This window comes from Pleurodeles waltl, chromosome 1_2 (assembly GCF_031143425.1).
Source record: "Pleurodeles waltl isolate 20211129_DDA chromosome 1_2, aPleWal1.hap1.20221129, whole genome shotgun sequence".
Taxonomy (NCBI): domain Eukaryota; kingdom Metazoa; phylum Chordata; class Amphibia; order Caudata; family Salamandridae; genus Pleurodeles; species Pleurodeles waltl.
Window position 1 is genome coordinate 705,983,577 of NC_090437.1, and position 962,703 is coordinate 706,946,279.

A 962,703-nucleotide genomic window follows, 5' to 3' on the forward strand; every position below is an offset into this window, starting at 1 on the left:
TCCATGCCACTTCACTGTGCAACTTGCCACTCTACTCCAAGATACACCTTTCCACTCCACACTACTTCTCTCTACACCCCTCCAGTCTAGTCCACTCCACTCTATGCCACCCCACTCTACCTCACTTCACTGTAGGCCACAATACTCTATGCCATTAGATTCTACGATAAAGCACTGTACGACACTTCACTCTATGCCCCTCCACTCAATGCCCTTCCATTCTACTCCACTGCACAACACGCTTCTCTACTGTACAACACAATACTCGACTATACAACACACCACTGCACTCTATGACATAACACTCTGCGACATGTCATTCCACTCTATGGCACTCCCCTTTATGCTACTCCACTCTAAAACACTCTATGAGACGCCACTCCATGTAACAGCACACCACTCTACTCCTATGACACATCATTCCACTCTATGCTATACCAGTCTACTCTACAATATGCCAACCCACTCTATGCCACTCCACTCTATGCTACAAAATGCCTCCCCACTCTATTCCACTCCACTCTACGCCAAGCCATGCTATGCCATGACATGCTGTGACCCAGCACTATGACACACCACTCTATGTGACTCCAATATATGCTACTCCACTCTGCTCCACTCTCTGACACTCTACATCTACATTCTTCCAATCTACAACACTTTACTTCACTCTATGGCACTCCCCTCTACAACACTACTCCACTCAATGCCACTCTACGATACTCTATTCCACTCTATGACACTGTATTCTACTCTAAGACACTCTTTGCAACTTCCTTCATGCCATTACGATGCACTTTACTCCACTGTACTATATGACACACTACTCTACTCCAGCACTCATCTCAACATCACTCTACTCTACACTCCTCTCTGCTACTCCACTCTCCAACACTCTATGCCACTCTACTTTAATACACTCTACGACAATCTACTCCACTCTGTGACACTCTACTGCACAACATTATACTTCACTCCATACCACTCCACTCATCGCTACAACACTCCACTCTACAACACTCTCCTCCACTCTACTCTTTGACATTTCACTCAACTACCCTCCACTCTATGACATTCTGCTCCACTCTACCTACAGTATGCCAGTCCACTCTACAACACTCTACTCCAGTAAATGCCACTGTACGAAACTCAACTCAATGGCATTCCACTAAACGACACTGCACTTGACGACACTCCATACAAATTCAATTAAAAAAGAAAGGTTAAGGATTAGTTATAGTTAGGAAAAATCTATTATTTCTATGCAAAACCAACTTAAACTATAAAAAACATTAGAAATTATATAGTTATAGGTATATCTTTACTTTGTAATTTGTACCACACTCAAAACGTACTATAACTTGTGCACAGCAGTATAGTGTTTTCAATTCACTAGGCACAGTAATTAAACTATAACTCGCTCCTTCCACAAGCACTACCTATACCCTTTCATATTACATCATTTATAGCATGTTAAATGATATAATTCATAAAAGACTCATGACATCCCAAATGACTTCAATTATGAGAACACTGTGCATGGTAGATGGACTAGTTATATTTCATTTACTGCAGCTAGCAAGTTGACAACACTGTGTATGCAAGTGCGTGAGTTATAATAAGTTTTGGGTGAGGTACAAATTATAACGTAAAGGTATAACTATAGCTTTAGAATTTCTACTGTTTGTGTAGTTTAAGTTTGTTGTGTATAGAAATAATAAATTAAGTTTTCTTAACTACGGCTAATCTTAAACCTTTGCTTTTTTCTTTGAAGATGTATGTATATATATACAAGGTCGGCAAAGAAATACTGTAATTGCAGAAATGCTCCCCTTATGGTCCCCATTCCCTACCAGTTTTTACAAATGTTATCTTTGCTTTCCTGCCCATATAGAGCAACTTAGTATGTGAATTCATAATGTGGGAAGTAAATTGTACTGGATAATGCTGGTATATATCTATAAACATATAGATATATATCAGCATTATCCAGTACAATTTACTAGTACTTGCAATTACAGTATTTCTTTGCCGACCTTGTGCAGTACATGAGCACAAAAGATTTGCAATTCAAATTCATCATTAGTGCCCTTTGAAATAATCCATGCATTTTGAAAAAACACATAATCGTGATACTATTTGCATTTTTCAGTACAATATTGAAGGCAGAGTGCGTGTGCTGCATTTGCAAGTAGCGAAGGCATAGATTTAACAAATCATTGGGATGCCTTCGTGGAGTTTACTGAATGTCCCTCTGGGAGTAATCATAGCAAATACTCTTGCACTTACATGTTTTCTCATGTTTTTCTCTCTGGTAAACATCGCAATTTCACTTTCTCGTCATCCCCGAGGGCATATCTTGTTACCATTCCTGCCGTTCCACCATTATATTTAACCGTAAGGAACATGTGAAAACGTTGGCTTTTTTTGACAGTTTTAGCTTTCTTTGCGATTTTATTTTCTTCCGATTGTCAGAAAAAGCAGTTGCAAAGCAAATATAGTTACCTAATTATTAAGCAGCTCATGGAACGCACACCCAGTCCCAATTGGCAGGCTTTGAGTCCCAGACAACTTAATTGCACATGCCATTATTCTTGATAGTATGGTGTCATTTTTAATTGTGTACATTTATAATGAACTCCCTAGCAAGCTCATTTTCTTTTTTAAGCCTCTGGGGTCCCTTTTTAACTCACAAATGTGCTTAACACAAATGCTGTAACTCAAAGAAGGTCTTTAGATTTCTTATTGGACAGCCACGAGTATGCGAGAAAAATCCATTTTCATATGGGGGGCCAGGAGAGATATTACACTAACCACAGAAAAGCACCGCTGCCAAGCATTATCCACCTCACTGTACACAAGCACTGCCCTCTACCCTATCGCATCATCTTCTGGTTACCGCCAACCACCTCTTAGTGACATATATGTTTCAGTCATTCACATACCCTTCTCCAGGACTCAATTTCAGCAAAGGAAAACACGATTCCTAGCACTGGGTTTACTTTCTTTTACTACCACTGCCTCTGCAATTAGGGATAACAAGGGCAGAGCTACAGGTACCAAAGGATAAGCTACTGATACCAACTGATACCCCTAGGCACCTTTTACTGATGTCCACGTTTGCAACTGTGTCACCTTTAGCTATCTGTGGTCAGAAGCCCTAGGGCGAGATTTAAGAAGAGTGGCGCTGCACCCAGTGTAGCTCCACTTTTCTTGCGCCCCTCAGCGCGCCCCTAACGCCACCATGTGTGCGCCGTATCTAGGATACGGCACACCATGGCAGTAGTTAGGGAACTAGCGTTAACATTTTTTACGCTAGTTTGGAGCTTTGCAGGATTAGCTTCAAACATTTTGACGGTAATCCTGCAAAGCCCATTGAGGCCCATTGTAAACAGTGGTGGGCCTCCTTTTACCGCCTGCTCTGAGCAGGCATTAAAAGTGTCGAAAAAAATTATGCAAAGAAATCTCTTACATTTCTTTGTGCCATTTTTTCAGCCCCTTAACGGTGGAATGCCCCCTTTGCATACATTATGCATTAGCATTAAAAAAATGACGCTAATGTGGCACAAGGAGGCACTAGGGGCTCTTAAATCTGCCCCCTATTGTGTACAACACCAATACCTTAAGTCAGCTATGAGTCAGCGCATTGCTTGTCAGTGGTTGGCTTTCTTGTTACTCTCATTCGAAGGCCAGTATTTTTCTTCAGGCATTTGTCCCTTTCCTGGAGCGTAGCTTCTTTACTATCCTTTTGACTGGGTGACTTTTGTTCTTCCACTGCTTACATTTAGGAAACTACTTATATTTCCCTTTGCTTTCAGCGTTGCATGTGTTTACTTGTTCTCTCTCCCATGTGTTCTGCTTCTCCCTCAAAACTCCCTCACCCAGCTCAAGTTTTGCTTACTGCAATTCTCTGTTTCCCTTTCATGTTTTTTTCTTTTGATTAAATTAATCGCCTCCTCTTCCATTACCCCTCTGGTCCTCCCAATTCTATTTTACTTTTGTAGTTGTTTATTTATTTTTTCAGAAGCCTGGCAGCTTCAATTTTCTAAAGGGCAGCTCCTTTCTAGGTAATGTCCCTTCACACACTTTTTATTCGTTAATTTACTGCTCCAATATGGGCATCCACCATCTAGGAATGGTAAATCAAAACTGAAAAAATGGTCCCGGCAGAATCATGATGCATACGTATGTATGTATATGACATCATGCTTGTGCTGGCCATACAGTAAAAAAAATGTCTCTCATCCTCATGACGCATACGTGCACTTGTATGGTCATTTATGCACATGCCATTATGCTGGGGCCAGCCATTTTTTTTTTTTTTTTGCTGATGCAGTTCAGCATTGGCAACAACCCTGTTTTTCTTTTGTCATTGCTGTTTAGAACTGGCAGTAAACACTGGTAAAGTCAAAAAGGTCGCTAACACTTTTCAAAATTGTAAACCTTTTGCCCTTGCAAATCCTTGTGTTAAGTTTGTACCAGGTAACATGTCCACGCCCATGTCATCATCTGGGACAACACAACTTCGGTCTCTTATGCTACGTCTGCACAGAGTTGTTTCCAGAACTTGATACAGCAATCCTGTGAGGAGACAGAAGACATGATGCTGAAGCAGAACTTATACCCTATAAATGGTATCTTTACCTTCCGAGATCCGTGTATGTTAGTGTACCTCATCTAAAAACATATCTCTTTGATATTCTGTACGAGTAAAGAACAAGACAGATGAGGTCATGGTACAGCTGGCATAGCAGTGCAAAGCTAACCTAGTAAATGTATTTTGACACTTAAGTCAAATAGCCAGGGGTCACTTGTGATAATGAATAAAGAAGTGGAAAGTAATTACAATATGAGAGAAACGTTGGGAACTGGCTCAAGTTGAAGTGGTTGGCAGCAAATCAGAGCTGTGCATTTCCCTGCACAAGCTTGTCATTATTCGTGAAGTTATCGCGGCCAGAGATATTCAAATTTAGATTTTTTTATTTTCTCAAATTTGGTGTAATTCCGACCAGTGGTTCCGGCTGTAGCCTTGGTCAAAAGTCCTATGGGAATTTACATGGGAAATGCAACTTTTTTGACCGCCCCCTTTTTCTCAGCTCCCGCTTGACGGATCACCCCGAAACTTTCCATGCACAACACAAATCACTGGGACACTTTAAAAAAAAACATTTTGTGAAGATTCGTCAAATGGTGCCAAAGATACAGGCAAGTCAAAAAACGCATTTTCTATGGAAACATGGTCCTAACTATAACTATCTAGTGGCAACTGCCACTAGGTAATATATGTGCCACTGAAAAAACAAAGGTTACGGGGAGGTTATGCTTAGGCTCTCATTTTACACAAAAAAATAGAAATTCAGTAGTTATGGGTATACTCATGTTAAGAAACTATAACTCGTGGCCTAAAGTTACTTAGAAGCACAAGTTATAATTTCTTCAGATAAGTATAAGTAGAAAGTATAACTATAACTGTTGAATTTCTATGGTTTTGTATATGCAAATCACGAATAACTAACTAGAGCGTCCCTGTAACCTTTGTTTTTTTAAGTGGATTTAAATGTTTTGTTTAACGTAAAGTAATATAGAATTACCATATATTAATACAACCACCGCAGCTGAAGCCCATGCGCGGCAGGGGTTTGCTATGTGAGTGGGTGCATGTATTTTTTTCATTGGCCTACAGAACTGCAGATCCTTTGCAATTTTACACTGGGGATCAGTCTGAGCACTGCGGTTGATCCGCGGATCCATGGATCAGCCAAAAGAATGTATTTGGGAAAATATTTTCCCATAAGGGGTCCTTCAGAGACCCCTCCATGTTTCTATGGAGTCAGGATACCTCTATCCTGACCCCTTATGTTTTTCTTTATTTATAATGTTTTCCCTGGGCTTAGCCAAGAAACAAAATGGTGGCTGCAACTATCCTTTCAGGTTCCTTCCAGCCAATCAGGGCCTTGCTTTTGGGTTTGGATCCCCGGGTACACACAGATTTGCAGAGGATCCGCATCCCTAGATATTTATATTGTTTTCCCTAAATAGCTCAAATCAAATCAAATCAGGATTTATAGAGCGCAACTACTCACCCGTAATGGTCTCAAAGTTCTCAAGGGTCTCAAGGCGCTGACTCTGAAACTCTGAAACTACTGAACAGGTTTACACTAAATTATAAAAAGGGCTCTATCCGCACCAAGAATTATGTTTCTGCAAAATTTGTTGTAATTCTGTGCAGCGGTTCAGGCTGTACCCGTGTCTAAAAATTGCAAAATCTCAATATACATTTCTTGGGGAAAAAGGTGTTTTTGGGACCCTCCCATTTCACGTCCCCTGCTTGACAAATCAATCCAAAACTTTCCAAACATCACCTAAAATGAGTGTCATACTAGTTTTGAAAGTTTTATGAAGATTCGTCACACTGCAGCAAAGTTATTAGCAAAACAAAAAACACTTAGTCTATGGGTAATGTTGGCCCTAACTATAATTACAGCATATGCTGTGGGTGACTGAATGGGCAAGGTTAACTCTGAAGATTTCTGTGGGTCTAGCAGGAGCCGCTTATCTGTTACCAGTGAGAATTTCTTGCTCTCCTGTAAACTGGCATACAAAGAAAAAGTTAAATAATGTGTTTTTTTATATCTTACATACTCCCACAATTCCATTGTTTCATAGCACTGTAACTAATTTGCTCGATCGGTAGCCTTTGATACCGTTGACTATCAAAGGCTTCTTGTAATCCTTGCACACCAGCCCAGTTTGGATTACCTCTTATTATTCAAACTAAAAGCAGTTGGTTAGAATGAGATATTCCTGCTCAGAAGCTGACCACTACATGCAGCGTTTCCCAGGGATCTGCCCTGCCCAAAGCTGATGTCTCTGTGACAGAGGAATCTTATGTGTCAATAAATCAATATACTGATGACACACAACTATAGATAAAAATGAACACCTTCGAAGATGTTAACACCCACAACAATTGCTTCTCTAACATTCACAAACGGACATCTGCCTACATCATAAAATTAAGGCCTAGATTTACAAGTATTGGTGCATCAGTACTGATGCCCCAGATTTCTTGCGCCCACCGCCACCTAACAACACCATGGGTGCGCTGTATTCACAATACAGCGCACCCATGGCGCACGTTAGGCCACTAGTGTAAATATTTTTGACGCTATTGTGATGCTTTGCTCCAATAGTGTCAAAAATGTTGATGCTAGTGGAGCAAAGTGCAAGGAGGCCCATTGATTTCAATAGGTGTGTCCTTTTTAACACCTGCTTTGAGCAGGCGATAAAAATGACGTACAAAATGGACCAATTACATTTTGTAGATTTCATTGTGTAATTTTTGCGGTCCTCCTAATGGTGAAACGCCCCCCTGGCATACATTATGCCTTTGTAAATATGGTGTGGCAATTTTTGCCTCCTTGAGCCACATCAGCGTAAAGAAAATGACGCTAATGTAGCGCAAGGAGGCGCTAGGGCCTTATAAATATGGCCCTAATTCTCAAAAAGACCTTCATGGTAACAAAACTCTCTCAGCTCCTATGATAGTCAGTCCCTGTTACAGCGAGAGAGAGCCGAGACACCAGGTTGCGAGGAAAAAGGGGAAGCAGGTTAAGGGTAGGCAGAGCAAGAAATACTGGAGCATCAGATTCTGAGACACACTAAAACCTGAAAAGGATAGGTAATATCAAGTAAAGTTAAATATTCCATATTAAAGTATTCAGCATATGCTCTGTTATGTTATGCCATCTTGTTATGTCATGTCATGTTATGTTATGACACCAGATTTGTAAAGTGCAACAAGTACCTCGGAAAACGTCCTGAGTAAAACACACCTAAAAGAGACAACGAAAACAAAGCAGATAGACAGCATGGCTATCCCACTGAAATTCAGCTGAACAGATCCTCTTTCTTAAAAAGCCAGGTCTTTGAAGCCTTCCGAAACTTAAGTAAGGAAGTGGCAAGGCGTAGAGGACCTGGTAGCCCATTCCTAGTGCTCTACAGCCGAAAAGGCTTTGCCCCCGGAGCTAGCTCGTTTGAACTTAGGCACAACCGACAGTTGAGCTCCTGAGGACCGTAGGCCGCATAGGCAGCGTGATGGAGAGTAATTGTGGAATTTCTGAACCAAATAATCTTGCTGAGGATGGCTTTAATCGCACAGCAGAGCGACTTGAAAATATCCCTCTTCTTCACTGGAAGCCAATGGAGGGATTTTAGGGCCTCAGCAGTCAAACAAAAACGAGCAAGCTCCAAGGAGCAAACTATTGCTGTATTTTGTAACCTTTGAAGCTTCTTTAGGAGACCCTCATCCAGCCCCACAAAGAGAAAGTTACAATAGTCCAGGTGACTTAATATGGTCGCTGGATTACCACTCAGTCGACCGACTGAAGGAAGAGGAGATAAATTTAGGAGGAAAAAAACACCTTGCTGCATCACATTTTGTTTGGCTCACCATGGAAAGTTCTGCTTCTAGGTAGATCCTCTGATACTTTACCATTTTGGCCTGGTTGTCACAATCGGCCAAGTGCTGGGCCAAAAAGAACAGTGGCAGTGAATCCGAGATTCAACAATATTTCATCCACAATACTTCTGTTTTCTCTGACGTAAATGTGAGCACGTTGGTCTGCAACCGTTCAGACGCTGCTGCCATAGAAAGAAGGAATGGTTTTATTGAGTTTATTTATAATCAGTGAAAAACAGCACTGTTGGGCCACAGGGACCAGATGACCTAAAGGTCGAAACTGAAGACTTGTGACAGGATAGTAAGCAGAAGGAAACACTGAAAAACTAAATACTGGTTAGCAAACCAATCAAATGGTGCAGAATGCGTAACTAAGTATTCCAAGGGAGTGCTTCAAAACAACAAAAGAGTAATGGAAGTGAAGGCCGCATGAACAAGCTGTGTAATAACAGCTGCTGTAAATACTTTCGGCGCATTTCTTAAACAGGAAGTAGTGTGTTTTATGACTAGTCCATCTTTTGTCTCCATTTTAGATTGGTATAGGATCACGTAGCGTTAAAGTATTAGAGATGCTGGAGGCGGCCATGCTGTATTGGGAAATATTTTGAAGTGTGTGTGTGTTCCTGTATGTGTGCTTGTGTGTGTGTTTCCGTGTGTGCCTCCTAAACCAACATCGAAGCCTAGGTCTCCATTTCTTCAAAGCACCTAAAACAGGAAAACCCCACCCCACAAATTGCTAGATACCTCCCTATTCACATATCCTACAACCTACTTAGCTAGGTGTTGAGTAGACAGGACAACTAGTAATCCCTTTAGGTATCCAGGTAAATTATGGCAACTCTACAGCATGTATGACTGCAAGCACAAGCCAGAATGACCATATAACTCTGGTCCTGAGGGACCTCCACTGGCTACCTTCTGAAAACAAAGTAAACTCCCATGTATGAAGCTCAGTGCCTTACAGCTTCAGCTACTAAACTATCTTCATGTTTGCCTTCACATGCCTGGTGGGATTAAATAAATCTAAGGAGCAAGGAGACCTTCGTCTCGAGATCAGGAAATTCAAATAAAGTGCAGCAGCATCTACATCCTTTTCCAGTGCTGCTCCACTATTACAGTAGTGTCTACCTGAAGATGTCAGATTTCAGGAAGCAATTGGACCTTTTCGAAAGCAACTCAAAATAATACTTTTCAACTGGCAGTTTACAGTCTAAACTGCTTGCTCACCCACATTTCTTCAGAATGAAAGTAAAAACACAATTTGTTCCCTAAATTAATTATATCTTTCACTTGTGCCTCTCTTCTTTTCTATTACCGCCCCCATTTCTTTGAAATTGTTGTTGCTTAAATTTTATTTTCATCTCCATTTTTGATCTGCATATCTAAATGTATTTCTGAGACCCTGTCTCTGGCTTAATTGTTCTTTGTAAAGTGCTCTAACCGTGCTAGGGTAAAACAAGCACTATATAAAACCTCAAATAAATAAATAACAGGTTACACTGACGATCTACAACACCACGACTGCTGCTGTGTTATCCGCTTGTTATAAGTCTCAAACCCATGACCTGTTATGGGCAGATGAAAGGACCTTAAGCACATGGCCAAAACACTGAAAGGAATGATAAAAGGAACTTCCTGTCCCACAAAACCAGTGGTGGCCGGTAATTCTACAAGGGAGGGGGCGGACGCCACACACACGCACACATACACACCCATTTGTTCACACACACATGCGCACGCAAACACACATCCATTCACAACACTCATTTACCAAATATTCAAACATACACACATGCATGCACCAAACATTATTTTTTTTAAAGCACACTAAATTGCAGCTCTGCCTTGGGGGTCCCAGAAGGGTTGGGACTCCTGCCTTTCTTCCTTGGTTTACCTTAGGTCAGCCAATGAGGGAAGGCAGCAGCCCCAACCTCGTCACACAGCGAAACTGCTGACCCCACCCCACTCTGTGTTGCTATGTCACTGATTGACACTCGGACCTGGGTGCTTCAGGGCTTAAAGTGAAGTGCCCAGGTCCAAGGCAATGGGTGACACTACCCCTTGTCACTGAGGGGGGGGGCCTTGAGCACCTTTGCTGAGCTAAGGCGGTCATGCCCACAGGAGTTGTGGCATCCTCAGCCCAGCAAAGGTCACTTCAGGCAGCCAGGTGCCTGTGCATTCAGCGCAAGTCTAGGTCCTGGCTGTCTGACCTGATCCAGAAGAGTGTCTACCTGACAAGAGTGTCTGACCTTAGATCAGCCTGACAGGCACTTTTCTTGTGGGGCAAAGGGGAGGGGTGTTGCCCCTCAGACCCTATGGATGGGTTGCGGCTACACAACACCCTAACTGCTATTGTGTTGCCTCTCAGTGCTAACGCCAGGCATTTAACATGTTTATTGTAGGACTGAAGGTCAAACTGCCACACTGCACTGGGAAATGTTCAAAAGCATCAGGAGTTCCTTGACTTTTTAACAGGAAATATTAACACCCAAGAATGTCTTCCATTAATGCGTTGGCCAGTGCAGCACTTATGTGTGGTGTTAAGAATTGATAAGGGCTATATTTATAGCCCTAGTTGTGTCGCTCTTGCACCACGCAACATGGTGCTTCCACGATTCCTAAAGCAGAGTTATGAAGCCACGCAAGGCCATCTTAAGGTTGTCTTCCGTGGCTTCATAAATCTGGAGTAACGCAGTACAGCACAAATCGCTGCATTGGGTTACTCTGCCCTGGGAAGGTGTCCTATGGGCATTGGGTGGGTGTTCCCATGCAACTCCTATGGTTTTGATGCATTCCCAGATTTACAAGATCTTGTAAACCTGGGAATGTGCCAAAATCTTGCACCTTCCTATCAGAGGCGTAAAAAGGAGAAATATTTCTATTTCTCCTAATTTTTTCTTCTTTCTACGTCTGCTGCATTCTGCAGCACATGTAGAAAGAGGATGCACAAAAACTATCCTGCATGCAACGCAAGCACCCTTGCACCACAGTGCAAGGGTGCCTGCATTGGCACTAGCTGAGTCAACTAGGGAGCCAAAAGGCCTCCAGCTGAGGCGAAAGGACAGAAATGCGATGTATTGCCTTAAATATGGCGCATTACTGCAAGGTGACTTGCTGCACAGCCCTGTATGGCTTGGCCATAAGTATGGCCTTAAGTCTTTAGATTCTAATTGTGATTCATTAATCCTTTTATTTTTGAAGTTAACGATAAAGCCTTTGTCTCTTTAGGGTTGGCTATATGTAGGTCACAGGACAGACCTTTATGGGGCACTTGTGTGTGCATGTAATCACTGTTGGTCACGGTTAATGATTTTTATTATTTTGTTTGCCTTTTTAAATGTTTTAATATGTTGCTTAAATGCAGTGTGACAATCTGCAAGCATGAAAGTGGGGTAATCTTACAGGTGTGCATGCCTTGATGTACAAACAAAGTATGATGTGACAAAGCATGAGGTGATATTATAACAGGGGCAAAAGAGCATAGCCCCAATGAAGTTATAAATTGTATCTTCTTTTCTAAATTTCTAGATAATACAGAGGAAAAGGTCTGCAATGGTCTGTATTTGCATGCATGCTTCGTACTTGTATGTGTGAAGATAGCACATCACCTTAAAATATTTCGGTAATACCAAAAAACTGATTGTAGGGATATGATATATCTAGGTCCTGAAGAAAGACTATTGACCCTTAGAGGTACATAAAAGGCTGAAATATGTTGACCCATGGATGTTTCAGGGCATTATGCCCAGATGCATCACTTTATTTTTAACCTTGCCAAAGGACCTCAAATTATATCAGGAGAGTATCCAGAAGACAAATGCAATTTTAATTCCCACTTAAATCCCTCATTCCTACTTAAGTGCTCCGCTAACACATTGCATCAAGCCCACCCACACACACTAGGTGCAGTGGGTGAGGACCCAATAATGAAGCATGCCACATGTGTTACCTGTGGGTGAGGATCCTACAAAAACATCTAAGATACGCCAGGATATCACTAATGATCTTTCAGAGTTGAGGGATCATAGCAAAGAAAATAGTGATTTGATGTAATTTGGGAGGCTGAGGAATCCTTTTCATAGCTTCTCACGCCTCTCAAGTGTGACACAACATTTCACATAGAGAGCATTGCTGCTGAAGTCCACCAGTATCTGGAGCTGAGCTTGGCAATACATAGTCAACCAATTGTTGCTGCCCAATTGATACTATTGTATAGACAACAGATGTTTATACACCTTCCCATCATCCAAGGTGTAAGTAGGACATTCAAATAGGATTGCACAAGTTGTCATAGGTTCAAGACCCAGAGAATGAAAACTCCACAAAGAGGAAGGAAACTCTGAAATGTGTATAAAAACGTTAAGTGTCAGCAAATGCAAAGATACATTAAAGAGTAAAATGCAATACAGAAGGAAATAGTACTTTGGATCTGACTTCATCTCTTCAATAATATAATATAATATCTACATAAATAATATTGATATACAAAAATATGCTTAAAAAATATATTGAGAACACAAATATCACCTTGCATAACATAAAACACAAAATCGTAAAATACTGACTACAAAAATATTGTCGTAAAACACATCTATAAAACCTAAATAGCAAAGTTATGGAAATACTAAATACTAAATATCATGATTACAATAACATTTAAGAAACGTCACCAAACCATGAAAACAAAAATATTGTGAGCCAAAATATCACCAAAACTTTATAAAAATATTTATATGTATTTGTTTAAAGCAATATAAATATACTTATATATTTAAAAGATACATATAAGAATTGTGAAACTAAAATCTATAATGAGCATTTACTATATAAGGTACAAAGATAAGAAAAAATGCTAAACCAACAACCAATGAAATTACATTTAAAAATAGCTAAAAAATAGGAACACTTTCCCAATTAAAAAATAGTATAAAAAGGAAACAAAAATGTGCAACTGACTGCTGCAGAAGAAGCCACTGCTGCTCAAAATCATCACTCTACCCAACTGAAGCTACATTCTAATAGGCTGCCACAATTTCCATAAAGCATCTACATTTACAAAGTAAGACCCAACCACCACCAAACAATGCAAAAAAAAACAGGACACACTATTGGAAAAATATGTTACAAGAAGGATAAAATGCATTTTAAGTGTAATAAAAAGTTAAACTTAACCTCTGAAATTAATAAATAACAAAACGTTTTTGAAATGTATTTATAGCTACAAATATTACAAGCCAGAAAATGAGGGAAACATCAATAACTAAAACATTCCCTTTCTCAACAGTAAAACTAAAAGAAGAAGAATGAAAAGAAGAAGAACCAACTTCCAAATACCACAGAACCAAACCCACCTAAAACAAAGTGTCAAAAATACATATCTTGTTGAACACTTTGGGCCTGATTACAACTTTGGAGGAGGTGTTAATCCGTCCCAAAAGTGACGGTAAAGTGACGGATATACCACCAGCCGTAATACGAGTCCATTATATCCTATGGAACTCGTAATACGGCTGGTGGTATATCTGTCTTATTTGGAACGGATTAACATCTCCTCCAAAGTTGTAATCAGGCCCTTAATATACATAGATAATATATATGCGTACATAATTCTGTAAATATATTCTAATTCTGTAAATATATATATATATATGTATATATATATATATATATATATATATATATATATATATATATATACATATATATATATATATATATATATATATATATATATGTATGTGTATATATATATATGTATATATATATATATATACATATATATATAAATATATATAAATAACTCTGTAATCCACAGTTATGATGTCAGAAACTGCCAAATACATCAAATTCAAAAGGTTAAACCACTATTAAGTTATAGGAGGTACACCTACAGGAAGGAAAGTACTTCTAGTAAGAAGGACTCACTGGAAATGCACTAAATATTATTCAAGTACTTGCTATTGCAGAGCCATTCTCAAGGTAGATATTGCTGAAAGTGTAAGGGAACAAAATCATTCTCCAAACATGACTGAAATTCAAGGTATGAATTCCTACAGGACTTAAGAGTAGTGAGCACAAGCTCACAAGAGCCAACATGAACTGTACTAAAATATTTTCCTCTGAAAGTTTCTAGGAAAGCTCATCTCTCTCCCATACAAAATCAAAAAACACTAATAAATAGAACAAGGTGATTCACTAGAGAAACACTAAGAGCACCCAGGCCCTGTTTCGCCATACTTAGTGTTCGTCAGCCAGGTGTAGCTAGGTTCCAGTGACTCCAGTGACCTGGCTTGGCAGTTTGGGCTGAACTATTCCCATTAGAGAATAGTTAAGACTGATTTGTATATAGCTGGGTCCAAACTGAGGTGCAGTGTTTGCAAAATAATGATGGATTAGGACGCAGCCCTATTAATGACTAGTGACTGAGATTAATTCAAACATTCCATCCATCACTTTTATGTATACTTTAGTGTGTCACTTTTGGTGATTGCAGGGCTATTTCAGCCTATGAGCACCAAAGCAAGCAGGAGAGGTATAGTTGAAAGGAGGAGAATTCCCCTTTCCAATGGTACCTTTCCCAATTGGATACCAAGGAGGGCGATCCCCAACTGGAGTGATCCCCAAGCAGGGAAACACCCCACTAGATATCAGGGATTTCTTTGGGGACCGGGCCTCCAGGTGGGCAGAATACCACAGCAGGGGTTTAAAAAAATATAGGTTAGTGAGTGGCCCCTCAGCCAAGGGTCACCTCCCATTATGGGGTGATTATTTTGGCCAGGGATTTCTTTTTTTAATTATTAATTCAATCGGTGGAGGCTGCCCCCTCACCCCCCCAATTGGCATATGGGGGCAAACCTCCCCATCTGCCCCCAGGGTGGCAGAAAGCCCACTAGACACCAATGATTACTTTTGTTTTTAATTTGTATCAGTGGGGGCTGCCCAGTATGGGGATGGGCAGGCTCCCCAACCCCATCTAGAATCAGGAAACAGTCTTTCTGACCCTAGTGGGGTAGATGGGACCAATTACTCCCATTTCCTCCCTTAGGGGGCAGAAAGCCCACTAGACGCCAGGGATTACTTTTTTGTTTTACTTGTATTGGAGGTGGCTGCCTGGCATGGTCATGGCCCACGAGAATTTGGCTAACTCCCTGTATCATCCCACTTGCAACGGTGATCAGCTGCACTTTTTGGGCTTGGGTAGGCTGCCACCTGGAAAACCCTACCAGACCCAGCCAGTTCTGAAATCTTGACACCTGGTGGAGTCCACTGTGGTGTGCTTCGCATCCATTCCACACCATTATCTTGCCCACAATACCCTGAAAACCACAAAAGTTGACAAAAAACACACATTTTCCACACATTTCCGTGATGGAAACTTTCGGAATCCACAAAATTCCTACTACCCAGCAGGGTCCCACTTCTGCCAATAAAAATGCTGCATCACTTGTGTGGTTTGGCCTAGCGCCATTGACAGGAATGTATCCAACCAATGTCATTATGAGTCTCCAAGCAAGGGCTGCTATTACGCTTGGATTGATATGTTCCTGTCGCTCGCACTAGGCCCAGCCACCCAAGTGAGGTACCATTTTAATCAGAAGATTTAGGAAAATACTTGGTGGAGGGAAGTTTGTGGCTCTGTGCAGATTGCAGAACTTTCCATTACAGAAATAAGAGGAAATAGTGTTTTTTTTAGTGAAAGTTTGAGATTTGTAAGGGATTCTGGGTAACACAACTAGGTGAGAGCCATGCAAGTAACCCCATTCTGAATTCCCCTAAGTTTCGAGTTTTAAAAAATGTACAGGTTTGTTAGGTTCTCCTACGTGCTAGCTGAGCTAGGGCCCAAAAAACCACAGCTACCCACATTGCAAAAAAAAGAGTTCAGCTTTGCGTGGAAAATTGTGATGTATCTATTTTGCGTTTTGGGCCATTTCCTGTCACTGGCAGTAGGCCTACTCACAAAAGTGAGATACCATTTTTATCAGGAGACTTAGGAAAATGCTGGGTGAAAGGAAGTTTTTGACTCTGTGCAGAGTCTAGAACTTTCCGTCACAGAAAGTTTAAGACAAAGTTTGAGGTTTTTAAGAGAATCTGGGTAACACAGCCTGGTGGGAGCCATGCAAGTTATCCCATCCCGGATTTCCCTAAGTGTCTAGTTTTTGCAAATGTACAGTTTTGCTAGGCTTCCTTAGGTGCCAGTTGAGCTAGGGCCCAAAAACCACAGCTACCCACTTTGCAAAAAAACGGGTCAGATTTGCGTGGAAAAAGTTGTTGCAAACATATTGTGTTTTAGGCCATTTCCTTTTGTATGCACTAGGCTTATCCACATAAGTGAGGTACCATTGTTATCAGGACACTTAGGAGAATGTTGGATAGAAGGAAGTGTGTGGCTCTGTACAGATTCCAGAACTTTTCATTACAGAAATGTGAGGAAAGTGTGTTTTTAGTCAAAGTTTGAGGTTTGAAAGGGATTCTGGGTACAACAACATGGGCGTAGCCATACAAGTCACCCCATCCTGGATTCCTCTAGTTGTCTAGTTTCCAAAAATGTACAAGTGTGCTAGGTTTTCCTAGTTGCCAGCTGAGCTAGGGCCCAAAAACGACAGCTACCCAGTTTGCAAAAAACAGGTCCGTTTTGCGTGGAAAAATGTGATGTATCTATGTTGATTTTTCGGCCATTACCTGTTGCGGGCACTAGGTCTACCCAAACAAGTGAGGTACCATTATTATTAGGCGGCTTAGGGAAACTCAGAATAGTAGAACAGGTGTTATTACCAATTGTATCACTCTGCATGTGCACCTTCCAAATGTAAGACAATGAGTAAGTAAAAGTAATTTTGAGAAATACACTCTAATTCACATGCTAGTATGGGTACCCACAAATTACAAAAATGTGCAACTAGCCCCTGCTTCAAAACCCAATATCTTGTGCCCACTTCACAAATGCATAGGTTTCTTTGATACCTGCTTTTCACTATTTGTATTTTACCATGTGTATTGCTTGATACCCAGTACACAATGAAAAACAATTGCAAGGAGCTGCTCGGTTATTGGCTCTGGGTATCATGAGTTCTAGGAAAATCCACAAACCCTATATATTGCCACAACCAGAAGACTCTAGCAGATGCACTGGTATATAGCTTTTGTGAATCAGCCATCGTGATGAGAAGGTACAAATGAAAACGTTGTCACAAATGTCCTACAAATTTCCAATATTTTCTTATTTCAACACTTGGTTTCTTTGGAAAATTTCTCACAGTTATTTGCAGCGGATGGCCCTCCACTTCCTCATGGTAAATACCACAGAGATCATCCACTTGCCCTCACCCACCATACCACAAACTAGCTATAGTAATCGCTGTTATCCTTAAAACTCTCCCCCTTCACCTTCCGCTAGGAGCCTTAAGGCTTTATTTAGAGTTTTGATGGAAGGAAAAATCCCCAGTTTCAGAAGGAAATAATATACAGAGAAAAACCAATGGTTGAATGTCCTTCAACAGTGGAATAATGTTGTGGAAGAAGTGCAGCCGGTTGATTCTAATCTGTAATTATACTTTAATCCATTGGAGGATTTTCAGTTCCCTTCAAACTAAGGGGGTTATTTAGGCCCCTCTTAGTTTTCAATTTGAGAAACAAATGTATGACTTTCATATTATTAAATCATTGATCAGTACATTTCGTTAACGTTGGTGGCCATTCTCCGTGATCACATTTTCAAATGCCTGCATTATTTTCTACGTCGATTATTTAGAATTTATCAATACTCATTAATTATTTTGTTTAATACACCTGCGCTAGCATAAGCACTGGTAAAGTGTTCAGAGTCCTAAAGCCAACAACACGATACAGCAGCAAAACAGGAGGTAAAAGGGAAAAAGTCTGGGGTAAGACCACTCAATGGATGCCAGGTCTAACAATTCCTCTTAATCCTCTTCACCTAGCGCACTTATCAGTTGCCATTTTGCTTACTATTAAAGACTTACCCCCGGTTGATATGTTGCTCTACATTTCCTATATGTAACTATAGCTCTATCACAAAAACATGCATGTAATAAAAGGTAGAGCTGTAACTGGAATTTTTATTTGTGTGTAATCACTGTGTAATGCTACATTTAAGTTCAAATCCACTGATATATTTTGGAGTACGTTGTAGCTGCTCCATAACCTACCACTGCAGGGTTGGACTTCGCTATAGAGCAGTTTGGCAGTGCCCCCTGTGCTAGTCTAACAAATCAATGTATGAGCTGTTTTTTGGGCTGTTTGTGGGACGGTTTTATGGTCTGGTTGATCAGATTATACTGTTGATTTATTTGATATTACAACAAACGTTGCCTGTAGCAAGCAAAAACGCATGCATTCTCCCATACATTGCAAAACCTTTATACAGTCTGTTTTTACATGTTTGAAATTGGCCTGAATTGCAAATATGTGACACTTTTTTAACAATCCGATTCACTCGCAAGGGCTATTTTTAAACTGCTGCCCGGGTCTAATTTCTGTCCCAGTCCGACCCTGCTGGAGACTTAGGTGTAGAAAAGAAATAACTTGGTCATTTATTTGAAATGTAAAAGGAGCCAAGATCATGTACTAAAACACCAAGTATAAACAACAGTACCCATGGCTGATACTCGTGGATGTCATTTAGAGGTAGCCATGGGTCACATCTGCGACCCCCAGCTTACCCCTAGCGACCCCTTGCACTGCCTCTAAGACCTGTGGCATCAAAGGTGGGAAAATCGGTGCCAGGAACACAGGGGCAACTCGTCATTATGGATGATGCTTGGGACTCCACTTCCTTGCTTTCAATCAGTTTTTTTAATTACACTAATAGTGAATATATAATTATTCACTATTAGTGTAATAAAACATACACTACAGTTAGCTGAAATATGACCCTCCTTGGTAGCTGAGGTAAGTAAAAACGCTTTTATATGCATGTTGTGTCCCTACTTGTGGGTGAGTGTGCTGAGAGAGATCACATTTTATTAATATATTAGTGACATAGAAGTTAGCATATGGTGACTAATTAACCTACATTTAAAAAGCGTAACAGAGAAAATAACACAGATATGTAAAATGTGCATGTTTGAATTATGGTGGACCTTGTGGCCGCCATCCGTATTTCACATTACATTTTAACACATGAAAGATATTTGTGCATTTATTTTAAATTAAGCACTAATACGATTTAACGTTGAGTGTTTTATTAAGATGAATATTAGCAATAAAGTATTCAAATGGACTAGAATTAATCGTACCTATAGTGATTTTAATTGATTTTATTAACATGAGTCACATGTGTTCCAAAAAATAAATGCATGTTTCAAACTGTTCTAACATGTTGGAAATAATGTTTGCAATTAAATCATTTGCTTTGCATATTTGATTTAAATTGTAAGGTGCGCAATAGGTTTTATAAATGCAATAAATGTATTAATGCGTATTAAGGCTTTATTAGCTTGATTAGGCCTGAAAGATTTATTTTGCAGCTGTGAAGGAAAATTACTTGCTTATTCTGTTCCTTCTGTCCTGAAATCTTTCCCTAGATTGCTGATGTGATTTTGAATGTCCTATTGTATTGAAGGTGAAGAACATGTTTCAGTATTAACTATGTAACAGTATTTGCTCTAGCTTTCGAACAAGACATGAAATTCGTAGTTTCCTATGTGAAGAATGTTTAGCACATTCTTTGTATCGTGAGAAATTATTTTGAGGTCACAAACAACTAGAAAATTTTATTTGTTGGAACTGTGTGAAATCACTGTAATGACAATGCGCTTTTGCTGAAAAAATCCGGAATAATTGCAAACTTGTTGGTGTCACCAGCAGCCATTCCGTAAGATGAGCCCAACTGAAGGACCAATCGGAGGACCATGGTTGTTTCTAATTAGTGAGGAACTTTGAAACTTTGAGTTAGTCTACTCCTGTCTCAGGTCTACGACATGTCTGTCAAAGTCTGCTGCTGCTGTCATTTTCCACCTCCTGTCCCTCTCAAAGCCTTCGGACATATTTAATCTTTGTACTGAGTTTCTTCTAGTCTTAATTGCCCCATTCGTTCATGCTGTTCAGTACTAATATGCCCAACTAATTCTGAACTGCTGACTTGTCCTATGTGCAGGCCGTGTTCTGCACCATCCTGATGCTGCTGTTCACTGACGTCGGAAGAAGGTGAATGCTCTGCTAACGCGTCCCTTTATGACTAATTTACTCACTTTGGGACTCGTTTTAGGCCAATGAATCTTTTGACCCTAATTGAAGACACCTTAGGACGAGATAACTAATCAGTATGTCAATCAATATGTCAATGACATCATCAAGGTTCACAGTAATACGACAATTCAAATTAGTCAAAGACATTTAAAAAACTCAGAAACCACCATGACCTTGCAGTCATGAATAACCACACCAGTTTAGTACTTTTATATAAAGTTTATTCCCTATTGATTACAATTCTACTAGCAAGTTTATTAGTCTCAAAACCAAGAAACACATTAGCATAGTCACAATTTGGCAACTCTGATGAGATTTCATCAAAGCAAGAATCACAAACATTAGAATATAACACAGCGTCAGCATAGGTTATCCTTAGCAGAGTATCATCATCACGTTATTCAACAAAGCATAGATTTGGTCATTTGTCTATTTGCGTCAGTTTAGTGAACACCTCATCTAACCTCGAATCAGCATTGGCATGTTGGGCTTCATGCAAAACAATTTAGTAACACCAATTTAGAAAACATCTAGCTATGGTCTCTGTCAAAAGAAGCAGTTGGTACCTAGAAAGGAAAGCAGAGAGACAATTACAATTTCATTGTCATATAGTTACCCTCCGTATTGGGTCAGCACTCAGGTTCGGTCTTCATCCTCAGGACATCAGTTGATTCGCCATCTGGAATTCAGCAATCGGGTAAAAGGGGGCACTTCCCTCATAAGGAAGTAAAGTGTAAACGGGCAATATAAGGCAAGGATGGTTTTAAGAACCAAACAGCAAAGTCTCTATGCAGAGTGACAAAGTGTCTGGGTCAAAGCAAATCGCATCAGCATCTCCCTAATTCTCTATCCTATTCTCTCCTGTTCTGATTTACTTCCTTGTGTCAAGGGTTTTTATCCCTTTTTCTGTTGTACAATCCCCTAAAAGCTAATTGGCTGGGGTCAGAACCTCACTATCTCTATCCAATAGTTTTTCAATTACTTCATTGAATTTGTCACACCATAACTATTCTCACGTAGTTTATTGGTCCTTATGATTGACGTCTTCAGTGGGTAGAATGTCGGTATGATTTCATACTCTCTCTTCTTTGCATCTTTGCTCCATTGTCTGTACCGGTTCAGGCGACCTTGTACCTGCGAACAGTCTACACTGTTGCGTTCAGCAATAATGTTTCACTAAGCAAGTCGAATTTCATGGGAACGGATCTACTACAGTTACATTCATCTTCTAGTTTAGAGAAAACAAGAGTTCATGTCCTTCAGCGAGTCAGGACACTGCACGTTAGAAAAAACACATTTAATATGAAAGCCAGGCAGCTAGGCCTCGACTCATGCTAACTAAGGCCTAATGATTTATTAGCAGAACTTTTTAATATAACCTTTTATTATTAGTGCAAAATCATATCCTAACATAACATTTTATAATTATTAGTCAGTTTGATTAGTCATTGTATATATTGGCGGCCACTCCACGTGGGCACTTTTCAAGCGCACGTTTTAGCAAAATACATTAATACGTTTTCTATGCAGCATTATTACACGTTAGTTCATAAACATTTCATATTAATATGAGCTACGCTCTCCCAGTCCCTCCTCTGATGACACTTGTCATCACACAAAACCTTTCTCTTCACAACCTCTCATTTTCTTTAAATTTCGCATCTCAATTTCTTCCTTTCTATGGGACCTTTCCCAAATTTCTTTGAATATTTCTTCTTTTTCTTTTTCTTCTTTTCTTTTATTACGTTTTGCCAAATCTCTTTTAATTCTTTTATAAATTTTGCATGACTACCATAGTCCCAGTAGACAAATCAGGACAATCAATAGACCCCCTAATATTTTTGCAAGAACCCCATTCCAAATACTACTAAACCAGTTCCCTACCTTTGTAATTCCTTTCCCAACTTTTTCCCAAACTCCAGGTTCTTTCAGCTCCTTCAAATCTGCACTATCTCTTGTTAAGTTAGTAAGCATACCTCTAATCTTTTTACTGTTATCTGGAATGAATGCACAACAATGGCGCTCATTAAGCATTTTACAGACTCCGCCACTCTTCGCTAAAAGAATGTCTAAAGCAAGCTGGTTTTGAAGAGTCATAGCTCTTTCCGCAGCAAGTTCAGTATCCATCAGGAGTATAGCCCCTGTGAAGTTTGTCAGCATGTTATCCACAATAGTAGACAACTTTCAAATCTTTATGGAGTTTAAGATAACCCCTACTGAAGGAATTATGGCTCCAAATATGTCACCAACAACAGCAGCCGTTGTCTCTCGCTTTTGTCTAGTATGTTGTAATTCAGATATTTTAGGAATTTGTTTTAAGTCATCAATCTGGTAGATCTTTGGGAAAACTATTCCCAAATAACATGTCCCATACCATCCCTTTGGAAGATGGTAAAAAGCATTAAGCCCACATATATAATAGATCCCAGGGATCGCTGGATTCTGTCCATTTAACATGAATGTCCATTTACTCTGAAACAAAAACACATGCCTGCACTCACTCATTCCCAAAAATAAAGTGTCACGTTCAGATTTCGGCCTGTATATACAAAGCCTTCCTACGTGTAATGCATCTATAGCTAACTTGCCCTGTGTCTTTATAGCAGTGTAAGCATAATCATTTGCAAGCCTTTGTTTTTCGAATCCCTTTTCTAGCCTTTCTTTCAATGCTTTTCTTCTATCATTTGTGTGATCTAAGAAGCTCTTTTCTACAGGTGTTAGTAAGCAGGTTAGATTATTGCGGTGCGCATAAGCTGTTCCAAATGTCAGTGTCGGCTCAAAGAAACCCCTAACTAATTTTATGCTGTGTTCTTTAGCTAGTTTATTTACAGGCACGAAGGAACACACTACATCTAAGTTAGAATAGAAGTATTGAACATGTTCTTGATCATAGAATCTTGTTAACAGCAAACTACAGCTTATCCCGTAGCTTAATGGCAGACTATGATAAGTAACCCCTTCTTGTACAGATGAAGGAATCTTCGTACACACATAGCAATTTTTTGCATCCATTGTGTCAACATACTCATTCAGCAAGCGATAGAAAACGTTAGTAGATAGTTCCCCTTTTGGATTAGTTCCCTCATGCAAGTATTTTGCATCCTGCTCAAACTTCTCCCACGGTATTAGTGTAGCAGTCTCAGGATTTGAAGCATTGTTAGTCACTTTCTTATCCACCAATGGCATTCCCACAATCACACCTATAATTATTATTGCACAAACAATACCCAGAATAGCACTCAACCAACCACACATTCTACCCTTATTACTATTGTAACTCATGATCTGTAAAGAATCAGGTAGCAGAATACAAAGCAAACAATCAACTTGAGGACGATATAAAACCTCTTTTTCTTTCTTTTTTTTTTCTTGTGCAAAGTCTCTCTCTCTCTGCGAGTATTTACAGCGTTTTACTCACTCCAGGACCCCTTTGTCAAATCAGGTTAGCAGCTTGTCAAAATCGTTTTTTCAAAGTCAGTTCAGGTTAACAGTGTCACATCCAGTAATTTATCAGTCTCTTTTCTCAGCTTTTCAGCTTTCAATTTCAATTCCAATTTCAATTTAACACAGTCTCTTCCTAACGTTTAATTCAGGTGCTGTAGTATTGACCTGGAACCTCTTGATCAAAACAGAACGTCAATAATTCTTGTTGCCATTCAGCTTATGTTGCATATGCCCATTCCGGACCTGCATACCTTCTGTTTGCAACTCTTTTTCTTTTGAATTTGCGTTCCCCCTGCAACTCTCCTTCACTGAGATATTCTTTCCTGGTTGTATCAACCTCTTCCTCTATTGTCTCATTAGGGATTACTTTCTCTCTTGCAGCTTGTGGCTCCGGCCAATTATCTCCTTTAAGTGTTTTCTTTCTGTCTGGCCTTTCAGGACGTTGAACAACACCCTCCTCTTGTGCTATTGTGTTTTCTCTTGATGGACCTGCAAGCGGCTCAGGAGGAGTCAGAACATCTCAACTTCCTTCTGCCTCACTGCCTTCACCTTCAGGGTCTGTTATGGGCTCAACTTCAAACCCGTATCCGTCTGCTTCTGGGAGAACCTCTCTTCGTGTCGGTTCCCCTGATGCCCCAGCTGAGATAGGCTCACTGTCACCCCTCTGGATCTCATTTTGAGTGATTAAGCCGTCCTCAGCGGGCTCTCCTTCAGTCTCAGTTCCCCTTTGAATAGTCTCCGGCCCTGAGACTTCCTTTTCTGCAGCTGTTGTTTTGGACACTTCAAGTTCCTCATCAGTCGGACACGTCACCTTCTTTGTGTGACTGGCATGTATCCAATTCGGAAGACTTGCACATTTCACAGCAGTAGTGGTCGTCAGTATCACTTGATACGGCCCCTTCCAACGTGGCTCCAGACACAATTTCCTCACGTGTTTCTTGACAACCACCCAGTCACCGGCTTTCAGGGTGTGACCTGGATCACTTATCAGTGGCAATGTGGTAGCCTCCACCTGGTGAAAAAAAGAGCGGACCACGTCAGCCAGACCCTTGCAGTAGTCCAACACAATATCACCCGTGATATTCACAAGAGCATATGCAGGTACTGCGGGCAATCGCATAGCTCGGCCCATTAGAATTTCGTGGGGAGACAGTCCTGTTTTCTTGTCAGGTGTATTTCTCATTGACATCAGTACTAAGGGTAATGCATCTGGCCACTTCAGATTGGTAGCTGCGCACATTTTTGCCATTCTCGACTTCAAGGTACCATCCATCTGCTCCACTAGTCCTGATGCTTCAGGGCGATAACTACAATGCAACTTCTGCTCAATGTTTAATGAAGCTCACAAGAGCTTAATCACCTCATTGTCTAAGTGTCTGCCCCTATCTGATTCTAAAGAGATCGGGAATCCGAAACGTGGTATTATCTCCCTAAGCAGCAGCTTTGCTACTGTGAGACTGTCATTCCTACGTGTAGGGTAAGCGTCAATCCAGTGGCTAAAAATGCACACAATCACCAACACATACCTCAATCCTCCACACACAGGCATTTCAATGAAGTCCATCTGCATCCTGCTAAATGGACCTCCAGCTCTCCCAATGTGGCTCATATTCACCACAGTCCCTTTTCCTGCATTCATATGCTGACAGATGATGCACCTGTGACAGATAACCTCTGCAGCTTGTCTGAATTTTTGATTGAACCAATCGATTTTGAACAACCTGATCATTGCGTCTCTCCCAACATGGGCTTGGCCATGGTAAAACCTCGCAAACTGTGACAAAAGACTGTTTGGCAAAACCATTTTTCCCTCCTCTGAAACCCATAAGTCATCAGACCTCTGTACACATTGCATTCTCTGCCAGGAGCGTTTCTCCTCTATGCTAGCACATCCCTGCAGTGATTTTAGCTCATCTAATGTGTCAACCACCCTTAATGCAAAGTTTAAGCATGTTTCATTTTCAGTTTCAGGTAACAATTCCCACTGATCTCGAAACGATATACAGTTCAATGCACAAAACCTTGTGACTTGATCTGCATAGCCGTTTCCCATCGACACAAAGTCTTGCGACTTAACATGTGCATTGCATTTCACCACGGCAATTTCAAGAGGTAACTGAATCGCGTGCAACAAATCCTTAATCTTTTCGCCATTTTTCACTGGAGAACCAGAAGATGTCATGAAACCAATCAATCAATCAATCAAGGATTTATAGAGCGCACTAATCACCCGTAGGGGTCTCAAGGCGCTGGGAGGGGGGGGAGCTACTGGTCGTAGAGCCATGTCTTGAGGCATTTCCTGAATGTCAAGAGGTCTTGAGTCTGGCAAAGGTGGAGCAGTAGGGAGTTCCAGGTCTTGGCGGCTAGGTGAGAGAAGGATCTTCCTCCGGCGGTGATGCAGCGGATGGAGGTGAGGCTGGCGGAGCGAAGATTGCGGGTGGGGGTGTGGAAAGTGAGTCTGTCGTTGAGATAGGCTGGGCCTGTGTTTTGGAGGGCCTTGTGTGCATGGATGAGGAGTTTGAAGGTGATCCTCTTTGATACTGGTAGCCAGTGAAGGTCTCTGAGGTGGGGGGAAATGTGGTCACGGCGTGGGATGTCCAGAATGAGGCGGGCGGATGCGTTCTGGATTCTTTGCAGTTTTGTTGGAAGTTTGGTTGTTATTCCTGCATATAAGGTGTTTCCGTAGTCCAATCGGCTGCTGACCAGGGTGTGGGTGACAGTTTTCCTGGTTTCGACGGGAATCCACTTGAAGATTTTGCGGAGCATGCGGAGAGTGTTGTAGCAGGGAGAGGAGATGGCACTGACCTGCTGCGACCATAACTGGCCAAAATCATGTACAAGACACGCCTTGACAACAACTCTTAAAACAGCAAATAACTCTTCACCACCATCAATGAACTAGCCAAACCCAAAGCCAGCAACATAGACCCTTCACACACACAGTCCCTATGTGACGCCCTCTCCAACCACTTCCACCACAAAATCCTGGACATCCACAACAGCTTCATACCACACACACCCACCACACACACCCCTCACTCACCCAACACTACCCCCACTCATGACCCCACCACCACACTCACCACCTGGGCCCCCACCACACACGAAGAAACCAAAAAAACCATGAACTCCATCTGCTCCGGATCCCCCTCCGGACCCCTGCCTACATCGCATCTACAACAAAGCCAGCCCAACCATTGCCCCCATACTCTGCGACATAATCAACTCCTCCCTCGATGACGCCACCTACCCAGACCCCTGGAAGCACGCGGAAATCACCGTTCCTAAAATAAAACCAAAGCTGACCCAAAGAGCCTCTCCAACTATCGCCCCATCTCCCTCCTCCCCTTCCCCGACAAGGTCGCCGAGAAACTCGTCAACACCCGCCTATCCCACTACCTCGAAGAAAACAACACTCTTGACCCCTCACAATCCGGGTTCCACAAGAACCACAGCACGGAAACCGCCCTCATCGCATGCACTGACGACATCAGGACCAAAGTCGACAAAGGCGAGACCGTCGCACTCATCCTTCTAGACCTCTCCGCAGCCTTTGACACTGTCTGCCACCACACACTCCGCACACGCCTCCACAACATAGGAATTCGCCACAAAGCCTTAGACTGGCTCACCTCCTTCCTCACTGACCGGACCCAGAGAGTCCGCCTCCCACCTTTCCACTCCACCACCACCAAGATCATCTGCGGAGTCCTCCAAGGGTCCTCTCCCAGCCCCACACTCTTCAACATTTACATGATCCCCCTAGCCAACATCCTCCGATCACACGGAATCCCTATCCTCTCCTACGCAGATGATACCCAACTCATCCTCTCCCTCACCTGCAACCCCACCACCGCCAAGACCAATCTACACGCAGCTCTCCTCAACACCGCCAACTGGATGACAACTAGCCACCTAAAGCTTAACTCCAACAAAACCGAGATCATCATCTTCGGCCCCAACAAAACCATATGGGACGACTCCTGGTGGCCCACCGCCCTAGGACCCGCACCCACCCCCGCAAACCACGCACGCAACCTGGTCATCATCCTGGACCCCTCCCTCTCCATGACACAGCAAATCAATGCTCTTACCTCCTCCTGCTTCCTCACACTCCGCACTGTAAAAAAATCCTTCAAATGGATTCCCCCAGTGACCAGGAAGACAGTCACCCATGCACTCATCAGCAGCAGACTAGACTACGGTAACGCCCTCTACGCCGGCACCACACTCAAACTCACACGCAAACTCCAGAGAATCCAGAACATAGCCACACGCCTCGTCCGCCACGAAAGAATCTCACCACACCTCAAAACCCTTCACTGGCTCCCCATAAACAAGAGAATTACATTCAAGATCCTCATCCACGCACACAAATCCCTCCACAACACCGGCCCGACATACCTCAACGAAAGAGTGAACTTTCACATTCCCACCCGCAACTTCCGATCAGCCAACCTCGCCCTAGCCACAGTGCCACGCATCCAACGCACCACCACAGGAGGCAGGTCCTTCTCCTACCTCGCCCCAAAAACCTGGAACTCCCTCCCCACCCACCTCTGCAAAACCAAAGACCTCCTGCTCTTCATAAACAACCTCAAAACAGTGACCCTCCTGCCCCCCCCCACCAAGCACCTTGAGACCCTCATGGGTGAGTAGCACGCTATATAATGTTTTTTTGATTGATTGAATGATTGTTGGACATGCAGCATTTCCATCTGCTGCATGGGCTGTAACCCCTGCATCTGCACCATGTTATTCTGGAACTTCTGATTCTGCCCTCTCATTTTTGGACCTCTCACATTCTGAAAGGTACCGACATCATTGCTTTGTTGAACAACACCATCCTGCACCACCATGGGGCATTCCCGCTTCCAATGCCCCACCCCTCCACAGGCGTTACATGGTGACACCTTTTTCATCTCCTGCACATCATTTTGAACCACAACAGTATTCAAGTCTGAACCATGGTTCACAAAACCTCCTTGTCCTCTGCCTCTTGGCTGTGCCTGAAACACTCCATTCCCCTGCGGTTGCTGCTATATCACCTGCTGTACTCCATTTCCCTGCACCCCTGCTTGCACTGCCTTAATATGCATCACCATCACCTTCTCTTTCAACTTTCCCTGCTTCAACTCAATCTCATCACTACAGTATTTCGCATACTGCAACACCTCATCAATCGGCTTTGCTTGCCAACAGATCAAATGATTCTTAATCATCTGGCTAATTTCAGGTCTCAGCCCTTCAACAAACCTGAACACAAGATGATTCATGTCTTTTGGCTCAATGACCTCAGTGCCACTGTAATGTTTAAACGCTTTCAACAATCTCTCATAGTAAACATGAATTGACTCTTTGGCTTCCTGTGATGTTCAATCGATTTTCTGCCAATCAGTCACTTTCGGCAACACTTTCTGCTTCAAAAACTCGATCACTTTATGATAATATTTCATCACCTCTTCAGACAGTGCCCCAGTAACCTTACTCCTTGCTGGCTCCTCTGTCGGCCAATCTACGCCCCTCTTGCACTCAAGCCATAAGTCCAGTGGAACTATAATCTCAAACAGGGTATTCAAGTCCTCCCAGAGACATTTCGCAAGCTTCACAAACCTCTCCGTCTGCTGATACCACTCTATCGGCTTCTCCCTGAACCTGGGTTAGTCATTTGTGAATGACAGGATGTCACCTCTAGACCAGGGTACATGGACTAGCACCCCTCCGCTGTCTCTGTCATTGGTAACATTTTTATTGTCCCCATGTCCGGTGCGGCTTTAGCCTGCTTTGGTTCCGGACCATCACCTTTTTCTTTATCTCTTTTCTTTGCCCATCTGACTTCCCATTTCTCTAAGGCTCCCCAAATTTGAGCACTCTGCAGTATTTATTTGAGGTGTGTTTTCATTCCGGTAGACCTCATGTGCTCGAAATCTTTAGGCTCGAAGTCTAATCTGTAGCTTCTTTTCAAATGTTTAGTACTCTCAATGTCTATGTTGTATTTATCCGCCAGGTTTGCCAACCTCTGATGAACCTTGCTCACTTCTCTAGTTATTTTGGGGCACAGATACCTCAATTCTGCTTCCGTGTATGACTCTAGTCTATTTACCCTCATTGTTCCTTCCACTAGTTCAATGGCTTCTACACCCAGTCTCACAAAATTCAATTATTCTTCCCTTTCTGACCTCTCTGGGGTCACTGTAGTAGTCTGCGGAGTGTTGAGTTTGTCCATCCACTCGTTCAATTGTTGCGCTGTTAAGCCCTGCAACGATATGTTTCCAGACTGCACCATTCGTGTCTGTGTCGTATTTGTACTCATTACCTGTGGGGTTAGCATTCACAACCCTGCTTGCCTCATTGTCTCCAAAGGAACCCCAATTGGACTAAAGTCTAACAAAGACCTAGACCTTTCGACTGTCTGTTCTCCCTGCAGGTGTCCTATGGACCCTCCTTTTATTGCCTCTTGGGTCATTACTCCCTGATCACATACGCCAGGCTTACCTTGCGCATACAGCGGTACTGGTGGACCAACAGTAATTGGCAATGATATAGCAGCTGGTGTCTGACCTGGTCCCAAACCCTGTGGAGCATTAACTCCCATAGCTTGATTCATCATAGGTGCTGTAGCTCCTGACTGCGGTCCTACGACTGAAGTGTAACTCGGAACCAGCTGTTGCTGCGGTTGGGGCACCAATTGCGGAGTTGGCTCAATCTGCACTAACTTTGATCTCGTATATATTGGATCAGGCGGCACCATCAGACTCGTAGTTGTTTCCAATACTGGAACATCAGGATAAATCCTTTGAATCTGTGGTGGCTGCAACTGTATCTGTGTGTCTGGCGCAGTGGGTACACTGACACCATTCTGTATCAAAACTGTATCACTTGTCTGCCCTGTACTTGTGATGTCCTTATTTTGTGCCGGGTCTTCAGAACCCACACTTGTGCTCTGTACGTTATCGTTTATGGCATATGGTGGCCGGCGATCATGTAACAACTGATTAAGAAACTCGTCATCGTCTGAATCATCTGCGTCTGCCCAAGACCTCTGAGTCTCCTTTGGTTTATCAGAACCCTTGTCTGTCTTACAAGTAGCCTTCTTTCCCTGTGTCTCGTCTTCCTGTGTTATTGCCGGGAACATTTTAAGTCTGTCAACTATTCCCCTTCTCCACATCCTGTTCTCATTATCCCATCTAGCCTCAGCTAAAGTCTTCCCTGCTTTCCTCATTCTTCTCTCACATTTCTGCTGTCTCTGTCGTATGGCCATCAATTCCCAGATTGCTAATGCCTCATACTGAGCTGGTCTCGGAGGCGGTTTTTGTACACTTAACATCATTCACAAGTTCTCTAAAATTCTGGTATTAAACGTTCCGTAGTACGGAAACGCTAAACATCCCTCCTTTTCTGTCAATTTGCACCACTGCTTCATCCAAAGACATGGCGCGACTCCCTTCTCTTCCATTACAATATAAGCTGGAGTACCCTCAGGCAGTGTAGGCTCCCCCACACTTGCTCTAATATATACGTCTCCCTTCAAAGCACTCTTTAGAGGCTTGAAAAACTTCATTTTTGCGCCTTTTATTTTGTTTAGAATCTAATCAGGAAGTGACTTTAATTCCCAGAACACTCTTCACCCACCTTCCTAAACCTAATGCCTCTCACGGACAGCTGCCAATCCGTGCGCAACCCCTCTCAGCAACTGACCTATCCCAGCGCGGCGCCACTGACGTCACACTCACACACACTGCAGCTGACAAAGTCTTGCGGCTTGTCCTACTCACACAAAACTAATGCGATATATTGCGAGCACCTTTAACAACAAAACCCAAATTTGCTGGTTTACTACAGGAAGGGTAACACATTTGCTTCAGAACTTTACAGAGATTTCACTTGAAGCCTCGGCCGCTACCCTCTCCTTCTCAGCTCCCGCACTCGCAAGCAGAATTCGACCCGCAAATCCTACTCTCGACTTGTCAGTGGCTTATTCTAGTGCACTTTAGAACTTGCCAAATCTCCATCGAAGGTTTCATTCACACAATTTGACTCAAACTCGACTTGTCAACCACGCCCGATTGACCCACTAAACCGCACAAATTACAACATAAACCCAAGTGTCTCCTACACTTGTCAATATACTCCGGAGTCTTAGACCACGACGGGTCCGTACATCACCAACAACCACGTGGATAATTTTTTAGCACAAAGCGCCACACTCACATGTAGTTCGCCGACTTCCCTACTCTCATACTGCGGAGTACGACCACTCCTACTAAAACAACATTACCTGATCTAAATTCACACAACTTCACAATTCACCTGCAATACGCATAAGCTGAGCAAGCGCAAATTCTACAACACACGCTAAAACGCCGAGAACATACCCAACTCACTTAGGCGAGCTCCGAGATTCCGGGAAAGTCATGGGGAATTTAGAAACGCATAATACCTCCAATTTGATTTATCTCGAAAAACACTTTTAAACAATGGTCCCTCGTCCTAGGGCCCCAAAGGGCCTAATCCGTTGCTCTGCTACCAGAACTGCTAACGCGTCCCTTTATGACTAATTTACTCACTTTGGGACTCGTTTTAGGCCAATGAATCTTTTGACCCTGACTGAAGACACCTTAGGACGAGATAACTAATCAGTATGTCAATCAATATGTCAATGACGTCATCAAGGTTCACAGTAATACGACAATTCAAATTAGTCAAAGACATTTAATAAAACTCAGAAACCACCATGACCTTGCAGTCATGAATAACCACACCAGTTTTGTACTATTATATGAAGTTTATTCCCTATTGATTACAATTCTACTAGCAAGTTTGTTAGTCTCAAAACCAAGAAACACATTAGCATAGTCACAATATGGCAACTCTGATAAGATTTCATCAAAACATGAATCACACACATTAGAATATAGCACGGCGTCAGCATAGGTTATCCTTAGCAGAGTATCATCATCACGTTATTCAACAAAGCATAGATTTGGTCATTTGTCTATTTGCGTCAGTTTAGTGAACACCTCATCTAACCTCAAATCAGCATTAGCATGTTGGGCTTTATGCAAAACAATTTAGTAACACCAAATTAGAAAACATTTAGCTATGGTCTCTGTCAAAAGAAGCAGTTGGTACCTAGAAAGGAAAGCAAACAGACAATTACAATTTCATTGTCATATAGTTACCCTCCGTATTGGGTCAGCACTCAGGTTCGGTCTTCGTCCTCAGGACATCAGTTGATTCGCCATCTGGAATTCAGCAATCGGGTAAAAGGGGGCACTTCCCTCATAAGGAGGTAAAGTGTAAACTGTAAACGGGCTATATAAGACAAGGATGGTTTTAAGAACCAAACAGCAAAGTCTCTATGCAGAGTGACAAAGTGTCTGGGTCATAGCAAATCACATCAGCATTTCCCTAATTCTCTCTCCTATTCTCTCCTGTTCTGATTTACTTCCTTGTGTCAAGGGTTTTTATCCCTTTTTCTGTTGTACAATCCCCTAAAAGCTAATTGGCTGGAGTCAGTACCCCACTATCTATATCCAATAGTTTTTCAATTACTTCATTGAATTTGTCACCCCATAACTATTCTCACGTAGTTCATTGGTCCTTATGATTGACGTCTTCAGTGGGTAGAATGTCCGGTATGATTTCAGACTCTCGTGGTCTTCTTTGCATCTTTAGTCAGTGGCTCCATTGTCTGTACCGGTTCAGGCGACCTTGTACCTGCGAACAGTCTACACTGTTGCGTACAGCAAAAATGTTTCACTAAGCAAGTCGAATTTCATGGGAACGGATCTACTACAGTTACATTCATCTTCTAGTTTGGAGAAAACAAGAGTTCATCTCCTTCAGCAAGTCAGCACACTGCACGTTATGAAAAAACACATTTAATATGAAAGCCAGGCAACTAGGCCTCAAATCATGCTAACTAAGGCCTAATGATTTATTAGCAGAACTTTTGAATATAACCTTTTATTATTAGTGCAAAATCATATCCTAATATAACATTTTACCATTATTAGTCAGTTTCATTAGTGATTGTATATATTGGCGGCCTCTCCCTGTGGGCACCTTTCAAGCGCACGTGTTAGCAAAATACATGAATACGTTTTCTATGCAGCATTGTTACACGTTAGTTCATAAACATTTCATATTAATTTAAACTACGCTCTCCCAGCTCTATCTGATGAAGTATTCCTTTCTGCTATCCTATGAGAAGAGGTCTAACTAAATGCAGTTTCTTGTTTCCTTTTCAGCTTAGATAATAACACCAGAAAATTGTTATAGAGAGTAACCCTAGTTAGATGATTTTTCCAACTTCTTTTTGTCTTATTATTTTTTTGTGTTAGCCTGTTCCTATATTCATGTTAGAAATAAAAATGGCCCAGCACTGAAATTGATTGTTAAAAATTGTGTTTTGATGATTTACTGATGTAAACATCATCTGTTCTGAAATCTGATATTAATGTGCATATTGTGTTGTTGCTAATTTATGTTATTCGTTTGGAGTGTTTAACAGTATTGATGTTTAGTAGGTTAAATTCCTTTAGATGTTTCGGTCAGCCAATGGTTTTCATGTTTGTTTATAACTTAGTCTTGTGCACCATACACCTTACATTGATTTTGGGACTGTAATAAAGCTTTGAAACCTTATTTAGTTTGGAGTTTGATGGTGGCCAAAATTGTTTATGGTTTTATGTCATTGATTTGTCCAAAGATGTAGTCAACATCTATTGCTGAAAATAGTGATGGTGTCTCACCAGAGTGCTTGACGTTTCTGACCCTGAGGTGGGAAGAAGACCTCTGCGAGTGCACCAGCAATTTTGGTAGCAGGGCCACGGTTATGTCTTATGAGGAGAGTCAGAATTAGCCCACATTGTGAGTTGTTTTTGGTGTAGTGTAGGGGATGACACAATTCTAGCATTGTGTTACAAGTGTACAGTCTGTGTGTGAGTAGGGTTTGCGCTTGCAATGCTTTGGCTAATATGCAGTGAAGTGTGCTGTATGAAGTGAGTAGGGATCTTGCGTACTCCAGGTAATTGAGTAGGGAGTTTGCGTACTCCAAATAAGAGAGTGTGGATTTGCTGTACAACAAGTAAATGTTGCACTTTTGCCAAAAATTGCCAATTAGTTGTTGTTTACTGGTCCCACGAGGCCTAAGACTCCAGAGCACTGTACAAGTGTATGGAGACACTTGGTTAATGTATTGTCTGCTGCGAGGTGTTTGTCGACTGAGCGCTGCCGACAATACCAGTAGATTTCCCTCGAGTGTGTGAGTTGTGGGTTGTTATTAGGTGAATCTTGATTGCACAGAGCAAATCTGTATCAATTAGAGTGAGGTTTGCCGGTCAAATCGTACTTGTGTTTGGGAGAAAGCCATAGCTAGAAAAGTAGCTTTTTGTGCGAAAGGCCACAGTTGAGCGTTCTGTACAGCTTTCAAAGCATTTGAGTCCTAACTGTAGTGAGCAGATAGGTTTTGTTTTTTTTGCTTGCAATATTTAGCTTTGAAGTGAGTCACAGCTGCTGAGTGAAGTGAGTGTAATGTCATTTGGTCCGCGATCGGATAGTTTGGTTGGTGATAATAGCAACGCATGTATTGGTGAGCAAGAACTGCTGTGGGTTGAGAACAGCTCGTGAAAGGGGTTGTGGGATTGAAAAATTCATCCTGGTTTCATAGAATTTGTGTTTGTGAATTATATTTGTGTAAAAATGAAATTTTTCAAAGCTTCATGTAGCGCATTGAGAGGAGCTGTTTTTATTCCAATTAGAGAGGGTGACCCTACTCCACCGGTATTTGCAATGAACCCCCTTTTGGAACTAATGCAGAAAGGAGAGGCTGAGCACAGCTGTGCCAGCCATGACCCCCTATAAATTCATTTGGTTCAAACTAGACATATGATAGAGTAGGTCCACTGATTGATGTGACATGACCTCCATGCTCTGCAGGCTCATCTGTATTAGCTCAAGAGCAAGCTGTGAGGGCTCTATGTACACCCAAGCTAATACTAATAATATAGTTTACAAGAATTCACAGCCCAACAATTGACAGAATGGGCAGACAATCTGAATGGATCATCAGTGGCAGGAAATACATCTGAGGAACAGAGGACCTTAGACATGACTATTTTACAGTTGGAATTAAATGAAATGATTGGGGGAGCACTTAAATTGGACAGATTAGATTCTTACAATGAAAATGAGGACAGGTTTATGAGAAATTAACAAATTTAGCTGAGAAATATGAAATTGAGATGAATAAATCCAAACAGCTGAAGAAAAGGTACTGATTACAATTTTGATTTGAGAGACATTGCGAAACATGAGATCACCTGGAATGAAAGTTCATATAAAGGAATTGATTCAGAGCATTCAAACATGGGGAGTATTAGATAATTGGGAAGGCAAAGAAAAAGCCTACTCCATCTTTAAATTATGTGCAACAGGCCGAGGGAGCTATAAAAATGATGCCAATGAGGGAAATTCCAGGAGGGAATCTTGTTCATGTCCCGTAGAGCAAAAGTGACATGCTGTTGTTCACAAATGATTACCCAAAGTTGAGGGAGAAACTAGTAGAATGGTACCAGCAAATGAAGAGGTTTGTCAAGCTTGTGAAATATTTGTGGAAAGATTGGAACACTTTGTTTGAGATCGTGGTTCCAGCATATTTATGGGTTGAGTGTAAACAGAGTGTTCATTGGCCAACACGCGAGCCGCCAAGGGATGCAGCAACAGGTGTACCATCTGAACAGATGATAAAAAACTACTACAAGGTGAGTGAGGTTGTGAAAACTAGAGTTTTCCCTAAAGATATTGATTGGCAAAGGACTGACAGGACATCTCAGGAGACAAAGGAGTCTGTTATGAGTGATTGTTGCAGACATTCAAGCAATACAGTGGCACAGGAATTATTGAACTGAGACACTTGATTCATTTTTGTGTTTAGATTAGTTCAAGGATTGAAGCCTTAAATTAGCAATATTATTCGGAATCATTTGATTTGTTGGCATGGAAAGTCGATTAATGAAGTATTGCATTAAGCAAAATACTGTAGTGACAAAATTGAAGTGAAGCAGAAAAGGTTAAGGGAAAAGGCAATGGTGATGCATATCAAGTCTGGCCAAGCAGCAGGTATGCAGGGATCACAAGGAATGATGAGCGCAGGAGGAATGCGGGGAACACAGCAGCAGGGAAATATGGTGCCTCAGTTCAGAGGTAGAGGTTGTGGAATTTGAATAGATCCGAATGCAAATGTGGCTGATGTTCAAAACTTGAAGAAAATGCTTCCTTGTCATGCGTGCTGCAAAGTAGGACATTGGAAACTGTAGTGTTGATTTAATAATATAAATAATTTGGTGCAAGGTGGTGGTGTTGCGCAGATGGTTGACAACAGTCAGTTTCAAAATCAAAGAGCTCAAAGGTCCTGAAATCAAAACATGAATGTTCGTATTCGAGCAGTACAAGTGCAGGTTCTTTAGGCACAAGTACAATATCCCCAACAGCAAATTCAAGCCCCACAGCAAATGCAGTTACCACAAGCTCCAATGGCACAGCAACAGGTAATGGTTCCTCAGCAGAACATAAACCAAAGAACAAATGTAAATGTAAATCAGTTAATCACACAATTCCCATTGATTGATTTCAGTGATGATAAAGCGAGTGAAAAATATATGAGTGAGAGTTGAGAAGGGGAAGAATGTATATTAGCTGCCTCACTGGAGGTAGATCATTGTGTTCCTTATATGAATGTGAGTGTTATGGGTCATGATGTTTCATTTCTGGTTGACACTGTTATGTTATGTTAAAATTGCTTATATAGCGCCTAAACTGCCCAGAGGCCTCGTAGCACTTAAGCTGCAGCACCAACTTATCACTGTTCCTACTAGCGTATGACTTAAGCTCTGAATAGCCAGGTTTTTAAGGCCTTCCTGAAAGGAATCTCTTGTGCATTTAACCTAATGTTAAGGGGAAGGCTATTCCAGAGTATAGCTCCTTGATATGACAACGACCTTCCTCCCCATCTTGCTTTCTTCACTGTAGGAACTATGACCAGCATGGCTGAGGAGGATCTCTCCATGTTCCACTGTCAGATCTACAGAAGTCCCTAATGTGCCTCTTTCAGGAAGAATAGTTCAGGTTTTAGGAGTAGTAAACCAGCATTTGGTAAACCCTATTTAAGAGTTAATTCCTTCAAAATGGGTGCATTTGAGGATTGCATCAATTTGCAGTCTGCGATTCAAGTCCTGTGAGTCTGTTAGGAAGAGACTTGCTATGTAAATTAAAATGTTCTATTATTTGTACTCATGAAGGGATAGCAATCCAAGGGAAAAGTGATGATGAAACTTCAAGTCAAACTAATGACATGTATCCTCTCGTTACGTTTTTTCCTGCCATGACAGTTAGAGACTTGCCTGTGAATTGCAAGACACAGTAAAGCTGAGAGTTTGGATCTCTCTGGAAATTATATTGGACTCATTCGAAGTGTTGAACCAGTTAAAGTAACTGTAAAGCCAAATACAGTTTTCCCCAGAGTGCCACAATATCACATGACTCCAGAAGTAATTGAAGGTATTACCCCAGCAATTACAGACTTTGTTGAGCAGGGAGTTTTAAAAGAAGTGATGGGCAGCCCATGTAGTTCTCCAATTATGGGACTGAGAAAGCCAAGTAGTAAATACCGCATAGTACAGGATTTGAGAAAGGTGAATTAAATTGTGGTATCCTGTTGTCCCATAGTGCCAAATCCAGCAGTGATTTTGTTCTGAATTCCATGGGCCACATGTAGGTAGCTTTTTGCACATCGCAAAAGATGCACAAACCCAGTTTTGCGATTCGGTAACCTGGTTACCGAATCGCAACACAGGTGTGCGACTCGCAATTAGGAAGGGGTGTTCCCTTCCTAATTGCGACTCGCAGTGCAATGTAGGATTGTTTTGTCATCGCTAGCGCGGTCGCAAAATATTCGCAGTTAGCACCCATTTCAAATGGGTGCTAACCCTTTCGCAAAAGGGAAGGGGTCCCCATGGGACCCCTTCCCCCTTGTGAATGTCACTGAAAACATCTCTGTCTCTGAAAAAATGAAACGAAAAGGTTTCATTTTTTGTTTGTGTAATGCATCTCGTTTTCCTTTAAGGAAAACGGGCTGCATTACAAACAAAAAAAAACTGCTTTATTGAAAAGCAGTCGCAGACATGGTGGTCTGCTGTCCGCAGCAGGTCACCATCCCTGTGAGGGCCGCCATTCTCAAGATGGTCTCAAATTGCAACCCACCTCATGAATATTCATGAGGTGGGCATTTGCGACCCCCTTGCGAATCGCTAACAGTGTCATGGACACTGTTGTGCATAAGGTTTTGCGACTCGCAAATTGCGAGTCACTCTGACTCGCAATTTGCGAGTCGCAAAACCAAACATACAGACATGTGGCCCATGTGAAGCAGAATGATTTTCAGTTATCAACTTGCCACAGGCATTTTTCTCAGTGCCTTTACATGATGATAGTCAATTCCTTTTCTTATTCAGATTCAGCAACCGTGTGCATTAATGGTGTCGTACTCCACAGGGGTTTTCAGAATTGACATCCATTTTTAATCAGATTTTAAAGAAAAACTTAGGGGGTCATTCCGACCCTGGCGGTCATAGACCGCCAGGGCCGGGGACCACGGATGCACCGCCAACAGGCTGGCGGTGCATCCAGGCCAATTCTGACCGCGGCGGTAAAGCCGCGGTCAGAAAAGGGAAACCGGCGGTTTCCCGCCGGTTTTCCCCTGGCCTGAAGAATCCTCCATGGCGGCGCTGCAGGCAGCGCCCGCCATGGGGATTCCGACCCCCTTCCCGCCAGCCTGGTTCTGGCGGTTTTGACTGCCAGAACCTGGCTGGCGGGAACGGGTGTCGTGGGGCCCCTGGGGGCCCCTGCAGTGCCCATGCCACTGGCATGGGCACTGCAGGGGCCCCCTAACAGGGCCCCACAAAGATTTTCAGTGTCTGCACAGCAGACACTGAAAATCGCGACGGGTGCAACTGCACCCGTCGCACCCTTTCCACTCCGCCGGCTCCATTCGGAGCCAGCATCCCCGTGGAAGGGGGTTTCCCGCTGGGCGGGCGGGCGGCCTTCTGGCGGTCGCCCGCCAGCCCAGCGGGAAACTCAGAATGACCGCCGCGGTCTTTTGACCGCGGTACGGTCTTCTGGCGGTTCCCGCTTGGCGGGCGGCGGGATGACCCCCTTAGAGTCTTTGAACATGCCATTTCAGTCTCTCTTAGTGCAATACATTGAAGACCTGATGGTTACGTCCAATATGCAAGAAGCTTGCAGACAAGATACCATAGTGTTATTGAATCATTTGGGTGAAAAGGAACTTAAGGCTTCCCCTACTAAATTACAGTTATGTCAGAAAAAAGTTAAGTATTTGGGTCACCAAACTAAGAAAGGTGCAAGGAAAGTGTACCAAGAGAGAATCGCAGCTATTATGCAAATGAATCCCCCAGTTACACAGAGAGATGTCAGAATGTTTGGGCCACGGTGAGCTACTTTCACCAAAGGATCTCAATTTTTCTAGTAATTTGCAAACCGCTACAGAAGTTTACACACAAAGAAGTTACAGACCCAGTCCCCTTCAATGAAGAATTCATGAAAGCTTTCACTGAGTTGAGAGAGAGTTTGTGCAGAGTTCCAGCCTTGGGAATGCCTGATTATATGAAAAGCTTTTCACTGTTTTGTCATGAGCGTGATGGTTGTGCTCTTTCTGTTTTGACACAGTTGCAACAAACAGACCTGTGGCATATCGGTCCACCAGATTGGATCATGTTGTTGCTGCATTGCCTGGTTGTTTAAAGTCAGTAGCGGCTGATGGTGTAAGCATAGATCAATGCTAAGGCATTGTAATGGGACACCCTTTAACTGTTTATGTCCCACGTTCAGTTGAGGTTCATTTGATCAGAACTAATAATTACCAATAATTCATAACGGGTGGGACCAGTGCCCGTCCCACCCGTTATGAATTATTGATCCTTGGTTCTCCTAATGTGGTTGTCAAGAGGAGTGTTGTGCTAAACCCAGCCACATTATTGCCTGTCAATTTTAAAGATACAAGTGATGCTAACGAAATGTTGCATGACTGCCTTAATGTCTTCTCCCATATTCAGGATACCCCTTTGGAGGAGAATGATCAAGTTGTATTTGTTGATGGCTCCTGTTTAAGAGACAGCAAACATACTCTACAAAGTGGTTATGTAGTGTGCACCATCTCAGGAGTAGTTAAAGCTTCATGGTTTCATGGAGTCATTTCTGCCCAAGTAGCCGACTTGGTTGCTCCTACAAGAGCCTGCTGCATTTCTGAGCATAATATTCAGACAGTCAATACGGATTTGGGCCCTCATTACGAGTTTGGCCGAGCGGATTACTCCATCACAAATGTGACGGATGTCCCGTCCGCCCTATTACAAGTTCCATTATATCCTAAGGAACTTGAAATACGGTGGACGGGATATCCATCACATTTGTGACAGAGTAATCCCCTCCGCCAAACTCATAATGAGGCCCTAGGTGTTGTGCATGACTTCGGGCAGTTACGGTACCAGAGACGTCTTATGATCTCATCAGGCTCACCCATTCAAAATGGTGAAAGAATTCATAGTTTGCTAAATGCTTTGCAGTTGCCTGAGAAGATTGCGGTTGTGAAGTACACACCCCATCAAAAGGCAAAGGATTATATATCGTTGGGCAATGCCTATGCTGACAAAATTGCCAGATATTGTGCACTCCACTGCGTCGCCTTCAACAAAGAGTGTGATGGTAGAAGTGACATTGATGAGACAAATCAAAGTTTCTTGATGTAAGTTGTTGATACCTGGGATGAAATCAATGGGTTGCAGGAAGAGGCAACAGAGGAAGAACACAGAGGTTGGACAAAAGCAGGCTATGTCCAAAGAGTGGAAGATAATGTCTGGATTTCAAATGAAGGAAAAGTTGTCTTGCCAGATTGTTTGTTTAACTCAATGTCTAGATATTACCATGATCAGGCTCATCTCAGCAGAGATGCAATGATTCGCTCATTCAAACAGACATGGTACAATCCCAGATTTAGATTTGCTGCAGAAGCAGTTTGTCACAGATGTGTTACTTGTCAGCAGATGAACATAGGGAAATGTACAGTGGTTAATTTGAGCCAAATAGGCAGATCGGAAGGTCTGCAGAATGAAGCTTGATTTCATTGAGATGCCTGCTTTTAATGGATTGAGGTATGTGTTGGTTGTAGTGTGTGTATTTTCCCACTGGATCGAGGCTTATCCAACATGCAGGAATGACGGCCTTTCTGTAGCTAAGTTGCTCCTCAAGGAACTGATACCAAGGTTCAGGTTCCCGACTTCTTTGGAATCAGATTGAGGAACTTATTGTAATGATGAGATCATAAATGTATTGTGTGTAGCACTGAACATTGAGCAAAAATTACATTGCAGTTACAGACCAGAGGTATCTGGATTGGTGGAACAAATGAATGGAACAATGAAAACTCGATTAGCAAAGGTTTTTGCCTCTACAACGTTGAAAGGGCCTATTGCATTCCCATTAGTCCTGATGAACATGCGTAGAACTCCTGACAGGAAGACAGGACTGTCTCCCCATGAGATTCTTATGGGGCGTGCAATGAGGATAAAAGCAGTACCTGCAAATGCACTTGTGAATGTAACAGATGACTTAGTGCTAGATTATTGCAAAGGTCTGGATGATGAGGTTCGCTGTTTGTCCCATCAGGTTGAAGCAGCAACAGTTCAAACGGCTCAAGAACAGTGTCACAGCTTGAAAGCTTTCAATACAGAAATATGTGAGGAAGACTTGCCAAGGTGGAAAGGACTGTTCAAGTTATTTTGGTCCTGCAATGCTGATGAAGAAGGGGTTCAGCTTGACCAAGCTGTCAGGACTGAACAGGTGGTTGAAGCAGAAATCGTGCAAAGTGGTGAAAGTGTAAGCAGCCTGCATGCAAACAAAAGTGCAGGAGAGGAAAGTCAAAGCCAAACTGACTCCTGCCAGCACAGCTAACTTTGTGAACACAGTTGCACCAGAAAAGAGAACTGTGAAAGGAGATAAATGGCCTGCAACTGCACATGAACTGGTTGCTGATAAGATGTCAACTGATTCCTAAGGTGCGATGCTCCTAATGGACATGGAAATGGTTGCGGTTAGGTCTATGGTTTTGCAGATTTGCCTTGCATTATACATACTTTTAGCAAAGAAAGGCAGAGTCTGCCAAGTTTTAAAGTCACAGCACTGCTGCACTTACATTCCTGATAACAGTAAGCAGATAAGGAGAAACCTATCAAATTTGACGCATCTGAAACATGATTTGAATGACCTAAAACAGACAAATGTTTGGGAGACAAAAGGTGAATGATTCTCAAAGGTAGGATCCTGGTTTGGAGATCTGGGAAATGGATTTGTGAGAATGATCCTGAACACGTTATTGATTGTGACAGTGTGCATAGTTTGTGCACTTGGATTTTACAAGGCATACAATTTCTGTAAAAGACAAAGAGTAAATAATAGACAGAGAAGAAATGGAAAATATGAGAAACAGGAATTACCAGAGTATGAAGAGAATTGACAATTATCGCAAACCAGGATCTATGCGTTATCAAACCACAAGGTTTTGATTTGTCTCATTGTAAATTAGAAAAGTTAATTTGTGACGGCATAGATTGCCATCAGAGGAGGGATTGATAGAGATAACATTTTAGAAATGTAAAATTTGGACTTTTGAATTATGGTGAAGCATGTGGCCACAATTCATATTTGACATCACATTTTAACATGAAAGATAGTTTAGCATTTATAATAAATGAAGTACTGATATGAGTTAACCTTAAGACTGTTTTATTAAGCTGAGTATTAGAATTGAAGTATTGAATGAACATAAATTAATCATACTTAAATTGATTTAATTAGCTTGAGTCATATATGCAGAAAAATAAATGCACGTTTAAAACTGTTCTAATATGTTCAAAATAATGTTTGCAATTAAATAATTTACTTTGCATATTTGATTTAAAGTGTAAGGTGTGCAATAGGTTTAATAAATGTATTAATTGTATTATTGTGTATTAAGGCTTTCTTAGCTTGATTAGGCCTGAAAGATTTATTTTGCAGCAGTAAAGGAAAATGACTTGCTTATTCTGTTCCTTCTGACCTGAATTATTTTTCTAGGTTGCTAGTGTGTTATTGAATGTCCTATTGTATTGAAGGCGAAGAACATGTTTCAGTATTAATTATGTAAACCTATTTGTTCTAGCTGTCCAACAAGACAGGAGATTCGTAGTTTCCCATGCAAAAAATGTTTAGCACATTCTGTGTATCGTGAGAAAGGATTTTGAAGTAACAAACAACAACAAAATTTAATATTTTGTTGAACTGTGTGAAATCATTGCTATGACAATTAGCTTTTGCTGAGAATATCCAGAATAGTTGTGAACTTGATGATGTCACCAGCAGCCATTGGACCCTGGATATTGTGCGTAAGATGAGCCACCTGAAGGACCAATCAGAGGGCCGTAGTTGTTTCCAATTAGTGAGGAATTTTGAAACTTTAAGTTAGTCTACTCCTGCCTTGAGTCTACGACGTGTTTGTCAAAGTCTAATGATGCCTGGCAAAGGCTGCTGCTGTCATTTTCCACCTAATGTGCCTCTCAAAACCTTCTACCATATTTAGTGGTATATTTTCACTTACTTTGCACTGCATTTGCATAATTTTTTATGCAAAAGCGCCGGAAACGTAGCTCCATATTTATATTTTGATGCTAGACCCGTCTAGAACCAAAATTTAGGAGTTAGCATCATTTTTTGGATGCGTCAAACCACCTTGCATCCTTTTACAACAATGATATGCAAAGCAGGTGTTCCCTTCCAAAAAATAACACTAAGCCCCTTGCGCCATGTTTATCTTCCGACGCACAAACGACGCACAGCTAGGAAGGGGACCCAAAAAAAAATGCAAAACCTGATTAGCGTCAAATTTTTTAACACCTGGGTCAGACAAGGCATTAAAATGAGGCCCACACATAGAGTAGCTCTGCTATGTCAATGTCATATGCCATGGCTATGTAAAGAAAGTCACACCTAGGCACAGCCCCCCCTACAACATGGTGTGCAAGCGTCTGGCACACTCCATTTGAAATGCCACCCAAGTGGTGCCAAAATCAACTACATCTCATCTACACATACCTGACACACATGTAGTGTGCACATACATCTGTCTGATGCAATGTGTCGCACACATAGGAATACTAATGTAACTGCAATAAAATAACATGGGGCATAATCATGAGAAATTGTGCCACACCTACTCTCCTGCCACCTCACATGTGCTACTTAGCGCCCCCTAACACCATCATGTCTGTTCAGTAAATTTAAATTGTGCACCATGGTGCAGAGTCAGTGCAAAACTTCAATTATAATGAATGCCATAGTAGGCCCCTGTAGGAGTATAGAGGATATGACTGACCATACATGCACTGTACTAAGTGACGCTTTAGAAAACTAGCTGTTCCCCCTCCCAAAGTCTGCACTGTGCATGTGTGGAAAGTATGGTAGAAAGGAGCCGAAGGAGCCTGGCTTTCAAACGCAATCGGCCATGTTATAACAGTCCATTTTCAAATGTTTAGTATAGAGCGACGTCCGTGAGAGTGGACACTGAGCTGTGACGTGACATGCGGAGACGGAGATGGAGCTGAGACGGAGTTGGCGCATCTCAGCTGACGTGCCCCAGGAGGCTGCCGAAGGGCGGTGCTGACACTGCAACGGCCGCAGAGGCTATCAAGAGGCCGCTGAGAAAGGGGAAGACAAAAAAAGGCAGACAAAGGGGATAAACACTACTGTGGCCTGCAGCTCTCTAACAGGCAGACCGGTTTACGGAGGCCTGAAGGCTTTCTGGGACATAATATCAGACCGCAAGGATACCAGGACACCAGGATGCCAGGTCAGCAGAAGGAAGTAAGGTGGTGGTGGGGGGGCTGGCTGACCCTGTTAGAGGAATGTGGCACCCCCTATAGGAGACAGAAGGCAGCCCCCCCTTGTTGTTGGGTGCAGGAAGGTAGGAGGGGTGCAGTGGGGTGTAGGAGGGGTGGTGCAGCCGCTTTAGCAATTGCCCCCCCCCCCTTTTTTTCATCTTTTTCAGCCTCAGTTTAGCCCCAGCCTCGGTCTCAGCTTGCTATAGCTACAACTAAAGTGTACAGTTTATTACAGTTGCCACAGTTGCTACATTTTGCTACTGTTCTGCTACCTCTACAGCTACTGCTACCCGCCACTATACACTGCTACTGTATACTACTGCTGCCATCACTGCTATTGCTGCCGCCACCACCATCAACACCGTTACCACCAATACCACTGTACATTACTGTCAGAACCTGCCAGAATCCCCGTGTGTAGTGCCTCTTCCTCCTCTTTAGTCTGGTCCCGAAGAGCTACTGAGGCAATAAAATCTGAGGTGGTTGGTAGTCAGAGTGGGGCGTGCATGGCTGGGCATTAGAGCCCAGGGCCTTAGGGTAGAACTGGAGAGGGGCAGAAGCGGCCGGGCTAGGTTTCGGTGCGGCTTGTACCACTCTGTGTGCTCCCCCCTCCGCCGCATGGACCAAGTATGAGCAGCATATATTGTGTGATCACTGCAATCATTGCGATCACTGAAGCCCAGAATCCAAGTCCCTTTTAGCACACTGCAGGCGAATGACAAATTAACGATGAATTAAAGACAAACTGTTTGATACCGGTCAGAAAAGCAACAGAGAATGACGCGGAGAGATAGATGGAATCCTAACGCAAGTCATGATGCATCCCAAAGCAAAAGGATTTGGGTGCAAAGCTCCAGGTGCAGCTGGTCTGTCGACACCGTCTACCCTCAGTGTTCCCACGCTTGCAGGATTTGAACTCTCCTGCTGTACCTTCTATGCACCCTATACCCCATGCACCCCCTGCTGGTGCTAACAGCAAAGCAGCCCGTAGATCCCCCAGGAAGTTTATCACCAGCTTCTATCAGAAGATGGATAAGGCACCACTACTGCTGGATAAGACACCACTACTACAGCAGTCTACTAAACAGATAGAACTAGAGAAAGAGAGACCAGGGGTGCTGAGGGCCGCTTTGGACACAGGCACTAATGACAACGATGCTGGGGGCGGAGAGCCCCATGAATGCCTGGAGAGAGACAGTGAGAGAGACAATGAGAAGAGAGCTGTTAAAAGTGCTAAATTTACCTTGGCTGGATCACTATAGATCGCACTGGGGGACAAGGAGCAAATTTGCTGGAAATGATGTCCTACACTAAAGAAACAACTTAGTGTACTGGGGTCCCCAGTACTGGAGAGGCAGGGGAGTGGACCTAGGGCACTGTCGGGAATAGATGTCTATGATGTTTTATCCAAGTCCCTCCACCACAGCTGCCCTACCAGTGAACTACTGCTATATGGTAGTGAACCCACCGACCGGAGAGATTGGAGTGACTACAATCAAGGAGGAAAAAATGACGACTTAAGTGAAAGTTTCTTGATGTTTCTGGAATATACTCGTCCCGATATACTGTGCAGTGCAGCACCGATCAGAAACGAGACCAGAAACTAGATGGAATCCTGAGAACCATCTAACGCTGAGGTGGCATCTGATGGCAGTTTGGCAGAAGCTGCTTTTGATTTCAAGTTTACAAACAGTAGTTCCTTCCCTAGTGGGGGGCTCTGTTCGACTGACCCCATATACCAGCACCTTTCTCCCTGCCTGCATCAAAGGACCAATCCTCATCCACAGAGTCCCCACAAGGGTTCATAATTTCTGAAGCTATGTTTGCACTCAAAAATGTCTTAGCATCGATTCTTGCATTGCTGGAGAAATTTACATTTCTTGGGGGATTAGAGCACATAGAGTCATTGCTAACCATCATATTACAGGCTCTAGTCCCGGGCGGAGGAACAGACGGAGCAAACCAGGACAATTCCTACCAGCCTCCCTGGTAGGCTAGTCACAGCCAGCCCAACTATCCTCAGGCCACAAGGAGTACTGTGCAGGTGCAAACTGTAGATCTCACTACTGCCCAGCCAAGGAGTTTACCACGGGTTAGTGGGCCTCTGGCTATGGCTTCTTCCTGTGGCGACTCCACCTTTGGCAGTAAAGAAGGTACCGGGAATGCTCAAATAGGGATGGACAGCCCCCTCATAGAACAGCACTAGGTTAACACAGGAGAAAGAGCTATACCAACATCTACGGTACTTCAGGGTCTGACAGTGGGCCCTGGGGAATGTGTAAGGAGGGACGGGGGGCTGCAAAACTAAACCCTAGGCGGAGCAACTGTGATCCCAAGAAGGGATATTAAGAAGGAAGGCAACATTAAGAAAAAGGGAAAGAGAGCTATACCATTCCCAGTGTACTCCCTTAAATGGCTGTTCACTAACCCCAAGGAAGGTGCAGATAGAGGGTCAATTCTACCTGCAAGCCCCATGAATGTGCCAAGGGGGTGAGCGCAGTTACTAGCAACTTGTCTGTCTCTGTGCCTGATAACACTTCTGGGCAGGCCGATGGATGTGGGGGTGAAGCAGCCCCTCCACGATCCGCTCAACCCTTACACTGTGAGACTATACAAAATGAGGGTGATGCTATGGAAGGCGCAGACTGCCAAGTTTATCCCCTAGGGAAGAGGAGGCCTAGGAACAAGAAGAAAGGCTCCATAAAGAGGAAGAGGAAAAGGGTGGTGTCCTGCACTCAGGGGAGGGTGGTAACTCCAACTGAACAGGGTGATCTGCGAATATCTAGTAAACCAAGGGTCCTCCTGGGCTCAAACTCAAACTTGAATCCGGATGCCGCACCATTTTCGACACCCTCAGGAACTAGATGCACAGACAGTATTGATGCTTGCGACTTACATCATGCTGACATTGCCACAACTCCTGGTGTTGTGCCGGCCACAATATATAGCGGACACTGTCTGGAATTTGTTTCCGGATGTGGGTCTAAATCTACCCCTAAATAGGTCACGGTTACTAAGCCTCTTCTTTGCTGTACCCCGAGAGTCCTTTCTTCCAGCGATATGAGATTAGTAAAACTGGGATATAAGTAAGGACAGACCAATTATGACAGGAGGTATGCTCGCCCTGTAGCCTCCCAGGGCGACTTAGACCGCTCCTGCCCTTCAGCTCTGGTTAAATTCGCTCTACCAGGTACAGCCAGCCTAATCCTCAACCATGCAGATTGTTTTCACATAATGGGGGTCGATGTGCAGCCATGTCATAATGTTCACCAAGAGGAACCCAGGGGGGCTGAGCAGTGCAGGACTAGTCCAGACATGTTAAGGACTGGGCGTCCTCTCAGGTATGGACCGATACTATGGCACGATAAGAAGAAAATCGCAGCTAAGGGTAATGGAGTGCGAGAACCACTGACCATCACTACCCACAAGAACTGTAGACAAAATAGGATTCCCAGCCACGGTGAGAGGAATAAAGGGAATACCTGTGAGGATTGGTCATGGGTACCAGCTGTATTGGCTGGGAATTCCGGAGCACCCTCTGGAATAGGTGCAGATTGAACGACAAAGTCACCTTTCCAGAATTTTTCAAACCCCCCCCCCCCAGTATGCCTTTACCCGTGTAATAATTCGAAGGGGGGCTACCTGCAAATCCTGTCCTGGAGTATAGCAGGGTTTGCCAGCAAGGTGAAAGACAATGATTGGGTACAATATGTTAGCCTATTTGACATTTGCGGTTTTTAAGAATCTTGGCTGTTGAAAAAATTTGTATTAATGGGTTCTTGGGGTTTGACATGTTGGCTGCCCGGTCTATGAAGGGATGCCCATCGGGTGGAATTTCAATTTGGGTCTCGTGCAGACTAAACTGTAAAGGAGAGCAAGTAGATGTGCCACTTGCGATGGCTCCCGCTAATATCCAGCATGTGAGACTTTGGGCAGGCAGAGATAAAGGGGGTACGATGGACATCTTGAATGTATGTATTCCACCAGGCTGGTCCCTAGGGGTAAGTGACAAAACAACAAGTGGCAACGAAAGAGATGGGGATATGATACTGGTATGTGGAGATTTTAACACGTCTGCCTGTGACGCCATTAATAGTAGCAAAATCGTGATAGAAGACCGCAGCATGGGGATTCCTGAGACAGCAATGAGCTGCCCACGGTCCACAAAAAAAGCTGAGGCCTTTACTGACCTTATGTTTAGCAATAGCCTCCGCTTTATCAATGACCGTTCCAAGTCGGATGGTGCGGTGAAGGCAAACTTTGACAATGGTAGATCTTTATCGGTTATTGACTATGTTATCATTAATGTGGAAGCTTGGCCAGCTGTCCTCGACATGGCCGTGGTTAGTAGGATGGAAAGCAACCATAATCCACTCGCTCCTAATACGGCCAAATGTCCTAGGGATAGGAAGCATGACAAGGCAGGCATATAGGCTATATGAGAGGGAGATTATCCCGTCCAATTGCAGAAAGAGAATACGGTGGGATGGCGAAAAAAGTACCTGCAGGATCTTCCGCAACTTTAATCCATATTGGTCAACGATGGACAATTTATTATAGATGCTCTGCCCAATGACAGCCCCCCGATCTTAGTGGCATTTGACACAACGATAGGGGAGCTGAGGGCCCTATGGTCTAAACCTGTAACATATAAGCTAGATGACAACAGCAGAAAAAGGCAGATGGGCTGCAAATGCTGGTTTGATAAGGAGTGCATAAGGGCAAAAAGAGAAGTGTTTCTTGCCCTATCCCGGCGCCATGATAGTCCCATCAGTGAAGAGAAATTTATAGCATATAGAAGGGGCTATAAGCATCTACTGGCAACAAAGGAAACAGTTGTACCAAAGTACACTCTGGGCTGAACTTAGAGAAACTACTGTTGACCAAAACCCAAAAAGATTCTGGGCACTGATGGCCAGAATGGAGAAGGAGGAAGTGAATACTGTAGAAATCTGGAACAATTTGGCCACAGCACACAGAATGTATTGTCCAATAATATGACAAGGATGAATATCCCTGATGGTGTGTTGTAGGTTGGAGGAAGTATGAGGTTGAAGAAGAGTCTCTGTCCAATGACAGCCCAGAGATCAATGTGCCATCATAGATATACAGCCAACACGTGTTTCGTCACACAGGTGACTTCATCAAGGCTGGGCCGTCCGGCCAGAGTGGTAGGTAATAATCAGCTGAGTGGGTTAGGTGAAAATGATCTTATTAGATTAGTAGACCTGAGAGTAGTATGCCTTGATGAAGTCACCTGTGTGACGAAACACGTGTTGGCTGTATATCTATGATGGCACATTGATCTCTAATACCCACGAATAAAGGCATCATCTACTAACAAGTCATATTATTGGACAATACATTCTGTGTGCTGTGGCCAAATTGTTCCATTTTTGTCCTTGGGTACTTCGATACCCGATTTTGGTGCCTACTGGGTAGTAGGGCACTGGGCCAGGTTGCACCAGTCTTTGCTTTAACTTATATACCTGTTAAAAATTACTGGTTTCAGGCAGGCGCAAGATCTCTTTTTTATTGCACCCTGTGAAATAGGAATTCTGATCCCAGAAGTAATTAGAGCACTGGGAGCAATGAAGAGGAATAAGGTTCGGGCCCAGGTATGGTGCCGGTGGATCTCTGCTGTGAGGCATCCCTTTATTGGGCTAAAATCCTTACTAAAGTGTTCAACAAGGCTCTTGAGAGGAATACAGTTCCACAGTTCTGGCCCTCTGCCGTCATGGTCCCGATTTATAAGGACGACCGAGGATGCCCTGCCAACTATCGGCCGATCTCTCTGTTAGATGGGCTGAGAAGGTTCTAGGGAAAGTTCTGCTTAATCGCCTCCGGGGGTGGGTCGAAACCCAGGGTGTGATAACAGAAGTGCAAGCGGGCTTTCGTTCCGGCGTTGGAACCATTGACCAGATCATCCCTCTTTACCTGATCGCATTTAAGTTCACAGTAATCAGGAGGTTTGTATTGATCTGAAAGCTGCCTTTAATTCAGTGGATAGGGGCAAATTATGGAAGGCATTGTTAGGCATAAGGGTTGATGCTTCCCTAGTGAAAGCCATAGTAGCACTATATTCAGACAACATGGCTAGAGTGATATACGGGATGAGTGGGATGTGCACAGACCCCTTTCAGGTACAAAAGTGTGTCCTGCAAAGCTGTGTCTTGACACCCCAACTATTTAGCCTCTTTTTAAATGACGTGACCCAGTTCCTCTTAAGGGAGCAGCTAAATGTCCCTCTCGTAGCCGAAAGGAGAGTTCCAATACTATTATTCGGAGATGATGCAGTCCTTATGGAACGCACTGAAAATGCGGCCCGTAGGCTCATTGCCCACTTTGTTAAATGCTACAAGGAGAAACAATTAACTATCAACTTTATGAAGACCATGGGGATGACTTTGCAGCCCCTTCCTAGCGTGCGGAGGAAATTAACGATCAATCATGCCCCAATTGAGGTTACCAAGCACTTCGACTAACTAGGTGTGCGGTTCTTTAGGAACCTGAGCTAGGACTACCAAGTTCGGAAGGCAGTCATAGCCCTTAAACAAGCAGCTGGGGCTATATTGAGATTAAAGCATAAGGCCGGTGGCCGAAGTATTAGTATTACCTGGAGATATATGTTCGGAAAGCAGTGGCTGCAGCACGCTATGGAGCGGAACTCTGGGGATATACTAAAATTAGAGTGCTGCAGGTTACAACAACTTTCTGAGAACCCTATTGGGGTTGGGGCAGGCAACCCCTTTGAAAGCCCTCTTTGCAGAATTAAACTTGATACCGATACTGGAGCTAGCAGCGTTAAGGCCAATACTGTATTGGGTGAGGCTAGTTTGTAACCCTAGGGCGGCGGTGTACCTAAAAAGAGGTAATTGCATATGATGGATCTGGGGGCGCACCTGGGGAGCTCTAGTTAAAAATACTCTGGGGAACCTCCGGTTGGATGACCTAAGGGCGGTCCGCGTAGAGTCAGTAAGAATATGGTGGGCCTGGTAAAAGATCAGTACCAGGAATTCAACAGGATGAGGGTGTATCAGGAACTTAGGCCTGACTCGATCACACATTATTACTTTAATAACGTTCATGAGATAGTCCCCCAGGCATATCTGGATATTTTGTATCCTGAATTGAAGCAGACTCTTTATATAAAATACAGGCTGGGAGTGCTGCCATTAAGAGGTTATTTGGTTTGCACTCGCAGGCTAGCGGCAGGTTTGGAGTTCTACGACTGTACTACTGGAGAGGTGGACAATCTGGCACATTGTACCCTGGCCTGTAAGAAATTTGAGGAGGCAAGGCGCCAGTGGCTCCTACCTCTTTTTAAGTCCAATGGAGCAAATTGTGCCAAAATTGCACTTGCACTTTGTATGAGGCCAGGTAACATGAGCGAGCATAACTTGATTGCTTCATATGTATGGGCCACTTGGCCCCGGTTAAGGGAATTGCCAATTAAACTAGGAATGGCTGATCCATAAAATCCTATAAGACTCAATAGGGCCCCAGGTGCTGGGGGTGAGATGGAATTATGGCTTTGGCTTTCCCCATACTAGCACATGGCCTTCCGTTTCTTCATTGCTGCTAATATAAGAGGCACTTTTCTTCTGTGCCCCCACCCCCCCAGTAAAGGGAAAGCACTGTCAAGAGGCTGCCACTCTCTTAAAATGTGTTGGGGGTGCTACAGTGGTTTATTAATTAATTAATTATTTATAGTAACTGTTCAGGGTTTTACAAGTAATGGACTTACTAGATCAGTGCTGATTGCTGCTAATATGTTTTTAAATCGTGATTATGGTATTATATGAATTTAAGTACATTGCTGTTTGTATTGTTTTATATTATTGTAAGGCTTTTGCTGATACAATTTAATAAATCTAAAAAAAGAAAGTATGGCAGAAAAAAATCCACTTGTGGAAGCTAGGAGATACACCTGTACCAAATGTGATCAACATACTAATATGTGATACACACTCTTGTACACTTAATGACTGCCACAACCATCATCTGCCACTATGGACCACTAAGTGTTGCACTGCATGTGTGGTGCCACATGCTAACATGGACGAGATGCTCTGGCTATGTAGGGCTACTATGGTGTCCCCACATCTGACACCATTGTGCTGCAAGGAGGCGCTAGCTTCCATCTTACAATAGGACACTGCCACAATTGTGGACAACACAAAAGATGTAACATACATGATGAGCATCAATGTTGGAATCATAATGATAATTTACAGGTCCTTGAGTTAATACCCAAGATTTTCATGTACATCAACACAGTCAAATTAAACCATTTCACAAGAGCAGGAACATACACAATACCACACGCATGTCAGAATCACCACTCAAACTACAACTAACTACTGCCATTGTAGATACCTAATCCGTCTCAAGCTTTTACTACAATTTTACATTCTTACCTTTCCAACGGCCACCATGTGTGTGCCGTTTAATACATGTAGGACAACATAGCACAGGGTAGGGGGCTTCAGTTCTGTAATGTGTTGACAACTGTGATGTGCAGCTCAGCCTTTGCCCAACCTTTCTCCTGCCAACATTGCATCAGTTGTACATGTGGGCACATCATGGGAAATTGCATGGCTCCTTGTAATGTATGCTCAGGCCAGGTCTTACACCAGGTACATGATTGTTTATGTACCAAACCTTAGAATAGCAGGTTGGTAGTAAGCAGCCCCCCATCATATGGGCCACAACTTGATTCTATAATGGGTGGTCAGGCCTTGATTTCTCATCAGGGGTGTTGAGGTGATGGATTGCCAGCCCAGCCCTCCCCTTATGCCCAGGGAGACATGAAATCCAGACTTGTAGAGGCATGTGATACTCAACAGTCAGAAGACGCAAATGTTGATCAGGGTCTCTTTTTTTCCTATGAGGTCTGGGCACTTTTGATTAACAATGGATTGTCGTCATCCCACTGACATGTACATGACACTGGGGATGTCTGTTTGGAAATAGACATAGATGAGGATGAAGTCATTGTTGAGGCAGGTGTGTTGGACAGTATGCGTCATTTGCTGTTGCAGTGTACTTTACATTTATGTTCTTACTCCACTGATGCTTGCTTGTCCTCATATTTCAGCAGCCGACATGACTAATGAGGAGTGGCACAATTTCATGCAGACGGCAGAATGGTACCGTCACATTGTACAGGTGGAAGCGGTATACAGCAGGATGGCCCAGCGTTTCCACCAGGAGAAAGCTTCCAGTGAATGGCATGCATTTGCACATTGGGGACCCAGAATGCAGGGAAAAATGACACTGGAACAAGCTCCTCAGTGGTGCAACAACATCTGCTCCACCTGTCACCACACAGGACCAAGTCTTGCCACCCCCAACTGCAGGACCCATACCATTGGACCTTCGTAGGGACATCAAAACATCCTGATTAGATTAGATATGATAAGATGGAGGAGGAACCCTCCAGCAATCATAAAGGTGCTCCTTCCTGCACAACAATAATCTCCCCCTCAACGCTGCCATCCTTGCATTATGGTGCAAGGATTGCGGCATTGGGGCAGGACAGCTATTTTACCACTGGCACAGGGGTGGACACAGGGATGGTCGGAATAGATATGATTTTTGATAAAAACTGTGTTTTGTACATGACAGTGCATGATCTCACCTAATTTTGTACAGAGCCTGCCACCTTCATTTCCACTTTGATCAGGGCCTCTAGCTAGTTTGATGGAAAGATTGCAGCTAATGTACAACTGCACACATGGACCCTCATTACGAGTCTGGCAGTCCTATGAACACCAGACTTGCTGTGCTGATCGGACCACTGCCAACAGCGGCGGCCAAACTAGCATATTAGGACCATGGTGAAAGCCCCAGGTGCAATGGCCTGGCACTGCCAGGTTGCCGGCAGCAAATGGCCTGGCAATACCACTGGTCCTATTAACCCAGGCCAGCACTGCAATCAGCGCTGCCCTCCAGATTATGATCCCGCTTTTCCAACAGCCTTTGCATGGTGGCCCTACCGCCAAGCAAAGTTTTGTGGTACTGGGGCGTGGGGGGCCAGCACCTGGCATGGGCAGTGCAGGGGGCTCCATGGGCCCCCATGGGCAGCCCCTTTGCTCTTTCCACTGCCTAATTTACGGGCAGTGAAAAGCACAGAGTGTGCTGTCACATCCAACACACCCCAACATTGGCGTTGGACCTATTACAATCCAGCGACAATGTTGTGGTGACTTTGCCACATAGCTGGCAAGCGGAAACACGGATTCCACCTGCCGTCCCAACAGGAAAATCGTAATGCCTACCACGGAGGGAAGATCGCACTGGCAGTCTTACAAACACTGGACTTTCCTGGGTGGAATCCGCTGCCCGCCAGTGTCGTAATGGGCACCATAATGTTCAGAGACACGCCATAATTTGCATTTGTTTGATTGTTTCCCCATTCCCATGTGGGTAATATGGTTGTGGCAGTGTTATAGAGGGTTCACCCTGTATGTGTTGTGTTCTACAGGTTGCAAGCTTTAGTGCAGATTTTTCTCTAGTGGCACGCTTCAGATCAGCATCAATATGTGTTGCTCAATACTGCACCAGGTTAGATACACTGGGAAGTGACATGTTTACTGATATACGGGACCTCCCTGCAATTCTCGCTGCGGCTGCACAGATTTGTTCACCATGCACAGACAGGCATTGTAGCAGCATGATGAAGGAGTGCCTGCCTTTAGAGGATGAATTGTATATGTGCTGGGTGGCGTCCCTTCCTGCACATGTGCATGTCATGTTTTCTAAGGTGGCATTTTAATGTGTGCTGCAAGATGCAGCACACATGTGTTCAGGCAATGGCACATGGAAGTAGGGGAGCATTTTGGCAAGAGTTCACCACCATTACCCGACCCCAGGAATGGTACTGACTTCCTAGTCTCAGATGTCTAAGTTGTGTAGTAGAAGAGCTTTGGCAATATGCAAGGGGTGTTGTGATGACACAGCCACAGGCACAGTAATTAGACGTCCCTTCCAGCCAATGTGCTGCAACATGTCGAGTATAGCTCTAGTGATTGGCGTATGTCCAGGTTGTGTATATGTTGGAGTGCATAACACAACCACGGCGTGTGTACATGTGTTGCTTGTCTGGGGATGGGGCATCTTGAATCAGGGCCAATGTGTCCCGATGCAATCCTTTAGCATGCATTGAGTGTGTTCTATGTGCCTCCCCCTTCTGGCACGTGTAAGATTGCAGTTATTTCCCCAATGCAACTCACTCTGCATTTGTAATGGTGGTTGATAGTCTGTGCTGTCCTGTCCTTGGATTCCTGTGACCAGCTCTTCTGGGATGACCGCTGTAACCGTCTCCTCCAGCTCATCCAGGTCCTCCTCTGGTGCAGGACTTCCACCTCCAGTCTGCAGTGCTGCTTTTCTGTTCCTGGCCATTTTCTACTTGGTTCTGCGCTTGCAATCATGGCAGCACTTCTTGCACTCTGTGACAGTTCTCTTGACCTCTGCCACATTGTTGATTTTGTCCACTATTTGCTACCATATACCCTCTCTCTTACCAATTGGCTATTTGGAGGTGACGAAGAGCTGGTGTTGGTGCACCGTAACCTCTCTCACAAGGATGTTATGCTCCTCCTCACTGAACCAACACTTTTGCTTTTTCTTTTACTTCTCCTGGGGCTTCTGTATATCCTCCTGGCTGGTGCTTGGACATATGTGGGTCTCCCTGGGGTCTCTCCTGGCCTGCTGCTTCCATCTTCTCTTGCAATTGCACTCTTTTCTGCTTGTGCATTTTATTTTGATGCTAATGCAGTGTAAATATGGCACTAACCTGTTTGTGACATATTTACGTTCTGCAAAACAGGCTTGCTGCACTTTTGCAGCATTAACATTTTGCCTTACGACAGGGCGTCATTTTTTTTTGCTGACCATTCCTTAGTGCCATTGTGCGTCATTTTATAAATATGACGCACGGATGTCGCTAAGGAACGACGCTGGCTTGTGTTAATAAAAATGACGCAAAACTGCATTAGTGCAGTTTTGCATCAGAAAGTATAAATACGGGCCTTAATCTTTGTATTATGAGTTTCTTCTAGTCTTAATTGCCCCATTTGTTCATGCTGTTCAGTACTAATATGCCCAACTAATTCTGAACTGCTAACTTGTCCTATGTGCGGCCTGTGTTCTGAACCTTCTGGATGCTACTGTCCACTTATGTCGGGAGAGGGTGAACGCTCTATCTGATGAATTATTCTTGTCTGCTGTCCCATGAGGAGAGGTATAACTAAATGTGGTTTCTGGTTTCCGTTTCAGCTGAAATAATTACACGAGCATATTTTCATAGAGAGTAACCCAAGTTAGGTGAGTTTTCCAAATTATTTTTGTCTTATTCTTTTTGCTTTGCCCACATGTTAGCCCGTTTCCACACATGCAAGTCTAAATTCGTTTTAGAAGTAAGGATGGCCCAGCCCTGAAATTGATTGTGTAAAATGTTTAGTTTTACTGATGTTACCATTGTCTGCTTTGAAATCTGATATTAATGTGCATATTGTGTTATTGCTAACTTATGTTATTCTTTTGGAGTGTTTTAACAGTATTGATGTTTAGTAGGTTAAATCTCTTTAGACGTTTCGGTCAGCCTATGGTTGTTATGCATGTTTATAACTTATTCTTGTACACCATATACGTTACATTGATTTTAAGTATTAAAGCTCTGAAACTTAACTTAGTTTAGTGTTAAATTGTTCACGTTGCCCATAATTGTTTATGGTTTCATGTCATTGATTTGTGATTAAACAAATCTGACTACTGCATTCTTTACCAAGTCAAATATCTAGTCGACCTCTATTGGTGAGAATAGTGATGGTGTCTCACCAGAGTGCTTGGGGTATATGAATCCGAGGTGGGAAGAAGACCTCTGCAAGCACACTAGCAGTGCGAATGTAAAATAGACTGTGTGTATGAGTGAATGTGTGTTTGTGTAAGTATGTGTGTGTGTGAGTGAAAGTAAAGATGGAATGTCGCATGATGTAACGTTCATGCGTATACTGTCCAATTATCACTGATTACTGTACGACCGGAGTAAAATCCATCACACGAGTCATGCTTTCAATCCAAAAAATCCCTTAGAGTATGCCATTTAGTCTTCAGTACTCTGAACTATAACTAAAGGGAAACGTTTGACCCTAATAATTTGTAAACATTTTTAAATTACGTTTCCATATGCCCTTTTACTCTGTTCTTTCTGTTGAGCAAATGTGGTAACACAATCTCAATGTAAGATCATTTTGATTTGGGCTTCCGTCTGCAGTGTGGCCCCTAGTGGCAGGGGTGTAGCTTAAGGAGGGGAGTTGTAGTGTTACATCCCCCTTAATAAATATATTTTGTGATGAATAGTTAGGTACAAGTGCTCTCAGTCGTGTACAGTGAGGTGTCTGTCGGATTCAAAAGGAAATCTAAACACACAGACAAAAACGCATGCACACTCTCTCCCTCTCTCTTTTTAAAAAAACTTCAAAATGTTAGTTATTTTACAAAATAATGTGTTTCTCTCAGTTGGGCCCAAATTTAAGAGGGCCTAGCGCCTCCTAGCGCCACATTAGTGTCATTTTTTATAACGCTATGTGGCTCAACAAGGCCAAATTCACTGCGCCATATTTAGAAAGTAGTGCAATGCATTCATTGCACCACTTTGTAACCCCTTATGCCACATTATGCCTGTGCCAGGCATAATGCATGCAAGGGGGGGTGTTTTCTCGTTAGGGGGACCCCAAAAAATGGTGCAGTGGTATCTATGAGATTTCAGTGCGCCATATTAGCGGCTATTTTTAACACCTGCACAGAGCAGGCGTTAAAAGGGAGCACACTGTTATTTATAATGGGCCCCTATGTACCTTGCGGATTAGTGCCAACATTTTTGGCACTAATCCTGCAATGTACTACAATAGCATCAAACATTTTGACACTATTGTCCCTAACCTGCGCCATGGTGCACCGTATGTTTAATATGGTGCACACATGGTGGCGTTAGGAGGGCGCTAATGGGTGCAAGAAAAGGGGCCCTGCCACTTTTTTTAAATTTGACCCTTAGTAGCCCTGCCAACCGCATTCCTCTCCCTTTCCACTGCCTCACCTGCACCATGCTTGTTGTATAATGTATTTTAACATTAGTTGCCAGTGTGATTGCTGGGAAGTCTGAAGTTTACCCTCCACACCGCCCCCACCTGTCCAAATCTTACTTACCAAGCTAACTAAGCCCCAGCCTGGGGGTCCATGATAACGATATCCTGTAAGTCTTCCAAGGTGAACAGAATGACCTTTATGACATGCCTTACTAGCTTGGACATCGCTAGCATCAGAAGGGCTTGGAACACAACCACAGAATAGTTTTTTTGCTGAGTGATTGTTCCCTCCTTAGGCCAAAACAAATCGGTGGGATGTGTCAATCGAGTTTAAAAAACAAAATACTTTTAGAAGGTTTATCAAGTTCTTATTTAGGCAGCACACTATATACTCCAATAATTTTTTTCTTTGAAAAAGTGCAATGAATGGTAAAAATAAAGGCATTTTACTAGTGACAACAGGTTCATGCAGGTTTGTTTCTTTTCGGCTTTTCATTCCTGAAAACCTGTTGAGCATTAGTTTCTCCTCCACAAGCAAGTTTCAACTTGATACCTCTTGAGGTTTACGATATGATTCATAAAATACACAAGATTGATTTTTCAACAGAATGACATGTTGCTGGATGACACACAGATAAGATAAACTTCGAGAAACATTGCATGTTAATGTCTTCATAGATTAGGGAGTGCTACTTGGCTGATGTATTTTTCCAAGCTTTATTATTACCGATGTCGTTTAGTTGCTACATGATTTGTTTTAGACGTCTGCTAATGTGGCCTTAGAAGTAGGTTTGGTCGCTCTTCAGTGACTACTACCATCAGAGACAATGGGGCAGATTTAAGAGCCCCTTGCGCCATAAATTGACACATTAGCGAAAAAAAAATTACGCTAATGTGGCGATATTATGGCAAAAACGTTGCGCCATATTTACAAAGTGGCGCAATGCATGCATTGCTCCATTTTGTAAACCTTTGGCCACATTATGCATGCAAAGGGGGCGTTTCCCCATTAAGGGGACAGAAAAAATGGCACAGTGGAATCTACGAGATTCCACTGTGTCATTTTTTGCAACTACTTTTAACGTCTGCTCAGAGCAGCCAATAAAAGGGGGCACACTATTGGTTACAATGGGCCTCTATGTACTGTTCAGGGTTAGCGCCAAACTTTGGGAGCTAAGCCTGAACAGTACATCAATAGCGTCAAAAACGTTGATGCTATTACCCCTTACCCTGCCCCATGGTTTATGGTATTTTAAATACAGCGCACACATAGTGGCAGTAGGGGGGTGCTAAGGGGCTGGTGTAGCTGATGTAGCGCCACTTTTCTTAAATCTGCCCCAGTATCTTCACAGTGTCCTAAATATTATTTGGTGTTCTAGAGAGCGGCCACATAATTCCTTTGTCTGATTCAAGGCACACTGAAGATCTTCGAGCTCAAAGGCGCACAGCAGAAACAATCACGTGAGTCATAAAAGACAGGTAGGCCCATATTTATACTTCTTTTGTGCCGCATTTGCGCAATTTTTTGACGCAGAAGCGGCGCAAACTTACAAAATACAATTATATTATGTGCCGCTTTTGCATCAAAAAATGACGCAAATGCAGCACAAAAAAAGAATAAATATGTCCATAGTGTCAGCAAACATAGGGAGTGCTGTGCATATCAAATACTGTGAGCATTGTTTCTTTACTGCCTAACACGCTGACAGGCTTCTCCAGCGAGAACCTCGTGAGCTGCTGCTAGCTCTCCAGCAGCCTGTGAGTAGCTGTCCTGTATGCAGTCTGGTCCAACAAATTAGAATCTGAATTAATATACGTATGTATAAATTGAAAAAGTAAATATATTTTCAGAACTCATAAGCTAATGTTTGGCAGAAAATGATTGAATTTCCAAATATACTTAAATCTAATATTGAGTGATAAAATATGTGGCATTGGAGAGATTTTTTATTAACAAAATGACCTTGGCGCTGGGGCCATCACATTACTGTTGGCAATCCTGCCTAATGCAATGAGATGTTGACTGCGGCTACATTTGTTTAGGATGGCTACTACTGCAATGTTGTTTGAAGTGGTCACTATTAATGATATTAGTAGCCCGGGATGATTTTCATTGAAGATAAGTACAATCATTGGAATGGTTAGACACCCAGGCAACATGCTGTGTATTTCACAATCAGTTATTTATAAAAGGTGTTTATATAGTGCAAAATATAGGAATGTGGGCAGCTAAATGCTGTAGGTGTACACCAAAAGAGAGGAATAACATTTTAATAGTTGGTCCCATGAGAAGAATCATTGCAGATTTTTTAAACCAAACCTTTTCCCTTCTCCTCTTTTCAGAGTGACTCCACTTCTTAGCAGAAACTTGAGCCCTTAGACTATGAAAAAAGTAAAAGGTAGATGCTCTCCAGTCGCTCCCATAAAGGTAAAATCTGGTCATTTATAAATGCCAGGGTTAGAAACAGTTTGTAGCCCTCTGCCCTGTCAAAGAGGGTTCTCTCACCACTCTGTCCCTACAGTCCTCTTCCGTTTACTCACTCTAAGTCTAAAAACCTTCTTGAGCCTTCTTGAGCCTTGTAGACATACGGTGGCATCTCTCTGCTGTCTTTCTTCTTCCTTGTGGCAATTGCATGCATACAGAAAGTGGAAGAACTACATTTAAGAGGAGCTAAAGGTACATGCATCGCATCTTTTACCTCATGACTCTTCTCAGCACATTCAAGTTAATCACATGCCTAACTAGGTCCATCGAACCTCTAGCGTGTCCCCTTATAAAGTAAAAGCAAGAAACCAAATAAGGTCAGACGCGCTTACAGAAATGGTAGAAGAGGACGGGTTGCCTCCTTAAGAGCCCATTATACAGCCCAGTACATGGTTTGCCTCCTTAAGAGCCCGTGATAAGTCCTGGTACATGGTTTGCCTCCTTAAGAGCCCACCATAAGGCCCAATGCATGGTTTGCCTCTTTAAGAGCCCATCACAATGCCATTACTCTCTAGAAATTATAGTAGAGTATGGCAGTTAGGCCCTCATTACAACATTGGCGGTAAATGCTGCTTACCGCCGTGCAGAAGACCGCCAACCAACCGCCGCGGCCGTGGAATTCTGTCACAGCTATTACAACCCACAGCTTGGAATCTGCCAAAATCTAGACACCCACACAAGTCCGCCACACCAAAGGTCAGTGATAAACTGTCGATAACAAAACCTCCACTGTTACGCCAAAAGGAATATGCCCACACTATAACGAATCCACGCGGCGGTCTTTCAACCGCGGTAAACCATTGGCGGCACACACCTCCGCGCTCTAAATACATACACATTTTTCAAAACACAACCACATTGGACAATTCCAAATACACACACCTGATACACATACACACACCACTCCCACACACCCAATACAGTATAAAACTCCCACCCACATCACCCACAAACCCTTACTACCAAACATTTAGACGAAGGCCAGAGAGACAGCACAGCAAAAACAACACCAGCATACAGAGGCACACAACACCATCACACATACACATCCACGCACAAAACACCACACACCCCTAAACATCACCCCACACATCACAACACACACCACCTCACACATCACCCACACCACCCCATGGCACCGCAAAGACACCCCAGGTTTTCTGAGGAGGAGCTCAGGGTCATGGTGCAGGAAATCATCTGGATAGAGCCACAGCTATTCGGATCACAGGTGCAGGACACCACCATAGCTAGGAAGATGGAGCTATGGTGCAGAATCGTGGACAGGGTCAATGCAGTGGGACAGCACCCAAGAACACGGGATGACATCAGGAAGAGGTGGAACGACCTACGGGGGAAGGTGCGTTCCGTGGTCTCAAGACACCACATCGCGGTTCAGAGGACTGGCAGCGGACCCCTACCTCCTCCCCAACAACTAACAACATGGGAGGAGCAGGTCTTGGCTATACTGCATCCTGAGGGCCTCGCAGGAGTAGCAGGAGGAATGGACTCTGGTAAGTCAAATCTTAACTATTACATCCCTCACCCTACCTGCATGCTATCACATACCCTCACCCCATCACTCCAACTCCTCACATATGTCCCACTATCACAAACCACACATCCCAACACCAAGCCCTGCATGCAACACCAAAGCATGGACACCCGTCACCAATGCATGGACACTACACATACCCACACAGACCCCTAAACAATTAGCACACAAGGTCCTACACAGGAATGCAAGCACTGGGGTACAGGGTCACCCACCCATTGCACACCATGGCACACACAGATGCAATAATCATGCCTTCACACCCCTGCAGGACCCCTACCCAACGTCACCAGACAGGAGGTTCCAGACATGTCCACTCCACCCACAGAAGAGGCCCACAGTGATGACAGCAGCTCTGTCCAACTGGATCTAGATGACCAGCCCTGGGACCTCGGGACAGTTGGTTCCCTTCACACTGGCACAAGCCACAACAGAGCCTCCCCCCTCTGGAAATACCAGCACAACACCCACCCAGCGGGCCCATACCTCTGTCCCCAGGACACGTCAAGCAGCAGTGTGTCCACCACTACAGGGAACCCAGGCTCACCCACCACCCCAAGAAAAGCAGGGACCTGGGGGCAGTGGTAGTGGGCACACGGTTCAGGGGACAGAGGCCCAGGAACACAGGGGAACTAGGAGGGCTGCTGTGCAACAGGGGGAGGACAGGCCCAGGGATCCCACTCTCCACAAGGCCCACTCCAACATCATGGGAGCCTACCACCATTCCCAGGAGACAATGGCAATGGTACTGGCCATGTTTCAGGAGACCCAGCGGCACCAGGAGGAACAGTATTTGGGGTTCAGGGAGGAACTCAAGTCCATCAATACCACCCTGGGCATCATTGTAGGGGTGCTGAAGGAACTCGTGAACACCAGGAGGGACACTGTGGCACAACAAGGGGCCCCTGACACTAGCCTGGACGATGAACTGCCCACCACCTCCGCCAGCGCTAGTCGACAGGAGGCACCGCCACAGGACCACGACACCAGCACCTCACCCCCTGCAGATGGAGAACCACCCTGCAAGCGATCCATGAGATCCAGGCCAAAGACAGAGAACAATGTCACGACCCCCGCCAAGAAATGAGACCACCCTGATTGTCATCCTTCTGTCCCACTTTGTCACCCTGTCCATCCTTAAACTGCCCCAGCTCCACTTCCTATGCCCCTTTGGACAATGCACCTGTGAGACTAATAGACTGGGCTCTGCCATGGACATTCCTCCACCATCACCCCTGACCATTTTACAACCCCCTCCACTATATAGCACTTAAATAAACACCCTTAAATCACAAAACTATCTGGAGTCAGTCTGTGCTTTCACAAATGTGTATTTGCAATAACTGAGGGAAATAGCAATGTCCATTGTATTGTCAACATACCTATGTCACACAGCACTAGTCCATGAGGAAACATAGCAGAGGTCACACAGTGGGACCCACATCTGTGAAATCGAAAGGGAAAGTGACAAATCAGGGTCCATACACTGGGTGAAAGTGACAGACAGATGAGAGGTAGAACAAGTGTATCAGATGTAGGAGGCAGTGATGTCTTCTTACCTGTATCTCACTGGAAGTATTGATGAATCATGGTGTTTCTGTTGTCGATATCCTCTTCTTCTGCCTCCTCTTCTTCACTGTCCACAGGCTCCACAGCTGCCACAACACCTCCTTCAGGACCATCCTCCTGCAGAAAAGGCACCTGTCGTCGCAAAGCCAAGTTGTGCAGCATACAGCAGGCCACGATGATATGGCACACCTTCTTTGGTGAGTAGAATAGGGAACCACCTGTCATATGGAGGCACCTGAACCTGGCCTTCAGGAGGCCGAAGGTCCTCTCTATAACCCTCCTAGTTCGCCCATGTGCCTCATTGTACCGTTCCTCTGCCCTTGTCCTGGGATTCCTCACTGGGGTCAGTAGCCATGACAGGTTGGGGTAGCCAGAGTCATCTGCAAATGTCGAGGGACAACTGTTAGACACTCTCTAACCCTTAGGGACAACCCCAGACAAATATTCACACTGTATAGGGCCCATGTCCTCACCTAATAGCCACACACGGTGCCTCTGCAGTTGTCCCATCACATAAGGGATGCTGCTATTCCTCAGAATGTAAGCGTCATGCACTGAGCCAGGAAACTTGGCATTCACATGGGAGATGTACTGATCGGCCAAACACACCATCTGCACATTCATCGAATGGTAACTCTTCCGGTTTCTGTACACCTGTTCACTCCTGCGGGGGGACGAAGGCCACATGTGTCCCATCAATGGCACCAATGATGTTGGGATATGTCCCAAAGCATAAAAGTCACCTTTCACTGTAGGAAATCCTCCACCTGAGGGAAAACGATGTAGCTGCGCATGTGTTTCAGCAGGGCAGACAACACTCTGGACAACACGTTGGAGAACATAGGTTGGGACATCCCTGATGCTATGGCCACTGTCATTTGAAAAGACCCACTTGCCAGGAAATGGAGTACTGACAGGACCTGCACTAGAGGGAGGGGGGATACCTATGGGATGGCGGATAGCTGACATCAGGTCTGGCTCCAACTGGGCACACAGTTCATGGATTGTGGCACGGTCAAGTCTGTAGGTGACAATTACATGTCGCTCTTCCATTGTCGACAGGTCCACCAGCGGTCTTTACACTGGAGGATGCCACCATCTCCTCACCTGCCCCAGCGGACGTGCTCTATGGATGAGAACAGCGAGCAGAGGGTCAGCCAACACTGAGGTACGAAAACACAACTTTATTCCACACATTTGTCAATCCGCTATGTGCCTGTCTTAGTGTGTATGCAAGGCCTAGATATGTGTGACACATTTAAAATGAATGCCATGTGGCCCCCTGAAATGGCGGCTGCCTGACCTGTAAGGTGGGACAATGGGATATGAGGTAACTGCGCTGGCGTTGTACACCGTCACGGTAAGCGGTTGAAGACCGCAACACAATCCTGCATTGGTTAACATTGGACCCTACGGGTCCCAGGAGCCAATTATGATGTATGCCAGCGGTGACGGTACGCACTGCCGCAGACGTGACCGCCATTTTCTCTCTGTTCACTCACTTGATACCTGATCTTCGACAGGAGAGGACCTACACTGCAAGTGCTGCTGTGACCTCAGTCTGGAAGCGACAATGGCTACAGTGTCTGGGGAAAGGGCCCCTGCCTTCACTTCGGAGGAGTTGGACAAACTAGTGGATGGGGTCCTCCCCCAGTACACGCTACTCTATGGTCCTCCAGACAAACAGGTGAGTACACTGTGAGCATGCTGTATGGGCAATGCCTGTTTGGAGTGGTGTGGATGGGAAAATAGGGGGGAATGAGGCGTCCATGAAACAACGGTGAGTGTATGTGCGTCAGGGCAAGGGTGGGAACGTGGGCCAATGACAGTGACGGTCCGGACGGTTATATATTCTCCTTTTCCCCTGTACTATTCCTCTAGGTCAGCGCCCACCAGAAGAAGGATATTTTATGTGCCATCGCCAAGGAAGTCCGGACCCTGGGGGTCCACCACAGACAGAGCACCCACTACCGTAAAAGATGGGAGGACATTCGCCGCTGGAGCAAGAAGACGGCGGAGGCCCAGCTGGGGATGGCCTCCCAACGTGGGAGAGGTGCACGTCGCACCATGACCCCCCTGATGTTCCGGATCCTGGCGGTGGCGTATCCGGAGTTGGATGGGCGCTTGAGGGCATCAGAGCAGCCACAAGGGGTTGAGTACACTCTCATTCAGCTGATTCAGCGTGCATGGGAGGTGTCTGGGTGGGGAAGGTGGGCAGTGGGTTACACTAGACCAGGGTGAGTTTTGCAGGCAAGGACCCTTTGTGAGGCAGGCTCAGTGGCACCCCATCCCCACCAGTGGTAAGAGCCATCTACCCCTAGTCAGGCTCCTGTGACTTCCATGTGTGCAGCAATCGGGCATAGGCCTTGTACCCCATGGCCCTGTGATTAATTAGGGAACTCTTAGTGCATGGCGTAGTGCAGAGAGCTGCTGTGTCAGTAGTGTCTGCCAACGGTAGCGGTATTGCATGCACTGAACCTGTCTTTCTACTTTCCTCCCCCCCCCCCCTTTTTGTGGTCTCCCCGTTCTTGTGTGCATTAGCATCATCAGGCGGAGGAGCAGTGCCATCGGAGCAGGAGGGAGCTGCATCCCACAAGGCCCTGGAGGGCGAGACTACGGACTCCGAATTCACCAGTGGGACGGAGGGCGAGGGGAGCTCCACGGCGGGGACAGGAGTTGAGACCAGTGACACCGACTCCTCCTCTGATGGGAGCTCCCTTGCAGTGGCAGGCACGTCTGTGCCCACTGCATCTACAGGTACAGCCGCCACCCCCCCCTACCAGCACCGCCCTCCTGGCAGCCCCTCAGCATGTATCCTGTGGCCGCTCACCCAGGAGGGTGGGCATCTCCTTTGCCCCAGGCACCTCAGGCCCTGCCCCAGTCAGCCCTGCTGCCCTCAGTGAGGAGGCTATTGACCTCCTAAAATCCCTCACTGTTGGGCAGTCTACCATTCTGAATGCCATCCAGGGTGTAGAGAGGCAGTTGCAACAGACAAATGCATACCTGGAGGGCATTCATTCTGGCCAGGCAGCCCAACAGTGAGCATTTCAGCCTCTGGCCTCTGCACTGATGGCAGCCATTGTCCCTGTGTCCAGCCTCCCCCCTCCAACTTCCTCCACCCAGACCCAATCCCCAATACCTCAGCCTATCCCAAGCACACCATCAGACCAGCATGCACACACCTCAACACACAAGGGTGGCACTGGCAAACATAAGCACCTCACATCCCACAGGCACTCACACAAGCATCATTCCCATGCAGACATGCCAACATCCACTGCCTCCACTGTGTCCCCCTCCTCCACGTCTCCCTCCTCCCTCCCTGTCACGTCTCCACTCACACCTGCATGCACTACATCTTCAGCCACTACATCCATCACCAGCACGCCCGTCACCACACACCGCTCACGTGCACTCACCACCCCCACTACCATTCACAAATCCCCTGTGTCCTCTCCCAGTGTGTCTGTGAGCCCTCCTCCCAAAGTACACAAATGCAGTCACACACCCACCCAACAGCCATCCACATCACGACAGCCTCCAGCCAATGCACCTTCACCCAAAGTCAGCAAACGTACACCTCCTACAACCACTACCTCTTCCTCCACTCCCAAACCCCCTCCATCTACCCGTCCCAGTGTGTCTAAAAAACTTTTCCTGTCAAACCTTGACCTCTCCCCTACACCTCCCCTACCCCTTCCGTCCCCTAGGGCCCGCCTGTCCAGGTCCCAACCCAGCACCTCAGCCACCACATCACCGGGATCAGTGGTACCAGCAGTAACTAGCTTCTGGAGTGCGCCAAGCAGCAGAGCAGCCAGTGTGCCAAGAAGCCAGCACAAAGACATTCCCCCACCTCAAAAAGTAAAGAAGTTGGCCACAGCCCGGAGGAAGAAGGCCAAAACACCTGCCACCAAGGGCTCTCCCAGTACTACAGTTGTGAGTGGCAAGACAGCTGCGCCACCATCCAAGGTGGGGAAGGGCCAGAGGAAGAAAGGGAAGTCGCTGCCAACCTGCACCGCGGACAAGACCGCCACTAGCACTGCCACATGCACCGCCGCCGCGGGCACCGCCGCTCAGGACACCACCATCAGCAGCACGCTCATAGAGCCAGCCACCAGCACCGCCGCCCAGGACACCACCACCAGCAGCACGCTCACAGAGCCAGCCACCAGCACCACCACCCAGGACACTGCCGCCAGCAGCACGCTCACTGAGCCAGCCACCAGCACCGGCGCCCAGGACACCGCCGCCAGCAGCACGCTCACTGAGCCACCCACCAGCACCGCTGCCCAATGAGCGCCGCAAGCACCACCGCCACTGAGGCCTCCGCCAGCACCGTCAGCGGCCACGCCACATCCTGTGCCAGTGGCACCACCGCAGACATGGCTGCCATCCCTAGTGGTCAGTCGTACATGGCTGGTGGTCAGTTCCAGTGGCCTGTACAGCTTCCATGTTGGCCCACCGTCAGTGGAGAATGACATCCACTACCTCTGTCCTTGGCAGGATGAAGCACTCTGGGCACAAAGCCCCCTCCAGAACCAGTGGAGAATGGCATCCACTCCCTTTGTCCTTGGCAGGATGAAGCACTCTGGGCACAAAGCCCCCTCCAGAACCAGTGGAGAATGACATCCACTTGAGAGACTGTGGCTTTACACTCCCCAGGATGAAGCAGTGGGCAAACCACCCACTGGAGAGACTTGAGAGACTGTGGCTTTGCACTCCCCAGGATAAAGCAGTGGGCAAACCACCCCCTTGAGACACTTGAGAGACTGTGGCTTTGCACTCCCCAGCATAAAGCAGTGGGCAAACCACCCACTGGAGAGACTTGTGAGACTGTGGCTTTGCACTCCCCAGGATAATGCAGTGGGCAAACCACCCAATTGAGACACTTGAGAGACTGTGGCTTTGCACTCCCCAGGATAAAGCAGTGGGCAAACCCCCCACTGGAGAGACTTGTGAGACTGTGGCTTTGCACTCCCCAGGATAAAGCAGTGGGCAAACCACCCACTGGAGACACTTGTGAGACTGTGGCTTTGCACTCCCCAGGATAATGCAGTGGGCAAACCACCCACTTGAGACACTTGAGAGACTGTGGCTTTGCACTCCCCAGGATAAAGCAGTGGGCAAACCACCCACTGGAGAGACTTGTGAGACTGTGGCTTTGCACTCCCCAGGATACCTCAATAGGCATGGAGCCCCCTCGTAGAGCTGGCGTCGTGCAATCATCCGGCTGAGGTGCCCCCCCCCCTTCCCCCTAAGGTGTCTGTTTTATTTTGATCTGATGCCCCAGCAGTATTCTCTCCGTTTGGATCGGGTATCTTGTGTGGACCTCGCCCATGCATTTTGGGCCCAGTGGTCCGCGGACTATGTAGATGCAGTACATGGACTTGAAATCTTGGTGTACATATTTGTTAATAGTGTATATATATATTTTTGACTAATGGATTTTTACTCATTACAATCGTTCAAATCATTTCCTTTTGTCCTTGCGTTCTTCCTGGGGGGGTTGTGGGGTGTAAATGTAATGTTTCAACATGCATCTGTGTGTATGTTGTTGTGTGTGAGGGTGGGGGTGTTTCATGTTGCATGTGTGTGTGTCACTCTCTTTTCCCTCCCACCTCCCCTGTGTCGTAGGTGCAGTACTCACCGTGGTGGTCGCCGTGTCGGTCGTGCTCCTGGTAGAGGAGCAGGAAGAGAATGGCAGGTAGAATTTGGAGTTCCGGCTCCATGGCGTCCTGGTTCCTCGTGGGGTGTGTAGAGGTGAGCGTTTTCCCTTCCAAGTCCTGTTCCGCTGTGTTTTTGTTCGCGTTGAATCCGCCCTCGGAAAAGTGGCGGATTGGCCTCTCATAATGGTGTGGGCGGTACATTGTCTTCCGCCTGTCTGTTGGCGGTGACCGCCATGCTGTTTGTTTCTGTGGCGGTCAGAGTGTTAAAGTGGCTGTCTATGTTGGCGGTTTCCGCCATGGTCATAAGTACATTTCTTTTTACCGCCGGCCTGTTGGCAGTCTTACCGCCGCTTTAACACCGACCGCCAGGGTTGTAATGAGGGCCTTAGTCTCCTTAAGAACCCAGTATAAAGTCATTTGCAGTTGTTCTCTAGAAATATTAGCAGAGTAGTCTCCTTAAGAGACAATCATAAAGTTTAGAGATAGGTAGAGGAGTAGGATGGTTATGTCCCCTTAAGAGTTCACTGATGAATATAACAGAGCAGAAAGGTTAGTCTTCCTAAGAGCCTATCATAAGATCCTTTTGTTTTCCAGAAATGGCAGTAGAGTAGAAGAGTTTCCACATGGTGATGTTTCAGTAGTAGTCGTCTTAAAGGAAAGGTTACATCTTTGGCTCTCTAGAAATGTTAGCAGGGTAGAGGTGTTGGATGAATAGTTCCGTGAGGAAATCACGTGTAATTCGCAGATTTGGTAAGAGAAATTGGTAAAAGTTAAGATTTTCAGACTCAATGACACAAATTGGAGAGAAAATGTGTCCCTAAGAACCAACTATGACTTTCCCCAAAGCTTGGAGCTTTTCAATGCTTGTTTGAGGATGTTCTCGGCATTCTAGTGACAGTGTGAATGGAATAGGTTTTGCGCTTGCACAGCTTAAGCAAATCGCAGGTGAACCGTGATGTTTGAGAGGGTTTAGGGAGTTTGTGTTCTCCAGATGAGGTTGTTGAAGGAGTTTGCGTACTCCAAATGAAGTTGTGGAAGGAGTTTGCGTACTCCGAAGTGTGAGAGTAGGGAAGTCGTCGATCTTCACGTGTGTGGCGCTTTGTGCTAAAAAATTGTCCACGTGGTTGTTGGTATATGGACCCTACGTGGTCTAAGACTCCAGAGTATATTGAAAAGTGTATGAGACACTTGGTTTATTGGTGTAATTTGTCTGGGTTAATAGGCCAATCGGGCATGGGTGACAAACTCGAGAGTGCCTGTTAAAGTGAGTGAAAGGTTTTCGACTGAGATTTGACGAGTCCTATGTGCACCGGGACACACTCATTAATCAGTTGAGAGTGAAATTTGCGGGTTGAATTTTGCTTGCGAATCAGGGAAACTGAGAAAGAAAGAGTAGCTGCTAGAGTGAAAGGCCATCAGTGAAAAACCAGTAAGGTTTAGGAAGCCATTGTGTTACCCTATCTATAGTAAACAGAGAAATTGGGTTTTTTATTTTGTTTGGTGCTTGCAATAATTTGCATTAGTTTTGCGTGAGTTTGAGTTTAGGAGGACAAGCCATAAGACTTACTCAGCTGCTGTATGTGTGAGTGTAACGTCATTGGAGCCACAATGGGATAGGTCGGTTAGTGAGAATGGTCTTCACGACTGGAAGACAACCGTGAAGCGTCATTGGTTGAGAAGGTTGGCGAAGAGGATTTTGGGATTGAAAGTCACTTCCCGATTTGATTCAGAGGAGCAAAAAATTACTGTAAATTACATTTTTCAAAGCTTTGAAAAGTGCCGAGGGGAGATACGTATATTCCAGCTAGGATAGGAGAAGTTACACCACCAGAAGGCACATCTGCCCATACTGTATTCAAAGAGCAGGGTGCTGCGCCATGTCTTTGGCTGAAACTATGGTGCAAAGTGACAGAAAAAGATGGGAGCTTAGCATTTCCAATGCACTGAACAGTTAATTACAGGATTTTAGAGAATTTGAGGAGAGTACTGTACGATTTGAAACCTCCTCTGAGACAAGCTCAGTTGAAGCATTAGCGATTTGGGAACTATTAGCCAGACAGCAACAGCAACTGAAATGTGAGAGAAGAATGAGGAAAGCTGAGAAGACACTAGCAGAGGCTAGATGGGATAACAATCAGAAACTTTGGAGAACTGAGACTTTACAGGGAATTAAGTTGTTTCCTGCAATTACACAAGAGAATGAGAACGAAGCTAGAAAGAGCATCAGAAAAAGGGATTCTTATTCTTCTAGTGATAAAGAGCAGAAATCCACAAAATGTAGGACGTCTTTGACACATTATAGAGTCAGATGATGATGAATTCATTTTACAGTTATTGAGAAATTGTCCCCCACCATATACAGCGCAAGAGAAAAGTTTAAGCATCAGTGTAGCTCCAACAGCCCAATATCAGTTGAATCGACCCAGAACCAGATACAGGTTAGCCATAGCATTTTGAGTACTTCTGCGATTCAAAGGTCCATGCTGCAGATGTATATTCCAAGAATTTAGCCAGATGTACCTATTGCAGATACTGTAACAAACGTGATAGTGCAGACAGGACAAGTTTACCAGAAGCCAACATTGGTTCAGATAGAGTCTACCCCAAACTTAATGTCCCCGATGCAAGCACAGACAGTTCTAGGATACAATTTGATAACAGTATCCCAGATAGAAATGCCTGCATTGATCAATCAAAATACAGTAATAGTGCACCCACAAGACCCAAATGCCAGACAAAGTCAAGATGCCATGTCAGTACCGGTTACCATAGGTCCAGTCATACAGTTGTTCACCCAGGGAAATAATGAGAACAGAGAGCAGAAAACTCTGAACCCAAGTATCGAAAGGGAGAGATATAATGCAAACGCAAGAATGATAACTCCCATGAGACCAACATTTGATGGAACAGATCTGTTAATTGATTTAAGTCCTTTCAGAACGCCTCCAAATAATGAGGCAAGATCATAAACAGGTCCAAATCAGAGCATGGTGACACCAGAAACCCCATATTTAACATTACAAGTGCCAGGCGTGTGTCACAACAATGTTACATTACAAGGTTTGACAGCTCAGCAGTTAACTGAATCGTTAGAGAGGATAAGTAGTACTCAAGGAGATTCTAGTGGAGGAAGTGCCCTGAATTTAACCAGACTTAAACTAGAGGCAGAAGACCTAGTTGAGGGAACTATGGGGTTGGGCAAGATTGACACGTTCAGAGAAGATGAGTTGTGTTACTTGTGCAAGCTGATTACGAATAAAGCAGGGATTGTACATCGGAAATTGGCAGACCTAGCAGAGAAATATGATGTAAAAACTGAGAAAACAAAGCACTTGAAGAGGAGTTACATGTTAGATTTCGACGCAAAAGATTTTGAAAACATTAGAGTCCCGGTAATGAAAATTCACCTTAGGGAATTGGTCCAGAGCATGCAAATACAGGGAGCATTAGACAGATGGGAAGGCACATGGGTGAAGAAAAGAGACAAGAAGAAAAGGGATTCTGCAAATCTTACTGCAAAAGTGCAGCAAGTCAGGACCCAGTGAAAATCCTACCAATGAGAGAGATTACAGGAGGGAATTTTGTTCATGTCCCTTGAAGCAGAAGTGGCATTCTGTCATTCACAAATGATTATCTCAGATTGAAAGAGAAGCCAGTAGAATGGTACCAGCAGACAGACAGGTTTGTGAAGCTTGCAAAATGTGTACGTGAAGATTTTAATACCCTGTTAGAGATAGTGGTTCCAGCAAATTTGTGGGTTGAGTGCAAAAGGAGTATAGAATGTCCAACAAGAGAACCTCAGAGAGATCCAGCAACAGGTGCACCGTCTCCAGACATAATGAAATATTACTATAAGATGATCAAATTTTTGAAAACGAGAATTTCCCCCAAGAACATCAACTGGCACAGAATAGGCAGAACAGCGCAGGAAATGAAAGCGTTAATACATTCCTACTAAGAGAGATTGTTACAACCATTCAAAAATTACAGTGGAACAGAAACAATTGAGCCAAAAGACATGATTCATTTTGTGTTCAGATGCATGTGATGCTTCATCAGCAGGTCACAGGTCAAAGGTTTAATCAGGGTAATAATACAGTGCATCAATTCCCGTTACACACTGAGGATGGGATAAACGATGATTGGGTGAGTGAGAGTTCAGATGAAGAAGAATGTGTGCTTGCGGCTTCCGTGGAAGAAGATCTGAAAGGTCCATATGTAAAGGGAAAAGTAATGGGTCACAAAGTGTCATTTTTGGATGACACAGGAGCTACACACTCAACAGTAAGAACTGTAGACCTGCCCCTTTTAGGGAAAACAGTCAAGATTATAGGAGTTGTAAATCAGTATTTGACAAATCCCATTACTGAACCAGTTCAGGTGAAAATTGGCAACTTTAAAGGATTACACAAATTCGTAGTTTGTGACTCCAGTTGAGTATCCTTGCTAGGAAGCGACTTGTTATGCAAAACGAGGTGTTTGATTACTTGCTCAAACGATGGAATTGAAATCCAGACAAACAGTGATGATCAAGATGACTTGTCCCCAGAAACAGATGTGAGACAGTGAATGAGGAGTAGAGTACCCATTGCTTAGTTTCTTTCCAGTTTTCACAGTGAGAGATCTTCCTTCTGACTAACAGTTATAATGAGTGTGTGGGATTTTACAGGAAAAGACATTGGTCTAATAAAAGGAGTTGAGCCAGTTAAGGTCTCAGTAAAGCCAAATGCAGATTTTCCCCAAATACCCCAATACCACATGACACAAGAGACAAGTGATGGCATTGCACCCATAATTGCAGAATTTGTAAACCAAGGAGTTTGGAAAGAAGTATTGAGCATTTCATGTAATTCGCCAATAATGGGATTGCGAAAGCCCAGTGGGAAGTTTCGAATTGTTCAGAATTTGGGAAAAATAAATGACATTGTAGTTAAATGTTACCCCATACTGGCAAATCCAGCAGTGAATTTGTTACAGATCCCATGCGATGCTGAATGGTTCACTGTAATAGACCTGTCACAAGCATTCTTTTCTGTATCCCCTCATGAGGATAGTCAATTTCTTTTCTGTTTCAAATTTTTGGATTGAGTCTACTGTTGGTGTAGAATTCCTCAAGGGATTTCAGAGTCACCTTCTATTTTCAACCAGATCTTGAAAAAGAACTAGGAGCCATTGGAAATGACTTTCCAATCGACCTTGGTACAGTACAGTAATGATTTGTTAGTCAAATCAAAGACAAGAGATGCATGCAAGTACAATAGTATTGCCTTACTGAATCATTTTAAAAGTGTCCCCAGCAAAATTACAGTACTGTCAGAAAGAAGTGAAATATTTGGGTCACCTGAATGAGAAAGGGACTAGGAAAATCTCCAGAGCGAGAGTCACAGCCAAATTGCAAATGAATCCCCCAGCAACCCAGAGACATGTCAGAAATTTTTTAGGAATGGTAAACTTCTGTTGTCAGTGGATTCCCCAACTTTTCAGTCATTTCAAAGCCATTGCAGAAGCTGATTCACAAGGAAGTCACTGATTCATTAGAGTTAAATCAAGCATGTATGAAAGCTTTTACTGAGTTGAGAGAAATTCTGTGAAAAGCCTCCGCTTTGGGAATGCCTGATTACACAAAACTCTTCATTTTGTTCTGTCAAGAGCATGATGCATGTTCTTTGTCTGTCGTGACTCAAGTCCATGGTGGTGTAAACCACCCAGTAGCATATTTTTCAGCTACTTTGCACCCAGTTGCAGCAGCTTTACCAGGCTGTCTGCATTCAATAGCAGCAGTTGGTCCGAGCCTCACTCAGAGTGAGAGAATTGTGATGGGACATTCTTTAACAGTCATGGTCCCTCATACCATTGAGGTTTTACTCACCAGAACCAAAATGCAGTACTTCACGAGTGCTAGATTAACTCGTTATGAAACACTAATTTTGGATTCCCCAGATGTGTCACTGAAAAGGTGTACAGTGCTTAACCCAGCAACCTTACTCCCAAATGAGATTATTGAAATTGACAAATTGAAAGAAGTTGAACATGACTGTCTCGAAGTAACTGATTTGTGCACAAAACGGAGACCTGATATTAGAGATACCCGAATGGAAGAAAATGACTAAATTATTTTATCGAGGATTCCCATTTAAGAAACAACATGGGAACACTGAGAGCAGGATATGCTGTGTGCACAATTCCTGGTATACTTAAAGCTTCCTGGCTTCGAGGAGTATATTTGGTAGATATGGCAGAACTGGTAGCCTTTACTAGAGCATGCCATGTTTCTGCACAGCTTAAAGTTCCCATCTATATGGACAGCCAGTATGGATTTGGAATAGTCCATGGTTTTGGCCAGCTGTGGTCACAGAGAGGTTTCTTCCCTTCTTCTGGTTCACCAGTCAGAAACGGGTAGGGAATTAATACGTTGTTACAAGCTATTCAAATGCCTGGGAAGATTGCCGTGGTGAAATGCAGTGCACACCTGAAACCCCAAGATTTTCTGTCAATGGGAAATGTATATGCAGATCAAGTTGCAAGGTTATGTGCATTGAACTTTAAATCGTTCAAAGATAAATGGGAATTGTTATCTGATGATGACAAAATGTTCCCAAGTGATGTCTTGAACGTTGTAGATACCTTGGAAGAGTTGAAAGCATTGCAGGATAATGTTGACAAAGATGAGAAGAAGGGTTGGATTAAGTTAAAATGTGTTCAACATGAAGATGATGTTCGGACTTCAGGGGAGGGGCAAGGAGTCCTGCCAAATAGTTTGTTGACTCAAATTGCTAGATACTATCATGGTCAAGCACATGTTGGGAGGGATGCAATGGTCCGAACGTTTAAACAACACTGGTTCAATCCGAAGTTTAGACAGGTTGCCGAAGCAGTTTGCCATCGTTGCCTCATTTGTCAACAAATGAACGTGGGTAAAGGCACAGTGGTCAATGTGAGCCACATTGGAAGAGCAGGAGGTCCATTTAGGAGGATGCAGTTGGATTTCATTGAGATGCCTGTGTGTGGAGGTTTGAGATGTGTGTTGGTGATTGTTTGTATGTTTAGCCATTGGATTGAAGCTTACCCTACATGAAGAAATGACAGCCTTACAGTAGCAAGGGTACTGCTTCGGGAATTGATACCATGTTTTGGGTATCCGGTCTCTTTAGAATCAGTTAGAGGAAGTCACTTCAACAATGAAGTAATTAAATTATTATGTTCAGCCGTAAACATTGAGCAGAAGTTGCATTGTAGTTACCACCCTGAAGACTCAGCACGTGTGGAGCAGATGAATGGTACCTTAAAATAAAAAATGGAGAAGATGGGTGCCTTCACATATCTGAAATGGCTCAATGCACTGCTGTTAATTCTGATGACAATGAGAAACATACTCAACAGGAAAACAGGACCTTCAACGCATGAGATCCTCATGGGCAGAGCATTGAAGTTGCCAGAGTTTCCTGCCAATGCTCTTGTGAACATGACAGATGATATGGTGTTAGACTGCTACAAAGGTCTGGCTGATATGGTTCGCTCTTTCTCTCATCAGGTGGAAGCCACCACACTCCAACCGTCTCAAGATCAAGGACACAACCTGAGAGCAGGTGATTGGGTTGTGATCAGAAAGCACGTGAGGAAGACAAGTTTGGAGCCTCGGTGGAAGGGTCATCACCAGGTAGTGTTGATCACTACCATAGCTGTGAAGTGTGCTGGAGCTCTGAATTGGATCCACGTTAGCCATACGAGGAGGGTACCGTGTCCTCTGGATAATGAAGAAGAGATGTTGAGAGTACCAACAACGTCCAGACAAACTCAATGATTGGAGACAGGAGAAACAGAGACTGAATCTGAGCAAACTGAAATCGGTTCAGACTCTCCTGTGAGAGATGAAGGAGAAGACCAACAAAAAAGTAAAAATGAACCAACTTCAACTGAGGTAGCAGAAGAGTCTAGTCAGAGGAAGGCTCTCCCAGAAGCAGATGGTCTTGAAAGACAAACAGAGAAAACAACTGACCCTGAGGGGGAAGGCGTTGAGGCAGATCAAAGCCCATGTGATGTGACTCCTCCTGAACCAGTTGCAGGTACGTCAAGAGAAAATCCTGCAGAACAAAAATAAATTACAAGTCTGACACCGAAAAGAGCCTTAACTAAAGGTCCACTGAAAGGAGATAAGTGGCCGGAGTCACAAACAAAGAGAAAAGGAGCAGTAAGAGTGACAACAATCGAGGAAGAAGTAGACACGACAAGGAAAGAAGATTTGAGTGATGGAGATTGAAGTTTGAAAAGAAAGAGAATTACAAGTCGAAATTATGCTGGTCCTGAATGGGCATATGCAGCAACAAGTGAATGGCAGAGTGAATTTTTGTCTTTTTGTTTTGATCAAGACATTCCAGGTCAATATTTTGGCATGTGAAGGGAATCAATGAACTAAACAGTTGTGAACTGTAAACTAAGAAAGGTGCAAGAAAGAGACTATTGAAGTAACTGGAAAATATATTTGATAACCTGATTTGACAAGTTGCTAAATCAGATTTGACAAGTACCTATTTTTGACAAAGGGTCCTGGAAGAAAGACTGAAAGCTGTAAATAACTGCTAAAGAAAATTGGAGATTTTTTGTTTTTGATTTTTGCTGCAAAGTTATTGAATTTTTTTTCCTCAATTCTACTTTCTGATTCTTTACAGATCGTGAGTAGCCCTAGCCAGCAGGGTAGGAAAAACAGGTGCTGCTTATACATGGGTATTGGTTTGGCGATTGTATGCAGGATATTGTGTCTGGTGTTGATTGTGAGTATGACTCTTCTTGAGGCCAGCTATACCGCAGCTTTAGAGACAACTACTACACTCACAGAAGTAGATAAGTTTAGGTTAGATGAGAAATATTTGCACATAGATAATGCACAGGGTGAACTTTCTTCTAATGTTTTCTATTGTGTAATGCGTGAGTATGTTGAGACAATAGATGTGAGAGAATGCTATGTTTGCACGCAGATTCCTTCATCAGTACAGGAAGGAGTTACTTATCATAGCTTGCCGCTTACTTATGGGATAGGTTGTAGTCTGTTACTAACAAGATTCTATAACCAGGAGTACTTTCAGTACTTTTACTCTAACCAGGATGTGGTATTTTTGTATGTCCCTATAATGAAGTACCTGAGTAGAGTAGCAAAGGAAAATAACACAGAGTTAGTGAGAGGGTTCTTTGAACCTTCGTTAACATTTGGTATGGCATCTTTGCACCAGCAATAAAATTGCTCCAGAAATGGATTGAGGCACATTGAAAAATCCTTAGTGGGCAAGTGACTAACAAAATTCCTAAGTTGGAGGTATCCAGAAAAAGCCCTGTTGGCGTGCCCGATGCGGACTCTGAGTTTTCCAAAAGGACAAAGCACACCATTAGTAAACAATTTGCCAAACTGATTAATGTTGATTTGGTGACGGAAATGTAGATACCCATCTACATACTACAGGTATATTGCGATTAAACCTAAGAGAGGTAAACTTATTAAAGGTCGAGATTCCACAGTATATTTTAATTGTATCCCAAACCTTATGAAACACCTTCAGTGTCTTAAACCTTGTGCATCTGAAGTAAACTGTGTCAATCAAGCATGCTGCCTGCGGTGATGCTTTGCTGAAAACCCGGTATTCTAGAAATAGATAGCAGTCATTCACTCCTCCCCATGACAACCCTAAGACGAAGCCCAAAATAAGAGAGAAAGTACAACCACAAGTAAGGAAGAGCCATGCTGCCCTTATCATGAGGAAGCTGCACGTAACAGATAATACAGCGCAGTTTCTTGTACCTGCATATGAATCCCTGCCAACTGGTCTCCACCATTTTCAAGTACTTTTTAGGAAGATGTCACGGTATGGCCTAAAAAAAACCCCAGAATGAATAGTCATTTTAATAAGATTGCAGAGGCCAATCAGACCTAGCTGAAGTTTGTCCCATTTCCGAAATAGTGTCAGTGATTCATAGTATAACCCCACATAATTGTGCTCAATCATACACTCTGTGCATGTGGAAATTCAGACTTCTAGGTAGGTGGCTCCCTTCACATTACAAGGGTTGGACAGGACCAAGGAAGAGATGGTTACAATTGGAGCTTTGGCAGTATTAGTTTATAACCGTATACTGTGACAAAATCGGCTTCCGCAGCCTCCATACCATGTAAAGCCTGAGCAAGAGATGATAAAAAGATGGCAATGTCATCAGCATAAGCCAACTCCTTGATGGTAAACTGATTTAGATGCAAAGGAGGTATAGTGTCCACAGACTTCAATCTCTGGATAAAGGTCTCCAAATATAGTGCAAACAGCAGCGGCGACAGGGGGCAGCCCTGCTGGGTACCCCAGTGGAGCGCTAAGCTATCCAATATCCGTCCCATGCTCACAATTCTAGCAGATAAAGGGGTGTAGAGAGTCTTAACTGCCACAATAAACTTTCATCACAGGCCCATTTTAGACATGTTGCAGTAACACAATAGAGCTTTATTGATTGCCTTTACATTGCCAAGCAGCCCAGCCAACCCGTTTCGTCCATCAAAGGACTTCATCAGGGTTGATATATCCATATAAGTTTAGCGATTGTAGTTTTCATAATATTGAGCTGCCACACAAATAATGACACTGAAGTATTATGTTCTGCTGAAATAGATTCTGTATAGTTGCGAACACGCCACCAAAAGCAGGACGAAACGTGTTGGCTGAGCTGCTTGGCAATGTAAAGACAATCAATAAAACTCCATTGTAATACTACTACATGGCTCCTCATTGGATGAATGGAGGATGAACCAAATTTCTGAGGACTAATATATATTTGTTGATGTTTTGATGAGCATTTGTAACTTTAATTTCTCACAGATATAATTTTTGTATATTCTATAAGCGCTCCACATTATTCCATGGGGTTGTGGTTCAAGAGGACTAGAGTCCAGTCCAGATGCTTAACCCGAGGCTAGCTCCATTAGTACTTTTTTAATCTCAATGTGCATAATCGGGCCCTCTAGCATCTGAGTCTGAGTAGGTGTTAAAGAAGGTTAAGCTTATCCTGCCTAAAAACCCTGCTACAGCTGCTGATGAGGGGGACAATCCTCCCGATAAAGTGCTTTATAAAATTCCAGAAAAATAGACAGGATCGTGAAGGAGCTGCAGAGCACTTGGCCCGAGGAATCACGAATACCAGTGATTGCATTCTTCGATTGCTTGTCCCTAATCTGAAAAAAGAGAACCCGTCCCATCTACTGCTGTTCTCAAAGTAAAGAGCCTATTTTGTGCCATCTCTGATAAGCCATATCCCAAATCCCTTTCTGAAGACACATGCGCGGCGGTAAGTAATTGGTCCAATACTTGTTCTGCCTCCTGAACAGAACATTCAACCAGTTTGTTTGAGTATTGTAGCTCAAGAGTTAGCATAACTTTGTGTGCCTGTTCTGCCTTATGTCTAATCCTTTTCTCCTGATGGATGGTATAGCTAAGAGTCTGGCCATGGATAACCGCTCTCATTTTATCCCACATGATTACTGGAGAAGCTGTGTTTTGATTGTACAACAAGTAATCCTCCAAAGGGGCCGACATAAAATTGAAGTACCACTTTCCTAACAGCAGTTTACGGTCAACCAACCACCTTGACAGAGAAGTAGTACCACCTCTTAAATTTAGTGAGATAAATAAAGACAGAGAGTTGTGATCGGAGATTATATGCGGATTCAGCTTAATAGAAAGCAATGGATCACGGGTGCGGCTGACAAAGATCATGCCAATCCTAAAAGTGCCTAATGTGCCGCAGAATAAAATATAAATCCCTGTATCAGTCCATGTCAAGCACGCCATGCATCAATAAGGGCATGAGACTGCACAACCTCTTTCAAAGATGCTCGAGGTTTTTTCATAGGGGTCGTAGAGAATAAGCCCAAAGTGGTGTCAATGCGTGGGAACAACAGCTACAGCAAAATTATCATAATTCTGCTTTTGCTTTGTCATTTATTCTGACCTTCATCAAACATGCCATGTCCCACCTTCTGCCATCGCTCATTTTGATATCAATTTCAAACATCTTTCCCACTTTTTTTTACCTTAATAACAAACTTGTTTTGCGTTTCCATCTGAAACACTTGATATACACTCATTCTCTCAGCTTAATTTCCCTTTCTGAGAGTTCCCTATTATTGTCATTACTTAATTCCTTCTTGCTCAGTGGTCTCTGTATCCCCCTACATAACTTGAATCTGTTTATGGAATATTTGCAAAGATCGTGGCAAAAATTTAACACTGTTGTGCATTAGAGTCTAAGCACGAAACCTTTCTTTGTTACCCAGAGGCCCATACACCTTTTCTTTGCTGACCTTGACATTTTCCTCAATTAATCCTTATCGGTCCTATTCCTGATTATTTTTTAGATTTTGCAGGGCCACTCAAACTCTCATATTTCCTTCTTAGACATTTTTATATATTGTAATACGCTCTCCAATCTTTCTTCTACCACCATTAATGCTCACAGTTTAGCTCCTGGGCGTGGCACAATGCTAAGGTCGTTTTGTAGCGCCCGGCCATAAACTTCCTTTTAAAAATCAAGTACACTTGATAGCATTCTCACCTTAATCTTATGGGCGTACAGCCATTTTCTGCAAGATTCTTTTATTTATCAACCTATTTGAACTCTTTTGTAAAAATGATGCTGATTGCAGAGCCTGTGTCTGCAAACAATACATTTGATTGGTACTTATCCCCATTGTGTTAGCTATCCCATATCATTAATACCAAGTCTTTCATTTCATTGCACTTCTGACTTTCTTGCACTGTGTTAACTTCTTCTTTCTTCCGGGAAGCCCTGCATTTGAAGAGTACCTTTTTTCTCATCATTTTACACTCTTTGTGGGCCGTTCCCTATTTTTCATTGCATTAACCACTTTTTCAGATGTGTATTTGAGTGCACAAAAACATTTCTTGTGTTTTTAGCAAGTGCCTCTCTGTATCGCCTGTTCCAGTATCATCCCATTTGTAGCACTGAAAGCGTAAACTGCTGATAACAGACATAAGATAAACGTAATAAAAGCTACATCTTTTCATCGCGAAAATTAACTAAGGAATCAAAACGTGCCTGTAATCTCCTTACTGCCTTAATGTAATCACCCGATAAGCCCATGTCTACCTTGCACACCCCAGTGCCTATCGAACTATGATAAAAATGTAACCCTTAATCATTAAGCCCATTCTGCATCACCACAGGCGGAACAGTCCTCATGTGTGATACCTTCCCATAATCTCTCATGTCATACAAGTGTCTCATATGATGAACCTTCACACCTCTACTCATCTCTCATCACTCTCTGGACCAAACTAGATAGTATAGTCAGTAAGATTAACTCACTGTTTGCTAATCTAGAATCCACAAGCATTACAACTTTAAGAACAGAAAGGTCCTCACCTTTCTCATTTCCAGGCTTAAGATGCTGAGCCACAAAAGGCCATCCCTTCCGCAGTAACTGCACAACCTATGTCCAAGGTGAGTGTGCATTGATCTCTGAGTCAAGGATACTGATTCTCCCATGAAGGCTACAATTAAAACAGTGTGAACCACCCACCCCTGAACTCACACAACATCCAAGTCATTAAAGACAACACGAAACCTACATCTCACCAATCTGAGAAATGGGTGAACCACAATAGTCTTATCCTGGTCCACATTACTCCTTCACAAAGCACAACATCTATAAAAACCAACTTGAGAAGTACTCTGCATAACTGCAGATCTATTGCAGACCACTGCACATAGTTAGCTAATGCTATCCAGTCCTACAACACTGACATCCTTATTCGCAGAGACGTGGCTAAAAGACTCTTCTGCTCCTCTGGCCAATTTACTGGTTCCTCACAATAAGTGCTCGAATGCCTTGATTGAGAGGGCTGTTCAAGAGAAGGGTCTCAGTCATACACAGAAAATAAAATCAGTCCAACTCATTGGTTTCAAAGTTCAGAACTATTTCACATTTGAATATAAGGGTTTGGAACTATACGCTGCAGAATACTCTCTTTAAGACATACGTCATCTTCCACCCACCGGCAGCATCCAAAGTTTCAATGAACAACCTATGGTGCTGATCAGTGAACAACCGCTCTTGGCCTCTAGTGCCATTTTTACGGAAGACTTCAACCTCCACCAGAATGACCCAGCGGACCCCTAAGCAACCCAACCGAGCTAAGAACTAAGAATGATTTAACATAATTCTGCACGAGTCCGACCAATGTTAAAGGTTAAATCCTTGACCTTCTGATTGCTAAAAAGGTGTCCAATTGGTTGACTTCATGCTACCTGTCAACTTGTCAGACCACTCCCTCTTTCTATTCTACCTCACCTCTGAAAAAACTGTAACCAAAGGCCAAGTTCATAGACACCAGACATATCAACACCAATGGGCTTGCCTCAAAAATCATGTCACAACTCCAGTCACTACATCAGTACCATGGTCAGTACAATAAATTAATTGTCTGCCTTGAAACTGATCTGAAATGGTAAACAACGTAATTTCCTTGCAATGGTACAATAAGGAATTAAATGAAGGGAGAAATCAGCTTAGGATATAGAAAGAAAGTGGAGATAAAATAGTTCAGCCTTAATCCTGGTTACTCTCTCAATGAAAGGAGAAGATATAGAAAGAACATCTTTGAGTCTAAGGCCTCTTTCGTCAAATCCCAATTAGACCAAGCAAAAATACTGTCCATGGAAACTACTTGAAATTCTTAAACAACAAACTAGCTCTCCTACTAAAGATCAAGTGATGTAGGCTCTTACCTGATAAGGCCCAAAACATCGCTTTATAGATGATATTGGCTCAACTCCTGTACTCCAACTTCCCTACCTGAGACTGTACTGAACTGCAAGTAGAGAGATCCGATTACAGGAAAGGCGCCGATCCTGATAATTGTTGTGTGGTGGTTATAGGGTAGTAGCCATCAACCTTGAATAAATGGCACTAATTATTATCTCCCTTTAAACACTATGGTTTTCCTCCCACTCTCCCTGCCTCTCAGAGGTATCTATGAGAACATCTACCTGTGAGCAGCTGTTGAAAGGTGCGGATATGATGGTTTGGGTTGTGGTTTGTCTCAGCACCTTGATACCCAATATTCAGTTATGTAGCTATCATCACTAATTATTTATGCAGCTATCATCGGGATTCAACCTAGTAACCTTCAGGATGCCATATAATTGTGCTGCGTCACACAATCTTGTGAAAATATGGGATTCACACTTGCGTGAATCACCAGTAATAATCCTGAGTTTTAGTTCTTGTAATGAGCTCTGCACGTGTTATCAAGTTCATGCTATGTAATGTCTTGCATCTCTTATAGCAGGTGAGTTGGCTCACACTACTTTTTAGTAGTAAATAAGGTTTAGGTAAGTACAGTTAGTTCAACAAGATCGCGCATCAAATGTATCCTTTAGCCAGCAGTTTTGGGTTACTGCGTGTGCACCTGATACTTGTTCTTGGTTCTTTTACAGTATTCCAGAGTTCCAAGTAAAACAAAGACGGTTGGCAAGGGCTGTGAAAATCAAGTTCCAGAATTGTCTGGCAGCCTTCCGAAGTCAACAGGCACAGGAATTGGTGAGGATCTCCTTCGTGGGCAAGACACACGAGGCAAAGAGAGGGGTAGATGGTGGGCATAGTTTAAATAGGACCGCACCCATCTGACCATCAGACGTTCACTGAGACGTTAGCTCTAGATGGTTCCATGCATTTTCCATTTCACCAGTGCTAGAAATGGGGTCTCTGGTTGGCAGAAAGTTTGCACTCTGTCCAAGCAGGGACCCTCAATCTAGTCAGGGTAATGGAGATACACACTAAAGATAACCCTTCCTCACCCACTTGGTAGCTTGGCACAAGCAGTCAGGCTTATCTCAAAGGCAATGTGTAAAGTATTTGTACCAACACACATTAATACATGAAAACACTACAAAATAGACACCACACCAGTTTAGAAAAATAGCCAATATTTATCTGAACCAAACAAGACCAAAAGGACAGAAATCCAACATACACAAGTAAAGTTACAGATTTTCAAGTTAAAAAGAGTCTTATTCCATAGAAAACAATGGATGCATTGAGGTTACACAAAGTACCTGGTTTGTGTACACACATGCAAGCGTGCGTCGGAAAAGTCACCGATGCGTCGATTCCTTACTCGCAAGTGAGGCCGTGTGTCGTTTATCTTCGGCCAGGTAGGCGATGCATAGTTTTTATCCACGGCAAGAGAGCGATGCATCAGTTTCTGGACAGGCACCAGGCATGTTGATTTTGACACCTAGCGATGATGCATGCAAATCCAGCCACACGGTGATGAGGATCTGCACTGCGTGGGGTTTGCATCAATTTCAGCAGCCCCAAGTGGGTGTTGCATTGTTTCTCCAGCTACGATACAGGTGATGCATCAATTTCCCAGCCGCAATTCAGGTGGTGCATCGATTTCTCAGCCGCGATGCATGTGGTGCTTCATTTTTACAGCCACGTTGCAGGTGGTGAGTCAATTGTTTCCATGCACGGCTCCTGTGCATAGATTTCAGTCTTGATTCCACCAGCTTAATCTTTTAAGGGCTCAGGGGCTGGATGGGGCATCACTTGGCACCATAGGAGTCTCCGCAAGAGAGTCTAGGTGGTGGCAGAGGAAGTCCTTGGTGGCCCTGAGACTTCAAAACAGGAGGCAAGGTCAGTCCAAGCCCTTGGAGATACTTCACAAGTAGGAATATACCACAAAGTCTAGTCTTCGTCTTTCTTACTCCTCCTCTAGCTCTTCTCCTTGGCAGAGGTTCCTCTATAGTCCAGTAGTAGTCTAACAATCTGAGGGTTTTGGGTCCACTACTTCTACCCCTTTCTGCCTTTGAAGTTGGCAAACTTCAAAGAAAAGTCTCTGTTGTTCACAAGATCCTGCCTTGCCCAGGCCTTGCTCCAGACTCAAACCAGGTGGATTGAGACTGCATTGTATGAGGGCAGGCACAGCCTTTTCAACTGTAAGTGTCAGCTCCTCTACTCCAGCCCAGTTGGCCCATCAGGATATGCAGGTTACACCCAGGCTCCCTCTGTGCCACTGTCTAGTGGAGATCCAGAAACAGCCCAACTGTCAGTCTGACCCAGACAGGGAATACACAAGCAGGCAGAGTCACAGAATGATTTAGGCAAGGAAATGCCTAAAAGTGGCATTTTCAAACTGACAATTTAAAAAACAACTTTACAAACAGATGTATTTCTAAATTGTGAATTTGGTGATCCCAACCTCCTTATCTAGACCTGCTCCAAAGGGAAACTGCACTAAAAAGTTATTGATAGGCAGCCCCCATGTTAACCTATAAGAGAGATAGGCATTGCCACAGTGAAAATTGAATTTGGCAGTATTTCACTCTTAGAACATGTAAAAACACACCAGCACATGTCCCACCTTTCAAATACACTGCACCCTGCCCATGGGGCTATCTAGGGCCTACCTTAGGGGTGCCTTACATATATAAAAAGGGAGGATTTGGGCCTGGCAAGTGAGTACACTTGCCAGGTCAAATTGGCAGTGCACAACTGCACACACAGATACTACAATGGCAGGTCTGAGACATGTTTATAGGGCTACTCATGTGGGTGCCACAATCAGTGCTGCAGGGCCACTAGTAGCATTTGATTTACATGCCCTAGGTACATCTAGTACACTTTACTAAGGACTTACTAGTAAATCAAATATGCCAATCATGAACCAGCCAATTACACATACAATTTACATAGGGAGCACTTGCACGTTAACACTGGTCAGCAGTGGTAAAGTGCCCAGAGTACCAAAACCAGCAAAACCACAGGCCAGCACACAGTCAAAACATGTCAAGCAGAAGCAAAAAAGACAGGGGAGACCACTCCAAGGTTGCCAGGTTTAACAAGCAGATACCAGTCTAACAGTCCAGTCCAAACATAAACATGTAAGCAATAACAATAGACTAAATATAAACATGTGCAATGACAATAACAATGAAACCATGACGTAACATAAATATATAAACAATGGCAATAGCAACAAAACCATGGAGTATCATGTCTGTTCCAAATACCAAAGCAAACTACAAGGCAAGTATGACACTTCAACAGCATGACATCGAATTTAAACACATCTACTGTGTCAATGGCATGGTGTTGGCTGGTGGATTGGGGGGGCCAGATTGATGTTTGGTAGCGGATTGAGATGGTAGGATGGAGCCAACCGTGACAATATGTCAGTAACACATATATGGAAAGATGTGTTGAGCCACCTACAATCTACGAAGATAATAATGTTCAAGCCAATAGTGAAACCAAGACCAGCCTCACATTTTGCAGATCCGATCCCCTCCAAATTGATTAAAAAATATCAATGCACACACCACCCAAAATGGACCCACTTGACTCTTCACTGTCCCAGGTGCAGTTCTGAACTATTTGAAAATTGGATAGGTAACCCTATTCTTGCAGAAGGAAGGAGCTAACCCAGAAGACCTGAACAACTAACGCCCAGTGTCTAATCTCATGTTTCTAGCACCAATCTTGCAAAACTGCATCTAGACTCAACTCAATCAATAGATCTAGATCACAACAACTACACAACCTTTAGCATGGATTCAGAGCAGGCTATAACACTGAAACTGCCATTCAACAAATCATGGATGACTTTGTCTGCCTCCTGGACAATTGCCTTCTCATACTCTTTGACTTATCGGAGGTGTTCAACACTGTGAATCCCAACATCCTATTAACCAATCTGAAAGAGTGAATGGAAATAAAGACAATGTCCTATAACAGTTTTTCTTTGTACCATAATAACCAGTTTCAAAATATCAGACTGAACAGATCCTGATCAATTCTGGCTCCGGTTGTTCAAGATGTTCTACATGGAGGGATCCCTTTCGAAACCCATTTTAACTTGTATATGGAACATTTGACCGCATGCTAAAACACTCAAAGCTCTTCTCCCATCTTTATGCCAACGATTCACAACTGTATCTGAAAATCTTGTCTAAAGAGGACATAATTTTCTAAATCACAGCCTAAAAGTCATGGAGTTTAGGCTGGTTTCACCCTCTGTGCATCTACATCATGTTTTTAATATTTCACCCTTCTTGCCCTAGGACTAGTGGCGACTGGTTAGGGTTGAAAATGGAAGTGTAAACTGAAACCAGGAATTTGCCTGAGTGAGTGCAGCGAACCAACATATTTGTGGAGGGGGGTCTCCCTGCTGTTGAGATTTCCTTTTATTAAAAATGGGGTAAAGGTATGCATTTTCCAGTGCACTTTAATAAAATAAGCAAAAGCAATATTTTTCACAGCCATTTCTAGAGGACCTCTCAAGATATCTGGGAACATTCCTTGTTTGCCAATTAAGCCTGACTTCCTCAAGGGATCTGTGCACCAGGTGAGAGGGTTTAGGGTTCGGATCTCAGCCACGGAAATTGTGTAAAATGTATTCTCTTACATCCACGTGAGCGCCTGTCAGGCTAACACACTGAGGATAAAGGGAGTCGGTCAGATAGGCCAGGGCTACTCAATGTGTTAATGATGTTGCACAAATATTCCAGGGATGCCTATTGTGACATTGTATATGAGAGATAAAAATGGGTCTCAGGTCAGTCCTATGGATTCGAGAGATACTGGAGGGCACCAAACAAGATGGATGCAGATCAGCGGAGCTGCGCTAGTGCTACCTCTTTAAATATAACACCCCTATCGGTGATTATGGGCTCCAGCAATGAAAACTGTAATGCCCGAAGGTGCGAACACCTTATTGCTAGATTTTGAGGCATGTGAGTCCCTTTGCAGTGTTGGCGTACTGGGCCTCTAAGCTGGGCATTAGACAAGCATGACCTGCAATGCTGGACCTACTTACTGATAGCAGGTGGGGCCTGGGAGGCACTGGAGCCCAAGACCCAATGCAGAGGTGCCGGGCCTCCGGAGCAGTGGTGCAGCGAGTGTGCGCATTGCAGAGAACATGGCGGCAGCTCAATAAGAGAAATAACCCAGGGGCGGAGCTGGGGCTGGCGCTAGCACGGCACCACGCAGGAGAATTGAAGCCAAAGCAGAATTACTCTCTGGAGAATACATCGGGACACAGAGTCCCACTGGAGGCCCTCAGAGAAATCGGCCCGTGCTTCAGTAAATGATGGGCTGCAGGCTCCAGCAGGTGGACATTCCTAGTGAATGACGATCTTGAATCAAAAATGGTGAGGAGATTGTCCCTGTCCCCTCAGGGGGGGAAATGTTATAACTTAAAAGCTAAAATACAGATTACAAGGGCGATGAGGTACAGATTCTAAGTAGAGGGAACAAGCTCGTTCCCCTACCAAAGTCTTATAGTCTCAATACAGCCAACTGAATACTGGATGTTCAATACAACAAGTGCCAACTGAGCACTAGTTTGAATAATAATACAAAAGCAGCATCACAAATAACGCCTTAAAGATCGCTTAGCGTGGACTGCTTGTGCTACAGAGATGATGGCTATGACCCTAGCATTGGCATACCCTCAGCTCTGACAATGGAAAGTGGATAATAAGCAATCTCACCTTATCTTTGTGAGACGTAAAGGCTAGAGAACAATGGAGACAAAAGATGCTGGCCCACAGACCATTAATAGGGTGATGGGCAAGGATGCCGACATACAGCCGGATGTGAGACAGGAGTTGAGGGGCAGCCAGTGTTGTTGGAGATGAGAGCTAACCGTGCTGTCATATATATAAAAATAGACTCAGTTACCAAATGTCTTTACATTATGAATGACAGGTTGGATACGCAACAAACATGCCCTGATATGAAAGAGCCCATAATCTCAGACATAGAAAATGAGGTAATTACACAGGTTAAAGCCCTTTTGGGTGTAAAAACATCAGGAGTCGCCTGCATTAATTGGGTCTGTTAGCATGTATGGTTGTACTGCCACTCCGTCTTCCTTCTGCCTTCAAAGGTCTGTTACATTGTAACATCCTCACTTACCTGTCCTGCATAGTTGGTTTGTTGCCCCTGTCCTCCTTTCCCCTTCCCTTCATGATCCTTTGTGCTGCTACTGCCCCTTCCGCCTACCCAGTGTAATGAACTTGTTGACTCTACACCTTCCTTTCCACCCTTAATTATCCAAGTTGTGCCACGGACATGTGCCTCCCCACAGTATTCTAAAGAACAAATAGATTGCTGCTAACATTCTATATTTATTACCAAAGTGCGTCACACCTGACGTCATCTTGATGTAATCAAAACTGTAATTACTAAAGCATTTCCTCTAGAGATTATACAAATGAGAGAGTCTTATTCCCATAGGAATTATGGTTATTGCTCTAAAAAACTTAAATGAGGACACATTTTCTGAGTTCTCAAATAGCAACACAGCACTTTTACATTAGTTGCTATCTTTATGTTTTTTTATCAAGTTGATCAATTGGTTATATGTTACGCTTAGGAGAGAGGATGTGGCTGGGGAACCAGGTTTGAGTTTCAGCGTCAGCTTAACATCCTGTGATTCTGGGCAAATCACTTAGGGCCAGATGTATCATTTTATCAAATAGCAATTACCTAATTGCGAGTTTTAGCTAATCGCAATTAGGTAATCGCTACTGGAATGTATGAAACTCCAGGAGTTCCGTACTGTGATTCGCAAGGGCTCGCAAATGGACCTACCTCATTAATATTCATGAGGTAGGTCGCAATTTGCTAGCCATTGCGAATGGCTACAATCACAGGGATGGTGGCCTGCTGCCTGCTGGGTTCAGCAGACCACCATGTCTGTGATTGCTTTTCAGTAAAGCAATCTTTTTTTTTTTTAAATGCAGCCCGTTTTCCTTAAAGGAAAACAGGATGCGTTTAAAAATGCAAAATGAAAAGTTTTCTTTTCACTTTTTAAATGGGACTACTGCCTGCTCTTAAAAGTGTTTTTGCATGCATTTACAATTTGAAATTGGTGGTAACTGCGATTGTTTTGTGACCGTGAATGTTTTGCGACCGCATTCACGGTCACAAAACAATCATACATACCACTGCGATTCAGTATTAGGAAGGGACAAACTTGACACGCCCCTTACTAATACCGAATCAGTATGTAGTCCCAAATCCAATTTGTGATTCGGTAACAAGTTCCCGAATCGCAAATTGAACTTGTTACATACCAAAATGCATTTTTTAGATCACTAAAATGTTTGATACATCTGGACCTTAATCTCTCCATGCCTTAAACCAAAATGAATGTGTCCTTGTGTAATGTAACAGATGCACATGTTGGAGCAGATATGCTAATGCAAGAATATGCTAATGACTTGCGTATACATACTAATGAAAAGAACAATATTAATAAATGAAATAACGTGTAATGTGCAAAATGTGCCCACGGGGAGTGGTCACCATCTGTGTTAAAAGTACTAAATACTGTGAAATGTTCAAAGTTGTATTAATATATCATAATTAACGATATAACCTATGTTTCATAATGCCATATATTCTTAGCTTAGCCAGAGGCCTAGTCAGCTCTAGGCCTTGTCTGCTTAAACATGGAGACGGGATGAGCTGCCACAGACTGGAACTGGAGAGAAGAACCTTGAACTGTACGGAGTTCAACTATGAGCTCTGCTAAGTGAAAAATGCAAACTTACCAGCGGACAGGAGATGATCAGAACAAATTGATACAATTATGTATAGAATAGGCTAAATGTACTTTCCCAGGACTTGAACAATGGAGCTACAGACTAAGAGCTGGGAGCAACAATTTTGTTACCTGAAGAACCGGATGATGTTCTAATCGACAGAAGAACCAATCATGTTAATGGAACTTGACTCTCAAAATAACGTAGACAAGTGGTAAACAAAAATGATAGGTTAGAGTCATAACCCCTGATAAGGTTGACCAATGGGCAAATTGTGGGGCGGACTGAGAGACCCTAATAAAAAGTCATGATATGAAGGGAAAAATCAGAACAGAGAGGCGAAAGTTGATGACATCAGGAGACGCTGTCCGAAGAGCTGAAAACTTGGGCTTGCTTCTGTGAGCCTGAGCCTTACTGATGACTAATGACCTGGAGACGAAGTCTGACACGTTGCTGATCTATCTTGGATAGGTAGCTATAACCTGACTGACTAATGAATGCTTTTCATTCTAGGTACCAACTGTGCTGTTAAAAACGTTTTCTCCTTTAGATAGATTATCTCCAAACCAATGATTTTTTGACTAAATTGTTTTAGCATGAAGACCCACATGCTGAAGCTAATTCGGAGATAGGTAGTCTGACAAGGGTGACTTAGGGTGACTTAGACTGACTGACGTATATTGCTGAATCATTCGACATATTATAAATTGCTATTTGCTTGTTTAACGTTGATTGCATATTAACAAGTGATGAGAATTTATGGCATATGTTGGTAATAAAGTAAGTTGGTAAATCCTGATATGGTTGAATAAAAGTTTCATGAATAGAGTTGTAACTAATAGGGAATAAACAGAACTAACGTTTATATGAGTCATGGTGGTTTTTCTGACTAGATTAGTTCATGGATATTTGAGTTGATCACTTATTGAATTGTTGAAGTTATCCTTTACTCGTTATACTTGACTCGGACACCCTATGCGATCCAAAAGATTCATCGACCTGTACGCGTCCCCTTGTAAGTTTACTTACTAAGGACAAGGCACGTTACCAGTTTTGGTAGCAGCTTGATGGTTAGTTTCCTTAGGGAACGAGTTAAGTAACAAGTAAAGGTTATGGTAGTAGTTTAAATTTGAGTATAGTTGTTTTGATTTCATGAGGTTTAAATTTGTTTTTTCTGAATCCAAGGGTAGGTCGCTCCCCCTGCCGCTGCAGCTCCTCCAAGTTCCCGAGTTCCTGTGTTCCTGAGACCCACCTAACTGTAAGTACCCCCCTCCTCCCAGCCCCTCGCCCTGCCCCGCGCCACTCACCTTCTCTCCTGCTCCTGCTTCTTTTCCTCCTCTCTGTCTCTTCCTCCTCGCTCCCCCTCTGCAATCTTCTTCTGTGTTCTTCTGTTCTTCTCTTCTGTTCTTCTGTTCTTCCCTTCTGTTCTTCTGTGTTCTTCCGGTCTTCTGTGTTCTTCTTCTCTGTTCTTCTCGGTGCTTCTGTGTTCTTCTTCTCGGTTCTTCTCTGTTCTTCTCTGTTCTTCTCTGTTCTTCTCCTCTTCCGATCTTCTGTTCTTCTGTTCTTCTGTTCTTCTGTCTTCTGTTCTTCTGTCTTCTGCTCTTCCGGTCTTCTGTTCTTCTGTCTTCTGTTCTTCTGTCTTCTGTTCTCCTGTCTTCGGCTCTTCTACCTCCTCCGTCTTCGTCCCCCGAGCCTGCCCTCCTGCTCCTTCCTCATCCCCCTCCCTCACTCGCCTCCCCCTCTCTCACCCCTAGCTAACCCGTTCGCTATCTACCTCCCTCACTCCTCCTATCTTCCTATCTCTCTAGCTCCCTATCTCACTATCTAACTCCCCCACTCTCCACCTCCTCCTACCTACCTATCTGTCTATCTATCTATTTCCCTATCTATCGACTTCTCTATCTATTTTCTCTATCTATTTCTCTATCTCTCCCCCCCTCCCGCCACCCCCTCTACTACCTATCTCCCTATCCTCTCACTCTACCTCTCTCCCTCACCCATCTCTACAACCCCCCCTCCCCTATCTTCACAACCCTACTCCTATCTCTCTCCCTAATCTCCAAACCTCCTAACACTCACCCTCCTCCACCCTAAACCCCCTCCCCCAGCTCCTCTCACTCTACCTGTCCCCCCCCTCCCTCGCGCTTTCCCGCCGCGACCTCCTGCACGCCCCCGCCCCCCAGCTCCCATTCGCCCCCAGCTGACCCCTCCCCCCCCCTCCTACCTCTTATGGCGGCCGCTGCGCGACAGTGGTAGCGACCCTTGACCCAAGGGTAGGTCGCTCCCCCTGCCGCTGCAGCTCCTCCAAGTTCCCGAGTTCCTGTGTTCCTGAGACCCACCTAACTGTAAGTACCCCCCTCCTCCCAGCCCCTCGCCCTGCCCCGCGCCACTCACCTTCTCTCCTGCTCCTGCTTCTTTTCCTCCTCTCTGTCTCTTCCTCCTCGCTCCCCCTCTGCAATCTTCTTCTGTGTTCTTCTGTTCTTCTCTTCTGTTCTTCTGTTCTTCCCTTCTGTTCTTCTGTGTTCTTCCGGTCTTCTGTGTTCTTCTTCTCTGTTCTTCTCGGTGCTTCTGTGTTCTTCTTCTCGGTTCTTCTGTGTTCTTCTGTGTTCTTCTCTGTTCTTCTCTGTTCTTCTCCTCTTCCGATCTTCTGTTCTTCTGTTCTTCTGTTCTTCTGTCTTCTGTTCTTCTGTCTTCTGCTCTTCCGGTCTTCTGTTCTTCTGTCTTCTGTTCTTCTGTCTTCTGTTCTCCTGTCTTCGGCTCTTCTACCTCCTCCGTCTTCGTCCCCCGAGCCTGCCCTCCTGCTCCTTCCTCATCCCCCTCCCTCACTCGCCTCCCCCTCTCTCACCCCTAGCTAACCCGTTCGCTATCTACCTCCCTCACTCCTCCTATCTTCCTATCTCTCTAGCTCCCTATCTCACTATCTAACTCCCCCACTCTCCACCTCCTCCTACCTACCTATCTGTCTATCTATCTATTTCCCTATCTATCGACTTCTCTATCTATTTTCTCTATCTATTTCTCTATCTCTCCCCCCCTCCCGCCACCCCCTCTACTACCTATCTCCCTATCCTCTCACTCTACCTCTCTCCCTCACCCATCTCTACAACCCCCCCTCCCCTATCTTCACAACCCTACTCCTATCTCTCTCCCTAATCTCCAAACCTCCTAACACTCACCCTCCTCCACCCTAAACCCCCTCCCCCAGCTCCTCTCACTCTACCTGTCCCCCCCTCCCTCGCGCTTTCCCGCCGCGACCTCCTGCACGCCCCGCCCCCCAGCTCCCATTCGCCCCCAGCTGACCCCTCCCCCCCCCCTCCTACCTCTTATGGCGGCCGCTGCGCGACAGTGGTAGCGACCCTTGACCCAAGGGTAGGTCGCTCCCCCTGCAGCTCCTCCAAGTTCCCGAGTTCCTGTGTTCCTGAGACCCACCTAACTGTAAGTACCCCCCTCCTCCCAGCCCCTCGCCCTGCCCCGCGCCACTCACCTTCTCTCCTGCTCCTGCTTCTTTTCCTCCTCTCTGTCTCTTCCTCCTCGCTCCCCCTCTGCAATCTTCTTCTGTGTTCTTCTGTTCTTCTCTTCTGTTCTTCTGTTCTTCCCTTCTGTTCTTCTGTGTTCTTCCGGTCTTCTGTGTTCTTCCTCTCTGTTCTTCTCGGTGCTTCTGTGTTCTTCTTCTCGGTTCTTCTGTGTTCTTCTCTGTTCTTCTCTGTTCTTCTCTGTTCTTCTCCTCTTCCGATCTTCTGTTCTTCTGTTCTTCTGTTCTTCTGTCTTCTGTTCTTCTGTCTTCTGCTCTTCCGGTCTTCTGTTCTTCTGTCTTCTGTTCTTCTGTCTTCTGTTCTCCTGTCTTCGGCTCTTCTACCTCCTCCGTCTTCGTCCCCCGAGCCTGCCCTCCTGCTCCTTCCTCATCCCCCTCCCTCACTCGCCTCCCCCTCTCTCACCCCTAGCTAACCCGTTCGCTATCTACCTCCCTCACTCCTCCTATCTTCCTATCTCTCTAGCTCCCTATCTCACTATCTAACTCCCCCACTCTCCACCTCCTCCTACCTACCTATCTGTCTATCTATCTATTTCCCTATCTATCGACTTCTCTATTCATTTTCTCTATCTATTTCTCTATCTCTCCCCCCCTCCCGCCACCCCCTCTACTACCTATCTCCCTATCCTCTCACTCTACCTCTCTCCCTCACCCATCTCTACAACCCCCCCTCCCCTATCTTCACAACCCTACTCCTATCTCTCTCCCTAATCTCCAAACCTCCTAACACTCACCCTCCTCCACCCTAAACCCCCTCCCCCAGCTCCTCTCACTCTACCTGTCCCCCCCTCCCTCGCGCTTTCCCGCCGCGACCTCCTGCACGCCCCCGCCCCCCAGCTCCCATTCGCCCCCAGCTGACCCCTCCCCCCCCTCCTACCTCTTATGGCGCCCGCTGCGCGACTGCGCAGCGGGCGCACGCAGCGGGCACGCCGCTGGCGCGCCGGAGGCGCGCCAGAGGCAAGCCCGTCTGCGCCCGTCCGCGCCTGGCCCGCGCCCAGCGCCACGACCCCTGGTCCCCAGCTCCCCCAAGCCCCGCTGATCCGCTACGACCCCACCACCCTCCACGCCCTCAACCCAGGGCGCTCCAAAACCTGCTTCCTAGCTCACACCAAACGCACCCATGGACCCTTCGCCTGCAACTCCTGCAAAAGCATCTTCCACCACGCAACTACCACGACCACAAGCCCACGAGCCATCAACCACCTCAAGTGCATCCTGATCAACGCTCGTTCCGTCCACAAGCACGCCGTTGAACTTTGGGACCTCCTGGACTCCAAAGCCCCGGACGTCGCCTTCATCACGGAGACATGGATGAACGCCTCCTCTGCTCCAGACATCGCTACCGCCATCCCCGAAGGCTACAAGATCTCCAGAAAAGACCGCACCAACCAAGTAGGAGGAGGTGTCGCCATCATCTTCAAAGACTCCATCAGCGTCACCACCTCCACCGAAGACCCCCCCCTCGCCGCTGAACACCTGCATTTTCAGATTCGCACCGACCCAAGGACCACCCTCAGAGGATCCCTTGTCTACCGTCCTCCCGGACCTCGCGCCTCTTTCAGCGACGCCATCGCCGACTTCATCTCCCCGCACGCCCTCGCCTCACCGGACTACATCCTCCTAGGCGACCTCAACTTCCATCTGGAACAAAACAACGACCCCAACACCACCACCCTGCTCGACAACCTCGCCAACCTCGGCCTCAAACAACTGGTGAACACCGCCACCCACATCGCCGGACACACGCTCGACCCTATCTTCTCCGCCAGCAAACACGTCTTCTTCAGCCACACCTCTGCCCTACACTGGACCGACCACAGCTGCGTCCACTTCACATTCCGACGCGAGACCTCCCACCTCCGCACTCAACCCATCCCTCATCGACAGTGGAACAAGATCCCTGAAGAGCAACTCTTCTCCGCTCTCGCCGCCAACCAACCCACCCTCACCACCGACCCCAACGACGCAGCTCTCAACCTCACAAACTGGATCTCCAACTGCGCTGACAACCTTGCTCCCCTCAAACGCACGCATCGACTGACCAACACCAAAAAACCTCTCTGGTTCTCCGACACCCTCAAAGAATCAAAGAAAACTTGTCGTGCCCTTGAGAAGGCCTGGCGCAAGGACCACACCGCTGACAACATGACCGCCCTCAAGAACGCTACACGAGAACACCACCACCTGATCCGCACTGCCAAAAGGAACTTTTTCACCGACAGACTAGACAAAAACAGCCACAACAGCAGAGAACTCTTCAGCATCGTCAAAGAGTTCTCCAACCCCAGCGCCAGCGCCAACGCCGTCACGCCCTCACAGGATTTGTGCGAATCCCTCGCCACTTTCTTCCATCGCAAGATCAGCGACCTCCACGACAGCTTCGGACACCAGACCCAACCATACACCACTGAACCCGCTTCCCCGGACATCACCCTCAACAACTGGACCCACATCAACACGGAAGAAACCAAATCCATCATGAACTCTATCCACTCCGGCGCCCCTTCGGACCCCTGCCCGCACTTCATCTTTAACAAAGCCGACGACATCATCGCCCCGCACCTCCAGACCGTCATCAACTCTTCTTTTTCTTCTGCTACCTTCCCCGAATGCTGGAAGCACGCTGAAGTCAACGCCCTACTAAAGAAACCTACGGCTGACCCAAGCGACCTGAAAAACTTCCGCCCCATCTCTCTTCTACCTTTCCCAGCCAAGGTAATAGAAAAGACCGTCAACAAACAGCTGACCACCTTCCTGGAAGACAACAACCTGCTCGACCCTTCACAAACCGGATTCCGAACCAACCACAGCACGGAAACCGCCCTCATCTCAGTCACAGACGACATCAGAACCCTGATGGACAACGGTGAAACAGTCGCCCTCATTCTCCTCGACCTCTCGGCTGCCTTTGACACCGTCTGTCACCGCACCCTAATCACCCGCCTACGCTCCACCGGGATCCAAGGCCAGGCCCTGGACTGGATCGCCTCCTTCCTCGCTAACCGCTCCCAAAGAGTTTACCTCCCTCCGTTTCGCTCAGAACCCACCAAGATCATCTGCGGCGTACCTCAAGGCTCATCACTCAGCCCGACACTCTTCAATGTCTACATGAGCCCCCTCGCCGACATCGTACGCAAGCACGACATCATCATCACCTCCTACGCCGACGACACCCAACTTGTACTCTCCCTCACCAAGGACCCCGCCAGCGCCAAGACCAACCTACAAGAGGGTATGAAGGACGTCGCAGATTGGATGAGGCTCAGCCGCCTAAAGCTGAACTCTGAAAAAACGGAAGTCCTCATCCTCGGCAACACCCCGTCCGCCTGGGACGACTCCTGGTGGCCCACGGCCCTCGGCACCGCACCGACCCCCGCAGACCACGCCCGCAACCTCGGCTTCATCTTGGACCCTCTTCTCACCATGACCAAGCAAGTCAACGCCGTGTCCTCCGCCTGCTTCCTCACTCTCCGCATGCTCCGTAAGATCTTCCGCTGGATCCCCGCCGACACCAGAAAAACCGTGACCCACGCCCTCGTCACGAGCCGCCTGGACTACGGCAACACCCTCTACGCCGGGACCACAGCCAAACTCCAAAACCGCCTGCAACGCATCCAAAACGCCTCGGCCCGCCTCAACCTCGACGTACCCCGCAACAGCCACATCTCCGCACACCTGAGACACCTGCATTGGCTCCCAGTCAGCAAAAGGATCACCTTCCGTCTTCTCACCCACGCACACAAAGCCCTCCACAACAAGGGACCGGAATACCTCAACAGACGCCTCAGCTTCTACGTCCCCACCCGCCCCCTCCGCTCCGCTGGCCTCGCACTTGCTGCCGTCCCTCGCACCCGCCGCTCCGCGGCGGGTGGGAGATCTTTCTCCTTCCTGGCGGCCAAGACCTGGAACTCCCTCCCCACCAGCCTCAGGACCACCCAGGACCACTCCGCTTTCCGGAGACTCCTAAAGACTTGGCTGTTCGAGCAGCGATAACCCCCCCTTTCCCCCCTAGCGCCTTGAGACCCGCACGGGTGAGTAGCACGCTTTATAAATGTTAATGATTTGATTTGATTTGATTTGAATTGACAATAGTAGCAAAGATGATGTTCCCTTGAGCCCAGAAATGACTTTCCCAGATACTGGATCCCGTGAGTAAGGTTGGGTATGTTCCTGGCGTATTTGAGATAGTATGAGAGTGATAGAATTGTGCTTGCCTGGGCTTAAGCAGATCGCAGGTGAATTGTGATGTATGTGAGGCAAATAGGGAGTTTGCGTACTCCATTTTAGAGTAAGTAGGAGTGTGCGTACTCCTAAAAGGTGTGTGATTAGGGAAGTCGTCGAACTTCACATGTGTGTAGCGCTTGGTGCTCAAAAATTGTCCACGTGATTGTTGGTGATGTACGGACCCTGTGTGGTTTAAGACTCCGGAGTATATTGACAAGTGTAGGAGACACTTGAGTATATGTTGTAATCTGGCTGGTTTAGTAGGTTGATCGGGCGTGGTCAACAAGTCTCAATGAATGTACGTTGAATAAAGGAAGCTTCAACTGAGATTTGACAAGTCCTATGTGCACCAGGACAGACCCTAAGATCAGTTGAGAGTAAAGTTTGCGGGTCGAATTTTACTTGCGGATGTGGGGGACTGAGGAAGAGGAATAGCTAAGGTCCCAGAGTGCGCTTTCAGTGAAAACCTGTAAGGTCCCTGAAGCGATTGTGTCCCTTTCTGTAGTAAACAAGCAGATTTGTTTTAGTTATTATTTGATGAAAACACTTGCAATCTAAATGCATTAGTCCAATGAATTTGAGTCGAGGAGGGTGAAGCCGCAGGACTTTGTCAGCCGCTGTGTGTTAGTGTGACCGGATTGGCAGCCGTCCGTGAGAGGAAATTGGTTGAGCGAACGGGTGAAGGGAATCTTGGGAGTAAAAGTAATTTCACTTATTGAATTGTAATACATAACCATATTTTCTATGACAAAACTAACCCCCTCATTTTATTCCTTTCTAAATTAAATATTTTAAGTTTTACCAGTTTGATTCAATTAAGATGGCTTCAGGCGTGTCACACTTTCATCATAAAGAAGACCGTTCGTGCTTTCGTTGTTCTTTAAAACACTCCGGGAGGCTGCAGTAGAACTGAAGGGTGCCCCTGTTGGAAGTACATGTTATACATAGAAATTCAGACTTCATTCTCATATGGCTAAGAAAGATAGTGTGAATTTACTGATTATGCTCTCATTTTAGCTTCTGGAGCACCTTCCATAACCTCTATAGGAAAATCATGAGAAAACCTTTTTCTCTCCAACATCATTCATGAAATCCCAGCAGAAGGCTTTTTCACTAGGTAAAATCACCTTAGAGCACAACACAATTCCTAAAATTGGTATGGTACCATCAACAAATGATTTATATTGTAACTGTTATCACCCTCAAAACATGCCATTCAATGCGGTGCTATCTTGTATATTGGTCCCAAGATGGATACCAGTACTTCCTGGTTGAAATGCTGACAGCCAGGAAGATCTCACCATGAGATCTGTGCATAGGCTCCACCCAGATATACACATTTCTTTTAATGTCTTAAAAAACTACTGAATGGATTTACATCAAATAACAAGCATTGGAAATGCAATAGGTCTCACATTTGCTTGAGTTAGAGTTACTGGTGTTGTAAATGACAATGGCTTTTACCCATATGTTATGGAGTGTATGTATGTTGTGAGCAGTGGAATTATGTGGATTTGATTGGAATTGTTAGTTGTGGAATTGTGTGTTGTGGAATGGATTTGTGTAGTGGAATTATGTGGCATGGTCTGCAGTGGAAATATGTGGATATTAATTATGTGGTATTGAGTGTACTGAAATTATGTGGAGTGTGATTGTGTGTAATTATGTGGAATTTTTGTGTTGTGGAGTGGTATGTAGTGGAGTTTACGTAGGTGGTGTGCTGATGAATTTTGTGGCATGATGTAGAATTCTGTGGTACGGCTTGGATGTATGTGGGGGTTGAATTTGCATAGGAGTTCTTTTAGTACTCTTCACTCTAGCCACCTCCTGCATTTTCCAAGTGTCCACAATCACCTAATGAAACCAGCAAAGTTGCTTTTAATATAAAAAATATATATATTTCTGTATAACTGATATTTCTCTGTTCAAAGACCACAAATTCCAGTTCTTTAACTAACCAAATGGTTTACTAAAGCGAAGATAAGTTGCAAGCAAACAGAAAAATCATGCGAGTCAGCAGAACAGTGAGATCCTGTTTATTATTTGCAATTTAAGTTACATGAGCATGTTGAATGCTGAAACTAACGTAATCCCAACCACACTGTTTTTGAATAGCTGCAGAGCACCCTATGCGCTCAGCGCTATAATGACACCAAGAGAGCCCAGGGGTTCGGGGAGAAGCTGATATGGCACTCAAGTTTTTTTTTTTAGGTGCTGTGTGAGTCCGTGTGGTTAAATGGTGTGTAGCTTTTAAATACGGTGGCAGTAAACACAGTGGATATATACCAGTGGGCCTGAGACTCTCAATCTCCAAATAAATTTAAATGTAAAATACATGAGACACAGGTGAATTCGGTAACTGGCTGCAAGACTTATCAGAGGAAATATGTGAGAGTTAATTATTTTAAGAATCCTGATGACAACGGACGGGTTACAATAATGGTGTCACTTCGAAGTAGTGGAGCAACGCTATGGGAAATGCATTGATCAGATGGCAATTTGGGGGTTACGATCTGGATACTATTGGAGAGATTTAAATAGATGAGTGCAATACAATGGATGAATGTATACTGATGAGTTTCGCTACCTGTTCTTACCCCCAACAACCCGTGAGCAGGAGAGGGCGAGGCCACGCTCAGTGGCAGAAAGGATGTGCATCACAAGAGGAGCTAGGGGAGGAGCAGTTCCACATGCATGAAGAGTACGAGAGAGCAGGGCACACAGTAGTGCTTGTGAAAAGCATGGTTATGAAAAATAGTTGCATGAAATCTTTCACCAATCTCTACCATATGGTGAAGTTGTTTGACTTGCTCCTGAGGTTTCTCTCTAGTTACAGGCTGAGTCTGATGTCTCCTTTGCCTTTTCCACTTTTGAACGGAACCACACGCGCACAACCCATTGAGCAGGAAAGGGCGGGGACAAGCTGAGTGGCAGAAGGGACTTGTAGCACAAAAGGAGCTAGGGGAGGAGCAGCGTGGCATGCACAAGAGTCATGGGTCTCCAGCCGCCTTTGCTTTGTCATGAACACACTGAACAGGGGCTGTAATAGCAGAGACAAGGGCGGGGCACAGTAAGTGGCAAAAGGGATGCGCAACACAAGAGGAGGAGCAGCGAGGCAAGAGTCCAAGAGGGTAGGATACACAGTGGCACTCATGAAATGTGCCCTTATGATAAACAGTCACGCTTGCGGAAAGCGCACGTAAATAAATACCAAATTGTTCCCGAACTCTGCCAAAGTAGTACGATGCCGTTCTCCTCTTGATCATGGTGCCATCTGGCAGAGCGCTCTGCTCCTCGGGCACTCATACACAACCATGAGCATAGATGTTTCATCAAGAAGTGCAGGCAGTGTACTCGGTTGCCCAGAAATACGCCGACAGAGATTAGTGGCAATCAGGTGCGCTGCATCATGTTCCGACGCTGTTCTCTGCTTGTTCACGTTGCCATGTGGCAAAGATATGCACACACACCGCTCTACTTGAAGAGGAGGAAACTAATCGAAAAAAGGTGTGCCTGAACCAAACAATAGGCTCTGCAGTGGAAGGCTACTGAGTAGTTAGGCACTGCTCCGTGGGCGGTAACTAAATAGAGAAAGGAGGGACAAGGAGGGGAAACAATCACTAGCAAGCAAGAAATTGTAAAGGACTCTGACATAGATAAATGAAAAGCAATGGGCAGAGTTGAACGCCACAAACCATATACAACAGGTCAGTAAGTGACAGCACAAGCAATCTCTAGGATCAACATAAAAGGCACACTTTCAGGACCAAAGCTAAGTTTCAGCCAAATTTGGTGTAATTCCGTCCAGCAGTTCGGGCTGTAGTCATGTCCAAAAATCCCTATGAAAGTTGCACTGGCAAAAAGCATTTTGGGACCCACCCCCTTTTTCTCAGCCCCGCTTGACGGATCACCCAGAAACTTCCAAGACAGCATCTGAATTGAGTGGGAAACTAGTTTTGAAAACTCTGTAAAGATTCGTCAAACGGTGCCAAAGTTATAGGCAAAACAAAAAAGACTTTTCCTATGGAAACTAGGTCTTAACTATAACTACCTACTAGAAACTGCCAGTAGGTAATATATATATATATATCATTGCTGTGAGGGCTTAGGAGTCTGGTGGAGGACTTGGTCTGTATATAGATATATATGTATCACACCTTCTCATTCAAAAAGAAGTCACGGACACTTGTGGATGCATTTGAAGTCCAATTTAATACTGCAGACGGTAAACTTGCAACGCTTTTCGGCCCTAGCCTTGACACGGTATGAGGCACCGAACATTCTCTTCATTTTTATCATTACCACCGACATTGTAAAAAGTGGAAACCAAAAACTGACACACCATTTACTATCCCTGTGCAATGCTTACAAAGACGGTCGCCATCATAGAATGTAAGACTAATACTAGTGCAATGCCTGATATCCCTGCATCATTTAGTGTAAATGTTAAGGGGGTCATTATGGACACGGCGGTGTTTACTGCCGTGTTCATGCTGGCGGTCATTTCACTGACCGCCAGCCCCCCTGGCACCTCACCGGCCGCATAATGAACATTCTGCTAACCCCGGCGGGCAGAAACGTTGTTTCCGCCTGCCGGCCCAGCAGACTGCATGGTTGGGACATTGCCGGCGGCTCCACATGGAGCCGCCGTCAATGCCTCTGTGTGGCGGGTGCAGCTGCACCCGTCGCGCAGATCACTCCGACCTGCGCAATGGGGCACGGCACAGGGGCCCCTGCACTGCCCATGCCGAGTGCATGGGCAGTGCAGGGGCCCCCAGTGGGGCCCCGGATCACCCCTTCCACCAGCCTTTCGGCTGGTGGCCGAAGGAATAATTTTCTGAGGGGCAGCACTGCTTACAGCGCTGCCCTGTCAGAAAATGATTCCCTCCACAGTCAGGCTGCCTGTCGGCTGCAGCCTGGCGGTGGAGAAGGGCCGCCTATGGTGGCCCTCCCTGTATTGTTTATACAGCGGTTCAGACCGCCATGCCGGTGGCGGTCTTTTCCGCCGTCTCCGGCATGACTGTCTGAACCGCCATGTACATAATGAGGGCCTAAATATTGAGTGTTGTGACCAATTGCGACATTAATATATTGGGCCTGATTACAACTTTGGAGGAGGTGTTAATCCGTCCCAAAAGTGACGGTAAAGTGACGGATATACCACCAGCCGTATTACGAGTCCATTATATCCTATGGAACTCGTAATACGGCTGGTGGTATATCCATCACATTTGGGACGGATTAACACCTCCTCCAAAGTTGTAATCAGGCCCATTGTCTCTTAGCATTCAATAATTTTCTAAATTCATATCTAAACATGTTGACAATATCAGGATATAATGTTGAGGTGTTCACATACTCAATAAACATGGCCCGATAATATATTCCATCGATCAAAGGGCTGTACGTTTAAAGAAATACACACAATTTCCTCCTTTTTAGATTAACCACAACGTTATACCAGGTGGAAATCTAAAACCAAGAGATGTGCAAAACAATTCCTGACATGCTGACAGCAATCACCATCCTAGAATACTATATAAATGGAGTGTTTAGCATACATATATCATCCAAAACGAATATCAAAACATTCATTGTTATGTGTAATCCCACTATAGTTGTATATGTGCATATATTAATATCTCTGGAGAGATTGACTTTATTACGTCTAGCCCAAGTGTGCATAACGCATGTCAATATCTATCTTATTGTACTGCACCTCCAGTTACCTCATCAAGTACCTAAGTGTGTAATCACAATTCCCAATACTTATGTGTAACATAAATTAATACAAGGAGAACATGATAATATTCAATCAAGCCTCAGTATATATCATTGCAGTGAGGGCTGAGGAGTCTATATAGACCAAGGGCCAGATGTATCAAGATTCCAGTTTGTGATTCTCAATAGCGATTTTTAAGAAATCGCTATTTAAGAAATGCAAAAAGCGATGTATCAAAATTGAAAATCACTAATAGCGATTTCTTAAAATTCTCAAATGCAATTTGCGAGATGCAAATACCGAATCTCTAAAAAAAATTGCAATTCGGTATTTGAAAATTGCAAATAGCGAAAATGGCAAACCGGAACAGCCTGATGACATCACAACCAGGAAGTTGACACAGCCCAGCACCAGGGAGTCAGCATTGTGAGCAAGCCAGGACCAAACACCAGCATGGCCAATGCTGGAAATGGGAAGGAGAAGGGAGACAGGAAGAGGAAGCTCAAATTCAGTGAGCAAGAATTGGAGGTGCTCACTGAGGAGGTTGTTAGCAACCATGACAGACTATTTGGCAAGAACTCACTCCAAGTACCTGAGAGTGAGAAGCGGAACTCTGGTCTGACATCCAAACAAAAATCTGCGCAGTGGGTGTTTTGCGCAGCGCTCTGTGGAGGAGCTACACAAGCGATGGTATGACTTGCGTTCCCGTGCCAAAGAGAGGGTGGCCAGCAGGCTAAAAGAGGCAAGGAGCACCGGAGGCGGGCCATCCACCCAGATACTGTCCACCCCCATGGAAGACCTGGTGGAGTCCACACTGCTTCCAGAAGCTGTCAGTGGCGTTACTGACATTGACACCTCAGGGACACCCAGCACCAGCAAAGGTAAGGTCATTAATTATGTGTATCCCCATATGTGCATGCACAAATGCCCCTCAGGAAATAGATATTAGCTTGATGCACAGTGAAAAGTAGTCCATGTCACATCTTACATACAACACAACTATGCCTTATGGGAGTGGTAGTACACAACCCCAAGGTGAATACACCACATAAATAGCAAGATGGTGGTCAGCCGCATAGAGAAACACCACAAACGATTTATAGTGACACAATTTAATTGTACATTTAAAGCCACAATGTGACAAACTGTGAAAAATGCAAAAACTGACATGCTGCAAATTGTCCTTGCAGATGCCCCGGGCCCTGCTGCAGCAGGATCTGAAAATGTGGGGGAACCAGAAACACAGCCACAGTCTGACTCAAATACCAGTGAGTCCTAGAGTATTGCACCTACTAGATGCAGGGCAAGGGTGTTACCACTCCCAGAGAATAACCTGGACTCAGATGAGATGCCAGAAGACGAACCCACACCACCAACAGAGGCTAGTCCCACAGGAAGACAGCAGTCCCTGCGCCAGCGACAGTGACAGTCAACTCCCCTAAGGAGGCACCACGATGCAGGCCCACAGTGCACAGATGAAGGAGAGGGCCCATCAATCTTTGGCGGCCTAGAAGCTTCCATGCTGAAGGTGCAGTGCCTGCAATGCAAACACATGAGGTCACTGCACAGATAGTTTGTGCCTCACAATTACAATATGGAATTACTACATAAGCAGTAGAAGACTCTGATAGAGGGACAGCAAACAGCAGCTGAAAAAACCAAGGAGTTGACACACGCCATTGGGGAATTCTACACTGAGATATGGCAGGAGCACGCCAGCCAGCGCAGGGCCATCACCAATTCTTGGGAAGGTTTGATAGCTTCTGTAGATCCGTCAATCAGCTCGCAAGTTCAACAGCCTAGATAGCACGGCATGCCGTGGCCACACAGGTGGAGATGGCACATTTCAGTTGGGACATGGCACAGGTATTGGTGCAAATAACCAACATACTGGATGCAATGCAAACAGCATTCAGTGCCACAACCAGCAAACTGGGTGTGGGGATAGTGAGGAGTCCTCTAGCCTCAGCAGTCTGACAGTCCCTGTGATTGATCCAAGGTGTCACAGTGCCCAACACAGTACTGCCTGTGAATCTGCTACAAGAGGTGTGTGCGATGAGCACTGAGCACTCAAGTGGAGTGCGTGGACGTAAGAAGTGATCTTGAGGGCTACAGGGGACTACCTAAACATGTAGCAATACAGTTATACTATGATGCTAATAGTGTGGCACTGTTAATCATTCATGTCTGCCTATTGTGCATATGCTATGTCCTATTGACACATTTGTTACCTGAAGTCAAGGTAATAAAGATGCTAACTACAGAAATACATATTATTGGAGTGGAGTTGTCATTACTTACATCAAAAATGGTTGTGCGTGATGTCAGCACATCTTTGCCTACCCTCTGCTCCTGTCTGCTCGTTGAAGGGGTGGTAAGGGATCATCATCCTCATCTGAGTCCAGCTCCGTGAGTTCCACTGGTATGCCCCTGGTGGTTGCTATGTTGCGCAATATAGCACACATGGCCACAATTTTGCATGTCGTCTCTGGGTTGTACTGTAGTGCACCTCCACTCTTATGGATGCACCTGAAGTGGCTCTTCAGCAGCCCGAAAGAGCGCTCCACCACTTTGCAGGTTGCCCTGTGTGCAGCATTGTACCTCCTCTCTGCTGGAGTTGCAGGGCTCAGGTAGGGTGTCAGCATATAAGTGCGCACAGCGTAGGCACTGTCTCCTGACTGCACAGAGAGTAAAATGAGTAATTGTAACATCTGACATCACACTTACATCAATGCAACATTGTAAACTATCAAATTACCTAGTAGATATCCTTCACCAAACTCCCCAGCTAGCAGTCTTGTGTGAATCCCGCTGTGGCAAAAGATGTACGAGTCATGTGTGCTCCCTGGGTATCTGGCCACGAGATCGGTAATGATGTAGGAGGCATTGCATATCACCTGTACGTTTATAGAATTATGTTTTTTACGGTTGCGATACACAAACTCAGTGGCCAATGGTGGACAGATTGCTACATGTGTCCCATCGATGGCACCTAGGACGTGTAGGAACTGTGCTATCTGGTAGTAATTTATTTTAGTTTGTTGTAATGCCTGTGGGGTGTTGAGGAATCTTATGTACAGTTGTATTCTGCTCAGCATGGCATGAAAAATCTAGAGAGGGCACTCTGTGATACCCCTCCAGCTGCTGGTATGACCCCTTGATAGCTCCCTGAGGCTAGTAGGTGCAGCGAACATGATACCTGCACATTTATGGGTATGCTATTGGTCCTGTGTGTTGTGCGCTGCAGCATGGGTTGTAGCTCAGCTATCAGGTCAAGTATCATGGCCGAGCTTAACCTGTACTTCTCATAAATTTCCTCCTCAGTCTGGTCAAAAAGGGTTATGCGCACTCTGAAAATGTGCTCCTGTCTCCTCTTCCATCTCCTCAAACCTGCCAAGATCCTCATTCTCCTCGCCATCAAGTAGAGTGCAGCCGTTGTGGAAGAGCAGCTGAGGCATTCTGGGGCTCTTTATATAGGTTGCACCTGGTTACCATCTGATTTCAATTCATGGTAAATTGCATGTGCAAAAGGCCACTCTGCGAATAATCACAATTTTCAATTTTTTGATGCATCGCATTGCGAATCGTTTTTTGCGTGTCGCAATCAGCGTTTTGCAAATTGCGTCCCGATTTTGCGGATCGCTATCTGCGAATCGCTAACCGATGTCGCAAGTTGCGTCTAGCAATTAGCGTTTCAGTAATTCATGTCGCTATTTGCGAAACGCTGTTTGTGACACGCAAATTCATGTCTCATTCGCAAAAAACGCTATTTTTGTGATTCCTTATTTTCGCACTGCGAATGCCTTTCATACATCGCGAAAGGCATTTTTGCATTCGCAAACGGCTGATTTTTGCACCGTTTACAAATGCAAAAAAGCTTGATACTTCTGGCCCCAAGTTCTCACCAGACTCCTCAGCCCTCACGGCATTGATGCCCTTAATAAGGGTAAGTTCCTGTGTATATTCCAAACTCTATTCTCTCCTCCATCCTTCAAGAAGAAAGTAAATTCCTAAGTTTGTACAACACAAGGGGGAGGGCATTGAGGGCCTTTGCTGAGTTGAGGAGGTCACTCCAACAGGAGCTGTTACATCCTCAGCCCAGCAAAGATCAATTGCGTGCCCAGATCCTGGCTGCCTGACCTGAAATTGAAGAGTGTCTGTCAGGCTGACCTTTGCTCAGCTTGCAGACACTCTTCTTGATGGGCAAAAGTTGAAGGGGCTTGGCCCCTCCACCCCTATGGACAGATCGCAAATGCAGATTATACCACCTCTAAAATTTAACTGTACAACTAAAGCAAACAATCACGCTCCTCATGTTTATGGCTCAGTTTTTATTTGTGAAAGATGGAATGTGGTATGAGTGCCACAACTGTACCAGTGTATAACTGTATATTTTATAAGCACTGAGCTAGCGCTCAGATAATTAGAACATTAATCACACATCTTTGCAGTAATTCTCTCCATTACCAAGTAATGCCACCTCTTTCGTTACTAAATCTTTGATGTGTGTTTGTCACCTTTGTTCCAGCATCGTGCAACAATATTATTCCATCTAAAATTCAAGTGGTCAGCAATTTACACCTTCAGAAATGCAAACTGTGGCATTGTTTTTCATCTCAATGTCATGATGCAATGACTGATTGTCCGTGTGGCAGCGTTGTCCCTGTTGTAGCAGAGCTGAGAGACAGAATGTTTATTCAATATTTCTGAATTGTTGTGAGGTCTGCAAGACATATATTGAACCTTCTCAAAAAGTTGTAGATGACATGAGTTCAGTAATCAACTCAGGTATATGTTGCCCTCACAGTGATATATGCCATTATGATATGACTGCTTTATCCCATATGTTGCACATGTGTATCACTATAAAGAGTTCAAAAGATTCCACACAAGGTTGCTTCTTATTTAAGTCACCCTAACTCTATAGTAGAGGAGGGAAGAAATGCACACCAAACAGAGTAGAATTATATGTACCATAACGAACATGTATTCAATTAAATCCTAGTGCAAACTCAGGCATATCAAATGCAGCCAAAAAGTGTTTCAAAACTTGTTAATCACATTTAGATACCTTTAGTTACAGCTTTTCAAGGCTGAATTCCCATTTAGTCACCTAGCCACACTAATTGTTATTATATAAATATTACAGGTTCAACTTGAGGTCCTTTTTATGGCTGCATTTTGTGGCCTCGAACATGCTAAAAGAAAGACTCAATGACACGTTGATGTTTCATTTTTTTATTAATGTTTTTATGACATTGATTTTTATGAAACATTGCAATGTGTAAACGTAAGAAGTATAGATTGAATTATTATTATTGATGACTACTTGACAAATACTGTTGTAAAGTCCCTAAGGTCTGCCTTCATCATAGCTAGGCCTGACTCCATGTCCTGTCTGTAAGCTAGCACCATTGTTGCCAGACCATATATTTTCTAAGAAACAAGATATTGCCCAGTTCTTTGATCTGTGATCAATGCAAACACTAAGGCGACATTCATCTTGGTCAAGTGTTGATGCCTCCTTAAGTCAAGGATGCATAAAAAATTATGTAGATACTTGATCAAAGGAATGTAGTCTCAACTGACGTCCTTTTCCTCTACATGTCCATAACATCAACGTCATAAATGTACACTTTGATGTCTATAATCTACCACCACATTCCAATCTCTGATAAAGATTTAGGATATAAGGACTGTCATTTGCCCACTTGTTAGAGAGGTCCTTCACACAAATTCTGGTAGAGATGATCTCATCTACTGCCAGCACAATTGAGAATGCTTCTGAAGCCTGCAACTGATATGGCCCCGTCCTGGAGGAAGATCACTTGACTGCTACTACAGTGGGTGTTTTCCCACGCTTCCACCAATAACTACAGTTTTTAGCTGTCCAAAAGGTATGCAGAGTGTCTCTTCTCCTGAAGAAGCTCTAGAATGCAAGTTTCTTTGCTTTTCATGCTCTCAGGGTGTAGAGCATAGAAACAGGCAACAGGGTGTGAGGTTTTAACTAATATTTTTCATGACGTTCTAGCAAAGCTGGAAATAGTTATCATATTCTTGTTGCTTGTAACATGTCTCCTGGTTGTTTTTATAATATTCTTTGTGGTTGTTTTAGCAATCCTGAGAAACAGATTCTTTCTGTAGTAATAAATACCTTTAACATAAAAACATTTCATTCTTCTTAGTACAATGTGTGAGCTAGTATGAATAACAAAATGAGGTTGTTGCTGTTTCCACTGTGCCCCTGATCCCCTAAGGGGACGGTTAGTAATCCAAAAGCAATACTTCTTTGTCAATTACACATTGAAGAGCCTCTTGCAAGTTTACAATGATTTGTCCTTCACACTCAGTGTTGGTGTATTTAACTGAGTTCACTAGTATCAACCATCGGTGGGAGACAACAAAGACAATAGGTCTGCCCCCTTGGCGGAGACCTTTGCACAGAAAAGATATGAGACGTGGAGGACTCAAGCTGTAGGCTGGTGTCTTGCATTTAATAGTACATGAGTAGTACTGTTGTATTAATACTTTGTAGTACCACAAAATACAGCTTGTGAATCGAGCCTGTCAGGGCCAGGCCTCTAGAAAATTTGCATTACAGTGGCACACCCAAATATTTGGTGGATTGGGAAAGGTCCTAACCTCAATGTCTACTGTAGTTAACTGGGATTATTTGCAGATGCGTTCCCATTTTTGCCCCCATTTAGAACCACTAAATTCTGATTTTCAACTCTGACAGTGCACTATGGCCTGATAATCAGACCTCAGTGCCAGTGCTCTTTCCTTAAAAGCAAGGTATGTCTAATTGTTTACAATTGGCACAGGCTTTTAGCATCCCTGTAAGTCCCTAGTAAACGGTACCCCTGGTCCCTAGGCATGGCTACTAAGAGCTCCTGCATAACTTATGCCACCCTAATTGACCCACACACAAATTGCACACATCCTTCCATCACAGACTGTCTGCCAGGGTGAAACCCTGAGCGAAAACACAACATGGCACACTCACTGTGTGCCATGCCAATGTACTGCATACATTATATGTAAGTCCCCCCTGCAGCAGGCTTTAAGAGCCCTAACTCACAGTGTATTATTATACATGTGAGGACATAGCTGCATGAGCCGATATGCCCCTGTAATATCTAGTTCTATTCTTAGACATCCCAAGTGACCAGGCAGCTCTCTTGAAACATGTACTGGACACTGGTCAGCACGAGTGACACAAATACATGAAGGATGCATGGAAAATAGTGGTGTGTGGTATCAAACATATCGTCATAATAAATTCATACTGATGCCTGCATTGGGTTTATTATGACATGCACCCAGATGGCATTTTAGAGGTGCCCTCTGAAACCTACTAGTCCTCTTGCGTGCTGGCTGGCTAGTTTCAACCAGCCTGCCACGACAGATGAGTTTCTGACCCCCTGGAGGGGAGAGTCTCTGCTTTCCAAGGACAGAAACAATGCCTGCTCTGGCAGGAGGTGCTATCACCTCCGCTAACAGGATGGCTATTAAATCTGCATACCAAGGCCAGGGTCTTCAAAGTCCCTGCTGCCTTTGGTATGTGACACCTGCTTCCCGCAGAGCTGGGAAAGGCAACTCCCTGCCCTGAGGCCCATTTGGCACCAAGACAGGGAGGACAATTAGCTATGCAGGAGGCGTGTTGCACTGCCAGGCTGGACACACCTACAGGGTGACCAACCTGAAGTGAACACAAAACTATGAATTCCACCATCTTGTGTGTAGTGGTATTAAGAATTCAGTGACAGGGTGATGCCCACTTCCAAAAGGAAGTGGTTATCTAGGGTGTGTAGTGCCCCCAGGGGTAAGTAACCCATTGGCTACTATCCTTCACTCCCTTTAACACCCCTTCTAGTATTTAGTGGACCCCCGATACCAGGACTAGAGATTTCAATGACCAAAGAGAAGGAGTGGACAAAAAGGAGTTGTGACCCGAGAACAGAGGTGCAACAACTGACTTTGCACCAACCCTGCCAGCCTGTCTGCTGCCCCAGACAATTGTGGAGGAAACAGACTTGTCCTGTCACTGTGCAGACTCCGAGAAACCCGGAGGCCTGCAAGTGCTTTGCCAATCACCAGAGAATCCCCCTTGGGTAGAGGAGCTACTTTCCTGCAGCTGGTATACTCTTCCTGGCGCTCACTCGGACTACCGACAAAGCATTTGCCCAGGAAGAGGTCACCATGCTCCCAATGGTCAGATCTGTTCTCCCTCCAAGTGTGGGGATGCAAGGACTGACTAGAACGCAAAGCACCAACCCCGGGGTTCTGGATTACTTGCAGCAGCCAAGGCTTGTTGTGCCCATTCCGGACACCAATGCTGAGGAAAACCAATCTTCACCTCCAGGGACTTCAGGAACAATGAGACCTGCATCAGAAGTGGCTCAGCTGTCCTGTTTGTCCCTCCTTCTGTGGAACTCAAGATGAGGGTGAGTCCCTGACCGCCACCACCTGACACCTCAAAGTGCCTTTGCACCTGTCCCCCACAGCCCAAGTCCCAGGGAGGTGAATGTGCCCACTGTGTCCTGAGGCCCACAATAGCCAAGCTCACCTTTGGGTCTGGCTGCCTGCAGCTTCTTTCTGCAGGCCTCCTCCAACCAAGAGTGACTCCAGGACACAAAGCCGACTCCAAAAGACACCACTCCACCCGAACACCCGAGCCCTAGGAGAAGTAGACCAATGGTGTCCCTACGCGCCCATGCATCTCAAGATCTCAAAGGTTGAGCCTCCCTCTGGGTTCCCCTTGACTGGTCTCCCAGTCCCTGCTTCCAGCCTCTTTCTAATTGGGCCGATATCCATTTCAGTGAATGGGACACCCGACGCAATAACACACCTCTGCACCCAGATGCCCCAGCGGGCCTTGAAACTTGCCCTACACTCACTTCAACCTCTGGAGAACAGTCCTATAGGTCACTAAGTAGTGCACAAATGCAATGCATGTTTTACCCCATATGATATTATTACCGCTCCAGAAATTGCACTGTTAACGTTTGGACTGTATAGAAATTCATAGCTTGAAAAGTACTTACCTGATTCTGATGATCTTGGTATCCAAATTATTACAAAAATAAGGGTTATTTTTATAAATTGGAGTTGGATTTATTTATTGAGTGTGTGTCTCGCTTACTGGCTCTGTGTGTGCAATACGTGTGTAACACTGTCCTCTATTGAGCCTAATTGCTCACCCACACTACCACAAATGAGAGCTATCAGGATTATTATTTTAACCCCTGGCAGCCAATAAGGGTCGCCCTGGACTGTCTGCATAATGTCCCCTTACATTGGTACACTACATAGATAGCCAGCTTCCTACATCTATAAACCATTGTGTCCCTAAAGAGAAAATTTAAACAGCATGTCATAATATACTCAAAAAGGAAAGACTGGGGTGTGTGGCCTAACCAAGATGGCCAGCGGAACGCACTCCTAAGAGGCTCCTGACCAGGTTGGATTGGTGGCCTGAGGCTGTGCCCGCCTGCAGCCTGGGCCGGATTGGGCTGCTGGGCCCCAGACGTCCCAGAGGGGATCAAGGAGGCCAGGGAGAAGGGAGTGGTGTCCCGCTGAGGGGCTCTGCCGGCCGCCTGCCTGGTTGGGCCACAGGGGCGGCAAGCAGACCCAGCTGCTCCGGGCCTGCACGCAGCGCGGTATAGTTGACGTGCTGGTGCTGGGATGTGGCAGCCTGCAGCCTGGAGCGCAGGGGAGCCTGTCCCCCCGAAGTAATCCTGCAAGCAGACAAGGAGGCATGTTGCTGCGGTCCCGGGGGAGGCCTAGGTGGAGTCTTGGCTGCTTCGTGGGGATCACGGTCAGAATGTGTGGGCCCCAGGGGGTGAATCAGCGGAGGGAGCCCAGCGTGAGAAGCAGAAGTGGGGAGCGATGCCTCCCTGCTAGACGGTGATCTGGAGACAAGCCTGGGCCCGGAACGAGTTCGGAAGGGATCCTAAGGTGGGGCTGTCCAAGGAGGCTGCAGAAGAAGAGTCTCCCCGGCCTGCATGGACTTGAGTGTACTGGAGGTAAGCGTGGGGGAATCCTGGTGCAACGTGGGAGTGGAGACAGTGTATTGTGTTGGGAGACCCTGTGGAGCAGGAGGGCCAGAGGGCAACTTCTCTTGACCTGTGTGGTGGCGGTTAGAGGACTTACAAGGGGGTAGTTTCTTCTATGCAACTCAGACACAGTAGTTTGGCGGTGTCCAACCCCAACAAATCAAACATCTGGTCCGTTCGGTTGAGAAGTGGTACCAACAATGGGGAAGCACAGACAGGCTGGGACACCCCAGGGTAACACTATAGACCACCATTTGCGACAGCAGCAACTCCGTCGCACCAAGTGTTAAGACAGACATCAGATAAAAAAACGGGTGATATCGAGGGAAGCCCTTGAGGGCAGGAAGCTGGATGCTATACAAGGTTCTAGGGAAACATTGGAAGGAAAAATTGAGTCATTAGCGATAGAAGTAAATGCGCATATCTCCGTAAAGCATCCAACAAAGTGCGACTTGCAGAGGGATCCATTGCAGAGCTGCAGTTGGAGATGGCCACTCTTCAGAGACAGGTGGAGGTGGTCCCATCCAAAAACTGAGCCTTGAGGCGCAGATCGAAGATGCGGAGGGTAGATTTTGATGCAATAATGTCTGCCTTCTGGGTTTTTCGGAGGGGGCATCCTCTGAGCAATTCATGGAAAACTAGATGTGATCCACACTGCAGACGAAGGAACTCTTGCCTATGTTTATTATTGGGGGGGCACATCTTGCACTTGTGGCGCTTCAGGCCAGGAGCTCCTCCTCAAGCTATAATATATAGCCTGTATCATGAAATATAAAGATCGTGACTGTGTGTTGAGGCTGCTAGGGATACAAACTCTGGAGACAAGGGGATCCGCTAAGAAGCGCAACGATGACACTGCACAGGTGGTCGGCCCTCCCCAGGCGGTGGATGTACCGAGAACAGCAGTTATTCAGGATGATGGCTCAATGGCGGTCGATTCATCTGGAATGAGTGCTGCGGGGTGACCTATTTGACAGATTTTGGGGAGGTTGTGCCCATGATAACTTTCTGCTTTAAATAACTAAACAAACTTTGAAACTGTCTGTGCTCAGACTAGCGACCGTCAGCATTCTGAATTGATAGCCTTTTGAAACGTAACTGTTGAGTATGCTATTAAAGTCTCCACAAATTCCAACATGGTATATTACCCTGTACGGGGTATGGTTTGAGCCACTTCCACCTGGTGGTAGGTATGGTTGGGAATGTTGGGGTTAGGCTGGGGGTCTGGACAGCATGGGTTATATTGGATTTGCAGCAGATATGTTTGCTGATTTACTGCTCATCCATGGAGGGGGCACCTAGGGAGCACCAGCTGTGGTTTGGAAACAGTTGCTATCATGTTTAAGTTTGTTAATACAATGTAAATGGGATGCTGCCAGTACAGGAGATGGGCGTGGGGGGTTTCCTATTTCCAGAGAACTGATGGGCCATCTGAAGGTAATATCTTAGAATTTTAGAGAGCTAAGACAATATACTAGACAATATAGGGGCCATTTGTTTCTTCGTAGACAGGATGTACAGATTGCTTGCTTGCAAGAAATACATCTAATGGGCGAAGAAATACAAAAATTAGGAAAGAAATGGAGAGGGCAAATGTTTACGTCCACATACTCCTCCTATGCTCAGGGTGTGGCCATATAGGTGGCACCTGGGGATCCATTTAGACCCACTTACAGTGAAGCTGATGTTGAGGGCCGCTACATACTGATACAGGGCATACTAGGTGGGAAACCGGTCAATGATCTTAAACACATATGCCTCAGTCTCCGATGACTGTATGTTCTTTGACAAAATGTTAGATTTGCTGGAAAATGTGGTGGGGGCTCCCCTGATCTGGGCCAGAGATTTTAATTGTGTGTAGGATGGTGATAAGGATTGCTAACCCCCAAGGCAGGGCACAAAACCACTTATGATGAGATCAGTCAGGAGGGTAATGGATTGTCTAGGACTTCTAGATGGTTGGAGGGAGTTGCACCACGAGAAGAGGGAATTCACATGTCATTCGAGGACAAACAATACATATAGCCATTTAGACCAGTTTCTCCTGGGGGGGGATCATTGCCACACAACTCTCTGCAGTTAAGCACTTGAGTCGTCTAGTGCCGGGCCGACTATCGATGAGCCGGCCCAGCAGTACCCCAGGGGCACCATCAAGTACCGCCAAGCATTCAGGAAGCATCTCCGATAGAAGGAGGGGTTTTTAAACCCATATCGGGACATGTTCAGGGAAGGAGACCGTCGGCAGCGACAACACCAGCGGAGACAGCACATCGCGAGGCTGAACAGCGGAGATGTGCAGCGGACACAACAGCGGCGAGCGACGTGCTTTATGAAGCAGCAACGAAGGAGAAGGTGCCAGGACCAGGAGGAGGAACCCGAAGACGGCGGCCCGACCCTCGTCCCAGCGTCCAGGTGGATGAATAGGAGGCAGCAAGGCCAGCATACCGCCACGCTCTAGGGAGAGCGTGGCCCTTCCAGGTATGGTCCGAATATAGGACAAAGGAATAGAAATGGCAGAACAGGCGGGAGGACAGAGTACCCAGACAAGGCTGGTTATTTTTCTTTGGTTAATTTTCTTTATTTTGGAGTGTTGATATTTGGTTTTCCTGTCAAGACCGTTATGAAGTATAATAACAGCTGTGGAGTCACAGTACTGAAAGAAAGTACTATAACTAAAGAAAGCAAAGAGTGATGTCAGACTCTAGTTTTTGTTTTTGTATTTTTGTTGGTTTCTGAGTATAGCGTTTTGTCTGATGTATTAGGGGAATAGGAGGGAAGGAAACCAACCTCCTTGACTAAACCACAGAAAAGAGGAAAATGACAGAAAGGGTAGGAAAACATACCACAGAACGAGGAACAGAGACAGAAAATGACAGAAGAATAGACGTTAGAAGAAAAGAAGACAAGGGAAGCTAGTAAACGAGAAAACACAGTACAGGAACTATAAGAGAAAAAAAACAGTAAGAGGAGAACAGAAATAAAGGAGAGTAAGACAGACCAGGGAAAATAGGGATAATACTTACCTGTCCACCAACAGTTCTTTCTTCTTCTTCCCCCCATGTGCCTCATGAGACATCATCTGGAAGGAAAAGAAGGAAGAAAATGAAGACCCCATGAGCCCTCAAAGAAGAACAAGGAGAGGAAAGGACACATACGACAAAAGAAAGAAAGAACAACACAATAAACTGATAGTAAACAGCAAAATCTAATAAAGAATATATATTTTATAACCACTGGCTGCGATGTCTTCCTTACGGTGGCCCTGTGACACGTTTCCTTTCAGATCACGCACCGGTGTTGTTGACCTTGCAGTGGGGACCCATGCGGGGAGTGCAGCAGACAAGGCAGATGCCCCCGGAATTTCTTGGGGATATTGTAGGTCAGGAGGTATTGACATCCTCATTGTGAGATTATTTAGAGCTGAATTGGGGAACTATTCAAGACAGAGCGGTGGAGCGGGAGGCCCTGAAAGCAGTTATTTGAGGAACATGCATGAGTACTACATGTAGAGTGCAATGACAACTAGAGGCAGAATTTAAGGCATTAGAGAATAAGTTGGTAAAACTGCAGGGAGAGGAGGCCAGCTCTGGCAACATGCATGGGGAATTGTTAAAAACGCACAGGGACATGAACACGAATGAGGTCTGAATAAGACTTCATAAGATCATCCTATGAGCCTATTGTCAGAGGTTGCACAGGGAGGGGGATAAATTGAGAGACCTCCTGGCTTGGATACTGTGAAGGAAGACTGAGCCTGCCCCCATTCTATATATTAAAGATGCTTGGGGGGTGGGGGGTCTAGTAGAGACCAAAATGTGCCTGTCTTTCCCAATCACTTTAGGGTGGTATACACTGTGGGTACCCTTGGTTTGGAATGAGTCCTCAATGATTTTGTGAGAAGGGCTGGTCTTCCCAGGCTGAGTCCCGAGCAGCGATAGGGGCTGGAGGATGATATCTCTTTGGAAGAGATAGAAGAGGCCAGTAAAGCAATGAACAAAGCTAAAGCTCCGGGTGGGGATGGTTTCCCGGTGGAGCTATAGCAGACCTTTAAGGTCACACGGCTGCTTAAGTTACTAGAGGTATTCATGGAAGCGAGGGATAGGGGAACATTACTGGTGTCCATGTGGGAAAGGATAGTATGCCTGATGCTAAAACTGGGGGGAGATGCAAAAACTCCCTCAGCTTACAGACCCCTAACTATGTTAAATTTGGATGTTAAAATCCTGTGCAAGGTCTTGGCCACCAGACTGAGGGGAGTGATACAACTCCTGATCCATGAGGATCAATGTGAGTTTATTTTGGCGCTTATCACTGCCATTAATCTACGGCGAGTTGCACATGTCTTGCATGAGACCTCAGAGACTACTTAGGAGTTTGCCTTGGTGTCACTGGATTTAGAAAAAGGCATTCAACACTGTTGAATTAAGTTACTTGGGGGCAGTTTTGCATCACATGAATTTCGGGCCACAGAGCTGTGCATGGGTGCACCTTCTTTACACAGAGCTCATATTCGAGTAGGAGGCCAGCTGTCTGAGGCATGGACGGTGGGTAGCAAGGATGTCCCCTGTTGCTGCTCCTATTCACCCTGGCAATACAGACTCCTGCAACATTATTGTGCTGTGATATGAACCAATATGGGATACAAATAGGGACTCAATCCCATGTGGTCTCATTATATGCAGATGATGCACTGATTTATCTTAGGTCACCATGGGAGTCGGTACCGGTGCTAATGCAGGTCCTGTCGGTGTTTGGTCATTTTTCAGGACTCAGGATTAATGCCAGAAAGTCCTTGTTGTTTCCCCTGGGGGCACTTAAGGGGAAGCAGGTGGCCCAACTGCCAAAGGTGGGAATGAGATGGGAGTTTAGGGATTTTGATACCTGGGCATATGGATTACTCATACAAAGGAGGCTCACAATCGTTTCAACATAGACAGAGTAGTTGGTGGTCTGGTGAGCTCTGTTGTTTTTTGGAGTAGACTTACTCTATTTGTGATGGGTAGGACAGCGGTTGCAAAAATGGTGTTCCTCCCTCATTGTTTGTATCTGATTCAGAATACTTTATTTCCGCTTGCACCCAGCTTCTTTCGTAGACTGGATGAACTACTGGTCTCATTGATCTCGGCAGAAAGACGTAGAGGAGTTTTCCTTTCCATATTAAAGAAAAATTTGGAAGACTGGGGCTTGGCAGTTCCTGATCTGCAACTCTGTTATTATGCATCACAGATACAATATGCGGCCAAATGGATGGCGGAATCAATTGGGTATGAGGAGAGGCTCTTTCGGGGGGTGCTGGGTGGGGACACACTTCTGCAACTCCTGATGAAAGGGGGCAGATTGACCTAGCCGATCCCATACCTGGTGAAGGTCATGGCCTCTATAAGGGAGCAAGTAGTCAAAAAGATTGTCAGATGAGCGCCCTTTGATAGGGACTTGAAGTTATGGAACTTAGCACCCTTCAGGGCCATCGAGGAATTTATGACCATGAAGCTCTGGTGAGAGGGTGGATGTCTGACAGTTGGGGCTATTTACCCTGGTGAATGTTTCATCTCCTTTCAGGAGGCGCAGAAGACATTTGGGGTGAGCCCAGGGCAATTTTTGCCATATGCCAAACTGGAAAAGGTGATACAGGAAGTTTGGAGTGATTTTCGGGAGGCTCCGCAGGCTTCACAAGTCTTGGGGGGACTCATTAGTTGGGGGTAAGGGCATCATCTGATCTCATTGTTTTACAAGGGACTTAGAGGTGATAGGCCAACCACAGAGGGTGTAGCCCGTAGCGCATGGGAAAGAGATATGGAGGAGGCACTCACTGATGATGAAAGGAAGAGGGCCTCGGAACTGGTTGTGATGCTATTAATTGTGTTTGACCAATGACTTTGTGTTTCACCACTGCGCATATTAGTTGCTCAATGTTCACCAGTAGCACATGATATGTTTTGTTCAGTTTAGCTGCCTATCGGCTTTGGCATGGCATTAGCCATTACATTCTGTATTCAGTTTAGCTGCCTATTGGCTTTGACATGACATTAGACATTACATTTGCGATTTCGGTTAGCTGCCTATTGGCTTTAACGTGGGGTTAGACATTGCAGTTGAGACATTGCAGATGAGCTGTGTTTTTCCAAGCTGTGTTTTTCCACAAGATGGACCAAGCTGTTTTCTTCACACCAGACCTTAGCTGATAAGAGCACGTAGATTTTGTGTTTACCTCGCAATCCAGTCTGAGAGCGAGTGAGCTCAGGAGAATTGGCCACTCTCCAAGTTTCTTCGGCTCTCACACTGAATTTGCTTTTAAGGATGACTCTGGACTACGGTGAGGTAGATTGAATCTGCTTTGACTTCAGACAGGAACTAGACGTCGGTTGCCTGTCTCACGGTTGGGGAGAAAACCTCTTTCTCGCAGTTGACCGGAGTCATCAACTTGCAGACCCCAGAAAGATGAAGCTGAATATAGGCCCTACCGCCTTGCCCATACAGTGATGAATTTTGACTTTTATGCTTTGCTTTGAAGTTATGCTATAATATAATCCCCTATATTTGCTGTGTACATTGCAACTGAGACGTACTTTGATATATTTTGCTTTCATTGCTGCGACTACTTTTGAACGTGTGCTTCCAATCTACTAATTTCGTCTCTCGGGAACCTTGCGGTGGGGAATAAATAACAATAAATGTCTTCTTTAAACTCAGAAGTGCATTCCAGAGAGGTTCTGTAAGCTCGGTTATGAGATAAGAGGGAAAGCAGAACACTGGTGCACACTGTTTCATGCAATAACAGGTTCAAATTATTGCATTTTAATTACTTGCGCTGCACATATATGATACCTCATATATTGAATAAAATACATCCAACCAGGGATGCCCGATGTGGGCATTCTGGAGCACTGGGGGTTGGGTTCTTGCATCCAGCCTGGACATGTGACAGGGTTCAGGCTTTATAGAAGGAAGTAATACCTAAAATAACAGCTGCCATTGGGCTGACTCTCACACACTCCCCGAAAACCAGTTTACTGGGGGTAATAACTAGACCTAAGGGGTGGAAAATATCATATAAGATGGCCCAATTGGTTCTACTATTAGCCAAGAGGAGAGTGGCTATTGGGTGGGTGGGGACTCAAAGTCTCCTCTTGCATCACTGGTTAAAGGATTTGATGGAATAGGGGGCTGTGTAGGAACAACATATGTGGCTGGTGCGCACTGATGAAGGGGCAGAAACTGAAATTTTGGCTTGGGGACAGCTACTTGAGAACTTTGTGGAGGTGGAGGACTCAAGGTCAAACTCTTCGGCAGAAAGGTGGGGTGAGGGAAGGCACAGGATATTATCTGTATACCAATGGAAAAGAACATATGCATTTACCACTCTGTTAGGGCAATGAACGGACTGACTCAGATAGCAGATATAGCCCCTGCATGAATAATGATCCCATTTTATCCCTAAGGATGGCATTGAACATTGGGTGGATATGCCAGTTATCATATAATATTCAAGGCTTGGATGACTTGGCACTTGCTTCTCCTTGTGTGGCGGAATTATCTCACAACACTGTCTAATTGCTTGTACCACTGTATGAGGTTTGTATGTAAAACTAATAAAATAAAGATTATGGAAAAAAAGACTGACTCAAACAGGTAATTTGAGATTAGAAAATGAAAAGTTATTACAAATGTAAAAGTATATTACAGAAATAATAAAATACAGGTGCAGCAGTGAATGAAAACAATTACATAGAAGACATTTGCCATGAAAGCTATCAAATATAGAATAATACAATGATAGACAAAAAAATCTGAGAAATGCTAAGTCTCAAGCGTGTAGCAAAATAAGTAAGAAATCAGACAGCATACCTAGCAAAGGCAAAACAAATCATGACTCACCTCAAATTCAGTGGTGGTTGTATAGCTTTCTTGAACATAAATTATTAACACAGCAGGGTTACCATAGCATGAACATTGCTCCCACAAATCACATTTTCACATTTTAAAATGGCAATTAACCCTATCACTTTGGCTTGATCTACCTACGTAAATATTGATTCACCCCTTCAAACCTAATATCCTCCGAAGTTGTTAAAACAAACGAGTTACATAAACAACAGAGAACCATTGTGAATAAATGCAATACAGTAGCAGGCAGGGAAAACCTTGGAGAATGTACCAAAAGGGTGTTGTCTAGGGAGGTCTTTGAGAACAGTGTCATGCAGAAATAAACAATCCGCAGCTCGCTGCACTTAGTGTCAGGGAAGCAATATAAACGCAGAATGAACATCATGATACAGCATCCATTTTGAAAGAGATGGCTTTGATTCCTAACGTAGGCCTAGATAGCCTAAGTCAGAAGAAATACACTTTAACATGTTATGATTTTGTTTCAATTGCAATATCTCCATGTCAGCATACACCTGTGAATTTAACATGCAGAGCAACTACTATTAATGCACATTTCAGTTTGGACACACAAAAGCTCCCTCAAACCTGGTATGTCTCAACTGTTGAGAGAAAGGACTTGCCTTAGAAGAAGAATAACAGTACTGTTAGAAAATTCCAAGACACACTGCACAGTTTGTGAAATTTAGGTAAGAAGTGGTAGAGGTTCATGCGTGTTTAATCTCCTGTGTAAGTTGACAATATTTCTATGTTATGTTTAAATGACCATAATCAGTAGAAAATACAGCTCAGAGCAACTGGGGCAACCTACATCGTATACTTCCAGAAATCTACAACTCTTTAGTGGTGAAAATCACAGTAAAATTAACGACTTTTCAATCTTCTCATTTACAGGTATCAAAAACCTCTTATTAATGTGAACCTTGAACAAAACAATAAACATCCCTTGTTACAGACGGTAACCACATTGAGAAGTTTGCCTTCAGTACAAGTACTCACAACATTGAGTTAAAAGGAAGGTAAACCCTTGCCCATTTAAGGTCATGGTCATGGGACTACAGTAACAAATGAAAAAAAACATGCGAGTAGATTAGGACCCTCATGTTAAAATATGTGTGTCTCATCAACACCCATACTGGGTCTATGCATTACTATTACTCCTATGTTCTTGGCCTATATGGCGTGGTGTTTAGGTGTGTGCATGATGAAAATTGATACTGCTGTGGTGACTGCTAACAAGTGCCTCAGAGTAACAATGCTCTGCAGGATATAGGATGTTATGAGAGCAAAATATTAAGTTCTGCTCTTGCGAGTTCTAGTGCCTTCAGAAATCTATCAACTACCGCCACTCTTCACCTAAAAAGTTTGCATTAGAAGTGGCGGCAATTCATGGGTTTTCGAAGGTCTTAGAACAGACAGGAGTAAAGCAACAGCCTACCCGCATTCTGCCCATGTAGGAGTTAACCACGCCGAAAATCGTCACATCACTGCCCAGGCAGAGCATTGTTTCTCAAGTGTGTCTCCCTAGTGTGGTATCAGCTTGGCCCATGGCAAAAGTAATTGAAAAGCACATGAATTAAGTAAAAAAAGAGTCAGTCAGTGGATGTAGAAGAACCATGCGGGGAATGGGCTGGATCAGTTCTCCAAGGGCTCCTTTCACTCCCCTCTAATTAAAAATACAATTGCATCAAAATATCCTCTTCTGCAGAAACTATCTGTACCTAAGTGCTGCAGTTTTATAAATCACCACTTGGTGATTTTATCTTTAAAGCCTAACCTGAAAAGCTTCTGAGCCTGTAGACAAGATCCTTTTCTGGGCACTCAGTTCACTATCAGAGTACTTGTTGAGTGCTGCCATGTGTGCTCTGAGCATGGAACAATCTGCAGATGAGGCTGGAGTGCAGGAGAACATAAGTAAGTATTTCCCATGTTTTGGGAAGAGGGGCAAATCCTTAAGTACTTGTCATATATGCAGGATATTTTGAGCACAACACACTCATTTCTTGATGTGTTTCTCCTTTATTTTGTGTTGCTGAGAGGTACAAAGGCTAGTATTAACAATGATTCTTCTCCTTTTCTTTCAGGTACGATGAAGCCAGGGTCACTTGGACTGGATATGCAGCTTGGATGAAAAAGACAAGCCTCTGGTAAGTGGTTTTCTTATGGTTTTCTTTCCTGTTTATCCTTGCAGCTTTCTCTTAAACAGTGCTCTGGTGAATTTAAAGCTTTTATGATCCCATAAGTGATTTTCCTTTTTCCATCTGATTCCCAATAACTCTAAAGTGTAATTTCACTGGGAGCGGCCTTGTCCTTTTATCTGTCTCAGGCAAGAGGTGCTCCTTTAGGAAACCAGTGGAGTGACTTATTCAAATCACACTCAATCATGTGCGCTCAGTGCTCCCCAAAAAGGTCCCTGTTACCGAGTTGTGGAAGCCAAGGATTTTAGAGTGTGCCACTAGAGTGAATCATACAAGAATCCGTGTTGGGTTTTTAAATACCCGTGTGGTGTTATCACTATCCCCTGTTCTACCACCTGCCTCCTCTTCTAGTATTCCCTTCGTAAAATGTCCTCAGGAGGCAAATGCACACCTGGGTAAGCCATGCTCCTCCAGTAGAGTGGTGGGACACTTGACTTCGCCTGTGGCCCCCTGGGTTGTCCGGGTCTTCGGTCCTCCTGTAGTGTCGCTCATCTCATGCTCCAGCACTTGTTTCGGGACAACATCCACAACAGCTTCTCCCTGGCCTGTATCTGCCTCTAGTTCCATCTTCACTACAGCATTGGCGGCTCCCTGGCAACTCAACTCCCTCACTAGCACTGCTGCTTCTTCTGCAGCTCTCTTCTCTTTGCCATTTCAGGTCTCCTCTCCTGCGCAACCACTCGTTGGGCCCCCTCTAACTTCTTCCTCATTCCCATTTGACTCCTGAGTTTAGTCCTCACTGGCTATAATATCTCCCATGTGACAATAAGTTAGACCAGAATCAAAGGGGTCACAACCGCAGAGTGTAAATTGTGGAAAGTCATGCTCTCTCCTCTCACAACAATAAGAATAGGTGTCTGCCCAGGTTGCCCCATCTGACAGCATTTCTTTGGCAGGCTGAAAATAGAGGAGACGTGAGTGAACATCCGGGAAGAAAACACAGGGGAGATACCATGAAATTCCATTTTCCTCTCCTTCATCTGTCCCCTCACCACTGGCTCCCAACTGACAGCATGTAAAATAAATTGAATGTCAGTAACATTTGCCCATGAACATTCCTAGTTACTGTGAGCGCCAAATTCAACCCTAATAAAAGTCCTTAATAAATGAAAGAGAAAAATGTGGTCTTGAACACAGAAGTGCATCCTCTGAGCATTTGCTAGCATTAGTAAGCTTAGTAAAGAAAGTTTCAAATAGAAAGCAATGTATATTTGTGTCAAAAAGCTAATCTCTCCAAGAGATTAGTGTGGTTAACTATCTAGCAGTCAGAAACACAAGCTGTCTCCGTAACCTATATTCTATTTAGATTCCATTTTAATTTAATTGAAATGTGAAAAAGGAGGGTGGAAGAGAAAGTTTAGAAAGAATGCAGTATACAACATGCCTCCTGAGCAGGTTATGGACATTAGATAATTATCTATAGTGAAGTATAATATGTTTAGGGAGAGCACGCGCCAGAGCAAACAAGATGGCCACTCGTTAACGTCGCTCCTGAGCTGCTGAGCAGATTTCTTTTTCGAAGGAGCAGATTATAGACAGCTGATGTTTTTTTCTTTTCAGAAAATGTTGTGAACGCCTGCAGGGAACAGTATAGTGAGTTTTTAAATATTTTTACCTCTGTTTTTTTACAGAGTTTCATTCTTTCAACCTGCTGCTCCCCTCTTCACAGGAATGCGGCCAGCATTTTAAAAGGACAGCCCATTTTTATTCCTCAATTGTTTCTTTGCTGTGTTCTCAACCTATTAACTTCTATTTTAACTAACTGGGGAATTATATGGTTATTTGACACTTTGGATGTCGCCTCTAAGATTAATTTAAGCTATTTATTCTGGGCACTCTCAATTAACTTTGAAGATTTGTCCTTTGAGGTGACCTGTGCAGGACCATTAACCTCAATATTGTATTATACTATTCATAGTATTGCTAAAAGGGAAGCATCACATACTTCAAAAATCTGTGTATCTGTTTTTAATTCTAATGGTTGCAAAGATTCCAGGGGCAACAAAAGAGCTAAAAAGGATCCATCCTCCCCTACTAAGTCTCCATTACCTCTCACATTGGAAGACATTATGGATGAATTAAAGTTAATAAAGCCTTTTGTAATTGAGACGAATATTGTGTTACAATGAATTGAATAAAAAATGGTCACGTCTGGATTCTAGACTTTCTGAGGTAGAACAGAGGATCAGTGATGTACAGGATACTACTGTTAAAGTTGATAATTTGACCAAAGAACTTATATTACTTAAACAACAGACAGAAGATTTGGAAAATCATAGTCGGCGTAAAAACCTTTGCATTTATGGAATTCAGGAAGGCTCAGAAGGCCAAGATCTGATAAAATTTTTGCAAACTCATATCCTAAAGATTGTTGGTTTACAGAATACTATGGTCCTCAACATCCAGCGAGCTCATCATATTGATCCTTCTTCTACATCTAAACCAAGAGGAATTATCGCCCTCTTTATACAATACTCGGATTTAATGACAGTTTGAAATGCCGCCAAACAACGTAAACAAATGTTATAGTCAGGCCAAAAGATTTTCTTTAGTCAAGATGTGTCCACTGCGACAGGTAAAAGAAGAAAAGAATTTCTGGATCTTCGACCAGCTCTAAGATCTATGAATGCTAGATTTGGCCTTATTCACCAGTGTTTCTTTAAGGTAACTTCGAGAACAAAACAACTACTTTTGAGAATCCATCAGATTTGAAGCAACTTATATATATACCCATGAAGGGGAGGCAATGGAACTCACTCAGCAAGACAAAATTAGTTAATGTGGGATTCTTAACTTTTGTATTATTCATTCACAGGTATTGAAATTGCTGAAATGTCAAGTTGAGAAAATCCCCTTTCCAAGCGTGTCTGTATTATTGTATATCTCAACATCACAGTGTTCTTTCCCTTGTTGGTAAGTCACGTTGTCAGTTGTTCATATTGTAATGTACTTATTTCTGTTCTCGTTTCTCTCCTCCCTCTTGCCATCTAATTATTTTAATTCCTCGGTGGTACTGTTGCTGACTGGCCTCAATTTTTTTTTTTGCTCCTCCCTTTCTTCCATGCGAAATATATTTCTTCTTTTCAAGACAATTATGACAAAAGCTCTTTAGCTTTTAGTCATCTTTTTGGTCTTTTATCATGGGGTGCTTTTGTTACCTCCTTACTTTTCTTTCTTTCTTGTACTTTCTTTTTCTTCTGTCTCTCTTTCTTTTTTACCTGATAATGCATTGTTGGCATCAGCAAGCAACCACATATAGATATGTGTTCATAATTTTCCTTTCCACCTCATTCTATGTTTCACATGTTGTCTGTACAGTATTTTGGGATTAGTTATGGTTCTGTTGTCTAACTGTTTCCTATTATTCCATAAATGACCAGTCTCCGTATTATTTCATGAAATGTCAAGGGATTACATAATCCGGTTAAGAAACAAGGAGTGCTCCAACATCTCTCTAAACTAAATTGTCAGGTTGCTCTTGAACAAGAAACACATCTTAAGGAACAGGACTTTAAACGTCTAAATAGAAATTGGGTAGGTCTTGTTTTCGGTTCCTCTGCAGTTCACAACAAGAGTTGGGTAATATTTTGTTCCATAAATCCCTACAAATACAGGTTAAAGAGGAGATTAAAGATGGAATTTACTGACTGCTAAAATTAATTGAGTGCTATTTTCCATCTGCAATGTTTATGGTCCAACTGGTGTAGACCCTCAATTCTGGGTTAAGTTTTCTTCTTTATTACTATCTTGCAATTCAGAAAATCTTGTGGTAGGAGGTGATTGAAACCAATTTTTGGATCCTTTTGTGGATCATCATTCTCAAACTCATTATATCCCTAATGAAATGCAAAAAGCATTTCATCAAGCAATTTTCTCCAGATGTCTAAACGATGTATGGAGAACTGCTAAACCAGATGTATTCAAATTTACGTTTTATTCTTCAATAGATCACACATAATCTAGAATAGATTATATATTTGCTATGCGAAATATTCTGCAATCAATTTCACATGCTGATATTGGGTCTATTCTTGTATCAGATCATGCCCCGTTTATTATAGATTTGAGTTTTCCAGGTAATTCTGCCTTTTCTTAACGCTGGAGGTTTAATAACGATAGTGGCAGACCTTCTACCTGCCATCAAAAGATATGCCAGCACCCTTCTATCCAACACTCCAGCAAACAGTCTTGTTTCCCAGTTATCAGTATCTGTCAGCCACTTAGCAGCAAACTGCAAATGGGCCTCATAATGGTAATGTCTAAGATTGGGTATCGCCAGCCCTCCACATTCAAGTGTACCTTGTAAAACCGACGATGCCACTCTACTATGCTGCCCAGCCCACACCAATGAGATTAAAAGGCTGTCTAACCTACGAAAGAACTGAGGGGACAATGGAGACATAGAATTTTGAACCAAGTAAAGGCACCGCGGCAAAAAGACCATCTTTGCTATCGCTGCTCTACCCATAACAGATAGAGGCAATTTATTCCAAAAGGAGACCGAGCGCTCCAGACCAGCGACCACCCGTTCGACATTATGTGTATTATGCGCAGCCACCGTATGTGTGACCCAAATAACAGAAACTCTCAGTTTCCCATCGGAGGCCGGCCTCGGGTAAGCCAGCCCGGGAGACTCCACGGAGGGAACCCAGGGGGAACAGGAGTGATATTTTCTGAATGACCTTCAGGCCAGACACAACCCCAAACATCTCCATCCTGTGTAACAGCAACGGAACCGAGACACTAGGGTCCCGAAGGTACACCAGCGCATCATCGGCATACAAAGAAACCACGAGTGTAGACTGCCCCACCCCAATCCCCCAAGGGGCAATACTCTCCCAAAGCCATATTGCAAGTGGTTCCACGGCCAAATGTCCAGCGGGACCAAACAATAAGAGAGTCACCTCTGAGCCCAGCAAAGCATCACACAGTGTCATTCTTTAAAGGAAGCTGCTCTCAGTAGCTACCAGTTCACAAGGATGAATGCTCAATAGGCAGAAAATCCGCTCTGCATGGAAGTCAACGAAGGTTCCAAGGTCAGCCCCGCGCTAGTGCCAGCCATCAATTTGTCAGGAGCCACAGCCATTGTTCCATCTTGTTGCATCTCGACCCAAGTAGCAGAAACATCCACCGCTCCTTGATCCATAGATTCTGTCGTCCGCTCTCTCTCACGATTCTGCCAATCAGATCCGTCAGCCCCAGAGACTCGAGTCACCACTCCACGGGCCCCAGTCGGCCTGCTCAATACGCCTTATCCCACATTTCCAGCCATCTCCAAACCTCCTCTGGTTGCTCAACGAAATGGGACCTGCCTCCAGAGAGTACCTTCAAACGCACCAGATACAAAAGCATATATCTGATATTCATTGCGCGGAGCTTCGCCTTCACCTTCAAAAAACTCTTTTGTGAGTTCTGGACCTTGTTGGTGAAATCAGGATAGATGGAAATCTTCCCATTTTCAAACAGCGCTTTGTTTGAGTCACGAGCTGCCCTCAGGACACAGTCCCTGTCCCTGTAATTCAGAAGGCGAGCAATGATGGCCCTTGGAGGCGCACCATGCCGCAACGGCACCCCAAGAGCTCTATGCGCCGTCTGGACCAAAAACACTCTAGAGAGAACTACAGTCTGCAGCACATCCCTAATCCAGTTTTCCACAAAGGCCTCGACCATAGACCCTTCCGAGCGTTTCAGGACACCCAGCAGTCTAAAATTATTTTGCTGTGAGCGTCCTTCAGCGTTCTCCAGCCGTGCCTCCAATCTGCCAACCGTAGAGCCAGCCTGCGCCATTTGCTTTCGTAGAGTTCCCAGCTCTGCCTGTAGCTCCACAATCGAGCCCTCTGCCACCTTAACCTTGTCCGAGATCTTTCTGAGGTCCGCTCTGAGCAGGTTTACCTCAACCGCCACCATTTCAATCTTACCCTCTAGCGCCACTCTCGATCCTTGAATGGCTGCGAGGATTTCTGTTCGCAACGGTTCCTCCACAGGCAGCAACCCGCTCTGTCCGTCATCTGACCCCGCCACACGAGTGACATGCTGCGGCGTGGGCACAGCAGTAGTATATTGTCCCGTGGCATTGCCCTGCGACACATCAGTCTTCCGATGTCGTCCCATCACAGGGCAGTCACCGCACAGCCACCAGCCGTCAGGGAATCCACTTCCAATCCCCTCAATCATGCAGAAACTCCAGGGGGAAGACACACCCCTCACCGGCTCCAGCCGTGCAGCTAGGCTGCAGCCGCGACCCCACGCACCCTGCTGGCACCGTGCTGCGCGAGGCCACGACCACCGCAGCAGCAGTCCGTCCCCCTCCAAAAGCCAACGACGGGGACAACCAGCCGCAGCCAGCACGATATAGGGCATACCCCTCACCTGTGCCGATCCCAGCACCAGGCCGCCGCCGCCACCTCACAGGTAGCCCGCGCCGTCCTGTGCGAGGCTGAAGTCCCCGCACATCCCGTCTCCAATAATTTTCAGCGGTCGGAGACAGGCGGCTGCCACAGGTATCCCTCAGACACCACCAGGAGGGCCAAAACATCCAAGGGCACCTCCGGATCCAGAAAGGATGTCGCCGGGGATTGGGAGCTCACTAGGAGCACGTCCCGCCGGCCATGTTGCCTGGCCACGCCCCTCCCCTCTGTTTTTTTTAAAACTATAAATAGATTATTTAGGAATTTTTTATGAAACAAACGTAAATCTCATATATCTTTAATCAAATTACAAGAACCTAGAGATAATGGAGGTGTCATTTTTTCTGTGCCTTAAAAGATATCACTCTGCTTTTGTTTTGAAACAAATATAGTAGTCCCTCTCTCCCCTTTCAGGAAAAGACCACTATAAGGAGTCAATTGGACCACTTGCAAATTACACCATTTACTTTTAGAGATGTAATTCGGCTTTCATAAACCCCTAAATCCCTTCTCTCTCCAATAATCACTCATTCTATCGCTATTGCCAAGCCATTACTTACTGCCTCTCAATTCCTCATATGAGAAGCTTAAGCAAACTCCTATATGGTACAATAATGATATTAAAGTTCATAATAGAACTCTAGTCTGGAAAGAATGGATGCATAAAAGCACCATAACTCTAGATCATTTTATTTTAGTCAATGGTCACTTGAATTTCAAGATATTTAAAAGACATTTCATATTTCCTCTTACTGCGCTGTGCAGTACCAAACTCTCTATGCTATCCTCTATAAATTATCTCATTCCTTAGATACTCCCCCTTCTACACAGCCTATTTCCCAGCCTCATCATTTTTCCTCACAAGTCCAAGCGTCCAATATATACAGAATCCTTATAAATACCAGTCTTGTGAGACCAAAGTCTAAAATAGAATTAGCATGGGAGCAAGATTTCAAAATTTTCCTAAATCTACATGGAAAAAAAATATGGTCAAAACTCCATACAACATCCTGTTCAGCATCTCCAACCCAAGCATTATTTTATTTTTATAATAGGCTGTACTATGCTCCTATAGATCTTTATAAATTTAAACTCACTACAGACAGCAAGTGTTGGTCGTGCTCTAAAGAAAATAGCCATTATATGCACATGTTTTTTGATTGTCCTTCAGTTCACACCTTTTGGGAACAAGTTTGGAATAAAATTAATCAGATTTTGTCCACCAATGTACCCTTCAGTATATTACATATTTTTTTAGGTAGTATCTCATCTATTTGGCATTCCCAAACCCTGCTTGATAAACTGGTTGATGTACTGATTGCTAGTGCACTGCAAATTATAACTTCTAATTGGAAAGATGCCACAAAAATATCTGTTGTGGCATGGTGGAACCTGTTTTGTTATAATCATAGAATGGATCGAGCAAATGTTAATACTACTCAACTGTTAATTAAAATAGACAAACTATGGCTTCCTCTCACCCCATTTCTTTTGCAGCATAAGACCTTTCATACTACTGTTAATACTGTTTTTGAACGTCCTTAAATGTTATTTTTTATAATTCATGGTTGCTCTCTTGTGAACATGTGATTTTCATTTTACACTGTTTTAACTTTTCTTTTTCTTCTCTCTCTTCTCTTTCTTTCTTTATTAAAACATAAGAAAAATGCTAGTATTTTGTAGTGCAATATTCTATTCCGGTTGCGTATATAAATTGTTTTTATAGGTACAATTACCTTTATGTTTCTTTAGTTCAATATGGATATCTTATTGTACTAATGTATGCTAACTTATTCAATAAAGCATTATTGAACTAAAAATAAAGTATAATACGTGTAGAGGCTATTATCAATGCACAGTTAGATATATCTTTGTTATATGGAATAAAGGTAATAAAACTGGATATGTCCAGTACATGGACACATTTTTCCACTGCATGGAGTATCACAGCCTAAATTTCTTATTTTATTCTGTATATGTGATGCCCTATTTCTTACTAATATATATGCCTAACTAAATTAAAAGCAAGATTATTGCAGTGACAATTAGATAACACGTGTAACATAAAACACATTATTCATCCTGAACCTATTGCATCTCACAGTCTGTTTCCAGGCCCATTCATACCGCTTTTAATTTGGCAATCCAGAGTGATTTATTACTACAAAATGTGATTGTCCTATCACCACCTCTCAAGCTAGGTTTAACTATTTCAATAGCATAAAAGGTAGGGTCTAATTTACAGAACCATTTATAAATACAGGAGGTAGTAATACAAGAGTACTATTTTACGTATTTTTACATGCCTTTGTGAATCACCCTGAAACACTCAACTTACTATTAGTAAATGTGCAAAAAAGGCACAGTCGTATGTAGCTCAGACTTCAACAGCAAGTAGCTTGTAAGCTCCTTGTTGCTCCCCAGCTGCTTGTCAGTAGTTGTCCTTTGTGCAGCTCAGCCTACTAAATTACAGAGTTTTCCTTTGTTGTAGTATATAAACACCAAAATTTAAATAAATGTATATTCAAGTAGAAGATCTCATAAGCTGATGTTTATAGAAAAAGGCTAAATGTCCAAATATACTTAAAGTTGATATTTGAGTGCTAAATATCATGCTGATTAGGGGAGTGATATTGATGACAGCATTGCCTTGGCATTGCAATCATAAATGTTACGTATTACCAAAGCGTTATTATGCCAGATCGACCAACTATTTTTTCCATCACTGCTGGAAACTGTGCTTGGTGCACTGAGACGATCACTACTGGTATTTGGGCACATGGTGGCTACTAAGGTAATACTGTCTGGTGTGTCACTATTACAGCACTAATAATATTAGTAGCTCGGGATGATTTCATCAAACATAAGTTGCTTTTATTAAAGAAAAAGTTGCTGAGCCCTGATGAAGCTGCTCTAATTTTATATGAATATGATTCAAATATTCCCATTTAAATCTTTTTCAGCCAATTCATAAAGGCATGTGAAAGGACTATAACGGTCCCTTTTCTGTACTCTTATATGGCTTTGTGAAAGGCCTCTGTTTGTTTACTTCTCCAGATCTGCCATCAACAAGAATATAGTGTGTGACAATGGAATATTTACTGCCATCATTGTGTATTACATGTATGTGTTCTATTGTATGTTTCTTTCACAAGCATGTGAAGTCCTTGATTGCACATGTAGTTGCCATATTGTACCTAAAGCATTTATAAAATGCACATCTACATATTTCATGCATGCCACATTTAAAAAAGCTAATTAAGTTGTGGGACAGCCAAATACACTTAGGTGTAGGTGAAAAAGGATAGACATGACTCACAGAGTTTCTTAATGTGGCACGAGACACAGCACCACTAATGCCTTACTTGCAATTCCAAAGGGGTTGGTAATAGGAGTTGCCAAAGGAATTACAACATTTGTCCGATCACCACTACTCAGTGCATTTTACCCAAAGACTTCAGCTATGAAAGCGGGCAAGACCTCTTAGTTCAATGCTGGGTATTCTATAAGGAATAACTGTAGAAATCAGGATTGAAATTGTTGATTTTCACATGTATCCTTCATTTCTTATGGGACTTTCAAAATCCCACATGTAATATCCTGCAACTCTGGCCTGTACCCTCAGTAACTCAGTGTATAGGCAGAAATGTTTCCATGTTCTACAACCAGCCACTTGCAATTAGGCTCTCTGGGCCAGATATACGACAATGTTTGCGACTTGCAATTTGAGATTTTTGGCGACTCACAAATTGCGGGTCACAAACACTAATGTACAACTGTGTCTGAGACACTTTGCGATTCCCAATTGGGTCACAAGGGACCTGTCTCATTAATATTCATGAGGCAGGTCGCTATTTGCAACCCATTGGGAATGGCCAGCACTCACAGGGATGGTGGCCGGCTGAGGTCAGCAGACCACCATGTCTATGACTGATTTTTAAATTAAGCTTTTTTTTAAATGCAGCTCTTTTCCTTAAAGGAAAACAGGATGCATTTCAAACAAAAAATAAAAAGTTATCTTTTAATTTTTTAAGAGCAGGAGTGGTTCCTAGGACCACGCCTGCTCTTAAAAAATGTTGGCGTCCCCATTCACATAGGGATTTGCGAATGGGTTACAACCTCCTCCTCAGAGGGAGGACAGGACTGTGATGATGGGCAAGAAATTTGCTAAGTACCATCTACCTAGAGAAGATGTAGAACCCTCAGGAACAGTGGCAGCTGGTACTCATAGCAGGGAGGGGGGGTAGACAGGACACAAATAGATACATAAACATTGACTCACACCCCTGCATTCACACACATGCAAACACAAATATTCATGTTCGCATTCACGCACCAAACACTAAAAACAAAATCACAATTACCTGTGCATCTCTGCCTCAGAGGTCCCAGAATGGTTGGGACTGGTGCCTTCCTTAAGGTCAGCCAATGAGGGAAGGCAGCAGTCCCTCACTTGACACAGAGTGGAAGGGGTCAGTGAGACTGCTAACCCCACCCCACTCTGTGATGAAGTGCCAGTGATTGACACTCAGCCCTGGGCACTTCAGGGCTTAGAACTGAAGCTCCCAGGTCATTGATGCTCCTACTCAACACAAGGGGGATGGCCTCAAGGTGCTTTGCCAAGCTGAAGAGGTTTTGCCCATAGGACTTGTGACTTCTTTAACCTGACAAAGTTCAGCTCAGGAAGCCAGGAGCATGCACATTTAGTGCAAAACAAAGAGTGTCTGTCAGGCTGACCTTTGCTCATGGGGCACATGAGCTCCCTGCACTTTCTGGAAAGACTTTGAATCATTGGTGCACAGTCAGCTTTGTATGCCTTGAGTCTGTGGTCGATGAAAAGACCAATTTTGTTCCTTGGCCAGTATCTCCAAATGTTTAAGCAACCATTCTCTAAGCGTTGGTACAACCTATTTTCTCCAGTGTCCTAATACTACTTGTCTCGCTGTGATGGTGATGATTGTAATCTGTTTTCCTCTGAGAGCCTATGGAACTCCCACCTAGATATTGCAAGCTGAGTAATACTGCCTCGGGCTTCCTTTGTTTGTAACTTCAATGGTCAAATCAGTTTCCTTTAATACTGCTTCCCAGTATTTGGGTAACTTGGAACATGACTACAGCAAGTGCGTTAAGTTGCCTGTGGCTCCACAACCACTCAAGTTTGTGTCAGATCTTGACTTGTCCCAAGTAGCTTATTAGCCTGATGTTCAGTAGCAATGGGTGATGATTTCATGATACCTCTCTCTGATTTTAGCAGTATGTAGAGAGGTGCGTGCTTTATCATAATATTGTTCCCCTTCAAGGGAATGTTTGCTTTGAGCTCCCTGTCTCACCATTTCTGTCTAGGTGTTTTTGCAGAAGAGACATGTGCCTGCAGGAATTTCTAAAGATTTGATTTGATTTGTCAGTCATTCAACACACCTTTTCACTATTTTTGAGTGAGCGAGCATGTAGCACCATGTTTAATTAATGGGTGTAAGACCTAGTGTCAAATCTTTAAGTAGGCAAATCATTCAGTCTCTGGTATGTCATACTGACTCTTGATATCTTCAAAAGCCCTTTTCAGGCAGATGTCATAAAGAGAACTCACAATGACGCACCTGCCAGCTCTGGACGTAAGTCCTGTTTGCCCATAGCTAGAGAATTGTCAGAATTTAAGAAAATGGGACTGAACGGCAAGGGGTATGAGGTCAACCTCAAAGCCATGGCCACTCTATCTCACTCTGCCAATGTTGTTCTGGTGACCAGGCATAACCATCTCCATTCTGAGCATCTCTGCCATGCGACCTGACTTGGAGGGAGGGGGCACAGCTATTCAACAGTCTATGTAATCAGTGCTTGGTGGTCTCCGCCTTCTTTCATCCCACCAGGTAGCACATGTGGACAGTGCAATAAGAGAACAAAATGTGTGGATTGCCTAAGCCCCCTTGGGCAGTTGTCTGAGAAATTATTCTATTAGCCAATCTCAGGGTCCACCCCCGCAAGATTATTGATTAGTGTCTACATTTGTTTCATTTGCTTGAGTAATGTCCCCGGTACTGTTAGCCGTATGGCCTGAAACAAGTACAGTGTTTTAGGTAGTATTTTCCCCTTTACATTAGCCGCCCTGCTCAGCCAGGTCTTGACTTCCATGCCTGTAAGTACTGTTTAATTGCCTGTAGAAGTTGGGAATCATTAATCTAAAATGAAATCACATTCACATTTACATGAACATTTATCATAAAAATATTTTAATATATATTTTTTGTAGTTTAATACACTTTTTAACTTTCTCTATACTTTACCACAGGGAGATATCCACCCCTGTGGCAGAAGCTACTACTTACGTGTGAAATGTTACTAGTAGTAATTATACAATTGTAAATAAGGCTCACCTCCTGGATTCAGGGGGTGGTGACATCTAAGTAAAAACTTTATAGTAAATTTACAATTGTAAATGATGAGTAGTCAAAAGTAGTACATTTATTACAAAGTATAAGAGTAAATCTACACCTGTAGATTTAATCACAGGTAAGATTCACTTTGACGCCTGTGTGTTGCCCAACATATGCATCAGCACGAAGTACATATTGGGTCTAATTCACACATTGAATTTTGTAGTATGTGAAGTGGTAATACAATAGTATTACTTACTAAAAAAAAAGCAATTCACAAACTGACGTGCAGAGATCTCCACTTCAGCTTCTCCTATTGCTTCTGTGGTGGTGTCCGCACACATGGATCTACAGTTAGTGTTATCTTGAGGATTTTACGGGCCGTTGCCATGATATATTATGAGGGGCCCTGTACAGTATAAATAAGATTTATTTTACCCATTTACTGCTAATTCAAGTCTGCATGATGCCAAACAATACTAAATCATATGTTAAACTTTAGCAGGCTCACAAAAAACAGTTCAGATATCAATTGCTAGGACCTCAAAAATCCATAAGATGACACTGGGTAATGAAGCAGTCAGAGATAAATGTTGGATGAGAGAGAGGAGTTTATACAGAGAGTTAGGCCAGACAGAGGTGTAATAGAGAGAAGAATCACTTTCCTAGGGGGCCCTTTGGGGAAGGGGGGGGGAGGGAACTAGGATACTCCTCACTTTGCCTATGCCCTAAAACATTGCTATCTATATTTTAGAAATAATTGTGGGAGAGGCAGGGGGAGTGGCTGGAAAATGGGAAACACTCACACCTACATGAGAAGGGTTTAGGGAGGGGTAAGGGGGGGTTTAGGTACATGCAAAAATAAAACACCTCCCCACTCAAGAATAAGTCCATTGCTATTCACAATCTACACTTTTAAGTTACTACACCCAGAAGGGTCCCAAAGCAGTTGTAAATGTTTAAAGGGTGATAACAAGTTTTAGTTACAATATAAATAATTTATTGCTAATGTGATTTTACTCTGTGAAAAAGCCTTCTGCTGGGATTTCGTGAATCATGTTTGACAGAAAACTGTTTTCTCATGATTCTTCCATGAAGGGTATGGAAGGTGCTCTAGAAGTTAAAATGTGAGGATATTTTCTGTAAATTCACACTATCTTTCTCAGCCATATGAGAATGAGGGCTGATATTCTCAGTGAAAGATGTACTTCCAACAAAAACAACCTGTCAGTTGATTCCACTGTGTTCTACTGCAGCCTCCTAGAGTGTTCTAAGGAACAACTAGAGCGCTAACAGGAATCAAATTAGTAAAACTTAGAACACTTAATTTAGAAAGGAACACAATGAGGGATTTCATTTTGTCAGAGAAAATATGGTTAGTGCTGTAGAAAGAAAAATTAGGGCACGTTTTAAGTGAGTTCTTAATATCGTCCTCTTCTTTTTCATTAAAATCTTCTGATATGTGCACTGAAACATTCACTTTCAACACCAGCAGCAGGCTGCCAGTTAACTACCTGGTGATCAGCAGTTTATTACAGTGTTCTAATGAGCATCTTGAGTGCTAGTGGCACATCTGACTGCCATCTTGATGGAATCAATGTGGAAAACTGAAGGCAATTTCTCCTGAGGATACTGAGGTAATTAAGGAGATTAGGGAGCTTTACAATATAAGTCTCCCAAGATGGCCACCAGAGGACAAAAGAGTCCAAATGTAGCACAAATATAATCTGATTGTAGCCCAAGGATAGCCCAATGACAGAAGTGTGCAAAACACATTTTCATTTTTTTGCAGTTTTATATAGCGCAGCCTTTACCCGTAGGTATTGGAGTGCTTCACATGAGCATCAATTACCTTATACAAGGACATGTTCCTTTTGGGCTTTAGGCATGGGGAGGTTAGGTGTTTTGCCCAAAATCGCAGGATGTCGAGCTGACACCGAAACTCGAACCTGGTTCTCCAGTTGCAAAGTCTGCACATGTGGCCGTAATGCCTCATTCTCTCCCCTAAGTGCAACGCAAAATCAAGTGATCAACTTGCTAAAAAAAAAAAACAAGATAGCAAAAAATGTTTAAGTGCTTTCTTGCTATTTTGAGAACTCAGAAACAAAAGTCCTCCTTTTAGTTTTTTAGAGCACTAACCATAATTTCTATAAGAATAAGACCCTCTCATGTTTATAATTTCTAAAGGAAATGCTTTAGATATTACACTTTTGATTTCATCAAGCTGATGTCAAGCATTCCACACTTTTGTAATAAATGTAGAATGTTAATAATCTAGTTGTTCATTAGAATACTGTGGGGAAGCAGATGTCAGAGGCACAGACTTGGATAATTGAGGGCAGGGAGGAGGGTGCAGAGGCATCAAATTGACCATGCTGGGCAGGCGGGAGGTGCAGTGGCAGCACAACGGTTTATGGAGGGTAGGGGAAAGGGAGGCAGAGGCAACAAAGACTATGATAATTTATCAGACTATTGAGGGCAGAAGGAAGAGACTGTGGCAGTATAACCATGATTCAGGCAGGAGACTCTTGGTGTTTCTAAGCCCAAGAGGGGTTTATTTTATCTGTCTTCTGCCTAAAATATCCTCTTTTTCAATGCAAGCCAAGGGGGATAATCAATTCCACCAGGTTTTGTTTTCAAAATCTCCCTTTTAGTAAGTTCAAAATGTGGCAAGTATGGTACATTGGATCACTGAAGGCAGCCGAAATGGGGTAGAGACATGGACTCGGATAACAGAGGGCAAGAGGGAAATGGGCAGGGGCAACAAACTGACCTTACAGGGCCACAAAGGGCAAGTGGGCTGGCAGTGCAGCTCAACAAACAATTGAAAGCAATAGGGAGCAAACAGGGCCATGCACATGGACACAGAGGGGAAAGAGGCAAGTGCAGCAAGCTGAACATATTGGAAAGATGGGAGGCACAGTTGCAGCATAACAGACTATGAAGGGCAGGAGGGATGGGGGAGGGACACAACAACGGAACAGACAAGGCTGAAGAGAGGGGATAGGGGCCTGCATATGGAAAACGGTGGGCAGGGGGCAAAGGGGCAGGGCTTGAGCAGCAAGTTGCCCATGGAGGGCAGGCGGGATGGGCAATGGAAGCACAATACATCATGAAGGGCAATAGTGAGACTATAATGGCATACCCACAGACAATGGGGGGAAGGTGGAAGGGGATCAGCGGCAGCAAGATGACCACACAGGGAAGGTGGGAGGGGCTCTGGCAGCAAAGAACGCAATGCATGGTAAGCGTGAGGGTTAGTGGCAGCATAACATCTATGGTGGGTGAGAGGAAGGGGCAGGGGCACGCACAAAGAAACATGAAGGACAGAAGGAATGGGTAGGGGGCTGGACACAGGCAATGGAGGGCAGGGGAAGGGACTTCCCAACAGATCACGCCGGGTAGGGAGAAGGAGCAGTTTCAGCACTACAGAACATGGAGGGCAGAAGGGAGTGGCAGCAAAATGCACCATGGAGGACAGGAGGGAGGGGATAGGGGCATGGAACTAGGACAGGTAGGGTGAAGGTAGCAGAGATAGGCGGCAGTCATCAGACCATGCTACGCAGGTGGGACGGGCAGTGGCAGCTCAACAGAACACTCAGAGTGGATAGGAGGAGCAGTGGCAGGTCCATGGAACATGGTGAGCACTACGGAGGGAGCAGGGTCAAGCACACAGACATCAGAGTGCAGGGGGAAGGAGGGTGGGGCAGCAAGCTAAGTACAGAGGCTAAGCAGAAGGGCAATGATGGGGCATAGAATTGGGCAATGTAGGGAAGAAGTGGGCAGGGACATCAAGCAAATGGAGGGCAGTGGCAGCACATCAGACCATGCAGGGCAGGAGGGAGGGGGCTGGTGCATGGACTTGGACAACAGAGAGTAGGGAATAGGTGGAAGTGCAGCAAGCTAACTGTTCAGGGCAGGCTGGAAGGGCAGTGGCAGAACAATAGCAACACAGGGCTGTAATGAAGGAACAGGGGCATGGACTCGGACAATGGATGGCAAGGATGACTGGAAGAAAGGAGCAGCAAGCTTGGGTGGGGGCAGTACAATGCCAGGTCAGACTCTGCGTTCAACTCCCCAGCCCAATCCCCCCCCAACCATGCATTGCGATGAGTATTTTACTTAACATTAAAAAAACCTTAGAAATTCACTGAAAAAAACAAAGTTACAGGAATGTTATAGTTAGGAAATAGAATTAAACAAAACTAAAAAACAAAGGTAACAGTGACCTTATAGTTAGGTTCAGATTCTACACGCACAAAACCATAGAAATTCAGCTGTTATAGTAAGAGTTATTTCAAGTAACTGTAACGCGTGCCCTAAGGTAACTATAACTTGCGGTCTCGCCATGCACTGCTAATTACCCCAGATATTACATCGCTCATGACATCACTGATAAAATTACCGTAACATTTGCAGTGAAATTATTGATGAGAAAACTGTGCATGGTGAGGGCGCGAGTTATAGTTACCTTAGGGCAGGAGTTATAGGTCCTTTTTTTTATTTTTTATTTTATTATTAAGCATTTATAATAACACATCCATTGAATCACATCTGAGAAGCCAGCACTTACATCTTGTATACTGATTAAAGCTTAAGAAATAACAAAGGCATATAACATCGTACAATACATCCATAAAAGGAGTCAGGGCTTCACTAAGTACAGCACAACGTTTCAGTATTCTGAAACCTCCCGACGGGCACAGTGAGAAATGAGAAAACATTACAACAACAGAAGGCTAAGTTCAGAAAGATTAAGAGAGGAAAGGAATCAGAGAAAACGGAGGGGAGTAAAGATAGAAGCGAAAGAGGAAAGATCAGACAAACAATGCAGCCGTCAGATCTCCAGTATAACTGCAGGCTGTGAGGGACAGCATGGAAGGAAAGCATAACTATTTATATTCTCACTGAGAAGCACCTAGCCGTCAGATGGTGCCAAATGCCCGGGACTCCAAGAATGAGGGCAGAAGGGCCCATATGTCTCTCAGCTGGGATCCTTCAGGCATCAGCTCCCAGCGTAACATTAGTTGTTCTTGGCAGAACGAAGCATCTCGCAGCCACTCACGACAGTGTGAAGCTCCGCTACGCCCCCAGCACATCGCAACCCTGCGCTTAGCCAGCAGCAGCAGTCCCACCAGTCTCCCCTGAGCGGAAGGAATCTCCTCCACATAACCCAGAAGGGCAAGTTTGGGGTATGCAGCAGTTTAAGATCAGTCATTGCCTCAATAATCCGCAGCACCTCTGTCCAGTATTCGCACAGAGCAACACAACTCCATGCGAGGTGCAAAAAGTCTGCATCAGGGGCCTTACATCTAGCACAGCACGCATCAGCACGCAGACCCATACTTCGCAATCTACAGGGTGTATAATACAGACGATGTAGGAACTTAAAATGAATAAGGCGCAGTCTGTAGTTAGGGGACAGCTCTCTCATATGCATGCAGCATTTTCGCCACACATCATCAGGAATGGTCTCGCCAATGTCCACCTCCCAGTGCACCTTAGCTTTGAGCTCAGTCTCAGGCGTCTTGCTCTGCATACAAGCATAAAGCTTGGTAATAAGCCTGCATGGGGATTGTGTTTGGTGCATGAGTTCCAGCGCTCGGCACACCAGTGGCATCGCAGGGAAACAGGGGAAGCATGCGCGGAGCATCGCGCCAATTCTAAGTACATATAGTCGGTGCAACGCAGTATCTCGCCCATCGCTAAGCGCCACCTCCAAGGAGATAAACAGCCCATCAGAAAACCAAGAGCCTAAGGTGGTTAAGCTAGACTCACGAAGAAACTCAGGCACACGGGCATCCCCCAACAACTGCATGTCCGCAACATCCAATACCGGCATTGCAGGTGCAAAAGGCTTACGCACATTGGCACGCCGCAACAGAGCAGTCCAAGCCCTTGCCATGCAACTCACAGTGTCAACCCCACGCGGGCTGGGTCTAAACGGGCTCCCAAGCACTCATGGTAATCTATCAGGCCACACAGCGTCACTTTCAGGTGCCAAATGTGGCAGGTATCTTGTAGGGTGCAACCAAAAATGCGCGAAATGTGCCTGCGCATATTGATAATAGAGCTCTAAATCCAGAGCAGCTAAACCTCCCATCTCAAATGGAAGTGTCAGTTTTTCCCACTAAATTCTGGGCTGTCCACCAGCCCAAGCCAGCTTTACCAGTGCAGACCTACGTCGCTGCAGAAAACTCATGGTAAGGACAAGAGGTAGATTGATAAACAGATATAAAAATTTGGGCAGAATGACCAAGTTCGCTATCGCAATGCGACCTGTCAGCAAAAGCGGCAACGAGCGCCACATCTCCACCTTGTCCTCCAGCCATGTAATAGCTTTGCCGTAATTTGCAGACCAAAGTGTTGCAGCGTCCCTGCTCAGCCAGACACCTAAATATTGCACCGGGCCATCAGCCCAGCCAATAGGGTATTCAGAGGGGAACTGCGCTGTAGCCTCAGAGAGAAGCAGCACCACCAACCTTGACCAGTTAATGGTAATACCGGAAAACCATCCAAAGCACAATATTTCATCTAACAGGGCATCAAGCTGACACTGCGGATGGCGGACATATAAAGCGATATCATCCGCATACATGGAAATTAATATTGGACGCTGTTGAAATGCCAGTCCTCTATGGTTGTGGTGTTGCCTCAAGCGAGGCGCCAGCGGCTCCATTGCTATGGCAAAAAGCAACGGAGAGAGTGGGCAGCCCTGGTGAGTGCCCCTAACAATCAAAAAGGGGTCAGAGATAGTCCTGCTTACTCGCAACCGAGCAGAAGGTCGCGAGTACAACAAGCAGATCAGTTGAATAAACCTGACACTCAGTCCCCCTCGAGCCAGCAGAGCAAACATATACGACCACGCCAGGGAGTCAAAGGCCTTGGTGGCATCTAGAAACACCGCCGCTGCACGGTCATCAGGGTCGATCATACTAGATACAGCAAAGTATGTACGGAGATTGTGTAAGGTAGAGTGGCCCGGCACGAAGCCGGATTGATCCGGCAGCACCAGGGTTGAAGCAAAGGCTGTAAACGAGCAGCTATCATCTTCGCCAGAATCTCATTGTCTATATTGATTAAGGAAAGTGGCCGGCATGAATAGCAACTGCTCTGGTCCTTCCCGAAGCTTTGGAGTTATAAGTACTTGAAATATCTCTAACTATAACAGCTAAATTTCTATGGTTTTGTGCGTGTAAAATCTGAACCTAACTATAATGTCCCTGAAACATTAGTTTTTTTAAGGTGAATATGTATATGGGGGGTGTATATCTAGATATGCACAATTAAATCATTACATTCTTCTAATATTGAACCTATAATAAACTTTACAACTTCTGTTAAATACTTATTAGTGTTAAAAATTAACTATATACATAACATTTAATACATTTTCATATGTATTAAATAAAAATACTAATTTTAATGTAGATAGGCTTTCTTAAGGGAAATTATTTTGAAATGAAATCCATATGTTTTAAATAATTAATTAGTTAATGTGCTGAAACATTTCTTTTTATTAATTATAGAATGACAATAAATGTATAAAATTATTTCCCATTAATATTTTATAAAATAAAATAGTTTTAAAGTTTAATTAAATTTAATATTGTTTTCCATACTTTACCATAGAGAGATCTCAGCCCAGTGGTAGAGATCCCCCGCCTGTGTGTGAAAAGGTATGTGTAGTAACTTTACACTTGGAAATCCTGCACTAGGAGACTCCACCGGAGTGGAGACATGTAAGTTTAAACCTAGGAATAACTTTACAATCATAAATGGTGAATAGCAAAACAATGAAAGTTACTCCTAACTGCAGTAGTAGATTTTCATGTGAATAAATCTACAGGTGTAATTTTCCTTTGTGAATGAGGCCAATTAATTTGTTTTTCAGGCTGTAGTCTAAGCCAATACCAACCAAAACAACATTTCTGTCTCGGGTAAAGAAGGAAAAACAGTTCATAGACTACTCACGCCATGCATAAGCTTCAGAGGCCAAAGACAGTTGAGAACTGAAGGCACAGAGTTCTAAGTAAATAGCCTGTTAGAACAGAATACAGAGCTACACGATGACTGGAAGAAAGGTCTGCAAAATAACACATAGCTATTACCTGTAGGTCAAGTGTATGTCACCTAATACAATCCTAGCACAACAGGAAAAGTGGACAGTATGTGCGCAGACCGGTTTCACAACAACAGACCAGTCTCCCAGCTACCCAAAGTCACGTGCCACGAATCTTTGAACCAGGCTATTTTGATAATGTATCTCAAGATGTTTGTGCATTTGTGACAGACACATTACCAAAGTACTCTAAAAGCATCACCCCCTTAGATCCCAAATGTATCAGATTAGATCACAAGTACGGTGGTTGCTGCTGCAGATCAAAGTCATACAACATAATGCCACCCTTCTCATTCTAGTAGGTACAAAGGTGAAACCTGAAGGAGTTTGACGGCATACTCCAGGACTGAAAAATTGTTCAGCTAAGCTTCCACTTACCTAGTGACCCGTAGAATGGGCTGCTATATGCAATGCAAAATGTTCTTTCGGCATGCAGGACTGAGACTACATTGTGGACCCTAAGTGAACATAAATAAACATGGAAGATGATATGGAATAAATTAGTTATTCTTATTAGGCATGCATAAACTGTTAATTCTGGTAAAGAATGGTGAACCTATATATAATCCGAAAGTGGTCTAATATGGGAAAGCGGCACAGTCACCAAATTGGTGCCACACAACAAATAACATCACATCTGGAACTACACATTTAAATTAGCAAGAATCAAAAGGTGACACAGCCATAAACATGGGACTTTTGTTGAACCACACGTAAATAAACGTAAAACAAGACATATGTATGAGTGATGTATAGATGTGGAAATATTGAAAATAGTTTTATTAAACAATTTTAAAAAACACATTACGTAAATACAAAGGACAGTTTTCTGAGATAACATGAATGTGTGAAAGAAGACTAAACTCAACATATTAAAGTACATGGTTCATCAAATGGGACAAGCAAACTAAAATCTGAGCGCAATCACTCTCTGCAGCATGACTGCAGCATAGGCCATTCAAAGGAAAACACGGGTGGTACGAGGAAAACAAGAATGATAGGAGGCAGTGGAGCTAAGCTACATGCAGGACAGGAGGGCTACTGCTACTGTATCACACCAGCAGCCATTGCATTTCATTGTTTTGTATCATTTGTATAGAGCATTATAACACTGATGGGGGTTGCAAAGCCCTCCAATCTGCATTGTGTTCTCGGGCACCCTCCTAGACTGTGTGGATACAAAAGGTGTAGGTTGCAGTTTGACCTATATGGAAGGTGTTGTGGGAGGTGCATTAAATTTAGAGACGTGCTCAAAACCAAGCCTGCAGCCCCACTGCACGCATGACGTGTTGTGGAGAGTGTGAGTAGACAAGGTTGCACAAGCAGATACCGGCTCTTGGGTGGTCTGTATCATACAGCAGGGGCAACCATTAATGTGATATGCTACATGGGTTTATTCAGGGATGGTGCAAGCCCACACCCCGGCAGCACAGATATGCAATTCGATAATGCTATTTAGGGTCCACCACCTTGGTAACACAGGTAGTCAATCAGAGAATACCACACAGGAGTCCACCCAGGAGTGTCTGAAGTCAGGCTATGGAGACATGGTGTAAAAACTGGAGCATAAAATAAGTGGTCCATCCAGGTAGAGAGTAGCAAACATACAACTAGCGATATACACTTTGTATAGTCTCTTCAGGAATGGTAGGGAACAAATTAAAGACATGGGCATTGCACATCAAGTCTAGATATATGGGCTGTGAGATCCACCCAGGAGAGATGCCAGAATAATCCTTTAGGTGGTGTTAATGAACATGAAGAAGGAAAGTACAATCAATGATTCTTTGGAAGGAATGTACTTACATTTCTGAGCAAAAGAGCAATAGTAGGAGAGGCCAAGTAAGCATGTGTGGGTAAACAGATCAGGAATTGTGCCCTTAGTCCTATGGCCTTCTGAGCCCTAACAAGGAAGTTGCAACAGGAAGTCTACCTAAAACTCCCTACCCTTTACCAGGATGCCAGTGCTCAACACCCTGGGAGGAGAGGCTAAGTATGTAGGATGGGAATAGGAGGTAAAGCCAGCAGTAACGATGTGAGGGTTGCTTGAATGTACTCACCATTCATTCACCACCAGGGAGTCTGTGGACAGAAAATGCAGTAAAACACAGATTGCGCTGAGTTGAGAAGTGGGTCGGGAGCAGCAGTGGTGAGAGATGGCAGCACCTGGATGACTTAACACAGTGACCTAAACAAATGGAGGCCCACCTTACTTACCCACAAAGCAGGAATCCGAACAAACAGAAAAAAATGGCACATTGTGGTGGAAATCGGTGAAAATACATACATACAGAGTAATAATTTATAGCTATGTAGGTTATCCGTAATTATAGGCGGTGCAGCAGAATGGATGTTGGTTTTAAGCAAAGTAAAGTATGTATAGGGGCATCCCTTACCAATGACTCAACATTTTGAATGTTTGAGGTGTCTACGTCTCAGTTGATATTAGAGACAATATCAGGACTGAGCATGGCTTTAAGGGTAAATAATGACGAGAACAAAATAAACATGTGAATTAATTGAGGGATGTGACACCTTTCAAACATACTGTGGTAGTGCAAATAAAAAGATAGGCAGTATGCATCATGATATGTTATCAACTTACCAGGACTCTCAACACTATGCGCTAAAACACATACCCTTTCCACCAAAGCACCAACCTCTGAAGGAGGATTACTACTCGTATCAGCGCAAAATCACATTATTCCTGCCTTCTTATCAACAACATAAAATGATAGGTGATGACAGTAATCAAATCGGCTGCTGCCACAATGGCTGCACTGTGGCAATTACAGGATGCTGCAACTGGACCTTTAGTTTCTACTCAGATACCAGGTAGACAGCACATGTCTAGAAGAAGCAGCATACAAGAAAAAGCTAACCTTAACCTTATTCTGTCTGAGGGTGATCCTGACAGTGGAACAGTTGATAGCAGCAAGGCCCTCAAAGCACAAGAAATAAGGGAGAAAGTATTATTCTTCAGGTTTAGGCAAAAGTGGGAAAGGGATCTAATCGTCAGAAGCAGAGCAGAATATGCATGGGCTCAATTGAAATTGCAAAGAAAGGAGCAACGGTTGATTTTTTATATATTCAGCATTGCGTCTTATGACAGACGTAGAATGACTCCATCTTGGATAGATCTAGGCATACCACATGGAAGGAAAACAGGACTTGATTGAAATAGATTTTAGTTCCCTGTTTTCCAAGGAACCACTGTAAGAATGCCAGAAATTCTGTACCAGCCTTCCACATTGAGCGAAATAATACAATGAGAGGATTCTTATGGGTAAACTGTGCATGTATTAGTGGGGGGAATGAGACCTCTGGAGGAATGAGTCAGTGCCAACTGACACCTATCTTCTGAATGAGTCACTGATCCAGCATAAGAGACAGCTATTAAAATGAGTGTGGAGGGTGCAGGTTGCAAGTCCTACAAGACGAAAGAGCAAGTCAGTGGAACAGGGTTAGGACCAACAAAACAGGATGGTGAAAAAGTTGAGTGAGAAGGATACCTGTTTGCGATAGGTTGGGATGATGTGTTTATTTGGAAAATACAGAAACACAAACACACAGCTTCACCCAAGCCTAAAGTACTTTATAGTCAATTAGTTGTTGTAACGTCTAGTTTATGCTGCTATTAATAAGTGGTATATGCTTTGCTTTAAAGATGTTGCTTTATCGGTTCCCCAGAAGCCCACTATATTGTGCATTTTCTCATTTGCTTCTTGGATCCTCACACCGCATAAGTAATTATTTTCATGCAATAGTTAAAGCTCTTATATTGATTATTATGCAACAATATGTATCACATTTATCTACACTGTGATATTATGTTTATGCTTCATGTATTCATGCATTCGTTTAAATGGCAGAGAAGCATAGTGGTTTACGCTTTAATCCCACTTGACATCAGAGGTCATGAGGGTTATTTTTAATTAAAATAAAACTTTTAGATAGTATAAATTCAACACACAACAGGTGGCCATGTTACTCTTGACGTATATCCAGTACATTTCACCTTTATTGTGGGTACTTTAGATATGGTTAAAACACCACTGTTCCGGGTGTGTGAGGAGATACAATGCCTCATCCACCCGTATGACTAAGCCAACATTTTGTTCGACCATTCTAAAAGCCTCTTCGGATCTCTGGCCTTTGTCAGGGCCACTACAATCCCTGCCTAGCAACACACGCATTCCATGTGGTCATATGATACTTAAGGTTCTCACATGTCTGGATAAAAGAGGGCCGAGATGGCTTCAGGATTACGATGCCTCAGTATTCCCACATTTAATTGCAGCAGCCGCGTGTTTAAGAGGAGGGCTCTGGGCATCGGCACCTTTTTATTTACAAATTAGGCACTGTTTGGATCCCTCCAAATTTGTCTTTATTACACCGATTAAAACCCACACAAAGCATCACAGAGTTTCATAGGAGGACTCCTTTTGGCATTCACAATAAGCGGGTGAATATAAATATATTTTTATTTATTAGGGGGCCTCCAATTTTTCTTATTGTTAAACTGAGTACAACCTACACAAAGCTTCCTAAGACAACAGCTCATGGAAAACCTCTTCAACATCTCTGTGTATCGAATTTCCCTTTGCAACCTGTTGGCCACACCATGTTTTCAAGGACATATCAAAAGGGAACTTAAATTAAAAATTGGAGTCTGCTAGAGAATTCCTACTTCCAGAAGAAGCATATATTTGGAGTTCATTTCTAAATATGACCTTGTTCATAACAGGGCTGTTCTCATAAACGTGCCCTTACTAATGTTAGCTCTCTTATCAAAAACTCAAGTCGTTAATTGGGCAAGTTTAAAACAGGGGTGGGGGCATTTGATTGTAAATACTTCCTCCATAAAAAACATGTATTTGTCAAATCTAGTATATTTATCAGATCATCCTTAGCACCAATGCATTATCAAATCAGCTTTGTTCGTCCAAGTCATCCTCCTCAGATAATTCTGGAGGGGAAAATGCATGAGGTCTATGGTTGCTCGGAAATGCATTATAGAAATTGCATTCCCTATATTTGTCCCCTTTTTAGTTGGATCCACTGTATTTCATCATTCGGTCCCTTTGTTGAACACTACAGACGATATAGGCATTGTTGTTCTACCTGGAAGAATCTTGAGTTTCCTAAATCATTAGGTAACTAGTCAATTATGTGCCATTCTAGATCATTCTCCAAATGATTGTTTTCAGTAAATGTCTCATTAGTTTGGTTACTGTTTTCTTACACCTGATGGTACTTTGGAGTTCATTGATTCTTGTATACATTTTGCAGGTGGTCATTCTTATATTTTTCAGATTGCAAGGACAGATGACCACACAGATGGCATTTGAGGAATCACAATTCATATGATGTTTCTACTTCCAACAGACCTCATCCCTAAGTTAAGTTCTTTAAATTTTCTTGCCAGAGGGCAAATAGTGCAGGGCCACATGTGAAATGTCCACTCATAGGCGAAAGATTCCAAGCTGTTCTCAACGTTTTTTCCTGTGGCTTATTTCTATATTGCCTATATTGAGCACTCACAGCTGAAAGAAAACATTTGTTTGGAAAAGTTCAGACAGACTGATGTGACAATTCTTCAGTGTTTATTTATTATCTTTTTCATCTAATTAGAATGTGTACTGAATGTGGTTATACAAATAAAACGGTCAAATTCAGTATTTTCAAAAGATTTGGGTAATTGTTCCCAAGGGTTATGGAAAACCCTTTTCATACCTTGGGTAATCACTTTCCTTGGGTACTTTTTGTCGCTAAGTTTTGCTTTGGTAGATCTGCGTAGGCTTTGTAGTCGGCCTTCTCATTACAGTTTCTTCTTATTCGAAGGAACTGAAATATAGGACAGGTATCACGTAAAGATTTGGGTGGAAACTGTCATATTTTCTCAGGTTGTTCCAATCAGTTGGTTTGTAATAAACTTCACACTTAAGGCAGTTATTCCATAGCTGTACGGGTAGATCCAAGAAGAAGATCCCTGTTTTTCACTAGGTCACCATAAACATCAGGAACCTATCCCCGGTGTTGATCTATTTGTTGCAATTAACAGCTTCAGGCTCATTCCCATTCCATACGATGAAAATATCACTGATGTAGCGTTTCCACATCCTAATGTTTTTGGAGTAAGTGTTCATGTTGTTCAGGATATAGGTTATTTCAAAGTTCAGTATGTATAAACAGACTATGCTTGGAGCGCATGTGGTGCCCATCGAAGTACCATGAATTTGGAGGTAAAATTGATCTTCAAACTTGAAAAAATTCAGTGTGAGAGCCATATGAGCACAATCCAGCACAAAATCCACCGGAGTAATTGAATCCCACTCACTCACTTTCAGAAGGGCTTCTAATACTTCAAGTGATGCTTCTTGCGGGATACTTCTTTAAAGGTCTTCAACGTCAAGTGTGGAATTTATGATGTTAAATCAAATACTATATCTTCCAACAGGGTCAAAGGTGTTAAAGCTGCAGTAAAAACACGGCAGAAACAGCTTTTGCAATGGGAAAACGCTCACCTTAATACACTCCACGAAGAAGGAGGCCACCATGGAGCCCGAACTACAAATACTCCCTGCGCTTGTCTTCCTGCTCCTTTACCATCACCAGCAACGTAGGCGCCGAAGACAACGGTGAGTACTGCACCTACGACATAGGGGAGGGGGAGGCAAAAGTCAGGGGGACACACACGCAACACCCCCACCCCCAACCCGACCCTCACCCACTACAACACACACACCACTGCATTTCCAAACAGCACAGTAACAACCCACAACCCCCCCCGGAAGAATGCAAAGACAATAGGAAATCAGTTCAACCATTGTAATGTATCAAACCACAGTAACCAAATATATACAGATATATATACACATTCCAGAATATATACATTACGATTAGTAGTGCAGGTATGCACATATCAATGTCCGTGCACCACTGGGCCCAAAATGCATGGGCGAGGCCCACACTAGATACCTGTCCACAAACGGAGAGAACACTGCAGGAGCATCAGATAGAAATACAACAGGCCCCTCAGGGGGAAGGGAAGGGGGGCACCTCAGCCGGATTACAGCACCACGCCAGATCCACGAGGGGGCTCCATGCCCATTGATGTATCCTGGGGAGTGCAAAGCCACAGTCTCTCAAGTCTCTACAGTGGGTGGATTGCTCACTGCTTTATCCTGGGGAGTGCAAAGCCACAGTCTCTCAAGTCTCTCCAGTGGGTGGTTTGCCCACTGTACCATCCTGGGGAGTGCAAAGCCACAGTCTCTCAAGTCTCTCCAGTGGGTGGATTGCCCACTGCTTTATCCTGGGGAGTGCAAAGCCAAAGTCTCTCAAGTCTCTCCAGTGGGTGGTTTGGCCACTGTACCATCTTGGCGAGTGAAAAGCCACAGTCTCTCAAGTGGATAACAGTCTCTACTGGTTCTGGAGGGGGACTGGTGCCCAGAGTGCTTCATCCTGTTAAGGATTTGTGTAGTGGATGCTGTTCTCCACTGGTTCTGGAGGGGGACTTGTGCCCAGAGTGCTTCATCCTGTGAAGGACTCAGGTAGTGGATGCTGTACTCCACTGTGGAGGGGGACTGGTGCCCAGAGTGCTTCATCCTGTTAAGGATTTGTGTAGTGGATGCTGTTCTCCACTGGTTCTGGAGGGGGACTGGTGCCCAGAGTGCTTCATCCTGTTAAGGACTCAGGTAGTGGATGCTGTACTCCACTGGTTCTGGAGGGGGACTGGTGCCCGGAGTGCTTCATCCTGTTAAGGATTCGTGTAGTGGATGCTGTTCTCCACTGGTTCTGGAGGGGGACTGGTGCCCAGAGTGCATCACGCTCCCCGTGACGGTCCCAGTTCCGTCACTGTCCCAGCCGCACATGGGCTAATGATGCTTGAGTTGGCGGTGCTTGCCCTGTTCAGCGGTGCTTGCCATGGCGGTCTGTGCCCTGTTCAGTGGTGCTTGCCATGGCGGTCTTTGCCCTGTTCAGCGGTGCTTGCCCTGTTCAGCGGTGCTTGCCATGGTGGTCTTTGCCCTGTTCAGCGGTGCTTGCCATGGTGATCTTTGCCCTGTTCAGCGGTCTTTGCCCTGTTCAGCGGTGCTTGACTTTGCAGTTTTTGACCTGTTCAGCGTTGCTTGCCCTGTTCAGCTGTGCTTGCCATGGCGGTCTTTACCCTGTTCAGCGGTGCTTGACTTTGCAGTTTTTGACCTGTTTAGCGGTGCTTGCCCTGATCAGCGGTGCTTGCCCTGTTCAGCGGTACTTGCCATGGCGGTCTTTGCCCTGTTCAGCGGTGCTTGACTTTGCAGTTTTTGACCTGTTCAGCGGTGCTTGCCTTGTTCAGCGGTGCTTGCCGTGGCGGTCTTTGCCCTGTTCAGCGGTCTTTGCCCTGTTCAGCGGTGCTTGACTTTGCAGTTTTTGACCTGTTCAGCGGTGCTTGCCCTGTTCAGCGGTGATTGACTTTGCAGTTTTTGACCTGTTCAGCGGTGCTTGCCCTGTTCAGCGGTGCTTGCCATGGCGGTCTTTGCCCTGTTCAGCGGTCTTTGACCTGTTCAGCGGTGCTTGACTATGCAGTTTTTGACCTGTTCAGCGGTGCTTGCCCTGTTCAGCGGTGCTTGCCATGGCGGTCTTTGCCCTGTTCAGCGGTCTTTGCCCTGTTCAGCGGTGCTTGACTTTGCAGTTTTTGACCTGTTCAGCGGTGCTTGCCCTGTTCAGCGGTGCTTGCCATGGCGGTCTTTGCCCTGTTCAGCGGTGCTTGCCCTGTTCAGCGGGCCTTGACTTTGCTGTCTCTGACCTGTGCAGCGATATGTGGCATTACGGTCCCTCAGTGCCCAGCGGGGCTGTGGCTGCCGGGGCCCTCCTGGGCACTGACGCTGGCGATGGTCTCCGGACCAGTGACGATAGTGCTGCCCTCCAGGGCACTGACTCTGGCGGTGGTCTCTGGACCAGTGACGATAGTGCTGCCCTCCAGGGCACTGACTCTGGTGGTGGTCTCCGGACCAGTGACGATGGGGCTGGCGGTGGCGTCCTGGCCAGCGGGGAGGATGGCGGCCTTCTCCGCCGTGCTGCTCTTACCAGACTATGGTGACTTCTTCTGCCCCTTCCCCACCTTGGGAGAGTCACAGCTGACTCAACACTACCCCCGGGACACTTGTGAGCGGCTTTGCCGGCAGGAGTCTTCCCCCTCTCCCGTCGGGCACTGTCCAACTTCTGGTGCTTTACAGGGGGTGGACTGGCAGTGCTTTGGCTCCGTGTCACACTGGCTGCCCTGGTGCCCGGTGCACTCCACATACCTCTAACAGGCACAACTGGTACCTGACTTTTTTTGGCTGAGGTGCTAGTATGGGACCTATGAACTGGAGAGGGGGGTGGTGGGACAGAGGTCAAGGTTGCTCAGGAAAGGTTTCTGATGACCACTGGGATGGGTAGCTGGAGGGGGTCTGGGAGTGGAGGAAGTGGAGGTGGTTGTAGGAGGTGTAACTTTAGATGATTTGGGTGCAGGTGCAGGTTCTGGAGGCTGTTGTGAGGTGGATGTATGTTGGGTGTGTGTGTGCCCGCGTTGTGTACTTTGGGAGGGGGCGTCACAGACACACTGGGAGAGGACACAGGGGACATGTAAATGGTAGTGGGGGTGGTGAGTGCAGGTGAGCGGGGTGTGGTGCTGGGTGTTCTGGTGCGAGTCCTAGTGGCTGTAGTGGTAGTGCATGCAGGTGAGAGTGTAGACGACACTGGGAGGGAGGAGGGAGACGACGAGGAGGGGGACACAGTGGAGGCAGTGGATGTTGCTGTGTCTGTATGTGGGTGATGCTTGTGTGAGTGCCTATGTTTGCCTGAGCTGCCCTTGTGTGTTTGACGTGTGTGCAGGCCGGTCTGATGGTGTGCTTGGGATAGGCTGGGGTACAGGGGATTGGATCTGGGTGGAGGAAGTTGGAGGGGGGAGGCTGGACACAGGGACAATGGCTGCCATCAGTGCTGAGGCCAGAGATTGCAGGGTTCGATGATGGGCACCCTGACCAGAATAAATGCCCTCCAGGAATGCATTTGTGTGTTGCAACTCCCTTTCTACACCCTGGATGGCATTCACAATGGTAGACTGCCCAACAGTGAGTGACCTGAGGAGGTCAATGGCCTCCTCACTGAGGGCAGTAGGGGTGACAGGGGCAGGGGCTGAGGTGCCTGGGTCGAAGGTGATGCCCACCATCCTGGATGAGCGGGCACGGAGCGAAGGCTGAGGGGCTGCTGGGAGGGCGGTGCTGGTAGGGGGGTGCTGGCTGTACCTGTAGAAGTGGGGGCCACAGATGGTGCCGCCACCACAATGGAGCTCCCATCAGAGGTCGAGTCCCTGTCGCTGGTTGCTGATCCGGACACTGACGTGAAGCTCCCCTCGCCCTCCGTCCCACTGGTGTATTCTGAGTCCGTGGTGTGGCCCTCCATGGCCATGTGGGATGCAGCCCCCTCGTGCTCCGGTGCCACTGTACCTCCGCCTGATGATGCTGATGCACAAAAGAACAGGGAGAGCACAAAAAGGTGGGGGGGGGAACAGAAGAAAGACCGGTTGAGTGCATGGTTTACCGCTACCATTGGCGGACAATACAGACACAGCAGCCCCCTGCACTACGCCGTACTCTTGGCCTCTACAGATGCAGTTCCTGGGATATGGCCTACATGGCTAAGAGTGTCCTCTGCCCACATAGATGACACAGGGGCATGTATACCTGTACTTGGCACTCTACAGAGGTGGGGTGGAGTGGCACATAGCCTGCATTCCGGAGGGGCCTAGCATACGGAACTCATCCTGGCCTAGGGAAACCCACAGCCCTCCTCCCCCACCCAGACCCCTCCACTGCGCGCAAAGTCAGCAGAATTAGAGTGTACTCACCCCCTTGTGTCTGCTGTGATGCCCTCATGCACCCATCCAACTCAGGGTAGGCCACCGCCAGGATCCGGAACATCAGGGGGGTCATGGTGCGACGGGCACCCCTCCCACGTTGGGAGGCCATCCCCAGCTGAGCCTCCGCCGTCTTCTTGCTCCAGCGGCGAATGTCCTCCCATCTTTTCCGGCAGTGGGTGCTCCGTCTCTGGTGGACCCCCAGGGTCCGGACGTCCTTGGCGATGGCACGCCAAATATCCTTCTTCTGGTGGGCGCTGACCTACATGACATGTACAGGGGAAGAAGAGAAGTCATTAGCAACTGCACCGTCAAAGTGAGTGGCCCACATCCCTGCCCTTGCCATGTGGCACATGCAATCACACTCCTTCATGCTCACAGAACTCTGCCCCCTTCCTACTTACATCCAGCCCTCTCCACCCAGACATAGCCCATACAACTTGCACCCTATATACTCACCTGTTGGTCTGGAGGACCGTAGAGTAGCGTGTACTGGGGGAGGACCCCGTCCACAAGCTTTTCCAACTCCTGTGCAGTGAAGGCAGGGGCCCTTTCCCCAGACGCACATGCCATTGTCTCTTCCAGACCGAGGTCACAGCAGCACTTGCAGTGTAGGTCCTCTCCTGTCGAAGATCAGGTATCGAGTGATTGAACAGATAGAAAATGGCGATCACATCCGCGGGGGTGACGTCCGCGGCGGTGCGTATCATCACCGCCGGCGCACTTCGTCATTTGCTCCTGGGACCCATAGGGTCCAATGTTAACCAATGCAGCATTGCGCCGCGGTCTACGACCGCCTACCGCGATGGTATACAATGCCAGCACTGTTACCTCACATCCAATTGTCCCAGTTTAGAGGTCAGGCATCTGCCATTTCAGGGGCCCACATGGCTTCATTTACAACTGCGTCACACATACCTAGGCCTGGACTCAACACACATACAGGAAGATTTTTGTATTTTGTGTTGTGTTCTGTGTAGCTGTGGGTACATACCTCAGAATTGGTTGACTCTGTGGTCGCTGTTGTCCTTCCTAGGCACCGTCAACTGGGACATGTGAGGAGATGGCGGAATCCTCCGGTGTACCGACCGCTGGTGGACCTGTTGACAATGGAGGAGCGACATTTAATCATCACCTACAGGTTTGACCGTGCCACAATCCAGGAACTGTGTACCCAGTTAGAGCCAGACCTCATGTCACCAATCCGCCATCCCACAGGAATCCCCCCTCAAGTGCAGGTGCTATCAGTGCTCCATTTCCTAGCAAGTGGGTCATTTCAAACAACAGTGGCCATGGCATCAGGGATGTCCCAGTCTATGTTTTCCAACGTGTTGCCCAGAGTGTTGTCTGCCCTGCTGAAACACGTGAGGAGCTACATTGTTTTCCCTTAGGTGGAGGATTTGCCTACAGTTAAAGGTGATTTCTATGCCCTGGGACATATCCCTAACTTCATAGGTGCCATTGATGGGACCCATGTGGCTTTGGTCCCCCCCCACAGGAGTGAACAGGTGTACAGGAACCGGAAGAGTTATCATTCCATGAATGTAAAGATGGTATGTTTGGCAGACCAGTACATCTCGCAGGTAAATGCTATGTTCCCTGGCTCAGTGCATGACGCCTACATCCTGCGGAATAGCAGCATCCCTTATGTGATGGGTCAACTCCAGAGGCACCGTGTGTGGCTATTAGGGGACTCTGGTTACCCCAACCTGTCATGGCTATTGACCCCAGTGAGGAATCCCAGGACCAGGGCACAGGAACGCTACAATGAGGCCCATGGGCAGACTAGGAGGGTGATCGAACGCACCTTCGGCCTCCTGAAGGCCAGGTTCAGGTGCCTCCATATGACAGGTGGTTCCCTATTCTACTCACCAAGGAAGGTGTGCCAGATCATCATCGCCTGCTCTATGCTTCACAATCTTGCTTTGCGACGCCAGGTGCCTTTTCTGCAGGAGGATGGTCCAGATGACGGTGTTGTGGCAGCTGTGGACACTGTGGACAGTGATGAGGAGGAAGCAGAGGAAGAAGACATTGACAACAGGGACTCATACAGCAATATTTCCAGTGACACACAGGTGAGAACAATTTGTTTACTATTACATTTACTTTCACACTTCTACCTCTATCCTGTCTGTCAATTTGAAGTAGTATTTGTTAACTGAGTGGTACATTTCCCTTACGGTTTCACAGGTGTGGTTACCAACGTGTGTCATCTGCTTGCATCCTTCATGGGCTTGTGATGTGTAACATAGGTATGTTGATATTACATTTTCAAACAGATTTTGTCAATGTCAAAGATAATACACATTTTCAAAATCACAGACTGATTCCAGATTGTTTTGTGGTTCAAGGGTGTTTATTGAAGTGCTAATTATTGGAGGATGTGGCAAAATGGTGATGGGTGATGGTGGAGGAATGTCCATGGCAGAGTCCAGTCTATTAGTCTCACAGGTGCATTGCCCATATGGGCATAGGAAGTGGAGCTGGGGCAGTTCCAATCTGGACAGGGTAACAAAGTGGGACGGTGGGATGACAATCAGGGTGGTCTCGTTTCCTGGCGGGGGTCTTGCCATCTTGCTCTGTCCTGTTCCTGGATCTCAGGGACCGCTTGCGGGGTGGTTCTCCGTCTGCAGGGGGTGGGGTGCTGGTGTGGTAGTCCTGTGGCGGGCGTCCTGTCCACTAGTGCCGGCGGAGGTGGTAGGCAGTTCATCGTCCAGGCTAGTGTCAGCGGCCCCTTGGAGTGCCACGGTGTCCCTCATGGTCTTCTGTATGTCCTTCAGCACCCCTACGATGGTGCCCAGGGCGGAGCTGATGGTTCTGAGCTCCTCCCTGAACCCCAAATACTGTTCCTCCTGCATGCGCTGGGTCTCCTGAAACTTGGCCAGGACCGTAGCCATCGTCTCCTGGGAGTGGTGGTATGCTCCCATGATGGAGGAGAGGGCCTCGTGGAGAGTGGGTTCCCCTGGCCTGTCCGCCCCCTGTCGCACAGCAGCCCTCCCAGTTCCCCTGTGTTCCTGTGCCTCCGTCCCCTGGACCGTGTGCCCACTGCCACTGCCCCAGGTCCCTGTTGTTGTTGGGGTGGTGGGTTATCCTGGGTTCCCTGTAGTGGTTGACACACAGCTGATTGACGTGTCCTGGGTACGGAAGTATGGGCCCGCTGGGTGGGTGCTGTGCTGTTGTACCAGAGGGTGGAAGGTCAGTGTTGGCCTGTGCCTGTGCGAGGGGAACCGACTGTCCCGAGGCCCACGATGGTCCGGGCTGGTCATCTGGATCCAGTTGGCCAGAGCTGCTGTCATCACTGTGGGCCTCTTCTGTGGGTGGGGTAGAGATGTCTGGACCCTCCTGTCTGGTGACGTTCCGTAGTGGTCCTGCAGGGGTATAAAAGCATGATTATTGCATCTGTGTGTGTCATGGTGTGTAATGCGTGGGTGAGTGTGTACCCCAGTGCAAGCATTCCTGTGTGGGGGCTTGTGTGATGATGGTTAGGGGGTGTTATGGGTATGTGCAGTGGGCATGCTTTAGTGATGGGTGTCCATGCATTGTTGTGTCATGCAGGGCTTGGTGTTGGGATGGGTGGTTTGTGTTATTAGTACATTAGTGAGGATTTGGAGTGATAGGGGAGGGGATGAGGGTGGGGGGGTGTGATAGCATGCAGGTACGGTGGGGGATATGATAGTTAAGATTTGACTTACCAGTGTCCATTCCTCCACCGACTCCTCCGAGGCCCTCTGAATGCATAATGGTCAAGACCTGCTCCTCCCATGTTGTTAGTTGTGGGGGAGGAGGTGGGGGTCCACCGCCAGTCCGCTGAATCGCGATGTTGTGCCTGGAGACCACGGAACGCACCTTCCCCCGTAGGTCGTTCCACCTCTTCCTGATGTCCTCCCGATTTCTTGGGTGCTATCCCACTGCGTTGACCCTGTCCACGATTCTTCACCCCAGCTCCATCTTCCTAGCTATGGAGGTGTGCTGCACCTGTGATCCAAATAGCTGTGGCTCTACCCGTACGATTTCCTCCACCATAACCCAGAGCTCCTCCTCCGAAAACCTGGGGTGTCTTTGGCGTGCCATGGGGTGGTGTAGGTGATGTGTGGGGTGGTGTATGTGGTGATGAGTGTGGTGATGTGTAGTGGTGTGGGGTGTTTTATGCGTGGATGTTGTGTGGGTGATGGTGTTGTGTGCCTCTGTGTGGTGGGGTTGTCTATTGCTGTGCTCTCTCTCTGTCGCCTTCGTCTCTAATTTTGGGTCGTAGGGGTTTGTGGGTGATGTGGGTGTGTGTTTTATATTGAATTGGGTTTGTGAGAGGGGTGTTTGTATGTGTATCAGGTGTGTGTATTTCGAATTGTCCAATGTGGCGGTGTTTTGGAGATGTGTGTGTATTTTGAGCGCAGCGGTGTGTACCGCCAATGGAATACCGCGGTTGAAAGACCGCCGCGTGGATTCGTGGGTCGTAATAGCATGGCCGTGTTTCTGTTGGCGTGATGGTGGAGGAGTTGTTTTCGCCAGTTTATCACTGACCTTTGGTGTGGCGGACTTGTGTGGGTGTCTGAATTTCGGCGGATTCCGAGATGTGGGTCATAATAGCTGTGGCGGAATTCCACGGCCGCGGCGGTGTATTGGCGGTCTTCTGCACGGCGGTAAGCAGCTTTTACTGCCAATGTTGTAATGACCCCCTATATGTATTATCATATAATAATAATAATAAACACAAGCTTTATTCGGTCAACGTAACCATCAAAGTAACCATAAAACAATTTAAGCTCATAAAAAGGTTAGAATATGGTGGAAATTAAGAGATCATCCAACAATTACAATAAAATATAAAACCTCCCACTTCATGTCCATAACATACTTATTTACAAACGTATTACATTTTTTAAAGAAAACGGATGCATATATGCCAGGCAGCCACAAGGAACTTGCTAACCGCAGAGATTTAAATGGATGAAGTGTCACTTTTCAAAATCCTTAAAGCAGTACGGCATTGTCTTATGCCCAAGTTTCGGCAAATTGTACGAATCCACTTGCGCCAGGGAATGGAATATGCTGGGCAAAGAAACATAAAATGTTCAACAGATTCAGTACTGTCACAACAGGCAGGACATAAGTCAGATGTTAAAGATGATCCCCGACTACCAGTTAAGGACAGCAACGGTAAACACCCAAAACGAGAGCGAGCATACAAACTCTTTCCCAATAAGTCAGGTATAAGATCTAAATAAAGTTCAAACTGGGGATACCCCTTAAAGTCAAGAAATTGATTAGTCAGCCGACCATGTGATGTACAAAGGAGGAGATTATTTCTTACATAGGACCAATAAACGGCTTTCAAAAACGATTTATGTTTTTTCTCTAAATTCTGTGGATTCTCCCAGTAACTTTCAAGCCCCAAAGTATGAAACCATTTTGACACATACCTGAACCATGGGATAGAAACTGCATTTGGTCTTTTTAGGAGGTCAATAAGGGAGTCCCTATATGTAATAAGCTCAGGAGTAGCCCAAATCTTTACCCAAAAGAGTAAGGGTCTCGGAGCTATCAGGTCAGCGATGCAATTAAACCCAAGATCCAGAAAAGCTGGGGTCAGGGGTGTGCCACGAGGGCACGCAAGTAGAGCCCTGGCAAAATTATTTTCGCCCACGGACAGTCCATTGCTATTATGGAACCCCAACACCTCAGCACAATAGGCGGCCACGCCCTGCGCCTTTGCCAAGTAGATCTTGATAGCCAGAGATACGGCTTTTGATACAGAGATTTTATTAAAATGCAGGATAGCGCCCACCCTATGCTGGAGAAACACTGCACTTTTACTAATCTGATCCTCCCATTGTAAATTATTTGAGATCCTCACTCCCAAGTAATCTATTGAGCTAACCTTACTTAAAGGGGTCCCATCTAAAATAATGGTATATCTCCTAATTAATCCTGAACTAAACACCATTAATTTAGTTTTACTAACATTCAGTTCCAGGCCATAGTCTACACAGTATGATTTAAACGTATCAACAAGAATCTGAAGACCGATTGAGGTCTTAGAAATAAGTAGGGAATCGTCTGCAAAGAGTAGTATTGGGATTTTCTGCGCATTTAGGGAGGGGGCATCATTCTGACAGAAAGACAAAATTTGTACCACCTCATTTATAAATAAAGTAAATAAGGTTGGAGCCAAGACACATCCTTGGCAAACCCCCCTCTGGATGGGAATATGATCTGTTAATTCTCCCTGATTACCCCATCTCACCTGAGCATATATATTCTCATGTAACCACTGTAATAGATGGATTATATTGAGAGTACCCATTCTATATACTATATGTATTTTAAACGTAAATTGTTATAACTCTCCATGTGCTTTGAGAATTTGGATTGCTGAATAAGATTAATAGCACTATTTAGTTTTGCATTTTGCACGGATTTATGAGATGCATTCTGATCTGTTGTAGATTATGTATCTGTGTTGTATTTATTCTACTCTTTTTCAGTAAAGTGGTATTGAAAATACATATTCTTTCCACTTATGATAATATTTTGAATCATAGGAATGGAATTTTTGAGTGTTTGCACGCATTTCTTCTAGTACTACCATATATATCCTATAATCATGCTTGGTTGTGCCTTGTTTTTATTTCCATTTTTTTCTTTCTGTTGTCTCTGCTATTTATTCTTATCAAAGTTATTGATCTGGCGACAACCATTTTGGGTTACCTACATATACAGACATTTTGGGTAATGTTTCTATTGGGTATTTGCTTCAAATAGAAGTATATGTGCTCAGGTGGCTATAATCCTAACAGAATGTATTGAATATAGGTGTGTGTAAACATGCAACAATGTGCGTAATTGATTTTGTCTTCATGTTTTTGTTTTAGAGCAACTTTCTGGAAATGTGTCTGGGGCTCTGAGGAAGCGACAGAGATCGCGAAACACATGTCAGTCGTTTCACAGTGTTTTAATAAATTTGAGGACTGCATTAATAAAAAATCCCCCCTCGCACCTCGCTTCTTTTGAATAATACATTTATTGCATACCTGTGGTGGCAGACTGGTATTTTTGAAAAAGAAATAGTGCAGCTCAAATTTGGAGATCTGCCTCATCTGAGTGACCAAATGGGATTAGTCTAACAGTGCACTGAATGGATTCTAGGTACTGTTGTTGCATGTATAATATTTCTGTAGTGGCATTGCTGAGTAAGGTGGTTTAAGATGGTTGGAATGTCAAAGAGACTTTTCAGGGAAGCTACAAATCGGTTGATGGAAGCGTACAGCCAGAAGAAGTACCCGTTTACCACATCGCAATAGAGTGTTGGAATGTTAGGAAGGGTTTTCATTAGTTTATTCAAAGGAAGGTTGCCAGGGGAAAGGAATTGTAACTGTCCACCTTTTATTGTCTCGTTCATCTTACTGTTCTCAAAATAAAGTCATGCTGAACGACTTCTCTGAGGACAGCACATACCGTATATCTTTAGTAAGAGTTACATTTGTCCCCAGCTCTGGACATTTAGGGAACAGCTGTGGAATCTACTTGCATAATGCACATACCCAAGAAAACAGAGATATTGCTAAGTGTAGCCCAAAACATGTCTAAAAGTGGTATTTGTGGTCTATGTGCAGAGTTCCAAGATGCCACCTTTGAATATGAATTAACAAACTGATGCCATCAGGCAAGGTCCGATTTCAACAAAGACACATGAATTATTAAAGGACAAAGAAGAGGGACTTGGAGGTGTTAAAATGTGTCTGGTCTGACACTCATAACATCCTGCTATTGAAAGACAGTGATGGGAAATCCAGAGAGAGATTATTTTTTGGGAGCCGGATTTCAACATTGTCTAACACAGAGAAATTCTTCAAGATGATGAGACCTTGTTTAGACAGGATGGTGTACTTTCTTTCAATTCTAAGAATGAAATATTACTTAATGGAACTTTGGTTGCCTATTGTGCTGGTACTGAGTGAAAGTCTGTGGGGTAATTGTGAAATGTTTGACATGAGTATTGTGGGGTGATAGATGGAGTGGGAAAACACCTGTAGAATTTTCCTGGATGGCGGGAAGAATGATTTTGGTTGCGGTCATTGCCAAGCAGATGATTTCAGCTTGATGGGATGGGGTAAGCTTGGTCACTGTGATGATTAAGCATGAAAGTAAGTCCAGGTGTTAGAGTGGGTCACATTAGGATGAAACATGTATGTGGAGGATATGTGTCTGTGGGTTGCATAGCTCCCTGGGGGGAGCTATGGGGAACGTTTAAGGGTAGTAGGCTTAGGTGATACTTGCTGTTCAGTGAGGACATTTTAGGCAGTAAGGCTTATGCCAGAGGGGTTGTGTTCACTTTGCAGGCCTGTTGTATTAAAACAGCCTTTTGCACTTTAAAATGGTGTTGATTGGTTGACTTTGCTGTCTCGCCTGACAGGAGTGAGGTCAATATCTTCAGCTGTAACAACACTTGGAGGCAGGGATACGTTTTTGTGAGCTGTCTTCTAGCCTTCATCATTTTTTGTGTATTATGTAAGGTATTCTAAGAAGATTTTATTTTCAATTTAGTGGCTAGTGCTTTTTTCTGTCTATTTTAGACTAGCTTCGCTTGTAGTGGGGCACGCCTCACAAGAGGTTTTGCTAAGGTTTGGTGTGGTCATTGTAAAGCAAAATTCTTCCTCTTTCTGTCAGTCGGTAAAACATCTTTATTGTTTAGACATGTCTTTAAAACAAGATACTCACATGCAGTAAAATCCCCCACCCCCGACCAGCCACAGCCCAATTTACAATCATTAAAATAATTTAAAACAGACAGCTCCTGCCCCACATACTTGATCCCCCATAAAAATACAACCTAAAATCACTGAATAGCTCCCTCTTCCCATAACTCAACATAAAATGCAACCTGTATAGTCCAATATTAAGATCCACTGTAATTCTAGGACAAGCTTGCTTTAAAGAAATTTGCTAGTGCACAGGCCATGTCAAAGGACTCCATGTTTGTGAGAAGTGCCAATGCTTCTTTGGATTTGAAAAAGAGCAGCTTTAAAATCAGATGTCATATTTGTCATGCAGGCAGTCGAAAATAAAATGAACATTTTACTCTGTCACCCGCAACCCACAGGAGCAATTGTTTGCAGCGTCAAAAAAATTCACAAAATGCCTCCCTTTTTAAATACCGGATGCTCATTGCCACCCGAAATTTTAATAACAACATACGGTTCTGGGGGTTCGGTTATGGTTATAGGTAAGGATAACACCATGAGTTGTCCCAAGTCTCCAGCATAAAATATGCAGAGGGTTTTCCTGCAACATAATTAAGGTCTGTTGTCCTATATTCTCTCTTGTAGGCCTCTCTCAGTCCCCCTTTTGATAAGTGGGATGCCTCTGTTACTCTAAATTTGGCCACCATACACCTTGTTGTGATTTTCACCTATCTATTTCTAACAAGTGCAGCCCATTTTAATTCGCTTCTTGAGATTTCCAAAGCGCAAAGACTTGACACTTTTTTACTTTATGAAGTCCAGAGCTTGTCCCAGAAGCATAAGGTATCCTTAAAGGATAAGAAATTCCATGCCTGCAAGTTCCCTTCCAAGGTTATCGCAAGGCACATTATGCTTTCGGACAGCCCTAACATCTTTTCAGGCATTTACCCTCACACTTACCCCAACTGGCAACTATATTTAAATTCAGCAATTCTGCACCACATAGGCATTAAGTTAGAACCATAGCATTAAAAGCTGCAAATACTGAGGACAGATATTGACCACCAAATGTGTTTTAAAATGTTACTAGGCCTCCTATAGTAGATATTGCACAAATTTCCTCCAATTCTTTATGTGGGATCCAGTGTAATTCCTTATTAAACAACATCCCTAAATGTTTGAATTAAGTTATCGCCTCCACCACATTGTTGCCTAGCACCCACTTGTATGCTTTTGTTGTTTTCCCAAAAATTATTATTTTTGTTTTCTACAAATTAACCTTTACCTTGTTGGCCACACAATATGAATTGAAACTTTCCAGTTTCCTCTGAAGGCCCACTTAGGTCAGATATAAAATGACCAGGTCATCTGCATAAAGGAGGCACAATTTGTGCCTACACCCCATTTTCGGCAAAAATTATTTTGTGTTATCGAGGGCTTTAGGCAAATCAGCTAAAAAGAAAGAAAACAATGTGGGAGCCAAAACACAACTCTGCTTAAGACCCTTATCCAGTGGAATTCATGTGGAAAGAGTCTTGTTTAAATCCGGTTCTACTTGGGCCCAATTTTGTCGATGCATTTCCTGGAGGATTGCAAGAAAAACAACTGGGGATAGCCATATGACCAAGCTTGTCCCACAGAATAATGTGGTCCACCAAGTCGAAAACTGAACTGAAATCAACAAAACAACAAAAGAGGTGCACTGTTGTTGCCATTGCCTTCTGCCCAAGAACCCACAGACTGAAGCAATGGTCTGTCGTAGAGTGGACAATTTTAAACCCTTTGTGTGCCATCAGGATAAGATTCTCATTCTTGAGCCAATCTTTTAGGAACCCTAAGATCACCTTAGGATACAGTTCAGCTCGAACATAGAGCAGACTCATTAAATGATAATTTTGTGGGTCGTCCAGCTCCTTTTTTTGTGGATCGGCTTAATTATTGCACCCTTTCAACTTAGCAGACTCTATACGTCTTTGTTACAAAAACAAAGACTTTAGAGAAAAAACAAGCCCACCACTAAGGGTTAGATTTTGTAACAGTGGGGGTCCTGCTGCCTTAGTTTCAAGGAGGCTATTAGTTTCAGTAAGGAGCCCTCCGATAAGGACTCCTCCGGCGTAGACCACCTTCCTTTCAGATCTTCCCCTCCAGCCTTATAGATATTACTTAGGTAAGAAACTCAGGCATTTTCTGGGACCACACACCTTAGAGGTTCCCTTTATTTACTACATCCTCTCTGGACTAACTGCCAAAACCTTTTCAGATCCTTGGTCTACTGCTTCTTGCCTGGAGTAAGAAGTACTTGGACCTGTTCTCTATACCCTTGAACCCAAGTTCTCCAAGGCCTTGCTGACTTGCTTCTTGTTCTTCTGAAGTATCAGGGACACAAAAGAGTTCCATCACACCTACTACAGCTCCTGGACCAGTCTTTAACCAGCTCCTGACCCTCAAGAGGCACCCCCCAGTCCTGGGCTCTTGGATGTAGTTCTTGGCTCCTGATATCATGCTTTTGGGATCTTTGTGAATGCAAATGGGATCATTTGCACCAGAACTGCGCCTCTCACACAAAGGGTCAGGGCAAGTGGTTGCAAGTTCATCTCTTAGCACAACAAGGATCGCCACCCACAATCGTGAGGCTCCAGCTAGCCCTTCTGCAACTCCCAGCTGCTCTTCGTGCCCCACCAGCGATGCTCTCTTTGCTTCTGGTGAATGTCTTCCCTGTGAATGGGGCTCTTGCCACTATTCTTGAGAAGGTAAAACTTCAGCAGGACTTACCTAGGACTCTATCTGATCTGAGCTCTATTGAGGTTGTCCTGAACTTTGGATTTACCCCAATCTAGCATAACCTCAAGTGACCTTTTGGCGCTAATGACTTTTGAGCACTATTTTTGGTTTATTCTTTCAAAATTAATATCTCGACTTCTACTGGTTGGATTTTTGTCGTTTTTGTCTTGTTTTGCTCATATAAATAATCTCTATTTTTCTAAGCTGCTGTGGAGTCTTTTGTGGTGTGTTCACTGTGTTACTGTAATGTAACAGGGTTGCCAGGCAGCACGCCAAGGGCGGGGCTGACAACAGAGTGCCCTGGGGGCACTCTAGAGAGATGCGACCGCAGAAGCACGTACGCAAACCCGGATTTGGAGGGTTCAGAAGTGGTGCGCAAGGGGTCAAGCAGGAAGGAGGACATGGAGGAGCGAGAGACGGACGTAAAGGATGCCGAGGAGCGAGAGACAGACGAGGAGTATGTGGAGAAACATGAGATGGGAGAAGAAGGCAAGGAGGAGTGAGGGACAGACAGGGAGGATGCCGAGGAACAAAGGGAAGGGAGGAGTGAAGAGGAGGGGAAGGGGAAGGAAGGAGTACTGATCAGAGACAGTAAAAATAAACAAAGGCAGACTTATTGTGAGAAAAATATCAAGACAGAAAAATAGTTTATACCAAAACTCAAAATGCACTACTATTTTTTTCTTTTTTCTCTGCTGCATTGCACACCGTCACTAGCACCCTCTGCCACTATATTGAACCCTAATCAGGACAATATGTATACCCAACTAGGCACTCTCCTTCACTGATCCTGGGTGTTTTTCTCCCCTTTTCCCATCTCTCCTTATTTTTTCTCCCCTCCCGTCCTACCAGGGCTATAAAAGAAAATACTCAAAACCAAAATAGTTACCTCTTGTCCCTCTGTTCCTTATTTCCACTCCGCACATTCTTCTCAGGGGAACGCTGGTACCGAGTCCGGAGAGTCACCTAAGAAGAAAGAGAAAGCAAGACCATTGAGAAAGAGTCCAAAGAAGAAATCGACTAGAGAGAGAGAGACAGAAGGAGAACAGGAGAAAGAGAGTTAATTTAATTGAAAACAAGAACCACATGAGAAGGAGAAGAAAAATGTAATAAAAGATACCACAATACCCATCTATTTTAAACATTGTCGTTCCGTTTATTTCCTAGCACAAACACTAACAGGACGACCATTGACATACCCACAACATGTAATTTAAGTGTTGCAAAAATACTTTACAAATTGGGCCAGATGTATGACCATTTTGTTTTCCGACACGTTTAGGGTCGCCCTGGGAGCAGAACCAGACCATAATAACAGGGGATTTCAACACCCACTTACTAGGCTCCTCACCACAAGTGAGATAATTAAGGCACAAAAAAGCCAATGGGATATCCCAGCTCCGGGATATATGGCAACAACAAGGAAGGACACTAGGGGCTGACTCTACTTGCAAACTGAAACATCTGGGCCTACGAGCCTTAAACGGCCTCTTCGAAGGTGATTTTCTGCCCACAATGTCCTTTCATTCAACCAGCAGCAACTCCCTGATTGACTACATGTCTCTCTCCCTACTACAACAGGTAGACTCCTTCAACTTGGGGAAAAGAATGGAGAGTGACCATCTGCCCCAGGAGCTGGAACTTTCGCTCAAGGTGCTCATGAATACACCCATTGTAGACCGTTTGGGGTCAATTTACTTACCTGACCTAAGAAGGGTAAAATGGTTGGCAACCAACATAGGATCCTTGGAACAAGAGGTTGAAAAACACTTCAAGCTAGCCGAAAGCAACAGGAACTCTGTGACAAAAACCAGGGAAACATTTACAACCTCCTTCTCCCAACAACACACCTCAAAAGTTACCTCCCACTCAGCTCAAATTCAATCAGGCCCCTTAAAACTACACCAGAATAAGTGTACAAACAGAAAAATAAGAAACCTGAAAAGAGATGCACTGAGAGCAGATCGACAGCACCCTCAAAGTGAAGCTCTCAAATCCGACTTGAGGCATAAGAAAAAAGAGGTAAAAAGGGCAACCTTGTCCAAGAAGAGGGAACTTGCACACAGCTTCTGGGCAAAACTCTTCTGGGACTTAAAGCATCACAATGCAAATGCCTTCTGGTGATCAATCAACTCCCTAATAGATATAGCTCTGCCATACGGTCAAACGTGTGGAAAGATGCTTGGGCCTCATTTCTCACTTTAACACTAATCCCTTAATGGGAACAGACACACAAGGCTTCTCAGGGGCGGGTTGGAGGGAAGTAAAATGCTACTTTGAGCTACCTTACAACACTGTAGAAGAGGAACATACTTTAAACCTGGATTCGATAAAGCTGCAGATCACCAAAGGCAGACCCACAGGCGCACCAGACCCGAATGGAATTCCCCAAGCCATTTACAAGACCAGTCCAACAAAACGGGCAGGGTATCTGGCCTCACTATTCACCAATGCTATCCTAGGCACCTCAATTCCAGCTTCTTGGAAAGGTTCTATTGTTTCACCAATCTTCAAAGGTGGCATTATGTCCAAACGAGAAAATTACAGATTGATATTCGTATTCGACAACAAGTCAAAGTACCATGTGGGCATCCTTCTAGAACGGCTACTGGCCTGGGCTGATACAGGAACAATCGTCCCAATTAATCAGAGGGCTACTCAAAAACAACAGTGGGACCCTAACAAAAATTATGGCCCTTTCTGTGCTACTTAAAGCCTCAAAACCAACTAAATAACTGTTGTACCTTTGCTATATAGATTACAAAGCGGCCTTCAACAGCGTCCCATGAAATCTGTTATGTAGAAAGCTAAAGAACTTGGGACACCACCAATGCTGTTAAGAGCTATTGAAAATGTATATACAGACACCTGGGTCAGAATAAAGCTGGGCAACGGAACAAGCCTTTCCAGACCCATCCCAACATCCCGCGGGCTAAAGCAGGGGTGTATCCTTGCCTCATCACTTTTGAATCTATTTCTGGTGGATCTTTCTATATTTGTGGCTAAGGTAAATTCCCACACCACAAAGCTCAGCACCATCTTACTATTGAACCTGCGGTACACCGATGACTTGGTGCTGATCAGCAGCACAAAGGTGGGAATGCAACGGCTATTAAACACCGCTTATGACTATTCACTAAGTAACTGCCTGACGATCAACACCAAGAAAACTAAAATCATTAACTTCTGTAGAAGAATGTGTGGTAAAATTAGCTGGTTCTTAGACAGTGCAAAGGTTTAAGAAGTCACCAACTACAAATACCTTTGCCTTACGTTTGACAACAAAGTTAACTTCTTACCACACTGGGAAAAGATGAAGAGAAAAGGCTTTGCCCCTGGCTGCAGGGTTCAGGGCTCTTTTCAGGAAACTGAATAGTCTCTGTTACAGCCCCATTCTGGAAACAGCTAGGGCAAAGATAGTTCCCACCTTGGTGAATGGAAGTGAAGCCCTACAAGGGAAAGCTTCGACTACTCTGGACCAAAGTGTTATCAAAATCTAAAGGGAAACATTCCATCTACCAAGATACACCTTGTCAGCCCGATCAGGCTAGAATTTGGCCTCATCAAACAAACAACAGCCGGAAGCGCAGCATTTATCAACATGTGCTATAGATTCCAGTCAGCAGAACAGAACATCATAAATTATAATGTCTGGGTGGAAATGATTAAACCTTACTCAGCAGCTGGAAAATACCCCAAAGACTCGCTTAACCTACTAGGTCTGGCTCAGTTTCTCTAGCACACCACACCCATGCATTGATGATCCTAAATAGCTATGCACAGTTAAACCTGCAACCCTAATTGGACCTGGCCTTAAATCGCAGGAGCAAGGGTACTTTTCTGAAATACTGCCTTGGAGTCCTTACTATCAACGCACATGCAGTCCCTTGGCTAAAGGCAGCAAGAGAAATTCCCTGTAAGCTATATGGCCACTCAAAAGAAGACAGGACTCACGCCTTTTGTATATGCAGCTCAATCATAAATGTGCGGTGTCACTGACTTAGGACTTTTTGGAACCAGGCCAGGGTACGCTCCAGCAGGCTAGCAATCATTTGATGACAAATTCCGAGGAGCCTTGTGTGATCTCCTATATGGTAAAATACTTACAAGATGATCAGGTCCTAAAGAAAGCCCTCTGCTAGTCAGGTCAATCCTCCCAGGCACAATCGATTTTTTGCAAATTGCAAATTACTAGTTCCAGAACAAAACGTACAACACTGTCAACCATACTGTTTGCGATTCGCAAATGGGTCACAAGGGACATGCCTCATCAATATTCATGAGGCAGCTCGCAAATTGTGACCTGAATGGCAACAATCACGGGAATGGTGGCCTGCTGGAGTTAGCAGACCACCATGTCTGTGATTGCTTTTTCAACAAAGCAATTTTTTTAATGCAGCCAGTTTTCCTTGAAGGAAAATGAGATGCATTTAAAAAACAAAAATGAAAATTTACCTTTGAGACCACTGCCTACTCTGAAAAATATCACCACCCACATTGGGGACCCATTCCCATTTGCAAATGGATTACCACCAATTTGAAATTGGTGGTAACTGAGATTGTTTTGTGACTCCATTCACGGTCACAAAACAATCATACATGGACCTGTGAGTCGCAATTAAGAAGGGATGCCTATGTAACGCCCCTTCCTAATTGCGAGTCTCAATGCCTATTTTGCAAGTTGGTAACAGGGAACTGTTAACGCGTCCCTTTATGTCTAATTTACTCACTTTGGGACTCGTTTTAGGCCAATGAATCTTTTGACCCTGTTGAAGACACCTTGGGACGAGATAGCTAATCAGCATGTCAATCAATATGTCAATAACGTCATCAATATTTATTAAAACAATGCAATTCACCTTAGTCAATGACATTTAATGAAACTCAGAAACACCATGACCTTTCAGTCATGAATAACCACACCAGAATAATATGAATTCTGTGGATTTTATTCCCTATTGATTACAATTCTACTAGTAAATTTATTAGTCTCAAAACCAAGAAACACATTAGCATAGTCACAATATGGCAACTCTGATATGATTTAATCAAAGCAAGAATCACAAACATCAGAATATAACACAGCGTCAGCATAAGTTATTCTAGCAGAGTATCATCATCACGTATTCAACAAAGCATAGATTCGGTCATTTGTCTATTTGCGTCAGTTCAATGAACCCGTCTCAACTAACCTCTAATTAGCATTGGCATGTTGGGCTTCATGCAAAACAATTTAGTAACACCAATTTGGAAAAAACATCTAACTATGGTCTCTGTCAAAGAAGCAGTTGGTACCTAGAGAGGAAAAGCAAACAGACAATCACAATTTCATTGTCATATAGTTACCCTCCATTTAGGGTCAGCACTCAGGTTCGGTCTTTGTTCTCAGGACATCAGTTGATTCACCATCAGGAATTCAGCAATCGGGTAAAAGGGGGCACTTCCTTCATTCGAAGGTAAAGTGTAAACGGGCAATCTAAGGGCAAGGATGGTTCTAAGTAAATTATCAAGTCACTAATCAAAATGACAAAGTCTCTGGATCATAGCAAAATGCATCAGCCTCTCCCCTAACTCTCTCCTATCCCTCCTGTTCTAATTTACTTCCTGGTGTCAAGGGTTTTTATTCCCTTTTCGTTGTACATTCCCCTAAAATTTGATTGGACAAGGGGTTGCACCCCACTATCTTTAACCAATTAACTTCACATTAGCTCATCAAATTTGTCACCCCATAACAGTTCTCACGTATTTTATTGGTCCTTATGATTGACATCTTTAGCGGGTGGAATATCCGGTATGATTTCATAGTCTTGTGGTCCTTTGCACATCTTCGGTCAGTGGCTCCATTGTCTGTACCGGTTCAGGCGCCCTTGTACCTATGACTGGTCTACAGTGTTGCATTCAGCTAAAATGTTTCTATAAGCAAGACGAATTTCATGAGAACGGATCTACTACAGTTACATTCAGCTTCTAGTTTAGAGAAAAACAAGAGTTCATGTCCTTCAGCAAGTCAGCACACTGTACGTTAGAAAAACACATTTAATATGAGAGCCAGGCAGCTAGGCCTCGACTCATGCTAACTTAAGGCCTAGTGATTTATTAGCAAAACCTTTACATATACCTATTATTATCAGTGTGAAATCATATCATAACATAATAATTCATGAACATTACTCAGTTTTATTAGTCCCCGTATATATTGGTGGCCACTCCCCGTGGGCACATTTCAAGTGCACGTCTTAGCAAAGTACATTAATACAGTTTCTATGCAGCATTATTACACATTAGTACATAAGCATTTCATGTTAATATAGATTATATAAGCTACGCTCTCTCAATACCAACTCGCAAAATAGGGCTAGTACAGCCAACAAGGCCATTTTGCGATTGTAAAAGGTTGAATTTCGCACATTGCAACCACAAAATAGCTTCATACATCTGGCCCATTGCCTCTGAAGTTAAACTTGACTGCTCTGCTACCAGACGGTGAGCACAGGTTAATTTAGAGTGTGACTTACCCTGACTAGGATTGTGGACCCTACCTGGACAGGGTGTATAACTCTGCCAACTAGAAGCCCAATTTCTAACAGGTGCTTTTAATTACACCAGAGAAGAATAGCACTATACTTGTAATGTAGTAATTTATGGACCACATAGGAATCATACAGATATCACATATGAGGTGCAATAAACAGACAAAGCAATGAATATGTGCTGTGCCCAATGTGAAAAAACACACAGAAGTGAACCAATTACATTTTTATGCACAGGCAACAGATTTCATTATGTGTTTATAAGTGCAGACATATGAGAAGCAATGAAAATGGCACATTCTTTTAAACCAGTGATAATAAGTATGCTTTGGTGTGGACAGCGTCTCAAACTCTTGAGAGATGTTGAGTTCCCTTCAGGAAAAAGACATAACAGGAACACCTAGTTAAAGGGTAGCCACAAGGTTGCGATTTCATCGAGGAACCAGGATGTGTGAGAGTTCCAGTGATACCTAAAATGTGTGCGTTAACCCCTTTGGGAGATGTGGGAGAACAGTGCACCATTCATTGTGGTGACGGTGCACCATTCTTCTACTTCCCATACTTGGGCTAATTCAGCAAGTGGCAGCAAGCATTCTGCACCAGCTTTTTTGCAGCACATGTATTCAAGTCTAAAGGATCGATTTATATCAGGGCAGGGGATGGATGTTGCCCTGACAGATGTGCCACCTGGGAAATGTAGAAGTTTCCTCTGGCCTAGAGGAGATTTCTAACACTGGCAGGAACCACTGTCACAACAGTTTGTGTCAATGCATTGTAAGTGACAGATTGCTCCATCAACATAACGGACTCGTACTACAAACTTACAATATGATTTTTTGTATTTTCAAAAAGAAAATCCCAAAGCAGGATTTTCTTTTTGAAAATAAAAAAAAACATTACCCTCCTCGCCGTGGGAACGTCCTACCATGGCTGGGTCATTGAGCACTTTTCAATTCCCTTTACCTCCAGGTTTTTCCTGACGGGGACAGGCATCGAAAATTGGGGCTGTAAGTCTGCCCATCTAAGTGAGGTGGGCAGACATACCTCCAATGGCCCTTATTCCATTAGAGCGTCATAGGGATTAGAACACAGTGGAGACAGAGATTTTAAATCGGGCAGGTGGATCATAATGTTGGCAGGAAGGGAAGTTTGTTGTTGCAACAGAGTTCCATCTCTGCCAACATTTAAATCAGGCCTTAAGAAAATATCTGTCCTCCTACTAACTGACCCTTGGGTAGAAGCGCACACTATTTACCCACGTTGACACCACTCGGTAGCAAGCACAAACAAGTTGGTAGATTTTATCCATCACATTGAAGGGTACACCAAGAAAGATAAAGTGGAGAGGGGAACTAGTGTGGGAGACAGTGACAAAATGGTATGTAAGGAGTGTATAAAGAAGTTACCCTATATGGGCATGGCCATGTTTTGGGGTCCTGTAGGGGTCCTTACTACCCGATAATGGAATACGACGATACACGATGTCACTCTATAGAGGTTTTATTATGTTTTAGTTGTTAAAATTGTCAAATGTGCTCAGTCCCTGTGCACGTTCTCTCTCTTCTTCTCCCTTCTCTTTCTTCTTCTACCTCTTCTTTTCCTGGTCTTGAGTAATTGTCTTCTTTTCTTCTCTATTCCCTTTCTTCCTCTTTAGGGTGGTCTTTGGGTGGAGGATCTCCCCGTCGTGGGATCGAAGGAACGGGGAGAAAAGAAATTGAAGAGAACGTTAAGTGGCCTTTTCTGTGTTCTTTATACAGCTTACAGGGACGGGGTGTGACGGGATGCACCACTAAATGACTAGAAGAATTGTGCCCAATAATAACGTGAGACAAACAGAACCGTTCTGATGCTGTTTAGAACGCGTTCCAATAGTTCTATTTTTTGGGTGTTCATAGAGTGACTTCTGGTTTCTTGAATCTGGGGTGGAGCCCAGCTGCCCTTATGGTTTACAGCAAACAAGAAAAACGTTCTGTCTCTCCCAGAGATAGAAAACAAATTACCATTTAGTGCACAACCCCTCCACCGCCAATATCCTGAGGGGTTGAGCAAACAGCCACGTACCTGAGTGAACCACATCCATTTACTGGAAACCATTGAGAAGAAGATTTGGAAAGGAGAGTTTATTGATGTGTACAAATTACTCCACAGAGAAATGCAGGCAAAACAGGAATTGAAGGAGAAGGAATGGGAGCTGGTGCATAGGCCTCCGGTTCTGACTCACATAGACACATGGACATCAGCATTTAAAGTTACTCCAGAGTTTATTGTGAGAAACAAGCTGATAGGTTAGTGGCTTTGTTTAAGAACACTGATATAATTAGGAAGGCATACTTGGGGGGGTTAGTGTTGCTATGCTATGGTGAGGAGTCCGAGGTTCGCTTGGGGGGGGGAACTTAGACAAGGCCTGGGTAGAAGTGGAAAGTGAACTTCGGCTTTAATTGATGGCTCTTATCAGACCAACTCTAGTGTTGAAAATGGTCATTATTTTGCTAGTGACTTATTGGCCCTTTCTGGGAAGGGTGAGAAATTGGGGAAGAGGTCTACCAGTTGATGGAAGGAGCCGGCTGAAGCTTTAACAACGGTTTATGCACAAGGGTGATATGCAAATTTAAACATTAGTGCTCCCAAATGTGGCGAAAGGCACCTCATCATACAGGTGGCAGACGTTGGACAGTAGGGCAATCAAAGGGCAGAGGACAGCAACAGAACATGGAGAGGGGCACCTACACCAGTTAATAATGAGATAACTGGCAGACTGGCTCTAATTCTACCTGGACAGGGAAGCTACAGACTTGCTGGAGTGGAAGTTAAGGAGGACTTTAGGCTGAGTATTAGGGATTATGGCAGTGCAAATTTCCAGATAATTTGAGATCTGCGGAAGAGATACCTGAGGTTGTGAGAGAGAGAAGGTGTGCAAGGAGATTCAGGAGTGCATTACAGCAGATTCATTTGACTATTGGCCGCTGCCAGATCTTATAAGTGTCCAAGTGTGGTCGTAAGAAAGTAGCTGGGGAATTCTGGTTATTTTATAAATTTTCGTGGGCTGAAGAGACATCAGTTAACAATTTAATTGCAAGAGAGGGTACCACAGTACATTGTGCTTTGGTAGAAGATGCAATGAGAATTGTTTGCTCGTGCAGGGTTGGAGCAGAAATGGCAAAACACGACATAATCTTAGCATTCAGGTTGCTGGTGCACCCATTGGAATATGAGCTACTGAAAATGCAATTTCAAGGGCAATTTTTGTTGACTATCGGCTGTAACATCGCTTGTTCATTGTTTCAGACCATTTTTTCTTTAGGCTGCCAGCTTCTCCTTTCAGTGTCCTAGGAACTGGATGGGCACCACAGGGCAGAGTAGGAGTCTCTCCAGAGACTCCAGGTGCTGTCAGAAAGAAGTATTTGCTGTCCCTGAGACTTCAAACAACAGGAGGCAAGCTCTAAATCAAGCCCTTGGAGAGTTCTTCTCAAGATGGAAGGCACACAGAGTCCAGTCTTTGCCCTCTCACTCTTGCAGAAGCAGCAACTGCAGGATAGCTCCACAAAGCACAGTCACAGGCAGGGCAGCTCTTCTCATTCAGCTCTTCAGCTCTTCTCCAAGCAGAGGTTCCTCTTGTTTCCAGAAGTGTTTCTGAAGTCTGTGGTTTTGGGTGCCCTTCTTATACCCAATTTCTCCTTTGAAGTAGACCTACTTCACAGTAAAGTCTCTTTTGAATGTGAAATCCTGCCTTGCCCAGGCCAGGCCCCAGACACTCACCAGGGGGTTGGAGACTGCATTGTGTGAGGGCAGGCACAGCCCTTTCAGGTGTGAGTGACCACTCCCCCCTCCCTCCTAGCACAATTGGCTCATCAGGATATGCAGGCTACACCACAGCTCCCTTTGTGTCACTGTCTAGTGTGAAGTGCAACCAGCCCAATCAACTTTACTAAAATATGTATTTATAAATTGTGAGCCCCCAAACTCCACAAGTCCATCCGCTCCCAAAGGGAATCTACACTTTAATCAGATTTAAAGGTAGCCCCCTTGTTAAACTATGAGGAGGACAGGCCTTGCAACAGTGAAAAATTAATTTAGCACTATTTCACTGTCACATTACATTACTATGGCGGTCATTCTTAACGTGGCGGACGGCGGTCGCCGCCCGCCATGCAGTCACCACCAAATGGCCGCTCGCCATTCTGGCTTTCCCGCTGGGCCGGCGGGCGACCGCCAAAAGAGCGCCCGCCGGCCCAGGGGGAAAAGCCCTGCAACAATGAAGCCGGCTCCGAATGGAGCCGGCGGAGTTTCAGGGGTGCGACGGGTGCAGTTGCACCCGTCGCGATTTTCACTGTCTGCTAAGCAGACAGTGAAAATCTTTATGGGGCCCTGTTAGGGGGCCCCTGCACTGCCCATGCCAATGGCATGGGGAGTGCAGGGGCCCCCAGGGGCCCCACAACACCCGTTCCCGCCATCCTGTTCCTGGCGGTAAAAACCGCCAGAAACAGGATGGCGGGAAGGGGGTCGGAAGCGCCGCCATGGAGATTCAGCCCATGCAGGGGAAATCCGGCGGGAAACCGCTGGATCCCCTTTTCTGACCGCGGCTTTACCGCCGTGGTCAGAATGGGCTGGGAAGCACCGGCAGCCTGTTGGCGGTGCTTCCGTGGTCCCTGGCCCTGGCGGTCTTGGACCGCCAGGGTCGGAATGACCCCCTATATGTCCTACCTTAACCATACACTGCACCCTGCCCTTGGGGCTACCTAGGGCCTACCTTAGGGGTGTCTGACATGTAAGAAAAGGGAAGGTTTAGGCCTGGCAAGTGGGTACACTTGCCAAGTCGAATTTACAGTTAAAACTGCACACACAGACACTGCAGTGGCAGGTCTGAGACATGATTACAGAGCTTCTTATGTGGGTGGCACAACCAGTGCTGCGGGCCCACTAGTAGCATTTGATTTACAGGCACTGGCACCTCTAGCGGACTTTACTAGGAACTTAATATTAAACCAAATATGCCAATCATGGATAAACCAATTACATACACATTTTGTAAAGGAACACTTGCACTTTGGCACTGGTTAGCAGTGGTAATGTGCCCAGAGTAACAAAAACAGCAAAATCAGAGCCCAGCACACATCAAAAACCTGGGGAACTGAGGTAAAAAGTCAAGGGAGACCACGCCAAGGATGAAAAGTCTAACAACAGTCTACAACATCAATGCTGCCAACAAATGGAAAAACTCCAGGAATTCAATATTCTGAACTTCTTTCATCCATGTCCTTGGCGATCATTCAAAACACCACATTCCTTCCCAAAACAGACCAAAACGACACACTCCAAAAGCATCCAAGAATATCTGTATCTGCATCCACAATATCTCATCCTCCAGTGACCACATCATCACACAGTTGTGATGGCATAAGAAACATCAGCAGACCTCAGTCATGCAGACAATCTGTCCCAGTAATGCGGAAGAACAGCCCTCACTATCACAAAGCCCAACCTACTACAAAATGTTCTCCCCACCCACACCATGCTGCATGTGATTTTAAATTGCCTGAGCAAGATCTGTACCTTCCTCAACTCCAACCCATGCACCACCACTGCTGTATCCAGGAACTCCAACATCGCCTTAATCATTGCCTGCAGCAATTTAGCTTCCATCACAGTTGTGTCAAGTGGTCTACCTAAAAATGTTAAAACTCTGCTGTGCTGCTCTGTCTTTTTAGGTGCCAAAAGGTCTCCCAAATCATTTCCCATCCTTTCAAAATGTTGTAAAGCCTGTAGACATGACTCAGACCACTGATGGCCCAGGAACAAAAATAACATCCATGTAATAAGTTGCTCTCTCACGACCTGCCCAAGCAGAAAAGCACCACTGCAACATTTAAGGTGGGTAGCCCGCATTGTTGTGGGATTTGCCAAAATTAGCTACAAATTTAACTTCAAAAAGTCGAAAATTGCCTTCCTCAGCGTCATTTTCCTGGGATATGAGCTGTCGAACGAGGGTAAGAGCTTAGCGCCACACTTTTTAGAAAAATGTGCACAGTTGCAACCTCCTAATATGATTAGGAAACTCCAGTCGTTGTTGGGATTTCTAAATTTTGGCAGAACTTACATTCCTGATTATGCTACACGTATAAAACCATTGTACGAGTTGATTCGCCCAGATTTTTCGAGTAGATTTTGGACGATTGAGCATACACATACTCTTCGAGACTTGCAGACTGATCTGCTAGCTGCAAAGCATTTACACACACGGGCCAATAAGACACATCTAGTCATCAGGGTTATAGCTGGGGCCGTTGGGATTACGTATGTCACCTTTAATGAGGGTGAGACGGTCCCGATAGGATACAGGTCTCACTTGTATTCTACTGCAGAACAACGTTTTGCACAAACTGAGAAAATTCTCACTGCTATACAGATGGCTGTGTTTAAAGAACAACCTCTTGCCCAGGGCCAACACATCATTGTCGTTTCACTGATTCCAGCCTTAGAGGCTGTTACAAAAGCGAGTGTTCCTAATGCGAAAGCTTGACACCCGCGATGGATACAATGGGCTACGTCTTTGACAGCCACTGATGTAGATTACATATTTGACCCAAAACTGCAGACACAGGAATTTCTCCAATATGAAATGGAATACACGGTTCCCGCTGGCACGTTGCCTATTGATCAATATCAAGTGGTCATGTACACCGGTGGCTCAGCGCAACCTGCGGTGGAAACTAAACAACAGTATTCTGCTGCATGTGCGGTGGTGAGCAGCTTTATGGAGGTGGAGAAATTCTGCCCCCAACATACTTATACACAGACCTTGGGGGACTGTACGGCACAGTTGGCTGAGCTGAAAGCTCTGTTGTTAGCTTTGGAACATGCGGATCCGGCACAGTTTACACTGCTTGTTTGTGATTCCTATTACTGTGTTCAGTCTTTCAATAAATATTTGCATTACTGGAGGTTGAATGGGTTCAGAGATTCCAAGGGTAACACCATAAAACACAGGTTACTGTGGGGAAGGTTGCAGATCTGAAGGAGACGCTTCCTAAAGTCCATGTTGTACATACACTTGGACACCAGCGCGTTGGAATACACGTTGCTGGAAATACTTTGGATGATGAAGCCGCAAAGTCGGCAGTGGCAGTCGCCACTGTGGCCACAGTAACTCAGTCGAGTTTCAAACCAGACACAGAGATTTTGGCAGCCATAAAAGCTACGGCTGATGGCACGCCATATCCTAAAGGATTTCCGTCTAAATATCATTACTCCATGGGTAGTATGCTGAACGCTGAAGTTAAAATCACAGGCGTTGGTGTACGCGAAATGCCCAATGAAATTGTGCGACCTCAATTATTATCTGCAGCTCATGAGGGGGCGGCATCTGCACATGCTGGTGTGGCTGCCACAATTTCACTCTTACCGGCCCGTTATTGGTGGCCTGGTCTCCATAAAGAGACGAAGCAGTATGTCCTTTGTTGTGACATCTGTCAACAAATTAAAGTTTCCACGGCTAGACGCCCGCAGCAGACGCCCCTTCTAATATCAAATAAACCATTACAGTGTGTGTACTTGGATCATTGTGGTCCGCTGACACCAGATAGTGCATACAAATATATATTGGTGGCTGTAGATTCGTGCTCCAGATTTGTGTGGGTGTGGCCACAGCGCTCGGCTGACGCTCGGACTGTTATTAAAGATTTGCGCATCTTTGTCGATGTATATGCAGTTGCGGCTTTCCATTCAGACCAGGGCCCTGCTTTTGTCTCTAAGGCATTCAGGGACGCCATGGCTTCGTTGGGAGTCCAGCTCCAGTTCTCGTCTCCATTTCATCCCGAGGGAAATTCTGTTGTGGAACGTTTAAATCACGATTTAAAGCAATCCTTAACGGCCAGAGTTATAGGTACGTGTCGTAGTTGGCTAACCCACCTGTATGGAGTACAGAGAGCACTAAATAACTTGCCTAGAAGATCCCTGGGGGGTCGTACTTCATATGAGTGCCTGTTCGGAACACAAATGTTTGTTCCAGATCTAAATGGTCCTGGTGTGGAGGCGGAAACACCGTTTGACATAAATGATCGTGTCACTGTTTTGCAGGATTTACAACAATTCCGTGAAGATAACTCTTCTGCAAATGCTGCCTCCACGGGAATTAAGGGTGAACCAGTAACGCCTACTGGTTGGATTCCCAGAGTTGGGGATCTTGTGAGTGAAAAGGTCGCAGTGAAGAAAGAATTTGGCCCTTCGTATCGAGCGCCAGTCCCTGTACTGGGGATCCACGGCACAAGAACTGTGATTTTGCCGCCATTGCAAGGGGCCAAAGGTAATCGCTTTGTATCCATCGACAATGTCAAGTTACAACATGTGGCCGATTCTGCACAGCAGACCAAGAGGAACGCCCAGTAGTTCCCGAATCCCTCTCACTACTGGGGAAGATGTTCTGCTGCAGGTGATTTGCACCGACGCTGTTTCCTCTCCGAGCTTGGGGAGGGTGGAAGCTGATCTTTCAATTGTTTCACTAACGGCAAATAATTTGGAAACTTTTGATCAACTTGCTGTGACTACTGATGTTGCTGACGGTGTTATCTACAGCGTGCCACGGCGGGAGACACAACCTGCTCCTTTGTTTACGGTGGCACCTTTTGCGAGAACTGCCTCTGGCTGCTTTAATAACAATGATGATGATGTATCGGACTCTTCGTCCTCTTCCACACTAGACCTGGGTCCACGAATGCTGATATGTTGGCTTAAACATACGTATTTTGTTTTTCCTTCAAACTATCTGTGGCTTTTCATGACTATGATGGCTTTTTTCCTGTGGCTAGGGTTGGTTGTTACCTTTTTTCTGGTGATACATGGTCATTTTCTTCCTGAACGATCAGAGATTGAGAAGGTGTTGAAACCACATTTTTCATCTCATATGGTTCGTAGAGACTTGTCCTTTGTGAACATTTCTGCTGTACCTATTCCGGATGGGATTGTGTGGGATAAAGTAATGTTTGATATATATGGTCCCACTGAAATAATTCAAATACCGTATGTTCTAAAGTTATTGATGAATGATAAAGTTATACCAGGCATTGTATCTGATGATTGGGATGTGAAGGCAGTTGATTCCATGTTGACAGAATTGCAGTATTATACTGTCTATGAAAATGAAGATGTTTACCAGTTTAGAGATAATTATGGTGACATGTTTTGTTATACTTATTATGAACACCACTTTATTCATAAAGCCAGTAGCCCTAAATCGATATTTGAGTATATGCAATGGGAACATTGCCCGACTCCTCCGCAAGGGAGTTCTAAAACTTAAAGAAAAGGAAATCCACGCACAGAGGGCCATGCGGGGAAAAGATCGACGCAACTCCCATCTGTGGATGAAGAAACGATGTGCCGCCAGTTCCGCGGCTCAAAATTGACGCTCGTCGGAAACGCAACCAAAGAATCAACGCACGGAGCAGGAGAAATGACGCGCAGCATCGCTGACGGAAACTGGGAGATCGCAACCCGCGCTGCGTGGTTTTTGGATCAGCATGCAGCTGGATTTCTGACACAAGTACCGCTGGGCTTGTAAAAACAACGCAAGGCCTGCCCGGACCCGAGAGTGCTGACTGGATTGACGCATTGCTCTCCTGAGGAGAGAAGGAACAACGCGCCCGACCCGACAAAAGGAGAGATGACGCAAGGTCCCGCTCGTGAGTGGAATCAACGCATCGCAAGCCATTTTTGATGCACACTTGCCCGTGCGGGGTTATTTTTGACACACCAAAGGTACTTTTTCACGCTAGCTGTGTTAGTGTGTGTTTTAAACTACATAAAGACTCTTTTTGGTTTTTAATTGATAACTTGACTTGTGTATTGTGGATTTTTGTCATTTTGGTCTTGTTTTGTTTAGATGAATATTTTCTATTTTTCTAAACCTGTGTTGTGTCATTTTGTAGTGTTTTCATTAAGTTACTCTGTGTGTTGGTACAAATACTTTACACCTAGCACTCTGAAGTTAAGCCTACTGCTCTGCCAAGCTACCAATGGGGTAAGCAGGGGTTAGCTAAGGGTGATTCTATTTTACCCTGACTAGAGTGAGGGTCCTTGCTTGAACAGGGGGTAACCTGACAGTCAACCAAAGACCCCATTTCTAACATTGGTGATCAGCGGTTGGGATTTGGACTTGTATATGTACTTGACATACAGTGATTAAGTGTACACTACTGTTTTGAGTGCAAACCACTACATGACCACATACTACTTGTTTGGTGATCTTTGATTTTTCTCTTTTGCTTGGATTGTCCCCTACATACATTTTTGTGGTACTCTTTGATTGACTTCTGAACTTCATTTGGGAACTTTTCTGCTTTTTGGAACTTTGCATTTTTTTTACTTTTCATCATGTCCCAATCTGGAGATGCATCAGTTAGAGCTACTTTTTACCTGGAGAAATTGGATAGCTATACCAATGCTCAGTTAAAAGAGCTCTGTAAAAGCTTTGACTATCCCATTAAGAGCTAATCCAAGAAGGAGGAACTGCAAAAGGTGCTGAGGGCCTGGGTGACAGCCAAGAGCACTGAAGGGCACACAGAGGGTGAGGAAGATGAGGAGAAGGAAGTGCAGTCCATACACAATGGTATTGTGGGTGTGACTGTTATGTCCAGGGACAGGGTCTCCAGGGCAGGAAGCAGTGTCTCATATAAGGGTCTGACCCCTAAAGAATTGCAGGACAGACAGGCAGAGAGGGAGCACCAGAGGGAGTTGGAGAAAATGAGGATGGCCCTAGAAGAGAAGAAGATTTTGTTGGCTTATGAGCGTAGCTTGAGAGAGCTGGATCAGAGGAGCCAGTCTAGTAGGGATGGTGGCAGCCACATCACAGTGCAGCCTGAAAGGAGGGTGCACATTCCTAAAGATCTTGTGAAGGATTACAAGAGGGAGGATGACATATGCTTGTGGTTCAAGGGGTATGAGTCTGCACTCCACATGAATCTGGTCCCTGGAGCTCATTGGGGTGCGGTCTGTGGCAGAACTTTGGGGTAGTGGGGAGGGATACACTGGCAGCCTTAGGGGATGCTCAGAATCTCACCTACTCTAGCATGAAGGATGCCTTGCTTACAAGGTATGGTCTTACCCATTTGCAGTACAAGGATAAGTTTAGGTCCTACGAGAAGAAGGAATCCCAAACATGGTTGGAATGTGTTGATTTTTATTGCAGGTCACTGGATGGTTGGGTGAAGGGCAGTAAGGTAACTACGTATGAGGGGCTTTACAATCTGATTGCTTGGGAGCACTTGTACTGTTTATGTTTTCCAGAGCTGCGCCAGCACCTGATTGACAGCAAGCTGACTGACCCCAGGAAGCTTGAGCAGGAAGAGGACCGCTGGGAGAGCACCAGGGTCCAGAAGAGGTATGGGGGAGACCACGCCAGAGGTGAGCAGGGTCCCTCTCAGAAGAAAGGGGGGTAACGGTAAACAGGGGGAGTTCTCTAAAGGGCCATAAACTGATTCCCAGGGTAAGGATTCCCAACCCCCCAGTGAGAAGAAGCCATGGTTTTTCCAAAGGGAAGCCAGTGGCAGGTGGTCCCCCACATAAGTGCTATATATGTGACCATGTGGGTCATGTGAGGGGGGACCCCAAATGCCCCAAAAGTAAACCGGCACCCACTGGTGCGCCGTCCCAGGGTTTGGCCAGTGTAGCGCTTGTGGAGGAGTTGGTTTCAGGTGGGTGGAAACCAGCTGAGATGACCCTTGTCTCACTAGGGGACTGTGAGATGGTCCAGAGAACCCTAGTGCCTGAAAACACTAAGAAGTACAGGCAGTGGGTGACCATTAATGGACAGAGGGTGGAGGGTCTGAGAGACACAGGAGCCAGCGTGACTACAGTGAAGAGTCAGCTGGTGTCTGAAGAGCAGATAGATCCCCAGGTACTTCACCAAATAGTTGCAGTGGACAAGTCAGAGCACCTGTGCAGAGTGGCGCAGATTCCCTTTGAATGGGGGGGTCTCAGGTTCCTTGAAGGTAGCTGTGAGTCCAACCATGCCTGTTGTTTGTTTGCTAGGCAATGACCTGGAGGATTCCCCTTGGAAGGAGGTGTTGGGTCTGCCTTGGGTGGGTATGCGTATCCACCCAGTCAATGGCAGCCCGTCAAGGTAATCAAGAGCCTCTGGAGCCTGAAACAGTGGCTCAGTGGACCGCGAAGAAGAGGAAGAGAGAGGGCATGGGACACCGGCCCCAGAAGTTCCCATGGTCCGGGAGGAGGTGGAGCCTGAGGGTGACGTCGCGGAGCCTACAGGGGAACAGGTGGCTGAACTGGGGATGGTCCCTGAGCTGTCGCAGTAGCAGCAGGAAGGGGGGCCCACCAGGGAAGCATTCTGTGCAGCACAGAAGACGTGCCCTACTTTGGAGGGTTTGTGGCAGCAGGCTGCAGACCACGCAGCTGGCAAGGAGCCAGGATCACACCTGATCTATTGAGAGGATGACCTCCTGTATAGCAAGCCTAAGGTTCCTGAGCCTGGGTCAGCCCGTGTGCTGGTGGTACCCCAGTGCTTCAGGCCCTTCCTACTGGGGTTGACTCATGATGTGCCTTTAGCTGGACATTTGGGGCAGGACAAGACCTTTGAGAGGCTTGTCACCCACTTTTACTGGCCCCTAATGTGCAGGTACTCAGATGCACATTGCAAGTCTTGCCAGACTTGTCAGGCAAGTGGCAAGAGTGGGAGGAAATGTAAGGCTCCCCTCCAGCCTTTGCCTGTTGTCAGTACTCCCTTTGAGAGGGTAGGCATTGACATTGTAGGGCCTCTGGATCCCAAGACAGCCACGGGCAACAGGTTTATCCTGGTCTTGGTGGACCATGCCACCCGGTACCCAGAAGCCATTCCTTTGAGATCAATCACTTCCCCTGTGGTGGGTAGTGCTTTGATGGGGGTTTTTACCCGCATGGGGTTCCCCAAGGAAGTGGTATCTGATAGGGGTACCAACTTCATATCCACATATATGAAGTCTTTGTGGAAGGAGTGTGGGGAAACCTACAAGTTCACCACCCCTTACCACCCCCAAAGTAATGGTCTGGTTGAGAGATTCAACTGCATCTTAAAAAGGCATAATCATGGGCCTGTCAGAGCCTTTGAGGCGGAAGTGGGACGTCCTCTTGCCATGCCTTTTATTCGCCTACAGGGAGGTATCTTAAAAGGGACTTGGGGTTAGTCCCTTTGAGCTGATTTATGGCCACCCTGTGAGGGGACCTTTGAGTCTGGTTAAGGAAGCTTTGGAGAAAGCTCCTAGTAAACCCCCCAGGATGTATTCAGTTACATGCTGACTTTGAGAAACCAGACTGCCCGCTTCAGGAGTCTCGCTCAGGAGCACCTGAAAGCAAGCCAGGAGGACATGAAACGCTGGTATGACCAGAATGCCACTCTGGTCGAGTTTCAAACTGGACAAAAAGTGTGGGTGATGGCACCAGTGGAGCCTAGGGCGCTCCAGGATAAGTGGACTGGGCCATTTGAGGTGGTGGAGAGCAAGAGTGAAGTCACCTGCCTGGTTGACTTGCGGTCTCCAAAGAACCCTTTAAGGGCCCTGCATGTCAACCGCCTCAAGCCACACTTTGAGCGGAATGAGCTGTCAATGCTCCTTGCAACAGATGATGGGGCAGAGGAGGAGAGCAAGCCTCTTCCTGACCTCCTGTCTGCAGGAGAAAAAGATGGGTCAGTGGAGGGAGTGATCCTCTCCCCCTCCCTGACTGAGGAGCAGCAAGGTGACTGTTGCCATGTGTTGGGACAGTTTTCCTCACTGTTTTCCCTGTTCCCAGGAGTCACACACTTGTGCACACATGATGTGGACACTGGGGACAGTACATCCATTAAACAGAAGGTTTACAGGGTGACTGACAGGGTCAGGGCATGCATAAAGGATGAGGTATCCAAAATGCTTGCCCTAGGGGTTATTGAGCACTCCAGCAGTCCTTGGGCCAGCCCAGTGGTATTGGTCGCAAAGGCTGCTGCACATGGTGCCACTCCAGAACTTAGGTTCTGTGTGGACTACCGGTGACTCAATGCAGTCAGCAAGAGTGACTCACACCCCATCCCCCGAGCTGATGAGCTCATTGACTGGTTGGGAGCTGCTGTCGGGTGGGCTCTCATTATCCTAAATGAGACTACTGGATTATTAGGTAGCAGGGTTGTTCCTGGCGTGGGGGACTAAGTCTTTACCCACTTGGAAGGACCACTGTCACCTCAAATCCGGTTTTGCTCCGGCTAACTAGCAGTGCCTCATCTCTCCCAAGGGGAAGAGATGATTGGGCAGCCGAGCGCATGACATCTTTGGAACTTCTCAGGGAAGTCGTGGTCACTCAGATCCAAACCAGCTCTCTCATTTACAGTATGATCTCATATACAAATGACAAAGGCAGTTTGAGTTTTATAGATTGTTTTGATAAAACGACTGCATTTTAGATATTAAGGCGTGAGCTGCAATAACCAGAACCATACAACACAGTAGGATTGAAATAGTCACGAGGAGAGTGAAACATAAGAATAACGCTATCATGGTGTTAATGAATTCTACTCTCTCTCAGTTAGTTCTATTTCGAGCATAGCATGTTAAGCTTCTAACTTGCCTTCTAGATTCCCTGGGAAGCCATCAACCCTCATACCTGAGCAAAGGCCTGTGATCTGGTTCAGCATCTGCAACGAGGCAGTCGGCGTCTAGTTGTGGTTCCCTGGTCAGAATCTCCCTCTTGCGTGTATTAGGGCAAGGAAGTGTTTTTATAACTAACATGTCAGTGTGATCACAAAATGTCCCTACGCAAGAATGACAAAGACTAAACTCCTACCACGTCTATCTGCAATGTACCAGACTGTATCCTTGACTGAAGCACAGAGTGAACAAGAATGTGTTATTGAAAACTCCAGTGCTGAAGTAGGCTAAACAGTATGATATAAAAAATAAAACAAGACCGTAGCTGGCTATTTGAAAAATAACAGTACGAAGCTGAATAAAAAGCATTTAAAGCAAAGGGCACAGAGGCTCTATGCTGCGAGCAAAAGAATAAAATACATCCAGGGCAAAGTGCACAAAGGCCTAACGCCTGAATCTAACGCGCGAAGGATACATAAAACTGACCACACTACACTGCCAAGTACCTCAGTACGTTTGGTTTAACATATGGGTACTGGCAGATTAACTTAACTCAGGGGGCCAAGGGGAGGTCAGCATTCTCTACCCCAGATGGACACTTTCAATTTAAAGTGATGGGAACGTAGGTGGAGTGCCATAGAACGTGAAGCGTTTGCTGTGGTCTGGGCATTGAAGAAGCTAAGACCCTACTTGTTTGGGACTCACTTCCGAGTTCAGACCGACCACAGGCCCCACAGATGGTTAATGCAGATGAGGGGTGAGAATCCAAAACTGTTGCGGTGGTCCATTTCCCTACAGGGGATGGACTTTACGGTGGAACACTGTCCTGGTACAGAGCACGCCAATGCTAATGGTCTGTCCTGGTTCTTCCGCCTTAGTGATGATAACTCCCATGAGGTTGGGTAGTTGCTCCCCACTTTCAGCTGGGGGGGGACGTGTTAGACTTTTCATCCTTGGCGTGGTCTCCCTTAACTTTTTGCCTCTGTTCCCCAGGTTGTTGATGTGTGCTGGACTCTGATTTTGCTGTTTTTGTTACTCTGGGCACTTCCACTGCTTACCAGTGCTAAAGTGCAAGTGCCCCTTTACAAAATGTGTATGTAATTGGTTTATCCATGATTGGCATACTTGGTTTACTAGTAGGTACCTAGTAAAGTGCACTAGAGGTGCCAGGGGCTGTAAATCAAATGCTACTAGTGGGTCTGCAGCACTGGTTGTGCCACCCACATAAGTAGCTCTGCAATCATGTCTCAGACCTGCCACTGCAGTGTCTATGTGTGCAGTTTTAACTGTATATTCGACTTGGCAAGTGTACCAACTTGCCAGGCCTAAACCTTCCCTTTTCTTACATGTCAGACACCCCTAAGATAGGCCCTAGGTGGCCCCAAGGACAGGGTGCAGTGTATAGTTAAGGTAGGACATATAGTAATGTGTTTTATATGTGCTGACAGTGAAATATTGCTAAATTTGTTTTTCACTGTTGAGAGATCTGTCCCTCACATAGGTTAATATGGGGGCTACCTTTAAATCCGATTAAAGTGTAGATTCTCTTTGGGAGCGGATGGACATGTGGAGTTTGGGGTCTCTGAGCTCACAATTTAAAAATACATCTTTTAGTAAAGTTGATTTTAAGATTGTGTGTTTGAAAATGCCTTTTAGAAAGTGAGCATTTTCTTGCTTATACCATTTCTGTGACTCTGCCTGTTTGTGAATTCCCTGTCTGGGTCAGTTTGACAGTTGGGCTGGTTACACCTCACACTAGACAGTGACACAAAGGGAGCTGGGGTGTATCCTGCATATCCTGATGAGCCATCTGTGCTAGGAGGGAGAGGAGGAGTGGTCACTCACTCCTGAAAAGGCTGTGCCTGCCCTCATACAACACAGTCTCCAACCCCCTTATGAGTGTCTGAGGCCTGGCCTGGGCAACGCAGGATTTCACATTCAAAAGAGACTTTACTTTGAAGTAGGCCTACTTCAAAGGAGAAATTAGGTATAAGAAGGGCACCCAAAACCACAGACTTCAGAAACACTTCTGGAAACAAGAGGAACCTCTGCCTGGAGACGAGCTGAAGAGCCGAGGAAGAAGAGCTGCCCTGCCTGTGACTGTGATTTGTGGAGCTATCCTGCAGTTGCTGCTTCTTCCAGAGTGAGAGGGCAAAGACTGGACTTTGTGTGCCTTCCATCTTGAGAAGAACTCTCCAAGGACTTGATTTAGAGCTTGCTTCCTGTTGTTTGAAGTCTCAGGAACAGCAAAGACTTCTCCCTGCCAGCACTTGGAGAGACTCCTACTCTGCTCTGTGGTGCCCATCCAGTTCCCAGGACCCTGAAAGGAGAAGCTGGCAGCCTAAAGAAAAGGAAATCCACGCAGAGAGCGCCGTGCGGGGAAAAGATCGGCGTGACCCCGATCTGCGGCTGAAGAAACGATGCGTCGCCAGCTCCGTGGCTGAAAATCAACGCTCGCCAGAAACTCAACCAAAGAATCGACGCACAGAGCAGGAGAAACAATGCGCAGCATTGCTGATGGAGGCTGGGAGATCGCAACCCACGGTGGGTGTTTTTCAGATCATTGTGCAGCTGGATTTCCGACGCAAGTACCACTGGGCATGTAAAAACAAAGCAAGGCCAGCCCAGACCCGAGAGTGCTGGCTGGATTGACGCATCGCTCTCCTGCAGAGAGAAGGAACGGCGTGCCCGACCCGACTTTGTTTAGATAAATATTTCCTATTTTTCTAAACCTGTGTTGTGTCATTTTGTAGTGTTTTCATTAATTTACTCTTTGTGTTGGTACAAATACTTTACACCTAGCACTCTGAAGTTAAGCCTGCTGCTCTGCCACGCTACAAAGGGGGTAAGCATGGGTTAGCTGAGGATGATTCTCTTTTACCCTGACTAGAGTGAGGGTCCTTGCTTAAACAGGGGGTAACCTGACTGTCAACCAAAGACCCCATTTCTAACAACTGTGGTTTTGACTAACAGAAAACTTAATGTGCAATGATGGCAATGGTGGTGGTGGTGCTAGTAAATGGGCAAAGGTTGAAGGATTGATGAAGATGTTATGCCATTTCATTCTAGGATGTTTGCTCTTTGAAATTGTTTTTAGGGCCAGGCACGTTCCTGGTGTGAGCAAAAACATTGCAGATGCTTTGTCTCCTTCACAGTGGCAGAAATTCTGTGGTTTGCACAGTGAGCAGATGAAAAACTGATTGCCGTCGTACATATGGTTGGTGGGTGATTAAGAGAGTTGGGGCTCGTTGAAAATTCAGTTGCTGAGCCTCTACGAAGGCTTATCATCAGGAATGGAGGATCTTTTAATCTCTGGTGCCAGCAGGAGGGGGGCATTATGCAAGGAGCAAAAAGACAGAAATGAGGATGTAGTGCATGTTATATTGAGCTGATTGATAGAAATATGGAGGCTTTGACTATTATGTGTAAAGTGGCAGGGACTGCGTTTAAACGGAAGTGTTCTACAGGTTATGAGCCATCTGATGGTGGGATAGGCTGGAGAGTGGTGGCTAGTTGGGCATAAATGAGGGGTTCATGGTTAAATTGGTCTTTGTAGAGGAACGGTCTGTGAACACGTTGAAGCAATTGTCAGGTTGTGGAGGACACAGAGTACGGAGAGTTTATTTAAACTATACATAATTTGATTATTTCTGGGTCTTTAGGGTATTGGAGCTGTTGGGTTCAGAGAAAAGGCATGTTGAATGAGGAGGTGATGCATGAAGGAGGTTGAGCTATGTCTATGGCTGTGAAGATTGACAATGGATTAAAGATGTCTAAAATATCAGCACAGAAGGCTTTAAAAGAGGTGCAAATTGGTGGGTAGTGTTGGGTTGCTGGCAGTACCAGCTTCGTGCCGGGCCCCCATACAGTTGTTCTGCGGTGCAAGTAAATAAATCACACAGACACACCTTTACTTTACGGCTCGGCTCCTGTCCTGTTGACGCCCAGCCAAGAGTCCTCATGAATCGCTCTGCCTCTCCATTAGCTTGAGGCCATCGCGAGGGATTTTTCTGTGTTGGATCGCATGTGATGCCAGATATGCTGCAAATTCATGACTGGAAAACGGGGGACCATTATCTGTTCTTAACTCTTGTATGATCCCGTGGGTGGCCATTATCTTCTCCAGACAGGGTATTACCTTCTCGGTGACAGTAGATTCCAACAGCTCCACCTCCGGATACTTTGAGAAGTCATCTATTAGTACTAACATGTGCCGTCCATCAGGTAGACTTCCTAAGTCCGCACTGGCTCTCTGCCATGGAGTGGACGGAATGGGTTCCGTGATGATGGGGGGTGGCGGATCCATCGGTCCCACCAATTGGCACACATGACACCTTTGTATGGTCTTCTCCACGCACGCATCTAGGTCTGGAAACCACACTTTGCTTCGTAGCCTAGCCTTGGTTTTCACCATGCCCTGGTGTGCGGCATGGGCCAAATCAACCGTTCTTTGCCTCATACTGTCAGGGATGACAAAGCGGTTTCCTCGCAGTAGGCAGTTTTCTGATGACACCACCAGTTCATGCCTAACTCAGAACAGTGCTTGCAATGTGTCGTTGGCCTCCGCAGTCCTCAAGGACAGGTTTTGTTTCAACAGATGCCATCTTCCATTACTGACGCATGACATTGCCAATTGCAGGACCTCATCTTCTTTTGTGGCGTCCTGAATTTCCTTCAGTGACAAGGGCAGTGGCCGAGATCTCTCCACTACCAGCCTCACATATTCCTCCGTATTCTCTGTTTACTCTTCTTCGAGTGCTGTGACCGGTCTAGCGTGTCGTGATAAATAGTCTGCTGGATTCTGAGTGCCTGGGCGATATATGACGTAGAACTGATATCCCTGTAGCTGAAGGATTCATTTTTCGATTCTTGGGGGAGGCTGTGACGCTGTTTTGCTGAATAACGGTATCAGCGGCTTGTGATCTGTGTATATTACAAATGGGTGACCATAGATGTACAAGTGATAGTGGCGACATGCCCAGTTTACCGCTAGTGCCTCTTTCTCTATGTGTGAATACCGTTGTTCCGTTGCCGTCAAAGCTCTGCTGGCATATGCCAATGGTGCCCACTCGCCATCATTTCCTTTTTGAGACAGCACGGCTCCGAGACCTACGGGGCTAGCATCTACTGACAGTTCTGTTTCTTTTGCAGGGTCGAAGAATACTAAGGTTGTCTCTGCGGACAGCGCCTGTTTCGTGTCCTGAAATGCCATTTTGTGTGTCAGATTCCACTCCCACGGAGTGTGAGTCTTTGTTAGTTCCCGTAATGGTGCAGTGAGGGAAGTCAGATTGGGAATGAATCTCCTGCAGTATGTCACCATTCCCAGGAAGCTACGAACGGGAAGTGCTGACTTTATATCCGCCACCTTCTCTGGATCAGGTCTGACACCCTTCTCTGAGAAATGGTATCCGAAAAATGCAATGTCCTTTCTCAAAATTTCACATTTCTCGCGGTGCAATGTTAGTCCGTTTGCGTGTAATCGTTGGAAATCCGCTTGTAGCCTCTGTAGGTGTGTCTCTACCGTGGAAGCATGCACCAGGATATCATCACTCACACTGATGACTCCCTCTAGGCCAGCCAAAAGGCCTCTTATGGTGTCCTGGAAAACTTCCGCTGCACTGGCAATCCCGAAACTTAGGCGTCGGTATCTCCTCAGTCCCACATGTGTGGAGAAGGTGGTGATTGCTCGAGATTCCGGAGCCAGCATGAGCTGATGATACCCGGCTCTCAGGTCCATTTTTGAGAACCATTTGGATCCGCTGACTTCCGCCACTATGTCATCAACTGTGGGGGTAAGGTGATGTTCTCTCCTGATGGCCACATTTGGAAGGCGCATATATACACATATGCATACCTCCCCTGGTTGCTTTGGTTTTCTGGTGACCACAATAGGCGACACCCAGGGGGTGGGTCCTTCCACCTTTTCAATGATGTCCGCTTCTTCTAGCTTTCTTAACTCAGCCTCAACCTGTGGCCGAAGGTGAAAAGCTATGCGCCTGTGCTTAAGTGCGACCGGTTCTATGGACTTGTCAATGTGTAGCTTTATTTGACGGTCTTTCAGACATCTAATTCCTCGGAACAGATCAGCATACTCTTCTTGCAGACTCTCTAACTCCCCCACATGTATGCTGAATGCAAATGCCACCAATTTCAATTCTTCAGCAGTACGGCAGCTGAGTAACATCCCCGTTCCTATCTTGGTGACATACACTTTGGCTTGCACGGTTATGTCCTCATGAGTGATGTCTGTCACGAAGACTCCTGCCATTGGGAGAGGTTTTGTTGATCCAAAAGCAAACACTTGTACTGTCGTGTGGCGGAGAGGTGGATAATGTGGCATTTGGTCTAGGGCGGATTGCGCCAATATGTTGATTGAAGCCCCCGTGTCAATTAGGGCTGTTACTTGGTGTCCTGCTACTTTCACTTTACATTTAGGGATTTTCTTCCGGCTCCGACTACCTGGTTCGGTGGTGTGAATTATGTACACAGTCCCTTCTGGCTCATCGTCGTCATCCATGTCGGGAATTAGATCTGGTGGTTGGATTGCCTTTGCTCCTTGACTCGTCTTTTGTTTGTCTCCTTTTGCTCTGGAGTTGGAACGGCAGACCTTTGCAAAATGATTACATTTTTGACAGTTTGTACACTGTTTCCCCAAGGCCGGGCACTTGCCTTGATGTGGGAATATTCCTCCACACATGTAACAGGATCGGTGGGCACTGGCCGACTTTGTCTTGCCTTTTCTTCTTGTCGTGATTCCTGAGGCGACGACATTTACCGGTTCTGTTTTGATGGTTTGTGCGAGCGCCGATTCCATATGCGCTGCTCTCACTCTGGACAATTCCTTCGACATGCCCGTAGTCAGCATGTCGGCCATTGTCATACCTGGGATCTGTAGGATGTGTTCTCTTAGTTTTGTCGAGTGGCATCCTTGAATAAATTGCGCTCTTATTTTGTCATCAGGATCCGGCAATGTGCATGTGCTAGCTAGTTCCTTTAATCTTGCATAGTAGGTGTCTACCGACTCATCTGGTTGCTCTCTGGCTTGTCACAGGAGGAATCGCTCCTAGTCAGGATTTGCCATAGGTTCGAAGTACGCCGTTATTGCCTTTTTTAGAGTTCGGTACGTGAATGGGGGTCCTTCTTCCGCCACTGTTTTGCTGATTCTGTGGAGCATCGCTCCCCCCATGTGAAGAAGCATCAGTCTTTGTCAATCCAGGTCCAATGAGACGGCTGCAAAATAGTTCTCTAGATGTTCCACCCATGATTTCCATTTGGCGGCTTGCGCTGATGGTGGCCCCTCCATGACAAAAGGCTCTAATACTGGAAATGTTGCCATATTGTTATTTTCCACTCTTTATTTATTTATTGGATATATATGTGTACCGTTTGTTGTTGTTTTTTTTGTTAGCTTGTGCTATAGCTTGTAATTATCTTTGCTTGAACTGTAATGGGGTTTTTTATTCTCCTTCCTTTGCATTGTCCCTTTGTTTTTTTCTTTGCCCTTATGCTTTCTTTCTTTACTTTTCTTTTTTTGGGCGGGGCCGCCGCTCTCACTCAACCCCCCAGGGGATCCTCTCCTCTGGATGCTGCCGTTGCTTACTGTGCTGGGACCAGCTGTTACTTCCCGGGGCCTCGCGCTCCAAACACGCGGGCCACTCCCTTCTGTTTTCCTCAGAGATGAGGACTTGCCGGCCGATCACCAGGCACCGGTAGGGGGGGGTGACTCTTTCTTCCGGGTCCGCGCCGTCACTTGTGTGAATGCCTTGTTACAGTGCTTGATTTCAGCGCTCCGATACAAGGCTACGATCGCGAGCCTTCATCTCTCGAGCCGCTCGATTGTACATGCGCTTGGCTCTCGGTGCGTGTTGGCGGTGCACACAGCCAGCAGCGAAGTTCAGCACGCAGAGTGGGTCAGCTCAGCCTCGTCGCCAGTTTGTTGGGTTGCCGGCAGTACCAGCTTCGTGCCGGACCCCATACAGTTGTTCTACGGTCCAAGTAAATAAATCACATGGACACACCTTTACTTTACGGCTTGGCTCCTCTCCTGTTGGCGCCCAGCCAACCAGCCCTTTTATTAACATTTCTGACCTCAGGGGCTAAACCAAACGCCCCTCTGTTTGCAGGGTGAACACTCAAACGTGTTGCATCACACGCTGTGAAATGACACCCCTCTCACTTAGTATATCCCTAGGTGCAAACATAACAGGTAGTAAGAGGTGTTTTGTCAGTCAAAGAGTAGATGAATGCCCCCCCCCCCCATGTGTTCAGCAAATTGTTTATTAAGTATGTGCTCTAACACTGAAAAAAACATGTTTTGTAAAATGATAAATTACAGTTCTTGTCTATTTTGGGTATAGTCAGATTAATAAACACCGATTTCAAAGTGTATGGAAAACACTGAGAAAAGAGCACTGAATACCACAAAACGTAAACACTGGAAACAGGACAGTCTACTAAATCATTAAGACAGTGCGCAGCACATAAATTAGAATGTGAAACAAATGATATTTCGGAAAGGCATTTCAGAAAGTGCGGCCGCTTACAAACCATGTACCAAACGGTTCAAGGCAATGTATCTTCATTATCTAGAGAATACCGTGAAATATTAATTACAGACTGTTGTCAAAATCATCTCTCCCCGTGAGAGATCACAGCTCACGATACGACGCTCTTCTCACAAAGATGCTATAACGATAATTATTTAACAGCAACTTAAGTAATTAGGGACGTAACAGGAACATTAATGTGGACGTTCGCGTGGCTCGCGCTGACAGCCCATAAACAAGTGTGTCCTAATGTTGCACTGGGAAAAATAAAGCAGTAAATCAAAATACAGAGTGGGTGTGTGAGACAGCACCTGGGAAAGCGTCCCTTTTTTTATTGTGCCCTCTCTGTGTCATGCCCACACAGTCTCCTCCTACTCTGCCCGTGCTGGGGAAGGAGGGAGAGGCAGCGTTGCCGTGGGTGGGCAGTGCCTCTCTCCGCACACGCCTTGCAGCAGCAGCAGCAAACAGACGGGCGGGGCCCAGCGGCGGCGGCGGCAGCAGCAGCAGGCCGCAATCTCATTGTGTGTGTGTGTCAGGGCTTCCTCCACCCAGCGTCCAGGCGGGAGCGTCCCCGCCCTCCTTCGCTATCTGAAGCCAGCATACAGGCAGCTGCCCGCGAGGAGACAGGGGGCCAGCTGAGGAAGCTGAAGACGCGGCTGAGAAGAAGAAGAGCCTACGAGGGAGGAGGAGGGGGAGCAGCAGCATGGCGGGGCGGCTGGAGCAGGGCAGCTCCCGCCACGGCCACGCAGCCACCAACCTCCTGCTGCTGGGCGCCCTCCAGCTCCTGCACGGGCTCCGACAAACCGGGGCGCAGCAGCAAGGTCAGAGCGCGGGGACAGGGGCGGGAACGCTGTCACTGTGCATGAAGCAACTACAGAGACTGGCTCAACAAAGAGCTTGTTGCCATCCGAGACCGTGCAGGGGTTACGGGGCCCAAAAGTCCGGGAGGGAAGTGAGTGGTATACAGGAATTTGGGGGGTGAGGAATATGCAGCTTTTTTACTCTCGTGGCAGCGGTGCATGCGGAGAGTTGTTGAAGGGAGAGGAGCGCCGCTGTTTTATATGTATGTGAGTGGGTGTGCGCTGGAGTGAAGCTAAAACAACACAGTGAGCTAGGGCACCCACGGATTCCATGGCAGACAACGTCCGCGTGCGCGTGTTTTCCAGCCCATGTGCTTCTTCTGGGCACCCCGTGTGCGCCTGCGTTCTTTGGAGAAGGCAGGAGGCAGAGACAATGGGTGCCCGCCTTTAGGCATTGTTCTACCCCTACTCAGTGTGTCCAACTGCGCACGTTATTGTGCCCCTTTCATAAGGTGTCTAGCACCCCCATTGTCCTTCCTCCGTGTACATGGTGTCCGATTATCTGTGGCATATTCAGTGCTCCTTGCACCATTTTTAAATCTCTGTTTGGAGTGTGCACTACCAGGTTACTTGGTATTAGCTATTTTTTCAGGGTTCAAAGCTGCAAGAAGTCCGGTTACACGTGTTTTTAATGGCTCTTCCTGTGATGTTTTCTAGTGCATATTTTTTGTTACTATTGATGAGCAGGGTGTCCGGGTACCAGCGTTACACCCTACATTGTTTTACTGTAATTTTATACCAACTGTCATTGATGTAGCTACCTCGCATCTCATCATCCACTTTTGCAAAGCACTTAGCCGCCTGTGTCACGTTGTCTTCACCTGTTTGTGTCGTGTTTCCACCTCGCGCAGGACTCGCAGTTGCTTGCTTTGCATTGCCACATGTGAAGTGCCATTTTGCCTGCTTTGTTTTGACTCACTGTAAAGTGACTTCATTACATTCCATCTTGGTACACAGTGACCAGACCCCTCTGTAGTTATTTCGTATGCAGGTGCAGATACCTCTCCACAGTACTTCCTCCTGGTGGTGGAAGCCCTTTTATCTTCGTTATATTGACCAGTATCTGTATTTCTTTTTTTGTGAGGCCTAGCAGTAATCAAGAACTTCTGATTTTAATATTGTTATAATGTACTCGGGCAGCTTCAGCTAGGCGGAAGTTGTGGGTTTCATTACTACAAATAAATGTATATTCTTGCAGTCAGCCGTCTTCGCCTATTGGTCTGCCCACTAGTGCATATAGCTTGGGGCAAAAGGCAGCATTCTGCTTCTTCACAAATAACACTCCCACACATAAAGAAACTTGTTTCAGTGCCAGGAACTACTATAGCGATATGTGCTTTTTGAGGTTTTAGCTAGTTTTTAATTTATGTTGATGATGGCCTGGCAGCTGCCGCACTAATAGAGTTTTACATAAAACAGTGAAATAACCTAAGCATTGACAAACTGAAATAGCTTGCAGCCAACGCCAGCCCTATAGGCCTTGCCAATGCTTGTCTGTTTATGTAGTGTGCTTAACCGCTAGCTCTGTATTCGCTACACAGGGTACTTTTTTGCTTGCTTAGTCAAGTTACATTAGTGTACCAATACCTTCTCTTACATGCTGCTGTTTGCAAGCTTTAAGGGGGCTGTAAACACAAAACGTTCCTTTCACACACAGAAGAAACACCATACATACAGTGGAGTAAACTTAGCACACATATATAAATTAGTACCATTTTGTTTTAGGTGGGAGCTATTACATCCCAATCATTCTTCATATAATATGAACATTCTTAATAAATTCTAGTTTAATTTTTTATCATGGTTGGTTTTATTCATTCTCGCTTACTCTATACAGTTATAAAAACTGGGCCCATCTGATATCAGAATCCTACACTGGTGTTTCACTTTGACGACAAGATCAACAGTAATTCATTTCTAAAGGTGTATGTATAGAGACAAGTGACGTTCATAGTTAGCTAATAATCTCCTTACTGTGGTCTTTGATTCAGCATCATCTCAACTTCAAGACATATGCCTTCCGTTCCAAATTTAAGACATCCTGTATTTCTAGAGTCAGACGTTCATAGTCTCCAATTCAAAGCACCAATCCTCCATTTCAAGTTTTAATCATAGAGTATATATTGTATTGTATTGTAATCGTATTTATATAGCGCTTACTACCCCTGACGAGGCGTCGAAGCACTTTTCGATGAGTAGCACCCTACTCCGGAACCCAACAAGAATTAGTGATGGATTAGTATCATTTAATAATGAGTACAGTTTTAGTATTATTATGAGTTAATTTGAGCCGCGGATATGAGAGTTTGTTAGTTAGATTGACTGGAGTAATGGAGGGGTGGAAGAGGAAAGAAATCCAGAAGTGTTAATTGGAAGTATATCCTTCATTTACTCAATCCAAAGGCTTGGGATGAATAAAGGGGGGCGGAGGGGGGAAGAGTATGTGGAAGGGTTAGGGAGAGCATAGTAGCAGGGTGAGATGAATGCAGGAGAATTTAGTAGGGTTGTGTGGGAGGTCACAGAGGTAGAGTGAGGTTTGGTGAGTTAGATGTGGAGGTAGAGGGAAGAGTTTAGGCAGAGATATTTAGGAGATGAAAGTGGTTGAAGGGATTTGGGATGAGTCAGAGTGAGAATGGAGGATAGTTTGATAGAGACATGACATAAGAGTGATGAAAAATGAGAGCAGAAATTCATAGATATCTAGTATAACAACCCAAAAACCAGGAGCCATGCAATGATCCACAAACATGCCAAGCACAGAAACAACATATACACATACATACACATATATAGATATATATATATATATATTTATACACACACACATGAATACACACACATATGCACATACAATACATAGTTAGAATCATGGGTAAAAAATACTTAGTCAGGTTTAAAAGAGTGTGTGTGTATTTTATTGTTATGACAGTAGCAATACATATTTTCCAAAGAAAACTATAAATAAATAGAAATATACATATAATCTGAAAAAATATTTATCCGCATATGCAGTTCATAGTTGTTTGAAAAAGGTGGTTATGAAGGAAAGAGCCAACTCTTGAGTAGTTTTCTGAAAACAAGAAAGTTATCTGTGGCTCTTATAGTTGGGGGTAATGAATTCCAAATTTTGGCTGCTTGGACGGAGAAGGATGTACCACCTACAGTCTTTTTCTTGTATGGTGGTGTTCTAAGGCGGGGTGCCAGTCTTGAGCGGAGTGTTCTTTGTTGGATGTATTTGGTAATTTTCTTTCTGATAAAAAGCGGTCCTGTTCCATGTATAGCTTTGTGGGTGATACAAAGCAGCTTGAAAGTGCATCTTCTGGCAACGGGTAACCAGTGTAGTGCTCTCAAGGCAGGGGAGATGTGGGCTTGCGGCTTTATATGTAGTAGTAGCCTGGCTGCGGAATTCTGGATACGTTGTAGTTTTTTCATAACAGATAGATGAATAGATACATGATCCATGGTAGAGGCTATTGGCATAATCCAGTTTGGATAATACAAGTGAGATAGTAGCTTGCACCTTGTGTGGAAATCCGAGGTGGGGGAAGATGCGTCGTAAAGTCTTTAAGGTGATGAAGCTTGTGCGTGCTAATTTGTCTACTTGGGTATTCATAGTTAGCTTGGAATCCATGGTGATTCCTAGGTTTTTCACTTCCTTGGATAATTGAGGAGGTGGTCCGAGATCTTCAGGCCAGACGCACAGAGGGTCATAATTTTTCCAGTCACCACATATGAGTATTTCTGTTTTGGAGGTATTTAGTTTGAGATGGCTCCAGGTCATCCACTGATCAACGGCTCTGAGGCAACTGAAGATTTGTGAGTTTTCAATGTTTTTGGGGTCTTCTAATTGAAGGAGTATCTGTGTGTCATCTGCATAGTTGTAGCATGTGAGATGGAAATCATTGATCAGTTCTGGTAAAGATATCCTGTAGATGTTAAAAAGCAAAGGTGAGATGATTGACCCTTGGGGGACCCCTGTTTTTGTGAGGTAGGGTTCGGACGAGAAGGGGGGCGAGTGGATGATATTCGCTCTTTTTTGGAGATAGGAAGTAATCCAGTCGAGAGCAATCCCTTGTATGCCGGCTTCGTGGAGTCTTTGAGTTAGGGTGTCATGGTCAACCGTATCAAAGGCAGCTGAGAGGTCCAAGAGAAGTAGTGCAGCAACTCCATTTCAGTCGACTGTGTTTTTAAGATCGTCCCAGATTGCCATGAGTGTCGATTCAGTGCTTCTTCATGGGCGGAATCCAGTTTTGAAGTTTGAAAGTATAGAATTGTCTTCAATGAATTGTGACATCTGGGCGAATGCTGCTCTTTCTATCAATTTGCTCAGGAAAGGTCCATTTGTGATAGGTCTGTAGTTGTTGGGGTCTTGCGGGTCTAGGTTTGTTTTCTTTAATAATGGTCGTATGTATGCCTTTTTCAGGTCTGTAGGAAAAGTTCCTGAAGTTAAAGAGTTGTTGATGATTCTTCTTACAGGTGTGGCAGCAGAAGTAGATAGCAGGATGTTCTTAAAGATTTGTGGTGGGCAAGGGTCAGAAGGGCAACCAGAAGGTCTGCTTGCTTTGACCAAAACCATAAATTCATCCTGGGATATTTGTTTGAAAGACTGTAGAGGTTGGGATGGTTTATTCTTAAAGGGTATTTTAGTAAAGGGGTTGGTGCTGATGTTTTTCTTCTGTTTTAAATAGGAGTCCAATGTGTCTGCCTTGGTTGTGTAGTGAGTTGCCAATTTGTTTGTGAAATCTTGAGTGGTGGGATGACTTCCTTCCATGCATGTGGGTTTTCGAAATTCATTGTGGATTGAGCATTTAGAATTCGGTCTGAGTAGTATCTTTTTTTAGCTTTTTTAATTGATGATTTGTATATCCTGTTAAGTTTGTGTAGCTGCAGTTTGTCTTGACTGTTGTTTGTTTTGAGCCAGGTCCGCTGCAACTTTCTGATTTGTTGCTTTATCTTTTTAAGTTCTGTGTTTCTCCAAGGTGTTGGTTTTCTTTTGTCATGTTTAGTTTTTCTGAGTGGTATTAGGACATCAAAAGCTTCCTGTAGCCACTCATAAAGTTTTGGTACAGATTTGATTGTATCTAGATCTGTGTTTGCTGTTAGTTGTGTTTCTAAGTGATCCAAATTGAGTTTGCTCCATGGTCGATAGGTGTATGTATGTAAGTGGTTGTGGGGTGTGTTGATTTGTGGAGTTGTCTGTCGGAAAGTTATCAGATGGTGGTCTGACCAGGTGGTTGGTGTGATGCTATGAATAGTAACGAGTTCAGGCTTAGCAAAAATGACATCTAGGATGTGACCAGCGATGTGTGTGGGATTGTGTACAATCTGATGTAGGTTCTATATAGACCCCCTAGCAGCAGACTGATTTGTTTTTTATATGCCTTAAAGTCGCAGTAATGATGATTTAAAGACCACAGTGAGGAGATTATTAGTTGTTGTTTTAGGATGAGCACAGTTTCCATGGCTGTCTTTGCAGGCATGTCCTTGTGTAGTATGTCCTATCCACTCAACAGCATAGCGTCTGTTATGGGTTGTAATGCTTGATTTATCTATTTCTCAGACCAGTCAGAATGAGGAGGTAGAGTTATCTGAGTGGCAGGTTGAACAAGCAGTGGAGTTTGAAACTGCAGATCAGCAATTTTTTAGGTTCATTTTAGTTGACTTAACTTTAGTAATGTAGCTTGTTTTTTAGGTCGCGAGCACCAGAGAGCGCAAGGTATTTGGTTGCGAACGGCATACTGTGGGCTTACCAAGAATATGTAGGACTTGCGGCCCACCCAATTCGTTCCATTGGCTGATCTTACTGTCTTTCATTTTCCTGTTTCTTATTTGTGTCCCAACTTATTGATCTTATGATAGGCCCTCCCATGGAGCATTGCCTCTTTACCATCTCTTGGAGTGGGTGACTTCTGTGCTTCCGCTGTTTGCTTTTAGGGAGCTACTTTTCTCTTCTTCGTTAAGCACTCCATGAGAGTGCATGTATTTACCAGCTATTTCTCCTGTGTGCTTTTATCTTCCCTTCATGTTAATCTCTCTTGCCCATGTGCTTCTCTGACCCCCCCCCCCCCCCCGGCACTTGTGTTGCACTCTTTTCTCTTGGTGCTCTTCCACCCCTAAAAGTCCACGTTCCTCCTTTTCACTCCTATGGCCACTCCCTCGGCCCACCTTGTTGCATCTCCCCCACCCCACAGCCCATTCAACCTTTTTATTATTATTATTGTAAAATATATATATATATATATATATATATATATATATATATATTTTTTAGCTCTTTCATGCTGTCATTTCCTTTACGTATCCATCTTGCATTGGTCCCCAAAGATAGCCAGAATCATTCATTTTGTAGGAGCTTGCATGTGTTTTGAATGTATACACACACCTATAAACTGACAGTGGCTGTGCAGCAATTTTTTAAAATCATGCTGCACATGCAATGCTATTCAGCATGGTTCAAAACATTGGTAAAACCAGTAGGACCTATTAGCTTTGGCAGTGCTTTTTTTACTCTTGGGGATGGTGAGGTTAATGTAGCATGCTGATCTACGGTTGATGTTTATACCTCCTTTGAAAGCGTTGGATTGGTAGATTCATTCATAGAGATTTCAATGGTTCACTTAAGTGTGTGGTAGTTCATGTGTCAGAGAATATGCTGGTGGCTTGGAGAAGAAATCACCCATGTAGGTGAGATGTGTGAATGGCAAGAAAGCGGAGGTCTGGGGCTTGACTGAAGGAGAGTGGATAATCAGTGTGGGAAGAGGAGTGTTGAGGGTTGGGTAGACAGTGATATATGGAGCTTTTCTTGGATTCTTGTGTTCCCGATTAGAGCTGAATAGTGTCATAGATTAGCAAAGGCTAATATGTGTGGACTGCAGTATGATCTTCTCGCTGTCATGTATGATGATGTGCAATTTACAAGATTCTGTTAGTTTCCAGAGACTGAGATTGTCTTTTCATATGTGATGTTGAAACATATGTTTACTTTCAAGAGTTCACAAAAAGCTGCGTTCAATGCCTCAATGTTTTCAGGGAATAAGTAGTTATTTTTTTTATGGAGATTGCAAACTGTAATACTTGTTTCCTGCAAGGCATAATGCGCATGCTCATGGGAAAGATAATTTCCAGGGTATTAAAGTCAGTATTGTCATGCAGTTTTTGGATCTGATCACTTTTTAGGGCCAAGCGCATAAGCACTCAGTCCCTGTTGTAATCTCTTTTTGCGATTTTAATAATGTCACAGCTGTCACTTTCATTGGTTCGTAGGCTTGCCTTTTTAAAATCCACTTGATTTAATTAGTGAAAGGCATGCATACGTCATGCCTTTTCCGGTGTTTAGCCCTCCTCGAGCGCACCAGCCAACTACTGAAAACATACAAGACTCCATGTTTTCAGCCTTGTTTCTGCACTACTTTATCTTTTTATTTTCCATGCAGCACGATCGTGCTGGGTTTCACATAGCTCAAACGTGCTCTTTTTTTTTGGTTGTCAATTTCAGCACGATCGTGCTGGGTTTTACATATCACAATCGCGCTCATTCTTTTCCTTTCATTTTATGTGGCAAGAAAAGTCCGGTTGGGAGTTTACAACGCTAATAGCGCTAACTCGAGCAAATGCGAGACCACTTGCATGCAAATGCTTGATTTGTGATTGCCATGTTGCTCGCGGTTGGGCATACAAGTTTGCCAATATGCCTGTCTTTGACTTAGTGTAGCATTCTGCTACATTTTGAGTAGGATTGCACTAAAGAAATACCACATACATACATGAGAGAGAAACCTTAGGCTGCAAGTATATGTTAGTGGTGTTGGGTGACCCTATTCAAAAAGTTTTTCTCTTTGCAAGTGTCTTTTGTTTCAAAATCATGTTACTCTTGACCAGACCAGTGTCTTTTAATCCTCCCTGAAACTATGTTGTAAAGAGTGTCCTGTGGAGTTGGCTAACTTGCTTTGCAGTGTGGGTAAATCAAATTTAAGGACGCGCTATGGCAAAGCCAGGACTAATGCTCCTTATTTTTTTTTTTTTTTTTTTTTTTTTTAAAAATTCAAAGTACTTCAGCACTGGATGCATTATTCCTTTTTTTTGCCATGCTGTATAGCAGCAATGCTGTATAGCAGCGATGCTGCTATACAGCATGGCTGCAAATCAGTGCCAAAGGCAGCAGTGCCCATGGTGTACAGCATGAACAAAAGGCCATGGCAGAGTCAAGTCACAAAGGCGTGACCTAGTGCTTTGCCAATGTTTGTTAGGTCTTGGCCAAACACCCCTATAATTCTGAGTAAATCAGTTAATCTCCCAATGCGTGAAAAAAAAATATTTGGCAAAAAATCATATGACATAATAAAAGCAATTGTGTCCATGTCTTAGTGAAAATGCATCTGAAAGCAGATAACATCTACTGTCACAATAAAAGCAGATAACATCTGTTTTCACAATAAACATCCATTTCAAAGGAGTAAACTAGCTGCTTTGAATTGTGTGTGGCACAGTAAAACATAGCTATAAATGGCAAGAGGTTCAACAAGAACTACAGGGAAGAAGAAAAATATAGAAGGAGTATCCCAATCACAGTGCTGTCAAAAAAAGGACAGCAATCAAGCTGAAGCAATCAGTACTTGGTCCATGCTTTAGTCGAAAGAAGAGGAAGTCAAGCCAGCACACGCTGGCCATTTAGAAAGAAGCAAATAACAGGGACAACGAAGCCAACAAGTGTTTACCAGTGGGTGGGCTGCAAATCCTTTGTTATATACAATAACTTTTGCAAGCAAGAGTGCATGCACTGTTGCCGGCAAGACCTATACAACAGAGATCACTAGAATCATGGCAGAGATAAAACAATAATGAGACAGTGCTAAGATTGAAATCAACGATGGTGAAGATGGAAAGTAAAATTCTGATAGCTGAAGCCTAGTATAAGCGCAACATTTATTACACTAGGCTATTTAAAACTATATGAGAGTAACAAAGATGGGAGCTTCAAAATTCTCAAATATGGTACACATGCAAGATCTCTAAACATCATACAAAACTGACTTAGGTGGTTCCTGCTTTCAAGACTGTAGATACTTCCTGTAAGAGTTGTACAATGCCACTGGCTAAAAGATACCAAAGAGCAACCTATTTGAGTGAAGTCTGGCATATCAACAACACCGATTGCAAGGGCACAAACGGTGAATAATGGTGGCCTCTGGAAAAGACTAAAACTCTCCAAGGGAACAAAAAAAATCATCCTTAAAAGGCTTCTGATTTGCAGCTAGTCGGTTAGCACATGATTTATGTTTGCTAGTTCAGTTATATTGCTGTGTATATGTAAGACAAGTATAAGCCATTTAGGCATTTCCTTATTTTATTTGATGCATTAACACTCCATTGTACTTGTCAATCCCCACGTTGGTGTAATTCACTGCTTCTTATTAAAAAATCGAAATCCAAATTCATTGAGTAAGTGACTTAATTATTGCTCCAATTTTAAGCTCGCAGGGCTTTAGAGGCACAAGTTCCTTTCGGCCGAGATGTGAACTTTATCTTGTTTTATTTGAAAATAATGAAAGCATTGTCCTCATAAACATGTCAACACGTTTTGGCATTTTCTAGCCTTATTTAAGGCTTCATCAGGCCTGTCCCAGCTACCCTTTATGTTTTGTGGCCTTTCCAGTGTCGAACAGGCATTCATATTATTAACAAATATATATATATATTTTTCTCTGGTATCTAGTGTGCCGGGTTAAACAAAAAAACTCTTGTTTGTCTCTATAGTGCACAGGGAATCACATGCAATGTTTTTTTTTTTTTTGTAAGCTGCAGGTTCTGCTTGTACAATGCGCTCCCACTGCGTATGTGAATTGTGTGGCACCATAAGTAAACTCCAATAGTTAGTTTCTCAACAGACTTGGGGTGCCTCCAGAGGGCAAACAAACACATATCCCGAAGGTGTTTTGTGCATGATTTCCACTCCCATTGGAACTCAGTGGTAGCTACTGGGCAGAAGGACAAAGCATTTTTTTAAGATTAGCAAATTTACTTATCTCTGAACCAGTTCAACAGACTGGACAACTAAGCCACATCATGCAAATATTAAGGACAGTGTTTGTGTCTTAAAGTTAAGGTTGGTGTGTTTTTCTTTTCTTAAAAGCATTAAAATATATTGTGAGTCCCGAGAGATGCCAACATTAACCAGACTCATTGAGACTAATACAGCAAATTAGTGTAGGTTGGTCGATGCATTCATTTTTTTTATCATAACATTTGTACAGTTCCTTTCTGCCCCATAGAGCTGTTCATGGTGGTTAGTAAGTAGCTGCTCTGCTTGTTGTGCATAGCTGAAGTATTGGTTGAGGCATGACCTAGGGGAAATATTTTTATGCGATGCGTGATGCTAGGAGCTTCACTCAAACTTGTCACAGTTGCAGACAGCAGTGTCTTAAGTATGAGGTCAGATGCGGAAAGAGTGGGAGAGAGATAATTGCAGATTACTTACACAAACCTAGTTCAATTTTATCTTGAAGACAAATGAAGTAATATTCAGGTCTTCACTGCTTTCATGAATTGTAGGTAACATCTAGTGATATATATTTTCTGTTGAGCTTATCCCAGAGTCTTTTGTCTACAAAGACAAGCTCCCACCAATGCAGGATTTTTAAAGGAAGGAATTCATGTGGAGAGAAGCCAGTTTTCCTCTGACCACACAATCTGAATTTTGATTGCTAGATAATAGGTCCTTTGATTTAGCTTTGGGGCTGATAGAAGGTCATACATGTTGTCTGTTTAGGTTTAGTATTTGATGGCTGCGGTAGTCTTGATTCCAGTTGGCATGATCAAAACATGATTGGGTGGCACACATAGAGCTAGGGTGTTGTTTAGGTGACACATGAACGAGTTCTGATTAGTAAGGTTTTGAATTTTGACCTGGAGGATTATTATGCATCATGAATATAGTGTGATAAAATAGATGGCTAATGTGTTAAGGAAACATAAAACCCTTAAGCACAATTCTGACTTAGCAGTTGGGGAAAATATACTGGAGCGTTCAGATAACAATAATACCTCCCAATTCATTGCAATACAAATAAATTGATATCTCAAATATCTTTGGTGAAATTTAAGATTGGAAATAAGAACTTCAGTAACATAGCAAATCTCTGTGCCATTGTGGCAGATGTCAGTGCCTGAATTTTGGGAGACACCATTTACATACCTTAAAGTGAACCAAAATAATTAAAGGTCCAAATTGCAAATTTTGTTTGCACATCTATGTGTAGCTTAAAAATATTTGAGGGCCAAAAATGTCTCGATCCTTATTGAATTCACTTGGTAAACATTTCTGTGCACAGGTTGGATGTTCATTTGTTTTCTTATTGAACACATGAAACTAACAATGTAATAAGGTACAGATAGCCAAAAGTCATATATTCCAAAATTGGTGTTAAAGTAGACAGTGTAAAGCAGCATTTTAGTGTGTGCTGAATAGAGCTCAACTCCTCATGCATAAATCTTCAGAATGTTAATGGAACAAGTGTGTCAAGCCCATTAGGGGGTCGGTGATCCCGCACAAAACTGTTCCATTTGACAAGACAGTTGTGCCGCTACTAATTAGACTATTCTGCATTCACTCACATAGAGGTACGGTGGCAATAGTCAAGTAGTATATAAGAGGCCCACTCCAAACCTCATAATCCACATTCAGAGCGTTTCTGATTGGATCAAGCCAGAAAGCATATTAATTTTATCATTGCATCAAAGGCTGGTGGGTTATCAAACCTACAACTCCTTTCCCAAGGATAGCAATTTTCTTCTAATCTTTTGCATTTCCTGCTTCCTCAAGTGTGTAACTTTACTGAGCAATATAAAGCATTTGTATTGCCTCGTCACGGATCAAGACAGTATTCCACATGCTGGGGCTCTGCATTTTATCTCCCTCTTGTTAATCTAAACTACACCAGTGAGCTATCTTCACCTATTGCCATTGTTTGAGGACCTCTTGTGGCTAGCATCAGAACTTTTGATGCCTATGAAACATCATGCTGTTGAAACTGAAGGAACAATATTTTCTTGTCCTTCCCCGTCTCAAAAAGCTTAGATACCAAATCCAAAGACAAGAGTTAGTATCCCTAGCCCTTTTTTAATTTCTCAACTGCGAATTTTAATTGTTTCAACAAATTTGTCATGCAAGTCTGAAACTCTTTAGCTGTGTTTATCACGATTAGATAATCTAGGAGTGATTTTACTTGAAAAACGTTAAATTCCTTTTTGAGCATCCTCAATAGGGTGTAACTCCGAAGACTTGTGTCAAAGACTTTTTTCATCAAAAATATAATCATACTCTTGAACCAGCATGAACAGGCTACTGGTTTGACACTAACATCCTTTTGACCCTAATCTTGTCACCGGGTTTCAGCGCAGAGATTTAAACATTTTAACATTATGCCATTGATAATAAACATATGCATTTTACATCTCTATTTTGTTATCATGTGGCCTATTCAGTACTGATGCCTGTAATTAAGCCAGATCTAAATCAAATTGTTGGTGTTAGCATGAGAGCAGGTTAATTATTCTGGAATCTTGGGCACACCCTGTTAGCAATACAATTATTATTAAGGTCCTGTATTGGGGAATTTTGCAGTTTAATTTCACTCTTCCTTCCCAAATCTTGTGGCTGTTTAACTCAGAGCAGTGGCTGTGTTGTGCACTGTTGTTAGTTTTCCAATTCTAGTACTTACCATGTTATAATTGCTTTCCACAGAGGGGGTTCCGGCTTTTAAAGTTCATGTTATCTGTAGTTCCTTGGTTTCAGTCCGGAAGGCCTCTCACCGTGGTAATTGGATACTGGCATTCAGAGCAATGTCAGTGTTTTGTCAATACTAATTGCCTCTGGGTGGTATTAGGATACATAATTACCAGCTGTCCTTCTTGGAGTTGCTCTAATCCTTGCCAATCGTCACATTTCTGCGACCTTGTACTCTTAAAGGTACATGTCCAGAAGTATTGACCACATGTACCTTGACCAGCCTTCAAATGAAGGGAGTGCATGGGACCCTACCACTGATGAGATATTTACTCCTTAGTTCAGTTTCACTCCAGCCTCCTTTGGCTTCTCTGACCTATACTCTTTTGTGCTACTTCTAAACAAGGCGGAACCAGAGATTCCAGTTCATCTTGGTACTCTCCAGGACCAGTTCATTGGTCTCATGTTCACTCTTGTTTCCCACGCAGAGTACTTGTTTGGTGATGTGAATCTAATCTACCTTGGTCCTTGAAATCCTGGTGTCGTGATTCATGGATTGGGACTACATTTCTATCAATATCAAGTAATTAGGCTGCTTTTTTAATTGGACTTCGCTGTTTGAGGAGATGCAGACTTTTTCCTCCTAGTTTTTTAGTGTCTATTGCTCTGAAAGCTCGCTTTTTGTTTACGTATTTTTTGTTATATATGTATTTAATTTACAGCGTTTGGGTTCTTTTATTGCACAAAATACCCATCTTTCACAGAGAACTGTGAATTCTGGTAAATATTTCGTGATTACCTGTAAGCTGTGGGTGTCCTCCATCATGGCATTTTCCAAACACCCTGTTTTTTTTGTTGTTTTTTTTTGGTGTCCGTGCAACTGGAATTATACAGAAATGTTCTCTTAATTATGTGGCTAAGTTATGTGACATAAAAATATGCAGCACATTCTCAGGCGTATTCTTTTCATCAGTTTGAGCTAACAACTTGTTTGAAATAAGCAAATTATGACATATGATGAAGTAAATCCATAATTATGTGGCTTTCACCATTGCAATGTGCTGTTGATGTAAAGTGCTTACATTGGCCTCTTGGGGTTCTGGTGACACTTACAAACCACTTGGCCATCAACCTTACCAGTCTTTACTACTAGTCGCTATGAACCAATTATTGACTTTCATCTAGTCAAAGTACATGTATCCAAAGATCCTCCAGTGTATCATGTTCTTTGGCCTTATGAATTTGACACCATAGTTGAGCAACTGCTCCAACGTTTGCTTTTCGTAACTAGATTTAGTTGTCCTAAACAGTTAAATGACCCCTGTTTAAATCTCCTTTGGCTCTTAATTATAATATGCTATTCACGTGTGATAAAACTAATTAGCAAAGTCCAAATGCCAGGTAATGTCTTCAACAGGTCGTGATAGCATATCTTTAAACACTTTTTGCAACAATGTTTTCAAAGTTGCGGGTACACAATCCTTTCCTTTGATTAATGGAAAACTGAAATGTTCCACTGATTGAGAGACTGTTTCAGGGTGACAGGTTATTAGAATTGGAAACCAGAGGACTACTGTTTTCTGCTATTATTGTAGAGTTGTAATGACATCTTCAGACATAAAGAGATGTGTTGTCTGCATTTTGCTTCCCACATTTGAGCATCACCTGAAAAGTATCCCAGTTCAGTGCGGGCTATTGACTACTTTAATTTCTAATTTACTTCTATATTTGTATACACTTTTTGTGAAGGTCATTTCTTCTTATTTGCAGACACATCCATGCCACCTTTTAGACGGCAGCATGTTTATTTTTTATGACTTTTACACTTTTAATGCCTATTGTGTACGTCTGCAAAAAAGTTAAAAACCTACAGGCTTGCTAACGCCTGCCCTATTAGTTTTGCCATTGCTTGCTTTTCTTGCTGCTATGTGCACATTCGACAAGTAGTAACCACAGAGCTTAGGTAGAGGATGAGAGAGTGTGTAATAAATGTTCTACAGTTACAACATTCATATACGTTTATTTCACCATAACTGGGCAACGTAAAAGATGCATATTTCTTTGTTTTTCTAGTGGTGGATCGATTGCCCAGTGTAGTGGAGTTGTGGCCAGCAGAAGAGGGCGAGGCAATGCTGCCTGCTCAGGTAAGGCCATTTTCCTTCAGTAATTGTACTTTTAGAGGTGGTTTAACAAAAGCTGCATGCATGTATAGTGCAGAGCCCAGAATATCTTTCGACGTTTGCTTATGTTGTTGAGTAGACAGACTGCTGTCTGGCCAAAGGTAGCATGTGTGGATTCTCGGTTTACAGGGGACTAGGGCCAGATTTACTCAGCAGTTTACACCAGTTTCATTGTTTTCCAGTTTTAAGCTGGGTAAGTGGGTCTGATTTAAAAATGGCTTTGCCCACGTTTTAGAAGGTTTTAAGACCCTTTTTCTTAGTTTAGACGACCCTATGACTGTAGGGCTTGATTTACATTAGATGTTGCTTTACTTAAAGACTTAAGCCTGTCTTAGAAAGAAAAACCCTTTGTAAATCATGCCTCCTTATCTGGTTTAAGGCCCTTGTGATAAAGTGGTCTTACATTTAGAAGACTGCTTAGTAAACCAGACCCATGTATTTTAATGCCCCTTAATATTGTCGTCTTTGAATGCTTGAGTGGACACTTGGAGAGTTTGTAGCAGGTAGTGTCATTCCTGTCCCTTTCACAATGATAACCTCTGGAGCAGTAGAGTATCCTCAATGAAGTAGTGTCCGGTAGCAGAGGTTATCAGGCCATCAGTGGTTAGGGTTAGAGTTTTATAGCTGTGCAAGCACCTGATGGAATAATGGTATCCATGAATACTTGTCCCTTGTACTTATTCGTGCAAGATTGTCTTTCGTATACCTGCACCAAATAACGACAGCGACCTTTGCTAAGACCGACATTGGCTCTGAGATGGCTCGCTGGTCTGTGAATTGTATGTTGTCATCTTCTAGTCCCCCTGGTGCTATCAAATGCATAGGAGAATGCTTCCTTCCCAAATATTGCCCAGATGGAACATAGATACTGGATCAGTTGTACAAAATGTAAGGTTTTGCAATTATGTGCTAACGGATGACTGTTGGGTAGTTGTAAAGATTTTGTGTAAAGTGATTGAAGGATTTCAGTATTTTGTCTTGTGGGCCATATATGGCACACTGTTCCTAGTGTCCTTCTGTATAATAAGAGATTTCACAATAAAGTAGCCTCTCGTATATGTCTTAACAGAGAGAAGCATTGTTATGGAAACAGTCTGCTGCTTGGAAAGCAAGTTTAAAATAAAATATAATGTGCTTATTGTGAGAACACTTTGTCTTTTCACTGGTAAGATTTTATTTCCAGTGTTTTCAGAGAACTACATTACTTGGTTGAATTTTTTTATTTTTTTAAAACATCAAATGATTACCACGAGCTGCAAAGGCAGATGTTATCTTGGCTGTACTATTTTGCATGATAACTTGTAAAGGAGGAAGAACGGTTGACCAACCTCATGTAGACGCCCATCACGCTAGCAATGTTGCTTCATGCACAGATTGTAACAGGACATTGCACGTGTGCTGTGTCAAAATACTGCTCTTAAATAATAATGTACTTTGACAACAGTTCATACAGATGCTTTATATTCCAGTACAGACTAGGAGTGAGTTACCCTTTCCTTAGCAGGCCATCAGCCTGCAGCATCATGCTATCTGGCTAGTGTGTGCTATGTCATATAAAATGTGCCCTGTGCCTGCCAGATGCAAAGAACAACAAAGGTCAGACTCCGGTGGTCATACAACAATATGAAATAACAGATTATAGCAATGCAATTGTTGAGGCTAGACAAGGTATCCAGGCATGAGGTTAGAAGTTAGACTTGGTACAGAAATGAGAACCTCTGACCTGCATAGGAATGTTACCACAAGCCCTCTAAAGCCTCTGTGTTGTTCTGTAGTGTTGGAAGGGAATGGTCAACCTGCGATAAGGGTCCTGCTTACGTTCTTGTCGTTATAAGAAGGAATATATTTTTTTTCTTTTTTGGGGTATCTAGAGGATAGCAGTGAGCCATCCTTCTTTGGAACTAAATGGAAAGGTTATAGTAGTGTTCAGTTTGTACCTCGCTGTGAGGTGTAAACATGAAGATGGACAGTCTTTGGGCCTCATTACGACTTTGGCGCTCCTAAAAGCGGAGCGCCAAGGCTGTGGGAAGGACGCCACCTTTATACTGATGCCCCCGAGCATATTACAGTGTTCTTGCCGGGCTGGGTGGCAACATTGTAATGCGACCAGCGGGAACAGTGCTAGGATATTGGCCACGGCTCCTTTAAGGGAGCCAAGGGCAATATCCTAGCACTCCAGCACCCTCAAAACGACAAAGACAGTGCGCATTCTGCTGGTGATGGGCAGGGTCCACTCCATGAAAAGACTGGTGGAAAGTGGGGTTGTAATCTGCCATGCAGTGCTGAGTTCAGTGCCGCCCTGGCTGGTTACAACTCCGACCAACGTCACCCTGTCGGTAACTATGTTCCTTGCGGGAATGGCGGTCTTCTGGCGGGTCTGCCCTCCAGGGTTGTAATTTGGCAGTGTGACCGCCACAGTTTCGGGGTTCTGACCACCACCGCAAGAGCCTCGTAATAAAGCCCTTTGCCAGTTGGTGGCAAATAATATAACAAAATGAGTATTTCACTTTTTTTCGGTGTTTACTGTTCTTTAAGGTGGTCCATCTCCTTGGCTTCTCCTTTGGGCAGGAAGATAAATCCACACCTCTGGAATGGCTATTACAGTGTAGGCTTATGTGTACAAATACCTCCTGTATCTTCTGCTTATCTATTGACTGTTGCCCTTGATTCTTGCCTGATAATACCTTCATTAGGAACTTGCCTAAATCCTGCAATGTTGTTTTCAAAACACTTGTCCCAGTTTGTTTTTCTAATTAAAGTCAAACTGGTTTGACTACTCCTTGCGTTTGTGAACACTTGTGGTTATTGTATTAGTCCTAATAGTGCCTGTGGATTTATTGTATGAGCTTGTATTTAATAACAGTCTTAATTGGTGGCGGTTATAGGATAACATTTAGTGGTTAGTTACTGAACTGAAGGTAGTCCTCATCGCTGTGAATTACTGTGCTTGCATGTTTTAGGTTAAAAAGTATTTTATTGAGCTACTGCACAGTAATGAAGTCCTTATTATACAATACCAATTAATGTGTTGCCCATTCAAGCCATGACACAACTCTGGTGCATACCAAGTCCAGTGGTAAATGTTACAGGACCCCATCTCCAAGTGTAAAGAGAGAGGGGACTTGTTGGTGGAAGTGAGAAGGAGGAACAGAGAAAAAAAAGGACCCATACCGTTACAGCAAGGAAAAGAGCACATTTTTCTTAACTTGCCCGTCTAGGAGCTAGTGAAGTCACATTATCTTGAAACACATTGTTTATGTGACAGAGCCTTCAAGCACCTGGTCTTGTCGCTCTCTACATCTGGACTTTAGGAAACTTAAACCAGCTTTGGTCTGTGTGAATGAGTCTTACCACCTTTGACCACACGAAGTCTGAATAAGGAACTACAAACGTTTATCTTATAATCTTTAAACCACACAAAGTCTGACTAGAAATCATAGAGAAACAGCATCATTAATTGGCGGAAGCACGAAATATTTTTTTTCTTTTTTATTATCTTGTACATCCTATCTCATCCTGTAGGTTGTCCTGCTTATATCCAGGGAAAATTAAATTTTGCAGTGCCTAATTTTCAGGTTTCTTATTTCCCCTGATGCTTGGACTACAGCTTGGCTTCGTAGTGGGCTGCCTAGCTGCACACAGATGTTGGCAGCACAGAAAATCTTGACTCTGTTTGGCTCTTTGGGTCATTTAGAACAGTATATTTTTTGGGAAATGTAGGAGCAACAGCCTGATGTTCTCATCCTCAGTGATAGGTGGACTACCCGTGACATGTATCCTCAATGCCCTCATGGTGTTTTCTAGGTCTTGGTCTCCCTTTGGAGATGCATTCTTCTGTTCACGTTCTTGGCAAGTCTTGCAATCTTGCACTATAAGTTTGGTGTACAAAGTGTAGTGTTTCTACCTTCTGGTCTGTAGAGTATCACAGCAGCCTTTGTGGATAGTTCTTCATTGTGGATATTCATCGATCTGTGTTGATCATCTTAGCAGTTGAGTCTTTTAGTAAATCCATTAATTTGGCACCACTGTCTGTCAGAGGTGCTACCGATTGATGTCCTCTTATTGTAAGAAGCATCTAGTTGACGCTACACATTCTGTTGTCATGGGCCAAAGAATTCTTGACAGGTTTTTGGGAGTTAGTCCCTTGTTTTCCTTTGGCAACATACCAATGGACTAGACTAGGGTTACTCTGACTTACCCCCTGGAGTGGGCACTGGCTTCCTAGCTCCTCCGGTGGATAGGGATGTTCCACCAGCCAGTACAGTCATGATCATGAATTGAGAATGTCAGACCCAACCTCCCTGTTAAGCTATGTTGCTGTGGTCCAGTTTGGTTCACCTGCTTTCCGTACCTTCTATTGCTTTGCCAGACAGTATCGTGAGTAATCCCCATATACACCAGTTCGCCTCGGGGACCACTGATTGTTCTGAGCCTGGCAGGCCTGCATCTCCCACACCTTGTTCTAAAGAGGTCAGCGCTCCTTAGACCTTTCTCAATCATGGATATTTTCTTTTTTTAAAGAAAACTGTCTCAAAAGATGGGAAATGCAACATATATAATTCATCATGATTCTTGGTCCCAACTAAATCTCCAAAAGAAAGTCATTATGTGCATTCCTCACATCCTACTATTCTTTATCACAGCGAGGAATCCAGGACCTGCTTCCTCACAAGTGAATACCTGACAATTTATACAATTACTTTGTAGTTTCTCAAAATGAAGCTACTATTTTCTACATAATATTATTATATAGACTTTTCCAAAGTGTAATCACTTGTCAATGCCTCATTCAAATCTCTGTATGTCAGTTAACTGTTCTTAATTTATATTAACAACGCATTCATTTTAAATAACTATGCCAAACTCCTCAATTCCTCAGACTGTGACCCAAACATTAAATTACTCCAATTACTTAAAAAACATTCTGAAAAAGTATTTCAAATGATCACCTATACTGCTGTTATTAGGCTTTAGGAAGACTGACATGGGGAATCAGCATTGGTATTTTCAGTATCATTAGGTCATTTTAAGCAGTTGTAACGTAGACATAGATTTAATTGTCCGTCTCTAATTTGGAAAACAGTATTATCATTATCTATGTTACATCCTGCTCAAAAACGTATAACTTTATATCCTAACCAAATGCAATTAAAAATCTCTAAGCTAGAAAACAATTACTACCCATAAAAGTACATGGGTAGTTGCCAAAACACCTTCTTATTTATCGCAACATCATAGATATTGTAGGAGACTCACCAAAACCATTAATTGAGCACATTCTGGTTCCTTGTAGGCAAGATGATAGTAGTCAACAGGATCTGCACATGCTGTCTCTTGTGGCCTCTTGAACCGACTGGTATTGTTTTGTACCCTAAGTGTCCTAGCCCCAACATTTTATTCAACTCTTGTCCGAGTATGTACGTATTGCTACTGTCGTATAAGCCAGTGCATACCTATGCCATTCTCCTCGCCTCAAGGTGGCAGTTGCCCATCGACTCCGGGCCATTATTCAGATGTCTGTCTGGGAGGGGATGGCTTCCGACTGTTGACATAGCTATCCAGCATTTTAGCAACACCAGGACACCTTAGCTATACATTTCGTCTAGTATTTAGACTTCTTGGATCTGGGTACATGCCATAAAGACTTACCATGAGGCCTGATTCCAGCAGCAATACTGCTCAATCATGGGACACTGGCACACCATGTGGTAGAACCCTGCATCATCCACATAGCACCTCAGGCATGCAGAGCAGGCCCCAGTAAATATGCGGGCAATATGCCTTGGTGTCAAGTACATCTAGTTGAGGTAGTTGAACTGAGTGTATATCAGTCTGGTGTTTGGGGACACCAGTTCCACTGCCTCCAGCACCTTCGCTCCATTTGTGTCTGTAATTGCCATATCCAAACACCCTTCCACTTTTCTTGAGGTGTAGTAAGTGCAGGCAGTTGCTGAGCTAATAGTACGGGATAGAGTGCAGTTACCGCCCTACTCTCCATGCCATGAGTCACCAACAGCTTCAGCATGTCTGATATGGTCGGTTCCACTCTCACAGTTGTCCCAGTCTACGTGTCACTGCATAGTTTGTGAAAAAATGCCCAGATCCCTCATTGTAGGACTCACAAATGTGTTGCCATGTTCCGAGTGTACCGTGTTTATAAAAGTCTCCCAAAGTACGTATTCCCGCCTCTGTCCATGGCTTGTTTCCATGTATCAGACCCAACAGCCAAGTCATTGGCACTGCCCAAATTGAACTATCCGGGGCATATAGGAGCGCACGTCCCTTGGGGTGTACATAGCACTGCCAATAATATTTAGCTATTGATACCAAATTATTTAGGTGTTTCTAGTCCTGTCCTTTAAGCATCAACCAATGGAGAACTTCTGTTGCACCTAGGTTACCAAACACCACCTCTTGTTTTTAAAATTCTGAGAGCTGCTAAACCACCTCACAACCCACTGGAGTTGGGCGACCGCATTCTATATGTCGTTATTGGGAAGTCAGCTCAGCCCTCCTTGGTCCATGGGGTTATAGAATGTCTGTAGTACTGTCCCTTTTTCCCCATCCCACATATTGGGCTTGATTTATGCTGTTTGAGGGAGGTGTACCTGCAATGCAGAAAAGGAATACAGCAGGGCAAGCATTTTCTCTATAGCTATGCTGCCCATTGGAGGGAGCTGCAATGTTATCCAGAGCTTACTAGACTGTTTCATTGCTGCCGTTGCCCCTTTCCAGATTATGCTCTATCAAAGCCTTGTCTGTGTAATATACAGTCACCTTCAAATGACTGAAGGGATCAAACCGCCATTCAAGCCTTGGTGTTGGGACCAGACAGCATTCCAACTCAGACTATGGGTGCAAGGGAGAACAAGCAGGACTTAATACAGTTTTCTGTCAGTGCACAATAATCACCAAACACGCCCAATATGTCCATTACAGCCTGTAATGCCTGACGGATTTCACTTAAATAAATCAGGTCGTCATCAGTGTAAACTGAAAAGATTTGCCTTCTCTCTCGAGCAAACACCCACAGGTACCTTCTGACTTCTCTATAAGCATGCCAGTGATTCAGTGGCTATGACAAAGATGAAGGGTAACACGAGACACCCCTGCCTGGTACCCCTGTTTATGGAGAACTGTCTTGAGCTAGTCGGACTTGTGTGCAGTCTTGCTACTGGGTCTGTATATACAATTTGGATCCATCTCTGACAGTACATGCTAACCTCCATTCGCCATCATACTTGCATCAGATACGGCCATCCCAGGGTGTCCAATGCTTTTCCTGTGTTGAGCGAGATTCAAGAAGGTCTTCCTGCTAGGTACAAACCTCTTTTGATCTGGGCGAATCACAGAATGCACAATCTCCAGCAACCTGTTCACAGGCATTTTCCCTAAAATTTTATATTCTAGTTTGATCATTGCTAGCAGCTGATATGAGTGGAAGTCCTTGGATCCCTACCTTGCTTCGGAGGAACTGGTATGAGTGCTTCACTCATTGAGCCCAACTGACACCCCAGGCAACTGGTCTTCTTATGTACATTATGTAGTTTAGTGGCCAGCACTGTCCTGTTTGCACTATAAAACACATCAGCAGTCCATCTATCTCCAGAGTCTTGTTGCGGCCCATCTGGTCGATTGCCATTTCATGCTCCTTTTTGATTAGGGGTACATCCAGCGTGTGGTGTTGCAAAGGATTCAGCCTCAGCATCTCTATATCCTCCTGATTGTCCTGTAGGCTGGCCAGACGACACGTCTTGGTCGTTGTAAAAGTATAATATAGATATATTGATATTTTAGCATTGTAGTTTCTTTAAATGTATATACTTTTTAGGAATGGCTTTCATTTGTTGACGCCAGAGAATGTTCTAAAAATAAAATAAAACTCAAATAAAAAAATGCACATATGCATAGATAGAACGGCCCTTGACCATCCTGCTTCGTCCATTGGTCTTTTCAACTTTCATTGACAGTTTGCTTAGGCCCGCCACAGCACACATTATATGGTGCATTTCATCAGCCCACTTCAGCCACGATCTCTCTTGCACTGAGTGACAGCATTTTGCTTGATCACGTGCAGGTCTGGCTGGAAAGAAGGCACTTCAACACTGGGGTTGGTTAGCCAATACTTTACTTTGGTTGTCCTGGCAGTTCTTTATACTTTTTAAAAAAAGTTATCTTCCTGTTTTTAGGACGTAAGCGCTCAGACGTGTTATCTATATGTGGGATTTTAACCACGCCTACCACATGCCCATCGCTATCACTTATTCATGGGCTTGCCCTTTCAAAATCCTTCATCATCCATGGTAAACGCTTCACGTTTGTCCCTTCTTGGGACAGTTTTGTTACTGCCTTGGCCATCGACCCTGTTACATGGATAATTGTTTGTTTGCTGTTCTGTTTGACTGTGAGCAAACTTTTTTCCTTTTGTGTCTCTCCTTCACGCTCATGGTGGCCATGGCGCTTTGAATTGGCTTGCTTATGTCAACTGTTTTACTTTTCATTTTCAATTTATGTGGCAAGAAAAGACCAGTTAGGAATTTACAGCTCTAACACGAGCAAACGCGAGACCCATTACATTGCAAATGCTTGTTAAAGAATGTCTTGAGGTTACAGTAATTTAAATCCAGTAGTATTCTTTCTTGGTGCTGACAAGAATCATAATTTTCTAGCGCTGTGCTAATAAGGGTTTATCCTCCTGATCTAAGTATACCTGACTTCCAGAAAAAACCTATGTTCCATTAAAATTATATGCAATGGTTATTTTTTTGAAATTGTAAAATTTTTGTGAAGGCTTATATCAGGCACTTCTAGACGTTGCATATTTTTTTTTTTTTTTTGTCCAGTTATTTTATGGTGTATGCTTGCAATAAAAATATTTTAAAAAGTAACCTTAGCACTAGCTTGCTAAGGCCTGACCACTTGGCTTTGCTAATGGATGTTTGTATTTAGGTTCACTTCTAAAATACTACAGAACCTATATTGACGGAAATGTAACTCTGTATTGGGTGAATAAAACAGCTGTGTGCTGGATTTGTTTTGTATGCGTCCTGTAAGTGTTTTTTCTGTATTCTGAATGATTAAGCCTAGAAGCATTTAATCACAAAACCTGAGTGAAAATGCAGATTCTTTGTTTTCTTTTCAGATGTGCGTAGATGGGAATGTGTGGGTCCTGCTTCCTTAAGCATGTGGGCTTAAATTAAGGCATAAGGACATACTGTTACTCTCTCAGTTGTAAACGCTTAAGGGTGTTTGCCTACTTTTGTCTGTGGGTTTACTGATCTGCCGTTAGTAGATTCTGTTCTCGTAGATGAAGTTTGGGCAGTTTTCAACTGCCAGAATAATTCTATATGTCAGTTCCTCCTGTTGAAGTAATGCTAATGATTGCACTGGTAGTAAATTGTCCATAATTCCAGCACTCTCCATTTACTGTATCCTACTGGGAAATCATTATGGGAGAGTAAGAACTCCTATGTCCTTACCCATGTGTATATCTTGTTAGTATGCTCTTTTCTTACTCTTAGAAGTGTAAAGAAGGCTGAAAAGCTTGCAGATCATACATGCTTGTATTTTTTCCATCCCACACAAAGCATTTTTTTTTCTGAGTTCCTGTGTAACTGCTTTGAAGGGCTGAGCGTGTCGTGCTACTGAACTCTGAAATCCATTTGCTGGATTTTACTGTTTGTTGCTTGAGCAGACTTACCACATATCCATGCTGAGCCTGCTTGCTTTCTCTTCTTTGGCAGCTAGATTAGTAGAGATCTAGAGACTTTCTGAAGAGAAAGAATGAGGCTTCAGTACTTCTGCCTGGCCTTCCATCAGTTGTTATATGGATAGAGAAGCGTGAAGTTTACTTTGATGATGCGGTGTGGGCATTGCTAAAGCTACAGACACCATTTCAATTACTTCCTGCAAACATACTGTGCCTCTGCAGTGCAAAGTACTTGCTCAAAAGTATCTTACTCAGCCTTCAATGCCTTTTATCTTTATAGGTTAAACATGGACTCTTCCCTGCTGGCAGAACATCACCTCTGTTAATTCGCTGCTCCCCGGGAGTCTATTTTTTGATAACCAAATTGTATTGAATTTACAGAGCAGGTATCATCCAATGCGATACAATTATTAATAGCAAAGCAACTCTGGGGTACAGTAATATAAAACCATTATCAGACCACAATCTTGTTATGACGGTATCCCATGATAAGCCCACCACTTCCCCCATATTTTATTATGTTTCTGGGGACAGCCACGTGCCTCATATAATCCTTTGCGCCATACTTGCATTGAGGCGGGTGAGGGAGGTTTCCACGGCTGGGCAATGTCTCTTTTAGCTACCATACATGCCACCCCAATTAAAATCCTCTCAGAACATGGTCCCCAAGCACCCCTGGAAGCCCCAGCACTGCAATCTTGAGGCCCACGTCAATCAGGCGGCCAAGAACTGGTGATAATTCACAACCCACCCAGAAGGAACACAACAATGGGCAGTCCTGCACCAAGCAATAGAAATCGGTAGCATGAAGGGCGCAGCGTGCATCATCTGTTGTATACTGTGTGGGGACAGGTAAGTGGCCTGTAGCTAGTTGATCTGGGCCATGCACAGGCTTAAAGAAATCCCCAGCTCCTTGGGTGCGAGGCATGCCTTTCTCCACTCATTGTCACCCAACTTGCACACCCAACTCTCCTACCTCTGTCTGAGGGAGAGGAGCCATCAGAAGCATTGATAATCTAGGACTGATAAATCAATGATGCTGCTCCTTTTCCCAAGCGACCCATGAGGATTTTAGGTTCAAGCAGGCTAAATTCTGGGAGTTGGCATTCTGAGAGGAGAGGCATCTGCAGAGCATGTTGTAACCAAAGGAAATGGTAAATTTTTGTATGGGATAGACTGTAATGGTATCTCAGTTCTTGAAGAGACATCATAAGATCCAACACCCCCTCCCCCCCAAGGGTGAACTTCCCCCAAATATGTAATTCCAATTCGATCCCATTGGGTAAAACCTTCGAGGTTGGACACTTGTTGGAGCCAGGTGCCCCGTCCCCAGGAGTCTCTTAAGAGGACTGTACACCAAGCCTTCCGCAAAATAGTGCCTAAAGCTTCTTGTTCTGGTCTTTCACTCATCCACGCTTGGCTGGCCTGGTCATTTCCCTCCTATGTGGCTACTCACCTAAAAAAACTGCAGTGCAGCATTCACTCCAGTGGGTATCTTAGTGCTAAGATAAATCAAGTGATCCAAATAGCTTTCTCTGGGAGATGTCAAAGCCAAAATGTTAAGATTGAGGAAGAGAAGGAAACAGCCCAAAACATTGCATGGCTTTCCTAAAATTATGTAGATTGCCTTCTTGTCGAAGGTGGCAGGCCACTCTACTTGGTTGATGTAGTAACAGAGAAAGCAAATTACCTTAGGTTTTGAAACTATGTAAATTGCTCTGTTGATAAGGCAGAAAGATTTGAATGTAATATGCTCCTTTACAGGGACCCAGTGCAGTGTGGCCACAGGATGGGAAACGTGACCTTTGAGCCTGAGCCAGCACTTACTTAGCAGCATAGTTCTGAATGAATTGTAGTTCTTGGATCTGATAATCCAGAATGTTAAAATAACCTGAGTTTTAGTAATCTAGATAAGTGGGAATAAACACTTTGAGATTTGTGCTTCCTTATGAGAGATAGAGTTTAAGTGTACGTTGCCAGGAAAAACTGCCTTTACATGGTCTGCCGTAGTCCGAACAGTCCCAGTTTTGATACTCTTGTTTTTTAAAGCATGTAAGAGAAGTGGGTTGTGGTCTCAAAGGAATGGGCCAATAAGGAGGGTTCCAAAGATTGAAGGCTCTGACAGGGCAAATAATTCCCGTCCTCCCCACCCCCTTTCCTTTTAAATGGTTAAAACACATCCATCTCTTCCCTTTTGACTTAATAACTGTACAGCAACAACATTTACATCACCAAAGATGTTTAGAAACGGTTGTCAACTTACAGGAAGAGATCAAAGCCACAAGACTCAGTCAAGTGATCCGAGGGAATCATAAATGCTAAAGAGGAGAGGGTACAACATAGATCCCCGAATAACCTGCAGTTCAGGTTCTATTAGCAAGAACATTAGCAAACTGAGATGTATCCCAGACACCCAGTTCTTCCTGTCTATTTAGCAAACGTTTGTGGCTCACTGTGTGAAAAGCCGCAGATCTGTCTATTATAAATGCGTCTGAAATGTGCAGTGGCGCGGATTGTCCAGTGCCAATACCAACCTGTGGAAACCCAGCTGAGAAAAAATTTAGCAGTTAACTGTTGCAAACTCTTACAAGGGAAGAAAGCTCAATCTGGCAATTTTTACAGTTTAGAGATTCGACTGTACTTTTGCCAGATTGTCAAACTCTGGAGATTTGTTTTTCAACGTAATTACACAAGCCTGCAGTTGGAAAGGTGTACTCTTGACTTCCTTACCACTTAGTCAGTGGCAGTAGCCCTTTTAGGGATAAAAGAATCTAGATTTGCAAACTTCATGCTTACTTTAGTTTACTTCTTGTTTTCTTTGCACCAGCTATTAAGTGCCAGTTTCTTTGTGCCAAATGTTTTGCCTATGAATTACACAGATCCTGTAACACTCTGGACATTGTGGATCAAATATTAATGCCCGGTTAGAGTTTTAAAATAAATATTTGTAGTAGAAAGTTACCAGTCAGACGTTTAGCACTGGGAGGCTAGAAACCATCCACTTAGGCTCAGATACATGTAGTTTAACTCTAACCGGCATAAATAGGAATTTATCAAGGCAGTCAAATGAGGGTCTTGGTGACCGTCCTGCCCACTAGCACATACGTACACCTGCACGGTGCTGCGTGCGAGGTCAAGGTACTTCCAGATGACTCTTTATTGAGGTCTTATAATAGGCTTACCGTTACTGAAGAGCCCAATGTGTTGGAGGTGACCAGCTGTATGTTTTAAAGGTCGACTTAACATTAACATGCAAACATTGCGTATGCTCTTTCCTGTCTTTTAAAATGTCACTGAACAGACCCCCCCCCCCCACATATAGCGATTTGCAAAACAAATTGCAAAAATCTGCACACATTCATTTTGTTTTTAAGCATCAGGATATTGTGATTTTAGCAGAATGGAATGATGTTTGTGAAGCGGACATCAAGACTAAACCTGACTCCCAAGTTCCAAAATGAGCAGCTTTGGCCTGACCACCTCCTCGTGCAACCTTAGTCTGACTTACCCATTTTAGGAGCGGCACGACGAAATAATGATGCATGCTGTTTTGCTAGTGGCTGGCTATAATCTTCTGAATTTTATTTCACTGCTTGGGCGAGTTCTTATTTCACTGCCTGAGTGGGTTTTCTTCTCATTACCCTGGTGAGTTTTCCTGTCACTTCACTGGTGGTTTCTCGAGCTGTCAGGGACTGTGTCAGTTCTCCTGTCACTACTTGGGTAGGTTCTGGTGCCCTCCCCTCTGTAGTTGGTCAGTTTTTGGTTGAGTGGATTCTATCAGTGGGATTGGAATGTCTTTTATTTTTACCGGCTATGTGGGTTCTTCTGTTTGAGTTGGTAAGGTTGTCCTGTCACTGGATGGTGGGGTTATCATGCTTTCTCTGTGCACTTTTGTTGGTAGGGTGGGCCTCCTCCTCTCTTCGTCTTTGGATTCTCTCCTTTACCTTAGACGATGTTCAGTGCATTCAATTAAATTATACATTTACGGGATCTCCATTCAGTAGTTTAGTTCTAGGTTTCTGAACATTTTATATCTGAAGCGGCATATCTGTGACTGCAGCATTTTTCGGACCGTCACAACAACGATGAAAAATTGGATGTTGATCCAGAGCAAGAAAGTGAGGCAGCAGAGAAAAGTACAAAACGGTGCCAAAGGGAGATCTCAAGGATGAAACAGAACCTGCAAGAGTGAGATAGAGACAATAAAAATAGGTCAGGGGAAAAAAGAGGCATGGATTGGAATAAAAATTAGGCCGTCTTGTTATTTGGTAATCCTGGCATACCGCAGCACTGGTGGCAGGAAGAAGACAGTGCATCATGCTCATTCTGTACTGTTAAAAAGGGCTCTAAGACTATTATGTCGTGTGTGTGTGTGTGTGTGTGTGTGTGTGTGTGTGTGTGTGTGTGTGTGTGTGTGTGTGTGTGTGTGTGTGTGTGTGTGTGTGTGTGTGTGTGTGTGTGTGTGTGTGTGTGTGTGTGTGTGTGTGTGTGTGTGTGTGTGTGTGTGTGTGTGTGTGTGTGTGTGTGTGTGTGTGTGTGTGCGTGTTTGTATATATATAGCCGTTTTGATAACATCTATTCTGTTTTTTTTGCATATATCCATGGACTGATAAGTCTTAATTCTGCTTTGAATGTTTTGTTAAAATGTGTCATACACTATCAACAGTAGCCCCCATCCATAATACTTCTGTAGCTAACCCACTATATTGCTTTAGAGATTGGCAGTTTCTCACAGCTATCCAATTGCAGAGGAAACCACTAGTGAATGTAAGACACACATCTTACATTTTGGGTTATAGCTAAATTCATTTTTTGTTATAAAATTATTGATCCATGTTTTTGAAAACTAATGAACACACTGGATTAATAAAAACATATCTGTTTTGCAACAACTTAGATGGTAATGCAGAAACCACATATCAAAAGAAAATGTGAGAGCATTCAGTAAACTAATTTAAACTTCAGACTCTGGTTCATACCACATGACGCACACAATAAAATTAATTACTTACATTTGTGGTGTTTAACAATGTCCGCAAATAAAAGTGAAAGCAGATATAAAAGTACATGCAAGGCCAGTCAAAACTATTTTGACAAAATCTACCAAATCGTCGTCTGGATCGAAAAGTCTATTTGCCGTAGCATACAGTTATTTAAATAAAAGTGCATGCATTTGACTGGGTCAATGTCTTAACCAGGGGAAAATGAACCAAATAAATAAATGTTCTTATATGTATTTGTTGAGCACACTATCACCCGGGATGATATTTTGGCACGTAGTAGGCGACTCTAGACAGACTTAGGCCCCAACACGACTACTCAAAATGCCAGGTCCTCAATGTCTTGTGGACATCAAAAAGTGAGGTGGTGGCTCTCCTGTGTAGCAGCAGGGTGTTCCATGCTTTGAAAGTGTTGTAGGATAAACCTTGACCACTGGATCTAGTTTTGTCGATGTATAGGATGTGTGTAAGTAGGAGTCCAGACAATCAGAGGTGTCTGTAAGGTTTATGAAAGTAGATGTGATTGTTGAGGTATGCAGTTCCTCGAAAGTGCGTGTGAGGAGTCTGAATTGTGCTCTTGTTTATGAGGAGCCATTGGAACTCCCATCAGATGTGGTGTAATATGAGTGCGACATGGAAGTTTGAGAGTGATTCTGGCGCGAAGTTCTGAATTATCTGCAGCCTTATAGTGAGTTTTTTTGTTGACCCCGGCTTAGAGGGTGTTCCCGTAGTCTGACTTGCTTGTGTCAAAGGTGTGTGAGACAATTTTACGGGTGCTGATTGGGAGAGTCTTGAAAATCTTTATAAGCATTATCAGGGTCTGATAACGAAAGGTGATAATGTTAAGTTTGCTGTTAATGTCAATCCAGAGGTTCTTGGCACGGGTGGTGGTGGAGGGGGGATTGGTGTCGGTGCTCGCTCTGTGGGCCATCAGGTGGAGTCCTACAATGAAGTGGTCTTCCTGAAGATCATGTGTTCGGTCTCGTTGGTGTTCAGCCTCAGACACTTGGTCTTCTTCCACTGGGAGATTTCAGGTGTGCTTTGAACTTGATCCAGGTACTGGGCTTCTTGTCTGTGAGGGAGAGAATGAGCTCTATGTTGTTGGCATAGAGGATGTTGTGAGATGAACAGCAAAGTCTTCTGAAGGCATTGTTTTGAAAATCTTTTTAACACACACGGAGGATTAGTCAAAAAGTTCCAATGTAAGCAATCAATTGAAAATCACAATTTTTTTCATATGGGGTCATGCATTCATTCGTTAAACAAGAAGGTCGTAAAGTGTTTCTGAAAAGTGGAACTTGCAGTATTGAAAGCAACTGCTCAACCAAGTCCAAAAAACTGTCTAGAGTACATACTTTATTATTTAGCTAAATTTTAAAGGTTGATGAAGGGGAATAAGTCAACGTTTTGGTCTCCTTATGGGTCGAAACCATGAGACCATCTTCATGACAGAGGAATTTGAATAGGACACTTAAAAAAATAAAAATAAATGTAAAATCCAAAAATAAGAAACAACTGTAAACACTTACAGGAATTGTAAGGATAAGTGCATTGGAGTACACAAACTACAACCTGTGAAGCACTGCAAAATCATATTTGTTGGGCAATTCACATGCATAGTGCAGTCTCTGAAAAAGTGTGGTTGATTCATTATGTACCATGAAAGTGGAAGGTTTGTTACAAAAAGAGGTACATGCAAGAGAGAAACATGCTATACCATATGTCTGAGCAAACCAAAAGTATCAATTGAAGGCACAGATCAGAAAGATTTATCAACTGGACCAGGTATAATTCTAAATCTTTAAGGAAAGATGAAAAAGGAAAAAAACGTAAAAAGACTTGAAACTGCATAAAGCACATTAGTAAAAACGTTTTGTGGGAATGCAGCTTGCTAAGTGAAAATGCAAGAGGCCCTTCTTTTAGGTAGCAAGTCGAGAAGCTTATCAAAATCACCTACAAAATAAATCCGAAATATGTTGGTACCGTCATTTATATAGAGGAATATTGTCTATCAAAAAGCGTGCAGACACGCAGCCTCTTACCATAATGATCACAGTAACTTGACAAATCTGCTATTTGCAAGGTGTGGAAGTGATCTGATTCGCAGTCAGGTGCTGCATTAAAAAAAAATTAGCTGCAGGTCATAACCCAGATGCGGAAAACAGACAGTGAAGATACTGCTCGCCATTTTGAATTGGAGGCAGGTAGTTATTTAAATTGATTCAAAGAGGCATAGCAGAGAGTACATCAGTTTGATACCATCACTAGAGGTTGTATAACAATGAATGCAATAAAGATCTGCTATTCTCTGAAAAAGACTAAAATGACAATTGCGACTTCGTTTATAAATAGGTGCCATGTTAGTTTGAATTTAAGAAGAGTGCCATCTGGGACTAGTGAAATACAATATGAAGGATTCAGCAGTAAATGCACCACATTAGATAATGCAATGCAAAACGTAAAAATAGATGCAGTGAATGAAATGGAAAGCTGTCATTGTGAAAAGAAAATAAAAAGCAAAGAAAAAATGGCATACAGAGTGTATAAAGACAATGAATAGCAGTCATTCTATAGGATAGCAAAAAAGAATAGAGATTCCAACATCATTTGAAAATGCAAGCCATGTTAGTCATGAAAGAAGATTGGTGGACAAAATGTGCACCATCTTAAAGTAATGCAACATGATTTGCATAAGTAAATTGAAAGCTGTCACTGCCTACTCATTAAGTACATGATTCAGTACACGTTGTTTGATTTTCAAATGATTCCTTGTATTAGACATGTTTGACCAATAATTTGTTTGTTCAAAAGATTTTCCAAACAGTTCATTCAGAGGTTATTTTGTTGTTTTTATTGCATACTTATCTCCTGAGTCCTGAGAGAAGATTGAGTTGCCCTATTGTGTTTTACATTGATGTTGTGAGGGAATGATGCTGGCTAAAGGGATCATGTATGTACTGAACAAGGTAGGCTCTGGGAGGATCCTTATGGAATTGTGCAGAGGAGGTTGTGGGAATCTGAGGTGTCCAGTTCCGGGCTGAATGACTGGGTCATTCCAGTCGGGAAGGAGCAGATCAATCTGATTGTGCATCTTTGATTCCGATGTTATGTTGGCTTTGGATGCAGCTAGGTTGGGAGACTGTGTCAAACGCTGTGGGGAGGTCCAAAAGGAGGAGGACCGCTGTGTCTCCTCCACTCAGTCATCTGTCATGGCCATGAGGGCAGTTTCCATGCTGTAGTTGGGTGTGAATCCAATCTGTGTGATGATTTCTAAAAAAAAAAAAAAAAAAAAAAAACAACCTACATCATACCTTTGTCAACTGGCAGGAAAAGACCTAGCCCGTGAAAAATCACTTTTATTCACCCTCCATACAAAAAAGTTGAAGACTACAGGCCCGATTAATGTGTGATTCGGAGATGCGTTTTTTTTTTTACTTGTAATCATTAGCTGATAAAGAAAAGAACTCTGTATCCCGTTTGATCCTCTAAGTAAAAATAACAGGTCAGTAGAGAACTCTTTCATCAAGGGGTCAATTTAGCAGGCATCTGTATTCCTAATTATTTTTTTTCCTTGCGCGGTACACTCAGGGCAACACTTTTCTGGAATGCAGAATAACATATCAACTCTTTTGTAAAACAGTTAGTGAATTTCGATGTTTCCTTAAAATATCCCAGCAGTGGAGTTAAAATATAAAATAAGCTTCTTGGACTGTTTAGGAGAGAATTGCACTTTCTCAAGGTATTCTACGAGTGGAGTTACAACGGTAAAATGGACAGCCCTGTGTCTATCACACTGTAAGGCTGCCTAACATTATTGATCCAGGCATGCTGGATCCATGCCTGATTTTGAGAACAATCATCAACTAAACGTATAGTCCCTAGCTTTATCTTATATGGATATATTCAAATATTCTGACCTACACTGCACATACGATAATCCACACAATTGCAATTAAATTAATAAACTTTAATTAGAAAGAATGCTTTTTAAAATCTTACTCAAAATTTTAATCTAGCTCATTAGAAGTTTCACAAGGCTATTTACGTCTCATATGTAATCGACCATATCATGAACATTTCAAACATGTCGAAATTATTTTTGCTCTGAAATAATCTTTAATAAAGCTCACATTTTGTGTACTTGTGTGTATGGTATTAACTCTTCTCATATTACAATCTATATTAAAGCTCTGCAATCATTGGTCCCAAAAATGAGCTTAATGGTAGTGTTTGTCAGTTCAGCAGATGTTGCGAATACAACATATTTATATATTTACTCCTCTCTAAGACTAAAATAACAGTATGTGGCCAAGGGGTTGTGTTGGCTTTGTCACCTCATTTTAAATTATTTAACCCTTTATTCAGTACAGTACAGGGAGATGCACATATACTTCTAGTGGTTCAAATTTAAAATTCCTTGGTTTAATGTCCGCTTAATCCAAACTTTAAAGATGTTAAAAAGCTAATGTAGTCTTCATGGTTATTTTGTAGATAATCTAATGAAAGGTATCAAACTCTGTTTGAACTAACACATCATTGACCCTTGCATTACCTATATCTACTAACCGTAATTAAACCATAATTGAAGGTTTGATATAACACAGCCCACACTAAAATCAGATTTTGAATGCATACATGTTCTTAGATATTGTTTCTGTCTGGAGTCTGAGCTACACCTAATAGTGCAGGTATCAAGTGCTTAGTGTAAACATGATGCGCCTCGAGTGTCATAAATCAAACTCCAGTTGAGCGTGACTTGTCACCCGTGAGGGTATCCAGGTGCTGGCAGGATCCAGGGTCTCAGTCAAAGAGACAGGTTTTCAGCTTCCTGTGGAACTCCTGTAGAGTAGGGGCGGTCCTGAGGTGCAGGGGGAGGCCATTCCAGGTTTTGGCTGAGAGGTAGAAAAAAGGGCACCCTCCTGCTCTGCTTCCTTTATGTGCTGGGTGTATGGGCCAGTGCAAGGGAAGTGGAGGTGTCTAGAGGGATTGTGGAATCTGAGGCAATAGTTGATATAGGCGGGTCTGGAGTCGTGCAGGGCCTTAAAACATGAGGATGAGGGGCCTGAACTGGCATCACTTCTGAACCAGGAGCCAGTGGAGTTTCTTGAGATGGGGGTGATGTCGGTGCGATGAGGGAGATCCAGGATGAGTCTTGCTGAGGCATTCTAGATGGTCTGTAGTTTTTGAACTAGGTGGGCCTTGATTCCCACAAAGATGGTGTTTCCTTAGTGCACTCAACTAGTGACTAGGGCTTGGGTGATGGTGCGTCTCGCGTTTTGGGGAAGTCACTTGAAAATCTTCTTCAGCATGCTTCTATACACATGAAAGAGGGTCTATTTATGTTATTTCTTTACTTTAGAATTGTTTTAGTTGTAGTGCTGCAAATCCTAGGCTGCTGTTTTAAGAGACACAAGCGTCTATTTGTAAGTAGATGTCAGAAAACCAACCGTTTAAAATCATTCCAAATGTGTAAGAGAATGCCCGACTAAGGGAACTTTTCTTATCTAAGCCTTGCTCACCACTATTTTCCTGGCCTTCCTAGTCATGTAACAAGCATAAAAGTCACAGGAGCAGAAGATAAGTTAAGTTACTTTTGTTGATTTGCAATGTCTGTAGGTCTTCAAAACGCATTTGGAATTTTGATACTAAGGGCCAGATGTAGCAAAGGGTTTTACCCATTCTGTGTCTATGGGAAAATGTGTTCGTACATATGACCCTAAATTGCTTAGTTTCAATGGTGAAAATGCATAATTTGCTGTTCCCACATTTGTAATGACGCATAGTTCGAAGGCTCTGCTATTGTACAGTTTCTGTTGGGAACAATTTGTGTTAGGTTGGGTATTTATTAGAAGCAGACAGTTTTTTTTTTGTGTTTTTTTTTTTGTTCTTTAAATGTGCAACTTTTTGAATAATTTTGAAACCTAATAATTTGTTTACTAATGGTTTAGAAATTGGTTGAGGTGCAAAAAAAATCTTATTGCGATCCTCATGTCATGGTATGGGAATGCCTTCTCAAATACACCACAGGGTCTGCTTTTTGGCATATTGAAGACCACAGGATATCCTCAGCTGAACATTTTTTTGCAGTATGTCTTCCTGTTTTTGTTACGCCTGTACTGATGTTTTTACACAGGCTTACCAATGGGCTGGAGGGCAAGCTTGCTTTCAGGTTGTTAGAATGTATACTCCACATATAGAGTGCTGGGTGCATCCCTAAAATCTCTCTTTATTAACTTGACATGGATCCGTTATGAGAGCGGCATAAGGAAATCTTAATTTCTGCAACAAAAAAAAAAAAATCAACATTCAGACTTTGGAGTCAATAAAGAGAATATTATGTAGTTTTAAAAATATTTATTAGGTATATATTTCTTAATTAGTTTATTAATTCCAAATCTCAAAATACAATAGCACACATAAAGTGTGGCCTGAATCTGTTCCAACTCAGTCGATCCTGTCCTTCAACTCCAGCGTTTCTCTGTCTAATACAGTTCTTAGTCTGGGAAAGTTTAGAATAGAGTGTCGGTCTGTTACATTTCTAAATTCTCTCACGGCTGTTAGTCTCATGTGCTTCTAGTTCTCTAAAGCAAATTATCAACTCTTTAGGACTCAGTAAAAACTACCAGCAGAATGAATAACTCTGTTATGCCTAAAGAAATTAATCTTAATGCTCTTTAACACTATTCTGACACAGTCTGCTCTAAATCACCGAACATTTTCTATCTATGCATATATTCACCTATAGTTCTTAGCTTCAGCAGTGACTGTTGTCTGAATGGGTGGCTCTGGAAGCAGCACTTGGGTGTTCTCGGCTACGGATCACCACTACACCACACCACACCGGCATCTACTAGCATCAGGAAGATGAAGCACCCTCTTACTTTTCCTAGGACACCTTATATAACATTTTGATTCCAACAACATTGTAATATTAAACATAATGTAACAGTGCATCTTCTGATTCAACCAGGGGGTGGTTACTTTCATCTGGTTCCTTGTTCATTTAGTGTATCTGTAAAAGTAAGTTTATGGGTAAGTACCATGGCCACACGATTTTCATCGTTCATGCAATGTTAATGTTGCTACTTCAGCCTTGGTTACTTTTTAATTTGTTGCAGCACATTCCAAAGCAGTTTAGTAAATAGTAAAAGTGTAAGTAATACAGCTTCTATTGTTTAAAAGATAAGTGCTGTATAGGTCAGAAAGAGATTATGAAAGAAACAAAGAAAAAATGTAGCACGTCATGCAGCTTAGGTTAAGTAGAGAAAAGAGCAGGCTTGATTTGTTCAGTAATTAGTTTTTCAGGCCTAGCAGTTAGTTTCTATGTTAATTATTTATGCTTATACATCTTTTTCTTCTATGAAGGACTTATCAATCTCCTCTGTGATGATTTGAAATAATCATATTCCTACTTCAGTTGGTTCTTCAAATTTGTCATATTCTTCTTTTTTCCTTTTCAATTGTTCCAATTATTTTCTTTTATTCTTCACTCACTCTCACACTCATTTCTATACCTTACTTCATTCTTCTCTTTAGTTTTTCAGTTTTTCTTAACTATTCGTTTCATTATTATACAATTAGACAATAGAAGACAATAATAAAGATTATTACTATTATTATGGCGATTAGTATGTAACTAAGGATTCCTTCTCCCGAACCCTTCAACAATGTCCCAAAATCAGAAAAGCTTTTAGAAATGCTTTCAGCTATAGTTGGAGTCTCTAATGGTTCTAAATCTAATTTTAACTCAGTAATATGTTTGACATAGGCCTTTATCTTTTGATTCTCATCAGGGATATAACCACAGCAATTTTCAATTCATAGCATTTTACAGACTCAGCCTTTTGCAGCCAAAGGGATGTCTAAAGCATAATAGTTTTGTATAACCATTGATCTAACAGCAATTAGCTCAGTGTTAGCTATATAGCTCCAGAAGTACTAATAGCCAATCTATCTTTTACAACAATAGCTAATTTCCTTATCTTCTCATCATTCAGTATTACCCCTACAGCAGGTATGACTTCTTCAAATATGCCTTCTGTTAGTTGTGTTCCTTCATTCACACTTCTTGTATGCCTTTTTACTGCAGGTGTCATTGTTAATTCTTCTAAAGAATCGACTTGGTACATTTTTGAAAAAGATTAGTCCTAATGAACATATTCCCTCCCAAAATGTGGGCAGTTTAAAGTAAGCATTTTTCCCACAAACAATTACACTCCAGGTATTATAGGATCGTCTTCTTGTAAGATCTGCCATTCTTCTCCTGATAATTCAAAGGTATGCTCACATTTACTATTTTCTACTAATATCTTACTCTGTAATCTTTTCTTATATACACATATCTTCCCAGTCAGTCTCTCATCCACTCTCAATTTAGGTATGGTTATTTCCTTTCTAAACTCATCTTCTCTCTTCCATACATTCTTTTGTACATGATTTTTGTTATTCTCTGATTTCATATGTTTCTACTTTCTCTCTTCTAACATTTGTATAACATTTTTCTCTTGTCCAGACATTTTAAAGGTTACATTTCTTTCATGTGCGTTCACAGTGTTGATAGGATATTAAGATCTAAAATAATGCCAAGCATTCTTCATGTCTTGTGCCTTTGGGTGTAAATTCATGCCTTTCGTTAAAGGAACTTTAGAAAGTACCACTTCAAAATTTGAATAGTAATATTCAAAATGCTTCACTCTATATCCTTGGTACTCACAAATATTTTCCCTGGGGCCGCACTGTTTGGTCTTTCATGTGACCGAGGGCTGCATTGCTGCCAGCATGGTGGCAGTCGGAGGGCTGGGGGTAGGGTGTGGAGGGGTAGTGGTGACGTGTGTGTAGGGCAAGTGAAGCATATACATCTAGGGTTGAAATGCCCAATGTGAAACCAGAAACTTGGGTATAAATCTCAGCTTCTCCACTTAACCAAATTGTGTGATCCTAGGCAAATGTTTTATTTCACTTTACCTCCTTTTTTTGTTTTTCTTCATCATCACATATAAGAACCTTGAAATATGTCTTCAAGATGTATGCTGTATAAAACCTTCTGTGTCTGATTTAATAAACCATAATGTTGTTCATGTTTTATAGAAACCCAGCCCTCCCAAAGAGTTCACAAAACAATTGACTTGCCTTTTAGTTCACAGTTCACATTGTTGTCAGGGTGTGGGGAATGGAAGGGGATGAAAGTTTCTAAATTCATGTTTGAAAACTATGCCTTTAAAAAATACTTCTCAATGCAGTTATTTAATGTTGTGTACTAAGGCGAAACGGTTCTGCAGGTTAATGAAATGCACTGTTTGAATTTCACACAGATAATACTTTTATATTTTTGCTGCAAGATGTCATTAATAATGAACATGTTTCTAAAGTTAAGAGTTCCAGAACACCCTAGTTACTCTTAACTTTTTGTTAACTTAAATTAGACTCTAAATAAATACTTACCCGTTTATTTTACAATTTATAGTGCCAGTGCTGAGTCGAATGAACAGCAGCACAGTGCTGCTGTTGACCTGGAGGCCGCATGTAAATGTCAGGAGGGCCTCATGCGGCCCCCGTGCCGTACTTTGAGTATCACTGCTCCTATATACTAAGCTTAGCAATATACTACAAGATGTGGCATAGGTTAGTGGGATAAGATGATATGAAACTTGTCCATCTGCTGAACAAGGCATGTGTGCACAAACATAACAATCCTTAACATCTAAAGCCTTAGTGTATTGTACTAATGTTGAGTAAACATTTACTGCATAATCATTTTACACATAGTCTACAAATTAAGCTTTCAGCTTGTCTTTGTGTATTGGAAATTGATGTTGCATTTTGGAATAGGGAATTAGTCTTAAACGTCTCTGGTGTAAAATGTATCACTAAATAAATCACTATGGCTATAAATACTATCAAAATGAGTAATGTCTCTAGCTCTCGTAACAGTACACATTTTCTCTAAAATCAGAACTACAACCAAACTAGATTTGTTGGTTGCAGCAAATGAAGAAAATACATTGAAATAAACTATATATTCCAAGTTCTCTGTTAGTTTTCTTCATTAGACAACCCTTAGTTCTCTTGTTGTTTCTTCTTAATTGTTATCCCTAATTTTATTCTCCTTCATCTCTGGCCTAGGTAATTCTTTTCTTCTCCGTTGAAATTTTTGTATGCAATGTTTTTATTCCTGAATTGTTTTCAGGGAGGTTCATATTGTTCATGCTCTATTCAAGTATGTCAGAAACTGGTACGTTTAGTAACTGTTGTAAATAGTAAGTCCACTGAGGCGAAGAATATCTTCGACCAGGTGCTTGTGTTCTTTTTGATTTTCTTGGTGAGTGCAGTAATCCTTTTGTTTCCCTGGCACCACTTGTGTCTTCTTCCTCTTTGATGTTTGCTAGTGGTGGTATAAATGCGTTTGCACTCAGTCTTTGTTTCTTATTTGTATTTGTTATCAAATCTCAGTCACCTGTTCTTTCATTACTGGACTAGCACCCTCTTCTGGGTCATCAAATTCTTAGTGCATCTGTGATTTCTTCTGCACCTTGGTCTCTGACAATTACGGTTTGGACTTCATATTTATCACACTTTGTGAGATGTCCGGCGATTGGACCACTTCACCTGTCGGAGTTTCTTCACCCCATTTTGCTTGTTGATTCCGACCACTGTTTTCTTCGCATGCAATGTTCGGTGGCACTTACACCAATGTACTCTGCTCTATATCTTCTTCAGGATGTCTTGCCATCTTAATAGGAGAGGTATGAACCCAGTCAGGTACTCTTGCACACTTTACTGGTGTATTTGTGATCAGAACTATCTGTAGCAGGCCTTTCCAACATGGATTTAAACAGGCCTTTCATACGTGTTTCTTAAAATAAACCCCCCAGGGTTTAGATTGTGACACTGTTCTTGACTTGGGTTTTCAGTTGCATCTTCAACCTCTTTCGGGACACAGAATGGACTACATCAGCCAGGCCTTTGCAGTAATTGAGTACCATGTCATCTATTATAATAACAAGTACGTTTACTGGAACTGCAGGCAGTCTCATGGCTCTTCCCATCAACACCACATGGGGAGACAACCCTGTTTTTCGGTCAGGCGTGTTCCACAAACTCATCAGGACTAAGGGCAATGCATTTGGCCAAATGTTTTTTTGTTTATTTTTTGGATGAACCAGTTTTATTGATTTTTGCACACCAGGAACACCACTGCATTACATATATGCAAACAAATACACATTTTATCAATAAAAGTCAAATACACTGCAGTAGGTTACATTTTTCTCTGGACTCTAATCTGGGAAATATTTTAGGGATTTGTCCCAACCATTTTCCCCATACTCGTTCGTGTTTGTGTAGACAGCCCTTGGCCTTGTCTTTTTTTTTTTTTGCCCACCAATCCACCCCTTGCCGTAATTTTGATATGGAGGGGGAGATGTTAGATCTCCATTGGGTTGCACCGTCTTTGTTACCAATAAGGCTGTACCCAGAAAAGTAAGTTCAGCTTGTGTTTCTCCAACTCCCTCCAGGACTCCCAGTAAAATCACTAAGGGGGAATAGTGGTATTTCCCCTCCCAGCACCTCATGAAACTCACACATTATTGCCATCCAATATCACTGAATGTGGGGGCAAGTCCAGGTCATGTGGTAGACATCAGTAAGAGTTCCTGAACATCTGGGACATGCAGGATCTGGGAGGAGTCATTCTCCGTATAACCTAGCTATGAAAGATGTGCTCTGTAAAGGTAGTACGTCTGTATTAGTCACAAACGAGAGGACATAGTTGGGTGCCATCAAGGCATTGTGCCAATCAGTGTCCTCAATGGAACCTATCCATTGTACCCACTGATCTCTAACATGGGTCAGGTGTTTTCAGTGTTTTATAGATTTGGAATACACCACCCCATCCCAGTGCCCTCATGAGAAATTTTGCTTCTAATTAACTGTATTCCGGTAGCGCTTTTATGTGTGCAAGATGTGTATGAAGAGCATGGCAGAGTTGGAGATGTTTGTAGAATTGGGTATGTGATAATTGATATTCTGCGTGAAGGTCTTGAAAGGAGCGCATGTAGGAGCCAGCCCACGCATCCCCTAGCTGGGATATGCCCATCAGATCCCTTTTATCAAACCCTCTGTGTGGCCACTTCCCTCAACCAGGTACCATACCAAAGGGGTGTTTGCTGTGTCAAGGTATGGGCCCAGTGAGTGTGCCTTAAGACCGTTCGCCAAGCTCAGAAGACCATTCTTCTCACTGGGGCCATGTCATTAGGGAGCGGGCAGCCGTATAGTTGGCCCTGGATATGGGGAAAGGAAAGTTGGGTGAGTTAGAGTCTGTAGGCCGTGTCAGACATCCCTTGTTAAACCAGCCATGTAGGACCAGGAGTTGGGAGGCCAGATAGTACAAATAGAAATTAGACATGCCGAATCTACCGTTGTATGGTCCACATTGGTAATGATGGAGCGCTAGAGGAAAGTTGAGGCTGATCTGTTTAGGGCTAGGAACCAGGTATATAGTAAGAGAATGGAAATGTTTTGGAACACATACAAGAAACAGGGCAGGACCATCATTTTATATAGGGCTATGCAGCCCAGAATATTTAGGGGAGTTTCTGCCATCGTGCTAAATCTGCGTTAACCTTCTGTGTCGGGCTTAAGGTTCAGGGACCAAGTGAGGTCAGGTAGGAGCGACACCCAGATGCTCCGGTATTTGAAGCCTAACCAACAAATTGGTAATTCCCTTTGCCAATAAAAGATAAGGTCAGTGGCACCAGAATCGATTCTGCAGGATTCATGCGAAGACCAGATGCACCCACAAAACAGTGAAGGAGATGAAAACATTGGGGCCGCTAATAGCTGGATTTGCCAGGTTTAAAAGGACATTGTCAGTGGAGAGAGCTATAGATCGTCCTACCCATCTTCACATTTCCATCCACAAAAGAGAGGGTCATTTTGTCACCTGCACCAGCAGCTCAATTGCTTAGGTGAACAGGAGGGAGGGGGGGGGGGGGGGGGGGGGTAAGGGGAAGCCCTGATGGGTACCTCAGCAGATGGGGAAGGAGTGCGAGAGGCTGACATTAATTTGAACGCGTGCCGTCCTAATTAAGGATTTGGGCATCGTAATGGTGCTCAGCCGTTTTGGAAGGTCATATAATGTTTTGTAATAGCAGGCGCAGACCTCGGCCACTGCCGTAAGTTTAGTTTGTTACTCACCTCCTGCATCAGTGATTTCGGAGATGATTCTGGAAGCCAGCTGATGGGAAATGAGCCAGTAAAGCACTTTGCTATTTTTATCACCCCAGCCATATATTCGTGCTGTGGAGGCTTGTCACAAATATTTTGCTTCCTCCATAGCTTGGAGGTAAAGTTCTTCCCTTACCAATGAAAGTTGACGAGAGGCTGCCTCCCCTGGACCGAGGGTCAATTCCCCTTCCAAACGGAGTGCCTGAGTTTAAAGCCAGGTGATGCGTTCCGATCGGACCCTTACTTACGATCTTATATAACTCTTGGTGTGTCCACGTGTTACTGCTTTGCTAGCTGCCCAGAGGACACCCACTGACCAGCCGGAGCAGTCATTAATGGCAAAGTATTCATGGGTTTCTCCTGCAGGAGCTGAGTACTTGTTCTGCAGATACCAAGCATTCAGTCGCTGCATGGGTCGCATACCTGGTTCTTGCAAGCCTGTTGTGAGGAAAAGAGTAGCACGGTCGGCTATGCCCCTTGGTTGGATCTCAACCGAGGGACTGTCAACAGTCTTGGGCAGGCATAAGGAAAAGATCTATTGTGGACTGTACATGATGTGCTGCCGAAGTGTATGTGAACTGTATGTTTTGGATGCCTGGTCTGCCATGTGTCGCAATGCCCCAAAAAAGAGTTAAGTTAATCAGAGAGATTGTGAGCTTTGGTCTATCTAGAGGTGTAGGGGTGGGCCAGAAACATCTATATCAGGGTCGAGGACCGTATTGAAGTCACCCCCTATAAGTGTCATACCTTGTGGGAGGTCTGTGAGAACTTTGGAAATGTCAACCAGAAAAGAGCGGAAGGCTGCTGGGGGAGTGTAAATGCTTAAGAGGTTACACATGTGCCCTCCATGTGTGCCTGTGAGGGCTCAAAACTGACCCAGTTTATCTTTCACCACCTGGGTTACTGTCCGATGAAAGGAGTGGCACAGGAGAATGGCCACTCCTCTAGAACCTCGGGTGAAGCCTGCATGATAAACTCTATTGTAGCCCTTGCGTGCTAGAAAGGGGCAACTGTCTCCCAGGAGGAGAGTCTCTTGAAGCAATAAAACGCCAGCTTGATGTCGTTGGGCATATATCAGTACTACTGTACACTTTATTCTGTCCAAGAGCCCATTAACATTCCAGGACAGAAATTTCATCGGTGGGGTCATAGAACTTGGTGAGTGTAGGTAAGCGTGTCAAAGGGAACGTCTCCGCTCCTCCCAAAGGGTCTCTGTCCAGTATGACAGTGGTGTGCATTTGTGATGCTATAATAAAAAATGTGTGTTGTGTGTCCCGATGGGGGTCTGTGCTAATACCTGTGGAGAAACATATCAAGTAAAAAAAGATATATTATTTCAGACCTACAGTGAGGTAAACCAATGAACTCTGACTCGTCCCAATACCACCCCCCCACCCCCCTTATAGAGTCATCTGTCACTCTCATAATACAGATTCAACTCCACGAATTTAGGAAAAACACTAATTGGAGCGTGATGGACCCTTCCACTTACTCGGATCCTATGTAGCCATCAGAGCCTAAGAAGTATTTCCATTGGAGTGTGACTCTCTGTATTCAAGCCTGAAGCAGTGGAAACTGTCATAACGCTGGACTCCGAGATAGGCCTGTGTCACTGTGCACCTCTAGCTGGTGAGAATATGCCCTGTCTTGGAGGGACCCTCGGGCAGAGTCAGTCATATTATTTCCATTCAATCCCTCAGTTGTTGTCGTGGCTCAGGGCGGCCATGGGTTGAGGGTGACCGTGAAGGTGAGGCTGAATGTTGAGAATGTTTCCATCTCTGTGAGCAGGTACGCTGTAGCTGGGGATTGGGTCCTTGGTCGAGGTGACTCTCGACCGTCTGTCAAGGGTGTTGAGGGGAGCCACACTGAAACATGTGAAGTAGCTGTTCTTCTGTGAGGCAGGTCCAGGTCAGCTCTAGTGTTTAGAAGAAATGAAACTTATTATCAATGAAACTTGGCCGGGAATAAGAGACAGTATTGTATTGTACTCCCATCGCTCTGAGTTTCTGTTTAACATCGGTATAAGAATGACGTAGTTGTTGACCTTCTCTTGTATAGTCTGGAAACGGAAGGACCCTGGCTTTCCTTTATCGAAGATCTACCTGAGATCAAACCTCCTGGAGAACAGAGTCTCTGTCGCGGAAATTGAGAAATCAGGCTATCGCTGGTCTGAGTGGGGAGCCTAACCGTGTTTTTGGGGTTCAGGGCCTGGCTCGTTGGCTCCAGTTGGGCACTGTCTCAAATGTTTTGTTGGGAGGGGTCTTGCATTGAAGAGATTCAGGCAGCACTGGGAACTTTCGTTTAACTAAGCGGTTAAGTCGTCACAGGGGAGCGTATGGAGCTGTGGTCTGGTGTCTGTCTGGGATTTCCTGGTAATTACCTGGAGTTGCTGACCAGCATTCTTAACCTAGGATCACAGAGTGGTGTGGGATTGGAGGCCGAACAAGAGCGAGTGGACTGTCTCGAAGGGCACTCATAAGATTGATTTCCTATAGAGTATCGTATCTTCTTGACAGTCATACAGTCGGATGGGGAATTATCAGGGCAACAACAGGAACCAATTGCCTCAAACCTCCGGTGGCAGATTGTCTCTAGGTATAGGGCCTTAAAGAGGGACCTATACTGACTGCAGCCCACTCTGCCCTAACAGAGGGTATCCACGGTCCAAAAGGAGAACCAGGGCTGACCAGCGGAATTTTCAGTAGGGGGGGCCCTGAAGCACAACCGGGCCAATTCCAGCCAGCGGATCACAGACTTCTAGATAGTCAAATCAAATCAAATCATTAACATTTATAAAGCGCGCTACTCACCCGTGCGGGTCTCAAGGCGCTAGGGGGGAAAGGGGGGGTTATCGCTGCTCGAACAGCCAAGTCTTTAGGAGTCTCCGGAAAGCGGAGTGGTCCTGGGTGGTCCTGAGGCTGGTGGGGAGGGAGTTCCAGGTCTTGGCCGCCAGGAAGGAGAAAGATCTCCCACCCGCCGTGGAGCGGCGGGTGCGAGGGACGGCAGCAAGTGCGAGGCCAGCGGAGCGGAGGGGGCGGGTGGGGACGTAGAAGCTGAGGCGTCTGTTGAGGTATTCCGGTCCCTTGTTGTGGAGGGCTTTGTGTGCGTGGGTGAGAAGACGGAAGGTGATCCTTTTGCTGACTGGGAGCCAATGCAGGTGTCTCAGGTGTGCGGAGATGTGGCTGTTGCGGGGTACGTCGAGGATGAGGCGGGCCGAGGCGTTTTGGATGCGTTGCAGGCGGTTTTGGAGTTTGGCGGTGGTCCCGGCGTAGAGGGTATTGCCGTAGTCCAGGCGACTCGTGACAAGGGCGTGGGTCACGGTTTTTCTGGTGTCGGCGGGGATCCAGCGGAAGATCTTGCGGATAGTCAGAAGGTTGCAAGAGTTCTCAGCGGTGTGCCGAGACCCCTTCCTTCACCTGTTAGAATTCAGAGCGTGCCCGGATCGGGTTTCTTTGGGCTCGATGCTTCGTGTCCAGGGTAGCTTCATTCTAGTGTGTCCTTATAGAGGCATGCATGCGGCTCAGAATGTCGGACAAAGCTTCACGACAGGTGGGGTCGGGGAGTGCTCATGGGGCTGGTATGCGCTTCAGGGAAGGCCACATCAGGTGCTTCTTGGGGCCCAGGTGTTCCCCAGCTGGCGCACTAAGGATCGTTGGGTGGATGTCGGTAAAGCCACCAGGGGTCAAGTTCTTTACTGCAGACCGCTCACCGCCATCTTGGTCTGGCAGCAGCACCAGAGTTAGAGGCCAATCAGAGTGCGCCGGACTAAATCCACAGAGTCAGAGCGCTGTAATAGGATGAAAGCATCATTAAATTGCCTGGAATTACTGCTGTGCCGGTTGATGGCTGTGGATTCTTTAGCGGATGACGGAATGCGACCTCCATCTTGATGCTCAAGTCACGCCCCTGCATCTGGCCATTTTAAAGAAGGGGATGCACAGATTTTAGCCAGTCATGATTTGATTGTACCATGGATTTTCTCAATAGTTCCTGAATCTTATGGACAATAACTGCAGTGAAGCTTCTGATCAATTCTTAATGCGGCACATAACATTTTTATAATCTCACTATGGAAGGGAGTACCTCAATCTGATTCCAGAGAAACGGGCATACCATATCTTGGTATCAGCGCTCTAAGCAGTAATTTCGCTACTGTAAGACTGTCATTTCTCCTTGTAGGATAAGCCTCCAACATTCTGGAAAAGATTCAGACAATCACCGCAATGTGAGGTGAGGTGGCATCTCAATGAAAAACCACCTGCATTCTGTTAAAAGGACCTGCAGATTTCCCACATGATTAGTGTAATGTGTTCTTTTCCCCCCACGTTAATTTGCTGACATTCAACACATCTGTTGCAGACTTCTTCTGCGTGGGATCTGAATTTTTTATTTACCAATATTGTTTAAATGTCCTGACCATGGCATTCCTGCCTAAATGTGCCCACCCATGTAAATTTTGTGTTATTGGAAAGAGCAAACTACCTGGCAGTACTGGTTGATCCTCCAATGAAATCCACACACCCCTGTCATCAATTCCACATCCCACTTTTATCCATCCTTTTTTCACTTCACCTGGGGCGTTCTCTTGTCTCAATTCATACCAATATTCTACTGTTTTCAAAATCATAGCAAGTATGCTCCCTTCTTGATTCTAGTCATGAATGAACCATTGTAAGTATATGACGTAGTTGCACAGTAGTGTGCTACTTCATCAGCATACCTGTTACCTGTGGTGACGTAGCTACAGTCACTTCTATGCTTGGGACATTTTGCAACGGCTATTTCCATGGGTTCTTGTAAAGCCTCCAATGGATGGCCATTTCGAATAGGTCATAAATCCTCACTGTGGCCACAATTGCCCATAGTCATGGACAACACCAAACTCACACTGACTGTCTGTAAAGCTTGTTACTCTTACTCCATTTGTTTGTCTGCAGGCTCTGGAAAGAGCAATCAGTTCAGCAACTTGCGCTGACGTATTTCCTTGTAACCATGGTGCTTCATCCACTTCTTGTATTGTGCAGACGGGATATGCTACTCTTGAGCAACCTCGTTTGTTTGTTCTTAAACATGAATTGTCACCAAAAACCACATAATCAGGATTAATAAAAGGCTCATCTTTTATGTCTTGTCTGGGTTTGGTGCATAAGTCATTGACATCAAGGCAATCATGTTTATCGATCAGAACCTCCTTCTTCAGGTACCGACAACAACGTAGTGGCATTTAGAATATTACATTTTTTAACACAACGTTGTTTCCAGGCAAAATTAGTTTTTTTTAAAATATATATTTTGTGAGTCTCTAATTTGTGAGGTGCTGGGTTTTAGTTTTGGTTAGTAACAGCTCAATTGAATGCGGGACCATTACAATCAAAGGAAATTCCATCACAATATTTTCACATTTTTCCAGGCTTGAGCTGACTGCAGCCACTGCTCTTAAACAACCAGGCAATGCTGCTGCAGTGGGATCAAAAGTTACAGAAAAATAGGCAATGGGCCTTTTGTAATTCCTGTGAACTTGAGTCATTACAGAACAAAATGAAATCTTTAGTATAATCTGACATTCCCAATGGAGGTACACAACAAAGACTTTCTCTTAATTCTAGGAACGCTTTCATGCATTCATTGTTCCATGGAATCGGATCAGTTATGTCAATGTGAGTCAGTCTCAACAATGATTTTGCCACCGGGGAAAAGTTGGGTATCCACTGTTGACAGTATCCAACCATCCTGAGAAACATTCTGACCTCCTTTTTGTCATCTTGGGGTGTTATTTTTTTATTTATTTATTTTTTAATAGTATTTCATTGATTTTATAGAAACATACAAAGCTCAACAGGGCCACTTTACTCTGTCTCCCCCTCCATCAGCCAAGTTGCTAAGTTCAGATACCAGAATTGCTGATCCATCCTTTTCATGCTTTATCGAATTGTTTGGGACATCCTCTTCCTTTATATATCTCTTGCGTACAGATTATGTCCATTTCTTGTTTCCAGTCCACCATTCCAGGGGGTCCAGCTGCTCCCCATCTACGTGATCTCTATTTTTTGCTAGTGGTAGCCCTTGGTTTATCAGTGTTCTTTGGTATGAATTGAAATCCATGTATGGCCATATTCTCAGCAGTGCTCTTTGCGCTGACCTCTCCAGTCATATTCCAGTAGTCTCCTCCACGCGCTGATGCACTTCCTCCCAGAATTTAATCAGCTTTGGGCACTTCAACAGTGTGTGTTATCATGTTCCCTTTAGTCCACATTGCCGTAGACATAATGAGTCGGGATCTTTCCTATAGTGTGTAGATGTGTTCTGGTGTAGTAAACTGTGTAATTTTTTTTTTTAACTGTATTACTTTATTTCTGGCTTTAATCATCACTTGTTTGGGTAATTGTAACGCTTCTGCCCATTCAACTTCCTCTGTTTCGCTCACATCTCTCTGCCATTTGTGCCTCAGTGTCTAGTTCTTTCTGGGTATTTTTCATAAGCGTCTGCTTCTTTGTGAGATCAGTTTTGTTGTGAGGGGGTGTCTTTCAGCCTATATTCCAGAAGAAGGAACTCCATGGTCTCATCTTCCTCTGCTATTTGCGCCTTCAGTGCGTGCCTTAATTGAAGATACCTGTATTGTTGAGATGGGTGCATATCATTCTGTTTGGAAGTGGGAGAATGGGGCCATGGGTTAGCGTCCCACATATCAGCCAATGTCCCTGTGCGGGTCCCATTGCCCAAAGACCTCCAGGGTTGTCACTTCTGGCAGTCTAGTTCCCACCATAGAGGTATCCGTCCACCCTTCCATCCCTTAGCTCTATGCAATTGATGCAGTCTTGTGGCTGGAGGGGCAAGTTCCCTTAGTTTCCCTCCATAGAGGATATGTAGGTAGCCTTTTGTCCCCATCACCTCTCTTTCCATCCGGAGTGCAGGGTGTGTCTGTGGTGCAAAATGACCATTTTTTAATTATGGAGAAGTGTGCTGCCTCATAGTATCTGTGCACATTGGGTAGCGCTATCCCTCCCTCGTATGCTGATCTTTGGAGGTGGGAAAGTGCTATTCTCTGTGCTCCACCCTGCTGTAGCAGCATATCTTCCTCTTTGAAGAGTCTATTAGGCCTGTTATGCAGTATGTAGAGGAACCATGGGAATGCCGCCATTTTAAAGACTTCTGCTTTTCCCAGTAGTGAAAATGAGAAGTTCTCCCAGTGTATAATGTCCTTCCCCCAGACTTCGGACCAACAGTGTTATATTTCTGCAAAATGCATGGCAGGGGACGTGGAGATCAGAGGCCTAAGTATTTTAAGTAGGTTCTTTCAATTCTAGGGGGCATAGAGAGATGTAGTTCCGCTTTACAGTTACCCACTGGGTAGATCAAGGATTTATCCCAGTTCATTTTAAGTCCAGTATATTCCCCCTAGATCTCAAATATTTCCCTGATCCTATCAAGGTATTTGTCTGGGTCTGTCAAATATAACAGTTTATCATCAGCATATAATGATATTTGTTCTTCCCACGCTGTACCCCACCTCCAGCCCTCTAACTGTGAATCTCTGCGTATCCATTTGGCTAGCGGCTCCATAACTAAGTTGAAGAACAACGGCGCTGGGCGGACATTCCTGCCACGTCCCCCTCCCTATTGGGAAGACCTGTCACAGCACCCTTTTCACCTTCACCTTCACTCTTGCTCGTGGCTTTGTATAAAACAGCTGGACCCATTTTAAGAATTTGGGGCCAAATCCCATTTTTGCTAAAACTGCGAACATGTATGGCCATTCCACCTAGTCGAATGCTTTGTGGGCATCTAGGGAGGCCACTGCAAGCTGTGTCTACAGTCCCGACGCCATTGCTGGATTGTTATATAGTCTTTGAAGGTTGTAGCATGTGGAGACATGTGGCATAAAGCCATTTTGATCCAGGTGTATCAACTCTGTTATCACCCTTCAAGGTGGTGTGTTAGGCTTTAGCTAAGATCTTCGCCTCTACGTTCAAAATTGACAGTGGTCTATATGAATCACAGTTATCTGCCTGTTTCCCGGACTTCAGGACTGTGAATACTGTTAAGGTAGCTCCCCATCCCTAAGTGCCTTAATATACGTTTTATGCATGGGGCAAATCACACACTCTGCCATACCGCGAAAGACCTCTGCCAGGAGTCTGCTGGAGCCTGTTGTTTTCCCGGGTAGCAATTGTGCTAGTGCCGTGCCTATTTTCTTCTGTCACTTCTTTTCCAGTTTCATGGCCACTGACCTGTCCAATTTCTTGCAAGGACAGTTATTTTCAAAGTCCTGGTGTTCCCCTTTAGAGCTCTCACACGCCCCCCCTGTAGAGGTCCTGCCTATAGTACGCCACTGTTTCTGCTATGCTAACGCATGCATATTGCTGAACTCTTTTAGGGTCGTTCATTTCTGTGATGTGAGACCTTGCAATCTGGGCGGACTCAACCTCACTGTTAAAGGAACAGGAGGGAGTGCGTAAATAAACTTGTTTCTGGAAAGATCGGGATCCAGCTAATCTACTGAAAAAAACTAAAAACACCTAAGCAGACACCTATGAAGAGCAACAAATTTAATGGTGGTGTCTGACTGGTGTAGTTAAAAAGGGGGGTTGGGACACCTCTGTGAGGGCAAGGACTCACAGGGTCACCTAACTAATTACTAGCCAACATGTTTCTGCCCTCAGGAGTGAGCCAATGAAGGTCTCGGGGCATTCGTCAGGGCCTAGGATCCCTACGTCTCACGTTGGAGGAAAATACTCTATGGGGAATTCAAAGAGTGAAAAAATGGAAAATTAATGATCTACCTTACCCAAGGAGTTACCTTGAGGCGGCCTATGGGGGAAAAACCAATAATTAGCACACTGGTGGCACACAGCACTGCAAAACCAACCAATTACACACGTGTCAAGGGGATGCATTCATGCACGAAACACATATGTTCAAAAAGGTAATCTACATGCGTGGAGTGACTGAGTGGGTATATCCACACAAGTGGACAGTCCTATCACTGCAGGGAATTATAGTTCTTACCCTTTTCTTAGAGGCTGTTAGCCTCTGGTATCCAGGAGGGGGAGTGTCCCCTTATAGTCACACACTAAGGGAAAGAGATGAACATACAGACGAAGTGAGGAGAGGAACAGAAGTAGGCAGAATAGATACAGAGGGAGCATTAGGGGGGGAGCAAGTTCCCACTATTGCTGGTAGAAAAATACTGGTTAAAAGAACCCGAAGTGGCTATAGACAATAAACATGAAAAGTAAGATTAAAAGCAATAAGGGCTTATCTGTGCTGCCTGTGATCCGGTATGCCACTCACTACATCAAAGGGGATGCTCGCCGTGCGCCTATTACGTCCTCTCCTTGGACCGCTTGAGACAAGTGGCTGAGGGAGAACGGTCTATTTATGGCTGTAAGATATTCCAGGTGCGCCCTGTTGGCGCGTTAATTGGAATTCAATTGAAGTTAATCACCGCCGCGGGCCTCGTTGCGTTGCTAGCCTTGATATGATTGCTGTAATGACGGGCGCACCGGCATGAATGTGATCGAGTGCTGGGGCGGGCCTCTTAACGTTGATGGCCTCGATGTGCTTAACCGCACCCGCAGGCGCCCCAGCTGAGCCGGGGCGCCGGCATGAATGCGAGCGAGTGCAAGGGTGGAGCCCGAGCCGGAAGATTCCGGCCCGAGCGCCGCCAGCGGAAGCCTCGCGTTTACAGTGGCCGCTGGGAAATGTAGTTCCCAGCGGTCCCGTGGCCCAAAGGGGCAAGAAAGAAAAAAAGAAAAAAGGAGAGGGAAAGGATGAAGAAAAGGAAAGAGGGGGGGGGGGGGGAAGGGAAAAAAGGGGGGGACGGAAGAAAGGGATGAGGGAGAAGAGGGAACAAAACGGACAGGGGGGGGGGGGAAAAGTAGTGAGGGGGATAGAAACAAAGTAGGGGGTAAGAGAACAGAGTGGTCCCGGGGCAAAGTCCCGTAAAGGATCAGGGTAGGGGGTGGGGACAGTACAAAGGGGAGGGGGGGGGGGAAAGAAAAAGATAGAGCAGAAGCGGACGAGTCCGCTTTTGCTCTATCTTTTTCTTTCCCCCCCCCCCCTCCCCTTTTGTACTGTCCCCACCCCCTACCCTGATCCTTTACGGGACTTTGCCCCGGGACCACTCTGTTCTCTTACCCCCTACTTTGTTTCTATCCCCCTCACTACTTTCCCCCCCCCCCTGTCCGTTTTGTTCCCTCTTCTCCCTCCTCCCTTTCTTCCGTCCCCCCCCCTTTTTTTCCCTTCCCCCCCCCCCCCCTCTTTCCTTTTCTTCATCCTTTCCCTCTCCTTTTTTCTTTTTTTCTTTCTTGCCCCTTTGGGCCACGGGACCGCTGGGAACTACATTTCCCAGCGGCCACTGTAAACGCGAGGCTTCCGCTGGCGGCGCTCGGGCCGGAATCTTCCGGCTCGGGCTCCACCCTTGCACTCGCTCGCATTCATGCCGGCGCCCCGGCTCAGCTGGGGCGCCTGCGGGTGCGGTTAAGCACATCGAGGCCATCAACGTTAAGAGGCCCACCCCAGCACTCGATCACATTCATGCCGGCGCCCCGGCTTTGCCGGTGCGCCCGCCATTACGGCAATCATATCGAGGCTAGCAACGCAACGAGGCCCGCGGCGGTGATTAACTTCAATTGAATTCCAATTAACGCGCCAACAGGGCGCACCTGGAATATCTTACAGCCATAAATAGACCGTTCTCCCTCAGCCACTTGTCTCAAGCGGTCCAAGGAGAGGACGTAATAGGCGCACGGCGAGCATCCCCTTTGATGTAGTGAGTGGCATACCGGATCACAGGCAGCACAGATAAGCCCTTATTGCTTTTAATCTTACTTTTCATGTTTATTGTCTATAGCCACTTCGGGTTCTTTTAACCAGTATTTTTCTACCAGCAATAGTGGGAACTTGCTCTCCCCCCCCTAATGCTCCCTCTGTATCTATTCTGCCTACTTCTGTTCCTCTCCTCACTTCGTCTGTATGTTCATCTCTTTCCCTTAGTGTGTGACTATAAGGGGACACTCCCCCTCCTGGATACCAGAGGCTAACAGCCTCTAAGAAAAGGGTAAGAACTATAATTCCCTGCAGTGATAGGACTGTCCACTTGTGTAGATATACCCACTCAGTCACTCCACGCATGTATATTACCTTTTTGAACATATGTGTTTCGTGCATGAATGCATCCACTTGACACGTGTGTAATTGGTTGGTTTTGCAGTGCTGTGTGCCACCAGTGTGCTAATTATTGGTTTTTCCCCCATAGGCCGCCTCAAGGTAACTCCTTGGGTAAGGTAGATCATTCATTTTCCATTTTTTCACTCTTTGAATTCCCCATAGAGTATTTTCCTCCAGCGTGAGACGTAGGGATCCTAGGCCCTGACGAATGCCCCGAGACCTTCATTGGCTCACTCCTGAGGGCAGAAACATGTTGGCTAGTAATTAGTTAGGTGACCCTGTGAGTCCTTGCCCTCACAGAGGTGTCCCAACCCCCCTTTTTAACTACACCAGTCAGACACCACCATTAAATTTGTTGCTCTTCATAGGTGTCTGCTTAGGTGTTTTTAGTTTTTTTCAGTAGATTAGCTGGATCCCGATCTTTCCAGAAACAAGTTTATTTACGCACTCCCTCCTGTTCCTTTAACAGTGAGGTTGAGTCCGCCCAGGTGGCACTGTCCTACCTGGGTGGGTCTAGGTGGTCAAATGATGAAGCATGACACTATATAGTGTGTGAGACCACCTAGTCCGTAAAAGGAAATCCCCTTTTTTCCCACCCCCCATAGTTCCTCTCCGAATATGCACTCGGCAATTTCCAACTGACATTCCACTGACTTTACCCTTCCAAATAGGAATACATACAACCCAGGGCTACGCTAATATCCGCGACGTCCTCTTTTAGAGAACCCCGTACTTTTGTGTGTATTTTGAATTATAGGGAGCTAAGTACGAAGTGTTCCTCCATATTTATCCCCCCTCCTCCCTCTTCCTCTCTCCATGTGTAATGAGACCTTGCAATCTCCCTGTGTGCCAACCATACCAGCAGTTTCCCAGCTTTGTCTCCACTCTCATATATTAGTTGTTTGCCGTTGCTTTATATTCTGCCCTAGCATTCTCTAGCTATCGTTCTACCCCTGCTCCTCCCTTTTGTACATATTAAGTCTCCAAGGTACATATTTGCTTTTCTATTTCGTCACGCTTTTGATTCCTCTCTTTTATCCGCGACTTCACCTGCTATAATTTCTCCCCTTAACGTCGCTATGTACGCTGTCCACTTCCTTGCCCGCATTCTATGTGAAGAAGTTGGGTTTTCATTTTTAGTATCATTTCAATTCTGTCTTTTGACACCTTCCTTGTCCCTTTCTCAATCGTGTCCCAAGTATTGAACTTCTTTTTGACAATATTCTTATTTCTATGTTGAAAGCTTGTGTCCGTTCTCAGCCAGATGATTTAACAGTGCTATTGAATCTTCCTGACAATTTTCCCTCATACTGAATCAAAACTGAACGTTTTGGTATCTTTAGGGGTTCTAGATCTTTCTTTAAAATCTGATTGAAAAGCAATGGACTTTCCATATTCCCCTGTGGGACGCAACACAATGTGATTACCTTCTCTTGGAACTCAAAGGAAAATAAAAACTGGCTTTCCTCATGTAATGAGAACGGAGAAAAATGCATTGCAAAGGTCAATCGCATTGAACCGTTCAGCTGTGCAAGGTATTTGGTAAAACGTGGTGGCAGGATTTGGTACCATGGGACAACATGGGATTATGATTTCACTTATTTTTCTCGAATCTTGCACTAGTCTGTATTTGCCATTTGATGTGCATGATAGGTGAGTTGCATCGACTCCCAATTAGTTATTTTAAGATTCCTTTAGCTAACATCTCATTTATTAGAGGAGTAATAACTGCTACTGTCTGTGGCATCATTGGGTAGGATGGTGTTTTAGGGAATACTTAATCTGTTTTACCTCTACGCTCACTGGTTCAGCTCCTTCTATTACCCAATATCTGATCCTGTAGTGTCCCAAACTTCTGCTCTCACTTTCTCAAATAGTTCCATAGGCAAATGTTTTAGTGTTAGCATAGGAATAAAACTCATCATTTTCTCTCCATCCTGAGTACAGCTGATAGTGCAATTCAATTTACACAATGTCACTTCCTAACAAATTAACAGTACTCGAATTACACTCAACAAACTTGTGTTTTTCTCGGAAAGATCCTATCCTTACAGAGACTGCTTCAGAGATGGGGTTTATAACCAAATTGTTCCCAGCACCTATTGCATGTATTATTTTTCCTGAGAGGGGTAGGTCTGGCACTTCCGCTGATCTTACAGTGGAAATGGTAGCCCCAGTGTCAATTAAAAACACTATGGAGTGGCCATTCACAACACCATCAAAATATGGCCCACTCTGGTCTACAGCTAAGATTGCACCAAGCAAGCAATCTGCCTCCCTTCTCGGGCACAGTCATTGTGACATGCCAAAATTTGGTAGCTCATCTTCATCAAACATTGGGAATTGCATTATCAACTCAGGATTTGGGGTCATGTTTCTAGTCACTCGGGGCAATTGTTTTTTATTAAAATGAGGTACATTTACATTAGGTTGTGTCATACGTGGCTGCGGCAGTGGCATTAACTCATTCTGATTTTTCACTTGGAGTTGCATTTGTCTTGCAGGAACCATTGATAATGAGCTCTGATTTGCTCCCTGAATCAGACTACCTTGATTCTTATCTGGATTAAATTGACATTCCCTCTTCCAGTGGCCAATCTTATTACAAATATGACAGACAGTTGCTTTTTTAATGTTGCTACATCAGCATTTGTATTTATTTCATTTGAAATCCTTCTTCCCCTCCCCATCATCACTTGGTTTCCTGTTTGCATCACCCATTTTATCCCTTGAACTGCTGTCGTACTTTCCACATTCTGAAACCCCCGCTGAGCCAGTTTGGTTTGTGCTAACATACATTCCTCCTTTATTTTTCTCTGTTTCACTTCTTGCTCATTGCTACAATACTGAACATAGTTCAATATCTCATCCAGAGACTGTCTGCCAACAAATAGCATTCTGCTGTATATTATGACAAATCTCAGGTTGCAGACCAAGCACAAAAGTCGTAATAAAGAAACCCATATCTCCTGGATCTAATTGAGACTGCTTTCACTAGTCTCTCATGAAACTCATGCACAGTTTCCTTGATCTCTTGCTGCATTCAGTTCATTTTCAAATAATTCAAATCCTTCGAAGTTATTCTCTTCTTTAGAAACTCATTCACCTCATTATATTTAGTCATCACTATAGGAGATGGCACATTCGTAACAACTTCCCTCTGGAGTTCTGTCGTTGCCTATTGAACAGCTACTTTACATTCAGCCCATAAATCACTCAGCACTACTATGTCAAAGAAAGTATCCAAATCAACCTACAAAACTTTTGACGATTTCACATACCTCTCTGCCTGGGTGTACCATTGCATGGGGTTGTCTCTTAGCTTTTTAGTAAAAGTTAAAAGATCACCTCTGCTCCATGGTACATGTATGTATGTTCCACTCGGAGTCTTTCTTAATGGATAAGCAGTAGTGGTCTCCTCCTTTCCTGTTGCTTCTTAATTTTCTTTTTCTCCTCAGTTAGTTTCCCTTTCTTTTCCAGTTTTTGTGCCCATTTGTTTTTGTATTTTTCCATTGCACTCCATTTGTGGACACATTTGAATAGTTCAGTAAAATGCATCGCAAATCTGGTGTGCACATGTTTTTAATGGATTTGTCACGGAGTTGCACTTTAAAGCTTCTCTGGAGAGGCACATTTTTAGAAATAGCAATATCATATCTGTTTGCCAATTCTATCAACTGGTCATGTACTTGAGCTGCCCTTGTAGTAATTTCTTTACATAAATAGACCAGTTTTTTTTCTTGATATTTTTCAAGATGTTCCAAATCTAAACAGCCTCGTAGATTTTGTTTTCTTTCTCATTCTACTTTTAATTTTTAAATTTCCATTGGTCAATCCCTTGGGGATTCTCCTAATGATTCAGCACTATCCACTTTAGCACTAGTACTTGGTTCTTCAAATTTTTCTGTCCTTCCACACTTTTTCATAACCTCTTGTATCCATCTTCCCTAGTGTCTCCGGGGTGTGAAATTTAATAAAATATCTACTTGTTCCTGGGACAGGTTGCTTCATAAATGTACTTGTCCTGTAACAAAGTCCACGTGTCCCTTTAGTGACATGTAGTGCAGCGACAAACTATGGCAGCATCTCATTATATAAGAGCTGTGATAATAGTCTCTCTGCTTATGCCAGGGCTCATGCTATATTAGAGTTTGAATCCCTTATTTTGCCACCTTTCCACAGATTTAGATACTGAGGCTGTGGGTAGCAGTATGCAATAGTTCCAAGTGTGGAATGCCCTTTTGAGTCTGTGCAAACCTACAGACAAACTTTTAAGGATTTTTACCAGCTATAATTGTTCTCTATACTGAGAAAGCTTGGAAATGTATTTCTGATCGTTGGGGAAAAATGTAATTGGAATGAAAGTTAACTTGTAAATGCTCAGCAGATTTTTTCATGACATACACTTTTGCTTGAGCTAAAATGTAGTTCACAAATATATTATAGGAATACAATTTCCAGGCCTGCTTCTGTAAATGCTTGGTAAATTATGAGTCATAATTCTGCACTAATACAAGGACATATACCATGGGTGCCCTTTTGTGACTTCCTTTTATAATTGGGCCCTAATTAGGTCTGGTGTTAACCAAGACCTTTTGTTCTTATTACAAATAAGTCTCTCTGTCTATTGGCTAGCTTCACTGTGAGTGACAGCATTGTGCTCTTTCACAAGGAGCATATTGGCACACAAAGTAGTTTTGTTCAGTGTCGGGAACTACTGTGACAATGTGTGCTTTTTGAGACCAAAAAGTATTTTTGCTTTTGCCAGTGTTTGTTGTAATAGTGAGGGCCCGGCAGCTCCCACAACAATGAAGTTTTACAAAAATCACGTCAAAACAAGAAACACATTGACAAAACCAAAAGGCTAACGACTGATGTGTACTGCCTTTGACAATGCTTGTTTATTTTCATGTTTCCCACAATCTTGTTGAAACTGGTACACTGATTTTTCCATTAAGAATATATTTTTAGAAAATACAAGCATGTATCGACACATTCTACTAAATGATGCTACAATCAAATGGTACCTAAAATTTCACAGCAGCTTAGCAAAACGTTTTTTTTCCTAATTGCAATTTTTTTATGAAAATTTTGATTTCGAAATCAAAGAATCGTTAATATTGCTTTCAAGCTTCTGCACCTATTTGCATCTAATCAGAGAACATTCTGGGAGCATTATACATAGTCTCATATTGCTCAACTTTGCAAATGTGTCTACACATTTTCATACTAGAACTACTGTCAGTTAAGCTGTCCAAGGTTACAACATTTTCTTACTGCGCGCTCACCCTAATAATAAAGGCTTTGCATTAACGAACCATATTTACAAGTTTGAACAGCAGTAACATATGGGCACAAATGTTACCTTTACTGTAGACAGTGCCATCCCTGATCCGTAATGTGGTATGTTAAACTGAGAGTCAAAGCGTTTGTGCTGCAGGGGATTGGGCCTACTTGTCCCAAGGACAAAATAAACATGAAAATGTGTTGCCCTTAATGCCAAACAATATGTCCCGGGTGTAGAGCGATAGGAATTCCACATCCCTATAAGGTCGAGCGTGTGTTGATAACATTTCCGCCAATAGTTCATCAAGGAGAAAATCAATATGAAAACCTGTTGTCCTTAAAACAATATGCCCTGGCTGTCGAGCTATAGCAATTCCACACCCCAAGTGCCTCCTTAGCCTGTACAGGTGCTGACGTGAAGACAAATTGAGTTCCCTCTCCTAATGTCGTGACATTCTGTGGTGGTGTCCAAATCATAAGCTGTGAATTCTGTGAGGTTAGGACAAATTCATTTACCGAAGTGTCCCCAGGAGGTTGCTGTACTTCAGTAGTGGATGTACCTGGTAAAGGTTCTGTTTGCTGTGACATCTTAGAAGGAGACAACCTTTGTGCAGTTATAATTTGAGCAGGAGGGCTAACAGTAGCTTTTTGTGTTGTGTTGTTGAGTAAGTCTGTGGAATAGTCGATTGAATTAATGACTGATCGAGCCTGTGGTTTCACCGGTAGTTGTGTATTCACAGGCATCCATGTTTACATTTGGTTTGTAAGTGGTCATATTGCAGGATATAAAAGAGCAGTGGCTTCTGTCAAACTTTTCTCAGCATTTTCTCTAAAGGATTTGTCATAATCAGGGATGTGAAATTTAATAAAATATCTACTTGTCCATGGGACAGGTTGCTTCTCAAGTCTACTTGTCCTGTAAAACAAAATCTACTTGTCCCTTTGTCGACAAATTATGGCAGCAATATCATTATGTAAGAGCTCTGATAATAGCCTCTCTGATTATGCCAGGGCTACTACTATAGTAGGGCTTGAATACTTGCCATTTCTATCCCTACTAGAGCAATTCCCTTATTTTGCTACCCTTCCGCAGATCTACATACTGGGGCTGGAGGAAGCAGTAAGCAATAGTTCCATGGCTGGAATGCCTTTCAGTCTGCAAACCTACTAACTAAATAAATGGTACCTAAAATTTCATAACAGCAAAATGTTTGCTACTATGAAATTTTAGGTGACATTTATTTGAAGCGTCATTTAGTAAAATGTGTTGATGCATGTTAGTATTTTTAAAAAAATAATCAGCATTTGCATTTTTTCTGATCATTTTATTTTGAAAGCAAAGAATCATGACTCACAAGGTTCTGCAAACATTTGCATTTAATCAGAGCGCGTTCTGGGAGCATTATACTTAGCCTCATACCGTTAAAATTTTCAACCGTGTTCACTTTTTTTTCCCCCCCCACTAGAAACACTGTTAGTAGTGCAGCGTGACCTTACAGAGCTCACCCTAATAATGAAGGTTTTTCATTAATGAACCAAAAGTTTGAACAGCATTAACATATGGTCACCCATGTTACCTTAACTGCAGACAGTCCCCTTCTCTGTAAACTGGCAGCCAAATGGTCTGTGCTGCAAGGGGTTGGGCCTATTTGTCCCAAGGACAAAATAAACATGAAAATGTGTTGCCCTTGACCCCAAACAATATGTCCCGGGCATAGAGCGATAGGAATTCCACATCTCTGTAAGGTTGAGGGTGTGTTGATAACATTTCCCTCAATAGGTCATCATCTGAATCTCTTTGTTTGCAGTGCTTCCTATTTCTTATTTTCCCCTTTAAACTTCTTTTTAGGTGGTCTATTGTTGTCCCTAGGTCTTTTCTGTTCATCCTTTAATCTTAAAGGAAATAATTTTGCCCCATCAACTATATTTTTTTTCTTCGTCTATGTGCTTGTTGATCCCAAATTGCATCTTCATAAATTTTCACAGCCCCTTTTGTTCTTTTAATGTATTTTCCCTATCGAAATTTAAGGCCATCCTTCAAACTGGGTTGGTCTAACAGGAGGATCTAAGTCAGTCAGTATCTCCCTCAAATGTCTTTATTGCCAAATTAAATATTCCCCATCTTGGAAAACTCACACTACTACCTTCCTTTTCTGTAATTCAGTTCCATTCTCGAAGCCAGGCACATATGTGTAACCCCCTTTCTATCATCATATGATAGCCTGGTGTCCCTTCCGGAGCTTTCATTTCTCCCTCCCTAACTGGCATTACTGTCTCTCCTCTTATTACCCTTCTTACTGCTTTTAAATCTTCACTTTTCCATCTGAATTGGAGTTATATCAGAATCACAAACAGAACGACTTCTTTGACGAACTTCCACCAATCCCAGCGCAAACCTTCACCAATCACCCAGTAACAGCGCAGCACCTCAGTACGTCACAACTCACTCCTTGCAGCAACTACCCCTCCTTTACAATTTTCTCCAACAGCATAACAAAGTAAACAGAAAAATATTTGTCTGCTTTTTATCCAAATCAATAGATAATCTCTCAAAAAGTCATTTTTATCCAAGTGATCTCGCAACCAGCGTGAAATCACCTTATTAGCCACGAGTCACCTTTGCGGATGAAGTTACTCAGTTGCCAATATCAATTAGTATATTCACAAAAAGAACAATTAATTCCCTATCCTGTGTAATTCGATGACGTTTCACAAATTACACTTTCATAGCAGACAAAAACGACTCAATCTATCCCGAGATTTTAGACTCTCTCTGTCAGATGATCTCTTTAAACGCAAAAATGTATTCTAAATTTCATCAACATACAGCCCTATTTATTCTTACATTTACCGCTCAGTTGCTGATACCACATGTGGCCACCTCTATCAGCTGTACCTCGATTTTCTGCTGCAACCTATAGTTCTGACCCTAAGCTTTGTTTTCTATTCTTTAGTCCATCCTGTCCTTCAACTCCAGAGTTTCTTTGTTTAATACAGTTCTTACTATAGGAAAGTTTAGAATAGAGTGTCAGTCTGTTACATTTCCAAATTCTGTCATGGCTATCGGCCTCATGTTTCTATCAGGCTTTCTCTGAAACAAATTATCAACTCTTTAGGACTCAGTACAAACTAGCAGCAGAATCAATAACTCTGTTATACCTAAATAAATTAATCTTAATGCTCTTTATAACACTATTCTGACACACAGTCTACTCTATATCACCTAACACTCTTTCTATCTATGTATGTATTCATCTATAGTTCTTAGCTTCAGCAGCGACTGTGGTCTGAATGGGTGCCGCTGGAAGCAACACTAGGGTCTTCTCATCTTCGGATCAGCATCACACCACACCGGCATCTAGCAGCATCAGGAAAATGAAGCCCCTCCTTACTTTTCCTAGGACACCTTATATAACATTTTGATTGCTACAACATGGTAACATTAAACATAATGTAATAATGCATCTTCTGATTCAACCAGGGGGTGGTTAGTTTCATCCTGTTCCTTGTTCATTTTATGTATCTGTAAGAGGAAGTTCATGGGTGAGTAACATGCCCACACGATTCCCACCATTCGTGCAATGTTAATGTTGCTACTTCAGCCATGTTTACTTTTTATTACGTTGCAGCACATTCCAAAGCAGTTTAGTAAAGAGTGAAAGTGTACGTAATACAGCTTCTGTTTAAAAGATAGATGTTGTTGTATAGGTCAGAAAGAGGTTATGAAAGAAACAGAGAAAAAGATTTTCACAGCGTTATGCAAGTCATGCAGTTTAGATTAAGTAATAAACAGAACAGGCTTTATTTTTATTTCAGTAATGACAGTTTTTCGGGCCTAGCAGTTAGTTTCTACGTTACTTATTCATGTTTTATAAATCTTTTTCTTTTGAAAAGAGTTTAACAGGTTCTAAAACCCTGTTATCTCAAGTAAACTTTAAGTTGAGTATAAACTGGCACATACATATACACAAACACATTCACCCCCCCGAGAAGCACATTGCTATGTCTTCAGGATCATACTATATAAAATAGCATTATCTGTAGACCATTTGCATTCCTGTATGGTTTTGAAGGTGTTTATATTTATTGTAGATCAAATTTGTCCCTAAAGAGTCCAGATAAAGAATTAACTCTTTTGAGAGCCTAAATGCTCCTCTTCCTTTACCTTCTGTTGTAAGGACATTCAGATTCAGTTTGCGGGATCTTAGCACCTAATGTTTCAGTATCAGGTATGGCTAGAAGTAATCTTGAGAATTAAAATTCCAAACCTTGCACTTTATACAGTTAACATTTAGATGGTTGGATGATTGAATTGATACTCCAGAATATTCTGGTAATTGCTGAATTATAATGTTTTTTGTTGTTTTTGGGTAAGCCATAGACCCCGGCACCTGATGTTCTGAGGTTCTCAGATATAGTTACCAACCTGGAAATAATTAACCTATATTTGACTGTACCAAAATTTATGATCGCATCTCCTTTATCATCTGATTTGATAATGAGGTTTTCCCTGTTTCATTTTGAGTTGATAGTTGGTGAACCTAAGAACGCACAGCAAGATTTCAGTGATGTGAAGTGAAACTATGGCTTTCTCTTCAAAAACAGGCTTTATTATAAGACTCCAGGTAAGTTTCCCCCCCACACCCCCCAATGCTGCAGCTTAAACAAATACATAAAATGCAATAACGTAGCATCTCCTTCATCTATGTTTTTGGATATAATAGCCACTCTTAATATGCATATCTTTTTGTGCATGTTTTTTCTACTAATTTTGTTGAAGTACCAAATTAAAACCAGTCCTGGAGGCCTATGCCATCTTTGGAGAACGCTGTTTTCAACCGCTGCAGAACATGCCATAGATGAGGCAGAGACCCTGTAGGTGTCTTTGCCTGCTAGACTGGGATACTGTTCCATGATAGGTTCAGGACCATGAGCCGCTGTTAGAAGGACAAGATGAGAATGGGAGGTGAAGGCACTCAAGGTTACTATCCCCAGAGCACAAAACGTCTTGTATTACATGCTACTTTAAGTCAATGATTGAATATGTGCAGCCTTTCAAGTGAAAATGTAAATGCTGTCCTCGTCTTCTGAGCGAACAAACACAATCTTTTTCAGGGATGGCAGTTTGTCATACAGGCAGATAACTTCAAGTGAGCTGTGTTTCGAGACATACAGAAATATGTCTTGGTAGGGTCAATCTCTCCTACTCTCAAAGAGTAATAGGAGATGCTCCTCTGTAGCATTGTGCAATGGCACTGCTGTTGGGAATATGAATAACTGAAACTGACCAAAGAATCCTGAGATGGGCACCTTGCAAACCAGAGGATGATTCCCCCCGCACCCCCCCTGGAGAACCTTGAATTGGGTGATGACATGCAGAGATGGCAGACCGATACAAATTGGCTGTACGATACGCCATGCCCTGTGAAGCCATGGAAGCCATAAAATTTAGGATTGGAACAACATCGTACCCCATGGAGTCCTCCTTGTGTTGAACACATCAATGTGCCCACTTGATCCATGCTGATCTATACCGTATGGTGGTTCCTTCAGCCTAAGCTGATGCCAATAATCTCTCAGCTTCTTGTGATAAGCCTCGGGACTCTCTATCTCTCCCTGTAACCCTTTAAGCCATCAAAGGTAGACTGCCTTGGAGAGCGAGGGGGTGTGTCTGACTTGTTGGATCCCAAAGGATGTTGGGATCCTGTGGAAGAGAGATTACAGGATCCCAAGAAAGTTACAGAAGTGGAAACTGTGCTTGAGATCTCCAAAATGGAGTGATGACCATCACCTGAGCCCTCTGTCTCCGCATTTGAGTCGTCAACCTGGTCCGGGTCAGAACCACAAATGGCCCCACCCATTCAAGGCCCCCTTGTGGGATAAAACAAGGTCATCTCTGCATTGACTTCCTCCGAAAGGAGAACATGTTCAAAATACTTGAGACCTCTGTGGTCGTGAAATGGCTTGAGTCACTGGGGGGGTCCCTGTAGTGTAAGGGGGCCAGAAAAATCACTTGAATAGATGAGGCCAGAAGCCCTACTATCCTGGCCACCTGGCGATGCGAAATCGATGATCTCAAGACAGTGTTCTGCAATTTCCTGCAGACCTTGGCAGTCTTCGAAGGTGGCAGGCTGAGGGTCTTGTTTACTAAGTCAATGACGAAGCCCATCTTTCTGGATCGTGTGGCAGCATTCAGAAGGGATTTCCTGGTATGATGAAGAAACCTAGGCTTTCCAGGAGGGATATTGAGTATTGTAAATGATTTCTCAGCTGGAGAGGACTTTGATCCGTGAGGAGTAAGTTTTCAAGATAAATAATCAGACAACATCCTCCTGCTCAGAGGTGTTCCACTACCAGTTTTAGAACCTTAGCGAAATACTAAGCGGCTGAGGAAAGCAGGGATGGCAGTTTGTCATACAGGCAGATAACTGAGGAAAGGCCAAAAGGTAGGACCTTAAATTCGTAGATCAAACCGTTACCTTGAAATTGTAGGAAGCTGGAATTAGGTGGAAATCGGGAATAGTCAGGTAAGCGTTCTGCAAATCGAAACGTACCATCCTATTGTCTGGACGGAGCAAGTCACGAAGCCTACGGATTCCGTCCATCTTAAATGGCGGTAAACCAACCAGCTATTGAACTCTCTGATTGATGACTGGTTGATGCCCACCGTTTCTTTTGTCTACTATAAAGAGGTTGCTGAGAAAACCTTGTTGATGTAAAGAGGAGATGCCTATCGCCTACTTGGTTAATAATTCTCGCACCTCCTGGTCCACCAAGGCTCTGTGGTCCTGAGAAAAAACTATTGGCCGATGTCTTGAGGATTGGACCAGGGTATCCGTAGAACTCGATCTAGAAACCCCAGACGATTTGGAGCACCCATGCATCTGAGGTGAGCACCTGCAGTTGGGGAAGAATCGTGCCAACCTCCCCTCTAGGGGAACAGAGGGATCGAAGAGAATACTTACCGGCTTGGGTTCCTTGAATGTGGCCTCAGAGTCATCAGAGAGCCTTGTTCCATGTGGCCTCTTCTCATGGGGAAGAATTTGCCTGTAAAGGCCTGGTCCTGACCTTTTGTGAGATCTTTTCCTCTGATGGGGCCTTGCAAATAGAAGCGGTTGGTTGAGTGCACTCTACCACAATCGGCCCCAGTGAAAAGGTTTGAGTGGAAGACCCATTTGATCGAAGATTGGGACTCATCAAGTGATGTGAATGTGGCGACAAATTTTGACAGTTCCTTGGTAAAGGGATCGCTAAAAAGGCCCCCTTTTGCCATAGCCCCTGTCTCAGTGGAAGCAAGGTCCCCAAGTTTGGGCTCCATGTTAGTAACCAACAACTGTCACCTCTATGCCGAGATCGCGCAGTTGGCATTCCCCCCACCAAAAAAAAAAAAACTGCCCGTTGGGCCCATCCTGAAACACTCTGGAGAAAGTTGGGTTCCTGTTTTGCGAGTTCCAAGATTTTTGTGAGAGGCCTCTCGATGTCCAGTAGTTTATCCTGGCAGGAAATCCAGGAACTATCAGTGTCTTTTTGGGGGGAAATTAAGCAGATCCAGGCAAGTATATACCACTTGTAGGCGGTGTCTCTCCAAGGGTTCAATGGCCGATGCCACAGCTTGCTAGATGGAGGTGTCCACCGCCACGCAGAATTCATCATCAGTAGGAAGGACCAGAATGTTTTCTTCTTCAGCATAGGTGTCCTGCATACTGTTAGGTATCCTTAATGAACTATATAGAGTATATATAATGCTTTCTTTATATTATAATAATAATAATATTTGTTTTAGTTATTTTTATTTTTTTATATGCTACTGCCAGAGGGAGAGGCACAATAAGCTAATGCCTGAGGGAGAGGACGACCCAATGCATAAAAAGGGCAACAAGCACCTAAAATCACATAGACTAGGATATAGCCCCACTCACATAAGTGAGGAGCACCAGAGAAAAGACTTGGATGTAGCCAGGAATCAGTATGGTGCCAAGTCACTACTATGTTATTCTGGGGCCAGCCAGTAATTTCAGAGCCAACTGAGGGTAAATATTGAGTGCTTTGAATATTGAGTCAACTCAGTGTTGATTCACTTTGTTAGCCCTTGGCCTTCACCACAGAAATGTCCCGGGGTAATCCCCTGCGGACAGCCTCCCACGCACTACAGACGGAATGGGCAAGCACCTGAACCTAAGCCCACAGAGGTGAGAGAAATGCACGGTGCACGCTCACTGAAGCGAGAAAAAAAAATCAATAAATACCTGCAGGAGGCTTTGGAGATTTTACTGACCTGGTCGTGGGCACCTGCCGCTGTATTAAATGCTGTGGACCCCCACGGGGGAGTTAGGGCTTCCAGGGTGCAGGACTTTGAGGCACAAGGATGTGCGTCTCGGTTTGAATAAGACACCCATCCCAAGAGTGGGAGGCTGCGTGTTATGTGTGCGTCACCTGGTGGATTGCCCTCCAGGGGTGGCCGAGTCTCACTGCAGTTCCCGCTATTCTCCGGAGACGAAATGAAGCCACGCATTGGAGTGCCAGAGAGTAACGCTCCATGGTGCGTTTGCTGCCAGTAGAGAAAAACAAAAAATAACAATAAATGAATCACAAAGCATTTGAATGTAGAAACACTTCTCTTCACTTGTAGCAGTAAAGAAAGAGGAAGTACAGGCACACAAGCAGGGATATATGGACATTGCTGGAGATAATTCATTAGTTGTTGATTTTTTTTGTAGTTCTTTCCCAGGGAGTTTGGGGAAGGTAGTTTATACTTTGTATGTCACTGGTTATTAAAAACAAAGGAATGTTTGAGCATGATCCTCGCCTCTGGTCCTGACATAGAATTAAGTCCCAGTCCCCAAAATGAAGCCCAGATATAGTCTTCTAACGTCAGATTGTGCAGCTTATGACTCCCCCCTCCCCCTAGATGATTTACTAGATTCTGAGATGTTTACAATAGCAATTCCCTTGTGCTTCAGTAGGTGGCATCGTGTAACTCTGTATCCAATCTGTTCCATCCTGATGTGACATTGGGTGTACTATATTGGTGCAAATTCTGTGTACCAATGTCATTTCCATCCTTTCTGCACCTTTGGACGAGGATCTGGAGCTCCGTTTATACTGTCAGTTTAACAGATTTTTTGCCTCAAAAAATGTCCCAGTGTGCAAGGGCTGCCCCGTCCTAAAATCACCAGATGTCCGCGACGGACATCCAAAATGTCTTTTGCTAGTGTCTCGCTTCAAGCTCAACTCAGTATCCTGCGACTGTTGTGCGATGATGAACCATAATGCTATCTGAAACCGCAAAGCCAAACTTGGCGTTGCGGAACTCTGCAGGAAGTCGAAGAAGACCCAGTCCCAGTCCCGATAACATGGACTTGCTCTCTCAGCTTATTTTTCTAGGCCTTTGGTGATGCCACAATAGCTCCATGAGCATACCTTCTGAATCTCTCTGGAGCGCCTTTGGGCCTTAAAGAATCAAAGTGACCTCCTGTTGGATTACCACCAGCACATCCATCCCTGACTGCGCCCCTTGACCTCAAGGTGGACCGCTTCCTCAAGCTCGGGCTTTGCCAACTCTGGACTGGCGCAGCATCCAATACTACATGTGATGACACGATTCTGAGTCTTGATGCTGGCATCACTGCTGGAAACTGAGCTGATAGCTTTGTCAGACTCTGAGACTCCTCTGAAACCCCTTCCAAGGTCTCAAACAACAAAATGTTTGTTTCATTCGTACCCTGGAACATATCAGCAATTTGGGGATGACATCCCAGAGATGACCTTTATGATGATGACAATCTATTCCTTGACTTACAAGATCCAAGTAGCCTGGATACCTTATGGACAAGGCCTTTCCTTCCCTAGTCCTACAATGGCAGATGAGAGCGTCCGAAGTTTTAGACCTCCTCTTACCCACTACAGACATCAAAACAAATGACCTTATGATGGTCCTTAACCCAGGACAGACCAGTCTAGAACCACCTCTACCCTGTAATTGGGGCCTTTTCTGATGTACAAATGGGCACCTTGGCAAAACCAGGAAACTTGTCCCCCCCCCCCCCCAAAGTCAACAGTCAGGTAGCAGGGTGGCATACGCCTTCTCCTGGAGACCCAGATTTCCTCTTGCAACATTCCACTCTGGAAATCCTAGTAGTGCTGGCGTCCACAAGCAGAATTAATAGAAACATGTTTTTGACCACCCTGATAGAGATTTCAAACACATGGAAATATTCGCCAAACATATGTTTTCCTCTGCTAGCCTTGCCCTTTTGTCAGCTGCTGCATGGTAAAGTACTCGCCCACCTTGTGTGATAGAGGTGTGGACATTTTGCCGGCCATTTCTGAAGTTTTTCGGCCGACGCTACAAGCATTTATGACATGGCCTAGACACAGCAAAGTATTGTATATGATCAGCTCTGAACACTGCTGACAGGGTAGGGTAGTCTGGACCCAGGCCTCGAAAATCATAAAAATTTCAGAACCCTGCAGATCTAGTAACTTGAATAATTTACCCGACTTAACCGTAATCTGTTTCAAACTGTGTGATCATAGGCAAATATTTTGTTTCAGAAAACTGCCTTTTTACTTCATTATCACATATGAAAGCACTTTCAATTACGCAAGATCACTGTTTGTGCTATACAACCCCCCCCCCCCCTTTTTTTTATTTACTAGACTATTATGCTAAACGTTTGCTTCATGTGTAATAAGAATCAGGCCCCCATATAGGGTACGCATGACCCCTGGCTTGTCTTTTAGTTCACTAATACAATTGTCATCAGGGCAATGGCAGGAATGTTTCCCAGTTCATGCTTGAAAATTCACTTGTAGTAAATATATTACTAAAATGTATTGTCATTTAGAGACAGCACATTTTCCATTGAAATGGCCACAAGCTTTCCCACTAACATGCAATTTTTTTAAATCAAACTATATAGTTCATAAACAATGTTTTGAAATAATTGGGTTTCAGCAAAAATATTTAACATTTGCACATCACCAAGAGAAGTGTTCTGATTTATTTTCATCCTATAAAAATCTTCATTTCACCACACACAATTTCATAAATGTGCCTTCATAACTACCGAAATATATTTTGAAATGTTTGTACTGTTCACTTATTAGCTGTTTCAATGCTGTGTTAGAAAAAAGGCCTGACATATATTTCAGCCTTTCATTTCATACTCTTGTCATGCAGTTCACTTTATAAAATCCTATAACTTCACAGTCGGAGAAAGAAAAGTAAATGTAGGAAGACAAACTGACTTTTGACCCCTGTCTCTGAACGCTGAGCAAATGTGACAAGATAAAAACAAGATTTAAAGGCATCTTTATTGCTTATTCACTTTGTGAGTGAACAGAGTACTTATTAATTGTCAATTCGCAGGAACGTGTGAGTAGGCCCTAAAACTAGTGTGTCTTAATGAAATCGCGCTCCTCGTAGCAAGTGGGCGAGTACATTTTTGGAGGCCTGGGACCAATGTGGTGCTTTGGATTAGTTATACTAGCTTCTCCGATGATACCCACAGACTTTAATGAACATGCCCTTTGATGGCTCTAGGTTCTTTGGAGCAAAGGCTGACTCTATCTTGGTAAGATTTAAAGAGACCAAGGCCACGGTCTACTCTCTAGGCCTAGCTATGGCAGTTTGGCAGTGCCAGAATGCTCCCCTGCAATAGCAGGCCTGTCTGTCCTTTTGAGGTAGAGGTAGGGGATCAGGCTGACCGAGTGTCGGACACCACCACCCATCTTACCAGGAGCCTCCATCCTCACCCCACCTGTCTGCAGCTGCATAGAATCACTTAGATCATCTTCGGCACTCACAATTAATTGAACAGTAGGAGCCCTCAACACCTTTCACCTCTCTGTGTGGCGGAATATCACATCTGACCAATAGTTGCTCAAAGTTGTGAAATATGATAACTCCCTTCCCTTCCTGTCTCAACCTCAACTATGACACCTTCTGGAGGACCACCGTTCCATAATCCGAGGAGAAGTTCAGGCTCTCTTGGCGAAAGGAGCCTAAGAGAGGGTGCCAGAATCAGATAACAGGACTGGCTTTAACTCCTTTTATTTCTTGTGCTGAAGAAAGACAGTCATTTGTCCCATCTTCAGTGTTTGCCCTGAAGATGCTTATTTTCACATCTTCGTCATGAAGTCCCACAGACGTTAACTGTGGTTTCAGGAAGGTCAGCAGCACTTTCACTTCTCTGTGCTCCTTTATCGCCTTCCTAGTTCACCTCGGTTTTCATGAATGTGATGGTACTGGTTGCAGCCCATTAAGAAGGTTGGAAATAGCAGTCGTCCCCTGCTTCGACGACAGGCTACCACAGGAGGGCTCGCCTCATGCAGTCATAAGCAAGTTCTGGATAATGGCTGACTTCTTTACTTCATTAGGATTTTCTTAAACATGCAGAAGTCACACCTGACTCCTTCACAGTGGCCTGCCTTTTATAGGAGCCATCTTGGATACAAAGTTTTTCAGGGCCTTTCCTCTGCCTCATCGAGTCCAAGACATTCAGATTATGATCCTGTTGTTTTAACCATTAACTTGAGTATCAGTGAGAGTGGCTCTGAGGTTTCTTGGCCTCTTTGTGTCCTGTATCCTGCTGGTGGACCACGCTCAGTGGCCCATGCAGACTCTGCAGTGGGATCTTATGTGCCAGTGGGCTCAGCAACAAGAGACTGTTCGATTCCATCCAGGTATTGACAGAAACTGCGATAGATCTGCAGTAGTGGCTCCTCAACCTAGTTGGACTGGTGCCACCCCTTCTCCTTACCCCACCCAGAGGTGAGGGTTGAGACAGATGCACCATTTCTGGGTTGATCAGGTCATCTGGGAGATGTGGCAATCTGGGGACTCTTGTATCGCCACCACAACAACCTCCTGGAGTTATGGCTGGGTACAAGTTCTCAAGGACAATATGACCCCTATGTGGTACTTGTAATGGGGACGCCGTTACACAATTCTCGGCAGCAACGATAGTTGCCGGGGCAACCAATAACAACAACACTTGAAAGTACCCCCGGGGCATTTTCCGACGCAATGACCCAGCATCGTCAGAACACTTCTAGGGTTATGATGACGTTGGCGGCCAGGGAGGAGGATTTTACAGCGTGTGAGGAGAAAGAGGTGAGAGCGAGGAGACTGGGGAGGACGTCAAGAAGGAGAGAGACAACTACTAAACAGAAGGCAACATAGAGGAGCATGGAGAGGCACAGAGGCAGAAGACAGAGCAGAACAGCAAAACGAAGGAAGAAAGAGACAGAGGAGCAGGAACAGGAGCGGAGAGGCGACGCGAGGAAGGAAGAGGACGGGGAGAGCAGAGGTGAAGGAAGAGGACCCAGAGAGAGATCAGAGGACGGACGAGATAAGCCTGACAACCGAAAGGCCAGCCACGTTCCTGGAAGGATGTGGCTGCATAAGGTACGGTCCTATTTTCTTACTAGAACTTCCCTTGGAGAAGAGGAGGAGGGAGACTGTTGAGGGAAAACTAACCCCGAAGAAAAATGGTTGGTTAGAGGGGAAAAGGAAGCACGCATTGTCACGAGCACCTGTGCATGCCCGACACGTGTGACACTTGTGTTATCCCTCCTCACGTCCATACTCGCTCCCTTCCCTGGTGTAGCTGTCTTATTATATATTAAAACCACCTACCTGAAACCCGTTTTTCTCCTCTCTTCCTTCCGAGGCACACCGGTCCCAGCAGGAAGCAACTCCAGAGGAGCAGAGACATCACCTGGAGAGGAAAGAAAGAAGACAAAACAAAACAAAAAGGACCTTAATATGTAATAAACACCTTATCCCCAAAACTTACGCAAGAAATAAACATAATATGCAGATAACCCAATCAGAGCCGGTAGTCCATCTATTACGTAAAGCCAGTTTTGCGCTTGCAGTACTGCAACAAACAGGGTGGCGTGCTGTTATGTGCCAGGAGGCTCTATGTATCGGGAAGTGGCGAAATGCGATCTCCGTGATTGCCCAACACCTGACTGGACCTTTAAATTCCAGAGGGGATAAATTCGGCCATCATTGCCTAGCAGATCAAAAATGGCAGCTGCACTTGGAGGTGGTACACAGCATCTTCTGACAATGGGGAGAACTCTGGCTCGATCGGTTTGCCACCGCCGCAGAGGCAAAACCTGTTTGCTTTGTGAGTACTTGTTCTACATCATGCCTCTTTTTGTATACTTTGGAGTCCTTGTGCCACAATCTTGTGTCTGTGGACCCTTGTGTAAACCATAAATAATCTACATTTTAGCAGGACACTGATAAGTATTTAATCTGACTGCAAACCAGGGTTGAGAGGCTTTGGGGTGAAGAGCAAATAACAGCTGTTAACTTCCTGCAGTATGAAGGCACTTAACTCTACTCATATTTGCAGCCACCGGCCCTAGTCACTACTTGTCCCTTTTCTCACTTCAGCCAGCTTAGAAAGCAGGCAAATAAAGCATGCTTCCTGAGCCTTCAACTTGAGCTAGCTAATCTTAGCATTCAGCGGCATCTGTACCTCTGCGCTGCCGTTATGTTCAGTGTAGTTCCTTACAAGTAAAATTAGCCCATTAACGCTATATCACTTTTTTGTTGTTATCTTTTTAGATCTGGTGTTAGCCAAGACCATTCGATTATACTAAAATGATATATATGATTTACTTAAATGTAGGAGCTTTGAGTTATTCTTCCTTCTTCATTTATCTAATGCTGCATTTATTTTAATCGTCTGCCCACTACAGCATGGGGCACTGACTGGCTCAGCCCACTTCACCTGTTGCCTTCACCAATTCCCAACCTCACTGTGAGTGAAGGCATTCTGGAGGCTGTTTCACGTGGAGCCTGTCTGCACATAAATTAGTCTCCTTCGAGTTCCAGGGACGACTATAGTCGTGTGCTTTTTAAAACAAAAACATATTTTTGCATTTAGTCATCTGTTAAAATGGTATAAGGCCCAGCAACTCCCCCAAATGTGACGTTTTTACAAAAATCACGAGAAAACAAACACTCTTGGCAAAGCGAAATGGCTGGCACCTAGCGCCAGACCTATTGCCAATGCTTGTATGTAGTATTTGTTTGATGGGGTGCGGCCTTATTCGTGCGCTCCGAGTTGCTTGCTGTGTGCTGTTGTGCACGTGTTCCAACCAGATCTCACCTGGCACATTTCTGGCGAGCGTTTCTGTAGCCCTGCATCTTCAAGCAAAACGTACTGATCTGCATGGTCTCTTCATGGTATTTGAATAATTTGGATTCTGTGCCGATGTACGTGGCCGAGTGTTAAGTACTTGCATTTTTTTGTATTCTCTTTTTGTGCTAAATATACGCACGTGGCGTTTAATCCAAATGGCCACAAAGCACAAATAGCACAGTCTTGCGAAACTTTGTCTTGTTTGTTCTTCGTTTGGAAATAGCTTTCGTTTATTTTCGTTCACAATTTTTTGATGTTTGACAGTCTGCCAGAACTAAACCAACCCGTCCCTGTGTTGCATGCTGCGGGTGTGGCAGTGTCTGTTGCATAACAAGTTCCCTGGCAGTGCAAACCCTGCCATTTAAGCAGTCGCGTTGCTTCTGTGAGCAGAAACTGCCAGTGACGCGCGGCTCCCGCTGTGCCCCTTGTTGTGTGGCTTCCCGGGGCTACTTAAACCAATCTGGTCGTTACTTAGTGAATTTCATGAAGTTTTGGCTGTGTGAATTGATATAGCAAGAGGAATAGTGGCAATTCACACCTCCCTTCATATGTAGCTTATTCCACCTTGATCAGTGAATGGATTGACTTGGGCAGCGTTAACGAACAGTTATCAGCTAGAAAAATTTAAATACATCTTGAAAATTACATTCCACTACTAGGACCTCAACGCTCTTCTTAGCCTCTAGGTGCTTTTCCCAACTCTTGCTTTTCTTTTGTGTTTTAGTATTTTTGGAATAGTTCCTACTTGCACTCTTCTTTAACATACCCCACATCTTTTTAATTAAACCCCTAGATAAAGCCTAATTTCCTTGTGGCATGGAGGCCAGTTTCTGACAGAAGCCGGCAAGCCTTCGCTCTTTTCTCATCTCCTCAGTGAGAGCATCTCCTTTCTTCACATCCCCGTGGCATCTGCCCTGCATAACTTGGCCTTGGCATAACTTATCTAGACTGTCGCTCCTATCCCCTTCCAGCCACAAAATGCTTATTCTCCTGCAGCTGACACATTGAGGTGAGGCGGTACTAGTACCGGCGGTTTTCCCCTCCACTCACTTTCCCTACTTTATCACTTTCAAAATTCAATTGAATTGAATTCACATTATTCCCCAAGATTTCAAGCTGCTCTCAGTTCATTGTTGTGCTTCGCTAATAACGTACTCATTCTCTGGTGATCTTCGAGAATTCATTCCCTTTGATCCCTGTGCTCCATAGTGCCAAGATGTGGAAACAGACTGGAGAGAACCGAATCAAACAAAAAAGCTGCCTATTTTGCTTTCAGAATATTCGTTTGTGCAGCTATGTATAGTAATCAGTAGTAAACCTAGGTGTAAATTGTTTTCCGAGTGAGGAAGGCATCTCATCATGAGATGCACTGGAACTGTATGTAGAACTCTGCCTCACAGTTGATCTTTTACAAAGTCTCCAATGGTTTTTGTTTGATGTTTTTGTTAAGCAGTGAATTATAATGTTTCATCCTATGGCGTTTTTAGTGTTTCATTTAGTAGAGTTCAGTGCACTTATTCAATGCCAGGGATTCTATTAAGTGTGTTCCTTTCATCTCACACGTGGATATATTTTTTCTAGTCGTCTCTATTCAACAGAGCTACTTGTGTGTCCTGTGCGGCAGGCTAGAAGCATTATATAATTGTAATGCATGGGATTCTGCAACCCCCGTGTACACACCCACCTCTAGTTTCTCTATAGTCAGCAAGTTGTGACGCACCCAGTCACCGATTATAAAGCAATTACGTCAGAACTCAGGAGTACTGATTGATTAGTTTAGTTTTGACATGGCCTTTCTTTCTTCTGCTCTGTTTTTCTAGCTGTACAGACCAGAAGAAAGATTTTTATGGCATCATGTTTATTTTTTGCACTCCTCTGGTAATTATAGAAAAGTTAGACTCTTCCTGCGAATTTCTACTTCACATTAAAAAAAAACAAAAAAAACTAACCTGTACTAAACTGCTTCTGATAACTTTTTTTGCAGCAGATATGTTAAGTGGTGTTTTCCTGTTTTTAGTTTGATAAAAATGAGTAGTGTGTCAGAAATCGGGCGAGTGTGCCAAACTTCAAGTAGATTAATGTTTGTGGGAAAATGAGAGCCTTTTGCCCTTCATTTCACTTTTTTGTTTTGAATAAAAAGTAGTTCTATTTATGTAGAAACCATGTTGAAAGGGAAAGAAGACAAACAGCAAAACCATGTTGGAGGGTGTATTTATGCTTAATACAGGGACCTCTGCGTACGTTTCTTACATAAATCTTACTGAAGCACATTAAATATGCCTGAGCACGGTCTCGTGGAATGGCTTTATTTCGCTTTCATCTTTAACCTTGCCAGGATGCTTACACCTCTTACTTATTCTTTCTGCTCTGTTGCTTAGTGGGGGGCGAGTGGTAGTGCTGCTCTTGTTCCAAGGCCAGGTTTGTAAGGTCCCAGATAGTGGCCTCATTAAGAATTTTCTGCCCGCAGCTTTCACCTTGCAGGTTGATCTGACCACTAAACCGACTATTTGCACCTCTCTTTGCCTTTTATGTGCCAGAGAGAGCATGGTATTGTGATGTATGTCTCGTCAAGGCAACGTTCTGTGGCAAGCAGGCCTAGCATCCTAGCCTTCGGTGTTGCTGACCCTCAGAAGTGACCTCTTTGCATACCTCTCCATTTTCTCTTAAGTGCTGGCAAAAGCCGAGGCCCTGTCTAAACCCTCCCAACATCCGCCATACCGTATTTGTACTTATTTGAAGTAACTCCGTAACAACATTTAGTGAAAACTCGTAAGCAAACATCCCTTTTGAGTAACACTTGTTGGAAAAATGAAGAATATAATGACTAAAAAAAATAAAAAATTATATGGTTTAAGGTTTTATAGTTATACTGCGGATGGTCACCTGTAGAAATCGGTGTGGTCTCAAAGCTCCCTACCTGAAAATACTGATGACTTGGCATTTATTATACAAGTCATCAGTGCCAGACACATTGCTGACATGTTAGACTCCGAGAGCACTGCGCACATTTCCATCGGTTTTAATCGTTGTAATGCAATAAAGGGACAAATGTACCTAACTCCGACTGTGGAGAGGGAGGCATGTTAAGGCCTAATAGGTGTGAGCTTCGAAACAGAATACGCATATTGCAGCAGCATTTCCCAGCAGGGTGATTGAATTAGCCCTAGCACACCTAGACCTCTCAGATCTCACCTGACAGCTTAGAACACCAGGGTGGACTATTTTTAACACGTCCCTGAGAGACTCTCCTAAAACTACCCCAGCAGCTGAAGTTTAATGTATAGTTACGCTTGCATTTCACAGTACGTCCTCACTTACAAATACATCTTTAACTTCTCAGAGGCCTCGAACTTGAAAGATCACTCCGGAATTGGATAGTGTAGCTTTCAAATGCAATGTTACACGTAGAAAAGCAGAAACAAATCAAGGTTGTGAACAGAGTGAGAAAAAGTAATAAGGTTAGTTAAAGGCGCTGAGTAAGATTTGTGAAAACGTCAGTGTTTTAAAGGGGGCACATTGAGAAATTGTTATATTTCTTCCATTTCTGTTTGTATATTTTAGTGCATAGAAATGTGTATGGACCTTTACTGTGCGCAGCCCTGATTTCCAGGTTGAGTTTACCAAACAGCACAAGCTGTCAGGTTGCAAAAGACCTATTGTGGGCGTATCAGATACTTACAAGGGGCCCACCCATTGATTACTATTGTCTGACTTTAGTCAGTCATTTTGATTTTTATTCAGTGACTTTTGTTTGTCTTCCCCCGAAACCCCCCACACCCCACCCTCCCAGCATAGAATTTTTGTCAGGGAACTAGTTTTTTTTCTTCTTTTTGCTTAATCAGTTCATCGGAGTACATGTGCTTCTTTCCCCCTTCTCCTGGTTTGTTTCTCCACCCATGTCTAATTCCCTGCCTCCTCGGCCGCTCCAAAGGGCTTTCCCGCCCACGTGCTTCACTCCCGAGTGTTGCTCCCCCTTGTCTACAGTTTTCTCTTCTCTGGCTGTCAGATTCCTTCTGACAGCGTGTGTTTTGGATACCGAGGCAGCGGTGTATTTTGGATACCGAGGCAGTAGCCGCATTACTCATATACATTTTGGGCTTGTTAGATCGCTGTTTTGTTTGCTTATTGATCTTATTGTGACTCTGTCACAGTTGAAGTTGGTTCACATGGTCAGTGCTGTGACGGGCCGCGGTTATCTCCCTCTTGTGTGCTGCTTCCACCTCTTGGCGATGCTTTACGGCACCGCCAGAAGACATTGGCATAACCAGTAGACCCGAGAGGCGAGTGCCATTTGCTCTGCCAGTGCTTGTTCACTGTGAATTCACCCGGTCATGCACGAATGAGCATCCTTTTCAGCTTGCAAATGTGGCTTTAGGGCTTGTAATTGGAGGCTTGTGCAGGCAGCTGCTGCAGCTCTGGAACTGTTGCTTTCATATGGAAAACATAAAGGCAGCCCCTCGGTTGAAAGCTTTGTCCTCGTCCTCATTTCATGTAAAGGGGGGGATATTTCAGTAAAAATCTGTGTGCAGTACGAAGTAAGACATCGCTTATCGCAGCGGCTGAAACAGAGACGAATCTGAAACAAGCCGAATGATTACAACGTTTCCCATTAACGATAAATGCAAAGCTGGGCGCCGGCTGTTCTCCATATATTTTATTCGGTTATCGCTAGGCCACTAATTTAGCGCTTTCGTTTATACTAAAGCTGGGATTAGAATATGCACTTGAAAATATTGAATGAAAACGTCGCTAGGTACGTTAGGTAGCATTGCCACATTCAGTCTCATTGTGGTCAAAATGTACAGTTTCTGTAAGAACGGCAAACTCCACTTAGGGCCTTACAACTGCGGGCCAAGGTCTTTATTAGGAGGAGAAGTCGTTTACAAAATACACTTACAAAATTTAGGCAAGTTTAAATAAGCTCAGTGCAGCACACGTTTGTTTAATTTGGATTTTTTTGCGAAAATATTGGTATGAATCACATGCATTTATTCTGTACTCCGATCTAGTCTTCAGTTGTGCACACAGACCTGAACAGACATCCGTGGCGTACGCCCTATTCCATTAAATATTAGGTTACCCTGAGGCAATATTACCATTCTGACTAACGTTAAGCAGTGTTTGTAGGCAGTCCTTCTCCGTTTGGTTTCAATCACAATATTACGAAGTGTTGCCATAACAGGCAACAGTTGGCACGGCCCATTGTGCAGCATGCGGTAATACGTTATATGTGATGTTTATTGAAGGCGAGGCCGGATGGCAGATCACACATTGCAAACCATAACACGAAAGCGATGTAGCCGTGACTGAATGCATCAGCTTGGCTTTCACTGCCCAGGACGCTGGGACACCGGTTACCTACACGCCGGGCACCTGTCAAAACATATTGCGTTCAGTAAAATTAGTTATAAAGCAAGATTTGTTAACCGCCAATTCGTAAGGGCGACCGGGAGAAAGCCTCCTCCGTATATTCATCTGTAGTAAAGAAGCGTGATACATCACGCACACACCAACGATACTGTAAGTAAGAGACAGTTTAGGGAAAGGATGTGAGCCCCGCGAACATGCTCCAACATAAAATTACATTACATTCGCACACAAAAAAATATACCACCATTGCAGAGCACTTAAGATTCCATATTCTGTGCCTGAGAATCTCACCCTGTTCACTTTGTTTCTGTGCATTCTGGAATTTGTAGTCCTGCTTTGTCTCGTTATTCAAAACTGGAGTACCACAATCCAGAAAAAAAACTGGATGAACTGCTCACACTTCAGCTTGGTAAACTTGAGAGCTGTAATAAAGGAATTTCTCTTTGACAGTTGATACTTCAAGTTGGCTCTACCTGTGCACTTTAGAGGCAGCAATCCAGTATGGCTTATTTTGCAGTTACACTGCAATAGATGTGTGCGCTCTCCGTATGATTTAACTGGTTAACACGTGATTCCATTGTTACACTTCCCCATACTGTAAGTTCTTTGTAGTATGTTGAGTTATCAACTGTACTCCTTGTTTCAGGTACTGCCCCATCACCCTCTCTAGGGATCAACACATGGATTCCCAAGAAGGAACTGCTGCAATGCCATGCATGGCAAGTGCTGAAGGTCCATTGGCCCAAAAAATATTTTTAGGTTTTCTCCTTTCATAGTGGATGCTACAACTTTCACCATCGTTGCTAATTGAGCCATTTTATCCCATTGGTGATTTACATTTTCGTCTGCTGCGTTTTTGCAGACCCCAGAGGACTGAGCACCTTAGATTAACAAAAACAAAACTGATAAAAGTATACCCTTCACTAAGCGGCTCCTTCTTGTTGAACTTCTTCTTAAACTGCTCTGTTTTGCTTACCATGACAGTAGTATCTCTTTGTCCCAAGCTAGATGATCAGTTTGCAGTACTTTATGCTCTTTGTAGAGAATTTTAGTTCTTTAACATGATATGGTTTTGATATAATCTTGCCTTTGATGAGGGTTACTTTTTATTTTTGATTGTTTTAACAATTACATAAACTATCTTGAGCACAGGTATCTTGAGCACAGGGCTTGTTTTAACAAAAACATTCAAGATGTTTGCAGGTTTGTTGGCAGCATTCACAAATAAGAACATTTACACTAGAGGGTGCCATTTCTTGGACAGGCCGTTTTTCTAGCTGATACGGATATGTTTGCTCAGCAAAGAATATGGTTGGGTAACATGCAAGTTAACATTTTATGTATCTTGTGTGTTGTCATTGTGGCCATAGTTGTACTGTGAAGCAGATACCATGTGTTGCCTGTTCAGAGGGAAGGGTTGAGGATAGAGCTACGAAAATACACCCACTTGCTTACCCCTTCACACCCATTGTTATTAGCAGTAAGAAAACAATTCTGTATTTGTGGGCCTTGCAGCCGAAACCAAATAGTACATTCATCTCTTAACTCCCAAAAGCTAGTTATCGGTAGCTGAGCATAATCTTTTTAAAGCACTTCTGGATAATTTGACCATCTCTCTTTTGTTCCTAGTCAGTTTCGATAATGCAGGTTGCTGTTTCTATTCAGATCTATTTTTGCTTAGTGTTATGCGCATTTTAGGTGTTGAAGCATAATAAAGAACTGCAATAAGCATACTGAGGGTCCTGGTGAAAGTAAACACATAAAGATCTCAGACATGCAAGACACGGTCATGTAGATGCTCTTTTTTTTCCAGGTGTGCATAGATTCCACACTGGCCCTCCTTAATAGCATCCTACGTGCCACAGTACATCACTTCCAGTGCCTGAAGGAATATCCAAGGGGTGAAGAAATAAGATCTCAACCCCGTCCAGATGCTACTCCCCTCCTTTTGATGTTCCTCATCATTTTCAAACCCAGCTGCATCATTTTTAGATCCATCACAAGCAGCACTCCTGCCTATCTGGCTGACAAACTCACCATGTCTGGTGGCTCACGGCACACCTGCAGACAGGACATCATCGGACTGGCAGCAAAGAAGCATTAAAAAAAGAAAAAAACAACGCAACAGGACCTATATGTCTATGCAACCAGGTTCTGGAACAACATCCATGTGTCCACCAGGGCTATCCCAACCGTGTTCAAATTTAAGAAAGAGTTTAAGATGCCCCTCTTCTTCTTCACTATGCAGTAAAAGTACACTTTTGCTCCTAGTAAACAGCTGACTCTCCAATCGCTTGTCAGCTGTATTCTTACCTTTGACCCTCTATAGTGCTTCACTGCAGTTTGACTAGGTTTCCGCCATACAAATAACACATACCTTTATTATGCTGTACTGATAATGATTTTGTCTTATGCCTGGTAGTTGTCCTGGTTGTTTTGGTATCATGGGCCCCTTTATTGCCATGTGACAAACAGTGAGTTAATATAGTTTATTCCGGTGAAAAATGTCATAACACAGACGGTAGAACATACAAAAACAAATGAGGAAAAATTGAAATAAAATTATATCGACAATAATCTAAACCATTACAAGACTATCAATTATTAGTACAACCAATCCCTTTCTTTGACAGCTTTTCTCAGAAAAACAAGTAATGGCAGAACAGACCAGAGGACTATGTAGCATTTGAAGGTCGAGAAATGCTGGCTTCTAAATCTCAACATTGGGATCAAATATTTCTGATGGGATTGACTGACATTTTCTGAAAAACTAAGCATGCATTGATGTTTGTACTAACAAATTAATATAATCTAACAGGGACAATTCATTTAGGAAAAGAACATATAATGAATACAACCCAGTCACATTTTTTTCAGTAACCAGTTGCCATGGGTATTTGTTATGAGTTTTATATATGGTTGCACACCCACCACTTTTTTTTTCTGTCAAATGCAGCCTTACCGAGATTTTCTTTTTGTTAGTTTCTCTTTAGCTGAACTACTAAAGGCAGCTAAAGTTTTCTTGTCGCAAATCTTATCTTCCTCTAAAACTGACCAATGGCGATTAAAAATTCCGCAGATTAATACAAGGTTTAAGTAGTTGAAACCAAGAAAGTTTCAAAAACCTATTTGCGGAAGTCATAAATAGCCTTATGGTTTAGGTCTGTTGATCGATTTGCCGAAATCGATAACCATAATAAGTGGGACTCGTTTTACGTGATCTTTAAAATATCCTAATTCTTGGGGCATGAAAATCTTTGAGTACTTTGAAAGATGCCCAAAAGTCTCCTATAAAATGTATTTTCCTTCACCTAAAGATTTGACCCTAAACATTTGCACCATAGCTAACCGATGAAATACACTTGCCATAATAGATGTTGACCATTGTTTTCAATGGTTTATTTCCCAATATTCTAATAAGACTGATTCCTTCCCCTAGGCTCTGTAGAAACCAAAGCCTACTATAATATATAGTAAATGATCCAACTTGTCTTTAGTGTTGAGGGTGACTTTTAAAAAAGAGAAGGAAGTTACATGTTGTAGTCTGTGGTTAGCAGCATTAGAGGTTCCCGTTTAGATTGTTTTAGGACCCATAGTCAAAATATGTCTTAGAAAAATTAGTTTTCAAGTTCGTAAAAGGAACCCAATTTCCTAGTAATTTCTGTCACCTGTTCACAGGTTTAGTTATTAAAACCACGTATTCTGCATAAACTATAATAGGAATATCAAGTTTACTCATTTTTGGCATGTCCGTCATTATTTGCCTTAAATCGCTCGCAAATTCATGTGCATATCAATTAATTGAAAAGTTGCTAAATGCATACCCTGTTCTTTGAGTGCTTCCAGTTTTGGCCGAATGTGACCCTATCTAGCGAATCAGTTTGAAGGTGATGAAAGAAATCAAGGATGTCATCTCTAGTTTTCTAGATTTCAAAATAGTATAGAAGCGAACAGATTAGGAAAGGAGATCAAAAAGAGATGGTCCAATCCAGCCTCTCCCAGTCTCTGCCCGCTCTCTGATGGCCCTGAACTTGACCCAGGTTTCGCTCGGGTGCATCTTACGCAGCTGGTGTGCCAAGTATTTTTGTAGCACTAGGATTTATGGGAGGGACTTTCTCTCCCTCCTGGAGAACTCTGGGCACTGTAGTTTACATACCCTTACCACCACCAGCAAATATCAAGCAGTGTCTCCCCAGCAGATATTTTAACTTGTTCCAGAGCTCCATTTGAATGCTCAGACGTGCTAGTCTCCACTCTGTCTTCTTCACTGCTTCCTCCTTGTCAGATCTTCTTTAATGCCCTTCCTGTGTATCTGGTCGGCTCACTCTTGGTATCAGACAAAATAGGAGTTTAGAAGCGAATAAGGAGATCATTGGGGTACCCTCCACTCTGAGTCAATAAGAAAAACCTAACTCTCCTATCAACCCACATGTTGGAAATGGCCCTTTTTGCAGGGTTATCCCCAAACTTTTTGCCTTCCTCCTCCTATTTGTTAAGGTCTGTTTTTGCTGATTAATTGTCTCTGCACACTTTTTCCACTGCTAATCAGTGCTAAAGTGCAATTGCTCCCTAAGTACATTGTACTGTTGATTGGATCCACGATTGGCATATCTGATTTACTGGTAAGTCCTTAGTAAAGTGCACTGGAGGTGCCCAGGGCCTGTAAATCCAATGCTACTAGTGGGCCTGCAGCACTGGTTGTTCCACCCACATTAGTAGCCCTGTAATCATGCCTCAGACCTGCCACTGCAGTGTCTGCGTGTACAGTTTTAAACTGCCAATTCGACTTGGCAAGTGTACCCATTTGCCAGGCCTAAACATTCCCTTTTACTACATGCCAGGCACCCTAATGTAGGCCCTAGGTAGCCACAGGGGCAGGGTGCAGTGTATGTTTAAGGTAGGACATATACTAGTGTGCTTTATATGTCCTAACAGTGAAATACTGCCAAACTTGGTTTTCACTGTGCAAGGCCTATCTCTCTCATAGGTTAACATGGGAGCTGCCTTAAATATCCTTAAAGCGCAAAATCCCTTTGACAGCAGATACAAATCTGGAGTTTAGCGTCTCTAAACTCACAATTTAAAAATACATCTTTTAATGAAGTCGGTTTTTAAATTGTCTGTTTGAAAATGCCACTTTTAGAAAGTAGGCATTTTTTTGCTTAAACCATTCTATGACTCTGCCTGTTTTTGGATTGTCTGTCTGGGTTAGTTTGACAGTTAGGCTGTTTTGCACCTCTCTAGACAGTGACACAAAAGGGGGTGGGGTGTAGCCTGCATATCCTGATGAGCCATCTGAGGTAGAGGGAAGAGAGGAGTGGTCGTTCACATCCGAAAGGACTGTGGCTGCCCTCACACAATGCAGTATCCGGCCCTTTGGTGTGCATCTGGGGCCTGGCCTGGAAAAGGAAGGATCTTGCAAACACTTGAGACTTTGCTTTAAAGTTTGACAACTTCAAAGGCAGAACAGGGTATAAGAAGAAGACCCAAAACCCCAGACTTTTAGAATCTTTCTGGAATCAAGAGGAACCTCTGCCAAGGAGAAGAGCTGAAGGGGGAGGACTGTCCCTTTGCTGTGTTGCTTTGCTGGACTGGCCTGCAGTTGCTGCTTCTGCCTGAAAGGAGTGCAAAGGGTGAACTTAGCTATGTGTCCTGCTTGAGAAAGTTCTCCAAGGGCTTAGAGTAGAACTTGCCTCCTGTTGGAAGTCTAAGGGACACCAAAGACTTCAGTTTCCTCGACCTGCAGCACTGGGAACTTTGTGTTCTGTGCTGCACAAGAAGAAAAACCACTGCGCCACCGCCAATGAAGCCGCTGGCCTGCACCGTGAGCTGCAGACGGCTCAGGGAGTCACATTGCGCCGCGACCCTGGTCTCACTGACGCAGTCATCAGACGACTTCACTGAGCCGCTGCTTGCACCGCGACCTGTGGGCCCTGCACTCCGGCATCGCCTGCTCACACCGCAGCCTGGGCCTCCCAGACGACGACGCTCCTGCTGACACTGGCGCCTCACGCAAAAAGAACAGTTAATGGACGGAATGCAGAACAAATCAAACATTCACCCCCAGTCACAGATCTGAGTTTAATCCATCAGTTTTTTTGCTCACCATGCCGTTCCAGTTTGGATCCAGCCATATGCAAATCAGTCTTGACCCTGTTCCCCATGGGAACAGTCCAGCCCGAACTGCCAGACCAGGTCCTCCCTGGACCAGAAACAAGCATCCTGGGACTGTTTTCGGGGTATCACCCCTCTTAAGCCAGGCTAGCTTGAATCTGGTGGCATAGTGAGCATGGGACCCACGTCTGGCCATACCCTTCGCACCTGGGGCAACAAATGCAAAAAGAACAGTTAATGGCTAGAATGCAGAACAAATCAAACATTCACCCCCAGTCACAGATCTGGGTTTAATCCATCAGGTTTTTTTTTTTTTTTTGTGGACACCGCTCGTTAGGAGCATGAAGCACCGCCCCATCCTGCAACGCAGCCCCGGTCCACAGACGCCAGCACCATCGACTCCAGTGTCATCACCAGGCATCCCTGCCTGCACCGTGACCTGTGGACACCGCTTGTGAGGGTCACGAAGCACCATCCTGCAACGCTGGCCTGGGCCGACCGCTGACAGTGCTTCCGCAATGATGCCGCCGCTGCCTGCACCGTGACCTGTGGACACTGCACGTTGCACCACCCCGCTTCACACCGCAGCCCTGGTCTCACCGATGCTGCTGGACGCAGTCACCGAGCCGCTGCCTGCACCATTACCTTTGGGCACCGCACATCGCATTGTCCCTCTTCGCACCGCACCCCTGACGCCATCCACGCCAGCGCTCCTGACTTCATCAGCCCGGAGTTCGATCCACACGCGTGCAACTTCAAGGGCCTGACTCCCTCCCACTCCCCCCCCCCCCCCCCCCCCCCACACACACACACACACTGACTCCAGAACCGACACCGCGAGGATCACGATGCCCTGCAAATCCAAGGTACTGTTTGCAGGTCTTCCCGACACTGTAGGTGGTCCGCGACGCCGTGGCCGGCCTGAACTGTTGGTTTGTTGATCACGATGCTGGGATAGCCCCAGTTGGAGCTATCGACTTCAAGGAACTGTATTTTTATGATAAATCTTACAAAATTCATATTTTGATTACTGTATGTTGGGTTCTTATCGTTTTGGTCTTGTTTTACACAGATAAATATAGCCTATTTTTCTAAAACTGGTGTGGTGTCCTTTTGTAGTGTTTTCACTTATTACTGGGTGTCATGTGCAAATGCTTGACACGTTGCTTCTGAGATAAGCCTGACTGCTCATGCCAAGCTCCCAGGGGGGTGAGTAGGGGTTATCTGAGCAGGTATGTTCCTTATCCTGACTAAAGTGAGGGTCCCTACTTGGACAGGGTGCAAACTCACTCCCATCTAGAGACAAAAAATGCACACTGTACCTAAAGGGTTCCTTGAAAACTTCAGAACTAAAGACCCATCTCCCTATCGTGGGGGCACTCTTAAATGTGGGGGGGTGAAGCCACTTGAAAAAGCAGGTGTACCGTGACAACCCTTGAAAAAAAAAATGGAAAGTAATTCATGTACATGATCACCAGAAATCTGTGAAAGTGCTACCAACTGGCTACTATCATCATTTGCACTTTCGTATATGTGCGGGACAAAGGCTGTTACTCCAAGATCTACCATGGAGAGAGGACGAAGAAGCTATGTTTTTGGAAAAAGCTTGTGCATTTAATACCTGCATCAATGAAAGGAAGGTCCTTTATAAAATGAAAGTTCTCTCTTCACTCTGAGTTATAAATGGCCCAAAATAATAAGTGTCCGAAGGGCTAAAGAACAGGTTTAAATAGATGGGCCTTTGATGCATAATGAAAAACCATTTAACATGCTCAGATCACAGGGTAATGAACGGCTGACATTTTTCATTGCCTAAAAAGAATTTGCAGCAATTTCTTCTGGGCAAGAGGACCAGAAGTTCACCCAACAGTACACTCCACCTAATGAGGAAGGGGGAAACAAAACAAAAAAAAGTGATGAGTACAATATCTATAGCCCAAATCCTGTGACATGTAGATGAGTGTCAAATGGAAGGAGAAAATAGTTTTTAAATTTATAGTTACTGTATTGCCTCCAGGTGAAGGCCTACCAGTGGTCAAAAACGTTCAATCATTGAGTCTTTTTGCAAGTACAGTGAAACACCTACATAGCAAATGATCACACTTAATCAGGGGCCCAATCTGCCAAATAAAGAGAAGCTGAATATGGATTATAACCATGGGTCTAAGAAACTGGTCACATGCTTGACAGAAAAGATGTGCAGGGAAATGAATAGCCACCAAATTGCCATTGGGGGCAAAAAAACAACCAACATGGAAAAGAAACAACCATCCTCCTTTCAGGGCTTTGCTGTAAATGGTCTCCCCTAAACCCATCTAACTGTGAAAACAGAGCTAGATTGGATTGCGCCACTGGGAACAGAAACTGGTCATCTATTAAGTGGTACTATTAAAAGCCAGTATAGCCAATATCATGCAAAGGTACAATCTTGGGAAGAATACACCATAAGATATACAAAGCCATTCATGTAGAAAAAGGCATTCATGAGGAAGACCAGCCCAGTGTAGGGGCCCACACATGAAAGACCTTCAATAGCTAACTAGTGTTAGTACATAAGTTCTGGCTTCCAAAATAAATGAAACCTCAGACTCCATCCCCTGGGAAGGAGAAAGAAACTGCCTAGCAGGAAAGGCAACCAAAACAGCAAATTTGCTTTTCTTCATCAATAGTACCTGCAAGCAACCTCCTTGAATGTCCCACAAGTTCAGCAGCATAAAAAAGGTACCTCATCTGTGGCACCGCATTAGAATGCTCTGTGTCTGGATGTGCACATCAAACAGCAGCAACTGCAGACCTAAAATACTCTACTTTCGTGCTTCCTCTTTCTATGCCTGTGGAATGCTAGCGTGTAGACTAACACAACTCTATATTGGGGTATGCTTTTTACAAAATGGCTGACTGTGTAGAGACACAGTAAATTATTTGTCAGAAGGGCCACCAAAACAGATAATAAATTAAAACCCATCTAATTACTCCAAAGGGGCCGCCCGCTTTATTTGGAAAAAAAAAATATAGAACTGGTCCCAGTGAACAATTTACTATCAGAGGACATGTCTGAAATGAAATGCAATGCAAAACAATGCATACAGTTCTCTATACCCAAAGGTGTCAATGCGCTGTAGGAAGGCTCCCTGAAGCAGTCTAAAATTGCCCCAGAGATGGCTAAGGTATATGAAAGGAGTAAAGTCAAGTTTTCAGGAGTTTTCTTAATACGACAGATGGGTCAGCTTCTGAGATACGGGCAGGCAGAGAATTCCAAAGTTTGTCAGCAGCCACTGAGATGGAGTGTCCTCTCCATCTGGCCTTCTGGAGTCTGGGAACCAACACCTTTTTATTGAATGAGGATCTAATAAGGCCTTCTAGGCGTGTATTAATGGAAGAGAGAACTAAGTTGGCAGGACCCTTGCTGATGCAGGGCTAGAAAAAAACATACAGAGAGCCTTGAAGATAATCCTCTTTCTAACCGTAAGCCAGTGAAGAGAACAAATCTCATCTCTGACTGAGAGGTGGCTAGGGATGTTAAGGATAAGTCGGGCAGCCGCGCTGTGAGCAAATTTAAGTTTATTAAGGAAAGAAGCATTGATGTTGAGGTACAGTGATTTACAGTAGTGAATTGCCTAGGCTGTGGTGCAACTAGGTGCTACAGCATCGCACACAATATAAAAAATAGAACTAATCACAGGGATGCATTTATCTGGGGTTCTCCAAGGCTGTTATCCAAGTGCTACATCATCACACACAGTTGCAGGAAGGTGGGGGGAGAGAAAAAAACATTATGAAAGTGAGTATGAAGGTGGCCAATACAATGCATTGCAATCCCATCAGCCACATTTCTAGAAGGCCTGGACACCGTGAAAAACTAGTTCTGTACCTTATGCCATTCCACCAGATCCTTCAATCTCGTTTCATCAGAATGCTCTGAAAAAGCCCACAAGCTTCTTTTCTTTTAAGAGCCTCTTTTGCTCCCTCAAGTCTTTGGTCTACGTACAAGCACTGTACATCCGAAATCCATAGGCCTGTGGCGCAATTCCTTGTAGTGTTGAACCAATTAGTGGTTAGCCTCCTAGTGAAATTGGATCCGGGTATTCACCTTTTCTGTGATTAGCCCTGGGTAGAACAAACCTCATGGACATTCCAATTCGAGATCACAAAACAGGAATTGTAATTGCTTATTCTATTTTTACACTACATTTGTCAACTTTTAAATGTTACATGTTACATGTTAGGACGGTGACGTAAGTTTACATACACTACAACCTCAGTTGGGATAATGGCCTTTGATTATAGAGCGCCCAAGCAGTGTCTGAATAGGCATGTTTCCCATAGGTGTGCATAAGCTTTTCCCTGAGTTTAGGGGCTCATTGGAAAGCAAATTGGCGATTGGGTAGATTCTGTACCAGGCGCCAGTTTTTTTTGCAAATAATCTGGCGAATTTCAGAAACAGAGGAATCAAATGTCATGAAAACAGTGATGCCCTCAGATTTCTGGTTGGGATGTGTCTCGAGAAGGCCTGATAGACATGTTAAAGAGCTTGCTTTCAGGGTCTGTTGATTACTTGTTTGGGGGTATGCTGTCTGCGTTAGACAACCTCGCGGTGACTAAGATTGTTCAAAAATGTCGGTGTTTTTGAGTATTTCACTCTAACTGAAAAATTGGCCGACATGCAGGTTATCCCTTAAAGCTCTAGGATGATAAGATGCATAATGTAACAAGGAGTTCTTAATAGTAGGTTTCTCGTGAACTGCGGTCATTAAGCAGGAATCGTTGGCAGAAATGTCAAGAACCATATATGTAATGGATTCCTGATAGATGTTTCAAGTGAAATGAAGATGCGGCTCAAGCCTGTTTAGTCACTGCAGGCATTCCAGCAAGTCTTCCTCAGATCCAGACCAGGCACACAGCACATCATCTATATATTGTTTCCAGAGAATCATAGTGGAACAATAAGGATTGGTATTGTTATAAATAAAGTTGGTCTCATACGTGCTGACATTGATGCAAGCCAGGCTAAATGCTAAAGTTGTGCCTACAGAAGTCCTGGACACCGGAAAATATAATTGGTCTTTGAGCTTAACCTGGATTTTTTTTTAGATTCAAAGACCAATTAATTATATTTGCCGGTGTCCTAGACTAGCACTTGGAATAGAGAGCTGTTTAAAAACATCTGAAAGAGATGCCAAAGCAAAAATGTATGTTTTGTTTTTGAGATGCTTTTAGTTGTGTTCGCTTCCCACTACTCAAACAAGCAATGGCAAATTCAATAGCATGTAGTACTAGCTAATGGTTGTTAAAATATTGTTTTCCTGCTTGTCATATTACTGTTCACCTATTAACACCATTGATGTTTTGGCTTCTTTACTTTCCTGTGTTGGAAGGCGGTCATCAGCATCCTGGCAGTTGCAATATATGTGATATAACTTTAACTTGCTAATAGTAATAGCGTTGTAAATGTAAATGTAACCCTTATTTCTATTATTTTTAGGCTGACGAGGAGCAGGATATGGAGGAGCCTCCTCCAGAACTAAGGTAAGAGCTATATTGGGTTTTCAGCTGCTCAGTTTGATATTTGTTGCATTCTTGAGAATCTGTAGGTATCCACTTAGTTTGGCATGCTTTTCTCAGAAGGTGGGGCGGGTTATTTCCCTGTTGAAAGTAAAGAAAGGCATGCTACTCAAAAAGCCTACTTTATCTCCATTGTGGCGAGGTTTTGAATTTTCCCAGATTCTGACTGGTTTGATATCCACTGTGGATGTTGGCCAATATGACTGTTTCACTTTGGTAGCTCCAGGTCTTAACACTCATCTAAGAGATCTAAATTCTATCTGACCACTGTTAATTGTTCCATGCTACTGACTTTTAAAAAGTCCTGCCCAAAGCAGTTGTTTCTGGGCGTTCCACACTCTACTGACCTAAAAAATGCAACTTTAAAAATATTTTCCTTTGGATGGCGCTACATCAGGAATAGTTGTAAAGTAAATCAGATGAAATCCTTGCATCTTCAAAGATTTAAAGGGTAGAAATACCTGGGCATTCATATTTGTTTGTATGTTTCTAATTTCTGCTAGTAGAATTGATAACAGCTACTTAATTCAAAAAATTCATTTTTGAGTGATCTCTCCAGTGAGTCTAAGGGTTCTGGTTCTAAATTGAGCTTTGTGCTGGAAGTTCGAGCTGTCGATAGTCCACATAGCTTAGATTGTATTATTTTTTGTTCCTCATGTAGTTGGCCCCCATATGGTATTTGATTGCCAAGACTGATCTTTCTTTGCTTCTGTTACTCATCCTAATTAGAGTTTCCTACCTATTTGCACCCAATACACCCGCTATTGTGTCATAAAGATGGTTAAACTTACACCTGTGACTGGAATTGGTTTTGTGAACACCTTGTAATGAATCACTGCAGGCTCAAAGTGAGGTAAAATGCTTGAGTTTATTTTCATGGAACATCACCCACGACAAGCAGCGTCCTGTCAGTTCGTATCCCCACAGCAACTGACCATTACTCCTGGAATCCTTGCCCACTGTTACTGCCACCACGCAGACCATTTAAGCCGCAACAATTTCTTATGACAATATCTCAAAGGGAAACATGCTACATTGTACACACAATTCATTCATATACTACGTCATCTTTCCCCTTAACAGAAAAATGACAAAAACCATAGGATAACACTTAAAACATTACAAAATCTTCAAACTTTTCTGGCATTTTTACTTCGTGACCCAGGTGGTCTTCGGTGTCCTGCGGATGGTTCTGTATTAATACTCGCATAACAACATGGAGTTTGCGTTTCCAAGTTGGGTTGCACCCAGTGTACCCAATCAGTCTCTACAATAGAACCATTTTCCCTGTGTATGTCATCTTATTTTAGCGTAAGTTTAACCAGTTGCATCTTGTTCCACCACCCTTTATTCTCAAGAAACACTGCACCTTTGGTGACTTTGTTTATCTTCACAGGTGCTGAGTAAATGGATTCACCCTTTCTGACTTTCATCAGTCTTTTGATTAAAACCCAATCTCCCACTGCAAACTCTTGACTTTTAATATGATGTCTCCTGTCAAAGTCATGTTTCATTTTGATTTGTTTAGCAGCTACAGTGGAAGAAATACCTTTGCGTACTTCATTGTCCACCACTGTGACTGTTTGATCTTTTAACCAACGAGGGGAAAACGACGTATGATCCTTTCTTCCACCCAACAAAGAGAATTGAGTAACACCTGTAGTACACTGTGGTGTAATGTTATAGCACCACACCTTTTGTCTGAGAAATTGTAACACATCAAGACCTGATGCCAAGACAGTCTGCTCACCTTCTTTGATCAGTTTGTTCCTGTCTCAACCAAACCGTTTGAACAAGGGGAGTACAGAGGCACCTGCAAGTATTCGACGTCATGGCTGTTCAAAAAATCTCTCATGTGCTTAGAAGTGAAATGTGTACCGTTATCGGCAACAATACATTTGGGTTCACTTTCTAGAAAAAAATATTGCTCCAAAAATTTCACTGCAGCATCAGTACTGGGTGATTCAACAAAAGTAAACTACATCCATTCAGAGAAATTATCAATCACCAACATCACATATTTCATATGTGAAGAAAGTGGAAAGAATGGTCCAGAAACATCTACTCCTAAATTTTTCCCATGCTGCTTCTGGGAAACAACAGATTGTCAAGGTGACTTGTTGACTTTCCATTTTGTCAGAGAGTAGACATTCTTGACACTTATCAATCATAAAACTAACTTATCTAAGGCAGGCCACTAATCATGCTGCTTGATGCGCATGCTAGTTTTCGTTGCTCCTAGATGACCTAGATGAGCTTTATCTATGATAGGGTCATGCAATTTTGTGGGAGGAACATAATTCTCCTGAAACTTGAGAAAATGTCTGCATTTCAGAAATCAAACACCTTTTTTGAGCCCAGCCCTGTATGATATATTATTTTACTTTGGAGATAACTTTGTCTTCCTCACGCCAATCCTTCTCATTCATAACTGCACAGTATTGATTTAATGGCATCACTCACAGCTACGCATTCAATGTCATCCATAACGGACTCCTCATTTGAACACTCTAGCAGCTTCTTGACTAGCAAGCCACTCAAAAATGTTTACCGCCAGAGATATATTTGACAACTTAAATTAATTCTTGTAATGTTGAAAATACTCTAGTCAGCCTACCCAAAAGATTGTTGCATGAGCCATCACTTAGAATGTGAATTAAAGTATGCAATTCACATTTTTACCCCACACATACATCCTGAATTTTTGTACCGCCCATACACATGCCAGTGCTTCACGTTCAATGGTGCTATACTGTTTCTCACATTGCTTTAGGGATCTAGATGCAAAAACTATAGTTTGCTCTTTACCAGAAACATACCGACTCAAAATAGCCCCTAAACCTTGCATGCTGGCATCTGCTGTGATGACTGAAGTGTTTCATTCTTGGAAAGCATGCAAAGCCGGTGCCATTTCTATGAGATCCTTAATGTTGTTAAATGGTGGTTATTTTTCTTCAGACCACTGACATTTTTGTCCTTTCCTAAGTATCATTCTTAATGGCTCAACGGCACGGGTGTATCCAGGCACAAAACATGCATAATATTGTGCAAGCCACAAGAAGGAGCATAAGTAATCTCTTTCAACAAGTGACTTGGTCTCCTTGATGGCTTTAATCAAGGAGTATTTTGGAATTTATGCCAGAGGCAGCTATTGTATCACCCAGATATTCCAACTCATTTGTTGCAAATTTGCACTTATCATGTCTGATGGTCATGCCTTTCTGTGACAAAATCATTAATAACTTCCTCTAAATACAATTGTGATCTTCTGAACTATTGATAGGCCTTGATCACATTGATAGGCCTGTATTCTCTCTCTCGATTACCGAATAGGCTGTCATCAGCTTTTGAAATATGCTGGAAGCTGATACCAGCCCAAAAGTAATCTCAAACGGCGTGATAAACATTGCCAGTTCTTGACTCTTTGGGCGAAGGAACCTGATGGTGAGCAAATCTTAAATCTATAATTGAAAACCATTGTGCCCACCTACATTGGCTAGTAATTCATGTATTTTAGGTAAAGGATGACAATCCACAGTAATATTAGAATTTGGGGCTCTCAAATCCGCACGTAGCCTGACCTCTCCTGATTTTTTTTTTTTTGTGAGCTACAACTATGAGTGTGACCCATAATGAGGAGTCACATGGCTCAAGTATGCTTGAGAGCACAGATTGTGTAAAGTACTTTTTAACTCCTCCCTGACACTTAATGGGACATGACACACTTTGTGAGCAGCAGATCGAGCTTGTGATTTTAACTTGATACTGTGTTCGAAACATTTCACTGTGCAATCCTCAGCATAAAAAATATCTTTAAATTAATTTGAGGTTGTCAACGGGTGTTCCAATGCTGCAAACTCGTTCTGTGGGGAAGTCTCCTAAGACCACTGGATTTTCTGACCCACATACTAATTATAAACCCATTCTCACAAGATTTTGCCACCCAATTATGTTTTTTCCTCTTACAGCTTCATATATTTTGGTAAACCTTTCTCTTTCAAGACAGAATAGCTTGCTGGTAAAATACCCCACCATTTCAATCTCTTTTCCACCAAAAGACAATAAATAGATTCATGTTGGAAGGAGGTAGTAGCCTATTCGATTTTTTGTAAAACTATGAATTCCTTATATATTGATTGGGGACCCTGAATTAGCCATGACCTGTAAAGGAATACCATCAATATAAGCTTTGCAGTTGGGACCCTTGGCTGTTGTACACACTGAACTGTACTCAGTGGTAAGTAGATTCAGCCTGTACATCCACACTTTCTATAAGCACAGGAGTTTTACCAGTTTTACATACAATTTGAAAAGGACATATTTTTTTTTTACATAATAAACAATGGTTTCCAAAAGCTGGACAACCTGTAGAATTCCTGAAATGGTTTTTGGAACCACACCTATAGCACGTTAAAAACATTTTTTTCATATTCCTATTTCTTTGATTTGGTGTTCACCACATTCACTGTGTCCTACTGACAATCTACCTCAGAATGTACTACGTTAATTAACAGAGGACTTGGCATTAAAGACTTTTGATGAGATTAAAGAACGTTCTATGCTCCATGCCAAATCAATGACCTCTGTAAGTGTAGGATTCCAACAACTTGGTAATATTTCTTGTATTTTCTTGGACGAGCAACTAAAAACGAATTGTTTGCGCATATACATTTCTAAACTTGTGCAAGTTTGCATTCTGGAGATTAGTTGTTGGCATCTATTGATTTTCAAATAGACGCAGCCACTGTGACCATTTTACCTCTGGTTTGACTGGTCGAGCTAAAAATGGAGGTGGTTGTGTAATACGGTGACATGCCATGACTGGTTGTTACCAAAAATTACTAAAAGTCTGCCAGCAATAGTCACAACTTATATTAATGATGTATGTACAATAGAATAGTCGCAATATATATTAATGATACATGTACCTGTATTGAGAATGTGCTGTGGTGAAGATGCCTTGTGGTAATCCAGATCTGAAAATATCCCTTCCCGTTTGAAAATTAATAGCACACGTGTGAACAAAATGTTGTACAGTTGCTCATAATGCTCGAGATGCCAAGTGAGTCTGACCCAAAAATGGCCCTCACGCACGGTGTTACTACGTGACGTGTGTGATGAACTCAGTGACGGTAGGCGGCAAGAGAAGTTTGTGAGTAAAGTGTGCACTTGAGCTATACAGTAACACGAGAGGGCACGGGCACAAAGTACCAAAGTGCCCAAATTTGTCTGTTGCGTTGCCCATGATTACCTTGCCACAAAGCCCCGACCCTCCAGCAGGCAGCAACGATATCCGTGAACACAGATTCTGGCTCCAAGGTGATATATTCGCTGACTCCGGCTCCGAGCAGCATTTACAACTCAACTATGGGTAGGCCAATGAAAATGTAGGTGGGCGATTGAAGAGAGCTCCCACTTGTCACCAAAATGTAGTGAATCCCCGCAGGCACAAAGTAAGGTAAAATGCTTGAGTTTATTTTCATTTAACATCGCCCACGACAAGCAGCGCCCGGTCAGTTCAGATCCCCGCAGCCAACTGTCCATTACTGCTGGAATCCTCGCCCACCGTTCCGGCCTCCGCGCAGACCATTTAAACAACAATTTCTCATAACCGTATCGTAAATGGAAACATTTCACATTATACACACAATTAATTCATGATACACGCCTTTACACTCTTATGCTGTCATGCTTTCTAACAGTACACCAGTTTAGATAGACATGTTCACGACCTTCAGATTAAAAAAAAATACAGTATTCTTTTGAACTTCATTGAGCTACACAGCTGTGCTCTAGAAGTGCTGTCTCTTTTGTGTTAAAATGAGAAGTTTGATATCTCTGCAAACTTAATACCTACTTTATTTGTTGACATTTTGATTTCTGTGGTCCGTCTATCAATTCTTATTCTGCAGGTAATCCCCATTTGAAGTTTAGCCAGGTGGCTGCACAGATGCTTCAGACTAACTGAAGTTATACAGCAGTTGATTAATATCAATTGGTTAGACAGTTACTGTAAATACAGTATGCTGGGTCTTAACGCTTGTCATTGTAAATTTAGTTTCTGCCTAGTGTCCTAAAGTCTGGTATAAGCGCTTTTGCTTTGTTCATATGTTTAAGAAGCTCCTTTCTTTGGCCTAGTCATGTTGTTAAAGTTAATGATTTTTATTTTGCAGGCACATTAGTTTTAAGTGTCCTGATCTTAATATATACATACACAGTCTATAAAACAACAGCTTAAAGTGACGTTACAATTATGTTGAAAATATCAGTTTAAACCCAACCAGTGATGTTCACCAGTTAGAGTTAACTGAAGAAACTATAACTCGCCGCGGACATGCACCATGTTGTCATAATTTGTCATTTCAGTTTTCATAAGTGCTGTTATCAATGGTGTCAAAGACGTGTCATAATTGTTGTAATATGTAAAGTCACAAGCAGTCCATGGCGAGGGCACAAGTTTGTTTCTTGAGTGAACTATAACTGGTAAATGTTAGTGTTTTTTAGCTTAATATGTTATGTTTAACCTCCCATTTTCACCGAACTGTAACATCAGTTTAACCTTTGTATTTTCGGTGTATTTCTAAGGTTTTATTTATAATCTAAAGTAAGATGATATTGCCATTCCTAACTATAGCATCACTTTAATCTTTCTTTTGTTCATTGAATTTCTTTTACACTTACGATTTTATTACAATACGAGTAAGAAACTCTTTTAGAGGGCCACGCAGCATGCAGGGGTTTCTGGGCCCAACCATGGTGGTTGAGGCCTTTTATGCCTGATGTCTTGGGGATTGCCCTACTATGGATCCTGAGCAACTGGGCCAATTACCAGTTCTTCACTTGACTTTGTGGTAGATGTGGTCGAGCAGTGAAGGACTCCCTCTGGGGTAGGGGGGTCGGGGAATGGGGAGGCATGTAGATAACTCAAAGTGCACATAGTACTAACAACAAATCAATGTTTAATACTTACCTTTATTTGAAAAAGAAGTATTTTATTTCTAACACTACACATTCAAAGGAATAATGACATAATGAGCAACAACACAATCCCCTTGAGATCCGGGATCAAGTAGTTGTCAGGCAAATCCCTGTCCCACCCTCTTTCTTATGAGGTTGGGGCTATTCCCTATTTACTGGTGGCTGCATCCAGAGAATACTCAATAACAGGCCATACTCAAGAGTTCCCAGTTGATTCTTTAGGAATTAGTCAATAGTGTCTATGGTGCCGCAGCATCGCCGACAGTGAGTCCTCTTGGGTGCCAAAGGAACAGTAGAGTCTCACTGATTCCAGCTGTATGGACGCGCTTCTGGTTTGTCCCAGGGGTCATAACTGCTCCGCACTGCGAAGATGAGGTAAGTCCTTTTTACCCTCATGCAGAGGAGGGGGTGATTCGATCCTCCAGCTCCTGATTGAAGCTCAGTGAGGGTGCACCGTTTCTGCGGCATTCTTCACGGTTCTCGGGCGAGTCATTCAGGTGCAGATCTTGGTGTTTAGGTTTGACCTGCCGGTCACAGCCGCAATCGTCTGCCTGGGTAATGGCCAGAACTTCTGCCAGCGTTGGTACCGGCTGCCCCTTCTTACATATGGGGTTGCTGTAATACTTCCCAGACCAGGCGCAGACTCATCTGATGCACTCACGCTCACTACGGCGCCCCTCTTGGCATAGATTAAGGAGGATATGTGTCTAAACACTGTCAACAAATAGTTCAACAGTGACCCCCTCTGGCATATGGGGTCACCACAACGAGGCTGTGCAAACCTGGAGGTTCTTGCACAGCACTCACTACATGGCTCATGTCATGGTGGCTCTCTCCTGGCACATGGGGGTTGCCAAGATCGCTCCTGCAAACGGGCAACCACCCAATCAATGCATAGTCATTCCCTCGCACCTCGTTCAGGGAGTCCTCTAGGTAGGTTTTCCCACTGACTCGCTCCCTCCAACACTGGATACACTGGTCTTGGCAACTAGGCAGGCCCTGGTGCTCCAGGGCAGGTGATCTTGGTTTACTGTGGGTGATGTCCGGTCGCCTAGCAGAGAGACTAGCAGGCCTTTGCACCCAGTCCTGGTTACAGGCAAAAGTGTTGCAGAGATTCCCCTTCTCACACAGCCAGTCTAGCTGATTGGCAGATGACAAATTTTGGGTTCTCAAACTACCCTTCTTAGAGTCACCAAATATGATTTAAGGTCTGAGATTTTGAAGTTTTATGTTGGGGGTTCTGCTTTGTTTGAAGCTTAAATGTATCCTTTTCTTCTCTCTTGAAAGGCTGTCTGTCACAGTGGGGAAGACTCCGAAGTTGATAGACCTACAGCACAGTTCATGGGAATAACCAGTGTTCACACTTTGATGTCAGCCCCAAAGATATGTGCATCAAAAGGTTAATCCTGGGGTCCTATCCCTACACTTTGTGGTTCCCTTATTAGCCCCTCCTCTTTCCTTAAATATGTCCAGGCCCCTTCCTTGTGATCTACCGCTGAATCAAAGAGCACCTTTTTGAAGTCTAAGGGGAGAGTCTCTTCCTTCCTTCAGTGTGTGTCATACCCAGCTCATGGGCATACAACAATGCACAAATCTCCGTGCAAAATTATTTTTTGCTAATGGGGGTCTTACAGTAATTTGCTCAGCAACCTCACCGACTTGGATTGTGGTCAGATATGTGATACTCAGAAAATAGTGAAAGAACTGATTGACCCATCTGGGAACAGACGAGCGGGGGACTGGGGAAGGCTAGTGTTGGAATGGAAGAGCCCCAATCTTTTTGATAAAGTTGCTAGGAAATGGGCGCAGGATGAAGGGTTAAAATTGACTAAGGGTATGTGGGAGAAAATGAATGAACTAAATTTTGGAGCATTCAGAGGTGCAAATTGGCAAAGAATGTGGCTCTTTAGTTAATGGCTGCTCTATCGTACTCCACAATCTCTGGCCCAGATCATTCCCAGCTGTCCCAATTATTGCTTCTGTTGTCCAGTGGATGGAAAAGGAAATTGGACTCATGTTATAGGCACTTGCGGGTTTATCCAGGAGTTTTGGGGAGAGGTGTTCCATTCTGTGCAAACAGCAGTGCAAAACGTGGCTATCGGTTTTGGGCTATGACCCTGAGGTAAAGCTCGCAGTTAGATGGGTGAAATTAGTCTTTATCGTTACAGCAGTGGGCAGATGCCACCTATTAAAAAAATTGGCGTACCAGGCAGATTCCAACTATCGACGAATGGTTAAATAAAATTGCACTAATAAGAACTCAGAAATGGAAGTACGCTGCGAGGTCAGTGGGGACTCAAGAGATTCTTCCAAACCTGGGGTAGGATGTTTGAGATAGCTAGGCTAGGCTGTTGTCGGCTGTCAGTTATCTATGCCTAAACTGTGAATAATGAAGTTGTTAATGTCACTGTTTACCTAATGAGATGGAACGGCTTTATTGAATTTATCTTTGGAATTGAAAATGGTGATGTAATGATCATGGGATCTCTTTATAAAAAAACCCCCAAAAAACAACAAAATAAAACAATGCTCAAATCTTTCTGGGGGAATTTCTCTACTCCCCCAGTCTGCACCAGGCAGACTTGGCTTCCCCAGAATGGAAGCTACGGTCCTCCACAGTTGTACCTAGTATACATTAACAGCACACTTATTGTCCAGCGCTGTTACCTCCATGCATTGTGCCATTACAGACACACGCATTAGGCACACACACTCAGTCTGTGCACACTGTTCATTACTGTAACTGTCCCCCACCACACTCTCCACCTGGACCCCCATCACGCACAAAGAAACCGAAAAAAACATGAATTCCATCCGCTCCGGATCCCCCTCCCACCCCTGCCCACATCGCATCTACAAAAAAGCCAGATCAACCATCGCCCCCATACTCTGCAACATAATCAACTCCTCCTTCGACTCCGCCACCTACCCAGAGCCCTGGAAGCATGCGGAAATCCCCGCTCTCCTCAAAAAACCCCAAGCCTCTCCAACTACCGCCCCATCTCCCTCCTCCCTTTCCCCGCCAAGGTTGCCGAGAAACTAGTCAACGCCCTCCTATCCCACTTCCTCGAAGCAAACAACACTCTTGACCCCTCACAATCCGGGTTCTGCAAGAACCACAGCACGGAAACCGCCCTCATCGCATGCACTGACGACATCAGGACCAAAGTCGACAAAGGCGAGACCGTCGCACTCATCCTCCTAGACCTCTCCGCAGCCTTTGACACCGTCTGCCACCACACACTCCTCACACGCCTCCACAACATAGGAATTCGCCTCAAAGCCTTAGACTGGCTCACCTCCTTCCTCACCGACCGGACCCAGAGAGTCCGCCTTCCGCCCTTCCACTCCAACACCACCAAGATCACCTGCGGAGTCCCCCAGGGGTCCTCCCTCAGCCCCACACTCTTCAACATCTACATGATCCCCATAGCCAACATCCTCCGAGCACACGGAATCACTATCCTCTCCTATGCATATGACACCAAACTCATCCTCTCCCTCACCCACAACCCCACCACCGCCAAAACCAACCTACACGCTGCTCTCCTCGACACTACCAACTGGATGATCACTAACCACCTGAAGCTCAACTCCAACAAAACGGAGATGATCCTCTTTGGGCCAAACAATACCACATGGGACGACTCCTGGTGGCCCACCACCCTAGGTCCTGCACCCACCCCCGCAAACCACACACGCAACCTCTGCATCATCCTGGACCCCTCCCTCTCCATGACACAGTAAATCAATGCTCTAACCTCCTCCTGCTTCCACACACTCCGCACTCTTAAAAAACAAAAACAAAAAAAAAATCCTTCAAATGGATTCCCCCAGAGACCAGGAAGACAGTCACCCACGCACTCATCAGCAGCAGACTGGACTACAGTAACGCCCTCTACGCCGGCACCACACTCAAACTCAAACGCAAACTCCAGAGAATCCAGAACACAGCCGCACGCCTCGTCCGTGGCCTCCCCCGCCACAAACAAATCTCACCACACCTCAAATCTCTTCACTGGCTCCCCATAGATAAGAGAATCACATTCAAGATCCTCATCCACGCACACAAATCCCTCCACAACACCGGCCCAACCTACCTCAAGGAAAGAGTGAACTTCCACCTTCCCACACGCAACCTCCGATCAGCCGACCTCGCCCTAGCCGCAGTCCCCCGCATCCAACGCACCCCCACAGGAGGCAGGTCCTTCTCCTACCTCACCCCCAAAACCTGGAACTCCCTCCCCACCAACCTTCGCAAAACCAAAGACCTCCTGCTCTTCAGAAGGAACCTCAAGACATGGTTGTTCGAGCAGTGACCCTCCCTGCACCCCCCCTTTTTTATCTCTCTAATCCCTCTCCCCCTCCAAGCGCCTTGAGACCCTCACGGGTGAGTAGCGCGCTCTACAATTTTTTTTGGATTGATTGATTGTGTATTGTGTGAGGGTGTGCTGACAGCAAACGTACACTATTCCTGCACACCCTTCCTGCACACCCAGAGTCACCATGTGCGTGCTCACAACACTTCACCGTTCATGTATTGGACTTCACACAAGCACACATACACCCAGCACATGCTTCCATGGTGCATGGGTAATACATAAAATGAGACGTAGTGCTGTGCAGTACATGCACTAACCACATATACTGCATAGTACCGATCTATTTCTGTACAGTACCTGTCCCAGGCACACATACATCCGGCGCATTCACTACTTCCGCGTTACGCCGCACTCTGCTTCTACATGATGTAGACCAAGGGTGAGTTGAGCGCACACCAGCGGAACATTTAAAAAGGTAAGTGAGCCTGTATATCTCACTCCAGTGACACAGTAAAAAGGACCAATGCACTACAACTGATCAATACACAGTATGCTGTCACTACCGTGCTTGTGATGCTTAAGTCTTAGTGAAGGCAGTAGCCTTCCACCACTATAAGGGTAACGCTTTGGGCACTCCACTGGATTCAACAAGGCCTCAATCTGTGGGACAGGCCTATGTCATGGCGCACACCCATGATCCTTGTTTAACCATAACAAAAAATATCAGCATTAGGGATCCAGACAGCAGTAAAGTTGGGCACTTAGTGCAGGGGTACACGTCTTTAACCCTGCAGAGGACATTTCTGTCCCAACAGTAACGATGCCAACCTCTGGTGGCCAGACCCTGTACCCAGCCCTGCGACCAGCCAACCCCCTGCAGCAATCCACAGCCTTTGGCCATGCGAGGCGGAGGGTCTAATCAGACAACACCTATTTTTCCCCACTCCCCCTCACCCCATCCCCCCCCCCTTTTTTTTTTAACTTAGGTCGAGCGAGCAAGCTCTCTCGCCTGTTGTAATCTATCTGTAGTCTTTTAACCACACCCACTGCACGCCCATCACTATCACATAAATCCTTTGTTATGGGTGAATGCTTTACGTTTGTCCCTCATGATAGTTTTGTTACGGCTTTGCCCATCGACCCTGTTACATGGATATTTGCACATTTCACAATATGTTTGACTGCGAGGAAACTTCTTTTTCCTTTTGTCTCTCCTTCTTACTCAAGCTCATCGTGGCTGTGGCGCTCTGAATTGGTTCGCTTGTGTCAACTGTTTAACTTTTAATTTTCAATTTACGTGGCAAAAATAGTCCAGTTAGAAATTCACAACACTAATATAATAGCTCTTACTCGAGCAAACATGAGACCCATTAATTTGCAAATGCTTGTTTAGATTATGTTCCCTAACCCACAAGACTCCCAAAGGCATGGGGGTTGGGGAGTGGGTGCTAACCCCCCTCCCCCAAACAAGCTCCAGGTTGGTCAGTGCCCCTACCGTTCCCCCTTAATTTTTCTTTTTTTTTTTTAGGACACTGGGACAGAATCTTGTGTCCTGTATAGGTGGCAGCAACATTTTGCTTCATGTTGCGGCTAACCAATTAGAACATGAGTTCCTGCGTGACTCTTGGGAACAAGTAGGCCAACAGAGAGGGGTAAGGGTCTCCTCAGCCAATCAGATTGCCGCCCTCGAGAGTGCTGCAAACCAAGTGGTGTAAACATACATAATATTTTCCTTTATTTCTGAAAAACGAATCTAGTTTTCTGTCAAATTTGCTTTCATTTGGTTCAGTTGTGTGGGCTGTAGTGCTGTTTAAATATCCCAAGGGAAATTACATGGGGAATTTTTTTTTTTTTTCCCCCTCCTTTTCTTCTCGAATCCCTGCTTGATAGACCCCCCCACACACCCAAAACGTTCAAGGATGGAACTGATGTTGATGAGCCTTTATGTTTAAAAAAAAAAAAAAAAAAACGGCGCCAAAGTTGTTAGCAAACCAAAAAATTCATTTCCTACGCTAACTAGGTCCCAACTATAACTCCAGTGGTTATTTGTCACTGTTTGATATTAATATAAATATATTAATATTCATTCCCTTGAGAATGGTCCGAATGTGGAGCTCATTGCCTAGGCCCAGAGCTTGTCTTAGATTATCTGGAAGCTTGCAGTATTTTTATACCACCTTTATTAGCTCTGAGTAGAGCACTCGAACAGCCAATATCGGCCTGTAATGGTCACTGCAACGTTTTTGTTCATCGTTGCAGCCAGCCAGTCAGATCATTCTTGTACCAATGTACCCATCTGTATCAAATGGCAACGTTTTCTGTGAGAGTTAACAAGGACAATCATGCTTTTACCCCCAACCCCTCTTTCTTGACTCCCACTTGACAGAACAGCACAAAGTCTTCACTCATTCTAGGTGGGTGAACTTTTTGTCTGGAGAGTTTTGAACAGATTTGTCTAATAGCTCCAAAGTTATCCGAGAAGCATAAAACGGTCTTCCTATGGAAATTGTGAGCTAACTAGATCTACATAGTAGCAACGGAAGAGGGAGTAGGGGGGATTAAATTAATACTTCTATTGACTATGATCTTAACTGTTGTGCTTATTCAACTTCTTTGATTGAGACTGCAAAACCTACCTTCTACGTGCACTTCATTCTTGAGCATTATGAAGAGTGTGTGAATGACTTGTCCTGGGCTTCTTCTTGAGATTACCTTAATATATTTAATGTATTTCGTGTGAAAAAGCTTTGAAAAGGAGTAATAACTGCTCTGCATGGAGCATTTAATGCAAAAACATTAGCAGGCATATGGGAAACGAGGAACTCGACTAAAGAGCCACATCTCAGTCTAACACCAATATTAAAAGGGTTCCTTCAGGTTGCGCTTTGAGTTTTCGAGAAACGGTCTTTATTTTGAAGACCACAGGATGAACTGAAAAAACAAAATACCCTTTCAATCACACCACAGACAGCACTGAGTGAGGTTTGTAGCCGTTCATACCCTGCCTTCCCTCCATTCCTTTTCTGTCTTTTTCTTTTTCCTCCTTCCTCTCATTCCTGATGTCCTTTTCCACATTAGTTTCTTTCTGTTTCTTTGCTTGCTCCATCGTTCTTTGTCATTTTATCTGTCCATCCATTCCTCACCGTGCGTACCTCCGCTCCGTCCTTCTTTTGTTCCGTTTATTGCCCCACCCCATAGCTCCACCAATACTATCCTCTTCCAGAATCTCGATCAGCGTCAGAGAGGCTGTAAAATGTAAGTGTTTTGTGTTAATCAGAAGTACTCCGTGACACCCACCACCCTCAAGCTGCTAATGGGTGATGGTCGTTCTTTAGAAAGCACTAAAGCACTTAACGATTAAATATTGTTCAATAAACACAAAAGGAAATGTTTTTATATTTCAGGAGTAAAAAGGTGCTGTACATATCCCGAAGTGATGTGATAGTGCTCAGGTGTGCAGAAGGTCAATTGGAGTGACATGAATGAAGCATTAAATAATCCAAAAGTCGCATTGTTGTCTTTAATTTGTTGTGTGAGCGCTGGGTCTTACGAGGAACCTGCATTGGAGTAAAGGGACAGTCGAAATAAAACGCAATAGAGTTTTCAAACCCTTCAAATAACTCTAAGGCGTCTTCATCAGGTATGTGGTGGTCAAAGACATTTACATGTTTTTGCTTAGGCAGGTTGTCTGAAAAAGCACAATCCCGGGGTTGAAAAAGACCTCCTAGTTGAGAATGAATATAGCACGCTTGAAGAAAATCCTCAATTGTCCCCAGTGACAGTGCCAGAGATGCAGTACACCTTTCTTGGAAGGGAAAGACGGCTCTCTGAAAACAGCCTTTGCCCAATTTTTGTGTCTCCATGCACGTGTTGGATGGTCAGTTGCTTAGGTCTGCCTAGTCACTTGACTGCCTGTAGCTTTTTAGTAAATAAACAAGAAAATGAGCAAAAAAATCATCCTGTTGCTAAGACGACTGTTGCCAGTCGCAGTCCATCTATCCTGATATGTTTTCTTGCTTGTCTCGGACAGGTGGGTTTTGACGAGAGCCTCGTGTGAGATCATGTATACATTTGTTTTTTTATTCAGTGGTTCATTGTAAATCATGTCAATCCTCCAGTTGTGTTTGCTTGGACCTGAACAAGGGTGTCTTTCTCGATCTACGATGGCATAGCTCTTATTTTTTGTACATTAACCTGGATGATGTGGACTTCCGTGGGTGCATATCTGTTGTAGTTTCTCTTTATTTTTTTACCTGATTTGTGCTTCAAAGCAATGTACTTATTGTACTGTTGAGGTAGAGATTGGATCCATTATCTCCTGCAATACTTTCTGCTTGTTGTGTATGACGACACTTTAGTACTTGAGCAAGTAAACATCTCTCCTGTTCAGTACCTGATCGTGGGCTGTCTCTCTTAGAAAACAATTGGTGTTTTGCAGCGCTTGAAATACCGGCGCTGATGTTCTCTTCGTGAGGGCTTGTAATGAGAAGCTTTAAAATGTTGAAACTAGTTACATTTTCCATTTTTTTTTCAGGGGCCTTTACTTCTTTCATACACCTCCCCAAACTATGAAGTGACTTTGTGAGATCCCCTAATTATGACGACAATAGCAATAAGCGGTAGAGTTATTTTCATGGGACTTTTGGGATGTCTCTGGTTTCTTCCCATTTCGATGGTAAGGATGATGCCAACGCTACATCTTCCTTGCCAGCACCGTCTCAAATGCCAGTTTAGAATAACATGCTCTGCTCCTATATGCATTTAATCACGCATCTGCAGTAGGATGCAATGTTTGTTTCAAGCATTGACTGCCCGTAAATCAAGAAGTGAAACTTGGTAACCGCATTTGTGCAGATGAAGAAACTGGCCTGGCTGGCTTGGTCACTTTCAGGGTGCGCGAGTGGTTGGCTAAAAGCAAGAATGTCGCTGGCTGTGTTGCTGGGCTTTGGACGTCACTGCTGTTAGCAGCCTATAATTGACTCTTTTAAATAACCAGTGACCTGCTCCTTGTCACAAATACAGCAGAATTTTTGGCTTTGATAGCTGCTATGCTCTGTGAATGTCTGTTCACAACTACATTCTTGATAGATGTGGGTAAGGCCTGGAAAGATGGAAAAGGCTACATTGACAACTTTTAAATTTATATAAATATTACTTACTGGCAGTCGCCAGTGGGTAATTCTAGTTAGTGCCTCGTTTTCATAGGGAGTTTAGACAGGACTACAGCCCGAACCCTGGACGGAATTTCACCAAATTAGGCCAAAAGCTATCTCTTGTTCCAGAAAGAACCCTTTTTGTGATTTGGTGTGAATCCGTTAAGTGTTTTTTTGAGTAATTAAAGAAAAATCAAAATTGTATATCTAGGGCGGTGGAGTTATAGTGTCTTGAGTTAAGTATAACTATTGAATTTCTACGGTTTTGTATGTAAAATCTGAACCTAACTATAATGCCCCTCTAACCTTTGTTTTTTTTTTTGTGAATTTCTAAGTTGTTTAAATTCTATTTCCTAACTATAATGTCCCTGTAACCTTCCTTATGTTTTTTCAGCGAATATATATATCTCCGCACTTTCTTCCTACCATAAGGAAGAAAGGCACTCCACGGGCATAATAGTTTATCAAGATTTATTTGCACAAGGACACCTTTCAGCCTACCTTCCTTATGGTAGGGAGTAAGTGCGGAGATTAAGGCAAGGTGGCGCGCGCCATTTAACGAGCACCGCTGACGGTCAGGAGCAGGACCGGCACGCCGACACAGTGTTCACACACACACACGTACATATACACACACACACACACACCCCCCCCCCCGCTGTACGTGTCAGTCTATAATGATACAAGAGAATCGCACTTCAGAACAGGGTTCAAAGATGTTTATTAACGGCAATGTGTTTCGATGAAACAATATTCTTCATGGCCAAACATAATGTGTACTATTCCCTTTGAAAATAAGGCACATACAATAGAAACTAAAGACATTGTCATGAAATCCTGCCAGCCCCAACAAGCAGAATGAACTGATTCATTTTGTGACAATCATTACATGCCAGACTTATAAAATTACTAATGAGAAATATTTGAGAAACCTTACAATAATTCAAATTAATCATAAATACCAGAACATAATTGTCATATAATTCTAGCATCACGTTCTGTGTTTATCGCAAACACATGATTTTTCCCATAATGTCATGCAATAATTCCCAAGATTAATGTTTATAGCTTGAACGGCTGACGTCGCCATATGGCTAGTAAATTATAACTGGTGTGAGGCCTATATGGACCAGCTGATACTCTACCCTAAATAAGGTGGAGGTTACATCCCAGCACATCATGACGTAGTGGCCTGCCACTCATATTGCTGATTTGTTGTTTTGTCGGTTGTTTCTATGACAGCAGTACGAGTGACAGGCTAACAGTTTACCTTGAAGTTGTTTTCAGAGAATTTGTACCCTATTTTCTAGGTCTGGCTTGACATCACAACTGTTTCAGATCTTAAGTGATCAACTGGAAAAAACACTTTCATAAGTGCTACTGAAGGAGCAACATAAGTTCCACCCTCATGTTGGTGCCCCCTGAGTACAGCATTTGATTGGGAAGAAGTTGTGTGCTCCACCCAAAAAAAAGAGCTTGTATTGCACGTTTTGACGTTTTGGAAAGCTTATGCTCAGTATAGCAGTACTGGGATAGATGTGATTTTAAGCCAGTAATCAAGGTTATAGACCTGATCTGCATATTTTGAAAAGTTACTATGAAGGCAGTAGGCCTGACAAATTAATTGTGAAAATCATATATTAATGATAATGGCTATTTGAGGGTGGATTGTTAGTACTATGTATTAAAGCCTGCAGAGAGCTAGTTTATCAAGTGAATTCTCAGATTATTGTATTAGGCAAGGGTTTTGGTGTTGCCATATTAGGCAAAGGTTTCGGTCTTGGTCACTTCCTCACAAACCCTGGGTGGGGGAGGGAGTATAAGATTTTACAATGTGATTATCTTTGTTAGGCCTTTACAGAGGGGTTGAATATCGATTTTACAACTATAATTGTGTACATAATTAGTCTCACTGGTTCATTAAGAAAAATTATGTCTCATTCCATGGGTTTGATCTGTATGAGAAGTTATAACAAACCCAGTAGAACTGATTACTGAAAAACATGTGTTAGGTTAAAGGCTAAGTTGTTATACTCTATCCTGGAGACTTTAGGGAGGTATATTATTGCATGAAATCTGTACCGATTACTGGACTATGCAAGGTTTTTGGTGTTGATGACAAACTGAAAAAAGAAGTAAAAAAAAGTGGGATAGATTTCCATCATCATAATTCGTATTAGGCAATCTTAGAAAGGATCCCATATTGTTTTCACATCTCATTTTGCACATATTTGTAATTTGTATTAATTTTGCACATATTTGTAATGTATTACCGTGTACCTTATGGTAGTCTTGTGGTAAATCTTATGCACATTTCAGTTGCTCTGTTTATGGTGACAAGCTAATGATAAAGGTTTTATGCCTGATTGGTTCACTTGTAAAAGTTATTTTAGATGCCATAGGTCTTATTGTTTTATTATGAAATGTTACCATAAAGGAGGTAGGCCTGATTTCTTTATTATCAAACGTATATGTTAAACTCCTTGGACCTTTAATGCTTGGTTTGTTATTGCAGTGTGCTGAAGGCTGCAGATACATATTTAGTTACTTTGTCGGCAATGATTGTGGTGTTGAAAACATCCTTTGACTAACTGTAGGGGTAGACAGTTTTTCTTGGTAAGAATCAGTTTGGAAGACCTGGCAGGTTTAGTTGCCTATCATTGTCTTGCAATCAAAAAATGAATTAAAAAATACATTCACATATACTTAAATATATCCAACAGACAGCCCTCTTCTTCCATTAGTCTTTGAATGTAATTTTCATTGTGCTTCTGTACATGACCGCATACACATAGGGCGGAGGCAGTTCACTTCAGCAATTGGGTGTCTTATCCTGTAAGTGATGGCATTTTCCTATCGCAGGTGCACATCTGCATTAAGGTGGGTGCACTTCAGTGCCAGGAAGGATGGGTCAGTTTTCTTTTTTTATGGGTCACCTTTAGTTTCTTTACTTTTCTTTTTTTTTTTTTTTTTTTTAAATTTCCCCGCTAGCCCAACGTAGAGAGACTACGCCAACAAATCCTGTTGGTTGTAAGCCTTTTAAACCAAGTGATTGAAACAGGAACTCAGTATGGATATTGAAGAAGGCAAAAGGCAGCACAACACTTCATTAAGCCACACAATATATATTGAATAACTGCCTGACATGTCAATCCAACGTTATTTCAGAACTAGAGTACTACAGGAGACGCAATGTATTGAGGACACAGGAGGGTTTAGGGGCAGGAACGGTGTAGAGCCTTCATCAAAAAAATAGGCACTCAGTCAGGCTGGTGACTTATCTTCTTGAAAGAGTCATCAGATTCATAGTAAAAAATGAGGTTCATCAAAGTCTTCTTTTTTCCATGACATTCTCTTTAAGATGCAAACTGAGAGGGCAAGTGCTGTTATGTGAAGGTCGTGAACTCTGAAGGCGACAGGTGGTGCAAGGATGAGAGGCCTGAGCGGTGGGTGCCACCTATTCAGTCGGAGGCACACCTAAAGTGCCTCCCTACGTTATCCACGAGGGAATAAACAATCTACAATGGTTAGGAAAGACTGGCTTGTTTGTGGTAATTCACATGTTTGTGTTGTCTTTTTTTTTATTTTATTTTTTTACTATACCATATGGGTGAAACCTTTAACCATTCACACCCAATATAAAATTTAGCACATATCCCGTAACAAGGGTGCTGTTCTTCCACCGTTGTTGTATAGGTTAGTAAAATGCTGGAAACCTGGGAATGTGATCTCTTGTACGAGCCGTTTAAACCTTCAACAATACCCCTCTCTTACTGGGAGGAGAATGTAAGGATCCTTGCAAGCCAGGGCTTTGACTTAATTTGAGCATCAGACAGTACTTGGTAAGGCTTTCCAGACTTTGGATCCTGTGTGATGTTTATTTCTGTCCCACTTGGGACATGTTTAAAATAATGTACTGTATAAGTGATCTCATTGTGGGATCTAGGTGGATTACCTTCTTCCCCTGGACAATGACCTGCCCTGTCTACCTGGTAACCACCTCAGTAAAAGACAACATCTGCCTCTACCAGAAACTAGCATGCAAATCTTCCTGGCACTATAGAGGTGACAGATCAAATGTATTAATACATTAGTGGCATAGATGTTAGTGTATGGCAACTTACAATCCTTCATTTACAAGCCCAAAAGAGAAACTAACATGGAAATGTAAAATGTGCACGTTTGATGGTGGACAATGTGGCCCCCATTCATATTTGACATCACGTTCTAACATGAAAGATTTTGTGCATTCATATGAGAGTATTATTTTTAGAGAAACAGAGATAAAGAATATTAAGAATAGTAATGAACAATAGTTAATCATACTTATTGAGTTAAATGGAATTTATGAACATGAGTTACATGTGTGCAGAAAAATGCACATGTAAAATTGTTCTAATGTTGTAAATAATGTTTGCAATAAAATAATTTACTTTGCACAGTTGATTCAGTCATAAGGTGCACAATAGGATTTATGTGTTTTAATGTGCATTTCTTTGCTAGACTATACCTGAAGATTCGTTTTTTGCAGCAGTAGATGAAAATTACTTGTTTAGTCTGTTACCTCTGACCTGAATTAATTCCTAAGTTACTGATGTATTAGTGAATGTCATATTGTATTGAAGATCAAGAACATGTTTCAGTGTTTACTAAGTAACAATATTTGTTCTAGCTGTCGAACAAGACAGGAAGCCTTATTTAACTACATGTGAGAATTGTTCAGCTCATCCTATATACCGTGAGAAAGGTTCCCAACAGTTAAAATCAACTAGAAAATGTAATATTTTGGTGGAACTGTATGAATTCATCAAGATGACCAAAAGCTTTCCCTTAGAAAATCCGGAAAAGTTGCAAACTTGAAGGTGTCAGCGGTTACCATTGGATGCTGATTTGTGTGCGTCAGATGAGCTCACCTGGAGGACCAGTCGCAAACGCAGTGAAATTTCTAATTACGGAGAGATATTTGACAGGTTTTTTTTCTTTTTTTTTTTAAGCTAGTCTTGCTTGGAGTCTGCGAGTCTGGCGAAGGCTGCTGCTCCACCTTCTGTTCCTCTCCAAGTCTTCTGCCATATTTAGTCTTTGTTATGAGTTTCCTTTAGTCCTGTATGCCCCATTTGCTGTTCAGTACCAATATACCCAATCATCTCTGAACTGCTGACTTGTCGTACATGCAGCCTATGTTCTGCACTGTCCTGATGTTGCGGTCTACTGATGTTTTGGAAAGGTGAATGCTCTTCTTGATGAAACTTTTCTGTCTGCTGTCCCATGAGAAGAGGTATAATTCATATTGTGGTTTCTTGCTTTCATTTTCAACTTGCATAATTACACTAGTGTATTTTTATAGTGAGTTACCCTAGTTAGATGATTTTTAAAAATTATTTTTGTCTTTCCTTTTTTTTTTTTTTTTTTTTAACCTGCATGTGTTAGCCCGGTCCCACACATGCATGTCCAAATTCGTGTTAGAGAAAATTATGCCCAGCCCTGAAAACTGATTGTTATATTTGAATTTTGATGACTTACTGATGTCTTCATCATCTGTATTGAAATCTGAAGTTAATGTGTTTTCTGTAGTTTCACTCTTTTTTTTTTTTTTTGGAGTCTCTAATGGTACTGATGTTTAGTAGTCTTAATCTCTTTAGACACTTTGGTCAGTCATTGATTTTCATGTATGTCTATAACTTAGTTGTGTGCATCATATATGTTACATTGATTTTGGGATCGTAATAACGTTTTGAAACTTACTCAGTTTGGAGTTTGATTTGGTGGTTAAATTGTTCATGTTGCCTAGAATTGTTTATAGTTTTTATGTTGTTGACTTGTGTTGAACGATTCTGATTACCACACTTCTCACTGAGTCAAAAGATCCAGTCGACTTCTAGTGGTGGGATAAGGTATGGTGTCTTACCAGAGCGCTTGTGATTTCTGACCCCGAGGCCGGAAGAAGATCTGCATGGGCGCTACAGCAGATATGACTAAAACAGCTCTTTTGTACCATTGTTTGGCAAGCCAATCTGGATCCATGCAGAATCTGCCAACGTATCAAGTGCAAGGTGGATATGCGCAATGGACCACCTTGTATCACAGGTACGTGGGCTGATCTTCACTAGACAGTATGGGGACCCTAAAACAATATAACTGTACAACTGGAATTGTGATCAGAAACAGTAATTTCCTAAACCCATCCAACTCCTTGAGATGCCCTGTCCTCTGCAGACCCTGTCCCCAAACCAAGAGGCACCATAGGTGTAGAAGTGGCTAATAAGTGCAAGAAAACTTGAATCGTGAAGTTATCAAGACTAAAGGCATGCACACAGAACTGCATAATCTACACTTCTCTTCCACTTTGTATACAAGAATAGTCGTAAGAATTATATTTCCCTAAAACTGCAAAAATTACAGCAATGGGTGATTTAGACCGAGCAAAGAGTTGTTAGGCTATCTCATATGAAACACTAAAACAAATCTACATTCATTAATATTTTTTAACAATTATCTTTATTAGTTTATAATAAACATACAACAATGCTGCTAATATCATACAACCTGCTGTTCAAAATGCAGGCTGGCGTTAATGTGTGTTAAATATATATCCAGGAATCATCAGACAATTGATACAGTGATTGAAAGAGTCCCCCACAAAGATATAATGGGGGTAAAATGCGTTTTGCATAGGATTTACCATGCATCCGTCTGTGGCGGCCATGATATTCTCTCAATGGGCTCTATATCTTTCTGAATTTAGGTGGACACCCTTTTCCTTCGCATAGAGATAAAATAATCATTCGTCACAAGCATTCCAGGTTCGCTCCCCAGTGTTCCATCAGGGGTAGGTTGCTGATTTCCATTGTTGTGCTGTATTGCTTCTGGGCCACCACTAATCCCAAATTACAGAACATGCGTTGGTGTCTAGTACCTTCTGTGTCTCCCCACGTACCCAGCATACAGCGGTCATTAATATTGGCTCAAATTCAAGTTTAGATGCACTGTACAGACGTTAAGTTACATTTACCTCCTGTTTATTCATTGATCTGTATCACCCTTGGCCCATAAGTTTCACTTCGTCTTTCTTGGGCTGATCTTCCTGCTTTGGCCACATTGATAAACCTCAACTTCTCTTAACAGGTACGCCCCCAGCCTGGCTGCACATTTCTCGTCTTCATCTTGACTCTGCCTCACTTGTGGTCTCACTTCAAGCCATCAGCACACCACATTAGAAATTAGAAGCACACGTTTCCGTACTGCTGTAATTGTTAACGTTTAACACAAAGAAAAATGAAGAGCAATTTGCATTTTTCTCTTTTTGGACCTATCAGCCAATCAGTCAAAGAGAGCTTCCCAAAATATAACTTCATTCTACGGTGTTCTAATTCCAGGGTTTTTTAACAAGATGCGGTGCACTATTTGTCTACATTCTGCATGAGAGGGGTTAGACAAAAAAAACTGTGCAATGCAAAAATCATTGTCATAATTAATTCCAGTTAAAGTCTCCATTTCAATTTTTCCAAGTATTATTTAACCCTTTAATTAATCCCGATGTATTTTGAGTTTACTCATTTTGCATCCATTGAACTCTTGAATTTAAAAACCGTTCAACATATTGAAATTTTCGTACAGCATAAATCCCAGAACTAAGACCACGGAGAAAAGAGGTTACCAAATCGAGAAAATCTACACTGCTTCTGCGCAAATGCTCAAAGCTAATCCATTTAAGCCTTAAGGATGAAGCCCATCATGTTTATATTGATCAAACAATTTTCAGTCGTGTAATATTGCAAATATCAAGCTACAACTCTAAAGTGACTTAGCCCAAAACCAAGTTAGTTCCATTATCGTGGTACTCTTTGACACCTGAATGAGCCTGGCGAAAAAATGATTTCCTGGTATTTCTCTTGCAGAACAGCTAATGCGTTTAATGAAATTTTCTGCAGAAAATCTTGATGTAAGGATTCTCCTGAGGGTAGGTAATGAGCTTTTTCCAGCTCCATGTGCAACCTTAAATTCTTATGTTTCAGACAGACATATCGATCAGTAAGTACTAAAGTGTATGCCCACATTGTCCTTGAGCTCAATAAAAGCTCACTTTTGCCCAGTCTACCAAACAGAAATCGAGCTTGTGCTATCTTGGTGAGGGTTTCGTGACAGTCAGCGCATGATCAGGAAATCTCCATTTTAGTGTGAGCCCAGGTGGACATGTAGCGTGTGCACCATTTGAAAAATGTGCAGTTTTAAAAGTTTGAATCTTACTCTTAGTTCTGTATGTACCTTTCAGTGAGAAATTTAGATGCGGCAAGTGTATCGTCTGTAGATATTTCACTTTTCCTGACTGAATTTAATACAAACTGAATGGTTTGTCGAGATTTTGGGATACAAAACACCAGGTTGCATTGTTTGACAAAGAGAAAGTATTTCTGTTAAACACTGTATAGCCGGATTACTAATAGATGCCAAACCTATTTGGGAAGAGTGGAAACTCCTATTTCAGCCTTGACTTTAACTAATTTCTCCCTTTTTTGGCACACACATTCAAGTGTTGAGTGCTTCATCCCGGGTTCCCCACGGTTTCAAATACACAAATCAATTAATGAAAAGGTGTCTCTTGTTCTACAACTTCACATCCACATTAAAGCGGATTTCATTGATAGTCATCAGCAATGATCTTAGAGGTCCTTTAATTGTAGTAACGTGATGCGTTTCGGGCTGAGCCCCTTCATCTGGGGGGTCTTAATAATATAATTGCACCCTGCTGCATCTGAAAATAAGAAAGTAGGGAAAAACTGCATGTAACAATCCACTTGTAATAAACGCTAGAAAGTTTAGCAAAATGGATAACTATTTATATGGACTAAAGTATCCCTGTGACATGGTGGCAGTTATCAGTGTAAGTACTTTATGGATTATGCAGTGATTAGAATGAGCGCCAACCTTGTTTAAGCATCATTTTGCCCCATGGCTCAAGTGTCCTCCAAAACTTTGTCTGCAAACATAACGTTTCCGAATAACATCCTAGATAGTTGTTGAGGCAGTTGCATAAAGACATGTCACGGGTGTCCCTAAGATCTCTATGATACAACATACCTACATGCGATCTTGTCTGTATACTAGAGGATGCCTTCAGCGTTCGTGCATCATGCAGAAATTACACCCTGCTGCAAAGTGTACCACCTGAAGCAGTTTCCGTACAACAGCCTTGTTGTGACGGGATCAAGAATCACGGGAGAGTCATCTTATTTGAGTAGAAGGGTCATGCCAGGAGTTAGGGGTTGAGTAGTCATGTTGCCATCACGTGCCTTGATGAATCATTGTATGATAATATAACCTATAATGTGCATCAGTTATATGTTGGTTACTCCTTTTACCAAGTGGCAACTTAAGTTAAACGACAACCATGCGAACTGGGTGTCCTTGAACTAGATGCACCGATGATATTGGACAGGGAGAAATGATCAGTGATGAGTAAGAGGGTTAACAAAAGGAAAACATGTAGTCAATGAGCCAACCTGCTCTTGTACAATGGAGGAAAACAGATTAACATATTAATGTTGTATGCCTATGACCTCTCCAACCCTATGTACCAAAAGTGTAAATAATACACATTGATATATATAAAAGAAGAACATGACTAACATTCAGAATACTAATCCGAGAAATGCAGGGCACTTCAATTTGATCACTGAGGCCCTTTGGCTGCGTAGTGAACAGTTTTTTTTTTTTTTTATTTTTTTTTTTTATAATCTAAACGTCTCTCATTGTTGTATCAATGATTACTTTCAAAATTTGATCACTTCCCTATTTTTTCCATGACCTGATATCGTTGTTGGCAAATGATTTAACTAAATTCACGAAAGCATTTGACTGATGATTTCTCCAAATGATTCCTTATATTCACTTTTGTGTCCATACAATCCCTCACCGAGCACATAAAAATCGGCACACGTTGCAGAATTTCTACCTGTGTGACACCTCCATGTGCAAACCCAGCTTTTGAAATCACCTGTGTTTCCATAGGGAAGTTGGCCTAATGTATCAACAGATTTTTGTTGATCATGCTCTTTGTTTCAGTGTGTCATTAATGTACTGTGATTGCCAAAAAGGTCACTGACAGGATACCAGGTAACAGATATTTCAACATTTGAGGGATTCCATCTTTAAGGAGTACATGATTTACGCCAAGGCAGAAAAATCAATACTCTACAAATTTGGCATTCTGTCATAAAATTGTTATTGACATATGCATAGTGCTTTTATCCCGATCTATCCTGTTGCTTGCATTCACTGGGAAGAAGTGCGAGTTGGGATGAGTAACAATCAGTAACGCATCTGTTTAGATTACAATGTGAAGCGAGGGAAGGCGAGTCACTGGGGTCGAGGAGGGTCAATTGTAGGTTTCTGGCCTAGCACACGCAAGAGTCTGCCTGCAGTGGTGTACTTAGTGCATCTTGGAGATGTATTTATGGCCGAACTACGGTTTCTCATTAGTTTATAAATGCTGGGTTTAATAGAAAAAACACTGTTTATTTTATTATTAAACTGGGTTTTATGTACCGTTAAGCATGCTTTAAATGGACAGCCATGCACTTTTGTGAGGTTTTGGGTGAATGAAGGGACCTTTGGCCAGTGAACCTCTTTCCGCTGACAATGCATGCTGCTGACCTATTTTTGAGAGGTGTAGAGGCACAGAGTAGTTAAAAGATACTTTGACTGTTTGACCAAAAGTTGTTAAAACATTTATTTAATGTTTGTTTCTCTTCGAGGGCATACATCTACAGGATAATGAAAAGCGTTTCAGTTGAGTCGGTGAATTTAAGCCCTCCCGCCATACTCACCGGAAACAATCACTAGGACATGCGACTGCACGTCCACAAAATTATGTACTTGCGGACGGAAACCAACAGAGAGACACATACGTGAGAGTGATACCCATAGAGATAGCTGGGTAATCCCAATCAGACAAGAGGAGACATGCTGGGAACACACCCATGTAGTTGACCCTGTGGGACGGGCCTTTCCCATGCAAGTTGTCCGATACATCTGTTCGCCATTTATATACCTTATGTATTATATTTCGGAGGTAGTGGTATGAGGCATGCAAATTACCAAAACTCAGATTTAGATTACCTTTTTGACATCCCAAAGGCAGGAGGTGGATTAAATAATCTGTCTGTGCTTTTATAAGCACATGATACTGTGCTTTATATAACCTCCTATTTGTCAGTTAATCATCTTTTATTTTGTGGCTTTATAAAGTGCTGTGTTACCTTTTTGCTTTCTTCAAATTGCTGCAGAACGTCCTTACCGAGTTCATTTTTCAATAATTTGGTTTGGTTTGCAAGGCTCAAGCATTGCAGTTATAAATGTGTTTTTTCCTCCATTTACAGTGGGCCACCGGAATTATGTGATTCTGTGGCCGCTGCATTTCTTCATAGTTATGGTTTTCCCGCCTAATCCATCATCTGCTGCAAATTGCTCATTTTAAAAAAAAAAAAGTGTTTCTAGCTGAAACGGACCAAAAGTTACTAAAAATGGTGCAACGTGTTTGCACGCAGTAAAAGGCCCTTCGCAAAAATTAACTTAACATCTCTCAGTTGCTTATTTCTCTATTTGATTGCTGAACTGCCAATACCAATGAGGTAAAATCTTTGCCCAGACAGTTTTACCATGTATAATAAAAATTACAAAATAATGAAGTAATACTATCAAAAAATGTACCGTACTATGCTGCATTATTGAGTCAACCCTGACCTAAAATGTGGTGGTCTCATTCCTGGATAATTTCAGAGGCCCAGCATATACTCTCCTTGAGATAATATTTTTTAATTGACAGCTCACTGTTAACTATTTGTCTGTCAGACATAGTATTTGTGTGATGTGTAGCCTTTTCCAAGTCCATTTTTACTTTATTTAGTAGTCTTTTTTCTAGATCGATAAATTTAATGCCTCTTAAATATACACTTTCTTTAATTAGGTGGTGGTCTCTCGTATAGGACATTCACCCAGTATTATCATGTATTGTTGGAAAAGAGTAGATTATGAAGGGCGTGCAAACCAGTAAGTGGCTGTCCAGGCTCTCTTTGTGGCTCGCATATTTGCGTGTTCGGTCACTCCAGCGCTGTGGATTCAGTTGCGTCTTTGCGGCATGCACTTGATGACACTGAAAATAAAAAAAAATGGAGAATATTCATTATTATAGGCTACTTCACATTCAGTGTGTAATGGTGACTTGCTTGGGTTTTCCCGTATTTATATACTTTTTCATTCAGTTGCTCTATCACGTTTGAGAATGTGCATCTAGGTGCCTGGCAGTTTTTTCTTGAATATTCCCATAGAGCCAATAAATTGTATTTCACCATGTGGACCTTTGTTTTCAAGTTTATTCTTTTCCTTAGGGTCACTTTGCTCCTCATTATTAGTTCTGTATGTGTACCACACTGACACTTGGTGTCTTACAATTTTTTAAACAGTAAGTTCTAGGTAAGATGTCACTCTTTGTCCCACATAACATTTTCGTTGTTTTTGGTATGAGCAATTACTGTTTATTGTATCTTTCAAGATGCAACTTTGTTTATTTATAACTTCCTTCACTTTTGTACTTCTAAAGATCCCGCGTAAGTTATATGTGGTTAGGGGGTCCTAATGTCAACAAAACGTGTTTTGGTCTGCCAATAACTGTGCCTATACTTGGAACTTTGAGTGATAAGATCTTTGTCTCTGTAAATATTGATTCCTTCCAGCCAAAAGAGACCCGTGTCATTGCCGCCCTGTTCAACTCACGTCTTCACTTGTCACTTGCACTGTGCTGTTTCATGACTTGTCACAGCCACAACAGTTCTCAATAAAAATGTATATTTATTGGTGATTAATATGAAATACCAATATACATGTTTTACTCCCTGTAAAGTTGTTGACTGTGTTTTTTATAAAGTATATTTTGTTGTTTTTCTCATTTGTTGGGGCCGGGGTGTGCACTTCTCGGCTCCCATAAGTAATGACTACGAAGAAACCACAGCATGTTGTAACAGTATGCACAGCATCCGGAGGCCTCAATGTGAACTGCATATTCCCATTGTAGATGACTACAGTGAGCATTAAGATGCTGTGTGAACGGAGAAAGCCTGCCGCCAGATGTAAACGGGTACACAAAGAGTGCACAAGGCACATAAGTGACATCAGAAAAATACCATGAGACAGCTAGTCTAATCTCTACCGCTGATGGAGACTGGAGTTGTAAGGGTTTTGTCCTTCATGCTCTTAACGTCCATTGGTGAACAGCATTTTGGCCTATTTCTTTGATTGCCTTTTTGTCCATGTTCTGGCTTTACATTTTTTTGCTGTGAATTCATATTCTCTAACCGTTTACAGCAAGCTAGAAGCGGAATAGTCTCTGTAACGATGACACTCACTCTTGTGACACATTGATCGCTAGGACTAGAATTTTGGAGCAGTGGATGAAACCTACTCCAACATTGCTGATCCCCGGCTGCAACCCTCTTTCGGGATTGCTTTTCTTACTGGCATGTGGAAAACAAGATAGACTCGCTCATGGGACTGAGAAAGGGAAAAACGCACCCTCTTATTGGGGCGAGAAGAGCGCCCAGTACTTAAGCATCGAAAACTGGACACTAATGATTCTTCAGAATATTCATCCACAGGGAATAGAATAGTTCTGGTTTTGTGGGTGCCAGATAAAGGGAGTCAAGTTCGATCTGCACTTATCTGATCTATAGTTAGGAAAAGGATGGTTTAGATGAATCTTGCTTTCCTCACATGTTAGAACATTAGAATCCTGGTTGCTGCATTGAAGGCACTGCAGTGGTTCAGGGCTCAAAATGGCTGGTATAAGCCTTCTGCTTCAGCATTCCAACGTTTGCCTTTCGATGTTTCCGTTTTTAATTTGAACATTCCACCCTCAGTGGGTGGAATGTATGAATAGCCTCATAATATGCTGCCGTTGGCTATACCACTTGTAAAAGTCCCTTTTCTGCATTATAGACCCTTGCCTGCAGCAAAGGCCTTTACCATAGGTTAAGGGCCTTTAACAACTGGTATAGCCCTCAGCAGCAGGCTGTAAGGCTATGTTAGCAACTCCTTTGACCATGTGTTTGAGAGACCAATCTGAGCGGAGTTGGAAGAGCAGTATGGGGTGGATCGTTCGTTCAGTTAACGGGAGCGCGCTTGAATTAGAATTGAATACTTCCTTCATCTGTATGTGATCTTATGCACGTGCCAGTCTTTTGCTGAGGCATGACTTCTTCACCAGTTGTTATGCTGATGAGGTACCTCTCTTCGTCACTGCCAGGCCAGGCAGTATACACTTTTGACCTGTGGAATCCTGTGGGTGCATACAAACCACTTGCGCTGAACTCTGGCCGGACACTGATTGTTGTCACAGGTTCTGAAAAAGAGCACAGTCTTTTGGAAGGACGTCCTATTGAATAATTACATTTCTTTAGCTCTAGTTGAATCGATTATGCGCGCTTCAAAGTAAGCTTTGATGGAGGCAGTATAGCTCGGGTCCGTGTGATTAATGGATTCCTCTGCCTCCTGTAATTCTGAGAAATGCGACTCATGCTTTTCATTTCAGTGTCAGAAGTCTGTATGTGTCCTCGCCCGAAGCAGGATTAGAATAGTTTTAGTATGCAGTGTATGTTCACATTTTGTGGATACTTTAGAAAGTACATGGTTTGTTGAAGCCAATTGAATATTACAAAGGCTGCATTCAATTAATTACATCCCAAAGAAAATCTCTGGGTACTGTCTAGGCACAAATAATTATGGTATACACTTGTAAATTATTTATTCAGTGTTCCAAAACTTTGTTACTGTTGTAGTTTTTTTTTTATTAGAGAGATCTGTAGATCAAATCTCCTAATATGCACATTGATCATCAATTCTTACCTTTGACAGTTCAGCCCAGCCCAGTTCAATTCAGCAGTATCTAGCTCTTCTTGAGGTGATCATATGATCATTAAGCGGATACCATTCTGGTCTGTCATCATCCAGTGTCCGGGTGCCTCTTCCTCACACCAAACTGTGTGAATTATGGACTGCTTACTCACTTTCTCTTTGGCAGTGTTGATCATCTCAGATGAATCCTCTGCTACACAACACTAATGCAACTTAGTCTTCTCCAGTTGGAGCTGCAACCTCTACTGCATGGGTAACTGCTACGTGCCCACATTTCAGATGGACGGCTAGAAAGTGAAGTCATGTGAGGGATAGCTATTTGAATGGCTGCATTCCCTCTCTGAACGGTACTGGTAGAATGTTTGTCAGACACTGTCCGTTCCTGCAAAAAGAACCCATGATGGACGGAATGTGGAACAAATCAAACATTCACCCCCAGTCACAGTTCTGGGTCTAATCCGTCAGAGTTTTTGTTTGCCATGCCATTCCATTTTGGATCCAGCCATATGCAAATCAGTCTTGACCCTGCTCCCCATGAGAGCAGTCCAGCCCTAGCTGCCAGGCCAGTTTTGGGGTATCACCACTCATCAGCCAGGCTGGCTTGAATCTGGTGGCGTAGCCAGCACAGGACCCACATCTGGGCATACCCTTCCCACTTAAGGCAACAAATGAAAAATACCAGATGGTTGGAATGCAGAACAAATCAAACATTCACCCGAGTTACAGATCAGTTGAAGAAAACAAGGGATGAAAATAACAGACTTGTACTCTACCAATTGTAACAAAGCCCACAAATCAGCCATTAGAACTACAAAAAGACGCCACTTCACATACTTATTTGAAGGTGACTACCTGTCAGAGGAATGCTGCAAGACTCTAACAGAATTCTGCTATCCATTGTGCCAAAACGCAGAGACTCACAATCTCAAGCCTTCTGTACAAGTTCTCCATGGAGCTGATCTCAAAACTTGAAAAGATAGAGATCTACCCAAAGGACAAAATAGCTAACCCTCCTCCTACGGATGACATCACCATCACAATGATTGACTATACCTATATCTCTCCACCTTCAACATCATCTCTGAAAAACAGTTCTAATATATCACCAGTGCAAGCAGACCATCAGGATAACCTTCAGGCCCAGAACAGCTGCGCTGCAGACACTGGTGGTGTGTCCTCCCAGTCCATTGTAACAGAGCTTACAGTGAGTGAAACTTAGGGAGACTCACTCAAAGCAAAGATCCAAAAACTGGTTGGTTTAGAAGATGAAAACATTTTTAAAAATAAATTGGGGGCTAAATGGGTCAAACATCATTTTTCTATAGGCAGCAAGTGCTACACAAATGTCCTAATATACAACATATTCTACATCAATATATAAAACCAGTTAAAGATATTTAATTTATGCTGATGATAATGCTGCATTGTTGTTTGAAGTACTCATGTTGGTAATTAATAGCCATATATTTCTTCTGCTTTGAATATTGATCATTGTTTCCTCTTCTGATTTGTGATTATTTGAGTAATACTCCTTCATTTTTGGATCAAGCCTACCAGGCGGTGCAAGTCTGGTTGCAAAAGATCTGTTGTGGGTTTGTCACTTAACTCCTTGCTTTTAATTTGATGGCTTGTCTGGTCCCAACTTGTCCTTCTTGTGGCCCACCCAGAGCATAGTCTCTTTACCGTCCTTCTATTTGACTGGCTTGTATCCTTCCACTGTTCACTTTTAGGGAACTACTTTTTTCTTTTTGCTTAAGCACTCCATTAGAAGCATGTGTTCTACAGCTCTCTCCATAGTGTAATTCTCCCCTTCAAGTACTTGCTGCAGCAGTTCATTTAGCTGTCTTCCTTTTGTTGCAAACTCTTCTCTAGTGTGCTGTTGTGTTTGGAACCTGGTGTGTGGAATGCGGGGCTCGTGGTAGAATGACGGAAGGTTGGAATGTTGGGGGAATGACGAGGCGGACGGAGGCGAGAGTTGAGAAGACGGCGGTTGGGGCGGATGTCAGCACTCTTTTGAGGTGGCTCTGTATCGTGAAGAAATAAACGCATAGTGAACACATTCATCGTGTGGAAAATTCTTCGTTTGATCATAACATATTTTGGCGATGAGTGGTACTTGAAGAGCCACCTCGGAACTCACGTTCGGATTTTCTGCCATTTTCGGGCTGGACACTTCACCATCTGTTAGTGTTTCTTCTCCCATTAAGGTGAGATATGTGCTGACGGAGCGATCGTCCTGGTGTCTATATTTTCAGAAATTGGTATGTGCGGCCCCCAACTGAACGCAGCCTGCGCGCGAGTTGAGACCTCAGAAATTGGTTGTGCGGCCCCCCAACTGAATACAGCTTGCGCGCGAGTCGAGATCTCAGTCTGTTCATCGCTGGAATTGCCTCACGTCTCAGTACTTCACGAGCAAGGTGTGCGTGTGCACAATATCTCTGTTGGAGATTTTCCGGATGAGTCTGTTCAAGCGCGTTACATAGTAACCTGGTTAACAAGGGTATTTGTGTGAAGCACACTTTTAAGTGACTACTCCTCTGCGCCTGTACTTGTTTGTTATCTTTGATACCAATTTTTGGTTGGCAGCAAGTTTTATCATTCTCCAATCCAGGCAATTTTTGGGATATTTTTGTACTGAACGCTATGCAATCTGTGGCTGCCCCCCCTCCATTTCTTGACACACCTGGTGAACCACCGGTGTCTTGGCCTCAATGGTTTGATGCGTTTGAAACTTATTTAGGAGCTATTGGAGCATCACGTTTTAGACCAGAGAGGAAAAAATTTCTATTACTACACTCATTGGGTTTTGAAGGACGAGAGACTTTGAAACACCTTCCGGATGTCGAAGTGGTGGATGGAGAGGAACTGGACGAATATCAAGAGACAGTAAAAAAACTTATTTTGAGATTTGATAAACTGCCGAGTATTGTAGTATTACGCCACCAATTTCTTAAGAGAGTTCAGCTACAGAGTGAATCAATTGATGAGTTTGTCAGCGCTCTCCGTAAATTGTGTGCACAATGTCAATTTGGTACATTTCGTGATCAGTTGATAAGAGACCAGCTCATAGGGAATTGTTTTGATAAACACATCCAACAAAGACTTCTTACCATGGGTGATCCGTTGCTTGATGTAATTAAGCAAGCAAAGAGTATTGAACTGGCTCAAGCCTCTCTTAAGGAACTTTCGGCTCAACGCAAGGAAGAAGAGAAACCTTGTATCAATGTTGTTTCTTCTCGAAAGGATCTTAGGACCAGCAATAATCAATTTTTCAAATGTAGCAATATATGTTTTAGATGTGGGAATTTTCCACATCCAAAAGACTCTAAAGGTTGTCCTGCCAAGAATGTGGTGTGTCACAAATGTGGCAGGACAGGACATTTCGCTAGGGTGTGTCAGAATCCTGGAAATAAGAATGCTAAAGTCAGCAGTGTGTGTGATGACAAAGAAATGTCTGTTCAATGTTTGGAGAATGAATTTCGTGACATGATTGTGGTAGTCACAGATGAACAAGTGCTTTCGGGAGATTCTGAGGAGTGTGTGGATCCGTATGTGGATATTCGTGTGGGGGGTAAAACACTCCATCTTCTGGTGGATTCTGGGGCACGCATCACAATGATAACCTCAGACCTGTTTAAGAAAACGTGGGGTACTAGGAAGTTGTTTCCTCCTGACAGAGCACCAGTTTCCTATGAGGGAAGGAAGATTGAGTTGGAGGGTTTCATCGATGATGTGTTGGAGTTTAAGGGGCGCAAAATTTGTGGAAAGGTATATGTGGCGGTCAAGGGTCTTAATATTTTAGGTTGGTTCCACCAAGGTCTTTTTGGTATGGTACTGAGACCAGGTACTTCGGAACAGGTGATGGTAGTTAAAGATCATAGTGATTTTGATTTATCGACTCTTCATAAGATGTTCCCTTGTGTTTTTGAGAAAAAATTAGGGTGTATCAAAGGTTTTAAACATAGTATCAAAATCAAATGTGACGCCATACCCATTAAGCACAAATTAAGAGCAGTACCTTTCAGTTTGAGGGATGACCGGAAGTCAGAAATAGAGAAATTACAAGTGTCGGGTGTAATTGAGCCGATTGAGTCTAGCTTATGGTTATCTCCCATTGTCGTCGCACGCAAACGCAATGGCGAGATGCGTTTGTGTGTTGATTTGAGGAGTCTCAACAAAGAGATTTGGGTCGACTCCTTTCCGCTACCCAGAATCAATGATTTGCTTGAGAAATTGAATGGGGCAGTATGGTTTTCTAAAATTGATTTAGCGTCGGCTTATCACCAAGTTGTCCTTGATGAAGATTCCAGACATCTCACGGCGTTTAACACACCTTTTGGTACTTTTCAATTTCGTAGGATGCCGTTTGGTCTGGCCTCGGCGGCTGCAGTTTTCCAGCGTATCATGTCACATCTCCTTAGAGATATTGACGGGGTCCTGGTATTTCAGGACGATGTTGATTTTTGCCAAACAGCTATTTGAACATGACACTGTGCTTAAGTCTGTTTTACGGATTTTTGAGGAGAATGGGGTGGTGGTTAAAGAGGACAAGTGTGAATTTTGGAAAAAAGAGATTGAATTTTTGGGACATGTGGTTTCTGCGGAAGGGGTGAAGCCGAGACCTGGGTTGGTGGATGCTATTCGAGAGTGTCCTCAGCCAAAGAACAAGGACGAGCTTCGCTCTTTTGTTGGGTTGTGCGAATTTTATTCTAGGTTTATTCCTAATTACGCTCCCAAAATGAAATCTTTATCCAATATGTTGAAGGAAAGGGTTGAATTTATGTGGGATGCGGGGTGTCAGGACACGTTTGATTTGGTAAAATCTGAAATGATTAAGGCTAAGGCATTACGTCCATATGATCCAGCATTGAGGTGTAAAATAATGGTTGACGCTAGTAAGTACGGTTTGGGTGCTGTCCTTGTGCAGGACACTGAATGTGGTGAAGCTATCATCAGTTATGCCTCTAGAGTATTGAGAGAAGCTGAGTTGAACTACTCGGTAATAGAGAAAGAGTTATTGGCTTGTGTCTGGGCGAGTGAAAAGTTTAGGAGTTATATATGGGGCAGAAGGTTTGTCATTGTGACAGATCATAAACCTCTAATTTATATTATTAGTGGAGATAAAACCAACTATACTACACCACGCATCGCCCGTCTAACTACTAAATTGTTACAATATGATGTGGAGGTCAAATTTTTGCCCGGGAAATTCAATGTGAGAGCGGATTTTCTATCTAGGTTTCCTGTAACGACTTTTGATGATTTTGACTCTGAAGATGATAGAGAGGATTGTTTTGTTGCCACTGTGGATCTTCCAGCGTCCAAAGCCTTTAGCAAAGATGATTGGGAAGAGGCTTTTCGGAAGGATCCAGTGTTGGTCCAAGTTAGAGAATTTGTCGTCAATGGTTGGCCGAGAGAAAAGAATGTTGCTTTACCACTACAACCATTTTGTAAAGTTGCGAGTGAAATCTCAATAGAAGATCAGATTCTTTTGAGGGGTGAGAGGTGTATTCCTCCCTATGACATACGTTCGGGTCTGATAGAGTTGGCACATGAAGGACACTTTGGAGCGACTATGACCAAGAGGAGATTGAGGGAAAGTTATTGGTGGCCTTCCATGGATAAAGAGGTGGATGCTGTGGTCAAAAGGTGTGTGGTATGCAATTCTGCGGAAAAGGGTCTGAAAGTACGTACGCCACCTTTGCATCCCATTGAAGTGCCAGAAAGACCGTGGTCTAAGGTGGGAATAGACATGGTTGGGCCGTTTAATTTTCTTCCCCACAACTTACGATATGCTTTTGTTCTTATGGATTATCACAGTAGATGGCCTGAAGTTCGCTTTTGTGCTGTACCTTCAACGTCCAATGCTGTTTTGTTTCTTAAAGAAGTGTTTATGCGTGAGGGATTTCCAGAAACTATTATCTCAGACAATGGGGTACAGTTCGTGAGTTCTGAGATGGAAGATTTCTTAAGACAATCTGGTATTATACATTTGAAGAGTTCTTTATATCACCCCCAAACTAATGGTTTGGTTGAGAGGATGAATAGAGTGGTTGGTGACTGTATAAAATGGGTGAGATGCAATAATTATGACGTTGCTAAGGCTGTGAGCACTATGTTGTGGGTATATCGTTCAACACCTCATTCATTGACTAATATCTCACCGTTTGAGGCACTAAGAGGTCGAAAACCTAATACTGTCCTGTTCCCGTCGTGGTTAGCGAGTAATTTGAAAAACAAAACATCCAGTGGAGGTATGAGTGTGGTTGAGTGGGAAAATGTGAGGTCAGGACAAGACCGCATGAAAAGAAGATTTGATACTATTAAAGCCACCAAATTGTGTATGGTTAATCCTGGAGACTGGGTGCGTATAAAGAAAAGTGTAACTGTTAAAAAAGGTGATGTTTGTTTCAGTAATCCAGTCAGAGTGAGAAAAGTTTATGGGAGTGCAGTTATGGTTGGTGATGGTCGTTGGTGGAATCTATCTAAAGTTGTAAAACTTTCTGAAGATTCAGATTCGGGGGCTTGTAGTGAGCGTGATGACAGTGTGGATGGAGAAAGGAGCTATGGTGGGAATTTTAATTTATATGCCCAAGATTCACATAAAGTGGATTCTCATAAGGCTGTTTCAGATGGATTGGTAGACTTTCCACGCCGATCTTCCCGTGAAAGATTTTTACCATGGAAATTAAGACCTGAGCACTAGTTCTTTCGATTTTGTTGTACCTTTCGTGTTTGTGTGTTTTAGGGAGTATTTTGTTTTTTATTCTCTGTATTTTTTGTTTAAAAAAAAAAAAAAAAAAGGGGAAGATGGTATGTTGTGTTTGGAATGCGGGGCTCGTGGGGGAATGACGGGAGGTTGGAATGTTGGGGGAATGACGAGGCGGACGGAGGGAAGAGTTGAGAAGACGGCGGTTGGGGCGGATGTCAGCACTCTTTTGAGGTGGCTCTGTATCGCGAAGAAATAAACGCATAGTGAACACATTCATTGTGTGGAAAATTCTTCGTTTGATCATAACATGTGCTTTTCCTCTGTTAAACTTCCTGCTTCCTCAACGCTCAGTATTGCTTTCTTGTTCATATTCTCCCCACCCCCATTTTGCTCTCCATCATGTGCTGCTTTTCTTCTAGCCTTTTTGCCCTCCTCATTCGCTCTTGTTTTGGAGGATGGTCAGACAGGAAATTGCTACTCTTCTACTTTAATTTTCATTCTGTGCAACATCTTGCCAGTGTCGTAGAGCATTACCAAAAGGCATTGGCAAAGCCAATAGGATCCAAATGCAAGACCTCTTTTCTTTGTCAAAGCTTGTTATAAATTAAGCTAGCATTCACTTGGTTGTGAAAGTGTACTAGGTGGTCAGTGTTTGCAGTAGGAACATCAAGTGCAGAATATCAGTTAAATATTGCTTTATGAAGTAAGGCTTACCAGTTAATTAGGGTAGAAATCCCCACTTCAGAGGCTGATAGACCTTGGACGTAAGTGAGATTAACCAGGAGCTGCACATCAATCAATCAATCAATTAACTACAGTTCAATTATTAGTTTTTCAGTCAATAATAAGAGTTGGTGTGATTTCAAAAGCTTTATTTATAAGCCTTTTTAATTGCTCAAATCTTTATTGAAATCAGCATAGGATGTCATCAATATAAAATCAATAATTTGTAAATCATAAAATCAGTCAATATCAGAATAAATGCATTAAGTGTGTTCCATAACGGAAAAGTCTAATCTAAATCTCAGGATGGAATTGGGAAGGACGAGAAAAAAGTGTCAGTCAGCACCCTTAAAGAGCTCCAAATAGAGAGGTTAAAACTTAAAGCTTCTGAATCAAATCTCAATCAAAGCAGAACTTTCATAAAGAAAAGTTCATGAAACCCAGTCTCAGAGCAGCAAATATCTGGTTAGGAAAGTGAATGAGCAACGAGGCAGAGTGTCTCTGGCAGACAGGATGTAAGAAAGTGTCTTGTAAAAGTGTCTGAGCCTATTCTAGGAACATGCACTAATATAAAATAATAATGTGTCTAAACATTGGCAACATGTATCATCTTCTTTGTCAGCCAATCAGCAGACGGTGTCTTCATGGGAACTGAAACATTTAGTCATTGCCACCCAGCGGAAGCAATAGTCCACAGACGACAATGTTCAAATGCAACATTTTTATTAAAATTTTGTACTCTTCTTTGAGGCTTATCACCATTGACTGGTTGAAAAAAGATACTTATTGATTTCATATACTGAGTCGTGTGCTTTGAAACATTATGCTGAATTAAGCAAAACATTTTAATAAATTATTATATTCTATGAAAATATGCCTATAGGAGGGTTAAAACGAACTTAATTAGCATTAAATTACCATTTTCATAAAATGTTAGCTTGTTGAAAGGTTAACATTTCACATTCCACAGTCAACTTTACAAAACTGCCATATCAGCTTTTCAGCCCTAGTACATGTAAATGTATCAGCCTACTGCTTTTCACTTGAATTAAGAAATTGCATTTTCGTCCAAAACCTACATGTTCATGCTACATGTAATTGCATTCATTTTTATTATTTTTAAAATGCTCCTTCAGTGCCGACATTCCTTAGCCAGTACAATCTACATCTGAACCAAGCCTCTTTTTTTAACTTCTCATTGGTATTTGTAGGAAGGCAAGTTCCTATGTCTGAAGTCATTAATGCAAGATTTTTTTGTTTCTATCATCTCAATGTTATCTTACTGAAAGTTTCGACCTTGTAAAGAAAGAAAGGCAGCGTTTGCCCCACTGTGAATGGAAATTGGTTATGAAGTGTAAGATATGCTCGTTTGAGCATAAGTATTTGATTTGTCTACAGCTGAATGACCTCCCCCTGATTGAGAAGGATAAAGTTGACAATTGTCTATTGCTTTATTACCATTGTTGTTATTGCAGCTTATTTTGACTCTGACAGATTTTTGTGAGGAGTAGGGGACTGGTTGAAGAGTACTCTTGGGCTGCTCTCTTAGTCTTTCTCCCGTCCCCTCTCGCACAACCACGTCACTGTCCATTACATTTTGACTTGGAAGAAAAGGGTAATTATCTGATGATCCAAAGGGGCTTCCCAATGTCGCCACACGTCATAGACATAGGGCACAAGTACCTGATTACTCGTTTGTCTTTATTATGTTTTGGCAGTAATCCTTGTTGAGTATTAATGTTTGCTGCATTTCTTTTAAAAAGAAAGGGTTCCTTCGATCTAGAAAATATTGTTTCACATGGACAATGCTTGTATGTTAGGAAACCATGAATTCTTCATATTACAATAGGTTAGTGTAAAACAGAAGCAGTTTTTTCTTTCAAAAACAGTTTATACTTAGGAAAGCATAAATTCTTCAGTGTACGCTGGCTGTACATCATTAACACCCAATATCTGATATCCAATAAATTATGACAAATTCCTGAGTTCCGTCCAGGTAGTGGATCCAACCCAATTCCAGTCATACTGAAATACAAATAATGGCAAAGACCGCAGGTCTCACATTTAAAGTGCAAGTGCTTAGCTATTGGCTTTGTCTCAAAGTTTTTATAAAGAATCGAAATGGCCTGCTAATGCATCATGATTATAGCCCCCTTTTTTATGCCATTTTTTAACATTCCCATCTGTATTTATCCATGTTTATTTTTTAGCCATCTTATCAGTATTTGTCCATATTTATTTTGTATTGTAAATGGTATATTTCCACATTCATTTAAATAGTAAACATGCACTCATACTTTGACACCTGTTGTAAGATAACAATACACCCAGCGGTAAATAATAGCATCATACTGTAAATGAATGTTGACATATGCCATTACTTAAGGAAATCTCACCCTATTTGTTTTTTTTTAGCCCCCACTCCAATTTATCTGCTCAGCTGTTAGCTTGGAATTGATGAAAGACAATATGAAAAGTCACTGAAAAGAAGCCACATTTTCAATAGTTTTCCATAAAAAAACAAAATGCAGACAGGAAACACATTGATTTCTGTCTGCATAATAAATAAACTGGGAGTCTTAATCAGGATGCAGGTGCATGTATAAGTGGCAAACCTGGAATGGATTTACTCATTTGAGGGAAAAAAATAATTCTGGATTTTGTATTTGTCATTTTTTTTAAAGTTTAATTTACCGTTCTGAGGTGACAACTGCTGTTTTTAAATGATAAATTAGAAAAAATATATATTCCTGATAGCGTGAGAAAGAAGCACTGTACAGCTACCAGTCCTGTTTAAAAAAAAAAAAAAAAAAAAAAACAATAAAAAAAAAGAAGCATGAAGAAGAGCGTGTGGATCTGAGACGTGAGGAGGAACGAATGGACAGGGAGAGAGCAAAGAAAGACATATCCTTCCGTGGATTGTTTCATAATAAATGGTGCCTTGATGTCAGGAGTTAAATGATAGAAGAAATGCAGTTAGGAACATGATAAAGCATCTATCCTCCAGTGGTGGGACAAAGACAGTAATAGGGAGAAAATCCATAGACTGAAGAGTAGGGAACCGAGGTAGACCAGGAAGCCACCCTTTATGAGCAAGAGCGCTGACCCAAACCCTACCTTATTAATTGTATTGTGGACAATAGATCTTCAGCAAAGGACATATTAAGCTGTCTGTAGGGGAAACCTAGCCACAGTGGTGCAGAAATGTGAGCATAGGCAATGCTCGTTGCTCTAAAGGGTATTTTGGGCCTCATTTCCTATGATATTCTCTTCTGGTGAAGTCTTAGAGATGCTGGAGCTGCTATTGGGGAACTTAATAAAATGCATATATGGATTTCAATTAAAATCTGCTGGACACAATACTCTTAATGCCAAACCAGTGGCCTTGATACTGAAGCAGTTCTGTTCGAAGTGCCTTACTTCTTTTACAGTAAACGTACTCTTTAGGGTATGTACTACAAGTAACTCTTAGCTATATGTGTAGGCTATTCATTGACAGCTCCAAGTGTAACCTAGTTAAGTTTAGACCATACGTTTTACTTTATTTTGGAAACTTTACCCTGTATTCCATTGGCTCTCTGCCATGACACTTATCATTTTGGACCTGTGTGCTATGAAGGGCATACTTCACCATACTGACTCACTTGGTTAGATTCCTGAAATATTTTACTACTTTCTAGGTAGTGACAATGAAGTTGTAGATATGGTCTCACTTTGCATGAAATCATCACATCCAGACACTGTTGTAGTCTAGATTAGGCCTCAAGCTGCACCTCTGCCTGCGAGCCTTGTGGTTTTCGAAGGGCAGCAGTGGTACTCAAGATTTCTGTCCCATTTTGGATTTCAAACCTTGTCTCTGGGAGTGAGTGAAGTTTGTATAATTTGCTTTTGTGCAATTATGTGAAATTTCTGCTTAATTGCGTGAATGCACACCTGTCATTTACTGATATATGTTAGCACAAAATGTGTTCTTGGGTCAATTTTTGACATGCTTCATTTTGTGTTAAAAGAAATTGTAAAACGTTAGCAACCGGCTCTTGCTTCTGCCCTTTTGCTGTATTCCTGGGTGCGTGAGAACAACTTTGGCCTCATCGGCACATAATCACATGATACAGTGTAATTTCAGGAATTTTGCCTAAGTTTTATGTAAAATTCACAACGTTATGCACATTATTATTCCCTGTCTTGAAACTTCATTTAGCATAGTTTGGCTCTTTTCTCATTTCTGACCTAGAAAACAGTTTGGTGCATTGCTCATTTCTCCAGCCTTGCCTTCATGCCAGTCAAGAATCGCCAGCTTTCCAAAGGAGATGTGTCCCCTTTGCAGATTCCTTCTGTATGTGACTTCCACAGGAAACAGTTGACATCTTTCATGTACATCATTCTATGCAGTGCGCCACTGTGGGTACTGGAACGAGATGCCCTTTCTTTCACCAGTGTAGAAAGGTACTCCACAGATCTTCTCAGCGTCCAGTCCTTGACACAGCCCCTTGCTTGTGATTGGATGGCTTGTCCATCTTATCGCCATAATGCTTAATTAATGGTTGTCCTCCCTGCGCTTATTTAGTCCACCCAGAGCATTTCTTCTTCCTCACATTTTAAATTGATGAGTTGTAACCTTCCACTACTGATGGAATTTTGATCTTTCTTTCAGCACTGAAGGTGTCATTGCTTTATTTTATCTCGTCTCTATCCCTGCTGTTAGCGCATCTGACCTTAATAAGTAAACTTATCAGGGGACGCAAATAGGTTGCTGAACCTTTTGACTGCGCTTATGATGTTTCCACCATATATTCAGCATGTGCAGATCAATAATTAATAACAAACAGTAACATTAGTAATCAGTAGGAGTCCGTAATTGTCACACACCATGACCTTGCAATCATAAATAACCACACCTTTGTGTAAAAGTTAGAATATTTATTTTCCTCTATCAACAAAGCTAATGTCACGTAGGTTAATCTCAAAATCAACTGATAAACATACAGAAACAACACTGGCTGACCCCAACAACAAAAGAATCGCAATCTAATCAAAGCTTGAGCTACTAAACATTCTAAAATATCAGTACAAATTAATAGAAAGAATAACTGTGCAAACAATATTACATACATTTAGATTCAGCAAAGAAAAGCCATCAAATGTTACTCCAACTTCATTAGTGAGGACCCCAACTAACACTAGATTACAATAACATATTTTGGGCTTTATGCAAAACAATTTAGTCAGCAGAAATTTGGAACAATATCTAACTATGGCTCTATCACAATAGCGTGGCTTGTACCTAGAAACAAAAGCAAATAGACATAGCAAACAATATCATAGTCAATATACCTATTCTCAGTTTGGATCAGCAAGCTGTGACAGTCTTCGTCCTTTGGACATCAGTCTGGTCAGCAATGCATCAGGATTCAGCATCAAAGTTCAGAAACGGCAAAGTCTTTTAAGCAATAAGGTTAAGTACGTCTCTTCTCAAGACGCCCAAACAAATAATGGCCTTATGGCAAGATAGAAAATGGGCAAATGGTGGCTTTTTCTCAGTGCAGTCCGGCTGTTAGATTTCCTAAAACTACTTCCCAAGTCCCTATTGGTCAAGGGGTCGCATGTTCATACTTTGTCCAGTAAAACTAAAACGCCAAATCTACATTTCTACTAGTACAGTGTTCATATGTCGATGATTGGCTCCTTTCGTACTGTTCTCATCATCCGGCTCGTCAGGTAACAATATTGCAGCTTATACTCCAGTCAGTGTCTTCATTGTATTCTCCTGAGAAAGTCAGTCTTACACACATTACATAAAACAAGGTGGCATTAACAAGTACAGCATCTTCTAGCAAGCAGTTCTCATGAGAAAGAATTTTAGCTATGAGCACACAACGTCCGCACAGTGGAAAATCACAATTTAATTCTCTAAGCAGACATTTTATTAAACGCCTAAGAAATACAGCTTGGCATGAGGCAGTGCAGCTAGGCCAAGACCTCCGCTAAGTTAAAGCCTAGAATTAATAAAGCTAATACATAATACACAACCCTTAATATGACGTATTACTATATTAATCAAACATAAGCTTATCGTTTCATATTATTAAGCCATTAATAAGTACACTTTGTGAACACGTGGTCACACTTTCAAAAGTGTGCATTATTTTCCTCTATATTACATTTTCTACGAAAATTCAGCATTCAAAATACATGAATATTTATTAGTAATTTCATTAATGAGATCAGAGTTAATACCCCTGATTTTTATTGTTATCTCTAGTTTATCTCTTTCAGCTGTACACTGCTAACAGTCTACCTGATTTTTGCCCATTTGTTACCCGCTCGACAATCTCTCCTAACCTTAAGTGGGAGGGGGCCTTATTTTAGGGGCGAGAGCAAAGCGCTCCGTCCCCTGCTGTAATCTCTTTTGCTTCTAACCACGCCCATGTCACGTCAGTCACTTTTATTGGTTCGTGGGCTTGCCTTTTAAAATCCGCTTGCTTTCATTTGTGAAAGGCATGCATACGTCATGCCTTTTCCGGTCTTTAGCCCACCTACACAGCACCGGTAAGCGACTGAAAACATACGAGGCTCGATGCTTTCAGCATGGTTTCCAGACTACTTTATCTTTTTATTTTCCACGCCGCGCAATCTTGCTTGGGTTTACATAGCGCGATTGCCTTGCGTTTTTTTTCTTTTAATTTGTGTGGCAAGAAAAGTCAGGTTAGGAGTTTACAACGCTAATAACTCTAACTCGAGCAAATGCGAGACCCGTTGCATTTCAAATGCTTGTCTTTTTTTGTGCGAGCCCAACAGCTGTACCCATCTAAAATACTGTTTTTGTTAATTCGTTTTTTTTTTCTCCCAAGAGGGCTGCTGTGCATGTGTATATTGGACATCTTTGAATAATTTTTGTTAAAGCTCAACAAAATAATTACAAGATGGCATCCATGCCGTTGTGTCCATACACATCAGGCATGTGAGATAAAAAAAAAAAAAATCAATGTCAAAACCACTAGTTCTCACAGGCGAGACCTATTAACACTGACTTTTTTTGTATGGAGCTGTGGTCTGGGATGCCCTTTGCCCAAATTCCAACTCTTTAGCATCAATATAGCAGTCATATGGGAGAGTTTAATATTCTTTGCACCTAAGCTAATTGATCCTTCCACCTCTTTAATGTTACTGAGTCGGTCCCTACCTCTAAGTCCATTCTTCTTCCCAGTTTGGCAGAAACACCCATTACAATCCGGTCATTACCACACATGACCACTGCCACGATGGCATTACTGATGCATGCCTTTGCCACGCACATACCTTTACCACGCATATGACTTTACCATTCATGCCTTTAAAACGAAATTCGTTGTAAAGTCATATGCGTGGTACGTATTATTTTATTAATTTTGTAAAGGCATGAATGGTAAAGGTGTAACTGTGGTAAACGTATTTCAGGTAAGTACAGCTAAGTATTAAGTGTATAAAGTTTTTTTGATATATATGTAGGTTTTATGGTGGGAATGTTTTTTTGGGTGGTAAGGGCATTTTTAGGTTTTAGCGTGGGTATGGTTTTTGGATTGGTAATGGGTGTTTTTTAGGTTTTAGGGTGGGAATGTTTTTTTGGGTGGTAAGAGCATTTTTAATGAGTTATGGTGAGTATGGGTTTTTTTTGGATAGTAAGGGCATTTTTAGGTTTTAGGGTGGGTATGGGTTTTAGGTGGTCAAGGCATATTTATGATTTAGGATGGGAATTGGTTTTTGGGTGGTAAGGAGTTTTTAGGTTTTAGGGTGGATATGGGTGTTTGGGCGGTAAGGGCATTTTTAGGTTAGGGTGTGTATGGGTTTTTGGGTGGTGAGGGGTTTTTAGGTTTTATGGTGGGTGTGGTTTTTTTTGGGTGGGAAGGGCCTTTTTAAGTTTTAGGGTATGTATGGGGTTTTGGGTGCTAAGGGCATTTTTAGGTTTTAGGGTGGGCATGGGTTTTTGGATGGCAAGGGTTTTTCAGGTTTTAGGGTAGATATGAGTTTTTGGGTGGTGAGGATATTTTTTATTTTTATAAGCAAATTTTTAATAGTTTTGCATAACAACATAAAAAGCAACAGGTCACACCCGCACTTCCTTGACGTAGCACAATACAAGTCCTACGTAATTAACATGAGTACATGATCGACATTAGCCGTATTGGTCAGGGACAGAGCACACAAGGGCTCTGCTGCACCTAAGGCATAGCCGCTGAATGATCTCTCCAGGTTCTTGTCCACTTCCCCCACACTCTGTCATATTTAGCAGGGCACCCTTTTGAATCATATACTAGTTTTTCATGTTGGGTGCACCAGTCCACTCCACATCACCATTTTGCAAGTGCCGGCGCCGTCTCCGCCTTCCAGCCAGCTGCGATGTCTCTCTTTGCTACCAGACATATCACTCCCAAAAAGGCCCATTCCGCTCTACTGGACCCCAACCCCCTCCAGGACTCCCAACAAAAGCGACAGCGGGGCAGCCTCCACCTCCAGCTGCAGGATTCTGGAGATTTCGGTCGCCACTGCTCACCCGTAGGTTGCTATGTGTCGGCAGCTCCACACCACGTGGTAAACGTCTGCATTGGTTCCTGCACAGCGGGACAATCGGCACGGGGTAGGAGACCTGCTTTATGCAACTTGTCGGCCGTGAGGTAGGCTGAATGTAGATAGTAGGTTTGCACCACGCGAAGACGGGTGGTCATAGTCAAGGTTCTTGGGGCCATCAGTGCATCTCTCCAGTCCTCGTTCTCTATGTGACCCATCCATTTTTCCCACCGCTCTCGGAGTCTGCCAAATGTCTGTGTTGTGTTGGTGACCAGGGTACGGTATATTTGCGACACTCCCCCTTTACCCAATCGACCCATCAGAGACTTGGCCTCCATGGGGCTTAACTCGGGGAGGGTCGTGCCAGCCTGGATGTGCACGCTTAGTGCGTGCCTGAGTTGTAGGTATCTATGGAATTGGGTCTTGGCGAGCGAGTACCTCTATTGAAGCTCCTGGAAGGACCGCATGTGGGAGCCCTCCCAGACATCCCCCATAGTGAAATGCCTATAAGGTCCCATTTTTGGAACCTCTCCTGTGCAGAGACCTCTCCCAGCCACGTCCCGTGCCACAGCGGGGTTTGTTGGGTAAGATGGCGCCACCAACCCGTGCCCCCTGTGCCGCCCTCCATCCCATTAGTACCACTCTTGTCACCTCTGGGACTCTACGTGGCAGGGAGTTACCATACAGCATCCCGGGTAGGCCAGGGAAGCCCATCGTCAGAAGTTCTAGTTGATATGCAGGATCTGACCAGCCTCCCTCCAGCCAGTCGTTAATCACCAGCAGGTGCATTGCTAGGTAGTAAAGATAAAGGTTGGACATCCCCAAACCACCTTCATACACATCTCCTTGACAGGTGCAGAACGCCAGCCGGGGCCGGGTATTATACCATAGAAATTGCCACGCTACTGCGTCCATTTCCTTAAACCACCGCTTGGATATGGGGTAGGGGAAGTTCTGGAGCAGGTAGAGGAACCGAGGTAACACCATCATTTTATGAAGTGCTATCCTTCCCAGGGTGTTGAGGGGCAGGGTCTGCCATTTCTGGAGATCGTCTTTGATCTTCTGAGTGAGCGGTGAAACGTTAAGGGACCATGCCAGCTCAGGTAGCAGAGCTACAGTTGTAGTGTGGTCAGTTTTACGTATATTTTGCGCATTAGCTTCAGGCCTTAGGCCTCTGTGCACTTTGCCCTAAATATATTTTATTCATTTGCTAACAGCTTAGAGCCTCTGTGCACTTTGCTCTAAATGCTTTCTATTAGGCTTCGTACTGTTATTTTACAGAATAGCCAGTTCTACGGTGTTGTTTTTTATTCATATCACACTGTTTTGCCTACTTCAGCACTGGAGTTCTTCATAACATATTCACTCTGTGCTTTAGTCAAGGATACAGTCTGGTACATTGCCGATAGACGTGGTAGGAGTCTAGACTTGCCATTCCTGCGTAGGAACATTTTGTGATCTTGATGACATGTTAGTTATAAAATCACTTCCTTGTCCCAATACATGGAAGAGGGAGATTCCGACCAGGGAACCACAACTAGACGCTGACTGCCTCGTTGCAGATGCTGAACCAGATCACAGGCCTTTGCTCAGGTATGAGTGTGTCCGTCTCCCTAGTGATACAGAAAGGCAAGCTGAAAGCTTAACATGCTGTGCTCTAAATAGAACAAGCAGAGGGAGAGTAGAAACGGTTAGGAATTATGATAGCTTTATTTCTATGTTTTACTCTCCTGGTTACTATATCAATCCTACTATGTTGTATTGTTCTGGTTATTGCGGCTCACGCCTTAATATCTAAAATACAGTCGTTTTATTAAAACATTATATAAAACTTATACTGTCTTTGTCATTTGTATATGAGACCATATTGTGAATGAGAGAGTTGGTTTGGATCTGAGTGACCACGACTTCCCTGAGAAGTTCCAAAGATGTCATGCGCTCGGCTGCCCAATCATTTCTTCCCCGTGGGAGAAATGAGGCACTGCTAGTTAGCTGGAGCAACAACCGGATTTAGGGTGACAGAGTTCCTTACACGTGGGTCAGACTCAGTCCCCCACACCGTTATCGATCCTGCTGCCTAGAAATCCAGTAGTCTCATTTAGGATAATGAGAGCCCACGCGACACAGTGGAGAGGGTATTTTTAGGGTGGGTGGACGGTATGAGTTTGTGGGTGGCAAGGTGATTTTTATATATATATATATATATATATATATATATATATATATATATGTATATGTGTATATATATATATGTATATAATTACCACTTTACTTTTTACCACGCATATGCCTTTACAATAAAATTTACATGGTAATGATGCATGCGTTGTACTGGCCGCATTGTAAAGGCATATGTGTGGTAAAGGCATGCATGGTTCCGTCATACATCCCAGTCTGGACCAAAAACTGTAACACTTGATGCATCCACTCCCTTGCCATAACTAAATTCCAGGACTGGTGGCTCATTTGACTAAAGCATCAACTGCAGGGATCTGTGGTTGATACAGTGGTCACAGTTTCGAATCCCAATAGTTCTACTCCACCGTTCATCCTTGATTAAATAATTACCATTCAGTTCGAGGACAATAAATGTTTGTTACCTGCGCACAGTACGTGTGTTATCTATTTATGAGGCAGCTGATTCTAAATCTGGATAGTAAGTCAGATACATCTTTGGAAAAATGTAAAAAAAAATGGCCACTTAATTACAGTACATTAGCTGGTTTTGAAAGGTCTGTTATAGCTTCTCTAAATGTAAGTGGAAATTTTCATGGCTATATCCTGTAGCCTAAGGAGGTGAGGGCAATCAATCCTGCCAAGTGCTTGTAAAACCTCTATTGTCAAGCCATCTGGTCTAGTAATTTTGTCTAAATTTAGACTTTTAATTGCGTAATTTCCTATTGTGTAATATATTCAAATGTTTCTTTATCAGTGTCACTAGTTTTTGCGTTGGCAAGTATTCGAAAATGCATATGTGACTCCTAGATTTAGAGAAATCGTTTATCTTCCTCTTTAGATTTTTTTAAAGAAACGTAAAATATGTATTGATCTGGAAGTGGTAGCACATATCTTTTTGGTCAGAAATATGGCAATAATTCTTTTATCTCCTAGAATATATTGCTTTGCTAAGGGTGCTAATAGATGCTCTGGCTTGTCACCTTACCTATAAAAGCTATTTCTTCCGGGTTTATAGATTTCTACACGTTAGCAGTTTCTCTAAAAAGTTTTTTTTTTCTTTTCTAGTTTTGGAAACATGTTAGTCTTTCAATTATCATCTTTAAGTACATGTTTATTTAACTTGGTAAAAAAAATATATATATATGAATGTAACATTTGAAGGTAAAAATACATGATAGACACTCCTCTTACGGTTCTAAAAAGAGCGTTAACTAAAATATGAATATAGAGGGAATACTATTTTTATGCATTCTCAAGTGTTTCAATTATTTTCAGTATTACTCTAAATTGAGGAACAGAACAATTAGAATACAAATTAGTTCCTTCTGCTTGACTCTCAGCAAAATGGTAGGCAGACCTGTGATGTGGCAAGTGTTACAGGCACTACAACCGGTCTAATGTGTACTGTGTATATTTACACTTGCAAACACTCCCAAAATCTTTCACTTTTTTTTTCCTACCGCCATAGGGAGTTTATAATGCTTTTATGGTAGGACTAAGCTTTAAGGTGACCTTGTTAATGTGCAGAATAGTTTGCTAATTCATGTTACCAATTTTGCATGGTTAAGATCCAGTGAGGGAGTTACTGGTCATCATTCACAATTTCTGATCACATAATCTGCAATAATTGATCAGAGGAAGACCCAGTCCTCCATGCCTCTCTTTCCTGTTTCCCTTTCATGGCCAATAAATGCTCTTCTCCTCAGTGAACCTACAGGCTTTACTTTTCTGCCAAAGCGTCACTCCTCTCTGGCTTTTCACCTACCATGACCAAACCCATGTGTTTATCACCACTGTTGCTTTAGCCTTACCAATATTCTGTTTCTTTTCGATAACTTCCCTTTTTCCTTATGCTGGATCCTCGCCCTATGCAAGTAACCGATTTAGTAATTATACTTGCAAACAATTTGCATGGGCCATCTCCTTGGGTGGATGTGTGTGTCAATTAGAAGCTAAAAATATACATACATCTTCACCCTACTAACCCTTGTTAAGGAATTTGGGTAATCAGAAGTTATAATTATGGTTAGAACCTTGTACATTCTACATTCACGCCTCATTCTACTGTTACAATTGGACTATATGTGGTTATGGTTCTGTTGATGAGCTTGACCATAATTGTAGAACTGTAGATGTTTCAAATTCTTAAATCCTTCTATAAGGTTCCTTAAAGTCCACCCTGTCATGAGATTTGTGAGGTGTTTGTCTTCAAAAAAATAAAAAAATAAAATGTATAACCAACTTAATTGATATTTTGCATAGGTAAAACACATATAGCAAAAAGCCACATATAGCCACCATAGCAAGTACAGTAGCTAAGTCACAGGTTAAACCCCACAACGTAAATCAGCAATACCGGTGTCCACATGTGGGCACACCTAGATGGTGTTAGTGTAGTGTGCCAAGCCCTCCGTCATTCCACCACTTGCTTCATATCCCTATGTGCTTTTGGGGGCATCCCCTGGGCCTCATACACTGGCTTCTCCTGTTGTGCACACCAGGCCACACCCTGGCACCACTGGGTCAGTGAGGGCAGTGTGGGTGACTTTTATCTCCAGGCTGTGTTTCGCTTTGCAACCATAGTGGCCACTCCAACAAGTGTCTAGTCAGCCCATATCCCTTCAAAAATCCCCAGTAGAGCAACTCCAATTCCCAACCTGTGACCCTTGACAGTAGCTAAGTCACTTCAACCTAGAAGCTGGCAATAAAGGGGCATGCCCATATCAGATGGTAGAAGTGTGCTAGGGTGTGGGGACATCAGAAAAATGTGGGGCTTCTCTGGGAAGAATTTGTATCTCAGAGATGAGCAGTCTGCGGCCAGCAAGGGTATAAGATCTAGGTGCACAGGAGTGTGGTTGGCCGCTAAAGTGTGCGTATTTTGTCGCGGTTGAGAATGCCATAGCCTCCATGTGTCGCTAAAAACAATGGTGTCCATCCAGTTGGACAGTTGTCAGGCTCCTGTGAATCTGTGTTTGGAGGGAATACCCATGGAGCCAACGTGGGGATCTAGGACAGTGTTGAAGTTCCCTCCTACCACTGTGGTACCATGTGGGAATGCTAAGATGAGATTTGTTAGCGTTTGGAGAAAGGGCTCAGCAGCTGAATGTGGGGCGTATATGCACAGCAGATTGAGACCTTTCCCCTCCACTCTATCCTCCAGAGTGAGATATCTGCCCTGAATGTCAGGGGTGACTACGATGGGAAAACAGCTTTGAAGGGAGGATGGCTACCCCCACCTGCCGAGCCCACTTAATATGGTCCAACAGCCTGTTAATCTACCAGGAAAAGGACTGGCACTCTGTCAGGGCAGGCATGGTATACTGGGCAAAACCAGTATGAGGGGCACCCAGCGCGCCTAAGGATGCCAGAGGCCTTGGATTTGCTGCGTAGGCAGGTGTGGGCCTTCCATGATGTGTTGTGGCTTGGGGGCATTTGTGGAACAACTAACAAAATCTAAAACGCTCATAATTACACAAAACAAACCCACCAACTACTCCCCACCACATAAGTCTCCCCCAGAAGCATCTGTCACCCATCTAACTATAACATAACCCCTAAACTTCATGCATTTGAGACATTAGGTGATGGTCCTCGTCCTGGAAGGATCCCTGAGCTATTGCACAGTATAAGTTTAGGTCAGTGTCATTTCAAGCATATCTTCCTAGTGGTGTAGACAGTTGGGTAGGCCCGTGGTTGGACTGCAAGGCTTCATTAGCTTTCGGTGAGAACGTTTTCAGCTTATAGAGGGATTAAGTCCCTGAAGGCTGGTGCATACTGTGGGATCAAATGATGCCGAATCTTTCTGTGACACCTGAGGCAGAACATTTGAATGTAGCGTGGTTGTGTCCGATGCCGAGGAAAGCGGCCTGGTCACGCCCTGCCCTCTACCTTTGCAGGAAGAGGTATGGACCACTCATTTTGGGGGAAGCACTGGTCAGTCTTTCTTTGGTGAGGCATTTCTGTAGGTCAGTGTGGTTTAAGTTGGGCATTCTCCTCAGTTATCCAGTCCCAGGAAGCCTCTGGAGTGTTGAAAAAGACGGTCAAAAATCACCTTTAGTTGTGTGGGGAACAGATGCATGTAGGACAAATTCATGGCCTTAAATGTATGCTTGACCTCTGTGTAGGACTTCCTTTTTGTTTTCACCGCTCTGGTATAATCGGGGAGCCCCAACATTTTTGAGTTTTGGTAGTGCAGTTTCCTCGGATTGTTAGACCTCATGAAGGATGGAGTCTCTGTTGAGAAAATTTAAGGTGTGGGTGATCATGGGACTGTGCGTGGCTCCTGGAAGTGGTTTGGTCATTAGAGCTCTGTATGCCTGCTCCACTGTAAACCAAGTTAATAATTTGTCCGCTGTCATCCAGAATTTGAGCAGTGTCTGATCGCCCCCTCTTGCTCTCATCAAGGTTGTATGTCCAAAGGTCAGCTGTTATGTGTGTGGGAGGAGGGGGGCAGAGAAGAAATAAGCGGTCTTGTTGGTCTACGATGGATCCGGACCCACATGGGAGGAATAATTTAAGATTCTTTTAATTTCATCACTTCAGCAACATGGAGTTGTCCATAAATGAATATTTTTAGCAATGTTTCTATCATCATTACTCCTGGGGGGAATATGGTTAGAACAAAACCCAAAATATTTTACTGAGTGAATTGTATATTTTCTTTGAAGATTTATCTAAACCTGTGGTATTTTCTAGATTCCATACTTTATCGCGAGGAGAAGGCAAATTACTTGTATTTCAGGCTCTCCCGCATTTGCACCAAAAAAAGAGCAAAATATATTAGGTATATGAAATGAACTCTTAGTGACATATGGTGATAAACCAAGGAGAAAAAAGCAATGAAGGTGTACATCTTTTAAGCACCAATATATGAATATATTTTTCGTGCCAGCAGCAATCCCCTTCCACGCATCTCCCTTTGATACTGTTAGCAGGCGATACAGATTCGTTTTTTTCTGTTCCAAATATTTTATTGAGATTTTTACAAAATACAAAAAGCAGTGAAAAGATACATACCGTACATATATCAAAGGCTGAACATGATATAAGGATGCTAAATACAATGAATGATGTTAACAATAATCGACTAAACATATAAATGAGAGATTGACCATAAGATATCATATAAGGCCTATAATGAGAGACATATCATGTAGATGTCAACACTACTATAATAATCTAAACATATATTCCAAAATTGCATTTCGTGATGGAAAATATCACAAGGACCTAATGGCAACAACAACAAAAAACATGGATACTGAAAAGGATTTGTATCAGATGAAAACCTAAACAATGGGTTGTTAGATCATCAGGATAAGATCTGCATTACAATAGAAAAGTAGAATTAAAAACTATGAGAGAAAAGGGGGATAATGGAAAGTAATAACCAAGATGGGAAAATAGCAGCTATGACGGGATTTTGTAAGCCAACTTGTGCAAACTGGAGACATGATGAGGGAGGGGCCACTATGCTTTGGACATAAAGGTGTCAAGGGTGTACCAGATCAACTGTGTTCGGACAGGAGACCCAGAGGAAAGTGACAAACTTTTATGTGTACTTCAACGGTAAGTAACCCATGCCCACCAGTGTGAAAGAAGGCAATATTTGGTGATTTCCAATCTAGTGAAAGAACTTTAATTGCCAGCGTCAACAGTAGGTCCAATAATGCCATATCTTAATTAGGTAGATCCAGATTGAGGCTTAGTGCATATAGGCAAAGCAAGAAGAGAGAGACCGAGGAAGAGAAACCCCAAAAACATCAGTGAGTCGATCATGGACCTCAGTCTAATAAGTAGAGAGGTGTTTACATGTCCACAACATATGATTTAGGAGTACTGGTCGCTTTGTTACAGGACCAGCATGGCTCAGATTAAATCCGATTTAGCTTAAACATTCTAGATGGTGTCCAGTATAGGAAATGTGCAGTATAAACATGTGTCTTGGCTACTAAAAAAAGGAATCATTTTATTACTAAGAAATTGGATAGAAATAGATCGCAGACCGATTAGACAGTGGGCAGCCCACAGGTGCTTGACTTACATTGGGAGCAGGGAAGAAACCAAATTCCGAGCACCAGGGAGTCTCAGACACACAATGCTGGCAGCACACTTTAAGCAAATTAGATTTACAAAAGAGCATGTACTCATTCATATGTCAAAGAATACTTGGTCATAACCCTTTGTTAAATGTATAATAAAGAGCGAGTAATGTCTTAACCTAGGAATTCAGGGCTATTGGGTAACTTGTTTTTTAGTGTTTTGCATTTTAATTTGTAACTTGCAAGTTATCTATTGTTAATCATGTGTAATAAAGTATTTTACTGATTTGTATAAAAAGGCATCTCTGTGGACAGGCAGCAGAGAAAAAACTTTGGAGACAGTTTGTGCAGGGCTGAGGTGCAATCTGCAGTATTTTTCTCCCTGTTGCGACAGTTAGAAAATACTGTCTTTGGAACTGCCAAGAGGAGTCTGTATGGTCATCTTCGAGTCATGAGATCGTATTTGTTCACCCCGTAACAATTGCGATCCTCAGAATTCCTTATTGTAGATTGAGCATGATTGAGTCTGAAGTTTAAATCCTTCAAGTCTCTTCTGATACCTGCCACCTCGACTTGAGGAAGACCTGTGTTTGTCTTGGTACTTTGTGCAATGTCATGTACACAGTTAATTTTTTTTCAAGATGGTTGCCATTGTTGTGGAATCCTCAAATGTATTCTTGATAGGGGATTCCAGGAGGGGGAGTTCCCGTTTGGTGTGTTTCAGTTTCCCTATGGAGTTATTAATCCTTGGAATCTTTGGCTTTCGACATGTGTTATTTGAGTGTGACATAGACTACACAGTGCACGTGGCCCTGGAAGTAGGGCAGCAGATGTGGGACCTAAGGTGTCTATCGCTGCAGGGGGGTCCCAGATTGAAGGGCAAACACTGCCATTAACTCTTTGGAGATCAAACCTACAAGCCCAGACACCTCCTCTGATTCCTACCAGCGACCAGTAATCTAACGAGCTCCAAAAAGGAATGAAGTTCCAGAGAGACACATCTCGGATTGGTAACAGTCATAACACATCGCCATCTGAACAGGCCTAACAAGTAGGCTACTACATTGACATTGATGGCCAGGATAAACTGGGCAAGGTGCAGGGAAATCCTGAGTGGGAAGTCCATTAGCTAAATATTGAAAAGAAAAAAAAAAAGCAAAGAGAAATCTGATATCACTGGAAAAGCAGAGCAGAATTTGCACAGTATGCCCATTGTAGATCTGCCATTTTCGTGAAGGAAATATGCAGAAAAGGAGCTAATCTAGTATTTAGAGATGGAGTCATGGACCAGGCACAGCGCCAATAGAATGATCGGGCTGATCGATTGATACAGCCGGAGTACAGGAGGCTTTGTGGCTCCAAAATGCAGGAAGCTCAAGAGCAATGAAATCAGTGGGAGGCGTCCTGCAGGGAGATTCCCCTGACATCCAAGACCACATTATACAAGTATATGCCAGCTCATGGGCCCTCCGTGCAATTCTCAGAGTCTCGGGTAAAGAAACACATGTGTCACCATCTTTGGAGCCACCAGTCTTCCTTTTGGTGATACAGCAAACAAAGCCACACCACGAGCTGCTGGGACATCGCCAGTCCCCCCCCCCCCCCCCCCCCCAGGCACTAGGAAGCACCCACACCACAGATCAGGGTAGAAGCAGCAGCATAGATGGGTGCAGGACGTGCCGGCGTGGTGGTAGCTCCATGGAGCTTACGGAGGAGCCGCCATCAAGCATGTTGCTCAAGCAACATCTCCTCACCCGATTCAGATAATAACAAAAAATGTGAAGTGCAGTATTTGTTTCTTGTGTTTGAAATAGTGCAATGATAGGTAGTGGCATGTGTGGAACTCCCTGACTCATGGGATGCATTGAGCTGCAGGTGATGCCGCAGAACAAAACTTGCACAGGCAGAGTAGGTTGTGCGAGCCACATACATCTGCACCATAGGCTTGGTCTACTTTCATAACTGTTGACTCCCACACTGTTTTTCCCTGTGTTTGTGCCCATAAGGATGTCGTCAGATTGTCTTGGTGAATGAGTTTCTCTTGAGAAAGAGAAAACTAAAGACCACCAATATATAGAGTAACTGTTCCCTGATGGTTTATCCAATCCACCTCCCACCGAATGACTTGCACAAACATTGAATAGCAAACTTACTTCGGAACACACACAAAATTGATCCTGCTGTGAAGAAACCTAGCCATAGCTTCCTTCCGCTTTATATGGTTGGGACCACTATTTGCTGAGAGCCACTACACCAGATCCTACTGTGGTAATCGTGGTCTGCCTGCCAAGTGTGCTGTTAGTTCTGTTCCAGCTTGTAGGAGCTTCGTGTTTTAGTTCACAAACATGTACAAAGCACTGTGTTCTAAGAACATTGTTTTTCTGTCTACAGAAACAGACTTCAGGAGACAAAATATTTTCACTGTAGAGGTAGGGTCGCAAAATAAGAGAAAAGGCCTTCTTCCAGCGCGTTGTGGTACTCGAAACCTAAGGCGGCCCCATTAAGTCGGAAGCCTGTTTTTCTCCCACATCTCTTAAAAAAATAATCTTGCCCACAAGTTTTCTAGCTGTCTATTGGTCGCGGCATACTGAAACTGCATGTTTAGAGGTAGCCAAGTTATTTCGTTTCCCTTATTTAGAATTCCTTATTGCTGTTTCGGGGGAAGGGTGTGGGCAGATGAGGCACGCTCCAAAGAAGGTAAAGTTCAACGTGTAGGTATTAAATCAGCCAGCACAGACCTCAGCCAGCAGACTTTGGCCAGCACCAGCTCCTGGATGAAAACAAAAATAGCGAGAGCGCTGTAGGGAATGCCAGCGTTATACTATCTTTCTTGGAGTATGTGCATTTTTTAAAGCAGCGAAATTACATTTTGCTTGTGTTTTTAATTTTAGATGATTGAGGATACGTGTCTGCTTTTATTTTCCTTGGAATCCGTTCTCGTTGGCTTGTACCCTTCATGCAGTTTTATTTCATTCTCTCTGCAGTCATCGAATCGCCGGTGATGTGATACACTTTTGGTTCCGGGCCAGTTGGCGGACGGAATAACCACTATTTTAGGAAGCTGTTTATTTTTTACTGTTGACCTTTCGTATATTTTCCTTAACGTTTCGGTTCTTTTCCCATTGTTGCGCAAAATGTTCTCTTCACTCGTTGGCCCAATAAGTAAAATTAATTTCTGTATTTGTGCTGCCTGACATTCTTTCATGCCTTGTCACTTTGCTATTTCTGTTCTGTTTTCACGCCTTTCCTAGCATATTATGCCAGGTCAAACTTTAGATTTACTAAATTAGAACAGTGGAAGGTTGAGAGCGCCAATGGAAGACAGTGAAATGGCCCTGGAATGGGTGGTATGAGCCCTCTACTCCATGATTCCAGTGTTCCTTCTCTGCTTCTCCCTTTTTAATTTAGAACATTCTACCCTCATTCTGTGGAATGCTGTAATAGCCTTGGGCTATATTGTTTATTTAAGGCTGTCTTCCTTGTCATAGGCTCGGGGCCTTTAACAACTGGTACAGCCCTGGGCATAACTCCACTTAGTCTGGTCAATTGGGGTCCAGTTTGGCGCTGTAGTGTGTACGGATTTTTTATTTTTTTTACATTTTGGCGTGTAGTGTTGGCAGAATTACTGGTGATACGTTGCACTGGTGTATCAAGAGGAGGCCCGCAGTCAAAAGAGCATAACTTTATCCTTTTGTCACCGTATTACAAAGAATTCTATAATTAGAATGCATCTTTCAATCGAAAAACTTTTATGCAAATCCTTGACACCATGTTCAAAAATGAGTCCATTTTCCTTTTTCCATAGTGTACTAAATTCTCGAGAAGGCCCTAAGGCACGGAGAAGAAAGCCACACTGTCAGAAAATAAGTTAACAATTTGCAAGTGGTTGACTGTACCAATCAAATAAATCACAGCCTTGGGAGATACACAAGACAGTTTATTGAGAAGTTCTTTTTAAACCATAAGGAGCAAGCAGCCGTGAATTCCCCAGATAAATGTGCATTAAACTCGAGCATTACAAAGCAACATTAAGTTATGAACACATTGTTAAAATGCTTTTATTACTCTTTTACCTATTATGTTCCATCAGTAAAATCACATATTACATGGTACAGTAGTGCCATGTACGGTCGATCAGTTGTGAACACAACATAATGGCATTGTCAAATTAATAGAAATCAAGAAAACATGTAATAAGCAAAAAGGAGTACAAATGGTGAAAAACGGATTAAGGGAACAAAACATATTTTTTGAAAAAATAGCAAAAAAAATACCGAAAGTAACTCTAGGGATCTAAATATCATTGTTAATGTGCATTGCCCAAAACTGCCACCGCATTCTGATCTTGCACCAAAAATGAAAACAAGGAACAGTGTCCGCAATCTGTTCTGGCTCACAGAGGCAGTAGGTCAGTAGAAGGGTCTGTTACCTTTCAAGCAGGTCTCCTCAGATGCATTTAATTTTCCTGGTGCTCCCTTGGGCACTCGAGTTGCAATTCCTGTTGATGTTGAGAAAGTCACTCCTAGTTTCTCCTACGGTTCCCAGGTTCTCTTGGAAGCCTCCATCCAGAATTCCCATAGGGTCCATTGTGGTTCACTAGCAACTGGATAAATGTTTCTTCCACATCGGATGGATCCCTTCAGTTTTTGTGTCCTTAAGGCAGACTGACTGCCAGCCAGATGACTATTAGAGGGCACATCTGGCCCCTGGGAGTTAGTGTGAGTAGGAGTCCTTCAGGCTTTTCCCCCGTTAAATCAGGTAGAATTATTATTTCCTAACGTTTTGAAAAATTCTGTGAATTTAGTGGTAAGGGAATCTAACTTTTTTTATCCAGTAAGCAAGACGGTGATTTTGAAAACTCTCTTGTCTCAGTCCTGGCAGAATTCACATCAACTCACACCAAACCTCAACCCCTCTTTTCAACACTTCTGTTTCACCTAATTCTAAACCGTCCCAGAGGCCTATATTCAAAATGGTAGAAGACAGACTCCAATCTCAGGAGCACGGAGTCCAATCTCAGAACCAGACCCTATGATGACTATTAACCCACTCTCATCTAGAAAGAGCTTCTCCTCATGCTATGATCACATTTGAGGACACTTCTATGTAAATGGCTTCAGTTATTTGAGTCCTCTCTTGTGATTTCCATGTGAAAATTAACGCTGTTGCTGCTGTCTTTTGTGATGTGATATCTGTTCCTGTCCACTCCCAAGTGGTTCATCCCAGTTAAGTGGTCACTGTTTGCCCACCAAATAGTCTTTCAACCTGTAGAATTGGCTCTATTTTTCTCTGGTATCCAAAGCCTCATGGCTATTGCAGTGCTAATGACATCTACTGGAGGACACACAGGCCAGCAGAACTTTTGTAATTTTGTTCAGCTTCAGGTAGAACAAAGTGTCGTTTATAAAAGTTTATTTTCAATTACAGATACCAAATAATGCATGAACCAGTTAACTGGATGTTTTTATAAAAAGTGGAAAAGAACTTTTAAGCACGTTTTACCGTTTTCTCAGATTAAATTATAAGAATAGACTTTTATTCTCAATTAGTCCTTGAAAATGCAATTTTAGCTCCAGTGACGAACAGCTTTGGGATTCTGGGTACCCTGGTGACATATCTTCCCTTAATATTTAGCATGTTCCACTTTTATACATAAACTACCTGGCCTTATGGCTTACAGGGTACACTTAGGAGTAACAGCTAATATATATATAAAAGTAGATTGTCCTACATTTTGTTTACTCACACTTGTTACTGTAATGATTTGCCAGCCAGCACACAACAGTGTTCCCTGGAGTCACACCTACATGTGAGTGGTGTGAATGAACACTGCGGTCCACACGTGAGACGTAACATCCAAACCACTGGTGCATTTGATGTGCCAAATTAACATGAAAAGTACTGAGAAGGAGTAGCAGTTTTTTTCCTTAGGTGTTTATGGAAATGGTATTTCCTGGTTTTTCATCGGAGAGCAGTTATTTTTTCATGTAGTTTTATGACCTATGGTACGGGACAGTACTTTGCTGCATGGGGTTCTCCATTGATACACATGCTACATTCATTAATATCTAGGCCGCAGGCTTCAGCAAGGAACATTTAATTTAGTAGTGTATGTTTAATGCCCGTTGCACATGATCAGACTTCCAAAAGCCCCGAATTAAAACTCTGATCCTTTTAGGGCACTTTTGATTCTTTTCCCCATGAAAGAAGGATGGATCTCTGAATGATCCTGTTTTTCTTCAGTGTTGTTTTTCCCGTACGGGACAGTACTTTGCAGCATGAGGATCTCCATTGATTCACATGCTACATTCATTAATATCTAGGCCGCAGGCTTCAGCAAGGAACATTGAACATTTAATTTAGTAGTGTATGTTTAATGCCCTTTGCACATGATCAGACTTCCAAAAGCCCAGAATTAAAACTCTGATCCTTTTAGGGCACTTTTGATTCTTTTCCCCATGAAAGAAGGATGGATCTCTGAATGCTCCTGTTTTTCTTCAGTGTTGTTTTTCCCACCTTGGAAGAAGCTCCTCATAGTTTATGAACGTGCAAAATGTTATTTATTTACAGAGGTACTATTTTATATATATATTTTTTAATTTTCCTTCTGCAATGACACCCATTTCTTCACTGCTGTGGTTTCATATATGTTTGAATCCGAATTTCTCCTACTTCCTGAATGTTTAGTGTACTATAATCTTGATTCTCTGCTTAATGGGCAGATCGATTAGAGTAAATCTCTCACCTTCTTCGCAGCTTTTTGAATTTTTATTATGGAAAAATTAATTTTTCTGCAGAGAATAGGACCATTTTATGTCGCCCTTGGGTTTATTTTAGTTGAACAATTATGTCAAAGACTAATTAGGGATAGCGGCCATGATTGTATGTAGGCAGATAGTTACACTGATTGGGTATATTTTCTTTGTGTCATTACGATGTATGAATGTGTGCTTTGGCTCATTGGAAAGTCAATTATACTCATCAGGGATTATTGCTAATAATATTGCTAATAGCACTGGGCAGCACCAGAGTATCTTGCAAAACAGAGGTTCAGAAAATACAAGGCACTGTGCACGCTTATCGTCTGTTGGATTCCAACCTGAGGTTTGCATGATAGCTTTGTAAGCTGAACATATACTCCAGATATCTATATATAATGCCTGCTTTTAACCCTGCATATAACAGGTTCAATTTCCAGCAAGGCTATATCTGTATTGTTAATCGTTTTGGTGTTAATAAAATATGTATAATTGAGCTGGGTAATGATTGTGGTGTCCACAGTACTATTAGAACATTGAGAGCTCATTGAAGACTTGGCTCAGGGCCAACAATGTCTGGTACAAACCTGATCCACACCCTAATATTTGTCCTTTTGTTTCCCCCATCGTAATTTAAAACATATTACCCCCACTGGATTAAATGTTATTATGGCATTATAGCCCTTCTCTCTCGAGCTCTACTGGTTGTTAAAGGCTTGCACACTTCTTGTAGGCCCTCACCTCTGGCTTGGGCACATAACTTGGGATCCTAAACAATTGATGCAACCCCTTTGCAGTGTGCTGTAATGTTATATTAATGTTTTATGTGATACTGATACACCTCTGCATATCACTCTGTCATTAACACACCCAAATCTCATGCAATATTTCCGTAACCTGATTGTAGGACTTAGTTGGCCATGAGCAGATATACTTTACCTTTAGACTGTTCCCCAGGCATCAGACTGGATCTGGAAACTTTTCCATAGTACCTCTGCGTGCCAGAAGGCGGCTCCTTGCAGCTCCACACCGATGCCGGTCTGTTCCAGAAATTACGTGCAGGGCCTATGTATGTGCCACCCCTGTTAGCTAACGTCAGTTTGTTCTTTTTGCACCACCAGACATTGATCTAGAACTTTCTCTTCTGTCATAAAGACAGTTTAAACTACAAATTTCAAATCAAATTTTCTCAGTATACAATGGATGTGTTGACACAAATATACTCATTAGAAATTATTAATGAATGTGTTTTGATTAATGAAAAGTTCGTAGAGAAATTAATTGTAGAGAAAATAATGTGCACGTTTGAAATTGTGACCACGGGGTGTGGCAGCCACTTATACGAAGTTGTAGTTAAATAACTAAAGATGTATGAAATAATGAAAATGTGAAAGAATAATGTAGTAATATGTCATATTAAGATGTATAATCTATGCTTTGCATTAATTTGTAGCGTTAACTTAGCTGTGGTTAAGGCCTAGTCCTTTCCAGGCCTCACACAAGGAGCTGAAAGTCTAACGCACCGCAGAGAAGCCGATGCATGACCTGTCCTTGAGCAACCCGATGTTAAAGTTGCTTAGCTAGAAATTTTCTGCAATGTACCGACTGACGGGGATGATGAAGTCAAATTGATACAATTATGTGTAAAGAAGGCTAAATGTACTTTCCCAGGACTTGAACAATGAGAGCACTGACTGAAGAGAAACTTGCAACATTTTCGATACCTGAAGAGCCGGATGATGAGGACATCGTGCAGTGGCCCAATCCGTGTACTGTGAAAGAAGAGAAATTAGAACTCATAGATTTGAAAAATTAATATTATAGGTTAGAGTCATATCTGCTAACTGACTGACCAATTAGGAAATAGGGGGATGGACTGAAAAACTCTAATAAAAAGTCATGACAAAAGCTAAAACTTAAGAATGATGCGGCAGATGCGAGGGGAGAATTGATGACGTCAGGAGACATGGTTCGAGATTCTGTTGTTGGGCTCATACTCTTGAGAGCCTGATGCGTTGCTGATCAATTGATAACCTGAAGCCGAAGACTGACTTTGTTGCTGATCCACTTCGTGAATAGGTAGCTATGACAATGTGACTGATTAACTTGTGCCTATTCTTCTAGGTACCAACTGCGCTGTTTTATAGTTGTTCTTCTAGCTAGATGGTTTTCCAGATTTACGTTTCCTAAATTATTTTGCATTAAGTCCCACATGCCAATGCTAATCTGGGTTAGGTAGGGTTCCTATGGGTGACGCTTGCCAGTGACAAATGACTGATGGACTGTTTTGCTGAACTCTGCTATTAATGCCATTGCATTCATCTTTATTTGCTTATGTTGAAGCTTTCAAGCATATGTTTCCTCAAGTTCTGATTAGTTTATGATATTGATGATGACTAATGAACTAATTCTGTGTGGAATTAAATAAAGTTGATTTAACTTGATGACTTAGTATTGTGACTAATAGGGAAAATAAAATTTGTTAAACGCTTTACTGAGTTGTGGTTATTAATGAATTGATGGTTTTAGTTGTATTGATTTAAATGTTATTAATTGGTTACACTGATTATTGATGCCATTAGTCACTGCATAATTAGGATATTCCATGCGATCCAAAAGGTTCATCGGCCTATACACGCTAGCAGATGCCATCTTCTAAAATGATGGAGTTTAGGCCCTCTATGGACTGTTGCAAACACATGCCTGTGAGGGATTCCCACCAGGTGTGCTTGTGATGTCTGGCTGTAGAGACTGCATGTCAATTAATCTAATGGCCATCAGGGAACATGTGGCAAGACTTTACAATGCCAAGCACAAGGAGATGCAGTCGGGACCACTTCATGTCCAAGACTTGCTCTCGTATCCGCTCCTGGAGTTGCTCGAGAGTCCTGTCTTTATCATGCTCGAAATGTTCAGGTAAAATGAACAGATGATGGACGGAATGCTGAACAATGCAAACATTTTCCCCAGTCACAAAGATCTGGATTTTTTGCCCACCATACCACCTCAGTTTGGACCCAGCCATATGCAAATCAGTCCTGACTCTGTTCCTCATGGGCACAGTCCAGCCCAAACTGCAAAGCCAGGTCCTCACTGGACCAGAAACAGGCATCCTGGGAGCGGTTTCGAGGTATCACCCCTCATCAACCAGGCTAGCTTGAATCCAGTGGTGCAGCAAGCACAGGACCCACGTCTGGGCATACCCTTACCACTTAGGGCGACAAAAGCAAAAAGAACAGTATGATGAACAATGCAAACATTTACCCCCAGTTACAAAGATCTGGGTTTAATCCATTGTTTATTTACCCACCACCCCAGTTTGGACCCAGCCACATGCAAATCAGTATTGACCCTGTTCCTCATGGGAACACTACAGACTGAACTGTCAGGTAAGCACAAGAAACTTAGGGAGTGGAAACTGAGTTCCACTCCTCTCATTCCCACTTTCCTGACAAAGCATGTGGGCAGCACAATGATCCCGTTGCTGCGGGATCTGGCATAACCCGGATTTCCTGGGCATTTAACCACGTTGTGCCAGATCAGAATTCTGCTTCATTATGCATTGGCTCCTCGGATCCCTGCAAGCTCCCACGGGTGCTCCTTTTGTCCCCATAGAGCCAAAAGGCTCTCTTTCTGGATTACCGCCACTCAGTTCACCCTCAGGCCAACAGGACCCTTTGAGTCGCTTCTGCCCTCCGCTCCTTTAATGAAGAAGCCCCTTGTGCCCACTATCATGCCAGGCCTGGGTACGTCAACACCAATGCCAGCTTTGCCACCTGAATTGATGGCTCCCATCATCCTTTCTGCTGGTAACTCTGTCAGTCTGACTGCGATTGATGTCGCAACTGAATATGACCAAGGTCTCGGCATTGGCTCTATCTCAATACCATATTCTCTCCCCTCCTTTTTGGGAATGAATTTAGACAATGATGGTGACCAAGATGATGAGTTGCTCAGCCCTATATGGATGATAATTGGTGTGAGGACTTGCAAGACTCTGGTTGGCTGGATACCTCTCCAGAAACAGCCCTTGTCTCTCTTCCAGGACCGGCCACAGAAAAATCAGCCTCCTACACCATGGTTATGCATAGAGTAGCAGAAGTGCTTAACCTCCACCTCCCCACCATGGAGGTGAAAGAGAATGTGCTGATCAAAGTGCTGATCAAAGTTTTGCAGCCTAGCCCGGCTGCTTCTGAACCTCTGCTACCATTCAGTGAGACCTTGACAGATACTCTTCTGGGGGCTTAGACGAAGCCTTGTTTCAGTCCATGGGCAAACTGAGATTGCCAGGCACCGCCATCCTGCTCTAGGCAACCTTGCCTTTTTGTCCCAGCACTCCTCTCCATAGTTTTGTGGTGCAAACTTCAACTAGCCTGACTAACCCCAGCAATTTCCGAACCACTCCCCCGATAGGTAATCCAAAATAGTAGAGATGTTTGAGAAGAGGCTATTCTCCTCAGCCAGCTTTACCCTCAGATCAGTTAATGCTTCCTGTCTACTCTGCCACTACACCAATGCCCTTTGGGACTCTTTGACACAAGCCCTCCCTAGCGTTGGTCAGGAAATGACCTCTAAGAGGCCATTTTGGACGGTTTTGATGTGGCCAGATTCACAGTTCTTTGTGGCTTGCACACCTCCGACTCTGTAAGTCAGGCCTCAAGCACAAGTGTTGCCATTTGCCCCCATGCATAGCTTCAGTCCGCAACATTCTTGGGGGACGTCCAGTCCTTGCTGATGGGCATGCCATTTAATGGGACTCCTTTATTTGAGGAAAAGGCTGAATGCAATTCAGCATTTCAAGGAGAGTAGGGCTACCTTACGCGCTCTCAGCTTCTCTATCCAGCCCTGCCAGCAGCATAAGCAATTCCACCAGTCCTTTGGTGTCTTCGATAGAGGCATTTCCTGTGGTATGCTTATCCCAGCAGGGAACTTAGCAATTTTGCAGTAGAGGCTTTAGTTTCCACCGCACCCATGGCCAAGGTCAGCATGCTGCCCAGTTTATCATTCCCTCCCCCTAGCTGCCCCACCTGCGAAACTCCTTTAGTGTACCCCTGCAGGGTCAAAGCCACCAGTTGGAAGACAGAATCCATCAATTCTATCCAGGTTGGGAAGCGATCACATCAGACAGCAGAGTCCTTCAATTGACCATAAAAGTTAGGCCATGCCCTTTCTCTCAGTCTTGGCTCCATACAAACATTCTGGAACTAAGGGCCATCCGCTTGGTGTTGAAAGACTTCCTGACATCCATCAAAGAGTGGCTAGTGCAGGCGCTCACAGACAGCCACCTCCATGTGGTACAGCAACAAACAGGATGGGGTCTCGGACTCTGTGTTAGGAGGCCTTGTGACTCTGGAAATGGCTGGATCACAAAGGAATTTTACTGGTGGTGAACCACCTGTAAGGATAATTGAATGTCGGGACAGATGAGCTCAGCCATCGGTTACTAGCAGATCATGAATGGCATCTACATTTAAAGTTGACACAAGGCCTTTTCTGCAAATGAGGAGAACCTAGGTTCAGAGTATTTATCATCATCGAGAATGTGCAGTGTCAATTCCCTTGGATGGGACCCGGGACTCTCTTATGCCTTTCCGCTGATACCACTCATGCCCCAAGATCAGGACAGGTCCGGCCCAAGTCATCCTAGTTGCTCTGGACTGGTCATGGAGAGGTTGGTGTCCAGAACTCCTAGGTTTGAGCATCCATCCTCCGATCATGCTGCCTCTTTGGCAGGATCTGCTGTCTAGCAGAATAGTTAGGTTCTCTCTCCTGGCAATTGCAACCTCCACCTTAATATGTGGAGATTGATTGGCAATTGGTCACCTTCGACCTTCCTCCAATGGTGATTGATTTCATCTTGGCCACCAGATGTCTCTCAACATAAACTATGTATTTGCCTGTCATTGCAATACATTTGTGGTTTGGTGGGGCACTCGCCAGATTGCACCCCCTTCCCCTTAAAGGCCAAAAGCTGTCTGATGTCTTATTATTTGTTCTCTCTCCGTCTACTAGCAAGACCTTGCTCTGGGCACAGTTAAAGATTATCTTTCGGCCCTTATAGCCTTGTTATGGTTGTCTAATCAGCCATCTTCATTTAAATCACTTTTTGTGCTGTGTTATTGAAATGGCTGCAACATATGTTCCTCCCTTCTCCTTTTGTGATGCCCCAATGGAACATCAACTTCGTACCTAATTAGCTGATGTGTACTCCATTTGAGCCACTCCACCATTGTCCTTGCTGTTCTTCGCCATCAAAACTGTGTTTCCTGTTACCCTTACCACAGCATGGCTTCAGAGTAAGCTTCACGCTTTGTTAATTCATCCACCTTAAACCACCTTCTACCGGGACAAACATGTCAGCAAAACCATCACCCTGCCAGTGTTGTAGTCTTCATCTCATCCCTCTGAGGTGAGGATCCTTTACTTGGACCTTAAGAGGCTGCTCAGCTTCTACATCGATTGAACCAAGAACCAGCAGGTGAACAGTCAGCTCTTTGTGGAGTTCACCAGAGCAAAACAAGGCAAGGCTACAAAAAAGTATCATCTCGCTTTGGATGGGGCTCTGCATTAAGATCTTCTATGACCTGATAAAGAAGTAACCGTCAAAAGGGCTGTGTGCCCTTTCCACTGGGGCCAAAGCTGCTGCCATGTTGTTAGCACACTAAGTCCATGTCCTCGAAATCTGCCAGATCTCTGTGGTTGTTTCTTCACACGTTCAGGAAGCACTGTTTGGATACCCAAGTCTCCTGAAAAGGGCACTTTGCTTTCCCCGTTGGATACTGCTATGTTATCTTTTCAAAAGGTGCGGAGTCTGCAGCTAGGTGTCTCCATAAGAAGTCACTCACTTTCTGTAACACTCTTTCTGGTTCTCTATATAGCTGCAGATTCTCACCAGCCCTGCCATCCTCCCTGTTCTGTGTTTGGACTCTACCTTTAATAAGATTCCAAGCCTAGGAATCTGCTCGCTGTCTACTTATTTGCTTTTGGGGCTCTGCATCTGGGGACCTGGACAGTTTGAATGCAACTGGTGTGATTGTACTGGAATGGCAACTATAAAGGCCCTGCATGTAATTCCCGGGGTGGAACGCCATTAGTGCAGATGAACACTGCGCCATCTTCCAGCACGCAAAGGTACTATGGAAACTTTTCCTGATACCTGGGAAGTATTCAAAAAGTGAGGAATCTGCAGCTAGATAGTCTCTACCAGAAAGAGGGTACTGAAGATGAGTAATTTGTTCATTAAGCTACATAGCAAGTGTTCATAAAACACAGTTGCAACACTGAATGAACATGTAAATTCATTACCATTTTTTACATTGCTTTTGGTTGAAAAGTGAGTTGTATTTGAAGCGGTTTGCCTGGAACTCTACTGTACTTCAGAAATGTGCAGAGGTGTTCAGGTTCCTTTTCTCTGTTTTGGCCATGGGTTGAATAAAAAGAAAAAATGCTTGCTGCACATGTCAGCGGCCCTTCAAAGCTATCAAGAAGCAGAATCACTTGTCTTGTAAGTGGGTTTTGTTGGTGTAGGGGAGAGACTATAATGTGGTGTAATGTGGTCAGAGACCCTTACATTCTGTATAGCTTACTAATGCTTCAGCTTCTTCCACTGCATTCCACCCACATTTTTCACATACGGCTGATTTTGGAAACTTTGCTATGCTAGCTTGGTCTGTGCCAATATAAACTTCTCTTTGTCTCCTCTGTTTCAAGTCTTGGTCATCACTACAGTACTTGGCATACTTCAGAATCTCAACCACCTGCTTAGACTTTCAACAAATCACATTCTGCTGGATATGCGTGCTAATCTCCGGGTGCAAACCAAGAACGAACTTTGACACACAACTTTTCATAGTTCCCTTTTCAGGATTCTCACTATGCTGTTTAAACTCCTGCAACAGCCTTTCAGAATAGGCATGCACTGGTTCTTTAGCTTCCTGAGTCATTATGTTGATCTTAAGCGAATGGATATCCTTTGCCGGGAACTTTCCCTTCAAAAATGTAATTGTATCTTCATACCTTGTCATCACCATAGGAGACTATGAATGAGTCTATGGATCCCTTAGGGTTTTCATATAAGGATGCTGTATGGCTATTTTACATTCAGCCCATAAATCATTCGGCATCAGTGTCAAAAAAAAAATTTCAAATCAGTCCACAAAACTTTAAAATCTTAACACACTTGTCAACCTGGGAGTACCATTGGGAAATATTCTTTCAATTTTGAAAAATTGTAAATGACACAATCATCTAGACTCCATGGCACATGGGTATACCTTCCATCTGGCACCTATCTCGTAAGGAACATCTGAGCCTCATTTTGGTTTTGGGGTGTTGAAGGGGGCTTCCTATTCACCCATACACTATCTGTTTGCTTCTTTTTCTTATTTTGTTTCTTTGTCCACTTGCTCTCAAACCTGTAAAAACCTCCATTTCTGAATGCATTCAACCAATAGCCCAGCAGCTTTCACAACAATAAAGTTTTGCATAAACCGTGACAAAGCAAGCATTGAGAAGGCAAAAAAGTAGGCAGCCACCAATTGACTTTGCCAGTGCTTGTTGTTTCTGATAGCTCGTCCCTTACCTCTTTCGCTGCTGTCTCATTCAGTATGTGACGACCCTTTCTTTATCCCTTCCTCGACAAAGGGCAGACAAGTGCACTTGGGGCCTTTTATGAGAAGCAGTGTCTTGCCAGACCACTGTTTCCCAATAAAGAAGACTGCCATATGCTTTACAACATTCCAGACTCCCCCTTCACCCTGGCACCCTTAGCACATCCGCACTGCCCCAGAGCTGCCATGCAAGGGTCAACGGGACCTGATACCCCTGGGCCCGAGGGGGACACACCTGGCTGCATCACTGCCTGCTACGCCTCTGAGGTGAACCAGTCATTGATAGCTTTTAAGCTTGGCTGTCTGTGGCAGAGCGCACTGTGGAAATTGTGATTTTTATAATTGTAAAATGCAGCTTTTTCGCTCGAAAATCCTGGGCCACGCCGCTTGTTTCACCAGGACACTTAGTAATTGCTATCTATAGACCCTCATAAATCTGCCTCTAGACATGTTCCCCTCCATATTCTGGAACACCAAGTTAGTATTGCAATAATTGATGAAGGGGATCGGTTTCAAATGGGCGAGGCTTGTTTTACTGCCTCGTTGTCTATCTACAAGCGTGTAGACAAGACCACGCTTTCTATGAAGGAAAGAAAACTCAGCAGGTTGCACGTTGTTGCCAATTTGTCTATTTTATTCCCATGCTGTTTTCAAGATCTATGCTCGCTCGTGTGTTTAGTGAATCATCAACATGGGCTTGCCAACCAGGACCGAGGGCAGGGATGTTCGTTTCCTGGATTGCTTGTTGGGTGGGTAAAGCTCTGTTCTTGGTGAATTCACCATAATTATGTTTTATGTTTTATGTTTTTTATTTTAAAAGTAGCTCTGATAATATTATGATAATCTTTGTTTAGCATGTGACGTTTCATTTCCTTCCAGAACAAGACTGCTTTTATTTTCTCTCCACCAGTCATGTAGACACTTGGAAGTGCTTCGAATATTTAGATACGATCGCATGGCATACTGAAAAGTTAGCTTTACTTGAATTACTTGGCGTTTTTTGTAACTGAAGCTGCAGAGCTGTGGTTGCTTCCCCTGTTGCGTGGAATTTGTGCAAAATTCTTCCTCGTTGAGAACTTGAAGGAACTTCTGTGTGGGTGGGGATATCTGCTTAAAATTGTAGTATCTAACATGGCAAATTTTGCCCATTTTGTTTTTTTGAGTTTTCTGTTTAAATGTATAGTTGATGTGCAGTCTGCAGACTTTTGGATTATTGACACCTGATGTTTGAGTGTTCGCTTTCTATAGGCTTTGTACCAGACCCGAAAGAGCACTCATTTAACAACAGGACACGTTCCTTTCACCTTATTGCTGCAGGGACTAGAAGCTCATGCGCCATGCCTACTCCAAAATTCCTTTTTATGATGTTGGATCTTAGCGATGGTTGAGGGAACACTGCCAGTACCGTAGCTACTCGGAGACATGTATAGTCTAATCTGCTTGATGGTACACACCTTACCCAGTATAGCTATTGTTGCTGAGAGACCTTTTTGTCATCCATGTTAGTAGGCTGCTCTGCGTTTAGACTTGTGGACCATGTCAATGGTGAGACTGGGGCCTGGACAGTCGAATGAAAGAGGATGATTGTGCCTCAATCGCTCCTCTTTCCATGATGTAGCAGAACAAGTGGTGGTAACAGTGGGAGTCTAGTGTGTGCTTCCCACATCCACCCTCAAAGGACACGAGGCGTTAGGAGTGCCAGGAAAACATCGTAGGTGTCCATGATGACATAGGTCACAGCCACAGTGTTCCCAGGTGTGTTTTCTTCTCCGTCCATCATCTGTTGTTTTTGCCTTTGTCGCCCCAAGTGGGAAGGGTATGCCCACACGTGGGTCCCATGCTTGCTATGCCACCAGATTCAAGCTAGCCTGGCTGATGAAGGGTGATACTCTGAAACCAGTCCCAGGATGCTTGTTTCTAGTCCAGGGATGACTTGGTTTGGCAATTTGGGCTGGACTGTTCCCATGGAGAACAGGGTGAGGACTGATTTGCATATGGCTGGGTCCAAACTGGAATGGCATGGCAAGCAAAAAAACGGATGGATTAAACCTAGATCTGTGACTGGAGGTGAGAGTTTGATTTGTCCTGCATTCCGTCCATCATCTGTTGTTTTTGCAGTCTTCTCCGTTTAGACACACTGAACCTTGTGCGTAGTGTCTCTGCACAGCTCTGCCTGTACATCTAGTGTTCTTTTAGAGACTTGTTTGCCCAGAAGACAGCGGTGCTATGCATTTTGAAACCATTGGTGAGAGTGAGAATCACCAGGACGCCTGCACTGAGCTACTTTGAAGCTCAATCTTACCACAGCCCTGGTGGAAAACTGCAGTAAAGAGGCATTGTATTCGTTTATTTTTGTCAAGTACCTGGTATTGGCCTACCAGTCTTCTTTTCAAGTGTCTTGTCACGAGCACGCTTCTTGATATTCTGTAGAACTAAATACGAAACGAAAACGCGGCACTAGGCGCTCAACGCACTGATTGTAATTAAATAGCTCTGCTTTATACCTGGCCTGAGAGTGCTCGCAAATTAGTTTTACTAGTCATTGAGGGAGAATGATCTCTTACAGTGGTTGCAACATTTTGAAGGTGGAGTTGAAGAGGAGCAGGACACATTTCATAAAAACTCAAAACTCTTAGACGAGAGCAGTTGTACAGCACCTAAGTTATTCAACTGTGCACCTTGCTAGTTACATAGCCTCAGGAGTAAACACGGTAGTGCGTGCTGTTGTAGCTTGAAAATTGTTAGCATGTTACAATCCCTCATCAGTGGCAACCTGTATATGATTCGAACTATTATGTTAAGGATCACAGAAGCAGAGAAAAAACTCTGTATTGGTGTTGTCAAGGGCATATTTGTAATGCGCAACCCCCAGGAAATGGTTCCCCTACAATAATTTTGCCAGAAGTATTTGAAGTACACATTAAAACTTTCCTTTCCCAAGTGCTTACATTTCTGAGTAAAACTGAAGGTGTCTATAGTTTGCAGTGCTCAAGTCTAGCGAAAAAGGTAAATCCCGCCCATTCTAAGACATGAATTACATTTCGGTAAACTTCCTGGTGTAATAGAGAACACATTGTAATGCGCTTCTTACCGCCAAGTAAAGTTAAATACTTGCAAATGTGTATGAGGGGTATTCCTGGCTGCAAAATTATTCTTATTGCTCTATCATGGATTACTACAACGCAGAAGCATTACTCTCGATACCAGGAGTTGCATTTATGAACTGTATGTTGTCATTTGTGACCGCTGCTCTAGTGACCCCCAAGGCACTCGGCTTTTGGATGTGACAAGTTTGAATCTCTAGCCCAGCCCGGAGTGTTGGCAACTGCTTCACCCTGGTATGATGATAGGTCCCAGAGTCATGTTGCTGGAGATGTCGGAGCTGCCCCAGGGCGTAGCCACCTGAACTTGCAGTTCTCCTTCTTTTAATGTCAGCAGACCCAAATTTGGATTCACGGACCCAAAGGGACTGTTCTTCGGCTCTTTCTGCATCTGACAAAACCTTGCAGCACTCTTCACTTCGGTTAGAATCTCTGTTGATCCACGAATGAAAAGTGGGGCTTTTATGTGTGTTTTTTTTTTTTTTAAAAGGGGCAATTCTTTTTTCCCCTTAAGTCAACCTGCCCTACCATTTTTTAAAGACATTTTATTTAATAAACTCCTATGTAAAATGTTTATCATTAGCTCTATTTCCATCCAGTAGTCTTATTAAAATAAAAATAATAATCACTTTAGGAACAGTTAAAAACGATGATTCGCAAAATCTCTTTGACAACAAACATGCACACAGTTTGCTGTAGCTCAAATGTGAGATTAACTTCCTCTCTGTACGTGCCTCGACGTTTTGCTATGCAAGGATTTAACTTGAGGATTGAAAGTGGTGTAGTCCCTCGTGAAAGTGCATGCCAGGGTGTGGCTTGCTTGAGTGCTCTTTAAGCTTAAACCTGCTCATAGTACCCGGAAGGCATGCTTCTTGGCCGCACTCACTGGATACAGTGTTCGCACATGTCTTGTGGTCACTGTGTATGGCCCAGGCCTGAAAGCAGCACATTTGTTGACAGAACTAACAGGTTGTGATCTTTGGCTGAACCTTCAGGATACTATACATCCAGAGTGTAGCGTGCTACCTGTTGTCGTGGATGGGTAGCATACTACTCTCAGGGAGCCCAGTGTTGGTAATATAGGTATGCATAATGTTTACACTTTGTACAGCTTACATAGTGGTACTATACTAAGTTTGTGACAATCGAACATGCCATATCCACTACTCGTACTATAGTGTAGACGTATGTACTTGCATTCACGGAATTGCCTTTAGTCAAGTTCTGTTCACAGCACACGAAGACAGAATGGCAGAGTTGAAACGATTGTTACATTTCTATCTCACTCAGGCATAAAATGCAAACATCTTTACACTGAGGTCAGCAGGACCGTTTGCCAGAGATGTGTTTTTTTTGTCTCACACTTTGGCATATGCTTCTGATAGCGCGCCTGACCTTAAGTAAACTTACAAGGGGACGCGAATAGGTCGATGAACCTTTTGACTCACAATTTAGAAGTTCTTACCATAGCTCCAGTACATAATCAATAATCAGTAGATGATAATCAACAATGATTAGTAATTACCAAAATCAATTATCAGTGGAGTCAGTAATTGTTACGCACCATGACCTTTCAGCCATGAATAGCCACACTTTTATTAAAAGTTTAGAATGTTTATTTTCCTATTTTAACAATGCTAAGGTCATGTAAATTAATCTCAAAATCAAATGGAACACATACAGAAACAACACTGGTTGTCCAAAGCGGCGGAAGAAACGCAATCTAATCAAAGCTTGAACTACAGCACATCCTAAAGTTATGGTGCAAATCAATAGCGAAGTCAGCTGCGTCAAATGAAATGAAGTACATGAAGTTTAGCAGAGAAATTCACCAAGCATTAGTCTCTGCCATCGTAAGTCGGGATTCTTAACTAATGTCAGATTAGCATCAGCATATTGGGCTTCATGCAAAACATTTTAGTGACACAAATTTGGAAAAACATCTAAGGCTCTAACAAAATAGCGCAGTTGGTACCTAGAAAGAAAAAAAGCAAATATGCATAATAATTACAATTCAGAATATGCTTATCCTCTGAGTGGATCAGCATAACCGAATCAGTCTTTGTCTTCAGGACATCAGTCTGATCAGCAAGGCATCAGGCGTCATCATCAGAAATGAAAAGGGCAAAGTCATTTAAGCATTAAAGTTAGCACGTTTTGCATAAGAGAGTAGTAACCTCAGTCAGAAAGAATACGGGAAATGGCTGTCTTCTCTCAGAATGAGCATTGTTATATTAAAGTCACCTAAACTATCCCCTAATTCCCTATTGGTCAGTTAATCATATTTTCACACTCTGTCCAATAAAACTAATAGCCCAAATCTATGAATTCTAATATTTCTCCATTCTCATATTGTTGATTGGTTTGTCTTACGATGTCCTCATCGTCCGGCTTGTCAGGTAATAATATTGTTGCAGCTTCTACTCTAGTTAGTATCTTCATTGTTCTTGTCCTGGGGAAAGCCAGTCTCACACACATTACACATAAAATGTTGCATTAGCAGGAACATCATCTTTTAGCAGTTTCTGTTACGGGCACATTTAAATAATACAATAGACATTTCACAGTTTAATTCTCTTGGTCAGCATTTTTATTAAACCCTGAGAAGTAGTGCTTTTACATGACGCCTGGCAAGTAGGCCAAGACACTCGCTAAGTTAAGGCCTACAATTAATAAAGGGAAAGCTAAATTCATAACCCTTAAATATGCCATATTACTGCATTAGTCTAACATATATTCAACATTTCATACTATTTAATCATTGATTAGTACATTTCGTTAACATTGGTGGCCATTCTTTGTGATCACATTTTCAAATGCGTGCACAATTTTTCTATGTTATTACATTTTCTATATAAACTTTATTTCAAAGTACATAAATATTCATTAATCATTTTTATTAAGGCACCTGCGCCAGCACTTCATGGTGAGGCATGGAATCTGTGTCAGAAACACGGCTTCATAAAACCTAGCAGACGGCCATCATCCCTCCATACTTCGAGGGCTGTAGAAAGTTCACATACCATCTACTGCATATATGCCTATGTAATATCTATTTTTTTTATTTATTTTTTATTTATCAGTTCGAGAAATTTTCACCAAACCAACCAAGGATCACGAGTTGCAGTACTCTGTTTTACTTTCCACGTTCGGGTTGGTTCGTATCAGTTTAATGTTTTTTCACTAATCTGTGGAGTCAATCAGCTGAAGGTTTTTGAATAGAAAGTGCACTTTTGTGATGCGCCTTATACATCGCTGACCCATACATTGATCTGTACCAAACTTGTTAAGGCTGAACTTAGCTCAACAAGTTAAGTGGATTAAAAAGAAAAAAAAATATCTGTGTAACACGAGTTGGGTGGAAACAGACCCACCCTACCTCCATAGGCCCCCTGGCATATGGTTGATAAACTTCTGATAAGATTTATTTCCTGGCGACTGTTTTCCGGGAGAACATGGCGGGCTACGCTGAGGCAGTAGCCCGTTAGGACGCTCACCTGCCATTTTCCTGGGAGGCATGGCACAGGACTGGACAGCACTGCGGATGTGCCAGTCGGCGATCGGAGGCACAGGGAGTTTGTTGACTCCATTCGAGGAGGAGGGGGAGGCATCCGGCGGGAGACCCCAGCACTGGGGTCGTGCCGTGCTGGAGCTCCGCCGGGTGCGCCGAGGAGCAGCACGGATTCCCCTCCGGGGGAATCCCGGCAGAATCAGCACAAGCAAGGTTCCTGGGAGGAACTCCCAGGAACCTGGAAGCGCGGTAAGCCCTGGGAAGCAGGCAGCTGGAAAGGAGGCTGTGGAGGCGGTGGAGCCCGTCAGAGGCTCAGTAAGGCAGGGTGGAGGGGGTAGCAGCCCCCCCCCTTTTTCTAATCCATTTCAGGTAGGGGGGCCAGGGCAAAAGGAGGGTGAGAGGGGGAACGAAGACTTTGGAGCACAGGGAAGAGGAGTGTAAATACACTAAATAAAGTTTTAGAACCTGGGAGAAATGCTGTAAGGAGAGGAGGTGAGGGAAGGCAAAAATTTAAAAATAAACTTACGCCCTCACTGAGAGCCTATTTTAGGGTGAGACCGGACGATATTGTACTCATTCTAGGACAGGGGAGAATGGATGAACATACTTCACAGACAAGTGGTAATGGCGGGGGCTCTGGCAAGGGGGTGGAAGATAATACTCTCCCTCCAGTTGGTGACGAGGTTTGTCAAGAGGTGGTGCATGCAGGATCTGAGTCCTCTTCCTCAGTTTAACGAAGTAGTGAGATAATGACCTCTCCACGAGGGGAAGAGGACTCAGTGTTGGTGGATTTTAGTCCCCCTCCCGTCCAAGCCCTGGTCCCTGGTCCAATTCAATAGCCCCTCAATGGAGGCAGTGATTCTCTCCATTTCGGAAGATATAAAAAAGGGCTTCGCCAGCTCTGAGATCAATCAAGGGGAAATCAGAGAGGCCTGTGAGGTACTGGAAAGGAAGTTCGACAGCTTGATGGAGAGGACTCAAGTTCTAGAGGAAACGGTGGGGGGAATGAAGGAGGATTTGAAGCAGCATAAAGAAGAGATTCAGAGCTAAAGGAAAAGGAGCAATCCAGGCTGGAGCAGTTGGAGAACTATTCACGAAAGAACAATATTAGACTTTTGAAGGTCCCGGAAGGAGCGGAAGGGGGAAATTTGAAGTCTTATGTGGTCTCTTTTATTAAGTCTGCATGTGAGTTGGAGGAGAGTAAAGAAGAGATCGAGAAAGATATTCAGAGAGTACATCGAAAACCCTTTTACGAGACGATTGAATAGTAGTAGACCTCGAAGAATTTTGATTAACTTTTTAACTTATGATTTGAAAGAAAAGATTTTGACTAGCGCATTCAAGCAAAAGTCATTAAAAGTTGAAAATGTGACATTTGAGATTAGGTCAGACTTGTCTAAACTTACTATGGATAGGCAGTGGGAGTTGGGGAAGCGTCAGGATGAGTTTAAGAAGTTAGGGGCTTCTGCACAGTTGAAATTCCCTGCGTTTCTCCGAGTTATGTACAGTGATAAAATTTATAATATAAGGGATGTGGGTAGGGCGGATGAATTGTTGGCCGTAATCAGGAGAGAGCAGGCTGACCATATGTGAAGGGGGAGTTTCCCCCGCTTGCACTAAGCCACCCAGGAAGGCAGGGCGTTCTAAAATAGGGCCATGTTGGCCGACAAAGTGGGGGGTTCTCTATGGGAGGGGTGAGGGAGGGAAGGGAAGGTGGGCCACAAGGTGGGGGGCAATTTGGGGGAAATAGGAAAAATGTACCTTATTCACCGAGGCATAGGGGTAGTTCACTGGTTATAAATGGCTAGTATAGGCAAAGGTCAGGGGAAGGGAGGGCTTACCATGCACATGCTTTCTTGGAATATTAATGGTCTGAGGACCAGTGCGAGAAGGAATAAAATTCTACAATATTTAAGAGACTCGCCAGCACAAATTCTTGTCTTACAAGAAACCCATCTGGCGGTAGATGAGTGTAAGAAACTATTTGAGATGCAAGAATGGGTTCAAAGTTGTATCTGCACTAACCATAATTTCCATACGAGAGGGGTGGCTATTTTGGTTAAACATGGCTTGCAAGCTAGGGTAGAACTACTCGAAGTAAGATCGGATCAAGCAGGGCGTTGGGTCTTACTAAGAGCTCAGGTTGGGGGAGATGTTATAGTATTGGTCGGGTATTATGGTCCAAATCGTGATGATATTGAGCCTCTTAATCTGTTGTTCTCCCAGGTAATTGAATTTTCAGATCCGGTCATTTTGATCGGAGATTTTAATGTGGTGCTGGATAATAAACTGGATAGGACGGATACTTGTAGATCCTTAGGAACGCTAAACTCTCAGCAATATCTAAGGAGAATGATGAAAGAGCTAGGCCTGTGTGATATATGGCGTAAGAGGGCTGGGAATGGAAGGGCTTTCTCCTTTATCAATAAGAAATATAGCCACGCTTCACGTATTGACTATTTCTTGGTTGACAGTCGGTTGCTTGAGAGCGTGGATGAGGTACGATATTTACCTTCTCATCTATCAGATCACGCAGCGGTATCGTTGGAGATAACCTTGTCTCGGAGGAGAACGAATAATAGATGGACACTCGAGCGTGCATTACTACTGGAAGAAGAGGTGATATCTCAATTACATAGGGAAACAGAAGTTTTTTTTTTAGTACTAATATAGGCTCTGCATCACCATCGGTGGTATGGGATACTTTCAAGGCCGTCATAAGAGGGAAGATCACGAGCATTGCATGTTATAAGTGTAAGATGTTTAGAAATGGAATAAGCTTTTTAGAACAGGAAATGCTTAAAAAAGCGAAAAATTGGTCAGAAAAGAGGAAACGACTCAGTCAGAGGCAGCTAGGGTGGAAATGGCCGAGTTAAGACAACGAATGAAAAATATTTTACAAGCAAGAATTGTTAAAAGATGGGAGGCAAGCAAACTGGAGCACTTCGAGTATGGTGACAATGCGGGGAAGCTGCTTGCTTGGAAGATTAAATGGGATCAAGTTAGGAACCATATTAAGGAAATCAAATCAGATGAGTCGGGGCGAAAGCGACACGATGTGCAGACATGGAGTATGTATTTCAGGAATTTTTCGCATCATTGTATACTGAAAGTGTAGAGGGGCGAGAAGAATTGGTGGAGGGTTGGTTAGCCCCTGATGTGTTACCGGGAATCACTTTGCAGCAGCAGGAGTTCCTTAATGGCCCTATAACAATGGACGAAGTACGGGCGGTGTTGTCTGGAGGCAAGGATGGGAAAGCCCCGGGTCCTGATGGTATCCCAGTGGAGCTGTATAAAGCACTAGGTGACATAATTATCCCAATCTTGACAGAGTTGTTTGGGAAGATTTTTTCTATGCGAAATAGACATCCCAACAACATGGAATGAGGCGATTATTACGCTGATTCTGAAACCAGAAAAAAAAATGCGACAAAATGCGCATCTTACAGGCCCATTTCGCTATTAAATAGTGATTATAAATTGTTTGCCAAGATATTGGCAGATAGGTTGAATAGAGGAGTTAATAACCTGATACACTCGGACCAGAAGGGTTTCTCAAAGGGAAGATATTTATATGAATTGACATATAATTTGATTGGGGCTATAGATCTGGCAACTTCTTTTGAATCCCCTTTGGGGATCATTACTATTGATGCAGCGAAAGCCTTCGACCAAGTAAGCTGGGGATATTTAAAATCAGTTTTAAAACAAGCTAATTTGGGTGATAATTTTTGTGGGATTGTGAATCGGATATATAGGGCCCCTACAGCAAAAATACTCGTTAATGGAAATCTTACTGGAGACATTATGATAATAAGAGGTACTAGACAGGGATGTCCACTATCCCCCGTATTATTTAATCTATATATCGAGCCATTTGCTAGGAAGATTAGGCAGAATCCGGTGATTACTCCCTTTAGTTGTAAAGGTTGGGAAAAAAAAGTTGCTTTATATGCGGACGATCTCTTGGTGTATCCAGATAATCTATCATCAGCTATCCCCGAGATTTTTAAATTAGCCGAAGGATTCGGTAAGATATCGGGCTATCCGGTAAATGTGGAAAAGACGGAGATTATGGCATGGAATATGGAGTACAGTTCGGTTTATTGTAAGAATGAAATAAGGTATTTGGGTGTCCTGGTGACCCAGGATATCAAGCAGTTAGCAGAGAGGAATCAGCAAAAGCTGTTATTGGAGTGTAAGGGATTATTGCAGGGTTTGGCTCATCTCCCTTTAACAATTATTGGAAGAGTTAATTTGGTAAAAATGTCCATTCTTCCCAAGTGGAATTTTCAGTTTTCCGCTTCCCCACTCCTTATGCAGAAAAAATGTAGAGATAAGATGCAGCAGCTTATAAATGATTTTATATGGAGTTCTAAAGGGGTTAGAATTTCTCGGAAAAAGCTGCGCAGGTGTAAGGAAAAGGGTGGCTTGGCACTACCAGAACTACAGTATTATGCTTGGGCTTTTCTTTTGAAGAATACTAGGATGTTATTTCTCTCTCCAGACTCTACAACAACGCGTCTTATGTTTAAGGCGATGGCCTTCACCATTAAGGGTGCGTCAAGGAATTTTATATTTTAATTTGGTGATCCTAAGTTCTTTAAAAAGGTAAAACAGAAAATTATGCAGGGACTGGCAGAATGTTGGTATCAGCTTAGATTAGCTGCAAAGGTAACATATTATAACTGCAACGCACCTATTTGGGATTCTCCGGGTACACCAGATTGTTTTCAAGATGTTTTGGCTTTACCAATTAAACGGGCAGGGATAGAGTACTGGGGGGATCTTTTTCAGGAGGGGGTCCTCCTTTCTTGGGAAGAGCTGAAGCAACAAACGGGCGGCTACCTGACTAGATGGAAGTTTTTGCAGATAAGGGATTGGGCACAGGGGGTTAAGGGAGGAGTGAGTATGCCTAACGTTTTGGAGATGTCGTTCCGAGCCCCTTGGCAGGTCCCCATAGAGTGGCAGCTTGGTACTGGGGCATCCTAGAAGGGGTGGGTGGTGAGTTTGAACTTCCTACGGTTTTGTGGAGTAATTTGTTCTCTAAAGAGCTAGCTCATATATGGTGGAAGAAATCACTTACTTACTTTTTTGTTTGATACAGTTAAATCGGCCGCTTTGAGGAAGAATCACTTTTATACGATTCATAGAGCTTACATTTCTCCTGAGAAACTGTCTAAAATGAAAGGAGGGGAGGAGGTGAAATGTCCAAAATGCGGCTTAATACGAGCAACTGACATTCATATGTTCTGGGAATGTCCGGATATTTGCCTTTTTTGGGAAAAGGTATGTGAGACTGCTTCGAGTATATTGGAGTGGGATATTGTAGCATCTCTCCCTTTAATAATATTTGGTCAGCCACAGGGTCAGGTGGGGAGGAGTAGAAGAGGTACAACTTTAAAACTTAAATTTTTATTTTATGTAATTTTGTTGGGGAGAAGAGAAATATGTAGAAAATGGATGTAGGCTTCCCCTCCAATATATTCGGAGTGGCTTAACGCTGTGTTTCGTACTGCAGATTTGGATTTAATGTTACGGAAGAGTAATAGGACTGGGGGGAACCTTTGGGCCCCATTACTGGCGTGGAAACATCGATTTAGGTAATGGCAATATGTTGAAAGCATTATGTAATAATAAGCTATTTTTCTTTGTTATTGGTCCAATGATTTTACCCCCGCTCTGAAATCCTCACAGAAATCTTGGTAGATAGAGGATAGTTTGAGAGTTAAGGGCGTCCCCTGGCCTGGACTACTCTATTGATGGTAAAGTCAGAAGGGTTGGTTTAACGGCCACGGTGAATGAGGACAAAAATAAAGATTTGTTTCCTGGCAAAAGACTTGAGTGGTGATGAGGATAATTTCCTCGTGCAGTGTTTAGGACTGGTATTCTTTGTTTTCTTCCCTGTTTATGATGTGCATCACTTCTGCTGACGCACATCGGATGAAGTAGACAATATGTGTTGTGTGGCAGAAATAGAACTACGCCTGCGCTGCTTCTGCAGTACTTTTTTTCCTGGTGCTCTTAAATACTGCTTATGTGTAAAGTATCGGATCTTGACGTCTTTAAAACCTTTAACGCTCCCGGCGGTACATTTGGAAAAAACATCTTATCAAACACATTATTTGGGCCTTTAATATTTTTTTTGTAAGCCGAAGACCGCCAAGCCGTCTTTGGAATTGCATTGGCTCACGCTAGATGGCTGTTTACAACAGGCATTTAGACTCGGAAGCCGCCAGCAGGCCCTCACCCCAACACCGGTCATACACCAACCGACAAGACATTTTAGTTTGATGGAAGAAGTATTTATTTTATATATATACTTTCATTAAAATTCAAATAAACAATGTATGCAAATCATCATATGCAAAATTACTCTATAAAAAAACATTTCACTGCAAAATGAATATATACTGTTATAGATACTTTTTTCCTTTGTAACCATAAATCATTTTTGACAGGATCCCTTCCTGTCCTTAACCTCCTTTGGACCATACAGGGACTGGTCCTTACCTGTATCCCTAGGGGGGGCGGTACCCCTGCTTCCTCTGTTCCTTGCCCCCATGCTCAGGGTTCCGCCTCCGCTCCAAACACCAATCAGCCAAGGGGTGTACCGGGGCGGCCCAGGGCATGAGCCCCTTGACCACCCCAGTGATCTGGGCTCCCTACCCTAATCAGGTGTGTCCATCCGCAGGTTGGCCCAGGACTTCAGGATCCTATCTCTGTTGTTATACCGGGTCCCCACCCTTGGGGTCCCCTCTGTTGCTTCCGGTTACATTTAGTCTCTCTTCTTCCGCCACGAGGGCGACCAGGGCCCCAAAGGTCCTTCGCCCTCCCCACCAGAAAACCAACACTTAGCGAAAAACCACATATCAGCCATGAATTGGTCAGTACCGGCGACGGACAAGTGAACCAAGTCCCTATGAAACATTTCCGGTCCCTTTAATTGTCTATGAGGGATGTTCCACAAACGGCCCGGACCAGGGCATAGTTTTGCCATCTCCGCATTAAGCCTCCGAACTGACACATTGATTTTCCCTGGCTTTATTCCTGAGCCTCATTTTTTCCGCAGCACCATGTGAGACCAAGCGATGGCTGCGTTAGGGAATTGCTTAGCTAGCTTAGTAATTTCCAAAAATATGGCCTCCCTGAGGGCCTTCCGTCCTAAGTGTACCAGGTCGTTGCCTCCAAGGTGAATGATGATGAGGTCCGGGGATTGGAGCCCTGTACATCCACAAGCCAAATCTATCAGCTGCTGAAGCTGTTTAATTCCTTTGCCGCCAACTCTGCACCACCTGAAGGCAACGTCTAAGCTTGCCGCCGGATTCGGTTTACGGAGCTGCTGCAACCGTATGCCGCCCGACGAACGAATGAATGCCCCAGCACCCAAACCACACGAGAAGCCATCTACTGTAATAAAGGAAAAAATGCGTGAGAAATGATGATAATTTTTTTTATATCACAGATGACCACTGATTAGACCAACTCCGGCCTAACGCAACGCTTGTAACAGTTGGATGCCCATCTTCCAATGGCTTTCACCTCTGAGATAGGCAAGCCTTTCTCGGCTGCCAAGGTAGCCACGCCAATCCTGAAAGAATGGGGGGAGTAACCCCAGGGTTTTACGCCCGCTGCCATTAGTGTAATCTTTAGTACCTCTGCAAATTGGTAGCGCGACAGACAGTCCCCATTTGCATGTATGAATAGCGCAGTGGATTTCTCTATAGGGCGCACCTTTAAGTAAGCAGCTAGATTGGCTACAGAACAGATAATTGAGCAATGCGCAGCCCGGAGACCAATTCTCGCCCCCTTGCCTGACTGATCAGTTTTAGACTTAGGCAGCTGTATGGTGGTAAAGTTTTTATCGATTACCACATCAGGCCACTGGAGACCTCCCGCGTGGTCGTTCTTGGAAGTACCTATCATTTCACCAATGCGGAAGGCCCCATAAAAAGCCACTGAAAATGCTGCTGTGAATAAGGTAGCCTCAAAAGGTGACTATGTAACTAAGGTGACTGCGCCCAGCAATTTTTCTAATAATTGAGGGGTTATGGGCCGCCTGGAGTCTGCTCTGGGACCGTCAGTTCTAGACCATCCCACTAGCGCCTGCTTAATCACAAAGGCATTGAGTTTAGAGTCTTGCCCCCTTAGCTTGGCGAAAAAATGGATGGCTGATAAGTTGGCTTTGGCGCAAGACACTGGTTTACCATTGCTCTTTAAATGCTGCAAAAAGGCACAGATTGCTTCGGATGAAAACCAATCTAAGCTGCTCACAGATTTAAAAAACAGTCTATAATGCAAGAAGGCCCTTTCGTATGCCCCCCCCCCACCCTGTTCGTGCCGCCAAAGATGACACTACTAAAGCTGATAGAGCAGGACACCAATCCTCCACAGTGATGTTGGAAACTGTCATCCTCTCCGATGCCTGTGGGTGGAACTTCTGAAAATCATGCATTAATGATCAAGACAAGGCATCAGCCGCATTATTTACCCCTGGAACATGTTTTGCCCGGAATGTGATATTGAGTTTCAAACACTGTAACACCAAATGCTTAAGTAATCTAAGAACCCATCTGCAACTAGCTTTTTGTCTATTGATAGACTCCACGACTGCCATGTTGTCTGACCAAAATACTACAGACTTGTCTTTTAATATGTCGTCCCATACAGATACCACTACAATGATGGGAAATAGCTCTAAAAATGCAATATTTTTGGTGAGACCTAGGTTAACCCATTCTGATGGCCAGTCAGCCCTTCACCAGGCAGAGTCTAGGATAGCCTCGAATCCCACGCTGCCTGCAGCGTCCGTGAATAGGCCGAAGGAGGGGCTATCTAATGGGGGATGAGGCCAGATTACCGCCCCATTGAAGTCTTGTAGGAAAGCATCCCAGACCCTCAAATCTTCCTTTACTTCAGCAGACAGTCTGGTGTGGTGGTGTTTCTCGGTCAATCCCGCCATAGACCTAGCTATGGATCTGGAAAAAGGTCGGGCCACGGGAATGATCCGCAGGGCGAAATTCAGTTGTCCCACCAGGACCTGCAATTGGTGAAGGGTGACTTTATTGTGGGATAGAACAGCTCGGATGGACCCCTTAGAAACCTGAAGCTTATCTGGAGGAAGGCAACACTCCCCTGCTTCAGTGTCCATTTCAGTGCCCAGAAAGGTGATGCACGTGGAGGGGCCTTCTGTTTTATCCTGTGCTATTGGGACCCCAAATTCACTGAACATGGCTGTTAGGGACTGCAGGGCCCATAGGCATTTTTTAGACAGAGGGGGACCCCAAACTAGAAAATCATCCAAAAAATGGATCACATCTCCATGACCGGTACGCCTGGTAAAAATCCACTGTAAGGCCGAGCTAAACTGCTCGAAATAACTGCAGGACACACTGCACCCCATGGGCACACACTTGTCATAAAAATAGTCCCCATTAAATTGGAATCCCAAGAGATGGTAATCTTCCGGGTGGACTGGCAGAAGCCGGAAAGCTGCCTCAATAATTTCTTTTTTTCCTAGCAGCGCACCGCGCCCCAGACCCCTCAGCTTCTCCAGAGCCTGGTCTACGGTAGCATAACGCACTGAACAGAGGACCAGGTCAATAGCTTCATTCACCAAAGCACCTCGAGGACCTGACAGATTATGGATCAACCTGAACTGACCATGATCTTTTTTGGGTACTACCCCTAAGGGGGAACAAACAAAATCATTTGTAGGGGGAGAAGGGAAAGGACCTGCCAGTCTCCCTAGTGTGCATTCTTTCCTAATTTTTCTAGCAACTACACCGGGGTTCCTCACGGCAGACATAAGATTTCTGCAGTGACCTAAAGGGGGGACACGGGTGGCGGGAATTCTAAAGCCCTGAGAAAAACCTTTAATCAGCATTTCAGCTGAAGCTTTAACTGGGTAAACCTTCAACCAAGGGATAAGAGCATCTAAATGAATGGGAGAAGGCAATGAGGAACTAGCCACTGGGCTTACTCCCCTCCTTAACTTTGTCTCTTGATTTCTTAAGGCATTTAAATTGGGGGTGGGAAGGGTGCCTGCAAAATGAACAGGAGTGCCTGAATTTGCACGTCCCTGGGGGGCGGGAGCATACCTTCCTGTTGAAAGCCCAAGAAGAGCCTTTTTTGTCATTTGAATCCTGTGCTCGAAAGGGCTGCTCACTAGGTAATTTGTTATTCATGCACTCCAACCAAACATTTACTTCAGTTTGGTCCCACCCGATCACTGGGTCCTCTACTTTTGCCCACCTGAAATCCCTGTCATATTCTAGCCAAGTGTTCCCCCCCATACATATGGTGGGCTTTTAGTATTTTGTTCGCATAGCATATCAAAGCCATACCAATTTCAGGTTACTTTTCTAGCATGACCGACATAAACACATTAAAACTGAATAACCAATTAGTAATATTCTCTTCAATCTTTGGTTTATTATCAGTAAATGATGAGGCTTTTGAATCTTTATCCTTTGGTTCTACCTCCCTTCTCTTAGCCCTCACTAGGCTGAAAATATCCACAAATTCGCCTTTCCATATGTTTAATTTCAGAAGCCACATGTGAGGCTAACGTCCCTGGCCTAGATAGTAATGTGTGCGAACCCGTCCCTTCAGTCGAAACCGGTGTTTTTGTGGCACTAACACCCTGTTCAATGACCTTATCATGGTCTTTTTCCACTGGCGGATTCTGAGACAGCGAGCCCGGTGCCTGAGGTCGTCACCTGTAACAAAGGAACATTACGCGCTGTCGCCAATGCCTCGACCTGGTGCTTAAGATCTTGCACGGTATTTTTCAATGAGTCACTAGCCCATGGGGTCGTGGGGGGTGGAGTTGAGGTTGGCACAGTAATATTGGCTAATATCTGTGACACTGACAACAAGACTTGGGTTGTTGGGTCTTGTGATGCCCCTGGGAGGGCAATTGCTGCCTGCCCATGGTCTGTGGTTGTGCCCGCCCCTGGTGCCACCCCCTGACTAGTGGGTACTGCTTGGGCGGGTAAATCCTTGGTGGGTGATGCCAATACCGCTAACGAACGCCGTATGTCCGCCAGCATCGCTTCCACCCCCCCACCGGACCCGGGATAGACGTCGCCCTCACTGGGAGAGGCACAGGATTGACCAAAGAAGGTGCATCCGATGCAGGAATAGGGGCCCCCATGGTGACTGAATCAACTATAGGGGGTGGGAGGAAGAGACGGTTTGTGCCGGCCTAAGTTGTTGGACTGCTGCGGCCTGTTTTTTATTTCTCCGTTTGACTGGAGGAAATGCTGCACGTGGGGCTACATGCGTGCGGTGCAGGCGGGGAGGGCCTTCCCCACAATCCTCTCCATCAGAAGGGACAACCTCCCCATCTGAGTCACCGTCCCCCAATTTCGCTAAGACCAATTTCAATAGTTGGGCCAATTCAGGATCGGTGCTCTTCCTCTTACCCACCCTCACCCTATTAGATGCCATAATGCAAAAGACAGGTGAAACAAGGGCCAAGCTGTGGCAAAGAACCTGCTAAAAGTAATCACCCTGAAAGCAAAAAAAATGTGTTAACACAGCACCAACAGTAATCTTGCAATCACAGCATTTAACAGAACTATTCCACTGTTCAACAGCAAGACCGGTTCCTGTAAAGCTCACCGTTTTACTTTGCAGTCTAGCCCCACATTCGCCAGATTAAAATTGCAAAGTTTGTAATACCGTATTAGTCACTTAAAATTGCTTACACTTAATATCAACATGAAATTAACAGACCGATTTCCAAAAAACACCTGCTTTAGTTAATAAAAGTACCACTAATCATAACATGGAACTACAAAATGACATTAAAATTGATTGATGCCAATACGATCGCGCTATGCAGCAGATGACAAAAAGGCAGGGGTTAATACTCCTGAGATGCTGTTTAAATACCTGTTCCTTATCATCTCAAAAGCGAAGGGGGGGGACCCAGCACAGCCAGAATTACTCCTGGAAGCGGAGCCCAGACACCGTGCGCCCACTCACCTAAAATTTAAATCATAAAAGGAAAGGGGGAAACCCCTAGCAGGTGAGAGCGCGCACAGAACTGCAAGCACTCCTAAAAACGGAGCCCCAACACCGTGCGCCCACTCACCTTAATTTAAGCTTAAAGAAGAAATGGGGTGACCCCTAGCAGGTGAGAGCGCGCACAGCCCAACAACACTCCTAAAAAATGGAGCTCAGCCACCGTGCGCACACTCCCCTCCAAACAAGAGCAGAATGCCCAAAAACGTGCGCCTGGATCACCGCTCCTCTGCCCACGACCTGCCGCCTTCCGCCACGGTATGATTCTCGACGAAGTTCCAGGTGCAGGAGTCCACAAAAAGGCCAGACCGTGTTCAGGCACCAGGTGCAAGAGTCAAAGAAAGGCCTGTCCGTGTTCAGGCCGCCGCGCCAGGAAGAAGAAGGCCGTGCCTTCTGCGGGGGGCGCTTTTATGCCCCAAACCGGTCTGGTGCCATCGTAGCCCAAACGATCTTAAAGTGGCGTTACTTCCACTCCTCGCGAGGCGTGCGAGCGGAAGCAGCAGGCCAGCCCGCGCACAACTAGTGCGAGGGTCAGGCGCCCCCGACCCCTAAGGGGCTGCACTCCCCCCATGTTGGGGGGGGTCGCTTTTCCAGACTTAAGCGAGGTAGGTTTTCCGGTGCTGCATCAGTGGTACCACCCTCTGAGTACACAGCCCGGACAGTGGTGCTCTCTCCTAAACTCTGTTTATTTTTTTATAGCAGTTCGTTGAGTATGTAATGATGATGATGATGATGTTTAGCATCTTGGTGTTGAGTGGTTAGGTTTTTACAAGCGTGCAGGTCTTTGTAGGGCAGGGCTGATGCCTTTTCTTCCATAGTCATCACGCAGGCAAAACAAGACCCGTTTATAGTTTCTGAAAGTCTCGCGAGTTCACTGTTAGAGAGGCATAAACAGTTCGATACGCTAGAATACAATCCATAAACACCCCCACTGTAATCAAGCTTTGTTTCAAACCTAGTAGGGCCCGCTCTGGTTGGGACAGGCTGACACTTGGTTGTTATTAAAAGGCGGCATTGCCGATGGCTGCACATCCTTCTTATTGAAGGCCCTTTAAACCCAGGATACCTTTGTGAAGAAAAGACTCGGTCTGGTATGTTGGCCTGCGCTTCATAATGAATGTTTCTGCATGGTGGGGGAATGGTTGTTGTGGCTAACCACAGTCGAACAGGAAATGGTTGGGTGCAGGTTATGATATTCACACAGAGTGCAACTTCAAGTCGCACAGGTTGATGCTTGTCATTCTTCCAGTCTGTAACTTCCCCTTTGCTAAGCAACAGAGGCTGCCCGCATTTTGAACATATTCTTGAGTGGCCTTCATGCTATTTTAGGGTTGAGCCTGCAAGGTCATGCGTTCTGCCAGTCGTCGAGTTCGCATTACATCACCCTCCTATACACAGGAGTACTTATTTTCTGTAGGGTTGTATCTTGTATGTCGAAATAAACTTACTTAGCACCATCCTGTAGCCCCGCCAACTGCTTGCACAGTTTGTGTTTTATTGTGTCCGGCATGTACTTAAATGCATTTTTATCATGGAATGGACAAACCTTTTTCTGTGTCCAGTATCTTAAATACTGTCTCATTCAGATGCTGTTTTCAAGGGTTGGATTGTTTTTGCAGCTAGAGATCACCTTTTGTTGATGAGGCAGCTGTTTAAGGGTGTTTTTCTTTCAGGCAAAAGTAGACTGTTCAGGAGAGTCTTTACCCTTCCATTTCGTAAAAGTTCTTTTGTATACATTTTTACCGTTGGGTGTCCCTTCTCTCTCATTGTTTAGGTCGTTGTATGTAATTATTTAGATCTCTTTAGGTTAACTTTATAATTTTTTGTGCAGTAAACAGAGCGCAAGTCACATTGCTTGGTCCTACTGCTAGAGATGTTGGTTTCTCCGGTTTTCTCTTTCTGCGTGTTGTGAATTATTAGGAAACGATTCCCATTGATTGAAGACCTGACAGCTCTTTTATCTTTCTGTTTGGGTTGAGCTTCCTTAAATTCTTTTGTTAAGAGCAGTAAGCATCTGATTTCATCGTACATGTTAGCCTTTTGGTATCATTCCTTCCAAACTTTTTAAAATTTTTGGCTTGGTGTTCCTCAAGTGTTCATGACAAAGTCGGCTATGGACTCTTGTCTCAGGGCAGTAATGAAGACATTTGTAAGTCTCTCCAAAATCTGGGTAAAGATTTGGCTTTGCTCCTCTCCATCTCTTCAGTTTTCTTGATGCTGATAACGTTCCTCAGATCTCTAGCCTTGCATTTGAGTATTTTATGTTGTGTCTTACCTCTGTGTACTGGAAACATATTAATTTGCCTTTGACATTAGTAGGTCTTTGGGTGTTCCTATTTTTTATCTATTTGGGTCTCCAGGTCTTGAAAGTGGCCTTCTTTGTAGTATTGCTTGATTTCAGACTTGTTCTTTTGTCTCCCTTGGTCTTCAGGTCATTCCACTGGTTGTCTAGTTTTTTAAATCATCCCTCTAGACTTCTGTTGTTTCCGGGTCATCTCTCTTCTCTCTGTGGGTACACTCACATCTATCTATTTATGTCTTGCTCATTTCCCACTCCCCGGGAAGAGCCTGAGCTGTCCTCGACATTGGCTGCCTTCTCTCCTTCTCTCAATTCATTTACTGGTCTTTTTAGAGTTGTATTTGGAGTACCAACTCACTGGAATTGGAATGAGAGTAAGCACTTTGACAATTCTCAGAAGGGGAGCTTACTGAAAAAAGAAATGGTGGGGAGGAAAAGGGAGTATGACGGACAGCACCATAAATCCACTGGAACTAGCCTTCTGAAACGAGGCTTCTTTTCAAGATGAACATTGTCCTACGGATCACCATTTAATATGAATTCTTTAAAAGAGCAGTACTTTATTTTATATGGAATGTCCGTGTATGTTATACTGTGCTTTATTGCTTGCCATATGTATGGTGGTTTAGATATGACTACTACATTTTCAATAATTTTAGAATTGCTTTTTCTCTGCACAAGTTCCAGCCAGGCTGGCCCATTTCCAGGCACCTAATGATATATCTGCATTGTTTTCCTTTACTGCGGTGGCACCACACGACCCTGACCAGTTTTTTTTTTTTTTACATAATTATTTTGCTTGAAACAAATATGAAAAGGTGATTTAATTAAAAGTTGGTATTATATGTTAGAGAGCACTAACCTTGTATTCTGGATCCAGTGGGAGCAATTTACTCTTCCACTCCTCAGCACAAGGTCACCAGTCCACATATATTATGATACTTGAGATAAAGTAGAAGCTTGGAAAAGGGAATGCTAAAAGTGAAAAATTAGACACTGGATATCACCCCACTGCCTAGTCACTCTGCTGAGCTTTGACGTCTGCATTATAGATGTCTAAAATAAACGAAGTGATCCTTAATAATCTGTCATGAATTTGAGCATCTAACTCTCATAGTGATATAGCTTGAAGTTGTATCACTGTAACCAACTCTGTGTTCTTGAAATGAAACTGACTCTCCGAAAAACTAAATTGTAGCAAGGCCTGTGATGACAGAACTGCTTATTAACTTAACGTTCTGATTATATAACCACCACCAACTTCATATGCATGAACTTTCTTATATTTAAGTGGCTTTGGTTCTGATTTGTGGTTGGCGCAACTTGAAAATAACATTCATTAACAATTCTAGTTTCCGAATGTACCACACATATATCACTTACTTAATGTGGTTTTTACCTCAAATGCACGTTACTTACACACCATAATGATGTTCAATACTAGAATTAATCTTTTCCTTCAGAAAGGATTCAAAAAGGCGAGCAGTAATTTCAAAGTCTTTGACTGCTAAAGTCTAAGTTAAAAAACAATTCAAAGTTTAATTTCCTCTTAATTTGATTCCAACAATATTTCTCTGAATAAAGGTTATCTTTCGCCAATTACCCCAAAGAGGATGATTGTTCCTCCAGCAAAGGGGTCTGAAGCGCAGCTCCAGGCTGCATCAGCATAGAGGCTCCATTGCTTAGCAAGGATCTTGTGAAACACAAGGAAAATGTTTGAGAATATAAGATAGCTACTGCCATGATCAACCCTTGAGAGAGTTCAAGGGCCTCTGGCAAACATATATCACCGTCTTTTGGCATCACCTTGTAGACGGTTCATGAGCGCAAAGGTTTCTGCCAGGCAGCGCAGATGCTTTATGCATGCATTTGCCTATCCACCTTTGAAATGTGTTAATTGTGGATGGGTTTGGAGGATACACCATCAATCCCATCGCATAGCCAGCAGTAAGCCCTGCCTTTGAGAATGATTCTTGCCAGATGATTTGACATTGCACAATGTTGTCCTGAATTCACATGAAGTAAATGAATACCCAGTTAGGTTTGGATTTGTTAATCACTCCATGTGTAAGACACGAGCACCCGCAAAGCTGAGAGAAGTATAGCTTATCTTGTTTCTTGACCATAATTCAGTAATAAGAATTCTCAAATTGTCTTTCAGGTTTTGAAAAACCATAATGTCTGTGATCTTAAGGAAAAGTGCTAGAAGCTCAGGATATTTCAGTGCTGCTTCATAAATAAAAAGTAAACTGAGCTGCACAGAGGCTACTATTTACTATCATGACATACCTACCTTTAGCAGACCAGTAATTCCCCTTATTGGTATGTCCTTCATGTCATCAATTCATGTTATGACTACATAAGTTGAAGCATAACCAGATTTAGGAGGCATTATGGAGCTGAAGCAGATTCTATTGCCATTTATTGGGAGGAATATTCATCACATCAATTCCTTTGAAAACACTCCTTCATTGATCTTACGCAAGCATTCCAATGGAACAGAAAGCACAGTGATTTAATAGCAGTGACTAATTACTGGGCAAATCTGGCATTTTTAGCAAGGGAGTGTAGCTGGTATTGCCAGCCTACATGTGTTAGTGGTTTTGCAGACCATAAACAGAGTTGGCTGTGCCTGCCACAGAGTAGAGTTGATATAGCCTGCTAGAGAGTGGAGTTGAAATTGCCTGTACAGAACAGAGTTGGCAGTGATATCCAGTGGTTGGAGCAGGTGTTAGCCGCTAGGCTATTGAGCAGAGTAGATGCTCTTGGCTGCCTGTATTCTTGGGTACATAAGGGGGAGTAGGGTGCAAATTGGAGGTTGGGAAAAGATGTGATCTGGGACTATTGGCGGCCATTGCAAAGTGGTACTACCAGCCTCTGGATGGAGCTCACACTAACCATCACTAGTGTAAGCCTCTAAAATTAGTTTTCAGCTAAAATGTCCTCATTTTACTATACTGTCTCAACTGCTTTCAGTATTATCAACCAGTAAGTTGTTCAAACTCAACTGGTGCTTTTCAGGTGGAATGGTCCCTGTGAAACAAACAAGGCATTTCTCAGCCAGTTTACAACTCTTGATATCCTTTAAGCGGTGTACAGAGCAACCTTTCCAAAATGTTGGATTTGGGAAAGGCAGTCTTCCCCAAAATATTATGTAACCTTTTGAGTGGCAAAGCCCTCAGTTTAAAAATCTCAACCAGTAAGTTAATCTTGGAAAAATACTTTGGCCAGCTAGATCTTTGTTCTCCGCCAAAAGGACTGAGTTAGGTCTGATTCTGGTATGCAGCAGCTTGCAGTTTCAGAAGGCATCCAGTGTTTGTAACTTAGATCTCTCTAATCTACTTTCACCTAAACCCGGTGTATTGCAGCTTATATTTTGCTGTTGATTTTGTGTAGCCTGCTTGTCCAACTTTGAATGTTTTCTTCAGAGACATTCTTTGCTGTTCCTCAGAAAAGCATTGCCCTGCTGAACTGGATTGATTCTGACTATTGATGGAAATGAAAAGAGAAAAAGGTGGCTGAGGGACTTTATCATATGGAGGAGGTGCCCTCACAAAACTGCTGCTTATCTGAGCCAGAGGCCAGCTAGTGGCAGAAGGGGTCTAATTGCCCCTATCTGGAGTGCTGCCAAGGGTGTTATCTCCCAAAGGGGTGATAACTGCAGCCTTCATTGACACCAAAATTTACCTCTGGTGATTTTGACCCAGCACCCTTGATCTAGCGATAAGAGACACCACCTACCATGCCATCGAGCCCAACAATTTAGCATTGTAAATCAAAATAGTGACAGGAACCACTCACAAATTAAGTTCTAGATTGATGACACGTTAAAAAGTTTTATTTGGAAAATTTTTGAATAGGCATTAAAGAATAATGCAGTACAAGCAGTGAAAGCTCAGACAAAGAAAACAATCAGAAATTATTCAGTGTCTCTAAATGTCATGTCCATAAAGACCTCCATCAGCATTTCCAGTAAGAAAAGGAAATCTATCAATCAACAGTTTTGTGAAGAAAACCACACTACCTTCTACAGCAACAGCAATCCTGTGATGTAAAATTTAGTATAAACATTCACAAACCAAGGCTCATACACTAATGTGTTAGCAGGCCTGCATTGTAACTTCCAGCGAAATTGTCCTACAAAAAGTTATTTCAGGGACACGTTGAAAAGTTTCACTCACACTAGAAACTATCTATTTAAAGGAAATATTGTTATGTTATGTTATACTGTGCTCTGCAGAAACTGGGGAGAGAAGTCTTGAGGCGGACATTGATTGGAAGGGGGAGACTGAGCAGGATTAACAATCACTAGAAACTGCACCCATTTCACGGAAATGTGGCGGAACTAAAACTACATTATTAATCACACTTCTAAACATTACCATTAATTTGTTTCAAGTGCAGCATCTTTCATCGGTTACAACTATATTCATCATAAAAGTCGTTATATGCACATATTTTTTACTCAAAATTGCACCTCTCAAAAAAAATTCAATAATTCCAGATAGAGTCCAGTAATTGGGATAGTATTTTTCTTTATGGATAGCAAGGATTGGGCGTAAAGGTCCAAAGAGTTGAAGGTAGCTTTTTATTGACCTTTCTACTTGAAGATTACTGAGAGCATGCTTTACTTGTGTTTTTTGGAGGTTTTATTATCAGAATATCGTTAGCAACATCATCATCTGACAGAAATGACAGGTGATAAATATTGTTTACAAAAATATCATTGAATGGGACAACATGTATGTAAATAATATTTAGAAAACTATTTTTGCCTGATATTTTATTTAAGATAATCTGGTACATAGGGGGGAGTAGGGTGCCTGTGGGGGGCAATAATGAGAGCTAAGTCTTCCTGGGGACTGGTCAGTTAATTCAGCTTCTGTAGTGGCATCCTTCCACACTTAGCAGGTTTCTGCAGTTGCCTGGAGTCTGCAGGGTACTTCAGAATCTTCACAAAAGTCACAAGGTCTGTTGGTGCCTGGAGTGGGGTGATCTGGTTTAGTCATGTTATCCTTGAGAGAATGACCAGTCTCACCTATGTTACCCTGTGCACCGTGACCATCATGCAGTCGTTCATATAGAGTAGGTACATTTTGCCATTGATAGTTTGTTCTAGAGCTATCCTAATCTAGTGGGGATGGGCGTGGTGTGATAACTTTCGGTTATCCCTTAAGAGTTCAGTGATGATGGGGCTATGTAGGAAATGCTTGTTGGTAAAGATATTATGGAAGGGAGCTTTTACCCATTTCCATTGTTTGGTAAAGATAGCATTTTGTTATATGTTTATTGTATTTTATTTTCAATGTTTTAACTTACATCTTGGGGAAAAAAATGCTATTAAGCATACTAGGGAAATGTTCACTGTGCACTTAGATAAGAGAAACTGACAATTTTTTCTTTTTTTTTTTCTTTTTAGCTTTTCTGGACCTAGTGGGAGGGTCCTACATATTCAACCTTCAGTGCTGGATTTTGGAGCACAGTAAGTAGTATTGCTGTAAAATTTGGTTTTAAGTACAGCCCTACTTTATGCATTTAAAGTGTATTTGGTGTGTTGCAAAGTCTTACTCATTCTGCCAATCTCTTCCTAGCAACATGAATCAGTTGTCTGTATTTATTATGTGATAGAGACTTCCACTTGCAGATTCCTTACCTTTGAATTTTCCCTCAGTGGTCCATTTGGATCCAGAGATTCTTTGTTGAGCAGTACTCAAGCGCACCGTTAGGTGGCGTCGATAGACTCTTTGTCCGTTGTTGGTGTCGTGGTCGCTGGATTTGATGTCACGGGTCCTAAATAGGCACTGCCCCTGCGTGCTGACGTCAGTTCCTTTCTATCTGCGCCATCCTACATGCAGATCCAAATATGAGCTACCACACAGTCACTTTTTGATGGGCTTTTTGACTTATGTTGAAGACTTTTTGACAATTTCTGGTGTATCAATGTCACAGAAGAGCGGGTTCAAGCCCTGTGACTCCCGTCATTGGATGATATCCATGACGGATCCACACCTTGTGTGTTTCTGGTGTTTGGAGCGCAACCATGACCTGAAGTTGTGCTCTGAGTGTCGGGCCATAAACCCGAAGGCTTTGAGGGAGTGGTCCTTAAAGCTTCTTGGTCAGCTCTTCGTCTCCCCAAGTTTCCGGGAGCGGGGCCAACCCTGCTCAACTCCGCAAGCTCTATGAGGCCATGCGCCTCATCTTTCGGCAATCGGATCCTGCTGGAGTGCCTTCGGGCCCAGCAGGGTCGGAAGGGGCCCATTTGGGTTTTGCGCAGGCAGCTACGGACATGCCTCTGGAGGGCACTCAGGGATCCATTTCCGGGTCCGCACTGGCATTGGTCTGCCACTGCAACCTTCCCCGATGACTGTGCAGACGTTGATGCTCCCGACGCCGCCCGGGCCCGTGGTAAGCGTTGATGACATACTTACTGCCGATTCCGACTTTGACGGACACCTTGCTTGCTAGGTCAGATCCTGACCCTTAATCTTATGGGTACGAGTATGATGATAGTATGAAGGGGTCGCTGGAACCGTTAGAATACTAGGTTGATGACCCTAAGGACTGGGCTCAGGACCTGGGTGAAGCCAATGGTCTAGATACCGCCCCTGACACTGCTGTGCTTTCTCCCCCTACTGTGGCTACAGAGGAGGGAGTATTGTATTCAGTGGTGGTGAGGAGAGCGGCAGAGGTCTTGGGACTCGAGCTGCCTTTTGTGGCTTTCAGGACCAACCTCCTGACTGAGGTGCTTCAGCCTGGGACTTCCTCTTTAGAACCCCTTCTGCCATTCAGTGAGGCCCTCACTGATATCCTGCTGGAGACCTGGTCTAAACCCAGCAAAGGGGCTCCTGTTAATTGGACAATCGCCCGCCACCATAGGCCTATGCCTAACAACCCAATATTCCTGACCCAACACCCCATCCCTGAGAGCTTGGTTATCCAGGCCTCTACATCCCCAGATGCATTCCCTACCTCACCCCCAGATAGGGAATCAAAAAGACTGGACCATCTTGGGAATAAATTGTTCTCTTCCTCTAGTCTGGCATTGCGGTCCATGAACTACTGCATGCCTTTTGGACCGTTACTCCCATACTTTGTGAAACGGTTGCACAGGTGCTGTGACACAGCCCAGAGGAGGACTGGGTCATTCTCACTCAAACTGATGCTGATCTGTGAGACGCAGCCAAGTTCACAAGATGATGTGGACTGGCTATGACTCACTGGGTAGATTAGTTACATCGGCAGTGGCCTTGAGGCGCCACGGTTGGTTGAGGACATCTGGCTTTTTGGGGAATGTCCAAGCTGTGCTTATGGTCATGACCTTTGATGGCACCTGTCTTTTCAGAGACAAAGCAGACTTGGAGCTCAAGTGCTTTAAGGAGTCTAGGGCTACTGCTCGCTCCTTGAACCTCACGGCTGCCCCTCGCCCTCCCAGTCTGCTTTTCACCCCTTTTATGGCTGTGCATGCTGGCCAGCCTCAGCGTGGCCGGGGGTGTGGGATCCAACATCCTTGTGGATCAGGGAGCCAGCGGTCATCTTAGTCCACCACCCCTCCAACTCCAGCCTCCAATCCTTCCTAGTCTCACGCTTCTCCATCAGGGTCAGTCGGAGGCAGGATTTGCCATCACCTGCCTTGCTGGGAGTCCATCACGTCAGACAGGTGTGTTTTGCAAATTGTCCGAAGAGCCAATTCCCTCCCCTTCGAGACTACCCCTCCATCCATGCCATCAGTGGATGACAGAGGATCACCTGGCACTTCTTCGCGAGGTGGTGATGGCTTTCTTGGCCAAGGAAGCCATAGAAAGGAGTCTTGCACTAGAAGTAGGCTGTGGTTGTTATTCCCGCTACTTTTTGGTGCCCAAAAAGGACAAGTGCCTCTGCCCTATCCTAGACCTCTGGTCCCTTAATCTCTTCCTCAAGAATACGTTTTTCAAAATGCAAATTTTTGCAAAATGCTCACAATGGCTCAGGTCCTATCTGCCCTGGTCCCCGGAGAATGGATGGTAGTGTTGGACTTGCAGGACACATGCTTCCATATTCCCGTTCTGCCTGCCCACAGATGTTACTTTAGGTTCACGAGCATTTTCAGTTTACCATGCTCCCCTTTTGCCTTACCAGGTCTTGGTTGTTCACCAAGGTGATGGCGGTGGTCGCAGCTCATCTGTGCAGATTTGGGGTTTCAGTTTCCCACTCCCACCCTCGATGATTAGCTGTTAAAGGCAGGCTCCTCTGACTGTTGTCTCCCACCTCCAGGCTACGGTGGACCTCCTGCATTTGCTGCGGTTCACTGCAAATATACTGAAGTCACACCTGACTCCCTCTCAGATGCTACCTTTCATTGGAGACACTGGAGTTCGGGCCTATGCTCCAGAGTGGCCAGTCCAGGCTATTCAGGCTGTGATACTGATATTTCAGCCTCAGTCCTGGGTTTCAATGAGAATGACTGAGGCTGCTGGGCCTCATGGCCTCCTGCATCCTGCTGGTGACACATGCCAGATGGCAAATGGGGGCTCTGCAGTGGGACCTGAAATTGCAGTGGGTGCAGCATCAGGAGAATCTCTCTGACGTGGTTCAAATCTCAGAGGGACCTGCACAAGGTCTGCAGTGGTGGCTCTTGAAGCACAATTGGGTCAGAGGCAGATCCTTCTCCGTGTCCCCAACAAGATCTGACAATAGTGACAGACGTGTCACTCGTCGAATGGGGTGAGAGAGGCGGAGATCAAAGGCATCTGGTTTCCAGTGGAGTGCGGGCTCCGTATCGCTCTTTTGGAGCTTATGGCGATCAGGCTAGCATTGAAAGCATTCCTTCCCTCTCTGAAAGGGAAAGTGGTGCAGGTGTTCATGGACAACACCACCACCATGTGGTACTGCAACAAGCATGGCAGGGTGAGATCGTGGATCCTTTGTCAGGAGGCTCTGCACCTCTGCACATGGCTGGAACATCAAGGCATATCCTTGGTGGTTCAACCTCAGGTGGACTCTCTGAACGCCAGAGTTGACAATCTCAGCCATCAATGCCTGGTCAATCACGAATGGCGTCCCCATTTGGAGGTGGTGCATGGTCTCTTTCAGCAGTGTGAAGAGCCTTCGTTAGATCTGTTCGCCTCCACTGAGAACGCAACATGTCAGCTGTTTTGTGTGTTGGACTTTCCAAGGTGGCACTTGCTCGGCTACACTTTTAGTGGAACTCAGGCCTCCTTTATGCCAATACCACTTCTGCCCAGAGTTCTCAAGAAGACCAAGAACAACTGAGCTTAAGTAATTGTTATGGCTCCTGACTGGGCACAAAGAGTCTGGTATCCTGAACTTTTGAGAATGGCCATCAATCCTAAAATCAGACTACCCCTTGAGGAGGGTCCTCTGTCGCAGCAGCAGGGGACTGCTCTCCACCTGAACCTGTCCAGTCTCCGACTTCTTGTATGAAGATTGAGTGGCAGTAGTTGACAGCTTTTGATCTTCTGCACTGTAACATTACCTTGGCAGCCAGGCGTCCCTCCACCAAATGATGTATGCCTGTCGTTGGAACAAATTTGTGGTATGGTGTACAGACAAGTCTGTTGAACCCCTTTGTCCCCCTCTTTCGAAGGTCCTTTTGTTAGATCGAGCATAAGCGTACAGCTTCTTGTATACTTACTTACTTGGGCTTAAAGCCATTTCATTTGCTCCTTTTAATGTCATTCAAAAATCCTACCTTGTTAGTGGTCAGTCATGCCTCCTTGTCGCTCCATTTTCTCTTTGGAGCGGGGACCAACTACTGTATAAATATGCTTTGTCTTGTTTAGCTCTTCTGTACGGGCCTTTTTTTCCCTCTTTGTTGCCTGCTTGGGTTCTGCAAAGCTTCAGTTTTCATTTGCAGAGCATTCTTGCTCTCAGTATAGCTTGGCGTCAAACAAGGCTGTAAATCAGGCTGTTATCTTGGTCACATTTGCTCTGTGTGCCTGCTTGCGGTCCCAACATCGAGAGCGGAGGCCCGCTTGTTTATTTAATTACTTGTATTTATTGCAATCTTGTCTTTCGTTTTTGTCTTTTTTTCAACTGCAGGATTGCACGTTTTAAATTCTTACTTGCGCTTTGTGTTCTTACCTTTTTTTGGACACGTTGGGTATATCTTTGTTATTAAACACGAGTTTTGACTCTGTGTTGAGCATGCCCACATTTTTTAAAAATCTTCATATTCTCCTTTTAGTTACCAAATACTTATGACAAACGCTGCATCCAATATTTATGCTTTTTGTTTCTTTGCACCTACACACTTTTTTCCTGAACTCATCTAAAGTGTGTACTTTATGGCTTTATGTACAAAGACACTTTCTTATTTTTATGTATACTTGGCGTCTAGTTGCATTCTTACTGCTTTTTACACTTGGCGTTTGTGAGCATTTGAACATACGGTTAGAAACTGTATTTACAGTTTGAGTTTGGCCTTGAGTTGCATGTTGCCACTTACTTGCACTTCATTTCAGTTCACGCTATTTATAACTTGTATGTGCTCTCCGTGCGTACCAAGACATGTTCAGGCTTTGTAAGTTGTGCTTATGGATTTTTGTAAGGCACGTGTTTTGCTCTCTGCCGACATGCCACCTTTCACAAATTTTTGGTTGCATTGACATTCACAGTGGTACGGTTGACTGAGATACCTGTTTGCGTCGCCAGTGCCATCTGCATTCTCTGGATGTGGGGGAGCTCCTGTGATCAGCAGCCAGACAGGTAGAATTTAGAAAGGCTACTTCATGTAGACACTGGTATTTTGCCTCTTTAGCACTTAAGTTTTTTTTCTTTAGTCATGTGTAAGTGATCAGTGTGCTTTCCTTTGCATGGTTTCCAGTGCCTTTCAGTTCTTTCATTCAACCCCTGTTTATTCCGCGTCCTTTATTTCGGGTTCTCTGACGCTCCTGTCACCACTTGCTTTAACACCCCCTTTTGTTTTCTCTGTTTATTTCCTTTAACATTAATTCTACATTTAAGTATGCCACAAGGTGGTAAGTATGAATGTACATGGTCCTTTCACAGCTCACAGTTCAGGGTCAGGGCTGGTTCCCTTCTCTGTTTCTCGATGTTAATGGAGACTCGAGAAGGACAACTTCTTGGTGACATTTTGGAATAATAGAAATAGCTATTCACCCATTCCTTTGTTTGCTTGGTCATTTATTGGTCCATTTGTTTGCCTGTCCATCAGTACTCTCCACCCCCACCAACCATGCATCCATCCTCTCTACTTGCAGAGCCGCCCTCCTCCCCCAAGAGTTTTTCTGCTTATGAAGCTAACTAAGCCACTGGAGCAGCGCTCTGCAGTTGTGTTAACAAAGGGAATGACCCTGACACCAACCACAAGAGATGCTAAAATGCAAGCCGAAGACCCTTGAAGGTTTAAAGAAAATTAACTTCCTAGTAAATAACCTGAGCGCTTGTGCCATTTAGGCAAGAACTCCATCGAATGTTGTTTGGTCAAATAACCCCACCACCAGATGTAGCGTTTCTAAGGAGTACCAATTGCTGCACATTTATGATCTATATTTTGGTCACTGCTTCCAGGCTGTTTGCATACAGAAAAATTCGGTTAAGTATTTCTCTCCATTTTAGCCTAATTTAGGTAAATTATGGCACATGTAAACAACAGATAGTGTTTTAGTTTGTTTGGTTCTTCGCAATTCGTATTTTAGCCATTTTTTGGTAATCTGCATACAGAATCTAAGCTTAGCTTGCTACCATAAACTTGTTCCTCTCTAGCCCATCTCCAGCTGGGCTTTGGCTGATCCAGAGTCTTATGCGGGCCTTCTTTGTATCCTTGGGTCGTTATTCCCCGGAGTCAGCCTTTTTCTTGCCCACCTCCTCTCTGCCATGCTGGAGTCATAAGCCGGCTCCTTTCCAGAGAGTTCCTTACATTTCTGGGCACGGGGTCCCACTGTATGTTCCATTCGCACCAGGGCCCCCCTCTGTTCTTTTCTTGGCGCACACTCTTTGCACTTCTCCCTTCACTTGTGCCCATGTTACTCTTAGGGTAGGATGCTTTTTTGCTGCAGATAGAGGAAAAACAGTAAATGGAAGTGCTTTAGTTATATTAACACCAATAGCTCTATCTCTTGCAAATGTGAGACCTATTGCATTGCAAGTGCTTGTTTGTTCTTTCTATACCCCAGCAGGGATCTGCTCTGGGCAACCTTGAGGGTTATTTGTCTGCCATCTTGGCTTTCCTGATATTACTTACCCAGCCCTTTGTTTAAATATCCTATTGTTGGAAGATTCCTGAAGGGTCTTACCAAATGTTTCTTCCTTTGCCGTTCATAATGCCCCAATGGGATTTTAACTTGGTTCTTACTTTCTTGATGTGTGCTCCTTCGAGCCACTTCATACCTGTCCTCTTCGGCTTCTTTCTCTAAAGACAGCCTTCCTGGTCGCCATCACTTCTGCTCGGATAGTGAGTGAACTGCAGTCCCTTTCCTCAAAACCACCTTTCATTTGTACCCATCCTGACAAGGTGGTGCTTCGTAGCAGTTTTTCCTTTTTACCTACAGTGGTCACACCCTTTCATGTAGGCCAATCCATCACCTTGCCTACTTTGTACGTGCCTCCACATCCTTCTAAGAAAGAGGAGAGACTCCATCACCCGGACCCAAAAAGAGCATTGGCCTTCTATCTTTTTGTGGGTTATGCAGGTGAGAAGAAAGGTTGGGCAGTGCAGAAGAAAACCATTTCTAGATGAGTTGTTCTCTGCATTGCAAGGTGCTAAGCATTGACTAAGAAGCAACCCCTGGAGGGTTTGCATGCTCACTCCACTAGAAAACTGCAACCACTGTGTTCGCACCCAGAGTTCTAGTCATTGACATCTGCTAGGCAGCAACGAGGGCGTCATTGCACACGTTAACCTAACACTGCTGTCTAGACTATCAGATCCGAAGGGATGGGTACTTTGCCTGTTCGATCCTCCAAGACTTCCTAGTATGATCTTGGTTTGCAGATCCACCTCCGGAGTTGTTCTTACTTGGTTATCTATTCTAAGGTAAGGAATCTGCAACTGGAAGTCTTTATCAAATGAAAAAGTTACTTACCTTCGGTAATGAATTATCTGGTAGACATATTCTAGTTGCAGGTTCCTTACCAACCCACTCACCCTTCCCATTCTGCCAACTGATTTTTAGGGCTGGGGTTTCATTTTAGGGCCCTATTTCGGGTGCACCAGGGTCAGTTTTCTTCATGGCTCGGCACTTCTGGCGTGGAAATTAGTGAAAAGAAACAGTTGTCAGCATATCTGGCGACCACGACACCAACGACTGGCGCAGAGTCGATTGACGGCACCCAAAGGTGCGCAGGAGTGCTGCTCGAGGAATATCTCTGGATCCAGACTGATGCCTGGGGGAAGAAAATTCAAAGGCAAGGAATCTGCAACTAGAATATGTCTCTACCAGGTAATTTGTTACTGAAGGTAAGTAACTTGTTCTTATTGCTTTTTAACTCGCTGGCTTGTGACAAGTGCTTTGTAGTGCTGGACGTACCGGAGAGACAGTTCTGGGTCTTCAGTCAACTGGTGGATGGGCACACAACTTAATCTCTCAGAGAGATCCCAAGGGATTTTAATCTGGTCACAACAAATACCTGCTTATGCTTGGCAGAGCACCTGCCTAGAGTTAGAAACTATTTATGTTGTAGGAAATGCTCAAAATTGATAATTGCAGACTATTCAGTAGAAAGGGGAGTTATAATCCAGGATGGGGAGAACCTTTGTAGACCTAGTTGCAACAAGAAGAGAAAATGTCAGGATTAATACCTCAGGGCACCCACAACCACATTCCAAGAGACATGCTTTGTTCGGGAATTAGCACATGAAATCTGCATACCTGGTTCCATCTCTTTCCCTTTTTCAGCATTAAGTCTGGTAAGTCAGGCGATCGTTATCAACAGTGACACTCGGTTCCCCAACATAGTACAGGTCAACTCGGTCATCTCATTTTTATTTAATCGTCATTCAAACCACTTTGGAAACTGCCACTCTATCTGGACTTTATTAACAGCCCACCCAGGGTCAGTACAATATCGTAGTTCATACATTAAACGTTCACTTTTATGTGTGGTACGTGATACTATATATAAAGCGCTCAAAAACCTGAAGGTTTTTCGGTACTACTAAATTACCACAAATGTGCATTGATACCATCGAATAAGAAGCTAAGAGGAAGAAATTAGGTATGTGGTTTTTATTTTGAAATAAGAATAAATGGGCAAGTTTAACAAAGCTATTTAGTCACTGACTTACAGTGCTTATATATTATTAAGCGTCATCTAAACAGTGAGTACAGTGAAATTGTACAAGTGTGAACCGTAGTGCTGTACCCAAACATCAGGGAGGTTGCCAAGTGGGTTAAATATCTGCTGTGTGGATCATGAGGAAAACAGTCCTGGTTCTGTGTTCCAATCCTTTTGTCTTGAAGATGTTTACTTTGAAAGGAAGTACAATCAACTCTTGCATACGCTGCCAAGTGAGGCATGGGAGTAACCAAGTCTAATAACATTTACAATTTCCTTAATTTATGATGTGCGATTTTGTGTTATGCTGAAATGCAGAGAGCAAGTTCTACATGTCTACATTGAAAACAACATTGCGCCTCTGGCAAATAATGCCTTGCATCTCAACATTTTGAAAGAAACCACCACTAATCTGCTCTCATTGCAAATGCTTGAAACGGATTGTAGAAATAATCAGTATAAAAATATATTTTTAAGCTGTTAGGGTAGTTTGTTTTTCTTCCACATGTGTGATAATGCAATGACCTTAACTCTGATAGTTCCACAGTTGATCCTGTTACCTTTTTTTGGGGCACTTAAATTGATACTGACTCCCCCTCCTGTCATCTTGACTCCTCACTGGTACCACTTTACCAATCTATTTGCAAAGAATTGGTTACTTGTAGTTTTTGCCCATTCCTCCGTCATGATTTTTTAAGGAAGGAAGTTGTATATTTTTGATGATTTTTATTTTTACATCGCTATTCTTTTTTTATTGTTATCATCTTTGTGAAAATGTCATCGTTCTTTTTAGAGTTTCACTGGTACAAGACTAATATCCTGTTTTTTCAAAAACAATTTTGATGGATCTTTCTAAGCACAAATTAATCACCTCGGGGGTCTCCCCAGGTGCCAGACTGAATCCGGAAAACTTTAGCAGTAGCTCCTGTGAGCCAGCACGTGCCGCCTTAAGCCTCAGTCGTGACTTCCACCATGCCTCTGAACAGGATGACATTGAGCTGCATATGGGCGCTGCCCTTGCATGCTGACCTCAGTTACTTCTTTTATGTACCCTTTAAGGATCCAGAGGGCTGCTCTTACAGTTTCCGGTGCCCGCCAAAGGCCTTTTGAACTTCCCAAAATGTCTTTTCTTGACAGTGTGCAGCGATGACCGTGTGTAAAGACACCTAGTTTCAAAGCTTGTTATGCTTGCTGGAAGCAGATGTCAGTAATGGATCTACACAAAACATGCCTGGTATGCCTTAACATAACTCCAATGTGCTTAGTAGTACACCTAAAATCCATCAGGGAGGAGGAATCCAAACTCATTTGCTGAGCACAAAAAGCATGATCAGTTCTGATCCATGCCCAGACTCGCTCCTTATCCGGATCACCATTTCCGGATAAGACAAAGTTGAGGGACAAATTGATGAAGAAGGAAAAGTAAGGCTCTGTACAGCCCAATAAGCCGCTGAAGTAATCAGACGACTTCTACAAGTTTCCGATCTAACCAGACACCGGATTTCCCATCATCTTTGGACCCAAACCGGAGCTGATACAACCCTTGTTTCATGGGTCATCGTTCAGGCAATTAGAGAAGCTATGCAACAGATATTAAGAAGATTCCTTCATCCTCTGGCAGACCTGTCCCCAGTGGACCAGGTCTGGAAGGCGTTCTAGTTGAATTGCTGCTGGCAGTCCATACTCTGATGTAAAGTGACCCCCGGATGGAGTCTGTCCACTCTACTTCTGGCACTGGGTTTTGCATCCACCTCTGTGCTGCAGGCCTTTCCAGTCCTTATCGATACCAGCAGTGCTGGTTGCAGTTTCTATTCCTACACTGCTTTTAAATGCTTCTTCCACTAGGGTTAGATCACTGTATTTATTTCCAATCACAAAGACTCAACCAGTTGTAGGGGAGTACTCCCTTCCAATTTCGACAACAATACGTAAGGACTAGGGGGGCTATTTTTGAATCTGCCTCTGGTGCAGAGCAAGGTTTCCTACCTGCTCAACATTATGATGAAGAGGAACTGAATAATTAAGACTAGGAAAATCATCTTTCTAAAATATTGCAACCTGTATCTCTTACATCAGAACCTCTTTTGCCATTTAACAATGCTCTGGTTCACCCAGTTGTGTCAGCCTGGTTAAAACCAATTTTTGTGAGGAGGGTGTAACAGTCCATTGCCAGGCACTACAGATTGACTCCTGGTGACCCTATATTTTTGACCCAGCATTCTGATCCAGAGAGCTTTTTTGTACAAGCTTCTATTTGCAAGGTGAATCCAAAGTCATTTCCTATGGTTCCTATTTCAGAGAATCCAGAATAATTGACACTGTGGGCAGGAGCGTGTCTTTCTTACGTCAGTCCCGCACTGCATTACTTGAATACAAACTGCCTGCTGGGTCGCTAAAGTTGCACTCTTCCAAGACATGGCGCATTGAGGGTCATCCTGCCTTAGCCGAAGACCTATCTAACACCTAGGCACAAACAGTCAAAGATGAATAAACAGATTTTGCCTTCTTGCCTGTACACAACAGATTCAGTTGCTTGTCAATGTGTGTTATTGTCATTATCATACAACATGCCTAGATGCACTCCACCTGGTTTTCATGAGACGTCCAGACCTTGTTGATGGACATGCCCTTTGATGGAGTCAGACTTTCAGCTAAGGAAGCCGATGTGGCTCTGGAGAATGAAAAAAAATATATCTGCTATAGTTCTTTTGTTGGGATTGGTACCCTCATCCCATCAGTACCACCAACAGTACAGAAAGTTCTGGGTTTACTTTAGAGGCCTCACCTTTAACGGACAACAGCCCATCTCGCAACCTGCAATGAGTGTTTGTGGCTCCAGAGGCAGTGTCAAAGGTCAAAGACGGCATAAGGCATTTTTCTCTTCCTATTCCTAAGCCCTTTATTTTCTCAGCAGGTGGCAGATAAGACACTGCCATTCCCATTGCAGTCAAGTATTATGGACTTATGGGTTTTCCAAAACGTTTGTTGATTATGCCCTTCCCTTTCTGAACATGTCTTTGACCCTATACAGTTTTCCATTACCTTTTGACTCAGTTTGTATTATTAAAAAAACACATTCATACATACACATATGGATTCCTATTTGCGTCCCTGAATCCTCTGATTTCAGAACCCCCACGCCCTCTCTGTACTTATAGACTTTGGTACTGGTGCCGCCCTTTTATAGCTTCTTTCTACTTGGGAAAATAACCTTAACCTCTTAGCTGCTGGGCCCTTTTTTGGCTATTTGTGGTAGTTCGCGCTTAGGCCTTCATACATTTTTGTCCACATAAGCTATCCACGCCAAATTTGTGTCCTTTTTTTCCAACATCCTAGGGATTCTAAAGGTACCCAGAGTTTGTGGGTTCCCTTGGAGGAGACCAAGAAATTAGGCAAAATACAGCTAACATTTCGTTTTTTTCAAATAAATGGGAAAAAGGGCTGCCGAAGAAGGTTTGTGTTTTTTCCCCTGAAAATGGCACCAACAAAGGGTTTGTGGTGCTAAAATCACCATCTTTTCAGCTTTCAGGAACAGGCAGACTTGAATCAGAAAACCACATTTTTCAACACAATGTTGGCATTTTACTGGGACATACTTCATTTTTACTATTTTGGTGCTTTCAGCCTCCTTCCAGTTAGTGACAGGAATGGGTGTGAAACCAATACTGGATCCCGGAATGCTAAGCATTTCTGAAAAGTAGGCAAAATTCTAAATTCAGCAAGGGGTCATTTGTGTAGATACTACAAGGGTTTCCTACAGAAAATAACAGCTGAAAAAAAAGGCTATTTTCTCCAAGTTTTACTCTGTAACTTTTTCCTGCTATGTCAGATTTTTTTAAACCAATATACCGTTACGTGTGCTGGACTCTTCTGGTTGCAGGGATATATAGGATCATCAAGATCCCTAGGTACGCAGAGCGAATAAATGATCTGCACCTTGCAATGGGTTTTCATTCTATACCGGGTACACAGCAATTAATTTTCTGAAATATAAAGAGTGAAAAATAGGTATCAAGAAAACCTTTTTATTTCCAAAATGGGCAAAAGGTAAGGTGTTGAGAAGCAGTGGTTATTTGCACATCTCTGAATTCCGGGGTGCCTATACTAGCATGTGAATTACAGGGTATTTCTCAAATAGATGTCTTTTTTTAAACACTGTCTTACATTTGAAAGGAAAAATTGTAAAGAAAGAGAAGGGGCAATAACACTTATTGTGTTATTCTGTGTTCCCCCAAGTCTCCCGATAAAAATGGTCCCTTACTTGCATGGGTAGGCCTAATGCTCGCGACAGGAAAGGCAACACAGACACATCACATTTTTACATTGAAATCGGAAGTGTTTTTTACAAAGTGCCTCTAGCTCAGCCGGCACCTAAGGAAACCTACCAAACCAACACATTTTTGAAAACTAGACACCCAGGGGAATCCATGAGGGACTGACTTGTGGGGCTCTCGCCAGGTTCTGTCACCCTGAATCCTTTGCAAACCTCAAAATGTGGCCAAAAAACACTTTTTCCTCACATTTCGGTGACCGAAAGTTCTGGAATCTGAGAGGAGTCACAAATTTCCTTCCACTCAGCGTTCGCCCAAGTCTCCCGATAAAAATTGTACCTCAGTTGTGTGGGTAGGCCTAGCGCCTGCGACAGGAATGCCACAAAACACAATGTGGACACATCACATTTTCCTAAAGAAAACAGAGCTGTTTTTTGCAAAGTGCCTAGCTGTGGATTTTGGCCTCTAGCTCAGCCGGCACCTAGGCAAACCTACCAAACCTGTGCATTTTTTAAAACTAGACACCTAAGGGAATCTAAGATGGGGTGACTTGTGGGGCCCGGACCAGGTTCTGTTACCCAGAATCCTTTGCAAACCTCAATATTTGGGAAAACAACAATTTTTCCTCACACTTCGGTAATAGAAAGTTCTGGAATCTGAGAGGAGCGACAAATTTCCTTCCACCCATCATTCCCCCAAGTCTCCCAATACAAATGGTACCTCACTTGTGTGGGTAGGCCTGGTGCCCGCAACAGGAAGGAATTCTGTGGATCCCAGCATATTCCTGTAGTTTGTGTGACAGAAATGCAAGAAAAATTGTTTTCATTCAACATTTCAGCTTTGCAGGGTATTCTAGGTAAGAAAAATTTGGGGAATCCACACAAGTCACACCTCTGTGGACTCCCCCAGATGTTTAGTTTCCAGAAATGTTTGGATTTAGTATGTTTCCCTATATGGTCGCCGAACCCAGGACCAAAAACACAGGTGCCTGCCTTACAAAACCAGTTTGTTTTGTGATAGATAATTTTGATGTCTCCACAATACGATTTGGGTGGTGGAATTTGGGGCTGAACTAAATTGGGGAGCTCCCAAGAGAGCGCCCTCTCTGTGCTTGCTGCCGTATTCACCTGCTCTCTGGGTTGGGCTAAATCCCTATTGACCCGTCGCAGACTGTGCTTGCGAAGGGACAGCAGGACTGTCCTCATCACCTCCCTCATAATTTACTGGAAGAGGAGTTATCCAATGGGACTCCAACTGAAAAATCACTCCGAGTCTGCGCCATTGTCCTATCCCTCAGATGCTGTCTCAGTCTCTGATCCTATGTCAGAGCTGTCCTCTATAGCCCGAGTGACGGCGTCAGCAGCAGTCATCCATCAAGATGCCATCTCTGCTATTGGCTAAACTATGCTCTAAAACACTAGCCTACATACAGTCACAAAATTGCTGGTGTGTGTGTGATACGTGCAACAGTAGAGGCCACCTTACCTGCGCTTCTTCCCTCAATCAGCACGTTCTTTCAAGACACTCAAACACCTTGTCACATACCATTCGTCACAGTCTTTAGCACCTCCTGCGCCCAGTCCAAAAATCATTATTGGTGCTCCCACTCCCATGTTCTCCTCCTCGGATTCCCTCATTACCACCCAGCAAAAGTGCCCTTCATCTCTCCATATCCGTCCCCCACCCCGCAGATACATTTAATTTGTATTATAGCGCAGGTAATGGCTGACTTTACTAATGTACTCAGCTATTTACATAAAATACAGAGTTGCTCTTTGCAGTAGGCATATAAACCTTCTGCGCTTCTTTATGGCACTGAAACTGCCACTAGACAAAAGTCTGATCCTTTTGTAGCAAAAACATAATCACAAGACTTACTTGACTTTTTTTTATTTCTGCCAAAAAACTGCAGTTGAAATGCGTCAGTTGAAGTATGTGCATTGCTTTGAAGACGCAAGCTGCAACTGCAAGACAACTGGTGGCAAATATATATATATACATGTATATATATATATAATCACTTTTATATGTGAGTCTGGTTTTCCTGGGGGCCGATCGCAGCCCCCAGGGAAACCACACATGCCTTGACAAAAGTGATATCTATATATATATAGATATATCTATAGATATATCCATGTAGATAGATATATAGATAGCCAGGGGCTAAATTGTTTAGAAAAAATTAAATAAAATAAAGAAATTGGCAGGGGGTTGCCCATGGGCAGGGCGACCCTCTATGGGGGCACTACTTTTTTTTTTTTTTTGTAGTTGTAGGGTTTCCCTGGGGGCCATTTTGACCCCCAGGGAAACCCTACAACTACTAAAAAAAAAAAAAAAAAAAACAGTATTGCCCCCATAGGGGGTCGCCCTGCCCATGGGAAACCCCCTAACCCCCTGCCAATTTCTTTATTTTATTTATTTTTTTCTAAACAATTTAGCCCCTGGCTCTCCCAAGGGGACACCTACCTCCAAGTAAAAGAAATATGCACCCCCTCCCCCAAGTGAAATCCCTGGTGTCTAGTGGTGTTTCCTGGCCCTCAATCGAGGGCCAGGAAACACGTTCAGGAAGGCCTCATGTGAAAGGGGGGAGTCTCCCCTTTCATACAAGGCCTTCCCGCATGTGGGGAATGCCATTTGGGGCTGTTTTCCCCATCGGAGCAGGAAGTGACCTTTTGGCCGCTTCCTGCTCCGATGGGGAAAACAGCAATGTGACGTCAGCTCGCCTCACGGTGTGCTGGCATCAGAAAGGGGTGGGCAGGGAAGACACGGAAGAGCTTCCGTGTCTCCCGGGGGTTTAAAAATAAAATCCTCGGTGCGTTTTTTAACCCCCTCCCTGGTGTCGGCCACTGGTCGTGACCCGCACCAGGGAGGTAATGCGGGCGTCGGCGCCTGCACCTAACGGGTTAAGAAACTTTGAGAATCGATTTGTAGAAAACAGCATTCCCTGCCACTACCCCATCCTACTTGGAGGTGGCGCCCTCTGTGGTGCATTGAAGTCAGCCTGCTCAATGACCGAGCAGATTATCAGATGAGAATAGAGTTGCAGTGACTAAGTTGGTGAGTCAGACACTACCATGTGCCAATCCTTGCTCCATTAGTGCCAGAAAAGGGGGAGTATGCCACTCTTGATGAAAGAAGATAGAAGGTGCCTCTCCATGAACTGTTACCTTCTTGCATGTCAGAGCGCTTGCGCTCAGTCATTTATTTGCAGTGAAAAAGGTTACTCAATGTAAGAGGCTTAATATAGATGGTCTTTTAAGCCACCATTGGCAAGCAGAAAGCTTAAGAAGTGTATGGAGTTGGCAGGTTTTTCCTTTCCCGCTAAGCTTGCATTGTCACATTTGGGTTCAAAATGGAATGTGCCTTTCTGCTTTGGAAAAGTCTGTCTCGTTCCAGGTATGTTTGGATATTCATAATGCTCTGTTCAGGTTGGGGAAACTAGGACGTTACAATCTGAAGTGACTTGGTAAGAAACAAATCACAAAGCAACAGGCATAAGAGGACATAAATGCACACTGTGGGGGGATCAGTAAGTTCACTGCCAAAAGAAATATCCTCGGAAAATAGACAGGAAAGCCTCCAGCAGCAGATGATTCCTGAATGGTACAACAGTATGCATTTCTGAGAACCATAGTTTATAATAATTTAGAAATGATGGCACTTGTGAGGAGTGCCCCCCAAAAAATCTTGCCAAGCTTAACCCAATAAAGAACATTTAACAAGTGTATCCATTTTAACATGTAACTGTTTTCCATAAATAAGGCAAACCTTTTTAGATGACTTAGCTATAAATAATTCACTCTGTTTAGGATTTTTGGGAATATATTATGAAATAAATGAAATAGCACTGTAAGTGAGAAATTCACATGAAATCAATAGTTTTCTTCTATGCAGATTGGCTTTCAGTATTGGATAACTGGCACAGTGCAAGAAATTGACTAAGTTTGTTGTTGTGAAGCATTTTCCCCAGAGCTTTCTGTGCTCTGCAGAACATGATCTACAAAACCTGTGTTGAGATTTGAATTGAGGAAAAAAAAAGAAACATTGTGTACGAGGACTGATAAATTCCAGCACCAGTGGTGTGAGTTATGCAGTGTACATATTGCAACAGAGGGGATTCCAGTGTAAGCACTAGAGTTCAAGAGAATATGAAACCAGCATTTGCAAAGCAGTGGGCCTCACGTTTGCTTGAGTTAGATATATTGGCATTGTAAATTCATAACTGGACGCTTCTTGCCACTTAACTTGGTCAACAATGCCTCATAATGTGTTTCTGTTCCTGCCACATACTTCCAGTGGCCCTGTTTATAATTAAAACACTTCCATTTACCTTCTTCCTCTATCTGCAGCCAAAAATGAAATGTTTCCATTTAGCATCCTAATTTAAATCTGCCATGCTAATTCCAGTAGAATACCACTTTCACAACCCACCATCAGAGTAGCTGGGTGGCTAACAGAATTGCCAAAACAAGACAGCCACTGGGAAGTAAAAAGAGAACTAAACTAGAAGGGTCACCCAAACATATCAAGAACGTTCAACCAGTTATAGTGTAATAAGGATGTTAAGTTGGCCTGAATCATGGTCACAATTGCAATATGGAGAGATTAATAAAACATATACAATTATCATGTAAATCCAATAAAAATCTTTATCAGAAATAAATGTTTGGCATTAGACTGTAATGCTCAGAACAGCCCCTAGACGACACAAAAATGAAAATAGCATTTGTAAGAAACATGGTCACGTCATTATATAATTAGCTCCTAGAGGGCATAACCACATGAAAAGAAAACAGCTGAAAGTATTACAGTGTAACCATACATTTAGCCCCTAGAATACATAGTGCATTACACATTTTCAGGGCTAGCAGGCCTACTGTAATGATATTGCAAACAAGACCCTCAAATCACAAACTACTGTCCGCTATAAAACGAAGATTCTAACCATGAGAGAAATTAAAAAGACACTTAATGGAGGGAGGGGTTATTATTTAGGGGTCTCCACTACCCCAGTGTGGGGACCCAAGAATGATCTAGATAAAGAGTAGGTTGTGGTGAACGTTTTGAAGGTGGTCCCATTGTCCTAGGACCACCACAGGCACATTTATGAGCAAAACATTTATGTAAAAGAATGCCCTGCAAAGCATTACGGGATGACTGAGTGCTGCAGATATTGTAGAATGTTGACTGTGATGCTCAGAGCAGCCCCAAGAAGACACCACAGTAAAAATATCATTTGTAAGAAACATGGTCATATAACTATATAATTAGCTCCTAGCAAGCATAACCACATGAAAATGAAATAGCACAAAGTAATGTACTGCAACAAAACAGTTAGCCCCTAGAGGACATAGTGTCTTATACATTTTCAGGCCTAGCAGGCCTACTGTAATACTAAGGCCCTTAAAACACAAACTACTGTAAGCTGTAAAACAAAAAATCCTAGCCATAAGAGAACTGAAAAAGGAACTACATGGTGTGGGGGTTATTATTTTGGGGTCTCCACTAACCTAGTATGTGGGCCCATAGATGACCTAAAGAGAAAAGAGTGTCATGTTGAACGTTTTGGTGGTGCTCCATTGTCCTAGGATCACCACAGGCTGAGATATTGTCAAGACTGTTTTGAAAACGAATGCTTGCAAAGCATTATGGGGCGACTTTTTCTGAGTGCAGTGAATATTGCAGTATTGGCTCTCCTGCTGTGCCGGGAGAGCTGCGTTGTGGATTTCTGAGTTTTTTTAATAAAGCATTTATGATTTATAAGTGTTTTGGGGAAAGCTATGGAGCGGTTAGGGGAGAGACAAAAGAAATGCCTCTGATTAGGTAACAGTGTGAACAATATGACCAGCGCTCCAATACTGCCAATGGATGTTTGCGCTGTGAGGGCCATGGCTGGCATGGAGCACGAAGGGGAGAGACAAAAGAAAAAAAATAGTTCACCCATGCTGAAGTGTATTGGCAATCATGCAATTATCCATGTTACAGGGTCAGTCTGCAAGGCAGTAACAAAGCCGCCCCAAAACGGGAGAAACTTATAGCAATTATCAATGACATCAAGAGATTTTTGAAAGATAACCCCATGAACGAGTGAAAATGATGAGCGTGAGGTGGGCATGGTTAAAAGCCCACAAAGACTTAAAACTGGTGAAAGCGCTTGTGCACTCGACCTAAAAAGGTAATTGATCTTTGCATGTTTCTTCCTTCAGTGAATCAGGCTAAGGTATCACACTGACACTTAGACCTCTGCGGTACATACAAGTACGTTCATTTCACCAGGAACCTAGTTAGTGTCTCTAGATAAGCAAAACTGGCAATAAACCAGTATGATCAAGCAAAGGGCGTGTTAAGTAAAATCTTGCTACGTGAAGTATATATCCAAATCCCTTCTGAGTTATTTTATCAAGCATAAAATTGGTTAAAATCTAGCTACAGTGCTTGTCAAACATGTCTAGGTTGCTTTTATATTTTTAAATTGGATAAAAACTCTAATGGACTTTATATGATGAATGCCTAACTCTGCCACGGAATGATAAATTTTGTTTTTGGGCCTCGTCTAGCTCTATAATGTGCATCAGCGCAGTAAAGAACTGTTTTTGTCTACATATGCAGGCCGCTGCTGCGCAATGAAGAATTATAAATCTGTTTCCCAATATGTCTGCCTACACTGGCACGTCCTGTGAGCTGTTGAAGTACTCAAGTTCTTTGTTGGTACTCAGTTTTTTTTCAGAGACGGGTGTTAAGAAAAGAATGTGTAGTTTTACGTACACGTTAGCTGTAATAATGCATATCTCAACTGCTAGCCATAAATCCCCCTGGTAGATATTGGCAAAGTTGGGGCCAATCATGAAACACTTTATTGTGCAGTTGTCTAATTTAGAATGTGCAATAAATACTAGCGCAGTGAGTGTTGTGGCACTTATTTTATCTGTTCATTATGTGTTGTCTAATCATTTACATTGGTAAGACTGTGTCTACCTTTAATAATAAGAAACAAAGCATGCATACACATTAGGAATCTCCAGAGGTTGGTAGTAGTCCCTGAACACTGTTAGTCTTTGGTGCACTCTGCCTTAGATTTGACTATCATATGGATTATTTGTAAGGATTAATAGTTATTTCTGTAATATACGTTTGTGTGAGGACCATTTTTTGTTTGCTGAAAGTTTGAGCACCATTGACTTAAAACAGATAGGCAATGCTTTTCGCCCGTGTCTGTTTATATTGTGTTACACCATCTGGGGGGAAGTCCCCAAACAGCACTCATTTTTTCTAATTTGTTTACTTTTTTTGAGGAAATTATGGGATTATTGATTAGTTTAATGGTTTTGGTCCACAGTGTGTTGTAAGGCACATTTGTAGGCGTCTTGAAAGGCTTTAAAGATATAGTAGAAGGTGCAGTCTCAAAACAAACAATCATCTGTGTAAAACTAGTAGTACTTGACACAGACACTTATACATGGAAACCACACACTTAATTACGAGATGCTTCCACAGAAAACTTTGTGAAGATCCCCAAGACATCTTTAAAAATCAGATTTCTGAAAATCTTCTCAGGAATGTTGTTTGTGCTCCAAAAGGTATGTTAGCTGGAACATGCTGTTCAAGGCATGTGTGGCTGTAGGTACACATGCTCTGCATACTCCTCCTGCCATCTAGTGTTGTCTGGATGTGTACACGTTTTTTTTCTTCAAAGAAGTCTTTTGAGTAATGAGCTGGAATTACTCCTCCTCTCTGTAAAAGTGCGCATGGGCATCAACCCCATTGTTAGATTATTTTCTTTCCACTATCTGGTTTAGACATGTGTGCCTTTGTTCCGTTGTCTTCTCTGCCGCAGTTAACTTTCAGTTCACTTATCCCATCTTTTCATCTGTCTTGTTTTTCGATCATGTTTTCCATCTGTGTATTGAACCTCGTTTACATCCCCTCATTTACATCCTTTCAACCACGGCCCTCCTAGCGCCTCGCCCTATGGGGACTCCTTCATACCCCATCACACCCTTTTGAGAATGCCAGAGTGGTGATGGAGTGGACGCCTTTCTGTTACTGCCCACATTGCCATGTGAAATATCCCCACACCGACCAACACCTGGTCTGCAACCTGTTTGTCTCCCGAGCACAGGGAAGCATAATGTGACGCCTGTAAATCCTTCCGGTTCAAAAAGACTCTTCAAGACTGTCGATTGCATCTCCTGGAAATGTTATATATAACCATTGATGACGCTCTAAATTTCTTTGCTGGAGTACACACTGAGGAAAAAAGCCACCCTCATTCATTGGCTGTGGTGGAAGAGGCATTTTCTGCTGAGGACAGTGAAGGCTCTGACCTTTACGTCAACCTGGAAATTGAGGACGTGAAGCTAGCTCAGCAAGCTAGGAAGGGGTTTCCCCTATCCCCATACATCGCCCAGATCCCACCAAAAAGTACTCGGCTCCTCTGGATCCACAATCAAGAGGCCCTCTGTCCACCACTTCATTCTGGCTATGGTCAGCACCAAGCAACTGGTTCAGACACTCCGCCCTCTGGCTCAGCACCGAAACCTCCATAGAAGTTGAAGCCTTCTGCATCGAGTACTTCGGCCCTGGACAGTCAGCCTGCACCTACTCGATCATCAATGCCGAGCCAACCATTGCTGTTGACGTCCACTATCTCGATGTAGAGTGGAGCTTTGATGCTGAAGCTGAAATCTAGTTCAGATCAAAGCGGATCTCCAAGTCCGGTTGTGAAACAATGGCGGAGCCGATTTTGCAGACTTCAGGAGCAGCTGAACAGGAGGCAAACACACTTAATCCAGCCTCTCACTGGACACATCCTTGCAAAGGCTTCCACTATGATGCCTCCTCCACCACATAAAAGGGGGCTGACTCTCAAGAGGCTTAAGACATGCCAGTTCCTTCCAAACAGAGGAAAAGAGTTGACAGGGATCCACACCCTCCACCAACACCACCACCTCCTCCACCACCATTCTCACTTTCCCCACCACCTTATGGCGAAGATCTAGTGGACATATCTCCATAAGGGTCCCCTGTCAGACACTGCTGGGTATGGTGGGCTACAGGAAACATTTGTGACACCACCACAAGATGGCACCTGGGATGCATATGATGCTGATTCCTTCCCCCCGTGAATACTCTGCACGCCCTTCTCCTGCTGATAACACCACTTCTTACCAGGAGGTTTTAGCCACAGCTGCCACGTTCCACAATGTGGAACTGCATAGAGAGCCTTTAGAGGAAGACTTCCTCTTTGACACACCTTTCCAGTGCCCAGAGGGCTACACAGTACTTCCCAATGTTGAAAGGCATGTTACAACACACGGTAGATATATTTGTAGACCCTATTGGGGTTAGGGTCAATACACCTGTCATAACACCCAGAGTTGACAAGAAGTACAAGCCCTCCTCATTAGACACTACATATATCAGGGGCGACTTGCCACCAGATTTCCTTGTCATCTCGACTGCCTGCAAGCATGCCAGCTCGCAAACAAGTGGGACTAGCCTGCTTCCTGATAAGGAGAGTAAGAGGATGGTTGCTGAGGGGAAAAAAGTTGCAGCACAGGCTACCAATCATTGGCACATTTCCAACTCTCCGGGCCTTCTAGCGTGCTACGACCGCACCCACTGAGATGAGATGGTGGATCTCCCACAAAATCTCACAGATAAGCACAAAAAACACAGCCAAGAACTGGTTGCAGAGGGAATATTCTAACACCTGTATGCGATGTGCACTAGATGCTGTTGCCACTGAGGCTAGAGGGATTAACAGCAGCATTCTACTTATGTGCCATACATGGCTTAGAATTTATGATTTTAAACAAGAAGTAAAACAGAGTGTATTGAATATGCCCTATGATAAGAAGCATCTCTTTGCACCTCAAATGGACACCATGGTACAGAAAATAAAAGAAAAAGACAGACGGCGAAAGCAATGAGGGACCTTCAGACACCTGCTTCTCATGGCACCTTTTTTCATCCCAGTTATCGTGGGAGCTCAAAAAACTCTTCTCAGATGCCTCTACTTCCTATCAAAGACAGCAAGACCAAAGCACATCCCTGTGAGGCTTCTGTTGTGGTTCCTATAGAGGCAACAATAGTAAAGGAAGAGGTAAGGGTGCTTCCCCACGTGGAGCAGCACCCTCCAGTAAACAGGGACTTCCCTTTCCTGCCCCCTGATCACATACCACCTCTTGTTGGCCGACTAGAGGATTTTCTAACAACATGGCAAGAAATGATATACGACTAGTAGGTGTCAGCCATTATCCAACATAGCTGTTGTGTGGAGCTTTCTTCCACACTTTGCAACATTTCACCTCACTCACAGGGTATTTCTGAAACATCAAACAGTTTTCAAACAAGAAGTTCAAGCTCTTTGTCTCAAAGGAGCTATTGAACCCATCCCTCTACAACACCAGGATTCAGGAGTATACAGTGGTCTCCATCAGAGGATCTAGTGTTAATAACCGCCAAACTCCTCACACTCTGTAATGGAGGAATAACAACAATCGATTGAGGGGGTGACTTTTTCTCGACCCTGTTCCCCAACTCACTGTCATGACGGGCGCATCACTCACGAGATGGAGTGCCCATCTAAAGGATCTCACAATACTAGGTATATGGGACAACAAACACTGGGGTCATCATATCACCCCTGCAAAAAGGGGTGATCATGGTCCCCACAATTATCCCATTTATCACAGGCCATTTGGAGATTGCCACTTCATTACAGCATGCATCTGTTGTCAGAATATCTCCCAGGCATGGACAGTGATTTTGCAGACCTCAGCAGGATGGAGCAACAAGTCGAACGACAACTCCACCCACAAGTCCTCCTCCCATACTTCCTCAGATGGGGGTTCACTCAGACGCTCAGATTGGCTTTTTGCAACTGCAGAAAATGTGAAATGCCCAATTCCCAGACTTAGCCTCCAGAATTCCAAGCCCACTATCCAAAGGAATCGACCTATGGATAATGTTGGTCAGGAATGTGTCCCTACGCTTTTCCTTCTCTTCTCTTCCTTTCCGTTCCTTCCTTTTCTGGTTTGGAAGCTCAGGAAAATAGCTCTCCAATCGATTCTAGTGGCTCCTACTTGGGCTTTTTAACCCCGGTTCACAACACTACTAGATCTCTCTGAAGTTCCCCACAAAAAGCTTCCCAACAGGCCGGACCATGTCACTCAGAACCACAAAAAAAGGCACCCAAATCCCACTACATGTCACAAACGGATGCTTACAGGGTAAATAAAAAATTACTTTTACCTCACTAAAACCATGTGCTGCAAAAATCAATAGCCCAATCCAAACGAATAACTGATTCGCTTAGCAAACTACAAGAAGTCGCAGTTGGCATCAGTAGCTTTCTGAGCCACTGAGAATTATGCAGAGTCATGCACATTTATAATGCCATTACAAGTTGGCAGTCAGTCCTACAGGAAAGGATAGACCAGGTCGATTTCAGATACTACATTGTTGAGCCTCGATTAACTCATTCTCATGCTCAGATCTAAATTTCAGGGTCAAACATTTATGCAGATCACAGTGCAACCCCTCCTTCTCTCTCCATCTCCACCCTACTTGCAATAGACCAGGATACAGTCCTGTGAGTAGTATTAAGAGCGGGAGCCTCCCTCTCTGTTTCCCCAAGGCTAGGCCAACCTACCTTCTTGTAGCTCTTGATAACCACCACGCAGTAGAAATACTATGCTCTAATAGAACATTGGAATGTTGGGAGCTCCATTGGAGACAATGGAGTGCTCTGGGTTTTTGCTGGTTGGTAAAAGCCCAGAGCGTCAACATTCCTGTGTTCTTTGTTCACAGCATCACGGAGTTGATGTCAGATGGGTACTCCTGTTACAGAGTAAAACAACAAGTGTTTTTTTGAAAATATTGAACATCTACCAACCATGCTAATAAAAGCCAACTATCAAAGTATAATAGTTCTACCGCACTCTATAGAGGCCAACAATCAATATAGCCTTAGAACCTGCCGTAGTGGGCCCTACCGGCCATTAAAGGCCTGCTCCAGCGTTAAAGGCCCGAGCCAAAGATGAGGGCCTTTAACAAGAGAACAGGCCCTTAATGGCTGGTAGAGCCCACTATGGGGGTGCTCTAAGGCTATTAGAACATTCTGCCACTAGAGGGAAGAATGTTCTAATAAATAAAACAAAGTCCTCACAGAGCCCGAGGGGAGTGAAATCCCTTTGGACTCCCTGAGGCCTTTGTTCACAGCTGTTGGTGTGAACAAAGAGAACATTGGAATGTTGAAGCTCCAGGCTTTTACCAACCAGTAAAAGCCCAGAGCACTCCGTTGTCTGCAATAGAGATCCCAACATTCCAATGTTCTAATGTATAGTAGTTCTTTCTCACTCTATCGAGGAGAAATCCACCTACCTAACATCTCAAACTGAGTTGTCCACAGTACATTAGAGTAACTCGTTGCTGGTGGCAGTCATATGGTTTGAAATAAGAACTGCTGAATCTGCCTATGGCTGTGACCAGATGTCAAGGTTGGGTGGCCTTGGGGGTGGGTGAGGCAGCCTTGCTAGTCTATCGTTAGTCACTGTCCGTCTAAGGTATCCAAAAGCCAATTGACTGGTACACCACGTTCCTTGTCTATTATTGGCTAGTTCCAATGGGTACCAGTCAATTGGCTTTTGGATACTTTAGACGGGACAGTGACTAACGATAGCCTAGGGAGGGTGTCTTGTGTATTGTCTCCCATTCATGTTATTGTTTTGTTCGTAGACTGTACAGAGGTCCTTTGTGGGTCCTGTTGGGTTTCCTTTATATTATTGTGGTTTTACAGGTTTTTTATTTTTTGTATGGGATTATTTATTAAACATTTTTTGATATTCCTTTATCATTACTGATCATCGGGGTATATGAGTGAATGATGAAAGAATGGTGTTCTGTGTAGTATAAGCTCTCCTTCCAAGGGGAAATATTTTAATATCACTCTTATGGTGCCCTGTCCCCTTGGGTGGATAGATTGTGGGGGGCCCTCTCTCTCCATTTTTTCAGTTTCCGTTTTAGGTAACCACTGCGCTTCTCAGGGGGAGTTAGAGAGTGTGCCACTGTAGTTACACATTCTTCAAGGGAAGCACGCTGTCTTCTCACCTTCTGGCATCTGCTGTGCCGTTGTGTCATAAGACCATAATATCTTAGCATACCCCTAGCATTAATATTAATTTTAACCATACCCACTACTACGACTAATAAAGGGACACCTTTGTGAATAGTGAGGTATTTTCAATCTTTAGATCCCCTGCAGGCTATGTTCAAGTGCTCCAGGAATTCTGCTGAGCCCACCTCAGATTTTAGGGGCTGAAGTGGACCCGAAGATGAAGCATGCCACTATTAGAGTGGTTGAGGGTCAACATGAAGCAAATACATTATTTTCTTCATCGAAGTGAAGCAAGGTAAAGTGGGGTGGGTCCCTGCACCTGGCCCACTGGTATAGTTTGGGCTAGGAATACTCTATGGTTATAGTTCAGGTTTAGGTAGAATACATTCTAACTAAGAGGTTGTAACTGAATACAAAATAAAAATCGTTGCTCCTCAGAGTGAAGTGTATGGTGGCCATACCTCACCTCACTCCTTTGATATTTCTGTGATGAATTGATTATACCTGTGACTCCCATGGAGAGGCTTTGAGCATTGTTTAATTTTATTTCATATACATTTTCATCTTAGCTGCAAAATGCCTATTGTTTGCCTTGCATTTTTAGAATCTGGCATCAGCCAAGACGTTTTGATATTAGTAAAATAATATATACATATCATATACTGTTTTTGAGCCAGCCCTCTTCTCCCATTGATCTGTTATTTTTCCATTCACCTTTTTCTTCTGCTTCCCTACAGCCTACTTCAGCAATTGTGTTTCTTCACTGGGTGACTGTGTTTTGCCCTTTCACGAGGTGCACATAATGTAGTACCTTTCAGTGCAAATGGCTACTGTGGCAGTATGTCATTCTTCAGACTTTAGAAAGAAGCAATGCTTTGTACTAATTGGGGGTTACATATGACTCATTGGGATTATAGGTCCCTAAGCTTTTTCAATGACGTTTGAAGCGCACTTGCGCTATGGGGCCCTTTTCATCATACCAAGACTACCTTGTGACAGATCCTAAATCCCGATTCTACAAATGTATACTATGCATTACCTCCTGCCCCTCTCTCGCCTTCCTTATTAAGCAGTTAGGCCCCTTTGCCTCACCTAGACTCTACCCTTCCCAACTTAAAACGCCCCCTCCTGTTCTTTTTGTCTACGCACGTAGACTTCCCTCTCTTCCTCCTCCACGGCGGGGCCTTTGTTGTTGCTTCGCTGTGGGTTGTGGTTCTCCCGGGGGCGGTATCTCAGCCTGGCGGCCTCATCTCTGGGTCAGCGTGGCTTCCCTGGAGACGCTGCTGTGATGGCGTTGGGTGGTTGTAGGACGGCTGGGGCTGTGCTTCCAGGACGGCACACTTGCTGGGCAGGATGAGTCCTCTGCAGCATGACTTGTGGAGCATGTGGTAGGAACAGGTTTTTGGCCTGTTTTTGTTTCTTTAATTTTTGGGGGGAAGGCGATTGGTGGGTTTCCTGGAAGCTTTTCCAGTGGTGTGTTTCCAGGGCTGTATCCTCTATTTATATGCTGGCCAGTGTGATGTTGGCATTGTGTGGTGCAGTGGTGGGCAAGCGCAGTAGATCCGATCTACCTCTTCTTCATCAGAGAGGGGATGACGTTCCTGTCCCTCAGAAAAGGTCTTAGACCTCCCCCCCTCCCCCCCCCTGAAGTTCTGAAGGAGGAAGTGCACCTCAAGTAGGAGGTGCAGGACATGATTGAAGTGGCAGTGTCTGCGGCCCTTCAGGTGGGTCCTCCAAAGTCTCGGAGGTCATCCAGATTGCAGAAGTCGATGGCGGATGGGGGTTCCTCTACCTCGGATGTGGAAACTCCTACCTCCTCAGGGAGCAAATATGTGTCCCGGGAGGAAATGTGGGACATCCTGGTGCATGTGAGTTAAAACCTGGGATTTCCCTCCTCTCAGCCAGCAGAGACAGAGTCAAACTTGTTTCTCCAGTATGTTACGTCATCTCGCTTTGCTATGCCATTCCAGGGTCCTGTCAAGGATCTAGCATTCTGGGAATGGAAGGATATGGATAAGGTTCAGGTCCTACATTTCCTGCAGAATCTGTATTTGTTAGACGGGGAGGACGCTGTACCTCATTTGATTTGTCTGGTTTCCATGCTGGCTACCTTGATTGGGAAGACGGCGGTCAATCCAGAGGACTGTTCTCCTACCAATGCCACTGATAGGAAGCTAGAGTCAGGCCTTAAGAAGGCTTTTACGGCTGAGAATTTGGCATTGAGGGAGAGTCTTTTTTTCAGTCTTCTGCGCAATCCTTGGTACAGGACTTTGATAAACTGGCGGGGTGGTGCAAGAGGGATCTGAGTGTTATGACTTGTTGGTTGTAATGGAACAGCAGGCTAGGGTGCTGGCGGACATATCCTCTGATATTGTACGCTCTTGTGCTATGGCTTCGGGGGCCTTGATTGGAGCCAGGCGGTCTGTGTGGTTATGGTAGTGGAAGGCTGATCCTCGTGAAAAGATGCCCTTCTGAGAATCCTGTTTGAGGGTCAGGCACTCTTTAAGGATCCATTTCAGGCCATGACCTCCAAGGCATTTAAGGAGCATAAACATGCTTTGACTTATAAAGCCTAGCAGATGGTGAAAGAAAACTTCGAAGTTTTCTCCTAAACATGAGCCTAAGTCTTCTTCCTCTAGAAAACGAAGATTTCAGCCCCGCTTTTCTCCTAAACGTTCTGTTAATGCTCAGAAGGGGGGTCCAAGAAGAGCTCCTCACAATCACTGTTGGAGGAAGGCTGAGCCATTTTCTGTCGGCTTGGCCGAGGGATGTCATGGATCAAAGGGTACTGAACGTTGTGGCAAATGGCTACTCTGTAGAGTTCGACCAAGTTCCTCCAGATACTGGTGTTCGGCCGACTACAGTTCCAGTGGCAGGGGTAAAAGGATCAGCCCCGCTAGATGGGGTCCAAGAGCTGTTGGCCACGGGAGCCATCTCTAGGATTCCTCTGGGGGAAAGTGGGAAAGGGGTTTATTCCATCCTGTTTCTGGTTCAGAAAGTAACTGGGGGTTTTCGCCCAGTGCTGGATCTCAACTGGGTCAGTTCCTGGATCAGGACGGTTTATCTCAGGATGTTGACTCTGCAAGCGATTGTTCCTCCGATTGGTCTGGGCAATTTTGTTGGGGGTCCCTGGATCTGCAAGATGCTTACCTTCACGTCCCTGTCGCAGGGCCCTCTCAGAGATTCCTGAGGTTTGTGATAGGGGACAATCATTTTCAGTTTTGAGTTCTTTCCTTTGGCCTCAAGTCCTTACCCCGGGTGTTCACAAAGGTGCTGGCTCCTCTGATGGCTCTCCTTCATGTTCTTGTATCCTTATTTGGATGATCTTTTGGTGCAGGATCCCAGTGAAGGTCCAGTTAAGGGTTTGTGTGGCAAGAGTTTTGCAGGTCCTCCAAAAGCACAGGGTTTTGATAAATTGGGGAAAGTCTGTAAATTTTGGATCCTTCTCATGACTTGGTTTTCACCAGGGCTCACTTTCTGACACTTCGGGGGTTGGTGACATTGTCAGATAGGCAGTTGCTCTGCCTGCAGGATCAAGTGAGATCTTCAGTGGCTCAGGTTGCTCCCCGGGCGATCCAGTGGTTGTGGATGCAAGGTCACTTGGCTTCAGTGGTATTTCTGGTTCCTTGGTCCAGGTTTCATCTGCATAATCTGGTCAGCTGGATTCTCTCCCATTGGTCTCCAGGGACTCTGTCTTTAGAAGCGGATTCTGATGTCAGCACCCAGCTGCAGGGAATTGCTGTGGTGGCTGGAGAGACAGAGTGCACCTGATGCAGGGGATCGCCCAGTCTCCTCTGGCTCCGGTGACTGTGACAACAGACGCCAGTCTCTCCGGGTGGGGGACGTGGCTAGGGGATGCACAGGTGCAAGGGTTTTGGTCCCTCAAAGAGTCACAGAGGTCCTTCAATTGGAGGGAATTGAAAACTGTTTTTCTGGCACAGGTGCACTTTCAGGTGCTCCTGAAGGTGAAGGCGGTGCTGGTGCAGACAGACAATTTAGTCACCAGGGCGTACATTTACAGACAAGGGGGGACCTGGTCCAGGGCTTTGAATTTGATTGCACAGGACATTTTCTTGTGGGCTCGGGTCTGTTCTCTCGCTTCAGTTCCTATACACTCGGGGAGTGGTCAATTTCAGGGCGGATATTTTGCGTAGGGAAATTCCTTCCTTCAGGAACTTCTCTCTTCTGCCATCGCTGTTCTGTCATCTGGTACAGAGGTGGGTTCGTCCAGTGTTGGACCTGTTTGCTTCCCCGGGGAATGTGAAAGTGGAGAGGTTCTGTTCCCGGTTTGGGTGTCCTCTGGCTTGGGCGTCCTCTGGCTTGGGAGGTGGAGGGGCTGACTTGTCATTGGCCACAGGGTCTCCTCAATGCTTTCCCATTTTTTCACTTGGTCAGGTCTTTCCTGATGTGGAGGAAGAGGGCTGTGTGATTTTGGTAGCTCTTCGTTGGCCTCGGGCAAATTGGTTCCCTTTTCTACAATTGCTGATGACCAAGTTTTTGTGGGTTCTTCTGATCCATCCATCTCCTCTGGTTTTTCTGAGCCTGTCTCTGGTGTCCTTGAGGAGACTGCATTTGATGTCATGGAGGTTGAACAGAGGGATTTGACTGTTCTGGGGGTCCCGGAGCATCTGGCTGTGACTTTACAAGCTTCTAGGAGGTAGTCCACCATGCATTCTTATGCTCGACATTTGAAGGTGTTTTCCTCTTGGTGTTTGCAGAAACAGGTGGCTCCTACGGTGGCCTCTCTGTTTTTGGTTATACAGTTTTAGCAGGATGGGACTGGCATTTGTTTGTCTGTGGCCACCTTGAGGATGCAATGGGCGGCGACTCAGGCTTTGTGGTCCTTGGCAGGACTTGAAGGATGAGGGGGGTTTGATACATAGGTTCTTTCAGGGTCTGTTCAGCTTGTTTCCTAGACCACCTCTCTCTTTTCTTAGTTGGAATCTCCAGTTGTTGTTGGATGTCTTAACTGGTCTGCCTTTTGACTCTGTGGAGGGGGTTGATTTGAAGCTTCCGACTTTCAAAACTTGTTTCTTGGTAACTATTACGTCAGCCAGGCAATTGGGGGAGTTTGGGGCTTTGTCCTGCAAGTTTCCTTTCTGTAAGGTCTTTCCGCATAGAGTTGTTCTTGTTCTGATTCCCTCTTTCATCTCTAAGGTAAAGTCTGCTTTCCATGTGAGCCAAGAGGTGATCCTTCCTGCTTTTTGTCCTGACCCTTCCTCTGAGGAGGAGTGCAGATTGCATTGTCTGGATGTACAACGGACTTTGTTGTGGTACCTGAGGTTTTTGCAGCATTCTGGTAAGGGGACTCTGTCAATTTTGGTCCTGCTGAAAAAAAGGGGAGAAGACTTCTGCCTCCACCTAGAGTCTGTGGACTCGCTGTATGGTGTTGTTGGTTTATGACTTGAAGGGTGTGGTGCCTCCTCAGGGGATTCAGGGAAGGTCCACGCGTGGTATGGCTGCTACGGTGGCTGAATGAATGACTGGGCTTCTGTGGTGGAGATTTGTAAGGCAGCAACTTGGACTGAGTTGGAACGTTTGGATATTGTTTTGGGTCACAGGGTGTTCTTCTCTATGAAGGAATAGAGGTGTTTTCTGTGTCTTTTCTGAAATAATTATTAACGTGTTTGGTTTTTGCATCTCAGTTGTCTGTTTCTGCTTTTACTTGCTATGTCTCATTGGTTGGTAAGGAAGGTGAGGGAGGGATGAGCTGTAATGCACCTATTACTTACCGATCATGGCATTAATTCTAGTCCTACTCCCTCACCTTCCTTACCGTTCCCTCCTGATGCAGTACAACTGAGTTTCTGGTTGGCTGTTTATGTATATGAGTGGGTAGGAGGTGGGGCGTTATAAGTTGGGAGGGGAGGGGTCTAGGTGAGGCAAAGGGGCCTTATTGGTTAATAAGGAGGCCAGTGAATAGGGCTAAGAGTAATGCCTTTATCAATAAGTAATGGACGCGTTTTCATTTTTTACTTTTTTTTAAATTTATTTTATTTTAATAATACTGTCGAGAAACCTGCAAGTCCCACAACATCTTTTTATATTTAAAAAAAAAAAGTTACAAAACATGCATTGACCAGGCTTGCTGCCAGCCCCAGACTGGTTGGCTTTGCTGCTAATGCTCGTTTTAAACGGTGACCTAGAAGCAATTAATTACGCATACTGGATTTTTTTTTTTTTAAAGGTTGATCTTGTTTACTTTGGAAGCAGTTTTTTCTGTATTCGCTTTCTTTAGAAGTCGAGCGATGTTTATTTTGTGAGATTCGTCTGCACTTACTCTCCAGTGGGGCATTACTTCAATGTAAGTTATTATATTTGGATGTTATCTTGCGAGTAAGTAACCGGTCTGGTTTACTGCAAAAAGTCTGAGCAAATTTGGTAAAGGGGACAGTTCTCAACTTACACTTAAAATTTTGGCTGCTCAAACGTACGAGAATGTGTCGGGTTTTGCTGTGGGTAGACTCGATATGACGAACTGGAAATTCTGCATAACTTTCATCAATATGCTGATATTTTACGAACATATTGTGGCGTGTTTGTGAATTAAAGCCCCCATCCTTTCAGTTTCTCACATGCTGCTGCTAAGCAGATGCCACCGATCTTGGTTATTGTTTGACCGTCGTAATTTACAGTAATAACTCGCAGGAAGTTGTGGATGGTTTAATGCCCGTTACTCGGAATCCACCCAGATTCTGATAAATGCACCCTCCTCCCTGGTGGCTGCTAACTCTGAACTGCGGTTGGCTGACAAAAAATAGCTCACGTGTGAAATTATTTTGTAAAGACGCGTCGACTTTTGTGCTTGCAAATGTGCATGCCGCTGCTTCCTGTCAGGGTGCCACCGAGCTCGGTGGTAAGGGAGTGGGGGAAGTAGCTTTAAATTGTCAATTAGTAGACCGTAGCTGAGCGTCTTGTCGCGTGCGCACTTAGTTATTTTGAAGTGGATGCAAGTGTTCGACCGCTTTTTGGTGTACTGAAATCCTGAGCCGCCTGTCAGTGGGACAGCAACAAGTCTTCGTTCTTCAGGAAAACAGCCCTTAGTTGAAATTACATGAGCTCCTATCCAACTGGACGCTAATTTCCACTTGATACCAGAGTGAACCTAAAATGTCTTACACAACTGTCTGAAGGTTGTTTTCTGCGCAAAATTACTTGGCTTTGTTGTAGCCAGAAACTGAAACCTCAAGCGCACATAAACGCGCTATCAAAGGATGCAGTACAAAATAAGACTAATACTGGTGATTGAACTCCTCGTCCCATTGCTCTTGAATTCCCAGGGCTCAATCAGTTATTCTCAGGACAGTGCTGCGCGCCGCAGCCAGACTCGTTGCAGGGAAGGGCGGATTGGGCCACATCACTGCGTTGCCTATTTCAGTTAGCTAGCAAAGTAAGCGAGCAGCAGTTTGAAACCAGTCTGCAAAGCAGTTCACTCCGAAACTCTTACATACCTAGCCCACAGAGGGCCACATGCCATACTGCCCTCTGAGAAGCAGACATCATATTGCTTGAAACTGCAGCCTTCAAGAAAGAAAAAACACCTTTCTCAGGAAATCCATTCAAAATCTGGAGCTCTTTACCCCCTCACTGTCAATACAATGTACCCTCCGAGGCTTCAAGAAGGGAATGAACGGTATAATGCTTCAGTTGCATTCCGCGCGTGAACAGAACACACACATGCATGAACGTTTTAGGAACAATCTCTCACGGTACATACAATTGGAATGTAATCACAGAACTTGGATCATCATATTTAGTAGACATTTGCTTTTGCTGATTTCTTTTGTCTAACTTGTTAAGGTTTCAATGCTGTGACACTGGAGCAATTGACTGCGAATATATGTACATAGGGCTTTCTCACATCTAGATCTCGTTCATATAGATAAACAAACTTGACTCTCACCACATGTACTCTTTCTCCAGCTCTCACTGGTGTTTTCATGACTCCCCACTTGCTCACCCACGGCTTTTTCTTTCTCACACATTCTCGTCGCTTCCTTTCACTTTCTCTCCTCAGCCGGTGATTCACCCTTTCATTCTCGCATCTACTTTCTCACACGAACTTTCTTGTTTCTGTTTCTCTCTCTCTCTCTCGGTCTTTCACTGGCTGTGCACATCTCTTTTCAGTCACGCGGATTCGCACACTTTTTAACTTCCCTCTCCTTTTCTACCTCTGGAGGCGATATTGAGACAGTTAAGGCGCTGAAACTGTGGCAGCTGTTTGATGAACACAAGTTATGTTTTTTGAAAGTCAAGTTCCCTTTCGCACTTTGGACGGCTTGCACGATCCGAAGTTTAAATAGGTGCGCAGATAGTAGGGAGGCTTTGCTGCACCAGAACATACAGCTGGAGGGTCACTGTTCTGAAGCGGAGATGTGTTTTTAAAACCCGTATATTTGCACGCAGCGCCTAGGGGGTTGCCATCACATTGTACAAGCAGATTAATCTCAAAATGGTATACACAGTAAAGATGATGCAAGGAGCATTTACAGCATGTTTAACAGATGTGCCCGATTATTAACATGTTTCTAAGCCTTTTAAAACCACTACTTGAAAATGTGTTTTTCTTCACAGGCAGTTGGGCGTTCCCAGAGCCAAAATGCTGCTTGCATACAACCCTAGCAAGGGCGCAGAAGTCCTCGTGAGTTCGGTGTTCACAGCCTGCAGGCATTTCCACGTGTCTCCCCCTCAGAACAGGGTGAGTGTTCATGTGCTCTTGGAAAATATCCCGCGGCCGACGGCCAGAACATAATACTTGATTTGGTGTGAATATTTTCTGTCCTGCAACTGACGCTTGTGATGCAATCGCTTCTCCTTCGGTGCTGAACAACTAACACTACACACACGCCCTTGCCCCCACCCTCGATTAACTGGCAAAATATTCAACAAAAATAAATTAAGTGCATTAATTCCCCCTCCCCCCCCCCCACCCCACACACACAGCTAAGATTTGACTAAACAGACTACTTTGATCAGGAAGGTACAGTGAAACCTGTTTTAAGCCTCTTTTAATAGCATACGAATTGTGTACCACGTTGTTGGAAGCTAGCCGCTCCAGTTGTAGTTAAATTTAGCTAAGCATCGAGATTAGGACAAGTTCTGGACTAGTTCTCTTCACGGGTATTATATTTCTTTGTTACTTGCACTGCTTGCCTGTACCAAAGGAAATGGCTGAGAGCGATCGCATTAAACACCAACTTATTCCAGTCATGCCAACATTTACTTACCTGGTGATTTTCGTTTCTTTGAGTCCTGATCACAGTTTGAGGCAAGTCATTTATTGCAGATGAGCATTATAGCTTTCCCCAAAGCATTATATTAGAGGTCCAACTTTTGCTTCTTTAGATTCTTAGTGTTGTGTCTTGTCACTAGTACCTCAGCTCAACACAGCCATATGCAGCCTTAGGATCATGTAGGTGCAGGTCTCAGTCTGAAGATGGAACCTGGCAGCACTGAAGCCATCACCACTTCTTCTGTCTTCTTTTGGTCTGGACAGACTGACTCTATGCCAGACGACTGGAAAACATATACGTGCACCACATATTGCATGATATATATGTGGAAAATTAATTTTAGCCATTGTTCGGATCACTTCTTTAAACTAGAAACTGACGAATTCCAGTTCCAGATAAAGCAGCATATCCAACCCATGCACAATAATGACAGATGAAGGAGTTTGGGCAGGTCGATGTGGTTGCATTACATGCATTCATCAGGTGATTACTCCTGGACTACTCAGACAGTATTATGTAGTGGAATGACTCCATTCAACCATGAAAAGACCCAGGCTTGCTCTTCTGCCTTCACGATCACCAGTCTGATCCATCTGTTCAGCTTAGCTGTGGACATACTGAGCCTCCTACGCTACGAGGATTGGATGCCGTAACAAGAGGCATTCAAGTTACATAACTCTCAGTTGTTTAATGTGCATACATGGTTCATTTAGTGAAACTTTCTACAAAGAGGATGGATGAGGAAAAACACAAATAATTAAGTATTGATAACAATTAAAATGTGCCTTAACCTCTAACGAAGGTCTGCCCTAGATGGAGCAAAACGTTATCTGCAAATACAGGAAATATGGAGATGAATCAAAGCAAGCTACACATGTTTTTTCGTTGTGCCAAAGTAAAGGGCACAGAATTTTTTTTTTTAAACTTCATATATTTTAATGTTTCAACAGTAGAGCGTGTCTCCACACAAGTACAATCTTAGCAGTTATTTCAAAAGAAAAGACAAAACCTAGGCAATTATTACAATTTTCCTCCCTACTCCAACTACAATTATCATACACAATCTGTATTTAACTAATGCATTACCAAGTTAGAGTTTCTTTTATGCCATGACTATTTGGTATAGATTATCCTCTGTTCATATTGTTAGGGGGTGGTTGGGCAGTGAAGGGATTATTGATCTCAGTGATTTCCAGGGTGCCCATACCAATTAAGACTTTTGGGGACAGCCTCATCCTTCGTACATCACCTTTTCTGAGCCTATGCACCAGTACAGGACGTCCTTCTGTTGCTTCAGCGTTGGAGGAGTCTTTGCAACCATCAATCCAACCCCATTTCGCCTAGCCACTGCAATACTATCTCACAATTGGATTGGCTATTTGGGGGGGTTGGTTCTTCATGGCAGAGTCCCGTAATGAATAGCTTTACTTTCAGGGCACTTTGTATCCAGAACCTCTAAACGTGGATACCCCATTCTGATAGTGTTTCAGGCGAAGGCAATCCAAAATTGTGCGACTGAATGACCCATTGTGATTACAGCCTCTTTCTCAGATATGTCTGTGGTTTCACTCAGAACCTTGCTATGCAAGCTCTTGTACAATAACCTCTGTGAAGGATCCTTAACTTCCCAAGTCAATACCTTTTATAGCTACCTCTTGGTCCTTGAATTACGGCAGCCAACTCCTCACCACTAAGGTCGCTCCTATCGTTCCCATCTTTTCTCGAGTTTCTTGAGTGGATCTAGAGAGTTGCTAATTATTTTTTGTATGAGTGGTGCTGGTTTCTTAAACAGGGGTTCAGATAAGACGTTATGAGGTGGGGGTGTTGTTTTTTCAGTGTGTCTCTGGAGATGTTAGTGGCTAGGGCATGTCTCACCTGGAGATAATGAAAATAACCTTTCAGGCATTGTGTTTTCATCTTTAAAGTGTTAGGCATTCTTCTTTAATTACTTTAATGGACTTGAGTCCCGCACACACCTTCCGATTTACAGATCCCAGTGATGTCTCACTTCTTGAAAGGCAGTAATGTCCATACTTACTCTAGTTGGTTGCTTTCCCAGGAGCCCCAATTTAATTGATTGACTGTTGGCCATCCATTTACCGCCACTGCAATATATGCAGATAGGTTTCTCATATTCTTTTTATTGTGCAGGATGAATATATATATCCTCGACATCGCATAATATACTTGTCTGTTGTCATTTGTTTGGTTTAGTCAACAATGAGAAAGCCCATTCATTTGCAAACATTTACTGATTTGGGTAGGACAGTAATATGTTTGGAAGAGCAGTACTCCCATCGTACACCCATGTGTAAATCTAGCCTTTTCTATTCATGGTCGCCCATCATTTCATAGTATGGACCTTACAGCTGATGCTACCTTCTTAAATTACCTCCTTTAAGATTTGTTTTGGAGAATTTCGAAGGACATACAAAAACTTGGGTAGTGCAGTCGCTTTGAATAGGGCTGCATGCCTTGAACGTGAAAGTGTTAGCCCCTTCCATGATTAACATTCTCTCTAAATTAGCTCAGGATATTATATAGGTTGTGTTTAAGGATCTCGTGTCACATAAATTCCAGAGTCCTTGACTCCCCTTTGCCTACTTGGGGTGTTTAGCAGTTGCGTTCTTGGGACAGTGGGTAAAGTATTGGTCTTTATCATTCGTACAGAGGTCTGAGTGTTTTCCCAATATGTCCACAATTTGCAGTAATCTATCTAAGGTAATCTCTGGTTGCGTGACCTGCAGTAGGATATAATCCTCCTACAGGGAACTTGTCATCCCATGTGGCATTCTACCCCAGGCTCCTCGCTAATTCATACTCTTAGATCCAACGAGCAAGGGAATTCCAGAGCCGATACAATGGAGACGAGGGCATCCTTGCCCTGTACGCCTTTTCAGTTGAAAGGGTCGGATGTAGTTCCATGGATTTTTGAATTTTGGCAGAGGGTCTTGATTGAGGAGTTTAATCCAGTTCTCTGGTACAAATCCCATCTTTTGGAGTACCTTAAAAATATAGTTTCATACAAGGGAGATGGACACCTTATTAGTGTCCAACAATAAGACTTCTGCGGGTTCCATCACTGCTTCCGTGTTTGCCATCCCCCTATATATTTTCCTGCGGTTTCTAGGGTATTTTTGGAGTCTGTCACTGCTATTATCACATCTTTGAAAGCGGGTTCCGTTTCCGATACAGATTGCATCTCTTTGCTGCATTCTTTTGTGTCTGACCGATTATGGGGCGTATTTGGTCCTTGACTTTTCAGGAATTAATAGCTATCGATCTTATTTTATTTGGTTGTATGGTTTGGCCTTTCCACTGAATGCTGATTTAAAGGACAATGCCTTTGAGCATCCATGGGTTTGATTTCCAGCCTCTCTTACTTCGAGGCTGCGGCTGAGTCATATCGCTGAGGTGGCCCAGTTTGTTTGGGCCACCTAGTGGGCCAGTTCTCACCATGGGTTCTTAATATTATTTTTTCCAGGCAGCACAAGCAGAGTGCCCTGCTCAGCCAACAGCTTCTAACCCGCCACCTCAAGATCTATGTGCGGTTCAGCTTTGATCCTTACCCGCACCATGGGACTTAAATTACTTTTGTCAGGTGTTGGATCTCCAGCCCGCTTCAAACCATAGTGAGCCCCTCACCTCCTGATTCTCTGCTGTCCATGCTGCCTCTGCTGGAAGGCAGCCACAGTGGGACCAATCAGTCGGCTAGCAAGCAGGCTGCCGGCATCCGGGCTGAGCATGCCACACTCATGGCCGGGTGTCTTTTTCTCAAATATCCAGCCTCAATCTGTACCAAATCAGACAATCACCTTGCACGTTCACACGAGCCATGTAATTTAACGTGTTTCTTTCCTATAGCTGTATTTTAGCAGTCTTTTGAGGGGATTTCAGCACTGTGAGCCAAGAAGTCTCGGGGACTAACCCCCTTCTTGTCAAGCACCAAGCAACTCCACACCTCTCAAGAAAGGAAAATGTTGGTAGTCAACATAATGTGATTCACCGGTTAATCTCAGTACAATATGTTAAACTCTGATAGCTGAAAAAAATTATTTTAAGAAGAGCCCTGAAGTGAAGGATTTTCTGTGCTGCCCTACGGGAGTCATCTCTTTGGTCTGCACCCACCATTTTCACCTTTTAGACAAAACATGCAATTTCAGGCACAACGTATAAATCTATAAGGGATTATTTCTTTAATACTACTGTTATGCTTAGCTAAGCAGCGGTTTTCATTTGAACATCCTCAAGAAATAAGTTAGAGTGCCACTGGGAGAGGACAGAATGACAAAGTAATGCGTAGGCAGACGGCCAAGTTCAAAACTTTGAAGTTGAGCAACTACTAGTAGCTCAGCCGTTCTGAAACCTGATCAGTCCTAACACACTAACAACTATCCATTGAAATCTGTGGTGCTAAATCAGTCTAGCAAGAAACCGACCTTTGAAACATATAAAAAATGGACGTGAAGGTACAATCTAGCACAGTAATTTGGAGTAATACTAATGTTTGTTGTGGGTCTCCTAAACCTTGCAAGTCCTACACAGCTTGCCAAGAAGATAAACCTATTGGGACAGCCTCCATCCCTGGACAAGCAACAGTGGATAATTGGCACTATTAACAGAGGAGTAGAAAGTATAGGGAATAGATTGCTTCATTTCAGTTGCTTGGAATCCACTGCTGGTATGAAAGGTAGAACATCATATAATCTGTGTCCCGTTCGGTACTACCAATTATCAGTTCTTGTGCCTATGAACATTTTCGAGGAGCGTGAGAAGGCCATACTCTGAGATGACAGAAATCTGGCTAAGACCCCTAAAACATTTTTCCTGGCCCAAGTATGCAGTACATTTAGGATATGAGGAGATGCATTAATTTTTGTTTCGAAGCTACATCTGCAAATTAATGCCTTTTATGTTCCCTTGATTGATTTCAAACGTTTTCGCCACCATTTGCCTTTGCAAACCAGAATTTGCCATCCTCTTATTGAGGTCATAAACACCTGAAGCCCTTCCATATTACACAAGTTATGAAGGGTTAAGCAGCTTGATATGCTGGTTGGCTTCCAACCTTTTAAAACTGAGCTTCATAGGATGAGCTCAGGAGAAGACAGTTCTAGGAGAATGTCGAGTCTGCAAGTATGGTCTGTTACAGAATTTGATGCTCAAAATCCTTTCAGCCTGCAGACCAAAGGTTGAGAAAGTACTGCAATGGTGTTGTGATGTAGACACCAACACTGAGACTACAGAAGTTAGGAATTACCTCTCCCAAGTGCCTATAGACGCTCTCTGGAGAATGCCTTCTGAAAGTTAAGCATTTCAGCCAAGTTTTGCTATGGCTTTACTGCTTGAGCCTCGTGAAGTATGGCACAACCCTCAACTGAACGTTCGCTGCTAAGACAGTTCTAGATGAGGTTTCTCATACTTTCAAGTGAATCCATATTCCTGCAGCATCATGGTAATCAAGTACGAGGTTCCCTGGAGCAGGACTCCTGCCAGGCCATGGGGCAGCCTGTCAACCAAATACAAATTTAGCTTGACCTTCACTCTAAGTAAAATTGATACGAGCTGTCTGAGCACTTTCAGACGCCCGGTTGAACCTGAAGTTATAATAACATTCAGAACTTGAAACGGGTAGTTATCTTTCTGTGCTGCAAACATGTAATGTTTCTATTGATCAATAATAGGAATTTGCAGAAAATGGTATGTTAAAGTGCCAACACTGGTGGCAGAAGTTCCTAGCTGAAGACCTGGAGCTGTATTACACTAAGTGTGCACTGTCACAGTTTGTGCTAAGCATACCCTTTAACTATGTGTGCCAGGCACAAATAGAGACAGTGCACCCTACTAGTGATGCTGTCTGCTGGCCTTATGGCATCTGCAAGCTTGCAATTCAAAGGAAGGACAGAGATCTCCCTTGCAAACGAGTGCAGTGAGTTACTGCACCTGCCTGCAGAGAGAAGTCTGAGGTTTTCTTGGGATTCCCCTTTGTCCTCGGTGTGTGCGCTGACTGTGTGTTGCCTTTTTGTTGTGCACAGTTAGTGCACCTCCTGACTGCCTCTGCGCGCTTGTCTGTAATACAGCGTGAGCGAAGGGGCAGTGTATTTCCCTAATTGGCATTTGCCACGCTCCATGCAAATGAGGGATGCTCTGTTGAGACATACAGGTGCTATTAGCATTACAAAAGGGGCAACACTAGCGTCTGCGTCCCTGTTTGTAATGCAGCAGTGGTTGAGGGGAGGGACTTGCACAGAAAACTGGCGCATCTGTGCCTTTTGTCCCCAGGAACTGTCTGGAATGTGGTTGCTGGCTGCCTATCTTGTCCCACTTTTAGGTCTGGTACTGATTGAAAGTCAAGCAATACCATTACTCTTTCTCTTCAACTGGACAAACGCACAGTTTTGGGGAAGTTGCAGAATAATTTTTTCATGCACCCACTTTTTCATTGGCTTTAATGAGAAATGCATCAAAATCATTCTCAAGGCAATTCAGTGGTAGCGACGTATGCAAGCAAACCATTCAGCGCTATCTTGATCTCCCAGCTTTCATTCATTGAGTTAAATTAGGTTGATATATGGTAAACAAGCTCTTCTTTAGCTTCACAACTTCTTATAGGCAAGTAACTAGACTTTTTATGCTTTTTCATGGATTTCTCAGAAAGTCCCTCCATATAGTGTATGTTCTAATCTACATTAGTATTTCCTTTTGAGGTAGACAGGTTTTGTTTTGCTTGAATTAGAACAAAAGAAAAAAAAAACTTTAACCCCCTCCTGTCGGTACATGATATTATAATGAAAGAAACCTACAGCAGAATAATGCTTGATTCCTGGAAGCAACAAGGGTCAGACAGTCAGAAGTGGCTCTGGAAGCTTGCCTGGGTAGGACCAGGATGGACAAGTGTAGATGTGGTGTGAGCTGACTAGATCAAAGTATGATATAAATGTTAGAAGAGGTCTTGGAGTTTCAGAGGATTCCGGTTTAGAAGTTCAAACCTGCAGCCAGAGGTCTACACAAAGCAGGTCTTGTTACCCTGAGTATGGGATGATTGTCTGCTTCTATGGTAAAACCCTACTCTGAGCAATTGGGCAGGCTTTCCAAGTGGGATCCAAGAGGAAAAGGGGTGTACACTGTACCATGGTGAAGGATAAGACACTTGAGTCATGAAATGAGCACAGACGCCCTCAAGAGGAAGAATCATAAGTGAACACCTTTGTGACCATCATGCAGTTTATGACACCTGTGTACTTTCTGAGGCATAGGTATGTTATCTGTCCCATCAGCTCCTGTGTGTTTTGTCTCGTCATGCTGACTGCCATAGCAACCCATTTATGTTGCTGTTCCTGATCTGCCTAGGAAAAGTTTTGCTCCGTTTGCAAACAGTCTCCTAAGCTAGCCTCTTTTCCTTTAACTGGCAGTTGCCTACAGATTGTTTTGGGTGGGGATTCGATGCTAAGAAAAATGGCAAGCCCCTCACTCTGGTGGTGGAAGATTCCCATTTAACCATAAAAAGAAGGACTTGTAATGTTGAGACATTACGACCACACTGCAAAAGGTAAATGTGTCTTCCTTGTAGCACTAGCTTTGAAGCTTGTCTGTTTTAGCTATTCATGCAACCCCCTCTCACCTCTGCGGTTAAAAAGATACTGGTAAACGTAATACTCAAACTTACATACTGAGTCATTATGGGGAAATACAGTAGGAAGATGGCATCCTCTTTATGTGACATTGTGAGCTTTAGGTTGACTTAACGAGTCATGTTGACTCTAAATATGGCAAATGCCCTAAAAATTCAGATCAGCAAAATGATTTACCAAACCCGTCCTCTAAATTGCAGGATGGTGAACACCATGTGAATGTAGAATAACCTTAAGATACAAAACTATCTTTAAAGATATCTAACCTTTCTTGTTGCTTTCCTTTCACCGACACAAGTGGCAAATGTTAAAATTCAGTCAAAAAAGCCATATAGGGGAGGTTTACCTAAAGTCTCCTCCGTGCAATCCTTTGATCTCTCCTAGACAGGTGGTTGAATCTTTAAATCTCCCCAGTTGGTCCGAGACACCCACATAGGTTCCAGTGATGTTAGCTCTCCCATGGTGGTTTGTTCTGTCTCTTAGTAGCACCCCTCCCATTCTTCTTACTTTTTTTCTTTTTAGTGCTGGTAACCGTGAGGGTCAAGGTCAAGTCTTAGGCCCTCATTATGAGTTTGGCGGGCGGCGGAGGCCACTCCGTTTCTGCCCGCTGGCCCAGTGGGAAACGGGCCACAATATTGGCACCAGCTCGTAATTGAGCTGGCGGCAATGTTGCGGTGTATCAAGCGTGATGTGGTTGTCAACTGCATGGGCAGTGCAGGGGCCCCTATGGGTCCCTCGGCACCCCGTCTCTGCCAGCCTTTGCATGGCAGTGTAACCGCCATGCATAAGATGGCGGAGAGGGGACTCGTAATCTCCAGGGCAGCGCTGCTTACAGCGCTGCCCTGGCAGATTAAGACCGCCAGCACTGCCAGGCTGTCGACTGGTGGTGCTGGCGGTCAGACTGTGGCAGCTCCAGCATTGTCATAATGCGGAGGCCGGGCTGCTGCTTTGGCGGCGGTCCGACTGCCACTGCGAGTCTGGCGGTCCCAGGACCGCCAGACTCTTAATAAGAGCCTTAGTTTCCTAAACATGTGACTTCTGTCTGGCATTGCAACTAATCCACTCGGTTTCTAAAGCCTTCTGCCTCCTACACTCTGAACGAGGCAAACTAATGTAATGGTTAGAGGCTTAAATTGTATATTTACTGGAAAGTCATCTACTGGAAGCAGCCGGTTACTCTCTTCTACTGGAGGAGGAGGAATGATGACAGTAGAAGTCGCACTTTGGAGCTTGTATTCCGAAGCCACCCGTTGCTCTTCCACTGTAATGCTGAAGGGCATGGGCATTTACATTTTACGGCACCTTACAAGCAATAGTTCTGCCGCATAGATGACGGCCATGCCTGTGATTGAGTTATTAGCTGTGACATGAAAGTGTCATTGTTACAGGTGAGTGACCTGTTTGACTTGACTGTGTTTAATAGCAGGGATGTTGATTGCTTTTGGGCATAACTGTGAGTATAGCAATAGGAGTCTTGCGCTGGAATAGTGCAGCCCCTAAAGGTGGGTAATGTAGGTTTTCAGATTTGGTTGGTAGTTGACGGGCTTCAAAAATAAATAAACATCTGCCATCGTTAGATTAAAATGCAGGACCGGTGCTGATCAAGAGACTACAGACTGTATTTACCAGTGATTGGATAGCTAATTTCCTTTGTGTTTCCGCAGGTGATTCCAGCTAAGGATCACACCTCCTTCAGGATTGTGTTCCTTCCGACTGAGCCAGGCAACATTGAGTGTACCTTATTTATTAATACCTCCTCACACGGCGTTCTTCCATATCGGGTATGGTTCAATTGTATATTTTGAGCAAATAAGTTTTGTAGAAAATGTATAAAGTACTGAATGTGGTGGTAGAACTTACTGATGAATTCGAAGGATCTTGCATCAACATATGTTTGTTATGCATCAAAATAGCATGCAACCCCAAAGTAGGAATTCTGATGTTTTAGTTCTGCCACAGCATACAAAAAACTTTTTTTTCTCTTATGTCGGTTCCCATGAATCTCCACTGAGCAAGGAACTACATTTCTTTTTCGGCTGATGAGCAGCCGTAAAATTGTACACGCTCGTTCTTCCAAATCAGTTACTTTTTCTACTGTATAATCTTTTAAATTCCTTTTACCAAGAACCATGTGTATGTCCCTTTAGTCTGTCTTTTTTGATCTCATAAACTTTTGAAGCCCAGCAGTGAGTTTTATATATTTGTAATGTTCCCTTGCTTATGAATACATCTCAGAGTACCAGCCCCAAACGCTTTTAGTACACGTACCTTTCTAGTCTTCCTCTTAGCTCATGCTTATATTTGATGTTAGTAGCTGTAATTCACATTAGCGACAGCACTCAAAGCGGGCACTGGAGAGAAGCAAATATAAAATATGAAATTTGTTTTAAAACGATCTACTGAGAACCTATTAGCATTATCAAATAGAGAAGTTGTAAACATTCCACCGTTCGAGTACATTCCCTTGCCCAGAACACTGTCTTCTAACATGATTCCCTTCTGTAAGTTAATTACAGTTCGCTCTGTTAAGTCAATATTCCAGTTTTCTTCCTTCAGTTCTACTTGTCAGCATTTTGTGCATTGTTGATAAGTCTGGATTTAAAAAAGTTTGCCCAGCAGTAATTTTAAGGCTTTCTACTGTCTGACAGGTCAGTGTTTGTTGTTCTGTTATTAATTACTGCAACCTTTTCCATAGCTATCACATTCAAAGTGTTGTGCCCCGGGCATGGATAGTGGATAGCACAGTATTATCCCGAAGAATAACAACCATTTGTATGTGTACCTTTTATAGACCTTCTTTTTCTTAATGACCGTGAGTGCAAACAAGAAGTTGCTTCTCAAAACTTTTCAGGCAAGAGTTTTGAGCAGTTGCTGTCCCTCAAGTCTGGTGGCCTTTATAGGTCCACACTCTCCTGCCAGATGTGCTCCCTCAGCATTTGCCTTTATTTATCCGATTTGTGTGTAATGTTACCTACTTCTTCCATACTCAGTGGTTGCCATTGCGAGGCAACTGTTTGGGCACTGTTTTGATCTTTGCTACCTGTGACTTCCTTTTCTGCCCAGCTTGAACAACCTATGACTCAATCCTTTGGTTTCAGGCTAGCTATTATGTGCCGCTTGCTTGGAACAGCTGACTCTCTTCCCTACTGTGTTTCCTTTGTGGGGGTCAAGCATTTGATGCAAGCCTGTGGTCTTGCATTTATCATAATGAGAGCTGTCATAACCAAGCTGTTACATATGTGGCAAAGAGGTTGACTCGGTACCCTATTAGATGTTAGATTTATTATTAATAGTAGAAATTTGAGGTAATTACTAGTGCACAGAAACTTGGTGCAGTTCCAAGCAACTCTTCTACCAGTGGAAATCAAGGAACAGAACTAAATCCTTTATCCCCACGTGGACTTCTCCCTCACTGGTCAACTACAGCAAATGCATGGATGTCCTATGAGTGACAACATCAATTCCTAAATGTCGACAGGAATTTTACCAGAGCAGTTTAAAAAGGCAATTTTCTGCCTTTTGTTTAAATTAATAAAAAAAATCTTTGGATCCTAAAATTAGTCCCATCTTCCTACTACCATATATTTCTAAGCTCTTTGAGTTGAGGGTGGATAACTCATTTTGCAGGACCCCTCTGCCTCTTTTGAGCTCCCCATCCTTTTCCATCATCTTAGCTGTCTTGCAATCAATATGTCCTGTCACATTGTATATTGTATTTTTATCAAATAGAATTCACTCCATCCAACTAGAAAAATGCCATTCTCTGCCTTATCAGCTATTCTTGTGGGCGGGGTGGTACCCTCTGCTTTTTAGTTTATTTGTGAGTTCCCTTATATCTTGACCATAAGCACATCAAATCAAATCTCACCTTGATGCAGATGACACAGGTTATCTGTCCCCTTACTGCAAACACATGCTGTTGTGCCCTCTGCATTAGACACTTTCCTAAGTTGTATAAAAAAAAAAACATACTTCACCCCAGCAAAACTGAGATTATTTCTCTCCAGCAAGATAATCAGATGTGAGTATTGTCTGACAGTGAAGACTGCCCACAACCTAGACAAAACCCTGGACACTAACCCTTATCTAGATCCCCAGATTTCAACTGTTAACTCAATCTTGTCTTTTTAATTTGAAACAACTTAGACCTATTTTCCCGTTTCTTTTATTCTTCCAAAGGTCACTGTGGCTGCTTCTTCATCAAGGCTCACATGGGTTGTGGGAATAGAATGTACCTTGGCTCGCCAAAAAAAGGTCTTGAGCCGCTCCAAATTGCAAAATACTGCAGTCAGAATAGTGTAAAACCAGAAAAGCATTTAACCATATGACTTCCCACTACAAACAACTCCGCTGGTTGCTGTTGAGCAAATTCTTGCAGTTTAAAGCTGCCTGCCTGATGTTCAAAATGTTTTATGGACCCATCCCCTCCTGTTCTATAGTTCAGCCAGTTAACGTCTTAGCATCAAGAGGCTCTCTACAAATGGCCATAAATAAAATAAATATTCTGGCAAAGCACTTATATGAACAGATCATTGAACCATCAAAATTAGTCTATTTCCCCATCACAGAATTTGGGCAACTGTTGCACCACGGGCTAGAAGCTATGCCCTTGGCATGGTGGAACCAAAATAGTGTATCTATATATTTGGGTGTCTTACATCCAGGGGCATATTTAGTGGCACCATGTTCCCATGTATAATCTGGTGACACTGGTGCTTGCAAAAAGAAGTTAGGCAATCCTATCCTGCCTTCTCTTGTTAGTAATGCAATAAGATCCCTTCTTGCATGTCTCAAGCACCAACAGCGTGCCAAAGGCATAGGACAAAATTCAGAATCTGTATTCCCCTTTCAGGTGGCAAGCTATACAAATATGACTAGGTCATTACTTCCTACTCTGTCTGACCTTCTGTAGCTCAGGGGTACATGACCCTAACCATATGTTGTCCCTTAACAGTTATCAGAGTCCAAAGACTAGGTCTTCAAAAGGGGGATGTTAGAGCACTAGTGATTGACTTTCAGTGGACTCCATCAATACAGAGATCACCATTGGTTGTTTCTTGCTCTGGAAGGCTTGTGGAAGATGTCTTGTAGTAATCTGAACACCGTTAGCATCATTCTGAGCATATAAATGATCTGAAGAGGCAGGATCCAGTTGGACCAGGTATTTAATGAGCACCAGTGGAAGTTGTGCTGGTTCATTCGTACGCAGAGGTTTTTGCACATCACCCTTTCTATGGCTGTAGACCTGTTGAACACCTGATCCTACCTTCTTGCAAGATTTTTTTGATAGACAATTTTAATTAGTTTGAAGGCAGTAAGGACAACCAATGAGTACTGACACACCAATCGCGTTACGGCTTCTGTTCAAACACATTTGGCGACAGAACCTTGATCTCGGGCTGCCATACGTAAAAGCAATCCATTAGCACAAAGATAATATATACAAAGGCCCTTCGTAAGGTAATTTAGAATACTTCGCCCAGCCATTTCCCCCAGATCTTATTCTTGCAGGGGCATCCCCGTGCCTCGTAGACTGGCTTCTCCTGTCTAGCACACCAGTTCACTCCCTTCCTCCACTGCAGGAAAGTCGGCGGAGCCGCTGCCATCTAGCTCATTGCAGTGTCTCTCTTGGCTACCATGATGGCAGTTCCCAGGAAGATTCGGTCCATTCTGGTGCCCCGAAGACATTCCATGACCCCTAATAGTACAAGTAAAGGAGACAGCAGGACCTCTTAGCCTAAGAGTTCTGAAAGTTTCTTCAATAAGGTATGCCTATAGCACCGTATAAGAGGGCACAGCCATATCATGTGAAAGAAGTTTGCCGGGGTTGTACTACATTTGGGGCAGGTGGGGTTTGCCAAGAGCCCCACTTGATACAGTCTTGCGGGGGTTAGATATACTCCATGTAGGTAATATGTTTGTATGAGTTGCAGGCGGAAGGATATGGTGATAACTTGTGGTGCCATTAGGGCATCCCTCCGGTCTTCATCCTCTAGTGGTCTGATCCAACCGTTCCATCTCCCCGGCACATGGGCTAGGTCTCCTGGAGTGTTATTGATCAGCATTTGATATAACTGAGACACTACCCTTTCCCCATGAGGAGTTTAGCCTCAAGTGGGCTGTATTCTGGCAGGAAGATAGTGTCAGTAAGGTGTGCCTGAAGTGCATACCGAAGCTGTAAGTATTTATAGAACTGTGAGTGCGCTAGTTGATAACTTGTTTGTAGTCCTGCAAAGGAGCATACATGTGAGCCTTGCCATATATCTCCCAAGTTTGAGATTCCCAGTTGATCCCATTTCTGGAACCCCCTGTAGCGCTGCCGTATTCCTCACTGCTTGCAATATTTATAGGCTTGATGGCCTTTGTTGTTGGTAAAAGTAACCATAAGATTATTATTGGATAAGAAGTAACTTGTTAGTCGTAGCAAAGAAGTTTGAAACTGGTCCACCCATTCTTCCTTTAGCTTTGCAGTGGTGGTCTACTTCCTCAACCTGCTGGTGGAATATCTCTTCTGACTGCTGTGGTTGCAGGTTACAGTAATCACATTCACATCTGAGTCTAATTTGTCCTTCCAGTTTTAATTTGGCTGGACTATAGGGGTGTTTTCCGGAAGTTTTCATTTTTCTTCCCTTTGTTTAGAGCCAACGTGGCTATAGTGAACCCCGCTGCCCTTTTCTAGTCTTTTTTTTGTTTTTGTTTTTTTAGGTCAGATAACTATTGTATTTTTTGAGGTGTCTTTTTAGGTCTGATTACAATTGTCAGATTCTGTTGTTCTCAAGTCTATCAGCTGGAAGGACACCTTAGGAAAAGGACCACCTCCCACAACACATTCCTTCTTGACACCCACATTTAAGGGGTTTGGTTTCAGGGATCAGAGGGCATGGGAATGAGAGCTGAACATGCAAGCTGATCTAAAATTTTGTGACTGTGAGCCACATTTACTAAGATTGGATTCATAAAAAGAGGCTGCAAACTGCAGTATTTTGGTGAATCCTGTTGGATTGTTTGAACCAGCCTCTGTACTAATAGGTCAGTTCACAAAATACTAAATCTGAGTGAAACACAGAATGACCTGTCTAGTGAATATTAATTAGGCAGGTCCCAATTTGCAACTCCCTCGGACAGGAGTGGTGGTTGTAATAAGTTAGTTGAGAAGTTTAATTGGCCTCTGCAAGTGAGAATCACAATCCTTGTCAGGGTGTATCATTAAAGCAACTAAAAACCTGAGCTCAACCACTGTAGCTATAGTACAGACCAGGCAGGCTTATCTTAGACACAATGCGTAATGTATTTATGCACTACTAAAATAGTAATACAAGTGAAATGCAAAACAAAAAAATCCCCAAACAGATTTGAAAAATAGAGTAAAATTCAAGAAACAAAAAACTCAAAATCCAACAAGGAAAATCTTAGATATGAACTTTTAAAGTTTTAAGTAGAACTAGTGCCAGGAAGCAGAAATTGCCAATCATAATCAATTGTCAGAGTAGCCTGGCACTTTGGCACAACTTGATGCTGACCCTAATGGACAGCAGGTCGCATACACCAAACAGGTTTGTCCTGGTGAAAGATTTCACCTTCTGAGTTTAGTCCTTTCAGTCTCAATTCACCACAGGAGGCACACAGAGACAAACAGGGAGATAGACAAAGTCCAGTCCAGGGCAAGTTGCCACTGATCACTTGGCAGTTGCAGCAAAAGCCTCCTGTAGCCATTTGTATCCCTATAGCTTGAACGAACAGGAGGTCAGCCTAATCGCCCTAGGAGTCCGGCTCTATGTCCTGGGTGTAAGAGGGAGAGTAGGCTAGTTCAGGGCTCTTCTCAGGTCTTAGACGGCAGGTTTAGCCTTTTGCTGATCTTTCACATGCCCAGGATTGCTATGAAGTGGGTGCCTGGAGGTACCACATTTGTGCCTGGCACAAGCTAGTGTGTGGAAATGACCCCTGGGGGATGTCCTAACAAATGAGCTAAAGGCTTCCAGGGCTAACCCTACACCCACTTTAGGTATTTTCAAGATGGCTGAAGTCTTCGGCCACTCAATACTTGAGCTTGGAGGGCCAGAGGTGTGTAATGAGCATACAATGGCAATCCTAGCCTCCTCTCACATCTAATACAAGTATACACTGTGATGTCCCTGTACCCAAAACAACCTCGGAGGCAGAAGTCTGGTATAATGAAGCTGAGCGTTTAGCAACCATACAGTAGATATTCACAAATTGTTTTGGCAATTTTTTCCACTTATTGGAGTGCACCCCAAATGTTGTATGTAAAAACCCTAGGAGACCTATCAAGCAGGATTTGACACTGATGTCAAAGGGAATGCTCACATTCCCACCCCGGTGGTCACTATAAACCAGTTCTGGGGCAGCACTCCCCACTGGGATTGGTACCTGGCTGACTAGAAGGGCAAAAGGTGAGGCAGGCCCGAATGTGAGCTACATCTGCCTGTGATTTGGGAGGCCCATTGAAGTGCACCAAGGGTCTCTGTAAAGCCAGGCACAGTTGAATACTTACAGAAAGGCCTCCAGAGCTTTCACGTAGGCAAAAGGTAACTTCTCTTAAGTACCTTTTCTTCAATAGGATTTTCTTCAATTGTTGAAAAGAGTTGGTCCTTGAAATATTTATGTAGCTGTTACCAATCCGAAATTAGCATTATAAAGTGGAATAGTATGTTTCCCTATGGAAGCAGCCAGGCATAGCTACTGGGGAAAGTAGCTTTTATGCTTTTTCTCTGTAAGGACATGTGGACTATTAACATGTCCTACTGTTGAAATACCATGCACCCTACCCTCTGGGTAATAGGGCCTACCTTAGGTGTGACCTTTTAATAAGTAAGGTTTAGACCTGTTATTTTGCCAGATAGAATTTGCAGTGGCAGACCTGCAGTCATGTTTGCATTGTCACAAGAGGGTGGCACAATGAGTGCAGGATCCCACTGGTAACTTAACATATAGGTCCTGGGTACACTATGGGTACCATGTACTAGGGACAAATATGTACGTTAAATATGCCAATGAGAAGTATACTAATTCTACCTTGTCAAAAAGGCAAAGTACCAGCAATTTACCACCGGTTAGCATAGATAAAGTGCTAGTTAAAAAAAGAAATAAATGTCAGCAAAAAGGCCAGAATGATTCATGGTGACCCTGCAGAAAGGACCAATTTTTAACAGTGGTCTGCATGGACAGTAGACCACTATGGTCGTCTGAATTTCAAAACTGTATTTTTTTGTTGTTGTTTTGTTTATCAGCCGACCATAAGAAAGGAAACAGGGCTGAAAGAAGTTTTCAGTTTTGAAAATATCTTCTCCGAGAGTTGGAAATGGTTCCCTGAACCACATCTACTCCCCCAGAAGCTGCCACCTGGATTCACAAAGGGGAAGGGGTCCACAGATGACCCCTTAACCTTTGCAAGCCAGTTACTGCCTCCCTTTAGGAGTCTGTAACGACTCCGTGGTTTGCCATTGGGGTTATGGTCACAAAACATCAGTAGATTAGGGTACAAATCACTATTTGGACAGGTGAAAGAGATGCCCAAAATGCGCTACTTCCAGATAGTGATTAGGAAACAATATTTAAACCCAGTTAACGATTCTGAAAAACTTCCCCAAATCGATAAATGTGTTTTGTAAATAAGAAAAATGTTTTTGTGGGTGCAAACTTTAAATTTAGCAATTTGCAGGGTTTACTAATGCTAAAGCACTTACAACATCTTGCCCTTTTTTACTAGCCAGGTTTTGAAGTTGCTAATATCTGTCTCCAGTGTGTGTTCTCTTATGATTGAGAACGAAAATTAGAGGTCAAGAGATCCATAACGGATTCTTCCATGCATACCCATTTGTAATTTATGTAAATATTTAACGCTGCAGTAAAGGTACCAACTTAAAATCCTAATTAAATGTAAGTAAATTTGTAAATTCTGTCAGAAACTTTCAGCCATGGTCCGGACAAGGATAGATAAAACAAGCATTTACAATGCATCGGGTCTCGCGTTTGCTCGTGTTAGAGCCGATCGCGTTGTAAACTCCTAACCCGACTTTTCACCTATCGGGCAAAAGTGCATTTATGCACGTAACCCGAAAAAGTGAAATCAAGTAGGTAAAGCGCTCGACTTCTGCCAAGCGAGATCGGGCTCGTAAATTAGTTTTAAAAAAAAGTCCACCAGCCGGATGGAAAACAGCGAGCCTCGCATGTTTTCTGTACTTGGTTGCTGCGCTCGAGGAGGGCTAGCCACCGGAAAAGGCATGACCTATGCGTGCCTTCGACTAATGAAAGCAAGCCGATTTAATTAGGGAAGCCCACGAACCAATAAAAAGCACTGACGTGAAGTTGACAGGGCTCGGAGCCCTTTTCTAAATACTAGAGTCTCCCTGCTATACGCATGCGCGAGCGCATGCAAAGCAGGCTCGACCCTAAAAAGGACGTAACATTTGACTTACTTTCTAAACAGGCAGGGCCATGAAGCCTTAATAACTAAGGATAACTTTTTAGCCTCAGTTGTAAAGTGATTTCTAAAGATAATAGCCACCTCCCCTCCTTTGTTATGAGAGCTGTTATCCTTGTATGACATGCCCCTCGGGTACCTGCATATCCAAGGCATAATTGGTCTGACAGCTCTCTGCAATAAAAAATAAATTGGTTGACCAGTATCTGTTAACTGTCTTATATTGAGCATGTATCACTGCAGCCCTTGCGTTAACCAGGCCACGTGCACAAGTAGTGTGCACTATACCAATGTGTACAAGGGTTTGGATGTACAGTTCAGAGAGCTGTTTCAAGACTGAGAGGCAAATGACAACCTTTTATTGTATTCTGCAGTTCTCACTGAGATCTGCCGATAAAATGAATCTCATTAACTAAGTGCCGCGCATCCAACAAACCCATAATCTCTCAAGAGAAACTGGCCTCTATCGAACAACAAGCATTTGCAATGCAACGGGTCTCGCGTTTGCTCATGTTAGAGCTGATAGCGTTGTAAACTCTTAACCCAACTTTTCACCTATCGGCAAAAGTGCATTTATGTACGTAACCCGAAAAAGTGCAATTAACTATGTAAAGCGCTCGACTTCTGCCAAGCGAAATCGTGCTAGTAAATTAGAGAAAAAGTAGTCCACAAGCCGGACAGAAAACAGCGAGCCTCGCATGTTTTCTGTACTTGGTCGCTGCGCTCGAGGAGGGCTACCCACCGGAAAAGGCATGACGTATGCATGCCTTCGACTAATGAAAGCAAGCAGATTTTATTAGGCAAGCCCACGAAACAATGAAAAACACTGACATGACGTCGACAGGGCTCCGAGCCCTTTTCTAAACCCTAAAAAAATCTCGCTGCGATACGCATGCGCGAGCGCATGCAACGCAGGCTCGACCCTAAAAAAGGCATATTCGTTAACATTACACACAACCTAAAGCTGAGTGCATATTACTCATTTTGAGATCATAATTTTTTATAATTTGTATGCTAGAGCAAATAACGTAGATAAACCTTGCTCCAATTATGCATAATGACACCATAGGCCAAAACCTACTGCGCACAGGTGCTGTTCACCTATGTGCCTCTGACACGGACTGCTCGCAGATTTGGTTTCCAGCCTCCCTCCACTTCCTTCCAGTTTCTAATGTCAGAGTGAAGTAGGTAGACACAGAGGAACAGTATTTCTGAGTGTGTAAGGGGTTTTCAGTTCTGGCTTCATTGTCTGACTGGTGTGGAGGGTTTTATGTAAGGTTGCAAGTTTGTGATCTGTTTACATTATACTATTCGTTTGTGGAGTGGGTGTTATGGTTTAGGATTGTAGGTGTTCTGTGTGTATTGGGGTAATAATTGCTAAACCCAAATGCTTGTTGTTTGTTCAGAATACACTTGAGCTGTAGATATAGGTGTCCTATATTAAATCTAGGACACTTGCACAAACTCCCTTGGAGCACGCTCAGATCCATTGTTGTTTACTTGGCAGGTCAGTATGGCCTCTCCTCATAAGAGATTTTTTTACACAAAAGGTCTGGAGGGTTGTTTGGGTGGCAGCACTTGTATTCCGTTCTAAATGACTTACCAGTAATCTACTACAAATGTTAGGGCGGAGCATCTACCACCCAGACTGATAACCTTTCGTTCTAGGCACATGTTTGAAATAGAAGCCTTGTTAATAAAGTGTTGATTTATTTTATCTCCCGGTGTTTTATAGCAGAAAATATGCTGTTGCTAGGGCGCCTTGTCCTTAGTAAGTAAACTTACAAGGGGACGCGTATAGGTCGATGAATCTTTTGGATCGCATAGAGTATCCTAGCTAAGTGGTGACCAGAGAAAAATCAACAATAATCCCAACTAAACATATAACACCAAAAACCTTGTCTAATAAGAAAATACCATCACTCTCAAGAATGTTAGTTCGTTTTATTCTCTATTAGTTACAATTCTAATCAAAACCTTTATTTCAATGAATCCATGGTTAATCAACTTTATTTGCATCAATGAGCAATAATTAATCAAGATATTTTTAATGAGCAAAACAACATCAATCTAGGCTGCCAATTTTTATAACATTTATTAATTCAGCAATGCAAGTCAGTCAGTCAAAGTCACCCTTTAGTCACCCTTGTCAGCCTACCTAACTCCGATTAGCATCAGCATGTGGGACTTCATGCGAAAAACAATTTAGTCAAAAACCAATAATTTAGAAAAATCTAACTAAAAGAGAAATAACATTTCTAAGCAGCGCAATTGGTACCTAAAAGGAAAAAGCACACATTAGTCAGTCAAGTTATAGCCACCTATCCAAGATAGATCAGCAACGAGTCAGTCTTCGTCTCCAGGTCATCAGTCATCAGCAAGGCTCGGGCTCACAGGTAGCAAGCCCAGATATCAGTACCTCGGACAGCGTCTCCTGATGTCATCAACTTTTGCCTCTCCACTCTGATATCTCTTCTCGTGTCATGACTTATTAGGGTCTCTCAGTCCGTCCCACAAATTGCTAATTGGTCAGCCTTATCAGGGATTATGACTCTAACCTATAGTTTTGTTTACCGCTTATTCGCATCAGTTCGAGCATCAAGTTCCATTAATATGATTGGTCCTTCTGTGGATGAGAACATCATCCGGCTCTTCAGGTAACAAAATTGTTGCCCACTGCTCTTAGTCAGTGGTTCCATTGTTCAAGTCCTGGGAAAGTACATTTAGCCTACTCTACACATAATTGTATCAATTTGTTCTGATCGTCTCCTGTCCGCTGGTGAGTTTGCAGAATTTCTAGCAGAGCTCATTTTGAACTCTGTACAGTTCAAGGTCCTTTTCTCCAGTTCCAGTCCTCGGCAGCCCATCGCGTTTCCACGTTTAAGCAAGTAAGGCCCAGCGCCAACCAGGTCTCTAGTTCGGCTAAGTTAAGGATACGAAGCATCATAAAGCATAGGTTATATCATCAGTTATGGCATATTAATGCATAATATTAAAACTTTCACATTATTTAGTACTGTTAACAGAGATGGTGACCACTCCCGTGGGCACAATTTGCACATTACACGTTATTTTCATTTATTAGTTTCAATTATCATTTTTCTTATTAGTATGTATACCCAAATGATTAGAATATTCTCATATTAGCATATCTGCTGCAACACTCTTTCTCTTTTCTGGAGCTGTGACCCCTGTGAATGGGATACTCGACTCCAGATAAACCCTGGTTGATTACATTTCTGCTTTTTGTGGTTGTGCCGCTTAGTTTGTGTCCAAAAATTCCTCTTGCTCTGTCAGGATCCATTGCGTTGCAGCTTACCAACATTGCACTGTTATGTGTTTAGTGATCTGTTAGACTTCACCTACTGCTTTCTTCTGCTTCTCTGGATTTCACCATTTGGATAGACGTTTTGAACCATTACTTGTCTCACTGTCTCCCTTCCCAGCTTTTAAGATAAATGCTCATTTTTGTCAGCCCACAAATTCATTGAAAAGAAAAAGCAGGCTTATCTTTGTGGTTGTCTTTTCTATTTCTTTGCGTTAGCCTCAGTTCACCAGCTGCTAGACTTAATGGACCTTTGATGAATTTAAAAATGTTTTACTTGGAAATAATCCATTACATTCCATACAGTACATCTTGGACAAAACAGCAAGTGTTAGACCAAGGGAAATGTATCTATTGTCTTATTCGTTCGTTTGGTCACTTTGAATCTTAGGTTCCTCAAATGTGATTAACTCCACAGTTGTACATTGTTTAAGTCATTATGCTATGTGGGTCACATGTAGATTTAGTGTAATCAACCCAATGTCAAAATGGCTGACTTTTGAGTGAAGTTCAAGTTATAAAATAACTCTACCATGTTTTATTTCCTATAGGTCTTTGGAGAGGGATCTTCAGAAACCTCTACTGAAGATTCTGAAAAGCTAGTTGGAAATGCACACCTATTGTTCCCACAATTTGAAGATGTTCAGCCTTCACAATCACAGGTACCTATCATGTAGCGAAAAAGTGTATTTTACTTTCCGATCTCACAGTAGTAACAAAATAGTCTATTTACTTAATTTCTTAATGCGTGACCCATACTAACATTTAGAAGTTAGTGGTAATGAAAAGGCATGCAGGGTATGAGCACCAATAGTGGGCCTAAATTGCTCCCTCATTTTGATATGTGCATAATATTTTATGTATTTCCTAAATCAATAGAAATTCAAGCTGAAAGCATTTCTCCTTATTTCATTTTGTTTAGACTCCCCTTGATGCTATGAACATTTTATTAAAAGCGCTTGGAAATCAGATGTGGGCCTAATTTCCAAATCTAAAATGCTGCTGATCCATTTAGCCATAAGATCCTGTGGACATTATTTGCTTGTCTTGATTATCGAGCAGTGTGCTTGACTTTCACCTCAGTCCTTTTATAAAAATGTTCTGTAAAATATTGTACCGCTTCCCCCTGCCCTTACTATACGTAAGTCTTTTTTAAAAGGTAGCGTACAGGGACATGACGAGCATTCCTGATGTTAATTCCAGCATGTTGTTAATTGTAAGTTTTGTACAGTCTGTATCCTTTCTGCTCTTTTCAGTTGTTTACTTCCTCATCATGCTGTGCTACTCAGCCTGTAGTGCCTAATCAAAGTGCACTCTTTGAGCTGTTACTAATGGAGTCATTTTCTTCATTGTGTTACTTCTAAACTTCCGTTCTCCTATTGTTTTGTTGCTCTCCCACCATTGTTCTTGTGGTCCCGTCTGCAGCTGCCATTTTCATAGAAGGAGTCTGCTCGTCCTCACTCTACCACTTTGCCTGGTGTTTTATCTCTCACTTGTTCCCTCAGCAGTTGCACTTCACTCATCCCTCATTCCCCTTTTTTAAAGGTCGAACCTACCAGAGAGTGCAGGCTGTCTGATTGCAAAAGACCTGTTGTGGGCTTGGCAAGTACTTACAGGAGCTTACCAACCACCCACTGCTTACCAACGACAATGTCACTGTCATTTGCTTGCTTTTTATTAGGTGACTTTCCTTGTACCAGCTTGTCCATCTTGTGTTTGTTCTTCCTCTGGAATATAGCCTCATATCTTCTGATGGGGCTAATTTCTCATTCCACTGCTCACTCACAGGGATCTTTTTCTTTTTGGTTAATAAGAGTGCATTTCCCCATGTGGTCCCCCAAAACCCCAGGCTGGAATTAATTTGTCTTGTGTATTTCTCCCCTTATACCTATGTGCCCTATGTTGTTCTCTCCCTTCTGTGCTTCTGGTGGCGATGTCTTTCAGCTTGCATGCCCATTGGAATGACGCAACCAGCACCAGTTGCATCAACACACTTTTTTTTTAAACTTCTTTTTTGTTTCACAATGCTGCACAGTGACTAGGGTTGGGGAGTGAAAGTTGGACCGTATATACTATTTGTAAAAGGCATTGGCAAAGCCAATAGGTGCAAAAGATGAGACCTACTGGCTTTGTCAATGCTTACGTACATCTGTGGTCACCACCGCATGTCCCATATCTACTTATCTCTCCTTGTGAGTGGACTTTCTCCATCTTTCTGTGTGCTCCGCCCACTGGTCTTTCTTTAGGTATAGTGGTAATCTCCCTTAGGAATTGATTTCAGTTTGGACTACACTTCTTGTTCTAACAAGATGTAACCTTCTTAACTCAGTGGACAGCTATAATGGAAAATACATTATCCCTTCTGTTTTTTGCGTGTGTTTTTCGGTTTGATTTCTCCAGTTTGCATCCTCTTTCCTCTCACTACTTTTAAATGCTTACTTTATCTGTTATTAGTGCTCCTTTGTGTGCATTGCATTTCTCTCCTGCTACATTGAGATGTTTTTTTTTTTTTTTTGTCACAATTATGTTAAGATAGTATTTTTTTAACCCTTCGAGAAGTTTACAGTGTCACTTTTTTCCACTCGTTTTTTTCAATTTTGTTGAAGTTAATAGTATTATACTGCTCTCTGTTTACACTACTTTTTTTCGTGGTAACATAAACCAGCCAATGGATAACTATTTTCCACCAACCATATCTTCCACTGCACCATCGATTTATTAGTAAATAGAAAATATTAATTGTACAGAAGTCATGATTTTAATGTAGAAATTCTAAGGCAAAATGGAGTTAGGAATTGCCACCCTTGCATGTGCTTAGTAACATAGAGCAGTTAGCAAAGTTCTACTTTTTTCTGCTTTTACCTTAAGTAGTTTAAAATATTTTCACACTGGACCAACTTAACATGTGTCTCTGATCTTGATACCTGCTGCTTACCCGCAAGCTGTTTGAGGTGTGTGTAAGTTATGCGGTGTGTAAGTCCCTAGAAGCTGAATGTTGTATTGCCGATGCCGTCAGACTTGTAATTGATCCTCCTTGATTCTGTAAACCAAAATATGGCATGAGTCGATAAATGCTAATGATTAGCAAAATACATTATGGATATAGAGATAAGAAATATGAAGATGTAATAGGAACAGACAAGATAAGAAATTTGAAAATACAGTGAGAACAGGGGGACGTGGCTAGCTGTCGAAGGTGGTGGATGCATAGCAGCGAGGCTCCCAGACCTCCATGATCTTCTCTAATCCTCCCTCTAATGGAAGCTATCACTCACACACAGGCCGTGTCACACAGAAGTACCCGATGGGGCTGTCGGTGATGACTGTGATGCTGCTAACAGCTGATTCAAACAGCCTTGAGTGACAATAGGAATTCCTAGCCCCATGACTGCTGGGTCACAGAGCACCTCTGTTATCCTGGAGGTGTGCCTCAACACAGCAGGCCATTTTGGACTGCAGGGATCACGGGACAAGGGAACCTGTGACGTTGGCACCCGTACATTGCTTCCTGGAAGTATGTGGAGTTGGATGCAGCCACTGAGAAGCGTGTGAGCCCAGTGGCCCGCTGTTCACCTCTACTCGAACCTATAAGTGAACCGTCCTCCTAATGGGCCTCCTCCGCCATAAAAACAACCCTGCTGGGCCTGACAGGCCGAGGTTACAGGTGCGCTAGTTTGACTTTTACAGGTGGCCTGACAGCACACATTACTCCTGTAACTCCATACACTTACCCCTGCCAAAAGGGGGCAACTTTCATATAAAGCCCCAGGCATTCGAGAACATATGCTAATGAAAACTAATCAAACCTACCCAGACGTGATAATTGCGCAAACTGCTTCATGGGTCCGACTCCGATGTGAGCACAGACTTGAATTATAGCACCCTTCACTCTGGCAAGACCCTTCCCAGATGGGCTCGTCCTAACACATAAGACACCCCTCTCCCCCCCAGTAAACCACGATAAGGACAGCATTAACAACGCACCCATTGTGAGCCCACTATCAGAGAATTCATCACTGGCTGCATCGCATATCGGAGCCCTGCAATCCGCATGTCCTACTGTAGAGTGGCGCAACAACATTGGGGTTAATTATATAGAGGGAAGGCCTATAACTCTTGCGTGAATTGCATGTTTCATAGTTTTGTGCCATTCATAAGTTTCATACACTAAGTACAGTACCCCGTTGTGGACACTCCACCTCATCACTGTAGCGGAGCGACAAAACCAACAGCTGCCATAATGGGGAGAACAAGATCTAAAAATGGTGGACTCAGCTCCTGTGCCAGCTCCTCTCCCTTGGAGTGCTCTTCGTCCTGCACCCCTGAGATCGGTATTGCCCTCATGGACCAGGCACCCCCTGGATAAACTTGACCTTATTCTCCAGGAGATCAGAGATTGACGCATTGCCACTAAACAAAGGCTAGGTATGGGTCATCATCACAGACATTAATTTGCTCGAAGGTGAACATTGTAAACTGGCTGAAAAAGTTAAAACCAGTGAGTTGACAATTGCCTCCCTGGTACCTGGAAACGTGGACCATGCGGCGCAAATAACGAAATTAACACAACAAGCTGAGCTCCTTCAAGAGTGTGCAGAAGACGCAAAAGGGCGATTCCACAGAAACAACATCCGCATCATGGGTATGCCGGAGGGAACAGAAAGCCCCTATGCGATGCAATATTTTGAAAATTGACTCAAAACACCAGTGGCCTCAGAGGGACTGTAGGACATCTTTGTAGTCGAGAGAGCCCACTGTGTTCCTACCAAAAAAAACAGTTCCCGGAGCACCGCCCAGACCCATAGTAGCCAAAATATTACATTTTAAAAACCGTGATGTGCTTCTAAAAGCAGCCCGCGAGAAGGCACCAATACTCCCGGAAAACTAGAAAGTCTCATAATTTCCTGATTATACTGTGGCTGTACAGCGCCGCGGCTCCTCTTTTCAGGAGGCTAAATGCAATTTACGCAAGGTGGGCCTCTCATATGCTCTCTTATTCGCCCCCAAACTGAGAATACTGCACAATCAACAAGCCCACTTTTTTGACTCTCCGAATGCAGCGCATGAATGGCTAGAACAGAATTTTCCAACAATTCCTGAAGCTGATCACAAGAGGCACACACCCCCAAAACCTCAGTCTTTGTTCCCCTCCATCACTCCCCAAACGGCTAATGACTTCTGACTAACAGATCTGTCAGAACAAACAAGTTGGCAGTGTGAATTTCCATCAGTAGATAAAGATGTCTGTGAATACAGTTGTATATGGTTCCACCCGCCAGAATGGCTGTTAACGAGGGTTGTATGATGGAACAATACATGCACTTACAACGCATGCCTTTACAATGTGGTAAGTACAATGCATGGTCATTACCACGCATGCACTTACCACAAAATGTTTTTACAATGCATGCTTTTACCACGAATGTCTTTACTACGAAAATGTCATAGTAAAGGCATATTCATGGTAAAAACTAGAGGTAAGTGTTTGTGTGTGTGTGTATATATACACACACACACACATTTCCACTCAAAAACCCTACCTACCCTACAAATTACCTTACCACCCCAAGACCCATACCCACCCTAAAAATTAAACACCCCTTACTACACCAAACACCATACTCACCCTAAAACAAAAAAAACCTTACCACCCCAAAACCCATACCTACCCTAAAACCTAAAAATGCCCTTACCACCCCAAAACCCAAACCCACCCTAAAACCTAAACACCCCTTACTACGGCAAACACCATACTCCCCCTAAAACCTAACAAAAAACCTTACCACCCCAAAACCCACACCTACCCTAAAACCTAAAAATGCCCTTACCACTCCAAAACCCAAACCCATCCTAAAACCTAAAAAAGCCCTCACCACACCGAAAACCCATGCCCACCCTAAAAAGCCCTCACCACCTCAAAACCCATACCCACCCTAAAACCTAAAAATTCCCTTACCAACCCAAACCCACCCTAAAACCTAAAAAAGCCCTCACCACCCCAAAACCCATGCCCACCCTAAAAAGCTCTCACCACCTCAAAACCCATACCCACCCTTAAACCTAAAAATGCCATTACCACCCCAAACCCCTTACGCACCCCAAAACCCAAAAATGCCCTTACCAACCCAAAATCCATACCCACCCTAAAACCTAAACACCCCTTACCACCCCATACCCACTCTACAAACTAAACACCCCTTACCACCGCAAAACTTAAAAATGCCCTTATCACCCCAAAACCCATTCCCACCCTAAAAAGCCCTCACCACCCTAAAACCTAAAAATGCCCTTACCACCCTAACACCCAAACCCACCCTAAAACCTAAAAAAAAAAGCCCTCACTACCCCAAAACCCATGCCCACCCTAAAAAGCCCTCACCACCTCAAAACCCATACCCACCCTAAAACCTAAAAATGCCCTTACCACCCCAAACCCACCCTAAAACCTAAAAATGCCCTTACCACCCCAAAACCCATACCCACCCTAAAACCTAAACACCCCTTACCACCCCAACACCCATACCCACCCTAAAGCCTAAACACCCCTTACCACCCCAGATCCCATGCCCACCTTAAAACCAAAAAATGCCCTCATCACCCCAAAACCCATACCCACACTAAAACCTAAACACCCCTCACCACCCCAAAACCTAAAAAATGCCCTTACCACCCCAAAACCCATGCCCACCCCAAAAAGCCCTCACCACCTCAAAACCCATACCCACCCTTAAACCTAAAAATGCCATTACCACCCCAAAACCCAAACCCAACCTAAACACCCCTTACTACCCCAGAACCCATACGACCCTAAAACCTAAAATTGCTCTTACCACCCCAAACCCCATATCCACCCTAAAACCTAAAAAAGCCCTTACCACCCCAAAGCCACCCTAAAACCTAAAAATGCCCATATTTATTTATATATATATATCATTCAACCCACTTAATACTTACCTGTACTTACCTTTAAAACCTTTACCACGCATATACCTTTACCATTCATGCCTTTACAATGAAATTTGTTGTAAAGGCATGCGTGGTATAGGTATATTCGTGGTAAACGCATATGCGTTGAAAATGCATCGTGGTAAATGCATTTCCTTGCATTCACTGTGATGTAAGTGATGTTTCCTGTTAACGAGAGGCTCTGCAGAGATTGTACATTGTAACTATATATATGTGTATATATATATATATATATATCACCAACTATATTTGCCTTGCCACTGTATGTTTTTAGGTGTGACTCCAGAACATTTGTTAACTAGAGGTCTTGGACCCGGGCGGCCCCCACTGTTCCACACTACAGAGTTACCACTATAAAGAAGAATGATGTTAATACAGGCTTCTCATGGACCCACATGTGCGCAGGCAAACGTTTTGGGTTACCAATAATGTTAGTTTGTTACACAGTTTGGTCGAGTGACAAAGCAGAGCTGGACTGAGAATTAGGGAGTTAAGTTTACTCAGTTGTTGCATTCACCTATACTGTCTCATACATATGCTATGCTAGGTTCACAACAGACCTCATCTCACAGATTCTACCTTAAACACTATGGTTACACTTCCAAAATCATTTAATATCCTCACCTGGAATTTGCGGGGGTTGGGTACAAATCACAAACCCCACAGAATACTGGCCCAGTTGCACAGGAGACGCATGCAGATAGTTGATCTACAAGAAACGGATCTCACAGCCGCTGAGGCTCAGAAGTTGAGAAAATGGAGAGGACTGCTCTTTCATATCCCATTCTGCGTATGCTCGGGGAGCGGCGATCTTCTCTGGGCAGTGGTCCCCTTTGCAGCTCAGGACACTCCTATAGATACTCGGGGCGCTATGTTTTTGTAAGGGGAATGCTAGACGTTCCAAAGCGTAATACATCCTCGAGCATACCCCTCTTATTTCACACAATGGATCCCACTCGAGACAATTACCTCTGTTCTGGCTGTTTGTCATTAAGTGCTGACCCGATACAGAATACGAACAACCTATCTTAAGTGGGTTAAACTCCTATACTCAGAACCAACTGCAAGAGCAAAAACGGGATCCTGCATTTCAACCTATAAAATCTTTCAGAGAACCCGCCAAGGTTGTCCCCTTCTCCCCTACTGCTTATACTGGTGATTGAACCCATACGACAGCTGCTGCGTCAAGGGGCTGTGGACTGGGGCATTCCAATAAATGATGTGGTCCAAGCTGCCTCCTTATACGCAGAAGACATGATTCTGTACTTACAGGATTTACGTTCAGACATGACTGAAATAACCAGAACTCTGTCCGAATTCAGACAACTATCTGGCCTCCAATATTGACAAATCTTGTGCTTTTTCTTTCAGGTGCGCGCCAGGTGCGATCGCCACTAGGGTGCAGAACCACATCAATCCAATTTCCGCTACTTGGGGATCCACATGTGTTGTGAGGCACAAGACATACTAGATGGCAAACTCATGATGCAGGGTTAACTGTCTCAAACCTCAAATTCGTTTTTGGACCATTCTCCCTCTTTCAGTAGCCAGCAGATTAGCATTGGCGAAGCTGGTCCTTCTCCCAAGATTACTCTACTCTATAATTTAGTAAATGTACCTATCGTGATTCTGGCCCGAGTGTTTCAAGTGCTGAACACACTACTAATTTAACTGGCATGGGAAGGAGGTCGTCGTAGAGTGAGTCTGCCAAAACTTCATTTACCAGTGATGGGGGGGGGGGGGGGGGGGATTGTGCGGCATGGGCGTACCGGACATTAAAGCGTACTGCTTTGCAAGACAATTGCAATGGCTGGCATACTGGCTCTCTGGTCATAATTTACATGAACGAGGTTTGACAGCAGCCGAGGTTAACAATGTATAATTCCAGATTGCTATGTCCTGGAACCTATGCCCCCTGTTGTGCCCCCTTACTGCTGCATGTGGCATTGATGTATTGGCAAATGGCTCTTTGGTACACAAACTCCCTCTCACCCTGGGTACCCGATCAACACAGCGAGTGTGTGTGTGGGAACAGTAACAAATGGACTGTTTCTGCACTGTTCTTAGATTTCGACTCCATTGCGCATGGGCGTCGACTCCATCTTAGATTGTTTTTTTTCCGCCATCGGGTTCGGACGTGTTCCTTTTCGCTCCGTGTTTCGGGTCGGAAAGTTAGTTAGAATCTCAGAAAAAATCGTCGGTATTGTTTGCGCCCGGCCACGTGCGACTTCAAGGCTGATGGAACGGACCCCATTCCGCTTCTGCCCAAAATGCCATAACAAGTATCCGTATACGGATCAGCATCTGGTCTGTAACTTGTGCTTGTCCCCCGAGCACAAGGAGGAAACTTGTGAAGCCTGTCGAGCGTTTCGATCGAGGAAGACGCTGAGAGACCGAAGAGCCAGGAGACTACAAATGGCGTCCACGCCGACAGGTCAAGAACGTTTCGAAGAGGAAGAAGAAGCTTTCTCCATCCGCGAGTCGGATTCTGAAGAACTCGACGCCGAAGAAACACCCCAAACCGTGAGTAAGACGTCGAAAATCAAGAAGTCCACAAAAGCCCAGGGGACGCCACTGCCAACAGGCCATGGCTTAACCCGAAAACTAGGTGACCGATCCAAGGCACCGAAAAAGGGCATGCTGGTGTCGAAGTCATCCGACTCCGGTCGAGATACCGCCACACAGCAACCTCGGAGCCGAGACGGCGGCTCCGAGAAACTTCGGCACAGAGACAGCGGCACCGAAGAATTTCGCCACTGAGACACCACGCCGAAAACAAAGAAGGTTTCTTCGGAGCCTAAAAAGACTTCCGAAAAGGTTTCGGTTCCGAAACATCCAGCCTCGGAGCCGAAAACTAGTTCCTATACAGAGGAACAAGGATTAACCTCCCAATTACATAGATTTGGAGAGGAGCTTCAAGCTGTAGAGCCTGACTACACGCAAAGAAGGCTTCATATTCATGAGGACACAGGGAAGATAACCACTCTTCCCCCAATCAAAATAAAAAGGAAACTTGCCTTTCAACAAAAGGACAAGCAACCACAGGCAAAAGTGGCAAAGAAAACAACCCCACCACCGTCTCCACCACCATCAATACATGCATCACCAGCAACAACTCCACCACTGATGCACTCACCAGCTCATACTACAATGAGTCAGGATGATCCCGATGCATGGGACCTTTACGATGCTCCAGTGTCTGACAACAGCCCAGACTCCTACCCCACAAAACCGTCACCACCTGAGGACAGTACATCCTACACACAGGTGGTTGCAAGAGCAGCCGAATTTCACAACGTCACCTTACATTCTGAACCAATTGAGGATGACTTTCTGTTTAACACCCTATCCTCCACCCATAGCCAGTACCAAAGCCTTCCCATGCTCCCAGGATTGCTAAGACATTCAAAACAAATATTTCAGGACCCAGTTAAAGGCAGAGCCATAACTCCAAGGGTGGAGAAAAAGTACAAGCCACCGCCAACAGATCCAATCTATATTACAACACAACTAACACCAGACTCAGTAGTTGTTGGGGCAGCTCGTAAGAGAGCCAACTCTCATACCTCAGGAGATGCACCACGTCCAGACAAAGAGAGCCGCAAATTTGATGCTGCGGGAAAAAGGGTTGCAGCACAAGCAGCAAATCAATGGCGTATTGCCAATTCACAAGCACTTTTGGCAAGATACGACAGAGCTCATTGGGATGAAATGCAACATTTCATCGAACACTTACCCAAGGAGTTCCAAAAAAGAGCGCAACAGGTGGTAGAAGAGGGACAAAGTATCTCAAATAATCAGATACGGTCTTCCATGGATGCAGCAGATACAGCTGCAAGGACAATAAACACTGCAATCACGATACGAAGGCACGCATGGCTGCGCACTTCAGGGTTCAAGCCGGAAATCCAACAAGCTGTTCTCAATATGCCATTTAATGAACAGCAATTGTTTGGGCCGGAGGTAGACACTGCCATTGAGAAACTCAAAAAAGACACCGATACAGCCAAAGCCATGGGCGCACTCTACTCCCCGCAGAGCAGAGGCACATTTTGAAAAACACCTTTTAGGGGAGGGTTTCGAGGTCAACCCACAGAAACCACAACCTCACAAACAAGGCCTACTTACCAGGGTCAATATCAGAGGGGAGGTTTTCGGGGGCAATATAGAGGGGGCCAATTCCCAAGAAATCGAGGGAAATTCCAAGGCCCCAAAACTCCTCAAAATAAACAGTGACTCACAAGTCACACAACCCCATCACATAACACCTGTGGGGGGAAGACTAAGCCAATTTTACAAACTTTGGGAGGAACTAACAACAGACACTTGGGTCTTAGCAATTATCCAGCATGGTTATTGCATAGAATTTCTCCAATTCCCTCCAAACGTCCCACCGAAAACACACAATATGTCAAAACAACATATAGATCTTCTAGGACTAGAAGTTCAAGCATTGCTACAAAAGGACGCAATAGAATTAGTACCAAATCTACAAAAAAACACAGGAGTTTACTCACTGTACTTTCTAATACCCAAAAAGGACAAAACTCTGAGACCAATACTAGATCTCAGAACACTAAATACCTACATCAAATCAGACCACTTTCACATGGTCACGTTACAAGACGTAATCCCACTGCTCAAACAGCAAGATTACATGACAACATTAGACCTAAAAGATGCGTATTTCCATATACCAATACATCCTTCACACAGGAAATACCTAAGGTTCGTATTCCAAGAAATACATTACCAATTTAAAGTGTTGCCATTCGGAATAACAACTGCGCCAAGAGTTTTTACAAAATGCCTGGCAGTAGTAGCTGCACATATCAGAAGGCAGCAAATACATGTGTTCCCTTACTTAGACGACTGGTTAATCAAAACCAACACGCTAAGACAGTGTTTACAGCACACAAAATATGTCATACAGACCCTTCACAGGCTAGGTTTCTCCATCAACTACGCGAAGTCACACCTTTTACCGTGTCAAACACAGCAATACTTAGGAGCGACAATCAACACAGCAAAAGGGATTGCCACTCCAAGTCCACAAAGGGTTCAAACATTTCACAAGGTAATACAGGCCATGTATCCAACTCAAAAGATACAAGTCAAAATAGTAATGAAACTCCTAGGCATGATGTCTTCATGCATAGCCATTGTCCCAAACGCAAGATTGCACATGCGGCCCATACAACAGTGCCTAGCATCACAATGGTCACAAGCACAGGGTCAACTTCTAGATCTGGTGTTGATAGACCGCCAAACATACATCTCGCTTCTATGGTGGAACAGTACAAATTTAAACCAAGGGCGGCCTTTCCAAGACCCAGTGCCACAATACGTCATAACGACGGATGCTTCCATGACAGGGTGGGGAGCACACCTCAATCAACACAGCATCCAAGGACAATGGGACATACATCAGAGGCAGTTTCACATAAATCACTTAGAACTGTTAGCAGTATTTCTAGCGCTGAAAGCATTTCAACCCATAATAACCCAAAAATACATTCTTGTCAAAACAGACAACATGACAACAATGTATTATCTAAACAAACAAGGAGGGACACACTCGACACAGTTGTGCCTCCTAACACAAAAAATATGGCATTGGGCGATTCACAACCACATTCGCCTAATAGCGCAGTTTATTCCAGGGATTCAGAACCAGTTGGCAGACAATCTCTCTCGAGATCACCAACAAACCCACGAATGGGAAATTCACCCCCAAATACTAAACAATTACTTTCAAATTTGGGGAACACCTCAAATAGATCTATTTGCAACAAAGGAAAACTCAAAATGCCAAAACTTGGCATCCAGGTACCCACAAGATCAATCCCAAGGCAATGCTCTATGGATGAACTGGTCAGGGATATTTGCGTACTCTTTTCCCCCTCTCCCTCTCCTTCCATATCTAGTAAACAGGTTGAGTCAAAACAAACTCAAACTCATACTAATAGCACCAACATGGGCAAGGCAACCTTGGTACACAACACTACTAGACCTTTCAGTAGTACCTCATGTCAAACTACCCAACAGACCAGATCTGTTAACACAACACAAACAACAGATCAGACATAGCAATTTGGCTCCTGAAATCCTAGAATTCGGGCACTTAGACCTCACACGGGAATGTATGGAGGTCATAAAACAAGCTAGAAAACCTACCACTAGACACTGCTATGCAAATAAGTGGAAAAGATTTGTTTATTACTGCCATAATAATCAAATTCAACCTTTACACGCATCTGCAAAAGAAATAGTAGGATACTTACTACATTTGCAAAAATCTAACCTAGCTTTCTCTTCCATTAAAATACATCTTACAGCAATTTCTGCTTACCTGCAAATTACGCACTCAATTTCATTGTTTAGGATACCAGTCATAAAGGCGTTTATGGAAGGCCTAAAGAGAATTATACCACCAAGAACACCACCAGTTCCTTCATGGAACCTCAACATTGTCCTAACACGACTCATGGGTCCACCTTTTGAGCCCATGCACTCTTGTGAAATGCAATACTTAACGTGGAAAGTTGCATTTTTAATTGCCATCACATCTCTAAGAAGAGTGAGTGAAATTCAAGCATTTACCATTCAAGAACCATTTATTCAAATACACAAAAATAAAGTTGTTCTACGGACCAATCCTAAATTTTTACCAAAAGTAATCTCACCGTTCCACTTAAATCAAACGGTAGAATTACCAGTGTTCTTCCCACAGCCAGATTCGGTAGCCGAAAGAGCACTACATACATTAGACATCAAAAGAGCACTAATGTACTACATTAACAGAACAAAACTAATTCGAAAGACAAAACAACTATTTATCGCCTTTCAAAAACCTCATTCAGGAAATCCAATTTCAAAACAAGGCATTGCTAGATGGATAGTTAAGTGCATTCAAACCTGCTATCTTAAAGCTAAAAGAGAACTGCCTATTACACCAAAGGCACACTCAACCAGAAAGAAAGGTGCTACCATGGCCTTTCTAGGAAATATTCCAATGAGCGAAATATGTAAGGCAACAACATGGTCTACGCCTCATACATTTACCAAGCACTACTGTGTAGATGTGCTAACTGCACAACAAGCAACAGTAGGTCAAGCTGTATTAAGAACATTATTTCAAACTACTTCAACTCCTACAGGCTGAACCACCGCTTTTGGGGAGATAACTGCTTACTAGTCTATGCACAGCATGTGTATCTGCAGCTTACACATGCCATCGAACGGAAAATGTCACTTACCCAGTGTACATCTGTTCGTGGCATTAGTCGCTGCAGATTCACATGCGCCCACCCACCTCCCCGGGAGCCTGTAGCCGTTTAGAAGTAGATCTTAAACATTTGTACATTTGTAAATATATTACTTAAAACTTTATTATGTACATACGCATTCACTCCATTGCATGGGCACTACTACTAGCATACACAACTCCTACCTCACCCTCTGCGGGCAAAACAATCTAAGATGGAGTCGACGCCCATGCGCAATGGAGTCGAAATAGGAGGAGTCCCTCGGTCTCGTGACTCGAAAAAGACTTCTTCGAAGAAAAACAACTTGTAACACTCCGAGCCCAACACCAGATGGCGGACTGTGCACAGCATGTGAATCTGCAGCAACTAATGCCACGAACAGATGTACACTGGGTAAGTGACATTTTCCATATATATATATATATATATATATATATATATATATATATATATCTCTCTCTCTCTCTCGAGATAGGGTCACTGATCTAGCCCTAACTGTAACCCCCCCTTCAAGAGATGACTCAAATTTAATGTTATATTGTTGGGAGGGTTGGTGGGGGGGGGGCAGTGGGAATTGTCAATTAAGGTGCATCATATATTATAAAAATGCTTTGGCCATTAACTCTAGAGCAGAAACCATGCATTGTGATATAATGTAAAAAGGCAGCTCTCCTACTGTTGTAAGATGACTATTACGTTAATAAAATGAAATAACGTTTGTGAATTAAAAAAGATTCAGTGGGAACAGACTGAGCTGCTTCCACCTGATGTTGACATGTCGTACCTAGAAGTAACTTTAAAGGGAGACCTTGCTCTTGTCTGTTATTCTAATCTTGATAGACCCTTCTGTATTGTAAATAGCATAGGTTGGTCTACTTTCATCTCATCTTTGGAAAATAGAAAGGCTTGGAAGAAATGAAAGAAAAATAATAGTTCTATGTTGGCGCCTCCACTCTTCTAGCTGTTTGCTTGTGCACTTCAGACATTAGTTAACTCTTGTATGAGCATCCCGTTAGAACCATGATCACGATCATTTTAGGTGTATTTCCAATTTAAGACTCTGTAGCCAAATAGCAGAACATTTATTTTTCATATGGTGGATGACTAAAAAGGAGGTTTAGAGTGGGTCCCCTCCCTGTAAATGTTTCTTCTGTTGCCTGCTTGTGTGTGTTGGCTTCAGTTTCACTCTAGACAACTCTTGTTTACTTTCCACGTGGAAGGTTCAGACTGGTGGATGTGCCTCTCAAGAGGTACCAAACCAGTTTGTCTTGAATCACAGGAAAGTGCTGTGTAAACACTCCACGTGCCTCCTTAGGCAAGGTTTGTTTGAATGCTTCTTGCCAATGGACTTTACTGCATGATGGATAAAACAATAATTTGGAGAAGTCCTGCTGTTGCTGGGAATACATATACGCTACAAATTGAATTGGCTTCTAAAAACTTTATTTTCAGTTTTGTTTTTATAGAAAAAGTGAATCTGCATTCATAATGCAATTCAAACATAATCTCCACTTTTAAAGTTTCAGGCTCAGCCGGAATATAGATCATTCACAAATGTATTAGCTTAATGGAAAGGTTGGAAAAGACATGCCTTGGAAAGGCGCTTCAATGCCATGCTAACACAAGTTAATTACCAAAGACTATCAATGTCCATGGTCAAATCGTACACTTAGATTTATTATCTGCATGGACTTGCTAGATAATATTAGACATTTTTTCCCTTGTATCAAGTCTTGGTGGACTTGCCTCGCCACGTAAGATATACATCCATAAATTGCAGTCATCTGCTTAGCTAGGTCTGCTGTGTGCTTTTTCACATATGCCTCACTTTGCTTCCCTTCACGACAAAACCTAGCGCGTTTAGACTGTATATACCAGCTGTTTGTACATTCACTACTGTATCTACACACTTCCTGCAAGATGGCAGCAGTAGCTTAGCAAACCCTGTCTTCTGTGGCCTGAATACTTGAACTATATATATTTGACGGTATGAAACCGGCCAAGTAAGCTGGTTTTAATCCTTTACCTGAACTCTACTTACATCCATTTTGCTTATCCAGGTCCTGTTCTCCACCCTTCCGTTGTTTTTTCTCATACATCCTCTTAATTCAGTATTAAGGGAACAACTTCAGAGCTTGTAAAATAACTTTACTGTGACCAATAGGATATTGAATATGACCCAAAGTGATTAATTATTTGAAGAACTAGCGCAAATCTTAGATCGTGTGCACAGCAGATCGATCTGTCTAGTAAATTGCTGCTCCATTTGCTCTTCCAATCACTCCTCTCATCCATGACCCTGCTCGGTGACTTCTAAAAGACCTTTTTAAAGTTGCTTGGTCCCTGACAGACTGAATCCCAGTTAATCATCGATTTTGCAGCTTTCCTTCATCTTGCGTGGATGTCAGTATTTTAACTAGCTCATTGCATTGTCCTTGCTTCACTAGTTATGTGCACAGCTTCCAAGCGTGGCAATGCTCGCGTCCCAAGGAGAGGAGTAGTGTGAACTTGCACAGGTGCATGGATCACATTTTACAGATTAGTTAAAGGTGAAGTATTTGAAAGTTAGACTAAAACCATGTACCACGCCAAGGCCTGTGCTTGCTGCATACCCTTGTGTGAGATTAATACTGCTAACCAAGCCACACTGTATCCTACTGCCACGGGCCACTCTGTCACCACAGTGGTTGCCAGCCCAGAGTATACCTCTTCTTGACCCTAGGCTAGGAGTGTGTGAACTTAAATACTACAATGACATGAAATGCACTTAGATGGTATCTCGTGTGACAGTTGAATAGAAGGGCATGCCTTGTTATGTCAATTCACCAAACGACACGCAGCTTAAGTAAAATGTTTATTCTTCTGACTCAAAACCTCCGGGAATCAGAAGGGCTGTCAACCATTTGCTTTTCTTCAACAGTCTTCGCAACCCTCCACCAACATTTTATATGTGAGATCACGGAGTAATGCGATCTCACCACATTCTACAAGGAAACACCTACCTCATGCACAATTAGATATAAACTATAACGTGTAGGACAGAACACCATCCTCCCCTTAAAAATTCATATTTAAACACACTATTATATCTATAATAAATTGCAAAGATCAATATACATGGAACCAGTATATGTAATTGGAGAGCATCTATAAAGAACATCAAAAATTTTAAATATGCAGTATTGCAATGAAATTACATTTATCTTGAACAAAAGATATTTCATGAATATATTCACCAGTACTATATGACAGTCAGTAAAGCAATTAGGTTTCACATTCATCTTACCAGATTTGGTAATTTTTTGTGTTCCACACTCCCTATTTTTCCTAACCCAACTTTCCTCCATTTCTCTCCTTAGATCCTGTGTGGGGGACTGACTGAGATCTCTCCTTTGACTAGACTCAGGCATATAATCAATTCAGTCATAATTTTTTTTTTCAAGTCCCCTACTCCTTGCTCCAGAAGCTACATCTGGGTTATCACCTTTGAACAGTGCTAACCTCTTAGCTTGCCACACTGTACAATCACTGAGTAGAGCAGAGTTACAAAGGCTTTTGATTACTTTTAAAGGCTCAGAATATCTGCGCTCTCCCTTACTTACAAGCCTACCTTTCTTCACTTTCACAACATCCCTCACTCTGAGATTCACCTTCTTCATACCATGCAAACAGTAATATCTTTGATTATATTTCTCTTGCCCTTATGCCACACTATTTCTCACCCTTCTGAGTAACCAATTAATTCTCTTGGTACTTCCTAACCAACCCATATTATCCTTAATACATGGAGATCTTCCTCTCATTATGCAAATGGGCTATGTTTAGGTGCTTCACAATGTGTCACCCTATAGGCGCACAGAGTTTTCTTCAGTTCACTTTCCCAATCCAAATTGTTGCTCTTAGACAATTCATTTACACCTTTTATTACTCTGTTGAATCCCTCAACTACCCCATTACCTTCTGGATGATGTAGGTATGTGGTTCTATGGGTGATACCAGTTTTCTTCATAAATGTTTTGAACTCATCAGACATGAACTGACCTCCATTGCCACTTATCACTTAAGGTAGACCTTCACGACCGAATACTTCCCCCATTAAATCCACTAATGCCCAAGAATCTCCTCTCTGAACTACCTTGATCTCTGGCCATTTAGACAAATAATCTACTGTTACTAGTATAAATGTAGATACTCAGTTGATATCCTTACAGGGCCGAAAACAGCCACTCCTACCTTTTCCAATGTCATATGCGGAATTTCAGGAGGCTGTAATGGTGAATTAAATGTAGTCAAAGCCTTGTGAGGATTTGTGCACTTGATGCATTCTCTCACCAACTTTTCAATTTCTCTATTCACTCCCGGCCACCACTAAAATTGATTAACTCTACTTTTGTTCTTAACTATACCCAGGTGACTCTCATGACATAGATTAACAACTCTCTCTCTCTCGCTCTCAACACCTTAGGTGGTATAAGTCTGCCCCCGCTCAACAAGAATCGTTCCTCCACAGTCGAATCATTTCTTATTTCCTAAATCCTTTTCCAAACTGTTCTTTTCTGGCCAACCATCCTTTACATGCTTTATGACTTTAGCCAAAACATCATCCTGTGCCAGTGATACAAGTCATGCTTCTGGTTCTGTACTCTGTAATTCTTCTGCAAATACCATAGCAACTGAACACTCATCCCATCCGCTTCGCCAATTTTGTTACGTCAGTTCACCAAACGACACGGAGCTTAACTTAAAAGGTTTATTCTTTTGACCCAAAACATCCGAGCATCAGCAGGGCTGTCAACCGTTTGCTTCTCTTCAACCGTCTTCGCAACCCTCTACCAACATTCTGTATGTGAGGTCACAGAGGAATGTGATCTCGCTACATTCTACAAGCAAACCCTTACCCTCATGCAAAATTGGATATAAACTATAGCATGCATAGGACGCAACATGCCTCACATACAGAAATCACAAAAAACAAAATACCAGAGGGAGACTCGTTCAAGCACATTTCTCCCTGCAGCATCACATATCACTATTATCGTACCCACAAGTTATTTTTCTGTTAGAACTAGACTCTGGCTGGAAAAAATGATACCAAAAAAGCATTACTACATTAAAAAACAAAAAAATGTGCCATATCGGAATTTACTTCAGATTATGGCCCTCATTCTGACCTTGGCGGGCGGCGGAGTCCCGCCGTCAGGTTACCGTTCCGCGGTCGAAAGACCGCGGCGGTAATTCTGACTTTCCCGCTGGGCTGGCGGGCGGTCGCCTTCAGACCGCCCGCCAGCCCAGCGGGAAAGAGGCTTCCACGATGAAGCCGGCTCGGAATCGAGCCGGCGGAGTGGAAGCTGTGCGACGGGTGCAGTTGCACCCGTCGCGTATTTCACTGTCTGCGCAGCAGACAGTGAAATACATGTAGGGGCCCTCTTACGGGGCCCCTGCAATGCCCATGCCAGTGGCATGGGCACTGCAGGGGTCCCCAGGGGCCCCGCGACCCCCCCTACCGCCATCCGGATCCCGGCGGTCGGACCGCCGGGATCTGGATGGCGGTAGGGGGGGTCGGAATCCCCGCGGCGGTGCAGCAAGCTGCGCCGCCGTGGAGGATTCAATGGGGCGGCGGTACACTGGCGGGAGCCCGCCAGTGGTGCCGGTCCGACCGCGGCTTTACCGCCGCGGTCGGAATCCCCATTGGAGCACCGCCCGCCTGTCGGCGGTGCTCCCGCGGTCCTCCGCCCTGGCGGTCTTTGACCGCCAGGGTCAGAATGAGGGCCTATGTTTGCATAACATTTTGCCCAAGTCTGTCTTGGACTTAGTTACAGTCCGTGACCTTATTAGTTGATGTTTATCCTGAAGTGACAAGCGTAGACAGACTAGCATAACCTGCAGTAATCGCAAGGCGTGCTATGACACTGACTGGCCTTACCCATTTCAGAGCGTGCCTTCCTTCGTGAAGTGCAAACTTTTCGTATCCATCAGTTGTCCATCCTGCACACAAGAGAGGAGGGCCCTACCAAATAGAAGCCTCCGCATCAGCCAGGCATGAATGTGGACCTGCGTAGTTAGTCATCCTACTGGCCCTCGTCCTTCAGTCCTTCTCTGAGTGCTCCGAAGTGCTTCGTTGGAGACCCGTAGCGAAAACTCAGACTAAATAATGGACTACATATGCACCATTCAGACTTCACATTGAGTTGCATTGCACATGTGTGGGCTATCTTCTAGCATATTTAAAAAAATACATATTTGAATGCTACCTTTGATACAGGGCTATATTATACCCATTATTGAACCTCAGCCTATTCCCACCCCTTCCCCTGACTAGAGTAAACTGCTTTGCACATTTGTAATGAATGGTCCTGCTCACCCATCTAGGGAACAAGGGAAATGACCACAAACCCTGCCATGCAATAAAATATGGTTATTTCCCTCATGATGTACCAATTGCAGAGGGCACAAGTCCGGGGGTACATGGCGTGTACCCATTCTTTACAGGGTGGATGCAGTCCACCCTACCACGAAGTTGGGCCCACTGAAATAAGCTGAACTGGTCATTATGTAATTTTGAGCCGCCAGGACATTCAGCAGGGCCTGCACTTTGCCTGCTTTCATAGTGCAAGTGGAGAGGGGACTTTGGTATTTAAATTCCAGCTGAGACCAAAACAAAGGTTGAAGTTATGGGGCCATCAGACCTCCTTTTGTTCGAGTATCCTAGCTGGGAGCAATCTGGAGCCTGACACCTAATGCAAATGCAATGGAGGGGAAACAAAGGCACAAAGATTGGTATCACTTAACAGGTACTTAAGAGGGGCAAGCTGTTGAATTTGTTTAGTCCCTTTGTGTAAAAGATATGCGTGCACTGTAAAAACTTCAGATGTGCTGGTCTGTCCCAGAATTTACACAAATAACAATTTAAATATAACACTGTTTTGTTTTATTTCTTTTGTAGTGCTACTCATCGCAATGCATGGTGTCGGAGCACTTTACATCACATTTAAACTTTATTCATTGACAATAAATCAAATGTGTGTGTAAATCAGTGTACAGGATGTTGATTGAGACACTGAGGGTTACAAGCTGTACGAGTCTCATGTCCTTCATAGCTCACTGTGCTGTATTAGCATTACAGTTCATGAACTGCAAGTAACAACAGGATATTTGTATTAAAAGCAGCAACCCATCTACCGGACTACATAGAATGACAAGCATTTGCAATGCAATGGGTCTCGCTTTTGCTTGAGCTAGAGCAATTAGCATTGTAAACTCCTAGCCGGACTTTTCTTGCCACATAAATTGCAAATTAAAATAAAAGTTTCACATAACTAACTGGACTTTTCTTGCCATATAAAATGAAAAGTAAAAGTTTCACATAAGCGAGCTGACGGCGACCATCGGTGCAAAGAAGACACACAAAGGGAAATAAAAGTTCACTCGTAGTGAAACCTATCGGCAAAAGTGCAATTGTTCTTGTACTCTGCAAAAGTGCAATTAAGTACGTAACCGGAAAAAGTGCAATTAACTATGTAACAGAGTCGATGTCATGCAACGCGCTCGACTTCTGCACAGTGAGATAGCACTGCGAAAAAAGGAAAAAGTAGTCCAGAAACCAGAAGGAAAACATAGAGCCTCTCATGTTTTCTGTACTTGGTCGCTGCGCTCAAGGAGGGCTAAACACCGGAAAAGGCATGACTTATGCATGCCTTTCACTAATGAAAGCAAGCAGATTTGAAAAGTTAAGCTCACTAACCATAGAAAGAGACTGATGTGACATGGGCGTGGTTTGAAGCCCAAAGAGAGATTACTGCACGGGACGGAGCACTTTGCGCTCGCCCCTAAAAATGTATGAGCTGCATGTTACCTGATGTGCTTTGCAGGAGACATATTAATCCTCATACTACTTTGATACAAAACTGGGACTAGACAAAACACAGATCACTCCAACAAATATGTTAACCTGGATACTCATCTCATTATTAGTCCCTGAAATTTGCTAGGCACACAAAGAACTCTGCAGCAGTTACCTTAAACCCATGAGATATATTAAAATGCACACTTTGCAACCAGCTTAGCAGAACAGATTTACAGTAACGTTTTTCATTGTTGGTAATTTCGTTGTGGCAAAGTTTTTAAAAATCTATAGGTTGAGGCACGGATTTTGTGTCAGAGCTGTCACTTTACTGGCATAAACGACGCGCAAGTTATTTTTTAAAATATTGTAATACGCTCAAATGTACTTATTGTAGGCTTGCTAAACGTATAAGTGAGGTCTTAAGTTGGGATGCTACTTATTGGAGTACCATTTCCTTTGTTTTGTCATGGGTTCTGATGCCACTTATTGCGATGCCATGTCACACGCTGTGATGGCACGCATAATGATGTCATTTGCATATGATACTACCTATCTTGGTTAGTTTTGCCGCTACTATGTTTTAGGGCTTGTGCCCTGAAACTGCCCGAGAACCACCCCTGTGTCGTAACACAAATCACTCCGATCCCCACCCCCCCTTTCAGATTGTGATGAGGGACAGTGAGTCTCGCATACCTCACAGATATTCATTGGCCTTGGGCCAAATAGCACTCCAACCCGCGCACAGCAGGGGCCGCACGGGCGTGCGTCATTCCTTGCAGCCCTCCAGTATTTTATGGGGCTATCTGAACACACAATCTACGCTACTCCAGAAGCTGTGCGGTTGTTCAGTCACATTCATGGATACCAGCGTTTTGCTTTAAAACGTATAAAATAACATGCTCAAAGTTATTACTTAAAAGCCTTAGCTAGATTTATCAAACATGTTGAACACCACTGATGAGCACAGCAGTGGAGTTACAGTGGCGCGAGCTTTCGCTGCCACACAGCATCAGGATGAGCGAGTTATTTCTCTTCTTCGATTTGCCTGCTTTGCAGAAACAGCACCACCAGGTGACGAGGACTGGAACTGCTCCCACAACTATTTAAATAATGATTGCAGAGAACTTGGAACTAACTGTTACCAAGATTATGGTCCTATTCCTTTAATCTATTCCAAAATGTGTTGCTTTTAACTGCTCAACATTTATAATTATTTGCTGTAATGTATGGACCCGGTCTTGTAATTTTTATAGTATTTTTTACTTCTCGATGAGACCACAGAGCGCTCTCCAACTGGTGGGGTAGGTGGTTGTTTTTCCACCAGTGCATGGATGGGTGAAAGACGTTGGTTGTAGTGTCATTTATTGTTACGTTTTGGTGTGCTAAATACACGGAGAGTATGCTGATATTGGTCTTAAGTATGAAGAAGAGTTCGAAGGGAGTCTAAGAGTTAGATTTGGAGGCCACGTTTTAATTTTTAAAAAATGACTTTTAGTAAGCCGTGTCCATAGTTTGGAATCATTGAAATCTTTATTGCTATCTGGAATTCATGATGTCCTTTGATGATTCTAATTCTCTGCGGAAGTTTGTACCAATGCTTGCACATCTGTGCAGGGAAAGAGTTCCCACTAAATGGTATTCGGATGCAAGGTTACCCATGCGTGATACCCCAATATGACTGTAGGTGCAGAAAACTTTCTGTTTAAAAAATTTCTTGATGCTTACCATAAACATGTACCTTTCAATAGCTGTTGACTCCTGTCTGAGACATCTTAACATATCATGTTTCTTGCATTTAGTAAATAATCAACATTTCTTTCTTTTGAAGGGGGCGTCTCACCCCTGCACTATAAAGATATTAGGAGAACCGACTTCAAAGTTAGAATGTATTTAAACAATAAATCATGGAAGGCATCTAGATGAGTCTTTATCAGTCAGATTTGTGCAATCTTACTTGTTTGATTTCATCTAGGACTGTTCAGAGCCATTCATTTCATAAGCACAAAACAACAGGTTAGCTTGGGGTAAGCCCTTTCCCACAACAAACATGGCCATCTGAACATATTGGAATCTGCAGACTCTTTCATTCAGGGTGTGCTGTGCCACCTGCATTCAGGGTTAGGAGTGCTGTGGCGGAGGACTCATGTGTGGTCATACTACACTTTTATCTTACTCAGTTGTGCTTCTCTCAAACCTGGTACGTGCTGAGGACAGCTGCTTTGGTGTTTACTTCACAGATGGCGAAGCATATTCATGCACATATGACTAGTTTTGTCATACAATTCCAATCTGAATATTGTAATGATATGTGCCCTGAGTACAAGCTGTTGGGTATTTGATTCCAAGCACTTGCAGTATTCAGATAAGACATGCCTGAAATGTTTTTACGTCTAAATCATGAATTTCATATTAATGTAGAATAACACATTTTAATAGAATTTTACCTTTGACCTGCAAGGTAGGAAGCATGCAGAAATGCAAGAATACCAGCATCGATTTAACAAATTATTAATGTATTATTTAGCCAAATGTATTAACCATTTTACATAATCCAGCTTTCTATCAAAGGTATTGATTTTCTGACTAGTTCTTGAATAAGTTTGATGGTTTCATATTATGTCCCAACGATTGCTAAAACTTGTTCGTGGTCTACTTAACATTTATGAGTGCAGTACAAATTAAATTGTGTTTAATGTACTTTCACTGTTTACGGCGGTGAGTTAATAGCTTAGTCGAATGAACTCATAAGTCCTAATTTTCTCAAATGTTTTGGAAACATAACTTTTAAGACACAAAGGCCCTCATTCTGACCTTGGCGGGCGGCGGAGCCCGCCCGCCAAAGTCCCGCCGTCAGGTTACCGTTCCGCGGTCGAAAGACCGCGGCGGTAATTCTGACTTTCCCGCTGGGCTGGCGGGCGGTCGCCTTCAGGCCGCCCGCCAGCCCAGCGGGAAAGAGGCTTCCACGATGAAGCCGGCTCGGAATCGAGCCGGCGGAGTGGAAGCTGTGCGACGGGTGCAGTTGCACCCGTCGCGTATTTCACTGTCTGCGCAGCAGACAGTGAAATACATTTAGGGGCCCTCTTACGGGGGCCCCTGCAATGCCCATGCCAGTGGCATGGGCACTGCAGGGGCCCCCAGGGGCCCCGCGACCCCCCCTACCGCCATCCGGATCCCGGCGGTCGGACCGCCGGGATCTGGATGGCGGTAGGGGGGGTCGGAATCCCCTCGGCGGCGCAGCAAGCTGCACCGCCTTGGAGGATTCAATGGGGCGGCGGTACACTGGCGGGAGCCCGCCAGTGTTGCCGGTCCGACCGCGGCTTTACCGCCGTGGTCGGAATCCCCATTGGAGCACCGCCGGCCTGTCGGCGGTGCTCCCGCGGTCCTCCGCCCTGGCGGTCTTTGACCGCCAGGGTCAGAATGACCGCCAAAATGTTTTCCTGCTGCATAGCTCATTTAAAGATATATTCACTCTGCATGCTATTCCATACTAAACTGCTGGACCTTGATAGTGTTTGGCAACACAGTGAGATTCGTAAGCACTTGATTAGAGCGTCTCTGCCTATTGTCTTGATCTGTTACCTAGGTTAGCAACATACTTTAACGTCCATCAATTTCTGTTAATGGCACCGATGGGTGCTATAATATTGCTAATAATTCTCAATTTTCTATCCCGTCCTGTGACTTCTGTTGCTTTTTCTGGCATGTTTTAGTATTTTAATGCTGTAATAGTTTTTAGCTCTGCAATTAGTCACCAAGACCGTTGATTTTACTAAACTTATGTGCATTATATTCTTACCTATAGAGGCTTTCAGCCAGCCCTCTTCATCCATTGGTCTACTGTTGTCATTCACACATTTCTTCTGCCCATTAGAGAATACAGCAGTGGGGTAACTGCTTTTCAGTAATTGGCTTACTTCAATCAGAGTGACGACATTCTGCTCTTTCTCGAAGAGCACATCCCCACAAAGTAGTTTCCTTCACTACTATGGATTGCTGTAGCAAAATGTGCTTTGTGAAGCCCAAAATAGTTGTTGCTTTTAGCCATTGTTTATTTTTATATTGATGAGTGCCTAGCAGCTCCTCGGAAAAAGACGTTCACAAAAACCATGCCAAAAGAAGCATTGACAAAAAAGGCTACCAGCCACGACTAGACCTACCGCCTTTGCTGATATGTCATCAGTTTCTGGAATTTCAGTGTCAATCGTTTTCACTTCTAGTGTTGGCTATGTAAGGTTTAGGAAGCTCTGATATGATTTCCTTTAGTACATTTTCTTACAGAGAACTCAAGCGTAAAGATATTTATTTATGCGTATGCAGTACTGTTGGCACCTTTAAAGAGCTACTGTAGTCTATGCTTATGAGCAAGGTTAACTATGTCTACGATGTATGCACTCTATACATGGGGCTATCTTGTGGTCCTGAAGTGGAAAACACCCTTGTGTTATAGCACCTCCGTGGGTAAGTCCTTTTTTAAATGACTGCCTTATTTATCGAATATGCATCTTACTTATTAGTGCACTCTAAAGAGCAAGTCTTTTGTACGCACGGTGTTCTGTGGCAAGTGAGGACGTGTTACATTCGACCATATTATTTGGTGTAGCACAGAAACCACAGATCTTGTAGATAGAGGTGATCATCCATCTATAGATTCCTGTCAGTTAACAGATGGCAGCATTTCTTTGTAGTGCACCTGCTGTCACTACCAGAATTGTCTCTGCAAAGACGAATACATCTATGAAGCTGAAATTCTTCAGAAACGGAGCTTTGTGCAGTAAATCAGCCCCGTGCAGATGAGTCCCAAAGCTTCAGTGGTGTAAGAAATGGCAGATACTTAGTGCCTCTACTTTAAGGATCTGTATGCAACCTGTGGGGCAAATGTTAAAATACCAGCAGGCATGACTTGGCCTTCTTTCTGAGAGTGAAATAACGAATATCAAATGTGGTGAAATCTTTGTAAAGGTTTGTGGCATGCCCCGGCTTACTGTGTGTGGCATGCACTCAGCAACGCAACTGCTATTTTAGTTTTCAAATACAAAGTTCTATTTAAGTTAAATGAATATTTTAACTTTGACTTTTGAGAAATATATATGCCATTCAGTAAACAAGCACTCGTTACTTTAAATCTATTTTGTTAGGGATAAGTGCATTTTTAATGTCTACGTCCCAGTAATTTGTTTACACCCCTTAGTAAACTTTAGTATATTGGATCCTCATCACAACGTACAGATGCTATATAGTAAGTTGCATATTGGGGAAAGAATGAAAAAAGTGCATAGGAAAGACTCTTGCTTATCATACATCTGTTTGAAAGTTGACTGCGGGTCTTCGGACAGAGACCTGTCCTGAAAAATATGCATAATGACACACAAACATTTGAGGCGAAGTCATGAACGAGCCGATTATTCAAAAGAAATGTCAACTGATTTATCTTCCTTTTTTAGGGGGATGCCACTAACTCCAGCCTTCTGCAGCTTCGCCTAAAATGTGACATTGCTTATGAAATGCACCAGTCACCTAAGGTACACCAACTTTTATGTTTCAGCGGAGTTCTATTCATAATAATGCTTGAAACGTGAGGTATAACCACAGACTCGTCTTTTTCTCCTAGAATGCTTGCTTTGCGACTGACCATTCAAGGCTGCTGGAGATAAATGTGGTGTTGAGGACTGGCAATGACCGCATGACATCTGAAAGCCTCAAACAGTACATATTGGACAATGTGTTCGTGGTTTATGTAGCCACAGCAACAAGCGATTTCTCTTGTAAGTGGAGCACTTAAACCTTTTTCCACCTCACTTCTGAAAATTGCATTCCTCACAATTTGTTGTTGGAAATGGTGCATAAGTGATTTGCATTTATTTTGGACAAGATAGAAGGACGTCAGCATTATCTACAACTTGATGTTTATGGTGTAGAGTACACTGCTAGGATAAGACTATATTTGCTTTTAGGTTATGCCAAATACATGGTAATTAAGACTGAACAATTATCTGAAGTGGTAAATGGCTTCATTAGATTGAGTTTGTACCACTTTGTGTACTATGGGGAACATAGAGTGCAAGTATTTTCTTCTTATAGTTAGTTCATTGGGCACATGTTGTTCACCCTAGTAAGTATGATTGTAAATGTAACACAGACTTTTAAAAGCATTTGCGTGCCAAACTTTGCACAAGAGGCCCAGGAGACCTATTTTATCACAGATAAGCAGTTTTGGGTTCACAAAATTTTTATTGTACAAAGATTCAATATTGTTTTTTATCGTTAAATATTTTTAGATGGTATTGCAGAGGGCGGGCCTTGATTACGGTTTTCAAGCATGTGTAAACTTGTTCATGTACATACATTTACATTTATAGTGATGCTGGTTATATATTTATCTTTGGAGATCGGTTATGGATTTACTTGGCTTGCAAGCTCCTTTACACTACTTTTTCTTTTTACTTCGAGGTTTTGTTTGAAAATTGGCATCTTCGTTTTTTTGTAAATTTGCCTGTTGCGTGCCTAAGCTAATGTTAAGACCTACATCTTTTGATTTTATCTAATTTTATCTTTCTTTTGAACAGATGGCTCTACTGTAAATATTTACATATTGAATTCAGGGAACTATCTAGTACACCTACAGGTAATTGTAGACATTTGTTTCATTGGAGCAGTAATTAGTGATATGCCAAGAAGTTTAAGAAATGTGTTCTGTAAAATCAATTAAATAGTTCAGCTAACAATGCCTTCATATTAAACTCACGCTTCTCCTTTTACTTTGTCGTGAAAGTATATTTGAACATATTTGTTATCTGTATCTTAGTGAACAGAGCTTCCAGCTTTGAGTGTTTCTTATTTCTACCAAATATATTGATAAGAAGAGGTTGCATCTTAAAATTCTAATATATTTGAGGACATTCTTATTGGTCACTCCCCTCCACAGAGATTGACATTGTACCTTTCACACACAGTTTGTGAGCTTTGGCGCACATTAAGGAAAACTCACTTGTAATAAAATTAACAATGGTTAGAAGATACTCCAACGTGCTTGAAGGCCCCTGCTACATGGAATATAAATGTTTTCTCAATTCTTACATTATGGATACATGTGTGCATTTGGCATGACTATTGTTATGTAAACTACATGCCTGTCCCAGGGATATAATCCATTATCCATCTCCCTCCTAAAATCTGTTTGTTCTGGTGAGCTGAGAAGAAAAATACAGCTACTAGGAAACACGTGTTAAATATATCTTGCTTATTTAGCAATGTAAACCTTGCTTAAGCAGCAATTATCAAAAAGGTTAGAACTTTTTTTAAATTGCATTGTTTTATATAACCCACTTTGTCGTTAGTACCAAAATCATTTACACCACCTTTTTGCTGCCCATGTGTGTCGTCCACACATGGGCAACAAAAAGGTGGTGTAAATGATTTTGGTACTAACGACAAAGTGTGTTATATGAAACAATGCAATTTAAAAAACGTTCTAACCTTTTTGATATTACATTAAATTTGGGCCCCTGTGCTGAGTAATGCATTAAAGAGGAAGGTAAGGTGGTCCGGTGTGATGTCTCGGATATTTGTCGAGGATGTGGTGCATTCCAATAAGTGATTTTACCTTGTATCGGATTACTTCACTATAGGTATTTACAAATAGTTTTCAGTGAAAATAGAGTACAATTATACCATGTTTTGTGAATGAAAAATGGTTTTAGACCAGTAAGGAGGTATGAATTGGAGTATCAGCCTACAAATTAGGTTCCTTTATGATTTGAGCAAATGTGCTTCAGTTTTGTATGGGGTATACTTAAATGGCTAATGATACAGTTTGAACAGAACAGCAGCATGGGAGTCGATGAGCCCTGCTTTTTTTATCCTGCAGCCACTCAAGAAGCAAGTTGTTTTCAGTAAAATGAATGGGATATGTTCGCCTTAGTTTTTGTGTGCTCTGCAGTAGATGTTAAAGGTCCACACTCTTGTATTGTGAAATTGTGAAGTCTGTTTTGGCCCCCTCTTCAGTTAGCTGTCTTGATTTCAAGGGCAGGTCATTTGCCTCTGACTCTAAGAATACGTGCGTTCATACTGTTGGACTTACAACATTTTTTCCCTTTAGCGAATGTGACCTACTCCTGGAAATTAGTTTGTAATGTAAATGTTTTCCTTCATTACAGAAGATACCCAAGTATAGAATTAAAGCTGTTGTGGGAGATTGCGAAGTATGATAGTCAATTCTAGGTGACAAGAATAAGGGCAGAGGTTTAAAACCTAAGTGTATTTCACGACCTGTAAACAGGGAAGGTCTTCCTCTTGAACCTTGCTGTATCCTGCAGGTTTAATGTTTGTGGCTGCCTTGGGAGAGCAGCAAGGAGAAGAAAGATTCCAGGCAGCTCTAAGCCTACCGGTTATGCTGTTGTCACGGTTGGGAATCAGAGACTTTATTCACAGATGATTTTGTAATCTTGCAGCCAGTTACAGCTCTGATGATGAGCATGGAGTTTCCAAAAGAAACATTGTTTCGTGCACCATACTCCATGCCTCCATAGTGACTCAAAAGCTCTTTAACAAGGAGCAACCAGGGCATTTTCAAAGTCTTGCTCTGCAGTGCAAATATGACCATCTGTAAGGGTGGTGGCACCCCTTGCATAAGGACTCTGATTTCCCACTGGTGAGTCATGCACGTTTACCTTGCAGTACCTGTGCCTTTGGCCAAGGGAATGGTTCTCTGCAATAAGCCATTAGGGTGGGAGTCAGTGGAACTTTACCATTGTCAACATTTTGGCCATCATATAAGCAACTATATGGACCCCTGTTACCTTTCACTGCAAGAGTAAGCGTTTTTTTTTAATTGTAGGACGCTTGTGAAGGTTGCCCGATTTCCTGCTAGGTATTAAAGTTGATTTGTGTGGTATTATGTGGCATTTGGTCCGCCACAGTGTTTTCTAGATAAGTGATATTCCTATCCGTATCTTGGATATTTGTATAGCTAGAGGTATGCTGTATTAGCCTGTGGACACCACTTTAACCCTGTTTTTTGGTTGATGTCACTTAAACCTGAATAATCATTCAGTTGAAGTCTGTTTCAATGGCAAAACCCAAGCAGCATTCACAACCGTTTTATCTACAATTTCATAGCAGTACCTTTTTTTGTGGTCTGCATTACTGAGAAATGCTTCCTGTGTACGAATAACTGCACTAATGTGCCTCCTAAAAAATGTATCACCTAGGGGATGAAGGGTAGCCGTTCATTGGCTGCTTGATCCACTTTCATTTCCAAATGCTTTCATTTATTGGCGTTCTTAACACTATTTTTTATTCTTTACCACCTTCTACATTAAAGTGATTGGTAGCAGAGGTGTTTGGTTTGGAAAACTTGCTATCAGTATTGAATGGTGAGCATGGGACTGGATTGTGGCGATATTATGGGACCTTCTCTTTCTAGTCAGACAGTTGCCTTTTCAGTCGCATACAGCTAACAGATTAAGACTGCATCTGAGTGTAGGGCCAGCAAAGATGTAATAATGGCCTCTTCCATGCTTCCATAGTGGAGTTGAAACCCAGCAATCGGTGCTGTCCTTAGAAAGTTTCTAAAAAAGTCAACCATCCCGTGAGTCACATTGTGTAGCTTCAGCAGTAAGTAATAGGTCCGAGCAGAAGGCAAATAAAAGGCTACAGTGGTTAAGATGCAAGTTCAGCATAACGCAGACATGCCTTTCCCCATCATTAGGCTAGGGGGATTCTTGGAATTGTATTGCAGCAGACGTGGTGGAGGCAAGAGCTACAACAGAGTAAGAGCATATATGGAGTATGTATTGCAAATGATAAAAAAAAAAAAAGGCATGCTTCACTGTTTTGGGTGACACAGCAAGTAACACATGAAGCACCAGCTAGGTATGCTGTCCGTGGCATCATCGTCAAGGCCAAACCAATCCTCAGTTCATGAATTATATGTGGGGTGGCAATACAAATATACAAAGCATAACACTGGTGTTACCAAGCTGGCTGAGCCAAAGTATGTACTTCTGGGTGGGAACGCAAGAATCCTTTGATAGTGACTTCTGTATTGAGTAATCAAAGGCAAAGAGCAGGTTATGAAAATACACTAAGGAGAGCATGGCATTTTTCCTTCATTGGGTGCAGATTAACACTCACTTCTGTATCTTTATCTTCTGTGTGTAAATAACATTTTGAAAGAAGTAGATAAAGATGCCGTGTAAAATTGCTGAAGCAGAAAGTAACCTGTGTAAACTCTGATTGTAATTGCTTCGATTGGGACTAGAACCTACAATGAAAGCATCGCTGTAACTTTTGAAATTTTGCATACATTAGACAGTTAAGAATTTAATATTTTAAGCAGTATTAAAGTTGTCTGTAGCAACCTAGTAAAATTTGATTCAAACTTCTACTTAATTGCATTTTTAAAAGAAAATTACGAAGTACCACTGTGCTGAGATTTAAAAACATTTTAAAAATGTTTTTGGATGATGAATGTTACAAACTTTTTTTTATTTGACAGGCTTTTTTATAGTGCAAGCATCTAATAAATGTTTATGATGTAATGAGGACATTTTAAGGGCCTAGTTGCTCTTATTTAGTTTATTTCTGTTGGTTCTGTTGCCCCACAAGGATAATTGTTTTTTTCACTCTCTTGGTTGCAGGACATACACAGTGTTCTACATCATGAATTTCTGTCTGTCCAGTCCGAACCAGTACTGCTCCTTAGTTCAGCATCCAACTTCACAAAGGTTGCTTCAATTACATGTGGAGGTATGTGCTTTTTACTCTTGAGGGGGGGATGTGGACAGGGACAACATTTTTCCTGATCAAGTTCTGTTCGGTACAACTTAATTGCTCAATACGTTATCACAGTTGCAAAGTGAAAACTAATGTGCATAAAGATGGAATCGATGTTGGTTCCCTTCACACTATTTTCTATTCTTTGCCACCTTGTACATTACAGTGATTGGTAGCCGTGAAGTTTGATTAAGAAAAAAATCCTATCAGGAATGAATGGAGAGCAGGGGGTGATTTGTGAAGATATTAAAGTAGATTGCCTTTGTAGTCGCAGTGGCCTTTTCAGTCAGATACAGCTAGCAGATTAAGAGCGCATCTTAAACGAGGGCCAGCAAATGTGTAATAAAGGTGCTGTGTACACATTTTTTAAACCGTTTTCTTTCACTAGTCTGTAGTTGTCCTCCCCATTTTTTACAAGGTCAAAAAACTCTTTGCAATATAGAGAGGTGCTATACATATATAGTCAGTCATAATCTTGGTTCAGATCTTTTAAAAATAGCCATGAAAGAACATACAAACACATTACAAAAATTAATAAAAGAAAAATCCAGATAAATACATCATCAGAAAAGTTACATAAGTTTAAAAAACATTATAAACCGTTATGTCTGTTAAAATTGTTCAGTGATTCAAATTAAGATTAAACAAATATTATGGACTGCAGATATCCAGCAAAAGTTTCATACATTTAAGAGTCAGATCCCCACCTTTTCCTCTCTTTTATTGCGGAAGCAATAAAAAGGTAGCTAACCATGCATACCATATTGGATTGTAGTAGCTGCAGATAGAAAAATTGCTTCCTTGCACATCTTATATTTAATAGCCTAAGAAAAGAGTTGGAATAAAAAAAAAAGCCGTTCTTTGCTCTTTGTATAATTTACAAAATAAAAACGTGTGCATTTGTGATTGCTCCAAACGGGCATCGCATGGACAGGGTATAAGATCCCTGTGGCGATATACCTTTGGTGGGAAAGCCACCAAAAAGTGAGCCATCCCCAGACGAAACCTCATCAGATGAAATCTGTGGTGCTGTGGGACTACAAACAGATAGGGTTCAATTTTTGGCGTAGTACATAGAGGAAAATAAGCTGCCACCTTACATTTCGTCTGGTTACCCCTTCATCTATCATCAACCATTTTTTCACAAAATTCCTTTGTTACCACTATAGAGTCCTGTTTGGTTATAGACCTAGGATTAAGAAATAGGTCTGATCTATTAAGTCTGCCCAGGGTTTCTTTAACATACATAACCCACATACACCTGTACTCCGTGCAGTCTTATACTGTCTGTGAACAGTGACTGAGAAAGGGCCAGTTCCGGTCTAATCCAAACAGACATCCAGAGAGATAAGGGGGCTAACTTGATCAACTCCTCAATAAAAGGGAGTCCCAATTCCTCATGTGGAATAGTGGCGGGTACACTTTGGAGGAAGGGAAGGTAAGCTTCTCAAAAAATTATTTTCACTTATTTAACGATGGTGCACCTGTATATCCCCACACCCCAGCACCATATCTAGCAATTGATGTCAGCCTTGCCTTACAGATAGTGTAATAGGCTCTAGTGGGGCACAACCCTATTTAGTAATACGTTTGCGCAAAGCTGCCACCACCTGGTTGCATTGCGTGTTCTTGATTTCTCTAAGGTCTCTAAGGTCATTCCATTTACACTCATTGTTATAGATACATGAATGTGTTCACACAGTTCAAGTGCGTGCCATCGATATAAAACTCAGGCACTCTACTTCCCAGGCGGCCACAAACGTGGTATAAGATTTTGCTTTGTTGGTGGTCAAACCCAGTGCAGTCGTTAACTCCACAAATTTATTTAGCAATTTTTGAAGGCCCCTTCTGGTTCTGGCCATAAGGACACAATTGTCTGCATACATTAGAACCGATTGTGGTCTGACAGTAATCTTAGGGGAGGGTCTGCCTTTTCATCAATTAAGGCTTCCTGTAAGCCGTTTATATAAAATGTGAACAGAAAGGGGGGCAGAACACATCCTTGTCTGACCCTTCCTCAACCTTGAAGGAACTAGTTCATTCCTCCTGTTGCCCATATCTGATCTTAGCCTCCACATTACTTCGAAATTGTGCCGGCAGACATAACTATCTTTGGGTTTACTCCTTTATTAATCAGCATTGCCCATAATTTACTTCTAACAACATTATCAAACACCGCCGTTAGATCCATAAATGCCAGATATAAACACCCTTGCTTAGGCCCCACATACTTTTCTCTGAACAAGTGGAGATTCAGACATTGGTCAACTGTCCCCACTGACTTCTGGAAACCATACTTTGACTCTGAAATTATACTTTTGTCAAAAGCCCATGCTTCCAGGCGATCCAAAAGGATTCTCCCAAATATTTTTGCAGTGGCATCAATCAAGGAAATAGGGCGCTAGCATGCAGGACCATTCTGGATGCCCTTTTTGAAAATTGGAACAGTAGTGGCTTTGGACCATGTTGAAGAAGGAATGGTACTTAGAGCAGCTCTGAAAACATTTACCCAAAATTGGCAGACATAGTTCTAAATTGTTCTTAAAAAGATCGACTGGGAGACCGTCTGGTCCGGGGCCCTTATTAGGGGATAAGCCATTAATTGCCAATATCACCTCACTTGCATGTATATCCAATCCCTCACTAATGAGATTATCAAAACCGTTTGAGACCGTGTTTTTGCACTCTTCCATATTACAAGAATACATCTTTGTAAAGTGAGTAATCCAGCTGTGCTCTGGGATGTGAACCTCAACACCCTTGTTTGAGGCCAGGCTAAAAAAGGGATTATTAACTACTTTCCAAATTGAGCCCCAACATTTATGGCTGAGGCAACCACTAATTTCTCCCATGCCTCTTCTCTAATCATCTATTTCCTTAATGAGATTGCCTTCCTATACTGGGCTCTAACCTTGTAACTTCTGTCTGATTCCTTGGTGTGGCCTTTAGCACCCGTATAAGATTAGCATGAGCATGTGTACTTGTTTTGTCTAACCACTTTACTAGTGCTAGCTCGCCTGGTGCTTAGTAAGTAAACTTACAAGGGGGCGCGTATAGGTCGATGAACCTTTTGGATCGCATGGAATATCCTAGTCATGTAGTGACTACCAATATTAATAATCAGCATAACCAACCATCAATAGTTAATTGACAACGTCTAAACCCAACTATTCACAAATAACCACAACTCAGTAAAGTGTTAAACAATTTGTATTTCCCTATTGATTACAATACTAAATCATCTGTTAGATTAAACTTTATTCAATCAGCTCAATTATTAGTTCATTAATGAAACGTCAATAACATGATCACATCAAAACTCGAAGAAAACATATGCTTGCGTACTGCTACATAAGCCAAGAGAAGAATTCTAGCATCAATAGAAGAGTTCAGCAGATAGCTCGTCAGTCATTTGTCACTGTCAACGTCACCCTAACAAACGTAGCTAACCAAGATTAGCATTAGCACATGGGACTTCATGCAAAGCAATTTAGAGAAAACATGAATTTGGAAAACATCTTTCTAAGTGAGAATCTATAATCGGCGCAGTTGGTACCTAGAAGAAAAGGCACAATTAGTGAGTCACATTTTCATAGCTACCTATCCACAGAATAGATCAGCAACAAGGTCAGTCTTCGTCTTCAGGTCATTCAATCAATCAGCTACACTACAGGCTCTCAAGAGTATGAGCCCAACGACAGAATCTCGAACAGCGTCTCCTGACGTCATCGTCTCCCTTCGCATCTGCTTTAGTTCTCTCACATCTGATATTTTAGCCTCTTGTCATGACTTTTTATTAGGGTCTCCCAGTCCATCCCCTTAATTCTCAATTGGTCGGTCAGTCAGCAAATATGACTTTAACCTATAGTATTTGTTTACCAAATCTACAAATTTTAATATTAGTCCTTCACAAGACGCGGATTGGTCCGCTATGCGATGTCCTCATCATCAGGCTCTTCAGGTATCGAAATTGGTGCATGTTCCTCTTCAGTCAGTGCGTCCATTGTTCAAGTCCTGGGAAAGTATATTTAGCCTACTCTACACATAATTTTATCAAATTGTCTTCTTCATCTCCTGTCCGCCAGTACATTGCAGAAAATTCTAGCTAAGCAACTTTGTGGCTCAAGGACAGGTCATCCATCTAGCTTCTTGCAACGCATTAAATATTTCAGCTCTTTGTGTGCGAGGCCTAGAAAGACTAGGCCATAATTTCAGTTATCACTGCAAGTTAATGTAACACATAGATTATACATTTCAATATGACATATTACTACATTATTCTTATACATTTTTCATTATTTCATACAGTTTCAGTAATATGAGTACAATCTCGTATAAGTGGCTGACATGCCCGAGGGCACATTTTCAAACGTGCACATTATTTTCTCTACGAATAATTTCTCTACAAACTTTTCATTATTATAAACACATAAACACTATTAATCATTTTCTAATTAGCATATATGCTTCAGCGCTAGGTTGATTCGATCAAATTGAGTTGGAAGAGTTAAATACACCCTTACGGCCACACAGATAGCTGCAAAAGCTCCCAAAACTTGGGCTGGTGGTAATTCCGTATTTAAACAAACTTCAAGATTTGTCAGATTCTTACCAACTACGTAAGATAAGAGAGCCTTTGTATCCACTTTTGCCATTTACATAGCACACCTTTATTCCTATGGTATTCGACAGCAGATACCATTTTCTGTAAGCTACTTTAAAAAAACAAACATTAAAAAAAAATAACATTATGGATTGTTATGACCAGTGGGTTATGATCGATTAAACCACTGAGAATTACCTGAAAGGCACCCATTTTATGCAGCCATGACCTTGACATCATTATATGATGGATAACTGAACCACGCCCCCTCCCAGTAAAGGTTATATCAGGGACGGTGTAATTACTTGTTAGTGATAAATCAGAAATCCTCATAAGATTATATAACTTATCCCCATAGGGATTATGAATAAAGTGAGAGTAATTGCTGTTATCCTCACAAAATATTCTACAGACCTTATCAACCCCTACAGCACAGAGGGAGACAATAAAATCCCCACCCCACAAAATCATGTATTCCTTAACCATATTGCATACCATCTCTTCAATAACCTTGGCTAGGGCTTGTATGATCTCAACATTAGATCTCAAAAAATTGTTGTGATTAAAAATTAACCAGTAGGATTATCAGACTACCGTTCACATTAGCATCACTAGTTGATAGTGAGGGGAATTATTTCTATGTTTGATCATTTTAGCGCCTGAGGAAATATTGCTCTGGGGTGAAAAACCAGTCTCTCGCCCTTTGTCAATCTACCCTTTCCAAAAGGGGCTCTAACGATTCTGAGTAGGGACAGAGAATTTAAGAGGTTCCCCTAGCTGACTATACTTGGCTTGACTGGGCTGATAAAAGTATCCCAGATGAACAACCTGGATGTTAAAATCACCGTCCTGCACGGTTCTGAACTGTTCCAATATCCGTGCTACCTGATCAGGGTTTCTGAACTTTACCACCACAGTCACCAGTGAGACATTTCTTACTATGGCATCCCCACTGTACCCTCCTCACTCCAATGATGGTGCTCCAAACAAAACTCTTTATTTCTCCTCACCCCTCTCCCCCACACATTGAAGTTTTCAACTAGAAAACCAATGTTTTTCAGTTGGTATTCCTGCTCTGTAGTTTTGTTAGACAATGCAGAGACATTTTTTTAACATAATTACGTAAGGGGTGCAGTGTTGCGGGAGTTGCAAGACTTGTAGGTTCCTTCCCTTGGAAGAACGATCAGGCTCAAACCTCTGCAACCCTTCACTCCCAGAGCCCCACTCTCCCATAATTTCCTGAGGATATAGTTATAGGTTTAACAGGGATCTACCCACTGTTGTCTGGCTGATCTGTGGGGGTATCTGTTGACTGAGTGGGACCTCTAGGTCTAGATTGATCAGCCATTTTTCTGTACCATCACATAACATTCTGCTGGTGGAACAAGAAACGAGTCTCTGTGTCCGCCTCCACATTTCGAATAGGTAATGTATTGCATTTCAAGGACTCCAAAATATGTTTTAAGGAAGAAACAATAACATTCAGTATATCCACTAGAGGTTTGAGTGCTTTCTCTAAGATAGCCCCAACAGAAGCTCTGTCCAGACAGTTACCCTACAATTCTTGGAGTCCTGTTGTATCCCCCAACCCTCTCTTCTCAACTACCTGTGTCTTACGCTTCTGAGGGATGACCTTCTCAGGTCCATTTGATTTGGAGCCTTTCATCTTGATCATACCCAAGTTCCGGGGGGCTGGGCTTCTTCCGTTTGGTAGGTGGAGAGACAATGTCATCCAAACGCACAGGTCATTAATGGTCATTAATGGTCAGACCACCATCTCTACTGGAAGAGATATCTAATTCCCCCTTTAGAACACACCGCTTTTGGTGGCTGGGTATCTTGCACCCATTCCTTTCCCTAGTAACCTCCAGAGAGACTCCGCCCCTTCCAAGATTGATTGATTGATGACCTTTGACAAGGGCTGAGAAGAGGTGACAAGAGACTTCCTCGCAGCCCCCAGCTCTCTTCAACCGATTCGATTTTGGTGTTTAATGTGGTCATAGCCATAGTAAGAAATGACTCTATAGAGACCGTGGGATTAGGTTCTGTAGAGCTGGCAGAGGCACTCACCTTCCTGTTGCCCATTACTCTAATTTAGACATGGCGTTAACACCAGCAAAGGTTCTGAATCTTATGGCCCATGAGAGCCAGAACCAAGAGTCTAGGCCCAGCCCAGCCACATCCCGTGCTTCGTGAGCAGTCTGTACACTTTATGTTCCTCCAACTGCAGTTGTGGCAAGGCCGCCCTCTTCCTGCTGCAAATGATGCTGGTGTTTGAAGTTTAGGCTCTCCGCTTTAGTCTCTTATGGCCCATTGCAGTAACAATTTTTTTTAATCAAGTCAATTTTTGTTTATTGCATATTGTAATACTTAATCTATTAAATCATAATTTAAAGTACAAAAAATGTTATTAAATAATTTCCCTATGTGACAAAATGAAGTGCAGGATTCCATTCAGACATTTGCACTTGCTATTGTATTAACTTCCGTCGGCACTTTATTTCAGTTTTCCCATTACGTTGGCTGGCAAAGACTGCTCCCCAAAACACTGGCTCCTTCACAGTCTTAATGCCCACTTGTAACATTCACACATTTCAGTGGTGGTTTGCTTTGTATTGCTTGTCAGCTCGAAGTATTTGTGATTTGTACCAATGTTTAGTTATCATAAGTATTTTTCTATACTAATGTGGTGGTAATGATATGTACGTAATTCTATTTTTGTGTATGTGGTCTAAGGTGCCTTTGTTGCCACAGAACTGGCACTTGTTGCTCAGGCTAGCTTTAGCTCTCAAATGCTGAAGATGCGTCCAGAGACTGGGTAAATGTGTTTACAAAGAGTCAGCCTCATCTAACTTAGGACTATCGCAGGTGCTTGTATTAATGCCTGTAAAGCAACTTTTAATCACTTTTCTATGTCAATAGTACACGTCTTTGAAGAACATAATTCCAATTAATCAGATTGCCTGACTTAATACTCACACTATGAATAGAAAGGGGAAACCTCACTACTTGATGCTTTTCGCGGATCGTACTTTTTTTTTTTTTTTTTTTTAGCATTGAAACATCAATTTTGTACATTAAAATACTCAAGAAAACCCTTTAGAAGTGCAAATAGTGTTCTCTTACCGTAATATTTGTTGACGTGTGTGTGTGTGCGCGCGCATATATCTCCCCACACCCACCTATGAAGAATCCGGAGATCCGAGGCCGATGATGATGTGGTCCGAGTAGGGCTCTGCCAGCCCTCAAGGTAAACACACACGTTCCTCGGGGTACAAAGGGCAGACTCAAACCACTGCTGTTGCTGCAATTAAAGTTTTTTGCCTGTGTGGTTTCTCCCAATGCGTTTCGTCCGTAGCCTTAATCACAGGCCTTAATTAATTTCAGCAAAAGTAGTGGTTTGAGCGTGCCTTTTGTACCCAGAGGAACATATATATATATGTGTGTGTATGTGTGTGTGTATATATATATATATATATATGTGTGTGTGTGTGTGTATGTGTGTATATATATATATATATTTATGTGTATGTATATATATGTATATGTTCGATGGCATGTGTAGGTGCAGATACACATGCTGTGCATATACTTCTGCCATCTAGTGTTGGGCTCGGAGTGTCACAAGTTGTTTTTCTTCGAAGAAGTGCTTTCGAGTCACAGGATTGAGTGACGACTCCTCTTCGGCTGCATTGCGCATGGGCATCGATTCCTTGTTAGATTGTTTTCTTTCTGCCATCGGGTTCGGAGGTGTTTCCTTTCGCTCTGATAGTTGGATTCGGAAAACGCTTAATTTTTCGTCGGTATTGTATCGATCGCATTACATCTTCTATCGACACTTCCGTACCATCGGAACAGACATCTCTACTCGCCCTTTGGGGTGGGTGCACCCAACTCGATCCTGGTCGGGCGGACCGCGTGGAAGCCTCATGGATCGGACTCCATTCCGATTCTGTCCTCGGTGCCACGCCAAATTTCCTTATACAGATCAACACCTCGTTTATAATCTTTGCTTTTCCCTGGATCATCGGGAAGAGAATTGTGAGGCCTGCTGATCCTTCCGATCAAAAAAGACACTTCGGGAAAGAAGAGCACGAAGGCTCGAGATGGCGTTCAAAAGCTCCGAACATCTCGACGTTGAAGAGGAGGAGATCATGCAAACATCAGACTCCGTTCGAGGTTCCGAATCCAACCAGGAATCCAAGGAAGACAGACCAGTCACTGCAGGACAACACGTGAGTACGCCTGCCCCTGTACCATCAAGACTGAAATACAAGGCCTTAGGTACGCCAATGCCGGAAGGCTATGGCTCGACCCGGAGAAAGACACCGGTGACCAAACCGCCTGTTCAGCACTGAAAAAGGCCACTCCTCCGAAACCATCGGAGTTGACGAAAGGCTCTGTGTCCGACTCGAGCAAACACCGCTCTTCTGAGTAAAAATTTCAAAAATCACTTTTGGAGTCGAGACCATCCACAACATCTTTTTCGATACTGAAAAAGCCAGCTTCGGAGCCGAAAAGAGCATGTTACACTGAGGAAAATTGACTTTCTAAAACACTCAAAGAAAGCCATAAGACTTCTGAGGAGGACACCCAAGGACAGCCAATACTTGAAGTGATGGACGAATAGCAAACCAGGATTCATATCCACAAAGAAACTGGCAGAATATTAACAGCACCTCCTTTAAAACCTACACAGCCTCCAGCTAAAGTGCCAAAGGAGAGACCACCACCTCCTCAATTTTCTCCCCCTCATTCTCCTCCTCACTCTCCACACCTGCATATCTCTCCTACCAGTCCTACACCAATGCAGTCACCATCACATTCGTTTGACTCGCAACAAGATAATGTAGACCCATGGGCTCTTTATGATCCAGATCCCATTCCCGACAACAACCCAGACTGCTATCCCTGTAAGCCTTCACCGCCTGAGGATAGTACAGGGTGCAATCAAGTACTAGCTAGGGCTGCAGCATGCCATAGTATCACCATGCACACTGAACCGTTGGAGGATGATTTTTGTTTAATACACTCTCCTCCACGCATACATCATACCAGTCGCTCCCTATGCTCCCGGGCATGTTAAAACATGCTGATCAAATATTTAGCAAGCCTGTTAAAGCAAGAAAAATAACTCCCAGGGTAGAAAAAAAATACAAGCCACATCCCTCTGATCCTGTCTTTATAACTCAGCAACTCCCTCCGGACTCAGTAGTGGTAAGCACTGCCAGGAAGAGGGCAAACTCAGTCGTCAGGTGATGCACCCCCACCAGACAAAGAGTAGGAAATTTGATGCTGCAGGGAAGAGAGTGGCATCCCAGGCAGCCAACCAATGGAGAATAGCCAACTCACAGACATTGTTGGCTAGATACGACAGGGCCCATTGGGATGAGATGAAAGATATAATTCAGCATCTCCCCAAGGTACATCAAAAGAGGGCACAGCAGATAGTGGAGGAAGGGCAAGCCATCACCAATAATCAGATTAGGTCTGCCCTAGACTCAGCAGACACAGCTGCCAGGAGCGTCAACACTGCTGTAACAATCAGGAGGCATGCATGGCTCAGGTCCTTGGGGTTCAAACCCGAAATCGAACAAGCGGTGTTGAATATGCCATTAAACAAAAAACACCTTTTCGGCCCAGAAGTGGCCACTGCAATTGAAAAACTGCGTAAGGATTCAGACACCGCAAAGGCTATGGGTGCACTATACTCCACACAATACAGGGGCTCCTTTCGGAAACCTCAGTTTAGAGGTGGATTTAGGGCTCACACTGCAGAGGCAGTCCACATCAACATCACAGCCAAAACAAGCCTACCAACCTCAGTTCCAAAAAGGTGGTTTTAAAAGCACATATAGAGGGCAGTACCACTGAGGTAGAGGGAAATATCAAACACCTAAATAAACCTCACAACACACTAAACAGTGACTTGTTTCATTCCCTTCCACTCCACACATCCTCTGTGGGAGGAAGACTACAAACGTTCCACACCAATTGGCAAAACATTACCACAGACAATTGGGTACTATCAGTTATCCACAATGGTTATTGCCTAGAATTGATACAAACTCCCCCAATCATTCCACCCAAACCACACAAACTATCCACAGAACACATCAGTCTGTTACAGGAAGAAGTCAAATCTCTATTACTCAAAGAAGCAGTAGAACCAGTGCCACAAAATCAAGTAGAGTTTACTCACTGTACTTCCTGATTCCCAAAAAGGATGGCACCCTAAGGCCAATATTAGATCTCAGGACCCTCAACCTTTACATCCTGTCAGAACACTTTCACATGGTAATTCTCCAGGATGTTATCCCACTACTCCAAAAACACGATTTCATGGCAACATTAGACCTCAAGGATGCGTATTTTCATATACCCATCCATCCAGCGCACAGAACATTTCTCAGGTTTGTCATTCAAGGAAAGCACTATCAGTTCAAAGTGTTACCCTTCGGAATAACAACAGCTCCAAGGGTATTCACAAAGTGCCTAGCAGTAGTCGCAGCCTTCCTAAGCAGACAACATATACATGTCTTTCCATATCTAGACGATTGGCTGATAAAATCAAACAGTCATACGCAATGTCAAAACCATGGCATTACGTAATACAAACTCTGCACACGCTCGGGTTCTTAATAAATTACCAAAAGTCGCAACTACAACCTGCACAAATACACCAATATTTATGTGCAGTTCTAAATACTCAAAGCGCTAGCAAGTCCAAATATGCAAAGAATACAAGCATACCAAAACATAATCGCACAGATACACACAGGTCAACAGTACACTGTCAGACTTGTCGTGAAAATATTAGGGATGATGGCATCATGTATTGCAATCGTCCCACATGCAAGACTAAACATGCGGCCCTTACAACAATGCCTTGCACAACAATGGTCATAGGCACACGGTCAACTTCAAGATCTAGTGTTGATAGACCGCCAAACATACATGTCCCTTCAATGGTGGAATTCCACAAATCTAAGCAAGGGGCGGCCTTTTCAAGACCCTGTGCCTCGGACCATAATTACAACAGATGCATCAATGATTGGCTGGGGAGCTCACCTCAACAATCACAACATCCAATGACAATGGAATGACCAACACAAACAGCTACACATAAATCACTTAGAGCTGTTAGCTGTCTCCCTAGCACTAAAAGCTTTTCAACCTCTTCTCAAACAAAAGAATGTCCTAATCAAAACAGACAACATGACCACCATGTATTACCTAAGCAAGCAAAGAGGGACTCATTCGTCCCAACTCTCCCTCCTAGCTCAAAAAATTTGGAAATGGGCCATACACAACCAAATTCACCTGGTAGCACAATACATTCCAGGGATACACAACCAACCGACAGATGTTCTCAGCAGAAATCAACAGCAAAAACATGAGTGGGAGATTCACCCTCAAGTACTTCAAAAATACTTTCGACATTGGGGAACACCAAACATTGATCTGTTCGCCACAAGCGAAAACGCAAAATGCCAAAACTTTGCATCCAGACACCCACATCCCCTATCCAAGGGCAATGCTCTATGGATCAATTGGTCAGGGATATTTGCTTACGCTTCCCCCCCCCTCTCCCACTCATTCCATTTGTAGTCAACAAATTGCATCAAAACACACTCAATATGATACTCATAGTGCCAACATGGGCTCGTCAACCGTGGTACACAGCATTATTAGACCTATCGTAGTACCACACTCCAAACTACCAAACAGACCAGACCTGTTGACACAAAACAAAGGACAGATCAGACACTGTTCTGCTTTCCTACATATCTCATATCAGAGCTTACAGAACCTCTCTGGAATTCACTTCTGAGTTCAAAGAAGACCTTTATTGTTAATTCTCCCCACCCACAATTTCTTGAGAGACGAATTAGTAGATTTCAAGCACACGTTCAAAAGAGTAAAAGTAGTCGCAGCAATGAAAGCAAAATATATTACAGTACTTCTCAGTTGCAATGTACACAGCAAATATATATTATATTCAAAGCAAAGCATAAAAGTCAAATTCATCACCATTTGAGCAAGGCGGCAGGGCCTAAATATTCAGCTTCATCTTTCTGGGGTCTGCAAGTTGATGACTCCGGTCAACTGCGAGAAAGAGATTATCTACCCAAACGGGAGACTGGCAACTGACGTCTAGCTCCAGCCTGAAGTAAAGCAGATTTGAATCTAACTCACTGTAGCCCAGAGTCATCCTTACAAAAGTGTGCCCCCTCCTCTCAGACTCTGGAAAACTACGCAAGCCTTTGGAGACTGGCCTGATCTCCTAGACTTCTCCTATTCCCAAGGCTGAGCAGAAAGGAAAACACCAAATGTACTCTCTCTTATCAGGTCTAGTCTGGTGTGAAGAAAACAGCTTGGTTCATCTTGTGGAAAAACACAGCTTGGAAGAATACAGGCATCTGCGATGTTTCAACTGCAATGTCTAACTCCACGTTAAAGCCAATAGGCAGCTAACCTAAATATCAAATGTAATGTCTAATGTCATGTCAAAGCCAATAGGCAGCTAACCTAAATATCAAATGTAATGTCTAATATCATGTCAAAGCCAATAGGTAGCTGAGCTAAATACAAAATGTAATGTCTAATATCATGTCAAAGCCAATAGGCAGCTGAACTGAATACAAAATGTAATGTCTAATATCATGTCAAAGACAATAGGCAGCTAAACTGAATACAGCATGTCAAAGCCAATAGGCAGCTGAACTGAATACAAAATGTAATGGCTAATGCAATGTCAAAGCCAATAGGCAGCTAAACTGAATACAGAAAGTAATGGCTAATGCCATGTCAAAGCCAATAGGCAGCTAAACTAAATACAGCATGTAAAAGCCAATAGGCAGAATACAGAATGTAATGGCTAATGCCATGTCAAAGCCAATAGGCAGCTAAGCTGAATACAGAATATAATGGCTAACTCCATGTTAAAGCCAATAGGCAGCTACACTGAACAAAACATATAATGTGCTACTGGTGAACATTGAGCAACTAATATGCGCAGTGGTGAAACACAAAGTCATTGGTCAAACACAATTAATAGCATCACAGACACCCAAATCCCAATATACTCAATCTGGTGATTTGGCTGCTGAAATCATAGAGTTTGGGTATTTACAACTACCATCAGAATGTATTGCAGTCATTAAACAAGCAAGAAAACCCACTACTAGACAATGCTATGCTAACAGATGGAAAAAGTTTGTATATTGTCAATCTAAACAGATTGCCCCTCTTACAGCATCAATACAAGACATTGTATGCTATTTACTTCATTTACAAAAATCAAATGTAGTATTCTCTTCCATAAAAATACATCTTACTGCAATTTCAGCATATTTGCAAAATGCACAGCACAGCTCTTTATTTAGAGTTCCTGTTATTAAAGCCTTCATGGAAGGCTTAAAACGCATCATTCCACCCAGAACACCTTGAGTTCCTTCTTGGAATTTAAACATAGTGCTTACATGACTTATGGGCCCTCCATTTGAACCTATGCACTCATGTCAAATGCAATTCTTAACATGGAAGGTTGCCTTCCTAGTCGCAATTACATCAGTGCGAAGAGTCAGTGAAATTCAAGCTTTCACTATTGAAGAACCGTTCATACAAGTACACAAACATAAAGTTGTACTATGAACTAACCCTAAATTTCTTCCAAAAGTGGTATCACCTTTTCATATCAATCAAAACAGTGGAACTACCAGTCTTCTTCCCACAGCCAGATTCTGTGGCAGAAAGAGCTCTACATACATTAGACATTAAAAGAGCACTAATGTACTATATAGATAGAACAAAACCATTCAGGAAAAGTAAACAGCTGTTTGTAGCCTTTCAAAAACCTCATACTGGTAACCCCATTTCAAAACAAGGATTAGCAAGATGAATAGTAAGATGTATCCAAACATGCTACGTTAAAGCCAAAAGACAACTCTTAGTTACCCCTAAAGCACATTCCACAAGAAAAAAAGGTGCTACAATGGCTTTTTTAGGAAACATACCAGTGGCTGAAATATGTAGAGCAGCTACTTGGTCAACACCACATACATTTACTAAACACTATTGTGTAGATGTTTTAGCAACACAGCAAGCCACAGTAGGTCAAGCTGTACTCAGAACATTATTTCAAACAACTTCAACTCCTACAGGCTGACCACCGCTTTTATGGGAGGACTAACTGCTTTGTAGTCTATGCACAGCATGTGTATCTACAGCTACACATGCAATTGAATGGAAAATGTCACTCACCCAGTGTACATCTGTTCGTGGCATGTTCCACTGCAGATTCACATGCACCCTCTCACCTCCCCGGCAGCCTGTAGTCGTTTGTTGACAACATTTGTACATATGTTGATATATATTTAACATTCCATTAGTATGGACATCTCTTTTCTTTATACTCTATCACTCCTACCTTACCCTCTGTGGGAAAACAATCTAACATGGAGTCGATGCCCGTGCACAATGGAGCCGAAGAAGAGGAGTCACTCAATCCCGTGACTCGAAAATACTTCTTTGAAGAAAAACAACTTGTAATACTCCGAGCCCATCACTAGATGGCAGAAGGATATGCATAGCATGTGAATCTGCAGCGGAACATGCCATGAACAAATGTACACTGGGTAAGCGACATTTTCCATATATATAATGTTTTTTTCTCAAATGGTGTAGTTGCCTACATACATATTTAAATGTCTCTTGTTGATCAGTAATTGAAAAATACTGAAACAGAGATACTTGTAATCCCTTACTCATGGTGCTTTGTTGCCTTTTAGTAAAGAAAGTGTATCTTTATGAAAATATTTTTGGGTAATTACTCTACTTTGGCAATTAAACAGTGTCTGCTGCATCATTGCTGTCAAGGCCTTTTATCGGGGGGGGGGGAACAGTTATATGTATTACCAAATTCTAACCAGTGAGGTGAAAGTTCTCTGATTGCCACTCCCCTGGAGACCTCGATTGTTCAAGTTGCTACGCAAACAAGCAGGAGCAGGAATGAACAAAGATTCTTTCTTTCGTGTTCTTTGAGGATGAGCAATGGACAACAACATGCTTTTGAAGGAGCCCTCAGGATGTTGAAAGTCATTGCCAAGACTGTGAACTAGATCCCAAGCAGTTGTGAAAGGTTTTCCTGCAGTGTGACAAAACTTGCTTTGATCACTTCATGACTCATCCAAACCAGAAATTTTGACTCTTTGCCAGCAGATACTGGCAACCGTGAACAAGAAAAGAAGCATTTTTAATAAATTGGGTGGGATGTCTGCCTACACTTTTCCAAAAGTACTTGTAATACAAAGATAAATGTGCAGTGCTGTTTAATTGGTGTTAACATTTTTCTTCAAGTATGCATGAAATATTTCCAAGCCTTCTAGTTCCATTTATTAATTTTCACTTATGTATATACCATTCTTGCACCCTTTGATAATTGCTGCAAACATCTAATAAATGCCATTAAATAAATGAGAACTAAGAGAATGCTTATCTTCAATAAGGCGGCATTAGTTTACATCATTGTGTGGTGCTTGAAAATTGGGAAATTGCCAAGGAGAAATGTTATAGAGATATTCCTCTTAACAGTCTGTTTGCTTTTGCCAGCTGCAACGCGTGAACATAAAGCTCACTGCTTGGGAGACATCAGGATGAATCTTTTGAGTGGATCTACAGCACTTCAGGCTTGTTTTTCCTCTCAAGTGAATGAAGGGTACGTATTGCAGCGGATTTGCTAAAGTATTTTTATGAAATATAAATAGAGGAAACTGATGGTCCAGTTTAATCACACCTGAGTTGATTGTCTCTTGCTTGATCGGGTACTGACAATTGTAATGTGCAGCTTCATTTGTTTAGTGGCCAAATACTGTTGTTTAAGCCATTCAGGTATTGGTAAGCAATTGGGGTATACCATCCATCATAAATATTCTCTCTTAAGAAGCACCTGTGTGTTATAAGCTCGCAAAACACCCTACCAGCATTGGGAAAGGAGACAAGAAAAAACATGTTCATAGCTTTAGTTTGAGTTTTACCAATGCATTTCATCCTTTTGAGTGCTTCATTGGTTTGAGTTAATGGGTATTTGCATTCTTGAAGGCACGCCCCATATATCATTTGCTTAATTAAATCACTTGAGAATTTTAAATTATTTTAGAATGAAAAGTGTTATTGATTTCAGAGGTGGGGATCTGTCGGCCTCATAGTTATTTATCACAAGTCAAACTCCAAATAGTCAGTTTTGGATTGATGAACATGTACTGGCAAAGATTTACTATCCCAAGGTGCCACAAATAAAAGTTCAGACTGTTCTGGAAAACGTACCCTACTGTTCATAAATGAAGACTTGAGGCCATTTAGTGTAATTCTGATAAACTTGTAGCTAGGAAATTACACCTCAGATATACATTTATTTTTTATTTTTTAAAATCTTTTTATTAAACAAAAAGAAAGGGTACACGCTGTTCAGTTTATAATGTATCATAGAAGTTGCAGATCAACTAATCAAAAGTCCTTTTCTACACATTACACAATTGACCAACAAAATCCTCACATAGTGCTATACCAGTAGTAACCACCTGGGATCCAGTGGCATCTCCAAAGTGGAGACCTGGGACATCACCCGAGCAATGTTGGACCAGTGTTCTTTGATGTGGGGGCACCCCCATAAAGTGTGCATGAACGTGCCTTCTTCAATACAGCCTCTTGGACACAGTGGATGTATCGCTTTCCCAATTTTATATAGTAGCGTTCTGGAGTTGTATGACCTATGTAATATTTTTAACTGAACAAGTCTGAATTTGGCTGTAATAGAAATGTCCCTGGGCCCCCTCCTTGCGCCTCCTCCCATTCCTCATCCCCCATGGCTCCCAGGTCTCCCTCCCATGCCTCCTTCAGTCTGTTCAGCCGTTCCGGAGAGTTGTTTATCAATGTTTTGTAGATTAGTGAGATCCCCTTTTGGGGAATAGGTTAAGTGAGTATTCTGTCCTCCAGTGGGGAGGTCATTGGTAGGTGTTTCCCCCTCTTGGATATGTCTCCTCAGGGCACGGCACAGCTGCAGGTATCTGTAGTGTTCAGTTGCAGCAAAATCATATTCTGTGCAAAGGGTCGCTACGCTGGCTATAGTCTGCCTTCTCCATATGTCCCCCAGAATCACGATCCCTATAGTTCCCATTTTCAAACCCCCCTGTAGCCCTCCTACCGCCCCATTAGGTCGCTATGCCAGAATAGGGAGAGGCCTGTAAGTTTCCCTTTCCAACCCAGATAGTTGTATGCTAACTTTCAGGCCCTGACCTCTGCCAGAGTGTGATGTAGTCAGGCAGTAAGGTCTCAGGACCGGCCCTACCCATTACACTTCTGTTGAGTCTGTAGACTGGAGCCTGTTGCTGTACGAATACCCAATCATTGATTATGAGGAGATATGATGCCCCATGGTATAGTTTGATGTGAGCAATTGCCAGACCCCCCTCGTAGACCCCTTTTTGCAATTTGACCGAGCTATTCTCGGAGCAGCCCTGTTCCACAGGAGCGTGCAAACCTCATTCTCTATTTTCCTTAAGATTTCCTGGGATATCTTATAGGGCGTGATCTGCAAGAAGTAAAGAAACTGTGGTAGTCTCATCATTTTATAGAAGGCCGCTTTGCCCATTTAAGTTAACGGAAGATTGTCAGTGAGCAACATCCCCCAGCTGGGGAGCCACATTCCTACGCAGAAACTCTTGGGGATCGCGCGTCACGTAAATACCTAAATAATGGAAGCCAGCAGTATCCACTGGTGTCTCTCAATCCTGTGGCAGGTGAGGACAAATGCCTGAAAGAGGAAAGACACTGGTGTTTAGACCAATTTATAGTGTAGCCAGAGGGGTCCCCAGTGATGCCAGATATCTGTATAAGCCTGCCAATGGCGAGGGAAGGCCGTGATACATAAGTATGTCTTCTGCGTATAATTAAATTCACTCTTCCTATCCTCCCAGGGCCCAGATCCCCTGGACCAAAGGGTCCTGATGAATCCATGCTGCCAATGGCTCCAGCGCCAGAGCAAAAAGCATAGGGGATAAAGGGCAGTCCTGATGGGTGCCCCTGTGCAACTTGAACTTGCAAGAAACCACTCTGTGGACCCTTATCCTTGCCGTAAGAAAGCTATGAAGCAACCTAGGTCACGTGCAGAACAGCGGCCCAAATCCCATTTGTTCCAGAGTAGCAAACGTAGTTCTACTACAGGCAATCAAATGCTGTTTTGACGTCTAAGGCAATCAGAACTGTCGGCACCGTCTGGTGGCCAGCTGTCAAATGAAGCACCCCATAAAGGGGGTGGAAATTAAGCCTCGTGCTCCTGTTGGGCATTAAGCCCAACTGGTCTGGGTGGACCAGGGAGGCGGTGATCCCCCATAGTCTATTAGCCAAGGCTTTAGCCAAAACCTTAGCCTCCATATTTAATAAGGATATGGACCTATAGGAGCTGCAGTCTGTCAGTGGTTTGCCTTCCTTATGAAGGACAACTATTGTCGCAGTTCTCTGGTCTATCAGGAGGCAACCCTCTTCACAGTCCTCCTGGAGCATTGCCAACAATGGTCTGGCAATCATGCTGGTCATCCCTTTGTACATTTCAATGGGTAGCCCATTAGATCACTGGGCCTTCTCAGACTGCAGATCTTGCAGGGCCCGTGCCAACTCCTCTTCTGTCATATCTTTCTCCATAGCTTCCCTGTCCTCCCCATTGAGTTCCTGCAGAGGAATATCTCTCAGGAAATCGGCACAGTCCGTTGGGGACATCTTTGTCTAAGAGGCATAGAGCCCCCACGTAGTACATAGCAAAGGTCTCCCCTATAACTTTGCCAGTTGTTTGTGGCATTCCCTCTTCATTGTTTACCTGGAGTACCCAGGAGTGTTCCCTGGCTTTTTGCCGAGCCAGCAGTTTACTGGCTTTTTTGCCCACATCATACAGGCACCGCTATACTGCTAAGGCATGGACTCGGGCCTGGCTTTCTGCCAGGGCTGTCAGATCCTGCCTGCATAATTGCAATTTATTACGATCCTGTGGAGCTCCTATGGTGAGAGCTACCTCTACTAACTGGTCTATGTTTTCTAAGGTGATGCAATTCAGCCTTGTGTCTTTTTTTTTTTTTTTGTGGCTCCAACTAATGCCTTAGCCTGGCCCCTTATTACTGTTTTAAATGCCTCCCATAGGTTGCATGCCAATAGTACTGACCCCTGGTTTCTTTAAAGTACAAATCCGCTCCCTCCCGCAATTTGCCCTGTATTTCTCCATCACGCAGTCTCCAGGTGTCCAACCGTGGCGGCAGCAAAGACTCGCAAGGGGCCCTTCAACATGATCCCTACCGGGGAATTGTCGGAGATTCCCCTTGCATGATGGATTGCCTCTCTGAACAGGGAGGCATGACTACTCAGCGTGAAGATGTAATTTATACAGGAGAAACTCTTGTTAGCAGCGGAGTAGTATGCGTAGTGTTGTGCCAGTGGATTGCTCTCCCTCCATAGGTCAACTAGGCCCAGTGCACTTGTAAATTGAGGCAGCGGTCTGCCTTCCCTCCTGTCATCCAAACTCCCGGATTTATATACTCTGGTGTCCATGAGTGAGTTGAAATTCCCCTAAAATCTGAATCCTTTGTGCAGGGCCAATAGCTAGTCACCCACATCTAGAAGAATTGTTTCATGGAGGTGTGCGCGCACATATATTGAACAGATGTTTAGAGTTGTTCCCTCCTATGTTCCCAACAGTGCCACATTTCGTCCATTGGTGTCATGCCATGTCCGGTGTGGGGTGAGGGCCATCGACTTTTTAACAAGTGGCGTACTCAGCCTGCACCCTGAGGATATAGCCAAACTTTGAGTGCTTTGTAGTAGCTACCTCGGAGGTGTGTTTCCAGTAATATGACGATGTCTGGGGCGTGACGTCTTAAATACTGTAGTACTAAGGTGCTTTTTATTTCACTTCCTAAAACATTGGTGTTCCAGGACCAAATGGTCAGATTCCGTGCTGAGCCATGCATCATATAGAACTATTGCAAAGCTGGAACAGGGGATGCAGTCCCAGAGGCACCCTATCCCTTCTGGCTGCTGGGACCCCCCCCCCAGGACTGCAGTGTGAACCCATTCTGCCCAAAAACTAGGCTCAAGGAAAACACTGTGTGTCAGTGTGTCATAAACAATAACACTAGAACAGTTACCAACCCCACCCTTCCCGCCACCAACAACTCTGCATTGTGGGTTCAGAACTACCCACCACCCCAACTTGCAGAGCCCCTGTCACCCTAAACAGATCATCTAGTAGTGTAGGTGAGCCGCCGCCTGTGCGGTTAACTTGAACGGTGGAGCGCATTGTTGACCGGACCGGCTCCCGGGGCACCCATTAGGAGCGTCCACCACCACCCACAGCTTTCAAGGTAACATCATTTATTTCACCTCCTTGGCCCTTAATGCTTTCTTCACGTCGTCAAAGTTTTTCTGTTGGCGCTGCACCTGGGGAATGAGTTCGGAAAGAAGCAAATGATGGCATTGTCCTGGTGTAAATCGTTGTGAGACCTGGCCGCCAGCAGAATGGTGTTGCGGTCCCTGTGGTTTAAGATCCTATTGAGAATCGTTCACGGTGGGGCCCCTGGTTTCAGCGGAGGGCCCAGCATCATATGCGCCCTTTCTACCGAATAAAAGTTGGACAGCCTTTTTGTCTTGAGTTCAAACCTAGTCCTATATGAAGAGATCTGCTAGGGCCTTCCATACGCTCTGGGATCCCCACCACTCTTGTATTGTTTCTCCTGGACCTCTCCTCCTGGTCCTCTACCCTGGCCGCCATCTCCATGCTTTGTTTGGTGAGGGATGCACATGCTCCTCCAAGTTTTTTGTAGAAGATAGCAGTCCTTCCACATGTGTTTCTGCCACCGCCACTTTCTCAGATGTTTTGCTGAAATCCTTCCTGAGGAGATGACATCCAGTGTGATTGCATCCAGTTTGGCCTCCAGGGGTTTGACAGAGCCCCTGAGGTCTCAAATAGCTGCCATGCTAGTAAAGAGTGAAGGTTCCACATTGTGTGATTGATCCTCGCCAGAGCAACCCCCTTCACCACCTGCCGACAGTTCCCCTGGGGTCGCCATTCGTACTGTGTACTTCTCAAGGCTATTAATCTGGGCTGGTTTTGAGGTGCGAATCTTGACCATGGCCATGTACTGTCTGTGTGCCCTAACTTTACATAATCACATTATATGGCCTTGGGTTACTCGTGGCCCCATTTTTCCTGTAGGAATATGGGTAAACAAAATTCTTCTGGGCCTCGGAAGGTACAAGCAAAAAAATTCCCAGTGAGTGTTTTCATATGCCATGCCAAGCATTTGCTATTCATTCACCATAGATGCTCGGATCCTCCCACCTTGTCATGATTTGTAATTATTTCACACTGGTATGTAAGGGTACCAATTCTAGTGAGGGGTAAAAAAGGAATACAACATTAAAAGTTAAGTCTTCAATTATAAAGAGAATTTGCTTCCAAATTGTATAACTCCAGAGCCATCACCCTTTAAATAATGAATAGTCATAGAGGGAATTGAAGTTTCAAACAAACTGCTTCTCTGTTGGTTTATTTTTTATTTTGGCAGGTCTTTTTTTCCTTTTTTGGGGGGGGGGGGAATTTTAACTGTGGTAGCATGCTTTGGCAACCACAGAGAGCTGGCAAGTTCTGTTGAGCACTAGAAACGTAGTACAGTTCAGCTTGTAAATTTTTCCATAGGTAAAGCCCATCATTTCTCTGTGAGGTTGCGCCTGCGTTTGATCTGCTTGTCACCTCCTTTGTTTTCTCATCTAATTGCAGGGTTTTTGGCCTTGATCCTTCTGTTGCATCATTTCACATTGGGCATCATCACATGGACTCTGGTGTCTGGTCAATTTGGCTGACCAATAACTTCGACTTCAGCATTGTGTTACATGATGTGTTTGTCGCTCGAGAAGCCAGGGATGTTTTAAAGGTAGGGACTGTTCTTCTTTAGTATGTTATTGCAAATGCTTTGTGATATATCTCTAAAAAACATGGGCTGTATGACAGAACCATGACTGCCTTAAAAACGCATGAGGTTAGGATGACGGAACCACGAAACCTAGGACCAGTTTCTTCTGGCCAAGATTTTTTCAAGCATTCCATCCATTATTTTGTTGCTTTTGCATTTGCTGCATTAAGTGCTCCGGGTATGCCCTGAAGTGGGTTTGGCCTCACTGTCACTGGAACCAACTTATACATGTCTGAACAGCCCTGACTAGTTAGAAACCTGTCATGGAGTGCTTGTGTTCAGGTTCAGGAAGGACCTGGCCTGGCAGTTCAGACCGGACTGTTCCTAGCTGGAGCAGGGTCAAGACTGATTTGCACATGGCTGGGTCCAAACTGAGGTGGCATAGTGGGCAAAAAATGATGAATCAGGATGTGGCCCTGAGTGATTGCCAGTGACTGACATTAATTCAAGTTTTCCATCAATCACCTTGCCCTTTTTGAATATTGTACTTTGTAATTACAGATTCAAAGTGTAACAGATCCTGTTCATATATGTAACTCTCTTCCTGACTAGAAGCGTTAAGATACAATTGCTCTAAATTGCGCCTGTCCCTATGTATATGCAGCTAAGTCTGTGGTTATCTGCGAACATAAAATAAATAGAACATTTTAAAAGGAAAAGTCTAAAGAAGACACATTATTAATATTTCAGTGATTTGTACTTTGTGTGGTTTTTATTGTTATTATGTTGTACTCTGATGTTCAAGTTATTAATGTTGCTTCTTTTTTCCATAGATTCTCAACTTTACTGATCAGTTGAGTCTATCTCCAGGCTGCTGGAATGTATTTTCTTTGAAACTCAATGCCAAAGACCCTCCAACAAGTTTATTTACAAATATTTACTTGTCCACGAATTTGGGAGTAAGATTTGAGATACCTCTTCAGATTCACTCCACTCTATCCAAGGTATTATTCTACTAATCTTATGTTGGGGATGCAGCTTTGCTGACTCGTTATTCTATTTGGAGCATCTGTTGTACAGTGTCTTCTGCAGCTCTTTCTTAGATCCATTAATTCTTCACAATTTGTTAACCTTCCCGCCATTCCCTGTTGTTTAAAAAAGATCCACAGATTAACCATCATTCAAATTGTAGACTTCTGCTAGCTTTACCAGCCGCCTCCTTTTTGCTGTTTTGTTTTCATTCTGAGTGTAGGTCTCCAACCTTTCCATTGATAAGACCTACATATGTTCCCTGAAAATTATCCAGATCATCTAACTAATATTACCCATCTTGTAATTTTGATTGTATTGATGACCACCATATGCAAGATTACCTCCCATGATCACCTCAGGCAAGCTTGCCACCGGTAATTGCAAAACAGCTTTATCTGTTTTCTTCTTCTGCATAGGTAATAAACAAGTCATGGCTGCAATGACCCTAAAACCAAGTTACTAATATTAGTAATAAGTCCTCCCAACACGCAAAATATATTTTTCAAATATCAGTTTTAAATATATTTTCTAAATCCACCCCTCAGGAGAGCAGGCAGTAGCTCATGAGCTACTCGTTTGAAAAACCTGGCTTAAAATTAGCGAGTGATTAAAAAAATATGCATTCCTGCTCTTCAACTACTATTTGACTTTGTGCACAAAAGAATTCAACCTTGGCGTTCAGTCTCAGTGTCTTAAAGTCAGCATTCATGCCCAGTTTGCAGGATCATGTGCCGCACGATTATTGGCTGCCTTCTGTCCAACCAGATTTGGCGCAATTGATATTGTAAGATGTATATCATTATAGCGTCAGCTGCAGTTAACTTTGCATTGCCTTGGTTGTAATTGTACAAAAAATTTTAGCAAGTAAGTGTCTGTCGGTTCTTGAATCGATGGCCTACTCCTACGGCAGCAGACATCACTGTTTGGTGAGGAAGACATGGACTTGGTTGCCCAGTTATTACAGGCTAGTATTAAGATGGGGTTGGGCCATATGCCAAGAACCCCGTTCTGCCCACATGTATCTTCTGTATAGTTTTTGGATTGTCACATTTGTCTATGGCACATGCTTCCATTGAGTGGAGACATGCTGCAAATGACCATCTACTTGAAGATGCCAACCTGTTTTCTTTTGTAATCTCTCTTTATTGATTTTAACAAAAAATACAGCTATAGGTTTTGGACAATCAGCGCCATACTATGGGTGTGCAATGGCTTTTAGCTCTGAGCAAGTGAAGAGACATGCATACATCAGCTATCTTATGCATAGACAATTACAAGGGCATTTTCCAAAAATAGAATGCAGTACATACGTCAACCCAAGCCCGCAAGGTGAAAAAGAAAGGGAGGGGGGGAGGGAAGGGAAGGGGAATCGGAATGGGGGCCTGTCGTACCCATCATCTGAAAAAAACAACTTGAACAGGTCACTAAACAAGTCAGTAAGTGTGAGCTTGGGATGGGCTAGTGTTCAAAGTGTATGGCTCTAGCATGGTGTACGGATAACCACGGTTTGTTGGGTTGGTCAAAAGGAAGAGCATGAGTGAGGGGCTGTCACTGCATTATCAAAGAAATAGCTGTAGTGTTCTCTGCTTCGGCGGGGAGAAGCATATTAATTTAATACAGGGGAGGTATGGGATCAGAGGCTGCCAGGTTTCCTGAAATTTGCCGTCAGTGAGACAGACTGAGAGATCCGCTTCATAGCCAACACATGCCAGACACGAGTGAACCATTGGGCCGTACAAGGGACCAACTTCTGTTTCCAGGATAGCGCTAGCAACTGCCTGGCTGTGTATAGCATATGAGTAAGGGTTCACTTAGCAGTGGTCATTGCTTTTAGATGTACAGGATGTAACCCAAGAATTACTAAGTGGTATGTTCGCGGGAATCCCACAGTGTTTCTGATATGGCCCAGGACTTCTTTCCAAAATGTTGTGATTAGTATGCAGATCCACCATTTATGTTGAAAATCCCCTTGTTCTAGGTTACAATGCCTACAGAGGTCAGCCGCACCAGGCTACATAGCTGACAAACAAGAAGGTTTATATTACCACTGATAAATGAGTTTGTATGCAGTTTTCCTAAGTGTGAGACTGCTATAAGATAATCCTGCCTAAGCTTCTCCTACTGGTCAGGTGATATATCCCCTGTAGGCGTGTTCTCCCACCGTTGTTGGTATGATTGTGTGTGTTGAGGTGTGGGGTGCTGGAGAGTGCTTCAGAAGAAGAGTACGGGCAGGTTACTGCACAATAGACAGAGGGGTGTAGAACCCAATGGTGTAATTGGAGGTACTGTAGGCAGGCAGCATCTGACAAGTGATATTCCTTTTTGCACTGAGCAAATGTCTTCGTATTTTCCCCTTTAAAGAGATCCCAAAGCGTCAGCCAATCTCTAGTCATCCAGTCAGCAAAGGCATGTGGAGAAAGTGCCGAAGTAAAGCATGATTGCTGGCCAGTGGAGTGTGTGCCGAAGGGAAGGTGGTTAGGCCCTTCATTGGGTCCAACTTGTCCCAAATGTTCAGGACTGTTTTGGTGGTGGTAGCGGCAAGGTAAGCACTACGTGGTCATTCGTGCCATGGAAGCCAGGCCAAGTCCAGCAGAGGTCGGCACACCACAACCCTATCCATATGGAACCAGTGGCATTCGCTCTATTGTGCAGTCCATGCCAAAAAATAGCGAAGGTGGGCTGGCCAGTATTATTCCAGGATATTGGGACATGCCAGACTGCCCCGATCGCGCGGCTGCATCAAGACAGTGTTAGACAAGCAAGGCTGTTTGCCGTTCTAAATGAAAGTTCTGAGATTGCGCTGCAGTTGTAATATGGCGCCTGTGAGATCTGTGAGGGGAAGGACTAAAACAAGTAGAGAACTCGTAGCAGAACGTTCATTTTGATCTATATGCCCCAACCAAGAGATGTGGAGGGGTTTCCATCTTCATAGGCCTTCTAAGAGGGCCCGTCGAAGGGCCAGGTATTTTATGTCATCAGGCCCAGAGGAATGGGCCAAGGCTTGTAAAGCGGGGACATCGGTTTTTGAGATCGCAATAGGAGAATTTTAGATTTAGATAAATTCACCCTAAACCCTGAGACAGCCTCGAAGGTTGCTAGGCATGAAACAACCGTCTGAATGGAGGTGAAGGGTTGGGTCAGCGTTGGAAGCAGATCATCAGTAAACAGGTTAATTTTGTGGGCTTGACCTCTGAATGGTACACCCTCAATCTGCCTGGTATTGCGGACCACTATTGCCATTGGCTCTACCGCCAAGGCAAATTGCAGGGGTGACGGGAGACAACCCTGCCTAGTACCATGACCTATAGATATGTGCACGCGGAGAGAGGCCATTGGGGACACGTAAAAGGCCTTTATTTTAGAGCTTATAATGGGGCAAAGCCCTATTTTAGCCAAGATCGAGCAAAGGAAGGTCCAATCTATGCGATCAAAGGCATTCTCAGCATCTAGTGAGAGAAGGCACATTGGGTTGTTATGGTGGTGTGCTTTCTCAATCAAATGAGCCACTTTACGGATATTGTCAGATCACTGCCTGGTATGTATAAATCCCACTTGATCCATGTCTATAAGGCTGCTTAAATAACTTTCCAGCCTGGTTGATAAGATTTTAGTGTAGATCTTGGCATCTGTGTTTATCAGAGCAATGGGGCGGTATGAGGACATAGGGCAGGGTATTTGCCCGGTTTGGGAATGAGAGAAAGTTCAGCTTGTGCCATCGACGGAGTAAGGCCTGTAACATAATTGAAGAAGTTGTATAATTTGAGTAAATGATTACCTAACTCAGGGAGGAATAGCTGATAGAAACTGACCGGGAGGCCATCTGGGCCGGGTGATTTCCCTTGCGGGACCACGCAAGGTTCAAGGCAGACCTCATCAATGGTAATGGGAGATTTTAGGTCTTCCCTGTGCAAGGTCGAAAGCAGATCTCAGTCACAGGTGCACTGGTACTCATCTATCTTTGCCTGTGGTATCTCATTGTGGGCATAGAGCTTTTGATAATTGGTGTGGAATTCTTACTGGTTGTCCCACTCCATGATCGCCCAAGAACCATCCAATCTTTGAAGTTTAGTGATAAGTGCCATGGTGTGTTTTTGTAGCAAACAATGAGCCAACAACTTGCCTACCTTGTTTTCCCCATCGTAGTAATGCTGTTTAAGAGCAAGGAGGGACCGCTCGGCCCTGCTTGTCCTGTGAACCCGCAGTTGTCCCTACAGGATAGCCAGTCGTTTTGGTTGACGTGTGGAATTTACAATGTCTTATTGCTTCAAAGATTTAATTTCAGCTGTCAGGTTACGAACTACTATCCAAGCCTTTCTGCCCTGTGCAATAGCAATCGTGGAGATTACTCCACAGATAATAGCCTTAAAGCCGTCCCAGAGAGTGGGCTGAGGTATAGCATGATCTGTATTGTGGGTGAAATAATCGGTAACACCCCTACAAATGTCTCCCACGTCCACTGGGTCTCGGAGTAATCGGGGAAGGAGCTGCCAGTGGATCAGTCTCCCAGTGACTTGGTGGTGGGGGACCATGTTACCGCAATATGTGCATCACCAGATATGGAGATACCTGATATTGCTGTTGTGACAAGGGTGTGGAGGAGCATGTGTGGTATGAAGCTATAGTCGATATGGGAGTAGGTGGTGTGGACGCGGGAGTAAAAAGAGTAGTCCTGGTTGTCTGGGTTTTGATAGTGCCATGCATCTACTAGACCTATGTCCCGGTTGTCCAGGTGTTGATAGCGCCATGAATCTATTAGACTTAGGTCTGAAATGTCCTGCTTTAACTGTACTGACATGGCTCCTGTACCTTGATTTGAGGCAGTGTATCTATCCAAAACAGGGTCCCAAATCAAGTTTAGGTCACGGGCCACTATGATGTCCCCTTCTAAACCCTCAAGCTGGTCTTGAAGTATGCGGCTGAGGAAGGAATCTTGTGCAGTGTTGAGTGCATAAAGGTTAAGCAGAGTAAGTTTCCTTTTGACGGTCTGCAGTTGCAGCATGGGGTATCTTGCATCCTTATCCCAAATCACTTTAGATATGAGCAAACAAAATCGAGGCTTACATAAGATGCCCACCACCAGCGTCCTGGAATCAGTATATGCTCAGTGCCTTATGAGGTATTTCTGGTGGGGCATCCTATGCCTATCCTCTCCACGGAGATGGGTTTCCTGGAGAAAGAAAACATCAGGGTCATGTTGTATATTACAGTCCCACATCTGCTTTTGCTTGTTCGGGGAGTTGAGGCCCCACACATTAAGGGAGAGTAGATTAAGAACACCCAGTAAGCTCATTCATCGCATGTGGATGAAGGTCAAGTGCATAGTGCAGCAGTCTAGCTGTGACGTAAAATGGTCACCCGACCCATAGCATACAACATTGTCAATGAACTCTGATAACAGCGCCCACACCGTCTCCAAGGTGAACATAGGATTAAATGTGTGTAATCTGCAGAATGTCATTTTTGTTATGATGGCTTGTCTCCCTTCCATCTCGGGGAGAGCCTTTCAGATTTGGTCAGACAATTACTCCACCATCCATTACATTAACCGGTATGGTGAAGTGGGGTAATGGACTCTATGTTGGGGGACTCAGCAATGGGGAATTTTCCTAGCATCAGTTCATCAAACAGACAACCTTATTGTAAAAGCAGATGATCAGTCACCTCACACTGGAAGACCACAAAAGGGAACTATATCTCAAAGTGATACAGGTGATCTCCAGATTGGCATTTCAATTTGTGAACCTCTTCTCCACGACCCAGGAGTGCTTTCAGCTTAATTTGTGTGTTCTACAATGTCTCCCTGCAAGATGCCTTCAGGTTTAATTGGTCTCAGGGCCAATACTGCCTGGGTCAGACTGACAGTTGGGCTATTGTGAATTTTTGCAGATTCTGCTTCTGTCACAAGTACTGTGGAAGGTGTAGGACGATTGTGATCACCCCAGTCTTGCCTGCTAAGGCTCTTTTATGCCAGTCTCGGCACTCAGCACTTGGTTGTCCCTTCTGCTCCCATGCTTAGAAGATCTGCAGTCGAAGTGATGCTGCATTTACTTGATTGAATGGTACCGTTTAGAGTCCCTTTTGTCTTCATGTTGAAGTCACAGACGTCATCTTGGCTGCCAGTAAGCCCACTCCAAATCCATCTTTGCTGGTCACTGCGCTTAATTTGTCAAGTTGTATGACTCAGAAGATATCAAACTCTTTAAGTCTCACTTTTCTGTCATCTTGTGATGTGAATTATTTCTTGCACAGCAGGGTTGATTAATGGTGACAGTTAAGAGCTATTTGGTGGCCATGCCTGCCTTTGCGTGCTTGCCTGATCAGCCTTACTTCTAGAAATGCACTTTCAGAAACGTTAGCTCTGTTAGTTCCCTCTTAACCAGTTTATTATTGTTCCTCAGTGGGATTTGAACCTTGTTTTGACTTGCTTGATGGCCCCCCTGTTTGAGCCAGTGCACAGTTGCTTTGTTCGACTTATTACCTTGAAGACTGTTAAATTGATGTTGTGTAGGGTTGGACAGTTTCAGGATATGACAGTTTGTCCTTCCTGTACGGTTTCTTTCTGTATAAGTTGCTTCTTTGCAATGACTACTTAAACAATGCGGTTTCTGCAGTTCATAGCTGTTACTCTTACATCATTCATCCCTCCTACATATCCAACTAAGGAGCACAAGCTGTGTTGCATGACTTCCTTGATTATTAGACACCCGTCCATCCCAAGGGGGATTGCTTTGGTACTAACTCACAAGGTGAGGCATCTGCAAGGAGATCTATCTGTAGGTAGACTGGCCTGGTGTGTGGTGGACACCTATGGTGTTTGCACCTTATACCAGGTCCAGGCAACCTCTTAATAGTGAGACAGTGTCTAGGAAGCCAGGGCTCTCTATTGGTAGCTGTGATGAGCAGCCAGTACTTATCTAGGAGACATGCAAAGCACTTACATTACCACATTAGTCATATAATAAGTTATCTCACAAGAAAGGAACAGCAAAAATGCTGCAAAAATAAAGACACTTTATTACAGTAGCACTGAACTAGATTAGTATAGGCAGTCCCCCAACTGGAGGTAAGTATACATTATATATACACACTATAAATATTAGGAATTAGCATATAGAAACAACAAGCATTGGCAAGGAATAGTAGAAAATAGCTAGGGCCCTATCCTGGTTTCATCTTGGCCCATCTTGGTTTCAAGATGGCAGAATCAAGTGACCACCTGGAGGAGCAGTGGTCACTCCCCTTTCCTTTGTGTGGTTTTGCGCTAGAGCAGGGACTGGGGGACCCTGGACTGGTGCAACCCGGATTATGCAAGGAGGTCACCAAATGTACCCTTCAAAGCAAGCCGGTGGTGTGGGGAGGCTACACCTCCGCCTTGTGACACCTATTTCCAAGGGAGAGGGTGTTGCATCCTCTCTCCCATAGGAAACCCTTTGTTCTGCATTCCCCTGCTTGAGCTGGTCCAGCAGCAGGAGGGCAGAAAGCTGTCTGACGGGCTGCAGCAGCATGGGCTTATTGCTAAAACCCTGGAAGGTGCAATACTGCAGGGGGTGGGGGGGAAGGGGGGGGAGCGGGGGAATCCTCTAAGGTGCCCCCAGAGTGCATGAATAATGCGCCAATACTGGCATTAGTATTGGGGTATGATTAGGACAGTGAAAAAGTCAAGGAACTGAGTGCAACAAGCTGATTGGCACCCAGGATACTCTAATGCGGTCATGCTTGGCAGTGGAGTTGGTGAGTTGGCACTACTAAAACGTTTTCTGGATGAGTATTAAGCCGGGGAGAAGATACATTCTTAAGGTATCTATTAGAAGATTCTGTGTCTACCAGAAACATTGTTAAATTGGTGGCCTCAGTCCATCTGTTCTGTTCCCCTGAACAGTACCATGTGAACAAAATATCTTGGTTATCCGAGTTGTATCGATGATCTGTTTAAATGTATTCATGCACGTTTCTGGAACCAACTAGATGAAAATTGTCAGTTTAAATAAACATTCAGTTATACTGTCCTAGAGTGTTGGCATGTATTCCTCTCATTCAACAGACTGACTTTATCACCAAGATAACTCTAGTACATTTTTATCAGGGCTCAGGTTTTAATATAATTAACATTATACAATGAAGCCTGCATGATAACAGTGCTAGTTAGAAATGTGGTCACTTGACAAGAGGGAAAGCTGCACCAATGTTTCTTTTTTGCATGAACAAACTTGTCAACGCCTACTTGGCTAAACATTCTCAAAAATCCTGGGACATTCATAATGGGCCTTTCCCACAAAATTACAGTCTATCTGGCAAAAGTGTAATTATGGGTGCCACTATGCACCCCAGAGTCTAGTTCCACTTGTTCGCTATATATCTCCTGAATTACCATGGAAACAAGATATGTTAAGGGAATATTTCCTATTAACTGCTCAGAAACCCCACTGTATCCTGTGCAAGTACTGATTCATATAAATATCCCCAGCTTTTAGAATCTCATAGCCACAGAATGCACACGCCACCTCTATCACTCTTGCCCACCCAGGCATTCGAAAAATTAAAAACCTTAACCATCATATTCAGTGTTCACTCTCCGTAATAGTTGAAAGGCTTTCACCTCTGCTTACAACTCTTGAGCTTTGTAAATGGGTAGTCTAGCTGCAGTCCTATCCGGACGATATAAAATCTCCTTGTAACTCATGCGGATTTAATTAGAAAACAAGTAAATATGGTGTTAGTAATTTTATTAATGGATTTGCTTTCTTTGCTGCTCACTGAATATGGCAAAGACTTACAGTACCATTTTTAAATAGATGTTAGGAATAATCCGTTAGGTCTCTTCTGTACCCGAGGTTGTTGTGTTTCCTGGATATTGCTGTGTGACTGAATTGTTTTTTCTTGTTTTAGAAAGGACATTTTGAAGCCATAGCACAGTGTGGCCGGCATTACTACTTTGAAAAGTCAGATGCTGGTAAGATTATTTGTGGTAGTCTCCACGATGCATGCCTTAAAACACTTCAGCTTGGTTGAAATAACGGGTGAATGCATGTTATCATGAAACAGCGGCTCCAATCGTCGAGGTGTTTCCTCTTTCCTCACAATCTAACGTGCAACAGAGTACTGCACAGTTCATTTGAAAGGGTGAAACTGCAAACTTGTAATATTCGCTTGAAGCTTTTTATCAGTTAGTCAAATGATGCTACACTTTCTTTTGGTAAGCATTGCATAACCCATCTTACTGCTCCGTTCGTTATTTTAATTGCTGGAACACTGATTGTGTATAAAAGGTTTGGAAAAAAATGTTAAGACCTGGGCACTGGTTAAATACCCTCTGTAATGTGTGCATAATGGATTGTCTGGATCTGTCTTTTTAAAGTGTTTGTGTGAGCAAAAATAAATATGCAACATATCAATGGCACACCTAGTTTTTGTAACAATACCAGATTATATTAATATTCCAGTTTTGATTGAGAGCTGTTTGAGGTGCCCAAAACATCGGGTGATAACATAATGTGTGGTTTAGACATAGAACCTTATTAGGCGAGATCATACAAATGTATTGATTGGTTGACCATGTTTTATTTATTTATTGATTTTGGTGACAACAAAATACCTAAAACAAATTATGTCTTTCATTAGCTGTTTTGTTTAGGAAGTTTAATTGACAGTGAGAGATGAAGTAGTGGTGAGTTTTGCATCTATAAGTAGATTTGTGTGTGTATATATATGTTCGATGGCATGTGCAGCTGCCATTAGTGTTGGGCTTGGAGTGTTACAAGTTGTTTTTCTTCAAAGAAGTCTTTTCTGGAGTCATGGGATCGAATGACTCCTCCTCTCGGTCATAGTGAGCATGGGCATCGACTCCTTTGTTAGATTGTGTTTTTTTCCGCTGTCGAGTTTGGGCGTGTTTCCTCTCACTCCGAGACTTTTGATTCGGAAACTTTATACTAGCTTTATTCTACCGTCGGTATTGTTTCGATTGCGTTTCCATCTGTAGTCAAGCCGATAGTACCGTTGGAAACCAGAAAACACCTTTTGGGCGCTCGCGCCCTACTCAGGCCTGTTCAGGCCTACCACGCCATAGCCTGATGAATCGGACTCCATTCCGATTCTGTCCTCGATGCCACGCGAAATTCCATTATACCAATCAACATGTGATATGTAATCTGTGTGTCTCTCCTGAACATCGAGAAGAAGACTGTGAAGCTTGTCTGTCGTTCCGGTCGAAAAAGACACTGCGTGACCGAAGAGCAAGGAGACTTGAAATGGCGTCGAAGCATACAGTGTCCACCGACACCTTATAAGAAGAGCAGGCACAGATGCCTGTTTCAATTCAGGACACCGACTCCGAAGCAGACTCTGATGAAGACAGCCAGCCGATCATTGCAGCTCAGCATGTGAGTACACCTGCCCCTACGCCCACTTCCAAGAGACCTACTAAGGCCTTGGGTGCACCACTGCCAGAGAGCCATGGTTCCACCTGAAAGAAAATTGTTGGCAACCGACCTTCAGGGTTGTTGCCGAAAAAGGCCACACCTGTTTTGATACCGGAGTCAAGCAAGTCTATTAAAAGCCCCACATCCGAGTCGACGTCCACACTCTTCTGAGTCAAAAATTGGATGTCTGGCTTCAGAGCCAAAACCACAGGCTGTATCTTCGGGACCGAAAACATTAGCCACCAATTTGGAGCCAAAAAACTTGTTTTATACAGAGGAACAAGGACTTTCGAGCCGATTAAAACACAGCTCAAAGACAATTGATGATCAATCCTCTAAAAGAGTTAGAACATCAGAATATCTTTCTGAGAACTCGGATATTCAGCCAATCCTTAAAATCATGGACACCAAACAAAGAAGGATACATATCCAAAAGGAGACTGGGAAAATCATTGCTTCACCTCCTCTCCAAACCAAGAGAATGCTGGCGTTTCAAGAGGCTCTTGACGCTGCTCCACCACCATCAAAGATATTTAAAAGGAAGGAGAAGCCATCACATTTACAGATTTCTCCACCACATTTGCCTCAACTTTATTTTTCTCCACCACCTACTACCCCACCTACTACCACAACACCATTGCCCTCACCAACACATTCTCATACATATTCACATGGAGATACAGTTGACCCCTGGGACTTGTATGACCCAGATCCCATACCGCTAAATGACCCAGACCTCTATCCATCCAAACCTTCACCACCAGAGGATAGCACGGCTTATACACAGGTCATTTTGAGAGCAGCTGCATACCATGGAGTTCAGATGCATGCTGAGCCTTTGGAGGAGGATTTTCTTTTCAACACATTGTCCTCCACCATCTCACGCTACTAGTGCTTGCCAATGCTGCCTGGTATGCTGAGACGTGCAGATTACATATTTAAAGAACCTGTTAAGGCTAGGGTTTTAACCCCCAGAATAGACAAAAAAATGCAAGCCTGCGCCAACAGACCCAGTTTATAACACACAACAGGTACCACCAGACTCCGTGGTAGTCAGCGTTGCAAGGAAAAGGGCCAATAGCCAATCTTTAGGGGATACCCCTCCCCCTGACAAGGAAAGCAGAAACTTTGATGCAACTGATAAAAGGGTAGCTACACAAGTGGCTAACCAATGGCGTATTGCCAGCTCCCAAGCCCTAATAGCAAGGTATGACAGGGCACACTCGGTTGAAATGCAGGAATTCTTGCAATATTTACCAAAAGAACATCAGAAGAGAGCACAACAAATTTTTGAGGAGGGACAAGCAATCACCAATAATCAAATAAGATCTGCTCTTGACGCAGCCGATACCACAGCTAGAAGCATAAACACTAGCATAACGATCCGTAGGCATGCATGGTTAAGATCTTCAGGGTTCAAACCAGAAATCCAACAAGCAGTGCTCAATATGCCCTTTTATAGAGAACATCTATTTGGACCTAATGTTCACACATCTATTGAGAAACTCAGTAAGGACTCTGACACTACACCTTACCTAGGTTCCTTTTGTAAACAGCAGTTTAGAGGAGGTTTCAAGCCCCAGTCTGCAGAGGCTTCCACCTCACAGTCTAAACTAGGCCAGCAGTGCTATCAAAGAGGATCATTTAGAGGCTATTACAGAGGTCAACACTTCAGAGCCAGAGGCAAATTTCAATCCTCCGTGTCACCACTCCTCCAAAACAATGACTTCCTTAACATACCACAACCCCAAACATCTCCTGTGGGGTGTAGACTGCAGCAGTTCCACTCTCAATGGCAAAACATTACCACAAATCAGTGTGTGCTTTCAATTATACGCAATGGTTACTGCTTAGAACTCATTTCTACTCCTCCAAACATTCCCCCTCGCTCTCACAGACTGTCCCCAGAACACAACGTTCTGTTACAGCAAGAAGTCCAATCTTTATTGCTAAAAGAAGCAATATAATCAGTCCCAAAATCTCAACAGGAAACAGGACTATATTGACTGTATTTCCTCATACCGAAAAAAGAATGGTACTCTCAGACCCATTCTGGATCTCAGACCTCTAAATCTATAGATCCTGTCAGAACATTTTCACATAACTCTGCAGGACGTAATTCCCCTACTGCAAAAACAAGATTACATGACTGCCTTAGATCTCAAAGATGCCTACTTTCATATCCTCATACATCCTGCTCGTTGATACCTAAGGTTTGTAATAGCAGGAAAGCACTACCAATTCAAGGTTCTTCCCTTCGGCATAACAACAGCTCCAAGTGTTTTCACAAAACGTCTAGCTGTAGTAGCAGCTCACCTAAGACAACTCAAACATGTCTTTCTTTAGCTACACGATTGGCTAATAAAATCAAGCAACATTATACAATTCCAGGAACACACTCAATACACAATAGAAACTCTACACACATTAGGGTTCACAATCAACCAAAAATCCTATCTTCAACCAGCACAGGTTCAACCTTACCTAAGTGCTATTCTCAATACCCAAAAAGCCTTAGCCTATCCAAATCCACAAAGGATACAGGCTTTTCAAAATCTTATATCACAGATACTGCCCAATCAACGTTACACTGTAAGGCTTATCATGAAACTATTGGGAATGATGGCATCATGCATAGCAATAGTACCGCATGCAAGATTAAATATGAGAACACTACAACAGTGTCTCTCACAACAGTTGTCTCAAGCACAGGGTCAGTTGCAGGATCTAGTGTTCTTAGACCGCAAAACTCACAAATCTCTTTAATGGTGGAATCACAACAATTTAATAAAGGGGCGGTCATTTCAGAACCCTGTGCCTCAGACCACATATTCAACAGACGCATCGATGACAGGTTGGGGAGCTCACCTCAACAACCTTACCATACAAGGGGAATGGAATTCAACGAAGTTAACTTATCACATAAACCATTTAGAATTGTTAGCTGTGTTTCTCGCCCTAAAAGCTTTTCAACCACTTCTTAGGCACAAAACAGTCTTAATAAAAACAAACAATATGACAATGTATTATCTGAAGAAACAGAGGAACACATCTCAACTGTCCCTTCCAGCCCATACAATATGGAAATGGGCAATTCACAATCACATTTACTTGCTAGCAGAATACATCCCAGGGATACACAATCAGCTAGCAGACCTACTAAGCAGGACGCAGCAACAAATACACAAATGGGAAATTCACTCTCAAGTACTTCAACAGTACTTTCAAATGTGGGGAACACCAGACATAGACATTTTCACAATAAGCAAAAACGCAAAATGCCAAAACTTCGCATCCAGACACCCACACCCTCTGTCCAAGGGCAATGCTCTGTGGATCAACTGGTCAGGGATATTTGCTTATGCTTTTCCCCCTCTCCTGTTAATTCCATTTCTGGTCAACAAACTGCGTCACACCTCTGTCACATGATACTCATAGCTCCCATGTGGGCACAACAATATTGGTACACAACACTCCTAGATCTGTCAGTAGTACCCCAACGCAAACTTCCAAACAGGCCAGATCTGTTAACACAGAACAAATGTCAAATCAGGCATCCCAATCCCAGTGTTCTCAACTTAGTGATTTGGCTCCTGAAGTCATAGAATTTGGATACTTACACCTTCCATTAGAATGTATGGAAGTTCTAAAACAAGCACACAAACCTACAACTAGGCAATGCTGTGCTAACAAGTGGAAATGTTTTGTTTACTACTGTCAGCCCAAAAATATATACCCACTTAAAGCATCAATACAAGATATTGTGTGCTACCTGCTTCCTCTACAAAAAGCAAATGTTGCTTTTTCCTCAATTAAAATTCATGTTACTGCTATATCAGCGTAATTACAAACCATACAACATACTTCTCTCTTTAGAGTCCCTTTCATAAAAGCCTTTATGGAAGGACTTAAGCGTATTATTCCACCAAGAACCCCACCAGTTCCTGCATGGAATCTCAATATTGTTCTCACAAGATTAATGGGACCACCATTTGAGCCCAGCATTCATGTAAAATTCAATTTCTAACTTGGAAAGTTGCTTTCTTAGTAGCAATTACTTCATTAAGAAGAGTTAGTGAAATACAAGCACTCACTCTGGCGGAACCATTTTTCCAAGTACACAAACATAAAGTAGTACTTGGGACAAATCCAAAAATATTGCCAAAAGTAGTTTCTCCTTTTCACATTAACCAAAGTGAAATTGCCAGTCTTCTTCCCACAGCAAGACTTAGCTGCTGAAAGAGCTCTTCGTACTCTGGACCTTAAAAGAGCTCTAATGTACTATGTTGATGGAACAAAAGAATTTAGAAAAACTTAACAGCTTTTAGTAGCTTTTCAACAGCCACATAAAGGAAATCCTATCTCTAAACAAGGATTAGCTAGATGGATCGTAAGATTCATCCAAACATGTTATATTAAAGGAAAAAGGCAACTTTTACTAACCCCTAAAGCAAATTCCACTAGGAAAAAAGGTGCTTCCATGGCTTTTCTAGGTAACGTACCAATGGCAGACATATGCAAAGCTACCGCATGGTCCACTCCACATTTTTTTTTTATAAAACATTACTGTGTGGATGTATTTTCAAAGCAACATGCCAATATTGGTCAGGCTGTGCTTAGAACTTTATTTCAAACTACTTCAACTCCCACAGGCTAGCCACTGCTGTTTTGGGAGAAGAACTGCTTTTTAGTCTATGCATAGCATGTGTATCTGCAGCTACACATGCCATCGAACGGAAAATGTTACTTACCCAGTGTACATCTGTTCATGGCATGTAGTGCTGCCGATTCACATGCACCCTCCCTCCTTCCCAGAAGCCTGTAGTCGTTGCAGTTCTTATTTGTACATATGTGTATATATATGTTTGATGGTATGTGTAGCTGCAGATACACATGCTGTACACATCCCGCCATCTGGTGTTGGGCTCGGAGTGTTACAAGTTGTTTTTCTTTGAAGAAGTCTTTTCGAGTCACGAGACCGAGGGACTGCTCCCATTTCGACTCCATTGCGCATGGGCGTCGACTCCATCTTAGATTTGTTTTTTTTCCGCCATCGGGTTCGGACGTGTTCCTTTTCGCTCCGTGTTTCGGGTCGGAAAGTTAGTTAGAATCTCAGAAAAATCATCGGTATTGTTTGCGTTCGGTATCGGGTTAGTTACAACAGATCAACACTGAATTAAGAAGAGCTCCGGTGGCCCTTTGGGGTTTTTTCGATCCCCGTCGGGGCCTGGTCGGCCCGGCCACGTGTCTCTTCAAGGCTGATGGAACGGACCCCATTCCGCTTCTGTCCAAAATGCCATAACAAGTATCCATATACAGATCAACACCTGGTCTGTAACTTGTGTTTGTCACCAGAACACAAGGAGGATACTTGTGAGGCCTGTCGAGCGTTTCGGTCCAGGAAGACACTCAGGGACCGAAGAGCAAGAAGACTGCAAATGGCGTCGGCGCCGACAGGACAAGGGCGTTTCGAGGAGGAGGAAGAAACATTCTCCACCCAGGATTCGGACTCGGAGGAGATCGATCCCGAAGAAACGCCGAAAACCGTGAGTAAGACGTCGAAACAAAGAACTCACGAGAAGACCGCTAAAGCCCAGGGGACGCCACCGCCAACAGGCCATGGCTTAACCCGAAAAATAGGTGACCGTCCATCGGCACCGAAAAAGGGCGAGCTGGTGTCGAAGTCATCCGACTCCGGTCCAGATACCGGCACACAGCAATATCGGGCCCGAGAGAGTGGCTCCGAGAAGATTCGGCATCGAGACAGCGGCACCGAAATGGGTCGGCACCGAGAGGGCACGACACCAAAAGTAAAGAAGGTTTCGTCAGAGCCGAAAATAAGTTCCTATTCTGAGGAACAAGGTCTGTCCTCACAAATGAAGACACACAGATTTGGACAAGAATTGGAGACAATAGAGCCAGATCACACACAAAGACGGCTCTTTATTAAAAAAGATACAGGGAAGATCAGCACTCTTCCTCCAATCAAAATGAAACGTAAACTTGCCTTCCAAGACAAGGACAAACAGCCACACGCAAAGGTGGCTAAACAAGTAACACCACCACCATCCCCACATCACTCTCCGCAACCATCACCGGTAGCCACTCCACCAATGATGCAATCCCCAACTCATACAGGAATGAGTCAAGATGACCCTGACGCATGGGACCTTTATGACGCACCAGTGTCAGATAATAGTCCTGAATGCTATCCAGCGAGACCATCGCCACCAGAGGATAGTACAAGCTACGCTCAGGTGGTGTCAAGAGCAGCGGCCTTTCACAATGTCAGCCTTCATTCAGAACCCATTGAAGACGACTTTCTTTTTAATACACTGTCGTCCACACACAGTCAATATCAGAGTCTTCCGATGTTACCCGGAATGCTAAAACACTCCAAACAAGTGTTTGAGGAGCCTGTCAAAGGGAGAGCCATTACTCCAAGAGTAGATAAAAAATATAAACCGCCACCAACAGACCCAGTGTACATCACACAACAGCTAACACCAGACTCTGTTGTAGTGGGAGCAGCGCGCAAAAGAGCCAACTCTCATACTTCAGGAGATGCACCACCTCCAGATAAAGAAAGTAGAAAATTCGATGCTGCAGGCAAAAGGGTGGAGGCACAGGCAGCAAACCAGTGGCGTATTGCAAAATTGCAAGCTTTGTTAGCCAGATATGATAGGGCCCATTGGGATGAGATGCAACACTTTATTGAACATTTACCAAAAGAGTTCCAAAAAAGAGCGCAGCAAGTGGTAGAAGAGGGACAGAGTATCTCCAATAATCAGATACGGTCAGCAATGGATGCTGCAGACACAGCTGCTAGAACTGTCAACACAGCAGTAACAATAAGGAGACATGCATGGCTGCGTACATCAGGATTTATACCAGAGATACAGCAAGCTGTACTGAATATGCCATTCAACGGACAGCAGTTGTTTGGGCCGGAGGTGGACACTGCAATAGAAAAACTTAAAGACACTGACCCGGCCAAAGCCATGGGCGCACTCTACTCCCCGCAGAGCAGAGGCACATTTCGAAAGACACAATTTCGAGGGGGGTTTCGAGGGCAAACCATAGAAGTCACAACCTCACAAACAAAGCCCACTTACCAGAGCCAGTATCAGCGGGGAGGTTTTTGGGGACAATATAGAGGAGGACAATTTCAAAGAAATAGAGAAAAATTCCAAAGTCCCAAAACTCCTCCAAACAAACAGTGACTTCAAGGTCACAAATCCCCAACACATAACACCTGTGGGGGGGAGACTAACCATGTTTTACACACATTGGGAGGAAATAACAACAGACACTTGGGTCTTAGCAATTATCCAGCATGGTTATTGCATAGAATTTCTAAAATTCCCTCCAAACGTCCCACCGAAAACACACAGTATGTCAAAACAACATATAGATCTTCTAGGACTAGAAGTTCAGGCATTGCTACAGAAAGAAGCAATAGAATTAGTACCAAAACAACAAATAAACACAGGAGTTTACTCACTGTACTTTCTAATACCCAAAAAAGACAAGAGTCTGAGACCTATACTAGATCTCAGAACATTAAATACCTACATCAAATCAGACCACTTTCACATGGTTACATTACAAGACGTAATCCCACTGCTCAAACAACAAGACTACATGACAACACTAGACCTAAAGGATGTATATTTCCATATACCAATACATCCTTCACACAGAAAGTACCTAAGGTTTGTATTCCAAGGGATACATTACCAATTCAAAGTGTTGCCATTCGGAATAACAACTGCGCCAAGAGTTTTTACAAATTGCCTGGCAGTAGTAGCTGCACATATCAGAAGGCAGCAAATACATGTGTTCCCGTACCTGGACGATTGGTTAATCAAAACCAACACGCTAAGACGGTGTTCACAACACACAAGATATGTCATAGAAATCCTACACAAACTAGGTTTCTCAATCAACTACGCAAAGTCACACCTTCTGCCGTGTCAAACACAGCAATACTTAGGGGCGACAATCAACACAGCAAAAGGGATTGCCACTCCAAGTCCGCAAAGAGTTCAAACATTTCACAATGTAATACAGGCCATGTATCCAAAACAAAAGATACAAGTCAAAATGGTAATGAAACTACTAGGCATGATGTCTTCATGCATAGCCATTGTCCCAAATGCAAGGTTGCACATGCGGCCCTTACAACAGTGCCTAGCATCACAATGGTCACAAGCACAGGGTCAGCTTCTAGATCTGGTGTTGATAGACCGCCAAACATACATCTCGCTTCAATGGTGGAACAGTATAAATTTAAACCAAGGGCAGCCTTTCCAAGAGCCAGTGCCACAATACGTGATAACGACAGATGCTTCCATGACAGGGTGGGGGAGCACACCTCAATCAACACAGCATCCAAGGACAATGGGACATACAGCAAAGACAGTTTCACATAAATCACTTAGAACTGTTAGCGGTATTTCTAGCGCTGAAAGCATTTCAACCCATAATAACCCACAAATACATTCTTGTCAAAACAGACAACTTGACAACAATGTATTACCTAAACAAACAGGGAGGGACACACTCGACACAGTTGTGTCTCCTGACACAGAAAATATGGCATTGGGCGATTCACAACCACATTCGCCTAATAGCACAATTTATTCCAGGAATTCAGAACCAATTAGCAGACAATCTCTCTCGGGATCACCAACAGATCCACGAATGGGAGATTCACCCCCAAATACTAAACACTTACTTCCAAATTTGGGGAACGTCACAAATAGATCTATTTGCAACAAAGGAAAACTCAAAATGCCAAAACTTCGCATCCAGGTACCCACAACATCAGTCTCAGGGCAATGCGTTATGGATGAACTGGTCAGGGATATTTGCGTACGCTTTTCCCCCCTCTCCCACTCCTTCCATATCTAGTAAACAAGTTGAGTAAAAACAAACTCAAACTCATACTAATAGCACCAACATGGGCTAGACAACCTTGGTACACAACACTACTAGACCTTTCAGTAGTACCTCATGTCAAACTACCAAACAGACCAGATCTGTTAACACAACACAAACAACAGATCAGACATCCAAATCCAGCATTGCTGAATCTAGCAATTTGGCTCCTGAAATCCTAGAATTCGGACACTTAGACCTCACACAAGAATGTATGGAGGTCATAAGACAAGCTAGGAAACCTACCACTAGACACTGCTATGCAAATAAGTGGAAAAGATTTGTTTATTACTGCCATAATAATCAAATTCAACCCTTACACGCATCTGCAAAAGATATAGTAGGATACTTACTACATTTGCAAAAGTCAAAACTAGCTTTCTCTTCCATAAAGATACATCTTACCGCAATTTCAGCTTACCTGCAAATTATGCACTCAACTTCATTATTTAGGATACCAGTCATAAAAGCGTTTATGGAAGGCCTAAAGAGAATTATACCACCAAGAACACCACCAGTTCCTTCATGGAACCTCAACATTGTCTTAACACGACTCATGGGTCCGCCTTTTGAGCCCATGCACTCTTGTGAAATGCAATACTTAACGTGGAAAGTTGCATTTTTGATTGCCATCACATCTCTAAGAAGAGTGAGTGAAATTCAAGCATTTACCATACAAGAACCATTTATTCAAATACACAAGAATAAAGTAGTTCTACGGACAAATCCAAATTTTTTACCAAAAGTTATCTCACCGTTCCACTTGAATCAAACGGTAGAATTACCAGTGTTCTTCCCACAGCCAGATTCTGTAGCTGAAAGAGCACTACATACATTAGACATCAAAAGAGTGCTAGTGTACTACATTGACAGAACAAAACTAATTCGAAAAACAAAACAACTATTTATTGCCTTTCAAAAACCTCATACAGGAAATCCAATTTCAAAACAAGGCATTGCTAGATGGATAGTTAAGTGTATTCAAACCTGCTATCTTAAAGCAAAGAGAGAGCTGCCTATTACACCAAAGGCACACTCAACCAGAAAGAAAGGTGCTACCATGGCCTTTCTAGGAAATATTCCAATGAACGAAATATGTAAGGCAGAAACATGGTCTACGCCTCATACATTTACCAAACACTACTGTGTAGATGTGTTAACTTCACAACAAGCCACAGTAGGTCAAGCTGTACTACGAACATTGTTTCAAACAACTTCAACTCCTACAGGCTGAACCACCGCTTTTGGGGAGATAACTGCTTACTAGTCTATGCACAGCATGTGTATCTGCAGCTACACATGCCATCGAACGGAAAATGTCACTTACCCAGTGTACATCTGTTCGTGGCATTAGTCGCTGCAGATTCACATGCGCCCACCCGCCTCCCCGGGAGCCTGTAGCCGTTTAGAAGTTGATCTTGAACATTTGTAAATTTATAAATATATTACTTTACACTTCATTATGTACATACGTATTCATTCCATTGCATGAGCACTATTACTAGCATACACAACTCCTACCTCACCCTCTGCGGGGAAAACAATCTAAGATGGAGTCGACGCCCATGCGCAATGGAGTCGAAATGGGAGGAGTCCCTCGGTCTCGTGACTCGAAAAGACTTCTTCGAAGAAAAACAACTTGTAACACTCCGAGCCCAACACCAGATGGCGGGATGTGCACAGCATGTGAATCTGCAGCGACTAATGCCACGAACAGATGTACACTGGGTAAGTGACATTTTCCATATATTTTACATTTGCATGGACTTGTTATTTACTTACTACATTTAGTTGTACATTTACATTCTTTCACTCTATCACTCCTTCTTACACCCTTCTGCGGGAAAACAATCTGACAAAGAAGTTGATGCCTATGTGCACTAAGACAGAGTAGGAGTCATTCGATCCAGTGACTCCAAAAAAGACTTCTTTGGAAAAAAAAAAAAAACTTGTAACACTCAAGCCCAACACTAGATGGCAGACTTATGCATAGCATATGAATCTGCAGCACTACATGCCACGAACAGATGTACACTGGGTAAGTTACATTATTATTTATTTATATATATATATATATATCTATCAATCAGGGTTGTGGAATTTATTAAAATATATACTTGACCATGGGACAGGTTGCTTCATAAATCTACTTGCCTGTACAAAATAAATCTACTTGTCCCATTGGTGCCATGGAGACTGTCAGCCAATTATGGGAGCAGTCTCATTATTTGAAAGCTCTTATAGCCTCTCTATGGATAATACTATACAAGGGCTTAAATAAAAGCTATTTCTTTATTTTGCCACCTTTTCTAAGGTCTACTTAGTGGGCCTTTAGGTAGCAGTAAGCAAAAGTTCAAGGGTTGGAATGCCCTTTGGAGTCTGTGCAATCCTACTAACTTGAATGTTTCAAGGATTTTCACCAGCTCTTCTCTAATCGTTTCCCATACTGAGAAAGGCTGGACATTTACCCCTCCCAAGGGCAGAAGTAAAACTACTTCCAAGGGTGGGGGGAAAAAAGTGGTTGGAGGGAAAGTAAACTTGTAAACGCGAAACATATTTTTGTAAGAGTAATTCTACACATTCATATTTGCTCAGTCTAAAATACAGGTCACAGATATTTTCCAGGAGTACAATTTCCTGGTATACTTCTGTAAATTCTTGCGAATACATGAACTACGTAAATCTGCAATAATATAAAGACACATACAATTTAGTGAACTTTAGTGACTTCCTTTAACAATTGGGCCCCTAATCATATCTGCCGTTAACCAGACCTTTCACAAGGAGCATATCAGCACACAAAGTAGTTTTTTTCAGTGATAGAAACTACTGTGTCAATGTGTGTTTTTTGAGAAAAAAAATATTTTTGCCAATGTTTGTTACAATGGTGAGGGCTCGGCAGCTGCCACAATAATAAAATTTTACAAAAGCCATGTCAAAACGAGGCCTATGTTTATAAAACCAAAAGACTGACCACCAATGTCTGACCTTTTATCTATGTCAATGCTCGTTTATTTTCATGTTTCCCATGATCTTGTTGAAACTAGTTTCACTGATTTTCTATTATGAATATGAATATTTTTTGGAAATACTAACATGTCAACGTATTTTATGAAGTAATGCTTCAAAGAAACGGTTCCTAAACTTTCAAAGCAATTTAGCAAAAAATGTTTCCTAGTTGCATTTTTGTGAACATATTTTGAAATCAAAGACTCGTCAATCTTGCTTTCTAGCTTCTATAACTATTTGCATTTAATCAGAGAGCATTCTGGGAGCATTATATATACCCTCATAATGTTCAACTTTGCGACTGTGTGTACACTTTTTTTTTTTTTATTGGAACCACTGTCAGTAGTGCAATCCGAGCTGAGAATATGAATTTGAAGAACTCACCCTAATAATAAAGGTTTTGTATTACTGAACCTTAAATACAAGTTCGAACGGCATTAACTTATGGACACAAATCTTATCTCAGTTGCAGACAGTTCCATTCCCTAAAACAAAGGGTATGTGCTGCAGGTGGTTGGTCCTACTTGTCCCAAGGACAAAATAAACATAAACATGAACATGATTTTCCCCAAACCATCCAAAAGGAGGAAAATAAGAAAAAGAAAACACCCAGAGAAGACTGCAAGAAAACCAGCAGTGGATTCCTGAAGAAAGAAGACCTGTGGAGAGAGGAGACCAAGTCCAAGAGTCACAGTGGAGTCCAGGAGGAGTAGGAGGTACTACCCACCCAGCTGTGGATGCAGGAGTTGGTCGACGGTTTTGAAGTACAGGTCAGCATTGCATCCCAGGAGTCAGAGAAGAGTTCCAGATGGATTCAGAAGATGTCCCACGCCGGAAGGAAGATTGCAGACGGGTGTCAGTGCAGGATTTCCACCAACAAGCCTTGGCAAAGGCAAACTTGCGGTTAGTGGGAAAGAGGTGCTGCCGGGGACCAGCAAGGCCCAAGAGGACTCAAACCAGGAGGTGGAGTCACAGGGGACCCTCAGCGTTGCAAATAGTCCACAGGAGCAGAGGCAACACCCACAGGAGTCGCAGAAAGAGCCCACGCAACACTACAGAAGTGGATCCCACACCGCAGGAGAACCACGCAGGGGGCTGTGCTTTGCAGGATGGAGTGCTGTGGGTTGGAGCTACACGTCACCTGAAGATTCCTTGGAGGAGATGCAAACAGGCCTTGGGAGCTGCAGAAGATGCGATGTACAGGGGTACTGTCCTGCATTGGAAGGCAAAGACTTACCTCCACCAAAGTTGGACAGCTGGCAGAGAGGACCAAGAGGACTACTCTGGACCACCACCCTTGATGCAGGATCCACGCAGCTCAGCAGAAGAGGGGATCCACGCAGCCGGTCATCGATTGTTGTGTGTGCCTGCAGTTGCAGGGAAGTGACTCCTTTACTCCAAGGGAGATTCCTTCTTCTTGTGCAGGCTGAAGAGTTGCTGTCTTCTGAGGATGCACGGCAAGGAAATTGTTGCAAAGCTGGAAGGAGCCGTGGAAACAATGTTGCTGAAGACTTCTTTCTTCTTGGAAGCAGCTTGTCCGGTCCTGGAGGTTCCAGTCGCAGTTCCGGAGGCTAGAAGTTGAAGTAAGGGTCGCAGAGGAGTCCTGATGGAATCTTGCAAGCCGAATCTGAGGACCCGCCCAAGAGAGACCCTAAATAGCCCTGAAAGGGGGATTGGTCACTTAACTAGGTAAGCACCTATCAGGAGGGGCCTCTGACGTCACTTGCCTGGCCTAGCCACTCAGATGCTCCCAGAGTTCCCTGCCAACCTTAGAATCAAGATGGCAAAACCCAGGAACCCTCTGGAGGAGCTCTGGGCACCACCCCTGTGGTGGTGATGGACAGGGGAGTGGTCCCTCCTCTTTCCATTGTCCAGTTTCGCACCAGAGCAGGGACTGGGGGGGGGTGGTCCCTGAACTGGTGTGGACTGGTTTATGCATGGAGGGTGTTACCTCCCTCTCCCAAGGGAAATCCTTTGTTCAGCCTTCCTGGGTTTGATCAGATCAAGCAGCAGGACGGCAGAATCATGTCTGAGGGGTGGCAGCAGCTGTGCTGCCCGGAAAACCCTGTAAGGCTGGTGGTAGCAAATCTGGGGTTCTTCTAAGGAGGCCCTAGGGTGCATGGAATCATACTTCAATATGTGCAATGGTATTGGGGTATTATTCCGACATGTTTGATTCCAAACATGGCCAGGTTCGGAGTTACCATTTTGTAGCTGGACATAGAGAGTGACCTATGTCCAGTACATATATAAAATGGCGTCCCTGCACTCACGAAGTCCAGTGAAATGAGGCTGGAGTTCGTGGTGGCATCTCTGCTAGTGCAGGGGTGCCCTCACACACAGGTACCTGCACCCTGCACTGCCCTCTGGGTTGAGGGGGCCTTCTATAGGGGTGACTCGCAGTGACCTGTATTGAAACCGGGTGCGTGCACCCGTTTCATGCAGACTGCAATGGCAGGCCTGCAGAACCTTTTGCATGGGCTCCCTATGGGTGGCAGAATAACTGCTGCAGCCCATAGGGATCCCCTGGAACCCCAATGCCCTGGGTACCATATACTAAGGACTTACACAGGGGACCAGTATGCCAATTGCAAGTAGAGCTCTCATAAACTATTGAAACATATCAGTGTTGACTTCATTTTATTTTTGCAAGCATTGATGAAGGCACCTTGCTGAAACACATCTGCTGTTGGAATAAACACTGCATTTTATACCCTCCAAGTGCTCCGTCCAGTTATTTTGTATAGTTTACATGAGTTCCACTCTCACTATTTATGAAGAAAGCACCCGTCCTGAATTCAGAGGTTCTGGGAGGAAGTGTTTGGAACATACATACATGATTATATATATATATATATATATATATATATATATATATATATATATATATATATATATATATATATAGTGAGTCTTATTGATTGCTTGCTTTAGCCTTACATTGAAACTTGCTGTGGGGCTTATGATGTTGGGAGACGATTCTTTTAGTTACAGCCAGTGAGGGTTTGCAGCTTTGGTGTGATGTGGTAGTTGTCGAATTAAAAACTGGATATAGATGTTTACTCTTGTAAAGAAGTAGTGTAGTTGTATAAAAGTGAAGACGGGCCACACCTTTTCTAAAGTGTAAAGTGTTTTTGTGTACCCCATTGAAATCTTACTTTCAATAAATGCTTTTCTTGGTATTTTAACTCAATAATTCCCAGAGTCTTTTTGCCTTTGTAGTGTTCATACATAAGCTTGGATGTTTTGTCTAGCTTTACTTTTTTCACAAAGTATTCTTTTGTGAGTTTCAAGTAGGTAGATACTGTTAAACATCGATCTAAATAAAAACTAGACAACATTCATAACATAAATGATTGATCAATAGAAGGAAATAATTGAATGGTTCCATAGTTCTGGTATTCATGATCATTGACAATTGACAGCAAAATAATAATTTTCAATAAAGTTTCAAGGAGTTCTTTAATCTAGTCCCAAATTGATAGAGCTTCATGGTTGATACATTTTTATGTTATCCTGAATATTGTTATTATTGTGTCTAGAAATATTTCACTCTGCGACATGCTCGTTCAGATAACCTGAGCATTAACATTTTATTATGAAGAACAATAGTAGTTCAGCTAGACTAATTTCTAGAGAAATGTGACCAAAAATCCTCCAAGGTAGGGCGTGATACAAACTTGTGAACTTTAACATAGTAATAGCCACACCTAGATCAACCTAATACATTCTTTGCACACCCTGTCCTCCAGTGGGCTGATTGCTAGATAAAAAAAAAAATAATAATAAAAAACAATTGAGCCTAGTTGCCATGTTATTCTGTTGGACAGTATTTTCAGTGTTCTCGACAATAGCATCTGATAGAGACTTCTTGTTGCAGATTCCTTACCTTAGAGTTTCCCCCAAGGCCTCAGTCTGGGTCCGGAGATTTTTGTTAGAGCAGTATCCCTGCAAGCCGTTAGGTGGCATCTGTCGACTGTGCGTCTGTCGTTGCCATTGTGGTTGTCGAATATGACGTTGTTGGTCATATTTAGGCGTCACTCCAGCGTGCTGACGTCAGTTATTTTCTTTCTGTGCCAGAATACGTGCAGATCTGAAGAAGAACTAACCCACAGTCACTTTTTAACTGGCCTTCTCGATGTTTTGTTGAAGTTATTTTAATTTCTGGTGCGTTGCTGTCATCATGGGAGACAGGGTTCAAGCACTGAGACTCCTTTCCTCGGATGATGTCATTGACGAATCTGCACCTCGTTTCGCTCTTGGTCGAGCGGAAGGTCCTGAGACTGGTCGCAGAGCCCACATTCTTTGTCGTCCCATTCAAAATCTTCGGGATGCTTGGGTAAGCATAAGGAGAAGCCGAAGAAGAGTAAACATTCTTCAACTTCACTCCATTGGTCTGACACGATGTGGGAAAAAGAGCGTTGTTGCTCTAGGCATCCGTCCTCGGAGCCTAATTCTGGGTTGGCTCCGCACCTCCCTGAGATTCCAGTAGCCGAAGCTACCCCTGCCCAACTCTGAGTTATATGAGCATGGCCCTCAGTTTTGGGCAGCCTGATCCTGTTGGCGTGCCATTGGGCCATGTAGGGTCAGAAGGGGCCCCCTCGGGTCCGCACCTGTAGCTTCGGACTCAGCTCTGAGTGGCTCCCCGGGATCCATTTCCAGATCCTCAACAGTGTTGGTTGTGCCATTGTAACCTTCCTGGAGGCCCATGCAAACATCGATGCTTGTGACGCAGCTGATCAGCGCTTAACCCATACTTATCACCGACTCAGACACAGAGCCGGACCGATGTCGCTCGACTCAGATTCCGACTTTAGTGGGGACCGTGCTTTCTAAGTTGTATCCTAACCCTTAATCTTATGGGCATGTTGAAAGTATGAAGGGGCTGCTGGAGGCTTTGAATACCAACTTGATGGACTGCGCTCAGGACCTGGGTGAATTTAGTGGTCTAGACACTTCTCCTGACTGTGGCATGCTTTCTCCCCCTAACATGGCTACGAAGGAAAGAGCGTTGTATTTAATGGTGGTGAGGAGAGTGGCTGAGGTCCTGGGCCTCGAGCTGCCTATGGTGGCCGTCAGGACCAACCTCCTGACTGAGGTTCTTCAGCCTGTGTCTTCTTCTTCAGAACCCCTATTGCCCCTTAATGCGTCCCTCACTGGTGTCCTGTTGGCGACTTGGTCTAAACACAGCACAGAGACTCCTTTTAACAGACATTGGCCCACCGCCATAGGTCTGCGTCTAATGGCCCAGCTTTCCTGACTCAACGTCCCACCCCTGAGAGCTTAGTTATCCAGGCCTCTACCTCTCCAACGCATTCTCTTCCGCACCCCTGGATAGGGAATTAAAAAAAACTTAATAAGATTGGTAGGAAACATTCTCTTCCTCCAGTCTGGCTTTGCAGTCCGTGAATACTGCATGCCTTTTGGGCTGTTACACACGTACTTTATGGGGCACGGTTGCGCAGGTGCTGCCACAGGTCCTCGGGAAGGCCGGGCCACTCTCTCAATCTGTTGCTGATGGGAGAGATACAGTCAAGTTCACAATATGATGTGAACTGGATATGACCTACTCACCGGGTAGATCGGTTGCTTCAACGGTGGCCTTCAGGCACAACACTTGATTGTGGACATCTGACTGTTCGGGGGATGTCTAAGCTGCGGTTATAGACATGCTCTTTGATCGCACCTGTCTCCAGAGACAAAGCTGACTCTGCGCTTGAACGCTTTAAGGAGTCACAAGCTATGGTTTGGTCCTTGGGCCTCACAGCTGCCCCTCAACCCCCTCAGTCTGTTATTTGCCCCTTTCGTTGCTACAGAAGGGGCACTCAGCCACGTCCCTTTCCTTCCAGCCACTGTGCCATGCATGCTGCCCACCCCCTGCATTGCCGGGGACATGGGATCCAACGCCCTTGTGGATCAGGGGGCCAGCAGTCGGCCCAATCCATAACCCCTTCCACTGCAGCCTCCAAACCTTGCTAGTCTGAGGCTTCCCCACCAGGGGCCAGTCGGAAGCAAGATTCGCCGTCTCCCGCCCAGCTGGGATTGCATCATGTCGGACAGGTGGGTTTTGCAAATAGTCTGAAGGGGCTACTCCCTCCCTTTCGAGGCTACCCCTCCATCCATGCCACCTTCCTACGAAAGGATAATGGAGGATCCCCTTATGCTTCTCTGCAAGGAGGTTACAGCTCGCTTGTGGCAGAAGGTTGTGGCTGTTATTCCCGTTAATTTCCTGTGCTAAAGAAGGACAAGGGCTTTTGGCCTATCCTAGACCTCTGGTCCCTCATTCTCTTCCTCAAAAAGAAGTTCAAAATGCTTGCACTGGCTCAGGTCCTATATGCCCTGGACCGAAGGAGACTTGATGGTAGCTTTGGACTTGCTGGACGCATATTTCCATATTCCAGTCCTGCCTACCCATAGACGTTACTTGCGGTTCACTGCAGGCCATGAGCATTTTCAGTTTACCTTGCTCTCCTTTGGTCTTACTAGCACCACGTGGGTGTTCACCAAAATGATGGCGGTGGTTGAAGCTCATCTGCTCAGGTTATGGGTTTCAGTCTTCCCCTACCTTGACGACTGGCTGTTGAACACAGGCTCCTGCATCCAGACTACGGTGGACCTCCTGCATTTGCTGGGGTTCACTGTGAACGTACTGAAGTTACAACTGACTCCCTCTCAGATGCTCCCTTTCCATCAGTGCTTTTCTGGACACAGTGCAGTTTTGGGCCTATCCCTTCAAGCAGCGAGTCCAGAATATTCAAGCTATGATTCCGATGTTTCAGCCTCTTTCCTGGATTTTTGTGAGAAGTACTCTGAGGCTGCTGTGCCTCATGGCCTCCTCCATCCTGGTGGTGACACATTCCTGGCGGCATATGCGGGCTGTGCAGTGGGACCTGATGGTCCAGTGAGCAAAGCATCAGGGGAATCTCTCCAACATGGTCCAGGTCTCTGAGGGCAATTGTGCAAGATCTGCAGTGGTGGCTTTTGAACCGCGATTGGGTCAGGGGTATATCTTTCGCCCTTCCCCAACCAGATCGGACAGTAGTGACATACGTGTCACTTCTGGGATGGGGCGGCCACATGGGAGAGGTGGAAATCAGAGGGGTTTGGTCGCCGGCAGAGTGCAGGCTCCATCAGTCTTCTGGAGCTCAGGGCAAGCATTGAAAGCATTCCTCGCCTCTTTCAAAGGGAAAGTGGTACAGGTGTTAATGGGCAACATCACCACCATATGGTACCCCCACAAGTAGAGTGGGGTGGGATCATGGAACCTTTGACAGTAGGCTCTGTGCCTCTAGACATGCCTATCATATCAGGGCATATCTCTGGTGGGCTCTCTTAACACCAGAGTGGACAAAATCAGCCCTCAATGCCTAGTCGATCACGAATGGCGTCTCCATCCAGAGGTGGCACAAGGTCTCTTTCAGCAGTGGGGAGATCCTTGGTTAGATCTGTTTTCCTCGGCAATGTCAGCTGCTTTCTGTGTTTGAGTTTCCAAGGCAGCACTCACTTTGCAATGCATTTTGTCATAAGTGGAACTCCGGCCTCCTCTCCACCAATACCACGTCTGCCCAGAGTTCTCAAGAAGATCAAGAACGACCGGGCCCAAGTAATTCTTGTGGCTCCAGACTGGGCAAGAAGAGTCTGGTATCCAGAGCTCTTGAGCATTTGCATCAATCTTACAATCAGACTGTCTCTTCGGGAGAGTCATCTGCTGCAGCAGCAGGGGACGGTTCCCCAACCTGTCCAGTCTCTGACTTGCATGGATATTAAGCGGCAGCAATTGACAGCTTTTGACCTTCCGCCTGAAATCTGTAGTGTTATTTTGGCAGCCAGACGTCCTCCACCGAAGCGGTTTGTGCCTGTCATTGGAACAGATTTGTGGCTGGTGTACAGCCAAGTCTATTGACCCCCCTCTCAGTCCCAATTTCTGAGGTTCTTATGATTGTTCTTTCTCTTGCCCAACGGGGCGCTGCTCTAGATACCCTCAAGGGTTATTTGTCTGTCATCTCGGCTTTCCTCAGATTCCCTGACCAACCCTTTTTGTTTAAATCTCCCATTGTTGGTAGATTTCTGAAGGGTCTTACCCAAATGTTTCCTCCTTCTCTGTTCATAATGCCCCATTGGAATTTGAAATAGCTTTTTATCTTCTTGATGTGTGCTCCTTTCGAGCCACATGACAACTGTCCACTTCGCCTTCTTACCTTTAAGACGGCTTTTCTGGTCGCCATCACATCTGCTAGCAGAGAGTGAGCTGCAGGCTGTTTCCTCGAAGCCACCTTTTATTTCAATCCATCCTGGCGAGGTGGTGCTTCATACCCGGGCTACCTTTTTACCTAAAATGGTCACGCCCTTCCATATATTCCAATCCATCACCTTTCCTACTTTCTGCGCTCCCCCACATCCCTTTAAGTAAGAGGAGAGACTCCACCTCCTGGACCCAAAAGAGCGTTGGCTTTTTATCTTGATCGTACTAAAGAATTCCGGGTGGATGATCTACTCTTTGTGAATTATGTGGGTTCAAAGAAAGGTCGGGCAGTGCAGAAGAAACCATCTCTAGATGGGTTGTGCTCTGCATTAAAAAGTGCTACACATTGGCTAAGAAGCAACCCCCGGAGGATTTGCGTGCTCACTCCACCAGAATAACAGCTACCGCCATTGCCTTGGCACACAGTTACAGACCTGGACATTTGCGAAGTAGCAACATGTTCGTCATTGCACACATTCACCAAACACTACTGCCTGGACAGTCAGGTCCTTAGGGATGGGTACTTTGCCGGTTCAGTCCTGCAGGACTTCTAGTTTGAGCTTGGTTTCATGACCCACCTCCGGGGATGGTATTGCTTATCTATCTGTTCTAAAGTAAGTAATCTGCACCTAGAAGTCTCTATCAGATGAACAAGTTATACTTATCTTCGGTAACAAGTTATCTGGTAGAGACATATTCTAATTGCAGATTCCTTACAGGCCACCCATCCTCCCCATTCTGTGAACTGATTTCTAGGGACAGGGGGAGACCCTGTTAGGTCCCTTTTAGGGCTCTAGTTCTGGCACACCAGAGTCCGTGTTCTTCATGACTCCATGCTTCTGGTGTGGAAAGCTGTGAAAAACAGTCGTCAGCATGGCAGAGTGGCATCTAAATACAACCCGTGGCATCATATTTGGCAACCATGATGCCAATGACAGATGTGGAGTCGACCAACGCCACCTAACGGCGCACAGGGGTACTGCTCGAAGAAAAATCTCCAGATCCAGACTGACTCCTGGGGGAAGTTTTAAGGTGAGTAATTTACAACTAGAATGTCTCTACCAGATAATTAATTACCGAAGGCAAGTAATTTGTTCCTCTGGACTTATTAGCTTTTGTTGTCCTATTTGTAAATAGATCTCAGCCAGTGAGGCAGTGGCTCCACACAGAAAAAAACACACATTTCCACTCTAAATCTGACTCCTCACCTCCCTTCCCTTGTGACCCTGTGTAGGAAGCTGGCTCTGTATATACTATATCAAAATGAGATATAGTGTGCACAGAGTCCAGGGGTTCCCCAGATGCTTAACAGAGGCTAGAGTAGATAAAACTAATGCTTTCTTTTGTGGTAGTGTTTTCGAGCAGTTAGGCTTATCAGAGGGTAGTGAAAAGCATTTGTTGTACACACGCAGAGAATAAAAGAAGCACTCACGCAATGACTTAACTCTACAGGGAGTGCAGAATTATTAGGCAAATGAGTATTTTGACCACATCATCCTCTTTATGCATGTTGTCTTACTCCAAGCTGTATAGGCTCGAAAGCCTACTACCAATTAAGCATATTAGGTGATGTGCATCTCTGTAATGAGAAGGGGTGTGGTCTAATGACATCAACACCCTATATCAGGTGTGCATAATTATTAGGCAACTTCCTTTCCTTTGGCAAAATGGGTCAAAAGAAGGACTTGACAGGCTCAGAAAAGTCAAAAATAGTGAGATATCTTGCAGAGGGATGCAGCACTCTTAAAATTGCAAAGCTTCTGAAGCGTGATCATCGAACAATCAAGCGTTTCATTCAAAATAGTCAACAGGGTCGCAAGAAGCGTGTGGAAAAACCAAGGCGCAAAATAACTGCCCATGAACTGAGAAAAGTCAAGCGTGCAGCTGCCACGATGCCACTTGCCACCAGTTTGGCCATATTTCAGAGCTGCAACATCACTGGAGTGCCCAAAAGCACAAGGTGTGCAATACTCAGAGACATGGCCAAGGTAAGAAAGGCTGAAAGACGACCACCACTGAACAAGACACACAAGCTGAAACGTCAAGACTGGGTCAAGAAATATTTCATGACTGATTTTTCTAAGGTTTTATGGACTGATGAAATGAGAGTGAGTCTTGATGGGCCAGATGGATGGGCCCGTGGCTGGATTGGTAAAGGGCAGAGAGCTCCAGTCCGACTCGGACGCCAGCAAGGTGGAGGTGGAGTACTGGTTTGGGCTGGTATCATCAAAGATGAGCTTGTGGGGCCTTTTCGGGTTGAGGATGGAGTCAAGCTCAACTCCCAGTCCTACTGCCAGTTCCTGGAAGACGCCTTCTTCAAGCAGTGGTACAGGAAGAAGTCTGCATCCTTCAAGAAAAACATGATTTTCATGCAGGGCAATGCTCCATCACACGCGTCCAAGTACTCCACAGCGTGGCTGGCAAGAAAGGGTATAAAAGAAGGAAATCTAATGACATGGCCTCCTTGTTCACCTGATCTGAACCCCATTGAGAACCTGTGGTCCATCATCAAATGTGAGATTTACAAGGAGGGAAAACAGTACACCTCTCTGAACAGTGTCTGGGAGGCTGTGGTTGCTGCTGCACGGAATGTTGATGGTGAACAGATCAAAACACTGACAGAATCCATGGATGGCAGGCTTTTGAGTGTCCTTGCAAAGAAAGGTGGCTATATTGGTCACTGATTTGTTTTTGTTTTGTTTTTGAATGTCAGAAATGTATATTTGTGAATGTTGAGATGTTATATTGGTTTCACTGGTAATAATAAATAATTGAAATGGGTATATATTTGTTTTTTGTTAAGTTGCCTAATAATTATGCACAGTAATAGTCACCTGCACACACAGATATCCCCCTAACATAGCTAAAACTAAAAACAAACTAAAAACTACTTCCAAAAATATTCAGCTTTGATATTAATGACTTTTTTGGGTTCATTGAGAACATGGTTGTTGTTCAATAATAAAAATAATCCTCAAAAATACAACTTGCCTAATAATTCTGCACTCCCTGTAGACCAATGGTTTTTATATAGCAAAAATATATTTTCTCAATTTATTTTTAGAGCCATAAGATTAGAGTTGCACGTAAGTACTTCAATAGTTTTGTATTTCTCACATGTATTAATAGCACTTTGTTTGAAATCGATAAGTTATACAGTTTTTGAAATGTTGGCAATTATCTGTTTTAAAAGTTGACAGTGCAATTTTCGGAAACAGTTCCTGGGGGAAGGAAAGTTAGATCAATTTGCAGGTAAGTACAACACTTACAGTTCCATTCTCCGGAGGTCAGGAAGTCCACAGGTTGAGGTTCAAGTTAACCTCAAACACCCACCACCAGCAGCACGGGGCTGGCCGGGTGCAGAGGTCAGAGTGTAGGCAAAATTAACATGGGCTCCTATGGAGACTGGTGGCACTCGGTTTCAGATCTGCAGGCAGGTAAGTACCTGCATCTTCGGAGGGCAGACTTGGGGGGGTTTAGAGGAGCACTTGGGTGGGGGTGCAAGTAGGGACCAAACATACACTGGCGCTGGCGCGGCTGGGTGCAAGGTGCAAACAAGATGTCAGGTCTCCAATCATTCTCTATCAGGGGGCCCCGGGGGTCACTCAGAGGCTGCAGGCGCGAGGTTCATGAGTTCGTCTCGAACAAACCACAGGCTGGACAGGATGGAGGGCCGCCTGCTGAACGTTACTGCACTGTAGGTCGGGTTCTCCAAGGCCTGGGGGCTGCGGGTGCAGTGTCTTTAGGCATCGGATATGTTTGACTTGAGCTTTTGCCTCAGAGGGGTCCTCGGGATTCCCTCTGCAGGTGTCGTCATGGAGGGGTGGAGAGGTCAACCCAAAGTGGGCACTTGCTCAGAATCGCTTGGGGATCCTCTCTAGCTGGTTGGACCACATGGACATGAGCCGTGGACATCGGGTGCCGAGTGGTCACGACTCACGCATTCGTAGTGGGGTTGAAGTCCTTGGTTGTTGCTTCTTTTTTAGGCAGGGCTGCTGCCCACAGGAGTTCTTGGTTCTTTTGGGTGCATGGCAGTCCTCTGGAGCTTAGCAGAGGTTGCTGGTCCAGCTGGGTGCATTGCTGGGCTTGTGCAGGTTCTTTGATGCAGGGGCATGCCGGTAGGGCTGAGGCCTAGTAAATTGTCGTCTTCCTCCTTCTCTGCTAGGGATTTCAGCTATGCAGTCCTTCTTCTTCTTGTCAGGTCACCAGGAATCTGGTGAGCTGGGTTCAGGGAAGCCTTTAAATACAAGATTTAGGGGTGTAACAGGGGTCAGAGGGCAGTAGCCAATGGCTACTGTCCCTGAGAGTGGCTACACCCATCTTGTGCCCACTCCCTTTGGGGACGGGGGTACAAACCTAACACTATTGGTCCCTGTCCTCTGAACCAAGATAGAGGATTCTGCAGGGAGGCGGTCACCTCGGCTCTGGACACCTTAAGGGTGGTTCTAGCTGGGGTAGTCACTCCTCCCTGTTTTCCCTAATTTTCCTGCTGGACTTGCTGCCAAAAGTGGGGCTTTGTCTGGTGGGGGCGATCAACTCCACTGGTTGGAGTGCTCTTGGGCACTGTAAACTGAGGCTTGAGCCTTTGAGGCTCACTGCCAGGTGCTACAGTTCCTGCAGGACGACGGTGTGAAGCACCTACACCCAGGACAGGCTTTGTTTCTGACCACCGAGAGCACAAAGACTCTCACCCCATGTAGTCAGAAACTTGTCTGAAAGTGGCAGGCTGGCACCGGTCCTGCACAGGTCCTGCACTAGCAGTTGGGTTGACATTCAGGGGGCATCTCTAAGAGGTCCTCTGAGTGCATTTTTCAATAAATCCCACACTGGCGTCCGTGTGGGTGTATTGTGCTGAGAAGTTTGATATCACATTTTCCAGTATTCAGTGAAGCCATTATGGAGCTGTGGAGTTCATAATGTCAAACTCCCAGACCATATACTCAGTATGGCTACACTGCACTCACATGTATAAGAATGGACTTAGACACTGTAGGGGCATATTGCTCATGCAGCTATTCCCTAACCTATGGTATAGAGCACCCTGCCTTATGGCTTTAAGGCCTGCTAGAGGAATGTCTCACCTATGCCACAGGCAGTGGTTTGTTGGCATGGCACCCTTAGAGGGGTGCCATGTCAACTTTGCCCTTTTCTCCCTACCAGCACACACAGGTCGCAATGGCAGTGTGTATGTGCCTGGTGAGGGGTCCCCCATGGTGACATAATACATGCTGCAGCCCTTAGGGACCTTCCGTGGCCACAGGTCCGTTGGTACCAGGGGTACCTTTTACAAGGGACTTAACTATGTGCCCTGGCTGTGCCAATTGTGAAAACAAAGGTACAGATTTTGGGAAAGAACACTGATGATGGGGCCTGGTTAGCAGGATCCCAGCACCCTTTCAATCAAGGTTGGCATCAACACTAGGCAAAAAGTGGGTGGGGGTAACCATGTCTATAGTGGCACTTTCCAACACCCTGGCTCTGTGAATGTGTGACCCTGTTTCCAGCATAACAGTCAAAGTTTCCTTGACCATGAAATTAAGGCATCTCACCCAAGCTAAAGGTGGAGTTTAGTGTGGAAGTAGGGGGTGGATTCATTCTAAGCACACTCCTGCCATCTAGGGTTAGGAGATGTTGCAGGTTGTTTTTCGAAGTACAAGTTTGTTTCGAGACGACTTGTGATAATTCCCTAAAATCTAAAATATGGTAGGCCATAGATACCCCCTTGAATTGTTTGTTTCCTGCCATCAATTCAGTCGGGCGTTTGGAGCTCCAGGACCATCGAGCTACAAGGCTACCATTCTTTTGACTCTGGTGACTGGAATCACCTTCTACAGCTTCAGAGAACACCTTCATCAGCCGATTACTTGAATTCGATCACACTTTTTTCTCTGTGCAATGGATTAGAGTTTTTTTTCTCACCATCAGGTCTTATGAGAATGACTCTTACAAGGTGAGTTATGGAGAGCACGGGTGGAGAGCAACAGGTTTGCACCATGTGCAACGGTAAGTTCCTGTGATCGGACCAACACTGGAATTGTGAGATTTGCTTGCACAGGTATCACAAGGAATCACGCTGTTTGGTCCATCAGACCTTCAAGAAAAAAGGCAGGCACAGACAAGAACGTTAATGGGTGCATTATAAATAAATCACGAGGACCCTACTAAGACACTGCTGGCTTTCAAAGCCGAGGACATTGAGAGAACCTACTTAAAATGGGAGCTCCAGTTTGGTATTTCAACAGATCAGCTAAATTGGAGTCCTGAAACACTCTTCTCAGAGTGCTCAGACAGTGAGGAGGGACATTCTTCAAGGTTCCTAAACTGCTCCCAGGAAACAGACTTCCCCAAAGATAGTGACACTTGCCATGCGATCTGAGTATCATCCTTTGGACTCAGCCTTGACAAGTCTCGAAACCAGGGAAAGCACAGGAACTTGAGAGAGCCAGCCTTCAAGCCAGACTATCACAAAGGAACCTTAACAGTCCTGTTTGGCTTTTGTCTCCTAGAACATAAAGACACTGACAGACAATCTCTGCTCAGGTATGCCCCAATGCGAGGGCACATAGCCTCTAAGTAGCCACGCTTTTGCTGACTATTTCAGTGCCAAAGTCAACTGTGGAACAGTTGTGATGCCAGCCTTAATGTCTAGTGACCTTTCCTCAGTCATAGAGCTGCCAGAACAGTCTGATCTCTGGCAGAGGAAGATCTACATTTATCCTCGGTTTGTGAAGATTTTGCCTTGACCTCCACAACAAGAAGCAGATCGAACACCTCTGAAGAAGTGGAACCTCACTATCAAGGAAGCAATCTCTGGGTAGCTGCACACTTTTCCTATACCAAGGAACACAGACAGACTGCACTGACTCAGACCAGGATGTGAGTTTAAACCACAAGACCCATACTAAGAGCATCTCTTGACAGATGATGGGATGATCCGTTGCAGGATTACATTGTGGACCCTCAAGATGCTAATGCTTTTGAGGCCTTCCCAGTGAAGGCGTCACCTTCAGATGATACAACAACATATCACGTGGTCATTCAGAGCAGCAAATCACCAAAAGCTGAAGCTGCATGTCATTGAGGAAGAAGAGAACTTCTTTGTATAGATTGTTATAAAGACCTAGGGGTTAATACCGTGTCTATCCATGCTTAAGAGCGTGAAAAAATGTGTGGGGAAAATGTTAGAGTGGTTACGCATAGGGTAGAAAAGAAATATAAGCCAGCACATGATGACCCACTCTACGTCAAGTGTCAGCTGACTCCCTGGAAGTGCACACTAATAGGAAGAGAGCCTTTGTCCTAGAAACCTTACATGCACCACCTTTAGACAGAGAGCCAGAAGATCGATGCAGCAGGGAAAGGTTTTGCAGTGGGAGCTGCGCACAGTAACACATAATACACTCTGTCGACCTCTTGTCAAGGTGTGGCATACCATTATGAAGAAATGGAGCAAATGGTAATTATCCCCTTGATGCTTACTGAGACAGAGTCTTGCTGCAAGAAGGAAAGATTCTATCTAAAGCGCTTGTTTGCTGTGCAGGCACAGCCTCTAGGTAGATGAACACTACTGTCCTCCTCAGAAGGCATGCCTGGATTCGGGTGTCCGGATTATGTCCTGAAGTTCAGTAACATAACGTTAACTCTCCCTTTGAAGGTGAAGATCAGTTTAGCCCACACGATGATGGATATAGCAAAGAAGGACAGGTATACAGTGAAAGCCTAGTAAAACCAGTGTTCAATGGCATGTGTGGCTGTAGATCCCCATGCTTCATACTTCTGCCATCTAGTGTTGAGTCCGGATGTGTACAGGTTGTTTTTCTTCAAAGAAGTTGTGAGAGTCATGAGTTAAAGTGACCCCTCCTCTTGGTGATACTGTGCATGGGCATCGACTCCACTGCTAGATTGTTTTCTTTCCGCCATCTGGTTCAGTTGTGTTCTTAGATGCTCTGGTCGAGACCGTTTTGGGCTGCCTTCAGAACAACTGACAGTCCCATACTTGTCAGCATTGTTTTCCTTTGCGTTCCATTTTCATACAGCGAACACAAGAAGCAAATCTCCCTTCGTCGGGTCGACGACTTTCTTTCCCGGTCTTTGAGCCTTGCCCGGTCGACTTCCATTATTTCATAGCTCGGTACGCATAAGAAATGCACTGCTGGTGGAACTGACACCTTTCCGATTTTGACCCAGGTATCACTCCAAATATTACCACGCAGGCCTCAACTCCGTTTGCAACCTCTGATTATCGCCTGATCGCAGCGAATAAAATTGTGAGGCCTGTTGATCGTTTTGATCAAAGAAAACACTACAGCATCATCGAGCATGCCAGAAAGAAATATAGCAAAAACAACTAGAAGAGACACCAGACATCTTCGGTTTCAAAGACATCGAGCTGCAGGAAGAAATCCATGAAGCTTCTGTGGTGGAAGAGGAGGCCTTATCGATGTCAGACTCCGAATCTGCCTCCCAGAATGAGACCACAGTGCAGGCACAAGAAGTTCCATTGGTGCAGCACACAGTGAGTACAAAAGCCCATATTACACCTGCCAATATCATTCAGCTATGACTGAACAAAAGGCTACTGGGCCACCACTGCCATCTGGCCATGGTCAGCACCGAACAGTTGCCAAGGATGCCTCGCCTTTCAGCTTGGCACTTAAGGCCAAGCATACAGACTCCACCCATAAAATGGCTCCAAAGGTTTTGACATCGACCCATCCAAACCTGCCTTCAGTTCCCGGCAACATCAGCACCAACCATTTTGGCACCAAAACCTCTTCAGCATCGAAAGTTTTGACACTTTGTTTGAAAAGGACTGTTTTAGCACCAGAGCCTATCTTTCAAGCTTGGTCCAAAACAAAAGACCTCCTCACACGCAGTTGGACGACGCGCGGTAAGGTGGGGTTTTGTCCAGATTTAAAAAGCGCACGCAGTTTGTTGACACGCGGTGTGGCAAAAGAAATACGTGGAAGCTTTGTTTTAATTTGAATTTCGCGCCGTAAGCGTTATTCTCGGTGCACGCGGAGTAGCGTGTCCAACAGTGTTGTCTTGGTTGAAAGTTATTTTATCTCTTGCTGTAGATTTCATGACGCGCGCACTTTAAAGAACAGCAGTGCACTGTGCTTTGTCTGCATTTGAGCCATATTTAATTTTCACTGTGGTTTCTTGGTGCGTTTCTCAAGGGTGACATTCTTGTATATGGTGGATTTATGCAGCGCACGGGCGCACGGGTGATGACAATTCTACGTTGAAACAGTTTTAGCGCTGACCTTAGGTTTGACCCGTGGGCCAGTGAGAAAAGGGATTGGCAGCCCGTGGGAAGGGAGGTGACTGGGAGGCTGAGTGGGGGGGGGGTCCTCTGATGGTCCTTGTCTGTTAGCAATTTCTGCGTGAATCACAGGTTTGCTGGTTGCAATTTCCACCGTATTTCTAGCACTAAACAATATTGGTGGCTTCTTCAGGTCATTGATTTATGTGAGGTGGCACACAGGCTTAAGGTGGTTTTAATTTGTGGACATTTGGGAGAGTGTCTTATGGATCCCTGTGTTTGACTGTTTTGCATCTGATTTCTTTTCAGGTCGTACCCCCTCAAATTTTTTTTTTTTTAAATAGGGTGGGGTTATACTGTTAATTAGACAGTCCTTTACAATTGGTGCTAGCCATAAGAGCAGGTCAACATGCCACCTAAGAAGTCCTGCACCCAAAAAGGGAGGGAGCGCGACCCAGAGTTGTCCCAGCTGCTGAGATTAGTTTTGGAAAAATTGGGGAGCGAGGAATCCAGTGTGGCCATAGAGGCAACTAAAAAAGATCGGGGCAGTGAGAAGGGTTCCCGCCCTAAGCGGTCCGATGTGGCCCCCAGCGCGGCTTTCCCCCCAGTTAAACGTAGAAGGAATGCAAAAGCGCAGGTGCCGGCCACCATCATACTAACGCCCCCCGCAGCGGTCCCAGCCACCATCGTTCTGTCACTCCCTGCAGCAACTAGCCTTTCAGAATAGTTGATCGTGCCCGCTGCCGCGGCCCCGCCCACGCCACAAGTTCTTAACTCGGGCTCCACGGCCCCCTCAGGCGTGGGTATAGAAGGGGTCCTAGCAGATATTCGTAATTCCTTGGCGGCCTTAGCACCTACAGTTCAGCCCGGGCCATCTCCCACACCTCATCAGGGGGTAGCTTTTCCCGCGCCATCGGGTCCACCGCCTGTGGGCTTGCACGATTCTCGGGCGCAAGATCAAGAGCCATCCAGGCTGGCGCTAATGGAAGTTTCTAAGCTATTGGCCGGTATTAACGCACCGACTACCACCACCCACTACACCATGGGGGGGCGGACGTGTCATGGCAAAACACAGTAGCTGATTTAAAATGCCAGGTAGATTCCCTAGTTGCAGCGCACTCCTCAAACCCGCTGCAGTCCTCGAACAATAGCCCGTGTGTCGCCCCGGCACCGAGCATTTGTCTCCCATCACCCCCACCGGTTCAGGAAGTCCAGCCCAACTCAAGCAAGCTTCAGAGTCCGGACATCCCGGCCAAGGAAGGGACGACAGACTCGTTATTATCCAGACCAGGTAAGCTGGCCGCCCACGTTAGCGCAGAAACAAGGGAAAAAATATGGAAGGGAGACTTTGTGGACATTTTCTCTTTAATAAGGGCTAAAAGAAGGGAGATTGAAGTGAAGGAGAAGGAACATAAATCATCTTCCTATAGTGAAAGAAAGCCAAGAATTGAAGAAAACATCACAAATTGGCTATTTGGCTTTAATGTTTTTATGTCAATCCTGTTGGAAAAAAAAAGAGTTGGGCACCTCTTTGATTTATTATGGCAATAAGATATTGAAAGCTCAACACACGTACGGGAGGTCCGCCTGGTTGGAGTATGATAGGGATTTTCATTGGGCGAAAGTAGAGGATCCCTCCATTGGGTGGGATCAAACAGAAGTGAATGTGTGGCTCGAATGTGTTAACAACAAGGTCCCAGGGAGGCAGCCCTTTCGGCCCCAGTTGTCCGGTGAGAAGAAAGGGTCTTGCTGGGCATTTAACAGAAAGACATGTTCACGTCCCACAGGAACATGCAAATTCAAGCATAACTGTTCCTTTTGTGGACAGCCTTCCCATCCTGAATCCAAGTGTATTAAGAAATCTAAAGCGCGGGGTCGGGACCCCAGTAAACCATCAAATTGATTCTCCTCTCCCCGGTCAGGTTAGAAGCGTTACGCCCTTGGTTACAGGCTTACCCTTCTTTGGACGCGGCTTCGGTACCTCTTAACGGTTTTTCCTTTGGCTTCAGGATTCCCGCCCCTAATGTTTCTCCGGTAGATCACTGTAAGAACCTAATATCTGCCTTACAGAACACTTCGGTAGTTGGAAAAAAAATAGAGAAAGAGAGGTCCTTGCTTGCTGGTCCTTTTGGGTGCCCTCCACTATCTGGTTTTGTGTGTTCCCCGTTGGGGGTGGTTCCTAAAAAGGAAGCAGGTCAGTTCAGATTGATCCACAATCTTTCAGCCCCTCGGGGGTCATCAGTTAACGACGCCATCGATCCGCAGCTATGTTCAGTTCGTTACGCGTCAGTGGATAATGCGGTTGAGAAAGTGAGAGCGCTGGGCCAGGGGTCTATGTTAGCAAAAACCGACATTGAGTCTGCCTTCCGTCTGCTTCCCGTGCACCCCGAGGACTACCACCTGCTGGGTTTTCAATTCAGGGGGGAGTATTACTTCGACCAATGCATGCCCATGGGTTGCAGCATATCTTGCAGTTATTTCGAGCAATTCAGCTCCTTTCTTCAATGGGTATTCTCACAATGTACGGGACCCCGGGAGGTCATTCATTACCTGGACGACTTCCTGATTCTGGGACCCCCCAATTCTGACAGGTGCAGGTGGGCCCTTCAAGCTTTAATCGCTTTGTTCGAAGAATTTGGGGTTCCTTTGGCCCCCGAGAAAACGGTCGGCCCTTCTACTTGCATCACTTTCCTAGGGATTGAAATTGACTCCATGGCCGGGGAGTGCCGCTTGCCTTTGGATAAACTGTTGGCTTTCAAGGAGTCCATTAAGGCTATATTGTCTCAAGAAAAGGTGACCCTGCACCAACTTCAGGTACTGGTGGGTCACCTGAACTTTGCACTAAGAATCATCCCCATGGGTCGCCCCTTTTCTAGGCCAATAGCTTGCTCAATGACGGGGCTAAAAGAAAAACACCACCACGCCCGGCTATCTAGAGAGGTTAGGGACGACCTGAGGTTGTGGGATCTGTTCCTTAGGACATTCAACGGGTCGGTCATTTGGCCGCAGAAAGCAATACCCAGCCCTACGCTAGGCCTATACCCTGACTCCGCGGGTAGCATAGGCTTAAGGGCAATTTTGGGCCCATTATGGTGTAGGGCAGACTGGCCTAGAGATTGGGTCATGTGGGGTTGGACCAAGAATATAGCGTTCTTAGAATTATTCCCAATCGTGGTCGCCGTAAACATCTGGGCAAAGGAGTTCAGGAACAGGGTGGTAATTTTCTGGTCTGATAACATGGCGGTTGTGGATGTTATCAACCGCCAAGGGGCTTCATGCCCTTTGGTTTTGCGCCTTTTGAAACACCTGATTCTGGCTTGTCTTCAGCACAACATCACGTTCAAGGCGAAGCACATGCCTGGGGTGCATAACAACGCAGCTGACGCATTGTCTCGTTCATTAATGCAGGATTTTTTGCGGTATCACCCCCAGGCGAAGGAGAAGATGACAGAGTTCCCAGAATCTCTGTGGAAGATTGGTGCCCCTCCCTCCCAGACTTAGTAGCATCATCCTTGGCCCCACGCACAAAAACAGCTTATGAGAACAGTTTTTTACTTTACAGGCGATTCTTGCGTGCTCGGCATATTGCAGACACATTTTCTGAGCCAGCAATGGGGGCGTTCCTTAAACGTCTGCGTAGCCTAGGGCGTCCTGTGTCATGCGCGAAGGCCCACTTGGCGGCGATACGTTTCTTCGCAAAAATAGTTAAATTGGAGAGGCCTCTGAATACTTTTATCATAAAACAGGCCTTGAGGGGTTGGGCCAAGGGATCCCCGGGTAGCTCTGATGCCAGGCGTCCCGTCACCCCTCCTTTGCTAGAAAGGATTTTAAGGGCGCTCCACACCGTCTGCTCTTCACCCACCGAGGCGGCGCTTTTCGCCGCGGCCTTCACTTTGGCCTTTTACGGGGCTTTCCGCATCAGCGAGTTGGTAGGCTCTTCCAAGGGTGACTACTTGGGGGGCCTACAGCAGAAAGACGTAATGGTTTGCAAGGGGGCGCTATAAATTATGTTGCGTAAATCAAAGACCGACCAGCTGAAGAAAGGAACACACATCACACTCAGTGAGGCGCCTGGTTCCCCCTTATGCTCTGTGTTAATCACAAACAATTATATGGCGGTGCGCCCTATGGCTGAGTCTCCGGCCTTCTTCATTCACCCATGCGGAGACTGCCTGTCACGCTACCAGTTCGCGGAAGTCTTTAAATTGTCCCTGAAATCAATCGGAGTGGATCAGCAAGGATACTCATCCCATTCCTTTAGAATTGCCGCAGCCACGGTAGCAGCGGCAGCAGGCATATAGGTCGTTGGGCTTCGGAATGTTACAAACGTTACATCAGGCCAGAGTTTGTGTAACAGGGACTGGGTTGCTCAGTGGTGATGTCTCACGCGCATGTTTCTTTTCTTTCAGTCAAATGCCTCAGCGAGTAGTCTGGGTATTGGGCCATTCATTTGTCCGTCGGGCGGCATACCGGTTGCAACAGCTCCGTGGGTCGAAACCGGCAGACTTGCACAGCGTGGCTTTTCGGTGGTGCGGCACTGGCGGAGGAGGCATCACCCAGCTGCAACATTTGGTCGAATTGGCGAGTAGTCGAGGGGGACTGCAGTCTCCGGATCTAATCATCATTCACTTGGGGGGCAATGATTTAGTGAGTTTAGGCCGAAAAACCCTTATGGAGACTGTATTCCTTGAAATCACAAAAGTGGCAAAGCAATTCCCAGGGGCAGCATTTGCCTGGTCACACATGGTTCCACGTCGTAAGTGGGGGGACAGGGTTAAGATCTCGAACCATCAATGTGTCAGTTCGCCGGCTTAATGCCGAGATGGCAAAGCTCTGCCCAGGCCCTGGGCGCCTATGGAATATCCCCCACAAACTGCTGAAAGGCATGCACATGTTTCACAATGACCAAGTGCATTTGTCTGACGAGGGAACCGATCAATTTATCCGCGACATGTGGGGTTTTGCCCGCAGCCTCTTTTTGGGAGGGGAGGGCGAAGGACCTTTGGGACCCTGCTCGCCCTTGTGGCAGAAATTGAGATAAAAAATGTGACTAGAAACAATAGGAGGGGGTCCCCAAGGTGGGGCCCCCAGGAGGACATCTGGGATAGGATCCTGAGGTTCTGAGCCAACCAGCGGATGTACACACCAGATCAGGGGGTTAGAGACCTCAGATCGCTGGGGGAGAACATGGGGCTCCAGCTCTTGGCTCCCCCCATTACACCCCAGGGCTGATTGGTGTTTGCAGGGGGGGCGGAACCCTAAACTGGAGGACAAGGTACCGGGTAGTCAGGGTAACCGTCACTCCTACGGATACAGGTGAGACACGGGTCACCTGTGTGGTCCAATATGGTGGTTCAGGACAGGAAGGGATCCTGTCACATTGGTTATGGTCACAATTAATTTCTCAGTAACATGTAAATAAAAATATTTTCTTTATTGACTAACCTTGTTATACTTGCTATTTGATGTTTGGCTTGTTGAAGTTATGAGTTATTTTATATGATGACTTTTTGAAAATAAAAGATACTTCTTCCAACGAATAAAGCTTGTCGTCTCGTGCATTCCTGGCGGGGGGAGTGTGGGCTACCTGGAGGCCTCTGGATCCTAGAGTAGAGCGCTCCCCCCCCCCTAGTGGGGGGGCGCAGCCCGTTAGGGGACGGGGCCTCCGAGGCCCTGGGGCACTCCCCCCCCCTCCTTTTCCTCCCTGCCGGGGGTGCAGGAGTCGGCCGGATTTCCGCCCTGACGCCTCGCGAGGCGTTGGGGCGGAAGTCATGCCACAGGGGGCATGTCGTGGGGCCGACGTTGGCCGACCGCTGGTTCCAGCCGCCGCGCATTGGTGGGGGGCTATTTAAAACCCCCTCCCCCCCCCCCCCAAAGAAGGATAAACATTCTTTACTTGTGTGCGGCGGCGGGACCTGGCGTGCGGCCCGCGTTTGTCCCACCCACCCTCTCCTTTATGTTAGTAGTTTGGAAGGAAGTTGGGAAATTGAGATGAAAAATGTGACTAGAAACAATAGGAGGGGGTCCCCAAGGTGGGGCCCCCAGGAGGACATCTGGGATAGGATCCTGAAGTTCTGAGCCAACCAGCGGATGTACACACCAGATTAGGGGGTAAGAGACCTCAGATCGCTGGGGGAGAACATGGGGCTCCAGCTCTTGGCTCCCCACATTACACCCCAGGGCTGATTGGTGTTTGGAGGGGGGGGCGGAACCCTAAACTGGAGGACAAGGTACCGGGTAGTCAGGGTAACCGTCCCTCCTACGGATACAGGTGAGACACGGGTCACCTCTGTGGTCCAATATGGTGGTTCAGGACAGGAAGGGATCCTGTCACATTGGTTATGGTCACAAGTAATTTCTCAGTAACATATAAATAAAAATGTTTTCTTTATTGAATAACCTTGTTATACTTGCTATTTGATGTTTGGCTTGTTGAAGTTATGAGTTATTTTATATGATGACTTTTTGAAAATAAAAGATACTTCTTCCAACAAATAAAGCTTGTCGCCTCGTGCTTTCCTGGCGGGGGGGAGAGTGGGCTGTCTGGAGGCCTCCGGATCCTAGAAGTTGTGAGAGTCATGAGGTAAAGTGACCCCTCCTCTTGGTGATACTGTGCATGGGCATCGACTCCACTGCTAGATTGTTTTCTTTCCGCCATCTGGTTCAGTTGTGTTCTTAGATGCTCTGGTCGAGACCGTTTTGGGCTGCCTTCAGAACAACTGACAGTCCCATACTTGTCAGCATTGTTTTCCTTTGCGTTCCATTTTCATACAGCGAACACAAGAAGCAAATCTCCCTTAGTCGGGTCGACGACTTTCTTTCCCGGTCTTTGAGCCTTGCCCGGTCGACTTCCATTATTTCATAGCTCGGTACGCATAAGAAATGCACTGCTGGTGGAACTGACACCTTTCCGATTTTGACCCAGGTATCATTCCAAATATTACCACGCAGGCCTCAACTCCGTTTGCAACCTCTGATTATCGCCTGATCACAGCAAATAAAATTGTGAGGCCTGTTGATCCTTTTGATCAAAGAAAACACTACAGGATCATCGACCACGCCGGAAAGAAATATAGCAAAAAGAACTAGAAGAGACACCAGACATCTTCGGTTTCAAAGACATCGAGCTGCAGGAAGAAATCCATGAAGCTTCTGTGGTGGAAGAGGAGGCCTTATCGATTTCAGACTCCGAATCTGCCTCCTAGAATGAGACCACAGTGCAGACACAAGAAGTTCCATTGGTGCAGCACACAGTGAGTACAAAAGCCCATATTACACCTGCCAAAATCATTCAGCTATGACTGAACAAAAGGCTACTGGGCCACCACTGCCATCTGGTCATGGTCAGCACCGAACAGTTGCCAAGGATGCCTCGCCTTTCAGCTTGGCACTTAAGGCCAAGCATACAGACTCCACCCATAAAATGGCTCCAAAGGTTTTGACATCGACCCATCCAAACGTGCGTTCAGTTCCGGCAACATCAACACCAACCATTTTGGCACCAAAACCTCTTCAGCATCGAAAGTTTTGACACTTTGTTTGAAAAGGACTGTTTTAGCACCAGAGCCTATCTTTCAAGCTTGGTCCGAAACAAAAGACCTCCTCACAAGATAAAGAGAAAGGACATGGCCCCTAGTCCAATACTTCCATTTCTCCTCCACCTACTTCACCACACCATTCACACTCTGAAGCTGAAGATATAATAGGGGTAACTCAACTAGGATCTCCACAATTCAATGTAGGTGATGGGGAGGGGGATCAAGACTCACAGCAGACATTGACCCATCAGAGGATCCAGATTCATACCCACCTAAACCCCCTCCACCAGATGACACCACATCCTTCAATAAATCGGTAGCTAGGGTAGCTGCAAATCATCAGGTCCCATTGTACAAGGACCCTATAGAAGATGATTTCTTATTTGAAACCCTTTCCTCCACCAGTAGGGCATCTCAATATCTGCCCATGTTAAAGGGTATGGCGGCATGCAGGGTACATTTTTAAAGACCCTGTCCGTGCTCGAATATTTACACCTAGAGTTGTTAAAAAAAGAAAAAAAAAGCCAGCCCCTTCAGGTCCTGATTATATTAGAGGACAGATTCCTCCATACTCCCTTATAGTTTCAAATGCTAGTAAGCAAGCTAATTCCCAAACTTCTGGGATGCACCTCCTCTAGACAAAGAGTCAAAACTTATTGATGCAAAAGGGTTGTGGGTTCAAGCAGTCAATCGTTGGAGAATTGCCAACACCCAAGGACTGTTGGCAGGATACAACAGAGCACACTGGGATGAGATGGAAGATCTCATTCAATATCTTCCTGAAGTGCTTAAAAAGAAAGGACACCAGCTTGTACAAGAGGACAAGTTAATATCTAATAACTCTATTAGATGTGCTCTTGATGCGGCAGACACAGCTGCAAGGGCTTTAGACATTAGTGTCCTATTATGACGACATGCCTGGTTGCACATATCAGGTTTTAAATCTGAGGTTCAATAAATGCTTCTTAATTTCCCTTTTGATCAGGAATACCTTTTTGGTCCAGAGGTGAACCAAGCATTAGAAAAAATAAAAAAAGGCGCTGATGTTGCAAAGTCTATGGGAGAACTTCAAACTCCTGTTAGTCGAGGCACCTTTTGTAAACCTGCATTCATACAAAACAATAAGTAGACAACATTAGACTCCTCTACCTCTTTCAGGCAACAACACTCTGCATCCCCTTGTAGAGGTTTTTATGCAGACCTTTATAGGGGAAACAACTCGGTCGAGGAACAGGTGTCTCCACATGTACCTCCCCTTCCACTTAAAAGCAATGTCTTCTCATTCCCCCCCAATCACACAACACCTGTTGGGGGACACTTCCACCTATTTTTTCCCAACTGGCAAAATATATCAGACTAGTGGGTGTTGGATATCATCCAACGTTATTACAAGGAGCTCGTCAACACACCTCCAAACAAACCACCCAGAAAGCACAAACTCTGAATAACGTTTGCAACTGTTCAATCAAGAAGTACAAGCTGTCCTTCAGAAAGGAGCAATAGTTAGTTCCCATTCATCAAAAAGGAACGGGGGTATGTTCCCTATACTTTCTTATTCCCCAAAAAGTAATTCTTCGCCTAATTCTAGATCTCGGACTATTAAACCATTACATTTTGTCAGAACACTTTCATATGGTCACTCTCCTAGATATAAGACCACTGTTACAACAAGGAGACTTCATATCTGCTCTATATCTAAAGGATGCTTACTTTCACATCCTAATACATTCAGCACACAGGAAATATCTCAGATTCTTTATACAAGGCAGGTATTACCAGTTTGTTACTCCCTTTTGGAGTAAGAACTGCACCTCATGTTTTCACAAAATGTCTTGCAGTAGTTGCTGCACATCTGCACAGACAAAGTAGTCATGCCTTCCCATATCTGGACGATTTGCCTATTAAGTCCAGTTCACTGCAGCAGTGTCTTCACCATACACAAACAAACATTCATCTCCTTCATCACTTGGGGTTTAACATTAACATAAAGAAGTCTCACTTCCAACCATCTCAGATACAACCCTATTTAGGAACTGTTCTAAACACTAAATGAGGGTTAGCCTACCCAGTGCTCTCAGGATTCTCAATATAACAACTCTCTTGAGTCAAATACACCCCAAGCAGCAGATTCCAGTAAGAACAGTTTAGAGATTTCTAGGGATAATGGCATCTTGTATTGCAATAGTACCATATACATGCCTACACATGTGTCCGCTGCAGGATTGTCTGAAACACATTCATCATGGACTATACCCAACCTAGTGGTCAGCATTTACATCTATATTTTGTCTTGTAACTACTTCAGTCGTACCCTTGGCAGATAGTTTGCCAATTCGTACCTTAGGATGGTCATAAAAGCATTATCTCGGTTTAGTGAACTTCCTACTGAAATCATGTTTACATATTAATAACAATAGATATGTCAAACACTGTTGACCACTCACGTAAGACTCCAAACATATTATGAAGCAAGGGTCTGATAATTCCTTTGCAGCTTCCTGCATGGCAATGGCAACGTTTCTTTGGCACCCTTCATAGGCAAAACCCATGTTGTCTGTTACTGAGCTTTGCTTTGTAGAAGCAACATTAGCAATAAATTTAGATTCAATTGTCTTGTGAACTATGAACAAGAAAGTGTAGCAATTTAAAGAACATTGAAATGAATCCCCTTTTCCCCATGAAGACAGAAATATTAGAGTTTTACCATGCCTCTATGATTTTTTTCCTTATAACAGTGGTTAATAAAATGTGCGTCACAAGACAGTTGTTAATAAATTTGTCATAAATTCAGCTTGTCAGGCTATCCTCTCCGGCAGCTTTATGATTAGGTACTGTTTCAGTCACTGGTCGGTCATAGACACCTGTGGCATCGATACCCTGCAGAATCAATTTGTGTGTTTCAAAATAAATGTCCACAAAACAGCTTGAAATACACTTGGTTTTATTATTAAATCAGTCTCCTTGCGAGCTCAGATCCATTTCTCCAGTCCTAATTTTTTATTGATTGTACATGGTGGTGAAAAGATATCTTGTATTCGAATTATGAACGGAAACTCATAAGATTTGGAAAACAGGATTTTCTTAAATTCACGATTTATAGCCTACATTGTCAAATTATTATGACATGATAAAAATTCATCTTTGAAAACAACACCTTTAAATTGAGAGCAACAGACTATTATTAAACAGATATACATTGCCAAAAATGTATCCTAGAATTACCGGATCTAGTGTTTTTTAATCATTAAGGTAGATATACCGAAAACTGCTGCCTTCCACTTAGACACAGAAATTTAGGTAAGGGGTCTGTAAATACAACTTTCTCTAATTAAAGAGAAGTCCTTGAAAGACAGTCAGTGGTACAGGTGCACTAAGAGTAACAATGTCAAGCCTAGATAAGGATCAGGTGCCTTGTTGCTGATAGAAGTGGTCCATGAGAAAGTTCCTGGTACTCCTTTTCTTCTCCCCTTTTCAGTGTCTTTTTTGTTAAACCTGTATGTGCTACACCAATTCGCACTTCAAATTGACCACTAAAATATTTGTATTCCTTGTTTTACAGCAAACGTACGGTGGCAGAGAAGTTTGTCTTTAGACCATTCCACTTGGAAGGTAGATTCTGAACTTGGAAATGAGCTGTATGAAAGATACTGGAAACTAAAATATGGAGACACATGCAGGTAAATAACTTAATGTACCTAGGTGCCACCTCCACATCAAATGCTTCACACAACTTCCTTCAACATTTTCTTTCTCTTTCCATTCCTCTCAATTACTGGTATGCCTTTTAGTTTTTACTATGTTTAATGCAGTTGGTTTCATTGTAATGCCATTGTAGTTTGGAACCCCGTAATGCTAATCCTAGTCACCTGTCCTTGCTGCAGATTGAAATCTACATATTATATTTTTTTGCAGAAGTGCACATCCTTCAGAGCAAGTCATGCACTAGACATTCAATCTTATTTTGCTTTCTCCAAAATTGAGAATATTTGGATAGTCTACTCTTTGGTGAGGCTACAAGACTTAAAAGTAAAATGTACTTTTCCAAGTTGTCTTGCACATCCATATGTTGACCATGACTCTTCTAGTTGTTCAGAATATTGTTTCAAGTAGATTGACTATTAGGATAGGATCTGACTAATTTACAATCAATTTTAATTGCAGATTTGTTTTTATCCTTGATGATTTTACCCTGATTAGGAAAAGTCCTAATCATTGCAAATTTGAAAAGGTGATGTAACGTACCTTTAATAGGTGACATAAAAAAGGAAACATTCATTAAAATCACAAATCTCAATTTTAAATGTTTTAACTTACCTGCTGACCCTCCAGTTCTACAGTCCAACACAAATTCTGATTGATACTTCTGACCACATATTTAACACGTTTTGAGGCTCCAGACTGGATCTGGAAACTCTTGTAACAGCTCCTTCCTGCCGGTAGGTGACACCATGTGCTTCGATTGTGACTGCTTCTCTTCTCTGGGCATGATGACACTGAACTGCAAATAGGCGCCAACCCTGCGCTCTTGCTCTGTTTCCATGCCCTTCTTTGTGGATTCAGATCTTTGCATTTACTAGTTTTGATTCCTATCAGCGCCCTATTGGTTAAAAATATTTTTTCAGTATGTAGGGATGTGACAAGTGAAGATGACAGGCTTTAAACCACATCATGCACCGAAAAACTTGCTAGGTGTGGACCCACACATCTGCTGCCTGTTGTGTCTTGGCTGCAAACATGGCCCTGATTCCTGTGACAAATGCTCACTGATGCATCTCAAAGCAGTCATGGAGCACAAAACCAAACATTACGTCACTACTCAGAAGGAGAGAGGGCCTTTCCTCACCCAGATCACGAAGATACAGCAGTTCTCCATCTTAAAGTAAGGCTTCGTTGAAGGAGAAGCTGAAAAAGAAACCTAGGAATCAATGAGGCGTTTCCATGTCCAGCTACGTCAGTTCTGGGAAGAGAGATCTCAGTCAACTCTCCAGAAAACTCGACCATGGCTTTGCCTCAGTCTTTGGATCTGATGCCAAATGTGGAGTCAATGTTTGTTGTTTCCAGGGTCTTTGTTGACTCTGCAACAGTTTGAGACTTTCAAGGAGGTCATGCTGTACATTTTCGTATTCACTGTGGCTGTCTGGCATGCCTTCTGGCCCCCAGAGGCCTTGTAGGGCCCCCCATTTAATCTCTGCCTGCAGACCATTCACCAGCACTGATTCACTCACACTCGAGAAGGTCAATCTGGTCTCCCTCTAGTGCTGGGCTGTTTGTTTACTCGTCTACTACAGGTCTTGACAATAGTTCGTCCACTTGCTTTGGTGGCTTCTGATCAGGATCTGTTTTTCTCTTTTCACTGGTTTTAGTGTCCTCTTCATTTATAGGTCGATCTATGTTACGCTTTATTTTAACAAATGCACAGCCAGGTATGGAGGAAGGTTCCCCCTCCTGTTTTGCCTCATCAGCAGCAATACATTAGGAGGATGGAGACTAGTTTTGAGCCTTACACATATGCCACTAAAGTTAGGTAGGCTGAAGAACATGATGAGAAAGAAAATGTTGAGTGAGAACTTGCTACCACCTCATTTTTTTTTTTAACACCTTTTGTCCTTTGTTTACAATTTGTTCTTGTTATACCCTCCCTTCCTCCTCCTTCCTGATTTCCCCATCCTTATACTACTGCCTTTTTCGATTGCCCCTTTTGCCTCCTACTTATTAATTATGCATGTACCGCTCTATCTCAGTTATACGTAAAGTGCTGTAAGACTGATCTGGTGACACAGCGCTATGTAAAACGTTCAAATAAATACCCTTTGGGACACAGCACGTGAATGTGCACCAAATCCTATTCTTTTCATTGATTAAAACCTGTCTAGTATTTGTGAATATTCTTGCATTATTTTTAGTTCAGAGGTACTCATAATTTAAAAAATAATGAAATCCTCATTTTAGTTTACCTAGCCATGCATAAGAGTTGGGGATAGCTCTATAGGCAGGCATTCTGGCTCTGTTTTTTTCATTCTGTCTAGGAGGTGCAAATTAAGGGCCTACATCTCTACTTCATGAAGAATGACTGTATTATTGCCTTGAATGGGCAAGTGATATATAGAAAAGTATATATTTGAGATCTTTGCAGGTAAATGTGTGTGTAACATAAACTTTACTTGCTGTATTGGAATACGAAAAACCACTCTGTCTCCTCCCTAAGCACCTTTCCCCACCACTGATGGCCTCCTGGTAAATGTTGATGCGCTTGAAAGAGATGCCCCTTGCAAGCTTGGACCATATTCTCTCCAGGGACAGAATTGCATCACATTTTTGTTCCTATGGGTGAAAGTCAATGATAGCTGCGATATAAATTCTGTTCTCTAGAGTAGCTAATAACATTAGGGCAAAACATGTTTATTTAAAACCTTCGTCTGATTTTCATACATATGCATGTATATTTTGATATTGTGATGTGCCATAAGATGAATTTGCAGGTTTGAGTTTGGATGATGCAGTTTTAATCAACATAAGAAATCCACTGATCTGTTTGTTTACACATATAATTTGTGCCTTTATTAAATCACTCAGGAAACATTTTTTGATCAGGACGAAGGATGTTGACCAGAAGAAAGTTGAGAAAGGTCCTTTTGCCTTTTTTTGGCCTCATTTGATTTCTGAGCCTGGATTTGCGCTAAACTTCAGTACCACTGCACTGAAAAACAGTACGGTAAGGAATTTCCTTTGTTGGGAGAAATAAATACATAGTAGCTCTGAACAGTATAAATCTGTTTATACATTATACTATAATATACAATTTTATGTAAAAACTGTTTTTAACATGTCTAAATGGCTAATTTTGAATAGCAAAATGTGTTGATTTAAATTGTTTATAGGTATACAGGGAAATCACTTTGGAGTAAAATTCTAATTACAATTAATGCATGTTATGGTAACACTTGCAAACTTGTGCTTGCTTATCCAGTGTTCTGGGTGTTAAACATTATCTGATATTGTGTGGACACTGTGATGAGAGTTTTGTGAGGTGTGTGTAATTTTTCTCATAATTATTTTTACATTTCCCCGTTGTGTCCCTCACTCGTCTATCATAATCTTTCTCCTCTATACATGTTTGGCTTCCTTTGCTGAATCTCCATTCTTGTCTCGTAATAAGTGCACACTTTCTTAGGTTTATTCTATCTTACTTTAAACTTGCATTCTCTTTTTGTTCCTTCCTGACCATCTCATGCCCAACAAGCATTAGAAATCTGACATTTGAACATTTGGAACAGACATTGATGCATTAGAGTGCACCATTCAAACATATGTTAAGCAGTATACGTGTTCAGGTGGGACAGAACAGAAAAACATACTCATTTGTCTATTGTAGTTCCCAAAAAGGAAGACCACACCTCAAAATGAGCCACACAGGTTGTGCAGTTTGGTAACTTTATTTGTGACTTGTAAGTGGATTTCATCATTCAGGGTGTTCATACAGAGTTGGCGTATTCTTCTCCTGAATATTTGAAACCGATTCCAATCTAATGTTTTGCAAAGGTGGAGATTTGTGTTTGACTGGTGCCATTGTTCAGTGTGTGAGTGATCTAAGCACATTGAAGACAAAAGATAATGAGCACACAAATAATATCTCATTCAGGCTTGCTTGGCTGATCTTGACACTTGTATATGTTTCACTGAAAGCTCCCTTTATGCTAATAACATTTTTTTTCTTTTGTGTTTGATGCTACTTGATAGCTCGTTTACTCAGGGTGTTCCTCAGCTTTGCCTTATAAGGATGATGCTAGCAAATCCTTTTGTAGTCTGGACAGTGTTATTTATTCTGAAGGTCCTTCACGTCACATGAGGGAAGCAGTAGTGATATTACAGCGCACGTTTTGTGATCATGATTTTAAATAAAAATGTTTCTTTCCTCTGCAACCCTACTTTTAGGTTAGGTATTTCACTTTGAGGAATCCATCCTCCTTGTTTGTGACAGTGCAACTTCTACCTCTATCCAGCTATCCCTCCCCACAGCCTGCGTTGGACCTGCTCACTAAATGGTAAATATTAAGCATGGCTCTTTTTGAATATATAGCTGTATATGCCTCTGTGCATGCTTTGAAGGTGCAACTCTACATGGTGAGCTGTGGAGTGCTATTTTAGGAAATGGGCCGGATACACAAGTGCGGTGCAATGTGCTCCAGTGATATTGCTCATGGTTGCAGGTGGTGGACCCCGGCACTTGTTGTGGGGAACAGACTTTTCATTATCAGAGCAAAAGGGAGAAAGGAGGAGGGGGAAGAGAAAGCATAAAAAGGGAGAAAGCAGGGATGATGTAGAGCGTGCTAATGTGAGATAAAGACCTGGAAGTTCAGGATGGGGGTAGGAAAAAAGACTAGACAGCCTTGATGCTTCACAGTCCTGGCATTTGCAGCAGGTTTCTAGGGATAATCTGGGGCACCTGCAATAACAACAATGATACTGATGGAGATTTATGCACTGAGGAAGCAAGTACAACTTGCTTGAATGTAGCAAGTTGTCTTCAGACATCGTCCATGGGGGGTGATGGTATGGCCAGCAACTGTAACTACTTGCAGATTGAGTGTTATTGAAAAGACATCACTACACATAACTAATAATAAACTTTGTTTTTTTAATCTATTGCTACATGGTTTACAAGAGGGAGGGAAATTCAAAGTCCTTGGCTTGGAATTCATTGTCTGGATTACTGTACCTTTAGTTTTTCCAGTATGTCTTTGGGGTGTGAGTATTCTAGGAAAGAGGAACCTTTATACACTCATAAAGATGTAAGCTTGCATTTCCTCTTCTGGATTTCTGCATGAGTAACTGATGATCTGTGCACAAGAAAAGGGTGTGCTTGGCCCATGTGTGTATAAGAGCATGAAGTAGGATGCAGATGTCTGAGAATGTAATTGCAGCTTCATTTCCAGGACAGGTGGTTCATCAGTTAGCAGGTTAAGCAAACTGTGTGTTTCTCATTTTCACAAGTTTAAAAAACCTTCTTCTGAAATAGGTATTTTTATTCTGGTACTGCCTTTAGTAATTACGTACATTGTTTCAATTTTTTCTCTTTACATGTTGTTCAAAACGGTGTGAATGAAATGCTGAAATCATATTCATAAAAATTAGGTCCACATGAACAATTACTGCAGTTTTAGTGTATATAGTGATTAGGTTCCTGTTGGGTGCTTGATTAATTTAGGCACATAATGTTGCACTTGGTATGTTCTTCTGTGGCTTTTCTAAAACTCACTTGATGGAGAAGATGTGAAAGGATCTGGAATGTCTTCTCCCCTCAGGCCTGGTTTATTGTTCACTTGTTCTTTTAATGTCAGCACCGTCAATGCTACAGAATCTATCTATACTGCTAGATCATAAAGTACATGCTCTCCTCTAAAATGCCTAACTTTCATTGTGCCACAGCTGTTGCTGTCCGCTTAATTGTGTGAGTGTGTTTATATATATATGTGTGTGCCTATTACTTTTTGAACTAGACTATTTGTTGAATGCCCCTTTCGCATTATGATAAAACATTATTTTCTTTGTGAAGGTTCAGCATAAATGTGAACAGCATCAATTTTACAACAGACGAATTCCGACTCGCAAAGGAATGTGTCCAGTCGGTAAGATCTTTTAATATTTGGCGAGGCAGAAAATACAAAATTACAAAATAAACACACAGTTTTATCCTGTTCATTTTTCAGTCCGCATTTAATGATCAGGGATTTACAGAGTTATAGATAGCGAGACTTAAAAGGAAAGACCCATCCTAATGCTCCTTTCCCTACCAAACTGATCCACCCCAGCAGGTACAGGCCACACCACTAAGGGGAAAACCTTCCTTAGACTAGCAGAATTTGTTCCAGACTACTCTGGAATCATGAGTGCTCTTGATGCCTGTGCACTACGATTTCCATAGCAGTAGATGAGTAAACCGTCTCCTTTTCTGTCCAGATCTCCAAAACCGAAGGCACATGTTCAAAAGGTCCTCTACATACTCTTGCTACTTTATTTTCAGAGTCTCATTCTTGATGTTTGGCATGGCAGTAGTAAAACCAGGCAGCTGTCTGTGATTATCAAAATAAACTCTTATATCCCTGTGCTCCAAGACACAATATGTATCTGTGTTTCATGATAGACTAATATTACAAATGTAAGGTTCTCACTATTGTCTCATTTTCCTTTTCCTTTACACCACTATATCCTGAACAGGAACTGGGGGACCTGCTGTCCAATGTCAGCTTGGTCTCCAGTTGGTAACCTCATGTGAGCCTTTTATTCTGTTGTCTCCTGAGCATCATATATGCATATTCTCGAACACCTACTTTTAAACACTATTCTAGGTCCCTTGTTAATGATATTGCTCTGCTGTCTTATTGCATAGGCTCAGGGGCGCACATCAAACTATTTGGTAACAAATCTGTTTTGCCTTGTAGTTTTCAGCATAATATTCTATGTCTTGTCTCTTCCCTGAAAGTTGTGATCTTAAAAATGAATCAGTTGGCGAATAAACATTAGCAGGCCATATGCATAAAACGTTTTCTGCTTCCAACCTCTCAATAGCTCTTATCTTTGAAAATGTCATAAAAAGAGTCCTAACAACCTGTGTGCATTACCTTATGTAATTACATATAATTTATATAATATATAATTACTTTATATGTAGGCACCGTTTATTTCCCTGCTGCACAATGTCTTAATCCAAAATTCAGTAAATGTATTTTTTTGCCAAAAGAAGTATTTTGTTGCATGTTTGGAAATTGCTGCCAGTTATAAAGATGGAATGGGTAATGTCTATGTTTTCAGATGGCTGCTGATTCCATTAAAGAAGTTTCCAATTTTAACACTTAACTGACACCCCTTTAAAATGCCTGCCTTTGTGGACAGATCACATTCTAATTGTTTTTTAAAGGTTATAGTTTAGAATGCTTGACTCCATTTTGTACTCCGTGTTTTAGACATTGTGTGCAATGGCTCTCTTTGTTATGCAGGGTGATCTGCAGCATGATCTTAGCACTACGAAATCGAGCCTTGAGGTGCTTCAGTTGACTTTAAAGCCCTGGGAGATCAGAAGAATTGGAGTAAAATTTACACCTGCTGACAGCAGAAAGGTTACCTCCCTTATCATGATCAGGTGGGTATTGTCAATAGATATTACAAAGTGAATTACTATCTCATTAATGATGGGAGACTTGAGTGCAGGAAGATATAATACAATTAAAACATTAGAATGTTGAGAGCTCAATTGAAGGCACTGAATTAGTTCAGCGCAAATATTAACAGGCATAAACCTTGTGCTCCAACATTGCAATGTTTGTCTTTCTGTTTCTCCCTCTTTAATTTAGAACATTCTACCCACAATGGGTGGAATGTTCTATTAGCCCTATAACCCTTCTGCCTTAGACTATACCAGTTGTAAAAAGCTCTCTCCTGCAGCATAGGCTCTCACCTCTGGCTCAGGTGTATAACTAGGGTCAGGGCCTTTAACAACTGGTAGAACCCGCAGGAGCGGACTAGAAGGCTATATTGTTAACATGTTTGGGTACGTTTACATGGAACATAAATTAACAAGTGTAGGCCGTTGAACCCATGAGGGAGAAAACATTGCAGGTTCTTTACTTGATGAAAAGTTTGTATGTATTTTGACATTAAGAATTCTAGAAATAGAATTCTGGAAGTGACCACAAAGTGCATTATTGATAGTTTTGATCTAGTAATGTTTTCTAAGTCTTTATTCGATTTAGGCTCTTTCTGAATTTTCCACATGTTGACAGTAGGAGACCAGAACATTGAAATTCATTGTAGATTGTTTCTGCAGTCTTGCTTAACAACCCTAGTCTTTGATAGTATTTTTACTTTTGTTTTGTTAGTTGTCTTTGTGGATTCTTAATTTCTAAATAGGACAAGTTTGCTAGTAGTCAGAATTATGCAGCAGCCACCATTCCTACCTTTTGAAAAGTACAATATGTTGCAAACTAAAGTGCAGGAGTGTTGATTTAAGGCTGAAGCATTGGAAAGAAATGGAACCTTAAGAGATTTGTACAGTGTTGACTTGAAGATGAGCAAAAGTTGCTGTCCCACATTTGAATAATAGCGTATAGTGAGGGCATGATACTCTTGGAGTAGAGACACAGATGTCTTAGGACAGCGAGCACTATGGTTTTTCTATCACCTTTTCTCCTTGCACCTCTCTGTGTATGATGATACTTGATGAAAGCAGAGACTGAACTCTGAAGGCAAGGTAATAGAGGGCTATGTAGTAAAGCTCAGGCACAGTGTTATGAATTATATGCAGCTGTTTCCTTCTTGATACTTAGGAGGATAAAACAAAAGGTTTTACTTCATCACTGCTGTCTAGCCAGCCCTAAGTTAGTCAGAAATGTGACAGCCTGAATCATTGAGAGCTTTCTCACTTGTTTAGATCTGCTTTCTGAAAACGAGTGACCAGCCTCATTTCCATCCTCTTTAAAGGATTTTGCCTTTTTTTTTTTTTTTTTAAACTTCTCAACCTGGTATTACTTTGAAAGACTTTGTGTAGCACCTTCGATCTATTCACAACTTTGTTCAGTTTTGAGAAAAAAGATTGGAAAACACGTCTTTCATCTGTACTAAATGTATTGTCTCACCAATGAGCTACTGAGTATATGCTCACTGTAACCAGGTTGTAGTGTGTTGCACTTGCAAATACAATTAAAACAACATGACCTATGGAGATAACGAAAAAGTAGCAAAGACTATTCTTTCATATTGCACATTTTTCTTGCAAGTATTTATTTCACATTACACCTCCACAACAGTTGTACATTGTGGGATGTGTCATTCAACAGCTGTGATGGAAGTGTCATATAATATCGCATAAGGCATTGTTGAAATGTGAGCTTTATGGTAGTGTGTTCCATTTTGGAAAAATATGGGTTTGTGGTTGGCAAAATGAGGAGCAGTGTATATCACAACAAAACTGCAAAAGTGATTTATACAGACAAGTTGCCCAAACATCAACGTAAAAGTAAACCAAATCCATAAATTAAACTGTTTACAGCAAGTTTACCTGCTAGCTGATTTATACTCTACCATAGACAAAAGTATGTTTTGACTTCAGTGTGTTAGGAAAACTTATGTTCGATGGCATGTGCGGCTGTACATGCAAATCCTTTGCACAATCCACCATCTAGTGTTGGGCTTGCAAGTTGTTTTTGTTCAAAGAATCTTTTCAAGTCAAAACATTCAGAGACTCTTCCTCTCAGTGATAGTTCGCATTGGCGTCAAGTTCTTTGTTAGACTGCTTTTTCTCCGGTGTCTGGTTTGAACGCGTTTCCTCTTGCTGTGGTAGATCTCGTTTCGATCGCATTCAAACTTTCCTGTCTGGCTGTCTTTCGACAACGGTATAGTACTTCGTGTATTTCCCGACTTGACTTATCCATTAGATTCTCAGCGTTTGGGTCCGTTCGACGCCCTTAGGGGCGTCCACGCCCTTCTGGTGCCTACTCTTTCAAGTGCTTTCCAAAATTTAATACCACTCATACAGCCAAATAAACAATACACTGTAAGATTTATCATGAAGATTCTAGGGATGATGGCGTCTTGCATAGCAATAGTCCCACGTGAAAGACTAAACATGAGGCCCTTACAACAGTGCCTTGCACAACAATGGTCACACGCACACGGTCAACTACAAGATCTAGTGTTGATGGCCCGCCAAACACATATGTCCCTTCAATGGTGGAATCGCAGCAATTTAATGAAGGGGGTGGTCGTTTCAAGACCCTGAGCCTCAGACCATAATTACAACAGATGCTTCAATGATCGGTTTGGGAGCTCACCTAAACAATCAGACCATTCAAGGGCAATGGAATGCCAAACAGAAGCAGCTACACATAAACCACTTGGAATTATTAACTATGTCCCTTGCCCTAAAAGCATTTCAACCTCTTCTCAAACAGAAGAATGTTCTCATAAAAACAGACAACATGACAGCCAAGTATTATCTCATTAAACAGGGAAGGACACATTCATCTCAGCTGTCCCTTCTAGCCCAAACAATTTTTGGAAATTGGCAATTCACAATCAAATTCATTTACTAGCACTCTACATTCCAGGGATAGACAATCAGTTGGCAGATGATCTCAGCAGAAATCACCAACAGACACACGAATGGGAGATTCACTTCCAAGTACTTAAAAGGTACTTTCAAAAGTGGGTAACACCACACATAGATCTATTCGCAGCAAGTGAAAACACAAAATTCCAAAACTTCGCATCCAGACACCCTCATCCCCTATCCAAGGGCAATGCTCTATGGATCAATTGGTCAGGGATATTTGCTTACGCTCCAATCCCCCCCACCCCCCATACCCCCCCCCCCTGGTCCCACTCCTTTCCTTTCTAGTCAACAAAGTACGTAAGACGTGACTCAACATGATACTCATAGCACCAACATGGACACGCCAGCCTTGGTACACAACACTACTAGACCTATCTGTAGTACCTCACTCCAAACTCCCAAACAGACCGGATTTGTTAACACAAAACAAAAGTCAAATCAGGCTTCCAAACCCCAGTGCTCTCAATCTAGCGATTTGGGTCCTGAAGTCATAGAATTTGGTTACCTAAATCTTCCATCAGAATGTATTAAAGTAATTAAACAAGCATGTAAACCTACTACCAGACAGTGCTGCGCAAAGAAGTGGGAAAGATTTGTCTACCATTGTCTAAGAGCATAGATCCACTTACAGCATCTATACAAGATATTGTATGCTATTTACTTCATTTGCAGAAATACAATTTGGCTTTCTCATCCATCAAGATACACATTACTGCAATATCTGCATACTTACAAACTATTCAACATACTTCTCTATTTAGAGGTCCTGTTATCAAAGCCTTCATGGAAGGATTACAACACATTATTCCACCCAGAACACTACCTGTTCCATCCTGGAACTTAAATATTGTACTTACCAGACTCATGGGACTACCTTTTGAACCCATGCATTATTGTCAAATTCAATTTTTAACATGGAAGGTCGCCTAACTTGTAGCTAATACCTCTTTAAGAAGAGTTAGTAAAATACAAGCATTCACTCTTGAAGAACCTTTTTTCCAAGTGCACAAACATAAAGTTGTACTAGGAACAAATCCAACATTTCTACCAAAGGTAGTATCTCCATTTCACATCAGCCGAACAGTGGAATTGCTAATCCTCTTTCCACAGCCAGACTTTGTGGCACAAAGAGCTCTTCTTACCCTAGATCTCAAAAGAGCTCTTATATACTACATAGACAGAACTAAAGTTTTTAGGAAAACAAAGCAACTTTTTTTTTATTTCTTTTTAATTTTTTTAATTTTTTAAAATTTTATTTATGCTTTTAAACACTTTCACATACATTAAGTGGGGAAAAAGTAACAGCAAGTGCATTCATACACAGTATGGCCGATCATGATATGAGTTTCAACTATTTCGTTAGCATACAGACATGTCTGATAAGAAGTCACATGTCACTACTAATATCTATATTATTTGGATGCCCTCCCCGACCCATTATCACTGTCCTCGCGTGCAGCAGCACATGCATCTTCTGAATCACCAGTTTCTTTACCTAGTAAATAGTGTTTGTAGGTGTCCCAATAGTTCGTAAGTGTATGAGTTGGTTGCAGTAATTCACTATAAACATCTGTTTGCGTGTTGCAATTTACCATGTCTCTGTGCCAATCTAAAATTTTTGGCACCGGGCCACGATCCCACCTCATAGCAATTTGTCGCTTGACTAACATTAGGCCAGTGGCCACCAACCACCTGATTGATTTCGGTATGTTTCCATCCCACCCCTGAAGCGCCAGAACAGGCTTGCAGCTAAGTTTGCTCACATATTGCCTCCAGTTCCTTAAAAACTAGCACCCAGAATCGCTGCACCCCCGCACACACCCAGGACATGTGAAGAAAATCTGCGCGGGCCGCACTGCACTTGGGACAGGCCGCGCTGGTGCGTAATCCGTAGCCATAAAGGTATTCAGGGGAGTGTAGTAAACCCTGTTAAGGCATTTAAAGTGGATCAGGCGGTTTCGACCATTCAGGAAGACAGAGTGAGTCAATTCACAACAGCGACGCAATTGCACATCTGTAAGCTGTATCTCCAGATCCCTCTGCCACGTGAGCCGAGCTGTATTTAGATCGTTAAGACACGCTGTCTGCATGTGTGCATATAAACATGATATAAGTCTCTGGGGCTGATCGCGTGCCAATACCACAGATAATGCAGCACATCCGGTGGTTCCTGCATGTCTTCCCCCACGTGCGCTGCCATGGCATGTCTCGCCCGGAAGTATTGATATTGGAGCAGCGCGGATGGTCCGGGGACCCAGTCACGCAACTCTTCCCATTGCCTCTTGACCCCTTTCTCAAATAGATCGCCCATATTGACTATAACCAAAACATCCATGGCTCGCACCCAGCTCCTGTCCCGCCACAGTGCAAACCAGGCGCACCACCCCAGGGGCACATGCAGAGAGTACAACAGAGCCAGACCCTGCGCATGTAACAAGGAAGGCCAAGCGCGCGCAACTGAATTCAGAGATGCCAGCTCCCCGCATCGCCTTTTCGGAGTGTGAAATAACCTACTCCACAACGGTGACGGGGATGCCAGCTCACGGTCTATGGGCAAAAAAGGGAGGTCCCCAGACCCATGGATCCAGGCATGCGCAGTAGCTGCCCGCGCAACCATGTGATAAGTTTCCAAGTCTGGGGCTACTAGTCCACCCAGCTCGTATGGGAGTGTCAGAGTTCGCCACGTAACTCGGGGCTGCTTACCCGCCCAATCCAACTTAATAAGCAACATTCTCAAAGCCACAAAGTATGTTTTCGGCAGCGATATAGGGATGTTTAGAAATAAGAACAAAAATCGAGGGAGTACCACCATCTTCATAAGCGCCATGCGACTCATCAACGAGAAGGTGAAGGACACTGTGTCTCACCCCAGGGCAGTTATTGCCATTGGGCAAAAATCAATTAGGATCGAAGGGAACCAGGTTTCTTCAGAGCCTAAAAAGACATCCGAAAAAGTTTCGGTTCCGAAACATCCAGCCTCGGAGCCGAAAACAGGTTCCTACACAGAGGAACAAGGATTAACCTCCCAAATGCAAATGCATAGATTTGGAGTGGAACTTGAAACTGTAGAGCCAGATTACACACAAAGAAGGCTCCACATTCATGAGGACACAGGGAAGATAACCACTCTTCCCCCAATTAAGATTAAAAGAAAACTTGCCTTTCAACAAAAGGACAAGCAGCCACAGGCAAAAGTGGCGAAGAGAACAACTCCACCACGGTCTCCACCACCATCAATACATGCATCACCAGTAACAACTCCACCACTGATGCACTCCCCAGCTCATACTACAATGAGTCAAGATGATCCCGATGCATGGGACCTTTACGACGCCCCAGTATCGGACAACAGCCCAGACTCGTACCCTGCAAGGCCGTCGCCACCTGAGGACAGTACATCTTACACACAGGTGGTCGCAAGGGCGGCTGCTTTTCACAACGTCACCTTGCATTCCGAACCAATTGAGGATGACTTTTTGTTTAACACCCTATCATCCACCCATAGCCAGTACCAAAGCCTACCTATGCTCCCAGGAATGCTAAAACATGCCAAACAAATCTTTCAAGATCCTGTTAAAGGCAGAGCCATAACCCCAAGGGTGGAGAAAAAATACAAGCCACCGCCAACAGATCCCGTTTATTACAACGCAATGGACACCGGACTCAGTAGTTGTCGGGGCAGCTCGTAAGAGAGCGAACTCTCATACCTCAGGGGACGCACCACCTCCAGACAAGGAGAGTCGTAAATTTGATGCTGCGGGCAAAAGGGTAGCAGCACAAGCAGCAAACCAATGGCGCATTGCCAATTCACAGGCACTTTTGGCAAGATATGATAGAGCTCATTGGGATGAGATGCAGCATTTCATAGAACACTTACCCAAAGAGTTCCAGAAAAGGGCACAACAGGTGGTGGAAGAAGGACAAAGTATCTCAAATAATCAGATACGGTCTTCAATGGATGCAGCAGATACGGTTGCAAGGACAGTAAACACTGCAATGACAATAAGAAGGCACGCATGGCTGCGTACTTCAGGGTTCAAGCCGGAAATTCAACAAGCCGTGCTAAATATGCCCTTTAATGAACAGCAGTTGTTTGGACCGGAAGTCGACACTGCTATTGAGAAACTCAAGAAGGACACAGATACGGCTAAAGCCATGGGCGCGCTCTACTCCCCGCAGAGCAGAGGCACTTTTCGCAAAACACCTTTTAGGGGAGGATTTCGAGGTCAACCAACAGAAACCACAACATCACAAGCAAGGCCCACTTACCAGAGCCAATATCAGCGGGGAGGTTTTCGGGGGCAATATAGAGGAGGCCAATTCCAAAAGAATAGGGGAAAGTTCCAAAGCCCCAAAACTCCTCAAAATAAACAGTGACTTACAAGTCACACAGCCCCATCACATAACACCTGTGGGGGGGAGACTTAAGCCAATTTTACAAACATTGGGGGGAAATAACAACAGACAATTGTGTCTTAGCAATTATCCAGCATGGTTATTGCATAGAACTCCTCAAATTCCCTCCAAACATCCCACCGAAAACACACAGTATGTCAAAACAACATATAGACCTTCTAGGACTAGAAGTTCAAGCATTGCTACAAAAAGAAGCAATAGAATTGTACCAAAACAACAAAGAAACACAGGAGTTTACTCACTGTACTTTCTAATACCCAAAAATGACGGCAGTCTGAGACCAATACTAGATCTCAGAACACTAAATACCTACATCAAATCAGACCACTTTCACATGGTTACATTACAAGACGTAATCCCACTGCTCAAACAACAGGACTACATGACAACACTAGACCTAAAGGATGCGTATTTCCATATACCAATACATACTTCACACAGAAAATACCTAAGGTTCGTATTCCAAGGAATACATTACTAATTCAAGGTGTAACCATTCGGAATAACAACTGCGCCAAGAGTTTTTACAAAATGCCTGGCAGTGGTAGCTGCACATATCAGAAGGCAGCAAATACATGTGTTCCCGTACTTAGACTGGTTAATCAAAACCAACACGCTAAGACAGTGTTCACAGAACACAAAATATGTCCTACAAATCCTCCACAAACTAGGTTTCTCGATCAACTACACAAAGTCACACCTTATGCCGTGCCAAACACAGCAATACTTAGGAGCGACAATCAACACAGCAAAAGGGATTGCCACTCCAAGTCCACAAAGGGTTCAAACATTTCACAATGTAATACAGGCCATGTATCCAAAACAAAGGATACAAGTCAAAATGGTAATAAAACTGCTAGGCATGATGTCTTCATGCATAGCCATTGTCCCAAACGCAAGGTTGCACATGCGGCCCTTACAACAGTGCCTAGCATCACAATGGTCACAAGCACAGGGTCAGCTTCAAGATCTGGTGTTGATAGACCGCCAAACATACATCTCGCTTCTATGGTGGAACAGTATAAATTTAAGCCAAGGACGGCCTTTCCAAGACCCAGTGCCACAATACGTGATAACAACAGATGCTTCCATGACAGGGTGGGGAGCACACCTCAATCAACACAGCATCCAAGGACAATGGGACATACAGCAAAGGCAGTTTCACATAAATCACTTAGAACTGTTAGCGGTATTTCTAGCGCTAAAAGCATTTCAACCCATAATAACCCACAAATACATTCTTGTCAAAACAGACAACATGACAACAATGTATTACCTAAACAAACAGGGAGGGACACACTCGACACAGTTGTGTCTCCTGACACAGAAAATATGGCATTGGGCGATTCACAACCACATTCGCCTAATAGCACAATTTATTCCAGGAATTCAGAATCAGTTAGCAGACAATCTCTCTCGGGATCAACAACAAATCCAAGAATGGGAGATTCACCCCCAAATACTAAACACTTACTTCCAAATTTGGGGAACACCACAAATAGATCTATTTGCAACAAAGGAAAACTCAAAATGCCAAAACTTCGCATCCAGGTACCCACAAGATCAATCCGAAGGCAATGCTCTATGGATGAACTGGTCAGGGATATTTGCGTACGCTTTTCCCCCCTCTCCCGCTCCTTCCATATCTAGTAAACAGGTTGAGTCAAAACAAACTCATACTAATAACACCAACATGGGCGAGGCAACCCTGGTACACAACACTACTAGACCTTTCAGTAGTACCTCATGTCAAACTACCCAACAGACCAGATCTGTTAACACAACACAAACAACAGATCAGACATCCAAATCCAGCATCTCTGAATCTAGCAATTTGGCTCCTGAAATCCTAGAATTCGGACACTTACACCTCACACAAGAATGTATGGAGGTCATAAGACAAGCTAGGAAACCTACCACTAGACACTGCTATGCAAATAAGTGGAAAAGATTTGTATATTACTGCCATGGTAATCAAATCCAGCCGTTACACGCATCTCCAAAATATATAGTAGGATATTTACTACATTTACAAAAGTCAACTCTAGCCTTCTCTTCCATAAAGATACATCTTACCGCAATATCAGCTTACCTGCAAATTACTCATTCAACTTCATTATTTAGAATACCAGTCATAAAAGCTTTTATGGAAGGCCTAAAGAGAATCATACCACCAAGAACACCACCTGTTCCTTCATGGAACCTCAACATTGTCTTAACACGACTCATGGGTCCACCATTTGAACCCATGCATTCTTGTGAAATGCAATACTTAACATGGAAAGTTGCCTTTTTAATTGCCATCACATCTCTAAGAAGAGTGAGTGAAATTCAAGCTTTTACCATACAAGAACCATTTATTCAAATACACAAAAATAAAATAGTCCTACGAAGAAATCCAAAATTTTTACCAAAGGTAATTTCACCGTTCCATTTGAATCAAACGGTAGAATTACCAGTGTTCTTCCCACAGCCAGAATCTGTAGCTGAGAGAGCACTACATACATTAGACATCAAAAGAGCGCTAATGTACTACATTGACAGAACAAAACTAATTCGGAAAACAAAACAACTATTTATTGCTTTTCAAAAACCTCATACAGGAAATCCAATTTCTAAACAAGGCATTGCTAGATGGATAGTTAAATGTATTCAAACCTGCTATATTAAAGCAAAGAGAGAGCTGCCTATTACACCAAAGGCACACTCAACTAGAAAGAAAGGTGCTACCATGGCCTTTCTAGGAAATATTCCAATGAACAAAATATGTAAGGCAGCAACATGGTCTACGCCTCATACATTTACCAAGCACTACTGTGTGGATGTGTTAACTGCACAACAGGCCACAGTAGGTCAAGCTGTACTAAGAACATTATTTCAAACTACTTCAACTCCTACAGGCTGAACCACCGCTTTTGAGGAGATAACTGCTTACTAGTCTATGCACAGCATTTGTATCTGCAGCTACACATGCCGTTGAACGGAAAATGTCACTTACCCAGTGTACATCTGTTCGTGGCATTAGTCGCTGCAGATTCACATGCGCCCACCCACCTCCCCGGCAGCCTGTAGCCGTTTCCAAGTAGATCTTGAACATTTCTACATTTGTAAATATATTACTTTAAGCTTCATTATGTACATACGTATTCACTCCATTGCATGGGCATTATTACTAGCACACACAACTCCTACCTCACCCTCTGCGGGGAAAACAATCTAAGATGGAGTCGACGCCCATGCGCAATGGAGTCGAAATGGGAGGAGTCCCTCGGTCTCGTGACTCGAAAAAAACTTCTTCGAAGAAAAACAACTTGTAACACTCCGAGCCCAACACCAGACGGCGGACTGTGCACAGCATGTGAATCTGCAGCGACTAATGCCACGAACAGATGTACACTGGGTAAGTGACATTTTCCATATATATATATATATATATATATATATATATATATATATATATATGCATTCTTTACCTCACCCGCCTGCGGGAAAACAATCTAACAAAGGACTCGAAGCCCATTGCATATTATCATCGAGAGGAGTCGCCGCTCAATCTCATGACTCAAAAAGATGGACTAATGCAAAGCATGTGAATATACAGCATTGCATGTCACGAACAGATGTCTACTGGGTAAGTAACATTTTCCTTACAAGAGGGTACCATTATTTTGATTAAAAGAATTTCATAACTTTTTCTACTGTTCAATTTTGGTGAGTGGCACTTTGTGATTATGGCCTTTGATAATGTTGACTTTTCCATTTGTTTTGTAATAGGAACAACCTGACTATTTTGGATGTGGTTACTGTAGAAGGCCTTGGTGCCAGAGAATCTCTAAAGGTCGGTGGAAGACTGCCTGGAACAGGAGGATCCCTGCGCTTTAAGGTCCCTGAATCTACACTCATGGACTGCAGACAACGTGAGAATGACACTGCTTCTATTACCCTGTAGTAGGATGTGAAGTATCTTTCAGTGCACCTTTATTGTGAAGCTCAATCCACAAGTATAGCCACATGGAGATTATCTTGCTGACATGGTCAGTCGTCTTACTTCAAGGCCACTAAAAAAGAGAAATTCAGCAAAGCCTGGTATTTTCCCCTTGATTTATAAACACAACTGAAGTGTTCTGCTGTTTTATATGTTAGAGCTGCCTCTTACCTATATGAAATAATTATTTAAAAAAAAGAAGAAAAAAAACTTAAACACAGAATTGCACTGTTTATAAAAAAAAATTAAAAAAGCTATTGTTTATGCAGTAAATTTGGTTTATGATCTCCTGGTCCGCCAGAATCTCAAGACAAAGATGGCAATATTATAAGCCACCAAACGTAATGTTTAATTTTCTAGCATTATTTCAGCTATGTTCACTCTTTAGACATACTAAGGTAGGAACAGATGGTAAAAACACCTTTGAGTGCCTGCTAGTAGCAATTGCTTCATAAATTAATTTGTGTATGTTCCATTCTAACCAAAGATCTATGGAAATGCATCTAAAGTTTGGGGTATTTTGACAGGCTAGAGTCTAAATAGCATTGAAATGTATTTTACGAGGCACATAATGTTTGAGGACAAACAGAAAAAATATTAAGTTGTCTATAATGCAGTGACAGGCCTTTAATCTGATAGAGGTTTCAGTCCTACATATAATGTTAACAAGGGGTCACTCTTCAAGCTTTGAACATTCAGAAAAAGCATCCCTGTTTTTATTTTGTGTGGTGCAGTATTATAATCTGGGCTTTCTTTTGGCATGCAACTAATTTAAATTAAAAAAAGTTAACATGACACTACCTAGAACCTCTTATGCATCAATTGACTTATACAGACTTTGAAACCCTATTTCACCTTTCCCACTAGTAATTGCAGAAACTTTCCTCAGTTGAGGTCAATACAGTGAGAAAAAGAGGAAAAAACACATCTCCTTGGCACACGTCTACTTGAAGTCCATTTCAAGCTTAGTAAACAAATTGTTTCTTTATGAAGGAAGGAAAAAACAAGCAAAACTTACACATCACAAATTCTCACAACAGTTCCTTCTCCATTTAGTGGAGTTTGTTTATACACAACATAATTAAGTCATTATTCTCAAATGAAAACTCTGAATTTACAAAGCCCACCATGCAGGCACGCCTTGCCATCAGCCTGTTACTTTAAAAACCAAGGGCCTGATTCACAAACTTCATATTGTAGCACATAAAGTAGAACTACAGTAGTATTATTAATTTTGTAAAGCAATAATTAAATTTTATATATATATATAATTCATTATTAATATTTAATAAATAAATTAGTATTATTCCTTATTATGTTTGTTAAAGTTAATAAACATTTAACATTTCAGTATAATTACCTTTACAATAGGGAGGTCTCTACTGTGGTGGCGGAGGACCATGTGAAGGGTTACTAGTAACAAATTAACATTTGTAAATTTATCCAGAGGCATGTAAGTCTACACTTTCTAGTGAATTTGTATTTGGAAATGGTGGATAGCCAAAAGTAGTACATTTTCTACAAAGTGTTAGAGTAAATTTGCCTTTCTCAATAGGGCCCTGAGACTATATACCAAATCAACTGTAGATTATATTTGCCCAGCATATAAGGAAAATGCTTTTACAAAAATGGTAAAATGCTTTCACTAAGGATGGTGCCACACTGGACTGCTAAGGATACCTTGGTGAATTACTTTTAATTCTAAAAATTAAACCAATAGTTTAATTAATTCTAATGATGTCTTTCAAACATTATGACAACATGGTGTTGCAAATGCCACTTCTACTCGATCCAGGTATTGAGTCTAGAATGGTAACAGTGCTAAATAAGTCTTATTCTAGTGTGGAAATCTGGTTGTGGTGAATTTCTGTAAAAAACAAATCGGACAGAATTACAATGCAAATCAGAGGGTACCAGTAGTAATACAAAGATCGCACACTTCCCAACTAGAATTAAGAGAATAGTACAAAGCACATAGTCATAGAGCCAGTGCTAGAGTGGTAACAAGTTCCCTACTATCCAGGAAACCATCAGCAGTGAGTAACCAACCCACTGTATCATCAGGTAATATAATTAGGTACCACCGGACTCGTAATCAACAGTTTAATGGGTGGTATTACAATGTGGATGAATAGACCATAGTCCGTTTTATTCTTACATCCAAGATCCAAAGCTTATTGTATGGCAGTACAGTCCTTGATGTAATCCAAGATACTGTGTAACGTTAGGAAAGGCAGCCAACACCTGTTTCATTACCTCAAGTGACTTTTTCAAATCATCAGTGTCGGTCTCATATTCACACGTGAGAAAATGTTCTTGGAGCTGAGAAAAACAAGTAGCATAACTTTGCAGTCAGTGTGATGTGAATAGGTTGCGTCCATAGAAGAAATCGTCAAGAAAAACGCCTATTGTCCAGGTAAGTAGTAATACATTCCCAGAATCTTCGGAGCTTAGTGAAACAAGTAGTAAAACTATGCAGTTAATGTGAATTAGATAGGTTATGTCTGTAGTGGAAGTATTTGAGAGAAAACTCTTCCCGTTCAGGTAAATAGTGATAAGTTCCAAAATTGTGAAGCTCGCAAACACGAACTGAAGTCGCCGCGTAAGTGCAATTCGATAGCCATGATAAGCTTATCCTGGTAAGTTCAAAGACAGTTGTGTAATTGTACTAGTCGGCAAACCTAGTAATTTTTATTTCTTTGACATAGATTCAAGTTATGCTGAGAATATATCTCAAAGTAATTATAATTTGTGAGGGTGTTGGCTCAATATTAAATATGCTGAAGACTTTGTGGATTTGAACCCACCAATAGTTTATATTTTGTGTTAATTGTTTTAAATAGTTGTTGAAAAATATAAATATTACTCCTTCAGCATGGTACTTATGCTTATTCAAACGGTCCTTTTACATTCAGAATCATTGATTGAGGTTCAGACTGAATATCACTCTGTGTCCATTCTATTTGCACCATTATCAGAAGGTGTTATGCCTGAGTGAAGGTGCATGTTTAATCTGAGTTGGGTCTTATTGTTGGCAGTTGTATTTTTTCAGGGTTAACACTTTGGGAAAATTAAATGTGTGCAGTTAGCTGCACTAACACATTTTTTCTATATTTATGAAACCTTCATCAGGATAAGCTGACCTCTGGTGTGTTGATAATCAGAGCAGGCGGTATGTAGTTTTGCACTACGAATATCACCAACCCTATGTGGGTATTGAAGTTACCCTAAACCATTTGTTATCTTCTTCCAAGTCCAGTAATGTTCTGTAAGCTTAAGAAAAATGACACCGATTGTATTCAATTCATAGCAGTGTTCATCTAAATTTATTATGGAGAAGGTGTTATAACTCAAACCACTAATTCTTGGAAAATGTGTGTTTGTTTTGTATGCATGGTTGGAGCACCCAAAGTTACATTCATGACATATGTAGTCTTTGAATGAATAGCCAAGAATGATATAATATAGGTTTTTTTGGGGGATGATACCTACAAACATAAGACATTAGTGCATGTTTTTAAATTATCTACATCAACATTTATGGGGACATTAAGTGTGAAACAGTATTACCCATAAGTGCCATTTACCTATGTCAAATCATTGCCACCCATCTATCAGATACTCAATATTGTGTGGTACTCTGTAATGGGCTTTATTTGTTCCTATAATCTAGGAATTACTCAAAGTAGAAAAGCCAGTTATAAGTAAGCAAACATACCCATGTTGGAAAAAAAAGTTTAAATTGGTATATAAATATTGCAGCCTTCTCTCACTAGTTCAAACACAAAAAGAGAGTTACAGTGTTTTCATCACCGCAGTTAGGATTTTTATATTGTTCTGTATTAATACACAGAGCATTGAACTTGTACTAAAGGATTGTCTGTTAATATGATTTCAGTGAGCTGTAAACTGTCTAGGATACTCCACAGTCTAGCCTTCTATCAAATTTTGGCATTGAAACAATTATGCTGGAATTCCTTGGTTTGTCTTTTCCTTAGTCTTTTATAGCAGTATCACTGTATATCATATGAAGACTAACACAAACTGTAAGCATTTTTATGTGAAGAAGACCATCAATAGACTGTACTGATTTCCTTCAACAACCAATAAATCACTCTAATTCAGTTTAGGAACTTAATGTTATGCAGGAGAGGCTAATGGATCCTCAACTGTAATAGAATAATAGTTTGGTTTTACATTAATTTCATTTAATCTTTTACCTAAAAGCTCTGATTTTGGAGTGATTTGTATACACTGTCAATAGCTTTGTTTATAATTTTTCATAGGACACATTTTTTAAAATGATTATTTCTAATTTTCATGTTAATCAGCTGGCTTCTAACCCCTGTTCATCCACAGCCAAACTCGCCATAGCATCCCTCTTTTAATACCCTTCATTCCAAAATACCTTGCTGCGGTTTGGATCCACAGGGTAGGATTAGGCCTAACTTTTGAGATTTGTTTCCTTTGATCCTGAACTAAAAGGAAGACTTTATCACAGTCAGAACTTTGGCATTCATTAATTGTTAGGATTTGGCTTTAAGACTGTAACTGAGAGCACTCTGACAGCGTCCCTTTAGCTGAAATGTGAATCCGTAGAGTTATGATATAGATTTTTATGCAAACTCATATAGTGGAGTAGCTCAAACTGTCTTAAACCTTTTTAGGCACTCTACCTTTGTCTATGTGCCAAATCTTAATCCTGCTTGCTGGAATGATACGAATCTCTGAAAGATGCTTGCTGTAGAAGAAAACATTATTTTTGCAGCGTGAATCTTTTGTGGATTCACATGCTGTGTATTATTTCGCTAGGAAGTGGTTGGGTCCGGATTGTCTCCTTTTTTCCTACATTTTTTAGTCCTTCCTCTACATCTGTTTGCTGGTGGGTGTCAACGGAACCTCCATTTGATGTATCCTTGTGACGTTGTCCTACTTACTCCGGACTTCTCCACCCCACTTCGCCATCTTCAGATTATTTTTTTCCTCCCTTGGGTCTGGTTGTTTTCGTGGAGATGTCTTCAACTTAACAAGGATCTTGGAAGAATTGCAAAAAAAACTTTGAAGGAAGTAGACTGAAGTCAACTGAGGGGAAGAATTCCTGCAAAAATTGCATTCTCAGAGCAGAGGAAGTGCTGCAGTGGCCTGTATTTTTATTTTACTGTCAAGATTGTTGAGAATGTCCGGTCTGGGGGCACTCCATGCATGGCAGGATGGAAAAGGCACCTTTTCAATTCTGTAACAACTGCCACCATAAATATGCACAGAAATACAAACGTCCTGTGTTCAGTCTTTGTCTTCCCATCGACCATCAGATTAAGGACTGCCTTGCCTGTTCATTTTTTTTGCACCAAAGACACAGAGTGAGACAAAAACAGAGAATGGCACATCATTCTCTTCAGGGGCAGAAATCAGGATCATCATTGAGAAAGCAACAAGGAAGAAAATATCACTGAGGGCGCCAAGGGAGAGTCTTCAGAGGGTGACCTGGACATCATGGAGGTCGGAGAGGATGCGCCTAAAAAGATCTGCAAACCTCTCGAGTCGAAGAAATCGGACTTGCCACACCAAAAGGGGGACCCAACATTGACACTCTTGCTGTCCACAGACAAAACCTAAGAAAAAGAATCCCACAGAACCTGCAGTGGGCTTCGAAAAACACAAGTGGTCTAAAGACGGGATGGCGAAAGAAGCCACATTCCCATTCAAGGCCCTCGATGCACACACAAGTCAACAAAGCTGAAGGCAGAGCAAACAGCAAAATAGGCTTTCACTTCAACGTCGAAAAGAAAACAGATTTCTATCAGCCCCGAACACCAAGTGGTCGAAATGGAGAACAAAAAGAAAAGGCTTGAGTCTGAGATGGCCGCATTAATCCAAAAGAGGAGAGAGTTAATGGAAAGTCTAAAATCATTTAGGAACCTCGAAGATCCTCGACGTGGAAAGATATCCCCATGCCAGAGGAAGAAGAAATTCGACCCCATATGATGCCTGAGCCTCAGGAAGAGGAGTATTATGAGGAGGAGGAAGAGCAAGTTTATTTTCTACCTTCAGAGGAAGAAGACAACAGGGAGTCTCATTGGGAAGATCTGTACTCTCCTGAGGAGGATGTTGAGTCTTATCCTTTGAAGCCATCTCCCCCAGATGACATGAGAATGTACAATTTGGTCATAAAGGATGCAGCAGAGCATTTCAATCTGCAGTAGGTAGAAGACCAGCCACAATACCGTTTCCTCTTAGAGACACTGTTACCGATTCAAATAATCAATATTTGCCCATGCTTCCAAATGTTCTGGACCAGGGCAGAGAGGTAATTAAAGAACCGGCAACTTGTAGGACAGTAACTCCCAGAGAGAAATACAAGTTCTTCTCAAAAGATCCACCGTATATAAAGGGAGCAGTCCCTGCAGGTTTTATTAAAACAGCAAAGGCTAGTTAGAGCGCAAGCATTCCCTCAACATCAGGACCACCCCCGGACAGGGAGAGCAAGAAAATGGAGCTCATGGGCAGAAGGTTCGAGGTCAGTGCAGCGAACCACTGGTGCATCACAAACTCAAACTGGAGGTTTAGACAAACCTAATAAACACTCCTTTCAATGGGCAGCAATTATTTGGGAACCAGGTGGATGATTGCTTGAACCAATTGAAGAAAGACAGTGAAACTGCAAAGTCAATGGGAGCATTGCATTTTCAAGGTGGTTTTCGAAGGGGAACCTTCCCATCAAGACCACCATCCTCTAGAGATTCCTTTCACACGGGCAGTACACACCAGGGGTTCCAGGCGAGCACATAACCAGCAGCTTCACAGCAAAACTGGCAGTACAACCAATGAGGGAGGAATACCTTTCGAGCTAGAGTCAGAGGTCAAACTTCAAGAGGTAGTTCAACACCAGCAAAGAAGGGACAGCACTGCAGCACAAAAATGCAACAAAGCAAAGTATCAATACAAAATTCCATCACAACTCACAAATGGGTGAAATAATATTTTTTTTCTCCAGGAGTGGAGGAAAATAACTGCATACAAATGGGTACTAAACTTGATAAAATTCCCACCTGCGAGGAGGCCACAGAAAAGAATTCATTCAAAGGAAGAAACAAATTGCCTTGTAAAAGAAGTTCTAGAGTTGCTAGACAAACTAGCTATAGAAAGAGTGCCAAGGGAACATCAACAAAGGAAATTACTCAACATATTTCCTAATACCAATGGAGGATTGGTCCCTTTGGCCAATTCTAGACTTTCGATACATCAACAAATTCATAAAACTCAAAAATTCTAAGTAAGTTTACAGGAAGTGATACATCAGCTTCAATTTTACCTCCATTTCAAAAAAATTTATTATTTTAGCTGTTACTTTTTGTAGGAAACCTTGAAAGATCTACACAAATGACACCTTGCTGAATTCAGAATTGTCTGCTTTTCAGCAATGCTTAGCTGTCTGGGATCCAGCATTTGTTTCACACCCATTTCTGTAACTAATTGGAAGGAGGCTGAAAGCACAAAAATAGTGAAAATAGGGTATGTCCCATTAAAATGCCAAAATTGTGTTGGAAAATGTGGTTTTCTGATTCAAGTCTGCCTGTTCCTGAAAGCTGGGAAGAATGATTTTAGCACTGCAAATTCTTTGTTGCTGCCATATTTTTCTGGGAAAAAAACACATGCTTTCTTTTGCAGCACTTTTTCCCCATTTTTGTTTGAAATAAAAAAAAATGTTGCTGTATTTTGGCTAATTTCTTGGTCTTCTCCAGGGGAACCCACAAACTCTGGGTACCTCTAGAATCCCTAGGATGTTGGTAAAAAAAGGACGCACATTTGGCGTGGGTAGCTCATGTGGACAAAAGTTATGACGGCCTAAGCGAGAAATACCCCCAATAGCCAAAAAAAGGCTCAGCACCTGTGGGGGGAAGGGCCTGGCAGCGAAGGGGATAAGCTTGAAGACTGCGTTCTAGTGGCTGTTACTTCCTGCGCAGAGTTAGTGAGTTGCAAGCACTCACTGTTCTAGAGCCCTACTTTCAAATTCACAAAGACAGGGTTGTCATGTGAACTGATCCTTTTTTTCTTACTAAAAGTGGTTTCCACAATTCCATATTATTCAATCTATTTAGATACCCAGTTTCTTTCAAAATGAAAAGACACGTGGGGAAAGAAGTCTGCACACATTGGATGCAAGATGTTGCATCATGTATTCTAGTGAAAGAACAAAACACTTCAGGATATCACAGCAATTGTTTGTAGTGTTCTCATGTACTATCGGGAGAAAGCAGCATCAAAGAACACCATTAAAAGGTGGATTGCACAACTGATCCAACTATGCCACTCAAACACAGGAGAAGCATTACCTAAGTAGGGTGCCAGGTGCGCCCCCAACACAGAAGAAGGGAGCTTCAATGACTTTTATATCAAACACTAATTTACAAGAGTTTTGAGTGGCAGCAACTTGGGCTTGATTGCATACATTTCCGAAACATTATTGGATTGATATACAAATGAGCAAAGAAGCTCAGGTGGGAGAAAGGATGTTAAATCATTTATTTCCAAATCAGTAGCTGCTTTCAAATCATTCCACAGCATGTGAATCAAGAAAAGATTCACTGTGTAAAACACAGTTTCTTACCTGTAGATGTAGTTTTGCAGCTTGAAGAGTTTGTGGATTCATAAGTGACCCGCCCACCTCCGCCAGGAAGATGGAAGAGAATGAGAAGAGGAAAAAAAAGAATCTGAAGACGACGAAGTGGAACAATGTCACAAGGATACACCAAATGGAGATTCTGTGGACGCCCACCAACAAATAGATGTAGAGAAAGGAGGACTAGAAAATTTAGGAAAGTGGGAGAAATTCCAGACCCACCCACCCACTAGATGGCGGAATAATGCACGACATTTGAATACAGAAAATCTTCAAGCTTCAAAACTACACCTAAGGGTAAGAAACGTTGTGTTACCCGCATTACTGGTTCTGTGTCTTGGTCTATTTCATGTGGCAGCTCTCAGGGATCAGCTCCATGGATTTGGGGACGCTGTAGAGTCCGACTAGGGTTCTGGATTTTCTATCTGCGTAATCTCAGCCAAATTCCACTCCTAATAATCATGCTGAGAGGTTATTTTGTATTTAAAAAACAGTTCAAGATCTAGCCACGAGATGGCGGCAGCTACATATTTGTGAATCTAACAATGCTACCAAGCCGCAGAACTAGTTATATTTGTAAGTAATTGTTACGATTGCTCTAGTTTAAGTACTAACAGCGTTTATTGAACTAAAGATAACATTTTGTATTCAGCAGACGGGAGGATGACGGGAGGATAAGTGAAATAGAGTTCATTTTTTAAGAAGGTTTTAAATTACACAATGGACTTTCTAGAATTTTTTGTGTGATTTTACTTTACTTTAAAAGATAGCCCAAATAATTTTAGGCTGTTGAGGCGTATTAAAGAAGAGACCCCCCTGTTTGCCGAGCGATGCTTCCCAATATGATCTGACTTTTTGGAATAAACAGATCTTTGAATAGGTGCGTAAACGTTGTTGTTTTTATGCACCTGCAAGGGCTGCTACTATCCGGTTCAATGTTGATTAGAAGGGAGTGCCACATCACTGCTAGCTTGAGGAACAGTTGGGTCCATGAGATTGAGTTGGAGCTTAAAAATACAAACTTCTTCTCTGATTGTAAGATCCTTCATGATGCTCCCAACAGAAAGGCTTTTCATATTTTCTTACAGACAGGCATTGTCTTAACAAGAAGGACGTGAATAAATATACCTCAACAGCTGGTGAAAATGTTTTGAGAGGATCCTCTTGTACAGAAATGCCTTATGCATAGTTTTGGTTTACTTTGTCCGGTTTAAAGAGCTTCTACGGCACGCGTCTCAGTGCAATCATGTGTCTAAAATTGAAGAAGTAGATTTTTCTAGCATAAGTGATTTTCATCAAGTTTTCTTTTTTTCTTACAGAGCTTAAAAATAGCAAGCACATATTATCCATCACAAAAATTTTCAAGGTTGAAAATATTGGGCCTGTTCCAATCACTATTTCGTCAATGAAGATTAATGGGTATACGTGCCAAGGCTTTGGCTTTGAAGTGCTGGACTGTCGTTCCTTTTTCCTCGATCAAAACTCTTCCAGAGAAATCAGCATTGTGTAAGTTTTTCTCTTGTGTCGGCTTTGATGTCGAAAGACCTACATTTTCATTAGTATTTATGTATGTTAATGTATTGAAGCTAGTGAATAATGAAATGTTAACCGCATTGCGTGGTGTCAGTCGTTGGAGGTATTGCATCAGGTGGTGGTGACAGAAGTGTTGACGCATTATTATGTTGCTAAACTTGAGGCAGTGGTAGAATCAGAATGTGCATTGTTTGAAACCATTAGGTCGGCCACCGAAAGTAAACTTACAAGGGGACACGAATAGATCGATGAACCTTTTGACTCGTTTAAGAAGTTCTCACCATAGCTCCAGTACATGAACCAATAATCAATGCACAATAATCAATAAAGATTAGTAATCAAATCAATGGAGTCATTAAATATCACGCACCATGACCTTTCAGCCATGAATAACCACACCTTTAGTAAAAGTTTAGTACCTTTATTTTCCTTATATTAACAATACTAAAGTCATGTAGATTAATCTCAAAATCAAATGGAACACATATAAGAACAATACTGGTTGTCCAAAGCGGTGGAAGAAACGCAATCTAATCAAAGCTTGAATCACGATGCATTCTAAGGTTACGGTGCAGGTCAATAGCAGAATCAGCTGCAATAAAGATACATAAAATCCAGCAAGATAATTCGGCAACCATTAGTCCCTGTATTCGTCCGTTAAGTTTGAGTGCCCTCAACCAACGTCAGATTAGTACCAGCATGTTGGGCTTCATGCAAAACAATTTAGAGCACAAATTTAGAAAAACACCTAGCTATGGAATTATTAAAACAGCACAGTTGGTACCTAGAAAGAAAAGGCATAAAATGCATAACAGTCACATTGTCATATCTACCTATCCACGGTATGGGTCAGCAAGCAGAATCAGTCTTTATCCTCAGGTCATCAATCAATCAGCAAAACATCAGGCTCTCAGAGTATGAGCCCAATGACAGAATCTCGAATCTCTCCTCTAAAGTCTCCTCCTCTCCCAAAGTCACTCTAGATCTATCTAATGCTCCTCTGTTGCATTGTTATATCAAAGTCACCTAAACTATCCCCTAATTCCCTATTGGTCAGTTAATCATACCTTTATACTTTATCCAATAATATTTATACACCAAATCTGTGAATTCTAATATTTAACTCTTCACATTAAGTTGATTGGTTCACTTTACGATGTCCTCATCATCCAGCTCGTCAGATAACAATATTGTTGCATCTTCAGGTCCAGTCAATGTCTTCATTGTTCGCGTCCTGGGAAAGTACATCTCACCCACATTTCACACGATTTGTTACACTGCTTGGAACATCATCTCATGTTAGTTGGCTCTCATGAAAAGCTTCTGTTAAGCACTTTTAACAACACAATGGACATTTCACAGTTTAGTTCACTCTGTCAGCATTTTTTTATTAACCGCTAAGAAATACAGCTTCAGCATGAGGCCTGGCAAATCTAGGCCAAGACACTCGCTAAGTTAAGGCCTACAATTGATAAACTAAAGCATACTTCATAAACCTTAATATGACATATTACTACTTTAATCTAGTAATTTTTTAATATTTCATAAGTCATCAGTCAAGTAATCATCAATTAGTACATTTTGTGGACACTGGTGGCCATTCTCTGAGGTCACATTTTCAAACGCTTGCATTATTTTTCAACGTTATTCATTTTCTATGTAATTCAGTTGTTCAAATACATAAACACTCAGTACATTTCTAGTTAAAACACCTGCTTCAGCACTACTCTACGTATTCTTGCAATTTTTCCTGCTAAAGTTTTGCTAGATAGGGCTGGTTAAAATGTGGCTTATAATTGGGAGTAGGTATAAAGTGCTTACCAGTCCAATAGAGTCTTGTGGCGTTGCCATCTTTGAAGATATGGGATGATTGTGTCAGTAATTTAGGCATTTAGATAAACTTTGGCTTGCTGAGTAAGGAATTTGAAAGCGTGGTACAGAATTTTGGCAATAATTAGTGCCTGGTCTGGAACTCGAGCTGTTGATATATGCACTCGTGTGCTTGGGCCAAGTAAAGCATTAAGTGCAGTATTTTGGTCCTTGTGTAGTCTAGTAAGAGATTCATCAGTTGCAACGAATGTTAGCTTTTAGGAGTTGCCTATATGAGAACATAGTTTGAGGAGTACCATATTTACTTACCTGTCAAAAGGAGTTCAGGGATCAGGTGGGTGAAATTGCACCTCGGAAAATTAAAGAAATGTATTAAAGGTGGTTGAACATGGTCACTTTACAGAGCAAGTTTTCTCTTATTTTTTGAGGGAACTGCTCTTCCTTATGGTTGGATGACACTTCCACTTCCAATCCGCCAGTACATGAGAAATTCCCAATGGTCAAGCTAAGCGGGAAACCCTTTTAATAAGGAGCCATACTCTGTTGGCTCGGATCTGCTTCAAGGTACTTGGAGTGCATGGCTTAAATGGTTACTTATTTTGGAAAATGGGCTCTACTTGTTTATCCTCCGCTCGAAAATTAGCTTGTGCATCACCTTAAAGACAACAGCAAGAACATAAGTGATGGATGGGCATGCTTAAATGATTCTGAACCATGAGTAGTGGCTTTGTGTGCACTCCATTGCTTTCTGCAGCCTTTTAGGAAGAAAACAAGCATATTCAAATCAGACTTAGCCTTTTCTTAAAGGGAAAGACTGCTCCAAAATACTAAACCATGGACTGATATAGCTGGAACATAAGCAAACCTTGGGCCTCATCAGCAATGCCTCATCGCAAGGCACATCTTGAGTTCCTGTGCTCAGGAATAGCACCGTAGAATGCCTACACCATTTAGAAGAACTCACTCTGGCGTTTGCAATAGTATGAATACATTGGACCCAGGAGCCTTCAGTGTCTAAAGCTACTTTTGGTTTACAGACTTTATAGATACAAGAACATATGTCCGGCTTCTCCTGAGAAATTTAGATTTGCATTGATCATTTTGTAAAACAATATGATCTTTGTCATGTGCTGGTGAAATAGGAGTAGCTTGTTTCTGGTCAGTCAGAATTCTAATAATTGATTTTGACAGATGTCATACTAAAATGTTAAAAACCACTAATAATCAGAAATGGAAGCAGTAGCACATCAGCAGTAGATGTGGTGTTAGGGACATAGTGAGCCTTTAGATGGGTCATTTCATTCTGTAGTGGCTGGCAGTCAGTGTGGTTTGAAGAGCAGGCCGGTGTCACGGACAGATGGGCTACAGGTTTGCATTCTTAGTTGGGCTGTCAATGCAGCTGTTCAAAGATTTGGGCTGGTTCCACTTTACTAGGGACATACAAGTAAATAAAATATGCCAATTAGGTATAAGCCATTGTTTCCATGTTTTAAGCAGAGAGCATAATCATTTTAGCACTGGTGAAGTGTGCACAGTCCTAAAGCTATCAAAAAGTAATTCAGCACAAAATGTAGGGGATGACCCTGCAGCAAGGACAGTGTCCAGCAAGGTGCGAAAAAGCAGAGAACGTAGAGCTTCAAGTACCCAAGCTACATTACTCTGCCCTTACTACAAACACGCTTTCAGCCTCAGTATCTTTATCATAGCATGGAAAAGAGCTCAAGGCTTGCTCTGAACAGTGTTTCATTTTTAGGTGGCTTCTTTTTCTTTCTTGTTTTCCTTTTGTATGGCACAAGGTTTATTTCCAGTGCGGTAAGGACTTTTGAAGAGATTACTTCGTGCATTGTTAAGTTGATCACCCCAGAATACTTGTACATTCTGGACTTTCCTTTCATGGCAACCCTATGTTCTGTAACTTGGTCCCAAAGACTACTAGGGTTTCATCGTCAAATAAAAAGTGAATAGCTCTATATTTTTAATTTTGATTTCCCTTGGTGAGCTATAGAACTCAAACCCTGTGTCAACATCACAAGATGGGAGTGTTCCCAAAAGAGAATTAGGGTGCACTGTGATGGTTTCTTCATTCACATTTGGTGCTAAATAGACAGGAAGCTTCCTTCACTGTATCAGAGGTAGCATGAACAAATGGGATGACTGACAGAGAGAGATTCAAGGTGTAAAATAGCTACTTTCACCTGTCTGAAGGGCCACAATCCAAAAGCAAGCAAGACACCGCTTTGCTGGATGTCTATTAGCCCATATTATATTTTCTGGACACAGGTAAAACTGATGCCACAGTGCTAATTTTCTTGAACTTTCTTCATTATGGACACACTCAAGGAGTTCTTTAAGTGCCCTTGGAAAGATCTTCAAACCATGCTCTGGTTACGTTAAAAAATGCAGGCCAATTACACACTTTATACTTTGAAGGAAAACACCCTCACTATCAGAACTTAATAGTTGTTAATGCTAAGTTACATCTTTATCTAAAATAAAGAAATATAGCAGCACAATTTGATTTTGTCAAGACCAAACTACTTTCTCAAATTACTGAAGAGTGTTGACCCATTTAGGAGTCCTGTCTGGCTGAAGTAAACTGGGCCTTCATTGGCTCAGGCAGTAATTTATGTAATTACCTACTGTTAGAATGCCTTGTATTGGTTAATGTGGAGAAGCATTGGTTACTCCAAGTAGGCAGCAGTGACAAAACTTTATCTACTACAGATGACACCTTACTTAATCTGTGTAATTATTAGAGCTTGATGTTTCTTTGAAGCGACTTAGTGAAACATGTTCTTCTTACGGCTGCTGTAAATAGTGCTGCAAACAGTGGTTGATAAATACATGCTTATTTTTCTTTATTCTTCTAGGTTTATTCCAGATTTCACTTCATCATGGGTAATCCGTGAGCTGACCCTGGTGACAGCCTCTGATCTAGAGTTTCATTTCACTCTCAATGTCACCCTTCCCCACCATTTACTGCCACTGTGCGCAGATGGTGTACCTGGGCCCAGTTGGGAGGAGTCTTTCTGGATGCTCACAGTTCTTTGCGTCAGGTAAAACAAACATGCAATCAATAAAAAAAATGTAATATTTAGGAAAAGTTGAGTAACTAAGTTGGTAAGTTTCCCTGCAGGGAAAGGAGACTTCACGATACACATGAAGATAGAGGGCTAGATAGTTTTAGTCCAATATTGCCCGTGAGGTATTCTGGCGACAACATAAACTATGGAGCCATGTGAACGATATTACAGATTACCTATTACCTGATAATATCTGGTATTTAGCTTGAAAAAAGTGGGCATTGATTATAATTATTACTTGCAGGCTTTGTTCAACTTAAATGGTTAAAATTACCACAGTATTTTGTGCATAAAGATACATGTCATATGTGTACAGAAACACACTTCAACTTGTGCAGCAGCAATATGTATTTACTTTCAGTGCAGGTACAAAATTAATGAGGAAGAATGATGATGTCCCTAGAGCTGAGAGGTTTGGTAAATCGATGGTGGAGGTGACATCATAGTTGTATAGACAGAAAAACCAGGCTGTATTACAGGGACATTTTTCAACTATCTATTGCTGCTCAATGCGGAAACATAGCCCTCTCTACACTCTGCACAGTCAAAATAATGTGTATGATCTAAAAGTACGAAGGCACCCATTTTTTGTAGCTCATACAAAATCTGCGAAAGGGGAAGAAAAGTCAAGAGCCAAACTGCTACGTTGAGTAACAGACATCGGAGAATGAGGGACAGCGCTTCAGAAAGGTCATGAGTGGGGCAGTAGTAGTGGAAAAGGTGAACTAAACAATGTCTGTTAAAAAATCAAGTGCCAGCTATCGGTCATACCTTTGTCTATTGGTTTTAAGTAAAATCATTTCACTTGGACGCTAGGTGCAAGTTTAACTGTTTGAGAGATGCACTATGTACAGACCTGGACTAGACCCTGAAGTTGCTGTCTTGATGTCCATTGACCCTGCCTGAAATGGCTGTACTTATGGTTTGCTGCACAAGTAGATATTGGATCTGAGATCAATGTATGGTGCCACTGGTAATAGCATGCACGTAATAGCATGCTTGCATTTGCTGGAATTTGCTACATGCTGTTCACTGTCTGAATGTACAGATTGAGAGCCAGGCACCAATGTGTTGGCATGAAAACTTGTCAGTAAAAGAGTAGTTCATTTTGAAGTCTTTTAAAATGCACTGCTCTGAAGGAATAATTTTCAGGACTCTGCAGGAAGATTGTCTTGTTTAACTAAAACGTCTGTGTTATGCTGAAGGGACAAGCCAGATGAGGACTTCATTTTATCTCTGTGAATAAAATGTGTTCAGTATTTCAGGCTGAGCCCAAAACATAAGGATCCTTGAACCCTTAACAGAACCTGTGTGAAATATTTCCCCCATCTTTGGAATTGGAATAAAAAAATACTCTGCCCATCGTGGAGGTTGTGGTTAAATGCTCAGACTAGTGGACATTTATCTTAACGGAGTTGTCATTTTAGTGCTACTAAGGAAAGTCTGGTGTTATCTTCCAGCTGCCTAAATGCGGTAACACTTGCACTGTAATTTTACTCATGAACCCCCCACCATGACAAACCAGCAACATATGACTAGTTTATTTTAGCAAGGCACTGGCAAACCAATGATAGGAAAAATACAAGAATGTGAAATTAAGGATTTTGCATTTTGTCAGAGGTGGGTCATTATCTGCTTTAGCGACCATGAATCCCAAAGGTGGTGCAAGCTTGATATCTCTAAATACAGATAAATCAACTGTAGTACAGCCCAGGGTGCAGATTCAAATTGTGGCAAAACTGATAGAGGCCTAGCAAGGACAAATAATTCAGTATCTCTGAGTTTGGCAATAGGAACTCCACCATCATTGCAGCTGCTTTTTTAACTTTCGATGACTTAGTAATGTATTGTCTGGCAGTCCTCATTCTAAGCACTGTGGTTTTTAGTAATCATTTAGAGATAACACTGATTAAAGTATTGTTTGTTTTTAAATTTATTCTAGTTTGTCACTTCTTGGTGTGGTTTTAATTGCTTTCCAACAAGCCCAGTACATTTTAACAGAATTCATGAAGTCAAGAGGTCGACAAACTCCTGCTTCAGCCTTGCATCCAAATAAAACTGCAGCTGATACAATCAGCCCAGATTCATACAGGTAATTGTGTTCATTGTAATTGTTTGATTTACATTTGATTGTATTTTCCCTAATTATGATTGAATATTTTACTCTGTAATCTGAGCATTGGAGTTTAAACTATAATTTACCTAAGTAGTGGGCCAGACAGTTGTGTGCTATGATCAGCCATACTGTTTTAAAGCTTGAGTCAAGAACGTCTCTTGAGAGAGAAGAATTTACTTCTTGGTTTGGTATGGTATAAATATTTAGTTCCTGAATCTAGAAAAGTAAAGGCTGGTAGAAGCCTTCTTTTTAAATATACCATCTTTTTTGGAGTGCTAGACATGACCACTGATCCGGTTTGTTACTAATCTACTAGTGAATTATATTCGTACCCAGACAGGATTACGCTATTGCAAGATCTGTGACACTTGACACAAGCTGTCTAAAGGGAGAAAGTAGCAGAACTTCTTCTGATCTTCTGCCTTTCTTGTCAACGAATGAAATGTGAGGCTTGATATCAAAGTCCAAGTTAAGCATCCCAAGGAACTGACACTGTAGAATAAATGGAGGAGGCAGATCTCCTTCAGGAGTTTAAATCCCCTGGGATGTTACACTGTACCTTTTGAGTTGAATGGTCTGTAATTGTCCATTTCACTCTTAGCTAGGCTTGGGGATTCAAGTTAAGTCCTAACCTTCCTATATTTTCCCAATAGGTCACTATGGGGATTTTTCACTTTTAGGTGGGGTAGAGGAAGCATTCAGTCTTGATGAAAACCATTCATAACAAAAGTCTTCTGTGATAGCGTTTTGTTGGTAACATAATTATTTTTTAGCTTCTGGTTACTCTTAAATGGTGAAAATGATTAATCCTAGTTAAAACACCCTAGTGCATTTTGTGAGTTTTGGTATTTTCACACATCCCTTTGGTAGGAGAACATAGATTTCAGTGTTGACAAACATTGCTTGCAGACTGGATAAAGAGAACAGCAAGAGCTGAACCCCAGATGGAAGAGTGTGTGCAAAGGGTCTTGAAAAACTGTACTATGGACCTCAGAACAAAGGGCCAAGTGGTAGCACAGCAGATTGCATGGGGGTGGGGGTGGCATCAGGAAGAAGGGCAGAAAGAACAGGGGGAGAACTATAAAGGGATAGGGAGTGAGGAGTGCAGATAGAAAGTGGAAAAGAGGGGCACAGAATCAGACCGAGGGGACGGGAGAGAGGAGAGCGATGTAGGGTCACAAAAGTGGTAGTTGAGCGGACAGGGAAAGGCCTGCCTTGATCTTGAGCCAGCTTCACACTTAAGCCCTTACAAATTACTAAAAATGTCTGCTGCAGTCCAAAATAGAAAAGGATTGCTTTCTGTGGATATGCATGTGTGAAATAAACTATTGTATCTGCCAAAAATAATGATGAGTGCAGTTTTCAAGTCTATAACCACTTCCTCGGTCAGGGAATAAAACACCAAATAGACAATAGCATGACAGTACGATAGAAATACTTCTCTGGGGAGGAGCAGATAAGTGATTGACAACATTTATAAGCAATGACTGAGGAGAGCTGACACAAGAAGCCAACGTTTGAAGAGCTCAGCCTCTTTATATTAGGGAAACAGCCATTACAGCCTGTTGTTTCCCTGACTAGTCTTTATCACACATACCATTAAAACAAATTATCTTGCAATGGTATGAATGGTAAGGGCTATGCATGGTAATGCTGGTGAAGGCTATCGGTGTTGTTAGAGGAAACGGAAAGAACATTCATTCCTCAGAATGAATTGCTCTGTGCCTTAGGAGTAAGATAAGATAAATGATCTAGAAACATGAGTAAACGTAATGGGACAGATTGAGCCAGGAGTAGGTCAGTTTACAGCAAAATAGTTTGCCTTTTATGCAACATCTAAACTGAGGGCAAAACATTTGCAAAGCAGTTACTCTCTTATATTGCTTGTTAGGGGCGGTTGATTAAAACCATCTAATGGGAATGGTATTTAGCTATGTGTAGGTTTTAACACACTTCCCAGTGCATCCTTAAACTGATGAGATGGCCTGTATCCAGGTCACAGTCAGATCAATACCCTTTCTATTTTCCACTATTATAAAACACCTCATACATTTTTCTTCTTTATGGTAATAATGAAACTATATGTTCGATGGCATCTGTCGCTGTAGATACACATGTTTTGCATAGCTCGCCATCTGGTGTTGGGCCGGAGTGTTACAAGTTGTTTTTCTTCGAAGAAGTCTTTCGAGTCACGGGACCGAGTGACTCCTCCTTTTGTCTCCATTGCGCATGGGCGTCGACTCCATCTTCGATTGTTTTTTTTCCGCCATCGGGTTCGGACGTGTTCCTGTCGCTCCGAGTTTCGGAACGGAAATATAGCTAATTTCGGAAGATTTTCGTCGGTATTGTTGCGTTCGGGGTCGGCGTAGTTAGATTCAACACCGCGTCTAAGATCGAAGAGCTCCGGTGCCCTTCGGGGTAATTTTTTCGATCCCCCGTCGGGGCCTGGTCGGCCCGACCGCGTGCAGAAGAACGCCGATGGAACGGACCCCGTTCCGTTTCTGTCCCAAATGCCACAATAAATACCCCTATACAGACCAACACTTGGTCTGCAACCTGTGCCTGTCACCTGAGCACAGCAAAGACACCTGCGAGGCCTGTCGTGCGTTCCGGTCCCGAAAAACTCTCCGAGACCGTCGAGCCAGAAGACTTCAGATGGCGTCCGCGCCGACAGCCCACCGGGAGTTCGAGGAACAAGAAGAGGAGGGATCCTTTTCGATCCAAGAATCGGACTCCGAAGGATTCGACGATACACAAACCGTGAGTAGGACGTCGAAAACCACTCAAAAGAAGATTTACAAGGCCCAGGGGACGCCACTGCCATCAGGCCATGGCTCGACCCATAAATTCGGTGACCGACCGTCGGCACCGAAAAAGGCCCAAACAGTGCCGAGATCGTCCGACTCCGGTCGAGACACCGGCACGCAGCCTTCTCGGGACCGAGAAAGTGCTGGAGACAAGCATCGACACCGAGATACCGGTGTAGACACGGCTCGACGCCGAGACAGCGGCACTGAAGAAGATCGACGTCGAGAGGTTTCGCCCCGAAAAAGAAAAAAGTCACCTCGGAGCCGAAAAAAGATGCAGACAGGGTTTCGGTGCCAAAACAAACTGCAACCGACCCAGTTTCAGGCTCTTATACAGAAGAGCACTCGCTAACCTCCCAAATGCAAAAGCATAGGTTTGAGGAAGAACTACACTCAACGGATGTAGACCATACGCAAAAGCGTATTTTCATACAGCAGGGGACAGGAAAAATAAGCACCCTTCCCCCTATTAGAAGAAAGAGAAGATTGGAGTTCCAAACTGAACAAACACCACAAACAAAAGTGGTGAAAAAAGTTACCCCACCACCCTCTCCTCCACCTGTGATTAACGTCTCACCAGCACAAACTCCATCACATTCCCCAGCTCACACCACCATGAGCCAGGGTGACCAAGATCAAGACGCATGGGACTTATACGACGCCCCAGTGTCAGATAACAGTCCGGAGGCATACCCTACGAAGCCACCTCCACCAGAGGACAGCACTGCGTATTCTCAAGTGGTGGCTAGAGCAGCACAATTTCACAATGTAAGCCTCCACTCAGAACAGGTCGAGGATGACTTTTTATTCAACACACTCTCCTCCACCCACAGCTCCTACCAAAGCCTGCCTATGCTCCCTGGTATGCTCCGGCACGCAAAAGAAATCTTTAAGGAGCCGGTCAAAAGTAGGGCAATCACACCAAGAGTGGAAAAGAAGTATAAGGCGCCTCCTACAGACCCGGCTTTCATCACTACACAGCTGCCACCAGACTCTGTCGTTGTAGGAGCAGCTAGGAAAAGGGCCAACTCCCACACATCTGGAGATGCACCACCCCCAGATAAAGAAAGCCGCAAGTTCGATGCAGCTGGTAAAAGAGTCGCAGCACAAGCTGCAAACCAGTGGCGCATCGCTAACTCCCAGGCACTACTTGCGCGCTATGACAGAGCCCATTGGGATGAGATGCAACATCTCATTGACCATCTGCCCAAGGACCTACAAAATAGGGCAAAACAAGTGGTTGAGGAGGGACAGACCATTTCCAACAACCAAATCCGCTCCTCCATGGACGCTGCAGATACAGCTGCACGGACAATTAATACATCTGTAACTATCAGAAGGCATGCATGGCTCCGAACGTCTGGATTTAAACCTGAGATTCAGCAAGCAGTTCTCAATATGCCTTTTAACGAAAAAGAACTGTTCGGTCCAGAAGTGGACACAACAATTGAGAAACTCAAAAAAGACACAGACACTGCTAAAGCCATGGGCGCACTCTACTCCCTGCAGAGCAGAGGGAATTACAGCACATTCCGTAAAACACCCTTTAGAGGGGGGTTTCGGGGTCAGAGCACACAAGCCAGCACCTCACAGGCAACACCGTCCAGTTACCAGGGACAGTACAGAGGAGGTTTTCGGGGACAATATAGAGGAGGGCAATTCCCTAGGAATAGAGGAAAATTTCAAAGCCCCAAAACCCCTACTACTAAGCAGTGACTCACATGTCACTTACCCCCTCCACACAACACCAGTGGGGGGAAGAATAAGTCATTATTACAAAGCATGGGAGGAAATCACTACAGACACTTGGGTTCTAGCAATTATCCAACATGGTTATTGCATAGAATTTCTACAATTCCCTCCAAACATACCACCAAAAGCACAAAATTTGACAAAACATCATTCCAATCTCCTGGAGATAGAAGTGCAGGCACTATTGCAAAAGAATGCAATCGAATTAGTGCCAAACACACAAATAAACACAGGAGTTTACTCACTGTACTTTCTGATACCAAAGAAGGACAAAACGCTGAGACCAATCCTAGACCTCAGAATAGTGAACACATTCATCAAATCAGACCACTTTCACATGGTCACACTACAAGAAGTATTACCATTGCTAAAACTACACGATTACATGACAACTTTAGACCTCAAGGACGTGTATTTCCATATACTAATACACCCATCGCACAGGAAATACCTAAGGTTTGTATTCAAAGGAATACATTACCAATTCAAGGTACTGCCTTTCGGATTAACAACCGCACCAAGAGTCTTTACCAAATGTCTAGCGGTAGTCGCTGCACACATCAGAAGGCAGCAAATACATGTGTTCCCATATCTAGACGACTGGCTAATCAAGGCCCATTTGTTAATAGAGTGCTCAAATCACACAAATCAGATCATACAAACCCTCTTCAAACTAGGGTTCACCGTCAACTTCACGAAATCCAACATTCTGCCGTGCAAGGTACAACAATACCTAGGAGCCATAATAGACACAACAAAAGGAGTAGCCACTCCAAGTCCCCAAAGAATTCAAAATTTCAACACCATCATACAACGCATGTATCCAACACAAAAGATACAAGCAAAGATGATATTACAACTCCTAGGCATGATGTCTTCATGCATAGCCATTGTCCCAAACGCAAGACTGCACATGAGGCCCTTACAACAGTGCCTAGCATCACAGTGGTCTCAAGCACAGGGTCATCTTCTAGATCTGGTGTTAATAGACCGCCAAACTTACCTCTCGCTTCTGTGGTGGAACAACATAAATTTAAACAAAGGGCGGCCTTTCCAAGACCCAGTGCCACAATACCTAATAACAACAGATGCTTCCATGACAGGGTGGGGAGCACACCTCGATCAACACAGCATACAAGGACAATGGAACGTACATCAAACAAAACTGCATATAAATCACCTAGAACTTCTAGCAGTTTTTCAAGCACTAAAAGCTTTCCAACCAATAATAGTTCACAAATACATTCTCGTCAAGACAGACAACATGACAACAATGTATTATCTAAACAAGCAAGGGGGGACACACTCCACGCAGTTAAGCCTGCTAGCACAAAAAATTTGGCGTTGGGCAATTCACAACCAAATTCGCCTAATAGCACAATTTATACCAGGGATCCAAAATCAACTCGCAGACAACCTCTCTCGAGATCACCAACAGGTCCACGAATGGGAAATTCACCCCCAAATTCTGAACACCTATTTCAAACTCTGGGGAACACCTCAAATAGACTTGTTTGCGACGAAGGAGAACGCAAAATGCCAAAACTTCGCATCCAGATACCCACACAAACAGTCCCAAGGCAATGCCCTATGGATGAACTGGTCAGGGATATTTGCTTACGCTTTTCCTCCTCTCCCTCTCCTTCCTTACCTGGTAAACAAACTCAGTCAAAACAAACTCAAACTCATATTAATAGCACCAACTTGGGCAAGGCAACCCTGGTACACAACGCTGCTAGACCGATCAGTAGTACCCTACATCAAATTGCCCAACAGGCCAGATCTGTTGACACAACACAACCAAAAGATCAGACACCCAGATCCAGCATCGCTGAATCTAGCAATCTGGCTCCTGAGATCCTAGAATTCGGGCACTTACAACTTACCCAAGAATGTATGGAAGTCATAAAGCAAGCCAGAAGGCCATCCACCAGGCACTGCTATGCAAGTAAATGGAAGAGGTTTGTTTGCTACTGCCATATTATTCAAATACAACCTTTACACACAACTCCAGAACATGTAGTGGGCTACTTGCTTCACTTACAAAAATCTAACCTGGCTTTCTCTTCCATTAAAATACACCTTGCAGCAATATCTGCATACCTGCAGACTACCTATTCAACTTCCCTATATAAGATACCAGTCATTAAAGCATTCATGGAGGGCCTTAGGAGAATTATACCACCAAGAACACCACCTGTTCCTTCATGGAACCTAAATGTTGTCCTAACTAGACTTATGGGTCCACCTTTTGAACCCATGCACTCCTGCGAAATACAGTTCCTAACCTGGAAGGTTGCATTTCTCATCGCCATTACTTCCCTAAGAAGAGTAAGCGAGATTCAGGCGTTTACAATACAAGAACCTTTTATACAACTACACAAGAATAAGGTCGTCCTAAGGACTAATCCTAAATTTTTGCCAAAGGTTATTTCACCGTTCCATCTAAATCAAACAGTGGAACTTCCAGTGTTCTTTCCACAGCCAGATACCGTAGCTGAAAGGGCACTACATACATTAGATGTCAAAAGAGCATTAATGTATTACATTGACAGAACAAAGAAGCACAGAAAGACTAAACAACTATTTATTGCATTTCAAAAACCTCATGCAGGAAACCCAATATCAAAACAAGGTATAGCCAGATGGATAGTTAAATGCATCCAAATCTGCTACCTTAAAGCTAAACGACAGCTGCCCATTACACCAAGGGCACACTCAACCAGAAAGAAGGGTGCTACCATGGCCTTTCTAGGAAACATCCCAATGCAAGAAATATGTAAGGCAGCCACATGGTCTATGCCTCACACATTCACCAAGCACTACTGTGTAGATGTGTTATCCGCACAACAAGCCACAGTAGGTCAAGCCGTATTAAGAACATTATTTCAAACTACTTCCACTCCTACAGGCTGAGCCACCGCTTTTGGGGAGATAACTGCTTACTAGTCTATGCAAAACATGCGTATCTACAGCGACAGATGCCATCGAACTGAAAATGTCACTTACCCAGTGTACATCTCTTCGTGGCATCAGTCGCTGTAGATTCGCATGTGCCCACCCGCCTCCCCGGGAGCCTGTAGCAGTTTGGAAGTTACCTTCAACTATTTGTATATGTATCATCTCAACCTTAAATAGGTACATACTTAGTCACTCCATTGCATGGGCACTATTACTACAATTCAACTCCTACCTCACCCTCTGCGGGGAAAAACAATCGAAGATGGAGTCGACGCCCATGCGCAATGGAGACAAAAGGAGGAGTCACTCGGTCCCGTGACTCGAAAGACTTCTTCGAAGAAAAACAACTTGTAACACTCCGGCCCAACACCAGATGGCGAGCTATGCAAAACATGCGAATCTACAGCGACTGATGCCACGAACAGATGTACACTGGGTAAGTGACATTTTCATTCTGACATCACCCTGTACACATTTATACTGGCAATATGAAGGAAGCCAGCTTCCTGCAGACATGGACATTTACCTTCTTATGTTAACCACCATGCATGCTGATCATATAGGTAGGCATTACTAGGGATCAGCTACAGATAGTTGTCTTCACATTGTCATTTGTTATCAATCTATGAAGAGACTAATCAAAACATTATTTCAAGTTATTTAGTTACTAATAATGTGGCTGTCACTATAATTGGCATTGTAAAGACTTGATGCAATACGTTTGCAATAAGCTGACAGTTGAAATTATTGCATTATCTGCAACTCTATTTTTATCCAACACATTTGTTTTGCTGATCTTATTTTACTTTTGCTATACCGGCACTTTGGCTTGCGTAAGAAAAGTCTGGCTTGAATGACAGCTGTTGAAGTCTGTGGATGTGACTCTAAGGGAGGAAGATTTCACTAACCAATTTCCAGATACATGACAACTGTTAATTTTGTGTTATGACATGGCACTACGTTAGTAAGGGGGTTCAGGATGCTACATTGACTGTGACGTGATATAGTTCAGTGATGATTCAGGTCGTTAAATATGCTTTTCTTCACTCTTTACACCAAGGATTGACTTGACTAGGATGCAAGACAATAAGAGCACATTTTACTGTATAATTCGAAGTAAGTTAGGAATCTGCTACAAATTCCCGTAAGACTAGGCGTTAGGGATGTTCAAAATATGCAAATAGGGTATTACGTGTTGCATATAATAAAAAACAGCAGCGTTTCGTATGGAGGCTTGCACTCAATTTGAAGCATTCCAAGTCCTACCCTAATTAAAGAAAAAATAATTATGAATGCTTCTTGTCAACCAACCGGCAGGGGAGCTTCTAAACAAATGTGGAAAGAGCACCTGAATTGCCAAATGTTACAAATGGTGTAGAAGCCTGTCCCTCTGTGTACCATAAAGGCTTCCTATGTGTATTTTGTTGTATAGTATTAGGAGTTTTCATAGATAACTGTTGGGGTTTTTATTTCTTATTAAAATGTATTCTTTGTGAATGTGCTATACCAATGGGAGATTGTTGTGTGGTCTACAAATGGCAGTAACATAACAATAAATTAGAAGATGTGTGGTAAATTGTGAATCTGGTAAATATATGTTCGATGGCATCTGTCGCTGTAGATACGCATGTTTTGCATAGCTCGCCATCTGGTGTTGGGCCGGAGTGTTACAAGTTGTTTTTCTTCGAAGAAGTCTTTCGAGTCACGGGACCGAGTGACTCCTCCTTTTGTCTCCATTGCGCATGGGCGTCGACTCCATCTTCGATTGTTTTTTTTCCGCCATCGGGTTTGGACGTGTTCCTGTCGCTCCGAGTTTCGGAACGGAAATATAGCTAATTTCGGAAGATTTTCGTCGGTATTGTTGCGTTCGGGGTCGGCGTAGTTAGATTCAACACCGCGTCTAAGATCGAAGAGCTCCGGTGCCCTTTGGGATAATTTTTTTGATCCCCCGTCGGGGCCTGGTCGGCCCGACCGCGTGCAGAAGAACGCCGATGGAACGGACCCCGTTCCGTTTCTGTCCCAAATGCCACAATAAATACCCCTATACAGACCAACACTTGGTCTGCAACCTGTGCCTGTCACCTGAGCACAGCGAAGACACCTGCGAGGCCTGTCGTGCGTTCCGGTCCCGAAAAATTCTCCGAGACCGTTGAGCCAGAAGACTTCAGATGGCGTCCGCGCCGACAGCCCACCTGGTGTTCGAGGAACAAGAAGAGGAGGGATCCTTTTCGATCCAAGAATCGGACTCCGAAGGATTCGACGATACACAAACCGTGAGTAGGACGTCAAAAACCACTCAAAAGAAGATTTACAAGGCCCAGGGGACGCCACTGCCATCAGGCCATGGCTGGACCCATAAATTCGGTGACCGACCGTCGGCACCGAAAAAGGCCCAAACAGTGCCGAGATCGTCCGACTCCGGTCGAGACACCGGCACGCAGCCTTCTCGGGACCGAGAAAGTGCTGGAGACGAGCATCGACACCGAGATACCGGTGTAGACACGGCTCGACGCCGAGACAGCGGCACAGAAGAAGATCGACGCCGAGAGGTTTCGGCCCCGAAAAAGAAAAAAGTCACCTCGGAGCCGAAAAAAGATGCAGACAGGGTTTCGGTGCCAAAACAAACTGCAACCGACCCAGTTTCAGGCTCTTATACAGAAGAGCACTCGCTAACCTCCCAAATGCAAAAGCATAGGTTTGAGGAAGAACTACACTCAACGGATGTAGACCATACGCAAAAGCGTATTTTCATACAGCAGGGGACAGGAAAAATAAGCACCCTTCCCCCTATTAGAAGAAAGAGAAGATTGGAGTTGCAAACTGAACAAACACCACAAACAAAAGTGGTGAAAAAAGTTACCCCACCACCCTCTCCTCCACCTGTGATTAACGTCTCACCAGCACAACCTCCATCACATTCCCCAGCTCACACCACCATGAGCCAGGGTGACCAAGATCAAGACGCATGGGACTTATACGACGCCCCAGTGACAGATAACAGAACGGAGGCATACCCTACGAAGCCATCTCCACCAGAGGACAGCACTGCGTATTCTCAAGTGGTGGCTAGAGCAGCACAATTTCACAATGTAAGCCTCCACTCAGAACAGGTCGAGGATGACTTTTTATTCAACACACTCTCCTCCACCCACAGCTCCTACCAAAGCCTGCCTATGCTCCCTGGTATGCTCCGGCACGCAAAAGAAATCTTTAAGGAGCCGGTCAAAAGTAGGGCAATCACACCAAGAGTGGAAAAGAAGTATAAGGCGCCTCCTACAGACCCAGCTTTCATCACTACACAGCTGCCACCAGACTCTGTCGTTGTAGGAGCAGCTAGGAAAAGGGCCAACTCCCACACATCTGGAGATGCACCACCCCCAGATAAAGAAAGCCGCAAGTTCGATGCAGCTGGTAAAAGAGTCGCAGCACAAGCTGCAAACCAGTGGCGCATCGCTAACTCCCAGGCACTACTTGCGCGCTATGACAGAGCCCATTGGGATGAGATGCAACATCTCATTGACCATCTGCCCAAGGACCTACAAAATAGGGCAAAACAAGTGGTTGAGGAGGGACAGACCATTTCCAACAACCAAATCCGCTCCTCCATGGACGCTGCAGATACAGCTGCACGGACAATTAATACATCTGTAACTATCAGAAGGCATGCATGGCTCCGAACGTCTGGATTTAAACCAGAGATTCAGCAAGCAGTTCTCAATATGCCTTTTAACGAAAAAGAACTGTTCGTCCAGAAGTGGACACAGCAATTGAGAAACTCAAAAAAGACACGGACACTGCTAAAGCCATGGGCGCACTCTACTCCCCGCAGAGCAGAGGGAATTACAGCACATTCCGTAAAACACCCTTTAGAGGGGGGTTTCGGGGTCAGAGCACACAAGCCAGCACCTCACAGGCAACACCGTCCAGTTACCAGGGACAGTACAGAGGAGGTTTTCGGGGACAATATAGAGGAGGGCAATTCCCTAGGAATAGAGGAAAATTTCAAAGCCCCAAAACCCCTACTACTAAGCAGTGACTCACATGTCACTCACCCCCTCCACACAACACCAGTGGGGGGAAGAATAAGTCATTATTACAAAGCATGGGAGGAAATCACTACAGACACTTGGGTTCTAGCAATTATCCAACATGGTTATTGCATAGAATTTCTACAATTCCCTCCAAACATACCACCAAAAGCACAAAATTTGACAAAACATCATTCCAATCTCCTGGAGATAGAAGTGCAGGCACTATTGCAAAAGAATGCAATCGAATTAGTGCCAAACACACAAATAAACACAGGAGTTTACTCACTGTACTTTCTGATACCAAAGAAGGACAAAACGCTGAGACCAATCCTAGACCTCAGAATAGTGAACACATTCATCAACTCAGACCACTTTCACATGGTCACACTACAAGAAGTATTACCATTGCTAAAACTACACGACTACATGTCAACTTTAGACCTCAAGGACGCGTATTTCCATATACCAATATACCCATCGCACAGGAAATACCTAAGGTTTGTATTCAAAGGAATACATTACCAATTCAAGGTACTGCCTTTCGGATTAACAACCGCACCAAGAGTCTTTACCAAATGTCTAGCGGTAGTCGCTGCACACATCAGAAGGCAGCAAATACATGTGTTCCCATATCTAGACGACTGGCTAATCAAGGCCCATTTGTTAATAGAGTGCTCAAATCACACAAATCAGATCATACAAACCCTCTTCAAACTAGGGTTCACCGTCAACTTCACGAAATCCAACATTCTGCCGTGCAAGGTACAACAATACCTAGGAGCCATAATAGACACAACAAAAGGAGTAGCCACTCCAAGTCCCCAAAGAATTCAAAATTTCAACACCATCATACAACGCATGTATCCAACACAAAAGATACAAGCAAAGATGATATTACAACTCCTAGGCATGATGTCTTCATGCATAGCCATTGTCCCAAACGCAAGACTGCACATGAGGCCCTTACAACAGTGCCTAGCATCACAGTGGTCTCAAGCACAGGGTCATCTTCTAGATCTGGTGTTAATAGACCGCCAAACTTACCTCTCGCTTCTGTGGTGGAACAACATAAATTTAAACAAAGGGCGGCCTTTCCAAGACCCAGTGCCACAATACGTAATAACAACAGATGCTTCCATGACAGGGTGGGGAGCACACCTCGATCAACACAGCATACAAGGACAATGGAACGTACATCAAACAAAACTGCATATAAATCACCTAGAACTTCTAGCAGTTTTTCAAGCACTAAAAGCTTTCCAACCAATAATAGTTCACAAATACATTCTCGTCAAGACAGACAACATGACAACAATGTATTATCTAAACAAGCAAGGGGGGACACACTCCACGCAGTTAAGCCTGCTAGCACAAAAAATTTGGCGTTGGGCAATTCACAACCAAATTCGCCTAATAGCACAATTTATACCAGGGATCCAAAATCAACTCGCAGACAACCTCTCTCGAGATCACCAACAGGTCCACGAATGGGAAATTCACCCCCAAATTCTGAACACCTATTTCAAACTCTGGGGAACACCTCAAATAGACTTGTTTGCGACGAAGGAGAACGCAAAATGCCAAAACTTCGCATCCAGATACCCACACAAACCGTCCCAAGGCAATGCCCTATGGATGAACTGGTCAGGGATATTTGCTTACGCTTTTCCTCCTCTCCCTCTCCTTCCTTACCTGGTAAACAAACTCAGTCAAAACAAACTCAAACTCATATTAATAGCACCAACTTGGGCAAGGCAACCCTGGTACACAACGCTGCTAGACCTATCAGTAGTACCCTACATCAAATTGCCCAACAGGCCAGATCTGTTGACACAACACAACCAAAAGATCAGACACCCAGATCCAGCATCGCTGAATCTAGCAATCTGGCTCCTGAGATCCTAGAATTCGGGCACTTACAACTTACCCAAGAATGTATGGAAGTCATAAAGCAAGCCAGAAGGCCATCCACCAGGCACTGCTATGCAAGTAAATGGAAGAGGTTTGTTTGCTACTGCCATATTAATCAAATACAACCTTTACACACAACTCCAGAACATGTAGTGGGCTACTTGCTTCACTTACAAAAATCTAACCTGGCTTTCTCTTCCATTAAAATACACCTTGCAGCAATATCTGCATACCTGCAGACTACCTATTCAACTTCCCTATATAAGATACCAGTCATTAAAGCATTCATGGAGGGCCTTAGGAGAATTATACCACCAAGAACACCACCTGTTCCTTCATGGAACCTAAATGTTGTCCTAACTAGACTTATGGGTCCACCTTTTGAACCCATGCACTCCTGCGAAATACAGTTCCTAACCTGGAAGGTTGCATTTCTCATCGCCATTACTTCCCTAAGAAGAGTAAGCGAGATTCAGGCGTTTACAATACAAGAACCTTTTATACAACTACACAAGAATAAGGTCGTCCTAAGGACTAATCCTAAATTTTTGCCAAAGGTTATTTCACCGTTCCATCTAAATCAAACAGTGGAACTTCCAGTGTTCTTTCCACAGCCAGATACCGTAGCTGAAAGGGCACTACATACATTAGATGTCAAAAGAGCATTAATGTATTACATTGACAGAACAAAGAAGCACAGAAAGACTAAACAACTATTTATTGCATTTCAAAAACCTCATGCAGGAAACCCAATATCAAAACAAGGTATAGCCAGATGGATAGTTAAATGCATCCAAATCTGCTACCTTAAAGCTAAACGACAGCTGCCCATTACACCAAGGGCACACTCAACCAGAAAGAAGGGTGCTACCATGGCCTTTCTAGGAAACATCCCAATGCAAGAAATATGTAAGGCAGCCACATGGTCTACGCCTCACACATTCACCAAGCACTACTGTGTAGATGTGTTATCCGCACAACAAGCCACAGTAGGTCAAGCCGTATTAAGAACATTATTTCAAACTACTTCCACTCCTACAGGCTGAGCCACCGCTTTTGGGGAGATAACTGCTTACTAGTCTATGCAAAACATGCGTATCTACAGCGACAGATGCCATCGAACTGAAAATGTCACTTACCCAGTGTACATCTCTTCGTGGCATCAGTCGCTGTAGATTCGCATGTGCCCACCCGCCTCCCCGGGAGCCTGTAGCAGTTTGGAAGTTACCTTCAACTATTTGTATATGTATCATCTCAACCTTAAATAGGTACATACTTAGTCACTCCATTGCATGGGCACTATTACTACAATTCAACTCCTACCTCACCCTCTGCGGGGAAAAACAATCGAAGATGGAGTCGACGCCCATGCGCAATGGAAACAAAAGGAGGAGTCACTCGGTCCCGTGACTCGAAAGACTTCTTCGAAGAAAAACAACTTGTAACACTCCGGCCCAACACCATATGGCGAGCTATGCAAAACATGCGAATCTACAGCGACTGATGCCACGAACAGATGTACACTGGGTAAGTGACATTTTCATTAGGGTCTCTAAATGCACTCCTAATGGCAAAGAGAGGTTAGTGAAGTAATGTAATGTTTCAAGTGTTATGGCTCCGGACCGAATATGGCTGGAGATGCAATGCTGTGAATCCACAAGACCTAATGCTGGAGAGCCAGTGTTACAGGTAAGTAACGTTGTGCTTGTCTTGCTAAAGTAAGCATGTTCCATCCTAGCTTCTGTCCATTTCTTCTTTAAAAATTAAATTGGATGAATATACATAGTATTATCCAAAGAAAGGACATGAACAAATGTAGCGATCCACTTCAAAATAAAAATGAGCACCTTTGAAGTGTCTTGTGTTTCGGAATATTATCCTCCCTCCTTCTACACTCAATTTTTAAAAAATCTTTAAACATTTAGTTCTGCTAATCCTCCAGTAACCTTGCTGTCATACTTGTTTGTTATATTTTTTATATTTAACCTGTATACAGTAATGCATTCCACATGTTCAGTAGTGTAAACCACATTTTATTCAAGTGCTTTTTTGTTGTTTACAGTAGGGGTACTTGCAAGGCATTTGTTGATTCTTGTAGTCCACCAGATAAAGGAAAAGGGAAAGGATTCATTTCTGTCAGCACTATGACGAGCCGAAATCAGAATGCCTCGAAGAGGAGCCCGGCAACCTTCAGCCACTCTCAGAAGAAGCATAAGTGCTCTGTGTACTACAGCAGACCAAAACCGAGCAGTCCCACTAGCAGCACATTATCAATCACAAATGACAAGTTCCCCCAGCAGGCTTCTGATGGAGTGCTTTTGATTGCAAAGGATGTGTGTGTGGATACCCATCAGGAAAAGTGGACAGACCTCACATGTGTCAGTGATGTAAATATAGACTTGCAAAAACATTTGGCCCTTCCAGTGACTGACCTGGAGAAAGATGATCTTGCACTAACGAACACAGCACTTGCAAAAAGTTCTTCGTTGGAGCTTCTTCCAAAGGAGGACCTTCCAACTTTTATGTTTCCTACGGAAACTAGCCTTAGAACTTCAGAAGGAGTAACTGAGCTCAAAGAGCCACTGATCTGCACTTCACTTTCTGCAAGAAAATCCCCTGAATGTCTCTTGGCAAGAAGTACATCACCGTTGCACATTGAGCTGCCAGCAATTGTACAGAAGTTCGATGGTAAGCTTAATCCTTGCATGTTATTTATGTATTTGGTAGATGCCATTTAGGTAAACATGATGATTTTTATTTCAAACTGTTTTTCTTTAAATTCAGTGTACAGACTGGTATTTTCTATTGTTTTTAATAGAATTGCTAGGATAAAAATGGGTATGTGTGATGCATTGCAAGTGTACGTACACAATGTTTTATTTTCTTTATCCACAAATTGAGGTTACTTCCCTGCCCTCTTTCTTTGCACACCGGTGTCTTAATGCACTCTAGGCATTTTACCGTGGCCATTGACACAGTTGCACATACATCACAATCTAAATAGGGGTTGCTGAATCTATAGTCAGAAATCTATGTTCCTATTCATTAAATGGTTTGTTGTATAAGTGCTGCAGATTCATCTTGATTGTCCTCTGTGTGCATGGATGCATTGCACTTTTTATTTGATTATATATTTATTTTACACAGCAATCAACCAGAAATTGATTACTTTGATGCAGGCTTTCCGTAGGTTAATGTATCATTCCTTAGATCAGTGGTTCTTAACCTTTTGACTGCTTTGGACGCCCACCTAATCATTATTGGAATCTTTGGACCCCCACTAAGTCATTATTCGAATCCAGAGATCCAGCCTAAGCAATGTTGATGATGTGAGCGTAAAATAATACACAGAAATATGGCATCGAGGATTCATCAAACACAAATTCACAAATGATGAAATATTGTATATAATCCACAACCAATAATAAAACAAATAAAAATGTAAGTAATTTCAGTGGGAAGGTTGCAGCTTTTTTTTTTTATTCAGTTTAGGCCATCCATTGGCCATACTTTATTTTGTTTGATTCACTAGCACTGCCCTCAAGGGTCAAGTCAATCTGAGGATACCAACTTAACTTTTACCCCTTATTTCAAATTCCTTCATATTTACACATTTTAAAATTTTCAGTTTTACATTTTGCGCTTTATTTATATAGGCTTTATTGATCAGTTAATATTATTTCATTTTGTCAGTAGTCACAGAGCCCCTGAGTAGGTTTTGCAGATCGCCAGTGGTCCCCAGACTACAGGTTAAGAAACATGGCTTTTGGATCATTTAAAATACACTAAAATGGTACTCTTGTGTTCTTATTATCAAGAATATTCAAACCGTTTTCTTGGAAATTAGGCTGGGGCAAAAACATACCATTAAGTAATCTCAGCTGCATGGAATTTAAGAAAATATCTACTTGTCAAAGGGAACGAGAAGCTTCAGAAATCTACTTACCCTGCAAAAAAAAGTTCTCATTATATCAGAGCTCTGATAATAGATTCTTTGATTATGTTAGTGCTCCAATTAGGGCAGTATTTCAATTCTAGGAAGTCGGTTTTTGCCCTTTCTGCAAATCTATATGCAGGGTCTAGACATGGGAGGGAAGCGGTAGTTCCAAGGCTGGAATGCCCTGTGAGAGTGTACGCTCATACAAACTATGTGTAAGGGTAGTCACCAACTCCTCTTTAGTATCTTCAAATACTGGAAAAGTTTGGAAATGTATTCTTGTAATAAAAATTAATGTGTAATTGTTCAGCACTTTTTTGAATAGCAAATATACTTGAATATTATTTGATCATGAGAAAATGGACGTCAGAAAGGAAGTATGGTTTCCAGGCTTACTCCTGTAAACTTGTGAATCCCTGGATGTTGTAAATCTGCACCAGTACAAGTACATATAACTACAAGTGTACTTTTGGTGAATTGAGTACCTAATTTATTTTAGTTTTGTATATCATATTTTCCATGATAGTGTGTTTCCCACTTATTTCCTGTTTAACTATTTTTTTAAATATTCACTTGCATCTGATAGCTTTATAGCTGCAGATTCCTTACTTTTGAATCCTCCTCAGGTGTCAGACTGGATACGGAAGATTTTCGTAAGCAGTACCCATGTGCGCCGGTAAGTGGCGTTGATTGGCTCAGCATCGTCCGTGTCGTAAATGATGTGGGCCATATAAAGGCACCAATCAGGCACACGGTTGTCAATTCTTTTCTTTCTGCACCAGCTAGCGCTCATCCGAAGAGAGCTACTCCTCAGTCAGTTTTTGACTGGTCTTGTTCAACTTTTTGTCAAGCTTTTTCTGAGAATTTGTGTTGTGGAATGTATTCTAGGAAGACAGCTTTCAAGCCCTGCAGATCCTGTCAGCTGGCGATGACCGTGACGGATTCACACCTCTCGTATATTTGTGGTGTTTGAAGTACGAACACAACCTGAAGTTGTGCTCTGAATGCCAGGCCCAGCATCTGAAGGAAGCGATCCCTAACGCTGATGGCTGCTCTGCACGCGACTCAACGCAGGTCGAGATCTTGGTCAAGAGGAAGATCCCATGACCAGTCATGGAGTCTGAAGTCGTCAACCAATTCAAAGTCCTCAGGGTGATCAGCAAGTCAAGGCACAAGAAAAAAAATAAAAAGTCGAAGCGCTCTTCGACTTCTCCTTGTCTGATGGCTGACGAGACGAAGGAGTGTCAGCATCTAGGTCTTGTTCTGCTGATCCTGTTTCTGGGTCGACTCCGCACCTCCACAAATTTCCAGAAGCTGTAGCGACCCCTGCCCAACTTAGAGTTTTATGATGCCATCCATCTTATTTTTGGGCAGTCCAAACCTGCTGGAATGCCTTCGGGCCCCACAGGTTTGGAAGGGGGCCCCTTTGTGTTCTATGCTTGTGGCTCCGGGGCTGAGGGGTTCCCTGGGATCCACTCCTGGATCCAGACTGTCGCTGGTTGTACCACCTCTACCTTCCCTGCGGGGATGCGGGTCCGACACCGATGCTCCCGGCAGTGCCCTCCACATTGTAATCTCCGACTCTGACACGGAGCCTGATGGGTGTCGGATGACTCAAGAACCGGCAGGAACTTTGCCTCCTTGCTCGGATTCTGAGCCCAATTTCTCTGGCATGGGCTTCTAGGATAAATGGGGGAGGGGTCACTGGACTTTTTAGATTACCATCCTTAAAAATCTGAAATGGAATGGTGTGAGGATTTGGGTGAAGCCAGCGGACTTAACACTTCTTCAGATAGTGCCATGTTTTTTCCCCCTTCCGTGGCATGGGGGAGGGATCGTCTTATGTTATGGTGGTGAGAAGGACAGCTGAAGTTCTGGACCTTCAGCTACCCTCAATCACCATCAATTCTCATCTCTTGACAGGTGCTGCAACCGAGAGCTTCCACCTGAGACCCCATGCTCCCTTTCAATGGTGCCCCTACTGACATCCGACTGGGTACTTGGTTTAAATCTAGCACAGGGGCTTCCTGTGAACAGAACAATTGCCCACTGCCTTTGCCCACACCTGGGGACCCAAGCTTCTTGATGCAGCACCCCATCCCTGAGCGCTTGGTGGTCAATGCCTCTACCTCCCAAGGTGTATTCCCTATCGCTCCCCTGGATAGAAGATGTTGTCTTCCCTCAGCCTTTCAATGTGGTCCGTGAACACTACATGCCTTTTGGGGGCTTTTTTCCACACGCTGTGGGATAAGGTTATGCAAGTGTTACCACAGGTCCTAAAGGAGGCCTGGGCTGTAATCTCTCAGAGTGTTGCTGATGGAAGAGATGCAGCAAAGTTCACAATTTGTTGCAGACTTGACACAACTGACTCACTAGACAGCATGGTTTCTATGACAGTGGCCCTGAGGCGCAATACCTGGCTGAGGACGTCTGGCTTTTTGGGAGATGTGTAGGTTTCTTTGATGGACATGCCTTTCATGGTACTTGTTTCTTTGAAGACGAGGCAGACTCAGCACTGGATTGATTTAAGGATTCTCTGGCTAGCCTGGTCCTTGAGCTTTGTGGTGGTCCCTCGACCCCCTGTCTGCCTTTCACCCCTTTTGTGGCTACAGAAGGAGGTCCGTCCCAACGGCACCAATTCCCATCTAGCTACTTTGCTGCACGTGCTGTCCAGCGTCTGCGTGGCCGAGGGTGCAGGACCATCCAACACCATGGGCCAGGTGGCCAGCGGTCTGGTCAGTCTGCCACCACCGCCCCCCCAGTGGCAGCCTCTAACCCCTCCTAGTCTGCATATCCCCTACCAAGGACGAGTTGGCCACAGGATTCGCAGATTCACATCACCTGCCCCACTGGCAATCCATCGCTTCAGACAGGTGGGTTTTGCAGATCATCCGAAGGGGCTATTCATACATGTTTGAGACTACCTCTCCATCCCTGCCACCATCCTGCGATCGGATGACGGAGGATCATTTGTCCCTTGTCCGCGCGGAAGTTATGCTCTCTTGGCAAAGGGAGCTATTGCCAGGTTTCCAGTGCCACAAGTAGGCTGTGGTTGCTATTCCGGCTACTTTCTGGTCCACAAAAAAGAAAAGGGCCTTTGGCCTAGCCTAGGTATTCAGTCCTTCAATCTCTTCCTCAAAGGAGAAGTTCAAGGTGCTCACATGGGGTCAGGTATTTTCTGCTCTGGACACAGGAGACTGGATAGTAGCGTTGGACTTTCAGGATGCTTATTTTCACATTCCTTCCTGCCTGCCCACGGACGTTGCTTGTGGTTAACAGTAGGCCACAAGCTCTTTCAGTTCACTGTGCACCCCTTTAGCCTTACGAGCACCCCTCTGGTGCTCACCACGTTGATGGGGGTGGTTGCAGCTCATCTGCGGAGATTAGGGGTTTGTCTTCTCCTATCTCAACAACCAGCTGTTGAAGAGGAGCTTGCAACAGGCTGTCGTCTTCCCACCTCCAGATACAGCGGATGTTCTGCATTCGCTGGAGTTCACTATAAATGTACCAAATTCACACTTGACTCCCTCTCAGACGGTCCCTTTCATCGGAGCTGTTCTGGACACAGTGCAGCTTCGGGCTTATCCTCCCTAACAATGAGTCCAGGATATTCAGGCTTCAGTGCATATTTTTTTAGCCTCTATCCTGGATTTCGGTGACAATGACTCTGAGGCTCCTGGGTCTCATGGCCTCCTGCATCCTGCTGGTAATGCATGCCAAATGGCATAAGCCGGAAGTTCCAGTGGGCGCAGCATCAAAGGAATTTACCTAACATGGTCCGGGTCTCAGAGGGAACTGGGAAAGATCTGCAGTGGTGGTGAAGAAAGCGCGGTTGGATCAGTGGCACATCCTTCTCCCTTCCCCAACCAGATCTGACAGATGCTTCACTCCTGGGAACAGGCGGCCATCGTGGAGAGGTGGAGATAGAGGCATCTGGTCTCCAGTGGAAACAGCACCCCACATCAACCTGTTGGCGCACTGTGCTATTCGGCTGACATTGAAAGCCTTTATTCCCTCTATCAAAGAAAAGATGGTGCTGGTGTGCCGTGTGTTACTGCAGGGCATGATGGGGTTGTGGATCATTTGTTAGGAGGATCTGCACCTCTAGACTTGTTTGGAATAGCAGGACATATCGCTGGTGGTTCAACATCTGGCAAGTTCTTTGAATGCCAGAGGGTATGAACTCAGCAGAAAATTCCTAGCAGATCACGAATGGCATCTCCATTCGGAGGTAGCGCAAGGTCTCTTTCAGCAGTGGGGAGTACTTTGGTTAGATCTGTTTGCTTCTACCGAGAACGAGCGATGTCAGCAGCTTTGCACGTTGGAGTGTCCAAGGTGGCAATTGCTCGGAGACACTTTTCATCTTGAGTGAAGTTCAGGCCTCCCATATTCCTTTCCGCCCAGAGTTCTCAAAAAGATCAAGAACAGCTGGGCCACAGTAATATAATGCCTTATCTGGTAGAGACTATGGGGGTCATTCTGACCGCGGCGGGCGGCGGTCGCCGCCCGCCACGCGGTTCCCGCCAAAAGACCGCGGCGGTCATTCTGGCTTTCCCACTGGGCTGGCGGGCGACCGCCGAAAGTCCGCCTGCCAGCCCAGCGGGAAACACCCTTCCCACGAGGACGCCGGCTCAGAATTGAGCCGGCAGTGTGGGAAGGTGCGACGGGTGCAGTTGCACCCGTCGCGAATTTCAATGTCTGCTAGGCAGACACTGAAATTCTTTTTGGGGCCCCCAGGGGCCCCGCGGCACCCCCTACCGCCATCCTGTTCCCGGCGGGAGAACCGCCAGGAACTGGATGGCGGTAGGGGGTGTCCGAATCCCCATGGCGGCGGAGCGCGCTCCGCCGCCATGGAGGATTCTCAAGGGCAGCGGAAAGTCGGCGGGACACCGGCGACTTTCCGTTTCTGGCCGCGGCTGAACCGCCGCGGTCAGAATGCCCAGCGGTGCACCGCCAGCCTGTTGGCGGTGCTGCCGCCGACCTCCGCCATGGCGGTAATTACCGCCAGGGTCAGAATGACCCCCTATATCTAGCTGCAAATTCTTCACTGAGCCATCCATCCTCCCCACTCTGCGAACTGATATGTAGGGGTAGGACTCCCCTTTCGGAGCCCTAGTTTAACACACTTGTAGTCGGCGTTCTTCGTGGCCCTGCGCTTCTGGCATGGAAAGTCATGAAAAACTGATGTCTGCACTCCTGTGTGGCGCATATATAGGACCCGCAGTGTCATTTCTGGCAGGCCGGCAACGGACACAGATCCGATTGACACCATCTACTGGCGGACAGGGGTACTGCTCATGAAAATCTTCTAGATCCAGTCTGATGTCTGGGGAGAATTCAAAGACAAGGGATCTGCAGCTAAATATAGTCTCTACCAGATAAGGTGTTACCAATGGTAAATAACTTGTCCTTCAGAGATGTTTCACTAAATGATGTTTCAGATAAATGGCTTTCATAATCATGATCTAGGCTACAAGTGTAAGGCTGTGCTGAGTGTTTCATGTTCAGGGCTAGATTTACAGTGCGCCTATACCCGTTATGCCAGAATATAACAATGAAATGGCAAAGCAACTTTTCATGTAGCCTACCACATGAGTATTCTTTCACAAAACTGTGGTTTTATTACTTGGCCCTTTTCTTTCTATTTAGCTCCTGGGCTGTACATTTAAAACAATGTGTAAATTGTATTTTACTGCTGTGAAAATTGCCATATTCAAAATAATAATTTCCATATGCAATTTGAAACATATTTAGAAAGAGCTTCTTTAGTAGGTGATAATGATGGTTCCCCTCTGGATTCCCGCCACATATTCTGGTGAGGCTCTTGAGAATGGCATCTGAATCCCTATTGATATTCCTTTAAGCTGACCAGATCGGGGGCAGATCGTTCTGCGTGATTACTGCTGGACTGTGGAACACCTCTCCTCTCTCCCCCTTCAGTAACTGTGGGTCGTCTGATTTTCAGAAAAAGCTGAGAACTTGGCTTTTGAATTAATTCAGTTGGGTTTTCTCCAGTCCTTCTTTGTACTACAGCAACATTTGACATATTTGTACACTCAATAAAAATGAAATCAATTTTATCTCATTCGTCAGATGTAGGTTAGTGTACTATCCTTCACATTTTTCATTCTTGGAGGAAGAGTTTGAAAGGAATGTTGAAACATAGGTGACTGATAACACAAATTCATGAGCCTATGCATGGGTTCTTGAGGTTAGTATCTTTTTGGTTGTGATGATATAGGAATCTACTTAGCTGAGTTGAGGATTAACATGATTACAAGTTGTAGACTGATTAAGTCATAGTATGAAAACATTTTCTTGTTAGCTTATTGTTATCCGATTGATGGCGGAATGTTAACCATGCTCAATCAGGTTTTGGAGAGTACTAGATTAGCAACGTGGAAGATGGGGTACTAAATTAGCTATGTGAAAGACTGTACAAACTAGAATGATGTTTTAATAAGCATATGCAAAAGGTGGGTGGCTGACAGTAATTTATTCTGCAACAGGATTGGAACCTTTTGTGAAAGAGGTTGAATGATATGAGCGAAACATCACAATGTGGTGTGGGTGCTGTGACCATTTTACTGAACTATATAGCGATCTGAATGCACCGTATGGAAGGACATCACATCTTGAACAAGTAAAATTCAATTCTGTTTATATATTTCTACAAATCAAGATGCATGTGTGCAGCATACCTAGCAACTGTTAAAGTACTGAGTGCAGTCATACTGTAAATGTTACACCTGTGGTATATTTTTAATGGAAGGTTGGTGGTTTACTTATGTTGGCTGACACAACGAGCAGTAAGTGATGGGGGGGTGCATATGGCTTAGTATTTATTTTATTTTTTTAACCCCTTCGCTGCCAGGCCTTTTCCCCCTCCTGCGCCAGGCCTTTTTTTGCCTATTTGGAATAGTTCTCGCTTAGGCCCTCATAACTTTTTGTCCACATAAGCTACCCACGCCAAATTTGCGTCCTTTTTTTCCAACGTCATAGGGATTCTAGAGGTTCCCAGACTTTGTGGGTTCCCCTGAAGGAGACCAAGAAATTAGCCAAAATACAGTGGAAATTTTGTTTTTTGTTTTTTAAGAATTGGAAAAAAGGGCTGCAGAAAAAGGCTTGTGTTTTTTCCCCCTGAAAATAGCATCAACAAAAGGTTTGCGGTGCTAACATCACCAGTTTCCCAGCTTTCAGGAACAGGCAGACTTGAATCAGAAAACCAAAATTTTCAACACAATTTTGGCATTTTACTGGGACATACCCCATTTTTACGATTTTTTGTGCTTTCAGCCTCCTTCCAGTCAGTGACAGAAATGGGTGTGAAACTAATGCTGGATCCCAGACACCTAAACAGTTCTGAAAAGTAGACAAAACTCTGAATTCAGCAATGGGTAATTTGTGTAGATCCTACAGGGGTTTCCTGCAGAAAATAACAACTGAAATAAATATTGAAATTGAGGTGAAAAAAACAGCCATTTTTCTCTACGTTTTACTCTGTAACTTTTTCCTGCAATGTCAGATTTTTGAAAGCTATATGCTGTTACGTCCGCTGGACTCTTCTGGTTGCGGGGGATATATAGGGCTTGTAGGTTCATCCAGAACCCTTGGCACCCAGAGCCAATAAATGAGCTGCACCTTGCAGTGGGTTTTCATTCTATACCAGGTATACAGCAATTCATTTGCTGAAATATAAAGAATCAAAAATAGGTATCAAGAAAACCTTTGTATTTCCAAAATGGGCACAAGATAAGGTGTTGAGGAGCAGTGGTTATTTGCACATCTCTGAATTCTGTGAATTACAGGGCATTTCTCAAATAGACGTCTTTTTTACACACTGTCTTATATTTGGAAGGAAAAAATGTAGAGAAAGACAAGGGGCAATAACACTTGTTTTGCTATTCCATGTTCCCCCAAGTCTCCCGATAAAAATGGTACCTCACTTGTGTGGGTAGGCCTAGTGCCCGCAACAGGAAATGCCCCAAAACACAAAGTGGACACATCACATTTTCTCAAAGAAAAAAGAGGTGTTTTTTGCAAAGTGGCTACCTGTGGATTTTGGCCTCTAGCTCAGCCGTCACCTAGGGAAACCTACCAAACCTGTGCATTTTTGAAAACTAGAGACCTAGGGGAATCCAAGACGGGGTGACTTGTCGGGCTCTCACCCGGTTCTGTTACCCAGAATCCTTTGCAAACCTCAAAATGTGGCTAAAAAAACACTTTTTCCTGAAATTTCGGTGACAAAGTTCTGGAATCTGAGAGGAGCTACAAATTTCCTTCCACCCAGCATCCCCCCAAGTCTTCCGATACAAATGGTACCTCACTTGTGTGGGTAGGCCTTGTGATTGCAACAGAAGTGCCCCAAAACACTATCTGGACACATCGAAATTACCTGTTTTTGCTGCGGGGGGGGGACACGTTTTTGGTCCTGGGCTCAGCAGCCATCTAGCGAAACCTACCAAACCCAGACATTTCTGAAAACTAAACACCCGAGGGAGTCAAGGGAGGTGTGACTTGCGTGGATCCCCCAATATTTTCTTACCCAGAATCCTCAGCAAACCGCAAATCTAGCTAAAAAAAAATCACATTTTTCCCACATTTCTGTGTGAGATCACTGCACTGGGACAAATTTTCTACCACGCCACGTTCCCCTCAGTCTCCCGATAAAAATGATACCTCACCTGTGTAGGTGGGCCAAGAGTTTGTGACAGGGAAGAGCCAAAAACACGTCAAAATTGAGGGGGAACCAAAGTAGGTCCAAAGGGGCAGTTTGAAAAAAAACATTTTTAGGTTGACAAGTGCAGCAGAAATTTTATTGGTATAGATGAGACAATGCTAGGCAGTAGGAATTTTGTGGATTACTGCAGATTCCCGAAGGTTCCATCACAAAAATGTGGGAAAAATGTGTGCTTTCCAGCAAAGTTGCAGGTTTGCAGGGCATTGTGGGTAAGGAAATGGTGCGGGGTGCATGTGAAGCACACCACCCTGGAATCAACTAGATGTTTAGTTTTCAGATGGGTCTAGGTCTTGTGGATTTTTGTACATGGCAGCATCCCAAAGTTAAAAAAAAGTGCAGCCCTCACCATTCCAAGTTAGACGATTTTGAGAGTAACCAAGCTCTCATGGCCCAAATGTAAAACAAAAACCAGTGCAAAAAAAGGCAGATTGGCCTAACAAACATAGGCTGATCTGCCCCCAAGGGGGGCAGAAATGGCCTAAATACAATTTGCCCCCCAGGGGAGCGACCCTTGCCTAAGGGGTCGCTCCCCATACATAAAAACATACAGTAAATAAAAAAATATATATATCCCTGTTGTCTAGAGGTTTCTGACACCCCCCTCGGGGGCAGATGCGCCTAATTATATTAGGCCGATCTGCCTCTGGGAGGGGGAGGGGGAGGGGGGGGAGAAAAGGCCTCAAACTATTGGAGGGGCCGCTCCCCTTATGCGTTAGTATAAAAAAAAAAATCCCTGGTGTCTTGTGGTTAATAATATTAGGCCAGTCTGCCCCCAACGGTGGCAGAAATGGCCTAGAAATAATTTGCCCCTGAGGAGCGGCCCTTGCCCAAGGGGCCGCTCCTCTTACTTGAAATAGCCCACCAAAAAAAAATTCCCTGGTGTCTACTGGTTTCTGTCTAGTGTGGGCACACTAGGGGTTAGAATTCAAATGCTCACCCTTTATTGAAAACAGTGGTTGTACTTTAAGGAGTATGATAGCTTTGAGATTAGCAGCTACCTTCGTCACATGCACAAGTTTGTAACTGATGAAATGTGATTTCAGTAAAGATTAAAAAGCATGTTCCTCTTTTTACAATATGGACTCTATAAATGTGTTCTATGTGATTGTAAAATAAAATATTCATCTTTGTACTTATTTTCTTGGTCAAATATAAGGTTTTACTATCTCCAACATATATACATTGATATCGGCCAAAGGTGAACAACACTTCTGAATCCTTTTTTCCTATGGAAATATTATTTATTAATCTATCACAAGTATAAGATGGTAGTTTTTGTTTTTCTTTCTGTGATGTGGGCACAATAGTGAAACCATCATCCATTTTCAAAAATACAATTGTTTGCTTCAAGGGAATACCCAGCAGGTGTGCTTAAGAAAAGAGAAGGAGATTTGTGAAGCTTCGAAGAAGCAGCCATGCACCAATCTGCCTATAGAAAAACCTGTTTACAAAGCTAAGGAGCTTAAATGCTGTGGAAGGCCGGATGTGCAATCAGCAGAGGTAATTTGTCATTCTTTGTTTTAATGAAGTCTGCGGTCTGTGTATTTAAGTTATAACCATATCATTCATTGAATGACTGGGTGTGCTGGAGTGTAAATTGAACCCTTAACTATTGTTTGTTTTCTCACTTTGTTTACCATGTTACTTTAAAGTGGTGCAAAATTGTAAAAGGAAGTGATCTAATTACAATTGTTTATTGTGTTCTTCAGTACTCTTATTTTGTCTAGTTTCTATATTGTGTCATTGTCATAATCCTGTACTCTTAAGGATTCTTAGCACTCTGGGCTTTTGAGAATCATTGCATGTCAGATGTGAATTTTAATCTTCATCATCCAAATAACCAGAAAACACACAATACTTTCTCACAGTCCATCCTGTCTACACCTAATGCTTGACTTTTGTGATGTTTTAAGGCACCTATTAAACTCCTGCTTCCACGTTACAAGTGTGGGTCATCTAGAGCTCATCTATAAGTGCCAGACTGATTCTAGTTGCATCAATTAATTTATTTGTGGGTTGTATAATTTTGAATAACACATTTCAAGCTCTACACCAAAAAAGATTGATTGTATTTTCTGGACACAAGATAGCTTCCAGATTTTTTTTTTTTACTAATTTCCCATTGAAAATTAGATTGGATAGACCTTCAAATTAGATTAAGTAAAAAAAAGACATGGATATTGTTGCCTGAAACCATGCCAGACCTTAGGAAATTTAGAAGGTATTGATGTTAAAATTCAGTAAAATTAATTTAAATCATCTACCCACTGATTAGTAACAAAGTGCGCACTCCTTGGTACAGTTCAAAGACTACTGTATGCAATCCCTGAATTTTTCTTCCATGTATACTTTGCCTAATGGTCTTGTGGGTGTGTCAGACCTTATTTGTTTTTATATTATTTTATATTATTATGATAAGGTGACACGTATTGGGTAAGACATCTATTACCCTCAGAGGTCGACCTGGACCTTTTTGACTCACAGGAGTGTGAAATCATCCAACCAGATAATATGAACCAATAATCATCAAATATGACAGTAAATAATCAATTGGAGTAAGTAATTTCACCAAACCATGACCTATGTGACCATGACTCACCAGACAGATTGAGTAAAGTTTAAACATTTATTGCCCTTAAATGGACAATGCTAAGATCACGTAAATCATGTCCAAGACCAAATGATAGAAATACAGAAACATCACAGGCTGTCCAAAATGCCTGAAGAATCCCAATCTAACTAGAACATTTAGCATTAAACATTCCAAAATAACAACACAAAATAGCAACAGAGTCAAAAGAAAAATAGAGACAGTATACATTTAGCTTTTGCAGTTGAAACAAATAATATCAATTAATAAACAGTCAAATTTAAACATTAGGTGAGGCATCCTTAACTATCACTCTGATTAGAAAGCATGTGTGGACTTCATGCAAAAAGAAAAATAAGGCAACAGTTAATTTGGAAACCATCTAACTATGGCGCTAACCAAAATAAGATGTTGGATTTTCTAATGGAAATAAAACACAAATGCACATTGGTTATACCTCTCCTGAATTGATCAGCGATCAGTAGTATCTTCATCAGCAGAGCACAGGAACATCAGGGCTTCATTAGTCAGCATCATGACATGAGAGGGAGACAGTTCAGTAAAGTTGGGCCTAATATAACTGAACTTTTAGAATCCTAGGCAAAAACTAAGCAGCAGCATCTGAACAGAACTGAAGCTATATGGAATCTCAGAAAACATAGAATTAACAAGAAGCTCAGAAAATGGGCAACTGACTTACATCACCTAAAACATTGCTATGTTAAAGTTTTAAAAGGTACTAACTAAGCTTCTATTGAGACTATGGGGGGGGTTTATTTTGCAGGCAGTAAACATAATTTGCACTCTAGAGGCATCTCTTCACGTTTGTTCAGCCATGATTGGATTACGCGGTCACTCCTTTCTCTTCTCCTGACATCAGCTTTTGTACAAAAATGACATTTTAAACTACATAAAAACATTACATGTGCTTCCTGCCAAAAAATGAAACTCGAGCAGGACAAATATGCAACTTGAAAAACACAACATTGAGCACTTCAGCTCTTTTTTAAACAGGTTTTATATCAAAGAAAAGTGCAACACCAACAATAAGCACAGGCCAAAAATGTCCACTGTACAAGTGACACAGGATGTTTGAGGAAACATTATTTTGCAACACTTTTAAACAGCATGCCTCTGGAAAATTACTAAAACGTGAGGCCTTTTATCTAGTGCTAAGCAGGAAGAATAAAACATTACATAATAAATGTAAACCATAAATCTTTCAGTACATGTTATTGATCATCTTGTCAGTATATATAAATATGATTTTAAGCTAAATATATTTTCATTAGTCATTATTTAACTTCATGTTGAACTTCAGTGTGGCTGACACCAGAATGATCACATTTCAAAACGCATGTTTTATTTTCTAATGCATAGCTTTCAGTTAGGCCTTTTAATACACATTATTTCACATTATGTTTTTAGAGACATGTTTTATTAATAATGTTTGTACTCTAACAGTCTCTAAATACTCTGTGTTCGTTTTCAGTAGGATGTGCAGTACAAAAATGATTTTTTATTATTAGCAAATGGGCTTTGTCACAGTATGTCCCAAATGCAATTTATTTTACTAGAAGTCACCAAAATAGAGGGAGGGACATCAATTATGTTTGTCAAATTCACTTATGGTAGTAGGAAGTGACCCACGGAAAACTACACACAACGTGGCCAGATTCCCTTTCCAGTTCACAGGCTACGACGGTTATTTTCAGCCTTGTTCTAATAATGCAGTATGTGTGGTGGCTCTTGCCTGTGCCACATCTGATCACATGTAAAACTGAAAAAAAAGGTCTTGGAAGGATTAGTCAGGCAGAATATATTGTCCATGGCCTGCCTTTGCAGAGATAGCGCCTTGAGCATAACCAAATGTATCACCCTCACTGCTGTAGTGGTTAAAATGAAGCAGCAAGGGACCCAATCACTGGCCAGACCCTGGCTGATTAAATCAGAGCTGTGCCTGGCTTTTGGCCAGAAAACACCTCTGCCCCTTTCCTACCTCACCTGACTAACTTACAGCCCAGCCCTTTCATACTGGTGTCAAATTGTTTGCGAAGCACAAGGGGAGAAGGTGCAAAGGGTGAGAGGACGATGGGAGCGGGAAGGGAAAGAAGAGTGGGGGCGTTAAATACATGCACCCATTATATATAGAAAATAATTATTGTAAATAGTTTAGAAAATCACTGGAGCCAGGGTGAAGAGACTATTGTGTGCTTCACCTTATCGTAGCTTCTTGCATCTCTCTAAAATTTGGCGCAGTGGGTGTGGGCCCAGCTCCCCATGCCAAAGGGCAGCCTTGATATTGCCAAATCTGTGTTCAGCAGAAGTATAGAACAGCAAGACAGGCACACCGTTTGGTTTTCCAATTTTCAAAAACCAGGAGTCGCAGTTTGGTTCCCCAGTCCTTGGAAAAGAGGACTTCTCTCAAATTTGCCAAATAGATCTTTACAAAGCATTAGCGCAAATTGGTTAAAGGTGTTTGCAGAGAAATTCCCCAGTCGAACTTCAGAACCACTGACTTCCCATTTCCAATGGAAGTGTATTTTTGTAGTCATGTTGGTTAATCACTTGCTTGTGTCAAAAGACAGCAGTAACATTAACATCTGCATGAGAGGAATTGACACAGGACTGGAAGTGCATGCCAGGGGATGGATATACATTTGCCGTTTTTAATCTTACCGTCTGCAGCTTTGGTGCTTATTCACAAACTGTCAACAAAACGGCACTATTTTCATTCTCCCAGTGGAAATACTTATGATGAAGTGCAACACGTACTACACCAACGGAGTAAAATGTTGGTTTGAACAGCCCACCTTCTCTTTTCTTATACAGACGTTTATGAGGGTAGACCCTCAATATGAACAAGTAATTGTGCTTCTATGTAAGATAGTGATCTCCTTTGTATCTTGAAGTCTTTGCTACTTAAACGAGTTTGCCCAGATGAGTTTTAGAAATGCACCACTTTGTGCTGTTTTCAATTTAAAAAAAAAAAAAAACTTTTCTCTCAACTTGTCTGTGAAGGCTTACTTCCAAACTTGGTTACAAAATGCCAGGGAGCTAAGAGAAGTGATAAATTGGCTTGAATAATTAAGTAATTGAATGGAAAGGAGTATCAAATGTTTTTTGTTTTTTTGCCTAACATCAATAGGTGTATGTCGCTGTGTCACAATAGGCCACATTGAATTGTGGCCATCCCTGGATGGTTGAGGCCTTAGTTAAGCCTTTTTCAGTTCAAGTGTTAACTCATGATGAGGGTTGCATCAGAGAAGAAGATACAGAGTGCTGAGCCCCCATCTCTCCACAGTTGAGGCCCTGGTTTAAGTCTGTTTAATGTAATCTCTTTCCTCGAGATAGAGTTGAGCACTGGAGAAGCCGTGCATCGTGCTCAGCCTTGAGGCGTGTTTAACTTAACCCACACTATTGGCCCCATTATATGGGAGTGAGAAATTGCAGTGGGGACTTCTTTTCAGTCTTCGTTGAGGCCTGGAGTATCTGCCATACTAGATCTTACATAGTTATACATCCTTGTGCAAGTTAGACATCAGTGTCACAGTTAACTACGGTAAATTATTTCTTTTGAATTTATTACGTTTGTGTGTTACTTTATGTTAATGCCACTGTTGTCGATTTTAGGCACCAGCAGGATGCCATTTTATAAATAATGCTTTGAAAACATATTTTTTTGTCTTTCAAATGAGCACATTTTAAAATAAATTGCAGTTCTGAATCATATTGGTCAGAGTTGGTCGTAGACCTGATTGTAGGATGTGTGATAAGTTGGACTGTCATGTTTTCAATCTTTTAGCATGAAGATGCCTTCAGAAAAAAAAGATCCCCAGAGAAAAGAGACGGCAGTGTGCCAAATCTCAATTGGAATAAAAATAGACCGTCTGCTAGACGAAACAGGAAAAAGAATAACAGCATGACAGCAAGGTACTGTTTTTAAACTTCTTATAACTTGTACTGCAAAAAAGTGAACAACTATGATTTTCACTTCTGTATTTTAGTTTTGCTTTACCCTTATGTGCTTCTTCAGATATCTGACCACGCCTAGTAGTGGCGAAAGAGCATCCACTTGTGGACTCGTAGCACGTGTTTCCTGTTCACAAAACCGTCCTTTGTTTGGTACCAGTTGGTTTCCTAACTACATTTTCAACAGGAAGCGTTTTCTCTTTTGTCATTATTGGTTGTCAAGATACACAGTGTGTGTATTAATGTGTATGTCTGCCCTTCTCTACCGAAGATGATCAGATATATTGAGGTTGGCCCTTTCTGTACTCTTTTTTTTTTGTTTGAGTTATTTATTTTCTGCTGTTTTGTTGGCTCACCTGCATTGTTAGGAAATTGACTTCTTTAAAATGCTGTTTTATAAATATTCACAAGCTGGATGAGTGTTTCTCTATGTAAATGAACTGCTATGTAGTTGTATATTGACCCTAATTCATATTTGCAAATTTCTTCTGCGATTACTGCTGTTGTGTATTAGCAGCCTACTCAGTATAAAAGTGCATTCCTTACAAATGTGCAGTCTAAAACTATACTGGATCCAGACTGTTTAAGATTAAGAATATGCAATCCCATATTTCATAGAACTTTTTCTGAAAGAGTAATATAAAATGAAGTACCGTCTAGCAGCTAGTGCCATACCACTGTAGTACCTATTGAAAGACCAATGCTGCATGGTTTGCTCATTATTTCCATTTTGATTCACAGTTACAATGAAACATGTAACCTGTAGTTAATAAATGGCCCAGAACCTGCCAGTCTCCAATCTTCCATACGCCCTGATTTTCTGTGATTGCCCTAGTTGATGTGGCATATTGTTAATATGTCTCAATTACTGTGGCTTTTCTCACCACATTATTTGCATTATTCAGTGGCGCTTCCCTCAAGAACCTCTTTTTCATTCAAACTTTGTTGAGGTAACTAACACCGGATTGTCATAGTATCCCTTATACTTCCCTGATACTGGATTTAAATGTTGTTCCACTTCAGACTGCTCTCATATCTAATAGTCATTGATAACATATACTTCTACTGACAGAGTCCTCACCTTTGAATATCTCCTGGTACCAGTCTGGGAAACTTTCTACCGAGCAGTGCTCTTTCACTCTGCTAGGTTGCACTGTGTGGCCCGCTTTGACTCCACCCTGCCTGGAAGTGTCAAAGTGGAGCTGCATATAAGTGCTGCCTCTGCACGCTGACATCAGTTCCTTTCTTTCGTGCCTTCTGAAACGGATCCGGAGCTATGCTCCCAACGTAGTCATTTTTTTCCAAAGACTCAGAAAATTTTGCTACCGCTCTATGGAACCAAGTCCCCACCCATAATGACTAGTTTCAAGACATTCTGCAACTGCAGGAAGCTAATGTCTGTCATAAACCCACACGAGGTATTACTTTAATGACTTGGAAACAAAATTAGTGAAGCACACCGAGAGACCCAATGTATCAAAGGGTTTACAGACAAATGATGTCTTGTAAGTAGAATCATAAACTGAAATATCCAAATACGTGCTTCTAGTGGTGTTGGTAACAGTGCCATCAAACAATCAATACATATACACAGCACATACAAAAAAGTGAGTGGAAAAACAAACATACAAAAAAGAGAATGATTTTTATATATAAATCTCACATAAGACTACATCAATATACATCCATCATACTAATAATACAAAAAATACATAAGTAAGTATAAAATCCAAAAGCCATCAGCCGACACGTGTTTCGTCCACACCGGACTTCTTCAAGGCTTGAATAATCGAAATGGCACACGGCCTCTAGGTGTTACCAACACCACTAGGAGCACGTATTTGGATATTTCAGTTTGATTCTTTCTTGTCAATTCTACTTACAATATAACATTTGTCTGTAAACCCTTTGATACACTAGGTCTCTCGGTGTGCTCCACTAATTTTGTTTTCTGTTTACTGTATGCTACCGGTTTACTTTTTAGTAATCCAGTATTTTACATATCATGGCAACGATATGTTTTAGTGTATGAGCACCACAAATATGTTTGTGAATAGACTGTTTGAATGTGCATTTATTTCAATAATTTGAGTTGCCAATTTTTCATTTCTTTAATGACTTGGCTCGGGCCATATGAAAAGTACACACTATGCACCAAAAGGCGATCTGATGTCAGGAGGCATAAGCCGCACTCCTGATCCAAATCACGAGTCCTGTTCCTGTTACTGCTTAACTTCGCACTTATCTGCTAAGAACAAACACAAGATAGTGAAGTGGAACTTAACCCCATCCCACCACTCTGACTCCAAAGAGAAGGTGTGAAAGCTTCTACATGTTAGTCACACCCCTTCAAGGTCTACTGCCAAAGGACAGATTTCTCAGCAGATTCCAGTGTGTCTCAAATTTCCTGGGCCTTTATCTATCCTCAGACAGATCGAGTCCTTTAAGGAGACCATGCTGCAAATTTGAGATGCCCCACAGAACCAAAGGCGCCTCTAGTCAGGTAACCACTGCCTGTTCCATCCTTGGCACCATCTATCCCATTGTGTCCATTACCGGGTACGTACCAACTCAGGTACAGCCTTCTGCTTTGACCATGAAGTCCATGCTGGTCTCTCCTACATCTGCGATGGAAGAGGATCTGATGCAGGTACCAATGTCTGACCCTAAACTAGCTTCAGTTCAAGCCCTCTTTTTAGCCAGCAACGGAAGAGAGTACCTCATTTGTGACGATGGGCTGGGAGAACAGCTGAGGCATCCAGCTACCATCTAAGACCAAAACAAGTGTTATAACAGATTTTACAACCTGGGCCAGCTACATCTGAGTTCTTTTTCCCTTTAACAGTGCTCTCTGATACTTTCCTGACCACAAAATCCTTGCTCTTGCCCATCAATTACTAGGTATGTGGCCAGATGTTGCAGACTGACACCTGGTGACCCAGATTTTTGGACAAAATACCCACCACTCCAGAGAGCCTTATCATGCAGGCCTAGGCCAGTACAGTGAATCCTAACTCCTTCCTAGGGCTGTATTTGCTCCAGTGATTGCAGGAGGGGTCCACTGGGACTTTTTTTTTTATGACTGGTACTTATTTTGTTAATTCAGACCCAGAGAAAGAGAAAATGGGGAAGGAAGGAGTAGGAGTAAGATGGAAAAACAGTGACAAAGAGAGAAAGCAGGAAATAAAATAACCTTGAAGAGTGTGATGAAGGAGCAGGGATTGTCTCTGGAGCCTTTTGGGCCTATTTGGCCCAGACTATTCATGACGGACAGATGAGACCAAGTAGGTTATCCTACCAGGTATATATATTACAAATTGCCAATGGGAAAGCAGTTGATACTAGGGTTGTACTTCATCATGAGTGGATGTGTTCCACAGAATTCTCCAGCAGTGTACCAACCTCCTTCATGGATATGCCCTTTAATGGATTCAACATTTTCAGTGAAAAGCCAGACACCTCAATGGACCGCTTTCACATTGGAGCTATGACATGCCTTATGGCACTGTTGATCCCTGCAAAACAGATTCTGCATCAGTTCTGGAAGTTTAAAGGTTTTTTGGAGAACTGGTGTATAGACAGAGACTGCCTCCCAATCAGTAAAGCAGACACCCCGGTCCTTTAGATGCCTTGGACATAGTTCTGGCAGGTAGTATGCAGGTACTAGTCTTCCAGTTCCTCTTGTCCTCCTACAGAATTTACCAAACTACTTTAGTTTAACCTTAGTGGTGCATGCCTAACTGGGGGGGTGATGAAATTCGATATTTCCTCCCAGGTTGGCGATCCATGAAGTGAGACAGGTTAGCCTTACAGATCATTTCAAATGTCTATGGCCTGTCTTTTCTTTCTGCGCCACCTACTATTCCTCCCACACCAGAGTAGATTTCAGACAAGCACTTTTCCATTCTCTTACAGGAAGTGCAGTTGTTGCTCTCCAGACGTACCATTGAGAGGATTCCAAACTTGGAAAGAGCAAGGGGTAGTAATTCTCAATGTTTCCTTGCTCTCAAAAGAACGTTTGGGAGCTTCAAGCCTCTTTTCTGCCTCAGAATGCCACACTTGGGAAAGACCAATTTAAAATGATTACATTCTGGCCTAGACCCTGTCTGCTCTGGACTGTGGTGACTAGATGGCCTTCTTAGACCTGCAAAATGTAAATTGTCATATTCCCATCCTGCAGTCTCTCATATCTTTGCTTCACAATATACCAGGAGAATTTTCAGTTAGCTGTGTTCATGGTAGACCTCACCAGTGCCCCTTAGATGTTCACAAAAGTGATGGTCGCTGCCCAACTTCGGAGGTCCAGGATACCAGTATTCCGATGTCTCAATGACTGGTTGTTGTAAGCAGGAACATTTTGACATCATTGACCTTCACTATCAACAAGCCAAAGTCCCACCTGATCCTGTGCTGAGGCTTCCATTTATTGAAATAGTCCCGGGCACAGTGGAGTTTAGGAATTTCCCTCTGCTGCAATGAGTCCAGGACATTTGGGTAATGATGAAGATGGATCTGACTTGTTTCTGCTAAGAACAGCTCTAAGGCTTCTCTGCCTTTAAGCTTCCTGCAACCTCCTCGTCATCTGTACCAGGTGCACTTGTTTCCTCTGCCACAGAATTTGAAGTTCAGATGGGCCCCGTATCATGGCAGTCTGACTGTTGCTATCTAGGTCACGATGGATACAGCTTGAAATAAGCAGCAGTGGCTGCTTGAACACAGTTAGTCCAGCAGCAAGGCCTCCTCACTTCCTTAGCCATAGCTGGTGGTGGTGGTGGTGGTGGCAGACACATTGCAACTAGGTTGTGGAGGGCATCTGGGGAGGTGAAAATAAGGGGTCTATGGTGGTTGGCCAGCTCAAACTCAATCTGCCAGAGTTGCGGACCATTCATGTGGGTCTCAAGGCCTTTCTGTCATTCATCAAAGGGAGGTTGGTACACCTTACTGACAATACCACTCCTGTGTGCCACTGCAACAAACAGGATGGTGTGTGGTCCTGTGCTAGGAGGTTCTGCATCCCTAGGGTGTATGGAGCCAGGGCATTGTCCTTATTGCAAAGCACTGGCATGGGTCCATGAATGCCGGAGTGGACAAATTGATCAGGTATCTCCTGGTGGATCACAAGTTGCTCATACATCCCAATGTACTTCCTACAGTGTCTTCCTACAGTCTGGAGAACCCAGGCAATAGATCTTTTCACCACTGTTCTGCAATGTGCAGTGTTGAAAGTTTTGCTCTTAGAAGTTTCCACTAGAACATTCATTAGAAGATGTGTTCCGGCTGGAATGGAACATGGAACTTTTGTATGCCTTCACACCACTACTTATCCTATGCCAAGTTCTGAGGAAGATCAAGAACGACTGTACCCAAATCATACTAATGGCTCAGGGCTGGGCAAGGAGTGTTTTACCCAAACCTTTTGGACACAAGTCTTTCCTCCGATCAGGCTTCTGCTTTGTGAGTACCTGCTCTCATGGCAGCAGGGCAGGGTCCTCAACTGACTCTACACAATCCTCACTTACAGGCATGGAGATTATGCAGCGACAACTGACTGCTTTTAATCTACTGCATGAAGTTGTTACCATCCATGCAACCAGGCATCCTTTCACGAGATCCATATATGCTGGGACAAATTTGTGGCTTTCGTAAAATTGTCCCCTTTTAAGCAAAGCTGATGGACATCCTTTTGCTTGTTTTATCTTTGGCCCTGGAGGGTCTTGGAGTGTTTGTTGGCCCTTTTGGCCTTTCTACTTTTCCCGGGCCACCCATCTTTGTTTAAATCACCTGTTGAGATTTATTAGAGGTTTGACACACGTTACCTCCAAAACCATTTGAGATGACACAGTGGGACCTTAACTTGGTCTTGTCATTTCTCATGAGTATGCCTTATAATCCGGTGCATAGCTGCTCGGTTTGTCTACTGATTTTAAAGACATCTTCCTCATTGTGATTATATCAGCACTGTCACAAGTGAACTTCAGCCACTTTCAGTACAGCCACCCAGCACCAATGTTTTCCCAGATGGGAACTCGGTGCAGGTGCCTTGAGTGGCATTCTTGCCAAAGATTGTTACTCCCATTCACATTGGGCAATTCCTTGGCTCTGCCTGAGGTCTTTGTGCCACTCACATCACATCTTGAAGGAAGAGATTAGGCTGCACCAGATGGACCCAAGAGGGTTTTAAGCTTTTACCTTGATCATACCTAGGACTGTTGAGTGGATGTTGAACCCTGTCATGATGGATAATCCTCTGCATCAAGATCATATATGCACTGGACAAGAAGTAGCCTCCGGAAGATCTGAGAGCTTATTACACTGGGCTAAGGTGCTACCATTGTTGACTTCACAGAGTACCAGTCCTTGCCATTTGCCAGGCTGCAATGTGGGTGTCAAGGCACACCTTTACAAAGAACTGCTGCCTAGTAAGCCAGGTCTGCGTGATAGGCATTTCACCTGCTCGGTGCTACAAAACTATTTCACTGAAGCTGCTCCACAGACCCTCCACTTGGAAAAGTACTGCTTTGGTATATATTCTTAGGTGAGAAATCTGTGATTAGAAGTGTCCATCGGAGCAGCAAATTACTTAACTTTGGTAATGCTCTTGCGTTCCTTACCACTTTCCCACCTCCCTATTCTGTAAGTGGGAAAAGACCAGAAACTGCCTATAGTGTGCAGAGGCAGGTCTTATATATGGCTCAGCTTCCCTACGACAAGTCTGTCGTGAAGCTCAGTGCTGCCACTTATCTGTTCACTGTAGCACTGCTATGGAAAAAGTATGTGTCCAGTCCGGCACCTGGGGTTATTTTAAGGTGAGGGGCCTGTGATTAGATATGGTATCCACCAGAAAGAGCGTTACTGAAGGTGAGTAATTTGTTCTACTGGTCTGAACAAAAGTATAACATGTCTTAATTTAATTATTGAAGAATTTTACTGACCCTTCACAGCTTTGCTACATATTTCGTAGCATATGGCTTTTTCACTTGCTAAACTGGCCTTAGTGATTGGGTGGCATGCTCCAAGGAATGTCCCCGTCTGAGGCCACTGAATAACTGTTTTCAGATGGGTCATGTTCCTCTGTTCACACCAGTGTCCTCTTACCTGTTCCTTTATCTCTTCTGAACATTTCACTGTTTTAATGTCTGCACACTTCATATTTTCATGTCTACATCTCTCTCCTGCCAGATGAGTACATTATATATTTCACTGTTTTTGCATTAACATTTTGGCAGTTGTCCTTTATCAGTGTTTGTGTCCTGTGTCTGGAGGATGATGCTAAAATAGTTGAGTAGTGTTATAGGTTATGTTCCTAGATGGTCTCACAACTTGCTGTCATTAATTTTTTACTATGGCATTCTTATGTTATTGCAGGGTCCCTGAACAGAATGAGTCTTCGCACTTCTGTACAGAATTTGAAAGACCTGAGCTTAGAGCTAACAGACTACGAACCTGGTACCCAACAGGAAATGTTGATGTTTGCAAAAACGACCAAAAGCCTGCAAGTTTACCTATGCATGCAGAAACAGGTTTGTGTTTTAGGTTATGCATTAGCATTTGATGTGCTGGAGTGCAGTATAATTCTAACTAATAGTCTGCATAGCCATGCAATAGACGTATTCTGTACCTTGCTCATATTTCACTAACAATTGTTTTATAGGGGGGTAAAGTACAATATATCATAGTGAACTCTTTACCAAGTACAATAAAGTTATCTCTACAATGTGAAACCACATTTCAGACGGGTACAAGCAAAAATGGGTGAAGTGGTGAATTATATACATAGTTGCACAAGTTCAGTCGTGCTAACGTTGCTTAGGTGATGTTTTATGGTAAGCAGCGAGGGAGCAGAGGGGCATGTTAGCATCACATATGCTTATTTATGGATTTCTATTTAATAATAAAGCAAAGCCCCTTTTTCCCTTTTTATTTTTATTTTATATGCGTAAGGTGCCAGAATAATGGGTCATTCTACAGGGAGTGCAGAATTATTAGGCAAGTTGTATTTTTGAGGATTAATTTTATTATTGAACAACAACCATGTTCTCAATGAACCCAAAAAACTCATTAATATCAAAGCTGAATATTTTTGGAAGTAGTTTTTAGTTTGTTTTTAGTTTTAGCTATGTTAGGGGGATATCTGTGTGTGCAGGTGACTATTACTGTGCATAATTATTAGGCAACTTAACAAAAAAAAATATATACCCATTTCAATTATTTATTATTACCAGTGAAACCAATATAACATCTCAACATTCACAAATATACATTTCTGACATTCAAAAACAAAACAAAAACAAATCAGTGACCAATATAGCCACCTTTCTTTGCAAGGACACTCAAAAGCCTGCCATCCATGGATGCTGTCAGTTTTTTGATCTGTTCACCATCAACATTGCGTGCAGCAGCAACCACAGCCTCCCAGACACTGTTCAGAGAGGTGTACTGTTTTCCCTCCTTGTAAATCTCACATTTGATGATGGACCACAGGTTCTCAATGGGGTTCAGATCAGGTGAACAAGGAGGCCATGTCATTAGATTTCCTTCTTTTATACCCTTTCTTGCCAGCCACGCTGTGGAGTACTTGGACGCGTGTGATGGAGCATTGTCCTGCATGAAAATCATGTTTTTCTTGAAGGATGCAGACTTCTTCCTGTACCACTGCTTGAAGAAGGTGTCTTCCAGGAACTGGCAGTAGGACTGGTAGTTGAGCTTGACTCCATCCTCAACCCGAAAAGGCCCCACAAGCTCATCTTTGATGATACCAGCCCAAACCAGTACTCCACCTCCACCTTGCTGGCGTCTCAGTCAGACTGGAACTCTCTGCCCTTTACCAATCCAGCCACGGGCCCATCCATCTGGCCCATCAAGACTCACTCTCATTTCATCAGTCCATAAAACCTTAGAAAAATCAGTCTTGAGATATTTCTTGGCCCAGTCTTGACGTTTCAGCTTGTGTGTCTTGTTCAGTGGTGGTCGTCTTTCAGCCTTTCTTACCTTGGCCATGTCTCTGAGTATTGCACACCTTGTGCTTTTGGGCACTCCAGTGATGTTGCAGCTCTGAAATATGGCCAAACTGGTGGCAAGTGGCATCGTGGCAGCTGCACGCTTGACTTTTCTCAGTTCATGGGCAGTTATTTTGCGCCTTGGTTTTTCCACACGCTTCTTGCGACCCTGTTGACTATTTTGAATGAAACGCTTGATTGTTCGATGATCACGCTTCAGAAGCTTTGCAATTTTAAGAGTGCTGCATCCCTCTGCAAGATATCTCACTATTTTTGACTTTTCTGAGCCTGTCAAGTCCTTCTTTTGACCCATTTTGCCAAAGGAAAGGAAGTTGCCTAATAATTATGCACACCTGATATAGGGTGTTGATGTCATTAGACCACACCCCTTCTCATTACAGAGATGCACATCACCTAATATGCTTAATTGGTAGTAGGCTTTCGAGCCTATACAGCTTGGAGTAAGACAACATGCATAAAGAGGATGATGTGGTCAAAATACTCATTTGCCTAATAATTCTGCACTCCCTGTATTATCAATAACAAAATATCAATACTGCTGAGTCATGTACTAACTTAAATATAGGCATGCATTTTCTTTATTGTGATTTTTTTTTTTTTTTTTTTGCAATACTTGTATAGCTTGGACTAAGCGAATTGTATTTAAAGGTTGCACACTTGAAAGCAAAAATACATAACAGGCAGATGAAGCGCAGCAATGGTAGAAGGATACATGGCATTTAAGTTTGAGGAGTAACTGCATGGAGTTAAATCTACTTGATACAGCTTTTCAGCAGGTTTTCTTTTAATATGTTGTTGTTGCAAAGGAAACCACACAAACACAGTATCACTTAAACCTGTGTTACAGTCCCTTAATTGATGCCTTATCGGACTGGCGCTTTGACACAAATGCTATAAACAGTTCAGAAAGAACCAAAGTAGCATAATGTCATCTTGGAGAGTCTGCCAGCGGCCAAATTGCCCATGCAAATTAAAGATGTGAGCATCTGAAGTCTAAAAGATATTTGGTTTATAGAGAAACAACCATGATGTATGTCAGGTTGTATGACCAAAGAAGGATTACTAGGCATGAGAAAATAATTGTTTCAAGAAGATGCATTCATAATAAGCGCCAGCCAGAGTTTTTGTGAACAATGAAGATTGACATGAGTGTATGGAGGTTTGGAATGGCTGTCCATTCCTTTATTAATTCCAACAATTAGATATTTTCTTTGCCCAGCCAATATTCTGTGATATTGGTGCTCAGCGTTGTAGTGACTTTATGGTTTTACATTGCATGAATACCCTTGTAATGAGCGCTCTGTAATTTGGGGGGCACATCTAGTAGATTTCCCAAATCCCCACAGGTAACTGTAGTCTTTGCTGAAAATAGGAAAACTCACAGATGTTTCTCACCCCTACCACTAAGTTTGCACTAGGATGTGTGTAATCAGATAAACCAGTCAAGGAATTTCTTATTTCCAGAGGTGATAAAGTCACTAATGTCCCTAGAGGTGTGATATTGCGAAATGCCTCCCCACGCCCCCAAATCAAGTTGTACAGACGTTGGTATTTTATGATTATAATTTTGTATGTGCTATTTTTCAATAAATTATGAGAACATTATCACCATAATGATTAATAATTCTGCAATTAAAAATGAATGACAACTAAATACAACCCAAACATGGTTCATCATCACACATCCCTAACCTGTTTGTCTGTATTTAATAGTTTGTCTTTTTGCAATATTTACTAGTTAATTGTTAGGCTTTCCTGCATGCAGTTTCTATTGTTTGTGTATTGTGGTCAGATTTTATCACTATTATAAATACATATTAAAAATCAGTGGTTTTCAATGTTTACTCATAATTGCTCTGTAAAAAATATTGGGATGGTGTTTTTCTAGCTCTTGTGCAGAATTTGGCTTTCTTTTACCTCTTTCCTCGTTCATTCCTATTGTCAATACTTCCCTCATTCTTTCCGGTTCCTGTTTCCCTTCTGCGGACCTGTTCCCTTAACTTGGTATTATAAGTAACTTTTTATATTTCCCTCACCTCTGTCTGCCTCATAACCCAGAACTCTGACTCCTCTTTCCAGCAGTCCTCCCTCCACTCCTGAGAATGATGTGCATGGACTGAGATATGTTTGTATCACAACATTTTGATTGTAGCAGGTAAAAGATAAACAGTGAGCATCTAAAACCCCTTCCTACTGCTCTTTTCTTCATACAAATATCAAAGTTTGACTGAATAAAGATTTTCTCCTAGAACAAGAGAGATATATTGTGGAGTGCTGCCAGACCTTTGCCCCCTCAGGTGCTGAGCCTTTTTTGGCTATTTTGGGTAATTTGTGCTTAGTCCCTCATACCTTTTTGCCTACATAGCTACCCATGCCAAATTTGTGGCCTTTTATTTCCAACATCCTAGGGATTTTAGAGGTACCCAGAGTTTGTGGGCTCCCCTGAAGGAGACCAAGAAGTTAGTCAAAATACAGCTAAAAGTTTGTTTTGAAAAAAAAACAATGGGAAAAAAGTGCTGCAGAAGAAAGCATGTGGTTCTTTTCCCTGAAAATGGCATCAACAAAGGGTTTGCTGTGCTAAACGCACCATATTCTCAGCTTTCAGGAACAGGCAGACTTAAATCAGAAAAACACATTTTTCAACACAATTTTGGGACGTATCCCATTTTTACTAATTTTTTGTGCTTTCAGCTTCCTTCCAGAAATGGGTGTGAAACCAATGCAGGGTTCCGGACAGCTAAACATTTCTGAAAAGTAGACAAACTTCTGAATTCAGTAATGGGTCATTTGTGTATATCTTTCAAGGTTTTCCTACAGAAAGTAACAGCTAAAATAAAATAAAAAATATTGAAATTGAAGTGAAAAAAGAGCCATTTCTGTCCGTTTTCATCTATAACTTTTTCCAGCTATAGCAGATTTTTTAAAACAATATACCGTTACGTCTGCTGGACTCTTCTGGTTGCGGGGATATATAGGGCATGTAGGTTCATCAAGAACCCTAGGTACCCAGAGCCAATAAATGAGCTGCACCCTGCAATGGTTTTCATTGTATACCAAGTAAACAGCAATTCATTTGGTGAAATATAAAAAGTGGTATCAAGCAAACCTTTGTATTTCCAAAATGGGCACAAGATAAGGTGTTAAGAAGCAGTGGTTATTTGCACATCTCTGAATTCCAGGGTCCCCAAACAAGCACGTGAATTACAGGGTATTTCTCAAATAGACCTCTTTTTTTATACACTGTCTTACATTTGGAAGGAAAAAATGTAGACACAGACAAGGGGCAATAGCACTTGTTCTTCTTTTTAGTGTTCCCCCAAGTCTCCCGATAACAATTATACCTCACTTGTGTGGTTAAGCCTAGTGCCTGCGACAGGAAACGCCCCAAAACGAAACATGGACATCACATTTTCACATTGAAAACTGACCTGTTTTTTGCATAGGGCTGAGCTGTGGATTTTGGCCTCTAGCTCATCCGGCACCTAGGAAAACCTAGAAAACCTGTACATTTCTGAAAACTAGACACCTAGGGGAACTCAGGATGGGTTAACTTGTGGCGCTCTCACCAGGTTGTGTTACCCAGAATCCTTAGCAAACCTCAAAATTTGGCAAAAACACTTTTTCATCATATTTCGGTGCTCCAAAGTTCTGGAATCTGAGGGGAGCCACAAACTTCCTTCTACCCAGTATTCCCCCACATCTTACGATAAAAATAGTACCTCACTTGTGTGGGTAGGCCTAGTGCCCGCAACAAGAAATGGCCTAAAACACTATGTGGACACATCCAAATTATCAATCACCTGTTTTTGCAAGGGGGGCACCTGCATTTTTGGTCCTGGGGTCAGCAGCCATCTAGGGAAACCTACCAAACCCAGATATTTCTGAAAAATAGACACCTGAGGGAGTCCGGGCAGGTGTAACTTGCGTGGATCCCCCAGTGTTTTCTTAACCAGAATCCTCAGCAAACCTCAAATTTAGTTTTTTTTAAATCTCATTTTCCCCACATTCTGTGTGGGAGCACCGCACCAGCACAAATTTCCTACCACCCAATGCTCCCCTCAGTCTCCTGATAAAAATAATACCTAACTTGAGTGCCTGTGACAGGGAAGAGCCAAAAACATGTCAAAATTGAGGGGGAACCAAAGCGGGTCCAAAAGGACAGTTAAAAAAAAAAAAAAAAAAACGTTTTTAGGATGACAAGTGGGGCGGAATTTTTATCAATACATGCGACAATGCTAGTTGGTAGGAATTTTATGGATTCCTGCAGATTCCGGAGGTTCATAAAACAAATGTGGGGAAAATGTGTGATTTCAAGCAAAGTTGGAGGTTTGCAGGGCATTGTGGGTAAGAAAATGGTGCGGTGTGCAGGTGAAGCACACCACCCTGGACTCACCCAGATGTTTAGTTTTCAGATGTGTCTAGGTCTCGTACATTTTTGTACATGGCAGCGTCCCAAAGTCCAAAAAGTGCAGCCCTCACCATTACAAGTGGGCCGATTTTGAGAGTTAGCCAAGCTCTCATGGCCCAAATGTAAAACCAAAACCCAAAATAATTAAATGTCCTCTTGCTTGCTGTTGAGATGATATCTTTTAGTTGGGGTGGGAGAGAGCTGAATGACTGTTACCCCCTTTAGTGTTTGGGGTGGGGCTTTGACCATGTCCATACTGGTTGATAGCCACCCCCCACAATTTCTTTTTTTTCTCTTTTTTTTTAATTCCCTGGCATCTAGTAGGCCTTCTGCCCCCACCCCCAAGTTCCCCCCCACACTCCCCCCTGGGAGTGGATTGGGAGTAATTGCCACATCTGCCCACCAGTGGGCAGAAAAAATGTGTCCCCATTTATTTGGGGTGGGGGTATGACTACCAGGGGAGTGACCCTTGCCTAAGGGGTCACTCCCCATCTGTTAAAAAATAAATTAAAAAATAAAGCCCTGGTGTCTACTGGTTTATTGGCCTAATAAAAGTGGGTCGATCTGCCCCCAAAGAGGGCAGAAAAGGCCTAAAATAAAATTGCCCCAGGGGAGCGACCCTTGTCTAAGGGGTCGCTCCCCTTGCGTGAAGTTGGCACAGAAAAAAGTCCCTGGTGTCTAGTGGTTTCTGCCCCCAAGGAGGGCAGATATGACCTAAAATTAAATCGCCTCCCAGGGAAGCGACCGTTGCCTTAGGGGTCGCTCCCCATCTGTTAAAAAAAGAAAATCCCTGGTGCCTAGTGGTTTTTGCCACTAATTAAAATAGGCCGATCTGCTTCCAAGGGGGGGGGGGGGGGGCAGAAATGGCCTAAAATAAATGTTCCCCCAGGGAGTGACCCTTGCCTAACGGGTCACTCCCCAACTGTATACATATTTTTTTTTAAAAGGCCTAATTAATATAGCCTTACAAAAAAAAGCTCCCTGGAAGCTGAGCTTCTAGCGCAATGGGACAACCTCTGATGAGGTCAGCGAGTGATCGCGTACTGACGTCATCAGACATCACTGGAGGGAGTTTGGTTGGGGGGGTCAAGGTTGAAAGGGGAAGTGATTTCCCCCTTCCATTCCTGCCCCGGGAAGGGAGGCCCATAGGGGGAATCGTTAGCGCTTCCCCCGTGGGCCAAGTGCAGGACGTAACTGTTACGTCCTTCGGCATCTGAGTGGTGCAGCCTAGGACGTAACCGTTATGTCCTGGGCACCCAAGAGGTTAAACATACTTGGCAAATGGATAGGCAGACATGCACAATGACAGTCTGAAGTGTTAATTTAGAGTGCTAGTAAGATGCTTTCTGATTGCCACTCCTCTTCTGTGTTAAGCTCAGTTGAATGCAAGTTAGGACAGTTTTGTTTTCAAACATTTTCTGAGCAGTTAACAATGTGGCTTGAGGATCCACATTTCTTCCAGATTTTGGATATTTTACTGCTAATTGACCACGTCTTCAAGTTGACAGAAAACTGTGCAAGTAATGTATAAAAAGCACATATAGTATTACTATTATTGTTACTAATATTAAATGAGTTTGAAAAGTGTGCTTATGTCCTTCCTTCACACTTTCTAAAGGAATCTGCTTTCCTTCCTCTGTTTTCAGATTGTTCTTAGAAATACAAAGATATGATATTTTAAGCCTGCTGTTAGAAGGTGATAAGTTACACTGCAGTTTGTGGGAAAAGTTAGAACAGTCTGTCCAGATGTCTGGGCACATAAGTCATAGTCAGTTTGTTTGCTAAATGAGTATTTGAGACAGAAGGCAGCAGAGAAAGCATGTTTGAGTCCTGTGTAGCTGTAGATGCACATGCTTTGCATACTCCTGCCATCTAGTTTTGGGTCCGAATGTGTGCAAGTTGTTTTTCTTCAAAGAAGTCTTTCGAGTCAGAAGGTATTGACTCCTCTTGTTGACAATGTGCATGGATATCAACTACATAGATCATGCCATATGGTTCGGTCATGTGTGCCTCTGTTTCAACTCTTTCACAGCTTGCCTTTCGGTTTGTTTAACTCATACCCTTCGTCAGGATTGTTTCGATCGCATTTTCAATCTGCCTGTTGAGTTAGGTATACATTAGCTCGGTTCACTTCATCCTCTGCCCTTGCATGGCCTCGCCCTTCAGGGCCCTCCTTGGAACTCCTTGGAAGTCCATCACATTCTTCTGAGAATGCCTAGCTGGTGATGGAATGGACACCCTTCTGTTACTGTCCGTGTTGCCAAATGAAGTATCCCTGTACCAACTAATATTTGGTCTGTAACTTGATGTTTGTCACCTGAACACTAGGAAGTGGATTGTGATACCTATAAATCCTTTCACTTGAACAAAACTCCTTGGGACCGTCAAGCACGTCACCTTGAAATGTTGTGGAGATCCATTGATGACACTCCAGACATCTTTGGTCAGGAACACGCCAGGGAAGAGAAAAGCCTCCCTCAGCCGTCTGCTGCAGTAGAAGTGTTTTCCAATTAGGGCAATTCCGGCTCAAACCTGGAGATCAATTTGGAAGTGGAGTATGTTAAACCGTCTCAACAACCCTTAAGTACAGTATCCCCTGCACCCTCCTCCCCCCCACATGTGCCCCCCACCTTGTGTTGCTCTGTCCAAGAGACACTCAGTCCCTCTAAATCCTCACTAAGAGTCCTTACGTCCAGCACTGCATTTCTGCCATAGTCGTCACCGAGCAGCTGTTTCAGTACCCTGCCTGCAGGCTCGATGCTGAAATCCAATCGATGCCTTTGGCCCAGAGTACTTTGGCCCGGAGCAACAGCCAGCACCTACTTGACCATCAGTGCAGAGTTGATCGTTGCCATCAGTGTCTCCCTTCTTGATGCAAGCAGTGTTTTGGTGCCCAAACCGATGCCTGGGGCAGATCCGAAATCCTGGAAGCAGAGTTCCAAGTCCAGTTCTGACACATCAGTGGAGCTCAAGAACAGCTGGATGTTAAACAAAAACAAATCTCCATCCAGGCTTGCACCGGGCATATCCTTGCTAAAGCTTTGACTCAGACGCGTCTACCACCACCTAAAAGAAGTCTAACTTATCAAGAGGCTCTGGAAATGCCAGTTCCTCTGAAACAGCAAAAGAGAGTTGAAAAGACCACCAGCCCTGTGTCCCTTCCCCCAGCATCACCATCAGCTTCACCTCTGCTACCTCAGTATATGCAAGACCCATTAGACCTCTCACCTCCAGGGACTCCTCACTTGGATACTGCTGGGTATGGTGGGACGCAAGATACCTTTGGGAAACCACCACATGATGACCCCAGGGGTACCTATGATGCTGATACCCCAGTGGCGAGAGATCCAGACCGATATCCTGACCACCCCTCTCCTCCTGATGACGCTACATCTTATCAAGCAGTTATAGCCAGAACTGCTGAATTACATGGAACTACAGAAAGAGCCAGTAGAAGAGGACTTCCTATTTGATACCCACTCAACCACACATTGGGCTACACACCATCTCCTTATGATAAAGGGCATACTCTGACACGTTGCAGACATATTTAAGGATCTTGTTAGAGCTACTTTTATCCTAAGTAGATAAAAATACAAGCATTCCCAATCTGATCCCATATACATTAGGGGCCAGTTACTACCAGACTCACTTGTCACTGCTCCCAAATGTGCAAACTTGCAAGGAAGTTGGGATACCCTGCCTCCTGACAAGGAGAGCAAATGTATTAATGCTGCTGGGAAGAGATTAGTGGCACAAACTGCTAATCATTTGCTCACCGCCAACTCTCAGGGCCTACTAGTGCATTACAACCATACCCACTGGGATGAAACAGAGGATCGCCTCCAGTATCTCCCAAATGAGAATATAAAATGTGGGCAAACACATGTGGCACAGGGCAAACTTATCTCCAACACCTCTAAATATGTTGTGCATTAGATGCTACTGACACTGCTGCTGGAGGATTGATACTCCAATTTTGCTCTGACCCCAGGCATGGCTATGAATTTCTGGTTTTAAGCCAGAAGTACAACTAAATGTATTTAATATGCCCTTTGACAAGGAACTTCTCTTTGGGCCATAAGTAGATGCCATGTTGGAGAAGATAAAAAAAAAAAAATACAGAGACGGCAAAAACAATGTGGGCCTTCCAGACAGCTGCTCCTCGGAGAACCTTTTACTGTCCCAGCTTTTGTGGGAGCTCAAAGGCAACCTTCTGAGACCCCTCCACCTCCTATCAACATCAGCGGGGTTAAAGTACCTCCTCAAGTGGCTACCACCATGGTTGCTACAGAAGCAGCAATGCCAAAGGTTAGAGGCAAGGGTGCCTCCCTGCGTGGAGCAAAACCTACCACCAAACTTCCCTATCCTGCCTGATCATATAACACCTGTCTGGGGCCAATTACAGGATTGTCTACCCACATGACAAGCAATTACATCAGACCAGTGGGTGTTAGCCATTATCCAACATGGCTATTGTCTGGAGTTCACTACCACAGTTTCAAACATTCCACCTCGCACTCATTATTACTGGAGCATCAAACAAACTTAGCTCAAACAAGCTCTTCTTCTCAAAGAAGCTAAAGAACCTGTCCCTCTTCAACACCAGGGCTTGGGGGTTTAGATCCCAGGCCATTCAAACAAGTACATCATGTCCTATCAGAGCACTTCCACATGGTCATTTTAGAAAATGTGATCCTCTTCTCCAACAGGGTAACTTTATGGCTACACTAGACCGAAAGGGTGCCCATTTTCACATATGAATGTACCCAGTTAATTGCAATTATTTGTGGTATGTGGTGGGCGACCATCATTGGCAGTTTGGAAAATTCCCTTTCGGGGTGGCTACTGAACCCAGAGTATTCACCAAATGCCTGGCGGTGGTAGCGGCCCATATATATGCAGACAAAAAGCCCAGGTATTTCCCTGTCTGGATGATTAGCTTATCAAAGCCAACACTCACCAACAGTGTCAACAACACATTCAAATTACAATAGATGTGCTCCACTGCTTAGGATTCACCTTCAACATTATCAAGTCTCACCTACACCCTTTACAGGTTCAGCCATACCTAGGAGCTATTCTAAACACATAAATAGGATTAGCCTATCCCTCTTCTGCAAGAAGTCAGAATTGTAAGACACTATTACCTCAATTTCAGTAAAAACAACATTGAGGACAGTCATGCGCCTCTTAGGGATGATGACATCTTGCACTGCCATAGTACCCCATGTCCGACTACATATGCGTCCGTTACAGGAATGTTTAATTCATTGTGGTGTCAGTCCTAGGGTCAGATAGACGATCAGTGTTGATAAACCACCCAACTCCTCACTCTCTGCTCTGAAGCTCTAACAGGCCGGTATCACACCTATAACCATATACCAAGTCTCTCAGCTTGGTGATCTGGCACCTGAGGTCATAGAGTTTGGTTATCTCAAGCTACCACCTGAGTGTACGACCATTGTTGAAGAGGCCCGTAGGCCAACCACCCGAGCATGCTGTGCTGCAAAATGGAAAAGGTTTGTCTGTTATTGTCATTCAAAACAAATTGATAATTCAAAAAAATCTGGCCTGGTATTCACGTCCATAAGATTACATCTGGATGCGGTGGCTGTGTAGGAAAGTTTCTCTTTTGACATTGTCATCCCCCCCCCCCATACCCCTCCCTACCACCAAAAAACCCCCAAAAAACACACACACTTTTTTTGCTCGAAAGTGCACTGAGTCCCTGCTAAACAAGTCCCCAATGCCAGATCTTGTTCCCCAAAACTACATAGTCGTTTTTGCCAATTGGCAAACCTTTAGCTGTCATTATAAGTCCCTGGTAAATGGTACCGCTGGTACCTAGGGCATGGGGTACTAAAGGAAGGCCCCTGAGGGCTGCAGCATGAATTGTGCCACCCTCAGGGACCCCCCTTGCTAAGTGCACACAGATGGGCCTCGGGATTCTTCCCAGCCCAAGGGTGGATCCAAAGGGAAACATTGGGATCCCAGAAAGGCTTGGTGCCATAACTGCAAAACCAATGGACACAAAACTGGAGATCTTAACCGTCCCAACAAAAAGATTACCTCTAGTGCACCTGCAGTAAATGCAGTTTTAAGTCTCAAGATGGGATTTCTGACCCTGACCATGTCAGTGAGCCTGCTAAGGCAACTCTAGTCTCAGAGGATGGGGTAGATGTAGCTGTTCTGGCTGTCTGGCCCAGTAGTGTGGAGAAGTACAGAAACAGCCTCATAAAAATAGGATTCAAGTTGAAGCACTGAGAGACACTGGTGCCAGTGTCACCATGGTGACTCAGCAACTCATGCCCTCAGACCAGTATCTTTCTGGAGATACATATACTGTCCTCAGCGCTGACGATCAGGCTAAGGCCCATCCCATGGCAGTGGTGTCCTTAGAATGGGGAGGGGTTACAGGCCAAAAGAAGGTGGTGGTATCCCATGCTATACAGTCCAGTCTCTGCTAGGGAATGACCTGGACTCCTCAGCGTGAGCTGAGGTAGAAAGAAAAACCCATGCAGCTATGCTGGTTATCACTGAGTGGGATGCATCAAAACCCAAGCACAGGATGAAAAAGTACAGTTGGAGGTTGGGATAATAAGGGCCCAGCTTACCAAGGGAAAAGGCAGGACGACAGGGGGACCAGCTTCCAAACAGATCAGAGCAGGATCTCTCTCCTGAGGGAGAAAACTGAACAGCCCCAGGGGAACTGACCCTCAGGAGCTTGGGTCTTACACTTCAGAGCTCCTAGGACCAGAGGGGCCCTCTAGGGAAAATCTGAGCCAGTGACAACAAACCTGTCCCACTCTTAAAGACTTGAGGCAGGCTGCTGCACAGGGAAAAGGTGATGTTAGTGGTACCCACAGGACATATTGGGAAGAGGTGCTCCTGTATAAAGAGGCCAGAGACCTTAAACCTGGTGCCACCAGGAGACTGGTTGTTCCTCAGCAATGCAGAGTTCCTCCTAACACTGGCCTATGACATCCCCCTTTGCTGGACATGTTGGCCAGACAAAAACTTGGAGTCGGTTGGTCAACAACTTCTGCTGGCCAGACATGTCACAGAAAGTGAAGGAGTTTTGCAACTCCTGTTGTGACCTGTCATGCCAGTGTTAAGACAGGAGAACAACCAAAGCCCCACTTAATTCCACTTTCATTGGTTTTGGGTCACTGTGAAAGGGTTGGGGTTGACGTTGTTGGCCCCCTTAACCCTCCAACAGCATCAGAGAACAGATTTATACAGGTGATAGTGGATCATGCCACCAGGTACCCTGAAGCAGAGTGGGGTTTCCTAAGGAGGTGGTGTCAGAGACACAAGCTTCCTGCCTGGCTGCCAGAAGCACATGTGGGCTGAATATGGTTTGACCTATAAGTTCACCTCCTCATATCATCCAATTGCAATGGTCTTGTTGAGATATTTAACAAGACCCTCAAAGGCATGATTGGTGGGCTCCCTGAGAAACTCAGAAGGAGATGGGTTGACCTACTTCCTTGCCTGTTTTTTGCCTACAGGGAAGTGCCACAGAAGGTATTGGCGTTCTCCCCATTTAAAGTTTTGTTTGAACATTCTGCTAGGGGACCTCTTTGAATTGTAAAGGCAGGATGGTAGAGAACTCTGAGAGCCCAAGCAGGACATAGTGGATTATATGCTTGTCCTTTGTTTGAGTACATAAAAGCAAGCAAAAATCTTGAGGCCAGCCAAGAGCTCCAGAAGTTCTGGTTTGACCAAAAAGCTGCTCTGATGGTACACCAACCTGGGCAGAAAGTATGGGCGTTGGAGCCTGTGGCCCCTAGGACCTCCCAGAAAAGTGGAGTGGACCCTACTCCATCCTAGAAAAGAAAGAGGAAGTCACCTATCTAGTGGACTTTGGCAGTAGCAGGAATCAAAGAGGGTAATCCATGTAAACCGCTGGAAACCCTACCAGCCTCTCCCTGGTCTTCTCTCAAGCAATCCTAAAAATGGCTCAGTACGGGGAGTAGTCTTTTCAGACCCCCTCTGCGGCCAGCAGCTGACTGACTGCAGACAGGTCTTGCACCAGTTTGCTGAACTCTTCTCCTTGACCCCTGGCAGACCTTCCTGGTGCTCCCATGATGTTGACACTGGAGACAGTTTACCTGACAAAATCATACAGACAATCTGACCATGTCAAGGAGAGCAACAAAGCTGAAGTCAGCAAGATGCTGGAATTGGGAGTTACTGAGCACTCAGAGCCCCTGGGCCAGCCAAGTTGTGCTAGTCCCCAAACCTCGTTCCCAGGGTGGAAAGAAAGAGATGAGGTTCTGTGTAGAGTGGACTGTAGAGATCTCAGTCCAGTGACCAAGACAGATGCCCACCCAATTCCAAGAGCAGATGAACTCATTGACAGATTGGGAGGAGCCAACTATCTGAGTACTTTTGATCTCACGTCAGGGTAATGGCAGATAGGCCTGAGTCCAGGAGCAAAAGAAAGACATACATTCTCCTCCCCTTATGAGCATGATCAGTTCACTGTTATGCCGGTCGGTCTTAAGAATGCCCCTGCCATCTTCCAGAGGTTGGTGAACAAAGTCCTTGCTGGGTTATAAGACCCAGGATATCTAGATGATATTGCTGTCTTCATCTGTACCTTGCAGGTCCACCTGATCCACTTTAGAAAGTTCATTGAGGCTCTGAAAAGTGCAGGCCTCACTATCAAGGCAAGCAGTTGCCAGGTAGGGCAGGGTCAGGTTGTATACTTTGGGACGCCTGGTAGGTGGAGACCAATTTCCTCCACCACTCCAACTCAAGATCCAGACTATTCTGGACTGGGAAGCTCGAACAACCCAGACCCAAGTCAGGGCATTCCTTGACTTGGCTAGGTATTACAGAAGATTTGTGAAGGGCTATAGGAACATTGTGAACCTCCCCCCCCCCCCCCCCCCCCCCCCCCCTCACAGCACTCAAATCCAAAAAGATCCCCAAAAAGGTAAACTAGACAATAATCTCTCAACATCCCTTTGACACCCTGAAAGAAACAAGGGGCTCAGCACCTATTCTGAAAGCTCCAGAATACTCTAAGCAGTTCATTGTTCAGACAGATGTCTCTGAACATAGGATAGAAGCAGTCCTCTCCTAAATCAATGATGATGGCAGTGACCAACCTGTTGCATTCATTAACAGGATGTTACTCCCCAGAGAGCAGCGTTGAAGTGCCATAGAGAGGGAAGCCTTTGTTGTGGTTTGGTCCCTGAAGAAGCTGCAGCCATAATTGTTTGGTTCTCACTTCCTAGTTCAAACTGACTACAGTCCTTTCACATGGCTAATGCAAATGAAAGGTGAAAATCCCAAACTGTTAACTTGGTCCATCTCCCTACAGGATTGGACTTTACATTGGAACACAGACCAGGGACTGACCATGCCAATGTTGATGGCCCAGATTTTTCCACTTAGAAGAAGACTCGTCTGGGAAGGGTAGCTTCATCTGCTCACATTTGGTTTTTGTTGGGGGGGGGGGAGGGGAAGAGTCATGTAAGAAAGTGCCTCTTTTGACATGTCACCCATCACTTTTTGCCTGGTTTCTAGTGCAAATTACACTGAAAGTGCACTGGGTCCCTGCTAAACAGGTCCCCAGTGCCAGGTATCTTTCCCCAAAACGGCACAGTTGTTTTTCCCAATTGGCAAACCTTTAGCTGCCACTATAAGTCTATAGTAAATGGTACTTTGGTACCTAGGGCAAGCAGTACTAAAGGAAGGCCCCTGCGGGCTGCAGCACAAATTGTTCCACCATCGGGGACCCCCTCACTAAGTGCACACAGTGCTGCTTTCACAGGCTGCATGTGTTGGTGCAGAACTAAAATGAAAACACAACATGGCACGCAGTCTGTGTGCCCTTTACACTGCATGGAATATATGCAAGTCAACCCTCTGACAGGCCTTCAAGCTTTAAAAGCATGGTGCATTATATCACATGTGAGGGCATACTTGCATGAGCAGATATACCCCTGCTATGTCTTTGTCAATTCTCAGACATAGTAAGTGAACAGTGAAGCAATTTTAAGTACATGTGCTGGGTACTGGTCATTATGAGTTCCCCAACTACGTGATGGATTCACTGACAATAGGGATGTTGGCTATCAAACATCTCATATTAATAAACCTTCACTGAATCCAGTGATGGATTTAGTCATATGTTCACTCGGAGGGCACCCAAGAGGTGCTCACACTAGGGAGTTGTTAGATTTTCAGAGCCCAGGAAAACAGGAGTAAATCACAGTATGTTTCCTGAAACACACAGGAGGTTGTGATAGAAGATTATGCAAGAACCAGAAGAGAATGCAAGACACTAACAATGGATTCCTGGACCTGAAGACCTGCGGAAGAAGGGGACCAAGTCCAAGAACCACTGAAGAGTCCAGGGAGAACAGGAGCCCCTGCTAACTCGGATGAAGGTGCAAAAAAGAACCACCGGTGAGAAGGCAAAGTCAGTTTTGCACCCAAGAAGAGAGTTGCGAGTTCCTGGTTGGTGCAGAAGATGTCGCACGCCGGATGGATGATTGCAGTCTGGTTTGCGGCTCTGGATTCCACCAACAAGCCTTGGCACACGCAAAGCTTGTGGTTAATGGAAAATGGCGCTGCCCGGGACCAGGAGGGACCTGGTGGCCTCTACCCAGGAGGGAGACACAGAAGGCGGCTCTCAGCAACTCAGAGAGCCCCCAGAAGACCAGGCAGCGCGCAAAGAAGGTGCAGCTGGAGGCCCACGCAGCATGACACAAAGGGATCCTACGCCACCATAGAACCACTCAGAAAGCTGTGAGTTGCAGGATGGAGCGCTGGGGGCCTAAGCTGTGCACGAAGAACTTCTTGGAAGGTCACGCACAAGCCTTGGCAACTGCAAGTCACGCGGTGCATGGGGGTACTGTCTTGCGTGGGGAGGCAAGCTCTTACCTCCACCAAAGTTGGACAGCTGGATGTTGGGACTCTCGGGGTCATGTTAGTCCACCACCCGTGTTGCTTGGTCCACTCATCGTCTGGAAAGGGGACCCATGCCACCGGTCCTCGCTGCAGAGAGGTGCCTGCTGAAGCAGTGATATGCCTCCATCACTCCACTGGAGATTACTTTGCTTCATCTGGTGCAGGCTGAAGACGGGCAGTCCTCGGAGGAGGCACGACCTGGAAACAGTTGCAGGCAGGAGCTGAAGATACAATGTTGCAGAAGTCGTCTTTCCATCTTTGTTGCAGTTTGTAGAGTTCCTGGAGGGTTTTTGGCTGCGGTTCTGTTGGTAGAAGATGAAGTAAAGGATGCAGACGATTGATTCCTGCTGGAGTCTTGCATTCCGAATCTGAAGAGCCACCCAAGAGAGAGACCCTAAATAGCCCTGAATGGGGGATTGATCACCTAACCAGGTAAGCACCTATCAGGGGAGGGCTCAGATGCCACCTGCTGGCACTGGCCACTTAGATGCTCCGGGAGTGCCCCAACACCTTGGAATGCAAGATGGCAAAACCCATGGACACTCTGGTGGTGATAGACCGAGGAGTGCTCACTCCCCTTTCCTTTGTGCAGTTTCGAGCCAGAGCAGGAACCCGGGTTTCCTGAACCAGTGTAGATTGGATTATGCAAGGAGGGCACCATCTGTGCCCTTCAAAGCATTTCCAGTGGCTCTGGGAGGCCCCCCCTCCCGTGCTTGTAACACCTATTTCCAAAGGGAGAGGGTGTAACACCCCTCTCTCAAAGGAAATCCTTTGTTCTGCCTTCCTGGGCTTGTGCTGCCCAAGCAACAGGAGAGGCAGAAACCGGTCAGTGAGGTGGCAGCAGCTGGGGCTGCCTGGAAAACCTCAGAAGGCTGGTGTGGCAGTACTGGGGGTCCATAGTGGTGCTCCCAGCTCCACTATGGACCCGTAAAGCCAATACTAGAATGGAATTGTAAAACCAATACTAGAATTAGTATTGGGGTACAATTCTCAGTTGTTAGACACCTTACATGGCCATATTTGGAGTTACCATTGTGAAGCTGGACACAGGTATTGACCTATGTCCAGTGCACACGTAAAATGCCATCCGTGCATTCACAAACTCTGAGAAAATGGTCCTGGATGACGTGGGGGCACCTCTGCTAGTGCAGGGGTGCCCACACACAGGTACTTTGCACCCAGCCTTCAGGATTGGGAGGCCTGACAAATCGCGGACTTATAAGTGAACTGGTGCAGTGTAAATGGCTGTGAAATGGTGCATGCACCATCTCACACAGGTTGCAATGGCAGTCCTGTAGAAGCATTTGCATGGGCTCTCTATGGGTGGCAAAAGTAATGCTTCAGCCCATAGGGATCCCCTGGAACCCCAGTGCCCTCGGTACCTAAGTACCATATATTAGGGACTCATAAGGGGGCACCAGTATGCCAATTTGGGATGAAATACTGAGTTACCAGTATGTAGTGACAAATTTGGGAACAGAGAGAGCATAAGCACTGGGGTCCTGGTTAGCAGGACTCCAGTGACACAGTCAAGCATACTGACAAAACAGTAAAACATACTGACAAGTAGGCCACAACCATAAGCACTGGGGTCCTGGCTAGCAGGATCCCAGTGACACAGTCAAACACACTGACAAACAGGCCACAAATGGGGGTAACCATGCTAGAAAGAGGCTACTTTCTCACAGAGCCTACTGTCTGTTTCTGAAAGTCATCTCCTCCATTAAATAACATTGAGCGCCCGACACTGTGTTGGCACTCTGCACCCGACCGTCCCCATGCCGCTGAGGGTGTGAGCTTGGTGCTGGGTTGTGCCCCCTCCCCCCCATTTTACTTACCTCAACTCTAGGTGATCGACCCTTGACACTGCTTTACTCACCTGTAAGCAGCACTTCAGCAGATACCCCCTGTCTTCATTGGATATTATTGGGCACCCAACACTGTGTTGGCACTCTGCACCCCACTGCCCCTGTGCCACTTAAAGTACTTGCCTCACCCCCCAGAAACCAATCTCTGACACCACTTGCACTTTACTGAGAGCAGTGCATTATCATTGAATCCCTCCCCCAAGTCTCCATTGATTAACATTGGGCACCAACTCTGACCTCTGCACCCAGCTGCCCCTCTGCCGCTGTGGGAGCACTTTTGGTACCAACACAAACCTTGCTAGTCTAAAACCCTGAGGATGGGATTTCAATTCTTGAACCAGATAATTATATTAAATATATAATCTGCTTACCTTATAACAAAGTTCTTTATTTCAAAGCTTATATAAAAGCAAACTTTACTTTTCTAAATTGGTCTCAGATTTATTCTTTGAATGTGTCTCATTTATTCCATCTATGAGTACAACCAATGCTTAACACAACTCCTTGATAAGCCTAACTGCTCACCCACACTACGATGAAAAAACACTAGTCTATTTCTGCCTCTGCAAACCTTTGGGGATCCACTGGACTCTCTACACAGTGTACTGCATTTTAGTTCACTATATAGAGAGCCAGCTTCCTACAGGCTGCCTATTTACAGAAAAGACAACACATCTCTTTATTCAAAATACCAGTCATTAAAGCCTCCATGGAGCGGCTCAAGAGTTATTCCATCATATGTTCCACCTGAACCCTCATGGAACCTTAACATTGTTCTTACATGACTAATGGGCCCTCCATTTGAACCCCTGCATACGTGCCCTCTTCAGTACTGCTCTTCGAAGGTAGCATTTTTAACTGCTAGTGCCTCACTTAGACCTGTTAGTAAGCTCCAGGCTATAAGCTTCGAAAAACCTTTTCCTCAAACTCCATGGAGACAGGATGGTTCTCTGCACAACCCGAAAATCTACCCTAGAGATGTCTTTCATTTTCACCTGAACCAATCAATTGAGGTGCTGTTTTTCCCATCACCAGATTGAGTTGCAGAGAGGGCTGTCCACATACTAGATGTTTTAAAAAAAAAAAAGCCCTTATGTTCTACATTAATACAAAGAACTAAAACTTTCAGAAAAATTAAAACAACTATTTTCCCCTCACCCCATAAAGGAAAGCCTATGTCCATGGCAGGTATAGCCAGATGCATAGTTAAGAGCATTGAAACATATTTTTCTAAAGCCAAAAGGTTGCTACCTACACCTCCTAGAGCACACACTGCTAGGAAGAAAATTGTATCCATGGCTCACCCAGGATATATTCCAGTAGTTGTCATATGGAAAGCAGATATATGGTTTACACCACACACCTTCACTAAACATTATGTGGATGTTCTAGCACACCAACAAGCCTATGTAGGTCAGGCAGTACTACATACACTTTTTCAGACAACTGCGACACCCACTGGTTACCCACCGCTTCTGAGGAGGACTGCTTTACATTATGTGTATTTACAGCCTCGCATGCCTCGAATGGAATGTTAATTTACCCTGTAAGCATTTGTTTGTTGCATGTAGTGCTATAGATTCACATGTGCCCACCCTCCTCCCATGGACACCTGTTGCTGTTGCAGTTTTTACTTTATATTCACATGGACATCTCTTTACTTAAACCTACTCTACACTCACCTACCTGTGGGAAAACAATCTAACAGCGGAGTTGATGCCCATGCACATTGTCAACAAGAGAAGGAGTCAATCTAAAACAACTTGCACACATCTGGACCCAACACTAGAGGCAGGAGTATGCAAAGCATGTGAATCTACAGCACTACTTGCTATGAACAGATGCTTAAGGGTAAGTAACGTATTCCTTTCTCTCTGCCTTAGAGCAGCTCAAAAATGCATGTGACCAAGGCCTACAGTGATACTGTTGACGTCTTTGTTTTTTTCAGAGGTTTTTCACACTCCTAAACAGAATTGTAGAGAGAAGATGTCTTCAGATTCAAGTTCTGACTGTGGTAGCACTCGGGGGAGCGTGCGAGCGAGTCGTGGAAGTTGGGGGAGCTGGAGTAGTACCAGCAGTTCAGATGGTGACAAAAGACCTGTGGTTGCAACAAGAAGTGCTGTTCCGTCTAGTGAGTAACCAATGATATAAGCATGTTTGAATATAGTATATGTAGGCATGTGTGATACTGTTTATTCCATCGTTCTTTCTCATTTCTATTCTGGTACCCTGTGACTAGTGGCAAGATTCTGAGCTCTTTATCAAATCCATGTGCATGTACACAATATAAACCCACATGCGTTACCCCGTGCAGGTGCACAGTCTTGACTGTTTCCAGCCTTTTATGGATTGAAATTGTTTTCTCCTACTCTCAGAATTTCCATTTGGTAGGGCCTTTTTTCAGTTTCTCTTTCATTGTGTTGCTTTCTCTTTTTTGTCCTATTATTCCTACTTGGTTTGCTGTTCAGCAGTGCTTTGGGTTTTGGAACATTTGTTGTGTTCAAAAGACAGTTTGCGCAAGATGTGCTTGTATTGTCTGTAATCCAGACATCTAATGAACTCCTGCTTTGAGTTGCTACCATCATGACATGGTTTCACAAGAACAGCTTTGACAGCATGGTAACTCCATTGTGCGGGTGACTCTTGATTTCATTTCATAAATAAATGATCAAGAAATTTACTCCAGAGCTGGTATGTTAAATGCACTACTGATCTCCTTCAAAAACCCATTAAGGTAGTAACACGTCCCATCCAAGTACAGTCCAGTCACAAGATTATCCACAAAATCAGCAGCAGCTTAAATTCCTCAGAGTGAATTCACTGGATTGCATGTCCATTTTTCCATGTACTGACTTTCTTCATTCTAATGGGTCAGTTGTGTACAGTCCTGCGAAGTGAAGGTCTCTCGCCTTTCAGCTGAATGTCTTCTGTCCTTTCCTACACTAGTGACGTTGTGTTTTTAGGCAGAACCATACTCTATATTGAAGTGCTGTTTTCTTTTCCTACACATTAGTGACACTGGTATTTTTTAGGCAGAGTCATACTCTCCATTCAAGTGTTGTGGCAACAGCCACCCATTTCACTTTCGGTCCTTAATCTGCTCATGTGGATAGGCTGATCTTTCTTCCTTTTAATACCACATTTCTCTGACCACAGATTTGTATAAATGTATTGAAGTTGGCAGGGGGAGAACTGACTGCACGGATCGTTCCATACGTGCTTTGAGACAAATCATATATATTCTTATAAATATGCAGGCAGTCTTCATTGCCATACTAGTGTTATTGCCAATGACAAAATCCATGCTGGTCTTCATTTACACTCAATACAGTCACCCTGTTTTACTTACAGAAGTGGGGTGATACTCCCCCCAATTCCAGCTGGTTTGGTTGTGAGGGAGCAATTTCTCAGAATGTTTTCCTCCTTCATTCCCACAGTGCAGAGATACTCACCCTTAGCACGGAGAGGTTTAGTTAACTTTCCCACGTACTAGATGAATAGAAAGTCACCCAGCTCATCCTTAATATCACTTGTGCAGCCGGGGGTCTGTACAGGTGGACTTTACAGTCTCAATGAAATACAGACACTTTGACTCCTGAATGATGTGGAGTTCATATTATATGGGAGCAGTCTTGGATGGCTAAGCTTCACTATGTGTTCCCTCCTGCTCTTCCTAGTACAAGATACTGTCAGTCAAAGGACAGCATCAGGTGCTCACTAATGCTTTTGGCTCCATCATTTCTTTTTTAATCATAGCTCCTGCACACCCATCAGGAAAGAGCCATCTACCCTGAGAGATGATCTTTTGGTGATAGAGTGAGAATTAGGAGATTTGTCAACCCCTCCATATATTTACTAAGCTTCATCAAAATGATTTTTGAGGAGCTGATGTCACCTATCTAGCCTTTTCTACTGATGCCATGCTTTGCCTGCCAGCTAATATGAATTCCTCATGCGTGACCAATAGCAGAGCAAATGGCAGGGAACATCATCTTTCATGCCAAGGGAGCTGTTCTCTTTTTGTAAATTACTAAATGTCATCTTATTTGAGGCTTATTGCCAGAGGAAATTTGAAACTTACACTTGTCTGTCTTAGACAAAATGTTTTGAACTTTTCACCCCTTACAGACTACAACTCAAAAACTTGCCTTTACCCTTTAACAGTTCTTTTTGTGAGTTTATTCAGTGAAATATAAGCATGAGTTCATCAGAAACATTTTTATGTTCGTTGTGACCAAATGGTTAATCGAATTCAAACCTGTTTTATCCCAAGAGTGAACCTTCTTGCTCTGGTAGTGATTCACAACTTGTTAAGCAAGCCATATAGCTTCATGTAGACATGACCAAGAAAATTGCCTTATCTAGCCAGTGCCTAGCCACTCTCAGTGATGTTGATTTGAGTAAGGTGGGTAACGGAACATAAATAACCTACTGTACCTAACATTTAAATTTTTGTACAAGTCACTTCGTCTTGCAAATATCCAAGCACACACTGCAAAATCTTGAAAATTGCACTAATACTTCATTCTTTACCTTTTCACATGGATGTTATTTATTCTCCTGTGCAAGTGGCATTGCAATGTTGACTGCCTACAGAGGGTCGGATAATTGTAGGTATGCCATAGATATAGAATGTGAAGAGAATGCTACCTGGAAGGGTTGGTCAATGTGAAGTGTGGTTGGGATTGATCAGGTCAGTGGTTGATCCCCGTTCGAGGTTTAATGGGCATAAATCCTGTCCATTACATGATCAATGTCTTTGGAATGAGTTTCAGGGTACTTAGAGGATGTAAGACTATTTTTACTGCACAGACATTTTTTTTGTTGAAAAACAGTGGTGGGTAATCTTCAGATAATGCAGGATGTATTGCAGGCCGAGCACAATGGATGTACACACCACTGACACGCACCACTGTAGCAAGTCCATCAAACTGCATATAGGTTGTGCTAGCCCTGACTGACAGTTGGGGTATGCTTATCCTGAGGTTGACATTTCAACTAATAAAGACTAAGGCCTATGAAGGGTTACAAGTAGAAACTTAGGGCCAGATGTAGGTAAGTCACAAATTGCGACTTGCGAGTCATAGCGACTCGCAAATTGCAACTCGCAATTCGCATTGCAGAAAGGTGTCTCAGACACCTTCTGCGACTCGCTATGGGGTCGCAAAGACCCACCTCATAAATATTTATGAGGTGGGTCGCAGTTTGCGACCCCATAGCAAGTCTAGGCACTCACGGGGATGGTGGCCTGCTGGAGACAGCAGACCACCATGTCCGTGACTGCTTTTCAATAAAGCAGTTTTTTTTTTCTCTTTGCAGCCCGTTTTCCTTAAAGGAAAACGAGCTGCAAATAGAAAAAATATCGAAACCTTTTTGTTTCGTTTTTTTTCAGAGTAGGCACTGCCTGCTCTGAAAAAATAATTTTGTGAGCATTCACAAAGGGGTCCCTTGGGGACCCCATCCCGTTTGCGAATGAGTTACCATCCACTTCAAGTGGATGGTAACTGCGAGTTGATTTGAGACCGCTTTTGCCGTCACAAATCAACTCTACATCGCGGTGCGAATCGCAAATAGGAAGGGAACACCCCTTTCTATTTGCGAGTCGGAAACACATTTCTGCGAGTCGGTAACGACTCGCAAAATGTGTTTCTGCATCGCGTGAGGCCTTTTGCGCCTCGCAAACGGCATTTTTTCGCCATTTGCGAGGCGCAAAAGGCTACCTACATCTGGCCCTTAGTTCTTTTAGAATGAGATGGGAATGGTGCGTGCTCATTTCACAGCGAGTTGTCCTTTGAGTCATAAGAGGTCTGTGTCATGGGAGCTTCCATACCTTGTTTATTGGGTGTTCCTCCCTGTAGAATGAATGTGTAATTTCCATTGGCAAAGTCACATGTTTGTTTCAAAGAGCATTGGTTCACAGTACATTATTTTTTATTATTTATTTAGGGGAACATTTCCCTCTGAATGACTATCCCGCGGACAATCCTGTAGCACTGAATTTAGCACACAGTGTTTGCAACAAAAGGTAAAAATAAAATTGATCTTTGTGTTGTCTCTTTTAAAATCTGCTGTCTGTTTCATATGTCCTTCCTCTGATGCTTTATTTATTTCCTGATATTAATTGCTTTAAATGTACATACCTTTATTTCATAGATAACGCAGATAGAGCATGTTATCAAGAAATTATAGCACTAGGAGAGTCATTAAGTGTTTGGTATACCTGGAATTCTGCCAACAGGGATCTGGAGGTAGATTTTCCTCCCTCAAATTTAGAGTTCTTTACAGTGTGTGGATATAGGCTCCAAAGTGGCTAGGTTTAAACAGTGACTGTCACCAGCTCACATCAACAGCTGTGGTACAGACTGACCCTCTTGGCCTCCGCCTGTGGTCAATTTATGGGATCGGCACCTCCGGCCCCAGCGAAACAGCTGGCTACATCTGATCACACCAGCTCGAGCCTTGACACCAGTTACAGATCCCCTAGTTTTCTTGGATTTGAAAGATCAGCCCCTATCCACTGGCCAGCAGTATTATGCCCAATCCAACCCAGAATCATAGCAACACTAAAATGAGGATAGTGATTATGAAGGTGTTTTTTCTGATGAAGAGGACATATTTCAAGATCTTCAGGACAGCAGTGGCTTGGACACATCACCAGGTACTAGACTATCTTCCTCAAACCAGATGATAGCTACTGAAGACTCCACCTCCTTCACCATGGTCATCAGGAGAGAAGCAGAGGTCCCGGACCTAAATCTTCCCATGCATGAAGTGAAGAACAAATATCCTCACTGAGGGCCTCAACCTAGCTCAGACCACCCAAGAGCATTTACAGCCTTTCAGCTAGGCCCTCTAATAGCTTACTGGTAGGCACCTGGGTGAAACTAGGATCCCTTCCCCACCTCCCCCAGTCCACTTGTGACTAAGCAAGAGCCAAGACAACACAAGCCTGGATTTTCTTCTACTAAATCGCATCGCAGAGAACATGATGGTAAAGGCATCCACCAGCCACCAGGACTAAAATGTCTTCCGTACGGCTCCGTATGAACGAACTTCCAAAAGAATGGAAACATTTGTAAAGAGAATGTCACCTTCTGCCTCCAGGATGGGTACTCACAAATGCTGTGGGACAGGATGGCTGAAATATTGCCGGCTGTCCAAGAACACCTCAGACAGACCTTGCAGTATCTTATTTCCAGTGGTCAAGACACAGCAAAGTGCAAGATACATTCCGGTCTGGATAATACTACCTGTCTGGGTAGGGCAGTCAGAAGCAGCGTGGTGCTTTAGCACCCAGCATGGAGTCACTCCGCAAGGTTTTCATCTGACGGACAGCAGTCCATAATGGGCATGCCCTTTGACAGGCTGTTTTGAACTAGGTCTGACTTTGCTTTAGAGAGATTTAAAGAGAGCAAGCAGCCACCTGCTCTCTAGGACTATCGTAACCTACTGAGCATTGTCCTCAACAAAAGTGCCCAATAGGTGCCTCAGCAGCAAGACGCCTTGCAGTCCTGTTGAGGGCAATGCCAGGGAGCAGGCCAACATCATCCAGGCCCTTTGGAGCCCCATGCTACCCAAACACCAACACCCACCCATGAAGCCACAGCAAAACCACGTTAATTCCACCTAGATGACAAATTATTGCCCAGTTGGAGGTATAATCACCTTTTATCTCTCCAGAGGGCAGAGCATTACGTCAGTTCAGTGGGTTCTCCAGATAGTGGAACACGGATTCTCCATAGCCTTCCTGTCCTATCCCCAGACATGCCACATATATCCCAACACCTCCTTGAGGACCACTTCTCAAAACTCTGTGTTGAAGCTCAGGCTCTTTTGTCCAATGAAGCAATAGAGTGGCTGCTGGCATCAGGACTGATTCCTACTTCTGTTATTTTCCTTTGTCACAGAAGGATGTGGGCCTTAATCCCATCCTAGACCTTCACCTTAGAACTTCTTCTTTCAGAAGGACAAGATGAAGATGCTCACCCTGGCCCAAAACATTTCTGTCCTCTCCATTGGACTGGGTGGTAGTCCTGGACTTAAAGGACCCATACTTTCACATCCCCTTCCTGCGTTACCTACGGTTTCAAGCAGGCCACAAACACTTTCAGTCCACTTTGACCTTACTGCTGCTCCTTAGTTGTTCACCTGGGTGATGGTGGTGGTTGCAGCTTATATGCAGAGTTTGGGAATACCAGTGTTCCCATACCCTCGATGAGTGGCTACTGAAGGCTGACTTGCCTTAAACAGTTGTCGACCAACTCCAGGCAATGGGTGATCTGTTGATCTGTTGGCTTTTCATCAACCTGGTGAAATCAGACCTCACTCCTTCACAGTGGCTCCCCTTCATCTGAGCCATCCTGGTTATTATTCTCTAGTGAAACATTCTTCTGCCTCATGAGTCCAAGAAATTCCGGGTTGTGTAATTCATGTCTCCACCCTTGACCTAGGTCTCCGTGAGAGGCTTCTGGGCTTTATGGCTTCCTGCATTCTGCTTGTGGGCCACACCAGGTGGCATATACAGCCTCTGCAGTGGGATTTGAAGTCTCTCTGGGCCTCAGCACCAGGGCAATGTGTCTGATTCCATCCAGATATCAAAGTAGACTGCAAAAGATATGCAGTGGTTGCTGTGGCAGATATCTCTCCCTATCCCACCCAGAGCTAATGGTTACAATTGATGCCTCATTGCTGGGCTGGGGATGTCATCAGGGTAAGGTGCAGATTAGAAGACTCTAATCTCCAACAGATACTCATCTTCACATCAAGTTGCTGAAGGTGAAAGAAATTTGCTTGACACTGAAGGCATTTCTCCCTACCATCAAGGGGTACTAATACTTGTGGACAACACAACCACATGTGATACAGCAACAAACAGCGCAGCGTGAGGTTGTCGGTCCTGTGCCAGGAGGCTCTGCGGCTCTGGAAATGGATGAACAATCAGGGCATCTCCCTGGCTGCTCAACACCTGACAGGATCTTTAAATGCCTGGATGGACAAACTGAGCTGACATTGGCCTGTGGGTCACAGATGTAATCACACATGGCAATTACTCTTGTAGATGGCTCAGGGCATCTTCCATTAGTGATGAGAACCTTCGATTGATCTACTTGCCACTGCAGAGAATGTGCAGTGCCCAACCTTTGGCACATCGGAGTTATCAAGGCAGAAAAAGCATTACCAAAGGTAAGTAACTTCATGGAGGGTGTCAAGAGTAAAAAACCCTTAGAATGCCTCCTGTGTGTAATCTCAGTGTGGTCCTTACCAGGTTCATGGAGTTAACCATTTGCATCTATGCATTCATGTCTCCTTCAGTTCCTGTCTTGGAAAGTGGCGTTCCTGGTGGCTGTTTGTTCGCTTAGATATATTTGTGAACTACAAGCGCTCACCCAGCAAGAACCCTTCATTACAGGTTCACAAGGACAGGGTTGTTCTTAAAACAAATGCAAAGTTCCTCCTTAGGGTGGTGTTTCCCTTTCACCTAAACTAAACCATAGAGCTCCCAGTCTTCTGTCAGCAACCATATTCTGTTGCGGCAAAGGTACCACACATATTAAAGGCCAAGAAAAGTCTTGTGTACTTTATTGACACGTCCAAGCCATTCCATAAACCAGACTGGCTTCTCCCCTCCCCCTTTGAAAAACCTTTGAGAGGTCAGCCCTTCTCCAAGGTAAGCACAACTAGTTGTATTTAGACCTACTACCATAATGTAAGGAGGATTCTACCTGCTCGACCCAGGGAGGTTGCACCTCACCCCCTGTTAGAAATTTGGTCTCTGGTTGGCAGAGGTATGCACTAAGTATCCAAGTAAGGGGCCACAATCCTAGTCAGAGAATCAATTACACAACATAAATTAGCTGGTGCTTACCCTCTGGCTGCTTGGCACAGAGCAGACAGGCTTAACTTAGAAGGCAATGTGTAAAGTACTTGTGCAATACACCAGTAAATACAGTGACAACACCATAAAAATACTCCACACATGTTTATATAAAAAAAAAGATTCTTTATCTGAACGAATCACGACTAATGCATTAAAACATCCAATAGGTGCTTACTTTTAAAGAGTATCTAATAAGGCACTTTGGGCCATATGTACAAACACATTTTCCCATAGACATAGAATGGGTAAAACCCTTTGCTACATCTGGCCCTTTATGTGGGGCTCATTTTAGAGCCTTTATTGTACGTGTGTCCCTCTGCGATGAGCACAGCGAAGATGCGTTGGGGTTGTTCAAGAATGACCCAAGGATTAGATCGACATTAAGATGGTGATTGTCTCCCAGTGTGCAGGGAGCTCAGCGGAAGCCCTCAGGCAGTTCAGGTCTTCAGTTATCAGGTATGGTACTGCCACACGTTGGAAACAAGTGGTACTGCAGCCGCCAGTGCTGTGACAGAGCAGGGAGGCATCTGAGTTGAGGAAGGCAATTGCAAGCAGTGCATTCTGGTTACCTGGTCAGTGCAGACAGCACTTGAAGGGGTCCCCTATGGAGGCAGTGCGAGGTGGCCGGCCACTGCAGTGGGGCAGCGTCAAAGTCCGGATGCAGGTGGAGTGGCAAGCAGAAATGGAAACCACGATGAGATTTCTGCTCAGTGGTGACGGCTGCAGTAAGGCCACTTGTAGGTTGATGCACAATTGTGATAGATGTAATGAGGCCACTTGTAGGTTGATGAACAGCAGCGACAGCTGCGATGAGGCTGCTTGTGAGATATTTGATGTCCCAGAGACCATCAGTGGAGCCAGGGGCAAGCTAGCAGCCCCTTGAACACACCCTGGAAGAGATGAATAGTCTTTGGGTGCAGGACAGAGATCAGCAGACAGCAGGGCAGCACAACAGGGCAGAGTAGCAGTCCCTGAGAACAGTCAGTTCTGGCAGAGTGGCAATCATGGCACACAGCAGTCTTTACTCCAGCAGTTTTCTTGAGTCCAGATATGCACTTTCTTGAGTCCCACTACCGGATATTTGCAAGGCAGCCATTTGGTTGGCTCCACACTCCTTTACAGAGCACCAATGTGTGGACATTCTATCCCGTCAACAGCCCTTAGTGGACTGGGTGGTGTTAAGGACTTTATTCTAGATATCTGCATCATCCACACTCTAGCCACCACGTCTGCGAGGAACTGTGTTACAGTCTATGCTAAGCATGTGTATCTACAGCCACACATTCCACGAACGGAAAATGCTACTTACCTTATAAGCATCTGTTTGTAGCTTATAGTGGTGTAGTGCTTAGCATCCTGCTGACATCCAGTGTAGATTCATGCTGAAGATCCTCTGCACTTTGTCTGCTCCCTCTTGCCCACTATTTTGCCCCAAGGATTCACAGGGGCCTCTAGTCTGGTTACCACTAGCCTTTCTTGTGCCAACTAATCCCTTGTAACTCATTCTGTGTCCAGGATCTACTCCAGTACTTGGATCTGCACCAGGCTGCCCCTCGTCAACACCAGTGCTGATGTCGGTGGCAACGGAAGCAGATCTGCTTCTGATAGCTGCCCATGAAGCAACTTCAGCCTGATATCTAACAAGGTCACGTTACAAAATCACTAAAACATAACCAGTAGTTATACATCCTGATTCTGCACCAGTGCCACCAATAGGGTGGAAGCAGCAACAGAGGCTCCATCATTTTTTTTAGCTCTGACTTTGAACTAGGTACAGCCCCAAACGAGGGGTCATGATGGTGGGGTAGGGATTGGTGGTCTTTATTTCATTATGCTCATGACCATTTTATATGGATTTACAAGGGTGCAAGTAGGCTTGACACCACCTCTCATAGGGGTTGAGGTTGGCAGTATGCTCAACGATTGAAGAGAGTGCATCATTTGAGGTTATGGTCCAACAGACAGTTCTGAGATCCTGGTTTTGCAGCAGCAACAACATTGTTTTTACTGAAATCCTATAATATGGACCTGCAATGTCTGACCTTTTGCTTGCCTTCAAAGAGGCTCACTGATACACCTGTGGGAACATGGTCAAAGCCTGCCACTGAATAGGCAGGTGGCCAGGTGTGTCTGACAGGTTCTTGGCAACTCTGTTGGTAACAAAACATGCTACTCCAGAGAGCCAGGTGGTTTCCTGAGCTGCTAAATGTATGCTTTCTCAGACTTGGCTAGCAAGATCTTGCTGGCTGTCCAGAAGACTTTTGAGCCTCTCTGGCTCAAACAATTCATGGCCAACAGAATGTAGCCGAGTAAGTGGTTTGTGCTGGCATAGATTCTATTGACTGCCTGAGGAGGACAGTTGGTACCAACAGTGTGGTCTGCTGCCACTCATGAATACGTTGCATGGTATTTTCTGGAGGTGTGAGAGAATCACTTATGGATATGTCACTCGATAGCTCACACCTTTTTGTCAAAAACGCAGTTTCTGCCCCCAAGCATTTGAAGAACAATAGAGCTACATCATGCTTCCTGAGACTGGTGACCTCCACCAAGCAGTTCTAACCTCACTGTAAACGTTTAGGAGCCTCTTCATTAGCGGCAGCATTGCCTGTCCTCCACCCCTGCAACAACAAACTCTAATCTGCCTAGTTTGCTTTTAGCAGCGCACACCCATCCTGTGGGTGGTAGGATCCAGAATTTCCTCCCAGGTGGCTATCCATTACATCCAATAAATGGGTCACACAGATTGTTCAACATGATTCTGCCATACCCTTTCTCTTTGCCTGATTTGGACCAAGGAGATTGGATAGGGTCTTTGGACATTTAGGATGCTTATTTTCATGTATGTGTTCTGCAGTCGCACAAATGCATTACCAGTAGTTCAAGGTCAGACAGGAGCATTTCCATTTTGTAAGTGCTACCCTTTGGCTTTACCTATGCCCCCTTCAGGTGTTCAGGAAAGTAATGGTGGTGGTCACAGCACATCTTTTGAGGTTGGGGGATATCAGTCTTCCAAATCTTGACGACTGACTGTTGAAGGCAGGGTCGTAACAGTCATTGTTGATGTTCAAAATCAACCAATCCAATTCACACCTGACTCCTTTGCAGAAGTTGATATTCATTGGGCCCAACTTGGACACAATGCAGTTGAAGGCTTTCCCTCCACCAAAGCAGTTCTGGAACACCCAGGCCATAATCCTGCCTCAGCTAGGTTTCAGCCTCAGGCCTGGATCTTGGTGTGTTGTATGACCCCTCTAGCACCTAGGTTGGACACCTTTTTTGTTTTGCATTAGGCCCTTAGCCTGTGCCCTTTACATTTTAATGCATTTTATTCATATTTTTTTAGCACAGACAGCTTTTAGCTTGTTTTTGTGATATTTTAATCAGTTACTTCTTCCCAAGAAGACAGAGTTGTTCGTGCTGCACATAGCAGCCATGAGTACAACATGCTGTCGGTGCCCTGCTCAAGGCTGTCATGTACAGTATGCAATATGCTGTCTTGTATTGCCAGTCACAATTTTCTAGACACATCAGTACGTCAGGCCTGTTCTTGGAACCATGTATGGGTTGTTATATAAAGAGCACATAGCCCTAAAGTAGGCAGAGTGAATTCAAGTCATGGCTGTTCTGGGATGCACACCATACCACTGACAGTTTTGCTGAGGCCTGCACTGACTCTTCATTTTCCTAAGAGGATTGCCCTCCAGACAACAGACAGACCCTTGCCATCCTTTTTCAGGTATGGTGTTGAGGTTACTCCCTTAGATTGGGTCAGGTAGGAGGGTTACAATCACTATGCTCTCAGATCTAGACATAGGGGTCAGGCAGGAATATCTAGGCTTTCCAGAATCGTACAAAATGGTGAGGTTGTTTATATTCTTTACACTGGTTGTAATGATTAACAGTTATGCTTCATTTGCCTTATTGCATCCCATGTTTTTTATACTGGGATGCCATTGCTTCAATAAATGCAATGCAATTCAGTTTGCATCTTGTGTCCTGCCTTGGAATGTGAAAGTCACTGAGTAACTGAGTGAAATGGGTATGATCTATTTACACGACTTCCCTTAGGAGTCCGTGTCAGGTTTAGGTTGCCACAAATAACCTTCTACTTTCCGGTGTTTGGTGAGGCACTGCGGGCTAGCCAGGACTTAGGCAGACAGCTTCCAAAGTGATGTTGGACTGACTCAGTTTCCCACACTTAGTGGGTGCTGCTACCCTAAACACAGTCTGATTACCATGCACGACAGGTGATAGCAATTCCAAGGCTTCTTCACCTATTAGCCTCCTTCAGCTCCTTTGTCAACTACACCAGGTGGCACATGTGGGTCTGCAATGGTATTTGAAATTCCAGTGGGCCCGCTCTATGGCAATCTGACTGAAACCATCCAGATTTCAAAAGAGCCTACCCACAATCTGCAGTGGTGGCACCCACATTACCAAAAATATTTGGGGCTGTGGTGGGGCGCACCAAACCACTCCTACTCACCAGCCAGCACCTATTCTTACGCAATTGGCCTAATGGCAGGCCCCTCTTCCTTCCCCACCGAGGCCAGACAGTTGTGATGGATGTATCATTGCTGGGCTGGGTATGTGGAAATCAAAGACCTCTGGTCTCCAGTGGCAGCATTGCTCCATGCCAGTCTGTTGGAGTTGCAGGCCAGTTGTCTGGCATTGAAGGCCTTCTTTCCACCTCCTAAAGGAGGCTGGTGCAGGTTCCCACAGATAACACCATTGTAATGTGGTAGTTCAGTAGCCAAGGCAGGTTCTGCCTCATGTGCCAGGAGGCACTACACCTATGGAGATGGCTGGAGTGTGAGCTTTTTCCTGATCGCAAACCACTTGGCCCTCCACTCAGGCTCACACTTTCAGAGGTCTCTCCTGTCACGGGCAGGATGCTTTATCCACCTTTACACAATCTACACCTACATGCTTGGAGGTTGAGTGGCAGCAACTGAATGTGCTTGATCTGCCACCTAAAATGGTGCAGGTCATCCTTACACCAAGTACCATTCCACAAAATTAATTTACACCGGATGCTGGGGCAAATTTGTGGTGCACTTGTTGCAGGGCTGACTCCTTAGAAGCAAAATTGTTGGCCATCTTTTTATTTGTTTTACCTTTGGCCCAGCAAGGCCTTGTGGTGCATACTATTAAAGGTCACTTGACTGCCGTTTCATACTTTCTCCATTTCCTAGACCCAACCGCCTTTGTTTAAATCATCTGTTGCGATGTTGATTACAGGTTTGAAACATGTTGCCTTCCAAACAAACTGCTTGTAATTCTAAAGTGGCACCTTAACTTGGTGTTGCTGCTACTCCTGTGTACGCCCTTTGAACCACTGCATAGCTGCTTATTACATTTACTAACTCTGAAGACAGTCATCCTCATTGCAATCACTCCAGCACATCACAGGAGTGAACTTCAGGCACTGTCGGTGCACCTGTTCTACAAGCCCCTTTTTTCTGGACAAACTATTGCTGAGGGCACATACAACCTTCTTGCTTAAAGCTGTTGCTAGTCTCTTAAAGGGCTTTATCCTTTTGTATTGATTGTACCAATGACTATCGAGTGGACAACTTTTTTGTGTGGTTCTCCAAGGCAATGAAAGGGAAGCTGGGACAGAAGAGGACTTTTTCAGGGTGGATACCACCAGGGCCAAGGCTGCTACCATCTCGCTGACACGGAGAGTGCCTGCCTTTGCCAGGCTGCAATGTGGACCAGTGCACTCATTCACAAAGTACTCCTACTTTGACAACCTGGTCTGCCAGGAAGGACATTTCACCCACTTTGTCTTGGAGAACTTTTTGTTCTGAGTCCACTTCACAGACCCTCCGCTTTGGGTAGGTACTGCTTTGGTATGTAGTCTTAGGTGAGCAGTCTGCAGTTAGAAGAATCAGTTAAAAAAAAAAGTTGCTTGCTTTCAGTAACAATCTTTCCGGTAGTACTCTAACCGCAGATTCCTCACTGCCTTCTCACCTCCCTGGTCTGTGTAGTTGCCTCTTTTTAACATCTAAAAAGGTCCCAAATTAGGAATTGGCAGACTGGTACTAACAATTGTTTGATGATTCGTGTCCAGGGGTGCAGATAATGTTGAGCAAGAAACTGATAGCGTACAGGGGTGGCACTGATATGTGGCTCCTCTACGTTATTTCAGGGCAGTACAGAGCCAGTACTTGCCCGCACTGCATCACCCAGTGGCATGCAGGAGCATTACTGTGGACATTTTCCAAATATGTCACCTGAGTATTTTAAGGGGAGGAAGCAGCTCTTATAGAGTATCCACCAGAATGGGCATTACCGAAGGAAAGTAACCTGTTTGTTTCAACCTTTGGGCTCTTGTAGTCTAAAGCTGCTTTCTTAGAAAACAGCCAAGCTTAGAAAAAGTCAAACGGGCATATGAAATGCTGCATAAAAAAGCAAGTGATTATTATTTATATTATTTCTCTGAGGTACATTAATGATTTGCTGATCTTGTACTCCTCACAATAGTACACCATCCTCTTTCAGAATTTGGTTCTTCCAAAACAGTTGTCAGTATTTCATCCGAGTGAACAGCTGTATATTGAGAATGTGGATAACCTCTTAAACACATGTTGATAGTGGTGCTGCAGGCAAGCTGAACTGTGTCAGAGTGGCAGAGTACTAACACATTAGGAGGACGGATGGGCCTACAAGTTAGGGTCCAAAGAAGTTAGCTGAAAAAGCAACTTTTACCTTATTATATGGCACAAAGCCGTTCACACAGTCATTTTTTGCTAAAACAATCTGATGTTCTAGATACTGAAATGTGGCCTGGATACCTTTTGATTCCCTTTGGTTTTTGTTTTGCAGCTCAGATATGAACCATGTCTCTCATTTTCCAGATGCCCTTCCTCCATCTTTTTCCGATGTGATTTCAGAAGCAGGAAAATCAAAAGGTTAATCTTATACTTTATTTTATATTCCAGGTTGCATTCATTATTATACCTGTTTTAGATGTGATGTATCCAGTAAGAGGAAATAATGAAAATAAATGCTTTCTAGGTAGAGAAGATTTAGCAGGTTATTAAAAATAACCAGCAATATATACACTTGTGCATCATAATGGTGCATATGATGCCCAAGGGAGAACCTCTGCCTATCTCTGTTGACCTCAGCACATGCCAGAATGTACACCTACTACTAAATGTATCATTTGGAACATAAACTGGTGATTTATAAACAATGTGTGTAGCTTAAATGGTCGACCGTAATGCACATCTGTGTGATAGATGTTGTGATTAACTGCAGTTTCAACAGACTCATATAAAATAATCTAATATATTGTGTTGAGATGTTCACAATCTGTTCAGGGTGTGAAAGTGTAGGAGAGGGGGCAGTCTAACCAACCTCCTTAAAATAGTGACAATAATATACCATTTTTTCAGAAAGCTGAATTCATGCGTAATAAAGAATGTACTTTTCTTAAGGTGCATTTCTGTAAGCAAAACAAGTTCTGCAAGTGTATAAAAAAATTACAATGTTGCCAACATAAACAAGACTTGCACTCCTGTGAACTATGTGACATACATACCCGTCTAAAAAGAGAACACACCTGTCTTTTATTAACCATTTATTGTTAGCATCATTTTATAATTATTTTTATTAAGAATGAGCAGTATTTTCAAGATACCATTAATAAAGTATTAGTTTATGTGAAATCTGCCATGACGATACTTCGTTTTCTCTGACAGATGCAAGTCACCCATACTGTCTCAATTGCTTCAGAATTCCAGGGTGCTGTGGCTGTATTTACTTTGGCACCGTAATGTCACAAAAGTGCATATGCAGATACTGAGCTCACTCATTTATACTAACACCTCTGTGGTGTCAAATTTTTTGTGGTGGTTGTATTTTTAACTATTAAAATCATCTGTGATCACAAATTGAAGGAGAAATACACTACACCCTCTAAAGTTGCACAAAAGTGATAACTGTTTGGATTGTTTGCCCTGTGCCCATATTCCTGTTCCTATTCCTGTGCAGGTTTGATTTTGAACTGTGAAAAAAAGCTTTATACTTTTGCAAAAAATTATACCTATTTTTCAGACAAACCTATAATTTTGAGGTTGATAATTTTCTGAACTAGTATGCAAGAAACCTTAAATTGTTATGCCTTTCTTTTAATATCATAAAACTTGACAGCAAACAACTTCAATGAAATAAACTATAATTCCCATCAACCCTAAAAGAAAAGTAGACATAAAACAAAAACTTGAACACTTCAGCCAATCACCTCATTTACCGCACTTCGGTTATCCAGTTTGGCCTTTTGTTCATTCCCGAACCCTAAATCGTCGAAACCAGACAAGTAGATTTTTATTGAACCTGTCTACGCAGGAAAATTGGTCACCACGCATCTCCTCATCGAGTTTGGAAAAGTTAATAACCACGAAAGGTTGAAGTTGTCAGAGATTTTGTTAAGCTTACTTCTCCATAAACTTGTTCGGATTTGTCAGTTCATATACTTTTTTGTTCAAGTTGTTTGCTATTAAATTTTTGGTAGTCCGTGAGAAGCAAAATATCAACATATGGTCTGGCATTGGAATCAGAGTTATTGTGTTTAAAAAGCACAACGTTTTTGAATGTAATACAGCTTGATATATTTCATGCAAGTTTACAACTCACTATCGGTATGTTTCATAGTAGCAACACCTCCAATCTCAATTTGTAAGTTTGTTTAGGGATTCAAATATCCCATAAAACATACGTAATCATAAAAACGGTGCAACCAAAACAACTTGGATCTTACAAAGTAAATATTCATATTATTTTCCGGTGTATCATATATAAACATTTGAAATGCAAAATAAAAGTACATGATGCAAAAGCAGCCGTCTAAGGATTAAAAATATCATAGAAACTCACAGGGTGGTTCAAATAAAAAAATTAGATTGCTATTCTACAAAAGTGCATAATGTGCCTGGTGTCACAATACATTGCAATAATTTAACGAGTATAGGTCTTAATAATCAACCAAACACATCTGTTCCCCTTACAGATGGTCTAGAAAGTACCTTAAAATATATCTTTTGCAATGGTCTTTTTCAACCTCCAGTTTATTAGATGGGTTTTTGGTCTATGTGGTAAGGGTGGCAGACCAGAACCAATTTGCATTACACAACCTGGCATCTGCCTGCTGCTGTACATGGATTAACCACAGCATCATGTTTTTGCATCTTAGTTCCGTGGCTGAGTTTCAATACTCCTTTGAAATGTTCGTTTGTCTTTTTAGCGATAGTAGAAAGTAAAATGAGTGTTTTTGCATTCCCCTATTTAGCTTCTCCTTTGCCATTTTTCTTGTCATTTACATTTCCAATTTTCTCATCTGGGTTCTTCCTATGCCCCTAATAATCTAGCCTTGTAATCTGTGCTGCAAGATATTGATAACAGATAATATAAAATCTGATGGGTTCTACATTTTAGCTTCATTTCAATTTGGAATACTATTAGTTGCCGAATTGGTTTTGTCTCTTTACCTTTGCAAACTAAGCTATGTATTAACATTTAAAAGGGAATTAGAAATGTGTTCTCTAGAGATGCTAGAGAGGGTTTGGTTCTTCTGTCCCTAGGGTTTGATGCGATGTTAAAGTGAAGCATTTTTGTTTTGCTTTTAAGGTAGTAAGGCTGGCACATTGAGAAGTTATTTTTCACTTATTTTTCATTTATAAGACAGTTATTTTCCTAACATTAGCACATAAATGTAGAAATACATAAGCATTGACTAAGCCAAGGTGTTTGGATTTAATGTGGTACCTTATGCAAACACAGGCATGCAGAAATGTATTTCCATTTGGGGGGGTTGGGGGTGGGTGTTTGGGGGATGCTGGTGAGGAGGTATTGGTCATGGTATTTCTTGGAGTTTGGTAGTATGGTATTGGTATTGGTGGTAGTGGTATTGCAGTTGCAGATGGTACCGGTGATTTTATGGTTGTGGTATTTGGGGGTAGTGGTATTGTTTATGGAATGGGTGGTGGTACTATTTTGTAGAATTGGTGATTGTATTAGCAGTATTCTTGGTATCAAACAATCCATTCCTTTATTCAGTTGATAGCAAAACCATAAAAGGATACAATAGAAACACCGATTTTAAATAAATTACATTAAGTATCCTAAGCACATATTGATTTCAAACAATAAAATATCTATTTTGAATTCAAAACAATAAAAAATTGTGGAATTTAATAGCAACTTTAAGATACCTACCAACTACATAACATATCTGATGATCTGGTAAGATCTGTGAAAACATAAGGGTGGTTATACATTTATGGAACTCTATTTTTTTTTTTTTTTTTTTTTAAACAGAGGAACTAAGCCAGATTGGCACATAGATTAATGTATGTTACTCGATCTTGTACTTTTTTTTCATAAAGGTTTCTCAGATTTACCGTTACATGGGCATTAGCTGATGAAGTCAGGAGTTATCCACAATTTTCTTAGAAAACAGGTGATGGATAATACCAAAAGGGGAACGCGTTAATAGGAATCAATCCCACGAGTTTATCGCACTTGATAGATACTTTTCCATTTTCAGTACGGCTCTTAATACAAAATGCAACTTGATCATTGGCTTGTCAAGTTTGAGAAGCTTCCCTTTCAGATATTGATGAGTTAAGAATCCATTCTTAACCTATAGGACATCCTTTTTTTTTTATATAGTGTTTGGGTGTAGAAAAGGATGGGTCTATCAATCTCATCCCCTAATATAACAAACCCTTGATATTTTAGATGAAGTTCCATTACAAGTTGATCACTAATGAGATCTGTTTTTAAGAGTGGCAGCTGGATTAGTCCACAATGACGGCCAGGGAAGCAAATGTGGTGATTTAATTACTGCCTTCAAATAACACAACCCTAGATCTTCAGGACATGCGAAGTTAGGACTGGTTGGGGAGTTTACCAATAGATGGCAACAAACCTATTGTCTACAGCTTGAAAAGGTACTAGATTTTCATAGCACTGTATACCAGCCTCATGCCAGGCAGTCAAGACATTCACTTTTGTATATCTCCAGCATATGGTTAGCGGGTCTTTATCCTAATCTCGAGGCAAAGTTATGCTCCTTTTTCCTGGATGAAGCGCTTGCACCTGGTGGATATTAAAGTGAACCGCCAGTCAGAGGAGTAAAATTTATTTTCCAAATAAATAAATAAGGCAAGTTTTTTGATCTCTTTACCTTTGATAGTCCATGACCTGGTTTTGGTTGATCTGTGACAGCAACACATCATAAAAGTTTTGATAAGGTTTGTTTCCTTATCTAAATTGACCATTGAACTATCAAAGACATTAAGAGTTTTTTTTAGGCTGTTTGCCATTCTCAACATCAGATCAGCATCTTTCACATAAAGAAGAGTGCAGAATTGTCTTTATCTCTAAGCATGTACTGGCGTTCAGGAACTGAATCAAAGTCTATTTTGTTAACATACAAAACAAAAAAAGAATAAGGGCTAGGACGCCGCTGCTAAGAATAAACAAGGGCCTTATGTTCACCATTACCTCTCTCTAGTGAATACATTTAAGTGCAGGCTCACCAAAACATTTAAAAGGGTCTGGTCCATGACAAAGGATGCGAAAATATTCCACAGCTTAGTTCTTTTCATGCAACCAAAGGAAGAACTCAAATCCATGAATGTTTACGGAAATTAGTTCTAATTTGCAATGGTACATTTTCGTATGAGTTAATGCAAATTTAGGATTTGTTAAATCTTTCCAAGACTTTCCCTAATCCCACTTTGAATATCTGATATGATTGAGTTTTCTGTAGTCCAATTCATTAATTTGTCCAGGATCACTCTCCCAGTGACATTCCCTAAATAATCAATGATGTTGGGCAATAGCAGCAGAGGTCACTCTTATTCCATTTGTTTAAAAAACGGTGTCATAATAGATTGGGACCATGAGCATGTTGTCAATGAGGAAGTTGTAGCAGTTAAAACACTTAGTGGAGCCCATAAATCAGTATAATCCTTAGGAAGGTCTGTTTGCACACCTTTGGGTCCAGACGCTTTGGAGAAAGGACTTTTATGTAGAGGGATGTGACAAGTATTTCTCAACAGTGGTACACTCTGAAGAATTATAAATGCACGTAAATTGTGCGACCCAAATATCGGACTGCAGATTGGAATCTGTTTGGGTAATTTATAAGTTGCCGAAAAAGTCACTCTTCACAACCTTGAACAAAAGTGCACCATCTCTTGTTATTTTTGCCAATTGCGTTGTGTCCATAGCAGTCTCTTTTCTCCTCAATTTTCTAGACCTCAGGGCATTATTTTATGTCCTTCTGCAAAAGGCAACCTCATAAAAGCGGTAGGAATTACTTTAAGGATTTATGGGTTTGATTACATGCCTGGGAAGAATCAAACTATTTTTTGACACTACTTGGTTGCTTTGATTTTGTAGTGGTTAGAAAACTACTGACATCAGAACCTGTCTACCTAAAACATCTGTTAATAACGCTGTTCCTTTTGAATTTTAGTTAGCTTAAAATAGCCCCAAAACATTAAGGCAAAGGTATCATCTGAAAGTTAGCATGATTTAGCCGTTCTCATTTCGGTCTACGCCCTCCGTGTTTGGTTCCTAGATCTCATGGCGCTATAAATTGGTGGTTGATATGAGGCAAATCATGTAAAAGGATTTTTTGTTTAAAAAAAACAAAAAACTAAAAACTCCAAATTGGTATAATCCAAAAAGAGATCAAACCAGTATCTCCAAATAAAAACATCATCTGTAGTAGAGTAGCAACCCCTACCAATACAAGGTGGGATAAGCTTGGTTTTCGAGTCTTTTTTGGGAGGTTAGTTAACAAGGTTGTCTTTGTCATTGAATAATTTAGAGCTTCACCCTGAGGATTTAACTCCTGCCCACCATCTGTAGGCTCAGGGTAACATTATTATTGGGAAGGGTTTTAGTGAGATTGATTTGGTACCAAGGTTTACGTTAAAGCCACCTGCTATTATAGAGGAATATTGGTCCAGTGCTTAGTTGTTGGAAAACAATTCATCTGTGAATGTAAATAAACAAGAAATGCTGCACATGCATTTGACATTAAAGTTGTTGTTTAAGAGTTAAACAAATATACATGAAAGCCCTGTGTGCACTTAATGCAGAACAGTTGAATATAGGGACAGTCAGAAGGGATATAATTATCCATAGGCACAAACTCACAGCAGGTAATTCCAGAATAGCAACTTTGGTTTGACTGCAGGGAGAGGAAGTTGCAAGTTTTAGTTATCATTGCTTCTTGGAGAAGGATATTGTCATACCGTTTAACGAATACTAGCCAGTGTTTGTTTTGCAATTTATCAGCAAACTCAACGGTATTCTAGGAAATTAATTTAAAGAGCTTATTACCTAAGTAGTACATTGTGCAAGCCTAGTGATGTAAGTAGCTGCAGGTTTATTGTTCATTGATCTTGTAGTAATATAAGAAAGAGCTGCTGAATCATAGCAACTACCAGAGTAAGAATAAAGTCAGTTATTATCTTGAAGTGTAACCAAAAAACTATTGGAAAGAGAAATAGTAGAAGGAATTCTAACCAAATGGTTTTCGTCTGCACCACTTAAGACGTTTTTAGCTGCCTCTGTGGAAAGGAGCGACTTGTAGAAATACTCCTGGGGCATAGCTTGAATCCTCCTAGCACTGACGGTCCAGTGTACTGTTTTGATGTTGAGATAATCACAACATTCATATCTATTAGGATGTCAAGGAAACCTGGTTAAAACCCTTACAGGGGGCAGATGTAATGGTAACGTTGAGTGAAATAGCATTGGGAGCCAAAGTGTTTAAGCTACATCATTTTCCTTCAGGAATGTTAGAAAAATATAAGCATAGAGATTCAAAAGTACCTAAGATTTCAAGTTCTCATCAGTAACAATACCATTGTTGGGACTGAAAATAGATTGCACTCAAGTGCTAAGTCTGGCAAAGGTATAGAGTTCTTAACAGGGAGCCAGCTGTGAAGAAAGGTCCCTTTATATATTGGAAACAGCATTCACCATAGCAAATAATCTCTCAAAGAAGCCTTATAATAAAAGTATAATTACCACTGTTTATAATCTAAACAATCAAGTTTCGCTTGAACCTGGGAGTCCAACATCTTTAATCAAACTTTGCTGTGTCAATTTTAGATGAACCCTGCTTCCTTTTAGGTGAAGGAGATATAGCGAGCCAAGAGTCATTAACTATAGAGGCTTTAGTCTACGCTGTAAAAGTATAATTAACATAATATATGCACGTAAGTTCCTTTTCACCTGTGACTCCAATACAAAATTTCTGATAATGAACGGCTAACAATGTTGGGCATAGTAGATGCCAAAAGGCGTCTTTTCAGCCTGGGCGATTTCCTGGTCAGTGGGTGGCACCCACTGCTCGTTTAAAGCAGTTGTGCTGGAACAGTTTTGGGTGCAGTACAATCAGTGTTACATCATTGAACTCGTGGTGATTGTGAACAATCCAAGCGTCGTACAAAGACCAAGTGTAGAAAATGAGCCATGCATATTCAGCAAGACAGTGGTAAGGGTGTAGCACGTAACTCGTCGTGCATTTTGGAGCATACTGTGGTGTGGTAGGGCACTGCCATTTACAGACAGCACACTTTCTGTTAAAATGGCCACAAAATGTGCACTGATAAAACTGTATATCACAATAATATGTTGGTAAATCGGGTTCGGCGAATACTTGTCATTTGTATATCAGCAAGTAACGTGTTTTGATTTGTTTTGATTACATTACAATCTTTGTTTCTATCATACTTCAGAATTACCAAAATAACTTGTTTTTTCTTTAATTGCTGAGATATTTAGAATTATTTGTACAGTTATACAGCTATCTAAATGTCAGAAAACAACCGACATCATACATTCTTTCCTTTCACACTTGCTGTCTCATCAAGAGTCTCACAAATTTCACTTTACAAAATCCTCTCCCCTTGTAGCCAAACAAAGTAAACACCAGTTTCGTTGTTAATAGAATACGCAGCATTTTTCAGAAGAAATTGGCTGACATTTGACCTGTGTCTTTGCAAGCGCAGCATATTTCACAACATAAGAATAAAATGTTGAGTCATATTTATAGCTCATTCACCTTCTGAACTCCAGCTTGGTTATTTTGGCTGCAGCGCCCCCAGCATCCCTCCTTCTAGCACCTATGCTTCGAGACAATTGTCAATAGCGGTTAGCTGTACGGTCCTGTGCTTTATGCTATGTAGCAGTGTTTTTTTTTTTAACCTTTTGCCTGCTGTGAACTCACACTTACTCATTATCGGGATCTGGGGACCCACACTGAATCATTATTGGAACCTGGGGATTCCCACTGAGTCATAGTTGGAACCCAGGGACACGCGCTGAGTCATTATTGGAATTGGAGGACCCCATACTAAGCAATTTTAATAATTTGAACCACAAATCAATTATTTTTTTTTTAATTAAATTTTAATGAGAAGGTTGGAGCTTTTCTAAATAAAACGAGGCCAACCATCTTCCATGTTTTCCCTGTTTGATCACTTGCAATGCTCCCCCGAATCATTTTGAGGCTACTAACTTAATTTTGAGCCGCCACTTTCAAATTAAAAATTCCAATTTTACATTTTGCTCCTTTAATTATGTTTGCTTTGATAATGTGTTAATATCATTTAATTTTCGAAGCAGTTCTGGGCACCATGATTAGGAGTCACAGACCCCTAGGTGTTAAGAACCACTGCTTTACAGCCTTTCTTTTCCCTATGTTGCAAAAGATTTAGGGCCTCATTACGAGTTTGGCGGGCAGCAGAGGCGTCCCGCTGAACTCATTCCTCGATCAGGCTGCCTGTGCATCGCTAGCCCTATTAAGAGTTCACCGCAGGTCTGGCAGGCTGAAACAGGGCCTTAACGTTGACGCCGGCTTCTAATGGAGCTGGCGCCAATGTGGCTGATGCCACAGCACCCGTCGCACATTCCACTGCGTGTAATTCAGGCGGTGGAATGCGCGACTGGCCTGTGCATGGGGGTCTCTGCACTGCCAATGTGAAGTGCATGGGCAGTGCAGGAGCCCCCAAAAACCCTGATGCTCCTATTCCCTCTAGCCTTTCCATGGCTGCCACTATTGCCCTCTGGGAGTTGTAGTCTCTTTTTCCAAATTCAGCAGCACCAACACTGACTCACAAGTGTCCCGTGCAACTGGGGTTGTTATACGCTTTATAGCACTGTATTAGGTGTGAGGATATTGTATTGATGCTGACGTTTTTACTGGTACAGGTGTCATAGTGTTAAAGAAGAGGTAAAACTCATACTATTATTAATAAAGCAACTTTCCTTTTAGACTGTTTTTGTTCTGTTTCATACTGTACATTGCTTCTAATTGTTGCTTGCAGTTCACACCATATTATATTAAAAAAAGGCAAGTAGGAGGGAAAAAGAATGGTATATTAGTTAAATTGTATTTGTGCGTTTTGTTGTAAGCTTTTAACTAATTAACTCTTGCATCTGGATGGTGGTAATGCCCTATTCAGTCTCACCCTTTAGAGACATCCTACGCATCACCTCTCATCCGGGGTCTGACGAAATGATAGTATTACCCCCACCTTAATCCTTTAGCTCCCTTTGCCAGGCCCGCACCATCTTCAAAATTAGCTGCATCATTTATAAAGCCATCACACTCAGCACCCCAGCTTGTAATCTCACTATTTCTGGTGGTTCTCTCCACGTCTGCAGCCAGGAACCCATCAGTCTGCAGATTAAGAAGTGTTAAACAGAAAGATCAAAATAACTGCACTTTTCCACATATGCAACAATGGTCTGAAACAGCATCCCCATATCTATCAGGGCCACCACAACGCCGCTTCAATGTAGGAAAGGGTTGAAGACTCACCTCTTTAAAGAACACTACATCACGATGCATTAACTTGCCGACACCTCTGCTTCCTCTCCTTTTACTCACTAACTTTAAGATTGCCTTATACCATATACGGCGTTTGACTGCCTTTTGGATAGCTTTGAACTATTGGAATATAATCCACATGCATGCAAACAATAATACCTTCATAGAATGCAGTACATTGCTCAGGAATCCATCAAGAGACAACAGACATGATTTCCAGAGCCTGTGGTAATATGCAAATTATTTACATGATGATGTAGTAGCATTTACAGTTAGTGTGCAGCTATCTCACCAAGTTGTTTTAGAGAGTTGCTTCCAAGGTTCTTGTAAATCGCTCAAAGGGGTTTTGTGCAGACCAAAGCAAAATGTAAATGAAAGATACAAACATGATTGACTTCATTTGAAGACCAAACTAAAGGCAAGAAAAAGTAATTGACGCGTTTGAGAGGTTAATATTATTACTGGGCTACATTTTAGTGCATGTTTTATTTCTCAGTCTGCCTTTTGGGTATTTAAAATGATGTTTTTTTTTTTTTTAGGTCTCTATCCAACTGAAGACATATGGGCAGCACAAGCGATCTGTTTGACAAGCGAATTAAATTATAACCTTGGGAACAACGTTGCTTGCTTAGTGCAGGAGCACCCTTCTGTTCAAAACAGGTTGGTCCTGTTCTATTTGACAGTAAGAGCCTTTCAAGTAAGCTTTGTCAGGATGAATTCAGGTGCCCTTTTACTTCTCTTATATTTGCATTATCTCGCTCATGCTTGTGGAAGTCCATACTTTTTAATTAGACTAGCAATCCTTTTTCTGGTAGTTTTTGCTTTCTAAAGAAGCTTAATGAAAAGTATTGCTTCTTTGCTCTTAACTACTATTTTTTTCTTTATATTTGTTTAGCTTTTGCGTTTAGACTACATCAGTTTTAGACCTTCTGCACTAAGCCCCTCATAAATTGTGGTACTCCTCACGGAGTAATGTCACACCTGAAGAAACCAATGTTCTGGGTGTTTTGGGTTAGTTATCATCACACTAATCTGAAATTTCAGCCGGGGCATGGGAATAACTGTGAATTTGCAACATTTTACGTCTTCTTTTCTGATATTCATGACTGCTTTTCCTGGGCACAATCCCAGCTTGGCTGGTTTACTCAAATTATCGGACCAATATAGATTTGAAATGAGGGCATACATTTTGCATTTATCTTTAGCTTACTAGTGTGTAACAGTTTAATAAGTCAACTGCTTCTAAGAAAATGATACACACAAAACTATGAACGTTTTCTATTCTTACAAGTTAACTAGTTGTCAGAAAGTTTAAAGAAAAAGGTTTGAATCACACTTCTCTGTTTATCCAGAAGCAGTTAAAATCAGATGGGCAGTCCCAGAAGGGAAACTGTTATATATATCTGATATCTTCGTTGAGATAAGACCACCTAATTCACAGGAGCAGCATCATGCTTCCAGCATTTTTAAAGACAGATGTGCTCATTGACTGCATTACACCCTTTTAGCAAAGTTCTGATCTCACACTTCAGAACATCCCAGCGTGGTTTATGTTTGAGCCATCTTTGCTGTCAAGTGATGAAACCTGACTCAGTGGGATGCAAGCCTGGCATTGATGACTTCCGACACCACATAAATATTGGCTTTCTTTGTTTGAAGGAAGATTGTGAATGTCTGGATGGTCCGATGGTCAGAGTAACTAGTCTTCTGTAATACCATTTGAATTCCTGCCAGGGCTCCTTATAAACTTTCAATCACATGTATATTCTTTCCCTTATTCCCAGATCAAAAGAAGAAGCTAGTGCAATACTTAGAAGCAGAACGGCTCTAATGAATCCCTGGCTGCCAAGTGTTTGAGCACAAGTCTCATCATTCCGAGTTCTTTATTTCTGATGGCTACTTCCCTGTTAGTTTCTTTAACTGCTCTAGTATTCTCAAATTAGTTCAGCCACTACAGTTATTGGCCTTGGATGTCATTGACACCAATCGTCTGGGACATCTCTTTTCCTCTTTTTAATATCTCTGGATGTGAGGTTTTCTTTCCCGGCTTTTCTGCCAACTTGGCAACTATTTCTTCCATGTGACCTCTACATGTATCCTCCCTGGCCAGTGCAAGAAATTGTGTCTTGCATGTCAATTAGCAGTCCCTACAGCTTTCTGTTTTGTGTGTTAAATGAACAGCTTAAGTTTTAAAATGTTACACTTTCGGTGTGAAAGTAGCAAAGAAAGAAACATCTTTTTGAATATAGATTCAGCAACGGCAGGTCTTCTGAACCAAATGATGGAGAACAGATTACATTCATCCCTCTGCCCCTGAAACGTCCCTACCCCCACACCTTTGGACATGGTAAGCATCTCTAAAGTAATAGTAAAGGTTGCTTAACAGGGACATCGTCTTCCTCCCACTTTTGCGGTCCTTCTAAGAAAGCTAGATTTGCTGTTTCATAAAAGCAAGAAGCAGTTTAAGGTGAGTAGCTCCCAAAAGCCGCCAGGATCCTTTGTTCTTTTTGTAGATGTTCTTGTTTAAAAACTATTTCTTGGCTCTATTAGTTTTTCTTGTGCTGTCACATTACAGCTCATCTAACGACTCATTGACAACTTGTGTTGATGCACGTTAATCCTAATGACTGGCAAAACATGGCCCAACTCTGCATTTATGTTTCAGAAATATATTAAGTCTTAACCAACAAGAGCTAATAGAATCTGGATCAAGGAATTGATACTGATCTTAAGACAAGCCACTCATTGCTCAAGGACTCAATAGCCTCTACAGTTCTGACAACTTCATAAGTGTAATTTTCCTTCCCCAAAGTTTCACTTAACTGGTTGGATTTCCAGATCCTGTAGGTAATAAACAATGTCACTTCTTACATTGCCATTTCCCCGTGGCTGTTCTACATTCTCGCTGTTTTTTGGAAATTCCTGACACTACATCTGCTTTCTCAAACAACTGGATCTCCAGCGTATTCTAGCTCCATTAAAAGTCCTTCTCCCTACTAATTGTGGCAGTGCCTGCGCTTCTCACTCATCCTCCTTTGCATCAAACACCCTAGCATTATAAACACCTTCTCTCAACGATGCTCTGTTGACACAAATGTCGACATTTTGTCTCTCCTGGAATGTGATGTATTATTGGCGCCAGGCCCCTCAACTAGCAGAATTTGAGCCAAGACCCTATCCACTTCATCCAGCCTTGCCTTATGATCATAATTGTCCTTTGAGCATTTTTTTGTTTTACTGTTCTGGTATCCTTTAAAAATCTAGAGGAAATGCTAAAATAATTCCTGAAATAAAATTAAACTTCTGTCTCTAACTTTAGTTCAGCAACGTCTGTTTCTCTCAAATCTCAATGAGGACTGTTTGAAAAATATGAAGACGGTCATCTTCATTTTCTTCTTCTGCAAGTTTCTTAGCTAACTTAATCTTTAGAAGGAATTATTTCTGTAACATAATCTTCACCACTTGCCACAGTGCTATTACATTTTGTAAGTATACCTACCTAAAACAATAAATATTTTGCGTCTCTCCTGTGACACCTGAAATAATAAATAAGCTTGTGGATGTCTTACTACATAAAGGAGAAATCAGATACATTCCAGGATGTAAAAAACAGAAGAGAATTAATGTATAAAATAAAATGTATGATCCTCCTGTTTTTCCGTGGTGGTTACCTTTAACCTTTTGTGTGGCTTGCAGACAAAATTTATATAGGTTTCCATGACCACGATTTAAATCCTTTAATCTTTATCATGTGGTCATTTAAACTGATTTTGGGATAATTTGTAAAAGCGCTCAGGATCAACAAATCAGACAGGAAAGGTTTTTTTCCGGTAGACCATTTGTAGATTTCTTTTATGATGTCCCAGTGCTTTGCTAAAATGCATCTTGTGTAAAAATGAAAAAGATCTTGTAATACCCAGCACCAAAATGCAGACATAGCACTTGAACTGGAAACTTACTTATCTCAAATTGAATATGAAAAGGGACTGAGTAGGAAGAATGATATACACTAGTTTCTTATCGCCATCTAACAATAACCCACCTGTTCACTCCATTAGCTCCAACACATGATCTGCTGAGGACTATACCCTGCACAACCCAGACAGACCAAGACAGAGGTGCGAAATATATGTTGACAAGGAAAAAAACATCCTAGTTGGCTCCAGCTATGCGTATCATTTTTGCAGAAACGACTTACCTTACCGACTATCCAGAATCTTCTAAGTTTGGATTGACACACCAAATAATAAGTGGAAGTTTGTAACTTAGCATTAGGGTCGATTTTAGACAGGACAGACCCAGTAGAAACTCTAAACAATACTTATAGAGTTTTGCTGATGAAAGGTATAAAGGAGGATCATGGTCTTATAGATATATAGTGCACTTCTCACCCAAATGAAAAAGAATATAATTTATCAGTAGCCCACAACACTCAGTGGAGAATTGATGACTTTCCCACATCATACACACTCCCTTTATGACCAAGTGCAATGTATAAAAAGGCTCTTCATAAGATCGTGCACCCATTCAACTATAGCATGACTGGAGCAGCACTGCATTGATAAGGAAACCATGGAAATTGAGTATCTCTTCTACCAAGCTACCTACAAATAAAATACCCTACTAAAATCACACTATAAAACGGGAAATAAAGTGGACTCTGCAGGTTCTTAGGAATCTGTTAAAGGGACAGAATGGATCAGATCATGAGACTTGTCAAACGGAAAAATGACATACTACTTGAGAGATGTAAAATTGTTAACTAATGCAATTCTACCCACTGAGTCTTAGAGATGGAAGTTAGAAGAGGCCCTTTATACCTTTTACACTTCAGAAGCCGAATACATACTATACCCTTTCAAAGTTCTCAACTACGAAAAAGCCAGCAAGGTATTGGCAGCCCAACTTAAATCATTAGTGGCCATCTCCACTGTACATAATGAAAGAGCAGACATATTTTGCCTTCCGCAAGACATAGGTGACACTTTGCCCGCTGTTATAGAAAAGTAAGCGTCGGACTGGATCCGGAGATTTTTTCTTTGAGTAATACCTTTGTGCGCCGATAGGTGGTGTCAGTCAAATCAGTGGGCGTCGTAGTCACCGTGATGACGTCGGGAGTAGTACATAGATGCCGCCTCAGTGCCGTGACATCTGTCATTTTCTTTCCGCACCACTCACTGATCCAGAGAGAGCTACCCTGGTCTCTTTTTGACCGAGTTTGACCATATTGTCGAGTTTTTTTGGTGAGTTTTTGGTGTGTCGAGATGTCCCTGAAGACCGGTTTCAAGCCGTGCGAAGACTGTCACCGCATGATGTCGGTGACTGATGCGGATCGGGCCTGTTTGTGGTGCTTGGAGCGCGACAACCACCCAAAGTCGTGCTCCAAGTGCTGGGCCATGCACCCGAAGGCCTTGAGGGAGTGGTCCCTCAAGCTCATGGCGGACCAGCGCTTGACTCCGCATAGGTCCCGGTCTCGCTCAAGGGGAAGGTCTCCACCAGTCTTCTTCCTCCAGGTCTTCGGGCACAGGTAAGAAGAAGAAAAAGAAGTCGATGAGGTCCCGTCACCCTTCCAGCGTGACCCCTGCCCAATTGAAGGAGTTTTACGAGGCCTTGCACCTCATTTTTGGGCAGGCCGACCCCGATATGGCACCTTTGGGCCCAAAGGGTTTGGTTGGGGGACCTTTTGGGTCCTGCGCCAGCGGCTCCGGCTACCGAGGTCCCCTGTGGATCCGCGCCGACGCCGGTCGTACTACTGAGACCTTCCCCAGCGCCAGTTCGTTTGTCTATGCTCCTGACGTCGGTGGTGCCCACCATCAACGTCGACCCGATCCTCATCCCTGATGCCTCGGAGTCAGCCAACACAGTCTCTGGCTTCGATGGGGTCTACTCCACCCAGTTCGGATTTGGACCCTTTTCCTCATGTGTACGAATTCGGGGAAGGATTGGAGGGGTCCCTGGACCCTTATGAATACCAGGATGACTCATCTTTGGACTGGGCACAGGAATTGGGCGAAGCCAGTGGACTGGACACTTCTCCAGACGCTAGCATGCTGTCTCATCCTACTGTGGCTATGGCGGAGGGAGTGACTTATGCTATAGTGGTCAGTAGGGCGGCTGAGGTCGTTGGCCTTGAGCTGCCTACTTTACAGGTCAGGTCAAATCACCTGAGGGAGGTGCTTCAGCCAGGGGCTTCCACATCTGAGCCCTTGTTGCCATTCAGTGAAGTCCTCACCAATGTCCTCTTGGGTACTTGGTCCAAACCGAACACAGGGGCTTGTGTGAACAGGACTATTACACACCGCCATCGGCCCACCAGAATGACCCTAAATTCCTGACCCAACACCCCACGCCTGAGTCTTGTCATCCAGGCTTCCTCTTCCTCCGGCGCATTTCCTTCCGCACCCCCGGATAGGGAATCAAAAAGGCTGGAACAATTTGGGAAAAAGATGTTCTCTTCCTCCAGTCTCACGCTGCAGTCCGTAAACACTGCATGCCTTTTGGACCGCTGTACCCACTCTCTGTGGGATACGGTCGTGCAAGTTCTGCCACTGATAGCGAAGGAGGCCCGTGCTATCATCTCCCAAGTGGTCACCGATGGGAGAGATGCGGCGAAGTTCACGATCCAATGAGGGCTAGACATGACCGACTTTCTGGGCAGATCAGTTGCTATACGGTGGCCTTGAGACACCACTCCTGGTTGCGCACTTCTGGTTTTGTGGGGGATGTCCAACAGTCTCTTATGGACATACCCTTTGATGGCTCCCGTCTCTTTGGAGACAAGGCAGACTCGTCCTTGGAGAGATTCAAGGACTTGCAAGCTATGGCTTGGTCCCTTGGCCTTTCCTCTGACCCCCGACCCCAACAACTCTGGCCGGGGACGCGGAATCCCACATGGGCGTGGGACAGGGAACCAGAGGTCTGTCCAGTCCACCCCTGCCCCCTCTGCAGCCTTCAAACCCTCCTAGTCCATCCCCTCACTCAGATCCAGTTGGTGGCAGGATTTGCCATCACCTGCCCCACTGGGAATCTATCACAACGGACAAGTGGGTTTTGCAGATAGCTCGAAAGGGCTGCTCCCGCCCCTTCAAATCTGCCCCACCAGCCATGTCTCCATCAGTTAGCCATCTCCTGGAGGATCATTTGGCACTTCTCCGCCAGTAAGTCGCGGCTCTCTTGGCCAAGGGAGCTATAGAGAAGGTCCCTTTGCCAGAAGTAGGTTGTGGTTGTTATTCCTACTAATGTCTGGTGCCGAAAAAAGACAAGGGCTTACATTCTATCCTAGACCTGCGGGACCCTAATTACTTCCTCAAGGAGGAGAAATTCAAAATGCTCAGGTCCTGTCTGCCTTAGATCCAGGAGACTGGATGGTGGCATTAGACTTGCAGGATACTTATTTCCACATTCCCATCCTGCCTGCCCACAGACGTTACCTAAGATTCGTGGTAGGTCACGAGCACGATCAATTTACTGTGCTCCCCTTCGGCCTTACCAGTGCCCCTCGGGTATTCACTAAAGTGATGGCGGTGGTTGCAGCCCATCTGCGCAGGCTAGGGATCTCAGTCTTCCCCTACCTTGACGACTGGTTGTTGAAGGCGGACTCGCCCAGAAAGGCTTCTCCCACCTTCAGACTACGGTGAGCCTCCTGCACACACTGGGGTTCACTATCAACATGCCGAAGTCACACCTGACTCCCTCTCAGACGCTTCCTTTCATCGAAGCTGTTCTGGACGCAGTGCAATTTTGGGCTTATCCTCCCGAAAAGCGAGTCCAAGATATTCAGGCTATGATTCTGATCTTTCAGCCTCTATCTTGGGTTTCGGTGAGACTGACCCTGAGGCTGCTGGGCCTCATGGCCTCCTGCATCCTGCTAGTGACACATGCCAGATTGCATATGCGGGCTCTGCAGTGTGACTTGAAGTAACAGTGGGCTCAGCATCAGTGAAATCTCTCCGACATGGTCCAGATCCTGGAGGAGACTGCGAAAGACCTGCAGTGGTGGCTTTCGAATCCGCATTGGGTCCACAGCAGATCCCTCTCCCTGCCAGATCTATCCATAGTGACAGATGCATCACTTCTGGGTTGGGGCTGCCACATGGGAGAGACGGAGATCAGAGGCCCCTGGTTTCGGCAGAGTCTGGGCTCCATATCAATCTTCTGGAGCTCCAGGTGATCAGGCTTGTGTTGAAAGCATTTCTTCCCTCTCTCAAAGGGAAAGTAGTGCAAGTTTTCAAGGACAACACTTCTGCCATGTGGTACTGCAACAAACAGGGTGGAGTAGAGTCCTGGACCCTTTGTCAGGAGGCACTACGCCTATGCACATGGATGGAACATCTGGCGGGCACTCTGAACCCCAGAGCTGACAAACTCGGCCATCGATGCACAGCCGATCACTAATGGTGTCTCCATCCAGAGGTGGCGCAAGGTCTCTTTCAGCAGTGAGGAGAGCCTTGGTTAGATCTGTTCGCCTCCACAGAGAATGCACAATGTCAGCTGTTTTGCGCGTTGGAGTTCCAAGGTGGCACTCGCTCGGAGAAGCTTTTCGTCTCGAGTGGAACTCCAGCCTCCTTTATGCCTTCCCACCTATACTACTTCTGCCCAGAGTTCTCAAGAAGATCAGGAACGACCGGGCCCAAGTAATCTTGGTGGCTCCGGACTGGGCACGGAGAGTATGGTATCCAGAGCTATTGAGCATGGCCACCGATCCTCCACTCAGACTGCCTCTTCGGGCAGATCTTCTGTTGCAGCAACAGGGGATGATTCTCTACCCATAACTTGTCCAATCTGTGCCTTCATGCATGAAGATTGAGCAGCAGCAGTTGGCCACTTTTGAACTTCCACCCAAAGTCTGCAAAGTTATCTTGCCAGCCAGGCGTCCCTCCACCAAAACGGTATACGTCTGTCGTTGGCATAAACTTGTGTCATGGTGTACCAACAAATCTGTTGATCCCCTCTCTGCTCCTCTCGCTGAAATTCTTTTGTTCATTCTTTCTTTGGACCAGCAGGGCTCTGCTTTGGGCACTCTTAAAGGGTATTTATTGGCCATTGTGGCCTTCCTTAGGCTACCTGATCAGCCCTCACTCTTTAAATCTCCTATTGTCAGTCAATTCCTTAAAGGTCTCACCCTTTTATTTCCTCCCACTCCATTTATCATGCCTCAGTGGGACCTCAATCTTGTCCTTACGTACTTATTATGTACTCCCTTTGAGCAGATGCACAATTGCCCTTTACGGCTCCTCACTTTCAAAACTGTCTTTCTTGTTGCCATCACTTCTGCTTGCAGAGTGAGTGAGCTTCAATCTCTTTCTTAAAAGCCTCCATTCCTGTCTGTGCACCCTGACAAAGTGGTGTTGCGCCCTAAGGCTTCCTTCCTTCCCAATGTTGTTATGCCATTTCATGTCATCTTGCCTATTTTTTACACACCCCACATCCTTCTCATGAGGGGGAGAGACTCCACCATCTGGACCCACAATGAGTGTTGGTGTTCTATCTAAATCGTACTAAAGATTACCAGGTGGACGATCAACTCTTTGTTGGAAATGTGGGTGCGAAGAAAGGAAGGCGGTGCAAACACGTACCATCTCTCGATGGGTACTTCTTTGCATCAAGATGTGCTACGCTTTGGCCAAGAAGCAACCCCCTGAGGGCTTGCACGCTCATTCCACCAGAGCAACTGCTGCTTCGACTGCATTAGCACGCAGAGTTCCTGTCCTGGATATCTGCCAGTCAGCTACGTGGGCATCCCTTCACATGTTTGCTAAACATTACTGCCTGGACAGTCAGGTCCGTCGGGACGGCTACTTTGGTCTTTCGGTCCTGCAGGAATTTCTAGTATGATCTTGGTTCGCAGCCCACCTCCAAGGATGGCATTGCTTGGGTATCTATTCTTAGGTAAGGAACAGGGAGAATCAGTGCTTCACCCCATTCCAATTAAAAGGAAGCTAACCTTTGAAGATGCCTTGGACACTGCTCCTCCCCCTAAGAAGGCCTCTAACGACAAGGCTACAGTGAGACCTCAGCCTTCTCCACCAAACTCTCCAGTGCTTCCTTCCACCCCTCCACCACCTCGTCAACCCCCTACACCACTTATTGAACCACAGTTTTTACTACAAGGTTCACCAGCACCACAGGAAGATGATTTGGGTGACGTGCCAAATGAGGGAGATCCAGGGGATTGATAAGTTCCAGATCCTATCTTGACAAATGATCCAGATTTATATCCTGCACGGTCATCACCACCGGAAGACACAACATCTTATCAGCAGGTGATAGCAAGGTAAGCCGCATACCACAATATCCATTTACACACTGACCCTATTTAAGAGGATTTTCTCTTTGACTCCCTAACTACAACACACAGATAGTCAATTTCTCCACATGCTACCTGGCATGCTTAGACATGCTAATGATATTTTTAAAGAACCTGTAAGGTCTTGAGTTATCACCCTTAGGGTTGATAAAAAAATACAAAGCGGTACCTACAGACCCTCTATTTCTACGGGCTCAAATACCTCCAGACTCAATAGTGGTCAATACAGCACGAAAACGTGGTAATAGTCAACCCCCAGGAGATTCGCCCCTTCTGACAAGGAAGGCAAAAACTTAGATGCAACGGAGAGGAGAGGAGCTGGGCAAGCTGCCAATCACTGACATATTGCCAATTCACAGGCACCTTTGGCACGGTACCACAGGGCTCACTGGGACAAAATGGAGGATCCCCTTCAGTACCTCACAGAGGAGAATCGTAAAAGGGCGCAAGTGATAGTATCAGAGGGTCAAACTGTCTCCAATAATTCCATTCGTGTGCAACTGATGTCACAGATACCGCAGCACATGGTATTATTACAGGTATCATTACACGCAGGCATGCTTGGCTTAGGTGTTCAGACTTCAAGCCAGAAATACAGCAGGCGGTCCTCAAATTGCCATTTGATAGAGAACACGTATTTGGCCAACAAGTGGATACCACAATAGAAATAAAGGCTTAGAAACAGCAAAAGAAATATGAGCATTACTGTACACCACACAATGTGGTAATTGTCATCACCCACAATTCAGGGGAGGCTTCAAACCTTCCTCTCTCCAAGCCTTTTGCCTCTCAAAACACTCAAGACTCCCATTTCTACAAAAGAGGTTCCTTTAGGGGATCCTACAAAGGCTTGAACAACAGGCAGAGAGAAGGCATCCACCTACAGAGGATCTGCCTCCATTGCACATCAGTGACTACCTACACTTTCCACCACCTCACACCTCTCCAATGGAGGGGAAGCCTCAAACATCTACCCCCAGTGGTCAAATATCACCACAGACCAGTGGGTTCTCTCAATTATCCAACATGATTATTGTCTGGAGCTCACTTGCACTCCAGCAAATATTCCCCCTCACACTCCCAAATTCTCACAGGCACAACTTACTGTTCTCAAAGAAGTGGTACAACCCCTTCTTCTCAAAGGGGCTATATAACCAGTCCCCTCCTCACAGCAGGGGTCAGGAGTATACTCCCTGTACCTCCTCATACCAAAGGAGGACTGGTCACTCAGGTCAGTTCTAGATGTCAGACCACCAAATCTCTACATTTGCTCAGAGCATTTCCATGTGGTCACTCCAAGATGTCATTCCACTGTTACAACAAGGCAACTTTATGACAGCTTTAGATCTAAAGGATGCTTGCTTTCATATTCCCATTCACCCATCACACCACAAAAATCTCAGATTGGTTATTGCACAAAACATAAGTTCAAGGTTTTACCTTTCGGGATCACATCCGCTCCCAGAGTCTTCCCAAAATGTCTAGCAGTAGTTGCTGCATGTCTCAGACGTCAACGCATTCATGCCTTCCCTTACTTGGGTGATTAACTCATCAAAGCCAGTGTGCTACAACACTGTCAGCATCACACTTATATCACAGTTGATCTCTTTCACGCTCTGGGATTCGCAATCAACTTTCTCAAATCCCATCTCCGGCATTTGCAGATACAGCCTTAGCTAGGAGCAGTGCTCAGTGTGCAGATAGGGTTAGCATATCTAAGTCCAGCTCAAATTCAAACTTTTCAAACTTTAACTTCCCAGGTACAGGAAGACCACACTTACACAGTGAAGACAGTGTGCCTCAGATCACTCTGACTACAGATGCATCACAGATGGGTTGGGGAGCTCATCTCAACAACCTCACAATACAAGGTCTATGGGATCCCATTCAACAAGCTTCACATATCAATTACCTGGAGCTTCAAGAAGTTTACCTAGCAAGCCAACTCTGGGCAGGCAGTGCTCAGAACACTTTTTCAAGCAACTCCCAACTCCTACAGGCTGGTCACCAATTCTTTGAAGGGACTGCTTTACTGTCTGTGCAAAACATGTGTGTCTACAGAAAATGTTACTTACTCAGTAGACATCTGTTCGTGGCATGTAGTGCTGTAGATTCACATGCATCCTCCCCGGATGCCTGTAGCCATTGTAGTTGCATTAGCATATAAATATTGTACATATGAAAATTTGCATGGCCATCTCTTTTTATTTACTCTGTACACACTCCTTACCTCTCTCGCCTATGGGAAAACAATCTAACAAAGGACTGGAGACCCATGCGCAGTATCACTGAGAGGAGGAGCCACTAGATCATGTGACTCAAAAAGATTCTTTGAACAAAAACAACTTGCCCAACTCTTAACCCAACACTAGATAGCACAGTTATACAAAACATGTGAATCTACAGCTCAACATGCCACAATCAGATGTCTACTTGGTAAGTAACATTTTCCTTTATGCAGCATTCATGTTTGCCATAAACATACAATTTTAACTTTTTCACATGTGGAAAGATAAACTAGATACCTTGGGTGATTGGTCTACTTAGAGGCATTGCTGAATGAAGATTGTAAATCACCTTTAAACAGAGTAGGAGGGGTTGGTTGAGCATCACCAGAGATTTTGGGATCTTGGGCAGTAATTTTAATAATTGAATACTGAGAAGTTTCCTGATGAGGGCTACTTCCTGTACATCTTGTAAATTTTTCAGTATTGTCAGCCAAGTGCATTAGTATCATGAATCCTATTCGGATCAACATTCAATTTCATGTAAAAATCTAATTTGCCTGATGGCTTACTGTTTATTGTTAAATTCCAAATTAACTACGCTGCACCCTTTTATTTCGTTAATAGCTCTATCTAAGCAACCTTTCTCAAACTCTGTCTTTTCCTCAATACTCAGATTATATATTTCACGGTGCCCTTTCGAAGGTGTTTTACATGACACTCTGAAGTCTAGTGAATGTTCTCTTGAGCCTTTTTATTTGCTTAGATACAGAATGGCATTTTTGTTTTTAGAACACCAAAACTTGGTTGAATGTTTGTGCACCTTTGATCGTGAATCACCATGTTCATTACCATGATTTCATTTTACAAATCAAGAAGAACCTTTGTGCATTCTAACATTTCTGAGATGAGTTTGTTCTCACTATGCTCCAAATTTCTTTTCTTCACTCATTTGTCATCTCCCTTGTTTCTGAAGGTTCGCCAAAATGTTTATTTTAAATTACTGAAAAAACAACGGACCAATTTTTCCATCCACAAGATTATTCTATTTTGTGGGGGAAATATGTCCCCTTTCTGAAATGAAATCCCAGTGATGGCACTGCCCCTTTTTGGACATCCTGGTTGTTTTATTGCACTTTGCTCTTCAAGGGTACTCTAGGAATGGCAGATATGCCCTTCCCCATTGTGTTGGTATCCCCATCCCTTTGCTTGGCACCTTTTTGCATCTTCATGTCTTCTTCCATGTGTTTAGTTTCTGCTGCCCTTCTGGAGTATAATCTTGTTAAAAAAAGGATTCCTAGGAATCTGCTTCATGCTGTGTCCCCTGGCCGATGCTTTATGAATTTGATGGTGCTACGCCTGGCATAAGGAACAGTATGGATGTAAATGTCCTTTCTTGTGTGTGCAGATCAAACTGTTTAATGAAATTTTTTACAAATATAAGTATTTGTCAGAGGGGTTTTTTGTTGTGTGCGCTCTCAGATAATCACAGAGTTTTTTGATCTCTGATAGCCCCTTGGAACTTCGCTGATGTTGTATTTGTTTTCTCTCTTTATTATTTCTTTGCTTCCAGTTTATGAAACACCTGGATTTAATCTTCTAACAGTGGTATGTTCGGGTTGGTCCAACTCTGCATAATGTATTTGAATTAAATGACCCACTTTCTAAGTACAAATTAGGATCAACTTAAAGTTTTCCAACAATTACAGACTATTACCTTAATTTGCTGATTATGTAAGGCAATTCAGTCCATTTGGGCGACTTCAAGACAAATGTTTTTTTTCAAGGCTATAAACTCCCACTGTTTAGAAGTTTCCTGTTTTTCTACAAGTCCTCAAAGTTTATTGTAGTTACCCCTTCATGGGAACCATACTAGGTTTGTTATTTTGTTCTGCACAAGTGACACATGTCTTCTGTCTTGAAGTCAACCAACTCATGTCTTTTCTCCGGCGGATTGGAAGGCACCATATGAATTGTTTACAATCCTTTCACTGATCAAAATGACGTGGCACCAAACAGTGTTCTAAATGCACCATCCTCACAAAGATGATAGCCATTGCAGCTATCGCACACCCCTACTAATACTTCTGTACTTCTGCCGTCCTATGTTTGACTTTCTAATACTTTTACAATACTGCCAACCAGGTCAGAGCACACACCAGCTGTTTTTTGACACTCCCATTTCATATGTAGTGGGCATATGTAGTAACCTATTCCTGAAATTTTCAGGTGTGAGAGACTTCTTTTCTCTCCACCCTCGTCTCATCATGCTTTATGTTGTAGCCCTTAAAAATGTCTTTATTCCTATAGCCCATGTTCTTGTAAACACTAACTGCTTTCACCTTTTAGCTTCCTCTGTGCCTTGTAGGAGCATAGCTGGCCATTGTTTGGCTTGTGGGTCTTTTGTGTGTTTCTCTATCTTTAACCTCGACTCCAAGGGATGCCAGTTCCTGCAGAAAATACATCTTTGCTCTGCGAATTGTGATTTACTACAGCTTTGTAGCATTTGCAGTGAGTTTGGTACTGTTTTTACTTATACCATCTCTTAACAATGCCGCCAGTGTTTCTGGAGACAGAGACTGTTATGTAAGTTTCTGTTGGTTCTCTGCCAACTCCATCTGCCAGGAAGACAACTAGCCAATAACATGTTTTAGGATTTCTCTACAAATCAAATGTTTTGAGGTGCGTTCTGGGTTTAAAATTAAAAGATATTCCAATACATTTGGGATATTTTCTTCATTTTTTAAAGACTAGTGACAGAAAACCTCCCTTAAAAAAAGGGAAATGGAAGCACTGGTGTGTTGCAACACTGCTTAATATTATGGGAATTTACTCAGTTGATATCTAGCTACACACATGATGTCTCGTCTTGCATACTTAAGAAATACTTGTATATGGAATAAATGTTTTCTGACCCTTAGTTTTGAATACAAAGTGCAGGACCAGATAACCTAATTGCTTTATAAAATATTAGTCACTAGGTACATGTAAAATTGGAAATAGGCAGTTTAACTGAGAATAACCACTGCCCCCAAGTTTACTATGTGAATGACAGTGGCTGTACGATCATCTACAATTGTCAGTGGCCTAGCTAGCCACGAAACTAGTGACGTGTGGTGTTTCACCGTCTCCATTTAATATTTAATTATTGAACTTGATTACAAAGAAAGCATATGTGTAGGGTACAGACTGCCTTGTACATTTTAAAAATGCTGAAGCTCAACGATTGACTTGTAACAAAAAACTGACATACATTTCTTGCTAACTTCACCTTTTTTACTTTTTTCCCCAATCCGTGAGGGAAACCGGTTCAGGATAAGCTGTGGTCCAATATGAGGTCAAAAATCATTGAAGACCAGATGCACTCCTTATAATCCAACTCAGATACTAGAGTACACATGTTTGCATCAGCTGGTGGTCCTAAGATTTTTAAGGCCTATACAGACTGGTGTGCATTTTTAATTCTGGTCCCAGCAATGTGGAGCAGTATTCCACTTCAGACTGCTAGAGGGTCACCCTGCGACATAACTGTAAAAAATAAATACTTAGCACAAAAACTGAAGCAGTGTGCCTGATCTCAGGCAATCATCAAAAGTAAACAGTGTTAATTGAGCAAGGGAGTCAGAAACTGTGGATCATAGGATGCCTTTGACAACAAAAAGATTCTGTTTATACCTCATTGTGTTAGCCACAGCTTTATGAAGTTGCTTCATTAATCAACTTTGAGGCAAATTCCATGACATTACTTCTTGCTTGAAGGATATTTGTCCGGCTACAAAGGGTATCAAGGAAAAAGATTTCTCAACGTTTCCCCTTAGAGGTAAGCTTTCATTACTCTGCTCATAAAAAAATAAGAAGTCACTGAAAACACTGATATAACTCCACTGCACAATATGCCCTTTTGGAAGACTTAGTGATGCTTCGCTTGTTGAAGAGGAGACAGTGTTCAGGCGCTCACACTCAAGGTTGATATTTGATGTGCTCAACATTGATTTCTGTGGGTCTTGAATGATGAGACCTCAGTCTGTTGTACTTGGAGCACATCTTTTATTTTGTGGAATTGAATGTAATTATGTGGTACGAGTGCAGTTTCAGGCTATATTTGCTTCTAATAACAGAACTTCTAGTAAGTGATCTTTACTGTTTTTAACTAAATTGTCATGTCTTTTCCTCCAGTGAGCTGGATATTACATTTTCCTTTCTTTAGCAGGCCTGTTTCATACTTCCTAACTTTCAGGAGTTCCTTCTAATCCATTCTTAACCCATTCTCAGCCAGAGCCAGTAGGTTGCCAATTGAGGTCATAAGTTCTAAGGAAAGACTTAAAATTAATTCTTGGCCTTAAAATTTGCTACTTGAATAGTTGTCAAATATAGTAAAGTACGAACAGTGCCTATTTTCTATAATTTTTAGGTCAAGCAGGCAAGCGTTTTGTCCTGATGTTAGTATTTTGGGGTTTTAACCACGCCCTCCTCACGTCCATCACTTACTCATTCGTAGACTTGCCTTTCAAAAATCACTTGACGTTTTTCGTTTGTCCCGCCTTTAGAGTGTTTGTGTCACGCCTGTCAGACTGCCCCTGTTCCATGGATAATTGCATGATTGCCAATATACTTCAGCGTGGACTAACTATTTTTTTTTTCTTTTGCCTCTCCACTTCGTGCTGCATGGCAGCAATGGCGTTTACAGCACGAACAGGCACAACAGCGTGAACTTAATCAGCTCCGATCATGTTATTCACAATTACCTAATCAGAGTCATCTCTTGTGGTTCTCCTCACAAAAAACTTGAAATTGATAAATGCTTTACGTAAAACAGAAATCCTCAAGGTGAAATTGGTTCTCCCGGCACAGGGGAGAGGCGATAGTACAATATTCACTGTACTAGGGAAAATATGACCCATAATACTTTGCAAGCATTCTTTTTCAGAAATGTTTTGCCTATAACTCAGCCTGTGGTGGTCCTGGGACAATGGGACCACCAACAAAACGTTCAGCACGCACGTTCGGTCTAGTTCATCTTTAGGTCCCCCCACTAGGTCAGTGGGGACCCCAGACGAATAACCCTTCCACCATTCAGTGTCTTTTTAAGCATTCTCATGGCTAGAACTTATGTTTTTTTAACCAGGGATACCTTGTTTTTAAGAGCCTTATGTAATGTACAATGCCCTCTAGGTGCTACATATATGGTTACTGTGCATTAACTGTTGTCATTTTCTTTTTGTGTGGTTATGCCCTCTAGGGGCTAACTATATAGTTACATGACCATGGTTCTTACAAATGCTATTTTCATTGTGGTTTCCTCTATAGGCTGTTCTAAGCATTACAGTCATATCAACATATTAAAATATTTGAACGCCTTGCAGAACATTACTTCTACGAAACATTTTTGTTCATAACTCAGCCTGTGATGGTCATAAGACAATGGGATCGCCTTCAAAACATTGACCATCATGTGTTCTTTCTGTCTACATCATCAAATGTATTTCTGATAAAGGTTTAAATGATAGTTGTATATGTTTTAATACTCCCTCCTTTTTACAGTTATGACAAAAATTCAGGCCAACTTACCATCTTTATTACACTGTGACTGTTTGAACACTCTTGATATGTTTGGGTGACTTTTCTAGTTTATTTCTCGGTGGCTGTCTTGTTTCTTTTTTTGGGGAATTGTGTAGCCAGCTAGGCACTCTGATGGTGGGGTGGTGAAAGTGTTCTATTGGAATTAGCATGGTAAATTTAAATTAGGATGCTAAATGGCAAAAATGTCAGTTTTTGCTGCAGATAGAGGAAGAAGGTAAATGGAAGTAATATAGTTATATGCAGGGACACTGGAATAATATGGCAGGAAAAGATGAAATTATGAGGCAGGGTTGACCATCTTATTTGGCAAGAAAAGTCCAATTATGAATTTACAATGCCAATAGCTCTAACTCAAGCAAATGCGAGACCTATTGCATTGCAAATGCTTGTTCTTATTTTGTATTCTTTTTTTCATAGTATTTTGGGGGCTGCTGTCAGGGTCTTACTGTGGAAAATAAAAGATTTTGAAAATAGACAGCGAAAGAACAATTAATGATTCCAGGGTCTGGCAGAGGGGGCAGAAGGCAATGATTTCAGTGCTTTTATTGTCAACATTTTGAGAGGGGCCTTTCCTGACCTCACAGCATGGGACTTGGATATTGAAGTTCAACATTCGCACAGATTTGCATTAATGCTCAAAAAACAACATAATAGTCAAGAGGGGAAAACAGGTGCTGTTTTGGTCTATTTTGGCAATTTCCTGCTCTGTCAGGCAATTTTTCAAAAAGCTTCCCCAGAGGCAAGGCAAAGTTTTGAGGGGCATGCTTTTTTCACGAGACCAGACTTCTGCCACAGCACAGTGGAGCGGGGGTGGTGACTTTGGCAACTTATAAAGCTGTTTCAGGATCAAGGCTATATGGTGTATCTGCAATATCTTGCCAAGCTCAAATTGTCCGTAATGATCAAACTTGTACATTTACCTCTGAGATTAAGGCAGAAGAATATTGCAAGGAAATTTCTCACGGGGGCCGGCAGCCCACACATTCAGAATGCTAAGCAGTCTAACTCTTAATGCATAGATGACATTAGATTAGGAGGGTCACCTATTCTCTTTTGGCAGCCACCCTTCAGGAAGATGTATGGGCGCTTGGTGTAAGATTCTAGTCGGATGTCTGGCCGGCCTACCAAGGGGGACATTTGAGATCTGAATCTCTAGAATAAAGGTGTACTACAATTGTATAATAGAAGTATTTGATTAGAGGGGAAACGGGACGCCTCTGGAAATGGTAAATGCCAGAGCTCCAGTTTAATCTCTTTAAAGTTTTCTCTATAAGCCACGACCTAGCGCGGGGGGGGTATTGTCACCACTCAAACCATGGTTGGTCTGATTGCCTCGGTGTGTTGGAGGGGTGTAGGGGTGGGCAGGGGTGGGCAGGGGTGGGCTCTGTTACGGTGGGAGGGGGTTGGGGATATTGGGCTGTGCGGGGTAAGTTTGGTAGGGACAACCCAAGAGGTGGAACAAAGGAACGGGGGGTTATCTCAGATAAGGGACAGAGAACTGCTATATGAATGTATGCTGGGAGTTTTAGGGCCACTGGTCTTTCTAAGGAACAGTAATGTGTAAGATACAGATAGCTACCGTGCATATCTGTGGGTTGAATGACAATCACAAAAGAAGGAAAGTGGCCCTATATTTAAAGGTATTACAGGCAGATATTCTCTGCCTGCAAGAGACTCATATCATGTGGGGCCAGAAGCACCTATTAGAATTTTTGGGGTTTACGTTGATAAGATATTTAACACAAGGATCTAAGACATGGGTGGTAGCCATTATAGCCCAGAAGAAGAGCTGTAAATTTAATCGTACTGAGATAAAAAAAAAAGGCTGGAAGATGGGTAATAACTGAGTGTCACCGTTTAAATGGTCTCTTTATTCTAGTTTCAATATATGTATCAGTCTTGAATGATCTGGGGATTTTCAACTGGCTCAACCCTGAACTGGCACTTTGGCTGACCCCAATTGTAATGTGTGTGGATTTTAATATCAACACAAGAAGGGGGCAACTGGAGGGTAGGGGTGGACCCGTATTCAGGACAGAAGCCAAAAGTTTACAGGTTACTGCTTCGACTAGTATCTGATCAGAAGCTTATTGACACCTGGTTTGAATTAAGTGTCAGACCCGGGTTTTACATATTACTTCTCCCAACTACGCTTACATGTCCGGCTGGACTACTTTTTTTTAATGTTGCGAAATTTAGCAAATGGCTCTGAGATAGAAAAGTTTCCAACAGTAATGTCCGATCATGACAATGTGGTATGGGCATTAGCAGGGAAGAGCCTGAAATTTAATATACGGGACTGGACTTTTGAGCAAACTTTACTAACTTATGAAGCATATGCTCAACATATGAAGGGCTGGATTTCTATGTTTATGGAGATTAAGGGGGGGTGTCAGTTGGGGCAATATGGGATGCCTTTAAGGCAGGGTATGGGGTGAGACACTCAGTTTTATGTTAAATCAACAAAAAAGGAAAAGGCATATATGAAGGAGCTATATAACCATCTTGAAGAGGCAGAGGTGGACTTAATTTCAGCACAGTCAAATGGTCAGAATATCGAAAACTTTCAATATAAGCTTGTAGTATTCAAAGCGGAGACTAATAATACATCAGGAAAGAAGGCTGCAGAAAAAAGTCAAACATGGAAGAGGATTCCTCTGAGTACAGTGAGTGGGTGGGGCATCTTCTGGATGTGCAGATTCGGCAGAAAACTGGAGTTAATTACTTTCAACATGCTGTAGTCTCTGATCCTGAGGGAATTTGAGAAGTATTTTGAGAGTACTATGCAAGACTCTATGGAGCAGGAGTAGTTGAAAAGGAAGTGGAGATAAAGTTAGAACAACTTTTAAAATTAGTTCTGTTTGAAAGATTAAGCATGGAAGATCGAAATTCGCTACAAGCCCCTTTCGCCTCGCAGTTAAGGAAAGACCTGGTGTTTACTTTTGTGCAAATTCAGAAAGTGCAGCCTGCTCCTTATTTATGGCGCATGGCTAATACTGTGGTATAAAGAAATTTAAAAAATGCAAACCATCTCAGGAGCCAGGGGCTTATAGGCTGATAATGTTAATCATTAGCGATGCTAAGATATTTGCAAAGGTGCTTGCCTATGTTTGAGCTCAGTGGTTAGAAAGATCTTGTCTCCCAAACAGCACAGGTGTATGCCTGGAAGGGGACCACAGGTCACTTTTGGCGTGTTATACATTGCTTGACGCAGCATTGGTGGACAGGAGTTCTATGGCTCAGATTTTATTAGATGCCAAAAAGGCGTTCAACAGGGTTTCTTGGGCATATTTATGGACTGTGATGGGTCAGTTTGGGATAGTTTCAGGATAAATTAATGCCATTAGGTCATTATATTACAAAACCACAGCCTGTGTTATGCCGGTGGGTGCTAAGTCTGGGAAAATACAAATACAGAGAGGTACTAGGCAAGGGTTCCCATGCTCCCCTCTTCGCTTTGTATATCAACCCCTTAATATGGAAATTAGAATCCAGCCCCCTGATAACACTAATGCGTAGGCAGGAATGGCAACTAAAGTATTGGCATACGCTGATATTATAGCTATAGTCATGGAGATAGGAAAAGAGGCTCGGGAATTTGAGAGGTTCTCTGGGCATTAATCACAGTAAAACATAAGTGGTTTTGAATAAGTATGTTTTGTATGAGGATGTTGCATTGACTCTCGTTGTACCAATGAGGCGGCTGGATTCGGGCGACAGCATCACCTGAATTGTGGGGAACTGAGTCCAATCCCAGACCATGGCCTAATCCATTTCCGGCCAGCTAGCTGCACTTCATCTCTGCCTGAGAGCAGGGGCGATTTGTGGCAACTGGGCACATGACATTGTGACTTCTCAGGGAAACCGTGGTAGGTCAGATCTTATCCTTTTCTCTGTTACCTTAGTCTCACACATGCAAAGACAAACAGAGGCAAGATTTATTGAATCAGATGCGTCTTGGATAAAATAACATGAAATGCATTAATTAAAATGATGACATACTAGAAGCAAAATGGTGACAAGGAAAGTGAAACACAGAAAAAGTCCCAACATACTGTCACTGTGCACAATATATGCGATTCTTACCTAAGCTATGTTAGAGCACAGCAGGATAAGTCCTAATCCGCCCTTCAGGATTCCTTCCTGGGAAGACATTATCCCCCATACCGGAGTATGACAGTAGCGAAGAAGACTGTTATCTATAGAGACACCATCCCCATGTGGGCCAGGGAACTGGTGGTCTTTGCGAGCAGCTGTCACAAAGTCAGACAGCCTGAGGTCATCTGGCTGGAACCTCCCTCTAATATGCATGGGCCAGGGAAATGTTTTTATAATAAAGCCACTGATGTTCTGAGATAATGTCCCCACGTACAAATGTGTGTTTCTGTGAATGTTAGAGACACAGTGTACCACTTCTGCCGACAATCCTATCTCGTTGCAGCCTTGAAGAAAGCACAGAGTGAAAGAATGTTGTGCTAAGAAATGTAAAGCTTTCCTACCTGAAAGGACAACCCGATAAAGTAAAACACCACCACAAATGAGGCAGATTCTAAAATGAAGCAGAATAAAATGTTGCTAGGCTAGAAGGCACAAGCAGCAGGTCTATTTGCTTAAATAACATGAACAGAGACATCACTAAAAACACTCTACAACAGATGAAAGGGTAGTTTAGAAGGCTGTTTATTGAGGTATTACTAAGAAATCAATTTAGCCCCTATCATTGATAAAGCCAATAAGGATCTCCAGAGATGGATAATTTACATCTGTCTGTAGTAGGACTTTGCAATGTCATCAAAATGATCATCTTGCCAAAATTGTTATGTTTGTCCCGGACTATTCCTCTAGCATTCAATAATCATTGAATTACGACTGAATAAAACGATCACATGCTTTATCTGGGGTTACTCAACAGCTAAGCAGGCTCTTAAATATGTATTCTTATTTTCATAGTATTTTTTTGGGAGAGGGGTGCTCTCAGGGTCTTTAGGCTGCTCTGACATCATGATTTCCTGAATACATTTTATTATGTTTTGCCTTCTGTTTCAGCTTCATGGATTGGAACTCAGCATGTGAGGGACAATTTTCTAACATTTATGGCCACTTAGAAACAAACGACTACAGCTCTTTTCAAGAAGGTAACACATTTCATTTTTTATTTATGATATTACCATTTAGTACGGACTGCAAAGCCCCAGAATGTATGCTTTATAGTATCTTGACAAGCAATGTAAGATTCAAAGAACATAGTTTTAGTGATCAGAAACATGGGTGCTGTAAGCACAAAGATATTTGCATGCAGAAGTACGATTTGTATGATCTTTAAAAAAAAAAGTGCTGTGAAGTACATTTCCTACCTTTCCCACCATAGTTGCATAGCACCTCTATACTGGTAAACATTGCAGAGTACCTGAAGCAAGTACAGTGACTCAAATTTAAGGACCGAGTGTGCATGCCGCCAGCTCTTCTGTGCATCCATTACTTTGTTTTTCTTCTGGACAAAGCTCTCTGGAACTGACGCAGGTCCCTTTTGTTGGTAGTTGAAACCTGGTAAAGTGCCTTTTTTATAAGGATGTTGGAGATACTGTTTTGTTCTGCCATCATGCCTGCCCCTTTTCCATATGTTACCCTTACATCCACATCACTCCTGGCTTTAAGTATTGCTGCTTCCAAAGATGGCAGCTTTTGATTCCTTTTTCGGGCATGCATCTCTCCCCTCAGAATTTTGTGCTGTCTACAGAATCTAAACCAGTGAATGGCAGAGAGCTGCAATTAACCTAGCTTTAAAAAATGTGTTGCCTTTGAATACTGGGATATAGAAGGACTTGATCTAATTAGGTCATTAACAGCTTCTGGCACAGGGAATCAAAGAACCACCTTTCCTGTCCAGTAAGGATTTTATCTCCCTAATCATATGAACCTCCAAGCACTCAATATTTTGTTTCGGCTGGATATTGTCTTGTTTTTGGTACAAGAACGTAACCTTCGTATCCATCTGCAAAGGTGCAAATTTAACCTAGTAAATAACAAAACTGCTGATTCACTGAGACTTACTATGCTCTTAATTGTTTTATGTGTGTAGTAGAATGCAAGATAGCTCCTAGAATTCATTACTGCGTTCTGTGATACTTCATTATTATATGCTTCCTCAAGGAAGCTGCCTGCTTCAGAACAGAGGTTGAAACCACCTATGCTAGCTCAAGAAAATATCAACTAAATTGTAAGAAAATGAAAGTGGTATTTCTAATCAATACTTCCTCCTACAAACCTTTCATCTATAGAAATATCTGTATCCATCAAATTGCTTTTGGTAAAATCGTCAGTTTCAGCAATGAGGGATATGTAAATTGAAAACTGCTTCCGTCAGCTGGAAACAACCAGGTGGACAGGAAGTGAAAGGTGTCAGCTTGCACCAATGATGTTAGTTCTTTTTTTCCACAGATGCCACATACCTTAGCCCCTTTTCAGGGTTGATATAAACATTTTCTTTCTCTATCCATCTGCTTTAATCTCTGCTCTGAATTTAGAAGTAAGGTGGATGTTTGACCTTCATCAGAACGCAAATGGTGCCTGGGGTTTGACCACGTATCAGATTCATGGTCCTCGTGTCCCTCAATGCTCCCTAAGGTGCTTGGACTGCAGAGACCAATCATCTAGGGGCTCAGTACTGAGATTATTGATCTTGGTCTTGCTCTAGGCCTAGAGACAGAGGAGAGAGGAAAATTAGAAGAATCAATTGTCCACTAGTGGATTCAGCTAGGTAACCCTAAAGGGAAAGCTCCCCATATTCAGTTGATGAGTGTGCTCCAGCTTAACACAAAGTTGTCATTGGTGACTAGACTAAAGTGGTTTCACCTCCCAAGGAAACTGTTTTAATTTCAATATCTATTTAGTAATCTTTGCTGTGAGGCCATAAGTGATGGTGAGTACAGTTCACATCCTTAACTCCCAGAGGTCTGTAACTTTTTTCAGTAGAAGAGATCGCAGAATAAGACCTCCACCATAGTTACTGATTGTAGACAGTCTCCAAGGGCCCAGTGTGCTCAATCCCCTGCCTGTTTAGTGAGAATTCATTATCATGGTGTTGGTTACCTGTGATGCCCTTCCCTTGTACTGGGCAGTTCTTTGTTTTTTCTCCAATAAGCGTGGTAGTGAGTTAGGAACTTGGAAGTGCTTGGTTGTGTTTTTTTTTTTTTTTGTAGCTATGATGCCCTTCCCTTGTACTGGGCAGTTCTGTGTTTTTCTCCAACACGCATGAGGGTGATTAAAGCACTCAGAAATGCTTGTTGTGTTCTTTGTTCAATATCAGAGCTGTACTTTCGTGCCGCAGAGATGCTAAAAGTCCACCCTCATTCTGAGTGAGATTGTCTACCACTGTCTTAACACAGGCCATGCAGGGAGCTGATAGTTGTTGCAGCCTGATGCTGTTTAAGTTATCATCGCCTTTCGACCTAAAACTTTATTCGGACATTGTCTACCAGCTTTCCTCAGCAAAGGATTTCATGATGTCCCGTGCAGGGTGTGCATTGTGTATTAGTATGATGTGTGGCACCCATGAGAACTGATGAATCATGGTGTCCAATTGGACTCTGTGTGTGCTACACAAAATGACGGCTTGCTTTGTGTTGAGGTGATGGTACCCATCTTGGACATCCCTGCGTAGAATACACCTTTCCTGTCACTCCACGACACCTAATGTATCTGAATTCCTGCCAATCCCTTTCGTCATAAGTATATGTTATATTGGCATGGATAAATAGCACCCATTCACCATTTCATGTGTTATGGTCTCCTCAGACAGGAGCAGGTACAGGAATCAGTAATTGCACATCTATTTTCTCTTTGGTCACCACAGAGTATTTGGTTCATGTTTATCTCTAGGGGCATGTGCAAACCCAATATAGGGGAAGAGGATCTTGTGCTGGGGAACAGTCACTTCTCGAATGCTAACCTCGCTCCAGACTGGGCTTAAGTCTGGGAAATCCTGTGGAGCTGCTTAGCTGCCTGCTGTGGAACTGACCTGATGGGTGGGGAGTGACTTGATATCCGGTAAGATGTGCAGAAAGGCACAGAATAGCACAGGGACCAGCCACATGAACCATGAGGTTACCAGGAGTAAGCAAGAAAGAGCATCTGCTCCGTGGTTCTTATCCATCACCTTAAGTCAAGTCCAGAAGGCCTGGTGTGCACCATCGCTACCCTTTGAGCGCCTAAATTCCCATTTCTTCTGCCCCAAAGGGACCAGATGGTAGTGTGGCTTCACCCACACTGAGAGATCTGGTTATGCTGGCTGGGAGAGGTTGCAATGATGGTGCAGCAGTTTGCATTCTCCTTCTAGATGTATGGTTGAGTTTTGGGTCAAGCCTAATCTAAGCTGAGCAGTTCCCGGTCAGAATGAGTATCACCAGTGACTGCCATGTACGTCTCATTTCCGTAGGTGTCTTGCGTTTGGAAAAGCGTAATCAACTGTGGCAGATCCCTAGACTGGCACACAATTTCCTTTGGTCCAATGGAAAACATTGCAACCAGGTGGGTCCTTAATTGGTCGCTGAACTCCAGTTGACTTAACAGTCACAGAACTGACACTGGCTCACCAAGAACAACCCTGTAGTGTCATGTAGGCTCTCATTATTCTAATGAGACTACTGGATTTCGAGTGGCAGAATCGCCTGTGGTGTGGGAGACGGAGTCTAACCCACTACAGGTGACACCTGTCGCTCCAATCCGGGTTCTGCTCCGGCTAACTAGCAGTGCCTCATCTCTACCCAATGGCAGGGATGAATGGGCAGTCGAGTGCATGACATAACTGGTTTCTCAGGGAAGCTGTGGTCACTCAGGTCTTATCCTTTTCTCTCGGTTACATTAGTCTCTCATACACGATGACAAGACAGAGGCAGTATACATTTCAATAATGCTTTAATAAAGCAACTGCATCTTAGCAAAGCGTGGACTGCAATAGCCAGAACGTGAAATTGTGTCAAGGACAGTAAAACATAAAAATAATGCTACCATATTGTCACTAGAGTCAACAGACTAATTCCTACCTAGGCTATGATAGAGCACAGCGTGTTAAGCTCTAATTCTTCCCTTCAGGTTTCCCTGGGAAGACATCCTCTCCCATACCTGAGCAAATGCCTGAAGTCTGTAATACAGCTGTAGCGAAGCATTTGGCAATCAGCATACAGTCATGGTTCTCTGGCTGGAATCTCCCTCTAACGTGTAAGAGACAGGGAAGTGTTTTTTTAATTAAACAGCTGGTATCCTAAGAAAATGTCCCTACGTAAGGATGTTTATCTTCTATGAATGTCAGAGACTAAACCTATACCACGTTCACTGACAACCTATCTTACTGCGGCCTTGAAAGAAGCACAGAGTGAGCGAGAATGTCTGTTTGAGAATAGAGTGCTGGCCTAGGCAAAAACTGTGAGATAGAGAGAGAAAAAAACAAGCCTGTAAAAGTGGCTACTCTAACAATAATAAAGCAAAGCTGAATAAAATATATCTAGGTTAAAGTGCACAGCGGCAGGCCTAGTATGTTAAAATAATGTGCATGAAGCTATAACTAAAATGGCTACACAACAGTAGGAACACCAAGGGCACCTGGAAGGGTTAATGAGTAGGATCCGAATTGTATGAGTGGTGAGCTTCTGGACTCCGTATTGTTGGGGTGAAACACTGTACAAGGCAGGGTCCATTTTAAAGATTGACACCTTTTTCCCCATTAACTTGGAAACATGGAGGTAGCCACGAGATGGAGTTGAATCCAGAGTTCCAAACACTGATGTATCCTGAACTGCTATATTTACCCTATTTACAGATACAGACAAGTTACAGGATCAATTGGTTAGTTGTATTTTATACCCTCCCAATTTCTATTAGTGGCATGTGTAGGAAAGTCTTTATTTTTGGCATTGGTTACCCCCACTTTCTATTTGTTAATTAGTGTCTTTAGACTGTTTTCACTGGGATCCTGTTAACCACGACCCCAGTGAATGTGCTCTCTTTATTTGGTTGCTTTGGTGCCATTTAAATCCAACAGTTGGCACACTCATGTACCCCTGTAAGTCCCTAGTATATGGTACTTGGGTAAACAGGGCATTGGTACACCAGGGTTACCCCTGTAGCATGTATTATGCCACCCATGGGAGCCCATGCAAACGGTCTGCAGGCCTGCTATAGCAGTGAGAAGGTGCATGCACCAGGTCACTGTAAGTCACCCCCTATGGTAGGCTCTCCTAGCCCAGAGGGCAGGGTGCAGGTTCCTGTGTGTGAGGGCACCCCCTGCATGAGAAGAGGTGTCCCTGCAAACTCGAGTTCCAATTCACTGGACTTAGTAATTGCAGGGAAGCCATTTTACACGTGTACTGGCCAAAGGTCCAGGTACATCATGTAACCTCTGAACCTAGTCAGGTTTGGTATCAAACATGTCGGAATCATACCCCAATACTAATGCCAGTATCGGTGGCGCAATTCCATGCACTCTGGGGTCTCCTTAGAGGAAGGCCCAGTATTGCTCCTGCCAGTCTTCCAGGGTTTGCAGCCATATACCACGCTGCTAAAGCCCCTCAGGCAGGTTTCTGCCTTCCTGCTGCTTGACCAGCTCAAGCAGGGGATGGTAGAATAAAGGATTTCCTGTGGGGGAGGGAGGCAACACCCTCTCCTTTGGAAATAGGTGTTACAAGGCTGGGGAGGGGTAGCCTGCTGGTGCCACCTGCTTGCTTTGAAGGGCACATTTGGTGCCCTCCTTGCATAATCTGGTTTGCACCAGTCCAGGGACCCCCAGTCCCTGCTCTGGCGCGAAACTGCACAAAATAAAGGAGAGTGACCACTCTTTGTTCAGAGGTGGTGCCCAGAGCTCCTCCAGGTGGGCACTTGATTCTGCCATCTTGGAAACAAGATGTGCTGAGGCCCCTCGAAGCATCTGGTTGGTCTGGACAGATATCTGATGTCAGTGACCCCTTCTAATAGGTGGTCTCCCTGCACAGTAACCAAGCCCCTGTTAGGGCTATTTAGGGACTCCCTTTTGGGTGAGTCCCCAGATTCAGCGTGCAGGACTCACATGCATAGACCACTTCTGCTCCTGATCACCAGAACCACTGCTGGACTTCACTGGAACCAAACATGCCTGCAGCTCCCGAGACAACCTTGCCTTGCAGCATTGTTTCGTCAGCTTCTTCCAACAATTGCAACATTTCCATGGCTGTACATCCTCTGGGGTCGGCAAGACTTCAGCTGCACCAAAGAACCGGGAAGGGATCTCCCTTGGAGTGAAGGAGTCACTCCCCTGCAGCCACAGGCACCTAAGGCAACAACGACAGGCTGCTGGGATTTTTTGCCATCCGGCTCCAGGAAGAATCTCCAACACAGGTGGTGGTTCTGAGTGGTCCTCTCTACCTGCTGTCCATCTTCAGAGACGGTGAGCCCTTGCCTCTCCTTGAAGGACAGTACCCCTATGCACCGCGACTCTTAAAGCATCCAAGGCTTGTTCACTCCTGCTCCAGGGGATCTTCAGGCTTCAACTAGCCCCGGCCTCTAGCACTTCATCCTTGCAAGACCAGTCTCTCCTCTGCTGCTCCAGCGATGTGGGACTCCTCTCCAGGTGTGCAGACTAGACTTCACTGCAAGTTACTGTGGGGGCGGCAACTGCTTCTGCTGGCTCTCTGGACTGCTGAGGGTCAATCTTGAACCCTTCCTCCCAAAAAGAGTTGAGTCCCCTGGACCTTGCTGGTTCTCCTCTTCTCTGCAAATCCTCTTCTGCCCAGATTTGCATTTGTCAAGGCTTGTTGGTGGTCCTCCTCCCCACTGACTGTGCGAACAGGTGACTGACATGGGACATCATCTGCACGACTTCAAGGACCTCTCTGCAGTTCCTGGGCTCCACAGCTGATCTTCATCTTCCCTTGTCGACCTGGATTTTCATCCACAGAAGGATAGGTAGTGGTTCCTGCCCCGCCTGGGCACTTCTGTGAGGACTGGACTTTGTCCCCTTCTTTTGCAGGTCCTCTTCTTCTGGAATCCACCATTGGATTCCACTGGACTGATCCTGGTCTTGCAGTCTTCCTTTTCCAGTCCCCTTTATAGTCTTTGAGAAGACCAGGTAACTTACCTCTGCTCTCCTGGTCGCTGGAGTACTAGGTCCCCAGGGACTCACCTCTTGGGGTCCCGAGTTCTCCCAGCTCCTTTCTAACTACTCCACATCCTTGGCTGGGAGACCTCACTTTGCATTCCACTATTTTAATGTATAGTTTTCCCAGCTTCCTATAGCATGCTTCATCATTGAGTCGCAGCCTGGTCCCTGAAAACCAGGATGGGCTCAACCATATTCCAGGCAGCACCTTTCAACGTGTTTCTACCATTCACAAAGGTTTCTTAGGGTCCTAGGTTTCATCAGAACGTTAGAAAAACACTTTAATTTTCAATGTATAGTCATGTCCGTGGTGTCTACTTGAGTACAAGGCCAAATACTGAGCCATGCGGTCTTACTTTGCCTCATGAGTTGAGAACCTGTACGTCTTATTAGTACCTACAAAAAATAAATTATTAAACAGTCAATGATTCCTTATAATGCCATCAAGATTGTATTTCCTTCACCATGCCTCTCTTGTTTGACACTTTCCATTATAGAACCATTTATCACCCTTCATATTCATAAACAACATTAGCAAAGTCAATTACCTTTTCCTATCAATCACTAATGTTCATTGTTTAACTTTTACTATCACTCTCTGCCTACACTCATACTAGTGAGCAGTCATCCGAGTCGCTGTACTGGGTCCTCTCCTCTGTGCAGAGAACATGCCTATATTTTTCTACTTTACATGTTTCACACACCCGCCCTCCCTTCAAAAACAGAATATCAGGCTGACAGCCATTTAACATATGAATAGTCTTTCAGTCACTCAGAATCCCTGAAAGCTAATATTACCCACTTTTCTGAAGGATTCTTCCACCATTTACCCAGCTTAACGTCCTTTTGCTATTCCTTCGTTACATCCTGGGCACAACTACCAAGAGCTTGATGTGCTATCCAACTCTGGTACGTGCCTCAAGTCTCCTCTTCAGCAGTCAGGTGTTACTTATTGACCATCAAAAATTTCCACCCTCATCTCCCTTTCAAGACAGTAAGGACCCAACTCAAATTTGTAATCAACATATTAGTGATTAGTGAATTATCCAAAAGTAAGAGCCATTGGCTTTCAAAACATTGCTTTCCTCCCATCCTGCTTGACAAATAATTCACTTTGCTTTGAATACATGCTTTAATCTCTTTAGAGACAAGCACAACTCTTGCAAATGAGCCTGCTGACCTTTAAACAGTACATTAACCAGCCTCCTTACCATGGACCTTATGACGGTGCATGACACCTCTCTCATATCTCTCAACACATCTTCCACAATTACCTCTCCCAATCTGCCCAGCCAAAAGCCATTTCTTAATCATTCTCAAACCACCCTGCTCCCTAGCACAGCTCAGACCCTCAGTCTGCTTACAATGCACCCAACATGCATGTTGTGTAGGAGCCTCCCTGGCACTCCAAACTGTTTGTTTTTTTCCACACTAACTGCGTGGATCCCAAAAGCTACCTTGGCCACCTTTTGTCCAACTTCTTCAACCTTTTTTGAGCTTTTGCTCCCAGTGTGCTTGGGGGCATGTCCCCTAACAAACCTACAGTTTTCACTCCCTGAGGAAGATGTCACCGGTGGATGTTTGTGTCCGATTTCCACTTAGTTGTCTGGGGTTGGATCATGAATGCAGGGCCTGTGCACGCATGCGTTTAATGCACCCCTACTGCAATGTGGGAGCAAGCAATGAAGCCCATAGTGGTGCAGCACAAGATGGCATAGACCCAGTTGCCCTACTGAGGGAGATCTCAGGCTCGGTTGTCAAGTTGGTCTTGTGATTGGTCATCTTCACAATTTAAGTAGTTGTCATCAAAGTTGAGTAAGTCGAAGAAGCACCAAAAGAAGTCATCTAGGCTCTCTTTGTCTACCCCCCTCTCAAACTTGTGCTTTCTTAAACCTCCCATTCCCACCTCTCCTGTGGAACTGGCAGCCAGGTCCACTCTGCACTTGCCTGAATTTCCTGGAGCCAGAGCGACCCCTTCACAACTTAAGGAGTTCTATACCACCATGCACTCAATCTTTGGGCCATCCAATCTTTCTGATACGCTCTTGGGTTCCACAGAACCAAGAGGTAGCTCATTTGGACTACCAACAGTTGGTTTTCCCCCACCACCACCCGGGCTATCTGGATCTGCACAGAGTCTGACCTTGAAGCATAGACCCACGATTGTAGCAGGTCCTCCCAACACCACTCCCAACATCGCTGGTGCCAGCTGGCCCTCAGACCTCTGATTTCAACACAGTGACTCTGTCATTTGACAGACCTGGTGCGGACTTTGACTTGGAGTTGGTAATGACGGCTATGAATTCTCTGACTTAAGCAATTACCAGGGGCAGTTCTACCATGAGGACATCTGGTATGAGAAGCTGGGAGTTGCCAGCGAACTGAAGCCTCCTTTCTGCCGAAGATGGTGACCCTTTTCCATGTCAGCAAAAACATCACACTGTCAACATTTTTCGCTCCAACTCATCTTTCCAAGGAGGAGGAGAGGCCCCATCATTTGGACCCAGAAAGATCCATGTCCTTCTACACTGATGGCACCAAAGAACAACAGGGTAACTATCTGCTCTTCTTTGTGTTTGGTGGACCCAAAAGAGGTAAGGCAGTGCAGAAATGGACCATCTCTCAGTGGACTGAGGTCTGCATCAAAATTTTATACACACTTGCTGCGAAGCAGCCCCCCTGAGGCCTTGCAGACTCATCCCACCAGAGCTAAAGCAACCACTGCTGCATTAGGGGACAAATTACCTGTCCTGGACATCTGTTAAGAGAGCTACGTGGGTGTCACTCCACACATTCACTTAACATTACTGCCTGGACAGACAGGTTAGTTGAGATGGGTATTTTACCCGTTCAGTCATTCAGGACCTTTGAGTTTAAGCTGGTTTGCAGACCCTCCTGCGGGGAAGTATTGCTTTGTTACTATTCTAAGGTGAGGAGTTTTTTTGTCATAAGACTCTATCAGAAGAAAAAGTAACCTACCTTTGGTAATGCTTTTTCTGGTAGACTCTGTTTAACCACAAATTATTCAACGACCATTCCATCCTCCCCGTTTTGCAAACTCAGCTCTTCACCTAAATTATCCCAATAGACACAGCACACATCAACATTTGTTTGTACCTGGCTCTGCGTTTTTGGCGCTGAAATACTCAAGAAAGAACCTGATGTCAGAACACCAGGCTCCTGCATATACTGGCACGTGCACATCACTTTCAAAGCCACCTGTCGGCACACAGAGGTATTGCTCAAGATTTCCAGATCCAGTCTGATTCGTGGGGAATATTCTAAGGTGAGGAATCTGCATTATCTCATCTAGAAAAACTGTTAATAGAGGTAAGTAACTTGTTCAGCAGTTTGTAAACGGTGGTCTGGGGACCCCACTCCCCCTCTTCAAATTAATTTGTGGGAGCAGTGCATCAAACAGACTATAGTATGACCAATGTGTGACCTCAGTTGAAGTTAGAGAAGCTCCAACCCTTCCCATTGAAAGTGAAATTTAGATGTGTATTGTTTTGCTTTTCAAATCATCGAAATTACTTAGGCTGGGGTCCCCAGATTCCAGTAATGCTTAAGTGGGGATTCCACGGAAGTCAAAAGGTTAAGAACCATTCACATTTCATGCTTGTAATATCGATGATTTTTTTTTTCTTTGACTGTCAGTCATGCTGCATCTCCATTTATTATACCTATTTGGCTAATGTCCTTATGTACTATCAGTGCAATGTACAGAATTTGTTTGAAATGCTCTTGGATCAAATAAATTGAAATATAAGGTGTTGCTGGTATCACTTCTTTAACTCACTCTGATGGTGTTCATAATAAAAATGTTTCACACTTAAACTGAAAATACCAGTCAACCAACTGACCGGCTAAGCAATATTTTAATAGTTTTTCCTGGTGAAATATTGACATTTGTACTATTGGTACACAGCCCTGTTGCTTGTAAACACTCTTCCTGTGCAGTACATCACTTGTGGCCATGCCATCTTTTTCAGCTGATAAATACAGTACTATGTGGCGCTCAGATGTATTGAATGTCACAACAGATGTAAAGTGTAGCAGAAGGGAATAAAGATCCAGCAGCCAAACACTGCTCTTGTGCCATAACCCGAGTGCTTGGCGATCACACCAAAGCTATGGTTCTTGTATTGATAGGTGGCTCTGACTTTTTTGTTTTTGTTTTCTTGTAGCACTGGACCTCAGTTGATCTCTTATTCTGTAGTAATTGACATCATTTTTGAGTGATGTTTTTGCCAACAGCGGCTGAATATTAAAAAATAAAACTCAAGACTTATAAATGAAATCAAAATCCAGTTGCACATGTTTGCAGCCTTAACGCAAAGCCTAATACTATTGCTTTGTATATGCTACCTGGAGGTATTCGACCAGCAAGAAGTTGGTAGCCAGGTACTTAACATTATAGCAGCACCATTGAAACAATTTGATAGTTGCTGACTTTTTAAATTGTGGTATCTCTAGATGCAAGCTAGACTTAAACCCAGACCTCCTTAAAGCGTTGGCTCCTCTCCAGAAATAAACTGCCTTCCCAGATGTGTCTTAAGAGCTAAGGTCTGTTGGCTGGATAGTAAGCTTTGCATCCAGAAGGTAACCAGTGATATCTCTCAAAGATCTGTAGAACAGGATAATGTTTTCTCGTACTAGGTTCTGCTGGATCTTCTAAATTCAATATTAGAGGGGTTTTCATAAAGCTGAGCATGAGCTACAACCGAAAAAAAAATTACAAGAGAAATACATTTACATTTTTATTAGATTGCAGCAGAAAAATAACAGATTTATATGGGTTTTACATGTTAATGCGGACTCGTGTAACAGTTCCATGTAGTACCAGAGAGTGATTTGGTCTTCAGTGTTAGACATACTAATAAAAGTACATCTAGCCACAATGGTAGACAAAGGTGGCAACCTTCACTTACAGTAATGGTGACTCCTTTTATACAGTGTAGCTACAGAGTTACTGAGTGCATCATTATGAAGTCCTGAGTGACCTTAAATGTATGTTTTGGGTGGCTCACGTCAAAAAGTCCTGTAGATTCAGCTGCACTGTCATTTCCATAATGAGATACAGCAGAGGATAAAGAACAATTATTATTATGTGTATATGTGGTAAGTAGCTGATGGCACAGAGAGCAGAGATGTGTGTTGTTTCAATCCACTCCATCCCAGCTCCACTGCCCTCTGGTCCAGTGGAGAAATCCTTTGGACCCCAAGCAATTTAACATTTTTATGGTAGTTGTTTGGAGAATATCAGATCACTGATGACTGTCTAACTGTATTTGAGGGATGTCATTGGTGGTTATGTTTAATGGTTAAAAATATGTCTTTGTGCTCACAATAATAATTCCTGAACCACTGGTGTGACGTGATACCCACTTTGCTCACTCAGACCCACCAACTGATCTATGAAGAATTTGAACTTGCCGTGAACAAATGCTAAAATTTCCTTCGTTGATTTACACTTGTAAATCTTCCTTCAAAGCGATTTGATTTTTTTCATTGTTATGCTTTGCTTCTATATTGGGGGGATATGGATTTTTGATTAATTGAAGGAGCAGTGTTTTTGGAGCACCCTATATACCCAGGGCCTGATTCACAAAGTTAAAGTTATACCAAAAGTCTAACTTTAGACCGGAATTCTAAGTTTAGACCTGAAGTCCTGAAGTTTAGACTTCAAGTCCAAAGTCAGACTTAAGGTCTAAACGTAGGGCCCAATTCACAAAGGTAAAGTTAGATCAAAAGTCTCACTTTGACTAGTAAAGTTACCAGTCGTAAAGTCGCTAGTAGCAACTTATCTTTGTGAATACTGAAAAGTAGTAAGGTCAGACTTTTTGTCTAATTTAAAATTTTGGTCTAACTTTACCTTTGTGAATCGAGGCTTCAGTGCTTTGATTCATTCATGAATTTTACAGAACTTCTGTCCATTGTTGGTAGGTGAGGGAGTTTAGCCTTAGAGAAAATAGGAATTTAAAGCACATACCTCACAATCTCATTAACTTTGAAGCAAATTGATATTGGGATTTTGCAACTCCAGTCAGTTGATTTACATTCGAAAAATGTTTTTGATGTACTCCATGTTTTGTTTTAGCCCTGCATTAGAGAAAATTCACTGATAGAAAGTATTATTAAAATTCTTCATAAGAAAAGAAAAGTGTATTACATGATAATGTGACTCTTTGTAAGCTTGTGCCTCCCATGTCAAGTAAATGCTTCATCTGGTGGACTAGCAAATGTTTTAAACTCCATATCTAGTAATTAACACATTCTATACCTTTTACTTTGATTTCTCAGAAAACATGACCTACCCACACCATAATTTTCCATGTTCTGAAGTCCATAGCACAGCGTTTATTAATCCTGGTTGCCATTCAAGTTGGAGTATGGGCATACCAGCACCACCACCTCCGCCTCCTCCACCTCCCCCACCTCCTCCTTCGCCAAGTATGCCAGTCAACTGGGAACCAGCCAACTATATCAGTTCTTCAGTAAGTGTGTATTTACAAACAAACGTTTAATCTGTTTAATCCTGCATACTTAAACATTTTTTACTTTGTATAGTCTACATTTGAGTTGCTCCTCTGCACTTTTTATTTTATTTTTCTAGCCCCAAGATGCAGGGCTGAATTATGACACAAGTGAAATGTTACTGTTTTAACCATTTCCCAAATATTTTGCCTCACACAGCTATTTACAACTGTTTATTTTACTGTCTGGCAATTGCTTTATTTTACTCTGACAGTTGCTTCTGTGTGACCAGTCATTGTAACGAAGAAAGCTCTGCTTGAAAAACATGTTACCATTAGTCAGTCATGCATTGGATATGGAGTACAAAGCTGTATTGTATCTGCATCAAAGTGCTGTCTGTACAAATGCAGTTTGTTTCTACCAGTGTGGCAACAATTAAAATAACAGATAGTAAATTAGTATGTCAAAGATGTAACGTCCATTACTAGGCAATGACACTTGCATACCACTGTGCCAATGATGCAGAAAGCAATTCTGCCTACCGGTGCACCCCCAGGTCCCTTCCTCTGATGCATCGTAATCATTGAATGTCGCAAGCACCATTCTGTCAAATCTAAAAATGATCCAGGAGTTAACTTTCAGTTTCTGGTTGCCCTTGTGTTTCACATTTGTTACAGTGATATTTCTATTTATATAGACTTCATAAATGGGGAACAATGTGGTTGTGGCCAAGGGCTGCTTCATGTGATCTTTTTTCACTGTCAGTGGTTTCCCGATAACAAAAGACAAGAATTCTGATTTCCTTTTTTTCTGTTTTTTTTTTTGTTTTTTATAAAGAGAGTTGCAGATTGAGGTCAAACCCTATTCTTTATCACTTACAAAGCCTCATGGCTAAACAACTCTTAATGCAGTGTTAACTGTCAAATATTCATCGAATTTGTGTTTATTTGGTAACTCATCTCTTGTAAGGTTGAAGGATGTTTGTGAATGCACATTTTTATGCCACTTTTAATGGTTGGATAAGAGGAGGCATGACCATCTAATATTTGTTTCATTCCTTGTTAACATCAAAATGCTTCCAGTTAAAGCACACTTCTGAAAAAGCTATGTATAGTATTTGTACAGTATGAACATAGCTGAAAAGCGGTTAGCGCTGTGCAGGCTCAAAGGTAAGGACTGTCAACAAGTGGTTGGAGGGGTAGCTTTACTATGTATGTACTTATGAACTGCTAACTCAGTTCTCGTGCATTAAATGGGAAGAATATGTCAGGATGTTATTTCTCATTACATTAATGTTCAGTATAAATATTTTATTTGATGTGGCTCCATGCATGAATTGCTTCAGCTTCTCCCTTAATTAGAATAGAATTGACTACTGTCTTCTGCACTTAGAAGAGAACAAAGTTGTTCTCAAGAGTCATTGGGCCAGAGTTTCAATGAAAGCAAGCTTCTGAAGTTAGTTTTGCAAGCTCATTCTTCACAACATTGATGAGCTGCTAAATTCATAAACTCATAGGTAATGTTTGCCTTATGACCACAACAACATTTGATGTGGCAGCTTGTTTGCAAACATTTTCTGATGTTGCAGCTCTGAAAGCTTTGTTGGTGATGTTTGCACACATTAAGAAATTCATGTTGAAGCATGTAATTGTCAACACCTTGTGACGGCGCAGCTTCTGATATATTTGCAAAGTCTAAGAAGTTAATTGGGCACATAACGTAAACAAGACAAACACTGCTACATTGATGCCCAGTAAAACACATTTAAGTGTTGTAGTTTGTGTTTCGTGAAAAGCTTAAATTTAATGATGTTTCTAGCCCTCTAATTGCCAGTGTATGTTTAGTTATTTGTACATTGGTGTATTTTATTTCAGAACCTCTGTAAATAGTGGCAGACTTTTTGGGCGTCCTTGGCAGTATGTAGTTGCTGGAGGATATGCTGTGTGGGTACAATACTGGTTCATTCCATTTGAACAGGCATGTTATCCCCTTTAGGAACTTCTGTATCTCTGTGTACTGAGGGCGAGCAGTCAAGCCTTTATTGAGCAAGTGGAGAGAATTAGAAACATCTATTCACACAGTAAATAATTCACAATAGCATCAACCCCCAATCAGTTCTGTCCCTCAGAAATCGCAAATGAAGATGACATGTCTCCCAGAACAGTGGTGTGTGTGCTGGTTTCATTCATTATGTGGGAGGCTGAACGTCAAACGATCAGCAGGCTTAATCTCCACACCCATAGTTACTCTTTAATTACTATTTCATGGGCAGGAATCCAAATCTCTCAAAGACACTAGAGTCAATAGGATTATGAACAAGAGCTTAATTTGATAGAGACTTCTTGCCGCAGATTCCTTACTGTAGAATATTCTGCGTCAGACGGGATCTGGAAACTGTTGACTAGCAGTACCCTTGCGTGCTGGCAGGTGGCATCATTTGGCTCAGTGTGGTGTCGTCTGTGTCATCTGAGCAGGAAATGACATGAGCGGTGCCTGTATAGGTATCACTCCAGCACACTGACAACAGTTCTTTTCTCTCTGCGCAAGTCGGGAGAGAGCTACTCCAGCCAATTTTGACTGGCCTTTTTCAGCCTTTTGTCGAATGTTTTTTGAAGATTGTCTCCGGGTGTGAAAATGTCTACCAAAGAAGCAGGTATCAAACCATGCAGCACCTCTCATAGTCATATATCGGTGACAGACCCATACTTGGTTTGCCTTTGGTGTCTGGAGTGAAAGCATGACTCCAAGATGTACAAAGATTGGCGCACCATGCATCCAAATGCACTGAGGGAGCAGTCCCTCAAGCTCCTTGCTGCCTGACGCTGAATAACCCAGTGACGTTCCAGATCTCGGTCGCAAGGAAGGACCGAAAATTGTTCTTGAAGCCTTTCCCATCACTCAGTCGTCTGAAAAATCCGGTAAGTCTCACAAAAAGAAGTTGAAAAGGTCATCAAATTCACCACGCAAGTCTTCGGATGTGACGCAAGGCTGTCTGCGTTCGATACCTAGCTCTGTGGCCAGGCTCTGTCGGAGAGCCTGCTCGTACGCAGTCTCCTTGCATCTCTGAATTTCCAGGAGCCGCAACGACCCCTGCCCACCTAAAAGTATTCTAGAAGCGCACTGGAGCTCCATGAGTTTGGAGGGGTTTCAACTGCTTTTCTGCTGGCAGGCCTGTGCTGGGCGCCACTTGGATCCCCAGGATCCAGTGACAGATCCATACCAGCACCTGCCCAGCAAACTCGACTTTCACTGGCACATGTTCCAGTTGCAGTGCTACCAACACCCATCAGTGACGACACCCCCATTATCATTCCCACCAGCCCTAAGAAGACCTGGATGACACCTTGTATGGGGATCTGGCAGATGCCACTGGACACCTCATCAGACATTGGCCTAGTCTTTCCTCCTACTGTGGCTACAGAGGAGGGTGCCTCACCCAGCACCCCACTGTGGAGAGCTTGGTGGTCCGGGCTTATACCTCCAAAGTCAATCCTAGCTTGTTCCCTACCACTCCACCAAATTGGGAATACAAGGGACTGGATACCTTCAGGAAGAGAAGGTTCTCTTCTGCCAGCTTAGTATTGTGGTATGTGAACGCAGCGTGCCTCTTAGGCCAATACTCTCATGAAATTTGGTTGTGCAACTGCTACCAATGGTCTTTGAGGAGGCCCGCGCCAGACTCTCAAGCAATTTCTGCTGGGAGAGATGCAGCAAAGTTCGACATACAATGTGGGCTGGACACAACAGACTCGCTGGGCAGAGTGATTTAATCATTGGTGGCTATTGGGCACCATGTTTGGTTGAGAACCTCTGGCTTTTCCGGGGATGTCCAGGCTTTGCTCATTGACATGCCCTTTGACGTCTCCCTTTGTTTGGAGAGAGGGCAGACTCGGCGCTGGAGCTATTTAAGGACAGCAGGGCCAAGGCCAGGACCTTGGGCCATTTCATAGCATCCCTCCCCACCAACCCCATTCACCTTCCACCCCTTTTGTGGCCATGGAAGGGGCTTTCAGCCACATCTCTACCCTCCCAGCCACCAAGTTTTCCAAACTTTTCGTGGCATAGGACGCAGTTTCCGTAGACCACGTGGGACAGCCCAAGATCAGGCCAGTGCACCTTTATCCCCACCCCAGCCCCCACCCCGCCCCCCATACCCCTCACCTCCCTACCAGCAGCAGCAACAGCCTCCAAACCCCTTTAGTTTGTCCTCAAACCAGTATGGGCATCCAGTAGAAGGGAGAATCCTCCATCACCTGCATCAGTAACATCCACCTTTTTGCAGATTGTCCAAAGGGAAAACCCCTTTCCTTTGTGACCACCCATCCAACCATGCAACAAACTTATGACAGGCTGGCAGAGGACCGCCTCTTCTTATTCGATCAGAAAGTGTCAGTTCTCTTGACCAAAAGAGGATGGATGTCTTCGTCCTATACTACACCTGCACATTCTCAATCTCTTCCTCAAAAAGGAGAAATTCTAAATGCGCACACTCACTCATCTGCCCTGGATCCAGGAGATGGTAGCATTGGACTTGCAGGATGCATATTTTCACATCCCCAACATACCTGCCCAGAGATGTTACCTGCGGTTCACTATAAGCTAAGAGCACTTTGTTTGCCGTGTTCTCCTTCGGCCTTACCAGTGTTCCTTGGGTGTTCACAGCATATGTTCCCACCAGCTCCTTTTATTATGCCCCAGTGGGACCTAAATCACATTCTTAGGTTCCTGATGTGCGCTCCATTTGAGCTGCTCCACAACTGCTACTCAGACGTCTCACCCTCAGAAGAGCTTTCTTGTGGAAATAACTTCAGTCAGGAGAGTCAGTGGGTTATAGGCGCTGTCAATAAATCCCCCATACCTTACCTTCTACCCAGATAAGCAGGTCCTTCAAACTCAACCAGTCTTTTTACCGAAGGTGGTTACTCCTTTCCATGTAGACCAGTCCATTGCTTTGCCTATCTTTTATGCTCTGCCTCATCCCTCTAAAGAAGAGGAGAGACTCCACCAGCTAGACCCAGAAAGAACATTATCGTTCTACCTTGATCGTATTTGTGTGTTTTGGGTTGGCAGTCAACTCTTCGTGGGGTATGTCAGGGCGAAGAAAGGGAAGGCAGTGCAGAAGTGAATGATATCACGATGGATAGTGATTTGTATCAAAATCTGCTGCGCATTGGCCAAAAAGCAACTACCTTAGAGTTTGCATGATCACTGTACCAGAGCCAAGGCTGGGACCACTGCTTTAGCTTGCTGAGTTCCTGTCCTTGATATCTGTCAGGCAGCAAACACTACTACCTGGACAGTCAGGTCTGGCGTGATGGTCATGTTGCCCATTTGGTCCTGCAGGACTTTTTTAGTCTAATCTGTATTACTGCCCCAACTTCAGGGAGTTATTGCTTGGGTATCTATTGTAAGGTAAGGAAGTTACCCTGTCATCTAAAGTATTGGACAACATATCAAGGGAGGGATCACGGGAAGTGGAGGAACATTTGTCATTAATAATTATAAACAAGTAACAGAGTTCCATGTGACCTTTATAACCATGCCCTTCAGTTTTGCTTACTATTATTTGAATATAGTTGTCTTTCTTGCACAGTCAGACAAAGTAAAGGCCAGGTTCAATATTTGGTCAAATAGCAATAACCAATAGTGACTCTAGCTTGCGAGTGTTCGTTAGTCCAGGAGGCTGGACTCATGCAGGATTTTGAGGATTGCCATAGAAGATCAACTTACATAGCAGTCGTTCTAAGTAGAACTCATTTACAAAGTATGTAATTGATTAAGCAGAAAATGTGGAATGAATCCAGCACTCCTTGACCTACAGTTGACATCACTGTAACATGTGAACTTTGAAGCTGCAGGGGGAAACTATGTGTTCATGTTTATGTCGAGCGCAATCGCTCTGACGTATTGTAGTAAGCTGGCCTGGTGTGTGGTGGGTACCTATGGTACTCACACCTTATACCAGGTCCAGGTATCCCCCCTTAGTGAAGTGTAGGCAGTGTCTAGAAGCCAGGCTCTCCAGAGGTAGTTGTGGATGAGCAGCCAAGGCTTATTTAGGAGACATGCAAAGCTCATGCAGTACCACTGTAGTCACACAGCACTTACACACATGAAAGAAAACACTCAGTTGTACAAAAATAAAGGTACTTTATTTTTGGAACAAATCACCACGAAATACTACACAGGTAACCCACCCTGAGGAGGTAATTAGTACACTAAATATATACACTAGCAATCAGAAATATGCATAGAAAAGGTTAGAAAGCAGTGCAAATAGCAATAGCAACTCTAGGGGGAGCACAAACCATATACTAAAAAAATTGAATGTGAACAAAATACCCCCACCTAGGCAAGTAAAATGAGTAAAACACTGGATTTTCCACAAACCTCCAAAAAGGAGGAAAAGAAAGAAAGAAGACACCCAGAGAAGACTTAAGAAAACCAGCGGTGGATTCTTGTAGAAAGACGATCTGTAAAGAGAAGGGTCCAAGTCCAAGAGTCACAGTGGAATCCAGGAGGAGTAGAGGCTACAACCCACCCAGCTGTGGATGCAGGAGTTGGTCGACGGTGATGAACAGGTCAGCCCTGGAGCAGGAGAAGAGTTCCTGATGCAGATGAAGCCTCATGCTGAAAGAAAGATTGCAGACGGGTGTCGATGCAGGAATTCTACCAGTAAGCCTTGTCAAGGGAAAACTCGCTGTTAGTGGAAAAGAGGTGTTTCCAGGGACCAGCAAGGCCCATGAAGACTCAACCCAGGAGGGGGCTTCACAGGGGGCCCTCGGTGTCACAGAGTCTCCACAGTAGCAGAGGCAGCACCCACAGGACGGGGACACAGGAGTCACAGAAGAAGCCCACGCAGCACCATAAAAGAGGATCCCACTCCGCAGGAGAACCACACAGGAGGCTGTGCAGGATGGAGTTCTGGGGACTGGAGCTACACGTCGCCTGAAGATCCCTTGAAGGAGACCCAAACAAGCCTTGGCAGCTGCAAGAGACGTGGTGCATGGGGGTACTGTCCTGTGTGGGAAGGCAGATGTTTACCTCCACCAAAGTTGGACATCTGGCAGAGAGGACCAAGATGACTACTCTGGGCCACCACTGTGGTGCAGGGTCCACACAGCTCAGCAGGAGAGGGGATCCACGCAACCAGTAGTCGCTTGTTGTAGGTGCCTGTGGTTGCAGAGGAGTGACTGCTTCACTCTAAGGGAGATTTCTTCTTCTTGTGCAGGCTGAAGAGACGAAGTCTTCCGAGGATGCACGGCTGGGGAAATGTTGCAAAGGTGGCAGGAGACGTGGAAACAAAGTTGCAGAGGAGTCTTCTTCGTGTAGCAGCATTTGTTGGTTCCTGGGGGGGGGGGTCCAGTTGTGGTTCCAGTGGCCAGAAGTCAAAGGAGAGAAGTCCTGCTGGAATCTTGCAAGCTGAATGTGAGGAACCACCCAAAAGAGAAACCCTAAATAGCCCTGAAAGGGGCGTTGGTCACCTAACCAGGTAAGCGCCTATCAGGAGGGGGCTCTGACATCACCTACCAGGCCTGGCCACTCAGATGCTCCCAGAATTCCCTGCCAACCTTGGAAACAAGATGACAGAATCCAGGGACCCTCTGGAGGAGCCCTGGGCACCACCCTTGGGGTGTTGATGGACAGGGGAGTGGTCACTCCCCTTTCCACTGTCCAGTTTCCCACCAGAGCAGGGACTAGGGTGGGGTCCCTAAAACTGTGTAACTGGTTTATGCATGGAGGGCACCAAATGTGCCCTTCAAAGCAAGCCAGTGGCTTGGGGAGGCTACCTCTCCCAAGCCAGTCACACCTGTTTCCAAAGGGAGAGGATTTTACCTCCCTCTCCCAATGGAAATCCTTTGTTCTGCCTTCCTGGGCTTGATCAGATCAAGCAGCAGGAGGGCAAAAACCAGTCTGAGGGGTGGCAGCACCTGAGCTGCCTGGAAAACCCTGTAAGACTGGTGGTAGCAATGCTGGGGGTCCTCTAAGGAGACCCCAGAGTGCTTGGAATCATACTTCCAATACGTTCAACAGTATTGGGGTATGAGTTTGACATGTTTGATACCAAACATGCCCAGGTTCGGAGTTACCATTATGTAGCTGGACATAGGTAGTAACCTATGTCCAGTACACATGTAAAATGGTGTCCCTTCACTCACAAAGTCTAGGAAAATGGATCTGGAGTTTGTGGGGGCACCTCTGCTAGTGCAGGGGTGCCCTCACACACAGGTACCTACACCTCACCCTCTGGGCTGAGAGGGCCTACCATAGGAGTGACTTATAGTGATCTGGTGTAGTGACCTGTAGTGAAAGCGGGTGCATACACCCATTTCATGCAGGCTGGAATGGTAGGCCTGCAGAACCCTGTGCATGGGTTCCCTGTGGGTGACCGAATAACTGCTGCAGCCCATAGGGATCCCCTGGAACCCCAATGCCCTAGGTACTATACAGTAGGGACTTACATGTGGAACCAGTATGCCAATTGTGGGAAGGAAAAGGTACAATTTAGAGGAGAGAGCAAAACTACTGGGGTCCTGGTTAGCAGGAACCCAGTAGACAAAGTCAAACATACTGACAACAGGCAGAAAATGGGGGTAACCATGCCATGAAAGTGGGTACTTTCCTACACATGTTGTCTCTGTGGGCTGTTAACCATGCCCACCACACACCCGTCACTTCCATTCGTTCATGGGCTTGTCTTTCAAAAATCCTTTATAATTGGTAAATGCTTTACGTTTGTCCGTCCTTTGGGCCGTTTTTTTTACCGCCTTGGCCATTGAATGCTACATTGATGATTGCACGTTTTCCAATACGTTTACTGCGAGCAAACTTTTTTCCTTTTATGTCACCTTCGTGCTCCTGCCGAAGGCGCCTGTGGTGCTTTGAATCGGCTCGCTATGTCAACTGTTTTACTTTTAATTTTCAATGTATGTGGCAAAAAAGTCCAGTTAGGAATTTACAAAGCTAATAGCTCTAACTCGAGCAAACGCGAGACCCACTGCATTGCAAATGCTTGTTATCTTGGTTTGTAGTGCATTACTCTTTGGTGTGGGAAGGGTTGAGTTCTATAGTGTGCATGGAATACCTCTTTTTCAGCGGGTAGTGTTAGTGCGGCGTTACTGTCCTTGTGGCAGTGTTAAATGTTTAACAGACGTGTCTTTCTCTTTAGTGTTTATGCCTGTTCAGGTGCAAGACGTGTTCACTTCGGAAGGTTTTTCCAACCACCTATGATTTAAGTGTATGAAATCCTAATATGCCAAGAAAACCCAACGCCAAAAAAAAAGTGTGTGAATAGAAACAAATTGTTGGACCTCTGCGTGATTAGATGTGCACTGTGAGGAACCGGATATAAAAGTCCAAAGCCGTACAAATCAAATCTCATTAAAAGCTTACAAGATGTCTGCAAACTCTAAAGCTTAAAACCCAACTAATCCATTTTTATTTTTAGTAAATAAGAGATTTGTACCCAAATGATTGCGTGCTGTCTTGATACGTACCTTTACTTTTGTTTACGTGCAATTAAGGCGCACATACGAGGTTAGTTCCTTGGTGTTATACCTCCTGCATTAGATTTATACGTGGGTGTGTTGTCCTCATTTGTGGTAATGGGTTAGCAGACTCTATAGTGAGGTCTGCGTTATTGCTTTGAATTTTATTGTTCTAATGTATGGATTTTCTTATTTATGTATTTTTTAATTACGGGTATGTATTTTGCTTGAATCCCAATTCCTCTACATATGAAGAGCGCTTAACTGGTTTGGACGCTTACAGAGTGCGTGCTAGAATGTTTACTTACCTCATGAGGAACATAAACACATTACATTTGTGGCTAAATATGGCGAAGAGGTCGACCAGTTTAACGCGCTTCCGTTCATGCGAGGAATAATCTAGGGTTAGCTACACGCTTTTTTTCTGAAATAATGCGGACGATGGAAGAGTCGGAGATGAATAGCCATTAGTGTTTAATGTGTCTTCTCCCAGTTAGAAAGTTAAACTTTATACCTAGGAGGCCTTCAGGGTTTAAATGTTAAACACATTTTCTTGCCCCGTCTAAACTAGGAGAAGTCGAGAAGTGTTGATGCACAATAAATATTGAAAATAAATTTAAGCGCTGCCAACAATAATTATGGCGGTATTGCTGTATTTTGCCTGCGTTTGACCAAAGCTAAATTGACTGCCATTTTATATTGCAGCCCTACCTCTCGAGCACACGAAGCCTGTCTCCAATGTCTGGACTCTTTGGTTCCATCTGGGCGCCTCAGAATGACATATATGATGGATGTTGCCCGGTCAGCCACGCCACTCAACATGCAGATCATGTTGAAAGTCAAGCCATGATATGCAAACAGGAATATTCACCCAGGTTTAATCCATTCAATGCTTACATGAACTTGGACATTTGGGCTACGACAGCCAATCGAAATGCAAACTTTTCACTTTCTAGGGACTCTGGCTACTACGGGAATGTGTGAAAGAAACTGGTTTAAATAATGTGAACAATGCTTGCAGTTTTGATTACTAGGGTTTTCCGGTTGTTGAAATAGAATACATTGTTGGTGAATATTTTGGCACTTTTATACGAAAATAAAAAAAAAACTTTTTTTTACTGATAAGTGCACAGCGATCCTTTCTTCAATTAAAATTATGCTTAACTTGCCTATGTCCAGCAAATGTGTGCTAAGAACATATGATCAATGTACTCCAATCACTTTGCATGGGAGGTCACACTTCAATTAATTGTATCCCAAATCTTCATACACAATATTTCCGTCCCAGACAATGTAGAAATGCAGCTGAACTGTGTTAACTTCATTTTAATAAATGTTTTTAAGTTCCCCATAATTTGTGTTTACAGCCAACCACATAATTGAAATATTTTGATGCACGGATGTCACACCATTGGCCCTTCTCTGCATGGCAACTTAAATATGTAAGTCCTGATGTTAAAATACAGCGCGAGTTAAACTCATTCTTTCTGTAGGATGTACTAATATATCTACGTTCAGTTATAGTACCATTTGCCCCTACATCTTTCTGTTGTTCGGATTTACTGAGTCACTTGCAAAGTGGTTAGGGAAGTTTGTCCTGCTAGTGGCTCATGGTTAAAAACTTTAAGATCATAAAAAAACGTAGGGCCCTATTACGGGTTTGACGGACGGGAAAGTCCGTCCGCCAAACTCCAGACAGAGTGGCCGCCGTGTAGAGTTATTAGGAGTTTCCTGCTAGGTCGGCGGGCGGGAACATGAGTTTTCGCCTGCTGGCCTAGCTGGAAACAGGCTACAGCATTGTCTCTGGCTTGTAATCGAGCCGGCGGCAATGCTGTAACCTGCGGGGTGCAACAGCACCCTCACAATGTTCACTGTCTGCAAAGCAGAACATTGCAAGTGTGCTGGCCAGGGAGCCTCTGCACTGCCCATGCCAAATGCATGGGGAGGGGAGGAGCCTCCATTGGGCCCCCCTGCACCCGTTCTCCCCCAGCCTTTCCATGGCGGTGTTACTGCCATAAAACCACTGGCATAGAAGGAGGTCATGATGCTCTGGTGGTTTAGGACCACCACATCCTCCAGACCGCTGGGATCTCAGATCCTGGGAGAACTGGCGGTTCCCCGGTGGTCCAACCGTCCAGGTTGTGATGGGGGGGTCGGACCGCCGCATTGGTGGCGGTCCAGACCACCACCATGGGTGTGGCGGTCCATAGACCGCCACACTCGTAATCGGGCCCTTATATTCTTCCTGACAAAAACTGGATTAGTAATGAGGAGGGTACCTTGCCAACCTATTAAATACACTCTTGAATATTTTCTCAAACTCCCTAAGTAATAGCACAAGTAGTAGGCGATTTTCCAGAAGAATAAAGGGTATGTTCAAGCACTAACATCAGTAAAGCTAGGCAGACGACACAAAAAAAAAACCAAAATCAATTTGGAAACAAGAAAATATTAATGAGTACCATGACCTACAATGATTAAAATGTAATATCAGAAACAGGAGGTACTGATTTTTTTTTTAAAGCTGTAAGTTAAAAAAAGCTAGAAAACCAAAGGCATCAATGACAGTCAATGGTTGCAGTTAACTGGGTAGTCTGCTAAATTTCAGGCCAACCACAATGGAGTGGTGTTTGGTATGCCAAGAAGGTCAGGTGTAGTCCTGCAGCATGAAAACTCTTCTTGTTTCACACGGTGGCCTTGTTTTACCATCTAGTGGTTGGTTTGGGAATTTTCTCCTTTGTGTTTTTTCTGCCTCCTTTTGGCTGTCATCAGCCATTTGGTGGCTTTGCCCATCCCCCTATGACATCAGATATATATATCCCAAAGCCTCTGCACGTGATCTTTATCTTCAGGTTCTTTTTTCCTTTCAGTGACCTCCCATGTCTTAATTACTCTCCTTTGATATGTCAACCTTATAATTTCTTGATTATTTGCAACACCTCAACGAGGAGGCAGGAGGAATGTTGCATATAGATCAAACTACTCCTACAGGTAGGTTAACATTTTCATTTTGCAGCATGAATCTTTTCTGGAATGACATGCAGTGCATTGATTATAAAGGGGTATTCACCTTTCTTTAGCGACTGGGTTGAAATGAGTGTGAATTTGTGAATGTGTATTAGAACCTTCTGTTCTAATACACATCCGTACCACTCCGTATATACATACAGTAGTCTTTTGTGCGCACTGATGACCAAATTGCCACCAGGCAGCTATTGTTCACGGACATGTTGGCTCTAAACGCTATTGACTCTTTTTTCATTTTGAGCATGCTCTCGATTTCTCTCCTATAAGCACCATGTATCCTTACAGCATATTTGGATTACCTGTACTATCCAGCTTACAGTGGTGCTTTTAGTGACAGGCAGCCCAATGTTGTGAGGTGCAAAGGACACCAGACTGTTTAATCTTCCTATATTATTTGTGTCCTGTAAGTAATACATGACTGCCCTTCTCATATCATGCATATGTAGGCCTCTTCGGCCTGTGAATTTGGTTATTGAAAGAAAGCTGGCAGTTGTACTGTGGAAATCGTTTATGACCTTGGGAAATCATTATGGGGTTTCTTTATAGCTACCCTGTTCTTACGTATTTGCAGTTTGCACTGTGATAGCCTGTACTTTGCTAACTCTTTGCAGCAATTTGGTGGCAGTCAGAAAGGCTGTATTAATTGCTAGAAATCCAAGTCCTATCTTGTGCATGAGCTCAAACAGTGTTTTCATTAAGTGCGTTAGTACTAGATATGATAGAGACTTCTAGTTTCAGATTCCTTACCTTAGAATTTCCCCCAGGTGTCAGACTGGATCTGGAGATTTTTCTTCGAGCAATACCCTTGCGCATCGGTAGGTGGCGTCGGTCGACTCTGCAGGTGTCGTGGTCGCTGTGATGAGGTCGGGAGTAGTACATAGACGCCACCCTCGCGCAATGACGTCAGTTCTTTTCTTTCCGCGCCACAAGCTGATCCAGAGAGAGCTACCCTGGGCTATTTTTTGGTCAAATTCTACCGTTTTGTCGAGCTTTTTTGGTACGACTTGGTGCGTCGAGAATGTCCACGAAGACCGAGTTCAAGCCTTGTGAGGACTGCCATCGGACGATGTTGGTGACGGATCCTCATCACATTTGCCTGTGGTGCCTCGAGCGCGACCACAACCCAAAGTCGTGCTCCGAGTGTCCGGCCATGCACCCGAAGGCTTTGAGGGAGCGGTCCCTAAAGCTAATGGCGACTCGGAGTCATCACCACTCGTCTTCTCCGAAGTCCTCGGGTCAAGGTAAGAAGAAGTCGAAGTCCCATCGCTCTCCGACTTCACCCCGTCGCTCGGCCGACGCGACGTGGGACGAGTGTCCACGCACTAGGCCTCCGTCCTCGGAGCCTACATCTGGGTCGACTCCGCGCTTCCCCGAGTTTGCCGGAGCGACCCCCGCCCAACTTAGAGTTTTTTTACGAGGCCATGCACCTCAACCTTGGGTGTGCCGACCCTGTTACGGCACCTTCGGGCCCAAGGGGTTCAGCTAAGGGGCCTTCGGGCACCATCAAGACCTTCCCCGGGTCGATTACCGACGCTCCCGACGTCGGTAGTGCCCACTATCGACATCGACCCAATTCTCATCCCCGACGACTTGGAGTTGGAGTGGCGTCGGCTGACGCCGCCACCGGCTTTGGTGGGCCCTATTCGTACAAGGTCGGATTCAGACCCATTTTCCTATGGGTACGAATACGGGGAGGAATTGAAGGGGTCCCTGGACCCTTCTGAATACCAGGATGACCCTACTATGGACTGGGCACAGGACTTGGGCGAAGCCAGTGGTCTGGATACTTCTCCTGACGCTGGCATGCTGTCTCCTCCTACCGTGGCTACAGCGGAGGGAGCTACTTATATTATGGTGGTTAGTAGGGCGGCTGAGGTCCTTGGCCTTGAGCTACCTACTGTGGAAGTCAGGTCTAATCTCCTAACGGAGGTGCTTCAGCCTGGGGCTTCTACTTTGGAACCCCTTCTCCCATTCAATGAGGCCCTCACTGATGTCCTTTTGGGTACATGGTCCAAACCCAATACATGGTCTCTTGTGAACAGGACTATTGCTTGCCGCCATCGTCCCACGCCGAACGACCCAAAGTTGCTGTCCCAACATCCTATGCCTGAGAGGCTTGTAATCTAGGCTTCCTCTTCTTCGGGTGCGTTCCCTTCCGCACCCCCGGTTAGGGAATTCAAAAGGCTGAAACTATTTGGTAAGTTGTTTTCATCCTCCATCCTAGCACTGCGGTCTGTGAACACTGCATGTCTTTGGGGACATTATTCCCACTCACTGTGGGATACGGTTGCGCAAGTCCTGCTGCAGATACCGGAGGAGGCCCGTGCCATCGTCTCCCAAGCAATGAAAGATGGGAGAGACGCGGCAAAGTTCAATATCCCTTGTGGTCTGGATACGACCGTCTCTCTGGGCAGATCGGTTGCAATGACATTGGCTTTATGGCGCCACGCCTGGTTACGTACTTCTGGCTTCTTGGGGGATGTCCAACAGTCACTCATGGACATGCCCTTTGATGGCACCCGTCTCATCGGAGACAAAGCAGACTCGGCCTTGGAGAGATTCAAGGATTCCCAGGCTACGGCTCGGTCCCATGGTCTTTCCTCCGCCACTCGCCCACCACAGTCCGCTTTTCGTCCCTTTCGTGGACACGAAGGGGCACCCTGTTGCGTCCTCAACCCAGCCACCGTGCCATGCATGCTGGACAGCCTATGCGTGGCCGTGGACACGGAATCCCAAGTGGCCGTGGGACAAGTAACCAGAGGTCTTGTCAGTCTGCCTCTGCCCCCGCTGCAGCCTATAAACTTTCCTAGTCCATCCCCTCACTCCCGCCCAGTTGGTGGCAGGATCCGCCATCACTTGCCCCACTGGGAACATATCACCACGGACGGGTGTGTTTTGCAGATCATCTGGAAGGGCTACTCCCTCCCTTTCGAATCTGCACCACCACACATGCCACCATCCTTCCATTATCTTCTGGAGGATCATTTGGTGCTTCTCCGCCAGGAAGTCGTGGCTCTCTTGGCCAAGGGAGTTATAGAAAGGGTCCCTTTGCCAGAAGTAGGTCGTGGTTGTTATTCCCGCTACTTTCTGATACCAAAGAAGGACAAAGGTTTACATCCTAGCCTAGATCTTCAGGACCTGAACTACTTCCTCAAGAAGGAGAAGTTCAAAATGCTCACCCTGGCTCAGGTTCTGTCTGCCTTGGACCCAGGAGACTGGATGGTAGCGTTGGACTTGCAGGATGTTTACTTCCACATCCCCATCCTGCCTGCCCACAGACGTTACCTACGATTCGTGGTAGGTCACGAGCACTTTCCGTTTACCATGCTCCCTTTCGGCCTTACCAGCGCCCCTCTGGTGTTCACGAAAGTGATGGTGGTGGTTGAAGCTCATCTGCTAGGTTAGGGGTCTCAGCCTTCGCCTACTTAGATGACTGGCTGTTCAAGGCGCCTTCGCCCTTGACAGTTGTCTCCCACCTTCAGACTACGGCGAACCTCCTGCACCAGCTGGGGTTCACTATAAACGTGCCGAAGTCACACCTGACTCACTCTCAGACACTCCCTTTCATCGGAGCTGTTCTGGACACAGTGCTGTTTCGGGCTTATCCTCTCGAAAAGCGAGTCCAAGACATTCAGGCTGTGATTCTGATCTTTCAGCCTTGGTCTTGGGTTTCGGTGAGACTGACTCTGAGGCTGCTGGGCCTCATGGCCTCATGCATCCTGCTAGTAACACATGCCAGGTGGCATATGCGGGCACTCCAGTGGGACTTGAAGTTCCAGTGGGCGCAGCATCAGGAAAATCTCTCCGACATTGTCCAGATCTCGGAGGGGACTGCAAAAGGCTTGCAATGGTGGCTTTCGAATCCCGATTGGGTCAACGGCAGATCACTCTCCCTTCCCCAACCAGATCTCTCTATAGTGACAGATGAGTCACTTCTGGGGTGGGGCAGCCCCATGGGAGAGGCGGAGATCACAGGCCTCTGGTCTCCGGCGGAGTCGGGACTCCACATCAATGTGCTGGAGCTCCGGGCGATCAGGCTTGCGTTGAAAGCATTCCTTCCCTCTCTCAAAGGGAAAGTAGTGCAGGTGTTCACGGACAACACTACCGCCATGTGGTACTCCAACAAACAAGGCAGGGTAGGGTCCTCCACCCGAACCTGTCCAACCTCCGCCTTCATGCGTGGCGATTGAGCGGCGACAGTTGACGGCATTTGCCCTTCCACCCGAAGTCTGTAATGTTATCATGGCAGCCAGGCGTCCATCGACTAAAACGTGTACCAACAAATCTTTTGACCCCCTTTCAGTCCCTTTTTCAGAGGTTCTTCTGTTCATTCTTTCTTTAGCCTAGCAGGGCTTTGCATTGGGCACCCTTAAAGGGTATGTCTGCCATTTCCGCCTTTCTTAGGCTTCCTAATCAGCCCTCACTCTTTAAATCTCCTATTGTGAGTAGATTCTTAAAAGGGCTCACCCACTTATTTCCTCCCACTCCCTTCATCATGCCTCAGTGGGATCTTAATCTTGTACTAACTTACTTGATGTGTACCCCCTTTGAGCCAATGCATAATTGTCCCCTGTGGCTCCTCACCTTCAAAACTGTCTTTCTCGTTGCTATCACCTCTGCTTGCAGGGTGAGTGAGCTTCAGGCCCTTTTTTCAAAGCCTCCATACTTGTCTGTACGCCCTGACAAAGTGGTGTTATGCACTAGAGCTTCCTTCCTTCCTAAGGTGGTTATACCATTTGATGTAGGCCAGTCCATCACTTTGCGTACCTTCTACGCACCCCCACATCATTCCCATGAGGAGGAGAGACACCACCGTCTGGACCCAAAAAGAGCGTTGGCGTTCTACCTCAGTCGTACTAAAGATTTCCGGGTGGACGATCAACTCTTTGTTGGCTATGTGGGTGCGAAGAAAGGGAAGGGGGTGCAAAAGCGTACCATCTTTCGATGGGTGCTTCTTTGCATCAGAATGTGCTACGCTTTGCTTGCGGACTCATTCTACCCGAGCAACTGCTGCGTCCACTGCTTTAGCATGTGGAGTTCCTGTCCTGGATATCTGTCAGGCAGCTATGTGGGCGTCCCTGCACATGTTTGCTAAGCATTACTGCCTGAATAGTCCGGTCCATCGAGACGGCTACTTTGGTCCTGTAGGACTTTCTAGTGTGATCTTGGTTCTCAGCCCACCACTGAGGATGGCATTGCTTGGGTATCTATTCTAAGGTAAGGAATCTGTAACTAGAAGTCTCTATCAGATGTACAAGTTACTTACCTTCGGTAACGAAATATCTGGTAGAGACATATTCTAGTTGCAGACTCCTTACCGCCCACCCATCCTCCCCGCTTGCGAACTGATTTCTAGGGACAGGGATTCCCTCTTTTAGGTCCTTAGCTCTGGCGCACCAATCTCGGAGTTCTTAGCGGCTCTGCGCTCTGGTGTGGAAAGTCATTAAAACTGACGTCACTGCGCGATGGCGGCGTCTAAGTACTATCCCGAGGTCATCACGGCGACCACAACTCCTGCGGAGTCGACCGACGCCACCTACCGACACGCAAGGGTATTGCTCGAAGAAAAATCTCCGGATCCAGTCTGACGCCTGGGTGAAATTCTAAGGTACGGAATCTGCAACTATAATATGTCTCTACCAGATATTTTGTTACCGAAGGTAAGTAACTTGTACGTTAAGGTTCCACATTGGAGTGGGAGTTGGTTCATGGTGCAATAGAACACATGGAAAATTATTTGATCATGTACTTTTTTGGCAGTCGAATTTCCTTCCAATTTACAGAAACAGGACACTTCAAGGTATATCAAACAGTAGATAAGTGTCAGAATGGAACTAGAGTGTATATATCTGCTTATTAATATCATTGAGTACTATAGATTGAACTAGAGGCATTTCTACTCTTCTGGATCCTTGAATTCCTTTAGAGCAAAAGGACCAACTACTTCGATCAGTCTACAAACAGATGCACCTTAGCAAGTGTAATACATAAGGAAAGAACTGTATGAAAACCCTGAGAGCACAATATTTACTCCTCTTTCTTGATGGAAAGCCAAAACTTAGTCTGTTCCAAAATGCAGACACTATGAAGAAAGACAAGATCACAGAAAAAGAAGACAGCAGTGGTCCATTCATTGTCTTGAGCAATTCCTTCAGAAAGATTGGGATATCAGTGGTGTGCGGACTACAAAGAAACAACATGAGAAAATGAGAAATGCTTTCTTGGCTCTAGCCTTGTATTAGGAGGGGGGTTTCAATAAATTTAGACGTTGAAGATCTTGAAAGAGTGGTGGGACAATGCTTGCCTTAGTGCCTAATAAATTTAAAACTTTTCTTCGTTAAAATGACTTGGAAAATCCACATTTCATCACATGACCGATGATCCTATGATATATGCTCTTAGAGAATAACATTTAAAGATGCTTGCCAAACAGGTGTATGAAGAAACTGGAAAGTAGAAACTAAGGACCTTCTGCAGCTCTCAGAAAATCTTCAAATCTAGCCTCCTGTGAAGAAGACCATAGATGCTATATCGGTTTAGGAGTAGTGTGCACCAGAAGACGCTGCCTCTGCTATAGATAGGCGCATGACCTATTTGGTTCATCTGGCAAAAGTAGAAGAAACTGCTAAATTAAACTTTCTGATAGTATTTTAACTGCAGATTTCTCACCTTTTGATTATTCCTGCAGACTTCAGATTGGGTCTGGAAAATATTTAGCAGTACGCTTATGCACTGGCGTGTGGTGCTGCTGGCTCTGCGTCATCATTGTTTTGTGACTGATATGACACTCGGGGATATCAAGACTGGAAACTGTATGTTTCGGGCTGCAACAGAAGAAAAACTACCACAACGCCATCAACGATGTCGCAGCCAGCACTGTGACCTGACGCCACACGGAGCCGTACCCCACGTTGCACTGCAACCCTGGTCTCACCGACGCTGCCAAATGATGCAGTCACCAAGCCACTGCTCGCACCATGACCTGCGGGCCCGGCACTCCACATCTCCTTGCTCACTGCAGCTTTGGCATCCCCGACGCCAACGCTCCACACTGACAGCAATGCCGCTGCCTGCACTGTGGCCTGTGGACACCGATCGTGAGGTACACAAAGGACTGTCCCATCCTGCACCACATCCCCGGTCCGCCATCGTATCCAGCACCGTCCACAGGCTCCCCTGTCTGCACCGCGACGTGTGGGTGCCACACGTAGTCCGCCACGCTCTACCTTGGGCCTACTGATGACAACGCTTCAGCAACAATGACGTTGCCTGCACCATGATCTAGAGACACCGCACTTCGCACTGCCCGCTTCACACCGCAGTCCTCGTCTCACTGATGCTGCTTGACGCCATCACCAAGCCGCTGCCTGCACTGTGACCTGTGGGAAATGCACGTCGCCTCATTCCCTTCGCACCGCAGCCCCAACACCATCCATGCCAGCGCTCCTGAATTCATCAGCCCGGAGTTCGAACTGCAACCCATATTATTTCTAGGGCCTGACAACCCCTGCACCAACCTCTGGAACCGACGCTCACTCCAGATCTCATCACAAGGATCCCGATGCCCTACATTTCCAGGGTAGTGTTTGTGGGTCTTCAGGACACCTTAGCTGGTCTGCAACCCCACGGCCAGCCTGAACTGTTGGATTTGTTGTTCACAACGGCCTGATAGCCCCAGACAGAGCTATCAACTTCAAGGAATGGTCTTGTTTTACACAGATAAATATTGGCTATTTTTCTAAAACTGGTGTGGTGTCCTTTTGTAGTGTTTTCACTGTATTACTGTGTGTTATGTGCAAATGCTTTACACATTGCTTATGAGATAAGCCTGACTGTTCGTGCCAAGCTACCAACGGGGGGGGAGCAAGGGCTCTGTGAGCCAGTCGGCACCTGGGAGGCTGACTGGGACATCTGGAATAGAGGGGCAAAAAGGTGCTGAAGGGTGCAGTGCAGAGGTGATTCTGGAACCGCGAGTGGAGAACTGTGAACCTGTGATCTCAGGCGCTGGTCTGAGTTGGGTTTGTGTCCAGTCCTTGCAGTCGTGAGAAACCGAGAGAGGTGACCCGGCAGGCTTACTGGGAGGCTCCTGAGTCAACATGGTCAGGACAGAAGGCCACATGGTCACTCAAACTAATAAGATGGACAAGTATGCCTCTCTGAAGCTGACAGCGATAAAGGCGAGCCAGGGGACAGAAGCACTGGTATTGGGGGAATCCACCCTCTGCACCATCATGGCGACCATCACACACCTAAAACGCACCTTAGATCTGAAAATTTACGCAGTAACAGTGGAGGTCACCCTAATCGCCGAAAAGGTAACGGAGGCTGAATCTCATATAAACACACTGCAATCCAAGTCCAAAAAAAAGGAGGAGCAGGTCCAGCAACTGGTGCGGCAACAAGCTCTCATGGCGGCCAAACTGGAAGATCAGGAGGGCAGGGCCAACAGAAACAATCTCAGGGTGGTTGGGGTCCCCATTGGGCAGAGGGCGCCAGCGTCGACTTATTCGTGGATGGCTTGATACTTCACTGTCTCCAGCCCAAGCGCCTCTCTAAGTTCTTCTCAGTGGAACAAGCCCACAGAGCACCGATTCCTCCACCAAGACCAGGTGCCCTGCCACAGAACATTATAGCCAGGATCTTTAATAGAGAGATAGACACTATCCTGGAAGCAGCCAGGTCTCATGGCGATCTGAAGTTTGAGAGCTCCTCCGTCCGCTTCTTCCCGGACTTCACTGCAGGTACAGGCAAAATGCTGAAACTTTGAGGAGGTAAAGAAAACACTTCATGCTAAAGAACTTGAATATATGATGCTGTATCCAGCGAAGCTACGTGTGATTGCCGATGGGAAGTCATGGCTGTTCTCCACTCCAGAGGAGGCTTGGGACTGGATAGATGGGTGGCGTGCTTACGGCAGTCGGAGGCAGAGAGCGACAGGGATCGATCCCCAGGCAGAACACACAGCGACACAACAGAAGGAATGGAGGGTTACCTGGCCAAATGAAGGAGCCCTGAGGGACAAGGGAAATCGAGTTCCACTGGACCCTGACCCCTTGAGCGGTGGGCCCATGTAGGGATCGGTGTTGAGGGATGGAGATGAGACCACTGAGGGGGCAGAGCCCTCCTTGGACAGAAATTGAACCGGATACACGGCATCTTGACTCTGGTCGGCTTGGGCCACCGGGAAGGTAACTGTCGGCTTGCAAGTATGGCAGATAAAGTGACACTGCACACAGAAGTGAAAAGGATGAGGCATGAGTAGTACACAGGTTAGGCCTATTGTGCTGGAGCCAGCCCACCCTACCTATCATTATGAGAAAGTTCGGGTGACAGGCACTCTGCAAATTGGGATAGGAGGTAGTTCAGAGCCTGCGGTACAGGGTAGCAGGGTGGGATTTCAAAAGTTACAGTTCTGATACAAGGGTGGGTTTACTCATCTTAACATGTATGGCCCTGCAACCCTGGTGGGCACACTGGGGTTGCTGGAAACAGGGAGGTGCTCACCAAACACTAATGACTCCAACATGCAGCCCACTACACTTAGTCATGAGTGGTACAACCTGGACTCGCGGTATGGTCTTGGAATGTAAACGGCTTGGGCAGCAAAATCAAGCATACCCTGGTGATTAAGTACCTGTGCAGATGTGCCCTGGACATGGTGCTGCGCCAGGAGACGCACCAATGGGGCAACTTATACAAAGCTCGTGATCGCTTCGGGTACAAATTGGTGGTGCACTCTAGATATTCCACTGACTCACGTAGGGCCAGGATCCGCTAATTCCCCAGTGCGCTTGATATGACCAAAAGGGGCACTACGCGGCCCTGGTGAGCACGTGGGAAGGCTCTCATTTAAACATATGCTCAGTCTATTATCCCCCTAGGCTACACAGTGTCACACTGCCCGCACTCCGCAAGCTGCTTTTACCGATGCCACAGGGACTCTTAATATTGGGAGGAGATATGAATGCAGTAATGAACCCACAACTAGATAGGACAGACGGGAACAGCGCGAAAGACCATCGAGGGGGTCTACAGGCATTTTTGGCAACAATGGGATTGACAGACATATGGAGGGAACACAATCCATGCACACAGCAGTACACTTATCTCACACAGCAGTACACTTATCTCTTGCCCCTCCCATGCAAGCCTTTCCCGTCTAGATTACACCTTTACACAGCACACACATGCAGCTAGCTTCCAGGTGGTGACAAACCTAGGCAGAGGCATTTCCGATCACTCCCCGGTTGAGGTACAACTGCAGGGACCTTCCCAGGATCTAACTGTACCCCCAGCGATTGACCTGGGGTACTTCCGTGACAGGGACCTAAAGGAGAAGCTCTGACAAGGCGCTGAACTCTATTTCCATGAGAATCAGGGGTCAGTGACCTCTACCACCACGCTTTGGGAGGCATTCAAGACTGTAATTAGAGGGCAAGCACTGGTACGAATAGGGGGGAAAAAAAAAAGAAGACAAACTCAAGTGTGAGGCAATCGAGAAAGACATCCTGGCTCTGGAGGCCAAAATGCAGACAGGGAGAACTCTGGACCTCAGCCACTAATTGCGTCTGGGACAACTGGGCCTCAGGGCCCTAGCAGAAAACCAGGCGCAAAGCTACACCTTGGCAAATCAGTGCCATTTGCATGATGTAGGAGACAAAGCTGCCAAATTGTTAGCATGTTTGGAAAAGAAGGATAAGGAGCGATTGTGGGCCCCAATCATCCTGAACTAAGCTGGTGAGCTGCAGACCACCAGCACAGACATCGCTGCTACCTTTGCGGCATACTAAAAAATCTCTATTGGTCAACCGAAGGAGTGTCTGAGGCAGACTGTGCCGATCTCTTAAGGGATCTAACCCTGCCGACCCTAACATGAGACACAAGAGAGGAGCTGGAGAGAGATCTGTCCACTGCGGAAGTCACGGAAGCTATCAGGAGCCTACAGTCGGGTAAGGCAGTGTGCCCCAATGGGAATGACAAGTAAAATTGTTAAACCCATGCTTGACATGTTCCATGATGCGCTGAACGAGGGCTGCATGCCAATAGACCAAAGGATGGCCACAATAGTAGTTATACTTAAGAAAGGCAAGCCGCAGACGGATTGCGGATCATATCTGCCCATATCCCTGTTAAACGTAGAGGCCAAAGTATTGGCTAAGATGCTGGCAATTAGACTATGTAGAGTAGTCAGCTCCATAGTCCACCCAGATCAATTGGGCTTTATGCCCCAAAGGAGCATACACCTAAATCTTAGGCACCTGTAGGGATTGCTTCACACAACTGCCTTCCCCCAGATGCAGCAGGCGGCGCTGCTATGGCTGGATGCTGAAATGGCATTTGATAGTATAGAATGGCCCTACATTTTCGCAGTGCTTCATAGATTCAGCTTTGGACCCAAGTTTTGTCACTGAATCATACTCCTGTATCATAGACTTCTGGCAAGGATTAGAGTCAATGTGGTGACCTCACGGGCCTTCCTTCTCTGCAAGGGGACTAGACAGAGAAGCCCCCTCGCTCCTATGATCTTTGCTCTGGCGCTCGAGCACCTGGAGGGTTGGATCCATCAAGACCCTTTGGTATGGGGTTTATGGTTGGAGGGTGGTTGGGAGGAGAAAATGTCACTATACGCTGACGACATATTGCTATGTGTAACTCAACTCCCCTATTCCATGGCCAGACTGATGCAGATCTTTCATGTCTTTGGTAGCCACTCAGGCTACAAAATAAACTGGACCAAGTCAGTAGTATTCCCCTCGGCGGGAGAGGTGCTGCGACTCCACTCAGACTGCACAGCACCAATAGCCCTCTTTAGCCCCCTCAGTTGGGGCAATATGCCAATAATCGCCTCAACGGGATGTGGAACATTGGCGGACCCTCCTATAGGAAGCTGGCCTGGTGTGTGATGAGCACCTATCGTGTTATCACTTTATTCCAGGTCCAGGTATCCCTATAAGTGAGATGTAGGCACTGCCTAGGAAGCCAGGGCTCTTTACAGGTAGCTGTGGATGAGCAGCCAAGACCTATCTAGGAGACATACAAAGCTTATGCAATACTACTATAGTCACACAGCACTTACGTGAAAGAACCCCACAGTGTTACAAAAATAAAGGTACTTTGTTATGGTAAGACAAATACTAAAATACTGTATAGGCAGTACCCCAACAGCAGCTGAACTGACCACAGTATTCATTTTGAAAATTTCATGAAAATTCATCAAGTGGCGCCAGAGTTACTGGCAAAACAAAAAACATTCTTCGTATGGAAACTAGGCCCTAACTATAGCTACTTACTGGCAACCGCCAGTGCGTTTTATATGGTAAGGTTGTATACTCTGAGATGACCAGCAAAGGAGCTGGCACGTGGCTCTAACCAATTGATACACATAAATGACTATGGATTGGCAGCTGAGACTTGCTTGCAATATGGCTACCTTCCTGATGAATTTTCATCTGAATTTAAGGGATCTGAGACGGGTCAACCGTTATTTGCTTACATATGTTGCACTCAAAAACCAAAATGTTCAGTCGTTTGAGGAGCTTGGTTACGGAGAAGTCCTAGAAATATCAATTGAATTAAAAAAGGTAAGAAACCTACTATCTTGCAATTTTGTGAGGGAAGGTTAAAAAGCAAGTGCTTATTCTTTATGTAAGATATCTTTGTCTGTGGCAACTCAAGAGTGCAAGAGATTGACTTTATTTGAAGTCCCAACAGCTCTAGAGATTGGACAGGAGATAGAATAGATTCAACCTGAGTGATAAACCATCGGGAATAGAATGGAAGTTTAGATATGTTGTCGAATAAGAGAATCATTCTCTGCAATTGTCAGAATATAGTTAAGATAAATAATCAAATTGATACCTTGAGATCTTAATTAAACTACAACAGGCCTGAAGAGCTTGGTGAAACACCAAGGAGCAGAAGAAAAACTAAATGAAAGAGAAGGAAATCTATAATTTCAAACTTCTCAGGCAAACTGAAGAAATGTCCTGTTGATTTGTCCAAGCTCACTTGACCCCACTTGTCCCAAGAGGGCACAGCCCCATAGTGGTGGGCACACCAGGGGCTTGGCTAGCCTAGTGCTTGGGAAGGAGATGGCCCAATTTAGTCTTCTGTAAGTTACTGTGAGCCATGCCTGTGGACTGTTGATTAGGGAATGATTTAGAACACACTGCCTGGAAGGAAGTGAAGTTCAGGTCACTCCTGGAAATGTGGGGGTTGCCTGAATGAGTCTGTGTGACCACCAGGTCCGTGGCTGCTATAAGGGGTAGCCAAGGATGTCTGGACCCTGCAGAATGGGTCCAGGCCGCTGCCGAGAAAGGGAAGTGGTGTGGGGAACCATCCCCTGAACATCCCATGGTACAGGTGGTAGGAGTGCCACATGAAGCCACCACAGAGCCTGCTGGGGGGAAGACATTGCCTCCCTTGGTGACCTACCTGAACTTGTTGAATGGCAAGTAGAAGGGACACACACAAGGGAGCAGTTCTGTAAGACCCAAAAGGAGTTCCCAGCCCTGGAGGGCATGAGACAACAAGCTGAGGCCCAGATAGCTGGTGATATCTCTGGAGATCACACATTATATTGGGAGAATTACCTCCTGTATAGTAAGCCTAAGGCACCTGTGCAAGGGGCAACACACGTGTTGGTAGTCCCCCAATGTCACAGGGCCTTTCTGCTGAGGCTTGCTCATGAAACAAGACCTTTGCCATGCTTGTCTTCCACTTCTATTGGCCCAGGATGAGGATAGCCTGTGATGAATTCGACAGGATGTTTCTCAACTGCCAGGCCAGTGGGTAAACAAAAGAAACTGAAGACTCCCCTGAAACCCTTTCCTGTTAGCACCCCCTTTGAAAGGGTGGGAATCAACCCTGGGGACCCAAGGCAGCCTTGGGCAACAGGTTTAGCCTATGGTGGATCATGTTACAAGTTATCTGGAGGCCATACCTCTGAGCACTGTGACTGTGTGTGCAGTGGTAAGAGCCCTGAAAGGGATTTTCACCAGGGTGGGTTCCCCAAAGAAGGGGTGTCTGATACGGGCATCAACCTCTTGTCTGCATTCATGAAGTCAATGTGGATGGAGTGTAGGGTAACTGTCAAGTTCCCCACACCCTACCATCCACAAACCAATGGGATTGTTGAAAGATTTAACAAGACCTTAAAAGTCATGATTATGGGCCTTCCTGAGCCCATGAGACAGAAGTGGGGACCTCTCAGTCTGGTCAAGGAGGGGTAGGAATAAGTTCTAAAGACCACCCCACCCCCCAATCCAAGGATGTGATTAGCTACATGCTAGCCCTCAGGAACCAGTTGGCCAAGTTCTATAAGAAAGCTTCTGAAAACATAGAGGCCAGACAGGAAGTTATGAAGCAATTGTATGACCAGGCAACTACCATGGTGGAATTTCAGCCTGAACAGGAGGTGGGGGCAGTGGAGCCAGAGGAACCCATGACCGTTGGACTGGGCCCTATGAAGTAATTGAGAGGAAGGGGCACCTACCTGGCGGATCTCAAGACCCTCCAGAAACCCCTTAAAGGTATTCCATAACAACCACCTCAAACCCCACTACAAGAGGTCAGAGGGCACCATGCTATTGGTGACATGATGGGGGGGCAGGAGGAGAGTGATCCTCTCCCTGACCTTCTGTCATCTAAAGAGAAAACAGGCCAGTGTAGGGTCTCACCTCTCCCCTACCTTGACCCTATAACAACAGAGGGACTATCACCAAATGTTGTGACAGTTTGCCTCTTTGTTTTCCCTGACTCCTGGGCTTACACATCTTTGTACCCATAATTTTAACATTGTGGACAGCCCGCCTGTCAAAACAAATTATACAGGGTCTGTCGGACAAAGTGAGGGCCATCATCAAAGAGGAGGTCACTAAGATGTTGTAATTGGGGGTGATTGAGCACTCCAGTCGTCCCTGGTTCAGGCTATTGGTGCTGGTATAGAAAGCCACCCCAGCAGGCACAGCCCCAGAACTCTGATTCTGCGTAGACTGGAGGGGTCTCACCTTAGTCACCTCAGAGCTGATGAGCTCATTGACAGATTAGGGGCTGTCAAGTTCCTGAGTAATTTTGATGTGGCTTCCAGTTCCTGGCATATTTCCCTAACTAAGGGGGCTAATCAGATGTCAGCATTTCCTACCCCAAGGGCTACTTTATAATTTAAGTGATGCCCTTTGGATTGAAAAATGCCCCTGCCACCTTTCAGAGGCTGATGAAACAGGTTTTGGCTGGGAAACTGCTCTCCTAGATGACATAGCTGTCTTCAGCAGCAGCTAGGAGGACCAGCATTTTCACCTGCAGGACGTTCTTCAGGCTTTGCAACAGACATGCCTGACTATCAAAGCTATTAAGTGCCAGATAAGGCAGGGGTCTATGGTATACTTGGAAAACCTTGTTGGTGGGGGTAAGGTGTAGACCCTAAAGGCTTAAATAGAAACTATTCTGGCCTGGGAACACCCTAAAACCTAGCCTAAGATGAGGGCCATTAAGGGCGGTTTTTCAAGGGGTAGGGCACCATTGTTGCCCCCTTGACTGAGGTGACTTCCAAGAGGCAGCCCAAGAAGGTGATCTGGGTGGAGGCCTGGCAGAAAGCTTTTGTCTTCCTCAGACAGGCCCTGTGCTGATGGACCCTGACTTTTCCAAAGACTTCCTGGTCCAAACAGATGCCTCAAATCAAAGCATAGGGGCAGTCTTATCACATCTCAATGAGGAGCACCTAAACCAAGCTGTAGCTTTCACCTCTAGAAGCTTACTTCCCAGGGAACAGTGGTGGAGTGTTACTTAGAGAGATGCCTTTGCTGTGGTCTGAGCACTGAAGAAGCTGAGACCATACTTGTTTGGGACTACAGGCCCCCCCAGGTGGCTTGTGCAAATGAGGTGTGAGAATCCAAATTTGTGGTGGTGGCCCACCTCCCTACAGGAAATGGACTTTACAGTGGAACACCGACCTGGGTCAGACCACTCCAATGCTGATGTTCTAAGCAGGTTCTCCTGCTTTAGTGATGAGAAGTCCCAGTTGAGCAGCTCTCCCTACTATCAGCTGGGATGGGGACACATGTTAGATCTGTCAGCCGTAGGGTTGTCTTTCCCCCCAAGTGGTTTGTCTACTTCTATTTTTTCACTAAAAGTAGTTTTTGTTGGCCTTAGGAAACTGTGCACTTTACCACTGCTGACCATTGTTCGTGCTCACTCTCGCAAACGTGGTTAACCTGATTGGTGTATTGAATTTACTTATGAGTCCCCTTGTTAGTAGTTTACCATATACTCAGGGCCTGTAAATTAATTGCTACTAATGGACCTGGCAGCACATTTTGTACCACCCACTTAAGTAGCCTCTTAAAACATGTCCCAGGTCTGCCATTGTAGACTGGATGCTGTTTTAAACTGCCAATTCAACTTGACTTATAACTCTGCTGCAAAGCCTTAAATTCCTCTTTTCTTGCATATATCACCTCTAAGGTAGGCCTGAGGTAGCCCATAGGAAAGGGTGCAATGTAATTAAAAGGCTGAACATGTACTTTTTTTTTCATTTTTTTTTTTCACTACTGGAGGCCACCTGCCCCATGGGTTAACTTTGGGTTGCTTTGTTACTTTTAATAAGTGCTAAATTTTGATTGGGACCAGGTAAGCGTTTCATATTTGGTATCTATGAAATTGTGATGAAATGTCATATTTAATGGTAGTCGGATTTTAAATTACAATTTTGAAAATGGCACTTTTAGAAAGATGGCATTTTCCAGCTTTTAGCCTTTTTGGTTCCTGCAGTCTGTCTTAGGTCACAAGACTCAGTGTAACTGACAGACTTTGTAAGTTCTCCCCAGCCAGTCACACACTCGAGGTATTAGGTGTGCCTGAATGAGCCATCTGTAGGAGGGGTGGGTGGGTGGGCGGAGCTGGACACAGCCCCACTTACAACTGAATAGGCTATGCCTCCACACAAAGGGCTTGTGACCCCCGTATTGTCTCTGTAGCCAGCTTGGACCCAGGACAGGGGAGCTGCGAAATTGAAAGCACTTCAAAGAGAAACCTCTTGAAATGTCTCAACTTCAAAGGAGGCACCAAGTATAGCAATAGGGCCCTCAGGCCCAGCATTCAGCTCACTTTCTGGACGTGTGGAAGGACTCTCAGAAGTCTGCCTGCTGCTATGTCTTGCTGTGTAATCAACAAGACTGCTTTGGTGCACCTGGAAAGACTGCTTTGCTGCCTACAGCCTGCCTTTAACCCTCAGAGGGCAGCCCTGCTGATAAGCCCTGTTTCTTCATCTGAACCCAGGACTGTCAGAGTGACTTCAAGGGCTAGTTTGCAGGCCGTCTCTTCAGACTCACAGGGGCATAAACGCCTCCCACCATCTTGGACCTAGAGTGAATGAGCCCTGAACCCCCAGGTGGTGTCCTGCCAGTTCTGGACCCTTGGTTGTGGTGCTAAATGTGCCCAGATAGCCAAATCCAAAACTTAGGACTTAAAAAAATGTGTGGCTAAAAACTGATCTGAGAACCGAGGGAAGACCAGGACCAACCTGATTGTCCATCCGCCTAGGGTGCATAGCCAATTGACCCGACTTCGTGACTTTCTTCTCCGAAGCTGCAAATCCTGCTCAGTAGACCTTTGCCAAAAAAAGCCCCTGAAACTGTCTTCAGCTACAGCTTCCTGCCTCTTCCCACTGGAGATTTCTTTACTTTAAAGAAGTGACTAACTCTGAACGTAGACATCTTCACAGCGACTTCGTCCAGAGGCTCTCCAGCGATGAGGCGTCCTCCTCGGGTATTGCCTGCAGCCTTGCCCCGCTCCATCACTGTCGGACATATTTTTCAACTTTGACCCACTCTTTGGTCACTAGATGTCTGCGGTTGGCGCTTTGATCTTTTAGGTACTAGTTTTCAATAAAAACTTTCAAAATTCATAACTCTAGTCCAGCGTATTAAAGTTCTGGTGTTTTGTCGTCAAATAATGTATTAAAATGTACTCTAATTTTTATATTGGTGTGAGATGTTTCTTGTGCTGTGTTTTCACTTTATTACAGTTTGTGTACTGCATAACCACTTTACACATTGCCTCTAAGTTAAGAATGGCAGCTTTTTGTGCAAAGCTACCAAGGGTTAAGCACAGGACTTAATTTAGTGACTTTTTGTGATTCACCCTGCAAGAGGTTGTGGCTGTTGCTTCAGCAGGGTAGACACCGCAGTCAACCATCAACCAAAGTTCACAGTGCCTACATGTGAAAAGCCAACAAAGCATACTACTCCAGCAAGACCATGAAAGAATACTGCATACATGAGATGAACAATCTTGATGCGTGTGCCACAACCACCCAATCTTCTCATAAGCAATAGGACACCTTAACCAATCTCTCTTCATCAAAAATATCAAACTATACAAACAAGCTGGAACAATTTGAAACCACAGCATTTAGCACCTTAAACATATTTCAGAAAGTCCCCACCCCATCTAATACTCCTCTTACTGAGTCTTGCGAGCCTCCACAATTTGCCACTTCAGCACCTTCAGCGGCTACACAAACTAAGAAAGAACTCTTGATTGCCAACAGATTGTCTCCCCCCCCCCCCACAGCTTAAAAGAAGACAGTTTTCCAGAGCACCTTATTAGCAACAAGGAACCTGACTTCAGAGGCATGCTTTTTACCTTTCTGAAATCGCTGTGGCAGTCAAACAGGCAGTTGCTTACAGGAAAATAAAACCCCGTTACATTCTCCATCAATGTCTTTGACTTATAGTGTTGCAGAAATAAACCAGTGCTTTGGGTAGGTTGTGTCTGAAACAACAACAAAATTAACCTTGGGTAGAAGCTTGGCACAAAAAGCATCCAGGCTTCACTCAGAGCCAATGTGTAAAGTATTTCTGCAGCACACAAACATTAATGAAAGTGAAAACACAACAAAAGAAAAATCCCAAAGCAATTTAAAAAATAAAGGGACTTTTAATAAATTATTCAACACCAAAGCAACAAAAATCCAATCAGTAGAACCAGAATTAAGAATTAAAAAATGTTATGGTTCAAAACAGCACCTAAGACATGAATAAGCCAACCCCAGACATCTGGTTGTGCGACACCGGGTCGAAGTCAAAAGTTAAGGCCAACAGTTATGGAGCATGGTTTGGATACAAGAAGTGGATTGGGCCTGGTCAGCACTTACCTTCTGATGTAGAAACATTTTGAGAGAAAAAAAATGTCTGAGACAGTAGAAATTCAGCTGTGCAAGGCTACACGAGTGTCAGAGATGGGAGCATCATCGTCAGATGGCTGTGGGGGGAAGCCTCAGTGAAGATTTTACCTTCAGATTTAGTTGTCGAAAATCTCCAGCAGCACGAAGCAGAAGGCTATAGCCAAAGACAGTTCCACGAGGTTAGATACCACTTTGGTGAAAGACCGCTGAAGCAGATTTGATGCTGCAGAGAAGAACATTGCGGGAGAAGTTGCAAAGTCAATCCAACCGGCGATGCACCTGGGTGCAGGTGTACATGCAGGGCTGGCCTCCGGGGCTCAAGGCAGACTCTGGGTAGCAAGACAGTCCTTCCAGGTACACCTGCCATCGGGAAGACTATACAGCAGGTCACACCAGCAGACAGCCCTCTGAGAGTCCTTCTGCAGGTCCAGTAGTAAACTGAAGATTGCGTCTCAATGTCCTAGTTTTAAATCCTGGTGCCTTTCGCCTGGAAGGTGGGAGAGGTTTCTGGAAAGGTTCAGTTCTTGGAATTTTATGACTCCCCTGGATCCAAACAGGCTGCAGTGACAATACAGTGTCTTTAGGCCTATTGTGCGGAGAAGGCACATCCTATTCAGGTGCAAATGGGGCTGTACTCAGCTCAAATCCCGCCTCCTCACATTCTGCCAGATGATGACCCACTGAGGTGCCACTAATCCCACTATTGTGTGACTGACTGAGAGGATTTCACAAAGTCTGTCAGCTACACCCATTCATGTGATCCAAGGCAGGCTGCAGGCACAAGGGTCTAATGGTCGGAAATGCCACCTTTCTAAAAGTGGCCTATTCCAAATTGTAAAGAATAATCTGACTTTACCACTAAAAAGGGTTTATCATTACAATTCCATGGGTACCAAACATGATATACCTACCTACACTCAATTAGGCATGACAGCTTATTAAATGTAAAAAGGAATCCCCAGTGATACCCTATATGAGGGCTAGGCTTCACAGTAGTGAAAAACACATTTGTGAGTTTCTTAACTACCAGGACATGTAAAACTTAAAAGTACATGTCCTACCTTTTGACTACACAGCACCCTGCCCTATGAGCTACCTAGGGCCTAGGTTCCCCCCCCCACCTTGTAGCTGATGCACCTTGTAATGTGTGTGACTATGTTTGCTGTATTATCTACATGTTTCTTCTTACCTGATGTTTGTACAGTTCTCTGATATCCTTTTAGGGTCATGTTCGTACTATATAAAACTTTGAAAATAAATAAAAGGGGAGAGAGTGGGGCTTCAATAGCAGATCTGGGGCACTTTTTTGAGTGCCACTTAGGTGGGTGGCACGATAAGTGCTGCAGGGCCACTGGTATCATTTAATTTACAGGCCCTGGGTATATGGTATTTAACTCTACAAGGGACTGGCATATAAATTAAATATGCCAATCAAACCATGTTTAGGGAAGGCCATAAAACAGTTAAAAACATCCAAAACGCCTGGCTCTGATGGCCTTCCGGCAGAGTTTTACCAAAAATATGTTGATATCCTTGCTGAGAAGCTATTGGCGGTATATCAGAAGGTGGCAGCCCATGGTAGACTACCGGACTCGATGAGGGAGGCTTGGGTAGCCTTTATCCCCAAACCTGATAGAGGTTCAACGGACCCTGCTGCATACAGACCGTTGTCCCTTTTGAATGTTGGTTTTAAAATACTAAGCAGCATTCTGGTGGCGTATCTGCTCCCACATTTGGCCTCCCTTATCCTTGCGGATCAATGTGGCTTTATACCTCATCGCAGCACTATATTTAATATTCGTTGCCTTACCCACATATATCACACGTATTTACGGTGGCACGAACTGGTAGCGTTTGTCCTTCTAGATATAGAGCAGACTTTTGACTCTGTGGACTGGAGGTATCTTTGGCAGGTTATGGCCATGATGGGGTTCGGCCGTAGTATATTGCCTGGATCCAACTCTTGTACTGGAGTTCAGTTGCTCGCGTGCGGACTGGGGGAGTGTCTCGGGAGTGTCCAGCTGAGGAGTGGGACGCGGCAGGGCTGCTGATGTCCCCACTATTGTTTGCTATGACTGTGTAGCCATTGATGGCGCATCTGCGGGACCTACTGAATGCCTGGGACCCACAGGTTGGGGGGGTGAATGCCCATGTAGTTTCCCTCTACGGAGATGATATACTAGTCTACGTGCAACACCTGGAATCATCGATTCATGTACTTCTAAAGGCATTGGGAGAATTTGGGGAGTGCTCTGGACGTAAATCCTACCTGTTCTCAATGGGCGCTCTGGCTAGGGACCGAACTAATGCTCTCCCGATGGTTGGATTACCGAGGGGAGCTGAGGGCCTTCAATACCCTGGGATAAGATTGGCGCATACGGCTGATGAATACTATGACCTCAAGCATGGCAGAGTACTACAGGGCCTGAGGACCTCGGTCAGATTCTGGAAGGAACTACTGCTTTCCGTGATGGGCAGAGTGGCCATTACTAAGATGGTTATCCTGCCACACTGCTTATATGGCTTGCAGAATACGCTATACGAGGTGCCTGGATTGCACTTTGCACGAATAGCCTAATTTTAGAATTGCTGTGGACAAGTAGGAGGAAAAGGGTGGGAATCCATATTCTGTGACAAACGTGGGGGCATTGAACTCCCACATATGGAACTTTATTATTTTGCCTCTCAGTTGCAGCACACGGTACACTGGTTTGACCTTGAAGATAACTGGGAGAAGAGACTGTTGTAAGATGGGTGCGGACCTCATTCCTGCTCGGCCCTACTCCTGGGGAACCGTGTGCTGGGGGAAGGGGCCCCTACATAGTGAAGCAGGTTTGTAGTGTATGGGCCCCAGTGGTGTCCTCTGTATTGCGTGGCTACCCTTACTCTAGGGATGTACCCATTTGGGAAAGGCAGCCTTTTGTGGGAGCCGCCCAGGACATTTCCATGAAGCGTTGGAAGGACGGGGGATGTGAGGTAGCGGGAGACCTCTATCTTTGGTGGAAATTCATTATCCAGCAAGGCGCAGTGGATGCACTTCAATTGGGGGAAGGTCAATTCCTACAATATGCAAAGATGGTGGCGATAGCACATGGTCAGTGGCCTGGATTTCCTGATGAACCCCGACCTCTACCACCCTAGATGCATTATTGTCCCTGGGAGGGGAGCAAAAACTGGTTTAACACCTTTATAAAGCACTGAGGGAGGATGTTCTGAGTTTTATTCCAGTGGCACAGTGTAATTGGGAGGCGGTGCTGGAAGATGAGGTCTCGGCTGCAGAATGGAAACGTATGTATGGAGGGGCTAAAACCAGCAGTTCAAATGCCAGGTTTAAACTTATAAAATATAACTATAATCATCAAACATACCTGGCCCCACCATTCTTCAGCATATATACCCTGCGCGATCCCCTCGCTGCCCGCGCTGCGATGCGACTTCTGCAGATTTTTTTCACATGGTATGGCAATGTAAGGCTCTGAACTCCTACTGGGAGAGTATAATAATGGCCTTGGAGAGGGCTGAAGTGTGGAAATTGATACGTACTCCCAAGGTGATACTGCTTGGTTTATTGCCTACCCATAGGGGGAAACATTTAAGCTGCAAATGTATGGTCCTGGGACTCTTGTTGGCTAAATGTTGCATAGTGATTAAATGGCTTAACCCCACTCCCCCGACTCATGGTGATTGGTACTGCGATTCCGCTGAATACGCAGTGGCGGAAGAAGTTCGGATGAAGCATGTCCGCACAGAGGATAAATTAGCAGAGTATGTAGCGTCCTGGGCTCAGATGCTGCAGGACCTTGGGGGAGGCGGGGAGATACTCAACCAAAAACACTGGGTGATGATTAACCTCTATATATGTGTTGGAAGTTAATGAAGCTTACTGTAGCGCAATGAAAGGAGGGGTGAGGGAGGCCTAGGGTGTGAGATGTGAACACCTGTACAGAGCGCGAACAAGATGACATTGCTAAAGTGCTGAGGAATATAATGAGATATAAAAACAAACAACAAAAGATAGTTGATATTGAACGTACAGCATGTTGAGACTTGAGAGAAACCGCAAGCAGTATGGGGTGGGTGGGGGGTAGTTGAGGGGTTTGTGTGAAATTGTTTGATTGTGATCCCAAAATAGAGTATTGCCTAAACTGTGTAGTACTAAAGTGTAATGTACAATTGCAACTCTGTCTGTATAGGCGTGATCATGCAGGAAAAATAAAGATATATTAAAATCAAACCATGTTTAGGGAAGTGAGCACAAACATTGGTTAGCAGTAGTAAAGTGCAAGAAGCCCTAAGGCCAACAGAAGAAATAATCCAGCAAAAATGGGTAACAAGTAGGCAAAACATTTGGGGGAAGACCACCCTAAAGCTGACAGATCAAACACATAGGAAGGGAGCCTCACTGGGTTTCCCATTATCCATCTGCACAGGAAGTGACATAACTGACTTCCTGCCCACAGCACCCTGCACTCCTCCTCCCTCCAAGCACTTACTTAATGATGGCTGCAGTATGGGTAGAGTAGATGCCGCATCTGGACAGCGACCAGCGACAGAAACCCTAGTACTCCCCTACCAATTACTACCCGGCTGTACTCCTCAGTGCTCTCAACCCCTGCTGCTGCTCACTGCACTGCTGACACACAACCCAGAAGTAGAACTCACATGTCCCTCCTACACATTCTCATGCAGTCTACCACACCCACTACTCCTGCACAAACCACACCCAGGACCCCATTCACATTGATATGAACCCCATCCACCTGCTCACACTCATACAGGTCAAACACCACCCACGTAGCCCCACACTTGCATGCCTGCTCCTCAGCACTCACTCGCTCACCAAACAAGCCACAGAGATATGGAACCTATTTCATGATCATCCTTCAGTCCTGCTCTTCTTCACGGAAACCTAGTTAAACCCAATCTCTGCACCAGCCATCGCTACAGCTATCCCTGTTGACTATAAGATCACCAGATGAGACTGTCACGACAACCCAGGAGGTGGAGTCACCATCATAAACAAACATACTTTCAACTGCACCACCAACACAGACACCTCCACCAGCTAAATGGAACACCTCATCATTCAAGATATGCATCACAGCCAACTCACCCTATGCGGAACTTGTATACAGACTATCGGGACCCCCACCAATTTCGCCAGCAAATGTATGGACTTTTTTGCACTTCCTTTTATCAACACCAACTCCTTCATCCTCTTCAGTGACCTTATTTTTCAAGTAGAAGACCACAGTGACCCAAATGCTCTTGCACTCCCAGGTTACCCCCTGTCCAAGCAAAGGCCCTCACTCTAGTTAGGGTAAAGGAGAATCACCCTCAGCTAACCCCCACTCACCCCCTTGGTAGCTTGGCATGAGCAGGCAGGCTTAACTTCAGAGTGCTAGGTGTAAAGTATTTGCACCAACACACATTAACTTAATGAAAACACTACAAAATGACACAACACAGGTTTAGAAAAATAGAAAATGTTTATCTAAACAAAACAAGACCGAAATGACAAAAATTCAACATACACAAGTCAAGTTATTGATTAAAAGCAAAAAGAGTCTTAAATCCTTGAAAAAGCAGGTAAAACACTGTTAGCATTGAAAAGTACCTGCTAGGGTCAAAATAACTCGCACGGGCGAGTGTGCTTCGATTTCTCACCCGCAAGAGAGCTCGTGCATTGTTTTTCCTTTTCTGATCGGGCGTGTTGTTTTTCCTCCCCACAGGGGAGCGATGCGTCGATCCAGGCAGCACTCGGGTCCAGGCAGGCGTTGCGTAATTTTTTCGTGCCCAGTGAGGTTTGCGTTGAAAATCCTGCCACACGGTCTTAGCAAAACCGCGCAGTGTGGGTTGCAACATTAACCGCCTCCGTCAGCGTGTGTGAGCATCGTTTTTCTAGCTCCGTGCATCGATTTTCCAGCCGCGATGCCGGTGGAGCGTTGATTTCAGCCATGAAGCCGGCAGCGCGTCCTTTTTCAGCCGCGCCTCGGAAGGTGTGTAAACCTTTTCCCCGCACGGAAGTCTGTGCGTGGATTTTCAGTCTTGTTCGGCCAGCTTTTCCTTTCAGGGTCCCAGGAGCTGGATGGGCACCACTTGGCAGACTAGGAGTCTCTCCAGAGACTCCAGGTGCTGGCAGAGAAAAGCCTTTGCTGTCCCTGAGACTTCAAACAACAGGAGGCAAGCTCTAAATCAAACCCTTGGAGATCTTCACAAGAAGGAAGGCAACACAAAGTGCAGTCTTTGTCCTCTTGCACAGGCAGAAGCAGCAACTGTAGGATGGCTCCACAAAGCACAGTCTCACGCATGGCAGCACTCCTCTTCAGCTCTTCTCCAGGCAGAGGTTCTTCTTGATGTCCAGAAGTGATCTAAAGTCTGTGGTTTTGGGTGCCCTTCTTATACCCTTTTTTGCCCTTTGAAGTAGGCTTACTTCAAAGGAAAGTCTCTCTGGTTTGTGAAATCCTGCCTGGCCCAGGCCAGGCCCCAGGCACACACCAGGGGGTGAGAGACTGCATTGTGTGAGGGCAGGCACAGCCCTTTCAGGTGTAAGTGACCGCTCCTCCCCTCAGCCCAGATGGCCCATCAGGATATGCAGGCTAAACCCCAGCTTCCTTAGTGTCACTGTCTAGAGAGAGGTGCAAACAGCCCAACTGTCAAACTGACCGAGACAGGGAATCCACAAACAGGCAGAGTCACAGAAATGGTTTAAGCAAGAAAATGCTCACTTTCTAAAAGTGTCATTTTCATACATGAGCTGAGAGACCCCAAACATCCCAAAAGGAATCTACACTTTAATCATATTTAAAGGTAGCCCCAATGTTAACCTATGAGAGGGATAGGCCTTGCAACAGTGAAAACCTAATTAAGCAGTATTTCACTGTCAGGACATATAAAACACATGAATATATGTCCTACGTTTAACATACACTGCACCCTGCCCTTAGGGCTACCTAGGGCCTACCTTAGGGGTGTCTTACATGTAAGAAAAGGGAAGGTTTAGGCCTGGCAAGTGGGTACACTTGACAAGTCGAATTTACTGTTTGAAGCTGCACACACAGACAGTGCAGTGTCAGGTCTGAGACATGATTACAGAGCTACTTATGTGGGCGGCACAACCAGTCCTGCAGACCCACTAGTAGCATTTGATTTACAGGCCCTGGGCACCTCTAGTGTACTTTACTAGGGACTTACTAGTAAATCAAATATGCCAATCATGGATAAATCAATCAACCATACAATTTACACAGAGAGCATTTGCACTTTAGCACTGGTTAGCAGTGGTAAAGTGCTCAGAGTTCAAAAGCCAACAGCAACAGTTCAGAAAAAATAGGAGGCAGGAGTCACTTGTCATTTTTAGCAGACCCATTCTGTACCACCAGAGGCCTATGAACAACTGAACCACCTGCCACACCTGGAAAAGCATCACAGAAGAGGCATGGGCTCCATTCCATCTGCACACCAGCCTGAGCACACCAGAAACTTACCAAAAGCGATCAAGAACCTCAACAGCTGGATCACCACATGCACGGAGACCCTGGCTCCCCTCAAGCACAACCCAATGGCAAGAGTCCTACTACGGGCCAGTTGGTACTCAGCAGAATTTAGGCTGGCAATATGCCACTGCAAGGAACTGGAGCCTAAATGGATATCCAGTCAATACATCAGACAAAGACATCTTGAGAGCCCTAAGATGCTATCACTTGCAGATATGGAACACCAAGCACAAAGCTCCTACAGATCGCTTCAACATCACCACTAATAAGAGCAAGGAAGCCTTCACAATTATCAAAACTTTCACCACGTCTCCTGCCACCTCCAGTAACATGACCCCCTGAAGACCTTTACAAGAGCCTCTGAATTCTTATTAACACAATCACCTCCATATACAGCAATTTAGACCCTCAACTGGACGCCATCACTATTCAACTCAACTTCCCATCAAGACCAAAGACCTAACACTGACATTGTGGCTGGCTGTCACCACCATTGAAATCGCCGCTACCATGAAGACCAGCCACTGGGGGGCCCCATCTGACAATTGCCTCCACCACACCTTCATCAAATAACTCCTACTGATCAGCAAAACACTAACACCCATTCTCAATGCCTCTATCTCTCTTCAGCCACATTCCTAAAAACAGGAAACATGCCACTGCTCATGAAACCAAACCATCCACTGACCCAGCTTTATTTTCCAACTACAGACTCATCTCCAACCATACCCGAAAAACGTCTTAGAGAAATTAATCAACCACTGACCACCTCAGTAATCACCAGCTCCTCGATGCCACACAGTCCAAATTCAGGCCCAGCCACGGTACAGAAACAGAACTCATGGCTGACATAGACAGCATCCACATAATTATTGACAAAGGAAACATGGCAACCCTCATTCTTATGGATCTCTCTGCAGCATTTTGCACAGTCTTGCACCTCATATTGATCAGGCACCTTCAAAAGATTGGCACCCAAGGACCCACTCTCTGCTGGATCTGCTTCTTCTTAAGGATAGGACATAAGCAGTCATCCAGCACCTTATACTTCTCCTATGCCGGCAACACACAACTCACTCTCCCTCTTTGACAAGACGCCCAATACAAGACAATTTTACAGCCTGCATGACCAAACTCACTAACTGCATGGAGCCATCTATCTCCAACTGAACACTGACAAGAAAAAAGTAGTGATCTTCAGCAAAGAACACTTCATTGTGAGACTCTAACTGTTGCTCAGCTAAACTCGAAACCCACTCTAAGGTCATCAGAATGATCCATGACAGCAAAATGGACATTACCAAGTCAATGTTGTTACTGCAATCTGCTTCCAGACCCTGAAGATGCTGAAGATCTTCAAATGCCTCCCAAGTACCACTAGAGAACTGTCACTCACACCCTAGTCACCAGCGAATTAGACTACGGGAACACCTTGTACACCAGGATCACTGAGCAGCTCACTAGAAAATCACAAACTATCTAGAACTCGGCAGCCAGACTCCTACTCAAAATCTCCCACAGAAACTCCACACACCAAACCTCAGGGATCTCCACTGGCTCCCCATATTAAAACACTCGCATTTGAAACTCCTCACACACACTTTAAAGGCACTATACAATTTAGGCCCTACCTGCCTGAACAATAGGATCTTTTTCCATTACCCACCCACATACCTTTGCTCGGCAGGACTCCTATTAACACACATACACAGAACCAGATCAGGAGTATGGGCATTCTCATGGAATGGCCTCCCACTCCACATCAGAGCCTCCTCCTCTCTTCTGGAATTCTGCAAGAAGTTGAAGACCTAGCTTTTCAAGTAAAAGACAGGGATAAGCACACACACCTGGTCCGTTCTTGATGGTATAACTAACATCAAGGTTGCAGTGTGTGTCCTAGTCAGATACCCATCATGAAACTGAATCAAAATCAATGCTAAACACAGATCAGCAAGCACTGAAAAAAACGAAAAAACTGGAGTTCTAAAGATGGTGCAGTTGGCAATGTCACAATATCAACAAAGCGATAAAAAATTAAAATGTTCCAGTTTTTTTAAATGCACAAGATTCAGATGCAGAACTATTGGAATCTGAAAATATCGCAGTAAATGAAATACTGTTAGAAAATGGAACTAACAAAATGAGAGAAGTTATCAAAGAAAGGTCCTTGCAATATCATTGGGTGAAAAAAGTGCAGCTTAAAGGAATATGTAAAACCACCTTGGACCTATGTTTGATTGATATTAAAGTTAATCTATTTTCTGATTTGGATCAAAATGGTGATATTTGTAAGGCTGGTGTATGAAGAGTCAAATCACAATGGCTAGAATGATAAACAAAACAGAGTATACAGGGTCCCAGGAGATTATCTTGTGACTGTATGGTAGCCACCCTGCTGCAAGATGTGTCTTCTGGGAAGAAGAACAATATCTTGTTCTTTGTCCAGCAAAGAATACTACAATTCTACTCACATTTTATCTTAGTCTGGATGACATCTAGACTTCAAGTACTTCTGCGTATAAATGGGATACAGATATCAGACTTTGTAGATTCATAAACAGATGTTCTGCTGCAACTTTTCTATTTTTATGGCCTTCCATACGCATGTCCTTCTTTTATTTTTACTGTTCTGGACGCGCACAAGCTGGAAGGAATTCCCTCCCCGGTTCCCGCGGCGTCTCTTTAAAAGAGACTCTGACAACGCCCGCTTGACATTATAAGCGGGGCGCCGTCTTGAGGGTAGGTCCACTACACGGGACCGAAGACACAATCGTAAGTCTATTGCTATATCTGTGGGTTAGAAATTTTGTGAACTACCCCGAGCACATTTGAGCATGCCGTAACTCCCTCACTTTGTGACATTCAGGTGAAGTGAACGATCGCTGTTTTTTTAAAATCCTGTGCGTTCATCTTTTTTGACACACAGACTTTAGAGTGATCAGTTGCTTGGGAAATGTTACCTTATCCTTCTAACTTCATTACTGAAATATACTTCAATGTCTAAGTACCAATTACATATCTACAGCTATTTTGTTTACACGTAAAACAAGGCCTTTTTATATATCTTTAACTAATTGTGGAACACCATGCATACTTTGCTGATGATTTTGTTTATTTATTGATTATGCACAGTGGTCTTTAGCTTCCATAGAACGTGCGTCCTAAGGAGCCTGGTCTCAGTTTTGTGGATGGTAAGCCTTATGACCCGTGTATGTCTTATCATTTCTTCTTTTTTGACGTTTGACCCATGATAAGTTTACAGTCTTTATACTTAAATCACTGGATTACCATTTGATAGTTTTCTCTGGCCTATGTATATGTTTGCTTTTTTCTTTTAGGGCGACCTGACTTTACCAGTTGACTTGAATGTAAGTGACTGCCTTTAATTCTGAAAAAGTTAGGGTACATAGTATTTTTGGAGAAGAAGTTTAACCTTTTTTGGTCCTGATGAAGCGTCAATGGATCTGGCTGGACCAATAGGACGCGAAACATGTTGACCTTGGTATAGAGGTACTAAATGAATTATAGTCCCCCAGGTTTTGTTTTTTGAGAGTCACTTGATCATTGTACTCTTACGTGCCTCTCACTGATACATTGTTTTAGTCTTGGTCTTCATCCACCCCAGACTGATTAAAATTATGATGTTTTGGTGCGAAGAATAACCAATTTTAACCCCTTTTTCTGTTCTCTCCAACTCAAAATCTACTCCGATTGTAGGTTAACATACTTAATCAAGTAGAACAGCATGGCTTAAGAGCCCCCTCGGGGAGCCCACTAGGCGTTGCTGTGCCGGCCTGGTGAGTAGCATTTCCCGATGATGATGCTAGTCATCCATTGTGATGCTTGAGGGCTCTTGCTCCTGAGACCCCATGTCCCCCAGGAGGTCAGAGTAGTTTGGAACAGTGTACTCTAATTCACAGGATTATAGTTGGGAGACTGTACACTGGACCATATAATCTCCCGGTCCCTCCCTCCCCTTTTTGTATTTATACTGCTGCAATAGATACAAGGTTTTGTTGAGTTAATGATTATTCACTAGATGTTGAGGAACAGAAATCCGATATATTGTGTGAAAAAGCAAATGGTTATGTTTTGCTTTAAGGTCTAAAGCAATGATGAAGAATGAAGCAAGACTCGATCACATTAACAGCAATGACTACAACACACACATCTGCAGTAGAAACTCTGCAGAAAATTAGAGAACGAGACACTGAAATATTCAGGGATCATTATAATGAAAAATGTATAATTAGTTTCTGAAATGACTGATTGCTTTTCTAGTTGTGAAAAACACACTAGAAAGTTATAAGTATGAACAGGAACAGTAAAAGCTATATTTGCTTTTCAATGCTCTATTGTGGAAACTGAAATTGCACAGAATACTGTGGAATCGAATTGGCGGAGTTGAGATATTTAAGCATTATAATTTAAGTAATCTGAAAATGCTACGTATGCAATGCTAATTTCGTCTCAATACGGGAGTTGGAAATATGTCTTTATATTTCCTATGAAACCTCAAGTATTACAAAGTTAATGCATTTATTAAGGTCCCTGTTATTGTTTTACAACTTTAAGTTTGTCAAATGAAAAAATGTCTGATGGTGCACACATCTGGGAAGCTAATTTTTTAAATGTACTTGGAAGATTCAATAATCAACTCTTTGTTTGCTTAAAGAGGAATCTGTATTTTTAAGTGTGGAAAACCTTTAGAAGCATCACTCGTGTCAAACAGATAATGTTCTATAATGAATGCAACATGACAAATTCCAAAGACACGCGTAATATAAAGGTATCCACCAAACTAAAACTAATTGAGATTTAGAAACAATAAACAATTGTTCATATATTATACAGCTCATATCAAATTGCTATTCATTCAATGCAGGTTAGACGTCTATAGTGACTATGAGTGATTTGAGTGTTGTGATTATATGCTATATCTGCCAATACAAGAAGCAGTGACCACACATAATTGACCAAATACTAACAAGCTCGGTTATGGGAATCTTGACAAACTGAAAATATGTTGCTGCTGTTATCAAAACACGATTTATTTCTAGATTCAATATGTGGATATTTCGCAGCACAAGTTACCCATAGTTCGAAAAAAATGCAGTTATTGCAAGCAACAAATCTGCTTTATTTAATTGAAAGTTTAGAAACTATATTTCATGCTTCAAAGACAACAGGCACAATATATCAAATCTGCAGCAAAAGACTTGTTAGAAATATTTAAGAAAGCAGGGTCAGCTTTACAGACATAAGGGTATATTATTTCCAACTTTTTCACAGGATTAGTCCCTACTTTAATAGTGGTTTCAATTGCATTCCTTATAATACAAATGTTGAAGAAACTCAGAAATTTGAAAAAGGTGTTCCATATGTGGGTAAATTGATTGAAGAAATGGGCAAGTCTACAGTCCACGACTATGAGGTGTGCTTTACTGATGAAGAATTTGGGCATTTCTGATCTGAGTTTTCATACTATGGAACACGTGAGGGAAGAAATGTATGCTCGCTTACCGTACTGAAGAATAACACAGTGCAGCAATACTGTCTAAAGCAATGAATAGCAGTTCAAACCAGCTGAGCATTTCTTTGTGCACATGAAGCCAATTCATAACATTACATTATTACATACACATATAAGGTAATGTAATTAACTATAAATGCAGAAATTGCTTATTGTTAAAGGAACACTGATAATCATACAAAATGGGGGTGTTGTGTGTGACAGGGTTTTTTCTATAATGCATTTGTGTTGCTTACAAACCAGGCCTGATTGTATAGCAATATGAAAGCAATAACCCACAACATGTGTGTGACAGGCTTAGGCCATAGAAAAACGAATATTCTTAATGGTAGTGCTAACAATATGTGCAAAATCTTTTTCAAATATTTCTGATATTTTTTAGAGATGTAAGCTAGCATTAGTCATGCAAACAAAACAGTGATTGGATATATTCTGCTCCCTGAAAGCTGCAAAGCTATGTGCAGTGATTAGGGCTACAAGGCCATCCTGCCTCATGCAAATCAGACTTCAAAGGAAATAGCTACATTTGTTTGCCTTCCATGTGCCTTTGCAAATGAGGCATTGTTAGTGATCTGGAGCAATGATATGTAAAGTTGCATAGGAGTTTCCCCTCTCTGCTCCTTAAAACTAATTTTGAGGTGAAAGTATAAATAGATGAGAGGATTTGGGTGGAACTACTTGTAGAGGCGACAAGTTATGTTCCAATTTCTGACCACAGGCCCAATTGTTTTAAAAGGTATACCAGGGTACTTAAATGACTTGGCATACATATAATTAATGAGTTCTAATAACCATTCATCTGACAGAAGAATTGTAAAGCTGAGAACGCATATAGGTATTTGGTACAGACTAGACTAATTCAATCAGTCAATCAAATCGATATGTTTAGAGCACACTACTCACCCCTAGGATCTCATGGCGCTGTGGGGTGTGTCCTCAGGGATCAGTTGAAGAGCCAGGTCTTGAGGTCCTTCCTGAATTGAGGTAGCGATGGTGACTATCTGAGGTGGAGCAGTAAGGTGTTCCAACATTTTGCCACCAGGTAGGAGAATGATCTCCCTCCAACCGAGGACTTCCTTATTTGGGGTATGGTGGCGAGCGACTGCCAGGAGGAGTGAAGAGGTCTGGCAGGGAAGTAAAAGGTGATGCAGTGGTTGAGGTATCTTGGCCCAAGCTTGTGGAGAGCCCTGTAAGCGTGTATGAAGAGCTTGAAGTTGATCCTCTTCTCGATGGGAAGCCAGTGGAGATCTCTCGGGTGTCCTGTGATGTGTTCTCAGTGGGGGGATGTTCAGGATGAGTCTGGCGGAGGCGTTCTGGATTTGTTGTAGCTTGCTCAGGTTCTTCTTGGTGGTTCTGGCATAGAGGGCGTTGCCGTAGTCAAGTCTGCTTGTGATCAGGGCATGTGTCACATTTTTGCTGCAGTCGCTTGGGATCTATCTGAAGATCTTCCGTAGGAGTCGCATGGTGTGAAAACAGGTGAAGGCGATGGTGTTGACCTGTCTTGTCATGAAGAGCGCTGATTCGATGATGACGCTGAGGTTGCGTGTGTGGTCTGCATGGGTGTGGGGGTTGCCAAGTGTTGAGGGCCACCAGGAGTCATTCTAGCCTGAGGAGGAGGGTCTCAGAATGAGGATCTCTGTCTTGTCGGAGTTTAGCTTAAGGCAGCTCTGCTTCATTCAGGTGGTGACTGCTTCCATCCAGTCTTGGAAGTTCTACTTGTCCGTTGTGAGGTTTTCAATCAGGGAGATGATCAGCTAGGTGTCATCAGTGTAGAAGATGATGTTCAATCCGTAGGTTCTGACGATAGGGGCGAGAGGGCCATGTAGATGTTGAACAGCGTGGGACTCAACGAGGATCCTTGGGGTACTCCACAATTGATCTCTGTAGGTTCTGACAGGTGTGGCAGGAGTCTGACTCTGCATTATGCCTGTCAGGAAGGAATGTATCCACCGAAGGGCCTTGTTGTGTATGTCTGCTGTATGGAGTCTGGGGCATAGGGTGCAGTGGGAAACTGTATCGAAGGTGTTGAAAAATGGGTTATTGGTAAGGGCAGGTAAGTACCTACACTTAGCAATAGGCCACTAACCTCCACTTAGGTCCATTTAGGTCTCAGTAAATTAAAACCAGCTCAACCCTTAGTAGCTTGGCAACGAGCGACAAGGCTTAACTTAGGAGACAGAGTGTAAAGCATTCAAATATCACAAAACAGTAATTAAATAAAACACAGGAAACAGTTTAAAAATCCAAAACCAATGTATAAGAATAGATTATATTTTTGTGTTTAAAATGACACAAAAACGAATAAAATCAGATAAGGGGAAACGGAGATATGAATTTTTAAAGAATTATTACTTTCTAGCGCCTAGAAACAAAAAGCACCAATCTGGTCATATGGTCGCACCTCGACCGGGCCAAAGTCAAAGTTTAAGGCCGACCGCGATGGAGCCTGGCTCGGCTGCAGCCCGCGGGAGGCCTCGGTCAAAACTTTACCTTCGGACTTAGTCGTTTTGCTGAAGATTTTCTTCAGCGGGACGAACCTGCCAGTCCAATCCGACCTCCTGGATCTCTTCCTCGGATACGCATCACGGGAGCCCTCGTGGAGATTTTTGCCTGCGGACTTAGTCGTTTTTTTGAGGTGAAAATCCTTCGACTGGGGCAAACATGGATCTTGACCCGACGTCCTTGGAGCCCTCCTCGGATACGCTGGCTGGGACGTCCCGGTCAACTTCCTACGTTCGGACTTAGTCTCTTTTTTGGAGATTTTCTTCACTGGGACGAACCTGCAAGTCAGACCGGGTCGCAGTTGAGGCAAGCCGGCTAGAGATGCTGCGGCGGGTTGGTCCCTCTATGGTGATTTTTTCCAAAAGTTCTCCAAACTTCTGGATCTTCTTCCAGATATTCCTTTAAGGTTCTTTTGGGGCCCACAGCTCCCCCCAAGGTTCCAGAAGCTCTGAGATGCTCCTTGGGGGGGGGGGGGGGGGGGTGGACTACAACTCCCAGAATGCACCTGGCGCAAACTCCTTTTTGGCCACTGGGCAGTGGTCAGCTGGTTGGTTTCTTCAGGAGTTGGTGCAGGGGATTCTGGTTAGCACCTTTTCACCTGTAGCAAACAGGGAGTCCCTCCTTGAACCAGTTGAAGCCAGGCAAAGTCCTTCTTGTGGTGAAGCCCAAGTATGCAGCTGGTGAAGTCCTTCAGAGTGCAGGGTCCAAGTGCAGGCCAGGGGTCCAGCAGGGCAGTCCTTCTTCTCCTGTAGTTCTTCCTTGTTGGAATCTGATGGGGATCTGGTAGGGAACTGAGGTGTGGGTGCAGGTCTGCCAGTTTTATCCCTGCTCCTGGGTGAAAAACAGGGGGGGTCCTGGTTCTCCAATCAGGTGCAGGGTCCTTCCCCCTGTGAGGACCACTTCCTGGGAAGTGTGACAAAAATCAATCCCAGGGAGCAACATTCCTCAAAAATCCATCATGGCTGAAAGTGATTTTTGGAGGTTACATCTGGCTGAGCCCACCCACTGATGTGGCTAAAAATCCTAAACACAAACCTCTCCTGCCCTCTCCTAATCTAATCAAGGGGGCACCTAATTGTCTGGGTCTGCAGGATGTGGGGGTGTTGCTGGGTTGCTCCAATTGTCCTTCTCCGCCTTTGAAGACCAGTTTGACAGCCCTCCCCCTTCCTGCCTCACCATCTGCTGAGGGGAGATCTCCTTCCACAGGCACATCTCTTTGTGTGGAGCCAGGCCACTTCTCACCTCATCCATGCAGCCTGGCCAGGCTGCCAGAGGCTGGCCAATCAGAGCACAGCAGCAAAAACAATGCAGGGCTGTAGTTGGCAACTTTTCAGGTAAAGTTTAAAACTCTTTACCTGAACAAGTTATATTAAATCCAACAAATGGAAGTTGTAGGATTCATTATAACAATTAATTTGATACCAAACTTCTGGTATCTGTTACTTAAGGGGACTTTTAAAATTAAAATAAAGACTTCACATGCTAGCCTATGGAGGCCATTCACTACAATGAGGGGAAAACAAATTTAGCTGTTTTTACCTCACCAGGGCTTATAAAACTATTTTTATAAGGTCCCTGCTTATAGTTACATGGCACCCAGCCATAGGGGCACATAGGACACATCTTAGGTGTGACCTATATGTAAAAATAAGGTAGTTTAAGACTTTGGAACTACTTTTAATTCCAAAGTCGAATTTGCATATAACTTTAATTTAAAAGCAGCCAGCAAGGCAGTCCTGCATTTAAAATGACACTGGGCATCTCAGCAGTGCACCTATGGGTGCACTACCTATGCTGATGTCCCTAAACCTACATGCCCTACCATATACTAGGGACTTATAGGTAGGTTGACTTAGCCAATTGTAATTAGCCTAATTTGCATACTGATTTTACACAGAGCACAGGCCCTGAGACTGGTTAGCAGTACCCAGGGCACCATCAGAGTCAGGAACACAGCAGCAAAAAGTGGAAAATGGGGGCAAAAAGTTAGGGGCCCTCTGCAATCAGCCCTGTTCTCTCACAGAAGGCAGCCAATATGTTTGGCCTTGGTCGATGAGAGAGCGGATGTCATCTGTGGCGTGAGCAGGGCGGTCTTGGTGCTGTGATTAGTTCTGAATCCTGATTGGGAGATGTCCAGGATGTTGTTGTCCTCGATGTGTTGGCGGAGCGGAGCATTGATTGCTTTTTCGGTGACCTTGGCTGGGAAAGGCATCTCGCGATGCAGTGGTAATTCTTTAGATCTGTGGGGTCGGCTGTGGGTTTCTTCAAGAGTGGCCAGATCTTGGTGTGCTTCCAGTCCTTGGGGAAAGTGGCTGACTCTAGGGAGCAGTTGATGGTCTTGTGGAGCTCAGGTGGGATCGAAGCACTGGCCATGTAAAAGATGTAGTGGGGGTAGGGGTTGGTGAGGGCACCTCTCCGGTGCCCTCACCAACCCCTACCCCCACTACATCATGCTCATGATGGAGCGAGTCTCATCCATCATGAGTGGGGTCCAGGTGTGCAGGACAGTGGGGGTTCAGTGGGTCTGGGTTGGGGCTTTGTTGGTGAGTTCGGAGTGGGGCTAGGGTGTTGGCGCAACCGTTGATCCATTGGCGGAGGTTGCGTGCTGAGGTGTTGGCATCTGTTGTGCCGGGGTGGCAAGTTGCTGAGGGTATTGATGAAGTGCTCCTCTGTGGTCTGGTTCCATTTCCTGGGGGGGCAGGCGGTGTGGACGTGAGCTGTAGGTGGTGATGGGAAAATGGATGCAGTGGCGGTCAGTCCAGTGTAGTGGTGTTGAGTCATCAATGGCAGAAAAGATGGGATCAAGTGTGTATCAGGCAATGTATATTGGTGAGGTGACCAACTGCTTGAGGCCAATTGTGTCAAGGTTCTCGAGTAGCAATTAGGAGTTGTGGTTGTCTATGTGAAAGTTGAGGTCTCTGAGGAATATGTAGTTGGTGGAGGCGAGTGCGTGGGGGGCTATGAAGTCGAGGATAGAACCACTGAAAGCTGGGCGTGGGCCAGGTGGTCTGTAGATCAGGGTGCCATGGATGGTGGTCTTCAGGGTGATGTGGACTTGGAAGTGGAGGTGCTCCATGAGGGGGGAGTGTTCCTGTGTGTTGATTGATAGGCGGAGGGTGGTCTTGTAGGCGATGGCTAGTCTGCCGCCTGGTCCAGAAGGTTAGTCCTTATGGATCAGTTTGTAGTCACGGGGATGGCGATGTCCGGTCCAGATGCTGTGTTTGTCCATGTCTCGGTGAGGAAGGCGATGTGCGAGAGGGTGGAGTCTATAAGGTCCTAAAGTTCCACGTCGTGCTTGTGCAGGGAGCGGATGTTGAGGAGGATGCACTTGAGGTGACCCGGAGGGGTTTTTGACGGTTCTGCGACTGGGGTTGGTCTGGCGTTTGGAGTGCGGAGAAGGTACGGTGGCAGTTGCGGCAGGAAAGAGGTACGTGGGTGCCTCTGGGGATGCGAGGTGGCAGGTGGTCGAAGTCCTGGATTCGATGCGTGGAGGGTTTCGGCGTTGTATCCATGAATGGTGTGAGAGCAAGGGTTTTTTGGCGCTGGGCGCAGTCCAGGCAGATACACGCTTGCCTTTGGCAAGGCAGCTGCGTGGCTGCAGCCCTTAAGAAGGGGAGAGGGGGGGAGGGATTGGTCAGCTGGGAGGTGGGAGGGTGTGAAAGTGCTTTGAGGGTGGGGGTCGGGTCGCAGGGGCAGCAGTAGCAGGAAGGAAAGCACAGAAGCGGGAAACAGCACGAAAACGGGTGAAAAAAGCAGAAACAAAAAGGAGTGAAAAATGGAAAAAAGACAGAAAAACAGACAGACACAGATGGTCACTAGCCCACCAGGGATGAGGTGCAGGCGGGTGCCTGCGGGTGGAGGAGGGCCTTGAACACAGAGCTGGCAGGATCAGTCAGAACCCAACAGCAGCAGTGGCCATACAGGAGGGAGTGACGGACGCTGGCCAGAAGGTCAGTGGAGTCGCCCCTCACTGCGCAGCGGCCACCCTTAAGAAGGGGAGGGAGGGATGAGGGATTGGTGAAGTGGGAGGAGGGAAAGTGCTTTGAGGGAGGGGTCACAGGGGTAGCAGTGGCAGGAAGGGAAGCGCAGGAGTGGGAAACAGTATAAAAATGGGTGAAAAGTGCAGAAACAGAAAAGGAGTAAAAACCAGGAATAAAAGACAGAAAAACATACAGACCCAGATGGCCACTAGGCCCCCAGGGATGAGGCGCAGGCAGATGCCTGCGGGTGGAGGCAGGCCTCAATCACAGAGCCGACAGGTTCTGTCAGAATCCAACAGCCGCAGCAGCCGCGGGCACGCAGGAAGGATCGACGAACGCTGGCCAGACGGGAAATGGAGGGATATGTGATAACATATCTTTGGGGATTTCCTAATGTTTTCAGAATATTTAACAATATCTGATACACAAGATGTATGGACTGATACATAATAAATGATTGTGTGTTATAAAATACCAACAGCTGTGTTTCTACTATTTCTAGAACCAACACATATATACAATACTTTTCCTGCCGATGAGAGTTACTCTGACAGGGCAGTCTGACTCCTAACACTCTACCAGTATGAGCATAACTCATTGTAAAAAGGAGTGCAAGTCACCTGCCAGTTCTCCTTTTCTCTATAAAATGGACTATGTATTCCTGTTGAGGCTTAGGAAATCTACTGAATGAGGGTTTCATTACAATCCAAAATATGTTTTATTGCACTGCATCTTCTGTAAGGTGGAGCCGCCTTATTTCACTGTTAAGAGGAGCAAGGAAAGAGTGCCCAATAATAGCTGTGAGCTACATAATTGCCCTTTTACTGGAAGAGGCTGGAAGTACCACAGTTAAAAATACATTTTTGCATGTGGCACTGATAATCCTTCAATCGTTAATGTTTGTACCCATTGTGCTCTCTACTACCACTACTAAACTTTGGCCTCATTTCAAGTTTGGAGGAACTGAAAATCCTCTAGTTTCTGGAGTAGAATTCACCATCTGAATTTCCCCACTGTACAGATAGTATTATGTAGCAAATTCCAATTCTACTCCTCATTTATAGTAAATTCCTAGAATTGGAGGATTTTCAGTTCCTCTAAACTAGACTATTTGTATTATGTGAATGACAGTGACTAAGTAAAGTTATTTACTACACATAATGGAGTTGTGCACTTTAAATATGTATCCTTTCCACATGTGTTTAGTTTAGTGAGTGTCTGCAGAATATTACATTTTTCCAGACCTAATATAGCTTTTAAATGTCTGTACACTTTGTACATGTTTCATTGGCTCTTGTACATGTGGTGTGCCGATTTTGTACAAAAAATTGTCTGTGAATGTGCATTCTTTGATCTTACTACATTTTTCAGTTCAAATGAACAATGTGCACTCAAAATGCATAATCCTTCTTTACCTCCTCTTGCTCTCCACACCTTCTAACATCACACATTTCTCCTCCCGCCCTAACCAACCCCATCCCAACACCTCTCCAGCCACAGCTAACCATGTGAAATCCCTAGTAAATGGCTTCCAGCAAGAAGATGGTAATTGTACCCCTAATTGGTCTGCCATTTCTAAGTGTCCTGTCCAACAGTGCTTGCTTCAAAATTATACCCCTTCCACTTCTTCCTCTCTTCTTCCACTTCTTCCTCTCTCCTTCTACTTCTCTCTATCTGCTTTCACACCATACAAACACCCCCTCCACAGCGTTCTCAGATGATGTATTTCCTTATGATTGCACAATTGATTGAAAACAGAACAACTAAAAATCAACAATCTGACCACAGACTCTGGACCTATTTTCATCACCTAAGCTTGGTTAGAAAACAATGCAACTTTACTCCTGCTTAAGGCAATCCCTTTTCCCATAGAACACACATACACACCCTGGCAGTTAAAGACCATCAGAGTATTAGAAGCCATCTTACAAACATGACTGAATGCAAAGGACTTCAAGTTTGTTGACCATCCTGCCCTACCTTCTTTTGCTCATTGCTGCTGAAGTTAGACTGTCAAGAACAAAACATTTACAATGCCTTTGTGGATGCCATCTCTAAAATCCCCTTAAACCACAAACACTATTGCATCCGGAATGTATTTTTCAGTCAATCTGTCTACCCTAATAAAAATCACTTCCTGACTTATCTGGAAGCTCTTACCTTCTCCTAACATATCTTTAGGCCTATATATACTGTATATATATCTGGCAAAACCCTGGGCACAATTCTTTCTTTACCTGGACTAATCATCCTAACATGAATCCTTCCCATCACCTATATCGAATACCACCTTTATTACTAACATCCCTAAGAGAACATCTGCCTGCTCGAGAGTGACCTATAACACCACAAATTAACCTCTCAGCACTCAACTTGCATATATCTGCAGTCACCTCCCAACCAAAAGAAATGTGGAGCAGCATTACAACTAGCTTTCCAGAGGCTTCAATCTTTCTCTTCAAGACATCCACTTGATCAAACCATCGACATATGACTCCTTGGCTCACTAAAGGCTGGAGAAAGGTAGAAACACTGCATTCCTGTGTCAGTGAAAGAAATGTAGCAGCTACCATGACTAAATCGGATGTTCATGACCAAATGCTTCATAGTGTTCTCATGGAATTCCACAACTCAGAGTGCAAGAGTCCCAAGTTAAAAACTTTCTGGTATGCTATTGTAGACCACCTCATTTCAAAAGCAGGGATGCAGGAATACCTCATGAACAATATGATTGCCATCCATTCCACTCAGACCAAGACTAAGAAGACTACACCTACCAACAAACTTTGAACCTGACCTCCAGTCAACTCTCTGAGCCCCAAATCAAGCCATGCAGCCCATGCATCCAGCTCAACAACAGATCCCTGCCCCACTCAAAACTGTAAGGACATCCTACTCTAAATAATTGTTCCAAGCCCAATAAGAGCTTTTATCAGCAACTCTATTATTTCAGCCGGCAAACCAAAAGACCCACAGAGAGAACGACCCAGAGAATAACTGTAAGAACAAGAAAGAGAAGTTCAGAGAGAACAAATGAAAAAAAACTGTAGTTTTTCAAAGTAAAACAAGAATTGACAAAGCCAATTGATGTGAAGTCTTATTGTCCGACTCCACTTTTGAGTAGGCCCAACTCCATCTTAGGCACTGTAAGTCACCATCTTTCTTGATTTATGCAGAATCATTGTCATGTCTGCCATTAAAGCAGATGTCTTTGGACCTTATCTTTGTAGGAACTGTGAAAGTGTCAAGTAATTTGGCTAATGATGTGCTATAACACCTGATGCAACATCAGTCTGGGACAAGTGTCTCCTTATTGCCATGTCAAGATCAAATAAGAACAAATACAGACAAATAGCCAAAAAAGCGTAGTTGGAATTGATATACTTTTACCCTAAATTTTCGTTAGGTAACGTCTGGCATGTACACTTTGATGCACAAATATATGTTAGACATTCCTAAACTTGTCAGAAATTCCAGTCTCTGATAAGATTTAATTTATAAGGGCTGCCACTTGACAATTTGTTAGGAGAATGTCCTTCACTCAGATTATTGCCGAAAATTCTGCTAGAGATGGTCTCACCTACTGCCAGCAGACTTCAAAGATGCTACATCTCAAGTGAAGCTGACAATGCAGAGTCCCATAGGAAGGCCGCTACCACAGCACGTTTGTCCTCCACAGTGAACACTGCCTTCACGCCTCCACTGATAACAACAGTTTTGCTGTCACCAAGTTATGCAATGTGTCTCTTCTCCCTTAAACTCTAGACTGCAAATTGTTCTACTCTTAGTGTAGTGCATTGGAAGTGGGTTTTAGGGTGTTAGGCTTCAGATTACTTTTTAACCATATTAAAAATGTTAATTTTATTTTCTTTCACAATGTGCCTTCTTGCTGTTTTTATTATATCCTGTCTATTTATTTTTGATGTTTTGAGAAGCAGGTTTGCCCTGTTGTAATAAGGGTTTTTAGTTAAAAGGTCTAATCTTCTTAGTTGTGTGTGTGTTTGTGATATTGTGAGTAACAAAATAAATGTTGTTTCTGTTATCACGGTGCCCCTGATCCTGTTTCTGGGATTGTTAGTAATCCAAAAGCAATAACTCTACTTCAACATTTGGGTTCAGGGGAGTCTCAATAACCTGTCTTTCACATTCAACTCTGGTGCATTGTACCAGGTTCACCTGTGTTACTTCTGGGTGGGAAAGCAAGCCCGTAGAACAAAACCAAAGTCTAAATTTACACCTATTCGAAATGTATTGGCTTTGTAAATTTTTTTAAAAGTATGGTTGAAAGGTTTAAAAAAAAAAAACATGCCCCATCCTGAAATTCTGCTGACATTTCCTTGTACTAGTGACAGTTGTTAAAGGGGATAGTTCCATTGATTTAACAATACTTCTACTATATAGTAATATTGCAACATAGCTAATGCTAGAACAGCTGCTTTTCCTGCAGTAATCCCTTGCAGTGGGTTAAGCCTCTCTGAAATTTGCACTCAGTTTTTATTTTGCATGTACTGGTGCAACCTCCAGCCGGATTCATAGCCTGTGTGTATAGGTGGGCACTTTAGTTTCTTGCTATGTCAGGGTTAGACATACTGTTGCTTGTTTATGCTTGTTGGATTGACACTGTGGTTTGGAAGGAGACCTGTTAGCTGCTGTCCTGCACCGACAAAATGTTGGTCCAGCTGCATATCCCTGATACACTGCCTTATTTCTATTGAATGCTGCTACCCACATCCGCTGCGGTGCCCAACCCTTCATAGTTATAACAGGCACAGCAGAGCCTCATTTAAAGAATGGCCAGTGCTTTAGGCAAATGAAGGAGACCAAGCAGCCCTTTGACCAGGCCAGAACCTTGTTTGTAATAACTGGGATCATGTGGCTTACAGATAAATAGTTGTACTGCATGTAAATAGTGATAGTTTTGGTGTTTTGAGTATTTTGTCTAAGAAGTTAAACTTGCTCAAATTTGAACTGACCTCTATAATATGTTGATATTTTTGTTTTGAAGAGATTTAACACAGTTTGAGCAACAGCTGCTGCTTTTTTTTTTATATATGTTTATTGTGAAAGAGGAATTTGACATTTTAATATTGTGTTTATTGTAGCGTAATGGGTATGTTGAAGTTATATAGCTTGAAAGCTGAAAGTGTGAAATTGGGCGATTTAAGTAATGTGCGAAATGTTTTAGTTTGAGATATGTAGATATGAGCATTTTTTATTATTAGATTGTTTGAAAGGAACTTTGTTTTGCGAGGCATGGATTGGATATAGGTAGAGAGCGGTGATGTATCTTTATCGGATATTCCAGAGGGCCTGTCATGTTGGGTTACTGTTCATTTCGGAGCTGAAAGTGAGCTCTAAGATGGAGAGGAGCGTAGAGCATTACCCGCTTTGCTTGTGTGACAGCCTGAGTGTTTATAATTGCTTTGGTTTGTTGTCTGTAGTGACGCCTCAATGCCTCCTTGTTATTTTTTTAAAATTATTTGTGAACTTTGACTTGTATTGTAAATATTTAGGTTATTGAATTAAACATTTAAGAGCTATTGCTATTATGGAGCATATTTCCTAAAATTATTGTTTTAATGCAACATCTTATATAAAATAATTGAAATGTTGTTGTATATTTGTGATAGTAGTGCTGTAACCCTCCTTATTAAATGTTTATAAAGGCCTTGTGGCTGTACTATGGAAGCAAGGCTGCGTGGGCTATTAAATGTTAGGCCCTATTTTGATGTGTATGCTTTTTAATACGTATTTGATGCACTTTTGTTTTTATTTGTGTAACTTGTGGTAAGTTTGTAGTGCTTAATCTATGGGTTTTAGTCAGGCCAATAGAATTCTGTGATTTTCTAGTAGCAACTATTTCTATCAACTTTTGGACGTGTCACATTTTGCCACAGACTTTATAATTTGCTGAATGTTTTTTATTTATTTTAACCTCCATTAAATTGTGTTTGTAGCTGAAACAAATGATGCCAATATGTGTTCTCATGCAGTAGAAAGGTTTTCTGTTTATCTTGTATTTGATTCTTTGCTGTAGTGGTTATTAAAGTTACTGTTATGAAGTGAAATTTTAGCACTGGTAATGTTACTATGTGTTAAAATACCCAAATAAGTGGGTAATACTATAGCAAAATGTGCCGCTGCTTAGTTTTCGACATAATTTTGTTTTCCCCATGGCACCTAATTGTAGTGGCTCTGACTTTAGTATATTAAATAGAGATGAGTTGGAAGCTTTTTTGTGTTTTATTAAATGATAAGATTGTTCAGTGTATCATTATGTTGTTGAGGTATAGTTGTTTTGTAGGATTTGCTAAAGTATGTGTTTGTAATAATTTTATTAGGAGTAGTTTTGGAGGATGCAGCTGATTGGCATGAGGGCTGATATTTGGGGCGTCATTACGAGGTTGGTGGGGTTAATGTCGGCCAGCTAGCCCCGTGGAGAGGAGACCACTGCGGAGCTGGCAGTGTCTCCTTCCCCAGGCCGATTACAAGGTTTCCACTGGGATGACTGGTGGAAACCTCAGAAATCTGAGGTTTCCGCCGGTCATCCCAGTGGAAACCGTGCAGCAGCATTGGCCTTGGCTCCTCAGTGAGCCAAGGCCAATGCCATCGCACAGAAGGTGCTCCTAGCACCCTCAGCATACACACTCTCTGCCGTAGCATACAGTGCGTATGTTGAGGGTGCTGGCAGTGGGGTCCCTGCACTGATGACGGCATGGTTGTGGGCAGTGCAGGGGCCTCCCTGTTGCCTCCAGCACTGGCTTTCCACCAGCCTTTTCATGGCAGGGTTCCTGCCATGAAGAGGCTGGCGGAAACTGGACTTGTGATCAGCACGGCGGTCCTGAACTCAGCACCGCCACGGGCACCCCGCTGGGAACCATGTTCCTTGCAGTGGTGGCGGTTCCATGGTGGTCTGACCACCAGGGTTGTAATGTGGTAGTCGGACTACCAGGAGTGCCGCGGTCTGACTGCCACAGCAATGCTGGTGGTCTCAAGACCACAAACCTTGTACTGAGGTCCTTAGTGTGTAAACTACAGATGTTGCATGGAAGTGAGATTGTTGATATTTAAAGATGATGGAATGACCACTAGCTACTTATGTTTAAATGTTTTTGAAAGGAGGAAGGTGTCCCTTGTGTACCTCTTTTTGTATTAGCTAGTAACTATGTAGCTGGTAGAATAAGGATGTTGTGTGATTAGATTTTGTTGGTAAAACATTAATGCTTACTAAAAGGTAGTGTTATTTGTAAGGGCCACCCTAAGCAGGCCTTTTATAATTACTTTTTTGTATGTTTTTTTTAAATCTATTTAATGATTAGTAAAATCATTCATGACTTGTTAAAGGGTTAGGACATTTAAATAAAGTGTTTACAAACCCTCTGATTTAGTGAATTAGAGGGGTTGTAGAGCTATAATATGTTGTATATTTGTCTAAAAGTGTTTTTAAAATATTGTTTTGTTTTTACTGAGCATATTGCTTTGGGCCAAATGCATGTTCTTTCCATTTGATATTGGGTTTTGTAGTGCTGTGGTACATTAGTTCTCTATTTGAGCAGTTTAGATAATTGCAGTCTGTACAAAGTTGTATTTTGAAAAATGTAACAATTGTAATTAAATGTGGATGTTGTTTTTTGTGAGTAGGTTTTAATTTTAGAGGTTTATTCCAAATAGGGATTTGGCCAGTGTTGCTATGTTTTTGGAGTTTATTTTCTGTTGATTTGGGAGATCACCTATTTGTTTCCTACATCATTTTAGGATAATAAATATTGCGTTGGATGTCTGTTTAGGAGTCTTTGTTGTAATTAGTCAAGGGGTACACCAGTTAAATGTAATATTTGCTATAGGAATGTATCTTATATATGTTATTTTAAAATAGATTCATAATAATAGTTTTAAGCTTTAACCTACTGTGTTATTCCTGTGTGTGTGTCTGTGTGTGCAATTACGTTTGAATGGAAAATATATTTAGTTGTTACTCCTTTAGTTCCTTTTACTTTGAAGCATAGGTTGAGAGAATTAGGATTTTATGTGATGTTATTTGCTACTGTGTGGATTTCAGAGGCATTTGCCTTGCTTTAAGAATTGAGGTATGGCTTGTGATGCTAACTTATAGCAAGTTGGCCTTTTCCTTGCTCTAAATTTTATTGAATATGGTAGGCATAACTGTAGCAATGGATTGTGTGTTTTTGTGGTTTTATGTTCTACAAGTGCACCAAAGAGATTAATAATTTGGTAAAATTGAAATAGTGAAAATGTTACTTGCTTGAGTTAATGTACAAAAGACTAGGCTTCAATTTTGTTAATCTATTTGTTTTCTCCTTTTTAAATTATACAGATTGTATTTTTTGGAGAGTATCCCAAACTTGAAGTTATAACTATTTAGAAAATAATATTATGATGAGCTATTGGTGATATGCTTTGTTATTGTAGTTTTGTTTGTATTGGCAATAGGTGTGTATATCTGTGGTTCTATGGAAAACTGTGTGCATGTTTGGGAAGTAGCTCATGAAGCAGCTGCTTATTTGTACCTTTATATTAGTAACTGTATGAAGATATTGAGAGATTATTTAGTTGTAGTTATGTGAAGGTAAACATGTAAGGATATTTTATATATTGCAATTTTCTGCTTTCCTATTGTATTTTGTGTGAAATACTTTGTGTGGAACAGGGAGCTGGTGTATAGAGATGTTTGTAATTATTTTATTGTTTGCTTGTTAATTTTTTTAAATTGTAGTATAATGATGTAAGAGAGGTAGTATAGGTACGGTGTGTTTTTAAGAACACCTGGTCTAATTGAGAGTTTCACTTTATAAATTTTAAAGTGTTAACGTTAATTTGGTAATGTAGGTAGTTTAAATGGTGTAAGTTACTTTACTATGAATCTGTGAGGTTATTTTTAATAAATTAATTTTGTTAACTCATAAAAACCAGTTAGTGTTTAGACTTTTTAGTAGTGGTTTATTTAAGATCTTACAATTAAAAATGGGTTTAAAGGTAATATGAAGGTTAAAAGAGGTAAAGATGTCAATTGGGTTTGGTGAAGTAATGTATTGTAGTGTAACATATATATATATATATATATAGCACTTACTACCTGTAGGTGGGGCAATGACGCACTTGCCTACATGGTAGCATCCTACATTGTGTAAGGTGTGTTGTTGGAAAGGTATTGTCTTTGTTTTAAAACTATGTACAAAGTGTTCTATATTGTGTTTGAGGGTCACTGTGGTACTGTTATTGTGTTGTGGGATGCAACCCTTAGCATTGTGATGGATCTTTTCAGGTCCCTTTATGATATTTCGTTTTTGTAGTCCATTTAGCTAGTTACTGCACCGGGTTGTCCATTCTTGGATATTTTCTTTAAAATGTAAGGTCCTGAGCAGGTATAGTTTGGAGAAAGAAAGTAAATTTCTTGAAATGCATAGTTTAGTTGTGTGTTCTAGCTGAAGTAACCTCAAAATGTTTTATACGTTTTTGTAGAAGTTCACCTGGTTTTAAGATATAGGTTATTATGTACATTTCCTTTGCCTTGATGTTTGTGACTGAGAAGTTTTGTAAAGGAATGATAATGTGATGTCATAATATGTAAAGTGTTTGTCTGATGGATTTACTAGTGTAAGTAAATGTATGTACGTAATAAGGTATCAGTGATTGTATTGAAGTTACATACCAATTATATATTATTATTGTTTGGAATTGAATGCAATGACAAAATGTTTGTATGAAGTGAATTATCGTGTGGATTAAAATGCATGTTTTTAAATTAGCTTGTGTGTTAATGTGATCTCTTACAATGTAAAATAGTGTTTGGTGAAAAGAGATTTATAAACACATTTTAGGATTTAATTTCCTACAAAGTAGGACTATATTGAAATTTGACCTACTTTTCATGTATTTAATAATGTAAATGCCTTTCTGTATTATGTTTCAGTTGTGTTTAAATTTTAGTAAACTTTAGTAAAATCTCTTTCATGTATCAATTATAAAAAGTACCTTGACGTGATTGGCAAATGTCCAATGAAAGCATCCTCAAAATCTTCCATTCTTCCACAGTAGCTTTAATGTTCAGCCCTTCCTTGGTTAGATTAATATTTACACCGGTTGATTGATAACTGTCATTGTTCACTGTTGGTTGTGGTATTTGTCGAAGATGTGATTATAATTGGAAATAGAAAATTCTTCATGAAGGTGTTGAAGTAAGCCTCAGCAAGGCCTACTAGTGCAAGGGGTTCGGCCTTCTCTGCACAAAGTCCTCAGACCATATAGGGAGAAGTTGGCACAGAAACTGAAATAAAAGACAACGTTTATTAAACCTCATGAGGTGGTACTACAATTCAAACAGCACCCTTCGGTAATGTTTGAAGTAGCACACTGAACTAAGAGAGCATGCTCCTTTTATACCCACACAGGGACTAAAAGAAGGTGGTACTATTATAGAAGCAAGACTTACATACATGTAAGGTCATATGGAAATGCACAGTCGACAAGTAGGAGGGGCTAACAGTTTCAAGGACTAGTTGACACATTACTGTCTGTTACTGATTACTAACAGCTGCAGATCTTACTGGGCATGTGCGAAAGTGGGAGATGCTAAATATAACTTGTCACTAGACAGATTTTCAAGAGTAGTTAACACAAAGGCAGGACAGAGCACATGGCAGTGAAAATGGCTGCCATGAATACAAAATGGATTCCGCCAAATGTTCACTATAGTTGCTAAATACAAGATGTCTTCTGCTAATGCTTAATCTAATCGCTATTAAGTTACAACAGACAACCCTTTCAGCATTAGCTGAAGACATTCGTCTTTCTGGGATAATCTAAATATTCATCTTGTATATTTATGCTCATCATTTCAGCTATTTCCTTATCAACGTATGTTGTGCTTTCATTTCTGTAATATTTCTTTTGGTAGGCATACAAGCAGTAATACACATGGAGCAGAACATTGGACCACACTGAATACAGATACAGCATGTGAAAAATATTGCAATCATTACACACAGGATAGTCAGTAGTTTCCAGCCCCAAGTGGAAATAAGAGCCCAAAACCATCCAGAAAAAGTCCAAGTACCAGTCTCTGTGTGGATTTCTGCAGCAATTGTATGTAATTTAGATATTGCATCATATACTGAAGGTGAGTGATCTGGAATAAAAACACAGCAACTACTACTGATGATGCGACATGCACCACCTCGATCAGCTAATATCACATCTAGTACCATACGATTTTGAAGCGCTACAATCCTCGCAATTTGGAGCTCCTCAGTAATATTCCCAAGAGCCAGAGCTGCCTGATTGGTAACAGCTTCCACAACCCTAGTCAATCGTCTCACTTTCCTACTGTTTAACGCAGCACCCACAAAGGAGAACAACCCTAAATTAAAATCAACATATTGTTGCAGGCTAGTATCCGTTTGGTCTACCTCATTTGTACTTATTGTCCTTTTATATCTATTTTTAATTATGTCATTGATCAGTTTAAAATCTCGGTGATATGATGCAGGGGCCAAAAACACAGGGGGTAATAGAAAAGATACATAACACACACCTGACCACCCAACAGGTAGTTGGTAATATCCATAGTTACCACAAACAAAATATGTATTATGTGAAGCTGTAAAACTACTATTATTTACACCCTCAATAGTTAAAATCAAGGTACAATCGCTTATCCCTACTGGAATTCGCCCAATGCTACGTATACATAAATCTGCTTTAGTTTTTGTAACAGAAATCACAAATTGTTCTTTCTTGTCAGAGTCTCTTATATTTGTGAAGACATATGGTATTGAAACATTGTCCAGTTGATACTCTTCCCATTCCGTTCCTTTGGCTTGGGGATACCCATCTTTGTCTTGGTAGCATACTTTATTAAGGGGAAAAAGAAGTCCACCCTCTGTACGTTTTCCAGATGCAAACAAAAGCGTATACCAAGCTTGATAAGAACCATTGTGTGAAAAAGGAAGAGGAATGAAAGGTGTTCCTCCTTTCTTTTGATGCGCAGGTATCATTCCACATACCCAACAGTTAGTAGTATTTGTAGCATTATGAGTATGATGCAACATCTGAATGAAAGTATTATTGAAGTACGATTGACGGTGCTTCTGCTCCTGATAGGGAAGCGTAAAGTAATAGTGATCCTCTGGTACTGGAGTAGTGGCAACAAAAAACTCACGAGCAGGAGCCTTCTTTTCAACAAACCAGGTGATTATTGCTATAACCCCACCAAAACAACAACAAACCCCATAGTACTAATGATCAGTTTGTTATTCATTTTAGCAACAGTGATAATCGACCCTTTCAGAAATTAATTAAAAACAATCGTTGGAGCTCTTATCCCTGGGCAGCCGCTGATTTCTTCACCACGGGCCAAGACGGGTGCCACTACTCTAATGCATGGCTGATCCCCCCCCTTGCCACATTGGCTCTCCGTTTCACTAACCCAGGGCGGTAGCTCAACCAGTTTTCTCCAGCACTACAGGGTCTTTCCTCGGTCTCAAATTATATCGCAACACTCCAGAAATCGTATGGTCCGGGAAGACCTCCGCAGATTCGTCAGGTGATATAGCACAGCCTTTCTCTGTAGTCAAAATCTCTCGATGATCGGTCAGCACAGCAGGTTCCACCAAGGTAGGTAGCACTCTCTTGCAGTGAGTACTATGGACCAATTCATTCGGTTCGTCACTCGAACTGCTGTCCTTGTCGCAAGGAGCACCTGTTCTGGGCCTCGCCACCTTGGTTACAAGCTGCTTAATCTTTCAAAGGACTTAATCATCACCTGGTCACCAGGTCGGAGTTCATGGCCTTCACCTGTAGATCTGTCAGGAAGTGCATCCTGAAACTGTTGATGAATAGAAACCAAATTGTCGGTTAACTGTGCCAAATAATCATTCATCAGGACACAAGGTACATCATATACAGAATTTGGCTTAGGAACTCCCCAAATGTTCATTGGCCTTCCAAACACCACTTCGTAAGGACTAAGGCCGATTCGAGAGTGTGGCACTGACCTAATAGACAATAATGCCAACGGTAATGCATCCGGCCAAGTTAAGGATGTGGAAGCCTGTATCTTCGCTAACTTCAGCTTCAAAGTAGCATTATACCTTTCCACCAACCCTGCTGATTGTGGGTGAAAAACCGCATGGAACTTCTGTTTGATCCCTAATCCTTTCAGGACATACTTAATAACTTCCCCAACAAAATGAGGTCCGTTATCATTCCATAAAAGTCTGCGAACACCAAACCTAGGGAAAAATTATTTCAAAAGCACCTTTGCTGTGGTAATGGCAGTATTATCCTTTGTGGGGTACGCCTCTATCCATTTACTGAAGGCACATACCACCACCAAGACATACTTTAAATTGTTGCAGCGTTCAAGCTGAATATCATCCATTTGTAGAACTTCAAAAGGTGCAGTTGGTGTAGCAAACCCTCCCTCAGGAGTACGTGTCCCTTTTCCAGGATTGTATTGTAAACAGATCAAACAAGACTGTACTACTCTCTTAGCTGTACTGGAAATTTCTGGATGCTCCCAAACTTGTGTAAGCAACTTTGTTATTGTTGAAGCTCCAACATGTGCCAGCCCATGTGCCATCTGAACCATAGGTTGTACAAAAGCTATAGGCAATTTCCATTTATCCATCTGCTTATTCCGCCAACAGCCCTCATCATCCAATTCTCCTTCTTTAGACCATTGCTCACGTTCTTTCACAGAAGCAGATTTCTGTATATCTAATACGTCTTGTCTAGCATTATGCCAACGTTCAGCTTGTGACTTCACTACATACATAGAAGTAGTACTTCGCTGCATCGCAGTCTCATGTGCTACGTGGTCCGCAAGGGCATTACCTTGCCCTATCTTATCGGTCACTTTCTTGTGTGCACTACATTTCACAATAGCTAGTTTCTTTGGACATGTGAATGCAGTCAAGAGGTTATGCACTAATTCTCCGTGCATTATCTGCATCCCGTGGGATGTGAGAAAGCCTCTCTCCTTCCAAAGCAAACCAAAATCATGAGCCACTCCAAAAGCATAGCGGGTGTCTGTATAAATGTTCACACATAAGTCAGTACTAAGTTCACATGCTCGTGTCAAAGCTATTAGTTCAGCTGCTTGAGCAGACTTCTGTGGTATAGGAGCTGTCTCCACTACCGTGTGTATTGTGGTGATTGCATATGCAGCTGAGGTCGTACCGTCTGGCAACTTCAAATAAGACCCATCAACCCACAATTCCCCGTCTACATCTGGAAGGGGCGTATCTTGTAATTCAATACGACCCTTTGTCTGTTCTTCAGTAAGGAATATACAATCATGTGTTTCTTGTGACTGAGGCTAAGTCACCGGATATGGCAACAAAGTGGCTGGATTTAGTGTTGCACATGTCAATTCATATCCTGTCAGGCGAGCGCTAGTTAAATGTTGTGTCTTTGTTTGATTTAAAAGAGCATCAACCGCATGGGGTACTAACACCAACAGCTTATGTGACAAAACTATCCCTTCACTCTGATGTATTGACCCAGCTGTTGCGGCAACTGAACGAAAACACCCAGGCAACGCTCGAGCGACAGGATCAAGTACTGCTGAAAAATATGCACAGGGACACTGCTTATCGCCATGTGTCTGTACTAAAACTGAAAATGCACATCCATCTTTCTCATGTACGTAAAGTGCAAAAGGCTTCATGTAATCTGGAGTACCTAACACTGGTGCTGAACAAAGGGCTTGTCATAGGTGCCGGAAAGCAGTCTCACATTCATCTGTCCATGGGAGGGGCATTGGAGTATCTTTAGTCAAAAGTGCTAGCAAAGGTTTGACAATGTGTGAAAATCCTAGTATCCATTGCCTACAAAAAGAAGTAAGACCAAGGAATGCACGAACATCTTTCTGAGTAGAGGGTACTGGTGTGTCTAAAATTGCTTGAATACGATCTGATGTAAGTGCACGGCCCTCCTTAGACAAAAGGTGACCTAAATAGGTTACCATTGGTCTACAATATTGCAATTTCTTTCGTGACACTTCATGATGGTGTGAAGCAAGAAAAGAAAGTAAGGACAAAGTGCACTTTTCACATTGCTCAGGGGTATCAGCTGGCAACAAAATATCATCAACATATTGTATGAGAGCCACACCTTCAGGCAAAACAAAAGAATCAAGTTGTTGTTTTAATGCTTGACTATAAATACTTGGACTCTCAGTATAGCCTTGAGGAACTCTGTAAAATCTATACTATCGTTTATTCAAAGTAAAACCAAACAAATATCGGCTGTCAGGATGAATAGGGATCGAAAAGAAAGCATTCTTCAAGTCTATCACAGAGAACGTAGTTGCTGTCGGGGGAACCAAAGTAAGAAGTGTTGTGATGTCAGATACCACAGGATATTGCGGTATCACAATCTTATTGACTTCTCGTAAATCAATAATGAATCGGTAAATCCTAGTATCGGTATCCTTTTTCAGAATAGGAAGAATCGGACTGTTACAAACATTATACGGAACTTCCTCAACAACTCCAACTGCAATAAGATCATGCACAATTCGTGTGAGTGCTTCTTCGCCCATCTGTGAAATTTTGGATTGAGGCAAACGTGGCAATACAGCTCCCTCCTTGACACTAATATGTACCGGTGGAATAATCATTTGTCCCACATCAGTATCTGAAGTAGCCCACAATGTACGAGGGAGTGAAGCTATTGCAATATCCTCTTTAACACGCACCCCTTCAGGAGAGCATCGTATTGTAGCCCTGAAATACTTGAGCATATCAAGACCCTCAATATTGTCTGGTGTATTTGAAGAAAGCAAAAATGGACATGGAGCAGTAAATTTATCAACATGGAATGCAAGTGGTTGTGACAATGGGCTAGGGGAAGGTGTTCCATCGAAACCTATTGATGTAATGGTTAAGCCAGACAGGGGAGCCCTTGGAATCAATTGTTTAGACAAGGCGCTACGAGTAGCTCCTGTGTCAACCAGAAACTGATCAGTAGAACCCAAAACATGTGCTGTAACATAGGGACCCCTCTGATCTACTGGAACTTCAACTGATTCCTTACCCCATGCTAGGCAATCCTATGCATAAGCAGAATCTTGGAAATCAGGCTGCACATGGTTAGACATCTGGTATGGGTTCCGTCTATCAAAAGTGTTAAACTCATCCTGCCCTCGTACATTAGCATCAACCCTAGCATGATCATTCGTGCTTCTTCTAGGCCCTGAATATCCTGAGCGATTTCTCATTTGTCCCCGACCACGTGAACACTGCTGAACACGTAGTGCTGGACAATCGGCAGCCCAATGCCCAAACTTTTACAATACGCACACTGATCAACAGACAAATTCGAACGAGAGTAAGAAGAACCATAAGATCCACGTCCACCTCTATCACTACCTCTAAAAGGCGGACCATAAGCTTGAGCCAACAGAACCTTCGTCTTTCATTCTTTCATCTTTTTATCCTCGCTACCTTTTGCTTCTAATTCCTGGCATTCATAATACTAGTCATAGTCAAAAGAGAAACCGGAGTAGAGGTAGTCCATGAACTTTCACTAGCTTTTATACGACTAGCTATTCCTGGTAACAGATTTGCGACATATTTATCGACAAACAAATGTCGGCCCGTATCATCTGACAATAACTGGCCGCTAAAATCATGAAATGCTTCTTCAAAGCGTGTAAAGAAATCAGAGACCGATTCATCTGCCTTTTGCTTACAAGACGCTAAAACAGTCCAATCTATCTTTTTAGGGGGAATAATCGTTTTTAACTTAACTAATATGGCTTCGGGAAGATCTAGAATCAACTGATATGGCTTTTTCGCAGGTTCCCTATCCCCGTCCATCTATTCTAATTCTTTCCATGAAGCCCCAAAAACTACACGATCATCAATTTTACGAACAGTTCTCCACATATCTGGTGGTAATATCAATCCGAAAAATAAATCAATGTCAGCCAAAGTCATAGTACAAGAACTAATTGCTCCCTCAACTTCCTCATAAAAGGCGGCTGGATTTTTCTGCGGGTCAGGTAATGCTGTTTTCATTGCCATTACATCTGCCCTATTTCCATGGAGTATACACCCAATTATAAATAAAAAAAAACCTTAGCATCAACAGAAGTTTTATCATCACTTGTACCCAATCCTTTAGGAGGAACATACAAAGGCGCGGCCTCCCGCATTGGTTTTGCGTGAACTATCATAGTCTTATCTGTTCCGAAGATGGAAGCTTGCACCCCGCCGGTCTGAGATGTCCGTGCATCTACATCCACAGCCCTTTTCTCCTCTTGCAAACGGACTGCCACAACACATAATTTCATCAAACACCTGATTGCATCAGCCACCTGGGAGAAAACAAAAAGACCATCATGCATTTGCTTGTGATCAGCTGCTACATCACCGGGCTCTAACTCATCAGAATATTTCTGTTATAGTTCAATAACTTCTGTGCCAAATGCCTCAGTAAAATATAGCTGCTCCTTTTCCGTCCACCCTTTCATGTTGTCTAAAAGTTCAGAAGCAGAGACAACGCTACGAATTGTTTTACGAGCAATAGATCTAAGCTCAAACGCACAGTCAGCAGGCAACATAGAGCGACTGTCTCGTATCTTCTGTTGCTCCGAACTGGAGACCTTAGCTAACTCATGAGGGGCAGAAGGAATGACATACGGAGGTGGAGGGCGATCTAGTAACAAAAAATCATTGTGTGGTTTATTAAGGATAGGATAGAGAGGTTGCCTAACGGTGTATTGTCCAGTTACCTGTAATTTACGTTCTTTCTCTTCTAGCTCCTTTAAGTCATTTATTTCTTTCTTTCTCATTTCCAATGTTTTCACATATACATTCTTCTGCTGCTCTTTCTCAAGCAAGGCTTGCTCATGCTTCACTCGTCCACGCACTTCTTTCTCCCACATTCGTACACAGTCAAACTTATCTTGCCTAGACTTTCGCTTACACATACATTGTTCCACATACTCAATCTTTCGCAAATCAAATGACCCATGCATAGGCCAACGTAACTCAGGATCCGCACGAGTGTATTTATTCCATAATGTGCTGTACATTATGGAAGAAAGACCATGTTTAACATACATATCTCAATTGGGCATCCCCTCTGGGGGTGCCGGTTGCGATTCTTCCAGTCTCAAATTGGTACCATTACAAAAGCAACACATCCTACGAAGTGCGCTAAAACAGGCATGCCAAAAATAGTGCAGAATATGCAATATTATAATCAAAGTAGCGCTTAAGGTGCCGTTCGAATCAAAATTAAATTGGAGAAAATTCTCCTCATTACCTGCCTATATAAATTGCAATTTATATATCAATTCAAAGGACACAAATTGACTAGTCACCCAAAACACGAGAGCCACAGTAAGTAGTGCTGAACTTCATTACCAAACAAAGGCATCAAAACCCGCAGCAAGTGCCGTAAAACGGCTCTTACCAATCACAGGGTGTCCAGGTTCCAACTGCCAAGTTCTAAAATCGACCAAATGGTCACTGCATGACGAATGAACAAAAAGGATCTCAGTCGAGGACCGGCGCCACCTGGATGGTCAAATCAGAAAGAAGGGAAAAACGCAGTGGTTGCCAAGACTCGGGTCTCCTCAGGCATTGATCGTCCGCAGTGAGATCCAATCCTTCGTCGCGACCAATCCGTTGGGCGTCCGAGTCGCCGATGAGTCCCTGTTCGGGCGCCAATTTGTTGAAGTAAGCCTCAGAAAGGCCTACTAGTGCAAGGGGTTCGCCCTTCTCTGCACAAAGTCCTCAGACCATATAGGAAGAAGTTGGCACAGAAACTGAAATAAAAGACAAAGTTTATTAAACCTCATGAGCTGGTACTACAATTCAAACAGCACCCTTCGGTAATGTTTGAAGTAGCACACTGAACTAAGAGAGCATGCTCCTTTTATACCCACACAGGGGCTAAAAGAAGGTGGTACTATTATAGAAGCAAGACTTACATGCATGTAAGGTCATATGGAAATGCACAGTCGACAAGTAGGAGGGGCTAACAGTTTCAAGGACTAGTTGACACATTACTGTCTGTTACTGATTACTAACAGCTGCAGATCTTACTGGGCATGTGCGAAAGTGGGAGATGCTAAATATAACCTGTCACTAGACAGATTTTCAAGAGTAGTTAACAGAAAGGTAGGACAGAGCACATGGCGAGCACATGGCAGAGAAAATGGCTGCCATGAATACAAAATGGATTCCGCCAAATGTTCACAATAGTTGCTAAATACAAGATGTCTTCTGCTAATGCTTAATCTAATCGCTATTAAGTTACAACAAAGGGATTTTCTGTGGTTTTTATTTCAGATCTGCAGGTCGTATGTGAATTTAAAATCTTCGTGTCTGCTATAAGTGATGTGAAATTAGTGTAAATGGTTCTAATGTTGTGAACTATAATTTGAGTGTGTGTTTTGTAAGTTTGTAGTTTTGGAATGTTATATGTGAAGTCACATTTGTTCTTAATCTTATAATTTCTTCTTCTACTTTAGGATGAATGACAATGTTTGCTTATTAAACTTCTGAATGAATATGTTGATGTAAATATAATGAATTAAGTATTTTGCTATTATTGAAGTCTTTATAAATGTGTTCCATTTTAAATCCTTTGGTTCTTAGTATAGTTCTAGCTGTTGCTTGCCTTAAAGGAAAATGTTTGCTTATAATATTATAATAGTAATGAGTTTTTTGGTATACTGTAATTGTCCAGAAATCAGTTGTATTGGTATGTTGAGTCCGAACTTAGTTCCCCAATTCTACAATCAGCAATTATCTAGTTGAACGATGTTTGCAGGCTCTCTAAATAAAAAGGAAGGTGTTGGGTGGAAACAATGGAAAGGTGAAATTTACAAATCAGAGTGAGGGAATACAAAAATATGTAGTGTTGTATTGATTAAGAGGAAAGCATGTTTTGTGGGGCTTATTATTTGTGGTTGCATTTGTAATTTTGTTTTGAGAGCTTTTAATTTTGTGGGAGCTTAAGTTTATTTTTTAAGGCTCACATTTTGTAGCAATTGCTTTAGGATTAATTTGGTGATAATGAGCAAGTAAAGGCAGTGTAAAATAGTGAAAAGTAAAGCTAGGTAAGTTAGGATTTTTAAATTAATTTTAGTGTAAATAAAAGTGTATACTAATTAGCTGTAAAAAATATATATATTTCTAGTTCCTCATTCTTAGAGGATATTAGGTATCATGATAGAAAATAAATGCGCTTGCACTGTGCGTTAGGCAGTGTGTCAATGTCCCTAATGGAACTAAGTAAATGTGCTCCTTGAGGCCTGTTTAAAATTTAAAATGAAGCATTAATTTGGTGTCAATGTCTTTTTGAGGCCAGATTGCCCGGGTGTGATATCTTCCATTAAACAAATAGAAAGTACTGACATGAAAGTGCATGTGCAAAGGGTAGAGAAGGAAGAGGGAGAGAGGCCTGGTAAAGTGCTATAAAATAGTACTGATGTGGGTTTGTTATTGTTTCAGAAGCACACAGTGGCGTAGGTTAGAGGTGATAACGCAAATAGGCTAAAACTCTTTTAATTGAAAAGTGTGTTGTGGCGGAGGCAGTGTGTTATGATGTTCAGTGAGAGTAAGTAAATGTGCTGCTATGTTTTTGTGTAGAAAAAGTATTATTATGTATTGATGGTATTTTTGGGATATGGTTTTACTGCACCTACTGCACCTAATGTAGTTAATGTGCACTAAATAATTCTGTGTAGGCAGGGATTGGAAAGGTAAAGAGAGAGGCATGATTATGGTGTGAATATAAAATTAAAATCTTATTTTGCTGACATGATTTTGTGAGTAACTGACAGCATGAAAGAGCATAGTTTTTATTGTAGAAGACGCTGGAAGGGCATGAAGGATGCAGTGTAATTGTTAGAGTCAGTATATCAACAAATGTTGAAATAAAATTTCTGGAAGGCAGTTATCACGAGACGTGTAAGTACACGCCTTGCTGGTCAGTGTTTAAAAAATCTAAAGGCAGATTGTGAAGCTTTAAAGTGGTGAAGGTAGAGGAGTAGTAGGTGGGTTTAGATCTGAGGGGGTAGGGAAGTTTACAGGGTGGCTAAGATTGTGGTATTTGTTTGCTTACAAGTAGCAGGAAGTTCAATTTAACAACTTATGCATTTGGTCAGAAAAGCACAAAGGAGTGAAAGTACTGTCCTGGAGCCAGTAGATGTTCTTCATCAATAGAAGTTAGGCCCCTGGAAAAGCTTACAGGGAGGAGGTGTGAGGTGAGTCTAGGGACAGGAGAAGAATATATAGATGGGTGAAATGAAGCCTAAGTTTAGGTTCATTGTATTTTTGTAGGGCAGTGTGTTGCGGCACTTGCTGCACAAATGGAATCTACTGTCTGGTAAGTGCAGTCCTGAATATGAAGAGGTATAGGTGTGTTGGTGGTGGGTGTGTAGTGAAGATGACTGATTAGTTGTGGTGTTGGTAACCTATTGGCATGAAAAATCATAGTTTGTAATTAAAAATGGAGCTAGGATCAAAATGTAAATTATTACAGTGTCCTAGGCAGTGTGTGATAACCCCTAGCTGAACTAAAGGAATGGTGTCATTTGTTTCTGTTTAAAATGTAAACTGAAGCAATAGTATAGTTTTAATGTTTCCATGAGATCTTACTGTACTTGTTTGAATATAAAGTACACTCCTGGGAGTTCGTGTGCAAAGGCTAGGGACAGAGAAGGTGTGTTGATGTAATTAGGTAAACAGTGATGTGGTGGTGTTTTTTCAAAAGGACATGTTCACCTATTTGCTGACAACTCAAGCAGACAACAAATATTGTAACAAATGTATAGTGGCGTATGCGTGGTGTTATGGGCTGTAGTGAAAGTAAGGAAATGGGTCCCCATGCTCCTGTTTGTACTGTGCAAGAAGGCATTACTTAGTGTTTTTATGGCAGATGGTACTGCACCTGTTGCACATAATTACGCTATGGCTCTAAGTGTAGTTGTGCATGCTAGGATGGAAAAGGTAGACAGCTACTTATATTTGTGTATATGTGGGATGTATGAGTTTTAGAAAAGCACATCTTGGTACTTTGTTTCGTAAGAAAAGAAAGTGGTGCCTGAAAGTGAAAAGTTAGTATTTTTGGAAGGACTAGAAGGGTCTGCAGGCTGGAGTGTAATTGTTATGGAATGTAATATAACAAATGTTTAAAGTAAAGTACAGGAATATTGGCAGCATGTAAGTGTTGTTCATATGTAATTGAACATGGTGGCAGCTAGTAGCCTTAAGAACATGAATGGAGGTTGTAAGTTTGTTCATATTAGAAAAGGAAAACAAAAGAGAGGTTTGGGGACTTGCAAAAGCAGATTGAATTCGGTTTGTTGTTTTTTAAGTAACCGCGTTAGAAAAAAGTCCAACAACAGTCATGTTTTGGGATTGAAAGTAGACTTGTAAGTGAATAGTGTTGTGGTGCCACTGCACTTGCTGCACCAATTGAAGGTACTCCTTTTGAAATCTGTGGGCAAACTCTAGGGTTAGCAGAGGACTATGTAGATGTGCGAACAATTCAGTACTGTGTGATTGAAAGGTTTGTATGAGGCACAGTGCTACCGCAAAAAATAAACTGTGGGCTAATAGGTGCAGTTATGTCGGTTATGGGCGGGAGAAGAAGAGTGAGAGGAATGTGTGGATGTAGATAGTTGGAGGTGTTATAGGCATAGGCACCAAAGAGGCTACTTGTTAGATAACAACAGAGCCAGTTACAAAACATATGGTATTGCACAGTGTGGTAGGCAGCTGTAAAAGTGTGTAGTGCAATGAAGGAAATAGGTTCCTTGGTTCCTTTTAAAATATACAAAAAGCAGTATTTTGTGTCAAGGGGTATGAGAAGTCGGATTCTCCTGGGGTGCCTGCTGAAGAAATAGAAAATACTGACATGGAAGCTCGGGTGGAAAGGGTAGGAACTGGAGGGAGGGGTCTGGTTAAGTGCTATAGAATAGTTCTTACGAGGCTTTGTTGTTGTTTTAGAAGGCCAGTTGCACAGGTTAGAGCTAATAAAGCAGGAAGGCCGAAACTATTTTCATTAAAAGGGCGGTGTGGCAGTCTGTGATGAGGAGTATTGTAAATAAATAAATGTGCTCCCTTGCTTTTAGCAGGAACAAAAAATGAAAGCATTATTGTGTATCGATGGTATTTTTAGGACAGTGTTTTACTGCAACCTGCTGCACATAATAAATTTAAGGTGCAGTAAGTAATGTTGTGTAGGATAGGGTTCGGAAAGGAAGAAGGAGCTTCATATTTGTGGTGGGTGAATAAGAACATACTTTGTGTAGGTACTTTTGAACGTAAAGGACGCAGTGTGGAAGACCACAGTTTTTAATGTAGAGCGGACTGGAAGGGCATGAAGTATGCAGTGTAATTGGTAGAGTGTGTTTGATAGAGTGTGTAAATCAACAAATATTGAAAGTAACATTCAGGTAGTGATCACGAGACAAGTGTAGGTAAGCGTACACATCACTCCCTATCTCAGAGAACTACACTGGCTACCCATCCAGCAACACTGTCAATTCAAGTAACTCATTCATGCCTACAAAGCTCTGCACAATGCAGGATCTGCCCACCTCAACCACCACCTTCACTTCTACCATCCAACTACCCTCAGCTTCTCTCTCCCTTGCTCATATCCCTCATTTGTAGAAGCAAGACATGATGCTGATCCTTCTCCTACATTGACACCGAAACCTGGAATGACCTTCCCTAACACATCAGGACCTCCCCTCCCCTCCCTACTCTAATTCCACAAGAAACTGAAACGTGAGTGTTTCAACTTGGAGCTCTGCATGGCCTACACTCTTCTTCCAGTGCCTGGGTACCCTTAAGGGTGATAAGTTACACTTGGCAAATCGACACATGACATAATAGCATAACATGACATAACATAGCATAGTTAATCAAAGTGTTAAGAGCCTAAAGGCAGGCTGTGAAGCGGAGGGGCAGGGACTGAGTGGGCTTATAGCAGGCAGGTATTGTAAAGTCTGTTTACACGTTGCAAGGTGCTAAAATCAAGAGTTTATCAGCTTGTGATTTCTAATCTGGAGTAACTGGACCTGTTGCACCACTGGAAATTAAGAAACTGAAAGGGCAGGATGTTGACTGGGCAGAGGCTAGGGACTGGAGAGGAATTTGTAGATGAATGAAGCTTTAGTATGGGAGCTATGGATTTATATAGGGCACTTTGCCAGTGCACCTGTTTCACAAATGTAATGTATGGTGCATCAAGTGCATTTCCCAATGACAGAAGAGAGAGCGTTGTTGTGGTGGTGAATGTGCACCAAAGAAGGTTGGAAAGTGGTGGTGTTGTTAGTAAAGGATTGCCATGATCTATCACACTTTGTGATTTAAAATTGAGCCAATGACAAAATGTATGTTACTGTACAATGGTGGTGTTAGGTTTGCTCCAAAGAAGACAGGTAGGAGGTGGTCTTGTAAAAGCATAGGCTCCAATGAGGACACTTGTTAGTTAACAATGGAGTGAGGTAGAAAATGCATCGGTTTCCGCAGTGCAGTAGGCAGTATGTGAAAGTCAATAGTGCACTGACATAATTAGACTCCTTAGGTCCTGTGTGAAATTCAAAATTAAGCATTGTTTTGATGCCAATTGGTCCCATAGGCCAGTGTCCTGTTGCGACCTATTTGACTATTTTGTGTTGCAGTTAGTACATTTTTTTGGCAACTGCATTTTGTAGCAATTGCTTTTAGACAATTTTAGTGCTAATAAGCGCGTAAAGGCAATCTACAACTTTGAAATGTAAAATGAAGCATCATTTTAGTACCAACGGGTCCCTGATATCATAGTGTGCTGGTGTGATTGCATCTGCTGCACAAATGAAAAATATTGACAGGGAACTGCGGGAGTAAGAAGTTTGCACTGCAGAGTGAGAAGCCTGGTGAGGGGTTATACAATAGTACTGTTGACGGGTTGTTGCTGTTTACGAAGGACACATTTGCCTAGATTTAAGGTCAAAATACAAGGAGTCTAAACATATTTTGAAAAAGTGCGCAGTGGCATAGATAGTGTGTTATAAAGTGTTGCTGAAGGAAGATTGTTGATGGTGTTTGTGTGTTGCAATATGCGGTCTGGTATGTCTATTTAAGTGTGTGCGCAATGAGTATGTACCAAAAAGGCGTGCTGAGGTTCGTAGAAGAGGAGTAATAGGCAGAGCTAGCTTATTGGGCGGTGTGCCCATTGCCACCGCACCTGGCACCAAGATCCAAGCTCAGGAGCACTATCTTTTGAAATATTTTACTGGTTTAAAAGCACCTTCTGCAGAGTTTCTTGTGTGTCCACCAATCTTCGGACAACAATAGTGTCATGATAACTCTGGTGATTAACGTACCTGCAATATCAAGATTACAGTTATGTCTAATAGCAGTTTAAAATCATAATACGATAGCACAAAGGGTTAATATGCCTGCTGCAAATGTGTACTATGCAGATCACCAAAATGTATATTATATGAACAGCTCTGTGAGTTCCTGCTTTTGGCACAGAGATCCTTTTGTTACTTGCAGTTCATAAATTACAATCCGGATATAGCACCTTGAGCTTTGAACTGTCATCAAAGAGCTGCACATAACTGCAAGGCATAGGTTAGAATTGTTGTTCCATCCTGGTGTTGGAAAAAAGCGTTTGGGTAGAAATACATTCTTATTTGGAAAGCCAACCTCAAACACTGTTAGGTTTCCAATACTGCTTCTGTACCTCTTGAAACCAAACACTTTTAAAATATAGTGCCAATGAGTATGGAAGACATGTGACTAAACCCTGGAGTCCTCATTTTTTGTGTAACATTTTGGTTACACTGATGTACACATTTATGATTCTTTGTCTCTGCATGTGTGGGTGATGTAAAGTGCTCTGACACACTACACTTGTATGAGTAGGGCTGTACAACAAATGAAATGCATATGAGAAAAGGGGAACTGTTGAAAAGTTGTAGTGCGTGGAGAAGGAGGGAACCCACAAATAATGTTGCACCAGGCACCAGCAGTGCTATAGCAGGCCCTGGTAATAAGCTGTTATTTCAACAGGATATGTTCACCTATTTCTTTATCAACAACACACACATCCAGGCGTGGCCAAGCAGCAATGGAGTGAGTTGCACTCTGAGCGGGCTCCTAGGGACAAACCTCTACCTATCGCCATCCTGCACCATATGAGGGCCAAAGGGGGCAACAGCTGAGACACCTGAGCCCCCACGACACCCCCGTACAATCTGCAGCCCCACAAACTGCAGACAAGCTCCCGTGATGGAATCAGGGCTGATCTGCGCTTTCGGGTGTGGCATCATGCACATGTTGGTCAGGCAGAGAGAGGCCTTCCGCCGACACGCAGCCCTGAGAATATTAGCAGAGGCCTACTAACCTGCTGCTGCTTCCCACCCAGAGGTGATTCTCCTGTTGGCTGCAACTAGCGACAATCGTCCAAAGCGATCAGGACTGCAGGAGGATTGCACAGAAATACCCAGAGGTGAGCGCGTACAAGCCCCAAGGACCACAGCTGCCCCATACATCACAGCCGAGTGCAGCTTCTCAGAAGGGCACAACACTGAGGAGCAAGACGGGAGCTAATGGCTCCACTTATTGATCTGCTCAGGAAGCCACCCCAGGAGTAGATATCACTGACATCAGAGGCTGGAGAAAACAATGGCTGCAGGGAGCAGTGAAGCGAAAAAAGCAGCTTATTTCAGAGTGACTGGGAGTGAGTGCGTGCGTAGATGCCAGAGAGCAACACAGCCCTGCAGGATATCGCTGACCCAGCAGCATGGACCCGAGGAGGTAGCTGACACAAGTAGAACGCCTTTCAGGCCTGGACATTGGTAGTGCCCAATCTGCTTCCTTAAGGGGTGCCAGGCTGCAGGGGACCGGGGATGCACCCCACCAGAGTGCCTTCACAGGACCCAAGTGAAATCTTTTTGAGGTGTAGACCCATCCTGGTGGGGTCCCAAGATTGCTGTAGGAACACTCCCAGGGCCCACTGCATGCCCCTGCTAGCGCGCCTTGTCCTTAGTAAGTAAACTTACAAGGGGACGCGTATAGGTCGATTAATCTTTTGAATCACATGGAGTATCCTAGTCATGCAGTGACTATTGAATCAATAACTAACATCAATAAATCAGAGACATTCTATGAAAGACAGCTTCTAACCATATTAATCAAGAATAACCACTACTCAGGAAGGAGTTAACAATGTTTATTCCCTATTGGTTACAATTCTAGATCATCTGTTAATTCAATCTTTATTTAATTAAATCTTTTCATTAATCCATCACAAAAGAAATCAGTTCTTAGAAAGCTTATACAACAATACAATACCACAAACTAACAATACCAGCATTAATAGTGAATTTCAGCAATTAAGTTTGTTAGTCATCGTCACTGTCAACGTCACCCCTAATAGCCTACCTAACCAAGATTAGCATTAGCATGGGGTCTTCATGCGGAATTTTTTTTAGAGAAAGCATCAATTTGGAAAAATCTATCTAAGTGTGAATTTTAAAACACAGCGCAGTTCGTACCTAGAAGGAAAGGCAAAAAAAAAAGTCTGTCACATTTTCATACCTACCTATCCAGAATGGGTCAGCAACAAGACAGTCTTCATCTTCAGGTCAGCTACAAGTCAGCTACGGATCAGGCTCATGGATCATGAGCCCATTATCAGCACCTAGGACAGCTTCTCCTGACGTCATCAGCTTTTCTCCTGAAATTCTGATTTCTTGCCCCTTGTCATGACTTTTTATTAGGGTCTCCCAGTCCATCCCACTAATTGCTAATTGGTCAGTCAGTCGGGAGATATGACTTTAACCTATAGTTTTTGTTTACCAAATCTACTAATTTTCATATGTCCCCATTCCCAAGAAGCGGATTGGTTTTCCATGCGATGTCCTCATCTTCCGGCCCTTCAGGTATCGAAATTGTTGCATCTTCTTCTTCGGTCAGTGTGTCTATTGTTTAAGTCCTGGGAAAGTACATTTAGCCTGCTATACACATAATTGTATCAAATTGTCTTCATCATCTCCTGTCCGCCAGTACATTGCAGAAAAGTATTAGCTAAGTAACTTGAACTTCGAGCGGGTCAAGGTTGGCTATAGCAACTTCCAGGGCTTTGCAAAGCGTTCAGTATTCAGGCTTTCGAGTGTGCGAGGCCCAGTGGAACTAGGCCTTTAGTACAGCTAACTTAATAATATAAAACAGAGGTTATACATCTTATTATGACATATTCCTACATTTTTCTCATATATTTTAATTATTTCATACAATTTTAATCATTTTAGTACAAATGGTGATCATACCCCGAGGGCACATTTTCAAACGTGCACATTATTTCTCTATGATTAATTTCTCTACATATTTTCTTATTAGTAATAACATATAGGTCATTAATACATTTTCTTAATTAGCATATCTGTTTCAACATCCCCAATGAGAGATAGGGGACGGAGATATTGCTGGCCTTAGACAATTGATGTAAACTGGATGACCTTTATAATATGATGAGAAGCATTATGCCTGGGCTGCAATATTGGAAAGTGCACTAGTGGGGGCTCAGCCCTCAAGCACTGCCCTGGAGAGCACCACCAAAACTTTCCGCCCTGATGACATAAGCACAGTAAGGGGCATGAATGAGACATCCCTGGAGTAGATCCATAGAGACCCCAGAGCCTAGCTGGCGATAGAGTGCAGCCACAGAACTCTCTAGCCTGTGTCCTAATAAAAGTACGCCCTGCCCAGACTAGAGACCTCCGGTGAAAGAAACATAGCAGTAGCGCTTGAAGCCTTCCACTGACATATACTGAGAGTCCCTTCCTGTGATAATTCAGTTCTTCCCAAGGAACTGGAATCCTGCCCTGAACTGAAAGTCAGGCCTTGCTGACGTGGGTGCGGGCATTGGGGTTCAACTACTTGACGCCACAGAAGACAGGATAGGAATCCTACCCCCGGGGCCGTTAGCCATGTCCTTACAGACTTGCCTGCTCCGTTGGCTTAACCAAGCTGAGACACCTCTGGATTGCCACACCAATTCTACTAGCTGGCTGCAGTTTTCCCCTATAATTGCCAAAATGGGAAAGGCGACTAGAGAAGAAGGACCTGGATGCATGGTGGGGGGTTATCGTGAGTGGCTCAGTCACCCAGATGCCAGATGACATGACTTCCACAATGGAGAGGCCACCCAAGGGCCAACACTGCAAGATATCTTACAAGCCTGCTTCCAGAGAAGTACTTGAGATGAAAATAGACAATAATTGGTAGAGAGGAAACCCCACAATAGAAAGGACACCAGCGGAGTTCCCTCCCAGATGTATTGGCCCTCAGTGAACGACTTACACTTATGGAAGTAAAAGTCCACATGCTGGAGTAAAGGGCGCTGAACACTGGAAGTCGGTCAAGGAGGAATAACAACCATGTGATAGGCCTTCCTGAGAGAGTGGAGGGGAACAATATGCTGACCTACCTGGGGAGATGGCTGTGTGAAGAGATCTCCCGAGAGGCTCTCACCCTTTTATGCATTGGAAAGAGTACACAGTACCGGCACGCCCCCCACTGATGGGTGCCCTCCCAAGACCGTTAGTAGCTCTGCTTCTCTATTACAGGGACAGAGACTATAAACTGGAACATATGAGAGAGAAGGGAGACATCAAGGTGGACAATAGTAAATTCATGATTTTTCCAGACTTCACAAAGGAGGTGCAGAAACAACACTTGACTTTCCTTGATGCCAAAAGATGTCTCTGTCAGATGGGCTTCACTTATGACATGTTGTTCCCGGCTCAGCTGCAGATTGTGACACTTAATGGAGTGCAATTCTTCTGCTCCCTGCATGAAGTATGCGAATGGATTGGATACCATGAGACCTCAGGACCTAGTCAGAGGTCCCCAAAACACTTTTTCGAGAGACAGAGAAAGAAATGCTGAGAAAAGGGTTCCTGAAGAATGGCTCCCTCAGGAGAGGAGATTCAGTGGTGGGAGGAGCAGCAAACGGTGGAGGTGGTGGCGGCTCTGAGTGGTGGGGGGGACAAGCCCAGTTATGTCGATGGACAGTGATGAGAGCTGAGATTCCGAGCTGGAACAGGGCTCCAGCTCCTCTGGTGACTCAGACATCAGGATGCTGGTGGTGACGCTGGGCACTGTGGATGGCCTAACCTGAATCTGACTCTGAGATGTAAGACTGGGACTTTTTATTTGGTGGGCGGGCCAGATGTACCTGAAGGGAATAATGTGTGAACTGCGAAAACACTGAGCTGCCCCCTGGGCACAGTCTCTATTTGAAATTATTGACTAACTGATGGGTGGGGGCATTCCAGAGGGCAGGGCTCTTGGTTGCTTCTTCCCCCCTCTTGTTGTGTTTGTTTGTTATGGGTACACACTCAAGTATCAAGGAACTAGATGTGAGTTTGGATGAGAGAATTTACCTGCTTATCCTGAGGAGTGAAAGTTGGGTTGTTTGAATATTACAGGGAAATGTACAAGTTGTGCCCCACGGATAGTTCAACTGCTGGCTCAGAGCTTGACAATCCCTTTGAAGTGTGCCATAGGAAATGAGTGGAGTCATTTGTCAGTTCTCCACCACACCAGATGGCGGCCCCCGTAACTTATAAGGTCTTGACCTGGAACCTGAGGGGGATGCACCTCATAACCAAATGATATAAGATATTCTCCTACCTTAAGAAATGAGGGTTCCAGATAACCCTCCTTCAGGAAACACACATGATAACCAAAGAAGGGGCAGCACTGCAGTACAGATGGAGGGGACAAGCATACTATACCACTTACTCTGCCTATGTTAGGGGAGTATTAGTGTGGATCTCCCTAGGGGTCCCCTTCCAGTGCAAAGGAACACTTATAGACCCGTCAGACAGGTTTGTGGTAGTGACTGGCTGACCAGTGGGGTGGGACATAACACTGGTTGATGTGTATGCACCAAATACGGACCAAGGACTATTTTTCTCAGTACTATTGAAAGCTCTGACCCCTTACTTAAGAGGCTTACTTCACAAGGAGGGGGAGACTATAACTTCATAGCTTACCCCACATGGGACCATTCCCCCTCCCCACTGAAGGACTCTCCCACTATTAGAGTGTCTTGAGTGTTTACCCACTGGCAGGCAGAATGGAAACTAATTGACTCCTGGAGCTTGCAACACCTACATGACAGACTATTCCTTTTGTTCCTCATTACATGACTTACACGTTTCTCTGTACCGCAGATGTACATTACTCAGTGTATGGTGTTAAATATCTTTCTAGAACTGTGTCAGATCATAGCTTGGTTTGCTCACCCTGGGGTGGGTGAGGACTTTACCCAGTATACTGATGTGGAAACTAAAACCAAAGTCCCTGGAAGAGCAGGCCTTATGGGCCTTGGTGGGAGAAAGTATCTGACAGTATTTTGAAGAAAACGCCAGCACAGCTTTGTCCCAACAGGTAGAGTGGGATGTCTTTAAGATAGTGCTCAGAGGGAGGTGCATTGCGGCATCCATGGGAGTACACCACACATTGTTGGGGGAGGTACTTTCAGCCAAGGATGTGCTAAGACAAATTGGACAGCGCAGACAGGGCCACCTAGAAGTCGAATTAGAGCTGCTAGAGACCAAGGAAGCAGTCGCTGAGAAAGTGGAAAAATTGAGATGCTTCGATTATTAGGCCTTTATGATTGTGGGGCACTCTGAGCAGGACCATACGGGATCGCTACTGGCCTTGCTCACAAACCTCGGTAAGCGGGGCTCACTGGTGGTGGAGATTGAGATCAACTGGGGTAACAGGGTCTATTGACAAGCAAACATTAACTGTGAGTTCTACACCTACTACTCTGAACTATATAGAAGCACTACAAACAGGCCCATTGATAAACCTGATGCTTTTATGGCGCCGCTAACTAGACCAACTTTATCCCTGAGGATGCAGAGTAGCTCAGTGGGGAGATCACCATACAAGAGGTCTGGGCAGCTATAAAGGGAATGGCTTGGGGCAAAACACTGAGAACCGACAGCCTTCCGGTGGTGTTCTGTGCCACATTAGGAGATGACCCAGCCCCTAAACTTGTAGACCTTTACAATGCAGCTAGGGAAACAGGACATTCCACACGTGAAGTCCTGATCGTGCCGCTGCTCAAGCTTGCTAACCTGGCCCATGATAAAAAAGATTATCGACCGTTGTCGATGTTAAATATGGATTATAAAATCCTTTGCCAAATTCTGGCCACCAGACTTCTACAAATATCTCAACGCATACACTCCTACCAAGCGGGATTTATACCAGGCCGCACCAAACCAATCAATATATGGAGGCTCCTTACAAACATACAGATGGACAATTATGATCGAGAAGAGGCTGCAGTTTTTGCAGTAGATATAGAGAAGGCATTTTATAGCCTGGAGTGGGTGTTTCTATATGCAGTTATGGAGCGCCTTGGCTTGGGACGGGGGTTTGTGACATGTACTAGATTATTCTATATGGACCCAGATGCCAGAGTCCGGACAAGGGTCACCATATCTGACAGTTATCAGGTGGGCTGATGTACAAGACAAGGGTGCCCTCTGTCACCTCTGTTGTTCGCTCTAGCAATGGAGCCACTGGCGTGCCTAGCACGAACTTAGAGTACCTAGGAGGGGATAGAGATCAGAGACCACATCCATTATATGGCGCTATATGTGGATGACCCACTGATCTTTTTGAGGAACATGACCACAGCACTAAAGAGGGCTTGTGAGATGCTGGAGAATTTTGGAGCGCTCTCAGGTATGCAAGTAAATTGGCAGAAATCATGCTTATTCCCCATGATGGGACATAGCGATCCTCCCTGGGAATTGGCACTACTACAGTGGGAGCCTTGTTGCTTACAATACCTAGGGGTACAGATATTTCATGACCCAATTGATCTACTTGAGGGAAATATTGCTAAGGCGATTCGTACTCTCAAAACAAATATGGAATTCTGGTCCACGCTCCCTTTCTCGGTTGTGGGACGAATAGCATTGTTGAAGATGATCGCACTCCCCCGACTTTTGTACTTCTTAAAAGAGTTTGATTCCCTCCTTATCTTATTTATTTGGGAACAGCCCATAGAAGAGTGGCCCTGACCTCACTGTAGAGGCCGGTAGGAGAGGGAGGCATCGCCACCCCCAACTTCAAAGCATACTACCTAGCGGTGCAGCTTCAGTAGCTGACACACTGGTTAGCGGGCAGACTAGTGCCAGGGAGGGTGATGGGCCCTTTTGTCCCCGATCTTTTTTGTCTACTTAGTATACTCTTACAGCTTAGATGGCCCAATGAGGGAGACGCTATGGAATTTAGAGTGTGGCGTCGCTGCTGGGTCCGCTGCTTGTGGAAAACACATGTGAAGGTACCATACTCCGTTACTTTCCCCATAATATCGCTAGAGTTATTACCACATAGAGGGGTCTGGCGGGGACTAGTAGAGTGGAGGAAAGTTGGAGCATCTTGGATAGGTGACCTGTTTGAGACTGAAGTACTTTTCCTATTTAATGAATTCCGATCCGGATATGACCTGCTCCAATTCCACTTCCTACTTCATGGTGCTGTAACAGCAGCAGTATGTAAACACTGAGGGGCAGGCCTGTCTGAACCTCCCATACATAAAAGCTGTCACTACATTCTAACATCTTCAGGCAGGACATATTGCGCCCACTCACTGTTCTCCAGACTCGCTGGAGAAAGATCTCAAGAACCCGACACCCAAGAAGGGCTGGGAGACTAATTGAATGGGATCCCTAAAATGTGGAGAAATGCCCGCTTTAAGCTAATAAACTTTTATGTTTTGCATAGGGCGTATCTCACTCCTGGCTGACTGAATTGCCATTTTGATACAACCACTGTGAAATACCCATGATGTGGCGAGGAGGCTGACACTTATTGTGTATTAGAAGGAGATCACTAATGTATTCACAAAGGTGGTGGTGAGGAGGTCCCCTGCTCCCCCAGACATTGCTTATTACATTGTTTCCCTCACATTGCCAAAACCAAAGCTACAAGCCACATTCAGGACCTTACGTTCATATTCTCAAAGCAGAAAATAACACAAAGTTGTAAGACACGGGGGTTCCTAAGGTGACAGTCTGTCGAAGAGAATTGAAATGATGGGTGGTTTATGATGGAGCAGTGTTGCTATGGGGAGCACACCAAGGACGGGGCTGGCTTGATTTGGCCAGAGCTTGGGAGACATCGATAGATAGCATGAGGCACCCAGAGCCTTCACTCTCTGCAACTGAGGGATCCCGATAGAAAGCTGGTGGAGATAATTGGTTGCGTCCACCAGTACAAAGATCTTAGGGACTTGGGAACTGATGACCTGAAACGGATACCACAATATCACCTATAGACTCATACAGATACCCTGTATACCGACACTCAAGCCTAAGTCTATGACAATCACTGTTCTAAGAGCCATAGGGGCATGACAGGGAGAAGGGGAAGACATTTACTAAAATGGGGGGGTAGGGAGCGTATTCTTTAAGCACTAGTTATGCTGAATACTGAAAGTGAATTCATTGATGGAATCCTACATTATAGCATGACTGGATGCAGTTAGCTATGTATAACCAATAAAGTTTGTATACAAACACGTGCATTCACCAAATAGTAAAAAAATATGTATATATTTTGACAATGGCAGGATGTTATATGCTGTACTGGAAATAATAAAATGGGTTCCCGGGCTCCTGTTAGTGGTTTGCAGGAAGCAGTAGTCTGTGTTGTCTGGGTTTTACTGCACCTTTTGCACCTACTGAGGCTATTAAGTGTAGTTGTGTGACCTAGACATTTTTGGATTGGCCAATATGTGTTATTATTCAAACTGCTTGGTAATCTGAGTCGCAAACTGTAAACAGAAAGATAATTAGACATTCACTGGAGGAGCACATAAGGCAGACGCCAGAAGTTGTTTGAAAGAGGATGGATTCAGACGAGCTTATAGTTAAGAGTTTCTTCTGTAAGAGTTCAGTTTTCAGATAGTCAGGCAAAGCAAAGTGTAGAATGCTAAGAGTAAGTAACCTGAAGACAGGAGGCAGAACTAATTTAGGTATATCTCAAGTTATCTCCATCTGCTCAAGCAGCACTACAAAAAAGAACAGTTTACTTATTGTAAAATATTTTTAAAATGTATATTATAAAACATGCCGATGTGGCTATGCATTTGTGCCCACAGCTCTTCACATAAAATGGAAAACCTCGACATGAATGTTTGTTTAGCACGACCATAGAATACAGGCCTTTGCAAGGACAGCGTGGAGTCAGGCAGTTCTGTCTTATGTTAACTCACAGCAAGACTCGTACATGCTTAACTGCAAGAATTTCTCATCTACTTCTTAGTAGAGCAAGATATTTTTTGGGGGAAGGCGGCAAGAAGGTAAAAAAAAATCAAATTGAAAAAAATTAGAGAAGAAACACTTTTTTTTTTTTAACTACATTTCCATGGCAAAACAGGTTACATGAAGATTTAAAGCAGCATGGGTTGGAAAAAAGCAAGGTATAAACACAGGAAGATGGGTTTGGGGGCTTTCAAAGAATCACAGGTGTGAGAGACAGCAATAGGTGCGATACAGGGACATGGAAGGATAGCAGAGAGTCGTGCAAGCGAGAGAAATAAAACACATACAATCACATTCGGTGTTCCACAAAGAATATTTTTTTTCTGAAAAGCAAGCACTTGTGGAAGAATACAAAGGTCCATTCAGGGAGGTAGTAAATAGGTTATGCTCCATGAGGGGAGCAAAATCAAGCTAGTCAGCCTAATATAAAGGCAGCCAATAGAAAGTAAGCAAATGTGAATGACAAAATACATGTACTCATATCAAGTGCTTCACAAAGAAGAAAAAACTAGTTCCTGTAAAGCAAGAATATAAAGAACATAAAGATCCAGTCAGAGAGGTAGAAAAGAGGCAAGAATATAAAGATCCAGTCAGAGTGGTAGTAAACAGGCTATGCTCCATGGGAAGAACAAACACAAGACAGCCTAATACAAATAAAGCCAGTTAATAGAAAGTAAGCAAATGTGGATGATACAGATAAAAGCCAATGGAAGGCAGTGGGTGTGAGGCATTATTAGGTCAGGTTTCTCAAGTCCTCAGTTTGTCTTTCACCTGTCTTGTAGGCTTTGATCTAAAAATGTTGTTCTAAGATGTCATATTACTTGCCTGAACACCACTTTGATCCCTGCAAGGCATTTAGGGCATGGACCCAGGAGAGGTGAAAAAGAGGCACTAAGGAGCAGGAAAGAAAGAGTTAAGATAAATGGAATGATGAAGAAACCTTTTTGCTAAGAATCTGAGGCCTGCGTAGTAAAATTTCCCTTGACTGCTTGAGCCCTGAAACATGATGCAAAATATAGAATCAATGTTATGTAGCACTTAAAAAAACTGTGTGCGCAAAGCTAAATTACATTGATTCACTGCAGCACAAACGTTAGGCCTGAGTTTTCATCTGATAGAGCAACAGCACTTTGAGTGATTAGTCTGAGTCACCTGATAAACAGATAGGGAAAAGAGTAAAAAGAAATATTAAAGGAAACAAGAAATTGAAGGAGGGGCCATTGAGTAAAAACAGGGGGTGACATAGAGTTGTAAGTAAGGGTGCATGTGCAATAGACTAGGGCAGGCCTGAAAGAGGCCTATTGACGCGAATCTCCTTATTTTGTAAACAAAACATAGTTAACTAGAAAGTGAAAAAGTCTATGCAAAATAACATGGTTATCATAAATGCATATTTAATAATAGGCAATCACACTAAAGTATTACAAGAATACAGAAGAAATGATAATGTAATGACTTAACTTAGCCTAGCTACTGATGCCATATTAACACTGATTTATACATTAGCATTGAAAGGCCAATTTTCCCATTGAACTGTTGTTTTGCACAAGATGTTTTTCTCTTCCACTGCAGATGCTGTAATGTTTCAGTAGCCTTCTGTTAGGTTGTAAATAGGCCTTTGTTTTGCATTAGAAAACTTTTAGTGAGGTTCTCACCGGCAGGAGAGGAGATGGCAGGAAGTATGACTCTTGGGAAGAACTGTCTGAACGCAAGATGTGGACGAAGTATCTTTTAACGTACTTGTTTCTGTGGCATATTGTGAAGACATTAGAAACTTGGGAGTTTACCTGCTCCTAGTGGTTTGCCAAAATCTGATTGGATGCTGAGAATGGGGAAAACGACAATTGTTTCAACATGTGTTTTAACAAATGTATATTATTGTATGTTCCTGTTCCTAATGTAGGTTAGAGCACTCTGGACTCTCTTTAATATCCGTAGGGTTACCCCTCTTCAAGAGAGATCCCCATTTGAGCCTTTTTCCGTTCAAAAGCTATCTACTGATTTATAGCTGAGAATACTTTCCATCTTGTAAATTCCTAATTGCTTAAATTCAAAGGCTTCCTACTTAGGCGCTCTAATCTCTCATCAAAGCGCTTTATTGGGATTCTGAACCTATACCTTTTTCTCTGCTTATATAAGAAGTTGCCATTCTTGTGCTCAATTTAGATTAGGTAAATTCCTTTATGGAAAACGATTATTTTATTATCTCTATTTGTAATATTCACTAATTTAGCATTCCACCTTCTTTTGAAATACCAACTGGTGGATTATTTGAATTTGTAGTAACGGTGACTAAGGACTAATATTCACTGAATAAAGCAATTCATATTTTATTAGGATTGTTAATAAACCTCTTTAGCTTGCAGCAACTCTTTTTTTTTTTTTTTATTACTGTGAAGCCCCAAAAGCACGGCACTGTTCATGTTGTTTGATACAAATGACTGCTCCTTTTAAATTCCATACGACCAGTTGTGGGGTTATTTAATGACTACACCCAAAGTCTGAGTGATAAAGATCCCCATGCCATCAGACCCTACGGGGCAGAGCACAGGTCTAAAGGGGGAGGAAAAGGAAGGAAGGAAAAGTGGTAGGCAGGGAGAGCATCTTGGAGGTCGGAGACCATCATGGCTATAGCATCCAAGTCTTTTACCATGGATTGGGTGATTGAAAGAAGAGTGTTCAGTTAGCAGAAATGGCAGTGCTTGAAATGTACAATACTAAGTGTAAGTGTAAGTAATTACCTTTGTACTGAGAAGGATCAGTAGGCTAGCAATGAATTTTAAATATGGTTGGGAATATGATTGCCAAGCCTGCCTATTGTTGCTACTTCCCTGCTTGCTGCAACACAGTAGGTGATATGTCTCACTCTCACTCATGTTCCCACATTGATTACTCCTGTTTGCCCTAATCCATTTTTAATTCGGTTTTTGATTTAATCCAGCCACACCTGCTAAAACCCAGTTTCATGTATTTACCTTTCTTTTTGCATGATGTTTTGTACGCTATTACTAATCATTCCCCCAAGATGTCTTATTCTGTGATCCCTTGCCCCCACACAAGCATTCCACTGAAATACAATCAATATGCCATCTGCAACTATTCCAGGATAAAGTAATTGCTCAATATATGCATCATAGACAGCCTGAACAAGAGCCCCCTCCCTCTCCCATCCTTATACCTCCGGCTGCTAGGGATCGGTCTCCTTTACTAACATTCCATTTGCAACTAACAAAACTCTGTTGATAAATGACATATGAACTAGCACTGACTAAATAAATGTGCGTAAACATTAAAAGTTAAGCCTTGTTCTGACTAGTCAAATGGACGAGTGTATTTTAAAATCCACTATTCCCCAGACATTTTACACAAAAGTGATGCTGCTCCATAAGAAGTCAGGTTACTGTAACAACCCTCCATGCTCCATCTTTCAATCCAGTCAGATTAATCCATCATCTACTTTCTTTTCCTCTGTCTCGCCCGAGGGCAGCTGTGATCGGCTAGACTGACACACTGTATGAGCCTACTACAGGTTATTTGCCAGGAGCGACCATATATTTTCTCTCAGATCCGCTCATCGGTGCCTGGTACTGGGAGGGTGAGTCAGGGCTTGTATCATGGCTCCCCAGGATGTCAGAGCATCTGCCAATTTCCCATCTCCTCTCAGCTTCTCATGTGCGCCTCCTCCCTTCCACTCATTCCAGTAAATCACGTGGCTAATCCGATACAGGAGGGGCATCTGACTCAGCCATCTGATAGCAACTTGATCCCTGGGTTTGCAGTTTATCAATTTTACATCTAATGCAGTACTTAAAGAGCCCTGAGTTTGCATTTGTAACGGCCACCATTGTAGAAAGTGTTGAATGAGTGTACCACAGCTTATTTTCAGGTGCACTTCCTGTGGCCTCAAAATATTCCCTGCTAACTGAGGGGGCGCAGCTACAAGCCCAAAATGACTTCATGACATTGCTTTATAATAAATTGCCCAGAACAAACTGATCAGGCTACAATTCCGTTTTCTTTGAAATCGGATCATGGTGAAATTTAGAAGTAAAACAGGTTTTAACTTTTATAATGTGCTCTTTATTTGAGCGGAAGGACTTTTCTTCGGGTGGGGCCCGAACCTTGAAGGGGTGAGGTATACCTCTTTGTTTTGCAGTTTCTGTTGTTACAGGTAGAATGCTTTGGATAATAATGCCCTTTGTGTGATGGCCGCAGGTTTAGTATTTATTCCTCACAGAGAGGGTGGGGCCTCTGGCTGCATTCTCTGGTAAATCGCACCCGGAGTGATTTACTCAGCAGCGATGATGTCAAACGAAGTGTAGTGGAGCCGGTTCTTATAGCGTCTCTCTTATTCCATGTTGCGGCCAATGAGTACATGTGAGCTACCTTTTAAAACTTTTTTCTGTCAACCTTAGCATGTTCAAGTTACTTTTCCAAATACAGATTATTCCCAATAGTGCTATGGGGTATGTGAGGGTCACGTTAAAACAGACCACCTGTCACACCACTCTGAGCCGCCCACCAAACTCAAAATGCCCCACTTATTTGTTGAGAAAATGTTGTTAAAAGTGCTTATGTGGATAGAGCAGGAGGCCATTTCGCCCAAATACAGCGCCAGGTGATTTACCGATCTACAGAGCCTGGTCAGCATGTGTTGCTTCTGTTTTTCTTCACCCCCAGTGGCCTTCGCCGCCATTATTGTGTTCATAACAAGCAAATGTGATGTCCTCCTATTCCATTGTTTATGCAATCGTGTGTTCTAGGGACAGGAAGCTTACTGACCTCTTTCCGGGAACAGCCGAAGAGGTATTGGAAGACGAGGAAACGGACTGCGCTAGAAAGTTAAACAGATGGTTGGAAGAGGCCAGTTTCGAGACAAGGGAAAAGACAGAAAACAGAAATTAGTAAAATATTCGGAATTTGGTGAAAGTCACATTTACGGACTACAAGATTAGTTGTAAAAAAAAATCGAGTGAAAAAATGGCTATTACCCGTACCAAAGGCGGAATGGGGCTTTCTGGTTAACATGTAAATGACCTGAACAACTGAAAGAAGCTCAATATGATTATGATTTGCCTAAAAAAATGTAAATGCTGCCTCTATGTTTTTATAGGAAACACTCATCGTCGATCCTAACGATTTCGCACTTAATTATAACTACATGCAAAAGCGCTGCCTCTTCACTGCCACTAATCCCAGAGCTAATAAAACATGGAAGTATAAACTTAGAGCAAGCACAGCCAGATAATGCTGGCAAGCTGGCTACCATTCATATGAGAATCTTAGACTATTCACCTAAACTGGCGAGTTTCTATGGCCCTATAGGAAATGAGCTGCAAGCAGTATACAAATTAACATGACAACTTACCCCGTTGTCTGCTCAAATCATATTTGGTGGGAATTTTAATTATGTTCAATCTGTACAAATTGCTACTTCCTGTGGTAGATGACAGGACGTGAAACTCTCTGATTAGCACAATAAAAAGATAACAATTGTCAGGTGTATGAAGTCTGGCTTGGCATCGTCTTCACAAGTCTAAACTTATGATTCGTAAATCTATATGTCAGCATCTCAAATTGATTATTTCTTGAGATTTAGAAACATCTATGCTGTTAGAGGACAGAACTGACACCTTTCTCCAATTCTGGCTTCACCATTTCCACTGCTTCAGACTGTCCAATAAGTCATGGGGATGATGCATATTTCATAATTCACTGCAAGTAAGCAATACATTTTTGAGTGAAACTGATCAGGGGATAAACAGTAGTTTAAATGAATGGACAGCTTGACAGTCTTATGTCTGAGAAGCCTTAAAGACTGCTATCAGATCGTAAACTCTCTCTCATTTAGCAAATGTACTGAATATTAAACACTTTAGGCTTACCCCTTTTGAACCAGAGTGTTAGAAATGGGATATCTAGTTGCTAGTGGTTTGTACCCTGTCGAAGTAGGGACTCTCACTCTAGTCAGGGCAAGGGAGTCACACACCTAAGATAACCTCTGCCCACCCTCTTTGTAGCTTGGCTAAAGCAGTCAGGGTTATCTCAGAGGCAATTTGTAAAGTATCTACACACATTCACACACACCACTACAAATGGACCCCATACCGGTTTAGACAAATAGCCAACATTTATCTAAGTAAAACAAGACAAAATGACAAAATTCCAACATGCACAAGTCAAGATATCACTCTTTAAAAGTTTAAGCACGTCTTAACCATAGGAATCAATCGAGAAATATCTCTTTAGCACAAAGTATTTGGGATGCGTCAAAATCAAAGATGATGTAGGCCACATGGAGGTAAGGTGGAGAAAAAGCAAAGAAATGCATCGGTTCCTTACTGCGCAGGGGAGTTGATGTGTCAAATCTTTCCTCACATATGAGACGATGCATCAGTTCCTTACTGTCAGGGGAGGTGATGCATTGATTTCTTTTTTGCAGGAAAGGAGATGCGTTGATTTCTGGACACACGGTCTCAGTTCCTTACTGGGGTGAGGAGTCAATGGAAAAATTGGCACCCAGGGATGATGTGTGGAAAATCCAGACGCGCTGTGTTGATGGAACCATGGTAAAACAGGCACTGCGTCGATTCTGCAGCTGCAGGACAGGTGCTGCATAGATTTTTCAGCCAAGACAGGCTATAAGACAATTCTTCCAGCGTGGCACATTGATCCATGGCACCACTTGGCAAGTCAGGACTCTCAGCAGAAGAGGCCAAGCACTGGCAGATAAAGTCTTTGATGTCCCTGATAGTTCTTAACAGGAGGCAAGCTCAGTCCAAGCCCTTGGAGAGCCTTTGGAAGCAGGATGTAGAAAGCCAAGCCCAGTCCTTTACTCCCAGGACAGAAGCAGCAAGCAGCAGGCCAGCACAACAAAGCAACAGGCAGAGTGGCAGTCCCTCCTACAGCATCCAGCTCTTCTTCCTGACCATTTTTTCCTCAGTCCAGAAGGATTCTAACTATGTGGTTTACGGGTCTAGTATTTATACCCATTTCTGTCCGTGAAGTAGGCAAACTTCAAAGAGAAGTCTTTGTAGTGCACAAGACCCTGCCTTTCCCTACCCTGGCCCAGACACACTCAGGCGATTGGAGATTGCTTTGTGTGAGGGCAGACACAGCCCTATTCATGTGCAAGTGTCAGCTCCTCTGACCTCTCTAGCTCAGGAAGACCTATCAGCCTGGTGATGGGCCACCAGGATATGCAGGGCACATCTTAGCTCCCTTTATGTGACTGTCTAGAGAGTGCACAAACAGCCCAACTGTCATCCTGACCCAGACGCGTGTTCAGCAGGCAGGCAGAGGCACAGAATTATTAAGCAAAAACAAATGCCCACTTTCTAAAAGTGGAATTTTTCAAACTCCTGGTTCAAAAACCAACTTCACCAAAAGTTGTATTTTTATATTGTGACTTCAGAGACACCAAACTGTGCTCCCAATGGGAAACTACACTTGAAAGATATTTCAAGGTAATTCTCATGTTATCCTATGAGAGAGAGAATTCTTGCAATAATGAAAAATGAATTGAGCAGTATTACACTATCAGGACATGTAAAACACACCAGTACATGTCTCACCTTTTAAATGTGCTGCACCCTGCCAATGGGGCTGCCTTGGACCTACTTTAGGGGTGACTTACATGTATGAAAGGGAACGTTTGAGCCTGGCAAGTGGGTGCACTGGCCAGGTCAAAATGGTGGTTTAAAACTGCTCACACAGACACTGCAGTGGCAGGTCTGAGACATGTTTACAGGGCTACTCATGTGGGTGGCACAATCAGTGTTGCAGGCCCTCTAGTAGCATTTGATTTACAGGTCTTGGACGCACATAGTGCACTTCACTAGGGACTTACTAGAAAAAAAATATATGCCAAACATGGATAGACCAATCACCAATACAATTTAGACAGGGAGCACTTGCACTTTAAGCACTGGTACAGTGCCCAGAGCCCTAAAGCCAGCAAAAACAAGATTTGGCACAGGATCAAAAATAGGAGGTTAAAGTTTTGGGATAACCCTGCAAAAAGGGACATTTCGAACACACAGCTTTTGTGAGACCAGCCTTGGGCCTGATTATGTGGCAATAATGTGGCGCATTTTAAATATGAGGAGGTGCAGGAATCATAAGCACTAGTGAGTTCAGATGGAGCCAGGAAATTTCCACATGTGGGGGTCATCACATTTATGAAGAAGGTGAAAAGATAGGCTGGTTTCTAACTTGGAGGAGAAAAAAGGGAGCACACACAATAAAACATCATCTTAAACTCCCAGAATTTATCAACAAGATCTCAGAGGCTGTAATTAAAGAAGTGGAATTGTGTTGTAATCATGTAAAGTTATTTGAGGAGAATACTACTGTGGGTTTGCATTGGAGGAAATAAATATTAGGTCATCTCAGTCAAGGAAGTGTGGCAGAGGTATTCGAAGTGGTGTTCCCACATGATTAAAGAGAGATGTTATATAAGAAGGTTTCTCAATACCAAATATCCCTGAGAGCATCGTTTTACAGCCAGAGTTTGTAAAATTGTCTTTAATATTGTCACATCTTGTTCGTCCCATACAGTATTTCAGTGCAGACCATTGACATTTTGAAGCCTGATGAAGTGGAAGGTTTGTGTAGGTCATATTGCATAATTGCATTGTTAAATATAGCTTACAAAATTTTAGCCAATGTTTTAGCAAATTGTAGAGCTTGTTGGCCTGCTACTTTGGATGAGAATTAGTTTTTGCCAGCGAAATAGGCTATAATTCTAATTTTCTGTTTCTTTCTTGGAAGAGCGGCTGCTTTACTTTTGGATGCTGGGGAATGGGTATTTTCTTCTAATTATTGTGGAGAAAATTAATTTTCTTTCCCAATTCACTTGGCCAGAAAGTTGAACTCTGTGATGTCTCGTTTACCCATTTTTTTTCTTTTATTTATCAAGTCCTTCTCCGCTAGGATTGCGAATTAAGGACCAGATGTATCAAATGATTTTGCACTCGCAAACTGCGAAATCGGCCGTTTGCGAGTGCAAAATCGTGGTCTGCAATGCATCAAAGGCATTCGCAGACCACAAAATGAAAATCGCCCAAATTGCGATTTTCTGCGTTGCGACCTGGATTTTGCGAATCGCAATTTGCGATTCGCAAAATCAAGGTCGCAAGGCAATTCTGCAAAAAATCGCAAATTGCGATTTTTCGCAGAATGGTATTTTGCACATGCAAAATACCATTGTCTGCAACCAGGTGGTAACCTGGTGCAAAATGTAAAAATGCAGTAAAACTGCATTTTTAGACTTAATATGTAAAGCACACATGCCCTTTTGGCATGTGTGTACTTTACATGGACCCAAAAAATTTTTTGGGGTGCGGGAGAGGGGGCCTTAGGCCCCCAACACCCTGGCCTTTTGCATTTCCCAAATTGCGATTTCTGTTTCAGAAATCGCAATTTAGGAAATGCAAAAAATTCGCAGCTATGGACCAACAGGCCCATAGCTGCGAATGGGGCCAGCATCGCAATTTGCGATTCGGTAATTGCATTTGCGATTTTTAAGAAATCGTGATTACCGAATCGCAAATGTGATACATGGCCCTTTGCGAGTCGGTAATTGCGATTTCTTAAAAATCGCAATTACTGAATCACAATGGGCCAGATTCATACATCTGGCCCTAAATGATTTGTTGCTGGCAAACACTGTAATTTCTAGTATTAAACTGTTTGCAAATGATATCAGGTACTCTGCGTCACCACTGTAGTGTGCCTATCATAACCATCCGTTCCGGGACATTGCTGCTGTATTGATACTTCATCGATTTTTGTCATTGATCATGTGATACATCGTGAGTCCAGCAAACCCATGTTACATCATCATCTTTAGCTTTTGTTTTGATGTTCGTATGCTGTGTCATAGCCAGATAGGACCCGCACTAAGGCTACAAGAAGAAGCAGTGCGCATACAAAGCACTTACTACCGTCAGTGGGGCAATAGAAAAGTAGTCTCATAAGATTTCGTTCCTCTAGCTGGAGCAGAATCCAACTTCATAGGCATTTTTCGAAATGTGTCTACTTCCCCGAGAGCCCAATCTTGGCAGCCATCTTTTATGTTTGCTAATACAAACCATGCGTTGCGGGAGCTTTTTATTGAGACATCTGGTGGTGAAGTTTCTTTGGTTTCTTCCTGACACTTTAATCTTTTACACCAGCCTAGCGAAATGGGCAGAAAAATACATGCCTCAAATCTCAATGAATATTACGGTGAGGTTACAGCTAAGAAACTAGTCGACGGGTTTCAACAATGCTGATGGATGTCCTCACAGTAAACTAAAATTAATGCTGTAATTCTGACATTTGGATACTTGGGGCACATTTTGGAGTAGAAGGGACTAGGGGGCATATTTATACTCTGTTTGCGCCGGAATTGCGTCGTTTTTTTTGACGCAATTTCGACGCAAAACTAACTCCATATTTATACTTTGGCGTTAGACGCGTCTAGCGCCAAAGTCCATGGAGTTAGCGTCATTTTTTAGCGTGGACACCTACTTTGCGTTAATTATATGCAAGGTAGGCGTTCCTGTCTAAAAAATCGACTCCGAGGCATGTGCGTCGGATTTATACTGCCGGGCAAAATTCACGCCCGGGAGTGGGCGGGTCAAAAAAAATGACGTACGGCTGCTTTTGCGCCGTTTTTTAGTGCCTGCAAAAGGCAGGCGTTAAGGGACCTGTGGGCTCTGAAGGAGCCCAGAGGTGCCCTCCCATGCCCCCAGGGACCCCCCCTGTCACCCTTGCCCACCCCAGGAGGACACCCAAGGCTGGAGGGACCAATCCCAGGGACATTAAGGTAAGTTCAGGTAAGTTTTATTTTTTATTTTTTTTGTGGCATAGGGGGGCCTGATTTGTGCCCCCCTACATGCCACTATGCCCAATGACTATGCCCAGGGGACAGAAGTCCCCTGGGCATGGCCATTGGGCAAGGGGGCATGACTCCTGTCTTTGCTAAGACAGGAGTCATTTCTATGGGGGTTGGGAGTGAAAAAAAAAATGGCGCAAATCGGGTTGAGGCGAAAAAATTGCCTCAACCTGACTTGCCCCATTTCTTGACGCCCAAGCCCCATTTCCCCCTACGCCGGCGCTGCCTGGTGTACGTCGTTTTTTTTAACGCACACCAGACGGCGCCGGCGGCTAACGCCGGCTAACGTCATTCAATAAATACGGCGCCCTCATGGCGCTTCAGAATGGCGTTAGCCGGCGCTAATTTTTTTGACGCAAAACTGCATTAGCGCAGTTTTGCGTCAAAAAGTATAAATATGGGCCTAGGTCTTTACTTGCCTGTGACTGTGTACAACAGGTGATATTTTAGGAAGTGAAAAATTAATCAAATAACATTTCAGCTACAAATATCAGGCTTCCCATTAAACGGGGAGAATTAACATGTAGGTTGTTTAGGGATGTGAAGGTGTGCAGGCAGCAAGCTGACAGTGGGTTATGAGGGTCACATTTTTTTTAGCTAACCTTCTCATTCCTGTACATCTACAGCTAGGGCATTGAACAATCTTCCCCAGCCTTGGAGTGGTGCTCCATGCCTAACCTCTCAGCTGTTTTCAGCTGAAAGGAAAGAACCCTTTCTCCCATTAAACTGTTGAAAGCTACTATTAGTAGGGTTAGATTTTGTAAGGTATGTATGTTCTTCCAGCAAGAGAGTTGTCATCTGGCGGGCCACTGGAGGTCACAAATGGTCCCTGGCAGTGCTTAATTTGTAAATAAAAAAGTGCTGGTGCCCAAAGCTCTCCTCTGAAACATGCGGTTGTTGCAATCAAATTTGTGAGCACAGAATACTGAGGCAGCGTAATCCTAAAGCCATCTCAGGCCTCTTTAATCCATTTACAGCCATTCCCTGCCCCTTCAGCTCACTCTTGCAGCTTTATGCTTTTGTACTCCTTTCAGTCTTTCTCTTCCTCTGTCTTTCTCATATGTGCCTTTTGCTTGCAGTAAATGCCTGATGCAGAAAAATAAGTGCCATCCCCCAAAAGTAAGTGTTTTGCCCCCCACGGAAGCCACCGGCTCAAATTAAGCACTAGTCTCTGGCCAGGCAACACATTCTTGGAAAGTCAATTCAATTCAATTTCATTTATGATTTGGAACTCAACTGAGATACACATAAAAAATAAACACTACAACCATACATTTAGTCTCTATTGCTATTACATCTAAAATCAAATTGGATACAAAAAGGAAATTTATACAATAAAATGTGTATCAAACCGCTCAGCTATATTTTCCAACCTTCAAATTACATGCTCAATACTCAAGTAAAGAGTACGAAAGGTGAAAAGAGAAAAGGGAAAGAAAAAATGCGGATGCTCACCTCAGTGTGAATAAAATAACAGAGAATACGAAAATATTAAGACTTTAAAAACAATCCCCGCTATATATATCTGCACGATATAGAGAGGCAAAATATAGTTAGAGCACAGTATGAAAAAGGGAGGAATACCAAAAAATTCCAGAACCGACTGTCTTAAGACAGAACCTCTCTAATCGTAATATTGCTGATAAATACATGTGCAAAAAACAACAGTTTCCTGGGCCAAACTCCAGACTTCTTTTAGCATTCTATCGTAAGGGGCCTAGCTTTCTCAGCCCCACAATAGTAATGTTATTACAAGTGAGTTGAAGCAATAGTTCTATTAATAGACCTTACCACCCGACTTGCTTTCGGCGAGAGCTCTTAAGATAAGTTTAAAAAACATTTTAAAAAATTCAATATTTTGAGACAAAATCTTTCATTAGGAGGATCATACAGGGCTTTGAGGCACTCAGGCACCGACAGCAGAGAGAGCTGAAGACAGATTGGTTTTAGCCATATGCGCCGAAATAAAGCAAGAGACGGACAGACAAATAATACGTGGACTAGGTCTTGAGATTCCGCCAGATAGAAGTTACACACTTTTGCTGTTTCGTGCCATTTTGCCAGTTGTGTGTTCAAAGGGAGCAATCCCTGGCGAAGCAGCGTCCAAAAGCGTCTAACACTATGGAGGATATTCCAAGTGAAATAAAGTTGTGATTTTGTTATTACTAGAGTATTGACTATGTACACAAAGGAACTTTTTTTTACAGCTCTCCAGGTCTAGGCGGAAGCTCAAAGCCCACGTTGCTTTCTTCAAAATCACTCTCAAATGCAATCGAGTAAGTTTCAGGACCTGGCTGCAATCCAGCTCCAACCTTTTCAGGGCATTGGAGAAGTTCTTACATATTTGACCTTGCTATTGTCTAAGAAAAGTTATTTCTTTAATAATGATCTTATGGTGTTTTCCTTGCTCTTTAGAATTTAAGCGGCGAACCAAATAACCCCCTCTAATCCTTGAACATATGCGCTTCTAAGCCCCATATCCAACCTTAAAGCTGCCACAGAGGCTGCCGTATTCACAGACATTAGTTTTCTAAGAATTTTCCTTCTGCCTGGTTCAGAAACCCCCATTTAGCAATATCTATAAGTTCCACCCCCTATATCAGGGATGCAGGAATTTTGACTCAATATGCAGACAAAAGGTATGGGAAATGCCTTCTCCATGTGGCTGTATATAGGGCCCTCAACCCTCTTGCCTGACATTTGGCCTTTGATTTATTTGAGGCAATATGGGCAACATCACTAAGGTTCCCGCTCACTATTTTCCCTAAAAAGGAATAAGATTTCACAATTTCTAGGTTTTGCTTACCCAATGTCCAATGGTAATTGGGAAAAGTCATCTTTTTTTCCCAGAAGACAGAGAACCTTACTTTTTGAAACATTGATCTTCAAATAATGTGAGTCAGAATATTTTGCTAGACGCTGCAGATGGCTCTGTAAACCTTTAGGGGTTAAATCGAAAATTATAACGTCGTCAGCATATAGCAGGCAGCAAATTGGGCGTCCATCCACTAGTGGGGGAAAACCCTTGCCCTGGGACAAAGAGGAGGGGATATCTGAGATGTAGAGGGAAAAAAAAACAAGGGAGCCAATAGGCAACCCTGTTTTAAGCTGTTGGACATGGATATCTTATGAGATAGACTTCTATCGCCCCCCCAAAAGGATTCTACACCAGGTATTAGAGTGGAGAGCTATTACTAACTCAAGGAAGGATGTAGGTATCCCAAGGCTGCATAGCTTGGCCCATAGTAGGTCTCTATCTACTTTACCAAAAGCAGTGGAAAAGTCTATGAAGGCAGCATAAACCACAGAAAAATAAGTGCTGTCCCCCAAAAGTAAGTGTGGTGCCCCCCATGGAAACCACCGGCTCAAATTAAGACCTAGTCTCTGGCCAGGCAACTCATTCTTGGAAAGTCCCGCACAATTCTTATTTACCAGGGCTATGCTTTCCCTCATGTCAGCCATATAGAAAGGACTTGGCCAATTAGGCGAGGAGGTGATGGGAGAAAATGACATATATATATATATATTTATAAGCATTTTTTGACTTCCCTATATCTTAGACACTGTTTGATGAATCTTCATGAATCTTTCCAAAAAAGGGGTTTTCCCAAGAATCTTATTATGATTGGGAAGTTTCAAGATGATCTGTCAAGCGGCGGCTGAGAAATGGGGGTGGGGGGGTCAAAAAAGTTGTGTTTCCCATGTTAATTCCATTAGGGATTTTAAACATGACTGCAGCCTGAACTGCTGAATGGGATTACACCAAATTTGGCAGAAAGGTAGCTTTTGGTCCAGAAAGAAGCCTTTTTCTTGTTTGGTGTAAATCTGTTAAGTAGTTTTTGAGATAGTAAAAGAAAAATAAATATAGATTTCTAGAGGTGCAAAGGATTTGCAAATATTCGCGATTGTGCGTGTGAATAGAATCACTGTAAATGTCTGGCCACAACCTGAATAGAAAGTTGCAGCTGCCATTTTAATGTCCCGGGACACGGTTCCCGGGACTAAAAAAAAAATCTGAAAAGTAGCATAATGGGTCAGGGTGGAGGTACCCTTACCCCAGGGGTGTGATATAGGGGTGCTTGAGGGTCAAATTATGGGTTTAAAATCATTTTTGTTCACCATGTATGATATTCATGAATTATTTGTGAATAATAATTCAAGAATATTCGTGAATAATTTGCAAATATCACAAATGGTGAATTAAAATAAAACATTCAGACTCATTGATCCATTAATTCATTCACTCATACATGCACCCAGAGACTCATGCGCCCACTCACACACTCATACACCCACTCAGACCCACTCATTGACTCACACACCCACTCTCAAACCCACTCAGACACTCATGCACCCACTCCTAGAGACAGGCCCTATGGCCAACCCCATCTATAAGGGCTTGGCTGCGGGGCATGACCACAGGCTAGGCCCTGCAGCCAATGTCCGCAGCGCACAGCTAAAGGCCTTGTGCGTCAGTAGTTGGATTAATGTACAGTAATTAAAATGACTTTACATTAAAAAACCATAGAAGTTCACTTAAAACACACAGTTTACAGGGACGTTATAGTTAAGCTCTGAATTTACTCGTACAAAACCTTAGAAATTCTGCAGTTATAGTAAGAGTTATTTCAAGTAACTATAACCTGTGCCCTAAGGTAACTATACCTCATGCCTTCGCCATGCACAGCTAATTACTCCAAATATTATACCACTGATGACACCTTCTATGGCATCTTTGATATTATCACTGCAACATTTGCAATAAAATTATTGATGAGAAAATTGTTCACGGCAAGGGTGCCAGTTATAGTTATGTTAGGGCACAAGTTATAGTTATTTGAAATAACTATAACTGATGAATTTCTATGGTTTCATATGAGTAAATACAGAACGTAGGTAACCTTTGTTTTTTTTCAGTGAATATATATATATATATGAGTTTTTTTTGCCTCTCTTCCACTATCTCTTCCTCACTATTTGTGGTCCCTGAAGCTAACACATCCTTTAGCAATATGGACAGAATGACAACTGTGCATAGAAATTTAAATATGATTCTACTGCAGGGATACCTTTTGTTCCCATCTTATTCAATGCCAGATGTTCTCTATTTGATTTTGGAATAGATGTCTGATGCATGACCTGTTTCTTCCATGTACAAATTCCTACCATGAGTCAGTTGTGATAAGAAATCAACTAGCTGTTACTTTTTAGGTCATATGTATTTTTGAAGCCAGTAGGCGCTATGTAACATACCAAGTGGCACATTGAGGTGTGTCAGGATCTCAATACCTTACAGAACATCCATAAACTTGCAAAAAATACAAACTCAGGGCCAGATGTATCATTATTTCCAATAGTGATTACCTAATTGCAATTTTTTGTGAATTGCAATTAAGTATTCGCTATAGGAATGTATAAAACTCCATGAGTTTCATATAGCGATTGGCAAGGGCTCGCAAATGGACCTACCTCATTAATATTCATGAGGTAGGTCGCAATTTGTAACCCATTGCGAATGGCAACAATCACAGGGATGGTGGCCTGCTGGGCTCAGCAGACCACCATGTCTGTGATTGCTTTTAAATAAAGCAATCTTTTTTTTTTTTTTTTTTAAATGCAGCCCATTTTCCTTAAACGAAAATGCGTTTAAAAAAGAAAAATGAAAAGTTTTCTTTTAATTTTTTAAGAGTAGGCAGTGGTCCATAGGACCATAGGACCACTGCTTGCTCTTAAAAAATGTTTTTGCATGCATTCACAAAGGGGAAGGGGTCTCTGTGGGACCCCTTCCCCTTTGCGAATCGGTTACTACCAATTTGAAATTGGTGGTAACTATGACTGTTTTGCGATTTACAGAATCGCAAATTGGATTTCATACATACCAAAATGCATATCGCAAAAATGTTTGATACATCTGGACCTCCGTTCCTATGTGCCAGCTGTGTTAAAAATCTAATAGCTCTGCTCAGGTAAAATTTGGAGCCAGGGGGTGGTTACTTTGGCATTATGGGCAGAAGATCTGCTTGTGAAAAACCTAAGGCAGGGGCACACTTAGCACTTGGCCTCACCTCCACTGGTCAAACAGTGACTAACTTAATGTTAAGTTCACAGTTACGTCAATTTGAAATTATTACCCAAAATCCTTCTGCCAATATAGAGGGAGCCTTTTCAGCAAAAATGCCTAAACAAAATGTAGTTTTGTTTCCAAGAAAATCAACAAACCAGAAGTGGGTCTAGAGAGGGAATTGTTTCTCTGAAACAAAACAGCACTGTCCCTCATGTGTTGGGAGTTTTTTACCCAGCTTAAAGTGATCATTGTTCTTTTTTAAGTCCTTGCTAAGGAAGTGCAATAGCTGTCTGTTGGGAATGTTTTCAGTGGGCTTAGAGGCTTTACATCGCTTACCACTAATTGGCCTTATTGTTACTCTCATTTGCTGGATTCTTATTGGTTAGCTACCATAAACATTTTACCTATTGATGTGTTTGTCCCTCCTGTGGAGCATAGACACATTACTTGTGTCCTTCCATGGCTCATTTTTCAGGCTTTACTTTTATCTTTGTGTTAAAGCACTTATGAGTGCATGTTTTTTAGCTGTCTCAATCATGTGCTATCCCCGAGTTCCTCCCACCGCCGCTCCTTCCATTGTACATGTTGCTTGCCCCCACCCGTAACCATATAAAATAAAGTGCTATGCATATGACACTGCTGATGGCATCATTGAAATTTTCAATCCCACACCCTCGGTTGTCGGTGCCAATCCCCTCACCTGCCTCTGTGTTGTCAACCAGTTTCCAATAAAGAGAGCTGTGACACACAGCACTGGCCATGTCTTTAAGGTTTTTTCCCCACACATTCTGTTGTCCATCTTGCCTCCCGCGCTGGTCTTCCTCCCTCTAGTAATAAAAAAAAAAAACTCTGAGTTGCCCGCATCATACCACTTTTTTTTTAAACTCTCAGCGATGCTGCACAGCTTCCCTGCTGTTGTACAACATGGCTAAAAAATATTGGTAAAGCCAAAACCTCTCAGGCGAGACCTATTTGCTTTCTCAATGCTTGTTCTCATTCTTTATAGGTTGCAGATGGAAAATCCTACACCATAAATCCCACCCTCTGTGGAGCTTCACACTCTGTTTAGTTGCCTCCCTTCTAGCAGTGGGCTGTTAGCAAGGGTGTATGATGGAAGCGTCAGCTGGTGGCCTGCCTTTGATAACCCAACCCAGACTCCGCTGAGTTAAAGGATGTAAGGGAATGTGTGGCGTGTGCTGCAGACAACCAGCAACCTTTACTACTAACACTCAGACTTCCACACACGTCATGCAGAACGTCGCAAGACGACCTACCTCCACCAACCCGGCGCCTGCCACTAGGTCTTCCGCCCATACACAAGCTGATCAAAACACACCAACATGGGTCAGACTGAAGATCAAAAACGATTCACGCCTACAAAGTCAGATCTAGTCGTCCGCCCACCATCCGCATAAGACCTTCAACAGCGCCAAGAGGTTAGGTAGCTGGTGAATGCTGTGCTATAGGAAACACAGCAACCTGACATAAGCTACTGAAAACTTGCTGTGGAGTTGGTATATGCACCGATCTGCTCTCCTGAAGAGTGCTAGCGTGAAGCCTGCTCAAGCATCCTGGTTTTACCTAAAGTCCTATTCTAGGGGTGAATTGGGAGCACGCCTCTTTTTCATCCATTTCAGCATTCAAATGCAGATGAGAGGTAGGCGATTATCACGAGATCACCTTGCACCTGTAAGAGGGACCCTGGCGATCTCTCGTAAAATGTAAAGTGGGAATGGGCCACCGTTTAAAAGTCTCACCCTGTACTAAAACTGAGTAACTCATGATTTTCATTTCTAGCATTTGTGAAAGGGAAGTACATGTTTTTCTTCGTCATGGGGCTGTGTGCGTTACGCACATGGCAGCCAGTTAAACAGGCACACCCGCGAGAAGTATGTTTCTAGCAATGAACCCGCAGAAATTACCGTTTTATTTCACTTCATTGCAGCTTGTTAGTTCACCACAGAACAGCCGTCATCCGGTTTTTACCAGCGGAATGGCACGCATTCTACTGCTTGATTTCAGTGCTGATGTATTTCTCAGTTTAACTCTTGCAGTACCAAGGTCATTGCTGCCTTTCGCTGTACCGAGAGAAGCCATGCAGTACAGTTTTGCCACAATCGGAGCGTTTCATTTGTGCAATTCCGGTAGAGATTGAGTTGCATGGTCAAGGCATAAAGGGAAATATGTTTACAAATGGCGCAACGTTTGGTTGTGTCTCTCACAGAGGTACAAACACATTCTGGAAAGTAAATAAAACTATGTAGCCTTGATTCCGACGAGTCCAGGAATATTAAACATACAAAGAGTTGCAAAGCTGGTGTCTGCTGCACAAGCACAAATGCAGCACTGGAGCATGGGAGCAAATCCTTACATCATGTCCAAGACGGAGCATTTCGCCCGTATTCCTTAGGTGAGTCGAAGGGAAGCTCTTCCAAGTCAAGGGCAATTTACATTGTCACCAATTGGTTGCACAATAAGGACCCAATTCGGAAATAAAGTTAGGGATTTTATTACAAGTTAACAGTAAGGTTAATACAAACAAATCTCAAAAACATGCTGTAGAGATACAGAATAACAAGAGGATAACCAAACCTCCTGATGAAGTTTAGGCAAATTAGCATAAGGCAAACTACGAATTCAGTTATAGCAATACTAAATTTCAGGAATAAAACTGGATGCGCTGAGAAAAGTCTTCGGTCTTCCTTCCTATTCATGGGTACAATCTAGGTCATCTACCTAAAATTAATCTATAAAAATGCTGGGGAAAATCTCAAAAAGCTATGGCAAAAAGGGAAAATTATACGCATAGGCATATAGGGAAGAGAAAGAAAGTGTCAGCATTTCAGAAGTTCGGTCAAGAGTTTTCTCAGAGAGAGTTAAGTGTTAGCTTAAGCCACACTCAGCAAAGCATAGGGACAAGGGGAAAGTCAGAGGTCTCTAGGTCTTAAAGTCCAAAGGGATAGTGCCTAAAAACAATCTATGAGAACACAAGTTAATAAGACACAATTCTTTTAGGTAGCACCCCTCATCACGCCATCAGGAGCTCTACTGTTATCATCAGTCTCACATTGTAGGTTGAAATGTTTACGTTTTCTCTCAGAGCAGTCCTGAGAATGCTGCGGTCCTGGTCCTCTAGACATTATCGGCAACATGTGTGAATAAAGGACAGTAACCTCACACTCGGTTTGTCCATATTCTTCCATCAAGGTCTCTTTCACAGACTCTCTATTACTAAAACAATAGTATACCTATTTCCAAATAACATTTCATATGAATGGACCTGCAAAGAAATGACACGTTAGCAAGAATGAAAACACAGTTTCCCATGTTGAAAGAAATACAGGCCTAATCAGGACACTTTAAAATATTTTCCACTAATGCTCGTTTAATTTCATGTCAAATTGTGCACATATTAATTTCAACATTCATGTGAATGTCAGTTACACGATTTCAAGTAAAGCTTCATGTTACATTTTGAATAAACGCAATACACTTAAGAATACAGAAACATAAGTGTGACTGAGAAATACATTTTTAACATTGAACTACAAACATTAGTGTACCCACATATAGAGATTTTTCTTGTTTCAAAGGCAAAAACACTCCATTAACATGAGGATGGTTTTTCTTACTTATTTCAAGTGATTGCATTTCATTTAATAAGGTTAAAGCACACAGTGTTTATGAGTTCCTAATTCTAAAGTGAATGCACTTCATTACTGAATTCGAGTGCACCACTTTATATTAATAATGTTTAGAATACACATTATATGTTATGTTACGTTCACCTATAGGTTAAGTAGTGATGTCAGGGGTGGAGACAAATTTATGCTGCATCAAAGATGGCATATCAAGCTATCACATCAGATTGTAATCTCTGATCAGAGAGATCAAATAAAACCTCAGAGGTTGATCCAGGAAAGATCAGCTGGTTTACTCTGGATGCTTCATATAATCATATCTTCTATGTCTAGCCTCAAGTTCTATGTCTGCTCTACTCCTCTTTACTCCCTTCTTCATCTGCGCACTCTCTTGTATCCTTTGTAAAGTCCAAATACAATTGTTCCACAAAGAACAATTATCAACAAGGGTCTCAAGATGCTTCCAACAATTCCACTCCCTATATTTCTAAATCATCCTCAAACATCAGAAAATTAATTCCCTATAGCTTCCCATGCACCTCTAGCTTCTTTCTTCATATATTTCTTCAATTACTTACTTTTGACGGATGTAACTGCATCATTGTTGAACTTCTAACATCTGACAGATTCTGCCTTCCTTCACAAGAAGGATGTCTAATGCAAGTCAGTTTTTCAAAACCATTGTTCTTATAGCAATCATCTCAGTATCTACAATTAATGATGCCCCTGTTGTACTTGTGGCAGCTTATCTACAAGGGTGGACAATTTTTATTTACCCTTAATTTTATTTGAAATCACCCCTACAGCTGAAATCAGTACACCAAAAATATCTCTTACAATTTCTGAACCACTGACACCTCTTTTAGTTCAGGCATTTGCTTCCCACACAGGGTAATTACAATATTCCCCATTATAAGATCTTGGGAAAAACTATACCTAAAAAGCATGTACCATACCATCCCTTGGGCAACCTAAAATAACCATTAGCCCCACAAATAAAATAAACTCTAAGTATAGCAGGATCTCATCCTGACCACATTAAATTCCAACTCTTTTTCATTTCAAAGTGTGGTCACACTCCCTTTTTACCCATAAATCTTGTGTCAGCAGTAGATCTCTCCCTAAATATGCACTGTTTCCTTTATGTCTTCAGTTTAATGTCAAGGCAGCTTGATTCCCTGCAGTTAATTGTTCAGCTTCTTCTTGTTCCCATTTATGTTTAACTTTAACTTTCCCTGCCCTAGATTTCATTCCTCCTCTTCTATCTTCAACTAAATTCAGAACATATTTCTTATATCTTGTCAGGGCACATGTCTAGTTCTTTCAGTGAGCATAAACTGTATCTAATGACATGGTAGGTTTAAAGAATCCTTAATTGTTTGTATGTTCTTTGATTTGCGGTTTGTTCAAGTGTTAAGAATAGGAATTTCTAAGAAGACTAAATTATAGTTCGAATAATAGTATTGAAAATATTCTTATTCATACAGAAGGCTCATCAACAAGCTACATGTAACACCATAAGTCAAAGGAATATGGTGACACTTTATTCCTTCTGCAGCTGATGCCGGTAAGTGTGTACACTTATAGCAATCCTTTGCATCCACAGAGTCAATGTACTCGTAAAGCAATTTATAATAAACATTTGAGGAAAGATCTTCTGTAGAAATGCCTACATGTAAATCTTTCTTATTTAACAAAGAAATTATTTTTTCAGTAGGAAATGGGATATTAGGAACACTTGTAGATCTCATGTTGTCTATAGTAGATTGTGTAGGTAAATTAAATCCTATAAGCAAGGCAGTTATTACTATAAATGTTACAACTAACACTCCTGCAAGTATTGATCAATGTCTACCATGCATGCTTTCTCTAAATTCACACTGTTTAATAAAATGCAGCAGCAGTGATAGTTCTCTTTAGTTCCCAATTGTGTAAAAGGAACAATGTCCAGGCAACAAAGTTCAAATGTGATTTGCAAAATCTTTGTGAGTTTTTCTTAACCCTACTCTGTGTTCTTCTTAATGACAACCCTACGATGTTTCTGTAAACTCAGACCTTGGTACTCTTTTTCAAAATTCTCTACAAAGTGTATTTAATGCCTTTAGTAAATGCACAATTCAAATTCACTAATAATCATATCCAGGATAAAATGTCTCTGTCTGTCTGGTGGCAATACAATCTCAAAGCTCAGTTCATCTACAAAGTTCAGCTCAAGGAGGTTCAGCTGGATTCAGGTTGTTATAATAAAAGATTTCAAATTCTCTCTTCCAGTCGTTGGCAGCAAAATATGTCCAATCAGGTGAGGAGTACCTCTAACAGGGTACCCTCACTCTCTTTGATCTTTGGACTACTGGCCCTTCACCATCACTGTCACTCAGGACAGACTCCTCAGTCTCTTCTGGAATAGTGTATGGCATTCATATTTCAGGCAAATTCTGTTCTCTTGGCCACTGGTCTTCAGACACAACTTGTTTTACTAAAGCACTAGGTCCTTTGCCAGGATCTGATTTTGAGGCAGTCAACACCACTGGATGCGACCCTCTGTACTGATTTCAGCTGTTGACTCACTCAGACCCCGCTCAGACCGAACATGTGCTGTCCCAGACTCTTGTTTGTCCCCAACAGCTTGACTAACTTGCTCCCTTTGTCTCACTGTAACCATTGGCACTTCAGAGAGAGGTGCTATTACATCATCAAGGGGACATGGATCTTTGCGAGTAGGTACGCAGTTGGGGAGACCTCCACAATTCACATCAGTCGTATTGACCAAGATCACTTGAAAAGGTCCTTTCCACCGAGGCTCCAAGCGCATGTGCTTCTTCACCATAACCCAGTCTCTGGTACTGAGATACTGGCACTGCTCTTGTTGTGGTGGAGCTGTAGCCTCTCCAACCTGATGGGACACAGAAGGCACTACAGCAGCCAGTCCCTTGCAGTAATCAAGAACCATGTCATCTATAGTATTCACAAGCACATTTGCAGGCACAGCTGGCAATCTCATTACTCTTTCCATGATGATTTCATGAGGAGACAGTCCTGCTCTTCTATCTGGAGTACTGTGAAAAATAATCAACACAAGGGGCAATGCATCAGGCCATTTCAAAGAAGTGGATGCACACACTTTAACCAGTCTGGATTTCAGCGTTCCATTGACTTGTTCTGAAGCCTCAGGTCCATAGCTGCAATGTAATCTCTGCTCCACTTGTAATGCTGCACACAATAATTTCAGGACCTCATTATTAAAATGAGTTATCCGGTCTGACTCCATAGAAGTCAAGAACCCGAACCGTGGAATGAGTCTTAACATATTTGCTACTGTGAGACTGTTAATTCTCCTAGTCGGGTAAGCTTCAATCCAACGTGAGAAAATGCATACTATAACTAGGACATATCTCAATCGATTGTGCACAGGTAGCTCAATTAAATCTAAATGCATCCTGTTGAATGGACCTACTAATTTTCCTATGTGACTCAGTGTTCCTGCAGTTGCCTAAATTCAGCTGTTGGCACACAACACATCTGCTTCAGCCATCAATCTGAACCTGGGATTAAACCATGTCTGCCAAAACAATCTCACCATCGCATCCCTCCCTACATGGGCTGGACCATAGTAATGCCTGGTCATAGGTGGTAACAAGCTGTCTGGCAACACAAGTTTTCCATCACTTGAAACCCAAATATTGTCCTCATCTCTTTTGACATATCCTGCTCTAATCCTACCTTGCTGTTCTTCTTCTGACCCTTCTTCTTGTAGTCTCGTAACTTCCTCCCATGTATCTGCTGTGGTTAACAAGAGGCTGTGATTGGTCGCGTTTGTTCCCTCATTTTGATATTCACCATTGAAAGCACAAGTATTTAAGGCACAATATCTGGCGACCTCATCAGCAAATCTATTTACAACAGTTACATAGTCATTTCCTTTGTGGTGTGTAGAGCACTTCACAACCACAATTTGGGCAGGTAGTTGTAAGGCTTTTCACAAGTTATGCACTCTTTCTTTATTACAGATTGGAGATTCAGAACAGGTGATAAATCCCCATTGTGACCATAACTGTCCTAAGTCATGGATTACATCAAAGCCATTCTGATTATTGGTAAAAATGGTCAACTTCAGCTGGTCTGAAACACAGCATGCTCTCGTAATCAACTCAGCCACTTGTGCCGAAAATACTCTTTGAATTCAGGAAGCTTCTCCCACACCTTAGAATGTACAGATGGTGTAGGCAGCTCTCAGGTTTCCTTCATGATCTCGTAGTTAGGACTCATCGACAAACATTACAACAAAATCTGATTCAGGAAGTGGCACGTCTTGTTTGTCAGGTCTTGGCTCGGTGCATAGTTGTGTGACATCGAGACAGTCATGTTCGACTGTATTTTCAACATCATTATCATTCATTGGTACAGGAAGTAAATTTGCAGGATTCATTGCTATACATCACTTAAGAGTTACATTGGCCATGGCAAGTATGTCTTGTTCATACTGCGTCATTTGACTGTTTATGTGATGCTGTGTCTTAGTATGAGTTAACTAAATTTCTACAGAGTGGGTGACACAAACATTCAAAGGATGACCCAGAACAATGCTTTCACACTGTCCACTGCTGACACCCGTCGTAGCAAATGCTTCAAGACAACCAGACAATGCAGTAGCTACTGGGAAAGTGTAGCTGAAAAATATGCAAGGAGCCTGTGAGTATTCCAATGTAACTGAGTTAGCACTGAGAAAGTGTAGCCCTTCCTCTCATTATAAAACAAAGTAAAATATTTGTTGTAATCAGGCATTCCCAGTGCCCTGAGAAGGCACGCATGCAAATGTCATCCAGTGGTGCTGGATCTGACACATCCTTGTGTGTCAGCCTCTGTAAAGGCTTGGCCAGTAGGGAAAAGTTGGTAATCCACTAACGGCAGTAGCCCACCGCTCCCAGAACATCCTGACATCTTTCTGAGTGGTTGGCGGATTTATTTTCAGAATCGCTGAGATTCTCTCTTGTGACACCTTCCTTGCACCTTTTTTAATGTCATGTCCAAGGTACAGAACTTCTCTCTTACAGTACTGCAATTTAGTCGGGGATACCTTATGTCCATTTTCAGCTTTGTGGTTTAACAGTATCTCGTCTGCAAGCTTCTTGTGTGTTTGATGCCACCAATAGGTTGTCAATGTACTGGATTAGGACTGAATGATAGGCACCACTAAGGTCTCCAGATTCTTTTTAAGGATTTGGTTAAATATGGAGGGATCCTCCGTATACCTTTGTGGGACTCTGCACCATGCCAAAATATGTCTGCCAAACTGAAAGGCAAAGAGGAACTGGCTTTCCTCATGCAATGCTATAAAGAAGAAAGCATGGCAAAGGTCAATCACATTGAACCTCTCGGCCTCACATGGAATCCAAAACAAAATCACAGCTGGATTCGGTACCACAGGACAACAAGGAACTACAATGTCATTGATCTTTCTCAGGTCTTGCACTATGCGGTAGTTGCCATTGGGTTTCTGTAGGTCCATGATTGGGATTGGTGAGTTACATGGACTCCCCATAATTTGCTTAAGTGTCCCTTGCTGAATCATTTAGTCGATCACTGGAGTTATCCCAGCAATGGTTTCAGGGGTCAGATTATATTGTGGGATTCTCAGATACTCAGCATTTGGCTTCACAGTTATTCAAGCAGGTTCAACACCTTTGATGGGACCAATGCCCTTTCCCAGAAAGTCCCAGACTTCAGGAAGTATTGTGTCTCTCAGATCTGCAGTTAGATCATCACTTGTCAGCATGCAGTACATTCTGACTTCTGGGGTTTGATTCAGAATCTTGTATGCAACATCCTCATCTTGAGTCTGGAGTTCTATGCCTCTTAGAGTACAATAGATCGACCAATTTAGCTTACATAAGAGGTTACATCCAAGTAGATTCACAGGATTTGAAGGACACACTACAAATTGAGTATTCTCTTCAAAGGAACCTGTTTTAACAGGCACAGCATCAGGGCTAGTCAATAGTTTATTTGTAACTCCTACAACTTGGATTATTTTTCCCGAGAGGGGTACTTGGGAACCTTTGCTGCTCTCACAGTCGAGTGGTAGCACCAGTGTTGATCAAGAATGACACAAGGTGACCATTCACCTCACCATCTATGAATGGACAACTCTGGTCTACCTCTAAGGATGCACCAGATACACAGTCCTCCTCCCCCATCAGGAACCGTCATTGTGACTGATCGTAATTGTAATCCTCATCCATTGGTATCATGGGGTAGTGTTGGGATATTCCCTGATTCACAAAGGGATTACCATATGAATTTGAGAACTGATTCAAAATAGATCTGGGAACATTTGCCTTTTGATGGGGCATCGGAGCTTCTGGAACCTGCATCGTTTTATTTTGAGTCACATTAAAATTTTGAATTCTCTCTGTATATACTGTGACGGACTGGATTATTACTTTGAAACTTCACAAATCTACCATTCTGTAACTTGTTCTTATTTACCATATTATGCTGATTAAAATGACATTCCATCTTCCAGTGGCCCATTCTGCCACAAACATGACAAGGATTAGTCTTTTTCAAAGCTTCCACATCAATTCCTGTACTTATATCTATTGACATACCACATCCACTATTATGCTGTTGAAATCCATTACCTCCTTGCATCATAGGAACTCCATGCTGATACACTCCCTGCATAGCACCAATATTCCCTACAAACTGTGAATTCTGACTCCTTTGTGCAGCTTTCATCTGCACATCAACTTGTCCTTCAATTTCTTCTGTTTCATCTCTAATTCATTAATACAATGCTTTGCATATCTCAGAATCTCATCAATCGACTTACTCTGCTAACAAATCAAATGCTGCTGAATCATTGTGCTAATCTTCGGTTTCAATCCATCTACAAATCTGAACACAAAATGTCCTCTGCCTTTAGTCTTAATGGTCTCTGTGCCTTTATACTCTTTAAATTACTGTAGCAATCTCTCATAATAAGAGTGTATCTACTCTTTGGAATCTTTGGATTCTTGGGTCATTCTGTCAATCTTAACCTAATCAATGTCTTTAGGAGACACCTCTGATTTTAAGAATCTGATCACCTGATGGTGCTTTCTCATCATTATTGGAGATGGAGCTGATGTGTCATTGGTTCTTTTTAAGGCCACTCAACAGCTATTTTGCATTCAACTCATAGATCACTTGGAACGACAATCTCAATCAAGGTATTCAGATCTACTGATAGGACCTTCAATGTTTTCACAAGTCGACCAGCCTGTCTGTACCGCTACACTTGATTCTCCTATAACTTTGGGAAATCATTAGTGAATGACACAACATTGCTCCTCCTCCAGGGCACATGAACATAGCCTCCAACGGGAACTTCTCTCATTGGAAGCATTTGGATATCTTTTTCTGCCTCATCTGCTCCAGCCACAGGCAGTTCTAACCTTACTTTCTTTGGCTCTTTCTACTTTACACATCTTCCTTCCCATCTGTCTAATTCATTCCATTTTTTTAATTTAGCCAATTAATTCACTGATCTGTAATTTCATTGCTGATGGTCTCATGTAAGAAAGGTCTTGATCATTTAAGCTTAGGCAATAGCTTCTTGGTAACTCCTTGGACTTGTTCCAATCAACTTCATATCTCCAAGCTAATTCAGCAAATCTCTCATGAGTTTGTCTGGCATGTCTTGTGATGTCTTTACACATGAACAAGCTCATCCTTTTAGTAAGTATCTAATTGAGACATGTCAAGAGTTACAAGTATCATTTTGTTGAACTCTAATTTCAGTTTAGCCATATCTATTACCTTTTCTCTTCCCACTGAATCCGGAACTTTCAGTTTCATTTCGAATGTCCATACTATGGAGCCAATCATCTAGTTCCTGGGCATTAAGATCCGGTTGTTCTGCTGGGGTATTAAATATTATCTCTCCTCAGGAAACACTCAGATTTATATTATCTGATGTATTCACAATGTATGTTGCAGTGTTTGGCAAATTGATAGGTATTTCTGTCCTATGAGTACTCCAATTGACATTTGGTATGGTTTCGGGTTGGGTATGAAAAGGGTGGTAATCCCTGAGGAAACCTCACACTGGGTGAAAATCCAGTCTGACCTGTTGTTGGATCTGTACTTGTGATGTGTGTAGTGTTCCTTTGTATTGGGACTGGAGAAAGTTTCCTTATTGTCAAACACCCAGAATTGCCTTTTCTGAGACACCCCTTTCTGTAGAAACAGTCAGTGTATGTGTATTACTCGCCGTCATTCCAGGTCCATACCATGGAACCAGAGGACAATTGTGACAGGAACAATCAGTGCATCTAGGGTAGCTGGACTCTGAGGAACTGTCACCCCTAAACTCTCTTCTGACAGATTTGAATTCAGTTCTACTTGTGCTGTGAGTGCATCAACAATTTCATTCCCCATTACGTCATTTGTTCCTCCTACTTGGGTCATGTTATATTGAGGTGGATGATTCAACAACAGCTCATTTAGGAAATCCTCATCCGGATCACTATCACTGTCCTCACCACTATTCTCAATGGGGCTTATATACAAGTCCTGTGTGACGCCTATGCATCCCTTATTGCGACACACCGGCGGCACATAGTTCAGGCCCATATCTACAAAGCCATGCATAACCACTTTGCGTGACTATTCCATAGCCTTGTAGATATGGTATAAGGCAACGCAGCGCAAGTCACTGTGTTGCCTTACATTGTGTCAGGGAGGCATTGCATGGGCATTGTGGTGGGTTTTCCATCCAACACTCATGTGTTTTACTGCAGTTCCAGATTTAAAAGAATCTGTAAAACCCGGGAATGCGTCACAATCTTACGCCGTCCCCTGGGAAGCACAACAAGGAGAAACATCTTTATTTCTCCAAGTTTTCTCATCTTTCTATGTATGCTGCATTGTGCAGCACACACAGAAAATGGAAACAAGGCCTCCATGGATTGGTTTTGTGCAGGAAGGTGTCCATTCCTGCACAAACCAACATTGTCTGTGTTGCAGGTATCCTTGCACCATGGTGCAAGGGTACCTTCATCGGCCCTAGGCAGCACATTGTGTGCCAGCTCTGCAGGTGAGAACAGAAATGTGCTGTATCTTATAGATAAAGTGCATTTCTGCCCTTTCTCTGTGGCGCAGGCCAGTGCAGCAAGGTCACTTGCTGTGCTGCCCTGCACCACAGGGCTTGGAAATAGGCCCCTAATATTTTTGATCACTTCCTTCTTTTTCTTTTCCTTTTGTTTAGTTTTCCCTTCTTTGCTCATCAAGGCAGGGTAAAATCTAGTTCCCTCAATTATGTCTGTCCTCCAGTTCTTGTTAATTATCACATCTAGCATGTTCACAAGTGGAAATAGCGTTTTTGACCTTTCCCTCATATCTCTCCTTCTGTTTCTGATGAGCTATGTGCTCCCAAGCATTAAGTGCTTCATATTGTGCAGGTCTAGATGGCAGTTTCATGTCATATAACATCCTCCACAAAAGTTAATTGATTCTCAAAAATATTTGTTCCATAGCGTGGACAAGCCAGTGCACCCTCTTCTCAGTGGTCTTGTGCCATTGTTGAAGCCAAATACATGTATGAAGACCTACATTTATCTCCATGTAATGGCCTGGTGTACCTTTGGGAGGCACCTCTTCTCCTACTCTAACAGGTATAGTCACATCTATCTTTATCAAACTTTGCAATGTTTTAAAGAATTTCATTTTTCAATCAAATTTGCAGTTTTTACAATGAATTTTCGTTTAGAGCCAGGAAGTAATTATTCACCCACAATCCTCTGTTTCGCATTCACAACCAATACCAGCACCTCTCTCTATGATGTAGTCCAGCTATAACCAGCATGGCTTTGCACCAATCGACCTTTTCCAGCGTGGCACTATGTGACGTCAACCCACTCCATGCAGCGGATCACCCTCCTTCACAATTTTCGTAGAACATTCCCTCTCTCAACTATTTGCACACAAAAACTAATGGAAGCAATTTTAACAACAACTTTGTCTGCTCTTCTAATGGAAGTAAAGCTTTCAATTACTTCAAGAAATGATTCGGAGTGACACTTTCTAATCTACTCTCATGCAGACTTGAATGAAACCTCGACCAGCAGAGTCCCACTCGGATTGATACAGTGCCTCCCTGTGCACTGAGATTCACTATACCACCCTTACATCACAATCACCCAAAAGAAGTCCCTTTCCAATAGTACTGTTGACGACATCTCATGAATAGTACCACAACACAGCAGACAATAATAACACAGTGTATTCTACACTATCATGTATCCCAGGATCTTAGGCCAGGATGACATGATAACCTCCTCAACTTCTTTGCAGTTAGAGCACATAAGCTCAACAACTTAAAATATCTCTACAAAACAGTTCACATCACAGCAAAACACTGCAAGCTAAGCATAAGCGACTGCACCACGCAACCCTATTGATACTCACATTTCTGCTGAGTTGTAACAGAACTGAAACTCCATTAATCCTCTGAACGAACCATGGGTTTAGAATTTTAGGCTGGGTTTTGGCAATTTTATAATGGGACACCCTAATAACCTCACTTCCCTGAAGACAGGTTTGATGGGGAATTCCATGCGTCTTCCTTAGGTGATGGGTCATTTTTCTGCTAAGGGAAAGATGTAGGAAGTTAGCTCTCTACCAAGTGAACATCAATTTACAGTGTAATCAATTGGTCGCACTATAAGGACCCAAACTGGAAATAAAGTTAAGGATGTTATTACAAGTTAACAATCAGGTAATATAATCGAATCTCAAAAACATGCTGTAGAGATACTGAATAACAACAGGATAACCAAACCTTCTGAAGAAATTTAGGCAAATTAGCTTAAGGCAAATCAAGAATTTAGACACAGCAATCCAAAACCTCAACAATAAAATGTGATGCTCTGAGAAAAGTCTTCGGTCTTTCTTCCTATTCATGGGTACAGTCTAGGTCATCTACCTAAATTAACCTACAAAAATAGTAGGGAACATCTCAAAGACTCAAAAATCAAGGGAAGAAAGGCAAATGTTGGAAATGGGGTCTATAGTTGATAGTGACTTGCACCCTGTCCAAGTTGGGACCCTCACTCTAGTCAGAGTAAGGGAGCCACACAGCTAAGATAACCCCTGCTCACCCGCTTGGTAGCTTGGCTCAAGCAGTCAGGCTTTTCAGAGGCAATGTGTAAAGTATTTGTAAACACACACGCAGAAACACAGTGAAAACACCACAAATGTACTCCACACCGGTTTAGAAAAATAGCCAATATGTATCTGAGTAAAACAAGACAAAAACAACAGAAATCCAACATACACAAGTAAAGATCTCTCTTTTTAAAAGTTGAAGAGTCTTAATCCGTAGGAATCAATGGTTTCATCTTTGTAACACAAAGTACCTGGGATGCATCAAAAACAAAGATGATGCAGGCTGCAGGGGAGGAGAGGTGCCGAAAATCAAAGTTGATGCATCGGTTCCTTAGTGCACAGGGTAGGTGATACATTGATTATTTTCTTGCAGGAGAGGCAATGCACCGGTTCCTTTTTGTCAGGGGAGGTGATTTGTTGATTCTTTCCCCATAGGAACGGTGATGTGTTGGTTTCCAGACACACAGCCTTGGTTCTTTACTGCAGTGAGGAATTGACGCCCCAGGGATGATGCGTGGAAAATCCAGATGCGCTGTGTTGAAGGAGCCACTGTGAAACAGGTGATGTGTTGATTCTGCAGTCGTCAGACAGGCGCTGTGTCAATTCTCCAGCCGTGGGACAGGCGCTGCATTGATTTTTCAGCCACACTGAGCCAGTGCGTGCATTTTCTCCTTCAAGTAACCAGCTCACACTTTCAAGGGCCCAGGGACTGGAGTTGGCACAACAGAAGAGCCCAGGCACTGGCAGACGAAGCCCTTGATGTCACTGAGACTTCTTAACAGGGGGCCAGCTCAGTGCAAGCCCTTTGAGAACTTTTGGAAGCAGGATGTAGAAAGCCAAGTCCAGTCCTTTCACTCCCAGGACAGAGGCAGCAAGCAGCAGACCAGCACAACAAAGGAATAGGCAGAGTGGCAGCCCCTCATCCAGCATCCAGCATCCAGCATCCAGCATCCAGCTCTTCTTCCTTGCAGAATTTCCCCAGTCCAGAAGGAGTCTAACCTAGTGGTGTCAGAGGTCCAGTACTTATACCAATTTCAGTCTTTAAAGTAGGCAAACTTCAAAGAGAAGTATTTATAGTGCTAAAGATCCTGCCTTTCCCTGCCCTGGCCCCAGACACACTCCAGGGAGTTGGAGACTGTGTTGTGTAAGGACAGGCGCAGTCCTAGCTCCTCCCACCATTCCAGCTCAGGAAGACCCATCAGAGTATGAAGTCACACCTCAGCTCCCTTTGTGTGACTGTCTAGTGAGAATACACAAATAGCCCAACTGTCATCCTGACCCAGGCGTGTATTAAGCAGACAGGCAGAGGCACAGAATGGTTAAGCAAGAAAATGCCCACTTTCTAAAAGGGGCATTTTCAAACTCACAATTCAAAAACTAACTTCACCAAAAGATGTATGTTTAACTTGTGAGTTCAGAGACCTCAAACTCCACATCTCTATCTGCTCGCAATAGAAATTACACTTAAAAGATATTTTAATGTAATCCCCAGGTTACCCTATGAGAGAGCTAGGCCTTGCAAGAGTCAAAACCGAATTTGGCAGTATTTCACGATCAGGACATGTAAGATGCACCAGTACATGCCCTTCCTTTTAAATACACTGCACCCCGCCCTTCGGGCTGCCTTGGGCCTTCCTCAGGGGTGACCTACATGTAGCAAAAGGGAAGGATTGGGCCTTGAAAGTGGGTACACTTGCCAGATCGACGTGCCAGTTTTAAAACTGAACATGCAGACTATGCAGTGGCAGGCCTGAGACATGTTTACAGGGCTACTCATGTGGGTGGCACAATCAGTGCTGCAGGCCCACTAGTAGCATTTGATTTACAGGCCCTGGGCACACATAGTGCACTTTACTAGGAAATCACATGTGCCAATCATGAAGAAACCAATCACCATACATTTTAGACCGAGAGCACTTGCACATTAGCACTAGTCAGCAGTGGTAAAGTGCCCAGAGTGCTAAAGCCAGCAAAAATGAAGCTCAGCCTAGGATCAAAAATAGGAGACCAGAACCAAAAAGGCAGGTGAAACCACACCACAAGCTGACGGGTCTAACAGGAAAATTATATGCATAGGCATATAAGGAAGAGAAAAAAAGGTGTCTGCGTTTCAGAAGCTTGGTCAAGAGTCTTCTTAGAGAGAGTTAAGTGTTAGCCTAAGCCATACTCAGCAAAGCATAGGGACAAGGAGAAAACCAGAGGTCTGTACCTCTCAAAGTCCAAAGGGAGTGTGCCTAAACTCAATCTGTGAGAACACTTGTTAATAAAACACAATTCTTTTCGGTAACACTCCTCATCACACCATCAGGAGCTCTATTGTCTTCTTCAGTCTCACAATGTCAGTTGAAACATTTACATTTTCTCCCAGAGCAGTCCTGAGTCCTTAGTCCTCTAGACATTATTGGAAACATGCGTGAATAAGGGATAGTCACCTCACACTGGGTTTGTCCTGTTTTTCCATCATTGTCTCCTCCACAGGCTCTCTAGTTTTAAACAATAGTACATCTATTTCCAAACTACCTTTTCATGTGAATGCACATGCAAAGAAATGACACGTTAGCAGGAATGGAAAACAGTTTCACATGCTGAAAAAAATACAGGTAAATATCAGTTACACAATTTCAAATAAAGCTTCATCTTACAATTAGAATAAATGCAATACATTTAATAATGCAGAAACATGTGTGACTGAGAACTACATTTTTAACATTGAACTACAAACAGTAGTGTGCATATATAAAGAGTTTTTTTTGCTCATTTTAAAGGCAAATTCACTCCATTAACATGAGGATGTTCTTTCTTACTTATTTCAAGTGATTATATTTCATTTAATAAGGGTAAGGCACACTGTCTACACAATTCCCTATAACGGAATGCACTTCCTTACTGAATTCAAGTGCACCACTTTGCATTAATAATGTTTAGAACACATTATATGTCAGGTGCACATATAGGTTAAGTAGTGACGTCAGGGTAGATCCAAATTTATTCAGCATCACCCATTTTAGTGGACTTCATGCTGAATATTTTGAACACTACTCTGGTGCTCTGCAGTAAACTTGTTTGTGTGCTTTCACTCAAAAAATAGTTCCAACACCATAAATAAAGAGCACTGGCAAAGTCAATTGCTCTAGACCTAACTTTGCTAACACTTGTATTGACAACAATAACATTTTTCAGAAGTATTTAAAGATAGCTGACCATGCATGTGCATGTATAGGTGGCATCTCTGAATATTGTTAACCTCTTGACTGCTACAGCTTTTCCCTCTGGTGCCAAGACCTTTTTTGGATGTTAGTGGTAGCTTGTGTTTAAAAATTCACAACGTTTTCCCACAAAAGTTATCCAAGCAAGTTTGCATCCTTTTTTTCGAATACCCTCGTAATTCTAAGGGTACTGAGGGTCTGTTGATTCCTCTGGAGGGAACATACAGCTACATTTTGGTATTTGTGGGAACAATGGGCAAAAAGTGTTGTGCAAGAAAGCATATGGTTAATTTTTTCAAATAGCAGAGTTATTTAAAAAAATACAACAATTTACCACAGGCATTGCCTTTTCCTAAGCGGTAATCAATTCTAATTTTTGTGGATTCAGTCTGCGTGCAGTTTGTGGTGAAAACGTGTGAAACCCCGGGTGAGCATGGAAAGCAATACATTTCTAAATGGTGGACAGAATTCTGGGGGTCTTTTATGTCAATTCTGAAAGATTTTCCGAAAGAAACTAAGGGGCTCATTTCGAGTTTGGCGGTCTCAGGACCGCCATGTTGGCGGCGGTGGTCATACCGCCAACGGGCCGGCAGTGAAGACCGCCAAATTATGACCATCCCAACAGAGCACAGCCAAACTACCATCAGTGCGGACATGCCGCCACAGATTGCGGTAGGCACCTTCAGGCCGGTGGCGGCCATGTTCCCGCCAGACATATTACGAGGCTGCACACTGCTAAGCTAAGGTTTCTGCCGCGGTCGCACCACCATGAAGACCCTGGCAGAAACCAATGTTATAAAAGGGAACACGCACCTTCAGTAACACATACCTGATTAGAGCCGCCATGGAACCTGAACTGGAAGTCCTCCCACTGCTCCTGCCTTTCACAATGACTTCTGAACCAGCAACAGCGAAAGACAACAACTGAGTATATACACCTACCTCATACTGGAGAGAAAACCCAAACTACGCATGCACATTCAACATGCACATCTGGGACGGCTTGTGACGGTGACACACACACACACGTAACCACACACCCATACACACATGCACACCAATACCATACACACCAGGGCCCGTACTACACACACCACGGCCAACACACACGTGCCATACACACACGTGCCATACACACACCAACCCGCAGACACAGCCCCTGCACTGTCAAACACAACCATCCACAACAGCACCAATACAAACAACATCACAACCACAACTACACAAACGCTTCACCAAGCAATGTGAGTGCACACCTCCATATGACAACACAAACTAACAGCGCGTAACAAAACCAGACAGCCAATAAACACAATGACATTGCCATACAACAAAGCATATGTCACAACACGCTAACACCACACACAACGCATATGACATAGCCATCACCACACACAAGGGTACAGAACACCCCCAGGACACATCTCTACACAAACAATACACTATTTTGCTACTTGCACTCATGTAAAAAACACAAACATATCTTACACACATTACATAGCAATGAGAGTGGGACAAATGGCAGGGCCACATCCACACATGCAGCCCAGGCACAACAGCTGGCACAACCAACACACACGTCACACATGCACAAACCAAAGTCCACAAACTCCAAAGAGCCATGTTGAAAGGAAGGCAGGAAAAGTATGTCAACATTGAATCCAACAACATGTTGGGCCAGATGTATTAAAAAAGAAAAACATAAAAACAAACATATGTACAATTAAAAGGCCAATAGCCAGTCCACAGTGCCAAAGGCACAAATGGCACCGTAGAGTGGCCCAACTTGCGTGCATGGAATGCTTGTGGGTGCTGGGTGTCGGTTGGGTGGGTAAGTATGAGCGTTTAAGTGTCTTGGGAGGAGGGGGAGAAGGTGCAGGGAGATACCATGCTGGATGAGTGACTGCCTGTTGGGGTGGTGTCTGCAGGTCTGATAGATGTGCTGCATGTGGGGGTGTCGGTGGTTGTGGTGGGTGTGGATGTGGTGACTGGGGTGGATGTCTGTGGGTCTGATATTGTGGTGACTGTAGGCAAGACAGGTGTTGTGGCTGGATCCTTGAATGATGGTGTGGTGGCTGCAGGTGTGTCTGGTGTAGTGTCTGGGAAGGAGGGGTGGTGGGGGAGTCAGTGTAGGTAGTGGATGTTGGTGTGTCTACACATGGGTGTTGTTCATGTGCATGGCGGTGGTGGGTTTGTGGTGCTTGTGCTTGTCAGTGGTACCCTTGTCTGCTGAGGTGGATGCATGCCTGTGTAAATGTGTGCTTTGGCTGGGTTTGGGGAGAGGGGTTTGGGATTGGGAAGAGGTAGCTGGTGGGGGGGAGGGAAGACAAAGGGAGACTGGCTGATGTCAGTGTGTAGGCCAAAGCCTGAAAGGAGGCCAGCCAGGGCAATGTGAATGCTCTCCAGGAACCCATTGCTCTGTTGCACCTGAGCTGCCAGTCCCTGGATGCAATTCACTATGGTGGACTGAACTAGGAGATGGACCCCAGGAGGTCAATAGCCTCTTCACTTAGGGCAGCAGGGCTGACTGGGGTAGAGGTGCCTGCGGCAAAGGAGATGCCGCCCCCCTCCGGGGTGAGCAGACACGAGCAACTGGGTGGGGAGCTACAGGGAGTACGGTGCTATTAAGGGGGTTGATGGACAAAGATGGTGCTGGGGTGGTCCCAGATGGGTCTGCCACCACCAGGGAGTGTCCACTGGAGGAGGATTCTGAAGAAGAGGTGGTAGATCAGGTCTCTTCCGTGGCACTCCCCTTGCCCTCCGTCCCACTGGGTCCCTCGCTCTTGCTGGTTGGAGCTTCCTGGGTCCTGTGGGCTGCTGCTTCCCCACTCATCTGTGCCCCGTCTCCTTCACCTGACGATGCTTATGCACACAATTAGAGAGAGAGGGAGTGAGAGAAAGAGAGAGATAGGGCGAAAATGGGTTAACATATAGCTCTCATACACACTGGTCAACAAGTACATCTGTGACAATACTTATCCTTGCTAGGTAATCGCAGGTGCAAATACACATTACCTACATCATGTCACAACATGTCACTACTACCCACACCTGTATGCCAACTCTCACACCTACATCAATATCTAAGTAGGACAGCACAACTGGAGTCATCCACATGATAAATACCAAAGCCATTTATGCTGGCACAGCATGCCCTGGATGCAGTATCAATTGTATGCCTGAATACACATCATACCTCTCCATGCCCGAATCACCCATTGGATGTCCAGCTCACTGAACAAAACACTTCTGGCCACTACAGTTAGAACACCTTATCAGACCATGCCCTCTGTAATATATCCATTACATTGACAACAGCTCCACTCACAGACCACACAGCACTTGCCTGTGACATTACATGCCAGACCAAACACTCCGTACAGTGATGCCAATATAGAAATCAACACTGTTTTGGCCATTACAAGTCAGACACCCAAACAGTTGATATCTGATGTGTAAAATATGCATCTGTGGTATAGCCATTTGAATAGTCTGACCCAATCATAGAGCCAGATCTGCAGACCCCAAACATATATATCACAACTGATAATACTGCTAAGTGCAGCTACAAAGGGCCATATATCACATATAACACATACATACTCAATCACTGATTGCAGTGTCACAACAGATGTACTTCAGGAACACACATATTACATCATGGTCCACGTACAATGCAACCACCCATACAGTCACACTGTTAGACTGTGCAACATGACAACTCCACCCTCACACAACATCCAGAAATGACAATACCTGTCACCAAGGCCAGGCAACACACATCTCAGACGGAAAATGTCAGGATCCATTAGGCACACATGGACCAACACCCCTGCCTGTACACCACTTACACATCCCACTACTACATGAGCAAGCCTGTGGAGACTAAATGCAACATTTGAATCACATCTACTTGCCATGTGTCATGCAATAGGCCAACCTCTCCTAATCTGCCACTTCAGATTGGCCAAAGCAAGCAGAAAAGTCCCAGCCCATCAGATGTGCCCCAAACGTGCACTTATGACACGATGTAGGCAGTAATTCTGCAATGTAGCATATCAATTGCTAGGGCATTGTCATACATCCCATATACATACCATGGTGACATATACAAGACCTATCAAGGCACTTACCACCTCCAGTACCATCCCATTGGTTTAATGGTAACATCCTCACAAGTATTGCACCTAGAAATGCATGATGTCTTCAACCAGACCTCATCAATTGTACATGTATCAGTATCCTAGTTTGCCTAACCTCACATACTATACAGTCAGCAGATCACCTATATATGGCAATATAGCTATCAAATCAATAATCGAGTCCCATGAAGGCCACATCTGTTGTGGAACTGTAATGGCAGCCCTTTATTCAGTCAATACCATTACCAATACATGATGTATTTAGTCCCTGTGGATAAACTACTCACACAGTAACATATACAGGTATGCTACACGGATGGGAGTGGACTGACACCTCAGAGCCACAAATGCAGAAACATGGAGCTGGTCATACTAAATGCTTAGGGTCTTTCCCAGATGTGTCTTTTGATCATAGTAAATGCCTGATACAGAAAATTAAGTGCTGGCCCTCAAAAATAAGTGCTGGTGCCCTCCACTGGAAACCACGGTCTCAAATTAAGCACTGCTTCCACTGTGAGTATTTTTCTTTCATAGTACCGTACAGCTAACGAAGCCGCACGGTAATATGAAAGAGAACGACTTGCAGTGGAAACAAACCAAACATTATGGGTTTTACAATTTACATTGTAACACTGCAAAAGCCTAACAAGTTTGATTTATTTGCATTGCGATTCTTTCTCTTTCATGCTGCCATACTAAGGCATTCTAAAGATGTTACGTTTAGAACGAAGCTGTACGGTAGTATGAAAAATAAAAAATCACAGTGCATATAAATCAAACTTGTTAGGTTTTTGTAATGTGCATTTGTAGCCCTGAGTAACCCATGTGGGAATGCCATGTTGGGGAGTTATGGAAGACACACCTGTCGCAGAAGCCCTTTATCAGCTTCATCCCAATTTTTTTCAGGGAAAAAAATGGAAGTGCTCCAGAGGCCTGGCTTACTTCCCCTCACCCGTAAAAAAAAAAAAAAAAAAAAAGTGTCATAACTTGGAGCCATGGCCAATAAGTCAAGGGAGCTGCAGGCTGAAAAAGTTTGTGAACCACTGATCCAGACCTATTGTCTGAATCATTAGACCATCATTGATCTATGTGCCCAGTTCGAGTCTGATCTATTGCCTGCCATACGCAATCCCTAAGCCATCCCTCCCAAAGTAGAAATCCTGTCAGTGCTTCACTTACTTGCCACTGGGTCCTTTCAGAATCCATTGGGCTTGACAGCAGGGATGTCACAACCCATGTTCAGTCTTGTGTTGAAGGATGTACTGTGTGCTTTATTGAAACACCTGGACAGCTGCATCAGGTTCCCCCAACGTGCAGATTTGGCCTATGTGAATGTAGGCTTCTATGATATGGGACACATCCCTCTTGTGATAGGGGCCACAGATGGCACCCATATAGCCTTGGCCCCTCCCAGTGACAATGAACAGGTGTATAGGAACAGGAAAAACTACCACTCGATCAATGTTCAGGTGGTGTGTCTGGCAGACCAGTACATCACACAGGTGACAGCCAAGTTTCCAGGATATGTGCATGACTCCTAAATTCTGAGGAACAGCAATGTCATACACATGATGGCACGACTACACAAAGAGAGAACTTGGCTCATTGGTATGTATGCATTTGGATGTGTGTCTCTGTTATGGCACCTGTCATCACATTCTTCCCTGTGTCTGTACCTCTATTGTCATAGGTCCTACCTCTATGCACACAGGACTTTGGCTGTCCTAACCTTCCCTGGCTGTTGACACCAGTGAGGTACCCTGCCACGGAAGGGGAACTCCGTTACAATGAGGCCCACGGCGGGACGAGGCGTGTAATCAAAAGGACATTTGGCCTTCTGAAAGCCAGGTTCAGGTCCCTGGACGTCTCTGGTGGTACCCTCCTCTACACTCCCCCAAAACTATGCCAGATCATAGTTGCCTGCTGCATGCTCCACAATCTTGCCCTGAGATGTCAGATGCCATTGCTAGCTGAAGATGACAAGGCAGCTGGACCACTGGCTGGTGATGCAGAAATGGAAAGTGATGAGGAGGCAGATGAGGATGGTGCAGCTGACTTTAGGACTGAGCTCATCAATCAGTACTTCCAGTAGCATACAGGTATGCTGACTGTGTATTTGCAAGTGATGTATATCCTCATTGATTGGGGACAATGGTCCTCCTGATTAGGATTATCAGTGGTGTTGTAATGTGTTCCTATCCCTATGTGTGCGTTGGGGAGGTGACTGCTTGAATGTAAGGTGCAGAGTTTACATGTCTGTTATCTTACATGTGTACTCACTGGAGGTTGCTAGATTCACATCTCCGATGGACATATCTGTGTTGAGCTATGTGTCCTGCATTTTCCTGTTCTCATGTAATTCCACCGACTGACTGTGTTATGTCAATCAATGCTTCTGCTACCTATGGCTTGAGGCATTCATGCTCATTAGCCGTTGGTTACTGTTTACAGAATAGAGTTTTGCACATTACAGATGGCAGCTACAGTGTATTGTCATGTATTTCCTGTGACTGGGGAGGTAGAAATGTTATCTGTTGTGCCCTGCTACGGTGGCAATCTATACTGGGCTGGGCAACTATGTACTGCATAGGTGCTTTGTGTGGCACTATGCCTTCTATCCTGACGTAATTCTCTGTCATGGTCTTGTTTGCTGGTTGGATGAGTGAACATACTGTAGTGTGTGTATGGAATAGTGACTACCTTACATCTGCCCTGGGATAAATCTGTTGTACTGTGTCTCCTGCAGAGGATGCCTCCCTCTGCTGTTCATTACACTGTTGGTTTAGGTGGCCACACCCACATCCCATTTTGCAGACAAAACATTTGTATATGTTCAAATAAAGACAAATATGCTGTTGCTGTGATCAATAGTGTTTATTGGGCATACAGGGGAAATGTGAAAATAAAATATATGGTGCATACAGTGACAAACAGGTGATGAGTGGGGCCATGGTATTTGGAATCATCAGAGTAGGGGGCACAGCTGTAGGTAGCACAGGTCCAGTATCCAAGGCCGATGGGAAAATGGAGTAATGTCACTGAACAGTCAACAGGGTGTCTCAGTGGCAAATAAAGGAGGGAATTCAGGAGAGGTTCACTTCCTGCCAATGGATTTGGTCTTGGCATCTGCTCCAGCAGGGTGTCTGAATGGATGTCAACGTTTGGGGGGTGGGTCATCAGCTACAAAGGAGGGGTGCCAGAGGCAGGGCCTCCATTCCACTAGCTTCTGCATATGTGGAAGGCTCAGATGTGATGTGGCTAGTGGAAGGGGCCTGCTGGTGGGTGGTGGAAGCACCCAGGGGGTGTTGATGTCCCTGAGCACCCCTGCAATGGGGGCCATGGTGGCATTGTGGGCCTGACACTGCTGTATGACGTCCTGTTGTTATTCCCTCTGCAGCCTTTGGTTTTCCCCAACATGGTAATGATCTGGCCCATCCTGTCTTGGGATTGTTGGCATGCTCCCAAGACTTGGGAGATGGTTTGCTGATCAGTTGACTCCCCTGGGTGCCCCATCCTCTGGCCCACAGGATCCCTCCCATGCCCACTGGCCCCATGTGCCTGTGCCCCTGGCATGGTGTGCCAACTCCCAGTGTCAACAGGACCTTCATTGTCTTGGGTGTGAGGGATCGACTCAGGTCCCTGTACTGTGGGGCACACTATTGATTGAACTGTGCTTGGGACACAGGTTTGGGGACGAAGGGTTGGCTGTGATGTTGATGCCACAGGGTGGGGGGACACATTGATGTGGGCAGGGTGAGGCAGCAAGCGGGGGACTGACCAGGTGTCCCAGATGGGCCAGGTAATTCATCAATGTCCAGACATCCAGAGGCGTTATCCTCACTTGGGTCTTCATCCTGAGGAGGGTTGGCTGTCTCTGGTATTCTCTCCAGGGTGGTAGTGGCAATGGTACCTGAGGATGGAGTGAGAGAGAGTCAAACGGTGGATGTGTGCTTGGTTGTTTCTTTGTCTGATGCATACAGTGGATTGACATGATTCCCAGCAATGGCAATGACAGATGCAGCACTGCAAACATTGTTTGTGGATAGAGGATTGTGACATGTGTACCATGCTCCATTGAGGTAACTGTCAATCAGGCTAGGCAACTTTTGCTGGGCGGGTGGGTTCTGGTCCTGTGTGATGATTCACATGACAGGTGTGCCATGTTTGCTCGTGGCAAATAAAGCTTGCTAGATGTGATTGGGGAGGGCTGTACTTTGCAGGATGGTGTCCAAGTGGGAGGAGGGTATGTGTGTATGCATTGCAGCTTGTCCTGTCTGTGCATTTGGTGCATGGGGGTTACCTTCTTACTTTGAAGCCCATGATGAGTCCATGTCAGGTTGTTGATCTGGAGAAGTGGCCATCAGGTTTGGTGACAGTGCTGTGGCTGTGTTTGGCCTTGCTTGCCATTGTGTTGTGCCATTGCATTGCTGTGACTGCCATGTAGTGGTCCTCAGTCGACGCATCCAGTTGTTGTAGCTAGTGCAACAGTCATGCATGCAAGAGATGTGTTGTAAAGTGAACATTGCAGGTTTTGATGTAGATGGGCTACTGCATTGTAGGAATCATAGTGATTGTTATTGGCACTGCTATCCATGCACTTGCCAGGCACTGTGTGAGCATTGGGGCTGGGTGGTGGTGTGGCATGCAGGAGAGGGTTATCAGCTGGGAGGTGTTGTTGGTGATTGAGTGAATTGGGGAGTGTTTGGGGGGTGTGAAAGCATGCTGAACAGGATGAATGTGTGCAGTGGGAGTGGTAGTTACTTACCAGAGTGCAGTCCTCTGGGTATTCCTGTCAGGCCCTCTGGGTGCAGGATGCCCAAGACCTTCTCCCATGATGTGAACTCTGGGGGGAGTAGTTGGGAGCCCACCACCAGTCTTCTGTACAGCAATCTGGTGGCGTGATGTCATGGAACACACCTTCCCCAGTAGATCGCTCCACCTCTTCCTGATGTCCTCCCTTGTGCTTACATGGTTTCCTACTAAGTTGATCGTGTTGACAATTCTCTGCCATAACTCCATTTTCCTGGCAATGGATGTTTGCTGGACCTGGACTCCAAACAGTTGTGACTCTACACCCTGCCAATTTCATCGACCATGACCCTCATCTCATTGTCTGTGAATCGTGCGTGCTTTTGTTGGGACATGGTGGTGGTTGTATTGTGGGTGGGGGTGTGTGTTGTCTGATGGTTGTTGTGGTGTTTGTATGTGTTTGTTGTGTGTGTATTGTGTTGTTCGTGCAGTTGTATGGTGTGTGCTGAGCGAGATGTGTATGTGTGCCTAGAGTGTACAGGTGGTATTTGTCGATTTTTGCGTGCTCTCGGAGTATGCAATTGTCGTTTGAGTTGCAAAGGATTGTGGGTTGTGTGGAGTGGTGTTACATAGTGCAGTGAGTAGGTGTGTCTGCTGTGTGGGGAGGTGTCAGGTGTGGGGTTTTCGAACTGGACAATGTGGTGTTGTGTTCTGTCTGATGTGAGTTTTTGTGCACGGCGGTTCGCACCGCCAATGGTTTTCCACCATGGTAGAACCGCTGTAGTGATTTGTGGCTCGTAATCTGGGGGTGGAAAGTTGTCAGGCTGGCGGTGCTGGTGGTGAAACCCCCTCTTTCCCATCCACCTGTGTCCTGGCAGTGTCAGATTTGTGGCTGTTTGGCGGCGGTCTCCAGTGTGTGACTCTTAATATGGCGGTTTGATTACCGCCAACATGGCGATCTGTTGGCGGCCACCACCGTGGCAGTCTTCCAAATAGACCGCCAAAGTCGTAATGAGGCACTTACTGTTGAAATAAAAAAAATATCAAAATTAGTTGGAAAAAATTGCCATTTGTGACAACATTTTCATCTGAAACTTTCCAAAACCATTATGCCATTCAGCTGGACAGGCCCTTTTGATCGCAACAATTTATAGGCTTTGTAGGTTCTCCAAAAACATGCAATACCTAGAGCCAACAACTGAGGTGCACCTTACAATGATTTTTCATTGTGTTCTGACTATATAGCAATGCATATGGTAAAATATAAAGAGGAAAAATGAGCATTAAGAAAACCTATGGTATTTCTAAAATGTATACACCATGAGGTTTTCTTACCCACAATGCCCTGTAAACTTCAAACTTTGGCTAAAATCACTTATTTGCATTTCATTTATGTGACATAAACTTATGGAATCCGCAGGGATCCACAATATTTCTACCACCCAGTGTTTCCCCAGTTGCCCTGATAAAAACACTACCCTACTTGTGTTGCTGAGGTCTAATGCCTGTGACAGGAATGGATCAAACCAGGGTCAATGACAGCTCCTCTGCCGGGGCCCTTTTGTGGTGCTGGCTGTGTGCTTCTCCCACACCCCACCAGGCTGACCCATTGTCATAAAGGTCTGGCTACTGGCACACAGATGGGTGCAGATTCAACTAGGCGTGGGGATGGATGGGGATTCAGTGAAGGCCATAGTGCTTTGCTGGTAAAAAGATGAGGTAGGCTATTTTCACATTCTCACCTCCCCATCGGTAGTGGTGAAATCAGGCTGCTAGTATTCTGATCTACTTCCCCGCTGTAATGTCCTACAGAAATGACATGATGATATGTGCAGGTCAGCGGTCTAGTTGACCCTGACAAGAACTGACTAGCAGTAACGTCTTTGGAAAGGGCAGGAAGGACTGGGTGCTGGGGAAGATGAAGCAAGCAGATGTGCGGAGAGCAGCTCAGGCAACCACAATTAAGTAGATAAACTGCCTTTCACCTGACTCGGTCCTCCTTGTGCTGAAGCTGTGCCTACCAACACTTCTAGGGACATTTGGAACAGAACACCCTCAAGGGCATGGAGTAGAACAAGGGTCTGAGAGGCAGGCTGAGTTGGTGAGGGACACGTGATCTGGTGGATTACAAGCAACATTTCAGAACATTTGTATTCCTGCTCACATGTCACTAGGAGGTGGATTGACACCCTGAGTAATTTTATATGAACTGGAAGTTGCAATCAGTAGATTACACATAGTGGTGCTAACAAGCACACTTTGACCCCAAGCTACTTTACAGGTATTAGACACTCCAGTTCACAGTCTCCAGTCAAAGTAAAATTGCACAAGGAGTCGATGCACCTGCTAGAGACCTGTGAGTTGGGGTAAGAGCTTTGCCCTACTTTGGCCCCTTAAAAAGTAGCCAGTTCAATGTGCCTTGCAATGCAGTCCTGCTTCTACCACTGTTCCTAGATTATTATTAATAACCAGAAAAAATCTAAGTAGAAACTTCTGTATCAAATTAGAAAAAACACCCTCAATGCCAATAGGTCTTGCTTTAATGTGCCTCACTCTGCACTCACATGAGCACACCACTCAAACTACACTAATTCAGGCATGCTGCTCACAGTACATGCACACAGACATCACATACATACACTTAGACACAGCCCACATCCTCCACTCACACAGTAACACCTCTCAACCTTCACTCACAGAGGTGCACTTTTCACCATGCACTCACAGAGGAACACTTCTTACAGTATATTCCAACAGGCCCAATTCTCCCTGTACACCCATGCAGGCAAAGTCATAAGTTTGCATTCACCGTCCACTCATACAGACACTCCAATTGCAACCTTCATGCAAATATACACTTCTCTTGAATGCTACGCTCATACTGATACTCACTGACTCTGCACTCATACATAACGAGACGTGCACTCACAAATATGCTTACCTTGCACCTGCATAGGCATAACTCACTGTACACTGCTATGGGGTTACACCTCCCCTTGCACTAACACAGGCACTCCTCTCAGCCTGCAATCAGATGAGACCTCCCCTCACCATGCACTCAATCAGCACACACTGCCCTCACAAAACACACCGATATCCTGAACTCAGGTACATTACTGACCCAGAACTCACACGTGTATGGTTCACCCAGACACACACTGTACTCATATAGACACTCCCCCACCATACACTCATATGAGCACAACCTGCAACCTGCACTCACAAAGGAAAAACTCACAGTGCATTTATACACATCTGTGTGCATTCATGCCTTACTGCATCCACTCTGAGTACTGAACACATGGAGTGGACTTTACTATCACCCAGTTGTGGATGGATGGTCAGAAATTAGGTTTGGGAGGCTTGTCTTACTTGTGTATGGTATGTTAAACAAAAGGGGCCAACCCTGTCACCCGTGGACCTGGGTTAGTAAATCAAAAAGTTCAAAATGGCCCTGCGGGGGAAGTGTAAGCCGCAACTTCCACCGCAGTATCTAAATAAAACCTCCCTAATGTAGGCTTGTGTAAATTAACTTTGAGTATGTTCTCAGTCCACATTTGATATTGTCGACGTTTCGACCCCAGAAGTAACTAAATTACCATTGGGTCATCATCAGGACCAAGAATAAATATAGAAGAAAACTAAAAATAGAAAACAGACATCACCTTATATTTAGAGACATTCTTTAAAGCAGGCCCGAAATGTGTTGCAATGAATTATACAGTGGTGCAAAGGTCGAAACATTGCTCACCTAACATGAAATTCTTTATGAGCCTTGCAACCACTCTAGGCCTTATATCACCAAAGGCAAAAAAATACTGCAAAAAACAAAAATTACAATTATACCCTCAACCCAGTTCTATTCGGTTCAACCAAAGACTGAAAACCTTTTCGGTCAAATTTACCCCTCAAAAGCTGGGTCGGTAAATCAGGCCTAAATACACATAACTTCCATATCACGGTCCGCCCATGGCAGACATTTAAACTGGGGAGTTTCAACCTGATGGAGGGCACACAAGTAATACCCACTGTAGATCCTAAAAAATCAGTGCAGTATTAATTCTCAAATTGTTTTTACAATCAAGCGTCTCTTTTGACGAAATATACATTCAATGTGCACAAAAGCCATAGCAGCATATTCCTGCCATTCCAAACACTCATCACCTGTCCTATTACTCATCCCGCAAGTCTCTCAACCAATTTGTAAACATCCTGTAATAAGAGGAACCCCTACTGTTTCTTTAATCTACAGACCAGTGCCTATACGCTGTAGTCTACAATTTAGAACCATGCCGACTCCACATATTCTTTTCCTGTTGAAAATAATTCTAGATAATGTGCAGGGTATATTCCTAGGGCACTTATGTTTATGTATCTTGGCTTTTAGTAACTGTCCTTAAGTCATATATACACAGGGGATAGAGAAAGATGTTATAACGGGTTGTTTCCTCCAATACTTGTCACGCCCTTGGGTAACATATGTCCTCTCTGTCTTGAGTTGTAGATTCAGTATGGTACAACCAGGGTTTTTAACCCTTTTTTTTTCTCCACTCCAGGTCCAGGGAAATGGTTGCCACCAGCACCCCTCAGGAGACAGGAGAATATTCAGGTAAATGAAAGTACAACATGAGAGCTAAACTCCTATCTTCAAGACCGCGCTCCCCTTAATTCAGTCTCAGGTGTGATTTCTCTCTATCGCTCAAGCGGGTGCTCGTCATCATCCAGTGCTATTTAGCTTTTACGAAGTCTTAGGGTTCTCCTAGTGGAAGAGAGTACAAAGAACAAGTCATCGTTTTACTCCTCTGTCTCTGGGTCTCACATCCAAATGTTAGACCTGGTTACTTTCCCTTAAACCCAGCAGTCATGCATTGTATTTCTTGCAATCTTCCACCCTTAGAGTACTTGGGCTTCGTTTCCCCTTTTAGTGAACTTCAACACAATCCTGAGAGCATTCACCCCCTTGGCACCTCCCACATCAGGCTTACCCTTAATCTCCCTTTTAGTAGGGTGTTTGAGCCCCGTTCCCTCACCGCCGTACCCAGATCCTGAGCTGTGGCGAGCATATCCAAATAAGCCTATGGGACCCACCACTCCTCCGACCATATATATTTTTTTCTCTGCCTCTTTTTCCTGCCTTTTGGTAGATCGTTGTCTCTGATCAGTTTTATTAATACGCCCTGTCCATGTGTTTATCAACCCCCTTTTCTTAATAGTAGTTTTTTCTCTCTTCCCAGGTGTCGGCAGCGTTCACCAGCAGTCTACCGCAGATCCTCGCCTGGTCTAACAGGTAAGTGTGAATGTGGGTGCCTCTTAGTCGGCGGCCTGCAGGTCATAAATATGATGGGGTGCAATGGCGCCCAACTCACCATAACTGTGCCCCCCTGGAGTCCACTGAGCAGCAATGGAAGGACTTCCTTCCTGCTCAGTTGAACAGGATTCAATTAATTTCCGTACCTGCTCTCATGCTGTACTCAGCATGAGAGCAGCTCCAGGATTGGTTGGAACAGACTAACCCAGCACTCATTTTGAGGCTGGGAGCCTGTGCCAGCAATCCTCCAGCTGCTTTACAGCCGGGGCATTGCTTGATCTACAGTGTGCATGTAGAGCTGGCTGTAGCTAGGGGCAACAGTCATCCTGTAATTGCAGGATGCAGCCCTGCCCTAACGCTCGCGCTGTACACAGCTCGAGCCTGAAGGCCAAATAAAATGGCATTAATTATGCCATTTTATTTTGTTTGTCTGCTGTGCTTGCAGCAGGTGGAGTGACGCTCTTTAGGAGCAACCACTCTGGTGCCTCATCTCCTCACATCTCTCCCCCCCTACTTTCTTGCTTGTTAGAAATTTATCCTTGGGATATCGTGAAAGGAAATCCACATTGGTTTGTTCCCTTCTCCTCCTATGCTATGTTTTGAATTGGAAGGGTTGTAGGACCAGAAACCACTTTGTTTTGAGACATCCATTCAGGTGGGGCGTGGTCTGTATATAGATCAAACTCCTGGCCCTTGAGATAATACCAAAGGGTCTCAATCGCCCATTTAACCTCTAGTTGTTCTTCCTTGACTATGGCATAATTACTTTCTCTAGAATAAAGTTCATGGCTGATATGCACAATGGGTTTTTTAACTTCTTTGTCATCCTCCTCTGACGGCTCATGGACCGACCCCTAATTCATCTGTTTGTAAAATTAATTTTCTAAAAAAAAATCAAAGGTTTGTAGGACTAACTCTGATGATAGGGTGGTTTGTAAAATCTTAAAAGCATTTAAGATGATGGGACATGGATTCCTTAACTCTCTTTTGGCTTCCCAGCTGTTTTTCAATAGGTCAGTTAAGAGAGTAGCCCAAGGGGAAGAATCTTGGAATGAACCTCCCATAGTATCCCACCAAGCCCAGGAATGCTTGTAAGTCATTTTTAGTTTTCATAAAGGGAACCTGTAGGATGGCTGACACTTTCTTTGCTTTGGGCTTAATTATTCCTTTTTCCAATAAATACCACAAATACTTTACTTACTTAGCAACTTAATGGCTCTTCTTGGGTTGACCTTAAGACCTACTTTTCATAAGGTTTGTAGTATAGACCTTAAGTGCCCTATATACTCCTTCCAGGAATGACTTTGAATGATTATGTCGTCTCTGTATGTGGTTGTATAGGGTGCAAGAGGTCTCCTCATCCTCTGGAAAGTGGCTTATGCTCCATGTAATCCAAAGGATAAAACAGTAAACTGATAAAGACCCCGCTGGTGTGGACAAGGCCATTTTCTCTTCACCTCTCAGATTTAGAGGTATATGGCAATATCGTTTACATAGGTCCAAGTTACTGATAAATATAGGCTTGTCACAGTCTATAGATCATTTTATCAACACTCAGTAGAGGGTACTTATCGAACTGTGAAATTTTAGTGACTTCTCGGACGTCTATGCAGAACCGGATGGTATCATCCAGTTTAGTATCAAAACTATAGGTAAATTTAATTTGCTCACTCAAGGTTCAATAACTCCCATTTGTAACATTTTCTGTACTTCGTCCTCCATAGCCTGATGCAGGGCTTCGAGTATACTAAAGGGTTTGAGCTGTACTCGCTTCCCCAGTTTTGTAGCTATGGATAGTTGAAATATGTGAACGAGCCCGGGAATTGCAGAAAAATAACCTGAAAATGACTTGAGATGCTCTACCAACTCTTGTTTCTTCTCCTGACTCAATCCTGGGTCTATACATTTGAGGTCCTGTAGACAGAGAGCTCCCTTTCCTGATAAGAGAACTGGAATTGTTCCTTCCTATTTTTTCTTAACTTTAACCTCCACCCTATATGTTACTGAGGTCACCTGTTCTATTACTTTATAGGGTCAGTGCCATTGCCTTAACATCTTATGGTTAGTGGTGGGCAAGCACAGAAAAACATAGTTCCCCACCACAAAAGTTCTGCGTTTGGCCCTCTTATCATACTGTTCTTTCTGAGTAGTTTGATGCTGTTCTAGACTCATTCTCATTATTTCTTGCATTTCACTTAAATGGGTTTTCAGGTCACTCACATACTTAAGAAAGGTTTTAGAATCATCCTTTTCTTTTCCCCGTTCTTCTCTGGCCATGTATGATAAAGTACAGGGCTCTCAACCAAACAACCAAACAAGGGGGAGAACCCTGTACTACTCTGCTCTTTACCATGTATGGTTAACAGGGTCACTGGAACCATTCGTTCCCACCTTCTGATTTCCAATTCCAGAAGTGTTTTTAAAGCTATTTTTCAATGTGGCAATGTATCTTTTGACCAATACATCTGTCTGGGGGTGGTGCGCAGCCATTCTTATTTGTTGGATACCTAGTTTTTTGCATACTTGCTCCATGAGTTTAGAAGTGAACAGACTTCCTTGATCAATGAGTGTCTCTCGAAGAAAATCCACTCTTGAAAATATCTCTATCATAGCTTTTGCTATTTCCATGGTGTTGGGTTGTTGAGAGGAACAACCTTAGGATCTCTGGTTGTATAGTCTACCATAACTAGGACAAACCGATATCCTTTTCTGGAGGGGATAATGGTCCCTATGAAGATACCCATTCCTGCCCAGGAAAAGGGTTCATCTATAATAGGCAACGGATATAAAGGTGCTCTTGAAGGATGGTATTTACTATTCTTCTGACAAACTATACGTTCTCTGCAGTATTTGTTTTATATGGCTATATATAACTGGCAAATAGAACTTAACCTATATCGCTTTCTCATTTTTTTCCTGCCCAAAATGCCCACCTAACAAATGGCTAAGAACAGGATCTTCACCCTAGAGGTTCTGGGAACAATAACCTTATGGGTTGTTCCTTCCCTCTTTCTATATATTATTCTGCCGTTTTTTAAAAGATTTGTGGGCCTATTGCTTAAAGATGATCTTCTGCTGCCCCACCCCATGCCTTGCGAAAGAGGGGTTCTTCTTGTTGTGCTGCTTTAAAACTCCTCTCTGTCGCCCAGATTTCTTCTTCTTCATAGTTAAGCAATTGTAATCTGGATTCCATGTTTTTCTGTCCATCTCTTTCTCTTGCTTTTCTTCTGTTTGGGGGGAGGCCATTTAGTATGCTCTAGTCCTTCTCCAAGCGCGCCACTCCTTCCAGGAGTCTTGCACCAGTGACTACAGATTAGAATAATCTGTTCCCACAATGAGTGTTTGTGATAGTTATGGGGTTAAGCCCACCCGGAGGGGCACTGGATTTTTTCCTTTATGCTGTACATCTAACTTCCCAACTGGATAACTTTTTTTTATCTCCATGAACACATTGGATAGTCACTATGCTCGTTTGTGCTGACCTCTCTCCGTGAACGAGCTGCAGCCTCAGCACGCTCTGTCGATGTCTGGTGTCTATAGGGGCAGGCACTGGGTTCCCATTCACTTTCAGGAAGTAGTGGGTTTTGGGATCTGGGTTGGCATACAATATAGGTTTGGACAATCCAATTTCCATAGGTTCCACTTTCTGATTGCAATATCGAGCTTTTTGGCCCATCCCCCAACAATTAAAGGATTGAGGGCCTGGTGGGATGTGTACCTGGCCCACTCCCGAGTTCATGGGGACTCCTTCAGGTTTTTTTTAATGTCCTATAGGTTTCAAAACTTTTTTCAGGGGCAAACCCCATTCTCTTGAGCCTCCTTTCTCTTGAACACCCCTGTGTTCCTGGATGCGGTTGTAAGCTCCAGCTATTTTAACAGCGGTTTCTAACATCACTCTTCTATGTTCTTTTACCCATTTATGCACATGAGGATGTAAAGAGGTTAAAAATTCTCTAGATATATATTTTCTAATATTTTCTCTTTGGAAGTTGTTTCCAGTTTTAACCACCTCACCTAATGAGACTTGTACTACCAAGTAAAGGGTATTCCTCAACCTGATTTTGCTGTCTATCCACAATCGCTCTAGCATACTTTTTTATTATCATATAGGGAGTAGTCACCCTGGGATTTGCTGATTGGTAAGTAGTTTGCAAGTCCCTGATTAATGGAGGTCCCAGATACTGTCCCCAACAATCTCCAGGCCACACAGTAGCCTGAGCTAAATATCCAAAATTATTAAAAAAGAAATTGGGATCCTGTCCTCCCACATACTTTTGCAAGACTACAGACTGGAGGGCTATATGGCCCCTTGGTTGGCCCAATACATCAGCTAACTTGACAATTGCTATATCCTGGGTTTGGGCCATCTTGTCTATTTGATTTGCTTGACTTTGGATGGTCTTATGGAAAGACTCCCAGTCTTCAGTAGCAATTATCATGAATTTCTCTAATGATCTTTCTCTGTGTTGCTGGCCCTCTGCCGTTTTAGCCACAAATGCATTCATTTCCTCTGATCTCCGTTCTTACACCACTTTGTGGAGGGACGAGCAAAAAAAAAGGCTTGGGAGGATTTTCTTGTTTATGTAGGGTGGCTTTTAATAACTGACCTTAAATCATACAGTATATACAAAGTGAATGCAGCAAGATGTTGTAACCAGTTGTTTCCTGCAATGCATGTCACTCTTCTGAGTAGCATATGTCCGTTCTGTCTTGGGTTGTAGATTCAGGATGGTACAATCAGGGGTTTTAACCTTTACTTTTTCTCCACTCCAGGTCTGGGGAAACGGCTGCCATCAGCACCCCTCAAGAGACAGGAGAATAGTCAGATAAGTGAAAATACATCAGAGAAATTAGAGTTAAACTCCTATCTTTAAGTCCGTGCTCCCCTTAATTTAGTCCCAGGCGTGAGTTCTCTTTACCACTCAAGTGGGTACCCGTCACCACCATCCAGTGTTCTCTAGCTTTCGCGTAGACCTAGATTTTGCTTAGTGAAATAGGGTTAAAAAAAAAATGTTTTTGTTTGACTCTCCTACCCCTGGGTCTCACATCCAAATGTTAGAACTGGTTACTTTCCCCTAAATCCAGCAATCATGCACTTTCTTTCTCTCCCTTTTCTACCCTTAGTGCCTGCACTTGGGCTTCATTTACCCTTTTAGTGAATTTCAAAACAGTCCAGAGACCCCTCTCCCCTCAGGCATACCCTCAGTCATCCTTTTAGTGCAGTGTTTGAGCCCTGTTCACTCACCACCATAGCCCAAACTCTCCACAGGGTCCGGTGACAACCACCACTCCTCTGACCAGCTTTCTTCATCTTCTGCCTCTTCTTCCTGCATGTCGTCATCCAGTTTTGTCACCCTCTTCGTCCTCAGAAATACTGAGGTTGTGTCTTGTCCTTCCTTCTGCAAGTCCTGGAATTCATCTTGCTTCTCTTCTTCCTTGTGGCTTTCTTCCTCCATAGCCTTGTTGAGGATCACCAGCATTCTTTTCTGTCCCTTAGCTCCTCCCTTGCCTTCCTGTAGTTCGTAGTCTCTCATCAGTTTTGTTAATATGCCAGTCTGTGTGTTAAATTGTCCTCTTTTCCTAACTGTTTTTTTTTCTCTCTTCCTAGGTGTTGGCAGTGTTCACCAGCAGTCTTCCTAATATCCTCACCCAGCCTAACAGGTAAGTAGGGGTTTGAGTACTTCATCTCCTAACTCGTTCAGCCCTTCCCTTATCCTTATTCCCAACTAACACCACTGTTCCCTGAATAGAGGGTTCAGATGTGGCCATGTGGTACTCGGCAATTGCTGTAGCCTTTGCTCATTTACTGTACCCACACCCTGAATACATGTACTGACTTTGCAAGGTTCTCTGCAATGGTTTTAGTAATCTTGAATATCATTAATTCAAAAAATATTTCCCTTTTCCATATTGGAATTTCACCGCAAAATGTAGCTTCTCAGACTCCCTCATATTTACTTCCCTCCTTGGCCAACACATTTGTCTTGCCTGCACTAAAGTGCCTGGCATCTCTGTGTGCCACTCTTCTCGGGTAAAAAGGGTAGCAGGGTGTAAAAGAGACATCTTCCAACACAGAACTCTAAAATTTTCAAGGACTATAACACATTGTTTATTTATTGCAGGAGTTTTTATTTTCATTCTGTGTTATGGATTCCTTACTGTCCCATTATTAAATAAGAACTACCAGTCCTGGAATTCAAAGAAAAATCCTGAACAGAATAGACCTGGGAACATTGACAGGATTGTTTTGAGCGGCAAGACCCAAAACTGGTGCTCTCAAGTTTTCCTGGTCCATGTGTGACTAGCTCATCAAGCCCAGGTTTTTTGGGGTTGTGGGATTGGTAGTCCTGGTTTTATAATGGACCACAAATACTACAAGTTCCAGAATGCAAAGTAAAAGATTGTTCTGGATGAGCGACTCAGACATGGATATGAGAAAATTGAGAGCTTTCTCCCAAGACAACGTCCTTCACAGGGACATACCAATCAATGGTGCAGTGGCATTGGGGCCAAGGGGATTGAGGGGCTCTATGTACCATGATTATTGTTGTTGCTATCCAGAGTTTGAGGGACAAATTCTTCTTGCCTGCACTAGGGGCTCAAGCAATTACCAGTGGCTGAGATTAATTCAATTGTTTTTGCAACTGCCGCTCTAAGGGTGTTTGGTATGCCCAGGCGTGAGTCCCGGGTTCACTGTGCATCAGGAGCCAAGCAATACCTGGTTGAAGAGCCCTAACTATGGCAAAACCGGTCCTATGTTGCTCGTGTACTGGTTTAGGAAGGGCCTGGCCTGGCAGATCAGGCTGGATTGTGCCCCCCTAGGAGCATGGTCAAGACTGGTTTGCATATGACTGTGTCCATACTGAGGTAACATTGTAGGCAAAAAAAAATGATGGATTTGGATGTAGCCCAAGTGATTGCCAGTGGCTGAGATTAATTTGAGCATTCCATCAATCACCTTGTTGTTTTTGCAACTGCTGCCCTAAGTGCACCGGGTATGCTCAGACATGGGTCCCGGGCTCACTTTGCCACTGGAACCAAGCTATTGCTTGCTGAAGAGCCCTAACTAGGGCAAAACTGGTCCTAGGCTGCTTGTGTTCTGGGTCAGGAAGGGCCTGGCAGTTTGGGCTGGACTGGTCCCATGAGGAGCAGGGTCAAGACTGATTTACATTTGGCTGGGTCCAAACCGACGTGGCATTGTAGGCAAAAAAATGATGGATTGGGATGTGGCCCGAGTGATTGCCAGTGGCTTGGATTGTCAAGCATTCCATCAATCACTTTGTTGTTTTTGCAGCTGCTGCCTTAAGTGTGCCAGGTGTGCTCAGACGTGGGTTGTGGGCTTACTGTGCCACTGGAACCCAGATATACCTGGCTGAAGAGCCCTAGTTAGGGCGAAACCGGTCCTAGTTTGCTCGTGGTTGGTTCAGGGAGAACTTGGCCTGCCAGTTTGGGCTGGACTGTTCCCAGGAGGAGCAGGGTCAAGACTGATTTGCATATAGCTGGGTCCAAACCGAGGTAGCATTATGGGCAAAAACATTATAGATTGGAATGTGGCCCGAGAGCTTGCCAGTGGCTGAGATTAATTCAAGCATTCCATCCATCACCTTGTTGTTTTTGCAACTGCCCTCCCATTGGACTAAAGCATCCCCCATCTAAAACGCATCAAAATGAACCAAAAATAGCCCTTTAAGTATTGCCATTGTGTGCTTATTATGTTTTGTATGGGAAGTTTGTGAAAAGTAAATGGATTTTGAACACTATTGGTGCAATTGCTTTAGGATTATTTTTAGCTATTTGCAAACACTCATAAATGATGGCTTTAAGAGGGAGGATGAATGCTACCCACAGCCTATAGCCATGACACTATTTCTTCTACCTATGCTATTTTGCCATTGCTGATGCTGGAGCATTTTCAATGGTCATGGAGGTCATCTGACCTTTTGACCCTGCACTAGAGTGTGGTAGAACCATCAAACAAATTAATATCATATAATAAATTTAGGAAGTATGACTCATTTGGCCATACAAGGAAAACTCCAGTTTAGATTAAGGTTAGGATATTTAATACAAGCTCAGAATTAAATTCATGTAGATAATTCTCAAAATGAAGTTATAGATATACATTATCACCAATGGTTCCCCAAGGCGACGGAAAAAGTTTAGTCGAACTACATTAACAAAACTAAACGTTCAATAGCCAAAATACTACTAGGATCAACTGTAACAAGGACAATAAGCTCTGCTCAGTATGGGCATACATCGATCAAAATGTAACAGAAGCTCAATTATGATTCCAGGGTAAGGGACAACCCTCCCATGACTGAATCAGCTGCTAGCATGTGTGGGGATGAACACATGCAGGGAAAAAAACCTAATCAAAAGAAGACAAAAGAATTTGGAAAAAAGGGAAAACTCAGAATGATTAGTTTCTAGCTACTGGGGAAAAAAGGGGGAAAAACATCAGCAAGTCAGAAACTCGATTAAGAGTCATCTGAAAGGGCTTGGGAAGTTTTAAATGGGACATTTAAAAAAGACAAGGTAAAGAAGTGAGGAGCTCCTCTCCAGGGATTTAGCTTACAAGGATTCTTATTGAGCAAAAGTTAAAGTCGAAAGGCATCAACTCTTTCATGAGTCTGTCTCCCAATCTGCATCCCCAAGGCTGTCCCCTTTCTCTAAGGTTAGAGTTCAAGTTACATTGCATTATCAAAGTTCCTAAATAATTTTATTCATCAGGGGGATCAATCTATGTTATGTTAGAGGGGCATCATCCAATAATAATCAATCACATGACTCCAAACTGTAACAATTCTGTCCTTTCTGAGGTCCAGCATGAGATCATCTTCCTGCTGTGTAAATCCAAGCAGTTTTGAAACAATTGTACACAATGTCAGTCCATGTTCCACAGTGTCCTAACTTCAAGGCTAAGTGAATACATCTTTCCATATTTAAACAATGGGGTCTATTATGAAAAGGCTAAGCTTCTCATGAGAACGAAATCTGAAAGAAGTCTTCACGTTATGAAAAATAATTCAACACTTTTACAGGACTGCAAAATGCAAACTCTGCAGGTCTTGCTTATGCTAATACAAAACCATGATATTACATTCAGTTAATATGTTTAATTAGACACATATAATATACAAATTGTATAATTTCAGCATTATTGATATATGAATGATATGCATTTTATATTCAGTCTAAATGTAAACGAAATCAGTTAATACATGTCAATAGATATTTCAGAGTACTACATTTTTCTCTATTTTGCACACATTTTTATTCAATGATCACTTAAAATTCAATGTTGTTTCAATATATTCTGTTAAGGTAGAGTTTACATGACATTTTTATAACACTTTAATCATGTTAGCAGTCAATTTAATTCAAATACCTTTCGTGCCCCCCTCTAAAGAGTCTGATTGGCTGGACCCTGTGGGCCTGATTCCAAAGCTGTCTTATAGTGATGCAAAACATACCATAAAATGCAATTCACAGACTATGTTGTGACCCCACACTCCCTGTACTTATGTGTGAGGAGGTCTCCCCCCTCCCGTCTGCGGAGTCTCTGGGTGAAGCGAACTACACACATAAGTAAAGGGCAGAGGTCTTCAAACTGGGGGGCAGCCCCCTGGGCACTGGCCAAGAGAGGCATCATGCTCATAACTGTGCTTTTAAGCCACTCTATAATGGGACATCGAGAATTGACTGTTTGGAAATCATGCATTTGATTGCATTTTTAAACCAAACTTAACTGCAATGTTTAAATATATTTAGAGAAATGTAAACTTTGTCAATTTCATAGAATAATTGTGAAAACATTTTTTCATTCTGGGAGTGCTCGATAATTGTGTTTTATTTTTTTTTACACCGGGGGTGGGGGCACATAAATAAAATGTTTGGAGACCACTGGTATGGGAAGTGCAGCGTTGTAAAATCCTGCACGTAGTTTGTGAATTCAGAGAAAGTAGTAAACCTACTTACAAGTGTAAATTTACCTTTGTGAATCAGGCCCTTTGACTTTGAAGGATACACTGATTCTTTTATGCTATGTTATGATGATTCAGTCAGTGAAGTTCTTCTGGGTGTTGGATTTGTTTTTCTTGTCGAGGAAGTTGGCGAACCCCACTCTGGTTGGTAGTGGGAGATGGTCCAACTGCCTGAACTTGAATATCTAACCTGGGCTTTCTTCTTGTACACCTTTGGACCTGAACTTGTTTGGTCTCTGCTACTGTTGGCGAATCCAGAACTTGCAGATGAGTGCTGCCCATTTCTTTCTGAGACTAAACTTTAAAGGCTTCTGCAATAGTTGGTCTGTCCTACTGCTGACGTTGTCTGTATGAAAGTCTCCTGCTGTCCCAGGGAGTCCAGAGAGGCCGGGTACTGTGCCTTTAAGTCTTTTCTATTCCTCACTTTATTCTAAATTAAACTGGAAGAGGCCTGCCTAGGGAAATACTGCTACAGTGAGCTGAGTGGTGAATCTGTTTGGCAAGCCCATTCCCTTACTGTACATGATTTTGTTACTTTGTCCTTCATTCAGTTCTGCTGCTTTGCAAAAGAGGTCCTGACAGGCTTGTCCCTAGCTGGACTCAGAGATACACGAGGTGACAGAAAGATCCCTTTGGGCATTTGACTTTCAACTATTTTTGTGGGTCAGACACTGGTTTACCCCCACCATCATTACTGAGGTTGGTCCTGGCCGCAGTACGTTCCACTGAGTGCAAAGCTGCCGAGACAAAGCTGTGATTGTCTTCATATTGAGCTGCCAGCACCACTTCTTCTAAGCCCAATAGGAATGCTGAACTTCTTGGAACCTGTGCACACACTTTCTGAACTCTGCAACACAGTCCCCTTTCATTGAAGGTTACCAGGTACTCTGCCTGATGATTTTCATTGGGTTTGCTTGATTTCTATGTGCCTGTAGATATTTGTGACTACTAATTTCCCACATGATAAACAAATGATAAACATTACTTACTTGACACAAATCAATTCCATTTTAGCTGGAGTACTCTGATACTCCATTTAGCAATACATTCCTCACCATCAGCCTGTGATCATTATTTTCCATACATTGCTTAATCTTAATAATGTTTCTATAACTGCTTTATTGAGGTATTGTTCTTTTCTTTGCAGGATCTTTATATGGTTATCATAAACAATATATGGAGTGCAGAACCAGGGGCTCTGGTTTTACTGCTATATTACATACAGTTACTGTTTATGTTGATATGTACTTGCTATATAGTGCATTACCTTAACAATAATTATATATTTATGAAATTTTACTACAATGTTTTGTGTTCACAAGTCTGGCTGAATTTTCATGTCTTTATAGCAAGTGTGATAACTGTCTTTACACATTCTAAGAAACCTGGACAGTTAAGCAGAAGGCAGAGCTGGCCTCATGGAGCGAGGAACTCTGAAGGACTAATGATGAAGGAGTGGAATATTGTGATGTGAATGCAATTTGAGAGCTGATGCAAGCTCCGAGTATCAGGCGGGATGGAGGAAAAATAAAGAAGAATGAAAACAATCACAGAAATATAGAGAGGTGGCATCAGATGTAAATGTACAATCAAATGTCTCAATTATATATGCAAGAAATATAGCAAACTCTTTAAACTTCACTCACTGTTGGATTTCTATATTCTTGTTGACAAACAAGTAATGTAAAAAGTTCTTTATAATACTTTTTTGCATTTTGGTGTGTGATGGCGTATCCAGTAGACAGTGGAGAAGTAGTGGATAATGAAATAGAGAGCACTGAGGTGGTAAGAGTGATTACTGGATACTCCGGCACCTCTTCTTCTGGCCCTCCTGCAAAATGGTAGTAGTATTGCATTGGTGTGGATGCATGATTTTTAGGTCTAACTTAGCAGCACAGCTGTTCCTAGACCTTATGTGATCACCAGAACAAATCGCTTTGAGAAGCACTACTGAAGAGGTGCTTAGACTCCTTCTACAGGTTGAGTACCTTAGCTACAGCATTTGATTTGAAGTTGTGTGCTTCCACTTAAAAAATTGTGTGTATTACAATTTATGCCTGGTTAGCAACCTCATGATGACAAGGCGATGTTGCCATTTGCCAGATGCCATTGGCCTGATCTCTTATTATGAAAAGTTAAAACAAAGGCAGTAAGCCTGACTAATTTATTATGGAAAGCATATTTTAAAGTCAATAGACCTGTGAAGGTGATTGTTATCGCATTGTGGTAAAATGTTTGTACAGGTATATTGTTACATGGGAGCTCATTGATTATCAAAGTAGATAGGGAGTTTGTTATTGCTTACCCTTTCTGATAAATCCTTGGGTACTAGATGTGCATTGGAAGAATCCCTGTTAGACCCACATAGGCGGGGTGTGCCCTGTTTTACCAACTGTAATTTTGAACATATCCATAATTTTATGATAGCATGAAAATGGATGCCTTGTGGGAAAGCCTGTGTTCAATACAGTATCCCTGAGATGGTTATGGCTGTAAGACAATAATGAAGGCAATAGGCTTGATTGGTTCACTAGGAAAAGTTAAGCTAGATGGCTTGTTATGGTTATGTTTGGGCCTCTGTAGCCAGTGGAGCTAGAATGATAGAATGCAGTGCGTTCTTAGAATGATGAATGTGAAAGGAGTGTAACTATCGAGCAATATAGATGTAGTTACCCGTGCTACATCTGGGATTGCAAGTAAGTAAGTGTGGAAAATGCAATGGTTATTAGCATAACACTTATTTCTGACCTGTTTATTACAAAACGTTACAACAAAGTCAACAGTGCTGACCTATAGTGAAAAACACAAGTTAGAGCCAATAGGCCTTTAAGGGAGGGTTTTTTATTATGCTGTGTTAAAGTATATAGACTATGGTGTACAAAGGGCGTCCCCTGAAACTCCTGAGAGATGGGAAAGAAAAATGAAAAGCAAAAAGAGCATTCTCTCTTAGGCATAAATCAACCTTCCACATGTAATAACATTAGTTGCTCATTTGCAGCAAATAAACTCGTCAGTCATTTTGATTTCAAATTAACTCAATACTTCACAGCAGATTTATGAAATACATGTCACCTACAAACCATATAGGGATGTTGTGTTTGCACATATTTTTCTACTTTTGAGTATGTCAATATATTGTCAAAAATGAAATGCTGATTGTTGGTGTTTGTATAGAGGAAGGATATTTAAAAATAGGATATTGAAATCAAATCTAGCCTGGGACATTGAGTTAACTCATAACTTATTTTAATTATCATCTGTGTTCATTATTTCTATGCCTCCTCCGTTATCAGCTGGCTTTATGATTAGGGATGGATTTTGTGATAAGAAATGTATAGCTTTAAATTCCTCTCAAGTTAGGTCGGTCTTGCTCTATGATTTTATCAAACTCATCCAGGATTGCGTTTTCAAGTGCTATCATTTTTCAGTGGACTGGATGAGAAATGGGGGCAAAATGTTGATTTATTTCTTGCCCTTGTGGTATTTAGGGGTGGGCAGAAGTCACAGAGTTTCACTTTGTGGAATTCTGCGAAGGTACATGAAAACTCCGTCAGATTCCACAGACTTTCACAAACAGGCATAAATAGGTATGTTGCGCTGATTTCTAGTGCCAGGAGCTTGTTCTGCACTGAGGAATCAGTGTGAATGGCAGCACGCAGCGTGAGTGCCAGAGGGTACTACTTCTCAAGTTGAGTTTGCTTCTGCTAGAGTAGATTTTCTACTTAAGCTGAAACTTTCTGACTGTGAATGGTCACAACCCTCCTCGTTACAGAAATCTCACCGGTTGCCCTCCTAGTCACTGCAAATTGTGTTAGGGGACGTACGACTACACTTGCGAGCTTACCAAATTAACTCAATACTTTACAGCAGATTTATCATATAAATGTCACCTACAAAACATATAGCAATGCTGTGTTTACACAATTTTTTCTATTTTTGAGTATGTCAATATATTGTCAAAAATGAAACGCTGGTGGTCGGTGTATGTATAGAGAAAAACTCCCCCACGCAGCAGCTGATGGTTTTCGGCTGGAACTCCACATTACAAACGTAACACAAAGTGGCCAAAATTCTGCCAGCTATACCAGTGGAGCAGAATTTATCACCCACCCTAGTGGTATCATCTTTCATAGGCTCTGTATTGTCTTGTATGAAAGCTCTGAATCTAACATTCATAAGTATTAGCAGGATTTCTGTTTTTAGCATCTATGTCCTCTGGACCACATGTGAATGAATGAGAGACCCTCAGTGAGTAAAAACAATAATTCACTTGCCTTTAGAGAATAGGATCACAAGTTGTATATAGGAATATTAGGTTGTGTCACCCTTGCTATGTTTGGAGTCGAGTGGTCAAAAAGCCTGCATTGCTTGTTGAAGAATGGAGTTTATTCTCTCTCTCTCTCTAATGTTTGTATCTTTTCTCCTAGTGAAGGGGCATTGGTTCTGGAACTGAAACAATAACACCTGCTTATGGAAATTAGTGCTATCTTCCACTATTGAAGAGGATGTTTATGCAAAAGTGATAAACCATGTTTTCGCCCGTCCCTAGTATTGGTTGTTGATACCATTGCTATGTTGTAAAAATTATCTTTTGAGTAGGGATAAGTCGCTTAATTGTTGCATTTTTTTAGTTCTTTCTCTATCTTAGAAGTTTTTTTGTTTTTGGGTGAATGTTTTGCATTTGTCTATTTGTTAACCTCTTCCATCAGAGTTTGGCATCTTTCATATTTGTATTTCCCCAACATTTCTTTTTCTAGTTCTTCTATTTTGTTTAATCCACAATCGCTTTGTTTTCAAAGCCAGCCATAGAGGTATCCAGTCTCCGGAGCACCTTGTGCCCACGTCAGTAAAGCCAGTTAAATAATATTTTCATATGTGAATATTACTGGTATATTCGTCACAGGTACGCCCTAAGGTATTTCCTTAAAAGTTCTTTGACGCCTTGATCATTGAAATAAATGTGAACTTTTTTCTTCTTCAGCCACTTACGTTTTTCTATTTCCTTTATTTGGCTGTGATTGGTATAGTACTGTCTCAATGAAATGTGTAAAGGAAAAGGGTTATTAGAAATGTATTTATCTGGTCACTTGCGTAACTCACCATGTACAGCTCAGGCATTTCTTAATTGAAATGTATGTGTCTATAAATGCTATAGTATGGTGTGTTGAGATAGTTATTTTGGGTTCATAGATGACAACAAAATGAATCTCTTCTCTTAATAAAAACCCTGTGTTAGATCTATCAGCCTTAGGGTAGCCTTCCCCCAAACTTTTTGCCTCCCTTCACCATATTTTTCTGATCTCATTTCTGTTGGCCTTCGGACTGTGCACTTTACCACTGTGCCAAAGTGCACATGCTCACTGCTTAAAACATGGTAATATTGGTGTATCCCCAATTGGCATATTTAATTTACTTATAAGTGCCTAGTAAAGTGGCACTACATGTGCCCAGGACCTGTTAATTAAATGTTACTAGTGGGCCTACAGCACTTGTTATGCCACCCAATTAAGTAGCCTTGCTAACCTGTCTCAGGCCTGCCATTCCAGCCTGTGTGTGCAGGTTTCAAACTGCTGTTTCAGCCCTTTGCCAGACCTAAACCTTCCTTTTTTAATGCATATAAGTCAGCCCTAAGGGCAGTAATATATAGCCTACAGGGCCGGGTGCAATGTATTTAAAAAGTAGGACATGTACCTATAGTTTTACATGTCCTGATAGTGAAAAACTCCTCAATTCATTTTTCACCATTGCAAAGTTTACTTCTTCCATAGGATAACATTTGGGTTACGTTGTTACACTTAATACAAATAACTTCCAAATGGGAACAGGTAAATAGCTCATGTCTGGTGTCTTTGGAATTGTATTGAAAAACTCAACTTTAATTGTAAAGTCGGTTTTGAATTACAATTTTAAAAAATGTAACTTTTTGAAAGTTAACTTTTTCCTGCATTAGCCATTTAGGGCCAGATGTACGGAGCTTTTTGCATGGCGCACACAGCGAAATTCGCTGTTTGCGCCATGCAAAAAGCACATCGCCATGCTCATTCCTGTTTTGCGAGTCGGTAACCTGGTTACTGACTCGCAAAATGGGAATGCGACTCGCAAATAGGAAGGGGTGTTCCCCTTCCTATTTGCGATTCGCATCGCAATGTAGAATTGCTTTGTGACCGCGGTCGCAAAGCAATTTGTAGTTAGCACCCATTTCAAATGGGTGCTAACCCATTCGCAAAAGGGAACCCCTTCCCCTTTGTGAATGGCCCTGAAAACATTTTTTCAGAGCAGGCAGTGGTCCTATGGACCACTGCCTGCTCTGAAAAAATGAAACACAAACGTTTAATTTTTTCGTTTGTGTTGCAACTCGTTTTCCTTTAAGGAAAACGGGCTGCAATACAAAAAAAAAAACTGCTTTATTGAAAAGCAGTCACAGACATGGTGGTCTGCTGTCTCCAGCAGGCCACCATTCCTGTAAGTGCTGCGAATCGGAAGGGGGTCGCAAATTGCGACCCACCTCATTAAAATTAATGAGGTGGGTCTTTGCGACCCCCTTGAGATTCACAGATGGTGTCAGGGACACCATCCTGCATCCGGGTTTGCGACTTGCAAATTGCGAGTCGCTCAGACTCGCAATTTGCAAGTCGCAAACTCGGAATTTCCTACATCTGGCCCTTCATGTCTGCAGCTTGTCTCTGGGTCCCATGACTAGTTATAGTTGGCAGGAAGGCAGAAAACATGAATACTTCAAAGGGAATCCTCTAGATGTTTCTCCAACTTCAAAGAAGGCACCAGGTATAAACATTAGACCTCAGACACCAACTTTTCAGTACACTTCTTGACCTGTGGAAGACTCTGCTGGGAAGAGGGACTGATGTGCTGCTGAAAGGACTGTCAATCTGCTGGACTGCTGCCCTGAATGACTGCAGTCTCTCGTAACCAGCACTTGGACTCTGGAACTGTGAGTCTTGCACTGCCAAGTGGTGTCACCTGAGTCCTGGACTCTTGAAAGTGGGCCGCATGGTGCCCTGCCAGCCCATCTGTAGTTCCAGCAGAAGAGATGAACCGCCTCTTCTATATGGCATAACCCCAAGCAGAACCGATGCATCACCTCCGCTGTGAGAACTCTCATAGCGCAAGGATATTGCATTGGCTTTGCTGCCCGCTGCCTATTTGGAACCACTACTGGGTGATACATCCCTAATGCAAGCCTTTGCATCACAAAGCTCTTATTGACTGCATCTTCAATGATGACTCCAGATCCTGCAGCATCTTCTGACCCTGCTGGTGTGAAATGCATTGTCAATTCAGGACAGTGCATCCCAAGCACCCTCATCAATGGCATTCTTGATAATTCTTGACGATGCAGGACCTTGAATCGTAGCTTCACAGCTCCTCAGAACCCGTGCTGTGTGACGACGCATCCTCAACGCGGGAACTCACAATGCTCCGCAACCAGCATTTAAGGTACTCTTGTTTGGCATGCCTCAGTGGGTCTCTGTAGCAAGCCTGCACTGCATCACAGTTGGCCTGATCTTGTGACTGTCCCGGTCTAGCATGACCAGATATTCACAATTGTCACTTTGTGCTTTTTGGTACAATATTCACTGAAATCTTTAAAACTGCATATCTCCGGTTCTACTGATTGGATGTTTTGTTTTTTTGTTTGTTTTATTTATTAAAATGTACTCTATTCCTCTAACCTGGCGTGGAATATTTTGTGTTCTTTTTCACTTTATTAAGGTTTGAAGGGCTGCATAAATACTTTACATGTTGCCTCTAAGTTAAACCTGTCTGCTCTGTGCCAAGCTGCCAGAGAATTGAGCACAGGTGAGTTTGGGGTTTGCTTGTGATTTCACCCTGACAAGTATTGTGGTTTCTGCTTGAATAGGGTTTCATCCCTTTCAATCAGCAACTCAATATCTTACATTCTGCATCTGTCCAGGTCCTAAATGATCTGTGGGATTCCTTAGATTTGGGGAAAGCACTGAAAACTCCTTTAGGGATAAATCAACCTCCCTTATGTAATAGCATTAGCGTCTCATTAATTGCAACTAAACTTAAAAACTATTTGGATTCCAAATTAATTCTATCATTTACCACATATCTATAGCTTAATTGTCCCCTTCAAAACATTTAAGGTGTCTGCACATAGAGTTTATATTATGAATTTGTCAATGTATTTTAAAATATTAAAGACAGTCCATTTGTTAGAGCGCTTATACAGGTAGAAATTTTAAAATTGGGGTCATTAAAGACGAGTCCTTGAGCATGTAATTCATTTCCTGCTCAGAATAGGAATTATTTAAAGCAAGGAGGTCACTGACTTTTTTCATAAAGGAAAAAATATATTTGTATTCCATTCTTGAAAGAAATTACAAAATTGTTTCAAATTACTGTGGTGAGTTGGGTTTTTGAAGATATTGGCGCATTTTGGCTATATATGTGCTTGTCTGGTCTTTTTAGGATGATGACAAGCACCAGAAACAGTAGCAACATACCAATGTTTGCATTGCAATTGTGCCTACAACCTTATGATTCGGTATAAAGTATGGGGATGCAAGAGTAACTGAGGAATACCCAAGGGTAATTAGTTGGTGGGAGTCATGATAAAGAAGCATGGCTGCCTCTAATGTGGGAGAGCATTAGCCGCCTTGCAGGTGGGAATCACCTCCATAAATGGTGAGCCTGAAGCCACGGGAATCCTTATTAAATGTTAGTCCAACTTGCAGGTGCCCAGTCAATGATTAGCCAGCTGGCTGATAGAGCCACTCATGGCAAAAAATATAGTTTCTAGGTGGAAATGCTGAGCGCAACGCCATTCTTATTGATCAGATATGCTGGGAGGTGCATTTGCTGGGAAAAGCTGGGAAAATTATTTGGTACAAATAAATCAATCAATGGGCCCAATAGTGACCAACTGGAAAACTTTGTGCAATAAAAAGAACGGGGTGGGGGCTGCAGTAGGACGCAGTGAAAACTTACTATTGTTAGTGCGGTAATTCATATTTCTGTACTCATCGGTGGGTAATTTTGGGTGCCTGATGCCATATTTACTAATTGTACGGGAGGATCTGTGGCTTTAAATGCTTCTGTGTGCAAAACCCGTGTACAGTAATGGTAAGCAAAGAAAGAGGCTCCTGTGGGCATTGGCAAAATGCGGCAGTAAGGAAAGAATCCCTGCAAGTTGTTTTAAGGCTGCTTATGGGAACCGTGGAGGGCAGAGGAACTTTGCTTGTGTGCAAGGTTGGAGGCACTGATCTATGTACCAGTGAGAGGTCAGTCATTCTCCAATCAAGCTGACAGATCTTAGAATGTCCTCCCCAAACTCATCAGGGCCTACTTCTGATGAGCAAGAAGCCGAAGACCTGGCTTTTCAATGAGTTTTCTTGCAGGACCTTTGAAACTGCCTGTACTCAGGCCCAGCCTCACCACACGCCTACTCTCATCGCCTGGATAACCTCGGTGACAAGCAGGGCTCTCCAAATGCACCTTACTTCACATTACAGATAACATTCCACAGATAGACACCAATCTGATTTTAACAACTGAAAATTGTCTTGTCGTCTTGAAAAAATCATTAGTGACAAGCATGGACAGATAGTTTCATTTTTTGTATTAAGAGTATACAGTTACCAAGTGTAAAATAGATCTAAAAGTCATACTACAATATCTCGCAAGTATAGCAATGAAAACAATATTGCATCTCGTATTAATAGGTGGTATTTTACAGAGATATGTAGTAAGCACAAGAAGACAAATATTTCATTAATAGCATTCAGCCTAAGCATAGAGCATTAAACACGTTGTATGAATCTTGATTCCAGAGACAATACTTTGTGTTCGGTGCTGCCAACTTGTTGGTCTTTTTCTACTTTGGCTAAACTGGTCCACCAAAAATCTTTGCTGTGTAGCCCATCTCTCTAAATGACTCACTCGTGGAGCAGTCGTAACTCCACAGTTTATTCTGGATTTATTTTGGCAAACACGTTTACTTATTTTCTGTGTCGTCATTCCAATGTATGACTTAGGAAAGGGCAGAAAATGGCATATACTACATTTTTGTTCCTGCAGATACTTCTGTTGTAACTTAATTCCATAGATGGTAATCTTTTTGCTATCAGAGGTAAGAGCACCTAGAGAACAGTTGCAATATTTGAAATGGCGTACAACTACTGGAAGACCCCAAGAGCGTGGTTAATGCAGTGGCGTAGCGTGGGTTGTCAGCACCCGGGGCAAGGCAAGTAATTTGCGCCCCCTAACCCGGGGCAAGGCAAGTAATTTGCGCCCCCTAACCCGTGGATTTAGTCTCTTCCAAGATGTTGCGCCCGGTGCGACCGGCCCCTCTACGCCCCCCACGCTACGCCACTGGGTTAATGCCTTTTATTTTTTTGATAACTGTGCCCTAGTGGGTGAGTCCCTCAAATTCTTCCATTTTATTAATGAAAGCAATGGTTCTTGAATTTCCAAGACCTCAATATCTTCCGATATCTTTCTATGGAACTGCGAATCTTCTTGGCGTTAGGTCGGCATGTGAGTGCTGTTGTTTGAGAATGCCTTCTTGGTGTGAAAGGGAGTGTACTTCACTCTTGCAGAGTGTACCAAGCTCTATTAAGGGCATGTTTGATTCAATTCTTTGGATTGCCTCTTGCAAAAAGTTTGGTACATATTCTAATAACATTGATGAAATAATCATGTTTTCTGAAGATGTGTTAAAGCCTGGTATTTTGCTACACAGAATCTCACAGATTACCATAATGGGCAACGATTTTGGTGTTGGTTAGCCCCTCTGGAAGACAGAGACGGTAGAAGATTTGTGTTGTAATAATTCATGTGTGGCCCTTTTGGGTAGATTTGTATAGTGTTTTGCCAGCTGTAATAGTGTACATATTTAACACTGTATTACTGTTGCCTTGTGGGCAAGCATATGGTCAACACAGTTGGCCTGAGTTGATTATTTTGATAAACCAATGACGAAAGCTATGTGCCTGATTGACTCATCATGAAAAAGTATGTTCGATGTCACAGGGCTAACCTGTTATTTTGAAAGACTATGACAATGGCAGTAGGCACAGTGTGAGTGAAAAGCACGTGTTAAATAAAGCAAATAGGCCTTTAAGACAGGATTGATGTTATACTTGTTAAAGCCTGGAGACGGGTATTATGTTACATAGAATGTTAGAGATAACAGCAGTAGGCAGAAGCTTTTGTAATTCTTTCTTAATATGACAAACTTTGGAAGTATACGATTTTCAATGTGATGATGCTCGTATGACCCTGTTAGAGGGGTATATTTTTTGCCAACTGTCATTTTGTATATATTCGTAATTTCGTGATTGTATGCCTGGTGGTCGCTTTGTGGGCAAACAGGCTCCATACGATAGGACTGAGATTTTTTCATAGTGACAAGCCAATGATAAAGGCAAAAGGCCTGACTCTTTCATTGGGAAACCTTAAATTAGATGTCACAGATCTGAACTGTTTACTAGGAAACCCTATGACAAAGGCAGCAGTCGTGATAGTTCTTGTGAGAAGCGTTCGTTAAAGTCAGTAAGCCTATAAGTGCAGATTATTATTACACTGTGTTAAGGTCTTTAAAAAAGAGTTATATTCATTAGAATCTCACAGATTACTGCTCATGCGAGGTTTTTGGAGTTGGTTACCCTCTCTGACAAACACTGGCAATAGACGTTTGGTATTGTAATATTTAGGCCCTCTTAGGAGGATTTGTATATACTCTGTCAAATGTAGTTATTTTTTACATATTTGTAATTGTATGAATATATGCCTGTTGTCTTGTGGAAATGTTTGTGCTCATTACTGTAGGAATGATGTAGTTATGGTAACAAGTCAAGTTCTGACCTGTTTCCTATAAAAAGGAGTTAAGACACATGTATTAGGCCTGACCTATTAATAGTGAACAATGTAAATAAAGACAATAGTAGGCCTTTAAGGGTGGACTGTTATTACAGAGTGTTAAAATCGGTATGCATGTATTTTGTTACAGGGAATCTGACAGGCTACTGTAGTAAGAAACTTCTATGGTGTTTGTTAACTCCTCTGACAAGCACTAGGGGGATAATATTTGCATTTGAGATCCACCTTAGGCCGTGTGGCGGAGTTTTGCTAAATGTAACTTTATATATATGTAGTTTAATGTGTAGCATTTAGCTCTGTTTGTATTAAAGTACTTTCTAAAATCAGCCTGTCAAAAAAGCTTATAAACATACATGTATCTGTATACATAAAATAGAAGGACTTTGGTTCAGTCCTCTTTTGCCATTGTCCTGTTTGAGTGTCATTCTGTCTCCATCCATAACACAATGTAGGATGGCGGAATGGATCTGCCCATTTTAGCCACTGGTTCTATGGACCTCAGAGAGACAGCATTTTCCCTGATCCCATATTGACATGTGGTGTACACTGTGTGTGCTTCAGGGCCAAAGCTTGTACCACAGTCACTTTAGTTTTTTATTTTCTTCTTTTATAGGTCCCCCTTTTTTCTTCCCTTCTCTTTTGAAATGTGCTTTAACACCTGATAGCTGTCTAGAAAATGCTACGGGACTGCTCATGTCATTTTCAGTCCACTGTATATCATGTGGCCACTGATTCTAAACTGGGCTGCCATTGTGACCATGCCTGCCACCCTTGATTGGTACAGCAATTAATCGCTGTACACAATACAATGCCATGAAGGCTTCTCCCTTCTATATAAAATGTTTAACTCATTCATAATTGCAAGCACATGCCCGACTTGTTTACACAGTAGTGCTTTTGTGTTTTTCTTTTTTCTACTTTTACTCTCTGACATTTTTGCATATGGTTGTTTAGTTTGTGCTTGTGTTTTACTGTGGATCAGTGACTGGATGGATAGAAGGATGAGTCAGTGGGTGCATGAATGGACGCATAAGTGCAAGGATGAACAACAGAGTGCACGTATGATGTTGCATTGAATATCTACACTCACCAGTAAATAAAGGGCACTTTCAGGTGAAAGCCAGACCTATGGACATTGCCAATGCTTTTTTTTTGTTTGACACAATAGCATCTGAAAACCATTAGAGTGATACATTTAAAAAAGACTACCCATCAAGGTGAAGCTGAATGTTTAACATGTCCTTGCAATACAAATAAGAGCTCCCTCTTGGACCTGTGTGGTGATGATGGTACAAGCATGGCAAGGCAATTAGCATGAGGTAGAGGAGTGGTGCTCAGGTGCTCCTTGCCCACTCCATCACTTCCTATGCCAAAGCATTCAGAGCCTTTTGTCCCACCATGTTGGTCACCTGTTGTTCTGTCCTCATGCGCTCCCTCTACAGCTTCTAAGGTCAGCATTTCTGAGATAGGTGCCTACTGGATGATGTCCTGCAGGTTTCCACATGCTTGTGTGTGCCCCAACGGTCCGGCAACTGCAACAGAAATAGAGCAGAATGCAGATTGAGCTGCCACATCATGAACGGTACTTGTTGCTTGTTTGTGAGAAAGCATGTGCAACACCAGTGTGTGCTGTACTTGTTCTGCTAATGAAAGTGAAGATTGTAATTGTAATTATATAGTGCTTACTACCCCTGATGAGGCATCGAAGTGCTGTAGAAGACTACTCCGTAACCCAAAAGGATTAATGGTGGATCAGTATAGGGAAATATGAGAATTGTATTAGTATAGGGAGATGTGAGTTAATTTGAGCGGACATGTTAGTCTGTTAGTTGAATTAAATAGAATAATGGAGGGATATTAGAGGGAAGAATCCAGAAAGTGTTAATTGGGAGATCACAGTAGTAAGATAAGGTTTGGGATGAGTAAAGGAGAGATGGAGGAGGGGGAAATCTGTAGAAAGGAATTAGGGAGATCACAGTAGTAAAAAGAGGTTTGTATGAATCAAAGGAGAGCTACACGAGGGAGAAACTAGTAGGGTTGTTTGGGACATCATAGTAGTAAACTGCAGTTTAGGGTGAGCCAGGAGGAGTAGAGGAGGAAAGTGTCTAGGAAGGGTTACTTTGAAGATCATAGTAGTAGAATGAGAGTGGAGAAAGAGGATTGATTGATAGAAGTATAGGGTGAGACAGAGTAATGCATTAAAGAAAGTGATTGTTATTTATTTATATTTTAACCTCTTTTTTCCTCTTGTACAGTAGGACTAAAGTAATAAATATATAGATACATGATTACATAGAAAGGGAATATGTGTAAGGAATATAATATATTGAGATTTAAAGTTGTATCATATAAACACAGACTTTCAAGTGTTGCAGTATTTGAAATGAATTGATTTGTGTACTTTTATAACATTATTTTTATCTCAATAGTTTAATAGTGAAATGCTTGTAGATAAATAATTATAATATTACCTATTGTGATAGATAAACAAAAACAGAGACTCATAAGCATCTGATCAAACAACTCATATAGAAACTATGCAATGACCTATGAGCATATATTTTTATTTAACCATAAGTAAGCAGGCCAAAAGAGTATGTATATAATTTAAGAAAAAAATAGACAGGGATATTTAGTACATTGCTGATTGAGTATTGTGGTTATGTAGGAAAGAGCCAACTCTTAAGTAGTCTTCTGAAGGCACAATAGTTATCTGTGGATCTTATATTTGGGGGTAATGAATGTCATAGTTTGGCTGCTCGGATAGAGAAAATGTACTTTTTCTTATTTGGTGGGGTTTTGAGGCGAGGTGCAAATCTTGAGCGAAGGTTCCTTTGTTGAAAGTATTTGGTGATTTGATTCCTGATGAAAAGCGGTCCTGTTCCATGCATTGCTTTGTGGAAGATACAAAGCAGCTTGAAGATGGATCTTCTAGCAACCGGTAACCAATGTAGGGCCCTCAAGGCATGGGAGATGTGGACTTGTGGCTTTACATGTAGGAGTATTGTGGCAGCAGAGTTCTGAATCTGTTCTAGTCGTTTTATAGTAGATTGAGATGATCCATGGTAGAGGCCATTGGCATAATCCGGTTTAGACTATACAAGAGAGATAGCTACCTGGGTCTTGTGTGGAAATGTGAGGTGGCAGAAGATGTGTCACAGAGTGTTCATGGTGATGAAGCTTGATCTTGGTAATTTGTCCACTTTTGCATTCATTGTTGTTCATGTGTTGCGGTATATGATGTACTACAGTGCTTACTCCTCAATGCAAGATCTATGAACACAAACTGCTTCAACATTAGTGACCTATTCTCAGAAACCATACCAGAACTCAACTTTATTTAGAGAGACATGGCTCAGTGAAATCTTTGCGCTCAAATGCCACAAAGCCATCCCACCAGCTTTTCACATCATCAACAAAATTGCACTGGCAACATTGGAGGAGGTTAAGTCATCATCCGCAAAAAAAATTACTAAAATTAACACAAATAGAAAACCACACCATCAACAGCTGTGACTCCTGGATGAGAGGTTGTCCTCCAACTATAACTCATTCTTCCCTCTTAATATATAGACTACCACCCAGCAATGCAAACTTTACAGATGCTTTACCTGAAATGGTGACCAACACTAATCTAGACCACCCAAACCTATACATTCTAGCACTCAACATATGTTTTAAAACATAAAATCTAACCACAGCTATTACAACCAACGTTGAAGCCACTAACCTGCAACAATTTTTTTCTGGACCCATTCACTTCTCTAGACACACTCTAGATGCTACATTTGCACCCCAGGGACAATCCACAGTTACAGCTTCGGCTTATGGAAGAGTTGTCACCTGCATTTCACAACTCCACCTTTAATTGAAGTGACCACAATATCACCCCTTCAAGATCAATACACCTATCAATGACAACACTGCAAAGACACCAAAAATCAACAACAACAACAAACACTCATAATGACAGTGGAACAAAACTGGACTACTACAAATTCAACCCCATCTTGAAAGAAACCAAATAGCCATGTGACCAAAAACATATGCACTTTGTACAACAGTTTCTCTAATGCTCTGGACAAACAGATACCAAAAGAGACTACATCACAAAAAAAATCACATGGATTAATACTAACATGAAAAGAATGAAAACACAACTTAGCGTACTACAACGCAAGTAGAAGAAATAAAAAAAAAACAAAATAGACAAAAGCATATCACGCTGTTATAACAGAGTCTAAAGAAGAGCAATCAGAACCAGGAAATGGCAACAGTATGTCTCACACATAACTGAAGCTAAATGCCTTTCTGAAGAATCCCACAAGATTCTAGCACAATTCTGTAATCCAGAGTGCCACAACACAATAGACCAGTGGTTCACAACCTTTTGACTTCTGTGGACCCCCACTTTATCATTACTGGAACCCAGGGACCCCCACTGAATCATTATTGGAATCCAGGGACCCCCCACTTAGTCATTAATGAAAGCTGGGGACCAAATATATTAATATTATTTAATTTTCTAAGCAGTCGCGGACCCCCAGGTGTCCCCGGACCACAGGTTGGGAACCACTGCAATAGACCACAATTGGAAGAATTCTGTGACACAATACTCATGGAATTGACTAACACATGACCCAACAAACATAGCTAAAGACAAAAGAAAGGTTTCATCTCTACATACTTTAAATACTCTCTCAGAAAAAGATTTCCTCAACATTATCAAAACAGACAATCAGGATCAATTTCAAACCTAGCACCTCCAAAACCTTTAAAGATATCCTTCTAACAACCTGAAAATGGGAACTAGATAAATGCTTACACAACAGGTCCCTGCAACTAGGTTCATTCGAACCCATTCTAAAAGCCACTGACGTTAGACCACTCATCAAAAGGAAAACCTTGACCCCTTCTGGCCCAACAAACTACAGGTCTATATCAGATAGACCATTCATGGGAAAACATTTTAAAAGACCAACATTCACTCAACATTCACATTTTACAGACTATAATAACCTAATGTCAGACCAAGCACAGAGTCAGCCATTTACTATATTTGGGATGATCTGAAACTCACAGGAGCTATTGCTCCTGGATTCATCACCTGTCTTTTACCCTGCCTACTACCAAACACTGTTATGAAGGCTCCATCATCCTGGAGTACATGAACATGTTTTTTAATGTATTGCTTTTTATCTTAAAGGCAAAGTGCAGTTTATCTATCACCTTTCACTTCAGCTCCTTACATCAAACACTATGGTTTCCCTCAAGAGTCCAGCATATCCCCTCTATTATTCAACATCTTCCTAGCCCTCTTACCAAACCTGATAAAGTAATTCGATCTCACCTGTTAGAATATGCAGAATACACCCAAATCATTCTAGAAATGGATATCCCAGAAGAGAACTACAACTCACAACTTGAAGACTACCTTTGTGCCATCAACACATGGATAATAAATAGCTATCAAAAGCTCAACACCACAAAGAGAGAGATCGCGACCTGTGGGCAATGGCAAAAATACTAGCCCTTTGCAATATGACCCGAGGATCTTGTGGTTCATCAAAAACATCAAACAAAGTCAGAAATCAGGCGCTAACCATAAATTGAGAATTATCCTTGATACCTTGTGCTACAAACCTCACAAATATTGTCTTCTACGTAATGAAAAAATTGCATCACAACTTCCCATACTTTGCATACCAACATAAACTGCAAGCCATTCTCAGACTTGTGATCTCCAAGCTTGACTATTCCAACACTGTATACCTTGGCATACCCAAAGTCATCATATGCAAAATACAGCTCATCAAAAATGGTGACCCAAGACTTCTCTTTCACACAAGAGAATGTGTGACTCTAGGCTTACAATCTTTCCCTTGGTTATGTACAGCCAGGGCCACTGGAATTATGTGATTGGGCAGCTGCAGCATTTTTCACATATATATAGCTTTGCCATATAATTCATCTTCTGCTTCATACTCTGCGGATTTAAAAAAAAAAACACGTTTTAACTCACACAGTTCAACAGTTACTAAAATGCAGCTCATGTTGCCGTACAGTGGAAGGAGCTTTGTAAAGGTTGATTGGTCACATGTCTGTCGTTTTTTGCAATACTTGGGTGTTAAACTGTAAGTAATGAGGTGCAATCTATGCCCAGACAGTGTTAACAACTGTACAAATGAGAAATAAAGAAATAATACTATCACAAAATGTGGTGCATTATGCATCATAATTTGGCCCTCCCTGCCACATAATTCCAGTGGCCGTGCCTAAAGCTGGAAGGACAATGTTCAAGCCACTCTGCATTGGACAGAGAGCCTACCAGGAAAAGAACCACTATACCTGCAAGTTAAATTCAAGCAATACAAACCAGACAGGACATTCCACTTCAGGCTTGCACCACATATCATTATGTCACCTTATCGTAAGAAATCCATAAGAGGTACCGCTTTCTGAACAAAAGCTGCCAAGCTCTTGAACTCGTTTCAAGCCAAGATACGAAGCATCTACGAAAATGTACACTTCAGAAGATGGTTGAAAACATGGCTATTTCCAAGATAGCTGCTTTATGTCTGGGCTACAACCGGCAAAAACAATTGCACCTTCTAGTTCAGTCTTTGGCTTACACTCCACAGATACGAAACAACACAACCAGCGAACCGTTTTGTATATGCATGTAAGCTAAGAAAGGCTGATCTATGGCACACCTGGGTATATAGTTATATCAGATCATATATATAATTATTGACCTACACTAATACTATAACACTGAGCAGACAACAACCAGCCCTAACTTCACTCACATAAGACATATCTGCTACAGGGATTGTCCATCACCAGCAATGTACCAGCCAATGAACCAACCCTCACCAAATGAATAAGAGAAGAAATAACTATAGACATCTGTCACATACTACTAGTAAATCAGAGGACTTTAATCTAGTCCACTGCAGGTCTCACATAACTATACAATCACAGTGTTTCTACATCTCACAATGACACTCAGATATCAGATGATATTAGCCGAACCTGTCTCAGCAGATCTCTCCATTTTTTTCTCTCTTTCTAAAACTATAAACTAGATTTCAAGTTGGAGAATACACTGCAGTAACTAGCTATGAAGCCTAGGGTCATAAGAAATACCAAAGGGATCAGCAGAGCTGCTTAAAGCTGCCATCTTATTAAAACTATAAACTACGAGTATATCTCTTACACCTCATCATCCATCACAGTGCTAAGTGCTGAGTACGCAAACACCATAAGAGAACCTCAGTGGTTATCACGCAAGACATAGGATCACAAAACAAAGACAGCAACCTTCCAAACACACACTCATCATGACGTAGCTTTCTGCCCATGTGCGAAAGCTTCAGTGCCCCACATAGAAGTAGTAAGCACTATATAATACAGTACACTTTGGCCCATATTTATGCTTTTTTAGAGCCGCATTTGTGTCACTTTTTGACGCAAAAGTGGCGCAAACTTATATTGCATTTTATAAGTTTGCGCCGCTTTTGCATCAAAAAGCAATGCAAATGCGGCGCTAAAAAAGTATAAATATGGGCCTTTGTGTGTAAGCATCCCCTGCTGCTACCTGTATTGTACTTGTGTCTGTGGGAAGCTTGCACTACTGCTCAAGTTACTTTACTTTGTGTTACGGGAGAGATGCCTGCATTTGCCTTGCCTAGGTTGGACCTATGTTGTGTTGGTGAAGCTAGTTAAAAATCTTTTGACTATAAACAATGCAAAACTATCAGCCTTATCAGTGTATCTCTCCATAGGACAATGCAATGTTGTGATAAACACAGAGGGCCTCATTACGTGTTTGGCAAGCGGTGGAGACCGCCCGCCAAACCCGTTAGGACGGAAGACCACCAGTTCGGTCTTCCGCCCGCTGGCCCTATTATGAGTTTCCTGCTGGCCCAGCGGGAAGCTACCCACAACATTGACACCGGCTTGCATTTGAGCTGGTGGTAATGTTGCAGTGCATCGCGTGCGACATCACCCATTGTGGTTTTCACTCCCTGTAATTCAGGCAGTGAAAAGCACGATGGGGCTGCCCAAGGGGGCCCTTGCACTGCCCATGGCAAGTGCATGAGCAGTACAGAGGTCCCCATGGGGCTCCCGCGCCCTATCACTGTCTGTCTTTGCATGGCAGTGGAAGCGCCATGCAAAAGCTGGCAGACACAGGAGTCATAATCCCCAGGGTAGCGCTGCTTGCATCGCTGCCCTGGCAAATTAAACCACCGGCACTGCCAGGCTTTCAGCCAGCTAAAAAGTTATAGTGCCGGCAGTTGGACAATGGCACTTTCGCCATGGTCATAATGTGGCTATCGGACCGCCACCACGGGTCTGGCATTCCTAGGACCGCCAGACCCATAATGAGGGCCAGAATGTTTAAAATTCGTTTAAAATCAGAAAAAGAGGGCAACAAAACCAAATGCATTTATTTCAGAATTAAGATTCATGAAATGAGGCTGCCTTCTGCTTTCATGGAGCAATGGAGCTCCTCTTACTTGAAATATATTTAGGCGGTCATTCTGACCCTGGCGGTCAAAGACCGCCAGGGCGGAGGACCGCGGGAGCACCGCCGACAGGCCGGCGGTGCTCCAATGGGGATTCCGACCGCGGCGGTAAAGCCGCGGTCGGACCGGCACCACTGGCGGGCTCCCGCCAGTGTACCGCCGCCCCATTGAATCCTCCACGGTGGCGCAGCTTGCTGCGCCGCCGAGGGGATTCCGACCCCCCCTACCGCCATCCAGATCCCGGCGGTCCTCCCCTGGGGGCCCCTGCAGTGCCCATGCCACTGGCATGGGCATTGCAGGGGCCCCCGTAAGAGGGCCCCTAAATGTATTTCACTGTCTGCTGCGCAGACAGTGAAATACGCGACGGGTGCAACTGCACCCGTCGCACAGCTTCCACTCCGCCGGCTCGATTCCGAGCCGGCTTCATCGTGGAAGCCTCTTTCCCGCTGGGCTGGCGGGCTGCCTGAAGGCGACCGCCCGCCAGCCCAGCGGGAAAGTCAGAATTACCGCCGCGGTCTTTCGACCGCGGAACGGTAAGCTGACGGCGGGACTTTGGCGGGCGGCCTCCGCCGCCCGCCAAGGTCAGAATGAGGGCCTAAGTGTTTTTGTTTCATTCTCAAGGTTTCGTCTTAGAAACTCGGAAAGACTAGAAAATATAGCAAAACACCCGATTTGAAAATGTATGTTTGCTCAGACAGCTCGCATTTTAAAAACACATAGGCGCATGTTTAATTGTAAAGAAGCTAAATGTAGGTACCTCAGACAAAAGTACATGTTTAAAAGTTGTACCAATTTAAAAACTGCATTTAGAAAACACAAGCAGCGTAGTTTGGTGTAAAATGTGTTGCAATACGAACAAATACTGCTACGTGAAGGCTGTGTGAAGTTTGAACACTATATTTAGATAACATGAGTCAGGCTTCCTTAGCTATAGCTTGCAGTACTGAAATACTTTTGACTTACTTGCAAATGGGTGTGCCAGATGATCTGACCATCTGCTTTCCATCCGTTCTGATGCTACGCTTCCTCAATAGTTTGTCAATACTGGGTCAGAAAAACACAATGAGAAATAATCTAAAGCGAGTCATTGTCACTGGACAAGAAACACTGAGAAAGTTGAAATACAAAATCAGTAAATTCCGCAGCGAGGAATTGGACTGTACCATGTTATCAGGCTTAGCGGCTCCGTACGGCTCCCGTGGATTTGTGTGGTAATACTTAATGAGGGAAATAACCAGTGGCGGCCGGCAGCTTTGGGAGGGGGGCGGTCGGGGCACACACACACACAAACAGACTCATTCTTTCACACACAGACACGCACGCATGCACGCTCATCCATTAAGAACACTCATTCCATTCAAACATGCACGCACGCACCAAACATTCATTTTACACGATCACACACATTCATTCTTTCACACACACACGCACGCACGCACTCACATCCATTAACAACACTCATAACACTCAAACATGTACGCGCGCACCAAACATTCAATGTAAAACATAACAGACAGACAGACACAGACACACACACACACACACACACACACACACACACACACACACACAGACACACACACACACACACACACACTTACCTTTAACCTCCAGGTCCCAGGAGGGTTGGGACTGCTGCCTTCCCTCATTGGCTGACCCTAGGTCAGTCAATGAGGGAAGGCAGCAGTCCGAGCCTCGTCACAGAGTGGGATGGGGTCAGTGAGACTGCTGACCCCACCCCACTCTGTGACGAAGTGTCACTGATTGACACTCGCCCTGGGCACTTCAGGGCTTAAACCTGAAGCGCACAGGGAGAGTGTCAATGGGTGACGCTTTCCTCGTCACCCAGGGGAGGGCCACGAGGCACCTTTGCTGGGCCGAGGAGGTCACGCCCATAGGAGTTGTGATCTCCTCAGCCCAGCAAAGTTCAGCTCAGGCAGCCAGGAGTCTGCGCAAATCGCGCATGGCTCACTCCTGGCTGCCTGACCTGAACATGAAGCGTGTCTGTCAGGCTGACCTTTGTTCAGCCTGACAGACACTCTTCATGGGGTGGGGGGCGTGGCCCCTCCACCCTAAAGGACGGGCCACCACTGGAAATAACGATCCTGCAGGGTTCTGTATTGCCCGAGTGAGGTATTCAAGCATCATTCTCAGGTTTTTCTTTAGTTTATAATGAGGATTAATATGCAAAACCTGAATATATTGTAGAATATATGTAGCACTTCATACCCGTCGGACCCAGTGGGACACTGAATAATTTTCCGGATAGGTATCCCTTTGTTTTGTGTGGAAGTGCATGGTTGGCAGAAGCCTGTATTTGTTGTTATCCTAATTCGGATGCATTTTAGGGTTATGCATTGGTGATCAGTGCGGTGCTCTTAACTTGCGTCAGGGTACACCACCTTGCAGTCTGATGTAAGAGAGAGGCACAGAAACTGTAGTAAGGACCTAGACCTAGAGGTGCAACAGGGTGTTGTCTGTGAGTACAGCAAAAGACAGGGGTAGAGAAAGCCTGGTAATCCATATGAAAACTTTCACAAGGCAGAGATGCTGTCAGTGATGCCCAATGAGAAAGAATGGGAATTGGTGACATGAACAGTCCCCATTCACCTTTTTTTAAAGCATGGATACTGCCTACTGCTGTACAAACGCATCTCATGAACGAGGCAGGCAACCTCAATGACACAAAAGCCCAGATTCCGCTTATGCCTGCTAAGATGAAGGAGGCCAATTTTTTCAGTAAAGAATCGTGCTCCAGCCCCTTTCAGTCTCCAAAGGTGGAACAGCACCAGTCGTGTGAGCCATAGTTGGTCATAGACCAGACCGGCACCATGCACATGTGTTAGATGAAGTGCTTGGTAGGTTGCTGACCTATCTAGTGGAAGAGTAAACCAGCCTGCCAAGTGTTACCCTTCTGTCCTCATCACTCCATATGAATAAACACTTTTCTTAGATCCCAGAGACCCTTTCTGTTAGACTTGTCAGCCTTAGGGAGGTCTTCCCCCAAACTTTTTGCCTTCCTCTTACATTTTTTCTGAAATCGTTTTTGCCAGTGCTAATGTGCTCATGCTCTCTCCTCTAAACATGATATTTGCTTATTCCCAATTGGCATATTTAATTTACTTATAGGTCCCTAGTAAAGGGTCCAGGCCCTGTAAATTAATTGCTGGTAATGACCCTGCAGCACTGATTGTGCCACCCACTTAAGTATCTATTTAATCATGACTCAGACCTGCTTTTGCAGGGCCTATGTGTGCCATTTCAACTGCCATTTCGACCTAGCAAAATAAACATTTTGCCAGGCCCAAAACTTCCTATTTAATACATATGTCACCCATAGTTGGGGGCCCTGGACAGCCCAGAGGGCAGGTGCAAAGTACCTTTCAGTTTTTTCATGTCCTGGTAGTGACATTTGTTTTTCACTACTGCAAGGTCTATCTCTACTATAGGATAACATTGAAGTTACCTTATTACATTTTATAAGAGTAATTTCCAAATGGGAAGAGATAACTCCTTCAAGCCTGGTGTCTCTGTAACCACAAGTTGAAAACCTAACTGATGGTGAAGTGAAATGCCACTTTTCGAAAGTTGGCATTTACCTGCCATAGCCGTCTGGTGCCTGCAGCTTATCATGTAGTTGGCAATTGGGCTTGGGGTATTCTTCCTAGACAGCTACACAAAATGGGAAATAGGTGTGACTTGATGGGCCATCCCAGGCAGGATCGAAGGTAGGAGCTGGACACAGCCACACTTATTTTTGAGTAGGTTGTGTTGTGTCCACACACAAAAGGAATAACAACCCTGCATTGTCACTCCAACCAGCTTTGAGCCAGGGGAGGGAAAGAATTCCTTGCACTTCAAAGCTACTTTCTAGAAGAGTCTCCCATCTTCCAATACCAGGGCACCAGAGTATGAAAGATGGACTTCAGACACCTCCACTTCAGTGCACTACTGGACCTGTGCATACCCTTCCAGGAAGGTAAGACTGGTGTGCTGCTGAAAGGACGGCCACTCTGCTGGACTGCTGCTCCTAAGGAGCTGATTCCTTGCTGTGCCTACCTGGTGCCAGCTGCCTGACGCCTAGGGAAGAACTACTGGACCTGCACCTCCATCTTGAACCCAGGACTCCAGAGTGACTCAAAGGGCTAGCGTGCAGGCCTCCTGATCTTAGTCTCAGTGACAGAACAGGCTGCTCAGAGATCCTGGACCCATCTTTAACAGGTTCTTGACTTCAAAGAGGCGCCTCTCAGGTCCTGGGCCCATGGTGTGGCTTTTAAAACTTAGAGTCAAGCTTTTGGGCTCTTTGCAACTGAGAACATGCTCATTCACACCAGAACCATGCCGCTCGCACACAAAAAATCAGCACAAGCTGCTACACATATGTCTTTTTGCAAAGCAAGCATTGCCCACCTGTGTGGACTGCCAACACGAGGTTCCAGTCTGCCCGTCGGCAATTCCCAGCCTGCTCCTCGCTCAAAGCCGACTATTGCCAGGGATGCTCTCCTTGCTCTCGGCAAACCCCTTCCATGCGAATTGGCACAAAAATTGAGAAGGTTAAACTTCAGCTGGACTAATCTGAGACTGTATCTGACCTGTGCCTGGACTGAACGTTTGCCTTTGACCCAGTCCAACGTGATCTGATGGCCTTGGTTGATGCTTTATGTTTTTACGCTCTGTCTTGCTGCTCATTCTCTAAAAATTCATAACTCCGCTGATTCTATTTTCGTCATTTTGGTCTTTTTTTATTTAATACATTTTCCTCAATTTTTCTACCCTGATGTGGGATCTTTTTAGGTGGTGTTTTCCCTCTTTTACTGTTTAAAGTGTTGCGCAAATACTTTACACATTGCCTTCAGGCCTGACTGCTCTGTGCCAAGTTACCAGGGGGGAGCTCAGGTTAATTCTGGCCTTCTAGAATGTCCTCACATATAACTTCCCCTTTTATTAGTACTACAGTAAAAAAGAGACCGTTTGTTGAAAAGAAAATGATCCTGCTTCCAGTGTTCCAACTAGGATAGCAGCATGGCACAGATTTAGTACCTCTTGTTTTTACAATCTTAGTCAAACTCATTTCATCCTTTTCAAGTTTTAAAACTCGAAATCTTGCAGTTTGTCCCTCATAATGTTACCTAAGGTTGTACCTGGCCAAAATTCCTGCATAATTTTTTAAGGCTTTCTGCCATAGTCGCACATCACAAAGTGGCAGCTGTGATCTATTTTCCAGCACGAAGGTGTGGCCTTTTCTCAGTGCCAAAGCAGAGTTGCGCCACTTTGCATTAAGGGGACACCTTTGGGGGCAGATCACTGCAAATACCCACAGATTTGGCCCAAAACCTGATCAACTAAGATAGACTGGCCAGAATTTGCATCACAAACTAGTACTCAATGAAAACAAGAGCACACTACTCATGGCATGAGCGGTGCAGTGTATAGAACACATCCAGTATGTCTGACCCTTCTACAGCTATCTCCAAATGGAAATTTGAATTGGAAGGGTAAGCCTCTAGCACACATCCTCTGCAGGATGGCTGCTCATGGCAGCCTGTTTATTATTAGCCCCAGTTTAGTAGCACTAGCACAAGGAGGGAACACCAGCATCAGGTCAGTCTTTGAAGATATGGCACTGTGCCACGGTTTCCCCTTTTGTGCAATGCAGAGTAGCATGTGTAAATGCAGGTAGATAGTTAGAGTATGATACTTAGGTATAGTTGGTAGGTAGGAACAGTAGGGATGATAGCTAGGTATAGTAGGTTGGTATGTTAGGTAGATGGGTTTGGTAGATATATAGATTTGTTATGTTAGGCAAGCTAGGTAGGTTATGTATGGTAGGTTATAGATGGTAGGTAGGTTAGGTATAGTAGACTAGTTGAGTTAGGTATAGTATGGTATGCATAGTAGGTTCAGTAGACCACGATGGTCAGGTACAGTAGGTTACTGTGATAGTGGTAGGTTAGGTAGAGTAGTATATGAGGTCTGGTACGTAGGTAGGTAGGTAGGATATAATACGTAGGTATGTAGGGAAGCTAGTCAGGTAGGGATGTAGGGTACATAGTATGGCAGATAGGTAAGGTGGTTAAGGTAGGTAGGGTAGGTTAGCTATGGTAAGTGTTAATGATAAGTTAGAGGTATGTTAGGTAGGTATGTTAAACTAGGTATTGTAGTTTAGGTATGGTAAAGATGTAGCTATGGTAGGTTATTCCTGGTATGAATGATAGGCAGGTATAATAGGATAGGTACGATAGGTAGGTAAGAGAGATTAGGTGTGGTCTTTTTAGTATGGTATTTTTGGTAGAGTAGGTTAGGTATTGTTAATAGGTACAGTAGGCATGTCAGTGGCTAAAATGGATGACCCAGAGTCCCTTTCTGAAGTTTGTATGTTGTGTGTTGTATATTGTTTGTTGTATTTAGTGGTGACATGAGGGGTAGGTTAACCAACAATTTGCACAAGGACTGGTGCAAACCTGTGTTTTAGAATTTACTTTCCAGCTCAAAACTTTATTTGCTCTCAAAAGCAGCACAAATAGCACTAGTGATGCTTCAAGTCGCTTTAAGTCAAGGGGGCGTACCATGAGTGGTACATAGGCATTCCCATGCAATCACTCATGATTGATACAAAGCCCTATCTAATAATATTTGTAGACAGGGCTTTGCATCAAAAAGTAATGCCACTTTGAGGCCAGTGTTAAATTGGAGAAATGTTTGTATTTCTAATAACTTTTCCAACTTTAAATGTGTGCAGCACTCTTACAAGGTGGGAAAAGTGGTAAACTATGTCTGAGCTTAGTATATTGTACTCAAAGACTACCCTTCCAGTACAAAACCTATGCTTGACATCACACCACAGATTTGCACAGTTGTGGTCGGGTCTGTGCGTTGGCGCATGGCAGCTTGAGGTGCACAAGCACAGGGAGCTAGAAAAACAGCACCATATATTAATACATATGATGGTGTTTTGCTCCAGAGGGATACTGCAACTTGTACTGAAGGCTTGAATGACGACCCTAAAAGGCACACGCTGAAAAATATTGCATAGTACAAACTTTTTTTTTGCTGTCTGAAAACTTTTTGTTTAAAATATTATAACAAAACAGAACATGTCATCAATCAACTACCTCATTATACATCAAGCATGGTATTGTAAAACTGTTGCATGTAGTAAGGCCTGGAGGCCACCTCACAGTGATAGTCAAAAGAGGTGCAGGACACCCCATGCAGGAATGTCCCCAGCAGTGACACATATCACAAATGAATGGAACAGGGTAATAACTAAGATCAGGTCAAGATGCGCCACAGGGAGCCTCAGGGCAGGAATAGCTCCATGTAGTAGTGTGTGATAACTCCCCATGGACTGTGGGTGGAGGGGTTAGTATGGTAAGTGCTAGGGTGTGTGATGGGCAGTGCTGATAAAGTCAACTGCAAAAGGGCTGTTTAATCAAAAAGACAAAGCACAATAAGTTTTGGAGGGGTGAAGCAAGTGCACTCAAGGCAAATAGGGTAGTTAAGTTATGGTCACCAGCTGCACAGAAATTTTACATCAGTGTGTGCCTAGTTATGAGATAGCTGTTACATCGCCATCATATGCCAGAGCCGTGTAAATAATAGGGTAATGGGGGTGCTACAGCCTTTTTCCAGGCCAGGGCTATAAGCTGCCTTGCAGTACTCAGCATATGGCTGATGAGTCTCCAGTCAGTGTGTGTCATCGTGTGTGATATCTCTGATACAGGGATATCAAATGTGGCAAAAATCCATCCCCCCTTACTGTCCCACAGTGCCACCAGAGGGGAGATGTAGCAGAATGGATGGTGTGAAGGTGAGTCGAGGTGCAGTACCACTTGACCACAAGCTTGTAGGCTGTTTCCGTTGGGATATGCTTCAGTATGTTTTGGGGATGTCGCACCAGAGAGTCTCCCACTGTTTGGACAAAATGTCCTCCATTGTGCTATTCTGCCAGTGGATTTGGTAGGAGGGAGTGCAGGGGGCACGTAGAGTGCTGAAGCATCTGGTAAGTGTTGGAGATCAGGGCCCTAGAGCCATTATGTGCCCTGACTAGCTTTTCAAAGGGGTTGTAGGCTCAAGTGGCCCTTTGAATATTGGGAGAATATAGTGCCCAATGGTGCAGTTGATAGTACTGTAGTTGTGATGATTCAGGGAGGTTGAAGTCAGCCTTGCAATGTTCAAAGGGCTTAATAATGCCTCCCAAAAAGAGGTCCCTCAGTGTACTACATTCCCCCGCCTCCTAACTAGGAAATGTGTGGAGATCAAGCTGCGAGGTGAACTCTCAGTTGTGAGCAATCAGTGTGTTGTGGGAGCGGAAGGCAGTGAGACCCCATTCTGAGAGCTATTTTGTCTGATACCCCAAGAACTGTCCTAGTGGGGTGGCTATATAAGCAGTTCTTGGCCTGTCAAGTTTAGGGAGCCAAGCCAGGTATTTAATTATGTGAGGGGGCCATTGAAATGGTACTAATTCCTGTAGTGCAGGAATGGCCTGCTAGGGTATGATGAGGCTTAGGGCGAAGGACTTGGACATGTTGACTTTAAACCCTGACACTTTTTTGAAGTCAGAGAGGCAGTTGATGACCACCTGTAGGTAGGTAGTGGGCTGAGTGAGGGTAAGCATGAGATTGTCTGCAAAAAAGCGTATCTTGTGGGATTGGCCGCCAAAGAGGGTGCATACAACCTCAGCCGTATGTTGAATGGTGATGAGAAAAGGCTCGACCACCAGGGCAAAGAGGCGGGCGATAAAGAGCAGTCCTGGCGAATGCCCCTGGAGATGCGGATGTGGTTTGTGTGTGGACATAAATGTGGATGGAGGCTGCCAGGGCTACATAGGAGTCCATGATCTTCGTGATCAAGCCCGGCCCTAGACCAATCTTGCACAGGACCATTCAGAAGAAGATCCAGCTTACCCTGTCAAATGCCTTCTCTGTATCAAGCGAGAGAAGGCATGTCGGGATGTAATGGTGGTAGGATTTTTTGATGAGATGTGCTACCCAGCGGATGTTGTCTGCACCCTGCCTATTGTGGAAGAACCCCACCTGGTTAGGGTTGATAAGACTAGGGAGGAATTGCTGTAGTCTAGTAGCCAGGACGTTTGGTAAAATCTTTGAGTAGGTGTTCAGGAGGACTATTGGGTGATTTCGGCTGCCACCATGATGGGTGTGATGCCTGTATCATGGGTGAAGGATTTGAAGAGCGTCAACAGTTGGTCTTCAAGCTAGCAAGAAACAGTCTGTAAAAGGTGACAGGGAGTCCATCAGGATCCAACACCTTCCCATGTGGCAACTTCCGAATCTCCCGGCCTATCTCAACGGTGATTGGGTCATTGAGGAGTTCCATTTGCTGATGAACGATGAGATCCCAGTCAGAGGCCAGTATGTAAGCATCAATCAGGTCTTGGGGTGTGCCATCTTGCAGAGAAGGAGTCTGATAGTAGTCATGGAATGTCTGTTGCTTGTCCTGTTCAGTAGTCTCCCAGTTCCTGGTGCTGGAGCGGATGGATTTTAGCAATGTATGACTTAGCTTGGCAGTGTTGGAGTTTATGAGCTAACAGCGAACCTACTTCATTCCCTCCCTCATAATACTTTTGCTTCAAAGCTAAGAGAGAGCGCTGGGCCTCGTTAGTCCTATGTGCTCTCAGCTGGCCTTGCAGAAACCAGCTGATGTTTGTTGCGCCTAGTGGGGGGTTGTGTAATCAATTTTCTCCAAAGCTTTAATCTCAGCTGCCAAGCCCCTCTCCACCAGTCTGGACTCTCTTGTCCTGGAAATAGCAATGGTGGAAAGCTCCCACCAAATAGTAGCCTTGAACCTGTCCCAAAGTGTGTTTTATGGTGTGTCTGGGAGAGCAAAAATATTCTACAATACCCATGAGAATCTCTGCTATGTCCACTGGATCGCTAAGGAGATGTGGAGGGAGGTGCCATTGCAGTGATCCCCTGCAGGGTTGTGTGTTATTGGTCCACACCAGCTCCACATGGGCCCGGTCAGAAATAGAGATGTCTGAAATGGCTGCAGTGTCCAGGTCACTAGGTAGAGAGTGAGTAAGGAAGATGTAATCAATGCGTGAGTATGAGGCATGAACATTGGAATAAAATGAGTAGTCATGCACATCTGGGTAGCGCCAGGTGTCCACTAGCTTCAAGTCTGAGATGTCACATTTAGTTGAGCAGACATCTCACATGTGCCCTGATATGTTACTTTGTTCCTGCCCAGTTCAGAATCTCACACCAGATTAAGGTTGCTGCCCACTATGATGTGGGCCCCTACGCCTGGCAGCTGGTCCCGCAGAATACTCCAGAGGTAGCTGCCCGGCGCATGATTAGGAACATAAATACTAAGCAACGTGAAAAGGTGCTTGCCCCTCAAAACCTGTAGTTTTAGAAAGCAACCATGCTTATCTTTAACTGTTTTCAAAATAGTGGAGCTAAAGCCTGCCTTTTATCAAAAGCGCACCACCAATGTTTTAGTAGGAGCATGTGCCCTTTTGTGCCAGGGCATTTCGGGTGATGCAGCAGCTATCGGCCCCCATGAGATGAGTCTCCTAAAGGACGATGGCATTTTGGTCTTGCTGTAAAACCAAACCTATTTGTGATTGCCAGGCAGTTTAAGAATCAGGATGTTTAGAGAAAGTAATTTAGAGTCTGGGGTAATTTCCATTGTTTGAATGGGGCCGCACTGCTGCCAGAGCACAGAGTGGACCTAAGTTCGGCTGTGACAGGTGAGAATCAAGAGGGCCCAGGTGTAGGTGCAACTCAGCCCTGGGAATGAAGAGCAAAATTATGGTGGTCTCATAGGGGTCATCTTATCAGAGGAGGGAGGTGTGTAGAGAAGACAAGTAGTTCACTGGAATGTCAGGTGGGGCAGTGTGTGTGACAGATCATTGGGGGATCGGAGGTGGCCACCCCAAAGACATTTGACCGGAAAAAGAAAATTAAATAGTGAAAACAAACACTAACTGGGCAACAGGGCCTAAAAACGTCATCACCATCCTGCAGAGATCAGCTTGTAGGGGCACAGATCTCGCTAGAGGTGTCATCCTCGTGGGGTGCAAAACAAAGTGGGCGGGCCACAAGGAATGGTCCATGTCCCAAGATATGGATGAGTATAGGACAGTCTCCAGACCCCTGCTGCCTAACTTAGCTGGGAAATAAAAGTCCAAGGTTCACAGAGGCCACAGTAGAAGAGAGAGGGTCACCCCGCTCCAGGATCGCATTGGTGTTTCTGAGTCACAAAGGGACATTGGTAGACATTTGTAGGTGGGTGTTGATGTCATGTTTAGTCTCCTGAGGTGCATCCTCCTTTTGCTGCTTGCCGTACCGATGGGATCACACTGTGCTCCAAACAGGACGCATGACCTCTCTGGCCATAGTGTGAAGTGGGGAAGAGTCATGCCAGGGTGATGGAACCAAGATCCCCAGCAATTGCTTTGCTTCTGCCAAGAAGTGCAGGGATTGCCGTTTTCCCCCCTGGGGAACAAGAGGGTGATTGGGTGCTGTTGCACCTGACCCTTTTTGCAGGGTCATCCCCAGTCTTTTTTTCTCCTTCCTCCTAATTTTTCTGACCAGTTGTTGTTGGCTTTAGGACTCTGGGAACTTTACCATTTAAAACAGTGCTAAAGTACATATGCTCTCTTTGTAAATTGTACTGTTGATTTGTTTATCCATGATTGGCATATCTGATTTACTGGTAAGTCCCTAGTAAAGTGCACTAGAGGTACCCAGGGCCTGTAAATGAAATGCTACTAGTGGGCCTGCAGCACTGGTTGTGCCACCCACATTAGTAGCCTGTAAACATGGCTCAGACCTGCCACTGCAGTGTCTGAGTGTGTGGTTTTGAACTGCCAATTCGACTTGGCAAGTGTACCCACTTGCCAGGCCCAAACCTTCCCTTTTGCTACATGTCAGGCATCCCTAAGGTAGGCCCTTGGTAGCCCCAGGGGCAGGGTGCAGTGTATGTGTAAGGTAGGACATATACTAGTGTGTTTTATATGTCCTAACAGTGAAATACTGCCAAATTTGGTTTTTACTGTGCAAGGCCTATCCCTCTCATAGGTTAACATGGGGGCTGCCTTTAAATATCCTTAAAGCGCAGATTCCCTTTGAGAGCAGATACAAATGTAGTTTAGGGTCTCTGAACTCACAATTTAAAAATACATCTTTTAGTGAAGTTGGTTTTTAAGTTGTCTGTTTGAAAATGCCACTTTTAGAAAGTAGGCATTTTCTTGCTTAAACCATTCTGTGACTCTGCCTGTTTGTGGATTGTCTGTCTGGGTCAGTTTGACAGTTGGGCTGTTCTGCACCTCTCTCAAACACCTCAAAGGGGGCGCGTTGTAGCCTCCATATCCTGAGGAGCCATCTGAGCTAAAGGGAAGGGAGGAGTGATTGTTCACAACTGAAGGGACTTTGCCTGCCCTCGCAAAATGCAGTCTCCAACCCCCTGGTGTGTGTCTGGGACCTGGCCTGGACAAGGAAGGATCTCACAAACACTTGAGACTTTACTTTGAAGTTCGCCAACTTCAAAGGCAGAAAGGGGTTTAAGAAGAAGACCCAAAACCCCAGACTTTTAGAATCTTTCTGGAATCAATAGGAACCTCTGCCCAGGCAAAGAGGTGAAGAGCTGAAGGCGGAGTACTGTATCTTTGCTGTGTTGTTTTGCTGGACTGGCCTGCAGTTGCTGCTTCTGCATGAAAAGAATGCAAAGTGTCCACTTTGCTGTGTGTCCTGCTTGAGAAAGTTCATAAAGGGCTTGGAGTAGAGCTTGCCTCCTGTTGGAAATATCAGGGATATCAAATACTTCAGTTTCCTCTTCCACCAGCACTGGGAACTGTGTGTTTTGTGCTGTGCAAGGAGAAAAACCACTGTGACACTGTCAACAATGACGCTGGCCTGCACCATGACCTGACGCCGCCGCATGGAGCTGCACTGCCCCACTTCGCACTGCAACCCTGTTCTCACCAACACCGTCATTGGACGACTTCACTGAGCCGCTGCTCGCAACGTGACCTGTGGGCCCCGCACTCCGGCATCGCCTGCTCACATGGCAGCCTGGGAATCCCCGACGACAGCGCTCCTGCTGACACCAGCGCCACTGCCTGCACCATAGCCTGTGGACATCGCTCGTGAAGTACACGAAGCACCGTCCTGTCCCACACCGCAGTCCAGATCCACCGATGCCAGCATCATCGACTCCAGTGTTGTCACCAGGCATCCTGCCTGCACTGTGGCATGTGGACAACGCTCGTGAGGGTCATGAAGCACTGCCCCAACACGCACCGCTGGTTTCGGCCTACCGATGACAGCGCTTGAGACACGACGACGTTACTGCATGCACTGTGACCTGGTGACACCGAACGTCGCACGGCCCTGGTTTTACCAACACTGCTGGACGCCGTCACCGAGCCGCTGCCTGCACCGTGACTTGTGGGCATCGCATGTCACATCATCCCACTTCGCACTGCAGCCCAACGGCATCCACGCCAGTGCTTCTGACTTCATCAGCCCAGGCTTCGATCTGCAACGCTTGTGACTTCAAGGGCCTGACAACCCCCGCACCGACTCCAGAACCAACACTGTGATGCCGCTATCTGGAGCTCACCGTGAGGATCACAACGCCCTGCAATTCCAAAGGTACTGTTTGCAGGTCTCTCTGACACCGTAGCTGACCTGTGACGCCGCGGCTTGGCTGAACTGTTGGTTTTGATGATCATGACGCCGTGATAGCCCCAGGTGGAGCTGTTGACTTCAAGGAACTGTATTTTTGAGTAAATCTTGCAGAATTCATATTTTTATTATTGTATGTTGGATGCTTATCGTATTTGGTCTTGTTTTATATATGTAAATATTGACTATTTTTCTAAAACTGGTGTGGTGTCCTTTTGTAGTGTTTTTATTTATTACTGTGTGTCATGTGCAAATGCTTTACACATTGCTTCTGAGAAAAGCCTGACTGCTCGTGCCAAGCTACCGAGGGGGTGAGCAGGGGTTATCTGAGCTGGTATTTCCCTTATCCTGACTAGAGTGACGGTCCCTACTTTGACAGGGTGCAAACCGACTGCTAACTGGAGACCACATTTCTAACAGGTGCCACCACTGACATTGAATGTTGAGTTCCCTCAGTTTGTCTGTGATCAGTTTAAAATCATGCCTCTTGTGCAGTGTGACCCGGGAGAGATGTTGGAAAGCTGAATGGTATGACCTTGGAACACCAGGTTTGCTTTACCCCTGGAGGCCCGCACAATGCTGGGCCCATGTCAAAATGTCCTGGGCTGAGATGGGGCAACCGGGCACTGAGGACACCCACTGAGCCCTGTCAAAGGCCGGTGGTGAGGCATCTGCATCTCCGCAGATCGTCTGTAGGAGCTTGGCAGTGAAAACCATGATGTTGTCCCCTTCTGCTCCCTTGGGAACTCCTCGGATACGTGTACTGTTCCGGCTGCTTCTATTTTCTATGTCTTCCTGTTTGGCTTCAATTTCAACCTACTGGTCCTCTAGTGTCGCCATCCTGCCCCAAAGAATATCCTGGTCCTTTGTGTGTGCATCAACTGTTTGCTGTAAGTCATCAACATGCCAGTCTATTTCAGAGACATCTGACACCATGCTACCCTATTTCAGAGAATATCTTGGATGCAAGTCTTAAAGTCTGCCTTGGACAATCCAATTTCGAAGCGAGTCTTCTTGAAGAAATGATCCATATAGTCCTGGGATATAGGCACCGGTGCTGAACCTCCAGGTGCAACTGGTGGGGTGCCGTCTGTAGTTGCTGTGTCTGCTAGGGAGGATTTAATCCATTGAAAGGGCACAGCTGGCACAGTTTATCCTCTTCGCTCCCCTGCATTTGCTCTATGCTAGTTCCACTTAAGGGTGTGGGCTTTCCTCCCGGACCCAGGACTGCTAGTAGGGGATGGTGGATCAGTTGTGCCAAAGGGAGAAAGAGGGCCTGTGCCCATGCAGTCTCCAGGTGGACAGGCTGGTAAAATCAATGGAGTTACAATCTGGGCTTCAGCAAGGCACCCCCTGCAGCTATGAAAAGGCAGCTTCCTGGGCAGGCAGAGATGGGATCTGGGCCCCAAATCCTCAAGCACCTCTTCCATCAGGCTCCCCTGGTCACCCTTCTCCACTGATCAGACCCAAGGCCAGGCAGTGTTCATGGGTCCCACTGGGGATGATCCTGCAGTAAAAACTCCAGGGAGGCACCATCTGAGTCACCCACAATGCCCTTACAGCTTTTGGGCCCAGTCGGCCAAGGGGGAGGACACCACAAGAGTCTCTCATGCCAGGGCCCCCTACCCCAGACCACAGTCCTAGCCCTTCCCCCCTGACATTGTTTCAAGTACTCACTGCAGGTAGAAGGTGCCAAAGTGGACCTACTATGCCCACGTGGTGCCTCTGTCCTTGGGCTCAGGGCCTCGGCCCACACTCTGATCACTCCCTGACGAGCCTTGAGGGGATTAGGGCCATCAATCACCATTTCTCCTGGACAGTCCAGGCCCTCAAACCAGCCTCCTCCTCTGGATGGCCCCAGGTGGCAGGCTCGCCATCCGTGTTGGCTCTCACTGCTGGGTTGGTGGTCTCTCCCTTACAGTGGCGATGCAGCAACTCAGCCTAACTTGCGAGGGCCATGTTGTGTCTGTAGGAGCCAGCTCTGCAGGTTTGTAGCGCTATCCCCGGTCTCCTAGAAGGATTGGGTATGTGACCCAAGTGGCAAGTGTAGAAGATAAGAAGCTCTGGTGGTCAGAAAGCTGCAGCAAAGACCTGCACGGGTCCAGAGCCAAGATAAGTTGCATCCTACTCCATTCCCATCTTAGCCACGCTCCCCACAGAACTTACTTTGGACAAAAAGCCAGCATTTTGATTGCATCTTTAAAAAACGTTATGTGCATACCTGTCTTTCATTTGTGAACTGAGAAAGGCTCTCAATTAAAAATGTCAAATGAATGTGCAAAGACAATTAATGAATAGCACTGTGGCCCTCATTACAACCCTGGCCGTCGGTGGTAAAACGGTGGTAAAACCGCCAACAGGCCGGCGGGAAAAAAAATTAAATTATGACCATGTCGGCAACCGCCAACATAGACAGCCACTTTGGTGGCACACTCTGACAGCCACGGTGGTACAAACAAACAGCATGGCTGTCACCGCCAACACAGGTGGAAGACAATGTACCGCCCACACTATTATGACAGGCCAATCCACCACCTTTTCCGGGGCGGATTTAACGCGAACAAAAACACGGCAGAAAGAGGGCTTGGAAGGGAAAACACCTCTATACACCCCACGAGGAACCTGGACACCATGGAGCCTGAACTCCAAATACTCCCTGCGATAGTCTTCCTGCTCCTCTAAGAGGAGCACGACCGATGGTGGCGACGACCACTGTGAGTACTGCACCTACAACACAGGGGAGGGGGGAGGGAAAAGAGAGTGACACACATACACATACGCAACACGCAACACCCCCACCCCCACCCTCACCTACAACAACAATACATGGTGAAACATTACATATACGCCCTCCAACCCCCCTGGAAGAACGAATGACAAAAGGAAATTATTTGAACGATTGTAATCATGTAAAATCCATTAGTCAAAACTTCATATACACTATAAACAAATATGGACACCAAGAATTCAAGTCCAGGTACTGCACCTATATAGTCCGTGGACCACTGGGCCCAAAATGCATGGGCGAGGCCCACACTCGATACCCGATCGAAATGGAGAGAACACTGCAGGGGCATCAGATCGAAATAAAACAGGCACCTCAGGGGAAAGGGAAGGGGGGGCACCTCAGCTGGATGATGCCCATTTATGTATCCTGGGGAGTGCAAAGCCACAGTCTCAAGTCTCTCCAGTGGGTGGGTTGCCCACTGCTTTATCCTGAGGAGTGCAAAGCTACAGTCTCTCAAGTCTCTCCAGTGGGTGGGTTGCCCACTGCTTCATCCTGGGGAGTGCAAAGCCACAGTCTCTCAAGCCTCTCCGGTGGGTGGTTTGCCCACTGCTTCATCCTGGGGAGTGCAAAGCCCCGGTCTCTCAGGTGGATGCCTTTCACCACTGGTTCTGGAGGGGGCCTTGTGCCCAGAGTGCTTCATCCTGCCAAGGAATGAGGTAGTGGATGCCTTTCTCCACTGGTTCTGGAGGGGGCCTTGTTCCCAGAGTGCTTCATCCTGCCAAGGACTGAGGTAGTGGATGTGACACTCCACTGACGGTGGAGCAACATCGAAGCTGCCCAGGCCCCTGGAACTGACCACCAGCCTTGTACGAATTACCACTGGGGATGGCAGCCATGTCTGCGGTGGTGCCACTGGCTCAGGATGTCGCGTGGCCGCTGTCGGTGCTTGCGGCGGGGTCAGTAGCGCTGGTGCTTGTGGTGGTCATTGGGGTGGCGGTGCTTGCGGCGGTCATTGGGCCGGTGGTGCTGGTGGCAGCCTCACTGACTGCAGTGCAGGTGTCTGGCTCACTGACTGCCGTGCTGGTGGCTGGCTCACTGACTGCCGTGCTTGCGGCGCTGTGAGTAGCGGCGGTGCTGGTGGCAGGCTCACTGACCGCGGTGCTGCTGAAGGGCATAGTGTATGCGGTGCTGGTGATGGGCTCAGTATCTGGGGTGCTGGCGGGCGTGTCCGTGGCGACAGTGTATGTGGCAGTGCCAGTGGTGGTCTTGTCCGCCGTGCAGGTTGGTGGCGACGTTGACATGCCTTTCTTTTTCAGGCCCTTCCCCACCTTGGATGGTGGCGCAGCTGTCTTGCCACTCCCAACTATTGTCTTGGCTGAGCCCTTGGCGGCAGGTGTTTTGGCCTTCTCCCTCCGGGATGTGGGCATCTTCTTCTGTTTTGGAGGTGGGGGAATGTCCTTGGACTCGCTCCTTGGGACACTGGCAGCCCTGTTGCTTGGCGCACTCCAGAATCCAGACTTTGCAGGCACCACTGTGCACGGTGATGTGGTGGCTGGGGGGGCTGGGTTGGGATCTGGAAAGGCGGGCCCTAGGGGACGGACGGGGGGTGGGGAGGGGTAGGGAAGAGGTCAACATTTGAGAGGAAATGCTTTTTTGACACACTGGGACGGGTAGATGGAGGGAGTTTGGGAGTGGAGGAAGAGGAAGTGGTTGTAGGTGTTCGTATGCTGAATTTGGGTGAAGGTGCATGGGCTGGAGGCTGTCGTGAGGTGGATGGCTGTTGGGTGGGTGTGTGACTGCGTTTGTGTACTTTGGGAGGAGGGCTCACAGACACACTGGGAGAGGACACAGGGGATGTGTGAATGTTAGTGGGGTGGTGAGTGCACATGAGCGGTGTGTGGTGATGGGCATGCTGGTGATGGAGGTAGTGGCTGAAGATGTAGTGCATGCAGGCGTGAGTGGAGATGTGACAGGGAGGGAGGAGGGAGACATGGAGGAGGGGGACACAGTGGAGGCAGTGGATGTTGGTATGTGTGCATGGGTGTGATGCTTGTGCGAGTGCTTGTGGGATGTGTGGTGCTTATGTTTGCCAGAGCCACCCTTGTGTTTTGAGGTGTGTGCATGCTGGTCTGATGGTGTGCTTGGGATAGATTGAGGTACTGGGGATTGGGTTTGGGGGGGAGGAAGTTGGATGGGGGAGGCTGAACACAGGGACAATGGCTGCCATCAGTGCAGAGGCCAGAGGCTGAAATGCTCGCTGTTGGGCTGCCTGGCCAAAATGAATGCCCTCCAGGTATGCATTTGTCTGTTGCAACTGCCTCTCTACACCCTGGATCGCATTCAGAATGGTAGACTGCCCAACAGTGAGGGATTTTAGGAGGTCAATAGCCTTCTCACTGAGGGCAGCAGGGCTGACTGGGGCAGGGCCTGTGGTGCCTGGGGCGAAGGAGATGCCCACCCTCCTGGGTGAGTGGCCATGGGACACACGCTGAGGGGCTGCTGGGATGCCGGTGCTGGTAGGGGGGTGGCTGCTGTACCTGTAGATGCGGTGGGCACAGAGGGGCCCGCCGCCGCAAGGGATCTCCCATCAGAGTCGGTGTCGCTGGTCTCAGCTCCTGTCCCCGCCGTCAAGCTCCCCTCGCCCTCCATCCCACTGGTGACTTCAGACTCCGTTGTCTGGCACTCCAGGGCCATGTGGGATGGAGCTCCCTCCTGCTCCGGTGGCACAGCTCCTCCGCCTGATGATGCTAATGCACAGAAGAACAGGGAGACCACAAAAAGGGGGGGTGGAAGAAAGAAGAAAGACATGTTCAGTGCATACAATACCGCTACCGTCAGTGGACACTACAGACACAGCAGCCCTCTGCAATACGCCATGCACTTAGAGGTCCCTAATTAATCACGGGGACATGGGGTACATGGCCTATGCCCGATTGCTGCACACATGGAAGTCACAGGAGCCTGACTAGGTGTAGATGGCTCTTAGCACTGGTGGGGATGGGGTGGCACTTAGCCTGCCTCACAAAGGGTCCTTGCCTACAAAGCTCGCCCTAGCCTAGGGGAACCCACTGCCCACTGCCCACCTCCCCCACCCAGACACCTCCAATGCACGCAGAGTCAGATGGATGTGACGGTACTCACCCACTTGTGCTGCTGTGATGCCCTCAAGCGCTCATCCAACTCCGGATACGCCACCGCCAGGGTCCGGAACATCAGGGGGGGGTCATGGTGCGACGGGCACCCCTCCCACGTTGGGAGGCCATCCCAAGCTGCGCCTCCACCATCTTCTTGCTCCAGTGGTGAAGGTCCTCCCATCTTTTACGGCATTGGGTGCTCCGTCTGTGGTGGACCCCCAGAGTCCGGACGTCCTTGCCGATGGCACGCCAAATATCCTTCTTCTGGTGGGCGCTGACCTAGAGGAATAGTACAGGGGAAAATGTAAAAACTTTTACCGTCTGGACCGTCACAGTCAGTGTCCCACGTTCCCACCCTTGCCCTGACGCACATACACTCACCGTCCGATCATGCAGGCCTCATCTCCCCCCCATATCTTCCATCCACACCACTCCAAACAGGCATTGCCCATACAGCATGCTCACTGTGTACTCACCAGTTTGTCTAGAGGACCGTAGAGTAGCGTATACTGGGGGAGGACCCCATCCACTAGTTCATCCAACTCCTCCGATGTGAAGGCAGGGGCACTTTCCCCAGACACATGAGCCATCGTCGCTTCTAGACTGAGTTCACAGCAGCACTTGCAGTGTAGGTCCTCTCCTGTCGAAGATCAGGTATCAAGTGAGTGAACAGACAGAAAATGACGGTCACGTCTGCGGCGGTGCGTACCATCACCGCCGGCGTGCATTGTCATTGGCTCCTGGACCCCATATGGCCCAATGTTCACCAATGCAGGATTACGCCGTAGTCTTCGACCGCCTACCGTGACGGTGTACAACGCCAGAGCAGTTACCTCATAACCCCTTGTGCCACATTACAAGTCAGGCAGCCGCCATTTCAGGGCGCCACATGGCATCAATTTTTAATGCGCCACACATGTATAGGCCTTGCATATACACAGAGGCAGGCACATAGCGTATTGACAAATGTGTGCAATAAAATTATTTTTTTACTACCTCAGTATTGGCTGACTCTATGCTCGCTGTTCTCATCCATAGGACACGTCCGCTGGGGCAGGTGAGGAGATGGCGGCATCCTCCAGTGTACAGACCGCTGGTGGACCTGTCGACAATGGAAGAGAGACATGTAATAGTCACCTACAGACTTGATCGTGCCACAATCCAGGAACTGTGTGCCCAGTTGGAGCCATACCTGATGCCAGCTATCCACCATCCCACCGGAATCCCCCCTCTAGTGCAGGTCCTGTCAGTACTCCATTTCCTGGCAAGTGGGTCTTTTCAAACAACAGTGGCCATAGCATCAGGGATGTCCCAGCCTATGTTCTCCAACGTGTTGTCCAGAGTGTTGTCTGCCCTGCTGAAACACATGCACAGCTACATTGTGTTCCCTCAGGTGGAGGATTTGCCTACAGTGCAAGGTCAATTCTAAGCCCTGGGGCATATCCCCAACATCATAGGTGCCATTGATAGGACACATGTGGCCTTGGTCCCCACCCCACCCCCCCCACATGAGTAAACAGGTGTACAGAAACCGGAAGAGCTACCATTCAATGACCAGTTCAATTTGGCCGACGAGTACATCTCCCATGTGAACGCCAAGTTTCCAGGCTCAGTGCATGATGCTTAAATTCTGAGGAATAGCAGCATCCCTTACGTGATGGGGCAAGTCCAGAGGCACCATGTGTGGCTAATAGGTGAGGACAAGGACCCTATACCCTATGAATAGTTGTCCGGGTCTGGGGTTGTCCCTAAGCGTTAGTAGGTGTCTAACAGATTTCCCTCAACATTTGCAGGTGACTCTGGTTACCTCAACCCGTCATGGCTACTGACCCCAGTGAGAAATCCCAGGACAAGGGCAGAGGGACGCTACAATGAGGCACATGGGCAAACTAGGAGAGTGATAGAAAGGACCTGCGGCCTCCTGAAGTCCAGGTTCCGGTGCCTCCATATGACAGGTGGTTTCCTATACCACTCACCCAAGAAGGTGTGCCAGATCATCGTGGCCTGCTGTATGCTGCACAACTTGGCTTTGCGACAACAGGTGCCTTTTCTACAGGAGGATGGTCCAGAAGGAGGTCTTGTGGCAGCTGTGGAGCCTGTGGACAGTGAAGAAGAGGAGGCAGAAGAAGAGGACATAGACAACAGAAACAACGTGATGCAGCAATACTTCCAGTGAGACACAGGTAAGAAGACATCACTGCCTCCTACATCTGATAAAATTGTTAGACCTATCATCTGTCTGTCACTTTCACCCAGTGTATGGACCCTGAATTGTCACTTTGCCTTTCCATTTCACAGATGTGGCTCCCACTGTGTGACCTCTGCTATGTTACCTCATGGACTAGAGCTGTGTGACATAGGTATGCTGACAGTAGAATGGACATTGCTATTTTCCTCAGTTATTGCAAATACACTTTTGTGAAAGCACAGACTGACTCCAGATAGTTTTGTGATTCAAGGGTGTTTATTTAAGTGCTAAATAGTGGAGGTGGTTTTAAAATGGTCAGGGGTGATGGTGGAGGAATGTCCATGGCAGAGTCCAGTTATTAGTGTCAGAGGTGCATTGTCCAAAGGGGCATAGGAAGTGGAGCTAGGGCAGTTTAAGGATGGACAGGGTGACAAAGTGGGACAGAAGGATGACATTCAGGGTGGTCTCATTTCTTGGCGGGGGTCTTGGCATTGTTCTCTGTCTTTGTCCTGGATCTCAGGGACCGCTTGCGGGGTGGTTTTCCATCTACAGGAGGTAGGGTGCTGGTGTTGTGGTCCTGTGGCGGTGCCTCCTGTCCACTAGCACTGGCGGTGGGGAGTTCATCGTCCAGGCTAGTGTCAGGGGCCCCTTGTTGTGCCACAGTGTCCCTCCTGGTGTTCACAAGGTCCTTCAGCACCCCTGCAAGGGTGCCCAGGGTGGTATTGATGGACTTGAGTTCCTCCCTGAACCCCAAATACTGTTCCTCCTGCAGCCGCTGGGTCTCCTGTAACTTGGCCAGTACCGTTGCCATCGTCTCCTGGGAATGATGGTACGCTCCCATGATGTTGGAGAGGGCCTCGTGGAGAGTGGGTTCCCTGGGCCTGTCCTCCCCCTGTCTCACAGCAGACCTCCCAGTTCCCCGGTTTTCCTGTGCCTCTGTCCCCTGAACCGTGTTCCCATTGCTACTGTCCCCAGGTCCCTGCTGTTCTTGGGTTTGTGGGTTTGCCTGGGTTCCCTGTAGTGGTGGACACACTGCTGCTTGACGTGTCCTGGGGACAGAGGTATGGGCCCTCTGGGTGGGTGCTGTGCTGGTGTTTCCTCAGGGGAGGCTCTGTGGTGGCCTGTGACTGTGTCAGGGGAACCGACTGTCCCGAGTCCCAGATGGGCTGGGCTGGTCATCTAGATCCAGTTGTACAGAGCTGCTGTCATCACTGTGGGCCTCTTCTGTGGGGGGGTGGACATGTCTGGAACCTCCTGTCCAGTGACGTTGGGTAGGGGTCCTGCAGGGGTGTAAAGGCATGATTATTGCATCTGTGTGTGCCATGATGTGCAATGGGTGGGTGACCCTGTACCCCAGTGCTTACATTCTTGTGTAGGACCTTGTGTGATAATTGTTTTGGGGTCTGTGTGGGTATCTGTAGTGGACATGCTTTGGTGATGGGTGTCCATGCTTTGTTGCTGCATGCAGGGCTTGGTGTTGGGATGTGTGGTTTGTGATAGTGGGACATATGTGAGGAGTTGGAGTGATGGTGGTGAGGGCGAGGGTGGGGGTATGTTATGGCATGCAGGTAGGGTGGGGGATATGGTAGTTAAAGATTTGACTTACCAGAGTCCATTCCTCCTGCTACTCCAGCGAGGCCCTCAGGATGCAGTATAGCCAAGACCTGCTCCTCCCATGTTGTTAGTTGTGGGGGAGGAGGTGGGGGTCTGCCGCCAGTCCTCTGAACTGCAATGTGGTGTCTTGAGACCACGGAACGCACCTTCCCCCGTAGGTCGTTCCACCTCTTCCTGATGTCATCCCGTGTTCTTGGATGCTGTCCCACTGTGTTGCCCCTGTCTACGATTCTGCACCATAGCTCCATCTTCCTAGCTATGGAGGTGTGCTGCACCTGTGATCCGAATAGCTGTGGCTCTACCCGGATGGTTTCCTCCACCATGACCCTGCGCTCCTCCTCAGAAAACCTGGGGTGTCTTTGCGGTGTCATGGGGTGGTTTGGGTGATGTGTGAGGTGGTGTGTGTTGTGATGTGTGATGGGATGTGTTTGTGTTTGTTTGTGTTGTGTGAGGTGCGTGGATGTTGTGTGGGTGATGGTGTTGAGTGCCTGTGGATGCTAGTTTGTTGATGGTGGTGTCTCTCTCTGGCCTTCTGTCACAATTCTGGTCGTAAGTTATTGTGGGTGATGTGGGTGTGTGTTTTATATTGTATTGAGTGTGTGGGAGTGGTGTGTGTATGTGTGTCAGGTGTGTGTATTTCAAATTGTCCAATGTGGTGTCGCCACAATTGGCCAATTGTCCAAGGGCAGTGCGCGCTCTATTGCCGACTAGAATGCAAAAACCCAGCACTTCCAAAACAATGTAATTTATGCATTGTGCTGATATGTTGTTGTTTAACCCTTTGCAATGCAGAGTTCAATCCTGAAGACTTATTTTTAATGTGCTTACAAATGCTGTTCATTTGCGATGCATTGCTACAGGCTTTCAGAGTGTGTTAGGGTGTGGTCCCTTTCCAGGGCCTTCTAGAGACTTTCCCTGCAACATGCCTGGGTGTGGTTGTGGGCTGGGCCAAGACTCTATAAAAAGAAGGCAGCCCAGCTCCAAGTGCTCACTATTCAGAGGTCCCGGTGCAGAGCAGCAGCTATTTCCTGAACTCCTGTCCCGGTGGCCTACTTGATCTTCCAGACATCTGACTTTCATTCTTCATTTGGAGATCCTTGTTCTGGGCGGTAAGATGGTGGTTGGGCTGGCTTCCCGACGCCGTTATCGAGAACTCTCATGTTCTTGGGCCTAATTCTTTTATGATTTGACAGAGTACTTTGCGCGTGTGAAATATGCGCTTGAGTGTTTGTGACATTTGCAGGGTGACTTGCGAATCGGCAAGACGCGTGATTCGTTTCATGATAATTTAATCTTGTTATTCATTGCATGCTACCATTTCTTGACATTTGCATGGTGGCTTAAGAATCGGTAAGACGCGCAATTAGTTTTATGGTGTTTTAACTTTGTTGTTCATTGCGCACTACCATTTCTTGACATTTACATGGTGGCTTAAGAATCAGCAAAAGACACGCAATTTGTTTCATTGTACTTTGATCTTGTTATTCATTGTGAGCTGTTATTTCTTGGCATTTACATTGTGGTTTACGAATCGGCAAGACGAGCGATTCGTTTAATGATGATTTGACTTTGATATTCATTGGGTACTAACATTTCTTGGAATTTTACATGGTGACACTCGAATCGGCAAGACGCACGATTCTCTCCTCGAGTTTAATTCATGTTGTTTGTTGTATGCCACTATTCTAAGATATTTATCATGTAATATTCGAGTTGACAAGTTATGTGATTTGTTTTCCTGAATCCATATTGTGTTATTCATGGTGCACAATCCTTTTATGGTGTTTACTATATATATATAGATATATAAATCGACAATATGCGCAATTTGTGTTGGAACATTTTAAGAGTACACAGAAGATCAGAGTTTCTAGATGCAATATTGTATGGTCCTAGTATGCATTCTCAAAAAAGGATTTATATGACTGGTTTAAAATTTAGTCAGAATGTTTTTTCTGATTCTCATGTAAAGGAAAGTACTTGAATAAGAAAGTTTTCATTTAATCCATCTTGATTCCCTTACAGGTATCCGGCCATCTTGAAACTTGGTCATTTTAAACTTAATTCTTAGATTGTTCATGTTTTCAGAATGACTATGCTTAGAATCATAGCCTAGTATTGATTTCAGGAGATATAATTTTCATATTGTGTGTTCTAACCTTTTTCTTACTACAGGTGTCCTTCCCAGCTGTTTCCCTTCCTAATCCCCTTTTCCGCTCTTGAACTCTCTTAGCCTCTGTGATTTATCTATCAGAGTCTTGGAGCTGTTCAGTGGTGGACGTGTTGGGAACGTGCGCAGACCCCGAAGATCTGGTGACTCTGACATGTGGTTGCGTTTTGTAAATTTGTGTGTATTTTGAGCGTGGCGGTGTGTACTGCTAATGGTTTACCGCGGTTGAAAGACCGCCATGTGGATTCGTGGGTCGTAATAGTGTGGGCGTATTCCTGTTGGCGTGACGGTGGAGGTTTTGTTATCGCCAGTTTATCACTGACCTTTGGTGTGGCGGACTTGTGTAGGTGTCTGGATTTTAGCAGAATCCGAGCTGTGGGTCGTAATAGCTGTAGCGGACTTCCCCGGCCGTGGCGGTGTATTGGCGCTCTTCTGCATGGCGGTAAGCGGGATTTACCGCCATGGTTGTAATGAGGGCCTGTGTCTTTATGACGTACTAAGTCATCAACACAGCAGCCGCTTCCCAAACATAAAAGCCATAAATAAGGACATAAAATCTTGGTGTGTTAGTAAACATGTTACACATCATGTTGCATCTGCTAGCTAGAAATATGACTACTTGGGCTCCATCACCAAAACGTAAAGGGAACATAGATGAAACAATGTAACCATAAACAAAATGATCGACAGCTCATCTAAGCAATAGCAAACTATGAAAAACACACACAAGCCATTTTTAAGGGGGCTAACTCAAAGCCTCCTCTGGCAGTAATCTGACCTTTGACAGATTGAAGGTATAATTGTATAATAGAAAGGTAAATGTTCTCCTATGTAGGAGCTTAGCAGTAGGTGCTCAAAGAGAGCATTGGAGCAGTTTCTCCAAATACTAGAAGCCTGTGAATTGAATACACATTATTGTTAGAAACTTCCTCACCCTAAATTAAATACATCAACAGGATGGATTTGAAATGGGAAGAGGAGATGAGCACAAAGTTAACAAACAAGGAATTGATAAGAGAACATGAGCACACTAATGGCGTCACCAAGAGCAAGAGTTTTTAACTTAACGTTAAATATTTTGCGGTACGAACCCTGACTTTATCTGCCCCTATGTGTAAGCTGGATGGTGCAAACTTCTGGTACATGCAGCGGGACTGCAACGTCATTGCTGTCTTCAGGAGTGAGGCTGTGCCACATCTCAAAATGGTGCTTACTGGGGTTATTACCTGTTAAAAAAGAAAATGTAATCCTAGCTCCGGTTGGCTAACTGCTAAAGAGTCCCTGGCTAGCTGACGTGCATAAATTGGTGAGGGTCGAAGGATTATCTTGTACCCGACATTCATAAAGTGTTTCAAGGTCAAAGGGTTATTTGTTAATAAAGTAAAACGGCTGATTGTGTGGAACTGGGTTTGGATGTGATGTATAAATATTTGGAGCGAGGACGTTGAATATGGTCACGCACCCCTATAAATGCCAGAGGTTGGTCACAAAACGGCAGTGGGGTTCTGTTGAGGTTAGTGTAAATGGACTGATAGCTCTTGCAATGCATCTTGAGTGGGGTATCTTATTTCCATTGCATACTGTCAGAACAATGCTTGCATTGGGGGTTGTTGTACGTAGGGGTGACATGAGCTCACCACTGCAAACACCGCACCATTGCTCATTGCCTGCACAACAACACACCGTTGTTTATTGCCTGAACGACACCCCGCTGCTTATTGCAAATACACCGTTACTTAATGCCTGAAGATTGGAGACGAGAGGGCTTATCCACAAAGGTAAACTTACACGTTTGTGTAAGGTTATGAGTTTTTAGGTGTTCACAAACTACAACTGTTGTTTTACATGTAATGTCTTTACGACTGCTGAGTCTCCCTGCACTTAGCGGATGATCCCCCATGTGTGCGGAAGCTCCACACTCTGGCCACAGAGTCCAAACTTGGTGTGGAGGACTATGCACAGAAAAATATAGGACATGTAGAGGTGTATGATTCTGCATGTAGGCCCAGAATCTGTAACTCCATTTTGTAGTAGATTTTGTATTTTTTGTAAACTACTACAAAATTGTATTGACAAAGAACGTCTGCACTAAGTGTCAGCGTGTTCTACATTTTGATGTGTATACATTAGTAACCCCCATTGCAGAGTGTGGCCACATGTAAATCAACATACTAGTAGTCAATGAGTGAGTGACAACCATGATGTAGTCAAAAAAATAAAAAAGTAACAATTGGTTTTGGGAGAGGTTTGCAGGGGTTTTGAGGGAGGCCTCAACCATTCACACAACAGTGACAGAACTGTCATTTATTTTGCCACTGCACTTATATGGGTCTGATTCACAAAGGTAAATTTACACTTTTTGTGTACATTTGAGTATTCCCATGCATTTACAACTGCAGAATCTGTGCAGTTGGAGCCGAGAATGAAGCACATAAAAATATAGGTCTGTTCTGCCTTTTTATGTGCAGAATTCTCTGCAGGCCTGTGGACTCTTCGCTGTTGTAAATTTACTTTTAACTCGTATTTTGTGAAAACATTAGTAAATTTACACAAAACTGTAAGCTTACCTTTGTGAATCAAGCCCCTATAATGTGACCTGCATAATATCAAAACATGTATGAAGTGAAGCCCCTTACCCCCTTACTTCATGGTATGGCTGCACTGCAGTATATATATATATATATATATATATATATATATATATATATATATATGTATATATAGTATCCCCAAGAGTAAAAGTTATTTAGTAACAACATTTTAACTTTCACATAAAATATAAATATGACTAACTTTTTGTTTTTGAACTTGTTTGCAATGTGATCAGATTTGTTAACCCTAACTTAAAACCATAATTGTAAACAAATACATCTAATGTTGTTTCCAATACTTTCCACACACCGGGTTTATAAATTACACATTTCTTTTAAACCACCCACTCATCTCCATCTGAATCTCTTTCCATCAACAGCCTATCACAGCCTGGCCCAATACATAAAAAGGAACTAGCAGCCAGAAACACAGTCTGCGCTTTCAGTATGTCGCAGAAAAAAACGGTTTGCCCATTCTTTTGCAGAGGAATGATTTGATAAGGAGAGGCAATACAGAGAGGATTTTATGCAAAGATTAATACCTTTGGGAAGTCCAACCAAGATGTGGTTTCCAGATTACACTTTCCACCTGATTTCATCTTGGAAATGGTCTCTGAGTGGGGGCAAGATGTTGATTCAGATACATGCCACTCCCAGGCTAGCCCTGCCTCTGTGAAGATATTGGCTGCTCTACATTTTCTTGTTACTGGATCATTCCAAAGGGTGTTCAGTAACATTGTAGGCATCTCACAGGCAAGCCAGTCTTCATGTTTGCACCAGGTCCTAAGATACATCATTTGAAGAGTGCATTTCTACATAGGCATGCCACAGTGACTGGCTGGAATGCAAAGGGCTGCTAGAGAGTTCTATGGCATTTTCCACTTCCCAAGTGTGCTATTGATTGCACACATGTGGCACTTTAGCCACCTGGCCACACAGCACACCTTTTCCGCAACATACTCTTCCGGAACTAAATCAACTTGCAGGCTGTCTGTGATGCCAGGAGCTGCATCAGTGAGGTGTATGCTATGTCTCCAGGGAGGACATAAAACAGCGTAATTTTCAGACAGTCACCTCTTGCTTGTCTTTTGGCTGCTGGTGAATTTGGTTTCATTTGGCTACTTGGTAAGTACTAACTCCAACTGACTACTCCTCAACCTACATACATTATGATAACAGACCCTACATGTAGGTGGCCATGCATAATGCTCTCTAAATGTGACAGAGGACCATTTACTAATTCTTTTTATTTTCTCCTTCACGTGATGCTGCTTATGCACTCTCATCCAATCTCCTCACACCTTACAGATGTCCTACCACAGTATCTCAGTGGAGGTACAGTAGGGCAACATTTTGTGCCGTTATAGAGTGCAATTTTAGTATCTACTTAAGTCGTGATTCACATGTCTTGATTGTACGGGGATGCTGGTGTACTTCCCTGAAGTTGTGTGCAAGATAAGTCACCTGTTGTGTGTTGCACAACATTGTCATATGACAGAGCTTTCACATACCTCTGAACCCTTGCCTATGCTCAGATCCATGGAACCGGGGTGATGCTACATACAGAGGTCAGGGTATGCAGGTATGTGATTGAGTGCTCAATTCTTTTTTCGTTTGCGGTGCTAGGTCCGCTTCCTCCTTTATGTGGTTGGACAGTTTGTTGTCAATGATTGTTGGCCATTTATCACTCTGTCAAAAAATTCCTTCCAAAGACAACTCTGTAAACCTTTCATAATGTATGAAAATGAAATGTTGTTCTTAAGAGCTAAAAGGTAGACCAGGATGAAGACTTAATGGGATGTGCTCTTAGACCGTCAGGCCAATGGAGATAAGGACTCCATGCAGTATTCATTCCTCTAATTTGAGATGTCACACAGCCTAGTGGATGTCTCTTGTATTGTCAGCAGCACCCATCATTGTGGTTCATCTCAATGCATAACAGGGACGTTATAGTTAGGTTAACGTTTTACTCACACAAAAACATGGAGATTCAGCAGTTATAGTTATACTTATAGTTATACCTATGTTAGGAAGCTATAACTTGTGGTCTCAAGTTACTGAACAGTACGAGTTATAGTGTCTTCAGATAAATATAACTATAAGTATAAGTATAACTGCTGAATTTCTATGGTTTTGTTTGGGTAAAACATCAACATAACTGTACCGTCCCTGTAACCTTTGGTTTTCTTAGTGAATTTCTATGTTTTTTAAATGCAAAGTAATATATAATTACTGTATGTTAATACAACCACTGCCAAAGGCCGTGCGTGGCGGTGGTTGACCGCAGGGCCTCTGCATGTACTCAGCCCAATACTGCAGGTTATGTGCATGAATGGGTGGATTTATTTGTCTACTTTAGATCTGCAGGTCCAGTGCGATTACACTGGGGATCGCGCTCAGCCCCCGCAGTGGATCCGCATATCTGCGGTTTGGCCAGAAAAAGGACAATTTTTCCCCCCTGGGGGTCCATGTGTCCTATGGGGTAAGGATACTGGTATTTTGTGTTTTTCTCCTTTCTCTCCCCGCCCACTGCCCAAGCGAGAAAGAAAATGGCAGCTGCAGCTTTCTTGTCAGATTGCGGCCAGCCAATCAGAGCTTTACTTTTTCCCAGGATCCGCAGATCCCCCACATGTGGATCCACAAAGGATCCATGCCCCTAGATGTCTATAAATCTTTTTCATTTAATAAACCAGAAACTACTGAAAGTATTTACACCAAATTACAAAAGGCACGCCTTCTGGGCTAAGATCTGTTTTTCTGCTACATTTGGTGTAACTCCGTCCAGCGGTTCGGGCTGTAGTTGTGTTTAAAATCCCTATGCGAAATTGCATGGAGAAAACACGTTTGGGACCCCCCTTTTTCTTAGCCCCCGCTTGACGAATTACCCCAAAACTTTCCAAGCAGCAGCAGAAGTGAGTGCAAACTAGTTTTGAACATTTTGTGAAGATTCGTTAAACAATGCTAAAGTTACAGGCAAAATAAAAATGCTTTTCTCATGGAAACTAGGTTCTGTCTGTCTGTCTGTCTGTCTGTCTGTCTGTCTGTCTGTCTGTCTGTCTGTCTGTCTGTCTGTCTGTCTGTCTGTCTGTCTGTCTGTCTGTCCGTCTGTCTGTCTGTCTGTCTCTATCTATCTATCTTTATATATATTACCTAGTGCTTGTCGTCACTTGGTAGTTATAGTGAGGACCATGTTTCCATAGAAAAAATGGTTTTTGGACTTGCCTATATCTTTGGCGCCGTTTGACGAACTACATGAAATATTCCCAAAAAAGTGTAATGGTGGTTCCGGTTGCACACAGAACATTTTGGGGTGATCCGTCATGCGGGGGCAAAGAAAAAGGGTGTTTCAAAACAGTTGTGTTTCCATTTTAATTCCCATAGTACCTTTAGACATGACTACAGCTCGAACCGCTGGATGGAATTACACCAAATATGGCAGAAAGCTAGCTTTCGGTATTCTTTGTCTTGTTTGGTGTAAATCCATTAAGTAGTTTTTGAGAAATTTAGGAAACTCCAAATTTGTATATCTCTGGCTGTGGCGAATTCACAATTATTTTGTGAATATTTCGCAGAAAATTGCAAATTTTTGTGAATACACATGCAAAAAGAAGCGCTGTAATTGGCTGACCCCAACCTGACTAGAAAGTTGCAGCTGCCATTTTATTTCATGGGACACGGTCCCCAGGGGTGAAAATCCTAATTAAAGTGGCATAAGGGGTCAGGTTGAATGTACCATGATCCCATGGGTGTGATATAGGTTTGTTTTATGGGCATATTATGAGTTTAAAATAATTTTGCATCACCATGTGCAATATTCGTGAAAATTCACAACTTTTCACAAATTAATGGCAAAATATCCACGAATGTGAAAAAAATTGAAAAACCACAGACTCATTCATATACTCATTCATTCACTCATACATGTACACAGAGACGCATGCGCCCACTCACACACCCACTCTAGACTTACCCACTTTCAGACCCACTCAGACAATCACGTACCTACGCACAGGTTGGGTAGCTATAAGGGCTTGGCTGTAAGGCCTGGCTGCAGACCAGGCCTTGTGACCACACCCCGCAGTGCACGGCAGGGGTTGGAATAACGTGAAGTAATTAAAATTACTTTAAGTTAAAAACTATAGAAATTCACTGAAAAAAACAAAGGTTATAGGGACGTTATAGCTAGGTTCTGAATTTACTCGTACAAAACCATGGAAATTCAGCAGTTATAGTTGAGTTCTTTCAAGAAACTATAACTTGCGCCTTAAAGTAACTATAACTTGCGCCTTCACCATGCACAGCTAATTACTCCACATAATATATCATTGATGAGATATTGTATGGCATTTTTGATATTATCAATGCAACATTTGCAATACAATTATTGATAAGAAAATTGGTGTGGCAAGTAATATCACTGTAACCTTTGGTTCCCTCAGTGGAAAAAAAATCCAATGTATATATATATATATATTTATTTACAACGGAGTTCGGAATGCGGAAGCCATGCTGTAGCGGTCCCGATCGGGTTCCGAAAAGCCCAAAAAATGCATAAATACTCCTCTTCATTCAAGGATAACCAGGACGCCTCCGAAGTGCTGTAAATTACATACAAATTTTATTCGGAAAAGTTGATTTCTCCTCCAACCCGTTTCAGCTGTAACCTTGAAGCGTGATCGGTTGAGCCATCATTAGGGTCATTGCCTGCTCAATTTCCTGCCAGTAGGAACGTATTGAGGGACATGCCCAGGCCAGATGAAGGAAGTCCGTCCCTTCTGCCACGCACCTCGCATATCTGTCATCTGCATGAAGATATCTATGTAACCTTGCAGGAGTATAATACATTCTATGCAAAAATGTATAATGAATTATGCAAAGCCTGCTGCTTGAGGCTATGCACCCTGTTTGTTGACAACAATACAGCCATTGAGCATCAGAAAGGGGTCTTTCCAGTTCCATGTCCAACCCCTCCTGGGATCTGTTCCTCACATTTGCCAATCCTGTTGTGCTGTGTGGTAGAGGATGGACACTAAGGCCCTCATTACAACCCTGGTGGTAAATGCCGCTTACCGCCGTGCAGAAGACCGCCAACATACCGCTGCGGCCGCAGAATTCTGCTACAGCTATTACAATCCACAGCTCGGAATCCGCCATAATCCAGACACCCACACATGTCCGCCACATCAAAGGTCAGTGATAAACTGGCGATAACAAAACCTCCACCGTCATGCCAACAGGAATTCGCCCACACTATCACGACCCACGAATCCACACAACGGTCTTTCAACCACGGTATTCCATTGGCGGTACACACCACTGCACTCAAAATACACACACATTTACAATACACACACCTGACACACATACACACACCACACCCACACACCCAATCCAATATGAAGCACACACCCACATCACCCACAAACCCTTACTACCAGATTTCTGAAACCACGCCAGAGAGAGACACCACCATAAACAACACCAGCATCCACAGACATACAACACCATCACTTACACAACATCCACACACCTCAAATAACACACAACAACACATCCCCTCACACATCACAACACACATCACCCACACCAGATCATGGCACCTCAATGACACCCCAGGTTCTCTGAGGAGGAGCTCAGGGTCATGGTGGAGGAAATCGTCTGGGTAGAGCCACAGTTATTCGGATTACATGTGCAGCACACCTCAATTGCAAGGAAGATGGAGCTATGGCGCAGAATTGTCCACAGGGTCAACCCAGTGGGACAGCATCCAAGAACTAGGGATGACATCAGGAAGAGGTGGAACGACTTACTGGGGAAGGTGGGTTCCGTGGTCTCCAGACACCAGATTACGGTACAGAGGACTGGCGGTGGACCCTCACCTCCTCCCCCACAACTAACAACATGGGAGGAGCAGGTCTTGGCAATACTGCATCCTGAGAGCTTTGCAGGAGTAGCAGGAGGACTGGACTCTGGTAAGTCAAATCTTTAATACCTCATCACACCCTACCTGCATGCCATCACATACTCCCACCCTCACCCCCATTCACTCCAACACCTCACATATGCCTCACTATCACAACCCACCCATCCCAATACCAAGCCCTGCATGCAACACCAAAGCATGGACACCCATCACCAAAGCATGTCCACTACAGATACCCACACAGACCCCAAACCAAATATCACACAAGGACAAAGGCAAGAATGCAAGCACTGGAGTACAGGGTCACTCACCCATTGCACACGATGGCACACACAGATGCAATAATCATGTCTTTATACCCTTGCAGGACCCCAACCCAACGTCACCGGACAGGAGGTACCAGACATATCCAGTCCCCCCACAGAAGAGACCCACAGTGATGACAGCAGCTTTGCACAACTGGATCTGGATGACCAGCCCGGCCCATCAGGGACCTCGGGACAGTCGGTTCCCCTGACACAGTCACAAGCCACCACAGAGCCTCCCCCCTCAGGAAATACCAGCACAGCACCCACCCAGCAGGCCCATCCCTCTGTCCCCAGGACACGTCAATCAGCAGTGTGTCCACCACTACAGGGAACCCAGGCAAACCCACCAACCCAAGAAAATCAGGGACCTGGGGTCAGTGGCAGTGGGCACATGGTTCAGGGGACAGAGGCTCAGGAAAACAGGGAAGCTGTGAGGACTGCTGTGCGACAGGGGGAGGACAGGACCAGAGAACCCAAGCTCCACAAGGCCCTCTCCAACATTATGGGAGCTTACCATCATTCCCAGGAGACGATGGCAACGGTACTGGCCAAGTTTCAGGAGACCCAGCGGCTGCAGGAGGAACACTATCTGGGGATCAGGTAGGACCTGGAGTCCATAAACAACACCCTGGTCACCATTGCAGGGGTGCTGCAAGACTTTGTCAACACCAGGAGGGACACTGTGGCACAACAAGGGGCCCCTGACGCTAGCCTGGACAATGAACAGCCCTCCATCTCCGCCGACGCTAGTGGACAGGAGGCACCACCACAGGAACACAACACCAGCACCCCGCCCCCTGAAGATGGAGAACCACCCCGCAAAAGGTCCCTGAGATCCAGGAACAAGACAGAGAATATTGCCAAGACCTCCGTGAGGAAATGAGACCCCCCTGAATGTCACACTTCTCTCCCACTTTATCACCCTGTCCATCCTTCAACTGCCATTGCTCCACTTCCTATGCCCCTTTGGTCAATGCACCTGTGAAACAAATAGACTGGACTCTGCCATGGACATTCCTCCACCATCCCCCCTGCCCATTTTACAACCCCCTCCACTTATTTGCACAGAAATAAACACACTTCAATTACAAAACAATCTGGAGTCAGTCTGTGCTTTCACAAACGTGTAATTGCAATAACCATGGAATATAGCAATGTCAATTTACTTGTGCACATACCGATGTAACACAGCTGTAGGCCAGGAGGAAATATAGCAGAGGGCACAAAGTGGGACCCACATCTGTGAAATGGAAAGGCAAAGTGACAAGTCAGGGTCCATACACTGAGTGACAATGACAGACTTACGCTATCTCCAATAATAGTATGAGATATGGGAGGCAGTGACATCCTCTTACCTGTGTCTCACTGGAAGTATTGCATGATTATGTTGTTCCTGTTGTCGATATCCTCTTCTTCTGCCTCCTCTTCTTCACTGTCCACAGGCTCCACAGCTGCCACAAGACCACCAGCTGGCCCATCCTCCTGCAGAAAAGGCACCTGGCATTGCAAAGCCAGGTTGTGCAGCACACAGCAGGCCACGATGATCTGGCACACCTTCTTTGGTGAGTAGTAGAGAGAACCACCTGTCATATGGAGGCACCGGAATCTGGTCTTCAGGAGGCCAAAGGTGTGTCCACTCACCCTCCTAGTTTGCCCATGTGCCTCATTGTAGCGTTCATCTGCCCTTGTCCTGGGATTTCTCACTGGGTTCAATAGCCATGACAGGTTGGGGTAACCAGAGGCACCTGCAAATATCGAGGGACAACTGTTAGACACACACTAACCCTTAGGGACAACCCCATACCCAGACACCTATTCACACTGTATAGGGTCCTTGTCCTCACCTATTAGCCACACACAGTGCCTCTGGAGTTGCCCCATCACATAAGGGATGCTGCTATTCCTCAAAATGTAAGTGTCATGCACTGAGCCAGGATATTTGGCATTCACATGGGAGATGTACTGGTCTGCCAAACACACCATCTGCACATTGGTAGAATGGTAGCTCTTCCAGTTTCTGTACACCTGTTCACTCCTGCGGGAGGGTACCAAGGGCACATGTGTCCCATCAATGGCACCAATGATGTTGGGGATATGTCACAGGGCATAGAGGTCACCTTTCACTGTGGGCAAATCCTCCACCAGAGGGAACACGATGTAGCTGTGCATATGTTTCAGCAGGGCAGACAACACTCTGGACAACACGTTAGAGAACATTGGCTGGGACAGCCCTGATGCAATGGCCACTGTTGTTTGAAAGGAACCACTTGCCAGGAAATGGAGTACTGACAGGACCTGCACTAGAGGGGGGATTCCTGTGGGATGGCGGATAGCTGACATCAGATCTGGCTCCAACTGGGCACACAGTTCATGGATTGTTGCATGATCAAGTCTGTAGGTGACTATTATGTGTCTCTCTTCTATTGTCGACAGGTCCACCAGCGGTCTGTACACCGGAGGATTCTCATCACCTGCCCCAGCAGACGTGCCCTATGGAGGAGAACAGCGAGCAGAGAGTCAGCCAACACTGAGGTATCACAAAATGTCATTTGCACACATTTATTAATCCGCAATGTGCCTGTAACTGTGTGTATTCAATGCCTACATTGGTGTGACGCAGTTAATATTAATGCCATGTGGCACCCTGAAATGGCGGCTGCCTGACCTGTAAGGTGGGACAAGGGGATATGAGGTAACATCGCTAGCGTTGTACACCGTCGCGGTGGGCGGTCGAAGACCGCAGCGCAATCCAGCATTGGTTAACATGGGACCCTATGGGTCTGAGGAGTCAATGACGATGTACACCGGCGGTGACGGTACGCAACGCCGCGGACGTGACCACCATTTTCTGTCTGTTCACTCACTTGATACCTGACCTTCAACAGGAGAGGACCTACACTGCAAGTGCTGCTGTGACCTGTGTCTGGAAGCGACGATGGCTCATGTGTCTGGGGAAAGGGCCCCTGCATTCACTTCAGAGGAGTTGGAGAAACTAGTGGATGGGGTCCTCCCCCAGTACACACAACTGTACGGTCCTCCAGAGAAACAGGTGAGTACACTGTGAGCATGCTGCATGGGCAATGTCTGTTTGGAGTGATGTGGATGGAAGATAAATGGGGGGGCTGAGGCCTGCATGTGCGGACGGTGAGTGTATGTGCGTCAGGGCAAGGGTGGGAATGTGGGTCAATGAGTAGGATGGTCCGGAAGGGTGATGATTTTCCTTTCCCCTTGATCTATTCCTCTAGGTCAGCGCCCACCAGAAGAAGGCTATTTGGCGTGCCATCGCCAAGGACGTCTGGACCCTGGGGGTCCACCACAGACGGAGCACCCACTGCCGTAAAAGATGGGAGGCCCTGCACCGTTGGAGCAAGAAGACGGCAGAGGCCCAGCTGGGGATGGCCTCCTAATGTGGGAGGGGTGCCCGTCGCACCATGACCCCCCTGATGTTCCGGATCCTGGCGGTGGCGTATCCGGAGTTGGATGGGCACTTGAGGGCATCACAGCAGCCACAACGGGGTGAGTACACTCTCATTCAGCTGACTCTGCGTGCATTACAAGGTGTCTGGGTGGGGGAGGTGGGCAGTAGGTTCCCCTAAGCCAGGACGATCTTGGTAGGCAAGGTCCCTTGTGAGGCAGGCTCTGTGGCACCCCAACCCCACTAGTGGTTAGTGCCATCCACACCTAGTCAGGCTTCTGTGACTTCCAGGTGTGCAGCATTCGGCTTAGGCCTTGTACCCCATGGGCATGTGATTAATCTAGGAACTATAAGTGCATGACGTAGTGCAGAGTGCTGCTGTGTCTGTTGTGTCCGTCAACGGTAGTGGTGTTGCATGCACTAAACATGTCTTTCTCCTGCCCCCCCCCCCCTTTTGGTGGTCTCCCTGTTCTTGTGTGCAATACCATCATCAGGCGGAGGAGCATTGGCACCGGAGCAGGAGGGAGCTGCATCCTACTTAGTCCTGGAGGGCGAAACAACGGAGTCTGAAGCCACCAGTGGGACGGAGGGCGAGGGGAGCTCCACGGCGGGGACATGAGCAGAGAACAGCGACTCCTCCTCTGATGGGAGCCCCCTTGCAGTGGTGGGCACCTCAGTGCCACCGCATCAACAGGTACAGCCGACACCCTCTCTACCAGCACCACCCTCACAGCAGCCCCTCAGCGTGTGTCCCGTGCCCGTTCACCCAGGAGGGTGGGCATCTCCTTTGCCCCAGCCAGCCCTGCTGCCCTCCGTGAGGAGGATATTGACCTACTGAGATCCCTCACTCTGAATGCCATCCAGGGTGTTGAGAGGCATTTGCAACAAACAAATGCATCCCTGGAGGGTGATTCATTCTGGCCAGGCAGCCCAAAAGAGAGCATTTCAGGCTCTGGCCTCAGCACTGATGGCAGCCATTGTCCCTGTGTCCAGCCTCCCCCCTCCAACTTCCTCCACCCAGACCCAATCCCCTGTACCTCAGCCTATCCCAAGCACACCATCAGACCAGCATGCACACACATCAACACACAAGAGTGGCTCAGGCAAACATAAGCACCACACATCTCACAGGCACTCACACAAGCATCATACCCATGCACACATACCAACATCCACTGCCTCCACTGTGTCCTCCTCCTCCACGTCTCCCTCCTCCCTCACTGTCTCGTCTCCACTCACACCTGCATGCACTACATCCTCATCCACTACCTCCATGTGCACTCACCACCCCCACTACATTCACACATCCCCAGTGTCCTCTCCCAGTGTGTCTGTGAGCCCTCCTCCCAAAGTACAGAAATGCAGGCACACACCCACCCAACAGCCATCCACCTCACAACAGCCTCCAGCCCATGCACCTTCACCCAAATTCAGCAGACGTATACCTCCTACAACCACTACCTCTATCTCCACTCCCAAACCCCCTCCATCTACCCGTCCCAGTGTGTCTAAGAAACCTTTCCTGGCTAACATTGACCCCTTCCCTACACCTCCCCCCCGTCCTTCCCCTAGGGCCAGGCTTTCCAGGTCCCAGCCCAGCACCTCAGCCACCACATCCCCAGACACAGTGGTGCCAGCAACTGCAGGGTCATGGAGTGCGCCAACCATCAGGGCTGCCAGTGTGCCACAGAGCGAGGGCAAGGACATTCCACCACCTGCCAAGGTGAAAAAGGTGCCCACATCCCAGAGGGAGAAGCCGAAAACACCTACCACCAAGGGGTCAGGGAAAATGAAAGGGGATAGTGGCAAGACAGCTGCACCACCATCAAAGGTGGGGAAGGGCCAAAAACTGAAGGGTAGGTCAGGAGAGGGCATGGTGGCACCGACTGAGGGACCAGTGTCACACCTTCTGTCCACGTCCACGCCAACCTGTACGGCGGAGAACACGCCACCTGCACCGCCTCAGACCCCGCCGCCAGCACTGCCACCACAGACCCCACCGCCACCACAGACCCCACCGCCAGCACCACCGCCACAGACCCCGCCGCCACAGACCCCGCCGCAAGCACCGCCCCGACTGACACCGCTGCAAGCACCGCCAGCGGCCCGCGACATCCTCAGGCAGTGGCACCACCGCTGACATGGCTACCATCCCCAGTGGTCAGTCGTCCGATGAGTTCCAGGACCCTGGGCAGCTTCCATGAAGCATCACTGTCATCACAGTTGTCACCTGCATATGGAATGCGAAGCCGCAGCAGTGTGGGGTATGTCTCTGCCTCCATGGCGTATCATGCTACCTGTACCTCGGCAATCTCGTGGCACACACACCCAGGCGAGTGTATTGTTCCGGCCACACTGCACGTGGAGCACTCTGGGCACCAAGCCCCTTCCAGAACCAGTGGAGAGATACATCCATTACCTCAGTCGTTGGCAGGATGAAGCACTCTGGGCACCAAGCCCCCCCCAGAACCAGTGGAGACCGTTATCCACTAGAGAGATTGTGGCTTTGCACTCCCCAGGATAAAGCAGTGGGCAAACCACCCACTGGAAAGACTTGAGAGACTGTGGCTTTGCATTCCCAAGGATAAAGTAGTGGGCAAACCACCCACTGGAAAGACTTGAGAGACTGTGGCTTTGCACTCCCCAGGATAAAGCAGTGGGCAACCCACCCACTGGAAAGACTTGAGAGACTGTGGCTTTTCACTCCCCAGTATAAAGCAGTGTGCAAACCACCCACTGGAAAGACTTGAGAGACCGTGGCTTTGCACTCCCCAGGACCAAACTTTGGGCATGGAGCCTCCTCGTGGAGCAGTGGCGTCGTGCGATCATCAGGCTGAGGTGCCCCCCGAGGTGCCTGTATATTTTCTATGTGATGCCCCTCCAGTGTTCTCTCCGTTTGGAGTCAGGTATCTAGTGTAGGCCTCGCCCATGCATTTTGGGCCCAGTGGTCCACGGACAATGATTGGTGCACTATCCGGACTTGTGTATTTGGTGCACATAATTGTATATACTGGATTTTGCATTTTGATAATGATATTTCACATGATTACATTCGTTCAAATCATTCCTTTTGTCCTTGTGTTCTTCCAGGGCGTTGGGGGGGTGTATATGTGATGTTGTAGCATGTGTTTGTTTGTATGGTGTTGTGGGTGAGGGTGGGGGTGGGGGTATTGCGTGTTGCGTGTGTGTGCCACTCTCTTTTCCCTCCCCCTCCACTGTGTTGTAGGTGCAGTACTCACCGTGGTCGTCGCCGCCGTCGTTGGAGCTCCTGATAGAGAAGCAGTAAGACCATCGCCGGCAGTATCTGCAATTTGGGCTCCATGGCGTCCTGGTTCATCGTGGGGTGTGGAGAGGTGAGTGTTTTCCCTTCTGTGTACTGCTTCCACCGTGTTGGTTCCGCCCGGTAAAGGTGGCGGATAGGCGTGTGGTGATAGGGTGGGCGGTACATTGTCTCCTGCCTGTCTGTTGGCGGTGTCCGCCGCGCAGTGGCCGTGGTGGTCGGAGTGTTAAAGTGGCTGTCTATGTTGGCGGTTTCCGCCACGGTCGTAATCCCATTTCTTTTTCCACCGGCCTGTTGGCGGTATTACCTCCTCTTTAACACCGACCGCCAGGGTTGTAATGAGGGCCTAAGTGTTGCGCGACCCTGCAAAGTTGAGTAGTGTGTGTGCAATGTATTAAATGTGGGGCACTCCTGAGAAAAATCTGGGGTAGCAGCCTTGACCTCATGCCGTAATCTGATGTATAGGAATATGTGTAAAGAGGTTGAGTTCTTTCCTTCAAACAAAGCCTCCCGAGTAACAAATTGTCCATCATGGTAGAGGTCTCCCCAAGTGGAGACCCCTACCTCCTCCAACATGTTTCCGCAGCTAGCTTCATGTGTAACCAGGGGGAGGCCTGATATCTGATTGGAAGGGAAGGTGAGTAATTTTAGCAGTTTGCTAGGCTTTTTAGCCAAGTTTTCCACGCTGCATTTATGTATGCAACAGTAGAGTCAGGGGAGCTGACCTGTATGCACAAAGCCCTAAATATGTGGCAGGGGGAATCGGGGCCATATAGCAATGTTCAATGGTCAGGTGCAGCATGTATGGGGTGGATTATACCAATAAATAGCATGGTGAGCCTGAGCACATAAGTAGAGGAGTTCCATGACCGGTGCCTCAAATCCTCCCCTCTTAAAAGGCTGGGTGAGCTGTCCTCATTGCAGATGCAGCTGCTTTCCTGTCTAGGCCAGCCAGATCCGCTGTGTCTTGAGCATTTTAAAGAAGTGTCTCATGTGTGAGTGAGGAATATTGAGGAATGGATAAAGAATTTTCAGGAGGATAACCACTTTCATGAGAGAGATGCATCCTGCCATGGACAGAGGGCATCGAGATCCAGCGGGTTACACTGCCCACGACTTCTGATAACACAGTGCCATAATTTGCACGTATGAGGTCCTCTTTAACTCTTAGATAGCTATATACCTAGATATCTGAGACTGTTATTGCAACATTTGAGTGGAAAGTCTGGTTGGAATTCCTGAGTAATTGTGGTCAAAGGAAAAATAGTGGATTTTCCCCAGTTGATCTGGATACCTGACAGTGCCCTAAATTGAACAATTTCTCAGAAATACTGTGTTTAGGCTATCTCAGGGGTCCCTGAGATATAGTGTAATATCATCTCTGCAGAGTGATACAAATATGTGCCTGTCGGGGCATATGATGGCATATTGGCGATGATGCTGCTGTAACTTGGCAGCCAGTGGCTACACCGCAAGCGCAAATAGCAGGGGTGATAAAGGACACCCCTGTCTTGTGCCCCGTGACATTGTGAAAGATGATGAGCATGTGCTGTTGATTTACACTTTGGCAGTTGGACAAGAATATAGGAGGGCTATCTATGATAAGAACGCTGGGGGGAAGTCCATATATCTAAGTACTATCATAAGGTAGTCCCACTCCAGCAAATCAAAAGCCTTCTTCACATCCAGAAAGACTGCAGTGGCAGCTAAATCGTGATCTATAGTCTGTAGTAGAGTGATCAAGGTATGCAGGTTGTGGGAAGTAGCCCCCCGGGGATGAACTCAGAATGGTCTGGCCTGATCAAGAACATTATCAAGAGGCTCAGTCAGTTTGCCAATATATTGGCCAATATCTTAGTGTCACAATTAATGAGCAAAAGGGGCCTATAGGAATTGCTGTTTTTTTAGGTTTAAGTAGAGTTATGATCATAGCCTCTCTCATGGTGAGTGGTAGGATTCCATCTTGTTTCCCTTCTGCTTTCAGTATCGGTGTGAGACTTCCACTATAGGCCCTGTAAAAGTCTGCGGGTAGGCCATCCAGAACGGGGGGTCTTACCCAACTGTGGTTGCATTATGACATCCCTTATTTTCTCCTCTTCTAAATCAGCTGCTAGGAACTGCCTCTGGGCATCATTCAGCCACCCCAGCGCGCCATCTTCAAGATAGGCATCTACCTCAGCCACTTGTTTCCTGGTCGAGGTATACAGAGTGCCATAATTTGAAGCAAATACTCATAATAAACCTTAAACGTCAGGAACTAAAATATCATCGTGATCCCTTATCTCTAGGATTGCGTTTGCAAAGTGAGGCTTACACATCAAGGAAGTTAATGCCTTACCAGGCAGTTCCCCCTCCCTGTATGACCTTGCCTGTGCGTATTTCCATTGATAGAGAATTTCCTGATTGGCAGTTTTGTAAAATTCCATCAGGGTGTTTCTAATTTTCTATGTCAACTCTCGATCATCAGTCATTCCCATCTGGGCCTCCAGAGATCTTATGTTCTTCTCTAAATTATTAAGTGTAGTTCTAAGAGCATGTAATATGTCCCCACTCTTAGCTAAGCATAGGTCTCTTATTGTAACTTTGAAGGCTTCCCAAATGGTGGCCAGCTTGGAGACCATTTCTTTGTTCCTATGGAAAAAGTCATCAATTTCTTGGCGTAATGCTTCCCTAAATGGAGTGTCCAGCAACGCTATTGGTGAGAGCCTCCACAGTATATATGATGAGTTAGTAAACGGGGGCGGAGGGCTCAACTCTAGAAGCACTGGGAAATGGTCAGAAAACGGGCGTGCTTTATCCGTGGCTCTTCATAGCCATGACCCAAGTCCAATAATCCATCTTGACCAGCTTGCATGCACTCCTGAATAGTAAGTCCCTTCTGCTAAATGTGTGTCCATAACTTGCCAAGCATCCAACAGCCCCTGTTCCGCCATTATGTTGCGGACATGTTGCGCAGCTCCACTGTGGGAAGCAGAAGTGTTGCCCTTAATTCTACATTAAGTGCCTCATTACGCCACCCGCCAGGTTGTAACCGCTGTGCTGCCGCCAATGCGGCCGCACTCCCGCCCTGCCCATTCTGACATCCCAGCTGGGAAAATGTAACTTTAACTTTGTCAGTCTGGACCATTATATGCAAAATGTCATGTAATTGTTTAAAAAAATTATATATGGGAGAACCAAGTATTGTAATCTGCTTTGTACACAATGCAGAAAAACAATTTCCTCTAAGGGAAACAGTCTGCACCCAGGTAAAACAGAGGATTTCCCTTATTCATGTTTTACTTATAATTCACAATAAATATATGGGACTGCACAGGATATGCATTTGTGAGGTGAAGGTGCTAAAATGTCAGCTGTATGTTTTGTGTTCGTTTTCATTCTGTGTATATTTTTAACCATGTATATGGGTGTGTTTATTTACACTTTTCAGTGGACTGGACTGGCCAAGGAACATCGCACCAGGAACAGGGGCAGGAGAGAAGATCCTCTGCTCACAGATGGGCATGTACACTGGACTCAACAACTGAGGAGGAAAAAGAGGAGAACATCAGAAGGGGTAGTGTTCCCACCCAAAAACAAAGTCACTCTGCATCAAAAAGGCATGGGTGGAGACTGAAGAGGCTCAGGTGGGCATGTATGTGGGCAATATTAGCCAGGGGGAGGAAGGAGTAAGGTTTCCTCCTGGCCTGCAAGACTTGCAAGAGCTGTGCCCAGAGTAGGTCCCAACACCATCTGGGCCTGCCCCCAGCCCTTCTCTAACTCCTGAGGCCACTATTCTATCTGACCTTCAAATGCACCCGCTACTATTTCTCCTCCCACTGCCTGCCAAGAAGTGTTGAGGGACACATCTGTCCCGACACCCCACACATCTCTTGTTAGCCAAAATCATTTCCTTGTGAGTCTGTCTCTATGGCTGCAGTTGAGAAGGAAAGGCATCATTTGGAGAGCCGGGAACAGAAATCAGGGGACATCTGGAACGTAATGGGAGAGGTCTGGATGCTCTGAGTGACTGTTTCTGTGCTGCTGCAAAGCTTAACTGATGCCATCAACACCTTGTCTGCAGCTATATTGTCAATGTTGCCTCCCTCCTGAACCCGCCCAACCGACTGTTCTGTAATCCCCAGGTTCGCCTGTCCTCAATGTTTCTCCTGGTATCTCTCATTTTGCCTCTTTCTATGGGGGGTCTGGTCCTCTAGCGGCCTGTGGATTTTCTTGACTGTGGATTTAATTATCCTCTTCAAGGCTGAGAGAAACAATGGCCAGTGACTTGTCCCCCAAGCCAGGACCCTTGTTTCCAGACAGTGTGACCTGGGGATTGGGCATTTAATGTGGATTTTTCTTTGTTAGGACTACATTTGGACTTTGAACTAATTTAATTTCCCCTTTGTATATAGACTGGTTCCCCTGACGATTCCTGACTTTTTTTTTTGCCCAACTACCTCCAAATTACCTTTCTGCCTCATGATGCTATCAGTGTTAGTTTTTCCCATCCCACATCTCTGTTGGTTTGCTATAGTCTGCTTGGATTTGTAATTTTTTTAAGTATCTGATATTCAGACATAAAAAACATACAAAACCTCTCTGCCCTTTTATATGCATAATGTTTATTCCATTCAACCCAATAGCATCTAAATATGCTAGAATTTACCATATAGTTTTAATATGTTGGCCTGTAAACAAAAGTGGCTTACTGGTCAAAATGCAGTAAGTATGAAAAGGGAAAGGGAAAAAATTGTACTACAACTGGAGAAAAAAAATGAAAAAAACCTTCCAAGTTCAACTCAGATGACAGGTTGTAAACAGCATACGCATTTTTATTACAGCAAAATGGTGAGTCAAAAACAGATTTTGACAGTTTTCATGGGGGAGCTCTCATAGTAGTCCGACTATGCAACCATTGGGGTGACAGTCTTTGTTCAGGTGTGTGTAGATGTCTGGCAGCTACTTGGGCAGGTGGCTCAGGTGGTTCTGCTGCTGGAGACATTGGCTGTGCTGGTGGGGCCGCTGGTTGTACTGGCGGGACTTGTTGTTGTACTGGTGGGTAGGCAAGTGTTTGTATAGATACTTCTGTCTGTTTTGTTCATGAAGGTAGACTTTCTGAACATATTGAACATTCCCTCCATCGTCTTCATCGAGAAGGCATTCTGTCTTGCACTCTGTTCCCTATAAATTCTGAGTCCATCTTGGTGCATCCTCATCAGGTCTTGGCAGTATCTCACAACATTATCCAGGCATGGGTCTGCCTGTCAATCATCAATCATCTGAGGGAGTCCTTGAAGAGAGTCTGAAATTCAGAGAGAGTGAACCCTATTGCTCGAATATCTAGCTGCACATCACCCTCTTGCTGGTAGTGGCCAACATGAGCCCATGCCAAACCCCTCCACTCCCCCTGCATGGGATGCTCTCTGACATTACCAGCATGTCCACAAGTACGGAGAGAGGTGACACATGGGAGGATGAGGAGAGGAGATTCATGCATAGGGTGTGCCTGTACCTCACCAGGGGTGTCCTCTTCTTCAGATGTTTGAGAGCAGGCTGACGATGCACCTACATGGAAGGAGTGTGTAGAGAATCTACATATGCACCTCGGATGTAAGGAGTTTGTGGAGGTTATGGTTGCAAAACCCTCTGTGGCAGTTTGGTCAATGCTGGGGGCTGGCATTCCTCATTAGTGCAGTAGGACGTACAATGCTTGACGGATGTGAAGTGACCTCAGTCCTATGGACAGTGGGCCAACAAGCCATGTACTTTTCCTCCTCAACCAGCTCCTGCTCATCTTCATCCTCCTAATCCTTCTGTCCTTGAGTAGTGCTAGCCGCAGATACTGTTGCTTGGAGGAGTGGATTCTCTCCTTGGATTACCTGCCACCCTCTGCTCGTACTTGCCTCTGCATCATGGAACGACTCACTGTCCCCAATACCTCAAAGAAGAAGATTGCAAGAGATGAAGTACATCAAATAGAAGTATAAAGAGTAAAACACAACAGAAATTAATCTGGAAGTGCTTGAAACACAGCATATGATGTGGAAGAGTTTATCAGGGATGACATAATTAAACACGTCCAATTGGGAAGTCAAACTTACCAAGTCCAGCCTCAGATCTGCCTTTTGGATATCCCCAAGACATCAGGGTAGAACCTGAGTCCTTAAGGTTGGACTGGAGAACGAGTTCCTCAATCCAACAGCTTCAGAAATAAGCTTAACTTTTATAAACGTTATAATCTATTAATAAGTGAACATGAAAACAGAGGAGACACTATATACAAGGCAATACACAAAATTAAATACCAACATAAAATGATTAGAAACCTTTGCTTGCACTCTGAAACGATTACTAAAAGAGTTACTTATTGTGTCAGGTATGCAATATTTAGTACCGTCCACAAATTAGCCCACTTACTTGAGTATGGTAGAGGGCCTGTTTGCTGCTGCCAATATGTCTCCTGGTGGCCTACGTGTGTTGTTGTGGAGGTTCGCACTAGAGATTTGTTCCTGACAGAGTCTGTAATTATGGGGACACCTATATATTTGTGCAGCTACGTGCGATTGTTAATAGAAAAATCAGTGAAAACGTTTCTACAAATACTCTTTAAAAGCACGATATTAATGAATTTAAAAGCACAATAAATGTTATAAGTGAAAGGTTGATCATACACTTGCATTGGTGAACATAGGTTAAAAGAAAAAAGTAATTCAAATATTGAAAGCCGTTAACTTGCATTTGGGGTTGGTGAGGAAAGGGATGTGTGAAAAACCACAGACATTACATCAGAAGATAAGTAATTATGAAACTATGAAATAAGTGACCTTACCACTGTCTATCATCTGCTGATTGCGTGCCCAGCTGCAGTTTCCTTGCAAGGAATAGGAGTCTCTTTTGGCAGAAATGGTGGGAGGGCCAATATCACAGGGCCTATAAAATAATCAATGATATTTTAATGAACAAAATATGTGTAAAACACATGTATACTGATGTGTTCAACACCAGCTCATGTACATGAATATACATATATAATGAATACATTACATGTATGTAGTATGTGACAAACTGTTTTGTTTAGCATATGATCATATCTGTTCTCAGTGGTTGTTGGTTGATGAACTTGACCATTGATGCTGACACCCTGGAGAAGGCTGGACTCCTAAACCCAGCTATGGGGTTCACTCTAGCTGTATGAGTAAAATAAAGATATAAAATGTAAAATTGACATATTGGAAAACAAACAATTTATTGCTACAGTAAACAATGGATGTATGATGGAAGTCCAAACTAGAATAAATCAGTTTACCATAAAATCTTGAAGAACCATGTCACGGGTATCACATTGGCAAATTTGACTCATAATAAAGTACAAACTTTCATATTGTTTTGAAAAGACTTTTGGGACATGTAGTATCAGAAACAAAACACATAAATTATGTTATAACCGACAATAACTTAAAAAACAACAACATGGAGTGCCTTCCATAGTCACCCACACTGCTTAATTTATAACAGAAGGAGTGCCAGTGGCCCCCACCAGCAATGACCGGCTCAAATGAAGCACTGGTCACATATGATACAATTGTAACTATTTCTTACACATAATATAGAAGTTGCTGGTTAATATATTACCTGGCACCACATTGCACTCGTCTGTACCAGGCAGCCAATGGAGTAGGTAGGGATAAATAGTGGAAAGGGGGTCCTTCTTCAGTAGGGTAAGATGGAGATGGGATCCAGTTGGTCCACCAAGAAGAGCTCTTGCCACCTCTATCCTAATTAGCTTCTTTGTTCGTTTCCTCTCATCCTCACACTTTTTTGATTACCACACCATTTGGACGTCCTCCCCCCAATGCATTTACACTATCAGTCAACTGCTCCGATAAGACTGCCTCCTGTCTAGCACTAACAGAGTATCGGGGAAGGCTATGTAGTTGTTTATAGTTAGCAACTATAATCTAACTATTATTGCTTTTCCTCCTCAGAAAAGTACTTCTTCCGCATCAAAATAGGCAGCTTTCTTGCACATAGGATAGCAAAGTTGCATTAATGTTGCAGGGTCCCTAATTTGAAGAGGGAAGAAACTTAGCCTTTGTTGTGGTCAGTTGTTCTGTTGTTTAGTAAAAATGAATACCAGGTGTGATTAATTGATTTCAGGTGTAAGTAGTTAGTAAGTTTGCCATATGTCCTTTTGACCGTCACTGCATTGCAGTGTCATCCACTCCACCACAACACAATGACAGTCCTGTTTCTGTTTTGTAGTTGGTTGAGGCCCCTCTCAAAACTCCTGAAACATCTCCCAAATCCACTCCTTACTCCTCCCTGTAGCCCACATATTTAGTGCTAAGTCTTTCTATTTTTTTTTTTTACCACAACATTTACGTCGCTCACTCATTGACCACTAGTATGTTGACTTACAGATGGCTACACTCTGTGGGGGTGTAACTGAGTTGTACACATCAAAATGTAGAATAGGTGGACATCGAACCGTGCAGATGTTTTTTGTCAATACCATTTTGTAGAAGTTTTTAAAAAAACACAAAGTGTACTACAAACCTCAATTATAGATTATGGTCCTACATGCAGAATCTTACACCTTCACCTCTCCTACATATTTTCCTTGACGAGTCCTTTACCACGAGTGTGGAGTCCTTCTCCCCATGTACAGGGAACTCCACCAGTTGTAAACATATTACACATAAAATTACACTTGCAGTGTGTGCATTCAATCTGTAACCTTACACAAAAATGTAAGTTTACCTCTGTGAGTAAGCCTCAAGGACGCTGATGTAGGCCCAGTACACTAAATTGAGGACTTTGGTGCTTAAAAGAAACTTCTGTGTGTACTGTGGAGTTAATTTTACATTTGCATTGTTCCTTAATATAGATAATAACATTTCAAATCTGTACTATTGGTTTTCATGTATAAAACAGAAGATTTCAATTTAACGATTTTAAGAAGAGACACAAAATGGGAACACCCTGAACTTGACTGTTTCTTTCAGTGGAAACTTCTTTTATGCATACCATATTCTAGGCATGAATACTCATAGCATTAAATGCTTTTTTTCATTTGTCTGGCATTCTGCAAATCATGGACACTATATACACATATTTCTTCCTTTGCGCTTGACTCAGATTTTCGGATTATTTTTTTGAGAGAGCAAAAACCCTGCATGTCTTTTCGATCAACTTCACTGGGTAACAAATACAGCCGCTCCACTTCTAAAGGGGCCAGTGACCTATAGCCATGGCCTAGGGTGTCACAGTGGGGTGGTTAGTGTGGTCAGGTGTCTCATCGTAATATACCTAATACAAGGTGAGGACTGACACCATTACCAAATACAAGGCACCATAGGCGAGATGTATAATTTTTCCAAATAACAGTGACCTAATTGCTATTATCTATGAATTGCAATTACGTAATCGCTATTTGAATGTATGAAACTCCAGGAGTTTCCATTTAGCAATTCACAAATTGACCGAACTCATTAATGTTCATGAGGCAGGTCGCAATTTGTGAATGGCTATGATCGCAGGGATGGGGTCCTGCTGGGCTCAGCAGACCACCATGTCTGTCATTGCTTTTAAATGAAGCAATCTTTTTTTTTTAATGCAGCACGTTTTCCTTAAAGAAAAATTAGATGCATTTAAAAAAGAAAAATGAAAAGTTTTCTTTTAATTTTTTAAGAGCAGGCAGTGACCCATGTTTTCGCATTGGGGACCCCTTCCCGTTTGCGAATGGGTTACCACCTACTTGAAGTAGGTGGTAAAATGTGAATGTTTTGCGACCGCATTTGGGTCACTAAACATTCCTACATACCGCTACGATTCGGTATTAGGAAGGGACGCCCTTGACACACCCCTTCCTAATACTGAATCGGTATGGTGTCACAATTCCAATTTGCAATTCGGTAACAGGTTACCGTTCACAAATTGGAATTCATACATACCAAAATGTATTTTGCAATCGCAAATGGCCTGTTGGACCGTTTGCGATTGCAAAAATGCATGATACATCAGGTCCCAAATATCACCACAGTCGCATCCAGTCCTACCTTGTGAGTAATGAGAAGGCATGGTATCTATACCTGTGATTGACAGGCTTATGGCCTCACACAGGACTGCAGCCTGCTACGCCCGAAACAGCAACACTGGCCTACAGTGGATACAACGTAGACTACTAAGGCACTGAAGCACTTGAAAAAGACCTGCATTGTGTGTCTCATTGCACGAAGTTGATTTACTGCCTGACTTCCGGCTCCTTGTCCAGAGCAAGATGGGGGTAGGCAGCCTGGGGCAGATATGATTGCATCTCCAAATAAGCCAATGTATTAAAGATTCTTGGCGGTAAATATGTAGGCGTTTCAGAGGGGTGCAGCCATAGAGCCCTAATATAGGTACTGCTCCTGATTTGATGCGCTGTCTGGCTTGGAGCACCATCTGCTCTGTACTTGCTTCATTGTCTGAAGCTCAAAGAGTGAAGCTATCTGGTGTCAAACCAAAGTGCATCTATCCATTCCTGATGACCCCATTTACACTTACTTCCTCTTGCCTCTCCTCCTGTAGTGAAGTAACAGCACAAGACAAGTTCCTGGCCTTGTAGTTCAGTTTAGCTTAGATAAGTAGGTGGAGAGCCGGGTCGAAAGCGGAAGGCATACCTCCAAATCCTCTTTATCCAGCTGCACCTGTTGGCCATAGCAACAACAATGAGAGCGCTGTTGAAGAGCAATGAGTCTGCAGTATGCTAAGAAGTTAGTATGTTTGAAGATGGCCAATGACATGCATAGGGGGTCATTTTGACCCTGGCGGTCCGAGACCGCCAGGGCTAAAAGGACGGAAGCACCGCCAACAGGCTGGCGGTGCTTCCAGCCCTATTACGCCGCCGCGGTCGCACCGCCGGGGCCGGCGGTTTCCCGCCGTTTTAGCCCCGGCGGTTTCCCGCCGTTTTAGCCCCGGCGGTGATAATCCACCAGGGCAGCGCTGCAAGCAGCGCTGCCCTGGGGATTATGACACCCCTACCGCCAGCCTGTTTCTGGCGGTCTGCACCGCCAGGAAGAGGCTGGCGGTAAGGGGTGTCCTGGGGCCCCTGGGGGCCCCTGCACTGCCCATGCCACTGGCATGGGCAGTGCAGGGGCCCCCTAACAGGGCCCCGGCCAGCTTTTCACTATCTGCATAGCAGATGTTAGTTTTTCCCATCCCACATCTCTGTTGGTTTGCTATAGTCTGCTTGGATTTGTAATTTTTTTAAGTATCTGATATTCAGACATAAAAAACATACAAAACCTCTCTGCCCTTTTATATGCATAATGTTTATTGCATTCAACCCAATAACCTCACCAGAGGTGTCCTCTTCTTCAGATGTTTGAGAGCAGGCTGACGATGCACCTACATGGAAGGAGTGTGTAGAGAATCTACATATGCACCTCGGATGTAAGGAGTTTGTGGAGGTTATGGTTGCAAAACCCTCTGTGGCAGTTTGGTAAATGCTGGGGGCTGGCATTCCTCATTAGTGCAGTAGGACGTACAATGCTTGATGGATGTGAAGTGACCTCAGTCCTATGGACAGTGGGCCAACAAGCCATGTACTTTTCCTCCTCAACCAGCTCCTGCTCATCTTCATCCTCTAATCCTTCTGTCCTTGAGTAGTGCTAGCCGCAGATACTGTTGCTTGGAGGAGTGGATTCTCTCCTTGGATTACCTGCCACCCTCTGCTCGTACTTGCCTCTGCATCATGGAACGACTCACTGTCCCCAATACCTCAAAGAAGAAGATTGCAAGAGATGAAGTACATCAAATAGAAGTATAAAGAGTAAAACACAACAGAAATTAATCTGGAAGTGCTTGAAACACAGCATATGATGTGGAAGAGTTTATCAGGGATGACATAATTAAACACGTCCAATTGGGAAGTCAAACTTACCAAGTCCAGCCACAGATCTGCCTTTTGGATATCCCCAAGACATCAGGGTAGAACCTGAGTCCTTAAGGTTGGACTGGAGAACGAGTTCCTCAATCCAACAGCTTCAGAAATAAGCTTAACTTTTATAAACGTTATAATCTATTAATAAGTGAACATGAAAACAGAGGAGACACTATATACAAGGCAATACACAAAATTAAATACCAACATAACATGATTAGAAACCTTTGCTTGCACTCTGAAACGATTACTAAAAGAGTTACTTATTGTGTCAGGTATGCAATATTTAGTACCGTCCACAAATTAGCCCACTTACTTGAGTATGGTAGAGGGCCTGTTTGCTGCTGCCAATATGTCTCCTGGTGGCCTACGTGTGTTGTTGTGGAGGTTCGCACTAGAGATTTGTTCCTGACAGAGTCTGTAATTATGGGGACACCTATATATTTGTGCAGCTACGTGCGATTGTTAATAGAAAAATCAGTGAAAACGTTTCTACAAATACTCTTTAAAAGCACGATATTAATGAATTTAAAAGCACAATAAATGTTATAAGTGAAAGGTTGATCATACACTTGCATTGGTGAACATAGGTTAAAAGAAAAAAGTAATTCAAATATTGAAAGCCGTTAACTTGCATTTGGGGTTGGTGAGGAAAGGGATGTGTGAAAAACCACAGACATTACATCAGAAGATAAGTAATTATGAAACTATGAAATAAGTGACCTTACCACTGTCTATCATCTGCTGATTGCGTGCCCAGCTGCAGTTTCCTTGCAAGGAATAGGAGTCTCTTTTGGCAGAAATGGTGGGAGGGCCAATATCACAGGGCCTATAAAATAATCAATGATATTTTAATGAACAAAATATGTGTAAAACACATGTATACTGATGTGTTCAACACCAGCTCATGTACATGAATATACATATATAATGAATACATTACATGTATGTAGTATGTGACAAACTGTTTTGTTTAGCATATGATCATATCTGTTCTCAGTGGTTGTTGGTTGATGAACTTGACCATTGATGCTGACACCCTGGAGAAGGCTGGACTCCTAAACCCAGCTATGGGGTTCACTCTAGCTGTATGAGTAAAATAAAGATATAAAATGTAAAATTGACATATTGGAAAACAAACAATTTATTGCTACAGTAAACAATGGATGTATGATGGAAGTCCAAACTAGAATAAATCAGTTTACCATAAAATCTTGAAGAACCATGTCACGGGTATCACATTGGCAAATTTGACTCATAATAAAGTACAAACTTTCATATTGTTTTGAAAAGACTTTTGGGACATGTAGTGTCAGAAACAAAACACATAAATTATGTTATAACCGACAATAACTTAAAAAACAACAACATGGAGTGCCTTCCATAGTCACCCACACTGCTTAATTTATAACAGAAGGAGTGCCAGTGGCCCCCACCAGCAATGACCGGCTCAAATGAAGCACTGGTCACATATGATACAATTGTAACTATTTCTTACACATAATATAGAAGTTGCTGGTTAATATATTACCTGGCACCACATTGCACTCGTCTGTACCAGGCAGCCAATGGAGTAGGTAGGGATAAATAGTGGAAAGGGGGTCCTTCTTCAGTAGGGTAAGATGGAGATGGGATCCAGTTGGTCCACCAAGAAGAGCTCTTGCCACCTCTATCCTAATTAGCTTCTTTGTTTGTTTCCTCTCATCCTCACACTTTTTTGATTACCACACCATTTGGACGTCCTCCCCCCAATGCATTTACACTATCAGTCAACTGCTCCGATAAGACTGCCTCCTGTCTAGCACTAACAGAGTATCGGGGAAGGCTATGTAGTTGTTTATAGTTAGCAACTATAATCTAACTATTATTGCTTTTCCTCCTCAGAAAAGTACTTCTTCCGCATCAAAATAGGCAGCTTTCTTGCACATAGGATAGCAAAGTTGCATTCATGTTGCAGGGTCCCTAATTTGAAGAGGGAAGAAACTTAGCCTTTGTTGTGGTCAGTTGTTCTGTTGTTTAGTAAAAATGAATACCAGGTGTGATTAATTGATTTCAGGTGTAAGTAGTTAGTACGTTTGCCATATGTCCTTTTGACCGTCACTGCATTGCAGTGTCATCCACTCCACCACAACACAATGACAGTCCTGTTTCTGTTTTGTAGTTGGTTGAGGCCCCTCTCAAAACTCCTGAAACATCTCCCAAATCCACTCCTTACTCCTCCCTGTAGCCCACATATTTAGTGCAAAGTCTTTCTATTTTTTTTTTTTACCACAACATTTACGTCGCTCACTCATTGACCACTAGTATGTTGACTTACAGATGGCTACACTCTGTGGGGGTGTAACTGAGTTGTACACATCAAAATGTAGAATAGGTGGACATCGAACCGTGCAGATGTTTTTTGTCAATACCATTTTGTAGAAGTTTTTAAAAAAACACAAAGTGTACTAAAACCTGAATTATAGATTATGGTCCTACATGCAGAATCTTACACCTTCACCTCTCCTACATATTTTCCTTGACGAGTCCTTTACCACGAGTGTGGAGTCCTTCTCCCCAAGTACAGGGAACTCCACCAGTTGTAAACATATTACACATAAAATTACACTTGCAGTGTGTGCATTCAATCTGTAACCTTACACAAAAATGTAAGTTTACCTCTGTGAGTAAGCCTCAAGGACGCTGATGTAGGCCCAGTACACTAAATTGAGGACTTTGGTGCTTAAAAGAAACTTCTGTGTGTACTGTGGAGTTAATTTTACATTTGCATTGTTCCTTAATATAGATAATAACATTTCAAATCTGTACTATTGGTTTTCATGTATAAAACAGAAGATTTCAATTTAACGATTTTAAGAAGAGACACAAAATGGGAACACCCTGAACTTGACTGTTTCTTTCAGTGGAAACTTCTTTTATGCATACCATATTCTAGGCATGAATACTCATAGCATTAAATGCTTTTTTTCATTTGTCTGGCATTCTGCAAATCATGGACACTATATACACATATTTCTTCCTTTGCGCTTGACTCTGATTTTTGGATTATTTTTTTGAGAGAGCAAAAACCCTGCATGTCTTTTCGATCAACTTCACCGGGTAACAAATACAGCCGCTCCACTTCTAAAGGGGCCAGTGACCTATAGCCATGGCCTAGGGTGTCACAGTGGGGTGGTTAGTGTGGTCAGGTGTCTCATCGTAATATACCTAATACAAGGTGAGGACGGACACCATTACCAAATACAAGGCACCATAGGCGAGATGTATAATTTTTCCAAATAACAATGACCTAATTGCTATTATCTATGAATTGCAATTACGTAATCGCTATTTGAATGTATGAAACTCCAGGAGTTTCCATTTAGCAATTCACAAATTGACCGAACTCATTAATGTTCATGAGGCAGGTCGCAATTTGTGAATGGCTATGATCGCAGGGATGGGGTCCTGCTGGGCTCAGCAGACCACCATGTCTGTCATTGCTTTTAAATGAAGCAATCTTTTTTTTTTTAATGCAGCACGTTTTCCTTAAAGAAAAATTAGATGCATTTAAAAAAGAAAAATGAAAAGTTTTCTTTTAATTTTTTAAGAGCAGGCAGTGACCCATGTTTTCGCATTGGGGACCCCTTCCCGTTTGCGAATGGGTTACCACCTACTTGAAGTAGGTGGTAAAATGTGAATGTTTTGCGACCGCATTTGGGTCACTAAACATTCCTACATACCGCTACGATTCGGTATTAGGAAGGGACGCCCTTGACACACCCCTTCCTAATACTGAATCGGTATGGTGTCACAATTCCAATTTGCAATTCGGTAACAGGTTACCGTTCACAAATTGGAATTCATACATACCAAAATGTATTTTGCAATCGCAAATGGCCTGTTGGACCGTTTGCGATTGCAAAAATGCATGATACATCAGGTCCCAAATATCACCACAGTCGCATCCAGTCCTACCTTGTGAGTAATGAGAAGGCATGGTATCTATACCTGTGATTGACAGGCTTATGGCCTCACACAGGACTGCAGCCTGCTACGCCCGAAACAGCAACACTGGCCTACAGTGGATACAACGTAGACTACTAAGGCACTGAAGCACTTGAAAAAGACCTGCATTGTGTGTCTCATTGCACGAAGTTGATTTACTGCCTGACTTCCGGCTCCTTGTCCAGAGCAAGATGGGGGTAGGCAGCCTGGGGCAGATATGATTGCATCTCCAAATAAGCCAATGTATTAAAGATTCTTGGCGGTAAATATGTAGGCGTTTCAGAGGGGTGCAGCCATACAGGGAGTGCAGAATTATTAGGCAAGTTGTATTTTTGAGGATTAATATTATTATTGAACAACAACCATGTTCTCAATGAACCCAAAAAACTCATTAATATCAAAGCTGAATATTTTTGGAAGTAGTTTTTAGTTTGTTTTTAGTTTTAGCTATGTTAGGGGGATATCTGTGTGTGCAGGTGACTATTACTGTGCATAATTATTAGGCAACTTAACAAAAAACAAATATATACCCATTTCAATTATTTATTATTACCAGTGAAACCAATATAACATCTCAACATTCACAAATATACGTTTCTGACATTCAAAAACAAAACAAAAACAAATCAGTGACCAATATAGCCACCTTTCTTTGCAAGGACACTCAAAAGCCTGCCATCCATGGATTCTGTCAGTGTTTTGATCTGTTCACCATCAACATTGCGTGCAGCAGCAACCACAGCCTCCCAGACACTGTTCAGAGAGGTGTACTGTTTTCCCTCCTTGTAAATCTCACATTTGATGATGGACCACAGGTTCTCAATGGGGTTCAGATCAGGTGAACAAGGAGGCCATGTCATTAGATTTCCTTCTTTTATACCCTTTCTTGCCAGCCACGCTGTGGAGTACTTGGACGCGTGTGATGGAGCATTGTCCTGCATGAAAATCATGTTTTTCTTGAAGGATGCAGACTTCTTCCTGTACCACTGCTTGAAGAAGGTGTCTACCAGGAACTGGCAGTAGGACTGGGAGTTGAGCTTGACTCCATCCTCAACCCGAAAAGGCCCCACAAGCTCATCTTTGATGATACCAGCCCAAACCAGTACTCCACCTCCACCTTGGAGCTCTCTGCCCTTTACCAATCCAGCCACGGGCCCATCCATCTGGCCCATCAAGACTCACTCTCATTTCATCAGTCCATAAAACCTTAGAAAATCAGTCTTGAGATATTTCTTGGCCCAGTCTTGACGTTTCAGCTTGTGTGTCTTGTTCAGTGGTGGTCGTCTTTCAGCCTTTCTTACCTTGGCCATGTCTCTGAGTATTGCACACCTTGTGCTTTTGGGCACTCCAGTGAGGTTGCAGCTCTGAAATATGGCCAAACTGGTGGCGAGTGGCATCGTGGCAGCTGCACGCTTGACTTTTCTCAGTTCATGGGCAGTTATTTTGCGCCTTGGTTTTTCCACACGCTTCTTGCGACCCTGTTGACTATTTTGAATGAAACGCTTGATTGTTCGATGATCACGCTTCAGAAGCTTTGCAATTTTAAGAGTGCTGCATCCCTCTGCAAGATATCTCACTATTTTTGACTTTTCTGAGCCTGTCAAGTCCTTCTTTTGACTCATTTTGCCAAAGGAAAGGAAGTTGCCTAATAATTATGCACACCTGATATAGGGTGTTGATGTCATTAGACCACACCCCTTCTCATTACAGAGATGCACATCACCTAATATGCTTAATTGGTAGCAGGCTTTCGAGCCTATACAGCTTGGAGTAAGACAACATGCATAAAGAGGATGATGTGGTCAAAATACTCATTTGCCTAATAATTCTGCACTCCCTGTAGAGCCCTAATATAGGTACTGCTCCTGATTTGATGCGCTGTCTGGCTTGGAGCACCATCTGCTCTGTACTTGCTTCATTGTCTGAAGCTCAAAGAGTGAAGCTATCTGGTGTCAAGCCAAAGTGCATCTATCCATTCCTGATGACCCCATTTACACTTACTTCCTCTTGCCTCTCCTCCTGTAGTGAAGTAACAGCACAAGACAAGTTCCTGGCCTTGTAGTTCAGTTTAGCTTAGATAAGTAGGTGGAGAGCCGGGTCGAAAGCGGAAGGCATACCTCCAAATCCTCTTTATCCAGCTGCACCTGTTGGCCATAGCAACAACAATGAGAGCGCTGTTGAAGAGCAATGAGTCTGCAGTATGCTAAGAAGTTAGTATGTTTGAAGATGGCCAATGACATGCATAGGGGGTCATTTTGACCCTGGCGGTCCGAGACCGCCAGGGCTAAAAGGACGGAAGCACCGCCAACAGGCTGGCGGTGCTTCCAGCCCTATTACGCCGCCGCGGTCGCACCGCCGGGGCCGGCGGTTTCCCGCCGTTTTAGCCCCGGCGGTGATAATCCACCAGGGCAGCGCTGCAAGCAGCGCCGCCCTGGGGATTATGACACCCCTACCGCCAGCCTGTTTCTGGCGGTTTGCACCGCCAGGAAGAGGCTGGCGGTAAGGGGTGTCCTGGGGCCCCTGGGGGCCCCTGCACTGCCCATGCCACTGGCATGGGCAGTGCAGGGGCCCCCTAACAGGGCCCCGGCCAGCTTTTCACTATCTGCATAGCAGACAGTGAAAAGCGCGACGGGTGCAACTGCACCCGTCGCACGGCCACAACACCGCCGGCTCCATTAGGAGCCGGCTCCTATGTTGCGGCCTCATCCCAGCTGGGCCGGCGGGCGCAAACTTGGTTTGGACCCGCCGGCCCAGCGGGAATGTCATAATGGGGGCCGCGTGAGTGCGTTCGTAATGACCCCCATAGTATGATATACCAAATGTTATATGCAATGTGTGCGTCTAGTATTTCCTTTCAAGATATCCAGTGGATCATCAGCTGCCAGCTTTACTGCTCATTTCAACAGCACCACCGATACTTGAAGACGAATTGTACACATCCTTTACCACTAAGCTGCTCTTTCTAGTTCTGCTTCACATGTTTTCGTGATAGGACTTCATACTGCACACAATGCCTCACTTAAAAAGGCACACAAATTGCTCTTTAAAAATTGTAATTCTGCTGGTGTGTCTTGTACCAGTGAATTACAGGTGTAAGAAGACTCAGAGACTAGATCTTTGATCGTCCAACTATTTGGTATATTAGTATCCTAGTGATGTGTCGGGCACACAAATGGAGACTTCTTTGTCTAACTGAAAGCCAGCAGTTGAAAAACAAAGAAGACTGCCTCTTGACAAGCTAAAGCCACCCTCAAAGTTGTAGGTGTTGTCAACGTACTGGATGAGTGTTACCTTGATTTGACATTTTTCTAGATGTGTATACTGAGCACACACATTCTTGCATTAATAAATATTCACAGAAAATCAAGCTGTAAGAATTGTGTATCTATAACTTTTAGTTTTGAGCTTCCTGATATTTGACATTCAGAAATAGACAAAACAAGTGAGCAAGTATGTCCTGGGCTAATTGCTATATCAATGACTGTTAGACATGCCAGCTCTTGGCTGGTAACTTCGTTTTTGCTGGCTTTAGGCCTCTGGGCACTTTACCACTACTGACAAGTGCTCTCTGTCTAAATTGTATTGGTAATTGTTTTTTTCCGTGACTGGCATATTTTATTTACCACTAAGCCCCTAGGAAAGTGCATTATGTGTGCCCAGGGCCTGTAAATCAAATGCTACTAGTGGCCTGCAGCACAGATTGTGTCACCCACATGAGTAGCCCTGTAAACATGTCTCAGACTTGCCATTGCAGTGTCTGTGTGTGCAATTTTAACTGTCAGTTCGACCTGGCAAGTGTACCCACTTGTCAGGCCCAAATCGTCCCTGTTACTATATGTATGTCACCCCTAAGGTAAGCCCAAGGCAGCATTCTGGGCAGGGCTTAGTGTTTTTAAAAGGTAGGACATGTACTGATGTGTTTTACATGTTCTGATAGTTAAATACTGCTATATTGGATTTTCACTTTTGCAAGGCCTATCTCTCCCTTGGGTAACATGGGGATTGCCTTGAAATATCTTTCAAGTGTAATTTCCCATTGGGAGCAGATAGCGATATGGAGTTTAGGGGTCTCTGAACTCACAATTTAAAAATACAGCGTTTAGTGAAGTTGTTTTTTAAATAATAAGATTGAAAATGCCACTTTTAGAAAGTGGGCATTTTCTTCCTTAACTATTCTGTGCCTCTGTCTGGCTGCGGAATACACGTCTGAGTCGGGATGACAGTTGGGATGGTTGTGAATTCACTCTAGACAGGCACATAAAGGGAGCTGAGATGTGCCCTGCATATCCTGATGGGTCTTCCTGGGCTAGAGTGGTGTGAGGAGCTGACACTTGCACCTGAATAGGGCTGTGCCTGCCCTTACACAATGCAGTCTCCAACCCCTTGAAGGGTGTCTTGGGCCAGGGCAGAAAAGGCAGGGTCTTGTGCACTACAAAGACTTTCCTTTGAAGTTTGCTTACTTCAAAGGAAGCAATGAGTATAAATATTGGGCATTTGAGACCACAACTTCAGAACACTTCTGGACGACATTCTCCCAGGAAGAAGGAAATAATAATTAAATAAATAAATACATAAATAAATAAATAAATACTTTACACATTGCCCCTGACACAAGCCTGACTGCTCACGTCAAGCTACCAAACTTAGCTGTGTTGCTCCCTTACCCTGACTAGAGTGAGGGTACCCTACTAGGATATGGTGCAAACCACTGCCAACTAATGACCCCATTTATAACATAGGTTATTCATCTGTTATTTTTAATTGCAATTCTAAGGTGTTTTGGTGACATTTTTGGTAATGTTTTTTTAGTTTATTTTATTCATTTAATTATTGGAAGGTTGTTGAGAATATTTTGTACTTTACATTATGAGTATGTAAGTCTAGGTTTAGGAACACAATATTTTACTGAAATATTGTTATTGCTGGCTTTAGGCCTCTGGGCACTTTACCACTACTGACAAGTGCTCTCTGTCTAAATTGAATTGGTAATTGTTTTTTCCGTGACTGGCATATTTTATTTACCAGTAAGCCCCTAGGAAAGTGCATTATGTGTGCCCAGGGCCTGTAAATCAAATGCTACTAGTGGCCTGCAGCACAGATTGTGTCACCCACATGAGTAGCCCTGTAAACATGTCTCAGACTTGCCATTGCAGTGTCTGTGTGTGCAATTTTAACTGCCAGTTCGACCTGGCAAGTGCACCCACTTGTCAGGCCCAAATCGTCCCTGTTACTACATGTATGTCACCCCTAAGGTAAGTCCAAGGCAGCATCCTGGACGGGGCTTAGTGTTTTTAAAAGGTAGGACATGTACTGGTGTGTTTTACATGTTCTGATAGTTAAATACTGCTACATTGGATGTTCACTATTGCAAGGCCTATCTCTCCCTTGGGTAACATGGGGAATCCCTTGAAATATCTTTCAAGTGTAATTTCCCATTGGGAGCAGATAGTGATATGGAGTTTAGGGGTCTCTGAGCTCACAATTTAAAAATACAGCATTTAGTGAAGTTGGTTTTTAAATTGTGAGATTGAAAATGCCACTTTTAGAAAGTGGGCATTTTCTTCCTTAACTATTCTGTGCCTCCGTCTGGCTGCGGAATACACGTCTGAGTCAGGATGACAATTGGGATGGTTGTGAATTCACTCTAGACAGGCACATAAAGGGAGCTGAGTTGTGCCCTGTGTTGGACTTTTGCTTTTGCAGGGTCATCCCCAGACTTTTTTGCCTCCTGCCTCCTATATTTTTCTGACATGTTGCTGTTGGCTTTTCAACTCTGAGCACTTTACCACTGCTAACCAGTGCTAAAGTGCATATGCTCTCCTGTTTAAATTGTATGTAAGTGGTTTATCCATGATTGGCATATTTTATTTACTAGTAAGTCCCTAGTAAGGGGCACTAGAGGTGCCAGGGCCTGTAAATCAAATGCTACTAGTGGGTCTGCAGCACTGGTTGTGCCACCCACATAAGTAGCTCTGTAATCATGTCTCAGACCTGCCACTGCAGTGTCTGTATGTGTATTCTTACACTGTAAATTCGACTTGGCAAGTGTACCCACTTGCCAGGCCTAAACCTTCCCTTTTCTTACATGTAAGGCACCCCTAAGGTAGGCCCTAGGTAGCCCCAAGGGCAGGGTGCAGTGTATGGATAAGGTAGGACATATAGTAATGTGGTTCATATGTCCTGACAGTGAAATACTGCCAATTTCGTTTTCACTGTTGCAAGGTCTGTCTCTCTCTCATAGGATAATATGGGGGCTACCTTTAAATATGATTAAAGTGTAGATTCCCCTAGAGAGTAGATGGACATGTGGAGTTTGGGATCCCTGAACTCACAATTTAAAAATACATCTTTTAGTAAAGTTGATTTTGAGATTGTGAGTTTGGAAATGCCACTTTTAAAAAGTGAGCATTTTCTTGCTTAAACCATTCTGTGACTCTGCCTTGTTTGTGGATTCCCTGTCTGGGTCAGTTTGACAGTTGGGTTGTTTTTCACCTCACACCAGACAGTGACACAAAGGGAGCTGGGGTGTGATCTGCATTTCCTGATTAGCCATCTCTGCTAGGAGGGAGGGGTGGAGTGGTCACTCTCCTCTGAAAGGACTGTGCCTGCCTCTGACAATGCTGTCTCCAGCCCCCTGGTGTGTGTCTGAGGCCTTGCCTGGGCAAGGCAGGATTTCACAAGAAGGTGTGAGTCCCCTTTGAAGAAAGGTGACTTCAAAGACTAAAATGGGTATAAGAAGGGCACCCAAACTTACAAACTTTAGAAACACTTCTGGAATCAAGAGGAACCTCTGCCTGGAGAAGAGCTGATCGCTGAGGAACAAGTGCTGCCCTGCCTGTGACTGTGCTTTGTGGAGCTTTCCTGCAGTGCTGCTTCTGCCAGAGTAAGAGGGCAAAGACTGGACTTTGTGTGCCTTCCATCTTGAAGAAGAAATCTCCAAGGGCTTGATGTAGAGCTTGCCTCCTGTTGTTGAAGTCTCAGGGATAGCAAAGACTTCTTCCTGCCAGCACCTGGAGTCTCTGGAGAGACCCCTACTCTGCTCTGTGGTGCCCTTCCAGTTCCTGGGACCCTGAAAGGAGAGGCTGGCAGCCTAAGGACAAAAATACACGCACCGAGCGCCGTGCGGAGAAAAGATCGACGCGAATCCGATCGCGGCTGAGAAAACGACGCGACGCCGGCTCCGCAGCTGAGACACGACGCCGCAGGAAACGCGACCGAAGAATCGACGCCCGGAGCAGGAGAAACGACGCGCAGCATCGCTGACGAAGGCTGAGAGATCGCAACCTGCGCCGCGGGACTTTCGGACCGTCGCGTGGCTGGCGGTTTCGACGCGCATCGCCGTGCCGAGTTGTTTTCGACGCATATAACCGTGCAGGGTTATTTTCGACGCGCACAGCCCGTGCGGGGTTATTTTTGCCGCAAACCAGGTACATTTTCACGCTAGCAGCGCTAGTGTGGTGTTACAACTACCTAAAGACTCTTTTTATTTTAAACCTTTAAAAAATCATAACTTGACTTGTGTATGTTGGATTTTTGTCGTTTTGGTCTTGTTTTGTCTAGATAAATATTTCCTATTTTTCTAAACTGGTGTTGTGTCATTTTGTAGTGTTTTCATTAAGTTACTGTGTGTGTTGGTACAAATACTTTACGCCCAGCACTCTGAGGTTAAGCCTACTGCTCTGCCAAGCTACCAAGGGGGTAAGCAGGGGTTAGCTGAGGGTGATTCTCTTTTATCCTAACTAGAGTGAGGGTCCTTGCTTGAACAGGGGGTAACCTGACTGTCAACCAAAGACCCCATTTCTAACATTGGTGACCAGCGGTCGGGATTGGACTTGTATTTGTACTTGACATACAGTAATTAAGTGTACACTACTGTTTTGATCTCAGACCACTACGTGACCACATACTACTTGTCTTGTGATTCTGCTTTTTGTTCTCTGATGTCCTCCTGGAAGTATTGATAATATTTTTGGACTTTGGTTTTTGGTTGTGAAGCCTTTGCAGAATGGAAGTCAATTTCTGGCACCTATTTATGTATAAAAAGTGGCAGCTTAAAGCATTTTGCATGGAAAGGGGACTGGCTGTGAACAGGAAATCCAGAAGGGAGGATCTTGAGTCAGCCCTGTTTCAGTATGAATTGAAACGTTGTCAGGCAACACCACCAAATGAGTCTGAGGAGGATGACTACTCCGAAGAGGAGGAAACAGAAAGAGATGAGTGGCTCCTAGCTCGAATCCGGAGTCTGGAAGAGCTAGATGCAGAGCTTAAGAGGGCTGAGGAGAAGAGAGCCTTAGTCCTGGAAGAAAGGAGGAGGAACTTAGAGATTAAGAAAATGATTTATGCTTACGAGCTTAAATTGAAAGAGCTGGAAGTCATGAGGGCTGAGTCCAGCTGGAATGGTGGCAGCAACAATTGTATATCCAGTGATGCTGCAGAAGTGCACATGCCCAGAGAGGTGGTGCCCTACTTGAAGGAGGGAGTTAACACACGCCAGGAGGTTCAGGGGTATGAGGTAGCTCCAGTGATGCACAGGGTCTCTGAGGTGGATTGGGGAACTGGCATGGGGAGTCATATTCCTACTGGTGGGAGGGACACTCTACTGACTCTAAGTGAGAGTGACAGGGAGAGGGGTTCCCCCCAGGTAGAAGTCCTGGTTATGGAGTGTGAAAACATCCCAGAAGAGTGTGGGTTGAGTGTCAGGGACAGTCAGGTACTGTCTCACCAGTCTCAGGAGGGTGATGTGGGGTGCTTTTTCAAAGCAGAGTCACTGGATGGTTGGGTGAAGGGTACTTTGGTTAATTCATGTGAGGGGCTGAGTGATGTAATTGCTGGAGAGCATATGTCTAGTCCTTATTTTCCAGAGCTATGCCAACACCAGGTGGAGTGTGAGTTCTCTGACCCCAGGGAGCTTACAATGGAGGCAGACTTCTGGGTGAGTACCAGAGAGTCTGAAGAGGCATTTGGGGGTGCTCCTGAGAGGAGTGGTCTAGGTAGTTCCCAACCAGGTGAGGTAGGGAAGGATTGTAGTGTCCCAGGTAGGTCCCAGTGTAGTGGGATGGGTGAGGGACCCCATGTCCAGTCTCAGAGGAGAGGGAATGGGGATGGGTTGAGGCCCAAGGGGCCCGAGATCCGGTCCCAGGTCCTGGAGGGTTCCCTGCGGGAACACCAGGAGGGGAGCCTAGCCTGTACCATAGGGCCATCTGTTGAGGGAGACCCCACAGTGTCAGGAGAACTTGGGGGGGCCGCTGTAGCCAGCGTCCCACCAGTTCTGGTGTCTGGCAGTACCACTCCTAGTGAGGGGGTGCAGAAGTCCAGACAGAGGGTTGAGAGGGGGTTGCGGACCCCAGTGGAGAACCTGGAGGGTCAGGGGTCAGCTCTGAGAGCAGAGCCCCCCATGAATGACCTTGGTGAGACCATTTCTGGGTTGGGGGGAATCCAGACTCTGTCAGATGGGCAGAGGTCAGGGGACCTGCGCCAGCCAGACTCTTGCGTGGCCCTTCGGGACAGTGTGTCCCTTGAGGGGGGTAAGTGTGCCCCCCTGGAAGTCCTGGTGTGCCAGGCAATGGTTCAACCGCAGGGTGGTGACTCTGGGTTGAATGATCAGGTTCAGGGGGTAAACTCTGACCTGATGGGGGGTAAATGTGCTCCCAAGGAAGTCCTGGTGTGCCAGGCAGTGGTTCAACCGCAGGGTGGTGACCCTGGGTTGGATGACCAGGTTCAGAGGGTAAACTCTGACCTGGTAGGGGGTAGGTATGCCCCCCAGGAAGTCCTGGGTTGCCAGGCAGTGATCCAGTCTGTGGGTACAGACCCTGGATTGGGAAGCCAGGTTAAGGGTGTCCCCCCTGACCTGGAGGAAGGGGCTACTGCTAACAGTACCCCTACCATGTTGTCTTCTGGGGGGGCCGCTCCTAGTTGGGTGGTTCAGGACCCCAGAAGAGAGGGCAGGGGGAGGGAAGCCTCACCCCTGGCCCTGGTCCAACCTGAAGGTACAGACCCCAGGTTGGAGGATCAGTTGCAGGTTAACATCCCTGCACTGATGGAAGAATTGTGCAGGACTGCTTCTACAAGCACCCTGACAGTTTTGGACTCTGGGGGTGCCGCTTCTGCAGGGAGGGTACAGAGCCCCAGAGGGGAGGACCAGGGTCAGGTTAACATCCCTGACCTGGTGGAAGAGAGAGTGGTCAAAGGGTGCCAGGCACCTGGGGCTACCACCCCCCACTCTCCACAGTCACAGTGGTTAGAGAGGCCTGAGGTCGGGCTCTCATCCCTGACAGTTGTCTGGGGCCACTGTGGCTTGCTGTCCTGGTGGACAGAGTTGCCCCTGGGGGGGGGAGGACGAGAGTCACACCCCGGGGGTGGAGTGGGCAACACCACTGTGTTGGCCCTGGTGGTACTATCTGCCCATTGCAATACATCTGTGAGCAAAGTAAAGTTAGGTGTTGCACAGATGGTGTCTGTAGATGTGGAAAAGGGTTCCCCATGGGTTAGCTTAGTGGGCCCTGAGAGTATGGACAGAGGGATCCCACTGGAGTCAGGAAGGCGTAGAACTGGAACATGCCCCTGCTGTTGTGGGCCTGGGTCCCTGTTCTATCGCCCCAATCAGGGAAGTACATCAAGGTATTGATTGTTCTCCCCTGGCTTTAGGCTGGTAGGGGGTCGTGTTGGACTTTTGCTTTTGCAGGGTCATCCCCAGACTTTTTTGCCTCCTGCCTCCTATATTTTTCTGACATGTTGCTGTTGGCTTTTCAACTCTGAGCACTTTACCACTGCTAACCAGTGCTAAAGTGCATATGCTCTCCTGTTTAAATTGTATGTAAGTGGTTTATCCATGATTGGCATATTTTATTTACTAGTAAGTCCCTAGTAAGGGGCACTAGAGGTGCCAGGGCCTGTAAATCAAATGCTACTAGTGGGTCTGCAGCACTGGTTGTGCCACCCACATAAGTAGCTCTGTAATCATGTCTCAGACCTGCCACTGCAGTGTCTGTATGTGTATTCTTACACTGTAAATTCGACTTGGCAAGTGTACCCACTTGCCAGGCCTAAACCTTCCCTTTTCTTACATGTAAGGCACCCCTAAGGTAGGCCCTAGGTAGCCCCAAGGGCAGGGTGCAGTGTATGGATAAGGTAGGACATATAGTAATGTGGTTCATATGTCCTGACAGTGAAATACTGCCAATTTCGTTTTCACTGTTGCAAGGTCTGTCTCTCTCTCATAGGATAATATGGGGGCTACCTTTAAATATGATTAAAGTGTAGATTCCCCTAGAGAGTAGATGGACATGTGGAGTTTGGGATCCCTGAACTCACAATTTAAAAATACATCTTTTAGTAAAGTTGATTTTGAGATTGTGAGTTTGGAAATGCCACTTTTAAAAAGTGAGCATTTTCTTGCTTAAACCATTCTGTGACTCTGCCTTGTTTGTGGATTCCCTGTCTGGGTCAGTTTGACAGTTGGGTTGTTTTTCACCTCACACCAGACAGTGACACAAAGGGAGCTGGGGTGTGATCTGCATTTCCTGATTAGCCATCTCTGCTAGGAGGGAGGGGTGGAGTGGTCACTCTCCTCTGAAAGGACTGTGCCTGCCTCTGACAATGCTGTCTCCAGCCCCCTGGTGTGTGTCTGAGGCCTTGCCTGGGCAAGGCAGGATTTCACAAGAAGGTGTGAGTCCCCTTTGAAGAAAGGTGACTTCAAAGACTAAAATGGGTATAAGAAGGGCACCCAAACTTACAAACTTTAGAAACACTTCTGGAATCAAGAGGAACCTCTGCCTGGAGAAGAGCTGATCGCTGAGGAACAAGTGCTGCCCTGCCTGTGACTGTGCTTTGTGGAGCTTTCCTGCAGTGCTGCTTCTGCCAGAGTAAGAGGGCAAAGACTGGACTTTGTGTGCCTTCCATCTTGAAGAAGAAATCTCCAAGGGCTTGATGTAGAGCTTGCCTCCTGTTGTTGAAGTCTCAGGGATAGCAAAGACTTCTTCCTGCCAGCACCTGGAGTCTCTGGAGAGACCCCTACTCTGCTCTGTGGTGCCCTTCCAGTTCCTGGGACCCTGAAAGGAGAGGCTGGCAGCCTAAGGACAAAAATACACGCACCGAGCGCCGTGCGGAGAAAAGATCGACGCGAATCCGATCGCGGCTGAGAAAACGACGCGACGCCGGCTCCGCAGCTGAGACACGACGCCGCAGGAAACGCGACCGAAGAATCGACGCCCGGAGCAGGAGAAACGACGCGCAGCATCGCTGACGAAGGCTGAGAGATCGCAACCTGCGCCGCGGGACTTTCGGACCGTCGCGTGGCTGGCGGTTTCGACGCGCATCGCCGTGCCGAGTTGTTTTCGACGCATATAACCGTGCAGGGTTATTTTCGACGCGCACAGCCCGTGCGGGGTTATTTTTGCCGCAAACCAGGTACATTTTCACGCTAGCAGCGCTAGTGTGGTGTTACAACTACCTAAAGACTCTTTTTATTTTAAACCTTTAAAAAATCATAACTTGACTTGTGTATGTTGGATTTTTGTCGTTTTGGTCTTGTTTTGTCTAGATAAATATTTCCTATTTTTCTAAACTGGTGTTGTGTCATTTTGTAGTGTTTTCATTAAGTTACTGTGTGTGTTGGTACAAATACTTTACGCCCAGCACTCTGAGGTTAAGCCTACTGCTCTGCCAAGCTACCAAGGGGGTAAGCAGGGGTTAGCTGAGGGTGATTCTCTTTTATCCTAACTAGAGTGAGGGTCCTTGCTTGAACAGGGGGTAACCTGACTGTCAACCAAAGACCCCATTTCTAACACCCTGCATATCCTGATGGGTCTTCCTGGGCTAGAGTGGTGTGAGGAGCTGACACTTGCACCTGAATAGGGCTGTGCCTGCCCTTACACAATGCAGTCAGCAACCCCTTGAAGGGTGTCTTGGGCCAGGGCAGAAAAGGCAGGGTCTTGTGCACTACAAAGACTTTCCTTTGAAGTTTGCCTACTTCAAAGGAAGCAATGAGTATAAATATTGGACATCTGAGACCACAACTTCAGAACACTTCTGGAGTACATTCTCCCAGGAAGAAGAAAATAATAAATAAATACTTTACACATTGCCCCTGACACAAGCCTGACTGCTCATGTCAAGCTACCAAACTTAGCTGTTTTGCTCCCTTATCCTGACTAGAGTGAGGGTCCCTACTAGGATGTGGTGCAAACCACTGCCAACTAATGACCCCATTTATAACATAGGTTATTCATCTGTTATTGTTAATTGCAATTCTAAGGTGTTTTGGTAACATTTATGGTAATGTTTTTTTTATTTTATTTTATTTATTTAAATATTGGAAGGTTGTTGAGAATATTTTGTACTTTACATTATAAGTATGTAAGTCTATGTATAGGAACACAATATTTTACTGCAATATTTTTATTGCGTTATATTTGACGTCAGTATTATGACATAGAATCAATTAAGTGCCTGGGTACAGGTGGCATTATATCTTTTAGTAAAAATAGTAGTGAATGACCTAACCTGAAAATCACCCAGAAGATGCAGATCATCTGAGGTGCATGCAGTGGGTATGTGTGTGTAGGTTGTGTCTGCCTAGAGCGGGAGGTGAGTGTGGCTCTGCATGCAACAGCATTGTGTGTGTTTGTGTGTCACTCTGTGTGTGTGTGCGCGCACGCGAGTGCCTGTATTGTGTGGAGGGTGAATACAATCAAATTGATCAAAGTTACTATAAACTGCAGATTGTGCCTTTATTGATGCTGCTCATACTGTTTCAGGGTTTTGTCCTGAGTTTAGCCCTCATGTTTTGTCTTTTGAAAAACCCTCTTGCTGACCATTTTCCTGCTGCTCTTGAATTTTTAAGTACTCTTCAAAACACAAGAAAACTTTTAACAAACAGTTTAAAGGCAACCCCTAATGGCCCTGACACCATGGAAGTGTACTCCGGGGGTCTGTGCTTCATATTTTTTTTTTTTGCCAGTCAGGACTGACAGTGAAAACTGGCAATCCCAACAAGCATTTGCAATGCAATGGGTCTCGTATTCATGAGAGTTAGAACGATTGGTTTTGTAAATGATAATGTCTTTTACCCGTGTGGTTTGATTTGGAGTGGATGTTATGTAGTGTGGAGTAGAACTATGTAGGTTGGATTGGAATTGTTAGTGGTGGAATTGGGTATGGTGGAATTGTGTAGTGTGGAGTTGTGTAGGGAAATTATGTAGCATGGTGTGCAGTGGAATTATGTGGATAGTAATTATGTGGTATTTAGTGTCCTGGAATTATGTTGAGTGAGATTGTGTGTCATAGAGTGTAATTATGTGGAATGGTATTTTGTGGAGCGATATGTAGTGGAGTTTAATTATGTGGTGTGCTGTTGAATTTTGTGGCATGATGTGGAATTCTGTGGTGTGGATTGAATGTATGTGGTGTATTGTGTAATTGTGTTGAGTGGAATTGTGGTTTATTGTCGAATTATGTTGTGGAATGGAAATGTGTTGAGTTGAATTGTGTTACGTGGAAGTGTGTGGTACTGAGTGAAATTATGCTGATTGGAAATATGTGGAGTCTATTTGTGTAAATTGTGTTACCAACTTTAAAAACAAGGCCATTGTTCTGCACCCGTGCCTGAGCGGGCCCAAGGCAATCCACCCACTATCTGTGCTGCAAACCACACCACACACTGTGCTCACATGGCACACACTGGTTTACCACAGAGTGCAACACAGGATATGGCATTTCTGATTGTGTTGCAGATCCCAGTGGACAATTCTAAAGATATTTGACTCTCTTAAGATGTCAGTGTAAGGGGGGTAACGTAGGGTGTGCTTTGGAACACAGTACAAGCAATTGTCACACATCTGGGCTGGTGCTATCCTACACAATGGTGCCATACACCCATAGATGCTCTGTACCACTGCATAAATACACAGGGACAACCGTAAGCTAGGTTTGTGCTCCACACATATCAACACGTATATATAACACATACAAGTATTGGGCACGGCCTTTTACTCTATTTTATATTTAAACATCCAGTCACGTGCAGGCGTTGGAATTCAACAAGACTGTGGAACAATGGAATTTTTAAAAAACACCAAAAATGTCCTTAAATCGAATGTACGAGCAGAGGCACTGTGATGTGAACAGGATAAAAATATGGAACAACGTTCCAGAGTACGTTGATTTCCACCTAACCTTTTAGAAAAATAATTAACTGTCTAATAAACACATGCGCAGCCACAGTCAGGTAGTGAGGGGAAGTGGCTTTGGTTGTGGTCGATGATTTTTCAAAAATATTTCAGATTCATTATACCTGTTTGTCTAAAACATTAATGAAAGGTTGTATTAGAATACACATTTTTTCTCTCCGATGTTAAACCGAGAAACTAGGAACTTGGGCCCATCTTCTGTAATACATTTTTGTAATAATGGATTGAGTTTCAGAGTATACATGGACAGGTGGCACAAATAGGTACGCAGGCAGAGACATAAACTCACAAAGACACAGGCACACAAAGAGATGCATATACACAGACAGACAGACAGGTAAACAGGCAGAAGCACAGGCAAGCATGCATGCAGACACCAGGACTCACACAGATATAGAGGTAGTGTTGTGCAATCTTTCAAGGAATAGCAGAAAGACCGGCCACAAATCTTAACTATTTGTAAAGGCATTGCCAATTGACCTCATTGCAGGTGAGCAGACACTCGCCAACACAGACCTACACACACGAGGCCCAACATACATATGCGGGGTGATTACCTGACACCTTGAGCTCCTTAAGCGGTGCTAATATGGCTGCATGCCCTTGCATGCAGCCTGCCTGTCAGCACCACCGTCGCCAGAGCAGGAGTGGCACTGTCAATAGCCTGCTAGGGTACTGGTCATATCATGTATCACCATCTTGCTGTAAGATGTCCTCTTCCGAAAGTGACGTTTCAGCGGGTTCCCAAGAAAATAGTACCTGAAACGTGTCAGGAGCAGTGGATGGGCACAGATTAAATTGAATTAATCTGTGCTTAGTCCCTGCTCCACAGCAAGTGGTGGAAGTCATGCATTGGCCGCAGTGGCGAATTAAAATGGCTGCAGAAAAGAGTGACGTAGATGAAGACAAATGGTAAGCATGGGCAGGGTCCAAGCGCGTTACTGTATACAACAGTGGCTCGCAAGTGAGACGCATGTGCTAGCGCGTCCACTCGCAGGCTCAACTCTAACGTCAGCTAGGTAAATAAAACAGAGAAAGAAAGAAGGAATATTGGATGAATGGGTGGAAGGAAGTATGGATAAAAGTAGTGGGGAATGAATGAGTGAAGGGATAGGTGGATAGTCAGGTGAACGGTTGGCAAAGTAAAAGGATGGATGGATGGAAGAATGAGTGAATCATAGGTGATGGACAGGTGAAAGGATGGCAGACCAAAGAGATGGATGGATAGGTCTTTGAACAGGCGAAAGGATGGCAGGCAAGGAATGGGTGGAGTAAATGGTGGATGGATGGATGGGGTAAATAGATAGGTGGATGGACAGGCGAAAGAATGGCAGAGTATAGGGATGGATTGGTAAGTGAAAGGATGGCAGAGTAAAGGGCTTAATTGAGTAAATAGTGGCAGAGTGGATGGATGACAGTGGATAGATGGATGATGGACAGACGGATGACAGATTGGGTGGATGTCAGGGTTGATGGATGTGACGGTGGATGGATGGAAGAGTGGGTGTATTGATTGATGAATGGCAGAGTGGATGGATGGTAGAATTGATGGCTGAGTGGATGGATCGCAGAGTAGATGGTTAAACTGATGGATGGATGGCAGAGTGTAGGGATGAGTGGATGGATGGCAGAGTGTCTAGATAGATGGTTCGCAGATTGGATGGCAGAGTAGATGAAGGGCAGAGTGGGTGGATCAAGTGGGTGGCAGAGTGGCTGGATGGATGGATGGATGGATGGATGACAGTAGATAGATGGAAGGATTGATGGACGGTTGCCAGATTGGATGGATGGGTGGATGGATGGATGGAATAGGAAAAGTTTGATGGATGGATGAAAGAATGAATGGATGACAGAATGTAAAAGTGAAGCAGTTGGATGGAAGAGCAAAACTATGAATAGATAGATGCATGGATGGAAAAGACAAGGTAGTTGTTCTATGGAGGGTTCGGATCACTTGCTTTGCTTGCTTGGTGGCATTGGCGCTTTCATTCAAAATGGGGGCTACTTTAATTTTCAGGCTACTCCCTCGCTCAAACCTGCTTTTTGGATTTGGGTAAGAGGAAGTTAAGTGAACACTCAAGTAGCACAAGTTGTAAAATGACAAACTCCATTACCACTTTTCTAACAATCGGCATGGGTGTTATAGAAAGGAAGATGGTTAGCTCTAAGGAGTGACTCTTAAATGTTCATCAAAGAATTAAATAACTCCCAAGTACCTCTTCTGCAGAATGTACCACTGAAACAGCTGGAGGTAAGAGGGGGATTCCAATACTGCTAAATTAAATCCATATGTGTGCAACGATTCTCAAATAATTGAAATAGTATTTCGGAAGTTTACTTCACCACCAAAATAAAAATGGAAAACAGAGGTCAAAATCACATATAAAGACCCTACGGCAATCATGGAAGGGCTATCCTCATCGTCTGATAAGAACATCGAACTGGCAGAAGGAATCATATTTCAGCCCTAAATAGATCTGGTTAGTACGCATACAGCTCCATGGTTGTTTTAAAGGGAATAGATGCGTTATTTAAAAATGATCCTCTACTATCCAGTCGTCAGGTGGCCGAAAGTATTGTGACCAACTGCTTTGAACTAATGATAGAAGTAAAACAATGCAATAGGTCTTGCATATTTCAAACAAGTTAATTGTCATCTTTTGACAACAGTGCCCACGAGCAAAAACAAAAGAAAACGTGAGTCGAAACTGAGAAAGGATGACTTAACAAAATAAAAGAAAGTTAGCTTTAAAAAATAAAACTTTGCAATTTTGTTTGTCCTGCTGGGCACGTTTTTGCCAGTCATAAGCCTTCTGTTTGCGGGGCGCTGCAAGGTAAAAAGAACAAAATAGTACCGCGATCACGTCGGGAGCAGCGGAGGGGCACTAATTAAGTTGAAATCAATTAGTGCTTGATCGCTGCTCCACACAGAGGAACGGAAATGATGCCAGGCACGCCTTGTCGAATCACAAGGCTATAATGAAGTGTGCCACACAAACCAACAAATGGTGAGCGACAGGCGGGCTCCAAGCACTTAAATGAACACAAGTGTCTTGCATGCAAGGCCAATGCCTAGCATATGGACTCGCAGGCCTGACCGTAAAGAGAAATAAGTGTATCAGAGCGTCCGCTCTAAGTAGGGTGGGATGTCCTTAATCGACAGCCCCAAGTCCGTCCAGCTGTCAGTGTAAGGTTTCGACCAGCAGGGGCACTCTGCCAACGGAAGCATGGTGGTCTGCTCAGCTCTATACAGGGTGGATGGTCTGTCAATTTGGGGGACAGGGTACTCACCACGTTTGCGGTGGCATAACCTTTCTAGAAATTTCTAAAGTGGGTCCTATATTATAAAACAATGAATTAACACATAAAAATAATACATTTTAAAATGTATACTTTAAAAAAATCCAAATTGCATACAAAATATATCTCAATAAAACACTATCCATACAATTCCCCAAAAAACCCAACAACCTGAAAAATATATAATTAAATAACAATAATTCAACATATATATACAAAATTTAATAAACAGTAACTGAACAACATAATACATAAAAAATGATGTTAAATTCAAAGTTATTCTAGTATGATGTTTTAAACATTAATATTGTTTACAACCATAAAAAAGATATATGCACACTCAATATGCTGTCCATTGATATTTTGACACTAACAATATTCTGACCAAGATTTTATGTTCAAAACAAATTTTGGGGTTGATATACAGGTGACATGCCTCACATTCCCAGCAAGAGGCAAGTAGGTGAAGGATGAGATCATGAGAGGAGATGCCAAATGTTCTGCAAAAGTATCAACTTTGTAGCAGTTTTTGCCGAGCAAACTGATTTTAGAACGTTTTGCCTCAGGTACCAAAGTGTTTTACTCCTTGCTTCGAAGATGGGCACATATGGGTATTAGCATTAGCATGTGCAGAAGGACCCAGCAGTTTATTATTATCTATAGTCAAACATTTCATATTAGAAAGATATAGATATGTTTTATAGGAAAGGCTTTAGTGCAATCCAATGAGGAATTTTGGGCTTGACTAGCAAAGGATTCAGATGGGTATTGGACAACCACCTCTGGCATCAGTGGGTGACCTTCTCAAGGCTGTGCTCTATTGTATTTGCTAGCAGTATTTTAGTATTTTGCCAATGCAATACAAGGCCTTTGTTGGCATCCCATCTTTCACAGGGAGAATGGATCTCTAATTGGTAAAGGTGCACTCCAGGAGACATATTGATCATAACACAGGGGATTCTACAACAGGTAACATTGTAAGTTTTGTCATCTGTCCCAAATGTGTAGCCAGGTCATTGTATGCACTACTTTAGAGTAGTTGGGATTGGGAGGCATATACAATAGAATAGGGGAAGACGTATTGAGAAGAATATAGAAAAGGCTCTTATGCCAATTAGATGGAAGAATTTGAGTTTCTGGTTACAGTTGTACCTGATAGGGAACCGGTTTGTTATTGAATATTGGGTTTACTGAGGGGTTTGGATGGGGTGTGCGGGACCTCCAGTTAAGAAATGGGCTGAAACCCTGAGTTCAGCTAAGAATAACCCAAAATAGGTGAGAAAGGAGATATGAAAAGAGACTTTGGATTTAAGAGTTTTAAGCCCATTTTACTTCTTGCCTTTGGAGAACTTAACTATCTCTGACTTGGGGTGCTATCTAAATAAAAGTAGCTGCATTTAAATTAACACATTATTTATCTAAACTGTGGACCATCAGTGAATGATTGTATTCATGAGCAGCTGAACTCATGCATCATGCCACAGTGATCCGGAGGATTTTCAGACAGTGTAAGTGCATTTCAATTAACAGATTTTTATTTTTATTTAACCAATATGATGACCAACTTCTTCCTCTTTGTTACAGAAGGGCAGTTTGTATTTGCAGTGGCTTTATTTCTTTGTCAATTCTGGCAGTAAAAATGGACGCTTTATTGCTGCTGTTAAACTGGCTTGGAACGCGATTGTGGCAGCTTACCCGTCTCTGGATTACACTGGTCAAGTGGTGCCTGTACAAGAGGCATTTAGGGAATTACTAAACTAAGTAAAGCCACAGTGCAAATATACAGCATACACTCACTGCACAGTACTGTACCCTCCATGTACTATACCAATTAGAGGGACACATCCATCCAGCACTTGCATTGAACATGCATGCACTTCCCAGTACTGTATCCTTTATGTATTGTACCACTCACTTGTACACATACTCCCAACACAGGCACTTATCCTGCATGGACTTCACAGCACTACATCCTTCAGGTATTGCACCTCTCTTAGGCACATGCAAACACTATGCATGCACTAATCAGTACTGCATTGTCCCTGTATGGCACCCTCACCAGGCACATACACCCAGCACCGATACAGCACTTCTGTGCTGTGCAGCACTTCACACTATTCTCATGTAACCAAGGGTCAATTAAGCACACGGCAGTGGAACTTTAAAAAGTGAATGAACCTGTAGGCCTCACTTCCGGGACACAGGTAAAAAAAAAAGGAGCTGTTTACTTCTACTGATCACTACACAGTATGCTGCCACCGTCACGCTCATGCTGCTAAACTCCTAGTGAAGGTGGTAGCCTTCCACCAATATGGGGGTAACCCTTTTGGTGCCCGTTGCGGTGCAGCAAGACACAATCTTTGAGACAGACCTATGTTATGGTACACACGCATGATCTGTGTTTACCTATGACAACAAAAATCAGTATTAGTGACACAGACATGAGTACACTTGGGCACTCAGGGCAGGGGTGCAAGTTCATTACCATATTGAGGACTTTGCTGTCCCAACAGAAAGGGAGCCTGTTAATCCAGAGACCATTAAAGTAATGTCCCTGTCTGATCATCAGCACCAATGGTTACACTTCAATCACGAGAAAGACTGGAAAAACAGGGTAATCCTGCCTACTCTCTTTGACCACACTGCTGGGATTCAATATCAGCTCCACCATTCGAATTGGAGCGGCCAGGTTAATGTACAATAGTTTAGTTCATTCTAAAGCCTGGCCATGACTGCATACGGAGGACCCACTGTAGGGAAGGAAAAGCTTTTTCAATGTCTATTGACAACACCTGAACTTAAGCATACTTCCTCGGGGGCTATTCAGTACATGCACTAGCCTCCTCATGTTGGATATTGTAGTTCATTTGAGAATGAACACACTTTGGTCCAGGTGAATCAAGCACCCTACCTTGGGCAGAAGACTACTAGCCAGTATCCTACGCAGGATTTCATAATGCATGCTGAGCATCCATAAAGGTCTATATGAAGCTGCCCTTGTTGCATCTTTTTCTTCCTTACACAGCTACCATTATAGCCTTCTGAAGTGTAGGTGGTTTGCTGACTGTTTGCTGTTTGCTGATCCCTGTTTGCTGACTTTATTGTAGACAGTCTGCTAACTCTGTGGCAAAGACATCTATACAAGCAGCATAATGCTCCCCTGGGAGTCCATCTGACCCAGGTACACTACCTCTGGCCAAATCCCTAACAGCTTTCCGCACTTCCTGTACACTTACATCTGACGCTGTGTGAGTGCATCCGCACTGGAAGTCTAGCGGTAAAGACGTGTCCATGTGTCTTTTGTGGCTCTGGAGACTCCCCAGCCTTATATAAACGTTCATTATATGTTCTAAACATGCATTGCTTCTCAGATTGAGAGTATACCAATTGAGCTGCCTCTCTATAAATCTACAGAATCGGGGAAGTTGTTTTCTCCTGGTTTATTAACCATGCCAAAAATCGGCCAGGCTTGTCCGGGTCTCCTTGTGCCTTTGTGAGATAGCTTTATGATCATATTCTTTCAGTCACTCCACTAGAACCAGCCATTTCTCCCTTTCCTCCCTAAGGCACCCATGCTTGCCTGATGTTTGTAGAGCCTCTCTTTCCAGGTGGTCCAGGAGTTGTTCCTGCTTAGTGGTGTCCTTCAGTTCTTGTGTCCTTACCCCAGCTTTATTTGCTATATGATCACGCCATACTGCAATTTCAAACACCTCCCATTCCACTAGTACAGATGATGTGGTACCCGCATTTTCAGAGAAAGAGTTCCGTTCTTCTTCACCCAGAGTTCCTCTAAAGCCTGTATCTTAAAGTAAGTCTGTGCCTAGCTTCCAAGTTGGTATAGCAATTCTGGGGGTTTCCCAAATAACCTCGACATGAAGGGGGTTAGGATCAGAATACTCCACATGCATGACTCTGGACAGGACATGACAAGTGCACGAAAAAGTGTCCAACCTGAATAATAGGTAATGCATGCCTGAGTAGTATGAATATTCCCTATTAAGCGGATTGTGCACCCTCCAGGCATCCACCGCTTCCCATTGCTTCATCCAAGTAGTGAATGCACTTAGTTACCCTGTGTTTTCCTGACATGGGGGAGCAGTGGCTGCGATCTATTTAATACTGCATCTGCTATGCAACTGAAGTTACTCCAATTAAACAGGGGTAGTGCACCACTCTAGTCAAATGCAGCGATGATCTACTGAGAAATAGCTGCTGCTCCACATTTGGAGTGTAGACATTCACAAGTTCTATTTCCTTCTATCCCGCCCCCCCCCCTACTAAAATAAACTTCCCTTCAGTGTTGACAATTTATAGTTGTGACTGGAAGCGCATAGCAGGCCTGATCCGTACCAGAACTCCCATGCAAATAGTGAATAAATTGCGCAGTGCACATGTCTAGGCCATCCCTTCCGCCTTTGTGAGATTAGTTTTTTTCAGAAACGTTATTTGCTCCGCCTTCAGTCAGTATATTCCTTGACCTTATAATATTTACTTGGGGGGTTGAGACCACGTACGTTTCAGGTTAATGCTTTAACTTGACCTATTCCTTATGACGTTATCACCTTGAGTCCTCGCTGTTCCCAGCCAGGGCCCTTTTTGTCACAGCCGACCAATGCCTCTGTGTTAAAGCTGACACATGCCACATCCCTTAGGAAAAAAGTCGGGAAAGACATATTTTAATGAAGTGAAATACAAACCCCAACTGTTCCCAACCCAGGACAAAAGTGGTGAAGCGTACTGTACAAACAGTTTGAAACCATTGCTTAACAGCACCACTAGCGCTAACAGGTCCCACCAGTGTAGGCCACGGGTAGGGGTTAAACGTTGCCGTGCTCCACAGCACCACTCTAGGACCTCTAAAGGAACCCTCAAAGGGATACCTGCCCCTGCGGGCCCCCATCTGCCAGGTCAGAAGTCAAGCAGTAGAACGGATGCTCAGTACTTAAATCAGTCCATCTGCTGTGCACGGGGTCACCGTGCGCAACACTTCACTGTTGTCTGTTCCAGTCGCACTCTGTACTGGAGTGGAGCCTGAGCCCTCTTGATCAGCTATCCCAACCTCCCTGGCATTCTTATCAGGACTACTCAACAGGGCAGCCGCAGCCGGTGCTTGTTCCTTTCCGGCTTTGACCTTAGGTCTTGAGAGGCGCACTCCTCCCCTTCGACATGAATGCTGTTGTTTCTGCCTCATGGGGTTTCAGGTCCTGTCTCCTCGGGTCAGCTGTTCTCTTCTGCATAACCTTTAGCCACAGCCGCACCTCAGCAGGGTCTGTAATGAACAGAGACTTTCCGTCTACGTGCATTCTCAGTTGGCCAGGAATAGAAAAGCATAGGGAACGCCAATCTCTCTCAGCCTCTTCTTTGCAGTCATAAATGAGGCCTTTTGCCTTTGTACAGCTGGGGTAAAAAATCTGGATCAACCAAGACTTTTGCATTTTCCGCTGTGCGTGGGCCAGCGGTTCATGCTCGTCATAGGATGTAGTGTCAATCTCTTTAACGCAACAGTTTTGCCACCACAGGTATTGGGGGTGTTCCAGTGTGCGGGAGATGCACCTGTACGATGTGCAGTCTTCCAAGCACATAGAATGTAGACAGCCCCACAGACGCACCCACCTCTTGCAGCCGGTCTTCTACTAAGGAGATCATTGATCAGCCCTCAATTTTCCCAGGCAAACCAGCTTCTCTGATATCATTCTGTCTAGCTCGTCCATCTTAGTCCTGCACTCAACTCTCAAGTATGTGTAGTTGGTCAATTACAGCTGCAATTCGTGTTTTGAGGTCATCCTGTCAGGGGTGAGTTCCAGCATCACCTCCTCTAGCTGGATGGACCAGCTCCACGATCTTTTCTGCTGTCATCTTGCAATAATACAAGGTCCACCTCTAGGAAGTCAATCTTACGTAACAAAAATGCCTGGTGGAAGAAATGGCAGTCTATGTGGCATCCACTTTGTCTCCTGTTTCCTGTGCATTTGCAGTGCTCTGGGACGCTGTGCCACCTAAATCTTTAACCCCACTTCATAGTAGTCTCTGAAGGGATTCCTCTCTATACTTCTGTGCTCTGCCCATAATCTCCAATAAACTCAGTCAGCCGCTAAAGGGTTGGCAAAGGAGGGTATCCAATAAAGAGGAATCGCATATTTGTTGCAAATTAATAGACATCCCACTTTTCAGGGGCGGCCAACACAGTCTCATGATACTCAGTCTCATTATATGTGATCACCAGTGAGATTTACTCCTAGACAACAGGTGCTACCTAGTGTGCCACCCAGCAGACTGTCTCTGCAGACTCCAAAGAAACAATATTCACATTAGATCATGCATGACAATCAGGGTGGTCACCCCATACTCCCTGCAACAGGGTCCAGGTAGTGATTACTGTCAGGGAGGGACCCCAGCCCGTTCTCTGCTCGGCATCTATTCCACATCACGCCAGTCTAATGCACAGGGCTTCTGCTCCATGTGCAGCACTTATGAGCGTTTGGGTTCTCTGCCCAGGTTCATAGGGAGTGGGCCAATGTTCATCCAAGACCGCATCCCCATTCGGATTTTGGGCCATTCTTTTGTGAAATGGGCAATTAAATCCTCTAAGTGGGGGCTGTTTAGGAAGCAGCTCAGGTTAAGAGAACAGAGAAATGTGCACTGGCGGAGGCATGAGATTATGAGATCAGAGTAGCTGCTACCTGCCATACCTGGAATATTTGTTGGGAGTGGTTTTCCGAATTTGCGTTCAGTTCATCCAAGGTAATGACTTGGCTCGATGTAGGACATGAAAAGGGACTTGGGGGGGGGAAGTAGAGGCTGTACCCAGGCATGATTCCTGCTTGGAAACAGCTTGTTCGAAGGAGAGTTCAGAGTGGAGCATTTAACTCTGCAGCCATTGATAAACTGTGCCTCAAAGTGAACACGAAGAATACTTTTTTTGAGAAGCCGAACCTCTTTTGAGACTGCGGCATAAGGAAGTCTCTGTGAAGGTCTACCATTTATTTGAGGCTAGGGTTTGCTTGTCTTTTGTGTGTGCAGTGAATTATATCTATTGGAGATGGGTATTCACTGATGGATCTTTTGAATGAAAAATTATGGGTGTAATATTTAGGTCTACTAGTGGGTACAGGCTTTGGGGAAATAGGATGTGGTAGATATATTGGGTGGAGGAGAATTTTCCTGGATTAGGTTGGCACTATGTAACCTTTACGGATGGGTTGGCATAGACGTAGCCATCTCATTGGGGGTAAGAGGAGGGAGCCTTGCTGAAATTTGTAATTGAGATTATGACAAGGGAAATGGAAGAAACACTAGTCAGGAGCAGTACTTACTTTGTAAAGAAATAAGTGCCAGGGCCTTGTCAATAAACCACTAAAGCTTGCATGCTACTAATGACAATTTAGACTTTTTGTACATAGACTTTTTGTACATTAAAAATGACTAATACCTGCCACCCACGCTATTTTTATAGCAGGTATGAGTCATTTTCAATGTATATAGAATTATTAAAGAGTTGTTGTTGTGTTCATCACAAAATCAGACAGACAACACTACAGTGTGGCTGTTTGTTATCAGTCCCGGTGTTCACAATTAAGTGCTGGTGGTCGGAAACCACCGGCTTAAATTAAGCACTCAGAAGAAAGGAAGGTTTTTGGGCAGCAAAGGGATTAAAGACCTAAGGCTGAAATTTAAGGTATGGGGTTGCTAAATTTCTGGGGTGTTTTGTTGTCTAGTGAGATTTGTCTTTAAGGTGTATGCCAACTGGCAAGAAGTTTAGCTGCATATGGAATGTAAACCTACTCCTCAAAACTACCTTTTCTACACATGTTGATTGCCTGTTGTGCTGCGTTATCCCACCTGATGGTGATCTCTAGACAGATTCACTTTTGGATACAGGTGCCCTGCCCTTTTGGGGTAGGTGGTTTGGCCTGTCATAGGTAGGGATAGTGTAGGCATATGTTATGGCTTGGTCAATCGGGCATAATATGGCAAAGTGTAGGGGCGGTTGCTCTTTTTCACCTGCACATTGGGTCGGGGGAAGACTGTTTTTCCATCCCTCCCCTACCACATCTCCCCCATTTTCCTTACTCGTTTTGTTCATGTAGGAGGTCGTTATATGATACGGCTGGTATGTAAATGTTATGTTTCTTTTATTAGAGCAGGTATTTGAAAGAAGTTTGCTTGTATCTACCTTTAGTTGGTACAACAGCTTTTACACTTAGGAGCAGGTGGATTCTATGTTTAGGCTTTGCT

At 43.7% G+C, this 962,703-nt stretch overlaps 1 protein-coding gene across 3 annotated transcripts; it reads left to right on the forward strand.

The window, feature by feature from the left end:
• Positions 1-201,018: 201,018 nt before the first annotated feature.
• TMEM131L (transmembrane 131 like) lies at positions 201,019-723,614 on the forward strand. 3 transcript variants are annotated; one of them, XM_069242819.1, is made up of 35 exons: positions 201,019-201,415; positions 216,249-216,319; positions 292,877-292,920; positions 390,239-390,301; positions 425,020-425,143; positions 434,974-435,090; positions 447,627-447,737; positions 474,594-474,671; positions 474,761-474,914; positions 475,716-475,774; positions 479,790-479,898; positions 496,142-496,247; positions 502,350-502,503; positions 503,316-503,486; positions 512,401-512,464; positions 554,486-554,603; positions 557,500-557,638; positions 558,859-558,968; positions 560,480-560,552; positions 561,921-562,063; positions 573,221-573,363; positions 583,371-583,557; positions 588,285-588,470; positions 590,440-590,589; positions 606,138-606,763; positions 618,104-618,252; positions 623,148-623,275; positions 630,680-630,834; positions 651,488-651,670; positions 655,486-655,564; positions 666,251-666,336; positions 676,832-676,952; positions 699,450-699,538; positions 712,831-713,024; positions 723,195-723,614. In XM_069242819.1, exons 1-35 carry the CDS (start codon positions 201,298-201,300, stop codon positions 723,471-723,473), a joined length of 4,881 nt encoding a protein of 1,626 aa, XP_069098920.1. In that variant the 5' UTR covers positions 201,019-201,297; the 3' UTR covers positions 723,474-723,614. The 3 variants fall into 3 exon arrangements, with proteins under 3 accessions (XP_069098920.1, XP_069098930.1, XP_069098937.1); XM_069242829.1 differs by having other exon boundaries at positions 606,141-606,763; XM_069242836.1 differs by lacking the exon at positions 651,488-651,670.
• Positions 723,615-962,703: the final 239,089 nt, after the last annotated feature.

What these genes read in the sequence shown, in the direction of transcription:
- TMEM131L (XM_069242819.1), top strand. Translation starts at nt 201,298, where the DNA reads ATGGCGGGGCGGCTGGAGCAGGGCAGCTCCCGCCACGGCCACGCAGCC. An exon ending in GTGCTGGATTTTGGAGCACA is followed by an intron (nt 390,302 to 425,019) that starts GTAAGTAGTATT and finishes TTTTCTTCACAG; the next exon opens with GCAGTTGGGCGTTCCCAGAG. An exon ending in TGCTTCAATTACATGTGGAG is followed by an intron (nt 479,899 to 496,141) that starts GTATGTGCTTTT and finishes TGCTTTTGCCAG; the next exon opens with CTGCAACGCGTGAACATAAA.